The sequence below is a fragment of the Episyrphus balteatus genome, chromosome 2 (genome assembly GCF_945859705.1).
Source record: "Episyrphus balteatus chromosome 2, idEpiBalt1.1, whole genome shotgun sequence".
In the NCBI taxonomy this organism is placed as follows: Eukaryota; Metazoa; Arthropoda; class Insecta; order Diptera; family Syrphidae; genus Episyrphus; species Episyrphus balteatus.
The window spans coordinates 42,864,447-44,017,879 of NC_079135.1; the positions used below are offsets into that span (position 1 = coordinate 42,864,447).

At 30.9% G+C, this 1,153,433-nt stretch overlaps 27 protein-coding genes and 1 pseudogene across 56 annotated transcripts; 17 read left to right on the forward strand and 11 right to left on the reverse strand.

The window, feature by feature from the left end:
- Window positions 1-1,886: 1,886 nt before the first annotated feature.
- On the forward strand, window positions 1,887-262,144 carry LOC129911788 (cell adhesion molecule Dscam2). 19 transcript variants are annotated; one of them, XM_055989710.1, is made up of 21 exons: window positions 1,887-2,006; window positions 47,156-47,488; window positions 52,238-52,399; window positions 59,342-59,488; window positions 67,351-67,468; window positions 124,749-125,197; window positions 137,662-137,806; window positions 206,063-206,214; window positions 212,543-212,815; window positions 229,820-230,107; window positions 244,992-245,111; window positions 245,209-245,382; window positions 245,513-245,663; window positions 245,726-246,006; window positions 246,075-246,560; window positions 246,622-247,938; window positions 251,094-251,588; window positions 252,609-252,823; window positions 257,222-257,363; window positions 260,044-260,134; window positions 260,998-262,144. In XM_055989710.1, the coding sequence occupies exons 1-21, from the start codon at window positions 1,958-1,960 to the stop codon at window positions 261,392-261,394; spliced, it is 5,985 nt and encodes a 1,994-aa protein (XP_055845685.1). In that variant the 5' UTR covers window positions 1,887-1,957; the 3' UTR covers window positions 261,395-262,144. The 19 variants fall into 19 exon arrangements, with proteins under 19 accessions (XP_055845685.1, XP_055845686.1, XP_055845699.1 ...); XM_055989711.1 differs by having other exon boundaries at window positions 257,222-257,351; XM_055989724.1 differs by lacking the exon at window positions 229,820-230,107 and adding an exon at window positions 231,125-231,409 and having other exon boundaries at window positions 257,222-257,351.
- Window positions 262,145-268,127: 5,983 nt separating this feature from the next.
- LOC129909405 (dual specificity protein phosphatase 19) lies at window positions 268,128-268,601 on the reverse strand. Its single transcript, XM_055986492.1, has one exon. The coding sequence runs from the start codon at window positions 268,599-268,601 to the stop codon at window positions 268,128-268,130; it is 474 nt and encodes a 157-aa protein (XP_055842467.1).
- Window positions 268,574-276,772, reverse strand: LOC129911303 (tRNA pseudouridine synthase-like 1). Its single transcript, XM_055989047.1, has 6 exons — window positions 276,686-276,772; window positions 276,504-276,629; window positions 276,131-276,442; window positions 269,191-269,299; window positions 268,983-269,132; window positions 268,574-268,926 (listed from the first exon to the last, which is right to left on the reverse strand). The coding sequence occupies exons 1-6, from the start codon at window positions 276,730-276,732 to the stop codon at window positions 268,666-268,668; spliced, it is 1,005 nt and encodes a 334-aa protein (XP_055845022.1). The 5' UTR covers window positions 276,733-276,772; the 3' UTR covers window positions 268,574-268,665.
- Window positions 276,773-277,563: 791 nt separating this feature from the next.
- On the forward strand, window positions 277,564-284,259 carry LOC129911599 (mitochondrial carrier homolog 2). The gene is made up of 7 exons (XM_055989440.1): window positions 277,564-277,906; window positions 277,972-278,056; window positions 278,132-278,333; window positions 283,219-283,537; window positions 283,597-283,664; window positions 283,717-283,827; window positions 283,883-284,259. The coding sequence occupies exons 1-7, from the start codon at window positions 277,775-277,777 to the stop codon at window positions 283,959-283,961; spliced, it is 996 nt and encodes a 331-aa protein (XP_055845415.1). The 5' UTR covers window positions 277,564-277,774; the 3' UTR covers window positions 283,962-284,259.
- A 4,282-nt stretch (window positions 284,260-288,541) lies between these two features.
- LOC129910228 (uncharacterized) lies at window positions 288,542-308,006 on the forward strand. Of its 4 annotated transcripts, none has more exons than XM_055987516.1 (7): window positions 288,542-288,941; window positions 296,092-296,430; window positions 296,744-296,990; window positions 305,975-306,101; window positions 306,171-307,303; window positions 307,358-307,636; window positions 307,687-308,006. In XM_055987516.1, exons 2-7 carry the CDS (start codon window positions 296,230-296,232, stop codon window positions 307,884-307,886), a joined length of 2,187 nt encoding a protein of 728 aa, XP_055843491.1. In that variant the 5' UTR covers window positions 288,542-288,941; window positions 296,092-296,229; the 3' UTR covers window positions 307,887-308,006. The 4 variants fall into 4 exon arrangements, with proteins under 4 accessions (XP_055843491.1, XP_055843492.1, XP_055843490.1 ...); XM_055987517.1 differs by having other exon boundaries at window positions 288,542-288,915; XM_055987515.1 differs by having other exon boundaries at window positions 288,542-288,775.
- Window positions 308,007-309,809: 1,803 nt separating this feature from the next.
- LOC129911598 (multiple inositol polyphosphate phosphatase 1-like) lies at window positions 309,810-315,222 on the forward strand. Of its 2 annotated transcripts, XM_055989438.1 has the most exons (8): window positions 309,811-310,366; window positions 310,430-310,521; window positions 312,134-312,277; window positions 313,909-313,998; window positions 314,068-314,327; window positions 314,389-314,488; window positions 314,558-314,883; window positions 314,944-315,222. In XM_055989438.1, exons 1-8 carry the CDS (start codon window positions 310,180-310,182, stop codon window positions 315,188-315,190), a joined length of 1,446 nt encoding a protein of 481 aa, XP_055845413.1. In that variant the 5' UTR covers window positions 309,811-310,179; the 3' UTR covers window positions 315,191-315,222. The 2 variants fall into 2 exon arrangements, with proteins under 2 accessions (XP_055845414.1, XP_055845413.1); XM_055989439.1 differs by lacking the exon at window positions 312,134-312,277 and having other exon boundaries at window positions 309,810-310,366.
- A 2,985-nt stretch (window positions 315,223-318,207) lies between these two features.
- Window positions 318,208-325,183, forward strand: LOC129911468 (multiple inositol polyphosphate phosphatase 1-like). Its single transcript, XM_055989281.1, has 8 exons — window positions 318,208-318,799; window positions 318,871-318,962; window positions 322,117-322,263; window positions 323,795-323,884; window positions 323,956-324,215; window positions 324,314-324,413; window positions 324,479-324,804; window positions 324,866-325,183. Exons 1-8 carry the CDS (start codon window positions 318,613-318,615, stop codon window positions 325,110-325,112), a joined length of 1,449 nt encoding a protein of 482 aa, XP_055845256.1. The 5' UTR covers window positions 318,208-318,612; the 3' UTR covers window positions 325,113-325,183.
- Window positions 325,184-328,381: 3,198 nt separating this feature from the next.
- Window positions 328,382-358,292, reverse strand: LOC129909221 (multiple inositol polyphosphate phosphatase 1-like). 2 transcript variants are annotated; one of them, XM_055986257.1, is made up of 9 exons: window positions 357,991-358,292; window positions 332,940-333,125; window positions 332,792-332,883; window positions 332,579-332,725; window positions 329,717-329,806; window positions 329,392-329,639; window positions 329,226-329,325; window positions 328,840-329,165; window positions 328,382-328,785 (listed from the first exon to the last, which is right to left on the reverse strand). In XM_055986257.1, exons 2-9 carry the CDS (start codon window positions 333,121-333,123, stop codon window positions 328,548-328,550), a joined length of 1,425 nt encoding a protein of 474 aa, XP_055842232.1. In that variant the 5' UTR covers window positions 333,124-333,125; window positions 357,991-358,292; the 3' UTR covers window positions 328,382-328,547. The 2 variants fall into 2 exon arrangements, with proteins under 2 accessions (XP_055842232.1, XP_055842233.1); XM_055986258.1 differs by lacking the exon at window positions 357,991-358,292 and adding an exon at window positions 357,749-357,900.
- Window positions 358,293-361,530: 3,238 nt separating this feature from the next.
- Window positions 361,531-369,640, reverse strand: LOC129911327 (nuclear RNA export factor 2). The gene is made up of 14 exons (XM_055989084.1): window positions 369,505-369,640; window positions 369,218-369,438; window positions 368,908-369,157; window positions 364,764-364,957; window positions 364,567-364,704; window positions 364,345-364,494; window positions 363,413-363,511; window positions 363,087-363,342; window positions 362,693-363,030; window positions 362,495-362,636; window positions 362,187-362,434; window positions 361,983-362,105; window positions 361,719-361,924; window positions 361,531-361,660 (listed from the first exon to the last, which is right to left on the reverse strand). Exons 1-14 carry the CDS (start codon window positions 369,524-369,526, stop codon window positions 361,576-361,578), a joined length of 2,472 nt encoding a protein of 823 aa, XP_055845059.1. The 5' UTR covers window positions 369,527-369,640; the 3' UTR covers window positions 361,531-361,575.
- A 1,328-nt stretch (window positions 369,641-370,968) lies between these two features.
- On the forward strand, window positions 370,969-371,995 carry LOC129911720 (UPF0193 protein EVG1 homolog). Its single transcript, XM_055989593.1, has 4 exons — window positions 370,969-371,179; window positions 371,244-371,460; window positions 371,538-371,701; window positions 371,762-371,995. The coding sequence occupies exons 1-4, from the start codon at window positions 371,074-371,076 to the stop codon at window positions 371,932-371,934; spliced, it is 660 nt and encodes a 219-aa protein (XP_055845568.1). The 5' UTR covers window positions 370,969-371,073; the 3' UTR covers window positions 371,935-371,995.
- A 1,927-nt stretch (window positions 371,996-373,922) lies between these two features.
- LOC129910907 (protein phosphatase methylesterase 1) lies at window positions 373,923-380,445 on the reverse strand. The gene is made up of 7 exons (XM_055988502.1): window positions 380,288-380,445; window positions 379,969-380,167; window positions 379,797-379,906; window positions 379,414-379,731; window positions 374,894-375,118; window positions 374,676-374,833; window positions 373,923-374,616 (listed from the first exon to the last, which is right to left on the reverse strand). Exons 1-7 carry the CDS (start codon window positions 380,359-380,361, stop codon window positions 374,465-374,467), a joined length of 1,236 nt encoding a protein of 411 aa, XP_055844477.1. The 5' UTR covers window positions 380,362-380,445; the 3' UTR covers window positions 373,923-374,464.
- Window positions 380,446-383,607: 3,162 nt separating this feature from the next.
- Window positions 383,608-826,952, forward strand: LOC129908795 (klarsicht protein). The gene is made up of 21 exons (XM_055985556.1): window positions 383,608-384,651; window positions 422,163-422,196; window positions 524,635-524,761; window positions 552,793-553,363; window positions 559,927-560,187; window positions 560,249-560,407; window positions 736,732-737,067; window positions 763,820-764,005; window positions 764,195-765,121; window positions 769,120-769,677; window positions 771,980-772,141; window positions 790,799-790,981; window positions 791,040-791,838; window positions 792,117-792,264; window positions 792,320-792,546; window positions 792,609-792,997; window positions 793,058-793,163; window positions 823,969-824,141; window positions 824,239-824,606; window positions 824,681-824,903; window positions 824,973-826,952. Exons 4-21 carry the CDS (start codon window positions 552,908-552,910, stop codon window positions 825,705-825,707), a joined length of 6,396 nt encoding a protein of 2,131 aa, XP_055841531.1. The 5' UTR covers window positions 383,608-384,651; window positions 422,163-422,196; window positions 524,635-524,761; window positions 552,793-552,907; the 3' UTR covers window positions 825,708-826,952.
- Window positions 396,300-398,225, forward strand: LOC129908801 (uncharacterized). Its single transcript, XM_055985566.1, has 2 exons — window positions 396,300-396,508; window positions 397,330-398,225. The coding sequence occupies exon 2, from the start codon at window positions 397,383-397,385 to the stop codon at window positions 398,109-398,111; it is 729 nt and encodes a 242-aa protein (XP_055841541.1). The 5' UTR covers window positions 396,300-396,508; window positions 397,330-397,382; the 3' UTR covers window positions 398,112-398,225.
- LOC129908798 (uncharacterized) lies at window positions 468,218-471,189 on the forward strand. The gene is made up of 3 exons (XM_055985562.1): window positions 468,218-468,840; window positions 468,904-469,354; window positions 469,413-471,189. Exons 1-3 carry the CDS (start codon window positions 468,503-468,505, stop codon window positions 470,325-470,327), a joined length of 1,704 nt encoding a protein of 567 aa, XP_055841537.1. The 5' UTR covers window positions 468,218-468,502; the 3' UTR covers window positions 470,328-471,189.
- LOC129908799 (uncharacterized) lies at window positions 474,534-476,319 on the forward strand. Its single transcript, XM_055985563.1, has one exon. The coding sequence runs from the start codon at window positions 474,849-474,851 to the stop codon at window positions 476,295-476,297; it is 1,449 nt and encodes a 482-aa protein (XP_055841538.1). The 5' UTR covers window positions 474,534-474,848; the 3' UTR covers window positions 476,298-476,319.
- On the forward strand, window positions 502,331-503,677 carry LOC129908800 (uncharacterized). Its single transcript, XM_055985565.1, has one exon. It carries the CDS (start codon window positions 502,504-502,506, stop codon window positions 503,377-503,379), a length of 876 nt encoding a protein of 291 aa, XP_055841540.1. The 5' UTR covers window positions 502,331-502,503; the 3' UTR covers window positions 503,380-503,677.
- Window positions 826,953-831,350: 4,398 nt separating the features above from the next.
- On the forward strand, window positions 831,351-903,013 carry LOC129908796 (la-related protein Larp4B). 5 transcript variants are annotated; one of them, XM_055985557.1, is made up of 10 exons: window positions 831,351-831,877; window positions 831,966-832,239; window positions 894,684-895,239; window positions 895,304-895,553; window positions 895,614-895,754; window positions 895,816-896,043; window positions 896,159-896,780; window positions 896,841-899,621; window positions 899,696-900,302; window positions 902,264-903,013. In XM_055985557.1, the coding sequence occupies exons 1-9, from the start codon at window positions 831,650-831,652 to the stop codon at window positions 899,905-899,907; spliced, it is 5,292 nt and encodes a 1,763-aa protein (XP_055841532.1). In that variant the 5' UTR covers window positions 831,351-831,649; the 3' UTR covers window positions 899,908-900,302; window positions 902,264-903,013. The 5 variants fall into 5 exon arrangements, with proteins under 5 accessions (XP_055841532.1, XP_055841533.1, XP_055841534.1 ...); XM_055985558.1 differs by having other exon boundaries at window positions 831,352-831,877; window positions 896,162-896,780; XM_055985559.1 differs by lacking the exons at window positions 831,351-831,877; window positions 831,966-832,239 and adding an exon at window positions 846,199-846,450.
- A 12,515-nt stretch (window positions 903,014-915,528) lies between these two features.
- LOC129908719 (probable protein phosphatase 2C T23F11.1) lies at window positions 915,529-938,830 on the reverse strand. The gene is made up of 4 exons (XM_055985443.1): window positions 938,377-938,830; window positions 920,366-920,705; window positions 919,966-920,299; window positions 915,529-916,355 (listed from the first exon to the last, which is right to left on the reverse strand). The coding sequence occupies exons 2-4, from the start codon at window positions 920,645-920,647 to the stop codon at window positions 916,003-916,005; spliced, it is 969 nt and encodes a 322-aa protein (XP_055841418.1). The 5' UTR covers window positions 920,648-920,705; window positions 938,377-938,830; the 3' UTR covers window positions 915,529-916,002.
- LOC129909406 (mucin-2-like) lies at window positions 923,166-924,098 on the forward strand. The gene has a single exon (XM_055986493.1). It carries the CDS (start codon window positions 923,166-923,168, stop codon window positions 924,096-924,098), a length of 933 nt encoding a protein of 310 aa, XP_055842468.1.
- A 3,316-nt stretch (window positions 938,831-942,146) lies between the features above and the next one.
- Window positions 942,147-948,135, reverse strand: LOC129909407 (probable serine/threonine-protein kinase DDB_G0280133; annotated as a pseudogene).
- Window positions 948,136-953,432: 5,297 nt separating this feature from the next.
- Window positions 953,433-955,168, reverse strand: LOC129910869 (pupal cuticle protein Edg-78E-like). Its single transcript, XM_055988456.1, has 2 exons — window positions 954,754-955,168; window positions 953,433-953,833 (listed from the first exon to the last, which is right to left on the reverse strand). Exons 1-2 carry the CDS (start codon window positions 954,766-954,768, stop codon window positions 953,441-953,443), a joined length of 408 nt encoding a protein of 135 aa, XP_055844431.1. The 5' UTR covers window positions 954,769-955,168; the 3' UTR covers window positions 953,433-953,440.
- Window positions 955,169-957,201: 2,033 nt separating this feature from the next.
- On the reverse strand, window positions 957,202-957,656 carry LOC129909408 (larval cuticle protein 4-like). Its single transcript, XM_055986494.1, has 2 exons — window positions 957,645-957,656; window positions 957,202-957,585 (listed from the first exon to the last, which is right to left on the reverse strand). The coding sequence occupies exons 1-2, from the start codon at window positions 957,654-957,656 to the stop codon at window positions 957,202-957,204; spliced, it is 396 nt and encodes a 131-aa protein (XP_055842469.1).
- A 14,748-nt stretch (window positions 957,657-972,404) lies between these two features.
- LOC129911483 (nose resistant to fluoxetine protein 6-like) lies at window positions 972,405-979,861 on the forward strand. The gene is made up of 9 exons (XM_055989298.1): window positions 972,405-972,665; window positions 972,733-973,156; window positions 973,214-973,287; window positions 973,351-973,550; window positions 978,380-978,495; window positions 978,559-978,951; window positions 979,010-979,142; window positions 979,213-979,545; window positions 979,620-979,861. Exons 1-9 carry the CDS (start codon window positions 972,422-972,424, stop codon window positions 979,758-979,760), a joined length of 2,058 nt encoding a protein of 685 aa, XP_055845273.1. The 5' UTR covers window positions 972,405-972,421; the 3' UTR covers window positions 979,761-979,861.
- Window positions 979,862-982,430: 2,569 nt separating this feature from the next.
- On the forward strand, window positions 982,431-989,695 carry LOC129909409 (nose resistant to fluoxetine protein 6-like). Its single transcript, XM_055986495.1, has 10 exons — window positions 982,431-982,647; window positions 982,713-983,130; window positions 987,849-987,922; window positions 987,991-988,190; window positions 988,260-988,375; window positions 988,427-988,628; window positions 988,692-988,873; window positions 988,936-989,009; window positions 989,208-989,464; window positions 989,522-989,695. The coding sequence occupies exons 1-10, from the start codon at window positions 982,431-982,433 to the stop codon at window positions 989,693-989,695; spliced, it is 1,914 nt and encodes a 637-aa protein (XP_055842470.1).
- Window positions 989,696-992,710: 3,015 nt separating this feature from the next.
- Window positions 992,711-1,008,026, forward strand: LOC129909410 (nose resistant to fluoxetine protein 6-like). Its single transcript, XM_055986496.1, has 9 exons — window positions 992,711-992,958; window positions 1,006,106-1,006,179; window positions 1,006,246-1,006,445; window positions 1,006,513-1,006,628; window positions 1,006,685-1,006,886; window positions 1,006,950-1,007,131; window positions 1,007,191-1,007,323; window positions 1,007,390-1,007,722; window positions 1,007,782-1,008,026. Exons 1-9 carry the CDS (start codon window positions 992,711-992,713, stop codon window positions 1,007,953-1,007,955), a joined length of 1,662 nt encoding a protein of 553 aa, XP_055842471.1. The 3' UTR covers window positions 1,007,956-1,008,026.
- A 6,322-nt stretch (window positions 1,008,027-1,014,348) lies between these two features.
- LOC129908452 (tyrosine-protein phosphatase non-receptor type 61F) lies at window positions 1,014,349-1,056,937 on the reverse strand. Of its 3 annotated transcripts, none has more exons than XM_055984921.1 (8): window positions 1,056,343-1,056,937; window positions 1,023,566-1,023,739; window positions 1,023,229-1,023,491; window positions 1,022,940-1,023,165; window positions 1,021,025-1,021,171; window positions 1,020,408-1,020,955; window positions 1,020,222-1,020,347; window positions 1,014,349-1,014,655 (listed from the first exon to the last, which is right to left on the reverse strand). In XM_055984921.1, exons 1-8 carry the CDS (start codon window positions 1,056,454-1,056,456, stop codon window positions 1,014,643-1,014,645), a joined length of 1,611 nt encoding a protein of 536 aa, XP_055840896.1. In that variant the 5' UTR covers window positions 1,056,457-1,056,937; the 3' UTR covers window positions 1,014,349-1,014,642. The 3 variants fall into 3 exon arrangements, with proteins under 3 accessions (XP_055840896.1, XP_055840895.1, XP_055840894.1); XM_055984920.1 differs by lacking the exon at window positions 1,014,349-1,014,655 and adding an exon at window positions 1,017,264-1,019,785; XM_055984919.1 differs by lacking the exon at window positions 1,014,349-1,014,655 and having other exon boundaries at window positions 1,019,939-1,020,347.
- Window positions 1,056,938-1,063,890: 6,953 nt separating this feature from the next.
- On the forward strand, window positions 1,063,891-1,064,781 carry LOC129911481 (mitochondrial assembly of ribosomal large subunit protein 1). The gene is made up of 2 exons (XM_055989295.1): window positions 1,063,891-1,064,243; window positions 1,064,298-1,064,781. Exons 1-2 carry the CDS (start codon window positions 1,063,955-1,063,957, stop codon window positions 1,064,723-1,064,725), a joined length of 717 nt encoding a protein of 238 aa, XP_055845270.1. The 5' UTR covers window positions 1,063,891-1,063,954; the 3' UTR covers window positions 1,064,726-1,064,781.
- Window positions 1,064,730-1,069,013, reverse strand: LOC129911480 (rhythmically expressed gene 2 protein). Its single transcript, XM_055989294.1, has 3 exons — window positions 1,068,720-1,069,013; window positions 1,065,424-1,065,506; window positions 1,064,730-1,065,364 (listed from the first exon to the last, which is right to left on the reverse strand). The coding sequence occupies exons 1-3, from the start codon at window positions 1,068,872-1,068,874 to the stop codon at window positions 1,064,808-1,064,810; spliced, it is 795 nt and encodes a 264-aa protein (XP_055845269.1). The 5' UTR covers window positions 1,068,875-1,069,013; the 3' UTR covers window positions 1,064,730-1,064,807.
- Window positions 1,069,014-1,153,433: the final 84,420 nt, after the last annotated feature.

A 1,153,433-nucleotide genomic window follows, 5' to 3' on the forward strand; every position in this document is an offset into this window, starting at 1 on the left:
CTTTTAGAGTTGCCGACCTGCATTACACACAAATCTTCATTTCTTTTCTAAAATGCAACGCGCTCTATATGTCAAATTTGATGACGACTAACCATCTCATCGTGGTTACTATTCTACACGTCATCATCATCATAATAATCATCATCATAATCACCATCATTATAATAATTTTTGAGGAGGGGGAGAGAAATCTGGTATTTGATGGAGAACCATCCACCGGAAGACGATAGGAGTGCCGGTTGTCCTTCGTTCATTCAAAAGAAAAAACCACCAACACACAACCACCAACAGAGCATAAAATCATTCACCGACAACAACTCTACATGCAATCGCAGAGCAATGATGATGATGACAGGCCAAGAACGAAAGGGGTAATGAAGAGGGAGAGAACACGTTGAACCCAACAAAAAAAGCAAAAAAAAAAAACACACAAAAACCCCAAAACAAAATGACACATTCCAGGGAAAACCTATTTTTGGCGCATTTTCCATTCGGCGCGCCTCTCAAAATTCAACCATCCGCACACCATATCGTCTGACACTTTCACAATTTTCACCGAGAGAGAGAAAAATTTCTCCCAACTAAGAAAAAGAGAACGGCAGAGTAAAAATGAGAGAAATTTTTTGACACATAACAATGACATCAAATAAAAACAACATGGCGAATCTAACAATAGGTAAACTCTGTGTGTGTGAGATGAAAAAGTATGAGTTTTTTTCTATATTCACCACACCACTACAAGGATACACAAATACAAACGGGAAGACTCGAGGCTCCATATCGTCATCAGACAGACATATCCTTTTTCCTGTAAAAACATTCCATAACCATACTCAATTTGAAATAACCCCCCCCCCCCCCCCTCTTTCCACCCCTACCACATCCAAAAACACATGAAACACCAAAAGTGTGGTGGATTCGGCGCTTTAAATCCACCAAATGCACACAAATAATGGATGCACTTTTCCGTGGTGAATATAAACAACACAAAAAAAAAAAACATTTGGTTTAGCGGAAAATCCTGAAAGCCAAAACCAAATATCATGTGATTCTTTCGATTCAGTTATTGAGGAAAGTTCGAAGGATACGCATTTGGAAATGCTGCTACGGAAACGTCGACGGTTTTAAAACTTTATAACATAGACACAGAGCGCCAGAATAAAAAAAAAGAGAAAGAGAGAGCTGAGAGAGAGTATTTATTTAACTTGAAATAAAAAAAAATATTAAAGTGGAATAAAATTGCAAAGTGAAGAAAGGAACACCAAACCGCTCCTGCTGTATATTATAAAAAAAAAAAAATAAAATCTATCTACCTCTCTCACTCACACGCTAAAAAATATATAAATCTATAGCGCACCTATACTTTTAAGAAAAAGCACATTGAATATCTAATTTGCATAAGGAAACCGCCAAATTTTCTTCAAGCAATCTTATACTTTACTGTTGTTGACCTCTTCCATCTGTTTTTCTTTATCAGAAAAAAAAACAAAAAAAAAAGAAAAACAAAACGTGTGCACTTTTTTTCCTCGTGTATTTTGATTTTGTGGATTTTTTTTAAGTAATTTTTTTTTCAGTCCAAATTGTGTCTATTCGGAATTTAAAGTTTTTTTTTTTCTATGAAAAATCGGGATTATTCGGTGTGAAAAGTTTAAAAAGGATATTTCTTAAACAAATTTTAATCAGAAAAAGTCCTTTGAAAACTTGCATTGCATTTACGGGTCAAGTGAGGTCGAAGTTTTTTAGATTTTCTGTGTCAATCAAATTTTTTTCTGCTTTGCATTTGGGGATATAAATCCATATTTTGTAAAAAAAAAAAATATTTAACAAAAAACTCTCAGTGTGTTAGTTTTTTGGTGTACTAAAATTTGTGCAAGGATATCTACAAAAAAAAAATTAAATAAAAAAAAAAAAAATAATTGTGCATCGCGTTTTACTGTCAAACATTCAGTCAAAAAACATGTGGATTAGTTGCCATGTAGTTGCTATAATGATTTTGTCAAATATCGGTATGTATTGGTTAGAAAACACATAAAAAAGTCCTTCTTTTTATTTTAGCCAAAATATATCCTTTTTCTCTTAACACGGATGTTCTTCTTGTGTGTATACATGAGAGCACGTTATTATCTTTGTATGTGTTCTAACACACAAGTGTGGGTGTTTTATTTCTCGGTATTTTCTTCAACACGAACTTAAGAAAATAGAAAAAAAAAAAAAAACACCCAACTTTTTAGAGAGTGTGGTGTTTGCTAAAATCCTGAGAATGTGAGAGTTTTATTGTTTACAAAATATTAAAGGAGACGATATTTTTTTTTCGCAATTCCTTCTTAAGAGGGATAAAGCGAAAGAAAAGTGGAATAACAAAAAAATAGAAAAAAAAAAAAATACAAATCCATTTGAAAGCGGCGCGAGAGTAAGCTATAGCACGTCGATGTGTTCTTCTTATATCCTTAAGCCGGTTTTATATTTTTTTTTAACTTTGTCGTAAAGAAAAATGTAAAAATTATGAACCATTTTGGGGAATCATTTTTTTCTAAGGGGGGCTTATTATTACACCCAATGGAAATCTAAGAGGAATTTTATTATGTGACATTTTTTTTTTTTTGTGGCTTCGTCTTTTTAGTTGGATGTCCTTTTAGAAGGCAAAGGCAGTTGGTTCATTTAGGGTTTTTGATAGATATCATACTGTGTGTTATTACAGTGAGCTGAGGGATATCATGAGTTGGCGATGATAAGCAATAATGACAATAATCTTTGAAATTATGTTTTTGATTGTTTAGGGGCTCGTTTTTTTTTGCAATTTTTTTTACTATACAACAAGGATATCAGAAAGAAAAAAAAATATATTTTTCCATATCCTTCATTAACATACCAAAAAAAACTGAAATAATATTTATGGAGTATTTGTTTTTCATTCATCCTTCTTTGATGTCCTTTCTATTAGTGTATATATACCCTATTCCCTAGCCTATTCTACACCACTCAAAAAGCAAAAAAAAAGGACTCTTTAATTTTGTTTTGTTCCGTTTCGATGGGTTCGAAATGATAAGGACCTTCGGGAGGACCCACCGATACAGAGCTTTACTTACTGATGTGTCACACAGAAAAAAAAAACCATACCTACTCCATTTTCTATATAGGTCCTTGTATATACATTTATACACTATCTCGAAGACGAAAATGGGGATTTTGTTGGCGCGGTTAGATTTGGTTGGGTTTAATTGACTGGAAGATTGGTGAACATTTGAGATTTTTTTTTTTGTTACTTGTCCCCCCTTCTCTATTATCGTCCTTTATTATAATATATACATTTTTTTTTTCTTTGCTTTCATTCAGTTGTTGTTGAAGAGATGTTTTGTGTTTTTTTTTTTTGGGAAGGGGACTCGTTTTGGGTTATAACCTCTACTATGTGTGTATTTTTGTATATTGAAGGATTTGTTATTGTATTTTTGTGGTTTCATTTGAATGGTCTTCTATAAGGATTGCAAATTGTGGTTTGAATAGTCCTATTATAATATATGAAAAAGAGGTTTTGGCGATAATATTACGAATATACTTATTGTGAATTTTGTTTTTGTTTTTTTTTTTTTTTGTTAGTTTTTTCTAGGATCCAAGAGGCAATATAATTTTGAGAAGTGTTTTTCATATTTTTTTATATTTTTATTTTTTTTGGCTTTTTTATTAGGTAGATTTTTTTATGTAGGGATTTAAAAAATAAAAAAAAAAAAATAAATAATAATTTAAAAAGAAAAAAAAAATGCTGATTTGGAAACCTTTTTTTCTTTTGAGGAAGCTTTAGTATAATATTGTTAGAAAGGGTTTCTATTTTTATTTTTTTCTTTGAATGTAAATAGGTTGGTATTCCATTGTTTTTTTTTGTTTTTCGTCCAGATGTTATAAGATTTTAGCATTTTATTTGTAAAGATTTGCATAAGGTTTATGTTATTATTTTCAATAGAATTTTTTTCGGGATTTTAACTCTTTGATTTTTCTTAATGGAATTCATCAAATGTAATACTCTTAGAAAATATTTTATACTTAATTTATGTGGGTAGGTACCTTATTTCATATTTAAAAAATTTGGATTTATTTATTTATTGAAAAAAGATTTAAGAAAAACAATAGTTAGCTAAAAGAAAGAAAAAGCTATTTGATTCAATTTAAATAAAACTGACTGTCTTAAATATAAAAACAAAACCCTGCCTCTAGAATACTTTGAATTTAAACTGAAAATGACTTAAGTCCCTACTTTTTTGATTAATAAGGTTGTTTTTTTCTTTTGACTTTCAAAAACAAGAACACCTACCAGGTACCTGTTTCTTTTTCATGAAATGTAAAAATATGTAAAGGAATGAAATATGTGCAAAAACAGTTCTTAGAAATTTTTAAGTCTTTATTCTAATTGCCTTAGAAGAAATATGAACTTTATTTTCATAGAATTCTTTTACATGATATAATTTTATTTGTATTTGATATTTCATATTTATAATGTTTTTTTCATGTCGTATTTTTTAATCACTATGCAAAGCCATAATTGAAGACCTTGCTTCAAAATGGGGGCATCTCCAAATTTCTCGTTTTTGTTTTTGTTATTTAGCAAAATCGCAGTACCTTATTGCTCTTACATATTTCTTATTTAAATAAAAAATTAATTTAAAAATGTGAAAATATGCAAATTTAACTATATTCGTCGAATAATGTTCTTTGTAAAGATTTTTTTAAATTTGCCACAAAATGTTAAATTTGGACTTTCCCCTTTTTGATGCAAGGTAATAAATTTTTAGCAGATTTTTAAACAGGTAGATAGGAACATAAGTGAAAATTCTCTGGAAATGTTTTTTTTTCTTAAATGATATTGACTTGGACTAGTACGGATAGTAAAAGTATGAAGACTTCGTATTCTTTGCTTTAAATCCTATAAACGAAAAATTATATTGAGAAATTTATAGGGGGAAAGGACAAAACTGCACTTAAACTTAATCTCTGGAAAAAAAACTCAAATATACCTAAGTTTGTTTTCTTATGGAAGATGAAAATAAAATTGCATAGTTCTATTAGGTAATTTGTAGCAGTATCCTGACAAATTAAATTATATCTATAGTATTAAAAATTATTACGAATGTGATACGAAGATCAGTATATAGAGTTTTATAAAAAAAAAAGAATTTTGTTTCGTTTCCACCCTCCTCCATTTAGGAGATATTCCATGTATCATTTTTTCTTAAATTCCCAAAAAATATTTTTTTTTATTTAAAACGGCCATTGTTTATCAATGAATACAAACCAAAAATCTTCGTTTGTTCACCCTAAGCTTAGGAGATATTTAAAAAACAAATTTTCAAAATTCCCAAAAAAAATACGCATACACCATAGTGTACCTATTGAAAATTACAAAGTCTCTAAAATCTCCTAAAATTACTTTTTTTCAAAAATTCAAAATTTGTTTTTTTTTTTATTAGTAGAGTAACATAAGCAAATTATTAGTTAACCCGGCCGAACAGCTCTGATTTTGACGATTTTTTTTTCAAACGTAGGTAATTAAAAATACTTTAAGGTCTATAGATTAAAAATTATGCCGTATTGTTTTTTAAAATTAAAATTAATTTTTTTTTAACAAAACCATTTTTTTTGCTTAAATTTCATAAAACAAATGATAGCAAAAGATTCTCTAGGTAATTTAAGGAAAATATATAAAAGGCTGTAAGGGACAATCTTCCATCGTTTAAGCGATAAATGCAATTTTCTAACATTCTGACCTCAAACACAAAAAAAAATATTTTGAAGACAACGGCAACACCTACAATATTTTAAAATATGGTCCTCAAACTCAGAATTAAAAAAAGTTATTAAAAAAATTTAAAATTACTTTTTTCCAAACTTTTTGTAATAAAATATGAATTTATTTAATAAAAATTTTTGGCCATAAATATTATTAGTTGAATTTCGAAGCAAAAAAGGTAAAATATATCACACTTTTGAAAAAAAAATGAAAAATTACTTCAATTTCAATGGTTTTTTTTTTATTAAAACTGAATTTTTGCATTGAAATAATTAATTTTCTCAAAGACTGTGCAAAGACTGTGGTAAATAGGAACTTTAAATTTTTGCTATTTAACTTTCAACAGTAAGGGTTATTAAATGAATAAAAAATAATTTTATGTTTAGATGTTGAACTTTAAAAAAAAATTAAGTTACATTTTTTTTCAAAACTTTTATCAAAAAAAGTTCTTCGAAAATGAAATACTTTTTAATTTTGTTCATAAACCGTAATACATATTGACATTTCCTTTTATAATTTTAAATCATAATAAATGCGGCCAAAAAAATTTGAAAATAAATGCATTTTATATTACGACCAAGTTTAAAAAACGACATGTTAAAATTTTTTCAATAATTTTTTTTTTTCAAAAATGTGAGTTCAATTACATTTCTTTCAAAAGCCGTTCATTCAATTTACTTAATTTTAATTTTACATATATGACTAAGCTTCTAGCTTTTAAGAAATGTATATTTGATAATTGTAGGTGTTGCCGTTGTGTTCAAATATTTTTTTTTGTGTTTGAAGTCAATTAATAAGAAAATTGCATCTATCGCTTGAACTATGGAAGATTGTCCCTTACTCCCGTATATTTTTTTTCCTTGAATTTACTAGACAATCTTTTGGCATCAATTAATTTATGAAATTTAAGAAAAATTAAAAAAAAAAAATTTGTTTTTGTTCACAAAAATCTTCAATTAAATTAAAAAAATCAAAACGGCAACACCGGCAATTTTTAATCTATAGACTTTAAAGTATTTTTAATTACCGACGTTTGAAAAAAAAGATCATCAAAATCTAAGCTGTTCGGCCGGGTTCCCTAATATTGCCAATTTTTGAGCTTTAGTTACTCCACTATATATCTCCTAAAAGTAGGGTGGACAAACGATGATTTTTAGTTTGTATCCATTTCTGGAGGACAAACGATTGCCGTTTGAATTTTTGAAATTTTTGAGGATTTTGGAATTTTGCCAATTTTCACTGTGGTGTAGGTATGCCTAACTTTTGTTGCTATTTTTTAGAACAAAATTTGTTTTTTGAATATCTCCTAAACGGAGGGTGGACAAACGATGACTTTTGGTATACGTACGCAGCTCTGGCTTCACGGAGCATTTGCAAATTTTTCCACTGGATGCCAGCTTTTTAAAAATATGTATCTGCATAGGATACATATCAGTTTTTTTGAGTTCTAGTAATGTCAATATAAATTAAAAGTTAATTTTCTTTTCTCTTGTTAGTTTAACAGAAAGTACTTTCTCAAATTCAATTTCAAAAATTTTTGGAATTATTTTCTTGGACCAAAAATAACAGTTCTTCCCATATATAACAATTTAAGAAAATTTTATTTTTCTCAAAAACGGCTCTTAAGATTTTGTTCCAATGTTAATTTTTAAGCGAAGTCCATTCTTTTCATTAAAAATGTTTTTTTTTTTTTCGAAAATCATTATTAACATGCTCATGAATGTTTTTTTTTTTTTTATTCTGTATACCTTTCAAACAACTTATCACACTTTAACGAAAATTTTTATACAAAAGCATTTATTTATCGAATCTTTTCGATAAATACAAAAATCGATCTTGAACCAAAGCCATCCTAAGTTTAAAGAAAAACATGTTAAGTAAATAACTTGGCCATTTTTAGTGTTTGGCAAAAATGATTGAGGCAAAACTTGTAGAAAATTTTATTTTTTACAAATTTCGCTATTGACAGGATTAAAAAAAAGGTTTCGGTTTTTAGTCGTATGAGTTATTGAGATTGTTCATTTTAACCGTTGGTTTTTATTATTATTTTTTTGTAGGTACAGATTCATTGAGCTACTCTCTATAAGAATATTATAATCCAGTCAAATAAGGGTTTAACCTCCGAATGAATGCTAATAGAAATTTTTTTGCTCAATACCTTCGTTTTGGCATTCTATAACATACCTCAAAAGTCTAGAAAAATCTCATGCCCGCAAGTCGCGATTTTGAAGGTAATAGCGCGAAATGGGGTTTTCAAAATTAGCAAAAATAGACCATGGTATTATATACACATATGATACATGATTTCAAGGTATTTTTTAATGCTGATTCCAAAAAATCTAAAATCAAGGTAATCTGACCTCAAGTAGCACACTGGTGTATAAATTGGTGTAAATTCATTAATTTTGGTGTAAAATTGAGGAAATTGAAAAAATATAGTGTAATTCTCAAAATTAGTGGTATAAAAATTATACCACTGTCTTTTCTGTGAAAAATTTCAACATTTTTTTAAGATTCTGTGCAAAAAATACACCTATATTCAGTTGTTTTTATAATATACCATTAATGGTGCATAAAATTATTCGATTCTGAAATCAATCAAAACGGTATATTTTGTACACTCTCTTTGGTGTAGGAAGTACACCCTGTGGACATAAAATTCACCAGAATGTAAAAGTGGGAGACGACATATTTTTCAATGGCCGCCATTTAAAAAAAGAAGACAGCAGTTAATTTTTTTACTATAATAGTATATTTATTGACCTAATTATCCCGTATTCTTGTTTTTTCCATTCGGTATATTATATTATAAAAGAACTCTTCTAAAAAAATGTAAAAACAACAACAAAATTATAATTTTTGAAAAAACTGATTTTTAAAATCGAACAAAAAAATCATTAATTCAGTGACATTTTTGAGGCGCTTGATTTTTAGAGGGGGTAGTATCTAAAATAAGTAGACAGAATGTGTTTCGTTTTTAAACTAGGCAAACAAATTCATATTTAACCATTAGTTTCTTATGGCAATATTATGAAAGTGAATAAAAGTTCATTTTCATTTATTTCATAAGAAATGGTGTGAATTAGAATTCATCAATCTGTTTGAGGTAAAAAATAAACTTTGGTTCAAATTTTAAATCAGAATAATTTAAATTGTGTATTTTATCCATAGATTTATTGTGTATTTTTCAATTTCAAAGGGATAATTTTCACCAAAAACGAGATCATTTAATATACCACTAGCGCCTTTTATACACCAAAATCGGTATATTTTTTTAACCACCGGAGTTTATTATATACGAGAAAATAGTGTATTTTTTATATTCAAAATGCATATCACGAAAGTGCAAAAAATACACCAAATATTTTGGTGTATTTTAGACTTTTGTGCTACTTGAGACGTTTCTGAAAAAAGGAATACCTGTCAACCTATATTGTTATAATACTTGCTAACTTACTACCAAAAAACCCTTAAAAGTTATGGTAGCGGAACCAAATTTTGCATGAAGGTTTTTATGTCCATTATCATTAAGAATCAAAGCAATGCAATGCAAAAAACATTCATATCTATGACAAAATGGTAATTTTTGAAAAAGGGGAAATTTTGGAATATGCACTAAAAAACATCCTGGTACAATCTTGAAATTAGTGCTAATTTGTTTCTATCTTTGTTTGGATATTCTATAACTTATATCAAAAATCTAAAAAAATCTCATGTCCGCAAGTCCTAATTTTACATGTTAAACTAAAGTAAGGTGCAGATTTAAAAAAAATAATAAGAACACTTTAGATTCTTATATGTATACCAACATAACAGATATGATTTCAATCTGACCATCCCTGAAAAGTAAGGTACCTTATTTATGTTCAGGGGCGGACTGAAAAGAAGAAAATTTTTAAAAGCACTTAAAATTCTATTTTGTAAAAGAAAACTTTCTCATAAAATGCTCGGTTGCTAGTCAATATAAACATATTGTGGCCTCCTATAAATCTTTCGAGGTCCACAGAATTATTTTTGTGGCCCTTTAGTCAATGTAGGCCTCCTATGGATCTTTCGAGGTCCACAGAATTATGCTTGTGGCCCTTTAGTCAATGTAGGCCTCCTATAGATCTTTTACAATAACAATTTGCCTTAGATATTCCACTTTAAAGTTCCTATCGATATGCATCCTTTTGAAATTTTTTAAATTAAAATATTGTAAAAAAATATAGTATCGTTAATAACTGTAATTGCTGCCGTTGTTTTTTAATAATTTTTTTTTTATGTAAAGTATTTTTTTAGAAAATTTCGGTTCCCGCCTAAAAGGGGGCAGATAGACCCTCCCCCCTTTCCATAATAAACATTCACTGTATTAAGTGGCCCACAGACAAGACACTTTTGGAGGAAATTTAATCTCTTTTTTTAGAACAATATTTATGTCTTACTCAGCCCAAAAAAGAGATACGACCAAAATAACAAAAAAAAAAAACTAAAAAAATTGAAATTTTTGATTTTCTTTAGTGTTTTTTTAGACTGTTTAGATTCGCAAATTTTTTTCTGAATTTAAAAAAAAATATTATTCTTATAGGAAAAAAAACATTATTCTTATAGGAAATTTAATTCTCTACAAAAAAGTTTTAAATGCGATACATAAAAATTTTGCTTTGTTTGCAAGAACTTCAAAAATGGGGCTTTTGCACCCCTATCTTCAATTTTCACCCTCTCATTTAACAGCACTCCGCGGTTTTATCTATAGAAAATAGTTTCGGGATTTAGGATAAACAATATCATATGAGATCGTTTTTTTTATAAAATAATGCTTTAAATTGATAAAATATGCTACTTGTATTTGTTAAAGAAAAATGGCTTAAAAAGATCAAAAACAGTAGGTTTTCAAAGTCCATATTTTATCCAATTTTAGCCGTATTTAATTTTTGTGACCATTATGTTGAAAGATAAAGTAGTATTCTCTTTTCTCCTTTATATCTAAAAATACTCAAAGGATACAAAAAAACTATTAGTAAAAACATCAAAAATGTCGTTTTTTTCCTTTTTTGAATAGTTTTTTCTTAAGTTTTTTACAATTTTTTAATTTGAAAAAAATTTTAAAGGATACATATCGATAGAAAATTTATTTATCTTCAAAATATTACTTAATAAAAATTTTCAAATTCAGCTTGGTTTTCAAGTTATAGACAAAAACCCAAAAAGTAACAAAAAGGGTCGAAAATATTGATAGTTACAAAATGCATAGATTTTGAAGAAAAGTATTTTGTTATCTTTTCCAAAAAACGTACTACACACACATGCAAAATTTAAAACGATGAGGATTCGAAAGATTTTGATTTTTTCCTTCAGTAAGAAATTTTTTGTCAAAAATTTACTTTAAAAATCTTTTTATACATTGCTCTTAAACATCTGGAGTGACCCAAAAAAATATTTTAGTGTTTGTTGCTTATTTATTCAGCTATCAGGGCCGGTTTTTCTGTTCAGATTGGTCGTTTATTACTCAAGATATTGCCCGAATGGGTACTAACTATGCTGGGAAAAAACAACGACAAAAAACTGAGAAATTATGTCTCGAAAACGTATCCATCGTAATTTTTTGTAAAGTAATTTCCGAGACCCTTAGGTCAAAGCACGTAAGAAAATAAAATGCACGACTGGGTTGCACTTACTTGCTCTTGTAGTTAAAAGTATCTTTATCTTTAATATCTATTGGATATTTAAGATTTTGTTAAGTTCCGAGAAAAAAATTAAAAACAATATAAAGTTAAAAAATTAAATTTAAAATATAAACTTTTTTTAAATTTTGTTTTGCATTTTACACTTTAAAATTATAAGAAATACCTGTCTGTAGATTTTGAAATATAGAAACCTAAAAAATATGACAATTTTTGCAAAAACGACAACGCCATATTTCCGTTTTTAGAATTTTTTGAGAAAAACTAAAAATGCAGTTTTGTTAGAATCCAAAAGACTATTACTTACACAAAATTTCGAGAGCCGTTTTCGAAAAAATTGCAATACCTCCAAAACGGTATATTGAAAAAAAAACGGGTCTTTGGAACTAGGTAAAAATCATCTGTACCAAGTTTCAAGGAAATCCATCTACCATCTATCCGTTTACGCCCTAGCTCGTAGGACAGACCGACGACAGACGGAATGACGTAATTTTAATTTTGTATTTAATTAAACACCGTTTTAAATGATCGTTTACACAAAACTAAGTACCTATGCTATTTGATATCTTCCATGAAAAGGAACTTTCAGAAAAAAATTTCGAAAATCGTTAAAGCCGTTTTATAAAAAAATAATTTTTTATATATAAAATTTTTCTAATATTTTTCAAAAAATATAGTTGGTATGCCATTAATAAGAAATAAAAAAACGAAATTTCCATAAAATTTATCAACCCGTTTTCAAAAAATCGATTTTTCAAAAAACAGGTAGGTACCGTTAGTTTTGGCCCTAAAAAAAATTTCAATTTGTCCTCCAGGGAATCACCCAAAACTATTAACTACCAAGTTTGAAAAAAAATCGCTCCATTAGTTTAGGCTATAATTCGCGGTACTTACAGACGGACAGACAGACCAGAATAGCGGGACCCACTTTTTTAGCATACTCTATCATCTTAATGTCATGTCTGATTGTTATCTCAAGTCCGATTATTTTTTCGAATTTTTAACTTGCCCTATATGTAGTACCAATATCACAAGTAAAAATGTCAATTTGTCCCCACCTTTCGAGACAAACCGGGACCAGTTATAAAATTGAATTTAATATAGCCACGGAATTCGTTAGAACATCATTTTTTAGATAATTTTATTGTGAATAAGACTGTTAAAATGAGTAAAAATGGAGCTATTAAATATAAATGGTACCAACCTCTTTTCCAAGATGGCGGCTGCTTTCGACAAAAAATTGACTTTTATGATAAGGACATTCACCCAAATACATTCCACGAAAAAAAATTTAGTCCTGCGAAAAATGCGATTTGATTTACTAATTTGCCTGGGCTATAATATCATTCTAGAACGTTGTGTTGAGATCAAATAATAATAATAATAACATTCTACATTAGTCAAACAAATTAAGATAAAGATTTTGTCGATTTGTATTTGTACATATTTTTGGAAGAGGTGGACATTTATGAAAAGTGACATTCGATATATTGATATATAAAGACCTTATATTAGATATATTATAAAGAATACATATTTTCTTTTGACTAAACTGAAAGTAACACCCACTTAACGTTTTAAAATGAATGTTATATAACTTAGCCCTGTACATTTTTTTTTATTTTCAATCACTCAAATAAATTGATCCGCCTGTTCACAGATTATAGATCAATAAACGTGAAAAAACTTAATATCAAGAAACAGTTTCTGCATATCAACTTTTCTTTTTAAAAATTTTAAAAGTGAATGATGTATTTGTGGCCCTTTTCCTTAAAGTCCCGGGAGGCCCTTTGACCCCCAGTCCGCCCCTGTTTATGTTGAACTGACACAAATATCTGAAGTGTAGTTTTTCAATTTTTCAAAATCTTCACCTTATCTTCAAACCACCTTATCTTGAAAGGTGTGTGTTTATGTACGCCTTTTTTTAAGGTTATTTGTTTTTATAAAATGAATGAAAATACACATATTTTTATTATTTGCACTTTGAAGTAATTTATTACAAGCCTTCACCACTGCTATGATATATTTGATACCCACATAGTGGTTTTGTATTAAAATTTAACATGTAGGTACCTAATAATGAAAAAACGTGATTCATTTTGTAGATTTGAGGTTATAATTCCCTCATTTTCACCATTCAACCTCATCTCTCTACTACATAAAGCATTTGTTTTTTTTTACCTTAACTGTACAAGGCTTATCGTCTATTTTATGCAACAACCTTTAACCTTTATTTGCCTATCAACTAATACATAGATAAATCCAAACCATGATAACCTCAACAACCACATTTTTATTTTACTCTTAAATATAAAAGTTTTCAGAAAACTTTATTAATTTACAGTTCAACGCTCAATATCGCATAGCACTATCGTGCATTGATATCAATTAATACTTTTTTTTTTTTTCAAAAAACTGGACAACTCTGACCAAACTAATCCATTTGACTATTTGCATTCAAAAATGATGAAAATGATACCTACAAAAAAAAAAAAAAAAAATAACTACACATTGCAATTAGTAACATAAACCATGCATCACTTTCATTTCAAATCACATATCCACCACAGAATATTCCCATCACTTCCTTCTCACTATACACAATCCTATAGGTATCAGGGTACAGAGGGTAAAACCCCTTTTGCCTACATTTTAATCCATCTGGCTGCCCTCTGAATCATTAATTACTCGAAAAGTCAATAGCAAACGATGGCAATATACAAATGCAACTAATGCAATTTAATTGGAAACATATCTTCAGGAGGAATGAATACCCTATGGCCATCATCCGGAAGAAGCGAAGGGCTGGGCAGGGTTAGAATACACTGAAACTGAGCATCATTTTGTTAGGTTCCAGTTCTAGTTCCAATTCCATATAAACTTCAATTTAACAGTAAAAAGGATTTTACACGAGTTGCTACATTGCTTTCACTTGTTGGTATGTTGCTGTTCGGTTATTGTTGTTGCATGTTTCTCTTGCTGGGTGCAATCCAGGACCTTTTAACAAAATGGGCCCCAAGTGCATAATGTTGAACACCGGGGTTTGTCACAAACAAGATTGCTATATGTTTTGTGTAGTGTTGGGTTGGCCAAATGTGGTGATGTTCTTTCTCCAAAGTTTGTTTGTTATTTGGATTAAAGATATCTTTCAATTTAATTACAATTACATAAGCGAGATACCATCACATACCGGACTTGAGGCTCAAGCTTTTGACCAACATTCCTTAACAATACCAAACTTACCCCCCTTTTTCGGATGAATAAGAATTCCTTAAAACGCTTAGTAGAAGCAATCTTTCAATTTGGCATCGAGCCGCTATAAAATGTGGGTTTGGTTTGCTATCTTTTGTTAGTGGTGGCGCTGGCATCGACTTATGGTAAAAGTTTCTTTAAAAACTTTACTCTTCGATTGGAAAGTTTAAAAGAAAGTTTTTTTTTTCTTTTCAATTTTTGTTGGTCCTTTTTAGAGGATTTATTTTCTCACAGATCGAACGATAGAGGGAGTAGATAATTCCCTTTGATTGATAAAACGAAAGTCGTTTAAGTCGTCTCTGGTCTCTGGCTTGTGTTGTCAGATTCCCCAAAAGAAAAAAAAAAAAAAACAAGACAAAAACAATAAACATTATGATGATGCTGGATAGCTGAATACAATCATTTTTTGGTCCATCGTCATGGTTGCTGTCAAAAGTCTTGATCAGGCAATCAATCAGAGGTCAGGACGTAGATAAATACGAAATAACATCACAACTTTGAACAGAGGAATATAGACGACTTGTATATGTATCTTAATCAATTTATATATTTCAGTTAGGTGGGTAGTGATTGCTTTTCCCTTTTTTTTTTTGCTCTGCATCACTTTGTGCTGAATATCTTATTCTAATTATGTATATTCGACGACGAGAGGAGATAGAAAATGTATAGAGTAGATTTTATGTTCGATCCGGATGAAGCAAGCGGGATGAGAGGAATGAGAAGGATGAGAAAAGAGCGGGATTTCCGGGTCCTTTTTGAGGAAATTGCAATCCCTAAACAGAGAATATATAGAGAGTTGGTATATGCTATAGGTGGGTGTGCTTATGTTGATTGTTGTTGATTATTATAAATCAGACTTCGATTACATTTCATATTCGTCTAAATAAGAGCAAGATGTTTACTTTTGTATCTTGTTTTTCGTTTGTTTTGATGGTTGTTGTTGGTTGGTTGGTTGTTTTTTGTGTTGAAAAGATTTTGAGATGGAAAATCACAGGATATTGTTTTTGGCAATCAGATTGAATAAAAACAAGAAGATGGAAAAAAATATATAAAACGACAGATTTTGGATGGAATAATTTGTATATTTTATGCGAATGATATAGTCGGGGAAGTTGAGTTAGTTATTGGGTTTGGGTAGAATATAATCCGACACTATTTTAGACGCTCCTCCCAGACAGCCCAACAAAACGACTCAACAAATCAAAGGAGTCCTGAGGTGTGAGTTTTAAATATTTGGGTTTTTAAGACTTATGACGGATTTACGGACCAGAAGTTCTTCAACGATTTGCAAATGAATCGTTTATTTCAGAAACAGCATAAGTCCACTTTTTCCAAAAAATTTTTTTTTGGAAATTTCTCATTTATGTATAGTTATTCATCTTCTGAAAAAAAAATTAAGTAAGTCAGACCCCCCAAAATACGAAAACTGAAAGAAAAGGGCTCAAAATATATGGAAAATTTTCACCCGGTGACAACATTTTTGACTGTTAAATACATGACTTTTTACCAGTTTTAAATTATTTTGGCAGCAATCTTGACACGCACCCCCTTTTGTTATATATCTATAAAAAGGTAAAGAATTACTCTATCTATATCTTTTAAATTCATTAAAATTGTACTCAGGATTCAAAAGTTATAGACAGATTTCTGGTGGTGGCAGCATTTTTAGCTCTTGAATAATATGACATTTTATCAGTTTTAAATTTTTTTGGCAAACATCATGACACGCAAGATTTTAAGTTATACATCTATAAAAAGGTAAAGATTTACTCTATCTACTGCTTTTTAATTTATTAAAATCGAAAGTAGGGTTCAAAAGTTATAGCTAAATAAAAACAAAAGTTTTACCACAAAAATTTCGTTTATTTCAGAAACGACATAAGTCCACCGACTTTAAAGGCTTAAAAGCCCGCAAAGACCTAAAAAAAAGTTTATATTTTAAAGGTTTCTAAATGCATCTAAGGCTAGATTATAACTCGGCATACTCTAAATTTGAAGTGTTGTGGAATTTTAAGTAAAAACAGTTTTTTGTTGCTCCTGAAAAGTTTATGCTCATGGACTTATGTCGTTTCTGAAATAAACGATTCAAATATTTTGAATGGTCCAAATAGTGCAAATATTAAAAGTCCCTTATGCATACGGTGACCATATTTCTAGGAGCGAAACCCGGGACGAATACAAAATTTGTTGGATCGTTTTGAACACATTGTTTTTTTCAAAAAAAAAATATAGTGAAATGAATTTTCTGGGAAATTACATTTACATTTTTTCCAAAATTTTGACTTTGAAGTTGATTATTTCGAGAACAATTAATTGAAATAATTTGATTTAAAAATTTGAATTAAGTGTTCAATTCTGGCTCTTAAAAAAGGTATCATTCATAACTGTTAGTGTTGCCGTTGTTTTTTAATAATAGAAATACGGGACAGTCCCGGGTAAACCGGGACGGATGGTCACCGTAAGTATATGTATTTCTGAAGATCAAAATCTCCAATCTTTGAAAAAAAAAATCTCCAAATATGATAAATTTTTCCAATATAAATATCATTAAAAAAATTTTTTTTTTTTGGGATTTCCAGATGTTGTAACTGAACAGAAATTACACTGGTCAACAAATTTTGAACCGTAATAAAAAAAAAAACTTTTTTTTAGCATTTTATAAAGGTAATATTTCAAGAACGAAGTTTAGTAGAATTTTTCTGATTGTGGATTCGAGTTCACCAACCCAAATACCATTAGGAAAGTATATTTTGGTTCTTGGGGCAAAAAACATATAGAAAAGTACCTATATTTTGGTTCTTGTGACAAAAACCTTGTTGACCAGTGTTATCGGTCCTCATATATTACACTGGTTTACAAGGGTTTTGTTGCCGAAACAAAAATATAATAAAAATATATTTTCTGCAACAAAAAAAAGGTTAAATTTTGTTAACCAGTGTTATTCATAGAACATAATAGAAATTATTGTGTGTTATCCGTTGGGTTATGAGGTACCAGTTTATTAATATGAAATTTTCAACTTCAAATGCAGTTAGAAAATTCTGTTCCAAAAAATCTTAAGGAACAAGTTAAAAAAAAAAATTTTAAAATACAAATTTTTGCTTGACTACTTTTCGATAGCATGTTTTTTTTTTTGTGGAAAATTATCTTTTTTCCCTTCTAAACTTACCTTTTTATAGCTTTCACAGCAATCCTTTTTTAATGTAACTATGAATTTATAAAAATTTAAAAATAGTTTCAATTTTAGTTTTAAAAAAGTATTAAAAATATTATTTTAACACCCAATTACAACTCTATTACCTTGACTATTGATACAATTATGCGCCAGCTTTAGCACTGAATGATATCGAAGAAATAGAATTTATTTTTTTTCCCTGATAATACGAATAAACTGAAGAATATTATTTTTTTTCTTGTTTACTTCTTATTTGTTTGGTGATGATGGGACCAAAAGGGAGCTGCAATCAAAGATCAACTAAGCATTGAATTGTGTTGTATGAAATTTTAATATTAACATAAGAAAAGAGAAGACGTCCAAAGATGTCTTTCTACTTAATTTTTTTTTTTCTTTTTTTATTTAAGTATAAGAAAAAAAAATTAAATCTGTTTTGTTTGATTTATGTTAAGATGGTCTAAGTGTATGCAATGCCCAGTAGGAGGATTAAGTTAAGGATTTATGTCCTTCAGACTATTTTAAGTTGATGATAGAACATTAAGTAGAATATGAAATCAAAAGAATATAGATTTTGATATCTTAGAAAATCGGTATTAACCTTAGCTGTATTCACTTAAGTACTTGCTTTATAGGATTTATTTTAATAGCATATTCAGAAAAGACCCTTAACAATATAATACAAAATCTTAGGCAACAGCTTATGTATATGGTAGGTATAGAAATCGCTTTAGTAAACTAGGTATTGTTTAAAATGATTTCCATGGCTAATTTCAAACTTCTTGGAAAGAAATAAACAATAGGCTTTTCATGGTTAAAATATGTAGGTTATAATGGTACAACAAATGTCATACAACAAAATACTAAGCAACAGCACTGGAAAAACTAAACTACACTAATCCGCTTCATTAACTCCATAACTATTAAACACAGTATAATAATAAATGTTTAAGTTAGCGCCAATATTGTAAATTATTTAGAATGAACAACCAAAGCTTAAGTAGTAAGAATAAAAGTATGTAGCAGTAGATGGAAAAAGTAGTGACATTGTTGTTGAAAAATCCAAGAAGTATGCAACCATTTTGATGAATAAACAGTAGAGGTTACAACTAATACTATACATCACATAATGTTTTTTGAGAAGAAAATATGGAAAACTATTAATTTCGTTATTTTCTGAGTTTTTTTTTTTTAATTAAAAATATTTGTTATTTTTAATTAAAAATATTTTTTTTTTTTAATTAATTTGTCGCTGGTATATTTTTTGCTGTAAACTAAACAACTATTATTGTATTAAACATCGCGATTACAAGGGACTGGACGCTTTTGGCAGAAATAAAACTTTAAATTATAAAAATAATTAGCTGACCCGCCATTTTTTGTATTTATTTTTAATTTTCGACTCCATAATTAGTTAACATTTTAAATGAAAAAGGGAATCAAAACTTGAAAAGTTCGTATAATGAGTTTAAAAATATTCACTTTTAAACTTTTAGCAAAAGTGGCCTATGCAAAATATGGCCTATGTTAAAAACGGCCAAAAAAACTTGGGACAAAAAAACTTGTTTTTCCCGTTATTCGCTCAAAAATCATTTTAAAATTTAAAAATTTGTAAATGCTTGCGCATGACTAAAGCCTATATTTCCTATAAGCTTGAGATTTTTTTGGAGGCTTATAAAAATTAAAAACTACTCAAAAATGTCCCTAAAAATTAGTTGTTTTTCAAAAATTCAAATTTCAAAATCTAGGGCCTATGAAAAAAATCCGTATAAGACGCCTAAATTTTTTTCTTAGTACCTACCTATCTTTCCAATCGTGTAACTCAAGTTTCCGTAAAAAATTTTCCCTACCTTTAATAAGTTTTTTGTCGAAGTCTATCAGATGTTTTCACTGCACAAAAACCTTCACAACTTAGTTTTGAAATTTTTTAGAATTTTTGCAATACCTTTTTCAACCTTACAATAAATGTATCTATCATTTAAAAAAAAATTCAACTCTCTACAACTTACCGTTTAGAAAATAGCCTCTATTTTCAATGTCATGTTACCCCTATTTAACCTATAAAATCATTAATTTTTTAGCCTAAAACCTTCTACTCTTATTCCCCTTTGATTTAAAAAAAAAATAAGCAAAATAAGTTAGCCGGTGTAGCCGGTTAGCGAACGTACAAAAAACTAAACTTTGATTTATATAAAAAGCAAAAAAACATGTAATTTTATTTTCTCAATCTTAAAATGTGTTATCCAATGAAAGGTAATATAATCAGGATATTTTGTCTGTTTTTGTTTGTACATGATGATTGAAACCTATATTTCCTATAAGTTTGAGATTTTTTGCAGACTTTAAAAAATTCCAAAAAAATAAAAGACTACTCAAGAATGTCCCTAAAAATTAGGTTGTTTTTCAAAAATTTGTATTTCAAAATACAGGGCCTATGAAAAAAATCCGTTTTAGACCCCTAATTTTTTTTTTTAATATCTTTCTCATGGTGTTACTCAAATTTCTGTGCAAAATTTTGCGTACCTCTAATTTCGTACCTCTTTTGTCGAAGGTCTATGCAAAAAAACCTTCACAACTTGGTTTTAAAATTTTTTTGAATTTTTTCAATACCTTTTTTAACTATTGAATAAATTTGTCTATCATTTTAAAGAAAAGTCAACTCCTTACGACTTACCGTTTAGAAAATAGCCCTTTTTTTTTAATGTCGTGTTACCCCTATTTACCCTATAAAATCTTAAATTTTTTTTGCCTTAAACCTTCTCCTCTTATGCCTCTTTGATTAAAAAAAAAAAATTAAGGAAATAAGGCAGCCTGTGTGGCCGGTTAGCGAACGTACACAAAACCAAACTTTAATATATATAATTGATAAACACAAAGATAGATGCCTGTTTTTATAAATAAATTGATGTACGGGGTGGTTCTAAAACTCATCCAAAAAATACAATTTATCACTATCACTCACGCCAACAGAATTGCTGTAGGCCTACCTAGTTGATTACTATGTATATGCCCAAACAAACTGATTTCTTCATTTTAAAAACAATATAAGCTTATGGCAAATGACTAAAGGATATTTTGCGATGCTCGATCTAATGAAACTAAATCCAATATTATTGTCTGTTTGTTGACATGCAAAAACACTAATTCCAAATTGAAAACCTTCAACAAAAATTTCCGGAAATGGAACAAAACATAATTTTTTTTAGTGAAAGTTGAAAAATATTTAAAAAATAATAAAAACTTAATTTAAATCACATTAAATTGTGTTTTTCGACTTTTTTTGTCTCGAAATGAACTGGAATATAAAGTTATTATATTAAATTTAGTGCACTGCTTTTGAATAAAAATAAACGTTCTGCTAACTTAATTTTAAGTAAGCAGAGCAATAGCCAGAAAATACCTTAAACTGTTAGTATAAAAGTCTTGTTTGGTATTGTATAAAGGTGCTAATTAATTCAAATGCTCTACGAAAATTTTTTTTATTAAGTTACATATGTTGAATAATTAAGTTTTCACTTAATTGAATTATTTTCCGAATTTTTTCAATTTTTTTTGTCGAAAAAATTCGCCTTGAATAATTAAGTACTCGACTTATTTGAGTAAAATAGCCTATTTTTTTTTAGAAAATCGAAATTCAAGCTAGCTTACACTATTTTGTATTGAAAATGGAAAATCTCGGTAATTATTCAAGATAATTAAAAAAAAATTGGATTTTGTTTTATTCGTAGAGCACTTAAATATTAAATTAACAAAACATTAATTTTTTGTTAAAATAGTGAAGCACTTAATTAAATTTTGGATAACACTTAATTAGCCCTAAAAAATCCAATACTAAAACATACAAATGGTCATTTTTTGGATTTTTTTTAAATTGAAAAATAGTGTAAGCAAAAAAACTTTCTATGTATGTATGATTGGAAAAAATAATAAAAAAAATACTGTCATCACAGTGAATATCTAATGCAAAAACTCTCGAAAATAAACAAACCTAATCTCGAATGCAACAATCTGGAATGAATATAAATATATACTTATGTATAATGAAAAAAAAAAAAAAAACATTTTTGTTCTAGAAATTTTTGCATTCTAGATCTTTTTTTTTATATCGGGGTAGACCCTTTGATTTAGAAAATTCTTACAAAATTTTTATATTATTTGACATTGACAAAAAACCATTAAGAAGTTATTTCTAACTTTTATTTTAAAAATATCAATATTCTTGCAAATACGTGAAAAGTTAAAAAAGTTGATTTCAGCTATATGCCAATAAATGTACAAAAACAATGGTGAAAAATAAAAATATTACAACTTTCTATATACCTATACCTTAACAAGGTAACTAGGAATTTGAACAACTATTAATTCGTTTGTATTTAGACGCTTATATTACATCATGTTAAATCAAGCAGGTTTTTGGCTGAACTTGAACATTTCAACAAGTATTTCCTAAAATTTAATTAGCTTTCTCTGTATTACTGGTTTTAATAATCATAATGCAACTTAATAATAAATATTAAAACTTTATAAGTTCTAAAAGTCGTCTTATTTCAAAGAAAAAACTAATTTTAAACTCAATGCACGTACTGATTTAAAAAAAAAAGTCCCCTACAAACATTTACATAAATGATATTGCATTTCCACGAAATTTTGTATTATTTGAATAATTAATTGTATTTTGTTTGCGTATAAATAGCAAGTGTAATTGTTTGAATCTTCACAAACCTAATTCTTATAGCTTCAAGAGTGTTTCTCCAAGTAAATCATCTGAAAAATCTTCCTTCAAAATGGCAGCTTTTAATAAGACAACTTTCTTCCTTTTATTCCTGGCTTTGGCTGTTATTGTTGCTGAAACCGAAGCCGCAGTTCGTGTTGGACCATGTGATCAAGTTTGCAGCCGAACCAATCCCGAAAAGGACGAATGTTGCAGAGCCCATGGACACCGTGGTCACCAAAGTTGCAGTCGTGGACAGATGAAATGTCGTTAGTAATTTTATTCTTCGTCCAATAAATAATATTCGACGTAAAATATTTAAAGAGAAATAAATGAATAAATTTTGTTGCTAAATAAATCACATACTTTTTATAAACTGTTGTACGATGTTAAAGGATCTCCGTTAGGTCCAAACATTATTTAATGTATATTCAATTTCGATTATACGATACAAAAAATTAAAAATGAGCGGACACTGTGGTGTATACGTAACATTTTTTTTTTCTATTGAAAAACAATTTTGCAAACGATACCATTTTTTTAAGAACTTATTTTTACCTTTACGATTAAAGTCTTCTTGAATGTCGTATCAAACGATTTCGCAATAAAAATTTGAGACAGAAATATTTAAAGCAAAAAAATGTCTCACTTTAAAGAAACAGTTTCTCTGATTTAAAATCAAAATGTGAAAAAAAAAAAAAAAACAAACAAATGTTATAGCTTTCCAAAAACTAACGTCCATGTTTGTCCTCCTGTACACACACACACACCCACACTCAGCATTTTTTTCTCTTATCTTTTTAACATTGTTTGACATAAGTCAACTTTCAAATTGAAATATTTCGACAGCTTTATCAACAGAAACGTCTCTGACACCTATTCATTCGGCATCCAGCATCGGCAAACGGGACATTCCATCCTACGAATAGGTTGGTATCCACCAACAGCACCATGTCGTCTCTGCATCTCCGTTTCTCTCTCTAAAAAACGACATTTTTCCCAGAGTATATAAGTATCTATTTTTCTTCAAATCAATTGAATGAGCTCCTTTAATGGCAAACGACAATGTTTACTTGTGATTCCATTTCAGGACTTCCTCCGCATCCACCTGATTCTATTCAAACAATCGGTCAATATGTAGAAATCCGAACAAAAAGGAACTTAAAAAAAAAGAATGAAAGAAAAAAAAGTTGCAAACTCATAGCCACAGTCACAGCCGCAAGGCTCTTGGAACTCATATAACTATAGTCAAGTTATGTATAGTAGTTCTCTCTTGGTATAGAGTCCTTTTGCAGAGTAGTAATTCCTTCAACAAAATATGTCAATAAGCGCACAAATAAGCTGAAATACACAACACTCACGGTAACGGTATACCTATACTATACTTCTACAAGGACTCTCTTTTTTGCTCCTACATAAGTTTCTTTTTTTTGTTCCTCTTTTATATTTACCTATTTTATATACGGATTTTTACTTGCTCTATAGGGCAAGTATTGGTTTCGTGTAGAAAAAAAAAATTGAGGTTTTAATCAAAACCAACATTACGATAATGGAGAAGATCAAAAAAGTGGTTTTCGTCATGCCGTCCGTCGGTCTGTGCGTCTGTGCGTCTGTGCGTCTGTACGTCCATCTGTACATCGAGCTAGGGCCTAAACGGATGGATGGATTTGCTTGAAACTTGGTACAGATGACTTTTACGTAATTCCCTAGACCCATTTTTTTTATTTTTTTAATATCTCCGTTTTAACGCATATCTCCCATATAACGTTTTCGAGGTATTGCAAATTTCTCGAAAACGGCTCTAACGATTTTGATTAAATTTAGTGTACGTAATACTCTTACTGATTCTAACAAAACTGCGTTTTTAGTTTTTCTCAAAAAATGCGGAGAACGGAAATATGGCGTTGCCGTTTTTCAAAAATTGACATATTTTTAAAGTTCATAAATTTCATCAAAACATAAGTCAATTTTATTCAAAATTTATAGACATAATTTTGAACTGGCGAATGTAAAAAAAAATTAAAAAGAAGTTTTAAAAAAAAATTTTTTAAAAGGTTTTTGAAAAAAATAAATTTAAATGTAATTTTTTTAACTTTCATTTTTTTTTTTTTTTGTATTTTTTCTCGACACTAAACAAAATCTTAAATTTCCAATAGATATTTAAGATAACGATACTTTGAACTACAAGAGCAAGTACGTGCGACCCAGTCGTGCATTTTATTTTTTTTATTTTGCCTCTGCCATTCATTGTTCGACTTGAGCCGAAGAACATTACGCTTTCATGTACAAACTGTAACCCAATCGAATGCTTGAACCAACAATACGCAAAGTGCGCCATCGTTTTTCTTCCACTTAACTTGTGAAATAGAAAATAGGAGGACTATGCTATACAACAGGACGATAAAGGAGTACGACGATGACGACAACACAGCGGTACACCCAGTGACTAGGTGAAATACCAACCCAACCCCTTATATATATGAAGCAGCTCAGCTTTTGGCAGGAGTAGGAGCAGCACATCGACTCCTATATGATGTGCGCCTTAAGTCAATTGTGTCCGACAAACAAAATCCCAGTTCCCATCGATTTCTTGGGAAATTTTATTTTCCAAAGAGCCAACCAATCAGCAAAAAACACATAAAGAGGCTTTTGTTAGAGTTTAAAGCTGATTTCAAAATACCCTATTGTTGTGGTAAAATGGAAATTTAGCCTAAATGGGGTAAAGTTTCTTGTGATAGGAACTCATATTGTGGGAATGTTAACGGGTACAGTAGTTTATCTCGGAAAAGGATCTTATATGCTAGTGGTAAACTATTATAAGCTTTGAGTACAAAGTCCTACCTTTGCAATATACAAAAGGTACCTATACAAGAAAAAAAAGCTGATTTCGGTAAAAAAAAGGCTATAGATTTTTATCGTTCAGAAGATTAAAATATTGCTCCTGCCAAAATCAGTTCTATTCTTTAAAATTGATTATTTTAAAAGAACTCCAAAAAGGTTTTATGCAAATCATATAATGCTAACAATATTTGGTGTGATGGACAATCACGCCAGAGGGTTTGGGTTCAATTCAAGCCTGCACTTCTTAATATTTTGTTACTCCTTTACCATAAGAGCAGACGCAATACAATTCTGGGTGTTTCTGTTTGGAATATCAGCAAGTTGTTGTCGATGCTCTATTTTCTATGAAAAAGTATTAGGAAGGCCAGTAATTTTTTTTTTTAAGTATTATTAATTTTTTTCAAATTCAGTAATGCCTTTCCAATGTTTAAATTGTTGTAGAAATATAATGCTTTCTGCAGAAGAATCACTCTTTACTATTTTCAAAATCCTAGAAACTTAATTTTTTAACCATAATTTAGTATAATCCAATATAAGTTCAAGTGACCTCAACTCCAAAAATTTTTGGAGTTGAGGTCACTTGAACTTATATTGGATTATATTCAATCACTCCACTTAAAATAAAAATAATTTTAATAATTTTTTATTATTTTTGTTATTTTTTTTCTTCGTTATCATAATTTAGTATTATTGTTTGGCTTAGTACAAAATCTATTAGAGGCGATTACTCAAACGAAACTTAAGAATAAGTTTTACGTAAAGCTTTATTTGATATTTTACGCAGAAAAAAAAATTCACGACTGGGGTCGCACGTACTTGCTCTTATGTTAAAAGTAACTCTTATGTTGAAGCTTTTTACTGAACAAAAATAGGAAAAATTTTATATTTTTAAGGAACTTCATAAATAGGTACCTAGTGTAAAAAAAAATAAAATCTGTTTTTATAATGATTAATTAAAAATGTGATCTTTTACACAAAACCAAGTATGCCATTTGATTTCTTGGATAAAAAGGAATTTAAACAAAAATCGTAAATCGTTTGAGCCGTTTTCTTAAAAAAAAATAATTTTTTTATATAAAAATTTTCTAACATTTTTCAAAAAAAAAAAAAAGTTGGTATTGCATTTTTAAGAAAATATTATTCAACACATGAAAACGAAATTTAGATAAAATTCATCAACCCGTTTTAATCCAGTTAAATAAGGGTTTAACCTCGGAATGAATGTTAGTAGAAATTTTTTTTGCTCAATATATTCCTTTTGCCATTCTATAACATATCTCAAAAGTCTAGAAAAATCTCATGTCCGCTTGTAGCGATTTCAAGGTCATATCACGAAATGGAGATTTTCAAAATTAGCAATAATAGACAATGGTATTATATACACATATGATACATGTCTTCGAGGTATTTTTTAATACTGATTCCAAAAAAATCTAAAATCAAGACAATCTGACGTCTCTGGAAAAAGTTATACCTGTTTTTCATCTGTCAACTCATATTATTATAACAGTTGCAAACTTACTACCGAAAAACCCTTAAAAGTTATGGTAGATGAACCAAATTTTGCATGAAGATTTTAGAATCCATCATTATTAAAAATCAAAACAATTCCTTACAAAAAATATATATACCTACGATATAATGGTATTTTTTGATGGAGGGGCAAATTTTAGGATATGCACTAAAGAAGATTCTTGTTCATCTTAGGAATAAGTGCAAATAGGCTAATTTTTTTCATTTTAATCTTTGTTTGGATATTCTTTAACTACCCTCAAAAATCTAAAAAAATCTCATGTCCGCAAGTCCTAATTTTCTTGGTTTGAAAATAAGGTGCAGATTTTAAAAAATTAATAAGAAAAGTTTAAATTTTTATACATACAGTAGCGAGCAAAAAAAATGCAAACGAAAGAGGTTTAAAGAGTTTTCAACAAGAACTAAGTTACCAAATTTGGCATATTGAAACTGTTTTATTTTCATTAAACAGAATCAATTTGTGGAATATTTTACTCCAAAACCATTATTTGGTCAAAAGTCTACCTAAATATGCGTCTTTAGACGAGCAAAAAAATGTAAATGTTTTTATTGTTTGCATTTTTTTTGCTCGCTACTGTATGTATGTATACCAACATAAGCGACATGATTTAAAGGTATTTTTTAACACTAATTCCACCAAAACTCACAAACAAGTCAACCTGACCATCCCTGAAAAGTAATGCACCTTATTCATGTTGATCTGACACAAATATCTGAAGTGTAGTTTTCCAATTTTTTAAAATCTGCACCTTATTTTCAAACCAAGAAAATTAGGACTTGCGGACATGAGATTTTTTTAGATTTTTGAGGGTAGTTTAAGAATATCCAAACAAAGATTAAAATTCATAAATCAAAAAAACCGTTCTTTGGCGGGCTACCGTTAATAAAAGTGAAAAAAATATTTTTTTTTTACTTCAAAAGAAGGCTTTTATGTTTAACACTATACCTATTATACACACAAATATTTTAGTCTAAATCGTTAGTGCGATTCTTGACAAAAATTATTTTCTTCTATTTCCGTTACATGACAGGTACCGTTAGTTTTGGATCTAAAGAAAAATATTCAATTCAATTCCTCTATTGAATCACCCAAAAAGCAAATCGCTCCATTAGTTTACAGACAGACAGACAGAATTGACGAACCCACTTTTTTGGCAATCTCCATCATCGAAATGTCATATAAAATTGTTATCTCGAGTTTGATTATTATTTTTCCGAATCCTTAACTTGCCTTATAGGTAGGTTCTACTATATCGCAAGTAAAAATAGGAAAAATTATAATTTGATTTTTTAAAGATTTTTTTGATAATGTCAAAAAATACATAAAATCTGTATTTATACAGGGTGTCCCACAGTCACCGCCCCAAACGAAAACCATGGATTCCTGAGGTCATTTTAAGTCGAAAAACTTAAGAGGTAATTTTCTCGTTTTCGTCCCGTTTTCGAGTTACCACGGTTTTTATGATTTTTGTTCTCTTTTCCCTTATCTAGCTTTATCTTTGCCAAACTACGTTTGATTTGAAAAATTTTTTTTACAACCAATCAAGAATTTATTACAGTTTTAGTTTGTCTCAAAACTTTTTTTTCTGCGGACAACCGTTTCTCCACAATTTGGCATCAAACACAATTTTCTTCGTTTTTTAAGTTGTTTTTTACACTTTCATATCATTTAAGTCAAAAAAACACGTTAATGAGTATTAATTTTTTGTGCTTTTTATTAAAGCCCAGTTTATTTTCATAAAAAAAATAAGTTTTATTTCATAAAAAAGGCTACTGAAAGTAATTAAAAAAAAATAAACAAACTGAGTGAATTAAAAAAAAAATAATTTTTAAATAAAAAATTTATTTAAATGAATTAAAACTTTTTCTGAGCTTTATTTATTTGTTCTTTTCTTAACCACAATAGCTCAGAAAAAGTTTTTAATTCATTTAAATTAATTTTTTATTTAAAAATTATTTTTTTTTTAATTCACTCAGTTTGTTTATTTTTTTTTAATTACTTTCAGTAGCCTTTTTTATGAAATAAAACTTATTTTTTTTATGAAAATAAACTGGGCTTTAATAAAAAGCACAAAAAATTAATACTCATTAACGTGTTTTTTTGACTTAAATGATATGAAAGTGTAAAAAACAACTTAAAAAACGAAGAAAATTGTGTTTGATGCCAAATTGTGAAGAAACGGTTGTCCGCAAAAAAAAAAGTTTTGAGACAAACTAAAACTGTAATAAATTCTTGATTGGTTGTAAAAAAAATTTTCAAATCAAACGTAGTTTGGCAAAGATAAAGCTAGATAAGGGAAAAGAGAACATAAATCATAAAAACCGTGGTAACTCGAAAACGGGACGAAAACGAGAAAATTACCTCTTAAGTTTTTCGACTTAAAATGACCTCAGGAATCCATGGTTTTCGTTTGGGGCGGTGACTGTGGGACACCCTGTATTTAATGAAAAGCCGTTTTTAATGACTTTGATAAAAAAAGAAGTATGCCAACTGATTTCTTGCATAAAAAGTATTTTTAGACAAAAAAAAAATTAAAATCATTAGAGCCGTTTAAAAAAAAAAACATCATTTTTACTTGCTCTATAGGGCAAGTATTGGTTTCGTGTCGAAAAAGAAATTTGAGGTTTTATTCAAAAACAACATTACGATGATGGAGAATTCCGAAGAAGTAAGTCTCGCAATTCCGTCCGTGCGTCATCTGTACATATTTCCACAGGCTAAACACATGGACGGATTTATTTCAAATTTGGTACCTACAGATGATTTTTAAAGAATTCTGAAAGTTGTTTTTTTTTTGTTTTTTATGTCTCACTTAGAAAGTGTACCTCAAAAACAAATTTTTCAAACTATACTTAATAACTGGAAAATGGGTCTAACGATTGTGATTTAACTTTGCGGACGTAATATTCAAAGCAATTGCAATAAAACTACATTTTTAGTTTTTCTCAAAATAACAAAAAAAAAAAAAAAAATGATTAGTTAAGAAAATTTTGCCCTATGTAAATGTCGGCTCTTTCCCAATATCAACAAAATTTCTTTAAAATGTATACATTTGTCTTAAGATCTACAAATAAAGTAACATAAAAGTGCTTTGAACTTTAAGAGCAAGTACGAAATCCAGTCGTGAATTATATATTTCCAATTTCCAAAAAAAATTGTAATGCCATTTTGAAGAAATAATTAAATGACACTTAAAAAACAAAATTTTGAAATAATTTCACTGCGCCGTTTTTTTCAAAAAATTGATTTTTCAAAAAGACTTTTATTTCAAAAGAACTCTTTTTTAAAACATTACACACAAAAATGTACATATACAAAATCTTTGGAGCCATTTTCGAGAAAAAAAATTACTTTTGTATTTTCTTTATTTGCCAGGTACTTTTAAACTATAAACTGTATTATAGTGACTATATTGCATGTAAAACGGAAATAAGAGTTTATGTTCAATTTCAATATTTAAGTTTCGTTTCAGAAAATGGCCTTTAAGCTGAAATTAACTAAAAACTAATGTTCTTTTAATTTTTTGGGTTTTGACAATATTGTTTCTTACACACAAAGCTAGCGATTCTTAAACCGCTAAACCACGTGTTCAAAACCGCTAATAACTTTTATGAGCCTTGGCAATACTGTCCACTATTATGACTGTCTTAAATTGTGAGCAAAAATAGTGTACCATTTTTTCTTACACTGACTGTATATTAAATTTCAAGACTTTCTAAATCTGGAATTGTTTAAAAAAAAATATTTTTATTTGTTTTAAATTTCACAAAAAAAAAAAAAAAATAAATAAATAAAAGAGCTTTTTCAATAAAAGCCCTTAAACTTTTTTTTCTCTACAAGAACAAGTTCGTGCGACCCAGTGGTGCATTATATAAATTTTTTTTTTATATAAAACTATTATGTGACAAAGTTAATTTACCCTAGAAAACATAAAGAACTCAGATTGCTGCATTTATGGCCTTTAGTGAGTAAATGGGGTTGGGTGAGTGGGTTCCACTTTGACCGAGATCGTATGTTAGCTGCGAACATGGTGCGCCTCCAGCGGCATCCTACCTACCTACCTACCTATTCTCAGGGTGTAAAAATGAAATGAGGGTTACAAATACTCTACAAATATAATAGCAAATTTAAAACACTCCGGCAAGTGCACACACGTAAAAAAATTTTACGAGACAAGAAGGCAAGCAAGAAGAAGGATACGACGACGTTGTTGTCGGTCGTTGGTCGTAGATATATAGTCGACTACGACGAACACAACCGAATTGCTAGAGAAAAGAAAAGTGAAGCTCTGTGATGGAGGAAGGGCATAAATGCGACGAGAAAGGACCGTAGGAAGCGGAAGTACATGTGGGGAGAGAGTTCTTAACTTCTTCAACTGCTGTTGCCATAGTGTAGCGAGTGGCTTATTTGAGAGGATCGAAGGAAAGCAAGCAGGCAATGGTTGATGGTGGAATTCACCTGATGGTAATGTGGATTGTTGAGGGGGGGGGGTTGAAAACGATTTTGGGGGCGTAAAGGCTGTATGTTCATTCTTAAGTGGCGACAATGGCAGCGATGGATTGTTTTAGGCAAAGAAACACCCATGAAAGTCTTCCACACACAAAGAAATCATAATTGCTGAGGGAGGCTCGCTCTCTGAAGCTGTTTTTGTGTAGCTGCAGGGAAACATAAGAACAGTTCCAAAGGGCATAATTGCTACTACTACAACCCGAAGGATTTTTTTTTGTTGCAACAACAGCAGTTGTTCTGTAGGGGCACACATAGCATTGATATATGGGTACATCGTATAACACGGCATGAATATAGTCGGGATGGGAATTTGAATATCATTTTTACGGTCATTCGTCACAAGGAATTGTTTTGTACCCTATCCCCATCAGCCAGCTGCTGGAGGATTCCTCCTCTCCAATGTAGCTTTTATGGCATAAAGTCCTTTGGGGGTATAAGTACGTGTATTGTATATGTGTGTTGTATAATGCTTCGTGCTTAAAGCATGTTTTTGAAAGTCAAATGCAACACACGAGACCAAAACGAACATATACAACACATAAATTTGGCATGACAAGGCTTATACTGGAGCATATAATACATATTCATGTTGTGCATTATGTTGAATGATTTTGATGATGATGACAGTTGGGGTATAAGCGCAAAGAAGGAAAATACTCTCTCTCGTATTCGTACTAGCAAACAATATATGGAGAATGGAGGTTATGTAATGATGAGGCAGCTAAATTTTGTTGTTTGTTTCATGCAACACTAAGCGCCGTGTGAATTGGGTCACTTTGATATACAGTAGCGAGCAAAAAAAATGCAAACAATAAAAACATTTACATTTTTTTGCTCGTCTAAAGACGCATATTTAGGTAGACTTTTGACCAAATAATGGTTTTGGAGTAAAATATTCCACAAATTGATTCTGTTTAATGAAAATAAAACAGTTTCAATATGCCAAATTTGGTAACTTAGTTCTTGTTGAAAACTCTTTAAACCTCTTTCGTTTGCATTTTTTTTGCTCGCTACTGTACATTTAATGAAAGCGTTAAAAGCGAGCTTGCGGTACCTGTAAAGTAATGAGATAATTTTTTGTTAAGTTTAACACACAACAAAGAGGCATTGACACATTTTGGGAATACTTTTTTTTTGTTATTAGTTTAATGGTAATATTGACAGAGTTTTGTAAAATGTTTAGCTTGGATGAAAAGCAGAGGTTAGGAGTAGGAGAAATCATTACATTTGAAATTGTAAAATTGAATAAGAAATTTCAGTTGTTGTAGCATATACTCACATAGGTTTTTTTTTAAATTACTATCCCGGCCGTAGGGTTTTCCATACGTTGTTCTTGCACTGCTTCAAGAAATTGTCGATGATAAATTATTTTGACCTTTTCAATTGTTCCTTTTTTAAACCAAATTAATATTTGAATACATTTTGTAGGAATGAATATAATTTTATGACAATTTAAAAAAAAATTGATTTTAATATTTCCAAAGATTTTTTTTTTTCGAGTCCAGTAAAATTTAATAATATTTTTGATAATTTTTTTTTAATTTTTGATAAAAAATTTAAAAAACACTTGCTTTGATAAAACCGCATATAAAGCTAAAAAGACTTCCTTGTCTCGGACATAACATTAAACCGCATTTTTTATTGACAGAAGAAAGTTTATAATAAAATTTGGTAAAAAAATTTCGTTTGCCATGAAAATCAAAAGAGTCCCAATGGAAGTGAAATATGACTAGGGTGACCAGATCATTGCTCATCAAAAAAAGGACATCTACATCTTCACCTAAAGTTCCGTGAAGCCAGAACTGCGACCACAAAATATTTTACCCAAACTAGTTTAATTGCAAATTTTTCCCTGAAATATTTAAAATCCCCTAAAATTCTTTAAAATCAATCAAAAAAAAGTTCAAACTGCTGTCGTTTGTTCGACTTGAGTTCTTTACATATACCGAAAATCATGGTTTTTCCACCCTACGTTTAGGAGATTTTCAAAAAAAAAAAAAACTATTTTTTAAGAAAAATTACGCATACACCACAGTGTACGTACTGAAAATTTTAAAATCTCAAAAATGACTTTTATTTTAAATTCAAATTTCTGCCGTTTCTGCACCTTTTTATCCAAACATTTAAACATTATTCAAAGAACTTACTAGATTAGCTTAAACTATTTTTATAAACTAAATACAGTAGCCCAAAAAATTAATGAAACGAAAAAATTTCTTGATTTTTTTTTTTTTGTAAGCTATATCTCAGCGAAAAATAATCGTGAAACAAAAATCATGTGAAAGCTTCATTCTTCTTGTTTTACAATTTTAGAACTAAATATACTCACAGACACAAATAACCGCTCATTCAAATTTAAAATTCTAACTTAATCACAAAAATGCATATTAGAATTTGTCAAAAAAATCAAAATCCTTTTTGTTATTTTATACTCCGAAAAATCGATTGCTAGACACCTGTAGAATATACTATTTATTTATTTAATATGTTAAATGCTAACATTAGAAATAAGCTTAAATACCTACTAACAATGGAATCATTTAACTTAAACTCAATATAAGAGTAATAATTGTCAATTAATCACAATAAAATATACATATATTAACATTGAAACTAAATAAACTAATATAAATAACAACAGAAAAAACAACATTCTGGTAAATTAATTAAATTGATTAAAGAAGCTATTTTTAAATTTATGGGATTTAACATTATCATTAATAGAATCGATTATATGAAAGTTTTTGTTAAAAATATTAATTAGTTGATTCATAGAGCTATTGACGCCATAGTTAGATCTACTAAAAACTACACAAATTGGTAACCTATTTCTTAAACCAGCACGCCCAACATTAAAATTCAGTCGATCCAACACTGAAGAAGATATTGAGCCTCTTATTATCCCAATTATAAAACATAATTGCAAATACTCTCTGTGAACTGAAAGTGATGGTAAATTAATAAGTTTAAGTCTATCCGAGTATGGAGGTAGGACAATTCTATCGGACCATGAAAGAAAACGCAACGAAAATCTCATGAACCTTCTCTGAACACTTTCAATTCTGTTTATATGAATCATATAGTAAGGTGCCCACACTATACATCCGTATTCAAGAATTGGCCTTACAAATGAAATATATAGAACCTTCAAAACATATGGATCCTCGAACTCCCGCGCAAATCTTTTGATGAAGCCAAGTGTTACATTGGCTCTTTTAATAATGTGGTTATAATGATCAGTAAAAGTTAGTTTCGGATCTAAATTGATTCCTAGGTCAGAAAAATTTGATAATTTACATAATTGCGACGAATTTATCTCATAGTTATAAGCAATTAAATTTTGCTTTCGTGTAAAGCTCATTGATTTACACTTGTCAATATTTAATATAAGGCGATTTGTGCAACACCATTCCCAAAATCTTTTTAAATCTTCTTGCAAGAGCTTACAATCGGATAAGGAATTTATTGTTCGAAATATTTTCACGTCGTCAGCATAAAATAAAGTTTTTGAGTTTTGGAAAACAGAAGGAAGGTCATTTATAAATAACACAAAGAGCAATGGGCCTAGGTGACTTCCTTGAGGTACACCAGAATTTACTCTAAAGTTCTCAGAACAGTCATTTTTAAACAGTACGCAGTAATACCTGTCTACAAGGTATGAAGATATCCATGAAAGAAAGTTCTCATTTAGTCCAATTCTTGTTAGCTTTTTCAAAAGTACTTCATGGCTTAGTTTGTCGAATGCCTTACTGAAATCAGTAAATATGCAATCAACTTGTTGCTTTTTCTCAAAAGCATCAATGCAAAATGTTGTAAACTCTAGTAAGTTTGTTATCGTCGATTTTTTCTTCACAAATCCATGTTGATTTTCACATAAAACAGAGGAACAATTAAAGGAAAGAGTGTCACATACTAAGGATTCAAAAAGTTTTGGAATAACGGACAATTTGGCTATGGGACGATAATTAGTGACCAAATTCTTAGGGCCCTTTTTATGAACCGGTCTGAGGTAAGCATATTTCCATAGAGTAGGAAATTTTGAACACTTTAAGGATTCATTGAACAAGAGATATAATGGGTAAGACAAATAAGATGAACATTTTTTTAACATAAAAGCAGGTAAGCCATCTGGACCAGGACTTATATTATCTTCTAGTTTTAATATTTTATTTATGATTGAGTCTTCAGAGATTGAAAAATTAATAAACGCCAGATTTTTTTTTTTTTTTTTTTTTTTTTGTCCGTGGGTAGGTGTTGAAATCTTCAAAAGATTCTATGAGGCCCGGAAAACGCGTGCTCATAGATATGTGGGACTCTTAACCACTAAAACCACCTCCTCCTCCCGATTGCAACTAAGTTCAGATGGAACTTATCTAGCAATTTATCTTTCTCGAAGTTAAGTTACGTGTTGTAGGTAACTTTCCGATGAAAGTTCCTACTGATGATATTTAAAAATAAATAAATAACATTCGTTTTAAATTAAATCATTTAAGTAATGGTTTAAATTTTGTTATCAAAAAAATACTTTAAAGGAAGTTAAACAAATAAAATCTCTAAAACATTTAAATTTATATTAATCAATGCCGATATTTTGAAATAAAGGAATTAAATTGAAAAATTTCACTGTACCAAATCGGAAGGTTTAGTCCTTCGCAAACGTCGTACTAAGTTTGTCTCGTCGAGTATTTCTAGTATTGTTCTATTAGTATGTTCGACTAACCGTTTTCGATGTTTTTGGGCAAACGTTTTTATTTCTTCGCGAACCGTGGGGATTCCAAGATCCCTGTGAAGATCTTCGTTTCTTATATACCACGGCGCATTTACAATTGATCTTAATAATTTATTTTCAAAGGTTTGTAATCTATTTAAATTTGTATCGCGGGTACAACCCCAGAGTTGAATACCATATGTCCAGACAGGCTTAAGTACTTGCTTGTAAACTAATAATTTGTTTTCAATACTAAGTCTAGAATGTTGTCCGAGCAACCAGTACATTTCTCTTAACTTAATATTTAATTGATCACATTTATTTTTAACATGCGGTTTCCATTTTAATTTCGCGTCGAGAGTCATCCCGAGATATTTTGCCTCATTTGCAAATGGGACTTGAGTAGTATTAATAAAAACAGGTAGTCTATTTATTTTCTTATATGTAAAGTCCACGTGGACTGACTTAAATTCGTTAAGCGCTATTCGCCATGTTTGTGTCCATTCATTGACATTGTTAAGAGCATTTTGCAATTTACTTGTCGATTCGTTAATTGTTTTGCCTACTGCAAGTATTGCGGTGTCGTCAGCAAAAGTAGCTACAATTGTGTTTTCTGTTTGAGGTATATCGCGTGTAAATAGAAGGTACAGAATGGGACCTAAAACACTACCTTGTGGTACCCCAGCCACTATTTCCCTAAAGTCTGAGTAATCATTTCCGTGCCTAACGCGAAAAATTCTGTTCTCTAGATATTCTCTAAGAATGATAAAGTGTCCTTCAGGTAGGACTTGTCTTAACTTGAATTTGAGACCCTCGTGCCATACTTTATCAAAAGCTTGAGACACATCTAAAAAGACCGCTGAACAAATTTTCTTTTCTTCAAGAGCTTTCTCAATGACATCGGTGATTCTATGTACTTGATCAATCGTCGAGTGCTTGCTTCTAAAACCGAACTGGTGTTCAGGTATAAGACCTTTTTCTTCTATTATTGGCTGGAGGCGCTGTAAAAATATTCTCTCAAAAACCTTTGATACTACTGGAAGCAGTGAAATGGGTCTGTATGATTTCTTTTCATGTGATGGTTTGCCAGGTTTCAAGACCATTATTACTTCTGCGACTTTCCATTGGTTTGGAATATATTCTAACCTAAGAGTGGCATTCATTATGTATAGGAGGTTTATTAAACCTTTCCGTGGGAGCATTTTAAGAATTTCCGCAGTAATTAAGTCGTATCCTGGAGCTTTTTTTGACTTTAGCTTCTTAATTTCTTTGTTTAATTCGGCAAGCGTAACATTTCTTGTGATGAAGCTTTCACTTGACGTTATATTCATATTTATACTATCATTCAATGCTTGCCCATTGAATGGTTTGAATGTTTCCTCTAGGTAATCAGCGAAAACGTTTGCTTTCTCTTTGTCGCTTCTTGCCCATTCATTTTGGTCTTTCATAATCGGAGGTGCTGGAATCTTAGGTTTTTTCGTGGCTTTTATAGCTTTCCATAGAGAGTAGTTAGATTCTTTACCTGCCGTCAAATTTTTAAGGTAATTTTTAGCTTCGCGGTTCTTGAAATCTGATATCATCTTTTTAAGTAAATTACTTAAGTGATTTAAATTAGATTTGTGTTGAGGAGCACGAGTTTGTTGCCATTTTTTGCGCGCTTTTCGCTTTTCTTTAAGAACGTCTTTTATCTCTTGGGGATATTTAGCATCTTTGTACCCTACAATTTCTCTTTGGCAAGGGGTATTGTTCCATGCGGCTTTTTGGATAATATTCACAAAATTATCTACCGCTGCTTCAAGCTCAAGAGGTGTTTGTAGTGATACCCTTAATTCAACATTATCCTCAATATCTTTCTTAAAGCCTTCCCAGTTAGTTTTACCGTTTGTTAGCCTAGGTGGTATTTCAATTTTAACAAGACTTTCGCTCATTGTGAGAATAACGGGAGAGTGGTCAGAGAAAAGATCAAAGCATTCCGTTACTTTAATTCGATTTGACGGTATTCCCCTGACTATAAAGAAATCAATCAGGTCAGGTATTTTGGAGGAATCTGCCGGCCAATAAGTTGGTTTTCCAGTAGAATGAAAGTCACAATTATTCTCCATACCGGCTTCGTATAATGCTCGGCCCTTTTGAGATATGCATCTAGAGCCCCAAAACGTGTGTTTAGCGTTAAAATCGCCACCAATGATTAACGTTGGTCTAAGTGATTTTAGTAAGTTTGAAAATTCATTTCTATCGATTTTGTACCGCGGAGGGCAGTATATTGATGATATATTCAATGCATCATGTTTAGTTTTAACCTGCACACTTATAAGCTGCATCGATTCAAGTTCAAGCTTTAAGCCAATCGAGTGTTTGATACATTCTTTTATATATAATGATGCTCCGCCCCTTGCTTTGTTCGACGGATGAATTGCGTGGTAATCTAAAAAACCGTTTATATTGAAATTTGATTCTCTTTTAACATGGGTTTCTGATATCAAACAAATGTCAATATCTTGTTCCCGTATAACCATTTCTAGTTCTCCAAGTCTCTGCCATAATCCATTGGCATTCCACGTAATAATTTTAAGGTTTTCCATCATGTTTTCTTGTATACCGTTGGGGTCGAATAAATTCTTCAATTTTAGCTAGCCTATCACATATTTTATTATTAAGTTTGACCTGATCCTCAAATTTTGACAAGATTAAAGCCAAACATTGAGAAAATGCGTCAGGTTCAGGATGATTTATTACGGGTGTAGCTGCCGCTTTGGCGTATGAGTTTGCACTACTTTTTTCTGGAGACGTCTTTGATGTTGATGGCGTTTCATTTTCTTTGCTGGTATTGGGTCTTACTGTATTTGCCCTTTTAGGTGTCTTAGAAATTGGGTTTTCTGTTTGCTTCAAAGGTTTTCTTTGTGTGTGAGTTTTTTCTCGGCGTTTTTGTAGCTCTTTGGCTACTTCACAGCCTCTATAGCTTGCCGGGTGACTTCCATTGCAATTAATGCACTTCGCTGGAGTTTTGCTATTTCCGGTACAGTCTGCAGTTAAATGCTTTCCCGCGCATTTCACACACCTAGGTTCTTTTTTGCAATAGGTTTGCGTGTGGTTGAAGCCTTGACAGCGTTTACACTGAGGTACTTGCTTTGTGCGGTTTCTTAGAGGTTCGATCTTTACAACGAGGTTAAGTATTGTTTTAATTTTGTAGATTTCCTCTAGTTTTTCTGTTTTATCAAACGTGAGTATGAATAGTGGGAGGCCACGTTGTACCACGACTGTTTCTTTATCTTTTTGTTGTTTTTCCTTCTTGACGATGTTTTCAGCATTTAAAATCTTGTAATTTTGTTCTTTAAGATCACTGATGACATCATTTTTTTGGCATGAGGAGTGTAAGCCCCTCGCCACGACGCGTAGAGGTCTTTCCGATTTGTTTTCGTATGTGTACCACTCTACTTGTTCTTCGTTTAGTCTTCGCGAAAGGAGACGATAGTTATCGGAGTCTTTTACACAAACTTTCCACTTGTTGTTATTAAGCGAGATAACTTTAAAATTCGGCGGCGGTAACGCCTTTAAAATAGTTTGTAATTTATTGAACTCCGCAACCCCGACAACATTAATCGGTGGCGGTGGCCTTATTTTAACAGGTTTTTCTTTGTTATTTTTATCGTTTTCTTTATTTACTTCTACATTCGCTTCTTCCGTTTCGGAAGAGGATGCACCCTCTGGTGGGGACGAAGCTTTACGTTTTTTGGTACGTCTTTTTGAGGATCTTTTCGTTTCACGTTCTAGTTCTTCTTCGTCTGTTTTATATTCAACAATATCCACTTGCTGTGGAGTTTCTTTTGATTCTATTTCTGTTTTAGTTTTTTTCAACATAACATTTTCTTTGCGAAGAATATCGATTTCTTGCTGTGCTTTCTTTAAGGCCTCATTTTCATTTCTTAGAAATTTTATTTCTTCTTTCAACTCTTGATAGAGTTGCAATGTTTCGTCGAGCCTTTGACGAAGATCTTTATTGTCTTTTACAAGACTTTCTACTTTCTCTGAGTCTTCTTTTGCACGCTCTGTCGTTTTGGGCGGACTCTTTTGCCCGGATACACTCGATGTTGGTGGTGGTGATCGAGTTATCATGGGTTTTCTTGAAAACGGATTTATCAAGCGTTCGAATTGGAATAATTGGCTCTCCCCAGAATCCTTAGAGCCGACCTCCGAAGAGGGTGGATTTTCCAGAAAATCTGAATTGCCACCTGGGGTATTATATCTTTCTGTTTTATTCATTCCATATTTTGTATACGTCATTCTCAGTATACGGAGGGTGGATTTTAGTCGCCTCTTACGACAGGCATGCCTACCTCGGGTATATTCTTTCTTTTCCCCTACCCGAAGGGGGTGAAGAATAATTATCTGTTGCATCAGACGACAAAGTATCGGCGAAGGCACTTTTAAAATAGTTGGCAAACATTTTAGATATAACTTCTGGAATATGACTGTTTGCATTTTCATAGCTCATATTTAATGGATAACCGTCGAATTTTCTTTTAGTATCAACATATTTCCAGAAATTTTTTGGACTTGATTTAAGTTCACTTTGAGTTTTTGCAATAAATTCTGAATAGATAAAATTAGTGTAGTTTTCAAATTCATTTTTATGCTCCAAATATACATTGTAATCTTCATCAGTCCTAGACTTACTAAACTTTACCCAGGCTTTGTTTCTCTTGTTTTTTAAAGTTTTTACATGCTTATCGAACCATGGCGGATTAGTTTGTTTTTCTCTTATTTTTCGTAAAGGAATAGCTTCGATAAAACAATCAAATAAAACATTATAAAATTTTATAGTCATGTCGTCTAAGTTTGAGTTTAAAAATATGGTATTCCAATTTATACTATCAAGTAAGTTAAAAAGTTGATTGAAATTACATTCTTTAAAGTTAAATTCTAATTTATCATTACAATTACTAGGTAGATTATAAACACTCAAGCTCAGGGAAATTGATAATGCGGGGTGGTGTCGGTCCTCTTCAATAAGTTTTGAGCCACAAAGTTCAACATAGCTGTCCGATGTTAAACATCCAGAAAAGTAAACAAGGTCCAGAATTTTATTAAATTGATTGCTGACTCCATTCAATTGTTTTAAACCTAATGATGCCATATTATCCATTATGCTGAATTCGTTTGCAGTCGAAGCATTGACAGGAAGTAGCTCTTGGAATTCATCTATCCAAGACCAATGTAAACTTCCTAAGTTAAAGTCTCCAATTACTATAATTTCATCATTTGATTCAGTTTTCTCTGAAATGCTATCCAAGCAATTGCATAGTCCTTCGTATATCTCGGATTTGGAATTAGGTGGTACATAGATAGCCACTACAAATAAGTAACCAGATGACATCTTTAATTTAATGCACAGAATTTCAATTGTAGACTCTAGGAAATCATCGACTAGAGTGCTAACGAGAGAGTTTTTGACAGCTATCAGCAATCCTCCACCAACTTTAGCAGATTCATTAAGAGAATGACGATCACGGCGATAAATTTGAAAACTTGTGTCCAATAGCTCGGTATCAGCGATAGATGAGTTTAACCAGGTTTCAGTTAAGACAATAACTTCGTGTGAGACGTTATTTGCATTTTTGTAGACCTTATTGGTCTTTGTCCGTAATCCATTCACATTTTGATAGTATATTAGTACTTGTTGAAGTTGCTGCAGTTGGATGTTTGCATTGTCAGGTGTTTGTGAAAATGGTTTGGCTGCTTTTTCAATGTTCTATTTACAAACTCGTGCATAACAATTCCAGAAGGCCAAAAAGATTCATTATTTAAAAGATAAAAAACTGAATCTGAGCACCTTATTTTGAAAGATGAGTACTTAGCATAATTCCGTTGAAGCATTTTTTCTACAATAATGCTTTGTAGCGTACCAATCTTGTTTTTTATGAAATTTTTTATGTCTAAGGCATTAGTAGATGGGTCAAGCTTAGAAATGAAAAGAATTTTGTGTCCTTCAACAATTTTTAAACGTGATTCAAAAGGCATTTTTGAGTTGTTCTGCTCTTGAACATGACAAGCTTGGAGTGGAAAGTTACTTGTATCAATATTATTTGCGCCCATTGAGTGAAAGTTTGGTAACGTCGCAACTGATAAAATTATTGGTTTAGAGGACATTTGGCATTCATCAGTTCCGGTTATCAGTGTTGGAGTTGTTGGTTTTATTATTGTTGTTGGTTCAGTAACTTTGGGTGAGGTGTGAGCAGATGTAGGAGATTTTTCAGTTGGAGTTTTAGGCAATGGTATAGATGACGACGGAAGAAGGGTCGGGGGGTTTGGTACATCATAATTGAAGTTGAAGTTTTGTAGTGGACGAGAAGGTGTAACAGAATCAAATATTGATGTTGCTGTTTTTTTAACTAATGGATTTTGAAGAGAGTTATCTGCGTCAAGTTCATTGCTTTTGCGTTTAGATGAGCTTTTAGGTCTAGAGATAATATTTTTAACTTTTGTCTTACTTCTCGTTTGACGTTTGTCGGTATTGGGTGCAGTATCACATGATGAGGGATTATTTTTGTTTGACATATGCGAGCGGCTAGAAGCGATATTATTTGTAACTTGCTTGTTAAGTTGGAGCAATTGGTTATTAAGATTTTCGATATGCAGCTTATTTTGTAGTACATCACGAACAATATTGTTGTATGCAAATGGATCGCAATCGTCACAAAAGAAATAAAAAGATTTCCTTTCTTTAAAAAGTTTGATGCTGCTGAACGGAGCATTAATACATCTAATATGTAATAATTTACGACAGTTACCATGACAAATAATTGCGTCAATAAGGTAATCCGCAATATTATCACATACAGCACACGCAGACATATTTTTGATTTTGGTTTAGTTTTTAAATTTTGGATTTATGAAAAAAATCAATATTTTTAAATTTTACTTGCCAAAAAAAAGTTTTGATACACCCTGTACTTAGTTCATGCACGAACCATGAATTTGAGGTTGAAATGTTGGTTATGATATGAGATGATAGGTGGCAGTTGAAACAGATGGCAGATATTATGAGTGATGACTGATGACTGATGACAGATAACAGCTGATGACGATGAGTAGAGTATATTGTTAAATTGTTATTGTTGCTGATGAGTTGAACGATGAAAACAATTAATTGCAGCAGGCAGGCTGGTATGCAAAATGCGATGCAGGATGGAGCCAGCAGCAGGTTATGTTCAAAGCTCAGTTGGTAGCAAGCAGCAACATGAAAATGTAGGCAAGAAGTTCGGATACAATGTAGTCTCAATAATGCTTCAATAGGCAGAACATATGCTAAAAATTTCACTCACCGGGAGAAAGAAACAAAAAATCATCAACGGGAGCAAAAAATGTTGAGAGCGGCAAAGTACATTCTCTTTTCACACAAGAAAATAAATCAGTTATATGTACAGATTTAACTATGGGTCAATTTTAGCATGAATTTGCTGTTTAATTTTGATAAATTTTTAGTATTTAACACTAAACAAAAATGAATTGCCAGGTTAAAGTGAAAAAAAATTTACAAAATTGAATGGCAAACAAAAGACCACAACTTGAATTAAGAGTCTGGGTTAAAATTCGATTTAATAAATTAATAAAGCGGAGCGAACTAAAAACACTTGTGAATAGGTTGACGATTACTCGGAGAGTGGACGTTTATTAAAATGAGAAGATCCTCCGCTTTGCAATTTTCCATTTTTACATCAAGCTTCTACAAAAAAAAAAAAAACATTTTTTATAAATCGACTTTTAAGCTAATTTCTTTGCATGATAATAAAAACTCAGAAAAAATAACCTTAAAATTTAAACTATAGTTATCGCATTTATTAGCTGAAAAGAAAAACAAAAAAGAAGAAAAATTCATTTAAAACATAACTAAGCAAAATGGAACTCATACCATTATGCTTCTCAGAGTAAAATAGATTTATTTTGTAATCAACCTATATTTCTAGACATTAAATGCAAATGTTAACAAAGTGGATGTTCTTCATGTACCAGGAGCGTTAATTGGTGTAAGCAGCTTGACTTTAATTTCTAAACCGCTTAAGCGGTATATAATCGAGTTCTCATCGAGATCAGTCTAGTACTCGTAAAACTTGAAAAATTCAGTCATTTTTTTAAATCTTCAATAGTGTTGTACATATTTCCATTTTTTTCTAGAATTGATAGTTTCATTATTCGTATTATAAGAACGTTTATTAAAATGAAACACATTAAAGTTTCCTTAAAATGTCTCATACAAACTGCTGAGGGCGGTTCTGAACATGTCCCCAACTGTGTCAACGACATAATATGTTGAATAAATACTTAACATTAATATATTCATTCAAAAATTCACCGTGATTTAGTTTAAAATTTATTAAACATAAACAAAAATTGTATTGCGTTTTGAAATCACACACCAAATTTTTTTTAAACTCTTACAACTAAAAAACTGTAATAATACAAAACAACTATAAAAATCACCTTCCACCTATAAATCTGAAAGCCAGCTGAGATAACCAAAAAAAGTCAATGACATTTATGGATATGGTTTTGACGGGTTCAAATATCGAATAACTTCTGAAAAAGATTGATAAACTAGAATGTTATATGGAGTGTTCAAAAGTGCTCCACTCTCCTCTATTCTTGTAGGAAATTGAACCCTATTGAAAATAAGCCTTCTAACCGTTTAATAGATATTTGAGGTCCATCAATCGAGAAAATCTTTAAAAAATCGTTTTTTGTTCTTAATTTTGTAAAAAATTGAAAATTATAATAATCAAACGGGCAAGACATATTCTTGTAGGAAACAGATTGTTCCATAAAAAAAAGTCTTGATAACTTTTTTTATTAATCTAACCATTTGAAAGATATTAGAGGCGAAAGTTAAAAAAAATTATATAAACATTTTTTTACTTCTCAAAATTTTCTAATTCACTGAAAATTAGCAAGATGTATTCTTGTGTTGGGCTTAAATGTTCTACAAAAAAGTCGCTGTCATCAAATTGATTCCTTTAACCGTTTAGAAGATATTCGCATCCAAAGCCCAATTCTACGGGTCATAAGAAAACTATTGAAATCAGGCAAACACAAAAGAAACGGAATATTTTTAAAACTATAATTCGTATAAAAAAGGATTTCTAAAAATGTTTTGTACAGAAAATGATCGTCTGAAGAGGCAACTAAAAATATTTCGCTAAAAACTCCATTTATTAATAGTTTAGTTTTTTTTTTGACATTTTACCAAATTTAAAATAAAAGTTCAAAGAAGAAAAGTTAATGTTTTCTTTAAGAGGGCCTAATAATCTTCAGTTTTGATCCTTCACCGTAAAACAGTTTCATGTGGAAACCCGTTTTTCTGACATATTACAATTTCTAAAATCGAAAAATTTTCTGAGCAACAACTGCTTACCAACAAAATATTTACAGAATTTTCTTTGAAGGAAATCATATGGCTTACAAAAAACTTTTTGATAACTTCCATCTTAAAGTGTTAAAATAAAAAAAATGATATTTTCTTAATGCAACCTTGAATTATTTATTTTGCACACATGAGATTTTTTGGTGACTTTTTGGTTTTTTAATGATGAAACCAAGGTTTCTTCAATGCTCAGCTTAATGCGAATTTTGTTTGAGTTTCCTTTTAATTAAGGTATTTCGATTTTCCCTAATTGAATAGGATCTTGAAAGATATATCACTGTTTAGTAATTCACTGAATGAAAATTTCCCATCCTCTCAGACTGCTTTGAATATTTCTATCAAACATTTGACATATATATTTTTTATTGAAAAACTTTCAGACTCTACTAAAAAAGTTTAAATTTTCAAGAAAAAAACCTTCAATACAACCAACAAACAGTTATAAGTCTACTTCCGGTGTACTTTGAACTAGAAAAAAGATGACAAAAATGAAAAGAAAAACACCCAAACTTTAAATCTTTCTTTTTCAAGTTATTAAATTTCAAAAAAGTATCAAAAAGACGCAAAGGTAAATTCTATATTTCTCCTTTTTTAAATTCTATTCAAGAAAACCTTCAGTAAATTTCATTTAAAGGAAAAAGTATGTAGAGAAAATAAAAATTGAAAAATACCAAAAAGTCTCCGGAAGCATCAACAATTTTCCTTTAAAATACAAAATTTTTATCGACAAGAAGGAAGAAAAAAAAAAGGTAGGTATACAACAATGAAGCTGCATGTAAACACTTAGAAAGTTTTTGCCAACATTTTAAGGGAAGTCACTTATAATCTCAAAGATAACATACTTTGTCAACTTTTAAATGTAATGTTTGTAAAGTGATACTATGTAACCGCCCTCCACTTTGCTGTCGATAGCAATACAACAACAACAACAACAAAAAATATGTAAGAAAACCTCAAACCGACAAAATTTTACCTCCTTTAGTCGTATAGAACTGGAGACCATCACGTTCAATCGATGACGTCGTCGTCGTTGTCGACGACGTGTATGCAGTAGCACCACATTCAAGTGGTCGTCTTCATCGACATCAACATCAACGTGCACGTCGTCGTCGTAGTTGAAGTCATAGTCGTCATAACCATCCCCATCATCATAATCATCATTTTTATCGTCTTCGTCATCTTGTTCGTCCTCATGGTGTAGTAAGAAGTTGTAGCAATTTAGTCCTTATATTTCCTCACCCTCCGATCGGAGTTGTGTGCCTTTAAGTGCACTTGATAACATTGTTTCCCTGATTTGGCAACCCACCACTCTAACTATATGGGGCTTGTGGAGCGTTAAAGCTAATACAGTGCGATGCAGGCAGCATTAAATGCATGAGTCTGCACCGAGATTGCATTTGTGGCAATTTCCGGCTGTGCATAGCTCGTTTATTATGTATATGCGAGTGTTTGTGTCTTATATTACAGTCCCCCTCCCTAACCCTCCCCTCCCTTTGAATAAACAAACCATTTATAGAAATATCGTGATATCATTTTGATGCCTTTGTTTGTATATTCTTCTTCTCTTTATACAGATATAATCTTGTCCGAAGTATTTGAGACACATCTGCGAGGTCCTGGCTTTGTGATGGAGCCACCCGCTCGTTTAGAGTTCTCAAATTCATCAGGTGGATGGCTTGATTGCTCGGCATCGGGAAGTCCGCAGCCTGTGATAGACTGGATAACGGTGGATGGGTCACCGGTGGCCGATATAAACGGAGTACGACGAGTGCTTAGAAACGGCACTTTAGTGCTAATGCCGTTTCCTGCCGCCGCCTACCGACAGGACATTCACAATACAATCTACAGATGCGTAGCGTCAAATACTGTTGGCCGAATTATATCGAGGGATGTGCAAGTTAGAGCCGGTAAGTTAATTTGATTATATTTTTTGGTATTTTTGTGTTGTTTTTGTTTTGGATGGGAGAGAAAATTCACGTTAGTGTAACGAGTTTTCATTTTCTCTGGAAATGAGAGTTGATTTGCATTTTATGGAGGAACTCATTTATACAAAAAGGGAGGAAGCATGACGACGTGTAATGAGGAAAACTCTTGTGATGATGGAAATTGGAAATGAGAGGGAGTGTAACTGTTTGGAATAAGACAGTTTCCTGTTATTACCATTTTCGCCATTTGATAATGTCTGTCTGTCTGTTTGTTTGTTTGTCTATCTGTCTTATGTTCTTAGATATTCTCATTGAAAGTCCTTTTGTGTTTCTAATTTCAAGGAATCTTTCCTTTTTTTTTTGGCTAAAGGCTTTTTGGAAGAATATCTACCTGATGGTATAAAAACAACTTAAGAAGGGATTGAGAAAATCTTTTTATTAACTCTTCAGCAATGTTTTATCATTGTTTGTTTTCTTAAAAATTTGGACTTGAAAGAAAAATTGTTATTTCAATTATCTTTGTTTTTTTTTTTTTAGTCTGTTGAATGGTTGGAAGTAAAAGTTTGCATAAAGACATAAAAGACATTACAAAAATTAGAAGAAAACATTTTATAATCATCATAAAGATGTAAAAAAACATAAGCTAATCGGAGTTAGAAAAAGAAGGCTGTATAAAAATTAGCTCGAAAATTAATTTTGATGGTTTTTGGGTCTTAAAAACGGCAAACCTAAAATTTACAAGGCAGGTCAAGGCATATTTTTGCGTTTAGGGTTCAGTTTTTCAGCGAGGAGTTAAAGTTAAGGCCAAGTTAAAACATTAATTTTGTTGAGTTGATAAAATAAATTTTCTAGAAAAATGAAGTGTGAACTGTTAGAAGTGAAGTTTAAAATCGTATGGGATAGTGAATTTGAACTTAAATGAGAAAAAGTGATTTCAAAAAAGAAATTTTACTATGAAAATTCAGAATAGCATCAAAGTACAACGATCTCTATACTCAACGTCCTTTTTCTTAATTCCTTTTCTCGAAGCTTTTCGCAAAGTTTCTTCCTTCAACCTATATTATCGTTTGTCAACCTCGAGAAATGGATAGGTACAAAATAAAAATCAACCCTACGTTTAGGAGATATTCAAAAACAAGGTTTGTACTGAAAAATTCAAAGTCCCATAAAATCCCCAAAAATTACTTTTTGCAATAAATTTAAATTTCTATCGTTTGTCCACCTCAAGTTCCTTAAGTATACCAAAAATCGTCGTTTATCCACCCTTCGTTTAGGAAATATTCAAAAAACACTGCACTGATAAATTGTAATTCCCCCAAAATCCCCAAAAATCAAACTGCTGTCATTTGTCCACCTCGAGTTCTTTACGTATACCAAAGCAGTATAAAGCATTTTGAATTTTTGAAATAAATTTGATTTTTGGCGATTTTAAGGGAATTTTCATTTTTCAGTGCAAAATTTGTTTTTTGAATATCTCCTAAATGTAGGGTTGAAAAACGATCAAATTTGATATGTAAATAGAACTCGAGGTGATTGGTTTTATACGTCTATCTCAGAATCTGAGCGTTTTAGGCGATTTTTCATTTTTCAGACTTCCTATAAAAAAAAAATTTGCTCTAAAATTTTCTGAAGGGTGGACAAACGAATTAGAAAATGTATAATATAAATGTAAATAAAATTTTTTTTTAAGTTATTAATATTTTTTTATAATTTTATTTACCTAATTCTAAAAATTTTAAATTTTCACAACATTAAATTATTTAAAAAAATTAATTCAGCGACGCGTTTCGGTTTTTATAAACCATCATCGGGCTCAATTGTGTGACTACACCACAAAGAAAGAATTAGGAAAGTTTGGTTCAAAAATTTCGAGTTCGAAGTTCTGGCTTCACTGAGCTATTTGCTGATGCCACTACGGATTGGCTTTTGCAAACGCATTTGACATCCTTAGACTATTGTCTTTTAGAATTCAAGGTTCTTAACTCAGTTCTCTATTGTTTTTTTTTTTCTATGTAGGATTACAAAAAACCCTTTTCTTAATTAGAATATTGCTCAGAGAATATGTATGTAAAGATTAAAAGTGATTCGTCCCTCACACAAAGTTTGAAAAATCGCGTTTTCAACATCCTCAATTTAAATTAAATTTTGCTTTACAAAAATACTTCACATCACCTGAATTTCTCCTTGAAGTAGACTAATACATATAATAAGGGACGGCAGAGAGGGAAGGAAATTAACCTATAGATAGCACCCATAGTTGAAATTTGAGTCAAAACTTTTTTTAACTAGTGAAAATTCCGAAAATTCTTAATCATTTTATTTATCCGTGTTATAATTTAAATGGTTCTGCCACTATCGTGATTGGAGTAAAATAATGGCTATGTAGATATTATATTTCAATTAAGATCACATTGAAATTATTCTTAAATCTGATTTGAATTAAATATCAAGGAACAATTATTGCTTGGATTTCAATTTGATTTTAGACGGTCTTGATGTAGATAAAAACCAAAGCATTTCTTAAATTTTGGTTTGGAATAATTATTGTACCTACTAATCAAAATCTTAATCAGTCTAAAAAAGTCCATTCTTGATCTTGAAAGGTAACCGATTCATATTAATATTGAAATTAGTGCCAGTGGTTCTAGTGATGAACACGATCATCTCTCTGCATCAAAAGTATTATTTTTACTGAAAAATGATTATCTAAGAGTAACCACTAAAAATAAGTGGGATCCTGATGCCCTTTTCTTCTTGATTATAAAAATACCAATGACAGATGTTTTATTCTCGTTCGGGCAGACGAGCCCAAAAACGCGAGTTTTTACGCGTACTAAAATGCACCAATTTCTATGAAAATGGTAGTCTGAAAGTGGAAACTTCAAATGAAATTTTGTATAAGTTTGTGGAACAAAATTTCGAGTGCAAGACTCGGATGGTGGAGGTTAAATAATTCCACATGTTGCACAGCCTTATAGGATTCTTGTTCCAAGCCTTTTAATGATATGCAGAAATTGAGTACAAATAATAATTTCATTATAAAAGGGTGGCAACTCTATAAAAATATATCACTTGGTAACCCATGTGCAAAATGTTTTTTTATTCATAAGAAATCAGCTCTCATTAGTGAATAGATGATAAAAGTTCGCATCGTCCTTTGGCATAATGTTCCACTATGAAGTCTTCTGTGACAAAAATAGGAACATGTTGAGTAATAAATTCATTCCTCGAGAAAAGAGTAAAGGTGCTTACTTTGAAAGAGATATACATATTTCTACATGATTTATAGCAGATTTGTTGAACATATGCGGCTAACAAATTGTATGCTATTACTTTTGATCAAAGACAGTCAACATAGAAGAATACTTGTAACAAATACTCAAGTATCAAAATTAGTTCACAAAAGCTTATAACACTCACAGACTATTCCACATTTTGACACAAAAAAATATCAAAGCTAACACTTATCATCTTTTCCGTAAACATAATTATCAATTTATCTCAAGAACTACACACAAATTATATCATAGAAGAAGCCCACACACATGACTCTTATGAAAGTGATTTTAATAGATCATTGCTCTGCTTTAGTTTTTCCATTTCATTCGACAAGAAGAAGTGAGGTTATATAGAGAAATAAATTCCATATGGGTTCTTCATTTATAAAAAGCACTTAAATTGAATACACCATCAACTTAATCTCGTCAACTTTTGAATAACTTGCCACAAGTTCCAAAGTTATCTATAATTCACTTCCTGCTTAAAATCTCAGAGCTGCAAAATTTAAAACAATCAGTTTCAGTTCAAGACCCCACCGCCCAACCGTACCCTACACTTTCCAATATAGCAAAAACAAAAAATGAAGAACTTCTACTTTCTATATACAAGCTGATGCTGCTGCTGCTGCTGTTGCTGCTTTTCTCCATAATTACTTCCTATTATTCCGCACCGAATGCTATCAGAATTCTTAGCTTTGCTTATATTCTGTGTGTGTGCATTAATGCCACAGTTCTTAAAGTCTGGAACGTCGTCTTTTCGAACGTTTATATAGAATCTCAGTCCTTCACCGCCCTCTCTATCGAACCAAAGGCACATTGGAGTTGGAGTCCCTCTCGTCGTGTCGCTACGATACCTCTACCCTACTTTTCCTCCCATTAAAGTGTCAAGTGTCTGCCACGAAAGAAGAAGACTTTGTGCCCGACTAAAATTTCAATATCGAATCCATAGCTTTGCCATAACACACTATCTTTTTCTCTATGAAAAACCTCTAGAAACACCCACAAACTCCCTCTTGTCCCCACCCACATTCACACCCTCAAGACCTCATCGTCGTCATCGGGTATTCATGGCATAATTATAATCTTAAAATCTGGGCACACTTAATATTCCGCTCGTTCAGCCGTGCGGTATTGTAGTATTGGAGAAGAGAGTAAATTTTAACGCCCTCTGGTGTGCTGTGCGAGCACATAGCCCAACACATACTTATGAAAAATATGTAAAATTATGACATTAAATATGCAGCCACATGAGTTGTCGTCATTTTTGCGGCTACAAATTCAACATTCACCGCAAAAAGGACCAAAAGAACGAAAGAAGGACTAAACAAAATGGAATTAAATTTTTGTATCCGTCTTTTTTTTCTTCTTGTGTTTCTTTTTTTTTTTAAATTTGTTTGTGTGTAACCATATTATGACTTATAATTTCTATGTGTGTGTATTTTTCTACTTACAGTGGTGGCACAAGCTTACAAAGTGGACGTCGAAGTGCTATCAGCTTCAAGAGGCTGCACAGCTATCCTGCGATGTGTGGTGCCAACCTTTGTTAAGGAACTAGTTCGAGTGGTCTCCTGGGTTCATGAACCCGCAATCTACATCTACCCATCACTTCAAGGAGGTACGTTACAAATTAACATGCAAATATGTATACACTTTATATAATATACATTATCCTTATAAACAAATATTTATAGTTTGTTCCTTGTTCCTGTTCCTGCTGTTATTCCCTATATATTATACACATATGCCAATGCTTCTATCGTTAACTTTAAAATTTAAATTATCGTTTTTGTTGACTTTGTGAAATTTACTTTTTTGAGTTTTGAGTGTGAAATTACAAAATTCACAAATTAAGATCATTTTTGAATAAATTGTGTTGACATTTTGAAACTGATGTGCGATCAGAGTTGGGGAGTAATCATTACATTTGTAATTAATTACTAATTAATTACAATGCAATTACTAGTGGAGTAATTGCATTGTAATCGAATTACTTTCCCATTACAATGGAAATGTAATTCGAAATGCAATTACAATTAAATTACCGTGTAATTTTATTGTAATTAAAACGATGAAATTACAAAAGTAATTGCATTGTAATTAAAATTGTAATTTTAAAGTAATTATATTTTAAAAACAAAATAAAACCAAAATCTAAACCTTCAACATTTCAAAGAAAAACTATGCCACATGCCACATGTAAAGGGTGGACCTACAGGGATGGGAGTTGTACCCAAATGTAGGTTAGAGTCCCCTTCAAAATTCCGATATAGAGCCGTTGGAAGTTGGGGGCGCGAAAAATCTTCTGGGAGCTGAACGCTTTGACCTAGAGACATGGGGGTGGTGACATATGAAAGGTTATATTTTCAGCTACCCAATAGTGGTATAATCCGGTTTTTGGATTTTGTTCAAAATTCCGAGATAATTGCGTTTGAAAGTTGGGGTAAAATTTTTTTTCGAAAAATCAACGAACCTTTCAACGCTCCGCGAAGCTTAACCGCTTGAGAGCAATTTTTGGGAGTGATGCCAAATGATAGCTTGTGTCATGGGCTTACGCTTTGCACATTGTCAGATTTTTAAAAAATCATCTTCCATTTTAAACCACCGCATCATGCCTATTTTTTCAGAATCGGGCTTAACTTTTGTTTGACCTTTAAGTTCTCCCGGTTTGAGAACGCGTGCACCTACAAGGATAGGAGTTGTACCCAAATGTAGGTTGGAGTCCCCGCTACCTTTGGTCATCAAAAAAAAATTTTTCATTTTTTTCAAAATTTCGAGATATAGCCGTATCACACTGGTCGATTCAGTACATCGTAGCTGGTCAAAAGTCGAAAAAAAAAGTTGTTGTCAACATAAAAAAATACCGTTAGGCCTTAAGTAAATATTCTTAAACACCAAAAAACAACAAAAATAATTTTTTGATTCCGTTATTTTATTCATTTGAAGCATCTCAATGTAATCATTCATAATTTGCTCACATTCTATTTTAACGTCCGCGAGTTAACAAGTGTTTATAAAGTGATAGTTTATGATAAAAGTGAGTAATTGAGTTGAACAAAAAAATGTCAGAAAATGCTAGTGGTATGTATTTTTAAATTCAATTTGTTTTTTGTAAAAAAAAGTCGGATTCTATTTCTATTAACTGAATGTTGTAAGGCATTTTTTTGATAGTTTTCAGATGTTTGTTTTTTACTTCTTGGACGATTAAAAAAAAGTGCCAAAGAGTGCCATCGTGAATTTTTTATATTTTGTAGTTTGAATCATTACCTTTAAATTGATGCTAAAATTAAGTGCCGAAAACCGCCGCAAACTATTTTTTTCGTCTCTTTCAGTTACCAATCCGCTCTTTTTAAAGTGACCATTTTTTTTACGGAAGGACATTGTTTAAGATTGTAAAGCTTGTAGAGCATGAATTGTTATGTGTGATATATGAAATGAAAGGTTATATTATCTGTTTTCAAAATAAAAATAAATCTAATTTATGAATGCTCTGTGTAAAAAGATATTACGTGTCAAAAAAAAAAGACCATCTTTTTACCGTTATCTCAAAAATATGACTATGAAAATGATTGAAATTTTGCACAAATATAGCTGTGGCTTTTATTTATATTTCCTGTTAATTTGATTAATATATCTATCAAAACGAAAAAGATATAAATAAAAAACGGTCAAAAGGGCTCGAAAACGGTCAAAAATTTGGGAAAAAGAAATATTTTTTCCCATTAAAGATATCTCGGGCAATAAAAAAGACATCAGAAAGATTTAAACAGGCATTGAAAGATGGAAAACAGTTCTTATAGAAACCGTTACTAAATATGTTCAAACAATTTTCCTTATATAAAAGAATAAGGTCCGAAGTACCCAAAAAAACGTTTTTTTGCATCTTCTAACGGTAATATTTCAAAAACGGGAGCTGATTATTTTTTTTTTAACTTCAGATTCGAGTTCAGGACACCGAAAACCTTGAGAAAAGTATATTTTTGTTTCGGCAACAAAACCCTTGTAAACCAGTGTAATAGTTTAAGCTGTACATTGATAATGAATATAGCAGCTAAGGTGAAAAAACTGCTAACAGGCACGGAAAGAACGGGAGACCAGGGTTCATCGATTTGTAAGACGTTATCACATTAAAAATAATATTCAAAGCCAATAAGACATACAAAAGAATTAAGTCCACCCAGTGACTCAAAATCGACCCCTGTGCGTATGTGGCAAGTTGCAAGTTCCATGTAGCAAGTTGCATGTGGCAAGTTTCATGTGGCAAGTTGCATGTTGCAAGTTGCATGTGCCAAGTTGCATGTGGCAAGTTGCATGTGGCAAGTTGCATGTGGCAAGTTGCATGTGGCAAGTTTCATGTGTTGCATGTGCCAAGTTGCATGTGGGAAGTTGCATGTAGCAAGTTGCAAAGCCATTGTTCCTGATGTACAACACAATACTTCAATCGTCGTCGCTCCCATTGAAAGATTTTCTTCATTTGCGGGCATAATAAATGCGCTGCGGTGAAATAAGTTATCGGACACAAACTTTGAAAAGTTTGTTTTGCTTAAAGCAATAATAAATTACCAGTAATTTTACTGTAACTTTTCGCGTAATATGATAATAGCTGTGTCTTATTATTCTCGTGATCCAGATCAAATCATATTGTTTTCATTTCTCTTACAAAAAAAAGAAGAATCTTGCTTTGTTATTGTATAGCTAACAAATAAAATGATCTGATCTGGATCACGGGAATAATAAAACACAGCTAATATTAATTAATTTATTGAATGATTTTGTTTCATTTGACTAAAATAAAATGTTTAATTTAATTTAGAAATTAATTTCCGAGTTTCAATTACAATATAATTACTTTCAAATTTCAAAATATTTAATTACAATGCAATTACTTTTGTAATTTCATAATGTAATTACAATAAAATTACACGGTAATTTAATTGTAATTGCATTTCGAATTACATTTCCATTGTAATGGGAAAGTAATTCGATTACAATGCAATTACCCTGTAATTACATGTAATGTAATTAACGATTCGATTACCCAACTCTGTGTGCGATATTAGGTAATTGGGTTCCTTTTTTTAAATAACATCGTAAAAATCATTAAACAAAATGGCAGCGATGAAAATGAATCGAAACTTTTTAATATCATAATTTAGTCCATCAATATTTAATACGGTTTCTTTAATATTTGGCTCAGTTTTTCACAAACTTTAAAAAATTAATAGGTAGTTCAAGCTTTTGACCTCAATTTTCGAAAACAAAATTTTTTGAAATTCCAAGAAAAATTTTAAAATACAAAACTTTGGTTTTTGATTTTAAAAAAGTTTTTAGTAAAAAAAAAATGCGATGTAAGGCTATTTTTGTGAAATAAAAATGTTACTTCCAAAAACTGTCAATTTTTGGCTTTCAAAAAATACAAAAACATTGGATTTTGGGGAAAAATAAACCACTCTAAAACAAAATAATTTGAAAGAAATATTGGCTCACAAAAACTTGAAAATCTGGAAAGTTATTATCTATCAGCGAAATCTATCATTGTACTGCTAAAGAATACTTGCATATTTTGTTTTGTTTTTTTTTTTTTTTCAGCTTATTTATTTGTTAAGAAAATCAGAACTCGAGGTCATTATAAGATTGTATTAACTTTTGAGCCCAAATTTTCAACAGCTCAGTCAAACATTAGTGAATTGTTAAAAAGGGCAAAATCACCCACTTTTAATTTTTTTTAAGACTAAGGCCGCTCGGCTCTTTTTTTCTTTATTTAAAGCAAATTCATAAACTGTGTGAAGTTAGTCCGCTTATTTTGTAATTGTTGTCGTTTTTGAAAGTTATATCAGGTTCGTTTCGGAATGATCCAAAATATTTTTTTGGGGGTAAAATTTTGAAAAATGGATGTTTTAGAGACCCATTTTGACCTTTAAAAGTTGAATTTTAAGAAAATCTTTATACAGGGATCTACATCACGAAGATATAAAAATATTTGTGTAGAACAATATTAAAAATTCTTCACGAAACAAATTTAGTTCGCCGTTTGCGAAGGACTTAACCTTTTTATTTTGTGAACTGATTGATAAATAAATACGTCTTTAACCGTAAAGTAACCTACAGGCTACAGCTTGTAACTTCGAGAAACTTCGGATAAATTCTATCTGAACTTATTTGCAATCGGGAGGAGAAAGTGGTTGTGGTTGGTTATACCTAAAGCTAACCCTTCCGCAAAGTTTTGTGGAATCCAAATTGTTGGTTGGAAAAATCCAACACTTCTATCAGCACATATTTCCCCGTGTTCATAGGTCTTTTGAATATTCCAATACGTAAACTAAGAGAAAAAAGTTATTCTAATATTGACCAAAATAAATAACGAACCTATTAAACCACGGCGCTAAATTTAAGCCACAAATTTCAAAATTTCTAACAAAACTAGTTATTTTTTGGCAAATCCTATGAATCGCAACTTAATCTGAAATAAAATGCACGACTGCGTCGCACGTACTTGCTCTTGTAGTTCAAAGTATCGTTATCTTAAATATCTATTGGAAATTTAAGATCTTGTTTAGTGTCGAGAAAAAATACAAAAAAAAAAATAAAAGTTAAAAAAATTACATTTAAATTTATTTTTTTCAAAAATCTTTTAAAAAATTTTTTTCAAAAACTTCTTTTTAATTTTTTTTACATTCGCCAGTTCAAAATTATGTCTATAAATTTTGAATAAAATTGACTCATGCTTTGATGAAATTTATGAACTTTAAAAATATGTCAATTTTTGAAAAACGGCAACGCCATATATCCGTTCTCCGCATTTTTTGAGAAAAACTAAAAACGCAGTTTTGTTAGAAACAGTAAGAGTATTACGTACACTAAATTTAATCAAAATCGTTAGAGCCGTTTTCGAGAATTTTGCAATACCTCGAAAACGTTATATGGGAGATATATGCTTTAAAACGGAGATATTAAAAAAATAAAAAAAAACGGGTCTAGGGAATTACGTAAAAGTCATCTGTACCAAGTTTCAAGCAAATCCATCCATTCGTTTAGGCCCTAGCTCGATGTACAGATGGACGTACAGACGCACAGACCGACACGGACGGCATGACGAAAACCACATTTTTGATCTTCTCCATTATCGTAATGTTGGTTTTGATTAAAACCTCAATTTTTTTTTTCTACACGAAACCAATACTTGCCCTATAGAGCATTTAAAAATAGTTGCGGGCGGCTCATTATTACCATTATTGTGTTTCGGTGTGTCTTAACGCGGGGTTAAAACATTTTCATTGTATTAAAATAAGTCAGATAATTGCTGAGGCCAGAGCAGAGGGTGGTTCATTTTCGCATTTTTCCAATGTTTTCCCTTTTAAACTTACAGATTCTAAACATGTGTAAAAGTCGGTTTAAAGTTCTAATACGACCGCAAAGTAAGAAGAAAGTATGACCTAGAAGCTCCTGGTACAACCAAATGTAAAAACATTCAATTGGCCTCAGAAATGGAACAATACAAAACCGGGAGGTTTGCCGCCCGATTTCTGAGGTCAACCCGGCGAACCCTACTAGGCCTCGTTAAGTACCAATTTGGTCTAGTTGGTTTGTACACCGATTGTCCATTTTTGTCCATAAAAAATTATCTTTCGTCCTCCCTCAGTGCAAATCCATTTTTTTTTTTTTTTTAAATTTCTTAAACAGAGGTTGGACAAACGAAAATGTTTGGTAGGAAAACATGGACAATTTGAAACGGACCAATGTGTTTAAAGAATTTTGAAGTCAATAGCCTTTTCTCTAAAAATGTATGCAAACGCAAAGTCTTGAATTTTGAACTTTAAAATCATTAGAGATCATCTTCAACGTGATCAATTTCTTTGGGTTCTAAAACAAACAGGGTAATAAAAAAAAACCGTCCTTCCGAACATCAAGGAAGCCTTTATCAGTGGATCAATTCGATCAGGTAAAAAACCTGAAAATAATTCTACGAGTCTTCGAATCCAATCACTATGGTAAATGTGGGTGAGAAATACTTCACCTCAAATGTAGCAGCCTGGAGAATCTGGAGACATCAACTAAAAAACCTTTTTTGTTAAGACCATTAGCCATCTTGAACTTTTAGTTTAAAAATGAGTAAGTATGGGATTCAAAATGGGGTGCTGATGCCAAAAGAAGACAAATTTTGAAAGAACAATTTAAGAAGTTTATCCAAAGTTACTTGTAAAACTTTCTTGAGGCTTTATAAACTTATACATATATTTTACGATTTCACATCAGATTTGTAAATTTGTATTTATTCAAAAAACATATAAATTCGGCTTTACATCGAAAAGCTTACAAAAATACTTTTTACCCACAATAACCACATTTATATAAACTTGGTCCTTTTATAATAAAATAATTCCCAGAAATCATAAATACAGTTTAGAAGCATTGGCATGTTATTGGCATTAGAATGTGTCGTAGAATAATAATTTGTATAAATGTTTTGTATGCTCAACTCTCAAAACTGTATTCAAAGAGTGCCAAAAATTTGTATATATTTACTAATGGAGACATTTTACTGTATTTATTTATTCCACAGATGGGAAATTCCATTTATTGCCCACCGGCGAATTGCTCATACATAATCTGCAGGATAGTGATGAATCACAATCGTTTCGGTGCCGGAGCATGCACCGGCTTACTAGGCAGGTTGTGGTTAGTTCCCCAACTAGGCTACGGATTAATGGTAAGTTGTTACACTCTAATCATAAATGTGAATTCCAGTGCACTGTGTGATGATGCTCCTTTTTGGGTTGGGGCTTTTTGATTGTAAGTTGTGTGTGTGTAGGTATGTATGTGTGTGTTTTAGGAAAGTTTGTGTCTCTTAGAACGGAAGTCGATGCTTGGACCAAGGATAATAGATTTGAGTTAAAGTCTCTCTGTAGATTGCAGGCGATTATGTGCATTTATTAGTGAATAGTGTTTGTGTATATTTCTGTGTGTGGCCAAGGCACATTTGGGATAATAAATATCCTGGAACCAGGTCAACCTTGCACAGAGAAAGGATATGTATATTGTGTGTATATACGCATGTTGTGCTTCCTCTGACTGCCACTGGGTTTGTTATAAACTGCAAAATTTATTATATTTGCCAGCTTTTGTCTTAAGGTCAAAATCTCCAAATAAATCCTTTTTAGTATTCATGAAATATTTTGGAAAAAAATAAAACGAGTCCTTATCAAACCCTTATATGCTACAACCATTTCATACATCATCGATTCTTATGATTAATCAGAGACCAAGTCAAATCAAATAACCGTTCAAATCATCATCATAATTTCAAATCACAAATATAATTGCATCAGGGATCTTGATTTCGTCCTTTCTCGCCCAGTTGGATATATGTAATAAATGTGTGTGTATATCAGTGTATAGATGTTATATGCTATCCTTTAGGGAAAGAAGTTCATATCATATCGGTTTGGTTGATATGAAACTAAATAGGCAAACAGATTGATTGATTTCGTGAGGTGAATTTTTTTCTGGATTTCCTTCTTCTTCGATAAATAAAAATTGATTGAGCCCATGGAATTGATATCCTTGTTTGTTTTGTTTTTTTTTTTTTTTTTGTATAGTTAACATAACTCTCATGTTATATCGATAAATCATTCATTCAGCTTTTTATATACGAGGTCGATAATGTGAAATCAATTTGTACGATATCGACGGTAAACAGAGGAAACCAACTTAACGAGGAAAAAAAATAAAAGATTGTTAACAAAATATCAAATCGAAATTCTTTTTAGGTACAACACAAACATTTGTAAAATAGGGTGGAAATAATCACCTAGTTGGTTAAAGGTGAATGAAAATTATGCAAAATCGGAGCTTTAGGAGAAGTCGTAATAATTGAAATTAAAGGGCGGAGGTATCGGAATGTAGATTTTGGGTTTTTGGTTGTATTATTTATTCAAAATTGAAAAATCATTTGACAAAAATGCTGTTGGCTGCCGTTGGGGTGGTTTTCAAATTTCATTTGTTTTATTGCATTACTATTTCCGAGCCTTTTACAGCATTAAAAATGTATTTACCTTTGTTTCGTTGGAAAAAATGTGATTTATATATAATATACAACTTTTGAGAACCCTTACAATAAAACAGAAATCAATGTAGAACATGTTTTTTTCAAAAATATAAAGCAAAAATATTTTCTATTTTTGGGTCTATTTTTTGTAAGAAGTCAAAAGTTGATTACAAGTTTCTTACTTTTTATTTTATACATAATTTTTGAGGTTCTACCATCGTTTATTTAAAGGCTATTTATTCTGTTTGGAAACCGATTGGAAACCGTTAGAGTCCATACAAAATATGTTCAAATTAAAAAGTATAATATTTCTTTTGATGACTTTTTCGATGAAATAAATGCTAAAACAAACTCATCATAAAGTGAGGAAACAAAGTTAATATTGCTCAGTTGCAAGCAAAACGCTGAAATCTCCACAAAGTTGACGTTCTAAGCAATTTGTTGAATTTTACGGCAGTTACCTACAACTTTTTTCATATAAGAGTCAGTGGGTTACAGGCGTACGTTGAGCTGCCGAGGCCCCACACAGTGGTCTCTTTTGTGCTTTTTTGCCAAGAAAATAAAAAAAAAAAATACGATCATGCCGAGGATCAAACTGAAGACTTCAACTCTCTAGTCGCAAACCTTATCACCTGAACCAACTCACTATAGAAATATTGATCACAGTTTTTGTTCTAGCGCCAAGTTGAAAAAAATATGAAAATTTTAAAGAAGATTTCTTCCATGAAAATAATAAGAAATTTCTATGGAGAAATCATTGATTTTAATAAGGTTTCTTCCTAAAACAGTTCAATCATTCAATGTGTTAGTTTTTAGGTGGTCATATTTTTCTCTGTTCATAAAAAAAAATCAAATATTTTGAAAACAAAATCCAAAAAGTGCCAAATTTGTAAAACACACTTTAAGACCTCTTATAACGCTATTTCATGGATTTATTTTTTAAATTAGGACAATTTTTACATCTCTTCTATTTATGTTTCATACAAAATTAGTGTTTTGGGGTTGCCAACTATGTTTTTAAGTAAATATGAGAACTATACCAATATGAGAAAACAAATGATATAATGAAAAATTTCAATGTTCAATAAAACTAAAAATTAATTTTTTCGGTAAGCCAAAATATACTTTTCTAATAGATTTTAATATTCAAGAAATGGCCCTGGAAATATACATTTAAAGCCAAAAAGCACCAAAGGCACCAGGGGAAAAATATTTTTTTTTGGTTTGCGCTGAAACTGAAAATTAATTTTTTCGGTAAGCCAAAATATACTTTTCTAATAGATTTTAACATTCAAGAAATGGCCCTGGAAATATACATTATAATAAATGAACTCTCTCCCCACACCGATCGAGAAAGAGCTACTTTAAGGTCTTAAAAGTACCAAAAGAGCAAATCACTAACTCTTGAAAAAATTAATGAAACAGCAACCTTGAAAAATTTATAATTTTCATCCAGCAAATGCTCACAAAAATACAATCTCCCTAATTTGGGTGAAAATTATACATTTTTCAGGGTAATTCGGTTTTCCAAACAATTTAATGTAAAGAATATAGTTTCACATTCTTCGTATTTGTTTATAAAATTTCTGAATCAAATTCGTTTTAAATCCAACAAAAATTATGAAATTCGCAGAATTAGAGACTTTATTCCTTGCAAATCTAAATTTCCAATAGGTACCTGCACCTGCATTCTATGAAACATAATTAGTCTATTTCCTTGAAAACCCAAAAAGGACATTTTTTCTACTAAATGCCCCAATAGTCTATTTAATCATTGAATAATTACAAATAGAAGTGACACCGCAGATTACTCATGCGACTATAAGAGTACCGGAAGATAGATGAACTACAGGTTTGCGCCTCAACTATCATGTATTTTCGAGTTGAGTCTTACTAATATTTTTTTGAAACCTTCATAAAAAAATTAATAATTATTATTATACATTTCAAAGAGCTTATATTGATATAAGTTTTCGTATTTTGAAAAGTCATATTAGTCTAGAGAACAAGGACGATGCCTTTTACTCCTACTGGCCTAGGTTCGAATACCGGTAAAATTTGAATTTTTTTTTGTGGAGATTTTTTTTTGAGAAATTTAATTAATTCTTATTCTAGTAATGTAAAAAAAAAAAATCTCAATTTCCCGTCAGATTCGAACCTGGGCAGGTAAACTTAACAGACATTCACCTTATCCTCTCTCCACTTTTTGAAATAGGAAAACTTTTATCTATATGTATAAGCTGTTTAGGATTTGATTTTGGGTTGCTGGATTTGCTTTTGAATTGTTGGCTTTGCTTTTTTAATTCAACGCACGATACTAGCGACTACAATTTTACAGCGGCCGTTTCCCTGGGTGTCCACTTCTATTTGTAATTATTCAATGATTTAATAGACCCGAGCTCCAGAGCAAAAATAGAACAAATTCGTTCAAGAGTTTTTATTGCTGATTATGATTCCTTGGCATACAAGAATACTCCAGCCAAAAGTGCTACTAAATCCGTTGGTGCATTTCTGAGAAAACGGCAACACTGGTCGGTTTTCAGTTTTTTTGATTTAACTCGAAAACCAGGCCTGACTTTGAAATGGTTCAAAGACACTTTTCATAGCAAATTAAATTTTCTGTCAAGTTAAGATTGTTAAAAAATTTTAAAAATTATTTTTGACTAAAATTCTAACCTAAAATCAAAGAAAAAAAAGTTAAAAAATTGAAAATTTTATTTTTTTTTACAAAATCAAGGGGCATTTTGTGTTTGTAGCCGGGACGTCCATACTTTGTACTAATGAAATAAAGTAGAGGTAAAATGCTTTGATAATATGTAATTTTCAATTTTTTTTGTCAAGAAACAACTTAAATGTACCTATTCAAAAACTAGCACTTTTTCTAAATTTTTGACTTTTTTAGTTAAAAGCAAGTTTTTAAAACTCGATAAAATCGTATTAATTGGTAACTTTTAGACTTTTAAAGTAAACATACTTCGAGGGATTGATTTAATATAAACTAAATATGACAAACAAAAAAATTTATTTGCATCCTTATGGCCTTTTGTGCAATTTTGTGTATGTGCATTTTTATAAATACGGGTCGAATGGATGGACGGAGAGCCATTAGCTTTGGTCTATTGCATAGAAGAACATTTAATACCAACTCTTTTACTGTTTTCAATGGCCTGAAAAACAATTCTTGTAAAATCCACGACCAACGAAAAGTTTCTCTTGAAAAACGAAAAAAATACTCTAATGAGTTTGAAACAAAATAGCTCAGGCAAATTAGTAAATCAAATTGCATTTTTCGCGGGACAAATTTTTTCCATGTTTAGGTGAATGTCCTTATCGTAAAAGTGAATTTTTTGGGATGATAAGATATCGAGAACAGCCGCCATCTTGGAAAAGAGGTCGGTGCCGTTTTTATTTTATAACTCCATTTTTACTCATTTAAACCAAAAATGTCCGAGGATAGACTTATTATCAATTAAATTATCTAAAAAATGATATACAAATGAATTCCGTGAGTTAGTTAAATTCAATTTTATAGTCGGTCAAAGTCCGGGTTCTTCTCGCAAGGTTAAGACAATATGACATTTTTTTCAAATATCTGAAGAACTTTTTATTTGTTTGGGATTTTCTTAAAAAATGAATTATATCACTTTTAATTATCTATAAAATGAGCCCTTTATCGTAACTGTAACCAACATAATGTATAAGCCATCTAACATCGAAGTTCACATTCTACTAGTCAAAAGTGAGAAAATAACAAGTTTCCTTCTATTAGACCGAGCAAATTTTTGAAGTGGAGGTATAACCAAAATATAAGTAAACAGTTTTTTAACTATATTTGTCTAAATATTGAATTCAAACTTTGAAATCTTTAATGTTAACCTTTATATGGTTTTCGAGTTTTTAAATGAAGTGAATTTTCCAATTAATGTGAATACGCTAAAGTGACACTATTTAAAATTCTAAATATAAGAACTGATGCCCTGTCATTTTTCCTAAACATGAACACCTCAATCTCAGCATTACGATAAGTATAACTCAAGATATGAGGTGTGTAAGCCGTTATGTTTTCGAGACTATTGTGTTTAATTTTTGATTGTTTATTTGAACTATTGAAATCCCAAATATGTTCAGTTAAAAAATCGTATATCATGACTTCGACGTTTGTTGCTTCTACAATGTGATGGTTACAAAAACAATAAAGGGTTCATTTCATAGATAATTAAAAGTGCTATAATTCATTCTTTAAGAAAATCCCAAACAAATAAAAAGTTCTTCAGATATTTGAAAAAAATGTCATATTGTCTTAACCTTGCGAGAAGAACCCGGACTTTGACCGACTATAAAATTGAATTTAACTAACTCACGGAATTCATTTGTATATCATTTTTTAGATAATTTAATTGATAATAAGTCTATCCTCGGACATTTTTGGTTTAAATGAGTAAAAATGGAGTTATAAAATAAAAACGGCACCGACCTCTTTTCCAAGATGGCGGCTGTTCTCGATATCTTATCATCCCAAAAAATTCACTTTTACGATAAGGACATTCACCTAAACATGGAAAAAATTTGTCCCGCGAAAAATGCAATTTGATTTACTAATTTGCCTGAGCTATTTTGTTTCAAACTCATTAGAGTATTTTTTTCGTTTTTCAAGAGAAACTTTTCGTTGGTCGTGGATTTTACAAGAATTGTTTTTCAGGCCATTGAAAACAGTAAAAGAGTTGGTATTAAATGTTCTTCTATGCAATAGACCAAAGCTAATGGCTCTCCGTCCATCCATTCGACCCGTATTTATAAAAATGCACATACACAAAATTGCACAAAAGGCCATAAGGATGCAAATAAATTTTTTTGTTTGTCATATTTAGTTTATATTAAATCAATCCCTCGAAGTATGTTTACTTTAAAAGTCTAAAAGTTACCAATTAATACGATTTTATCGAGTTTTAAAAACTTGCTTTTAACTAAAAAAGTCAAAAATTTAGAAAAAGTGCTAGTTTTTGAATAGGTACATTTAAGTTGTTTCTTGACAAAAAAAATTGAAAATTACATATTATCAAAGCATTTTACCTCTACTTTATTTCATTAGTACAAAGTATGGACGTCCCGGCTACAAACACAAAATGCCCCTTGATTTTGTAAAAAAAAATAAAATTTTCAATTTTTTAACTTTTTTTTCTTTGATTTTAGGTTAGAATTTTAGTCAAAAATAATTTTTAAAATTTTTTAACAATCTTAACTTGACAGAAAATTTAATTTGCTATGAAAAGTGTCTTTGAACCATTTCAAAGTCAGGCCTGGTTTTCGAGTTAAATCAAAAAAACTGAAAACCGACCAGTGTTGCCGTTTTCTCAGAAATGCACCAACGGATTTAGTAGCACTTTTGGCTGGAGTATTCTTGTATGCCAAGGAATCATAATCAGCAATAAAAACTCTTGAACGAATTTGTTCCATCCAAAAGGGTCTATTCAATAGACTACAAGAAGAGTATATAATTTTACAAAACACTTTTTTTAATATAAGCCATTCATCAGTTCAGTTTAAAATATGTATATAGGTAAACCTAGAACATTGAACAACTAAACTATCGTCCATCATCGCAAATTTATATTTGTTCACACTTTAAATGCTCTCTATTCTTTAACTGGGAACTCGAATACAAAGTACATGTCATCATTCTTCTCTATCAGATTTCAGAAAAACCCATTTTGTTATGCATTTCTCTTATGGTGTTTACTTTTGCCCAATTTTTCGAAGAAGAGGGAATATAAAACTAAACTATGTACAAGATTTATGCTTGATACTGGTTTAAACACGAAACCTTAAGCTTATCCAACATTTTTGAGAATTAAATTGAATCCATCTATGTCACAAACACACAAAACCGACGAACCCCCTTCGTCCCACAAATATTTTGTTTGGTTTTGATACCCTTACCACTATCACCACCACCATCACATTAAACCATCAACGAAAGGACCCCAAAACCAGAAGGATATCTCCTGAACAAAATAGACAATATTAAATTACTCTCCTGTCATATAAGTAGAGCAATCCCACTTCTGAATTGAATAATTGCAGTGTGGTCTTGGTCATGTTAAATGTTTGCGCAACACTCGAAAACTACATTTCCCTATCTCTACACGAGTATTTTGTGGAGTATTAATTGTATGCGAGCGCACTTGGGATAAGGGATATGTATATGATGCATTAAGTGTTTTGTGTTGCGTTGCATCTAAAATTTTATTTGTGTGTGTGTTCTAACTCTCAAATCCTGGTCTCCCGTCAAGAAACGTTCATACATTGTTTTTGAAGGGTTCATCGTACAAAACCTTCGCCTTTGGGGTATTTGTTTTTTTTCCTATATTTGCATAGTGCCTCTTGATAATTTCGTGTGTCTCTGAAATTTTTGATTGTCAGGAAGTCTTATCTCTCTGCGAAGGATACCTTTGGGTCTTTTATCGAATATAAAAAAAAAACACAATGAAAAATAAATTTTAAAAATTTAATTTTTTTTCTTTTAGCTCATCGTGGGATTATCTCACCGAGTGTTGTGGAGCATACTTCACACGTAGCTGTGTCACAGGACGAAGGTGCTGTCTTGCTGTGCGTGGCACAAGGATGTCCATCGCCAGAGTATAGGTAAGTCAAATCTTATCTCCCTTTTTTTTTAAGGGGAATAAATTTAAGTATTTTAAACCTTCAAGCGACATCTTTATTTTAAAATAAAATTGTCACAATATTCATGAATCAGATTATATAAATGGTATCCTTTTTGCAAAGGTATACATATAAAGACAATCAAATCCCAAAATTTATAAGCTTTTTAAAAAGTTTTTAAATATTTACATAACTCAATCATCACAATGATTCTGTTTACATGGCTTTGGAGTATAAACGTCAAAGTTATTCTGTCGAATTTTACTAAAACAAAAAAAAAAAACAAAGAAACTTTTATATATTTTGCATGTGTGTGTGGGGTAGGTAATAAGGATGGTTGAATTTATGTTAATAGAAAACGATCACCAATGAAAATCTGATTCAAATTATTATTTAAAAAAAGTTTTCTTTGAAAAAGAAAATCAGCTCTTTATCAAGAAAAATATGGGAAGAAGAAAAGGAGATAGAAAGTTTAAGTTACAAAATTTTGATGAGGTAAAAGTTTGTTGAAAAAAAGCAATAATTTTGGTGTGTAGATAATAAAAACAGGTATGATGCGTTAAGTGAAAGTAAAATAAAAGAAAAGGTATTTACTTATTCAAGGTGAAAACCTAGTTTTTTTTTGTCTGAAGGATATAAATGATAACAGAAATTTGTTAGTGATTTTTAACAAAGGGTGGGCTTTTTAGTAGGTTATTTTCCAAGTAATTCTAGATGGAGAACAATATTAGAATAATGTTTTTTTTTTTACACAGAAGCGTTCTCACATATCGTACATAAAACAGCTAATTCCACTTTAATAGCCCAGACAGGAAAAATTAAAAAAAAGGATTTCTAAGTTTTTGAAATAAAATAAAGTGTTCCCATAATAAAAAACTTTTTGCATTTTGAATCAGTTTTTGAAATCTGTTTTATGTTAGTTTGCAGGTGATATTTAACAGGTTTTCTATACCAATGATATAGTATTAATTAAAGTAAAAATTAAACAAAATAAAATGCACGAATGGGTCGCACGAACTTGCTCTTAGAACTAACAACTTTTTATATAAAAATTTGTTAAATAGCAGTGGCGTACGTTGAGTCGCCGGGGCCCCGGGGTAAGACTAAATTTTGGGGCCCCTTTGATATTTGGGGCCCCTTAGTTACAAAAAAAAATTACGTATACGCCATACGTTTTTTTTTTGTATGGCTTATTTATTTTTAGGTTTGCTTTAATATGTTCGTAATGCACTTTGCTATACTTACTTAAAATGTCTCTCATAAAAGTAGTAAACACTTGTACTAGGGGCCCCCAAAATTAAATATTTAGAGACCCCTAAAATAAAAATTTTTTAGCTAAGAATTGATAGTTCTTAGGGCCTCTGTTCTGAAGTAATAAATACATATTTTGTTTTCCATCATCAGACATATTTTTTTTTATTTTGGGGCCTCTGAAAAATTATTTTTAGAGCCTCAAAATTAAGTGCTTAGAGGCCCCTAAAATATAATATAATTTTTTTGGAGCCAAGAATTAATAGGTATTGGGGCCTCTGTTCTGAAGTGATATTCGGAATACCACCAATAACGTAATGTTTGTATTTTGGGCCCTGATGTACATATTTATGTTGGGGCCCCTGAATTTATATTTAACTTTCCATTTGATTGTTTTGAACCACTTTTGAGGATCCTCAAATAATATTTTTTTGCTTTTTTGGGGCCCCTTATGTATTATTTGTGGTGGCAAAGATTTTTGAAGTAATATTTTTTGGGGCCCTAAGATAAAATTATAATTTTTCTTTTAAAAAAGTAGTTTATTATTTTTTGGGGCCCCTGGGGTAACCTTTTTTAAAATCAATATACATATATTGTGTGGCTACCAATGCATTATACATTACACTGAATGATATAATTTGTCTCCCTGGTTACTTCGTAACTCAATTTATGCTAACAGTTTCCTTCTCTGCATTGTCTCCAGTGGGGGCCCTGGGGTCGGTCGGGGGCCCCGGGGCACCGCCCCGCTTGCCCCAAGGGAGTGTACGCCCCTGGTAAATAGCTATATAGACCAGGGTCGATAATTTTTGAAACCAAAACAAATCATAGTAGAATGAAACCCATTGGAAAAGGAGGTGAATATGATGAAAATTAAAGGAAAAATAAATTACGGGCGAGCCGAGTTCGGGAAGTGGGTGGGTTGAGTTTTTAATGGTAAAAAATGGTATATCTTGATTTCCGGCAAAACTACAAATCCTATAGAAAAAAGTTGTATGGCAAAATTGTAGGTAATAAAAACATCTACAACTTTTGTATCAACAATTTTTTCACATAACATCAAAATTTATGTGAAAAATTCAAAAAACCAAGTTTTTGGTTTTTTATTTTTATCTTTTTCAAAAACAAAAATTTTTCTGCGAAATTTGGTGAAAACTTACCTTATTATGTCCCAAATACACTGTAATTTATTTGATTTAAAATATTAATTTGTTTACCTTATTTTCACTTAATATAAAAAAAACAACCTAATTTTCAATCGAAAATTCACGTGTCAAAATATCAGCTTTTTTCAAAAAGATTTATCAATGTTACATGAAATCTTACGTTTTTTGAGTGTAAATTTGAATAAATAGGCCAAAATTGTAAACAATGATAAAAAAAATTTTTCGAATTCAAGCTTTTTTCATTTTTTGAATTTTACGAGAACATGTTCTATAGTATACTAATGTAAATTTTTTTTACACCATCAGAAAATAGACATTTTAACGAACGAAATACCCACCGACCTTTTGAAAAAAGCTGATATTTTGACACGTGAATTTTCGATTGAAAATTAGGGTGTTTTTTTGGTATTAAGTCAAAATAAGGTAAACAAATTAATATTTTAAATCAAATAAATTACAGTGTATTTGGGACATAATAAGGTAAGTTTTCACCAAATTTCGCAGAAAAATTTTTGTTTTTGAAAAAGATAAAAATAAAAAACCAAAAACTTGGTTTTTTGAATTTTTCACATAAATTTTGATGTTATGTGAAAAAATTGTTGATACAAAAGTTGTAGATGTTTTTACAATACACAACCTACAATTTTGCCATACAACTTTTTTCTATAGGATTTGTAGTTTTGCCGGAAATCAAGATATACCATTTTTTACCATTAAAAACTCAACCCACCCACTTCCCGAACTCGGCTCGCCCGTAATTTATTTTTCCTTTTATTTTCATCATATTCACCTCCTTTTCCAATGGGTTTCATTCTACTATGATTTTTTTGTACTTTTTAATGTTTTTGAAGGCATCGGCACTGGTCTAATATGTATAAAAAAAACTTAAAATTCGTTCTTAAAATATAAAATAAACAAGTCTTTAAATGAAATTGAGTTCCAAATAAAAGTATGCATTTCTTTTATAAAGATGCATTTTTAGAAAAAAATTTAAAAATCGTTAGAGCCATTTTTTTTTTTTTAAGTAGTTTTTTTATAAATAATTTTTGAAAAGAAAAATTTAAGAATAAATCTGGTATGCCATTTTGTACAAACTTTTAATCAACACGTAAAATCAAAATTTCAAAAAAATTCGAAAATTTGATTTTTCAAAAAAAAAATTTCAAATTTTTTTTTAATCCAAAAAATATTTTTTTTCCAAATTTTGTTTTTAATTTATATTTAGGCAACATAAATGTTTTTGCATTAAGAAAAATCGTTAAAATTGAACAAGTAATTTTGAAGATAAGGTTTAAAAAACGGTTTTATGGGAGGTAGGTACCGTTAATAAGAATTTATGAAATAAACTTTTTTCATTAAAAGATAGACCTTATTTAAAAACTTATACTTGATTTTTTTTAATAAAAATCGTATTAGCCGTTTTTGACAAAATTCAACTTTTCCAAAATTGGTGTACAGGTACCTTTATTTTTGGTCCAATTAATTCCAAAATCTCTCTGTACAGGATTCAAATACTGCTACATACCAAGTTTAAAGTAGATCGACCCATCCGTTTAGGCTGTAGCTCCTTATACAGACCGACAAATATCCTGACAGACTGACATCCTGACAGACGGACTTTCGAGACCCACTTTTTTCGCATTTTCTATCATCGTAATATCATGGAAATTTGTTATATCAACTTTTTTTCACGAATGCATAACTTAATAATACATATAGTACCTATATCGCAAGTAAAAATGTTAAGATTAAAAGAAAATAAATTTTTTGGGCATATGTACATTTTTTTAGAAAATTAAAAAAAAAAATTCGTAGAGGTATGCTATTCTGAAGAAATAGTTGAAATACGTATAAAAACGAAGTTTCAGAAAAATTTATTTATGAAAAAAAAACCATTTTCCAAATACATAAAAATAATTTTTTGATATTTAAAAAAAAAAAATCCAAAATTTATATTTTTGAAAACTTGTCTTACTTTTAAGTTAAGATTTCTAAAGCTTTCGTTCATTTTCGTTGAAAACTTTAAAGAATAACAACTTCTTTCACATGGAAATATCGTTAATTTTGAACCTAAAAATGAATTTTAATTTTCCCTCTAGGGAATCATCGTAGATCCTTAATTATCAAGTTTGAAGCAAGTCGTCTAAGGTCCATTTTCTTCACTCGGAGTTGAACAAAACTTGAGAATTTTTATATTAAAAATTCTCAAGGTATGTTCAACTCCGAGTGAAGAAAATGGACCTAAATGGCTTATGCTGTAGCTTGAGATAAATGTAGACAGACAGACAGACAGACACACACACAGAACTGAGCGACCCACTTTTTTGGCATCTCCGTCATCGTTTTGTCATGCCCCATTGTTATCTCGAGTTCGATTTTTTTCATGAATCTCAAACTTGATCCATAGTACTCGTATAGGTATATAATATGGCAAGTCAAAATGAAATTTTGTTCTTCAAAAATCAAATTTTCGAAAATTTATTTTATTTATTTTTTAAATTTTGGTTTTAGGGTACTCGTGTTGACTTCATTTTTTATGTTTTCGATTTTATGAGTAGTTTTGAAGTATGTCCTTTACTTTAGAATTCGGAAAAACTGTGAAAGTTGACAGAAAATTTTTAAAACTGGCAAATATGTTCAGAATTGTAGGTAATGCAAAAAAAAAAACTTTTGCTACCAAAACCATTTTCTTATTTGGGAACAGTCACATGCATTTGTTGAATCTATATCAACAATTCATGCAGAGTTCCCTATCTTGAACTGCTCGTAAACTCAAAGAAAATTTAAAAGTTCAAACTTTCCATTAAAAAAAAAAATTTCTACACATATCTCTTTAAAATTTATTTTTCAAGTTCAGAAAAAACTCAGTCAACCGTAAGCTTATACACAGAGAAGGTCAATTTATTTCCCAGTCAGCTTAACTCCATCACAAAGAATCCTTCTACTGATGGAGGCATTCACTCGAGTACAAATTTCAACACAATAAGATTGAAATATTAAAGAGTATAATGTAATTCTATAGAAAGTATAAAAGGTTTATATTGCCCATTCGAGCAAATTGGGTGCAAAAATCTAAGAATTTAAAAATGTAAACAGATTAAAACACCTTTAGGTGTAATTTAATTCCTTTTTTTGGTATTTTTGGTCACATAAAGAACTGTAAAGGTATTGAATCTGCACAGAAACCTGGCCATAAATTTATTCCAACAGATAAATTTGTAATTCGTTGGGAGTTTTCAAAAAAAAAACATGAAATGAAATGAAAAAAAAGTATTCATCTTTCAGAATCGATTAATATTCCAACAACTTGAGGCAAATTTGCGCCCTAAATTTTTTTTCACAAATAAATTTGTAAAAAAAAAAAGAATTATTCTTTGTAAGCCGCCAGCCTGAAAGCTTCGAAATGAATGGCAGAATGGGAACAGGATAAGAAAAAATAAAAAAAAAAAAAACAGAAACGTGGTTCCAGGTTAATCAAACGCTTCAATAAATACAATCTGCCTCGAATCTGTTTCCATTTTTTATTCGTTGTCGTGCACTTCCTTTTTTGCACAGAATATCCTCATTCAAAATGGCTTGTGTCCGCATGTGTTGGTTTGTGTGTGTGTGTATTTGGGCTTTCCCACGTATATATATCGGCCTGGTTATTACTGTGGAGAAAATCCATAAGCGAGAATTTGAAAATGGGGCACTTTCAAAAAATATCCCGGAAAGGACACGTAATATGGACTTGAATGCTTATTGAATTAAATAATAAAGCACACACAGGTGAACGATGGAAGTGTCCTGATCGAAAATGCTGCAGGTGGAGTGTATGGTGGGTTTTTATTTTATTTCTTTTTTTTTTTGCATTCTGTTTTTTTTTTTTGTTTTTATACTTTTTTTGAATTGAAAAAATGTGTGTATTTATTCATTATTAATTTTATTATTTTTTTTCATTTTTTTTTTTGTATTTTTTTCCATTTCTGCCTGCCAGTGCAGTTACCTACCTTCGTTTGCCTGCTCTTCAATTAAGTATTCTGGCTCAGTTCCAGAGGATCAAAACGTTTGTCAATACAGAAAATACGTATATGTGTGCAGGTGCAGGTGTATATCAGTATGAAGGGTTGTATTTTTTTTTTTTTATTTCATTTTGTATTTTGATTGGATTAAGGGTATAAAAGATGGAATGGTAGAATTGGGGGGCTGGTAGAGAGTCTGAGTGAGTATATACTGCACCCTCCGATTCACCTGTCACTGTGGATTAAATTTTAAGTATTATTTGATTGCATAAGAGTACTCGGTCTCCCTACCAAGTACCATGTGTGTGCGGACCATGATGAGATAACGAGTATAAGAGAGGGGTGGAGAGGATGGAGGGGATGAAACGATTGAATTTTAATTAATGCCATTTCAATATTTAAACTTAAACAAATTCATCAGGTTGCCAGGATTTCATTTTGAAGGACCTTTTTATAAAATTTTATTTATATATATATATGAAGTCCCGTCAGTTAAACCTTGTTATGTTATTTTTTTTTCTCTTTATGTCGTCATATATCATGCATGCACATTATTATGAATATATTTGTATCTTTTTAAAGCTTGAATGTGAAAAAAAGTTTTTTTATAAAGGAAAAGTTGAATAATTGTATTAACTTTCTGCAAAATACAACAAGGTATATTTTTCTCAAAAACACTTCAAAAACTTTTTATATTTTTAAAGCTTTGAAATTTTTAAAACCCAATCACAGATAGAAATGTTGGTATAAACTGTTTAAGTTTAATAATGAAAAAAAGTTACGCATACACCACAGTGACCGTTTAAATTCTCGAAATCGGGTAGTATGTGCGTCCGTCTATATTTACAGTCCCAACATGTAGACGGTTTAAATTTCAAGGGGAAGATTTTTCAAGGTTTACGTAGTGTTTTAAGTACAAAACTGTGTGTTTCAGCTTCCTACCCAAATTCAGCTAGTAAAAATATGGCGTTGCCGTTTGTTTGCGAAAAATTGCCTTGTACTTTTAGGTACTTGCTTGTACCTTGCGTTATAACGTTAACTGATTTTATAAAACTTTAAAACAGATATTCTTTATCATTTTTAATTATTTCATATTAAAAAAATATATATTCACACGTGGTAGAAGTGAAACTTTAAAAAATCATTTTTCTTGCAAAAAAAAAAAAAATCGGAAAAATCTACTTTTTTTTATTCTATCACCTTTAAATCCATGACTACTTATAATAAATTTTATATTATCCGAAAGCTGAGCTGAGCTTAAAATATTTATATCGACCATGTCTATACAATATCTACAACAAGAGCAAGAATTTTTTGAACCCAATTACTTTTCATCAAATAAGCAAAAAAATCAATCTTTTTTCTCTTCTAACACCATTAAATATATTTTTTTAAATGACAACCTTATAAAAGTTTTATAGCATCTGAGAGCTTATTTCACCTTTTATATGACGCATCAATCATATTTCTACCATGCCTACAAAAAAAGTAAGAATTTTTTAAAGCCAACTATGTCGAAATTTCAATCTGAGATTAGGGTTATTCCGCCACTAGTGGCTGTGGCTGCACGGGTCGTTTAAACGCGACACTACTCGAAGTGTCTTGCACTTCATATGTTTTGATGCAGAAATGTTCCTTGGGGTCTATATAGTAAGAAAAAAGCTTTTTTAAAATTTTCTGTCGAGCTATTCGTTTTTTATTAGCTTAATAAGTTATGAAAAAACGTACTTTTAGGTACTTTTTCACACGTTTTTGTTAATAAATCTGTTAATAATAATGGTAGAAACTCAAATAATGGCTCTATTTTTAGAAAAAATAATTTTCTTTTTAACGGCATTTTAATCAAATTAGTGGCATTTTTAGATCTTCAGATATTCGAATCTAAGTCCGTTCATTTTTTCTGCCCAATTCGATTTCACTAATCAAAAAGTTTTTTTTTTACAGAAGTCAGGGTATACTTTTCTAATAGTTTTTCGTATGCTGAACTCGAATCCAAAGTCAAAAACTGTTAAAAAAGGGTATTTTTGATTTTCTAACGGTGATATCTCAAAAACTTGAAGTGATGGAATTTTTTTGACTTCGGATTCGAGTTCAGCATACGAAAAACTATTAGAAAAGTATACCCTGACTTCTGTAAAAAAAAACTTTTTGATTAGTGAAATCGCATTGGGCAGAAAAAATGAACGGACTTAGATTCGAATATCTGAAGATCTAAAAATGCCACTAATTTGATTAAAATGCTGTTAAAAAGAAAATTATTTTTTCTAAAAATAGAGCCATTATTTGAGTTTCTACCTTTATTATTAACAGAGTTATTTACAAAAACGTGGGAAAAAGTACGTAAAAGTACGTTTTTTCATAACTTATTAAGCTAATAAAAAACGAATAGCTCGACAGAAAATTTTAAAAAGGCTTTTTTCTTACTATATATATAGACCCCAAGGAACATTTCTGCATCAAAACATATGGAGTGCAAGACACTTCGAGTAGTGTCGCGTTCAAACGACCCGTGGCTGGTCATCGTCAACCGATCTCCAAAGGTGTTATGAGGTATTTTTCAAGTTTTTCAATTTAAGATTGTGTAACTTGTAGAGCACTTACCGTTATTTGTGATATATCAAATGAAAGGCAATATTATCAGCATGCGTATTAAAGTCAAACAAAATATTAATGTGCTCTAAATTATAAGATAATAAAACTCTCTACGGTATAATTTTCATTCATCTATCTACTTAAAACAAAAAAGTTATAATCAATTGATTTTTCCTGTCGCTTTTTCGTTTCATCTTGTTTCAAATCACTACGATACTAAAGAAGTTGAATAATAATTTTATTTCAAAAATTTTTTTTTTTTTTTTTAATTAAAAAAAAAATTATAATCAAGGCTAAAATCAACAAAGACGATTATTTTTGACTTTATAAGGAGCTACAACCTAAACGAATGGGTCATTTCACTTTAAACTTGATATAGATATACATACATATTAGATTTTGGAGGATGTGCAGAGAGATTTTGAATTGATTCCAAATAACTAATTCAATTTCAACAATTTTTTTATACATTTAATTATATAGCCTTAATGTAAAAAAAAAATTTTAAAAAATGCTGATTTTTTTTTTTTGTTTTTGAAAAAATGAAGTTTTCTAAAACTTTTGAAATTTAGTTTTAGGTGTTAATTTTATTTTAAAGTGTTTTTTTCTAACGTTTTCTAAGGTTTAATAATATATGTAAAAAAAAAGAATATAATCGTTCGTCTTTGGCTCGCTCAAATCGGTTGAAGTTGTTAAAAAAAAAAGGATTTTATATAAAAAAAACGATTTTTTTTCCTCCGCTTATTATTTCGCAGCTTCTTTACTTAGTGTTCAATTTTAACTTAAGAAATTTTTTATTTTTGTCGGACCTCAGCTTTTGTAGCATTTTATCACTTTAATTTCCAATTTTTTCTTTTTTTTTTATAAATTGATGCTTTTTTTTGAAAAGTTGAAACAACTTTGATTTAAAAATGTTTTATAACGGCAAACCAATTTAAACTAACGATGTTCTACTTTAATTTTAAAATTTTCGTCTTCAACGCAAAATCATTCCGAAAAATAGTTGAAACAACGTGGTTTTCGTTGATTTTTAGTTGTTTTTTCCTCAGTGTACATATTTCAAAAATCTCTAAAAATCCAAATTTCTTTGATTTCTTCCTGTATTTTGAGCGAACCAAAGATATTAATAAAAATGAAAATTGTAGAATCTAATTCTATTACATTTGAAAATTCCATAGCTTAGCATTTTGACACACCCGCAATCAATCGCATTCATTTGACACACGTGTCAGCGTGATTTAATAAGTAAAAAACCTTATGATGCTCAAAAGTCTTCTTAATTTCAACCAACCTCTCTTGCTGAGGCTTCGTCGCTGTTTTTTTTATTAATCTACACTAAAAAATCAAAATTATATTTGTATTCATACATATTTGTATTTTTTTTTTTTCTGTGAAATTCCACTTTTCTAAAAATATTCCGCAACTATTTTGTGTCGTAGAATATCCGAAGAAATTTAACGCACAATTGTCAAAAAATCTTTGCTGAACACACTTCATCGCAATGCGTTGGTGGGCGCCATATTTTATCGGAAGATTCTCCGATATGTCAATATAAACGGATACCTCGATAGAAAATTCTCCGATTTCGAAAAAATCGGAAAAAAAATTTCTCGAAAATAAAATTGTGAGTAGCGTTTTTTTTATATATTTTTATAAAAGTTTTTATATAAGTATTTAATGTATGTATGTTTTTTATGAAAAGAATTACAATTCCAAAAAAAAAAATTCCAAAAAACTCATCAACTCGTCTTCAAGAAATTAAATTTTTAAAAAAATAAATTTTTTCATTATTAAGTATATGGTAGGCAGTAAACCGTTAATTTTGGTCAAAAAAATTCTTAATTTCCTCTCCAAAAAATTATACAATATCCTTCTTAAAAAGTTTTAAGCCAATCGCTTCAGTTGTTCTGTTGGAAGACACAAAGAATATTTCTGTTTAAAGACTTAACAGCTTTCGAATGCTTTTTAGATGCTAGTGTAGAAATGCATTTTTTAATTGGATAGCAAAAAAAAAAAAATCATTTTCCATTAAAAAAAAAATATATAGTAATCATATCGAAGATACCAATTTAAGTTTCAGATATGCTTTTCTTTTCCCAAACATTTTTTAGTAGGCGAACAATCTCTTTCAGTTTGAAAATTATTGTTTAAAATACTCAAGTTCTTAGAAAATCTTTGTGAAATCGGCTTATAAGTTCCATGTTAATAACTGCATTCTGTATATGCCTCTCTTTTGTTTTCTCCATCACCGATTAAATTGTATTTTGAACTACAATTTATTAGTTTTACATTTCCTTGACGTTATCTTTACCAAAGTTTGTTTAAAATATCAAAACTAGACCTTTTCACATAAATTCTTGAATTTTCATTTCAATAGAAGAAACTTTTCAATGTAGGTAAATTTATCCCTCAATTTAATCCCTAAAAAATACTTCAAAGGAATCTTATCTAATTTTCAAAACGGACATAAACCATTTTCTTTTTTTTTTTTTTTATAAATTGATTCAAACTTAACCTGCCGGTACTTAAGTGTAGGTTACATTGCGCTTATGTTGAATTGATGCAATCATTCGTTGGAAAGGAATTTAGCTTTTTCTTCTTCTTCGGTTTTTTCTACTTTTTTTTCACAAAATAGAAGAAAAAATCCCCATTTTTCAAAATGACATGTTTTTTTTTTTTCTTTCTTACTTCTTCTTCTTTACCTGTGAAACGGAAGTTCAAGTGCAATCACCTGCACATTTCACGTAGTAATTTTCAAAAGAATATTAAGAAATCTTCTGAAAAGAAAAATTCAACTTGAAATTGAAAAGTAAAAAAATACCAAGATGAGAGGTAGAGAAAGAGAAGCATGAAGAGAAACAGAAATGGAGGAAAAATAAAATATATATTTTTTTTATGTTTGTGTTTTTTTGAATGAAACGAATGAATGAATAGAACATAACGAATGCTAAGCTTAGCGGTATCTACGTGTTAAGGCAATGGTTGACTGTTTCCGCCTGACACGTTTACTCTTGATCACATCCTTTGTGTTCGAGGGATGAATGTTTGGACTAAAAAATTCAATTGATGTTATTTTGTATGCAATTTTCATGTTTTTCACTTTTTTGTTCGTTTTGAAATTCTATGTACGAGTAGATAGGTAGATTGAAATTATGTGCACTTTTTTTGGGTTATGATTCTTTTTGTTGTCAAAATACAATTTACATTGATAGCTTTGAGTGCTGCATACGAGGTTGATTTTGTTATAAAATTAATAAATTTTACTTCACATTTTTTTTTTTTTTAAGTTCTGGATAGATTGTAGAGGTGAAAGGAAAATCCTAAAAGACGTGGTAAACCAAGTATTTTTTTTCCAGTTTATGTTTCAGTATATAAAGTGAAAACAAAACTAATTAATTTTATTGGCTGAATTACTTATCAAAGTTTTATCGCTAGCAAATTTAATAATAAATATAAAAATAAATATAAAAATAGCGTATATGTGTTAAGTATTTTTGTCCTTTAGGAATTAGATTAAATAAAATGTAAACTAGGTTGCACAAAATTCCTCTTTGATTTTTAAAAACTCTTAAATTTTTAAAACTTTTTGTTATTAAAATTTATAAATGTACCTCCTAAATGTTAATTATTTGTGCAATTTGCTTGAACAAAAATAAACCTAATATAAGTTTCCACTTTGGAGTTATAACTTTATAAAAATTAATATTTATGAAAAAAACTTAGCCAACTTGAGTACCTACAATCAGGTTTTTTTTAAACCCTTTGGTGATCTCAGGTAGAAACTATAATTTATCCTCGTCCCTTTGTTGGAAATTTTGTAGGAGAACACAAAATTTTAACTTCATTTATTGCAACTAAATAAATGTTTAATTGATGGTGCATTTAAAAAAAAATCAATTCGTTAGAGATTATAAAACAAAATTTAAAAAAAAAGTGGTATGCCATTTTGTAGAAACTACTTACCAACAACTAAAACCAAAATTAAAAAAAAAATCAATGTGCAGATTTCGCAAGTTTGATTTTTCGAAAAATCCAAAAATGTAATTTTTGACAATTTTGATTTTGATTATTATTCAGGAAATATAAATTCTCTTGCATGAAAATTGAAGAAATTGAACCAGCTTTATGAGAGATAGTCAGAAATAAAAAAAAAAAAAACGGTTCTATGGGTGCTACAATAATTGATAACGATTTAAAAAAGACTTTTTCAATAAAAGACAGACCTTGTTTAAAGATCATTATTTGAATTTTTTAATCAAAATCGCCGCTTTTGAGAAAATTTAATTTTTTTTAAAATTGGTAGATATACATACCTATATGACAGATACCGTTATTTTTAGTTAAAAATATTAATTCCAAAAACCCTACCGTACAGTTCCCAAAAGCTGTTAAATATCAAGTTTGAAGTGCATCGGCCCAAAAGTTTAGGCTGTAGTTACTTATACAGACTGATAGACATCCTGACAGACTGACTGCAAATTTTTTTTTTCAAACCTGCCTGTTTCGATTGCCCAAGGTTAGCCCAGGATAGTCCAAGATTTTTTTTCGCTAGCCCACCCTAGGGTTGCCAACTTTTTTAAGAAGGAATAGAGTATATTTTATTTCAGAGACGAAAAAAAGAGTACATTTTAAAAAAGAAGAGTACCATTCATTTCAAGTCTTGAAAATGTATTTTTTGGTACTTCTTGCAGTATATAACAATGTTTTTTGTTATTTTTAAAATATTTGTACTTGTAACTCTAAACGGTGAAATTCAAAATTCATATAAATTAAGAGCTCATTTTTGATCAATTTCAATGCAGCCCTATTCCTCTCATCTCACCACTTCATATTCATGACCCAAAATACTCTCTCAGTGAATGCTGAAGTTGTAAGAACAGATAGTTTATAGCTCACAATTTTGAAATTTCTTACAAGAAAAAATCTAATGTTTTGAGGTCTCAAACAAAACAAAGTAAAATAGAGAACAAAATTTGAATTAAAAATAAATTAAACTAATATTTCTGCAAAAGTAAAAAATCCTTTTTAAACATTATTCTTTAATTAATATTTAAAACCGTTTTTTGTAAAAAAAAATCAAGGTATTAATATTCAATAAACTTTTTTATTTCGATGAATTAAAATGGAAACAGCAAAAGTTACAACAGTTCAAACATTGGAAAATCAAGAAAAATAGCATCAGTTGCGTTTCATATTTTTCTATAAAAAAAAAAAAAAACAGTTTAATTTTTTGAAAAAAGCTTACTCCTTCCTTTTAATCGATTACATTCCAAAACAGAATTAAAAAAATTAAATTTTAAGTCTGACTAAGAAACAAACAAAACAAGTAGGTCATACTAAAACAACGACCAAAATTATAGTGTTTTGTACTCTCTAAATTACAATTGTTCATATTTAGTAATTATAAGGTCGAATATTTTAAGACTCGTTTTCTTTTTCATTCAATTATCTTTAGAAATATAAAAGTTATCCACCAATTTGTAAACGTTAAGATGTTTATGTGGTGGTACACTTAGCCTTAAGTAAAAAAAGAGTATTTTGACGTACTCTATCAGAGTTATTGATTATAGAGTACACATACGTGAAATAGAGTACAATACTCTTTTTTAGAGTACGGTTGGCAACCCTAGCCCACCCTCACCTCAAAAATCGCAAAAAATATTTTTTTTTATTCAGTGTAAAAATTGTTGGTTTTGCACTGCAGTTCGTTTACCCAATGTTTATCCAGGATAGCCCAACTTTTTTTTTTTTCTTTATTTCACTATTTTTTCAAAAGATACAACAAAAAACTTTTTTTAATAGTTATCAGAAACCGAAAAAATTGTGATTTTTTTTTTGAAAAAATCGTTTGTTTATAACCGTGATTTGTATGCCCAAGGTTAGCCCATGATAGCCCAACTTTTATTTTCGCTATCCTACGCTGAGTTTAAAAATGATGAAAGAATTAGTTCTTGTTCACCACAAAAAAGTACGCATACACCAAAGTGACCCCTTTAAATTTATAATTTAGAAAAATTAAATCCACAAATCCCTACATGAGGCATTCCGCCTCCTTTCACCTTAAAAACCACAACCCACCCTAAGTTCAAAAATTATAGCAAAAAAAAAAACTTTTTTTCAAATTACCAACCTCTTAAAAATCAAAATTTGTTTTTTTTTTTTCAGTGTAAAAATTGTCTTTTTTACATTTTTCTCATTTAACCATGTTAATTCCAAAAAATAACATCACTTTTTTTAAGAGGTTGGAGGTTTCGCTGAATTTTCATCAAATACCTTAGAGCACTTTTAATTATCGTAGAATCTTGAAACTTGGTAGAATGGTAGAGCTGGCTATACAAAAAGTACTGGGATGTAAAAGTTCTAATTATATATTTTTGAAGTGAAAACTTCTTTAGTATCGTAGTGATTTGAAACAAGATGAAACGAAAAAGCGACAGGAAAAATCAATTGATTATAACTTTTTTGCTTGAATAGATAATTGAATGGAATTTATACTGTAGATAGGTAATAAAATAAACTATAATTGTATAGAATTTTAATTAATTTCATATTCAAAATCCTGAGATAATGGCAAAAAGATCTTCTTTTTCCAACTACGTTATATCTTTTGATCTAGAGCACACAAAAGTTTGGTTTAACTTCAATACGCATGCTGATAATATTACCTTTCATCTAATATATCACATACATATAACGCTACGTGTAAGTGCTCTACAAGCTACACGATCTTAAACTGAAAAACCTGAAAAATACCTCAAAACACCTGTTATAGATCTGTTGCCGATAACTAGCCACCAGTGTAGGAAGTACCGTAATCTCAGTTTGAAATTTCGACATGGTTGGCTTTAAAAAATTCTTGCTTTTTTGTAGGGATGGTAGAAATATAATTAAAGCGTCATATAAAAGGTGAAATAATAAGCTGTTAGGTGATATAAAATTTTTTATAGGTTGTCATATAAAAAAAATGGATTTAAAGGTGATGGAATAAAATATAGGCAGATTTTTTGATTTTTTTGCAAGAAAAATGATTTTTTAAGGTTTCACTTCTACCACGTGTGAATTGCACACATGATTTTTTTTTTTATTTTGTTTTGCTGGATTTTAAAAGTTCTAAATTTGTTTAATATTTAATTATTTAACTTGGCAATTTTTCAAATAATCTTAAAAATTTGGTACATTTCAGCTCTTTTTTTTTTAAGTTAGGAGAACTTGGCTCTTTTTTTAATAATTATTTGTTTTGTTGTGAAACCTTTTATCTGAAGAACTAGAGGTTTTAACAATAAATAGAATTCTTAAGATTCTCACAACCCAGCGAATACCAACATTTCATTTCCATTCATCCATTCCATTATCGAAGAATATTAAGCAATTTTTATAAAACAAAACGAAATCATTTAAAACATTTAGGCTAGAGATTGAAACAGCTTGATTTTTTCCACTAAATGGTTCATACATAGGAAAAACGTTTCTATTAGTCAGAAATTCAATTTTCAGAAATACTTTCCAATATATTCAATTCTGTTATTGACATATAAAAACAATATGAAACCTATCATTGTATCAAAAACTGAATGGAATGGGAGTTAAAATTGACACCATCGCACTTGTGACGATATACCTCTTGAACAATATTACTATGAAGAAAATGGTTATACGCATAGAGTCCACTTAAGCAAAATTACCACTTGGAAGCGATGTAATTTTCTATTGTTCTGGAAAGCAAAGTGGCATTTAAAAGAAACATACTCATATCCTGTGTGTTGGTGGGTTCCATGGAAAAACCATTACGATTGTAAAAGCACGTTCGCCACAAAAGTGCTATAAGAACCTTTGGCAGACAGTACAATATTTATGAATGACTTCAAACGAACTACCTACATACATATACACGAATACACGTCCCATTTGAAACAATAATGGTCCCATAGAGGACCACAAATTAATATAAAGCTTCCGCGGTTATTTTTTCCAACGGCTGCTGCTGCTGCTGTTTCCACTCTATACTCGTATAAAAACCTCTATAAAGTCTATCCCGTCCGTCTGTCTGTCCAACATCGTCGTAGTCGTCGTGGTGTCGTCGCTTATATTGGCATCTCTCGCTAAGCTTGAACACATATTGTATTCGTACAGTGCTCCCATCAGATCCCTATACTATTCGGCTAGGATGCCGCCATTCATTTAAATCCCTTAATACATTATATGCGCTTATATGCGATAGCTATAGAGTGTCGTCCTTAAAATAAAAAAAAAAAAAAAAACTACAACTACCATTGCGCACATATTATAGCGTTCACCGTGATATATGAGACTGTATTTATGGTATATTTTTTGTTGTTGTTTTGTTTTGTGTTTTTTGCCTCTTTTTCTTTTAATTATAGCAATAATTTTATGCTGGAGAAAGGAGAATATATATTTTTGTTCCTTTACTCGCGTAAAAGGTAATAACCAAACCAAACCGTCATCCCTGGGATACCAGCAAACCGAAAGCAGAATTAAAAAAAAAAAAAAAAAAAAACAAGATGGAAGAAAAACAGAGAAAAATCCTTTAAAGGAGCTATCCGAACGGCCCCATACAATTAGTATGCAGACGAACTGGTGGTGGTAAAGGATTCAAATGAAAAATTGCATAAAATTCCACAAAACAAAAAAAATTCGAGAAAAAAAATCATTTTTAAGAGCAGAGAAACATTCAGCCATGATTTGCGGGAATCCTCGAACCCAGGAAAGCTCCTTCTTCTTCTATATGTATATTCCTACCAAAATGCATAGATATATTATGTTCATCTGAAGAGTGTGGGAAGTCAGAGCTAAAGCCAGACGATGATCACGGATATATAATTTCTCTCAGAAAAGTAGTAATAGTAGGTATATAGTTGCACTGACTACGGCAACAAGGTTGCCAAGTGTAGTAAGAAAGCTTAAGTAGCTCAATTTTTTTTAAACAAAAGTAATTATGACATGGACATAGTAATTTTTAACAAAAAAATAACTCATATGAAGGACTTTAAGGACATAATGGTGGGCATATTTAAATAACGTTTTAGATGGTTCATCATGAAAATGGGGTCAAAAGACCTAAATTATTATTTTTATAAAGGTGAATGCCTTGTAAACGATCACATTGCCATGAAGACTTCAGAGATGCGGCCATTACCGTGTTGGGTTTCCCACCACAACGGAACCTCTGCTATACAAAAAGCTTACAAAGTATCGCTACATAGGAGCACCAAAGCTGTCAATGAGCTCTAGAAATTAAAGGAAGAACGTGAAAGGAGTGATCAAGGAAATAGATGAATTCTATCAGGAATGAGGTCCGGAAGTTTTGCTAGAAGGAAAGCAGAACATCTGAAGGTTAAAAACCTAGAACTGAAGCCTAGAACGAAGAAGTTAACATCTCAGCGTGTTATGTTAATTACACTGGTCGGCAAAAAAACAAAAAAAGTAGGGAGCAAGAACTCTGTAAGGTGATTTTAATAAACTTGAGTGTGCTGAATTCAAAACAGTTTGCAGATTTTTTCCATTACGTCTAGTTTTTGAGCTCTGCTCATCATAATTTCAGCTATAAAGTCCAAAAAACTATTTTTAATTGAAATGTTTTTTGACATTTTATCTATAAATAGTATTTTTCCGTAATATTTTGCTGTTTTTTCAACCGAATCAGGAGTCGAAAACTGAAATTTACTTCAAATCTGCTTCAAAAACCATAAGTTACCTTAACCACGCAGATTTTGAGATATCATACGTTTCTATACCAAATATCTTTTAGAAAAACATAATTTTGAAAATAAAAATAAACGTATTTAAGACGATAAAATATTGCATATGTAGTTTTGCTAAAAAAAAAAAATAACGGTGATGAAATTCAACGCGAAAAGTACCACAAAAACGCGTTTTTGACTTGTTAATATTTAAATATTTCGAAAACTTGACGTGCCAGTGAAATTTTGACTTCAGATTCGGAATCAACACACAAAGGTCCTTTAGAAAAGTATGGTTTGGTTCAAGCTCCATTTTCGTTGCCGACCAGTGTTATCTGAAGCCCATCATCAAAAATGTCATAGGTATTTATCAGTGTGGCTTTAGACCAGGGAAGTTCTCCATCGACTAAATATTCATATTACTGCAGATTTTGTAAAAAAAAAACCAGGAACATCAAATCGAGACTAATCACCTATTCATTGACTTATAGACCGAGCATTTGTCTATCTGCCTGCCTGTATAAGGAGCTACAGCCTTAACGTATGGACCGTTAAACTACATATGAAGCGTTTTTTGACGGCTCTCTATAGGGGTTTTGGAAATTTTTTTGAATAAAAATAACAGTACGTATCATAAAACGATTTAAGAAAAAAATCATTATGTATGTTAGTTTCCAAACAAAAGCTATCTTTTTAGAATTTTTTTTCAAAAATCATTACACCGCCCAATACACAAACATTTTCTAGACCGTTGTTTATAATTTGTTACTAAATGGAGGGTGCTGATTCCGAAAACAACATCAGCAGCTCTAGTTTTTAAATTATTCATACATGAAAAGTCATAAAAATTCATAATTTTTTAAAATTTTTTTTTTTTTAATTTTGTACATTTCATTTGAAATAAATTTTTCCGTCAAAACTTTAAAAACGCTTGTGATAAGAAAAATTAAAAAAAACATAATGAAATTACACCCAAAATTTGAAAAATAGAAAGGAACAAGTGTGATTTTTAGGCTAACTGACCCCAAATACAGTAAGTTTAATATAAATGTTTTTTCTGGAAAATTTTAATAAACGCTCAAAACAAGAAAAAATTAAAAATTAGTATGAACATTCCCCCACATATGAAAAATTAAATATTACAAAAACTAGAGTTGCTCGAAAGAAATCAGTATGATTTTTGAACTTACTGAATCCAAACCCATAAAATTTGATAGAAATCCTTCTGTACAATTTTAAAAATTTTAAAATTGTTGGCCAGTGTTATTAACGGTACCTATTTAAGAATTTATATCACTTTAATATGCGTAAATCAAAAATTAAATTTTGAAAAAACTAATTTTTGGACTTAAAAATAATTTTTTTTTTTGAAAATCAAGTTTTCGAAAAGGAAACACTTTATTTTTTTGAAATTTTGGTTTTAGTTGTTGAGTAATAATTGGTACAAAATGGCATACCAATTTTATTTAAATATTTTATTTCAAAAAATTATTTATAAAAAAAAAATTTTTGTTCGTTTGAAAAACTAGTTTTGTTTTGTTTTTTTTTTTTATATATTTTCATATACATTTCCCAAATTTGTATACAAAAAGTCTTGAAGGTTTTAGCAATTTGAATTATAAGAGCAAATACTTGCGACCCAGTTGTGCACTTTCTTTTGACTTTTAATAATGTTCAAGTGACTTACAAAATGATACACTACACAGGACACCAGGGTGTATGCGTAACATACATATTTTTCCGCGGAAACCTTTTCCGCTCTAGGAAAGAATTCCTTAAAATAGTGTTAGTCGTTTGGGAGAAAGTCAGTAAAAACGGTTTGTAGACAGTCCTACTAACAATTTTGCTTCTATAATGCTTTACAGAAGCAACAATTGCATCTGTATGACGGGAGGTACCTACCGTTAATAACAGTTAAAAAATTATTATTCGATTTCAAAGGGAAAGTGTGATAATTTTGCTTTAATGGCATTGAGTTGATTTTTGATTTTGATGTTGTGTTAATACGAAAATCCGAAAAGTTAAAATTTCGAGAAGTACATAATATATTATTTGAAATGTTATGATTAGGGCTTCAATCCCTTAGAGTCGGTTTTTTTTTTTTTAATTTTGCCTAATTTTTTAAAAATATTCGATCTTGTATCCATAAGTTTTTAAATATTTGTCTAACCTAACTTTGTCCTGACATAAAATAAAAAAAAAAAAAAGAGTTAGTCATTAAAAATGAGTCATTATAAATGTCTTGGAAATAACATTAAATTAGTTCAAATATGAAATGAAATCAACTCTATTCCTACAAAGCAAGAATAAACCAAACTTATGGTAAAAATGAAGGGGAGAAGAGGGAGATGATCACATACAAACTGAAAATGATTATATTATCAATTTATCAAGCGGACGTACGAATATAATCAATTTGGGACACAAAACAGAAATAAACCATAAAAATTGAAATATTAATTCCAAACGTGGCAACAATGCAAATTATACAAGCATCAATGTTTGGTAAAAGCAATGACGACGACGATGTTGCAACTTCATCGAGTCTGGGAACCACAGATGGTATAGTGGCAAAAAAACTGCAAGCAAGAGGACTCCGTTTGAACTATACGGGCAAAAAACCCATAATCATTGTCATTAATTACTCTCAATGTGAATACTTGTACAAATATTAACACACACACACTCAACCACACACACACTCAACCACACACACATACAAACACACATACTTATATAAAGTTCGGTTGTATTGTGATGTGATTTTTTTTTGCACTCTGCTTATATTTCATCATCATAATTATTATCATCAGCATCTCTCCATCATAAGCAGGAGCAATGATATAGCAGCCTGAGCGCCGAACATTGGCGGCGCGGTACGGCATCAGCCTCATCATCATCCCATTCTAACAAGCTATAGCTCTTAGCTTATTGTTGCTTTTGTGTCCCAACTATGGATTCGCATTAACGAGACACTATGATGTGAAGTTGTGCTAGGCAAGGATCACAAGGATATTCTTTATGTCACGTTCATTCTCCTATGTATACCTATTATGTGAGGGGATGAAAATGGGGGGTAGGTGGAAGATGGATTTTATATCGTATGTGCTGTGCGTATCCGACCAGCAGCGACACAACGTTGTTGCCAGAGAGCGTATTAATATTCAGAGAGGCGAGCTTCCGCGGCTTTAAGTCCTCCATTTTTTTGTGAACTAACGTCAACACGTACCTATCATCATCCAAAATGTGGGTGCACAGAGCCATCAACCATTGCCACCTTAACCCAACGCCATTTCAAAAAAAAAAAAAAAAAAAAAAAAAAAAAAAAAAATCACAAAAAAATACAACAAAGCTAAATTAAGAATTTTTTATTGTTAGTTTCGGAGTACGTTCGGGAATAATTTTTTTTTTTCACTCTCATCCCGACTCCCATATTCCTACGTATGGATGTGAAGCTACGAATAACCGTATCCTGTTGATATACGGTTGCCATATCCTATAACTTTATGCGAAGGGTACCCCAGGAATGAGTATATAGATATTTTCTACCCTTTGTTTGCTTTTTATATTCATGTTCATCCTCCCACAGTTAAAAGGATAAAATGGGATTCCCATTATCCCAGCTACAATTTTCAACAAAAAAAAAAATTCATTTTATTTTTTTTTTAATAACAAAAATGAATGCATTGAGTGCACTATACCATGGACAAGGGCGGCGGCCCCGCACTGTTGTCTTTTGCATTTCGATTAAAAATGTTTTTTTTTTCTGTTGTTGTAGCTGGAATTCTCACATACATACATTATATTTGTGCCTTCATAGGCGCATATTGTATTTAATATGCGCCTATGGGATTTGAACTCGAGAGAGAGTATAGAGAAAATTTGTGCAAATTTTATCCTCTCGAATGCATCTAGGTCTTGGTCGTGTTCATGGTCGAATAGAGAAGAAGAATCATCATCGCGTGTTGCAGATATTTGTTTTTTCTTCTTTTCTTTTTTTTTAATAATTTTCTTTTGCATTTTCATTGCAACTTTAACCCCATGAACAGAGTTTATCAGTGCGGGAAAAAAAATGTAGGTAGGCAAAGGTAAACGTTATTAAAATGAGGCCAATATCTTACCTCTGGCTATGTACCTATATAGTGTATGGAATATTCAATTCAAGGGAATAATATAAAATTTTTCTTTTGGTTCGTTTCTGGAGTTGTGATAATATTTTTTTTTAATTTTATGATTTTTTTAAAAATTGTGTATCTCTTCATATCGTTGGGGAGATGCCTGAAAGGCATTAAAAAATCAATTGACCGAGGATACTTTTTTTTGGTTTATTTTTTGAAGCTGTTGTCTTTTTTATTCCATTTTTTTACTTTATTTTTATTTTATGAACTTATTTTTAAGACTAAGGAATTGCGGGCAAGTAGATGTTTTCACAAATGAAAGGAAATTTAACTAAGATAACCCAATGTGTATTACTTTTGTATTCACAATTAATTTAATAACCAACTTCATTTGTTTTATTATTACAAATAAAATAATTAAAAAGTTCAACATAAAAAACAAATAAAATTAATAACCAACATCTAACACATCTTTTGAGAAATTATTTTTTGTATAAGATATATAGACCAGGGTCGATAATTTTTGAAACCAAAAAAAATCATAGTAGAATAAAACCCATTGGAAAAGGAGGTGAATATGATGAAAATTAAAGGAAAAATAAATTACAGGCGAGCCGAGTTCGGGAAGTGGGTGGGTTGAGTTTTTAACCCTCTACTGCATGAATTATGAACGAAATGAAATAAAAAAATTTTTAACAACTTTTTAGGTTTATATTAGGAGTTGAAAAAAGGTATTACATAATTTTTTTTATTTTTTACATATATATAAATTTTTAGAAACATAAACCATATATGGGTTAGTATGCAGCAAGTCGATTTCCAGAAAACAATTAATAACCCATATATGGTTTAGTATGCATTCAAGGTATATTTTGTAAAGTATGTTTTTATTACATTGGACTTTCCTTATTCATGGAATTTATTCAAAGTCTTTCTTTTATCATTGTTGCAGAAGAACACCTTCCATTTTCTACACGCACACAAAACGTTTTCAGTCCGCAAATTTGACATATTGGTGTTTTTGTTTGCCATTCAGGGATATGGTCCATTTTTTCAGTTAGCATTGAATTCAATGGCTTTGGCCCTTGGTTGTTGTGAGTGAATTGAAATTTCGGGATTAGATGGGGCTGGACTTCCGTGACTTGTATATAACTCCCTCAGCTTTGTTTTGTTCCATCTCTGCTTTGATCACCTGCCAAAGCTGAAGGGCCTCCCCTTTTTCGTGACATTGTAGGTGTTACAGATTTGCAAAAATGCTCGGTGATGGCTTGTTTGATGTTAAAAAGGGTAAGAATCTGAAGCTAGATCGTCATCACTTCGAAAGCCATCACCAGTTTTAGCATTATCACAGTTATTTTTTCCATAGAAAGTCTTCGAATTCATTTTACAAAAAAAATTAAATTCCCACAAAAATCAGTAATGTAAGTCGCCAACGCATGATAACCCATATATGGTGTTTTGGAAAAAACGCAAAAAAAAGACAAAAATTATTAAAAAAACAAAAAACAAACTTCGTAAACATATAAAAGTATAATAAATGCATACGAAACTTATTTTTAATTGGATGCAACTAACTTATTTATTATAAAAAACACTTGAAAAGTTCACACTTTTATTCACTGATTTGCACTTTAGACATGCTCTTGAAACAATGAGTTTATTTCAGAATCACGACTCTCTTACTGATAATAAAAACCGGTTAATTATAAAAAAATAGACATAGTTTTATTAAAGTTTTTTCTTTTTGACATTTGGTGCAATATAACGGGAATAAATCGATATGAAGTCGATAAACCATATATGGGTTAGTATGCGGTAGAGGGTTAATGGTAAAAAAGGGTATATCTCGATTTCCGGCAAAACTACAAATCCTATAGAAAAAAGTTTTATGGCAAAGTTGTAGGTAAAAAAAGATCTACAACATTTGTATCAACAATTTTTTCACATAACCTCAAAATTTATGTGAAAAATTCAAAAAACCGAGTTTTTGGTTTTTTATTTTTATCTTTTTCAAAAATAATTTTTCTACGGAATTTGGTGAAAACTTACCTTATTATGTCCCAAACACACTGTAATTTATTTGATTTAAAATATTAATTTGTTTACCTTATATTGACTCAATACCAAAAAAACACCCTAATTTTCGATCAAAAATTCAGGTGTCAAAATATCAGCTTTTTTCAAAAAGTTGGTGGGCATTTCGTTCGTTAATATGTCTATTTTCTGATGGTGTAAAAAAAATTTACATTAGTATACTATAGAACATGTTCTCGTAAAATTCAAAAAATGAAAAAGCTTGAATTCGAAAAAATTTTTTTATCATTGTTTACAATCTTGGCCTATTTATTTAAATTTACGCTTAAATTACTCAAAAAACGTAAGATTTCATGTAACATTGATAAATCTCTCGCCCGTAATTTATTTTTCCTTTCATTTTTATCATATTCACCTCCTTTTCCAATGGGTTTCTTGTTTCATCCTACTATGATTTTTTTGTACTTTTTAATGTTTTTGAAGGCATCGGCACTGGTCTAATAATAATTATACCTGTGGTTATTTTTCTAAGTAAGTCATTCAAGTTACAAATAGAACGATTTGGTCACTCGGGTGTATGCGTAACATTTGTTTCTATAGAAAACTAAACAAAATTTAAATTTTAATCGTTGTCCAATTTATCTATGCAAATTATTTTCCTAAACATTTTCCAATATTTTTAATAATACATATTTTTAAATGGATGTTAGAAATAGATGTTTTATCATTTCGAAGAATTTTAAAATACAAAATTAGGGAATATGTAAAGTATTTCGTAATATAGAATTCAATGAATTTAATTTTGTACTTTTTTTTGCTTACAAATAATGTAGGTACTATAGGCTATAAGGCAAGTCCATATCTATCTTGAACTGGAGCCTAAATTTCTTGAGTGCTTTTCTTTAAACTTGGTTGGCTTTTGCGAGGTCCCGTAGCGGCTAAATTAAAGCTACCTATCATAAGACTAAAATAAAAAATTTCTTTTCTCAAAGATGGATCTAAATTTCTTGTTCAAATTCTTGGTGTAGGCTGTGTGAACAAACGTCGTAGGTATATTTCTTGAACCTTTTTTAATGGGACTGACCTGTCATAGAACCCTTTTCTTTATTTTTTACTCCTTCTAGTAAACGATTCAACTGATTACAACAGAAGCGATTTACACAAAAGCGTTTTGATAACCCTAGTTTAAAAAAAATAAAATTTTCGAATTTTGTTTTTATTGTTTTTCGAACAAAATAAAAAAATGAGTAGCTACTGTAAAAATGTCTACAACTTTTACACAAATCATTTTTTTTTCATATAGGTAACCTCAAAATTATTGAGAAAAATGCAAAAATACGATTTTTTAATTTTTTATTTTGATCTTTTACAAAAAGGGTTGGATTTTAACAAAACTAAGTTAAAAATTACTTTTTTATGTTTTCAATCTATTTTAAATGATTTTTGAGCAAAAAGTTCATATTTGGATTTTTGGCGAATTTAATTTGCAATATGTAATAGCACATTTTTCAATCAAAAATGTTACGGAAAAAATTTTTGAAAAGTTTGGAATGCAATGATCAGGATTAAAACCTTTTATTTAAGATTGTGTGGAAAAACTATACTTTTGTTTCAGAAAATATTTAGAAAAATTGAAAAAACCAAGAAAACGATTTTTAAGATCGATTTTTCCATATAGTAGAGTAACTAAAGCAAATTATTAGGGAACCCGGCCGAACGGCTCTGATTTTGACGATTTTTTTTTCAAACGTAGGTAATTAAAAATACTTTAAAGTCTACTAATTAAAAATTGCCGGTGTTGCCGTATTGTTTTTTAAAATTAAAATTAAATTTTTTTTTAACAAAACCATTTTTTTGCTTAAATTTCATAAAACAAATGATAGCAAAAGATTCTCTAGGTAATTTAAGGAAAATATATAAAAGGCAGTAAGGAAAATCTTCCATCGTTTAAGCGATAAATGCAATTTTCTAACATTCTGACCTCAAACACAAAAAAAAATATTTTGAAAACAACGGCAACACCTACAATATTTTAAAATACATTTTTAAAAAGCCAGAAGCTCATTCTTATCTCTTAAATTTAAATCCACTAAATTTATCAAGACTTTTTGAAAAAATGGTCCTCAAACTCAGAATAAAAAAAAAAAATGTTATTAGAAAAATTTAAAATGACTTTTTTCCAAACTTTTTCTAATAAAATATGAATTTATTTAAAAAAAATGTTTGGCCATAAATATTATCAGTTGAATTTCGAAGCAAAAAAGGTAAAATATATCACACTTTTGAAAAAAAAATGAAAAATTACTTCAATTTCAATGGTTTTTTTTTTATTAAAACTGAATTTTTGCATTGAAATAATTAATTTTCTCAAAGACTGTGGTAAATAGAAACTTTAAATTTTTGCTATTTAACTTTCAACAGGAAGGGTTATTAAATGAACAAAAAATAATTTTATGTTTAGATGTTGAACTTTAAAAAAAAAATAAGTTACATTTTTTTTCAAAACTTTTATTAAAAAAAGTTCTTCGAAAATGAAATACTTTTTAATTTTTTTCATAAACCGTAATACATATTGACATTTCCTTTAATAATTTGAAATTATAATAAATGCGGCCAAAAAAAATTGAAAATAAATGCATTTTATTTAAAAAAACGACATGTTAAAATTTTTTCTATAATTTTTTTTTTTCAAAAATCTGAGTTCAATTACCATTCTTTCAAAAGCCGTTCATTCAATTAACTTAATTTTAATTTTACATATATGACTAAGCTTCTAGCTTTAAAAAAATGTATATTTGAATATTGTAGGTGTTGCCGTTGTGTTCAAATATTTTTTTTTGTGTTTGAAGTCAATTAATAAGAAAATTGCATCTATCGCTTGAACTATGGAAGATTGTCCCTCACTCCCATATATTTGTTTTCCTTGAATTTCCTAGACAATCTTTTGGCATCAATTAATTTATGAAATTTAAGAAAAATTTTTGAAAAAAATTTGTTTTTGTTCACAAAAAACTTCAATTAAATTTAAAAAATCAAAACGGCAACACCGGTAATTTTTAATCTATAGACTTTAAAGTATTTTTAATTACCGACGTTTGAAAAAAAAGATCATCAAAATCTAAGCTGTTCGGCCGGGTTCCCTAATATTGCCAATTTTTGAGCTTTAGTTACTCCACTAATAAATGACATAAATATTGACGAGCAATATTTTTCCATAGAAACCAAATTATACTTTCCTTATGGCCTTTGACCTTCTTAATTTAAATCTAGCATTAGAATAGCTCTAAAGTGCAAAGTTTTGAGAAATTGAACTTTGAACGTCCAAAACCCTATTTTTCTGATGTTTTGGCATGGTAATATCTCAAAAACGTGATGTGATAGAATTTTGTTGACTTCGGATTCGAGCTCAGTGCACAAAAAGCAATTAGAAAAATATAGGTAGGTACTCTGATTTATATTCAAGTTTTATTTTTATATTTGTGTTATGTATTTTTTCATACAACCTTACACTGATTAAAGTGATTTTCAATCTTGAAATGACCGAAATCCGTAACCAAACCTGATAGAAATGTTAGATTTGAGCTAAAAATATTAGTGCAAAATTAATTTCCAGCCAAAAATTCATCAATTTTATGAAAAACCTTTTTTTAAAGTTAATTCAAAGGAAAAATAAATTACGATATTTTCCATACTTCATTTTTAAATTATGAGCAATTTATTTGCTATGATAAATCCAATACCTGCATGCGAACTCTTTGCTAAGTGTCCACATTTTTGTGGTGCTTCAAGATGACGCGAGTTGGGATTTTTAGTGTCAAACTGAGAGTCGTCTCATAATGAGTTCAAGATGAGTACCTAATCCTCAATTCGTCATTTTTACTTGCGATATAGGTACTATAGGGCAAGTTTAGGATTCGTAAAAAAAATCGAACTCGAGATAACAATTTTACATGACATTACGATGATGGAGAATGCCAAAAAAGTGGGTCCGGCAATTCTGTCTGTCTGTCTGTCTGTCTGTCTGTCTGTCCGTCTGTCTCTATCTGGAGCTGCAGCCTAAACGAGTGAAGTGATTTTCTTCAAACTTGGTGGTTAGCAGTTTTTGGTGATTCCCTAGAGGGGAAATTGAAATTTTTTTTTTATGACCAAAACTAACGGTACCTGCCATATAACGGAAATAGAAAAGTTAATTTTTTTCAAAAACGGCTCTAACGATTTTGATTAAAATTTTTGTGTGTAATACTACACATAAGGGCCAACATTTTAAATAAAAAAAATATTTTTTGTACCGTTATTAACGGTACCTGTCATAGAACGGTTTTTTTCGTTTCTGAATATCTCGTACAAAATTAACCCGATTTAAATGAAAATTTTTATACAAACGTGTGTAAGTAAAGATAATATTAAAAATTTCGAAAATTTTCAAAAAACGCATTTTTGGTTTTTTAAAAAATATTTCAAATTTTTTTTTTGAAAAATCAATTTTTTGAAAACGGATCAATGAAAAATTTTGAAATTTAGTTTTTATGTGTAAATTAATTATTTCTTCAAAATGGCATACCAACTTTTTTTTTGAAAAATGTTAAAAAAATTTTATATATAAAAAATTATTTTTTTAAAAAACGGCTCCTACAATTTTCAAAATTTTTTTTCTAAAAATACCTTTTTATACGAGAAATAAAATGGCATATTTGTTTTTTTTTTTAAGATATTTTAAAACGGAGTTTTATTAATTATAAAAACAGATTTAATTTTTTTATACTACTTATGAAATTTCTTCAAAATATCGAATTTTAAATTTCTTGAATAAAAAGCTTTAACATTATAGTTACTTTAAGCATAAGAGCAAGTACGTGCGACCCCAGTCGTGCAATTTATTTTGGTATAAAGCAGTTACTTACGCAGGAAGACGATTTTGAGTTTGTGTTTTTACTTTGAGATAGTGCCCAAATTATTTCTTCTAAGAGCCTTTAAACCACTAAAAAAAATGTTTCAGTGGGCCATAAAGGAAATGATTAAAGAAAAGAAATATTAATATTATTCTTTTTAAATTATTACGACTCAAGTTTTGGACCTCAATTTTGTATTTGGAAACCAATCATATCTCGGATATCACAAATAATAAATATAAACTAACTTTTGAAAAATTAAATTTTTCAAAACCAATTTTTTTATTTACTGAAACATTCCAGCATCAAACGTTAACACTGTATTTGAATAACTACATCAATCAATATAATTTTCAACCAAAAAATATGTATACGTCACCTCAAAACTAATAATTTTATGACACATCCATAAATTATTTACTTAAAATAAATTACTTCATCGTAAGTGGACACAATCTATGTAATATTTATGACTCCATTAAAAATTGAAAGATAAACTAAAAACCAATAAATTTATCTCTATCCGAAATGTTTACCCAGCTTCTAACAATTAATAATTTCTGGATAACTAATTACGCGTAATTTGTCATTTACAACCAATCAATGGAAATCCCTTCTAATTTTTTTTTTTATGTCACCCACAAAAATTAAATGCGTATTTCTCCTTCAGAGATATACATTTTCTAAAATCCTAATTTCGTGCCATAATCATATCTTGTGATGATGATGAAATAGCACATTCAAAAATATTGAAAAAAAAAATAAAAAAAAAGTAAAGTAAAAGAACCTTATTCCAAATCCATCAATATTTCCTTTTTTTTTTTTCTTATTAAATTATTATTATTATGCCTGTGATTAAATAAACGATGGGATCAGGAGGATCGATTTTATTCACCCTCGCATCAAATGAACCTAACACCGAATCTCCATTTATAGATGTGGAGGGTGTAAAATAAATTGATTCAATGCCATACAACTGGAACGATTGAGGGAGGAATGCGAGGGATAGTAATCGAGGACGACGACAACGTTGTCTCCCCCTCTCACAAGAGGATTTCATCAATTTCCTGAATTTTTAGAGGAAAAGTACTTTTTTTTTTTAAGTTATGTAGCCTAAATCCCTTCTGTGCTGTTTTTGATTCAGATTTTTTCTCACTTTGTGATATAAGAGAAGATACATAATGTTCCTTCTGTTTAAGAAAAGAAAAAAAAAAACAGGACACAAAATAAAAAAAAAAAGTAAAAAGCAAATCCTCCGCAACATTGAAGAGGCAAAAATATATATCGCTCATTATTCGTTGTGTGGCCCGTTTTTCGCTCTTTATGAAATGAAGTTATGCATCAGCACGTTTTGCAATTTTACACATATACCTCAGCACTAGTCTCCGCTCACCGCTCACTGCTGCCTGTCCTTGTTCTACCGTCTGATTAGGAGGTTATATGGTTGATGGGGTTGGGGTATGAGTTGGTTATCCCACCGCATTACCACCCACCAACAGAACCTCCTGTTTTCATCACTTCCATGTGTGTTTTACAACATCATCCTGACGAAGAAAGACGACGACAACAACGTGGGTATACAGATATAGTATAGTGTAGTGAGTTGCTTTTGAGTCGTTGTTCCTGTGAAAAGGCTCATAGGGGTGCTTTGTCATACCGTTTTATGATCTGCTTTCTTTTCGTCCTTCGTCTTTTTTTTTTTTTTTTGTTTAAAGTCATCGTCGTCGTTGTTGTTTAGTGATGTTTCTGTTCATTTCTTTTTTTTTTTTTTTTTTTGCTTTTTCTTAGCTTCTATCTCGGCTTTTGCTGTTATTAATTCTCCCATGACATTCACTTACTTTTTGATGCTTCTTTATTTATAATGCCTGTAAGATACAGTGTGGTGCATAGAAATTTTACATTCAAAAGAGTTGTAAACTTCTGCCCAAAAATCAAGAAATTAAGCTAAAAATGTTGCCATTTTTGACACCAATTACCTACTTATCTACTTTTGACTTTAATGGATAAAGGTATTTCTCGGAGAATCGTCTTTTTTCAGTATTTTTGGAACATATGTAACTACAAAATAAACATGAATTTGTCCAAGCCTTGTTGGCATAAAAAAAAAGGGATTAAAACTTTAAGTTTTTTTTACTTTAATAACACCGGCACACAAAAAAAAAAAAAAGTGTCATGAACCAGAAACCAGACCTATCTTTCTATATGTTTTTGGGCACGCTGAATCCGAATTTGAAGTCCGTTTGGCCCCATCACCCTCCAGTTTTGAGCTGTGAGTGCATTTTGTTTGAATTTTTATGACTTTTTTGGAGTTTTTTGCATTTTTCTCAAAACTGAAGGGTGACCGGGCAAAACGGACTTGAAAATCGGATTCAGCGGTCCCAAAAACATATAGAAAGATAGGTCTGGTTTCTGGTTCATGACACTTTTTTGAAGTTATACTTCTTATGGGAGGGTGGGTATGAAAATTTACTTTTTGACAAGAATGTCAAAGGGATTATGACGCGATCACCCTGGGTAGCAGGGCTGTCGTTTCACCTTTAGAGTAGGCAGTACTTTAGTATTTAAAAATGCAGTACGCCGCAGTACGGCAAACATAAAACACACAACACGTTGCAAGTTACATGTTTCATGTGGCAAGTTGCATGTGGCAAGTTGTATGTGGCAAGTTGCGTGTGGCAAGTTGTATGTGGCAAGTTGCGTGTGGCAAGTTGCATGCGGCAAGTTGCATGTGGCAAGTTGCGTGTGGCAAGTTGCATGTGGCAAGTTACATGTGGCAAGTTACATGTGGCAAGTTGCCAGGGTTGCAAAAAGCTCACATTTCAGCTCAGCTCACAGCTCAGCTCAAATTTGAGCTAGGTACCATAGCTTAGCTCATTTGAGCTGAGCTGAAAGTGAGCTGAGCTGAAAGTGAGCGCCCCAACTTCCAACGCCTATATCTCGGAATTTTGAAAAAAAAGAAAAAAATTTTTTTGATGCCAAAAGGTAGCGAGGACTCTAACCTACATTTGGGTACAACTCCCATCCCTGTAGGTGCACGCGTTCTCAGACCGGGTGAACTTAAAGGTAAAAAAAAAGTTAAGCCCTATTCTGAAAAAATAGGTATGATGTGGCGGTTTAACATGGAAGATGATTTTTTAAAAATCTGAGAATGTGCAAAGCGTAGGCCCATGACACAAGCTATCATTGGGTATCACTCCCAAAAATTGCTCTCAAGCGGTTTAGCTTCCAGGAGCATTCAAAGATTCGGGGATTTTTCGAAAAAAAATTTTACCCCAACTTTCAAACGCGATTTTCTCGGAATTTTGAAAAAAATCGAAAAACCGGATTATACCACTATCGGCTAGCTGAGAATATAAGCTTTCATATGGCACCACTCCCCTGTCTCTAGATCAAAGCGTTCCAACGCCTATATCGCGGAATTTTGAAGAAAATGAAAATAAAATTTTTGATGCCAAAAGATAGCGGGGACTCTAACCTACATTTGGGTACAACTCCCATTCCTGTAGGTCCACGCGTTCTCAAACCGGAAGAACTTAAAAGTAAAAAAAAATAGGCGCGATTCTGAAAAAAAAGGCATGATGTGGTGGTTTAACATGGAAGGCGATTTTTTAAAAATCTGATAATGTGCAAAGCGTAGGCCCATGACACAAGCTATCATTTGGCATCACTCCCAAAAATTGCTCTAAAGTGGTTTAGCTTCCAGGAGCGTTTAAAGATTCGGGGATTTTTCGAAAAAAAAATTTACCCCAACTTTCAAACGCGATTTTCTCGGAATTTTGAAAAAAGTCGAAAAACCGGATTGTACCGGAATTTTTTTTTATGATAAAAAAAGAAATATTTTACTAAAAAAAAATAGAAATATATTTACTATCAAAAACACCAAGAGAAAAGATCACGAAAAATTATCTGTCTTATTTATAAAAATATCTATGTGTTAAAATAATTCCATTAATAACTAGAACCAAACATCTTAAGCTATGGTGTTTTATAAAAGTTTAAAATATCTTCATATTTCATTATACTTTCCAAATAAAAATCAATGTATCCTCTCACCCATCACAGCTCAGCTCAGCTCACTTTACCTTAGCTCACCCAACAGCTCAGCTCAACCATCAGCTCAGCTGACTTTCAGCTCAGCTCAAATGAGCTGAGCTATGGTACATAGCTCAAAAGTCAGCTAGCTCAAAATTTGAGCTGAGCTGTGAGCTGAGCTCAGCTCACTTTTGAGCTTTGTAGCAACCCTGCAAGTTCCATATTGCTACTACTAGTGCTGAAGCACACACAATTCTCATAAAATTACCATATCGCACATTTTATGCGCAATTCATTTACTTTCGTTAAGTATATACCGTACCTTCTGAACCGCACAACATGAGTAAATTTCACAGAATAAATTGAAAACTACATGGACGCAAGGAGGATGAAAGAATTAATTTATTGTTCACTTGATAAAAATGTAAAAAACGAAGTGTGGATTAATTAATTTAATAATAGAAATTAAAAAAATCAAATGAAATTCATTTATATATGTATACTGAATGAGAAGTATAACTTCAGTCGAGTGTACATGTGTACACACACTCTTTTTTTTTTTTGTGTGCCGGTGTAATTTTACATTAGTATAATTTTTTTTATATGCGTCAATCAACAATGTAAAAATAAAAAAATACTAACATATCGCTGGCTGAGAATTATAGGGTTGTATGTCAACTCACCTTAGTTTTGAGAAAATCGATCTCAAAATTTTTTAAGGCTGGTTTTTGGATAAAATAGTTTCATAGCAGTAAAGTATTGATGCAATCTTATAAAGGACCCTAAACAAATCATAAAACCATGAAAAAAACATTAATTTCATCACAAAAAAGGATTCTATGAGAATTTTTGAAAAATGACATAAAAAAATTTGAAAAACGTTCTATGTTCAACATAGAACCTTATAGTTATAAAGAGTTTACATGTAATAAATGGATTTTATATGAAAAAAAGTGACTTCATCGTGAAAGAGGCTTTGATTTATTCAAGTTTTGCACAAAACAGTCAAATTCTATTTTAAATAACAGAAAAAAATACCACAAATCATGTTGTTGCATTTAAAGAAATTTTACATATTTTTATTAGAAATCTTATTAATTTAAGAGGATTGGATTTTAGAGGAGTATAATCTTGATTCTAAGTGCTTTATTTGTCTCCATGTATAACGTAAGTAAATTTGCTTCAAGTTAAAAAAAAAATTGTATTCTATGAAACTATTAATAGAAATAAACTAATATATAATTGTAATGATGAATAACGAAGAGTTCACTTCGGTTAGTAGAGTAAAATCTTGACCTTTGAAAAAAAAAAAATACTCAATTTTTTTAAAATTTTTTTCCAACTAAATACAACTAAAAATTAGTTAATTTTCTGTTCGATAATTTTTTTTTTTTTTTGGTACTAAGGTGAAAGCTGAATCTCGTTTGCAGTTTCTTTATCCTAGTATATCTTGCCATCGGTTTTAGGTTTGTCCGAAGGTACTTTTTAGGTACTTTTTGAGTTTTGACTTCTTTTGTTTTGAGTTAATAAGGAATCTAAGTGTTTCTTTAACTTTTGGTTTATTAATAAGAACTATGAAATTCTCAACCTCGATTATGAAAAAGAAGTTTTCAAAAAATCACTTCCAATTCTTGGCACACGAAAAATATTAAGTACTCTAATTTAATTATAATGTAAGAATATCTAGGTTAGGTAATCCGAATGAATTATTGCAAAAGTTAAGGTTGGATAGTACATATTTTGGTTTAAAGAGTACAGAACGAGATACAAAAATTCTTTGCTGTTCAGCAAATGCCCTGGAAATCCGCTAACTTGATAGTTGATAGTCAAAAACGACGAATTATGGAGCAAAATTGTCGTTTTTGACTGTCAATTATTGACTATCAAGTTAGCCGACTCCACCCCTAATGTTTAATACCAGCGAAACATCAAAAGATCTTTTATTTTTACGTTAGTTAAAAAAAAAGATCATTTCCATAAGATTTCATTTTGAAAAATTTGCGTAAAAAAGTTCTATGTACCTAACTTAAATCAATGCATTTTTTTGTTTGAAAAAAATCAGTAAAAGGGTTCTATGTTGCAATTTGAATAACATAGAACCTTATTATATTAATACATTTATGTGAAATCATGAAAGTTGTATGTCTTTTTTACCTGTACCGTCGCCATTAATTTTTTTTCAAATTTTTTTTTTAATTTTATCTGAAATTACGAAAATTTTGGTGTATAAAACTCATTTTTTGTATTTTGTTTGAAATACACCCTTATAATTCTCAGCCAGCGATATGTAAACACTTGAATAATTGCTGGTTTTAATAATGGCTTTCAAACCAATTGAACCTAAACGAGATGCAATTCGGCGGTATCTTGAAAGCTGCGGAATCATCGAGGCATTACAAAGGTGTTCTCTAATTTGCTTGACGAAGAAATTTTTTATAAAACTAAATCTAGGTGGCTCGTTTCTTCAAGCCCACAAAATTAAATATCTTAATTCTGAATTGAAAGATTAAATTAAATTAAAATAAAATTAAAATAAAACATACATTTGTAGGTTAGTGTGTGGTCCATGTTATAACATAAGGCAACAAAATAAACCATATAATTCATTACTTCCCCATAGTGGAGTAACTAAAGCTCAAAAATTGGCAATATTAGGGAACCCGGCCGAACAGCTTAGATTTTGATGATCTTTTTTTTCAAACGTCGGTAATTAAAAATACTTTAAAGTCTATAGATTAAAAATTGCCGGTGTTGCCGTTTTGATTTTCTAAATTTAATTGAAGATTTTTGTGAACAAAAACAAATTTTTTTCAAAAATTTTTCTTAAATTTCATAAATTAATTGATGCCAAAAGATTGTCTAGGAAATTCAAGGAAAAAAAATATATGGGAGTGAGGGACAATCTTCCATAGTTCAAGCGATAAATGCAATTTTCTTATTAATTGACTTCAAACACAAAAAAAAATATTTGAACACAACGGCAACACCTACAATATTCAAATAAACATTTTTTAAAAGCTAGAAGCTTAGTCATATATGTAAAATTAAAATTAAGTTAATTGAATGAACGGCTTTTGAAAGAATGGTAATTGAACTCAGATTTTTGAAAAAAAAAAATTATTGAAAAAATTTTAACATGTCGTTTTTTAAACTTGGTCGTAATATAAAATGCATTTTTTTTCAAATTTTTTTGGCCGCATTTATTATGATTTCAAATTATTAAAGGAAATGTCAATATGTATTACGGTTTATGAAAAAAATTAAAAAGTATTTCATTTTCGAAGAACTTTTTTTAATAAAAGTTTTGAAAAAAAAATGTAACTTATTTTTTTTTTTAAGTTCAACATCTAAACATAAAATTATTTTTTATTCATTTAATAACCCTTACTGTTGAAAGTTAAATAGCAAAAATTTAAAGTTCCTATTTACCACAGTCTTTGAGAAAATTAATTATTTCAATGCAAACATTCAGTTTTAATAAAAAAAAACCCATTGAAATTGAAGTAATTTTTCATTTTTTTTTTTCAAAAGTGTGTTATATTTTACCTTTTTTGCTTCGAAATTCAACTGATAATATTTATGGCCAAAAATTTTTTTTAAATAAATTCATATTTTATTAGAAAAAGTTTGGAAAAAAGTCATTTTAAATTTTTCTAATAACATTTTTTTTTTTTAATTCTGAGTTTGAGGACCATTTTTTCAAAAAGTCTTGATTAAATTTAGTGGATTTAAATTTAAGAGATATGAATGAGCTTCTGGCTTTTTAAAAATGTATTTTAAAATATTGTAGGTGTTGCTGTTGTTTTCAAAATATTTTTTTTGTGTTTGAGGTCAGAATGTTAGAAAATTGCATTTATCGCTCAAACGATGGAAGATTGTCCCTTACTGCCTTTTATATATTTTCCTTAAATTACCTAGAGAATCTTTTGCTATCATTTGTTTTATGAAATTTAAGCAAAAAAAATGGTTTAGTTAAAAAAAAATTAATTTTAATTTTAAAAAACAATACGGCAACACCGGCAATTTGTAATCTATAGACTTTAAAGTATTTTTAATTACCTACGTTTGAAAAAAAAAATCGTCAAAATCAGAGGTGTTCGGCCGGGTTCCCTAATAATTTGCTTTAGTTACTCTACTACCACCCATTATTTTGCTACAGACATCTATACCAACATATGCTGAAAGTTTTAACTCTCAAAAGTTAAAGGAAGAGGGCGCTCATCAGCTTTGAAATATTAGACTTTGTTACCCTAAATATCTGATTATATCGTTATAGGACTTGGCTTGGAGTTGGAATTTGGTTTAAATATATGATAAGCACGCAAGCTTCCGACAACCAAGTTAATGATTTTAATGTTTCTTTGGTTTTGAGTCATTCATATTTCATTGATTAATTCTGTTAACTTTAAGCAAAAAATATTTACAGACGAATTTAAATGAACCAAAGAAATTTCTGAAAACATCGCTTACGTAACTAGTAGTTATTTTATGAAAAAAAAAGATCATGAAAAACTTTACCACGTCACAACTTAATTCACTTGATAAATAAAAAAAAAACAAGTTAATTACTGGGCATGAGCATCTATCTAGAACAGCATCTGAGCACTTACACTTCACCTAAAAAGCTGAAATTTCACGTGAGGAATACAAAACACATATGCAACCAATTTTTGAATGGGGAACAACGGAAATATACAAAAACAAAAAAATTGGGCCACCCTAATGTAGGTATATCTCCCAGTTTAAATTTTCAGGATTCACCGAAATTAGTACTTTCTTTGCTTGGTATACGTATTTTTAAGTTTTCCACTAACCAAATATAGTACAGGAAAGTTAGTAAAATAACAAGCATTTTGTGGAACGAAATATAGGAAGGCTGATTTTTTTAAAATTTGAAAGAAGGATATTAGAATAGCTATGCAAAAAATGATAGATACATTTTTCCCTTCAATAGGGTGTGTTATGTTGGAATTTTTTTCGAAATTCCTTATCCTTACAGAGGGTATCTTAACCTTTAGTTCAGATACTTTTCAAGAATAACACTGTGTAACACTCAAAATATACGCGGGCGGAGACCTATCAGGTTTTGTAGAGCTAGTCGCACTGATTACGAAACGGTGTTTGAAAATCCCCTAACACCCCCAAAATCTGGAGTTACGGGCAAAAAACGGTTTTTTTAGACCTTCACCCATTGAAAAAATTCTAGCTTCGTCAAATTTGTACCCACATACCTTTACAACAATGTATAAAACATGTAACTCAGTTAAACCACTTAGAATTTATAAGCTGTCAAAGTTCAAAAATTCCATTTTTTTAATCATTTGTCCAACTTCGGCATCAATTTAAAGCATATGTTTTCAAAACAACATGCTATTTAAAAAATAAATTCTAAAACAATATTTATTTCCCAATCAATAGAGGTATTTTTTATGAAAATCACTTCAAAATTGGCTTAGAAAAAAAAAATTTTTAGATTTCAACCCAGATACAGAAATCGAACTTTTAGGTATAGAACAAAAATGTTGTTTCGGCACGTAGTAGGATAACTTGGGCGCCAGGATTTGATAACGGGTTTTTGTAGAGGAACTCAATACAAACAGTTTTTTCTTTGGGAGGGGGGTCTATCTCCCCCCGTTTAGGTGGGAGGGGCATTTTTCTAAAAAAAAATATCAAAATAAAAAAAAATTATTAAAAAACAACGGCAACACTTACAGTAATAAATTATACTTTTTCCGAAAGGCAAAATTGTACATTTGATTCTAATTTTTAAATAAATATAATATAACCAATAGTTTTTGAAATAATCGTATAAAACTCATTTTATACAATTTTTGTCTAGACTGTGAATTTTAATAAAACAATTTTTCACCCAGAAAACTACCTCAATTGATTCCTTATCGAACAGTGAAAACTATATGTTTCTATGTCTTCTAGTTTATGAGAAAATTGAAAAAATTGAAAATAAGCTGTCAAAGCTTATAAATTCTAAGTGGTTTAACCGAGTTACATGTTTTATACATTGTTGTAAAGGTATGTTTATCTTCTATCAGAAACTGGGTACAAAATTGACGAAGCTAGAATTTTTTCAATGGGTGAAGGTCTAAAAAACCGTTTTTTGCCCGTAACTCCAGATTTTGGGGGTGTTAGGGGATTTTCAAACACCGTTTCGTAATCAGTGCGACTAGCTCTACAAAACCTGATACTTGAAGAAGTAATTGCGTATGTCTTCATCACTTGTCAAAATAAACAAATGCTTAAATACTTAAACATATCTTTGAATTATTCTATTTGCAATTCCCTCCATTTTTTGGAAAGACAATTTTTTGTTAGAGGTTTTCTGAAAACGTATTATCTTTGGTTAATTAATTTTAATTTTTTTAACTGTGCAAGTTAAAATCTTAGGCATGTGCGCTTTTGACTGTTTCCCCCTATTTCGGACCTAAGAAATTGATTGGCATCAAAAGTTTTTTGATTTATCGGTACGACTTCGAACAAAATTTCTTTCGGAAGTTTTTTTTCAATAATTTTAAGCATTTTGCCCGGTTTAAAGTCAATTTTCTTCTTTATAATGCTATTTATTCTGCTCAAACGTTATTAACTACCAGCATAAAGACAATATACAAAATTTCGAGCAATTCATTTAACAATTTAGCATTTTTTTTTTTGAAAAAATTCAAGAAATTCGCATTTTTTTGCATTGTTATCGTTTTAATATGTTTAAGTGGAGTAACTAAAGCAACTGTAATTTGTAATTGTAATGATTTCTGTTGTTAAACTTCGGTAAAGACAACTACTTTAACCTCTATGGATTAAAAATTGCCGGTGTTGCCGCTTTGTTTTTTAAAACTAAAAAAAAAAAAAAATTTCAAGAAATTTTTCAAAGATTTTTTTTTGAATTTCATAAATTAAATGCTGTCAAAAGATTATTTAGATTATTTACAGAAAAAAAAATTAAACGTGAGTGAATGACAAGATTAAATCGTCTAGGCGGTAGAAGCAATTTTCTCACAAATCGACTTCAGATATGAAAAAAATGTACTACTGCACAACGGCATAAATTACACCGGCACACAAAAAAAAAAGTGTCATGAACCAGAAACCAGACCTATCTTTCTATATGTTTTTGCGCACGCTGAATCCGAATTTGAAGTCCGTTTGGCCCCATCACCCTCCAGTTTTGAGCTGTGAGTGCATTTTGTTTGAATTTTTATGACTTTTTTGGAGTTTTTTGCATTTTTCTCAAAACTGAAGAGTGACCGGGCAAAACGGACTTGAAAATCGGATTCAGCGGTCCCAAAAACATATAGAAAGATAGGTCTGCTTCCTGGTACATGAAACTTTTGTTTTTGTGTGCCGGGTATGACAGCGACATGTCGCGACAGTGCTAGCACACAAAAACAAAAAGTTGTATGAACCAGAAACCAGACCTATCTTTCTATATGTTTTTGGGACCGCTGAATCCGAATTTCAAGTCCGTTTTGCCCGGTCACCCTCCAGTTTTGAGAAAAGTGTAAAAAAGTCCCCAAAAACTACCTTTTTTTGAGTTTTTTGCATATTACTCAAAACTGGAGGGTGACAGGGCCAAACGGACTTGAAATTCGGATTCAGCGGGTCCAAAAACATATAGAAAGATAGGTCTGGTTTCTGGTTCATGACACTTTTTTTTTTTGTGTGCCGGTGTTATTAAGATATACATTTTTACAAAGCCAGTAGTTCATTCCTATCTGTTAAATTACAATCAATTAAGCTGGATGAGGTGTTCTTGAAAAAAAAAATTGGTCCCCGAGCTAATAAAAAAAAAAAATTACAAAAATTTTACTTTTAATTTATTTATTTTGTTATTTGAAGAAGTCCCTAATCGATTTTAACAGGTCCTACTTTTAATATTCATTTTAGTTAAAGGTTACATCTTGGAAAATGTTATTACTGAATTTGTTTCATTTTAATTATACGTCGGCAGTTTTAGAAGACTTTACTTTCCATGACCTTGTTGAGAGTTCAAATATTCATGATTATAGTGATAGTGACCCAAAAATTACGTCATCATGTTATTTAAAATAAAATACGAAATTAATTCTGATCTTTCATTAATAAAGTAAATATAAAAGATAACATTTTTCCAGCACTGTACTTTTATATTTTTAGCTACCGTCATCATTTTTGAGTTTCATATTCATTTACATTCTCCTGCTCGGAGTGTATATTTACGTTTATGTATACTAAGTTGCTATCGATGTTGATGTTAAATGACACTATAGGCATATACACAACAACAACAACAACACGAACACAAACAAAAAAAAAAAAACACTGAGTGTCCTTTATACAACAGCAAATATGAAAAATGTAAAAAGCAGAGAAATTTTGTAATATGCCCTCAACATTACCACATGACTGCACATGACAGAAGAACTCTACAACGCTGCTAAAGGCTTCGGTTGTAAAAGCCAACACGAGTAGGAGGCAGAAGGAGCATAGCATCCAGAATACATTTTGTGGGTGGCTCTGACTCTGCCTCATGGCAGAAGCAGCAATATAGCTAGGAGAAAAAAAAGAGGATGTGTGACTTTCCCTAGGCGAGAATCTACACTGTAGAACTAAATCTGCTTACTACTCACTCTCTTTCTCTCTCTAAATACTCATTTCGTTTTTTGATTTTTGCTCACATTTAAAAAATAAAAAAAGCAAAAAAAAATAAATAAGGACAGTAAAATATATAAACATCAACATAAACTAATATATGGATATGTTTTTTTGTGTACCTACATGTGCAGAGTAGTACACAATCACGGTGGCAGCGATAGTGATCTACTTCAAACTCAGAGTTTACTCCCATATCATCCCATCATCATCATCCAACTCCTTCTCCACCCAACCCTATCTATCTCTCGTCTCACTTGGGTGTGTTTGCATAGAAAAAAAAAAATAAATAAAATAGGAATGGAAAAATATACAATTTTACGCTGCATAAATTTATACGAGCATATTGAGGATGACAGGATATATCCTCGTATATTCTCATTCTCACACATAAAAAAAAATACATATATATCTGGAAGGAAAGCGCAAAAATCAGAGTGTATTTGATTTTTTCAGGACTAGAAAAAGGACTCAAGTCAAGGTGCGCGAAAATCCGAATAGTGTCAATGATGGATATGCAGTTTCTGATGGTGGATTTGTGAAATTGCTGAAGAGAATTATCTGATTTTTTTTTTTTTTCAGATATAAAATAAGTAAAAAAAATTTGTGAGTTAGTTGTTGGGTATTTTGAATTTTTAGATTTACTTCGCATTTTAAATTTTCGAAGAGAGTCTTATCTGGAAAATTCTATAGGAAAGGCTTTTTGCTATATAAAAAAAAACTGATTTATTTCAAATTTTTTGGCAGTTATTTTTTCGCTTCAATTTTTAAGACTAACATTATTTCTCAGAAACTTTAGTTGCTAGAGGAAAAGTGAAAACATATTTAACCCATTTCCGGCTAACGTTGCGTTTTCGCAACGTCATGTTTGAAGACTTCTGGAACATAACTGATTATATTTTGAAATGAATTAAAAAATGATTTGGAAAGATAGTCAAATTATCTAATCGACCTGTTTTTGGATTTTTTTGTAAAAAAGTTTTTTCGAGCTTTTTTGGGGCTATGAAAATTCGAGTTTTTCAAAATTTTGAGGTAAAATTTTTGAACTTTTGAAAAATATAGTCAAAATTATAATTTTTCTAAATAGTCTCAACTATAGGTAAATAAGGCTTTAAATTATATTCTAAAATAGTGCTGAAGTAATTTATTTGAGTTGCCTGCTTGTCAGGTAAGATGAAAGCATTACGTTGCGTTTTCGCAACGTTAGCCGAAAGGGGTACCTATCAAAATTTTTGAAATAATTTTTTTTTACATGGAGTATGAATAAATTTTATTTGAATATTTTTATGAAAAAATGAACCAAATAAAGATACCTACACTGTCTAATGAAAGATTGTTAAAAATAAAATAACAAAATTTGTAATAAGTTATACATTATAATTTGGTAATTTTAATTAATTAAATAATTAATTAATTTCTTCATAAAAATACTCAAATAAAATTGATTCATACTCCATGTAAAAATAAATTATTTCAAAAATTTTGATACCCCTTTCGGCTAACGTTGCGAAAACACAACGTGAATTTTCTGGAAAACCAAAAGCTTTTCCAAAAATTTTTTCAGATTTCCTCTAATTGGACCAAAAACAGATAGTGTTTAAAATTTCAAGTTTCTAAGTCAACTGGAACTGGTAGCCGCCGGAAATGGGTTAAAATTAGAAACTCTGGTTTAGTAAGACTTTGTATTAGTTAAAGCTATAAAAGTCAGTAATAATAACAAATGGTCCACTGATTTCGTTGTTTTGTCATCGAATGAAAAAAAATTCAGTAGAAAAAGTACGCATACACCACAGTGACCCATTTTTTTGTAAAATCCAAACCTTGCAGGTGTTACTTTTGACTCCTATCTTCAAAATCATACAAATAATCACGGTTTAATTTTTTATTACTTTAAAACCCCAGTTGGGTTGTAAAAAGAGATGTGTGAACTTGACCCCAAAATATGTCAAAATATTCTTCAATTTAAAAAAAAAAATACATAAATGGTTTTGCAAAGTTGGGTGTAGAAAATTGATTTTTTAAAATTTCATTACTGTATTCCATTAATACATCATTCAGCACCAAGCAATTTTTTTTTTCTGACCTATAGAAATTTTAGAAATATTTATTTTTGATTAAAAAAATATATATTTTTTGCAAAAATATTTTTTTAAATTTTCGAAAACGATTATTTTCAAGAACACAAATATCTTAAATGACCCATCGACCACCTTTTAAAATCGAAAAAAGTAATAAACGACCAATGATGTATTAATGAAGGTCTATTGAACACAGTAATAAAATTTTAAAGTTAAGTCATATTTTAATATTTCATTCAGATTTTGACGTCCCATAAAAATTTTTCGATTTGTTGAATTTTTCTTGAAAACGGCTCTAACGATTTCGATTAAATTTTGTGGGAGAATAGCCTAAGCTAAAAAAAACTGCAGATTTATATTTTTATTTAAGATCGTTAGAGCCGTTTATTTTTCTAAATTAATTTTTTATAAATAATTTTTTGAAAAAAAAGTTTTAAAATAAAATTGGTATGCCATTTTGTAGAAATTACTAATCAACATCTAAGGGCCAGTTTGTTGACACTCGGTTATCTTTAATCAAGGATTATTTCAGTTGATAATCGTAGATTTCGTTTGTTCAAAAAAATTTAACCAAAGAATCCATGATTTGAGCAGTTAATTTGAGATTTCGTTAATCATCCAATTTTGCTCGATAAGCACCATTTAATCAAGGATTTACTGGAATTCAGTTTGATATTATGAGACGGTTATTTTCCGACACTTCTTCAAACCAATACGTCATTAAAATCAATAAGACATACAGTATTGGCCAAAACAAAAGAAAATTATAGAATAAAGAATTTTGATATATATATATTTAATTTATTTTAAATTAATTCAAATAAGTAAATTTTTCAACATAAGTACATGTATTTCTTTTTTATAAAGTAACAACAAAAAATAACTAAAAACATTATAAAAGAGTTTCAAAGACAATACTATATATGGCTTTTTTTGTTTGATTCGACCCCCAGGATTTGCATTTAAATGCCGTGCTCGTCCGCGGTGTCCAAAAGCTTTGGTTGGTTTTCCTCTTGGTTTTTAATGGCTGCTTTAAAATTTGTTTTTTTATTATTTTCGTTTGTCATCAGGGTCTTCTATTTTTTTACATACATGAAAATATATAGGTACACATTTACAAATAAATTAATATAAAAATTTAGATAAAAAAGTATTTACCTTCCTTTCTGCTAGTTTTCAAATTCAAATTCAACAAAATAATCACAAACTTCAATAAAATAAAAAAAAAAAAACTTGATTGATTAAGTTCCTTCAACCAAATTGACAGATAGATTGGAAATTGGAAAGATTTGTGGAAAAACTTTGATTTGTTAAACAAGGTAAAAAAAAATGTGAACAAACGCCATTTGTTTATCACGGATTCTTAATTCTCAATTAAGGGGAATCCATAATAATCAAATTGACGATTTAACCCACTCTCAACAAACTGGCCCTAAAACCAAAATTTCAAAAAATTCAATGTCCCGTTTTCGAAAATTTGATTTTTCAAAAAAAATTTCAAATTTTTTTTTTAAATCCAAAAATAAATTTTTTTCAAAATTTTATTCTTGGCTTATATAAAAATTATATATGTAAATGTTTTTTACAGGTTCTTAGTTCGGAAATAGATAGATAGCGTCATTCTATTTATTTTTGATTAGCGATAAGAAAATTTAAAGTTTAAGTTTTCAATAAAAAAAAAAGTTACGTATACACCACAGTGACCGCAAAAAAACTCTAAAAATTAATTTAAATCTAAATAATAAATTTAAAACTAGTCTTTTTATAAAAAAATCGTTTTTTTTAAGGCAGGATTTTTTGAAAGCCTAGCAGAGACCAATGATAAAGAAAAATAATCACACTTAAAAGCAATCGGTCCTAGCTTTCTGATATTCCTCAGTATACTTAGTGACTTAATACATTAATTAATATATTAGCATTTTCTTTTGAATATAACTTACCTCTTTTTAACTCTTTTAATTAACTATAAGTTTACAAAACTGATTCCAATCTTAGTGTCAAGTAACACAAATTAACTAAAGCTAATTAAGCTTTTTAGCAAACACATTTCTCTAGTTCCATTTTCTATTTACATAATAACACAGGTGACTCTATCCTTTTGGAAGTTATTTACATTTAAACTTAAAAATAAAAGAGTAAAATGTTCTTTAACTCTCAGAGTTAATATTCTTCCATTCAAAGCTTTCACTTTGATTTTGTTGTTTGACTTTGGATTTCCATGCAATTGTCTTTTCAAAATTAATTTTCTTCTTCCGTTACTATCTTTGTATAAAAGTAGTAGACACAAAAGACAAAAAGTCATCGTCCTGAGAAGAGCTCATATTCTAATGTTCAACTTGAAACTATGACAACATATATCTACTAACGTTGCCATTGCAAAAATTATTTGCTGTATCTTTTACCGAGTTGAACATCTTTTCGAGTGAAAACAAAAAAAGAAAAAACAAAACTTGGTGCAGTAGTTTCATTCATTCTTTCAACACATTGCAATGCCCCACTAAGAAAAGTCACTAAAAAGTCAGTCACTCTCTGTTGTAACCTACTTCACCTTAAGAAACTTTGTCGACTCATCTTTCTTCTTGTTTCTTATCTCAATGGAAAGTCTACACATCTTTTCATCATCCTTTTATCATGACCCCAGTTATGAAAGAAAGCCTCAACAATATTTTGCTCATCCAACGAGCGGGGGTATACAACAGTTATACAACTTGAGGGTAATTGCCACAACTTTAGGACTTTGTTTCAATTTTGAAAATATAATAATTGTGGATGCGGTCATGTGTCAGGACATTTTGCTAGGTCCTTTTGTTAAGCACGTTTACCTAAGTACCTTAAACTCCGGCAACACTCCGACACTATATCGCAACAAAAGCATGTTGCTGCATGGAGACGAAAAAGGTCTCATGTATACCAGACCAACACCCTCTAACTCAGTCATTGTAATTGTATGATTTTCTAATTTAATTTTTCAGAAGACCGGGTCTCTTTCCAGTTTTTAAAAGATGGAGACTGGTACGGAAGAGGCGCTGAGTGTGTAGTGAACCAAGTTGTAACTGATGCACAAATATGACTTTTATTACCTACTTGGCCAAAATGTTTTATTAAAATTCAAAACAAGCAAAGCATATTCTATTCTTCTCCTCCCCCAAGCCCTCAACATACATAATATCCTTGCCCGTCCCTGCCTATTGTCCTTCCCTCTCTCTAAGGGTGCGTGAGGGAATTAAAATGAGTTATGCAGAGGGAGTTCTAAGCTAATTATGAGCATTTTCATGTTTCAAATACAATTATGAATATTTTCTTCCTTGAATGGGATGGAATAGGCAGGTTATAGAAGGCGGACTTCATCATTTGAGGAGGATTTTCAATGTTGTTTCTTCTTCTTCTTCTTATTTGAATAAAAAGGCATTTTTGGAAAATTGTTCTTCGGTCATAAAACGTTGTTCTTGGATGTTCTTCCCTTGAGGCATTACCACTACCACCACATCACCAATCCAATACCATCAACATTACCACAGTCCTGGTGTCTTATTAAATTAATATTTTATGCCAAGACATTTATTATGTTAATCATGCGGTGTAATGTAACATATGTCATCAGATGGAAGCAAAAGACTAATGAATATTATAGAGGACGATGGGAATGATATTTGAGTGTCGAAGAAGAAAACTTCTTTTGTTGATTAATTGAGTTAGGAAAGGTCTTTATTTTTTTTTTGTCTTGTTATTGTTTATTTTGTAGACATTATAAGCCTTCAAGAGAGGGTTTTCTTTGTTTCTGTCATTTGAGAAGTGACTAATGAATAGACAAACATAATAATTGATTAATAGAAAAAAGAACTACTGTTAGACAACTTAATTAAGTTACAATTATTTGATGAGAGTTGATTGTTTTGTAATGTATTTTGGGATTGTGGAAATTGCGAAGGTGGTAGGTAAACCTTTTCGAATTGTGAAGGTCATTTGGTATTTATTTAAGATTAAAAGCAGAATTGAAATTATTTATTCAATGAAATATAAATAATTAATGATTTTAGTTGAGATTAAAATACATATAGGCAAATATTGACAGATTTTGACATTATATGCATTGCTTTGCCATTCTCTTCTATTACGTTTTTTAGGATAAACAATTTTAAATTCAAATTCATAAAAGATAAGTTATAAATTCAAGACAACATTTATAACTAACTTTAAATGTTCAAATGACGGTCACTGTGGTGTATACGTAACATTTTTTTATATAAAAAACTTAAACTTATCATATTCTTTTCATTGACCAAAATATTTCTTATTTTAAAAGTAAATGGAAGTGATGGAATTGAAGATGAAGAAATTTGAACAATTTGCTTAAATTTTTAAATTTTCAAAAACAAACTCAAGAACAAAAGTATACATTTTTAACAATTTTAAAAAATGGTCTTTTTTCCCGTATTTTGAGGTTAAGTAAAAAAAATATTTAATATTAAAGTTGTACAAGCCTAGCATTGAGTATCTTATTAAATATATTCATAGTAATAGTTCAGTCAATTTTACCGAAAATTTTATACTTCTAGGAGTCAAAAGATTTTGGTTTTTTTTTTCAAAAATTTCGTTTAAAAATAAATTGATTCGTTGGACACAAACATCTGAAAAGTTATGCAAGTGTTTTTCGATTATTTATTGAGCTTTCACGTATCGGTTCGGGATCGGGTCAAAATTCTGGCTTCAAAATTCTGCTTTTCAAAATTCTGCTTTTTTAACGAAAATTCTGTTTTTCAAAATTCTGCATTTTTTCTATTCTGCTTTTCAAAATTCTGCTTTTTAAAATTCTGTTTTTCAAAATTCTGCCAGTATTATACTTAAACAAAAAAATTCTGGCAATTCTGTATTTTTTTTAGAGCATATGCGCTGACTAAAGAAAAATACACCTCATTAATGTAATTCAACATTGGTACTTTTCTAATTTTTTTTGTTTAAGTGTCGCAAATATTTTTTAAAATGCATAGACTGACTTTCTTTCAAATAAATTCTATAACTTATTGGAACCGATGTTGTTTGATACTAAATATTCCTTTCTTATTCAAATTTTTGAATATTCATCTTTATTTGATAAATTAAAAAATTTTGATTTTTTTTCGGAAATGTATTATTAAAAACTTTTTCTTAATATTTTCAAATTTATTCATTTATAAAACAAAAATTAATTTGCATTCAAAGAATGACAAATTACTTAGGTAAGTAATCAAATAAGCAGATAATTTTTCAAGAAGATGATTTTACAGAATTCTGCAAAAAATTAAAAAATGGTTTGGAAAAGGTTAAAAAGCGCGCGCTTTTTAACATCTTCCAAACCATTTTTTAATTTTTTGCAGAATTTTGAAAAACAGAATTATGAAAAGCAGAATTTTGAAAAACAGAATTTTGAAAAACAGAATTTTGACAAAAGAATTTTGACCCCGGCAGAATTTTCACCCCAACCCATCGGTTCTCCTGTTCCGACAAATTGTCTTTTATTGCTTCAGATATAATCCGAATACTAATAATACTAAAAATACTAAATTTTTTTAAATATTATTTTCGAGTTTTTGGATTTAATCAATACGAAAAGTATGGGTGTCCAAAGTTTTTTTTATTAAAGTAGTCTAATCAACAACTACTTTTTCTTCAAGAAAAATGAAATTCACCTTTTTAGGCACTAAATATTATTTTGGCCCATTAGTTGCAATTAAAAACGTTTTGCATGCAAAAAATGCTATTGCAAATGAAAAATATTTGCATTGAAAATTAAATTTTTATAGCAAATACAAAAATATTTTGCATTAAAAAAAATTGATTCCGAAAAAGAACTTTTCTGCATTGACAAAAATATTATATGTTTGCATTAAAAATATTTTTTTTTTTTTATATATTCGTCAGATTTCTTACATTTTGCATTAGGTTCAATATTATAGTTAAAATAGCTAATAGCATTAGCCAAAGCTGTTTGAAATTAGAGGAATAGAAATTGAATTTGAAATAAAACAAATTTTTAATGCAAAATTTTTGTATTTGAAAAAAAAAATAATTTTTATAACACAAATGTTTTTCAGTTGCAATTAATATATTTTTTAATGCTAATTTTTGTATTTGTAAAAAATATTTTGTTCTTATTTCAAATAAAATCTTTATTCAATTGATATTTTTAAAACTCTGGTCCGAACTAAGCTCTAGCTACCATACAAAAACAAGAATTCAAACTAAAAGTAATAAAAGTCCATCCAAAATAAGGTGACATGTTCTTCTCGAGTTATAAAGTTTTACACTAGCTGTGTTTTATTTTCTCGCGATCCAGATCAGATCATTGATTTATTTGCGAAACAATAACAAAACAAAATCCTGCTTTTGTTGTAAAGCTAATAAAAACAGGATCTGATCCGGATCACCAGGAAAATAAAACACAGCTACTATTACATTAAAATTTAAAAGTATTTATAATTTCTTTACTTCTGAGCAAAATAAATATCATCTCCAAAATCGTCCTTCAAAAAAACTACACTTCAAAAACTTTAATCAAGTCAAATTAAATGATTTATCCAACGTTTCCAATGGATTTGCATTTAAATTTCCAATCTTTGATATTCAAAATGTCTTTACAGATGTCAAATGTAACTGAAAGCTTTCTCTTGTTTAAACTCTTGATTTGGATATCCCCTCTCCAAATCGACTTACATGTCGATAATCTCAATTTAATTTTCTTAAATGCTTTATCCTTCAAGATAAAATCTTCAATTTTCGAAATGTATTTCTAAAAAAAAAGAAAAAAAAAACCTACAAAATCAAATACCAACACCTTGGCCTAGTCTTTATTGAAGTCGATATAAAAAAAAAATTTCTCACAAAAAAAAAATGCAAACAGAAAAAAAAGAAATAGGATGCTCCCAACTGATTTATCTGCATAAGCCAACCTTGATGATTCAGGAATAAAGACGTAGAATGAACAAAAAAAAAGTAAAGCAAAAAAAAAATATAACCTAAATCTACAGCAACAGAACTATTAAAACAGCCAAAGTGGGTTACAAAGGACTACTTCCCGTTAAAAGGCACACGCCTTGCACAAACACTAAAAATATGATAAAAAAAAAAGAAGAACAAAATTACAAAGGAAACACAAAAAAAAAAAACTAAATAGATAGAATCCCATAAAACTAGGTCAGCTGTAGGTGTTTTTTTTTCGGTATAAACGCCTTTTAACTATTAAGTGCGAAATGTATTTTTAATATAGGCAAGGTATACCCAGCAATCACCTAGAAAGAATTTGATACCCAATTTTTTTTTTTTTTTTTTGGAAAGAAAAACTCATTTGACAAATGACCGCATCTTAAATATATCAATCTTGTATCGAAAATTGAATTCTAATTTGCTTAAAGCATCTCCATCACTTCATGATGGGGCCAGCTTTCCATGGTAATGTGATTGACTTTAGAATGAACCTTCATTAGGATCACATTACATAACAACCCTCTCTGCAAATGGGGTCTATAACCACCCACAAGTCATGTTCACCCCCGACATCGAAGGACGAAAAGACGAAAAAAAAAAAACAGAAATTCAATAAAAATTTTGTCCAACATACACTTATTTCAAATGAAACCATTCATCTTGAAGACCTAGCATATTTTATTTGACCATGATAGTGGGTACAAGTCCACAAGTCACCCTTAAACAGATGAAGAAAAAAATATATAAATCCTCTCTGAGGGTCAAATTGAAAACATCTTCAGCCCCTCATAATATCTCCCCAAACGTGACCGTAGTAGCATCAGGCTTCTTGACAACGATGATGCGGCTATGGCGGTGGCGGCAGCATGTTTAATGTGATGATGGATTATATCTTCTTCCGGCGTAACCCAAAAGTGTTAACTCAACACAAAACTTCCGGTCGACGACGACGACTACGAAGTCTTTGATAGCGTGCTCGAGCTTGTGCTGGTTCCTAGATGGTGTAAGTTTTTATCTTTTTCAATGAAGAAAGAAATCCCACTCCTGAAGATGGTGTCTGTCTTCTGTAGCCAAAAAGGATAATATCGAAATTCAAAGGAGTTTAAAAAGTAGAAGGAAATAAAATAAATAAAAGGACTTTCTTTTCCTCAAAAAAAAAAGGCGACGAAGAAAAATCCAAGAAATCCTATAAAACAATAAAAAAAAAATAAAGTCGAGAGAAAACTTTCAAAAGTGACGATAATGGTGGACAATTTTCAACTTTTCGTCGCCTTCGAAATGGCCTCGATGGCCAAAAAATCAACAACACCCAACACGAACATGAACAAACGAAAACGTTAATAATGGTGGTTTGGCTGCGTCTTCTTTTGGTAGCGATATTTTTGAACGAAACATGAAACTACAAGAAGTCGACCAAAAAACTTAAAAAGCGAGGGACAACTTTTCGTTTCTAGGTATTCTTTTGGCACTTTTAAGCGTTAATCGCACACCTAAAATTTTTTTTATCATCTTCCTTTTTTTCCTTCTTTCATTTTATTCGAAGCAGAATATTTATTTATTTCAAAAAAATAAAAAAAAAAACACATTCGAGGGATATTCTGTGTATTGTGTGGGTTCATTTCTTTCTCCAGGATAATGGTTTTAGTTATTGAAGATGTGAGGGGGCGGTTTTGTGATTCATCTCAGAGAATTTTTAGCGCAGTAAGTTAATGAATTTTTAAGAACTTGAGGTCGTTTTCTGCTTTTTTTTGCGAAATAAAATTTCAGTGAATTGCTCTGATGGTGAACATTTCTTATTTTCTGTTCACGGTTTGAATGTTTAATGGGAATCGAAGGGATTTTTTTGTGAAAATGTTGCGAACCTTTTGTAATGAAAGATTTTTTTTTCAGCACTTTTTACTGAATTGAAAGTTAATGAGACTTGGAAGAATCATAGCACTTTAATTATATTTTTTTTTTAATTAAGAAGGAAAAAATTGAATCACAAATTAATTTGTTTTGGAAGGTTTTTTTTTTTTTAATTTGTTGATGAGTTCATTATGCCATTTGGAAGATGCAACAGCTTAGTGTTTTTGTATGATATCGTTAGGAGACGGTAGGGAATTTGTAAAATGTACTATTGAAAAATCCAGATCTTCGGTACTTGTTTCGAGACCTTGAGCCGAAATTATTTGCTTCGGAATGTAAGAAAAAAAAATGTTTCGATTAATTCAGCAACCAGACCTCCAAGAAACTTTTGGTTTTCAGCTATGAATAGAGCTTCAAGAACCCTTTATTCTGATACCCCACTCAATGGATTTGGAGAAAATTTTTTAACATGAACTTTTTTAAGGCAAGGGGTTAACCTTGATTTTTTTCTCGAAAATCTGAAAATAAAAAACTGTAATATTTTGATATATGTAAATAAAAAGCCGCGTTCATTGTGAACCGTTGAATAATTACAAATAGAAGTGGACACCCAGGGAAACTTCCGCTGTAAAATTGTTGGCGCTAGTATCGTGCGTTGAATTAAAAAAGCAAATCCATCAATCCAAAAGCAAGTCCAGCAACCCAAAATCAAATCCTAAACCGCTTATACATATACATAGTTAAAAGTTTGACTAATTCAAAAAGTGGAGATAGCCTAGAGGATAAGGTGAATGTCTGGTAAGTTTGGCTGCCTAGGTTCGAATCTGACGGGAAATTGAGATTGTTTTTTTTTTTACATTACTAGAATAAAAATTAAATAAATGTGTCAAAAAAAAAATCTCCACAAAAAAAAAAAAACAATTTCAATTTTTACCTGTATTCGAACTGAGGCCAGTAGGAGTAAAAGGCATCGTCCTTGTTCTCTAGACTAATATGACTTTTCAATATACGAAAACTTATATCAAAATAATCTATTTGAAATGTATAATAATAATTATTAATTTTTTTATGAAGGTTTAAAAAAAATTATTAGTTAAGACTCAACTCGAAAATACATGATAGTTGAGGCGCAAACATGTAGTTCATTTATCTTCCGGTACGTTGTGGTCGCATGTGTAATCTGCGGTGTCACTTCTATTTGTAATTATTCAATGTTGTGAACTCGTTTCTGCAAACCAAAACTTGTTTCGAAACTATGATCCTAAAATATCTGCTTCCGAATGAAAAAAATTAAAAATATTTCCATTGCAAGTAATTCAGTAACCAAATCAAAGAAGTTTTAAAAAATGTTTCCTTTGAAGTTTCCTTAAAATCGATCGTTGGGGAAAATTCCCTTTCAATCATAATTATTTTGGTTGTCGAGGTTACAGGGGGTGAAAAATTTCATAAGTTTGAAGAACAGAATAAATCCAGGATTTCAGGCTGCTGATTATGCCTTAACTAAGACGTTCACGGGTTTTAATAGCATAAAACGTTGAATAAGTTGTAAGAGAAGATAAAACCGTGGAGTGCTATTAAATGAGAGAGTCGAAATTGATGATAGGGGTGCAAAAGCCCTCTTTTTGGTTTTTTCAATATATCTCGTAAACAAAGCATAATTTTGATAAATTTATTTGAAGTTGAAATTGTTGAAGAGAATCAAGTTTAATATCGGAAAAATGTTTTTTAAAAATTGAAAAAAAAAAAAATTCCATACCAAAACAGACCAAAAAATACATGAAAAAAGTAAAGAAAAGCGATTTTTTGAGTTTTTTTGCTTTTTTTACGGTATTTTTTTTCGGGCTGAGATAATCAAATGCAGTCTAAATAAAAACAGAAGATTAAATATCCTTCAAAATGCTGGGATCAAAAAGTTTTTTCATTGGAAATTAACTGAAGAATGACCATTCGAACCTATCTTTATTTTCCCATTATTTGTTTTACTCAAGCACGTTATCTTCATTTTATCTACAGGTCTTGCATCTGAAAAAAGTAAAATATAGACGCTATTCAGTTTTTTGCGTTTTCCCAACACTTTTGCAAAATGGACTTATTCCGTTCTCACAACTGACGATTCAATTATGAAATAGTAATAAATATTGTTTACATATTTGGCATTTAGTCTATTTTTAAAAACCCCAAAACGAAATTCTGAGAATTATCATTTTTTAGAAATTCTTTTTCATAAAACAATTGAAATAGTAATTTTTGGTGTATAATGTAAATGAAAACAGTTGAAAGTCTCTCAATAAAAAAAACACGTTTTTTCTAAAAGTAACTTTAAGAGCTTTTTAAATTCATGGTTGCCAGTCCTTAGTGGTCCACGATTCCAAATGTAACGTTAAATCTAAATTTCATAAGTGTTCCATTTTTTTTTTAAAGAATTTCGCCAAAATAACAATCTGGGTTTTTTTTTTAAACACGCTTTCATCCATGATATTTTTAGGATTTTTTGCTTCCAATCCAAAATGTTAATAAAAAAACAATTGTCTGAGTTTTTGGAAAAATCCTACACTATCACATTACTTGAAAAAAAAACACCCTTTCACTATAAAAAAATATAAACTTATTTCATTCGTAATTCTTATGCAAGGAAGCATTTATATAACATTTATACCAGTAATTTTTTTTAACTGTGGTATGTATTGCAAATTTTCCGTATTTCTAAAAAAAAAACACCCTTTGATGTAAAACATTTGTATAGACTGCTTAGATTCTATGTTTTTTTTAGGGTTGATAAAACCAATTAACTCTTTTCATTGGAGTACCATTTTTGTAATAGTTATTTATTGTTACTAATTCTTTTTTTACTTGCGATATAGGTACTATAGGGCAAGTTTAGGATTCGTAAAAAAAATCGAACTCGAGATAACAATTTTACATGACATTACGATGATGGAGAATGCCAAAAAAGTGGGTCCGGCAATTCTGTCTGTCTGTCTGTCTGTCTGTCTGTCTGTCTGTCCGTCTGTCTCTATCTGGAGCTGCAGCCTAAACGAGTGAAGTGATTTTCTTCAAACTTGGTAGTTAGCAGTTTTTGGTGATTCCCTAGAGGGGAAATTGAAATTTTTTTTTTATGACCAAAACTAACGGTACCTGCCATATAACGGAAATAGAAAAGTTAATTTTTTTCAAAAACGGCTCTAACGATTTTGATTAAAATTTTTGTGTGTAATACTACACATAAGGGCCAACTTTTTAAATAAAAAAAATATTTTTTGTACCGTTATTAACGGTACCTGTCATAGAACGGTTTTTTTCGTTTCTGAATATCTCGTACAAAATTAACCCGATTTAAATGAAAATTTTTACACAAAAGTGTGTAAGTAAAGATAATATTAAAATTTTAGAAAATTTTCAAAAAACGCATTTTTGGTTTTTTAAAAAATATTTCAAAATTTTTTTTTGAAAAATCAATTTTTTGAAAACGGATCAATGAAAAATTTTGAAATTTAGTTTTTATGTGTAAATTAATTATTTCTTCAAAATGGCATACCAACTTTTTTTTTGAAAAATGTTAAAAAAATTTTATATATAAAAAATTATTTTTTTAAAAAACGGCTCCTACAATTTTCAAAATTTTTTTTCTAAAAATACCTTTTTATACGAGAAACAAAATGGCATATTTGTTTTTTTTTTTAAGATATTTTAAAACGGAGTTTTTTTTATACTACTTATGAAATTTCTTCAAAATATCGAATTTTAAATTTCTTGAATAAAAAGCTTTAACATTATAGTTACTTTAAGCATAAGAGCAAGTACGTGCGACCCCAGTCGTGCAATTTATTTTAACAGAACTCAAGATATTTTCGAATCTCGCCATACGAAAGTTTCACAAATTTACCATATATATCATAATTTGTATTAGATAAATGCATTGCTATATCTTATTAATTGAACTTTTTTTTTCTACTTTCAGTTGGTATACACACAACGGACCCGGTCCACTGCCAGTCCTAAGTGGTCCACGAATACGCCTACTCGGTCCAATACTCGCCATCGAAGCTGTTACAGCCGAAGATTCCGGTGTTTACAAATGCACAGCTGGAAATGTTGGCGGCGAAGCTAGTGCCGAACTACGACTAACCGTAGCCACTCCCGTTCAAGTGGAAATCTCACCGAATGTCCTTAGCGTGCATATGGGTGGCACAGCTGAATTTCGTTGTATTGTCACGAGTAACGGCAGTCCGGTGGGTATGCAAAATATCCTCTGGTACAAAGATGGTAGACAATTGCCAACATCGGGACGCATCGAAGACACCCTCGTTGTGACCAGAGTTAGTCGTGAGAACAAGGGAATGTATCAGTGTGTGGTGCGTCGTCCGGAAGGTGATACCTTCCAGGCATCGGCAGAACTTCAACTCGGAGGTAATTATAATTGATGCATAGAAATTTTCATATAGGTTCACTAGAAGCATATAGATGTGGTAGGGATGATGGTATAAAATTGCTTAAATAGTTTGAGAGTCCATTAAATTGCGGTATCATCTCAAATGACTACTGATATACTGCTCGAGTGGTAGTGTGTGAGGATTTCGGTAGATATCCTTTTCTCTCTTTTTTGTTGGCGACACACCATACCTCCTCTGGGTTGACCATTTTATGTCTAGGGACCACAATAACGACGTCGACATCATCAACAAGAACAACAACAATGAGGAACAGAGCGCACGATGATGTTGCTGCAAACTACAATAGCAAGCAATTTATTGCTGTCAGTTTCAATATTCTGCTCATTCATCACATTCAACATGGATCCCAGGCTCCGAACGCCTTCACACCTCGATTTATCCCTCCCCAAACAGTTGTTTCGAGAGTAGGGTTTCGGATTAGGTGGTCTACATCGCTGAACCCCGGTTCTCTGATGATCTGTCTATCCAAGAATGAATAAAGCGTATTAGGGAAGTTCTGACAAGAAATGAAAAATCACAAAAAATCAAATTTCCCAATAAAATCAATTTATGATATCGACAGAGAAGAAGAATGGAGGGGGACTAAGAAGGAAATATAGAAAAAGGATAGAAATGCGAGGAACGGACGAAGAATCCATTTTTGTTTTGCACTTCATTGCATGCAGAAGACTGACTGATATGATGGTTCACTTCATAAAAGGTAGGTTCCTCTACATGGTGCTTGTGTACATATAGAACTTAGCAAACAAGGTATACCTCTACTCTATACCATCACCTGTCCTAAACCTTTATCTATGTTTTTTCAATGTCTGACCTCATTTGACTCCTTCTGTTGTCTGTCAGAATGTGATTGCAGGACAAACGAAGATGGTTGTGAGAATTCAGATTTCTATTTCCTGTTGATATTTCTCCATCAGCCATATGGGATGATGGTGTATAGCTTGAGTTTTTAGTCCAAGTAAGGTTTAACTTTCATTTTTTTTTTTATTATTTTTTTTTTTTATGTCACATTCACACGTATACGATGCACAAGGTTCGTTTTGGAGCTGCAAAATAAAATTTATAAAAAAAAGCTATTTAGGTGACATGCTCGGATGAACAAGGAAAAGGATATAGTCACAATCCAAATATCCCCCTCTCCCGACTCCTTTGCCAGGTGACGACAACATTCCACTCGACATTGTTTGTTTTTCTTTTGGGGGGAAATTATCATTTTTTGGTGGTGATTTTTCTTGTCTGTCTGTTTCTTTTTTTTTTTTTTTGTATTTTCTCGTTGTGTCCTCGTTTACGATATTTGCTTGGTTAAAGTGAATTTATTTAGGAAATTGAGATTGCAAATGATTTGTTTGTATATATTTATTCTTGAACAGAGCAAAGTCTTTGAGTTTATTCAAATTATTAAATAGATTTAAATTGGAATTATTTGATTTGAGTCGAGTTAAATTTTATATTGAAATTGAAAAAAAGTTATTATTTTTTTAAGCTCAATAAAAAGTTCTAAAAACATATCAGAAGTAGGGTGATGATTGGTTATTCTGTTCAATTTTTCATAATTTGATTTGAGACATAAATTTTGTGTTAAGCTTCTTAATTTGATTTTCTGTTTGTTCATCTCGGTATGACTTTTCATTTTTTGATTGAACGATATTTGGTATATACATACATTTACATTGTTACTCGAAAACCTTGACCTTCATCATCAATGATGATGATCATCATCAAATATGTTTTTGATGGAAATTAAATTGAACTACAAATGTACATTAGAGTGTCCCGTCATTTTGTAAAAAAAGCGCACAACTGGGTCTTACTGGCTTTTTTGAAAAAAAAAAAAAAAATGCTTAGAATGGTTAAAGTTTCGTAAAAATTAAAAAATCATAAAAGATTAATTTTAATTTAATTTTAATAGAAATATTATTACAAACACAATAAAAGTTTGGTTTTTTGAAAACATGTTCTTTACTGATTTTGAGTTTTGACCTCCAAACTAATTATGCCTTTTAAATTCTAAAGAATTTTTAGAAATTTTTTTTTAAACCTTATAGTCGTTAATTTTTAAAAAAAAAAAACCTTTCTTAAATACATTCGGCACATTAAAATAAATTTTCTAAAAAATTCATCCATCGATTTCTAACAAATTTTTCAAAACAAAAAAAAAAAAAATTTAATTTTTTTTTAAATTTTATTAACTAGATATTTTACATCGGTCTTGAACTAGTGATGGCATAAAACAAGTCTTTAAATTTGTCAATAAGTTAGTTAGTTTTCACTCAGTGGGAACGAAATTTACTTTAGTAAAGTGGGCTTCGTTCCCATGCAAGGCAAAAGTCTAATTCCAAAAAAGGTGTGCCTTTAAATCCCACTTTCCCCCAGAATTAAAATAAGAAAGAACAAAATAAATTCCTTAGTTTTGTTTGATTTTTTATAGAAGATCGAAAAGGACCATTTCAAATCGAAATTCAGTTTGTGAGATTCTGAAAATAATCCAACAATTTTTTTGATTATTTTCGTTATTCGTTATTCATTTGTTGTTGTTTTTCATATTTTTTAAGTGTGGCCTAGGTTCCCATTAGAGAGTAGAATTTTTGAAAAATACCAATATCTTTTTTTAACTTTTTTGAAAATGTGTAACTTACATGTACCTATTGTATTTATGTATAATAAAGAATTTTTTTACAATTTGTTAGCGTTTCAATAACAAAGCGAGATCCTACTTTCGTTGAAAAACAAATAAAAACAATGATCTAATCTGGATCAAGGGTATAATAAAAAAAAAAAAAATTAAATTGCGTACTAACATATTTTAAAATTTCGAGTTCTTAATGGCGACTTTGAGTTCAATGGTATATGAATAAATTTGGCCTAGTTTAAAAAGTATTCATTTAAGAATCTTTGCTTCCTAGTGGTTTCAGCATGAAACCACCTATTAATTATTTTTTATTTTTTGTTGCAATAATCAAAATTTGAAAACTAGTGCATGAGCAGTTGCATTATGAGTACTACGACCTACAAAAAATTCTGTCTGTATAAAAGTAAATATTTAGTTTAAAAAAATGCAGGATTTGTGAGGAGTTTCTCAATTTTCAAGTAGCCTTAAGCTTAGAGCTACAAAATTAAATAACGGTGACACTGAAAGAAAATGATTATAATGGTTCTTCAATCTATGGAATATGTAAATATGTTTTTACGTGCATTTTTATCTTTTAGTTTTTTTTACTAAAAAAATGGACTTCAACTTTTGTACTCTCAGCTCAAAACATTCCTTTCAAAATGTTATTACTTGTACAATCATTATTTTTTCGTTTTGGTGTGTAATTGGAAAATATCAAAACTTTTTCTCAAGAATTTTGTTATTTGAAAAAAAAATAAAAAAAATGGTTACTCCGGGAACAAAGGGTTAGTAAGCTTTTGCTTTCCTTTTAGCAATGTTTACCATAAGAGCAAGTACGAGCGACCCAGTCGGTCATTTTATTTCATATAGTACTACTCCTTTCTCAACTGTACCAAGGGTTGCCATTCCTCAAAATCAGTTAATATAATTTACAAAACTATTTAATACCTCCATCTTCTATAGCCTTAAAAAAACATTATATTGAGAAAAAAATTAGGTGATTAAAAAAAAAGAAAAATGTAAAAATTTAAATCGAAAATTTTGTAGGTACATACAAATAAGTGTATTAAAATTTGGTTTCATAATCATTTCACTTTCTTAAAAATTTGACTCAAGATTTCATAATAGGTCGCACTGAAATTTCAAATACAAGGAACTCACGATAACAATTTTTTTTAATAGAAACATTTTTTATTTGCAATATTTTTTGTTTTGCGATAAAAATTTTCGTGCGAAAAATTTTAAAAAATATAAAACTTAAAAATTGATAGTAGATTTAGTTTAAAGTTGTTAAAGCATCCTTTTGCCCTTCGAACGAAGTATGCCATTTAATTTCTTGTACCTATAACAAAGAATTTTTTTTTATTTTTTCAAAAAAAAAAATTATGTCAAAAGAAATATTATTTAACTTATCTTAACAGAGTTTCTATAAAATTCATTCGTCCGTTTTCAAAAAAAAATTGATTAAAACAAATTTAACTTTTTTTAATCTAAAAATAACTTTTTTTGAAAATTTTTCTAAATTCTCCATTCTCCACTGTCGTAATGTCATACCTCATTGTTATCTCGAGTTCGATTTGTTTTACGAATTCTAAACTTGCAATTTAAATTTGAGAATGTGAAAAAAGTATGTCCTGTGATTTGGTCTCTCTGTCGATCAGCCGATTTCAAAGAGAATTTTTATACAGAACCATTTTTTAAATTTAAAAAATAAGAACAAATTTTCGAATTACAAATTCTGGATTAAAAAAAATTTCTAATTTTTTGAAAAACTGTCAATGAATTTTTTTAGAACTTGTTTTATGTGTTTATTAATTTTATTTTAAAATTTCTATTTTTTTTTTCAACGGCTCTAACGATTTTGAAATTTTGTTTTTCTAAAAATTCTTTATCAAAAAACATATCTACTTTCTTTGTTGGTCAAAACCTTTTAAAACGATATTTTATTTAGAAACAGACTGATCACCCCTCTGCTTGCATATATTCAAGCTACCATCTGTTTGTCCTTCGTCCCATTAAACAAATGTGAAAGTCGTTAATTTCTCTTAACATTTTCGATTGTAAATTATATTTCTTCTAGCCCATTACTTAATTCTTAATATCTTTTATGCATATATAATATTTTTGTTTGAAAACATAAATTAATAAACTCAAATATTAAGAACAAAATAACATTCATTAGCCTATAATACCAAATGAATTATATTCTAAGTCTAAAAACCACCCATGGTGCCTTTGTGAAAGGTACAATTCCCATAAAGTGTTTATTAACAGAAGAAAAAAAAAAAATTATTTATTAGTCCGAAAACAACCCTTAGCTTGAGTTTTTAAGTCCTTTTACATCATTTCATTCCTATAAAATAAAATTTTCAAAGGCAACAAAAACTCGGTTGTTTTTTTCATTATATAAACCTTTTGACCGTACACATCACATCGCACACAGGCTGACGACCTTTCATCGTCCGAACTCACAGAGAGAGAACTTTGAGTGTAAATGTATAATTTTATACGCTCAACTTTGAACCTACCACAACCCATTCATCAGAGTCAATTAACCAATCGTCCAGCAATTCACGCTTCACTTAAGAGTTAACAAACTGGTAAAATTGACTATAACAGTTGATAGATTGAAAGTGGGGTTAAGGTTGAGGTTGGATTGAGTTGGGGTTGGATTTTAGCCCCAGATGTACCTTTACCTAAACCTGCGGAATACCTATACCTCCTATCCTTTGTAAAAATGATTTTATCTAACCCCCTTTGGGTGTCCCGATGCTAATCGGCCATATGACATATGTACGAGCTTATGCTACATGTGTGTATTGGGTACCCAATGGAAAAAGTTTCACAATAAAATATGTACGAATACGTATATTTTTTGCAAAAAGATTGTACCTAATAGATAGATTTGAATATAGGGAAGAGGCGAGAGAGATGCCTTTTAACTGGGGACAGGTTCATATTCTATTTGTATGCCATACGTTTAAATATCGAATTGGTAACATATACACATGTGAACATACACATTCACAGATACATACAACATGAAGAGAAAAAACGCTTTTTAAAATTATTTCCCGAGGGTTCGGTGCTCGGTATGAACGTGCTGGGACTTATGAAGACTTTCAATTATCTCCCTGAATAGATTTTATTAGTCCTCGTGGTTGGGTGATGCGATAGGTAGGGTATAGGGTATGGGTACCTATTCTGGTGAATTGTATTGTGGGAGTTCCCTCTTTTTTGATAACATTCAAGTTTTCTTTTTGTTTTTTGATTGGGGAGTGCAATCACCGGAAAATACGGGTACATATATATAAAATGACAGAGACAGAGAGAGATAGATAAAAAGGTAGAAGGATTCAACTGTTAATTAAACACAGCAAAAATTGCCATCAAATTTGAGTTGAATCTTTATAGTTGTCGTATTTTGTTTAACGAGAGTTTCCAAGAGGTAAAAAAAAATATTGAGAGGATTAAAGCTTTTGTGTTATGGTTGCTGTCAGTGACAAAATTGCTATTAAATGCTATCTCTTTTTATACAACTTTGTGTGTATCTTTTCTGACTTAAATGGGTTGTTGTGACAAGATTATATCCATTTTTGTTTCAAAGTATATTTAAATGTGTACACATTTACCTCAGTTTAATGTGAAAACCATGTTTAAAATTGTTAAACAGAATGAACACAAAATAGAATGAAAATATATTCATACTGAGATTAAAAAAAAAAAACAGTTTTATCTTTTTATGTGTTTGTGTCAGGTTTGATGAGTATTTTCTGGTTTACATCTCTGACAGATCTGATTCCACTTTTATTCGGAAAAAATATGTTTGATATCATTTATTCTTTAACTGCTATTCATGACATGACATTATTTTTACAAAGTACTTGAAGTTCATTTATTGATTACTGATTTTCTCGTAAACGGCTTAACGGGTTTCGATGAAATTTTCTAGAAAAAAATAATTCAGAGCAGAATTTATAGTCAGCACCCAATTAGAGATTTTTCATAATTGAAGAACAGAGAGCCTAGAAAGGCTTTGCGGATTTTTAAAAGAACCCAAATACGTCTGATGGTTTGCAATCCAGAGAAAGAACCCAATTTCAGATAGTTCTTCGGACAGGGACTCGTAGTAATCCTTTCGATTTACAGTAATATAATTTTTGTTCATCTATGACTTGTTCATCTGTGACTTCATAGCTCCTATACTGCTTGTCGCAATTTAAATAAAATGCACGACTATGGTCGCACTTACTTGCTCTTGCAGTTTAAAACACTTTTATGTTAGTTTACTTGTAAATTTTAAGAGCTGCCTCTATTGTAATTTAAAGAAATTTTGTTGATGTTGGGGAAGAGCCGAAATTTAGGACAAAATTTTGTTAAATGAAAAAAAATATTTTTTTATTTGACTTTTTTTGAAAAAAATAAAAATTCAGTTTTATTGCAATTGCTTCGAATATTACGTCTGCAAAGTTTAATCAAAATCGTTAGAGCCGTTTTCGAGTTATTTGGTTTAAATTGAAAAAATTTGTATGGGAGGTACACTTTCTAAGCGAGATATAAAAAAAAAAAAAAACCAACTTTCATAAACCATTTCATAAAAATCATCTGTACCAAATTTGAAAAAAATCCGTCTACCCGTTTAGGCTGTTGTAATGGTAATGTTTAGGTACAGATAGATGCACAACCGCACAGACGCACGGACGGAAATGCGAGACTCACTTTTTTGGAGTTCTCCATCATCGTAATGTTGGTTTTGATTAAAACCTCAAATTTTTTTTTCGACACGAAACCAATAGGTACTTGTTTTTTTGAAATTCGAGAGATCATTATTTCAAAAAATTAATGATCGTCAACATTTTTGTCTTTTTTGTTCTTATAGTAAAAGTTGCATATAGAATGTTAAAGCTCTTGTAACATGGTGGGCAGGAAACATCGATAGGTATCACAAAAATGTCGACAAAAACTGCAAGTTGGGTTGTATTCGTTGATGATTAAGATTATACGTCCAAAATCCGTTGGAATTGAAATCCTAGCTGCTTCTTTTCAAAAAATATTCACATTTTTGTATTACTAATCGGGACAATTTGGAATAAAAATCTTGGGGAGAGTACGATAACTTAGGCGACAAGAATTGATAACTGTATTCTGTATTCTCACCCCGTTTAGGCGGGAGGGGCAATTTTCTAAAATATCACGTTAAATACAAACAAAAATTATTTAAAAACAACGGCAACACTTACAGTTGTGAATGATACCTTTTTCAAAAGCCAGAATTGTACACTTGATTCTAATTTTTAAATCAAATTATTGCAATTAATTGTTCTCGAAATAATCCACTTCAAAGTCAAAATTTGGGAAAAAAAAAGTTGAAAAAAAAACACTTTAAATACTATTTTTACCAAGAATGTGAATTTAAATACGAAATAAATCAATGAAATAAACTGCATCAATTAATTTATAATCAAATTCTGAAAATTATATTTGCTTTCTAGTTTTTGAAAAAATTGAAAATTAAAAAACTTCCTTTTTATCGGATTTCTATTTTTTAGCTGTTTTCTTGTTTACATAAACATAATGCTTGCAAGCAGTATGGCCCCTTACAACCCTCCTGGTTGAGCTCACTTTTATAGGATTTGGGGTGGGTGCGAGTTTGGGTGAAGGCAAATTTTCTTCAGAATTTAAAAGTTTTTTTCGAATTCAAAAGAAACTTTGTACATACCCAACCTTGACCCCACCCCAAATCAATCCTATAGTTTGCCCAAGCTGGGGGGTTGCAAGGGAGCAGCATGCCCCCCCTCTTAGCCATCGCACTTTGATACGCCTTGAACTTCATATCTTAACCATTTTTATTTTATAAATTATTATTTCGTGAGATTCTTAGGACCAATTTCAAATGGCCTAAGCGAAGCAACGAAGTTGTCTTAGCGGGACAGAGGACCCAAAAAAAAATTTGAATCCTGAGAACCCGCGAAGTGAGCCAGCCATGATACTTTTAAGTTAAAAAGCTGTTCATATTACCGAAAATAGTTAAGAAAATGAAAATCTGATAAAAAGATAATTTTCTTATTTTCAATTTTCTCGGAAATTATAGGGCATAGAAGCATTGGATTTTAGTATTTGATAAAAAATTGATTGAGGCAGTTTATTTTATTGATTTATTTCATATTTAAATTTACAATCTTGGTAAAAATTTTATTTAACGTGTTTTTTTTCAACTTTTTTCCCAAAGTTTGACTTTGATGTTGATTATTTCGAGAACAATTATTTGGAATAATTTGATTTAAAAATTAGAATCAAGTGTACAATTCTGGCTTTTGAAAAAGGTATCATTCACAACTGTAAGTGTTGCCATTGTTTTTAAATAATTTTTTTTTGTATTTAACGTGATATTTTAGAAAATTGCCCCTCCCGCCTTAACGGGGTGAGATGGACCCCCCTCCGATAGTAAAAAATTATTGCATTAGACTCCTCTACAGAATACAGTTATCAATTCTTGTCGCCTAAGTTATCGTACTCTCCCCAAGATTTTTATTCCAAATTGTCCCGATTAGAAATACAAAAATATGAATAACTTTTGAAAAGGAGCAGCTGGGATTTCAATTCCAACGGATTTTGGAATACAACCCAACTTGCAGTTTTTGTCGACATTTTTGTGATACCTTTCGATGCTTCCTGCCCACCGTGGTAAACTTCTTAATACATACCTATACATATAGTAGGGTGCTTCTTAAAAATCAATTTTTGAAATTTTAATGGGACACCCTTCCATTTTGTTCTTCATGCCTTCAATATAAATTGGGTAAAATTTGGTCCAGTTTAAACACGTCGCTAGGGGTCGCTACCACAATTCAAAGTTTAAAAAAAAAAAACAGCAAATTTTGTTTTTTTTTTCTCAGAAAATTTTAAAATTTGTAATCAGAATTCTTCTTCTTCCTTTTTCTCGGCGCTGTTATGATCTCGATGTCGAGGGGATCATAACTATACCACGTAACTGCTTCATACTAGTGATCCGCCTGTGGGGTTCGCCGGGTTGACCTCAGAAATCGGCGGCAAGCCTCCCGGTTTTGTATTGTTCCATTTCTAAGGCCAACTGAGTGCTGGTGTTTTTGCATTTGCTTGTACCAGGAGTTTTTAGGCCTACCTTTCTTTTTATTTTTTTTGTAAAATTTGTAATCAGTACCTATTAAATAAGTTATATGTACATACATATATCAGAAGTAACAAAAAAAACATTTTTCTCACGAAATGCATTTTTAATGCAAGAAATACTGCTAACACAAAATTTTTCATTAAAAATATTAATCGTGAGTTCTTGTTTTAGAAATTTCAGTGCAAAAAATGTGCAAAAAACAATATAAAGTTTTTTTTTTTGGAAAAAAAAAATGTAAAAAGAAATGTGTGTAAAATGTATGAATATTTTTACAAATACTACAAAATTGGCTTTTTTGTAATTTGTTCTTAAAAAACTTTTCATTCAATTTTAATTGATTTTAATTTTTAAAATTAATTAATTGTAATTGTAAATCTTGCCGTCTTGTTCATATTTTTTAAATATTTAATTTTTTTGTAGTAAATTTGTGAGAAAATTGCTCCTAACCCAAAAAACGCTGGAAAACTGTCCATCCGTATAATTTTTTTTTTTTTTTCTGAAATAACATAGGAATTAAAGAATACAATACATAAATTGAGCGATATGAAAATTGATATCGCTTACTTTATGAATTGTATGAAAAATTAAAAAAATAATTTTTTTTCACAAAAAACCTTAATTTAAAAAAAAAAAAAAAAACAATACGGCAACATCGCCAGTTCTTAACCCATAGAGGTAAAAGTAGTTTTGTTTTAATAACCGGCGCCGACGACGCGACGATTGAAAAAAAAGATCATCCGAATCGGAGCTGTTTGGCCGTGTTCCCTAATATTTTCATTAAGTTGCTCAACCAATAACCGGGGCCCAAAAATATATTTCATTTGACCTTATTTTACGGTATCATTTATTTCAATTTAGGGACAATTTTTCAATAGCCTATTTTTTTATATTGACTTTTTTCGTTTGATAAATCTGATTGATAATTGAAAAATCAGGGGTCGAATTACGGAATATATTCGTTAACGTAGGGTCGCTACGAGTCCCTATCTTTTTAGACTGATTTAATAGAGACAACAATAGTCAAAACGTTAACGTAAGATCGTAATCGTGTGCAGTGATTCGACCCCAGAGCTTAGTGGCTTTATTTTTTACTAAATATTTATTTGATTGTCTTCATAACCACAAACAGTGGTTCTTATGAAGAAAAGATAAAAACCTACATTTTTCTGTGGGACAGAGAAAAACGAATTTTTATACGAAGAAGTTATTTTTTTTTTCAAGTCAACTTGTAATCCTTAATTATCACTCACTTTAATTACTTTTCCACAAAAACAAGAAAAAAAAAAAAAACATTTGACTCTTTGATACCTAATCAAAAAATTCCAAAGAATTCCGCAAAAGAACTTTCTTAATTATCTTAATCCCAAAGATTTTCTGTTACAGAACTTGTTTCACCAATTTAATAAAAAAACATTAGAAAAACTAGTGTTTTACTTTTATTTCGTCCTTGTTTCATTCCTTCCAATTTAAGTTACGCGTAATCTTAGTGTAGAAAGTATCAAAGAAAAGAGACAAAAAATCAACTATAAACTAAAGTTTTATCTAAGCTTTTCACTATATAACATTGCACCACACACACACACCGGTGCGGTGCAGCGGGTGGTCGGTGTTAGTGTGAGTGTGGTACACTGCAGTGGCAAAGAATTTATATTATAGAAATAAAGTTCCATCATCTACTGTACCTACTTGTCAAGAAGTTAATTAAAAGTTATTTCGAATTTCATGCCTCAAATGATTTCAACAGATTGCATCGCGTTCGTTCTATAGGTATATAGTAGTGTATTATAGGTTATAGTCGACGTTGAGTCGCTGGCTTTCGCTCACAACCATGACAAACTTTAACAATTTGTCTTTTTTTGCCCGTCACAAACCTCACAAAAAACTATTATATACAAGCTTGGACTCTATGATGTTGCTGATGCTGATGATGACTATGAAAACGACCGAAGACTCCTGCAGACGAAAGTTGCAGGAATAGAAATTTTATTAAAAAACATACTTTCCTTAGTTGTTGGTCGCGCACTTCATTAATCACTCGCAGTTGAACACAAAGAACATGCACCACTAACCTCTAGCGTACAATCCTTGCTTTACAAAAACCCAGAACCGAAACCAACATCCTCTTTGCTCTCTCTCACGGAAAACAAAAAAAAACTTCGTCTGGATACAACACTGCTGGCTGCAGTCAAGCCATCGAGTGAAGACTTTTTCAAGCTCTGTTGCCCGAATACGCAACTTTAATTGAATTAACTCCATTACTGCGTTGCACAAACTCAATTACAAACACTGATGATGGCTTCACCATCAGAGAGAGTTATACAGCTCTACACCAAACCAAACCATATCCTCTAACTAGATAGCCCATCCTGCAGTGTTCTGTGTGGAACACAGAGGATGTCCTTTTATCTCGTTATCACCCCCATTTCGGACTTAATCATTTTTGCCTTTAATTGGAAATTATCCCAGAACCCAGCGCCCAATGTTGTTGGCAACCATCAACAACTACTGTCTGTTTTCTACACACTATACTCGCTCGGACTCACTGTATAGCAATTACACATTTTACATTTTTTAAACATTTTTTGTTTTTTTGTTGTTTGTTTCAATTTAAGCAAAAAAAAAGAATTTACTTTAACGCGTTTTAAATATTCATTTACAGATGCTCCACCAGTGCTGCTGTATAGCTTCATTGAACAGACTCTACAACCGGGACCGGCAGTTAGCTTGAAATGCTCGGCAGCCGGAAATCCAACGCCACAAATTTCATGGACATTGGATGGATTTCCGCTCCCATCGAATGGAAGGTAATTGAACTCGAAATGCACATCCCTTTTACGTCCTTCGTGTGCCTTTATATAGAACTTTATTCCATCACCCTCTACTCCCCTTTTTACTGTCATTATAATCGAATTTATAGTTGTAATGGTAATACACCAATACCTATACAGATCTATATAGAAAGGAATTAAAAAAAAAAAACTCAGAACGACTAGAAAAAAAAAATGCAAAAAAAAAACCGTACAAAACTTGCTTCGCATACAAATTCATAACAAATCCGCAATGAAACACACAAAAACAGAAAATAATTTTAATTAAAACTTATCCCTGAGTAGAAGTAAACGAGGTAATTAAAAAGTGTAAGTACCTCCATTCCAATGCGCGCGGTCTCCACTTCAGTGTCGAGTTGAGGAGCAAAGAGGGTTGGTTGGCAGTCGGATAGGGATGAATGGGGATCGAAATAGGGATAGAAAAATATAAATGTAGGGTGATTGTATGCATTGGAATGATACCTACTCCTCCAACTTGACGTCTCTGTGTATAATTTCACAACCTACCACCCAATCCCCTTCCCTATGTACCTACACCACCTCTCTCTTCTGTCTTTGCACACACAAAAAGGACCTTCTGTTTGACGACTGGCTGTGTTGGTCGGTTGGTCTGGTTCTCGGTTTTGTATGCCTGATTATTCATTCATTTCATTTCATTTTATTTCATTTCGGAGCTTTAGTCTGCTTTCGAGAAATCATTTATAGAAAAAAAAAAAAATGGAAAAAAGAATACAGAAAAACTAATAAAACAGAAATGAAAGCAGAGGAAAATATCCCAGCAGTGTTTGTTTGTGCATTGGTGATATATTCTGATATATCTGTATGTGAAGGGCTCTGTTTTTTTTTTTTTTTTGTTTTTCCCTTTTTGTTATATTAATAAGAAAAAATTAAGTGTTACCATATTCCAAACAAAAATATGTAATATTTTCATTTTGTTTTCAAAAATTATATCAATCATTTGAAACATTTGCATATTTATAATTTATTGGTAGGTATAATATTGAGATTTTGAAATAAATGATTTTCATGACCTACTAAAATTACTTTTTAAATGCGCAAATTAATATGGAATAGCATTCAGAATAATAAAAAGCAGAAGAATAAATTTAAATTTTTCAAAAAATTAAGAAAATGAAATGCTTGACTTGTGTTAAAAGATGCTTGAAATTTTACAGTTTTATTTTTTAATTCACAAAAGATTTTTTAAGTATACAATTAATTTTGAAGTTAAAAAAATATCTCTTTAAGTGGTTATAAGCGTCATTAAATAGTCGACACATTAAAATATAATATCAATAAAATTCATAGGTACCTAAGTCCGTTTTCAAAAAAAAAAAAAATATCCTTTTTGTTTGATCCAAAAATCATCAAAATCAATCCTGTCGTTTACGATAAATTCCGATAAAGAAAACGATTTTATGGCAAGTACCACTAATTTTGGTTCTAAATTCAATTTCTAGTCTCCGCAATATGCAAAAACAATTAACTACAAAATTTGTCTTCAGTGATTTTTTGACCTACATTTTGACCTACATTTCTACAACTCAGTAGCTACGCATTTTTTTATTTTATTCGAAAAACAATAAAAAGCAAATAAAATGAAAAATGAGTAGCTACCGAGTAATAGACAAAAACACACCTATTGTTTGTTTTATTTAACAATTTGTTTAAGTGTGTCCTTTTGTTTGCAATGATGATGAAAAACTTTTTCTTCTGTTCTTCCGGAGTTGCGATATTGCCAATGACTCTTGTAGGTAATGCTACTTGACAATCAGCCTAGCTTCAACACCTTAAATGCTGTTAAATTCTCAACCTTGCCAACTTCTAGCGCTGTAACCAGCATATCAAACCTAAATAAAAGAATACTAATAACATAGGCAAGAAGCAGGGCTCAAATAATATTTTATTTCCATATAAACAATTCACGGAAAGAAGGGTACAAGTCCAATTCTGGCCTTCTTAATTTTAAAAAAAGAACTGAATTCTTCCTAAATTACCCTTAAAAGTTAGTAATATGGAGAGTGAAATTATTAGTATTTGCTTTTTTTTTTTTGTAATTTTTTTCCTGAGTTCTAATTTGTTGCGATCCATAGAGAACTTCATTTTACAAAACTCTTCTTAAGAGAACTCTAAATCCCTATGACTTTATAGTGTTTTTCAAGATTTACAAGCTGTTTCTCCACGGATAACTGATTAGTATCTATTATTCGTCAAGTTTATTTCAAGTATTTTATGTTTATTGTTAGCTTGGCAATTTTTCAATTAGCTTTAAAAATCGTTAATATTAATGAACACTCAGAGAAAATGGGCGGTTACCACGCCCCTTGTCTAAAATTCTAAAATTCTCAAATTTTAAATTTTTTCTTTTGTTTAAACTACCAGGTCTACCATTCTACCAAATTTTAAGGTTCTACGACAGTTAGAAATGCTCTATAATATTTGATGAAAATTCAGCAGAAATGGGCGGTTGCCACACCCTCTATCCAAAATTCTCAAATTTTAAATTTTTTATTTGGTATAACTTACTAGCTTTACCATTCTACCAAGTTTCAAGATTCTACGATAATGAGAAGTGTTCTATAATATTTGATGAAAATTAGGCGAAAATGGGCGGTTACCACGCCCCCTGAATTGAAAATCTCAAATTTTCGATTTAAAATTTCAAGTTTCTACGATAGCGGGAAGTTCTCCATAATTTTGATGATCTGTCAGTGAGTCAGTTACGGTTTTCGCGATTTTTGAAGTCCTATATCTCAGAAACTACTCATTCTAAGAAGCTGAAATTTTGTGAGGAATTTGTGTTCGGCCAGCTCAAAAAATGTAGCGAGTTTGAATATTCTGGCATCTTTGGTGTGGAAGTTAGAGAGGGGTTGAAAATGGCCTGAGTTGTTTCCTGTAAATAAGGGTGTAGTGCCAAAATTGCTAGAGAACTTGGCTGGTCACTACCGTGCCAATTGATTTTATCGAAAAGTTTTTGTGAAAACTAAATTAGTCTTAAAAAATTGAAGAGAAAAAATTAATACAAAATAAAAGAAGTGTAAATCATTTCAACTTTTTTTTTTACTTAAAATTGAATGAATTAAATTTACATTACCTAATTTCGTTAAAATCTTATAAGACTCCAAAAACAAATGGTTGAAATCTTACCAACGTCAACTGAAATCGAACATAATAAAAGATTCATAGTTTCCCGCGCTCTTATAGACAGTTGAAAAGTATTACACTGACTTTTTTTACACTTGACGCAACTTTGCATGGTAAAAAAATATGATTTTCCTAAGGTAGGTACTTCACAAATTTAGCAGGGTTTACAAGTATCGCACACTACAGCAATGACGTTAATAGTTGACATCTATTCCTCATTGAAACGCTTTTGCACTTTTCTTGACGAAATTCCTTATATAACTTCATTTAAATCAAACCTTTTAGCAGAGCATTCTGGAAGTTAAGTAAATCAATGTCAAAAACAAAGTGAAGTGCAAATTTATGCAATGCAGGCAGATCTATTAAATACATGCAAGATGACCACCTTGGCGTATATATTAAAAATACAAAATATTTTAAGTACAAAAAGATCTAATTGTAATAACAAGAAAAGTGGTCAAATTTATTTTATCTTTATCGACGATACATAGCCCAGGAGAATTAAACATTTCAAATGGAAAAAATTAGATCGTGCAATTTTTTTTCATAGGACGATAGAGGGGATCACTAAGAGCTTAAAACCAGTTTTTCGGGAAAATCGACCGCCATCTTGGATTAAAGGTAAAACACGTTTTATGGAATAACTCGGATATTTTTGATTTTTGACAAAAATTATATATGTAAAACTTGTAGAAAATTTTATTTTCTATAACTTTTGTCCTAATAAATTTTTCTATATGACCCATGTTTTTCGAGTTAATTTGAAAAAACTATACCCTTACTCAGCTTAAACTTTATAAACGCTTTGATTATAGATTTTAAGATCAACGCAATATGGGAGTGTTTTTATATGTTTTTGGGGATGATAAATCTAGCTGCAATGTTAGTTTTTGCAAATTTATGAAATTTTATAAACAAAAGGAACTATCTCAAAATCGGTAAGTGTCGTTTTAAACAAAATTAGTAAATATTATAATTGATGTCTAGCAAGACAAGCAAGTCTTTGAATTTTTTAAATCGCTTCATTAATGCTGGAGATATGACCAATTGTTTATAACTCACTCTCTCTTTTAAGCTTTTATTATAAACAATTGGTCATATCTCAGGCATTAATGAACCGATTTGAAAAATTTAAAAATTTGCTTGTCTTGCTAGACATCAATTATAATATTTACTAATTTTGTTTAAAACGACACTTACCGATTTTGAGATAGTTCCTTTTGTTTATAAAATTTCATAAATTTGCAAAAACTAACATTGCAGCTAGATTAATCATCCCCAAAAACATATAAAAACACTCCCATATTGCGTTGATCTTAAAATCTATAATCAAAGCGGGTATAAAGTTTAAGCTGAGTAAGGGTATAGTTTTTTCAAATTAACTCGAAAAACATGGGTCATATAGAAAAATTTATTAGGACAAAAGTTATAGAAAATAAAATTTTCTACAAGTTTTACACATATAATTTTTGTCAAAAATCAAAAATATCCGAGTTATTCCATAAAACGTGTTTTACTTTTAATCCAAGATGGCGGCTTAAGCACAAGGTCGATTTTCCCGAAAAACTGGTTTTAAGCTCTCAGCACGATCTAATTTTTTCCATTTCAGCTTAATTTTTTGTACATCCCGACTGGGCTAACAAACTACAAGTAGTTAGGTATGTAAATAAATTTGATTTTTTGTTTGTTTTTTTTTTATAATTTGTGTACATATATGTAAAAAAATAAACGATTTTAAGTCTTAACCTTAAATAATGTTGGTAACACCCAAGGTAACCCTAGAATAATAAAATGATAAAAAAAATCACAATAAGAAAAAATGAAATCCTTGTGTGTACAGATGATTTTCCGTAACAAATTTTTCATTCAACATCAAGCCTTTTGGTTATGCCTTTTTGTATTCATTTTCTCTTGTTTTATGTGATAGAGTTTGAAATTTTTATTTTTTTTTTTTTTCATTTCTGACTTTATTTTTCTCCCTCCTTCTTTATCGTTCTCATTTTTTTTCTCTATTTGTCGTGTTTTTCTATGTTTTGTTTTCGCTCAACATTGCACTTGCATTTTATTTATTTTTATATATTTTTTTTTGTTCTTCAATTCTACCACTTCAAAATGTGGATGAGTATTTTTCAGCTTCGATTGATATCCAAAGTTAAGCAAATAAAATAGTTGACTCTCCTATTCGTTGTCGTTCGCTTAAAAATCGAGTTGAGAATAAGAGAAATCAGAAAAAAAAAATAGAAAAAAATAACGAAACAAAATATTTATATGTATGTTAATGTTTTCAATGTATTTGTTTTTTTTTTTTTTATTTTTTTACTAGTTTATAGTTTTATACTGCTTGAGCTCTATAAGTGCCAGTAAATAGATGTGCAGGGTGCTACAAAAGTCAATACCGGATTTTAGAAAAAAAAAATACACAAGTCATTTTGTCTTCACTTTTTGTGAATTTTTATGGTTTCATTTAAACATAAGTAGAAAAGAACGACAGATGAAAAAAGGAAATATGTTATTCTTTTATTTGTGTTATTATAGTTTTTGTTGTGTGTAAAAGAAAAATGAAATTAACCCTTTAGCTTATATAAACTGCAGATAGAAAGTCGGAATAGCTTTGGGACAATTTAACTAATAGGGTTAAGAAAAAAATGCCAAGAAAAACAAAAATTTAGGGACTATGAGAGATATTACAAAACAATTTAAAAAAAAACACGTATACGCCATAGTGAACATAATTTTCATATTATCTTAAGATAGTGCTTTAAAAGGCTAAAAATATTTTTTTCCAGTAAAAAAACTTAAGCACTTTTTATTTAACCCTCTACTGCATGAATTAATATTAGCGGACGAAAAAATTAAAAAATGCTTTACATGGGTTCTTTGGGTTGTTTCAAAACGGTTTCCATTAAAAAAAATTGTTTAAATTAATTTGTTTAAAAAATTTGTTTATAAGCCAAATTTGGCTTCGTGTGCATTAAGGGGTAAGAAATTTTACTAATTTTATTTGTTCAGATTATGTAAAGAATACAATTAAAATTATCAAAAGATAAATATCTATCATTTAAAAACAAAATAAAGTAAAATAAATACATTGCATTACAAAAGGTTAAGAATTAATTCAAATTTGGGTCATTTTAAGCCATGGAACCGAGAAAAGCTATTTGTTTTTTCCGTTATATATATTTTTTCTGGTTCACATTCTTTCCACTGTCGAAGTAAGTCTTCCTCAAACATTTTTACCCACTCCCAGATCTTACAAAAACTAAAAAGTATTAAAATGATTGAAAAATATTATAGGTGAGCCCCCCTTCCCCTAAAATTTTTGTGGTTACGCCGCTGGAAATGGGGTTAACATGAGAAAAATGTCTCTAAAAGCGAAGGGGCTCCATTTCTGAAGTTAAACATAGCTTCCAAGTAAAATAATAATGTAAAGGAACAAAATTTTCCAACAAAAAAATTTAACAAATTGTGTAGATTTACAACCCCTTAATGCATACGAAGCCAAATATGGTTTCCGTACTTTTTGCCCTCCCAACCCCAGGCCAATAATTTTTTTTCAATCAAAATTGGTTCATAGCATACACAATTAGACAGTCGATCAAAAATAAATTTTTAATTCCACTTTACTTACCAAACAAACGCAGTAATTAACACTTAAAGTATGAATTTATCCTACACTTTCGATTTCAATGCACACGACTGATCGACTCACCTGTGATCATAAAATACACCTTTATTTTGTGCCCGACACACGAAAAAACTATGTCTATGGGTGCTCAGAAACACAAAGAATGAGATTGTATTGAATCTTTAATATTTTTTTGTGACAGAGAAGAGAAAAGTGCATACAAACAGACAAAACCATATTTGGCTTCGTATGCAGTAGAGGGTTAAAAAAAAAAAACAAATTTTTTTCACAAAATTATTGTGAATTTACTCCAAATGTTTTGGCTTTAAATTTGAAGACATAGGTTCATTTAAAACTCTCGATATCCAACATGATTCTTTTTTCAATGTTCACATTAATTCATTTCAGTAGTACCCTGTACTTGGCCTTTGATGTTTTAATGAGAGCTCTATAGACTTTTCAATTGAAAACAAATACACTGAGCTTTCTATATCCACAGCAAAGAATGTTTATTCCGTGATGATTGCTTTGAATGATTTATTTACCAGTCGTCTACTGTTTTTTTTTTTTTTCAATATTCACTTCACTGACTGCATAAGTCGTATACATACCTCCATTTACCTCTCGGCTTAAATCTGATAGTTTTATGTGTCTTTATATGTTATGAGTTTTGTTTTATTTTAGTAAACAAAAAATGATCCAATATCCTGCTAGATATTCTCAATAAGTAAATGTTTTCCAAAATATTTGTTTGTATTTGTTTGTTTCAAGTGCATACAGAAATAATTAAGTTGATTTTCCATATTCATTATAGTCCTAGACAAGAGTTGATATTTGATCTTTTTTTATAGGTGGTCGACAAAAATAAAAAAAAAACAAAATAGTTTTTTTTAGTAATACAAGCAATATAAGGCCCATTTGCTCATACGGATCATAAATTTAAATCTTAGCTAGGTCGAACATAAGTCTTATGTTCTACTTAGTTTATTTCTAAAAAATGTTGAACTTGGCAAGGATTTAATTTCATGATAGAAATCGCTGAGAACTTCAAATACAAAAGTCAAATCAGTAGAAACGTCAAATAATTTAAATTGATTTTGAGCAATTTAGCAATTAAGGTACAAAATAATAGTTAAATATTAATGCTACTGTCTTTATCTTGCCGAAGAAATGTGTAAAAAAATATATTTGATGCAAAAATTGTGTTAATTGGTTAAACAAAAATTATTCATGTATGTGTGTAAATGTGCTAGTATGTCAAAATTAGTCAAAGAAATATGACAAAAAAATATGATAACGTCATACAAAAAACTGTGGAGTAAATTGTACCATCTGTGGATGGTTAAAGTTAATGAATGTAAGTTTATTTTTATTAAATTAATAAGCGACATTCTTGCTTTTTCCATATGAAATAAAAGTGCTTAGGTAGAACATAACTGCTTATGTTCTACTATTCTTCATTCTTCCCCCTAAGTTATGTTCAACTTAGTGGGATTTAGGACGTAGTTTGAATTTCGTGCAAACCGATATGTGTTATACTTAAATCCTTATGTATCGTATGAGCAAATGGGCCTATATTGGTTAAAACTTTTAGTATACATTTTGAATAGAACTTGAAGTCATTGTTCTAGGTGTCACATACGAAGTTTAAAAATAAAAATATTCTTGGCAATATTTAAACCCAATAATATTTTTTTTTCGAAAATATCTAAAAGTCAAAATATTAAAAAAAAAAAAAAAAAAAAAGGACATTTTTATTCAATCGCTGTTACAAACTTTTAAACCCTTATTCTACTTCCTTAATCTACCTTAAAATTTAAAATATGTATAAAAAAATGTTTTTCTAATAATGTAGTTTGAACCATTAAAGCATCTTTGCATTTATTTTTTAAGACTATCTTTGGTGTCAGCATTAAAAAATACTTTTAAATAATGCCTTCTAAATATTGCCAGATATCAAAAGCTTATACCATTAAAAAGCTAAATATTTGTTCTAAAGAATAAAATTATACTTTAATTTTTACAATGAGCAAAAGGTATAAAATTAATTTATTGAAAACAATCATTTTTTATAAACAAAAAAGTGAAAAAATCACCCAAAGATCCAATTTTGTATATGACAACCTATAATGAATTTTATATCATCTAAAAGATTATTATTTCAGATTTAATATTATGCTTCAATCGCCTAAAAAATCGCCTAAAACTATCCCTAAAAAATAGGCGTTCAAAAATTCATATTTCTAAACGCAGAGACTTAGAAAAAATTCCGTAATAGACCCCTAATTTGTTTTTTTCATTATCTTTCGTGTGGCATTTTTCTAATATTCAAGAAAAATTCTCCAACCTTAAATCACCACTTTGTCAAAGATCTACCACATGTTTAAGTTTTTAAAAATCGTTCATAACTTGGTTTTAAAATTTTCTGAAATTTTTTGTTCAATTCAATTTGTTCAGCCTAACCATAAATTTATCTATCGATTAAAAAAAATTCAATAGCCACTTTTTTGCAATTTAGTTTAACCCATATTAAACCCTATATAATGACTGAATTTTTTTAAATCCTTTATTAGTATTTACCATTAGGCTATTACCTTTAAATAAGCTATCGAAAATTTTTGTTTCTCTAATAGTTTATTTTTAATTGAAATTTATGCCATACTGCTAAAAATTTCAGGCGGAACGGGAAAAATGGCGTTACTTTTTCGTGGATGCTGCCATGATTCATCAAATTATAAGAAGTTATCGCGTCAAAAACATTTCAACGGTTGAGGGAAGATCAAAAAGTTTGGAGAACGGCAGGGGAAATATAAAATGTTTTTATTTTGTCTGCACCTGTTAGTGAATTAAATTTCTTTATTAAATATCCAAACATGGTTTTTTCTTCTGTTTAGTTTTGTAAATAAGGTGGTACAAAAAATTGTTTTCGAACAATTTCGGGACCTACCATAGATGTCAATCTTTGATTTCTGAATGTCTATCTTGATTTTACAAACTTTTTTTATTTGGTTGTTGGATTTTAAAAAAAAATATTTTAATTTTTTAGGTATTTGAAAAAAAAAAAATTAAAAACATGTCAATGAATTTTTCAAAGTTTTGCTTTTAACTGTTGATTTATGTTTTCTTAAAATAGTTACTTTTTCTAAAATAATAATAATACAAAAATTGTATATTTTTTACAATTCTTTAGAAATTCCTAAAAAAAAAAAAAAAAAAAACAATTATTCACAGTGAGCCTGAACAAGTTTAAGGTTGACCTAAAATGACGACAAAAACTAAAGATGAGGCTTTGTTCCTGAAGGCCTCAGCAATAATAATCCGTTTTTCCCAAAATCGGATTAGCTTCCTTTTTCGAGATACCTCCCGTAAACGTGTTTTTATCGAAAAAAATTCATATCAACGCAAGGCTCGAGTACTCGATAACTTAGGCGCCGATAATTGAAAACGGTTTTCAGTAGAGGTATTCAATACAATCATTTTTGGTTTTGGGAGGGAGGGTCTACATATGTCCCCCCTCTTAGGCGGGAGGGGCAGTTTTCTAAAAAATCAAACAAAAAATTATTAAAAAAACAATGGCAACACTTACAGTTATGAATGATACCTTTTTCAAAAGCTAGAATTGAACACTTAATTAAATTTTTTAGACCAAGGTATTTTAAACAGTTGTTTTCGAAATAATCGATTTCAAAGTCAACAATTGTGAAAAAGAAGTTTAAAAAAATACATTGAATACTATTTTTGTCAAGACTTTGGGTTTCATTACGGGATAAATTGAGAAAGTAAACTACCTCAATAATATCCTTATCAAATACTGAAAATCACATGTTTCTATGCCTTCTAGTTTTTGAGAAAATTGAAAAATGGAAAACTACTTTCTTTATCTTAATTTTATTTTCTTGGCTATTTTGCTTTGCCAATATCAAAAATCAAAAATTAAAAAGTACTGTGCTTAATCTACTTCGATTCCATGAATTTGTTTTATTTCCATTTAAAAATGGATCTTAAAAATAAAATTTCTTAGTACCAGTGTGGTACCAGAACGCTCATTAGTGAGCCTGATAAAGAAAGTAGTTTTCCTATTTTTCAATTTTCTCAAAAACTAGAAGGCATAGAAACATGTGGTTTTCAGTATTTGATAAGGAATTTATTGAGGTAGTTTACTTTATCAATTTATCCCGTAATGAAACCCAAAGTCTTGACAAAAATAGTATTCAATGTATTTTTTTAAACTTCTTTTTCACAATTGTTGAATTTGAAATCGATTATTTCGAAAACAATTGTTTAAAATAACTTGGTTTAAAAACTATAGTTAAGTGTACAATTCTAGCTTTTGAAAAAGGTATCATTCATAACTGTTAGTGTTGCCATTGTTTTTTAATAATTTTTTATTTGATTTTTTAGAAAATTGCCCCTCCCGCCTAAAGGGGGGGACATAGACCCTCCCTCCCAAAACAAAAAATGATTGTATTGAGTACCTCTACTAAAAACCGTTTTGAATTGTCGGCGCCTAAGTTATCGTACTCGAGCCTTGAGTTGATATGAATTTTTCTCGAAAAAAACACGTTTAGGGGGGGTATCTCAAAAAAGGAACCTAATCCGATTTTGGTAAAAACGGATTATTATTGCTGAGGCCTTCAGGAACAAAGCCTCATCTTTAGTTTTTGTCGTCATTTTAGGTCAACCTTAAACTTGTTCAGGCTCACTGTGTATTCTTATTCCTTTTGCTTTTTTTAAAAAAAGCTTCAACATTAGAGATACTTTTGCCAACAATTTGTTGTTTATTGAATATGACCATGCAGTTTTATCCAAATGCACCATTTTCAAGCTACCATTTTATAAATATAAAGTTGGTAGCCCTTTTGAATTAGGAACACTGAAGGTCCTATGTTTCCCAAATTTCATAAAATTTCGTCAAGAAATGATTTTTGACGTTGATATTCATAAAAAGCAAAATTTGTACCAAATCAATTTGATGTAAATTTTTCCCAAGTATAGATAATATAATATCTTTTTGATACACCTATAAAATGTTTACATTAGAAATCATGTGTGAGCTAATCGGCCAGCCTGTGTCGAAAAATTAAATCTCTGAGATTCTCAAACTGAATATTCTTTTTTCCTCTAACCAATTCAATTTTTTCTTCTCTAAGTGAACGTTTTTCATTTCCAACTGTATTCTTTTAAGGACAATTGGACGAAACACACAACAAAGAAAATGTCTTCTTATTAGCTAATTTATGAACATTTTTTTCTTATTTCAACTTTAAATCCCTATGACAACATATCTCAAATTCAAGTCAACTGACACATGATAAAAGTTATATCCTTCTGCCTTTTATTTATACCTCCTTATCGCACACTCTTCATCAATATTGTATACCTAAAACCAATAACTGCAAACAAGAATCTCCTTTCGCCAAACATAAAAGTCCTGCGAAATTAATCATGACTGCGAGTTGTTGTCGACTACACTAAACGCATACACGTATTATCTCTGTGTATAGGTCTACACCGCATTGAAATCACATTAACTTCTATTGAGTGTTCAAATCGAATAAATGTCAACTGCTCAAAACTTGTTAGCCAAACATATAAGCACCCATCCATGTTATATTCTGAACTCGTCCTTGCTGCTGCTGTGTGTTCACTCGTCCTCATCATGATGTGCCAAAGGATGCAATGTGTTGTATACGAACAAGTTTTCTGCTTCGTGTTCTTTCTATATCCTTTGTGCTGGCTGCTCTGTATTATGTGGAATGCTGTCGATTTCTCTGTGTCTCTCATACAAAAAGGATATCTCTCTTTATTATTTCCTTTTTCTGCCATCGAAGTTGTCAATATTTTCCACACAAAAGTTTCCTGCAAAACTTACCAAAAAACCCAACCAAACGTGTGTGTCCTCTGTGCGTTTCGGTTTTCTCTTCCTTTTAACAACAGAAAAATAAAGTTTTCTCATTCCGCATCGGAAAGGTGTTTCAAAAGTGTTTACACACAAACGTACCTATCGACCAACAAAAAAAGGAAAAAAAAAATCAAAACAAAAAGGACACATACCACAAGGACACTCACATACAATTTTAACCCCATTGCCCTTTACCCTAGACCCTGCTATAGTACTGAATGGCGATGTCTACGATATGTTTAAGGAAACTTTTGCCATTTACGATATGTGTCCTTAAATTGAATCCACTTCAGGAGACAAATGTTTTTCAAATGACTGTGATAAATCTTCCGTTCCGACAACGACCAAAATAAAGTCCTGGCACTCACTTGCTTTCTCCTTTCCACCAAAAACGCAAACCACCACGTCACCCGAATTATGTATTCGACAATTATTATGCGACAGTAACGTTTCCGTCTGAATTCCTGACTAAATTCAAATCAGGGTTGCCAACCGTAGTCAATTGTCTTAATTTAAAGATGACTAACTGGAACAAAAAAAAAGAGTAAACAAACTGCTTACTTGGTAAACAAGTATCTGAGACGAGACAGAGTCCGTTTTGATAAACTTTCGGATTCCCCAACTTCTGTGTGTGCGTGTGTGTGTGTGTGGTAACGCCAAAAGGCTTCAAACGGAAGTTTTTGGGAGTTTTCATTAAATTTCGATTTCAATAGATTTGTTGGAAGAGAATGTGGAGAGACAAAGTTTCAGCAGCAAAACTTTACGATGTTATTGGACAACTTTATCCGTAGAGCCGAAAATTCCCGGAAGCGTTTTGTTTTTGTGCCCAACAAGGGTTTCTTCGGTTTTGGTTTAAACATCCACATCTATACATTTAAGGGAAGTGGCATGCTGCCATTTTCTATAGAGTAGAGTCATATCCTAATGGGACCAAATCTAATGGACTCGTCTGTGTCTACATAATTTCTATAGATACCTCTTATAAGTGTGTGTATGTGTTTAGTGTGATTAAAAATTATATTTGGGTATCGGTATGTGAAGCGAAGCAATTCAAGGCTTTCTGTAAATAATCCCAAAGTCCCAGACAAAGTAATGCTGCTAAAGGAATTCCCCAGAAATGGAGTATATATTTTCTACTGATAACATTGCCTCCGGTTTGAGGCTTTTTTTAATTGCTGCTCTGGGAGATTATATTTAAAATATATATAAAATAAAATTTATCAAATTTATTGATTTAAAAGGGGAAATTTTAAAATGAAATTTTCGATATTCGAATAAATGTATAGGGATATTTTTAGGCAGGGAAAGAGGAAAGTGAATTATTGACAAAAGATTTATTTTTTTTGTTGGCTAAGTTTGTAAAATGGATTTTGATTTTGTTGAGATTTGTTGAAAAGTAAAAAGTTGAGAGAAAAGTTACTTTATATTTTGTTTGCTGTTTTTTGTGAGTTTATAAAAAAAAAGTCTTGAGGGTAATGTGACTTACAAGTTAGAAAATGGTTTTCAGATGATCACTGATAGCTATATTTAAGTTAATCATTTTATTTGACAAAACAAAAAATGAGAGTCTTGGGAAGTCTTTATAAAATAAAGATTGCTCTTGTGTTTTTAAATGGTTTGAGACTGTAAGGACTTTATTAAGTAATAAAAATGGAGGGTAGAAATTAAGTTATAAAAGTGAAATTGCCTTTATTGTGTTTGGAAAAAATACCTTGAAAAAAAAAATTTTCAAGAATAAATTTTTTAAATTACTGCATTATTTCGAGTTCTAAAAATATTTTCCAAGGTTCAATTGGGCGCAGTAATTGATTTCTGATGTCTTCAATGTAGCTGATTTTGTTGTTGTAGTTTAACAAAAAAACAGGTCCCTTATATTATTACATACTGTGAATTTGGATCCGGCTTTGATGGAAATCTTCAACTAGCAAGTTACGAGTACCATAGTTAGATTTCTCAACAATATTTCAACGCAACTAAAATATTTTCAATGCCTTACTTAAAGTAAATAATCGAAAAAGTGGAGAAGATTAAAATCTTGTTTTCCTTTGGCTTTTTTGGTCGCAATGGTTGTAGCAATGAAACAATTAAGTAAACATTAGCTTTTCCCGACGTTTCGACAGGGGTTACTGTCTTCTTCATTTCATTTCTACAACCATTGCGACCAAAAAAGCCAAAGGAAAACAAGATTTTAATCTTCTCCACTTTTTCGATTATTAACACTAAATTGGTCAATAAATCACCTTACTTAAAGTAAAACGAACAAAATTAATACCTTTCGGTTTGAAACTCAATTATTTATTCTTTATTAAGTATTTAATTGATAAATATATTATGGCTTTTTGATAAATCTTTAATATATTTTTTTTAATTTCTTAGAATTCTTAACTCCTTTTTAAAGTGCTCTTATTGAACAGAGCTTATGTATCTGGGTCAAACTATAAGACTGGATTTGACCGTTATTATTTAATTTCGATTGAATTTAGTCCATTCTTTGTCAGTCTAGTTTAATTTAATCATTAATCTCAACTATATTTTCATTCAAAATAAAACATTTTTCAAAAAAAATTTCAATTTTTGTATCATATTTTTTTTTTTTAAACTCATTGAGAAGACTTCTCAAAAATCCTCTCTAAATTAATTATGAAGTTGATGATTGGCGAAAATTATAATTCCTACACATGACATTCAAATGACAAATCGAACAATTTCCCGGTCACTGTGGTGTATGCGTGATATTTTTTTCTATAGACAAACTTAAACGTATGACTTGCGCCGATGCATGCTTTGCAAAATGTAGTAATGATAACGGTCGTAAACTCTTACAATATTAAGTGTTGGGTATTTGACTACCAAAAAAAAATTAAAATTGGTCACATACAGTCAATATAATTATTCGATTTATTGCCACCGATTAGGTCGTTCTGCCCCATTGTGCGTCAATTAAAAAACGAAAAAAAAAAAAAATCTGTTGCTAATCGAATAAAAAAAATTACCAATTTACCCAAAAAATTAAGGAAACACAAAAATTGCCATTTCTTTTGTCTTTTTCATTTTTGTATACAACTTTGTAGCTTTCATTCAAAAGAGTGTTAAAAAAACATAAAATTTTTAATTTTTGTAAAAAAAAAGAACCGTTCATTCGTTTTTCAAAAAGAGCTGGGGTCGAACTACGGCATACGTTCGATAACGTTTTGACTATTGCTTTCTCTATTTAATCAGAAGAAAATGATAGAGACATAAAGCGTCAATACGTTAACGTACGTATGCCGTAGTTCGACCCCTGATTTGTATAGAATTTTCAATACCTATTATAAAATATACAAAAAATGGTAAACACATTGTTTCAAATTTTCTATTCTTTGATTATTTTGTAGAGATAACATCAAAATTGAGTTAGAAAAGAAAAAAAAAAATGTTGTCATACCTAAATCTACGAACCAATGTTTTTTAGTAAAAATATTATATAGGTTATGAAAAGAGGACATTTTTGTAACCACATTTTTTCATATCGACAAAGACTAAAAACAACAAAAATGAAAACTAACTAGAAGGGATATCGATACCATTTTTATCGTCTGATGTACCTTAAGAAGATTATAATTAATATATTACTGGTCAATACTCGATAGCATCATTTTTTCTAAAAATAAATTATATGGTTGTCACCAAACGTATTAAAAAAATCCTATTTATAGAAATTTACTATTTATAATAATAGCACGTGTGCTCGTCTATAATAAGAAACTCTAAATTTTTTATTAGTAGGTATCTACAACACTATACACGCTTTCTACGTACTTATTCAACTATGAAATATTAATAGTTTGGGTACTCACATAACCGTAAGGAAAATTGTTTTGAAGTAGAATTTTGTATGTAGGTATAAATAGTTCTTTTGAAAACTTATGAATTTTAAAAACATAATCCAATTATTATAAAATTCATGTATTCGTAAATGTCCACCTAAAATTATGTGTGAATTGGTAAAAATAATATTTTACCTTTTCAGAGCTATTTTTAGATAGAAGGTTAATTTCTGTGTATGAATTAATAATTCCCCTCAAGTATCTATGTAACCATGTTTTCACATAATTTGAATTCACTTATGATGTATTTTAAGAAGATTGTGTACAACAGGGCGGTCGTATATTTGTTCCGATAGAAATAGTTCTACATTACCTACCGCCACCGGCCTAGGTTGTGGTGGTCTTTTCATATTATTGTTTTTCAACCTTAAAAGTCTCCTCGTTGGTTCCCTTCGAAGATTCGCAAATTCTCGCACTAACCTGTGAATTTCGGAAGGAGAAATTAAAATTTAGTGCTATTTAGCAACTTGTTCTTCACAACTCCCAAATCGATGAGTCTGTGTCCGTTTCAGGAAATAATCACGCGTCATCTGTTTCTATCAACTGTCTCCGATTTCAGCATTCACAATTCCCAAGTCGTTCTTGGTGCATTGTTCATAGGTTTTGGAGACAAATACTGAATACTGATTATAAAATCAAAATAATTATACAAGCTAGTAAGAATGGTTGTTAGTCCAAAAACCAGTACTTGGTTTTTTCTGTTTTTTTCCTTTCGGCTAAACCATCCCTAAGCTTAGCTTTTTTTAGTTTGATTTTGTTATAAAAGCTCTTAACTCACCCCAATTAGGAGTTTTGAGAGATGTTTTGAGGTAAATATGAATGACAATTTATAATTGTGTGGTAATGTGGTTAGTTGAGAATTATTGTTTTGATTTAAGGGCTTTTAGTTGTTTATCCTGTTTTTTTTTTCGAGGTTTTTTCCTGCTTGTTTTTCGATTTTTTTTTGCAAAAACCGGTTTAAATCGGTTGACCGAATCAAAAACACTGAAACCGGTCGGTTTTTTTCATCCCTACAAGTAAGCAACCAGTCTTTGAAAATCTTTCCATTTGCATGATTTTAAAAATAACCCATAATAAGAACTTTTGAAGTAGTGTGTGGACCAATTCTGAGTGGCACATTTAATATTTATACGAAGTTGTTCATTACTGTACTTTGGAAAATTTAAAAGTTCTGTGTTTGCCTTAGATTTTTTTTTTAGATTTTGATTTTTCTAAATATTAAACCCCAATTAAGAAGTAGCTGAAATTTAAAATTAAAATAGATGTTTTTTGTTGATATACTAAGCAGGGCCGTCTTTAATTAGCCTGGGGCCCTTGGGCACACAAGAATTTGGGGAACTTTTGGAAACTAAAATAAGTTGGCTAAGAGGCAATGGCTGGTTAAAAAGGGGTGCCAATATATCGTTCCATATAAAGTATGCACCTAGTGGTAGGGGGGTGCCAATAATACGTACATTGGGTTTAGGACATCAATCTATGTCACTGCCAATAATTGTACCTACTCTTTATACTGCCAAAATTTATACCCCGTATCCGTTATAAGTTTCAGTTTGAAAAATTGAAAAAAAAGAGCTCAAACGGATTGATACTTGCTTAAAACTCGATACCTACTGACGATTTGTACGTGATTTTATTTTAATGTCTCCTTTTTAACGGATATCTCCAATATATAGTTTTCGAGATATTGCAATTTTCTCAAAAACGGCTAACAATTTTGCTTTGAAAAAAAACTTGTAATGCTGCAGATAAGGCCGCACTTTGTGAATAAGAAAAATATTTTTTTGGACCCTTATTAACCTACTAGCCATAGAACCGATTTTGTAAACTACTCAACCGATTTCAATGAAAACGGTTTATACTGATTTTAAAATTAAGAAATCTTTTATTTTTGGATTTGAAAAAAAAGTTAAATTTTTTTTTAATCAATTTTTTAAAGTTATTTTGAATTTTATTTGTCAATCATCAAATACGAGAGCAAAGCGCAATTCAAAGTGAAAAAATGTTTGGGGTGCCAACTGCCAACCATTGAAGAATGTAGATAATGGAAGAGAATTTGTTGTTTTTATTATAAATAAATGAGGCTATTAGAACAATAGTGGCGTTAGCCATTAAATTCAGTTTTGAGCCACAAGAGATTTTAGATCAGGGTTTTTGAAACAACGATTTTTTGTGTGCCATCTATTTTTACCGACTTCCAAAAAGGAGGAGGTATTCAATTCGTCTGTATTTTTTTTTTTTTTTTTTTTTTTATGTTTGTTACCGCATAACTTTGGACTGAGTGAACCAATTTTGATAATTCTTTTTGTATTGGAAAGCTGGTGTGGCTGCAGTGTGGTCCCATTTCAATTTTGTTCACTTTTAGCTGTAGGAACTATTTTAAAAATCAAAAAACCCAGTTTTGATCCATGGAAGTCGGTTTTGTTTTTTTGCTAAAAATGATTATTGAGTGTAGCTATCACCAAAAATCTATTTTTGTATTAAAAAAGATATATTAAGAGACCAATTTTTTATGAAAAGCTCTTTTTTTCAAAAAAAAAAAAAAGTGGCCACTATTGTTCTCATAAGTCATCGCCTTAAATAAGCTTTCGATGGAAAAAAAATATTTTTCTTGTTTTTTGAAAATATTATTGTCTTATTTTTTGGAAAATTGAATTTGGGTTTGTTTGAATTTAAAATTTTGTTCGCATACGCCACATAATTTTTTTCATTTTGAAAACATATATTTTCCGTATAGGTAGAAAAAACATTTTTTAATTGTTTGGTTGCCATATAAAAACGACAAAAATGTTTTGCGAATAAATGTGTGCCAGAAATTTTCGTTCCTTCGGGGCCCCCCTGAAAATGGGGGCCCTGGGCACGGGCCCCGTGTGCCCTTATGGTGCAGACGGCATTGATACTAAGCATTACTAATAGGAAACTCGATTGAGCACTTCAGTGTCTTTAATTATATTGTAGAGTTTTAAAAATTTACAAAAATTACCAAATCATAATCATTTTTATTTCTTATGGAACACTAAAAACCCTTGTTAAATTTCAAAATCTGAATAACCATAATTTGGTATTCGTGTCACTTAAATTAATCCACATTCTTTTATCTTCAATTAATTTAAGTGTGTCCCTATAGCAGTGCTTTTTTACATAAAACATTTTTCCCCATTATAAAAACATAGAGAAAGCTATGGTGTGTATTTTTTTTTAAATACACAAAACCCACAATGTTCCATTTCTCTGAAAAATTAACCATCTTCTTCCTTATTTTTGAAAAATGTTGTTTTATCTAATTTCTCGTTTGCAAAAAGGATTTCCTTCCTTTCCATAAAAATATAACATTTTTCTCACGTAAAAAACAAATAGAAAAAGAAAAAAAACACTAACAAGATACATATCCCTTGATGAACATAAAAAACTCGCATAAGAAACGTACCGATTTAAAAGCTCAAAAACCAAAGAATAACGCAACGGTGTTTCCCACTAAATATACAGGGTGTCCCACAGTCACCGCCCCAAATGAAAACCATGGATTCCTGAGGTCATTTTAAGTCAAAAAACTTAAGAGGTAATTTTCTCGTTTTCGTCCCGTTTTCGAGTTACCACGGTTTTTATGATTTTTTCTCTTTTGTCCTTTAACTGGCCTTATCTTTGCCAAACTACGTTTGATTTGAAAGATTTTTTTTGCAACCAATCAAGAATTTATTGCAGTTTAAGTTTGTCTCAAAACTTTTTTTTCTGCGGACAACCGTTTCTCCACAATTTTGCATCAAACACAACTTTTTTCGTTTTTTAAGTTGTTTTTTACACTTTCATATCATTTAAGTCAAAAAAACACGTTAATGAGTATAAATTTTTTGTGCATTTTATTAAAGCCCAGTTTATTTTCATAAAAAAAAATAAGTTTTATTTCATAAAAAAGGCTACTGAAAGTAATTAAAAAAAATAAACAAACTGAGTGAATGAAAAAAAAAATAATTTTTAAATAAAAAATTAATTTAAATGAATTAAAAACTTTTTCTGAGCAATTGTGGTTAAGAAAACAACAAATAGATAAAGCTCAGAAAAAGTTTTAATTCATTTAAATTAATTTTGTATTGAAAAATTATTTTTTTTTTAATTCACTCAGTTTGTTTATTTTTTTTTTAATTACTTTCAGTAGCCTTTTTTATGAAATAAAACCTATTTTTTTTATGAAAATAAACTGGGGTTTAATAAAAAGCACAAAAAATTAATACTCATTAACGTGTTTTTTTGACTTAAATAATATGAAAGTGTAAAAAACAACTTAAAAAACGAAGAAAGTTGTGTTTGATGCAAAATTGTGGAGAAACGGTTGTCCGCAGAAAAAAAAGTTTTGAGACAAACTTAAACTGCAATAAATTCTTGATTGGTTGCAAAAAAAATCTTTCAAATCAAACGTAGTTTGGCAAAGATAAGGCCAGTTAAAGGACAAAAGAGAAAAAATCATAAAAACCGTGGTAACTCGAAAACGGGACGAAAACGAGAAAATTACCTCTTAAGTTTTTTGACTTAAAATGACCTCAGGAATCTATGGTTTTCATTTGGGGCGGTGACTGTGGGACACCCTGTATACAAAAAAAAAAACACACATTTCACAAAATCTCCTAAAAGATTCATACACACAACGCTATTTGGTAAAAAGCAGTTAAGTAACAGTTTGAATTTATATATGTATGGGAAGAAAAGTCGTCTTTTATTTTGTTTCTTTTTTTTTAAAGAAAACAAGAAACAAAAAAACGATGCCACACTATGTGGAAAGTGTAGATCCTGTTCCTGGCGGACGACGACCGGCACCGGTACGGTTTGCCGCCATTTTCCACTTTCGTTTGTTTTATGCATGAGCGACAAATTGAATATTCTTCGCACAGATGAAGGATATGCGCTCAAGAGTACGAGTACGAGTGTACGTTTCTGTTTACCCACATTCATCCCGCACATATCCTTTTTTTTCATCTTCTTCTTATTTGAATGTTTTTTTTTCACATTTTTTTTTTTTGTTTGTTTTCTTTCCCTCTTCTTTCTTTTTTGTCACCGCAAATATGTGGGCTTGCAACTTCACTAACAAAAATTATCTCTTCACCAAATTGAAAAAAAGGACGAACAAAAAATAAAAGTTTTCCAAAAGAAGAAGAAAAAAAAAACAAAACAACAAAAAAATAGAATTTTCTCTTTATAGAAAACTCTGAATTGTTTAAGGACATTTGTCACACACGATGTGCTGCTCCGTTTTCTGTGTGGCGTGTGCGTCCTGTAAAATACCAGCCAAACTCACTTACTCTCATTCTCTTTCACTGTCTCCATAGTTCTTTCAATTGGCAACTATTTTTGTGGGAGTTTTGCTGGTTTATTGAGGATGACAACGCGAATTTATTGGATAATTTGTGGCCAAGTGATAGCATCCGAAGTACTTGGTCACATCTGGCAAACTTAATGACCTCAAAGACTTTTTCTTTATAGAGTTTTCAAAAAAGATACATTGTATAGTTTGTGGTGTAGTTTTAAAATTTGAATACAAAGTAAATAAAAATAAAAAAACAAGATAAACATTATTTTTTTTATGTTATTTTTTTAAATGTCACAAGAAATTGCCTTTGTTGGTACATAGTCTTGTTGAAATATTTTATAATTCAGAATCGAGGAATTGGTGAGAAAGAAATAACTTTTTATGGATTTGAATGATTCACATTCAAACTATCACACAAAAACAAATTAATGTTCCAAATGAAAAAAAGAAAAAAATTGTATTAATTTTATTTCGTTCTTTGGTCCATTTAATTTTGGAAACCATGATATTGTCGATATTTTTTTATTCGGTTGTAAGATTTTATTATTTGGGTGTTGTTAAAAAATTCATAAAAAAAGTCTTATAAAGGAGTCTACAAAAATCTGATGATTAATCTAACTTAACAAGGAAATAATATTTTTATTAGTCAATAGATGTATTAACTTCTTTTTATTCCTTCAAAAGAAAAATCATATTACAGTTGATATTGGTGAAATATTTTTAATTTTTTTGAAAAAATACCAAAATATGTCAAGCCGAGTTTTACTCTTTAGTCAATTTTCAAAAATTAAAAGTAAACGGTCACTGTGGCGTATACGTAACTTACTTAAACAGTTTTTTTTTTTTTTGTAAGCTAGACCTTTGGCCTTTGCGGATTATTTTCTGACCATTTCTACTATTTCTCATCCCCTTGCCCTTTTTTGTTTAAAGCAAATAAGTCTAGATTAACATACTGCATAAAAGGTTGAATTACTGCACAAACACGATAAGTAATATGAATTAAAAGTTGTTATTCTGAAAATAATTGAGTTTTGAAAGGCAAGCAGATTACTAAAGCTTATTGTTTTGTTTTGAATATTAAACATCAGGATATAACCTTGCTTTAAATGTAAATTCAAATTTGAATATATTGAAACTACGGCCAACTGGGATGTTTGTATGTTTCATCTTAGTTTTTTTTTAACGTATGAATGAAAATAATTAATTACGAAATAATAATGCCAAAATAATTTTAAAAAAATACATGTTCAAGAACTATAACCCGCTTTGATTTAACACTATAGTCTTCACCTTTGAGCCAAGTCTCTTTAATTTAGCTTTATCTACTTTGTGGGGAAAATTTTTAACTTTTGGCGTGAAATATCTTTCAAGAATTTTTTGAACTACAGAGTTACGGTTAAATTAAATTTATAGCAAATTTTCTTCAACTGGTTCTTAGTGTCTTTTTTATAATATGAACCTTTCAGTATTTATAATCTAAAAACTGAAAAATACCAAAAAAAAAATGTCAAATTTGCAAATTTGGTATAGATAGGTACTACAACTAGTATCTATCCTAAAGCAAGAAATCGGTGTAAGGATCTTTAAAATGGCTGACCCATACTTTAAGATTACGCTACAAAATGTATGAACCAAAATTGATATGTGATGTGCACAATTTTTTTAGGTTAGCCAGTTATTATTTCAAACAATCTTTGTTTAATACAAAATAATTATAACGCCAATTAATTATAATACGATTTCTAAGTAAAACTATGAGGTAATAAAATTATGTTTTAGATAATATTATTTTTATTCGTTAAAAAAATCTTTTGTATATGTAGATTTTTGAAGATTTTTGTGATACAATTCAATATAATTCAATATAAGTTCAAGTGACCTCAACTCCAAAAATTTATAAAGCGTTTCGCCCAGGTACGACAGTGGGCTCATCAGTTAGATCTGTCGTACCCTTACTAAGACGCCTTATTTTGGTCGATGTTTACCGACACTATATAAAACTCACAGCATGAATATACTGTGAATTATAATATTCTAAGGGAATTTGCTTAAATTCAATCACTTAGAAAATGTATGCCCGTGGTCAGGCTTATATAATAACGAAGAAAAAATAACAAAAATAATAAAAAATTATTAAAATTATTTTTATTTTAAGTGGAGTGATATTGAAAAAAAAAGATTTTTTTTCTTGGGAATTTTGTCCACTGAACCCCTTTCCTCCTAGAGATTTTTTTTCAACTAAAATTTTGCGGGGATTTTATCCGAATGAGATTTTTTTGAAATGTATGCCCTTGTTGGATAATTTTCCTTTTTTTATTAATTAGGATAAATTTTATTATTTGTAAGCAAAGTTTTTTTTCAAACTTTTTCTAAACAATTTTTAAACTGTATGATGCCAAGCTTTTCGATTGATTTGTTTGCAATGGATTAAATAATGTTTCTTCAAGTCTCATGGTCTCATTTAAAAGCTTGAATTTTTTACTTTGAATTGTTGGTAAAAACATAAAAATGCATACGATAGTATATAATTGCTATCTATCAATAAACTGTATTTCTTTTTTTTTTTTTGTAAATGTTAAATTTTCTTGATACTCGCTGCTTCAATTTCAGTCTTTTTTTTCCTAACGTTACTATTGACGTTGGGCGCTTTCATAAATGCATGGTTGCGCAAGTCTGACGAATGCAAAGCTTTCATTAATGCAAATGACAAATGTCAGGTGTTCATAAATGTAAAACGCAAATATTTGCAGCGCAAATGTGCAAATGAAAAAATTCCCATGCGCAACGAATTTAAACTTGAAGAAAGAAATAACATGACGTAAAAAATGATACAGCTTTCCTTTATTTCTCAATTCTATCAAAATTTTGAAAGGAAATTCAAAATTCAAGTCAAAATAACAAAAATAGCCGCGAATTTCTTGCATATCTATAATAAATTTGTAAACATTTGAAGAAATGTTTAAAAAAAAGATTTTTTTCTTAAAGGATGGAGTTGGTTTATTTTGAAGAAGAACTTCAAACTTTTGACAAAAGACCCAAATCAGAAAAAGTGTTCATAAATTCAAAGTAAAATACATGCGCAAATAGTTTTTCTGACATTAGTCTGATCGCAAATGACCGCATGTAAACAAAGCAACCATGCAATTATGAAAGCACCCGTTGTCTGTCAATAAATTGCACTTCATTTTTTTTAATGTTGAATTTTACAGATACTCTTTGTTTCAATTTCAGTCATTTTTTCCTTGTGTTGATTGGATCTTTATAAAATGAACGGGTTTTTAAATTCCTAGCATTAATTAAAAGCTATTGTTTCAAGCTTTTTAATGGTGCAATTGACATTCATGTATGTCAATTACATCCTGAATATGCCTTTTAAATCTGTTAAGGTTCACATCATAGCAAACAAAACTGTTTTAATTCTATGAGAACTAGATCTGTTTATTAAATACGTTAAATACTAAAATTTAAAAAAAAAATTACAAAAATTTTACTAAAAAATTTTACCTTAATTTAAATATAACAAAATTTTAACTACTCAGAGCAAAAAATTTACATTTAAATCTTACAGATTTAAGGTTATCATTTGTAGAACCAATGAGAATAGAGAATAAAGATGGTGCTAAGATTACAAGTTAATCCCTTTTGAAAGTGCAGAAACATAACATCAGTAAAAGTTATTTTCTTATTTCCCTCCACTTAAATTAGCTTCTTAAGATACTCAAAATATGTCTAATTCCACATTCGATGTCGATGAATTCTCTAAGGACTTGAAATTATATATATTTGGAAAATTTGTTTCGACACTCTTTAATTTAATTGCTATTTTTCTCGATGACAAATCCTTTTAAGTTTATCACAACAAAAACATTACTGTTAAAAAAAGAGCCAAGTTCTCTTATATTGAAATTATGCTGGCACAAAAAGTACTGAGATGTAAAAGTGTACCAAGTTCTAAAGTTTGGGTTCAAATTCGTATCAATAAAATTTTGATTGTTCTCTTGACAATTTTTCTTAATTATCGATTTTTAAAGTTATTTCAAAAATTGCCAAGTAAACAATCAAAATTTTATTGATACGAATTTGAACCCAAACTTTAGAACTTGGTACACTTTTACATCTCAGTACTTTTTGTGCCAGCATAATTTCAATATAAGAGAACTTGGCTCTTTTTTTAACAGTAATGTTTTTGTTGTGATTTCACTACTTTTTGCAAGGTATGGCTGTAGAATATAAAATCTCTATATTTGATGAAAATTCAGTGAAAATGGGTGGTTGCCACGCCCCCTGCCTGAAATTCTCAAACTTTAAATTTTTTCCTTTGTGTAAACTACCAGCTCCACCATTCTACTTAATTTCAAGATTCTACGACAATCAGAAGTGCTCTATAATATTTGATGAAAATTCAGCGGGAATGCCGATTGCCACGCCCCCTGGCTGAAATTCTCAAATTTAAAATGTTTTCCTTTGTATAAACTACCAGCTTTACCATTCTACCAAATTTCAAGATTCTACGACAATCAGAAGTGCTCTATAATAATTTATGAAAACTCAGCGGAAATGGGCGGTTGCCACGCCCCCTGGCTGAAATTCTCAAGTTTTAAATTTTTTCCTTTGTATGAACTACTAGCTCTACTATTCTACCAAATTTCAAGATTCTACAACAATCAGAAGTGCTCTATAATAATTTATGAAAATTCAGCGGAAATGGGCGGTTGCCACGCCCCCTGGCTGAAATTCTCAAATTTTAAATTTTTTCCTTTGTATAAACTACCAGCTCTACCATTCTACCAAATTTCAAGATTCTACGACAATCAGAAGTGCTCTATAATAATTTATGAAAATTCAGCGGAAATGGGCGGTTGCCACGCCCCCTGGCTGAAATTCTCAAGTTTTAAATTTTTTCCTTTGTATTAACTACCAGCTCTACTATTCTACCAAATTTCAAGATTCTACGATAATCAGAAGTGCTCTATAATATATGATGAAAATTCAGCGGAAATGGGCGGATGCCACGCCCCCTGAATTGAAAATCTCAAATTTTCGATTTTTTCCTTTGTATACACCACAAGTCCTATCACCGTGTAAAATTTCAAGTTTCTACGATATCGGGAAGTTCTCCATAATTTTGATGATCTGTCAGTGAGTCAGTGAGTCAGTGAGTCAGTGAGTCAGTTACGGTTTTTGCGATTTTTGAAGCCCTATATCTCAGAAACTACTCATCGTAGGAGGCTGAAATTTTGTGAGGAGTTTGGTTTTTACGAGCTCAACAAATGTAGTGAGTTTGAAATTTCTAGCATCTTTGGTGTGGAAGTTAGAGGGGGGTCGAAAATGGCCTGAGTTGTTTCCTGTAAATAAGGGTGTAGTGCCAAAGTTGCTAGAGAACTTGGCTGGGCACTACCGTGCCCCTTGATTTGAACTATTTTTTTTAATAAAAAACGTTTAAATTTTAGATAAACTACAGAAAATTCAAAAATTTTCAGAATTAGGAAAAATATTCAAAAATGGTATGAAAAGTTTTTTTTTTCAAAATTTAACTTTTTTTGAAAACTTTTAGATTTTCTTTGATTTATCTAAAATTTAAACGAATTTTATTAATAAAATGTTCAAATAAACTCAAAAGAATTTGTTTATTAAACCAAGTAGTATGTTTTATTAAAACAAGCATATGCGTAGCATTAAAAATATAATAAAACCCAAACAAATTCATGCATGTCCTGACTAAACCCCTAGTCCTAGAAAAATTGTTTATACCTTTTTGAAAAGAGTGTTTAATATAGAAAAGAACCTCATCAAAGGTTCTCTAAGGCTATATCTAAAAGAATGGCCTCATAAGTCAACATGTACCTAACCTATTTCAAATGAGAAAAAACTGTAACCCTCTTGGGTTACAGTTTACCGTCTAGCGTCAAAATAAAAATCTGAAAAAATTAGGGGATTTTTTTTTATTATTTAGAAACACTTTTTCCACTTAGGAACTTGATTCCCGAAAAAAAAAAACTGAATAACGAACGCCCTAATGTACCTACCTACATATGTTCATATAAAAGTTACGGTTAGTACTGGTTCAAAACAAATTCCAATGTTAGATAATAATTTATGGTGACCTAAATTTGCCTAAGTCTAATAACCAGCTAATTGTAATTGAATAAGACCTTAATAGTAAAATTTTGTATACTCATTTTATTCTATTTAAACTCACTATTTTCTATTAAAAGTAACTATTTTCTTCTAACCAGATTATTTGTATCCCCCTAATCTCTATTATATCTACTGAAATTCTTTTACCAAATAAATTTTGACAAAAACAAAAAATATTTTAAATTTCATGAAGATAACACACTTATCGTCCTTATCGTCTTACTAGTCCAAAAACTATACAATTGCATTCAAGCATGCACATGTAATTCTAAGACATCCTTTGCAAATACTATACACACATCCTATTATCCACTTACTACAACAAATTTAATTTTAAAATGGGAAATTTTCTGCTTCTTTCAAAGGACTTTTCTTTCACTATGAACTAGAAAAAAAAAATATAATCATTTAACACATAGTCAGAGTATACGGGTGTGTAAAGAAAATAGGGACAAATCCAGTGCGTGTTGTAGACACTTAATCCTATTAAATCTCAACTTTAGTTTATTTCCTTCTAAGTATATAATATCTCATAAGATCCAATTCAATTTTCATGGTTCACATCCACGAGGGGTTCTATTTCAATTCCAAAAACTACTACCATCAGAACAGAAAGAAAGAAAAACATTCTCGATCCTTGTGAAACAAAAAAAAAAAAAATCTCATAAAAATAAATTCTACAGATTTATGTTGCATAGTACAAGGAGACATTTCTCATAATAATTTTCCTTTGGGTATGTTGAAGATTTTAAAAAGTTGTTTTTATTTAATTTAATTTTAATTTAAGTATTAATAAAAAAAAACAAAAATAAAAGAATACAATTTTTTAATAACATGTCAAAGACAATTAAAAAAGAAAATAATTTTCAGTCAGGGACTCCTTGTGTTTTTTTGTTTTGTGAAAAAAATTCAACTCTCCTCAAGTCATTTACATGCGAATTCAGCAGATGGCATTATGTCCAATGGGTCCCTTAAATCTAAATAAAAATTGACTTAAATCGCAAGAGAACACAAAAAACAAGTAAAAGAGAAGAAGAAAAAAACAAAAAAAACAAAATTGAAAAGAACCAAACGTTTCATTTCATAATTTGCATAAAATTAAAACTAACAGAAAACTATGTTCGAGTAGAGGTACCCAGTACCTACTTTTGAATATATAAAATTTTAAAATTAAAAATAAAAGGAAATTACGAATCCCTGCGGTGATTTTCGAAACTGAAACAATTACAGAGAGAGTAGTAGTAGCAGCAGCAGCAGTAACAAGGATCAGAATATACACACACACACACAAACTTACATACAACAAAGCCTTCGGGGAGAGAAAATCACCAATTTTAAAAATTCCCTCAGAAACAATATTAAAAAAGTTTTTTTTTTTTTTTTTGTTTACATTTTTTTTTTCGTTTCTCCAATTTTAATGTTTTTATTTTTATTTTACAACAACGTTGTTGGTTGGCTGTCGTTTTATACAGTGAACTCCCCAGTGTTAGCCTCTGTTACTATTTTGCTGCCAAATAATGTTGACGACTACACCCAGGACGGTGTGTATTTGTTAAAATGTAAATAATTAACATTTTCATGAAAAAGAGCTACAGCATCTCATCTCGTCGCATCACATCGTCATCGTCGTCATGGTGTACCTACTACTTTGTTGTATTAGTGATGTATTTTTTTTTTTTATTTGAATGTGTATGTGTGTAAGAGAGAGAGTTTATCCTTAAAACCTTATCGCTGATGCTTAATCCGGCGACTTGCCGGGATTACATTACGTGCAATGCACAAACCTCCATTTCCCCATAAACAGATAAACAGGAAAACATTCCTTTGAGGGTTTCCTTGTGCTGGCTTGTGCACTGCTTGCGCTATTTCATGCTGGTATACTGAACGATGGATATAAGAAGGAGCTCACTTTTATACTGTTGCTAACCCAACCAACAAAACTGCTGCAAGCACCATATACCACCCAGACTTAGTAGTGTGTATACCACACCAAAGGCAAATGACAACGATGACGGTTTACATGTTTACCGTTTTTTTTTTTTTACTTTTTTTTTTGTGACAACAAACATTATTTGCACAAATTCGTTTTGGTTAAATTCTATTTTACTGTGGGGTCTTAGACAAGATTAAAGATAAATTAATTAATTGAAGAATTTAGTTTCAACCAAGAACCGGTTACAAAACAACCATTGAAGCATCATAAATTCAAAGAAGGGATGTTTTTCTACTTCATTTTAAAATTTAATACGCAAATGGTTTTGACATACATAAAAGTATTTCAAAACCTTGTAGACAATTTTGCTCAGTTGGTCGAGAATTAAATCGTTGCATAGAATGTCCTGATAAAAAAAAAAATTAATAAATCTAGTTAAATCAAAACATCATCCATTTAAAGCAACTACCTAAATAGTAAAATTAATTGTTAGATATCTATGTATAATGTATATCCATTCAAATGAAGATGAATCAAATGAAAATGAAATGAATTATTTTTTTTTTTTTTTTTTATTTTTTTTTTTTTTTTATTTAATCCGTTAATAGCCTAATAGTCTAAGATCCGGCCATAGGACGACCTACCCTCATCGTTATACCAGTTGAGAGTTATATTTTCTGAAAGCTAGTGTCTTAGGAAATAAATCGCACATGGGTTGCCAAGCGATATCCTGTCAAGGCATAGGGTTGCCAGGCCTTAAAGTTCATTTTTGCAAATTTTTGAAAATGCGACCCTGCTTATATGGCAAGCCTAAGAGTTATATAAAAAATATAATGTCATAGGAAATTTAATTTAAAAATTTTAATTTTCAGGATTTTTTAAAATTTGAAGTTTGAGTAGGGTAAACAAAGGCGAATTTAGAAAAAGGGCAAAAATCTATTATCTAAACAAAACGTGATAGAAATAAAATTGAAATTGGAATCGATAGATATTATAAATATATGAAAGCCACACATACAAATAAAAAATGTAAAAAATCTACAACTCGAGATATAGTCTTTTTAAAGTCATGATACTCCAATTCGATATTTGAGAAATAATTCACCCAAAATCAGAATGAAAGATTTTTTAAATAATTTTTATGTGATAAGTTAGGAAAAATAAAATAACTTGACACGTGTCTGTCAAATTTTTAATTTAACTTACCGTTTTTGCGAGGGGATTTTTGAAAAGGTGCTTATTTTCATATTTCAACATATTAAAGGGAAAAATCCCGTCATGGGACGACCTATCCACCTCATTATACCAGTTGAAAGCTATATTTTCCGAAGGGTAGTGTCTAAAGAAACAGTTTGCACATGGGTTGCCTAGCGATATCCTGTCAAGGCATAGGGTTGCCAGGCCTTAAAGTTTATTTTTCATTATTTTTGAATACGCCACCCTGCTTATACCCAAAGCCAAAGAGTTGTAAAAAAAATATTATGTCACAGGAAATTTAATTTGAAAATTTTAATTTTCAGGATTTTTTAAAATTTGAAGTTTGAGTAGGGTAAACAAAGGCGAATTTAGAAAAAGGGCAAAAATCTATTTTCTAAATAAAACGTGATAGAAATAAAATTGAAATTGGATTCGATAGATATTATAAAAATATAAAAGCCACACATAGAACAAAAAAATGTAAAAAATCTACAACTCGAGATATAGTCTTTTTAAAGTCATAATACTCCAATTCGATATTTGAGAAATAATTCACCAAAAATCAGAATGAAAGATTTTTTAAATAATTTTTATGTGATAAGTTAGGAAAAATAAAATAACTTGACACGTGTCTGTCAAATTTTTAATTTAACTTACCGTTTTTGCGAGGGGATTTTTTGAAAAAGTGCTTATTTTCATATTTCAACATATTAAAGGGAAAAATCCCGTCATGGGACGACCTATCCACCTCATTATACCAGTTGAAAGCTATATTTTCCGAAGGGTAGTGTCTAAAGAAACAATTTGCACATGGGTTGCCTAGCGATATCCTGTCAAGGCATAGGGTTGCCAGGCCTTAAAGTTTATTTTTGCAAATTTTTCAAAATGCGACCCTGCTTATATGGCAAGCCTAAGAGTTATAAAAAAAATATAATGTCATAGGAAATTTATTTTAAAAATTTTAATTTTCAGGATTTTTAGAAATTTGACATTTTAGAAGGGGAAACTGAGGTAAATTTAAAAAAAGGTCAAAAAGCTATATCCTTAACAAAGAGTGGTAGGAAAAAGATTGATACTGGAATCGATAGACATTGTTAAATTATATAAGTCACACATACAAACCAAAAATGTAAAAAATCTGCTACTCGAGATATGGACGTTTAAAAGTCAAAACCGTGAAATTCGATGTTTGAGAAATAATTCACCAAAAATCAGCACGAAAGGTATTTGAAATAATGTTTATGTTCTTAGAGAGCATAAATAAAATAACTTGGCACGTATCTGCCAAATTTTCGATTTGACTTAGTTTTTGGTTCCTGTGTATTTTTGAAGAATTACAGATTTTTACAATTCAATTCACTGTTTCAGTGTTATTCTTCAAAAATACACAGGAACCAAAAACTAAGTCAAATCAAAAATTTGGCAGATACGTGTCAAGTTATTTTATTTATGCTCTCTAAGAACATAAACATTATTTCAAATACCTTTCGTGCTGATTTTTGGTGAATTATTTCTCAAACATCGAATTTCACGGTTTTGACTTTTAAACGTCCATATCTCGAGTAGCAGATTTTTTACATTTTTGGTTTGTATGTGTGACTTATATAATTTAACAATGTCTATCGATTCCAGTATCAATCTTTTTCCTACCACTCTTTGTTAAGGATATAGCTTTTTGACCTTTTTTTAAATTTACCTCAGTTTCCCCTTCTAAAATGTCAAATTTCTAAAAATCCTGAAAATTAAAATTTTTAAAATAAATTTCCTATGACATTATATTTTTTTTATAACTCTTAGGCTTGCCATATAAGCAGGGTCGCATTTTGAAAAATTTGCAAAAATAAACTTTAAGGCCTGGCAACCCTATGCCTTGACAGGATATCGCTAGGCAACCCATGTGCAAATTGTTTCTTTAGACACTACCCTTCGGAAAATATAGCTTTCAACTGGTATAATGAGGTGGACAGGTCGTCCCATGACGGGATTTTTCCCTTTAATATGTTGAAATATGAAAATAAGCACCTTTTCAAAAAATCCCCTCGCAAAAACGGTAAGTTAAATTAAAAATTTGACAGACACGTGTCAAGTTATTTTATTTTTCCTAACTTATCACATAAAAATTATTTAAAAAATCTTTCATTCTGATTTTTGGTGAATTATTTCTCAAATATCGAATTGGAGTATCATGACTTTAAAAAGACTATATCTCGAGTTGTAGATTTTTTACATTTTTTTGTTCTATGTGTGGCTTTTATATTTTTATAATATCTATCGAATCCAATTTCAATTTTATTTCTATCACGTTTTGTTTAGAAAATAGATTTTTGCCCTTTTTCTAAATTCGCCTTTGTTTACCCTACTCAAACTTCAAATTTTAAAAAATCCTGAAAATTAAAATTTTCAAATTAAATTTCCTGCGACATTATATTTTTTTTACAACTCTTTGGCTTTGGGTATAAGAAGGGTGGCGTATTCAAAAATAATGAAAAATAAACTTTAAGGCCTGGCAACCCTATGCCTTGACAGGATATCGCTAGGCAACCCATGTGCAAACTGTTTCTTTAGACACTAGCCTTCGGAAAATATAGCTTTCAACTGGTATAATGAGGTGGACAGGTCGTCCCATGACGGGATTTTTTCCTTTAATATGTTGAAATACGAAAATAAGCACCTTTTCAAAAATTCCCCTCGCAAAAACGGTAAGTTAAATTAAAAATTTGACAGACACGTGTCAAGTTATTTTATTTTTCCTAACTTATCACATAAAAATTATTTAAAAAATCTTTCATTCTGATTTTTGGTGAATTATTTCTCAAATATCGAATTGGAGTATCATGACTCTAAAAAGACTATATCTCGAGTTGTAGATTTTTTACATTTTTTATTTGTATGTGTGGCTTTCATATATTTATAATATCTATCGATTCCAATTTCAATTTTATTTCTATCACGTTTTTTTTAGATAATAGATTTTTGCCCTTTTTCTAAATTCGCCTTTGTTTACCCTACTCAAACTTCAAATTTTAAAAAATCCTGAAAATTAAAATTTTTAAATTAAATTTCCTATGACATTATATTTTTTATATAACTCTTAGGCTTGCCATATAAGCAGGGTCGCATTTTCAAAAATTTGCAAAAATGAACTTTAAGGCCTGGCAACCCTATGCCTTGACAGGATATCGCTAGGCAACCCATGTGCAATTTATTTCCTTAGACACTAGCTTTCAGAAAATATAACTCTCAACTGGTATAACGATGAGGGTAGGTCGTCCTATGGCCGGATCTCCTACTATAACGTTAGAATTTAAAACTATTTATGTACATACAATTTTAATAATAAAATTTTACCTAAAAAATAAATAATAACTATTATATGTTAAAAAAGTTTTCTTTAAATGTTTTGCTTTTGACATTGTCGTTTACAGATGAGATCAAAAAGTAATATTTATTGAAGACTGAAATCAATTGATTTAATGGGCTATTCACACCATAGTTTGTTCTGCTGAAAATAACATAAAGGCAATTGTCTTCTTATGCTAGTTTGACTATAGCTGAAATTTAGACGACACAGAGTTGATGGACATATTATTGAACCATTGATTAATTTGACAATAAAACAAAGCTGAATATATTTTCTATGTTGTAAAAGTGAAGGGAGATTTATAAGTAAGAGTCTGTGAGAATAGGGTGGGTGTATGGATCTTTGGGACCATGGAAGAAAACGAAGGCAAAAACGCAAAAACCTCCTCTGTATACCTTCAAGTCTATTTATATGAACAGAATAGTAAGGAGCCCATATTACGCAGCCGTATTCAAGTACAGGTCTAACAAAAGAAATATAAAGAAGCTTGAGGACATAGGGATCACAGAAATCACGAGAAAATCGTTTGATAAAACCAAGAATCTTATTAGCTTTTTTTACTATAAAGTTATAATGGTCAGTAAACGTCAACTTAGTGTCAAGAATAACTCCTAAATCAGAGAACTCGGAAAGTTTACAGAGAGAAGAAGAATCTAAAATATAATTATAAGTTATAATTGTTTTTTTGCGTGAAAAACACATAGTTTTACATTTGTCTATATTCAAATAAAGTCGGTTAATATTGCACCATTCCCTAAATCTATGTAGATCTTCTTGAAGCTGTGAGCAGTCATTAATTGAGTTTATAATTTTGAAAATTTTAATGTCATCAGCGTAAATTAAAACAGACGAGTTTTTTATAATGGATGTTATGTCATTTATGTACAAAATAAATAAAAGGGGACCTAAATGGCTACCTTGTGGAACACCAGAGTTGACATGAAATTGGTCCGATTGCTCATTTCTGAAAGTAACAGTATTAGAATGAAACCGCAAGCGGTTCTACCTTACTTACTTACTTAGGGTAACCAGCGCCGTAAGCCGGCTACAATCCGCTGTGGATTTGGGCCTCAACCAACAAGCTTCGCCAGCCAGCTCTATCCTTAGCTCGCTGCTTCCAGTTGCGCACGCCAAGTTGATTGAGGTCCCCTTCCACTTGGTTGCGCCACCTCAGACGAGGTCTTCCTCTACTGCGCCGTCCCTCTGGGTTGGAGTCGAAAACTTTCCGGGCCGGAGCAGGCGCTGCACCTTCACTCTCTTGGCTAGGTTAGCGTCCTTGTACAACCCGTAAAGCTCGTTGTTGTATCTTCTTCTCCAATCACCATTAATACATACGGGACCAAAAATCGCACGAAGAACTTTTCTCTCGAAGCAATCCAAGATGTTTTCATCCGCCTTCGTTAAAGTCCATGCTTTTGCACCATATAGCAGAACTGGGATGATAAGGGTCTTATACAGGGACACCTTAGTTGCTCGAGAGAGGGCTTTGCTGGTCAGTTGCCATCTCAAACCAAAGTAGCAGCGGTTGGCAAGAGTAATTCTCCGTTTGATTTCAGCGCTGATGTTGTTGTCTGTGTTTATAGCGGAGCCCAGGTAGACGAAGTCCTTTACTACCTCCTTTACTACTACGTTTTGTCTAATGCGTCGATGTTGAGTGTCCTTTTTTGACGACAGCATATACTTGGTTTTGCCCTCATTGATCTTTAAACCCATTTTTGCCGCTTCCGCTTCGATGCTTACAAAAGCGCCATTTACATCACGCTGAGTTCTTCCGATTATGTCAATATCCTCGGCATATATGCAAAAAGCGGTTCTACCTGAACATTGGAAAGTAACAAAAACTATAGTAGCTGATAAACGACCTGTTCTGAAAACTAAAATAAAAAAAAATATATTATTATCGAATTGAGAAGGAAGTAATTAAGATCGATTTCAAACATCGAATTTAATTAATAATTTCATATAATTTTATTTTAAACTGACCTAAACCTTTTTCTTTATAATGGGCATTTCTAACATGGGCATTTCTAACATAATGGTACGTTCCTGTTAAATCAACAAGATTGCTTCAGAGATACTAAAAGACTATTTCGCTAAAATATAAACGGTAGATCACAAAGATTAGTGACTCCTCTTATACTAAAGTGTTCAAATATAATTTTTTAATGGTTTTGTTCTACGCTTTCAAAACAAGTGTGTGAGGTTTTTTATCAATCCTGATCAACTGGTTACTTTAAGTGTTGCCCCCTACTAAACACTACAGTTTCAGAATTTCAGAAATACATATAAGAATACAAAAAAAAATGTATATACAAAATTTGTGTTTGACACTTAAATTCACTTCTGTATACAAAATGGTGGACAAAATCCGAGCACCCCTTTTCTATAACCCTTTAAACGGCGATAATCATTGTTTAATTGATATCACATCACAATCAGAATTTATGAGTTATAAACTCATCCAAAACGCGTCTGAAACGCGTCCAGAACACATCCAAGACGCGTCCAAAACACATTCGAAAAGCGACCAAAACGCATCCGAAACGCGTCTAAAACGCATCTAAAACGCGTCCAAAACGTGTCTGAAACGCGTCTGAAACGCGTCCTAAACGCGCCTGAAACGCGTCCAAACCGCGTCCAAAACGCATCAAAAACGCGTCTGAAACGCGTCCAAACCGCGTCCGAAACGCGTCCAAAACCCGTCTGAAACGCTTTCAAAACTCGTCTGACGCCCAAAACGCGTACGAAACCCGTCGAAAACGCGAACATCAAGCTAAGTCCTAAAAATATTACTGAATTTGGTTTAAATCATTTTGTGTAGATACCTATATGTAATTTCTGAGATCCGTTTTTTTTCGAATTTTTCTAATATTTCATTTAGAAAACATCACTCCCTTATCTATAACAATTTTCTGAAAAACTTTCGATTAAACAAAGTGTACCTACTAGATGCTGTAAATGATTCTTTTAATCCATTTCCGGCTAACGTTGCGTTTTCGCAACGTCATGTTTGAAGAGTTCCGGAACATAACTGATTATATTTTTAAATAAACCAAAAAATTATTTGGAAAGATAGTCAAATTATCTAATCGACCTGTTTTTGGATTTTTTTGTAAAAAAGTTTTTTCGACCTTTTTTGGGACTATGAAAATTCGAGTTTTTCAAAATTTTGAGGTAAAAGTTTTGAACTTTTGAAAAATATAGTCAAAAGGTAAATAAGGGTTCAAATTATATTCTAAAATAGTGCTGAAGTAATTTATTTGAGTTGCCTGCTTGTCAGGTAAGATGAAAGCATTACGTTGCGTTTTCGCAACGTTAGCCGAAAAGGGTATCAAAATTTTGGAAATAATTTTTTTTTACATGGAGTATGAATACATTTTATTTGAGTATTTTTATGAAGAAATGAACCAAATAAAGATACACTGGGTAATGAAAGATTGTTGAAAATAAAATAACAAAATTTGTAATAAGTTATACATTATAATTTGGTAATTTTATGCTTTCAAAGAATGGGATTTTGTGCAGTATTCATCGAAGTATTTTTGATGAATCGGGATATAACATTTATTGTAGGAAAAGCAGTTTGGCTAGAACACTTACAACGTCGCAATGGAGCACTTCATCATCAATTGATTTGATTAGACTGTTACAATTTTTGTGCCAGCGAAGAGGTGCAATTTCATTTTCGTTATCGAATGCAAAATCAATGAAACCATGACTTTTTCTCATTTGTTTGAGTTCGGTCAACTCTGATTTACGAATCATATTCTCACGAACATTGAATGTTAATACAACACAAGAGTTGGTTTTTTGCTCTGCATTGAGAATAAATCAAATTACCTGTAAGAAGGACGGTATTCTAGTTTGTGAGACTAAAAAGAAATTGTCGATTGTTGGCGGGTGCTAATTTGGTTTATCGATTTTTGAAAGGAATCAATTCAGAGCAGTTATCACTAGGTAATTGCACTACGATAAGAATTGAATGAATTAGTCACTTTTATCATTTTTTTGACAACATCAAACATACTGTCACCAAAACAATGTCGCAAGTGTTTCAGACAGTACGTTTTTTTCTGCAAGAAATGTAATATCTTGATTCATATCCAAAATGATTCGATGAGTACCACACAAAAAACCTTTCTAAGTAAGCATAAAATATCAAAATATAATGTTTAACTTATTAGAAATTTTGTTATTTTATTTTCAACAACCTTTTATTACAAAGTGTATCTTTATTTGGTTAATTTCTTCATAAAAATACTCAAATAAAATTGATTCATACTCCATGTAAAAATAAATTATTTCAAAAATTTTGATACCCCTTTCGGCTAACGTTGCGAAAACGCAACGTGAATTTTCTGGAAAACCAAAAGCTTTTCCAAAAATTTTTTTTCAGATTACTTCTAATTAGGCAAAAAACAGATAGTGTGTAAAATTTCAAGTTTCTAAGTCAACTGGAACTGGTAGCCGCCGGAAATAGGTTAAAACAGTGTTTTTAAAGTTTTCCGAAACAAAATCTAAAAATGATAATGGCATTAAAATAATACACGACACACGATCGCACGTAAAAGTTGCTTAAAATACTAAAGTTTTTTTTTTTTTTGAAAATTCATAAAAGAAATTTATTTAATTTAACTTTATAAGAAATTTATTAAAAAATCAAAAAATACTATGTAATCTGTTGCCATCGTTTTTGTTTTTTTTTGCCAAATTTTGTTCTTTATGTTAGTATTAGTTAAGGTTACCAAAACGTTTTTGCATAAAAAATTTTCGTTGTACTGGTTTAGTACATCACATAATCCAAACGAAAATACTTTACGACAATAAAGTCATACTTCACTAATTCATGTTCTTAGTGTTAAATTGCTGCTACTTTTTCATTTGTGGGAACCCCATCCTTCTTAACTCTCGTTAAATTTATATCTTGTATTTAATTCTATTTGCTTCTTAATCTAAAAAAATTTAATTTTTTGAATAGAAACCTTTGACACCATAAGAATTATTATCAAAGTTTTTTTATTATTAAACTTTCACCAACAGACCCTCAGTGCGTTTTCATATAGTTTGCACCCATTTTAGAGATACACTCGCTGACAAACTCTCATCTTCTTTCCTTTTCCTCAAGCAATTTTGTAGTGAAAATTCGCTTATAATTGGATTCCTTGTTATTCCCGGTGCCAGGGATGTTTTTTTTTTTTTTTAAGTTTCGTTTGATGAAAAACACAGAACTAAAAGAGACAGATAGTAACAAAACATCACAAAAAGGTAATAGTGTAGGTACCACAGGTTTCTAGATAGATATAAAAAGGAAATTGCTCTCTGTTGAAATTCAATTTTATAAAGTTCTAGAAGAACGACATTAGATTTAGTTGTCTCTCTGACATTCGCGCTATATAATGACAACAAAAAATATACAAAAACAACTCATCTTCGCATCTATCTAAATGGACAAATATATACAAACAGAGGTATTATAAGTTAACTATCTTCCCTCGATATGTATAAACTAAGCTACCTTCCTTTACCCTTTTTCATCAGGACCATCATCAGAGTCATCGTCTATAAGGACAAATGTCATACCCTTACACAATCTGTTGTAATGCTCTTCCGGCAAACAAACAATGTAATTACAGTCAACCATTCGATTGAGCGTGGAACGAGCTTGGCTACCTATGTTATTTTACCTACCTTATATAAGCTATATACAAGCCTGAACAAGACTGTAATCAAGATAAGTTTTACAAAACAATCTTAATTTGAGCTCAAGGACTCTGATGGTTCTTGTTAATTTCTCGTCGTCGTCATAGTCTTCGTCGGTCGTCAGTCGTCTTGTCGTTTCCGTTTTCCAAGTTGCCACATAAATGAGATTTCATTTCCAGACATTTAATTTGAAGATTTGACAAGCTAATTGTGGAGGTACACGAGAATGACAACAACGATGGCGAAGAGGAGGCCAACAAACAACGAACCAAAAACACCGCACTATACCGATCCTAGACAATCGAGCAATGCGGAATGACGAATGAATTTCACTCGAGCTAATAAATGTCAAAGTTTACCCACCCTATTCGTCATTTAAACCAAAATGAAGACGACATGGTATCACTCACACACACGAACACAAATCTACCCTATATTGCCACCAAACTTTTGAATCTATGAATACTGAAATTGGTTTAAACTTTTGCTTTTGTCGTCCTCGGTTGAAGAAGAGTTATATTTTTTTTTTTTGAAACAAAATCGAACTAAAAAGTCCTGCTTGGCCCCGAACATGCTTAAACGGTTCAGCTCCAATTTTTAGGTCACCTGAATACGAAATGACCACCTCTCTACCATATCTGCCATATACGTACCACTCAACACTGCGAGAACGTTTCGTTTTTCCTTGTCGTCGTTGGTGTGATGTTGTCCAGGGATGGAATTTTTTCAAAGTTCTCAAGGCCCGAGATGAATTAAGCTTTTAAGTGTAAAGGCTACTTAAGTTTCATCAAAAACCCTGAAAACTCCTTTAAACAACAAGTTCTCGGAATCTGAAATTCGGAAAAATTGACAAAAATAAAACCTCATCTCTAAAAAACACGAACAACCCAAAATATCAAATACCCCAAAATTTACCGTCCGGAAGGTTCGCAATCCAACTATGATTCCATAATACCCCAAACTCCAGAATCTTAAATTCAAAAAATTGATAGAAATCCATATATCTTTCAAAGACACTGATATGCCAAAACCTCGAAATCCCAAATACCCCGAAATTCATCGTCCGAAAAGTCCCGAATCCTGAGCTGCGAAAAAATTGACAGAAAACCCAAAATCCCAAGTACCCCAAAATTCATCGTCCCGAATTCTGAGCCCGAATCCTAAGCTGCGAACAAATGGACAGAAAACCTTCATATCTTAAAAAAACGGATTTCTAAAAAAACCCAAAATCCCAAAAACAAAAAACCTCTTATCTTAAAAGAAAAAAATACGATATCCCAAAAACCCAAGATCTCATATACTTCAAAACTTATCGTTCGGAAGGTCCTCCGCATTCTAGTTTTGCACCCCAAATCCCCCGAAACCTGAAATTCGGGAAAGCAACACCCAAAAAAAACCCAAAGCCTTTAAGAAATCTGTTAGAAATCTAAATTCTGACACAAAAAATCGAGAAAACTATAAGAAACCCCAAATTCCCCTCATCTTCTTGAACTATAATCTTTGAAGCCAAGAATATTAAAAATCCAGAGAACCCGAGATTCTAAAACATGCAAACTGTAAAATATTAAAATCATTAAAAAACATCCTTTAGTTAGGAACCGACATTTTTAAAATCCAAAATGTCGAAAAATCAGACTCCTTAAATCCAGAAAACTCAAAATCCCTCGAAATCAAAATCCCAAACATTTAGAACCCCTAATCCCCAAAAATCCTAAAGAAAGGAATTTTTGCTTTTCAAGTTTTTTTTGGGTATTTCAAATTCTTAACTTTCGTACTTTGAAAAACTGTGCTCCTACACTTCACTTTTTGGTTACTACTTGTCATAATTCCAAACCCAAATCCAGCCGTTGGTGTCAGTCAGACAAGGCTGCAATCTGAAAATGTTAACCGAACACTGTGTCTTTCGGGACAGATGGATAGAGATTTGCAATTTGGAGGTCGAGCAACTTAATTGGATGTAGCCTCTGTATACACGTAATGTATACATTTATACATGTAGAGAGGGGTTTTTTTCGACAGGGGTTGCGAGTTTAGTTCAGAGCCAAGAGGTAGTGCAAAGTGTTATGCGGTGGTGGAGCAATTTATGAAAGCGCAAAAGGGGATGATGATGATATTCGTTCAAATTCCATCACATGGCCATATCCACATAAATCAGTGTGTCTCTCTATGTCTGTGTGTGGTGTGTCTGTTTGTGTATGTGCATGATGAATTAATGATGTTTATCGTTCGGGGAATTTTGGGTGAATAAATTATTGAAGTTTCAATCGGGTTTAACCAGGTTTAGGTTAAAATTACACAGACACACAGAGACTTCTAATTAATGAGGAAACTTTAGTACTTAAATCAATTAAAGTACTAGAATTACACAAACACAAAAAAAAAATGAAGAAGAGTCACCAGTCCAGATGGGTGGGATAAATTCATCTTGAATTATATTTTTTTTTCTGTTGCTACTGGTCATTGCTCTAAGATATTTTTTTTTTTATTTTTTTAATTATAATTTAGATGAATTTGAGAAATGAAAAACGAGAAAAGGAAGTTAATGATAAAACAAAAACAGAAATCAACATTATAAATCCGATTCTAATTACAAAAACATTTAATTATACGTTTTGCAGTAATTATTGCCACGAGAGAGAGAGAAAGAGGAAAAGACAATCAGAAGAAATGTTTACATTTTGGTATAAAAACATTTTAATGATTTAAGTGGGGTTGGAAATCTGACAAGGACAGCTTTGTTTTTGATTTTTAGAGGGTAAGAGCTTTAATAAGGAAATATACTTTTGTCAGGACATGGTCATTATTTTTGTAGATTTCATGAAAATTTAAATTTATTACACAGGAATTTGAAATAATACCAAAAAATGATCATGATGGAATTCCAACGTTATGGTTGGAATACTTGTATAATAAATGTATTCTCTCATTTATAAACTCGTTTATTAAATATCAACAATATACACGGACTTTTAATGGTTGGATGTTTAAATTATTTTAATTGTGACAAGAAAAATAAGCTACTTTAATAATTTTTGAAAACAGATGGAGTTTTCTTTAGTGTTACGGTTAAAGCAACAAAAAGGTCTTATTTCCAAGCAGCGTATGTTTTTACAGAAACAATTTGAATTATTATTTTTAAATCTTTTTGTTTCTTATACATGCAAGTAACAAACGAGAAGCTAATTAAAATGATGGAACTGCTTTTTTTAATGCGTAGCGATTTCATAGACGATTTTTTCATAAAAATTCAATAGAAGACATTTAGGCCTTTTCAAAAATGTATAAAACATGTGGTTTGATTAAACCACCTAGAATTTATAAGCTGACAAAGTTCAAAAATTCCATTTTGTTCGTCATTTACCCAACTTCGACATCAATTTAAAGTATATATTTTCATAACAACATGCTGTTTTAAAAATATATTCTAAAATAATATTTATTTCCAAATCAAAAGAGGTATTTTTTATGAAAATTATAGTTCAAAATTGACTTAGAAAAAAAAAAAAAAAAATTACGATTTCAACCCAGATACAAAAATTCGAACTTTAAGGCATAGAGGAAGGAATAATATAAGGAATAGGAAGGTATTCCTTTCTCTATGCTTTTAGGCATAGAAAAATGTTATTTTGGCACGTAGTAGGATAACTTGGGCACAAGGATTTCATAACGATTTTTTGTAGAGGAATTCAATACAATCACTTTTTTCTATGGAGGGGGGTCTATCTCCCCCCTATTAGGTGAGAGGGGCAGTTTTCTAAAAAAAAAAAAATATTAAAATAAAAAAAAGTTATTAAAAAACAACGGCAACACTTACAGTAATAAATGATACTATTTCCGAGAGGCAAAATTGTACATTTAATTATAATCTTAAATCAATATATCGTCGCCCGAGAGTTGTTTTGTCGTAAACGCCAAAATGGACTTTTTTAAACTGGATGTGTAGTAATAGGTTTTAGAACGTTCTCTTTTCATTTCTGTTATCAGATTTGTCCTATCGTTTACCGTTACTGAGATAATTAGTGTGCATTTTGTCGTATATCCACAAAATACGCATTGGATTAGCGTTGGTTTGTCGTAAGCGCCAACTTTTGGCGTTTACGACAAAAATTCTATGTATTTTTCAGCTTTTTTTTCTTCAGTATTGGTTTGTCGTACGTCGTACAAAACCGATACGGTAGAAAATTTCGAAAGAAATTTTAAAATTGTTTTTTCTTACATGTATGTAAAAGTAGGTATATATCCGAAATAGAATATAAACAGATATAATATACCTACTAGAAAAGTATTTATTGAAAATAAGGACTTCATGTGCTATAGGGACAACGACTTTAAAAACTATGGGCTGCATTAAGCTCTGCGCTACTTGAGGTTTTGCTTTATTCCTAGAGGTGCAAAGAAGAAAAAAGTTCATTTCAGAGACATCTCAAATGTTGTGTTTAATTAATGGTTCTTGTCGTTTGTTCCTGCCGCAAGTATCTTGACCTCATCCTCGGTCGCAAGAACCGATCTGACACAATATGGAAGTGGGTGTGGCTCATAAATATGTACACTTGTTGATCTTCTATCAAAAACACAAGATCAACAAGTCGACCGTCGGTCGCGGGCGCCACTTCGTTCAAGCGCGCTGTCTTGAAAGAAGTGAAAAAAGGTTGCGGTTTTATTGTTTTATTTTTGTACACTTATTGATCTTGTCGCTTCGTTCACGAGCGCTGTCTTCAACGAAGTGAAGTGAAAAAAAGGTCGCTGTATTATTATTTTATTGCTCTTGTATCGATCACACAAGATCAACAAGTCGACTGTAGTCATGGGCGCCTCGCCGCCGTGGCGCCTCTTGTTCACGCGCGCTGTCGTGAACGAATCGAAAAAGGGTTGCTGTGAGTTTTGTTATTGCACCCGCTCGCAAAAACACCTGCTGGTCGAAAATTATTTTTTTAAGGCGCCATTGTTCTTCGCGAAAAAAAGGTCGCTGTTTTATTGTTTTATTGCTTTACACTTATTGATCTTGTATCGAGCACAAAAGAACAACAAGTCGACCGTCGGTCGCGGGCGGCGCTTCGTTCAAGCGCGCTGTCTTAAAGTGAAAAAAGGTCGCGGTTTTATTGTTTTATTTGTTGTTTCTTTCATGTTTCATAGTCATAGAATAGCTTTTAGTTTTTGTTAAAAAATTTTTTTTTTAATTTTTTTTCCATGTTTATGGTCATATTTATTGTTTTATTCTTTGTTCTTAATCTATTTATTTTACTACTATGTAATAAGAAACTATTTTTTAAATGTTTAATTAATAAATAAAAACGAACTGTGAAAATTGAAAATTTACTTTTTTATTTATGTCTTGGTATTGGAATGTCGTACGTGCGCCTACTTTGTCGTACGTGTATGGGATGGAAAAAAAGTTGATTTTGGTGGCGTTTACGACAAACTGATTTTGGGTAAAAACCCCGATAATTTGAAAGCCAAACTAGATGTGACAATTTTGACAACATAAATATAAAGAAGATATCGCACAAAATATTCTATTAAAAATTGAAAAAAATCTATCGGCCAGTTTTTTTTTTATAGAAGCTCAAACCTTAAAATGCGATTTCCCAAAATTCCAAAATTGGCGTATACGACAAAACAATTCTCAGGCGACGATATTATAAGCAATTGTTTTTGAAATAATCGATTTCAAAGTTAAAAATAGGCAGATTTTTCTATGGAATAATCCTTGATTAAAAGATAATCGACTGTGAACAAACTGGCAGTGGCGTAGCTAGCATGGGTGGCACCTGGGATGGAAATTATGATGTCACCCCCAGAATGAAAAACAGTAAAATAAATGAAATTACATTATTCTATACAGGGTGTCCCAAAAGTAAAAAGGATCAAACGAAATATGGTGATAGAGGCCAACTTTAGGGCTCTCAAAACTTGGAAACTTGTTCATACCAAATCTTTACAGTTTTTGTGAATTTTCGAAAAATCCCAAATTTGCAACCGTATTTTGCTTCCTCCACTCACAATTGACTTTTGTTTTTAACAATTCTTTAATTAACAGTTCTATGTTTTATTAAAACTCAATTTCTTACTTTTATTTCAGAGCAACACGCCGCAAAAAATTTGTATGGTGTGACACTGGTTTATTATTTAGAAAACTTGTCCCGATATTGCAGTTTTCAAAAAAGTATAAAAATTTCCAAAGTTGGAATTAGAACGAAAGATATTACAATTTGAATGCAAAAAACAGAGGTTTTCAGAGCAAAATAACAAACAAAAATCGAAGCTTTTATTCAAAGAGAAATAAACAAAGAACAGTCAAGAAAATGTGTTTATTTTTCTTTATTATTTTTCTCTGTTTTGTTGCTAAAAAAAAAACTGTGCTAAAATTAAGCTCGATCTGTGTAGTAGTCCTAAGGAACAAAAATTTAAATCAATAGTAGATAAAATAAGAAAAATTCAAGGGGTGATTCTTGGATATATTTAAAAAAAAAATTGTTCTATAGCTCTATCTACCACTGATATCACATTTTTAAAACTCTGCTATCTAAGGCGCATTACTCCTTGGTAGCTTTCGAGTGTCACCCTCACCCATTATAGGAAAAATTATTTTTTTTTCAAACACTGCTGCAAATATTTTCAATTTTTTTTTTGTTTAAAATTATGTCTATCTATCAAGAAAAATAACTTTATTTAAAGTTTAAATGTTTGACAATACCTACATAAAAAATAGTAAACACTTTTTTATTTGAAAAATTGTAAAGTATGAACATTTTTAACCACACTTTGTGCATATCAATCCTAGTTTATACTTATTAATTTTGTATTGCTAGAATTTAATATTTTGTATGCATACACCCACAAAAATCAGTTGTAGAAATCACAACAAAATTGACCCGACAACCAATGTTGTCAATTTAATCAAAAAATAACACGGTGTTACAAAAATGAGGTTTTAAAATATACGCTGGCGGAGACCTATCAGGTTTTGTAGAGCTAGTCGCACTGAATACGAAACGGTATTTGAAAATCCCCTAACACCCCCAAAATCTGGAGTTACGGGCAAAAAACGGTTTTTTGGACCTTCACCCATTGAAAAAATTCTAGCTTCGACAATTTTTTACCCATTTTCGATTTTTTTACAGTTTCTGATAGAAGATAAATATACCTTTTTAACAATGTATAAAATATGTAACTCGGTTAAACCACTTAGAATTTATAAGATGTCAAAGTTCAAAAATTCAATTTTTTTTTGTCATTTTCCCAACTTCGGCATCAATTTAAAGTATATGTTTTCAAAACAACATGCTATTTAAAAAATATATTCTAAAACTATGTCTATTTCCCAATTGATCGAGGTATTTTTTATGAAGATCACTTCAAAATTGGCTTAGAAAAAAAAACTTTTCGATACAGAAATTCAAACTTTTAGGTATAGAACAAAAATGTTGTTTCGGCACGTAGTAGGATAAGTTGGGCGCCAGGATTTGATGAAGCGTTTTTGTAGAGGAGCTCAATACAAACATTTTTTTTCTTTCGGAGGGGGGTCTATCTCCCCCCGTTTAGGTGGGAGGGGCATTTTTATAAAAAAAAAATTATCAAAATAAAAAAAATTATTAAAAAACAACGGCAACACTTACAGTGATAAATGATACCATTTCCAAAAGGCAAAATTGTGCATTTGATTCTAATTTTTAAATCAATATAATATTACCAATAGTTTTTGAAATAATCGATTTCAAAGTTAAAAATAGGGGAAACAATTTTTTTAAAACTCATTTTATACTATTTTTGTCCAGACTGTGAATTTTAGTAAAAAAAAAATTACTCACACAGAAAACTGCCTCAATTGATTCCTTATCGAATCGTGAAAACTATATGTTTCTATGTCTTCTAGTTTTTGGGAAAATTGAATCGCAATCGCAAGTGTAGTAATTTTCACAATTTAGTAAAGGAATTCACAATTATTTCTTGATTAAATTGACAGAATTGGTTGTCAGGTCAATTTCGTTGTGATTTTTATCACTGATTTTTCTTTGGGTGTACGGGACAATTTATGGTGAAATTATGGAAAACATTGATAACGAAATTTGTCGGAATTGTTTTTTATTTTGATACATTTATAGTTGTATTATTATTATTACATAAAGGTACACTTTTTAGTTTGCACAGCCAAAGATAGCCTTGCCTAAAAGCACATACATAGGTAACACTAATCAAAACATTATTTTCACCTCATACTTACATTAGGGTGGCTCAAAAAAATGGAAATTTGTTTTTTTGATTTGGTACTTCGAAAACTCGATTGCTAGACATCTCTAGAATATACTCACCAAATATGAGCTCTTTATCTTAATGGGAAGGTCCTCCGCTTTTCAATTTTTACCGACTTCCAAAAAGGAGGAGGTATTCAATTCGTCTGTATTTTTTTTTTTTTATGTTTGTTACCACATAACTTTGGACTGAGTGAATCAATTTTGATAATTCTTTTTGTATTGGAAAGCTGGTGGCTGCAGTGTGGTCCCATTTCACTTTTAGCCATAGGAACTATTTTAAAAACAAAAAAACCCAGTTTTGATCCATGGAAGTCGGTTTTGTTTTTTTGCTAAAAATGATTATCCATTTTTACATCAAGCTTCTACCAAAAAAAAAATAATTTTTTTATTAATTGACTTTTTAGCCAATTTTTTTACATATTCTTGTAGAAAATTGAACGCTCTACAAAAAAGGTTGAATACACTTTTTTGAATTATCTAACCGTTTAGTAGATATTTGAGGTCCAAAAATCGAGAAAATCTTTACAAAATCGTTTTTTGTTCTTAATTTTATAACAAATTGAAAAATTATAATAATCAAACGCGCATGACATATTCTTGTAGGAAACAGATTGCCCCACAAAAATATCTTCAAAACGGTTAAAGCAACCAATTTGAGGCCAAGGACTTTTTTGTAGAACATTTAAGCCCCTACAATAATCCATCTTACTAATTTATTAATAATGACTTTTCAGTGAATTAGAAAATTTTGAAAAGTAAAAAAAGTTTTTATATTTTTGTTTAGCTTTGACCTCGAATATCTTTCAAATGGTTAGATTAATAAAAAAAGTTAATAAGACCTTTTTTGTGGAGCAATCTGTTTCCTACAAGAATATATCATGCGCGTTTGATTATTATAATTTTTCAATTTGTTACAAAATTAAGAACAAAAAACGAATTTTTAAAGATTTTCTCGATTTTTGGACCTCAAATATCTACTAAACGGTTAGATAATTCAAAAAAGTGTATTAACCTTTTTTGTAGAGCGTTCAATTTTCTACAAGAATATGTAAAAAAATTGGCTAAAAAGTCAATTAATAAAAAAATTATTTTTTTTTTTTGGTAGAAGCTTGATGTAAAAATGGAAAATTGAAAAGCGGAGGACCTTCCCATTAAGATAAAGAGCTCATATTTGGTGAGTATATTCTAGAGGTGTCTAGCAACCGAGTTTTCGAGGTACCAAATCAAAAAAACGAATTTCTATTTTTTTGACCCACCCTAACCTACATATAAACCCAATAATCTTCAAAACACTTTACATTACTCCCTCGTAAACCCATATAAAAGCAAGACTAATAAAACAATCCATTATCCATACCTGCTCCAACATAAAAAAAAAAAAAAAACAAAAAATCCTTAACATTCTACCAACATAAACCATTGAAAAGGCAAACTTGAAAAACATCATTATAACATATATAGCAACTCACATTAACTTGTCAAAACAAACCAATAAACCTTCATCACCATGCAGGCCATTAAACATACGCAAATAGCAATTAGCCAATCGAAAACAAATGTTCCAACAAACTTAAACAAAACGTACTCACTCTCGATTCTCTCCCTTCCCCATCTCTCTCTCTCTCTCCATCCCTTTCACTAACTAATTAACAAACATCAATATAATGTTGTTTAGTTTAGTAGAACACACCGTACACACACACGAATATAAATAAAGGGTGACACTAAATTCCAATCAAGAAGGTCAACGAAGAAATGCGGTGGACAAGTTTTCCTTTCCTTCCACCTAGCGACTCGGAATAAATGATAGACCCTTATATCACAAACACACATGGTAGCGATATGGCATCCGGTAAAAGAGAACATACTACACAAATTCCAATTCAAATAAGAAACAAAAAAAAGGACGAATAAGTAGAAGAGGAAAGATGAAAAAGAAGAATTTATTTCAAATCCATTGAACTTGATGATAATGATTACACTCGGGTCCTTTCCCAACTGTCGATGTCGTGTCCAACCCTATATTATGCGATTTTGGCAGTAAATAAAGTAATTTACAGTAATTACCCCATTTCACCTAATTGGCTATTTGCTCTTATGATTTTTTCCATCCTCCTCCTCCTTCAGCTGGTTGTGATGCTCTTTCCATAATGACTTTGTCCAACCTCCCCAACCTCCTCCGGAGGGAACATAAAATTCCATGTGTGCGTTTATGACTTTGGATCTTCCATATACCCGCCCGCATATCAGTATCCTTTCGCCATCATAATATACTCGTAGGTAATACGTAAGAGAGGTATACATAATAAGTGAACCCATTGCAGGTTTATGGACTGCTAAGTAGGCTTCTAATACAGACACCTTTCCAATGTTACCCTCGAAAATGTTATGTTGTGTGTAATATAAGCGACGACCAATTCCGCAAAACACATCACCATCATCTGCCAAAAATGGCCTTTAAGCGACCAAGAGCAACGAGAGGTAGATAGGTAGTACCTACTCCCGTACTTACTCGTCCTTGTCGGTCTGTTGTCGGTCTCTATCATCTCTTTGAAAACACAACCAACATTATTATCTTCTCAAAATATAAGCTTCGCATATGGGAAAACAAAGTTAGATATATCTTTATAAAAGTGTATGTATGTGAAAGTCCTTTGGTCCTTCTTTTAGTCATTGCATGTGCGGCGGCTAAGGTACATCGTGTTTTGAAATATTTACTCATTTTATGAGAGCCAAAAAGTTATTCCGGACGAATAAGTTTATTGCCCAATGTTTTGGCAAAGCAAGGACATTTAACATGATGATGGCTATAATGCGTTCTACCTATAGGTATCCACCATCCGCATAAACACTCATGTATACTGGAGGCAAAAATAAGTTGTGTAGCTATAGGTATACAGGTACTTACATCCTCATCAAAGAAAATTACAGTAGAGTCTAGATTTATTGTCGTAAAGGGGCATAAATCAAATGGTATTTTAACATTCACGTTGAGCGGTTGAAAAAAGATTTTCTACTTATTTAAAAAATAACTAATCTGTAGTAGACCTCAAGAATAAACTGATGAGTTTGTACAGATAAGGGTTTTGTTTGAGCGAGTAATCGAAATGTTGAAAATGTAAATTTTCTAGTATGTATACGGTGATTAACTCCCAATCCCAATTTAGTCAAAATTCGATTTTAACCAAAAATAGTAGGTAGTATTAAAACATACATCGCACTTCAACAAGCCTTTCAAAAGTAAGAAAAAGTATGTAGGTATATTTTATAAGTTTTGTCACACAATGTAATCATCTTCTTTGGAAAATAGTGAAATCATTATATTATACATTAGCCCAAAAAATTAAGGGAACAAACAAAATCGTGATTTTTTTAGTGATTTTCGATAGGCTGTATCTCAGTAAAAAAATCATCTCATCATGACAAAATAAAAAGCATGTGAAAGCTCTATTCTTCTTGTTTTAGGATCAAATGTTAAAATATTTTTTTCTAACGGTAAAATAGCTAAATCGTTAGAACTGTTCAAAAACCTAAATTTTCCAATTTTTTTGGTTTTTACTTTTCTCTTAAGAAAGTGGGAAATTTTTTTCTGATAAAATGAATATTGTTTTTAGAAAAGCTATTTATTTGGCTTTAAGATTCATTTTGTTTCAAACTTCTACGATTTTTTTTTTAGACTGCAATATCAGTCATCAAACCAAAAACCATACTTTTGACTTTGACTATCAATATCTCAACAACAGATCACTGCACAGAATATTCAAGGACACATTTAAAAACTTCATTTAATTCTCTACAAAGAAATTAAGTTTGCTTTGTTAAACCAAGTGTTTTCTTATTTTTTAGATTAATTTAGAAAAGCTATCAAAATAAATTTACCGCTATTTTATTTCTATGGGTGATAAGATTAAACTGAGCCTTAATTATTGAAGCTTAAAATACTTGAAATTAATTTGCAAAATTACAGATTTATTCATCGAACAGTTTTTCTGTTGTGAGCGTTTGAACGTTTGAGATGAAATAAAACACCATGTTTCTGAAGGTCTAAATGACTTTTTTCTTTGAACTTTTTTATGAGCAAAATCAAATTCTTTTGAGTTTATTTGAACATTTTATTAATAAATATCGTTTAAATTCCACAACTGGACAACCGGGACGGAACACCCCGAGGATAACCTAGTCAGCAGATTTGTAAAATTAAGCCTATTCATGTACTATATTTATATATATATTATATCTTTTATCCATTGTATAAGGTTAGGCCCCATATGTGCCAACAAATTTTATATCAATCAATGTATCTTATTAAAAATAAGTTAAGCTTAAGTCAATTGTATATAGTATGTTCAATAAAACAAAATTGAAAAAATTGAAATATCGTTTAAATTTAAGATAAACCAAGGAAAAACAAAAAATTTTCAAAACTAGGAAAAATGTCCAAAAAAGGTACCTAAAAAAATATTTTTTTTTCAAAATTTAACTTTTTTTGAAAACTTTTAATTATTCCTTGGTTTTTCTTAAATTTAAACGAAATGGTTAAACAACATTCGAGTTCTCAGTGAGAAACCAATGCCGCCTGAAAGTGTTCCAAAAATTCATTGCAACAAAATAGATAATTCATGATTTCACGAATGACAATGACAACTTGCCATGAATGTCAAATAATCTTGTAATTTATTGGCAGGGAATGAGCAAATTTGTTCTTTTATGGTGCATTAAAAACTAAAATGCACGACCTTGCTCTAAGAACGCAAAACTTTTTATACAAAAATTTGTTAAATGTAAGCACTAATCAAAACCAAAATTTCAAAAAATTCAATCTTACGTTGTGGAAAATTTGATTTTCATAAAAAAAAAATCAATTTTTCTTCAATCCAAAAATAATTTTTTTCAAAATTTTGATTTTGATTTTTATTAAGGCTGGTGTAATTACTTTTGCATACAAAATAGTTAACATTGAACAAGTAAGTTGCATACTGGTCGTAAAAAAAAAAACTTTTTAAATCAGCCCACTGATTCGGGCTTAAATTTGAATATCTTCTAAACGGTTAAAGCAAACGATTTCTACTTAGGGCAGTAAATTAGAAAATTTTGAAAAAGTAAAAAATGTGTTTATAAACATCTCGAATATCTTTCAAATGGTTAGATTAATGAAAAAAGTACACGATCTTTTTTGTAGAGCAATCTGTTTCCTACAAGAATACGAATTTCCCGTTTGATTATTAAAATTTTTCAATTTGTTACAAAATTAAGAACAAAAAACGAATTTTTAATGATTTTCGCAAACTTTGGACCTCGAATATCTTTCAAACAATTAGATAAACAAAAGAATGTATAATTTGGCCTCGTTTTTAGAGCGTTCAATTTCCTACTAGAATAGAAATCCTATTGGCATCATACTACTGAATTTCCAGCCTCCTATCTTATATAGAAGGGAGTGCTGATCGATTTTGAAGAATTGTATTTTTGTGGAAAAAAGTAAAAAAAAAAAAAATTAAATTTTTATTTTTTTTAGTTAATAATTGCTTGAAAGTTATTGTTGTTGTACTTATTCTGAAAAAATATCAAAATAATAATTTCTGGGGCGACTTCCAAGTAAATTTCGTCAAGAGGTAGTACACAGAATTTGTATTTGCTCTTTTTTCTTATTAATTATTGTTATTAATTACCTATTACTCAATTTTTTTCGAAAGTTAGCGAATTGAAATTTCAGAAAGTAAATGGTATAGAATATTAATGTTATAGAACAGTGGAATAAATTTATCGGGTCGCCCGACTGAAAATCGAACGTTAATGTTTTGACTATTTCTGTCTCTTATTAGAAAACGAAAGGGACACATAGCAATCATTCGTTAACGAACGTATGCCGTAATTCGACCCCAGAATTTAATAAGACACATTTATATTCAATGGTAAACCCTTATTTAAAAAAAAAAAAACACAAACAAAACTAAAAATTTCTTAAAAATCATACTAAAGTCATTAAAAAGATGTTTAATGCCTCTGGCCTCTTCTGTATTCTGCAATGCATTGAAATGTATATACGGTCAAATTGAAAACTCAAAACTTTGAAGAACACACCAGCTAATCTTTTCTCACAAGCGTAAAATGATAGTTTGCTCGTCAAAAGTTTTTCACTTAATCTGTGTAATTTTCTCGTTGATTATACATTGCAAAGACAGAATGCATCTTCACACCAACTCAACTATCCTGTCAGTTTCAAAAGCAATATATATTTCTTGAAATAGTTTGTGGTAGATAGGGGCACTATCTATTTTTAAGATACCATGAAATTTCAACAGATTAAGACACACGATTTTCGGGTTCTTCTTTAAACAATTAAATACGAAACGAAATACGTGTCAGGACTCATTGAATATGTGAATGTGTGTGTTTTAGTATTTTTTTTTCATAAGCTGCTTCTACTCAAGTATTATATTAAACTTAAACAACTTGGTTGAATGTGAATAAAGACCACACCTTCATGCTAGGCTAACCCAAACCAAAAGATCCTTATATTCTCGTCTTTGTTTTCTAACACAATAGTGTCGGGAATCGGGGATAGAAGTTTCAATTACTTTAAACGAGCGAAAAGCTATACAGCTTAAGTGTAGATTGTATAGTGAAAAGTGTAGGTGGCACCAGTATGAACGAACGTCTTGCACTTGCAGAGTATTTCCTTATACTACACCATTTCTATAGGAGTCTTATAGCATTATAAAAGTATGGGAACACAACACCAAACCAAACTATATGAAGCTATAAAGAAATGACGGATCATGATGAGTTCTTTCTGTGCGGGCGATGGTGATGGTGGAGTGGTGTTTTTATCCAGTTCAAGAATAATGGCACGAGAGTTGAGCAATTTTCGGTTATTACCAAACTTGTGCGGATTTGATGAAGGAGCAGTAAATAAATAAAAAGAACGAAAAAAAAAAATACATATACACATAAACGAAATAACGGAAAACGAAAAACTTTTAAAATGGAGAAACTTTCCGTTTAAGCTAACAATTTTCAAGTTGATTTTGGCTGAGCCAAGGCTTGGGCTATAAGTAAAAGAGAGCAACGAGATGGATCTCTTTTAGCAAGAAAGAAGATATAATATAATTATAGCTTGCGCGCGCGAGGCTATGTAACGAGGATGTACCTATAACGAAGTTTTATTGTTTTCTGTTATACGAGCATAGTTAGTAGATATAGTAGAGGAGGAGCAAATGAAAAAGTTTAGCTCTTATATCGGTAGGTACCTACTTATAAGTCTTTTATTTGATGTTTGGTATATTTATTTTTTCTGTGTGTTTCTATTTCTTGAAGTAGACGTACATCAAGATCATGTTTATAGTGGGGGTGGGGGGTAAATTTTGTTGAACTGGTAGTTTCTTTGGTTGGAGCTATTAAAAGTGATTCTATTGTTTTTGTTTTTTTTTCTGCTTTTTTGTGTTACTAGCAAAGTTTTGAAATAAGTTTTTTATTGTATAAAGTCAATGCGGGAGAAGTGTACAATTTTGTTGTGGTTCATTTGGTGTTCGATGAAGTGGATAAATGAACTTTGGACGAGATATTTACTAAACAACAATATTTTAGTTGAAAAAATTAAACTTATTTCAATAGTAGAATGTTCTAATTGATGGTTTACGATTAGCAAGATAGAATTGGATCCGCATAGTTCGCATTCTCTTTTATTGTAATGTCAAGTCTGATTGGTTTTGAAGTTGCATTTAAACGGTGCATTTAAAATAAACATTTATTAACACACAACTAACAAGATCTTATACTCGCAAATTGTTGAAAAACACTGGGGCGTATACGTAATTTTTTTTTTAAATTAAACTAAAAAAATTAAAGTTTTTATGAGTCTGAGGTCTGAAAGGAAAGCTGTTTAGAATTAAAGATTGAGAGCTTTTATGCCAAAAAATAGCATTGATTTTATTTCACAAAAATCAACTAAGACAAAGAGCATGAAAAAAACTCCGTAAATATAAGATTTTATAACTCAGCCCTTAGAAAACGAAGGTGCTAAGCGACATGTTTTTAAATTTAATTTTTTTTTTTTTTCTGAAAGATAAAGAGCCAACATAATTTTCTTAAAATTTAAAACGTTACCAAGAACCCATTTTTTGAATATTGATTTATGACAAAACTTGCGAAAAAAGATTTATCAACCTAAAAATGATTTTTTTGAAAAACGCTTTTGAAAAATTGTTAGCTAATTTATCATGGAAGGTAAATGGTTCACTTTTATAGTTGGTAAAGAAGTTATAAATCTAACTTGTCATTTATTTCCTATATTTTTGAAAACTCAAGTTTCAAAAAATAAATTTTAAATTAGTTCACCATTACACCGGTTTTGAAACAGAAAATAATGCTTTCGCTTATTATTCGAAATGTAATTAAAAAATCCATTTAAGTTGACAAGTTTTTCTATGGATTAGGTTTTAAAACATCAAATTTCATTATTTATCAACTGTTTTCTCTTTTATAGGTTCAAGTCATTTAAAAGTTAAATTTTCTACAAAAAATTACTCTTGCAATAAAGTCAAATTGTTAAATGTAAACCCATTAAAAATATTATTTTATAACTTTCTTACACTTTGTACAAAAGGCTTATAAATTTGACAATAAACAAAAAACGGGTTCTATCAATCACACAAAATCAAGGAGCACTTTTTAATTAATTGTTATAACTAGGTCTTAAAAAGAAATAAACTAAAACTATAAAAATAAATTTTTAATTCTATCCCCTTTTTGACTAACTCAAAAAAAACACATTTTTTAAGATATTTTACCTGGGGCAGGCAGGTTTTCCTAAATATCCTAAGATCAATATAATCCAGTTAAATAAGGGTTTAACCTCGGAATGAATGTTAGTAGAAATTTTTTTTGCTCAATATCTTCCTTTTGCCATTCTATAACATATCTCAAAAGTCTAGAAAAATCTCATGTGCGCTTGTCGCGATTTCCAGGTCATATCGCGAAATGGAGATTTTCAAAATTAGCAAAAATAGGCTATGGTATAATATACACATATGATACATGATTTCAAGGTATTTTTTAATGCTGATTCCAAAAAATCTAAAATTAAGACAATCTGACGTCTCTGGAAAAAGTTATACCTGTTTTTCATCTGTCAACTCATATTATTATAACAGTTGCAAACTTACTGCCGAAGAACCCTTAAAAATTATGGTAGATGAACCAAATTTTGCATGAAGATTTTAGAATCCATCATTATTAAAAATCAAAACAATCCCTTACAAAAAATATATATACCTATGAAATAATGGTATTTTTTGAAGGAAGAGCAAATTTTAGGATATGCACTAAAGAAGATTCTTGTTCATCTTAGGAATAAGTGCAAATAGGCTAATTTTTTCATTTTAATCTTTGTTTGGATATTCTTTAACTACCCTCAAAAATCAAAAAAAATCTCATGTCCGCAAGTCCTAATTTTCTTGGTTTGAAAATAAGGTGCAGATTTTAAAAAATTAATAAGAAAAGTTTAAATTTTTATATGTATACCAACATAAGCGACATGATTTAAAGGTATTTTTTTAACACTAATTCCAACAAAACTCACAAACAAGTCAACCTGACCATCCCTGAAAAGTAATGTACCTTATTCATGTTGATCTGACACAAATATCTGAAGTGTAGTTTTTCAATTTTTTAAAATCTGCACCTTATCTTCAAACCAAGAAAATTAGGACTTGCGGACATGAGATTTTTTTTTAGATTTTTGAGGGTAGTTAAAGAATATCCAAACAAAGATTAAAATGAAAAATATAGCCTATTTGCACTTATTCCTAAGATGAACAAGAATCTTCTTTAGTGCATATCCTAAAATTTGCTCTTCCTTCAAAAAATACCATTATTTCATAGGTATATATATTTTTTGTAATGGATTGTTTTGATTTTTAATAATGATGGATTCTAAAATCTTCATGCAAAATTTGGTTCATCTACCATAATTTTTAAGGGTTTTTCGGCAGTAAGTTTGCAACTGTTATAATAATATGAGTTGACAGATGAAAAACAGGTATAACTTTTTCCAGAGACGTCAGATTGTCTTAATTTTAGATTTTTTGGAATCAGCATTAAAAAATACCTTGAAATCATGTATCATATGTGTATATTATACCATAGCCTATTTTTGCTAATTTTGAAAATCTCCATTTCGCGATTTGACCTTGAAAACGCGACAAGCGGACATGAGATTTTTCTAGACTTTTGAGATATGTTATAGAATGGCAAAAGGAAGATATTGAGCAAAAAAAATTTCTACTAACATTCATTCCGAGATTTACCCCTTTTTTCTCCTTATTTTACTGTATTAATAAGTTTTCTGGCAAACTGAAGAACAACTTTTTGTTCATTATTGTTTTCTTCATAAGAATAAATTTATAAAACACTATATTTATCATGGGTAAGAAAAAAATAGTTCCCTTTAAAAATTAATATCTGAGCAATAAAAAAAAATAATATGTAACTTTTTTTAAATGCCGTTACAAAGAATGGCATTTTTTCTAAAAATAAAGATATTAGTGAAGTTTCTATGATAAGTATTAAGGAAGTTATTAACATTATCATGAGTAAAGGCATACCAAAGTTAGCGTTTTCTTAAATCACCGCTAATGGGTATCAACTTTGCAGATAGAGAGTTACTGTGGAACAATTTTTTTCTTAGAATGTACCCAAGAATCGTCCCTCAAAATGTTTTATCCCATTCCGGGACACCCTGTAGTATATGTTTATTCTGATTTTACTTTGGAAAAAAATATACAAAAGTTTAAAAAGTCATATCTTGAAAACGTACCCACTCTGGATTTTTTTATTGTTAATTTTTTAGGTCGCACAAAAGAAATAGTATAACTTAGAGTCCATTTGTTTTTAATTTCACATACATTTTGCTTTTACTAGCAAAAGGACAGATAACTCTTTGAAAATCTTATAAAGCTACTGTTTGATTTGAATGTATAACTAAATTATTCAAGTTGACGAAATTGCTAAGGTCAAAATAAGCAAATTCTAAATAAAAAGGTACACTCGGGCGTATGCGTACTTTTTTTGAATTTTCAATGCTTTTGCTCTATTTTCTCCATCTGAAAATTGAATACAAAACTTGAAATGAAATAAATTATTAAACAAAAACCTTGTCAAAATGTGTACGAAATTGATTAAAATGTGTGATGGTGACAGGGAAACTAAATATTTTAAAAAGCTAGAGAGAAAATAATTTTTCAATTTTTTTTTTTGACTAACAAAAACATTTTCTGGGATTGATTTCCGAAACGAAATATCCTTCATATATCTCTTTTATTTTTTTTTAAACTAAAATAAAAATACTAAAAAATAATCGATTTTGTGCCTCAATGATATATTTGTCAGTTTTTGCCTGATATAATATGTGTAATGGAATCTATGCTATTCCAAAACTGAAAACGTTACAATTTTTGTTTTGTTTTTTTTTTTTTTCATAATGAAATTAAATATATAAAGAATAAAAAACAAATGATGTAGGTTAAAATTAAAGAAATTAAATTTTTAAATTTAACCAGATAAAAGAAACGATATTATTTATATCTATTTATCAAATACTTTCAAACGTAGAGGAAATGTTAAATGGTCGAAAAACACAAAGCTAACTTTTGTTGCCTACAGCGTTTGAATTTGAATTAAAAGTTCATAAGGTATGCCAGAGTAATGACAATTTGTGATACCTCCAAAATAAAAATTCTAAAAAACAACAAACTAAAATCTTTTAACCTCACTAAGGCAAAGCCAAAAGGAGGGTTATGTGTTTGACAGATAGATATGTTCATCCATGCCATCATAACTCTTTGATTACTTATCTTAATTTAACAAGTGAGGTACCAAAGAAAGCGTCTTGTTTGTCCGCTAGCCATAAGCTGTAAAGGGCGTACGGCAGCGCCCTCTTTAGGCAAAAGTACATGCCTTGTCATTAAAATGCTTTCCCAAAAAACTTGAACCGAAATTAGATTATAATATATTATTTAGTATTAGAATTCCATCTTTTATAATTTTCTCACTTCTATATTCAAGATTAAAAGTTATTTATATTTTTATTTTTTTAATCTCAAGAAATCTGTCTTAAAAAAGTTATTTGGTCTTCACTACAAGGACAATAAACCTACGCTAAAAAAAAAAATATCTAAAATTCCAACAGTTTAATGGAAAATATAGAAGTTATCACCCCTAACAGTTTTCCTTGTCCTAGATCGGAGTAAAAATTTAAGTGACGAAGCTTTTTTCATGATTTTATTTTTTTTTTTATTTTTTTTATTCTCATTTCCATTTCCAAGAACATTTTCTCATTAAGAAACGATCCATTTGAATATAAAAAGAAGCAGACGACTGAAAATTCAAATCAAATCAAGTCTTAGAAAAAAAAAAAAATCTGCAAAAACCATATTATTCCTTGTGTGTGAATGTGGAAGAAGGGAAAACGTTATTATACAAAACTATGCTCAAATCTTTTAATCACCGCAAAGAAGGCTTCGGCATTCTAATGATTCTGATGGGTAAATAATCAAGCAGAGATGATATTTATTTCTAATGCGGTGTGGTTTCTTTACCCCTTTTTTTAGAGAAAGAGCTCACATCATTTGTATTTGCGCTGCTTCAAATAATCCAAATGAATTGCTCTGCATTGATTTCAAATCAATTAATGTTGATGCTTTTGATAAAACTCCCAATCAGTCAGCTTAGGAAAAATACAAAAAAAAAAGAATGAATGGGAATAGAAATTTGAACAAAAGTTTTAAATCCTTTTTTTTTTAGATTTGTGTTATTTATTTAAGATAAAAAGGAGTTTTAGATTGAAACAAAAATCTACCTATACATCACCTCAGTTCATTCATTCAGGACACACTTTTGTAGTCCTGCTTGATGCAATCAAAACTTAAATCAATTTAGGATTTTTAGTTCCTCGGCTAAATTTCTAATTCAACAATCCCTTAGATCTTTTCTCTTTTTTTTTTTTTGTGTCTTTGTTTTTCATCTTTTTTTTTTTGTTATTTGTTGGCACACTGATGGAGAAGGATTCGTTCGTTTTTTATTTTTCGATTTTATGTTTGCCTATTCTTCTATTGTCAGTTTTTTTCTCAATGTCCTTTTTGTAGAATTCTCAAATCACTCACAGAAATTAGGTCAACTACACTTTGGGTGTTGCATCAGTTCAGTTTAAAAAAAAAAAATAATGTTGGATAAGATAGAGAACGTTGAGTCCTGTCCCTGGGCCCAATCTGTGCATTGCTAGCTTACAAAGTGAAGCTTTAAATGGGAATGAGAATGGGATATAGAGTAGAGTAGTAGAGCCTCAAAAAGAAAATCACCCATTGGCACTGCAAGTTTAGTTTTATAGATCGACCTTCTTTTGCCAATGAACGGATGGACCTGGACCTGTACCCAGTACCCGGCCGGCATGCATATACACATGCCAGGACGAATGAACGACCAATCGGCCTTCACACAGCAACACACATTCTGGGGCACATCGAAATGCCATGAAAGTAGTGTTGTGGAATAGCAACATCAAAGATATTCCATAGGCATGCCATACAAAAGGATATAAATTGCTCCTGTTCAAAGAATCCGCATAGTTAGTGAATGTGTCATGTTGTGTGTATGTTTTGTTGGTGATGGGGCGATGGTGTTGGTGTTTTTGTTTAAAAAGAAACTGGCACTGGAGTCCATGTCCTTTGGGAGATGCGGGATGACTGCGATTTATAGCATGACCAAACATAAGATACAAATTGTATCTCTATACATACATTCATGTAGATGGACCAGGACATACATGCAAGTTTGTATGTGAGATGTTTTGAGAAGAAGGACCAAAAGGATAAGCAAGAAAAGGGCCAAAAACGATCGACGACAGCGACGAAACAAAAAACACACAAAAAAAAACCATATACATACCTAATCCAGAAAGGATGACCATAAGGACGAACGAGAACCGAGAACGAACAACTAGTTCGTCCTCAGAGAAATTATTCTGAAATTACAGTGTGGGTGAGTAATGAAATTCGTTTACATTACACAAGTGGGCGATGGTGTATTATTTGCGTGATGGCTCGTTCTCGTTATTCGCATGCAAGGCAAACTCTTACATTCGACTCAGATGGTAGCTTCATTAGCAAAGGGTCGGTATGTCCTAAAGTCAAAGAGAGAAAAGAGGACCCCCGAGGGATATGGCTGGCTGGATATATGGATATGGCATAGACAAAGCGGAGGTGTAGCCATAATTAATTACCAATAAGATGTATTTATGTGTCACCGCAGATGAATACATATGGGCACCTACGTGTGTTGGGTTTTTGATTACCTACATACAACCTACACATGATGGTAACGTCTGATATACATATCAAGGACAGGACATTTCTATATATATATATATTTAATACGATGTGTTGTGTGTCCTCGCTTTATGCTTTAACCAGTCAAGAATATCAAATTGCTGAGAAATGGGTTTATCAATCTTGTTGATAGCTAGTATTAATTACATAGTGTCTTTTAATAGGTGGACGAAAAATAATTATGATGTATGCATGGGTATACCTGTATCAGACGAAATGACAGAGGATAATCTATAACAGTCGGTCAACACCCACATAATTTTTTTTTTTTTTTTTTTTTTGTTGATGATTTTTGCAAAATTTTTTGCAAACAAATGACACAAGACAAAGTTTGTGTATTCAATTATATGGACATATCATATTTCATAATTAAAGGGAAAAATGTCTGATCATCATTTTTTATTTTGAAACATGATGTTTTACAATATTTCTTTCTTATTAACTCATCAAAAGCGGTTAGTTTATATGAGTTGGAGACGACTGAAAGACGATTGTTTGTAACAAGAAATGCAACAGTTAATATATTTTTAATGTTTCAGTTGTAAGCGACTCAACCGATTTCAACGAACATTTTTGTGAAGAAGCGTGTTCAAATTAAAAAAAAAAAAAAAATTACATAACAAAAAATTTTTTTGTTGAAAATAAAATTTTTTAAATAAGACAGAGAATTTCCATGAAACTTAGTTTTTATGTGTTGATCAATAGTTTCTTAAAAACTACATTTTTGAAAATCTTTAAACAACAATTTTAAAAATTATTTTCTAAAAATAATTCTTTATACACAAAAGTTAAATCAAGGGGCACGGTAGTGCCCAGCCAAGTTCTCTAGCAACTTTGGCACTACACCCTTATTTACAGGAAACAACTCAGGCCATTTTCGACCCCCCTCTAACTTCCACACCAAAGATGCTAGAAATTTCAAACTCGCTACAGTTGAGCTGGTCGAAACAAAACTCCTCACAAAATTTCAGCCTCTTACGATGAGTAGTTCCTGAGATATAGGGCTTCAAAAATCGCAAAAACCGTAACTGACTGACTGACTGACTGATTCACTCACTCACTGACAGATCATCAAAATTATGGAGAACTTCCCGTTAACGTAGAAACTTGAAATTTTACACGGTGATAGGACTTGTGGTGTATACAAAGGAAAAAATCGAAAATTTGAGATTTTCAATTCAGGGGGCGTGGCATCCGCCCATTTCCGCTGAATTTTCATCAAATATTATAGAGCACTTCTGATTATCGTAGAATCTTGAAATTTGGTTGAATGGTAGAGCTGGTAGTTTATACAAATGAAAAAATTTAAAATTTGAGAATTTTAGACAGGGGGCGTGGCAACCGCCCATTTTCACTGAATTTTCATCAAATATTATAGAGCACTTCTGATTATCGTAGAATCTTGAAATTTGGTAGAATGGTAAAGCTGGTAATTTATACAAAGGAAAAAATTTAAAATTTGAGAATTTCAACCAGGGGGCGTGGCAACTGCCCATTTTCATCAAATATAGAGATTTTCAATTCTACAGCCTTACCTTGCAAAAAGTAGTGAAATCACAACAAAAACATTACTGTTAAAAAAAGAGCCAAGTTCTCCTATGTTGAAATTATGCTGGCACAAAAAGTATTGAGATATAAAAGTGTACCAAGTTCTAAAGTTTGGGTTCAAATTCGTATCAATAAAATTTTGATTGTTTACTTGGCAAATTTTTGAAATAACTTTAAAAATCGGTATTTAAAAGAAAAATTGTCAAGTAAACAATCAAAATTTTATTGATACGAATTTGAACCCAAACTTTAGAACTTGGTACACTTTTTTATCTCAATACTTTTTGTGCCAGCATAATTTCAACATAGGAGAACTTGGCTCTTTTTTTAACAGTAATGTTTTTGTTGTGATACTTTGTTAAGAGATCCTTATCATTTAAAACGATGTTTAAAAAGCATTTCTTATAAAGTTTCTATGAATTAAAATCATCTTTTTATGTGTATAACAATTGTAAAACTTTAAATAACCCAGATTCTTTAACTAAATGTGATTTTTTTTCTGATTTTTAGTGGGATTTTTTTGTGTAACATAGCTATTTTTGTGATAATCTTCGAAAATCTAAATATAAAATCAAATATATTCTCTTTCTATCCCAACAGCTCCTTCAGATTTTTAATAATTTTTAATTAATTTAATTTAATAATTTACTAAACCTAAAGAACGTTGAGTTTTTCAATGAAAAAACGCATATTTTAACTAACACAAAAAATTGCTATTTCTAACGGACTCACAGCGGGTATTTTGGTGTAAAACCTGACCAAAAATATTTGGGCACATTTTTCACATCAAATAGGTACAAAATCACTAAAAAGTTATTTAGAAGACAAATTTTCATTTTCTTGTTATAGTAAAACCCACTTAAGTGCTTACCTCCATATTAGCCGAGAAAAAAAAATTATTTAAAATAAAAAAAATACACGTACAGTCCTGTGCTATAACTAAAACTAGTATTTTATTCTTTATTTTGTTTTTTGACTCAAGTTGTTTCATTAAGTAGTTTTTGAGAAATTAAGTTTTAAAGATGAAATTTAGAAAAAAAAAATTGTTTCGTTAATTAATATAAAATTAATATAAAATTTGAATTGTATAAAATTTAGCAATATCATGGACCTTTTTTTATCATTATTTAATGTCCTGGAAGTTTTAAGTCAAATACTAAAGAATCCATTCTAATAAATAACAAAGTTCCTAAAAAAATAAAAAAAAAAAACTGAAATATACATACCTACCTACTGTTTTTTTTTTTCTTTTTGCATTAAAATTTTATATTCGCATTTTTTTAACTGAATGCATTATATCAATATTGTGTCAACATTTTAGGACAATTGGAGCCAAATTGACCAAGTTATGAGTATTATAATACTTCGCTTACGAATGTTTTATTCCAGAGTTCAAAACTTTGAATCGAGAACGATTAACGTTTTCAAAGCCTCATAACTTCAAAACTACTGCACTGATTCTTTTGGAATTTGAAATACTATTTCTGTAAAGGTATCCCTTTAAATAATTTTCTCATTAATATAATACATTCAATGGAATAATATAAAAATTTATTAGTAAGGGTTTTTGAGGAGTATATTTCAAAAGGCCCTTATTTACGGGGGGAGGGCAGACTCGGGCAAACTCTTGAAATGCAATATTGTTCTACATATCTAACAGTTTAATAATATATACGTAAGACCATGCTTAAAAGCATTAATGTTCACAAAAAACAACAAAAAAAAGTGCAAATTTTTTAAGTGTGTACCTACTTCAACCCCCTCGTATGAAAAAATAGAGTTGCATAGGTATACAATTAATTTTTTTTTAGAATACAATTAATTTTTTTTTAAATACAATTAATACCTTGATTGTCAATATCCATATCAAAAATTTTCACTAAAATTACTTTTAAGCAAAAAACAAAATGCTTACAAAATTCACTTTTTTTATAAAAATCGCAGAAAAAATAAAGTTTACCCAAATAGTGCAAGTTGCAACTGATGGTGTCGTGAACTGGGTTGGCCAATTTATAGATAGATTTTACTAGAAAGTAGCCTGGTTATCTACCTGTTATGGGACATAAGCTTAATCCCGGGGGCAAAATTGAGAAATTTGATTTATGACCACGTTTTATGTTTGTTACCTCATAAGTCATAACTTTGTCATAACCAATTTTGATAATTTTTTTTTGTGTTGGAAAGCTGGTGACTGCAGTGTGGTCTTATTTTTTGGCTATAGAAAAAACATAAAACCCAGTTTTGATCCATGGAAGTCGGTTTTGTTTTTTTGATAAAAATGATTATTTACGGGTTTTTATAAAAATTAACCAACGCAATGGTTAAATTTGGACTTCACTAAAGTTTTTTTTTTTTATCGGTAAACTCTTGTACCTTACGTCGAAACAGACGAAAAATAGACTGACTCAAAAAAAGACATATCGTCGGTGAAACCAGAAAAGTGTGTAACTCCATTTTAGAAAATTTTATAGGAGAGCAAAAAAACAAAATCGTTTTGAAGGCATTTGTATGAGTTTTCATTTTCTAATTTGCTAATAAAATAAAAACTATGAACTTTAAGGGGATTCTGAGTTTAAGGAACGGTAGATATTAGGTTTGTCTAACAGATGGCATTCAAATCTAATTTTCAGAAAATTTGGAGTTACAGACTTTTCTGGTTTCACCGACGATATTATGATTACTTGTATTCAAAGATTTATCAAGCATGAGCTTCCTATACTTTCATCAATAAGTTTTTCGATTTTTGAAAAAATGTTGAAATTTCTTCTTTTTTTTTTTGAAAATCAAATTTTCGAAAACTGGTCATTGGATTTTTTTGAAATTTTGCTTTTTGCGTTATGACATCAAGCACTTTTTTGAACTTCTCAAAAGCCTCGAAATTTGTTTCAACTTTTCACAAATAAGTCATTTAAAAAATAAATTTTTTAGTTAATTCGGTGAAAAACGGTGCATCGGTGATCGTTTTAAATAATTGTTCAACAAAACTTGAAAAAAAAAAAAACACAATAAAACTTTATACTGTTTAAATTGTAATCAAAACACAGGTACACTCGGGCGTATGAGTACCTTTTTTTTTAAATTAAGACACATTTTTCGCTTCACATTAAAATCAAAATTATCTACTTAAATATTAAAAAAGAAGAAGACAAAAGCTTGAAAAAATTATTTTAGTGAGATTTTTTAAAAACATTAAATATTCAATTTAAAAAAAGTACCTACGGAACAACAGCACTTACTAGAATTTTTTCACAATTCACAAACACCCCAAAATTATCATTAAATAAGATTCAATAACTTAGTTCTTTAATTTGTATTTAAGGAATAGTTTACTCTTTCGGTTGTACAGAACTAAGATATTTTTAAAAGTTCCAGCTTCAAGAAATATGTTTAATATTGAGATAAATTCAATCAAAAAAAAACATAATAGTTAGGGCTTCGACAAGTATGTAGTTTAAAAAATAGATTTTTTTTAAAAAATGTGATTTGTAAAACTTATGTATCTTGGACAAAAAATAGAAAAAATTTAATTTGTAAAACTTATGTATCGAATTCTTTAACACTGCCCGAGAAAGTTTATAGTCATGTCAATCTCTTTCTATAGTTAAAGCAAAATATCTCGGGCAAAAATAAAAACCTACAAATTGTCTCATATTTATTTTATTTTTCCTCCATTTGGTCCAATCTCTATGTGAAAATCCGTATATCTGGCAAACAATTGAAACAATAATTTTTACTTATTTCCTGTTTTTTTCGCTGCCTGCTGTTTTTTTTATATTCTGTTTACGAGTACATATTACATATATCTACTTTTAAAATTGATATCCTTGATTATCAGATTTTTCTTTCTCTTCTGTTTTTTTTTCATGTATCTTCCTTTTGAAAACACCAGATTTATGATCGGACAATACATCACTGTCCATGGCGATGTAATTAGTCACGTTAATATTAGCCATGTTATGGTCGAGGATGGAGGCGAATACTCTTGCAATGGTGAGAATCGAGCTGGAAAAGTCTCCCATTCTGCACGACTGAATATTTATGGTACGTATATATAAAATTTTTTTTTTGACAAAAAATTATACACTTTTTTTGTGTATGTACTATCCCCGCATGAAATGTTGTCATTTATTTTTTTTTTCTGTAATTTTTTTTATTTTGTCCTTTTTATTTTGTGTTATGCGAGTGTCAGAAGCAATGTTCCAATCCAAAAGCAAAGCAACACAACATAAAACAACAACACCCTAGCCAACATCATTGCATTGTGCCAATGAAACGAAACGGTTGTGATTTTTATCCTTTTACCCACTCCACTTACCAATGGACGATGGTCGATGATAGTGAACAGGGCTTCTGTTTTTGCAATGGCAGCTACTTCCGGGCGCGCGATATATGCGGTTTTGTGTGAAGATGACGATGCGATGCAATGATGATGATGATGGTTTGCTGGTGTCGTTGTGGCATTGCATGATGATGGTGGCAAGCAGAAATAAAAAAAAAAAAAAAAACAACAGTTATTCGTGTTATGTTTTGTCATATTTTTGTGTGGCGGACGGAATTTTGTCCGTTTTGATTTTCAATTCATTTTCATTTTCGAGCGATTTTTTTGGTGTTTTGTTTTATTATCCAATTCATTCACACTGAATTCCATTTAATTCAAAAATTCCCTTATTTTTCCTCCCCACCCCCATTAAAAAAATGGTTGAAAGGGGGTTGTGTGGGAAAGAAGCGATTTATATAACACAATTCGAACAAATGAAAGGATAACGTACTGCAAATTCGTTTGTATGTTTGCTGGAGGATGCTCTGTGACATTTCATGCATGTGTGTGTGTGTGTGTGTGTGTGTGTATGTTTGACTGTCTCTGTTTAGATTATGGATATCAATGTGGGTTTCCGGTGCGGAACGGCTTATTGCATTGTGTCCTGGCACACAAAAGAAGAGTAAGAGGCAGAAGTCTGAATTTTAAAATCTCACCCAGTATAGTGCCAGCCACCGTTCAGGAATACAACACACAGAAAACAAAAAATAAAGAGAACAGCAGCAGAGATAGACACGATTGGAATGTAAACGAATGGCTGCTGTTGGACATGGTCATGTATATGAATATATGCCTATATATATGCTTCTGGATATGCCTATGTTACCGACTACGACCGCGTCACAGTGTCATGCGGGCTACAGCACATTGACGTTATACTGACCCACATAGATATGGCATCCATATCGTATTTTTGAATACATCTCTTCCCCCCATTCCATTACCCCTCCTTTTTTCATGTACAAAGTTGTATGTTCGTTGAATTGAATAACAACTTCATTTTACTCCTCTAGGGAGGGGATGTTTTACGAATTTTTTTTTTTTTCATTAATTTTCGATTGGAAAAGGACTTGGAGAATACCACCCATTTGGGAGCGGACCTGTACTTTTACCCATATGTAAATATCTGATCCATCCAAAGGGTTTGGGTTGTTCTCATAAATGATAAATTATTAGATTTCAATTTGAATGCAATAACATGCGGACCCAAAGTGTACACACAAAAGCAGCAAAACGGAAGTTGAAAAAAAAAAGGACACCAACTTAAAAAAAGAAAAAATGAAAAACAACTATTGAGCTGTCAATGCCATGAAAACTCTCGAACATTCGATTCAGAAAACCGACCGTTACGAAATGGAATGGGTAGGACAGGCACAGGGGCGATCAATTGCGGTATAGTGATATGATGGTGGCTGGGAAAGTAGGTTTCATATGCGGATACGGATGCAGATTCGTTCATGCGACGCAATCAACGGATGTAATTGAAGTTTTCGAATTAAGCTTTTGCAATTTAATTCAAATTAAATCCGGAATAAATAATGCGCAAGGAAATGTTATGAAGTGTGGAAAGGATAACAACTACACTGAGCAAGAGAGTGGGAGAGTAAATTGAGTCGAATAGAATGTAGGAGTAGGAAAGTACTTGACCGATAAAATGGTGAAATTCAATTGACAGAAAGATATCTAATATCTATCTCTCTGCCTGGCCTACTAAACACACATACATTTATATTATCCTGCAGGGTATAACTTACCTATATACCTACTTCATTTTGATGCAAAGTTAACCACCATCTATCTCTCTCTCTCTCTCTCTAATATTATGCATTTTGGTTTCAATCTATAATGGGCATTTGGGAATTCCAGTTCAATAAGCGTACTGTGGATTATGAGCATTTAGGTTAAGCACTGTGTGGAACACTGTTGGATTTGTATGATTACACACAGGAGTCATCAAACTCTCTCTCTAATTTCGGTATAAAGAGGGATTCGCGAAATCATTTTTTGAAAAAAATTCTCAAATGAATTTCAATGGATATAGATAAGAGTAATGCGTGATAACGAGTATTTGACCTGTTTTTAATGCGAATAGGTACCTACTTAATGTGAAAATGAGGGATAATAATTTTGTTCAGGAATTGTGTGGTTATCACTATTTAGTGTAATCAGACAAATCTGTGATGGGTTTGTTATTAAAAAATATGTCATTTCTATTAGATTATCAAAGTTTTTTAACAAGTAGGTACTAGCAGGAATAATGAGAAATCAATAGTTGACTAGATTTAGAGATATTTTTTTTTGTAATTCATACGATTTTCCAGTTGAACATTTGATACTCTTGTCGGTTGTTACACACATGTATTATAATCTGTATCATACTCTACCTGCTCGACATTACTAAAACCATGCTATAGAAATCACTCCCAATAATATGGAGCAGAGAGTTTCCTTCTTTTTGTATATTTTTGATCAATATGCAGACAGAACCCCCAAATGCTAATTTTTTTTTTTTCAAACCTGCCTTGTTCGATTGCTCAAGACTAACCCAGGAAAGCCCATAATTTTTTCTCGCTAGCCCACCCTTAGTTCTAAAATTATAACGGAATTATTGTTTTTTATTTCGCCTCAAGAACCACATAAAATAAATTTTTTTGTATTCAGTGTAAAAATTGTTAGTTTTGCAATTTTGTTCGTTTGTACAACGTTTGCCCAGGATAGAACTACTTTTCTTTTTTCTTTATTTCACTATTTTTCCAAAATATACAATAAAAAACTTTTTTTTTCATTCCTATGAGAAACCGAAAAAATTGTGATTTTTTGTGAAAAAATCGATAGTTTAAGACAGTGGTTTGTTTGTCCAAGGTTAGCCCAGAATATTCCAATTTTTATTTTCGCAATCCTATACTTAGTTTAAAAATTATAGAAGAGTTAGTTTTTATTTACCACATAAAAAAATTACGCATACACCACAGTGACCTTTTTAAAATTTTATAATTAAAAAAAAAAACAAATCCACTGGTGTTTGCTTTGAGCCTCAAATTTAAGTAAGATCTATCCAAACATTTTTCAAAAGTAACAAGAAATATAAAATGGTGTCAAGTGATTTCTTTTCCAGTACACGAATTGAACTTTTTAGGCCTTTCTAAATAACTTTGGTAATTCCGAAAAATTACATAAGTTTTTTTTTGTTAGCCCACCATTAGTTCAAAAATTATAAAAAAAAAGGTTTTTTTCCAAATTACCAACCTCTTAAAATCCAAATTTATTTTTTTCAGTGTAAAAATTGTCATTTTTCCACTTTTTTTCAATTCACCATACTAATCCCAAAAAACTACATAATTTTTTTCGATAACCCACCATTAGTTCAAAAATTATTTAAAAAAAAATTCAAACTTCACAGGTCTTCAAAGGTCTTCAAAGGTCTTGCAAAGATTTAAACAGGTTTTGAAAGAAGGAATATATTTCTTATAGAAACCGTTATAATTTATATCGAATTCAGCACACCGAAAACCTATAGAAAAGTATATCATAGTCTTGACACCAAAAACCTTGAAGACCTGTGAAGTTTGAATTTTTTTTTAAATAATTTTTGAACTAAGGGTGGGTTATCGAAAAAAATTATGTAGTTTTTTGGGATAAGTATGGTGAATTGAGAAAAAGTGGAAAAAGGACAATTTTTACACTGAAAAAAATAAATTTGGATTTTTAGAGGTTGGTAATTTGAAAAAAACCTTTTTTTTATAATTTTTGAACTAATGGTGGGCTAACAAAAAAAAAGTTATGTAATTTGTCGGAATTACAAAAATTATTTAGAAAGGCCTAAAAAGTTCATATAGAAACCGTTATGATCTATATTTAAAAAAAAATCTTCAAATTAAGGCATTACATCAAAAGTGGTAAAAAAACGTCTTTTTTTTTTCATTTTCTAAAGGTAATATTTCAAAGCTGATAGGATACTTTTGACTTCAGATTCGAGTTCAACACACCCAAAACCTTCAGAAAAGTATATTTTGGTTCATGCAGGGAAGATCTTGTTAACTCCAAAATAAGACAAAAAACGATTTTTTCGAACTTTCTAACTGTAATATTTCAAAAACGGCAGCTGATAGGATATTCCTGACTTCAGATTCGAGTTCAGCAAACTTATAGAAAAGTAAATCATAGTTTCGGCACCAAAAAAAATTAAATTTTGTAGACCTCTTCATACCAAAAAAAAAATTGTTCAGTGTAAAAATTATCCTTCCTACGCATTTCTTGAATAAACGGTGGTTATTCCAACACATTCCGTCAATGTTTTTACATTTTATTTCAATTATTCACGGTAAAGCTAAAAATTAAACCTCAAAATTTTTGACCCATAAACTAGTCCAATTCGTTTGTTTAGTTTTTGTCCAAACTTTTCGTTTGTGCACCCTTAAAAAAAATTTTAAAGCAATTTTTTTTTGTTTTTATTGGAAAAATAAATTTTCTAAAACGCTCAAATTTTGAGATAGACGTATAAAACAAAAACGCACTCGTATGTCCAGCTCAAGGTCAATGTGAGTGTGAACTAAGAGACGAATATGTAAAATCTAAAATTTTATAGAATTGTGATTCCCTATTTTTTAATTATCCCTTAATACTTCTAGGAGAGTATAAAATGATTATGAGAAGTATGGAAACTTATGCGTATCACTCGTAACAATCTCAAATGTTCACCTTTGACATTTAAATAAACCTAAATAATTTATATTTGTATAAGTCCAGGTCAAGTGCATATTCTAATTTTACTGATTCAAAAATTGTGAAATCAAATTTTGTAGCACTTGGAAATGTTAAAAACAGATTTAGGGAAAAAAATTTAAAATACCTTAACATATGAATACTTTACTCATCTTTTCACTTTAATACTCCATCCTTGTTTAATCCTTTTTTTTTATAACATAAGGCTCACGTTGAGATTAAATAAAACTACAAAACTATCCAAGTGTATTCAATTTGGCTGAAAGGAGTCATCTAGATTTAAAAAAAAAAAACAGAAAAACCCCTACCACCTTTAACCGAAAGATGATGATGATGATGTTGGTTGGAGGCATTTAATGGTCCACTGATAGAAAGAAAACACGAATAACACCGGTCGGTGTACCGATATGACGATGGTGGACTTGCTCGCACATATTCCAATTCAAAAACCGCTCTCTAAAACTCCGAATCCGACAGACACTACAAATAATTAGGAATCCTCGTTTTTTTTTGTCAGGCTCAAGAGAAGCATCATCATCATTATACCTATATCCCTCAATCTCCCACAAGGATCTCTCTCTATTTTTCAAGGATTCTGTTCTGTTTATCAAAGTTTTTGAGAGTAGGGTATATAGTAGGTACCTATATCTTTAGGCAGTATCCAGGACTAAATTGAGAATCCTGGTGCCCGTCGTCGTCGTGTCAGTCGTCCTGATGATGCCTGTGTGTGTTTATTAATGCACATTTCATATATCCATAAGCGGGATTCTTTATTTTGTTCGCCGTTCCCCGTTTTGTGGGAATTTAAATTGTAAATCTAAATGCAAAACTTGTTCCTTTCATATTCATAGGCATGTATCACAGTACAAGCCAGTAGGTACTTTTCCTTATATACACACATATTCAGGAGGCAGAGAACAGGATGTTGGTTGTTATGTAGCCAAAAGGATGTAAAATGTTCTGGTGCAGAAATCAGTTGATTCTCCTTTTTTTTTTTGTGTGTGTGTGATTTTTTGCTGCTGCTTTTTTGAAGTTCTTTCATTTTTGGTTGTCGAGTGCAGAGTGTGTTTAATTTCCCTATTTTTTTTTTTTTCTCTCCACAGGATATGTTTGTATTTATATTTTTTTGTGCACTATTTCGTCCTTCCCAAATAACACACAATATATATAGTAGATATATCCCCGAGCCCCAGTCCTACCCTAACAATGACACTGCATAAACATTTTTATGTGTGAAACTCAAATATTGTTATACCCTACTATACGAGTAGTATGTTATGAGTATCCGTGTGTGATTTCCTTTTTTTTTTTGCTTGGGTTTTTTTGCAGGACTCCCGTATATTCGTTTAATCCCTAAAGTCACTGCAGTGGCTGGAGAGACATTAAATTTGAAATGTCCTGTGGCCGGATACCCCATCGAGGAGATACACTGGGAGCGTAGCGGCAGAGAATTACCTGATGATATACGACAGAGGGTGCAACCGGATGGATCTTTGGTCATAAGTCCGGTCCAGAAGAACGCAGATTCGGGCGTTTACACATGCTGGGCACGTAATAAACAAGGACATAGTGCGCGCAGGAGTGGCGAAGTCACCGTCATAGGTTAGTAAAATATAACACCTATTGTTTTATCTTTCTATATACACCAGTCATGTATTTCTACATAAATGTGCAGTATAAATGTCTACATACATGTGTACACTACACATATATAAAATGAACAAGGACTTATAGTCTATGTTGTTATAAGTCCTAGTTACATATTGTTTTGTGTGTGTGTCACATTGTGTAAACATTAAAAATTTAATTAATTGAAATTAATTTTTACAGTAATTTGCAGTATGCGGCCAAAGAGGATATGAGTGTGTCATAATTATTTATATAGTTTGTTTAACTTTTTGCCAAGGCGTATATAGAATGCATAAGGGTGGTGCATTTTTTTTTATTTTTTAAACAAAATATGCAACCAATGGCATTTAAATAGGAATAAAATGGAGATTTGTTGTGGTTTTTTTATCATTTATGTGGAACAGTGGAGAATTTTATATTTTTTGTTTATAGAGGTGAGGATTTGTTAATGTAGAAATAAATTGTTTAGATTTTTGGCAATTTAAGCATTATTTTTATTCTACTTCATAGTCTTTATTATAAATTTTCAAGTTAATTTTCATTAAGTCCAGTAACCTTGTTATTTCTGTAGCCGTAAATCTTGTAGTTCATTTTTTGGCAGAGTTGTTTTCAATTACAGCTCAATGAATACAGTAAAAAAAAGGACCTGAAATAGACTCTTGAGGAACTCGATATATTTCGAAATTGTGATCTCGAATATTCATATAAAAACACGGATTGTTTTCTTTGACACAATTGAACCAGACTTGAAGTATTAAAAAAATCATGTGTAAAATTCACACGTGGTAGAAACGAAACCTTCAAAAATCGTTTTTATTGCAAAAAAATATCGAAAAAATCTACCTATCATCACCTTTAAATCAATTTTTTTTTAAATGACGACCTAATAAATTTTATAGCATCTGTAAGCGTATTATTTCAGCTCAAAATATTTATATTCAATATGTCTATGCAACATCTACAAAAAGAGCTAGAATTTTTTCATCAAAAAAGCAAAAAAAAACAATCTTTTTTCTCTTCTTACACCATTAAATCCATTTTTACTTGCGATATAGGTACTATATATCAAGTTATGCATTCGTACAAAAAAAAAAAGTTGAGATAACATTTTTCCATGACATTACGATGGTAGACAATGCCAAAAAAGTGGGTCCCGGAAGTCCGTCTGTCTGTCTGTCTGTCTGTCTGTCTGTCAGTCTGTCTGTCAGTCTGTCAGTCTGTCTGTCTGTCTGTCTGTATAAGGAGCTACAGCCTAAACGGATGGACCGATTAATGTCAAACTTGGTATGTAGCGTTATTTGGCGACTCTCCAGAGGGGTTTTTGGAATTAATTTTTTTGGACCAAAAATAACGGTACTTGTCATATACCGATTTTAGTAAAATTGAAATATCTCAAAAACGGCTCCAACGATTTTGTTTAAAAAATTCAAATATTAGTTTTAAGCTGAGGTCTATATTTCAATGAAATTTTTTTTTTTCGAAAATCGTTATTAACGGTTCCTGCCATAGAACCGTTTTTTTCAAATTCGAATATCTCCGAAACTTCTTATTCGATTTCAACGAAACTTTTTGTGAAGAAGCATTTATATAATTTAAATATAAACCAAAAATTAAATTTCCAAAAAAATAATTTTTGGATTTTTAAAAAAATTTTGAAAATTTTTTTTTGAAAAATCAAATTTTCGAAAACGGGACATTGAATTTTTTTGAAATTTTGTTTTTAGATGTTGATTAGTGATGTCTAGAAAATGGCATTACAATTTTATTTTAAAACTTTTTTTCCAAAAAATTATTTAAAAAAAAATGTTTTTTTAAAAAACGGCTCTAACGATTTTGAAAATTTTTTTTCTAAAAATGCACGTTAATATATCAATCAAAACTGCATACTTGTTTTGGAGGGCAATTTAATTTCAGGTTTTATTTTATTTTTTTTTTAAACGAATTTTATTTTTTTTTTTCAAAATTTCTATATAAAAAGTCTTAAAAATGTAAGCAACTTTAACTCCAAGAGCAAGTTCGTGCGACCTAGTCGTGCATTTTATTTTAAAAGGCAATTTATAATAAATTTTATATCACCTGAAAGTTTATTATTTAACCTTTTATATGAAGCTCCAATCATATTTCTACCATTCCTACGAAAAAAGGAAGGATTTTTTTAAAGCCAACCATGTCGAAATTTAAAACTGAGATTACGGCAGTTCCTACAATGGTGGCTGGTCATCGGCAACAGATCTCCACAGGTGTTTTGAGGTATTTTTCAAGTTTTGCAATGTAAGATTGTGTAACTTGTAGAGCACGTACCGTTATGTGTGAAATCAAATTTCTATGTGCTCTAGATCAAAAGATATAACGTGCAATGCCGTCTTTACCATAAGGGCACACGGGGCCCGTGCCCAGGGCCCCCATTCTCAGGGGGGCCCCGAAGGAACGAAAATGTCTCTCACACATTTATTCTCAAAACATTTTTGTCGGGAAGACCATCTACCAAAAAATTTTAGTTTTTATATGGCAACCAAATAAAGTATTTTCTACACCTATACGGAAAATACAATATGTTTTCAAAATGAAAACAAATTATGTGGCGTTGTATGCGGACAAAAATTTAAATCCAAACGACCAAACCCAAATAAAATTTTCCAAAAAATAAGACAATAATATTTTCAAAAAACAAGAAAAATAACTTTTTTTTTCCACTGTAGGTAAGATTATTTATTATTGATAAAAACAACGAATTCTCTTCCATTATCTTTTTCCTTAAATAATAATTTCGTTGGAAGTTCGCAAAACTGTCAAATTTGTAGTGCGTATTAAAAGACAAAAATAGAATCAATTCGTTGGCAAAAAAACATCAATAGGTACTTTTTCCGTTGGAAAATGTTTAAGAAAAAACTATTGCCGGCTCATCGACGGTACATCAATATTTTGATAATTTTTTTTTTTGTTTAAGTTTTTTTAATCTTAATATTTGTATAAACCTTTTTATGTCAAAATATTCATTCAAATCGGTTGTGTCGTTTACATTAAGAAATCGGTTCTATGGCAAGTAGGTACCGTTAATAACGGTCCAAAAAAATATTTTTCTTATTTCAAAAGTGCGTCCTTATTTGCAGCATTACATGTTTTTTTTTTTTTCAAAGCAAAATCCTTATCCGTTTTTGACAAAATTGCAATATCTCGAAAACTTTATATTGGGTATATCCGTTAAAAAGGAGACATTAAAATAAAATAAAATAAAATAAAATAAAATAAAATAAAATAAAATAAAATAAAATAAAATAAAATAAAATAAAATAAAATAAAATAAAATAAAATAAAATAAAATAACGGCTCTTGGAAATCACGTACAAATCGTCTGTATCGAGTTTTTAGCGAATCTATCAATCCGTTTGAGCTCTTTTTTCCAATTCTTCAAACAGAAACTTATAACCAGTACAGGGAAATTATTGGCAGTATAAAATGTACAATTATTGGCAGTGGCAACGTTTGATGTCTCAATGCGCGTATTATTGGCACCCCCTACCAATAATAAAGACACTAGGTACTTTATATGAGGCGCTCAGAACTAAAACGGCCTAACCCACATTTTCAAAAAAATCAAACTGAGTACACAGATCGAACCGCAATAAAACAATTTATAATATAAAAATACATTCCCATTAAATTATATTAAATAGAGTTAAAATTAGAGCCAAAAACTTTTGTCACTCTAGTGGACGCCATTTTGGCCTCGGCGATAAAATTCCCTAAATCATTTACAACAAATGTAGTTTCGGAATAAAAAAAATATCAGACCTTAGCCCAAAAGTATAGCCAACACTCCTAACTAAAAAAAATTACAAACTAAAAATTAAATAATATTTTTTTATAACTTTTACAAGCCAACAAAAAAAAAACCCTAAAAATATGATTTTTTTTAAACTCGTTTTTCTCAAAACGAAATTTTGTGGGTTAGGCCGTTTTGGCGCTGAGCGCCTCATATATGGAACGATATATTGGCAGCCCTTTTTAACCAACCATTGCTTTTTAGCCAACCATTGTACTTATTTTACTTTCCAAAAGGGCCCCAAATTCTTGTGTGCCCAAGGGCCCCAAGATAGTTAAAGACGGCCCTGATAACGTGTTTAGAAAAAGAACATCTTTTCACATCTATCTTAGGGTTTTTGAGTACCTATGAAATTAATTGAAATTTTGCACAATTATAGTTTATTTAATTACCTATCATCTACAGTATAAATTTCATTCATATATGTATCTATTAAAATAAAAAAGTTATAATCAATTGATTTTTCCTGTTGAAAAAACCATTTTTTATAGACTTTAAGTTTGTTATATTTCCTAAAATTTGAGCCTCTCACCATCTCCTTGATCTCTCTAAATTATTGCTTCGCAAATATCTTTAATCTTTTCGAAAACAAATATTTTTTCAATGTTGCTTTCAACAGATGTAGCCACTTGTTGTTTTGATACTAACTAGTGAACAAAAATGAATTTTATCAAAAAATGTTTGTCTGTTCCAATAGTTTTTATGATCATATTTCTTTTTCAACTTTTACTCTATATCTGACTTTATCTTTTTATTCGGTTGTGTTGTATTTTTTTCAAGACATTTTCCAACATTTCGAGCCGAATGTAAGTATTTTGCTCAATATTAATGTAAATAGTAGAGACTCAAGATGACATACTTTTGACATGCCTTTTTATCCATCCTACGCTGCTTGATCCAAAATTTGAACTTTAAGTGTGTGAATCAAAAAATGCACAGCATAGATATTCTGGCTTAGGTATGATCAAAAACCTCTGTTTCACATTTTATTCTTTTATCTTATGTAATCAAAAGAAAAATGTTTAAGATACCAAATGAATTCAGTTTTATAAAAAAAAAAAAAACACCCTTTCACCCATGTGAAATTCTTTATGCCAAACCATGAAATATTTTAACAATATTTTTTTAAACTACCATTACTTTAACAGGATATTTTGGTATTTGTTGCACAACCTTCTTTTTCCCTTAAAGAAAAACCTAATTTTTGTTTTAAGTTCAACATTTAAATATACAGTTTTTTTTTTATTCATTCAATAGCCATTATTGTTGAAAGTGAAATAGCAAAAGTTTAAAGTTCTTATTTGCAAAAGCCTTTGAGAAAATCAATTATTTCAATGCAAAAATTCAGTTTTTATTTTAAAATTTTTTTTTTAATTAAATTTAATGAATTCAAATATTACAGATAGAAATGAGATTCTGGCTTTTTAAAAACGTGTATGTAAATATTGTAGGTGTTGCCGTTGTGTTGAAAATATTTTTTTTGTGTTTGAAGTTAGTTTGTGAAAAAGTTGCATTTATCTCTTAAACGATGGAAGATTGTCTTTTACTCCCATATATTTTTTTTTCCTTAAATTACCTAGAAAATCTTTTAGTATCATTTATTTTATGAAATTTCAGCAAAAAAAATGGTTTTGTTCAAAAAACATTTAATTTTAATTTTTTAAAACAATACGGCAACATCGACAATTTTTAACCTATAGACTTTAAAGTATTTTTAATTACCGACGTTTGAAAAAAAAGATCATCAAAATCAGATCTGTTCGGCCGGGTTCCCTAATAATTTGGTTTAGTTACTCCACTATTGCTCTCAAGAAAAATTAGTTTAAATGATAAAGCCAAACCCCAAATAGAATTCATTGGGACTTTGAGTAAAGCCAGTAAGGGTATTGGTGCCAACGATGTCCATGTCCACGTTTAGAAATGTTTTATATTATTTTGTCTGGATCAAAAACTAAATGCTCTTTGTATTAATCAATTTGTTTTAGATTCAAAACATTGAAAAACTAGCTCCGAGTGTTGTTATACACAATTGATTTTGTTCGAATATCTAATATTTCAAAATCAAATGTACCATGTTTTGCTTATGGATATAATTCATCTCAATAAATGCAGAAATATGTCAACAAAGCAAAAGCACCCCCAACAGAAAAAAAAACCATCACCAAAAACTAAGATTCAGAAAATAAAAAAATAAAACAAGAAAAAACAAAATAAAATCAAATCAAACATAACCAAAAAAACGAAACTCATTTCCGACCCCTGTCACTGGCGGTGTTGACAACACAACTATACGATTTAATATTTGTGTTCACATTTTTGCATAATGGTTGCCTTCTGGCTATGACAGGATAAGCGAACTATTTTCATTTCGAAAGTAGTTCTCGAGGACGATAGAGCAAAACGCAACCAACAAAAATTTTTTTGGATGTGATTTAAGTTCCGGTTTAATATTTCCACATCATCGAAAAGAACTCATGGAAAATGTTGAAAAAATTTAGATTAATATACAGAGTATTTTAAATTCGTTTAGAATTCAATTAACATCTGTGTGGACTTAATTTGACTTTGAGCTTTTATGATAAGTAAAGCAAAACTGCTGAACGAGTTAAAAGGAATTCAATCAAAGTAAAAGAAAGAAATTTCATCTTATTTGAAAATAATTTAAAACAGATAGAATTTATAAAGTAAAAGTAACCTATCTTTGTATATATAATTGCAAAGGATTATTTACTTAAGTTATTTTACTTAACGAACAAATACCTACGATGATAGCCTTTTCTAAAGAATTTAACTTTGATACAAAAAAAAATAAACTCGTTAACTTCGTTTATTCTCTTAAATCCTTTTTCAAACGAATTATATCCTTTTCTATTTTCAATTGAATACCATTTTGTGAAAATTTTCCTTTTAGAAAAAAAGTCCTCGTCAATCACCCACCACTCAGGTAAAGGTATACATATCTTCAAACTAAATTCCTTTGTTATTGCAACTTGAAAGAAGAACACAGAGTCCTTGTTATAACAAGAGTGATACTTTTTATATAGCAATGCACATTGAAAGAGCTGTATCATTTTCTGAAAGAACAATGAAAATTGACGATACTTATAAAAACAAGTACAAGGTGTATCTATTGAGTTGAAGTGTTAGATTATTCCTTTCGTGTTACATTCTTTTACCCGAAGGAGAGAAATAAAAATCATATATGATATAGTTTCTACATAAGGCATTTTATATATAAATGGTATATTTATATTTGATGCATTTTAGATTGAGTCCAGTACCTACACAATTTTGCAAAATCTTTCCTTAATTGAATTGCATAAAATTTAGTTTTAAAAATCCCCCTCGTAATAAATTTTAATAAGATATCAAAGGAAACATCTGTTTATGCTCTTTAAGAAAATCAAAAGTTTGTTTGAGGTCTGTTTGCTAAGATATCTGCGGACGAAAGTTTATTTATGCAAAAAAATTACAAATTTTTTATTTCAGATTTTCGAGAAAAAATCAAGGTTAACCCCTTGCCTAAAAAAATGCATTTTAAGAAATTTCCTCTAAATCGATCGAGTGAGACATCAAAAGAAAGGTCTCTTTAAGCTCTATTCAAAGCTGAAAACCAAAAGTTTTGGATGTCTGGTTGCTGAATTGTTTGCAATCGAAAATATTTTTTTTTACATTCGGAGGCAGATATTTTCGGATCAAAATCTCCAAACAAGTTTTGGTTTACAGATACGAGTTCACAATGAACAGTTCTATCCTTTTCAGTGAAAAATTACAAATTTATTTGTTTTCGAATTTTCGAGAAAAAATCAAGGTTAACCCCTTGCCACAAAAAATTGAATTTTAAAAAATTTCTTCCAAATCCATCGAGTGAGATATCAAAAGAAAGGTCTCTTTAAGCTCTATTCATAACTAAAAACCAAAAGTTTCTTGGAGGATTGGTTGCTGAGTAATTTGCATCCAAACATACATATTTTTTCTTACGTTCGGAGGCCCAAGGTCTCGGAATAATTTTGGTTTTTAATTAGGAGTTCACACTTTCACAGTGAACAGGCTTATGCATTTAAGTAACAAAATAAAAAATTTATTTTCTTAAGATTTTCGAAAAAAAATTCATTCCACTCTCAGATGCAAAATTCACTTTTCAATTTGCTTAGATGGTATCAATCGAGATTTACATGCTTTGAAGCTTACATCTTGTACCTAAATAAGCCGAGTTCTCATATATATTTTATTGGTTTCCTATTCAAAGTGATATTTCGAACAAAATTTAGATTCGAATTTGTGACTGAATACCATTTTGCGAACCAATTCCAATTCGCGAAATCTCCCGTAAAATAGAGTTAAGCATATCTACTTCATGAAATCATAACTAAAACATAATTCCAACCATGTAAAGACTACAGTATTCCTGTGCCAACATTGTTTGATGCTCGTTCCAAAACCGTTTAGCAACTCTATGTTCAGGGTAATAATTTTGTCCAATTTTAATTGGACAGTTCCCAATACAATATACACACTCCGAGTATATGCCTTACAAAGAGTCCCAAAGCTACTGTGGATATTCATCTAGATTTCCATCAGTTCAAAAGGCGACACAAAGAGAAAATTATTTCTCTAGTGAACACAAAAATGTGACGGCCTTTGAGGAAACAATTTTCGTGGCGGCTTGGCGTGGCATGTGTATTGCATGTCTGCGCCTTTGTATCTTATTCCAGCAATACCTACTTCTTTTAGTTTATCATGGGAATTGATGGCTATATGATGGTCTCCTCTCTACAACACTACTGCAGCAGTAATATAATCAAAAACAGCAAAAAAGCTCAGGTAAATCTACAAGGTTCTTTTGTCTTTAAAGCCGGCTAGATTATGTGTGTATGGATGTATATAACTACCTTGTTCATTCGGCGCGCCATTCATATTTATTCATCGCAATGTAATAGGATAGGAGGACTAACTTGAAGGATGCATACCTCTGCTACCCATACACAATTTAAATGCCATAAAAGCAATGCCATCACATCAACTACCTCCCTGGGGGGATCTCTGTTTTACCTAATACCTACAAACTTTCCTATATACACTACAGTCTTCGTTATATATGTTTATCCAAACTAGGATACCCAAGTGCATCGTCCTTTATTTCTTCATCCATTTTAACATTCATTCGCGACTCGACTGCAAGAAGAGGAGAAAGAAAATTATGGAATTTTTTTTTTTTTTTTTATTCATTCATCAAGTCAAAAAAGAGGCCGGTCGGTTAAATAATACTCAGGTGCAGAAAAAACTATCCAACTTTCTTAACTTAATAGAATTTGGCGTTGCAAGTCTAAAACAAGTTCAAAAACAATTAATTTTCAACAATGAAGATTCGACAAGAAAATCTCATGCCCTTACAATATTTCACAAATATGATTTAGGGTCTTAAAAAAATTAGTCTTGTTGTCAAGTTCTCCCAAACTCTTTGTTCGTGCTATTTTTCCAATTTGACCAAGGGTCCCTGTCAGAAGAAAGGATAAAATATATTCATATTTCCCAGTTCCTCAAAAGTTCTTAGATCTTTTAAAAATTGGGCTCTCAGTAAATAGGTGTTAAAAGCTAAAAACTTTTTGTGAAATGTTAACATATCTGAATTAGTGTTCCAATGAAAACTAAGCATGTAATGACTATTGCAAATATCATTAAATAATTGAGATTGGGATCAAATATCACTTAAAACAAGTGGCTGAAAATTTTGAATGTCAAACTTGAGGTCTCAAAAAACGAAATTATCAAATATGAAAAAGTTTCATAAATTTTTAGATAAATTCAGGTTCCCATTGGTTTTTTTCAATCCAACTTAAGGTCTTAAAACAAATTTAATAAATTGTCATCAATGCAAAGGAACAACTTCAAATACTTCAATCCTTGTTTGTGATGATTTCACAGACCTCAAATAAGGTAAACTAAGCTTCCATAGATACAAACGATTTTTGCAGATTTTGGTGGATTTGATATCTCCAAAACCCTCTAACGTGAAAATTTTCACATCAATTCTTAATTTTTAAAGGTTATTTTCATTAAAATTTCCAAAAAAAAATTCTAAAAATCTGAAATTTTTTTCTAAAAATCCGAAATCTTTCTTCGTCTTGAACAAAATATCGTTACCGATACAAGTGATATTAAGGAAAGTGATGAGGTAAAATTTTTCCTTAACAGTTTTTTTTTTTAAGTGGGTATTCGAAAAAACTAAACTAGTGTCCCAAACATTCTTAGCCCTAGTTTGTTCACAGTCGATTATCTTTTAATCAAGGATTATTCCATACAAAATTCCTTGATTAAAAGATAATCGAGTGTGAACAAACCGGCCCTTAGTGTGCCAAACTAAACTTTTTTTAGTCCTCATTTAAATGCAATGTAAAAAAAAAGGAGATTTCAAATGCCTTCTCACCTTATTGTTTGATAAATATTTATATACTTACATAGCTTACAAAGGGTCCCAAACAAAATCAACAATCTTCGGGTCCCAAATTAAAATTTTGTATTTACAGATCTATCCAAATGTCATATAAAGTCACAGATGAGTTTAAATATCTCCTCTTTTTTCTTTTAAATATTCCAAAAAAAAACAAAATTAGGGTCCCAAATAAAATCAAGACCGCAATCATCTACACAAGCATATCTTACAACTAAAAGAGTCAAAGGAGTTCCCTTTCGTTACTAACTCTTAAAACTTTTCTCTTCAATAAGAAAAATCTTGAGGTCCTAAAACCGTTTTGTCACCCCTACAAAAAACAGTTTCATAAAATTTCAGAGAAATGGAAAAAAATATTTGGAAAATTTAATTTTTCACCTGAGTATGACTAAAATATTATCTTACAGAAAAACAAAATATAAAAAAATCCAACTTAAAAGTCGAGGGGGTTTTATAAATAAAAACTTAATTTTATAAATTTTTTCTTTAGTTTTTTCAGTTTTTATTTTTGTTCCTTGTTTTAATTTATCCTTCGAGCGAGTAAAAGAAAATAACGAATAATAAAATAATTAAAAATGCAATGAAGAAATGCCGGGCTCGGAGACACAGAAAATATAAAAACAAAAATAAAAATAAAAGGGGTAAAACATGGCGGGCGAGATTGTTCAGCCAACAACGCGCGAATATGAAAGCTGCAAGCATTTTGCTTTCAGTTTTCTATTTTTTTTTTTTTTTTTTTTTTTTTTGTAAGAACTTCAAGTACTTGGTACATATACACAAGCCAAATGGATAAAAGCCGAATCAAATAAAACTTTTTTTCCCAACAACTCTACATCTCTTTTTTGGTTTGTTTATCTGCGTTATTCCATTTATTTTTGGTTTTTTTTTTTTTGGTTTTTTTCTTCTCTATTTTTGTATATTATAGTTTCGTAGGTCCAGTTTTCTCTCGCTTTTAGGTTTATTCGGTTTTTTCTTTGTTTGAGTTCGTTCTTTCAAGGAGTTGGATGTTCTCGACTTTTCGTATACGACAATGACGGCTATGAGAAACAATATTTTTTTCCTCCTCAACTACAAAAAAAAATAAAAACAAATAAATCCTAAAGAACAAGATGCCAAAAGAAAAAAATCCCAAGAGAGAGAGTATATAGAAAAAACGAAAATTGTGCAACTACTTTACAAAATGATTTTTATTTTTCCCATTTAAACTGACTCCAAGTGGGTCCTTAGCGGCAGGATTCTTGTCCGGAAGTAGGGATAGAAAAAAAATCCAACATCACCAAATGAAAAACTAGAATCCATTGGATTGCAGATTTAAGCGTCTTGAGATGGTTGCAGATGAAGAATAAAGTAGGGTGGTGTGGTAGCCTGCTTAAAGAAAAGCTACTTTTGTCTTTCTTTCCCAAAAGTCTAACCGCATAGCCGACACAAACGAATTTGAGATCCTTTTTACCATCGAAAAACTCACTCCCTTTCTAACCCAAAAAAAAAAAAAAACAGAAACCCTCTATAATATGTGTTAAAGGACTTCCCTTTGCGTTTTCTGGCTGCCTCTTGACTTGAATATTTTTACAAGGAACTTCGTTGTCTTGGCTGAAGTGTGAATTATGCAGTCTCACGACACTGTGTTGGCTGAGTTGCATCATTGTAACACAATAACTAACCGCAAGCGGAAATTCCGGCGGTGGAGGAAATAGAGAAAATGGCTGGCTGGTTTCATCAGGGTGCTATTGCTATGTGTGCCTGCCTGTAAGTATATGTTCTAGCTGGAAATGTGTTTCTTTGAATTTGAATATGGAAATGACAGGAAATGAAAGAATTTCCTTTTTTTCTTCCCATCATGTAGTGGAATCAGTAAAAGCACTTTATATGTGTGTGTGTGCGGTTGATGGTTGTTGTAGGAAATCGCTCAAAGAAAGGAAAGTACCATGAATATTATTTGTCGTGTGCGATAAGTGTTTCGACTAAAGAAGCAGTGGCACACGACAAGAATGAGAAATGCGAAAGGGTTCTTGTGCTGAGGTTCTTCAAATTGATATAAATATTATCGAAATAATTTCCGACTTTGGTGTTAAACGCTTCAAATTGGATTTAAATCATTTTGGAGGGAAAAATTGAAAGTTTTGTGAAAATTGTATTTACATATTTTTGAGACTTTTGCAATTCCAAGGAAGATACCTTCAATAAAACAAATTTGTTCCTGTGGTGTTGTTCGAAGGAATCAAAGGTGTCGTAAGGCTTTTACACTGAATTGGTGGAAGAACGTGCATTTTTTAATTTCAAAGAAAAACAAAAATAAGACACTATATCTTCGGGAAACGTGACTTTGTATAAGTTTTTTAGTGTGACTTTGCATATCTAAAATGTTAATCTTCTGATTTTCGAAAACTCATTCTTCTGTAAAAAAAAAAATGTCTCAAAAACTTTTGATAAAGTGTCTTCTTCTATATTGCAGCTTCAAGTTTTTTCGTTTATTCTGAGATAATTTTTCGGATTTAAATACTATAAGTTTATGCTCACAGTGAACAGGCATATGCATTTAAGTAAAAAAAAATCAATTTTTTTTTCTAATTTTGCCTTAAAAAAAGTACATTTTAAAAAATTTCCTCCAAATTCAGGTCTCTTTAAACTCTCTTCATAGCTGAAGTCTGGTTGCTGAATTACCTACCTACTTGCAATCGGAATTATTATTTTCTCACATTCGGAAGCAGATATTTTTGGATCAAAGACTCGAAACAAGTTTTAGTTTATAGAAACGCGTTCACAATGAAAAGGCCTATCTTTTTATATAAGAAAAATGCATATTTATTTTTTTCGCATTTTCGAAAAAAAATCAAGGTTAACCCCTTGCCTAAAAAAATGCATTAAAAAAAAAATTCCTCCAAATCCATTGAGTGACACATCAAAATAAAGGTGTCTTTAAGCTCTATTCATAGCTGAAAACCAAAAGTTTCTTGGAGGTCTGGTTGCTGAATTACTTGCAATTGAAATTTTTTTTTTAAAGACTCGAAACAATTTTTGGTTTCACAATGAAAAGGCCTATCTTTTTATATAAGAAAAATGAAAATTTATTTTTTTCGGATTTTTGAAAAAAAAAAAATCAAGGTTAACCCCTTGCCTAAAAAAAAGTGCATTCTTAAAAATTTCCTCCAAATCCATCCATCGAGTGAGACATCAAAAGAAAAGTATCTTAAAGCTCTATTCATAACTAAAAATCAAAAGTTTCTTGAAGGTCTGGTTGCTGAATTACTTGCAATTTAAATATTTTTTTGTTTACATACGGAAGCAGATAGTATCGGATCAAAGACTCGAAACAAGTTTTGGTTTACAGAAACGAGTTCACAATGAACAGTTCTATCCTTTTCAGTGAAAAAATTACAAATTTATTTTTTTTCGGATTTTCGAGAAAAAATCAAGGTTAACCCCTTGCCTAAAAAAATGCATACAAAAAAATTTCCTGTAAATCCATTGAGTGAGACATCAAAATAAAGGTCTCTTTAAGTTCTATTCATAGCTGAAAACCAAAAGTTTCTTGGAGGCCTGGTTGCTGAATTACTTGCAATTGAAATATTTTTTTGTTTAAATTCGGAAGCAGATAGTATCGGATCAAAGACTCGAAACAAGTTTCAATTTGCAAAAACGCGTTCACAATGAGAAGGCCTTTCTATTAATGTGAGAAAAAACAAATTTTTTTTCCGATTTTCGAACAAAATGCAATTTTTCATGATATGTATCACGATGATAGAGAATGCCAAAAAGTCCGTCTGTCTGTCAGTCTTTCAGTCTGTCAGGATGCCTGTCTGTCTGTATAAGGAGCTACAGCCTTAACGGACGCGCTGATCTACTTCAAACTTGGTATGTAGCAGTTTTTGGATCCTGTACAGAAGGGTTTTTAGAATTAATTTTTTTGGACCAAAAATAACGGAACCTGTCATATACCAGTTTTGGAAAATTTTAATTTTCTCAAAAACGGCTCCTAAGATTTTTATTTAAAAAAATCAGGTATACCCTAAGTTTTTAAATAAGGTCTATCTTGTATTGAATTTTTTTTTCAAAAATCCTTATTAACGGTACCTCCCATAGAATCGTTTTTTAAATTTCAAATTATCTTCCAAACTACTAGTTCAATTTAAACGATTTTTGTATTCAAAAACATTTATATTGCCCCAATACAAATAAAAAAAAAAAACATTGACAAAATAGTTCTTGGATTTTTAAAAAAAATTTGAAATTTTACGTGTTGATTAAAAGTTTTTCAAAATGGCATAGGTAACAAATTTATCTAACCCCTTGTTACCCAACATCGTAAATTTTAAAATTAATAATGTCAATCGAAAGGGCTTTATAGCTATAATAAAACACGTATTTTTCAAAAACTCAATAAATTCATTATTTGCTTAGTTATTTCGAAATTTACGCAGTAAAAAAAAAGTTTAAATAATTTATTTTTGTATATAAATGCAAAAATTCAAACAAAAAGCTATTGTAACAGCTTGTTCAGTCAGTTGTCGTGTTGTGGTATATTCCAAGCAAAACTCAGACACAAAAGGATATTTTAAAATAGTAATTTTATTGAACAAACGAAGATTAAAAATGATTTACAATGTTTGGTACTACTTCTATTGAAAGAGTATTATTATGGTGTTCCTACCCTTTGCTATTATGCGGTTGGTGTTCCGCAGTTATTACAGAAGGCGTAAGGAAACACTGTAATAATACTTTCAGAAAAGAAGCCAAGGATATGAAGCGGTAAGTGTTACCTCTGTAATATCTTGACTCTTTCCTGGTCAAGTCGAAAGTGATTTAATTCTAATTTTGGCTCTCCTTTTATAGCAAGAAAACATTGATAAATTATTTTAAAAATAGGAGGCTTTAAAATTTAGAAAAAAATATAAATAATAATAATAATATAGTCAAAGGCGACATTGATTTCAAACTTATATAAAATAAAATATAAAAATAATAGGCAAAGGCGGTACTGCATGCTAACAACAATAATGTGTTGTTACACTATCTAATATTTATTTTTAGGCGCATTCCTAACATCCAAAAATAAAACAACGTTAGTTTATGCACGAAAAATATTTTTTCTGAATTTCGTAGTTTTTACATAAATTTGCTTGTTTTCCAAACTTTCAACATTAACTGCCAATTAAAAACTATTGGTGCTATTTATTAAAAATATGGCGCATTATTTCGATAAAGCAATTCTTAAAGATTATGTAAGAAGCTTTAAAAGAATAAAAATATGTTTATTACAGCTTTTGGGCGATCTTTTTCGGTTTGTTACAGAAATGTCACATGGTTCTACAAGGGGTTAAAACGGCTCTAACGATTTTTACAATTTTTTTCTAAAAATGCATCTTTATAAAAGAATTAAAACTGCATACTTTGTTGGAGCTCAAATTTCATTAAAAGAGTTGCTCTTTATATTTGAAGAACGAATTTTAAGTTTTTTTTTTAAACATTTACCACATTTGTATATAAAAAGTTGTTAAGAGCAAGTTCGTGGCTCTATAGGGCAAGTATTGGTTTCGTGTCGAAAAAAAAAATTTGAGGTTTTAATCTAAACCAACATTACGATGATGGAGAATTCCAAAAAAGTGGGTACCGCAAATCCGTCCGTGCGTCTGTGCGTCTGTGCACATTTCCCCAGCCTTAACGCGTGGATGGATTTTCTTCAAATTTGGTACAGATGATTTTTATGGAATTTTATGCAAAGTTGGTTTTTTTTTGTTTTTTTATATCTCGTTTAGAACGTATACCTCCCATACAAAAAATACGATATTGCTAATTTCTCGAAAAGGGCTCCAACGATTTTGATTAAACTTTGTATACGTAATATTTAAAGCAATGGCAATTAAATTGCATTTTTATTTTTTCTCAAAAAAGTCAAATACAAAAAAAAAATTTTTTTATATGAAAAAAATTTAGTCTAAATGTCGGCTCTTCCCCAACCTCAACAAAATTTCTTTAAAATTTATTTTAGAGGCAGCTCGTAAAATCTACAAGAAAACTAACATAAAAGTGATTTGAACTGCAAGAGCAAGTACGTGCGACCCCAGTCGTGCATTTTATTTTTATTACATTCGAAGGCAGATATCTACAGACCAAAATCTCGAAAAAATGTTTAAATGTACGGATATGAATTCATAGTGAACAGGCATTATGCATTCAAGTAAAAAAAATAAAAATTAATTTTTTTTTTTTTGATTTTCGAAAAAAAAGCTTTATTCATAAAGCTTCAAGAGTTTCTTTGAGATCTGAGTTAACATTAAATAAAAATATTTTTAAAACAATTTCTAGAAACCCTTCTCTATGCAAGTAGACAAATATAATAAAACCCTGAGAAGAGTTCAATTATGTCAATTATCGAGAAATAACATTACCTAGGTTTGTTGGTCCAAAGTCCCCTGAAATACCCCTATTGTTTTTTAAGCTATTCCTACATAAATTAGAAGCTTATTATTTTAGTAAATTTTGTGTATTATTCCTCGGGAATGTACATAGGTTGGTTCTTCAAATTGATTTATGGGGATCTCCACTGTTCCACAATTTCTAGGGGTACATCTTCATAACAATCATATAAGGTATAATAAACATCACAATCATGGTTAAAGTATTAACAAAAAATTTCATCAGCTAATATATAAATAAAAAAAATATCATCAATATCAAACACAAAACAATTCAAATTACATTGCAGTTCCGCCCAAATTGAGTCCATTTCAAACATCAATACTCCAACTAAATATGGGAGATCGTGCCTCATTGACATGTTCCGTTGTCAAAGGTGATCTACCAATAACAATAACCTGGCGCAAGGATAATCGCCTCATCGATCCATCCCAACATATGTCGGTGAAACAAGTCGATCAATACAATAGTATATTGGTGATAGAAAATTTGGGCTCCGATCACACTGGTAACTACTCGTGCGTTGTGCGAAATCTTGCTGCTGAAGTGGAAAATTCACAGGCTCTTCTGGTCAATGGTAACGAGACATGGATATAAAACTACTTCTTCTTCTCTCTCCATATATTCAAATTCCATTCAAAAAAACACACTCGTTATAGAAAATTTATTATTTTCTCTACAAACACACTCAAAATAAAAAAAACTCAAACAAAACAAATACTACAATCAAAATTAGGATGTTAATTATTTTTAGTTTTTGTGATTTTAAGAAATAAAAACTTTTAGTTTAGTTTATGAGAAACTTTTTTTTAGAGTTTTACTGTTGAAAGTTTAATTATTTTTCTTTAGAGAAAAATTTATATATTTATGATTTTATTTTAATTTCTCTTTCTATATATAAATATTTCATTTAGAGAGAATGCCATTTTCCACTATTTCTATATATAAATAAAAAAAAAAACATATATATTTCATTCTCTTCTATATTTCACCCTTTTTATATATTTTCAAAAAAAAAACTTTAAATGATTGTGTGTTCTTTGGAAACGTTTTCTTCTTAAGTAAAAAATTTAAAAAAAAAAAAACAATTATTTATTATTATACATAAATTATATTTAATTTTCTGTGTATGTTTCAAGTGTGGAGATATTTCGTAGATGATTTAAATTTATTTTTTTATAATTTTTTTGTTTGTTAAGAATTTTAAAAGTTTGTATAAGAGTATCTAATGTAAATATATAAATATTTAAACAAAAAAAACTTACTTCAATTATATTACAACTGCAACTTACTGGATGGGACAAATTAAATAATAAAAAAAAATCGCACGAAATATAGAAATGGAAAATAATAATAATAAATGTCACCAACACGGAAATGAAAAAAAAAAAGGAATGAAAAATTAAAAACAAAAGAAAATGAAATGAAAAATTTCTCTCTTTTTTAAACTCTCTTTGAATGTTTTGATGATGATGATAATGATAATGAAGATGATAATGATAATGATGATGATGATCCTTGTTGTGTTAACTTTTTGTTTTTGTTTTATTTCAATTTGTGTTATCCGTTTGTTTCGTCTTGTATTCCATTACAGTACCTCCTATTATAGAGCCATTTTCATTCCAAGACGGACTGGCTGAGGGTATGCGAACGCGTACTGTTTGTGGGGTATCTAGGGGTGATCCTCCCCTAACCTTACGTTGGCTCAAGGATGGTGAGCCATTGCCCGCACTCTTGGGCGCCAATGTAACAATGTTAGATCAATATTCCTCACTCCTTAGTATTCCCTCCTTATCGGCGACACACTCCGGTGAATACACATGTGTGGCTACTAATCCAGCAGCCGAAATCAAATACACAGCTCAGCTGCAGGTTAAAGGTATAGTATATGCAAAGAAAATTAACAAAAAAACAAAAAAAAACAAAAAAATACTTACATTACAAATTCCAAAAAGATAAAAGAAAAAAAAATAAACACTTCCTCCTTACCCATACACACACCTTAAACATTAATATAATCACATTAAAATTAACACTAAGTAAGAAAAGGGAAACAAAATTGATTTGAAATTTAATTTATTTCAAAATCTAGCTTCTTATTGTCCTCTAAGCCCCAGGTTTTTAATTTCTTTTTTTTTTATTTTGTTTTTGTTCTCAATAAACTCCTCTGTATTTTTTTTTCTTATTGAATTTTTTATACGAAAAAAAAAATTAATTAAAAATTAAAAAAAAAAACAAACATAAAATGCTTTTTATATAATTATACCTCTCTCTCTCTCTCAAACAAGTAATTGAGATTTTTTTTTTCTAATTATTTTTGAATAAAAAAAGAAAACGAAACTAATTTTTGAATAAACGTGAACAAAAAATATGAAATTTTAAAAAAATTATATATATATAAAAAAAAATGTGTCCTCCCCATCCCAGTTGCTTTGGCACGCAGTGGGTTTTTGCGGCAGATCACCAGGTAACCTATTTGCACTGCTTACAATTTTTTTTCTTTTAAGTTTTTATTTTTTTTTATTTAAAATTATATTTTTATTTTTATTTAATTTCTTATAAGAATAATTTGTTTTTTTTTTTATTAATTTTAACGTGTATCTATATAATGATTGTGTACTTTTATTATTGAAAATAAAATAAGTATATATTCTTACAATTTCTATTAATTTAAAAGAAAGTAACAAAAATATATCTGTAGAGGGGAATGACAACACAAGTGCCATTTCCGAATGATATTTGGAAGAATTTAAATACGCTATTGTGATGTGTATATCTATCTATCATTAATTTCGATACAAATCAAACGTTATTAGTTTGGTAGGTAATTTAATAATTTAGGTACAATTTTAATACAATTATTCTAACTTTAAAAGATTACTGTAAAGTACAAAATATATAAACATTAAATGAAAAAGGTAATAGATTTTCAAAAAAAAAAAAATCAAAGCCCATTCATTTTCATCAATTCTAAAAAAAAACTATTCTAGCATTTATTTTGTAAATTCAGTTGTATGCAAGAATTTTTTCGAATCAAGAATATAATTTGACGATTGACACATAGGAATCGGTATGAGTTTAAGTGGATCGAACGAACGTTATCCTTGTGGATTATATCCAAATGGTCCAATTTCTGCCTGTGTTGAAAGCTTAAACATATTTTTTCTTAGCCATTATTCAAAAAATTAAAATCAGTGAAATATCGACAAAAACTAGATTATTATAATGGCTAAAATTTCAACAACCGTTTTACTATGTTTAAAAAGCAATAAAGCACTGCTAATATTTCAGTTGCAAACTATAATAACACTGGTTTACAGACTCAATCCCACTATTTTTTTCTTACGTACTTTGACCTCAGGAATTCGGAAATCACTTTAAAAAATTACGATAGATACGTTTTCGAGATATAATTTTTCAAAGTTTTTTGTCGTTTTTTTTTTTCAGCATGTATTCGGGCTATATCTTGAGTAATAAACGATGTTTTGATAGATTGCACTTAAACATCTAGAGTGACCAAAAAAATTTATTCCAGTGTTTATTGCTTATTTATTCAGCTTTCAGGTGCCGGTTTTTCTGTTCAAATTGATCGTTTATTAAAAAAGATACAGCCTGAATACTAAGTAAGCTGATGGAAAAAAAAAACACAAACAAAACTTTGAATAATCATAACTCAAAAACCTTTAAATATACATTTTTTTAGATACGATTCGAGTTTCCTGCCCGAGTAAAAATAGAAATTGAATTTTTAAAGAAAAAAATCTTGAGCGCCGCACCATCGCCGTTTGCAGGAATTTTCGCCGCACCACGACTGCAGCACGTCCGAACTATTTTCATTTTGAATGAAAAATTCGGTGCATTTTGTATGAAAAATTAGCCGCACCATGATACATAATTTTGGAATTTTGAAAAATAAAAAAAAAAAAAATACCGACGAGAAGGAGATTCGAACCCGAGCACTTTCAATTAGAAACCCAACGCTTTAACCACTCCACTCCACCACCAAGTCATGTTTGCATGAACTGGTAATTTGTTACTTAAGGCAAAATAACATTGAAGACGACTTAAACATTTGTATAAGTACGAGAATAGATTTTTTTTTTCATAAAAAACTAAATAGTGCGGATGTGCTGCAGTCATGGTGCGGCGGTCGTGCACCGAATTTTTCATTCAAAATGAAAAAGTTCGGACGTGCTGCAGTCGTGGTGCGGCGGCGTTGGTACAGCGAATTTTTTTCATATTTTTCAATTTTTCAAAATGAAACGGTGCGGACGTGCTGCTGCGTTGGTGCGGCGGTTTAGAAATGTTTGGTCATAGTGCGGACGTGGTGCAGCGGTGGTGCGGCCGAATTCCATTTTTACTCGGGTCGGCTCGAATCCATATGAAAAGTATAACGGCACTTGGTGCCCAAAAAACAAATAACCAAAAGCTAAAAAATAATCTCGAAAACTGGTAAAAAGTGGCTATTCGATTTTCTAACGGGATTATTTCAAAAACGTGTTGTGATAGAATTGTTCTGACTTCGGATTCGTGCTCAGCACCCCAAAAACCTATAGAAAAGTATATCTTGGTGTCTGTAACAAAAACCTTGTTGACCAGTGTTTTTAGTAGATTGTTTGAAGTAAGATTTTTGATAACCATTACTAATGGCTGTGTGTTGTATTCATACAAAAAAAAATTAATTCAAATGGTACAAGCAAACTCCACTTAAATTGATTGACAATGTTCAAAAATACTTACATAAATAATTCAGACAAATCCTTTAACTAAAAGTTCTTACAATTTCACAAATATGTCAAAAATATGAGAAAAGAAAATCATGTTAAATTGTGTGGAAATAGAATTTGGAAAGCTCATCCCTCAAAATCTCAAAGCCCATGTCAAATTATTTGACGTGTGTTTGTATGTATGTATATTGTGTAAATGAAATTTCTAAGGATATCATATACATATATGAATTTCACACACATTTGTGTACATGCAGAGTTGTGCATACAAGCAAATTGATGTGCTTCATTTAAGTAGTAGTTCTTAACACAAATCAAAATCAAGTTGAAATGTGTTTACAGATTTGAATCAAATCAAGAAAATCAAATCAAATTTGACAGTGAAATAAAATTTCATCAAAATTGCTTAGGATTCTGAATATGAGTACAGCAAACGGCAACAATTTCTTTCAAAGTAGTTCAACATGCAACGCATGTAATAGATACGTAGACGAAATTTCCCACGTCAGCTGCATTATATATTTTTAATAATTTCTATAATAAGACATTTACGTGTTTTTTTTAGCCTACTTCTAATAAAAGAACAACATTCCTGATTCTCAAATAAAAATTTAAATCAAAATTTACTACATCATGTCTCTCTCACAACACTTTCTATGCAGCAAAAGTAAACTTTTTCCTTCATTTTTACTTCACTTTGTCGTCGTCTATTGAAATAATAATTTCCAACATAAACTTCGACTGTGTCGTCACCAACATTGTAGAAATATATTCCCATTTTATTGAAAGCAATATCTGTACCAACAATTTTTTTTATAGCATCGTATAATCGCTAGAGAAAAGCAGCAACACAAAAATGAGTTCTACACTCAGCAATGAGTGTGATCATGAAAGGAATATCATTATTATTCCCAGCCTTAGTTAAAGTTGATTTCGTTTTATATATTTTTCAATATTTTTGTCCCGCTTTTTTTTGACGTCCTGGATATTTTTTTTTTTTTTGTTTCATTGTGCGCCATATCGTGGTGCTGTCCCAAGTGTCATCGCGCAGTCAAGGATTTTGATTAAACCACTAAATCAAGTGATATCTATACAAACAACCCCCGCAGCATGTTCTCCCTTCTTCCCTATGCCTTATTCTAAATACGCCATTTTATATAAATTTCTCCATCAATAAATATTTAATTGGTCAAATTAAAACAGCTGCCATTTGCAGCAGCATCAGCAACAACAGCAGCACAATATTCATTAGGTTTTGAAGTTTTCACAGGATGGTGTGAGTGTATAGAGATGTGCCATCAAAAACAGATTATAGTTCTGGGGTTTTTATATCAATAAACCTTATTGTTTGTTAGATGCGATGCAAGAGAAAAAAATAAAATATTATTATTATGGTGTGATGATGGCGAACAGGGAGTTATTGCCACAATTCACAAAGAATTGCGCTGAAATTAGGTCAATGAGATGTATATTGCACAGGGGTGGATTATAAAAATGAGGAAGTGAGGGCGCATTTTTAAAGGGGCCGCGTTTTTTTTTCAGTGCAGTGGGAGTTAAGATTTATTTCGGAATTTATTTCAAACTTCATTTAAACTGTCAAAACACCAAAGTGATAATTAATCAATAAAGAAGGTAGCTAATAAACAAACATTTAGAGTAAATTTGCCTCAATTGTAAGATAAAATAGTGGCAATTTAAACTCCGTTGTTGTTTTTTTTTTAATATCAGCAAGAATTCACTTTTATTTCTTAATTTTTAGAAACTTTGGCTTCAGGCCTATATTTATCCACTCCATCCCTGTTGTTTTGCACTTGTTTCACAAGTGGGGAATAAATAATTTGAAAAATATGATATTATATTCCCGTTTAATTATTAAAATGTCGTCTCTTTCCCGTTTTCCATTTACCACTCAACACACAATACATTTGCACATAAAAGAAATATAAAAGCCCGGGTTGGTCGTCAACGGCAGGATGTTGTTATTGACTATTTATTGCTATTTCCGAATTAAAATACCCATTTATGTGAGGTAATTTCAGAAAATTAAACAACAACAAAAAAAAAACCTGAAATCTCAAATAGTGAGAGAGAAAATAAATGAGAAAAAAAAAGATTTTATTGGGTATATAGTATACGTAATTATTATTGGTAATTAAATATTTAAAATAAATAAAATATGGAAATTAATGCATGTGTATGTATTGTGTGTACATAATGATTATGTCTGTATGTGTGGTTATATAAACAGAAACGGAAATAATATTTTTTTTTTGTATTCTTTTGTTTATGAAAACAAACAAACCACAGGAAACAATTTATATTATTTATTTTTAATTATAATATGATTCAGTGGAAAGGATAATTATCAAAGAGGTGTTTTGTTATTAAATAAAATGTTGTTTCAACAATGTTAATTTTTTTTGTAAGGTAAATTTTTTTTAATACAAAATTGAAAATCTGAGAAAATTAAACAAAAGTCTATTTAAATAAAATAGTTAATAAAATTAAAATAATAAAATAAATATTTCATTGAGCAACGCCAAGAGCCATCATAATATCACTTTTGATTCAATTTTGTACAGTTAGTCTTATAATCAGGTTTAAAGCACACTTAGTTACGAGTTCTAATCCTGGTTCTCGGCGTCTTGTGAAAGGCCCTTAAAGCGATGCCAAAGTGAAGAATATGTTAAAATAAGTGTATTTTTTTTGAAATTCTTGAGTTAATGAATCTCAATGAAAGCGTTTCCTTTAGAATAGGTAAAAACCAAAATTGGTTCACAATTGACGATGAATTTTTAAAATTTCAAAAAAAAGTTTCTGTCCCTAAATCCAGATATTGGGGTTATTCAAAAAGAATAGGCAGTTATTCTATGTTCAATAAGGCCTACAAAACGTACCAGATCAAAACAAAATTTTGAAACTGCCAGATTCAAATACGTCAATAAGACGCAGTTTTAAGAGGAATAAAAATTAAAAAAAAAACTTGCTTCTTTTGAGTAAAAATTTTGGATTTCTTCCTTCAGTGGAACTTGACGTTCATGGCATCGCGAAAAACCGAAGAATCATTTTGAAGTGAATTAAAATTTATTCCAAATTTCACTTGAAATGTTCTGGACAAGTTATTTTTTGTAACGGTCGAACTTTTGGTATTTTTCCAGTCAAATTGTATAAATAGTGGAAAGTTGTAGTATAATTGTTTTTTTGTAGCCAACTTTAAATTTTTTTTTGGTGTTCTGAAGACAATCTAAAGCTATTCAACCTAATTTCTCACGGCAAACTTGAAAAATTATCGGAAAAATTCGAAAAAATGCGTTTTTTTTATTGTCTTAGTAGGTACCTACCTACTTGAAGAGTGCATTTATTTTACAAAAACAATGTAAAAAAAAATCAGAAAAAATTAGCAACATTTAAGTCTTGCATTTGTGCATGATTTCCGCTCAAAAGACCGTTGAAAATTCTGAATACAAATATTCTGTTAAAGCTCATGCCACACCTCTTTTAAATGCGTTTAAAGAAAAACTTGTTTGATAATGATAAAAAATCATATTATACCTTCTTATGCTGAATTTCGATATTTGAAATCATGAAAAAATGTTTTCTTGCTGAAGATGTACTCTTTTTCAGAACCTTGCAGTATAGTTTCCATATTCTAATGGATTTTCAAAACTTTGAAGAATTTTATAATACACATCAATTACAAAAAAAGAATAATGGCATTCAGAATAATATAGAAAATTTTGTGACCTTGAAAAATAAGGTTCTAATCGTCAATTTTGAACAAAAAAAAATGAATAATTATATCAAATCTAAGTAAAACGCGGTGCTCTTTCGATTCCCGCTATCTTTTTTGCTCATTCTCTTCCCGATTCGATAGATAGCCGGGGCAACAGAGTTCTATCTGAATATTTTTCATTTCAGATTTAACCCTCTATAGGCTCACCTCTTTTTTGCGAATTTGGTTTATACTTTTTCATGTCGCTAGAACTTTTTTCGGTCTCACTATTTTATAGAGAATTATATATGAAATTGATGTAGAATATTCCGAGGAATTCGAATATTGTGTTCACAATTAAAAAAAAAATGTATTTTCACCCTTATAAAGACACTTTTTTGTGACCACTTTTAATTTTTGTCCTGCCAAATTCGCACCCGTGTGCCGACAGAGGTTTAAGCATTAAGGTCCTAACTTCCACTCAGGAATTGTATTTCTCAATCATATCTAGACATACACAGTTCTATCTGCTTTTTTTCAATTTTAGTTTTGATCAATGGAGTTCTTACATCCATCAACGTTGCAGTTAGAAATTTGTTATATGTTTAGACACAGAACCTTAGTGCTGAGAAATCAGACTTTATTTATTATTTTGGAATAGAATTTATTACGAAAACAATAAATAGTTGCTGTAACTCACCATTGTTAAACAATCATTAATTAATTAAGGTCACAAGAACAGGTATAAATTGTATATACTATACATATAAATATATTGTTCTAACGTGCATTTAGTAAGTGTGCGAGAAGAATTAAACTCAGATTCAATATTTTTGCTCAAAAGAAACTACTGTACACCAGGGTGTATGCGTACTTTTTTTTAAATCGATATTTGTTTTTTGCTAGTTCCCGTTTAGTGTTAAGTTACATTGTTGGCAATGTGAAAAAAACTGAAACATATTTATAATTTTATTCATTTTTATTCATAATATTGCTAAACAAATGTCGTCAGAACAAAAAAAAAAAAAATAATATTCGAGGAGATTTCCTAAAAAATATACAAAAATCCGGAAATTCTATTGTATCGTTGAGAAACTATTGTTTTTTGATCCTATATAATTTTTTGAATTCAAATAAAAGGGTTAAGAATGTAAAATCGTGGTTTTTTATTTTTTTTTAAATCTTAAACATTTCGAATAAACTCATCGAATTATAAACAAACAAATCAAACTTTTCTTGCATAAATACCGAATAAAAGAGTTTTAATATTCAAACGTTTTTCCTGAAAACACACTTTGGTGTATTTAGAACGTTGTTGTTCTAACATTCACTGCTTTGAAAGTCTATTTCCAAATAACATTTCAAGTATAGAATACACGTTTTTTTTTTTAATTTAATATTTAGTTTACTTTAAATATTTTTATTTAATTTATAGTTATGATTTCAAATTATAAACTTTAATTTAAAAATTACATTTAAGTTAAAATTAATTTTCTTTTGCACCCTTATAAGCTTTATGCATGATCTGTGTAAATTTTTAGCAATCCATAAATAGTACCTACCAATAACCTACCGCTATCGCAAAAAAATATATACTAACAACTACCGGAGTATATCCAAAAAAACTAACAAAACCAACAATCCATCCCAATATCATCGTTGAATTCCACTTCTGAGCTTTTGAAATCTCGTATATTCTCTTCCTATATGCTCGTCCTTCTCTACTTCTAAGCAACAACAACAACAAACACCGCTTAAGTCTAAGACGCCTTTTGACAAAAAAATTACAAACCCAATTTTTGTGTGTGCTTAAATATTGATTTTTGAAAGAAACTAATTCCATTCATAATGAAACAACGAAATGGAATTGTTTCTTGAGAAATAATTTATAATACCATCCGCCTTTATTTTCTCTACTGCTGAATATCATATAATATTTTTGCTGTATTGATCGAACCAAAACATAGCCAAACTCTCTGCCTAAACTTTATTATAAAAAAAATAAAAAACTACCAAAGTAAAATATCTCTGTTTTGAAAAAGCTTCGCAATCCCCCGCCAGTGTTTTTGTAAATATTATTATAATCTATTTTGAAAAAAAAAATAAATATATATTATTTTTTTTAGATTTTTGTATCTTCTTATTTGTAGCTCTTTGGAATATAATTAAAATTATGTGCCTCTTGTTTTTTGTGTTTTAGAAATTTTTTTCAATTCTATTTGAATGGCTTGAATCTCAAAGGCATGATGAACATGATTTTTTTCAAACTAAAAGTACTTAGTTTTTCTTGCACTGATACTCTTTTCTTTGCCAATGAATTACATTTTTTCTCTCTCATCTGCAACCCTAGTTAGTTAATTACACGATTTTTGGATATAACTTTTTTGTTTGATTTTTTTTTTTTTTCGTTTTTGTATTTTTATGCTTTTCAATCAAAATTTTTTAATTGGAAAAGAAGAATAAATGGCAAACGAATAATGTTTTTTTTTTCATTCATTTTTGTATAATGCCATTGTGTGCAAGGATTTTTTTTCAACCCAACTTTTGAGAAACTTTTTCTTTGCTAATTTAAAGTAAATAAGTAAAAAAGCGCTTTTATCCATGATGCTTTTTGTTTACTTATCCTTATAACCAGCTTTAGCTTAGTTTCTTTTTTGTTTAAATTTAATAAAAAAACAAATGCTTACTTTAAGAAATAATCCTGCTTAGCGAAGTGTCGATATTGAATAGTTAAATTAGACGGAAAAAAAAAACAAAACTATTTGATTTTTTTTTAGTTCTATATTTTTTGGTGGCTCAAATTAGCTGATTTAACTATTCAAATTGACCAGTTTTGCTGAATCGTTACAGTGGTGATCAAGTATATTATTTAAATGCTTTATTGCTTTGTAATACATATGTGCATGTGATGTCCCTCTCCTCTGTCAAAGAATAAAAATATGTTACTCCAAAATCATTGGTAATACTATTTTATAAGTGTCGTTAAATCACAAACAAATATTTTAAATATATAAAATTAAAAAAAAATGTTCTTAGTATATCTCTGTGATCCATTAAACTATTTCTATTAGTTCAAATCTTACAAGATATTTCAGGAAAAAAAAAGTTTAAAAATGAAAAAATAATTAATTAATGAATCGAATCTAAATTTTATAAGCTATAAGTTTTTTTCAAAAATTTTTTCTATTAAATTAACCCTATTTTTTGGTAAAATCAAAAACTTCAATCAGTTTTTTTAATTATACATGCTTTATTTTCAAATTATAAATATTGTATCTTTGTATTAGGTATTCTAAAACTTATTCGAATATTTTTACATTATGGCATAGTTTTAAGGTTGTTTTTTAAGAGTTCCACCTAAATCGTGTTGTTTTTTTTTTTCTGAATTTTTCCTAATCGATTATAAAATAATAAGTGATTATGACTAAAGTTCTTTCAAATTTTTCCGGATTTACTTAAATTTTGACTCCACTAACGATTAAGCTTAGGTATTATTATTTTGATTATTTTAATAGTAAGCTGACTTTGAATTATTAAATAGTGCATTCGCGCAAAGTGAATAGAAGGGCGCCATTTTTTGTTTCATTATATCTAATATATCTACTTGAAAATCATTTCGGAAACGCTTTCATAACTTGAAAAGTAAAATTCAAGTGATCAAAAAAGGAATTTGAATTAATTTAATTCAGATAAATTAATGCATGCTTCTAAAAAGAACTGCATTCCGAAGATAAATGATGTTATTGGAAATACAACAGGTTTCAGAATCTTCATCATATTAAGTGTAAATGTAGCTGTCAATAGTTTTCCCGGTAAGTCTTTAAACTAATTAATAGTCCTCTGTTCATAAAAAAAAAGAATTTAATTGTTATTAAAACAAACTTACAAAATGTTAATTATGAATATATTTTATAAATACTACACGTCTATAACGCGTGCCAGTTCTGTGTGTTTATATGTAGTAATCTATAAAAGGTAAGATAAAAAAAAAAAAAACACTTTTTTTTCATGAAACAAAGAATTGAACTGATGCTTAAAAAAATAAATTTCCTAAGAAAACTGGTGTATTTTATCTAATAAACCAAACGTCCCAAAAAACTATTCAATAGTATTTTTTTGTGTTCTTTGTATTGTACTTATACATATGCTCTTTTTCCTTGTGAAAACTTTGTAGACAAAAATTTAAGTCATTTTTCTTTTACCTATATAATTCATAAACCGCTTAAGATAATAATAGGGAAAATATGCCAGATAGAAAAGTTTACTGTGAATCATATTGTATAAAAAACTCAATTTCGACATAAATTGAATTTATATTGTTATCCCTTGTGGCCAAAATTTGTCATAGATAGATTACATTCCTTTTTAATCAAATACAATTAATCATTTTACACCACTAACTTTCAACAATTAACGTGCATTACCTTGGTTTCCAAGAAGACTTAAACTAAGATTCAATATTTAGCTTTGTTTAAAAAGAAAGAAACTATTGTACACCAGGGTGTATACGTACTTTTTTTACATCGATACTTATTTTTTTTTTTTTCTAGTTCCCCTTTAGTGTTAAGTTATATTGTTGGTAATGTAAAACAAAACTGAAATTTATTTATAATTTTATTTAAAGTATTGTTAAAAAAAAGTAGAAAAATGCAGGAATTGCAAATATTCTCATGTATTGTACTTGCCTTACGTGTAATGCAAAACTAATTTATATCACAAGCTAAATTTCCAATACATGAGTATGTTCTTGTATCGAAAACTCTTGTGGGTAGTATTGAAAAACTTGAAATTTAAGGGAGTGCATTTTACAGTGCCGTGAAATGTAATGCTTATATTCCTATGCAGATGATTTTGTATCAAAATTAGATTTACAATCGAAGTTAAAAGCTTCTAGTTAACAGTTCAAAGTCGGGAAAAAAATAATATTAAATTTTCTGGCATACATATGTACATATTTGTTCACTTTTTTTTATTTTTAATTATAATTGCTTTGTAAAAATTAATTTTTGTGTCGCAAAAAAAATAATTTTATTTTTATTGTTCTATTTGATACGGGAAAAAATTAGTGTTTCAAAAAAAAATGTTTTTTTTTTAAGAACTTTTAAAAACCGTCAGGGCATCTTTTGAATATAACTCCGCTAAAATATGAACCCTTCAAATGATTTTGAGGCTGTTGATTTCGAATTTTAAAATGTTCATACCAATAACATGGGGAACATTTTCCGCTAAACTTATTACAAACTTCAAAAGTTGTTCAAGTTCAAATGTCAACCTACCCTAAATTCGGGAGATTTTGATATCTTGGGATCGCGAAATGATGCACGAATTTAAACTGAACTTCATATTTTTACCTCGGTTTTTAAATTATACTTTGCTATCTAGCAAAAAAAACTTACTTTTCGATTTAAAATTACTATTTTTAGTCCAAAAGCTCTCAAAAAAATCTGTGGATTATTTTTAAATGTAAAATAAAGAGGAATAGCTAATTAGAAAAAATAGTCCTCAAATAGTTTAAGTTTTGTATCATTCAATTCAAAAATTCAAGAGATTAATAGCATACATTTCTACCGGAACGAATTTCAAAAAAATTAGAATAGGTATAAATTCGTAGTGTTTGGTATAAATATAATAATATAATATAAAAATCAAAAGACTGCTTTTTTGATACACCAATATTCTCACTATTTTCAACAATTAACACTGGCCGAACGTCTTTAGTTGACTATATCTAATTATGTAGAATAATACTTTAAAAAGCTGTCAATTAACTTTTTTAGTAAACATTTGAAAGCCTTAAATGGAAAATTCCCATTTTGTCAGTTATAATGTTTATACCAAATACAACAAAAATTTTAAACTCTATACACCTTGATACTGGTCAAAATAAGAGCAATGTGAATAAAATGTTTAGTTAATTTAAATGCGTTCTTGAACTACGTTGAATTATTTTTTTGCTGAATTATGAAAGCGCTCCCAGAATGATGTTTCGGGTAAGTTTGATGAAATGAAATAAAAATGAGGCGTAAGAAATCATACGAGAAAATAACTTAAAAATTTTGATTAAATCGAATATATGTAGGTATACTTCTATAACAGCATTAAAATGTGGATTGATTTATCTAATATTTTTTTTTTTTTTTTCAATTATGTATTTACAACAATACTTATTATGAGGTTTTTTTTTCGTTGGAATAGAATTGTTCATTGTAAGCAAATATTTTACCCTAATTACAATATTTACATTATTTTTCTAGTCTTCTTAAATTCGGAGAAATTCTTTTCATAAAAAATAAATATTAATTTTAGTTATATATGTATGTATTTATTATTTATTACATACAAAACTGTGCCATACAAATTAAGAAATAAACATATTATAGAAATACCTACTATATCTGCTATAAAATAAAACAAATAAATAAAAAATATCACCACTGTATTAAAATATTACTAATACAGTCTAAAAAAAAAAAAACTTAAAAACAATTAAATAAGTCTGATAAAAGTGAAAAAAAAAAATACAACAAAATTGTTCACTCTACGTTGTATATTGTACAATAATCTAACTATTTTTTTTTTCCATAAAATTCTTTATTACAATAAATCGTTGCACACAGTTTATTTATTTTTATGTATCATTTTGTTTTGTGTAAAATAATTTCAAATATATAAATATTTTTGCAATAAAAATCAATCTAATTGGACTTTTTGGATCATTTGTTCCGTTTTTTTTGTTTTTCTTTTTCGTTTTTTGTTTGAATTATGAAACATGTTTTTTGTTTTGCATAAAAAATATAAATATTCATTAAGACCTAGATATATTATATATGATTAAAAAAAAATATATAAAATTAACATCAAATTTCCCCCAAAAAACCCTCCACCCTCGCCCTCAAAATATTTGTATTCCTCTTTCACTCAAATCGTGTATTTTCTATTCCCACTTCATCAAAAAACAAAATGAATGAATGAAAAACATAAAAAAAAAAACATCACAAAACAAAAAACCATTGAAACAACAGTTCCGCCACGTTGGATTGTCGAACCAGCCGACGTAAATGTGGAACGAAATCGACACATCATGTTGCACTGTCAGGCACAGGGTGTACCCACCCCCAGTATTGTTTGGAAAAAAGCGACAGGTACGGGTGAGAGATGTTTTCCGGTCCAGTAGATCTACAAAAATTATATCATGTTGCATACATTGTTCTCTCTGCTTTTTGTATGTTGCGCATACAGGTAGCAAATCAGGGGAATACGAGGAAGTAAGGGAGCGGCCATTCACCAAATTACTGGGAAATGGGTCGCTGTTGCTGCAACACGTTAAGGAGGACCGTGAGGGGTTCTACCTGTGTCAGGCGAACAATGGCATCGGCACTGGAATTGGAAAGGTCATTCAGCTTAAAGTTAATTGTGAGTGTTCCATGCGAGAAGGACACTTCTCTATGTGCCTACTATACCTTACCTACACACATATTCTCCCTGTTCGATGTGATGCTTTTTTTCTTCCTTTTTTACTTTTTTTGTGTGTGTATTGTTGCAGCTTCTCCCTATTTTTCGTCCACATCGAGGTCGGTGACAGTGAAAAAGGGCGATACTGCTTTGCTGCAGTGCTCGGTCAGTGGGGACAAGCCAATCAATATTGTTTGGATGAGGTCCGGAAAGAACACCCTGAATCCGTCGACAAACTACAAGTGAGTTTGGTTACTGCCTATTTAGGGTAACCTTGTACTTTAATCGCTTGCATGAGTTACAGGATTTCGGTGAAGCAGGAAGCTACTCCAGACGGGGTGTCAGCCGAGTTGCAAATCCGCAGTGTTGAGGCAAGTGACAGTGGACCGTATTTCTGTCGTGCCAGTAATTTGTATGGCAACGACCAGCAATTGGTTCAGTTGCAAGTACAAGAGCCACCCCAAGCCCCCACTGTATTAGAGGCAGCTATGGTGTCGAGTAGGTCGGTAAATTTGAAATGGCAGCCTAGGAATACAAACACTGCTGAAGTGTCAAAGTACATTGTGGAATTCAAAGAACTAGACCGTAAGTGTGAAATTCGGTACAAACCGATTGAAAGCTTATTGATATGACAAATCGTCGTTATTTTGCAGCCCTTTTCATAGAGCAATGGCAACAAATGGAAGTTACAGACCCACCGCAGTTTACGGCTTTGATTGAGAACTTGAAACCAGCGACGCGTTATTCCTTTCGCATTATTGCTGAGGGAACTGCTGGTCGTAGTGCTCCAAGTCAAGAGTTAACAATAAAAACCGAACCGCAGCGACCAGCGGGACCACCGTTGAATCTCTCTGTTAGGCCATTATCTTCGACCGAACTTCTGGTGAGTTGGGTAGCTCCATTGGTTGAGCTACGCCATGGTGATATCCAAGGCTACAATGTTGGGTATAAGCTTGCCAGCTCTGGTAGTTCGTCGTTTAATTTTACTTCGGTTTCGGGAGATGGAGAAGGTGGAACGGGTGAGCTTTTATTGGGAGGGCTCCAAAAATACGCACGGTACAATATTGTCATCCAGGCATTTAATCAGGTCGGACCGGGACCTCTGTCTGAACCGGTCTCTGCACAAACAATGGAAGATGGTAGGCTCATTTTTGTTTTGACTCTATTGATCAAGTTTAAAAATTTATATTTCCATTTCAGTTCCTAGTCGCCCACCGGATGACATTCGTTGCGCGGCCCTAACTTCACAATCACTTCAAGTTTCCTGGCAACCACCACCAATATACCATACTAATGGACTTCTTCAAGGCTATAAGCTTCTGTTTGAGCCAATTCTAGATGATTTTTCACCATCAAAAGACGAGGTAGAAAGTCGCAAGACAACTGCCCTGACCACCGTCTTAACAGGTCTCAGGAAATACACCAACTATAGCATACAAGTTCTAGCGCACACTAGAATGGGTGATGGAAGCCTATCGAATCCACTTTACTGCCATACCGAAGAAGATGCCCCCGAGGCTCCTGCGGATATCAAAGTCGTTGTAAGCTCACCGCAGTCATTATATGTGTCATGGCTGCCACCAACTGAGCCTAATGGTGTCATAACTAAGTTCAATCTGTACACAAGAGTTGTAAACGGTCGGGAAGAACTTAACAATGAAAAACGAAGTCTCCCATCGCAACAGGCCAATTATGAAGCGAAAAACCTTCATCCTCACATCGAATATCAATTTTGGGTGACTGCTTCGACACGCGTCGGCGAGGGTAAGAGCTCTCGTGTGGCATCACAAGTAACTACAAACAGAGTTCCTGCACGAATAGTGTCTTTCGGAGGTCCAATTGTCCGTCCGTGGCGTTCGACTGTTACCCTTCCCTGTACAGCAGTGGGAAAACCCAAACGTGAATGGTACAAGGCCGATGCACCTCTGAGACAAGGGGGACTTCATAATACTCAACTTCTCGACTCGGGAGATTTGATAATTTCCAGCCTCCAAGTGGGTGATAGTGGCAATTATAGCTGTCAAGTTGACAATGGCATTGGTACTGATCGTCTTACACACGTACTGATGGTACAAGTTCCTCCATCAGCACCAGTTTTGTATGTGACGAGTGCCACTTCGAGCAGTATTTTGATGCATTGGAAATGTGGATTTAATGGTAATGCACCAATTTCTGGTTACACTCTATTCTATAAACGTTCGGTTGGAAATCTGGAAGAAATGCATTTATCACGACATGCCTCCAGTCATGAGTTGAAAGGTCTAGTTTGTGGAAGTACATATCAGATACATTTAACTGCGCACAATAAAGTCGGATCATCACCGGCTAGTATAACACTGCATGTTCGGACTCAGGGTCAATCGCCTGGAATGCCATCAACTGCCAATTTACTATCACCGAATTCGACTTCGGTTGCTATAAGACTGCATACTTGGCCGGACAATGGCTGTCCTATGTTATATTTCGTATTGCAATATAGACCCGTATCGGATGTCATCGAAAAGGATTGGATATTAGGTAAGCGTTCAAAATATTTTGAAAAATGGCACATATTTTCTGAATTGCAAGTTTTTAATCCAGTTTTTTCTTCATGGATTTGAATTATAGAAAGTCCTAGTTTTCCTTTAGAAAGAAGCTAGAGAAAAAGAAAAAAATCATTGACTCGCTTTAAAACCCCCATATTCATATATCATACTTTCATTAATATTCCTGACACATACTTATCATAATACCGTGCACTTCCCTAACCCTAAATATAACAATTTTTCAAAAAAAAAAGATCATATAGGGTTTAGGTTTAGTAAATCCTACAAATTCAGAATCAAAAATAATCTCAAATTTCTTTCTCTTTTAGACAAGACATTTTGTGAACTCTTTTAAACCTTCATTCTTATTGGAACTGAAATTTTTTTTAAGCATTTCAAATTTATGTTTAACGAATTTTTGTTTTGTATCTGTTATTTCTGAAGTAAAAGTTCCGTTATACGGCAGACCAGGGGTCGAACTACGGTATACGTAAGTTAACTTATTGACGCTTTATTTCTCTATCATTTTCTTCTGATTAAAAAGAGAAAGCAATGATCAAAACGTTAATGAACGTATGATGTAGTTCGCATGGCGTGTTTAGTAAAGAAGGATCTAAAAATGTTCACCATAATATTTGTAATATAGCTGTATTTTATTTTCCTGCGTGAACCAGATCAGAAATCATTGTTTTTATTAGCTTTACAACAGAAGCAGGATTTTGTTTTGTTTTTATTTCGCAAATAAATACAATGATCCTGATCTAGATCACGAGGAAAATAAAACACAGCTTCTTCTTCACAAAGCAAAATTTTTGCAAAAGAATTTTTAGCCCGGCAGGAGTATTAATCCCAACCCTTTAAAGAGCCGTATCACTGATATTTCAAAAAGATCAAAATATATTTAATAATATTCTAACTTTTTTTTCAAAATTAATTTTATGAAAACTGCTTGATAAATATTTTTGAAAATTTGATTTTGTTAGTTGAATAAATTTGTTTTCATTTGCTTCGTTTGGGGTTTGAAATTATTTAAAAAGATGATTTTGTTATTTTAAAAACTAATTTTATTAAAAAAAAAAAAATACCGAAAAAACCGATAGCGAAAATGGGTTTAATTGTTTCCTCCGTTTTAACAGAATGTTTTAAAATAAAAGTATGGCTTTTTTAACACCATTTAAAAAAAATGCTTTAAAAAAATGCTGTATTTAAAAAATCATATTAATTTTTCACATTTTTTTTTTTGCTTGAAAATTAGTCCTTTTTTTTCAAAAAAAATAATAAATCTAAAAACTTTTATTTTGTTTAAGAAACAAATTGCTTGTACCAGCCTCTTTTTTCCTTCACCCCTATGGCCATCTATTGTGATCCCTTCATTTTACAATTTTTTGTGCCTGAAAAATAACAAAGAAAAATAAACACATTTTCTCGACTGTTGTTTGTTTATTTCTTTTTGAACAAAAGCCTCGATTTTTGTTTGTTATTTTGCTCTGAAAACCTCTGTTTTTTTGCATTCAAATTGTAATATCTTTCGTTCTAATTTCAACTTTGGAAATTTTTATACATTTTTGAAAACTGCAATAACACGACCAGTTTTCAAAATAATAAACCAGTGCCACACCATACAAATTTTTTTCAGGGTGTTGCTCTGAAATAAAAGAAAGAAATTGAGTTTTTATAAAACATGAAACTGTTAATTAATTTGCGACAAAATGGCGTATGAAATAAAAAATATTTTGATTAATTAATTATTTCTTATTATTTGGCATTGTTTTAGTGAAAGAATTGTGAAAAACAAAACTCAATTATGAGCGGAAGAAGCCAAATACTGTTGCAAAGTCGGGATTTTTCGAAATTTCACAAAAACTGCATTAAATCGAAAACCGTAAGGATTTGGGATGAACAAGTTACCAAATTCTGAGAGCCCTGAAGTTGGACTATCAGCATATTTCGTTTGATCCATTACTTTTGGGACACCCTGTATAAAATTATTTAAAGAGATGATTTTGCTAGAAAATATTTTGATCATAATAATTTTGAAGTCCGTTTTCAATATACCTACTCCTACATATTTAATTTTTTGTTTAATAAAATGAGAGTTAGGTACCTTAAATTGGGGCTTTTAAAAACCAATTTTGAAAACCCACTTTGAGAATTGTATGTTTTATATTGCATTCATTAATCAGTGCGTCCAAACAGGCGATTGGACTATCTCCTAATTTGAAACAAATGACTGTAGTGTACCTAATTATAAAGGTTCATTTTATTTTTCCAACGGCTTTTAAATATGCAAAATTTTTTGGAAACAGCTGTTTTTACTAAGCAAGATGCTTGTGCTTGCAATGCCCAAAGAAGTTTGTTTTTCTCCAAAAATTTTTTAAAGAAAAAAGCAGTTTTGGTGGCATTCACATATTTTTGGTTATTTGACAATATAGCGGAGAAAAAACATCAATGTTGTTTCATTAAAGATATAACTATCAGAACTATTGATAAAATTTTAGGCAGCAAATCACTCCTTTTGTACTTTAAAACTTGGAACCAATGACTATATACAAAAGTCCTTATCTTAAAAAAATTTCAGTTCACGCCACCGAAAAAAAGGAATTATTTTATACAATAAATAATAATACCTACACCAAAGATAGCAATGCATTTTCAGTCCGGTAACTGACCAAATAATATTAGAATAAATAATATAAAGATGATTTATTTACATTTTTCATATTTCACCAGATTTATAATTCATGATTTAAAGTTCTTGTAAGCAAGTTGACGGCACACAAAATATTCACACCCAAAACTTTTAACTATTTGAATTTATATCTTTGTCCTTGTGTCATATGTTCATTGACCTGTTCTTTAACTTGATTCATAGAATTTCCGGTTGCAAAACATATCTCGTTTCAACAATGCCTTTATGCCTTATGCTTCTAGCTACATCTCACACCATTTATTACCATTCTTTAGAACTCTATATTCACCTAATTACCTACCCCTAGTATCGTATGCACAAAAGATACCATTCAACCATTATCTCATAATGCTAAATCATCAGGTTCTGTTTTCTTTTTCTTGACTCAAACAATATCCTCTTATCTTTCCTTTTCTTATATATACTCCTTTTACTCCTTTTATTGTTAACTCTTGCAGTTTCAAACGCACTTAAACCACAACGAAGATTCATCATTTCTGGACTAAATCCATCAACTCTCTACCAAATGAAAATGGAAGCTCACAACGTGGCCGGAGTCTCAAATGCCGACTTCACATTTGTCACCTTGACCAAAGACGGTGACCCACCACCACCCGAGATAGTGCAACGAGGTCATCGCTCCAACATATTCTATGGCAACATCAATCTCCTGATTCCCAGCATAGCTGCTGTCTCGGGAATGATTTGCACCATAGCGCTCGTAGTTATATGCTACCGGCATAGTAAGTTTGAAGAGGAACCTTTCTCTGTTGATATTGTACGTATGAGTAATTTTTTTTTTTATTTTAATGGTCTCGTCCCGCCAATAGAACAAAGCAATCGACTACAAAAGGAGTCCTTGGAAAATCGACAGAACAACGAAGCTGCACAGCGTGAACGCTACTATGCAACGATTCATAAAGTGTCCCTGCAGAACAATGAAAAAATTCCTGGTAAATTAAAAACAAAAAAAAATAAAAAAATGAATATGAATGTGAATATAAATTTGCAAAACAATCGCACTGAATCCCAATTTATGCATATTGCACATAAATTATTATCTCTATTGACACTTGGCATCACGGCACCTAGTGGATAGCGACGGAACCCCGAAAGTTATATAGATTATTTTCGGATTTGCCGCTCAATGTAATTTCCATAAGAAAAAAATAAAAAAGACCTCGAAAAACATTTATTTTACGAATTAATTTTATATGTACGAGTATCAATTTTATGATTGCAAAATGATAATAATATGTGTTTATATCTAAATCAGGTTTAAAATATATCAAAAAGTATAATAATACCTGTGTAATTTGTATTTAAAAAGTGCAAGCGAATCGCCTGAAAACAACAAAAAATACTATAAAAAATATAAAAATTATTAAATTATTCTTTTATTTGTTTCACTTTTTCACAAATAATAGTAGGTAAGCATTTTTTTTTATTTTCAACAATCTTGAAAGAAAATTAAACCAAAATAGTTTCTATATTTTTTGTAGTATTTGTTGTTGTTTTCCTGCGATTTGCTTCTCTTTTTGGAGACAAATTAAATAGGAATTATTATTCTTTTTGATATATTTTAAACCTGATTTAGATATAAACACATATTATTATCATTTTACAATCATAAAATTGATACTCGTTCATATAAAATTAATTCGTAAAATAAATGTCTTTCGAGGTCTTTTTTGTTTTTTTCTTATGGAAACTACATTGAACTGCAAATCGAAAAAAAAATCTATATCATTTTCGGGTTGTCGCTACAAGTGGTAGATGGCGTGGAAAGCTATTTCCCAAGTCACAATAAGGGAACGCATGGCGCGCGCGTTCACATATGCATATATAGCATATCTCTCTAGTAATTGCCCTGCGGCTTGCGCGGGGCTAACACTAACAACAACTCCTCCAAACACTCAGCTAACTTTTCATTTTTAATTTATTCTTCTTTTTGTATTTTTATATTCCAACAGAGACATCCGAAGACATCTCGCCGTATGCAACTTTCCAATTGTCTGAGGCTAGCACTCTAGCGCAGCCCCATCACACTGGACCTGCCAACACCTTGCTGCATTCGTTCATGTACCATGAGCGGGCTTTAGCAGAGGGTTGTTCGTCACCACCACCACCCGCGGTACTTAAATCAACCACCCGACACAATTCCTCGTCCTCACCATATTACAATATCGTGCGTTATACCGTTGTTTTCGGTTTGAGTTCATTTTTTTTGTATTCTTCTACTACTACTACATACTACTACTATTTTGCTCTCTCTCATTCGTAATTGGCCGCTTCATTATTATGTGACTTTCAATTGTTTTGTTCGTATTGTATTTTTGTAAAGTAATATCTCATCATGTCTCGCTCAGCAGTCAGCTAGTACTTGAGCAATTCCTCGGAACTGATGCTTGATGATGCTAGAGTAGTTGGAGAGTAGCGAACGCTTGGTATAATCATACACTTTGGTTCAATTGGTTAGATACACTTTATTAATTTGTTTTTAATTTCAATTTTATTTTTTCAATTTTCATAAACAAAGTTTGAGAACTAATCATAATCAAGGTCAGATATTTGGATAAGAATAAGACATTTTATAAATTAGATAGGTACGCCATCTTGAATTTTAACACTTCTATATAACACACTTGTATTTAACACTATGAGAGATAATAATGAATTATATGCAAACTGCAAACAAATAAACTTGAACTCATTTCTTACTTTTCATAACATTTTCTCGAGATCGATCCCAAACTAATATTCTGAAAAGTGAGAAAAGAGTTCCAGTTCAGCAAACAATTCGACTAACTAGAACTCGCTGCCGTTGATTCCATTAATAAATACTTCCACTGCGGACACCTGGGGAGTGTCTTGGCGGAAACACTCCTTGGAAAATTTTTTCTGCGAAAAAAGTTCCGCCGCCTTTAACGAAAAGTCCTCCGCCACATCAAGGATTTCTTCTATGTATGAAGATAAACCGACATATGTATATAGTATATATGCATTCTTGACTACAAGCGCCACTTTTCTGCTCCTCAATTTCTCAATAATTATTCATATACCATTCACCTTCATAATTCATTAATAAGTGCATCTCATCTAAGCCGTTCAGACTTGGCACAAAATTGAAGAGCCCTCCATTATTGGAAAATAAATTACCCATACAGTAATGAGTCACTTATTAGCAGTAACTCTTTCTGGGCTTGCCGCAAATTAATTTTTAAACAGTTTGAAGGAATGTCTACAGAATTGATAGGGTTTTAGCTGTTAACTTACTTTTTATTTAAGTTATTTTTAGGCTAAGATTTTGTATTTGCAGAGCCGTTGTAGATTGCCGTAATCAACTTCATACACAACATATTAAGATCACCCAAAATAAAAAATACTAATAACATCAGTAAATTTAATTTAAAAATAAAAAAACACTACATAAATTGAGGAGTAGTGAAAAACTAATTGACCCTTAATTCTCTAAAGAGCACGTAAGAGCACCCAATATTTGTTGTATTGGTTTAAGGAATATATTAACTAACTCATAAGTTTCAATTCATCGCAGAATAACGGGGTATACTAAAACAAAATCATTAAAGTTCAAATAATAACTTAACAAAAATAACAAGTTTTTATTATACTTGTTCTGGAATATTTACAAAAGGTGCAAAGAGATCTCAAAATGAATCCTAAACATTTTTGGAAATTTATTAATAGTAAAAAAAGTTCGTGTCCATATCCATCTGTTCTAAAGTCAAATGAAATGTCTAGCCATGACCCTCGAGTTATTACACAACTATTTTCAGACTTTTTTCAAGGCGCCTTTAACTGTGATACTAACAACTGTGATACTTTAAACTGTGATACTTCGATCTGTGATAATTTTGACGAAAATTGTCAAAGATTTGACTTTTTGAAACCTTTTTCATACTTGACTGATATAAACTTTGTTATAAATACTGACAATATTTCAAAGTTTATATCTAATCTTGACGACAATTGTGTACCTGGTCCTGATGGTATACCTTCTATTGTTATAAAAAACTGTGCAAGTCAATTATTGTCACCTCTTTCTGTACTTTTTAATTTGTCGTTATCTTCTTGTGTATTTCCTTGTATCTGGAAAAAATCATTTATTATCCCTCTACATAAGAAAGGAAAAAAAAACGAGGTCCAAAACTATGGACCTATAGCAAAGTTGTCGGTTATTCCGAAACTCTTTGAGGCTATTATTTGTGAATCTTTGTCTTTCTATTTTAAATCAGTTACTGTCCCAAATCAGCACGGATTTACAAAAGGCCGCTCTATCGTGACTTTTCTCATGGAATTTGCCGAAAATTGTATTGAGTCATTTAAAACTAAGAAACAGTTAGACTGCGTCTTTACAGACTTCAGCAAGGCGTTTGACAAACTCTCGCATAGAATTTTGTTAAGTAAGTTGAGAGCTCTTGGATTTAATGAAAACTTTGTTAAGTGGCTTCAATCTTATTTATTAAATAGATCATACTCGGTGCTTTTCAATGGTTGTCCATCAAAATACTTTTGTGTTAACTCTGGAATACCGCAAGGCAGCCATTTGGGCCCTATACTTTTTATAATATTCATAAATGACTTACCATCCGTCTTGAAACATTCGAATTGCCTTATTTATGCGGATGATGTTACAATCTTTAAAACTGTCTCTAATGTTCGTGATTGTAAAATGTTGCAAAGTGACCTTAACTCATTTTTCGATTGGTGTGTTCGTAATTGTTAGCTTCTTAATGTCAATAAATGTAATTTTATGAGTTTTACGAGAAAACTATCTAAAATTCCTTTCAATTATTTGTTAAATGGAGTTTCCTTGTCGAATGTAAGTCAAGTTTCTGTTCTTGGTGTCTTATTTGATCCTAAACTGGAGTTTATTGAACACATCAATTCCATAAGCAATAAAGCCAATTCGCTTCTCGGTTGGATTAAGAGAGAGTCACGTCAGTTTTCCGATCCTTTTATTGCAAAACAGCTATTTGTAACTTTTGTTAGACACATCCTAGAGTACGCTTGTCAGGTTTGGTCACCTCATTATGAGTGTCACATAGCGAGGCTAGAACGAGTTCAAAAAAGGTATTTGCGGTTTGCCTTAAGAGGCTTAGGATGGGACAACCCTTACAACCTCCCCCCATACATAGACAGGCTCAAACTTATTGACATGCCTTGTCTTCAGAAAAGAAGGTCTTATTTATGTTTTTCGTTCATTGTAAAATTAATTAATGGGAAAATAGACTCTTTGCACCTTTTGTCTCGCATTAATTTTAATATTCCTCAACGCAATTTCAGAAATGTCCCCAATAGTATATTAATCTCAAACTATCGTACCAATTACGAACGTTTTTCTCCTTTAAATGTAATGTTCAGTTTATTTAATGTTTTCAATAATAGATTTCATAATTTATTTGACCAATCACTTAATTTATCTCCTAAATTTCAATCAGATTTTTAATCGATTTTGTAATTTATACCTAATTATAATGTTTTGTTAAAATTTGTAAATTAATGTAAATTGAAGCTAGTATTTAGCTGTACTAAATAAATAAATAAATAAATAAAAAAGCTTCAACGTCATTTTGGCTGTTTTCTAGTTTCTGTTTTTGTGTGGGGTAATTCATTACAAACAAATTTGTACCGGTGATTATAAGAACAGATATTCTTCTTTCAGAAACTGTTTAAATTTTCCCGATATCTCGTTTATTGCTCGAGATATCTTAAGTTTCAGTTAGTAAGCCAAAGAGAAACTAAATTGAATCTAAAGTTTAAGTCCCTGGTCATAAAATTTTTGCCACAAGGTTTTTAAGTCGCTAAACTCGAATCCGCAATCAAAAAAATTCTATTAGCTTCCGTTCTTGAAATATAACCGTTATAAAAAAAAACCTTTTTTTTGCATTTTATAACTGTAATATTTCAAGAATGGAGGCCAATAGAATTTTTCTGATTGCGGATTCGAGTTCAGCAACTTAAAAACCTTTAGAAAAGTATATTTTGGTTCTTGTGGCAAAAAAAGTTTAATTTGTTTGGACAGTGCTATTTCTGAGTCAAAGACCACTCCTTAAATTTTAAATATCTCGGGCAGTAAAAGAGATATCGGAAAGATTTAAGCATTTTTTGGAAGAATAAAACCAGTTCTTATAGGTACCGTTACAATTTTTTTCATAATGAATTACCCCACATAAAAACATAACATCCAAAACAGCCAAAATGACGTTTTTCGGCATTTTCTAACAGTAATATTTCAATTTTTCGAGAGAAAACAAAATTGAAATAAAATATGAATTTCTGTGTACCCTAACCAAGTGATTCGATGTGTATGTACTTTATTATAATTTTTTTGTTAATATTTTTTTTTTCTTAAATCCGCCACTGAATAGGGCGCGTGTTGTTTATTTATTTTTGTATTATTTTTATGTTTATTTTTTTTTTTTTATAATTTCTTCCCATTTTATACTTTTTGTTGTTTTTAATTTATGCGTCGCTTATTTTGTAGTATTTAATTGGTACTTTTTCAATTGGTACTTGTGTGTTAAATGACTTTTTTGTTTTTATTTTATTTCCTTTAATATAGACTTCGAAAAACCGCAGAAGGCATTCGCGAAAAACAGAACCAGAGAGTGAGGAATCTGAATCAGATCCAGACCAATTGACATCGAGTCGAACTGAATCATCAAATCAGCATGAGGCCAAAATAAAGCACAGTAAGTTAAACAGTTAAGTATGTAGGTACTTTAAAAAAAAAATGGGAAATGAAACGTGAGTTTATGTAAGTATTTGTTGATGCTAAATACACAATAAAAAAACAAAAACTCATGAGTAAAGGGATATTTAAAGGATATTCCATATTATTCGTTCTACGCACCCTTTATCTGAAATAGGTTGGTAATTCGTTTTTTTCATGTTTCCAAATCCAATTGAAAAAAAATATTTATGGGAAACCAGTCTCCATCACATTTACTCAATCGACAGCGGTTGTAATAATTTTGGTCCCTCATAATTAGCATTTTTAGGTTAAGAAGAAAAATAGCAAGAGAATTAAAGTTGAGATTTCAAGTCATAAGCATTGAAGATTAAAAAGATTTTTGTATAAGCTCTAAAAGTTAAGATTCTTGTTGCTAGAAACACATTTTTTTAGTCTTGAGATCAGGATTGTAAAAATATCAATTTAAAAAGAAATGCATTTGAAATTTAAAAAAAAAATTATTTATTGCAAATAAAAAAAAGTTTGCATTAAAAAAAAAAATATTTATTGCAACACTTAAAAAAAAAATATTTATTGCAACACTGAAAAATTGTCAAAATTGTAAGAAATTCGACGAATATTAAAAAGAAATATTTAATGCTTATATTTTGCATAGAATTTTTTTTTTCATTGCAGAAAATGTTTTAATTTGCAATAATTTTTTTTTAATGCAAAATATTTTTATTTGTAATAAAAATTCTATATTCAATTCAAATTTTTTTTATTTGCAATAAAAATTTTTTTAATGCAAAATATTTTTAGTAGCAATAAATTTTTTTTTTTTCAATGCGCAAATATTTTTCAGTTGTAAAAAAAAAAATTTTTAATGCAAATATTTTTCAGTTACAATAAATATTTTTGTTTTTAATGGAAATTTTTTTTTTATTTGCAATAAATTTTTAATTTGTAATATAAAGAAATTGCATTAATAAAATTAAAAAAAATGATACCTAATTTGAGTTAAGATCCTTCTTTCTACTACATTGTAATTTATTTTTATTTCATGTTTTGTATCCTTTTTTTTATAACATAATTGGCAACAATTCAACAATAAAATAGTATTTTTTAAAGAAAATAGATAGGAAATTTGGAAAAATTGTTGCTTATTAAAAAAATCCAAAGAATAGTTTAGTAAAAGATCTAGAAGTAGGTACGTATACATATGTTTTACATATTTGACATTTTTTGGACTTTTCTTTCAAAATTTTTGAATTTTTTTTTTTTTCATTGGACATGAGCTGTTATACCTATCTGAATTCAATATTGAACACCTTTTTGATGTCAATACAACTATTTTAACTTATTCTTCTGGTCGAACAAAGAACTTCTATATAAACGCTTATTCTCTGAGCCTGTTGGGGCCGGCATTTTTAATTACAAACCAAATTGAAGATTTTTTGTATTCTCTTTACTTATATCATCCAGTGTAGCGAATTTCATGAGTTTTGGTCAAAAAATTACCGTGCAAATGATTTTTGACGCCAAAAAGCACAGAAGGCACCTCTGTTAAACGATATCATTAAATGTCTAGTCCACGCAATTGATCAAACAAAATTCTCTGCTCTGATCTATTTTATTTTAAGGGGCCCCCATTTCCATGAACCAACGCAAATATTTTTTTTTTTTTTTGCGAAGGCATGTAGCCAAAAATGTTCATCATTACTGCAGACAGTTTTGCAATAAAATTGTTAATCTTTTTATTTCTAGTTCTTGCGTTAAAGACCTTTTTGTAGAATTCAGCCTGGTTAAGGAATCAGACAAGGATGCTTGTTTAGGTTTACGGATAGCTGCGTTTGACCTTACATAAAACGCGAAAACAGACTGCTAACTGAACCTCTAACCTTATTTTTCACGAGTCGATTTTAACCGCACGATATGTCACACTGCTTAAGTCGGCTAGAATTTTCCTATGGGGATTGTCACTTTAGTCACCTACAGCTTACGTTCACACGAGTCGAAAAGCTTCGCCGCACGGCAAAAATCGACTCGTGAAAAGTCGGCATTATTTTCCATCTGTTAGACTGTAATCAGCTAGTCCGTTTATCAAAAAATTACTTATGGAAGTTCATGCTGCCTTATTTCAAGCTCTGTTCCTATAAGTGTCAAAAATCAATTAATTTCAATCAATTCATTCTCCTAAACTATTTTATTCGTTCAAGTTAAATTTTATACCTAAATATAAGGTAAATCGAGACTTCTTGAGTGAATGAATTGATTTCATTATGCAGACTCAACATTTTTGTGTACTTCATCTGGGTAGTCTTCTTCTTCCGCATGGATAATACAGAAACTTTACCCCCCTCTTTTTCGTGTTCTACCCCTACTACCCTCAGAAGTGATACAAACCTTATCACCAGTTTAAGGATTAAGCAACCTTTGGTATTTGATTCTATCGCAAACAAAAATAAAGCGGCTCTTTCCCAATCAAATCATTCATTCAAAATTGTTTTTAAAAAATCCATGCATACCTCTAACCTTAAATGTTGAAAAGTTAAACACCCTTGATTTGTAATTATTTTAATGTGAATTTGTCTTTCATTAATAATTCCAGCCCAGCACTAAACATTCCACCACCGATCTTCTTTTATTATTTTCTTATCTCACCAACCTTTCTTGTTTTTTTCTTTTGTGTTTAATGTCATATTTTACAGGTATCATCTACCATGGAGCACAATCAAGCACATCCTCCGATCTCTCACCAATGTCCGAACAAAAATCATTGCCACGTCGCGGCAGATCAAGGTATCATCAACAATATCATTTTACGACAAACACCACACCCAGACACACAAAAACCACCAATCCGAATAATAACAAACAAATTCTATCACCACGTAGTAATAACAATTTAAAATTGTCCAATACGTTCAAGTCACAAGACTCCATACAATGTAATATCTCGACATTAGTCAAATCACCAATAACACCAAAGCCCGGTGGTGGAGGTGGAGGTGGAGGAGGTGGCGGCAATCTGCCACCGCCACTGCCACCAATGCTGCTTGCCCCAAAGCCATCATCGACTAAAATCGATTTGTTAGATAGTAATAATCCAGCTTCCCAATTCCGACCCATACCCCACAAGACAATCCCCTCCAACACAGACACAATCCTGAATCCTTCCACGGCACCATTGTCGTCGAAATTCTTTTCTGCGACAACGTTGCAAAAATAAAGAAGACCCAAGAAGACACACAAATTTCTTTTTTGTTGATACTTCCTTGTGATGGTCAGCTTACATCAGCTTCTTATAATTAAATACTCTCTCAATCTGTCAAAACCTATAAACATATAAAGTTATTTATAACGATTGTCATCCAGGTGCGCGGGCTGGGCCCCGGGGATCCTGTTAGAATAAATAAAAAAAAAAAATATACTATATTTTTTCGTTTCTATGTTAATACGGTTTCTGTAGCATCATTTTTAAGCATCATTCATTATGAATCAGTCCAAAAAAAAAACATAAAAATTTCAAAAAAAAAAAAAAAATTATACACACTGCCATCTTGTAGTAGAATGTTAAAGTTCAAAAAAAAAAAAAAATTAAACAAAAAAAAACGAAAAAAAAAAGATGTGAGAGATATACTGTGCCTGCTTATCCCGAACAGGGGAGGAGCCATGCGAGCACTACTTCCTTTGCAATTACAAGAGAATCTCGCCAGCGGCATCGGAGCTGGCAGTGGCTTCCATCAGATACCAATCGAGGGAAGCACTCCCCATAGGCCGGAGCTTTCGGAAGCCGAATGCGATATTGATACCTTGAAGAAGCTGAAGTTGGGTTTGCGATCATCGTTGTGGTCGCGACCATCCTCAACTGTCAGCAGCGTTATCCAACAGCAGCAACAGCAACCACAGCACTATCACCCACAACAGCACCATCCACCGCCATCACAGCAACAACAGCAACAGCAACAACAGCAGCAACAACAACACCAGCAGCTTCAAGAGCAACAACAGCAGGGATTACCTGCAAAGCGTCACTCCGATTATTCGATAGCGGTGTGAGATACGAACCAAGCTCTAATTTTTTAAAGTCCATGCATATAAATAGGCAAATACAATTTTTTAAGGCATATTTGTTCTTCTTCAAAAGTGTGTTTGGTTTTTAATTTTCATTTCATTTGGTTGTTATTTGAAGAACAGAACGTTAGGGTGTATATGATGTCGCAGACAAGTCAATTTGTTTCAATGGTCAAACATTTTGTATGCCAATCTGAATACGAGAAATAGACGCGTGGCTGAAGTACAAGCCCTTAATTCAATTATGAAAATGCGTTTTTGAAAAACTTGTAATCTTCATCAAAAACTGCAGTATTTTCGTAAAAGTTGACAGTTTATGAACAGGATATGAACGATATTTTAAGAAAATTACTCAAAAAAGCACTCAAAAGCTTTAAACTTGAGTAATAAATAATAATGAACGATATTTTAAGAAAATTACTCATAAAAGCACTCAAAAGCTTTAAACTTGAGTAATAAATAAAAAGTTAAAGTTGTAGAATTTTTATAGAAAAAATGGTGTTTGTCATTTTATAAATTGCTTTATTGTAATTGTAAGTAGTGAATTAGGTTTTGACTTGAAAAGTCTTGTATCTATTTCACAAAGTCACTCTTAAGCTCTCCTTGTTCGGAGCAACAAATTAAAAGTAATTTATTTCGATTTTTTTAAGAAACTCATAATTTTATGGAATTAGAAAGTTTGTAAATGACTGAATGAGGTTTTTTCGACGTGTGATTATTTTTTTTTTAAAGATTACCCGAAGGAAAAAGGCTGTAACTTTCAAAATCACTCAAAAGCTTTCAAAGGATAAATAAATAGAATCTAAAACATTATTATTCTGCATTTATTTTCAAACTTGAGAATGCCAAAGCGATTATTCTATAGAATTTGATATCAGAAATTAAGAGCCAGATCAATCTTCCCAATATCACTCGAAAGTTCGAAACTCACTCAAAAATAGTAATTTTTTGGCTTTTTTTTTTATTGTTTAGTACATCAATATCGTTCCTATAATTTAATGCAATCTCTGACAGTGAACAGATGAAGTTGGTGATTGAATTTTGACGTGCTGGATACTTAAGTCCCATAAACTACTCAAAAGCACTAGAATTTGCATTTTCGGGATCAATAAACAAAAAGTTCAGTTCATTTCTTACCATAACATCGTCAAAAACTATTTTAACCCAAACGCGTTCCCCATCTGATGCTTAATTGTTGCATGCTTTTCACATCGTAAACCTTAAAAAAGGCTTCAATCCTTATTTCATTATTAAACCCGTTGAAGTTAAATCTGCGAAAAACGGAGCGTTCACGAAATGTCAATTTAGAAAGATATTAAGATTATCTGGCGTTAATGGTTAATAAGGAAATAAATTTCATAGACGATTTTAAGAAATTTTTGATATTTAAAACCGTCATAAAATCTACAACAAAGCCGATTTCATTTCACCAAATACTAAACAATACATAATATTTCGATCCAAGAAATGAATTAGACAAGTCCTCGATACTTTCACCTTTAACCAATGTTCTTAAAATAACTGTTTCTCTATCGTCAGTTAATTTCATCTTTTTTTAAACAATTTCTCTCTCTATCTCTCTATTTCTCTCTCTCTCTCACATCATTACCATCATCAAATAAAAATTAAAGAAAAAAAACTATTAAATTTGGCAACTTTTTTGGGACATGAAAGATTCAAAATTATTCGACAATCATTTTCACTTAAAAACAATAAACTCACCAACAGCAAAGCAAAAAAAAAAAAAATAACCAACATAATACATAAATCACAGTCCTTCATTTCCCCTCACTATATCCCCGTCCTGCCCCTTAAAGCCCTTCCATTCTTCCAACATCAGCAAAATAAAAATCCTCCAAAAAATCTACTTTTTGAAAAGTAAAATAAATAAATAAAAATAATAAAATAAAATAAAAAAAAAAAAAACTTTAACTGAACTGATTTATGCAAGTAACTATGTATCTTTTTCTAATGTATATTTATATTTTTTTATACACATTCCAATGTGAATTTTTGGTCTATCCAAAGTAAACTAGTAACATTAAATAAAAAAAAGAAAAAAACAAAATAAACAAAAAAGGAACGAAACCAAAACCAAAAAAATAGAGCAACAACAACAATGACAACAACAACAAAAAAACGCAAAATAAATAAAATTAAAAGAAAACTTAATTCAAATAAAAAAAAGATCTAGTTATATAGAATAAATATTAAAAAATTGTTAGTTTCTTGTTTAAATAAATATTTAAAAAAACAAAAAAAAAACTTATACATATACAAAATGAAAATAATTGCCAAAAAAAAAAAATTAAATTATAATACAAAAATGTAGTAAAGTAAAAATTTAATATAATAAAAATAATAAATTTAACGTCTATAACGATATATGTAATACAAAAATAAAAAACAACAACAACAAAACTGAATGTTACAAAATACAACCAAAATATTTAAGTAAAACATTTTTATTAAACAAAAAAAACAAAAACATAGGAATTAACAGAAAGAAAAAAATAGTTTTTCACACGTTTCGGAAACCATGTGCCAAAATTTAAATTTAAAATTACAAAAAATAGAAAGAAAAAACAAAATAATAAGGAATAACATACAAAATATTTTTTTTTATATAAATTCTAGTTATACTCTCGATTTTTATTAATACAAATTATATAATAAATATATATATATACATATATATTTCTATATATTCAAAATTAGTATTACATAAATCAAAATTTGAAGAAAAAAAAAATTAAAAATAAGACAAACAAAAAATTTAACAAAACACATTTTTTACAAAATTCAATGTACTAAGTATGTATATGTTATGAATAAGAGCAAAAAAATTGAACAACTAAATCAAAATAAAAGTTTAAAAAAAAAATGTTTATTAGAATGAATGTCTTAGAAAAGTTTTGAAAAGAAAAAGTAATGCCAACTTCTTGTGTCAAAAACCAAATAAAAACAAAATATTAATTAATCTTTAAGTTTTAACTACAAATAAAAATATGTGTCAAGTTTTTAGAAAATAGCCATAATTGTTTTGCTTAACTATAAAAATAATGGCTATGCTTCATTCATGGGCATTATTTTTCGTATCAATTAATATTAAAATTGGCAAAAAATATGTTTTTTATGCAGGTATTAAAAACTTTTCTGAATGTGGCTCGAGTTACCATTGAATTACCCATTGTAACAAATGTTTTCACAACAAATTTTCTAATAATTTATTGGTAACCGACAACTTCTTCTATGTTTAAAAAACAAAACAAAAAAAAATATTGAAAACAATAAAATGCTAAGAAAGGAAATGGAAATGAAAAATGTTAATTTAATTAAAATTAGAAACAAAAAAAAAAATATAATCAAATTTTTAAAAGTTATTATTGGCAAAACAAAAAATTGCCTATAAGAAAATTTTATATATTAAAATAAATATATATATATTGAAAATATTGTATAGTATAAATGAACTATTTCTTAAAATAATTTTACCTAAACATTAAAAAAAAAAAACAAACAAAACAAATATTGTAAATGTTATCAAAAAAAAAAAATAAGTACACAAACAAAAAAATAAACAAACCAAAAATATAATTTAAGGACTAAATTGTTCCGTAGGATCTAAACATAAACAATATTATCATTGACTCTGAAGAAATATCAAAAAACAAAATAAATTTAATGTTTTCTACGATTAATTTATAAAAAAGAAAAAAAAAACACAAAACTAAATCAAATGGCCAAATTTTGAAATAATCTTCCTCACAAACTAAAGGCTTGCATCTAACTCTTTTTGTAGTCTTACAAACGGTAATAGACTGGTTTAAGTTAAGTTTTTAATTTCAAAAAAAAAAAAAAATTAAAAACAGATATCTAAATATTTTTTCTCTTTCCTATAAAACCATTCAAAATAGAAATATAAAATTCCTATAAATAGCATGCTTGTTTGAACAATTTTACTGCAAAATATTTAAACAAAAAAATTTGGCCAAAAACTGCAAATAGACCATATATACCTAGTTTTTTTTTATCAAAAAAAATCACCACTGAAAAAAATAAAAATCCAATGAACTCAAAAATGCATTTATTGAAAATAACTACAATTAATTTAGAACAAAAAAAAAAAATTAAAATGATACAAACAATTCAATACAAAAGACAACAACAACAAAAATAAAATAATAATTATGTAAGTATTATGTTGATACCAACAAATATATAGAAAACAAATTTGTTCTTCCATTTTTATTCAGGTTAAAAGTTTTACCCCAAAGTATTATAAGATTTCTTTTTTTTTTGTCGAAGAAAATATTTATTTGTATTTATTATTATATTATTAAAATAACTTGTTAATAATTGTTTTTATTTTTAATTTTTATACATAAATGAAAATATTAATTAAAAACAACAACAAAAAATAAATAAATACAAAACCGATGAAGTTGAAGAAAAAATTGTAAATTTATAAAAATAAAAATAACAAACAAACAAAAATAAAACAAAACTAATTTACTATTACATTAACAACTTAATTAACACATCGAAGAGTACGAATTTATAATCCAAAAACAAAAACAAGTAATTCAAAACAAACAGAAATAATTAAGTATTATTATACAGATACACAAAACACACACACACACATTACAATCAAAATGAAAAAAAAAAATAACATAAAATGATTAAAATTACTATTAATGATAATAACAATAAAAGTGAAAATGAAAACAACCTCAGAAAAATTAATAAATAAATATGGTTTTATTTTTTTCACACCGAGGACCGATTTAAGGCGATAATATATTAGCTTAGTATTTGGAAGAGATCTAACACACAAATTTGTCTGAAATGCAGAAGTGCGTAAAAGCTGTTATACAGATTTTGTTTAATAAATTCCACCTTGATTAAGACCTAAGAAAAATCTGAATCGGGATAGAGACTTCGGTAAACACGCAATTTTTCACTCTTAAATAAAAATAGAAAATAATACGGAAATATTTTTGTTTACTTCAAATAAGACATAAAAAACATATCTGATAGCCTAAGCAACTACAAAAAATTTCCCTGGTTAAAAAAAAATGATGAAACGTCAACATAAAAGTGTTAAAAATCCAACAAAAGCAATTTATATGTTGAAACAGATTAATTTTCTTTCATTGTCAGCTAAATTTCCATAAAATTGGTTATTCTCGAACTACTACCTTTTTATACAAATATGGGTCACTGTAGCGTATGCGTAACTTTTTTTTCTATTCTATTTTTTGGGTCGAAATCACTTGATGGCCTATGAAAATCCATTTAATATTCTACCAAATGTTCTCTTACTTTTCATCTAGCCAATTCGTACCTTCACCATCATCGTAGTCAACTGAACCTCGATCTTATTGATAAATATGATGAAGCTAGTTGGCTCAATGCAATATCCTTTATTAACCCTGGCAAACTTTTATTCAATTGTGTAACTGAATTTTAAACACTGCACTCACAAAAGATTGCATTCTTTTACAACCCTGGTGCTGGTAAGCCTCATATCTTGTAAAAAGCTTTTAAAGTTAAAAAAAAAAGTTGTTAATTCTAAATATAGGGTGTTTTCATAAACGCCTGCCTAACTTAGGCCTGCCTTAGACGTGTTCATAAAGTCATATCTGCGATCGGACTAACTTAGTCCAACTACAGTACTGCTGTTCATTTATGTCGTCAACGTCGGGCAGATTGCGCAGCCAAAATTTTATGGCTGCGAACTCCCGAAGAGGTTTATTTGGTTCATGATGAGTGGTGCAAAAAGAGTTTTTCTTTTTTTGAACACCCTAATTAAAAATATTTTTTTCCGTCGATAATTCGTTTCAAATGTGAACCACTCGTTTTTTGTTCATTCCGCTATTAAAAGTGGAAGAAAATATGTATTTTTTTGCGCCACCCTTATGTAACACGGTTTAAAAACTTTCCGTGTTATTAAAAACAATATTTTCGGGAGCTGAAAAGGAAATATTTTTTTGCTTATTAAACAAAACTCATTCGGTCTTCTTTTTGTATATTTTTTTCTAACGTTTATGAAAACTCAGTGACTGCTTAAAATTGTACTTTCGCAGGCCTGCAAACATTCTACAGAATTTGTTTGTTCATTAATGCAACAAAGCAGAAAGACGATTGAACAAACGTAGATTTCCGACGTTTATGAAAACCCATACTCTTTAAACTAAAAGCTTCGGATCTAGAAGCTCAATTTGTTGAAACATTTTAATATAAAATTCGATTTTCGTCATTTTGATAGCAACTTTACATGGTAACTGGTATCAGTAAAACCCATCAGTAAAAATTGTAACATCAGGAATCTGAAATATTTTACTCATGAGCGTTTATAAGACGAAATGCATCGGTTCTTTTTGAAAAAATTAGCGGAAATACGTTTTCAATTTATTTCATCAAAATTTGCCTCAAAATAAAAGATTAAAGTATTCAAAATAGCAAAAAAAATGTTTCCTCATGGATTTTGCTGATAGCTATAACTCAGCCCTTATTACACAGTAACTATTGTGATGAAAATGAAATACGATAAGATTTAGAAATAAATCATTAGTTTAAATTGAGAAAAATCGAACAACTTTCTACTTCAGAAATTGTGCTTTAGTGTAAATATTAGAAAAAACATTGTTTATTAGAACTAGTTATTTTTACATTAACAAACTTAAAATTAAATACAACAACATAAAATTACTTATCTCTTCAAATCTTTCAACTGTTTTAAAAATCCTGCATTAGGTTGAATGCACTCTCTCTTTGACTTAACTAAATTGTAAGCATCTTGAAAATCATAGTCACATTTTATGATCAAATATCCTATAACTAAACTAGCAGACCGTGAGACTCCTGCATTGCAATGCACCAGAACTCTTCCTCCAACTTGGCGAGCTTCATCCATAAATTCACATGCTAAAGGAAGAATTTCCTGATTTAAATCCGTTTCTGGCAAATCCAAGCATTCAATAAATGTCTTTACCAAGTCAACTTCAATTGGAGGACTTGGTATTCCAATACTCAAAATATGTGTTATGTTGTATTTGTTAATGTTGTCAACATTCACAGAATCTTGAGAACCGAGATATAAGAAATCTTCCAAAATGCATGCTGGAATGAGGTCGGGTTTTGTGTCTACAACAAAACCAAATGAATTTTCTTCTAATAGTTGCATGTGCCTGTGGCCATCGGAGGAAGATTCGATGTATTTGCTTCCGCTAGCTGTAGTAATTGTAGTGTTAGTTGGCTTGAGCTTGTTTTTCTTGGACTTCAGTTGTTCCAGTAGACTCATATTGGGAGGTTGTTTCGTTTACAGCTTCTTTAAAAATTAAATCAGATTCGTCATAATGAACTTTGCAGAGATAAAGACCAAACGGAGGAGCCATCACACACTTAGGATGCCATGATTCTTTGGAAGGGATAGTAAGCATTTCATAAACATCCTTCAATTGAATTCTATGGCAGGCTAGGGACACTAAGCATCCCACTATTCGGCGAACCTGAAAAAGTACTCTGCTGGAAATGGATTCATTACTTTTCTCGTATCAATACTTGCCTGTTTGTATAGGAATGATCTTCCAGAAATTTCCAAATCCCAGTAATTGTACAAAGATTCAGCACGAGTTGCGTCTGGATGAACTGCCAGAGATCTACCGGGGTACACTTTGATATCAGAAATCGATCGAATACTGAACATTGGTCCTTTCTGGAAACGAATTCTTAGAATTATTCTGGGACAAGACGAACCATTTTTAATGACTTACATCAATCTTTTGTTTACTGGAAGCGGTGCTCATGAAAGTACGAAAATCATGTCGTCCCTTGAAGAGATTTGCTCCTTCTTTAAACTTTTCGATGTCGAAATTATGATCCCTGAAATGAAGCCATCAAATTAGATTTCATATTCTAAAGCCTGAACTACAAAGAAACACAAAGTGAAAAAAATACAAAATAGTTTTTAATTTTTAAATAATACACAGGTAAAATAGTACATAAAATCAACAAATAAAAAAAATTGTTACACTCATGAAACTTGGCAAATAGGTTGCATTTGGGATGAGAACCAAGGATAAAAAAGTCTATACAAAAAGTTGGGTGGAAGGGTGTTTTTTCGCGGACAAGAGGGAGGGGGTGAAGGTCAAAAATGTAGAGACAAAAATTGTTTGTGGAATATCATCACATGACACATGTTTTTAAGGTTATTTTTGATGCTGAATCTTATGACATAAAAATAAAGTCAATAGTTCTAAAAAAAAGTTATTTCTGATTAAAAACAAGGGTGTTTGTTTTTGACTTCAACAGGTAAAAATTACACTGGCCAACAATTTTCAACTTTTTAAAATTTTCCAGAAAGATTTATATCTAATTTTATAGATTTGGGTTCAGTTAGCTCAAAAATCATATTGGTTTCTTTCTAACAGCTCTAGTTTTTCAAATATTTAATTTTTCATATTTTGTACTAATTTTAAATTTATGCTTATTTTAACTGTTTGTTAACATTTTCCAGAAAATTGTTTGTCGAACCTAACGCATTTGGGTTCACTAAGTCTAAAAATCACACTGGTTGCTTTCTAGGAGCTCACGGTTAATTTTTTAAACTTGGTGAAAAGAACTAAGAATCTAAAGAGTCTACAAAATTATCTTGAGTGAAAGGGTGTTTTTTTTAAGAAATGATGAAATTCGGAACAAGAAAATACCAGAAAAACTGGGGAAAAAATGTTACACCAATGAAAATTGATACAAATGTTTCATTTATAACAGAAACCAAGAATCTAAGTAGTCTTTAAAATTTTTTTGCGATAAGTCTGATAAAATCAATGGTACATAAGGTACGCTTAAGAAATTTATTAAAAATATGGTCTTTCCCATGGGAACTACTAATAAAATTAGTCCAAACATTTTTTTCATGTGAAAGGGTGTTTTTTTTTTAGGTGTAGAGAAAATGTGGGTATATTGGAAGAAAGTAAGTAATAATAGTGGTGGGGTGGATGCACTTATTTCCGAACTGCTCCAGTAGCCGAACACTTTTTTTGTGTTTATTTGAATGAAAATATAGTTTAAGCTAAATTTTATAATTTTATGTATTAGTTTAGACAGTTATTAATTAATTTTTATTGAATTTTTTTTAAATAGGAAGCCAATTTTTATGAGTTTCATGTTCGCGAACTTCACTTTTTGGAACTAGGCGACAGCTATAAATTTATTTTATATATATATTTTATTTTAATACTCATATTTAAACAAAAAAAATAATTATTCATATTTCAATGCAATGCATTTCTCCCCCGTATACAACCCACATCATGCAGCCGGCTGATGTTGGAGCTTTTAAAGGGCTCAAGAGTCACTGCCGAGCTTCAATTTGGGAATGGACCAGTTTAAAACGCAACGAACGTTAAAACGTGACAAAAACAAACTTCTGGGGACTGTTGTGCACGTTCTAGAAAATAAAGACCGTTTTGGTTTTATACAAAATGCATGACGCAGCAGTGGCGTAACTAGCTCTTTGGGGGCCCTGTATCCACATTTTCTTGGAGGCCCCCTTCATATCCAAGACTTGGATACAGCCTTAAGCCTTAACAACATTCATTGGTTCGAAAAGTGAAAATTTGAAGTAACCCAGACCCAAATGCAATGCTGAAACCTCGATTTTGCAGCTGGATTAGTTTTCTACAAAATCGGGAATGTAAGCGATTCATATCGGCATAGATTATTTCAAAATCTGCCAAAAAAATTTTAAAAATTTGCAAGACACCAAAATCCTTGTTAAATTTAACCCATCGAAATATGTAAACGTTGACTTTAAAGTAAGATTCTGGATTTGAAATTCTTATATAATTACTTCTACCAACTCATTAAAAGAGCGCTTCGTTATGTTCCTGCTTTTATTTCTGAAAACATGTCTCACTTCCATGAGACATGTCTCATGAGAAACTTTTAATGAGACATTTCTCATGAGACATGTCCAATGAAAAATGTCTCATGATAAATGTCTCATGATAAATGTCTCATGATAAATGTCTCATGATAAATGTCTCATGATAAATGTTTCATGATAAATGTCTCATGATAAATGTTTCATGATAAATGTCTCATGATAAATGTCTCTAGATAAATGTTTCATGATAAATGTCTCATGATAAATGTCTCTAGATAAATGTCTCATGATAAATGTCTCCTGATAAATGTCTCTAGATAAATGTCGCTAGATAAATGTCGCTAGATATATGTCTCTAGAAAAATGTCTCTAGATAAATGTCTCTAGATAAATGTGGATAGATAAATCTGGATAGAAAAATGTGGATAGATAAATGTCGATAGATAAATGTCGATAGATAAATGTCGATAGATAAATGTCCCTAGATAAATGTCTCTAGATAAATGTCTCTAGATAAATGTGGATAGATAAATGTGGATAGATAAATGTGGATAGATAAATGTGGATCGATAAATGTCGATAGATAAATGTGGATCGATAAATGTCGATAGATAAATGTGGATAGATAAATGTCGAGAGATAAATGTGGATAGATAAATGTGGATAGATAAATGTGGATAGATAAATGTGGATCGATAAATGTCGATAGATAAATGTGGATCGATAAATGTGGATCGATAAATGTGGATAGATAAATGTCGATAGATAAATGTGGATAGATAAATGTCGATAGATAAATGTCGATAGATATATGTCGATAGATAAATGTGGATAGATAAATGTGGATAGATAAATGTGGATAGATAAATGTGGATAGATAAATGTGGATAGATAAATGTGGATAGATAAATGTCTCTAGATAAATGTCGCTAGATAAATGTCGCTAGATATATGTCTCTAGAAAAATGTCTCTAGATAAATGTGGATAGATAAATGTGGATAGAAAAATGTGGATAGATAAATGTGGATAGATAAATGTGGATAGATAAATGTCGATAGATAAATGTCGATAGATAAATGTGGATAGATAAATGTCTCTAGATAAATGTCTCTAGATAAATGTGGATAGATAAATGTGGATAGATAAATGTGGATCGATAAATGTCGATAGATAAATAGATAGATAAATGTCTCTAGATAAATGTCTCTAGATAAATGTGGATAGATAAATGTGGATAGATAAATGTGGATCGATAAATGTCGATAGATAAATGTGGATCGATAAATGTGGATAGATAAATGTGGATCGATAAATGTCGATAGATAAATGTGGATCGATAAATGTCTATAGATAAATGTGGATAGATAAATGTGGATAGATAAATGTGGATAGATAAATGTGGATCGATAAATGTCGATAGATAAATGTGGATAGATAAATGTGGATAGATAAATGTGGATCGATAAATGTCGATAGATAAATGTGGATCGATAAATGTCTATAGATAAATGTGGATAGATAAATGTGGATCGATAAATGTCGATAGATAAATGTCCCTAGATAAATGTCGCTAGATTAATGTCGCTAGATATATGTCTCTAGAAAAATGTCTCTAGATAAATGTCTCTAGATAAATGTGGATAGATAAATGTGGATAGAAAAATGTGGATAGATAAATGTGGATAGATAAATGTCGATAGATAAATGTCGATAGATAAATGTGGATAGATAAATGTCTCTAGATAAATGTCTCTAGATAAATGTGGATAGATAAATGTGGATCGATAAATGTCGATAGATAAATGTGGATCAATAAATGTGGATAGATAAATGTGGATAGATAAATGTGGATAGATAAATGTGGATAGATAAATGTCGATAGATAAATGTCGATAGATAAATGTCGATAGATAAATGTCGATAGATAAATGTCGATAGATAAATGTCGATAGATAAATGTCTCTAGATAAATGTGGATAGATAAATGTGGATAGATAAATGTCGATAGATAAATGTCGATAGATAAATGTCGATAGATAAATGTGGATAGATAAATGTGGATAGATAAATGTGGATAGATAAATGTCGATAGATAAATGTCGATAGATAAATGTGGATCGATAAATGTCTATAGATAAATGTGGATAGATAAATGTGGATCGATAAATGTTGATAGATAAATGTGGATCGATAAATGTCTATAGATAAATGTGGATAGATAAATGTGGATCGATAAATGTCGATAGATAAATGATAGATAAATGTCTCTAGATAAATTTGGATAGATAAATGTGGATCGATAAATGTGGATAGATAAATGTGGATCGATAAATGTCGATAGATAAATGTCGATAGATAAATGTGGATCGATAAATGTTGATAGATAAATGTCTATAGATAAATGTGGATAGATAATGTGGATCGATAAATGTCGATAGATAAATGTCGATTGATAAATGTCGATAGATAAATGTCTGTAGATAAATGTCGATAGATAAATGTCGATAGATAAATGTCTCATGATAAATGTCTCGAGAGAAATATCTCGAGAGAAATGTCTCGAGAGAAATTTCTCGAGAGAAATGTCTCGAGAGAAATTTCTCGAGAGAAAAGTCTCGATAGAAATGTCTCATGATAAATGTCGCTAGATAAATGTGGATAGATAAATGTCGATAGATAAATGTCGATAGATAAATGTCGATAGATATATGTCGATAGATAAATGTCGATAGATAAATGTGGATCGATAAATGTGGATCGATAAATTGGATAGATAATTGTCGATAGATAAATGTGGATAGATAAATGTCGATAGATAAATGTCGATAGATAAATGTCGATAGATATATGTCGATAGATAAATGTCGATAGATAAATGTGGATAGATAAATGTGGATAGATAAATGTCGATAGATAAATGTCGATAGATAAATGTGGATAGATAAATGTCGATAGATAAATGTCGATAGATAAATGTGGATAGATAAATGTGGATAGATAAATGTCGATAGATAAATGTCGCTTGATAAATGTCTCTAGAAAAATGTCTCTAGACAAATGTCTCTAGACAAATGTCTCTAGACAAATGTCGATAGATAAATGTCGATAGATAAATGTGGATAGATAAATGTCTCTAGATAAATGTCTCTAGATAAATGTCTCTAGACAAATGTCTCTAGATAAATGTCGATAGATAAATGTGGATAGATAAATGTGGATAGATAAATGTCGATAGATAAATGTCGCTTGATAAATGTCTCTAGAAAAATGTCTCTAGACAAATGTCTCTAGACAAATGCCTCTAGACAAATGTCTCCAGACAAATGTCGATAGATAAATGTGGATAGATAAATGTGGATAGATAAATGTCGATAGATGAATGTCGATAGATAAATGTGGATAGATAAATGTCGATAGATAAATGTCGATAGATAAATGTGGATAGATAAATGTGGATAGATAAATGTTGATAGATAAATGTCGCTTGATAAATGTCTCTAGAAAAATGTCTCTAGACAAATGTCTCTAGACAAATGTCTCTAGACAAATGTCGATAGATAAATGTCGATAGATAAATGTGGATAGATAAATGTCTCTAGATAAATGTCTCTAGATAAATGTCTCTAGACAAATGTCTCTAGATAAATGTCGATAGATAAATGTGGATAGATAAATGTGGATAGATAAATGTCGACATATCCCTCGTCTATCGAGACATTTTCCATGAGACATATCCCATGAGACATTTTTCATGAGACATATCCCATGAGACATATCCCATGAGACATGTCTCATGAGACATATCCCATGAGACATGTCCCATGATTTACACTTACCGGTGCCAGGAGCTGAATATTGTGAGTGGTGTGTGGCCCTATTTGTAGCAAAATATGATCATCCCGCAGAAATATTTAATTCTATTTACTTTTTTGTTTTTGTTAAGTAGTAAGTACACTCCGCCCCTGGGTGTGGTGGTCTTGATAGACAAAGTCAAATTGGTAGGGTTTTCAGAGCCATCCTTTTCTAGTTTTGTGGACCCTCCAGAACTTTTTTATTTATAAAGATTAATTACGAGTAAATAAAATTTTAAACTTAGTAATAAAGTAGGTACGATAATCGGAAGTAGGCCTAAATTGATTTGGGGTAATTCGACCCTCCAATACCCCTCCTCCCCGTTTCCTATTTGGTTTATAAACACATATGTATGGAACATTTTTGTTTACCTTGAAGGTTTCATATTTTTGTTATAAAAGAGTTTTTATCTAAATAATAGCAGAAAATTGTTAAAATTTATGGTGTTCGGAATAAGGCACCTAGTGTTCGGCTTCTGGTGAAAACGACATGCTTTCGGTTTTTATATTTTTATAATACATAAAACCTTTGTACTCATTGACACAATCTTATTTTTTTATAATATGGTATTCTTACACCTTTCGTAAAAAATATTTTAATATTTTTTCTTCAATAAATAATTTTTTATACCGTTTTTACTTTTGAATTTCCGTTAACTGTTCGGGTATAAGTGCCCAACCCTATTGAAATTCAGCAATTAACTTACTTTTCAGATTAGAAACAAGAATCTAAAGTGTCTATATTTCCATAAATATCATGGATAAAAGGGTGTTTTTTTTATTCAAAACAAAAATGATGGGCCACCCTTATGAAATTTGGTTAAAACATTGAATTTGGGATAGAAAGCAAGAATAAAGATTTTTCATAAACAAAATTTAGGTAAAAAGGTGTTTTTTCTAAGAAACAGTAAAATCTGTAATTGGTCCCAAAAAGCCAATGATACATTTTATTAATAGGAGTTCGTCAAACTTACTGTATAAAGTAACACCTTTTGTACTCATCCACTGGAATGAAGTTCTGATAGTTTCTATTTTTCAGAATAGCTCCGATGGGTTCATCTTTAGCTACAGCCAATCGATACAAATAAGTTCGACCTTTGGCTTGATAGCGACAATGGAATGTGTCCGGAACGAGCCTAGTGCTATTGACACGTATTGGAAGATCGTGTTTATCTAGAGTTCGATTTAAGACACCTGTCATAACATCCACTTTGTAGGGTTGCCCATCGTGGCGTTCTAGATCGACGTGGATTGATGATTGCAAAGCATGGACTCCCGAATCTGTTCTAGAATGTGTATTCAAATTAAATGACAGTGGACGCGTTGGTGTTATGAATATTAATTTACCGACTGGAAAGATGTGTATTTATAGGATTGATTGGCCGGAATACTTTTAATGCTAGTTCTAAACAGCCTTGAATTGTTGAGGTGTCTATTCGTGGTACTCCTTTATAGACGACTTTTTGAATGCCACTATACGAAAATACATTAGATTTATTATTTAGGAATGTAGAAAATTGGTTACCTGCCTGAATCTTGTACCAATATAGGAAATATTTAATAAATATCTGTTCATTGTTTTATAACTTTTTAATAAAAATTAAAGGAAAATGAGGAAGAGCAAAAAATAAACACCGGCTGTCACAGAACTGTCAAGTGTCAGAAATTTTGTGATTGAGAAGCTCTGACATATTTGACAACCTCAGTACAGTACGGAATAAAATTTCATCTTTCATTTTTGTAAGGGCCCCTACGCAGTAGGTCTGTTTAGGTAGGGTAGAGTTGCCTATTTTCGGCCGTCTCCAGTTTCCGGCCACATTTTGGAAAATCGTTATAACTATTGATTTCATAAGGTTTATTCCAAAATGTTGCTCTTATGCTGTTCTCTTATTTGTTAGAAAAGTATACGAGCGAAAATTTGGGATAAACCCCTCTGAAATCCCTAGTTATAACGATTTTTCAAAAGGTGGCCGGAAACTGGAGACGGCCGAAAATAGGCAACTCTATCCTACTCCCCATAAACAAATTTGAGAATAAAATGTGAGTGACAAAAGAGTGAAATTTCTGCAAATAATCTAGTGAGGTAATAATAGCCTGTTTAACTTGAGCCCAATATTTGTCCTGCCAAATTCGCACCCGTGTGCCGACAGAGGGTTAAACATATTTGAACCTTAAACGAGTGATAAACCTCAGCTTTACTACCGATTTCAGAAGATAAAAGTCGCTGATCCATGGATTAAATATTTGTACAACTGGCCCTAGGCAATGTAGACTTTTCTGCTGCTGCAAATTTTTTTTACAACATTTTTTACTCTCTGCACGTGTTCATTTACCAAAACAAATTCTCTCCTCGTAACCTGAACGCAAATGAAAACATTCAAAACCAAATACAAGAAATAATTTGACATTTCACCTTGTCAAAAGAAATTTAGGAAAAAAGATTTCTGTGATTCAGAAAAATTGTCCCAGGCCGGTTGAAGTTAAAAAGATTATCTTCTCCAAAAAAACACCTCACAGGAATCACAAAATCAAAATTTTAATCACAGTTCCATCACTCCAGCCTTACCAATACCCAGCTGCCATTTAAACTCATTGAAATCATCAACAATTCCAACAAAATGGATCTAAACGACTCAACACAAACAATGAATGACCACGAAAAGGAGGTTAACGATTGGATTCGTTTTGGTTTGAGATTAGGTGTTAGTGCAGCTCTGCATCCATTAGAATACTCCAAAGTTCTTATTCAAGTTGAGTTGATTATGATTTTCGTGAAAATCTTCTTATAACCTGATTTTTTTGTTGTTTCTTTTAGCTTGGCTATGAACCAATTTCTCCTCGACCAGGAACATCACTTCTAGGCAAACCCATTATGTTCCTACCGAACATATTCGAATATGGTGAGTGCCAAAAACATTCCAATTAGATCGTATTGACATTTCATTTGTAATTGGGGGAAAATCAAAACAATTTAGCGGGTTACATAAGACGAATGGATGGCTTCTTTGGAATGTATCGCGGTTTGACACCCAAATTGGTTGGGTCTATTGTGGGAATGATTTGTAGTGAGAAAGTCGCTAACGAACTTGGTCTCCCAGCTGAGAAAAATGATGAATCTTTATCAGAGCTTTCTGTCGACTCGAAATGGCAGGAAGGATCTGTTTCTGATGAAGAACTGTAAGTGCTTACGGCTTCTTTTTTGAAAAAAAAAATTATCTACCTAATTTAATCAAATTCAATCCTAAGTAGGCTTGAGGTAGGCTGTCCATTTGGGACCTTACTAAAAAGAGAAAATTTTGATCTCGTCTCGAACCGTCAAAAAAAGATAAAAAAGAGAGCAATTGATAAAAAAACCAACGTAACATAAACAATACAAATATATTTTTCCTAAGCAGTTATAAGTAGGGGACCTAGGATACAGGACAGATACAAATTTTTTTATTTTATTTTTTTTTTTTTTCAAAGAAAAAACGCGTCCACCTCCTTAGTTATTGTCTTTTAAATAAATAAATAACATCTTTAGACAAGTAAATTTTGAAATCACTTCGCAAAAGTTCCTTTTTTTGGAATATTTGGTTTAAAAAAAAAAAAACTTAACATAAACCCAAACCTCACATCCACGCAGTGGAGTGGGGTGGAGTGGAGTGCAGGAGAGTACTAATTAACATTTCGTCGCCCTAGTGTGGCCAATCACGAATCTAGCTGGACAAAATTAATAACTCGCGTTAAATCGACTTTTTTTCTAAACAGTTTTAAACAAATGAATGTGAATAGATAAAATTCTATAAAAAAGAAAGATTTTTTAAAAAGAAATCTAAATTTCTGCAAAAAGTGGGTCAAAATAGTGATGAAGAAAATGCATTTTTGAATTTATGTTTCCGTAAACATATTCTATGATTGGATATACTTAATTATTTAAAAAAACGCTTGAAAAATCTCAATAAATAAAAACTCTATTGCTATTCACGAAAAAAGAGAGTCAGAATAATTAGCTTTTATTAAGAAAAAGAACTTTTACACACGTTTTTGACAGGTGACATACATGATTTATTTTCTCAATATCATGCTTTAAATTAAAATTTTAGCAATGATTTTAATTAAATATGCTTCACAATCATAAAAAATGGTATCACTTTTAAAAATATCTGCAGATACCTAATTTAAAAAAGTAACTCCTTTTTGTGCGATGCAAGCTTGAAACATAAGGGCCTATTAAAAACAGCTGTGTTTATATTACCTTCGATGTTTTTCAAGCTAATAATTCTCTAAATTTCTTCGTGACCCTATTTCTGGCCTTTTACACTTGCTTGCTTTTTGCATTGAACTTCTTTAAAATGTACCGACAGAAAAGCATCATTCATCAATGATAATGCCTCATTAGTTGAAAATTCCAGTGGTTTAGTGGTTCCAGAGAATCAGAACTTAATCTTTTATACATTTTGATCCTTCACTCAAAGAACATTTCGATAAATCCTTTCCGGTATTATTGGAATATGCTTTTTCAATTTTGCGGAGAGCGATTCTACTGATTTTAACTATTTTCTAATGGATAGGTGCACTTAGGAGACTTTTAATCCGTTTGTTATATTTTTCCCTTTTTTTTAGTTTTTAAAAATTCTATTCTACTTTTGTTTCACTATCTACTGTTTTTGTTTATTTAGTTATCAATCACATACCTAATATTGGTCAAGCAAAATGAAATTCATGTTTAAAGAGCGGTCCAAAGTGTCTTCCACCTTTTTTGTCTTTTTTTTCGCTTAACTTGAAGCACAAACCTTTTATATATGTTTTAATTTTTATTTACTGTCAAAAATGTTCCAAAGATGATACCTGCTCATTAAAAGATAAAAAAAAACTGTCTTTTCGATCTTATTTGGCAGTTTTGACACTTTTTTCGAGAATTTGTTTTTTTGAAAATCTTGACTTCATTTTGAAAAGTGAAAAAAGTTGTATGGCGGTCGAGAAAACGCGAGACATGTAAATAGCTAATCTTTAGGCCAACACTCCACAATACATTAATTAATTAATTTCAGACCGGAAAAATGCGGAAAAATTAACTTTACCTCTAATTGAAAAACAAAGATATTTTATTTTTGCACTTCCTAGCCTTCTTACAGAATTTATTTTTTTTTAAATAGTTGCAATGGTAATTAATAAATAAAAATTATAATACTTTACCTCCAAATGTAGATTAACAATTAAAAAAAACAATTACAACAAAAAAACTACCACAGCGTTTTTAATCGTCAACCAAACTCAAGCGAAAAATAGAAGGGGTATTCACGATCCGATGCAACTGGTCTTGTATCATTGCAAAAGTGCGAAAGTGTAAAATCTTACAACACTACAACAACAAAATATACGGATTAAAATTTTACAACAGTCTTGCACTTTTGCTATACCCTAGACCTATTGCAAAATAAAAATACAATAGAGTAAAATTATTTTTGACAGATGGGAGGTCACCGTCGTCGCGTCGCCCATGATAAACAGTTTGTCTTTTTTATTCTGTTCATTATGGTTGTCGGCTTGTCGGTACTCATGTCCCGTAATTTATTTTCATTTGATGTATAATAATTTGTGAAAATTAATTAACCCGAACAAAACAAAGAATTAAATTATAAAAAATGGAAAAAAAGAAGAAGCAACAGTGAAGGAACAACCCTGTTAAAAAAAAACATCATGGATTTCATTCATGCATCAATATTTACTATAGATAAGAAAAGGGGCGTTCACGATCTATTGTAAAAAAATAAAATTTTACATTTTTACTAGGCCTGTTGCACCAGATCGTGAATACCCCTTCTAGGGGGAATACTTTGTATTATCTCCATTCAACTGTTGACAAGAACCAACTTTCAAGCTTAGCTTACGCTAATCCGAGATGAAAACAAAAAAACCAAACATGAATTACAGTTACCCATTGTATTGAGAAGCTCAACTCATGATTAAAAATCATGTGGCTAAACTTTTTTTTTTCTATTTTGTCTAGTCAGATTGGCGAATTACCACACTGTGCCTAGTATTGAACTGCCGTATACGCCAAATTGCATTTTTTGAACTAGGTATGCAGTCTTATGTTTTCGAGGTTGCTCTTTTCAAATCTGTTATCCGTTTTTTGAGAATTGTTTTGACGTACGCCTAAAATCAAAAAATGCCAGCGGTTAGTTCTTTCGCAATAATCTTCCGAACATTTAAATGCGATGTAAATAAAATGTAAAAATGGCGTATACGGCACTTCAATACTAGGGCTTTGTATATAAAATCTATAGTACTATCATGAAAAAAAACAGCGCCACCAAAAAAGTAAGCTAGCGAACGAACTAAAAAATATGTCAAATTTCAAACAGAAATGTATATCTCATCTTCTTACTCCCATTATTAATTCGATCTAAGCGCCCTCGCAACCACTCAGGTAACGAACAAACTAAAAAATTGTACTTCATGATAGTACTATAGATTTTATATACAAAGTACTAGGGCGACGATTTGCTTAACAAATATTCTAAGTCGTCTTAATCGGCTTTTAACCATTCAATATTTTCTATCGACAATTTGCTATGCTATTTTTTACAATCAGAATTCACACCACAGCGCAGAGTAAAATTTTGCAAAATGACAATAAACATTTATTAAAGTTGTTGAAAAGTACCTAGATAAATTAATTGAAATAAACAAAAATGAAGTTTAAAGACAAAGAGAACAAACTCTAAAATCCATGTAGAAAAAGAAAATGGAAAACAAAAAACAGAACTCTTTAAAATTTAAATCACCTTAACGGTGAGTGGCCAGAGTTGAAACAAATTTTAAGATGGAAGACAGGTAATCGTATATCGTAACACACTGTACAAACTATGGAGGGGATGTAATGATGTAAATAAAAAAAAAACTGAAAAGAGGACATTTGAAAAATAGAGAACAAAAAAAAAGAATTTAATGAAAAAAGAGATTGTAGAAAAGATCAGAGTTGAAAAATAGAACGTGTTCTCTTTAAAAGAGATGTTCTGGAAACCCTAGCTTGAGGTCTTGTTTATACATTTTTTGCCTATCTTTTCTGCGACACACACTGGGGCAGAATGCCCTTAAAAGTGGTATCAAATCAGCCGTCTGAGAGCAAGTTTTAAAACTCGCCCTCAGACCACGCCCACTAAACGGCTGTATTTTTCAGCCCTATTAGGAATTACAATAACTTCTTTTATGAGTTTTGAGGCTTGGATCTATCCACCACGTTTCTTAGCTGAGACGGGTGCTTTACAGAATGCAACAGATGTGCTAAGCCACCTTTCATTAGTATTAAAAAATCTTTCCTCGATCCTGCAAGCTTTTTGCCACCGTGTTTTGATCATTATTATCATAACCTCAATTTCGCTACTTGCAGTGCTTTTCGTATTTTTTAATTAGTTCTTCTCTTAAGAAACTGAACTGTTCTTTTATGATAATTCTCCCTAAAGCTCCTCATTATAGAAATAAGTTAACTTCTAGTAAAATAATGTACCTATTTGAAGAAAGTAATAAAATAATGAAAAAAAAATGTCACCAAGAGGCACCACACAAAAAACGAAGTATTACACAATGTTCAGAAAACGAACACGATTTTTTTACAGAAATACAAAAAACACAACACACAGATTTAAATGAAACAAAAAGTATTCTGTTTTCTAATCTTAAGAATTTAGAGCTCGAAAAAAAACTCCTCAGGCGTTCACTTGAGAAAAATTTCAACTCCAGTGACGACTATAAATAAGGATTCGCAACAGAATCAAGTTGAACATAAATCAACCTAAAATATTTCTTTGAAGAAACTGGCTATAAATATTGCTAAGCCCTTCACAATCTATTCTTCTATTAACAGTATTGTCTGTATGTAACATTTCCATTAACATTCTTTTACTGTAATGTTTTTCGATCTGTAAAATATCTACGTCTGTGAAATCTTATGTCCCTCATCAAAACAATGCAAAGCTAAAATTTATAAACAAGACCTCAAGCCCACTTAGGAATGAATTTGAATTTAAAAAAAGGTCACGAAGAGAGGAAAATTTTTGTATTCTTTTTTTTTTAGCTATTTACAATTCAAGACAGCTCTCAAACGAGACGTCGTTCTTAGTGTCAGTGGGTTAATTGTCTCCCATCCATTCCATGTGATCTCTGTTCGAATGATGGCTCAGTTCATTGGCAAAGAATCAGTTTACCGGTCGATTTTTGGTTCCATCAAAGAGATCTTCCGAACTGAAGGTATTTCTGGTTTCTTCTCGGGACTTGTTCCGAAAATGCTTTGCGATGTAGCTTGTTTAGTTTTGACCAGCTCAACTGTTTACATGGTTAGCAAGTATCTGGTCAAAGATAAAATCTCAAGAACTTATTGCGCTGGAGGAACTCAGGTAATTCTGTTTGTTTTTATACCTATAGAGCCCAGAGATTAACGGCTTCTTTTTTCCAGTTTATCTTTGCAAGCATCCTGTATCCTTTGCAAGTTGTGTCCACTTGCATGGTTGTCACAGGATCAAGGTAAAATACCCAAACCCATTGGAACACATTATTATTTGGCTTGTTTTTTCAGATTAATGGCTGGTCGTCCACCAGTTATGCCTGAATACGCCGGCTGGAGGGACTGTTGGAATGATTTACAGACTCGTGGTGAGCTTAAACGAGGAAGCTCAGTCTTTTGGAGGTAAACATTTGTTCTATTAGATACCCGAATTTCTTAATAAACATTTCTTTTCCAGATATGTTGGTTCGTCTAATTTAAATAGACGTCCAGGCAACAGCATGGTACCACTGCCAGCTCTATCCAAGTACAACTGATAACAACAACAACAATGTGTTGCATTTAATGAAATTGTTGATTTGAATAGTTTCGTTCCAAAATGAAACACGGGAAACTATTCAATAATTTATTTTAACTTTTTTTCTCCTATCCTTTCAAAAAAAAATTCAACTCCCAGCGAAGCATTTGGTCGGTTCTCATTCGAAGAACAGCGACAATTTATTGATTGACTTTGTTCCTTTATTTTTTTTTTTAGTTCTTGGCAATGGCATCATTGTCATTGTATGAACCACGTTTGTCTCGTTGAATAAATTGTAAAGAAACTAGAAATGATAATGGCTGTTTTTGAATTTATAAGTTTTTGGGAGAAAAATATGATTCTTCAAGAAAATGCTTTTGCATTGAATCGAAAGAAATGGAAACCGAATTTCTTCTTCGATTAAGCAATATGCTTATCAGTTGTTTGTCTTTTTCTCTTGACTTTTCAGACATCCAGTCGTGTGTTTCTCTTTATTTTCAAAAGAGTCTAAACTCTAAAGTAGCCACTAGAGTCTAGACGCTAAAATCCTTGTACTGATTTTGTAGCAACCATACAACGGTTGTTTGATGTGGTTGTGAGATTCAAACGGCTATCCCGATATCGCATGGTCGAACGATTTTGAATGCCATCTTCCGGTTACCGAAGATTATTGCTGGGAAATTGTTTCATGTGTAAGCTTTCTACAACAAAAAGGAGAATGCCCAAGAAAACTATCATCGATTCAAATAAGACCTACATATGTGGCTTGAAAGGGCATTAATCGTAAATAACAAATGTGCAATTTTTTTCTCAAGAATTCATCGCCGGAACTAACTATAATGATTCTTAAGTTTAAACTATAGTTCAAACTACTATTAGAACATTGCCACCTCCCAAAGGGACAGGGCTATAAACTGCAGACCCACAGCCATAATGTGGGTATGGGTGGTAAAATAAAATCATTGGTATCTTGGATGGGTCTTTGATATGGATGTGCATAAGGACCTCCTAAATTCATGCACACCCTAGTGCTTATTCCAAAATAAAGTGTATTAAAAGTACAGTTTTTAAATATTCTAGTTTTTTATACTCGAACTTTGGAAGAATAATGCTTTATAAATTACTGCTAGATCAGACGGGGAGAAACATTTATCGCATTGTGGTGGTGGTGGTTTGCAATGCATATGCCGAGAATGGAAAAATGCCCGCGCGCTCGCCGGTCGTTGAAGCACAGCCAAAACATAGCCGTTTAGCGGAAAAATTCGACTGCACACTGTAAAAACCTCGATTTAATCCGGAGTACTCCAAAGTATTAAAAGTTCTCCGTATTAAATGTTTTACCCTTTTAAGGCATGGAGGCACAAACTACAAAAAGTGCAAAAATAAGTACTAAAAAGGGTACCTTCTCTCAATAAAGTAAAGGAAAACAAGATTAAGTGAAGGACTGAGGGAACTACATCAAAAGTTGAGTGGATTAGAAGTTCGAGATTAATTATAAAAATGAAAAAGAGAGATAGAACCGAGCCCTGGGACAGATCAGCATTTATTTTTGCCGGTTTCAGACTTAAATCCATCCAAAACGACTTGTATTGAAAGTAAATGTTATAGGTATATTATTGAAAGGTCACTAAATAATAATTAAACTACTTGTATTGAAAGGTTCTTGGTCCTTCCTTTTAAAATGTTTTTTTTTTTCTTCCCGTCTCTTATAATCTCGTTTTTTAAGAATCCCATATCATTTATTTATCCCCCTTTTAGAGGCTGAACTTGTCGTTTATAAAAATAATCACACGATTTAAAAAAAAAAATAAAACAACAAGCTAAATTGATAAAGCACGGTTGTGATAACTTAAACTACTATAAATTGCTTAAAACTCAAATATATCTTAGCAACAGTCTTCACTTTTCTTAATATTGAATAATTGCTAATGTTTTTGAAGATTTTAAATTGGTGAGTTTCTTAAAACCAAAATGTATGCGAACTCAGTTTCCTATGAGTTTTAAAAAATTGTTTACCTACTTTGTATCTCTACTTCTTTTTTCTTTAAAAAGTATGCTACTTTCTTTGTGGCCAATTAAACTGCAGAGACAATTATCACAATAGATCAATGGACTTGATAAGTTGGTCAGTGATATGAATTTTATATTAACTTTTTATTTTTCAAAAAAAAAAAAAGTACGCATACGCCACAGTGGCTCATATAATAAATTATTTAGTATACATATTGAGGATGAAAATGTACACAAAAATACATTAATTTTCATTTATGTATGAGAAATTAAAAAAAAATGCAAAATTTATTTTAAAAGTTACTTAATCTAATGTAAAAAACAACTTTTTGACTTGACAAATTTTTCAAAAATATTTTTTTAAATATTTTAACTGTTTTTAAAACGGTTAGTACCTACATTAGTTTAACATTTTCAAAATGTTTTTTTTTTTTTTTAAGGTTTGCGTACAAAGTAGCACAATTTTATTTATCGAAATATGTATTTGAACTGTATTCGGGGAAAATCTTTCCTAATATCACACTGGTCAACAAAATTTAACTTTTTTTTTGCCACAAGAACCAAAATATACTTTTCTAGTAGTTTTTGGGGTGCTGAATCCGAATCTGAAGTCAAAAAAATTTGATTGGCCTCCGTTTTTTAAATATTACCGTTATAAAATGCTAAAAAACGTCATTTTGGCTGTTTTCGAGATTCTGTTTTTATGTGGGGTAATTCATTATAAACAAATTTGTAACGGTTATTATAACAACATATATTCTTCTTTCAAAAACTGTTTAAATTTTCCCGATATCTCTTTTATTGGTCGAGATATCTTAGGTTTCATTTAATAAGCCAAAGAGAAACTAAACGTAATCTAAAGTATAAGTCACTGGTCACATAACTTTTGCCACAAGAACCAAAATATTCTTTTCTGAAGGTTTTTGAGTTGCTGAACTCAAATCCGCAATCGAAAAAATTCTATTAGCCTCCGTTCTTGAAATATAACCGTTATAAAAAAACCCTTTTTTTGCATTTTATAACGGTAATATTTCAATAGAATTTTTCTCATTGTGGATTCGAGTTCAGCAACCCAAAAACCTTCAGAAAAGTATATTTTGATTCTTGTGGCAAAAAAAAGTGTAATTTGGTTGGCCAGTGTTGTTTCTGATTCAAAGACAGCTACTTAAATTTTAAATATCTCGGGAAATAAAAGAGATATCGGAAAGATTTAAACATTTTTTGAAAGAATAAAACTAGCTCTTATAGGCAACGTTACAAATTTATTTATAATGAATTACTCCACATAAAAACATAACCTCGAAAACAGCTGAAATTACGTTTTTTGACATTTTATAACGGTAATATTTCAAAAACGAAGGCCAATCAAACTTTTCTGTCTTCAGATTCGGATTCAGCACCCCAAAAACTACTAGAAAAGTATATTTTGGTTCTTGTGGCAAAAACCTTGTTGACCAGCGTAATTGTTTTGAGTAAAACATAAAAGAAATAAATTGCACGACTGGGGTCGCACGTACTTGTTCTTATGCTTAAAGTAACTATAATGTTAAAGCTTTTTATTCAAGAAATTAAAAATTTGATATTTTGAAGAAATTTCATAAGTAGTATAAAAAAATTAAATCTGTTTTTATAATTAATTAAACTCCGTTTTAAATTATCTTAAAAAAAAAAAACAAATATGCCATTTTATTTCTTGTATAAAAAGGTATTTTTAGAAAAATTTTTTCGAAAATTGTAGGAGCCGTTTTTTTAAAAAATAGTTTTTTATATATAAAAATTTTTTAACATTTTTCAAAAAAAAAGTTGGGATGCCATTTTGAAGAAATAATTAATTTACACATTAAAACTAAATTTCAAAATTTTTCATTAATCCGTTTTCAAAAAATTGATTTTTCAAAAAAAAAATTTGAAATATTTTTTAAAAAACCAAAAATGCGTTTTTTGAAAATTTTCTAAAATTTTAATATTATCTTTACTTACACACTTTTGTATAAAAATTTTCATTTGAATCGGGTTAATGTTGTACGAGATATTCAGAAACGAAAAAAACCGTTCTATGACAGGTACCGTTAATAACGGTACAAAAAATATTTTTTTTATTTAAAAAGTTGGCTCTTATGTGTTGTACTACACACAAAAATTTTAATCAAAATCGTTAGGGCCGTTTTTGAAAAAAATTAACTTTTCTATTTCCGTTATATGGCAGGTACCCTTAGTTTTGGTCATAAAAAAAAATTTCAATTTCCCCTCTAGGGAATCACCAAAAACTGCTAACTACCAAGTTTGAAGAAAATCACTTCACTCGTTTAGGCTGCAGCTCCAGACAGAGACAGACAGACAGACAGACAGACAGACAGAATTGCCGGACCCACTTTTTCGGCATTCTCCATCATCGTAATGTCATGTAAAATTGTTATCTCGAGTTCGATTTTTTTTACGAATCCTAAACTTGCCCTATAGTACCTACATATATCGCAAGTAAAAAGTGGAAGTCCTTTATAACCTGGGAAATCTGTATGCTTATTGTAAAATGAATCTCATACAAATAATGCTAAGATATCTGTTAATGCCGATTATATCAAACTCTTGATCCACAATATTCTCTCGTTGTAATCAAAAACATAAACAAATTCCAGAGAAATACACATTTTCATTTAAGAGAAAATTCGGAAAATCTTTCCATCAATCTATTTTCTCCTCAAGCAGAACCGAACATAATAGGTTCCTTAGAGAATAGACTCTAATTTTCCAACAGTCTCCGGCCAATAGATCTCCGAAGAAGATCTCAAAAACTAAAACTGCTGTTCTGTGCGTGCATTTTCGGTATTTTAAAATTGAAAGTGTCTATATATTTTATATTTTTGCGATTTTGTTTTTTGAAAAACCAAAATTACCAATAAAACTTTTGTTCAATTTAAACTTTAAGTGCGGAAGCACGAACAAAAATAATTACCTTCAATGATGTGATATACAATTGATTCTAATTAAAGTTATTTTCTATTTATTTAGTGTTTTTGTAATATATTTTTTTTTTTTTTTTTTCATTAAGAAAAAAGTGTAATTTTTGAGTTTTTCTTTGTTTTTATTTTTGTGTACCAAAAATAAATGAATGGAAAGCGTGTGGCCTCTTGCCATATGATTTTATACGTTTCTGATGATGGTGTCTGGCTTTGGTGTTTCTGATGTATTTCGTAATCATTTTTGACTGTCTCTATCTCCATATTGTTGATGTTAAGTTTGTGTGCCGCCGTTTTTCTTAAAATATCTCAAACTCTAGACAGTTTAGAGGGAACATCCGTAAAAATAAATCTTCAAAATGATTGACATGGATTTTTTTCTTGTGTATAAATTTTGTTTTTCAAAACATTGAACAATCTGTCACGTGTGTTGTTGGAATTAATTTAAAGAAAATTCATGGTTATTTTATATGACAGGGGCTTTGAACTTGTAAAACTGCAAGTTTCGTGTTTGAAAAACAGAAGTTTTATAAAATAATCTATATGCGAAGAGAAATCATAAAAATCTTTTCTCTTTTGTATGTTCTATTGTGGATTAACGGCCAATTTCTTCACAAAAGTCCTAAGTCAGCTTAGTACCCGGTCTAGCTAGACCAGGTCCTAGCACTAGTACTCGGTCCTAAGGAAAAGTTAGGACCCGAGCATTTCTTCACATATATAGGACCTGATCTAAATTTACAACGCAGTCCTAAGATTTAATACGTATAAAACTGGTCTAACTGTCATTCTGACAATATTTTGATGTTTAAAATAATTAATTTTGATATTTGAAATAATTTATTTTCACATTTGAGGGAATTTAACAAAATAAAGAAAGACAAAATGTAGAAAATAATAAAAGGACTATCAAAAAAAATCTAAAAACAAATGTGGTCAAATGTAACAAAGGCCAACAAGCAAAACAAATTCGATTCATTTATCAAGAAATTTCAAAGTCAAGAATTAATTCCTGAGTGCTGAATTGTGTAATCTGGGTAATGTAAACAATTCTGAAATACAGGTCACCAAAAACGAGGAAGGTTTCATACAAGTAATCGAGATTTAAACGGAACGCAGGCCCATATTAAGTTAACGACACTTTCGAATACACATTTGTACCTACATAATGATTATAATGTACCAACCTACATAAAAAATTTATTTCAATAAAAAGAATAATTTAAAAGAACGCAGTCCTTATATTGTCTTTTTTTACTAAAATGCAACTCGCAATATTTTATCATGACTTATAGGCAAGTCCGAGGTATTAGCAAGAGTGTAAATGATTTCCAGGTCGAGAAATTTAAAGATCATTTTCCTGACTTGGCTGTCACTTTTAGGAAGATCGAACTTTTTTTGGTAGGTACTTCTTCATCAAGAAGTGTTCTCTTGCCCATTCTTCCCGTTCCGACATTGCATTCGTCATTTCAAGTGTTTTGAGTAAATTTTAAAAAATCGTTCCAATCATTAAAATTAACAAGAAACACTTTTCAAACGAAACAATACCCAAGAAATTAATAAATCTGGCCGATTTCTCTTAAAAAGAATAAAATTCATTGCTTTTTTTCAAGTACTAACCGCTAGACTACCGATTTTGAGGTCCTAACAAATTACGAGTCCTAACTAATACTCGGTACCAATTTGACAGTACTAGGGCTTAGTACTTTTGTGAAGAAATAACTTGGTACCGATTTGAGTACTAACAATTGGTATAATAACCAGGTACTAGTCGATTTTGAGGATCTAGCTAGGACCAGGTCCTAACTAGTACTCGGTCCTAAACTGACCGTTTTAGGACTTAGTACTTGGGTGAAGAAATGAGTTGATACCGATTTGAGTACTTACTTTAGGACTAGAACCGGTATTAGCGTTAGGACTCTGTGAAGAAATTGGCCGTAAGTGTGTTTAAAGATTCTCGATACTCGAAACGAGTACAATAACTTAAGTGAGACCGGAACACTGTAGAAGTGTAGATGGTCACCATTATAAGTCTTTATTGTTATAATAACTTCAGGTGGTGAAGGAAGCATAAAACAAATTAGACCGATCAAGTCACTGGTGAACATTTCTATCTAATCACGCAGTTTAGCCGAAAAAATACTCCTGGCCCAATCACTGCCAAATTCTTTAAAAGATTCGGCTAGTAGGAAAGCTATGTGAACCCAGCAGCTCCATACGAATTGCTTCTTGATATGTTTGTTCTAACACATGAAACAAAAGAAATAAGTTGTGGGAATTTTTGTTTCATTCCCGATCCCCGACTTATTTATTACGACAATGTTTATTTGGATTATTTACCGAATTTTTCCCGCGCTCCGTTTTTCCCTGATATCTTTGAGCCATATGTTATCGAAAAGAAGTAATCTCAACTTAATGACGAGTTTCACGCAACCCCCGATGGTGTACTCGCCATATTTCTAAAAAAGTGGTCTTCGATTTTGAATCTTCCCTTTTCTTTCTGTGGTTCTCTTTTGGAAATTGAAAATGCAGTCACTTACTTTCTGGACTCTGTGGGAATCTGAGACGTTGAATCTGAGAAATTAAGATTTAGTTGCCATTTATAAAATCCCCAGGCCAAAGCATAAAACTAAAACAGGTGGCCAAAAGGCCCGATCAGGACTTTTAGTTCAAAACCATTTTAATTTTAAGCCATTTTTTGCTCTTTTTGCCTCTTATAACCCGGTCTTACTCTCTTCTTTTTTTTTTAATGAAGACATTAAGGGCAGTTGTCTTATCATTTGTGATCCTTATCAGTAGCATTGATTGAAGGGCTTCATCCGTTGATATATTCGCTAAACTACATGTGAAACCATCAAAGTAGGCATTTCTGTTAACCCTTCGGCGGTATGTCTACTGATTCTCTACTTTTTGTACTTTGTGGTAGGTCCTCGGAAATATATTACATAAAAAGTCGCGGTCCCCAAGTAAAAATAGAAACTGAATTTTTTTTCGATTTTTTTCATTTAAAAAAAAAAATCAAACGTTGTGGACGTGATGCAGCGCTGGTGTGGTTGTTTAGAAATTTTTGATCATGGTGCGGACGTGGTGCAGCGGTGGTGCGGCGGAATTCCATTTTTACTCGAGTCAGTATGACGAATCGCATCCCTTATCGGCGGTGTTTTATTTCAAAAATCCGGACCCAAATAGCCAGTGCTTTTGCTCCTCCTGGCACTTTCCAAGATTGATATAACAGGTTTTCAATAAATCTTTAACCAATTGTTGGAAAACCTTTACAAACGCCAGCGACTTTACTATTTTGGATTTATGTACCTACCCCGTTGATTCTTGATAAATTCACTATTCGGGAAGTAGAGTGGAGCGTTTTTGGACTTTTCTTTCAGATCACTGCGTGTTGCAACTCATGATTTATGCGTTGTGGTCTTCTGATTTCCGATTTTTATTTTTAAATGCTACAACGCATTAACCATGAGTTGCAAGCAGCGATCTGAAAAAGAAAAGTCCAAAAACGCTCCACTTTATTGGACAGAAAAAGTCGTATTTTTAACTTTTTCTCGTACAAAATAATGTTGTTTTTAAGGATCCTCTATGCTTATGAAGAGTCCAGAGGAAAAACGGCACATGTCCATAAGTCAAAAATAAACTAATGATAAGGTTTTCTTGTATTTACTGAGCCCTATCTGATAAAATCTTTTCTTTTAGAAAACAAATGTAAGCCTTGCTAAAAATAAAAAAAATAAATAATGTGCTTTTTGTACTAAGTTGTATGGAGAAATTTTAAATTGCGTTTTTCTCCTGGACCCTTCTTATGGTATATAAAACTGTTTTTATCTGTTACTTTTATCATTTGTTGCTGGTCCGATGACATCTATTCAAAACTTTTTAAGGAAGAAATTTCGTGTTCTGCTGCCAAATAGTTTTATGGCCCAAGAAAACTTTTTTGACATTAATCAAAATGTGGAAAATTTTGAAATGCATTTTTACATATTTTTTCCATAGACGCAAATAAAAATTTCTTCTTTTATTTGCATTTACCTACATATATTGTAATATATTTCTAGAGTGTCCGCAAGAAATCGATTTTCGAAATTTGGTCGGGGGAACCCCATAAAATGTTCCGCCTTTGCAGATTTTTAGATAGCCAAAATTTAAGCTCGATTGGATAAGTCTAAATGGTGCCGACACTCGCTCAAAGTATCAAAAATCTCTGTTTTTTCACTGTTTTTCGAAGAAAATTAGCTCTAGCTCCCAAACAGATGGGGTTATTTTCACTTTTTATATATTAAATGAAAGGTAGTGTTATTACACATAATTCAGATTCAAAATTTGTTTAGTTTTACAAAAAAAAAAAAATATTGTCATCAATTTAAATTTTCAGTACCTACCTCAAAAAGAGCTGAAGTGCAAACTCGATTTAAAATGAAACTTTTTTTACTGTTTTATTTAAAAAAAAAATCGAAACATTTAACAGATTTCTAAAAAACAAAATACTTTATTATACATAATTATTGAAGTAAATACTAAAAAATTTAATCAAGTGACTTACTTAAAGTAGTTTTGGAAGCATCAGGATATAATTTTCGGCACTCACTGACTACCTGAAGTACATATTGTTTTTGTTCCTCATCTTTAGTTAAAAGATTATTAAAATCGGTTATTAACTTGACTCCTCTTTCTGCCATGTCATTTACGACTTTAAGTGTTTTCACTTTCTTAAAGCCTTCTCTAAAATGGGGGTTTTCGGGCCAAAGATTTGGAGGTTCTTTGAGAAAACTTGTGTCTATTTTCAATCGGCCGAAAAAGTTCAATGTTTCTTTGTTCACAATATTTTTTAACCCTGCTGTGACAAATTGTTCAATTTCATGTGGATGTAGCTTTGGATTTACTATTCTGTTGGTTTCTGTTTCTCTGTTTTTTAAAATTATGTTGGCCATTTCTGATTTTTCGCCATCTGGTAAAGTTGGGTCAAAGAACGCCAGACCTACCAGCTCTGAACTCAAATACCATAAATGGTTTGCGAATTTAGCAAGAGCCTTCTCTGAAATGTCTTTGTCTATCTTGCGGTATTCAATGAAATCACGCAAAAGATCAAGATCTTGTTTAGGAGCCAGATAAGCTCTTGGGGCATTAAACCAAGCCTTGCAGTAAATTTTTACGATGAAAACGCAGATATCACCGAGAGCGTTACGTTCCTCGTTACTCATTTTAAACTGGCTTCGAAACATGAATATTTTTAAGCTATAAATAGCTTTGGCCATCCACCTAGCATGATGAGTGGCTCCTGGTGTTCTGAATCCAACTACGCTTCCATCTCATTTTCCTGCTACCCGATGGCCCAGAGGTTGCCTGAGATAGAGAAACATCCATTCTATCCCAATCCGCAGAATTCTGGCTATATACTTCTTCTTGAGCTTCCTCCTCCGTTACCTGTGTTTCCGCGTCATCTTCAGTATCTTTTAAAATCAGTCAACATTAGCAAAGATCTAATTAAAATGATAATAATACTAAAGCTTACAAATATCAAATCTGAATTCTTCAATTCTGCGTTTTTTTTCCAGTAATGGTCAAGGCATCTCGATGTGCTATATCAAAGAGATCGTCCATTTTCAACGCAAATTCTTTTATTTTATTTTTGGTGCTTTCAAGCGTTTTGTTTTTATTTCGTTGGTGATTTCTCCACTCATTGTAAAGTTTTTCTAATTTAACAATGGCATCTTTTTCATATTTTGTTTGAATTCTGGCTTTTTCCCAAAAAATAAGTACCTCTCGAATGACAAGTCTTGCAGATTCCTTTAAATTTAATTTTACAATTCGCAAATTAAAAAATAGTGTTGACAAAACTTGACGATTTGAGGGTAATTTACACCCTGTAATTTGATGAGACGGATAGCCTACAAGAAAAATTTTTTCTCGGGTGTTTGCTGCCAATGCCATATCAACGAACACAAAATATATCTGGAAAACACTAACAATTCTTAAAACTTCTTTTAATCTTAAAACAAAAACGCAACAGAATTAATACTCACATTTTATTTTAAGTTAATTTATTTTATATACAAAGGAAAATTAGCAAAAAGCGAGAGTTTATCTTAATAAAATTATTGAACTACCAACGAAACGACTCGTGAAGCTTAAACTTCATAAAAAAAACAACAAATATGTATTTTACAACTGCATTTTATTTTGTTTCTATAAAAAAAAACGTAAATAAACAGAAAAATTATTTCTCTAAAATTTAATTTTTTTTTCTATTAAAAGCTTAAATCCTGAAAATTCCATAACACTTCGTTGAATATCTTAAGATTTGTTTTAGTTTGTCACGACAATTGTCAACATTGAGTTAGCCCGATGTTAAAGCGCTCGCCTATCAATCCAGGCATAGCAGGTTCAACCCCCACTGGGTGCCCTTTTTGTTTTGTTTTTTTTTTTCAGTCAATTTTACTCTGTGCTTCTATAATTGATAAAATTATTATATATTATTATATATAATACGAGAAGCATTTCAATTAGATAGGTAACATCAATCTATAACATAGAAAGTTTTATTTTAAATCGAGTTTGCACTTCAGCTCTTTTTGAGGTAAGTACTGAAAATTTAAATTGATGACAATATTTTTTTTTTTTTGTAAAACTAAACAAATTTTGAATCTGAATTATGTGTAATAAGCACTACCTTTCATTTAATATATAAAAAGTGAAAATAACCCCATCTGTTTGGGAGCTAGAGCTAATTTTCTTCGAAAAACAGTGAAAAACAGAGATTTTTGATACTTTGAGCGAGTGTCGGCACCATTTAGACTTATCCAATCGAGCTGAAATTTTGGCTATCTAAAAATCTGCAAAGGCGGAACATTTTATGGGGTTCCCCCGAAAAAAATTCGACAAAAATTTTTTTCTATGGGAGTTGCGGTCACTCTAATATTTACATTATATTGACCGATTTTATACGATCAAAAGATTTTCATACACAAAAATAATTCCAGCTTCATATATGATTAAAAATGTACACACGCGTTCAGAAAACAACAAAAATCACCACCAACAATAGAAGCGCGCTTCCTTAAAAACAAATATTTTCGAAAATGTCTTGCAATGTTTTGAATGCAGTTCGTGTGTATATTGTAATTTTCAAAAATATTTCTAGACCAGTTTTAATATTTTTTATTTTTCCTACACGACATTCAGATGCAGTGTGAGACGTTATGATTTATTTTGAAAGAAAATAAATAAAAGTATTTTTAAACTCGTGGTGTTTTGAAGCACGAGGTGGAGGTGGTTTTGTGTCGGTAAATCGAAATTAATCTAAACAAACATCAATAAATAATGTCTGGACGTCGGGGACATTCACTTCCGCCACAAATTATGGAAAAACCATCTCGAGGACGGTGTGTTACTGCCATTTGCATATCATGGAAAGTCCTAACGTGTATTGTTTCGCATGTGACACTTATTTCACTTGTGGTGGCATATTGCTTGGGAGGAGCATATCTGTTCTCATTTTTGGAACAACCACATGAAACTAAGGTAAGATGTCTTTTTTTAAATAAATTAATTTAACATGACATGGATTGAAAAACTAATTTGTGTAATTTTGGGTCACTATGTCGTATACGAAATATTTTTTTGGACACCTATTTTATTTAATTACAAATCAAATTAAAATAATTTTTTTTTCAACCAAGCAAATTTTAATCACAATTCAATGCAACACAACGGAACACGACGCTATACAACGCTACATAACGTCATACAACGCAACACATATCCTCTTCTTGCGAAAGATGCTTCAATCTAACAATTCTATTTAATATATATTTCTTAACTCTTATTATTTCAGGTAAAAAAGGGAATTAAAGATATGCGTTTGAATATTACTGATTCCATATGGAAAATGACTGAGGCTGAAAATTATCTCGAAGAAGATGTTTGGACAAATAAAGTTAAAGAACAATTGGCAACATTAGAAAAACAAATCCTAACAGCTATGAAAACACACGGTTGGGATGGAAATGAAGATCTCGAACAATCACAATGGACATTTGCTGGAGCGTTATTTTATTCGATTATTGTTATAACAACAATTGGTACGTATTCTCTTTTATATGAAATTGATTTGTTTTCTTAAAAAATATAAATTCTAGGTATAATTATAAATTTAAATTCTTATATAAAAAAACAACTTAATTTAACGGCTATACAAACTTAAAATCTTATTTTCGAAAGAACATTATTATACTCTATTCGTATGCTTTTTTATGTTTATGTAACTTGGTGTCAGGAGCTTTTTGTTGTGAACTTCTCGCATTGGTAGTTTTACCTTCGATCTTAAGTGCACTATTTGTATTATCAGTGCCATTTTTGCTCAAGTCTTCGTAGTCATCTGAGGGTGACGATGCCGCTTGTCCTCCCCCATTACTGTTGTAGGGTGTTACGCCATAAGGATTGCCAGCATGATGAGGATGCGCAAAAGGCTCAGGATATGATGGTTGTTGTCCTATTCCAGGATATGGATAAGGATATTGCCCAGGATATGGGCCAGGATGTTGACCTAGCTGCCCACAATTACCAAAAGGTCCACAACCAATATATTGTCCTAATTGAGGTTGACCCCCTACCAGAGGATATCCTCCTGCTCCAGGAAACTGACCTGGATATCCTGTTTGTGAAGGAAATCCTCCTTGCCCGGGATATCCACCTCCAACTTGCTGTTGGGGATAAGGAATTCCACCTAAGCCTTGTCCGGGGAAACCACCCTGTCCTGGGAAACCTCCTTGTCCTGGGAAACCACCTTGCCCTTGAAAGCCTCCTTGTCCTGGAAAACCACCAACTTGCCCTCCTGGATATCCTGCGCCTGTAGGTGGATATCCTTGAACAGATCCTTGATTTGGATAACCTCCCTGTTGACTTGGAAATCCGGTATTAGGAGGCTGTGGATAGCCTCCTGGATAACCACCTCCAGGAAAACCTTGTTGGCCACCAGGATAAGGAAAACCAGCATTAGGATTATTTTGTGGTACATTTGCACCCGGTTGTTGTTGTCCATAATTTGGAGGAAAGTTATTTGGAGGTGCTCCACCTTGGGCATATGGAGGGTATCCAAAGTTTGGTGGCCCATTGTAATTTCTCAAATCATCTGGATTCAAATAATCTTCCTGTGATGTCTGTCCTGGAGGTGGTTTTCGAGTGGTTGGCTCGCGATCTTTTTCACGGGAGTAAAAATTTTCATATTTATTAGGCACTTCATCATTACTAAATGCTCGCTGACTGCGATGACCCTTCCCCCAAACCCATCGAGTTTCTTCTGGTTTTGCAGAAGCAATAACAAAAATAACTGCAATCCAAATGAGCAACATTATCTTGAAAGAAAGAACTAAAAAAAAGTAGCAAGTTAAAAAAATGAATTGATTCTTTTAAAGTACACTTCTAACAACTTCCACAAAAATTTTCAACAAAGAATTCGATTAATAAAAAAATTAATAATCCACCTTTTTCTAAACCGAAACTGTGTAGTTATTTAAATAATCCAATTTATCGTTGTGATGTGTCCACTCCCAAAGACTCCGTTGAAATAACCTGCAGTTTTGTATCTCAGCTTCTTTTATAACTTAGCTTGTATGTTCTGTGGATACCTTACCACCTTTAAACTGACTCAACTTCTTAGTGGGCGAAGATACAATTCAATGGAACATCTTCATGTGTATATTGTATAAATTCTGGCTAAGAAAATCTACCTATAATTCCACTGACACACGTTCCCACATGCAACACTCTTGTCATTTGAAGAATTTAAGTTAAAAAATGTCCCCAATATTATAATAAAAATTAAAATATTTCTGTTTGCTTTTTTTAAATCAATGTCGCGTTGGTATAATTGCTTCTGATTTGTTGGTCTTGATAAATTATAATTTGTCGAAAAACAAGTGAAAATCTATTATATATGACACACTTTAGTGAGCATAGAGTGAATATACTGTGCCTAATGTATCTTCATTAAAAAATTTGATACAAATGTTTGGTAATAAACAGATTTATCTACGCATTTGAACTTGAAAAGAAATTCTTGAACTATGGGTATGAAAAAATGGTAAGACCGGACATATCTAGCCAAGGTCTTTGAAATTATTTACCTTGTTGATGAAATTAACAGACAAAATACAGAGAGTCAATCAATCAAAAGAAAAGCTTTTGGAGTAAAGCGTAGCGTAGGCCCGTTGTAGGTATCTGGGGTATATGGAATGAATGACATGGGTCAGATTTTTTTACAAGCTGGAGACGATAAAAAAAAGTACAAAATACATACATTTACAGACGTTTTTTCAAAGTTACAAAAATGGATGCTTTTTTACGCAAATTTCCGCTATAAGAGGGATTAAAATAAAATCCATTTTGGATTCAAAATGAAAACAAACTAAATTTTGTATTTTTTAAATATTTTCTCTATGAAAATTATTCTTTAGAAAAAAAAATGAATAATTTTTTGTTTAAAATTGTCGTAAAAAGTAATTTCAAGCTTAAATTAACTAGTTTTAAAATTTAAAAAGTCCCAACCTAATGAATATCGTGAAAAAATTGTCAGCTTATTTCGCATTTTCATAAAGACAGTTTCGTGAATTGTATGTATATTGTACTATGTTTGTACATATGTTATATGTTGCAAAAAATATCCCACGGCCCACGGGGTACTTACTATTCCATTTGCAATAGAAATATGAAAAAACTGAGAAAGTTTTATGCTTTAAAGCACAAAACCACACCGGAATGTATGCTTTACTTAAAAAAAAGATAAAATATTTTTTTAAGAACCGCTATTCAACAGTTTTAACATTATTTTAATAGTAATGTTTGAGAAAAATTATTGTAAAATATGACTTAAAAATAAAACCGATGGAATTCATGCATTTGTGACAGTGGTTTTAATCAAAACCAACAGTACGATGATGGAGAAGATCAAAAAAGTGGTTTTAATAATGTCGTCCGTCGGTCTGTGCGTCTGTGCGTCTATCTGTACATAGCTAGTGCCTAAACGGATGGATGGATTTGCTTGAAACTTGGTACAGATGATTTTTACATAATTTTCTAGACCCGTTTTTTTTATTTTCTTAACATCTCCAGTTTAACGCATAGCTCCCATATAACGTTTTCGAGGTATTGCAATTTTCTCGAAAAGGGCTCTTACGATTTTGATTAAATGTGGTGTACGTAATAGAGCAAGTACGGGCGACCCAGTCTTTTATTTAATTTAATTTTGATACCAATAACTTCCTAAATAGTTTAAATACGATAAAAACTGTTACCGTTCTGAAACTCTCTTTAGACGCGCATATTTTTAAAAAAGTTGGCCACCCATGTTCCTATAGATTTTTTTATACCACAAGTGTTTAAAATTTTTCAAAAAATGTTTTTTTTATATTTTGCATCTTTTTAAAGGAAAGGTTATGGAAACTTCTAAGTTCTTATTCAGTGAGTCAATTACACTTCTAGTCGGCAAAAAGGAGCAAAACAAATTCGGGAGCAAGAACTTTGTTAGGTTAATTTAATTGACTTTAGTGTGCTGAATTCAAAACTGTTTACAGATTTATTCTATCACATCGAGTTTTTGATTTACACTTATCAATATTTTCGCTATTAACTCCCAAAATTTAATGTTCAATTAAGTTCTTTTTGATGTAAAAATTAGGCGAAAAAAAAGACAAAAATTGGAAGACAATTGGACCGCTCTTTAAACATGAATTTCATCTTGCTTGACCAAGATTATGTGGTAACTGAATAAACAAAACCAGTAGGAAGTGAAACAAAAGAAGAAAAGAATTTAAAAAAAATTAAAATTGAGGGAAAAATATAGAAACGGAAGGTTAAGAGTCTTAAAAGTAGGGATTGGTTCAAGCTCTTTTTAATATTGTAATATTGTAAAACGAAAACGTAAAATGATGAAAAATCACAACAAAAACATTACTGTTAAAAAAAGAGCCAAGTTCTCCTATGTTGAAGTTATGCTGGCACAAAAAGTACTGAAATGTAAAAGTGTACCAAGTTCTAAAGCTTGGCTTTAAATTTGTATGAATAAAATGTTGATTGTTCTCTTGACAATTTTTCTTTAAATTACCGATTTTTAAATCTATTTGAAAAATTGCCAAGCAAAAAATCAACATTTTATCTATACAAATTTAAAACCAAGCTTTAGAACTTGGTACACTTTTACATTTCAGTACTTTTTGTGACAGCTTAACTTCAACATAGGAGAACTTGGCCCTTTTTTTAACAGTAATGTTTTGTTGTGATTTCACTACTTTTTGCAAGTTATTGCTGTAGAACTTAAAATGTCTATAATTGATGAACACTCAGAGAAAATGGGCGGTTACCACGCCCCTTGTCTAAAATTCACAAATTTTAAATTTATTCTTTTGTTTAAACTACCAGGTCTACCAATCTACCAAATTTTAAGGTTCTACGACAGTTAGAAATGCTATAAAATATTATTTGATGAAAATTCAGCAGAAATGGGCGGTTGCCACGCCCCCTATCCAAAGTTCTCAAATTTTAAATTTTTTCCTTTGTATAACTTACTAGCTTTACCATTCTACCAAGTTTCAAGATTCTACGATAATCAGAAGTGCTCTAAAAAATTTGATAAAATTTAGTGAAAATGGGCGGTTACCACGCCCCCTTGATAAAATTCTAAAATTTAAAATTTTTCCATTTGTATAAACCACCAGCTCTATCATTCTACCAAGTTTCAAGATTCTACGATAGTTAGAAGTGCTCTAAAATATTTGATGACAATTCAGCGAAAATGGGCGGTTACCACGCCCCCTGAATTGAAATTTTCGATTTTTTCCTTTGTATGCACCTCAACCCCCATCACTGTGCCAAATTACAAGTTTCTACGATAACGGGAAGTTCTCCATAATTTTGATGATCTGTCAGTGACTGAATCAGTCAGTCAGTCAGTCAGTTACTGTTTTTGAAATTTTCGAAGCCCTATATCTCAGGAACTACTCATCCTAGGTAGCAGAAATTTGGTAAGGAGTTTTTTATCGACCAGTTCAACAAATGGAGGGAGTTTTAAATTTCTGTAATATTTGGTATAGAAGTTGGAGGGGGGTCGAAAATGGCCTGAGTTGTTTCCTGTAAATAAGGGTGTAGTGCCAAAGTTGCTAGAGAACTTGGCTAGGCACTACCCTGCCCCTTGATATGTACACTGAACGCAAAAAAGCTAATATTTACTAAACTGGTTGCGATAGAAATTTTTTTTTTAGAACAGTCATAAGTGTAGGTATCAGCCATTTCAGGCTTAGCCATTCTCTACCGGACTTCCTGTATAAGATTTTGCTTGAATTTGGGCAATTTGCTTTTTTTTAATTTTAAACTTGCTTAACATTTTCCATGAGGTTTTATTTATTTATTTTTATACTATACAATTACGTATGTAAACTATCCTAAGACTTACTTAATATAAAAATCTTAAAAACTCGTCTTCCTTATTACTTATTTTAGTGCAACCATATTAACGGTAACGGTAGTCAAACATCGACTCATAAGTAGGTACTTATACTTGAAACGAAATTACGTTGGGATGATTTATAGTCAAAACAAATTAAACAAAATTCCCCACAACTAAAAAATATTAACGGGAAATCACTTAAATTTAATTTTTATTTTATTTGTAATTCTTGTGAATGATTAAATAATTTTGTCATTCACCCCAAATCGAATATTGTGGTTTATGGGATCACGTATCATTCTACAACATCATTGAATCCCTAAAAAGAACTTTTTGACTCACTCCAGTAGATAGGTTTTTTACTTAGACTCATTTCAAGTTTTCCAAAAAATTTAAACACATTCAGTTGATGCAAAAAATAAAAACTAAAATAAAATGATGAACTTCCGCCCGGCAAACCTTTTTATGCAAGATAAAATGGCATAAACATTATTTGCATACTAATTTGGCAAATCGAGTTGAGAAGTTTTTAAGGTTCGTCAAACATGGGCACAAATCTGATTCATATTTTTTTTTTCAGTTTTATTATTATTTTTGGTGCAAAATTTTAAACAAAATCACGATCTCCTCTCATCACAATTAATTGTTCGTAAACACCACATAAAACATTTCCATTGAAGTGTGTACAACGACGAGTAAAAGCCCAACCGACCGGCCATAAAACCAAATAATTTAATCGCATTATGTGTGTATCAAAAAAATCACAATAATTTACGTCGACATTTTGACAAAATAATGAGAAGAATATGCATTTCATTATTGTTATTTCCATCATCATCATCACCAACAGAAATCGCAATTTTAATTCTATACTGCTGATGAGGTTTTCGAAAAGACATGTCACCCAACTGTGACGTTGATGATGCAATATTGCAACTAAAGACCATTGAATGACTTCTTGCAGGTTTGGGAGCTATTGTTTTCTGACAAACTGCAATGTAAAATCTGTCTTTCATGCTCAAATAATTCAGCTAACGATCGGTAGTCGTTGTTTGATTGCAAAAGTGTAGGCGTACTATGTGTCCGTAGCAGGTCTTTATGAGTTCAGAAATAAAAGATACAAAAAAAAAAAAATTTGCGGAAGAGTGTGTAACCCAGTAACCTTGTCAGAAAAATGTTTGTTTTTTTTTTTGTTGGTATTTTGCAATCCAAAAAAGGAAATTGCTGTTGCGTAAAGTTCAATGTTAGTTCGTGTCATTGAACGGATTTGGGAAATTTGATTGTATTTTTATATCATGAGTTAAAATAGAAGCTTAAGTTCCCTAAGAAGTCATTTTTGCATAAAGATTCAGATATATAAAAGTTCTTTAAATGTATATTTCTCTAAAATAAATCGTTATTGGTAAAATTAACTGGTGGACTAAAAAACTAAAACGTCAGTCGCTAAGCTCCAAAGTATTCGTTAATCATTTACTGCCATAAAACATTTTATAGCATCTTTTTGCTTGCGATATAGGTACTATATATCAAGTTATGCATTCGTACAAAAAAAAAGTTGAGATAACATTTTTCCATGACATTGCGATGGTAGAGAATGCCGAAAAATTGGGTCCCGGAAGTCCGTCTGTCTATCTGTCTGTCTTTTTTTCCAAACTGTCTGTCTGTATAAGGAGCTACAGTCTTAACGGATGGACCGATTAATGTCAAACTTGGTATGTAGCGTTATTTGGCGACTTTCCAGAGGGGTTTTTGGAATTAATTTTTTTGGACAAAAAATAACTTGTCATGTATCGATGTACCGATTTTAGTTAAGTTGAAATTGCTCAAAAACGGTTCCAACGATTTTGTTTAAAAAATTCATATGATAGTTTTAAGACAAGGTTTATCTTCTAATGAAATTTTTTTTTTTGAAAATCATTATTAACGGTACCTGCTATAGAACCGTTTTTTTTTTATCTCCGAAACTGCTTATTCGATTTCAACAAAACTTTTTGTGAAGAAGCATTTATATAATTTAAATATAAGCCAAAAATAAAATTTTGAAAAAAAAAATAATTTTTGGATTTTTAAAAAAAATTTGAAAATTTATTTTTGAAAAATCAAATTTTCGAAAACGGGACATTAAATTTTTTTGGAATTTTGTGTTTAGATGTTGTCCAGTGAATTCTACAAAATGGCATACCAATTATATTTTAAAACTTTTTTTCCAAAAAATTATTTATAAAAAATTAGTTTTTTTTTTTAAAACGTCTCTAACGATTTTGAAAGCTTTTTTTCTAAAAATTCATCTTAATATATCAATCAAAACTGCATAACTGTTTTGGTGGGCAATTTGATTTCAGATGTTATATTATTTTTTTAAAAAACAAATTTTATTTTTTATTTTTTTTTCTGTACCCATGTAGTAGGTACCTACATTTTCCAAATTTCTATATAAAAAGTCTTAAAAATTTAAGCAACTTGAACTCTCAGATCAAGTTCGTGCGACTCAGTCGTGCATTTTATTTTATTTTGGATAGCGCCATTCGATTCTTGCAAGTCTGTCTCTTTATAACTAACTTAAACTACATTGATCCAGCGATTTTCTTCAACTTCAAACTTGGTAGACATGGGTCTAGGGTCTTTCTTTTTACAGGATCATTTGATGTCAAATATGGTGATGTTTGTCCAAAAAATTGCATTTTACAAAAATTTCAAATCCATCGAGTGATACACCAAAATAAGGGTCTTATTAAACTCTGTTCATGAATGAAACCCAAAAATTTCTTTGAGGTCTGGTTGCAGAGTTATTTGCAGTCTGAAGCAGATATTTTCGGACCCAAGTCTCGAAACAAGATTTGGTTTCAGAATATGACTTCATAGAGAACAGGGGCGTTCACACCATTAGGGCCAGGGGGCGGTGCCACGGGGCCCCCGACACGCCAGGGCCCCGACTGGAGACAAAGCAGAAAAGACAACTTATTATAAAAGTAACGAAGCAAAAAGAATTTGACATGAATCACTTCGGGTACTGAAGAGAAAAATTAAATTCTTCAGTCTAATGCGTAATGAATTGTTACCCACATTGGTAATATTTCATCTCAAAAAAATATTAGGTACTTCAGGAGCCCCAAAAAAATAAAATCGGTTTTTTTTAATAAAAATTATATTATCTTAGGGCCCCAAAAAAATGTTACTTGAATAATCTTAGCAACCAACAAATAATACATCAGGAGCCCCAAAAAAAAGTAGGGCGTATAAGTACTTTTTTTTGTTCTAATTTTCTATATCAAAGGGGCCCCCAAATATCTTGCCCCGGGGCCCCGCAACTCAACGTAAGGACTTGGGGATATGGATTAGGGAACAAAAATTACTAATCTACTTTTTTAAGATTTTGGAAAAAAATACAAGGGTTGCAGAAAAAAATGCATTTTCAAAAATATCATCCAAAGACATCGAGTCTTTGGTAAGGTTGCAGAGTTATTTGCAATCGAATTAATTACGTTTTCTTACATTCGTAAGAATATATGCTTGGTAAGTCCAAGGATTAGGTTTTGGTTTTAAGATATGAGTGCATATTGAATTGCACCTATTTATTTTTTATTACTTTACAAGGGTAGCAACAATTATTATCTTTATTAATTAAAGGCTACGGACATATTTCTCCTCGAACCGAATGGGGAAAAGTCTGCACGATATTTTACGCAATTGTTGGAATACCACTGATGTTGCTTTGCCTATCGAATATTGGTGATGTTATGGCAACATCATTTCGGTAATTATTTCTTTGCAGAAATCCATCAATTACCCACTTAAACTATAAGTTTTATCTTTAATTTCATAGGTTTACTTACTGGCGAGTATGTTGTTATGTTTGTAGTCGAGAGCCTAGACGCAATCGAAGATCACGTGGCCGATCACGCGGAGCAAGCTCAAACCACAGATATTCATCACGTTCACAACCGCCACCTTTTCGGAGATCTATGAAAATATCTCCTCGTTCAGCTGACTCAGGCTTTGGGAACTACGAACCAGGTCTTTCACATGCTTATTCTGATCCTGAGCTTCGAACTATTGGGAAAATGGACAGAGAACGTGATTTCTATCGAGGTGGATCACATCAGCCACACAGTATGCATCACCACCACCATCAACACCAGCACCATCATCCTGGTCGAGGACCACCACCTCGGGATAATCGTTCAAGTCGTCAGACAGTTTACGAAGAAGAAGAATATGATCAGCGAGGATCGATAAATAGAAACTCGCGCTTTAGTAATCGACAAAGAAACCGAGATCGTATGCGTGATCGGCATACCGTAGAACGTGAACGAAATATTGGAAGATCAAGGCAACATTTCGATTTCACTGAAGACTTTGAACTTCCGTCGCATAAACGAGCTCAGAGTGTCCGATCGATGCGAACTCCCAACAATAACCCGCGTGAGATGAACCGAAACTACTCACAGACTCTTCCTACCAACACCCGAGGACGTTCAATGCCAAATGCTCCTAAGCTTCGAGCTAAATCAGTAGATCCTAGATCATCAGCTCATTATGAAGATGTTGATGAAGAAGTTGTCCGAAAGACTCCAATCCTTTGTAATCGATATGCAATCGATGAACTCGATCGAAGGCTATCGAACGATCATAGGCATCATAAGAATTCTCCTCGTTCACAATCAATGCCTCGACACCCAAAGACCAGTATGGATCAACCGTCAATGCATGCTCCTGGAACCCCACACAGTCAGAGACGTGGTAGTCTGAACGCACCAATACCACCAAGATATGGCAATCGATTAGAACTGCCAGAACCTACGCAAAGGAACCATCACAATAAACACCAACAGCGTCGACCATCACGTTATGAAGACTTTGAAGAAGACTTTGAAGATTTTGATGGTTCGTATGATGACCTGCCAACACATGTGCCATCACGTGAACGAGATCGAAGACCACGTCGTGAAAGACAAGGTTATTTCCTTTATATCTTTTCAGTTTTTGAAATTATAATTTAGTTGTTTTTAGAACCTTTACCACCTTCGCCAAGAATTATGTCACCAATGGGCTTTGCAATTCATCGACAGACTAGAGCCAGACCAATTTACGATGATGATGATTCATATTATGAAGAGGAATGGGATAGTTATGGCGATATCTCACCGAAAGACCGTCCCGTTCCTATATGGCTGTGTGTATTTCTTGTCATCAGTTATATCATAGCTGGAGCTTTTCTCTTCCATCAGTGGGAGGGATGGACTTTTCTTGATTCGGCATATTTTTGCTTTATTACCTTGACAACTATAGGTGAGTTGTCATTTTGAAAGGAACGGTGATTGATGATTTTTTTTTTTTAGGTTTCGGAGATTATGTGCCAGCCAGGGGAGTTAAGGAAAACTCCCAAGAATCAATTGCTCTTTGTTCATTGTATTTACTCTTTGGAATAGCTCTATTAGCTATGAGCTTTAATTTAGTACAAGAAGAGTTTATAGCAAATGTTAAAGAAGTTGCAAGAAGACTCGGTATATTGAAGGAGGAAGAAGATGATGATGACTAATCATTTGTATTTCTTTGTTAAAAAAAAATGATTCTCCTATCCATTCCGAGATTATGATGTACAAGGGTTTGAGAAAAACGATATAATGACGATTGAAAAATACATGAAAATTTATTTAAAGTGGGTGCAGAGCCTTTATTTATTTTTTGTTCCAAACCATGTGTAATGTCTATGATAAATCGTTTTGATGTTTGCCTATATTTTTGTTTTGCTAAGTTTTGGGGGCTAATATCCTTATTTATGATAAGTGGGAAAGTGGCCTATTTAAATTAAATTCAATAATAACGATAAGAACTCTTGTGTCTGGGCGACACTACAAGATCACTAAATCTTTAATATTTTTAAGATGTTATTCACATAAAATGTATAGGAACTTAACTGTCTAAATGTCTTAAACAGATTTTAACATTGAAAAAAAAAATAGTATACAAAAATGCACTTATATATCCTTAAATAAATGCACAATTCTTCCAGGGACATAAACGAACAAAGATCAGACTATAAACATTTTAAGATGAATTTTTTTAACAACATCACGCTGAAACACCTTGTAGGTCAGGCACATAACACTGGTCAACAAAATTTAACTTTTTTTCGCCACAAGAACAAAAATATGTTTTTCTGAATGTTTTTGGAGTGCTGAACTCGAATCAGAAGTTGATTGACCTCCGTTTTTGAAATATTACCGTTATGAAATGAGTAGAAACGTAATTTTATTAAATCCTTAGTGGGCTTTAGGTCTTAATTGAATCTAAAATCTTCGTCGACGTTTCAAACGTGTCTACGTTCTTCTTCAGGAAATATACAAAATCTGTTTAAATTTAAGATGTTTCTTAAAATTTATTTTGTTGGTTTTGGATGCTTTTTTATTTTTCAATATTTCAAAATTCAAAAATTCAAAGTCTTGAAAAAGACGTTTTTTTCCTAAAGAAGAACGTAGACACGTTCGAAATGTCGAAGAAGATTTTAGATTCAATAGGATTGAATATTTTAAGAAAAAGGTCACGAAAATAGAAATTATTGAAACGTATTTTGGCCGTTTTCGAGGTTATATTTTTATGTGAGGTAATTTACTACAAACAAACTCGTAACGGTTTCTGCGAGAACTTTTTTTCTTCTCTCATATTCTTCTTTTTTATTGTCTTAAATATCTTAAGTTTAAGTTAATAAGCCAAAAACAATTTTTACTTTATCTAAAGTTTAAGTCACTGGTCAACAAGATTTTTGCCACAAGAACCAAAATATATTTTTCTAAAGGTTTGAAGGTTGATGAACTCGAATTCAAATTCAGAAATATTATAATATATTTAAAAAAAAAAACCTTTATTTTGCATTTTATAACGGTAATATTTCAATAACGAAGGCTAATAGAATTTTTCTGATCTCAGATTCGAGTTCGAGTTTTGTTCGTGTGGCAAAAAAAAAAAGTAAAATTTGGTAGACCAGTGCTGTTTTTGACTTATTAATTCATAAGATATCTCGGATAATAAAAGAGATATCGGAAAGATTTAAAGAGTTTTTGGAAGAAGGAAACCAGTTCTTACTGGCACCGTCACTAATTTATTTTTATGAATTACCCCAAATAAAAACATAACATCAAAAACAGCCAAAATGACGTTTTCTGCCATTTTATGATGGTAATATCTAAAGAACGGAGGCCAACGAAATTTTTCTGACTTTAGATTTCAGTTCAGCACCCTGAAAACCTTCAAAAAAGTATATTTTCGTTCTTGTGGCAAAAATCTTGTTGACCAATGTAATTTTTGACTCATGGAAATACCTTATACGTTAGTATCTTTACTTATTCTTATCTTTGTAAGTAGTTTTTCCATAGAACGAGTGAAGCATCTCTCTATCTCTAGATAAATAAAAAAAAATTACCTTATATTGCTGCACATTTTAAAGTATTTTAGCAGTACATTTCGGTGTGTCTCAACGCAATAATCATTATTTAAGATATTTTTGCTAAATAATCAAAATTAAATACACAAATTATTGTAATAGTTTGTGCGTGAGATGTGATCTTTAATTTTGCATTACCTATAAAAAAAAAATTAAAAATAACTAAACAAATACGTCTGACAAAACACTTTTTATCACTCTTCTCACCTAAATATCTTGAAATTATAAAATTGTGATGTGATAGAATTTCTAAATATTTTAAATAAAAAATTCTAAGAACGAAACAGTAACCTATACGGTTTAGTTCTTCTTAAAATCTAAAATTAACATCAGAAGAAAAGGAAAACAGATTTTAACAAGAGTTACATTAACCATCATTACGTGTTTAAAAATGAAAGTCTTTTTGTTTGCCTTGATTTTAGTATTTAGTGAATATAAAGTATACACCCAGGAATCATGTTGCGAAGACTACTGCTTAGCAAGGGATAATGAGCGACTTCAAAAACGTACATTCACTTCAAATACTGCTTACCAATTTGTGAGGGGTACGGACTTGGATGTAGGTTTTCAGGTGCCAAGTATGAAAAGCTAATTTTATATACTTTAACTATATATAATATTTTGTAATTTTTTTCATTAAGATTGTAAAGCTAAAAAAGTTTGGATAACGAGCAGACATGGAACAAGACTACCCTATCGTGAAATTATACTCAATGCAACAAAACTTGAAGAGGTAAGATAATGTGGGTATGCGTCAATACTGATCCTTGAAAGTGTTTTAAGAAAAAAATATTCAAAAAATGGATACAAAGTTCTCTTAAATCCTAGCTTTGCAATTCATTTATGTATACGTACCCAAATTTTGCGAACATTAAATTAATTTCGTCCTTTTAAGAAAGTGATCCTCAACAGTGAGTAAACCTTACACAGCAATCGCCATCCTGCAGATTCGAACTTAGGCAGGTAAACTTAACAGACATTCACCTTATCCTCTAGCTAGGCTTTCTCCACTTTTTGAAAAAGGAAAACTTTTATCTATAGGGAAGTGGGTGCAAGACGGCCCACTTAGTGTTTGACTGTCTTAAAAACCAATAAAAAACATCTTTTAAATAGAATAAAGTTTTTATTCATTAAGTTTAATGTTTTTTGCAGAAACTCTCATTATTATAAAAAAATAAAAAAAAAAATACTGAACAAAAGATAATACGTTTTGAAAAAACATCTAACAAAAAACCGTCTTGCCCCTACATGGGGACCTCCCTATCAAATTTTGTTGGTAGAAAGACCGTTTCTATTGTTTTAAATGCAGCCTATTTGTAAAAATAACACAATTATACTATATTTTCATTAGTCCTCACTCCAGCACAAGCTTTTTGGTACCATTTGGTACACATTTTGCACTTAATCCAACAATACTTCAGGGATTGGATCAAGAAAACAGTTGCAAATAGAAGGTACAAATACAATTTGCAAAGTCCTATTCATCAGAATCATCAATTACAGTATTGTTTGGCGCCTGTTGCTTAGCTTTTTGGAAGATTTAACGGTGAACTTCTTTTTTCACTTTGTTTAAGCTACCAGAGCTTCACATTTCACCCATGGGCGGTCTTGCCATAATTATATCAAATTTGATGTTCTGGTTTATTTTTTTTTTAATTTATCTTTATGACTCCTTCTTTCTTTCTATTATAAAAAAAGGAAAAGTTAAAAATTTTAATTATTTCAGTGTCAAAAATACAACTGACTTTTCACATGAACGATAACAATGAAAAATCACAAAATTTACCGCAACTCTTCGGGGTCTTAACCAAAATTGCTAAAACTTACAGACGTAATCGATCGTACTAAAAGGCACCTATTTTATATTGCAAGTGTTGCCAATTTTGCTTTTTTTCATACAACATAGTACGAAAACCGTCTTGCCCACATAGGCGGTCTTTCCCCCACTTCCCCTATAAGCTGTTTAGGATTTGATTTTGGGTTGCTGGATTTGCTTTTGGATTGTTGGATTTTTTTTTGTTAATTTTTTTGTATTCACAAACCTAAACAATAAACACGCACGATACTAGAGACAGTGAGAAAACAGCGGAAGTTTCAATTTGTCTCCTGTCCACTTCTATTTGTAACTATTCAATGGTTAAGGTATACTAAATTTGAAAACAATGTTGCATACTTTCGGGGTACAAATGAAATTTGAGAGTCTGAAGCCTTTAACTCAAGTGTACAAAGAGCTCGTGTACCTATCTTCAGATTTTTGTTGAGATATTTTCAAGAACTATTTTTATTATGTTTTTATTAGTTAACTGTAGTTTAATATTAAAAAAAAAACTTTCAACTGTTTTCAGATTAAGACTCAAATATTAAACAATTATTTAAACCTACACAAACCAGAAACTGGAGCATTGTGTATCGAGGATTTTCTATCAATTCAATCATGGAAATTCAATTCGACAATAACACCAGAAATGGCAACATTTTTAACATTTCAGGTAAGAAGACATATATATATTCATTACACGGTGCGACACTGAAAATACACCCGAGAAATAACATAGTGTAGGCTGTTCGTATGGTCGAATAATGCATAAAAATTTTTTTGTTATATTTTTGGAACCCTCCATTTTTTTTTTTATTTACAAAAAAAAAATTTTTACAGACCTTACGATGTAATCTATCAATATTTCAGTCATTTTTCTAACAACTCTCAATATGTTATATGTTTTTGGAAGGAGGATTTCCAGACCTTTTGAATGATGTATATAAGTCTATTGTTTAAACAAATTAAGTGTAGGTTTTTATCCCACAAATCTTGAAAAAGTGATTTTTTTCCCAATTTTTTCAACTTTACCAAATTTTTTTTGCAAAATAAAACAAACAAAAAAATAAAGTAAGGTTATATTCTGAAATAATATACATTTAGGCACAAATTGGCGTATTTTTTTGTTGAATTTGACCAAAACTGCGGAATCTATGCTATTTTTTCGTAAATAGAAAATGTGGCTTTTCATGATGTGAATTGCAAGTTAAATTGCAATTTTTTATATAACTATGAATTGAATTTGCATTTTAAATATACATGCTATGCTTATTTGTGAAAAAAATGTATGTTTTTAATTTTTTGACATTAAACGGGTAAAAAGCGATTTTTGAAAAAGTCTGAAAAAATGACTTTTTTTACCAAGCTAAATCTCTAAAATTATAACAATTTAAAATCTGAAAAATTTTCACATGATAGCTACACTTATTAGATTTGAGTCTGTAAAGTTTTAAATTTTTTGAACGAACGGTTTGGCTGGAATTTAAAATTGATCGAACAAGGTCCAAGAAACCCCATGTTATTCCCATAAGAAACTTCAACCGCTTGGCGGCACGGGTTAGAATTAAGTTAGAGACTTGAAACTTGGAAAATATTTTTTTTAGTTTATTTCCAACCATATAAGATCCTAGGAGCATAGAAATTCTTATTATTTGAAAATATGGAACACCATATTGTGCACCTTGCAATTCACATCATGAAAAGCCACATTTTCTATTTACGAAAAAATAGCATAGATTCCGCAGTTTTGGTCAAATTCAACAAAAAAATACGCCAATTTGTGCCTAAATGTATATTATTTCAGAATATAACCTTACTTTATTTTTTTGTTTGTTTTATTTTGCAAAAAAAATTTGGTAAAGTTGAAAAAATTGGGAAAAAAATCACTTTTTCAAGATTTGTGGGATAAAAACCTACACTTAATTTGTTTAAACAATAGACTTATATACATCATTCAAAAGGTCTGGAAATCCTCCTTCCAAAAACATATAACATATTGAGAGTTGTTAGAAAAATGACTGAAATATTGATAGATTACATCGTAAGGTCTGTAAAAATGGTTTTTTGTAAATAAAAAAAAAATGGAGGGTTCCAAAAATATAACAAAAATATTTTTATGCATTATTCGACCATACGAACAGCCTACACTATGTTATTTCTCGGGTGTATTTTTTTTTTTTTATTTTGTAGCACAGTGTTATTGGTCTTTCCAAAGACCGGGTTTTTCAGCGATGACCCAAAAACAAAAACAGTGATTTGAAGTTTTTTATTTGACAATCAAATTTCTTTTTATTATTTTTTCAGGGTTGGGAAGATTTGAAATATTTAGCGATAACTTTACAGAAAATTTTTCCCAATATCATGTTGAAAGAATATGATTCTGAACATTTTGTGGTATGAGACATCAGCAAATAATTTTTAAGAAAATATTGTTCTCTATAATTTTAATCTTATCATTTCAAGTTTCATCATACTCAAACTCAACGAACCGAAGAAAGTTTTAAGGCATTCGCTGAAGGTCTTTTTGGACCAAATGTCTATCAAAATATTAAAAGGGATATAGTTCCGCAAATAAATGACACTCTCTTGTATGCATACTCAGGCTGTCCAATTTGGACAGAAAATGATTGGAATGCGTATTACTCAAAAGATACTGAGTACTATAAATTCAGGGAAAGTGAAACTGTGAAAAAAACTATCGCTCATATTTCAAGAAGACTTGGGTAAGCAAAAGACCTTTATCTTTTCCATCTTTTTTTTCAAATAAAATAATTTGTCTTTTAGATTCGAGACTCCTCTTGACTTTGATTACATTGAGTTTATGTGGGATATATGTCGGTTAGAACAAGCTTGGTATGTTAATCGGACTAGTATCTGGTGTGGCGTAAGTGAAGTTCTTTTTTATGTTTCTTTAATTTAAATACAATTAACACATTTTTATAATAATAAATAGGCATTTACACCTGCCCAACTTGTAGTATTGGAATACCTCGATGATCTTGTGGTTTATCAAACTTCAGGCTACGGTCATGAAATAAACTCTCGAGTCTCTTGCAATCTTGCTAAAGATATGCTTAAGAAGTTGGATAACGACGATGACCCAGATGCTGTTGCATATTTTGCACATTCAACCACAATTGAAACTTTGATAACAGCTTTAGGAATAAACAAAGATACTGTTCCACTAAAAGCTAATAATTTTGCATCTATGACTGATCGAAAGTGGAAGACCAGTATTATCGATCCGTTTGCCTCTAATCTAGTGGCTGTTAAGTTTGAGTAAGTTAAGGATCTTTTATCTTCTTTATTAGTTTTAACTTTTTTTTACTTTATACTTAGATGTTCATCGAAAGATTCGAATAAAGATAATGAGAAAGCAATGTTTTTCCTTAATCAAAAACGTGTAGAATTTGATTGGTGCAGTCAAGGACTTTGTGATTGGTCAAATGTATTGAAACATTACGAAACATTGTACAAAGCCAATTGCACTGAATACTTTTGTAGTAAATCTAATGGACAAAAACTTACTGGAGTTGCATTAACGATGTTATCATTCGTATTTGTTACATTGTTTTTATTAGTTTAACATACAATGACAAATAGATTAATTATTTTATATTATTATGTTTTTAAATTTTAAATAAATTTATAGTATATATATGTATTTATATTTACCAAATTAAGCGTTTGATTCTTTTTTTGCAAAAGAACTGCAAGAGTTATTAGAACTTTTTAAGATATTTATTTATTAAATGGATGATGGATCTTGAAGTAATGCAAAGGTACTTGTTTAGAAAATGTTGTTCGTGAATTCGTATTATGTTCGAGCATTATGTATTTAATTTAAGAACTAAACCGATAAAAAAATTTGATAATAATAGCTATCAAACTTACATTTTTGAGTGACAAAAGCCGTCCAACAATTAAAATATCAATTTTGATATTTTATCATATCATTTTGACATTTTTTTAATTTTAGGTGGATAGTAAAAATTTCACTTTGACAATTAAAATATCAATGTTGACTAGATTTTACGTTTTAGTTTATTAGGTATAATGAAACCTATTTCTTTCTTTTTTATTATTTTAAGTATTTTCTTTCTTTTTTCAAAACATTACTGAAAGTGAATATTCTTTACAAAATAGTGGTGATATTATTTTTTCTATTATAGGTGATATACCTAATTGTTTAGTTATTTTCTCCCAAACTATGAAGTAAAATCTTATTGCCGATCAAATTTTCTCAGTAAATCATACATTTTACTTCGAAAAAAACACAAAGCTTAAATCTTAAAACTCAAAAAATTAAAATTATTTGAAGTTAAAAAAGATATGTTAAAAGCGTTTTTTATAACATTTTTGCAATAAAAATCTGTTGATTGACAAATACACGAAAATTTATTTAAAATAGATTTCTATTTACTACTTTTTCAAAGATTAGATTGAAAAAAAAAATCGATCGAATAAAACAAAAAAAAACGGCTAAATGGATTAAATTGAAAATTTTTAGGGTTTTTGTGGGCAAAATGGTTCCCGACAGTCCTCCTTTTGGGAGGACAGTCCTCTTTTTCACTTTTTTGTCCTCCTATCCTCTTAAGCTTTTAAATGTCCTCCTTTTTCAAAATGAATGCATTACATTCACTTAAACTTAAAAATATTTATTCTATTTATTTTATTTATTTATGTAACAGTATGCTACTTTTGGTCCGTAAAATATTTAAGAATTTGCATTCAAAAACAGATTTTAAACTGAAATACCGATGAATTCTGTGATGTATCGTCACAAAATAAATTTTTAAAAATGTTCTTAAGTGTTTTGATTGAATCATGATAAGTCCACTTTTTTTCAAAATTCGTTTTTTTGACTAAATTGTAACTCTAGGGATAACCACGTCTATCTTCAAAATAATGAAGTATCTACTCCATCTATATCCGATTTTACAGCTAAGAGAAATATTTTTTTAGTATCAAAAACAGGATAAGTCCCGGACTTATCATATTTGAAAATAAACAACAGCTTTTTTATGTGTAAATGCTATATTAAGCTACTGGCTGAAAATCTTAAGTTTAAAGTGTCTTTAAAGTTAAAGAAGCACTCCGGACATTATATTTTAATCTCAAATACAATTTTGTAATAGACTGGGGATGAAAGCAAAATTTCACATCCGTTTATTTTCAAAGTATGATAAGTCCAAAAGCGTTTTTATTTTTTATCTTTTGAACTATCTCTTCAAAAATAAAAAACGAAACGGTATTTTGTACCTAGGCAAAAGTTCTACAGAAGTTTTTTTTTTTATAAATTTTGCTACACACATCGAAAGAAAATAGAACGTTTTTTTCTTCTCCTGCAAAATTTAAAATCATGGACTTATCATGTTTTGAAAATAAATGATTCAATTTTCTTGTAAATAAAATCAAGAAAATTATAACGCTTATAAAAATTTTAAACATTGCATATGAACCTGTTGACGAAATTTACAAAAAATTGGTTGAGCCGTTTTTGAGAAATAATCTAGAAAAAAATGTAATAAACGTAATAGTACTAAAAAAATGGATTTTCTTTTCGATTTTTTGGGGAGTCTTACGAAATCCCAGCCAAAAATATCACCATGCGACAAAATCTAGAGAGAAATAATTTTTTTTTTGAAAATATATTGTCCTCCTTTGTTTCCAATCAAAGTTGGGAGCCCTAGCTGGGCATATAAAACTGTAAAAGGTACTTGCTTTCTCAATATTTCCAACTAAGCGCCTAATATCCCAAAAGCCCAGTTTTTCTTAATTTTTATAATTAATGCAAAAAACAAAAAAAAATATTTTTTCCAAAAACCAATACCTGTTTTTTTTTTAAAAGATGTTTAGTTGGAACAAATATTTCAAAGTTTTTGGATGAGAAAAAAAGGATGATATTCAAAAAGATTGAGTGGAACACGTAGCTTGAAATTTTTTTTCATCACAAGATCTCAAAATAAGGAAGTTCGACCTTAAAAACCCTCTTTTTAAAATTCCAGTACCATTATTTTTAGCAACACTTTGGAAAAATTGACGGTCTCAATAAGGTTAAAGAAAAATGTATAAGCTTAATTGCCTGTGCCTATGTTTCCGTGAACAAGGAGTCATTAGGGTCTTATATCCTAATTTATGTTAAGTGGCCTATACAAATTATAATTAAATTCATTATTTAAAAAAATAACTGTTGTGTCTGGGCAACAACAATTTGGAAAAAGATCACTAAATCTTCAATATTTTTAAGGTGTTATTTAAATAAAATTCGTATGAGTAGGTACCTAACTAAATGTCTAATTACATGTTTTGATAGTGCAAACATAATTATATCCCAAAAAAAAGACACAATTCCTTCAGACACATAAATGAACAATTTTTACATGATTTTTTTTTATCACACTGAAACACCTTGTAGGTCAAACATACAATTTTTGCCTTACGCAAATACCCTATACGTGAGTATCTTTATACTTATCCTTATCTTTATTAGTTGTTATTTCATATAGCAAGTGAAACATCTTTCTATCTCTTCACCAAAAAAAAATATCACCTTAGACCTGAGTTTGATGTTTTAAAATATTTTAGCAGTACATTTCGGAGTGTCTCAATGCAATAACCATATTCAAGATACTGTTGATAGATAATAATCAAAATTAAATACACAAATTATTGTAATAGTTTGTGCGTGAGATGTAATCTTTAATTTTGCATTATAAAAAAATAAAAAATAACTAAACAAATACATCTGACAAAACACTTTTTATCACTCTTCTCACCTAAATATCTTATTGAACTTGTGATCCTCTTATCTTAGATAAACACTTGAAGATTTGAAATTATAAAATTGTGATGTGATAGAAATTCTATTTTAAATAAAACATTCTTAGAACGAAACGGTTGCCTGTGTATAGTTCTTCTTAAAATCAAAAAATTCCACATCAGTAGAAAAAGAAAAGAGATACAAGAGTTACATAAACCACCATTACGTGTTTAAAAGTGAAAATTATGAAAGCCTTTTTGGTAACCTTGATTTTAGTCTTCAGTCAATATAAAGTATACGCTCAGGAATCATGTTGCGAAGACTACTGTTTAGGAAGGGATAATGAGCAACTTCAAAAACGTACATTCACTTCAAAAACTGCCTACCAATTTGTGAGGGGTACGGACTTGGATATAGGTTTCCAGGTGCCAAGTAAGGAAAACTAATTTATGTGTATTAATTTGTTTCATCCTAATTGATTTGTAATTTTTTTTTATTTTTAGATTGTACAGCAAAGAAAGTTTGGATAACGAGCAGACATGGAACAAGACTACCCTACCGCGATACTATACTCAATGCACCAAAACTTGAAGAGGTAAGAGAATTTTGGTGTGTCTCAATACTGATCCTTGACAGTCTTTAAAGAATGAATAATGGAAATACTGTCTATAAAGTTCTCTTAGCTCCTAACTTTCATGATTCATTTTTCTTATTATTTACCCAAATTTTTTGAAATTATTTTACATTAAATAAATGTTACCATCCTTTGTGAAAAGTGATCTTCAGCAGTGAGTAAAGCTTACATACCCAATTATTTCCAAAAGAACCCACAATGCATCATGTGACTCATTTGATAAGTAGTTTTGTTTTGCCTGGTTGATATAAAACTATTGGTTTTTACTTACTCATCAAAGAACACCGTTAAGATTGGGAAAATTGTATGTATACTCTTAGTAATCCAAGGGCTAGCAAGAAATGTAAGGTGTGGTAAATAGTAAACAATGATTGGTAAATTACATTAAAAGATTTCTTCGATATTGAATTGAATTCTGTATCGATGTTTTATAATTTCAAACTGTTCCAAATCCAAACTCATTTTTATTGGAACACAAAATTGAAGTAGTTCCCAGTAAATTGTTGCTGTTGGACTCTGTGTTAAATTTTTACTGACTCACCTCGGCTAAAATTCAAACAAATTTTGGCTCCGGTAAGCTTTGAGAGAATTTTGTATGGGAGCTAAAATTAAGCCTTGCGATAAGTTAAAAGGCAGACAAAATAAGCATGTTTAAAATTTCAACCAACGCTTTCACACATTTTTCTATTTTCATTGGACACTGTGGCGTATACGTACTATTTTGCATAGATTTTTGTATGTATTTATTCAACTACTTAGAAACTCATTGTCTTAAGTTGTTCCAAAATGTAATGAGGGATATTGTACAAGATTTATAAAATCAAGAGCTTTGTTCTTAAAATAAATAAAATAAATAAAAATCAATCCTTTGATAGTTAATATTAAAGTCTATACACACAATGTTAACTGTGGCGGAAGCCGTCTAAGAAAAGAAAGATCTTTTTTGCGACACAGTTGGTGAATAAAAGATTTCTTTAATTTATTGTTGTAGAGGTAGTTAGATGCAATGAAGAGGTACACTGTTGAAACACAGGTCTGTTGGAACACAAGTCTTTTTTCAAAGCTTCTTAGAAAAGCAATTCCATACATAGGTATACATTATTCAAATTAATATAAATTATTACCTAAAATAATGCAATTAAAAATGTCGTATTTGTGCTTAAGAAAAATAGTAAATATTAGAAACAAAAGTAAAGAACTTTGAATGTAAACTTAAAAGCATTCAAGTTAATATTAAGAAACTCATAATAAAAAAATCACAATTTAATATCAAAAAATTAATTATTCAGCTAAATAATTTCTTAAAACTTCAAAATTTAATTTTTGTTTAATGTTTAATGATTTAAAAATTATAACTTCGTCAATCTCTAACCGCTTTTAAAATGCTGCATATACTCTAAAAGCCACAGTGGCACTCTTTTCTTGCAAAAAAGCTATAGGGAATAAATGGGGACTATCTCCTAAAATAACTCATTGGCTATACACTGCAGTCATCAGACCTATTCTCACTTACGGGGTAGCAGTTTGGTGGACTGCTCTGGAAAAAGTAACATATCGAGACAAGTTAAGCAAAGTCCAACGTTCAGCCTGCATGTGCATCAGCGGAGCTCTCCGTTCGACACCTTCCGCCGCTCTTGATATATTACTCAATCTTCCACCCATAGATATATTCAGCAAGCAGGTGGCCGCGAGCACTGCTATTCGACTCCAAGCCATCTCTCAATGGACCAATAACTCTATTGGCCACACAAATATTCTGAATTCATTCGGATCAATCCACAGTCACTCCGACTACACCACCCCACAATTGGTTTTCGGCAATAATTATGAAGTCACCATCCCAAATAGATCAGAATGGGACAATGCCGAGTTTCTAAGAGATGATTCAATTCATTTCTACACAGATGGTTCTAAAACCAATGACGGAGTGGGTGGCGGGGTTTACTCCGATAGACTTAATGTTAGTCTTTCCTTCCGTCTCCCTAATCACTGCAGCGTGTTCCAAGCGGAAATAATGGCGATTAAAGAAGTACTGACTTGGCTCAAAGAAAACGTGATATCTACATCGGATATCCGCATCTTCTCTGATAGCCAGGCCGCCCTTAAATCGTTAGCTTCGGTTTCCACAAACTCCGTTACTGCCCGCGACTGTCGATCATCTCTCATGGAGATGTCAGAACAGTTTAACATTCACCTTTTCTGGGTGCCGGGTCACAGAGATATTCTTGGAAACTGTGAAGCAGACGAACTCGCCAGAAATGGAACTCTAATACCAATTTTACCCAATAAGGCAAATATTGGTATACCAATCGCAACGTGCAAACTCATGCTGAAGCAAGAAGCTATAGAGGCAACAAACATACGATGGTCAAACATTATAACTTGCCAAACGACCAAGCAGATCTGGCCTAGGCTAGATCCAAAACGTTCAAAAAATTTGTTGTCTCTAAGCAGATTGCATATCAGCTCTGTAATAGGTGTCTTAACAGGACACTGTCTCATAGGTAGACACGCCATAAGACTTGGCGTAATCTCTAACGACTTCTGTAGAAGTTGCCTTGATGAGGAAGAAGAAGAAACAATCCAACATCTTCTCTGCTCATGTCCTGCCCTTTCCAGTAGACGTAAAAAATACCTGGAAAAATATTTCTTAGAAGATACCAGTGAACTAATCAATACTGACATCTTCAACCTTCACCGCTTTATTAAAAGCTCCAACTGGTTTAATTAGTGAGGAATTTCCTCACAAAATCAACGGACCAATAAATGGTCTAAGTGTGTCAGTTGTTTTCCTGACAGCCATTTCTACCTAACCTAACCTAACCTAACCTAAAAGCCTTTCATGAACAAAATTTGACATTACAAAACATTGAATAGTTACAATTAAAAAGTTCAAATGACCTCAACTCCATATGTGTTTCGCCCAGGTATGACAGTGGGCTCATCACTCCGCTTGAATATTAAAATAGTTTTCATTATTTTTCCGTTGTTTTTTGAATAATTTATACTCAATGCAGATTTTTCTTGACATATTTCCAAGAAATATTTTAATTGTGTTTCTATTGGTTAATTGTAGTTAAATATTTAAAAAAATAAACTTTTCAACTGTTTTCAGATTAAGACTCAAATATTAAACAATTATTTAACCCTACAAACAAAACCGGAAACTGGAGCCTTGTGTATGGAAGATTTTCTGTCTATTCAATCATGGAAGTTCAATTCAACAATAACACCAGAAATGGCAAGATTATTAACATTTCAGGTAAGAAGACATATAAATATTTTGGACTCTCTAAAAGACAGGGGGGTCATTCCGTAATTTTGAAAATGAAAATAATCGAATTGACGTTAATCGTTTCACAGTTTGAGAATCTTTAAAGCTATTTGAAATCATTTCTGATTCAATATTTTCTAAACAGTTCATATAAATAAAAGTTTTTAAATTATTTAAAAATGTCTATATAATATATATGCATTTTCCAAAATTTTATTCAATGAATATAGGTAAGTTTTCACTTTTGGGTCATTAAAAAAAATTTATATCGGTTCAAAGCAAAATGTTTCGACGCACTTATTTTGGAAAATTACTTAAGATACGCATAAGAAGAAAAAATTAAATGCACGACTGGGGTCGCACGTACTTGCTCTTGCAGTTCAAATCACTTTTATGTTAGTTTACTTGTAGATTTTACGAGCTGCCTCTAAAATAAATTTTAAAGAAATTTTGTTGAGGTTGGGGAAGAGCCGACATTTAGACTAAATTTTTTTCATATAAAATTTTTTTTTTTGTAATTGACTTTTTTGAGAAAAAATAAAAATGCAATTTTATTGCATTACGTATACAAAGTTTAATCAAAATCGTTAGAGCCGTTTTCGAGAAATTCGAAATATCGTATTTTTTTGTATGGGAGGTATACGTTCTAAACGAGATATAAAAAAACAAAAAAAAAACCAACTTTCAGAATTCCATAAAAATCATCTATACCAAATTTGAAGAAAATCCATCCACGCGTTAAGGCTGTGGAAATGTGTACAGATGGACGTACAGACGCACAGACGCACAGACGCACGGACGGATTTGCGAGACCCACTTTTTTGGAATTCTCCATCATCGTAATGTTGGTTTTGATTAAAACCTCAAATTTTTTTTTCGACGCGAAACCAATACTTGCCCTATAGAGCAAGTAAAAAATCAAATTCCTTGTCTCTTCCAACGCATATGTAGGTGTACATGAACATTTTGATCTCATATTAAAGTTTATGATTATTATTACAAATTATATTATAATTCTCACAGATTTGTTCAAAATGTTCGTCTTTCCATTCAAAAACGAATAAATGGATAAACGAATGAAGTCTCCCAAAAACGAGACCTATTTAGCTATCGTTTATTTATTGACGATTATTGACTTACAAAAAAAAAAAACAATTTCATTTTCAGAATGAACCCCGGCCACCCGATTAAGAGGCAACTACTAGCTCACCTAGACTAATACGATACGACTTCTACGGATATTTAAACTTTTATTTATATAAATTGTTTAGAAAATATTGAATCAGAAATGATTTCAAATAGCTTTAAAGATTCTCAAACTGTGAAACGATTATCGTCAATTCGATTATCATTTTCAAAATTACGGAATGACCCCCCTGGGTTTTTTTAAGTGCTGAATAAACTTACAATTATGTAATTAATTTTCCGAACAAATTTTATCTTTTGAACACAAAAAACAAAAACTTGGTCAGCCTTTTCGAGTTTTTTAATGAATAAAATTTCTTTTATTATTTTTCAGGGATGGGAAGATTTGAAATATTTAGCGATAACTTTACAGAAAATTTTTCCCAATATCCTGTTGAAAGAATATGATTCTGAACATTTTGTGGTATGAGACGTCAGAAAATAATTTTGCAGAAAAAATGTTTTTCTAATTTTGCTTAATTTTATCATTTCAAGTTTCATCATACTCAAAATCAACGAGCCGAAGAGAGTTTTAAGGCATTCTCTGAAGGTCTTTTTGGACCAAATGTCTATCAAAATATTAAAAGACATATAGTTCCAGAAATAAATGATACTCTCTTGCGTGGATACTTAGGTTGTCCAATTTGGAAAGAAAATAATTGGAAAATGTATAACACAAAAGATACTGAGTACTATAAATTCAGGGAAAGTGAAACTGTGAAGGAAACTATCGCTCATACTTCAAGAAGACTTGGGTAAGCAAAAAACCTTTATGACGATAGGGCAATTCCTTGTGTGTGTATTTTCTGACTTTTTTCCATCTTTTTTTTTAAACAAATAATTTCTCCTCTAGATTCGAGACTCCTCTTGACTTTAAGGACATAGAGCTTATGTGGGATATATGTCGGTTAGAACAAGCTTGGTATGTTAATCGGTCTAGTATCTGGTGTGGGGTAAGTGTGGTTTATCTTTTATTTAAATCGAAATACACTTTAAACATTTTTATAATAATAAATAGGCGTTTACACCTGCACAACTTATAACATTGGAATACCTCGATGATCTTAAGTTTTATCAAAATTCAGGCTACGGTCATAAAATAAACTCTCGAGTCTCTTGCAATCTTGCTAAAGATATGCTTAAGAAGTTGGATAACGACGATGACCCAGATGCTGTTGCATATTTTTCACATTCAAACACAATTGAAACTTTGATTACAGCTTTAGGAATAAACAAAGATACTGTTCCACTAAAAGCTAATAATTTTGCAACTATGGCTGATCGAAAGTGGAAAACCAGCATTATCAATCCGTTCGCTTCTAATTTAGTGGCTGTTAAATTTGAGTAAGTTAAGGATCTTTTATCTACTTTAATAGTTTTAATTTTTTTTTTACTTTATACTTAGATGTTCATCGGAAGACTCGAATGAAGATGATGAGAAAGCAATGTTTTTCCTTAATCAAAAACGTGTAGAATTTGATTGGTGCACTCAAGGACTTTGTGATTGGTCTAATGTATTGAAAAATTACGAAACATTGTACAAAGCCAATTGTACTGAATACTTCTGTAGTACGTCTAATGGAGAAAAACTTACTGCAGTTGCATTAACAATGTTATCATTTTTGATTGTAACAAAAGGTTTATTATTTTAACAAAACAAAAACAAATAGATAAATTATTTAATATTATGTTTTAAAGTTTAAAATAAATTTACCAAATAAGAGTTGTTTTTTTTTTTTTTTTTTGCAAACTGCAAGAGTTATTAGAACTTTTAAAAAATATTTATTTATTCATTAAATGGATGTTGGACCTTAGAGTAGGTAATGCATACTTGTATAGAATTAATTGTTGGTGAATTAATATTATTTTTAAGATTATCGATTTTTAAAAACTCAACAATATTAAAAGTATTTAAAGTTAAAAACAAAACAAAATTAAATAAGTTGAAATTTTTTTTCGATAGAGCTTAAAAATGATTAACAATTATTAACAAAATGATTAAAAATGATTAACAAACATATATTCCAATTTTTAACGATTTTCAAATGGCCGTTTGTTCGTTACAAATTGCCGGAGACGAAAACAATTTTAAGCTTGAGCAATACAGAATACTTTGAAATTTTGTCATCTTAAACTTTTAAAGTTCAAGCTTTTTTAATGTCTCCAAACATTTTTTAACATTTAAAAAAGGAGGGGGTTTGGTAGAACATAAACTGCAATTATTGTTTACACAAATATGTTTCCTAAAAAAATGAGCTATTTTAACCCCCTGTATGAAACTTGTGCAAAATCGAAGCTAAGATGCAAGGTAGTGCAAATACAAAACGAACAACAATGTGCATTAGCCTGGGGCGAAATCGGCTAACGCGATAGTTAATAGTAAAAAAACGACAAATTGTGGGACTATTGACTATCAACTATCGATTATCAAGTTTTCGCCCCTAGATCAATAATTTTTTTTTTCCACTGGGATCAAAAATATAACATGATTTTTATCAGGTTTTTAAAATTACATATTAATATATTGAAATTTGGGATAACTTTATCAATTCGCTGATCGAGAATAATAGGGTTTTATGGCTACAGGGGTTTCCATAAAACATTCAACCCTATGCTTCTCAATCAGCGAGAAGAAGAAGAAGTTAATAAGTTTACATAAATTACAAACAAAATTTCAAAAAAAAAAATTATTTTGAAAATTTTGCTTTGTTTTCGTGAGAATTAAGCAAAGTTGTTCCACTCTGTACTAAATTATTATAGACGGTACTTCGAAGCGTTACAAAAACACTTCAAGATTATTTAGAAAAACCTTGGCGCTATACACTGCTGGACAAAATTAGTGGAACGCTGACAAAAAGTGAAAAGTTTATAGTTTTTTAATAAATTTAACTTAAGTTTTTGTATAAGGACTTAAAGTTTGATCACCATCATCGACATCATTTTAACAAAATTTAATTCAGCAACTTTTTTTTCATGGAAGAAAAGAACAGACAAAGTGAAGGCATTCTGTTTTTGGAGCAATCAATTTTAAATTCCAGCCAAAATATTTTTTTGGAAAATTTTCATCTTGACAGACTTTAAATTTATATGTAGGTAGGTATATAGTAGGTACAGGTAAAATAGTATACATAAAATCGAGAAATAAAAAAAAAATTGTTACACTCATGAAACTTGGCAAAAAGTTTGCTTTTGGGATAAGAACCAAGGACAAAAAAAGTCTATAAAAACAAGTTGGGTGGAAGGGTGTTTTTTCTTGGACAAGAGGGAGGGGGTGAAGGTCAAAAATATACTGAAATAAATTGTTAATCGAATATTATCTTATGACACATGTTTTCAATTTATTTTTTGATTCTGAATCTAATGACATAAAAATAAAGTCAATACGATTGCTCTAAGAAAAGTTATTGCCGATTAAAATCAAGGTTGCTTGTTTTTTGACTTCAACAGGTAAAATATAACCAAAATCCATGTGAAAAACATGCTACACTGATGAAATTCGGGATGAAGGTTTTATATAAAGCAGGGACAAAGGATTCATAAAGTTCTTAAAATTATTTTTGGTACAAGGGTGTTTTTTTGATAGGTTAAGTTGTGTGTGAGGAAGGTATCATAACAGCTGACTTAAATTTTATTAATTTTTAAAACTTTGTGTAAATGTTTTAGTTGGTATAAGAATTAAGAATCTATAAAGTGTACAAAATTATCTTGAGTGAAAGACTGTTTTTTTTTTAAGAAATGATGAAATTCTGAATTAGTACCACAAAAACTAGGAAAAAATTGTTAAACCAATAAAATTTGGTAAAAATGTTTCATTTATAACAGAAACCAATAACCCGAACAGTCTATACAAATATTTTAGGTTAAAGGGTGTTTTTTTTTGGGAAATAGGGAAAAATCCGCGATAAGTTCGATAAAATCAATGGTATAAATGGTACCCTTACGAAATTCATTAAATATGTTCTCTTTCCCATGGGAATTACGAATAATGTAAGTCTATAAATTTTTTTTATTTGAAAGGGTGTTTTTTTTTAGAAGTAAAGAAAATATGGGTATATTTGAAAAAGTGTGTAATACTAGAGTAATATTATGTTACTTTTAAGATAAGAAACAAGAATCTTAAGTGTCTATAAAGATATCATGGTTAAAAGGGTGTTTTTTTTTTTATGTGAAAACAAAAATGATGAGTCACCCTGATGAAATTTGGTTAAAACATTGAATTTGGGATAGAAAGCAAGAATAAAGAGTTTTCATAAAAAAAATTTTGGTGAAAGGGTGTTTTTTTCGAAGAGACAGTAAAATCTGCAATTGGTTCCAAAAAGCCAATAATTCGCGTAAAACGTGTAAGAACTTATATATAAATGTTTAATTTGTCATTAAAACCATACATAAAATGAATCATTGGCTTTTTGGGACCAATTGCACGATTGCACCCAACTTTTTTTTATAGACTTTTTTGTCCTTGGTTCTTTTCCCAAAAGGAAACTTTTTGCCAAGTTTCATGATTGTAACAATTTTTTTTTAAATGCCTATTTTACCTGTACTATATGTAAATGAAAATGTATACCACTGGAAAAATAGTCTTGTATTATAAGTTTTAAGTATAAATAATAAACGCATCAACCATCTTTAAAGTTTAAAAAGTCCGGAAAACTTATAACTGAAATATCCAAATTTCTTATGTGTCTTTCCTAAATCATTATTTAAATTTTTATAAAACATATATTTTTGTATTTTGTCAAAATAAAAAGTGCATTTTATTCTTTTTGTTTTCGTTATTACAATAGAAAGCTACAACATTTTTTTGTTATATTTTAATAAAGATTGTTTTGTTTTTGGTTGTCATTGTTGTAAAAAATAAAATACCTATAATATTTTGTTCACTTTTTGTGTTTTGTTTTTGATTGTAATTACTAAACAAATATTAGTTTAACATTCTTTTTATTTAAAGCAGTCGTTAACAATAAAATTAAAAAAAAACTTCATACACCACTGTTTGAAAAAGAGGACTGATTCGATGGAGTTCAAAAACTAGAACTTTGATTTGGCATGTAAAAAATAAAGATCTTAAACAAAAATGTTTGTTGTTTTTAATAAATTAAGTAAACTATGGCAGCGACTAGTAAGGACACCATTGATGCTATGTACGATATACTTGAAGCACCCGATTGGCAGAACGTTTCTGTGCAATTTGCGTGGTAAAAGTCGTTATAGCGTTTCATGACAGCAGACCAATCGCACAATCCCACGCTACACCAACTAAGGCTGACTGCATTTTGATTGAGAAGAAATAGAACCTTTTCAGTATCAACACCATCAGCAGGACAGCTAGAAAAAATATAACATTAGATTTATAAAATAAAATGAATTCAGAAAACTTACTCATATTTTATTGCAACCAAATTTGAAGCAAACGGATCAATTTTACTAATTCTCCAATTACGGTCGCCCATGCTTCCATAATTGCTAGCTGTTAGAGTTTCATTGTCCTGATACCAACCTAGAGCAGTGATCATTGTCTGAATTAAAGTCGAATGGGCAAAGTTTGTGACTGCATTGGGCTGAGTTTTGCTATTGAGGTGAAAGAGCATGTCCTTGATGATTTCACAAGGCAATTTAGAGTTGATTTCAGCTCCGTATCCTGATTTTTTATAGTATCTCAGATCATCATAATATTCAAGAACTTTAAGTTGTGCCTGAGTAAAGGCCTACGAAAAACAGATTTTCTTTAATTTAAGTATTTTTATAAATTTTAAATTACAACTTACACCACACCACGCACTGGTACGATCGACATTCCAAGCTTGTTCATAACGACACATATCCCACATCAATTCGATATCTTTAAAATCTAAAGCGTATTGGAATCTAACCGAAAATGTTGATGATTATTTTTATTACTTTTGAAAGCAACAGAAAAAATACTCTGCTTACCCTAGTCTAGTAGACACATCAGCAACCGTTTTGTTCATTAAAGCTGAATTCTGGAAAATCATATATTCAGTGCCTTCCTTTTGGCTATTGTTTTCCTCCCATTTTGGACAATAGTCATATGGTCGCAATAGTGTATCATTGCCATCTGGTTGTGATACATGGACTGTTTGCCAAACATTTGTTCCGAAAAGACCTTCAACGTATGCCTTGAAACTTTCTTCAGTTCTTTGGGTTTCAGTGCGACGGAACTGTGTTTTTTTTTTAAAAGAAAAATAGAAAAATGTAATCCTTTAAATAAAATACAATTTTTTTGTTTAGTGCTTACCAAATAGTTTTGAGGTCTATAATCTTTGGTAAGTATATTTGGATATTGACGTTGATAAGTTTTAGCCAAAAGTTTTAAGTCTTCCCAGCCCTAAAAAGAAAGAAACAAAGAATATGAATACAAACAATTTAGGAAAGGCAGCTTAAACTATTAAGATCTTAATAAAATGTGGCGCTGGTCCCGCAATTCTGTCTGCCTCTGTCCCTGTATATCTTGATTTTACAACCGTAACTATTTAAGCGATTTTGTTCAAACTTGGTAATTTGAGGTTTGGAGATTCGCTATAGGAAATGAAAAAAACTAACTTTTCATAAAAATTGTTTAAACGGTTTTGATTAAAATTTTTAGTCTTCTTTCGCAAATTTGTTCTTATTTATAAAGTAAAAAAAAAAACAAAACCTTGAACCTTTATTAATGGTACCAGTCATAAAATCACTGTCTTAATTTAATAATTTTGTATACAATACCTCTTTAGAAAGCATTAAGTATTATTTTCGTTTTAGCAAATACCCACTTTCAGATTTTGTTAAAGATTTCAATTTTTAATAACGAAGAAAAATAACAAAAATAATTAAAAAATTATTATTGAAATTATTTTCATTTTAAGAAAAAAAGTATGCATTTCCTTTTCGATTTTTTTTTTTTTTGTGATTCAAGCATATATTTTTAATAATATCGTCGAATGCAATATTACTAAAGATAATTTTGTATATCTTTAATTTTACAAAATTAGAACAAAATCGATTAAGCCGTAAAGGAGATTTATAGAAATGTTCAAAAAATCAGACGCAAAATCCAAATACAAGAATTTAATTTTGATCAGGGCGAGTAAAAAGTATAAATATATAAAAATCTGAACAATATTAGAGGATTTTTTTTTTATTTATTTGGAGACGATTGAGCGAATGTTTTCATTAATTTTCGAAAAAAAAAACAAAGTGCCATAGTTTTAACGATGCATATCAAAGACATAAAATCAAAAGTCAAAAATAATGGTTTTCTGCTTAAAACTCCTAAATAATGAACCTTTAAATATTTTATGCCCACTTTATAGATTTGAATGTTACCCTACAAATTTGTGCGACACTGTTTCATACGATCAATTAGTTGCAAAATACATTAAAAAATTAAGAAAAGAAACTTAAATTGTTAAAAATTATATATGTTTTCAACGGTTAATTTGATTACGGCTTCCCACAATTTTTTAAATATTGAGTGATTTGGATTTTTTTTTTCGGAACAAAAATGACGGTAGCTGTCAATATCAATTTTATAAAAGCATACCTAATTTTTTCAAATCGCTCTTACGATTTTGTTAAAAAAAAATCAAATTCTAATATCATTGGTCTGCAAGAAAATCCTCCTTTAAATAAAACTATACTTTTCTAAAGGATTTTGGTATGCTGATTCCGAATCCGAAGTCAGAATTGACGTCACGTTTTTTAGATATTCCTGTTAGAAAATCTGAAAAATCCATTTTTTTGCTGTTTTCTAAGAAATATTTTAGCATAATGTAATGTTTTTCAATTAAAATTGTTACGGTTTAAGAACTTATTTTTTCTTTCAAATTCAGCTTCAATCTTCTCAATATCTCTTTTCATCTCCGAGATATCTTAATTTAAGTAAGTTTAGTAGGTTTGGCATATCTTACCATAAAATAACTGATCTCTTAAAATTAATATATCTTTCTCCCTAGAACAAAAGTATACTTTTCTAATGGACTTTAGTGTGCTGATTTTGAATTCGAACTCAAAAAATGTCGGTCAGCTCTGGTTTTTGAGATATAGTATTTTTTTTGAGATTTTCAAAAAAAAAACTTGATTTTGTGATACTTTAGTGCGAATATCTCAAAATCCTGACGTGATAGAATTTTTTTGAGTTTGGATTCTAACTCAGCACATCAAAAACTATAAGAAAATATACTTTTGTTTCTAGGAGAAACAAATCTGAAGCTTTACAAGGCAGTTTATCGAATGGTTTATTACAAATAAGATATTTCTAAATAGAAAAATAGTATATAAATATACAAAACACGTAAAAATTGTGGTTTTCTTTACATATTTGACTTTTGAAATATAATGGGCGTTGATATTTTACATTTTCTTTAATTAAGGTGGTTTTGTTCAGTGTATTCTAACATTCTTTTGATGAAAAAAAAAAATTGTTTAAAAGTCATTATTGAAGGTAGCTGTTTTATATTTTTGTTTAACTATTCAATTTTTCCGAAACCACTGACATGGCTCTTTTTGATTATAATTTAAAAATTTCCTTTAATTCTCTACAAAAAAAATTTCTAAAAAAACTGTAAAAATATTTTGATTACTTTTCTAAATTGATCTCAAAACATTTTTTTTTACAAAGTTAGCTTAATTTAATTTTTTAAATGTATCCTTGAATTTTCTGTAAGGTGATTCGTTATTAAGATATTGATAGTCAAAGTCAAAAGTATGAGTTTTGGTATGATGACTGGTATTGCAGTCTAAAAAAATCGTAAAATTTTGAAACAAACAGAATTTTGAAGCCAAATAAATAACTTTTCTAAAAATTTTCACACTTTTTTATTTGAAAGGTAAAAACAAAAAAATTTTTAAATTTTGGTTTTTGAACATTTTCATAGATTAAGCTATTTTACTGTTAGAAATAAAGTATTTTGTTATAAAAATCTAAAACTAGAAGAATGTAGCTTTCACATGCTTTTTGTTTTGTCATGAAGCGATCATTTTTTTACTGAGATACAGCCTATCCAAAAACTCTAATTTCCTTAATTTTTTGGGCTAGTGTAAATAATAACGTTAATTGAAAGTTAAATAAGATAAAATTAATATAAAATAAAATTTAAAATAAAGTGAATAAAGGATTTACCTGAGGAGTCAACATATTTTCCATTTCTGGTGTAATACTTGAATTGAATTTCCATGTTTTTATTGAAAAGAAATCTTCAGCACATAAGGCACCAGTATCTGGTTTTGTTTTAAGAACTTTATAGTTATTTACAATTTTATCTCGCATCTAAAAAATAAAAAATGTTGATATTTTTATTTCAAAAACAATAGGAAATGTAAATAAAATTGTTACCTCTTCAAGATGACCTGCTTTTCCTATCGTTTTTGCTGATGGCAATCTTGTCCCATGTCTGGTCAATGTCCACATTTTTGTTGGTGAGCAATCTATTAAATATATTGCTTAACCTTAATGAAAAGTTTTATAAATTTATTCTTCTTACTTGGAAGTATATTTCGTTCGATATCATTGCCCTTTGCCAATGTGTAGGCAGTTTTTGATGTGAATCGAAGTGTTTGGGGTCGAGATTTATCTGTTCCAAAGCAGTATTCTTCGCAACATTCTGATGAAGCATAAGCTTCATATTGACTTAAAGCTAGTATCACTGTTATCCAAAGCACTTTCATTTCTGTAAAAAAAAGTAAATTAAATAATTAAAGATTCCATTACAAAAAAAATTAATTATATATAAAAAAAATTGTATTCAAATAAAAAATAGATCAATGTGCCTTAACTAACTACTTAGATGATCAAAAGTCGCAGCGCTGTCAAATTCAAGAATTTCAAATTAATTTCGGTTCTAAAATTCAAATTAATTTCAAAAGGTACACAACTTGATGGTAATAGGAATGAAATTCAATTAAATATATTAAAAAAATAGACAACATAAAAGCTGTCTCAGGTACACTTTTAATTGTGAATATTAAATATTCAAAAAAAAAAAAAAAAATAACATACCATCAAATTATAATCTAAATAATTTGCACGCACTGAAGGGATTATGACAGCGATTACGTGTATAGTTAGTTACCTACAATTAAATTGTTCAAACACAGCGTGTCTAAAATTTTCTACATAGAGGTTTAAATAGGAAGAATATTGTTAAGTTACGGTCAGTAACCTCCTTTCTTATAGAGAGATTTAAAAGCGGTACCAAATTAGTTTTTCTATATTAAGCTTGTCTAAAAAATGTAATTATACCAAAAAAAATTTAAAAAAAAAAAATTATAATGAATCTAAATTACAAATTCGAAAACGTATAGAAACGTAATATGGAAGCTCTTAATTTGAGTAGGTATATCTACAATGTTTAACTTCAAAATAACCGCCACTTTTTGACTGCAACAAAAAGCGCCAAACTATTTCATTTTTCCAATAAATTAATTAATTCAATTTCAATTAACCCCATATCCAATCAAAAAATAAAAACTGCCTCTAGCGTGGCGCTTAAAAAAAAAACACAAGTTATTGGTCTATGTGACACACATGCCACTTTATTTTATTAGTATTTCTTTTTTTAATCGAGTAAAAAAGAAGAGTTGCAAACACTTTGGTGGGATTAATGGTATTTAAAAATAAAGAAAAACACTCATTCGAGCGAGAACACGTGTTTTCATTTTTCTGACGTATATTATTTTCTGATGGTTCTTTACAAATATGGTACAAAACATACCTACAAGTATTAATAGTACATGAGTGAAGAGGAAATACATGTTGCTTGGTAAAAAAAAAGAGAAGTTAAATAATAAAGAAAAAAAATAATTCCCCACTGTCAACAATTGAATTATTATTATTATTGACTTTAATATCAATAGAGAATAAAGGAACTTGTTGGTTTCTTTTTTTTTTAAAGCTTCTTTAATGGCGCTTCGTGGTAATTTATAATAATTATATGTCAATTGGATATAGTATTCATTATAATTCATGATTAAGTTCAAGAGACTTATGATTTATGACAAATTTGGTAAAATATTTATGATATGATGCCAAAAAAGCAGTTTGTTAATATGGACAAGCCAATAGTATGTATATAGTTCGTAACGTTAAGAAGTTGCCGTCACATTTAAATAAAAATACAATAGGTTTTAAAAATAATACTAAATGATAATACCTTGAACCGATATTTTAAACAAAAGAAAAAGACCGAAATTTTCTATTTATAACAAGACCGTATTAGGTATGAATGTTTGATTACATAAAGATTCACAAAGTAATTTCTAAAAATGGATAAATTGAAGTGCCAACAATTGTTAAGTATATAAGTGTTGAAAGCTTTTGAACAACAAACTAGAAAAATACTGAATCTTTTTCAGAGTTTTGGCTGACAGGAAATAGGGAAAATCCATTGATTGATGGTATTTCAGAAACATTTCAGTGATTTGTGCTTAAATGCAAAGTTGTTAAACTAAACAAAGTAAACCCTTCCCGAAATCAGATCAGAATGCAATTGTAAATAGTGGATGGGAGTCTTCATACATACATTCGTGTTTTTTTTTTCTAATACTCATATAGAATAAAATAAGAATGAGTAGCCACCAGGATTCGAAAAAAAAAAATCAAACTCGAGATAACAATGAGGCATCACAATACGATAATAGAGAATGCCAAAAAGTGGGTCTCGCAATTCTGTTATTGGAGCTTTCCATTGAAGCGTTTATTTTTACTTAAATCTTTTTTTTATACTTAAAAGTTAAGCTGGGTGAATATAAATTTAGGAGTTAATTTCTCAAACACTTGTTAACTCTTGACAAAGAGTTATCTGCCTCTAAAGAAGTTTTTCATTGCAATAAATCCCATCTATTACCTACTCTTTTTCCTAGTTATAAAAAGTAACCATTATTCATGGAATGCCCATATTACTTAACTGATTTCAACAAAAATTTTGTAAAAACAAAACATTTTTTTATAAAAAAAAATAATTTTCAAAAAATATATTTAAAAAAACAAATTTTTTTGGGAAAAATCAATTTTTCTGATTAAGATTTATGCAATTAAATTGACGTTTTATTATTTGTAATACCAAATTTTATGATATTTTTTAAGTATTTACATCGTAAAAGTATTTAAATCGTAAAAGTTTGAAACAAAAAGAATCTTGAAGTCAAATAAATAACCCTTCTAAAAATAATAATCATTTCATCACAAAAAAATTTCCCACTTTTTATTAGAAAAGTAAAAACAAAAAAAAAATGAAGATTTTGGTTTTTGAACAGTTCCAACGATTAAGCTATTTTACCGTTAGAAATAAAATATTTTCTCACAAAAACCTAAAATTATAAAACAATGTAGCTTTCACATACTTTTTGTTTTGCCATGATGCGATCATTTTTTACTGAGGAATAATCACTAAAAAAATCACGACTTTTTCTTGTTCCCTTAATATTTTGGGCTAGTGTATTTACTTAATTTCTTATAAAATCAAACTTAAAATGTGCTTTCATGAATTTTTACATAAAAAGCTTTAATATGCTAAGCAACCTTTTCCATAATCTGAAGTGGTCACTGTGGCGTATGTGTAATATTTTTTTTCACTGCACATTGCACATGGCGGCGGTGAACCCCACAGGCGGATCACTAGTGTTATGCAAATACATACATGAGTTATGATCCAACAGACATCGAGATCATAACATAAGAATAAGAATTTTGGAAATTTTTTTTTTAATTTTTGGAACCGTTTTTTTTAATATTTTTTTTATATAAAAATGTTCGAAAATTTTTCAAACAAAATTTGATTTTATTAAAATTTATTAATCCAAAATATTAAAAAAAAATTCATAACCGTTTCCAAAAAACAAAACGATGAATTTTTTTTATTTATTAAAAATTTATATTTTCGGAAATGTGTCTTCATTTTTCGAGCTTGCATAAAAATAACAGAAATCCAGAAACAACATTATTAAAAGCGTCACTGTACCTAAAGAACAGGTAACAATGGCATGGGTGGAAGAGAAGTTCTTCCTCAAGCCCTGCTAAAATGCATACAAATTATGTGTGTATTTTCATTTTATAAGAGACTTTTTTTATATGCACGACAACTGCTCCTTAAAAACTCATAGATCTTAAAACACCAACTCCGTAGAGCTATTCTAGCAATAATGTTATAAAAACTATGTCATTCGTTTTAACTTTACCTTCCAAGTTTTAACAACCAATTACCCCGATGTAATAAATGACCATTCTTGTTCGATGAAGAACAATAAATCAATTTATTATAAAATTCGTGTCACACAGAAAACCATGTTGCACTCCAGGACAAAACAATAATCCTTATATACATATAAAAATACATATTAACGTTTTTCAATTTAGTTCACGTCTGCACTCTAAGTCAATGGAAAAAAAACCATCATGTATCTGGCATAAAAATTCAATAAGGCAAAACAGTGTTGCGAAAAACAACAAATTCTTCCCATACCACAAAGTTGACCGACCTGACCTAATAGATTTCGCTGAACTCAAAAGTGAATCACATACATATGTGTGCATCATTCATGACATAGAAAGAAAAACAAAAAAAAAAAAATACAAAATCCTCGACCAAGCCCATAAGAAGGAGTCAGCGGATATAGTAACACAACATGACTGAATGCGCGTAAAAAAAAACTAAATATATAAATTTCCACCAAGACACGCTATACTTTGCCCTGATGATAATGATGACCTTCGGTATTATCTATTACGACGTGACCATTTATTAGTCCTCTAGCACGGAACTTGAGATAGTTAAATCACTAAAGTATAGTCCTGGTGGGTTAAAGTTGGTGACCTACATACATAAATGAGATGATACAAATACGAATAAAAAAAATAGATAACATCACATGGAGTTGGTATATGTAAGGGTCTTTTTTTCGTCTGGGTCGTAGTTTTAAAACCGAAGATCTATTGGTCATCATAAAATATTGATTCGTCCTCATTCGCAAAGTTGTTTGCTGGTAACACATTCCAAGGACTTTTTTCATGTGTGTAGCCTTTGGCTTGATTGAAGCCATTAGATTTAATTACTAAATTAGGTGAAGCTTTTTGTTTTTTTAGTAGAAGTGTAAGGATTTTGAAAAATGTTAAAAATAAAAAGGTGGTCCTCAATTCAAATGTAGAATTTACATATAGGTATCTTTAGAAGAAAGAAAATTTTATTTTATGTGATTTAATTGATATGTTCAAGCCAATTAATAATTTACTGCTGCTTAAGTGATAAGCTCAAAAGAAAGTGGGCAGGACAATGTTGTTCATTAATTATGACATTAATCAAGTTGACATGTGAATAAAAGAATAATAGGGTGAAGATAAGGGCCAGAAATTACCATGAAATTATTTAGAGCGTATATATAAAAAGGTGGCTATTAAATCATTGGATATTTTCTTAATAAAGTTTCATTATGGTTACAGACATTAGTGAAACATTATTTATACAAAACATGTAATCGCTCTTTTGTTTTGAAAAATTGTTAACGTGTTAAAATTTATAGTAGGTACACTGTTTTTCATTGAAATTGTAGAGTTAGAAATTGTTATATTTAGGTGTGTCAAAAAGGTTGTAAACGGTTAAAAATTCTGGAGTATTTTTCAATACTTTTTGGGTAAAATCATGTATTTAATGTTAAAATGTGTTCTTCTCCAAAACTCATCACTGAAAATAAATATAAGTCATAAATAATATAATAATGGTGATATTATTGTCTCTATTCTGATTCACAAACTGTGGCTTGTAAAATCTTACTGCGCCGATCAAAATTCATCTGCAATGTATTGCCTCGAAAAAATACAAAGCGCCTTCAAATTAGTACACATTTACAGTTTTTGATTTAATTTTTTTTTTAGAGGTACCTCAAACAATGAATTTTTTTTTCTTTTTTAAAATGACTTTTTAAAAAGAACAAAAGGATATGTTTTTCTATTACACTGGTCAACAAAATCTAACTTTTTTTTGCCACAAGAACCAAAATATACTTTTCTAGTAGTTTTTGGGGTGCTGAATTTGAATCTGGAGTCAGAAAAATTTGATTGGCCTTCGTTTTTGAAATATTACCGTTAGAAAATGTCAAAAAACGTTATTTTGGCTGTTTTCGAGGTTCTGTTTTTATGTGGGGTAATTCATTATAAACAAATTTGTAACGGTTATTATAAGAACAGATATTCTTCTTTCAAAAACTGTTTAAATTTTCCCGATATCTCTTTTATTGCTCGAGATATCTTAAGTTTCATTTAATAAGTCAAAGGGAAACTAAACTTAATTTAAAGTTTAGGTCACTGGTCACAGAATTTTTGCCACAAGAACTAAAATATACTTTTCTGAAGGTTTTCGAGTTGCTGAACTCAAATCCGCAATCTCAAAAAATTCTATTAGTCTCCGTTCTTGAAATATAACCGTTATAAAAAACCCTTTTTTGCATTTTATAACGGTAATATTTTAAGAACGAAGGCTTACAGAATTTTTCTGATTGTGGATTCGAGTTCAGCAACCCAAAAACCTTCAGAAAAGTATATTTTGATTCTTGTGGCAAAAAAAAGTGTAATTTGGTTGGCCAGTGTTGTTTCTGATTCAAAGACAGCTACTTAAATTTTAAATATCTCGGGCAATAAAAGAGATATCGGAAAGATTTAAACATTTTTTGAAAGAATAAAACAAGCTCTTATATGCACCGTTACAAATTTATTCACAATTAATTACTCCACATAAAAACATAACCTCGAAAACAGCCAAAATTATGTTTTTTGACATTTTATAACGGTAATATTTCAAAAACGAAGGCCAATCAAATTTTTCTGACTTCATATTCGGATTCAGCACCCCAAAAACTACTAGAAAAGTATATTTTGCTTCTTGTGGCAAAAACCTTCTTGACCAGTGTTATTTTAATTAATAAACCTATGCTCAAACGTTGTCTACCTTTAGAGTATTGTTTAAGCTTGTTTATCTTTTAAAAAATCTGCACATTACTACTTCTAAAAACGCAAATTCAGTTCTAAAAGGGTACAAAAATTAAATAATATAATAAAAAAAAAGTCGGATTTTTTAAGAAAAATAGTTTTATTTCCGTTATTTATGGAATATTCTCAACAATGTTATACCAATTTCAAAAGAGAATTGAACACACCAACTTTTGAGGTAACTTGCCGAAATGTCGTAGTGCATTTTTTTACACTACGGTTTATTGAATTAGGGTCATGTAAAATTTGTGTGAAATTTGCTTTAAAACTGATGCAGCTGAGTTAAAATATTTGAATGCACCTGTTAGCAGGGTTATTCAAGGTTCCGTATCAAAAGAAAAAATTGAGAAAACTTAAGATTTGTAGCCACGGCACATGAAAGAATGTCACAGGGTGACCATTTTTTCGATTTTTTTTTCGAATGCCCATAACTCCCAAAATATATGGCTGCGATTTTTTTGTCTTATTTTTCGGATAACAGTCACCACTTAACCTATCTACCGTTTTCATTTTGACGTTGACTTTTGGGACACATTTTATATTGAAATTTAATACAAAAAAGATTAAAAATAATTTTCATATTTTGGAAGTATTAAAATGTAAATTTTTTGTATTGAAAATTGTTTTAATATAAGAGCTGTATGAAAAAATACTCCAGAATTTTTAACCGTGTATCTAAATTTTATATCGCGATGGGAGGTTCGCAGGGAAGAGGTTTTGAGTTTTTCTTTTCGCGGAATTAAATCACTGTATTTTATAATAGTTTTTTTGAAATCGTTTGTAATCGAAGTGAAAACTTCTTCAAAACGTCGAAAACAAGAAATAACTATGTAGGTTATAGTATTAGTATCAATAAATTAGAAAAATTGCTTTTAAATTAATGAATATTCACAGAGCAAAAGAAAAAAAGCTATATTACCATATAAAAAATTTACCAAAATGGTTCACTATGGCGTATGCGTACTATTTTTTCAATTGAAAACTTAAGTTATTTAAAAAAAATTATATATGATCTATCTACATAATTATTGATATTTTACGACAAAATTTTCTTGAAATAGTTTTTTAAGTGATATAGTAGGGGAAATACGTCCAAAATGACATACACGGCCAATATGACATACCAGCCTTAACTTGAAATGTGTACCACATGTAACCCTACCTCCTATCTTATAAGGTGAAACCAATGATTTTTGAAATTCTGTCAAAATAACAACTCAATTGACAGCCCCAAACCAAAAATATAAAGTAAAGTGTGTTTATAGGAGCTATTGTATTTTTTATGGGGTTGGACTAATTTTGTTATTTTGGGAGTTGTATGTAGTTTTTTTTGAATATTTTATTGGGTATAACGACAGTTTACAATTTAAAGTTAAAAACTTATTAATATTTTTTATGAAATCAGGGTTGAAAACAGTGTTTTGTATAAAAATGTATCAAAACTACGATATGGACAAAATGACATACCCTACCTATGGCCAAAACGACATACCTTCAACTTCATAGAAATTGTTGTTGTTTTTTAAATTTTAACTTTAAATATGTCAAATATATGGGTATAAGCGAACTTCCGACCGCCGATCATGGTTCAGGCTATGCGGGGGCCATTGAAGCTGCTAATCAAAACAAAATGGGCGGGTTTGCAACATCAAAAACATTCGGTGTCCCGCAGGCTACATTAAGGTGAAGCATACTGGACACCAAGTTTTTTAAGTCCTATACAAAGGATTAGGTGGATTCAAAGTAGCTTTCCTTTGAAAATCTACACTTGCCAACTAATTTTTGTATTTTTTTCATATAAAATGCCATATGTCGTTTTGTCCATATAACCTATGTCATTTTGTCCATGCCATATGGACAAAATGAATTTTGATACTTTTTTTTCAAAGTTTTAATTTATTTAAATTTATTTATTTTTTTAATACAAAAACTATTATAAAATATTCCTAATAATATAAAGAATGAATAAAAAATGCAAAGATTGTGTTATACACCACGGGCATTATTTTATTGACGAAAAAGCTTATGGTATGTCATATTGGACGTACTTCCCCTACATACAATAAACATAACTTTACAAGATTCAGTGCAATTAACAGCATTGGAGTAACATGAAACACATACACAGGAATACACATAATAGTTTGTTTTCACTTTATCCTAAGTGGGTAATTTCGCAAATTATATCATTTCGAATGTCAAATCATATAGGAAATTATTTCATTTAACATTCTAAATGAGCTAATTTGCGAAATTACCTCATTTAGGCTAGTGAAAACAGGCTATAAGACACATAAACAATGTTAATTAAACATGCATAAGACCATTGATAGTTTTTATGTAGAGCTTCAATTATTAAGTTTCATTTGAGTGAATGGCAGTTAGGCTTAAAGGTTAAATTATTATTTAAATTTTCCCTTTGGAATTCGTGAAATAATCATTACATTAAAAGTTTTCAGTTTAATAAAAAATCAATAGATTGACATCATTTTACATAATTTTAAAACTTAGGACCGAAATACGGGTTTTTAGACCTAAAATTCTAGCCTCGTCAAATTTTCTCCAATTTTAAATTTCTTTAGACTTTGTGCCAGTACTTTTGACCGGACCTACTTAAATTTATGTATTAAAATTTGAGATTTTTTTTAAAGCTTAAGATATAGCTTAAAAGGGTCTCCGAATTTTAAAAAAGTGGAAGAAATGCTAAACTTTTAGATTCAATCCAAAAACTCTACACCCAAATATTTCATAAAAGAACAAAAATACTCTTCCATTTAAATCTGTTAAAACATTTCAAAATCAACGAAGAATGCCTTAGTAAAAAATAGTTGAAGCCTTAAAACAATGAAAAACGGGTTTTTGACAATTACTTGAAATTTTGGCCCGTATGCATAAAGAAAAGTAAATACTAGCAATATGAAATTGTTCGTCTTGTTAATGTTAGCTCTTATAACATTTCCGAAGATTGGAGCATTAAATTTTGCCTTTAAAAATATGAATGCGTTCCAATATTGTATAACAATATATAACTTAAATCGAATTAACAGCTCTAGTTATTAAGGCAAAAATTACCTTCTAATTTATTTAATTTTATCTATTGATTTTTAGTATTAATTAAAAAAAAATTGAACTGAAATGATTTTTCATTGCATTTAATTTCTTATAACGCTACGGTAACCCTTTAAATTCTGTAATCATTTAGCATACTGTGGGAATATTTCTCATTCATAATTACTATACAATCTGTGGCGATTGTCTGAGTCTTTAAAAACTCATCAAAAAAGAGGTTAGATCCGATGTCAGAAAATTGATAACAAACGACACATTCAAGGGTATTTGTGTTTGTTCGATGAACTGTCAGTTATAAAGTACATCTTCAGCTCGAACATCAAAGTCTAGTTGCAATGGGTGATCATGATCATATACACTGAGACAATCAAAACATGGTTTAATATATTACCCTCTTTCACTTCCTTCGCCTACAAGCTTTGTTTCCTCATCTTCGATTGAGTTGCCTCATCACTGTATAATGGTCGAATGATATCAAAAGTTGTAAATTTACTTGATAGACGCAATTAAGAACTTATATTTCTCAAAATTCGAGCTTCTTAATCGACTGATAAATCTGGCAATGACCCATTCCGGATAAAGTACTTATACTTTTTCCCATGACGGCGAAAAGAAAACTTTTAAGACAAATGAAGACAAATTCACTTTGCCAAAGTTCTTTAAAATAAATATTTCAATATAAACAAAAATTTATCTATGTACTTGAATATTGTAATTTGTAATACAATAAATTTTGTACCACCAAGTAAATTCATATTAATTTTTTTCTTGTTTTTGTGAAAAATTTTAAGTTTTTGAAAATGAAAATTCAAAACATCTGTCGCCTGGGTGTTGTATATTCAACTTGTCAGCTGTCAACTGCCAACTATATTTTTATATATTCTAATAAAATCAAAACAAATTGATATTGAAATACTTAAACACTGTGCCGAAAATAGTTCCAGTTGGCAATGTTTCCTAAACATTTCTATATCGAAAGTTATTTTATACTAAAACCAAAGTATTTTTATTCAAAGTCAGCCAGCAGCAGCAAGCAAAAAATTAAAATAATAATAAACATTCGCCTTGATAGTTTGATAGTTCATTTTGGTTTATTTATTTCTTTTATTTATGTATATTTAGCGGGAAATTTTAAAGAGCAATAACCCTATATCAATTTTTGGGAGACACTTTCTTGAAGGCTGTAAAAACAAAAAGAAATATTCAAAAACAAACATTTATTATTTTTTTTTTTTTTTGAAAATTAACATAATTTTTTTTATAGAAACTGAATTTGAATTATGAAAAAAAAACATGTGCGGGTTGTTTGTTGTAGAATTCGATCTTTAATTAATATTGATTGCATGATATCATCCATATACACTTTAGGAATTTTAATTTTAGATATTATTCTTAAATAATTACGAATTTTCAATTGGAAATTCAAGTCAAAGGGTAGGGTAGGATAAAGTATGTTTTTTTTTTATTTAATTAAGTTTTTTATAGTTTTCATATTGCGTCACGAATAATAAAATGGCATTGCCACTTACGCAAACGCGGGTGGTAATTGGTCAGGAAGCTATTGTCTGGAGAGGTTTTTTTTATGTTTCAATATGTAGGAATAGTTCTGGCGGCATGTCCGTGTGATTATACTTCTTATGTTTTACTTCCTATATTATGACGTAAATTTCTCCCTTCCTGGGGATAGTTACAAGTGTTTTTCCTTATGCGGGTAATTGGAAAGACGTGTTTAGAATATAATTTAGCTTTAGATAAGTTATGTGATGATGAAAAAATGAAGGGTATACATTTTTTATTTAGTGAAAAATTCTTCAAACATTGGACAAATTTAGATATGGTACGTCATTTAGGGACTATGAATTCTAAAAATTTCATCATTTAAGCAATCATACATTTAAGGAATTTTTAAATATTATATGTAGGTATGTAATATCATGTAATTCAAGGCTCTCAAAGTTTGTGTTTAAATGATTATGTTTTGAATTAGGGATAAAATATAAAGATCTTTTGCAGTTCTTAAACTGGAATCACCTCCGTTGTATATTTTGATTTATGTGATAATTATTATTTTTCAAAATAATCACTATGTGAAAACTTAGACGATAATAATGTTGCTAATGTTTGCATGCGGTCTATAAAGCATATGGGAAATTAAGTGAAATCGACTAGCATCAGTAATGGGGTAGTGTGGTGCACCATGGAGCTGTTGATGTGAACCAAAGTTTTTAGACCTACCTTTGATTATATTTCGTGTTGAAACGTTTTATGATATTGCCTTTTCAACGGGGTTCTCAGGATCTCTCCTTTAAACGTGTTAAATTTTTTTAGAGATGGTATTTTTAACATGAAAGCTTCCTCGGATCTTCGTACTTCTAATTCTATCAAGAAATTCTATCTACAAGAAAGTCTCTACTCGAAAAATATACAAGTGCCGATTTTCAATGCGAACAGCAAAAGCAGCATTTTGAAACTTTGAAAGCAGAATTTTTAAAGGGAATTTTTACCCCAGCTTGGAAACTCTTCAATAATGAAACAATTTTTTCAAAATTAACATCCTAAGGACTATAAAAAATCATTTAAAACACTATCCTGCTTTTTGGTTCATGCTGAGCGTTCAGGAGGTTAATATATGTAACTCAGACAAACAATTTCACAAACGAAATTTTGTCTAAAATTATTTGAAAAAAATGTGTTCAATTTTGTAAAAAATCTATTAATAAAAATTATTGAAATAAAAATAGCTCATACTCGTACTATTTAAATTGTGTTTTCTATTTTCATTTTAGGAGTGTTGTTTTTTTTTAATTTTTCATAAAGTATTGAATAAAGCAATTTGAAGTAGGTACCTTGAACCCCAAACGAGATTTTTGAGATTAAACACGAATTTCATTCGTACCGGAAATTTTCTACGAATCACGAAAAAAATAATCACAAAATTCGTATCGTAATGACAATTTGTATATATGAAATTTTCTACTATGACCGGATTGTTTTTCCGGTATTCGAAGTAAATTCCCAATGTGTGGTCTATTGCAAAACAGATCTAGAGGCGTTAAGAACTTGGAAGTTTTTATTAAAAAGTAAAAAAGAAATGGTACAATCTTAAGACCAATCATCATTTAAGGTTTTCCAGTTGGGTAAAATATCTCTAAGATAGATGTATATCAGTCAATTTATTTCAAGTTTAAGATGGAATTATAATTTAACAAATTAGGTACATTCTTAGGCCGTGTGTGAATTGTGTTTTTTTACGCTATTGAGGTGAATACAAAAATTTCAGCTGTATGGCTTATTGTTTAATATTTTTTTCTGCCTCTTTTCTGCCATAAAACTTCTTTTTAATAAAAAAAACAAAACCATCTGCAAAAAAAATTTAACCTAATTTAACTAGGTCCCAGAGCCCATTAAATTTTTATCGGCTGAAAATTTTGTATTCACCTCCATAGTGTCAAAAATTTTACACGGTGTTAACTATTTAACGCAATTCACACACGGCCTTAGACGAATAGAACCGAAAGCGAATGAAACGAGAGCAATTCTTCAAAGTACTAGCATTTAAATGGTCAAAAGAAATCCAGCAAGTACTCTGAGAATTTAAAGAATTACCAAAAATTCTGATTCACCAATTCACCCCAATAGGTTTGTGAACTGTATAAAATATCTCACGTCTATAAATCTATTTGCATTCATCTTAATCATCTGGAAGAAACTACGATGTAAAATGTATCATTAATATTCATCTAGCTATTGTCAGTATGAAACCACACCTGAATATATATTATTTGTCAATTTGACACGTGATGCATGACAGACAGCCAGAATGCTACTACTCAAAATAATCTAGAATCTATACATTAATCATTTTTGATTGATAGGTCAAAAATATTAATCAACACCAATAACAAATAAACAAATAAATATTATAATCAATCGATAGTGACAATTATCTATTCAAATAATTGTAATTTTTCTGTAAGTTACAATTTTTATACGAATAGTTTCATTATTTGTTTGCATAATTTTGTTTCTCAACAAATCAAAACACACCTTTTTTTGGTGCATCTTTAAAAAAAATATACAGAATTTTATAACTGAAACAATATTAATCACGTAATTCATCAATGTGCAAATAGAGTTGGCAACCCTGCCTCCTGTCAAACATATATTACATTTGATCGGGCAATTAGAAGCACTTGTAATTACATAAAAAGCACATTCAAATTGCGCATCTTTCATCAATAAAACTCACTTACAGTTAGATAAAATTATTAGATATTCATCTCCATACGGGAGTTCATAAATTAAAAACAGAAAGAACCAAACAAATTGTAGAGCAATAATAAATTCTTGTTTGCAAAACGTAATACTGCGAGTACGTATAATTGTACACATAGATTTAGCTGTATCTTGGAGGTACCCCGACAATATTTTTTTAAGGTTAATCAACTTGACATGAATCAGCCGGTCCGATATTGGTCGTTCGGTGTGTCACTGTGTCACAAAGAATCGCTTATTTTTTTCTTTTTCTGACGTAATATTTTTAAGAAAACGAAGACAGTGTGTGGGGGTGTTGCGGTGAGCTTGTTGTTTATTTTTTAAAGTTTTTTTTTTTCTCTAAACGATCTATGATAGAGTTCGGAAGACCAGACAAGTCGTTTTCTATAGAGGGTAGATAACATACATATATCCAATAAATTGAAAGACAGCAAATGCATTAATTTTTTTTTTTCTTCATCCCCGCTGCATGGGGGCATTGGAAATATTTAGTTGCATAATAATACGATGCTTTATGAGTTTACCTATGGACTTGTGAATTGTTTACACATAGACGTTAACGCTAAAAAGTAGAACACAATTTAAACGTGTTTAGACGTTAATGTGTTTAGACAATGACCCATTCCTAATAAACAAAGTATTTAGATTAATGCTTCTCATTTTGTTTTTTTCTTTTTCGTCTTCGAATGCACACCCTCGATAGCTGTTAATTATATTTTGATAGAGATATTGCAATGGAAAAATGCTTAAAGGGTGTAAGGTCACGAGTTGGATTTATAGTAGGTTCGTATAGATTGCGTTTTTGAGTGACCCACATTTTTCTTTATTCCGGAAAAAAAACTTAAATATGGAGCTAGTTGTGTGTTATAAATTTAAATGACAATTGAAGTACATATTTAGAATAAAATATGTGGAGGGAAATTGTAACACATATTTTGTTTGTTTGTTTATTTTTCAGTCATTTAAGGATAACAATAAGTGATTTATTTGAAGTCCACGTTAGAAAAAATGCACAAAAAGTACATAAATATTAGCTTCCCAATGGAATTTTAACGATTTTTCTTATCTTTTAAAAGGGATTGTGTTTATTCTAATTTTCAAAAAACAAAAAAACAAAAATTTTAAATGATTTTTTTATATGAATTCTAATATCGGTGTATAGTTAGACAAAATCGGTTCATCCTTAAACGAGATATGAGTAAAAAATCTAAATGTCAGTTTTCGCAAAAAATGTTAACGCCATATTTCCACTATCCTTATTTAAAAAAAAAAACTAAAACCGCAGTTTGATTGTAATAGCTTAGATCATTATGTACCTACACCAAGTTTAATCGAAATCGTTAGAGTCATTTTTGAGAAACTTGCAATAGCTCAAACATTTTCTATGAGAAGCACACTTTTTAAGTGAGATTTTGAAAAACAAAAAAAAAAAAACAACTTTGGAAAATACGAAAAAATCATCTGTAGGTACCAAATTTCAAGAAAATGCGCCCTTAAAACTCGTATTTAATCTATTTATCTATATAAACAAAAACAATAACACCTAAAAAACATAAAGACCGTTATTACTCGAGAAATAAACGAACACGAAAAATGTCTTCTACATAATAGACTTACCAACTTAATGAAATCTTCTTCGAAACAGTGAGAGCTATATTTTTAACAATTTTCTGACTTATTGTCATAAAGCCATTAATAACGGTACCCTCCAATTTTTAATTTTCTCAAAAACCACTCCTTTTTTTATAAAATGTTGACGTGTATATTTCTTAAAGCGTAGCAGAAAAAAAAAAGTGTAATAACTACAAAAATAATCATTAGAAAATATAACAAAATGGCGTCTCCGTACGCGTCTTGTAAAAAAAGGCAATTTTTGATATTTTAATTTTTTAATATTTGAAGTCTCTGGTATAACAAACTTCAAAAAATGTTTGCTACCACCATTCTTCAATTTAAAAAATCTCAAAAACTACTTTTTTACATCGCCTATTTTAGTGTTATAACCCGTCAAACACTTTTATTTTTTGATGAAAACCGCATTTTTCCCCATAGAGCTTTTAATTTTTTTTTACAACAGATTAACATAATTTTATTTATTTTTATAAAACAAACAATTATTCTAAAAATAAAATTTTGAATTAAGAAACAAATAGTTTTTATATTTTATTTTTTGAAAAATAAATTTCAAAAAAATTCCACATAACAATAATTTGAGATGAGAATATTTTCTTGCTTCATAATTCTTAGAGAGTGATTTTTGATCTTGAAAACATAAATTTCAAATAATCATTCGTCTAAACTTTATACAAAATGATATTTAAACTTATCAATCGAAACGATCATAGAATCAAATTCAATTAAATTGAAAAGTCTCCCAATCAATTAATATTTGACAACAGTTGGATGATTAAGATTTATATATTACAATTATTTTATAAGAAAATTTAAACATAAAATAAAGCTTTTCAAAAATATACACAACAAATTTTATGCTTCACAAAAATATTAATGCATTTTACTTTGAAGATTTAATTTTTGTAAAATTCTTAAAAATAATATTTCATGTCAAAGTGAAAACTATATTTATTTTTCATAAATAAAATTATTTATAAAAAAAAAATATTTATGACCAATTTCTTTTTGAAAATACTGCACAAAAGAAAAGACCTCCCACATTTTCACACACATGACTAAATAACTTACAAAAATTATGTCAGAAAAGAAACTAAAATAAATTATATCGTGACTTGGAAAATTAAAATGCATTAGGTAATGATTATTTTTTTTTCTTCTTTTTTTTTTTAAATTAAAAGCGCTAAAATTGGTTTTGTTCTTCTCACATTTGGCCTTGATTTGGCACGATTCATTAAGTGGATTTTATCATCCATGAGAAAATTGCTAAAATTAAACAAATTTTTGATACATTTTTTTTTTAATAAATAGTTAAGTACATAAATAAAAAAGATGAAAGGTATTTTCTCAAAAATAGAGAAATATGTATGTTATCTGTATCATTATATTCAATTGTCGCAATCTATAAACAAACATAAGAATTGATTAGCGTTAAAAGGCAAATTTTATTAACCAATGTTTTCATATTGGGTAGTGCAAAATCGATGTTATTATTAAAAGCTAATGTTGTAATTTTGAAAGGTTTATGTAAATGATATATCAACGATTTATTTAGGACTAAGTAAGTATTGTTGTTGAAAGATATCATCGTTCCATCGTTATCAGTTAATACTGACTGTCACTTAATTATCATATCACAAATCACCTTTGTTGAATAGGTACCTATCGCCAAATTAATTCCAAACTTTCTCACACATTGACGAAATTTTAATTTAAAATGTATTTTATTCATGAATTATCTTTAAAAAAAATAATAATAAATAAAAGTGAAGCCTAGACCTAAAGTGCATCTTTTGTTCTGACTGTTAGATCGCATCGCAGGGCAGTTCTCTATAAAAAAAAAAGAAAAATAAATGCCTAATCGAACTGCTTGGAATATTAATTCTATTTGTGGCGGATATCGGTTTTGCTGCGGGATATCATACAGCGCAATAGTAAAAGACTCAAGACTGATAGCATCACTAAAATGTGTTGATGTTGTTGTTTTTGTTTATGTTGGCGGTGGTGATGGAAGATCCAAAATGATGGCCACCCATTCGATTAAAAGGACTGTTTGATTTATTATTTTTTCTAAAAAAAAATAACGTACCTACTGGTAAAATATAGGTACTCACAATATGGTATATCCATTAACCCTTATCCACTTTTACAAATTATTGTGCATGTTTACAGTTTACTTTGCTTGTTCACTCAATTAGATATAATTAAGAGGGTCGAAAAATATGTGTTATTTGTCTTTTTAACCCTCTTATTTCTTAATTCGAAGGAAAAAGTCAACAAAAGAAAATTAAAAAGAGTTTTTTTTTCCAAGTCGCATACTGTCCACTGAACCAAGAAATTACTTAAATTAATATGTAATAGGTAATTACATTATTTATAAGCTGTGTTTGAAGAAAGTCTTCTTTGGAATGAAAGACTGCTATTCAAAGTGATTCAATTTCTTGGTAAAATAGCGGTAAGAGTTTTAACGGGTGTCCGGTAGAGAATAGATAAATCTGAAATGCGGTTGAATTTTCAATTTTGCGATTGTAGATCTTTGTTTTCCGAAAGTTTATATAAACACTTTTGGTTGAAAGCTTTAAATTGAAAGGAACAACATGAAATATTGTGTGCTGCGTTATTTATCTGCATAAATATTTATTTTATTTATTACATCAATTTTTTTTTTTATTTCTATCATATTATGTATAAAATGTATCTAAGTTTTAGTCAAATTCATTCAGGTGTAAAGGGTCTTATGATAGCTTATCCGACATAATGAATTAGACTCCAAATTTGTATATCTTTTTTTTAAGTTATTTTAATTATTTATTAATATCATATGTTTTCTCTTGCAGAGAAATTTGTAAGTGTTCCACCCATCTCAAAAAGTTGACCCAATAAATTTTTTCAAAAATTTTCTGACAAAAATCTCTATGAAGTTTTGCTTATTATTTTACTGAAATAAGTTGCCCAGAACTATTTCAGTTTTTCGATATTAAATCATAGATCATAACCTCAACCGGCAAAATGACCTTCTTATCACTCGGCTAAAATGGCATAGGCGCACATGTTCCGGAATTCGATCGAAAGTGAATTGAAATCACACAGAGAAAAATATGACCCGCTAAAAACTAACAGATTGCCATATTGTTTTACCGTCCATACATTTCATAAGGAAATCTTATTAAAATCAACGATTAATAAGGTTTTTTTAAGGAGATTTCTTATTATTTTTATAGAGAAAATCTTATTAAAATTTGACTGAAAAGTTGATTTTTTTTGCAAGTTAGCACTAGAACAAAAATCGCGATCAATATTTTCATGGCAGGTTGGTTCAGGTGGTAAGGTGTGCGACTAATGATTTGAAGTTTCCAGTTCGATTCCCAGCCTGGTCATCGTTTTTTTTATTTTTTTGCAGATTTTAAAACAATAAGGAAAACCCGATTGTTTTAATAAGGTTTCCTTCTTGGATGAAAACCATAGAGAAATCTTATTGTTTTTGTTCTATTTTATGTGGTCTATTTTTCTCTGTGCACTTTCCAATTTCACGAGAAATGAAATTGCATGTTCTCCATTTCGATCGATTTCAAAAACTTCGAAATTACTTCGACCTGTCAGAACTGAAGGATCTTTCATTTTTAATATTGCAAATTTTAATAGAAAAAATGAATTATTAAAGTTTAAAATAGTGAATCAGGTGGCGAATATAGAGGCAATGCGCAGTGGCGTATTGAGGGGGGGGCTCAGGGGGCTCAAGCCCCCCCCCAAGCCTTCAAGATCATGTTTTTATTTAGCTGATTTCATCATAATTTACATGATTAACTGAAACTTGTTCGTAAATCTTAGAGATTTAGAGGCAGCACAGATGCTCGAGTCCCCTCCAAATTCTGAAACAGCTGTTTGGGTTTGTTTGAGTAAGAGCCTAAGCTGACGATGAGGGTTGGGATAGTTTTTGTTTTTCGGATTTTAGTCCAATTCAGAATTCTTTAGATCATTTTTTTAGTATTTTGACTTCCAATTACATCACTGTTAAATTATTAGGGGTATTCACAATTCGATGCAAATGGTCTTGTATCGTTGTAAAAGTGCAAAAGTGTAACATTTTGTTTACACATTTACACTTTTGCTATACCCCAACCCTATTGCAAAATTTGTCTATTGTGTTGTGGTAGTAGAAAACAAAATTTTGCATTTTTACACCTTTTTGTTAAACCGGGTCGTGAATACCCCTATTGCAAAACTTCTTATTTAATCTCAAAACGCCGTATTTGATCGTCTTAAGTATATTTACATTTTTTTTTTAATAATATTTTTCTCAAAGAAATTGGAAAAAGAAATTTTTGATATCTCAAAATCTAAGGCCCAATTTATTGACTCTCCATTAAACTTAAATCGCCATTAAAAAAGGGAATTTTAAAATTAAAAACCAAATTCGTTTAATTCAGTCTCTTTTAAGGACTTTTTTGAAGTTTGGCATCATTAACTAATTGATCATTAAATTTAAAAGTCGTTTTAGTTAAAACACCAAATTCGACCTTTTAAGAGGGATTTTTAGAGCAAATGGAGGTTTTAGACAGGGTTTCTATTTATTCACTCTCCATTAGCGTCAAATGTCATTTCATTTATTATTTTATTAAAAAAAGCTTCATTGTCAATTGACAATTAAAAATAAATAAAATATGCATAAATATGGAAATATTGAGATGGTGAAAAAGTGTTCAATCAATATCATAAGACCAACGTTTGGTAATTGTAATTGGTAAAAGTACCTACCTCAAATTATTCTAAAACTTTATTTTAAATTTTGTGATGTGATTTTAATGGAGCTAAAGCTGTTCAATAGGGCAAATCTTCATGGTTTTATGCTTCTATGCACTTGCAAATATGCGAATCTTTTGCCGATTATATATTGGTATTATCATGCGAGCCGTTGCTAACTAAGAATTGGTTTATATTCAAAATAATGCCATAAAGGTTATATTATTTTAAATAACTGCGAGTCGAGGCTCTATTAAGGGAAGGTATGCGGGTTAAACAAATAAAATTCACTTATTATAATTAGTCAATTTTCGTTAACATGTACGTGGGCAATTGTCACATATACTATATCAACTGCTTCACCTCCAAAAAACACGGTTTACGTGCTGCAAAATACATATTTTCAGTTTATGCTCAGCCTTGTCATAAGTTCTATTCGTGATATTGTATATCGTAACACCGTCTGTGGGTTTTTGCCTGGGGTTTTAGCTGCAAAATACTTAAGGGCCATCATTTTTGAGTTTTTATATTGTTTATCCTTCAAATCTTCAAATTTAAATATATTTTATTTGACAAAAATGTAGCTTTTGACAGTTTAATTTTTCAAAAAATAAAAAAATCCCTGGGATATTTTTAATGGAGTTTTAAATTTAAAGTTTCCATTAAAAGTAAAGACTTTAACTAAAGCAGAGTGAATTAAATGAATTTTTAATGATGGAAACTTAAAGACGTCAATAGATTAACAAAGCTTTTAACTAAAACGACAAATTTAAAAATTTAATGGAGGCTCAATAAATTGGCCCTAAATGTATTTTTAATTATGGAAACTTAAAGACGTCAATAGATTAACAAAGCTTTTAAATAAAACGACAAATTTAAAAATTTAATGGAGGCTCAATAAATTGGCCCTAAGTGGCCAACAGGTTTCTTTAAGTAAATTGCAGTTTGCGCTTCCGATTTGGATTGAAACAGCAACATATTACGAAAAAACATACATACATATATATTTCGGATTAAACATCAAAAAGAATTTCATTCAAAATTAGTTTTTGAGACTTTCACGTTCTGCATTCCACTTTTTGCGTATTCACTTGCCGAAAGTGAAATAGGCGTTCTGCATTTTTTTACTCATTTAGATTTTCTGATCGAATTCAATTCACTATGTTACTGTTCGTGAATTTGGGGGCCTTTTTCAATGAATCTGCAATTGCAGTAATTTCACTTTAGAAACAAAATAAAAATGGAAGATCCTTCAGTTTTGACAGTTAGAAGCAATTTCGAAGTTTTCGAAACCGATCGAAATGAAGAATATTGATATTTCATTTCACGTGAAATTGAAAAGTGATTTGAATTCACTGTCGATCGAATTGTGGAACATGGGCGTATATAACGAAAATATTGAAGAGTATAGCTCAAAAACTCTTGACGTGATAGGGATAAATCTGTAAACAGTTTTGGATTCAGCACATGACAAAGTTCGAACGAAATAAAGTATTTTTTTTTTTAAGGATGACTCAACTCCTTGCTGTTTGTGTAAAATGTTTGGGACACGAGAACTTTGAAAAAACACTAGGTACTCTGAATGTGAAAGGAGGAGACAGTAGTACGAATCTGTCGAGAGCAGTATAATGCTACTATACCACTTTCAGTAAAGATAATAAAATTTAATAAAAGTAAAGTAAAGATTAATAAAAAGAAATGAAAATTTTTTCGCAAATTTACCCTCTAAAAAATTTTAGTAAAATTTTCCAGCCCCCTCCAAAATTTTTTCTGGATACGCCACTGGCAATGCGCACTTCCCAGTGTATCTCTATAGAGAGAAAAATAGACCACATAAAATAGAACAAAAACAATAAGATTTCTCTATGGTTTTCATCCAAGAAGGAAACCTTATTAAAACAATCGGGTTTTCCTTATTGTTTTAAAATCCGCAAAAAAATAAAAAAAACGATGACCAGACTGGGAATCGAACTGGAGACTTCAAATCCTTGGTCACCCACCTTACCACCTGAACCAACCTGCCATGAAAATATTGATCGCGATTTTTGTTCTAGTGCTAACTTGCAAAAAAAATCAACTTTTCAGTTTCTCTATAAAAATAATAAGAAATCTCCTTAAAAAAACCTTATTAATCGTTGATTTTAATAAGATTTCCTTATGAAATGTATGGACGGTAAAACAATATGGCAATCTGTTAGTTTTTAGCGGGTCATATTTTTCTCTGTGTATCTACCCAAAAAAGTGATGAATTATGATATGTATTTCATGCCTCATGTGTTTTATGTTTTTGTTTTTAGAAAAACAAACAAAATTACAGAATAATAAAAATATAAGTTTTGGTAATAATCTGTCCAAAAAATTTGCTGATTCTTTGAAAATGGCACCAATTCACGAAGAGAAACAAAGTGAATTAAATTCGCTCAGAAAATGTAAATGAGTGAAATGCAGAACACCTTATTTCACTGTCGGCAAGTGAAATCGCAAAACGTTAAATGCAGGGGTGACATTCTGTATCGCATTTCGCATAAGCGAACAAAAGTTTTCTCGTGTGCGAAAGATTTGCTTCATGGCCTGAAGCAAATCTTTCGCACACGCGTTTGGTAAATACAAACGATCGAAACTCTAAAGAGAGGCTGACCTGCACTGAGGACTAAACTAAGAAGATGAGCAACCAATAAGAAAAACATTTTGAATTGCCACTTTTCCAAGCATTTTGGGCGGAAAAATTTGATCAACGAAATTTGAAGATGTTTTGAAAATTAAATAATTTAAATACTTTTTTAACTTCTCTCTTAAATTAAAAAAATGTGAAAGTTATTGATTAAATTTTGAAAAGTAGGTACCTATGTACCTACGTAACATATAGGTAAATTGGAATGTTAACTTTTTTTTCGAGATATGAGACATTCTCGTTAGGGGGGCCATTTTAGGCCACTTTTCTTTAACAAAATAAATGATAACACTGGCACAAAAAAAAAGTTTCATGTACCAGGAACCAGACCTATCTTTCTATATGTTTTTGGACCCACTGAATTTGAATTTCAAGTCCGTTTTTTTCCGAAAACCCTCCAGTTTTGAGAAAAATGCAAAAAACTCCAAAAAATTCAAACAAAATGCCGTCACAGTTCAAAACTGGAGGGTCAAAACGGACTTGAAATTCGGATTCAGCGGGTCCAAAAACATACAAAGATAGGTCTGGTTCCTGGTATATGACACTTTTTTTATGTGTGCCGGTGTAATTAAACAAAGATTAATTTTTTTTTAAATTCCGTCCTCGAAATTTCTAAACTCCATGATTATAGACCTATAAGAAATGGAAATAGTTACTGGATTTACCAACTACCCTATTTATATTGATGTAGTAGAAGTGGGTAAATAGGTAAATTCCTATAGTTCACAAAACAAAATAATTCTTGATGTGAAAATGACCTCATCTTTATACCCCTACAACTCAGCCCAATACCTAAAACAATATTACATAATGAAGTTCAACTGGTAGGTATAATATCTAAAATTAATTTCAATAATAGCCTACAGTCTCAAGTCTCTACAAACAAGGCCCCTATTATATACGTAATATAGCAAATTAATAATACCTTGCATAGTAGCAATACATATCTGCACATTTTTCTTTTTTTGTTATTTATTCAAGATTATAATACAAAACAAAATAACTATAGAAAGAAGAAGAAGACTCAAACCGGTTTCCACATAAACAGCCGCTGCCAAGCCACACCGTCCGTATCATCTACTATCTTGAATTACTAAACAAAAAAAAAACCTAAACAAAAGAGGAAGTCTGCAGCAAGAAATAGACGAAAGGTTGAAGACACAACAATACCTAATCTACCTACTTTTTTGTTAGAATAAAAAAAAATAGAAGTACCTACAAGCTCAGGGCGTTATCAGATATATCTTTTCTTGTAATCTGACCATTAGAACCAACGTTGCATTCCAGACAACAACAAAAAAATATAAAAAATGCAACGCAAAATCGCATTTAAAAATTCAAATGACACAAAAAAATTAACAAATTGACAATAAAACCTTCAACTCAATAATACCTTTCTATGTGTTGGTATGGTTTTGTTTGTTATCATTATCATCTTTCCACATAATTTCAACTCAAAGTTAATAAATCAAAAAAAAAAAAAAAAATACTAAAACAAACATAATTTTCCCATCTCTCTTATAATAATAATTCGATTTAAATTACACCTCCACTTTGTCGCGCCATCAAAAGCGATGCGATGATGGTCAGAAAAGGGGTGTAGGTGGTGGAACTGTCAAAATAACTAACAATTTTTCTTTTTCTTTGTTATTTATTTTTATATTATTTCGAACTTGAATTTGACACTTAAAGTATTTTCCCACGTCATAGCATTTTATATATAAAAAAAAAATTATTTTATTATTTGTTCAGCTCGAACATTTGTGTCGTTTGGATTCAAGCACCTTTAAGATGCTAAAACCGGCAGCACAAAAATGTTAGCTTATTCTGTTTTTGTATCTAAATCCTAACAATTTTGTATTTTTTTTTATAAATGATCATTATTTAGATGATGATCTTAAAATATTGCCATGAGACTAGGTACTACTTGCTTTGAAATTTGTTTAAATCAATTAATTGTTGATATTACAATGTAAATGTAATATTTTTTCTTAATCTTGATCCATTAGTTGTCATCCATGTAGGCATGTGAAAAAATTGTAGGTAGGTAGGTTAGAACAACTTGTTGGGAGGTTATTTGATTTTATTCAAATGCGATGTAAATGCATTATTCATTTAACTTTAAAGAATTGCATCAACAAATTTAATTTTAATAAAAAAAATGTGTATTCACCTTAATGTTTACTTTATTTTACTTGTTTATCTGTATGAATTTATGTTTTAAAAAAACACAAACAAAACACTGGATATGCACCAAAAAAATATTTTAAATTTTTAGCTGCACGCTTAACTAGGTTGTTGTTGTTGGTGCTTTAAAGAGATATTTTATTCGAACATAGAAAAAATATTTCTTCACTTTAATGGAAAGTATATCTCACAAATTCGAAATCTAAAATTGTCGTAGACAAAAAATGTTTTAACAAAAGAATACGACAACGAACATAACCGCAAACCGAACGAGTTTTGTTGGAACTCGAAATGAAACTGAAATAACGAATCAACACAAAATTATGATGAAGCGGCTAGAAGAAAACCCGTCGTAGTCGTCGTCGTTGTTGTAGTCGAAGTCGTGTCGTCGTCGTTTTCGTTGTTGGCAATGGGCATAGATTTGGGTTGGGTATTGGCAAGTTGTGAGGTGATTTCTGAGTTCGAAGCGCGACCGAGTGTCTGCACAAAAAGGGGGTTACCCTTTTATGTTTTGAAAATCTGTTCAGTGAGGCTGTTATTTGCTTTGTTCAGAACAGGAGAGAAAAATTTTAGGCGATGAAGTGATTGGTGCATTTTTACCGGCTTCCAAAAAGGAGGAGGTATTCAATTCGTCTGTATTTTTTTTTTTATATGTTTGTTAGCTCATAACTTTTGACGGAGTGAACCAATTTTGATAATTCTTTTTGTATTGGAAAGCTGGTGGCTGCAGTGTATAAATTAAAAAATTGTCTGCATTGAAAAAAAAAACTCAAAGCAAAATGTGTGCATTTAATATTTTGTTCTTAATATTAGTCGAAATTTTGGAAAGAATTTTGTATGGGAGCCAAAATTCAGCTCGATCTTCATATACTAGGCTTAAGTTCAAAAGGATTCATGAGGTTGAGACGATGAAAAATCTTAAACTTCAGTTCAGCAATACTAGGTTCCACAGTTCCCTTTAACCGTGAACTGAGTTCGATTTGTACTTTAAGTTATAAGATAGTTTAATCCTTAGTTCATGAAAGGTACTTATAAATTGGCACATACTGAACATGTTACGTCCCATAACGGACAAACTATTAGTTAAACAAATTTCAACTGATATGAAGTTCAGATTTGACTTTAAAACCGCACGACTTAAACCAAAAATTTGAGTTCAGTTTAAGGTTGAGCTAAGGGAAGAGCGTATACAACTTAAATATATCAGCCAAGGGATAGACTTGAATAAACTAAATTGCAAAACGTTACAGGACATTTTTTATAACTACAAGTTTTTTTTTTAATATTTGTCTTTCTATTTTAATGATTTTTTTTTTTAAATTGCCTATCCCGCTAAACAGCGGCAAATTAAACTCCCTTTCAGTTAAATTTTTTCTTGTCTATAATTTGTTTTATTTATTATAGGTATGTATGTCTATAAATTTTTTTTATTTATTATATTGATCAACATGAAAAAGAAAATAAATTTAGAAGTCGTTTCAACTCCATGAATGTCAATGTTCTTGTATTCTCACCACATGGGAACCCTAACTCCTGCTGGTATATGAGGCGGAAATCGTAGAAACTATTGAGTTCAGCAATAGCAATAGCACCCTGCAAAATATTAACGTGGCACTCGATAAGGTCAAAGTATTGCGAGATCTTGTACTACTATCAAAACTATATTTTACCCAAGAAATTCGCAGGATTATGATTTATTTATTTATGTCTTGAACAATATTTTATAATTAAATAATTTGAAATATGCTATACATGCAACTTACCACTTCTTAAACTTAAAAACTTAAAACTTTTGGGTTGTCATTGTTTAAACAGACCCCACTATCCTTTTATAAATAGTTCATCCGATTTCAACTTTGCAACATGATTCTTGTCCTGTGTGGATTCATTTTCGATTGATTTTATTTCCTACTCACTAAAAAAGAAAATAAAAAAAAATTAAATTAAGTACAAAAAAAAATAAGACACAACTATAACTTGCGTTGAAAACAAATCAACGGTAACCCTGTTGATGATGCAGCCACCAATCGTCACAATGAATGAATAGATGAAACGATAACCCCACTAACATTATTTTAACCCTGCCTTTGCTAGAGTGGTCGTCAGGTATTGTTTGTTTCTATTCTTTTCAGAAAAATCTCAGCCACACACCAAACAAACACAAATACCAATTCACAAGACGTTTGATGTTAGAAGCCCATATTTTATTTTTTTTTTTTCATCATACAAATTATTCGCCATCAGGGTTGACACTTTAAAGTAATTCGGAGAAGACTTACATATATGTGCATGCTGTATGTTTAAGTATTTCGGGAAGAGTTAGTTTATGTTTAAGGTAAATAAATATTCATGATTTCAGTTTTAAAAGATCTGATTGATCTGATATATTGGAGAACTAGGTATCTCATGAAATATACATATATGAAAATATAATTACATGCAAATTTTGGTGTATATTTTAGAAAATATAGTATTCAAGACAGGCGCTCTGATTTTTACATGTAAAATTTTTAGCGAACATTGATAAAGATCATTTTTAAAATCAGAAAATCATAAAAATTTATTGCTCAACAATAGAATTTATTGAATTGATTTATCTGTTTAAGTTTGTCTATAAAAAAAATGTTACGTATACACCGCAGTGACCGATTTTTATTTAAATGATTTTTTCTCTAAATTTTACGTTGTTAAGGGCTAGTTTCAAGAAGTCTACAAAGATTCAAGTAAGCTAATTCGAACATGTTTGTCGACTAAAAAATTGATTTTCATTGATTGATTACATGAGTCTAAATAAAATTTTACTGGGGTATTGATTGTATATTTTGAATTTTTTTATTTTTTTCTCGCTATCAAATTTCTACACCATTATATTATCACTGTATGTCTGTCTGTCTATAGCCTTATTTAAAAAAAAAAGATCTATATCTTGGACTCAACAAAGTAAACTTTAAACTATAAAGAAAACTAAATTAAAGTTTCGAGTTGCCATATCGTCTTGGTCTCATTAGATTTAAATTGAAATTATTCTACTATTTTGTTTTGAAAAATACAGCAATATACTTTAAAAGCAAATAAGTTTCAAGTTTCTAGATAAAAATTGCAGTAAATGGGTGATATTTGAAAGAAAAAAACTCAATTTGGTTTCTTTTAAATCTTTTTGAGTGTCTAACAATTACTTTAATGCCTCGTGTGCAAATAAACAATGACCATTAAGACAACTTAATTGGTAAATTACATTTTTTGAGTGTTAAACAATCAGTATCTGTCTGTGACATGAATGTAAATACTCAATTCAGTTTATTCCTGGATTATGAATCAGACACAAAAATAAAAAAAATATCACTTTATAGGCTACTTAAGTAGGCTATTGTAATAGATAAGAGTGCAGTAGAAATCAAGCAATAAATAAACAAAATTATTAATTATTATCTCATTTATATGATTTATTGTCTTAAAATTGGCAATATTGACAATTTTTGTATTAATAAAAAAAACGTACAAAAAGAAAAAGTAACACTTTTTTTTTAATTGAAGGCCACAAAAGGAAAAATGGCGTTTTTTTGTATGAAAATCAAATCAATTTATTATTCTTTTTCAATTCCTCTAAAAAGAGTTCGACAGCTTTTTTGAAATCCCAATCGGCCTCATCGAGAAATCTAGAACAAATAAATAACTTTGTTTGCGTCATAGCGTTTTTTTTTTTTAAATACTCACCTTCTACACCAAATTGTTTTGGTTGTTGTAAGTTCTTGAAACATTATCAACAAACCTTCTTTCTCTTCACTCGTTAGTTTGTTTTCTTTTTTAATCAATGGATTTCTTGAGAATTTGAATGAGTTTTGCTTTTGCCATTCGGATGGATTTGACACACTAAATAGATCATTGATAATTTTATATTCCGTGGAACAACCCAAGAAACCCTTTAAGAAAATAATGGTTAATTTGGGAAAGCAAAAAAATATTTCAAAAAAGTGTTACCGTATCTTTTACATAGGGTGTAAGCACAAACATTCTGCTAAATGCTAAAACAATATCTGGTTCGAGGGCAGATGGAGCGACGTCTTTCAAAACCCCAGTAACAGTTATGACGATCATATCGTCCTGCGAATAAGGTTCAATGTATTTTAAAGTCTTGTTCAGATATCTTTTTTTTTAATTAAAAACTATTAGGAATAAGCTTACATTCATTATGGTGGTATCGGTATTGAATCCAACGATATCATGTTCGACATTCGGAATTGCTACCAAAGCTTGACAAATTTCATCATATCCACTATGCAGGGACCCCATCGCACGTGAAAAATCTGACATTTTAAGAATATTTCTGGCTAAATTCGAATAGCGGGAGATTCGCTTTGTACTATGATTGTTTAGTGACGCTAAGCTGTAGTTGCAGATCATCGAGAAAATCGCTTTTGGATGGTACATTTCTGTGGAAAACATACATTTATATTTATTTTTCCAAAAGTCATGATGGCAATCACAGATACCTTTCAGATCAATTCGATTTTCTGATTCGAATAGTGGGAAATAATGGTTTACAAACTGTTGAACAAAATCATATCCATTGAGATCACAGAGGAAATTTTTCTTGGTTTTTAATGGAGTGATTGATCCTAACTCTATGTTGTCCTAAAGTTGAAAAACATAATTAAACATTGTTTCTAAAATTTAATCGATTTACTTACCAATTTAGTGATTTCAGGAAACATAGCTTTGGCAGCTTTAATATATTCCGGTGCATAAGTATAAGTGTCACAAAGTGGATTCCCATTTAAAATCAAAGCTTTGATTGGAAGTTTTTCTAATTCTAAGAAATCACTGAAATCTTTTAAATTATTGTAACTCAAGTCAAGAACTCTTAAATGTAACATTTGCAAAAATGGTTTGGCAAAATTGCAACTCCATATTCGGTTCTTTCCTAGACGCAATTCAAGAACTTTTTTGGCGAATCTATTGCTGGCTTGAGTTAATACTCGATTTAGAACTTTTGGTGATCTTAAGTTTAGTTCTACATTTTCAAGACCTAAAAACAAATAAATTCCTATAAATGCTTTCCTTTTATTTGTTTAATTTGCATACCAGCAGCTGAATTCAAATCTTCCAAATCAAGCAAGCGATCTTTTTCGAAAAATCGTAGAGTTATTGCTTTAGCTATAGCTTTCACAGCATCCAATGGATCACTTTCAAAGTTCTTAACATTCATTCGTAATTGTAATATCAGTCTTTCACCAGTTTTATCTGGTCCTTGAATTTGAAGCTTACAGTTGGTAACCAAGAATTTTAACTGCTCATAACACTCACGAACAAAGAAACTGTGTTCTTGTGGTGTTTCTTCCTTCAATCCAAATTGCAAAAAATTAATATATATTTTGGTAATAAAGATAATAAAATTAAATTCAACTTACGTTATAATTGCATGGATATATTTCACCTAACTCGTGGGGAAGGGCATCGAAGAATGCATCTAGAATTTCACGTTTACTGTAATTATTTGTATTCGGTACCTATAAAAGAGCATATAAGCTTTAATACCAAAACTGAGCATTGGGTCATTTAAATAAGATCTGCTCAACAAATAAATCACTTAAAGAAATGCATATCTCAGTCATTAACGAAGTCTTCTGATACCAGGCTATAAAAAAGTACGAATATAATAATCTTTTTCATAAGTCTTGGGAACCGTTATGAATGCACTATCTTACAGTTTGTTTGATAAATATAAAAGTTCATCTGCTGTTGTAAGCATAGAAATTACCAATGATATAATTTGGCTGGCATTGGCGAGGATATATCAGCCATAACCACCTTGGCCAAACGATTGGTACTTCCTTAACCCAGTTTTATTTGGTGCTTGGCCCTAAGGAAACCTAGGACCAGATCTACGTTCAGAAAAAGGTACTAAAATTTACTAGGCTTTGTCAAGCCTAAAAACTGGTTTTAATGTAATTTTAGTATTTTGATGTTTAAAATAGTATAAACATTTTCAAATTATTAAAATCTACAAAGAGCGAAAATAACACCCAAATGAATACTAAATCTCTAATATCTCTTGGAAAGAATGAAATACAATGCTTTAATTCAAGTTTACCGCGAGTTGGGTACGGTATCCCGATTTTCATAATCATAAGAAATCAAATGATACCAATTTGAGTACTAACTTTAGGAAAATAAATATAAAAGTGCAGAAAAAATTCATTTAATATGGCGCATTTTTAAAGTCAAATTTATCATTTAGCTAGCCTAAAATGTCTTCATAAAATGTTGAAGAATCTAAACTCCATAAAAAAAAACTCTCTACTGTACTGCATCGAATTTCAATTAAATATTTAAAATTTACCGTGATTAAATTCCAATTATCATTATTTTCATATTTTTTCAACCGATGTGGTTTGAAAGGATCAATCAATTTCGCCACAGTGTTGTCATCATCATCTTCTTTCTCTGCTTTTTTTGGCATAGTTCGGAGTTCCTCTATAGTTTTACCATCCTATAAATTTTATTAAAAACAAAACAAAATCAAAAAATAATAACTTTAAATAAATAGTTTACATTGTCTTACCAACTTTACTATATTTTTGAATAAATTTTTCATATTCAAAGGATAATCTTCTCCTTCGGTTACTGGGTTACCTTCCAGGAAAAGTAATTCAATTTTGATTTCTGTTAATTCCTTGCAAATTCGTGTGGATGAATGAAGCTAATGGATGGAATTATTTTTGAGAGAATAATTATCAGAAGAAACCATCTTAAACTTACTCTATTCCCACTGAGATCTAATATATCAAATTCACAACCGTTAAAAACTTTCAAAGGCTGCAAACTTGAAATATTGTTGTTTTTCAGCCGTAATCCATTAACACGACGAAATTGATCTTCATTTCGAAATACTGAGCGACACACTGCTTCAAAAACTGCTTTGTTTTGAAGATTGATTATGATATCACTGAATTCTGTAAGAAGTCTCAAATGTTAATTACTGATTTTTTTACCAACGCACATTGCGGTATTTTGACCTAAAACGTGGTCATAAATCAAATTCCTCAATTTTGCCCCCAAGGATTAAGCTTATGTCCCATAACAGGTAGATAACCAGGCTACTTTTTAATGAAGGCTATCTATAAATTGGTCAACCCAGTTTGCGACACCATCAGTTGCAACTTGCACTATTTGGGTACACAAGAATTTTTTTTTTGCTATTTAAAAAAAAAAGTGAATTTTCTAAGTGTTTTTTTTTTAACTTATAAGTGATTTTGGTGAAAAATTTTGATACGGATATCGACATTCAAGGTATGTATAGTATTCTAAAAAATATGTATAGTGGAGTCAAATTAAACATAAAATTTGTAAAATCTCGGAATCCAGGGAAAGTCGATGCATCTGAAAATCGAGTATAGGGCTGCATTATTAAAGGGTCAAATAAGAAAGTTAAAAAAAAAAATTTCACCGCTCTCCATTACAACAGTTTTTATGGACCGTTTACCTTTACTGTCATTCCGTATGCAAGCGTCAATCGGAATTGCTGTTTCATTTTAGATTTTGCTCAAACTTTGTAGGGATGTTCTCTAGGACTGTAAGGAAGCAAATCCATGATGATTTAATTTCAAGTTGGGTGGTTTCCCCGCTACCCGCATTCGAACTTTTTCAAAAGGTCATTTTTATGTTATTATAGCTTTGCGTCTACTAAAGATATCTTTTTGTTTGAAACGCAATTTTAAAGCTTAAAAAAAAAACTCAAAACTTTGAGCTTAAAATTTTTGCATTAGGAGTATAGCTATAGAGTTGATTTAAGATTTATTTTGTTGAAAAATATCTGGTTTTAATATGTGGTAAGTATAAGCCTCTTACATATAATATCTAAGGTTCTGCAGCCAGTCAAAAACCATTAAAAATCAGCAAAATTACCAGTTTTTCAAAAATTATTTTTAATTCAGGGATAATTATTACGTAATTTTTTAATATATATTCAAAAATTACTATTCTTAAGCTTTAAAATGGCGTTTCATACGGAATGACAGTAAACGGTCCATAAAAACTGTTATAATGAGCGGTGAAATTTTTTTGTTAAACTTTCTTATTTGACCCTTTTATAATGCAGCCCTTTACTTACATTACAGATGCATCGACTTTCCCTGGATTCCGAGGTATAAAGCTAATTTGACTATACTAGTATAAATATATTAAACTCTATTTTTACTTGCTCTATAGAGCAAGTATTGGTTTCGTGTCGAAAAAAAAATTGAGGTTTTAATCAAAACCAACATTACGATGATGGAGAATTCCGAAAAAGTGGGTCTCGCAATTCCGTCTGTACGTCTGTGCGTCTGTGCGTCCATCTGTTCACATTTCCACAGCCTAAACGGGTGGACGGATTTTCTTCAAATTTGGAACAGATGATTTTTATGGAATTCTGATAGTTGGTTTTTTTTGTTTTTTTTTTTATATCTCGTTTAGAACGTATACCTCCCATACAAAAAAATACGATATTGCGTATTTCTCGAAAATGGCTCTAACCATTTTGATTAAACTTTGTATACGTAATATTTAAAACAGTGGCAATAAAACTGCATTTTTATTTTTTCTCAAAAAAGTCAAATAACAAAAAAAATTGTTTCATTCATCAATTGACACAATTTTTTTGAGGTTCCAAAAATGGGGGTTTTCCGAGAAAAAGTATCTTTCTGTTTTTTTGTTTTTAATTTCTTAGAAACTATGATATTTATTAAAATGAGCCTTGAGTATTTGATTAAAAAACTACTAGGCCATTGAATACTGAAAAAAAAATTTCATAGCATTGCAAAATTGTACACAAAATCAATTAAAAAAAAAAAAAATTAAAACCTAATTTAATTTCTCAAAAACTATTTAATGAAAAAACTTGAAATAAAAAACAATAGAGAATAAATTACACTGGTCGGTAACGAAAATAGAGCTTAAATCAAACCAAAGTTTTCTAAAGGATTTTTGTGTGCTGATTCCGAATCCGAAGTTAAAATTTTACTGGCACGTCACGTTTTCGAAATATTTTAATATTAACTGGTCAAAAACGAGTTTTTTTTTGTACTTTGGCGTTGATTTTCATCACCGTTAAATTTTTTTTGCAAAACTACTTGTGCAACCTCCAAAAGCCATATTTGAGGCTACGAGAACAATAGTAGCGTAAGCCACAAAATTAAGTTTGAGCTACGAGAGATTCAAGATGCAGGGTTGTTTTAAAACAACAGTTTTTCGAGTGGCATCTAGTTCTGGGTGTATCTAGTTGTATAAATCTAATATTATATTAAAATAGATATATTAAGAGACCAAGTTTTTATGAAAAACTCATTTTTGAAAAAAGTGGGTACGCCACTATTGCTCTCATAGCCTCATTTTATCGTCTTAAATATGTATATTTTTTTCAAAATTATTTTTTTTTTTAAGATATTTGATATAGAAATGCATGATATCTGAAATTCTTCGTTGTTAAGGTAACTTATTGTTTTTTGAAGCAGACATGAAGTCAATTCCAGTTTTCGACTCCTAATTTGGATGGAAAAAAGTAAAATATTACCTTAAAATATACATTATTTTAGATCAAACGTCAAAAAATATTTCATTAAAAATTAGTTTTTGGGACTTTAGAGCGAAAATAGTGATGAGCAAAGCTTAAAAACAAGACGTGATGGAAAAAATCTGTAAACAGTTTTGAATTCAGCACACTGAAGTTAACCCTTAACCACCTATCTGCGGTCTCACAGATCGCAACGGTTTTTCAAATACAAATATTTCTTTATGTGTGTATCCTGCGATAATGTGCATCTATGTAACTTTTCTACACCTTAAACAGCATCACACATGAGCTTTGGTCGTTAATACGTGCACGCGTTTGGCCTAGGTTAGTAAAACTATTTCTCCAGCGGTCTCCGAGACCGCAGGTAGGTAGTTATGTGACTTTTTTTCGCCGTTTTCTAATTGAAGATTTATCGAGCCTATCAAGTGTAGAAGTGCTTAAAATGCAAAAAACAAGGTCCAGTTGTGATCCCAAAATGAAACGGGAGACAGTTTACTAATGTTTCATGTACAAAAAAAAAAAAAAAAAACAATTTTCTTGGGGTGCCCGAGCAAAATTTGTACTGACTGCACCGAAAAATTGTGAATGTTGGTGCCTTGCAATTTTGTTGAAGATTTTTTTTTTATATTCCATTTTTTATTTTTATTTAATTCTTTGATATGTTAGTTTATAAGAATTCGAAATTTTAAGCTCCTGCTGTAACAGTGCTCAATGTATGAGCACTGTTACAGTAGTTTTTGATAAAATCACAAAATATTAATTTAATTTATGTTATTTAAGTTTTTTTAAAATAATGGTTAAATGTATTATAAACAATATTATTGATTTTTAAAAAAAATATAATACCAGAATTTGCGAGATAGTGGTAAAATTCTGTAGCGGTCTCCTGGACCGCACGTAGATGGTTAAGTGACTGAAATAGGGGGTAGGTGGTTAAGGGTTAATCAAAATCATCTTACAGAGTTCTTGCTTTCGACTTTTATTGTTTTTTTGCCGACCAGTGTTATTAGCTTTAAGAAAAATTATAGCACAAGATTGTACGTGCTTTTTTTAATTTTTAATTATTTTTGTTTTTCTCTCGACTAATCGGGAGGTAACTGGGTAAGCACTTTAGTGGTTTTTACTGTACGAATAAAATAAAATATTTTTTTACAAATAACATTTAGGGCTGGTTTGTTCACAATCGATTATCTTTTAATCAAGAAATTTTCTATGGAATAATCCTTGATTAAAAGATAATCGACTGCGAACAAATTGGCCCTTAGTCATTTGGTACCTATTTGATGTACAAAATGTATTTGGCCATGTTTTAGACCAAAATACCGCACTATGCAACGATTTTATGATTCTTACCTGGGTTTTTGGCGAACTCATTCAAATTTAAGATTCCACCTTTTTCTAATTTCTTAAACAAACCATCCAGAGCCTTTTCTATACGTCTTGATGGCGATATCTGTCCAAATTTATAGACACCGACATTAAGCATAACTTCCAGCTTCAATGTGCTTCCATTGGGCATGGTAAGACAAAGATTCTTAAGGAATAATTTATCTAAAGCTGGTGTACATTGACGAACTAAGAATCGGTCGTCTTGTGGGCCTTCCTTTTAGAGAGTAATTCGAATTCAAGTAATGATAACTAAAATTTTGTTGGTAATTATTACCTGATAACACATTGGAAAAAACTCATCATCGCCAACAGACTTGAATAATGCTTCAATGATTGAACGTTGTGAGAATTTGCCACGATGATGGACATGAATTAGATGCCATACAAAACCAAGAGTCATTTGAGCCCTATCATAAGCGTTTTTGTTCATATAGGAAGTTGCTGACTTGTAGTCCAAGACGATGGGTTCATCATTAGCAAATTTTATAGTTTCTTCTGAAATTGTGAATAAAAATATTGTAGGTTTTACATTATACGGTATAAGGGAATATTAAGATTTACGTGGTGGTTTATCTGAAGACATATTTCTTAATAATAATTATTAAAACAAAAGATAATCCAATAAACAAATTAATTTGTTTCTTCAAAAAGTACACAAAACACAACAAAATTCAGTTTGCAACCAAAAATCACAACAAAACAGAAATGTCAATTTTTAGGTATGTTTGTTTCGCGTATCTTGATCTAAAATTGACGATTGGTTTCCACTTGTCAGTTGACCAAGGTAATTTTTTAAACGAGAAGTTCAATTTTAAAATTTTGAATAGAAAAAAATTATAAAAATATTTTTTATTAAAGCCTAGTACGCGAAATTTTCCATACAAAAATAGTACAATGGCACAGTGTTGCCAGAATATTTTAAAGCAAGGAGCCGATTTTGAAAAATCTTGGAGCCAAAAATAGCCGCTTTTAAAAATGGTCAAAAGAAAAAAAATTTGTACCTTATCAATTTTTTGTGGTAGGTATGAGATTTTTGTTTTAATTTCCAGATTTTTGTTTATCAGACTTCAAGAATAATTATTTGTTTTTCATTTTGTTGATATATTCTGGTTTTTATATGCTCATTTACGGGTGTTAAATTAAATTTGTAATACATAAAATGAAAAATGTATGCAAATTGGTTGTCTCTGTTCACATCTTTGGTGGATTTTTGCTGTGAAATTATTTGATTTCAAAGGAGAATTAAATCGCCACCCTGCAAATCAAACCTCAGTAGTTTAGGGGAAAATACAACCACCAACAAAGCTTATTTTGAGGATGTATGTGTTTCCTTAAGCCTGGTACGCTGCTCGCGCTAAATTTTAGCTGAGATAAAATTCCGCGTAAAGCCTGGTACGCTGCTCGCGCTAAATTTTAAGCCTGGTACGCTGCTCTCGCTAAATTTTAGCTGAGATAAAATTCCCATACAAGTTATCGATAACTTGTATGGGATCCATTTTATCTCGGCTAAAAATTTTCGATAATTTGTATGGGAGCTAAAATTTAGCGCGAGCAGCGTACCAGGCTTTAGCCAAGATAAAATTCCCATACAAGTTATCGATAATTTGTATGGGACTCATTTTAGCTCGGCTAAAATTTTTCGATAATTTGTATGGGAGCTAAAATTTAGCGCGAGCAGCGTACCAGGCTTAATTCAGCGTACCAGGCTTCAGATGCCTCCACGGATTAAATAAAGTTCAACCACTCGGTATTTTTCAAGCAGCACATGCGTGGATCCGAGAACGTTTGAAAAAGATTTTACTCGTTTTCCGTTCCACAATAAAAAGAAATTCAAGTTTAGAGCATTTGTTTCTGCCACGCCACTACGTTTTCAGGGTTGTGAATTGTACTTTTTGTCGCATTGTCTGATAAAAAATTATAATCAAACAGAACTGTTTATTTCGATATTTTTTCTTTCTTTTTATGTTATCGATTAATATCGATTGCATTAAAGAAAACGGAAATTCCGGTTGCTATAGTATTTAAAAATTTGTTTACAAATAATTTTCAATTTTGAAAACTATATTTCATATTTCTATCTATTTATTTGCTAAAATCATTAAATAAATATTTTTCATTTCTATTAAAAAAATGTCCGAGCAAAATATTAAATGGCCAAGTGATCGTATTGCCCAAGGTGGCATATTTCATGTTCCAAAAGTTGAATATAGCAAAGAAACTAGTGATTTGCTTAAAAGTATAATCTTCCTCTTATTTTTGATGAACCTTTTTTTGTTCAATTTTTGTTTCTATTTGTTTAGTGCTAATGGAAGAATCCAAACTAAGTATGCAAATAAGAAAGCAAATCAACTATCATTTGCGTAATGGTAATCCATTGCCACCACCTCTTCCAACTAAAAGCGCTCCCAAAAACATGGATGACAATTCAAGGGCTCTCTATATAATCCATAGAGCTCATGCTGCTAAAAGGAAGAGCCTCAATGCTATAGTTGCTAGTGGGGCTTATGAAATGCCAAGGTTTTTCAAAATTTGTCTATCTTGTTAATATAAATCACTTCAATCATTTTTGTTAACATTTTTTTCACTGTACAAAGATATCGCCCAAATCCAGATGGGAAGGTACCTTCGAACAAGGCCAAACTTAAGTTGCAAGAAGTAATGAGTGGTATTCGACAATCTGAAAGTTGTCTGAAACCGAAAAAACGACCTGGGTTATTAGAGGAACAAGAGTATGACCCAGAAGAGCTAATAAATGAATGTTTGCTAAATTTATCAAATTGATAAGAAGTGCAGTAATTTATACGTTATTCTTTTGCAGTACTTGATCAAATCAGCGAGCGTGCTGATTGGTTAGCTGAAATGGAAGAACTAGGAGAAGGCAAAAAATATCGTGAAGATATAAAATCTCAAATAGCAGATCGTTTAAGAAAAATCAAATCGCTTGAGAAGCAAGTGGAGCTCAAAAGACAAGGGTGTCGATTTATCGAATAAAAAAAAATTATTTTAAAAATTTAAATTGTAAACTCTTATAATTAAATTTTTTAACTACATACTTAAAATTGTTTTGCTTAAAATCTGATTTTTCAATCATAATAAAAGAATAATAAGCCCTTTCGAGATATCCGTTTGGTATACATATTCCGAAACGGTAATTAGCCCTGAATAAGCTATGAACGTTTTAAAAAAAATTGTATTGCTACATTTTTGAAGGAGGAAGTAAGAAAAGTAGGTTTGAAATCACATCACAATCATCTGATTCTCGCAGGTTTCTGGGAGAATTATGCAGCCTTATTGCCATTTGCAACTATCAATCGATAGTTTATAAAAATTAAATTTTTATATCTTATTACTTAATTAAGAAAAGTTTTGAAAGCAGAGAATGGTCCTAACCGTTATTAAATTAAATCTTATTACAAAATTCCATTAAAAAGTTGACCGGTTTTCCTATAAATTAGATTTAAAAATCCCAAATTTCAAAATTTATCAACTATCGATTGATAGTTGGTTAATCACAATAAGGCTGATGGTCTTTTTGACATCGAGATCATATTAGTGACAAAGAATTAAAATGTGCTTAGTAATCTCATTTAAGTTTATTAATTCACATTTTTACCCTGAGACTTCTAAAATGTAAGGCTGCCTCTGCCTCCGTATAAAAAATCATTCTAATATCTGGCAGTTGAGTTTGAATATCTTTTGGTTTTATTCGTGTCTTCTAAGTTTAGAGCGGAATCTAATGATGATGTTCAGACATTAGACCATATCCATTAAATGGTGCTTAAAAAAGGATGTGCGTTCATAGCTGTTTTCTTCAGTCTAGTTTGTATGAGAGGACCTCTTTCAGACAACTAAATATCTAACTCGTACATTTTCTAATTTTACCTTCTTCGTCAAATGTTTTGCGAGAGAGTTCATGCTTCTGAATCTGGAGCTTACAACAGGATTGAAATGATGAGTGCAATGAGTGGTTTTATAAAGGATTTTTTTCACGATATAACCTTATTTCTTAATTACATTTCCTTTACACTTTGCTTTCCACGGGCTTCGAGAGCAGCCAAGCTCCTGTACCATACAATAAGGCCTGCAATGATAAGTGATTTAGAAATTATCTTCTCAATCAATGGCTTTCTCAGCCCAAAGAAACAGGGATTTCCCGAGTTTACGGCTGAAACCATGTAGATACATTTATTGATCACTTAAAAGCATGCAAGCTCGAAACCACAATAGTACCTACGTTTTACCTGCAATTGTACCTACGTTCTGACTAAAACGGTTGCTCTGAGGTCGAATCACGGCACACGATTACGATCTTACGTTAACGTTTTGACTATTTCTGTCTCTATTTAATTATTAGAAAAAGATAGAGAAACATAGGGACCATACGTTAACGCTCCAAATTCCGTATTCGAACATATTCGGATACGGATCCATAGGTGTTTCGAAAAATAAACGGATCTACAATCCGACAAATTTTTGCCGTTTTCTATGCTACCGAATGGAGATCAGAACAACCGTTTTTAATCCGTACGGATTTTTCGTTTCCGTTTTTAAATTCGAACAAATATTAGAACAGCCTACACGGCTTGGTGATGAAAGCATAAACTTCGTCTTGTCTCATTTCTACAAGATCCACTTTGTTAGCATCTGACTTCGAGATTTAAAAAAAATCAATTCTACTTTTTCAATTTTAACGGAGCTGCCGTTATTCATCAGCGTGTAAGTTCGGCAGTGATAACAAAAATGAACATGTAATAATACAGCTCTACTACATTTTTCATATTTAAGGGCATATTATATCTCCTCCATTCTTAACCCCAACCAATCCACATTCGTATCTTCTTTTACTTATAATCCGAGCATTATTTCTAACGCTCACAATCCGTTAACATTTCTGATCATTATAGAACTAAAATCACTATTTTTTCATAAGATTTAATTTATTTTTCAAATTGAGGAAAACCAATAAAGGATACATTTTTTTGCGGTTTTTGTATGTTTCCGCTAATGAATAAATAGTTTTTCGTTAATATAATTTATTATTTACAAAAATTTGGAGAGACATTCAAATGCATTCAATAGATTAGAGAGGCAAAAAGTTAGTAAAATGACCTCTTGCTAAGATTCCAAAGGAATTTTTTTTTTGTTGTAATATTTGTTTTCTTGTTCATATTAATAAATATAATATTCTTAAGCATACAAATAAGAAAGAAATTACGTATACATTTATATATATTATATAAATAGCGAATCAATGCGTCTAATATTTGTACGCACAAAGCTGACAAAAAAAATCATGTATTAATTTTTTTTTTCAAATAAATAGTCTTGAATAATGTTGGCCTTTTCGGTGGCGAAGTTTTACAAATTTTTTTTTAGGATAAGTATATAAGGTAGAGAAACAATTATAAAGTCGTTTCCTCATTTCAAACCAAGCAAAAAAAAACAACAATCTATTTGAAAATTTCAATCACATGCACCTTAAGCCGCCTCATATAGAAATATAATCTCTTTTGCTTGTTATTTAACACGCCGGCATGTGTGAACGAAATTCTCCAGCTGCTTCAGCAAATCGATTCCGAATTAAATAGGAGCTAATTACTTCGGCGACTTCGTGTGGGCGATCTTCGTGTACGGCATGACCACATCGAGCTAGAACTTGCATTTGAAATTTTCCTAAGAAGGGAAAAAGTATGGATTACTGTTTTTTTGTAAGAAAATTAAATAAAAGGTACCTTGCATTTGTCCAACTGTAAGTGTTTTATCCAAACCATCAATACTTGCTAATAAAAGTTGCTTTGGCACTCTTAAACTTAGGAATTTCTCACTTAAACCAGAAAACCAACCAACCCAATATTTCTCTGATTTGGATAAATCAATACGCCAAGTGTATCTGAAAATGCATTTGCTTTATTATAAGAGGATTAAATAAAATGAATAGAAAATTTCTTACTTCTTATTGGCCTCATCATTTAATGGTTCTGGTTTTTTAAAATTAATACTTGGAGGCAATGGGGGTGCTGTAGATGAAGTTGGCGATGTGGCGTTTTCTGCATTTTCGGCTACTTCTTCATCTTCAGATATAACCAAAGGATGGGTAAATGTCGATGTTTCGCTTGATTCTTCGGGATCGTCTTGTAAGGGAAGCTCATTAGTGGCGAGCTTCTTCGTTGTGCAACTTTGAAGAGAGAAAATTTATTTTATAAAACACAATGTTACAAGAAGAGAGTTTAATATAAAAAAAGCCGTTGGTTTGTTATTCCTTAGAGCAAAAAAAAGTTTCTAACGTTTTTAAAACGTTTGTGCAAAATTTACTTAAACCATACTTTTCAAACTACCTATTTTTTGTATTTTGTACCGTAATTGTATTTGATTTTTTTTTTTGTATTTGAATTTGGGTACCAGTATTTCTCGGTATTGATACTGACAGAAGATCAAAAATAAATGATTTTTGTGGCAAATTGAAATTCACATTAGTTTGCCGTTCTAATATCTATATATATTTTAGTGATTTAAGTGGATTTTGACTTAAAATCGAGAAGCATTCTATCTGTCATTTTTATGCTAGTTAAACACTTTCAGAAGACTTTTGGATGCTTCCGAACGCTTCTGGAAAAATAGATCAATTTAACTGTCGAAGCTTGTATATACCAAACCAAAACCGCGAATCTGCATTTATTGACATTTTCTGTCTACGAGTTTCCATGAGTTTCCAAAACTTTGAACCCGTTTTTCTCAAAAATACAATTTTGCAGATTCGTGGTTTTGGCTTTCGTGGTCGTTTAGTTTTTCCTAGGAAGTCATTTTTCAGCTATTTGTAGAATATGAAAAATGAGTTATTTGTTCAATTAATTTAAACATTAATAATAAAATAAAATCATAATTCTAAACCTCTGTAGTACAACAACCACTTAAGCAATTTAAATAAAAAAAAAAAAAAACATAAACTATTACTTAACTGCTCTTCAAATTAAAGATTTCATTTAATTTACTTTTATTTGCAAAAACAGTTTGATTTAAGGAATATAATTTTTCATAAAGACTATTCTCAAATGCTAGTATTTCTGGACATTAATCAGATCTAATAAAAATGCTCCCAAAAAAAGGTCTCCCAAATTGCATTCAGTTCTATGGCAACACATCCATTGATTTAGTCGTCCCCTCCAAGTGTTTCTCTTAAAATTCATTAATCCGTTTCTAAACCAGATGTTTGCAATTATTGATCAATGGGCACGTTCAAAGATCTAACATAAAGCTATCGGATAGCTTTTTGTTGTTGTAAACAATGTTAAAATTTAGCAAGGAAACGAACCATTTTCTGTCAAAAAATAATCTGAAGGTATCCCAGAATTTCTGGTATACCTCAGGTATCCGAGTGATCAGCTGGCTTTTTTTTTATTTTGATTACTTTTCGGGCGATTAATCAGCTTTAAAATAAAAAAAATTGCAAGAAATAAAGTCAAAGCGATTGTGCAAGTACTATTCAACAATAAAAAAAAATGTAATTTGCTCAAAAGAAAAAGTTTCCTCTTCTCAATATTTACATATTTTTTTAGTAGCTGCTTGGGCAAGCTATCTGGATACCTCTTTGTTCAAAAAGATATTCCAGATACGGGTATCCCAGATAGCCTATCCGATAGGTGTTTGAACGTGCCCAATAAGCAAATTATCAACCATTCCAAAAGTAATTGACAGTTTACGCATAGTTAAAAGGAGGAAATAAGAGTTTATGTTGAACTTGAATATTTAAGTTTCGCTTCAGCAAGTGGCCGTTAGCAATGAAATAATAATTGAAAATGGGTTTCAAACCAACCTAATAGATTTAGAAAAATCATTCGAAAGAGTTAACCAGACAGTTAAAAAAAACTTTTATCCTTTGTCTTCTACTCTAATGTTTCAAAATGGTAGGAATCGTATATCACTAACGTTAAATTCGGTGATGAATCTTTAAATGTTGAATATCAAATTGCGAATAGGTTCAATTCTTATTTTATTGACAGTGTGATTGAAATTAATAATTCAATTCCCTTACAGCAATATATCTCACCAAATAACAACTTTCGGTAGGCTAGCGTGGAATCATTGTGTGTCCTGATTAAAAAATTAAACAATAAAAAAGACTGTAGTGGTATTAACAGAGACATTATTTTTAAATCCATTGAAATTATTGGCCCCGTACTTTTAAAAATTATTAATAATTGTTTGTGCTCAGGAATATTTCCCAAAAATTGGAAAGAATCTATTGTAGTTCCTATTCAAAAAGTGGTAAACACCGTTAAATGCGAAGAGTTTCGTCCTGTAAATATGCTCCCAACATTTGAGAAGATCTTGGAGCGTTATGTGGCAAATCAACTTCAAGACTATTTGAAGAATAACAAAATTTTAGTGCAAGAACAATCTGGGTTCAGAAAAGGACACTCTTGTGAAACCGCGTTGAATTGTTTAATATATGAATGGAAAAAAGAGATTGACTGTAAAAATTTCGTAATAGCATTGTTTTTGGATTTCAAGCGTGCGTTTGAAACTATCGACAGAAGTATATTAGTGCAAAAACTGGAAATGTATGGAGTTAGAGGCAATGAGTTGAACTGGTTTAAGTCTTACCTTACAGGAAGGACTCAACGAACAAAAGTTGAAAATACTATATCAAATGCAATGGGAGTGGAACTGGGAGTACCTCAGGGATCAGTTTTGGGTGTGTTGCTTTTTCTTTTATATATGAATGACATAAAATGTGTGTTGCGATTTTGCAAAATTGTGTTGTTTGCGGATGATGCCTTGATATATGTAAGTGGAAAGAATATTGAATATATGGTACAATGTTTAAATGAGGACTTGGACAGCATAAATAGATGGCTTCAAATGAATAAAATGAAATTAAACGTGAAAAAGACAAAATGTATGAAATTTAAAGTGACTGAACCAATAAATGTGTGTATGGATGGAGAGAGGATTGAGTGTTTAGATAGTTTTAAATATCTTGGAGTTGTGTTGGATTGAAAGTTAAATTTTAAAGAGCATGGCAGATATGTGTGTGCAAAAATTGCAAAAAAAGTTGGTTTCCTGAGAAGAGTTAGAAGAGACTTGACGTTTGAGAGTACTTTGCTGCTATATAACACTATTGTGCTACCCCATTTTAATTATTGTACAACGGTATTGTATGCTTGTCAACAAGAGATTGTAAATAGGCTGCAAAAACTTCAGAATAAAGCAATGCGAGTGATATTGAGAGTGAATGTTTATACCCCTATAAGAGTAATGTTGGATGCGTTAAATTGGATGAGTGTTAAACAAAGACTAAAATATAGTGCTATGGTATTAATTTATAAAATGAAGAATAATATGGTTCCTGAATCCTGAGTATTTACAAGGTAATATTATAAACGTCGGAGATGTGCAACCATATAATTTGCGCAATTGCGAAAACTTAAGACCAAATAGGTGCAACAGAAGCAGCACTCAGGATTCATTAATGTACATGGGTTTTAATTCATTGAATGGCTTTCCAAGTGAATTAAAAAATGAGCTAAGTATAAATGTTTTCAAAAATAAACTTATTCTTCATATAAAAAATTGTGATTAATACATTATGTTTTTTCAAAAAGGTTTTCTAACCTCATATACTGAGTATTTTAGGATCTAGGGCACACAACAGAGCCTAATCTCATGCAATGCAGAGATAGGTACTCTTGGCTTACGCCGAGATGGTTCCAGAAACTCTATTATTATTATTGTATCTTAGAAAACAATTTCTCGGATTAATTAATTTATTATTAATCTGTGTTCCGCTGTTATTTATGTCATGTCCGGTGTACCCCAGGGAAGCCACTATCCGGATTCCTAAATAATTCTTCTTCGCTGATGTTTGCTGATGACCTGAAAATAGATCGTTGTTTAAAGTCTCCTCAAGATTGTTTTATACTTCAATGTGACTGTATATGTAATCTTTGTATGAATTCAGTTTCAAGTCTTATATTGACTTCGTGGCAACTAAAGAAAATCCAATGCTACCCATAAGTAAGGTCTTTCCTGGAATACTGCAATGTGATTTGGGATCCTTATTATTCTGCGCGATTTAAAAACATCAAATGTTGATTTTTTAAAACAAAACAAAAATTGGCTTCGTTTTGTATTTTAAGTATGACTAGGTCTAACATTTTTTTGAAAATCCGCCTTCTCGTCTAATAAGAGGGACATACATATTATCTGTTGGAGTTTTTTTTTTTTTTGTTTCATCCAACATTCACGCTCTAGTATATTCCTGATTTTAATAAATATAAACAAAAACAAACATTTCTAAGAAATTAAAAAAATTGAGAACTTCCTTTAATATTGCCTATTTTCTGTCTTTACCTATTGACCCGACTATTATGTACTATTGAAAATAAAAATACGATCAAAGAACTATTTCGTTCACGAAAGCTTATAAACAATATAAATTTATTCCTTATTGGTGTTTAAACTCATTCTTACTTGATTATTTGCCCAGGCATAGATACCTTGGCACTGTCGATGTTTCTTATCTGTCCACTGCGAATGCACCATTCTATTGCATTCGGTATACTCTTAAAGAAATTCGGTCTAGATCTCAGGAAGCTCTGCATGCTGGCAAGAGCTTCCATAGCAGTACCCTCAACCACATCAATGACGGTAACACCAACTAGTGCTGGGATGAGTTCCATGTGGGCAATATGCACAGCAATAGCGCCACCCATTGAATGTCCAACCAAATGTATTGGTGGACAGGGTGTATCGTCAGGATACAGTTTGCTTATAAGTTTTCCAATGTCTCTGTGAAAATTTAATAAAAAACACACTCAATTACTTAACCTAATTTAAGTTTGTGTTTTTCTTACGTAGCAAGTGTTTCAGCAGACAAGTCTTCTTCGTCATCGGTAATTGTGTCACCATGTCCTCTCATATCTACCGACAAACACTGACAATGGATCATGTGTGTTATTTCCACCTAAATTTTACAATATTCTTTTTATCTTTTTAATCAAATTACACCCCTTTCAAACTACTTACACAAAAATGTGACCAAGTTAGAGCGGAATAGCCTCCTCCATGCAACAGAAGAATAATTGGACCGGCTTTTTGGGGCTGGCTAGTGCGATAGACGCGAAATACTGTTTTCTCATCGATTTGCACATCTTCTTTTTCAACAAAGTATTCGCTCCAAAGTGTTGGCTTGTAATCTCGAGATTTTGATTTTTTAAATGAATCACTTTAAAGAATCCAAAAATAAAAGGAAATTATGCAAATTTATTTGTAAACAGTTTTTTACCAGGCAAACAGAAAAAAAACTAGCGGGGGTAGGGGCGGGCAAAAATAATAATGAACTTACGATCTTCCAATTCTACTACCAGGAATTGTTGGCGGTAGACGAGATTTCATAATGGATCTTTGTAGATTTGACATTATTATTTTTGTTTAGTTTATTAGTTTTTAACTTAAAATAAATTCAATATTCAATTTAATTATTAATGCGATTCTAGTAACTGTGCAACTTTGCGAAAAACCTTGAAAGCCGCGTCTAGCCGTCCCACAGAAATGTCAAAAATATTTTGTTGACAGTAGAGTGACAGCTGATATTATATGTTCCACAATTGAACGAATGTGGAAGATATTTAAGGCGTGGACCACATCAAAATAAAAAAAATTAAGATAGTTAAAAAAAATCATTTCATGACCGCTGCTGATACAGAAATGTCGTTTTCCAAAATTATGGGAGTGAATCACTCCTTTTTTGTGCAATTTTGGAATTTGTTCACGGAGAATTTGACAAGTGGAGTGATTTGACGTTTGCTTTGCATGTGTTTGTAATAATAAATAATAAATAAAATAATAACACAATCTTTTAAATCGACTTTTATTGATTTTTTACAATACTTTATTGAATTTTTTTATAAATAAATATAATTTCCTTCACAAAAAAAAAAAATTAATCAACCACCCAACAATTTGACAAGTAGTCCATGAAGTCAAATGTAGAAGTATTAGCTGCGTTCCTTTGGAAATATTTATCTACTGCTTAGTTACAGGAATTTTTGTAGTGACCTCTTCATATATTTTTTTTTCATATATCTACTGCTTAGTACTTAAAGCTGATTTGAACCACAGTACACATAAAAAGGTAATATATTCCGAACTGACATTGGTCGCCAGATTGCCAAAACATGACACTTTGGCGACCAATGTCAGCTACCGAATTCTTAATTGTTTAAAATACCGACGAAAAACGCACAAAAACCAAAAAACCACGCACACCACTAATTTTTAAACAATTATTTACCATTTACCGCGATGAAACACGAAGAAAATTTGTTATTTTTCAATTTATAATATTTTTAAATGACATTTTATTAATTAAAACAAAAACAAATTTCCTGTTTACTGCGATTGAAATATAAAAATTAAAGGCCGACCTGACAGATTGGTGCCCATTTTTGACAAACAAATTTTGACAACGTTCGGAATATATTACCTTATTATGTGTACTGTGGATTTGAACTACTTTTTCAATATAGAAAAAGTAATTCAAAGTAGATTTAAGTATGTACTAAGCAGTAGATAAATATTTCCAAAGGAACGCAGGTATTGGTAATCACTCCGACACTCCTTCAAAATTTTTGGAGTGAAGAATTCACTCCTAAAATTCACTCCTTTTTCAATTTTGGAATTTGAAATCACTCCTTTTGGGAGTGATTATATAGCTAGGAGTGACACTTTTTGTATTTTGGAAAACGACAAGAAAAACCTGTTACAAAAATAGTTCAACGAAATCGAAAAAATTGTATTTTACTTATTAGGTGTGTTTTTTTTAATACAACCGGGCTTAAAAAAACGCATCGAGGCTTAAAGCCTAGTACGCAGATCCTGAAAAATTTGATTTCTCATAAGAATTTTTTCTCGGGAAAATTTGTCTTGACTATTTTTCCAAGCGGTACGCAGTTCACGCGCAAAATTTAAATATTTGGAGCCGCTGTAAAGAGAAAGTTTCCACTAAATTTTGCGTAGACAAATAATGTTCGAATCATTATTCTGCCGGCAAAAATTGTGACAAGGAAAAAAATAAAGCAAAATTGAAAAAAAAATCAAACAAAATTAAGGTGTACTCTTTAATAAAATACTTGAAAAAAGAAGTCGAAGCAAATACAACTCGGAATCAAATCAAAAACAAAAAAAATTAGTTTAATTTGAAAGAAAAAAAAAAACTTGATAGAAACTACTCAGGGTAAACTGCCCTATTATTGCCACTCCCTATGTGATTGGCACCTTGATTTTAAAAACCATTTACAGCTACTATTTTTATTTTTTGTTTAAAAATTCACTCTTCCCGCCTTTTTTGCAAATTCCTTAGCAAACGAAATATTGATAATTACAAAAAAAAGTAAGTATTAATAATAGTTTTATGCAATACGGAAAAAACTGCGAACTAAAGTTGGTGCGATATTCGCTTAAGGTGTCAATGATTGGGCACAGTTTACCCTAGGTAATTTCTCCAACTTCAAAATTTTGCGCAGGATTAAAAAATGTTTTGTAGAGATTAAAATTGTAGAGATTAAATTTGTTTTTTCCAGATCTGCGTACTAGGCTTTACATTTTGTGATGTGGTAAAGTTTTCCAGGTTGCATGAATACATCTAATATTTTGTATGGGTTTACCAAATTTACAATTCTACCAGGTTTACCCAGAGCTAACATCGTTGCATAACTATAGAAGATTTCGTTTCCCTTCAGGTGCGTACTAAGTCAGCTATTACATGAAGCCTCAACAGCATAAACAAAAAATACCAAGACTGGAAACTCGGCGGTCAACTGACGTTTGCCTACAAGCTGGGAGGTGTGGTGAATGTCGTGAACCTTTTGTTGTGTTCGTGTTGGATGTGTGGTGAATGTCGTGAATCTATAAATGTGTGCGTGGTAACGTCATTTTCCAACGTGGTGGCTTTCACATATATTCACAGACAGCACTGTACACAAAAGGGTTTCGGGGGGAAAGACGTACGAAATTTTCCAGTCTTGGTATTTTTTGTTTATGCTCAACAGGCGCTACTCTTTTTAAACATAATGAGTGTAAAAGAGAAAAAAGATGAAAGAAAAAATTATCCCACCGGAGAGTCGTGGGTCGTGAGTCCGAGACTCTTTTTTGACGTTTCTTTTTCCACTTTTTCTTTTTTTCAACATTCCCTTTCATTCTTTTTGCTTCTTGGTGCAATACAACAACAACAAATTTTAAATCAAAAGAGAAATGTCAAATTTGAGTCCTTGACTCAAGAGGCATCGTGTAATAGTACGCGCCTCACAAAATGATTATCAAAAGAAAATTAGAAAAAAAGAGTCAAGCCTCTTGGGCTTCGTGTAATAGCTGACTAAGCTTTATTTTTTTTTAATATACAATCCACAAAATATAAACTCCACCTTAACTCCATTGCAACCACTTCAAACTTCACTCTCTTCATTTTCTCTTTCATTCCAACTTTATCCAGTTCCAGTTTGAATTGAAACAGTTAATCCGCCTATTTCCATCTCTTTTCAACCACCTTGCTAATCCACCAACAATATGCGACAAACCGTTTGATTATGGAAGGTGTATTTTTTTTTTTGTGTGTTGTATTTTTTCAAAAGAAACGGGAAGGTGGATGGATAATTTTTTGTTCGTATTCGTGTTGTTCAGTGTGAAACGTCCGTTACGAATGCAAGTGCAAGTGTCGCGCGTGTTGTTTTGTTCTTGTTATTTTACATACTATAATTTTTTTTCTCTTGTCGCCGCTGTATTGTAGTGTTGCAATAAATTCAAATAGTTTTTTTATGGAAAATATAATAAAAAGCATGTTAAAATTCATAAAGAATTTAACAAGAGTTTGAGAGAGTGTGAAAAAAATACTCTTCGGAGTTTATTTCTGTGTTGAAAAAATAAGAATTTTTTCTGTGAATTACTCATTTTTTTTTCTTCCATTGTCCCCCTTCGTTCCAAAGTGCATAATTTTTTTTTCTACCACCATCACTACCAATACTACTATAATACGACTACCATCTCACGGTTACAATTTTGTTGTTTTTTTTCTGCTGCTTCTGTATTGTCCAAGTTGCAAGTTCTTGTCTTTTTTACAATTTTGTGTGTGAAAAAGTTGAAAAAATCCTAAAATTCTTTGAAAAAGTTCTTAAAATTAAGGGAAAACTACAGATTTGTCAGAGGAGAAGATTTTTGTACAAAAACAAACGAAAATAACCCCAACTGGGTGTAGTTTTTTTTGCAAAATAATACAAAAAAAGAAAAAAAGAAACATTCCACGAAAACTGCATTCGTTGGTTTCTTTCTTTCCCGTATGTTTTTATATTTTATTTGTTAATTTGTTAAAATAAATAATAAAGAAAATAAACGAATATAGTAAATCTTTTTGTGTGTGTTTGTTTTTTGATTTTTTTACCTTGAGCCGGTTCAACATCGTTTTTGTCGCTTTCCAAAGAAGTGTCATCGACGCCGCCGCCGGGGCACAACGAATCGGAGGGTGGTTGTAATTTTATTATTTTCGGTGGTGGATTTGCAAACAACAACAACAAAATAAAGAAGCATCTGCTGCCGGGAGTATAGGTTGGGAATCAGTTATACAAAAGTTACGTATACATTCGATAAACCAGAATTTTACGTGTTTTTGTTTGGATAAATAAACAAAAAAAGGAAACACAACGTGCATTCTAATTGGAGGTAAGTTCAATGTTCAGAGCAGAATATTTTTGGGAAAACATTGGTGATTGGTAATTCTGATAAGATTGCACAGATGGTCTTGTTGTTTTCGTCGTCGTGGTCTATATTTATGGACATTGAGAATGAAAATTAGATAGAGACCACTCATTCTTGGTTTTTGGTTTTGTTTTAGTCATCTCTCGTCGGACATGGAACTTGATGGATCGTCCATTTTTATCTTTGACGTTGTTTCCACTCTTTGGAAAAACTGAGAAAAAAAAAAAAAAAAGAAGAACCCGTTGCCCCAGTCAGTATGTTTGTTCGTTGGTACTTTAAGTCCAGACAAAATAAACATAAAAATAAGAGCAAACCCAGAAATAATTCGCATAGAACTGAAAATTGATACAGTAAATAGTACAGGAAAGTTAGTAAAATAACAGGCATTTTGTGGAACGAAATACAGGACGGCTGATTTTTTCAAATCTGAAAGAAGGGTATTGGAAAAGCTTAAGGCCTGGTTTTCGGGACGCCAACCCCCTGGCGAAATCCGCCATTTTGAAAAACGCGTATATGTCTATATCTCCCAAACTATTGGCTTGATCGAATAAGCTACTTAACCAAAAATGTAGGTAATATAAATATCTTTTCTAGTGCATTCACTGTATTTCAGCGAGGACAACACTTTTGAGGTTATGTCGTTTTATTTTTTAGTTTTTCGGTTTTATTAATTATTAAGACTGAGAAAGTCTCTATGATAGTTACATAATTTTTTATCATAACAAAAGTTGTAGAGCATCAAATTTCCATTAATTTGGTATACTTTTGAAGACTTTATGACTTTTCAAACCAAAAATACTGAACTTGAACGAACAATCCCTCTCAATATTTTCAAAAGATATACTAATTTATTTTTGCATAAGGTATGAAAATCGTGTACTTTATGTAAAAAACAAGAAAAATATGATATGAGAGGGAGTGTATTTCCCATTATTAAGGTGGGTCCGGCAGTTTCCTCTAAATATTAATTTAAAATTAAAAAAACAAAAAAATAATGGTAAAACTTACATTATTGTGGACTTGTGGTATACATATTTTATTTTAAGTCAAACATCCAACTTTTACGATGCTTAAAAATTATGGTACCATCATATAGACTGAGAAAAATTAAAAAAACCGAAAAAATAAAAATTAAAACGACATAACCTCAAAAGCGTTGTTCTCGCTGAAAACAGTGAATGTACAAGAAAACATATTTATAATACCTACAAATTTGGATAAGTAACTTATTCGGTAAAGCCAAAAGTTTAGTAGATATAGACCAATTCGCGTTTTTCATTATAGCGGATTTCACCAGGGAGTTGGCGTCCCGAAAACTAGTACTTAAGCTTTTCTAATACCTTTCTTTCAGATTTGAAAAAATCAGCCTTCCTATATTTCGTTCCACAAAATGCCTGTCTTTATACTAACTTTCCAGTACTACAAAAATAGTTTTCAGATCAATACTGCCGTGCTAAGCAAAAAGGGCGCATATCCATTTTTGTAGTTTTGAGATAAATGCATTTTACTGAATAAGGAAAGAGTTGAGAATTGTTAATGTGCTCAGTTTCAAAGGGATTTTAAGCAACTTGTAGTAGGAAATATATATTTTTTATTTTACACAATAATAATATAATATTCAAGCTTCCCAAATGTGTAAAAAAATATTTTTTTTTAATTCCTAGTGTTAGAAAAATGCATTTTTCTATTAGAGAATACAGCGGATTAATATCGTTGTGCTCATCTTCATTGACTATTTTAAGCCACCTGAAATTGGAAATGCGATATTTTTAGTTAACATATAAATGAGGCATTGTTTCAGGATGTCAAAAATACCCTTAACTCAATTTTGGGTTTTTGGCTCATACGCCCATTTTGCTTAGTACGGCAGAATAACTTTCAACTTATTCATCGCCTGACTTTCAAAAAAATACCAAATTATTGGAAATTTGATGGTCTATAACTTTACTGTTAAAAAAATTATGTAACTATCATAGAGACTGAGAAAAATTAATAAAACCGAAAAACTAAAAAATAAAACGACATAACCTCAAAAGTGTTGTTCTCGCTGAAAAACAGTGAATGCACTAAAAAAGATATTTATATTACCTACATTTTTGGTTAAGTAACTTATTCGATCAAGCCAATAGTTTGGGAGATATAGACATATTCGCGTTTTTCAAAATGGCGGATTTCGCCAGGGGGTTGGCGTCCCGAAAACCAGGCCTTAAGCTTTTCCAATACCCTTCTTTCAGATTTGAAAAAATCAGCCGTCCTGTATTTCGTTCCACGAAAAAGTCTATCTTTCCTGTACTAAAAGTAAAATATCAAAAGTTTCCAAAAGTCCCATGTATGCATAAAAAGTAATTCAAGTTTTCATGTCCAAAATGTTGGTTTTTCATATACCTATAACATTGAAACGGGAGAAGCTATCGAATAAAGTACCTATAGAGATGACTTTTAGGTTTTGTAATTTTCTAAAAAAAATATTATGACACTTTTTTTTCCTACGAGATATCGTTTAGAAGACATCGCGATTTTAAAATGTGTCAAATGTCGAAAATATCGTTTTTTTCTCCATATTACTATGCAAAACTGGTAGATAATGTGCTCCTTTATATCACAGTACACATAATCACAGTACACATAATAAGGTAATATATTCCAAACGTTGTCAAAATTTGTTTGTCAAAAATGGGCACCAATCTGTCAGGTCGGCCTTTAATTTTTATATTTCAATCGCAGTAAACAGGAAATTTGTTTTTGTTTTAATTTATAAAATGTCATTTAAAAATATTATAAATTGAAAAATAACAAATTTTCTTCGTGTTTCATCGCGGAAAATGGTAAATAATTGTTTAAAAATTAGTGGTGTGCGTATTTTAAACAATTAAGAATTCGGTAGCTGACATTGGTCGCCAAAGTGTCATGTTTTGACAATCTGGCGACCAATGTCAGTTCGGAATATATTACCTTTTTATGTGTACTGTGCCTTTATATAACTAACTTTTTTGATTTTTTTTTTTTTGTTAAAGTAGGTAGTTATTATTTCAAAAAGAAAACATTTTTTTTTTGATTTGGTAAAAATTCAAAAATTGCGAGTTTTTGTACCTAGCTTCTCAAAATATGAGTTTTTTTTGCATACATTTTTGACTATTATATCATACACTATAACATTCTCCAGTGGAATTTGTATTGGATATAGGACACAAAAACAGAAAAAATAGGAAACCAAATATTTGTATTGAAATCGAAACTCAATAATTCTTTATTTGAGTTTAAAAAAATACCTAAACGAAAATATTATACAAGGGTTTTAGTCAATCAATATGTCCTAAACATAATTTGATTTCCTTCATTTTTTTCATCAAAGATGCAATGAATTCAAAGTTTGACCATTTCGCCTCTTTTTAGGAGGAGCTATTATGAGGACGTTAGTCATTTTGTGTGAAAAATATGACTTCATTGGATATTTATTTATTTATTTATTTATTTAAGCTTAGTACAAGCTATGACTTAAAACTAATTAAAAACTAACTTAAACTACCTTAGACTAATATATATGACATTTAAGCATAAATTTTGCATAATAATAAAGCCTTTTGTCCTACTGCATACAAAAACGTATATAGGACAAATAAGCATAAAATTCAACGAAAAAATTTGGTCTATAGGACAAAATCATTTTTTTTATCTCGAAAACTAAAAGAGGATAGGACGAATCTGATTGCAGGAATCGAAAGAGCGTGGTCGAAAATATAAGATGGCATCTATAACTCATTTTCGGCAAAAATGGTCTAGAGGACAAATAAGAACTCACGTGACGACTTGCATCTTAGGCCAATCTTGATGAATTTAATTCTTTTTCTTACATTCTTTTTCGTCAGTAATGGTGCTTTTAGCAGGCTTATGGCCAGTAGTTTAGCTTCCAGCACATGGTCTGTTAATGTCACAGCGCCAACAGAAACTTGTAGTTAATTTTATGTCTATTGGAGCCTATTAAAGAAGGTTTTTTGCAAATTAGTTAATTTATAAATCAGTTCGCTAAGTCCTGGGGTCGAACTACGGCCTACGTACGTTAACGTATTGAGGCTTCATGTCTCTATCTTTCTCTTCTGATTAAATAGAGAGAGCATTAGTCAAAACGTTAACGAACGTATGCGGTAGTTCGACCCCTGTATCTTTTTAGATAACTTGTTTCAAGCTAATGTTACCATATTGGGTGTTGCTGTATTGCTCATCGTTTCAAAGGGATATTCTTCGGTATCTGGGATGCACTGGTAAGTTTTTTTCTCTAAGTAAAGTGTGTTTTATTGAATTTCGTGAACATTTTGAAACAATACTTTCTGCGCCATATTTTGAAAACTTTTGACAATGTGCATTTAAGCTTATAGAAGAAATATTACTTTAAAAAAATCGTTTACCTACCAAAAAAATGAAAAAAAATTACATTTGGAACCTTAAAAGAGAAAAAATCATTGTTCGGGCATAAACTATAGTGTTTCAATGAATGCCTTATGCAAGTCAGTGACAAGTTATTTAAGAAGTTGAAAACTTTGGATATGATGACTGAGGTTCCGCCCACTGCAAAATATAATTTTAAATTTTTTTTCAAAGCAACACGTTAAAAATATTCAACTTTTTATGAAAATTGTGTAAGCACTGCTATTTTCGTGTTCAGCACTGTAACTGTTTAAGAATAAAATACAAAATACGTAATTTTTTTGTATAGTCCTCGCTCTGAAAGCCAATATTTTCTAAACGATGACAGCTATGAAAAAGCACATCTTAATATTTTTTATGGAAAACATCATGGGCTATAAAATAAATTTAAAATATTTGATATAAGTTAAAAACATAAGTAAAGATATAAGTTAAAAATATAATAATGTCAAAAAACTGATATTTAGAAGCTAGGTACAAAAGTTCGCAATTTTTGAATTTTGCCAAATCAAAAAAAATTTTTTTTTCTTTTTGAACGACTACTTTAACAAAAAACAAAAAACGTAGTTATAAAGATGAGCACATTATCTAGGTACCAGTTTTTCCTAAAAACCGATATTTTCGACAAATGACACATTTTAAAATCACGATATCTTCTAAACGGTGTCTCGTAGAAAAAAAAGTGTCATAACATTTTTTTTTAGGGAATTACAAAACCTACAAGTCATCCATATACTTTTTTTTGATAGTTTCTCCCGTTTCAAAGTTATTTATAAAAAACCTACATTTTCGACATAACTAACGAATAACTTTTTATGCACATATGGGACTTTTGACATTTTACTTTAACCGACATTTAAATGCTCTGTACCAATTTTCAGCTCTATGCGAATTATTTCTGGGCTGAATGTCTATTTTGACCGGACTATTTGTAGTTGTTGAGAAGTTCTTTGTTTTATGCATCGTTGCAGCGGCAAAAAAAGCAAACTATACAGACTTTAGAGAAGAAAATTGTATAAAAATGTTTAAAACAAAAATCCCTGCAGGTACTAAACTACTAATCGTGTGTTGTTGTTGTGTTCTTTGATGCGCACCAACCAAACCATCATCATCATCATTATTATCATCCATGGTCTTGGTCGTCATCGGTGTTCTTCTTACTTTGTTTTGCCTTGCTGCTGCAGTAGTAAAAGAGAAAAACAAGAAGAAGAAGCTGAAAATCTGAGAAGAGTTGATTGCACTTTTTGTGTTTGGTTGTGTTTGGAAGGTAGTTCTATAAGTACGAAACGAAGCAGGAACATTCCACAATTATCTACTTGGGCAAGAGTTTGGTTTGGTTTCACACACAGCACAGGTATCTAGATGAAGTAACTACTTATCTAGACTTTTCTCTCAAGTGCGTCTATACCTGCGATGAGTAACAAAACAATAAGCAATGGTCAACACTAGGAAAGAATTGCATTTTAAGATTTATTTATCTATTTTTGTGCAAAATAGCTATGAGGAAGTTGTAAGGAATTTAAATAATTTTCAGATTTTTTACTTATTTTAAAATTATGTAATTAGGTTATTAATTTATTCAGATTTGTGTTTAGAAAATGCATTCCTATTTTCCTAACTCCTAATATACAAATAAAAAAAGTTTAAATTTAAGTTGTCGGTTTCTTTCGAATTTAAGAACATGAAAGCAAAAAATGATAACATCTAGCAAAGATATATTTGAATCTTTGCTCATTTCAATCAAAACGCATTACAACCTTCAAGAAACAATCAACGCTTAGAAGATAGTTTTCTCGACAACTCTAAATTTCCGAAAAATTCTTCCAAAATTGTATCTATTTAATCAAGATACAAGAATCAATATTGAAAGTTCCAATGACTATAGACAAACACCATATCTTTATCCAGAAAAAAATAATGATTGTTTGTATAAATTTCTTCGAATCGTCATTGTAGAAACAGAAAATAGGGGAACGTTCGGACCAACAAAAATGGTTGTCCTTTAGAAAGAAAAAAAAATCTATTAAATGCTACTCAAACCGTCAATTTAATTAAATAAAAAGAAAACATCAATATTTACATAATATGCAGGTACCTAAGTACTGATATAAAAACCGTATTGTACCTATGAGTCGTAACTAGTAAGAAAAGATATATTCATTTTATAAAAAAAAAAAAACAATAATTGTGAAGTTTTTTCGACCATAAGTGTATAATAATTTTTAGTTTTAATCAAGAACGGGTAGCTGCGATAAAATTAAAATTAAGTTAAATAGTCAGTTTAATTAAAGAACAAAAAAGTTAAAACTGGGAATGTCTTGGAACGATTTACTTGAATCATTGCTCATTTCAATCAAAACTCATAGACCGTGGCGTAAAACAACAACGAACCACTTTTCCCACAGTTCCAAATTTTTGAAAAATCGTCAACGCTTAATCAAGATCGAAAATGACAATGCACATTTGACCGATATAGATCTTTGTCCAGAACAAAATAATGATAGGTTGTAAAAATTTCTTCGAATCGCCATTGAAAAACAGAAAATAGGGGAACGGCATGTCCATAACAACAGTGTTCGTTGCTCGCCCTTTAGAAAGAAACAAAATCTAATAAAATCAATTTAGTATAATATTTCAAAACAGACCTAATGACAATATTTATGTGAGTACCTACATAAAAAACAAAATATTTGAAATATGGGTACCTATATGCAGGTATCAATTTAGAATAAAAAAAATAACCTAAATGACATTTTAATTAAATGATCCGAATCCGCCTAAAAGAATTTGTGGATTAAATAAAAAATAAGGAGCTGAGTTGAGTATTTATGTTAAGCAATAGATAACATTTTGAAACTATTGAAAACTATGAATATGTCCCAATTTCGTCGGCGGAATATCTTTAATATGTTATTCCTATGCAGTTAGAACGATTTTTTTTTCCGAATACGATTTAAAAAATGTTAAAAATTAATACCATCCTGGCTTAAGCCAGGTTGGTATGCAGAAACTTATTAATATATCAGTTTAAAATTATTAAAAAAAAAGGAATACATACATATGTACAATTTCTAAAATGTACGTTTTCTATAGGTTTAAATTAGTCCTTTGAGACTCTAAACTAGCACTTTATTGCCACTTAAAGCAATAATAAGAAATACCATGGTCTGCTCACTTTGGTCTGCTAAATCGAAGGACATCATCATCAGAGCTGTCGTTTCACCTTTCAAGTACTTAAAAGTACTTCAGTATAAAAAAAGTCAGTACGACAAAGTACTCAAAGTTTATTATCAAATTAAGAATAGGCAATAGGGCAATAGGAAAACATTTTTGGGAACTATAAAGTTGTGTTTTTTAACAAAAAAAAAAATTTTATTTAACAAGAGTCTTTAAACAGTTAGCAACAATTTAGCTAATTAATTCATAAGAAAATTAGGTCGTTTTCGATTGGTTTCACTCAAGGATTCACTCATTCTGAAATCCAATAAAACAGTTTGAATTACTTCCACTCAATTTATACCTGTATTGGTGAATAAACAAATAAAAATTTTTTGCTTTTCTACTAGGAAATCTAGTTTGATGTTTTATTATTTAAATATTAGTGATTTTGAGTGAATTCTGTTTTGAAATCAAGAAGAGAATTTTTATTCTGAGAAGCGTTCTGTCTGTCAAACTCGTGCGAATAAAACACTTTTAGAAGCCTTCTGAATGATTCCGGACACTTCCGGAGAGCCAATCGAAAACGACATTAATTTAAAACCCGTGTTTTATTAAATTTAAAATTTGTATTTGTCATATTCATCAAAGTAGGAGCTGTCAGATTTGGATTTGACAGATTCGCTTACATCCGTATTTCAATTTACCTAAAAGGTCACAATATTGAGTTATCAGATGTTCAGAGCTATATCGAAAGAAATTCACCCACCCAACATTTCTACGAAAAAAATACTTATTGGACCATCACACAGAGGATTCAACTGGTCTATTTTACTTATTAAATTGTATGTATGTATATTCAATAATCCTATATTTTTTTCAAAGTTCCATATTTTATTGGATTTGACACAAAATATTGATTCAAATATCATTGACTCAGTGGTGAGGTGTTAAAATAATAGAAACAAAACCCTTTAAATGCAAATTACAGCGAAATCTTATTGAGCCATTTCATGTCGTTGATTTTTCCATGTGTAGTTTTAAGCACATATCAAAACATTGTGTAACATCCTTTTGCTTTGTTATTTTTATTTTGACCATATGTAAAAAACCCACACACTTATGATAAATATTCAACAAAAAAACCCTATTTCCGTTTGAATACCTTAAAGGCATTTTTTAAAAGTGCACTTGAAGACACTTGAAGAAATCGAAATTTTAATTTCCATTTAAACATAAATGACAATAAAAAAAACGAAAGTATTTGTGGGCACAGTCATCTTCATCGATATTAAATTTAACTCTCCACGGGACACCTACAAAAATGCATAAGATAACCATAAGATTTTTAAAGTTTGTATGGTACCATACCACCCGTCATCATCATTATGTTTTTTCCTAAACGACCAATGTAAACAATATGTCATTGTCATTTCATTAGGTTAAATCTTTTTAGTTGCCTAACTAACAATGACATTCCAATTATTTGACCAATTTAGCACAAAATTCGAATGACAGAAAGAGACAGTGAGAGTGAAAAAAAAAGAAATGTGCCTAAATGAAACTCTCACCTTTAAAAAGAGTGCTTCATCTGTCAACAGCGATGACAGATTTTTACCACTCTTTAACTTGTCATTTTTTTTATCTTTGAAATGTTTAAACAAAAGCCAGTAACACCAGATATAATTTGGGGTCTTCTGTGTTTGTTTAGTTCACCATACCACTATATCAAAAGAAATTTGTTGCTTGAAATCTCATACAAAACAAGCAAAAAGACACTATAAATGGAATTTGCGTCTTTTTGTTTTGAGTGAATGCGTCTTGTTTGTTGAGTGGGATTGGACAGTCAGTGCATTTTGTAGATAATTACCCTTTCTCTGGATGGTCAGCTTGTTGTTGTTGTTGAAAGTGTGTTAAACTATGTAGCACCCTGAAGGAAGACAACAGCGAGCGCATCACTTTAACAAATCTCTTCACTTTTGTTTTGAGTTAAAGGCGAGAGTTAAGAAAGGCTGAAGTGTAATTTAAAAAGATTTACATAATTTAGTCATTTTTTGTTGTTGTTGTCTTATGATTTGACAAGAGCCTTATTATGCTTTTTGTTTACCTACACTTTTTAATCTTACAAAATGAAAAATATACTACTTGTAACAACGGGATATATGATTCCCTTTCTTTTGACTACTTTCTTTTGTGTTCTTTTTAACTGGTGGCTTGTATGATCTATGGGTGGGAAGAATTTTAAATATTTACTTACAAGAAGATAAATATCAGTCACTGGATAAGTAGGTTATTCGTATCAAATTAAATAGCCCCTAGAATTTTCAAGACTTACCAAAAAAGATATTTTAAAATGATAAAATATGTAGTCATAAACCAAAAACCTTCTAACTTGACAACTTAACTTTGTTTTAAAAAATAAGAGGCAAACTATAGATTTAGATAGAGTGACAAGTTTGTTATAGTTTTAAATATTGAGATTCTATCATGAGTTTCCCATGAACAAGATTCCAACCGGTGAACAAGATTCCATCCGGGCGAAAAGTAGTTCACTTTCGAACATTTTTCTTTATTTTCAACTTTTTTCCAGGTAATTTGCGAGGTGTTCGACAGCTCTTATCTCACTTAAATTTTGGTGCCGAACAAGAAACTAGTTTAGCGGAAAATGTAAATTCTCTTCGGGTGAAACTCATGATAGCGCTTAAAATTCCGGACGAACAAAAATATTCTGGGCGGAAAACATTCCACGGTAGAGCTGATTATTTTACAGAAATACAGTGGGTGATCAATAACACCACCATGCAACTCGCTCTATATTTAAAGTAAAAGAAAGAGACATACTATACAGGCTTAGAAAATATCGGTTAACTGAGTTTAATGTGACTCATGATAAACAAAAAACAAGGTATGAAACAGTGATAACGCAATCGCCATTTCCGAGTTTGACAATCGAGTTTGTTGTTGGAATTTGTTTTTTTTTTTTTATTTAAAGCCTGAACTACATTCACCAATTTTTTTCAAAATTAGGTAAAAATATTTTTTTTCTCAGTTTTAGTGAAAAAGAGTATTTTTGAAGTTACACTTCTTTTGTGGCGTTGAGGTATGAAAATTTAGGACTATAATTGATGGAAGGTGGCTGGCGCTATTTTCCGGGAGGGTGCGAATATACAGAATATAAAGAAGTAAACTGTAATTGGCGGATAGAAACTTATCGTTCCGCGTTTCAACTGAACGAATCGAAGTGGAAGAGCGCTCGCAACCGCACTCGACTGAAGCAAAATTATGAAAATGTCTAAATAGAACAAATTTTCATCCGTTTCGTTCATTTCATTATGGCTAATTTTGCTTTTGGCGTTTCGGAAAGAAACTTGACGTAAGATTTTGACATAAGCTTCCGACTGCTCCCTCCAATTTATAGTTCTGCCTTTACTTTTTGAAAAGAAATGTCAAATTAGCAAGTAGCACCATCTAATGCTCATAATTTTTGTAAAAACAAACTTTTGGACAATTTTTTTAAATTTTTCATTCGTAAAAAGTATTAAAAAAAATCATTTTTGTACTTATTCACTTTTATAACCAATTTAGTTTAGGTCTTAATTTTGAGATGGCGATGACGTCACATGGAACTGTCAAAAATCTATCGATCATACCTTGTTTTCTTTTTATCATGAATATGTGCAGTAGAGTGACCGCAACTCCCATAGAAAAAAATTTTTGTCGAATTTTTTTCGGGGGAACCCAATAAAATGTTCCGCCTTTGCAGATTTTTAGATAGCCAAAATTTCAGCTCGATTGGATAAGTCTAAATGGTGCCGACACTCGCTCAAAGTATCAAAAATCTCTGTTTTTTCACTGTTTTTCGAAGAAATTAAGCTCTAGCTCCCAAACAGATGGGGTTATTTTCACTTTTTATATATTAAATGAAAGGTGGTGTTATTATACATAATTCAGATTCAAAATTTGTTTAGTTTTACAAAAAAAAAAAAATATTGTCATCAATTTAAATTTTCAGTACTTACCTCAAAAAGATTTGATATTGGTAAGCTTTAGTATTATTATCATTTTAATTAGATCTTTGCTAATGTTGACTGATTTTAAAAGATACTGAAGATGACGCGGAAACACAGGGGACGGAGGAGGAAGCTCAAGAAGAAGTATATAGCCAGAATTCTGCGGATTGGGATAGAATGGATGTTTCTCTATCTCAGGCAACCTCTGGGCCATCGGGTAGCAGGAAAATGAGGTATAGTCGTGGGGTGAAAGAGCTGTTAACAATGAAACTTTCTATGTTATTAGATCGATGTAAGGTATCTGATAGAAATGCTTCTCGCATAATTATTGCTACGATAGAAGCACTAGGGCAAAATCCTATTGACTTTGTAGTTTCAAAATCAGCCTAACATTCAACAAGAAAAAACTTTAGGGAGAAATACACTGCGGAAATCCGAAACCGAATACAAATATCAGAAAATGAGACATTGGTTGTTCATTGGGATGGGAAATTGTTGCCAGGTGTTCTTAAGAGAGAGCAGAATGAACGCATTGCTGTAGCTATATCTTATGGAGAAAAAGAACAACTTCTAGGAGTGCCAGTTATAGAAAATAGTACTGGTGAAGAGCAGGCAGCAGCTGTGTATGAAATGCTGGAACAATGGGGAGTTTCGAATGCTGTAAAATCAATGTGCTTTGACACCACTGCTTCAAACACTGGAAGACTTAAAGGATCTTGCAAAATTTTGCAGCAAATGTTGGATAAAGAGTTGCTGTACCTGGCCTGTCGTCACCATATTCTCGAAGTTTTGCTAAGAGGTATTTTTGATTGTAAGTTGGATTCAACCACTGGACCTCAACCAGATATTTTTAAAAGGTTCCAAAATGAATGGTCAAAAATAGATTCAAAAATATATCACACGGGTATCAGTAATAAAAATGTAAATAAACACCTAACCCCTGAAGTTATAACCCAGATATCAGGTGAATTAAAAGAAAAACTACAAGAATGTCAGCCTAGAAATGACTATAAGGAATTTCTTCAGTTTGTTTTGATTTTTGTTGGAGTTCTAGATGGAAGCGTAGTTGGATTCAGAACACCAGGAGCCACTCATCATGCTAGGTGGATGGCCAAAGCTATTTATAGCTTAAAAATATTCATGTTTCGAAGCCAGTTTAAAATGAGTAACGAGGAACGTAACGCTCTCGGTGATATCTGCGTTTTCATCGTAAAAATTTACTGCAAGGCTTGGTTTAATGCCCCAAGAGCTTATCTGGCTCCTAAACAAGATCTTGATCTTTTGCGTGATTTCATTGAATACCGCAAGATAGACAAAGACATTTCAGAGAAGGCTCTTGCTAAATTCTCAAACCATTTATGGTATTTGAGTTCAGAGCTGGTAGGTCTGGCGTTCTTTGACCCAACTTTGCCAGATGGCGAAAAATCAGAAATGGCCAACATAATTTTAAAAAACAGCGAAACAGAAACCAACAGAATAGTAAATCCAAAGCTACATCCACATGAAATTGAACAATTTGTCACAGCAGGGTTAAAAAATATTGTGAACAAAGAAACATTGAACTTTTTCGGCCGATTGAAAATAGACACAAGTTTTCTCAAAGAACCTCCAAATCTTTGGCCCGAAAACCCCCATTTTAAAGAAGGCTTTAAGAAAGTGAAAACACTTAAAGTCGTAAATGACATGGCAGAAAGAGGAGTCAAGTTAATAACCGATTTTAATAATCTTTTAACTAAAGATGAGGAACAAAAACAATATGTACTTCAGGTAGTCAGTGAGTGCCGAAAATTATATCCTGATGCTTCCAAAACTACTTTAAGTAAGTCACTTGATTAAATTTTTTAGTATTTACTTCAATAATTATGTATAAGAAATTTAACACGATGTTAAGTATTTTGTTTTTTAGAAATCTGTTAAATGTTTCGATTTTTTTTTTAAATAAAACAGTAAAAAAAAAGTTTCATTTTAAATCGAGTTTGCATTCAGCTCTTTTTGAGGTAAGTACTGAAAATTTAAATTGATGACAATATTTTTTTTTTTTGTAAAACTAAACAAATTTTGAATCTGAATTATGTGTAATAACACTACCTTTCATTTAATATATAAAAAGTGAAAATAACCCCATCTGTTTGGGAGCCAGAGCTAATTTTCTTGGAAAAACAGTGAAAAAACAGAGATTTTTGATACTTTGAGCTAGTGTCGGCACCATTTAGACTTATCCAATCGAGCTTCAATTTTGGCTATCTAAAAATCTGCAAAGGCGGAACATTTTATGGGGTTCCCCCGACCAAATTTCGAAAATCGATTTCTTGTATTATGACATTTAATGAAAGTGCTTAATGGTTACGCCAAGCTATTTTTATGATAATGTCGGTGTAAGTTAGTTAACATTAAAATCTAAATAACAAGTTAATATCTAAAGACTTTCATCGCCCCTGGATTTTATTTTAAATCTATATTTAGCTGCATAATTATGTTTTTCATTTTGAAATAACTGACTACGCTTATACATGAGTGATCATAATTCACCAACTGACGCAGTCATTTCCACCCCCATGTTGCAATTAATCACTTCCATATGCAAATTCAGGCGGTATAATTTACTCCGTTTCCGGAGTTGCCCTCATATAATGTCATGAGTTTCATGAATATAATGCCCACTCAACGTGTTTGTTTTTTATTGTTACAGTGGACTCTCGCTAACTTAAACATACGATAACTTGAACAATCCAATAACTTGAACATGCTATTTTTTTGAACTTTTTTATTGCTGATTCTATAAGTTGAACAATTAAAATATTTGAAGCTCTATAACTTGAATAAATAAATTGTTTTTCAACAGAAATTTGAATTTCCTCAATAAAGGTTACTACGTTTGTAATTTTGGTTTGCGTCATTTACATTAATTTATTAATAACAAATTGAATTCATACAAAACGAAGACTTTTTTATATGTTCCAGTCACTTAAACAATCCAATAACTTGAACAAGCTTGGTTTCGTATGTGTTCAAGTTAGCGAGATTCCACTGTATTTATAAAAAACAAAAAAAGAAAACAATCTTTTGCGGTCTTACACACTTCATCAAAATAAAAAGTGCGATAAAATAGAACACTTTTGTCAACAAATGTCACTTTCTAATCAACTGTAAAATCAACTGTCAGTGGGATGAATCATAGCAATATACAAATATAGCCACGAATAACGATCACTTCATTGACAGTTCAGGCACACGTTCAAAAAAAAAAAAGTCTAAAGAAAAAATAAACATCACTTTAAATTCTAAGAATAGGTACCCAAAGCACACAAAAATGATTGAAATTTGAAATCAACCTCAAGTTGTAAATACTCTTCCATGTGTTGGCAATAAAATAAATAAACTTGATCTCTTTGAACATGAAAATAAGAAATATCCCTAATACAAGGCTCAGGTTATAAAAACAAACGGTCTGTCCATAAATCGAGTGCATTATGCATTCTTCAAAACACCAAACATGTGAAATAATATTTTGAAAATGGATAAAAATTCTCGCCATTAGCTCGTTTAAAAAAAAAAAAAGAGGAAGGAAACATCCGCTGCTAAGTTCATTTGATCATTTAACACAACACTGCAATGGCTGCTTGTCTCCTGTCAAAACTAATGACATCCACAAAACTGACAGCCAACCACCAACAAAAAACAAAAGTGTTGTCGGACTTCATAAATCGAACACACCATAATTGCCCTTCTAATGGAGAGTTTTTCTTTCACGAAAGATCATCCCGAAAAAAAAACTTCCTTTTCAAACTAGCACGTGTATATTTCGAGGTGAAGATTGAAATATATATCTCGCCCTAAATTTCTTAATCGTGTTTCATATATGAAGATTGATTTTGTATCTGTATTTGGTGTTGCTAGCTGAAAACATATGTAACAATTATAAATGATGGGAACGCATAAACTAGAAGGGCTGAATGTGAATAGAATTTAAATTTCTTACAAGAGAATGCTCTCTGAATGAGCAAAGTTTGTACATAATTTACATTTTTTCCGCTGCCCGGCAACGAGACGTAGTCTATTGTCGTTGAGTTGCATACGTAATTAGTTTTTGTGGAAATTCTCCTGCTTCTGTACGAACAAAGCGCAATGGTTCAGTGATCTTAGAACTACACCTTTTATTATTTGGGGTTGTTCACCAGACAATTGAACGTGATTAAATAGACTTGTTGTTGTTTTTTTTTGTCGAAGATTAAGCAAAACTTAACACGAGGTATCTCCTTCATCACTGCGAAAGGAATTAATTGATTTGTACAGATTTTCAACAAATTATCAAATAAAGATTGACAAATTAAAAGAAGTGGTGACAGAAGTCAACCTTGTGGGATCCTACTTTTTTCCACTTTCTAGCTGGTTTGACAGTTGTTTCAAGTGTGTTGATCATTTGTTTTATTCGACTTGAACAAACAATCCTTCTTCTACAATCACGTACTCAAACAGAACAAATCTCTCAAATACAATTTCTACATTCAACTCTTCAGCAAAACGAACGTGATGTTTACCAATCGGCTTCTTAAAAAAACGTGTGAACAACCAACAAACATTTTTCTTCCTGGGAATAGAAATGTTAAGTGTGAAGATCAAATAAACAATTGCATTGTACCATCTGTTGTCATGTTCTCTCTCTATATTAAAACTCCTAAACAGTCAATGAGTTTATGTATCATCCAGAGATGAAGAACATCAATAACAATAAACCTTGATTCTTCATTTTACAAAAATGAATTGTTTCTTTGTTGTAAGCGAGAGAGTGAAAGAAATGGATAATAGTCTACTCTTAAGTGAAAGCAATTGATTAAAATTGAATAGAATAGGGGCTGGGAATTAAACAATCCTGACAGAGATATAGGATTGTAATGCAATTAACTGTCGAGAACAACTATTTGAATTCAAGAACACACAAAAAGATGGCGTTAATGATGATTCAGTGTTATAGACAGTTGCGGGTAATTCAATAATTAGACAACATTTCTGTTGAAAATTGATTGAGTTCTCTGATCTAAGTTCTCCGATTGTATGGGGAGTTTTCTTGACGTACACCGTTCTGCGGGATATTATTGAACTAGCATAGGAGTCAAGATTCGTTTGTTATCCTACACTAAGGGAAAAACCACTATAAAACAACGTAACATCAATGAAAACCACATTGATCTAACTATTATTCGGAATGATTTTGCGTTGAAGATGAATAATAGGTTAAATGTAAATCAGCGTCCTTATTTTCATTTATAATATAAAATCTTGCAATTATCCACAGTATCTACAAGAGAAATTGGTTTATGTTGGCGAATTGCAGCCATTCAATCTAAGATCTGCAAATGATTTCCGACTGGAGAAATATAACCGGAGCAGCACCCAAAAATGTGAAACTATTCAATTCACTGCCAAGGGATGAATCTCTTGTGCACTGAATTGCTTTTGTGCACTGATATCGACTCACAGATCACAAAAATGTATTTTCTATAAGTTTTGGACTTGTAGTTTTGTTTTTAGATAATTTTGAATTTTGCAAGTTTTGGCCTGTTTAGACGCTCGGTTAAGGAGATATGACGATTTAAAGATTTTGAAATGTTATTTTCTTCAAACGTGAATTTTTCAACTCCAATTGACTTGTATGCGAAGGATATCGACTCACAGAGCACCAAAATGTATTTTCTGCAAGAGCTTAGGGCAGCAACCCGTTACATACTGTTGTCTTGGGCGAAGGTTATAATTCAACACTTAAAGACAGAGATCAGAAATAAATCTCAACCTTTTGAAAGGTTCTTAAATAACACTTTTTTGTTGCCATTTTCAATAAAGGTCATAAAATATCCTTTATTTAAAAAAAAGAAAAATTTCGGTCAAGGTCTGAGAGAAACCTTTACCAATGAGAGAAAAAAATAAATCTCATCTGCAAATTTATCAATTAGAACATCGGTCTCCTGAAAGGTGGAAAGGACAGTTTTCATCTTTACATTTTATTTTAAGCGAAAAGAGAAACTATCTTGGGTCAAAGAACTTTGAGAGTGTATTATTAGTTGAACTTAATACTTTTGCAAAATAAAGACATTTTTGACATTTTCGACTTTTTCCTTTGAATTAACCATTTTTGATTTATTTTCTGTGAAAACGGTTAAAGGTTGACCTTTTCCATTAATTTTTTTTTAAATCTCAACCTTTGAGAGATATTTTAAAAATAAAAATAAATCTCAACCGATAACCTTTATTTTTGATTTTTAAAAATAAATCTTAACCGAAACCTATTTAAAGTAATGTGGCAAATCTCAGAGAAACCAGTTGAAAATAAAGGTTGACTGTTTTTTCTGATCTCTGCTTAAAGACCTTAACATCAAGCAACGGCGTGCCGCACAGACGTCTGCTGCCTTAGGCGATGGATAAAATTCAGTATCCCTATACGGAGAAAAAAGAACACCTAAAAACCAGCGGATTCGGTATTAAATTAAGCGGATTTCTGCGTTTTTTTTTTTGCCAAGATGACTTTCGTCTTAAATTAAGTAAAAAAATCTTCTTAACTCCTTGAATGTGCAAATTTAAAAGAAATCCACTTAATTTAAGCGGAAAATCATCTTATTTTTACCTGTAAACATTTTAACTATTAAAAAACTTGCAGCCACTAAAACTAGGCAAATGCTTCACCAATAATCTAACATGCTCTTGGAAATAAGTATGATAAACTGCAACTAAAGCTGAAGTCTGAAGATATTTTTAAAATTCACATTAAAATGAAATGAAGTTCACCTAATATTAAATTAGAATTTAAGCGGATTCCACTTATTTTTAGCGGAAATCCTATTTTTTAAAATGGCCATCATCTTACTTAAAGGTTCCCTTTTTTCTGCATGCATATTTCAAGGATATTCCAGTAATAAGTGCAGTACTTTTAATCAAGCAAAAAAGCCAAAACTCTTTTGACCGAAAATTTTCCGACTCCATACAAATCTCCAGAAAATAAAATCCAGACTCAGCTGACACGCGTAAAAGAAAAGGAACCCACACTAACTAATCGTGCGAACAAATTGGAGACAATTTAAGACCACACAACAGCAATTCACCATCTTTGCACATAAAATTTCTCATAATTTGTGTGAACATTTGTCGAACTCAAAACTTCCCTGATCATTATCGCATCTACATTGTTTACACGATGTTTGGTGCTCAATTCAGTTGCATCTTATAAGGTGAAATTTTATCAAATGATTTCCTAATCGCTTTAACCGCTTGAACCAAAATTAAATAAAAAGACTTGCAACAAAGTATATAGTGTGTATACTTCAAAACCATAAACATTATATGAATGCAATTTTTTTTCAACCAACATTGTCTTCAAAATCACTGATTATGATGAAAGCTCATCCTTGTGGTATCGCACTTTATTCAACCTCACCAGTCACCGCCAGCGATGCCGCAGCTTATTACATCATCCTAATGTAAACAACGCGTAATCATAAAAGTGAATTGTTTACCAAGAGAGGCAAATCAGTGAACAACAACAAAAACAAACAAAGTTAAACAGAAAAAACGGCTTGATTGCTGTGCGCGCCGGCTAAACTCTCATCTCTCAACATTATCGTTTGCCGGTATATAAGTTTTTTAAATCACAGCGCGATTTAATTGTATATAGCTTGTAAACTGAGGCAAAACCAACAATAAAAGTGAACTATCAACGCCACCAAACTGCCACAACAAAAACCAAATCCAATCACTCATTCATTCATTTCATTCATTTAATTCAATGAAATCAAACAGATCTTTCTTTGGAGCTGCAGCAGCGACCGGAGCGACGACGACATGCGGCGTTGAAATATACGAAAACATTTGCAGTTTGTGTCATAGAAACTTTGCCATTTTGCTTCAAATATGGGTCCACGAAACTTTGCAAAACGCGTCATACGAGTATGTGCGCACGCCATGTTAGTCAAAATCGGTTAAAGAACAGCTAGATCTGGCCGCCATTGTTGATGAGTCAAGTACTTTATGTCGTTGTCGCTGTCGTCGTCGACGTCTACCTACGCGCGTACGCCTTGGAGTTCTTTTTTCTGTTTTTTTTTTTTTTTTTTTAATTGCCTCACTCGAAAAGTGAGTGGCTTTATACTTCATTCAAACTCAGCAAAGACACGACACATCACTGTGTGTTGCACACTGAGATTGTATATCTTTATTTTTTTTTTTTTTTGTTCATTTGTCGTATTCGTATCTGACGAATATCGTTGTTGTGCGTGCGGTTTTATGAAAAGCGAAAGGACTCCTGCCAAAGTATGGCGGCGCACTGTTGTAAAGCAGCAGCGCGGTGGCGGCTCCAAAACAAACCGCCACAAGTGGTCGAAGTATTTATCAAATCAAAAAGGGAGGCCGAAGCCAAGCCAGCAGCACGGGTCGTTTCGTTTAAGAATTGTGACAACAATGAATTGTGTTTCATTTTTGAATTTTTTTTTTTGTTTTTCTGGGTAAATAGGTCAATTTAGAAAGGTCTATTGACAACTCATAAAAAGGAAGTTTCCTTTTACATATATACGACTGGTAACGCACCATATAAATAGGTACTAAGAATTCGTCCAGTTTTATACAAAAGAAAGAAAATTTATTGGATCATAAAGATTAGGTATTCGAGTTCTAAATAAATTTATTTGCCATAAAATTATTGTGTATGTTGTCCGTATATAAGCTGTCTCTGGCTGTCTGTTTTGGAATAATTTAATTATCTTTCTTCCCTAATTTGATCTTTTATTTGACACGAAATATAGTAAATTTACTGCTGGTCGACGGACGGCGCTAAAGTTTTGATTATGTTCGACCTAATTCAGTACAGAATGCACACCCAAATCTGGCGTGTGTTATAAAATTCATTTGAGCATTATTTTACGAGCTTAACTTTTTTTTGTATAGAATTCTTAAGTTCGCTCCTGAGGGAATCACGTTAAACATCTAACTTCCGTAGAGCAACAGCAATAAAAGTCCAGAAATGATACAAATTCCAGAGAAAATTTGTTCGTTGAAATTTTAATCTTTGGTGGAAGTAAATAAATTGAATAGCGACGAGCAGCATTATTATACTCGAAATGAATTTTCAGAATTGTCCTACATTTAGGTTTGTTATAATCTCTAAAATAGTGTATTCATAACACAGCCACACAAAAAAAAAAGAAAAGTTCTGACCGATCCGAGGTCTGTTTTGCCCTATCACGTCAGGTTTTCGAGATAACCTCAAAAAATGTCAAATGATGTTAATCATATAGTTTTTAGGTCGCTGAATCCAGATTCGAAGTAAATTTTCCTTTATCACGTCAGGTTTCCGAGATATCCTCAAAAAAATGTCAAAACAAAAAAAAAACAAAAGTTCTTATCAGGGGGTCTGAGTATGTTAGTCGTATGTTTTTTGGGTCGCTTAAACCGAATCCAAAGTCTATTTTGCCGTACCGCGTCAGGTTTTTGAAATATTTTCAAAAAATGTCAAAATCAATACATTCCTATCTACTAAAAAAACTGCAAAATGTTGCAGCAAAAATGTTGAGACAGATTTTAATCTGAAATATCCAGTTCTGCTAATGATCGGAAATAATGTTCTTTTTTAAAAACACGAATGGGAAAAAGCACCAGATTTTTTGTGGAAGTTTTCCCAATTTTTTCTAGCAACAAAATTTTGTTGTGTTCATCGAAGATGAATTATATTTTCGACAAAAACAATTTAAATGACTTACTTAAAGCGAAGCATCTAAAAAATAAGAACAATAACAAAATGTATTTGGGCCAAAATACTATTTAGTGCCTAAAAAGTTGTGCCTTTGAACAGTGAATTTTGAAAAAAATATAAAATAGTTAAATATTATTAATAGTTTATTACCAAAAATCAGTTTTAAAACTTTAAATACCACTGCGTTACCAAGATAAACCACAATGTTACCGTGATTTGTAAACAATTCGATCCAAATTTGGGTTTCAAATTTGTAAAAGTAAATAATGTTAATTTTATAACTCAATATAGTTTTTCTATTAATTTGTACTTTTTCCTCCATGAAAAATGAAATAAAAAAAAGGTACATTTTTTTGGCACTAAATAGTATTTTGGCCCATTTGTCTGGGCGTGACGTCTTTTTTGTCTGTACGTGACCGTAAAATACCAAATTTGATATGCTTAAATAGAGAATGATCCATGTTACAGTTGGAATTCGATGAGGATCACTCATTTCACTTTTAGTAGTGATTAGAGTGAGTGATTAGTTATCTATTAGTTTTTGTTCTTTTTTTTACTTTTGCCATTGTACCAAATTTATGCCAATTTGTATCAGTCAGCTTTATTTATTCCTATAAACTAGTACAACACGTGTGTTTCTGTGTTTTTTTTTCGAAAAATAGATTCTTTCATTATTTTAGTTTGATATCTTGTCCACTCTTTGTCAAATTTGAAAGGCACACAAAATCATATGGAAATATGTTTTCCGTTGAAGTATACAAAAAAAAAAAAACAAATATAAATATAATCTTTGCAACCTAAAATTTTATCTTAAAACAATTTTGATTTAATCAACTTTTTCTCTTGTCATGCTTCACTACTCCGCCTTTGGTAGGTAATCAATCTGATGTATGCGAGCTGATCATGTAAGACTACAAGTTTATTCTTGTTTATTATATTTTTTTCTATTTAGAGTATGCACCTACCTTAACTATTCCACCAAATTACAATTCAACTTTTAAAATGCAAATAGCCTTAAGCATATTATATGTTTTGACAAAAATACAAGCCAAAAAATTTTTCAATTCTGAGGAGACTAAAGATTGAATTTCAACTGATACAGGGTGGGCCATAAATAAATAGAAAAATTGAAAAAGCAATCTAAATTTATCTTTAAAATGTTTGCAGACTATTTTCTTTAAACAATATCGTTGAAAATCTTGTGTTATTGAACACTTTACAACTTAACTTCCTCTAAGAAGCTCAGACAAATTTCAAATTATTTGTTCGACCTTGAATGAAATGTCAGAGCTTTTTTTACATCTTGTTTTAATAAATGACAAAATTGACCGATTGAAAATGCAAATTAATTAATTTTTAAAGACCTGTTTTTTTATTTTTTTTCATTCAAATCCGACATTTCAATTGTAACAAAAATGTAGGTATTTCTCGTATTTATATTTATGACACACCCTCTACTTGTAACATTTTATTTTCTGTACCTTGTTGATCTGCATTCCTCTTTGTAAATTGTTTATAAATGTTGTTGACCGCTTGTGTGCATATTTTGCAGACTGTAGGAGCCGGCTGCGACATATTTTGCTGCAACACAAAGCAATTGGGCCACATTCCGAAAAGCATTTTATGTAATAGTTTGAGACGTAGTGTTGAATAGTGAAAAACTATATTTGTGTCTTGAGTTAATAGACAATCTCGAGTTAAAGATCAAAATTTTTAGTTAAAGATCAGAATTTGAAGTTTAGAAAAGTTAAACATTCAAAAAGTTTATTAAATGGTATAATCTGGTCTTTAGACCAAACGCACTTTGAAAATAAAAAAATGTTATAGGTTATATTTGGAATAAGAATAATACAAAACTTCCTCGCTCCCTTTTGAGTGGTATAAAGAAAAAAATTATTGGTATAAACTGGTCTAAAATCAGCTTTAATGCAATTTATGCTGGTAATTCATACCAATAAGACTCTCTTCTGCCCTTGACATCAATATCATATCCATTCAGAATTGAATACACTATTTTGAGTATTAACAACACCTTAGTCGCCAAAAGCAACAATATTTCTCAGACTATTAATTATTGGATTAAGTATAAATACCAACAACAATGTCAAACGCCAAACGCATTTTCTTCTGCATTTGAATTATAATTGAATAAAACTCCCATGGTTGTTATGTTACCGTTTTTTTTTTTTTATTTTTCATTCACTCTTTTGTTCAAATAAATTAAATTAATCGATTAAAGTGTGAAAAAAATTATTATTAACCATTTTTGGAATTCGTATCAGCCATTAAGCAATAATAAACACAATTATTGTGCGTGCTCATGTGCGTGTTGGTTATGGTCAGTTAGGTTAGGTTGAATGATTTTCAAATCTGTGCTAACTTTTTTTTTTTTCTTCATTCGAAAATCAACACAGAAAAAGAAACAAAGAAAAGGCAAAAGAACAAAACAAGACAAAAACAAAAAAATGATTAATGGTTTTGGAAAATGGTCAGCATTGGGGCATCTTAATTAGTGACACGCAAAATCTAAATAAGGAGGTAGACAACGCAGACTTATAAGTTTAAGCATCAGTATTATGAAATTAATTAGTATTTTTTTTTTTTTGTAATTTCTTTTAACCATTGTTTGGGTTGTGTAATTTAAGTATTTTTTTTGTATCTTTTTTTGTAATAAAGTGTGATAATGGCTCGACAAAGGTTAATCGCTTAGGAGGCGTTAAAACTGTTGAGAAATATGATAGTATTAGAATATACTTGAACTATGAGAATTTTGAAAGATGTATGATAGATGAAAAAATAGACATAAGGAGTCAATATCATTTAAGTGTTTAATTGAATAATTATACACCTGCTGATGTGTTTGACATTTTTGAATTAGCGTTGTGAATGTGTTAACATTGTAATGAACTTCATTAATGGCTTTACAATGTTTACAAGTTTGACGATTATAATTTAATGATAGCTACATATGTTATGACTTATAAACAATGTATGCAAGAAAACTTGCTCAATGATGATGAAAGCCTTATGAAAACACGCTTCCGAAATTTATGGTTGTTCATTTGTCAACTCAAAAGTAATAACACGATACTATCAATTCTGGTCACAGCTATTGACAAAATGTTTTCATGGTGTTTCAGCTCTGACGCCACACCTTTGTCTAAACAAGCTGAACTGAAATAATAAGCAGATTTTAAACAACTACCAATCTTTTCTAGTAGTACCAGTACCAGTACCAGTACCAGTACCAGTACCAGTACCAGTACCAGTACCAGTACCAGTACCAGTACCAGTACCAGTACCAGTACCAGTACCAGTACCAGTACCAGTACCAGTACCAGTACCAGTACCAGTACCAGTACCAGTACCAGTACCAGTACCAGTACCAGTACCAGTACCAGTACCAGTACCAGTACCAGTACCAGTACCAGTACCAGTACCAGTACCAGTACCAGTACCAGTACCAGTACCAGTACCAGTACCAGTACCAGTACCAGTACCAGTACCAGTACCAGTACCAGTACCAGTACCAGTACCAGTACCAGTACCAGTACCAGTACCAGTACCAGTACCAGTACCAGTACCAGTACCAGTACCAGTACCAGTACCAGTACCAGTACCAGTACCAGTACCAGTACCAGTACCAGTACCAGTACCAGTACCAGTACCAGTACCAGTACCAGTACCAGTACCAGTACCAGTACCAGTACCAGTACCAGTACCAGTACCAGTACCAATCTCATTTACGCTTTTTTTTGCATTTCACTTCAAAGGAGCCTTAGATTTTTCAAACTCGTGTCTCTTTTGGAAGTCAAAAGAAAAACATTTTGAACAATTTATCATAGTGACCTTTCTGGTGGGTTAGGCTTAAGGAGTTTGTTGGAATTTTTCAACCAAAATGACTAAAATTTTAAGGTTTTTATTACCTTATGTGTTTAGTTCTTAACGTCCACTAAGTCAATGTCATCTATATTCTTTAAACAATGGAACTTGACTAATTTTTTTAAAAATTAAATTTATTACCTTAAGCCCCATACAAACTATGTTCATGCATTTGTATATACATAGTATAAAAGAATTTCGAGTGAAAACTAAGCTATCCTATAAGCTACCTACAACAATGATAACAAATTATTGCTGTCAATTTAATTTGTATCTAATTTAAATAAGAATCTCTAATCTCCCACCGACATTATTAAACAAATTTTTTAATACCACATATTTAATGCTCGTTACGATCTACAAGCGAGCAGGTATTTCATACCATAATCAATGGTCTTTGGGAATTTATATACATATATGAATCTCAGTCACGGTCTCAAGACAACCATTAATTCAATTCAAAACGCACGCATCTTTTTCTTATTTTGCCGGCTTTTTATGATAGAAAGATGTATATGAAGAAAAAATACGTACTTTTTTCGTTTTATCTATAAAATGTTTGCCATGCTACCAAAAGAAAACAGAAAAAAAAAACTATTTTATCACGTAGAAGCTCTGTTAGGCCGATAATGACAGATAAAAGCAGGGAACAAAAGTAGGTACTAACCAACATAAAATAAAAAAAAACTTCGCCGAAGCCAAAAGCAAAACAGGTGAACATTAAGTGCCAAACAAATGAAAAGGAGTTCAAGAAAAGATATACCTACCAACACAACAACAACAAAAACCTTGGCGGTATTTTAACCAGCAAAACGATAGTTTCCATCTTTAAATTCACATGTTGGTGTCTTTTGCTTTTTTATACTTCTTCGGCAGGTTGAAGTCCATCTTCACGTATTTTTATATCCGAAGTGAAGAAGAAGATTCAAGTTCCTAAATGGGCACTTTGATATACAAGTTCATATCTACATAGATATACTGGATTGTATATGTAACGATAATTGCTAACCCACGTCTGTGAAGTTTTTTTTGTAGTTGTAGTTGTTGGATGTATGTATTTCTATCTTCTGAATGAATTTCAGGTTGTTTTTCGTTTGTAAACGGAAGAGAATTAAGATAAAAAAGCAAAACGAAGGAAATCAAGTTTTGGTTTTCTTCTAAATTTTTTTTATCTCAAAGGGGAGCCCTTTTTTTTTATTTGTTTATTTTTTTTTTCTTATTTTGAATTTTTTTTAGAAGATATACGTCAGGTGAGCAAAGTTAAATAAGTCGTTAATCTTAAAGGCCGTATCTAATGTTGTAAATAAGTTTAATTATAACAGAATGACATTGTTTTATTAGTTAAGTGTAACAAGAGATTTGAGATATTAAATGTTTTATAAAACGAACTTAAAGTAAATATTTTTATTTCATCAAAATAATTTACAAATAAAGACAATAAATTCTTCCACTAGCTTCTATACAGAATTAAGTCAACTTTAATTAGAGAGCACTTATTTTTAATAGTGAAAACCACGTGACACGGGTGCCTATTGTTTAGCCTTTTTTACTTCGATTTCTGTTATTTCGTTTTTGACAAAATTTTTTTTGATTAGTTCGCCATCCTTTATTTGGGTTTTCGTTTACTTCGTATTTCGAACACTTCGCCCAACTATAACTTCGCCTTGTGTCTTTTTGATTTTTATTTATTTCGCATTTTCATTAAAAGTCCAATGACTTGTTTCGTCAAGGTTCATTTCGCTTTTAGTTTATTTTGGCATCTGGTTATTCCGTCTTCAGTTTTGTGGATTGTTTTGGGCTTTGAAGACTTTTGGATTAAAGATAAGCAAATCCTTATACTATAAGAGATCTGTTACCTTAAATTGTAACGAATTCGTTGTTTTTTTCTTTTTTGAGCATTTTTAAAATTAACAGGCACTCAAAATGACGCGAATTATTCGCCACCATTTGTTTCGCCATTTTTTTGTGGATGTTAATAGCCTAAGGGCGTTAAAATTTGCGCGAATTTTTTTGTGGATGTTAATAGCCTAAGGGCGTTAAAATTTGCGCGAATTTTAACGCCCTTAGGCTATTAACATCCACAAAAAAATGGGCGAAACAAATGGTGGCGAAATAATTAGAGTCCAAGTGAACTAAGTGAACCAAAGGCGATTTAATTCCAAAACGTAATAGTGAAAAAACGAAGTAATCAATAACAAAATAAACTAAAAACGAGGTCATAAGAAAACGGAGTATAAGTTTGTCGAAATAAGGAAAAACGAAGTAAATAAAAAACTAAACAACAAAAATACGAAACAATAAAATAGCGAATCGACTAAGACGAAACAACCAAAAACCGAAATAAGAAAAGCGAAACAAACCATACCCACGTGACACCTATCTTATATAGAAGAAATCTTAAAATAAAGTTAGAAGTCAGAAGATATTTTGATCAAATGGAAATGTACCTAAATATCTGTGCTATGTACAGGGTGTCCCGGGATGAGATAAGAAGATTTTGGGGGATTATTCTTGGGTATATTCTAAGAAAAAAATTGTTCTACAGTAACTCTCTATCTGCAAGGTTTATACCCTTTAGCGATGATTTAAGAAAACGCTTACTTTGGTAAGCTTTTACTCATGTTAATATTAGTAACTCCGTTAATACTTATGATAAAAACTTCATTAATGTCTTGATTTTTAGAAAGAAATGCTATTATTTGTACCTGCATTTAAAAAATGTTAATATCTTTCTTAATTGCTCAGATATTAATTTTTAAAAGTATTCATTTTTTCTTACCCATGATAATTTTTGACTTTGGGGCCGATTTACATCGATAAATGTGTTATAAACATAATGTTTTATAAATTTACAGTTACATCTTGCTCCGAATTTGTCGGAGAAGCACAGGTCACAAATTTGACAAAAGTTTTATGTACCCTCTTCGCCACTTGAGGAATCATATAATGCTGGTAGTGCTTCCTCGGAAGTGTCATTTTCACTTTCGTTTTCCTTTTTTTTTCTGTTAATTCTGCTTTTTTTGTTGGTGCGCAACATATGTATGTGGCATATTACCCCAAGACGTCCAAAAATATGAAAACATCCCTGAACAAAAATTAACGCCAAATATCATGTCTAAACTGGAACCCACGTTAGGTTTACATATCGAATCTTACCTTTTTTGAAGAAAATTTTCTATATTTTATTGAAAAATTAAAAAAAAAATAACGTTTTTAAGCAAACTAAGTTTTTCTCGAATATTTTCAAAAATAAATAAACAAATGACTTGAGCGTCCGTGTATCAGGTGAACTCAGCGTTACTGAGCATACAGCATTGTCAGAATTACCAATATGAGGTTTGTAGTGTAAAATATTGAAATGTGGCATATTACCCAAACTGGCATATTTCCCCGACTTACCCTATACAAATTTGGTATATAAATATATAAAAAAAGACTTGAAATTTATTCTTCAAAGGTAAAAAAAACTCTTTGAATGAAATTGAGCTCCAAAAAAAGTCTGCAGTTTAATTTCTTTTATAAAGATGCATTTTTAGAAAAAAAAAATTCAAAATCGTTAGAGCGGTTTTTTTTTTTAAGTACCTAATTAACTCTTTGAAACAAAATTAAAAAATAAATTTGGTATGCTATTTCGTAGAAACTTTTAATCAAAACGTAAAACCAAAATTTCAAAAAAATTCACTGTCACGTTTCAAAAATTTGATTTTTTCAAAAAAAATTTAAATTTTTTTTTTCGAATCCAAAAACAATTTTTGCTAAATTTTGTTTTGGATTTATATTGAAGCAATATAAATGTTTTTGCATAAAAAAATTTGTTAAAATTGAACTTTGTAATTTCGAAGATAGTTTGAAATTTAAAAATGGTTCTATGGGAGGTACCGTTAATAAAGATCCACTAGGATCTCCTAGGACTGCACTTGAGGCGTTCAGAAAATGTCCACTTCTCTATAGGTTGGATGTTTTAAGGTCTTAAAAATTAGGTTTGATTTTATATCAAATAGAATGAAAGAAAGGAATTGTATAGATTAGAGCTATTGATCTGTAAAACATTGATTTCAAAAGTTCATTTAGTTCCTAGAAAAAGCTTCTCGTCTAAGAAACACCAAAACATACATTATGTAATTACGTAGGTACTACATACTTAAAATTTTTTGTTCTCAAAAAGTTCAATTTTCAAGATTTTTTTTACATTTACATACCTGATAAAAAAATATTCTTATCATTAAAATTTGTTTATACAAATATTTAATTTTGTATTTTTATGAAAACAATAAATCTATCTCAAAAGCTTACAAAATGTAATTACGTTTCTGTGCCACTAGGGCGATGCGACGTGTTATCGTAACAAAATTTCTTTACTATTTTTTTTAAGATCTTACACCTAATATTTATTCACTTTAAATCTAGTAAATAAACATTATAAAAATCATTAGATCAGACGGAAAACCCTGGTTTAATGACCAAAACACTTGTCGCTAATCATAAAGTTTACTTAAAAAAAATTTCCGTAATTTCGTTCCACTAACTATTTATTAATATTTATATTCAACATAAATGTGTAGGTATCGGGCTTTGTATTTGATTACAGCTCATAGAAATATTATACAATATTTTCTGCATGGTCGTGCAAACAAAGGTGTGTGTTCGTTTAAATGAAATTCAAAACCGAATCAGAATTAAGTACTAAATTATACATACACAACATATTTGCGCGGTAGAAATACTAATTGACAACTTTTCAACAAACTTAAATAAACAATTTGTAATGTTGAATCAAGAATGTTTTGCTTAATATTTATTTATATACTCCCAAGTATACACTCTGTGTCAATCGATTGTGGTGGGTATTTTCAAAGTCTTACATAGACTAAAATTATAATCAAATTTAATTTTAACATTGCATTGCATTGCTGGGTTTTCATTTAAATTGATTATGGATCCACATGCCAGATAAGTACTTAAACGAGACACAACTTTGGAATACCTCGTATGTTGACACACGTGTTTTTTGTGCTTTTGAGAAAATTTGAAAAACTAATATGCCTTTTAACTTGGCTTGAAGTATTAATAACAGCAGAATTTCTTACCTAATCATTAACTATCGATAACTTAAAAATATCTTATCGATTATGAGATAACAGCTCTAACAAAATATAGTAAAAACAAACACATTTCTGTACAGTTTCCGTTCGCTAAAATCTTAATGAAAACATTCAAAGTCTTCCCTCCATATAACCTTGACTCAAACATAAAAAATAAACAAGTTATTCGAATATTAATTTCGGTTGTGACACCTTTTTATATTAATTTGTTCACAGAAATACAAGACTGTTTGAATAAATAATTAGATTTATTGATTTCATTATCTAAACTCACATTTTAAATGTTCGATTCTTTTCAACCAATCAAAATGATAACAAACATTAAAAAATTAAAAATTGTCACACACAAACACATGGGTTTGCTTTCAAGTATTTTTTATTTTATTTTTTTTTTTATCTTTCGTTTTCATATTGTTTCTTCGATTTTGAAGTGTGTTTGGACTTTTTTGCCGCCAGAAATGCAAAAGTGATGATATCATTTTGCAAAAAAAAAAAAGACAACACTATTAAATGGAAGTCATTACGTATTCTGAAGTGCAAACTTTGAATCACAAAGTTCACAAGTACTGTGAGTCAACGCTTGCAAGGGCTAGCCATTTATCAATAAATCGATAAATTAATTTACTGCATTGCTTAGTTTTTATGCATTGCCTTTTTGAACTTGCATTCCCATTTTTAAATATACATAATTAAATGTGTAGTCTTATATATAAAAATGAGTTCATTTAGTGTGTGTGGCCGATAAACTCGCGTTTGGCTGGTCCGATTTTGGTAATTTTTTTTTTGTTTGAAAGGTATTAATGTGTAGATGGTTTGTATACAAAAAAAATAATACCTTTTCTCGCATCTTTACATAGCTGTCAATTTGTACGAGTAAAAAAACACTCTCACTTAAAAAAAAAAAAAAAATAAGCTTAATTTGTAAACAAATTTATTAGACAGGCTTTCAAAATAATTATTATCGTTTAAGGCCTGATTTTGACAACATTTGCGTACATGTTAATAGTTCGCAAACATGAATTTAATCAGATTTTGTTGTGTCATGCTGTGGATATGTATTTAGGTATGTATGCAAAAAAAGAACGATTAAATTCTATTTTTTTTGATCAAAAGAAGTTCAATTCTGAGGAGTACCTACTTTCAACTTCGTGATGCCATTAATGATGGTAATGTTAATGATATTGGTCAGTTCACTATTTTGCTAACTTCATACACTGGTGCACACTGGGGCCTACTGTATGGGTGGCTGATGTGATATTCTTATATATAGTAAATTAAAGTTTGGTTTTGTGTACGTTCGCTAACCGGCCAAAACGGTTGTCTGATTTTCTTAAAAGAGTAGAAAGTTTATTACAAAAAAAATTGATGATTTTATAGGGTAAATAGGGGTAACAGTACATTGAAAAAAGAGGCTATTTTTTAAACGGTAAGTTTTAGAGATCTGATTTTTTTAAATTGATAGATACATTTATTGTTAGTTTGGAAAAGGTAATGAAAAAATTCTAAAAAATTTCAAAATTAAGTTGTTAAGGGTTTTTTGCAGTCAAAACATGTGATATACCTTCGACAAAAGATTAATTACAGATAGGCAAAATTTTGTACAGAAATTTGAATTACACCATTAGAAAGATACTAAAAAAAAATAGGCGTCTTATACGGATTTTTTTCATAGACCCTGTACTTTTAAATATGAATTTTTGAAAAAAACAAGGAATTTTAAAAAAACTGCGAAAAATTTTAAATTAATAGGACATATGGGTTTTAATTATGCGCATGCATGTGCAAATAATTGAATTTTTAAAATTATTTTTGACCGAATAACGGGAAAAACAAGTTTTTTTGTTCCAATTTTTTTGGCCGTTTTTAACTGTATTTTTTATTTTTATCTTTTTTTCTTCAACATATAAATGAATGAAATTTACTGTGTAGATAGATAATAAGCAAGACTATAATTGTATATTTGTATCAAAATGTAAACACAATCTTGAATAACGGTAAAATTGATTCTCTCCATTGCATCCATGTTGCTTACAATCAATTTTGAGAAATTCACATAACGCCATGCTTTTCATAGCGTAGGAATAGCTTGCCGAGCGAACCAGTTGAGCGAACCACGCTCATGGCCATTATGGGGTAGCATATTTCCGCTGACTCGCACATGCTTTACGAAAAAATTTAACTATATGTAGGTACCAAAAAGAGAGATCAAAATATTTTCTAAAGTCGAGTAAAAATGGGCGTAGGAAAGGGCAGGCTAAATAGCATACACATTATTCAAATTTATAAAGAGCCGTTAAAGTGCGATATTGATAATAGGGTGTATTTGCAAAACGCTGTTTTTTTAAAGTGCCGTAACAAGCCGTATTGAAATATTTATGGAAAAAACGTTTGAAAGAGTTAATAACTTTGCATTGAGAAATTTTGTGTGGTGCAGCATTGTAGTGCATGTAGTGAGCATTTTACTTAGGCTACTTTTTGCTAAAAGTTTAAAAGTGAATATTTTTACACTCATTTTACAAACTTTTAAAGTTTTAATCCCTTTTTTTTGTTCATTACAAAGTCGAAAATTGGAAATGAATACAAGAAATGGCGGAACGAAGTCCGCCGGGTCAGCTAGTATATTATAAAAGTGTTTTTTTTTTTTAATAGATAAATTATTGATACCTTGAATTTAAGTTCAAGAATTAACATTAAACAACGGCTTTGTAGTTGATAGTTAGTTCAGAGCATGGATTTTGAGTTGGATAAAAATTAGTTCACAAGTCAATTACAAAACTGTCAAATGGTTTTTAAGGTGAAACATGTCAATTTAAAAAGTTTTTAACACTGGAGCCATTAAATGTTATTGTTTGCGTTTGTGAATAAAGTCTTTTCTAAGAAAAAATAAAAATTAATTTACAAATAAATAAAATTTAAATAAATTTTAAATAAAAAATAAAATTTAAAATAAGAAATAAAATTTAAAATACAAAATAAAATTTAAAATAAAAAAAAATTTTAATAAAAAAAAATTAAATAAAAAAAAAATTAAACTAAAAACTAAAATTTAATATAAAAAATAAAAAAATAAAATTTGAAATAGGTACATTAAATAAAATATAAAAAAATAAGAAATAAAAAAAATACATAAGAAAATATAAAACATAAAAAAAATAAAATAAAACAATGAAATAAAAAAAATAAAATAACAAAATATGAAATATCAAAATATAAAAAAAAAGTTAAAATATATAGAGAAATGAGAAAATAAAGAAGACAAAAAAAAAATGAAAATAACTATCGAAAAAATAGGAAACCAAATTTTAATAAATACCTAATGAAAAATAAAAAGTAGGTATGAAAAACCAACATAAATTAAAATTTTACCTTTTTGTTAACTTTTTAGCTTCTCATCTCTTTTATGAACCAGGTTGCTTTAGTGTAAATAATGGAGCTTCCTAATAAAAATATAGATGTACCCACTATTGTGTAATTTTGAGTTACCTTTGTTATCAATTTCAATTTATCGATTTATCTATTTTGTCACCAAAAATTGCAATTTTCATTGTTTTCTTCTGTAGTGCGGTATTTGAAAAGATATACAAAATTTTGGCCCAGAATTGCTTGCAAAATGGAGTCATTTTTTCAGTTTGTGCATAGAGTTTTTAAAAAAGTTTCCCGTGATTCGATTTTTCAGCTTTAAATGACAAAGTCACTCTTTTTACCTTCACTCCAGCAATGATTTTGTCGCTTTTAAGTTAATAGTCGATATGGAAACACAGGCGCCTAGTTAATTCTCAGCGTAATTTTCTTTCCTTGATACAAATTTGAAAGCTAAATCTCAGGTTGTTTCCTAAACTGATGTCATGCATGTTTCCCAAATATCTTACTTACACCGTTTTCTCTTAGAGAGTTGAAGTCTTCGGCTTCCATATGTGTTCTTTGTGTATTTGTTTATAGTTATTCTTAAAATATTTATGCCTAAAAAATCTTTTTTTTCCTATCCTCCGGATCTTAAAATTCAACAAAACCTTAAAAAATCCAAATTATGTCAAAATTATGTTCAATCCTTTTGCTATCTAAAAACTGTGTAGTTGAATCTTTACCTTCATCTTCATCAGTGAGTCTATTTTTGGAAAGTGTCTGAACAGTCACCCTTTTAATCGCACCCCAAAAATAGTCAGCGCACGCATCACCCATTTCGCAAAAGTAAAAAAGGGGAACTATTTTTGCACCAAAACAAAAATAAAACAAAAAAGTAATAAACCCAACACAACACAAACTATCTGTTGTCGCTCGACTGCAAAATTCCATAGTTAATACCTAATAAGATAGAATTATCTACTCGTTCCCGATCTTGGGATGATATCATCTCAGCTACATGCGCGCACTCAAGATACTGGTTTCACAAGGGAGTGCTGCTGCTGCTGTTGCTATAATATGTTGGATGTGATGGCATTGGTGCGCTGCAACTGCCGCAAGTAAACACAAAACAACTCTTAACAGACATCTCTCCATATTGGTGAAACGACAAAGTTCTCAAGAATTTCAGGCTGAAAATAGAACTCTGGTGGTCTTTGCCACCATAACAAACCACGTTCTCTAGCTTAGAGTCATGAAGAATGTTTGCTAAAATATAATGAAAAAAAAAAAAAGAAACGAAGAAAACAACAACAACGACGACGGATATGTGCTTCTGTTGATCCCCCTAGCTCCCTATATAATGATGGGGACTAAGTTGACTTTGTGCTGATGTGTAAATATACAAAATGGAGAATTGACCGTGTGTTTATGCATTAAAGTTATGACATTTTGATCTCTTGCGGGATGCCATATGTTTCGGGATGCTCATGAAATTCGTCATCCCGCAAACAGTTTCCTGCCGCCACTACCAAAAGGTGTGTAAAAATATCCACAGCTCTAGACTCTATTTCTGACTATTTTATAAATTTCTGCTCCAGAAAAAACTGATTTCTGACGAAACATTTTGTCCAAGATGAATTGGAAGGGCATTCCATGAAATATCACTGGAACGTGGCTAATTTATTTATCGAAATTCAGTGGGTGGCTGCTGGGTTGCAGTTAATTTATTTCGATAACATCTTGGTTAGCGTGTGACGAATGTTTCTTTCATGTTTTTTTTCGTGGCCAATATTTCAAAACCTTTAAGCACGTTATGGGAGATTATTCTTTTTTGATTAAAAAAAAAGCAAGTTGTGTGGACGGATTTTTAAAACCAAACAAAAAATCTGTTTGATGATTGTTGTGGTGATAAATGATTTCCAAAAAATATTTTGTAAGAAATTTTGTCAAAGATTTTAGGTAAATGATCTCTTTTGCTTTTAACTTAAGCGAAATTAATTGCGTAAATGATAAATTACTATTATATTTGTGATTTATTTGTGTATGTTTGTTGACAAATGGGATTGTTCATAAAATGGAAATAAAAATCCTTTTGGCAACGCCGAGATGATGATCTTTAAAATTATGTTTAACATTCTAAGATGTAAAAGAAGTTTAAAAAAAATTCCATATGAAAACTGAAATGATAAATTTTTTATCACTTCACAGTTTCACAGATCGGGAACTGACCTCCAGGTTCGATTAAATTTTTTTTTTTAATCCTGAGAAGAAATTTGGTACAAAATATTGGAAAACAAATTTGGCAATTCAGAATTAAAAAAAAAGTTCATATTTGAAAAAGAATCTGGAAATAAACTTACTTTTATAAACAATAAATAAAATGAATATCACCAATTTCGTTCAAATTAATTTTAAAGAGGAAATATTTCTAACATTTCTAAATTTTTAGGTTCCTAAGGTTCTTAAACTTACAAAAATAAAAAAAAAAACAGTGCAACAATTTAGAAATGCATTGTTATGTGTTACTTGAGCAGTTCAGAAAAAATTGAAAATTGTTTTTTTAAGTGATTGAAAAATTGTTAAAAAAAAAACAAGAAAAATTGACACTTGTTACTGAAAGTACACTCTTAACAAAAATCCCTTATGTTTTGTCATTGCATATTTTTCGATTGCCAACATTTTTTTACGAAATTTTAAAACATGATAAGTATTTTACTTAAAAATTCAATAAAAATATAAAAATTATGACAAAAGAGAATTAGAAGAATTTCCGTTCCAATTTTGCTTTCCATAAAATTGATGAAAAGATACCAAAATCTTGATACTTAAAAAACAAAAACGCAAACATCTTTTTAGAAAAGAAGGGAAAAGGAAGATTTCTTAAAAAAAAATTCCAATTTTCAAAATTAAAAATAAAAATGTACAAAACTTTAAAAATTAAATAAATTTTTATCCAGATAACATATTTCGATCCTCAAAGAAAAACCATTTTTTTTTTATAAAATGTGGTGTAAAACTAGAAGTTCTTTTTTCATAATTTTACAAATCAGACTTAAAACTAAAAGAAATTTGGTAAACATTTTTTCATCAAAGAGAATTTTCTGGCTTCGTCAATGTTAGAATAATTTCGGACTTGATGTAGGGATGGCGGTTGTTAGTACAAAAACCGATTTTCGGTTTTTCCGGTTTTTTTCCTTCCGGTTAAACCGGCCGGTTTTAAACCATGCAAAAAAACCGTTTTTTGGAAAAACCGGTTTTCGGTTTTTTTGCTTGATTTGATAGCCAAAAAAAAAGTTTAGCTTGATTTGTCAACCAAAAAAAAAACTTTTCGAAGAAAATCCCTAAGCAAAGCTTTTTGTTTTGAAGAATTTTTTAAGCTGAATATGAATGAAAATGTATACTAATATGGTTATTTGAGAAAGGGAATGAAAGTTTTGAGGGTTTTCAGTTTTTGTCTCGTCGGGTCTTTTTTTTGTTCGACGTTTTTTTTCAGCCGGTTTTTTTTTCGGTTTTTCGCAAAAACCGGTTTTTATTTTTATTTTTTTCCCATCCCTAACTTGGAGTCCGCCAACTTCTGCAAAGAGTTTTGGAAAGCTGTTATTATCTATCTCTATCGGTTTGAAAAATATTGTTTTTATGTATTTTGGGGCTTCCCCAGATTTTAGGGATGATTTTTATCGCTTTTACCCAAGCATATTCTGAAATATACACTATAGATTTTTTGTTTTGTGTGTCAGAAATTTTAGCATTCAAAGTCGAAATGCATCTAATAAAACATAAACTAAACAAAACATGTATTTAATAATAATAACATTTTTAATTTCTTTGTTTCAGGTGTCTTAAAGACGTTTTAAAGAACGCAAATAAGGTAAGCACTCATTTTAAATGAATATATTTTTTATTAATTTTTTATCATATTTTGTAAGCATATTGAATTATTTGAAAAAAAAAACTGAATAACTTATAAAAATTTATCAACAAATTAAAGATTTTAAATGTGCTTTATTTTTTTAAATCTAACCCTAACAAGGCTTTTTAATTAAAAAAAAGCTTTCATATTAAGTTGTTTTCTTTTTCTTAATACGTGTGAAAATATTCATTTAAATTGGACATTGAAATCTATTCGCAAGTTTATTTATGCTTTGCATCAGATTCATGTCTAGTTGTAATTTGATGCGCTTCAAACATTCATTTAACTACCATAATTGGCTTGAGAAAAATGATTGTGTGCGAATGACAAAAAAGAAAACAATGTTTCAATATGATTTAATGAAGATTTTCAATTGATCTTGAGAATGTAGGTAATGTAGGATCTATTCATGTACTTGCAAAAGATAGGGAAAGTGTATAACATTAAAGGGAGAAATTTCCAATTAATATTTGTCTTTTTAGTTCACTTTGGAAATAGCTTTTGTAGATCCAAGATCAATTTTGAATTAATTGCTTATAAATCTCATTGTTTGAATGTACAGCATCGAGACGTAATCAGCCTTATCACAAATTCCATCGTAGGTGAAAATATCCTACGTTTCCCGATAAAACTATCTCAAAATCCATCGTAGTAAATTCGGAGTGGAAAAAGTTCTACGATTTTCGAAATTCGTAAAAAACAGGAATCAGTTAATTCGAGTGGAATGGAATGGAACCCTTTTTTTTCTACGACAGAATATTTGTGTCAGAGTCTGAATGAAAACAGTTTTATTTATGTAAAATGAAAGTTATTTACATGTTGTGTGAAGAAATTTACAATTTTTTTGGTTAAAAATTATAATTTGTTTTATTTTAAAGTTCAAAAACAACAAATAATGACCAAACTCAAAGGCTCTCTGAGTTGTTAAGTTGGTTCGATAGGAATTCTTGTATAAAAAGCCAATTGAAATAAAAGAAAAAAGTTAATTCCATTAGAATGTTTTTTATAAAATATTTATTAACATGCGCCTTACTAATAAATCAATCGCTAAATACGCATTTAGATAGATACCTACTCAAATTTTAAACACGTCCTTAACTGTGGTTTTACCAGTAACAAAATTAATCACTTCTTTTACTAACTAGCGCTCTTTTACTAAATTTACTGCAATTTATAGCTGCAAAATTTATTAAAACTCTTAAAATGTAGATAAAAAATAAAAAAAAGTCTTGCCCGAAGCCGGAATCGAATATCGAACCCCAGACCTCTTAGATACCTTTTATGCAGGCAAAATATTTCTCTTTAAGTCTGGCGCCTTAGACCGCTCGGCTATTCTCACATAGTACTGAACGAATTCAAATTTGTCACATGCAAGGAATATATTTTTTTCCAAGCATTTTTGCTCTGACTTTCCGTTTTGACGTTAAACAGCTTATTTCGAAAACGAGTTAGAAAGCTTTAAAAGTGATGACAGCTTGTCGTAGATCGGGACGTAGCTCTCCGTGCGGAGATTTATTACGATGGAATTAGTGATAGGGCTGAATAAGATGATGATATTGTTCTAATATATTAGTATTGACTTGTTGACGTTTTTAAGAAAATTTAAAGTCATTTTTTGGCCCCCACTGTCACTGAAGTATTAGATCAAAAAGCAATCTAAAAACTATTGAAAACTTAGTTTATTTATAGTATCTACGAGTTACTTAAAGAGACATCAAAATTTCTCAAATATTAGTTCAACATTGTATAACACGAAAGAATTTTTCGAAGAAGTTCGATAGACCTACCAATTCAAATGAAATATTTTCAAAACAGAAGTCACCACAAGTCAATTTTAATAACAACTTAAGTTAGTATAATTATCTTCATGAAAAATGTAGTCCACAATTCAATTAAATAGAGCACTTAAAATAATTTTTAAACTCAGAAGCAAAACCAAACAAAATCAATGCATATAAGTCAATTCATTTAATTAATAACATCGTTCAAATAGTCTAAACAACTTGAGATAACTCTTCAACTATTTCTCTCTTTCTTTAATGTCTGTGATGCAAAAAAGTAGCTCAGTAATTTAATTAAAAGTAGAAAAATACAAATACCTAAAAAAAAAAAATAACTACTTGATAGCATTACAATTTTATCGTTCTGCAAATGTGACAAATGCAATATTAATTATTGCCATCAAAATCGAAGTGAAACCCGATTTGGAACCAATAGAATCGACTTGAATCGAACTGCGGTCAACAACACTAGTATTTGCAGTGTGTTGTATAGCAAAGCAAATGTCTGTGTCCTAGATGTATAAAAAAAATGTGTTCTAGCCAAAGAATAGTGAGACAAATTATGTTATAAAGTTGGAATAAAATTACTTTTAAGCTGAAAATCATTTACTTACGATAAGATTTTTGTATGTTATATTTTCAAGCAAAGAGTAAATTTGAAGACTCTTTTATTCTAAGCAAATGCTTTTTAATAAAAATAATTTCGCACATGTTCCATCCGTGACAAAAAGTTGGTCCACTTTCCGACCCGTCACATTTATAACCATTTTTTAAAAATATATTTATTTATTTGCTATTAATTACACTGTGTTACAAAATAAAAATCATGTCAATTACTTTGGAAGTGACCTAGCAGAGGTTGTAGGTATTACTGAGTACACCATATTTTGGCACTTGAAATTTTTCATAGACCCTCAAAATTTCAAGTTATCGTCAAAAAAACCGTTTTTCAATGTTTTCAGATTTCAACAATTTTTTACCCAGCCATTTTTCGGCCAATTTCAGATTTTTTTTAAGTTACAGAAGAGTACATGTTCTTTTGGAAAATATTTTTTTACTATGCTCAAACACCAAATTGGGTGTAGATTTAATGGGCTGAATCTCAAAGTACAGCATTTTTTTCACCGTTTTTTAGAGTTCGGATATCGTTTTAAGCTTCATTTTGTGTTTTGAATTTTTTTTTTAACAGTTTTATTGTTCTATTTATGCTGAATAAAAAATGTTTTAATTCATCAAAATTAGTTAGAAATTTCAATTTTTTGGGACAATGAAAGAAATGAAAAATTAGTTCCTCTGTTCATAATAATGGTAGAAAATTTTTGATGATCTTAATTTTTAGAAAAAATGTTATTCGTTTAAAAAATTTTGGTATCGATTTTTGTTGCCGAAAAATGGCTGAGTAAAAAATCGTTGAAATCTGAAAACATTGCAAAACGGTTTGCTGACGATAATTTAAAATTTTGAGGTTCTACGAAAAATTTCAAGTGCCGAAATATGATGTACTCAGTAATACCAACAACCTCTGCTAGGTCATTTCCAAAGTAATTGACATGATTTTTATTTTGTAACACAGTGTTATACAAGCCACGAATTATGTACTAAGTAGAAAGCTTTGAATACAAATTTGAAATAGTTTTGCAGAGACCGTATAAGCGAATACCTTATTAAAAAAAAGCTTCTTTTTTTACTCACCCGTGACAGTAAACAATATCCTATCTTTTTTCAAAAATAAATGAGTTGACGTATTTTTCTATGTCCTACTCTACCGTAAAACCGGGTGACTTTGGCACGTTTTCAAATTCAAATGTGAATAACTTCTGCAATAATTTTTTTTTTTTTAATGAAGATTTCAACCAATTTACCTACTTCGCTCATTCTATAGGTATGATTAATCTTGAAGAAATCTGTCCAACAGTTCTATAGATAAATGCCAAAATATAGGTGGCCAAAGTCACCCTCCATTCCGGGTGACTTTGGCCGGTAGGACGTTTGCTATATTTCCAGTTCAACTACAAGTAGCACGTCATTCTAACCCAGCCCAAATGAAAGAGCAGATTTTTTAAAACATGTGGGTATTTTTTTTTATTTTCGTACACAGAATTGTCGGTTTTTATTTGATTAAAAAAAAAAAAAAACAAAAAATTAAAATTAATTTTTATGAAATAGTTGCAAGGGTAGAATAAAACTAATTCAACTTGCAAAACAATACACATATCGGAGTTAAAGTCATTTTGCAATCCTATTTCTGCAACATGTTCAAACCATCCAACATTTTCAGGTGATTTTTTTTTAAAGCATTTTTAAGAAAACTAAATTTTAGTATAAATTAATATCTAATATTAATTAAATAAAGCTAGTATGATCACTTTTGAATTCATCAAATTATACGAATTTACAAAGAAACTTGGAAAAAATCAAACAAGTCCTTCATATATTAACAATTTTTTAAAAAAGTGTCCATGTCAAAGTCAAAGTCACCCGCCAGCACAAAATCACCCGGTTCTACCGGTACTCTACTTGCTTGTGACCATAGAATTCAGTGAAAATTGTCACACCCGTGACGATGGATTGGCCCATATATAATTGGGGCTCAATCATGCATACAAAATCAAGGAGGACGTTTACCTGTATTCTTATTAAAAATTATCTTAAACAACAAAAATGATATTTTCTAACTCTAAGGCTTTTAAACAAAAAGTCACATTTTTTTACCTGGTGCAGTTTTTCCCATATATCTTAACAATGTTTGGATTTTAAAGAAAACTTGTGAGTTTCATTTTTATTTATAAGTGTTTTCTTCATAGGAATAAATTTAAAAAATACTATGTTTAATACGCATTTCTGACAGAAAATTGGCCTAAAAGTCAAAAGTTATAACGGGTCAGAAAAATCGAGAAGACCTTAAATATTAATATTTAAGCAACCAAAGAAGATATCAATACATTGTATATTTGTAAACCTTCCCTAAAAAATATTTTTTCTTAAACCCATATTTTTCTCAAAATTATTATTTGGTAAAATACTCTTGTTTGAACTGAGTGCATGAATTTTTTAAATGATCTGCGAAGTTTTAAGACGATAGTTTCCATGATTTCTCTTCATCCATTTCATTCCAATAATTGAATCATTTTATCCCAATGTCCAACATTTTCTACCCAATGCGTCATGTCATCGTTGTCGCACTTTTAAAGTTGCAACAACAGCAGCCAGCACCAGAAATAGTATAGTTTGTTGAATGTAACGCGCTAATCTATCGATTGCATGTGAATGAAATACTTGGAACATCTAATGGAAATGTCATGAACTAATTACTCACTCTCCCGAAGTGAATGTTTGTCGTCTATGTGTCCGTGGTGCTGCAGCCCGTAGATAGTAGTAATTCTTGAATAATGCTTGATTAGAAAAGCATGAGTTCTTAATTATTATGTGACATTGATATTCTCTATAATGTACAGTGATTATTTTAAATTCTTTAAAAAAAAAAAGAAACAAAGAATGTGTGGGAATGAAAAATTAACAACAACACAAAAATCGGGATAAAATTATTCGAGTTCAAATGTGTCAAAAGTTGTTGTTGCATGAAAAAGCAATAAATACCAAGAACAAGTTAAATTGATAAAAGAAAATTCAGTTCCCAAATTTTGAGCTGACACATAACCCCGGGTATTTCAAACTGGAATTTTGTTCCTTTTCAAGTAGTTTGGTGTTTTTTGTTTTGTTTTCTTTCTTTTCCTTTTAATTTTAAGGCCAACACACTTCAACTTCAATCAATTATGGATGAATGACCCAGCATTTCTTAAGGGCTTCGGCAGCATATCCCCCAATCATTATCAAGAATACCAAAAACGAAGCATGAAAAATATCTCAAAGGAGATAACGAATACATTATGGATAGATTTTTTTTTCTTCTTTTTAATTTTCCACTGGATCGACAATTTTTCGATACTTTCATTACAACCTCTTGAAAATCACTTTGATCGGCACGCATGCAGGCAACTGCAACAGCAGCAACTGGCGCAGAAGCTCATATGCCAGTTTAGGTTAATGTTGTTAAATTATGTGCAACATAAATGCAACACAAAATTATAGTGAATGGAATTTTTGCGCGGTTTTCTTTTTGGGCATATTAAGTTTTTATATCATTTTACATGACAACCCCAATATTATCAACAACATTTTTTATCAACAAATTTTTTTTTCTAAGTTTTATTGTGTTTCCTAAGAAAACATAAACATAACTCAATTTGTTGTTGAAAAAGTTTAGTGCCTTAAGCCATTAGAGTAACCTCTGGCAATGTAGATTAGGCGGGTAATGTGAACTTCTTGGATTAGTTTTTTAGAAAAAATTAGAAGAAATTTAATGGTACCGTAAGTTAATGGTATTGTTGAAAATTGTTACTGTATTAAGATTTAATGTAGAAAGTCTTGTAAATTACAAAATAACTAAGAGAAATATGGCTGTAAAACTGCAGATGCTTATACTGGCATTAAAATTTTAAAGTTTATTAGCGACAATCATTTTTAACTGGTTTTAGTCTTTTAGTCAGTGAAAAATTCTTTAATCTTTTAGTTAATTAGTTGTTTTTCAGTCAATCAAAAAATTAAGTACTACCTACTGACTGATATTTTTGCATTTAATGAACTTGGTCATACGTAGTCAAAATTTCAGTCAATTAACTTTACTGGAGTGGCTGCAATTCCAAATGACTTTAGATTTTTAACCCTAGAAACAGAAAGCTAACCTTAATTTTTTAGTACGTTTAAACTAACCATTCGTCGAAACTACGAAGTGATTTTTAACTGTGATGTTAAGAAAAGGTTATTAACTAATTTCTGAGAAGTTAAATAACACTTTGTTACGAAATAAAAATCTTGTTAATTACTTTGGAAGTGACTTACCAGAGGTTGTAGGTATTACAGAGTACATCAAAGGAGATGGGGCGTTTTTGGGTCATGAGCGTACATTAATGAGAGTAGTCTCAAAATGAAGCTGGAGGTTAGTATATTCAATCTATGAATTTTTTTTCAAATCGTAAGTCAGGTTCTTGAGATACAAGGCTCCAAAGTTCGTTCTGATAACCCTTATTTGTCACTTTTATATGCAAATATCATGAGAACTACAAGAGGTATATTGATGTTTTTGATATCAAATGAAAGGTGGTTTTAGTGCCTTTTTAACAATATAAAATACATATTACACAAAACAAAGAAACGGCGAACAAATAAAAAAAATTAAAATATTATTTTAAAATTTTTTGTTGCTGTTTAGCACTGGTTCAACCTTGTACCTTGAACCACATATGTAAAAATACGTAAAAATAGCCACATCCATGCATGAAACGAAGTTGACCCGTAACTAATCCGCCAAAATCGGTGGGTTAAATTCCTGATCCGAGGCTGAACCACGTTTGTACAACTGGTCCTTATTTGACCAAATTATGTTAGAGAGACACAAAAACTGTAATTTCTTGTGATGAACTCTGGGCTACACTTTGTTTACATAAACTAGATTACAAAATACGTACTAAAGAAGGTTTCCGATAAATCCACTTTTATCTCTGTTTTAGTTTAAAATATAGTTTGAAATTAATGAAAATGGAATTAAATACAATAAACCAATGTTCTAATAAAGTTGTTCTTTAAAATAACAACATCTTATCCGTTCCTTTTCTATAAGTGATCTCCCAAGTTTTTTTGAAAAGTGTATTAACCAATTGGTTTTCCCCACATAACATAACACAAATAAACAAGCTTCTAAACCGGTTCTAATCGCATTCTAAAAAATTAAAACAGTTTTATAACTACACATGCGTACGTGCCGATTACAAGCATATTTAATTTGAAAATAAATGCCATTAATGTCGAACATGAATCGATTTTTTCAAATTAATATTCTACTTGTATTTATTTTTTCGCCGTTTCTTTGTTTTGTGTAATATGTATTTTATATTGTTTAAAAGGTTAGTACCTTTACTAGTACTTAACAACCTTTCATTTGACATCAAAAACATCAATATACCTCTTGTAGTTCTCATGATATTTGCATATAAAAGGGACAAATTAGGGTTATCAGAACAAACTTTGGAGCCTTGTATCTCAAGAACCTGACTTACGATTTGAAAAAAAATTCATAGATTGAATATTCTAACCTCCAGCTTCATTTTGAGACTAGTCTCAGCGTACATTAGTACGCTCATGGCCCAGGTCCCATATAATTTTGCCCCATCTCCTTTTTTTCATAGGCCCTCGATATTTCAAGTTATCGTCAAAAAAGCGTTTTCAATGTTTTTAGATTTCAACGATTTTTTACTCAGTCATTTTTCGGTCAATTTTAGATTTTTTTTACAATTCTAAATAGAGGAGTACTAGTTCATTTTGAAAATATTTATATATAATGCTCAAGCACCAAATCGTGTGTAAATTTTATGGACTGAATCTCAAAGTACCTATACAACATTTTTTCCGCGTTTTTTAGAATTCGGCGACCGTTTTAAACTACATTTTGTGATTTTTTTAATTGTTGTTTATAGTTATGCTGAATCAAATAAGCTTTTATTCATCAAAATCAGTCAGAAATTGTGGAAGTTATGATTTTTTGACTCGAGAAAGAAATTTCAATTTATTGGGACAATTGAAGAAATGACAAACTAATTTCTCTATTCATACTAATGGTAGAAAATTTGTTACAGTCTTAATAAAAAAAAAATATTATTCGTTGTAACTACGTTTGAAAAGTTTGATATCGTTTTTGGTTGCTCGGATATACATTTTTTTCTTGTCCATGATAACACAGTCCCGCAAAAAAAAAAGTGCCAATACGTTAGACCGGACCTGCCTATCGGCTCCGTGAAGCCAGAACTGCGACCTCAAAACTTTTGAACCAAATTTGTCTAATTCGTTTGTCCACCGTTTGTCCATGTTTGTCCACCCAAAATTTTCGTTTGTCCACCCTTCAAAAAAATTTTAGAGCAAATTCTTTTTTTTTATAGGAAGTCTGAAAAATGAAAAATCGTCTAAAATGGTCAAGTTTTGAGATAGGCGTATAAAACCAACTGCAATCGTTTGTCCACCTCGAGTTCTATATACATACCAAATATTATCGTTTTTCCACCCCCCGTTTAGGAGCAATTTAAAAAACAAATTTTGCACTGAAAAATTAAAACTCCCCTAAAATCCCCAAAAATCAATTTTCATCAAAAATTCAAACTGCTGTCGTTTGTCCACCTCGAGTTCTTTACGTATACCAAAAATCATCGTTTGTCCAACCTCTGTTTAGGAGATATTCCAAAAAAAAATTTTTTTATAGCAACTTAAAAAAAAAGTACGCATACACCACAGTGTACCTGTACTGAAAATTAAAAAGTCCTCAAAAATTATTATTTTTCAAAAATTCAACCGGCAATCGTTTGTCCACCTCGAGAAATGTATACAAACAAAAAATCATCGTTTGTCCACCCTACGTTTAGGAGATATTCAAAAAACAAAATTTGTACTGAAAAATTCAAAGTCCCAAAAAATCTCCAAAAATTGACTTTTTTTCAAAATTTCAAATTTCTGTCCTTTGTCCACCTCGAGTTCTACACGTATGCCAAAAATCGTCGTTTGTCTACCTTACTTTCAGAAGATATTTAAAAAAACAAAAAATTCAAGGTCCCATAAAATCCCCTAAAAATTTTTGTTTCAAAAATGTTACCGCTTATTCTTATTCAAATAACTAAGTACTCTCTCAGTACTAGGTTCACTTTATCTAATTATATGAAAAAAAGTTTCCAAAAATGGTATGAAACGCCAAACATTTGTTTGACAATTTTTAATTTTGCAGTAAGAAAATTTTTTTTATTAACTTACTTTTTTTTTGAAAATTAAATGGTTAAGGTATTTCAAATGTATCCTTTCATTTTTTATAAAGTGATCCGTTGTTGAGGTATGAATAGTTTAATTCAAGAGTATGAATATTTGTTTGAAGACTAAAAATGAAGTCTTTAAAAACAAATAAGCTAAATGAATAGCCTTTCAAAAAATAATAAATGACTTTATCAAAAAAAAATTTCTCACTTCCTTAAGAGAAAATAAGACAGTTCTATTTCTATATCACCATTTTAAATAAAATCTTTACTTCTAAAATTGTAAAACCAGAAAAATGAAGCTTTCACATGCTTTTTGTTTTGTCATGATACGATTATTTTTCATTGAGAAACAGCTTTTCAAAAATCACTAAAAAAAGAATCACGAATTTTGTTTGTTCCTTAAATTTTTTGGGCTACTGTATTTAGTTCATATAAATAGTTTAAGTTAGTATGGTAAATTAAAGTGCTAAGTTATTTGGATAAGAATTAGTGCTAAAATTATTGTAAAAAAAATTTTTGGGGTTTTTGTTATTTTTACTAAGCAATGTATGCGTATTTTCTTGAGAGTTGCTATAGAAAAATTCTTTTTGGAATATCTCCTAAACGTAGGGTGGACAAACGACAATTTTTAGTATACGTGTAGAACTGGAGGTGGACAAACGACAGAATTTTGAAATTTTGAAAAAAGTCAAATTTTGGAGATTTTATGGGACTTTGAAATTTTCAGTACAAATTTTGTTTTTTAAATATCTTTTAAACGTAGGGTGGACAAACGACGATTTTTATTATACGTGTAGAACTGGAGGTGGACAAACGACAGAATTTTGAAATTTTGAAAAAAGTCAAATTTTGGAGATTTTATGGGACTTTGAAATTTTCAGTACAAATTTTGTTTTTTGAATATCTCCTAAACGTAGGGTGGACAAACGACGATTTTTTGTTTGTATCCATTTCTCGAGGTGGACAAACGGGATTTTTGGGGATTTTGAAATTTTCACTCTGGTGTATGCGTAATATTTTTTTTCGATTTCTCAGTACAAAATTTGTTTTTTGAATATCTTCTAAACGTAGGGTGGACAAACGACGATTTTTGGTATACGTGTAGAACTGGAGGTGGACAAACGACAGAAATTTGAAATTTTGAAAAAAAGTCAAATTTTGGAGATTTTATGGGACTTTGAAATTTTCAGTACAAAATTTGTTTTTTGAATATCTTTTAAACGTAGGGTGGACAAACGACGATTTTTGGTATATGTATAGAACTCGAGGTGGACAAACGACAGAAATTTGAAATTTTGAAAAAAAGTCAATTTTTGGAGATTTTTTGGGACTTTGAATTTTTCAGTACAAATTTTGTTTTTTGAATATCTCCTAAACGTAGGGTGGACAAACGATGATTTTTTGTTTGTATCCATTTCTCGAGGTGGACAAACGACAGAAATTTGAATTTTTGAAAAAAAAGTAATTTTTGAGGATTTTGAAATTTTCACTCTGGTATATGCGTAATATTTTTTTTCGATTTCTCAGTACAAAATTTATTTTTTGAATATCTTCTAAACGTAGGGTGGACAAACGACGATTTTTGGCATACGTGTAGAACTCGAGGTGGACAAACGACAGAAATTTGAAATTTTGAAAAAAGTCAAATTTTGGAGATTTTATGGGACTTTGAAATTTTCAGTACAAATTTTGTTTTTTGAATATCTCCTAAACGTAGGGTGGACAAACGACGATTTTTGGTATACGTGTAGAACTGAAGGTGGACAAACGACAGAAATTTGAAATTTTGAAAAAAGTCAAATTTTGGAGATTTTATGGGACTTTGAAATTTTCAGTACAAATTTTGTTTTTTGAATATCTTTTAAACGTAGGGTGGACAAACGACGATTTTTGGTATACGTGTAGAACTGGAGGTGGACAAACGACAGAAATTTGAAATTTTGAAAAAAGTCAAATTTTGGAGATTTTATGGGACTTTGAAATTTTCAGTACAAATTTTGTTTTTTGAATATCTTTTAAACGTAGGGTGGACAAACGACGATTTTTGGTATACGTATAGAACTCGAGGTGGACAAACGACCGAAATTTAAAATTTTGAAAAAAGTCAAATTTTGGAGATTTAATGGGACTTTGAAATTTTCAGTACAAAATTTGTTTTTTGAATATCTTTTAATCGTAGGGTGGAAAACGACGATTTTTGGTGTGCGTATAGGACTCGAGGTGGACAAACGACAGAAATTTGAAATTTTGAAAAAAGTCAATTTTTGGAGATTTTTTGGGACTTTGAAATTTTCAGTACAAATTTTGTTTTTTGAATATCTTTTAAACGTAGGGTGGACAAACGACGATTTTTATTATACGTGTAGAACTCAAGGTGGACAAACGACAGAAATATGAAATTTTGAAAAAAGTCAATTTTTGGAGATTTTATGGGACTTTGAATTTTTCAGTACAAATTTTGTTTTTTGAATATCACCTAAACGGGGGGTGGACAAACGATGATTTTTTGTTTGTATCCATTTCTCGAGGTGGACAAACGATTGCCGTTTGAATTTTCAAAAAATAATAATTTTTGAGGACTTTTTAATTTTCAGTACAGGTACACTGTGGTGTATGCGTACTTTTTTTTGAGTTGCTATAAAAAAAATTCTTTTTGGAATATCTCCTAAACGGAGGGTGGACAAACGATGATTTTTGGTATACTTAAAGAACTCGAGGTGGACAAACGACAGCAGTTTGAATTTTTGATGAAAATTGATTTTTGGGGATTTTAGGGGAATTTCAATTTTTCAGTGCAAAATTTGTTTTTGGAATTGCTCCTAAACGGGGGGTGGAAAAACGATAATATTTGGTGTGTACATAGAACTCGAGGTGGACAAACGATTGCAGTTGGTTTTATACGTCTATCTCAAAATTTGAGCGTTTTAGACGATTTTTCATTTTTCAGACTTCCTATAAAAAAAAAGAATTTGCTCTAAAATTTTTTTGAAGGGTGGACAAACGAAAATTTTGGGTGGACAAACATGGACAAACGGTGGACAAACGAATTAGACAAATTTGGTTCAAAAATTTTGAGGTCGCAGTTCTGGCTTCACGGAGCCCTGCCTATCTTTATGTATTTTGACGTGCTGAATTCGAATCTGAAATAATTTTTGCCCAAATACCCTCAAAATTTTGAACAAGTTGCAAACAACAATGAAAACCGCATTCAAATTGGAGACTTCTGCAATTTACTTATAATTTTGAGTTTGTAACTCAGTGATTTTTATTTTGTAACGCAGTGAAATTCATGTTTAGTTATTTTTTTTTTTTTAAGAAAAAGCACACACGGGTTACACGAATAATTGAGAATGCAACTCTGTCCCACATTCGCCATCTGTTTCCTGTAGAATTTATGCACCTCTGAGTCTTAAAATTGGACCTCATTTTAATTTCAGTTTAGGTTTATTTATTTCTAAAAACCCAGACTAGCCACAGAAGTTCTCCACATTACCGTCCAATTTTTCTAAAGCCTTAGTTCTGAAAAAATTCTAAAACTTTTGCAATAACTAACACATTTGTCTTAAAAATCAGGCAGCTGGAAATGTGTAAACAATCTTACCATCTTCTAAAAATATTAGCTTAAAAGATATCACTGGAAACAAAATAGGTACTCCTCATTTTCTTAGAGTAAAAGTAATATTTGGAAAAATTCAACAAATATTAAAAGCAAAACGATAGTAAAAAAGCATGTATCCGAATTTGTTTATACGATTTAAATCTTTTTATAACATTTTTTCGCTATCAACAAAACCCACACATTAATGAAACTTAAAAACCTATCCTAAGCTTGACGAATGAAGCGAAAAAAGTTATTTATAGAAATTTCTCTCATTTTTCTTTTTAATGAATGATTTATTGTTATTAAAATATCGATGATTTTAGTGCAAAGATCATCAAATTTATATGCTTTTGTATTTATTATTTAATTTTGTAAACAAAACAAAATTAATGATTGTTTTTAAAAATTAAGTTATTATCTGGCTTCTGTATACATTTCAATCTCATGACAAATTTAAAAAGATTAAAAAGCGAAATTTACTTATAATGACCTTGAGAGAAATCGACCAGTTAACAATGGATCTCATTAAGCGTTGCTAATGGCATATAATTTAATGAAAAGATCAAATTAAATTTAATTTCAACGTTTAGAGAAATTAGCATAATACTAGATGATTAGTAGAGCTGTTGGCAGTTTAACTAATTTGTGTTTAATATATAAAATTAAATAGTAAAAATTAAGTGTTTTGATGTATTCTTTTTGTTTGGCAAATTCGTTTACGTCAGTAAAAGAATGAAAATAAGCAACATAAATGGTCTTTGGTGGTACGTCAAATTAGGCTTTTTTCTAACTTTAATAAATTATTTCTTGAATGCTGCAACATAATTTTTTTTAAACATTGTCTGCTCGCATTCCGCAAACATTAATTGAAAGTAACCATTAGTCACTGTCAACACAAATTAAATTAATTCCCATCAATATAACTATCAATCTTAAGCTTGAACACAGTTGTTAAGTGTTGTTTAAAATTCAACACAAAATTTATTCTCCACTATTTGTTGATTTTTTTTTCTCATTTGTGCAAGCTTAAAATACAAAAAAAAAAACGAATTCCTGCATCGTGTTGTGTTAGTTAAAATTCGAAACAATCTCTCATTTCCGCAACAAAAAAAAAAAAAATTACGAAAAAAAAGAGAACTTTACGGTCCATTTCAATCGTCACCATTGATCGCAGCAGCCGACAGACGCAGACAAACGGCTTCACTTCAAAGTTGTTGGCCTAAACGCTTAAACGTCATGATGTGTCAGTTATATAGATAAACAGGAAAAAACTGATTACCCACGACAATTTATGAAGAATCATTTATTATGTTTTAACCAAGTTGAGTTTAAGTGTGTGTAGTGTATAGTATAAAAAACAACACCGCCGGCCGCCACCAATGTGCATTGTGCACCTGCAGCAAAAAATTTTTCTGCACCAAGAGAATTATATAATTCCTTAGTAGTTGATTTATCGATATTGCCAGAAGCCATATATGGTGCTATAAGCTTTTAATATTTTATCTCCTCCAAAAGGGTGCTGGCCTAAGACTTTATCTAAATAAAACTTTTTGTTTAAAATTGTTTTCATAAAAATTGAACTTATTGAGGTCAGAATAGGCCATCAGAATAAAAAAAGTTGTATGCTTTTGCGTTTTTATTACAACACCTTCAGTTTTCTTCAGATCTTTTATTTATCTATCGCGCTCTTAATGACTTAACAAAAGTTTGAAGTGTGTTATTTTTATCGCGAGCTCTCTCAAAGATACACACGTCAGATTGCATAACGGTATCCATAGGTGGCAGTAGTGGCTGCTGCAGTAAGTAAACTAGGTATTTGATGCCAACAGCAGCAGCTGTTAACAATATTTGCTAGACAGTGAGTGTGTGGCAACAACCACCCTTCCTCTGATGGAGTTTAAGGCGGTAATTCAAAATAATATTTACACACGTTTGGCATAACACACACAATCATTGGCTGGATTTGGGTGAATATAGGCCTTGATGGTTATATTTAATGAATAAACAATAGTTGATAATTCGTTAGAATCACTTGATTAGAGTAAAAACTATTTCTTAACGAAAGTTAACGAAGATCTAGAAATTATAAACAAAAAACTAGAGTAAATTCACCACAACTGAACGAAAGCACATTCTTAACGAAAGTTAACGAAGATATAGAAACTTTAAACAAAAAACTAGAGTTAATTCATCACAACTGAACGAAAGTACATTCCAGTCTGAAATTAATTTGTAATCATGACCCAGGGACACGGAACTGGCTTATTCGTTTTTTTGACGAAGTTAATTTTTGTTTTTTAAGGGCTGAAATCCCTCTGGACGACAGTTTTTTCAATAATTTTGTTTGGAAAACCGAAAGCATTTATTGAAATTTAGAAAAGTATATGATATTATTGACATTATGAAGTATTGATACATTTTTTTTTTTTTCAATTATTAAAAAACAAAATGGCGGCTTTTCAGCTCTTTAAAGTTGACGCCTCGAGTTTGCGCCGTGCAATGCTCTGGTCCAGAAAATTATTTATAATCAAAAAAGTATTTTTTTTTCCAATAAAATATATTTATACGCATTGCATGAACCTAAATTTACTGAAAACAAGTGTAAAATAAAAATTAGAGACCAAAAAAACCAAAAAACACAATTTTTCTTTATAAACAAATTGTTAAAAAAAAATATTTACTGTAAAAAATTTGTTGAACTTTTAGGTTCATGCAATGGCCACTTAGTTAACGAGTAATTTGCACTCTATTTCAAGTCGAAAGCTTCATTCATTTTTTGAGTTACGTTGCACGGCGCGGAAAAAAAACGCGTTTCGAGAAAAATGCGTTTAAAGTTTTCGTTTTCGTACCTACTATGGTAGGCTCGGAGCGCATGGATATCGGGACTCTTTAGGAACTTATGAGGCTTCATTTAAGGCTAAGACCACTGAAAATAGTTTCTTCGGTTGATAAATGAATTTATTAGGAAAAAAAATAGAGGGATTTCCCCCCTTAATAAAAACTTAATTTTGATCGGATTGGAAGCAGGGACACTTTAACGTACAAAAACAAATGCTTTTTGATAAAAATGAACGAAATCTTCTATAGTTCTTATGACAAAGTCAATGTCATTACTGAACGAAAATCTCTTGCAGGTCGATCAAAGTCTAATACCTACATAAACTAGAGGAAGAGGCCCCTTTTGACTTGCGAAAGATAAATTTCTTGATACAAATTAACAAAACTTTCGAAACCGTTCTTAACTTAACGAAGCTAGTGTAATTATTCAACGAAAAATTGTTCTCATCTTTCTAATCAAGAATGCTTTTAAAGACAAGTTGTTTGATTTAACTTAACGAAAATGTTTTGGATCTAAAGATATAATAAATAACGAAATAAGTGTCTGCTAAACATTTGTCTGCATTGATATAGTAATTTCCAATAGAATTTTTGTATGCCAGTGCAAGTTTCAAAGAAAATTAAATTTTGTTAATGAGCGAAAACTACTTCGATCGTTCAGTTTTGTAATTGCAACGTACAATAAAAAAAAATAATTTAACGATATATTCAAAATTTATCTTTGATTGCCATTAGAAAAGTTTTTAGTGGGAAAGAAAATATTCTTTGGAATTTGACGAAACCCTCGAATTTTTCATTACGAAAATTTCATTCGTTTTGGGTATGTTTAATTTTTGTTCCTTAACGTGAATCAGGTCCGCTTTGAATGTACAACGGATAAGTTATTTAAAAAAAAATAAACAAAACTTGACGAGCATTTTGTATTTTGAAAAGTAAAATGTAAAACTTCTTTTAAACAAAAAAACGTTATTTCATAAAAATAAACGAAAATTGATAGCTGACGTGGCGACTCAACAAAGAGTTTTGTACTTAGGGCCCTTTTCTGAATGAGGGCAAATATGGTTTCAAACAAATCCTACATTGTTCATAGCGCAGCAGATATTTGTTTGGGCAAAACAAATTTATTGTCATCAAAGCACTTAGTCGAAAATTTGCATATCTTTCAAAGTCTAGTATTTTCCTTCTTCTTCTAACCGCCCCTGATGTCTCAAATAATAATAATAAAAAATACATACAAGCAAACAAAACAAATCAAACGACGGAAATCATTACCATAATATCGTGTGCTTTTGGCAAATCGAACGCACATATACACACTCACACAAGCCCAACTGGTTGATTTGAGTGACATTCATTGATCCAACACACCCCCAGGGGACATTTGTTTTTATGCATTCACACGCGCAACGGGCATTATACCTATAGTTGACAGGAAGGACCTCCTGCTGTCACATGTGACAGTTCGATATCGCGCAATCGTTATAATTTTCCGCCATAAAACAAAATGAACACACCTTTTTTGTAAAGCGAACTCTTGTGTACAAATTTAGTTGTGTCGAGTGAAATTGGACAAAATTTCACTTGGCAGCGCGACTTGAGACTAAAAATGTGGTACACGCATGTTGCACACGCAAAAATGTGTCAAACGCACGTTGCGACGCGACGGTTTATTGCGGCCAGGCGGGGCTGTATTGCTGCAAGATGTTTATGATGAGGATGATGGAACCAGCTTTTATATTTCAGTTTTTTTCTTTTCTTCATTGCGAAACTGAATTGATTATGCACATTCAAGGAGAAGGAAGTGGGTCTCCAATTTTAATTATTTTCCCATTGATCTTGTGCGGCTGGGAAAATTGATGGGTCTGTTTGGTGGAAGTGCTCTGCAATTAGGTCGTAGAAGTCAGGTGGATCTCAAGTAATTCTTCTTCGTACATTTTTTTTTTTATAAAAAAAAGAAGAGGACCTTGTTTATTGCCATAAATTAAAACACGATTCTTTTGTAGGACAATATTTGTGCTACTTTATTTTGGGTTTTGTTTTAAAATTTTGTGGAATTTTTATATCAAGTTCATCAGTGAAGGAGAAATTAATCGAAATTAACATTTTAATCTTTTTTTATTTTTCATTCTTTTAAAATGTAATTTTTTTTTTGTAAACGAAATGAGATTTCGATTTCATTAGGATACTTCACGTGATTCGTCGTTTAAAGGTGAAATTTATCAAGTACAAAGGCAATTGCATTTAACTTTTTTTTTGTTTCAACTTAATTTATACAGTTTTGCTTTCTTTGAGGCGATGTTTCAGTTTATTTTTTTTATTTATTTAAATTATTACGTTGGAGAGCAAACTGGGAGAGAAAGTCACATTAACATTTGATTACATGTGTTTGGGGTGTAAAGCAAATTGGCTATTATTAACTTTAAAAGAGCGTTTATATCGACTAAGTGTTATTTAAAGTCTACAGATTGCGAAATTAAGAAATATTAAAACAAAGATGTAGAAATTGCCGTAATCTTAAATTTTTTAAAAGGACTATTTAGGGTGAAACTTTAATGTCGTACATTTAGTAAGTAACAGTTTGAATTAATATTGTATTGTATTTTATTGTAGCAGAAAGTTTTACATTTATTTTTTCTTAAATTATATTGCACAATTTACAGAGTTATGGTACAAATCTACCTTACTACTGATATACTTTTAATTTTTATAAGAAAAAAAGAACAAAATAAATAAATGACTTGAATTAAAAGCAACGTAAAAACCTTCATAGTTAAATGAGAATTTAAGTATCTTTAGGAGAAGGGAAGGCGCCGCGGCGGTAGCCTAGTTATCAAACCAAGCTTTATTAAGTTATCATTTAGACCTATAAATAAAGCGAACAAAAAGTTATGTGAGTTGTTAAAGCAAAATTGTTCCGAAGATTCCTTGTGGTTCTTTCATCAAATCCTGGATAAAAACGCATCCCTTGTATCTGAACAGGTCCGAAAACTCCTAATGGTCCTTTTATCATTTTTTTTGTTGGATACAAATGCATCCCTTGTTGTTTTCATAAGTTAACATAAAAAAAAACTTATGGAGAACAATTTCGTGTGAATATGAAAAACTATTAAGAACTTATTTTCTGTTCTGCATAAATAGCAACACTGAACACGTGAAGCTATACGTCTTTCCAAACCTAAAAACCATTTCGTGAGGATTCATTTCATATTAAGATAATCCAAAATTCAACATTTTAAATTTTTTTTAAAAGCTTTTTTCTAATTAAGAAGTTCTTCTTTCAAAAACTGTTAGTCGCATTTATTCTTAAGTGATTGCTAACGAAAATGTTTTTATTTTTAAACTAATGTTTTTGAAAATAAAACCATTTTTAAAACCCGTTACATATTGGTCATCGAATTTTGATTACAAAATTAAAATTGTTTCGTTTCCTGAGAGTTTAATGATTTTTATATTTTTGAATATAAAAATAAAAATAAATAGATTATGAAACCCGGAATATTTAATTGTTTTTTTTTTCCTTCTTTTTTTTTTAAATTTGACATAGTTTTATTAAGAAAAATGTGTTATTGAGCAGCATTTTTTCTAATTTTAATACTATTTTCTTTATGTGGACAAAATGTAATGTGTATGAGTAAAAGGTTCAATGTATCTTATTAGAAATAAGTCAAGCTTAAGTCAATTGTAAATAGTATGTTCAATAAAACAAAATTTAAATTGATGAATAAAAAGGTGCTTATATTGACTTTTTGCACAAGTAGAACTCTTATCTAAAAAATTAAAATGCAAAAATTGTAGACAGGTTTGTACTCAATTTGTTTGCAATTTTTATTTCGACTTTTACATCTATTTTTAAATATTGAGAAAAATGCAAAAAAAAGTTTGTTTAACTTTTATCTTTAACTAAAACATTTCGACTTTGACTAACTTTTATGTAAAGTTATTTTTTTTTTTAAATAAAGCTTTAATTTTTCGTGAAGAAAAAACATAAATTCTTTGAATTTTTACGAATATTTTTTTTTTTTTTTGAAATTGGTAAAAAGTTTGCACATTTTATTGCATGCAAAAATTTTTGATAAGTGATGATTAAAATTAAGTCCAGTTGCTCATACGACTCTCTATTCAAAATATTTGTATTTATTTTTATATTATCGTTTTTGTCAGAGCCACGAAAAGGGCTTATTATCTCACCCATTAAGTATTTTTTGGAAAATATGTCTGTCGTGACACGTACGTTACTTTCGCTTAAAAATTCATACCAAAAATAAAACAAAATTTGAGAAATTCTTACGATATATCATCAAATTGCAAAAGAGATAATTTTGGCAAAATAAAAAAATTGCTGTAAATATTTTGCTACTTGTGTGTTTCGGAGGAACGTATATTCATGAAGCTGTATGCAGAAAACAATAATTGCAGAGTTTTATCGTACAACTGGTGAACTTGTTTATATGCGAAGTGCATGCAAATTTGCAACCATGCGACCTTGTGCAATTATTCAAAACTTAAGGTTTAAGATTTTAAGAATTCCTACCTAATGTGGACTTCGCTTGATGATACATGATAAAGTCAAAATTGATTCCGAGTGCCTCTGCATCTCCTCTCCATGTCTAAAACAATTTTCTGCGGAATAAGATGATATAAATTTCTATTGATTCTATTTATAATTATTTATAGGCATCCTTAAAAAATAATTTAACAAAATCGAAAAATGCAATTAAAATCAATACATCTATTGTATTTTATCTTCGGCTTATAATGTTATTTGTCAAACTAAACAAAGTTAATAAAAATGAATACAAAATAGTGACAACACCGCATAAACCTTGAAACCATTTGTCCCGTCATTGTGTGTGGCGGTAAACTTCAAAGACAAATATAACTGTCAAATTATATTGAGTCTTGTCAGAATTCATGTTATTTTTTACAACAACTTTGACCATAAACTTCCTGCGACTTGAATATATTTTCCTTATTTTTGTAGCACATCTTAAAATATCTCAAACTGTCAATGGATTTTTAGTGTCATTTTGGTGTCAAAAAAAAATGTCACATCAGCAGTAATTGATTTGATGGCTTTTTGAGGTGAATTTCCGTTTGAAAAAAAAAAGAAAAAAATAAATAATAATGTTGGTGCGGAAGTGATGGCCCCCTACACACATGAATGTTCATAATTACATGGTGATAATGGCGGTATATTTTTTTCTTTTTTCTTTTTACAAGAGATAAAGAATTGATGATGATGAAATAAAAATCCATTTATGGGTAGAAGAAATGCTCATCTTTGTAACGGAAGATTTTTAAACGTCGTCATCGTCGTTGTCGGTCTTCAAAGCCAATTTCATGCAAATTGCCACTCACATTGAACTTAACACATAAATTCAAATGCATTTCAACATGGCCGCCAGGTGGTGGCTAACACATATGATGGCAGTTTACTAGCCCCATCTGGTGCTTTAATGTTGCGCGAATTCAACTGTGATGGAGCATTATTGCGGTAGCCGCATAAATGCCATCGCGTAACAACAATATCGCCTCTTTGGTGAAATTAATTGCGTCAATGTACAGCACAGCAAAGGCACTAAACACAAACAGCAGCAGCTGACACAGTGTTAGACGCTTGTCGTGCGATGCTCTGCGCGCGCGCGCTTCGATTGTATCTTGAATCATTCACGCAGGCATAGGACGCAAAGGGGCAAACATACTGAGGTAACACTGTTGTAGTTACATCTGAGCTAATCGCTAAATGAAGTTTTATGAATTTCAAGCCTCGACAAATAAGGCTTCTTCTATACCACAACGAAGTAGAAGCAAAAGAAGCTCAAAAATCTGTCTGTTAGTATGGTGTGACTTGGACATTCCCGGCTAGTACGAGCGCACAAAAGTGGCAATCAGGACACTTCGCTGTGGGATGGCCTACACCATCTGGTGTTTTATGCCTGTAAACGGTCACCCATCTAACGATTGCTTTGGCCCACATTCGTTCCAGAGAGAGAGATAGACTGCTCATCTGTGTGATGCGGTTGCACTTGATGTGGCTTCAGACATCACAGACACAGCCAGTTGCGGGCAAATTGCCCCATCTACCACTGGAACACATCGAAACACCTATTTATCATTGAATGGAATGGAATTTGAGTTAATGCACAGCAAAAAAAAACTTAGCACTGTGCTGCGTTGAGGAGTTCTCTCTCCATCATGGCGACTGAATGCACCAACTGTGTGCATATCCTTAATTGGAAACATGTCGAATGACGACGACAACAACTACGATGACTACGACGATGGTCGAATCGAACAAACTGACGCTGATGGTTGGAAATGGCTAAACCATTAGACCGCTAATGGCCAACGCATTTGAATCGATTAGTTCAAGTGCGACCGTTTATTGAGTAGTTGAGTGGTGGTACGAATACAAGCATTATAGATGAGGCTAAAGTATGGGGTTGGGTAATGAGAGTTTAAAGTCCTGAAGTGGGCAGATAAGTGAGTTATGATTATGGGATTATTGAACGATAAACACACACACATATGTAGGAGCGAACGATCGATGAATGTCGGCCAAGGGTCATTGCAATGAATGAGTCTAACTGTATCAGTCATATGGAGTTTATTGACTATTAAAGTTGAAAAATAGGAAATGAAGTTGTTATTGAGTGATGAGTGCAATAATATTTGTTGGGTGTGGATAACGAACGTTTGTGGGTTGCATAGATAGGTTTTACGTTACTTTATGATGTGTGTCTTGGGTGTTGGAAAATATGGCGCTTTTCATCAAAGATAAGTAATTTAATTTATTTAAACGTTTTTTTTTCTGCAAATGTTTTGAATTTTGCACATTTAATCAACAAACGAAGTGCTTTACAAGTGTTGATAGTCTCTTGATAGTGAGCTGCGATACTGTAAAATTAGCTCGCCGATAGTTTGCAAGATAAAATATTCACATTTTAGTATTTTAAGTGCTGAATAAATATTGAAATTCTATTCTTTTAAAAGTTTCGATAATTAATTGGTGTCGGTGATTTTCGGTTGACACAACAACATTCCATTTTTTATCAAAAGCAAACAAACAAATTATTTTAAGTCAATTAGACAGACCGAGATGAATATCAAGACGAAAATATTGATATCGATAGCATCGATGATATCGATTAACAAAATAGTTTTCAACTTTAGTTTGTAAGTTTTGTACTAGCATACCTATTTGTTTAAAGACACCTAGGGTCTGGCCTGAAAAGTATGTGTAATTTTAAACAAGCATAGATGTAATTTTTATCTCAATGTAATAAACATATAAACTCTTTAGAACAAAGACGGTTAATATGGCCGACCCGTTTTGACTTTTTTGCTTGCAAAATTAATATCTTCTAAACAAATAAAGACATCGCCACAATTTTTTTTTTTATCTTGAAGGAAATTTCCAAGGCTATAAAAATTGTGAGTTTCAAAAAAAAAAAAAATTTTACAGGGTGTTTCAGAATTTGGTGTTAAAATAAGAAGTTTTAGATAAGGTTGTAAACATAATGGTATTTTGATTACAATCGTCAAAAATCAATTTTTGAAGTAATCTGAGTTAGGTGACACAGTGGGGAAAAAGGAAAGGAACCAGTTCGAGTGAAACAGTGGGGAGAAAAGTATTTTTTTTGTTTTTTATTTTTATGCAATTTTTTTATTTTTCTTTATAGAAGAGTACTTTTATAATGTATTTCAGTGAAGTATTACAAGTCAAATAGTGGAAAAAGATAAAAGTAACAAATTAAGACATAACAAAAACACTAGATTTCTTTAAAACTATCATCAAAGTCCGGGGTAATTTGTAATAAACTCATCATTTCTGGAGAGTATTGTTCTTGCAGATCTTTTTGGTTTCTTACATGCCTTAAGGAAGAAATAGGTGTATCCGATGAGGTTGCAAGCATGTTAAATAGGTCTTCATTCTGCCGAATCCTTGAAACTTTGCACGTATTTTGATATCTGTACTTCTTGTGGTCTTTAACTTTGCACTCCTGGGCTTCTTCTGACAGTTCTCCAAGTGGAAGTGATTGATATTCGATGATATTTTGACTATGGACCATTATTTTGTGAGTAGTTTCTCAGGATACTTTTTTTAGAAGCTCTGCTGTTTCCTTAGTATACTCTCCAAATTTAACTGCATTCACTACTTCCCTGCAATTCAAAACATTCAGTAGGTATTATTTTCAGCATCATAATAAATCTTTTTTTTCTATGCAATTTGAAGTCGAAAAAGTGTGCAAAAAACAGTGTTTCAAAAAACATTAAATTAAACAATTAAAAAATTAATTTTTTAATTTTTTTTTTAATTTTTATTTTAAATATTTACACAGCATTTGAAAAAAAATAAAAATCAAAACGTTTTAGGAGCCCTCTTCCTAGTTTTAACACTCAAAGCTAAGAAAAAAAATAAAAAAACAGATATTTTTGTTCATAGTAAAAAATTATTAACTTGCTCTATAAGGCACACCAATAACCCAAATTGAAAATTTTTTTTCGAATACTCGAGCTCCAACCATTTGTGAATCCAGTGATCTAAAAGTTTTTCATTATCGACCCACCCGAAAAATGAATATTGCAAGCACTTTTGTCTAAATTGGCCACTGTGCGACATGCGTTATATGAACCACAACCTTCTCTGAGCTATTTAAATTAATCTAATTGCTGTTTCAAAATTCAGGAAGGACGTGTATCGTTATTATTTGCAGTTATCTTACTGTAGTAGAGTAGTGAATTGAAATTGAATTGAATTAATATTTTATTGTACGCAGTTATTTATTTTTTCTTCGTCGTTGATATTTCTATTCGTTTTGGCTTAATCAAAAAAATGAATTTTGAGTAAAAACGTGTGTTGCGGGTAATATGGACCATGCAAATATTCAAAAACGCAAGGTATAGAGTGGTAAATAAATAAAGCTAAACCTAAGAAACCGTCGTTTATTGTTTGTTTATTAATTTTGTTATCTGAACCAAGTGGTCCATATTATCTTTTTTCGCTAACTTGCTATTTTTTTGAAGTATTTTACTATTTGTTAATTGTTTGTTAGTTATAGTTTAAGTTAATTAAATTACACTTCAAGTGGACAAGAGATTTTGTTTCGAAAGTTTCAAATTCTTTGATTTTTGTGTTTTAGTTGAAAAAATGTCAATGGTGGTCCATATTTGCGGCCTTACTTTACTGTGGTATTCACTTTTAGAGTGATGATTTTCGAATGTTAAATTTAAAACTACTTCCTGCTATATCTGTGAAAATGTATTGTTACAAGTTATTCACACAAAGAAAGTTACCAAAAAAAATAGTTTATTTTATTTAAATTATGTTTGGGTTAGGTATTATTCCCAGATAAAGTATATGACGAGCCGCTATACACTGGAATATGTTTTTTTAATTGTTGTCTATTGCCGATATGTTTTTAAAATTTTTCTACTTACATTTTAAAAAAAGTGGTAGAATTTTTTTTGGATTAATTAATTGCATAAATCTGTTGCTTGTGACAAAGTCAGCTGAGCTCTAGTGGTATTGTTATAATACCAAGTCAATAAGCTATCAATGCTCCAAGATAAATTTGAAATCGAGTATTTTTCTTACAGTACTTAATAAGAAAACTATAAAAAAAAACCTAATTAAAATATCTTTCCCATATAATAAGTTTAACATATGTAATTCCACTAACTATGGAGAGCACACAGTCTTAACATTCCATAATATTTCTCTACATACAATAAATGCAATTCAATTTTCCAAGAAAATGAGGTGAATGTTTTCCATCGAGTGCAAACGAGAGTGAAATTGAATCGATATTTTGTAATAAATTCATGGACATCGAAGCCCTTTTATGGTAGTTTCGGTTTTAGTTTTTTTTTGTTTTACCGCCACTTAAGTGCAAAAAAAAAAAAAACAAAGAAAAGTAGGTGGCTCACCTGGAAAATAAAAATTATAAAAAAAAAAACACTTTTATGAGTGTGTTGTATTTGTAATTGAATGAACTTGTACAAAGAACGATCATCATCATCGTCATGCGGCTACCTTAAAAATACAAGTAAAATCAAAGAAAATAAAAATAAAAAAAAGAAACAACACCACCATGTTGCGCGCCTGTCACCACTTTCCTACCAAATTGGTAACAAATTAAGGCAATAAACTATTAAGTGCATTTGAGGAGGATGCAGCATGCAACCATTCCAAAGTGTCACTATATAATTCACATGAGTAACTTAAATGTATACGTGTGGCACACGAACTAAGGTATGGAGGGTATAGCTAAGAAACATGTGACTAAATTTAGACTATAGTCGGTATTTTTTTGTATTCTTTTCTTTTGTGTTTCTAAGTCATGGATGATTGGCGGTGTCGATGCTCTATTGGCTTTTAAGGTTTTATTTTTGTTTTTGTTTTCGTTTTTTTTTTTTGTTTCTATTTGATTTCATTTAGTGTCAAAGTTGACACATAGTCTTATAAGTGGAAGCCATCTACACAGGAATTGAGGAGTTTATAGATATAACAAATTTAATTTTGTTTTTTTTTAATTTACCTTTATTCTTCGGAAATGGGAATTTTGTTGATAATACAGTCAAATAAGGAGAAAAAAGGGGTAAATCTCGGAATGAATGTTAGTAGAAATTTTTTTTGCTCAATATCTTCCTTTTGCCATTCTATAACATATCTCAAAAGTCTAGAAAAATCTCATGTCCGCTTGTCGCTATTTCAAGGTCAAATCGCGAAATGGAGATTTTCAAAATTAGCAAAAATAGGCTATGGTATTATATACACATATGATACATGATTTCAAGGTATTTTTTAATGCAAATTCCAAAAAATCTAAAATCAAGACAATCTGACGTCTCTGGAAAAAGTTATACCTGTTTTTCATCTGTCAACTCATATTATTATAACAGTTGCAAACTTACTGCCGAAAAAACCTTAAAAGTTATGGTAGATGAACCAAATTTTGCATGAAAATTTTAGAATCCATCATTATTAAAAATCAAAACAATCCATTACAAAAAATATATATACCTACGAAATAATGGCATTTTTTGATGGAGGGGCAAATTTTAGGATATGCACTAAAGAAGATTCTTGTTCATCTTAGGAATAAGTGCTAATAGGCTAATTTTTTCATTTTAATCTTTGTTTGGATATTCTTTAACTACCCTCAAAAATCTAAAAACATCTCATGTCCACAAGTCCTAATTTTCTTGGTTTGAAAATAAGGTGCAGATTTTAAAAAATTAATAAGAAAAGTTTAAATTTTTATATGTATACCAACATAAGCGACATGATATAAAGGTATTCTTTAACACTTATTCCAATAAAACTCACAAACAAGTCAACCTGACCATCCTTGAAAAGTAATGCACCTTATTCATGTTGATCTGACACAAATATCTGAAGTGTAGTTTTTCAATTTTTTTAAATCTGCAACTTATCTTCAAACCAAGAAAATTAGGACTTGCGGACATGAGATTTTTTTAGATTTTTGAGGGTAGTTAAAGAATATCCAAACAAAGATCCAAATGAAAAAATTAGCCTATTAGCACTTATTCCTAAGATGAACAAGAATCTTCTTTAGTGCATATTCTTAAATTTGCCCCTCCATAAAAAAAACCATTATTTCGTAGGTATATATATTTTTTGTAATGGATTGTTTTGATTTTTAATAATGATGGATTCTAAAATCTTCATGCAAAATTTGGTTCGTCTACCATAACTTTTAAGGATTTTTCGGCAGTAAGTTTGCAACTGTTATAATAATATGAGTTGACAGGTGAAAAACAGGTATAACTTTTTCCAGAGACGTCAGATTGTCTTGATTTTAGATTTTTTGGAATCAGCATTAAAAAATACCTTCAAATCATGTATCATATGTGTATATAATACCATAGCCTATTTTTGCTAATTTTAAAAATCTCCATTTCGCGATTTGACCTTGAAATCGCGACAAGCGGACATGAGATTTTTCTAGACTTTTGAGATATGTTATAGAATGGCAAAAGGAAGATATTGAGCAAAAAAAATGTCTACTAACATTCATTCCGAGGTTAAACCCTTATTTGACTGGATTATGATTTTGTACTCAAGAGAACTTATTTTTTACGTATAATTAACTCAAGAGATAAATTGGAGTTTTCTAAAATCGTCTTTTGATGGTAGATGCTTTTTTAATAGAGTCTTTTAAGTGTTTTAGATTCTATAAAGAAAAAAAAGTATTATAAAAAAGAATTTCAAGAATTAAATGAAGCTTTCGGGAAAAAACTGCAACAAAATATAAAGAAAACATGGATGTGTTTCAATGGTCGAAACAAAATACCTATATTAGGCTATTGATTATGTCGAAAAAAACAGGGTAATAAGGAACTAAGACGTTCACGGGTTTTTATTGCAGGAATCGTTCAATGGGTTATAAAAGAAGATAAAACCGCGGAGTGCTATTAAATGAGAGGGTGGAAACTGAAGATAGGGGTGCAAAAGCCCCCTTTTTGGTTTTTTCAATATACCTCGTAAACCAAGCAAAATTTTGATATATTGTACATACAACTTTTTGTAGAAAATTAAATTTCCTATTGGAATAATGTTTTTTAAAAATTGAAAAAAAAAAATTTCCATACCAAAATAGTCGAAACAATCATAAAAAAAAATATCAAAAAAATCGATTTTTTGAGTTTTTTTGCTTTTTTAGTTGTACATTTTTTTTGGGTTGAGATAGACATAAACATTGCTCGAAAGAAAAAAAGAAGATTAAATTTCCTTAAAAATGCTGTACTCACTAAATTTTTTTTCATTGAAAATTGACCGAAGTATGGCCATTTTAATCTATCTTTTTTTTTCGCATTTTTAGTTTTACTCAGTAAAACAGAAACATTTGAGGGGAAAGTATGATTACTTAAGCACCAAGAACTGATAATGAGAGGGGTTAAATACAATCATTGTTTACTATGGGAGGGTCAATGCCCCCCCGTTTTGGAGGGAGGGGCAATTTTCTAAAAAATTTTCTAAAAAAAATTATTAAAAAACAACGACAACACTTACAGTTTTGATTGATACTTTTTTCAAAAGCTAGAATTATAAACTCAATATTTATTTTAAAATGAAGTTATTTTAATCAATTCTTTTTGAAATAAACGAGTGATTCCGATAAAGAAAGTATTTTGTCTATTTTTCAATTTTCTCAAAAAGTAGAAGGCATAGGAACATTATGATTTTCATGATTTGATAAGAAATCAATTAAGGCAGTTTACTTTGTCGATCAATTTCGTATTGAGGTCCACAGTCTTTGTGAAAATTGTACTCAATGTATTTTTAAACTTTTTTCACAAGTTTTGACTTTGAAATCGGGTATTTCAAAAACAATTGATTAAAATAACTTAATTTTAAAATTAATATTAAGTTTATAATTCTAGCTTTTGAAAAAAGTATCAATCAAAACTGTTAGGGTTGCCGTTGTTTTTTAATAATTTTTTTTTATTTTAAGTATTTTTTTTAGAATATTGCCCCTCCCGCCAAAACGGGGGGGGACATAGACCCCCCCTCCCATAGTAAACAATGATTGTATTTAACCCCTCTACAAAATCTCATTATCAGTTCTTGGTGCTTAAGTTATCGTACTTTCCCCTCAAATGTTTCTCTTTTACTTGAGTAAAACTAAAAATGCGAAAAAAAAGATAGATTAAAATAGCCATACTTCGGTTAATTTTCAATGAAAAAATTTAGTGAGTACAGCATTTTGAAGGAAATTTAATCTTCTTTTTTTGTTTGGAGCAACGTTTATGTCTATCTCAACCCAAAAAAAATGTACAAGTAAAAAAGCAAAAAAAACTCAAAAAATCGATTTTTTTGATATTTTTTTTATGATTGTTTCGACTATTTTGGTATTTTTGAAATTTGAAATTTTTTTTTCAATTTTTAAAAAAACATTATTCCAATAGGAAATTTAATTCTCTACAAAAAGTTTTATTTGCACTATATCAAAATTTTGCTTGGTTTACGAGGTATATTGAAAAAACCAAAAAGGGGGCTTTTGCACCCCTATCTTCAGTTTCCACCCTCTCATTTAATAGCACTCCGCGGTTTTATCTTCTTTTATAACCCATTGAACGATTCCTGCAATAAAAACCCGTGAACGTCTTAGTTCCTTTCTAAACTACATAATCAATAGCCTATATTTTTTATGATCCGTCACATCAAAGCTTTAAACATTTACTTTTTTTATTTGAACATTTTTTTCGATTTGTTCTTGTTCAAAAAAAAAGTAAAAAGAAATTAAGTAAAAAAAAAACAATAAAAATACAGCTTTTTTCGCCTTTATTTTTAGGTTCGTTTTAATTAACTTTTATGTTGAATTTTTTTAATATTTTAGCACGAAGTGCACTATTAACGTCTTTTTTAATGGGTAGCTACCTCCACCAGGTATATCTCTAAAAGATACTTTAGGGTAAAACTTGATTCATTAATTCGAATTATTATTCATTTTTAATTTTTTTTTTCAATGCAAAAAAAATTTGATTTGCAATGAAATTTTTTTTAATGCAAAATGTTTTTGGTTGCAATAAATATGTATATAACTTAAAATCATCGATTTCAAAAACTCCCGGAAAACTTTTATTTCGACTAAACGACTGGACAGTACATACTTTGGGATGAAACAATAAGTAAACCGATATCCGAGATCTACTAATAACCGTGAAAAGGTAATTTTTTTCTTGCCTCTCTCACTAAATGAAATTTATTTTAAGATTTCTGGAAACAAAAACTTTTTTCTTCCAAAAACTCAAAAACAGTCTTAAATTACATATTTTTAATTTTCCGCCTGGCAACCATCAAGTCTGGTGCATTTCAGTTTTCTTCTGTTTATAAAACTCAAAAGAAAAAAACAAAATGAATATAAATATCACTGCCCTTGTTATGTCAGTTTAATGTCTTATATTTTCATATCTAGTTCACGAATAGTTAACCTGATGAAATATGATAACATCTCATTTGACGCAATTACAAGCATGGTTGCCTTCTTCATCTTGCATAATTTTGAACCCGGAATGCACCTCTTTAATGTTAAAAAAAAACTCTTTAAATAAAAATAAACAAAACAAAAATCAAAACATTTAACTTCCATCCATAACCGGCACCGGCTCCGACACACACAAAAGTGCATAATAATTCATTTCTATAATTGTCCGTCCACCTCCCACGGTAAAATCCCATTGATATAGTTCGCTGATTTTTTCTTTCTCACAAAACGAGCTTAGAAATCGAAATCAAATTAAAATAACAAAAAAAAAAACATTTTAATTGAGTCGAAATGAATTCAAAGTTTTTTTTTTTTTTTATTTTTTACATAATAACATACTCTTTTGGTCGGCAAATCGAATCAAATCGAATTGAAATAATAATAACAACAATAACGAAGTTAAAATAAAAACCGTGAGATCGACAAAAAATGCCACTGCACTCCTCCAAAAGCTAACTCAATTGCTGCTATTTAACTCTCGCCATACAACTTGATCTCTGGATTTGTTATAAAGAGCCAGCAATTTACCAAAAGTCCTAATCATGAATCTGACCAAAGTAGCAGCTTCGGTTTGTCTCTGTGGCACTCATAATAATACCAAAGCCAAATGATGATGATGATATTGTTGTTGTTTTTGTTGAATGATGGGAGAAGAAGCACTTTTAATTTTTATGCGGCACCACCACCGGCAAGTCTATGTTTTCATATTGATGACTTGCAAACAACAAATCAACAACAAATAAAATCGATGCAATAAAAATCAACTGCATTGATGTCACTACAGAAGTCGCAGGCAGGTAACTCTTCTCGGCAGCGGCATCGATCGGCAGCTCCCCGGGAACACCGAAATTCAATTGTGCAATCCAAATTCGAATCCAATGCTGCGCCATCTCTGTATAGCCATCAACTTGGGCCGATTTGACTTGAATGGAATCGAATTGAAGAACCGCGCGCTGCTGTTGTTATTATTGTGGCTGCCACTGTTGAATGACTCTATTGAGCAACTCTGTAGTATAGAGTGATGGCAATGATAAAGGCGGAGTATGACGGGCGCGGTGAAGACGGTGACGGTGACGGCGACAGCACAACGCGGTTAATCCAAGTCAATTCACGATTAAATGATTGCAACCATTCAATAGACGATGCAAAAACATTGTCATCGTCATCGTAGTCGTTTTCGTCAACAGCCTCGCGACGTACCTAGTCTCGTCTATTCGCTCAATCAGTCTACAGTCGAACTTACTTGATGGGCTTTTCTTTGGTTTGTGTGAACCAAATGCATGTGTGTCTCTAAACGGATTTGTTTGCAAATAATTCAGAGTACATATGCCAGAGAGATAAACCAGATATCTATAGCTGCGTCAGTTGCAACAAAATAGCCTTATTTTGATGCATAAATTATGAGTAGAGTTAAGTTTATTGATAGGGTTACCTTTGCATTATTTTAAGTGTAAAAAAAAAAAAATAAAAAAAAAAGTTCATTCACACCAATTTTGTTTACCAAACTCAACTTCAATTTACTCTTTCAAGACTAAAAATTGATTAAGTGACAGAGCACTTTAACTACCATATCAGCATGCACCAAAAAGCATTTATAAACGTTTGATTATAAAATTAATAAAAAGCATTTGATTGAGATTTGTTTTTTAGCTTTTATGGACACTATGGCGTATACGTACTTTTTTCTATTATCGTATAATAAATAATCGCAAGACCAAAATTTTCAAAATTAAATTGTTTTTATTTTAGGGAAAATTGTAACAAGTTTTGCACTTTCCATTGTTGGAAGGGATAAAAAATCTTTTATAAAATTAAAAAATCTTTTATGTATTACAATAAAAATTAAAAGGAAAAGAAAAACATAAACCTAAAACAAAAACTTGATTATTAAAAAACCCGACAGCAAAATTTAAAAAATTAATTAAATTAAAAAAAAAGAGCAAAATTGAATAAGTTTGTTTTGTATTGAAAAATTAAAATTAAATTGTGGCAAAAATTTAGTTTTAATATTTATTTTTATAGTTTTATTTAGAAAAAAAACAAATATAATACAACAGAGCATTCAAATCAATACAAACAAAATTCAAAAATGAGGTATAAGAAATAATTACCTACACAAAAATTAAAAAACAAAATTATTAAAAAAATTATAAAAAAAAAATTATAAAAAAATTATTAAAAATAATATAAAAAAAAGAAATATAAAAACAATTGTAAAAAATTATAAAAAAAATTAGGTGCATAATAAAACAAATCACTTCCAAATATAATTCCATACAAATTACTAGATAAAAAAAAATTATAAAAAAATTATAAAAAAATTATAAAAAAATTATAAAAAAATTATAAAAAAATTATAAAAAAAATATAATAAAAAATTTTAAGAAAAAATTATAAAAAATAATTATAAAAAAAAAATTAATAAAAAATTACAAAAAAAATAAAAAAAAAAAAAAAAATAAAAACAAAAATATATTCTGAAAAAATAAAAATCTGATAAAATAATTTTTCAATTTTCTCAAAAACTAGAAGATATAGAAACATATAGTTTTCACTGTTCGATAAGGAATTAATTGAGGCAGTTTTCTGTCTAAGTAATTTATTTACTAAAATTCACAGTCTGGAGAAAAATAGTATAAAATGGGTAAAAAATTGTCGAAGCTAGAATTTTTTCAATGGGTGAAGGTCCAAAAAACCGTTTTTTGCCCGTAACTCCAGATTTTGGGGGTGTTAGGGGATTTTCGAATACCGTTTCGTATTCAGTGCGACTAGCTCTACAAAACCTGATAGGTCTCCGCCCGCGTATATTTTGAGTGTTACACCGTGTAATATATTCTTTAAATAATTTTTTTATAATCAAATTTAAATCTTCAAAATTATATGTTTATACATATAAGCTTTGTAAAAATATCAATTCAAAAAAATGTTTATTGAAACAAAAAATATTGCATTTAAAAAATTTATTGCAAACAAAAATGTTATTTCACATGTAAAATTTTCTGAAAAAAAAAAAAAATCAATGCAAAAAATGTGTTTTTACTATATTTCGTCGAATATTGTTCAATCTTGGCTATTTGGCCTTACATTAGTTATTTTAACTAAAATATTAAAGCTAATTTTAAGAAATACGACCAATATTAGAAAAGCACGTTTTGCATTGATTTTTATTTAAGTAAGGCAACCCATTTATTTTTCGAAATGACATTTTTTTTAACGCAAAATATTTGTATTTGCAAAAAAATTTGCAATAATAATTGCATTGCAATTTTATTAATGTCTTTAAAAAGTTTCCCACATTCGAATATTCTATATTCAGTCCAATCCCCTTCGTATTTGAAATTTTTAATGAAGATTTTTCAAACATATGGTAACCCTATCATGATTGCTTGATTTGAAATGTCTTGTAGTATTCGCGGACTCACATGTGAGATGTTAGTAGAATGAGTGGTTGAGTGAGTGAGTGCAGTTTATCTTAAACAAGATTATCTTAAAGATACACCCTCAAGATGAATATTCCATAATTATTATAGTGTCAGCGTGACGTGAATGCTTTTTTGCCCAACGAGATATCGATCAAAACATACATTCCATGGTGGCTCTAACGGCGCGGCGGCAATGTGTTGTACTTTGACGAAAAAAAAACATTGGTCGTGTGGTGAATTGAGGTGAGGTGAGGTGAGGAGTCCGAGGTGGGTCTGCCGCCCTCTTTACATATTTCAATAACAACAGTCGTTGTTGTTTGGCATTTTCATACTACTTGAAACGCCAAACACCTTTCAAATTCACTTTTTTAAAGATCAAGACTCTCCTTTGCAAACAAAATAAAAAGTTTGAAAGCCTTAAAAATGTATCGCAGCCTGTTGCTATACAATAATGGTTCCTTTTAAGGAAGGTGGTAACTATATTCACATTTAGAAGAATTATGGTTTTAGCTTCGGCAGCGGCGGTGTCGGTGTCATATATGTTTTAGTGTTCGCCTTGCCCGCTTAACATTATGTCTATCAATTCATCACTTTCTATGAGAATTATGTAGAAGAAGAAGAAAAAGCCTTGTGAAGGCCTCTCTGATGATGCAGGTAAAACTCAATCAGTTCGTAAGGAAGAAAATTTCAATTGAACTGCTTCCCATAGTGAAAGATTGTTTGTTTATTTCGTTTATTTTTTTTTTTTTGTGTTTGTTTGCTTCTTCTATATTGCTGGTGTCGGAATTGGCTTTGGTCCTCCGGCTGAGATGCATAACTAACGATCCGATCCGGGCACAGCAACATCAGAGGCAACCTTAGCTGGAGCAAAAGCAACAACAGCAGCAGCAGCAAAAGCCAGCGACGAGGCACATATTATAAATTATAATCTGAATCGGTTTTGGAATCTTGATTTAAATTTTTCGTATAAATAAATGGTCGGGTTGTTGTTGGGGGGCAGACTTTCCCTTTTTTTTTCTGTAAAGAAAAAAAAAATAAAAATGTTGTCCACAATGTTGGTGGTTTTTTGTTATTTTTTTTTCTTCATTTTGCTGCTGATCCTGGAAAGTCAATGTTTTATGATAATAAATATGTAAAGGCTGTGAGAACGCATTCCGCCGATGACCCGGATGGCGAGATAAGTGGTTAACCATCATTGGAGTGAAGGAATAAGTTAGTATTATTAAATTTTACTTATTAAAATACTAAAATATAAATTAAATAGTTAAATAAATGCCAGATATGATATATCGATCAGATGACCATAACGTTTTGGTAAGCATTTTTGGCGAGCGCCGGACAATCAATCGAAGGTTTTACTACAGAAATCTTCAAATTTAAACAATTCTTAAGCGTTTTCATAGCAAACTTACTGACCTTATCGGGTATTAGCTGACATTGACTGCGCACAATCCTACACAAGAATTTCAAATTTTATTTCTTTTAAGGTGCAATCATAAGTAGATTAAACCCCGTAAACTTTCCGAATCGCTCAATTTTTGCCAGATAGTCAAAAGGTGAAAACTATATGCTCATATCTGTCCCCCTTTTGATGAAGCTTAAAAAATTAAACTTGTTTTTATTGCCGAGACTAAACTATTTTCGGTGTGCAGAAGTCGAATCCGAAGTCAGAAATATTCGATCAGCTCCCGCATTTGAAATATTACCGTTAGAAAATGCAACAAAAACGATATTTTTACAACCTTTGAGGCTATCTATGCTTTAATTTGAGGAAATGTGTTTGAAATTAAATCGGAACAGTTTTCGATAAGAACTGTTTTTCTTCTTTCAAAGCCTGTTGAAATCTTTTCAATATCTTTTTTACTGCCCATATCATCATTCATCATATCTTCTTGAAAAGGCATGATTTCTTGAACACTGCTTCCATCATCGCTCAATGTTTGACTCACAAAACTTATTTTTGGACTATAAATAATTTTAAAATTTTTAAGTAATATTATTTATTTATCATCATTCATTCAAAATAAATCTGGTTTTCCAAAAAAAAAGTAAGAATATGCTTTTTAATTGCTCTATGGGGCAAATATTGGTTTCGTGTAGAAAAAAAAATTCGAGATTTTAATCAAAACCAACATTACAATAATGCGGAGAAGATACAAAAGTGGTTTTCGTCATGCCGTCCGTCGGTCGGTCTGTGCGTATGTGCGTCCATCTGTACATCGAGCTGTACATCGGCCTAAACGGATGGATGGATTTGGTTGAAACTTGGTACAGATGATTTTTGCGTTATTTCCTAGACCCGTTATTTCCTAGTCTTAGTGATTTTAACAAAACTGCGTTTTTAGTTTTTCTCAAAAAATTCGGAAAACGGAAATATGGCGTTGCCGTTTTTCGAAAATTGACATGTTTTTTAGGCTCATATATATTTCATCAAAGTATAAGTCAATTTTATTCAAAATGTGCAGACATGTATTTCGTATCATTTTGAAGTGTAAAAAAATTTTTTTAAGTTTTTGAAAAAAAAAATTTTGAAAAATTTTATTTTTTAACTTTCGAATCTTTTTTCTCGAGACTTAACAAAATGTCAAATTACCAATAGATATTTAAGATAAAGATACTTTGAACCTAAAAGAGCAAGTTCGTGCGACCCAGTCATGCATTTTATTTTCATTAATGCACTATAGTTAAAAATTATTTCAAAAACCAAATAAAACTATTTATATACCAGATCTTAAGGAATCCATAAAATAAAGTCATAACTTGTTAAAAAGTGGTTAATTATACTAATTAGGTCGCTGGAACAAGTTTTTACATTTGTAATTTTTTTTTTATAATTTTTGTATGTACATATACAAATATTTAACTGATTTTTTTTCTTGTTTATTTTCAGGTAAGAATTGAAAGCAGTCTTGTACCCCGAAAATATTTTTCCACGTAAGTTTAACTTTATGTCTTCCAAAAAACTTGGTTGCAGTTTTTTCTCTTGATCTATTTTTTTTTCAGTAAAAATGTTTGACAGTAGCCAATATGGCACCAATTTTATCATATTGTTTTTTTTTTTCTGTCTGTTATTCAAAGATCACCAAGAGTGATTGTAGTTCAAAAACGAATTGCTAAAAAATATTTGTGCTATGTTAACTAAAATTGATCATCATTTCGAAAAAAAAAAAAACATAAAAAAAACATTATTTTGATAACTTTTATGCTAAATACAGTTTGAAACTAAGATTTTAGTGACTGAGTTTCAACTAAACAATGAAATTATTTACAAACCTTTGATAATGATAAATATAATTTATGCAGTGGTGTATTCAACACAATTCCAATTTTTGTTGTTTCTGCTCATAGTTCTGCTATCAAACTCATTATTAATAAAGTCAAGCGCAAATGCAATAATTCCATTTCTAATATGTAATAAAAACGACACCGTTCTTTTCACAGTCAAACATATCAGACATTGGAAAATTGACAACGAAAACTATAAAATATAGGTATTTCTTGCATGTTAAGAGCCCTTTTCACTTCCATAAAAAGTATCTCCAAATATCTTTAGATGACACAAAAAAAAAAAAACTATATATTACCAAAGTTGAAAAACAAAACAAGCAAACATTTTTGCATTCCAAGTTGACTTCATTTGTACTCAATTGGCACCGCCAACACCGAACGTCGCCATCGGCCGTTGTCGTCGTCGCCGCCAAATAGCATTGAACTGTCTGTCTATTTTGTTTGTGCCTGTTACAAATGGACTCCTTTTGAGTATTAACATTAATTTTCTTTGTTCCCACGAAACTCACTTTCATGTGGCTTGCCACTACCAAATAACAAAAAAAACACCTATGAACATATAGATCCAAAAAAAAAAAAAAGAGTAAAAATAGTTATAAAACAAAAGAAAATAACAAAAAAAAAAAAATTCACAGTCAAAGAGGTGAACTTCACTTCTGATTATTTTATTTTTTTGTTTCTCCACTAATTCCCCTAAATTCCACACACGCCTCCCTTACCAGTATGTTTTCTATAGTTCACATGTTTTTTTCTTATTTTTTGTTTTTATAGTTTCTATTATGTTGAGGTCCTCCCCCAAGTTGCAATGCGATATGTTGTGTGCGCAAAACTGCTGCAACTGCAATTGTTATGTCTGCTGTTCCATGCAAAAGCTTTGAAATTTCCACCGGCTTACAGTGGGACAAAAAAAATTGAAGAAATTTAAATCAAAATTTTAAATTTAAAAATGACTTCGCTCACTTTTTCGCCCACTTTTTCAAAAGTTCTTCTTTTTCATTCAATTGGATAAATTACAACTGCCACTTATTAGAAATTATTGTTATAAAGCAATTTTTTTACTCAAAATTTTAAAAAAATTGTTTCAATCCAAATTTTTTATACTATCTACCCCACTGTCGAATGGCGGGCGTCATTGTTTTTGCCGCGCTTCTTAACCCAAGTAGTTAGTAACATAACTACAATGGGCTCAAAGAAAAAAAAAAGTATCGTTCACAGATGAAGATTGCATGCACTGCACGGATTGCACGGCCAATGAATTTATACAACAATCCAATCATAAAGTGAATTTCACTCAAGTGACATGTTTTCTCATATTATATTCAACTGCGCGAGTATCTTAAAAACTTTTAAATAATTAAAATAAAAAAATACTGAAAATAGAAATGCTAAGGGTGTAGAACTTTATAACATCAACAAGTCACCCGAACCATGAAAGTTTGGGTATGTGGCACAACATTGCCAGATTAAAATCTGAAAGAAAGGCCAGTTTTTATTACTTCTGCATTCGAAAAATTATGCTTCTAAAAACATTCAAAAGCTATCTTCTGAATAATATCATTCCCAGAAGCCTATTCGTACTTTAAACGACTTGAAATATTTTATATGACCAAATACCGTAATATCGCTTCGCTTTTGAATCAATTTTATGGTAAAATCGTTTCAAACATAAAAAAAATAAACCATCATAATAATATTTTCTCAAACAAAAATACAGTTCCGGTCGTAAAAAATTATAAGATTTTCAAATCTTTTAACAAAAAAATACTGAATTGAATTATTGTTTTCATCATAAAAGTGCATTTCCCCATTATTTTTGCAATTAAAATTGTAAACATAAAAAAAAAAAAACCAACTAATAGCAACAATCGTTTTATGATCCTTCCAGTTTATGTCTATTACACTGTAGCATTTTAAATTATCCAAACACTTTTACATTTTCAATATTCATAAAAAAAAAAAAACACTTTGATCTTGCAGCGCAGTGCATTAAGTCAGAGTTCGTAAGTGCATCGGCAGCAGTTCATTAAGGGAAACAGAAATATCCCATAAAAAAAAAACATTCACTTTTCACAGTTTGTGAAATCTATGATGAAAGTGTCAAGAAGAACCTATGAAATAAAAAAAAAAAAAGTTGTTCCTTACTTTTTAATCTTTTTCTAAGACCAGTTAGGATCATTTTATTTTATATTAACCAATGTTGAATGGAGTGAAGAAAGATCACATAATCCTTTCAAGAAAATTCTGAACGAAGTTTTGTGGACAAATTGCTGACCTTTACTTTACCTATCAGGGCCGGACTAGAAAAATATAAAAACTAAGGCAAACATTTTTTTTAACGGGAATCACATTTTTAATATTTTTTGATAGGGCAAATTCTTCACTTCCTAAAGGCCAGGAAAGTTTTAAGTTAGTTTCAAAAGAGAATATAAATTCGTATTTTTGTTAAGTTTAACCGTCGTGTACTGAAAGCATGCAAATTTGCATAAAATTTTTTTCTTCGGGCACCATTAAACTGGAATAGAATCTACGACCTTATACTGACTTCGTGAAGCTAGAGTCCCAGTTCTCAAAAAAAAAAAAAAAAAAAATAGAATCAGAATAAATTTGGAAACAAGCCCCCAGCATTCAAGCAAAGTTTGAAAGTCAAGAAGTGCTTGAAATAATTAAACTGGTATAAGTCATTGAATAGTAATTTCAGAAATAATTAAAATAAGCTAGTAATTAACAAAAAATTAATTGAAATAAAGTCCCCGGTTGTGTGAGGAAGTTTCAGACAAAAACTCCTGAACAGAAATTTCAGAAATAATAAAACTAGGATAAATTTAGCATTTCCACTAAAATAACTTGAAAGTTCTCAGTTATGTAATCAAATTTTGGAAATAATTGAGCTGGGGTAAGGCTGTCGGCCGGTGCCTCACGAAGTTTAGGGACAAAATTAGGTTAGAGAAAAAGTCCTCCGGTATTCAATGGAAGTTTTTTTTTTTGTAGGTATCCAAATTATGCGGGATACTACTGGTTTTTCCACAGTTTTCAAGTTTCAAGAAATGTCCGCTTGGATGACATAAATTTGCTACTAAAGCTTTCTTTTTTTATTTCAAAAATCAATTCCATATTATGATTTTTGAAAATGGCAACTGTTTTGCGACATTACCTTAGCCGACCCAAAGTGGTAAGTCTTGCATTTAAAACTTGCCTAGGACCAGATCAAATTGTCATCGCAGAAAAAAGAGGCATCATAAAACGGTTTGGGGTCAAAATTCTGCCGGGGTCAAAATTCTTTTGTTAAAATTCTGTTTTTCAAAATTCTGCTTTTCATAATTCTGTTTAACAAAATTCTGCCAAAAATTAAAAAAGGATTTGGAAAAATGTTTAAAATCGCGCGCTTTTTAACATTTTCCAAATCCTTTTTTATTTTTTGGCAGAATTTTGTAAAATCATCCTCTAGCAGAATTTGCTGCCTATTTGAGATTGCTTGATTACAGTACTTTGTCAATTTTTTGTAATATTCATATTTTTTTTTTTAATAAATAAAGAAATTTAATAATATTGAGAAAAGGTTTTTATGGTAAATATCTTCGAAAAATAATAATTGAACATTATTTAATTAGTCAAATACAAATTGGTATTCAAAACATTAAATATGAAAAGGAATATACTTTATCAAACAACATCATTTCTACAATTAGTTTCCATCAAGGTATACTCGTATAGATGTGAGTTATAAGAAAGTCAGTACTCTAAGCAGTTTGAAAATTATTTATAGTTATTTAGTTTTGTAAATCAGAATTTTGAAGTCAGAATTTTGACCCGCTCCCTCATAAAACATACTAAGTACAATAGTTGGGCTCATCACTTCCCAAATAAAGTGTTTTAGCAACTTTATATTAATTTCGGTAGAGCTTCGTTAAGGTTTCTTAGCATAACTAACGGAGTACAGTAAAAGTTATAATAAGAATGTTTTTTTTTAAGTTATATAAAGATCTTTTTTGTGAGAATTCAAGGATATTTTCTTGTGGTTTATTTCAAAAACTTACTTCCCCAAGATTTCAACTGGATAATAAAAAGTCTTTCTTTAGAGCAGCTTTAATGTGAGAGCGGGTCAAAATTCTGACTTCAAAATTTTGATTTACAAAATTCTGCTTTTTTCAAGAAAATTCTGTTTTTTTTCATTTATCAAAAAAATATGAATATTACAAAAAATTGACAAATTACAACAAATTTTGCTAGAAAATGATTTTACAAATTTCTGCCAAAAATTTAAAAAATGGTATAAAAAATGTTAAAAAGCGGGCTTTTTGGCAGAATTTTGTAAAACAGAATTTTGTAAAGCAGAATTTTGAAACACAGAATTTTAAAATCAGAATTTTGAAAGCAGAATTTTAACCCCAACCCCTTTGATGTATTTAATATATTTCTTTTTCGGGGGAAAACATTTAAGAAGACAATTAAACAGACTTAAGTTGAATAATTGATTAGGCCCTTTGTCAGTCTTCATTCGCCTCTGAGAATTTTAAGCTACATCCGCATCGTTTAAAAGCTACGCAGTGTATCTTTTACACAAACAAAAAAAAAAAAATCATCAGATTTCGCAAATCACTCGTGATGACCAATTGACCCGAATTGCATTTCAGTTAAATGAAAAAAAGTAGAAGAAGACGAAACAAAAAAAACATAAAATAATAATACACGGCAGCTATTTTCCTGCCTGCGCATCGGTATCAGAGTTCGATATGCGAACAAAAAAACTCTCTCATAGCAATTTTGCCCTTCGGCGGCATAGCTCTCAGTACAAGACAAGACGAAAACAACGAGAAGTAAAATACGGTACCGATCCATCATAAACACGTTTAAGTAGTTCCTCCTCTTGTTGCGAACCGGTGTTGTTTTTTTTTTTTTGTATGTACAAAGGCGCAACTTATACTCAAAGAGTTCACAATTGCCAAAGCCTCATTCATCGGTTAACGTAGTCGTTTACGATTGTTGAAATGATTAACCAAACGATAATGACTACGTCGTCGTCGTAGAGACGCGGAAAACTCCTCAAATAACGGTATTTAGCATAAATTCGGAAACATTTTCTCCCACTCTTCTTGGTAACATCTAATCTTTTCGTCCTGGTCTAAGATGATGATGGCGGTTTTTTTTTTTTTATGGCGCCGATTGATAACAATGACGATGAGTGCGGATTTGTGTGTTTTATCGGATTGAAATATTGACATCGGAAATACCTATGAGAAAGAAAAACGATGAGAAAAAAAAAAAAACGGAGAAAAACCGTGATAGCCTTCGGCTGTCTTCAAGTTGGTTGAATGACATTTCCAAGCGATGATGACGCGCGTGTTAGACTTTTTGAACTTAAAAAAATCAAAATTGACCCTAAACAGCCCACTTTACAAGACAAAAACCATATTTTTTTGTTTTTACAAATAATTTGGGTAAACCATCGGCATTTAAATGAAGACCTTCAAAGGGGTATCATCTTTCTCCAAATACGATACCTTCTCTCCAATTCGTTCATAATGCCAAACGGAACGTGAACTTTCACACAAAAGAAGCAAACTAACTTTTAGCAAAGAAAAAAAAAATATATAAAAAAGCGGATCCAGGAGCTAAAGCCCGTCGTTCGTTCTTGTCGAAGTTGAATCATCTTCTTCTTCTTAAGTTGTTCGTCGTTATATTACCACTGTTGGTTGTAGGTAGCGTGTCGATGATTGTTTTGTTCTTGTTTCATGTGCGATATGAAAAGATAATAAAAATACGAAATACGAGTAGACGAAAGTGTGAAACACAATCGTCTTCTTGTGCAGATTGTAGAGAGGATTTCCGTTTCCTAAATGGTTTCTACCTTCTTTCATTCATTCATTTAGCTTAGAACGTAACTATTACAGTTTACTATACCTTCTGCCTTTCTTTCTTTTCTATTTTATTCTAAGGTGTGAAAAGAGCTATGATCATACCTTTTGTGGTTTAATGAAATCAAACAAAAACAATTATATTATTATAATTTTGCGGTAGGTAAAAATGCGTTTTGTCACGGTTAAAGAATTTATCTTTTTTTTTTATTTGCACACATTAACTGACTGACGTCTGGGCAAATTGTAAAGAATAGGTATAAACAAAATAATTGAACTGGAAATTAGAGTTCTGGATGGAAATTAGATACATCTAACAATTGAGCAACTGAATGGAAGAAAGTTGCCAGTACGAATTTGTATACTTATTTTCATAAGAGAATTACATAGAAAGGAGCTTAAAATTGTTTTTAGGGCCAAAAGTAGCGGTACCAACTTAACAATCAAATCGGTTAAGCTCGGTCTGTATGTCTGTCAGTCAGAACTACTAAATCGATTTTCATTAAACTTGGTAGTTGTAAGTTTTTTTTTAGCAGCGAAATTGAAATGCAATTTTCAGGGCCAAAATTTACGGTACTTGCCATACAACCAGAATGAAAAAAAAAACCTTCCCATCTTGAAAACGGCTTTGACGATTTTGATTTAATTTGTGAGTAATTTTTTAAAGTAAAAACAAACATTTTTGAAACGTTGGGTAGGGCAGAAAAAATAGAATGCCTCGTTCAATTTCACTAGTCAAAAAGTTTTTTAATAGAAATAAAAATATGGTTTTTTGTGCACTGAGCTCGAATCCGTTAGTTAGAAAAATTCCATCACATCACGTTTTTGAGATATTACCATGCAAAACATCACAAAAATAGTGTTTTGGACGTTCAAAATTCAAGATTACAAAAACTTTTCACGTTAGAGCTATTCTAATGCTAGATTCAAATTAAGAAGGTCAAAGGCCATTAGAAAAGTATAATTTAGTTTCTATGGAAGATTATTTCTCGCCAATATTACTGTTATTTACGGAAAAATCGATCTTAAAAATCGTTTTTTTTGTTTTTTTTTTCAATTTTTCTCAATATTTTCAAAAACAAAAGTATAGTTTTTCCACACAAACTTAATAATAATAGGCTTTAATCTAAATAATTGCATTCCAAACTTTTCAAAAATCAAAAAAAATTTCGGTAACTTTTGTTTGAAAAATAGGCTATTTTTTCAAATTAAATTCGTCAAAAATCAAAAATTAATTTTTTGCTCAAAAAACATTTTAAATAGATAGAAAATATAACAAAGTAATTTTTGACCATGTTTTGTTAAAATCCAACCATTTTTGTAAAAGATAAAAATAAAAAATAAAAAAATCGTATTTTTGCATTTTTTTCAATATTTTTGAGGTTATATAAAAAAATGGTTTGAGTAAAAGTTGTAGGCACTTTTACGATTCACAACTTTTGTATTTAACTTTTTTCGATAAGAGGTCTACTTTTGAAAGAAATTGTACAATTTTTCACACCCACCCTACTTTTTCGCCCGGCCACCCCCTTTTCCCCAATTTGTTTTGTTCAATTTATTTTTCCCCTTTTATACACCATTTATCCAAAATTTTCCAACCACCCATACTATGCTAATAATTTTTTTATTTTCAAAAATTATTGGCACTGGTCTATAATGTATTTTTCAATTGTCGAAATGAAATTATTTCCAACTTTTGTACTACATGGAAAGTTTTCAATAATTTGATATTTTAAAGTTATTCTAATGTAAACTTATGACATATGTACACTGAGCCAAAAAACAACGTAAAATCAATCTAAACCACTTTGAATCAATGGAAAATCACTACATTTTTAGCCTAAAGTGGAAAATGATTGAATCAAAGTAGCACACTTTAAATCAAAGTTGTTCACACATTAAATCAAAGTTGTTCACACATTAAATCAAAGTTGTTCACACATTAAAAAAATAAAAAAAGTAAAACTGGCATCCGCTGGGGATCGAACCTGCTATACCTGGGTTGACAAGCTTGTGCTTTACCACTGTGCCATCTCACTTATAAAAATTGATGTGACAAACTGTAAGTTAAGCATAGGACGACTTTTTAGAAAATTAATGAAAATATTTTTCACCATTGATTCAATGTAGAACGGATTAAAAATTACTATGCGTTTTTTCTCTGGGTGTATCAAATGATTTTTTGATTTTTATTCGATTACGATTGTTTTAAATATAACTCCATTAGCAATACGTTTTTTTTTTTTTCAATTCGCTATACAATATTGATACATGTAATTTAATGTCATTCAATTCATATCATGTTTATTTTTAGCCATCATTTGTGTGCAGGGTGTTTATTCACGTTAACAAAAATTAAATCAAACATAACTTAGGAAATTTTTTAAGATTATCTTCACAAAAGAAAAATTAAAACATATATTTTTGAAAATTTTCTATACCACCCTATGTACAGAGTGTGTCACAAATTATAATGAAACATTTATTTCCAAGTAAGTAGTTGTTATTAAATCAGTAAATGTCTTTTAGTTTTAAAAGCTTTGAAATGTTTGATATTTTCGGAAACAACAGACTATTGTTAAGAAAATTGAAGTTAAAATCAGTGTTCAACTTGGAGGAATATGAAGTGGTTCCTTGTGGTTTACCTTCTAACTCAATTGGATACTTCGGTGACTCAAACTTTGTCGGATTCTATCTCATCGGTGTCATCAGAAAATATTTCGAAATGTTTAATAAAAATTTTGAATCAAATAAAAAATGAATCAGAAATACCTTCTACTCAGAACATTGCAATTCACATAGAAACGAAATCAAAGCAAAGTAGGGATAATTTTGACCATGTTCTCAATAATTTCATATCCAAAAGCAATGATTTTTCGGTTGTTTTGAATGCCAAAGAAATTGTTTCAAATAAAATGCAGTTACAATTGTATTTCGTAGATTCATATGAATCTTTCCAGTAAGTTGATTTATTGGTGAAGGAATAAAGTTTCCAAAATGTATACATATTTTTTTTTTACAGAATTCTAATGGATGACGAATCTATTCAACATCAATATTTTTTAATAACTTTGCTTGCTAAAAATCAAGATTCAATAATTGATGAAATGTTTAAGTATTCCTTAGATCGAATGCTTACAAATCTCAATGTCTTAATTGATGTTGGAGGCATCATTAAAGTCTACACATATTTTCCGTTCAATGAAAAGAAATGCCGAGATTCGAGTTTAAAAATTCATAATATTTTTAAAAACGGAAACTTTCTATGGCGAAAATTAATATTTCCATCAAAATTAAAAAATCTTTGGCAATGTCCTTTGAATATTGTATTCTTGGATTCTTCTGTTGCTACTCAAAATCTTGTTGCAATTGATCGTGATATTTCAAATATTTTTTCTCGAGTTATGAACTTTTCAATTGTATTACCAAACGAGTTTCTAATATCGAATGAATCACCAAAATATTTCCGCCTTGTGAGTAAAGACTGAAAATTTGTTTATTTCGCATTTGAAACAATATCTTTAATTCTAGTTGAAAGAATACAAAGCTGATTTATTGACTGGAGGTGCATTTTGTACAAAAGAAGACCTTGAATTATATTCATCGACTTTTCCGTATTTATCGGTACCTGTGTTTATAGTAATAAAAAGGCCTAAAAATGTCACTTATCTGAGGACCCTTCTATACCCCTTTGATCGGTATACATGGCTGATTATTATTGAATTGCTGATTGGACAACAAATTGTTAAACATTTCTGCAAAAATATCGAACTTTTTGGCAAAAAATTCACAAAACGTCCTTATATTATCGTCTGGCTATTGGGTTTCATAGTTATTCGAAGTGCCTACGAAGGTTTGATTTTTAAAAGTCTCAAACTCAAACCTGTTCATATTTTACCTCAAAATATTGAAGAAGCCATAAATGATGGTTATAAATTTATTACCAATTCAGCGTCTTATCGCTTTTTGAAGTATGTTCCAGAATTAGAAAATAACACAATCTACTTGAACACTGACAAAATGCAAGCTATTGAAATATTTGTCAAAAGTAATAAAAAGTTGGCAATAATTATGGGCGATCACTTTGCCTATGTATTCAAAAATATAACAGCTAATTACGATGAAGAATATTTTGTGTTTAAAGAGCCAGTATTTATTTTAAATACTTGCATATATTTCCCAAAAACATCATCTTTAAAAGATGAATTTCAAAATCGATTTATGCAAATATTCGTACATGGACATCTCGGACATATTTCAAGAGGTTATTCATTAAAAGAGTTGTCGAAAAAGGTCAAAGTAAAACATGAGGTTAAAGAAATATCGTTAAAGCATGTAAAAGGAATACTTTATTGGTTTGCTGTGCTCTGTGGTTTGAATAGTTTTGTATTTGTTTTAGAATTGCTATCGTTAAAAATTTTGAAAATGAATTTTTTTTTTAAATAAATATTTTAAATTTGTAAAAAATTGTTTTGTGTTTTGATTTTGTTTGTTTTTTATCTGCTTTCATTTTTGTACAAACAATAACTCGATTCATCCAAAATAATTCCATGGCCTCCATAAATTCGTAGCTCCTATTCTAATGTTACATTATTAAGTCGGGAAGCACTTTAAAGATTGATTTTTAGCATATTATTTTCAACTCAAATAGTAAAGAAAAAACAAGCTTTCATCGATGTGTTCTTATAGACTCTTTAGCTTAGATAGGACCGTGGAAAAAATCGCCAAGGACTGCGGATAAAACCACAAAACAGGGCGACTTACCACGAAAAAACGTGGATTACCGCGAATGATAGGAGAAAGCCCTGTTTAAATACACGATTGACCGCGGAAATCTGCGATTGACAGCGAAGGACCGCTGAAAAAATACGAAACACTGCAGCTAATTACCGCGAAAAAAAAGCGGTCCTTCGCGGTTTTTTCATGATCATTCGTGCTGTTCCACGTTTTTTCCGCGGTCATTCATGGAAGAAAATTTAATCGATTCTCATCCAAACTAAGAAATTTAAACATATACTTGAAATACTAAAACTATTTTTGTTAAAAGATAAAAATTAAAAAAGTTGTTGTAAATTATATCAGCTCGAAATTGCTCCTCAGAATTCTGCCGGTCAATTCAAATATTTTAAAACATAAGTAACAAATTATGAAAGTGTTAATAGTCAAGTACAGAAAAAATGTTCGTTTTTCTAGGAGTTCAAAATAATTCCATTTCAAAATTCTTGTTTAGTTAGGGAAATATTGATACACAAATATACTAAGAGCACTTATGACAAGTTAAAGGGGTACTTTTGTTTTTTTTTTTATTTTGCTGTCCAAGTATCTCAGTTTTTAATCAACTGAAATTTTAAAACAAATGTCAAATATTTTATCGATTTCTATTCGTTTTTGATTGTTCCCAAAATAAATCCATTAGCAATATCGATTTATTTTTTTTAATATGTGTGTTACGTAGTGTCTTTCAAAATATTTCATGCTAATTGCAACTTTATTTTTACCCATCATTTGCCTGCAGGGTGTTTTATATTTCAAGAAGAAATACCAAATATTTGAAAAAAAAAAAAAATAAACTTAAAAATTAAAACTTGAAGTTTAACATCTTTTTTTCAGTCTAATCGGAAATAGATTTAGTAAATATGTCTTTTGGTAGATACACGAAATAGATAAATATTTTCAAAATTAAAAAGAATAGATAGAAAATTGCACATTTTTTGAAAGTAAAAACTTAAGGATTCCATTATTTTCCATAACACCCTGCAAGAATGTTTCACAAATTACAATAAAATATAGCTATTCAATTTGTACTTTTTTAAACCGTTAAAATTCTTTCAATTTTGTAACCTTTATTTGGATTTGAATGATGATGTTCTACAATCAACCAAAAAATAAAGCTAGAAAATTTAAAATTTTATAAATCAGTATTCAACTTGGAACGATATGGAGTGGTTCTTTATAGTTTGCCTTCTATCTCAGTTTGATATTTCAGTGACACAAATTTTGTCGCATCCCATCACTCCGCTGTCATCGACAGAAAACATATCGAAATGTTTGACCAAAATTTTGCATCAAATTGCAAGCGAATCAGAAATACCTTCTTCGCAAAATATTGCAATTCGGATTGAAACTAAATCAGAGCCATTTCGGGAAAATATCGAAGATATTGTTGACAATTTCATGTCCAAAAGCAGTGATTTTTCAGTAATTTTGAATTCCAAAGAAATTGGTTCAAATAAAATGCAATTGCAATTGTATTTCATTGATTCATTTGAATCTTTCAAGTAAGTGCTGAAGAAATTTGTTCAATAATTTTTTTTGCCAAAAGTTTGTATATATTTTCATTTTGCACAGATTTTTAATGGACCAGGAAACGTTAAAAGACCCTCACCACTATTATTTGCTAATTTTACTAGCTAACAATCCATATTTGATAATTGAAGAAATGTTTAAATATTGCTTAGATCGAATGCTCACAAATATAAATGTTCTAATTGATGTTAAGGGCATTCTAGAAGTCTACACCTTTTATCCCTTTACTGAAAAGAAATGCCGAGATTCAAGTTTGAAAGTTCATAACATTTTCAAAAATGGACAATTTTTATGGAAAAAATCAATATTTCCTCCAAAGTGCAAAAACCTTTGGCAATGTCGTTTGAATATCGTTTTTACGAATTTTAATGTTGCTACACAAAACCTTGTTAGAATTGATCGAGATGTTTTAAATTATTTTGCTCGAATTATGAACTTTTCATATTTATTGCCTAACGAATTTGTGTTATCGAATAAATCACCAACATATTTTGGATTTGTAAGTAATGTTTGAGAATATCGTAATTACATATCCCACTTTTTAATCAATATGTATCCTTTTAGTTAGAGGACCACAAAGCTGATTTATTGACTGGAGGTGCATTTTGTAGAAAGGAAAATCTTGAATTCTATTCATCGACTTTTCCATATTTATCGCTACCAGTGTTTATAATAATAAAAAAGCCTAAAAATATCACGTATCTGGGAAACCTTTTAGACCCGTTTGATCGGTATATATGGTTTATTATAATTCAATTGCTAATTGGACAACAAATTGTAAAACATGTCTGCAAAAACATGGAACGAAAGCTTTATGGCAACAAATTTACCAAACGTCCTTACATTATCCTTTGGCTATTGGGTTTCATTGTTATTCGAAGTTCGTATGAAGGTTTGATTTTCAAGAGTCTCAAACAGAAACATGTTTCTGCTCTGCCTCAAAATATTGAAGAAGCCATAAATGATGGCTATAAATTCATTTCGAATTCAGGGTCTTATAACTTTTTTAAAAATATTCCGGAATTAGAAAATAAAACAATCTACTTGAATGCTGATAAGAAGCAAGTAATTGAAATGTTTGTGAAAAGTGATGAAAAGTTGGCATTGATATTGGGCGATCACTTTGTCCATTTATTTAAAAATATAACAGCTAATTACGATGAAAAATATTTTGTGTTTAGGGAGCCTGTATTTGTATTAAATACTTGCATATATTTTTCAAAAACTTCATCTTTGACAGATGAATTTCAAAAGCGATTTATGCAATTATTTGTACATGGACATCTCGGGCAAATTTCAAAAGGTTGTTCCTTAAAAGAGTTATCGAAAGTTGCCGAAGTAAAACATGTGGTTAAAGCAATATCTTTAAAGAATTTTAAGGAAATATTTCATTGGTTTGCTATAATCTGTGTTTTGAGTAGTTTTATATTTGTTCTTGAATTGCTATCGACTAAATTTTTGAAAATCAAAATCCTCTTGGATTTTATATGTTAATCTGAAAAAATTAAAAAAAAAAAAAAATGAATTTTATTAATTGTTAAATTGTTTTGTGTAATCAATGTTTGTTTGCAATTTATTAGTATTTAATTCTTTGTATTTTACGACTAGAGAAAAGAAAGAAAAAGACTCACAGTCTCGAGAATTGTAATGGTGAAAAATTATTTTTCTGAAAAACAGACTGCGAATTATAAAACTAAAAAAAAAAAAGAAACAGAAAAACAGTTATTTTTATTATTGTTTTCGGTTGTGTTTAAAAAATGAGGTTTTGGTTGTTCATATTCCATTTTTGAAAAAGAAAAGAAATAAAGTTGTTCCTGAGTTTTTTTTTCTCTGCATAAGAATTTCAATTTCAAATATTTTCAAGGTTCAAAGCCTTAAATCTAATCCATAATTTCATGGATTTTTGTCCCGACAATTAAGTATTAAAAATTATTTTTATTTTGATGTCAAACTATTTTATCAACTTTAATTTAATTACGGTTGTTTTCAATTAAATCCATTAGCGACACATAGTTTTATTTTAATTCGCTACATATCACATGCCATGTCCATTGTCCGTTATTGTATAAAATTGGTACGAAAAGGGTAAATAATGAAATAATACTCAGGTTTTATTGCTATATTACCACAGTTATTATCATTAAAAATACTATCAACTGACACTTTATTTTAACTAATTTTTATTATCAATAGAAATGCATCACTTTCTATGATCTTGGGTTAAGCTAATAAATTATAATGAAAAATTAAAAATGTAATAGCTAAATAATTCAGTATTGACTTTTGTAATATATGGAGTGGTTCATCATAGTTTGTCTTCTAGTAACTCCAATCACTTTACAAGGAGCAAATATTTCAAAATGCTTTGCAAAAATTCTGCAAAAAATTGAAAATGATTCAGAAGCATCTTCTGCTCAAGACATTGCAATTCGAATAGAAACTAAATCAAAATCAACTCGGTACTATTTTGAAGATGTAGTCAACAATTTTCTATCCAAAAACAATGGTTTTTCGATAGTTTTGAATAGCAATGAAATTTACTCGAATAAAATGCAGTTTCAATTGTATTTCATAGATTCATTTGAATCATTCAAGTAAGTTGAAGAAATTAGTAGAAGAATTGTTATTTTTTAAAATGTTCCATTTGTTCACAGAATTTTAATGGACCAGGAATCAATGGGAGAAAGACACCAATTCTATTTGATAACTTTGCTGACTAAAAATCCAGATTTGATAATGGAACACATTTTTCAATATTGTCTTATTCGAATGATAACAAACATTAATGTTCTAATTGATGTCAAGGACGTCATAAAAATTTACACTTTCTTTCCATTCAATGAGAAGAAATGTCGAGATTCAAGTCCAAAGATTTATAATATTTTCAAAAATGGAGAATTTTTATGGAGTAAATCAATATTTCCATCAAAATTTAAAAATCTTTGGCAATGTCCTTTGAACATGATTCTTTGGATTCTACCTCCTAATATAAAATTGGATTATACTGATATTACAAAACCAAAAGTTTTCGGAATTGATGGTGACACTTTAAACATTTTTGCCAAAGCTATGAATTTTTCATTTTCATTCACTGACCGGTTGGTTATTACATCCAAATTTTCTGATAGTTTCAAAATTGTGAGTAAAAGACCTTATCGATGCATAAACAGATTATTCCAATATTTTTTTCGAATCTATTGGTTTGTTTGCTTGCAGTTACAACAACACAAAGCTGATTTATTAATTGGAAGTTCATTTTGCTCCAAAGAAAGATTTAAACTTTATTCATATTCCTATCCATATATTCCTTTACCTGAGTTTATAATCATAAAAATACCCACAATCTTCACTTACTTGGGTACTCTTCTCTATCCATTTGATCGGTTAACTTGGTCAATTCTCATTGGATTGTTTATTGGACAAAAAATTATCAAAATTATCTACAAAAATATCAAACAAAAATTTTACGGGCATAAATTTACAAAACGGCCCTTCATTATCCTTTGGCTTATGGCTTTCATCGTTATTCGAAGTTCATATGAGGGTTTGATTTTTAAAAGCCTGAAAGAAAATCGCGTTTATAATTTACCACAAAATATTGAAGAAGTTGTAAATGATGGTTATAATTTTTTTACAAATTTAGGACTATCACCTTTTATTATTCAAATTCCAGGATTACAAAATAACACAATCTATGTGGATGCTGAAAAATTGGAAATGATTGAAGAATTTGTGAAAAGCAAAGAAAATAAGTACGCATTGATTTTGGGTGATATTTTTGCAGAGTTATTTAAGAATGTTACAGTCAACTACGATAATTATTTTATGTTCAAACGACCAATATTTGTCTTTCATACTTCGATATATTTTCCAAAAACGTCAGCATTACAAGCAGAATTTCAAAATCGATTAATGCAGTTATTTAATCATGGACATCTTGAGGAAATTTCAAAAGGTTATTCTTTGAAAGAGCTGTTCAAAAATTCGAGTGGAAAACATAAGATTAATGCAATGTCCTTAAAGCAGTTTAGAGGTGTTTTTGATTGGTTTGCTATATTCTACGGTTTGGGTATTTGTTTATTTGTGCTAGAATTGTTATCGAAAAAATAATTAAAATTAAAAATAATCATGGATTTAATCTGTTAAATTTATTTTATATAAGAAATTTTGTAAATTAAAAAAAAAACAATAATTTTTGTTTGCATATAAGTAATAAAAAAAGAAAAAGCTTGAAAGATTTTTATCTGTAGCGGTGATTATAAGAACTTATATTCTTCTTTCAAAAACTGTTTAAATTTTTCCGATATCTCTTAAATTGCTGGAGATATCTTAAGTTTCAGTTAGTAAGCCAAAGAGAAACTAAATTTAATCTTAAGTTTAAGTCCCTGGTGATACAATTTTTGCCACAAGAACCAAAATATACTTTTTTAGAGGTTTTTGGATCGCTAAACTCGAAGCCGCAATCAGAAAAATTCTATTAGCTTCCGTTCTTGAAATATAACCGTTATAAATATTTCAATAACGGAGGAGAACGGAGGCCAATAGAATTTTTTTGATTGTGGATTCGAGTTCAGCAACCCAAAAACCTTTAGAAAAGTATATTTTGGTTCTTGTGGCAAAAAAAGTTTAATTTGGTTGGCCAGTGCTGTTTCTGAGTCAAAGAAAACTCCTTAAATTTTAAATATCTCGGGCAGTAACAGAGATATCGGAAAGATTAAAACATTTTTTGGAAGATTAAAACCAAAAAGTATGTTTGGTTCTCGAGGCAAAAACCTTGTTGACCATAATTATTAAGGAAACTGTGAGCAATAATGTGCTGGTGGTTTACAATATTTCAGCTTTTTCATAGATTTACCTATGAAATTTTAAATTTTATGATATTTGAAAAATTAATTTGAAGCTCGTAGACATTGTAAAGCAATAATTTTTATTAGTGGAGTAACTAAAGCAAATTATTTAAACCCGACCGAACAGATCTGATTTTGAGGATCTTTTTTTTTTTAAACGTCGGCAATCAAAAATACTTTAAAGTCTATAGTTTAAAAATGTTTTTTTTTTAATTAAAATTTATTTTTTTTTTTTTAACAAAACCATTTTTTTTTTGCTTAAATTTCAAAAAATAAATTATACCAAAAGATTCCCTAGCTAATTTAAGGAAAAAAAAAATGTGTGGTAGTAAAAGATAATCTTCAATTTTCTCACAAACCGACTTCAAACGCAAACAAAATATTTTGAACACAACGGCAGCACCTACAATATTTGCATACACGTTTTTAAATAGCCAGAATTTCATTTCTATCTGTAAATAATTAAATTCACTATAAATATAATCAAGAGTTTTTGAAAGATTTGTCCTCAAGTCAGAATTTTGAAAAAAAAAAACGTTACTAAAAATTTTGAAATGTCTTTTTTTTCAAACTTTTTCGTAGTAAAATTTGATTTTATTTAAAAAAATGTTTGGCCACTATTATAATCAGATGAATTCCGAAGAGGAAAAGGTATTTTTTATTACAGTTTTGAAAAAAAAAAAAAATTAAAAATTACTTCAATTTAATTGGATTTTTTGATAAAAACTGAATTTTTGCATTGAAATAATTGATTTTCTCAAAGACTTTGGCAAATAAAATTTTAAACTTTTGCTATTTAACTTCCAACAAAGATAATTATTCCTCAACGGAAGAGTATTCTCATCTGGCGTTTATTAATTTTTCAATCTCTGAAGACTCAATCATAAATAAAATATTAAAACTAGAAGATAATATAAGTCCTGGTCCAGATGGCTTACCTGCTTTTATGTTAAAAAAATGTTCATCTTATTTGTCTTACCCATTATATCTCTTGTTCAATGAATCCTTAAAGTGTTCAAAATTTCCTACTCTATGGAAATATGCTTACCTCAGACCGGTTCATAAAAAGGGCCCTAAGAATTTGGTCACTAATTATCGTCCCATAGCCAAATTGTCCGTTATTCCAAAACTTTTTGAATCCTTAGTATGTGACACTCTTTCCTTTAATTGTTCCTCTGTTTTATGTGAAAATCAACATGGATTTGTGAAGAAAAAATCGACGATAACAAACTTACTAGAGTTTACAACATTTTGCATTGATGCTTTTGAGAAAAAGCAACAAGTTGATTGCATATTTACTGATTTCAGTAAGGCATTCGACAAACTAAGCCATGAAGTACTTTTGAAAAAGCTAACAAGAATTGGACTAAATGAGAACTTTCTTTCATGGATATCTTCATACCTTGTAGACAGGTATTACTGCGTACTGTTTAAAAATGACTGTTCTGAGAACTTTAGAGTAAATTCTGGTGTACCTCAAGGAAGTCACCTAGGCCCATTGCTCTTTGTGTTATTTATAAATGACCTTCCTTCTGTTTTCCAAAACTCAAAAACTTTATTTTATGCTGACGACGTGAAAATATTTCGAACAATAAATTCCTTATCCGATTGTAAGCTCTTGCAAGAAGATTTAAAAAGATTTTGGGAATGGTGTTGCACAAATCGCCTTATATTAAATATTGACAAGTGTAAATCAATGAGCTTTACACGAAAGCAAAATTTAATTGCTTATAACTATGAGATAAATTCGTCGCAATTATGTAAATTATCAAATTTTTCTGACCTAGGAATCAATTTAGATCCGAAACTAACTTTTACTGATCATTATAACCACATTATTAAAAGAGCCAATGTAACACTTGGCTTCATCAAAAGATTTGCGCGGGAGTTCGAGGATCCATATGTTTTGAAGGTTCTATATATTTCATTTGTAAGGCCAATTCTTGAATACGGATGTATAGTGTGGGCACCTTACTATATGATTCATATAAACAGAATTGAAAGTGTTCAGAGAAGGTTCATGAGATTTTCGTTGCGTTTTCTTTCATGGTCCGATAGAATTGTCCTACCTCCATACTCGGATAGACTTAAACTTATTAATTTACCATCACTTTCAGTTCACAGAGAGTATTTGCAATTATGTTTTATAATTGGGATAATAAGAGGCTCAATATCTTCTTCAGTGTTGGATCGACTGAATTTTAATGTTGGGCGTGCTGGTTTAAGAAATAGGTTACCAATTTGTGTAGTTTTTAGTAGATCTAACTATGGCGTCAATAGCTCTATGAATCAACTAATTAATATTTTTAACAAAAACTTTCATATAATCGATTCTATTAATGATAATGTTAAATCCCATAAATTCAAAAATAGCTTCTTTAATCAATTTAATTAATTTACCAGAATGTTGTTTTTTCTGTTGTTATTTATATTAGTTTATTTAGTTTCAATGTTAATATATGTATATTTTATTGTGATTAATTGACAATTATTACTCTTATATTGAGTTTAAGTTAAATGATTCCATTGTTAGTATTTAAGCTTATTTCTAATGTTAGCATTTAACATATTAAATAAATAAACAATAAGGGCTATTGAATGAAGTAAAAATAACTTTATATTTAAATGTTGAACTTAAAACAAAATAAGTTAATTTTTTTTTTAACTTCAATTGAATTCGAAAATGAAATATTTTTTAACTTTTTTCATAAACTGTAATACATATTGACATTTCCTTTTATAATTTCAAATCTTAATAAATGTGGCCAAAAAAATTTGAAAAACAAATGCAATTTATATTACGAAAAAGTTTTAAACCTAATACCTTAGATTTTGCTTAGAATTACTCATAAGTGTAATTCAATTATTTTTCATGAAGCTTTTATTTGGCATAGAATAATGTTTGATACGTCAATTTAAGTGCTTATTGTTTAAAAAAAAATTCATTTTATTTATCAAGTTTGCTGAAAAAATATAATCATAACAGTTAAGTGTAATATTTAGTCTATTTTTGGAATTTAAAATTTTCTTGCTTGAGTTTTCTTATGAATTTTCAAGGTTAATATATTTTTTTTTAATTTTATATATCATATTGTCTTTCTTTTAAAAATCCAGCAATTATTAAAGAAACTGTGAGCAATGATGTGCAGGTGGATTGTTATATTTCAACTTTTCCATAGATTTACCTAATTTCTGATTTTATGATATTTCAAAAGCTCGTAGACATTGTAAAGCAATAATTTTAATATTAATATTTAATATTTTGAGTACTATTTTTAATGATAATACAAATATATAATGTATATGTAGGTGGTCAGAAAAAGAGGGAGAAAATATTAGTATAAAACACTGGAAAACATAGTATTTTACGAATAAAACCTTCAAAAATGATGGTAATTTGCAGTATTATTATTTGATTAAAATACATACAATGAGCCTTAAATATCATCATTAATTAGAGACCCCATTATTTATTGTGATTTAAAAACAAATACCGAAGTAATAAGAGGATTTCTAAAATCAAAATCAAAGTTTTTAGAATATGAAATTTTTCCGACCAAATACCTTGAATTTTGCTTAGAATTGCGTATAAGCACCATTCAATTATTTTTCAAGACGCTCGTAATTGACGTACAGTAATGTTTTATATGTCAAATTAAGCATACGTTTGTGTAAAAAAATTATTTATAATTAACGCATAAGAAAAGTAACCAAAGCGGTAAAAAGTAGTACTTAGTCTGTTTTTGCTATTGAAGCCTTTATTGCTTTATTTTTTTTAAAGAATTTTAAAAGATTTTATTTTTTTAATTTTATATGTGATATTACCTTTTCATTGATACCTCAATCAGACAAATCAAACAAGTATAAAAGAAGCTGTGACAAATCATGTGCAGGTAGATTGTAAAATTTAAAATGTTTGTATTTCTTAAAAAAAAAAAAAAAAATACAAAAATATTATAATTTTATTTTTTTTTTACCACTTTTGGTTAAAAATTTATAAATTAATAACACCATATTATAGCTTGTTACTTAAGCTAGAAATTGAGACTTTATTTATATCTGTAAGTTTTGTAGAAAAAAAGTAATAAATTTTTGAAGTCAATCAAAATTTACAAAAAAAAAAGCCGAAAAAACTACGTTTTCTATATTCTTTTATCAATATATCGATTTTTTAATATGCAAAGCTTTAAAAAAATTACATCATTAAAAAGCTTATAAAATTTCCTGAAGAATAAGCCATACTTAAATTTTTATGAAAAGTAAATTTTTAGCAAAAAGTATACCTAACAATAATTTACACGGTGTTACAAAAATGAGGTTTTAAAATATACGCGGGCGGAGACCTATCAAAAAAAGCAAAAAAACCTTTATTTTTATGTTCTCATGCTATTAAATCAATTTTTTTGTTTGACAACCTATAAAGACTGATTTTGGGCACCAAAATTGATATGATCTCTTATATGCGACATTTAGTGGTGATATATTTGGATAATTCTTGTTAGATATTTACTAAAACGTTTTATTTTTATTTTTGTATGCAGAAATAGTCCAGACAAATTAGACATTCAACCCATAAATAATTCGCATAGGGCTGAAAATTGGTACAGAGCATTTAAATGTCGATTAAAGTAAAATGTCAAAATTAAAGATGTTTGAGAAAATTCCAATTCATTCATTCCAAAAATCTTTAATTAAGTAATGACTTGGTCAAATAACTCATCACATAAAATGTCAAAAGTCTCCAAAAGTCCCATGTGTGCATAAAAAGTTATTCATGTTTTAATGTCGAAAATTTATGTTTTTTATGTATAACATTGAAACGGGAGAAGCTATATAAAAAAAGTATATGGATGACTTGTAGGTTTTGTTATTTCCTAAAAAAAATGTCATGACACTTTTCTTTCTACGAGATATCGTTTAGAAGATATCGTGGTTTTAAAACGTGTCAAATGTCGAAAATATTGTGTTTTTGCCTATTAAACTATGAGTCCTATCAAAAAGTTGACTTTGAAAAACTGGTAGATAATGTGCTCCTTTATATTACTACATTTTTTGTTTTTTGTTGAAGTAGTCTTTCAAAGAAAAAAAAAAAACGGGTTTAAAAGTTCATTAAACTGCGAAAAAAAGGAGAATTATGTTCGAGGTTCACAGTCAGGGAAAAAATCCTTCTCAAATAGCTTAAACTCTAAATTTTTCTAGTAAATCGAGGATAATGCACTTTATTTAGTAAGAGCAAATAAAATTTTAAACTCTGAAAATAAATTACGCAAGCTTCTTCCCCACAAAACTTCCATACGAGTGGATAGAGCGATCAGAAAGAAATGCAAATGTGGACCTTTTAAATCATTTTGCACGATTATGGCCAAAGTTAACAAAGAATTCGGTGGAAAAAGTGTCAAGCGGACTTATAAGAAGAAGACTTAATTGTGTAATTGTGCCAATGTTATAATATAAACATCAAAGATCACATAACATTTGCTAACAAAACATCTGAACAAAAGCATGCAGTTTTGAGTTAAAGTCTTTTGAAATGTTGAAATAAAGGTAAACTGCATTGTATCCAATGGCAAAACAATTTCCATCTCCCTAAGTGTAAAAAGTACAACCTTAAGTATTCTATCAAAACGATGAAACAAAGAGGATGAGATGGATGGTTGGAGCGCATTTTCCTACCATGGAAAGGGCTCATTGGTTAGGTGGACGGCAGAATGAATGCATTCTACCATATTAATATACTTAAGTATACAATAGAATCATATTTCTCGCAAGTAAATTGAATATTCAAGCATGACAATGACCCCAAAAAATGCATCAAAATAGAACAAGTTTGGTTTTCGCATGAAAAAAAAAAAAAACGATGTTTGCACCTGACCAGCTCAAAGTCAGGGTCTTAACATCTATGGAAGATGTCAAGGTGGTGATTGTGACAACGAAATTCAAACAATCTTTGGGCTGGAATCAAAATAGGATGGTATCCTACCCCACAAAGTAGATGCCAGACGTTAGTTAAAAGTTTTCCAAAGAGAGCCAAAAAACTAAGAAAAATCGTGGTCAACTAACAAAGTATCTATTAACTTCGCTATACTGAATTTATTATAATTTGTAAGAATTTTTGCTTAGAAATGTTTTTTTTTACGATTTTAGGAATGGGTGCTATTTCTTTGTCCGCAAGAAAAAAGGAATTCTCTACAAATTATAATTTTTAAAAATTTAATTGACATGAAATACATACTTTCTAATTTTTAATGTTATGAATCCTCATAAGCTAATTCATGTCCTCAATTAAAAATTATAATATTTAAGTACATAGGTCCCAAATAAATTCAATTTTTGTAAGAATAATCGAAAGTGTGCTATTTCTTTGTCCATGGCTGTAAATTTAATACTAAAATGCACATAAAAAACTTTCTGTGTACTAAAACTACAAAAATTAAAAATTGCCGTATTCTTTTCCACATCACCCAATGGGGTAGAATACCAGATGCGTTTTTTTTATAGAGGTTTCCCCAGTAGGCCTAATCCTCTTTTTATTATATCACTTGTCACTTAACACTTATCACTAAAAACTTGTCACTTAGCACTTATCACTGAACAAAGTTTGACCACAAATTGAAGTATATACTCACTTACATAAACAATGTTTATTTCCGAATTCCACGATATATTAAAAAAAAAAATGGTTGAGAAAAAAATTTAAACGATTTCAAACCTGATTCAGAAATTTCAATTCAATTTTCCATTCCAATTGGGAGCCGACATGAATATTTTTGTTCAACTCTTATATTCTAATTTCTTTCTAGTTTGAATTCGTTTAATTTTTCTAATCTATTTATGTAGAAAAAATTCTTCCCTTAACCTGAAAACATCAATAAAAAATAGAATAGAAAATTATCCACCAAAATAAAGGAAAAGACAAAAAGGTTAAGTTAATGAAACTGCAAAAGAAGTAAATATTTATTTAAAAAAAAGAAACCATTGAACCTGAAAATAAACAAAAGAATAATTAAATAAAATATAGTTAATAAATAAATCAATAAACAGATAATCCTATAAATAAGCAAATTGAAAACAAAATTGCCATTAAGGATTTCCTATCGAATCTCCTCCTAAGCCATCGCTCTAATTTCCAATATTTGTTCCTCACCCACTGGAGAAACAAATTAAATTTCTGAAAATAAAAAAAAAAAAAACATAGCAATCAAATATCAAAAAATAAAAAATATTATTAAAAAAATTAAATGTCAAAATATTTTCTTACTGAAAAATGGACTCTTCGGTGGATTCTGACCACCCTAGTCCTAGAAGCTATAATATTTTGGCGAGGATAATATACCACGCCTAGATTGGGCTGAAGAAAGGAAGAAAATTATGAAGAAATAAGAACAAAAAATCAAGATATAAGAAATTATATAAATGACAGCTTACCAGCACGTGTGGTCCATCCCCAATCAATTCGATGGGTGGGACTGGTTCTTGGACATTGGTAATTTGTTGCTAAACATTAAAATATTAAAAATTTAATATATATTTAACAAAAAAATCAATTTTTCATTTAGCTTACCAAATTATTTGTCCTCCTAAACCAATGGCGCGGATTTGACCACTGCATGCCGGCGAACTAATAAAAAATATTATAATTTATATAATAACAATCAATTAAATTAAAACTTACGTTTCTAAAAAATGCTCTTTCGGTTAAATTATCCATTTTCCATTTCTCTTCTTCTATTTTTTCTTTTTCGATTTTAATTTTTTGTTATCGATTTTTTTTTTTTTTTTCGAATCTTTCGATTTCAAATTTTCAAGTCGATGACACTGAAAATATTCATCAAAAGCGCTACTTATATTCAACTGCTGACCATAAGTGGCTGTGAATTATAAAAATAGAAAAAATTGAATATCGAACCAAAATCGATATTCAAAAAATAGGTTTGGGTCTTTACTAAACAAAATTACCGATATATTTTTTTGGTAATCGATTTCGTATGGAGGTTTCGATTAAAGAAATTTTGAATTGCCTTAAGAGTTAACTATACCAGAAGTTTTGGCAAATTGTTAAGAGACATCAAATGCACTTTTCCCATTTAGCGAGACTTTCGTTGATTTAAGAGCAAAATTGCAATGGCATTGCATCAGAAATGGTAAAAATGCATTAGATGCACTTTTTTTAAATAATTTTCAAAACAGCTCAACGGTAATTCTGTCGTTGAGTTAAGAGCAAAATTGCAATGGCATTGCATCAGAAATGGTAAAAATGCATTAGATGCACTTTTTTCCAAAAATCTTCAAAACAGCTCAACGGTAATTCTTTCGTTAAGTTAGGAGCAAAAATGCAATGGTGTTGCATTAGAAATGGTAAAAATGCATTAGATGCACTTTTTTCCAAAATGTTCAAAACAGCCTAACGGTAATTCTTTCGTTGAGTTAGGAGCAAAAATGCAATGGCGTTGCATCAGAAATGGTAAAAATGCATCAAATGCACTTTTTTTCAAAAATGTTCAAAACAGCTCAACGGTAATTCTTTCGTTAAGTTAGGAGCAAAAATGCAATGGTGTTGCATTAGAAATGGTAAAAATGCATTAGATGCACTTTTTTCCAAAAATCTTCAAAACAGCTCAACGGTAATTCTTTCGTTGAGTTAAGAGCGAAAATGCAATGGTGTTGCATCAGAAATGGTAAAAATGCATTAGATGCACTTTTTTCAAAAATGTTCAAAACAGCCTAACGGTAATTCTTTCGTTGAGTTAGGAGCAAAAATGCAATGGCGTTGCATCAGAAATGGTAAAAATGCATCAAATGCACTTTTTTTCAAAAATGTTCAAAACAGCTCAACGGTAATTCTTTCGTTGAGTTAGGAGCAAAAATGCAATGGCGTTGAATTAGAAATGGTAAAAATGCATTAGATGCACTTTTTTCAAAAATGTTCAAAACAGCTCAACGGTAATTCTTTCGTTAAGTTAGGAGCAAAAATGCAATGGTGTTGCATTAGAAATGGTAAAAATGCATTAGATGCACTTTTTTCCAAAAATCTTCAAAACAGCTCAACGGTAATTCTTTCGTTGAGTTAGGTGCAAAAATGCAATGGCGTTGCATCAGAAATGCTAAAAATGCATCAAATGCACTTTTTTTCAAAAATGTTCAAAACAGCTCAACGGTAATTCTTTCGTTGAGTTAGGAGCAAAAATGCAATGGTGTTGCATTAGAAATGGTAAAAATGCATTAAATGCACTTTTTTCCAAAAATCTTCAAAACAGCTCAACGGTAATTCTTTCGTTGAGTAAGGAGCAAAAATGCAATGACATTGCATTAGAAATGGTAATAATGCATTGGATGCACTTTTTTCACAAATGTTAAAAAAAGCTTCACGGTAATTCTTTCGTTGAGTTAGGAGCAAAAATGCAATGGCGTTGCATTAGAAATGGTAAATATGCATTAGATGCACTTTTTTTCAAAAATGTTCAAAACAGCTCAACGGTAATTCTTTCGTTAAGTTAAGAGCAAAAATGCGATGGCGTTGCATTAGAAATGGTAAAAATGCATCAGATGCACTTTTTTCAAAAATGTTCAAAACAGCTCAACGGTAATTCTTTCGTTGAGCTTAGAGCAAAAGTGCAATGGCGTTGCATTAGAAATGGTAAAAATGCATCAGATGCACTTTTTTCAAAAATGTTCAAAACAGCTCAACGGTAATTCTTTCGTTGAGTTAAGAGCGAAAATGCAATGGTGTTGCATCAGAAATGGTAAAAATGCATTAGATGCACTTTTTTCAAAAATGTTCAAAACAGCCTAACGGTAATTCTTTCGTTGAGTTAGGAGCAAAAATGCAATGGCGTTGCATCAGAAATGGTAAAAATGCATCAAATGCTTTTTTTTTCAAAAATGTTCAAAACAGCTCAACGGTAATTCTTTCGTTGAGTTAGGAGCAAAAATGCAATGGCGTTGAATTAGAAATGGTAAAAATGCATTAGATGCACTTTTTTCAAAAATGTTCAAAACAGCTCAACGGTAATTCTTTCGTTAAGTTAGGAGCAAAAATGCAATGGTGTTGCATTAGAAATGGTAAAAATGCATTAGATGCACTTTTTTCCAAAAATCTTCAAAACAGCTCAACGGTAATTCTTTCGTTGAGTTAGGTGCAAAAATGCAATGGCGTTGCATCAGAAATGCTAAAAATGCATCAAATGCACTTTTTTTCAAAAATGTTCAAAACAGCTCAACGGTAATTCTTTCGTTGAGTTAGGAGCAAAAATGCAATGGTGTTGCATTAGAAATGGTAAAAATGCATTAAATGCACTTTTTTCCAAAAATCTTCAAAACAGCTCAACGGTAATTCTTTCGTTGAGTAAGGAGCAAAAATGCAATGACATTGCATTAGAAATGGTAATAATGCATTGGATGCACTTTTTTCACAAATGTTAAAAAAAGCTTCACGGTAATTCTTTCGTTGAGTTAGGAGCAAAAATGCAATGGCGTTGCATTAGAAATGGTAAATATGCATTAGATGCACTTTTTTTCAAAAATGTTCAAAACAGCTCAACGGTAATTCTTTCGTTAAGTTAAGAGCAAAAATGCGATGGCGTTGCATTAGAAATGGTAAAAATGCATCAGATGCACTTTTTTCAAAAATGTTCAAAACAGCTCAACGGTAATTCTTTCGTTGAGCTTAGAGCAAAAGTGCAATGGCGTTGCATTAGAAATGGTAAAAATGCATCAGATGCACTTTTTTCAAAAATGTTCAAAACAGCTCAACGGTAATTCTTTCGTTGAGTTAGGAGCAAAAATGCAATGGCGTTGAATTAGAAATGGTAAAAATGCATTAGATGCACTTTTTTCAAAAATGTTCAAAACAGCTCAACGGTAATTCTTTCGTTAAGTTAGGAGCAAAAATGCAATGGTGTTGCATTAGAAATGGTAAAAATGCATTAGATGCACTTTTTTCCAAAAATCTTCAAAACAGCTCAACGGTAATTCTTTCGTTGAGTTAGGTGCAAAAATGCAATGGCGTTGCATCAGAAATGCTAAAAATGCATCAAATGCACTTTTTTTCAAAAATGTTCAAAACAGCTCAACGGTAATTCTTTCGTTGAGTTAGGTGCAAAAATGCAATGGCGTTGCATCAGAAATGCTAAAAATGCATCAAATGCACTTTTTTTCAAAAATTTTCAAAACAGCTCAACGGTAATTCTTTCGTTGAGTTAGGAGCAAAAATGCAATGGCGTTGCATTAGAAATGGTAAAAATGCATTAGATGCACTTTTTTTTCAAAAATGTTCCAAACAGCTCAACGGTAATTCTTTCGTTGAGTTAGGAGCAAAAATGCAATGGCGTTGCATTAGAAATGGTAAAAATGCATTAGATGCACTTTTTTTTCAAAAATGTTCCAAACAGCTCAACGGTAATTCTTTCGTTGAGTTAGGAGCAAAAATGCAATGGCGTTGCATTAGAAATGGTAAAAATGCATTAGATGCACTTTTTTTTTCAAATGTTCAAGACAGCTTCACGGTTTTTATACCATCTGAAAGCCTATTGTTTCACCTTTCATACGACGTATCAATCTTATTTCCAAGTTGCCTACAAGAAAAGTTAGAATTTTTTAAAGTCAACCATGTCGAATTTCCAGACTGAGATTACGGTACTTCCCACACTGGTGGCTGTTCATGGTCAACAGATCTCCACTGGTGTTTTGAGTGTTTTCGCAAGTTTCTTGATTTAACATTGTGTAGCTTGTAGTAAGTCAACCGTTATGTATTATATACGAAATGAAAGGTAATTGTATCAGAATGCTCATAAAATTTTAATCAAATTTCTATCTGCTCTAGATCAATAGTTATAACCTGTTGAATTCCAACATTTTATTTTACCGTTATTTCAAAATTGTATTTACGAAATTGATTGAAATTTTGCACATATATACCCTGTATATTTCATTTATTTATGAGTTCAACAAAAAAAGATAAAAATAAAAAACGGTTGAAAACGGGAAAAAATGACCAAAAAACTTGGCCCAAAAAAACTTCTTCACCCCGATTTGGATGGAAAATTTCATTTTACTTCACCTATACACTTTATAAGTTTCAGATTTTTTGAACACCCGGAAATATTTCTAAAAATAAAAAAACATTCAATTTAAAGGTGCAAAAAATAGGTGTTTTTCAAAACTCTCTATCTCAAAAACTACTTACTTTAAAAAAAAATCCCAACATACGCCTCGACTATTTTTTCATAACCTATCTATTGGTGTACTCAGAATTCCCCACAAAAATTCCCCTCTCCTATAATCACCCGTTTCTCAACTTACCCCAATTTGATAAGGTTTTCAAAACCTAACGATTTCTTACCGTTTAAGATTTTAAAAATTTTTTTACCAAGTGTCCATTTACTTAAAAAATGATTATCTATCTATTGCAAAAAAAAATCAACTCTCTACAACAACGCATTTAGATTTTAGATAATTTTTTCAATTTGCTATTTAGCCCCTGTTTACCCTATTTAATTTGCGATTTGAGTAAAAACCTTTCTTAGTGCAAACCGCTTCACCTATAGCTATCATATACCATTGAGTTTGAAAATTTTTATTTTTTTCCCATATAAGGCCAGTGATTATGTGAATGGTCGAATTGGTAAAAATCAACGCATTTATAATATAGTACAAATAACAGTAGTGTAAGCTCTCAATAGATTTTGTTGAGTACATATACTATGTACTGTATCTTGTTTTCAAATTTAGCCATACTTGTTATTAGCAAAGATAAATATTTAATACTTGTGTACTTATTCCATTGCTAAACACTAAGAGGAACAGACATGTGCTATACCGAGTACACAATTTTTGTATGTACTCAATACAGGCATGATATTTATGGGTATAAAGTACGGAGTTATAAGGAGTATAGACTTTAAAAATCTATAAAAGCAAATAAAAACTTATGTGAACTGATTACTGACTGGTATGTGTTCTGTATAAGCTTTTATGTATAGAGTTCAGTAAATGTGCACTGATTATAGTCAAATAAATGTGCCACGTGAAACCTTGGGTATACAGATAGGTATGTTGTTTATGCAAAAAAAAACAAACAACGTCAAAAAAATGCTTATTGAGTACAATATTTACTGAATAAAGTACTGAACTGTATCATAACCATTTTGACTACAAAAATAAAATAAATTAACTAAGTGACACCTTAAAATATTCAGAACACCACATATGCAAGTCTACCCTAAACGCATAAACCTGACATCTATATTAAACCTTAACGATATGTTGTGAAGAGTACATGTTAAATGCACTCATAACACGTTCATGTACAAAGTTTAAGGAATTCTTTCGTGTTGTATTTAGTATTTATTTAGAGAGTCCATAACATATTTATTATCCTTACCTAACTATAAATCAACTGTCTAATCGGTTTTTTCTTGTATAATTGTGGTTGTTTTTAAATAACATACACCCAATAACAGTATTTACTTAGATTTTTTAATTCTCTTCATAATAATTGTCGGGGCATAATTGGTTTCGTGCTATTTGTAATTTTGTTTTTTTTTTTGTACTCCTTTATTTTTTTACAAGGTGTTTTGGTATAAATTTACGTTATAAGCTGTTTTACAGTAGTCATCCACTAGCTTGACAATTTTTTTCAATGCAAACATACGAAAAAATGTGATTTATAAAAAAATTACCCACAATTTGTTTCACAATTGTTTTTTAAAGCAATATTGTTGCACTAATGTTTTCCAAATATGAATGGATTTCAAATATCAATGAAAAGTTTATTGTCTTTCGATGTAAGAAAAATCATTATCTAAACATAAGCGGTATTAAACAACAAACAAAACAGACATAATTATAAAGTGGCGCCCGGGTGGCATAATTTATTTCAATTTTACATCACATGAGATATATTTTCCCAAGAAATTGTCTAAATTTCTTATCTTTAAGCAAAGAAAAAATTATTTTCTCTAACACCCTGCTAAATTGAAAAAGTAGGTATAAAATAGATGTCCTTGTACTCTCCCTTAAAGAGTAAATTAAATACCTAATATTTTTGTTTACATTTTATGGCTTCTGATGATTTGATTTTAAAGATATTTCCGCAACTAGCAATTATCTAGGCTAGATTATTCACTATAGGTACTTGGCGGTAAAAAGGTTGAATTTCAATAGTTTAGTATAAAATTTGCTAGCCTAATGGATTGGTTGTTAATAGTTTGCTTTTTAGCTCAACTCTGTAGTAGTTTAGTGACTCTCATCACTCCGGAAGAAGAAAATATTTCAAAATGCCTGGAAAGAATCCTGCAACAAATTAAAAATGATTCGGAAGTACCTTCAGCTCAAAACATTGCCATTCGTATAGAAACTAAATCCAATTCAATCAAGCATAATTTTGAAGATATAATTACTAGTCTTATAACTAGAAGTAGTGATTTTTCGATTCTTTTAAATGCCAAAGAAAATGCATCGAATATATTGCAGTTGCAATTATATTTTATAGATTCATTTGAATCTTTTAAGTAAGTTCAAAAGATTGATAGAAGAATTTTTCAAAAAAAATATGATTTGCTTACAGGTTCATAATGGACGAGGAAATAGTGCGAGAAACTCATCAATATTTTTTAATAGTCTTGCAATCCAAAAATCCAGATTTTATAATTGAAGAAATCTTTCAATACTGCATAAATTTAATGATTTCAAATCTCAATGTCCTAGTTGATGTCGGAGGGATTATAGAAATCTACACATTTTTTCCATTCAATGAGAAGAAATGCCGAGATTCAAGTTTAAAAATTCATAATATTTTCAAAAATGGAGAATTTTTATGGAGAAATAAATTGTTCCCATTGAAATTTAAAAATCTTTGGCAATGTCATTTGGATATTATTCTCTGGATTCTTCCACCTAATATCGAATTGGATTACACTGATGTTGAAGAGACCAAAATTAATGGAATTGATGGTTATAGTTTAAACATTTTTTCACGATTTTTGAATTTTTCATTTTCACTAACGAACGATTTGGTGATTTCCTCTAAATATCCTGAGAGTTTTCAAATTGTAAGTAGGTAACCATTTATAGTTAAACAAAACTTATGAGATGGTGTTTTTAAGCAAAAATTTTGGCACAGTTAATTTTACAACTTCAAATTTGGATTTTTGTGCGTTTTTTGTATTTGCTTGTGTTTTTGTTTTTTTTTTCTGTATTTTGTTTTTTTGTATTTTTAATATAACCTCAAACATAATCTATTTACTTTTAGTTACAAGATGGAAAAGCTGATTTTTTGATTGGCGGTGCATTTTGTTCAAAGGAAAGATATAACTTGTATTTGACAACTTTTCCATATGTATCTTCACCTGTGTATCCAATAATAAAAAGACCAAAAAATTACACTTACTTGGGAACTCTTCTCGACCCATTTGATCGCTATACTTGGTTAATTCTCATTACCCTGCTGATTGGACAGCAAATTGCAAAAGTATTAGGCAATAACATTCAACAGGAATTCTATGGCAAAAAGATTTCCAAACGTCCCTTTACTTTCCCATGGTTATTAGGTGTAATTGTTATTCGAAGTGCTTATGAAGGTTGCATTTTTAAAAGTCTCAAACAAAAACATATGAGTGTCTTGCCTCAAAATGTCAAAGAAATCCTAATTGCTGGCTATCGGTTCTTCACCAATTTAGGAATGCATCCTGCTTTAAAACATGTTTCGGTATTTCAAAACAAAACAGACTATATAGATGCTGATAAATTGGAAATGACTAGAAGATTTGTGGAAAGCGAGGATGAAAAAATTGCATTGATTTTGAATGATTTTTTTGGACAATTATTTGAAAATGTTACCGAAAACTATGGAGATTATTTTATGTTTGAAGAACCAATATTGATTTTTTATACTTGCATGTATTTTCCAAAAACTTCAGCTTTAAGAGAAGAATTTCAAAATCGATTGATGCAGTTATTTAATCATGGACATTTGGCGAAAATTACAAAAGGTTATTCATTGAAAGAACTTTTTAAAAAGACTAATTTAAAACATGAAATCAAAGCAATGTCATTGAAACAATTTAAAGGTGTATTAATATGGTTTGCCGTAATTTATGGTTTCAGTGGTTTTTTATTTGTTTTGGAATTGCAATCTAAAAATTACTTGAAGATAAAAATTATTTTGGATTTAATATGTTAAGAGTAATGTTGTATAAAACTCAGTTTTGAATAATAAATACCCGTTAAACTATCACAAACAATCTTTTTATTCTTTTTCCGTTCCGTTAAACATTTATTTTCTATAATATCCCAATTTGCTGACCAAGTTAATTGACAAAAATTGAATAACATTTTCCAGTACTTCTGGTAGAAGTGAATATCTTGGAACTTTGTTTGATTTTAAAAATTTTCTGATACAAAATACAAAAAGAAAATTACAGTACTGAATGTGTACTCAATACTAGTTGGATAAGACTTTTTGAATGTATTATAAACTTTTATGTACTCATTACAGAGTTGTGTGTACTCTGAATGGACTTTTTTGTATTGAGTACCGTAACTCCATACTGGTTGCATTCACATTACTGTTCGAAATAAAACCTGGCACATGCAAACAAAAATGTACCTAATCATTTTACAAAATATTATAGTCAATACATAAAACGTCAGGATAAATTGTACTGTACAATATCTACTTTGCTCAAAAATCGTACTGTATTATAGGCATCTTGTGAGCAGTCGTAAGCGACTACATTCACTACATTACAATGCAAGAACAAAAAACTTTAAACACTTTTACTAAACTATCTAGAAATATAAACTGAACACATAAAAATTTCTATTCAGTACATAGAAATCTGTACTTTATAATTGGTATGTATTTTTATGTTTTTGTTGAGCACATAAAGTCTATATTGAACAAATAATTTGGTACTCAGCACTTATAACTTTTTGATTAAACATTGTGATGAGTACAATATTATAACATACTCGTGTACACATACCGAAAAATTTTTTTTTTTCTTTTTGGGCCCATTTACTAGAAATGAGCCCATAAAATATTTATTTTATTAATGTCCGAAAAAAATATTTAAGTAGAATCGATGTACTGTACATTCAGTACAAAAGATCAATTTTCTATTTTTAAAAATAGAATGATGAAGAAATTTTCCGTAACCGTGATTTTTTTTGCATCCTTTTGTATGAAAACATTTCACTGTGTTAAAGATTGTTAAAAATATAATGTGGTGAAACCTCTGATCATTTTAATAAAATCCCAAAAATAGTCCAAGTCCATTACCGATACCGCGACTAAAAAGCATGAACATTTTTAAAAATTAAATAATTATTTTCATGTTGTTTTTAAATGATATAATCTGTTAAATGGATTTCTTATTTAATTGGTGTTAATTATAGCCTTTATTTTTTATTCTTTAAAGGTATATATATATTTATATTCTATTAATTAAGGTTTTAGTGTGATTGAAAAGGTATGTTCACAACTATTAAATAAATCCTCATTTTGGTTTGTGTTAAAACAGTTCAGTATTTAACGTGGTAGAATATGGATTGGTTCCTAATATTTTGCTTTCTAACTCAATTGTGTAATTCAGTGACTCCAATCAATATATCACAAACTAATATTTCAAAGTGCCTTGGAAACATTTTAGAACAAATTCAACTTGATTTAGAACCACCTTCTGCACAAAACATTGCTATTCGCATTAAAACTAAATCAAAATCAATTCGACAGAAGTTTGAAGATGTAACCAGCAGTTTGATGTTGAAAAGCAATGATTTTTCAATTATTTTGAATGCCAAAGAGACTTCTTCGAATGAATTGCAATTGCAACTTTATTTTGTCGATTCATTTGAATCTTTCAAGTAAGTTGAATATATTTTTGAAGAATTTTGTTTTCCAAAATATTAATTTTTGTTTTCATAGATTTTTAATGCATCAAGAAACAAAGAAACACAATCACGATTATTATATAATAACTTTGTTAGCCAACAATCCAAATTTGATAATTGAAGAAATTTTTAAATATTGCTTAGAGCGAATGCTTACAAATCTCAATGTTCTAATTGATTTCAATGGCATCATAGAAGTTTACACATTTTTTCCATTCAATGAAAATAAATGCCGAGATTCAAGTTCAAAAATTTATAATATTTTCAAGGATGGAAATTTTGTTTCTCGAAAATCAATATTTCCATTGAAATTTAAAAATCTTTGGCAATGTCCTTTGAATATGATTCTTTGGATTCTTTCTCCTAATATCGATTTGGATTACTCTGATGTTGGAAAGCCCAAAATTCATGGAATTGATGGTTTTAGTTTAAACATTTTTGCTAGAGCTATGAATTTTTCATTTAGATTCACAAATGAATATTTAATAAAGTCAAAATATCCAGAGAGTTTCAAAATTGTAAGTACCAAAAAAATATGAATAAGAAATTCAAAAAGTAAATACAATCGATTTTTGCTTTTCTTTTTTTTAGATTTGTTGTGTTTTTGTATTTTGTATTTTGTGTCTGTGTTTTTGTTTGAAACTGGCCGTTTTAAAAATAAATATTTTGTTTCTATACAACCTCCTTTTTAATATGTTTACTTTTAGTTAAACGATGGCAAAGCTGATTTATTGATTGGGGGTCCATTTTGTTCAAAGGAAAGATATAATTTATATTATCAATTTTTTCGTATTTATCGTCACCTTTCTATGTAATAATAAAAAGACCAACCAATTTCACGTATTTGGGAACTCTCCTCCATCCTTTTGATGTGTATACTTGGTTTATTCTCTTTGCGCTGCTGATAGTTCAACAGATAATAAAAGTCTTATGCAACAATATCCAACAAAAATCTGGTGGCAATAAGACTACCAAGCGTCTTCACCTTATCCCATGGCTATTGGGTCTAATTGTTATTCGAAGTGCCTATGAAGGTTTGATTTTTAAAAGTCTCAAACAAAAACCTGTGCCTGTATTGCCTCAAAGTATCAAAGCATTTCTAAATGATGGCTATAGATTCTTCACCAACGTTGGATTATATCCAGTTTTGAATCAAGTTTTGATATTAAAAAATAACACAATCTATGCAAAAGCTGAGAAATTGGAAATGATTGAAATATTTGTGAAAAGCGAAGAAGAAAAATACGCATTGATTCTGAATGATAATTCTGGTCAATTTTTCAAAAATGTTACTGAGAATTATGAAGATTACTTCATGTTTGAAAAACCAATATTAAGCGGTAATACTTGTGCATATTTACCAAAAAGATCATTTTTAAGAAAAGAATTTCAAAATCGATTGATGCAATTATTTAATCATGGATTTCTTGGACACATCTCAAAAGGTTATTCTTTGAAAGAGCTGTTCAAAAAGAGTAATGTTAAGCATGAGATTAAAGCAATGTCTTTAAAACAGTTTCAAGAAGTGTTTATTTTGTTTGCTATACTTTGTGGTTTAAGTAGTTTTTTATTTATATTGGAATTACAATCTAGAACTAATGTAAAAATTAAAACTCTTTTGGATTTATTGTGTCTAGTTTAAAAGTTTTAAATTCTGTTGAATTTAAAAAATTGTTGTATACATTTACTTATTTGAATACAAATAAAAAGTTTTATACAAAAACAAATTTTGTTTATATCTTTGAACTTGATTTTTATTAAAATTACCTATATTTCAAATAAAATCTTTGTCACGCATAATCTCAAAAATTTCTCAACCGATTTCATTGAAAAAAAAAAAAAATTAATAAATTAATTATTCTTATATGCATTTTTTTTTATAAATTAATTATTCTTATATGCATTGAAATGCATTTATTTTGGGTCGATTGTTTTTAATAGCAAAGTTGCAATTGTATTTCGTAGATTCATTTGAATCTTTTAAGTAAGTTGAAGAAATTTTTGAAAGAATTATGTATTTATTTTAGTTTTTTTCCTAGATTTCTAATGGATCAGGAATCAGTTTACTATCAATATTTTTTGATAATTTTGTTAGCAAATAATCCAGAGTTGATAGTTGACGAAATTTTTCAATATTGCTTAGATCGAATGCTTACAAATCTCAATGGGTTTATTGATGTCAAGGGAATACACATTCTTACCATTCAACGAGAAAAAATGTCGAGATTCGGGATTAAAAATTCTTAATATGTATTTTTAAAAATGGAAAATATTTATGGCATAAATCAATATTTCCATCGAAATTTAAAAATCTTTGGCAGTGTCCTTTGGAAATAATCCTTTGGTATCTTCCTCCTAATCTCGATTTCGATTAGGTACACTAATGTTGAAAAACCAAAAATTTTTGGAATTGATGGTGATAGTTTAAACATTTTTGCCAAAGTTATGAACTTCTAATTTTCATCCAAGAACGAGACGGTGATAAGAACTAAATTTGCAGAAAGTTTCAAAAATGTAAGTCGACTAAAGAAATTTAAATATTTTGGTTGATTGAGGTCCTTCTTGGAACCAATTGAAATAATAGCGTATTATTTTTGAAGTATGTAGAATATAAAAATTACAAATTTTTCGAATGTTTTTTTGGGGATCGGGTCAAAATTCTGGCTTCAAAATTCTGCTTTTCAAAATTCTGCTTTTTCAGCGAAAATTCTGTTTTTCAAAATTCTGCTTTTTTTCTATTCTGTTTTTCAAAATTCTGCTTTTTAAAATTCTGCTTTTCAAAATTCTGCCAGCATTATATTTGAACAAAAAAATTCTGCTAATTCTGTTTTTTTTTTTTATAGCATATGCGCTGGCTAAAGAAAAATACACCTCATTAATGTAATTCAACATTGGTACTTTCCTAAATTTTTTTATTTAAGTGTCGCAAATATTTTTTGAAATGCATATACTGACTTTCTTTCAAATAAAATATGTATACTAATTGGAACCGATGTTGTTTATTCCTTTTCTTATTCAAATTTTTGAATATTCATCTTTATTTGATAAATTAATAAATTTTTAGTTATTTTCGGAAATGTTTAATATTAAAAACCTTTTCTTAATATTTTCAAATTTATTCATTTATAAAACAAAAATTAATTCGCATTTAAAAAATGACAAATTATGTAGGTAAGTAATCAAATAAGCAGATAATTTTTCAAAAAGATGATTTTACAGAATTCTGCAAAAAATTAAAAAGGGTTTGGGAAATGTTAAAAAGCGCGCGCTTTTTAACATTTTCCAAACCCTTTTTTAATTTTTTGCAGAATTTTGAAAAGCAGAATTATGAAAAGCAGAATTTTGAAAAACAGAATTTTGAAAAACAGAATTTTGAAAAGCAGAATTTTGAAAGCAGAATTTTGTAAAGCAGAATTTTGAAAGCAGAATTTTGACCCCGGCAGAATTTTGACCCCAACCCGTTTTTTTGTTTTACAAATTTTTATATTTTTTGTTGATTTTAACGAAATAATAGAAAAAAAATAAAACTAAATTAAAAACACGAAAAATAAGCAAAAACAAAAAGAAGCAAAACGACAAAAACAAGAAACAAATCAATTTTTTGTCGTTTGGTATTTGTTATTTATTTTCGTGTTTTTCTATTTTTTTTTTTTTTTGGACTTGAATAAATAGGCCAAAATTGTAAACAATGATAAAAATTTTTTTTCGAATTCAAGCTTTTTTCATTTTTGGAATTTTACTAGAACATGTTCTATAATATACTAATGTAAAATTTTCTTTACACCATCAGAAAATAGACATTTTAAAGAACGAAATGCCCACCGACTTTTTGAAAAAAGCTGATATTTTGACACGTGAATTATCGATTGAAAATTAGGGTGTTTTTTTGGTATTAAGTCAAAATAAGGTGAACAAATTAATATTTTAAATCAAATAAATTACAGTGTATTTGGGACATAATAAGGTAAGTTTTCACCAAATTTCGAAGAAAAATTTTTGTTTTTGAAAAAGATAAAAATAAAAAACCAAAAACTCTGTTTTTTTAATTTTTCACATAAATTTTGAGGTTATGTGAAAAAATTGTTGATACAAAAGTTGTAGATCTTTTTATTACCTTCAACTTTGCTATACAACTTTTTTCTATAGGATTTTTAGTTTTGCCGGAAATCGAGATATACCATTTTTTACCATTAAAAACTCAACCCACCCACTTCCCAAACTCGGCTCGCCCGTAATTTATTTTTCCTTTAATTTTCATCATATTCACCTCCTTTTCCAATGGGTTTCATTCTACTATGATTTTTTTTGGTTTCAAAAATTATCGACCCTGGTCTATTTGATCGGTACACTTGGTCAATTCTGTTCATTTTGACAATTGGACAGCAAATATTAAAAGTTCTACACAAAACAATCGAACAACAACTTTTTCGTAAAAAAATACTAACTAAACAACATCATCCCATGGCTATTGGGTTTCGTTGTCATTAGAAGTGCTTATGAAGGCTTAATTTTCAAAAGTCTCAAAGAAAATCGTTTAAATATTGGACCTCAAAATATCGATGAAGCCTTAAATGATGGTTATAATTTTATAACTAATTTAGATGCATATGATTTTGTTAATCATGTCCAAGAATTGAAACATAATATAATCTATGTATGTGGATGCTGGGAAAATGAAAGTTCTCGAAATATTTCTAAAAAGCGAAGATAAACTTGCATTGATTTTGGATGATCATTTTGCTATGTTATTTAATACAAAATTAAACTTTGAAGATTATTATGTGTTTCGGGAACCATTATATGTGATGAATACTTGCATTTATTTTTCAAAAACATCATCTTTACAATTTGAATTTCAAAATCGATTGATAAAATTATTTTTGCATATACATCTTGGAAAAATTCTTAAAAAATATATTCTGTTAAAGAGCTATTTAAGAAAACCCAAGGGCAACATGAGATTAAAGCAATACCTTTAAAGCAGTTGGAAGGACTTTTTAATTGGTTTGCTATGCTATGCGGGTTGAGTATTTGTTTATTTGTCCTGGAATTGTTATCGGAGAAATTTTTGAAAATAAAATTTTTATTGATTTATGTGAATACAAAACTAAGTTGTTGATGTTATAAATGTGTTTGATGTGCAAACTAAATAAAGGTTTAAAATTGTTCTATTGTTATATTTAAAAGTGAGTTTTTGATTTTTCTATTATTTTGATTGTTAAAATAAAATAGCAGTTCCTTTTTCCAGAAAAAAAAAAATTGAAAAGTGACGCCCAACTGGGAATTTAATTTTTTTTTTTAAATCAATACCTAATTAAAGATTAAGACTTATGTGATTTCTTTTACTTTAATTTGAAAGTTTCTTATTTAATTTTTCGTATAGATACATATATGAATTAAAACCAATTAAATCAAGTCAGTTATTTTTTATATCCTTGCTTCCACTAATTGTGATGTTTTTTTTTTTTTTCACGGATAATTTATTTCGTCTGGCACTACCCATAGGTTATATTATTATTTAATAATTTTACCTTAAGAGTCTAGATGATTTTAAGGATAACACTTTTTAAATGCGTTCACAATCAATTAAGTAATTGCCCTTTACAATTCAATGTTGATTCAGGAGATATAAATTGTTTGAACGTTTTTTTTTTTAATGAATTTTTGTAATAATAGTTGTTGATTTAGCCCACAAATTATAATTTATGCTTTCATTCTAATTGCAAAATGGAGGATTTTATCAATCTATTTGTTTGCAGGGTGTTTTTTTTGTTTGTAAAAAAAAAAACTACGAATCGAAGAAGGATACATTTTAAGAAGAGAATATTTAGTATTCTTTAAGTTGATGTCCACACAATTTATGTATTTGAATTATTATACATCGAAGACATTACGTCTTTTAAAATTGAAAACCATTTCTAAGCTAATGATGGCAGATCATAGAATATTAAAATGCATTATTTGTAATGGCGCCCGGGTAGGGACGTTTTTTTTTTTTTTATTATTACAATTTATAGATCATTTGTGTTTTGTATTTTTAAAGAACTGTTTTCTATAACACCCTGCTCGAAAAAAATGTGTAACCTACAAATTCTTATGTAACAACGCTGCTCAAGTAATTTCCATTTTCATTGAAACATGGAGGAATCGAAGTTTTGATTTATAAAATGACCAAGTTTTGTTTCTGTTTTAATAGTATATTTTCACAACGAACACATAGATTTTCGTTGTAGTGATTTGTGTTCCAAATTTGTTAACTAAACAGTTCATTTTTAACTTTGGAAGGATATGGATTGGTACCTAATAATTTGCCTACTAGCACAGTTGGATATTTTATTGACCCAAATTTTGTTAAATTCTACGAATCAACCAAGAGAAAATATTTCGAAATGCCTAGAAAACATTTTGCACCAAATTGAAATTGATTTAGAATTGCCTTCTACCCACGACATTGCTATTCGCATAGAAACTAAATCAAAAACTATTCGGGGCATTTTTGAAGATATAGTTAACAATTTAATATCAAAAAGGAGTAATTTTTCAGTTGTTTTGAATAGCAAAGAAATTTCTTCGAATAAATTACAAATGCAGATGTATTTTGTAGATGCATTTGAATCTTTTAAGTAAGTTGAAGAAGTGTTTTCCAACAATTGTGTAATTTTGTATTTTTTTTTTCCCAGATTTCTAATAGATCAGGATTTTTTTGAAGATAATCATCAATATTTTTTGATTACTTTACTAACCAATAATAAAAAATTGATTGTTGAAGAAATATTCAAATATTGCCTAGAACGAATGCTGACAAATGTAAATGTTTTAATTGATTTCAAGGGCATCATTAAAGTCTACACATTTTATCCATTTAATGAGAAAAAATGTCGAGATTCGGGATTAAAAATTCATAACATTTTTAAAAATGGAGAATTTCTATGGCGCAAATCAATATTTCCATCGAAATTTAAAAATCTTTGGCAATGTACTTTGAATATAGTCCTTTGGTTTTTACCTCCTAATATCGATTTCGATAATACTGATGTTGGAAAACCTAAAATTTTTGGAATTGATGGTGATAGTTTAAACATTTTTGCTAAAGCTATGAACTTTTCATTTTCAACCACCTCGAACGAATTAGTGATAGTTTCTAATCACAAAGAAAGTTTTACAAATGTAAGGGTTACAATTTTTTTATATTTTGGTTGTTATGGGATACAGTTATGAACCATTTTTTTTTTTGTTTTTTATAATTATCATATTTGAATTTTGTTTTTATTTATTTTTCCTTTTGTTTTTGTTTTCTAATTTATTTTTTTTATTTTTATTTATTTTTTCCCATTTTTGGGTTTAGTTTTTTTCTTTTCTATTGTTTTTTTTTTTTTAGTTTAGTTTATTTTTTCAAATTTTTTTTTTGCTATATTGTTTTGTTTTGTTCCTTTTTTTTTTATTGTGTTTTATTTTTATTGTTTTTAGTTTCCTTGAAAAGAGATTAAAAAGCTTCTCATATAAAATCTAACAGCACTTTTTTGCCAACTATTTTTCATTCTATTTATTTTTAGTTAGATGATCGCAAGGCTGATTTATTGATGGGTGGTTCGTTTTGTTTAAAGGAAAGATATGAACTGTACTCCTCCACTTTTCCATATATTTCATTGGCTGTGTTAATAGTACTCAAAAGGCGTAAAACTTACACTTACATGGGAAATCTCCTCTATCCTTTTGATAATTACACTTGGTCGATTCTTTTCGGACTGATGATATATCGAAGTATTGAAGAAAAAATTTTTGGAAAAAAATTTACCAAACGTCTCCACATAATTCCATGGCTTTTGAGTTTTATTGTTATTCGAAGTGCTTACGAAGGTTTGATTTTCAAAAGTCTCAAAGAAAAACATTTAAATGATGGACCTCAAACAATCGAAGAAGCTTTGAGTGATGGTTATAAATTTATCACCAATTCAGCGGCATATGCTTTTGTACATCATGTTCCGGATTTGGAAAATAATACAATTTACATAGATTCTGGAAAAATGGAAGTCGTTGAAATATTTGTAAAAAGTGAAGAAAAACTTGCCTTGATTTTGGATGATCATTTTGCTGTGTTATTTAAGAACGCCTCATTTAACTTTGAAGATTATTATGTGTTTCGGGAGCCATTATTTGTGATGTATACTTGCATTTATTTTCCAAAATCATCATCTTTACAATTTGAATTTCAAAATCGATTGATGGAGTTATTTTTGCATGGACATCTTGGTAAAATTCTTAAAAAATATTCTGTCAAAGAGTTATTTAAGAAAGCCCAAGGACAACATGAGATTAAAGCAATACCTTTAAAGCAGTTGAAAGAACTTTTTTATTGGTTTGCTATCTTATGCGGCTTGAGTTTTTGCTTATTTGTTTTGGAACTGTTGTCGAACAAATTTTCGAATATTAAAATTTTTCTTGATTTAATGTATTAAGTTAAGAAGAATACAAATTATGTGTATGAATAAAAACTTCATTATTGGTGTTAAATAAATGTATTTGGTGTGAAAACTAAATAAAACTGTTATTAAATTCTTCCTTATTTCTTGAGCTTTCTTTAACTATAGACGACATAGTCAGTCAATCATCAAGTGAGCTCGTTTTCATTCAACAAAGCATCTCTAATGCAACAAAAGCTTGTATAATTTGTACAATTCTTTGAATAAGTATTTCAATATTTGTTTTCAACAATCGTGATAAAAAAAAAGTTTCAAAATAATTCAAACTTATTCCAAACCTATGCAACCTACAAAATCAGACATCTAACGCCATCGTTTATTTAAAGAATATGACAGTTTTTTAAATGAATTTATACCAAACAAATATTTCAACAATGCTCCCAATAATTCTTGATTAAAATACAAACAAAACAAACAAACAAAACTTAGAAAACAAACAGAGCTAAAGAAAAAAAAAAAAAACTTTCTTCTAAACCGAACTCTTCCACTTAATTAACACAACATGCTTCACACACAAAAAAGATGTGTTAACTATCTCCATTGATTGTGTCTAAATGTGTTTGTCAATTTGTCAACAAGTGTCATCCCATTAACATGAGTTAAATAGATTCCCAGCATTTATACTCTCACTTGAGTCAACGACTATAAAACAACAACCATGACTGAATGACTTGGAAGTAAAAATAAAAAAAAAAGTATTCACATTCTTGGAATAAAAACTACAACTTTCCTCAATACAAAAAGAGTGTCTATCTAAAAATCGGCTTTTTCTCGCACCTTTTATCTTTTTTTTAGCAATCCCCATATACTTACCCAAAGACTTTAACAAACCATATTCAAATAGTAAAAGTCAGGTGCTGTTGCCAAAAGCAAAGCCACAAGCGCACAACAAAAAATTCCCCGATCACTTTTCATTTCGTGATTTATCAATTTCACGTGCCACAATGTCAAAGATTTACCTTAAATCGATAGCACCTCTGATATTATCGATAACAACACATTTCTATATATACAAAACTTGTCTCTTAGAGTGCAGGCAACAAATCCTGAATACCTCTAACTTATATATGAGCTCTGAATAGCGGTAAGTATATCTTTAATCAATTGTATCTTTTAGTTCACAAGTTTGCCACTCATTTCCGAGTTCAATACTCACAGTGCAGTTCAGTGCACAAAAAAAAAAAAAAACAAGTTACATTGTGTTTAGAGCCAAAAGTGCAGTGCATGTTGCATTTGTAATGCGCCATGTAAATCATAACCTAATCACATCTCTAACGAACGCAGAATTAAATTCAAATTTCGTTGCGCAGTGCAATCATATTTATGTCTTTCTTTCTATCTCTAAGCTGTAGCTTTCTGGAGTTGTGAATAAGATGGCGATTTCCTCGACTAACGGCTCCTGTCTCTTGATGGGAAAACCATTAAATTTTACCTACACACGTCGCATCGTCGCAAATGTTGGTATCTATTTACTCCTCCGCTCAACTATATTTATCTTAATCAATGGGAAACAGTTGAGCGTTATACCTACGCGCTGTTAATCAAAATCACAATCAAAATTCGCAACCAACAAAAAAAACTTAGCCGACTTACTAATGTCGTTCGGTTTAAAAAAATAGAGTTAGTTACAAGTATTTGTATTATTTGTGATCTAATGGCGGACATTCCCAACATTATTATCATTGTGGAGTATCCGTGTGTACTACATGTCGCTCCCCCATGTCAGATTTATGTTGTACTCTGTTGCGCGCACCGGCCATCACCGGCTATACACGCCATTGGCAATTATTAACGGTTAAATGCAAAGTTAGACGACTTTTCAAATCAGAGTAGATGCTATCCGCAATGTATGATGCGATGCGACGAAAAACGAATGAAATGGAATGAGTGCGCGCACTCGTCGCGCACACACACACACAGTCTATATGTCTGTGTGTTTGTTTCACTTTTGTTGAACTTCAAAAATTGTGAAGGAAGAAATTCGCTTTCGCGAAAATATACCTTTCGGCTGTTGTGTTGTTCCCGATTGACATTGTATAAATTTAAGCAGACAGTCGAGGTTAAAAGTAACCTTTCAATTGAAATTGAATCAGAAATTGTGTGTGGTAGATCCCAGGTTCACCAGTAGGTAAAAGTTTTTATATGAATTTATAGCTTAAGACATCTTATTTTTCCTTTATCACAGCCTAAAAACCTAATAGGCTAAAGGTTTTAACGACTCTACGAACTAACCTTCACAAGCTAACTTCCACTAGACAAAATCGTTCCTTCACAATTTTTGAATTAAACCAACGTTTTTTCTTGCTTTAACCCTAACAATGTTCAAAGAAGTTAATACCAAGTAGTATAAAAACATAAAATTCTACATTTAAGGCGTAGTTCATATGGAAATAAGTTCCAAACGAACTTTTTTTTAACTAGGTACCTACCACTAATATTACTCTTTTTCAAATAAACCCTAGGGTGGGTCAAAAAAATCGAAATTTTTTTTTTTTAATTGGTACCCCGAAAAATCGATTGCTAGACCCCTCTAGAATATACACACCAAATATGAGCTCTTTATATTAATGGGAAGGTCCTCCGCTTTGCAATTTTCCATTTTTACATCAAGCTTCCACTAAAAAAAAATAATTTTTTTATTAATTGACTTTTTAGCAAATTTATTTTCATATTCTTGTAGGAAATTGAACGCTCTACAAAAGAGGCCTTATACACTTTTTTCGTTTATCTATCCGTTGAATAGATATTTGAGGGCCAAAAATCGAGAAAATCTTTAAAAATTCGTTTTTTGTTCTTAATTTTGTAACAAATTGAAAAATTATAATGATCAAACGCGCAAGACATATTCTTGTTGGAAATTGATTGCTCCACAAAAAAGGTCTTAATAACTTTTTTCATTAATCTAACCATTCTAAAGATATTCGAGGTCAAAGTTAAAAAAAAATATAAAAACATTTTATATTTTTAAAAAATTTCTAATTCACTGAAACTTCATTATTTTCAAATTAGCAAGATATATTTTTGTAGGGGATTAAACGTTCTACAAAAAATTCCTTGGAATGAAATTGGTTGCTTTAACCGTTTAGAAGATATTCGTATCCAAACCAATACTCACTGATTTCAATAGTTTTCTTATAACCCGTATGCATTGCGATTTGGATACGAATATCTTCTAAACGGTTAAAGCAATCAATTTCATTCCAAGGAATTTTTTGTAGAACGTTTAATCCCCTACAAGAATATATCTTGTTAATTTGAAAATAATGAAGTTTCAGTGAATTAGAAATTTTTTAAAAATATAAAATGTTTTTATATTTTTTTTTTAACTTTGACCTCGAATATCTTTAGAATGGTTAGATTAATGAAAAAAGTTATTAAGACCTTTTTTGTGAAGCAATCAATTTCCAACAAGAATATGTCTTGCGCGTTTGATCATTATAATTTTTCAATTTGTTACAAAATTAAGAACAAAAAACGAATTTTTAAAGATTTTCTCGATTTTTGGCCCTCAAATATCTATTCAACGGATAGATAAACGAAAAAAGTGTATAAGGCCTCTTTTGTAGAGCGTTCAATTTCCTACAAGAATATGAAAATAAATTTGCTAAAAAGTCAATTAATAAAAAAATTATTTTTTTTTAGTGGAAGCTTGATGTAAAAATGGAAAATTGCAAAGCGGAGGACCTTCCCATTAATATAAAGAGCTCATATTTGGTGTGTATATTCTAGAGGGGTCTAGCAATCGATTTTTCGGAGTACCAAATCAAAAAAAAAAATTTCGATTTTTTTGACCCACCCTAATAAACCCATATTTTCTCTACACCTAAAACACCCTTTCACATGAAAAAAAAAATATAGATTTCTTTTATTCGTAATTCCTAGGGGGAAAAGAACATATTTAATGAATTTCGTAAGGGTACCTTTTATACCATTGATGAAAAAAAAAAAAAACACCTTTTAATCTAAAATATTTGTATAGACTGTTTGGCTTCTTGGTTTCTGTTATAAGTGAAACATTTTTACCAATTTTCATTCGTGTAACAATTTTTTCCTAGTTTTTGTGGTAATAATTCCGAATTCCGTCATCTGTTAGAAAAAACGCCCTTTCAATCAAGAAAATTTTGTTCACTTTCTATATTCTTAATTCTTATACCAACTAAAACTTTTTCATCAAGTTATAAAAACTAATAAAATTTAAGTCAGCTGTTATGATACCTTTCTCACACATAACTCAACCCATCAAAAAAACACTCTTCACCAAAAATATTTTTAGAAATTTTATGAAGTCCCTGCTTAATCTAAAACCTTCATCCCGAATTTCATCAGTATAGCATCTTTTTCACATGGTTTTCGGTTATATTTTACCTGTTTAGGTAAAAAAACAAGCACCCTTGTTTTAATCGGCAATAACTTTGTTTAGAGCAATCGTATTGACTTTATTTTTAAGTCATTAGATTCAGCATCAAAAAATACCTTAAAAACATGTGTCATGGGATGATATTCAACAGACAATTTTGTTCATTATAATTTTGACCTTCACCCCCTCCCTCTTGTCCGCAAAAAAAACACCCTTCCACCCAACTTTTTTTTATAGACTTTTTTATCCTTGATTCTTATCCCAAAAGCAAACTTTTTGCCAAGTTTCATGAGTGTAACTTTTTTTTTAGTTCCTTGATTTTATCTACTATTTTACCTGTACGATGTAAAAAAAATATACAATTGTAGCTACTTTTTCTTGTGATGCAACTAAAATTAAACTGTAAAATCCTCTTAATAATGTTAATAAATAAACAATATGGCGAATGACTCTTAACAACTTAAAATCATTCCAGGCAGACACCAGAAAATTAAAAGATTGGCAGTTTTTATTAACAACACTCCAGTTCCCTTTGCAAATAAGGCAAAAATATCTCTTCCCATATGAAGCTGGTTGGAAACGGGACTTGGAGGTTTTAGAATATTTTTTTTAGATTCCTACACAAAAAAAATAAAGTTTCGCACTAAAAACTCGGATTAAAATATTGTAGAAAAACCTTAGAGTTATTCTTCTAAAAAGTAATACAAACTTCGCTAAGGTTACTCTATATGAGAAAAGCAAAACATTATACAAGTTTAAGCCCTTATACCTACCGAAGTAAGAAGTTTACTGAAGACTGATTTTTTGAGACACTTCTAAATGACTTTTAAAAACCAGCAAAGGAAGTAATAACTCATGAGATAGTTTCTTTAGAAGAAAGCTTTATAGAGGTCTTATGGAAGCTATCACATGTGAGATTATAATTTTAACAGACCTCTCGTTTTAGTCGGGTATCGCAAGGTATAATGTTAAATGCTTACATGTTATAAAACCATGTCATTAAATTGACTTTTTCTTAATGATTCGGTAGTCTACGGCCGGGCGGCGATTTGATTTTCAGCAATTTTAGGTGATTTAATGCGGTAATTCTGAAATTTCTTATTCTGGAGAATTGTTTTTCCCAGGATCCTCAATTAACGTGGAGATTTTAGGGGTTCTGCTTAGAAAATAAATTTTAGAACATGAAAAATACTAAAAAAAAAAACATTATATTAAAATTAAAATCGTATCTTGTTAGCCGAGTTATTGTCAAAAAAAACAACTTTATTCCTTTTTTCAAAATGGCGGAAAACGCTAATATTAAATTTTGGTCGGAAACTTCAAGTTAAGCTTTTCTAAACACCCCCTACGTCATTTCAAAAATTGAATTTTCCAGGTTCATTTGCTTTTCTAAGCCGTTTTTCCCGACGAAATGACTGGGCTTATACAAGTTTACTGAGCTTACCCAAGTTTACTGAGTATTAGTTTTATTTTAAGGCACGAATTCTGTTCAACCTTAAGTTTCTTTATAATTCTGTTTTAAAGTGGAGCTAATTTGGTGTTATTCCTTAAAATTAAAGAAATGCACCTGTTTGCAAATTTTTATCCCTACTGTTTGATTGTTTTGTGAGTGTACCTGCTTTATAAAATATTCCTTCAAAGAATGTCCGTCATCAGGAAAAAAATTGGAAAATTTTTCCTCCAACGATCAACAACTATAATGCAGACTGTGATGCATCAGGAGTGTGCATACATTCCTCATTCCGCATCTATCTATACAAATGGCTGTATTCCAGTAGAGTGCACTTTGGCTCTGACATGATGGCAATGGCGCAAGGAAAAGGAAAACTGTCAAACGGGCCAACATAAATGAACGGCTGATTGGATGGGCACTTACGTCGTCGACGTCCGTCGGCATTGCCGCGGCAGTCTGTCTGTCTTCCATTTTAGTTTTGTTTTTTGATTGTGATTGTTTGCCGTTAACTTTGGTTCCGTTTGTTCTTTTGTTGTTGCCAACATGCGATCCATGTTTGTGTGTGTGTGGCAAAGTTGATGATGTGTGTTTTAGTTTCCGTCCGTTAGGAGAGGAAAAAGTTACAGTCATTGTATGTGTTTGTGTGTGTTTGATGATTTTTCCTTGATTCGCCTTTATTGAATTTATTGATCGCTTTTGGGAACAAGGTCAAGGAACAACTCAACAACAACGGCAACCGACCGACGATGTTGATGTGAGATGATGTGACAACAAAAACATACCAACTTCACTCACTTGCTATTATGTGTTTAACTTTTTGTATTAGTACAAGAGTATAAGTATGTGTTTTTAAGTTTTTTTTAGTCATTGCCATGAAAAAATATATCTTGTGTCTGCCTGCTGTGGGCCTCTAGTGGTTTTGAGATTTCAAGTAAGTGATATGCGTTGTTGTTTTCAAATGTTTTGAAGTTTATTTTTTATTTGTATTAATTTTTTACTGCAAAAGAATTGATTGGGAATGAATAATGGTGGCGGAGGTTTTTGTTTTCTTTAAATGGTTATTAGAAATTGAGGTTGTCATTGGAGGCTTTTTTGTTTTTAGTTTTTTTTTTTTTACTTTGTATGTGAGGGAGAGATGTTTTATGTGGGTAAAGTGGAACAGTTCTTGAGCATGAAATTGGATATTAATTGTCAAGGTGGATATAAAACATGTTGTGTACCAAATACTGAATTGATTGGTTCTTTTTTTTGTTGTTGTTTCTTTGATTGATTTTATTGATTTCTAGAAAAGGAATTGAGAGAAAAAAACTTGCCACGGTAAGAAAGAAGTTTTCATTTTTTGACGTGAAATTTTGTAGAATCCAAGAAAGGAACTGAAATTTATTTTAGAGAAAGTAAATTGTACTATCTTTGAGAGACATTTAGTGATTGAAAGCATAATGAAGGAACCTAGTAACTTAATGCTTTTTTAGGGGTTCTTAAACGCAGTATTTTCTTTTAAGGATAACTTCGTCCTTTGAGAATGTCACTAAAGTATGTCTCACGTGAAAGTACATCTAATCAAAGCCTTTCGAATTTATCCTAAATTTCAAGAAATTACTCCAAAAAGAAGAACGTTAAATAAAATTTCCATTTTCCAGCTGTTTTTTTTTTTACCAAACACAAAAAAACCAAACTAAAAAAATTGACCGAAATGTTTAACCAATTTCAATAAACAAGTTAAAGTATCAGCACATAATAGCGCCATTTAATGCGTCTAAACATGTCAGACTTGTCGTTATCTAATTTGCAAATGAAAAAAGATCTAAATTTATTTTGTGTGTGCTGATTTCAGCACAATTGAACTGGAACTGAACTAAATGACCAGACGGTCATTTAATAAAAAAAAAAGCAAACACACAATCACCTGTCGACAAAAAAAAAATGTCTACAACTTCAACCACCAAAGTAAAACATTTAACCGAATAATGAACTCGGCGACATGTGTGCTTGAAAATTCCTCGTTTATATTTTTTTTTTCTATTTCACTCTCTTTTAGTTTTATGGTTTGTATTTCATTTGAATAACTTATAAATGTTTATATGGACATAGGGGGCGTGCAAACTTGCTTCAAATTTTGTTTTACTTAAATAACTTGCAAAAGCTTCCACTTTTTCAACACTATTGATCAGATCTCAATTTCCGTGATGTGAATCCTGGTAAGTTTGTCTTCGACGTCTCTTTAAAGTCTTTTAACTTCAAGTCTTCTATAGTTGCTCAGGTGACCCTGTTTGCTAGGAAAACTAGTCGGCTAGAGTTGTTTATACATTTATTTGGCTAATAAAGCTTATTCCCGATAGATGGCGCTACATTTTGACTTTTAAATAAAGGTGATTAAGTATCCATTTTTTTCAGCCGGTTGTTGTTAGAAAATCACAATAAGACAGTGGAATGATTTTACACTTCGATTATTTCAATTTTGACTAGCAGAACCGTTCTCGCGTTGCTTCGAATGTTATTGAAACATTTTTTAAGTACATGCTTTCACAAACAAACAGATATCATCTCATCATTTAGATTAACGCAGTTGCCCTTTCGAATCGATGAACTTTAAAATTAGGTTCTTTTAAATTTTTTTTTTTTTTGAATCCATAACTTGCCTTAATGTATGATAAAATTTCTATCTAATCAGCCTTTTTTTGCAAGAAAACAAAAAAATTAGCATTTTGAATGCGTTTGTTTTATGTCTAGGCATGTTTTAGTATTTTTGTTTTTTTTTGTGTTATATTTTCCATTAAACACACTATAAGGACATATTTCCGTGTTACTATGTTCGTGTTTATTGGCAATAAACAAAAAAAATAAAAAAAAAAAAGTCATCTAAAACGTGAAAGCTATAAATAAAACTAAATTTTCAATTTTTTTCGTTTTGAACATTACATAAAGTCCCTTAGAATTTTCTTTAGCCGTTAGAAATAGTGTTGAAACAAATAGAAATTGAAAATATCGTGTGATCAAAATGTCAAGGAAAATAATACTGTTTGGAATTCAAGACTGATGACTATTTTATATAGAGTAAAACAATAAAACAGCATGACACACAACTTTATATGATGAAAGAAAAGATGTTGTGCTGGCAGAATTAATAATTAATTGCACTGTTGTGTTCGCTTACTGCCAATATTAGTGATTCAGTTATAATAATTGAAGGTGAATACAAATTGCTTCAATAAATTAATTGATGCTTATTATTTTACTTAACAACATCAAGTATTAGATGTTCGAAGATAGGTATAGAGTATTATAAAAATGGAAACTAGTTAATTTGAAGTTAACTTATTAAACAGATCAAGATAAATTTTAGTTATTAAACAAGTTACTTTGAAAAATTGAGATTGCATTTAGCAACGAATTTTAACTGACCAGCAAACAATTTCATTTTTTTGTTGACATATTTTTTTCGTTCGAACAAAAATCACGTTTCTGTCAAAATATAGCATAAATTAAATGAACGGCACATTTTTTTGACATTTGTATTAGATTGTTGACTTGATTTATTGCATGTTTGTTATCAATAAATACAAACAGTACTTGACTACCTTGACATACTGTTTCCGTATGCAGTACAAAATATTTTTTTTCTATTGTAAGATTCAATATAATTTAGTCACGATTTTTAAGAACAAATGAATAAATTTACAACATTTTGTCTGGCTATATACGAGTATTACTAGCAATCTGTGTGAATTTTGCATGCGTACAATAACAAACTGTATACAACTTCGAAATTCTCTACGTTTTTCCAAAATTAGAAATTGAAGATTTTATTAACCGCACCTAAAATATTACTGTTAACGAAAATTTTTTATTTCTCGTGGACGATTCCAACTTTTTTGAATGTATTATTTATTATATATATGAAGAGGTCACTACAAAATTCCTATAATTGTGTTATTTATTATAACAATATATTTCTTCAACAACACTGTTTTGACTTTGCTCATTAAAAAAGTGATTAAAAGACATTTAGAGCTGCAACCCTTACAACAAAAAAAAAAAAAAACAGTTCTATAAATAAATCTTTAACTGTTCAGATTAATTTCAGGTATCTAAAGCCTCAGTTCAATCTTATCGCCGATAGTTATAAAATAGCGGTACATTTTCTAAAAAACCTATTATAAAGGGTCATATTTTGATAGTTTTCTAAATTGATCTAAAAAAAAAAAGAAAAAATAATACCTAATCATTTTATCAAAAAAAATGTTCCCACTATCTAAAGAGAAAAACAAAAAATAAAATAAAAATTTAGCTATTTCACTATTTGAATTAAAATGTTTTGTACAAAAATCTCTTTGTTTTGTCATATACGATTATTTTTAACTGAGATAAAGCCTATCGAAAATCGCTAAAAAATCACGATTTTTTTTTTGTGTTCCAACAAAAAAAGTTTCGGTTTTTGACGAATTAAAAAAAATAATTATTAGACTGGGCCAAAAAAATAAAATATTTTTTTTTTTGAAAGTTACTTCGAAAGTTACTTAAAAAATTAAAAAATCAATTTTCAATTTCAAAATTTTCTAATTCACTGAAAATTCAATATTTTCAAATTAGCAAGATGTTTTCTTGTAGGGACTTAAACGTTCTATAAAAAGTTCCTTGGCAGCAAATTAATTGCTTTAACCGTTTAGAAGATAATCGTATTCAAATCGCAATGCATACTTGTCATAAGAAAACTATTGAAATCAGTGGGCATTGGTTTTGATACGAATATCTTCTTAACGGTTAAAGCAATTAATTTGCTGCCAAGGAACTTTTTATAGAACGTTTAAGTCCCTACAAGAAAACATCTTGCTAATTTGAAAATATTGAATTTTCAGTGAATTAGAAAATTTTGAAATTGAAAATTGATTTTTTAATTTTTTCGCGATTTAAATCGTGAATAACTTCTTCAGAACTCAATTTAGGGAAAATTACTATGAGACCTTTTTTGAAGAGAATTAAATTTCCTATAAGAATCTGTCGTGGTTTTATTTTTCTATTCACTTATTTGCTCATCACAAAATTCCAAAGTGAAACAGCCAAATTGAAAAAACACTTCGATTTAAAAAGCTTAATTACTCGAATACGGCTCGTCTGACGAAAATTTTCAATTAGATCTTTTTTGTAGGAAATTTAATTTTATATAAGAAAAAATGAGCAGAATTTTTTTTTACTTTGATCGTCTAGCAGTTCTGTTGTAAAACATCATATCATGCATAAAAATAAAAAACACCGATGATAGACCTCTTAAAATTTTATTTAACGGCTCAAATTTTCACCAAATTTTTTTTTCATCATCCTGAACAAGATTTTCGAAGTAACTTTCAAAAAAAAAAATATTTTATTTTTTTGGCCCAGTCTAATAATTATATTTTTAAGACAATAGTTTTTCGAATGTCAAGGAATTATCAAATTTTGTATAAACTTCTTCTTTGCGTTTTAATTTCTTTCTTTTTTTAATTAATGTCTTAGAAAATATGTTGAGGTTAAAACTTTTAACAAATATATTTTCAGTGACATTTACGGTTTATAAGTAATACCCAATAAACTGTAATGTAATAAAATATATAAGTTGAAGGAAGAAAAAGTGTCGTAAGTTTTTTTTTTGTAGAAAATCAAGTTTTGTTTATAATACTGTTCAATCGTTTACCGATTGAAATTAAATCGAAATTTTCGAATTGTCCTTGAATAACTTAGGGAATTTTGGTTACTTATTTCGTATACAGATGCAGTGTACCTTTGGAACATTCTAGTACCTATATTTTGCTTCAGAGATTGGTCGCATACAAATTTGTTTCGTTTGACATTAGATACATACAAATTAAATAGTACAATATTTTTTTTTTGAAAAATTACAGCTTTTATAACATTATTCCATCAAAAACCGATTGATTTCCTGAAGCATATAATTTTTTTAACTTCCATACCAGCTTTAATTTTCGAAAAATCTATTAACCAATAAACTACACTCCTGCTCAAAATTAACGGACACTTTTTTCTTCTTTAGTCATACCCCTACATCTTATTTAAAATGGCTTTTAAATTATTTGTTGTATTTTTTTGTGTTTGGTTGTTATTAAGCAAGTCAGAAAAATGCTAAACTGCAACAGTATTATCAACCAAAAAAAAGATGAACCAAATTTAGCAATTTAAGGTCTGAAAACTGATATTAAAATAATTTTTGTTTTTTAAGAAAAAAAATTTTTAAAAATGGAAGCACCTGACAGTTCTTTCCAATAATTTTATTCAATACTTGGCATTGTCTCCTCTAGCGCTTATGACAACTTGGAGTCATCTATTCATTCCACGAATTAACATTTGAAGGTTTTATTGTAACTTTTCTTTCACTCCAATTTTCTGTGGATCAAGAATGCTTGGAGGTGGATTTCGGCCGCAAATGCACTTTTTTCAACATTTCCTAGACATGTTCTATTGAATTCAAATCCGAATATCTGTGAGGTCAATTCAAGGGTGGCATATTTTAATCTTGAAGATATTTTCAAACCACTCTAGCATGAATTATCGTGCATCAGACTGAACTGTGGACCAAATCTATTGGTGATTGGAACCGCATGGTGTTCGAGGATATCAGTCAAGTATTTTTGGGTACTTAAAGTAGGTCTAGGAGAGCTCACTAACTCCGTAGGTGTTGTAAAGCAGAGTTTACTTCATGAAAATGTATGACTCATCTCTAAAAGGTTAGCGGGTTGACAGATAGACTTCAGCATATCTCTCCAAATCTTCCCCACAAACATTTTACTCCATACCTTCAATTTAAGATCACTCCTGTCTTATTTGAGAAAATAACCACGATACTGTGAGACAAAGTAATAGTAGGAATTTTCTGTAAAATAAATATGATGTGCGTTAAATTTGAGCAGGAGTGTATTTCAAACAAAATAAAAACTTCCTGCATTCAATTGCTCTTACTTATAAAATAAATTAAAACAAATTACATCCTGTGAAGTATCTATAATGTGAAAGTAAAACGTATACCAGCGAGAATTCGATTTATCTTCACAATAGTGAAATATTTTTATAAATAATAGCCCCAACTTGGATATCTCTTGGATAAGGAAAGTAAATAAAGGCCAAAACGAACTACCTACTAAAAAAAAACCCCAAAGAGAATTTATGATTATTTTAATAAATTCAAGTCCCATTTTTGTCCCATTCCTTGTGGCACAATATACTATTAAACTTTACAAGCAAAATAGCCACTAACCCAAACAAACACTCAATCTCCTTAAAGTGAATGGATTAAGGTGTCATTCGAGTATCTATTTGCAGCACGGATCTGTGTTACGCTCTAATCCCAATATAAATTTTATATAAAAAAAATAACTAAACCAAAAAAACAAAAAAAAAACTTGCGAATTAGATTTGCTCTCCAATTCATATCAATGTGTCAACTAATACACTGCAGGCGACAAATCGTGATTATATGCACACTCTGGCATCCAACTGCACACAAGATGCACCATACTCTTGTACCACAGTCAACCAGAGTACCGAGTTGAGCGGTCCAATTCAAAGATATACTTTTCCTATAAAATAAAAAACTGAATGAATAATACAACTCATATTGCAGGTAGTTTCGAATCGAGAGAGTATAATAGAAGTGGCATCTTAAAGTATATCCACCGCAGGCAATTCGGGTGCAAGTGTTATTTTTCTTGGACCGTCTAACAGTGTCAATCTGTTATCAAAGACAAGTTTAACGGCCGTGGTCGGCCGTTGGCCAACATCCGGGCTTTGACATATAAAATTCGAAAATGAAAAGAATTACACAGTTAAAAATATTTGAATTCGATTTTAAAGAACAATGGGTAATAATCGATAAGTGATCAAATATATAATTTGTCATTTATTGGTCGTTTATCATTTATTCCGTTTCCCCAAAGTTCTAGGTTTTTTGGTTCATATTTTGGTATTTAAATAAAGGTATTAAAGTTAACCCTCTGTAGGCACACCTCTTTTTTGTGACGTGATAGGCACACGGGTGCGAATTTGGTTTATACATTTTCATGTCGCTAGAACTTTTTTCGGTCACAATATTTTATAGAGAATCAAGTATGAAATTGATGTAGAATATTCCGAGGAATTCGAATATTGTATTCACAATTCCGAAAAAAAAAAAAAATATTTTCACCCTTATAAAGAGATTTTTTTGTGACCACTTTTTTGAAAAATCGTAATTTTTTTTATTTTTGTCCTGCCAAATTCGCACCCGTGTGCCGACAGAGGGTTAATCATGTTTTCATCTTGGACTTTTCACTATTGGGAACACAGCAGTGTCTACCCGATTGAGAAGTTACATGTTTAAATTATTAGCATTCATGAAAGTGTCGCTTGTCAAAGATTGGGTATGAACAATGCTTTAACGGTCGTTCTTACAGTTTCTACGGAATCCGAATAATTAAGGTGAGATGCACTTTTTCATGACAGAAATTCTGTTGGATACTAACGTCTAGTCTTCTTATTAGCTACTTCGCAGAATATTAACGTCTGTTACTTAATTTTAAATTGATGAAGAACGATCCAAATTTTTAGGATTTTCCTGTGAAAACGATAAGCTTCTGTATGAAAGCCTTTAATAGTTGAGGACCAAACTAGACATCTTGTAAAATTTTTGACTGTGATCAAAAGAGCATTGTACCTTAGTTTCGTTGGATTTTTCTTATACGTCATATCAATATGACCGTTTCTGCTTGAACCTCGTAAGTACATTTTTTTAAAGATTTGTTTTTACTCCTAAGCATTGCTCTAAATCTTACCGAAAGAAAAGATGCAAGGGTTTTAGTTTAGAAACAACTCAAGCAATATTTCTTAAACTTAACTTGATTTCCTTTTTTTTCAATTCATATTTTTAATTTCAAGAAAAATTTATATTTCTTTTAAGAACTGAACAAAATTTGCTGTGTAGATACGTGGTTCACTCAAAAACGGGACGTTATAGCTGTCTGAGAAGTTGCGACCCATCCCTATAATGTTCCAATTACCTACACTGGTCGGCAAAAAAACAAAAAAAAAAAGTCGGGAGCAAGAACTTTGTTAGGTTATTTTAATTGACTTTAGTGTGCTGAATTCAAAACTGTTTACAGATTTATTCTTTCGCGTCTAGTTTTTGAGCAATATTTATCTCGAAAACTAATTATCAATTAAGTTTTTTTTTATGTTTAGTCAAAAATATACATTTTTCCGTAATATGTGGCTTTTTTCAGTCCAAGACAGAAGACGCAAACTGAAATTTGGTTCAAAAAACCATTCATTACTTTGAATGAAACAATCAGGATTTTGAGATATGGATCATAAATTTCTTTTTTGAATATGTTTGAGAAAAAAAAAAAAACTTATAGGAAGTTTTAATATAGTTTTTTGGAGATTGCATAAGTTTTGCAAACAAATTTAACGGTAATGTCAAATGTACCCAAAAACGCGTTTTTGACCTTTTTATATTCAAGTATTTCAAAAGCGTGACGTGCCAGTGAAATTTCGATTTCATATTCAAAATCATCAACATAAAAAAATCCTGTAGAAAAATTGGGTTTGGTTCAAGCTCTATTTTAATTGCCGACCAGTGTTATTGAAGAAGAAGAGTTACACTGGTCAATACCGCCGAATCAGAACTTTTGTTCCCAGAACAGACTATTTAATAGGATAGAGTGTCAGATACTTCATGGTATTATAATCCCGTTACTCGATTTTTTTCATTATTTCGAGAAAAACGCATTTGAATCTTCCCGAAAAAATTTTTTGCGGAAAATCATCTCATGCATCGAACGCTTCTAGAAGCTAAACGCTTTGAGGTAAAAATATGCCAGTGGTGCCAAATAAAAGGTATGACTATGGGCCTACGCTTGGTAGAGTCGCGTTATTTAATTCTATTTTTTTTTCTATGTTTTCCTGCTATTCGTTCATGTCTGAAAAATTTTTTTGTGAAAAATTCTCCCGTGCTTCAAATGATCCCGGCAGCTAAACGCGTGGATGTACAGGCACGGCCGTGGTACCAAATGAAAGGTCAGAGTGTCAACTATATCATTTTCTCAATTTTTTTTTTATTATTTCGAGAAACAGCCGTTATTTTGGCCGGATTGCAGAAAACTCTCTTCAAAAGCTTCTGGAAGCTTTACGATGTGAGCTAGACTTCTCAAACCGCTATCCGCGTTCATATGTATGTGACGTAAGAAAGTTTGATAAAATTTCACCAAGCTGTAGCAAGTATTTGATCTCGAAATTCAAGGGACTCCAATGTTTTTTTTGCTGATATGCAGGTTTTCATCGGGTTGCAAAAGTTTCGGAAGAAGTGATTGTCAATTTAAATTTCGATATTTTGACTTCTCAAGGAAGTAGTAATCGTTAGAACTGTTAATTAAAATGATAAAAAGTTTCATTATTGTTGTTATCGAAAGCCTTTTCAGAAGAGAGTTGCTGATCCCGTCTTATCCACTTGACTTTACGATCTGTATATTATCGCAAAAACTTCCTTTTTCTTAAAAGTCTGTCCATGTTTAAAATTATTTCTAATAATAGTTTAAGAGATTTCAAACAATGCTTTGAAGGTCTTGAAGTTTTATTTGCGGTATAGCGTTTGGTTGAATGAGGTTTCATATGGAAGTATGCATTGTTTTAGTGCTTGATGGGGTAAGCATTAATTAGCACAATTAAAATCACTCCTAACAGTCAAATCAAGCATTATTCCTAATTTGTATGGACTAAAGGCCGTAAGAAGCTATATTAAATCAATATAATTTAACAAGTTTAATTAAATATAGTTCCTGTTCTTCTACTTTACTGATTTCAGTAGTATATAGAATTTGTATTATAAAAATATAGAATATCGAAATATTCCAAACATCTACATCGATATCTCGCAAACGAGGAGAAAAATACAAAAAATTATAACACTTAACATCATTATTTCTTCTTATCCTTTCCTATCAAACTTAAGGTCAGAAATTGCCACCGTTAACATTTCTTCCAAACCACAATCAACCAATGTTTTTGCCAGTGTATTTGATAGACACTGTGCCAGTGGGATAAAGTACACTCTTACCCCCAGAGACAAATAAGTGAAAAACAATAAAATAGCAGAAAGGTCCACAAGTAGGTAGGCGTCAAATTGCAACATTATCCCGAAATGATACAAAGGTCTTTGGTTTCAAACCACGAAAGTAGGTGGCAGTGTGGTAGCGCGCGGTACCGGTACTGCATTGATTTATTTTGTTTTTCAGTATTTTATTTTTTTTTATTCGAATTCAAAAAGTCTGTGTGGGATTTTTGTTTTTCCTTTTTAAAAATGCATCTAGATATTCAAACACGCAGTTTAGATGCTGCAGCTGATGGGGAGGAGAAATTTGTATATATCCTCTGCACCGCCGCCGCCGCTACTACTGCTACCCGAACAACACAAACAGCACAGGTTGGTGCTGTAAATCACAAAATATTTTCATTTAATTGCCGTTGCGGTGGTGGCGGTTAAAGCGATACGTTATGGAGTATGGCTATGGGTTGTATATGATGGTGGTGGGCCATGGTCGAACTCTGGTGCGCTTCGGTTTCAATTAAAAGATCTCAGAAAATCGATTACGATGGCAATGACTTGAATTAATTAATTCAAACTGATTGCTATAAGCTTAAATGGACTCCACAGCACTTATTACCAGTTAGAGCTTACTCTTTTGATAATGTGTCGATTGGTAGGACGTTGTTGTTGTTGTTGCTGTCGAAGAGGAGGAGTGTTTCTTTGGCGCGATTTTTGAAACTAATGGTGTTGGAGCAATAATCATGCACCACAGGTGTAAAACAAATGTGCCAGGATAAGATCAACAAATCCTAGGTTGCTTCCACAACAAACCCACAAAAAAAAAAAAAAAACTGGTTGAAACCAAAATAATCCTCATCATCATTATCATCATCAAAATCGGCGGGTGCGGTAGTGCCAATGCTCAGTAGCCAGTGGCAGTAGTGTGGTGCAGTAAAATTTTATTGCGTGCGTTAATTTGGTTTTTAAGCAAATCTACTTATGGAACCAGCTGGTTTTTTGCCTAATAATGGCTGCCTTTCTACTTGTAGACGAAGTGCCAACATGCAAGCAAGCAAGTATAAAATTGTATTTTCTGGTTAGATTATGGGAATTATATTGTACAAGTGCGATTGAGGCAGAATCTACAATTTTATTATATTGGATGCAATCTAAAATTTTATGCACACATTTTCCCGCAAACCAAGAAGCAGAAGAAATGTTATTTCCTTGCTGTTTTTTTTTATGAGGTCTTATGAGAACTAGGATGGATTAATATTTATGAACATTTTGCACATTTTCACCTTATTCTTGAGGCTATAACATAACTAGTACTATACTATACACTCTACAGTGTGGCGGGTTTTTGATGTGCGTGATGCTTTAAGGTGGAATTAATATATAAAAAAGTCATGTATTTCCGACGCATTGATTGGGATTATACATTTCCGTGGAATTGAGTTTATTATTATTCTCTCACATGAGAACAGTAATCTAATAATATTATGGAAATTTTAGTTAGTTTTTTTTTATGAGGATTAGTTTTGATGACTTAGTTTACAGAACTTGTTGAATTTTCTATTTGAGTTGGCTTTATTTGCTAGAAACTTAAGGAGAAATGTGACCAAGTCACCAAGTTGATAGATGATATAATTTTGAGTGAGAGGTGTAACTAATTCGCTTTATCATAAAAAAGAAAATATGAACTTTTATTTTTATTTTACACATAAAACAACTGCTCATTTTTTTTATCTTTAAGGGTGCATATCATATCAGTATTTCAGTTTCAGCAGATACAAACTTGCTCACATTAGATAGGAAAGCTAAAAAAGAGGTCGTAGAGTTTTAATTTAACATACAGAAAATGCTTACGTATATTTGTATGATGTTTAAGAAAATATATAATCTGGCAAAAGACAAATAGAAATTTGTTATTTTATTGAAATTTGTTAAACATTTTCTCACTAAAGTGTGGATATTCAAAAAATAATAATTTCGTCTGGTAACCTTTAGTCTAAAGCAGTAGAATTGTTTATGGTTATGGCCAAATGCCCAATTAACATCTTTATTTTTCGGACTTACTTGACGAACTCATCTAAATTTAAAGGATTCATGCCAATTTTTTTTCCAGTGTAGCAGTTTCACCAGCGTAATTTTTTAACTTAAAAGTTATATTTTTGGTCCAACAGCTTTGCCAAATATTTTTGTTGTGATCATTTACTCAAAATGGTGAATGAAGCTCTTTCTCGTCTCGATGTCGAAAAATTGCGGTTTTTATTAAAATCAATATCGAAATAATATGTAATGAAATTGGTGCAAAATTATTTTTTTGGGTGCCAAAATTCACCACTGACAATCAATTAACTTCGACGAAATCAGCAAAATTTGAAAAGCAATATCATGGAAACCTATATCCCCGCATAGATGATTTTAGATATGTGTAAATTTAATGAGCCTAAGGGCCGTGATAGACTATTTTTAACAAAAATAACTCCTTAAAATCTAAAATTGACAAACATTCTTCTTGCGTGACCTTTTTAATAAAATAACAAATTCTATTTTTGTGGGCTATAGGTCTTTTCTTATTTTCCTACTTTGACTGATACAAGTTGGAAAATAAGAAAAGACCTATAGCCCACAAAAATAGAATTTGTTAAAATTGGCAAAGTCTGAAAAAGTCGAATATTTTTCGACAGTTTTTGAATTTTTGACAATGTTGCGTTCGATATTTTTGTCCGAAAATTTTAATGTTCATTTATTCTATAAATCATTTATCATTTATCTATAAACAAATGTGCCAAAAATCAAAACCAGCCATTCTTACGCATGGATTGATATACAAGGTTACTGTATTTATTGCTTTCTCAACTGCAATATTTATTGTTTAAAAATTAAAAAAGCATGAAAAGTGGTTTACGTTTATAAGAAATTAAGTTATTTGTATTATATTGTATGAATATCTTCAAAAATTTGACAAGGCAGTCCATCAAAGCCACAGGTCACTGTGGTGTATGAGTAACTTTTTTTTTGTTATTTTCTTTTTAAATACAAACATTAAATAATCCAACCGACTGATTTCTATAATAATTTTCTTAAACTTTAAATGATGTGCACTACTTGTTCTCTTGAACTTTTATTTTTCTGCGTTTTAAACTTTAATATGACACGACTTAATTTGCGTTTTATTTAATTTTGAACAGAAGTAATAAAAAAAAAAGAGTTCGCTGCTCAACTCTTTTATTTACAAAAAATGAATTTATTTCCTTAAATTTTTCTATTTACTTGTTGTTCATATTAAATTTAAAAAATTACGTTCATTAAGAAGTCTGAGTGGAGTTTTTTTTTTTCAAACAAGCTCAAGTTTTCTTCTATATTTTTAGCACCAAAACTTTTATTCAGAAATTGTTAGTTTATTTTTTTTAAATTTTTTTTTAAACTCTCAGTTTTGTTAACCAGTTAAGAAATTTTTTGATTTTGTCAGTTATACCTACAAACATAGGTGTCAAAAGACTTCAAACCTTAATATCATAAATATAATTCTAGCAAATGGAAGTTGTTTTGATTAAAAACATCGCTTTAAAACTAAAATTTTTTTAATTTTGCTTGTGTTTTGGGATCATACAAAAGGTTCAATATGCAGAATTTTTACTTAGCAAAAAAAAAATATTTTTAATTCTCTTTTTATGCATAACTTAGTGGGACATGTATAGTTCCTCCTCCAATTCCTGCAATAATTCTACGTTCCAAATAATTATGAAAAATAAAAAAACAGATAAACTTTCTTTCACTTTCATACTACAAATTCACTTTTTTTCTTCTCTTTGTTACATAAAATTGTTTACAAAAACATAAAATAAAAACAACAAAAAACATAACACGTGAAAAATATGTCCTTTCTATTTTCTTAATAATAATTATTATTATACGCTCCTAGTCATTGACCAGTGACCACATCGTAATAACCAAAACAAAAACAAACTCTCAATCGCACTTTCATCGATTTTATTGAATGATTTACTGCAATTTCTAGAATCTATTGAAATAAATGACATTCCAGTCTCGCTATAGTGAATATACTACAGACTCCTAAGCACACATATTATGCTCCTCCTACTAAAGCCACTGTTGCAAAAAATATAAAAAATCAAACACACATTACGCAAAAATCTTTTCAAAGATAAACAACTATCAACCAAGTGTGTACACATGTGTTTGTGTAATTTACAACGAAACTATCCTATCCTTATACTAACTCTATAAGAGCTGCAAACGAATGCGCAACATAGAAATCCTTATCCCATGACCACATTCACCTCACATACTTTTGTATCATTAATTTAGAATATTTGTCCAATTAATTATGTTTCTTATCATTTTCAGGCGCAAAAAACTCCAGCGAAAACATTTGCTTAACAACAACAATAACAACTGCAACAACACAACACCAACCAACAAACAACAACAACTTAAAATAAAATTGATAAATTTCTTCGCAAATAATAAAGTGGTGAGTATGCAATACAAAAAGATACTTAGATACTCGTACTTTCGTTGACTCCTTTTTTGTGTTTATTTTTTGTTTGTTTTGTTTTTTTTTTTTTCCTGGACAACCGCAACCGATGCGATACGGCTAGCGGCGGTAGTAGTAGTAGAGATGGCATTGAGATGTCCCGCGGTTAGCCAAAGATTTATCGATGGCAACAATGTTTGAACTTCTTCTTCAATTATCTCATTTTCATTCAATTGAAGTTGCACTGTTTGTAGTAAGCTGGGAGACGTGGTGGCGGCAGTAGTATAGCCGGCAGCGTGAGATTGCTTCTTCTTTTATTCAAAATATAACGGTCTTCTATTGGTGGTATGAAACTGTAAACTTTTAGAAATTTTTTTTTTTTAACGGAAAGTTTTGTTTTTTTGTTTTTGAATGGTTGTTCAACTTTGGCATGTTACCAAGACCCAGTTCCTTAGAAATGGTTTTTCAAGAACAAATAAATTCAATAAATCATTACGTCATTGAAAAAAAATTTCAAATACAATGTTAATGAATTTTGTGTTTGAAAGTCATTCATTCGAAAAGATGAACATAAATTGGTTGTCGTAGTTTGTCAATTCATTTTAGGTAGTTAGTTGCGGAATATTCTTTGAGCTTACTAACTTCAGATTGTGGAATGTTGAGATGCAAAAATAAGATCCGACCCAGAGTGTCCATATGGACCTTCCTAAAAAGAGAATTTTTAAATGAAGCGAATGGGTCACTCGTACTTCGTCTTATAGTTTTATACTTGTTCGTCAATAAAAATGATAAATAATACTATGGTAGTTCGATTGTGTATAGGAGAGTGGTTGGGTGTGGTGAATTGGTTGGTGACAACAATTGATACAAAAAAGGCTCAGATTTCCGAGATGTTTGAAAATAAGATCTTAGTCCGCAACCCTCAAAATACCAAAAATTTAGTTAAATTTTGGTCATTTATATAATATTTTTGTTAAAATTTCATTTAAGAACTGAGTTAAGTTTTAATTAAAGCTGCCACGACTGAATTCATCAATTAATATTGTATGGAGAAGAAGTGCATTTTCTTAAATAATCATGGGAAAAAAATATAATCTATAAAAGTTTAAATGCAACCATCTATCGAAAATATGCTTTCAAAGACTTGATTTTTTTTTCACTTTTCGATTTTTCAAATAGAAGGCACAAATGTTGTAGTAGTAACAATTTCATTTCTGATTCCATATCCATTTAAAAAAACTTCACTGGTATTGCATTTTTTTCAGAAATAGAACACCTGGACCAACTTTTTAAGAGTCGTTGCAATTTTCATATATCCAAAACTGGGTTAAGGAAAATTAGAAAAATACTGGGTTGGTGTGAAAATTTAAAAACCTACCTAGTTCAAAAATTAAATTTTCTTATTGGAGCTTGTTAAAAGGAATATTTTAATTACAATTGTGATAAATTTTTTTTTTTCAATATTGCAAAATTTAAAGGCTTTCGGAAAGTTGTTTTTGATCTTGAGTTTAGTTACAAAATTTCCCATGAAAGTCAACGGACTTAACTCAACTGAAATCTAATTTTTGACTATTTTTGAAACATATAGTCAAAAAAATCTGCTGCCAATTTTTGTCAATTTGGGTTTAAGTGAGATTTTAATTATAAAAGGTTATTTACATGTTTTTTATTGTATCATTAAAAATGCAAATCAAATGTGGTGCATTCAAATTTGTTTGATAATGAAAAAAAAGTGCGCACTTTTTTTAATTATCAAAATAATTTTTTCTTTTAGCATTTAATAGAATTTTGCAGAGACCAGAAATAACAGTCAACTCCCTGTGCAGGGACGGGTTAGAATATTCCTGCAGCGCCTCCCCGCTTGTCGTAAAAGGCGACTAAAGGAGCAAATTTATCTAGGTCACAAACACCAAGGTGAACCTAGCGACACTTAACACCTGTAAACTTTCCCAAAAGTGTGCATGCCAGTCCCTGGGTTGGCACGACTGGAGATCACCGGTGCTGTTAAAGAGAGATCAAATATAAAACTGGAGTATGCACGCGTCGAAAAAAAAAAAAACAACAACAACAACAACGTTTCGCAAGATTTTGTGAACTGAAGCATTATGGAAGTACTCGTCCAAAGAAATGACACTACCCCGCCAGGCACTACCATTACTAATGGTACTGATCCTGGACCGAGTAGCAATGCTCGGGTCAGAGCTAGACGGATTCCGGGGGCTAGCAAAGTAATGCCACAGATTATACAGAATCTGAGAGTTGCGAGTTGGAACGTTGGGAGTATGACAGGTCGAAGCTTCGAGCTGGAAGAGATGATGATAAGAAGGCGAGTAGACATCTTGTGTGTCCAAGAAACGAAATGGCGTAACACGGGAAATAGGGCCCGTTTCTTGGATACAAGGACAAAAAATTACAAGATGTTCTACTATGGAACGGAAAAGGGTAAGAACGGAATCGGAATCATCCTTGCAAAAGACCTCTTAGGCAGCATATTGTCCATTTCGAAATTCAGTGACCGTTTGATGTCCCTTAAATTGGTGATTAAAGGAAAGTTGTGGAATATTGTCACTGCATATGCTCCCCAAATTGGATGTGAGCAGGTGGAAAAAGATGCATTTTGGCTAGATTTTCACAACCTACTTAAGGACATCCCAAAGGAAGAGTTTTTGTTCGTGGGCGGAGATTTAAATGGACATGTCGGGAAAACAAACGAAGACTATGAAGATTGCCATGGAGGCCTCGGATACGGCATCAGGAACTCTCCTGGTGAAGACATCCTGAGCTCGTGCAAAACATATGGTCTTATCGTACTTAATACCATGTTCATCAAACAAAGCCGACACCTGGTCACTTACAGCAGTGGTGGAAATGAGACTCAGATTGATTACCATTTGGTATCTAGTTTCATGAAACCTCGGGTCAAGGATTGTAAAGTGATACTGGGAGAAGCGATCGCCCACCAACACCGTCTCCTACTGACAGAATTTTTTATGGAGACAGTGAACGACAACAAAAAGACAAAGACTTTTGGGAAGATCAAATGGTATAATCTGGATAAGGAAAAAGGCGAAGCTTTTATTTCGAATATGCAAAACTATCTGTATAACAACACCAATATATTTCGAAATGAAGAGAGTACAGCACAAAGTATGTGGGACCTCCTACAGCGAACTTGCATAGAAAAAGCCAAAACACTGTTAGGGGTTTCAAAAGGACACAACCAACAAGGCAAAGAAACATGGTGGTGGAATGATGAAGCTAAAGCAGTTGTAAGTAAAAAGAAAATGGCTTTCAAAGCTTGGTCGAAGTGCCCCTCTAATAATACAGAGCAAAAGTCACGCCTCGAAGTGGAATACAGAAACTGCAAGAAAGAAGCGAAGAAGATATGTGCCCAAATTCAAGCCAAGAATACGGAAGACCTGTATCGGGAGCTAGATGAAATTTCTTCCCCGACTGCTGGTGCTATTCAAGAGCTACGACAAAACGTGAATAAGGGCGCAACCATCTTCAAAATAGCCGCTCAAAGAAGAAGAAATGCTCAGGAGATCTGTTCGCCAAAGTTTATTAACAATGCTCAAGGCCAACTACTTGTGGAAAACGAAGAAATCCTCCACAGGTGGCGACAGTATTGTGACGAACTTCTAAATGAACAATTTCCAAGGCTACACTTTCCAATATCTTCACCTAACTTAAGCGAAGTATCCGATGTCACAGTCGAAGAAGTTAGTGAGGCTGTAAAATACTCCAAAAAGGGAAAAGCTGTTGGGCCAGACGAAATACCCTCAGAGTTTTGGAAAAAGATGGGAGACATCGGGTCTAGATGGCTCATGGTTCTTGTTTCCAAGCTTATACGAGGTGATCGAATGCCTAATCAATGGAGGGAAAGTTATCTTCTTCCAATATACAAAGGGAAGGGTGATACTCGAAGCTGTGATAATTACCGTTCGATTAAGCTGATGTCACACACCATGAAGATCGTTGAGCGAGTCTTGGGTAGCCGACTGCGAAAAATAATAAGGCTATCTGATGACCAGTGCGGGTTTGTTGCGGGTAAATCAACCACAGATGCAATCCAGAGTATCAGAATCATTATGGAAAAACATCGAGATTCCTTGGAGGATTTGCATGTGGTATTGGTTGATTTTGAAAAAGCATTCGATCGACAACCACGAGATCTGATATGGGTGGCCCTCAGACAACGAGGAGTTCCGGAAACCTATGTGCGGATAATTATGGACATGTATGATGGAGCAGTTACTAAAGTAAGATGTGCAGCTGGAGTCACCGAAGAATTCGAAATCACAGTAGGTGTACACCAGGGAAGCGTCTTGAGTCCTCTGCTCTTTATTACCGTTCTTGATTACCTGCTTCAAGGCAAAGTGACGGACCCAAAAGTGCATCGGTTATTCTTTGCTGACGATGGAGCCATCATAAGTGAAGACCCGATATCCCTGCAACGAGCACTTGATGTATGGGTGGATGTTCTAGAAGGTAGTGGGTACCGCATAAGCGCGAAAAAGACAGAATACCTATGCTGCCCATTTTCTGATCCACACAGGCCTATTCCTGACATTTATTTGAATGGTGTAGTGCTTCCCAAGTGTGAAAAGTTTAAATATCTGGGGTCTATGATAAATAACGAAGGTACTTGTGATGACGATATCAATCATCGCGTAAGCGTAGGGTGGATGAAGTGGCGGGAAAATTCTGCTATCTTCTGTGATCGAAAAATGCCCCCTAAGCTGAAAGGAAGGCTCTACACCGCAGCTGTGCGTCCAGCACTCACATACGGTTCACAATGTTGGACAATGTACAAAAAGTATGAGAGTAAGTTAACGGCAGCTGAGATGAAGATGCTTCGCATGACAGCAGGAGTAACAAAGCTTGATAGTATTAGAAGTACGAAGATCCGAGGAAGCCTTCATGTTAAAAATACCATCTCCCAAAAAATTGAACACGACCGACTCAGTTGGTATTGCCATGTTCAAAGGAGAGATCCTGAGAACCCCGTCAAAAAAGCAATATCATATAACGTTCCAACACGAAATAAAAAGAAAGGTAGGCCTAAAAACTCCTGGTACAAGCAAATGCAAAAACACCAGCATTCAGTTGGCCTCAGAAACGGAACAATACAAAACCGGGAGGCTTGCCGCCGATTTCTGAGGTCAACCCGGCGAACCCCACAGGCGGATCACTAGTGTGAAGCAGTAACGTGGGAAGGTTATGATCCCCTCGACATCGAGATCATAACAGCGCCGAGAAAAAAGGAAGAAGAAGAAGAAGAAGAAATAACAGTCAACCTTTATTTTCAATCGGTTTCTCTCTGAGAGTTACCACATTATTAAATAATTTCGGTTAAAGGTTGAGATTTATTTTTTATCTTTTTAAATATCTCTCAATGGTTGAGATTTTACAAAAATAGAAATGGAAAAGGTCAACCTTAAACCGTTTTCGCTGAAAATAAATCAAAAATAGTTAATTGAGAGGAAGATGTCGAATATGTCAAAAATGTCTTTATTTTGCAAATATATAAATATGAAAAGGACGTTTTTTTCTTAGTTCTGCACCCAAGATTATACCTCTTTTCGCTTAAAATAAAATGGTATAGACGAAAGTGTCTTTTCCACTGTGATTTAAGTTGCTGGGACGACAAGCACAAACAATGCAATTTCGAATATTTCAGGAGACCGATGTTCTAATTGATACATTTGCAGATGAGAATTATTTTTTTCTCTCAGCGATAAATCTGACTGGTTGACCGAAACATAAAAAAATACAAAATAAAGGTTTCTCTCCGACCTTGGCTGAAATTTTTCTTTTTTAAAGATAAAGGTTATTTTATTGAAAATGGCAACAAATAAGAGTTATTACGGAACCTTTAAAAAGGTTGAGATTTATTTCTGATCTCTGGAATTTTGGAATACAGAATTTTGAATTTACAGAATTTTCAAATACAGAATTTTTTATTTTTAGAATTTTAAAATACCTACAGAATTTCGGATACCAGAATCAGAATTTTGACCCTAAACATATCTAAAAACTAGAATATTGTACTTTTCATATTCTATTTTCGAATTTTCAATACGAGCAATGCTCACTTCCAAAAATACAGTTTTCCGAAAATCACTAAAAAAAAATCAAAAAATAACACCGAATATCGAAATTCCGATGAACCAGAACAACAAAATCCAAAAACAATCAAGGAGAATTCCGAATCGAGAAAATCAAAATCCCGAATTAAAAAATCCTTTTAATTTACCCCTAAATAAATAAAATGAATATAAAAAAAAGAACCACATCCGAAAATTAAAATTTCACATTGCGAAGTAACTCGATTGTTCCAGCCTGCGCAGAAGACAATCGAATTATTCTACTTTAAGAAGGACTCAAGTTCATATTAATAAAAGGCGCAAGTGAGCAGTCCGATAAAAGGAAATAAGAAAGATTACAACAATTCTATTCGACATAAGCGAGCAAATACAAGCGACCTATATTTTTAATTTTTAAGTATTTCAACACATCTGATTATCTGTATTGTGGCAATTTACTTAGCGCAGTTGTATACTCGTAGAAGGAATGACTTTCAAAATCAAATGTAAGGCGGATGTTAATTATCACATACTTCTATACCACCCGAGCTATTTGAGTATACAGGTACCAAGTCCGCGAACAAGATAGGTGATGGCAGTGTAGTGTCTACTCGCCAAGTCCATCTATATACTAGCATAGCGCAGTAACTTTCATGTTTGTGTTTTGGAAGATTTTTATTGCCAATCGTCGATATTGGCAATTGGCAGTTAAATTGGTAGACGTTATTTACAATGGATAAATGGATTCGTTGACATTAAATTTCAATTTAATTCTCTTTTTTTTTGTCGATTTTTATTTGGTATTACTCGTCGCTGAAGACGACAACACTTCCATGTTGATTTACTTTAGCAGCATGAATTCGCGATATTGTGGCAATAATAATTATTGTGGTTGGCAGTTGGGAGAGTTTGTGGTGGCGGAAGGTGGTTGGGTGGACGACTAGTACGACGACGAACAAGATGGAGGACGACCCTGGCAATCGTCTTGGCCGGCCGGCAAATGTCGATGGATGCCAGATGATGGGTATTTTTATTATTTTTTTTTCTCAGCGAAAGTTGATTTAGGTTAGAATGTGAGCAATAAACTAAACAAAAAATATTTATTTTTTTCTTCTTTTCCTCTTTAAAATAGATACTTTTGTAAAAGATACGTGTAATTACAAAAGTAAATGTCTTCACTTGTTAGTTAATTTCTTTTAAAGATTTCGACATGAAACTAACAAAACTCATAGAAGAAAAAAAAAACGAGAAGAAGGTGTATTGTGTACTTTTATTAAAGAGCTTCGGAACTTGTGAGACTTGTCGAAGTATTCAATTGGAAAGCGTACATACAACAAAATAATACGGACATGTTCTTAATTGATGGTTTTCTGTTAAGATATGAAATAAAATACAAATGTAATTATCTGCAATTGGATGTGATTTTTTTTGCTTCTATATAATTTCATCTGTTTTGCTGTTTAGATTGTGGACTTATGAGGATGGGTACCAAGTTTTTGTCTGAATTTATTTTATGGAGATGAAAGAGAGATTAGAAAAATATTTTTTCTAACTAAATTCAAGTTATTTGTAGAAAAGATAATTAATGACTTGGGAGATAGATTTCTTGTTTTCGGAAAACAATTTACTTCGACTAGGCGAAAAATGCAATTTCTTAGTTGTGATAAAATTAATAAAGTTAATTCCTCAATTTAAATGTCAATACCATTATTAGAGTGTTAAACACTTTGTTCTTTCGGATTTCTCTGATTAAATTATTTTTTAGTAAAATGTAAAAAGAGTCCATTCTGGCCGTTTTTCTTCTGACTGCAGTTGATTAAATCGATCGTAATCAAACCCCCTGAAATAAGATTAGCTGGGCTTTCTTTTCACTTGTTACCATATCTTTCTACGTCGCTATGTTCTTGGATAGGTGATATTCGATTTCCTAGAAATTCCTTTTAATAGCTAGACAGTTGCGAGATAATGTACAGAAACCCCTTCTAAACGTATTTAGGTCACACTAGTGTAATCCTTAATCCTTTCATCATTTCATCCAACAACAGTATTGCTCATTTAAATTTCCTTAACCGCACAGTGTGGTAAATCGCCAATCTAACTGGACGAAATTTAAAAAAGTTTACCCATTTGATTTAAAACTATGAGTTTAGCTTCTTCAATACAATGAGTATCTAACTGTAATACATGTTTTGTTTTTTTTTTTTGTCTTTATCTCGGATTAGGGAAAATTAGGCTTGAAAGTTGGTTCTTTTCAGCAGTTAGAAATGTGAAGGAGTATTTTGTTGACGACTGGGTCGCAAGAACTTGCTCTTAGAGTTCAAGTTGCTTAAGTTTTTAAGACTTTTTATATGGAAACTTGGGAAATGTAGGTATATGAAAACAAAAAAAAACATAAAAAAATTAAAATTAATTTTTCAAAAAAATAAAACAATATCTGAAATCAAATCGCCCCACAAAACAAGTACTCAGTTTTATTTGATATATTAAGGTGTATTTTTAGAAAAAAAATTTCAAAATCGTTGGAGCCGTTTTTTTAAAAACTAATTTTTTGAAAAAAAAAGTTTTAAAATAAAATTGGTATGCCATTTTGTAGAAATCACTAATCAACAAAAAAATTCAATGTCCCGTTTTCGAAAATTTGATTTTTCAAAAAACATTTTCAAAATTTCTTTAAAAATCCAAAAACTATTTTTTTTTAAATTTTATTTTTTCCTTATATTGAAAGTATATAAATGCTTTTGTTTAAAAAATTTCGTTGAAATACAATGAGCAGTTTTGCAGAAAATCCGATTTGAAAAAAGCGGTCCTATGGCAGGTACCGTTAATAATTATTTTCAAAAAAATTTTTTTCTTCGAAAGATAGACCTTGTTTAGAAACTAATATTTCAATTTTTTTAACAAAATCGTTGGAGCCGTTTTCGTGAAATTAAACTTTTCCGAAATTTTTGTATGACAGGTACCGTTATTTTTGGTTCAAAAAAATTAATTCCAAAAACCCCTCTGGAGAAACTCCAACAACTGCTACTTAGCAAGTTTGGAGTCAATCGGTCCATCCGTTTAGGCTCTAGTTCCTTATACAGGCAGACAGACGGACTTCAGGGACCCACTTTTTTGGCATTCTCTATCATCGTAATGTCATGGAAAAATGTTATCTCAACTTTTTTTTTCTGTACTAATGCATAACTTGAGATATTACCGTTAGAAAATGCAAAAAAACGTTTTTTTTTTGTGTTTTGGACTTTATTCTTTTGTATAAAGAAAATAGAAGTTTACGTATATAAAAGAATAAGGTCCGAAGTACTGCATTTTCTAACGGTAATATTTCAAAAACGGGAGCTGATTAATTTGTTTTGACCTCGGATTCGAGTTCAGCACACCGAAAACACTCAGAAAAGGATATTTTTGTTTCAGCAACAAAAAAAAAGTTTAATTTTGTTAACCAGTGTTATCATTGATGATTGATACTTTTCAATTTTAACATCAATTTAACAAGATCACTGCAAAATGCAAGCAAGTAAAAATGGCCAGAAATAGGGACATCAAGAAATTCAGAGCATTAATTACTTGAAAAACATCGAAGGTAATACAAACACAGATGTTTTTACTACATATGCATTTTTTCTTCACTATTTTGACCCACTTTTTGCAGAAATTATAGATAGGGTAAAAGCGGGTGAGATGGCATACCCATTTTTGTTTTTGTCATATTTTACAAAGTAAACAACATTTCATATTTCTAACAATGCAAAAATGTTCTATATTCAACATCCAACGTATTATTTGGTTTACAGAATTTTATATTTTAAATTTTTATTTTTAAATTAATATAGAAAAAAAAGTTTGAAAAAAAACTATCTCCCCCTATAGGGTGAGATGGCGCATGAGTTTGTTTAAGGTTTCTATTGCCAAATTCATTGCACAAATGGTTGAACGATGTGAAGGAGTCAAGCACCAATGCATGCCATATAATAGATTGCAACTAGTCGTCTTTTTTATAAAATTGTCTTGGCTGAATTACTTAAAAAAAATATTTTGAGGGTGATATGGCACATGCTAAAACTATACTCAATTGAAAAATTCTTGTACGGAATGCGCCATTTCACCCGTAAAAAACTGCGCCATCTCACCTTTTTTCGCATAATTCCTATTCGTAAGCACCCATAAAAAGCAGATAGAACTAGAGCTCAGATTTCACGCGCAATCCATAACTTTTACTCTCTTATTTGTATTGGTGTATCAAGGGCATCTAAGATCCCAACGACTCACAAAATATCGGAACAAAAAAAAAAGAGCGAAAAAAAAAATTCGAAAAAAATCATCACATGATTTGCTTTGAAAATTTTTTTATTTTTTGTATCAAAGACAAAGAAACGAATACTGGCTACTTCGATTTAAAATATTTAAAGAAAGCTAAAAATATTTTTCATACATTTTTAGAGCAATAAATGTGAAAGATATTTAAAGTGCGCCATCTCACCCGCTTTTATCCTATCTTTTTTTTAAATCTTTTTTTTTTTAAGAATTTTATCTATTCACATTCATTTGGTTAAAATTGTTTAGAACAAAAAGTCTTTTTAACGCGAGTTATTAATTTTGTTCAGCTAGATTCGTGATTTACCACACTGTGAACGGTTTCAAAAGAATGAATTTCTTTCACAAAATTTTTACATTTCACAGAATCAAATTTTGCATTTTTATGCGCAGACGCAACTTCAATTTACCTTCTTGCAATCAAATTTCATAGTCTGGTGAGCAAACGTCGTCGTTAACACACAAATGTATTTTTGTAACTTTTTTTTTTTAGTTTGTTTTTCTGCTGTCAGATCATTGAACCAAGTTCGCATATAAATGTAAGCACCCTATAGCACCTACAATGCGAAAAATAAAATGTTGTCCCCTTCATTTCTTGACAAAAAACCAATTACAAAGAAGTCCAAAGCCCTTTTCCAGTGAAATTAAAATTCCTGTCACAATTTCCTCTAACTACACCCATCATCCTCATCATTGACAGCTTATTTCATAGCTTCTTCGAAAAATACTGACAAATTCTTTGATGGATATTCTCAACACAACACGGATTTTTTGTTTTGTCTTTAAGGCGGGACAGAATATTGTAATCTTAATCCTAAAACACATACGCGTGCTGTAAATATTTTTGAGATAAAAGATTTTTCTTTGTTGGTTTTTGTCTTATTATTGGCCATAAGAAGTGATGATTGAATGCTTAATTTAGATACGAAAATTTATGACAAGGCCATTTAAGCTATAAGATCGTTTGGTGGTATCTGTCAGAATATAATATGTCATTTGAGTTTGACAGTTGACGAGTGATCAGTGAGTGGTACCATTCTTAGCGGTTGACAGTTTTCTTTAAATCTGAACAACATTCGAATGAGTGTCATTTGACATTACTTTGAATATAAAATGGATGCATCATTGTGGTACTCGTATGGAAATCTATTTAATATTGATTTGAAAAGATTGCCCTTGGATTTATGTTAACTAGCTTATGAGGTGAAGAGCATTGACTTTTTGTTGTAAGTGAAATGCATCATGATGACTATGTTTATTTTTATGCAAAATTATTATTTTCCATTTAAAACCACAAGAGGGGTTAGTTTATTATTAAAAGTGTAATTAAAAATGCCTTTGGGGGGGTTATTACTCACGTTTTCTATCCAGTCAGGTCCGGAAATCAAATATTTGCATAAAGAAGTGATTAGACTTTAAGCATTGAACACTGCAAAAAAAAAAACTAAAAGTAATAATGTATTGAGGGGGAGAAAACTATGTGGCGTCTACTGTAATAAAGTGTCTTTACATGGAGAAAACGTGTCGAGAATTTTAATATTAACGTCTTACATGGAAAGAGGATATTTATATCCTATGACGCCATTCAAGACACTTCTACAGCAATTTTCTTTAACTTCTACTTAATTCGAATTAGATAATTTATAAATTTTCAACGATTTCTGGTCACGCAACAGGATTGTCAATTAATAGAGTCCTTCTTAGTAAATTTCGAAAGTAAAGATATTTATGTATAAGAAGTAAAGTGTTGTGGTAGTTGAGTAAATTTGTACTTTTTTCAATATGTTGTGGCCCGCTGTAGAAAAATTATTATCATTCAATTTTTAATTCAATCGCTCCTTCAAAAATTTCTCGTGACGTAGTTAATCATTTATTCATGTGGTTTAACGTACCTACCCGTCTGAAAATCTAGACCAAGGTCTAATAGAGACAAAGAACTTAAAAGTGTGTTAATAGTAACTCTTTAAACAATCTACCAACAACCTGTGTCAAATTACAATAAACAAAAATCAAGGTCTGTCCATTAAAATGATACTTAAATACTTATACATTAATCTTTACCTCCTCGTGCAATTCAAAATGTGAGCAATAAATTAAATTTACTCAATGAATATTATAGTCAAGTCATGCAACACAACTCATAACTTTGTCAAAAAAATACAAAAAAAAAAAAATATTTCTTAACTTCATGTCACTTTCTTTGGACATCAAAGGTGTTTGCATGCAATTTTTTTTGTGTGAGACCACAGCTAAAACATTTGAATGTGGCAATTTGCTTATAGGCTTCACCCTCTTTTTGGTTACTTCTAATGGATTCTGTGCATTGTGTGGTTAAAGTTTATTGGTGACTCATTTTTTTAATGGCTACCGTTTTTTGTTTGTTTTGTGTTACCACATAAACTCCTGACAATTTTACAATGTTGTTTAGTGTAGTTGGTCGGTTCTTGAAGTGTTGAACTTTGGAATTGAATAACAAAACAGACAACGACAGTGACTAGAGATGACAACTAATATTTCTTGTAACAAAACTAGGCACATTGGTTTCATATGGTTTTTCCGAGTTATCTAGGCTTCAGAAATAAAATATTCTTGTGTTTCTGTCGAAACTCAAGTGGAATATTGTTGGAACACATAAATTTGAATTGAATGCAACATACAGACAGACACAATGTACACAAGTACAGTGATGTGGAAATTAATGTTGTCAAACATGAATCTGTGGAATAGATAAAAAGCGATTGTGTTAAAAAAAAGTTTGTTGTTTTATTAAAAAGCATTCAAGCGTCTTTCAATTACAACAGTCTTTTAGTCTAATGCCAGAAATTACGAAGAAAAATTCCTAAAGTCTCTGAAATTTCCAAATTGTCAACTGTTTTCATACCAATAACCTAGCTGAGAACTAAAAATCCAAAAGTGTGGAAAGATCCTTCAGCTCTTAGTGAGCTGGATGGTACAACTTTATGGCGAGTCCGAACGGCTTAAATGAGACACACATTTTTCATGACAGTTTTATAGGTTCTCTTCCAGAAATGCATTTCGGGAGGATTAGTGCTGAAAAAAATATTAGTGTAGGCTGAATTTAAACCCAAAACCTCCACTGGACTGGCAGTCTATCGCACCAATCCACTATTCCTGATGAAGGTCACGAATGGATCATAAATTCTTAGTTTGCTGTATTTCCCAGCTGAAATATTTCCCAGAAAGCGATATTAAGGTTGTTTACTGTTGAAATAAATTTAGAAATTTAATTTTCATTAAACGTTCATAGTTTTAAGATCTGAAAAAATGTCGCAACGACTTCCAAATAAAATGTGGATCTCTTGGCGTTTCATAAGCGACGATTAGTAAATCTCAAAAGTAACACTGAAATTTCACATAAAACTAGTAATCCTCAGCCAATGTCCAATTTTAACAAAAAGTTGCAGCTAAATTTTCTTCGGCGGCGGTGACAGAAGTTGAAAAAGTTTCAGACGATAGTTTCTTTTAACGAATCTTTGACTGTTTTGCCTGAAACTTTGATGTATAAGTGTTGTCCAAATTTATTATATGTTGTCGAAATTTCAATTGTCAAATTTTCTCCAAAATTCAGGGTCATAAAAACTAACCAGTTTCGACTGAGTTACAAGTTCTAGTTTTCTAAGAAAATTTTAAATTGTTAGCAAACATTTTAGATTTGTAATTTAGGCGATTTTTCTTTTACTGTTTTGGCCGTAACTTCGCTATAATGGTAAATAGAAACAAAGGGATCGCCGTAGTTTATTTTGAAAATCGGTTAATTTTAAGGTGTTGGCTGTTGATGGTTGTTAAAAGTTCAGCTGCCGAATTTTCCTTAAATTTTGGCCAAATATTGTGAATTTTAGAGGTTTAGCTGATTTCGGACAAAAATGTTAAGACAATATTAAAATATTTGTTGAAAATTATATCTGATATTCAAATCGATAGAAAGCCTCTAGCATAAAGCATTATCGTTTCGTTTTCCTCAAATGTAAAAATGACATTCAAGACTACAAACTGCATGAAGAAGATAGCTCTGGTTAGTAGCGTAACAAAAGTTTCGAAATGTATTAATACTTCCCAATTGTAGTTGAGGAAGCCTTGAAGAAAGATTTGCTGTTTTAAGGTTTCAAATATTAGAACTTTATCAGAATATAGAACAACTGCTTATTAAAATTAAAATACCCGATCTTAAATCTTGAATTTTAGATTCTACAATCTCTGGAAAAATACTGGAGGATTAAAAAACAACAATTTCTCCATTTATCCCTTAAAACCTATTTTCGTGGTTGCATCACGTTTTTGAAAATTGAGTACCTTTTAAAATAAGCTATTTCGCACCGACTTCGCATGATTACGATGTGCAAACTGCTGCTGAGCAATAAAATGTTCAAATTATCCCTTGCGAATTATTCCAAATAGTCTATTTTGAGGTTTTTAAAACCTGGTTTTGGAGCTGTGCAAGAAAACCTTTCAATCACTTGACAATACGCACGGCACAGACATCATAGTGCATATCCCACTAATCCCCGCGTTAAAGTGACAAAACTCCTTCGGTTAAGCCTAGAATTTCTTAGTCGGAAGGAAAGGTTTTTTGGTTTAGAAAGTCTTAAAAAATTCCTCGAATCATATTTTTACCGCTTTAAGTGAGATGAACTGAAGAAATCCGATTAATCAGACCAAGAATCAAAATCCGCTTACTGACATTTTTAATGATTTAAGCCTCATAAAAAAGATAAGTTTTGTAAGTCGAGTGTCAAAATCAATACCGTCAAATACAAAAATCAAATTAAAGAAACTTAGATTAGAAATAGAAACGTTGGGTTTTAATCAGAATGTAGTCGGGTGAAGATCAAGATTGTAAATAACTCCTAATCAGTGAAAAGTAAAACTAATCTCCAAAACTAAATACACAAAAAAATGTTATAGATTTTGTCGAACCCTACTGTAATTTGTACTTTGATACTTGTGTCGACTACCAGATGTTGTTCACGATAATTTGTTCAACTTCCGAAATTGAATTACCTCCATTAGGGTATATTTATACTCTACTCTCTGTGATTCATTTTCAAAAAATGTAAACTGCCTCTCAAAGCGTATCTAAGTGGGTTACAATTTACACGCACAATTAGTCAAACATGTATTTGCCCTAATTTGATGAAAATTGTATAATACACCATATCTAACTCCACGTGAGGGAATACTTATTTCTTCTTTTTTTTTGTTATTTTATGACTTCTAAAAATATAAATCTTGATATAAGATGACAAGTCTAATTCAGATACACAAATGGGCCCTTAATTCTGTTATACAAAAAAGAAGATTGCCGCGCGCCGATTGTCATTAAAGAGAATAAAAACGAAGTATTTCTAAATTTACTTTTATTTTTTGTCACTTTTGTTTATCTTTGACTTTATCCCCGGATAGAGGAGTGCCGCCTCCGAAATACTTCAAAAGTATCTGTGTATCTTTCAATCTATGAATCTGATTTGGGATAAAAATCAAATCTAATAAAAACACACCCTAATTTGAGTTCTTTAAAAAATGATGTATTATGATCTCACGATATTGAAATATTTTAGTGATCAGATTGTAGAGAAGTGGTACATAAATTCAAATAGATTTTCTGACCTAGTTTTTTTTTTTTTTTATTTTTTAACGTGGGTCAGAGATTTTAGTAACAATTTTGAACTATTTTTATTTTAAATGTCAACTTATACGATCTTTGGTCATTTAATTAGAGTGTCCAATGGTGCTTGACTAATGAACGAGTTGTTGAATTAACAGCTTTTGTGAGTTTCCATTGGTGTGAAAGGCGGGAAAATATATTCAATTCAAATATACCTAACCTAATAATTGTGGGTTAGTATGTTTTTTTTTTTTTTTTTATATTTTTTTTAAACGTCAAATTATCTTATCGATGATAATAGAGTTGCAAGATCGAAAATATAGACCAATTACGTCAATGCCTTTGGGGCAGTAGAGTTAAATAATATTATTATAGGCCTATTCAAGTTGTGCGTGGGATTTGTTACAGATAACTTTTTCGCACGGTATATCTTATTTAAAAGTGTAACGAGTAATTTTTAACATTTCATGGTCACTGAATTTTGGGGTAATTTTGTATTTTTTGTGTGAATGAAAATAATTGAGTTATTCAGAAATAAAAATTAAGTGATTTGTTTATATTGAGAAGAAAGGAGTGAGTTATTAAATTTTTTTGGAGGCGTTCAGTGTTCACTCATGCGGTAAATTGTGTTTTTTTTTTATTACTTCATTTATTGGATGTGAGGAGGAAAATAATTTATGGTGTTCACTTAACTGGTCAAAAATTGCTCTTGTTACCATAAATCAATTAATTGGATTAAAATGTTTAAAAAAATCAGTAACCTGTGCGAAAAATTACCTTGTTTTATGAACTGAGCAAAGGTTTTTTGATTCTGATATATTTTTTTTTTTTTTGGTCAAAAGCAATTTCAGTTTTTCTGCCGCAGCCTAAAAACTTTTCGGAATTTATTCGGAGTCGTGTCAATATTAATTTTTTTTTTACGAAGTTTAATAATATTTTTGGAGCACTCGAGTGTTTTCTTCTGGGTTTATATTTTTTTTTTTTTTAAAGAATTTCTCCCAAGTTGAAGTGACCGACGAAAACTTGTAGTTTTTTCGAACTACGGGTTTTCCATTTGTATATCTCCTTTTATCCATCTTATACGTAGCACAAATTATAAAGCAACCTGAGCATATTTTATCTGATTTGAAGGACCATTAAATTTTTTACAACAGTTTTTCCAACTGAAAAATATTTTTTGACATCGAAAGTAGAGTTGAGGCTGTTGTTGCGATAGCTGCTTTCAATCACTCTGGTCTTCCACTGAGCAGAAAACAGTTGCGATTTCTCATCAATATCGCTGCTCACTGTTCAGTTCCCATATAAAAATCCAACCCAATCTAATTTGATGTGTCCTTTTTGTTTCGTATACAATAATGAATATGAAGTGAAAAGGGAGAACAGTTAAAATGTCTTAAAAATTTCACTGCGTATAAGTATAACTGCTCTCTGTTTTTTTGTATCTTCACTGCTCTTTTCCAAAAATGTTGTCCAATCTATATATCATATTTTCAACCATATTTCAAATCAGGAAGAAATTTTAAGAGTAATTGACGGCTTTAACTGCTATTAAAAGACTGATTAAATAGCAGCTATTAAAAGCTGCTCTTTTTTTATGATGATCACTGCTATCAGTGCTCTTAAAAAATCGTTCTTTAGCACACCTCTACTCGAAAGAGTGCAGCCGAATTGTGGATGTCGAATTAGAAGATTCGGCGAAAAGCTTGTTTAAAAACTGCTCTTTTAGTGGTTAAATTTTTGTCTGGGTTCCTGCTTACTATCATAGTTACCTTTTAACTAACACAGAGGTTCAATACATTTTTCTTTAGTCTTTCTTTGAATGGAAATATCTAACAACTTTCATGGAGCAAGCAATTTCCATAGTAAATATTGCAATCGTTAACTTTCCGCTATTCAAATCACAGTATTTATGTACAATTGAAACATATATTGATACATATTTTTTTCGGCACTTTGTATTCTCCAGCTTTTAACTTTTACCGCTGTCTAATTTAAATATTTCAATTCGGCTGATTAGATTCTTAAATTGAATATACCTTCTAATAGCTCATCTCATTCAGAAGATAATTGTATTGAAGACTTTGAAGAAATGCCGACACAATTGCCCTGATGATATATTCAATTGATATTCTTAGTATATTATTCAATTCAACAGTCTCAATCTGTCACTCAACGACGAACTTTAATCTCCTTCTACTTTTCCTCCCCCTTCACAAATAAGATCATTGTAAAATAAGACCGAAATGAACTTTCAAGTTTCTCTAATGCAAAAAAAAATTTATATTAGCACACCAAACCAATTTCAAATGAAAAAAAATGTTATAAAGAAACTGGTCTAAAAAAAAAGGAATTCATATTATGGACTCGCACAAAACTATATTTGCTTTACCAACAACAACAAGTACATAGTTGCATCTCAACTCAACCAATATTCGTATACATACCAACTACCAAACTAACTGTGCGCAAACAATAGCCAATTGTTGTGTCAATTCAATTACGTATCTAAGCAATTTTCAAATGTCAGACAAGTGTAACTTCTTGGAATGTGGTGTATCTGCAGCCACCGCCACCGTTAGTACTATTAACCAGCAACACCATCATCACCAGTAGCAGCGCCATCAAGCCGACAAAAACATAAATAAAAAAAAAAAAAAAAAAACTAATAACACTGTGAACAAAAGGTGATCACAATTTGCATAGAGTCGCGAGCTCCAACTATAACGCGCTACTCCGCCGCTATATAACACTCAATTCAGAATAACTTTCGCTTTTTTCCCATTTTGCGAGCAACAAGACACACCAGCCAGCAGGTCTAGATTCCGCATGTGTGCACCTTTCTTCTTGGGATGCCTTTGCCAAAAACTATTTTTTCGCGGTACCTATACTCCCCCGGGGCTAAAGGCGTTTTTTTTTAAATGCTCACATTCAAATAGTCTACGTCGTCGTTGGTTGTCACTTGTCGTCCATTAGTAGTGTGACACTGACATCGACCAACTTGTCGAGTTGTGTAGTTGTTGTTTTTTTTTGTTTTCCTTTTAATGGTTATCCCAGTCAGATGCCATTCTCATGGTGGCGTTAATTAGAATTCACTTAGAGTGCAAGCAAATTAGATCGAAATGTGATTAAATTGATTTTGAATAAAGACACAATCACTAAAAGAAAAAACAAAAACATAGAAATTTTGTTGGCGAATTGACAATCAAAAGTTTTTTGGCTCGAAAAAAAGTCAAAGACCTTCATGTTTCTAATTCCTTAAAGGCTTTCGAAATGGTGACCATTAAATTTTTGCAATTTCTTTATTGACGAGACCAATAGCGCCACTTTGTCTCGCTTGAAACTTTGCAAACCTTTTTTGCTTTAATTCCTTCAGTTAACACTGTGTTTTGTCAGTTCCAGACCGTGGAAGCAAATAGTCACTCAAGTGCCTGGAAGAACTATTAAGACGGGTTTCTAAGCAACTAGAACTGTTTCACCATTTAGTTTTTATCGAAAGGATTTATTGGCTTTTTTTCGTTCGATAGAACTGTCGGGCTCCGGCAATGAATATTTAACAAGTCGCTGTGTCTAACGATTCTATACTTTCTGCGATGCAAAGACCAAATTATTCACCCGAAAAAGAAAAAAACGAACTAAACGTAACGTAACGTAACCTAACCTAACCTTACCTAACCTAACCTAACCTAACCTAACCTAACCTAACCTAACCTAACCTAACCTAACCTAACCTAACCTAACCTAACCTAACCTAACCTAACCTAACCTAACCTAACCTAACCTAACCTAACCTAACCTAACCTAACCTAACCTAACCTAACCTAACCTAACCTAACCTAACCTAACCTTCTTCTTCTTCCTTTTTTCTCGGCGCTGTTATGATCTCGATGTCGAGGGGATCATAACCTTCCCACGTTACTGCTTCACACTAGTGATCCGCCTGTGGGGTTCGCCGGGTTGACCTCAGAAATCGGCGGCAAGCCTCCCGGTTTTGTATTGTTCCGTTTCTGAGGCCAACTGAATGCTGGTGTTTTTGCATTTGCTTGTACCAGGAGTTTTTAGGCCTACCTTTCTTTTTATTTCGTGTTGGAACGTTATATGATATTGCTTTTTTGACGGGGTTCTCAGGATCTCTCCTTTGAACATGGCAATACCAACTGAGTCGGTCGTGTTCAATTTTTTGGGAGATGGTATTTTTAACATGAAGGCTTCCTCGGATCTTCGTACTTCTAATTCTATCAAGCTTTGTTACTCCTGCTGTCATGCGAAGCATCTTCATCTCAGCTGCCGTTAACTTACTCTCATACTTTTTGTACATTGTCCAACATTGTGAACCGTATGTGAGTGCTGGACGCACAACTGCGGTGTAGAGCCTTCCTTTCAGCTTAGGGGGCATTTTTCGATCACAGAAGATAGCAGAATTTTCCCGCCACTTCATCCACCCTACGCTTACGCGATGATTGATATCGTCATCACAAGTACCTTCGTTATTTATCATAGACCCCAGATATTTAAACTTTTCACACTTGGGAAGCACTACACCATTCAAATAAATGTCAGGAATAGGCCTGTGTGGATCAGAAAATGGGCAGCATAGGTATTCTGTCTTTTTCGCGCTTATGCGGTACCCACTACCTTCTAGAACATCCACCCATACATCAAGTGCTCGTTGCAGGGATATCGGGTCTTCACTTATGATGGCTCCATCGTCAGCAAAGAATAACTGATGCACTTTTGGGTCCGTCACTTTGCCTTGAAGCAGGTAATCAAGAACGGTAATAAAGAGCAGAGGACTCAAGACGCTTCCCTGGTGTACACCTACTGTGATTTCGAATTCTTCGGTGACTCCAGCTGCACATCTTACTTTAGTAACTGCTCCATCATACATGTCCATAATTATCCGCACATAGGTTTCCGGAACTCCTCGTTGTCTGAGGGCCACCCATATCAGATCTCGTGGTTGTCGATCGAATGCTTTTTCAAAATCAACCAATACCACATGCAAATCCTCCAAGGAATCTCGATGTTTTTCCATAATGATTCTGATACTCTGGATTGCATCTGTGGTTGATTTACCCGCAACAAACCCGCACTGGTCATCAGATAGCCTTATTATTTTTCGCAGTCGGCTACCCAAGACTCGCTCAACGATCTTCATGGTGTGTGACATCAGCTTAATCGAACGGTAATTATCACAGCTTCGAGTATCACCCTTCCCTTTGTATATTGGAAGAAGATAACTTTCCCTCCATTGATTAGGCATTCGATCACCTCGTATAAGCTTGGAAACAAGAACCATGAGCCATCTAGACCCGATGTCTCCCATCTTTTTCCAAAACTCTGAGGGTATTTCGTCTGGCCCAACAGCTTTTCCCTTTTTGGAGTATTTTACAGCCTCACTAACTTCTTCGACTGTGACATCGGATTCTTCGCTTAAGTTAGGTGAAGCTATTGGAAAGTGTAGCCTTGGAAATTGTTCATTTAGAAGTTCGTCACAATACTGTCGCCACCTGTGGAGGATTTCTTCGTTTTCCACAAGTAGTTGGCCTTGAGCATTGTTAATAAACTTTGGCGAACAGATCTCCTGAGCATTTCTTCTTCTTTGAGCGGCTATTTTGAAGATGGTTGCGCCCTTATTCACGTTTTGTCGTAGCTCTTGAATAGCACCAGCAGTCGGGGAAGAAATTTCATCTAGCTCCCGATACAGGTCTTCCGTATTCTTGGCTTGAATTTGGGCACATATCTTCTTCGCTTCTTTCTTGCAGTTTTTGTATTCCACTTCGAGGCGTGACTTTTGCTCTGTATTATTAGAGGGGCACTTCGACCAAGCTTTGAAAGCCATTTTCTTTTTACTTACAACTGCTTTAGCTTCATCATTCCACCACCATGTTTCTTTGCCTTGTTGGTTGTGTCCTTTTGAAACCCCTAACAGTGTTTTGGCTTTTTCTATGCAAGTTCGCTGTAGGAGGTCCCACATACTTTGTGCTGTACTCTCTTCATTTCGAAATATATTGGTGTTGTTATACAGATAGTTTTGCATATTCGAAATAAAAGCTTCGCCTTTTTCCTTATCCAGATTATACCATTTGATCTTCCCAAAAGTCTTTGTCTTTTTGTTGTCGTTCACTGTCTCCATAAAAAATTCTGTCAGTAGGAGACGGTGTTGGTGGGCGATCGCTTCTCCCAGTATCACTTTACAATCCTTGACCCGAGGTTTCATGAAACTAGATACCAAATGGTAATCAATCTGAGTCTCATTTCCACCACTGCTGTAAGTGACCAGGTGTCGGCTTTGTTTGATGAACATGGTATTAAGTACGATAAGACCATATGTTTTGCACGAGCTCAGGATGTCTTCACCAGGAGAGTTCCTGATGCCGTATCCGAGGCCTCCATGGCAATCTTCATAGTCTTCGTTTGTTTTCCCGACATGTCCATTTAAATCTCCGCCCACGAACAAAAACTCTTCCTTTGGGATGTCCTTAAGTAGGTTGTGAAAATCTAGCCAAAATGCATCTTTTTCCACCTGCTCACATCCAATTTGGGGAGCATATGCAGTGACAATATTCCACAACTTTCCTTTAATCACCAATTTAAGGGACATCAAACGGTCACTGAATTTCGAAATGGACAATATGCTGCCTAAGAGGTCTTTTGTAAGGATGATTCCGATTCCGTTCTTACCCTTTTCGGTTCCATAGTAGAACATCTTGTAATTTTTTGTCCTTGTATCCAAGAAACGGGCCCTATTTCCCGTGTTACGCCATTTCGTTTCTTGGACACACAAGATGTCTACTCGCCTTCTTATCATCATCTCTTCCAGCTCGAAGCTTCGACCTGTCATACTCCCAACGTTCCAACTCGCAACTCTCAGATTTTGTATAATCTGTGGCATTACTTTGCTAGCCCCCGGAATCCGTCTAGCTCTGACCCGAGCATTGCTACTCGGTCCAGGATCAGTACCATTAGTAATGGTAGTGCCTGGCGGGGTAGTGTCATTTCTTTGGACGAGTACTTCCATAATGCTTCAGTTCACAAAATCTTGCGAAACGTTGTTGTTGTTGTTGTTTTTTCGACGCGTGCATACTCCAGTTTTGTATTTGATCTCTCTTTAACAGCACCGGTGATCTCCAGTCGTGCCAACCCAGGGACTGGCATGCACACTTTTGGGAAAGTTTACAGGTGTTAAGTGTCGCTAGGTTCACCTTGGTGTTTGTGACCTAGATAAATTTGCTCCTTTAGTCGCCTTTTACGACAAGCGGGGAGGCGCTGCAGGAATATTCTAACCCGTCCCTGCACAGGGATAACCTAACCTAACCTAACCTAACCTAACCTAACCTAACCTAACCTAACCTAACCTAACCTAACCTAACCTAACCTAACCTAACCTAACCTAACCTAACCTAACCTAACCTAACCTAACCTAACCTAACCTAACCTAACCTAACCTAACCTAACCTAACCTAACCTAACCTAACCTAACCTAACCTAACCTAACCTAACCTAACCTAACCTAACCTAACCTAACCTAACCTAACCTAACCTAACCTAACCTAACCTAACCTAACCTAACCTAACCTAACCTAACCTAACCTAACCTAACCTAACCTAACCTAACCTAACCTAACCTAACCTAACCTAACCTAACCTAACCTAACCTAACCTAACCTAACCTAACCTAACCTAACCTAACCTAACCTAACCTAACCTAACCTAACCTAACCTAACCTAACCTAACCTAACCTAACCTAACCTAACCTAACCTAACCTAACCTAACCTAACCTAACCTTACCTAACCTTACCTAACCTAACCTAACCTAACCTAACCTAACCTTAACATAACCTTAAACTTACTTCAATCTAACCCAATTCTAACCCTTGTTTGAAAAAAATAAATTTTTTATTTGTTACACAAGAAACACAAAATGTGTCGCACCCGAAACGATTTAATGACCCTTATTTTTTGTGATAAAACCAAAAAGTTGCGATTTTTGTCCTTCTCCTTGAGCACTAAAGTAAATCTTTAAAATTTTTGCTAAAAGTTATGAAAACTATGAACCCATTTCTTCCCTCCAGTCACGAATTATGATAGTCACAAAGACAATTAATTCTTTGTTGAAAATTCTTGTAACTGTCACAAGTTGTGAAAGTGTGTAATGTGTATATTTCTCCCAAATTCTAAACTGGAAATGCTGAATAGATGGTGTTCCATTAATAAAAATTGTAAATCAAAACATGTAGCACCCGAAACGCCCCACTACTCCGATTTTCACACCTTAAAAACCTTTCAACATCTTAAAATACTCACTTGTGCATAAAAGCAAAACATAAAATAAAAAAATATTTTTGTACTCATTTATTGTTGTGACAAAGTTTCAATAAAAACAAATTCAATAAAGTAAAGTCAATAGTTTTATTTTGGCGCCAAATAAACTCAAGAGATAAAACTCATAAAATCCGGAAATTAAATGCTTCTTTCGCCAAATTGGGAATTCCACGTTTTCTTTTGTCGTCGTTGTTGTCGACGATATTTTGAAATTTAAACAACAAAAAAAAAAAAAAACTACACTCATTTCCATTTGCATTTCCATTGGGACGCATTGATATCGATTGCAGTGGCACTCCCCAATCTAGAATAATCGCCTGTCACAATATCGTCGGTATTCGATTCGAAGAGGAGTGTCGTACAGGGAACAAGTCACAGTAGAGTATAGTAGGATCTCTGGACATTTGGAAAGTGTAAGTTGCACATTTTCTTTCTTTTTTTCTTATTCCCATTAAGTGAACTTCGATGTTTCCCTTGTGTTTCCGCCTCAATGTTATTATAAATGAGTGACAAAGGGCATCAACATAATTGAATGCCAGAGGAGGAACAACTTTATTCACCAAACGACTGACGATGACGGTCGACAATGACGACCTGCGCCTATGATTTATGCTAAACGAAAACCTACGCCTGCTTGATCAAAGCTCTGTAGCTCTCTAGTCTGATGGTAAAGTATCATTGAGTGTCATAAAAAATTCATCCAAGAATGTGGCATCTCAATAGAGAGTATCTTTCTTTCTGTGTTGTGTGTGTAGTTGAAGGAAAAAAAAACACAAGAATTCATTTATTTATGGTGGAAAGTTTAAATTGGTTTGAGTTTAAGATAATCAATTCTATGGGCGTTGAGATTGTCGGTAGATTGGTTGCATAGAGATGCTTGTTGGTTTGGTGGCAGGCCGCAACACTGCATCAGCAGTGCAGTGGTGGAACCCTGTTGTTGTGGGAAACACGCAATAAATAACATTTCAATAGGTTTTATATCAATAAATTGACCGATTTATTACCGATTAAATATTCAGATAGGAAAATAAAATTAAAAGAAAAAAAAAAAAAACAAAGAGTTGAAGTGGAAGAGAGATATAGAAGCCGTTAGTTTAGATAATTAGATCTTTTCGTTTTTTTTTTTTTTTTATTAATGCCTGTCCAAATCGATGATGTTAATTAAATTTAATGCAATCTTAATTATCATGAAAGCTTGCAGTTAGAAGTGAGTTAGTGTTATGTTGATGAGGTTTATCTCTTGGGACGAATTGGCTTTTAATTCAGACACTTTTACTGAAAAAGAAGGAAATTTGTACATTTTATTTCTGAGCGATCTAAGAGAGATGCTGGTCTCTAGTCTTCACTTGCAGTCTTCGAAAAATTGAAGAGGCATTTTCGTAGTGGCCATTTTTGATCAGTTTGTTGGTTGAAACAAAATTGACCTAATTGATCCTCCGGTAACTTGGACATCATTCGCGGTGCCAACCATTCACTCTTCAATTAGAATACGGTTTTCACCAATCTTGATTTTGGTCTCAGGGTTTGCATACTCCAGTATTTATTGTAAAGGACCAAGTTTTTTTTAATAATTTTTATAAATCCTGGCCCACTTCAAAACTTATTGAAGATCAAACACCGAAAATATCGATTTTGCTCATATGACTTTAAAATAGTAAAAACTATCGAAAAGTATCACATACTGTAAAAACATATAATGTGAATGATAAAAATTAATTTTAAAATTTATAGAAATTAATTTAAAAATTTATGAAAAAATCAGTTACCTAAACTGCTGCTAGTGCTAGTTGATGTTAATTGGTGGTGAAATGGATCTCTTGTTTAGATGGCACACTCTGGGTCGACCAAATGTAACGTAGTATTTTAAACCCTGGATCCGAGGATAAGGTGAATGTTTATATTAGGTATAGCACGGTTTCGATAAAATACAAAACATTTAAATATTATAATTCCGTACAAAATAAGTTATTTCCTGCTTTTTAACTGAAAAAATGATAATTGTCGAACAATATTTAAACACATTTGATAGACAAAATATTCCATGCCAACTTTTTCGATACGAGGAATGAGTTAGAAGTTATTGCGACCTAAAAATTTGTTATATTTCAAAAACACGGTTTTTTTCAATCCACATTTTAAAGTTCTTTTATCTTTTAACTATACTCTTTTTCTTTCACGCGCGACCAGCTGTAATTCGCAATTTTTAGTATAGTTTTTTTTCGATTCATTGACTTATAAAGAAATGGCATTAGTTTGAAAAAAAAACCGGTGAAAAAATGGCCTTAAAAGCGTTAAATACCTACATCAGAAAAATCCTATTTACTTCACTGGAGAAGTATTGTAAATCTACCCAAAAAATTTCAGCCCGATCAGCTTAAAGTATATAGTAACTGGTCGTTCGGTGAAAAAAAAAAATGATTTTAAGTAATACGCGTTTAAAGTCTTGAACGCAAAAAATCTAGCGATCATGATGCGGAATGGTAGCACTTCTGAATCGTACAAAAACGCTTTTATTCGTCATTTTTGAATAGTTTTGGGTGAGATAAAACCAGTAAAAAAATGTTTTAAAAAAAATTCAAAAGGCATTACATATAACCCCTTTGGGGTTATTTCTTAGAGGGGAAATTGGGTTTCTTTCTAACAAAACTAAAAAATCCAACGAAGTATATTTTATGCAAATCTGTTGAAATTTGGCTGAGAAAGAAATTACTATTTAACTATTTCAACCAAATACAGAAATATTCACTAATACTAACTTGGTACTCAAATGTTTATCTTTTTCCTCTGCTAAGCTGTTCCTTGTTTTGTTACAATTGCTGTATGCTGATCTTTGTTATTGTTCTCAGATTCTGCTCTTAGATGCTGTTCCCAGTCAGATATTTGGAGGCCCTCAAACTACACCTTTTCGGAGCAAAACATTATGCAATAACATTAAGAGTTATTCGCAACAACTGATTATTCTAATAACTGGTAACTTTATATATGAGAAAAGTAAAATAGTAAAAAGATAGCGTACTTTTCATTTGAAAAAGAAGATTGATTAGTTAAGGTCGAAAAATTTTTTTCCTCAAACAGTGCTTGAATCTTAACTTAATACACCGAACCGAATGACGAATGGCAATATTGTTCTTTCAAATAAATTCTTCGAAACTTGCAATTGTATAATAACGGAAAAGTTGTAAAAGCAAATGAGTTCCAAAAACCTTGGAAATTATAAATATTTTTAAAAAATATCCGAAAATCGTTCATTGCTGTAAATAGTAATAAAAAAGCAAACATTGCATTATATTGCAAGCAATTTGGTTTCAACTTAAACTGAAATTATTTGCATTTTCCAATGCTAAATAGAAAAATTGCATTGAATCAAAAGTAGAGGAACATTTTTTGTAGAGAAAAGTAAACTCCTTCCTTGATATTTGATATTTTGAGTCCTTATTTTTGGCTTAATCTAATCGAACTTGGTCTTTCGAACAGAGAAATAGTCAAACGCTGCAGCCAGTTTATAGCTGTAATTTACACAAGATTTATTTTAATGAAACAAATTTCTAAAAAAGAGTCGAAGACTGCAAATACTGGCCGCTAGTAAGAATATACATTTTATTCTGCCCTACTTTATTTTGTTAAATTTGTATGAATATTTATAATATAACAATGTTTTTTTTATTTTTTTCTAATTTCCAGAAATCACATCTAAGCATGTCCCGTAGATGGTAAAAATCACAATCCAATGACATCTCTTGATTGATTGCCTCTTTTTCTCACTGATCAAACGACGACAACAATTACTCAAGATAAAATGAAGGCGCCACCAAATGTCACCATCACCTCAACTACCTCCGCTACAAATACAACCATCAGTACCACAAGCGGAGGAGATGAGTCTTTTTGCAGTAGTAGCAATGCAAATTTTATGTCATTTTCTGGATCCGAAATGAGCACCACAATAGATAATACACCACAAACCCCTAGCTTTGGTAGCAGCAGTAGCAAAAGTGGCAGTGGTCTTTTTCATCAAGCAAGTGCCAGTAACAGTAGAATTGGAATTGGTGATGGCCCTGATGGAGTAGTGACTAGAATAAACGGTGTTAACACAACCAATAATGGCAATAATAATAATGGTGGTGGTAGTGGTGGCTCGTACATAAAAGCCTCACTATCAATGACATCGCTGCCCCCCGACGAACAACTACAAGAGGGCAGGGAAGTTATTAAGGCTAAGCTGAGGGTTGAGAGACCGTACAATAGTCTAAAGGTAAGATAGAAGGAGATTCAAAAAAACTTAGAAGCTAATAAAAAAGAAAACCCCCCCTCTTCTGATCGATGCACCAAATCGCGCACAATTTGCTTAGGTTTCACCGCGCGCTTAAGTTTCTTGAGACTTATTTCTTCGCTTAGCTAGGTACCCATGTTTGAAGTAATAGAGTTTAGTATTTTTTTTGTTTTGTTTTTGTTTAGGCGCGAAGTTCGTTTTGTATCTTTTGTATCGGATGATTTCGTTAAGATGCGGAACACAAGTTTTATTTATTTTTTTTTTTTTGCTCGAAGAGGGCATAACCTTTTACAAAGAGTTAAGTCGGGGTACTAGGTATACAATACATTACCTTACCCACCACGACTAAACGATGATGACTATGATGATTGTCTGTTGATTCTTTTTTTTTTGTTTTTTCTTTAGGATGCGGAAGCTTTATATGGAAGGAGAACAGATGAACTAATAAATAATATTATGAGATTAGGTTAATGCGAAAAGCTATAATAATAATGATTGATTGTGTAACTAACTGGTTTGGTTGGTTATCATCACATCGCACAATATGTCAACCCAATGTGAGTCTTTTACCAAGTTTGAATCGTGATGTGTTTGTTTTTTTTTCGTTCGTTCCTTTTAAACCACATTCCATTTGGTATTAACCTTAAGATTTTTACACTCCGCATCGGTTGGTTGAATTCAAAATTGGTATTATACAATTTTTTGTACAGTTCCAGTGGTAAATTTTTAGTGCTGTGTGGACAGCAGGGTTGTAAAAATATCAATATGAAAAAATACATTTAAAATAAAAAAAAATTATTTATTGCAAATAAAAAAACTTGCATTAAAAGAAATTGTTGCAACTGAAAAATATTTGCATTAAACAAAAATTTTTATTGCAACTGAAAAATATTTGCATTGAAAAAAATATTTATTGCAATTAAAAAATATGCATTGAAAATAAAATTTTTATTGCGATTAAAAATATTTTGCATTGAAAACAAAATTTTATTGCAAATAAAAAATTTTCTACATTGAAATAAAAAATCAATGCAAAATGTGTGCATTAAATATTTTTTTTTAATACTCGTCGAATTTCTTAGAATTTTTTTTTCGATGTAATTTTTTTTCATTTGCAATACAATTTTTTTTATGCGAAATATTTTTAGTTGCAAAAAATATTTTTTGTTTCAGTTTCAATACAAAATTTGTTTTAATGCAAATATTTTTCAGTTGCGATAAATACTTTTTAATTGCAATAGATATTTTTTTTGCAAATTCTTTTTAATTGCAATGTATACCTATTTTGTTTTCTTTGTAATGAAAAGCAAATACATTGAAAATAAAATGATTCTTTACAACCCTAGTGCACATTGCACAGATTGAAAGAATGTCTGCCTTCAATAAATTACAAATAATGTAAAATTGGATAGAGCTATTTTTATTAGATTTTCATGAGCATTTGCTTAGCCCTCTTGAGTATTTGCTCCAGGCAGCTTGTGCAGTTTTAGTGTTCTGAATACAAATCTAGCATATTCTCAAAATTAATACTTAGTGAGAAAATACTCATGGGAATGCTGCAAAACGTGGTAGGGCTTATTTTGAGACTGTTTAAACCTGAATATTTACAAGAGGAATTGCTTGTGCTTAATGGAATATCTGCTCTCAGCAAATGCTATTGATATTCATACGGAGTGAAATTCGTGCCTTGCAGAGTCTTGTTCATATTCCACAAATAATTCGCACAGCAAAGCGAAATTTTGAGTATTTGCTTATTTTTTGCCATATCATGAAATAAACTGAGGAAGCCAATGATTGATGGTTTGCAAAAATTACGAAAAAACCGGTGATAATGAAAACGTGTGGTAATGAAAAACTTTTAAGAGTATCTGCTCTGAGTAAATACTCATTTTTTTATTCACACCATTAATTACATAAATTAGTTGAAATGAACAAAATTGATGCAATCGTTCTTTTATCGTTTGAAGTATTTTTGTGCGATTAGAACATGTGTCTCTAAAAAAGCATTTGCTCAGCTTCTTAGAGAATCTACTAAAAGCAAATGTTCATTTTTTCTGTTTTCTCATTTTTTTCTGTTTCAGAAAACGATAAATTCTATTGATTTAGAGTGTAAAAATGATGTGTTGTGTAAGTGGAAAATGTTTGATTAATGTTCTTTGATCCACAAGCTAGCTATAGCGTGATTGCTATTATGGAATAATAAATAAAATCAATTAAAAGGAAATATATCATACTTTGAAAATGGCAGACTTTGATTTGATAGAGAATTAGCTATAAGACTATACATCCATACATACGAGAAGAAAATACAAACTGATGTGGAGCCATTTACACACAAAAAAAAAAGATCTAATTGAATGGTAAACATCATTTAAGTGAAAAGTCTATTGACTTGGAAGTGAAATGCATTCTCTTAAGTTGGTCTTTAAAAAAACTAGTTAAGTGAGCTTAGGTATTTGGAAAAGAACATTACGTTCCGATTTTATTTTATTTTTAAAGTGGTAACTTTTGGAGCTTAGGTACTGGTTTACTAATTGGAAATTTTATAAAGATTAGAGATTAGACTGAATACTTATTGAAACAAAAATTGAGTTGTTTCGATTTGAGCAACTTTTAATTTTGTGTCTTAATTATATGATCTTGTTTTTTAGTTTGGTGTTATAAAACCTATGTTAACGGGTAATTGGTAAGTGGGTTTGAATTTATTATGTCGTTAATATTGTTGGGTCAGTAGTTAATGATTGTAAGGCTATATCTTATGATCGATAATAAACAATTTCCGGTTCATGGGAAAATTTTAGGAGGCAAATATATTTTCTTAAGACAAGAATATTGTAGTCGTAAAATATATATTTTCTTATTTAATAGACGAATTTGTTTTTCGATGTTTTTTATTCTTCCATATCTACTAAAAATCTTACAATTTTGATTTATCTTGAAAATATGGTACCTGTTTCCTATTGTGCATTGATCTGCGATTTTGTGATCTTGTTAAGTTTTTTGTTTCATAGTTTACACGTACCTACTGTGAATAATATCAGAAAATTTTTCTGACTGAAACTTAAAACTTTCTTTTTCAACTTCAATTAAAAGATGTTTGCTTAAAGTTTTTCAACGTTTTGTAGCTCAGTGAATCTCACCATATTTATTACTTTTAATATTAAAAACTCATTTTGAAACCATTTAACTAAATTGTTCGATGTGGATTAAACTCTTTACTGGATCAAAATTTCAATACGTATTTTAGCTCATCTTCAACATGATAAAAACTAAACTAATTCACGAAAAGCTTAAATATAGCCGTCCTTGCTCGTGTCTAGTTTTTTTTTTCCAAAATTACATACATACTATGCTAGCAGTTTGATCTTGCACTCTCTTTAAGAATTTTTCGTTCGAAAGTGTAATATTTGATGCAACACACAGTGAGCCTGAACAAGTTTAAAGTTGACCTAAAATGTCGACAAAAACTAAAAATGAGGCTTTGTTCCTGAAGGCCTCAGCAATAATAATTAGTTTTTACCAAAATCGGATTAGCTTCCTTTTTCGAGATACCCCCCGTAAACGATTTTTTTTCGAAAAAAATTCATATCAACGCAAGGCTCGAGTACGATAACTTAGGCGCCGAGAATTGAAAACGGTTTTTTGTAGAGGTATTCAATACATTCATTTTTTATTATGGGAGCGAGGGTCTATGCCCCCCCTTTTAGGAGGGAGGGGCAATTTTATAAAAAACTACTAAAAAAATTATTAAAAAACAACGGCAACACTTAAAGGTATCAGTGATACCTTTTTCAAAAGCTAGAATTGTACACTTAATTTGAGTTTTTAAATCAATATATTTTAATCAGTAGTTTTCGAAATAATCGATTTTCACATTTGTGAAAAATAAGTATGAAAAAATACATTGAATACTATTTTTGTCAAGACTATGGATATCAATACGGGATAATTCGATAAAATAAATTACCTCAATGAATTCCTTATCAAATACTGAAAACCACATCTTTCTATGCCTTCTAGTTTTTGAGAAAATTGAAAAATAGGAAAACTACTTTCTTGTCAAAAAAAATTTATGCATCCACCTGGCCAAAATAATTTAAGTTTTTACATAATGTGAACAAGATCGGCTACTTTCTATCTTTAATCGGTCCTTAAATGTCAATCAATTAAAAGCAAAATGTAAATTTGTAACAGTTGCAATTATTTTGCAGAAAAAACAGCTGAGTTCACGTGATGCAAAATGCTGATATTTTGCAAGTAAAGTAGATTGTGAGCCACACAAAGTAGAAATAATTAGGAGTATTGGTGAACTTAGTCAAATATTTCCGTTCCGTTCTAAAAACCTCAAGAATATCAAAAATGCTATTCTTACACATTTCCTCAACTTAATTACAGGTTTGAAACATTTATTTGAATTTAACCATTTATTTATATTTTATTTATGTTTATAAAAAATGCTTCTTTTTCTAAATCAATGGCGGTAATTTCATGAAATTCGGTTGAAAATTAGCTCAGTAAAAAATTTTAAACGACTTCATTCATCCAGACACAAATTGGAAAATTAGTTCAACATGAAATTTCTGCATTTTTGTTTTAGGTACGAACCGTTTAAATTTTTTTATCAGCAATTTCGATAATTAAACAAATTCAAGCAAACCCATCCATCGTCTAGGCCCTAGCTTGATGCACAGTTAAAAATAATTAATGGTTTCTTACTTGCTTGGGGTATTGTTTAATGTTTTAAACATTTATAATACAGTAAAATAAGGAGAAAAAATGGGTAAATCTCGGAATGAATGTTAGTAGAAATTTTTTTTGCTCAATATCTTCCTTTTGCCGTTCTATAACATATCTCAAAAGTCTAGAAAAATCTCATGTCCGCTTGTCGCGATTTCAAGGTCAAATCGCGAAATGGAGATTTTCAAAATTAGCAAAAATAGGCTATGGTATTATATACACATATGATACATGATTTCAAGGTATTTTTTAATGCTGATTCCAAAAACTCTAAAATCAAGACAATCTGACGTCTCTGGAAAAAGTTATACCTGTTTTTCATCTGTCAACTCATATTATTATAACAGTTGCAAACTTACTGCCGAAAAACCCTTAAAAGTTATGGTAGATGAACCAAATTTTGTATGAAGATTTTAGAATACATCATTATTAAAATCAAAACAATCCATTACAAAAAATATATATACCTACGAAATAATGGTATTTTTTGATGGAGGGGCAAATTTTAGGATATGCACTAAAGAAGATTCTTGTTCATCTTAGGAATAAGTGGTAATAGGCTAATTTTTTCATTTTAATCTTTGTTTGGATATTCTTTAACTACCCTTAAAAAATCTAAAAAAATCTCATGTCCGCAAGTCCTAATTTTCTTGGTTTGAAGATAAGGTGCAGATTTGAAAAAATTGAAAAACTACTCTTCAGATATTTGTGTCAGATCAACATGAATAAGGTACATTACTTTTCAGGGATGGTCATATTGATTTGTTTGTGGGTTTTGTTAGAATCAGCGTTAAAAAATACCTTGAAATGATATGGGTTATGTTGGTATACATATAAGAATCTAAAGTTTTCTTATTATTTTTTTTAAATCTGCACCTAACTTAGTATAACCTGGAAAATTAGAACTTGCGGACATGAGATTTTTTTTAGATTTTTGACATAAGTTATAGAATATCCAAACAAACATAGAAACCAAAAAATTAGCCTATGAGCACTAATTCCAAGATTGTACCAGAATGTTTTTTAGTGCACATCCTAAAATTTCCCCTTTTCTCAAAAAATACCATTTTGTCATAGATATAAATGTTTTTTTGCATTGCATTGTTTTGATTCTTAATGATAATGGATATGAAAACCCTCATGCAAAATATGATTCCGTTACCATTACTTTTAAGGGTTTTTCGGTAGTAAGTTAGCAACTGTTATAATAATATGGGTTGAAAGATGAAAAACAGGTATAACTTTTTCCAGAGACGTCAGATTGTCTTGATTTTAGAGTTTTTGGAATCAGCATTAAAAAATACCTTGAAATCATGTATCATATGTGTATATAATACCATAGCCTATTTTTGCTAATTTTGAAAATCTCCATTTCGCGATTTGACCTTGAAATCGCGATAAGCGGACATGAGATTTTTCTAGACTTTTGAGATATGTTATAGAATGGCAAAAGAAAGATATTGAGCAAAAAAAATTTCTACTAACATTCATTCCGAGGTTAAACCCTTATTTGACTGGATTATTATATTATAAAAAAGAAGCTATCTTATCAAAGAATGAATAATTTTCTCAAACATTCGAGCAACTCTAGACAAAAATGTACGAAAAATCACTTTGTTTTCATTACATTTATCATAAAACATGTTTGTATTTTAAAATCAATCAATAAATTTGTTCAAATTAATTTTCATTTTCTTTAAATAAAATTCAAAACAATTTTTTTAATTTGGTGCGTCGATTTTCTTTAAAAATTCATAAATTCTTTTAAATTCAACGGTTTTTATATTCAAATTCAAATCTCTTTGCAGAAAAAACGAAATACTGACCGTGACACATGGCGCCACTCATGGGGCAGTGGCCATAGCCACAGTTCATGCAGTCTGCACAGCAATGCAACAACTGGTGGAATAATTGGGTTGCTGTCTGGGAAAGATGAGTTTTGGGCTGCACTACAGACAAACTACAATTATATTATGGACACAAACCTCTTGGATACTTGCAAAGAAGCTCGTTGTGAAATAGAAGGCGCTGCAAGCGTTACAGAGAATGCAACTGAATGTTGTTTAAAGGTTTTTTTTCAAAATATGAAATCAATTTGAAAAGAATAAAATTAACATTGCATACTTTCAGATGTTAGATACTTCTCGCAGTGAAGGTTCCTCCGAAGATCCAAAGGAGTTGAGAAAATGGTTACGTGAAATGGAAAGCAAACTAGAAGAAGCTCCGTCCCTATCAGAAGCTACACATTTTAACATTGAAGAATTGCAAAGACGTCTTGATGAACACTCGGTATGTTGAACTAGTTTTTTTCTTTTTTCGTATTTCTTCTTCTTGATGCTGAAGTGGTTAGGCTATAATTAAATTTAATCTCTCGACCTATCAATAAAGCTTAAAGTCAGCGCGAATAACTTACCTGAAGACTTTTTGTTTGCATAGTTGCGGTGGTTAATGGATTAATTTTGCCTTTGCAATGATAGAGGTCTCTTCTCAGTCAGTAGTCGGCTTCTGAATTGTCGGCTTCTGCGAGAGTGTTTAGCAAAATTGTTAGGTATTATTGCGATATGGTCATTTGGATATGAAAATGATTTGATTTTGAACGTTAGCCGTTATGCTTGTTTCTGCAAATTAAATCGTTACTACTTGTTGATCCAAGTATTTTTCAATTCCTCTTGAATGTTGATTTTTTTTTATAACTCTTTCGGCAGATTTAATGACTATATTATTGGTTGCTTGTGTTTGCTTTTAAGCTTACAGGTTGTATTTAATCAATCATTTTAATTACCGCAAATTGAACAGAGCCTCAGGGCAACGAGATGATTAATGTGCATATTTGCAAAGGAATTTTAGCATTTCACTTGCACATTTCGGTACATTTAATTATTTCATAGATTGTAGGTTAGAGAGTGAAGATTTTAAAGTCGAAAGTTGATTGTTTCTTTTGTAAGATGTAGAATTTTTGCTGATAAAATGATTTTCATAGTATGTAAGTCTTTTAATTGAATTCATCGTGTTTCAAACATGATTTAAGAATTAAGGTACTTCTATTGTTTAAGGCTAAATTAATATAATAACAAACCGAGCCAATTCGAGAGTACGATTAACGTAATCCTCATTTTGTTGTTGTTGGGTTTATTGCTCTTTAAAGACGAAAGACACCAACAAATATTAAAAGTACAATTTTAATTTAACTGAAAATAACAGTCGGCAGTGTCCGGTATGTAGTATAAGTTAAAAAGGTAGTAATTGAAGGATTGTAAAAATAGTCAGGACTCCTTGAATTATTACCAAATGTATTCAATTTGATGTTTTGTTTTTGACCTGTAGTCCAAAATAATGCGTTTCGCCCAGGCACAACAGTTGGGCTCATCAGTAAGATGCTGTTGTACCCTTCTTGTAGTTGATGATTACCAACATTTATATATTTTACAGTGAAAACTCACTGTAAACTATATTATTTTAGGGGAATTTGATTAAATTCGTGCAGCTTAAAAGAATATTGCCCGTGTTGTGCCTGGGCGAAACGCATTATTTTGGACTACAGGTCAAAAACAAAACATCAAATTGAATTTATTTAATAAGTCCATAAAACAAATTCTTGTTTACGTTTTCTTCTTCTTCTTATTACCAAATGCATGTATGCGGTCATATCTATTAAACTTTAAGTTAACAACCTGGAATGAGTTCTTACAAATGAAATCAGATAAAAAAACCTTTCTGATGCTGGTAGAAGCTCACAGACATCTTCACAACAAATTTTTTTTACCTGTTTTCTTATAAGTCATTCTGTATTTCTGCAATATTATCATCAATTAACTAGCGAACATCCTATTTTAAGCCGAATCTTGAGTAAAAAACAAAAATTAAACTCAAAACGTTTTAGAGATTATTGGCCTACCACTTAAAGGCAATACTTATTACACGGTGTTACAAAAATGAGGTTTTAAAATATACGCGGGCGGAGACCTATCAGGTTTTGTAGAGCTAGTCGCACTGAATACGAAACGGTATTTGAAAATCCCCTAACACCCCCAAAATCTGGAGTTACGGGCAAAAAACGGTTTTTTGGACCTTCACCCATTGAAAAAATTCTAGCTTCGACAATTTTTTACCCATTTTCGATTTTTTTACAGTTTCTGATAGAAGATAAATATACCTTTTTAACAATGTATAAAACATGTAACTCGGTTAAACCACTTAGAATTTATAAGATGTCAAAGTTCAAAAATTCAATTTTTTTTGTCATTTGCCCAACTTCGGCATCAATTTAAAGTATATGTTTTCAAAACAACATGCTATTTAAAAAATATATTCTAAAACTATATCTATTTCCCAATCGATCGAGGTATTTTTTATGAAAATCACTTCAAAATTAGCTTAGAAAAAAAAATTTTTCGATTTCAACCCAGATACAGAAATTCGAACTTTTAGGTATAGAACAAAAATGTTGTTTCGGCACGTAGTAAGATAAGTTGGGCGCCAGGATTTGATTAAAGGTTTTTGTAGAGGAGCTCAATACAAACATTTTTTTTCTTTGGGAGGGGGGTCTATCTCCCCCCGTTTAGGTGGGAGGGGCATTTTTCTAAAAAAAATTATCAAAATAAAAAAAAATTATTAAAAAACAACGGCAACACTTACAGTAATAAATGATACCATTTCCAAAAGGCAAAATTGTGCATTTGGTTCTAATTTCTAAATCAATATAATATTACCAATAGTGTTTGAAATAATCGATTTCAAAGTTAAAAATAGGCGAAAAAAAATTTGTAAAAACTCATTTTATACTATTTTTGCCCAGACTGTGAATTTTAGTAAATATATTACTTAAACAGAAAACTGCCTCAATTAATTCCTTATCGAACAGTGAAAACTATATGTTTCTATGTCTTCTAGTTTTTGAGAAAATTGAAAAATAAAAACAAATAAAAACAAAAAATATTTTGAAAAAAGAAAAATCTGATAAAATAATTTTTCAATTTTCTCAAAAACTAGAAGACATAGAAACATATAGTTTTCACTGTTCGATAAGGAATTAATTGAGGCAGTTTTCTGTTTAAGTAATATATTTACTAAAATTCACAGTCTGGGCAAAAATAGTATAAAATGAGTTTTTACAAATTTTTTTTCGCCTATTTTTAACTTTGAAATCGATTATTTCAAACACTATTGGTAATATTATATTGATTTAGAAATTAGAACCAAATGCACAATTTTGCCTTTTGGAAATGGTATCATTTATTACTGTAAGTGTTGCCGTTGTTTTTTAATAATTTTTTTTTATTTTGATAATTTTTTTTAGAAAAATGCCCCTCCCACCTAAACGGGGGGAGATAGACCCCCCTCCCAAAGAAAAAAAATGTTTGTATTGAGCTCCTCTACAAAAACCTTTAATCAAATCCTGGCGCCCAACTTATCTTACTACGTGCCGAAACAACATTTTTGTTCTATACCTAAAAGTTCGAATTTCTGTATCTGGGTTGAAATCGAAAAATTTTTTTTTCTAAGCTAATTTTGAAGTGATTTTCATAAAAAATACCTCGATCGATTGGGAAATAGATATAGTTTTAGAATATATTTTTTAAATAGCATGTTGTTTTGAAAACATATACTTTAAATTGATGCCGAAGTTGGGCAAATGACAAAAAAAATTGAATTTTTGAACTTTGACATCTTATAAATTCTAAGTGGTTTAACCGAGTTACATGTTTTATACATTGTTAAAAAGGTATATTTATCTTCTATCAGAAACTGTAAAAAAATCGAAAATGGGTAAAAAATTGTCGAAGCTAGAATTTTTTCAATGGGTGAAGGTCCAAAAAACCGTTTTTTGCCCGTAACTCCAGATTTTGGGGGTGTTAGGGGATTTTCAAATACCGTTTCGTATTCAGTGCGACTAGCTCTACAAAACCTGATAGGTCTCCGCCCGCGTATTTTTTGAGTGTTACACCGTGTTATTATACAAAAACCATTCTCGAAATAATTCTTTGTGCATACATACAGCCTGGTTGTAAAGAGCTTTTGGTAGTTCGGTTGGACACAAATCGACTATTCTTTAAGACCAACAATTGACTATTACATACGTTTAACTTATCCATTATAAGGTTAATATAAAAATTTTGAGAATATCAGCTATTTGATTCTTTTGCAGTTTTCAAATGATTTTCTAAAAAGTTGTATTTGACTGTATTATACAAATTGTATTTTATTATTTGTTTTTTTTTTTTTTTTTTTGTGAAGAAGCCTGAAGTCGATGTTCATTTTATGTCGCATAAAGTTTATCCAAACGTATTTTTTTAGTGAAAGATAATTTTTAGCGCTCTCAATTATATTTTGCCAAATTTTTCCTTGAAACTGTTCTAGTTTATCATTCATTTTCTTTCATTTATATCTGCTGTTTACTTATAATCAGCGAGGTTTCATTTGATTCAGTTCATATTTTTACTTGTTTTTACTTGCGATATAGGTACTATATATCAAGTTATGCATTCGTACAAAAAAAAAAAAGTTGAGATAACATTTTTCCATGACATTACGATGGTAGACAATGCCAAAAAAGTGGGTCCCGGAAGTCCGTCTGTCTGTCTGTCTGTCTGTCAGTCTGTCTGTCAGTCTGTCTGTCTGTCTGTATAAGGAGCTACAGCCTAAACGGATGGACTGATTAATGTCAAACTTGGTATGTAGCATTATTTGGCGACTCTCCAGAGGGGTTTTTGGAATTAATTTTTTTGGACCAAAAATAACGGTACTTGTCATATACCGATTTCAGTAAAATTGAAATATCTCGAAAATGGCTCTAACGATTTTGTTTAGAAAATTCAAATGTTAGTTTTACGTTAAGGTTTATCTTTAAATGAAAAAATTTTTTTTTGAAAATCATTATTAACGGTACCTGCCATAGAACCGTTTTTTTTTTTAATCAAATTATCTCCGAAAGTGCTTATTCGATTTCAACGAAACTTTTTGTGAAGAAACATTTATATAATTTAAATACAAGCCAAAAACAAAATTTTGCAAAAAATAATTTTTGGATTTTTAAAAAAATTTTGAAAATTTTTTTTTGAAAAATCAAATTTTCGAAAACGGGACATTGAATTTTTTTGAAATTTTGTTATTAGATGTTGATTAGTAGTTTCTACAAAATGGCATACCAATTTTATTTTAAAACTTTTTTTCCAAAAAATTATTTATAAAATATTAGTTTTTTAAAAAACGGCTCTAACGATTTTGAAAATTTTTTTTCTTAAAATGGATGTTAATATATCAATCAAAACTGCATACTTGTTTTGGAGGGCTATTTAATTTCAGATTTTATTTTATTTTTTTTTTTTTAAACGAATTTTATTTTTTTTTCCAAATTTCTATATAAAAAGTCTTAAAAATATAAGCAACTTTAACTCTAAGAGCAAGTACGTGCGACTCCAGTCGTGCAATTTATTTATCCAATAGAAGAATTAAAAAAAATTAATGATTCAATTCGTGTGGACCGACGCACACTGGGGAAATTTGTATGGGAGTGCGGAAAAAATTAAATAAAAACTGAACCACTGAATAGATTTGAATGAAATTTTCAGGGATGACAGTTTTCGTCGTAAGAAATTATTATTATTCATTTCCGCCCACTGCCACGCCTTTTTAAAAAAAATTGTGAGAGTAATAAAGAATTCCGATTCTCAATTTACTTGTACTTATAGCATTTTTTTTTTTAAATTTTTTTGTATTATTGGAACCACCTCACCGATTTTAAATACATTAAATGGAAAAGAATAACTAATAGTAGGTACTGTTGTCCAGGTCCACGTCCACGCAAAATAAAAAACCCAAATTATAGTTAAAAATTATCAAAAAAAAAAAAAAACACTTTTTTCATTTTTTTATACAAATTTTTCAAAAGTTTATTCTTTTAAGAGAGCCATTTTTTCCTCAATTAAATGACTCTGATTCTTCTTAATAAAGGAATGGGTCAGATGATCTGTATTTTTCAATAATAATTTCAATTTAAATCTTGAGACATTAATAAAATGTATAATAATAAGACGCATAATCCCTTTTCACTCGTTTTTAATTTGAATAGTTTTAAATATATTATGTACATACATTTCAGTTACATATAACGAAAATTAATTTTTCTGAGCCAAGTTTAAAAAATCAAATGTAATTTTATTGTAGTAGATTTGTAAAAAAATGTGTTACGAATTAATTTTATTTTCTCTATTTGTCTTTTCGGATAAGAATTTCAAGCTTGCAGCCAAAAAAGCAAAAATCTGACAAAAAGGAGATTTTTTACTTTTCAATTTTCTCGAAAACTGGAAGGCATAGAAACATATGGTTTTCAGTGTTTGGTAAGGAATTAATTAAGGCAGTGTTCTTCATTATTCAAATTGAATTCAAATCCCCAGCCTTGTCAAAAATAGTATTGGATATGTTTTTTTAAATTTTTTTTTTCAAAATTTTGACTTTGAAATCGATTATTTCAAAAACAATTCACTTAAAGAACTTAATTTAAAAGCTCAAATTAAGCCTAATATTTTGGCTTTTAAAAAAAGTGTCATTTATAACTGTAAGTGTTACCATTGATTTTTAATATTTTTTTGTTATTTTAAGTAATTTTTAAGAAAATGATTTTTTGCGACCAAATGAAGTTTTCAATTACCAATAAAAAACGCAGTGGCACCTAGTGGCACCCAAATTTGGCCTTCATCGAAAGGGAATTTCATAAGGAAAAAGTTTTTAATAGTCTCCAACTGTAGGCAAGTGTAGCTAAAATTATATATACAAAAATATGAAAAAATCAAGCCATTTTTTTCTCTTTTCTTTAAATAATTATATAAAATAATTAACATCTTTAAAATTAATAATTTCTTCGATTTACAATAGACAAACGATGGCTTCTTTATGGAAAAATAAAAGTGTATGAGTCGGCTCAAGCTAAAAAAAATTACACAGCTTTAATTTTAGGGTATTTTCATTTCGTTTTTTATACTTTCAATAACTTGTCCCTTTACAAAGCTCTAAAAAGTAAACTACAAGTCCGATTTTAGTAATTTTTTCTGATTTTGATTCAGATTTTATTCTAGAATTTAGAAATACTATTGAAATATTCTCCGAGGAACTTTAAATTTTGGACTTTTTTCCGCAAAATCCCTAGTGTGCGACGCCACCGAGCCTTAGAAAAATAAGAGTTGGCTCTACGAAAAAAGAGTTGTGGTGTTCTAGTCGTTTGAAATTGATTTCCGATATAAATTGTCTATTGTTTAGGTTTAGACCAATCAATGTACCTACTTTTTTTATTCCGTAGAACGGTCTTCTTGACTTGAAGCATCTAAAGTCTTCATAAATATTTCTTCTTTAATATATTCGCAAAACAATATTTTTTTTCCGAATTTTTGATTTTTCAGTTAGTTTTTTTTTTACAAAGCGAGCAATATTTGCAGATTTTTAGTTAGTTAAGATTTTTGATCGATTCGTGCTGCGCCGACTTATTATTAATTAGTTCAATACAAAATATCAAAAAATTGCAAAGAGTTTTGAATTAGATTACTAAAAAAAAAAATCAGTTAAATAAATAAATAAATAAATTGATAGACAATTTTGAAAACTAGCAAGTAATTTAAGGACTAGAAAGAGTACAAGAATTTTAGCCAGTAAAAGTGACCGTCAATTCCATTAAATATCATTTAAACAACGATATTCACGGTTGTTTTTAACTGTGTAGACATTCTTTAAAGTAGGTTACTGATTTCATTATTGTCCTGAAAATAATTGCCAATTTTGAAAAAAATTTCTAAAGAACTTTAAAATTATTTGTTAGAAACAGCGCCACCATTCAACGTTAATCAATAATTCTGAAATTTTGCAAAATCTGCAAAGACTGATGATTTTGTGAAAAATTAGCTCACGGCCAATCTAATGAGCTGGTTCTGTTTTAATAATGTGTTGCAATTTTGTGTAAAGTTCAGATAGTTAAATATGGCCCCGAAAGATTTTTTTTGAGTTCTTATGATTTTTGAAAACTTTTTTGAAAGTCATACAAATACTTTTTTTTTTACACAGAATGTTGATTTTCGTGATTTTCTCTTCTTTAATTTAACATAAACCTATTATGCAAAAAAAATACAATACAAAAATTCTTTTCAACTTTTTCGAATATTTCTCTAGTTCTCGTGAAAATTGTGTGTGGACAAATTTATATTCGCATGTTCAGCGTTCAGCAGTTCTAGATTAAGTTTATACGTGATATTAAATATTCTTTTTTAAGGTTTTTACTCTTGTTTACCTTATCACTTTTTGGCCTTTCGGTATTCATTAAAGGTTTTTGAAAAAAAAAACTGTTAATAAAACAAAGGAAGCTCTCAAAACTATAATCTATGTATTCTACCAGTTTAATCAAACTAATTGAATTCTAAACCTTGTTCCTCCTAGGTATTTACTAAATGTCGATCTTATTTCAACTAAACTCCTTTTTTTTTATAAATATTTTCGCACTTCTCTCTCGAAATAACTTTCCCCATTAGGAAGAATTTTAATACTCATAAACATACATATAAGGTGGTGTTGGTTACTTTATCACTATTATCGTCCATAAACATTATCAATTTTATGACCTAAACTCACCTCAATATAGAGTTGCATTAAAGATAGATATACGAGTGCAGATGCAAAAAAAAAAAAAATAAAACCATTTAACAAGCTCACTTTCGCTCCATACTCCAATTAAATCTGTGATTATGAGTTTACTATGTTGATTATGATATTAACTCCTCTTTCAATAAGAAAAAACAAAAAAAAAATATATAAACAAATACCAAACATCATCTCAAGACCTCAAAAATAAAAAAGAAAAAAATTATATTAACAGAGAGGAGAGTTTTGGTATGAAAAAAATCAATTATAAATAAAAAGTAGAAACAGCCCCGTTACCGTTATAGTATTACAAACAAAAAAAAAAGTTATTTTAGATCACGATCCCATAAACATATTTGTTTTACTGCTACTTGACTATGTTTTTACATATTTTTGTAATCTTGTATTGTACCAAAAATGGGAAAAGTAATAAAAAAAAAATTAAAATAAAATATCGTTTGATCTTTTGACTTTGCAATTTTTTTGTAAAATGAAATTTTACAACAATATTGAAGGAAAAAACTACTCCAATTTATATTATTTACAAGTTTAATTAAAAATTCTCTGATTAATTAGATTATATCGAGCAATCTTATTTGTTTTTTTTTTTTGGTTTGTTTTTCATTATTATTTCAAGTTTTCTTGTACAACAAGGCTCAATTACTACAGACATTTGTATCCGTCTTTTTCATCTTGGTTTTCTATATGGAGAGTATCTGTTTGGATACTCTCCTATATAAAGTGAACACACATGTGTCCGAATTAATTATTATTTGTGCCAAAAGTGTGTGGCTCTTGGATGGTGCAAACAAATGAAAGTGAAACCGTTGTTATCGGGCGGAATATCTTGCTTGTGGACATTCTTAAGTGCGGACGGATTTCATGAAAAAAAAAAAAAAAAAATAAAACTTTTTATTTAACTTTATAGGCTTATCTCTTGTAGGCTGTTAAGAAAAAGAAATATGCACTGCAAAAGATTCACATAAAAGGTCGTAGCTGATGGAAATTGTCTCGATTCCATACTGTGGATCGATTTAGACTTTTTTGTTACCAAAAATCGATAATATTTCTTAGTCATAGTTTTCCAAAAATTTTCTTGACTTTAAATTTAGTCTAGCCAGTCTTTGATTTGATTCAAACGAGAGAGTTTTAGAAACAAAAAAATAAATAATATTTAGAGCAATTTTTTGTGAACTGGGTCAGGTTTTCCATAGCTACATATTATGTCCAAAAAATAGATTTTGAATTTTTGTTTAATTTCCGATTTTCTTTTTTTTTTTATTTTTTTTTAAATTTGTTTTTAATTCCTTAAATATTGACACAAATAAAACAAACTATTCAACTAATTTGTTGAATTGTTCTCCATTTTTTTTTTTTTTTTTGTTTCTATGTATGATTATTTTTTTTTATAATGATGTATGGCGTATGAATAATTTTTTTTTACAAAATCGTAAACTAGTAATTTGGACAGTTCAATATAAAGTATTTTATATTTTGAAGATACTTGAGTTAAAAGACAAAATTTTGATGGTAAAATCTTAGAAAAACACATAACAAATACCCCACTGTTTCTTTGGTAGAATTACGTAAAATGATGACTGAATATGAAACTTCCTTCTGAGACATCAGATTAAGTCTTTTCACAGTGAATATATGAAATACATAATTCCATGGAAAGTGAACCCATTTTGAGGGCAACAGCAAAAAAAAAGTCAGTAACTGCTCTTTTCATTTCATTGTCCAAAGTTAATTTGAAGATTTATGATTCGACCTGGACCTAAATAAAAAAAAAAAGTCATTGCGAGACTAAAAAGCTTTGACAACATGGAAAGCAGATAAATCATCTCTCGCATATGAACGACCGGTAACAATAGAACGGTTGACTGGCTACAAAAACTTCATCCATAGTCAAACCAAACTAACTTGGCAGCAGCTCCCCAAAAATAGTAGGTATAACAGTAACAGTACCTACTCATATCTAACAATAATTTTCTTTAAGGAGTTTAATTTTGATTATGTGGTTATTGTACCAGCACAGCTGAGCTCTTTTTCAAAGCAGCATGCATAACTCTATTATATGTTTACATTTTCTATATGTGGACTTCTGCTCGATGTGCCTCAAAACTACTTCTTAGGATTAGATACATATTTTTTTGTTTATTTTTTTTTTTATAAAAAAAAAAGAAGTTAAATATTCATAGTCATTCAGATGCATGTTTTTTTGGAGGAGTTACAAACCAAACATATGTGAGAGAGATATGCAAAGAGAAATTCAATTCATTCAAAATTCAAAACCTTTAAATCATTTTATTGTTTCATAAGTGTCGTGTTTTTTTTTTCAAAAAAAAAAAGAATTTTTGCAATGAAATATGTTAACTGCGAATGTGAGTTTTATGGAGCGAATTGCCCCTGGGCATCAACATAGATAACTTAATTGAAAGATAAACCATACAGATAAGATGGGAAAAATTATCACAAAAAACTGAAGTGCTCTTTATTTGGAGCACAATGGAATTGCACTGAGTTTTTTTTTTTTGGTGAAACCATTTTGCGGAAATATATTTTTTTTTAATTAAAAAAACAAATTTCAGAAGATTGTGTTTCAAAGAATGATTTTTTGTTACTGCATCTCCCGGATTTAGCTTTGATATGTATAAGTGGTCATAAGAAATACCTGTCAGTAAAAGGTTTAGGAATCAACAATACAAATAATTCATCTGAAAAACATTGGTTAAGTTGTTGTTTAATAGAGTGGGCCGAAAAACCTTTTTTTTTTCGAATTTCAAATCGTAATAGCGCGGAAAAGTTGCGAATGGTAAAGACTAATTAGGGTTGAAAAAATAATCAAAATCGGTTTTGAAGTTTGAAAAAAATTTAAATATATATTATTTAAAAAAAAAATTGACCACCCTAACATCTTATTTTTTGAACATAATACACTTAGGAGCAAAAAAACGGAATCAAATAAATTCTTATATTAAAAACAAAAATTCCAATGGTAAAATATTTTTTCTTTAAAGTCTCATGGTCTCATTTTAAAGCTTGAATTTCTTACTTTGAATTGTTGGGGAAAATATAAAAATGCATACGATAGTATTAGCGCTATCTTCCAATAAATTGCACTTAATTTTTTTTTTAAAGTTAATTTTCCAGATACTGTCTGTTTCAAATTGCAGTCTTTTTTTCCTTACGATAGTATTAGCGTTATCTGTCAATAAATTGCACTTCATTTTTTTAATGTTAAATTTTCCAGAGGAGGTACACTCTGTTTCAATTTCAGTCTTTTTTCCTAACATGATTCATTTATGTTGATTGGATCTTTATAAAGTAAACAGATTTTTAAGTTCATTTACTTAAAGCTTTTATTTCAAGCTTTTCAATGGTACCATTAACATTCATGTGTGTCAACTACATCCTGATCAATTACAGTTTTTACAAAACCCAGTTTGATTCCATTTTTTTGCTCCTAAGTGTAGCTCTAGAAAATTCTTCTGTGAGCTTAATATTAAGTAGAAACAGAATTGGTTTTAAATTGGTTAGGTACTTCCGGTCGAATTTTGTTTCTTATTTACATATATACAAACTATTTGGTAAATTATTATTTCATTAAATAAGAAGTAAAAGTGAATTTGACACAATTAGTGTCAAATTGATTTAAAAATCTTTCGGTCAAAAACGCTTTGACTATTTATCTTCGCCGCACAGTGGTGCCTTTGGTGCTTTTTGACTTCAAAAATCATTTGCACGGCCATTTTTTGATGATAAGTCATGAAATTTAGAACACTGAAGCATATTAGTAGGTAAATATAAGAAATAAAAAAAAGCTTCTTTTATTCAAAATGGTGGTTCCAAAATGGCGGACAGAATAAGCATTTATAGAATCTTCTTTTTCTTAACTGTATATAAGCTTAAAATTTAGCATGAACTGATGTTCGACTTTTGATTTAGGTACAACTGTTCATATTCAATGAGAAAAAAGTCAAACATTTTTTTAAAAAATTTCAAAAAGTGCCAAAACAGTGAACGCACTTTTATTATGCTATTTTTCGATCTTTTTTTTTTAAGTTAGCATAATTTTTGACATCTTCCCCATACATTTTCATAAAGTATTGACTATTTTGGCGTTACATACATATATGTACATATATAGTTGCCATACATAATAGGGTGGGTCAAAAAAAACGAAATTCGTTTTTTTCGATTTTGTACTCCGAAAAATCGATTGCTAGACACCTCTAGAATAAACACACCAAATATGAGCTCTTTATACACCGAAAAAAAAAAAAAATCATGTGTGCAATTCACACGTGGTAGAAGTGAAACCTTAAAAAATCATTTTTCTTGAAAAAAATAGAAAAAATCTACCTATTTTTATTCTATCACCTTCATATCACCTTTTTTATATGACAACCTATATAAATTTTATATCATCTGAAAGCTTTTTGTCTTAGCTCAAAATATATATATCGATCAGGTCTATGAGACATCTACAAAAAGAGCTAGAATTTTTTGAACTCGATCAATTTCCATAAAAAAAAGCGAAAAAACACGTATTTTTATCTTCTCACGCTATTAAATGCATTTATTCCCTAACAACCTATAAAAAATTTTATACCATGTGAAAGCTTATTGTTTCACCTTGTATAATAATGTATAAATCTTATTTCAAAGATGTTTACAAGAGAAGTTAGAATTTTTTAAAGTCAACCATGTCGAATTTCCAGACTGAGATTACGGTACTTCCTACACTGGTAGCTGGTCATCGCCAACAGATCTCCACAGGTGTTTTGAGGTATTTTTAATTTTTTTTCAATTTAAGATTGTGTAACTTGTAGAGCACGTACAGTTATGTGTTATATATCAAATAAAAGGTTATGTTATCAGCATGCGTATTAAATTTAAATCAAATTTGTATGTGCACTAGATCAAAAGATATAACGTGTGTTGGAAAAGAACATCTTTTTACCGTTGTCTCCGAATTTTGAATATGAAATTAATTGAAATTTTGTACAATTATAATTTATTTAATTACCTATCTACAGTACAAATTTCATTAATCTATCTATTAAAACAAAAAAGTTATAACAAGTTGAAGTCGTGTCGCGTTTTCGTTTCATCTTGTTTCAAATCACTACGATACTAAAGAAGTTTTCACTTCAAAAATTTGATAATAACAGCTATCAAATTAACATTTTTCAGTGACAAAAGTCGTCCAACAATTAAAATATCAATTTTGATATTTTATCATATCATTTTGACATTTTTTAATTTCAGGTGGGATAGTGAAAATTTCACTTTGACAAAATTAAAATATCATTTTGACATTTTTTTAAGTTTAAGTGGATAGTGAAAATTTCACTTTGACAATTAAAATATCAATGTTGACTAGATTTTACGTTTTAGTTTATTATAATGAAACCTATTTCTTTCCTTTTCATTTTTATTATTTTAAGAATTTTCTTTCTTTTTTCAAAACATTACTGAAAGGGAATATTCTTTACAAAGGAAAAATTGTATTTCTGGTAATGGTGATATTATTTTTTCTATTATAGGTGATAGGTATAATTGTTTTGTTATTTTGTCCCAAACTATGTGAAGTAAAATCTTAGTGCCGATCAAATTTTCTCAGTAAATCATAAATTTTACTTCGAAAAAACACAAAGCGCCTTTAAATTAGTACACATTAAGAATTTTTTATTCAATATTTTTCAATAATTTGGAATGAGAAATTGATATGAAAAAATGATAATAAAATATCAAAAAAAAATTTCCAAAATGTGACATTTAAATATCATCCTGATAATAAAAATGTTCTTTTAACATTTTAAATATCATAAAAGACATTTTATAGAGAATTTTTGGCTGATATTTAAAAAATGTTAATTTGATATTTAAAAAATGTTAAATTGATATTGGTTTTTTTTGCGGTGTATTAATGGGAAGTTCCTCCGCTTCGCAATTTTCCATTTTTACATCAAGCTTCTACTAAAAAAAAATTATTTTTTTATTAATTGACTTTTTAGCAAATTTCTTTACATGTTCTTGTAAAAAATTGAACGCTCTTCTAAAAAGGCCTTATACACTTTTTTCAACTATCTAACCGTTTAGTAGATATGAATTTGAGATCCAAAAATCGAGAAAATCTTTAAAAATTCGTTTTTTGTTCTTAATTTTGTAACAAATTGGAAAAATTATAATAATCAAACGCGAATGACATAATTCTTGTAGGAAACAGATTGCTCCACAAAAAAGGTCTTATTAACTTTTTTCATTAATCTAACCATTCTAAACATATTCGAGGTCAAAGTTAAAAAAAAATTATAAAAACAATTTTTCCATTAAAAAATTTTCCAATTAACTGAAAATTTATTATTTGCAATTTAACAAGATGTATTCTTGTAGGGGCTTAAACGTTCTACAAAAAATTCTTTGGCATTAAATTGATTGCTTTAACCGTTTAGAAGATATTCGTACATAAACTATGTCAACTATATAACATTGAACCTCATGTAAGGCCAAATAGTCAAAATTGTAAGAAATTCGACGAATATTAAAAAAAAAAATATTTAATGCATACATTTTGCATTGATTTTTTTTTTCAATGCAAAAAATTTTTTATTTGCAATAAAATTTTTTTTAATGCAAAATATTTTTAGGTACCTATTGCAATAAAAATTTAAAAAAATTTTTTTTTTATGCAAAATATTTTTGGTTGCAATAAATATTTTGTTTTAATGCGAATATTTTTAAGGTGCAATAAAATTTGTTTCAGTTGCAATTAATATATTTTTTTTTTTAATTTGCAATAAATATTTTTTTTTTAATTTCAAATACCTACCTAAATTTTTTTTATTGATATTTTTACAACTCTGGTTTGAACTTATCATGTTTTGCAGTCAGCTTAAGGTCAATTTGCTTTTTAGTTTGACTGTATGAAAAATGGGGATTAACTAGTTGGAATACGCCATTAGACTTATTTTTTGACGACCTAAAAGTTTAATTCCTGAAATTGATCTTAAAACTTTCTTTCTGCCTTATAACCATTACTTTGTTCATTCTATCTAAATCATCGGTTTTAATCAAAATACTTTTTGTCAAAAAACCTTAAAGAAAAGTTAATTTTCTTAGGAAACCTTCATTTAAATAAAAAAAGATCTTCCACTGTATTATTCCCATCAAATCTCCAATTGCACAATTTCTTACAAAAGAAACAACTCAAGTTAACCTGTCAAAAATTACATCTTCTCATAAACTTATGTATGTTAACGTGTTTGTTTTCATTTTCAACTTCATAAACAATTTTCGAACATAATAAAGGTCACGTAGTTTCTTTCAAAAAACCTAAAAGCCACATGCAAACAAGGTAAATACCTATTTTAATTCGAAGAAAAAAACATAAGAACTACTTACTCGTAGTCATTGTATCTTACAGGGCATAAAAAAGACTTCCCTCTTAGAGAGTAAAATTAATGACAAGAGGACGTGTCTTCCTGAAGCTAAACTATCCGGTGCAGTAGCCTTAGGTCTTGTTAAGCCCAGTGTTAAGAAGTTGTGATCTTTATGTATGTTTATGTGCTCCAACTTTATTATGAAGGTTACTGTGCCAGTTTATCATTTGAAGATCTCATTCTTAGCCAGAACAAATTATTTATTGTTGCCAAGTTGTAAAAAGAGGAGTTGGCAATGTATCTTTCGCTGTTGTACTCCATTTGCCCCTAATATTTTATTTTCATATGCGAATATCTTGGAACACACCGAGTAACAACATAAAAGTGTAGGTAATATGATGTAATCTTCCTATAACGGTATAACGTACATCATAAAAGACGTTTTAACAAATTCTTAAAACGGTATCTCTTGTATTATTATTGAAGTTATGAAGGTTTCATGTTACAATTTTGCAAACAACAACAAGAAGAGAAAAACAAGCAGAACACCGGAGAAGATGCAATGCCATCATATAATACAGAGCAAAAGACAGAAGTATAAAGTTAAGAAGAATCTGGAGGAAAAATTACCATCGACCGACTTCAGAAGACTATGACAAGACGAAGGAGGTGAACTGCAATTTGTTATTCGAATGTAACACGAGCACAGATGTTGTTCCAGATTCATGCCTTTGCAAGGTTAAGCCTTAGGAAGAAGAGGTGATATGTTGTTATATGATATGCGGCGTTCTATAAATGTTAACTATGTGAGATCTTTTTTTTTTTTGGGAAATCTGGATGTTCTATGCGAGATTGCTACTTCTGGGAGAATTATTATTGTTTTTTCTTTTTTCTTTTTTTAACTAGAACTAGAATTCGTATTTTAAATATGGTTTGTGTACCTATTAATTTTCCCATATTTCCATGTAAGTAATATAAAGGCTTTTTGTGGTGGGAGGTAGCTACATGATGTCAAATGACATTCACTAGAGTATGTTCGTTATTAAAGTTTGGAAAACCTGGTTTTTAATGATGTTGGATGACAATCTACCCAATAATTAAAAAAATTAACAATAGATTTAAAATATAAATTCCATTGAGATGGATAAGAACCAGAAAAAAGTAGGTCTTAAAACTCTGTTTGTATAAAGAGAGACTTCTGTATCCATAGTAACTTTTTAACATTTTTTTTAAAGGCTTTTCAAAGTGTCCTAGATGGCATTTTTGAATTGAATTTTATCGAAGATTTCAAATAAAGTACAAACAAATTATGAGGTTTATATTAAGATTATACACTACGGCAATTCCATTTTTACTTTGAGAACATATTGATGCCTCTTATCCAGTTTATCTCGTTGAAGAAGCATTCTTTTTACTTGCGATATAGTTACTACTAAGTTAAGGGTTCGTAAAAAAAATCGAACTCGAGATAACAATCAGACATGATATAACGATGATGGAAAAATGGATCACCCAATTCTGTCTGTCTGTCTGTCTGTCTGTCTGTCTATCTGTATGCACCTCGAGCTACAGCTTAAACAAGTAGAGCGATTTTCTTTAAACTTGGTAGTTTACAGTTTAAGGTGATTCCCTAGAGAGGAAATTGAAATTTTTGTTAAGGACCAAAACTAACAGTATCTAACCTGCCATATAACAGAAATAGAAGAGTATTTTTTTTTTTTTTTTTCAAAAACGGCTCTTACTATTCTGTCGGCACACGGGTGCGAATTTGGCAGGACTAAAATTAAAAAGTTCCGATTTTTCAAAAAAGTGGTCACAAAAAAGGGTGAAAATATTTTTTTTTTCGGAATTGTGAATACAATATTCGAATTCCTTGGAATATTCTACATCAATTTCATACTTGATTCTCTATAAAATATTGTGACCGAAAAAAGTTCTAGCAACATGAAAAAGTATAAACCAAATTCGCATCCGTGTGCCTATCACGTCACAAAAAAGAGGTGTGCCTACAGAGGGTGAAAATGTTTTGTCATTATATGTGTAACTTTACAGATAAGACCAAACTTAAAAAAAAATATTAAAATATTTCGTAGACCCTCAAAATTTCACGTTATCGTCAAAAAACCGTTTTTCAATGTTTTCAGATTACTCAGCCATTTTTCGGTCAATTTCAGATTTTTTTTTATTTTTTTTTATTATGCTCAAACACCAAATTGGGTGTAGATTTTATGGGCTGAATCTCAAAGTACAACATTCTTTCACCGTTTCTTAGAGTTTGTAGACCGTTTTAAGCTTCATTTTGTGTTTTGAAAAATTTTCTTATCAACAGTTTTATTGTTCTATTTATGCTGAATAAAAAAAGTTTTAATTCATCAAAAATTAGTTAGACATTGTGGAAGTTGTGATTTTACTCGAGAAAGAAATTTCAATTTTTTGGGACAATGAAAGAAATGAAAAATTAATTTCTCTGTTTTTATGGTCTTAATTTAAAAAAAAAATGTTATTCTTTGTAACTACGTTTAAAAAATTTTGATATCGACTTTGGTAGGTATATTTTAAATACTGTTAATTTTTTCTTGCCCATGATGACACAAGCCAAAAAAAAAGTGTCAATACTTATGACCGGACCTGCCTATTTTTATGTATTTTGATGTGATGAATCCGAATCTGAAGTCAATTTTGCCCAAACACCCTCAAAATTTTGATAAAATTTTAAAAAATCATGAAAATTGGAGTTTTTTGCATTAAATTGAAATTTCTTTTTCGAGTAAAAAAACCATAATTTTCACAAATTCTAACTGTTTTTAATGAGTAAAAGCTTTCTTAATTCATCATAAATAGAACAATAAAACTGTTTATAAAAAAAATTTCCAAAACACAAAATGTAGCTTAGAACGGTCCCCGAACTCTAAAAAACTTTGAAAAAGTGTTGTACTTTTAGATTCAGCCCATAAAATCTACACCCAATTAGGTGCTTGAGCATGTTAAAAAAATATTTTCAAAAGGAACAAGTACTCTTCTGTTTAGAACTGTAAAAAAAAATCTAAAATTGACCGAAAAATGGCTAAGTAAAAAATCGTTTAAATCTGAAAACATTGAAAAACGGGTTTTTGACGATAACTTGAAATTTTTATTTTAAATGAGAAAAAACTTTAACCCTCCTGGGGCGCCATCTAGCATAAAAATAAAAATCTGAACAAATTTGAGAAACAGTTTTTCCACTCAGAAACTTGATTAAAAAACAACGAACGCCCTAATGTATATACACTCCTGCTCAAAATTAACGCACACTTTTTTCTTCTTTAGTCATACCCCTACATCTTATTTAAAATGGCTTTTAAATTATGTGTTGTATTTTTTTGTGTTTGGTTATTATTAAGCAAGTCAGAAAAATGCTAAACTGCAACAGTATTATCAACCAAAAAAAAGATGAACCAAATTTAGCAATTTAAGGTCTGAAAACTGATATTAAAATAATTTTTGTTTTTTAAGAAAAAAAATTTTTAAAAATGGAAGCACGTGACAGTTCTTTCCAATAATTTTATTCAATACTTGGCATTGTCTCCTCTAGCGCTTATGACATCTATTCATTCCACGAATTAACATTTGAAGGTTTTATTGTAACTTTTCTTTCACTCCAATTTTCTGTGGATCAAGAATGCTTGGAGGTGGATTTCGGCCGCAAATGCACTTTTTTCAACATTTCCTAGACATGTTCTATTGAATTCAAATCCGAATATCTGTGTGGTCAATTCAAAAGTGGCATATTTTAATCTTGAAGATATTTTCAAACCACTCTAGCATGCATTATCGTGCATCAGACTGAACTGTGGACCAAATCTAGGGGTGATTGGAACCGCATGGTGTTCGAGAATATCAGTCAAGTATTTTTGGGTATTTAAGGTAGGTCTAGGAGAGCTCACTAACTCAGTAGGTGTTGTAAAGCAGAGTTTACTTCATGAAAATTTATGACTCATCTCTAAAAGGTTAGCGGGTTGACAGATAGACTTCAGCATATCTCTCCAAATCTTCCCCACAAACATTTTACTCCATACCTTCAATTTAAGATCACTCCTGTCTTATTTGAGAAAATAACCACGATACTGTGAGACAAAGTAATAGTAGGAATTTTCTGTAAAATAAATATGATGTGCGTTAAATTTGAGCAGGAGTGTATAAATATAGAAATATTTTTTTTTTCAAAATTGTAAACAAATATTTTTTTTTAATAAAAAATAAAAAATATTCTTTGTGAAAAAAAAATTTTTTATTTTTTATTAACTATGCTAAAAAAAAATCTCTAAGGGTGGTAAAAAATAATTAAAAGGGGTGCTCTTTTCACTCTTGAATTTAATATCAATTGGAATGTTAATGCAACAAATTAGCACCATTTAAATTGAATTTTATATGGAGTCACGCAACTTTGTTGCTAAGTGTATAGTGAGTTGTCAGATTGGCACTTTTGTGGAGAACAAAGGCACTTTTCTAAATTATAATCAAGCGCCTGACTGGCGACTCAAATTTATCAGATTTCTCTTCATTTAGACTATTCTTCATAAAAACTCATCCAAACTTAGCTATCAAAATAATATTTAATTATTTAATTCCTTGTTAGTTGATTGACATATATACTTTGTTCTTTAACCGAAAAATGTAAAACAGGGTGTTTTAGAAAGATGACCTAATAGTTTCATACGAAAAACATTATGCTCCGGATTTTTGTACAGAAAATTTAATTTAGTGAAAAAGTTTAATATACCATAAAAGATCATCTTCCAATAATTTGCTTTCGTAGACGATGCAAAATTTCGAGAATTAAGAAATTTTAATTTTTCTAAGCAAAGATATAATTTCTGTATAACGTTTAAATTTCATTGAAATTTAAATCAATTAAAAAAAAAAATGTCTTATTATTATATTTATTCCCATTTGTGCATAACAACGACCACCCTGTACCTATCCCATTAATATTCGTTGCATAACAAATTCATAAGTTTCAATAGAGGTCACCCAAAAAAGGGCAGCACAACCTAAATCACGATGGAGGAGTTGAGTTGCAGCTTATACGAGTACCTCTATATGAAATTTAATAATCGTTAACTTTTTCGTCTTCCATGATTTATCTCTAGATTATGCTTAACTGTTACGAACGATTCGTTGTGCAGCTGAATTTAATAACATCAAACTTTGGAACATATCGATTTCCTCCTCCATCATACTCCTCTTTCTTCACTCTCAAGTTTTTTTTTTTTTTGGTTAAGTATAATTCGTCGTCATCTGCCATGACCTCAGTTATGGTGGCACTCCCATTATAAAAACGGGGGAAGGCAACAACATATCATCTCAAGACCGCCTACACGCCAATCGATCCCGATAATTGCATCTTGAGTATAGATCTCTTGAAAAGATGAATGCAATTCAAAGGAAACGAAAGTTTGGCGAAAAGCAATATATATATTTTTTTTTTTTTTTTTTTAATGACTTCTTCTCTAAAAGCCTCATATTTCACCGTTAAACTCGTGCAATCTATTAAAGACGAAGAAAAACGAACCCAACAATTATGATATAGGTTGTGTTCAAATACTCTCCTCTCTATAAAGATACTATAAAGATACGCAACGCGCATTCAGGCGCGCGCTCCTGATCCGCTTTATTTTCTTTCTTTAAGTTGAACGCCGCCATTTACAATCGACCTAACAATTTAATTGTCATCTTTGATCAATGTCCAGTAATAAAATACCTACTTCAAACTGCAAAAGACGAAGAAAAAAAAAACCAACAACAACAAAAGATTGCTTCCATAAATGTGTACCTAACTTCAATACCTATCTGTAATTTTTTTTCTTGAAGTTTAAAAAATGTTGCATCTGCATCTTAAAAGCTAACTCGGTCTATAGTTTTGCAACAAAATAATTTCCATCGATGAGTTTGATTGATTATCAAAAAAAAAAAACACTCCCAGTAGGATGTAAAAATTGATTGTAATTATGCGGTTTTATAAACTGCACACATTACTTTTATTTTCTATTTTTTTTTTTTTTTTTGGGATGAAACTTATCATTAAGAAATAGTTAGAGGAAAAAGTTTAGATTTGAGGTTGTTTTTTTTTTTATTTAATTTTGGGTTTTAATGTCAGCAGTTTGTTGATGTGGGTTTGGCTGTCATGTTAAACAAAATTTTGAAACATTACAGACAAGTTGCTTTGTTTTTTAATAGATAAAATGGTGAAAATTGAAAACGAAAGTTGAATGATTGTGAAAATAGTGAAATAAATTTGACAATGTCCGGGTTCTTGGAAGATGGGAAAATGATGTAAACGCTTTGTCAAATCGCCCGAAACCATATTGCTCAAGATCACATAAAACAAAGGTAAACCACTCGAAAGGTGGTGGGCGAATTGAAATTCAAAATCTATTTGTTAAGTTAGGTATTCATTTATTTTGTTTTGTGTCAAGTGTCAACTATTGTCAGAAAAATCGCCCAAAACCCTATTTCCAATCTAAGAAAAATTTAAGTTCAAATTTGTATTTCTATAATGTTGGAGTCATAATTTCGTAATCAGGGTTGTAAAATATCCATTACAATTTTTGTAAAAAATATTGAAAATAAAAAAAATTTTGCTTTGAAAAAAAAAAAAAATATTTATTGCAACTGAAAAATATTTTGCATTTAAAAAAATGTAAGTGCAAAATTGCATTGAAAATAAAATTTTTGTTGCAAAGAAAAATATTTTGCATTGAAAAACAAAAAAATTATTGCAAATAAAAAATTTTCTACATTAAAAAAAAAATAAATTCAACGCAAAATGTGTGCATTACCTAAATATTTTTTTTATAATCGTCGAATTTCTTACAAATAGCCAAAATTATAAGAAATTCGACGAATATTAAAAAAAAAAATATTTAATGCTCACATTTTGCATTGAATTTTTCTTTGCAATGAAATTTTTATTTTAAATGCAATTTTTTTTTCATTTGCAAAATATTTTTTTGCATTAAAAAAAATTCAATGCAAAATGTGCTCATAAAATATTTTTTTTTATAATCGTCGAATTACTAACAAATAGCCAAAACTATAAGAAATTCGACGAATATTAAAAAAAAAAATATTTAATGCTCACATTTTGCATTGAATGTTTTTCTTTTTAATGCAGAAAATTTTTTATTTGTAATAATTTTTTTTTTTCAATTCAAAATATTTTTCTTTGCAATAAAAATTTAATTTTCAATGCAATTTTTTTCATTTGCAATAGCATTTGTTTTTTAATGCAAAATATTTTTAGTTGCAAAAAAAAAAATTCAATGCAAAATGTGCGCATTAAATATTTTTTTTTTATAATCGTCGAATTTCTAACAAATAGTTAAAATTATAAGAAATTCGACGAATATTAAAAAAAAAAAATATTTAATGCAAACATTTTGCATTGATTTCTTTTTAATGCAGAAAATTTTTTATTTGTAATATTTTTTTTTTCAATTCAAAATACATATTTTTCTTTGCATTAAAAATTTTATTTTTGTTTTTTTTTTTTTAACAAAATATTTTTTAGTTGCAAAAATATTTTTTTTTTTAATGCAAATATATTTTTTTATTTCAAATGCATTTTTTTTTTTAAACTGATATGTTTACAGCCCTGTTCGTAATTAGGAATTGGCCGCTGTTTCCAATTTAACCTCTCATATCTGTCAACAATCTTTTGAATTATAGTCCAAAAAATTCTCATCAAAATTAGGGCCTAGTCAGTTCTAATGCCTTTTTCATTTCTATTTTTATTTAAGGTCCACTGCACACCACCTCAAAGTACAACTTACCAAAATGTTGTAATAATTAATCAATTTTATGCTGAGTAATATTCGTTTGTAAATAACTTTCTCACTTTCAGTTTTATCTTAATATTTTTTTGTTTGGTTCTGTCGTTCGACAAGTTCAAATTTAAATTTTTGAAAGTATCTTATCATCCAGCTGTTACATGTTGACCTCTAAAGGAATTTATTTCTGTTCCATTAGATTCCATTTTCTCCTCTTTTTCTTGATTGAATAAGAAAAATAAAGTTAATTTCTTTTACAAACAATCGCAGGGCGTCTGTCCGTTCCTAGAGTCGTCATCGTAAAGTTGCCTTTCAAATAAGAAAAAAAAAAACAAAAAAAAATAATCCCAAAGAAAAGTAAAAAGTGTATTGAAAAAAAAAAAAACTTTTTAACATTTTTATGTTGCATCCACCAACTTGCAAGATGAAAGTGAAAATGCATTATGATTTTTTTTTTGTTTTCGTTTATTTTTTTTTTTTTTTTTCTAATTTTGTTTTCATTAGGTATTGTACTTTGATTTTTATCACATTGCGTTTCTTACGAATCTTAATTATTGTTTCTTTAGCTTTTTTTTTTAGAAAAAGCTAATTTTTAAGTGTACCTCTACACCTTTTCAATTTTGTTCTGCTCTGGAATCGTTAATGAGTTTTTTTTTAATTTTTGACTTTTTAAGTCACGACATCTTGAAATGAAAAAATAAATAGTTTTCACTTTTTTTTCAAACTGTTTATTTTACGAGTGCAAGTCAAGTCATCACAGACATTCAGTCAAGAAAAGGCTTTTGCGTTTTCGAAGGCATTAAATTTAGATCTCTAGTGAAGGTACTTAGTGGCTTTATTTTATTTCTTTATGTGATTGTCTTGACGCTTTATAGAAAACCACAAGTTTGATGATTTATAAATTTCTCAAAAAAAAAAGTATTAAAAAAAACCTGAAGAGATATAGTGGTTTTTCACATGCAATATAAATAGACACTAGACAGACTATAAAGGTTTTTCATAAACATAATGGAACTTAAAGACAGAGAGAGTGTAATGATCTTTTAATTTTTCACTGAAAATGCGCCTACTGAATTAATGGCATCCAGATTCATTTGTAATACAAAGGCTAAGAGAACTTAGGTAATGCTTATTACTTTACATTATATCAATAAAACATTAGGGTTTTATGAAAAATCAAGGAAAATTTTATAGGGGGAATTTTTTTTAAGTTATAGAAAGCTTTCAAGTGGAAAGAGGGAAAAAACTTTCTACCAACTTAATCGTAACTCAATGAAAATTAAATAACATTAAAATTAAGTAGGTACATAATAAATTCTATTCAATTATAGATTTTTTAAAATAATTATTTTTTTTTAATTCCATTAATACGATAAAGATTAAGTCTCAGTAATTGAAAACAAGTACAGTAGTCCCTCGATAATGTGAACTAATTAAAAACAAGTCGTTTTCGGATTTTAGAGGGATTCACATTACTGGAACTTTTTCCAACTGTCATTTAACTGATTAAAACATTCTTTTTTACCAATGAATATCACAGAAAATATTTATTTTAAGCTCAGTTTAAGCATTTATTGAATTCATAAAAAAATCAATAAAATACAAGTAATAAGGAGTACACTCCATTTCAAAAACTGAAAAAAAAAAAAATCATAAGAATCTTTAAAATCAATCTTTAAAATCAATTCTTCATAAAAAAAAAAACGTAAAAAAACCTTCATAAAAAGATGTAAAATGCTAGCACAAAAATCTCTAGCCTGCAGCTGCATTCAATATATCTTAAGATATGTCTAGACAAATAACAGTTATGCATTTTTCAGACCTGTACAAAAATTGCGTGCAATAAGAACGAAAAAAACATGAAAGCTTTTGCAAAGGAAATTCACATTAAAGAGTCTAAAAATTTTCGAAATTCACATTATAGAGATGACAATGAAAATTTTTGGCGATTCACATTTTAGAGAAATTCGTATTATCGGTAATTCACATTATCGAGGGACTACTGTATTATCTACACAAAGAAAAACACATTCTTAAAACAAATCGAATCTGTATTAAATTAAGTGAATTTCTTAATAGTTTTTGCCAAGAAATCTACCGTCTTAAAATAGGTGGGCAAATGTTCTTAGTACAAAGTGCAAAATGTATGCACCAACAAAATAGAAAAAGAAATCTTGACAGAACACCCTTTTTTACTTGCGATATAGGTACTATATATCATAGAGCGGGCGGCCACTGCAGAAACGCTCAACTCATCGAGCTAAAGAAAATTTCAAATGGGAAGTGAAAGAGGGCTATAAGTAGTTACGAAAACCACAGGTCTTCCCGTTCGCATCCTGGCACGATTGGCGTGGTAAAGTGCATCGTGCATCTCATAGAGTTAAAAGACAATATTGGTGTCAAATTAAAGGTGCTATTGTCAACTATCAAAATTCAGAGGTCTTCCGGGCGAAAGTCTGGCAGTTTTGTCATGCAGCCCGTTTTAAGGTTAGAAGCGATAAAAGTGAGTTTTTTCATAAAGTCTTGTTTTTTGGTATTTTGGTGGATGAGTTAAGGAGTTTTTTCACTATAAAATAAAAATAAGAGTTATTAGCATTTAAATATAAAACGATGTTTTGGAAAAAGCTTGATAGTTTATTAACAATGACCCAAAGTATATGCAAAACTACGAATAATTCACGAAAAAGTCTCAAATAATACGCTGCGCCCCTTACAACTTACCGAATTAAAAGGCGACTTTAATGTCAAATTAAAGCTAATAATGTCTTTTTTTGAAAACCAGAGGTCTTCCAAGCCAAAAATTGGAAGTTAAGTCACGCAGCTTGTTTTAAGGTTAGGAGCGTTTTTCACTTAAAACGTTCAAGCAGACTGGGGGGTGAAATGTCAAGATGTGGCTTGGAAGACCTCTGGTTTTCAAAAAAAGACATTATTAGCTTTAATTTGACATTAAAGTCGCCTTTTAATTCGGTAAGTTGTAAGGGGCGCAGCGTATTATTTGAGACTTTTTCGTGAATTATTCGTAGTTTTGCATATACTTTGGGTCATTGTTAATAAACTATCAAGCTTTTTCCAAAACATCGTTTTATATTTAAATGCTAATAACTCTTATTTTTATTTTATAGTGAAAAAACTCCTTAACTCATCCACCAAAATACCAAAAAACAAGACTTTATGAAAAAACTCACTTTTATCGCTTCTAACCTTAAAACGGGCTGCATGACAAAACTGCCAGACTTTCGCCCGGAAGACCTCTGAATTTTGATAGTTGACAATAGCACCTTTAATTTGACACCAATATTGTCTTTTAACTCTATGAGATGCACGATGCACTTTACCACGCCAATCGTGCCAGGATGCGAACGGAAAGACCTGTGGTTTTCGTAACTACTAATAGCCCTCTTTCACTTCCCATTTGAAATTTTCTTTAGCTCGATGAGTTGAGCGTTTCTGCAGTGGCCGCCCGGACTATCAAGTTATGCATTCGTACAAAAAAAAAAAAATTGAGATAACATTTTTCCATGACATTACGATGGTAGACAATGCCAAAAAAGTGGGTCCCGGAAGTCCGTCTGTCTGTCTGTCTGTCTGTCAGTCTGTCAGTCTGTCAGTCTGTCAGTCTGTCAGTCTGTCAGTCTGTCAGTCTGTCAGTCTGTCAGTCTGTCAGTCTGTCAGTCTGTCAGTCTGTCAGTCTGTCAGTCTGTCAGTCTGTCAGTCTGTCAGTCTGTCAGTCTGTCAGTCTGTCAGTCTGTCAGTCTGTCAGTCTGTCAGTCTGTCAGTCTGTCAGTCTGTCAGTCTGTCAGTCTGTCAGTCTGTCAGTCTGTCAGTCTGTCAGTCTGTCAGTCTGTCTGTCTGTCTGTCTGTATAAGGAGCTACAGCCTAAACGGATGGACCGATTGATGTCAAACCTGGTATGCAGCGTTATTTGGCGACTCTCCAGAGGGGTTTTTGGAATTAATTTTTTTGGACCAAAAATAACGGTACTTGTCATATACCGATTTTAGTAAAATTGAAATATCTCGAAAACGGCTCTAACGATTTTGTTTAAAAAAATTCAAGTGTTAGTTTAAAGTTAAGGTCTATCTTCTAATGAAAAAAATTTTTTTTGAAAATCATTATTAACGGTACCTGCCATAGAACCGTTTTTTTCAAATCCGATTATCTCCAAAACTAATTATTCAATTTCAACGAAACTTTTTGTGAAGAAGCATTTATATAATTTAAATGTAAGCCAAAAATAAAATTTTGAAAAAAATAATTTTTGGATTTTTAAAAAAATTTTGAAAATTTTTTTTTGAAAAATCAAATTTTCGAAAACGGGACACTTAATTTTTTTGAAATTTTGTTTTTAGATGTTGATTAGTGATTTCTACAAAATGGCATACCAATTTTATTTTTAAACTTTTTTTCCAAAAAATTATTTATAAAAAATTAGTTTTTTAAAAAACGGCTCTAACGATTTTGAAATTTTTTTTTCTAAAAATGCATGTTAATATATCAATCAAAACTGCATACTTGTTTTGGAGGGCAATTTAATTTCAGATTTTATTTTATTTTTTTTTAAAAACGAATTTTATTTTTTTTCCAAATTTCTATATAAAAAGTCTTAAAAATTTAAGCAACTTTAACTCTAAGAGCAAGTTCGTGCGACCCCAGTCGTGCATTTTATTTAATTTTTAAATCAAGTTATTTTAATCAATAGCTTTTGAAATAATCGATTTCAAAGTCAATTTTTGGGAATAAAAAGTTGAAAGTTACACTTTCAAGATCATATATATATGTGATGTGCACCGCTGACGCCTGTCAGACCAAGATTTTTTTTACTTAGCATGCTGAAAACTACGACTGTAATTTTAGCCTTACAAGAGCTATACCTTAGTCAAATGTGCCACTAGCTCTTGGACTATTAAGGCTACCTTTCAACCGATTTTTTAGAGGTAGAACTTTGTCAAGAAATCATGCGTTAGACCATTAATACTCATTTGATTCGTAATTATGTCAACTTAAACCTATGAAACGATAATGCCAAATTTGATCTTTGCTAAAAAGAGTACAGGCACATTTTAGAAATTATATAAACAAAATAGAAATTGATTTTTAAACAACTAACGCTAGGGTTTTTTTATTGCCTAAGTATTGTCTATCAGTACAGACATCACTTTTTCCTATAACTCTAAGGCCCAATTTATTGACTCTCCATTAAACTTAAATCGCCATTAAAAAAGAGAATTTTAAAATTAAAAACAAAATTCGTTTAATTCAGTCTCTGTTAAGGATTTTTTTGAAGTTTGACATCATTAACTAATTGAGCATTAAATTTAAAAGTCCTTTTAGTTAAAAAGCCAAATTCGACCTTTTAAGAGGGATTTTTAGAGCAAATGGAGGTTTAAAAAAGGATTTCTATTTATTCACTCTCCGTTAGCGTCAAATGTCATTTCAGTTAATATTTCATTATTATTTTATTTGAAAAAAAAATTTGTTCGTGAAATAAGCTAAGAAATCATTAAAACAAAAATTATGTAGGTACATTTATGTACATATAACAGTCCAGAATAGAATATTTTTGTAGGGACATACATAGGTATTTATTCATAGGTATTTATTCCATAAATAAGTTACAATTTAAAATGACTACGGCTCGCCAGAAATTTTTTCCTATGGGTTTGACGTACGTATGAGGGTTAAATAGACAACAATTCATTTAAGATTTTTCTCATCTACTTCGCCGAGCGCAGAATAGTAATAAATCTACCAAAAACTAGATAATCTTCTCCACTTTAAAAGAATCACGAAGTAAAACTAATGAGATGCTTCATAATGTAATCATCCTAAAACATTGCAATTGTAACAGTCTTTGGTTACCACTGATGGTATATCGTTACTCTCGTTTGTGGTGCTTTCGCCTGGCGTTTTACGGCTCCAAAATACTTACGGGCTATAGCTTTTATGTTTTTTGTATTGTTTTTTCTTCCTTCAAATCTTCAAATCTCCTTCAAATCTTCAAATTTAAAAATATTTGATTTGACAAATTTCTGCTTTTGACAGTTTTATTTTTCAAAAACTAAAAAATCCCTAGGATATTTTTAATGGAGGTAAAATTTAAAGTTTCCATTAAAAGTAAAGACTTTAGCTAAAGTAGAGTGAATTAAATGAATTTTTTAATGATGTATATTTAAAGGCGTCATTAGTTAACAACGCTGTTAACTAAAACGATAAATTTCAAAATTTAATGGAGGCTCAATAAATTGGCCCTAAGGTGGCATTCAGGTATCATTTCGGAAAATGTTTTGAGGCAATCCATACATTAGAATGAATTTCCAATATTTTCATAAATGAATAATCAGACAATATGTTATTTAATACATAATTTTAAAGTTTTTGAACCATTTTGACAACTGCTGTCACTTGAAGAAGTTTTACCATTTAGTGCACATTTTATACTGACTAGCTTGCTTTCGTCTTTTAAATTACACGATGTACTTCCAAGACATTGTTTTCTTTTCTGCAGCCAACTATTTTTTTTTTTTTTTTATTTGTAGAACCAATCCCCCGCTTTTAAAATTTTCTTCTAAAATTATACATTGTATCACAATCTGAATAATATTTTGTTATCAATAACAATCATAACCTACATAACAAGTAATGGATACAAAAATACAGTTTTTGAATTGACCCAAAAAAATTTAACAGACAAAAAAATTTCGTTCACCACTGTTTGCTAGGTATATTTCCCATAAGCTCTTAGTTATTGTCTCGTTAGTTATGTTTATTACGTAACTCCATGCATGGTTAAAGCTTTACAAAATAAAAAAAAAAAAAACAACCGAATTTGTTGCAAAAAATTCGTGACTACTTAAGACACCGCGCCAGGCACACCATTATATTGTTATTCGGCAGTCGGCAGTGGTAAAATATAATATTTCCTCCTTTAAAACTAAAATTTTACAAAGACAATGCATTTACCTATACTCCTCTTATTCGATACTTACCAGAGAACACCTCTATAAAAATAATAATGCCCCATTCCAAATGCATAAACATATTTTTCAATAATATTAATAATAATAACCGTTAGATATAGGATTTCGAATGTATCTTTTGTGCAAAATAATAAAAAAAAAAAAAAACTGCATTCACCCCATCGATCTCCATTAATCAGGTGTACAAATTGATAAATGATAAATGAATTCAGCACACAAACACATAAACATATTAAATTGAATACAATTTAGCCTCAAGGCCTTTCTTAAGCTGTACACATATAAGCTATAAGCTTGACGCAAAACTGCCAATTAGTTTGGACTGACCATCACCATTATCATCATCCTCGTCATCCGGAAACTAGTTTGCGAAGAGAACTATTCTCCTTACAATTTACTGACGGAATTCGTTCCGTAAAAATATGAAAAAAAAAAAAAATATATATATATATAGAAATAAAAACAGATCCGCTTTGGTAAAAGTATTTATCTATCCATCTTTTCTCCCAGTCCGAGATTAATGGAATCTTTTGTTAAATTTGTAGAAAATCAATTGCGAAAATCCAGGTTTTATACCGTCAAAGATATTGTATCTTTTTCCATTAGAATTGGCTTAAGAATGACTGCGAGAAGAAGGCTTTCCTCTATATGATGTGTCGTTGTGTATAGACTAGGAGACCTGATCCAACCCAGATTATATGGTACCCCAGAGGTGGACATTTGAAGTATTTTTTTCGTTTTGACATTCGACGTGTATCCATTAGATACGATTTTCAAGGCATTTTCCACGGCGAATGTTGCAAAGACGATGGCAGATAATGGCCAGTTGTTGCCCATACCTTACCATATGTGAAGGATAGAGCAGATGGTTGATGATGATGATGATGATGATGGGGCACCACACATTCGCACAAGTAAATCACAAATGATGCTACATTTCAAAGTGATGTGAAGGCCTTCAGATCGCATCAGCCAGTTAGTTCTCGTACCGACCGACGACTGACTGACATATTTAACCGATTGCCAATAGATAGAATTGTTAAGATTCATTTCCTTGGATTTGAAGATTGGTATACGTGAACAGAGAACACATCGGGGAACTTCTTTTATAACAAGTTATTGAAAAATGGTTTACTTAACGTGAATCTGGTGTGGTGCGGTGGTGTGCCCTCAAAAGGCCTTCAAACAGTCTTCAAGATCGAGTGTGAACTAGAAGTTTTTTTTTCTTTTTACTTCTTGTTTTTTGTTTTTTTTTTTGATTCTATATAAGGTATTAGTTTTCAAGGTCAATGCACGTTTGGTCCTCGATAAATAGGGTAAGGTGGTATAAGAGTGCGCATTTTAGACAAAATACCAAATAAAACAATAACAAAAAGAATTTAACTACTTTTTTTATATATAGTTTTTAGTTTATAATCAAAGCAACGAAAAAAACTTAAAACTGGTAACAAAAATGTATTAATTCAAAAGTTATATACAAAATACCACATTAGGAAATTTGCGCACTCTTATACATCCTATTGTGTAAGAGTGCGCGGCTTAGTTTGTAAGAGTGCGCAGCTGTGCACAGGTGTAAGTTCGCACAAAAGTCGCAAATAAAATTGCCTATCTTTAAATAAACAGAGTATTTTTCAACCCATCACTCCTTGCATGAGGAACAATCAATTTAGTCTTCGATTAATGGTTCCGAGAAAATTTCAATATTTCCTAGTTACTCTCATTCGCTTGTTTTTTGTAAAACTTTTATTTGGTTTCTTTTTGGTTGGAATTGCTTTTTCTAGCTGCTGTTTGCTGGTATATGGACAAATGCCAGTTATTTTGAAGCCTTGGATAGCATTTACTGCTCTTATAACCCGCGCACTCTTATACATCATCATGGTGCGCACTCTTACACGCTCAGACATGTAATCGAAGAATATATATATATTTCACAATGCACTTTATGACCAATCGTACGTGTTCCTTAAATGTTTCTTTTTGTCGACTTTTCAATGTCCCATACTTTGTTTATTGTTATTTTTTGTTGTTAAGCGGAAAATTTAATTTGTTTGGCAAGAAAAATTGGAAAAAAAAGTGCTAAAAAACTTAAACGTAACTAGCACCTCTGTTTACAAACACATTTGCATGAAATTTTGACAGCAGATCAAACTCATTTAGATCTTTCCAAAATAAGTGCATTCAGTCTTATATTCCCTTTCAAACCGTAGAAAATGGCCTTGCGCACTCTTATCAACCGCGCACTCTTATACCATCCTACCCTACCCATCAAGTGCGGACTTCCATAAATGAAGGGTTTATAGAAGAAAGAAAAAAAAAACTTCACATCGAGTGCTTTTTGATGACAACAACGGCGCGGCGGCTATTTATTGACTTCTAACTGGTTTGTATTAGATAAATAAGGATTGATTTGTTGTGTTTAGTTCTGGTGTAGTTGTAAAGGAAAAAAACAAAAACATTGATTCTATTTAGAGAAGTTGCTACATGAAACTCTCATAATTAGGTTCAATTAAAGTAGGTCTTTCAACTAAGAAATTCGAAATCTAATGTAGCTCGGAAGTAAAAATAGTGATTTAACTTGAATACAAAGACATTTATCTGAAAAAAAAGGCTCAAAACTTTCTCTAAGAAAAATTGTTTAAAATAGTTGTGGGTTAGGTTTCCATCTTTTGAAGAATATTTTTCAGTCAGTTGGCAGTTTTTCACTTCGCAATTGAGATTTTAAGAATCATTTAAATATACCTATATCCCTATATGGAAACTATGATATTTTTATTACATTTGTTGCAAGCAGAACGTTTCGCAAATTTTGCAAAATATGGTTTTTGATAGTTTTGCATTTTCTTGATTGTTTTTTTGAACGGAAACATTTTTTTTCTTCAGATTTATTAACGACAACACAAAGACACTTGGGCGAAAATCTTTTGATTGATGTAAAAATTCATTTTGCAAAAGCAGGTCTTGAAAAACTTCCATAGTGAAATTTTAGATCAAATGTAGCTCGGAAGTAAATATAGTGATTTACCTTGAATACAAGACATTTATCTGAGCAAAGGCTCAGAAATTTCTCAAAAAAAAAAATTGTTCAGTCAGTTGGCAGTTTTTCACTTCACAATTGAGACCCTAAGAATCATTGAAATACCCAGATGGAAACTTTGAATTTTTATTTCATTTGTTGCAAGCATAACCTTTCGCAAGTTTTGCAAAATATGGTTTTGATAGTCTTGCATTTTCTTGATTGTTTTTTTGAACGGAAACATTTTTTTTCTTCAGATTTATTAACGACAACACAAAGAAACTTGGACGAAAATGTAAAATGCAATAGGGCACTTTTTAGTTTTCCAAATTATGTAACTAATTTAATTTAGAAAAAAAAAAAAAAATAGCAATTTCAAATTAATTTTACTGTTTTTTTTTTGTGTGATGTTATTTTAGGAAAAAATTGATTTCATTTCGCAAACCTTTGAAAACCTTAAATTTTTTTCAATTTATTTTTAAATTGCTTTTAGTGGCGTGATTGCAGAGTTTTTGATGTCTAGATTATAATCGGTTTTGACTTAAAAATTATGTATTTAGTTCACAATAAAGATCTCTAAAAGTATTGAGTATTTTTTTTTAATCAAAGCTTAATTATTTTTATCAAACTAACTAAAAAACAACGTTTTGCGAAGTACAGCCAAATTTCGTTCTTATTTTTTTTTTTTTTTTCTTTATTATTTACTTGGCAAACCTTCGCATATTTAAGTTTTTGATTTGTGTTAGTTTTAATTTTTATATGTTCTTTCACGAAAACATTTTGAAAGCAATAAGAATTCAATTCGCAAATATTCGCATATTTATTTTTTTAAGTTTTTCATCTTCGGAATGCGAATTTTGTATTTTTTCGCAAGCTATAGGGAATTGTGGACTTAAATTTTTTAGTATCTACTTGTACCTGTCTTGTTTTAATCATTTTAACCTAAAGAAAAATTAAAATATTTTCATCAAACATTACATTTTGCAAGTTCTGTGAAATTGCCCTAAAAATTGTTTGTGTTTATTTAGTTCGCAATAGTTCTCATAATTTATTGTAATTTTTTTTTTTTAATAGTATTTCTTAAAAAGAATTTGGTTTTGGCAAAAAAAAAAGCTCTAAAGTAATAAAAATGCAAATGTTCGCAAACTTTCGTTGTGAGGACTTCTTCCTAAATAAGTCTAAATAAAAAATCGGACGATACTTTATCTTTGTAGTGTGCGCACTTTCATACATTTTTATACTCATTTTTCTGAACATTTTTCTTGATTGCTATTCGACATACGCCTTTTTAAGGAAATTACTTGCAGGAAATCGCAAACAAATTAGTTCCAAATTTGTATTCGTCTCGCAATAAGTAATTCACAAGATTGTAAATATCCGTTAGATGATAACTTATCTAAATAAACTCATGAGACACTAAGTTTAAAGCTTCGCAAAATTTGTTTTGCAAAAGAGTAAAATGTTGTTAATGTTTAATTGTTACCCTTTTTGCTTTATGACATATACATTTTGCGAAATAAAATTTCTGTCTCTTTAAACTGTGAAAAAGAATTGGGGCACTACATTTTATTTAATTGTCTATTATAACTTGCAAAACGACTTCCTTTTCCTGACATACAGTGAGTGAATAAGACCAAATACAAAACAGATTTTGCGAAGCCTTTTCTGCCAAAAATTGCAAAGTTGCCACACTTAACAAATGACGAAAAATGCAAATTATAACAAGTTTAAAAATGTTTGCGAAAAGATAACAAAAATGAAATATTTCAATAGAATACGAATCAGAAATGCGAAATTTTTAAACTTCAAAGCAATTTCTTGAAAAATCATAGAAATATAAAGACCATATTTCGCAATCTTTACATAGGTACGCAATTGTTGCGAAACTATCGAGTTGCTTTATGTAAGTTAAAGTTCTAAACTAAAAAAATATTATCTTCTCGATCAATAATTTCAAACACCACTGTTCAATGACAAGAAGAAAATTTAATAGAAAAAAAAAATCAACTTCAATCGAACACGTTAAGTCCACAAGTTACGAGCTTATGGTGTGCAATATGGAATGAAAGGATTGTTTTTTTTTTCTTTTTTTTTTTTAATTTTATTTTCAAACGCTACACGCCCCGCAGGCAGGTTAAGTCAAGTAAGACACCTTCACCTAACTCTCTGACAGTCGGCCCCATGATGCCTTGAGCTGCGAGTCTATTAGTTTTGAAATTACTTATTGTGCAGTGTGTGTTGCGTGCGAGAAAAATTGCAAACTGCTGAAAAATTGACTCCAAAAGAGGCTTACATGCTTTATACCTACCTCAACCTAACTTACCTTACCTACATTCATACGAAAAGATACCGCCAATTGTGTGAGCGATTAGATAAAAGTGTTCAGCTCACAGGAATTAACGTGCCGCTGTCGTTTTTTGGCTATATGGGTTATACCCATGGCATCACTGGCATCACACAACACTCATATGTAGGTACGTTTCTTATAACTAAGCTTGACTATGTCTCGAGATCAGGCACGAGTGTGCTTTTTTATATGTCTGTCTATCTGTCTATCTGTCGTGTTGTACTGTCCAAGACTACTTTGCAACAATAATGTTTGTTTCTTTAGAGGACAGACATTAGGGAACAAGTCGTTTTTGTTTTTTTTTGCATTAGAAGTATGTAGACGAAGACCACGACTGAGACGACAAACGGACGAACAACGACTAACTGAAAATGAAAAATAAACAGACAAACTGTGTAAAACAATCATTTAAAAAGATAAAATATCTTTAACGAGCTGCAATCACTGGACCGTGATGATAAATTCAATTGTTTCACAGGCTTGAGTCGATTTCGGACACTCTGCATGAATTTATATGGGAGTAGGAACTTGCAGTAGGTTAGGAAGGTTTTGGGCACTTAAACTGGCATCTTGGTTGGTCACATTTTTCATGAAGCAGGCGTGTTGTTTGAATTTTTTTTTTTTTCTTCTATTTTTGATTTCTATTCAATTGTCATGGTGAGTTTGTGCATTTAGGTATATAAGATTGAATTAGGTAAAGGCTCTAGGAAATAATTGCAAGTAAAATTTGAGACTTCCTACTACAAAAGTACACGTGGAACGAGTAGCACAATCTATGAAAGACGTATGATGAACATCCTGGTCTGTCGTAATTAACTAAATTCCAAGTTGACACCTAACTTTGATTAATTTTACATTCCTTAATGCTTATATAACGTTTCTGTAGCTTATGTGTTATTTAATAAATCGAATTGTTTTGCGTTGAAACTTACCAACATTTTTAGTTCAGTAATCAGTAAGACAAAGGAAAGAAAACCATCTAGTACCTACATTTTTTGTTTTCCAGATCAAAATGATTATATTAGTTCATCGCATCTCTTTGCCGAAGTAATAGCAATTGAAAGGTTTATTTTGATTTTGATGTTTCTTCAATTGGTCTAGTACATTTTTTTTTTATTATTTAAGATTGAATTTTAGGGCAATAGATATTTTTCAAAATGCTGGCCCATAGGTTAAGATGAATCTGATAACTCAAACTTGAGGCCGTCACATTGGGATATGGCCGAGGAGTTTTGTTTTTCATATGATCTAGTACATTTTTGTTTAAATCAAGGATTGACTTCTATTGAAATAGATCTAGACGCTAAATGCGCTTACTAATCAACAGTAAATATGTTACAGTAGGGCTGACATTTTTATTCTATGTCTTCTGACGGTGATCTAGTACCTTTTAAACAATTTTTTTTTTTGTAAAAATCATCTTGACTTTAATCGCTTTACGGACCATGATGTTAGGTTGCAATAACGACGTACTTTTTTAATTAAGAAATCTTCTAGTACATTTTTCAACATGTACTTGCTTCGGCAGAACTTATACTAACAGAATTTTTATTGGAAAACATGAAACAATGCCAAACGTCTTGATTGAAAATGGTAGTTTTTTGTTGTCATGAGTTCGATATTTTGAGTTCAAGATAGACACTTGTGAATTTGATCTATTACATTTTAATTAATCAAAGATTATTTTGAGTTCAACTGTTTAGTGAATGCTTAGTATTTTAGTTTTATTGAGCGGTTGACCTATAAGTTACTGTGAGTTTGAAATTGAATCGCATATAAAGATGATCTAGTACATTTTAATAAATAGGTATAAGACAGCTTTCAATAAATAATTCCTGTGACCTTGTTTAACAATAAACGGGAGCAAAATTCGAGGTGATAGGCTAAGAACATTTTGAGTTCAGAATCATCATAGTGAAAAGTCATCTTGTACGTTTAAATTTTAAAAAATGTATATCAAAAACTGAGAAACACATTTTTGAACAGATTCGTAAGATCGCATTTGAATAAAAAAATGATTTTGATAAGTTAAAGTAAGAATGTTTTTATTTCAATTTTGGAAATGTAAGGAAAATCTAGTACAATTTTTTTTTCAAATCTAAAAATAAACTTTATTGAATGCTTATCAGCTTAAACGGTGATGCCGACTTAAAAGCCGGCTTATAGTTTGTTATGGAGGAAGTGTTTAAATCTAAAACTGCAATATTTAAACGCGATCTACTACAATTTTAGTTAAATTGTTTTCCAATGCATTGATCTATGATGGCACCTGAAATGACAACTAATTTGTTATTGGTAAGCCGTTGTTTCTTATCCAATGGTTCACATACATATATCCCGAATCTAGTACGTTTTTTGTTTTTGTTAATAAAATGTGTCTGGATACCAATTGCGTTAACTGATCAAGTGTCCGATGATAGGTAAAAATTCTACCGATATTTTGCGTGAATAAGTTCACCTTTCTACATAAATTAAGTTTTCCCCAATTTTATTGTATCAACATACCGGGTTCTTCTACCCAATGCACTCAAATCCTTTCACTTTAAAGAAAGAAAAAAACAAAAAAAAAAATGCATCTAGGTATCTGATTTAGGTTACACGTGCCTCATAATTTTTCCACAAAGTCTATCAGCAAAAACTAAAAAAAACTTTAAATATAAACCAGAACATGGCCCACAACATATTCAATAAACCAAACAACAAAAAAAATTACTTTCTTGCTTTTATTATTCTAATTTGTTTCCTTCTGGTGCTGCACATGATCCATTAGACTTGAGTTTTATTCTCGAGCACTCTCCTTATCACTTTTATAATGACTCATGAATCAACTCTCTGTATATAAAGTCAGGAACACGAGCCAAACAATATAAATATTCTTCCAAGCTCTATATTGCCATTTTCATTTCATTGGCTAGCTAGCAACTTTCATGCACACAAGATAACCTCAGCCTGAGGAACAGATATATTTTTCAAAAAAAAAAATTAATAAAAGAACTTGACCCGATTTCTTAGTTCCGAGTGCCCCTGTCAAGTAGTCTGTAGTAGAAGCATCTAATACAGCAGAAGCAAAACAAGTAACTAGATCACCAATTACTTCTGCTTTTTATTCTCTGGAAACACACAACTCAGATGCACTTATAGATTCCAGATATCCAGCATCAGATAGATAGTAGGTTGGTTCTTTCGTTTCTTATAGCTGTCACTTCAATTACATGCAAGTCGGGTCTGATTTATGGACAAAAGATCATTTCGGTGTTAGATCTCACTCGCGAAATCAGAAAAAATATTCACAATTTATGATGATGGAAGAACGCCCCCTACCGTCGTTGTTGGTTTGTTATTGGAGTTTTTTTTTTTTTTCATGATGGTTCATTGGAATAGACCCAAATGATATCGAGCTAAAACTGTTTGACTTCATAGAACTTTCAGGTGAAATTCGCAAGTTACGTTAAAATTTAGTTGAAAGCTAGTTTCAAAAACTAACGAAAAAGTTTTCATAGCATAAATTTTCTCTGAGAAATTAATCCGAATCTTATCTGGAACAACTCAATTGAGAATTCTTCCATTTCCATTCACGAATATTATGCTTTTTTCGAGAAAGTTTTCATAAATGAAGGTTTACCTAAGAGACTCTCGAATTACGATTTTGTTTTTGAAGACTTGACTCTTATTTTCTCTGTAAACAAAATTTATGGAGAGCAAAATCGTACTACATGGATAGATCATACACTAATCCCGGACAGCACTAATTATACGTTTTTCGAAAAAATTTCGAAATAACAAATTCGATTTTTGTACGAAATATTTTTTCACATTCTTCAGCCTTACCATGCTTTTAAGCAGGTAAGTTTAGTGCAGAATATCGAAATTATCTTCTAAACTTTGTCCCAAACTTTCTTTCGAAAATCTTGCAAAATGCAATATTGGTAAATTATATTCCACTTAAAATCTACTTAAAAACCATTTAAAAGAAATTTCGAAAAGTTTCTTCAAAATAAAAAATTTTCTAAAACCTTATCTTAATTGGTTCACCTTTTTCGAACTAGAAACAACTTTGAAAAGTGTTAATGTAAACTGGAACAATATTAAGGAGAGGCAAATTGAGACACTTATTTTGTTCACCATTTTTGAATCACACTTAATTCGAAAACGTTTTCGAAATAAGTATGTAATTTCTTATTCATAGACACTTTTTTACTAAAATTCGGGAAGAATCCCCATTTTACACGCTTTCTACTCACATGAATGTAAATTTCGAAATTTTCATTTTAACATTTGTATGTAAGTGAACAATTGTGGAACTATTCGTCACCGAAAAGTTTACAAGAAGTCGAAAAGTTTCGAAATTCGCTTTGAATAATTTTTCCAGTATAGATACCAGATTATCATGTTTCGAACAACACAGCACTTTGGAAATGTTACTGAGGATTTGTTTCAGAAAAGTTTTCTTGGAATTTTCTTTCGAAATTTTGGAAATTGTTCTACAAAGAATATCGAAATGAAGATTTTTCTTTAGTGAACTTGGCTTTGAAAGTACTTTTAGCAGAAAAAATCGATTCACCATCTTCAAATATGTGTTTAATAATAAATACTTATAAATATTAATAATTCGAAATTGTCAAAAAAAGAATTTCGAAATATTTCCTGAATTTCTATTGAGGAATTTAATCTTACCTTGATTTAAAAATTCATTTCCCCTTGTTTAAACTAGTAATTAGAGATTAAGAAAAGATAATCAATCATGATGAACGCCTTACGGCAATCAGTTTTAAAAAACTCTATGCGATTAAATTTCGAATTTCATATTTGAAAATGGTTAAGCATAAATATTCTAATGAAAAGTTTGATTGATCATCTATGTATATTTCAATCATAGTTACCCTGTGCTGTCATAAAACATATTAATAGAAAAATGTTTTCCAAAAATTACGAACAAAAATTCGAATTAATTTTTTTACAGATTTTTTTCCAGCCTTATGCGTTTAGCAATTTTGTAGTTTGTAGATTGCTTAAGAATCTCCATTTTCAACCTATACGCAACTGTCAAAATGTCTAAAGCAAGAATTTCGAAAGTTTTTTTTAATTTTGTTTTAATAATTTACCTTATATAGTAGAGTAACTAAAGCAAATTATTAGGGAACCCGGCCGAACAATACTCTAAAGTCTATTGCCGGTGTTGCCGTATTGTTTTTTAAAATTGAAATAATTTTTTTTTGAACAAAACCATTTTTTTTGCTTAAATTTCATACAACAAATGATAGCAAAAGATTCTCTAGGTAATTTAAGGAAAATATATAAAAGGGACAATCTTCCATCGTTCAAGCGATAAATGCAATTTTCTAACATTCTGACCTCAAACACAAAAAAAATATTTTGAAGACAACGGCAACACCTACAATATTTTAAAATACATTTTTAAAAAGCCAGAAGCTCATTCTTATCTCTTAAATTTAAATCCACTAATAGTCTAAGATCCGGCCATAGGACGACCTACCCTCATCGTTATACCAGTTGAGAGTTATATTTTCTGAAAGCTAGTGTCTTAGGAAATAAATTGCACATGGGTTGCCAAGCGATATCCTGTCAAGGCATAGGGTTGCCAGGCCTTAAAGTTCATTTTTGCAAATTTTTGAAAATGCGACCCTGCTTAAATGGCAAGCCTAAGAGTTATAAAAAAAATATAATGTCATAGGAAATTTAATTTAAAAATTTTAATTTTCAGGATTTTTTAAAATTTGAAGTTTGAGTAGGGTAAACAAAGGTAAATTTAGAAAAAAGGCAAAAATCTATTTTCTAAACAAAACGTGATAGAAATAAAATTGAAATTGGAATCGATAGATATTATAAATATATGAAAGCCACACATACAAATAAAAAATGTAAAAAATCTACAACGCGAGATATAGTCTTTTTAGAGTCATGATACTCCAATTCGATATTTGAGAAATAATTCACCAAAAATCAGAATGAAAGATTTTTTAAATAATTTTTATGTGATAAGTTAGGAAAAATAAAATAACTTGACACGTGTCTGTCAAATTTTTAATTTAACTTACCGTTTTTGCGAGGGGATTTTTTGAAAAGGTGCTTATTTTCATATTTCAACATATTAAAGGGAAAAATCCCGTCATGGGACGACCTATCCACCTCATTATACCAGTTGAAAGCTATATTTTCCGAAGGGTAGTGTCTAAAGAAACAGTTTGCACATGGGTTGCCTAGCGATATCCTGTCAAGGCATAGGGTTGCCAGGCCTTAAAGTTTATTTTTGCAAATTTTTCAAAATGCGACCCTGCTTATATGGCAAGCCTAAGAGTTATGAAAAAAATATAATGTCATAGGAAATTTAATTTAAAAATTTTAATTTTCAGGATTTTTAGAAATTTGACATTTTAGAAGGGGAAACTGAGGTAAATTTAAAAAAAGGTCAAAAAGCTATATCCTTAACAAAGAGTGGTAGAAAAAAGATTGATACTGGAATCGATAGATATTGTTAAATTATATAAGTCACACATACAAACCAAAAATGTAAAAAATCTGCTACTCGAGATATTGACGTTTAAAAGTCAAAACCGTGAAATTCGATGTTTGAGAAATAATTCACCAAAAATCAGCGCGAAAGGTATTTGAAATAATGTTTATGTTATTAGAGAGCATAAATAAAATAACTTGACACGTATCTGCCAAATTTTTGATTTGACTTAGTTTTTGGTTCCTGTGTATTTTTGAAGAATAACACCGAAACAGTGAATTGAATTTTAAAAATCTGTAATTCTTCAAAAATACACAGGAACCAAAAACTAAGTCAAATCAAAAATTTGGCAGATACGTGTCAAGTTATTTTATTTATGCTCTCTAATAACATAAACATTATTTCAAATACCTTTCGCGCTGATTTTTGGTGAATTATTTCTCAAACATCGAATTTCACGGTTTTGACTTTTAAACGTCAATATCTCGAGTAGCAGATTTTTTACATTTTTGGTTTGTATGTGTGACTTATATAATTTAACAATATCTATCGATTCCAGTATCAATCTTTTTTCTACCACTCTTTGTTAAGGATATAGCTTTTTGACCTTTTTTTAAATTTACCTCAGTTTCCCCTTCTAAAATGTCAAATTTCTAAAAATCCTGAAAATTAAAATTTTTAAATTAAATTTCCTATGACATTATATTTTTTTCATAACTCTTAGGCTTGCCATATAAGCAGGGTCGCATTTTGAAAAATTTGCAAAAATAAACTTTAAGGCCTGGCAACCCTATGCCTTGACAGGATATCGCTAGGCAACCCATGTGCAAACTGTTTCTTTAGACACTACCCTTCGGAAAATATAGCTTTCAACTGGTATAATGAGGTGGATAGGTCGTCCCATGACGGGATTTTTCCCTTTAATATGTTGAAATATGAAAATAAGCACCTTTTCAAAAAATCCCCTCGCAAAAACGGTAAGTTAAATTAAAAATTTGACAGACACGTGTCAAGTTATTTTATTTTTCCTAACTTATCACATAAAAATTATTTAAAAAATCGTTCATTCTGATTTTTGGTGAATTTTTTCTCAAATATCGAATTGGAGTATCATGACTTTAAAAAGACTATATCTCGAGTTGTAGATTTTTTACATTTTTTTGTTGTATGTGTGGCTTTTATATTTTTATAATATCTATCGAATCCAATTTCAATTTTATTTCTATCACGTTTTGTTTAGAAAATTGATTTTTGCCCTTTTTCTAAATTCGCCTTTGTTTACCCTACTCAAACTTCAAGTTTTAAAAAATCCTGAAAATTAAAATTTTCAAATTAAATTTCCTGTGACATAATATTTTTTTTACAACTCTTTGGCTTTGGGTATAAGCAGGGTGGCGTATTCAAAAATAATGAAAAATAAACTTTAAGGCCTGGCAACCCTATGCCTTGACAGGATATCGCTAGGCAACCCATGTGCAAACTGTTTCTTTAGACACTACCCTTAGGAAAATATAGCTTTCAACTGGTATAATGAGGTGGATAGGTCGTCCCATGACGGGATTTTTTCCTTTAATATGTTGAAATACGAAAATAAGCTCCTTTTCAAAAAATCCCCTTGCAAAAACGGAAAGTTAAATTAAAAATTTGACAGACACGTGTCAAGTTATTTTATTTTTCCTAACTTATCACATAAAAATTATTTAAAAAATCGTTCATTCTGATTTTTGGTGAATTATTTCTCAAATATCGAATTGGAGTATCATGACTCTAAAAAGACTATATCTCGCGTTGTAGATTTTTTACATTTTTTATTTGTGTGTGTGGCTTTCATATATTTATAATATCTATCGATTCCAATTTCAATTTTATTTCTATCACGTTTTGTTTAGAAAATAGATTTTTGCCTTTTTTCTAAATTTACCTTTGTTTACCCTACTCAAACTTCAAATTTTAAAAAATCCTGAAAATCAAAATTTTTAAATTAAATTTCCTATGACATTATATTTTTTTTATAACTCTTAGGCTTGCCATTTAAGCAGGGTCGCATTTTCAAAAATTTGCAAAAATGAACTTTAAGGCCTGGCAACCCTATGCCTTGACAGGATATCGCTTGGCAACCCATGTGCAATTTATTTCCTTAGACACTAGCTTTCAGAAAATATAACTCTCAACTGGTATAACGATGAGGGTAGGTCGTCCTATGGCGGGATCTCCTACTATAAATTTAATCAAGACTTTTTGAAATAAATGGTCCTCAAACTCAGAATTAAAAAAAAAATGTTATTAGAAAAATTTAAAATGACTTTTTTCCAAACTTTTTCTAATAAAATATGAATTTATTTAAAAAAAATTTTTGGCCATAAATATTATCAGTTGAATTTCGAAGCAAAAAAGGTAAAATATATCACACTTTTGAAAAAAAAAAGGAAAAATTACTTCAATTTCAATGGTTTTTTTTTTTTATTAAAACTGAATGTTTGCATTGAAATAATTAATTTTCTCAAAGACTGTGGTAAATAGGAACTTTAAATTTTTGCTATTTAACTTTCAACAGTAAGGGTTATTAAATGAATAAAAAATAATTTTATGTTTAGATGTTGAACTTTAAAAAAAAAATAAGTTACATTTTTTTTCAAAACTTTTATTAAAAAAAGTTCTTCGAAAATGAAATACTTTTTAATTTTTTTCATAAACCGTAATGCATATTGGCATTTCCTTTTATAATTTGAAATCATAATAAATGCGGCCAAAAAAATTTGAAAATAAATGCATTTTATATTACGACCAAGTTTAAAAAACGACATGTTAAAATTTTTTCAATAATTTTTTTTTTTTCAAAAATCTGAGTTTAATTACCGTTCTTTCAAAAGCCGTTCATTCAATTAACTTAGTTTTAATTTTACATATATGACTAAGCTTCTAGCTTTTAAAAAATGTATATTTGAATATTGTAGGTGTTGCCGTTGTGTTCAATTTTTTTTTTGTGTTTGAAGTCAATTAATAAGAAAATTGCATCTATCGCTTGAACTATGTCCATCACTCCCATATATTTTTTTGCTTGAATTTCCTAGACAATCTTTTGGCATCAATTAATTTATGAAATTTAAGAAAATTTTTTGAAAAAAATTTGTTTTTGTTCACAAAAATCTTCAATTAAATTTAAAAAATCAAAACGGCAACACCGGCAATTTTTAATCGATAGACTTTAAAGTATTTTTAATAACCGACGTTTGAAAAAAAAGATCATCAAAATCTAAGCTGTTCGGCCGGGTTCCCTAATATTGCCAATTTTTGAGCTTTAGTTACTCCACTAATATGTATGCTATCTGATACAAATTTAGGAAATCGAATCGAAAGGGAAGAGAAATGGAACACAAAGAAAAATAGTTTTTAAAATTAATATTTCTCCGTATTTTGAATTTTTTGAAGTATTAGAACCTTTTTCAAACATTTCTCTCAATCATATTCCAACAACAACATTATTTATAAAAGTCCTACTGGTTCTATTTTTACATAACACTTACAGAAATCAATTTCAAGATTGGTCTTTTTTGTATTTTTTTTTTTTTTTCAAATTTGGGTTTTTGTGATTTTTGAACCATTTCTTAAAAAATATTTTCATTGAAATATTATTGCGAAGCCTTCAATTAGACCCCATCTCCAATAGCTCACGAAAAAAAATTTCGGCATTCGAAAACTGTAGTACTTATGGAAAGTTTTACTGTTCAAACTGAGTGCTCAATAAAAACAAAACTGAAGGGAGTTTTAAAAAATATGAACAAATATCGAAAGCCGAATTCTTGATAGTAACCAGAATCATAATAGCTCAGTCAAATAATGGTTCAACCTTGAAATGAATGCTAATAAACATTTATATAGAAATGTTTAAAAAAAGAACTTCCTTGTGAAATTCTCCTAGCAAATCTAGATCTAGCAACCTAGTAGTTATATACTTGCCTGAGAGATTGATCGGCAATTTACACTCTCAAGTTGTATCAATACCGCTAGTTAGTGTGCTCTCAAAGTGCTTCTGCTGGTGTAACGAGTGTGTAACGTATAGTTTTCTAGTATTCAAACAGAACAACACTTGGTATACATGATCATCATCATTCGACTTTAAGGCCGGCCACCTACTCGAACTCGAAAGTTTAGTTTCCTGGATTACCTACTGTTTGCTTATAGTTTACACCTTGAATAATGGTGATGCTGCTGTTGTTGCTGCTACTACTATTGCATGAGACTAGGAAGATGTGTTCGTTGTTCGTTCACTTTAAGCCTGAGTTCCCGTTACATAATAATTTATTAAACTCGCGTGTGCAATGTGAATGTTGTCACTTGGGGCGGACGACAAAACGACAATCGACGACAACGGACGACTGACGACGATGGTTTAAGCCACCAACCATGCCAAATGGTGAAATTTAATTTGATTATAGGCAATTGTACGTTTTAAAAAGGAAGGTACCTCCGCAGAGCACAAGATGTGGGTGAATCCAGCCTGAATCTATATAGTTGCCATCATGGAGCGAGTCATTAGAATTGGATGTGGTGCGATGCCACCAGCTTGAAGGCAGAATGAACATAATTATCGTTTCTTTCTTCAGTAGAACCACCTTCCGTTTGGGTTCCTTGTGGGATTAATTTATAAATGAAGCTGGTCTTTCTCTCGAGAGACAGTTCGAAGTGAACAAAGTGTCAATTGAAAGTCGTCACAGAAGTTGGGCTACCGTATTTTTTTTTCTTCTTCTTGGTTGATGATGATTCCTTTACTTCTGCCTGTTTAAGTTGAAGTTGGTCTCGTGTGGAGAAATGATAAATGTTTAGGGGCGTTTTGTTATAAAGTTTTTCAAAGTATAATTCCCAACTGTTGATGATAATTACCGAGGAAATAAACGGCCATTGACATGAATTCATCATTGAATTTGAGATATTTTTTTGTTGTTGGTTGTTGTTGATTCGTATATGATTTTTTAGTTATGGATGAGTAACTTTGTTACCAGTTGCACATATGACTGATGACGGATTGATGAATGGATGGCACCTTCTCCATCAAGCATCATCAACTAACCACATGTGGGTGGTGAAAGTATGTTTTTTTTTTTTGTTTCTTCCATTTTTTTCTTTCAATTTATTTTACTATTTTTTTTTTTTGTTGAGACCAACAAATCAAAAGCAAAATGCATTATTCCATAGTCATTATTACCACGATTTAAACATTAGCGTGGTAATGTTTTATGCTGATGTGCGGGTTTACAATTAGAAGAGACCTCATCAGCTTAAAAGCTTGAGATTTCTTATCTGGCCCTAAGGCTTTTAGATAAAGTATAATTTTTTTTTTCTGTCTGTGAATTTTTTTTGTGAGACGACTTTATGATGGAATTAGATTTGTTTTATAAATGGTTTTCGTTTTTTTTTTACGATATGAACTTTCTCTGGACGAAATCAGTTTAATTGAAATTTAAATTTTATTTCTGACTTCTCTTGAAAATATGGTTAAATTTATAAGCCAAAATGGACTGAATTCGCAAAATGTTAGGTAAAAACCGAAAAAGTTTAATCACTTCAGTCAGCAAAATATAAGAAAAATAAGATATTTTTTTGGAAGAACCCACAAAATTCATGTTGAAAATCAATTATTTATTCGTTTTATATTTTTATTTCATTTCAGGTAAGCAATATTTGTATTTCATAAAATGATAATTGATATCCGTAAGTAGTTATTTTTTTAAACAAACAATTATAACATAACTTAGAGTTAATTTATATCTCACATAAGAGTTCAGTCATTGGTTACAAATCTTGTGACGTCAGCTGAGTTTGGTTACAGTATTGAGAAGAGGTTTATTCTAAGTATTAATATCAGCTTGCTTAAAACTTAATTGCATCTGTTTTGAAAAAAACGCATACCTTAAAATATCTCGATAATGACAAAAAAATTCAAGGACTTTTCGGGTTTTAAACTATCACTTTTTTCACATAAAGTTTACAATAATGATTGAATTCCAAAAAAAAAATTAAATATTTATATTTCCTGTCCGACAAATCGTTCTCGAGATATTGACATTTGCGCTTTACTTAAAATGGCGGACGTCCACAAGACCAAATATTAGGGAAACCTTCAGAATAAACCCCTCTCAAAACTGCATTCAAAGTTTGCGGAAGTTACAACTTTTTTTAGATCTCTTTGGCTTTTCACTGACTGAACTACGAGTATCTAATTTCAATTGAAAAAAAATCACGGTTTCCGCTGAGGAATTGCAAAATGCCTTGACAAAGAATAAAAAAAACTTCTCGAGGTATGATTTCCAGCTGAAAAAGTCCTAAAATTGTATATGTTTCGAAAATTCATACAAACATTTTGTCGAGATTTCCCTGAGGAATTAGACCAAAAATAACCTGACGAACTAGTTCATTTGGTACAGACAATGCACAGTGCGGTATTTTGGTCTAAAACCTGGCCAAAAATATTTGGGCTAATTTTTTACATCAAATAGGTACCAAATGACTAAAAAGTTATTTGGAAGGAAAACTTTTCATTTTCTTCATACAGTAAAACCCACTTAAGTTTCATTGAATAGTTTTTGAGATGAAATTTAGAAAAAGAAATTTTTCTTCGATTTTTAATTGATTTTGCATAAAATCAATTTATTATTATTTATAACAAAAAATAAAGAGGTATCTTTTAAAAAGGAATTTTGGTTTTTTGGATTCGGTTTTTCTGTTTTTGTCTAAAAACAAATAAGGGCATTCAGTTTTAAAAACTAAAGTAGTAGGTACTGAATTACATACAATTTTGAAAAAAAATTAGGTTAAAATAAAAGACGAGGTTTTTGACTTTACTAAAAGGTATAGCACGTTATTGTATAGGTATAAATAAGTCAATTTAATTTTTAAATTGCCCCTCCTGGCTAAACGATTGTTTTTGTCTCGACCCAACCTACACGCTCTAGCTTTATGGAACATTCCTTCTGATGTACCCTGTATAAATACTTTAAAATAACTTTTAAGCTAAGGGTGGGCTAACGAAAAAAAGTGATGTAATTAGTTGGAATTAGAATGGTTAATTGATAAAAAATGAAAAAAGGATACATTTTACACTGAAAAAAACAAATTTTGATTTTTAAGAAGTTGGTACATTGAAAAAAGTGTTTTTTCGTGTTCTGAAAAAGAAATCACTTCACACCATTTCATATTTGTTGTAACTTTTTAAATATGTTTGGATATATTTTACTAAGCATGTAGCTTTTCTAGGTACTAACATATATCGTCGCCCTAGTATTGGAGTGCCGTATACGCCAAATTGCATTTTTTGAACTAGGTATGCAGTCGTATGTTTTCGAAGTTGCTCTTTTCAAATCTGCTATCCGTTTTTTTCTATCTTTTTTCGTTGTCGAGATATTCACTATTGTTTTGACAAAAACAAGAAATTTTGGCATTTACGTCAAATTTTTCATGCAATGCAAGAAAATTTTGAGAATTGTTTTGACGTACGTTATGTTTTTTTTTGACGTACATACGTGTATATGAATAAAAGAAACTTCTGATTTTCATGGCGTATACGGCAAACTCATTTTGGACAAAAATTTAAATATTTTGAAAGCTAAACGAATTGCAGATGTCCAATAACATGTATATAAAAGACACATTTTAATTATATATGAAACTAAAATATCAAAAAATACCAGCGGTTAGTTCTTTCGCAAATATCTTACGAACATTAAAATGCGATTTCCCAAAAATGTAAAAATGGCGTATACGGCACTTCAATACTAGGGCGATGATATGGCAAACAAAAAAAAATAATTGATTTTTAAAGTTGAAAAATTATTTGTATGTTGTGGTTTTTAATGTTAAATGTCAACTTAAGCTTCTTAACAGGAATGTTATATGGAATACATTCAATCACGTAAAAATGTTAATTCAAATTAAAAACATTTGAGGCGCAATGCAAACACCAGTGGATTTAATTGTTCTTAATTATAAATTAAAAAAGGGTCACTGAGGTGTATACGTACTTTTTTGTGTGTGGTGAATAAAAACTAATTCTTCTATAATTTTTAAACTAAAAGTTGGGCTATCCTGGGCTAACCTTGTGCAAACAAACCACAGATTTAAACTAACGATTTTTTCACAGGAAAAAAAATTAAAATTTTTTCGGTTTCTGATATGAAAAAAAATTTTTTGTTGTATCTTTTGAAAAAATAGTGCAATCAAGAAAAAAAAAGTTGGGCTATCCTGGACTAACGTTGAGCAATCGAAGCACAGTGCAAAACCAACAATTTTTACACTGAATAAAAAAAAGTTATTTTTTGTGATTTTTGAGGTGGAAAAAAAAAAAAATAATTCCGTTATAATTTTAAAACTATGGGTGGGCTAGCGAAAAAAAATCTTGGGCTATCCTGGGCTAACCTTGGGCAATCCAACCACACAGGTTTGAAAAAAAAAATTAGCATTTGGGGGTACCAGCTTCACATAGCCGGGTAGTATACCATACAAAATTAACGATCAAACTATACAAACTTACTTTTCTGAAAGTCTGCTCTTAGTTAGAACCCCAAAACGCTTTAATACTTCAGGTATTGAATTAACTTATGCTTAAAGTAATCTTGTTAATGTAAATTCAAAGCACACGATTGTACATCTATGAATTTGCCAAGAAGTGGCAATGACTAGTCCGCAGGTAACTCTACATTGTTCTTTTCTATTAGCTTAGGTTCCCCGCTCCAAGAATTTCGATTAATAACTATCTTAACAAATCGACCCTTCAAATTCAAGAATTCAAAGAATTCGAAAGGGATAAAACGATCAAATTTATCCAAGATCAAGTCAAATAAAAAAAAAAAGAACGATCATAAATTATTCAAATGGAAACCACAAAATCAGATCGAAACCTTTGCTTTCAAAAAAAGAATCAAATATCTTCCCACAAAAACCTCCCTCTCACTTAAAATACAAAACTAAAACAACAAACAAAAAATTCAATAAAAATTATAAAAAAAAAAACAGCCTACTCTTTGAGGAGAAAGTTCAATCAGTAAAGATCTCTGTGCCACCACAATTAGGCTTTTAATGAAATTAAAAAAAAAAAAAAACTAAGAAACCGAACGATATAATTCCAACATTCACCATCTATCACATATAAAAAAATGTAAACCAGGATGACCTACAACAGACGCATAAACCACATAACAAGAAAGCGCCTCCAAAGCTAGAGGAGAACACTAAAGCGGGTCGGTGTGGTGGCGTCAACATATTATTCTCAATAACAACAAAAGAAAAAATCTTAAAACAACAACAAAAGATGAAGAAGAACAATCATCTCATCAAGATTGATCGGCAGGAGGCCAAAGTTAACGTTCTCAAGTTGATTGGGCTAAGTGAGTGCATCAGCTACCGATTGCAACTTCCAACTTCTGATGTCGACGCACATCGTCTTCGTTGTCGTTTTCGTCGTTGAATAGTCGTCACTATCATCATCAAGTAGGTATATGAAAAGGGTACACGACTTCCATCCATTATCCATTCCAAGATTCCAAACAAACCCAACAGCAGCAAGACCAAAGAGATGCTCTTCATCAAGATTATCTTTTAAGTATCCCTCGTTAGCTTTGCCAAATGTGCGATTAACCTAAGAGGTCACCTCAAGGAGAATTCTATAAGCTACGAAGAAGAGTTAACTGGGGAAAGACGACAGTAAAAAAAAAGAAGTCGACTACTGCGCTGATGTATCTGATTCGTGATTTTCAATCAACCGTTGATCAACCTTGTTTTTGTTTCGATATGGATCACATACATATAGCTTCTGACACAGAGATCGGACAACACTGATCCCAAAAAAAAAGCCTTCGAAGAACTGTTTCGAGTCGACTCGAAGAGCTTCTAAGCAAGTTAGTTGTGTGCTCCTTTTTCTTTTCTCTCTTCTTGTTTTTTTTTTTTTTTCTTCTTGGTATCGAATGATCGCGCACTAACAACACCAAAAAGTCACATTTATTGTGTGGTGAAAAGTATCTATGAACGTTACGTGCGCCACTTGAAGTACACACACACTCCAGATATGGTCTGGTATCTCTCCATACTTATGGCATCTTCAATGGGAGCCTCATTTCGTCTTCCCAGAGTAGGTATATTCTCCATAGAGCCCCTCCCTCCCCTATTTTTCTCTTTCGAGATAGATGAATAAATTTTCTTCCGCTTTTTTTTTATGCTGTGCTACTATACTCCTGAAGGAAAAGAAAGATACACTCGTGCTATTCTCATATACGTAGCGGAAAATATCATTTGGGGAGTTGTGTCTAATGGATAAATATTGTTGCCAAATAAATAGACAAACCAACCGACCGACATAGAAGCACCCCAAGTTATATATTATGGAGTCGTCTGTCGATCGTTTCTCTACACAAAATATTCAATGAAGCAAAGAGTTGAGGTTTGTATGTGGAATAAAGTTGAGAACAAACTATATACGCGAGGAGTTGACCAGCATATCGGAAGATGTATCTTAATCTTCCTTCTTATTATGGTTTAAACTCTGCCTTTGGATTAAACCGGAGGAAGAATTACGACTAGAGGTATGCTATGACAGAGGCATTCAATAGAATTATTTTATGCGGGTGAATTTCACCAAGAAGATTTAAGGATTTTAATGATTGATTTGAACTTAAACTACATAGATTCTGTATAAAGGCGTTATTTTTGACGTGATAACGTCTTTTAAATCGATGAACCATGGCAGCCACCACAAAAAAGTGACGCCATTTTCTAACGTTACACTCTCGCACTTTCGCAGTGCGACAAAAAATTTCAATTCAAAATTAAAAATAAACTATTAGAGATACAAAAATCTTCTACAGCTTATTTGAAAGATAATAACCTAAAGTTTAATCCAAATGAAGGATTTTTAAAAATTCCGTCATTTAATAGGGTAAACAGGGGTAAAACGGAAAGATGAAATTTGGGCTAAAATCTAAACGCAAAGTTGTAGAGAATTGATTTTTTGCTATAGATAGATGAGATTAATTTAACAATAACTGCATTTAAGAAAAAATTCTAAAAAAAATTGAAACAAAGCTATAACGTTTTGTTTGAACGTTGTACACGTGTTGGGGCTATGGCAAAATGATGGCTTTTTTGACAATTCTAAGGATGCCAGCTGAAAGATGAGGGAAAAAAAAATTAGGAGTCTGATACGGATTTTTTTCCAACACTCTGCGTTTCGAAATATGAATTTTTGAAAAACACCCAGATTTTTAGGGGTACTTTTGGGTAATTTTTGATTTTTAGCTTTTTTTGGAGCGTTCAAAAAATCTCAAACTTATAGGACATTTTTGGCATTATGCATACATGTACAAAAACTTGGAATCGTTTAAGTTTTAACTGAATAACGGAAGAAACAAGTTTTTAATAAAAAACACGTTTTTTATTAGTTTTTAACCGATTTTCATCGTATTTTATTTTGATCTTTTTTTCTTTAATAGATACAGGAATAAAGTATATGGAGTAATGATAGACCATGACTACGACTATATGTGTGCGAAGTTTTAATCATTTTCGTAAACACAATTTTGAAATAACGGTAAAATAAAATTTTAGAATTCAACAGGTTATAACTTTTGACCAAGAGCCGATAGAAATTTTATTAAACTTTTATGAGCATCCTGATAAAATTACTTTTCATTTGGTATATCACACATAACAGTAGACTAACTACAAGCTACACAATGTTAAATCGAAAAACCTCAAAACACTAGCGGAGATCTGTTGATCATGAACAGCCACCAGTACCGTAATCTCAGTCTGGAAATTTGACATGCTTGACTTTAAAAAATTCTAACTTCTCTTGTAGGCATCTTTGAAATGAGATTGATACGTCATATGAAAGGTGAAATAATAAGCTTTCCCATGGTATATATTTTGTATAGGTTGTCAAACAAAAAATTAATTCCACAGCCTGAGAACATAAAAATAAATGTTTTTTTTTGCTTTTTTTAATGAAATTTGATCGAGTTCAAAAAATTCTAGCTCTTTTTGTAGATGTCTCATAGACCTGATCGATATATATATTTTGAGCTAAGACAATAAGCTTTCAGATGGTATTTATAGGATAATAGGGAAAAAAATGGAATTAATGACGTGAGAAGATAAAAATTCATGTTTTCTTTGCTTTTTTTGATAAAAATGATTGCTTTCTATAAATTATTTTTATACTTTTTGCGCATTGTAAAAATTTAAAAATGGTTTTATTCTTAAGAAGAAATACTTGGCTTTTAAAATGCATAATTTTTTTGTAAGCTTTTAAAATAAAAAAATTAATATAATGAGAAAATAAAAAAGGTATTTTTTTTAGCTTTTTCTTGTAAATTATGATTGTTTGAAAAAAGTAAACGTTCACACACACAACCTATTTTCTGACGACGTTATCACGTAAAATCATCGTCCGTAAACCGGCTTTACAGGCAACCTCTTTTTCCAAATGATTTAATGGACCTTTACTTATTCAAAGATAACATTTGGAAAACATAGAACGAAACTTTTTAAAAAATTCACCAAAACTTATAGCTATGTCGCCATGTCGCCTTGTCGCCATGTAGCCTTGTCGCCATGTCGTCTTGTCACTTTGTCGTCATGTCGCCGTATCGCCTTTCGCTTTGTCATGTTGTTGTTTTCTTAAAAAAAAAAACTACTCTAAGCATTTCAAATTTCCAGTTAATTGTCCTCACGTTTCTTTAAACGAAATGCAACCTTATTCGAAATGTTATTAAATTAAAGAAAAAAAATATTTTAAAAATTTCTAGTTTGAAACATATTTGATGTCATCTCACATCCTGGCGAAACATCTTCTATCTAAAGCACTTCCTTTGAATCTATAAATTCTATAGGCAAAAAAAAAAGAGTGAGTGGTGTAGCTGCAACATACATTATATACAACTTTCAAGTTCTATAAAATAGAAATGATAACAATTTTTAGGTCTTTCAATGAAAAATTTTGTTTTTGTTGTAGTTGAATAGAAAGCCATTTGAGGAGAGTGAAGTCAGTGGTCCGATCATCAACTTATATGTGCAGAAATAATAATGACAACAACAAAAAACCAGTAGAAATATGTTGCACTCAAATGTTGCAAGTTATAGATACACCTTCTGTATATTTTATGGCATAGAATAAGCATTGATTGGTTTTTTTTTGTTTGTTTGTTTTTTTTTTAAGTCAACTCGTGATCACTGACTTAGAAAACCCCAAAAGAAACAAAAGCAAAAAAAAAAATATAAGAACTTTTTTTTGTTTTGTTTTCTTTTTGTTTAAGTGCTGCATGTGCCTTGAATTTGCGATTAAGATGTGAACCAGATACCAAAAGTAAAAGTCCATAAAAAAGTAATACGCCAACCACGACGCGTCGAGTCGGAGTCGGCGGGTCGGTCGTTGTCGGTTACTGATAAACTTTATGAACATGAACTTTTTGATAGAAAGGAATCTAGGTGTTTTTTTTTACACTTCGATGAGCTTGATGGAAGGTTCTTATACAAAAATTCGACGAGATCACGAGTTCCGGGTAAAGGTCATTTGATGATAAGATAGTTTTAGGAATTTGCCTAAAGGTGTTTTTAAGATTCGGGCAAAAGTCAAAATTAGAATGAAAGGTTGACCCAAATAGTTTCAGAATGTTGATTTGATGGTTATCATACATAAAAAAGGCTTCAAAATTCAAAATCTTTTGATCTTTAAGGTTTTTTTTTCATAAAATTGGTACACTGCCAAGTAGGTTTTCTTCAAATTCAAACTAAACGAGTTAATTGTGTCTCTGAAAGCCCTACTCCAATTTGCATTGTACCTACACTCTATTTCGTATGCACTTTGCATTAATAACAAAAAAAACAAACCCACCCAATATATCATGACACAAGTCACATCAACACTTTTGAATTATAATATCTAATTGCACAGAGCCAAGTCAAACGGGATATGACGACGAAGTGTATCTATATAAAATAAAAACAATCTATTGAATTCTCGTTTGCATTTGATAAGAGAATGTAATTAGCCGGTTTGTACATTATCACGTACTATAACAACCAACGCAACGTAGGTACATAACTAGGTACGTACGTCTAAGCCAACCGGCAAAATCAGACATTGGTCGTCGGGTGTGCCATGCAAATGTTATGATTAACGTGAGAATTGCGTGTTTAATTTTATTATCATAACGACTTGTCATAATGGCGTTGGTGTGGTTTGATATGATTTTTTCGAAACAAATCAACAATGTTTGGTAGTTAGGTTCATTCTTTGATATGCCAAAGGATTTTTTTGAAGGATTATTCTATTTTTTCTTATATTAAATGACATTTCAAATTAATGATTTATGGAAGTTCTTATAACAATGTGAATTATGTTTTCATGACCCAATTTTATAGATACTACATAGTACTTACACACTTTGTATACGTTTTATGTATTGCAAAATAAGTTTTGCTCTTTGAATAACTTCTTTTGACATAAAAACTATTAATGTTGTTTCGCGGGAAAAATTATGTTTACCTGTTTAATATGCATTGAAGTGTATTTTTCTATGATTACACTGGTTTACAGCCAAAATGGACACTTAATCCCACTATTTTTTTCTAACGTACTTTGACCCCAAAGACTCGGAACTTACTTTTTAAAAAAAATAACGATATAGATACGTTTTCGAGATATGATTTTTCAAAGTTTTTTGTCATTGTTTTTTCCAGCCTACTTAGTAGGCTGGATATAGCCCGAATACTAAGTAGGCTGGAAAAAACAACGACAAAAAACTTTGAAAAATCATATCTCGAAAACCTATCCATAAATATTTTTTTAGATAAGATTTTCGAGTTTTCTGGGCTCAAATCTATACGAAAAGTATAACGGCACTTGATGTCCAGAAAATTTTTATTTTTTTTTTGTAAACTAGTGTTATTTGTTTTTGCTTTAGTAGTTTTACTTTTGATTTTGTTTAGTAAAACTTCTTTTAATTCAAGTCAGTTCCTTCAGTAAAATTTCAGAATATCAAAAATTTCTATTCACAAAAAAAAAAAAAAAATATCGATGGTGTTCTGCAAAATTCTCTCATATAAATACATTTCAAATTGGCCCTTTTTTCAAAGCTAATAGGTGGTTAGCCTAGATAAAAGTTATGTTTAAATTTGTTTTATCGAAAAATGTGGTTAGTTTTTTTTTTAATTAAAGGATAAATGAAGTTAAAAATGAGGATCATTTTTTACTAAACTAATTGCTTTCGGAACATGGTAAATCCAAAAATTCAAACACGAGAACTGAAAAAATATTTCTCACTTTGGATTCGAAGTCATAGCACACCAAAAACTTTAGGCAAATTAATTGTTTTTATTTTATTGCAGTGCTTTTAAATAAAAAACAGTAATATTTGATATTTAAAAAAAAAAACTTCTTTGCAAAGTTTGTATTGCAGATACACTCCTTTTCATCAGAATAGGTACACAGCTTTTCAAATGTTCATTAACCGTTTGTCCCCAATAATGGTACGTGACCTAACAAGTTTTTATTGTTTTTTGATAGTTTAAGATGTTGGGAAAAGCAACAGCTAAAATTATTTCAAAATGGACCATAACTTTCGCATTGTTTTTCTTGTAAAGTATTTTTAAGGAAAAATCAACTTATTTTTTTCTTCATCAGAATAGGTACACCCTTGTTATCTTTAATGTTTTTGTGGATTTCGAGCAAATTTACCATTAAAACAAATAACTGGACTTTTCTAAGTGTAATTTAATAATCATACTAACATTTTGAAAAACATGGATGGATTAAAATCGCTAAATTTTGGCGAAAACACCTTAAGAAAAAAACACACAATGAAGGATCCACCAGTACTGGTATGATTAAAAAAAATTACGAATTGTTAATATGCTCTATCCAGACTTCATATACAAACATTCTGGGGTTAGAAAATGAATGGTTGTAAAAAAAATGCAAAAAAACTCACTCTAAGACGAATAAATTTTTACATGTGCTACCAGTTTTGGTGGATTAACGACAAGAATAAAAGTGAAAAACAGTTGTTATTTGTAATTTTAGGACAGTAAATAGAATGGTCATTAGTCCCAATCTTCTAATATGGCTGAATTTTGAAAAGACACCATTACTACACCAAGAACAGAATTGTATGCGTTTAAGGTTTTTGAAATCCTTTAACACATGAAAAGTTGAGTGGTATTTCTTGTTATTTTTGGATCAACGACCATTTAATTTTGATGTCCTTGGTGAGTTAAACTATCAGTTTACCATTCTGCGAAAGGAGAAACCATTTTGAGACCAACTTCATTGTTAAAAAAGAAGTGTTAAGGCATTTAAGAAAGTAATCTTCTACGATAATACAAATAATGAATTTCTAACGTGAAGAATGGTCACAATTATTTGTAAATGCATATTCAAGAAACTTTTCCTTAATTCTCTAGTATTTGTGAACCAGTATTCTGAATTTTTTAACAGGACCACGCCTCCTACCACAAAAAATGCTCTGTAAAATATTGGGAGGAAGTGCAAATTTAGAAAGTACTTGAGTATTTACCATAGAAAACAACCCTGAACCTTTTTGAAAATGTTTGGAAATGGCTAGCCCGTACTGATAAAATTTGTGATATTCGATTTTAAGACAAAAATATTTCCTAACCCACCATTTAACAATTTAGGGAAAAGATTCAGATAGATTGCATAAAGAGATTTAACAACGCAATTTCTGGACAGTTTTGTTATTTTTTATGAATAAAAACGCCACTATACAAAAAATAAAATTAGTAAAATACATTTTTAAGAAGAACTTGGTTTAAATTCATTTCATGGACCACTTTCACATCATTCTCTATGTGTACCTATTCTGATGAAACAAAAAAAGTACTCAGTTTTTCGATGTAAAATGCTTTGCCATAGATAAACAAGAAAAATAACCACACGTTTTGAATTAATTTTTTTCCTGATTCTGCTAACATCTTAAACAATGACTTGACATCAAAAAATTATTATTTTTCCTACACTGTGAGGAAAAAACGAATACTGAATATTTGAAAAGTTTTGTACCTATTCTGATGAAAAGGAGTGTATATCATCATTTTGAAACTTTACAAAACAAAGGTTTTCGTTATTTTAAATATTTAAATTTTAAAGAACTGCACTATTTAAAATCCGAGAAGTTTGTTTTCATTGTTTAATTTCCTTCAAAAACCAAAATTGATTTTGATTGAATAATCACAGTTCTTCACTGCTATATTGTTACTAACTTAAATGTGTAGTACCTACCTCTTAAAATATTCTAGGGTTGAATTTATTTGTGTGTAGATAAACCAAGTTTCCTGTTAATAACCTGGAAAAACAAAGGTAAATGACAATTACATTATGTAACTATTCGTAACATGGCTGCTTCTTATTTTATCCACTGCACTGGCATAGAAAGAAAACGCTTGTTTTTTTTTTCAATTGATTCTTTGACTTTCAGTAAAAAAAATTTGAGCTGTAATAAAATGACTGATCACTTTCCAGTTTCCAACAAAGGTTTTGTCTTTTTAATTTTTCTTCCGCTGTTTTTAGACTAACATTTCTATCTTTTGATATCTAATCTTATCATAAAATTAAAAAATCTGGTTTTTGCCATATTTGTTTTTTTTTTTAATTTTTTTTGTTAGGTTTTATGTTAGGCTTAGAAATAAATACAATAAATTTCATTTAAAAACATCTTGTATTAATTTTTTTTTTAATTTTTTTTTTTCATTTCAGGTAAGGCATTTTTGATACTTCATAACTTGATGATTGATAACCGTAAGTTCCTGTTACAAAAAATTAATTTAATACACAAACACAAAAAAAAAAAATAGAATTCATTCACATAGCATTTTATGGATCTACAAAAAAAAAAAACTATTTTTCAGTCCAGGATTAAAGTTAACCCGACCTATAGACCAAGTAAACAAAATTTGCCTGATCTTCTCTTCTCCTAGTTTTTGGTTAGTTTCGTTTCCATCCTCTACTAAAAAAATTACTCAATAAGTTAATTGGATCTTATAATCTACTAACTCTGAGAATTGAAAAACTGGCCCTAATGCATTGATTTTTAGTTGGATACAATAATTTTTATTTTATTATTTAGTTGGATTTCACTCCAATTTATTTTGTAATTAAAATTTATTGAAATCTATATGAATGTGTACCAACAGATTGGTTAAGATTATTTAGTTTATGTTTCTATGAACTAATGAAAACTCGAATTTATGTCTCTATCGCCAATAGCTTAATTAAATAAAACATTTCAAATGCTGCTATATATTTATTAATATAAGATTTGAATGAAACAAACAATAACTTTTGTGTTTTAAATCCAAGTTTATAAACCAGCTATTTTACTAGGACTTAAATTATTGTTTTTTGATGCAGAATCAAACCGTCTGAAACATATCCACAGGTTCCCAACATCCATTCTTTGGCTTCAAGTCGTACTAAAACTAAACTACCCACTAACTGTTAATTATTTTTGTAAACTTAATTATAAATAAAAACCTAATATTGTCCAAATCGTCCCTCTTTCATAACATTCTAAGAATATTCTTGAACGCGTTTCAATAATTTTTCTCCAAACAATTTCACATAAACATATTGCATCAAATCTTAACAAAATATTCTTTATTTCATTTCCTCTTTTTCTTCCCGAAGAACGTGACCTGTGAAAATCCAAACAAAATCTATTCATAAATCCAAAAAATTGACTCACCATCACAAAACTAAAAAAAAATCAATTCCCAAATGTATTTTATTGTTTACGTATTAATCAAATCTTCTATGTGAAAGGCCTGTTGCAAGCGCAATAGCATCGTCAGTAGTCAGGCACTTTACTTCCGTGTTTTTTTCTATGTGAAATCAATCGACTTTTTCTCTATAGATAAATGTGCATTTCATTCAGTTTTTTTTTGTCTTCATTCTCTTTTTATAGAATAGAATAAAGAATAAGAAATACCATACATCTATCTATAAAGTCTCTGACCGCATACTTTCATTCTTCCTCCAATATGTTCGATTTGGTTGGTTTTTCTTTTTTTTTCTTTCCTAAAGCCAAACATCCTCCAGATATATTATACTAACGTACTAAGCAACCAACAACCAGATCCAGTCGTGGTAATTTTCAATTAGCAAGAATTTCATAAATCTCACCACTCCAAAATCTAAAATGAACCATTCGTTTGCAAGTTAAGTCTATCTAGATTCTAGAATATACCTACGAGTTACATAGGTACATATATCTCTATCCTAAAGGCTGGCTACTCGAATGCACTTCTCATTAACACATTTTGTGTTCTCTTAAAGAACTAAAAAAGATACAATATCTATCACTTCTCTAACTAACTAAAAAAAAAGAAGAAAACCACTCAACTAACTACAAAAAACTACAACTAGATGGCGCGTCATGGTGAACTCATTCTCTTCGAACTATAAAGAACACATTTTTAATGCAATGGTCTGCAAAGAAAAAAAAAAACACAAATTCCCATGAATCTATAAAGCACAAGAATCTCTAGAAGAAGAACAAACATTCTCACTCTCCTAGATAAGATAGATACAAACAAAAAATTCCACCACTCAATTCATCACTATATCGCATAGAGTCAATGCGTTCCTATGCGATGGAAAATTTTGAGTTTAAACTCAACAACATACCACATTTCACTCAATCCCCCACTCAAGTTGATTGTAAATTCACTCAAAACATAAGCAACATGAGTGAAATTGATAAAAGTATCTGAACAAATGACTTGCAGCTCAAGACTTTAGTTAAACGCGAACTGTTTAAACGAACGAACATACAACAGATATACGTTATGTTGTTTTCCGTTTTAAGTTTGTAATTTTTTTTTTTTTTTTTTGGATTCTGTTTTTTTATGATTTCCTTTTGAAATTTAAATCCAAGTATAAATTCCGTTAGATACAAAAGATATGAGAGTTCTATCTGCAAGTAGATACTTTTGTAGTTAAACAAAAATAAAGCTGTTGCAATAGAATGCAACTAAAAGTTTAAACACTTTGCTTAACAAAGAGAATTTAGTTCTTTTATCTTCTTGTTTTTTTTTTGTACAAAAAGATACATTTACACCGGCCATCCATTCGTATAAAGAAGGCCCTCCAGATACATTTTTATATCTCAAAAAACTTGCCGGTTTTTACTTTATTTTTTGTTTTGTGTTTCGTGTTTCCTCTCGCAGAACACAGCCGTCAAGTGTGTGTTTTTAGTTCTTTTTCGTTTTTTCCCGGCAATTTATATATACACCAACCTTGTGTCTTCTCGCCCTCACTTTATTCCATAATATAATACACATATAGACGAAATATATGTATCTTGAAGATATTTTAATTCCCAATTTTATTGTGTGAAAATATAAAACAGATTCATGCAAAAGATATAATTGTATCTTAAAGATTGTTTTTTTTTTTTTTTTTTTTTTGTATCTTTAATTCCATTGCGTGCTTCCTGCAATTATAAATGAGTGAATTTTTAAAAAGTTAAATACAATTTTAAGTGTTTTTTTTTTAAATATTTTCATATAAGAAATTTATATATAAAAAAAATCGAAATAAATTAAAAAAAAAAAAGATTGAGTGAGTGAGTTTTTATATTTATAAAAAAATTTATCTCGCGTTTTTTTTTTTATCTGTTGTTGTTGTGGCTTTATACAAAAAAAAAATAAATAAGAAAAAAAAAAAAAATTGTGTCCGCGTTCAGGCACAACAAGCACATGTTCTTAAATTGGAAATAACCCCAAACAGGATTTAGATATCATCTTCTTATTTTCTTCTTTACTGCTTCTTGGTTTTGACGGGGTTCTCGACATTGTTGTGTGCCCAGATAGCGCAATTCCTCCATCATCAAACATATCACAAAGATAGTTTCTTCTTCTTTGGTCTTTTTTAGTTTTCTGTACATGTTCCATATCGAGCGAGGGATTACTTAAAAATATACATATATAAATAATACACAGACATAGTATTTATATATAAAAAGAAGAGAACCAATACATATACAAATGCACCGACCGATGCAAGGGTAATCGTCATAGTTATTGCGCGCACAAAATTACAACAAAAAAATATAAATAAAAACATACGACATATGTACAAGAGAATAACTGAAATAAATTCATAGCAATAAAATTGCGACAACAACAACAACCTTTGGAATACCGTAAATGTCGAGGTAATGTATTTATTGTAAATGTATAGTTTTGTAGTATGATTTTTTTTATCCTTTTATGTGTATATTCTTGGACTTTGGAAATTTGGGATAGAAAAGTTAGAATAAGAATATTGGATATTTACCCTAAAGATATTGTTTGTATGTATTCAAGAGGAAGGTGTGTTGTTCAATTAAAATTAATGGTATTGGTGTTATGTTTGTATGACGGAAGTTCTATAAGTAAATGTATAGGTAGCGATTTTTTTTTATAAAAAGTAGGTAAATATTTAGATCTCCAAAACATAATGTTTGTTTTGATAAAATTTATGTAGGTATCCCAATCAGATAATTAAAAAAACAAATAAATAAATAAGTTAGGAGATTGAAGAATTGTAGATTCAGCTTTGTTTACATTTGCATACTGTTTACCTCAGAAATGATTTATTTTTAAAATTTGGTAGGTATTGAAAACATTTGTTATCTGGTTTCTTTTAAATTAAAGTCAAGGTCGTCCTTGACAATAATTGTCAATGCCATCAACTTTGATGGATACAAATTGTAAGATCAAAGAAACCCCTATCTTTCATCAAAAAATGTCAAAAATAATCCAGATGTTTTAAAATTTCAAATCCTGCGGAAGGTATGCTTAAAATTATTAATATATTTTAAGGACTGAACCGAATATTGTTTTTATCAAAATTATAAGAAAAGTCACAATTTTTAAAAAGAATAAAATTAATTTCGGAGAGTTATTGTCAATTTTCGAACTAATAGTTTTATCTTATTGAAAAAAATTTGTTTAATATAAACTTTAAGAAAAAAATCAGCTGTATAGATTTATCTATTCGACACTCACCTGGCTTTTAACACCTTTTCTCTGACTAAAAATAACGTATTCGAATTTTTGGAATTTTTAAATTTTCGAAGTAAAAAGGCAACGTCATTTTTCTTAATAAGAGTATTGACCAGTAAATGTATGAAGTGAAAAATTCTGATTTAATTAATTTTAATGATGGACCTAATGTTTTGTTGGGGTGAAAATATGAATTTTGTCAACAAAATTTTTCATGGAAACTTGACGGATTACCAAAAGAGTGTATTTATTTGTATTTTTGGCTTATTTGTAAAAAGTGAACTCTTTTCCCAAAAACAAATCGTACCAACTTTTTTTTTTAAGAAGAAAAAATTATTTTGTCTTATCCGTACACCACTTATTGTTTCCGGTCAAAAAAAAACCGTAGATTTTGTTTAAAAATATCTCTGAAGCAAGTGTTTTCATTGTTTTTTTTTTTTTGTTTTTCATTTTTTCAAAAAGTGCGAATAAAAGCTACATAACACGATGACAAAGCATAACATGGATCGAAAATTATATTTCAAAATTGTTTATGATCAAAATTTTATGTGTAAAACTATTGTGTGTATTTAAAAAATATTGTTACTATAAATTTTATTTATCTACCTACTTTTTCCATTAAAAAAAAAAATTACAAAAATCGTTTTTTTGAAAACATTACAAGTTTTTGGTACCTACTAAATTTTATTTTGGCTAAATAAATAGTGAAATACATTATTTGAGAGAAGTATTTTCAAAATAAAATTATATAAAATTATGTATTTCAATTTAATTTTCAACAACTTCGTTCTTTACTAATATGTTTACAAGTACTAAATTAAAGATTTTTATTTTATTTACATATTTTTAATTTTGGGGCTATTGCTTAGCGAAAAAACTTTCGTTTTCCTTTCCCAAAAGTTCAAAACTACCTGTCAATATTGTTCGTTCATTTTCAAATGAAAAGAAAATAAGTACGGATTTTTTAAGAGACCCAACGTCCTAGCAAAATCTAATATTTCTCAAAAATAGCTTGCACATTTTTGACAAGAAACTGTTTTGTCCAGAAACTGTTTTGTCCTTGTTTTATATCGAGGTGCGTCACAAAATTCTGAACATCCAATAAAATTCTTCAAGACAAATAGTCGCCCGTGAAGTTACTATTTTTTGAACATTTATTCATCACAAACTCATCATAATTAAGACTGTCTACTTTCACTTAGCTGAAACTTGTCTTAGTTTTTTTAGGTCTAAATTTTAACATAAAAAAATTTGAGCGGACATAAGCATTTTCAAAGATTTCAACTGTAGTTACAAATTGTTTATTTATTTCGTTTAATGCTTATGGGTACAAATATTCAAAATTTTAACAGTAACAAGAAAAACTTCCATTTGTCAAAAAATAAAATTGTTTTTAAAACAAAAAATACAATAGATAAAATAGTTTTTGTTTAAAGTCTCATGGTCTCATCTTAAAACTTGAATTTTTTACTTTGAATTGTTGGTAAAAACATAAAAATGCATACGAAGGTATAAGCGCTATCTGTCAATAAATTGCACTTAATTTTTTTTTAATGTTAAATTTTCCAGATACTCTATGTTTTAATTTTAGTCTTTTTTAACTTACATTCTTCATTTATGTTGATTGGATCAGATTTTTAAGTTCTTAGCATTGACTTAAAGTTTTTGTTTCAAGCTTTTTAATAGTACCACCAACATTCATGTATGTCATTCTGATCAATTATCGTTTTTACAGAAGGCAAAGATTGATTCCATATTTTTGCTCTTAAGTGTATGTATGTTTGTATCTAAAAGCCAAATGTATCGTTATATAATTTGAGTATATAGAAAAACTAACAATTCCTTTTTTTTTTTAATTATGAAAGAAGCAAGTTCATTATAGCAAAATGCATTTTTATTTAAACACGAAAAACTAACAGCATAGTAAATTGTCTTGAAAATTTTAACTCCGCTTCTTTAAAATTCTAAAAAAAAAGAAACAACTAAGTACCCATTTCAGTGCCGGATTAGCCTCAAGGCAAACTAGGCAGCTGCCTAGGGGCCCCACTTCAGCTAGGGGCCCCTCACCCTGACAACGAACAAACAAAATTTCTTGGAAAAGTATCTTCAATAAAAAACAGCATTACATTGTATTTGAAAAAATAAGAAAAAAGAACAACAAAAAAAAAGAAGAATAAAAAAACTTTTGCAAATCATAAAAACATTAGCCCCGTTCCATTGGAGGTGGTTAGTCATGAGTAGATCTAGTACCTACTATAAATAACACAATCTTCTACTCGCGGAGATAGGAATGTGTAGTTGTTGAACTAGATTTCTACTCACAAGTAAACTACCACCTTCAATATAACAGGGCTATTGTATATATGTATGCATGTGTTTATAATGAATTATGACTCCCATCCCATCCTGAAGGGCTCAACCCAGCGATGCCAGATTGAGGGATTTTTTCCCGTTTTTATCGGGATTTTTGATTAGGGAAAACGGAAAAATCAACCCAGAAAATGGGAATACAGTCAGCTCAAAATATATCACGTTTTAATAAAAAAGTTCTTTTTACAAAATCAAAATTCATCATATTTATATAACAAATTAAAAAAAAATACTTCTTCCCATGTGCTCCAACCTTAATATTTAAACTGTAAATCTCTTCTTAAAAAAAAATATTAATATTACTTGTGTATTCGAATATAATTCCAACGACATCGAACCACAGTTTAGTAACGAGATGGTGCCATTCAAGATCTTCATGTTGCAATCAGATACGTCAGAAAATGTGAGATTGTGCACGCAGAGAAGTTACTCAAATTGATATTAGATTTAATCAAATCACGGAATTGGTTTGTATATCATTTTTTATATAACTTTATTGTTAATAAATCTTACCTTTGTCATTTTTTGTTTATTTGAACAACAATGTAGCTATTCAATAAAAACGATACCTATCTCTTTTCCAATCCTATCATCCAAACAAATTAACTTTTATGATAAGGACAACCTGTGTTTCGCATGAATATTGTAACGTGAAAAAATCTGATTTCATGCCCATATTTTTGACTAATTTGCCTTTGCTATAATAACACAGCCACACAAAAAAATATAAAAGTTCTGGTCTGGGGTTGCGACCAGGTTTTTCATATAGTTTTGGGGTCGCTGGAACCGAATCCGAAGTCTGTTTTGCCCCATCACGTCAGGTTTTCGAGATAACCTCAAAAAATGTCACGAAAACAAAAATTTTTTTTCTCTGATCTGGATGTGCGAATATGTTATTCATATAGTTTTTGGATCGCTGAATCCAGATTCGAAGTCAATTTTGCCCTATCACGTCAGGTTTCTGAGATATCCTCAAAAAAATGTCAAAACCAAAAAAACAAAATTTCTTATCTGGAGTTGCGACTAGATTTTTCATATATTTTTTGGGTTGCTTAAACCGAATCCGAAGTCTATTTTGCCGTATCACGTCAGGTTTTTGAAATATCCTCAAAAAATGTCTAAACTCAAAAAAAAAAGTGCGGCGAAGCTTTTCGGCGTCAGTCGAGTCGTGTGAAGGTAAGCCGCACGCGACTAAAGTGATAATCCCCATACTAGAGTCCTAGTCGACTTTAGCCGTGAAAAGTCGGCATATTAATATTTTCTAATAACTTATCGTTAATCGAAGTTATCTGTGAAGCATCAAGTTGCTTTAATGTTGAAATATCGCTGCAATATTTATTATAGTTATTACAAAACTTTTAGTTTACGTTTATAAAATGACATGATAGGACACAGATTATAGCCGATAAGTCTTTAGTAAGTTACCTACACAAATTTCTAACTTAACTTAAAAAGAGCTTATGATATTGAAAAACCATTGGAAAAGGGCCCAAGAATTACTGTGCCTAGGGGCCCATGACATGGTTAATCCGGCACTGACCCATTTATTCAAATAGGAATGAGTCTTTGAATGCAAATACAATAACAAATCATTAATACAAAAAAAAATACAAAAAAAAATCTTAAAGACTTCAACTTCAGGTGTTCCATTAATTTAAAACCATTATAATGCAAATTCAAAAGACTACCAATCACGTTTTTTTGTTCCATCATTTCTTCTTCGAGTCTGAAAGGATCTCATACAAAATAATTGAAACAACACCATTGAGCTTGAAGTCACTTTTTCTACCATTGATTACTACAAGAAGTAGAAAATTTGCATCTTCTATCCATTTACTGGTGTTCGTTTTTTTACTTCTATAGGAGAGATATAGAACTCACATCAATACTGTCAATAAGAGAGTCTCTTGAATTGTGCGATTTTTTTTCTTCTTTAATTTTATGTAGGTAGTAGAAGGCGTTGCACTGACTGTGTGCAATCAGTCGTGGCATAAAAATTAAATTACGTGAGATAATTCTATGAAATTTATTTTCTATATCACTCTCATTCAGAGTTTTGTGAAATTGTTTAGCTTTACTGTCTAGTGGATAAGTATTGGTTCTGAAAAAGTTTCAGCAGATACAAAAATGGAAACGAAAAAAAGGTGTCTTAAATAGGTAGGTACAGATGATTTGAATTATTTGAATTTAATGGTTTTAAAGATAAGGTGAAAAATTCAAACTTATATATTCCATTTTTATTGTTCAAATACAAACATTGGAAGTTTAAGTTCAATGTTTTTGTTTTATATGTACACCGTAGGTACACCTTGACAATTTCGGCTTATGTTGTGTACACTCATGGGGGTTAGAAATGAAAAGAAAAAATGTTCTTACTTATTTTCATATCTAATGCATCGGAATGTTCTATGAGGGTATCTTGTCTAGCAACGCCATATGTTAGTTATATGAACGATAACGTCTGTTGGGTGATAGAAAACAGACAAAGTATTCATGTGCATGTATATCACCTACTGTGTTATTGTTTAACTCAAATATATTTTCTATTTATTCGAATTAACCTTTGTTGAAATAAGAAAGAGATAGAAGGTTTCTATAATAACAGTTTGCTGTCAAAAAATTTGAAACCAACAAAAACTAAATTATGACCTAGATATGAAAGGATAAAGTTTCAACTGATACTGATACTTTTAATGCTGATTCTTTGAATCCATGAAATATATGTCGAAAACGAGGTGACTTAGCTATGAGGGAAGAATTCTTGTCATATATTTGATCATAATTCAAGTTACAAGACTCCTCATTCGAAAATTAAATGACTGATCGCTTTTTTGTAATGGAAAAACACCAATAGAAATATCAATCCTCATACGTCATAAGTATCCTTACCCCCCGGGCAGCTGATAAATACCATTGTACAACTTATGTGGAAAAAAATATGTTTTTATGTTATTATTTCTTCTTATAAACATGCTGTATATACTACATACACTCCTCGCCACTTGAATAGGACACCCTTTTTGTTTTTAATAAAGTGGATATAACTCCAGTCTCTTAATAGTTAGCTGTTCAATATTTTACTATTTTGTGTGTCCCCTTATGCACTCTCTCTGTGAGCAAGATCATTCATTTTCAATGCCCCGTTAGTTAAATTTTGCAATTTTTTGCGGAACAACTGTGAAAAAATTGCCCCTATTTTTGTTCACTTGAATAGGACACCCCCTTTTTAATTGGTTTTCGGCTGCAAATCAAAGAAGGTGGAAATGCAAAAATGTTTTCCAATGTCTTTTAGTAATTTTTAGCTAATTTCAATTTAAATGGGTCGCGCGAAATTATTGGCAGAGGAAGAAATAGCGAAAATCTAGAGTGTCACCCGATTTTTCACCAAAAAGGTAAAAAAAACGCATCAAAGCCGAAAATTTTTTTCATTTTTTTTTACGAAACGAGTCCAACTGTCGAAAAAATATGAAAGGCTTAACAATGAGTGCCGTTACTGCAGCTGACAGAAGAGCGATTCAACGACTCGCATAAAATTTACATGACTTTGCCGCCGAAAAGAACGAAAAACTGGTTAAAAAGCAAGTGCATCCGTAGTGAAGCGAGTGATTTCGAAGGCCAAAGACTTGAGGCGATTGCAGCTTAAGAAAAAACCATGGGTTAATACCTGCAGTAAAGAACGACGCCTTGGTTTCGGTCTGTTTTATGACATGAAGTAAAGCATAATTTCTCCAATGAGAAAAAAAATTAATTTGGGGGTCCCGTTGGCTTTAAATTTTTTGTTTCATATTTTGCGAAGGAAGGACTATCCATTATTTCATAAAAATAATACTTGAGGCCAACGGGACCCCCAAATTAATTTTTTTTCTCATTGGAGAAATTATGCTTTACTTCATGTCATAAAACAGACCGAAACCAAGGCGTCGTTCTTTACTGCAGGTATTAACCCATGGTTTTTTCTTAAGCTGCAATCGCCTCAAGTCTTTGGCCTTCGAAATCACTCGCTTCACTACGGATGCACTTGCTTTTTAACCAGTTTTTCGTTCTTTTCGGCGGCAAAGTCATGTAAATTTTATGCGAGTCGTTGAATCGCTCTTCTGTCAGCTGCAGTAACGGCACTCATTGTTAAGCCTTTCATATTTTTTCGACAGTTGGACTCGTTTCGTAAAAAAAAATGAAAAAAATTTTCGGCTTTGATGCGTTTTTTTACCTTTTTGGTGAAAAATCGGGTGACACTCTAGATTTTCGCTATTTCTTCCTCTGCCAATAATTTCGCGCGACCCATTTAAATTGAAATTAGCTAAAAATTACTAAAAGACATTGGAAAACATTTTTGCATTTCCACCTTCTTTGATTTGCAGCCGAAAACCAATTAAAAAGGGGGTGTCCTATTCAAGTGAACAAAAATAGGGGCAATTTTTTCACAGTTGTTCCGCAAAAAATTGCAAAATTTAACTAACGGGGCATTGAAAATGAATGATCTTGCTCACAGAGAGAGTGCATAAGGGGACACACAAAATAGTAAAATATTGAACAGCTAACTATTAAGAGACTGGAGTTATATCCACTTTATTAAAAACAAAAAGGGTGTCCTATTCAAGTGGCGAGGAGTGTATGTCCTTGAAAAAAAAACTGAAAAACAATAATTTGCCAAAAATTGAAACATACATTTAACAGATGATTCACAGTTATCAAATCTATAAAAATGTTTTTCTTTCACTGCTGTCCTATTGATTTTATGCTTATGTTTTGTACTGAAAGGCACATGTCTTACAGCTGTTTCATCCTCTAGAGCAAAGTAAAATTCAAGGGATCAGCATCTTCAAAATAGAAATCATCCGATGCAGATTCATATTGTCCCCTTATTTGCCATAAGTGAAGAAGGTATTTCTTTGAAATTAGGACGACAATGATCAATCAGTTTTTATAACAGTGCACTTCTCGAAAAACAAACTGCGTTTCATACGTAGAGAAAAAGACCACTTAAAATAAGCGGATTTGTGTTTGGTTTTTTGCCAAGATGACTTCTGTTTTTAATTAAGCGGAAATCCACTTAATTTAAGATGAAAATCTTTTAATTTTTACTATTTATTATTTTACTGATAAGTAAAAAGAAGATTTTTCATCCTAAATTAAATAGATTTCCGCTTAATTTAAGACGAATGTCATTTTGGCAAAAAATAATGCAGAAATCCGCTCAATATTAGGTGGTCTTTTTTCACAGTGTATCGCATTTTCCGAATTTTTAACCCTCTTGAGAATGACTTCTTAAAAAATGTTCATATTATGTTGTTGAAGTAAAATATTTGTCTCAAACTGATCTTTTGAGCATTTTTGTATTCCCCAATGCATCGGAAAAAGCTGGTTCCAAGCAGTGGATGTTATTTCAATAAGATTCCTGTTTGACAGATTTGAGTCGTGTTTTTAAAGCTTTTCAACGTTTCGCCTTCTGTAGCACAGGTGGTTATGCTTTTGAAATACTTCTTATTACCATGGCCACGGAATTTCTATAAAACAAAAAGCTGCACTGCTCCCATCAGAGAAATACCTTTGTTAATAAAAGTTGGAGGGTTAGGATGAGCGGGTTTTACCATGATAAATGTTAAAATTTACACTCTAAAGATCCAATGCGTACTTCCGAAAAAAAAAAAATGAATAAAAGTCGAAAAAACAAGACAAGAAGACTCTGCCTTTTCTTTTGTCGCATATAGTTTTTCAAAATTTCCCAATTTAAAAAATTAGAATACTTTTTTTAAGAAACGAAATAATAAATAGGTAATACATGAATACCTGAAGAAGTCTTATAGAAGCATTAACGAAATTATAAAGCCTTTTCTGTTAGATTTTATGAAAACAAAACTTTTTTAAAAAAAGAAAAAGCATGGATTATTGAAAACTCATGCGGTCTAAGTTATAATACTTCAAGAACTCTTATAGAAGCTTTACCGAAACAGGATTTAATTAAAGCTGGAGTTATGAGAAAGAAAAGAAATAACTGATTGTTTATAAACTCTCACGCGCCAAATACTGATACAGGAAGGATGAATGCTTACCGAAAGCCTTAGCAGAATCAAAAAGTCTATTCTGTTAGATTTCAACTAAGCTAAAAATTTTAAAAAGTTTGGATTCCTATCTTAAAACAAAAAATTTAAATTCGACAAAGTTTACCTTTAATATTTTGACATCGTTTCCATTATCCTCTGAGAACTTCCCCAGCTGAAATAATCATAAAAAATTATAAAAAGAAAAAAATCATTCCATAAAATTGTAATAATGAATCTTTCTTTCATTTACTGCATATGGGTCTCAATAAAAGATGAAATATGATATTGATAACGATAAGATAAGAGACTGCATTTTTGTTAAACTCAAAAACATAATTCGAAAAAAAGTTCACAAAAACCAGTCACGTAAAATGAGTGTGGGTCGATATACATTTTTTTTTTTAATTTTATTTACCCAACAGCTTTTTTACACGACGAAGACTTAATCATCAATTTTCATCAGAAAAAAAAACCTATATATCTACCAGATACATTTTTGTATTTAATATTTGTGTTTGGGAATGCTAGCAGCTGGCAATTCTACCGATATTATACCTTCTATACTCGGTCGTACTACGTGTTTGTGTGTTTATGTTTTGAGAGCATGAGCCAGTCAACCTTCGATTGCGGTTTAGGCTAGTGGTAGTCGTCCTTTAAAACCACTGAAGAGGAACGATACATCACATGAAATAAAAATGCAAACACACACATATATAAATCTTCAGAGAATGCATCTGAGTGTAGATTTCAGGTATATCTCAAATACTTGTTAGGCAACTTTTTCCAAAAAAAAAAAAGATAAAGAATAAAAAAAAAAAAACAAAAACCGAAAGCCAATTGAGAGGAACAGGGAATATCGTATCGTATCGTATCGAGCGAGTTGGGTCTCTCGATTCGAGTCGAGTTCGAGTCCAGGATGTGTTCTTTTTCAAAGAAACCACCATCCCACGGGATGGATCCCCATAGAATCGTTGTAAAGTGTATCGAACGAAAAAGAGACAAAAAAAAACAATAAAACAAAACTCTAAACAAAGAAAAGTCCAAGTGGTTGGTTGAGGAGGATGACTCTTCTTCTTCAACAACATACAGCGACATCTCTCAGACAACGATGATAATAATGAAGTGAAGACTCATCCTGTGATTTTTTAACAAAATACAAAAAATCTTTAAAAAAACTCGAGTGAGTCTTGGATGGATTATGGAATTGGAAAGACTACACACAACTTCTTCGTCGTCTTTATATAAAATGCTGGTCTGCTTACTGGCTGGTTCCACTTTTCTCGCTCCAAAGATACAAAAAAAAACGACACCAAAGTATCGTGTATCATTGAAGTAGTAGGGGAGGAAGGGGTTAAAAGGGGTACGATTTCTGGAATGGAGACAAGTGAAGAATCAACCAAACCAACGGAGTAGCGAAACGAAGGAAGGAAGAATTTGTTGACCTTAGAACGCGCGATTCTTCCAAGTCTGGATGTGATGTTGGAGTGTAGTGTATCTCGAGTATAGATTGGAGCTACAGAGAAGAGAACTCCGCACAACATGAACTTGTTCTCCGACTGCATGGTGTTCTTGTTTTTTTTTTTTTTTTTTTTATTTTTGATTTCGTGTTTCTTGTGTGGTTTTTTTTGGATTTTTTCTGAATATGTTGTGGTTCTTCGTGTGTAGGTTGCTTCACCAAATTGAATTTATATAATCGTCGTCCGCCAAAAACAAAATTAAAAGAACTCTTTTTTTTGGTTTAAACTGGTAGTTCAAGTGGTTTTTGGGATTTTATTTTTGTATTTTTCGTTTTGGTTAATAGTTTGTACGTGAAAGGCTGCAACTATATAAAAAATTGCACACACATGAGGATTTTTGTGCGACATGTTTCTTGGTTAACTTTATTTTGTTTTTTGTATTTATAAAAGCGAGCATCTGCAAATAAAAAAAATATATCTGCAGATGAACGGAGTTTCTGTTTTCGTGTGGAGATTGTTGAATCTCTAATTAGGGATGGAAGAAAGAAGAAGGCAAACGCACATTCATAAAAATCCGATGCGAGATGCAGGAAAACATCCATTGACGAAAAAGGTGGTGTGCAGACTGCTGCTTAAAGCGTTTCCAACAAAACAGCTGCCACTTCTGCTGAATATGTACTTATATTGCATTCTGTGTTAAATGTAGGGTGGATATTATTATGGTCGTAAAACGGACCCAATGTTCGTCATGAGCAGATGCCTTTGGTCTTTTCGGTAATGGAAATTTGTGTAAATTGCTACAAAAGAAATGAGTTTGAAGGGTTGGGTTATTTATTTTTTTTTTTTTCGAGACTGATATGAAGTGATTGTACTGTACACTAAAGAGAAGAGATTATTTAGGTGAAGTGTGTCGGAATTGATTGTGATGTGTGTGGACAGTAGGTACTTATTTCCGCAAAATCAACCCACTTTTTGTAGTTAGGGATGGAACTTGAATTTTGAGCTTTTGTGTGCTCTTAGTTAGTCAGTTTGTGAAAGAAAAGCCGATTTACATTTAGAAAAATATAGTTTTCAAAATGGAATTAAAAAAGTGAATACGTTCCACACTCTGAAGGAAACTTCACAAACTAAAATACGTTCCACAATCTTAATCAAGTCGTAGTTATGGTATTTTAGTTCGATACGACGCGTATTATAAGATTGAGTCACTTGCACCTGAATTGATAATGAATCAGAACAAATTTAAACAATGCTTTTTAGTTTTTATTTTATTAAATTTTATCAAGCCAAGGCGAAATTGATATATTATTTTGATCCACAGTTAAATACAATAGAATGTAAATTTATAAAACTTACGTTTTGTCAAAATATATTTATAGGTATTGAATACGTTCCACAATATTTCTTGAAAAATGCTTCCAAAAATAACATAACTAATTCGTTACAGTAATTTAAACTAAGAAACTATGAATTTTATTTCATCACACAGAACTAATAAATACGTTCCACAACCTCATGTTGTCCATTTAACATTAATGGAAAAGTTACTTAAAATAAACTTGGAAATACAGGTTTCCTCAATACGTTCCACAATATTTAATATTACTCAATAATGGACGAAGAAAAATCTCAACATGTAAAGTCCTAGTCCTAACACACACCACTTTTGAAATGAAAAATAAATACGTTCCACATCGTGTAAGGACTCATATTAAAAATTTTTGGCTATAGGATGGTGAATCAAATGACACTATTAGTATTGAAGAGGATGTAATGCAAACATTTTCACACAAACGATTTTGTATAAATATATCATTCTTACTCGAGTGTTAGTCCTACTTCAATTATTTTAATCTGCATTTCGTTGTTCAAGTAAAGGGAAATCATTGTGGATTTTATTCAAAATCCTGGTTTTTAACATTCATTCCATCAATTTTAAAATTTCCTAAAACATATTTTACGATACCAAACGCTGGTTTCCAAAAAATATAATCCAAAATTAAATTAGCTATTTACATTTAAAATTTTGTATCTATCTTTTCATTGGAAATAGAGTTGTGGAACGTAGATTTCGTGAAACAAAAAATCTATAGTGCACACGTTCCTCAAAGTGTTCCGAAAACAGTTTCTAAAAATGCGTACGTAATAGCCAAAGATGATGAACTTTACATTCTTCAACTAAAGAACAACAATTGAAGGCATTTCATGCTAAAAGTTATCCATAGAAATTTCCTTCTGATGATGTTTTATATCAGGCACTAGATTTTTTCTTATTTTCCTTTTGACAGAAGTAAGTAAAAAAGTTCTTTTTTAACGCCGCTTTTCTTTGCCTGAGTGAAGTGAGCTCAAAAGTCTCAGTTACCAAGCATGGTTTGACTACACGTCAACACTTCTTCGATCAAGGGCTAATTAATTGCATTTTAAATCCGACATGGCGAAAACAACAGCCTTTAAGTCGACAACGATGACGACGAACGATGCGACAAGCCCCTATATACAATGTTGCTTCATACCAACAGGTAGTAAAGTAGCCTAAGGTTAACGACTGATTTTAATCCATTATACCCTTCTGTTACTTTTCTGTTTTTTTTTTTATATCCAATGACTTCGTGTTGTTTCAGTGGTGCCCTCTATTGTAGAAAAAAAAGAATAGAAGAAAAAAAAACATTTTCTGCAAATTAAATTGTAGATTGATATCAAAGCGCATTTTTTATTTATTCTACACTGTCACGACAGAGTGTCAACGCCCTTGGTGGTAGTATATAGATAGTGGCGCTTGTCGCGCTAGTGTTTTAATTGATCCTTGACAAAATGAAAAAGTACAAAAACAAAACAAAAAAAACATTAAGCACACGGAAAAAACTAACATGATTTTCCCGATTAACTTTTAATTTCCAACTATCATGTCGAAGTTGTATGATAGGAATTACACAAAAAGCAACTACAACTTATCGAACAGCAAAAAAACGAAAACAAAAAACTTCTGACATACAAAACGCGCTTCATTGAGTCGACAATTTTCTTAATTGGTATTTCAGTGAAACGTTGGAAAATTAGTTTCGTTTTCAACATTTATTTTTTTAATTTTTTATTTCATTTTGTTGTTGTTGTTTGCTTACCTACCTCAGTTTTCATTCAGACAACCTTCCTAATGTTGTGGCTCTATGGTTTTATTTAATTTTTTTTATTTTTTTTTGCGCAATTGTAAATTATTGGTAATCACCTCTGAGTAAAGTGCGGTTGTATACAAAAAACAAAACAAAAAAGTGAAGAAAAATAGAGAGATACAAAACCGACAAAACTCAAAACCTATTATAACGCGGACCTTATACATTTGAGTGACACGATAGTTTTTTATTTATATATTTTGCTTATATGACAGAATTGTTTTATCTATGCTTTCAAACACATGCTCATAACTATTATTATTTTTTTTTTGTTGTTGTCATAAGTAGTGGTTTGTTCCAATTTACGCCTGATGCCTGCCTATGTGATGACAAAAAGGCAAAAAAATAAAAATAATAAACGAAGTAAGTTTGCGTGATTTTCTGTGCAAATTTGTTGTGGAGGCAATGACCCAACAACGTGTCGCGTTTCAACCATCAGAATAGGAAGTTCACCATTAAACAAAATATGTATAAGAAAAAAAAATAGTATGAAATGTACGTGTTATGGGTCGCTTGTACTTACTCAATGTGTATTGATAGGAATTTGAATCAAATATTCAATAAAAAAAAAACTTTCTTTTAAGTAAAATTTTGAATATTCAAAATATCCGAAAAAAGTAATAAAAAAAAAACAATATGTATTCGAAATAGAATGAACTAGTTAAACAATGTGTTACGACCCGAAAATCCAATTCAGAATTCTTTGACCCGAAGATAGAATGTTAAAATAAAGAGTAATTCAAGCTGTGAAATGAAAAACTGAAAACTTGAACTAATTGAGTAGGGTTCTTGGCTAAAAGTAAATTTATTTTATTCGGCAGTCCTATAACTCTTTATCAATGGAGCACATAATGTCAAGGTAGGGTAGAGTTGCCTATTTTCGGCCGTCTCCAGTTTCCGGCCACCTTTCGCAAAATCGTTATAACTAGGAATTTCGTAGGGTTTATTCCAAAATTTTGCTCTGATGCTGTTCTCTTATTTGTTAGAACAGCATACGAGCGAAAATTTGGAATAAACCCCTTCGAAATCACTAATTATAACGTTTTTCCGAAAAATGGCGCTAAACTGAAGACGGCTAAAAATAGGTAACTCTACCCTATTAATGTCTGAAACACTAATCTCCATTCATGATACGCACATTTATCGAAAGCTTGCAACTTTAAACTTTGAATAAATTTTCAATTACTGTCTAGAATTTTGTAAAACCACACCTCAAAAAAATATATCCAAATCAGTAGTTTTGATGTGTTTAAAATTAAAAATTGTATTGCATTAATTTAACCACATATCGATCCCTTTCCACTAATTTAACATTAGAGCCAAACAAGTTTTGAATTATTGACAAAAATCAATTATAAATTTTTCACTACTAAGAACGAATAGGGTACAATTTATTTTCTTAAAACAATCTATCAAGAACACATACAAACCAATTAGGCTTACCTAGCAAAAATTAATAGACATTTTCTGTATTTATACTCTTTTGTCACTAACGTTGGCTGATATTGTGTATGTTTCATATACAACTATATCTGCAAACAATTTTTTTTTTTTTTACTTTCGTATTTTTTTTTAGATTTTCGAAGCTCAGTTTTTGGTTGACTTTCTTTCAGCTAAAACTAAATATTTTAAAAACGCTTCAAAAGTATGGTTTTCTTAGAATAAAATGCTCAAATTTTGAGATAGACGTATAAAACCAATTGCCAATTGTATCAACCCAAAATGACAGACAAAAGGAACCACAGAATTTTGGGTCACAAGGTGGACAAACGAAATAGGCAAGTTTGGTTAAAAAATTTTGAGGTTGCAGTTCTGACTTCAGGGAGCTCGTTATTAGAAAATTCTCCAAAAAATGTAACATTAATATCTTACATTTGGAGAATTTTCTAATAACAAAATTAAACAACATAACGAGGTTAACAAAATTAAAAAAAAAAAATAAAAATTTTAAATATTGAAGTTTAAAATTAAATAGGTAGGAAAATTTTCAATAGTTAATTTATTAAACCTCAAATACAAATTTTAGCTCGGATTTATAAGAAAGACTTTGTGTATATTTATTAGGGTGGTCCTTAGGAAAAAAAATTGGGGACTCCCCTATATTGGTTCCAAATCAGAAAAAAAACACCCTAATTTTTTTTAAGTTTATACGTATTAATGATCAAACATCCGCCATTTACTCAACATTGGACACAGAATATCGCGCCTGCTCTCTGGTTAGAGATAAAAATATAAAAAAAAGTAGGGTTTTTTTTCCTGATTTGGAACCAATCTAAGGGGCGTCACACTCAATTTTCGCAAAAGAGTAAAATAAAGACCACCCTAATATTTATACAACAAAATCAATTTCAAATGTCAAAAACAAAAACCTTTCTTTGACAATAATTGTAAAATCAAAATCACTTCAAATTATAAACGCTAACATAAAAAAAAAATAGAATTAAGATAAAAAAGATTTTGAATTTATAGAAATTTATTTTTAAATATTGAGTTTTTAAAATTTCTATTGATCTTTGATATTGTAATAATAAAACAGCCACAAAAAAAGGAAAGTTCTGACCTAGGGGTGCGACTAGGTTAATCGGTCGCTGAAACTGAATCTGAAGTCCATTTTGCCCCATCAGGTCAGGTTTTCGAAATAACCTCAAAAAATGTCACAGACACACAAATTTTTTTTTGTTTGATCTGAGGGTGCGACTATAATAATTTTATCTTTTTCGGGCCGCTGAAACCAAATTTGAAATCTATTTTTCCCTATCACGTCAGGTTTTTGAGATAACCTCAAAAAAGATGTTTGACGCGATCGAGTAAAACGGACTTCGAATTCAGTTTCAGCGACCAAAAACAACATATATGATTAACATAGCCCCACCCCATGGTCAGAACTTTTTTTTTTTTTTTTTGTGTGGCAGTGTAATTGATTGATTTATTTAAAAAAATAAAAAAGTTAAGACTTTTTCTTTCAAAATGGAACGTTTTACAATTTCATACAAGCCATGTTATGTACCATTATTAAATCAGTTTTTGTATAATGCAATGAGTAACCCTTTTCAAAATACTTAATTTATTTTTATGAATTTTTATTTAATTTAGAAACTTCCATTTTCTAAGATTTTGTTATTTATTTGAAGTCTGTTTGTTTTATTTTGTTTTACAATTTGCACGAATCCACTACTTGCCCTATTATGCAAGAGAAAAACAAATACCTATATGAAAGTTCTATAAGCAATAAGTCCATGGTAAGATATACGAGTAAACTACAAGTAGATAGTTAGGTAGATGAGATTCTTGTATAAGGAGTGGCGTTATATAAAGTCCATTGTTTGGCTTACTTACTCAAAGTAGCTAGGTACAAAACCGAAGAAAACTATAAACTTACTGACAAAGGAATAAGTACACCACCATCACTACCATCAACAAAAACTACAACAAAAACATTGGGTTTGCCTTGGAAAGGACATACAAGTTGGTTACTTGTTTTTATATAACTCGTGATGGTGGCATGTTCAACAGGATATAGCAAAAAAAAAAAACTAAATTCTCCTTAGGTGCACTGAACTGTGGCGACCTTTTCCGCTTGTGAACATCGTTTCATAGTATTATTTTAGTTCTTTTTGCTGTTTTATTATAACAGCTCCTTTGAGTCTGTCAAGGGTGTGTAAAAAGTTATGAACGCTGCCACCGCCCGGCAAAGAGGCAATTAGTTAAATAGACATTTAAAAACACAGAACCATGCAAACGGAAGAAACTGCGAGGTGGTATATATTTATATTATAAGTTATAACGATTATAATTGTTAGATTTTAAGTTGTGAGGGGTTTAAGGTGGAACTAGAAAAAAAAAAAGTAGAACTGAAAATGAGCTGACAGTGTTATTAATTTCCTTGATTACCTGTCGGATTGTGTTTATATGAGAAGTAAGTTCATAACTTCAGATTATTATGGGGGGTAAATTTTTTTAAAATGGAAAATTAAAAATGTCAGCTTTTGAATGATTTATATTCGTTTCGGTGAAAAGTGTTTATAAGAATAGAAATGTCACTCGGGTAAACTTGCACAACATGGATAAGTGAAACTGAAATAAAACAACACTCCAATAAGCTTTCTTTAACTATATTATGGGATGACTATTAGAGCAAAAACTCTGCAACAGGGTTGTAAAAAATCATTTTTTTTTCTTATGCATTTGTTTTCGATTATAAATTTAAAAAAGAAGTTAATGGAAGTATTAAAAAAATTGAATTAAAAAAATATATTTATTGCAATTGAAAAAAATTTTGCATTGAAAATAATTTTTTTTTTTGCAAAAAAAATATTTTGCATTAAAAAAAATGAATTGTATCTAAAAAGTTTTCTAATTTGAAAAAAAAAAAAAAAAAATCAATGGAAAATGTGTGCATTAATTTTTTTTTTATATTCGTCGAATTTCTTACAATTTTGGCGATTTGACCATGCATTAGCTATTTTAACTATAATATTTTAAACCTAATGTAAAACCAAACAGTAAAAATTGTAAGAAATTCTTTGAATATTAAAAAAAAATACTCAATACACACTTTTGCAATGAATTTTTTTCCAATGCAGAATTTTTTTTATTTGCAAACAAATTTTTTTGTATGCAAAATATTTTTATTTGCAATACAAATTTTCAATGGAAATATTTTTCAGTTGCAATAACATTTTTTTTAATCCAAAATATGTATTTGCAATAAAAATTTTATTTTTAATACAAATATTTTTCAATTGCAATACAATTTTTTTTTTTAATGCAAATTTTTTCCAGTTGCAATAAAATGTTTTTTTAATGCATTTTTTTTATAGGATCGCTTTTGGAGCCTTTAACACTGATATAAAGTGTTACAGAGCAGATCTTGAAGTCTTTTATGAGCCTTATATTTGCAAAAAATAATTTAATTTTCTGAAGTTTTAATTTAATTAAAAGCTGATATGTCACAATTTTCGACTTCTCTATCACAGTAGTTTCCTTTTAAGTCAAAAATGTCTTCAAACGTTTCCTGAAAAGCACTTTTATTCTTAAGAATTAGTAACACCTGGGACACTGTCAAAGATCATGATCGTTGATTTCCTAAATTGCCATTGTTTTTTTTTTTTCAAAATAAACAGATATACTTTTAAATTTATTTCTACCCAACATGTACAAACCACTCAAGTATTTATTTCCAAACATTTTTAACGAACCCAAAACTTAAAAGCTACATACAACACCCAACTAAGAATATGTCCAAGATTACACACTTGAACATAAAAAACTCTTAACAAATGGTTTCAATACTTCAATTTGTGAAGTTTCCTTAACTATTAATTTCTTTGGTGCAAACATTCAGCGCATTTTCTGACGCAAATCTAGCTGACAGCTCGATGGCTGCCACCGCCCCTAATTGACTAGTAAGTAAGCTTCCACATATACCAACATTCAACTTTTGTCTTTGGAGTTCTGTTACACATCTTATATACGATCTTAAGACTCTATAGAAAAGACAACTTTGTGTTTTTTTTTTTTTGTCTTGTCCCTCATTTCTGTGTTTTTAATTCACTTCTTTTGGTTTTGTGTTCCATTGTGTTTTGCGCGGGACTTAAAATGTTTCAAATTAAAGTGAAAGGAAACAAACACTCCATGAGTCGCCATTAGCTTCATGTTGCATGCAACAGCACACTAACAACAATCAACAGCAGCAGCAGTACCACCAGAAGCTAGCAGCAGCTTGGGCACTATCAGACACCAGCACCATGCTAATGTGTGGTAGTTGGGTGTAATTTAAGAACACCATTTCCAGAGCTCAAGACAAAAACAGCACAGAAACAAAAAAATGCTTCTGTTGTTTTTTTTGAGGTTTTTACACTCTCAAGCCCCCATGAGGGTTTCTTAAACAAAAAAGGAGACTTTAATAATATTGTAGAGTAAAGTCAGAGATAAAAAACAATAATCAGAAGTTAGTGCAACTAACAGCTTCAACTGCCACAAAACAAAGCATCAGTGGTCAATGTGCATTTGTAAAAAAAAAATAGTTCCAAAGATACTCTATGCTATCAATGTCCCCTCTAAATACCCCTCACTTTGGTTGCTTTTAAATTTTATGCTTCACTTAATTTTAATCTAAATTGCTGTTACTGCTGCTGCTGGATGTTGGCTACTGCAACTACTGGCTGTGGTTAGAGCTTCGATAAAATGTGCAAAAAAAAACTCAAATTTGCCGGCGATTTCGTTTCGTGTTAATTTTCATGTAGGATGCTGCATTTTGCCGTAAGATGGCAGATCCATCTGCAGCTTGTTGTTGTGGTATGCCCTCTCTCGCTTAATCTTCTTTTTCTTCGACTTCTTCTTCTTCTACGAAGCTCAATAAAATGTTATAATTTGAAAGTTATTTCACTTTAAATGTTGGTAATTCGATATATTTGACGTGCCTGGTGCACATTTTGTTTTCCATCCAGTGCAAAGATCTTTTTTCTTAACCACACCATCATTGAGAAGAGTGTCTAAGAAGATTCATAGTTACCACAGCAGATGGCGTGTATCCTTGTATGTTGTGACTCTTTTTTTTTTTTGGTTTTGGGTGTAATTTTGTCACCACACACAGAAAAAGAAACATAGGAAAAACATTAAAAAGTGTAATTATGAAGAAGGTCAAATATTTTGTCAGGCGCTGGCTGGTTTGGTGAAGAAGCCAATGAAGAGTTGCATGTGAGAGGTTAAGTGCTCAATGACAGTAGATATTGGATTTACTTACTGTTTGTGGTAGAAATTTAAGATAAAATTACTATACGAGTAAGAGTTGGTAGAGACATTTTTTTGGTTGTGGTTTTGAAGCATTCAAATGACAAAAAAGAAGATACTGGAGAGAGTGTGTAATTACCAAGGTATTTTGTTTATATTACTGACTTCTTTGAATGCTGATTTAAGGAATCGTTTTTAGAGTTATTCCTGTCCGGGGGCTATATTTTTGTGAGATTTTCGATTTAATTGCTTCCCGGAAGAAGTGTTTTGGATTTTTTTTTAAACTTCTATAAAGCTTCCAAATAAAAATTCCCTTTCTTATTTTTTCTTACATGTTTAAGACAAGATCAATTAAACTTTTGTGCTTATATTAATCTTCTACAACAAAGAAATATTTATATGATAAAATATTTATGTTTTGAATGTCCTCTTTACTCTGTTAGCTTCGTTAAAACTTCCGTAAGGCCTTCATTATTTTAAGATAAATTTCAGATTTATCAATGTAAGATTTATAATGATCCATTTTAAGAAAATAGTCTTTCAATTCTATAAATTTATTTAACTATAAAAAAATGTATTAAGTTTTAGAGAAGTTTTATACAAGTCTTACATCAAGTGTAGTTGTCTAACCTAAGCTTGGAAGAAGAAAAAATTTTATTATTGGTCCAAAATTAACAAGTTTTATTAAATTAAACGTTAATAACACCGGCACAAAAAAAAAAGTGTCATGTACCAGGAACCAGACCTATCTTTCTATATGTTTTTGGGCATGCTGAATTGGAATTTCAAGTCCGTTTTGCCCGGACCCCAAAAAAGGCGAAACACTTCCTTTATTTTGAGTTTTTTGCATTTTACTCAAAACTGGAGGTTGACCGGGCAAAACGGACTTGAAATTCCAATTCAGCGTGCCCAAAAACATATAGCAAGATAGGTCTGGTTCCTGGTACATGACACTTTTTTTTTGTTGTGTGCCGGTGTAATAAAAAATGTATGCTACATTCCACTGTCACGGGTGGGAAATTTGTGTATTGAATTTATCTCTTCCTTTCCAATTCCTGTTCATAATCCTACAAATACACAACCTTTCATTATATCACGACTTTTATTTATTTAACTGTACAAGGAAAAATATTTCATCATATTTAATTTTTTGAAAATGGTCGACAGTTTTTTACAGTCACGGTAAGCAAAAATTGATTTTTGAAAAATTGATAAATTCTGCGAACTTATTTTAAATTTTTTTAATACTTTGGTTTCATAGAGAAAAAGTTCGAAATGTCACGGGTGGGATTTACTAAACGCAAAATATATAGTATTTTTTGTTTAGTGGCCCATACAAAATTCATCTCACTTTGAAGATTGATTAAAGTACAATAGCGAGCAAAAAAAATGCAAACAATAAAAACATTTGCATTTTTTTTTCTCGTCTAAAAACGCATATTTAGATAGACTTTTGACCAAATAATGATTTTGGAGTAAAATATTCCACAAATTGACTCTGTTTAATGATAATAAAGACCTAGTTTCAATATGCCAAATTTGGTAACTTAGTTCTTGTTCAAAACTCTTTAAACCTCTTTCGTTTGCATTTTTTTTTTTTTTTTGCTCGCTACTGTATTTCAAAGCAAAAAATATATTTTAAACTTGCTGAACCAACAGACGTTGTTGTTCTCTAACTCAAAAATATAATACATACATTTCAGACAGATTTCATCTTATTAAGTTGGTTTTTACTTTACAAATCATTAATTTCAATCATTTATACAATTTCATAATTAAGGGTGTTGAGAGGAATTTCTTAAAAAAAAAGCTCAAATCGTATGTGAATGGCATCTTTATTTCACACGAAAGGAAAAGTCATTAAAAAAAAACAGCCGTATGGCGTATACGCAACTTTTTTTTTTCATTTTTATTTTTACTCTCATTTTTATCTCGAAAAAGCAAAATAAAAAAAAATATTTTCAATTAAACAAACAAAAATGCATTTGGATCTTCTCTTTTTTATCTTTTTTTTTTGGTGAAGGAGGCTTGCGTGTTGTGTTGGTATTATACTGATGTTCATATGAAAGTGAATTTTTTTAAATGTTTAGTTTGATATTTTTTTTTATGATTTTTGTTTTTTTTTTTTTTTATTAAAGGGAAGCAAAACAAATCTCATGCAGTATAATCCTTTCAAAAACAATATTTTTTTGTTTGTGCTTCCTTTTATATGGCGTGAAGATTTAAATTCAAATTTTTCACACTACACACTAACATGCAACCAATATTATTTTTTTTTTATTTGTTATTTGAATGAATATTGAAGAGCACAAACATCAGGTTTTGAGTATAATTGCCTCATGCAATGTTGTATGTTTGGTTTGGTTTGTCGTTATAGCCTTTAGGGTTCTGTTGTCTTCTTCGACAAATCTTAATTGAATGCGGGTGTTAAAAACTATGAGGCTTATGTGATGACTGCATAATGTGAAAATGGATATTAACACGCAATATAGTGACGGGCGACAATGTCATTTGCATTTTTCGATGAAAGTGCAATAATTGTCGTTGATACAAAATTATTTTTAATTGAAAACAAAATGTGCATAGTTAAAAGAAATGACTGTCTATAAGAAAAGGTGTAGGTACCTACTAAAATGATAATTACCAACTGAAATCATATTTTGTAGTAGAAACTTTATGTTTCTGCACATTGCAATGTTACAATTTACCTTCAATAAATTAGGAATTCAGTATTTAATTGATACAAAATGTATACACTTTAAATGGCGCCCGGTTGCCGTACATTTACTTTTTATTTGAAGTTTCTTGTTCTAATACTTATAATATATAAAATATTATCAAACTTTTATGTTTTGAAAAGTATGTATGTAATTGGTGAAAAAAAAAATAAAGAATATATTTTAAAAATGGCGCCCGAGTGGGAACAAAATTTACATTATTTCTTTTAAACGGCGCCCGGTTGCGATATTATTTTTTTTTTTCAAAGAATTTTCACTGGATCTATCATTTACTCAGACCGAAGTTATCTTATGAAATTGACAAAAAAATTGAAAAAGTATTTTTTCTTTAAATGGCGCCCGGTCGGAAAATTTAAAATTTCTTTGTTATTTTTTCAATTCATCATACATAATGTAATTCTATTTATTATAAAAAAACCACACATGAAATGAGTTCTGATTTCGTTTAAATTTTACACTTTTTTTTTTTGTTAAATGGCGCCCAACTGAGATACTTTCTGTATATGCGTCTTTATTTTTTGGATTATGAGACTACAATTGTTTCTTTTAACTGATACCAATTCTTTTCTTAAGCAGTTTATAAGTGGAAATTGCGAACCTAATTCAAAAAACACGTTAAAAAGCAACAATTACATCCCAAAATCACGGCAACCACAATAAATTACTCACAAATGAGCAATAATTTCTGCAAACTTATTTTGATTTATTATTTCAACTTTTTTTTTTAAGTTTAAGATATTTAAAAAAAAAACTATTTTTAGATCTTTTATGACAACTTATGTTCGTGATCAAATTAATGACCTTACCTCAGTATTTTTCTTTGTTTCTCCATGTGTGAAAAACCCATGTGTTAGCAAATGTCTTTATATCCAATATTACCATTGAATCATCTCTTTACAAATCCATGAAAACTTTAAAAATTCGTCATACTAAGAATTAAGAAAGAACATTAAAAACCGTCATGCATGTTAGCCAGATGTTGTGGCATTTCCCCCTAACTCTTAAAATAGCTCAAAAAAAAAAACTTGATATCTTTAGGAAAAATCATAAAACTAAAGTTAACGTATAGTCATAATTAATTTAAAAAAAAAAAGAAATAAAAATCTTTAAGACAACCATCGTTTAAAAAAGTATCTAGAGACCAATAAATGAATTTTATAAATTTTTTCATTCTTCAGTGAATGTAACACCTTAAAAGGATTGAATAAACACTTTCTTCTGCGGCGCGTTTTTTTTTTTTTATTTTGTAGTCGTGATTGCACAAAGTTTGCATAGCTTTGTAGAAATGAAAGATATTAAATCTTTGTTTGTTAGTCTTTCTTGTTTGATATCAAATCACAACATAACAAGATACAAAATCAATGGAGAAAAAAATGTCACCACATAGCATAGAGAAAAATGTACTTGATTCCACAAATAAATTAGCAGATATCGATAGCCTTATATAGAAAATTTATAATTATATAAAAAAAAAATAAAACAAAACAGACATTACAGTGCGGTTCACTTGATTAGACTAGATAGCAATTTGAATTTGTAATTTGTTTGCATTCGTTCTATCTGATTTCTTCTAAGATTTCTTTGGATTTTTTTTGCACATTTTTACTTTTACTTCTTCAAAGCTTTCTTGTTTTCTCTTTTTGTTTTTTCCTGATGATTTCTGTCACTGACAATTTGTTCGTATTTTTTAACTCAACTTATCACGTCACAGCTAATCACATCAAAAGAAACTAAAAAATAAAATCAAAAACCGTCAGAGAATGTCCTTTCTTAAAACCAAGCATTCAAATTCAAATATATTGAGATAAAAACTAATTTGTTGCAATTCAAACTTGTGATGAGTTGTCTCATGATGATTTGTCATATGATGATATGTCCTATAATAAATTGGGTTGATTCGATTTTGTAACTCTCTATCAAAGATGCATCTAATCAAGTACACCGGAGTATAAACATTAATGCTAGCGCCGAAGATCAAAGTGTCGATGGCATACAACACAACAATTGTTGTATGTGCAGCACATTCTATTTTTTTTTGTTTGTTTTGTTTTTCATTTTATAAATTTTTTAGTAAATCTTACCGCACAATAAAAATGTGCAACTTACTGCAATACTTGTAATTAAACTTTCTAATTATAATGCACTAAGCCATTGTGGCCATCGTGTGCGCTTCTATCTATTGTCTACTTATAATGCCTCGTTCAAAAAGATACCAAGCGCATTATTGTGTCCAAGTTACGGAATTGTATTAGGAACCGCTAAGTGACGGTGTGGTCTTTTGAAAAAATAGAAAAAAAAATCCAAACCGTAAAGCTTCGATATAAAAAAATAAATTCAATCAGAAAGTAATAATTGAAATAAAATATGCCATGAAATTGTCGTGACGAAATGATGGATGACGCTGTGCCGCGCTGCGCCGATGACCGACACACTCATCGTTTCTATACCAACACTCATTCCAAGAAATAGAGTTTGAAGTTTAAATTGAATTGAAATAGATGCTGTGTGTAACAGCATCTGTATCTAATAGATATCTAGTTGTATATCTAATAAGTTATGTATCCTTAGGGAACAAAATTGAACGAATGAAACATTTTGAAATGGCAAATTGGCACTGAACGATCAATTTATTATTTGTTGTTGAATGATGCCCCCTGAAGGCCTTGGAATGGTTTATGGTTCTTTTTTTCTGTTGTTGTTAAATGAGATCATTGTTAGCAGATAGATGTATGAAGCGATTGAGATCAATTGCTGAAATAGGATGTTTAATTAAAATTCTATGATAAATGAATGTTTTCAACTATGATGTTTTTTTTTTTTTTGTGAAAGAAGTGAATGAACTGGATCATCTTTTTAAGATCTTCAATGTCTTTATTTTTTTTTTATAATTTACGAAAACTTAATTACTTACATTGTTTTGAAGTTTTTTTTTTTTTATTGTTTTACCATGTTAGCTGAGTAGAAAATTTTAGAAACGAAAAAAAAAAATCATAGTTTTCGAAAAATATTCAAAAAATTAAAACCGAATTTATGTCTTCCACAAAACTCTTTTTGGGGTCTTAAATCGTCGTCAGAATAATTTGTTTTGTTTTCAAAAAGTCTATGGAATACACGGAGAAAATAGGACACTCTAAAATAAGATGATGCCCACCTTAAATCCCACAATATGATTTCCGCTTAAAATAAGCGTTTTAATATGAATTTTCTTTATAGTTAAACAACAGCTTTAGTTGCAGTTTATCAAGAAGGTAAAACACTTGCCTAGCGACCCATCAGTTGTAGGTTCGATCACCAGTGGCTACCAGTTTTTTTTTTTTCTTAAATATTTCCACAAAAAAAATGAGATGATTTTCCGCTTAAATTAAGTGGACTGCTTTTAAATTTGCGCATTCAAGAAATTCAGAAGATTTTTTTCCGTTTAATTTAAGACGATAGTCATCTTAACAAAAAACCATGCAGAAATCCGCTTAATTGTGGAAAATGTGGAATCCGCTAGTTATAAATATTTTTTTTTTTTCTTTTCAAAAAGTCCATGAAATGCACGGAGAAAAAAAGGCACTTAAATTCCACACTACGATTTCCGCTTAAAATAAGCGTTTTAATGTGAATTTTCATCTTATCTTAAAAAAACGACAAAAAATAAAGAAAAATTAAAATTTCTCGTTGCAGTTAATCATACTTATTTCCAACAGTGAGATTATTAAACATTTCCACATAAAAATAAGATGATTTTCCGCTTAAATTAAGTAGATTTCTTTTTAATTTGCGTATCAAAAAATAAAGATGATTTTTTCCACTTAATTTAAGACGGAAGTCATCTTGACAAAAAAAATATGCAGAAATCCGCTTAATTTAAAGTGGAATCCGCTTGTTTTTATGTGATCTTTTTTCTCCGTGTATCTTCCCAATAGGAACAAATTTCGAAAGCCAATGGTAGAAACCTAACAAGACATTTAAAATAAAAAAAAAAAACTGAATTTTTAATTTTATGAAAAATTATAGGTTTCTTTTGCTACAAAAAAAAGACACCATCTGCATTTAAAAAATGTCCATGATTTTCTAAATGGAATTCAATTACTATTTTTTTTTTTTGTATTTGTTTTTAATTTAATTCCTTTTATGCATAAAAATTTATTTTAAAAAAACCAATCACGTTTCTTTGTACTTCCTATTTTGCGCTCCAATTAGATTTCAAACCAAAAAAAAAAAAAAAAAAATCAAAAAACGGCAGTCATTTCCACCAAAGCAGATAGAAAGATACATGCTTAAGATACACTATCTAATATCAATTGCAAAAGAGAAATACAAAAAAGTAAACAAAAATATCTACACGATATGATAACTTGAATGAAGCTAAAAATATTCCCCGATATATATTTATTTATATACAGGGTGTCCCACAGTCACCGCCCCAAATGAAAACCATGGATTCCTGAGGTCATTTTAAGTCGAAAAACTTATGAGGTAATTTTCTCGTTTTCGTCCCGTTTTCGAGTTACCACGGTTTTTATGATTTTTGCTCTCTTGTCCTTTAACTGGCCTTATCTTTGCCAAACTAAGTTTGATTTGAAAGATTTTTTTTACAACCAATCAAGAATTAATTACAGTTTAAGTTTGTCTCAAAACTTTTTTTTCTGCGGACAACCGTTTTTCCACAATTTTGAATCAAACACAATTTTCTTCGTTTTTTAAGTTGTTTTTTACACTTTCATATCATTTAAGTCAAAAAAACACGTTAATGGGTATTAATTTTTTGCGCTTTTTATTGAAGCCCAGTTTATTTTCATAAAAAAAAATAAGTTTTATTTCATAAAAAAGGCTACTGAAAGTAATTAAAAAAATAAACAAACTGAGTGAATTAAAAAAAAAAATATTTTTAAATAAAAAATTAATTTAAATGAATTAAAACTTTTTCTGAGCTTTATCTATTTGTTCTTTTCTTAACCACAATTGCTCAGAAAAAGTTTTTAATTCATTTAAATTAATTTTTTATTTAAAAATTATTTTTTTTTTCATTCACTCAGTTTGTTTATTTTTTTTAAATTACTTTCAGTAGCCTTTTTTATGAAATAAAACTTATTTTTTTTTATGAAAATAAACTGGGCTTCAATAAAAAGCACAAAAAATCAATACTCATTAACGTGTTTTTTTGACTTAAATGATATGAAAGTGTAAAAAAACAACTTAAAAAACGAAGAAAATTGTGTTTGATGCAAAATTGTGGAAAAACGGTTGTCCGCAGAAAATAAAGTTTTGAGACAAACTTAAACTGTAATTAATTCTTGATTGGTTGTAAAAAAAATCTTTCAAATCAAACTTAGTTTGGCAAAGATAAGGCCAGTTAAAGGACAAGAGAGCAAAAATCATAAAAACCGTGGTAACTCGAAAACGGGACGAAAACGAGAAAATTACCTCATAAGTTTTTCGACTTAAAATGACCTCAGGAATCCATGGTTTTCATTTGGGGCGGTGACTGTGGGACACCCTGTATACAGGGTGTCCCACAGTCACCGCCCCAAACGAAAACCATGGATTCCTGAGGTCATTTTAAGTCGAAAAACTTAAGAGGTAATTTTCTCGTTTTCGTCCCGTTTTCGAGTTACCACGGTTTTTATGATTTTTGTTCTCTTTTCCCTTATCTGGCTTTATCTTTGCCAAGCTACGTTTGATTTGAAAAATTTTTTTACAACCAATCAAGAATTTATTACAGTTTTAGTTTGTCTCAAAACTTTTTTTCTGCGGACAACCGTTTCTCCACAATTTTGCATCAAACACAATTTTCTTCGTTTTTTAAGTTGTTTTTTACACTTTCATATCATTTAAGTCAAAAAAACACGTTAATGAGTATTAATTTTTTGTGCTTTTTATTAAAGCCCAGTTTATTTTCATAAAAAAAATAAGTTTTATTTCATAAAAAAGGCTACTGAAATTAATTAAAAAAAATAAACAAACTGAGTGAATTAAAAAAAAAATAATTTTTAAATACAAAATTTATTTAAATGAATTAAAACTTTTTCTGAGCTTTATTTATTTGTTCTTTTCTTAACCACAATAGCTCAGAAAAAGTTTTAATTTTTCAAATCAAACGTAGTTTGGCAAAGATAAAGCTAGATAAGGGAAAAGAGAACAAAAATCATGAAAACCGTGGTAACTCGAAAACGGGACGAAAACGAGAAAATTACCTCTTAAGTTTTTCGACTTAAAATGATCTCAGGAATCCATGGTTTTCGTTTGGGGCGGTGACTGTGGGACACCCTGTATAGTATAACTTCCCTGATGAAGTTAATTACGGATATTAAAAGTCGTGTCTGGGCGCACCCCTTCTTATATAGCTATCGAAGCGGAGGAGCACAAACAGTTAGATAGAGCGTATAGAGAGCTCTCAAATAACCAACTGCATAGTGCATTTTATATACAATCTGAACCGAACCAAGCTCTGAAACTAGCAATCTTAATCTTAGCGTCACATCAGAGGACAATAAAATGTGTAACGATGTTGTTGTTTTTTTTTTTTTTTTTTTTGTTTTTTTTTTTATATTTTTATCGAATGTTATGTCTTTTTGGTTTGTATTGAAGGTGATGGTGCACACCTTTTTTGGTTACAAATTTATATTTGAATTTACTGCTTAGATTTTCATTTTTAATTGGAAAACTATTTTCTAATCGCCTTTGTTGCAAGGATTTTAATTTAATATCAACAAAAAAATAACATAAAATCTTTTTTTGATAATGAATGAACACGATTTGAAAGAAGAAATATTTTTATTGATTTTTAGTGCGAAATTGTTAACATGCCACCGCTACCGATGTGCAGTTGCAGCAGTTCCTTTCACCTTAATTGATACTTAGGTTTTAATAGTAGATAAAAAAAGTGCATGTTTAAAAGCAATATGATATTTTCTTTTTAATTGAGTTTTATTATGAGTTTTTTGTATTTATTTTATTTTTATTTGACTAATAATATCAGACCAAAAAGTGAATATTTTTTAGGCACTTTTTTTTTTAAATTATAGGCAACAATTAAAATCCCTCGATGAAATTATTTCGCAGTTAAAAATTTTAATTATTTAATCAGCTTGCCTTAAGCATTAGGTTTCACGTTTAAGCAAACTAACTGTGGAATTTATCCTTTATTTAGAACTTTCAAAATATTTTGGAAAATATTAAAGAAAATCTTGTTATTGTCATAAAAATAAAAAGATTTTCATCTTAAATTAATTGGATTTCCGCTTAATTTAAGACGAAAGGCATCTTGGCAAAAAACCATGCAAAAGTCCGCTTAATTTTATGTGGACTTTCTTCCGTGAAGTAGACAAATATAAAATTCGAAAAAAAAAATCGAAAATAACTTTATTAAGTTTTCAATATGAATTTCACGTATTTTTCCGAAAAAATCTTCATATAAAAAAACTTTCAAAAACAGTCTTGAAAAGTCTAAATTTGGCTTTTGAAAATTGAAGAAAAAAAGTTTCTAAAATGTACGCTTGTTTCATTTTTGAAAACTTAATAAAATAATTTTCCAAAATTCATGCGAACTTTTAAAAATTAGTTTATCAAGTTTTCATAGGTTTAAGGTTCGCGAAAGATTTTTCATTGAATGTTCAAACACCATTATTATAAAGTAACTTTCAATTTCAATTCGGATTTTTGAATATTAATGAAGAAATTTTCAAAATTTGAGTGAGAACTATTTCATTGATTTTTCAAAACGAAACTCGCTTTAGTTTTCGAAAAATTATTCATACAATTTTCAAAAAAATACTTCAACCTTTTTGAAATCATGGGGTTTTATCTCTCTTTTATTTTTTTTGTTAAAAGAGTGTTTAAAAGCTTTCCAATGTAGCGTTATTTTTTATACCAACCGGATTTATTTCTGACGGAAACTTGTTGTTCAAAATTGTAAACTTCAATTTTTCCAAATTTTGCAATTTCTATTTTTTTCTGAACAAAATAAAAATACTTTAATCTATTACCTTGATAACTTTGGTTCCGGTGTATTTTACTCATATTCATTTCCTCCGTGACAAGTTTTTACATCGAAAATTATTTGTTACTTCAATTCTTCAAAATAATTCACGAAATTCTCCATCTCCCACAAAAAATTGACCAAAACAATCTCAAAAAAACAACAAATTTGGATATAATTGATAGCCCCACAGCTTTTTATCTTGTTTTGATAAATTTTTCACCCACAAACCAGTTAAAAAAAAAAGTTCATTAAATCACAAAAATAAATCAATGGCCATGAATTTGGTGTGTAAAGTTGTCTGATTGGACCACCTCATTATTCAAATCATAAAAAAAAAAAAATCTGAAACCACTCACTATAATTTATCATTTTTGTTTTATTCTAAAACAAGAAGTAACAAAGATGACGTTTGATTTGAATGATCTATTCACATTCAAAATAGATATGTATCGATCATTATTATTATTATTTTTTTTTTTTTTCAAGGAAAATACATAAATTATGTTTAAAGGTGTTTCATTAACCGTCACTAAAAAATAAAAAAAACGTGATTTTATTTTACTCAGAAAAAAAGCCATCATCACTCATGACGATGATGATGTTTTAACAAAAAATAAAAAAATAAAGTAACGAGCTATAAATTAATATACTATAGCAACAATATCGCTTCAACAAAAAAGATCTCTTAATCACTTCAATTAAGCTAACAATAAAAGCTTCAATCATCATCAAATCTTATTTTATTCTGTTTTATCTGAATCTGGTTTTTATTCACACAAAGGACAAGTATATGCCATTTGGTTTTGTATACCTACTTAAAACCCACAGTGCAACATGTTGCAATACAAAACCAAAAACCTTCATTTACCTCGTCACTTTACCAGAACTCAAAACGATTAATTTATTTTAAGCACAGACAATTTCGAAATTTAAAACTCCTTTTAAGCCTCGATGGTGTCTCTGTTTATACGCTCTGTAGCGATACATTACGCCAAATGCCAACTTACCAAAAAAAACATACAAAAATCACAACAAACATAAAAGTGCCGAAGTTTGATCGCAAAGTTAGATATATCTGAAAGGAAATATCTCGATGCCAATCGGCATCATTATAGACATCTCTAGCATCACAACATCATCATTATCGACAACAGATGGCGCACAAGAGTCTTTTTTATTGATTTTCAATTTTTGTAGTTTTGTTTTTGCATCTGCAAAGTGCGTTAGTAAGTTTATAGAGACTAGGGATTACCCAGGTGTATGGCTTCAAGCTATTTTCTAAAATCAAAAAAACAAGAAAGACATAAAAAGTTAAACCTTAACAAAAAAAAGAAGTTTTAAATTTGGATTGTTGTTGGGCTTTGATTATTACTATAATTGATTTAAGCGTGTCGAGATGACAGCGGAACCTCAAGCTACAAAGTGATCTTTTTAAATTGCTTTTTTTGAAAAAGAAGAAGAAAAAAAAAAAAACCCACCCGCAGAATCGTCATCACGACGATGATTCCTGAACGGTTGAGATGAATTATTGCCAATTTGATTCATAAACATATATATTTTTTTTTTTGAAAAGAAGAAATCAAAAGCTAAAAGGTGGAGGCAAAGCGAGTACATATCTATAAGTTATGGTCTAGCAAAAGGGAATATATAGAAGAAAATTGTTCGCGATGAGATCACATAGGCGGTTTTGTTGAAAGTATAGAAACATTGACTCTACAACAACAACAACATCAATGATAACTTAAAAAATAATCTATGACCGACCTAAATACGAAGCTCTTCATCTTCATCGTCTTTTTTATAACATCTTTGTGCGATCTTTTATAACGAAAAAAACAAAAATAAAAACAAAAACAAAAACAACAAGAAGAGTCGCACAGCGAAATGGCAAACGAATTTGATTCATTCCTCATTGCTTTGGTCGTAGTTTTTTTCTTGGATTGTTGCATGGAACCTTAAGACTAGGGTTACCATTTTTTTAAAACCAAATTTTATTAAAATAAATAAATAAAATTGAATATGTTCCCTTTTATTTAAATAAAAGTTCATTTTATTTTGTGCCAAATTACAAACTGTTATCAATTAATTTCAGAAAAACCAAGGAAAGGTTTAAACTCAAAAAATCCTAATACTTTATCCTCAAACACCAAGAACCTAGAACTTAAAAAAAGACCTGAAATTAAAAATCAAAAACTAAAAAAATTCATTACAACCAAAATTTCCCTAACCCAAATTGAAAAAAAAAAAAAAAAAATGGAAAGCGCAACCTAAATGAAACTTGAATTATATGAAAACTCAAATCACAGAAAGCGAAAAACCTATAAAAAGATGAAAATTTATTTTATAATATAAAACCCACTAAAAATTTCAAAAGCCCAAAATTAAGAAGACCAGAATATCCTAAACTAAAATTTTAAATAAATACATAGTTGGGAAAAGTTGTAAAGAAAAAAAAATCTGGAAAATCCAATTTTTTCCCTTAAGATACATAAGTTGATAAATTAATAAATAGATATATTCAAATTAAAAGTTCTTAAATTTGAGAAAGCTCAAAATCTACGTCCATTTCCCCAGCCCGGACCTATCGCAAATTTAAAAAAAAAAGTATGCCAAAGTTTTGTACAAGTTTTGTACAGTTTTGTACAAGCAAAGCCGAGTTTTGTACAAGCTTACAACGAAAGTTATAGCCAATTGAAAGTACCGGGCTGGGGAAACGTTTCCCCAGCCCGGACATTTCTCAAAATAAAAAAAAATAAAAAAAAAAGTATGCACAAGTTTTGTACAAGTTTTGTACAGTTTTGTACAACCAAATTCGAGTTTTGTACAACCAAATTCGAGTTTTGTACAAGCTTACAACGAAAGTTATAGCCAATTGAAATTTGTATCAAAATAAAAAAAAAAAATTCTAAAATTATCTACGAGTTTTGTACAGTTTTGTACAACAAAAATCGAGTTTTGTACAGGCTTAGTTAAATAATTAGAGCTAAAAACAATAAAAATTCAAATCTAAAATTTAGAAATCGCTTAATGCAGGAAACATAAAATTCCGAGAAGACTTCCAGGATGCAGAAAACCCAATTTTCTAAAAACTTAAATCAATTCGCAAACTTATTCACCTGTTCGTATTATGTTAAGGATCTCAAGAACCTTGAATTTGAATCATAAACCTACGAAGACTTAAGAAAATTCTAAATTTGGGATGCAATTGTAAAAATTTTGTTACTCTTACTGTGGTGTTAATCATTTTAAGAGTTCAGGAAATTGCGGTCTTACCAAATTTTTACATACCTAATTTGCTGATATTTGACTCTCAAAAAATTTAGTTTTTATATTACTCAGCCTTCGCTCGATTTTAGGATTTCACTCTTTGGGTAAAATTAAGAGACTTTGGTCGATTTTAATTTTGGATTATCGGTACTATAGACCAGTGCCAATAATTTTTGAAAATAAAAAAATTATTAGCAGCATATGGGTGGTGGGAAAATTTAGGATAAATGGTATATGAAAGGGGAAAAATAAATTGCCCACAAAAAAATTGGGGGAAAGGGGGTGGGTGGGCGAAAAAGTGGGGTGGGTGTCAAATATCATGGTTTTTAACGATTTCTGTCAAAACTAGACGTCCTATCGAAAAAAGTCAAATGCAAAAGTTGTAGGTAGTATAAATGTCTACAACTTTTACTCAAACAATTTTTTTCTATAACCTCAAAAATATTGGAAAAAATGCAAAAATACGATTTTTTGATTTTTTATTTTTATCTTTTACAAAAATGGTTGGATTTTAACAAAACTTGGTTAAAAACTACTTTGTTATGTTTTCTATCTATTAAACATTTCTTTTGACCAAAAAGTGAATTTTTGGATTTTTGACGAATTTTATTTCAAAAAATAGCCTATTTTTCAATCAAAAAAGTTACCGAAAAAATTTTTGATATTTGAAAAGTTTGAAATGAAATTCTTTAGATTAAAACCGTTTTTTAAGATTGTGTGGAAAAACTATACTTTTGTTTTAGAAAATATTGAGAAAAATTGAAAAAAACAAAAAAAACGATTTTTAAGATCGATTTTTCCGTAAATGACAGTAATATTGGCGAGAAATAATTTTCCATAGAAACTAAATTATACTTTTCTAATGGCCTTTGACCTTCTTAATTTGAATCTAGCATTAGAATAGCTCTAACGTGAAAAGTTTTTGAGATATTGAATTTTGAACGTCCAAAACACTATTTTTGTGATGTTTTGCATGGTAATATCTCAAAAACGTGATGTGATAGAATTTTTCTGACTTCGGATTCGAGCTCAGCGCACAAAAAACCATTAGAAAAATATACTTTGATTTCTATAAAAAAAACTTTTTGACTAGTGAATTCGAACATGGAAGAAAAAATCGAATGCCTTGTTCAAATTCACTAGTCAAAAAGGTTTTTTTATAGAAATCAAAGTATATTTTTCTAATGGTTTTTTGTGCGCTGAGCTCGAATCCGAAGTCAGAAAAATTCTATCACATCACGTTTTTGAGATATTACCATGCAAAACATCACAAAAATAGTGTTTTGGACGTTCAAAATTCAATATCTCAAAAACTTTTCACGTTAGAGCTATTCTAATGCTAGATTCAAATTAAGAAGGTCAAAGGCCATTAGAAAAGTATAATTTAGTTTCTATGGAAAATTATTTCTCGCCAATATTACTGTCATTTACGGAAAAATCGATCTTAAAAATCGTTTTTTTGTTTTTTTCAATTTTTCTCAATATTTTCTAAAACAAAAGTATAGTTTTTCCACACAATCTTAAAAAACGGTTTTAATCTAAAGAATTTCATTTCAAACATTTCAAATATCAAAAATTTTTTCGGTAACTTTTTTGATTGAAAAATAGGCTATTTTTTGAAATAAAATTCGTCAAAAATCCAAAAATTCACTTTTTGGTCAAAAGAAATGTTTAATAGATAGAAAACATAACAAAGTAGTTTTTAACCAAGTTTTGTTAAAATCCAACCATTTTTGTAAAAGATAAAAATAAAAAATCAAAAAATCGTATTTTTGCATTTTTTCCAATATTTTTGAGGTTATAGAAAAAAATTGTTTGAGTAAAAGTTGTAGACATTTATACTACCTACAACTTTTGCATTTGACTTTTTTCGATAGGACGTCTAGTTTTGACAGAAATCGTTAAAAACCATGATATTTGACACCCACCCCACTTTTTCGCCCACCCACCCCCTTTCCCCCAATTTTTTTGTGGGCAATTTATTTTTCCCTTTTCATATACCATTTATCCTAAATTTTCCCACCACCCTTATGCTGCTAATAATTTGTTCAACTTTTGCCCTCTGAAAACCGGATTGGCACTGGTCTACTAGGGGTTTTCTAGATTTTGGTTTCTAGATTCGCGCGTACCTATTTCAATAATCTTCAATGATTGTTTCCTTCTTCAAGCCCAAATTTTGGAATTGGTTGATTTGATTTCACCGACTTCTCTTCCACTATTCTGTTCCGAACTAAGTTTTAAAAATCGTTGAATAACTTGAGCTTAACCTTGTGCAGGCAGACGTTTAAGTAAATCCCTCTTATAATGACCAATCTCAATCAACTGGAATGAGGTGCCTTGTTCGGCACTTGTTTTTCTGCATTTTTATCTAGAATCTATCAGTTAAGATGTGTTTTCTATTCCGATGATGGTTTCGGCTGATGTAAATGAGCTATTTTCGCAGAGGTTCATCGGTTTCTACTATGATTTAACTGTTCGACTAGTGATTTATCTAAAATTATCTTCTTTTAGTTAGTGGAGTAACTAAAGCTCAAAAATTGGCAATATTAGGGAACCAGGTCGAACAGCTTAGATTTTGATGATCTTTTTTTTCAAACGTCGGTAATTAAAAATACTTTAAAGTCTATAGATTAAAAATTGCCGGTGTTGCCGTTTTGATTTTTTAAATTTAATTGAAGATTTTTGTGAACAAAAACAAATTTTTTTCAAAATTTTTTCTTAAATTTCATAAATTAATTGATGCCAAAAGATTGTCTAGGAAATTCAAGGAAAAAAAATATATGGGAGTGAGGGACAATCTTCCATAGTTCAAGCGATAGATGCAATTTTCTTATTAATTGACTTCAAACACAAAAAAAAATATTTGAACACAACGCCTACAATATTCAAATAAACATTTTTTAAAAGCTAGAAGCTTAGTCATATATGTAAAATTAAAATTAAGTTAATTGAATGAACGGCTTTTGAAAGAATGGTAATTGAACTCAGATTTTTGAAAAAAAAAATTATTGAAAAAATTTTAACATGTCGTTTTTTAAACTTGGTCGTAATATAAAATGCATTTATTTTCAAATTTTTTTGGCCGCATTTATTATGATTTCAAATTATAAAAGGAAATGTCAATATGTATTACGGTTTATGAAAAAAATTAAAAAGTATTTCATTTTCGAAGAACTTTTTTTAATAAAAGTTTTGAAAAAAAATGTAACTTATTTTTTTTTTAAAGTTCAACATCTAAACATAAAATTATTTTTTATTCATTTAATAACCCTTACTGTTGAAAGTTAAATAGCAAAAATTTAAAGTTCCTATTTACCACAGTCTTTGAGAAAATTAATTATTTCAATGCAAACATTCAGTTTTAATAAAAAAAAAACCATTGAAATTGAAGTAATTTTTCATTTTTTTTTTTCAAAAGTGTGATATATTTTACCTTTTTTGCTTCGAAATTCAACTGATAATATTTATGGCCAAAAATTTTGTTTAAATAAATTCATATTTTATTAGAAAAAGTTTGGAAAAAAGTCATTTTAAATTTTTCTAATAACATTTTTTTTTTTAATTCTGAGTTTGAGGACCATTTTTTCAAAAAGTCTTGATTAAATTTAATGGATTTAAATTTAAGAGATATGAATGAGTTTCTGGCTTTTTAAAAATGTTTTTAAAAATATTGTAGGTGTTGCCGTTGTTTTCAAAATATTTTTTTTGTGTTTGAAGTCAGAATGTTAGAAAATTGCAGAAAATTGGTTTAGTTAAAAAAAAATTAATTTTAATTTAAAAAAAACAATACGGCAACACCGGCAATTTTTAATCTATAGACTTTAAAGTATTTTTAATTACCTACGTTTGAAAAAAAAAATCGTCAAAATCAGAGCTGTTCGGCCGGGTTCCCTAATAATTTGCTTTAGTTACTCTACTAAGTAACACTTTTAAGTTTGATGTTTCTTAGCTGAGATAGCAATATTTTATCATTGTGGTCTTAAAATACGCTATTTGTTTGGGTTAAAAAAAAAAAACAAGTTTCTCCATCAAATTTTCGTACATTCCATAAAATGGGTTTTAACTTCTCGGAATAAATAGGGCATCTGGTCACCATATATGAAAATAAAAGCAAAACAAAAAAAAAAAAATGCTCCTCTTCATATCGTTTTTTATGTATCTTGAAGATATACTACAATCGAGTTCAAGTTATTAGCACACAAAAGGGGGTCCGCTCTGCTCCGGTTTTCTTTTGGTCTTTATAGTTTAGCTTAAGCTAGGTTAGGTCTTTTATATATCTTATAAAACTAAAGAGATAGTTGTTGCTTCTGGTTTTGTTGTTTTTCTTTTAACTATTTTTTTTTTATTTTTTGCCTGCCTTTAAGTTTTTCTTTTGTTAAGCAATTTTCTAGCTCTAATTCTAATTTATAACCACTTCCCTTTTTACAAAAATGATGACTTTTATGTGTGTCTATTAACACTGTTGAGACGATGGATGGCGGTAGTAGCTCACAACCAACGTGCAGTAGCAATTTAGTTTTGAAGATGATATTCCCTAACGCAACTTATGCGATAATGAGGTATAGTTAGCAAATTGCAAGAGTGTGACACACAAAAAAATATGAAAACTTTTCAAAAAAAACCTAAACACACACAAAGATACTGGTACCTACTATCTAATTATTTGTATCTTTTTTGTGCTTTGTTTCAGAATGAACATTTTTTTCTATTTAAATTAAATTTTGTTGTTGTGTTTTTTTGTGATTGTTATAAATTGTATGAATTATGTTTGATTGCAAATGATGTCAGAGCTTTGTTAGAAATTACCATGAGCACCAGAAGTAACATAGAAAAATTATAAAAAAAAAGCAAAAAAAAAAAAACCTAGGACAATGGGCAGAAAATTGTGAAAGGGAAGTGAATTAAGAGCAAAGCAATTAGTCGATGTGTTTGGTAGAGATTTTTTTTTTTGTGTCGGTCACTATTGTTGTAAGTTTTTATTTTGAATAATTACGCTCCGATGGACAGTCCATAAAGTTGTTTTTTTTTTTTTTAATGAAATTATTAGCAACTCAAGTAAATTGGTTTAGTTTTGATTCAGTATGAAATAGGAAGCTTTAATTAGGCAAAATGGAAGTTTACATATACAAAAAATTAAGGTGTTATTGTCAAATATAGGTCGTATCGATTTAAGGTTTGATATGCAATCAAAAAAATTCAAAAAAATTATGTGTGCAATTCACACGTGATAGAAGTGAAACCAAAAAAGAATCATTTTTCTTGCTAAAAAAAATCGAAAAAATCTACCTTTTTTCCATACTTCCAAATATGACAACCAATAATAAATTGTATATCATCTGAAAACTTATTATTTCACCTTTAATATGACGCTTCAATCATATTTCTACCATTCCTACACAAAAATTAAGACTTTTTTTAAAGCCAACCATGTCGATATTTCATACTAAGATTATGGTACTTACTAGACTGGTGGCTGGTCATCAATAACAGATCTCCACAGGTGTTTTGAAGTATTTTCAAAGTTTTTCAATTTTAGATTGTGTAACTTGTAGAGCACGTACCGTTATGTGTGATTTATCAAATGAAAGTTAGAGCAAAAGATATAACGTGTTTAGAAAAAAAAAACATCTTTTACCGTTATCTCAGGATTTTGAATATGAACCTAGTTGAAATTTTGCACAATTATAGTTTATTCAATTACTTATCTACAGTACAAATTTCATTCATCTATCTATTAAATCAAAAAAGTTATAATCAATTGATTTTTCTTGTCGCTTTTTCGTTTCATCTTGTTTGAAATCACTACGATACTAAAGAAGTTTTCACTTCAAAAGTACCTTTACTGCTCCAGAAACCTTGACAATAAAACAAATATATTTTTTGAAGCTTAAAATTGACGAAGATCTTAATTTTTTAGAGCAGAAGCTGTTAAAACTATAAAGTATTCCAGTTTCTTTGTCTAGGTCGAGGCTATCATCATAAGTTCTTGAGAGTTTTCAATCCTTACAATTACGTTTAAAAGTTATGTTAGAGTCCAATAACTCAACTGTTACCCTCTCAAAAGTTCACAATTCTTCCATTTTCTTACCCGAAATTATCAAAATAATGAAATATTTCCTCATTCATTGAACGTGAAAGTAAACAAACATCGATCGTTCTTTTTATGTTATTTGTGTGTCACCTTACATCCGATAAAAGAAAAACAGGAAAACAACTGATTACTGTAACGAAATAAAAATAAATTGCTCGTACAAATAATGGCGCCCAATCGACCCAATTTCTTTGATTGTTCGTTCCCCTGAATACAAACACTTCATACAAAGACCAATCAAATAAAAACCCAGCCAGACGGTAAATCTCACCCACACAAGGGAACATAAAAACCGTTTTATAGAAAACACAGGGGTTGTTTTTTTTTATGAACTATAAAGCTAATTACGTTAATTATCATTGTGGTTGATGCACCCTTTGCAGGTAGACGTCCAAAAACTTCAAATTACCCTTTTTAGAAGCCAAACTTTTTTCTGTCAGCAGGAAATGAAAGTATAGGAAAATGTTGAATTCATTTTATATTCTCTTTCACAAAAAAGGTTCGATAGATCCTGATTAATTTGACTAAATTTTCTGACATTACCAAAAAATTTAAGTTGACATATAGGGGAAATACGTCCAAAATGACATACACGGCCAATATGACATACCAGCCTTAACTTGAAATGTGTACCACATGTAACCCTACCTCCTATCTTATAAGGTGAAACCAATGATTTTTGAAATTCTGTCAAAATAACAACTCAATTGACAGCCCCAAACCAAAAATATAAAGTAAAGTGTGTTTATAGGAGCTATTGTATTTTTTATGGGGTTGGACTAATTTTGTTATTTTGGGAGTTGTATGTAGTTTTTTTTGAATATTTTATTGGGTATAACGACAGTTTACAATTTAAAGTTAAAAACTTATTAATATTTTTTATGAAATCAGGGTTGAAAACAGTGTTTTGTATAAAAATGTATCAAAACTACGATATGGACAAAATGACATACCCTACCTATGGCCAAAACGACATACCTTCAACTTCATAGAAATTGTTGTTGTTTTTTAAATTTTAACTTTAAATATGTCAAATATATGGGTATAAGCGAACTTCCGACCGCCGATCATGGTTCAGGCAATGCGGGGGCCATTGAAGCTGCTAATCAAAACAAAATGGGCGGGTTTGCAACATCAAAAACATTCGGTGTCCCGCAGGCTACATTAAGGTGAAGCATACTGGACACCAAGTTTTTTAAGTCCTATACAAAGGATTAGGTGGATTCAAAGTAGCTTTCCTTTGAAAATCTACACTTGCCAACTAATTTTTGTATTTTTTTCATATAAAATGCCATATGTCGTTTTGTCCATATAACATATGTCATTTTGTCCATGCCATATGGACAAAATGAATTTTGATACTTTTTTTTCAAAGTTTTAATTTATTTAAATTTATTTATTTTTTTAATACAAAAACTATTATAAAATATTCCTAATAATATAAAGAATGAATAAAAAATGCAAAGATTGTGTTATACACCACGGGTATTATTTTATTGACGAAAAAGCTTATGGTATGTCATATTGGACGTACTTCCCCTAGTTGATGGATTGTTGTTCTTTTATTTTTTTTATTTTTGCTGTCAAGACACGCACACTATATTTTGTGTAATTCAAAACTCATTCAAGAGGATTTAACCAAAGAAAATTGTTTCTTTGCGTTTTATGTATCCCTTGACACCTGAAAAAAAAAACACGAATAAAAAAGACTAATTTGTCTTCTGTAGAGTGTTTTTTTTTTTTCTATTTTTTCCTCCCTCATGATACTCAAAGAAACTTAAAAATAAAAAAACTACCGGAGAAAGCCAAAACTATGTTGTTGTGTGTTTAAACTTGAACCTTTCGATGCACCGTGTAAATCAACACTTGTTTTTCCCAGTACATTGTCGTTGTTGCAATAGAAAAACAAATAAATTATAAAATAAAAATATCAGACAAGAAGAAAAAACAAAACTCTGACAGATCAGCAAATTGTTAGTTAAAAAAAGGTCAGAAATGTCAGCCAGTGGAAAATGAAGATGCACCAAGACAGAAGATGTAGACAAAAACAAGGAACAACCAACAGACGATGAATGGAATAGACACGAAGGGGGAAGATATGGAAGAAAGTTCAAAGACACTTGAGTTTTTAGTGCTTATTTATAAAAATTAATTCGATAAGGGTGGTTTATGGGTTTGTTAAAAAAATATTGGATTTATAGAAAATAAACCAAGCACATTGAAGAGGTGGGAAAAAAAAACTATTGAACAATGATGATCTCAACAAAACAAGTTTTTGTCAATTGAATTTTTATTACTATCAAAGACAATTACAAGTTTCCACAGTAACAGTTTCCATAATTTTTTTTTTATAATCTACCAGTCAGTCATTTTCGGTTTTTATGAATTTTGAAACCCTTTATCTTAGAAACAGCTTAGTAGATTTTGACTGCATCTTTGGTAAAGAAGTTATAAGAGTGTCAAAAATAGCTTGAGGTATTTTCGAACCGCGTAACGTAAAAAGGATGATATATATTTTTGCTCTGTCCCTTTTTTACTTATAGAAAAAATTGTACACATTATTAAATATTTGTTTGCCAACTTAAATACTGAATGAAAAAATATAAGTAAATGAAAAAGTAAATTAATGTGTACAAAATACGTTCAGAAACTGTATGAGTTTCAATACAAAAAATAGAAAGATAAACTTCTTATACTCATACAAATTTATTTTCAACAATAAACTTTTTCATGAATGACAACTCCCATCTTCAGATTATATAGAAGAATTTGCTTAGAGCATTTGCTTTTTTCTTAAATTAAATTTAGTTAGTGTATTTGGATATGGTAAACTTCACTTTTCAACTTTTCGATAGGCTTTATTTTACTCTGTAAATGAGATTTTGAGGCTTGGTTGAATTTTTTTTCTAACAAACAAAAAATAAACAATTATTAGCAAATTATTTCTATTTCTTTTATAGGTGTTAAATTGGAAAACAGAAGTGTTGAAGTTTTATTCTTAAAAAAATACCAAATCAAGACTTAATGATTTTTGCAGTAGAAATAGTAGGCTATTGATTATGTCATTTAGAAAGGAACTAAGACGTTCACGGGTTTTTATTGCAGGAATCGTTCAATGGGTTATAAAAGAACATAAAACCGCGGAGTGCTATTAAATGAGAGGGTGGAAACTGAAGATAGGGGTGTAAAAGCCCCCTTTTTGGTTTTTTCAATATATCTCGTAAACCGAGCAAAATTTTAGTATATTGCTCTCAAAACTTTTTGTAGAGAATTGAATTTCCTATTAGAATAATGTTTTTTAAAAATTGAAAAAAAAAATTTCCATACCAAAATAGTCGAAACCATTTTAAAAAAAATATCAAAAAAATCGATTTTTTGAGTTTTTTTGCTTTTTTGGTTGTACATTTTTTTTGGGTTGAGATAGACATAAACATTGCTCCAAAGAAAAAAAGAAAATTAAATTTCCTTCAAAACCCTGTACTCAATAAATTTTTTCATTGAAAATTAACCGAAGTATGGCCATTAGGGTGGGTCAAAAAAATCGAAATTCTTTTTTTTGAATTGGTACTCCGAAAAATAGGTTGCTAGACCCCTCTAGAATATACTCACCAAATATGAGCTTTTTATATTAATGGGAAGGTCCTCCGCTTTGCAATTTTCCATTTTTACATCAAGCTTCTACTAAAAAAAAATAATTTTTTTATTAATTGACTTTTTAGCAAATTTCTTTTCATATTCTTGTAGGAAATTGAACGCTCTACAAAAAAGGCCTTATACACTTTTTTCGTTTATCTAACCGTTGAATAGATATTTGAGGTCCAAAAATCGAGAAAATCTTTAAAAATTCGTTTTTTGTTCTTAATTTTGTAACAAATTGAAAAATTATAATGATCAAACGCGCAAGACATATTCTTGTTGGAAATTGATTGCTCCACAAAAAAGGTCTTATTAACTTTTTTCATTAATCTAACCATTCTAAAGATATTCGAGGTCAAAGTTAAAAAAAAAATATAAAAACATTTTATATTTTTAAAAAATTTCTAATTCACTGAAACTTCATTATTTTCAAATAAGCCAGATATATTCTTGTAGGGGCTTAAACGTTCTACAAAAAATTCCTTGGAATGAAATTGATTGCTTTAACCGTTTAGAAGATATTCGTATCCAAACCAATGCTCACTGATTTCAATAGTTTTCTTATGACCCGTATGCATTGCGATTTGGATACGAATATCTTCTAAACGGTTAAAGCAATCAATTTCATTCCAAGGAATTTTTTGTAGAACGTTTAAGCCCCTACAAGAATATATCTGGCTAATTTGAAAATAATGAAGTTTCAGTGAATTAGAAATTTTTTAAAAATATAAAATGTTTTTATATTTTTTTTTAACTTTGACCTCGAATATCTTTAGAATGGTTAGATTAATGAAAAAAGTTAATAAGACCTTTTTTGTGGAGCAATCAATTTCCAACAAGAATATGTCTTGCGCGTTTGATCATTATAATTTTTCAATTTGTTACAAAATTAAGAACAAAAAACGAATTTTTAAAGATTTTCTCGATTTTTGGACCTCAAATATCTATTCAACGGTTAGATAAACGAAAAAAGTGTATAAGGCCTTTTTTGTAGAGCGTTCAATTTCCTACAAGAATATGAAAAGAAATTTGCTAAAAAGTCAATTAATAAAAAAATTATTTTTTTTTAGTAGAAGCTTGATGTAAAAATGGAAAATTGCAAAGCGGAGGACCTTCCCATTAATATAAAGAGCTCATATTTGGTGTGTATATTCTAGAGGGGTCTAGCAATCGATTTTTCGGAGTACCAATTCAAAAAAACGAATTTCGATTTTTTTGACCCACCCTAATGGCCATTTTAATCTATCTTTTTTTCGCATTTTTAGTTTTACTCAAGTAAAACAGAAACATTTGAGGGGAAAGTACGATAACTTAAGCACCAAGAACTGATAATGAGATTTTGTAGATTGGTTAAATACAATCATTGTTTACTATGGGAGGGGGGGGTCTATGTCCCCCTTTTGGCGGGAGGGGCAATTTTCTAAAAAAAAATACTTAAAATAAAAAAAAATTATTAAAAAACAACGGCAACACTCACAGTTTTGATTGATACTTTTTTCAAAAGCTAGAATTATAAACTTAATATTAATTTTAAAATGAAGTTATTTTAATCAATTGTTTTTGAAATACCCGATTTCAAAGTCAAAACTTGTGAAAAAAAAGTTTAAAAAGCACATTGAGTACAATTTTCACAAAGACTGTGGACTTCAATACGAAATTGATCGACAAAGTAAACTGCCTTAATTGATTTCTTATCAAATCATGAAAATCATAATGTTCTTATGCCTTCTACTTTTTGAGAAAATTGAAAAATAGACAAAATACTTTCATTATTGGAATCACTCGTTTATTTCAAAAACAACTGATTAAAATAACTTCATTTTAAAATTAATATTAAGTTTATAATTCCAGGCTTTGAAAAAAGTATCAATCAAAACTGTGAGTGTTGCCGTTGTTTTTTTAATAATTTTTTTTTATTTTAAGTATTTTTTTTAGAAAATTGCCCCTCCCGCCAAAAGGGGGACATAGACCCCCCCCTCCCATAGTAAACAATGATTGTATTTAACCCCTCTACAAAATCTCATTATCAGTTCTTGGTGCTTAAGTTATCGTACTTTCCCCTCAAATGTTTCAGTTTTACTTGAGTAAAACTAAAAATGCGAAAAAAAGATAGATTAAAATGGCCATACTTCGGTTAATTTTCAATGAAAAAATTTAGTGAGTACAGGGTTTTAAAGGAAATTTAATTTTCTTTTTTTCTTTGGAGCAATGTTTATGTCTATCTCAACCCAAAATAAATGTACAACCAAAAAAGCAAAAAAACTCAAAAAATCGATTTTTTTGATATTTTTTTTATAATGGTTTCGACTATTTTGGTATGGAAATTTTTTTTTTCAATTTTTAAAAAACATTATTCTAATACGAAATTCAATTCTCTACAAAAAGTTTTGAGAGCAATATACTAAAATTTTGCTCGGTTTACGAGATATATTGAAAAAACCAAAAAGGGGGCTTTTACACCCCTATCTTCAGTTTCCACCCTCTCATTTAATAGCACTCTGCGGTTTTATGTTCTTTTATAACCCATTGAACGATTCCTGCAATAAAAACCCGTGAACGTCTTAGTTCCTTATTGCCCTGTTTTTTTCGACATAATCAATAGCCTATAGTCATTTATATTCTTTGTTAAACGTATAGGTCCCTATCGTATTCCTTGTGAAAACTTTTGCAGTGCACATTTTATGCGCTTAATCCAAAATGTCCAAAGTCAGGAGAAGTATTAAGTTTAAATTTAACAAAATAAAGTTAAAATAAAGTTTTTGCAAAAAGTCAATCGTGTGACGTTAATTTATTGTATTTAAAAAACTAAAAATAAATCACTATTTTTAAGAAAAAAAAAAAACAACGTTAGAACTGGATTTGTTCTTACAACGAAATGTAATTTAAAAAGGGCATTAAAAGTTAGTTCTCTCATTTTCATGAAAAAACAATTATTTTTTTTTTTGTGAATTCTTTATTTTTCAAAATTGACAATACTTTACATTACTATATGTATAAAACTACACCATGATTAAATCTTCGAAGAAACACGATACTATTTCTTTAGGAGTGCTTTAAATTGACAAACTTTTTATCGATATATTTAAAATTGCTATTTAGTTCTCGGTATATGTAAAATATCAGTACCAATATTGAACCCAGTTCTTCTTCAGCTTCACATAAGACAAATTTAGATTTCACAATAAACTTCTATAAAGTTTTCCTGCAAAATACTTTGCTTATGGAAGTCATAACCTCGTTATCAAGTTGTATAAAACTGTTTAAGTTTTAGCGAACTTCTGTAAGACTTCGATGAGCCAGTGAAAAATAAATCAAGCAGGAACATCAGTAAGAATTCTTTTACACTCTTTACACCTTTTACAAGGAATTCAGTAAGACCTCTCGTATCGTTTGCCAGGTTTAAAACATTATATTTTCTTAATGTTTTGGATATTTGTTTTGTTAAGGAATTGAATTTTTTTCTTTCATTTGTCAACAACATTTCCAAAAAAAAACTTTTTAAAATGCTTATTGTTATAAAAAAAACTCAATCAATTTGTTGAAAACGTTCCGCTAATTCAACAAAGAATAAGTGTTGCCAAACGTGTAGTAAAAACATGCACAAACAAATAAAACAAATTATATTTCCAAATAAAATGAAGCAATAAGTATAAACAAACTTTTTTACATAGGCTCTAAATTAGCTTAGATTTCCACATGGCTGAAGGGCTGCAGTATTAATGTTGCAATACAAGTTTATTGAAAATTTCTTTGGTTTGAAAAACTATCTGACACTTTTTCAAATGACCTCGCTAGAAATTTCTAGAAATTTCAATTTCATTTCTTTTTTATTGCAGCGTCAGATAAAAAATGTTATTTTCAAAAAAATTGTCAAATTGTTAAAGTGAAAATGAAACATATGTATATGCGCCTACAAAATTGATTATACTAGAGGTTAAAAGATTCAAAAATGCAAACTTTTATTATTTGTCTACCCAAACTTAAGTTATTTTAGTTTTTGGACTAGCTTCCACCACTATAAATGAACTTTTGTACATTCTTAATGCAAATTTCATGTTTTTCTTTCTCGTTGTTTTCTTTGTTTAAATACATCACTTTTCTTTATTATTCTTTTACCCATTATGGTGAACAACAATTGACCCAAAAACTGCAATTTATTCAAATCTACCTTCATAAGTTTTTTCCTAACACAAAAATAATATTTTGTTGATTTCTTAAGACTCCTCCCCATCCATTTGTTGTTTTCTAAGAACTTTTAGGTTAAACAAATAGAAAATTTGAAAAAAAAATGTCTTTTTTTGAAGTTTACTATCTCAAATCTACAAAATTCAGAAAGAACAAAAATGCACTTCGAGCTTCTTTTAAGACTTTTGAATTCATATTATAAATAAAGTCGACTGTCGAAGTGATAACTGTCTAATAGTTGACATTAAGTGTCACTATCTGGGTGGGGAAATCACATATCAAATGAATGCAGTCATTGTGTAAAACGAAATACGAACGACAAACGACAACTACGACTATGATGATGATGATGACTCTGACGACAAAAACGACGACAGCAAAACGCACTATCTAATTCCAATCGGATGCACTTCTGTCACGGTTCAAATTTATGAGGTTTCTTTAGTAGAATACATAGAAACTAAGAGAATCCCAAAGAAGGCGAGACTTTTTATATTACTTTTGAAAGAAAGAAAAGTCTATTTGTTTATTTTATTTATTTTCTTCAAAAATTTGTCTTATAAAAGAGTTTTGGTCATCAAAATTTTAATGAGTCCATTGCCATCTTGTCCAGATGTAGAAAAAGCTATTAAGCTATATTTACCTACATTTTTATGGATTGTTGATAAAGTCGAAATTTGTTTCTTAGAACTCAGAAAACGGAATAAAAATTCCAATACAAAGTTCAAGGAACCAATATTTTCTTAGTTTCTTTGAGTTGACAAGGAAAGTAATTGTATGATAACACGGTGTAACACTCAAAATATACGCGGGCGGAGACCTATCAGGTTTTGTAGAGCTAGTCGCACTGAATACGAAACGGTATTTGAAAATCCCCTAACACCCCCAAAATCTGGAGTTACGGGCAAAAAACGGTTTTTTGGACCTTCACCCATTGAAAAAATTCTAGCTTCGACAATTTTTTACCCATTTTCGATTTTTTTACAGTTTCTGATAGGAGATAAATATACCTTTTCAACAATGTATAAAACATGTAACTCGGTTGAACCACTTAGAATTTATAAGCTGTCAAAGTTCAAAAATTCCATTTTTTTCGTCATTTGCCCAACTTCGGCATCAATTTAAAGTATATGTTTTCAAAACAACATGCTATTTAAAAAATATATTCTAAAACTATATCTATTTCTCAATCACTCGAGGTATTTTTTATGAAAATCACTTCAAAATTGGCTTAGAAAAAAAAAATTTTCGATTTCAACCCAGATACAGAAATTCGAACTTTTAGGTATAGAACAAAAATGTTGTTTCGGCACGTAGTAGGATAACTTGGGCGCCAGGATTTGATAACGGGTTTTTGTAGAGGAGCTCAATACAAACATTTTTTTCTTTAGGAGAGGGGTCTATCTCCCCCCGTTTAGGTGGGAGGGGCATTTTTCTAAAAAAAATTATCAAAATAAAAAAAAATTATTAAAAAACAACGGCAACACTTACAGTAATAAATGATACCATTTCCGAAAGAAAAAATTGTACATTTGATTCTAATTTTTAAATCAATATAATATAACCAATAGTTTTTGAAATAATCGATTTCAAAGTTAAAAATAGGCGAACAAATTTTTTTTAAAACTCATTTTATACTATTTTTTCCAGACTGTGAATTTTAGTAAAAAAAATTACTCACACAGAAAACTGCCTCAATTGATTCCTTATCAAACAGTGAAAACTATATGTTTCTATGTCTTCTAGTTTTTGAGAAAATTGAAAAATTATTTTATCAGATTTTTCTTTTTTCAAAATATTTTTTGTTTTTATTTTTCAATTTTCTCATAATCTAGAAGACATAGAAACATATAGTTTTCACTGTTCGATAAGGAATCAATTGAGGCAGTTTTCTGTGTGAGTAATTTTTTTACTAAAATTCACAGTCTGGACAGAAATAGTATAAAATGAGTTTTAAAAACAAATTTTTTCGCCTATTTTTAACTTTGAAATCGATTATTTCAAAAACTATTGGTTATATTATATTGATTTAAAAATTAGAATCAAATGTACAATTTTTCCTTTCGGAAATGGTATCATTTATTACTGTAAGTGTTACCGTTGTTTTTTAATAATTTTTTTTTTTATTTTGATAATTTTTTTTAGAAAAATGCCCCTCCCACCTAAACGGGGGGAAATAGACCCCCCCCCCCCTAAAGAAAAAAATGTTTGTATTGAGCTCCTCTACAAAAACCCGTTATCAAATCCTGGCGCCCTAGTTATCCTACTACGTGCCGAAACAACATTTATATTTCATACCTAAAAGTTCGAATTTCTGTATCTGGGTTGAAATCGAAAAATTTTTTTTTCTAAGCCAATTTTGAAGTGATTTTCATAAAAAATACCTCGAGTGATTGAGAAATAGATATAGTTTTAGAATATATTTTTTAAATAGCATGTTGTTTTGAAAACATATACTTTAAATTGATGCCGAAGTTGGGCAAATGACGAAAAAAATGGAATTTTTGAACTTTGACAACTTATAAATTCTAAGTGGTTTTACCAAGTTTCATGTTTTATACATTGTTGAAAAGGTATATTTATCTCCTATCAGAAACTGTAAAAAAATCGAAAATGGTTAAAAAATTGTCGAAGCTAGAATTTTTTCAATGGGTGAAGGTCCAAAAAACCGTTTTTTGCCCGTAACTCGAGATCTTGGGGGTGTTAGGGGATTTTCAAATACCGTTACGTATTCAGTGCGACTAGCTCTACAAAACCTGATAGGTCTCCGCCCGCGTATATTTTGAAACCTCATTTTTGTAACACCGTGAATTGTTGGTTCCGTTTTCTTATGTCTTTTTAATAAATTACTCCAAATTATTGCAAAGCTTTCACAGGGAAGTCATTAAAAGTTGGCTTCAAGGTAACTAATTTAGACTCACAATGCCAAATAGTTTCACTTAAATACCGTACTTACTGTCTGCTGTCTACTAATTTCCATAATATTCAAAAACAATCTTCAACAAGTGATTTTTAAAATCACGTCACTTGCACTAAACCATCCGGAAGCACGCAATTAATTTAACCTACCTTAGTCGCTCTGTTGTCGTATTATATTTACAAATTACCCCTCAAAGAAAGTCAAGTAAAAGTGAAATTTTTATTTTAAGTTAGTTGTTGGCACTAATTTGAAACAAAAAACACAAATTATATCTACCTTCCTATAGAAAATATACAATTCAAAAAAAAATTATAAATTTTACAAGCAATTTACTAGTCAACACATTTTGAACTAAATAACTGGGTGTTCCTCTGTGCATCTTGCATAATAACAACAACTACAACAACGGGAAGGAAACAAAAATTTAAATCCAACTCCCAATTGCTGTGACTTTCTTCTTGGCAATAATAACAACAACAACAACAACAACAAAAACCATCGACAATGAAATGCTGTTCAACAATTGTTTTCAAATAACAGAAATAAATAATTTGATGTATGTTCGACAAGTATAATTGTAAATTATTGTAAAACAAAATACAAAAATAATAATTTTTTTGTATGTTGTCACGCAAACCCTCTTTTTTGTTTTGTTCAAAAAAGAGAAAAATAAAAAAACGTATTACCGGAAACAAAAAAAAAAAAAAACAAGATGGATAACACAATAAGCTACTTAATTTATGGATTCTGCTTGGAATCAACAACAAAAGGAAGCTACCATCGCGATACGAGTACAAAATGAAAAATAATGAAAAAAAAAAAAAACATTTTAATACGGATACAGGTGAAATCTAGACTATACGATCATCATTATTTAACATTAATATTCCCTCATCTCTAACTGTAATGCAAAAATTGATATAGAATAATGGTATAGGACAAAAGCAATAGAATTAGACCAAATATACACTTCGTGTCAATTGATTGGGACGATTTATTTTTCTAAAACAAAGTTGCAGTTTACTGAAAAGGAGCGTCGATAACCCAGTTAATTTGATTTAGTAAAATTCTGCAAAATATCCGATCGAAAACGATTTACTGGCTACAGTTCCCGAGAAAAGTTAAGGACTTTAAGAACAAATAAAATAACGGCTGCCAGATTTGACGCAAGGTACGATGTTTCTATAAATTGTCATAGAAGCTTTAATTTTACTTCGGTAAAACTTCGGCAAAGTTTTTCCAATAGAATTGGAGAAACGTTATATAAAAGTAATAATTCTGAAAATAAGTTTTTCGAGACTTTTCAGCTCGTATGCACATTTAAATTCATCTATGTTAAAAATAAAAGACATAATAGAAAGTATATTGTGTTCATCTATTCCGCCATTACTTCTAAACTACACAATTTAAATTGTCAAGTGAGGTATCTTTGAAAAGGTCTTTTTTGTTCGTTGGTTATAGGCTTAAAGAAACTTAACGATTTTTTTCAATATGGAGATTGGCTTGCTACAAATAATGCACAAGTTCAAAAACTAAAAATGGAAATGAAAATGAAATTTTGTAAAAAATTCGTTAGCAATCTTATAAAATGGATATCGACGCAATACCGCAGCATGAGCTCTGAATTTTTGCCACCAGACTGTGACAATAGAACATATTTTGTTAAAAATATAACCATAATCTGAACCATAATCTTATTATTTTTTTTAAATTAATTTACATTTTTACTCGAGAATCGTTGCAATCCAATTTTCAATGTGTTGATTTTAATTAAATACATTTTCATTTTAACTAGTTTTAACGTTCATAAACTCAATTACAGAAGTTCGATAAGACTCTTCAAATAAACTTTGAACGAATTCGTAATTAGAAATTTTTTTTCGTAGAAAGCTAGGAAATCTTTATTGAAATCATATAGAAGCTTTAACCTGGGGAGCGGGTCAAAATTCTGACTTCAAAATTCTGATTTACAAAATTCAGCTTTTTTTTTAAGAAAATTGTGTTTTTTCAAAATTTTGCTTTTTTTCTATTCTGTCTTTTAAAATTCTGCCTGCATTTTTTTTTTAACAAAAAAAAAAAAATCTGCTAATTCTGCTTTTTTTTCATAGCATATGCGTTTACTATACCAAAATACACCTCATAAATGTTTTTTTAGGTTGGTATTTTCTTAACTGCTTGCTGTTTGACCATCACAAATAGTTTTCAAACTGCTTAGAGTACTGACTTTCTTATATAGTATATCGCTGAAAGCTAATTATAGAAATGATGTTGTGTGATGAAGTATATTCCTTTTCTTATTTAATGTTTTGAATATCAATTTTTATTTGACAAATTAAATAATGTTCAATTATTATTTTGCGAAGATATTTATCTTTAAAAATCTTTTCTAAATATTTTTAAATTTATTGATTTACCAAAAAAATATGAATTTTACAAAAAATTGACAAAGTAGGTATATTGTAAGTAAGTAATCTCAAATAGGCAGCAAATTTAGCTAGAAAACGATTTTACAAAATTCTGTCAAAAATTAAAAAAGGGTTTGGAAAATTATGAAAAGCAGAATTTTGAAAATTAGAATTTTGAAAAACAGACTTTTAAAAATCAGAATTTTGAAAAGCAGAATTTTGACCCCGGAACAATTTTTACCTCAACCCGTAAATTTTTTTTTTGTATTTTCCTAGAAAAGGTGTTATGTTATCTGTTAAGTAAGAATACGGTTTGGGACTTGGGAAATAAAGGGTCTTAAATTTTAGAGCTTCAATTGTGATTGCGTACTCGAATGGGTAATAGAATGGACTTTCACGTCGTCTTACTAAGAGGTTCAAATCGAACCTTTTTACTTCACTTTGATTTTCCATTTGGAGTTTATGTGATTTTCAATAACTTTTATTTTATTTTTTTTTTTTTCAAAACTTATGAACAAAATTGATTTGAAATCACAGCAAAACTGTTATTGTTTTTTGTCACTCACTGTGATCTTAAAGAATGATTTCTATGATTTCCAATGCGGTCTCAAACTGTAGGTATGCAAAAAAAAAACTACTGCGCTTGGTCGTTAGTCCACATAAATAAGAACTTACTTAAAAGCTTTTTAAATTGTGGATTTATTTGTCTTTATGTGCAACTTCGTCTTCTGAAACACGAAGTAATCTTATTTAAAAACCCTAATCAATTGATTCGGAGTGTTTGCAACTCTAGGGAGCAAAAAATCGAATGAAACCCCGCAAAAAAACGGAAACTACGAATAGGTAAAGTGTGCGATGGCAAAAAAGGAGAATAACAAAAAAATGAAAAATCTAGACACAACAAGTTGCAGAGATACATGCAAAGATACTAATAGATACTTTAGATACTTCATGGGCAAGAAGGTGGAAAATTATCGAAGTTTTCACCGGTGCGGTGTCTCGGTCGTTTCTAAACAAGTATCAGTACATGCACCGGGAGAATTACCATATGCCCATCATTACTATTACCCACCATTGCCACTTTTATACTTCGACATCATGGTCGGGTCGTCATCATCAAAAACAACAACAACAACATTGTTGGTGGCAGTACACCGCAACAAAATCACACAGTGGAACGATTTTTTTTTTTTTGTTTTGATGAAATTATTACGACATATGGCCGCCAGGTTGTATTATAGGAAGTCCGCTCTTGTCTAGTGCTATATGAACAAATGAAGAAAAAAAAAAAAAACTACTAACGGGTATAATTTTACAGCTTCGGAAGAAGTGAATCGAATTTGATGAGGGAAATTGTGACCAATTTTATTAGAAAAAAAAAAAAAAAAAAATTGTCGGGTGGACTCTAGTCTTGGTGGGTTCCTGTAGTAAAATGTGCACCTTGCAAAGTGCTGCTCTGTGGTATATGAGCGGTGGAATTAAAATTATAGATGTTGTTCAGAGGAAATTGTAACGGTTTTTTACATATATTCATAGTTTTTTTTCTTCTTCTCTATTATTCACAACAAAAAAAAAGATAGAGAGGTATATACACTACCTTTTTGGATGGCCATAAAGTGCTTATTACGAAATAAATGCAAGGCGGGATTTGTATCATTATTTTTTTTTTTTTTCATATGCAACTGAAATGAAGTTGTTAGGAGTTGTTGCTCATTGTCCAAACTTAAAGTGAGAGGGCTTTCATTTTCGCTAAGAGGGAACAATAATAACAACAAAATTAGATATATCTCGTTTTTGGTATTGCAAAATTTATGTATTTGAGCAAATTGATCAATAATGAAGGCATGAAAAGTAATAAAATTAGGAAAGACATTATAATGAAAAAAAATTACATATCATTATTTAGATTTTTAGTGAAGGCACAAATTTTGAACTTTGAGTTAAGACTGTCACCAACAAAGTCATAAAAATCATTTCAACTTAAATTCTTCCATAGATTTTTTTCGACAACGGCTCAAACGATTTTGAAGAAACATTCTATTTTAAATGACATGTGAACTAAAGACCCATTTGAAAGACGTTTAGACCATACTATTGATAAGTTATTAGCAGATTTTGGTAGTTTTAACCGGACATTTGTTAAGATATTTAAAAAAAAAAATATTTGTCAAAAAAAGATATGGACATTGCAGATCAACTTTGTGCTGTTATCAAGATCTAAAGATCTAAAATGAATCCTTCTTTTTAACCAATCTATTTAATACCTTCCTACCTTTGAAGTCATTTAAAAAATTCTAATGAAAATTAAATAATTGCTTTGAACGATACCTATTTATGATTAGAAAAACAAAAAGGAGTTAACTTTTCATTTATAAAAGATTAACTAAATTAAATTTTTCTTTATTTTGAACATAAAAGCTAACTATTCTTCTTTTTTTTTTTCTTTTCTTTCAGGTAAGAAATTTTTTGGATACTTTAATATATCTCAGTAAGTGTATGTACCTAATACTGAATTTATTTTAAATATGTAAAGTTGAAAATATTTTCAATTACTAAAAAAAGTTCCATGTTGTTAGTTTGATTTTCATAGTCATAGAATTTTAAATGCCAATACTTCTAATTGTCTTCGCACAAAACACAAATTTTACTACGAAAATCAATCGACAAATCGACAAAATAACATAACTCTCAGTATTTTCATGAAGAATTACGAAATTTTCCAACATTATTTGTATTTGTTTGTGAATTTTCGTTTTCACGAATGAAATGTGCAAAAACTATGTACCGAAACAAACAACCTCCACGATCAAGCCAGATCAAATTTTAAAAATGTTTTCCCAGTTTCAAAAATCGCATGAAAAATATTTTTTTAATAAATATATTGTTACAAAATTTTAAACAATTTACTAAAAAAAGCAGCCTGTTTTTTAACTTATTAGGGTCCAAAACGACTTTAGTATTTTACTAAACCGTTTTAAATTTGCGCAATATTTTTTTTTTTTTTTAATGAGTGTAATACCTAGGTATTTACGCTAAACCCTTTTTTCTCTGTCCCGGGGCATCGGGAATGACAAAAATTGTCATTGTGGCCCTTTTAGAAAAAAAGTTGAGTATGGCTGTTTTATATCTTATAAAACCGATTGTTAGTTTGCAAGCTATCAATTTGATTGCGACATCCAACTAGCAATTCAGCAAGGTTAGGTTAACAAATCTTTAAAACAATATTATTTCTAAAATGATGATTCTTCAGCGTATATGTTTTGATGTAGGTATGCGATGCGTCTTTTCTAGATCATCTCTTGCATTTTCGAAAAACTTTGGCTGTAACCAACTTTACCTATAATAGTTGTTTTTTATTTTAGAATTTGAATCGTAGCATTTTGGTCGGCTATTTAGAGCTCAACATTCTCATTTTTATCGCTGTTTAGTTTATCGTAGATTTTTAATAAACTCCATTGCACGTCAAAAATTTTCATTTCACTTTTCCCATATTGTCAAATCTGGATGAAAAATATGTTCACGTCTGAAAAATTTCCCTTTTTGGGACTTTTTCGGTTGAAATAGATAGAAATTGACAATTCTTTTTGTCATTTAATTTTTTTGGACCATCAAGAAACAAGTTAAACCATAGCGTTTCTCGTAAAATGAAAGATAAATGCGTTCAGCTAAGCATATCGAGTTATGTTACAAATTCCTTAATATGTGAAAGAAAGGTACAAAGCGCCACATAGTAGTATTGAAAAGCGTGAAGTTTTTTAAACCAAGATGATTTACCTGGAAAAAAGGCTGTGAAATGTGGCGCTGAAATTTCCACGAACACGTTTTTATGTCAATATTTCATTTTTATTCCTTCGCGGGTTCACTCATCAGCAAACCGTCAAGACTCTTTGCGAATGCATTGATCCAGGAGTTTCTAGTTCTGCTAAGCAGCATGTTTTTTTTTTCGATTTTCGGTCTTATGAGCTACATACGTTTACAGTTCCCAACAACGAAAGAATTTTGATTTAGAGTTTTACATGACTTATACAGTTTGCAAGCATTCTTTTGTAATCATATATTCAAAATCAAAAATTATATCGGCTATTCTGTCGAAAAGACTTATTTGTAAAACATTATTTCTTCCCTCTTTCTTACTCCATGTCGTTTTTGTTTAATAACTCATAAGTACCTGTTTTAGTATTCAATGATGGTACAAGCCCCAATAACAATTATTAAACTTAAATGTTTATGTAATTAAACAAGTAAATCAATCAATTTTACTTTCGTTTTAAAAGTGCCTTGCACCTTTTACCCTACCCTCCATTTCCCATCTTCTTTTAAAGAGTTCAAGTTGCGAAGGCATTCAAATCTATTTCTTTGTTTGCGCTTCTGATTCTTTCAAATTGTTACCTTAAAGCCATCAGCAGGGAACTCCAGAATAAATACATATCTGGTGGGATTGCATTTCTTGGCAACCAACGTGACTTGGTGTAAGTTCTTTTCACCTTTTCGACCTTGCAAATAGAGTTCGATGCACATTTCGTTTGAACAGGTTTATCTACAAGACAGAAAAAAAGTTGTAGACTTTTTCTTCCAACTGAAAAAAGGGATGAACGAACTAAAAGAACGGTCGATGGGAGAACGGATAGAAAGATGCAAGTTAACACTCCACTAACCACATTTTCGTTCGTTCCCCTCTCCACGCGGTCGCATTGGTTCAAACCAATCAACCATATCGGAAACGAAATGCAAGTGTTTGCTCGTCTGTCCGTTTACTTATCTGTCTATTTGTGAGTTGTTTTTTTGTTGTTTTTTGTTTTCTTCAAATAAAATGAAACAACACATTTTCCACTCAATACTTGAGAAAAGAAGGGAAAAAAGAATCAAATTCACACTCGTCATTCTTCCCCCCTTCGTTTTCTGTCCATCATCATTATAGTGTTGTTAGTCCAAACACATAAAACTGGTGCACTGCTCTGCTGCCATATAACCAGCAGCGCCAGCAACATTGCCAACAGCAGCGGGATTTTGATGTGTTCCATTTGTCGCCAGTAGTTACTGTAACTTAAGCACGTCGTCGTTTGCTGTCGTCGAGCGGCCATTGTATGTTATTGAGTGAACGAAAACAACAACAACAAAAAATTGAAAGAATATACATAATATGACGCCACAATTGAAATCCATTTACCATGTCAACCGCACATAATAATGGAAACCTGGGTCCGTCTCTCTCCTTCTGCACCGCCTTCGTAAGACTTTGACAATGGAGAGTTGACTTCGTTTGGCCTTGGGCTTGAGCAAACACTATATAAGCTCATCCATCTATCTGTTCTCCACTTTACACCACACCAGCACTCCTCGAATTGAACACATTGTTGCACATAGGAAGCAGACAAACAAATCAAGAAAATACTGAATTCTTAGAAAACGATTCGATTCAACTTGACTTGACTCGACGACTTGCAACATCAAACATGTGGTGGACGACACGAAGGAGGCAGGAGAGTAAATAGAATGAAGATGAACTCTTCAGAATGCCTTCATGATAATGTCTATTTTTTAGATATCTTGGCCATGCCTGGCGTGATCTTGGGCTGTGGATGGAGCAATTATCATTTTTCATTGAATCTTCCTGGATTTGCTGATTTATGTTTTCGCAAAAAAATTAAGTACTGTTTATTTACTTAAGAGCTAGCTAAATGTTTGTGTTAAGCTCTTTTAACGACACGCAGGAGATAGGGCTAACACATCAAGGGGCATTTTGAAAGATTGCTCCTTTATTTCTCTACATTAATGAGATATAAGCAGGAGTTTTTCTTCAAACTTGGGGGGAGAATTATCAAGGTTGAAGCACCTTAAATCGTTGAAAATTGATTACTTTTTGTAGAGCGCTGCTGAAGTATAAAATGAATGAGTTTAATAGACTTTTCCATATCCAAGCCATCAAAAATTGAAGTGAAAACAACAGCGTTGCATTTGCAATTTTAAATACAAAAAAAAAATGTTGCGCATACGCCATGGTGTACCATATTTAATTTTTTTTATACTATATTAATATTGAATGGTTAAAAAAATTGTTTTGTTCTATGAGGGTCACATGAAAATCATCACTGCGTACACCATGTTACATTTTTGTAACAACAAAAACTGACTCATTAACTTTTTTTAAGGGGTTTTTAAGTGTCATTACCTTAAATGTTGTTTTCACTTTCCATATCTGATCGTCAAACTTGGATTTCGTTTTAGCTAACATAAATAAAATTTTATTGTAATACCTCGGGGTCCAGAAGTCTGGGTTTGATTCGCAGTTTTCACCATCTAGAGGTTTTGCCTCTTGCGAGGAAATGACAAGCCCTCGAAGGTCTAAAAATAATTAATATGAAAAAGTATAGACTTTCGGGTTCAGCGTTAAAATAAAGCTCCTAGAAATAAATAAATGTGATTTTTAGGTTATTTGACCCCAAATAGGTACATTAAGTTTAATATAAATTTTTTTTTTTAAATTTTAATAGACGCTCAAAATAAGGAAAACTTAAAAATTAGTATGAATATTCCTCCGAATATGAATAGTTAAATATTTCAAAAACTAGAGCTGTTAGAAAAAAAACCAATAATTTTTGAGCTTACTAATTTAATATAAATCTTTCTGGAAAATTTTAAAAAGTTGAAAATTGTTGGCCAGTGTTATTTGCGCATGGCTGTAAAAAAAAAACATTGAAATTTTAATTTAAAAAAAATGCGAAAATAAATTCATTTTTTAATAGATATGAAAAGGTTTTACGAAGTAAAAAAAAAAACTAAATTAAATAGTTTGAAAACTTTTTAAAAAAATCTTCTAAATTGAATTTAAATTCTTGCTCTTGATTGATCGGTCGTATGGATATAATATCAAAGGATTTAAATGTTGAACTGAGGACAAAACCTTATTTTTCAAAGGTCTTAAAACCCGCTAACTTCGAAAATTGAATTTCATGTCAAAAAGCTTCTTCGAGTTAACTCTTATAGAAAAATAGAAACCCTCCATAAAACTACAAAAAGTACTCAATTCTAGTCAACCACCTCACGTACTCTTCATATTCATATCATACACGAAGGTGGACTCTCACTGATGGTTAAATCGCATAGCTCCAGGAAATGCAATAACGTTCCGGTCATTGGCAACATTAAAAAAAACCATCAAGCAAAAAAAAAAAAAAAAAACAATGACAACATAAAATATTGCCTATCGGAAATAATTTCGCATCCAAGAAGGATGTTACACACGCTTGCGCGCGCGCAGATGTAACGCGCAATCAAAACCTACAACAGCATAACCATTTCGAAAAATGGTTATGTGAATCAAATCGGAAATGACCATATAGCAGCAATAGCAACGTCCTGTCTAAGAAAATTGGAAACATTTCAAACCACGCAACATGATGGTCGGCCATATATTTATATATGTATGTCTAATCTAACTAGATACATGCTTATAATTGTGTCTTGTTTGATAATAATCAGCCCGACCACACCTCCTTCGCTGAGCGATTAAAACGCAAAACACCTTCCTTATAGTTGTTCGTTTATCAAATGGCAGCGCAGCGTTCGTCCGCGCGGTCAGTTTGACTTGCCAATCGATAGCAAAAAGGGATCCTCGTAACGCTACTGCCGCCGCCGCTACCACCTCAGGTGGTAAAAGTTTATATCAAAACTACTGCACGCGCCAACTTCTTATAGACTCGTATACACGCGCCATCGACTTCAATTAAAACTTCAAATGAAGCGAAACCGAATCAGGAGGAGTAGCTGGAGTGTTGCTAGCTCCTTTTTGCCAGCATTCACCATCATCGCATCGCTCTAAAGGAGGTGCTAAATATAAATTTTGTGCCTCGCGCACTCGACCAAATGAATCTGTGATCTTTCGACCTCATTAGAGCTTGCTTTTCGCCATCACACACATATCCAGGAAACATAATTAAAGTTTCTCGCCAAATAAATGAGCTCTTTGACTTGTTTTCTTATTTTTTTTTTTTTTTTTTTTTTTTTTGTAATCTTTCATAGTTTCAAGCCACCAACACCGCCTCCAATGTCCGCTGAAGTTAGATCAGTAAAACAAAAAAAAAAATTACAAAAACAAAAAGAAAACAGAACTGATTACACGCTGAATGGCGTACAACGCTTAGACACACGAAAAAACCGCTGGAAGCTCCGCCAAAACATGTCTGGTGTGTATTTGCTCTTGCAAAATCCGATCGCCTACATATTTCCAAGCTTCGCAACTTCTCTACTCCAACTTCAACTTCAGTTTCAGCAGCGTCTTAGAGATATTGTATCTCTTCTCTGGTAGTCATGGCGTGTGTGTTGTGCGCGCTGTTAACTGCATGTTATGCTATTAAAGTCGGAGTAATTTTTATGACCAAATGCCTACTGAGTCTTGCGAGAGATCTTGAGGCACAACAGGCGCGCGCGCGTGCAAGATTGTATATACTTTACTGTCTCTCTCTCTCGGGAACGATGTGCCAACCCAAATGCAACACTTTTAGATTGATGCGATGTGATAAACTAGAGTGTGGCCACGACACGTAAATTATCAGATACTCTGCATCTTTTATTGAAAAAAATAATAGAAAAAAGTTTGTATTTAAGTGAAATGAAAAATTCGTTAGAGATTTTCAGGATCACCGTAGCATCATGCCTAGTATTTTACATTTGGAGCGCGCAAGCTGAGTTTAATTGATTTGCACAGGCGGACATGTGGACACCTGGACATTTACATGAGCTGAGCAGTCAGTGTCCACGATAAAGCGTGAAATGTACAGTGATCTTGGTTGATCCTTAAGCAAAATCGTTGGCGTTGGTAGTGTTAGAGATCGGGTAGTAGGGTAAATCAGGCGATTGTTGGCACACTTTCTTTCAGAAATTATTCAACTTTTTAGTGACCGAATTTAAAAAAAAAAAAAAAGCAATCATTTCATTTAGATGAATGACAAACCCTTGCTATTTTTCCTTAAAAGAACTTTTCAAGCTTTAAAAGTAAAGATTGTGAAGGCATTGATTTTTTCATTTGACAAGCAGTAAAGTGACAGCTGTCAAAATTTCCCAAAATAAATCTGTAAAGAAGATTGTAGATCGTATTGATTCTTTACTTGATCGCTAGTTATAGTTTATTGCTTAAATATCAGTTTGGTAAGTTGCCAATAATTGGACCATTTACCCTATTTAAGGTGCAACTTAGAAGCAAACCTTATTCAAGGCGAAAGTATTGACCATTTCCCCCGTTGTTGTTGGTATATACTCGTTTTTGGATACCACATAGTTAGAAGCAATGAAAGAAAATTAATTAAATCAAAACATGTTGCTAAGTTTTTATGTGTTAAATCCGGAGTTTTTTTTTTTTTTGTAAAAAAAAATTCAAATGATTAAATTGTGAACGAACTTGGGAGATTCAATTATTTTTAGTGTCATGGTAGTATAACGAGATAGTTATAGTGTCTGTCTTTACAATCATAGCGAATTCAATTTGAATTGCTTGTGAAAAAAAAAAAAAAATTCTTTTTTTATTGCAAATAACAAACAAATCTTAAAAATCTCACAACATGTCATGGTAGGTTAATGATTCTATCAAAACGAATAAGTCATTAGCGTTAGTGGAAAAAATTCGAATTCAAGTTGTGTGAGACTTAGTGGAGTTTATATGTGTTGTTTTTATTGTTTTTGTATGAATCTACTTAACCAGTTGGAAATAATTTACACGGGAATGCTAATTATAATTTAGTATCTTTTTTTTTTTTTGCTTTCAATAATTCTGTTGTAAATTGTTGGTTTTATGGGTGGAACTTTTTGGTTAATTACTCATATGTTTACCTTTACTTTGAGTGATGGATATTGTGCATTATATGCGAATAAGAATTACATATGTGTTAATTGATTTTTGATTTGCGCAGTTTGTTGTCCAACAATGATCTCTTAAAGGTCATGTTAGAGGAATTTAAAATGCCTAGGAACTTTGTACGTTGAATTTTTTTTTTTAAATCCTTGCAAAACGGCAAAAAGAAAACCAAACCACTGAACAAAATTTATTCAAACTTCATAGACAAAGGCCTTGAAAGATTCGAGAAAGGCATAATAGTTTATTTAATTAGATTCTTTTCAATTAAGAAGCCTATTTAAATTTTTCACAAACTGAACTTGCTGATGTTTTGGAAAGAATTATTATAACTGCGGACTTTCAGAGAACAAGCTGTATTATAAAAACTCAAAAAATCGAATTCTCGATTTGGTATTTTCTTCTGCAGCTATTAGTATTCTTGTGCAAGCGTCTTGTTCTAGAATCACTATTATACATCATTACTTAAATCGAGGTTTTTGGGTTACATAAAATTTCTGCAAATTTTTTTTTTTTTAATTTCGCATTTTTTTTACGTTTTTAAACTAAATCTTAAATCGTTTAAAAACGGTTTGAGCTACAAAATTTGTTTTATTTTTGGTTAAACAATTATGTATTTAAAAGCTACAATTAATGGCGAAAGAAAAAACTTTGAAATAATATTTTTTTTTAAATGTCTCCACTGACCTGATCAAACCGGAAGTGCACTTCGAAAACTTTAAGTTGAAATTAAAAAACGACTGGGTGGAGCTAGAAAATTAATTTTTTAACAACTTCAATTAGTATTTAATTAGCTACAATTTTGGACATCAAAAATATAATAATTTTCCTATGTTCGTCCGCTAATTTCAGTTTTATTTTAGCGGAATTTTGAATAATAAAAAAACTGTTGAGGCTATTAAAACCAAGTTTGTAGAATTGAAAAGCATTTAAAAACTACAAATTTGTAGGCCAGTCAAACCAATTGTTTTTACGTTTTTACTTATTTCAAATTTTGTCCGCTACTTATTTTGGTGGAAAATTCAAAACTCAAAAACAATGCCAGCTAAAATTTTTTGGATTGCGCAACAAATAAGCATGTAATTAGCTACAATTAATGATATAATTTTTTTTTTTTGATTCCGCCACAAAGTTTTCGCCGAAGTAAGGGACGTTGTTTTGAGGTTACAAGTCGTGTTTTTCTGTGTGTTGGTTGAGTTAAGGATTCTTTTCGCTATAACATAAAAATATCGGTAATTAATATTTACATGTAAAACGATCTTTTGTGAGATGCGAAACTACGAATAATTCAAGAAGAAAAATCAAAATGTACGTTGTGGTCGTTTGTACTTATAGAGTTAAATGTTGAATTTAGTATCATATTAAATGTAATAACGTCTACTTTTGAAAACCAGAAGTAAACTCGTCGACCATTACACAAAAAAACAAGGCTTTATGAAAATAGTCGCTTTCATCGCTTCTAACCTTAAAATAGGATGCATTACGAAACTGCCAAGCTTTGACGGGGAAAACCTCTAAATTTGGAAAGTAGATGTTATTACCTTTAATTTTACACCTTTTAGCTCTTCTTTACCACGCCAATGGTTTCAAGATGCGAAAGGGAAGGCCTGTGAAGACTTATAGTCATCTTTTACTTCCAATTTGAAATTTTCTTTAGGTCGATGAGTAAAGCGTTTCTGCATTGGTCACCCGAGCTTTAGATTTATTTTTTATTCTGTCTTGAAAAATTAAACAATTTCTGCATTTTTAGCTTCATAACTAATATGATTGCCTCAGACAACAACATTTTTCATTAAAATACAATAAATACCATAACTCATTTCATGACATTAAAATGCACCTGCAATGCAAGACTGACTCAATAAAACCTTTCAATTTTGCATTTATTTAAATGAAAATGTCATCGGCAAATATAGATAATTGTTTAAGATTCAAATTTATACCATACACTACTGAAGAAGTAAGAAATTTTTATAAATGAGTAAACCAAAAAAGTGCGAGGACAAAGATCAAAATCTCTCATCAGACCTTTTTGAACAAAAAAAAAAAACTATATCTTACATTAAAAAAGACAACATTTTTCTAGTAAAAAAAAAAATCAAAAAACATCAAATGCGCGCCATAGTGTTTCCATGTCTACCTGTCAGTTGCAATGCTAGCAGACAAACTCTGACCTCATCTTCCAACATCCAAACACAACAACAGCCACAACACAATCACCATAAGATCCGCATGAATTTCCAACTAAATAAACACAAAACAACAACAAAACTCTGTGTAAAGCATGTAAATTTGCGAAATTCTATCCCATTCAATAGTGGCTAGTAGTGAGGCACGACAACGATTTTACACTATGCGCGGTACAAAAGAAGTTACGTCAAAATGACATCAAACATCATGACCTCATACCGTAGTCTCTGTTCGTTTTTTACCTGTGTTGTTATTTTGAAACGAAGAATTGCCATTCAACACTACAACACTGATTTCATCTCGAAGATCTGACATTAACATCAGAATTCCCTCAAGATGATGGTAGTAGAATTATTAATAACCCAGGTTACTGTATAAATAAGCGAAAAAAAACCTTAAACAAGATACAAATCTATCTTTGACTATGAGAAAGGGAAAAAATGTGAATTTGAATTTTCATCTCACGAACAAAATGTCAGCAGAAAATTAAAAAAAAAATAGAAGAAGAGATATCCCAAGAAGCGAAAGCGGTAAAAGAGGAGGCCTATACAGTAATTAATTAAACAACCATACAATGCGCAGTAAAAGTACGAAAATCTCACCACCATAACACCAACTCAAAAAGTCGAGGCACAGAGCAACATTTTTATAATGGTGAATCTTTTATTTTGGCAGAGCCATCTACCGGTACATCGACTGAACTCTGACACTAATTATTCCGAGTAATTAAAATTGGCCTCAGCGTCAGCTCGAGCATCAGCATCATCCAGTTGGCGGAAGAGTTGGAGGTGGCGTCGGCGTTAACTTGCCAATTTGTTGCCAGACAGTCGCAAGTGTTACCTGCTGCTGCAAATAATATAGCGGTACATTAATTTACGAAGCAATATAGATGGGCGCGCGCGCATGCGCAACATAAAGAACCCAACACCAAGTGAGTTGTTACCGTTGTTGGTCTTGGTTTGAGTAAATTTATTACCAATTCGACGAAAAGTAATAAATTATTCGAAGGCCAAAGGAACGTTCAAGGAAGGATTGGGTTTGGGTGGTACGGCGGCGGCGGCGGTGGAGTGTGAGATGTGCTCAGCCACCAGGTGGCGCATGCATCATGATTAAAAAGTCATATCCAGTTGCAGAGCTCAACAATACACAAAAAAAAAAAAATAAATCCAAACAAATTGAATTTGTGAGTTCGTCGACAATGGAAAGGGGGCGTGGTGTGGGGTCTTTCGTTTGCGGATATTTCACAACCAATCTTGACACTGGGGTGCCGACGCAAAGTTTTTTTTTTTCTATTTTTCTCATTTTTAAAGGTTACAAATTGCAACTTGCAAACAAGAAAATGCAATAAATTTCGGCATTTGGTAGAGTTAGGTATGCTTGAATATTTCAAGCTCAAGCGCAATGGATTTTTAAGAGGCAATCTTTCTTCGACAAACTATCTGTGAGGTGTGATAAATTAATTTCAGAAAAAAAAAAAAAATTGTTAGGTGTACCTACTTCAGCCATTCCTGTACCGGTAACAGCTTTTGTTCATTTTGGTATGTGATGGGAAATACCACTCACTTTGTTACCAGCCAGGAATATGCACATAAAGCTAGAGTTGGTTTTGGAGAGTTTCGACAAATCTAGAAGAAGTGTAATTTTTTTTGTTTAATGTTTGTTTGTTTTTTATAACTATTGTGTGTGACTTTTGTTATAGTTATGGCTATGAATGAGCCCGATAATAATTTGTTTAGCAAATAAAATTTATTTGCTTTAGACAAAGTACAAGTTAGTTATTGTAAAGGTGGCGATAATTACCACGGAAGTGTGTCTTAGAGAAAGTTGGAAAGAACGCTAAATAGTTTCAATTAGAAGTAAAAGTCGGAAGAAGAGCTATATTGAGGACGAAGCTGTTAAATGTTTGAGCTTATGTTATTTGCAAAGAATTTTTATGTTATAAAATTTAAAGTTAAATCTTTAAATGTGGAAAATATAAAGTATGAATCAATAAAACAAAATAAAAGTCAGTGAACTTCGTACCGATCCCAAGCTCCAAGACTACAGCGCAATCTACCATAGGTACCTATATCATTTTTAGAAAAACTTATTCTTCTCAAAAAACGTTGCAACGATTTTGTAAAAATATAGCGTGCTTCTCTTTAAAAAAAAATTGTCTTTTTTTCAAAACCTTTTTAACCCTTTCAGACCCAGTGTTACTCTCATGTAACGTATTTTTAAAAATACGTAAATAACATTCCATTAAATATATTTTTAGGTTTCGAAAACTTAATTGAAAGATAATAATGCCTAGTTACTGGAATATCTATCACAAAAATTTAGTAAAATATCATGCTTTTTATAAAAAAAGGGACTGAAATTCACATTTTTTTTTATATATGGCCATAATTTTGAAATAAAGATATAAAAAAAATGTTAATCCAGAAAGTGTTTTGTTTTTTTGGCTTAGAAGAAGTGGCATACATTATTGTTCCATAAAAAGTTATTTTCTCAGTTGTTCGACTTTTTTGGTGGTCATAGGCAGTGCATGTTACTTACATGAAACATGAGAGTAACACATTAGTTTTGCTATTTATTATTTTGGAAAATAACTTTTTGATATTCATACTTCTTAGTTGTGATGTTTTTGACACGATTATACTGAAAAAAAAACATTTTTAATATTGATTTTCATAGCTTGGGTTCGAAAGGGTTAACGGTGTTTTAATTTTTTTTTTTTCATAAACAGAATATTTTTGATATTTTGTACTGGGTTGTTTGTAATAGTTTCGCCCAGCAACAACTTTTTTTTGAAAACGATTGTAAAAAATTTAATAATTTTTTTTTTAATTTACAATTTTTAAATAGGTATTGGTTGGAGAAATTTAATCAATAAAAAAAAGAACAAACAAAAATAAACTCTTGTTGATAAACTTATTTGTAGTCGAAAATAGATGTTTTATTATTTGGTTATTTCCTTTTTTCGAACGAATGACTCTACTTTTATTTGCTTTACTCTGCAGAATTATGTTTTTTTTTTTTTTTTAAATTCAAATGCTGACGTTTTGATTTTGAAACATCATAAATTTCTATTTCCAATTTCTTGACAACAAACAAAATAATGAAAAGCAATAAATATAATTTCGACGGTTAAAAAATATGCCATTTTGAAATTATTCAAATATTTTTTTTTGTGTTTGAAGTCAATTAATAAGAAAATTGCATCTATCGCTTGAACTATGGAAGATTGTCCCTCACTTCCATATATTTTTTTTCCTTGAATTTCCTTGACAATCTTTTGGCATCAATTAATTTATGAAATTTAAGAAAAATTTTTGAAAAAAAATTGTTTTTGTTCACAAAAATCTTCAATTAAATTTAAAAAATCAAAACGGCAACACCGGCAATTTTTAATCTATAGACTTTAAAGTATTTTTAATTACCGACGTTTGAAAAAAAAGATCATCAATATCTAAGCTGTTCGGCCGGGTTCCCTAATATTGCCAATTTTTGAGCTTTAGTTACTCCACTATATAAATGAACTAAAAAACAGCGTTTTTGACCTGTTAATATTCAAGTATTTCAAAATATGACGTGACAGTGCAGAATTCGGAATAAGCACACGAAAATGATTTAAGAAAATTATTTCCTTGGTTCAAAAACGATTTTCGTTACAGGCTAGTGTGATTTCTTTCAAGCTTTAAATATAAAAGTTTTCGTGAAATTAACTTATAAGGTTTTTTTTTATTCAATTATGAAGAAGAAGGAAATTTCCAAAAAATTGCAGAAGTTTAAAATAGTCGGCATTTTTACCGCTTCTGGTGTCTTAACTGTAATTCAAAATTTTAAGCTCCAAATTGTGTCAAAGTTGGCTTCAAAAAGGTGTCAACCAAAAGACGTTACTTGACCTAAATATTTCTTTTAAGATTGTTCCAATGATAATTTTTTTTTAAATTTCACATAAGACTTAATCAAATATTTGAAGTTAAAGTACAAACATCATTTTAGCAATATTTACTCACAATTTTTTTCTTTTTCTTCTTTCAGGTAAGATTTCCCAATACTGTAAAGTTAATAAATTAAAGCCGTAAGTTTTTATGATTTTTTGATTGAATTTAGTTTAAGATTCGATGTTTAAATGTTTAGAAATTAAAGTTTTCGGCCATTCCAAAGTAACGGAAAGTGAATAACTCTGACTCAACACTAAAATGTTACTATTACTAAGAATATTTAAAACACATACATTTTGCTAGGCTCAAAATATTTTGCTCTTAAATAAATCTTCAGGCCTTCAAAGAAGGTTTTTTTTTTTTTTAAATAACAGTTAGAATGCTTTGATTCAAGACAACCTTCAGTCTTTTGTATCAGGTATCAGGTGTTGCAGGTTTTTTCGTTTATTTTTAAATGATACCTTATTATTTTGGAATAAAACACGAACTCCTTCATTCACGTCTTAAATGAAATTTTCTACCAAACACTTTTATATTAATTTTATCTACAAACATGCTATTATCGTCTCTGAAACTACCCAAAATCCCACGGGGGGCAGCCTTAATCACAAAAAAAATAATTATCAATTAACTCAAATTCAAGGCTAAAGTTCAAAAAGGTCATTAAAAAAAAAAATGTTTATAAACAATAAAACTAACCTTCTTTTGTCTGACCATTTACTCGCTCTTGTCTATTTCAACTTATAAAAACCAAATAAAAATTACTATTTGTCAAAATATTTGCAACTTCCACACTTTGTGCTGAATTAGTATTTAATAATTTTGACCCAGAAGTCAACAGACAGACATTTTTTGCTAATTTACCGCCTAAAGATGAATTTAATTGCTTCTCTTCAAGCTACAACAGTTAATTCGAATTGTTTTCATTTTTTTTTTCTTTCTTTTGTTGTATCTTTCTTTTGTTTTATACAATTCCGAGAAGAAACCCAACGGTTTCAATGTCAGTCTGTCTGTCATTTTGAAAACATATATCTACACTGGACCTCCATTAAAGAAGTTTTTTTATTGTAAAAAAAAGAAAACTAAAAAAAATGGCGCCCAACGAAATTCCCCCTTGAGTGAAGTTAAAAAAACAGAGACATGTTGTAATTTACTTCACCACAAACTGGACATGGATTATTGGGGGCTTAAATATTCCTCAAAGGAATACATTTGACCCAGTTTTTGATCTTGACAGGATGTTGTTAACAAAAGAAGTTACAATTGCGCGCGCCGCACAGTGGGGAAAAGGCGGAAAAAACCCAACTTTCGGAAGTACGATTTATTTTGATACTGCACGTGTTTCTAACAGTAAATTAGTTGAAGAATCAGAAAATGAAAACTGTTTTTCAAAAAAAAAATTGTGGGCCTGGAGATTATCGCTCAAAGTTGAAAAATAGTTAAAACTGATAAAAATACAAGTAGTTTCAAAATGATCTATTTACCGTATAATTTCAAGGTTTGAACCAACTTTTTTTGTAAATAGACTTAAAATAAATTGACAAACAATATGGTACATTAGTTGAGCGAAAAAGAATTGAATACGATTTTTTTGACAAAAAACATTCCATTTTAGTGACTTTTTATGTTCACATAAAGTTTTAACTACTTCCTCTGTTTGCCTCTGTTGGCGGATAGGTTTCGTTAGATAGTGTTAAATCTCAGCAATAGTTTTCAAAAAAAATCTCACCCGAAGACGTCCGTATTCGGTTTTTATAGCAATTCCAATCTGAAAAAAAGTCATTCAAAAAAGCAAAAAAAAAATAAGGCAAAAAAAAAATAAGCAGCTATTTTCGCCAGACAAATCTTTCTAAATGTATTTTGGTATGCTGAATCTGAATGTGAAGTCCGTTTTGCGAAATAACCCAACATTTTTGATAAGATTGCAAAAAAAAATTTTAAACCACCAAATTTTGAAGTTTTTCCCAATTTAGTCGCTGTTGGGATCAGGAGTTTGTGTTAATGAAACCTGCATTGCACATTTACCTATTAAAACAAATGTTTTTTTCACTAAGTCACTTTTTTGACTTTATTTATAACTATCGGAATCGGAATACAGTAAAACTGGTTATTTGAAGCCTCTCTTATCTTTAGTTCCACTTGTCTCCAAAAAAAGATAGAATGATTTGATGGAATGTTCCGCTAATTGAAGGAAAAGTTTAGGCTTGGTAGCCGTTTAAATTTTAAAACTAACCAAGGAAAAAAAAGTTTTCAAAAAAGTTAAATTTTGAAAAAAATGTCATACCTACCGTTTTTGGATATTTTTCCTTTTTTGAAAATTTTTGATTTTTTTTTTTTTGATTTATGTAAAATTTAAACAGTATTTATTAATAAAATGTTCAAATAAACTCAAAAGAATTTGATTTTGCTAGTAAAAAAGTGATTGGAAGTAAGTCATTTACAGCTGCAAAAACTTGATTTCAGATTTTTTAATATAATTTTTTTCTGAGTGGACATGGCAATGGGTGGTCATTGATGTAGGTTTGTCTTGCTATTGGCTACCTTTCCTGCAAATTTCATGAAAATTGGTTCAGTAGTTTTGTCTTAATTGAGTTTTTTCCGGTCTCCCATACAAGGTGCCCCACTGTGCGCCGGTGAGGTTTCAAATGAAAGTTCAATCACCTCGAAGGCACAATCTTATCAAAAAAAAGAGAAAATCATAAAACTACGATCACGATCGTAAAAAATTCTATTCGTTTCGAGTTGTTCTTGATTCCTATCTCGCCGCATTTTATCTACTCCTCTCTTCGAGTGTCTAATTTAATTCTATAAATTCAATTTGAAGGCAGTATTGTGGGTTTGGTTACAATATTGTTGCAACAATATCTAGAAACCATGAACAGTAAATCACACTAAATAAGATTAAGCTTTATATTATTTTTTTGTAATTATAATTTTTGGTTGGCGGCGACGCACGATAAAAATAGCGTGGCGGCTATTAATATAAAGTTAAGTGAATCATTGATTCCGTATGACATTAAGTAAGGTGCGTTTGATAGACACAGCCAGCAGTCTGAAGTGTATGGTGTGGGTCTTGAGGTTCTTAAGCAGTCAGAGGCTTGGCTAAAAAAAAAAAAGAGACTTTTTTGCCCTCAACATAATTTGTTACAACATAAACAGTTACAACCCGCAAGAGTATTACAAAATTGTTAAATGTATTTTGTGCTGCGTGGGAATACAGTTATATTCGAATAATATACAAGTTTTGTGCTGCTGTTAGGTGCACTAACTTCGGGGTGATTTGTAGTTTTAATGAAAATTAATTGATCCAAACATTACCGAGTCGAGTCGAGTTGAGCCGCCGCCGCCAACCTGTTGTCTGTGTGCAAACTAACAACAACTTTGGAAAACTGATGGCCTAGGAGCATTTGTGCAGAGCCTAATGATTCTAAATGTTTTTTTCCAAATTTGTTCGTGTCAATAGGTGTTGTAGATGGATATTAGTTTGTTTTTGTTTTCTGTGTCGAAAATGAAGAAAAAAAAAACGTGGGTGGCATGTCTATGGGCTTACAAGTCTCATTAAATAAGCTTTGCAATTTTTTTTTTGTTGAATGAGTTTCGTAATAGGTACATAAAATAAATTTTCTAATGGGTTTAAGTATTTTTGCAAGCCTTTTGTAATAAATATGGGGTCGAAAAGTTGAGCATTTTTTAGAAACATGCCTGATCATCATTTTGATTGAGAAATCAAAGATTAGCGTCTATTTTTTTTTTTTTTTAAGGATGAGGATTGGCTTCTGTAAAGCTTAATGTTACAAAGATTTTAAACAATTTTTGATAAAAGTGATTTTCTGAAATAGCTCTTTCGAGGAAATTTTTAACTTATCTTTCCGCTTTATGTTTCACGCTTGGAGGAACCACTGAACATTAAGGTGGTTTTTTTAATACTCTGAAAAATCGATTGCTAGACAACTCAAGAACATACTCACCAAACATGAGCTCTTTATATTAATGGAAAGGTCCTCCGCTTCGCAATTTTCCATTTTTATATCAATCGTCTACTAAAAAAAAAAATAATAAATCGACTTTTTAGCAAATTTCCTTACATATTCTTGTAGGAAATTGAACGCTCTACAAAAAACTCCTTATTCACTTTTTTCGTTTATCTAACCGTTTAAAAGATATTTGAGGTCCAAAAATCAAGAAAATCTTTAAAAATTCGTTTCTTTTGTTCGTTCTTAATTTTGTATCAAATTTAAAAATTATAATATTTAATCAAACAAGCAAGACATATTCTTGTAGGAAACAGATTGTTCCACAAAAAAGGTCTAGGTAACTTTTTTTTTTGTTAATTTAACCATTTGAAAGATATTCGAGATCAAAGTAAAAAAAAAAAAATTAAAAAAAAAAACATTTTTTACTTTTCAAAATTTTCTAATTCACTGAAAAGTCATTATTAACAAATTATCAAGATGTATTCTTATAGGGGCTTAAACGTTCTACAAAAATGTCAGAGGCATTAAATTGATTGCTTTAACCGTTTAGTAGATATTCGTATCCATATTGGTAGTTTATCATAGAATTTTAAACTTTACATTATACAATTCACACCCTCTTCTACAAAGTCTTAAAAAATTTAATAGAAGTAATGACCTTAAATATTATTCATATCGATATAGTAGATATTCTATGAGTATAGAAGATGCGTATAGAAGATTTGTATAGAAAATTCATTATTACATCTAGACAGATGAGTCATTAACCTTTTTGGCAAAGTTATTAATTTCTTTCATATCCAGTTGAGAATAACTTTCTTTCACAAAACTACTTTTCTTAACTTCAATTACCATTTTTTTTTTTTTCTATTTTTTTGTGTTAATGTCATCCCAAATTGTACAAAATTGACCAGAATGGCAAATAAAATGTTCAAAACTAAAAGACATCTCTATAGGGGCTTCTGTTTTTCTCAAAAAAATCATTTCCATTTTGATTTCCATATAAGTACATTCCACACTTGCAGTAACATTCACCATCACCATCCGTAGGATCACCCATACGAGCTCTACCTTAATTCATGCTGCAACAAATTCGAACACCCTGGGAGGGCAATAAAAACATCAAAACATATTGCAACTGTGCGCACAGCGCAGCATTGAAACAACTTTATTCCCAATTGCGCGCAAGAGCTAAAATGCAACCCAATAAACCGTAAATAACCAATGAAGACTTATTTTTTACTGTGCCGAAACAAATTTCGATTGCAATCTCAAAACGAAAACAGAAAAGCCAAGAAAAAAAAAAAAACAAAATTGGAAACAAACACCAAACCAAGAAAAATGTGATAGAAAATTTTTGAATTTCTTCTATTGAGCATATTTGAGCTGGATCGCTCGCGCGCCCCTTAAACTTCGCATTCAAATTATATATTCATATAAAGCAGCCCCCAGAGTGAGCAGTGTACAGAATGTGTATTCAAGAAGTTGGATATTTTATTATGATTCGCCATTATAACAAAAACACATTCATCTAGATGTGAAATGTGCAACAAATACCGCCATGGGGTATCCGCGACCGTCGTCGGTTGTTGGTTGTTTTTTGCGGAAGTTTTTAGTTCGCATTCATATGTATATACAAATTTGCATGCCACAACAAAAATCGCAGTCTCCTCCAGTTCAAAATGTGTTGCAGCAGCAAAAGAATAATTCAAGAATATGCATTAAGTCATGCGATACGTCCGTTTATTTGTTCGACGTGTGGTGTTGGTCGCATCATATTCGTCCATTGCCGCGCGCGCCTTTTTTGCAGAGAGAAAGTTTTTTTTTTTTTAATTTTTTTGTTTTTTTCGGTTTAATTGAAAATTTTTTTCTCTTCATGTTGGGTCAAATGTATGTGGTGTTGCTTGAGGATATAGATTTGTGAAGGTTTTTCCTTTTAGAAGAAGAGATAACCTTCTGCTTTGTCTAATTGTAAATCATATTCGACTTGAGGCGAAATTGTGTGTTTCTGGAAGAAAAACTATGTTCCTCATCAGATTTGATCAGTTGCGAAGTGATCGCATCAATGCGCAATTGAAAGAGGCGTTAGTTTGGAGTTACCTTAGGAAAAATATAAATTTGATAATCTTGCAAGTTATGCAAAGTCTTTGGGGCATTGAGATATTCCTTGCGAATTCCAAGTTTTGAAATGCTGTGACTCTTAGAAAAGTATTTTGCTACTTTGCGAAACTATTCTGCATAAAAAGAGTATGATTTTTTAAGATTTATTGGTTTTAAGGATGGATGTTCAATTTTAACCATTACAAAAGCATTTCCATATTTTTTGCTATTTTCAAATTTAAAGTGCTATAAATACATATACAGATTGAATTTTCAACTTTGCGAAACATAATTTCCAAGGATTCACGATGTTTTTATTTTTTGAAAATCCAAAGTACCCTTAAATTAATTAATTTATTCTTAAAGACAAACTCAAATCGCCGTTCGCAAACTCTGGATGAATTTTTACTAAAAAATTTTGGACTTGGGGTATCCAAAATTTTTTAGTAAATTTTTAGTAGGTAAATAATTTTTTAGTTCTCACATATATTAATTGTATTTATAAATTTTACTAAGCGAAGGTTGTTTCCCAATTACGTGCAAGTTTTTTTTCGCAGGCTTGCAATCTTACTTCGCCGGCAATCAAAATTCGCAAAATGTAAATTAATTTGTTTTTCAATTGCGTTCTAAAGTGCTTTTGCAATTTTTGGATTATTTTTGTTTAATGCTTATTTGCCTTCTAACTTGAATGTCAAAAGAATTTGAAAATTCTTCATTTTATGTGTACAAGCTTTATTTTTCAAAGAAAATAACATAGATATTAAATACTTTAAACCGTTTTTAATCTGCTCGGCGTTAAAAACTAAGTTATTTTAAATTTTCAAACTTTGCAAACATTTTAAAACATCCTCCCAAAATGCTCTCTAAAGCTCCTAACCTTTAAAATTATCAAAGTTTAGGTTCGCATGTTCTCCGAAAATATTAAATAAATTCCTCGCTGTAAGAAAATCTACTTTTTTCGTTTAAAAATCGTTTCGCAAATTTGTTCGCAATATTATTCTGAAAAATATGAAAAACATTTGAAAACAAAAGTGCTTTGAAGGAAAATCGATACGAAGGAATAATTGAATTATTTTTGATTCTTTTTTAGAACTTGCGAAATGCGACTTATTGAATGCAATCAATAGGCCAACGCATTTTGTGCTCAATTACAAAACTAACAAGCGTTTGCAAAGCGTTTTGTAGCTTTGCGAAGTTGTAATCATTCCGAATGAATAATTTTACAAAGTCGCAAAGCCACTGATATTGTATATCAATTAAAATTTTTACCCATAATACTTTTAAAAAAATGTACTTTGGCATCACTTTTGCGCACATCACGTAGTAATTTTTATTTTATTTATTTTCTACAATTGCAACACGCTGCCGCCACATTCAATATATGTATACGGTACTTGATCGTATAGGGTGATTCCTGGACACAGGAGTCAGGAGTTAGCGCATCAGCCAGCTGACGTCTGTATGTTGTCTGATGCTTTGTTGGTTGGCCTGGTGCGCAGATCGTGCATAATGTCGATTATGATTAAACAACATTTCATTTTGTCGAAAGAAGAATGAAGGAGGCTCAAACAACTCAGCTGTAGGTACTACTCTCGCATATATAATATGTATGAACCGCTACAATGATGCTGGACATATCTGATGATGACAGCCCCATACGTGAGCATTCAAGCCGAAAATATGAAAATTCATCTTCCTTCTTGGTCGTGACGAAGATATAGAGACGAAGGCACGGGGCTACAATGATGATGATGGAAGAAGGCTTTTTCAAAGTTAACAGATGGTATCTATTAGTTTTCTGGCGGCCTTTGCGGTACCGTATAGATGATGCGAATATGGATGGAGACGCGCTGACGACGACGAATATACCGACGTCGAAGTATATTTCATCGTTGTTGGTGTTGTCTTTATTTTGCGCCAGCGCAGAGAGTAGCAAAGGTCTTGCACGGATAATGTCAATATTTGTTGGAAATGATTTTCTACACATATTCGTTAGTTGATTATGGTTAATCAGCGTGAATGTGTGTAGAAAACCGTTCAGATGGTAGCTGTAGCTGAGGTAGCGACGGGAAGTGTGTACCACCCAAGTTTGAATAAGTTAGGATATGTTTATTTTTTTTGTTTTTGTATATTTTTATTTTTGTTTTTGTATATCTTGTTGAGAATTTGGTATAAACATTCAACTTTGAACTTTTTTTAATGTTCAACATTAAAATAACAAATTGATTAATTTTGTTTTTCTGTACTGGAATGTTTGAAAAATTATGGAGAAATTTACCTACTCTCTTGTGGGGTTTTCTGTTAACAGGAAAACTAAAGAAGTAAACTTTAGTGCTACTCGACAAACCTGCTTGACGATTATAGATTTTGGACTCTGAAATTTTTGCTTTGTACAGCTTGAACTTTTCATTGGTTTCCTTCGTCAGAATGAGTACTTGCGAACGCCTATAAAACACTTCTGACCCATCAATCCCCCGAAGAAGTTCTTTTTACTCTGTGCGAAATTTTGGAGTTTTAATTGACTGCGAAGTAACTTTTCAAGAGTTATGTTCACTTCATAGTGGAGTAACTAAAGCTCAAAAATTGGCAATATTAGGGAACCCGGCCGAACAGCTTAGATTTTGATGATCTTTTTTTTTCAAACGTCGGTAATTAAAAATACTTTAAAGTCTATAGTTTAAAAATTGCCGGTGTTGCCGTTTTGATTTTTTAAATTTTATTGAAGATTTTTGTGAACAAAAAAATTTTTTTTTCAAAAATTTTTCTTAAATTTCATAAATTAATTGATGCCAAAAGATTGTCTAGGAAATTCAAGGAAAAAAAATATATGGGAGTGAGGGACAATCTTTCATCGTTCAAGCGATAGATGCAATTTTCTTATTAATTGACTTCAAACACAAAAAAAAATATTTGAACACAACGGCAACACCTACAATATTTAAATGTACATTTTTAAAAAGCCAGAAGCTTAGTCATATTTGTAAAATTAAAATTAAGTTAATTGAATTAAGGACTTTTGAAAGAATGGTAATTCAACTCAGATTCTTGAAAAAAAAATTATTGAAAAAATCTTAACATGTGGTTTTTAAAACTTTTTCGTAATATAATGCATTTTTTTTTCAATTTTTTTTTTGGCCACATTTATTATGATTTGAAATTATAAAAGGAAATGTCAATATGTATTACGGTTTATGAAAAAAATTAAAAAGTTTTTCATTTTCGAAGAACTTTTTTGAATAGAAGTTTTGAAAAAAAATTTAACTTATTTTTTTTTTAAAGTTCAACTTTTAAATATAAAATTATTTTTTATTAATTTAATAACCCTTACTGTTGAAAGCTAAATAGCAAATAAAATATTTACCAAAGTCTTTGAGAAAATCAATTATTTCAATGCAAAAATTCAGTTTTTATCAAAAAAAACCCATTGAAATTGAAGTAATTTTTAATTTTTTTTTAAACTGTAATATATATTACCTTTTCCTCTTCCGAATTCAACTGATAATATTTATGGCCAAAAATTTTTTAAAAATAAATTCATATTTTATTAGAAAAAGTTTGGAAAAAAGTCATTTAAAATTTTTTTTTTAACATTTTTTTTTAAATTCTGAGTTTGAGGACCATTTTTTCAAAAACTCTTCATTAAATTTAGTGGATTTAAATTTAAGAGATAAGAATGAGCTTCTGGCTTTTTAAAAATGTATTTTAAAATATTGTAGGTGTTGCCGTTGTTTTCAAAATATTTTTTTTGTGTTTGAAGTCAGATTGTGAGAAAATTGCATTTATCGCTTAAAAGATGGAAGATTGTCCCTTACTCCTTTATACTTTTTTTCCTTAAATTACCTAGAGAATGTTTTGCTATCATTTGGTTTATGAAATTTAAGCAAAAAAAATGGTTTTGTTCAAAAAAAATTTAATTTTAATTTTAAAAAACAATACGGCAACATCGGCAATTTTTAATCTATAGACTTTAAAGTATTTTTAATTACCTACGTTTGAAAAAAAAAATCGTCAAAATCAGAGCTGTTCGGCCGGGTTCCCTAATAATTTGCTTTAGTTACTCTACTATCATATAAATAATTTTCAAGTGATGAATATAAAAAAATTTCAAGTAAGAACCAGAAAAAAGTTTTGCAAATTTCCTTATTTTCCTAAAAAACTGTGTAAATATGTATACATATGTTGCGAGACCTTCGAAAGTATTTTTAAACAGAATTGCGAAACATACTAATGGTGTAAAAAAAATTAAGACGGAGTTATTTTCATACTTTTCTAAAGTTTGCAAACATTCATTTATTACTTTGCATTTAAGCCCATACTTTGCGATTTTGATGCATAAAATATAAAACATTTTTTAGATTTTAAAATTTAAGACAACCAAAAAATTTACTTTGCAAAACTTGCGATAGCACTATGAAACACAATTGCGAAATAAGCTTACGGTTTAAAAGGTATGAGGAATATTTTTTTCTCAAGTTTGCAAAACTAGATTGTTGCTTTTCATCTTAGCCAAAAACATGTTAACGATGATGTCAAGAGTGTCAAATATGATTAAAAAAAAAATGTCTACGAAGATGTTTATCGTAAAAATATAAAGTAGACAGGTTTTAGAATACCTATTCTTTCGCAAAATATTGAGTTTTTTGTTTAACGATTAAGTTCAATTTTAATTTCGCAAAATTTTTACACTTTAATTGTTGAATTAGAAAACGCCAAGACAACTCCTGGATCCATCCTCCAATATTTCAAGACTTTGCATCTTACCTTATTTGAATTGCATTTGGAGCAAAAAAATTAACTTAAATTAAAGTTGAAAAATAACTGCTTTCGTGTCTTGAATATGTTTGCCCTTGCACGTTATCATATTTTTTCCAATATAAATCGAAACGAAAAGTTTTTAGCTCTTCCAACTTTTATTGATTAATATTAAAATAAAATATTTTTTAAACAAAAGAGCTGACGTACAAACTTTTTTTCATTTTAATTGTTTAAAAAAATAATAAACTATGATTAACTGGGCCCAAAAATGAAGAAATTGGCACACATAGTTACATGTAAAATTATGCAGTTCGCAATACTGTTGTGCAACAAAGGAGTAGGTACTTTGAAACACCCAAAAAATACTCCGTTTTATTAAGGTATTTATGAAACTCGGCTCGTAAAATCTTTTTACATAACTTTGATGTACACCAGAGGGCGTTTTTCCAGACAGAATTTCTTCGTTGAAATCGATAACATGTTAAAGTCATTGCTTCAAAGTTTCGCAATACATAAAACTTTATCTGTTGTTAGGCAATATGCCGAAAATTTTCGCAGGGCGCAACTTAATTTGCATACTTAAAATTCACGACCATCATCTGAGTCGTTGTTGCGCATCGCAATATATTTTGCGCCTTAAAATGAGAAAGACTTTTACTGGTTTTTTTGTTGCAGCGACCGGCGGCGTACATTGCAGCTTCAATCACACAACAAAAAAAAAAAAAAAAATAAGAAATAAACCGAAACAAACCCCCTTAAGGCACTCTTACTCAATTCGAGGGAAAGTGTTGAAAATTTATCACCCAATTCAAACAAATGAGCAATTCTACTTAGGTATGTATGTTTCCTTCTGCTGTTGTTGCCGCCGTTTGCAGTTGCATGTTGTTGACTTTTTTTTGCCTTTTTTTTTGAAAAAAAAGACACAAATTTCCACATGCCAAGCGGAACTAAGATGTTACAACAGCGCCGCCACCGCTGCAACCAGCTAGCGCTCTGCTGTCACTGTTTTTTGTCCTCGCCACCTGACCAAAAGATGCAATTTTGTTTAACATGCATCAAAATGAATACAAAACTAAAAATAAAAAAAAACCAAGAGAAAAAGAGAAAGATATAGGATTGTGTGAATTCCAACTAAACAATGCCTTGATTTGAAGGCTTAAGGCATTCACGGCACACACCAAAAAAAAAAAATAACATTCGTGTCTGGCTGGGTAGGTTTAGTGGTGGGCATCCTCTTTGACAAATTACCATCTTGATGCACCCTTGACATATGGGAATACCTTGCTTGCACTTTCGGATGTGACCGAAGAAAGTTTATCTCTTTTTTTGTATTTTTTGCATAAGTCTTGAGAAAAAGTTTAAAACCATGAAAGATACGAAATTCAAAGTAATTTGCTGCAAGATCAGAGAGTTAAGATCGGAAGAGGATTTCTTCTCACAAGGAATCATCCGCTCCCGAGAAAATATCTTCACATCTTTATAAGTGAGCGGGAAGAAAAAAAGAGTGAGCATAACGCCATTCAAGCAATCGATTAGTCGAGCCATGGAAGTTCGACAAAAATAAAAAAAAAAAAAAAAACATCCAACATCTTTGGGACTTTCCGTGTTTTCGTCGGCGTTGGTAGTAAATACATCAAAATCCACCTCCAGGGGGCATTGTTAGATTTTTTTCTGTTCATTTCAAGTTGCATAGTTTCCTATAAGAAGCTGATGGTTAGTGATACTTTATCCTGCTCGATGCTGGACTGGGAAAGAAAAAGAAGCCGTAACTTCATTTTTTGTCTAAGCGAGTGATTTCGTTTAATTTCCAAATAGCCACCATCACAGATGTGCCGCGCGATATACTTTGCCGCTACGGCTGCTGTTGTTGCTGATGGTAATGATCGGAATCGGTACGTGCGCGAGAAGGTTTTTTTTTTCAGTCACTAAGCATATTGTGTTGTTGTTTTTGTGTTTTTTTCTGCAAAGATGATGGTAGCAAATCACGTCCGCAATCTCATCGACTAAAATGGTAATTTGGATGTGATGCACTTTTACTTTGTGGAAGGCACCTTTTTTTCTAACCTTCTTCTTGAGCAAAAAGCACGTTATTTTCTTCCTTCTATCTCAATTGCATGTTTTTTTTTTATCTAATACACAAAAGTCTTCTATGGTCTTTATGAAGACGTTTCCTTAAGTCTCCATAGAGTCCCAATCAAACAGTCTATAACTAAATATAGCCACAACTATAACTTTGGGGCGTTATTAACCGGCAGTCTTTGCAGTGTTTTTTTTTTTTTTTTTGCTTCTTTTTCGACTTCTTTTGTTGATGTCGAAATGGGATTTTAAAAGCCGGCAGTTAAGTCTCTACGGTCAATTGGGTTGTAAAGTAATCGTTTTAAAAGTGTAGCAGGTTAATTTTTTTTTTTCAGCAATGGGGTAATGATTGAAAACTGATGGCGTATCTTTGAAGATCATCATCATGAAGCAGGTGGAACAACTGAAAGAGAAAGTCTCAAGGTAGTATCTGCCTTTTGTAGGACGGTATCGCTGAAATTCTTTGGGTATCTTTTGGGAGCAAGCACAGCTTTGTTAGGAATGTTAGGAAATAACTTTTGTGACCTCTTTCATAGGCAAACAAAGTTATGTAAGAAATTTGAATAATAATTTAGTGGGTATTTCCTGTAACGATATATTAACGATCAGTAGTTGAAATTGAGGTCTTTACAAATTAAAAATAATTAAATTTTTTGACCAATATACCTACATTACATTTGATTTTACAAAGATACAACGGTATGACTTAAATGCTTGCTTGAATGAAAATTATGTGATTTTGGTCAGCTACTTAAGAACATAGCAATATTATTCAGCATCAAACATCTATTATATGGTATAATTTATACCTAATCGTACCATTCTTAGTTAATCATCATTTAGGTTTATTTAATGTGGCCAATCAAATTTAAAGTTTATAAGGACATTGACGAATAAAATTAGTCATGACTCAACTTCTAGAAAAAATTCAATGCTAAAAATTTTAAATGATTTTTATTTAAATCTTCTTGATCAATTATTTGAATCCATTTATATATTCTCCAATAACTAGTTACCTTGTTACTTAAACTGTCTAATTTGATCTGTGTTTGCACTACCATCAACGAATTCAATGTCATAAAAAAAACATAAAAAAAAACACAAAATTACCTATGTCATGTTGCTTGTTTTACTTCACGAGGGGTTTGCAAAACCAAACTCGGCTTGAAAACTAATTGGGCACATCTACCCTAATTTAAGTCAAAACAAACAATTTTAAATATGCCCAACACTTACTGATTAAAATTTAAACGTACGATGTTCTAAACAAAAGAGCTGACAAGCAAACATTTTTTTTTTTTAACTATTAAACAAATTTTAAACTTCAAACCAAAAAAGATAGCTCTGGTACAAAATTTTAGCTTCTTGAGCGCTACATGTTCCTTCCAAGAGGTTAGGAATTTTCATATAACTCACAATTTCCCCTTTAGTTTTTAACGATATTTTTCAACCTCGATTTAAGCATTAGAATCAAGAAAAAAGGTTTTTTAGAGGCATTGAGTTTATTGTTTCTAGAACTACGTACACACCAAAATAAAAAAAAAATGATATTAAAAATGCATGCCGACGTAATTTGTCCAACAGTTTTAACATTAAAAATCAAACATCTTACCTTCTCATCCACACTTAAATGACTTATTCCTGACATTAACTACCATCTGTTTAGAAAAACAATCGTTAACAAAATGTCATGCCTAATGTCACATTTCCTATAATATTTTCTGACAATAGCTGGGTTTTATTTTCCTTGTAATCCACATCAGATAATTGATTTATTTGCGAAACAATAACAAAACAAAATCCTGCTTTTGTTGTAAAGCTAATAAAAACAACTTAAAATCAACGAAAACCACGTTGATTCAACTATTTTCGGGAATGATTTTGCGTTGAAGATGAATATTTTATAATCAAAGCAGAAAAACATCTTAAAATCAAAGTTGTTTCAACTTTGAAAAAAAAATCATCGATTTATTAAAAAAAAGAAATAATTGGCAGCCACTGAGGATCGAACCTACAACTCTTGGGTCACTAGGCGAATGCTTTACCAACGTGCTATCTCACTGTTGGAAATAAGGGTGATAAAATGCAACAAAAGCTGAAGTCCGACAAAAATAAAAAAAATTTTTACGTTGTTTCAATTTTATTTTAAAGATCTTTCATGTTAGTTTTTTCAACATTAAATCAACGTTGAACATATAACATTTTACGTTGCGTTTTTTCCCTCAGTGTATCTTGTCAAAGTCTTGAACAAGTTAATGTAAAACAGGACTCATGAATTCTTAACAATTAAATCATATTTTTTTTAAATTTTTGTGTAAACAAAATTAGTTTACTAACTTAAAATGGTAAGCTACCATGCCTCATCAAATTCCAAATTTTAAGTGGAGTACCATAGGGCTGTTTATAATCACCAATTATGTTTATAGAAGAGTTAGGTGATATAAACTGTCAAATTCGAAAAAGTACATTCTTTTTGAAGTACGACTATGGGGATTGAACCTACCAAAATCCTTTCTAGAAGAAATACGATTGCTTATCGAAACTGCGAATGTTTCTGATATATCTTACAACATTTTGCATTCAAGATCTTACAACATTAATATGACTTTTCTTTGACATTTACTACCATCTGTCACAACATAAGAAAAATCGTTAACAAAGTGTCATGCCAAATGTCACATTTCCTATAATATTTTTTTCTTACAATATTAATAGTTAGCCTTCGCTCTTTAATCTTAATGAAAAATCGTGATAATAATTTATCAAGATACACACACTTTCTAATCCACAAGGGTCGCTTAATGCAGCTGCATTACTAGCTAACACGTCAATTGATATTCGTAAATAAAGTTTAAAAAAAAAAACGCCTCAAGAAAGAAACTTGATTAAATTTTACAAAATAAAAACCAAAATAAAAAAAGTGGGTGGTGTCAAAATCGGCTTAAACGCAGTTCCGATTTTCGACGAAAATTAAATCCATGTTAGCCGCAAGCTATTTCTCACTAAATGTCTTATCCACACACTCTTTTTCCCCCAAAATAAAATTAATTACTCTCACCTTTAATAAATACTCCCAAGATACAATCTCTCTTTGACAATTTTTTTCTCACAGCGATCAATATCAAACTGTGCGAGTGCATTGCTGTACATTGCAGCAACGCAACGACACTTGGGACAAATTTTCAATTTCACTTACGACTAAGTATATAACACTCGCGCTCGTTGAAGAAAACGCACTTTTTCTGTCTTCATTTCTTCATCATCATCATGTCCCCAACCTAGCTTTGAAACATAATGAAACCAGTTACGCATAAAATGCATAAAATTTACTGTCAAACTGATTGTCCCACGTGCATTTCAAATATCCTGAGAAATAATAAAAAATCGAAAAAAAAAAAATCAAGTAAATAATTGTATCTCCATAAACCGGATGATACGAAAACCCGAAAAATAAAATAAATTGCGTACATGCGGCGCATGTCAAGGCGCCAAAAACGCTTTCGCTCTCTTCGCACCACGTTGTTTGGGTTTGGGTTGCGTCGGCGCAATGCGATTGAAGAATAACGAGTTCGACATGTGTACACTCGCTACTCATGGTAATTGGAAAACAAATTTCGCAATCCATCGATTAATTTGCAATAAAAAAGATAAACGGAGGCAAACGGAGACACCATCGATTTGTTTATTGACGACAACGACGACTACGGAGTCTATGGGCAAAGTCTTTGGGGCAAGAAAGCAAAATCGCAAAAAAAACACCGCTGCCATTGCATTGGCGCTGTATGTCGGTTTGTTGCCGCAGCAACAGCTCTAATGATGTCGCTATCCGCTCAGGTTACAATGCCAGCTTACGCATAAATTTTAATCAATCATGTTGCTGTGCAGCTTCTGTCTGTTGTGTGGCACAAGCACAGTTAGGTATATGTGGCATTTAAGGCATATATAAATGGCAGTTAAGGCACATCAAGCTCGAACTCAAGCAAAACAAAAAAGCCTGCAATTTATGTCCACAAAATGAAGGAGTAGGTGGTGGCGGTGCATTGTAAGCCAGCCCAACGTTCAGCCCAACTCCCAACCATCAACCATCATCAACATAATCGTTGTTGTTGTTGGAGTAATAATCATAGCTATAAATATTATGCGCCAGGCCTAACTATCATCTAGCAAGCACATCATCATCATCATCATCAGGTGGGGCTTACATGATTTCATTAACTCTGCATAAATTAGGGACGGCCTGTGCGATGAGGGTTAAGCATCAATTTAAGTTGTTCAAGACTCAAATACTGAGAAAGGAAAAGAGGGGGAAGGAGGATTTATAATGAACTCTAAGGAACGCTCCCAGTTTTTTTTTCTCTCAAATAATATCCATCTTCTTTGTAAAAGACCTTAAAATGCGGAAGATATTTTGTCTTATGATGGGTTTCTTTATCTTTCTGATGAGGTCCTAAGGCGTTTTGTGTGCATTTTTCTTGTGTCGTTTAGTTTTTTGTTTTTTTTTTTTTCTTCTAAGATCATAGTCAGAGGATAGCTACTAACTATCAAAAAGCAATTGTGTACTTTTATTATTTGCTTTTAAAAAAGTTAAATGACTTTTTGTATGCTGTTCCGAGGCACATAATGTTTATGTACACACGAAGAAAATTACTTCTTCATCTTCTTCTACGACTTTTAAAAAAGATCGTTACAAGTCTTAAGCGAGGTTAAGAGTTGTTTGTTGATCCTTGGAATCACTATAAGAATGACTTGTACTTACTGGATGGTTAAGAGAACACTTTAGTGATGGCCATTAACGGTGTGGTGTGTGATGGAAAAATAAAATTATGGAAATCTGTTGGTAATCAAAATTGTTAAAGTGGTTCTGTAATACTCTAGTACTTGTATAGGTAGTTGTTATGAAAAGTGGTTTTGCCTTGAAAGGTCTTAAAATAATAATGGAAATAGAAAGACTGAAATGTTACTAATTTTTGTTATTAAATATTTTGAACAGTTTTATGATTACAATGTTAGGTCAAAAACTTTGTGTTGAAATTGGTAGAGATTTATCTGTGTTTTCTATGAAGTGATGAAGAATTATAAGAAAAAGACCAAAATAATGTAAAGGGTCCAGGGGAAAAACAGCACAAGTTAATTCCAACTCATTCTGAGAAAAACGCATTTTTAATTTTTTTGTCTTCGTACAACTTAGTACTAAAGGCACGTCAGTTAGGTATTTATTTTCTTAACAAGGCTTAAATTTGTTTTCTAAAAGTAAGGATGCCATCAGACAGTGCTCAGTAAATACTACAAGACCTCATCATTAGTTTATTTTTGACAAAAAGTGGACATGTGCCGTTTTTCCCCTGGACCCTTCTTGTGTCCTAACAAAAAACACCCTCAACAACATTATGCAATGTATAGAATTATAGAGCATTGCATAAGTTATAAAACGAAACAAAAAATAGGAAATCGTCTGAATTTTTTTAAATTTTCAATGTTGAATACCATTTTGTATCGTATTGCCATATTGAAAAAAAAGAATATTTTAATTAATATCTTCAGAACCACTTATTACCTTCGTTTTAAAATTTCCAGGCTTGAAAAACTTCCACCAAAATATATTCTTGCTATGACACCTGTTTTTCAGAAAGTATGAGTTTATTTCATCATGAACCAAATATGTGCCCATAATTATGAAAGTGGACTAAGTCACTCCTAAAAATGCCATCAAATCTAGCCAAAAAATAAATTATTATTTAAGGGGTAAAGTTTATTTGAAAGCGAAACTGCAGTAAATAAATTTCTCTATTGCTCCTTTAGTGATTTCATAAAAAAAAAATACAATTAAATCGTTATAAGAAATATTTATTATGTAAGTTTTTCTTTAACCAGTGCAAAAAGTGACTTAGTCCACTTTCATAATCAAGGGCACATATTTCCTCGGATTTTTTTCTTATAAAAAAAAACCCCGAAAAACCGATATCCCCACTGAATTTTGGAAAATTTTGTTTCCTTACGAAAAAAATCATAAATACCAAAATTTTATTTGTAAGGACGGACTTAATGAAGTTTTTAGTCGTTGATGTAGTTAAAGTTGCTAATGTACTTGGATGAGAAATAAGCCCCTGGTTGCAATTTCATTCTTTTCTAGCTTAAAATCCATTTTTTTTTTTAGTTTTGAAAGTCTCTCCTGCTAGATGGCAAAATGATATTGATTTTCATCCTAGTTTTGGGACGAGGAACGAAAATAAAAATTATTCGTTATTTCGCATTATGAAATTTTTATAATAGCGTTTGGCATGATGTAAAGGCAAGATAGCAGTTTGTTAAATGTTTCCCGAACATTAAGAAACTTTGTGACTGATGAACCAACTTATTCTCCATACACCGAAAAAAAAATTAATAATCACAGCTATTAAATTAACATTTTTCAGTGACAAAAGTCGTCCAACATTTAAAATATCAATTTTGATTTGTCTATCATATCATTTTGACATTTTTTTTTAATTTTAGGTGGATAGTGAAAATTTCACTTTGACAATTAAAATATCAATGTTGAATAGATTTTACGTTTTAGTTTATTATGATGATATTTCTTTTTTTTTCTTTTTTATTATTTTAAGTATTTTCTTTCTTTTTTTCAAAACATTACTGATTCTTTATAAAATAAATTATTTTTTATTATATAGGTGATATAATTGTTTTGTTATTTTCTTCCAAACTATGTAAAGTAAAATCTTATTGCCGATTAAATTGTCTCAGTAAATCATACATTTTACTTTGAAAAAACACAAAGCGCCTTTAAATTAGTACACATTAAGAGTTTTTTATTCAATATTTTTCAATAATTTGAAATGAGAAATTGATATGAAAAATTGATAATAAAATATCAAAAAAAAAAATTCAAAAATGTGACATTTAAATATCATCCTGATAATAAAAATATTGTTTTGATATTTTTATTATCATAAAACACATTTCATAGAGCATATTTTGCTGAAATTTAAAAAATGTTAATTTTATATTTAAAATATGTTAAATTGATATTGGTTTTTTTTTTTCGGTGTACCTGAAATATTTATCTAAAATTAATAATCAGACTAGCCTTGAGATTACCGATAACCTCAGTAATTTTTTTGATTTCTAACTACTGATGCTCCTTAACCTTATTATGAAGGTTAGATAATTATATTCATTCATTATAAATCGGAAGTTGTTGCATTTACTTGCCTAACGAGCTTAAAAATAAAGAACTTCCATAACTGTCTTGATGATGCCATCATTATTCGAATCAATTGTTTCAAAGACCCAACCTATAAACCAAAAAACAAAGAAAAAAAAATCAAGTAAAACTAATTGACCATGCCACACCTGCAAGCTGTATATACCTACATCCGATTCCGTCAAAATTGCTTAACCATCTCCTCTAGAATACTCCATCAACAGTTTCACAACTCCTATAAGCCAACTATAATTACTTCCAATTATTCCAATACCCCGCACAATTGCATGGAGAGACCCCCATTGGCTATTTTACTAATTCGGTTCATGTTCAAATAAACACTTTTAATGGTACATTCGTGATTTTAGTTTCGGGATTATTATTTTGAGAATAATACTCAGACAGTTGGCCAATTGAATGAGACATTAATACTCTCAACATCCCTTTAAGCTTTTTACTTGGCAATTTCCATGAATCTCAATCAAATTAATTTGCTTATCCACCTCAATAATTAGCCACAAAACGAATGGTTTTTCTCAGTTTTCCCTGGCAAACCACATATTTCCATCATCATCATCCGGCACTTTTGTTTGCTAAATCGAAAGTTTACGTAAACACTACCTACAAGCTATATCTTATTCCCTCCCAAGAGGGTTATTTTAATTCCCAAGTGTGTACTTTCTATGTTCAATTGGCGTTAATTATCCCCATTTATCGATTTGACCTATAAGGCGGCCTCCTCTATCTCTATTCCTTCTTTCACTCTGTGTGTCCACCTTAATCGGATCACATGAGTGCATTTTATCTCTATTCACAGATCTAATCGATCACGATATCGATTTAAAAAAATTTGCATAGGACAGCACACATCTCTAGTTTGAGATAGACGTCGTTGTAGGATAGTGATGTGTAGTTGTTGGTTGGATAGTGATGTGCTCTACTTTCATTTGACATATTGGCGGCGGTTGATGGTTTAAAAAACGGGACATGGTTTATATATACCCGTGAATGAACATTAGGACAAGAAGAAACAAAAAAGTGTAAGGTTTCTTAGCAGCTTTTTCCTTTCCTTGGTGGTGTGGTTTATCGGTTTTTTTTTTTTCTGTCTTTCTTGTTTTTTTCCTATCAAAGTGTCAATTATCGAAATGTTCTCTTTTAATCCGATATTTGATTGATATCGAATATGAAAACCCGGAAAGTATGTTATCCAATGTGGTATACACTAAACGACTATAAACACATGAAAGGCTTTTATTTTTTAAATGAATATAATTTTTCCTCCTCTCTAATTTTGTGGTCAGGTCTTTTTCTTAAGGAAATAATTTCTTTTTTGTGGCGAAAAAAATGTTAAATATACGCCCATAAAAGGGAAAAGAATTCCGCCATAGGGTAAATATATGTAGTTTGCAGGTGTTACGTCCTGGTTAAAAAGTGCATCAATCAGTTTGACACCGTTTTTTCTTCTGACATATCGCCCGCCTCCACTTGCATATTTTTTTCTTCGACATATAGGAGACTCTTGAGAGTTTTAAACGATTATTATTTGACGGCACCCAACTGTGATGGATAGGTCTTGAATATTTTATTTTATTTTATACATTTTTTTGTCAAAGTCTTAAAGTCTTTAGTTTTTTGTTGTCATCATAAATATTCATGTCTGATGTGTACAATTTTTGTTTTGTGTTTGCTTATTTTAAATTTTTTGGTTTTTTATTTGAATTTTATGATGTCTATTGATGGTTTTATGTTTAAATAAACGATTATTTTGACATTTATTGACTACGTTCGGTTTTGAATTACAAATGAGCTATTTAAACTTTAAAAAATTCATATCTGCATATTTAAATATAAAGAATTGTATGCTTTGACACAGTGATATTTTGAATGTTTTATAAATATGACACGTATAATGATCAAGTGTAATATGAAATTCGCAGGTTTGTTTGATTTTTTTTTTTTTATTTGGTTTATAATTATGATGAATGAGTGTTAAAGTGTGATTGATAGTATTTAGTTTGAAAATCAGAAAATCATGAAGGCATGAATATTTTTTAATTATACAAACAAAATTATGAATAGGTAAATTTTAATTTTATTAATTTTTTGTGTTTTTTTTCGTTTCAGGTAAGTTGGAGAACTGTCATAATGGACGACAGCTTTTGTTCTAAAATTATGCTAATTTGAATCAAAAGACACACTTGAGTATTAACTTTAAACAATAAGGATGTATTATATTTTTTTTTATATTTAATTCAGAAACAAATTATTTTTCAAAGCCAAAACCAGTAAACAAAAACGCGCGTGTGAAATCACACATTGTCGGAAATCAAAAAAAAAAAAAAAAAAAATGTTGGTAAGGGTAAAAATTCTGGTTAAAAATATCATGCTGTTTATTTTTTTTTTTTTTTAACTTCGACTTTTAAGGGCACTTAAACAAATAACCCTCATCTATCAATTCAAATGGACTGATATTATTTCGTTAAGCGCTATTCACCATAGTTTGAGCATTTCTTAACATAAGTATTTTGTAATATAATATTTATTTTCACCGCGATCCAGATCAGATCAGATTTGCGTTTCAACGCAAATAAATAAAATGATCTGATCCGGATCACGATATCGCGATGTCGTCGGTAAACGTAGCTTCAAATTAATTGTATGGTGTACGGTGTGTAAATAATAAGGTATAAAATTGGACCTAAAACACTACCATGTGGCACTCCAGCCACTATATCATTAAATGATGGTTACTCATTTTCGTATTTTAATCTTGTTAAATTATGACATGTAAAGCTTAGCTTTGTTACATTGGGTACCAACTCAATCCTTCTAACAAAAAAAATTATTTCCTGTTCTTATAACTTAGTATTTCTAAATTAAAAATAATTTAGTAATGGTTTGCTTCTGTATGCGATATTTGCATAATTAGATAAACCTCCTAATAAATGCCAACAGATTCGATATTGCTAAAATTGTGTTATAGTCCAAGAGCTAGTGGCACATTTGACTAAGGTATCTCTTGTAAGGCTGAAAATTCGTACAGTGGTAGTTTTTAGCATGCTAAGTAAGAAAACCTTGGTCTGGCAGGCCTCAGCGGTGCACATCATATATATATATGACCTTGAAAGTGTAATTTTCAACTTTTTTTGCCCAAAATTTGACTTTGAAATCGATTATTTCAAAAAGTATTGATTAAAATAACTTGATTTAAAAAGTAATATAAAGTGTAATATTCTGCCTTTTGAAAAATGTATCACTCATAACTGCAGGTGTTGCCGTCGTTTTTAAATAATTTTTTTTTTACTTTGAGTTACTTTTTTAGAAAATTGCCCCTCCCTCCTAAACGGGGGGAGATAGACCCCCCTTCCCATAGTAAAAAATGCTTGTATTTAACTCCTCTACAAGAATTCGTTACCAATTTTCCCCCATTTTAATTTGGCCCAGTTGTTTTTTTCAACTCTGTATTTACTAATTTTTTGCTTTTATTCGCAGAAATATTCACTTGCGAAATAAGTAACAAATACCTACACTTTACAAACATATTTGAGTCCAAATCTACAGTAAAACTTAAAACTCTTCTGGAAAAAGGGAAACATCATTAGCTCATCTAAATAGAATCTAGAACCTTAAGGATTCGTCACACAGAGAGCTTTTTTAATTGCTACTTTTTTAGGCTTGGGTCTAATCACCATGTATGAGATTTACTTCAACAAGCACTCACAAGTTATAGTTCGAAAGTCCCGTGAAAATAATTTTTACGTAAAAACGCTCTATGTGTGGTGAGACTTTAACGCTGAGTGCTGTGTAAATTTCTTTTCATTACAAAATAAAAAAAATCGGGAATTATGAATCGCTTTAGATTTGGCGTTAACTTTTTTAACTTTACTCGGGGTTTAATTAATTCATTCATTTAGGACCCTAAATAAGAATAAAAACATTTAGAATTTCGATTTTAAGGATGGAATAATATCTCCATTGTCACTGAATATTTGAAGTAACTCTTTTAGTTCTTATTAATCATGCCAACTACAACATTATCACAAAATTTCACAGGGGTATCATTTAGTGCACAAGGACAACTTTCAGTAAAACGAGTTTTGTTACAAATGAATCTAAAAAAAGGTCAAACAAAGTCTAAAAGTTTTTGCATACCTATATTAACCACCTCATCTTGATATTTCATATATTGCAATATAGAGTGTGCAACGCCATACAATACTGAAGTTTAAAACTGCTTCCTCTTGTTTAAGGAGAAATATTTCACTATTAAGCTAAACCTTGTGCTTAAGGTTTTTTAAATGCAAACCTCTTCCCATTTCAATGTCCAAGTATTTAAGACAAGTAAAACATTAAGATCAAATTTTGCAATTTAATTTAATTTCTGGTGTATAACATTTTTCGGACTATCCAGTATTTTGTTCAAAATAATCTTTATTAACGCTGCCTTGCAGAATTGTGAGTTAAGTTTAGCTTTTCATTGGAAAATTCATTGTATTTCTCTCAAGGAAGTACATGATGTCTTTATTTATATACACAAAGAAAGTTGTCAAACCATAAAAATATAAATTTTTAGGGCAACTGTTATTAAGAACTAAAGTTGGATGGCTCAATTATTTCTGACTACTTCTACGTGTTGTTATGAGTACTAAAATGAAAAAAAAAAAAAAAACTTACAAATATCTGATAAAATTGCCCGACTTTGCTAACCTTAGGTAAAAGACACTGTTGGCGTCTTTCCCAGTTATTTTTCGCAACAAGCAGTTTACTTGACAAAAAAAAAAAAGAAATCAAAGTTTGGGCGGTATTGGAAATTGGATAGAAGACCTCCATCGTTACAGTTCAACTTATCATCAGACACACAAAAAACACTTTCCTGTTCATAATTTTTACATATAAAAAAAAAAAAAACAGTGTTAATATACAACATTGCATTTATAAACTAAACAAAAAAATCAATTCAGTATAATTTTTGTCAGGCATTTGAATACAAAATTCTTGGTCGTGTATTCATCATCACAGCTACCAGACTCTTTGGTTACGGTTTTGATTTCAGTTTTAATTGAGAGCGTATAAAGTTTTTTATAAGTTTTTTTTTTTTCTTGTAATAGACCTCCGGTTCAGTTATAATTTTATTTATAAACGTACAAAAAATAAGACTGTTTTTGTTATGAAATGTCTGCCTGCATTCTTCCTAAGCCAAACTCAAGTCATAGGTATATCAAATTTCATTTCATATACGCGCCAAAAACTTTATAAGGGAATGGATACTGTTCTTTCTTTTTTTATTTCTTTTTAATACAAGGTCGGTTCTTAGTAGTAATTTTTTTCTTGAATTTTTTAATTATAATTTTTTTTTTATATCGTAAGCATGCATCTCCCGTTATAATTTAAGGTCATTGTGCTTACTTGCACATGCAATCTTAATTCGATGTGTAATTGGATAAGAATTATTGAGTTTTAAAGTAAATAAATAAAAAAAAGACTCAAATGCGTGAGGTCTTAAAGATCAAGATTTCAAGATATAAAAAAATGTTTTAAAAGTGATGATCCCACATTCAAATTTTCTTTAGCTTAAAAAAATGTGTAATTTATACCTCTATTCTTCAGCATTCTTAATGTGATTGAAATTGGTGCAAATGCAACACATACATTTCTCTTCTCCCATGCGACGACGACGATGATGGCATTGGCTTCGCCGCATGCAGCAATTTCTATAGATGACCATTTTGAGAATAACACACATTATAGCCTTACATGAACCAATGAACGTGGAAAACATATTTTTTTCAAATGTCATTAGAGACGATCGGCTTTTTAAAATTTGTTTTTTCCGTAGCTAGCGGCTAGTACTTTTATGAAACGCAGCTAAGTAGTGTTGCCAAAGTTTCTTTTAAGAAACATACAAATTATTTAAAATTTTCATTATCGTTGTCGAAAATCGCTTTTAAATCTTCGGTGGAATGGTCCAAAAAAATCAATTCTCAACGGAAAAAATTAGAATCGACTAAATTATCGTACGACAAAATATCGCACGTAAATTATTTTTAGTTTAAAAGTTGATTCCGTTTTTTGCTATTCAAGAATCTATCAAATTCATTCTCGTGAAAATAAAATTGTAAGTGCTTTCATACCTTATATAAGTTACTTGAGTACTTTTTGCGAAAAGATTATTGAGCGACAGAAAATCGCAACCGATTTAGTTGTAATGTGAAGAAATCGCATGTGTGTTGTTAAATAATCCATGCCGAATGAGAGGAGAAACCTGCTAGCACTCACGTATGAGTGTATGAGTGTATCGCACAAGAACAGCCAACGATCGTGCGTGTTGCATGTTACATCCTTCTTTTTCCTCCTATCATTCTGTTCAGTCAAAACTGTCTGTCCGAAAAAGATCTTTGAATAAAAAGGACGTGCTGCGCGCAGTCTAGCTAATAAGACCATTCGTGTTTTATTTATTCATTTCATTTATATACAGAATATTATAGTCCACTTGCTAGTTTATCGTTCATGTGTGTTCCTAGGCTATATATGAACCCAATCTTTCATGGAAATAGAAAAAAAAAAATTAGATCTCTAAAATAATGTAAACCTGGTAACCCTAAAAGATGAAACACACGTAACGCAGAGTACATGTCCAGTTAATAGTAACAAGAAAGTTGAATTTCCTATAAATACCTAACTTTTGCCAACGATATAATTATTTTCTGTTCAAACCAAAGCCAAACAACATGCATAGGTAAGGTATCGTCGTCGTTTGTGTTGTCTCTTCTCGGCCGTAGGAAGGTAATCATGTCAAGCCACCAACACTGTTTGGGTTGTTAATTGTTTTTTATGGATTTAGTTGGTCATTCGTAGAGATGGAAGACAACAACATTTTTTTTTTTTTTGTAGTGTCTTACCTTTTTTGCCAATAACCTGGTTAATGACGGACAGTGGCTCTTGAGATTTAAAAAGTTCCCAGTACTATCGAATGACTAAGGAACAACAAAATAAAACTCTTCTGGTGTTTGTTTGGGTGTCTCTTCGACGCGCGACGACGAGCAACGACAAACGCAAGAAGCTCGTTGATTTTAAGTTAATGCGATTGGAAGCCCATTTCAATCAGAGTAGGTACTCATTGCAATCCGAAAAGGGGTTGCCCACTCACGATACTTGTACATTGGAAACGGAGGCTTCTTAATTTGGTGGAAAATGTAATTTTTTTGAAACATAAAACTAACCGTTTACAAAGAAAAAAAAACGAAAAGCGGCAACTCTTTCTCGAAATTAAGTAGAATTCTTCTCACCAAGTTGCTAGTTCTTGGAAATTGATAGATTTTTGTTTCTTACTTAAATTTAATCAAAAACTAAAGCGTTTCTGATAAAATCAAAAGAAACAAACATCTTTCGAACTCGAAATTCGAAGAAGATTTATTTTAAGAGCATTACAAGTAATTAAGTGAAAATATAAACAATTTTTAAAATTAGTTAAACTTTTTGATAGTTGATTTCAAGTAAAAAAGTTACTCTAAGAAATTATAAATTCTTGAAAAATTGTCAACTTAAAATCCATTCAGTCCCACTGTTCGCCATCTTCACCACTTCACCAGGTATGTTACTTACTAATTAGAGTGTCTTTATTTTTTCTTATGTCTTTTTAGTTTTATTGGAAAACAACAAGAAATGCGGTAGTTCATTTCTCACTCTTTGAATGTAAATGAACTCTTTTCTTTTTTTATTTTTATTTAAGTTTTATTGGTTGACAGAACACAAGCTTTCTTGTCAACGATAATTGAGTAATTTCTATAAAAGAACCCGCATCATGAATGATTTCAATTGAATTATATCAATGCGCTTGTGTTAGAGAAGCAGAGGTTCCATGCAATCATATAATGCGGGTATAGTTCATAATTTATTCATTGCAAATGTTTATTTTCATTGAAGATAATTCGATTATGAAATAAAATCGTGTTGTTAGAAGTGATTGTCGTCAAAGTGCGTTTATCTTATTACGCATAATGTTAAAGTTGAAATTATTAGTTTTGTTTGTTGGAAAGGAATATAGTGGAACTACTATTACAACATGCATCGCATACACATGCAATAAATTATATCATGGAAATAAATAAATTATGAAGTCTAGACGATACTAAAATAAACCTGGATAGCAAACTATGAATAGAGAAACAATAATTATGAGAATATACTATCACCAAGCTGTATTTTATGACGGAGAAGAATACAGTTTTTGAATTTAAAATAATATTTTGAATGCAGCAATTTTTAAATTTCATTTTAAATCATTTTTTTTACAGAAACACTATTTTTTCAACCTTTGAATGCCAGTTTCAGTTATAGAAAGCAGAATATTTTGCTCTCCAGAAAACCTTCTAAGTAGGATCCTTCGTAATATAAATATGAATTTTTTGTGTCAAAGTGTGTGGCACAACCAAAAAGACCGTGCAAAAAGAACCTTCTAAACGACCTCATTTATTCAATGCACTTAGTCATTTGGCAATTTCATACTTTTAAAGGCCCTTAGTAATGTATTAGGCCTTTTTCTATTATTTGGAGAAACACTTTAATTTTTAGGTTTTTTTTAAATTATGCACGATCTAAGACCACCTTTGTCCGATCCATACAGCCATACAGCAAGTTGTGACAAAGAGTCCTAAGTCCCTTAACTATAAATTTGCAGATCCATGGTTTCTGGACTAGCACCACATCTTCCCCAATCTTGTGAAGTCTCTGAAATAGGTAACTTAAGGATTTGATTAGCCCCCACCACCGTAATATCTAGATCCTCTTCGGACTCTGACTCATTAAAATCGTAAATTTCCTATTTAGACAATCTTCCCATTTTGTAGAAGCTGAATCATCTTCAGCACCATTTTTTTCCGGGTTAGTTCAGCTAGGATTCTGATAAGAGCTTTGGATCTGTAGGGGCTATCTTTCTTTGCCACAATTTCGAGCTTATTATCAGGTCAAAGCTTCTTTTAAACTACTTACAGCAAGCTTGTCAATATCACATTACCACCGACCTCCGAATGCAACGCTTTAGGCGTCCTTAGTGCTACACCGCTTCTTTAAACACTGCAAGCTCACCTACGGCAGGAGAACTACAGCTTATTCAAGACCATCGTCAATTGATGAAAAGGGATCATACCAAAACCACATTTCTTCTAACTGAAAAAATGATCTTCTTCTATATTACGTCAAGAAGAGCAGGTCTTTCTTGGTTAAGGACTATTAATTCAGTAGACCTTTGTCGCTTTGAAGTTGGTTCACTGCTGAATTGATTCTTGCCAAGCATAGCTCTTGGCATTGTAAGTTTCTTAGGTTACATCGTTATGCCAACCTGTATTGCTCTAATCTCCAATAAAAATGGAATTCTAAGTCACGGCTTCTACGAGTTTTCTTCGGGTCCTGAAAAAGTCTGCTCTGACTGGAGATGGAACTGCTATTGAAGGCTTTCATAAGAGCCCCTCTTAGTCCGAAGAGTAAATTTCTTTGGGGCCTGTAGTAATCATCGTGCTCAGAAGAGGTCTGATCTGACTCGGAAAGAAACTAAAGTCCCAAGTCCGTAGAACTTTATACTTTTGTTTTGAAAATGTCGTTGGTGCCTTGATTATAATGTCATTTCATAATGAATTTTCTCAGGACGCGGAGGAGGATAAGCATTTCAAATGATAGCAGTTTTTGACTTGTGGGTCGGCCGACATCCCCGGTTGACTTGCTAGTTTTTCCAGAAACTCAGGGGACCCACTTTTTTCTTTGGGTTTCTGTTTTTGATATGTTTTCCTTTCCCTACGCCCATCTTTATCAGTTGTCACTGGCGACTTAGCCACGACACCTACCGAGAAGAACGTACGTTCGAATAATTTCATACCTCAGTTATCAGGGATATACTGCAGCTTTTTATTTTGGTTTATGAGTAAGTCCTGAATATTAAAGTCACTGATTTATTGATCAATTTTGTTTGAGTTTTTAGGAATTTTGAAAATCAAACTTGATTGTGCTCTTAGAATCCAAACACCCTTATTACGATTGTCAACTCTCAATTGATAGTTGATAAAAAATAAATGTCGATCTCTTATTATTTAATTTGCAAGAAATTTGAAAACAAAAAATGATGCCAACTGTTATTTTTTGAAATGTAATTTAAAAATTCAATTAAAAAAATGATTTGTCTTCCCCCAAATTAAATTTTAAAACGCCAAATTTTAGTATTTATCAACTATCAATTGATAGTTGATAATCGTAATAGGGGTCTAAGTTTGTCTGCCAATCTTTAATCAAAAATATCACTTGCTTACTTGAAAGCTGTGTTGTAAAGTTTGTACATGTTTCGACTGGTAAACCTGTAAGAAGATCCTTGAATAAAGATTGGTAAAACTTCAGACCACTTAATCTTTTCATGACATTTAACTGCTACTATAATTGTTCGTTAAAATCGATACAGAGTTTCAGAATTCTAAAAAAACTTTTTTTTTGTTCTAAAATCTCTTTAATGATAGCTGCGTTCCCTTGGAAATATTCATCTCCTTTTTGAAGTGAAAACTTCTTTAGTATCGTAGTGATTTGAAACAAGATGAAACGAAAACGCGACACGACTTCAACTTGTAATAACTTTTTTGTTTGAATAGATAGATGAATGAAATTTGTACTGTAGATAGATAATTAAATAAATTATAATTGTACAAAATTTCAATTATTTTCATATTCAAAATTCGGAGATAACGGTAAAAAGATGTTCTTTTCCAACACACGTTATATCTCTTGATCTAGTGCACATACAAATTTGATTTAACTTTAATACGCATGCTGATAACATAACCTTTTATTTGATATATCACACATAACGTTACGTGCTCTACAAGTTACACAATCTTAAATTGAAAAAAATTTAAAAATACCTCAAAACACCTGTGGAGATCTGTTGGCTATGACCAGCTACCAGTGTAGGAAGTACCGTAATCTCAGTCTGGAAATTCGACATGGTTGACTTTAAAAAATTCTAACTTCGCTTGTAGACATCTTTGAAATAAGATTTATACATCATTATACAAGGTGAAACAATAAGCTTTCACATGGTATAAAATTTTGTATAGGTTGTCAAACAAAAAAATTGATTTAATAGCATGAGAACATAAAAATAAATGTTTTTTTTGCTTTTTGGATGAAATTTCATCGAGTTTAAAAATTTCAAGCTCTTTTTGTAGATGTCTCATACATCTGATCGATATATATATTTTGAGCTAAGACAATAAGCTTTTAGATGGTATACATTTTTTTATAAATTGATAGGGAAAAAATGCATTTGATAGCGTGAGAAGACAAAAATACTTGTTTTTTTTCGCTTTTTTTGATGGAAATTGATCGAGTTCAAAAAATTCTAGCTCTTTTTGTAGATGTCTCATAGACCTGATCGATATATATATTTTGAGCTTAGACAATAAGCTTTCAGATGATATAAAATTTATATAGGTTGTCATATAAAAAACATGGATTTGAAGGTGATAGAATAAAAATAGGTAGATTTTTTCTATTTTTTTTTTGCAAGAAAAATGATTTTTTAAGGTTTCACTTCTACCACGTGTGAATTGCACACATGATTTTTTTTTTAGTACTTAAAACTACTTTGAACTACTTTGCTATATTGAAAAAGTAGTTCAAAGCAGCTTTAAGTACTAAAAAGTAGATAAATATTTCCAAAGGAACGCAGCTGATATTGATGAAGTTTATAAAGCACTTCAATTACCTCGAAAACCTTAAAAAAAACTAATTTCTCTGTCTTCAATTTCTCTTTTGAATTAAATTTCGATAAATAAGCCATAAATACTTGATGAAATAAAAAAAAAAACTATATACAAAATTATTAAAATTCCATTACTACTTTAAGAACCATCTTGTGACAAAATAAAATAGAAAATTCTATCAAAAGTTCATAAAACTCTCACACGCACATCATTTAAAAATTTTACTTCACCTTAAATATTATAGGTATTTTCCACACAAAACTAAAAAATAAACCTAAGCTCAAACAAGATCCATTAACTTAACACAAAAGACTTATAAAATACGATGAATTATTCATAACAGAAGATGGATGAACTTATATCTACCCAACCTAAACTGACTATAAGATAGAAAAAAATTTAAATAAACTAATGCATCACGACGACGACGCAACGTCATGGTTAGATGTTAAGAAAACCTTTAAGAACTTAACACATTTTCAATAAAAATAAAAAAAAAATAAAAAAACGCATTATACCCATTTTCTCACCCACTCAAGTTGAATAAATATTATCTTCATCATCATTAACTATTCCAATGCAAACATAAAACACAAAATAGAATTAACATAAGTTGGTTGGTTAGTAATGATAAGTCAATAGAATGTAACCTGTCCAATTAACTCAAAATTGGCTTTGTCTTTTTCTTTTTGTCCAAGTTCGTGATCTTTTAATTATCACCGAAAGCTTTCACTGTTAATTTTGGATTTTTAGTGTTAATCGTTTAACATAAATACTTAATCATTTTGTTTTCTTTTTTTTTTTTTTTTGTCTGACAGAAGAGCCGCATGATTATGTCACAAAATATGAATGAAATTGATGGAACGATTCATTTAAGCTGTCAAATATGTGACCCGATGTTTGTTTTGATTATCACATCAAAACTCTGTATGACAATCAAAAGAAAAATGGTCCTTCGAGCCGGATTTGACAGTTGGTGGTTTTTTAAATGAAATTTTATGATGAAAAATGATTTGTTGAGGAAAACCAAAAAAGATGATGGACTATTGAGTGTTGCATGAGATATTGCAACATTATGACATTTTTGTCAGTTTTTTTTTCTATCCGATGAATGAATTATGTCCGCTTTCTTGACTCAGCACGATTTTTGTTTTGTCGCGCTTTGTCGTTATCTTAGACACGTAAAATGCTGCGTCTTTGTTAGTTTTTTGTTGTTGTTGTAAACCAACCGGATTAAACACACACATGTTTAAGTGAAAGCGCAGTGTTAATTAAGTGATCATCATCGTCTAAATTACTGTGACTGCTTGTTGACTTTTTATTGATGCAAATATATCATAGAGATGTATATTATACTGTGCACGGACAACAACGGACAGTTGTGGACATTCGATGTTGCAGTATAGATGCAACCAATAGGCAAAAACCTATGTTTGCTTAAAGCATTAGCAATTATGATGGATGAATGCAACGATTGCATGTCAACAAAATTACTATATAAGAGTACCTATACTACACTCTGTCATCGATGAGTATTATTGAGGAATTTTATTTGCAATCTAAGTGACTATACTTATTGTGTCGTGTGTCTTGTAGAGGATTTCAATTACCGTTCATTGGGAGTTGAAGGAAAGTGTTATTAAGTGTAAGCTAGTTGCAAGTTCAATTTCAAGAGATTTGATAAATTAATTCCAACTACGTAGGTATACATTACACAAATTCATTGCAACGCAGCGCGATAAAGAATTGATACTGGCAACTGGTATCCCACAAGGGAGTATCCTAGGACCAAGTTTTATTATATACCAGAGGAGGTCATTTTAGCTTCATTTGTTAATGTGTTCAAGTTTTGGTGTGCTGAAAATGTACTTAACAAGCATTTACTAAAGTTAGGATTTAGCGAATGAATCGTATCAATTTTTGAAGATTTCAGCCTCTATTTTTGGTATTATATAGCTAAAGACCCTTGAATTTTGTATGTAGTTCAAATTCAAATAAAATTCACGAACAGTGTCGTAAGTACTTGCTGTTATGGTAAAAGTAACTCTTAGGTTAAAGCTTTTTACCGTAAAAAAATAAGAGCAAGTTAAAATTTTGTTATTTTTAAGGAATTTCATAAGTAATGTAAAAAAAACTGTTTTTATAATTAATTAAACGCCGATTTAAATGAAATTTTACACAAAACCAATTTTTCAATTTGATTTCTTGCATAAAAAGGAATTTTTAGAAAAAAAATTTCGAAAATAGTTACAACTGTTTGAAAACAAAAAAATTTTTATATCTAAAAGTTTTCTAACATTTTTCAAAAAAAAAAGGTTGGTATGCCATTTTTAAGAAAATATTATTCAACACATAAAAACGAAATATCGATGAAATTCATCAAGTAGATTTTCAAAAAAAAAATGTTTAATATTTTTTCAAAATTCAAGAATGTGTTTTTTAAAAAAAATTAAAAGTTTTTAAATAACGTTTATTTTAACGTTTTTGTATACAAATTTTGTTTGAAATCTGTTTTTACGAGAAATTCATAAATCAAAAAACCGCTCTATAATATAATTAATAATGGTACAAAAAATATTTTTTTATTTCAAAAGTTGGCTCTTATTTGTAATACCTACTACACACAAAAATTTTAATCAAAATCGTATGAGCCGTTTTTGCAAAAAACGGTACCGTTAGTTTTGTTCCTAAAAAAAATTCAATTTGTCCTCTAGGGAATTTCCCGAAACTGTTAACTACCAAGTTTGAAAAAAATAGCTTCAGTAGTTTAGGCTGTAGCTCGAGCTTCTTACAGACGGACAGATATACGGAATTGCCGGACCCACTTTTTTGGCATTCTCCATCATCGTAATGTCATGTAAAATTGTTATCTCGAGGTCGATTTTTTTCCGAATCCGCAAGAAAAAAGAGTTCTCTTTCAAAGTCTGAACTATCTGCCAATGTCTATAAACTAAAGACTTTTGTTTGTCATCTTTTTTTCTATATGTATCACTTGTCTATCGTTAAGTGAAGCTTTTCCTATTATAGAATCGAAAAAAAAAATGTAATCCTCCATTTGTGTACCTCCTTAAAGAAACTCACTTCTTTCCTAAAATATATTCCTATTCCAAAACACGCTAATATCTATTTTGCTTATCCCTTGTTAATCCCAAAATACTCTATATAAAAACTACTTTCACAAGCTTATTGCCAAAACAACATCATCGAAGCGAATTGGTCGCGTCAACTATGTATGTAGTCGCATGTACTTTTACAACTTTTGGGCGGCACAACGCGTTCCACTTAACCAAATATTTTGGCAACATCTCAAGACTATTGTGACTCAAACTAACCAAAACCAAACAACGTGGAACAAAACGCACACAAAAAATAGATAGATACTTTTATTTTGGTACCGGATAGGAAATTGCTTTGCCTGTGCATCATCATCAGCATGATGGTCTTATACTCTTAGAAGCAACCAACATCACAAAACGCACACAGTTCGTTGACTCATCCCGAATATTGTGAATTATTCTTAGAAAATACAAATTTTATTTTTCGTTCCAAGTTCTGCACGCATATTTACACTTTTAGAGTAGTGCAACTTTTTCAATTTTCAAGGTGTGAACGAAAGTCTGTCGGTTTTTCCATACAACACAACTTCCTTTGAAGAAGAGAAGAGGGAATGGAAATTTACTTTTAACCACACATTTCTCTCGCTCTTCGATTCAGTTCACTTGATTTTTTTCGGTTATTTATGGAACGTTCTTGGGATTCTTTCATCGATGAAACGTCATTGATTTGCTTCTCAAGTCACTTTGATTTTTTCAATTTCGATTTCGATATTTCTATTTACAACACACAAATAAATTGAATCTTTTGTTTTGAAAATTGTGAAAATAGATTTCAGGGGCATTGACAGAATTTCCATTCTATAGTTGGTTTCGAAATATGCTTCTAATTTCTTCCAACTGTTCCAAATCGTTACACAAGATAAATCGACACGTCATAATACGCACAACAACGCGAGCGAGACTCGACTATGTGTAGTCTCCTTTTGTATAGCGCACGCGTCCGATGTGAGTTATGTGTCGACTTAGGTAAAGATTTAAATTGACATTTCCTTGAGAACAATACTCTCAACACTCCTTGAGAATATTTTGACCTAAAAAAGGGAATGATATAGCATTAGCGAGTGGTTCTATGTATTTTGTTTGGTTGGGTTCGGTGTCAGGAATGTCATTCAACGCCATCGTTGTTTTTTTTTTCTGATGAAGCTGTCAAAAGTCGTGTGTAATTTTATTAGACAACCACGAGACAAATATGTGAGGTGTGGGATGTTGACACACTTGAAATGAAATAGATTTTTCTACGAAATTTATTATTGCTTTGAAATTGTAAACTTAAGCTTTATACGTTTGGTATAGAAATGAAAGATTCTTATGGTGTAAGCGTTAATGAGCATCTCTAGCTAGTTTTGAGTTCACAAAAATGTTAGTAAAAGGGAATATAATAAATTCCTTTTTGAGGAATTTTAACGTAAAAATTGCCTTAGGAAATTTTGATGAGCATTTTAATACTTCTTTTTTATGAATTTTAAAAGTACATACCTACATAATAGTAAGGTGGACTATGGAATGTTGCTTTTTTAAGAATGTTAAGAAGCATATTTGATTTTATACTGCGCGATGTTGAGAACTACAACTTCATAAGTTCAAAAATTCAATACTTTCACGGTATATAGGAATTTTACAAACCTTTAAGTGAATGTGCCTTTTAGCAATAATTCCACTTACTCTTTAAAGATTAATATTTAGTTTAATAATTGAGATGATAGCGACTTAATTTCTATGAATAAGCTTTTAAGTTTCAATAAAGAAGAATAAATAATAAAAATAATGAAAATTATGTAATCTTTGATTGAAAGAAGAATATTACCGAAAGTACTTTTTCAAGAATTTAACCATGTTCCCCTAAAGTATTAAAGGCTGGATTAAATGTTTTCATGGACCAAAGTTTTGCGTCTTAGTAAGGATATGACAGCATCCAACTTTCATACCTTTTAAATTGAATTAAATTCAATCGCTCCGCTTAAATTAAAACTATTTTTTCCGCTTATATTTCAAAAGAAAAACTCATTTGTTTACGAAATTAATTTATGGAAAAAAATTAATGGAGTTAATTACTTCCAATACATTCAAAATTTGATAGAGCTTCTATAATGCCTGTAGCTTGCACACATTATTCATGCTTAAACTCAATAAATGTACAATACATACAAATTCTGGGAAGGGTATAGCCCAAATCAGGACAACACGACTTTGTACACCCCAAATCACGACAGCCCGACTCAACCCATAGCCCGACTCAAGATAACCCGACTCATCGCAACTCGACTCAGGTCGAGTTCTTACCTAAGTCGAGTTGCGATGAGTCGGGCTATCTTGAGTCGGGCTATCTTGAGTCGGGCTATCTTGAGTCGGGCTATGGGTTGAATCGGGCTGTCGTGAGTCCAAGGAATCAAATATTTTGAACATTTTGCCGCAAGCTTTACAGAAGCTTAACTTGCAAAAATCTATTTTTCTTATTGAAAATATTTGTATTCATATTACCTATATAAACTTATTTAAGAAGACGCGAATAACCTTAACAAAGAAGTTTTACATATTTTCAAAGATAAAGATTTTTAATATTTTTAGCTTTTTCCGAATGATTTCAATTTCATTTTCAAACCCACTTTCACCCTTTTCACGACTTTGAAAATCCTCAATAATTAGGCTAATCTAAAGTAGGTTATTGTTGTATTAAGTCTCACTTTCACAATCTTGCTACTGCAACTTTATACAAGCATGTATAACCTAAACCCAGACATATGTATAATTTCTGACCTATATCAAAGTTGTTTTTATCTTCCACATCCAATGAATAGGTCTATAAATTCTTTCTCGTAATGGGTCAAGTCATAAAGTCAAAAGACTTTAAACCCAAAGAGACCTTCTTTTCTTGAAATTTTTATTGCATTCAAAAGGCAATTATATATTATATGGTTTTAAAAGATATTATGCTTGCATATATGCGGCAACATTGAGTGGCAGCAAACGCATTTATACATATACAACTAAATGACTTTTGTCGAGTTTTCACATAAAATAATAAAAAAAAAAATAATAACTTTAAAGTTAACTCCTCAAGTTTGGCAATGAAACTTCAAGCAATTAAGGTAGAAAACCTATTCAATTTTACCCCCAACTGACTTTGCCGGCAACATACATAAAGCTTTCAAGTAATTGGCTTTAATTTGTGGTTGAAATTTCAAGTAAGAACGAAAGATATAATGTTTTTGACGAGGCAACTTTGATTTCGTTTCTGGTGAAAAATAAAGTTGCATGTTTAATTTGAGTTTTTTATTGTTGTTGTGTAAATATAAATATTTAATGAACTTGAAGGCTTATTTTTTTTAAGTTCTTAATTCCACATCATATATTTTTCATAATAAATGATATCATATCGACATTGTGGTGTAAAGTCTACAAAAACGAAAAACATGATGAAAAGAACAAAAATACAATAGAACAATATCGGTGGCTGACCTTTATGTCACGATTGATTGCTTAATCGAAACTTTTTTTTTTCGCTTTTTGTTTCATTTTATTTCAAGGTTCATTTCGACAGCTGAATTCTTGTTAAGTGTTTCGGATATTGTAAGTGCTCTAAAATTTATAAAAATTGAGCCAATTATTTAAAAACGTAACTAATGGATGGAATCGTTATAGAATAAAGAACATCAAATTTATAAATGGGAAGTGAAATCAAAGTTGTCATAAATACGAACATATTGATTACTGACCATTGTATTAGTTTGAATAGTTGATATATCTTGTGAATAAAAGAATAATCGGTCGAAAACTTTCATGGTCTAAAGAACATCTTGTCATTCAAGTTATTGGTTGAAATAATTTCTATTTTTTAAATTTTTTATAATTGGTTTTTTTTTTGAAATTTATTAATATATTCTTGTAGAAAATTAAACGCTCTACAAGAAAGCCTTATACACGTTTTTTTTTTAGTTCATTTATCTAACCGTTTAAAAGATATTTGAGGTCCAAAAATTAAAAATATCTTTAAAAATTCAATATTTGTTCTTGATTTTGTAACAAATTGAAAAATTATAATAATCAAATGGGCAAGACATATTCTTGTAGGAAACAGATTGTTTCACAAAAAAGGTGTCAGAAACTTTTTTTATAAATCTAACCATTTGAAAGATATTCGAGGTCAAAGTAAAAGCATTTTTTACTTTTGAAAATTGTCTAATTTACTAAAAAGTAATTATTATCAAATTAGCAAGATGCATTCTATGTATTGTAGGGTCTTGAACGTTCAACAAAAAAGTCCTTGGCATCAAATCGATTGCTTTAACCGTTAAGAAGATATTCGTATCCAAATCCCAATGCATTATGGTCATAGGAAAACTATTTTAATCTGTGGGTTCCTTGCCATACAAACAGCAAAAAAACTCTTACGGTTTGGTTTAAAAAAAAAAAGACTGGAGCAATATTGGATTTTTACTGAGAAAAATTGCTGGTTACTGTGGTGTATACGTAACATTTTTTTGTATAGGAAACAGACAAAGAAATTTTACCAATTTGTCTTGTATTATCATTTTATCTGGTTCAAAATGTTTACTTTTTAGATGAAAAAACCACATACTCGTAGCTGAGCTTGAACATTTTTTGCATTGAAAAATAAAATATTTGATGTATCTACACATTTCATATTCAAATTTTAATTTTATCAATGCAAGAAAGGAATTTGTATTTTAATTTTGTAACTTATATGCAGACATTTGCTTTACGTAAATGTATCTACCGTCTTCCCTTTCAAAAATGTTTTTTTCTTTTTATTTTATTTGCATGTTTGTCCTCTGCCCTCTGCGCAAATTTAGTAAAATTCTGAAAATGGATGTAACTAAAATACTGAAAACTGCTTAGTCTTGAAATCAGCATTTCGAGTAACAAGCGAGTCTTCTGTACTAAAATATGAAAAAATTCTCATAGTAAAAAAAGTTTGCGAAATAATTTTGTTTACTTTAAATTAGAGGAAACTTCAATCAACCGTCCATATTATTACCTTATTATTAAAATTTCAAATATTTTCTCACATCCTTAACAGAAACCATTTTATTTAATTTTATAACAAAATATATTCTTATCTAAAAAACCAATCTCCATGATTGTTAGAACTTTATAAAAGTATATTTCCCACAAGTCTCTTTTTTCCTTCAAACACCAATTACTTTAAGCACACTCAACACGTGCAACAAACACATCATCATCATCATCATCATCATCAACATCATAATGACGATGATGACGAAACACAATTACTATTAGAACCAATCCTTAAAAACCATTGTTCATTGAACTTCACTTAAAGTTTTACCTTTTATGTTCATTTTTTTTTTGCTGCGCAAAAGATATAATCATTCCATCCATTTACGGTGGTGTGCAAAAAATCAAAAAAAAAAAAAAAAAACATCAAAAAAAAAATCAAAATTATTATAATAATAATTTTCATCCATTTACCTTCGCAATCGTGCTTTCCGTCAAGATTCTCTTTTGTTTTGCTTCACTTTGAGTTTTAAGATAGATATGTAGATACTTTATAGATATTCTCTATTGTTTCTTTTCTTTATTTATTTGTTACTGCTCCTCTTGATTCAAAACATCATGTACCTACAACATTTGTGATAAAAATCTTCAATATTATATTAACTCATTGTTGAAATGTATCTTATAGTTAGATATATTTTTGTTAGGGAACGCCCATTTAAACATCTGATCATTAAAAAACCAAAAAAAAAAAAAAAAAATTTCAAAAATACTCTTCGTGTCTCTATCTCTTTGCAAAAATCGCATCATCATCGATAAAAATGTTTCTCTCACAATAAACTGTCAAAATATTGTTGTTTATTAGCAGCATTAACACTTTCTACAAGCCGGACGGACAAGCAGGTGTACAAACTGTATACGTACAATGTACAGAGTATTCGCACTTAAAGTAGAAGCTCTGCGCATGCGCAACACACAACACACGCAATATTAACGAAAAAAAAAATACATAAGTATCTAAATTGAATTATCCATCTATTACGACGTCGATTAGAGTATCTAACGCTCGCGTATCTTTGACCGTTTGGCAATAGATTTCAATAAGGAAATTGCCATATAAACTATGAGATACAATAAATAAAACTACAAAAAAAAACTAAAAATCCCCAAAGATCGTGCTCCTAGTTAACCTCTCTCTCTTAAACTCTCAATGTGCGATATACGGATGCGTTTCTTTCTTAATAATGACTAAAGGTTAATCCCACTTCTGACACTTTTGTAATAAGTGAATTTTTTTTTTTTTTTTTTTGCTACTTTGGATTAAAATTCTTTCACACAAATTTTGAAGAAAGAAACATTACATACTTGCTAAGGAGTCATTTAAAAAGGTGATAAGATAGAGGAATGGGAAGCTTAATATTCATGATGATGGCATTAAGATGTGGTGATGATGATGATGCAAATAGATATCTTTATTTGTAATGGGACAAATGAATTTATGACTGAGAATTATCTGCTGGTAAAAGAAATACCTTTCGTATTTTTTTTCTGAAAAAAGTTACGTTTTTTGTGTTGAAACCCACGCGTTGGATGTCATTAGGGATGCCTTTTTTGTTTTGTGTGTGATTTGATGTGATAGCTGACGTACTTCAACGCCTGCCTCAACACTTTTTATCTTGGTTAAAGTAGATTTTGCAAGAAAAAAAGTCCTAAGGCTCAATACAGCATCTATTGTTGAGGCGTTTCTCCTTTTTCCATCTTAGTGACCCCAACCAACTCTTTGTAGGGGAGAGTGGGGCTAAATGTAACAGGGGTAAGAATTAACAGCTAAAAAAAGCGATGTTCCTTTCAATATTAAGAAACGCGTAAAGGAGAAAAATGCTCAATTTTTGCATATCTACCGGCACATTTTCTTGAGATGAAGATTAGACGACAGGGTGAGAAGTTACACTAGTGGTGCCCAAAAAATGCATGTTTGTAACTTTTTTTTTTAATTTTATTTTTGGTCTACTTCTTTACCCGAAAAAGATAGAGTGCTAAGTGTTTTTTTGTTATATGCAACTGTGTTTTGGCTCAAATTGCGTGTATATGTTATGTCTATATCAGTTTCGCTTTTTTTTTAAATTGATTTTATGTGCCAAATTTCATGCTGGGGCTAGTTGTAACATTTTTCCGGGGCAAATTGTACCATGTAAAAACCTACCTATACTGAAAAATTGTTTACCTAATATAATTAACAACCCTGAATATGAATGCTTGTAATTGAATTTGTATTTATTTTGAAATTGGAAACACATTTTTGAACCACCACTTGTATTCATAAAGCTTATAAAACAATTTATGAATTCGAATAACTTTTATTTAAGACTACTGTCAAATTTTCTCTGGAAATCTTGGATTTGCTCCACTTTTTACAAATTTGCACCAAAATTTCATGACTGAGGTTTGTTTTTATTGTTATTAATTAAAAATAAATAAATATAAACAAATAAAGGTATTTTTCTCTTATTTTTAGTTCTTGGTACAACCTACCCCGGTATGTGTTACACTTTGCCCCGTATGTGGGGTAAGTTGAAACAACACGTTTTTTTTTTTGGAAGCTATATTTTTCCACATTACCGTTATGTTTTGCTAAATTTTTATGATGGATCTTGGAGCTAAAACATGGGTCCTTAATTTAAAAAAGGTCTGGTTGACCCACTTCAAAATTTGTAGGAGAACCATCGATTTTAGAAAAAAGTGTTACATTTGGCCCCACTCTCCCCTACTTCTTTTCACCCAAGTTTTGTCTCTGCTTAGAGAAGATGAAGGTACAATTTGATATCATTATGTCGTCTGCTCATGCAGATAAGTGTAGGACAAGACAATAAAGTTGTTTAGGTCTCCGAGAAAATTTCAAACCACATCCAAGAGATACTTTTGTGCATCTTGTAGGTTTGTGAAAATTGCAGTAATTGTCTCAATGTCGTGGTTTTGCAATATAACCTTTTTTTTTTTTGTTTTATAACTTTTTTTATTATTTTATATTTAATATCTTTTTTTCGTATTTTTTTTTTATTTCAGGTGTTATACCGTGAAATAGTATCTCATGCTCGAGTGGTTGGTGCATGCATAAAGGCTTCTGAGAAGAAAAATAATTCAGCTTCTAGCGAACAACAACAACAAAAACAACAACAACAAAATTCATCTTTATCCTCAACTGATGATAAATCAGCTGCTGCTGATGGTAAAACTTCATCACCAAATAATAAAGAAACTACATCAGCTAAACAGCAAAAAAATTCCAATAACGAAGGAAATTTGAAAGGATTAGAACGTCGCTATCATTTATTGTATTTGAAAGCAATTGAAGTACAGTGCTTGTTTGAGGGTTTATTGGGAAAGAAAATATCAGCTGCGGTAAGTTTTATTATTATAAATATGATTAATATTTTTTTATGATTTTTTAATTTATTCCTTTTTTACATTCAATTTGGTATGAGTTTTTGCAAATTGGCTTGAAGCAAAAAAAATAACTGAAATTTGAAAGGTTTTTTTTATTAATTTGTCTTGTTAACTTTTTAGAGTATTTTTTCGGTTATTGTTTACGTTTGTATAGCCCAGGGGCAAGCAATTAAAAACACACTCAAAAAATATATTTCTTTTTTTTTTGTTTATTGTTATTACTTACTTGATTAGTTTTAATTTTTTTTAATGCCTTAGGGGAAAAATAACATAATAAAAAAAACCTACCTAAACGGACACAAACAAATTATGTTATTGTTTTTTTTTTTTCGCTTTAAAACTTTGACACATTTCACGTTTTGGCGAGAAAATAAATAATTCAAATAGGTATTAGCATAATTACGTTCCACATTCTATCTTTATTGAATCAAAACCATTTATTCGTGATCAAATATTTAAGACTTCGCTTTTTAATTTTTATGTAAAATCAAAAGGATCAACTAAAAAACCTAGAACGCATTCATTTTCATGGCACTGAAAGTTATTAAGTACTACTGAGTTTTAAAAGTGCATTTAAAGAAAGTATACAAAAATATGAACAAAATACGTATACGCCATAGTGAACATATTTGTTGTTGTATACAGGAAAATCGGATACTCTCTTACTCTAAACAGATTAAATAATAGATAGAGTACCTATATTTTTTTACTTTGTGGAAATTAAAATTCTTCAATGTAGGCAACCTTACATAGGGCCAAGTTTTGATTCGGCAAACCTAGACTGGTCGACATGACGTTAGATACTCTTTCATTTGAAATAAAAACCGGTTAAGTAACAGATGAGGGTATATTTTGTCCACACTTCCACCTAGCCAGACCTTTACAAAATAAAGCATTTCATTTTTATTTGATTTGTACGACTACTTTTTATTGGTCAACGGAAATAGTCTTCGTGATTTTGATAACGTTTATCCTGGTCGCAACAAGGTTCTTTAAAATTTTTAAATTCTTTACCTACCTATATTTTGGGCTCAATAATGTTCACAAATTATTAATTTGCCTTATGATTGGAAACGTTTCGATACCTTACTTCCCTTATAATTTGAAAAGTTTTTGTCTGATTTCTGTGTCCATCGGCAGGAACCGAGTTAAAAGTTACATCGACATCTTTATCTTTACATTTTGACTTTATCTGTACAACAACTGCTCAATTTTCAAAAAGCATTTGTTTCGTTTGAATACAATTCTATTAAAAAAGCAGTTCAGTTTGGTATCTTTTCTAATTCACAGACTTTTAATAGCAAAAAACTGTCGAAATTTTTATACTTAAAAAATGGCGTATAACAAGGTTGGATACTAGGACCTCTACTTTAAACTTTATTTACAAACGACCTTCCTACTGTTTTAAAGAATCTTCATATCATTTAAATGTGGGAGAAAGGTTAATCTCGAATTATTGTCAACTCAAAATCTGCTCTTTTAAATTTGACTAATTTCGCCGATCAGCATTGGACAACTTGTGTACCATGAATTTGTTCAAATTTTGTGGCCATTTGGTTGAAATTGTACATAAAATGATAAACAATTGAATAAATTAGTCCAGAAAAAACAAAATTTCTAAAATTAACACTGTACGTCAAAAGAAGATTAAATTAAATGGGTTATGTCTTAAATTTAACCAGAGCTACCATTCAACATTATCTTCAAAAATGCGATCATGTATTACTTTGCATACATTTTTCAGGATTCCCTTGAAATAGATTGCACAATTCTTGGATAGTGTTTAATGTCCTATATTCGTGTTGTTGTAGATATCTTCATTCGTCAGTAAAAATGAAGATATTTCGATGTTAATGTTTTTTTTCTACATGATAAATTATACTACGAACTGATCTTTCACAAGTTTATGTCAACTGGTTCATTTCAAAATCATGTCACCATTTTTGGAAATTGACGGTTTGAAAATGTTCAGTTTTCAAGTCGTAGACAGCGGTCTTGCTGTATGTTTATTCTCAGCTTGCTAGTGTCTTTGATGCTTCACCCTCTGTCGGCACACGGGTGCGAATTTGGCAGGACAAAAATAAAAAGTGAACACAAAAAAGTATCTTTATAAGAGTAAAACTACATTTTTTCGAATTGTGAATACAATATTCAAATTCCTCGGAAAATTCTACATCAATTTCATATATGATTTTTTATAAAATAGTGAGACCGAAAAAAGTTCTAGCGACTTGAAAAAGTATAAACCAAATTCGCAAAAAAGAGGTGTGTCTACAGAGGGTTAAGTTTAGGCGTCCTAAAGGCGGAGTAAAATGCATGCTCCTATGCCACCAGCTTCTAGTTTTTAATGCTAGATATTAGTACGTGAAAATCAAATCAGTCTGCATAATTTTCTCGCTAATGTGTAACTATTTATGACACTCTGGAGCCTAAATCCATTTCTAATCCTTTTGCAGAAATTCTTTGGGTGACTGATGTCAACTCGTCGCAAGAGAAAGTATCCTTGGAAAGAATATTTAGATGGTGGAGGCTCGGATTCGAACGTAGATTTCATAGCCCATTGCAGTAACCATATTTGAAATTTGCTTGTTTATTTGAATTATGATTTTTTTCTTTTGAGAAATGACAACAAATTTTCATAATTTCTTTAAAAACTCAATCTTAAAATGAAAAACAAAACAAAAACTGAACTGATAGTACCTAAAATCTTTCTATTTCTTTGTTTTTAGAATATTTTTACTATCCACTCTTTAAAGAAAGAAAAAATCAAAGTTCTTTAAGTATCTTTTTTGTAGGTTATGGTTCAATTCCTTCACATAAAACAAAGCCTATTGATATACACAAAGCAAAAGAAAATTTTCAAATTCCTTTGCCGGTCCTATATAGTCTAAACTAGAAAAAGATTTATCTTTTATAATTTTATCTTCTCCAAGTGGGACTAAAAAAAAAATGCTAATGCGGCCAAAATGTGTGCCAACAATTTTTCTTTGTTTTTTTTGTATTTTCTATTCTTCCATTAACGATATATCTGAGGATGAAAATTTTATAGAAAAGAACTTTGAAAAATATAAAGATACTTAGACTTTTATAGAATTTTGATTTGAACTTTCTAGTGAACCCTTAAGATAGATTTTTTTTTTAACGAAAAGATACAATCAATCGTGAAAAATCTCAAAACAAAACTAAAAATAAACAACACCCCCGATATGAGAGGATCGATGATTTTAAATTTAAAGATCGCTCGCAGATAATTCGCTTGAATTAACAAAAGAATCTAAAATAATTCACGACTTGACTTGGAAAGGAAACACAAAAAAAAAATCTTTTTATTTGAATAACCATATCAACATTAAACAGATGTATCTTTTATTCTCTCTATCTGTTTCCTTGAACGACCAGAAACTCTGCTGGAGCCGACTACTGCACACATTTCACATTGATTTCATGGAATATTATTGCAAACAAATTCAAGTTGACAATGAGAAAAAAGAAGAAAAGAGCTAAAGAAGAAAAAGGAAACAAAAATTACACCTAAGTGTGGAATAATTTTATTTGGAAAAGATTTTCCATCTGAAAGCCCACAAAAAAAAAAAAAAAAAAAAAAAACAAAATAAATAAGAAGATAAACGGATTCTATCAAGCGAACAAAACGCCCCCTCGTGTTTGCTTCATATAACTATGCATACAACAACTCCTACAGATATCACATTAAAACGGTGATTTTTTCGTTACTTTTTTTGTATTTAAGTTGAAATGTAAATGCAATTGAAAGTGCTGCCAAACACGATTTGCCAAAAACTTCCTTGTTTGGGCATAAAAAAGATACAAATTTGCATGTTTCCTGTCATGTGTTGCATGATAAAACACATGTTGCACTCTTGGACAACACCAACCAAGTGTTTATATTGTGTGCATCTTGCATCTATCATTTGCAACAAAGCGCATATAAATTATACTGAAATTTATTATATGTTTATATATTTTTTGTTAGATTTGTACAATTGATAGAGAGATATAGTAATTTAGTTCAAAAGGAATACCACCAGGGGGCGTTATTGATTGTAATAAATAAATAAATGAATTTTCTTTTTCTTCGTTCAAATGGAATTCACTTGATTATGTTATTTTTCTGCTTTTTCTTCTTCTTTTCCTGAGTTTCATTTCGGTTTTAAACTTTCAGTAGTGAAGTGTTATTTTTAATTTTTCTACTTCGTTTAACTTAGCGTTTAGTGACAGAGGCGGATTAAGTCAATTTATAGAGCCTTCCACTTCTTCACAAGTTTAATATCTTGAAAAGATCGCTAGTTTTTCTAGAAAAGCAGGGAAATCATCAAAACTGCACTCAACTTATAAAACACTAAAATTTTATCATTTAACGTTACGTAACATAACGCAAGAGTTAAAATAAAATAAATTTCTAGAACATGGATTTAAAAAGCAAAATCTAAGTCAAAAGCTTTCAGAAATCAGAACTACACTTTTGAAAATAGTCACTGCCCTTTTTTTTTATAAAATCCAGCCCTGTTTGAAAGACACGAAATTGCGGATGTAGAAATATGCGGATCATCTAGTCTAAGTGCATTGAAGTGTGAATGATAAAAAGTTTCTCTTTCAATTTAATTCAATGTTCGTTTTGAAATTATTATTATTTGTTTGATTTATTTATAAATATTAATATTTGTAATTTTATTTTCTACAAAAAAATAATAATAATAAAAGAAATTAATTAGTTTAAATGGAAAGTCGGATATTGAATGAATATTATATTTATTTCTTTTTTCCTAACAAATAGAAAAAATAAATGAAAGGAAGAATTCAAAATATTTCATAAAAGTGTTGAGGAATTCACTTTAATAGATAAAAGAATAGGTAGAATAGGGCACTAAAGGAAGCAACTGATAAAAACTTTTTCTTCTTTTAATGAGTTAAACACACGCACTAGTTCCTAGTGTGGTAGTCAAATAAATAACAAAAAAAAACATATATTTTGCATTAAATCAATGAAGTATATAGGCCAGTAGTTTTAATGATGTTAGCGTGTGTCAGGAAATATCAAATTAAACATTAATGAAAGTGGAACAATGAGTTCTAATAACTTAAAAAAAGTTTAAAAGGATTTAACACGCTATAGTTGCTTGCATAATAATACAAATTGTTCAGCTTTGAAATTTAGGTTAAAGATATGAGTAAGTAGTCAACAGAGGAGAATATACTTTGATCCTAGTTAACCGATTGCTTACTCTTTTACCTCTCATAAAATTCATATTTTACTGTAACTAAGCATTAAGAAGCCTAACTTCAGTAATAGTAATATTAAACGTGTCGTGTCGGTTAAATGGTTCATCTTCTAAATAGATTGGTAGCAATTTTACAGAAGATTTTGTTCCAATTTTCACAATTTTTATGGGATACCTTAGCCTTTGCTGCATTATCTTGAGATGACCATTCAGTGTAAAATACTTTAAGGCTTTTTTCTGATTAATAAATTCAACCAAATAGAAACAAAGAAACTAAAAATATTCAAAACTGCCATAGTTAACAATGGAAACTTGGCCGGGCTTCGGTGATTCCAAAAAATTAGCCCTATGAAAACTAGATTAGAAACACGGATGAAAACTAATACTAATGAAATTAGAAATTCCGTGCATGGTACCTAACGACAACATGGGAATGATCTTGAAGTGCATTTTATGTAATTTGATTTCAAGTTATTGACGATGGCTTCTTTTAAAATTAAAATTATTTTTTTTTTTCAAATTTTTTAAAATTTTATTAATTTTTTTGCAAAGAAAATGTGTAAATTGACAAAACGACAAATTTAAGGAACAAAAACTAGAATCCTGTTTTATCTGATAGTTTACTAGTGATCTGATAGTTTATCTCACCGAGCAATGGAACAAATCTTAACATCGTTTCGAAGAAAGTAAGATTGTTGCACTTGATAGAGTTTGGCATCAAGCTCTTCTTTCGAAAATGCGTGCTTTTGGCGTCGATGAGTCCCTTCTTCGTTGGATTAGAAATTACCTTACTAATAATGGGGAATAAGAAATCGCGTGGAATTTAATGCTTCCAAAACTCAATGCTGCTTACTATCATTAAAGCGGAACATGTCTCCTATGCCACTATCCATGAGTGGTACTTGCATCGGAGAAACCGAAAAGCTTTCCATCCTCGGTATATGTGCATTACAAACCACCTCCTGTGGAATGAACTCATACTTGACACCGTTAAATCCGCTGCGAAATGTTTAGGTTTAGGAAGATGCAAGAAATTTTTCTACCCGTCTGATCTAGCAATTATCAATTATTTATAAGGCGTACATTCGTCCAAAACTTGAATATAATTCCCACATCTGGGCAGGTGCTCCAATAACCTCATTGAGTTTCTTGGTTAGAATACAAAATTGAGCTATAAAAATGATAGGTGATAGATCAATAACTGATACAATTACGTCTCTCGAGCACCGTCGTAACGTCTCATGTATCACGTTGTTCTATCGTTATTTTTATAAGCAGTGCACCGATGAAATAGCTAGTTGCATTCCTCCCCTGAAACAATTCAACCGTAATACTCGCGCTTCAAGAGTCCAACTTCGGACGTACCGTCAAATACAGAGATTCTTTCTTCAGCCGCACTACACGAATGTGGAAGCGTTACCCGCCTCTGTTTTCCCATCCCATTTCAAAACTCAGAACTTCAAAACTAATGTTCATCGGTATCTCCTTTCAAACCCCTCCCTATTTTCCTCGTACTGTGTTCACCATATTAAGGGTACATTAATCCCTTTAGTGCGCGCTTATTATAAAAAAATTCTTTAAAATAAAGATTTGTTTTGTTATTTTTTTTTTAAAGGTTCGAAAAATGTTTCTTTTTATAACGAGAATAACGAACTCAGCTAAATAAAAATTGAAATCATGGTTTTTCTTGAAATTTAAAATAAACTTATTTTTTTGTACAATTGTCAAAAGACTTCAAATAAGAGCAGACCTACCTATATCATTTATTATATAGAAGCATTTGTTATCTCTTTGAGCCACAGGAATGACAAATTCGATAAATAAAAATTGAATCGTGATTTCTTTGTGACATTGTTTTCTTGTTTAAACAAAAAAAAAAAACAAGAATTTGCTCTCTTTTGAAAAAATTGCTTTTCAACTTTTTTCAAACCGAATTCACGAGATCTATTCAATACACTTATAAGAAATGGATTTGAGATGTACTAATGCAATTTAATTTCGTTTTACAATAAAAAAAAGAAAGCCAGAATACACCGATATTTAATGTTTCCATTTCTTTAACGCTGGCACTTTGAAAAATGTCTTTGTTATACACAAAAACTGTTATAAACTGAAATGTTTTAAGACTCTTCTCTTAGTTTCACAACCATTAAACTAAATTTTCCCTTAATATTTCACAAGTGACCCTTTGAGGTAATCCGCCTAAAAGTATTCTTCACAAACCCAATTTTTTTATCCTCCGTTCTTTTCGTTCTTCAAATGGATAATAAACTGTTATAATTGGTACTTTTATATAAATTAGAATACATTTCAAAATCAACTAGAAAACCTTGATATTATTAATCTACTTGTCACCTGTTATTTTGCTCTTCTTTCAGCTTCACCCAATCTATCAATAATAAAAAATATAATGACAGTTGGAGAAACAAAGACAAGTGTTTTTATTTAAGTTTACGTCAGATTACCAATCTTTTAAACAAAGCTTCTATTGTACCTATCAAACAAAAAAAAACTTGTAAATTAACTTAAGACTATGAAGGTGTACACAAAATAAATTGAAGGAACTACAATTAGACATTTCAAACGTCATCTTGACTTACCTAAAGTGCTTTCTCTTTTTGCTGCTTTTTGTTTTAATATGAAACCAAACACTCTATTTAAAATGCTTCCTGATTTGAAGCATTTAACTCTTTGACAGTCACGTTGTCGATTAAAAATTAAATAAAAAAAATAAAAGGGAATTGTATCTCTGTTCATTTAAACCTTTCCGGCTTGTATTGTATTCTCGTAAGGTATATTTCAACCAAAGCTTGATTGACATAGTTCAAAAGCTATTATACAAGGTACCTACTAGAAAAATTGATTTACTACAATCTCTGGGCAATGTCCATTTCATGTCCAAAAAACTGTCTAATTGTCTTGATAAATCAAACTATCAGTATCAATTTTCTATCTAACTTTTGTTATTGTTGTTGTAAAATGACATCTTGTCAAACTTTGTCGTGTTGTTCGAAAATCCTCTCAAATTTTAAACATAAACACAATATAAGCTTAAGCCCTGAGAAAACCTAATCTATAACAATCATCAAAAAAAAACCTTAACAAAGATGAAGAAATATGTAGGTACATGAAATGAAATGAAAAAGTAGGTAAACACAATCAGTGCAGAAGACTTTTCATGTCTCGTCATCCAGAGTCTGCTCCCTCCCCCCGTCAGCCGCCAATCCTGCCAATGTCTATATCGTTGTCGTCACTTAAAGTGAAGGAAAATCAACAATAATAACAATGACTAGAGCCAATAGATACACTACTTTTTTGTAAGATATACTTTAACTCATTACGGTTATTATTTGCTTATTTGTACTATTCAGGGCTGGATTAGGGTTAGTTCCGAAAATAACTATCCTTTTATATGGAACTTACTCTGGAGTAAAAACTGGTTCAAAAGATCAAGAAGAGACCTATCTTTGACAATAAATAGGTTTTCTTTCCTATAATGCTCCTATAATTTTTCCGATGGTAAAGTTTTGAAATTAATCCACATTTATAGTTAAAATGGAATAAATAACGATAGTGAAAAATTTAGATCGACAGGAGCTTAAATATTCTTCAACTTATACCATTCCTATAAAGTTTCTATAAAGTGGTTATAAAAAATTTCATTTTGGAGCATTTGAAATAATAGAAAACATCACTGATTTTATTCTAATAGAAGTTTTAAAGAAGGCTTATACGAGCGCTATAGAAGTTTAATTATTATTTCGCATGATTTATTCAACTTTAATTAATGTCATAACTTTCTTTTGTTTGTCTTACAACATTCCAGTTGGTCAATTTTCAATTAAAAATAAAGGGCCCCATAGAGACTGTCGCTTTGCATCTCAACAGTTTGCATTTTAATAAAATCTATTAAAGTGAAATAATAGAGAACATCACTGCTTTTATTCTCTAAGAAGTTTTAAAGAAGGCTTATACATACGAGTGGTATAGAAGTAAAATTATTATTTCAAATGATTTTTCAATTTTTATCATAACACTCTATTTTGGTACAGATTCCAATTCAAAATAAGGGCCCCCTAAAAAAATGTCGCCCTTGACACCTTAACAGTTTGCGCCACCCTCAGACCACCCCTGGTGTAAATCTATTTTATGCATTCATATCACCGAAAAACTATCTTCATCGTAGTATCTTCGTAGTCGTGTAGCGTCGCATCGTCGCGTCGCCGCTGTCGGTCGTTGTCTATATAGTTTTTCCAAAAAACCTTTCATTTCACTTTCGATTGAAAGGTATAGTCTTGTATATTTGGTGGAAAAAGTGAAATAAGTGGCACTATCTGTCTAAGCTTGAGAGTATACAGAAGAAAAAAAAGAACCATATTTGGTAGAAAGGGCATCTCTGCTGCCAATAATAACAATAATTGTGGGTGCAATATGATACCAATTTACCTAACAACTTTCCTCTCTGACATATCCAAGACAGAGACCATATTGCTCCAAATAAACCACATAACTAACCCAACAACAAAAAATAAGATGACGATAATATAGGATAACAATGGCCACCTGGTATATGTACTATCTTCATGAATTTTCATACATGTTAGGATAAAATCCAACATTTTGTCCATTTATGGTTTGAGGATAAGAGAAAAAACTACACCACCACAATAGCCAATTGGATTTTTTTTTTATGATCTTCGTTTTCAAATGCAGACCACAAAGTTTCTTGCGCTCTCAGTCTCTCAACAAATCGCGCACATTCGACGAGACTATACGAAGATTTTAAGCTTCCGTAATTTATTTTAACTGATTTACTATAAGTTTTTCTATTTATTGTAAGTATACGTAGTTTTATGGCCTGTTACAACATATGTTAACTAAGCTTGTTACACAATTCAATTGTTACCTCAGAAATGATGATTATTTAGATGATGCCTACACTTTAAGTATATTATATAGGAGGAAGGCTTTGAAGAACTTAACGTTCGTTTGTCGGTATATTTTTTGCTGTCGGGTAATTGTGGTGTAATTTATTTTGGAAGTTGGTAATTAAGAGGTTAACACACCCTTTATGTCGTTAAAAGGTTTTTGTTTTTGTTTCTTAATGTTGAAGAATAAGCAATTAAAATGTAAAACGACCTAAGATAAAAAAATCATTTAATTACAGAGTTAAAGGTTTCTAGGCAATTATAAATTGCACATCACAGTTATGTGATTTTTTTTTTGTTCAGCAATTTTTAGTTTTCAAACTTTTGTCTTGTGAAAATTTAAATTTCTTTTGCTATTAAGTTCAAAGTTTCAAAGTTGAATACAAATTTCTAGTACCGGTTATTAATACCTCTTGGATTATTGAGTTCTAAATCTACTACAATCCATTTTCGGCAGATAAATATAAATTCTTCAGTTCTAAATCTACTTTAGGTACACCAAGTTCGAAATATTACTAAAAAAATTCTAGTACTGATTACAAATTAGGTACTTTTGAATTCTTCAGTTCCCAATCTACTTTACTCCACATTCGACAGATCACTAAAAAAATTCTAGTACTAATTACAAATTAATTTTGAATTCTTCAGTTCTAAATCTACTACAATCCATTTTATACAGATAACTATAAAATTTCTAGTACTGGTTACAAATTATTCCTGAATTCTTTAGTTCCAAATCTACTTTACGTATTCTAAATTCTACAGATTACTAAAAAAAAATTCTAGTACTGATTACAAATTAGGTACTTTTGAATTCTTCAGTTCCCAATCTACTTTACTCCACATTCGACAGATCACTAAAAAAATTCTAGTACTAATTACAAATTAATTTTGAATTCTTCAGTTCTAAATCTACTACAATCCATTTTATACAGATAACTATAAAATTTTTAGTACTGGTTACAAATTATTCTTGAATGCTTCAGTTCCAAATCTACTACAATCCATTTTCGAGAGATAACTATAAAGTTTCTAGTACTGGTTACATAGAACTCTTGAATTCTTCAGTTCCAAATCTACTACAATCCAGTTTAGACAGATAACTATAATATTTCTAGCAGTGGTTACAAATTACACTTGAATTCTTCAATTCCAAATCTACTACAATCCATTTTCAACAGATTACTATAAATTTTCTACTGTACCGGTTATCAAAGACTCTTGAATTATTCAGTTCCAAATCTACTACAATCCATTTTCGACAAATTACTATGAAACTTTTCTTTTATTTTCGATTTTATCTATTCATGTCTCCATATCTAATTAATAATTAATATTATTATCAAAATACTAAAAACCATTTCCAATTTATTATGTCTGCTTTTCTAAAATAAATTAAGACACTCGAAAGTCAGTTATTATTATAACTTAAGTCAGGTTTTCTAGTTCGATCATTAACTATTCCAATTCCCGATAGTTGGCGCTGTTTTTTTTTATATTTATTTATCTTTTTTTACTAATTGACTGCATAATGTTATGACATTTTTCTTTTTTTGAGTTAAAATGCCGGACTAAAAAGTTAATAACGGTCGTTAATTAACATTAACTCCATCTGCACCGACTACACTCTCAGATATTTTTTTAAAGACATAATGACAGCTTTAATGCATATAGTAGTAGTAGTAGAAGAAGAAGTTTGTTTCCATGATTAACCCGTCAGATGGCATTCCGTTTGATGCAGATTAATTGCATTTGGTATAGAGTTTTGGGCCTTTTTGGACAAAGGTGCAGATGAGTTATGTTTATTGGTGTAGTGTTAATTGTAAAATATTAGTTAAGTTATATTAAAATGCATGCATTTGTTTGTTTTATGAAATTAAATTAGAGAAATCAACAACATTTTTTTGTTTTGTTTTATTGATTATGTTGTTATGGAGACATTAAACACAAGTTTCTGTCATAAAACAACCATAAATTAGCATGAATTTTGTGAACTTTAATTATTTTACTTTCGATTAGTTAAATTTGAATGTCAAATATTTTAAGTGTATCACACTTTATTTGAAAGAATATTAATATAGGCAGAATATTTTTAAAGAAATTGCTTTCGACCAATAGTAATACCTACTCGTGATACTTAACTTAGAGTTATCCGCCACATAAATCGGAGCAGTTTGTGATATTTACTGGAAAAGTCCGTGATATACATTGAGGCATTTCGAGGTATTAACTGTAGCAGTCTGTGATATTTATAGGATGGTTAGTGATATTAAATGGACAAATTATGTACCTAATAACCAGATGGTCCGTCATACTTAGTAGAGTTGTAAGCAGTTCGTGACACTTAACGGAGTAATCCGTGACAAAATCTGAAGCAATCCATAATAATTCTTGCCATTGAACTTTGTGATATTAATCAGAGTAATGTTTGAAATTAAGGTCACGAAATAAGGAATAATTGTTTGAAATTATCCACAGGCCTGACCGTGTTACTTACCAAAGTAAGCTGTGATATAAATTTATTCAATCCATAAATCTTGACAGAGTAGTTCTTGATGTGTAACAGATAATTCGTGACACGTGATACAATAATAATCCGTCATTACATACGTATGTGATAATTTTTGGAGGATCCAGAGGTACATACCGGACCAATCTATGATTTACACAGGCAATCTGGGGAACTTGTCGGAGTACTACATGATACATTATCAAAGCTATACTAAAAGGATCAGCCTATATAACAAAATGGAACAGTCTGTGATACCTACAAAACGATGTGTTGTTCGGTACACCTCCGTGATACCCACCAAAATATTTTGTTAAATTTATCAAGCAATCTGTGATACCTACTTCCCAAAACAATTGATAATTATTTCCAGTCACATCCTTTATACCAAACAGAGTAATGTGTTTGTGATACTCATATAAGTTATTCGTGATATATTGGCTCAATCCATAATACTTGCGAATACAATTTGTGTTGTTCAATTGTATTGTTTTATAGATGGGATATTTTTTTTATGAAGCATGACGCTCTTATTGAAGAAGTATGTGATACTTCTCGGATATTTATGAAGAGAATGTTTGGCATAGTCAATTGGTGATATTTACTAAACTATTGTGTTATGTATAACTATCCTTCCTTCAACCATAACAGAGAAATATTGAAAACAGACTGGAGCAGTCTGTGATACTAAACGAAGGAATTTGTAATATTATCGGTGCAATCCATAAAGCTTGCCAAAATAATTTGTCATAATTGTGGTGATACATTCATGATTGATTCGTCTTATATCGGGTGATTCATGATACTAACCAAAGTAGTCTGTGATATTTAGCTGTACAATCCGCAAAAATATTCAGGCAACCTGCGGAACATAACAGATTACTCTGTGATACCTTAACATCCATGGAACTTAACAGAATATTCGTGTTGCAAACTGGTAGTATTTGTAATACTTATCGAATGATATATTCAAATCATCCGTGATATTTACGTAGATGGTCCGTCGATTTTATAAATCGATCCGTGATACTTCTCTTACTTACTAAAGCACTCAGAAGTATCCGTGATATAAATTGAATCTGTCTGTGATACTTATTGAACTAATCTTTTATAATTATCGGCTCAATCAAAAATACTTTTTTGAGTAAATTTGTGCTTCTTCCACACTTAACAGAGTGATCTGTGATACAAGCCGTTAGATACTGTGATTACTTATTTATTTAGTAATCTGTGATTTTGGCAGCTGGTAATACTCACTGGAATAATCCGTGATATAAATATATTATAACATTCAATGACGCATAAGGGCATTGGAATATTCTGTGATATATATCTGAAATGCAAACTGGAGCAGTCTGTGATACTTATTGTGATAAATACTTATTCGAAATCAAATAGTACTATTTTACCATTTAAACATAATTTCTATAAATTCCACAGCACAATTCAGTGGCAACATTTGACACCACTGTGTTGCTGCTCCATTTCCATGTGTTATTCCAGATGTCAACTAATAAATTTCTATCATTACACACAATCACCGCAACAACCACAGCAAAAACCAGTCTGTTATATTTCTGAATGCGCGAATCCCGGAAACAAACAGTTCAAGCTGTCAATGATTTGTTTATTGTTCCTGCGTTTGTATGACACACGGCTTGCGCTGCGTTATAGTTGTTCTCTTTTACACAACAAGGCATTAATTCTCATGATTTGTGCGTTTTGTAAAATATTTACTTACTTAAAACTGTCATAACATGATGTTTTATAACACTTTCCACCAAAAAAAAAGAAGAAAGAACAAGAAACTGTCAGAGTTTTGCGCAACAAAAATAAAGAAAAATGTAAAACCCTACTGCAAATGTCATAATCGCGAAAGTGCACAATTTGTGTGACAGGTTACGAGGTGACAGTGTTTATTTTCCACTAACCTCTCGCGCAAGTTGCGGCATATTTATCAAACAAACAAACAAAATCAAAAAAAAAAGGTCACAAACACTAAACGTCACCGTGTCAAGTCAACGTCGTCATCGTCATCGTGTGTGCCCTCGCCTTTAGTTCATTCTGTTTGGTTTTATCCGTCGCATAAGTCAAACGACAAAGTTGACATCACATAATACGACGCCATCACTGGATGAAGTTAAAAAGCAAAAAAAAAATAAGAAGAAGAATGAAGACGCGACACCATTTTATAATCACCTCGCAGAAGAGTATAGATATCAAGTTGAAAGGTGCAGGCTGTTACCACAACACAACGTCACACAGCAGTGGCACAAAACAATTCAACAAAACGAAAAAGGTGTGCGATCGCGCCTCTTCTTCTTCTTCTTCAGCTGGCGGGGATATGACATTTGTCAAATGTCAAATGAGGTGCAAAAACTGATTTCTCTAAATGATAAGGCGGCCATTGTGTTTTGTATTGTTTGTATGTGTGTTACTTAAGAAAAAAAAAAGAAAAGAAAAATGAAAAACCACTTATCGTTAGGTTTGTTCCATTTTGCGCAATTGAATACCTAAATTCATTGCTTAACACTTATCTCCCAGGGGGCGCTCGCTCGCTTGCCAGGTCGGTTGGTCTTTTTTAGCGACACCACCGCCACCTCAACTATTATTTGTCGATGATCTTGATTAATGTTGAATCAAGATTTTTTCTGTTTATATTTTTGTTTTTTCGTCATCATAATCTGTTATGAGATTGGAATACAATTGAATGAGATTTTTTTTGGTCAAATCGCTTCCACACCCAAACTTTTGTTGTGTTCATTGATTCAAAAGTAACCGAAACAAACAAGCAACAAGTGGAGGTCAAACAAGTGCACTTTGGTGTGTTTTGTAAAAAAAAAAAAAAACGAAATACTCTTTGGTTTTTTTTTTTTTTGTTGTTGTTGTTGTGATTAGCATGTTTAAGCAGTGTTAAATGCAAAAGTATCTTGTTCTGTGCGGTGGATATTATTTGAGTAAAGAGAAAGGAAAAGATTTGTGGTGTACACAAAGTGTTAACAATGTCTTAGCATAAATTTCCATTTGGCAATATCTTTTATAAAGTAGGTAGGTATGTTGTGCAGCTGCATTTTGTAGGATTTTTTTTTTATTTTCGTTTTTTTTTACACTACAAACCTTACCTATAAAATGCACTTGAATTTGAAGGCGGAGTGTAAAATTTGACAGAAAACAACAAAAAAAAAAAACATGAACGTTAAACATAAAGCTTCCTAGTTGTTCCAATAATGAGATTAATAAATATTAAGTAGGTAAAATGAGGCTTGGCTGTATTTGAAATATTTGCCCGCATTGTATGGTTATTAGATCAAGGATCTGAAATTTGAAATTATGTACATAAAATTCAGGATTTCTTTCGATATATTTGCATAACCAAAGTTTGGACTTTCTACTTGCATATTTTTAAACATTCATGTAAGTTGCACGTTCAGTTGGTTGCACGAGTTAAGAATAACTTTAATTCATATCGAACTTATTTTACTGCAAATTTAGATCTCTAATTAACTCAGAATTTCATTTAACAAATAAAAATAAGTCTCAAAATAAAATTTTGATTAATATTTAAAACCTGTCAAGAAGTAGTTTTTAATTTAAACCTTATTTTAAAAATTTCTTTCATAATTTGTCATAGTTAAATTCCTTTTACTGAACTGTCATATATTTATTTATAAATTATTCATATCTAAATAGAATTCAAAATGTAATTTATTACAAAAAAATATATCCAACTTATAGCTCTTTGGTTTAAACAAAAAGCCAATTCTGATAAAAGATAAATGTACCTAGTAGTAATTTTTTATTGTATTAAAATGTCAGCTAAGATTGCTATTATCAATCAAAATACCAAATCTCATACAAAATAATATATTCAACAAAAATTCGCACATAATTAAAATATTTAGTCATCAATTTAAATAATAATTCTTCACAGATATAGACAGACTACCGAGTCTTTCAAAATATATCTTTTTTTCTTTATAATGTTCCCTTCGATCTCATGGCCCTAATTCAAATATAGCATCATCATTATTTATTTATTTTTTTTTTTTTTTCAAAAACTAAACACCACAACATTTTATTTTGTTTTTATTTTTAAGTGATGACGGATAAATACCAAAATCTATGAGGTAAAATGATTTTTTCCAGATAGAATCTTCTATTCATGCCCACGCCAAATTGTTTCTCTTTTATTTCGAAATTTGTAGAAGTTTTTTTTTAGTTTTTATTAAACTCAAGAGAAAACATAAGTCTGAAGGTTAAGGATGGATCATTCGTTGTTGAAATTTGTGGAAAACAATAATTGCGAAACATAAAAACCAAAAAAAAAATCTTTCAAAACATAAAGTTAATTTTGATTTTTATTGAAAATTTCAAAAGAAAATTCTTCTCAAGTCTTTCGCAATTTTTGATCTGGCTATCTTGAAGGTCGTTAAAGATTTCAAGATTTGAGTTTATAGGTACTTTGACAGATTTAATGATATTGCTGGTTATTGGAGCGAAAAAGCGAAGAAGGTCAGGTCAATTTAAAGTGATGAAGTAAATATTTATTTTAGTGTAGATTTAATTTGTTGAATCAATAAATAAAAATGCGAATATGTATATTTTTACTTCTTCTAGCCGTGCAGAGTTATCTGTTGATAATTTTATCTGCAGTTTATATGCTGCTCATTGAATCGAAAAATCTTTATCTTAATTTGTTTTCTCATAAAGAAACATCTGAAATCAGGAAACATTTAATGCTTGTGTCATTTATACATCACGTAGGATGCGGGTTTATATAGGTAGTCTTAAATTATGTTCTCGTACGTCACAAATGTACTATTTATCGACGTTCCGATGCACTTATATCATTTATCAGGGTTAGTAAACATTTTTTATTTATTTTTTATATTTCGTTATAATGACATGTAGTTAATTCAGAAATCTGATAGAATTATCACAACCATAGCCAAATTTTTGGTAGAAAACAATGTTTCGCATAGCGAAAAGTAAAGTGTATCTTTGTGTACGTCCAATTAAAAAACCTAATTTCCAAGTTACAAGAACATTGTGACAGTGGGCTCAATTTTCATAGTCAAATCTTGAAATCAGCGCACTGGACATAATTCTCCACGCAGATTAGTGAATTAAGTTAAGGTTTTCTTAGTGAACCCATTTATTGCAAAGACTTATTTTCAAAGTGAACCTCCCTCAGTGAACTCAATTATTCTCACAGCAAATTTTGTTCTCACAGTGACCTTACATAGTTCCCACAGTGAAAAATTTGTTACATCAGTGAAATCAGTACTCTTAATGGACTAAGAGTTCCAAAAATGCAAAGTGGCTCTCTGTCATTATGACTTTCATTATTAAAACAAAAAAAAAAACGTTTCCAAAAGTACTTCAAATTAATATTTTGATAAATATATTTTGAGATGAGTACGCCACTTTGGTCTCAAGCTAGTTACATACCTCCGTGGAAAAATAAACTCTCAAAGTGCTACACCCACGCTAGTATCCGAAAACTAATTTCGAAGACCCCAACAAATTATTCTAAATTCCTACTTAAACTATTATTTTTGCCATCATCACTTTAAATTCATTAAAAAAAAATATTAAAAGCAAATTTCAAAACCCATCATAAAATTAAAATATAAAAAAAACTCTAGGTATACGAAAATATAAAATAGATCTTAAGTATATCTCTCTAAAAGACTTATTTTATTTTTATTTTTTATTAATCTCATTTTCTTGAAAGTATGTCGGTCGTGCTCTTGACTTTGAAAGCCGACTTCATTCATTTCCATTTTATACATAATGCAATTCAGGACAAAGTTTTATAGCCTAGCCTTGATTGTGCTTCAAAAAAATAAAAAAAATCATTACGAAAGTTTCATTTTTCAACATCTCACCATGAATAGAGGGACGTATAGACTCAAAACGTATAGGGAAATAAATATACGATACGAACTTCTCTGAACTGAATATGATGAGCGTGGGTAGCGTTCCGTATAATATTTCAATTAAAGCGTTGGACGCATGTGCATATAATTAATAATCAAATTGACTATAAGAGTTCACTATGTTTAAAGAAAAAAAAAAAAAAAAATTGCTCCTCTATGATGATGATGGTGACGGGCGGCAGCAGCAGCAAGAGCTTGTGGCCTCCTTGTACGAGTTGAGTATGTTGCCTTATTCAATTCCCCTACTATCGTCGTACTCATTGTCGGCATGGAAGGTGACTTGAAAGATTGATACTATAGTTGCGAGTATTTTTTTTTATGGCAACACTGAATCGAGCCACCTCTCACACCATTTATCATCGTTGGTGGACATAAATTGGTGGTTAGGTGCCTATTTTTCAACCCTCATTCATTTTGTTAAGTCCTTTTGAACGAATTTGTATTTTCTTTTTTTTTTTTCATTTTTGTTGCTTTCACTCTTCTGATGGCATTGTATTAAGAGTTATTGTCATTTTTTTGAATAAGAAGGAAATTCAATGAAGCCCACTTATATGTAGATTTGCATTTTTTGTTGTCTTTTTTTGTGAGCATTTTTTATTTGAAATGACGTTCCGGAGGAGACACACAATTAGCCTTAGAATTCCAACCTTATTTTTCATTATTCACATGTACATAATTCAAAAGGATCCAAGAAAAAAAAAACTTGGTTATGAATACTCCTACTCAAAATAGACGTAGTATTTAGTGCGTAACGCTTATTAAATTCTGTCCTAGGAAAATATGGTTCAGGTTCAGAGTAGGTGTACATTATTCAACACTAACTTCAACAAAGGAATAAATAAGGAGAACATGAGTACAAAGGATAGATTAGAAAAGAGTTATGACTCAAAAGTTGAGTTGATTGTTCAGCTATTTTGAAAGGAGTTGAAAGGGAGTTTATTGTGGCATTAATTTAAATTTTTTTTTCTATAGGTAAAAATTTTTTTTAATGAATTTTTGTTTTCTTATTTTTCGTATACGTGGTATTAGGTTCACTCAGAAATGAGTAGTGTACGTAAACTTGATATTTAGGATGTGTTATTTTTGTCGATATTGGCGGAGTAATGGAATTAAAAGATTGATTTCAGCCGTGAAATTATGAGTTTTCATTCGAAGACAATTTCGTGTTTTTTTTTTAAATTTTAAACAATGTTGTAAAAAATTATTTATCTAAAAATTATATTTTTACTGTTTTTTATTGAAAGAAATATCTTAAGTTGCGCAGGCGGCAACAATTTTGTTTTTTTTTCTAAAAAAGACTATTGGGGAATTAAATAGTCACGGGTGGGACACTCATTGAATTTATTGCTTTCATTTAAGTCATTACTGTAAAAAATCTACATTGGCCTACATAACACCAGGACAAGGAATTCGTTTCATATTTAAACTAAGCAAAGGAAATCATGAAAACTTCATTACTTTTCCTACAGTCACGGCAGGGACAGTAAAGAAATGATTTTGTAGTAGGATATGTTTATTACAGAACCTCTACGTATTTAAAAGAAATGTTAATTAAAATCCTTTGCATTTTTAGAGATTGCAATAATGTCTAAGCAAAAATTAATAATGTCACGGGTGGGACAACTTTTTGCGACAGAGTGTTGGTTTGATCAATACAGGAGGTTCCAGATTATTTAATTAAACTTGTCCGATCGCACTTCACTAATCCCTAATGAAAAATCTTAAAAATTTAGAGTATTCAAAATGCACTTAACTATCATAGAACAGAAAAACTTCACTTTTATATATGTATGTGTCATAACATAGTAACTAAAGCAGAACTTAGCAAAGAAGAATCCTCATAAAGTGCGTAATTGTGTTCGCTTTTATTAAAGGTTTCATGTCGTAAATAACAAACTAAAAGTTCTCGTTATTTCTATTTGAATTGTTCGCAGTTTTTTCAATGAAAATCCACCTCAAATTAGATTCGCATAATGTTCCCAACCAAGAACTTGTCAAAACTTCTTTCCAATTATGCAATCTATCGCTGATAAATCAGTCAAAGCAGGTTTAATATTCTCATTTTAGAACTATTCTTGTTCTTGTTTTTTTATTTTGTCAAGTTTTCCCAAGAAATCAAGGTTTGTAGATTAAGAGCACACATTACATGTTTTTTCCCTAGAATTTTCAATTTCCCTGGAAATGTCCTAGTTTTTCAAAACATAAAATACCAAAAGATCATAAATAAGAAAATGATGTCATTAAGAACTTTATCATATAGAACAAACTATGTTCCCATATTATTAACCACAACAAACTTCTTGATAATCATTTCGAATTGCAATGTCACCATATCCAACCACGCTGTGATGGTAAATAAACAACAAACGACAACAGTAACAACTAACCAACGGATTATTATCTATTGAATCATCCGTTTTGCTTGGTTATAGTAACTCCCGAAATGAGTCTTTTATATTATTTTTTTTTCTCCATAAACTGTGTATAGGTATCTTTTTACCAAAGACCAAGTTCCTATTTGTAAGTCTTTGCATGGTCCAGCGCGATAAGAATCTTAACAAAGAGAATAACCTGTCTTGACTTAATATAGAAACCAAAACTCATCATGCAAATCGACCGACCAAATGGTTAACCACCTTCTTCTTTTTTTTTTCTTCTTCTTCTCCTCCACCCATAAGCAACCATGATGATGATGATGATGATGATGCACTTATTGATCTTCCTTCAGCTTTAATATAAAGAGAAGAGAAACATTATTCCAAGCGGAAGAGAAAAATAATATTGTGGTTTGTTGTAGAAGTTTTTTTTGTTTTTTTTTTTTTTGTTGTTTTTGTTTAGAGATGATGTCGCTGAACTTGTCTAATTGGAAGATGAGATGACACAAAAGAAAAACAAAAACACAAAACCACTATATGAATAGACTCCAATCCACATAGGCAAGGACTTGACTACCTCAAGTTGAAATTGGGATAATAATTTGCTTTCATCACGATTTTGTTGGTATAAACTTTTGTCAGGCCAATTGACAAACAAAATGAATGTTAATGGCAATGGCAAATCAATGACAGATGATAATCTTTGTTTTGAAGTCGTCTAGTTGAAGTAGTATCCCATGCTTTTGGCGTGGATAAAATATTAAAATTAATTGGATTGGACTATAGGATTCAATTGAAAACAAACAACAACAAAATTATAACAGTTTCTCAAGTTTAACGAAAGAAGTTTCCTAATCAAATTGTTAAATCTTAAAAATGCAAATGTGATACATTTTAATTAAATAATCAAAGAGATTGATTGGTTTTGATTTGTAAGTCGACACAAATCTATTAAGAAAAATTGAAATGTGTTATGCTTTATTATATAAGATTTCAAGGCTTTAGAAGATTAAAGATGATCTTATTTAGCATAACAACAAGACCATTAACCAAATAGGTGATATAAAAATATTGAAAAAATTTGAGTTTCCTTAATTGGAAATCCATGAAACTAACCTTTTCATTCAAAATTCGTTTAAAAACTAAGAATCGAGTTCGAAGCTCAGCTCTTTCGTTTGAGAACAAAACACAGTAAAAAAAAAAGAATAAAATTCATCCTTAAAAAATTATTTCGGCAAAAGTAGAATTTAAGGTACTAAACTACTTGTCTAATGATGAAATTGGCTTTAATAACGACATAGTTACCTATTTAATTGAGTTAACAGTTGAACTTCTTCTTTTTGAGTTCAAACACAAATATTGTAATTTCTTGTTCTCGCTTTTCACATTTTTGGTGTTGCCTGTAATTTTATACCATAATCTGTCTAGTAAATTATTCTAAATTATTATTCATATAACAAAGTAATCATAGTATAATATCCAAAGGCTACAATTTGAACTACCTGTCTACATATCTATTTTCTCTAAACGCTTCATAAATTTACGATGTCATTAAAATTTTCACCGTAGTTAATTTAACAATTTGTATCTCCGTTTTTTTTTTTTTTTTTATTTTGTGTTTTCATTATTTTTTTGAAAAGAATCAACAATGCGGAAAATTTCAATTAAAGCTTCAAGTTTTACTCTAAACATGTAGAGTGGAAGTTTAAGTAAAAATTAGAACGTGCGTGTTTGTTTTATGTCCGCCCTTTTTTTGTTTATTTGTTTGTTATCATTTCATCAAATGAAAAAAAAAATAGGTAAGACACGTTTTATGTCTTTGTTTATACATTTTCATTACAAAAAAAAAAAACATTTATAGCAATTAATGACGAAATATAACAACTTTTATACGGAGACTTTTTTTTTTTTTTTGTTGGAGATAAACTTAAAAAAAAATTGAAAACATTTTTTCTGAGAAAACATCATGGTTGTCGGCGTGGTTTTTAAAAAGTTGCATCATGTTGTAGCAATTACCGACAACCGTTTGATACCCGGGAACAAGATGAACAAGAAATCTGAATACCAAAAAGCAAGTGGTGGTAAGAAAAAAAAAGAAGTTAGTGCGTACCTAAATATAGTTTTTTTTTTTTTGTAAACGTGCACGCATGATCCATAAGAAAATATTATTATGCTGGTTGGACAAAGTTTGCTGTTTATAAAATTTTTCACTTTTAACGGTGTAACTCCTTTAGGCTGAATTTTTGTTTATTTTCCTAACACAAAAAAAAAAAGAAGTTAAGTATAGTTGAATGAATTTTAAGAAAGTAAAAAATGCAGTTTTAAGAATTTGATCCTGAGGGTATTGACGAGTTTATAATAAATTTTGTTTTCCATGGGAACTCAATGATACAGACCACGCACCTTTCCAAAGCAAGTATCTATCCAATTATTAAAAATATAAGAAGATGCAGGTACATAAATATGCTGAAGACATTTAACACCAAGTTTTCTTCAGTGTCATATTAGGTATGAACATTTTTATATGTGAATATTATATAAGTATCAGTTCCAAATGCGTTCTTCCTTGTTTACATTTCAAAATCATACTAATTTAATTATAATTTGAAATTTGTATGGTTTGTATCCAATGAGTTGATAAAAATTTCGAAAATTTAATGACAAATTTAAAAATTATTTATTAATATTAATAGCCTACATTAATATCGATAGATTAAGAAAAAGATCTCGATATTATCGATCGATAAGATCTTTTTGCTGTCGATATTTTTAAAAATCGTAATTTTAATCAGATCTCGGTTTTCACGAATAACTCTATTAATTTGTTTTATAAAATCTGAATCCGATCGGTTTTGGGTCAACAAGTCAACTGTTTGAATTATTTCGTTATACAAAATTTATTCAAATAATATCGTCTAGATTATACTGTCGATTTTCATGTTTAAGAACACAACTTAAATGTTGAAAGTTCTTTAAAAAAAAAACGAAAAAAAAACATGCAGCAACTGCAACAAAATAGGCGAAATAAGTTTCAATGTTTTGGTTTTTTTATTTAAACAAAAACTATCGAAAATCCGTTTTTTTTTTGTTTGTTGATAAATCGATATTTTTTCAAAGCGCTCAACTCTTTTTAAGGATGAAATTTCAAACCGCAGAATTTTCTTTACTAAAAAAAATGTCGAAATTTTTCCAAAACAATCCATAAAAAGCGATAATTTTTTATCTTTGTAAATACCTGATAAGTGGTTGATAATAAGGCCAAAATAAAATATCGAAAAGTCGATCGTTTTTCAAAGCAGTCGATTTTTTGCCACGTTGTTATGTCAAAACGACGATCGAAGGATTAAAAAATGTCTATCTTTTAATTTCGAAGACAATCGATATAAATCGATTTCGAAATTTTTGCTATCGATTTGTTATTCTGAACACATTAATTTTTCATTATAACAAGACTGTACCAAAAAGCAATCAAACTCAGAGATTGTTTTCTTTGCAACAGATTTGATTTTCGGTAACCAAGTGAAATGAAGACAATACAAATGAAAATACCCAAATAAAATTTTGGTCAATGTTCCAACAAAAAATATTAATCTATTAAAAAAATGTGAATGTTGCCGAAAAAAATATCGATATTTCGATATACCTACCTATTTTTCTCAATGAATTATGTACATTTTCAATTGAAACAGAGTTGTAAGAGACAAAGATCAAAATCTTAAAATAGTTCGAGTTTATTTTATTGGATTGAATTTTTGGGAGAATTCCTTAATTTTCGATAATCGATATTCTTAGAAGTAAGAAAAACTCAACACAAATTCATTGAAACTATGCTGTAGAGAAAGATAGATGCGTGTAAGCAAGGTTTGATTGTAATGAGTTATTCCACTGTAAATTTTAATGTATTGAATAAAAAAAAATATCGATAAATCTACAACAAATAAAAAGCTCTCTTTTAAATTAATAAATTATTCGATGTATCAGAAGTGTTCGAGATTTAGATTAAAGTCGGATTAAAATTGTGGGTTTATTTTGTGTTTTTAATTTCGAGACTGTTGCCATTGATTTTCGATAACAAAGTGAAATGGAAAAAAATACAGTTACAAGTATCATCGATTTTATTGATGAACAAATATCGATAACTCGATAGCAAATAAAAAAATCCATGTTACCAAGTTGATATCTACATTATTAGTTAAAAAAACTGTTTCTATAAGAGATTAAAAATGTGATTTCTTACGAATTATATTGAACTTAAAACATTGATTTAGAAAAAAAAAAAAAATATCGATGTTCTATGAAGTGATCCATCTGACTCAAGTGTTTACATTTTCTTTTGAAACAAAACTCTAAAAAAAACCTAAATTTTTGTTTTTGTTCATCATTAAAGCTTCACCACAAGAAGCAGCATTTACGGTTACATTTAAACAACAAAATTAAATTTATGATTAAACTCGTAAAAAAGCGATAAAAGCATCGATTTATTGAAAATATATACCAAGAAAAATTATAGGTGTTCTTGAACTTGATTTTTGTGAAAGGCACAACTAATTGTTATTACTTCCACGTTCGTAAAAGTTGCAAATCATTTAGTAAATGTTTAACAGATAGACAAATTAGGTTTAAAAAAAAGTACCTAATCTGACATCTCAAGAATGTTTTTCATTTTTCGCACCTCTTGGAATTGTTTTTCTTTGATCTTTTCTTGAGCAAACAAAAACGATTTAATTTTCTTTTTCTTTCATTCGAACTAAAAACTCAATTCCACTCGTGGCAGATTGACTGTTTTTCTTTTATTTAAATCATTATAAATGCTGATTCATCGATTAGGTTCTTAATGATGATGATGATTTAGTGATGGAAAAACATACTCGATGCATTAAGAATAGAAATATGAGCATAAAAAAAGATGATTATTATAATGTTGGGTGTGGAGTGTGGACATACCTTTAAATCCACACGTGACATTTTTTTTTGTTGTTGCTGTACCATGTCATTATTGATAGAGGCATCAATGAAGTAAATGTACTCATTAGCACCTGGCTAATGAACAAAACAACAAATCTACTAGAGCGTGACAAGGGAAATTAAGTTAAACGATAATATTCATAAATGTATGTGCACCTTACAAGTTGACAGTAACTGATTTAGGGTAAAACAGCATTAGGTTTTTTTTCTGTTTTTCAATAGAAAAAAAAAAGGAAGACAATTTGTTGGTTTTTAAAGGTGTTAGTTTTATTCTTTAAGTCTATTTTGTTAAATTCAGGTTAAAGTACAATTTTTGTATGCAAATATTTAAATGGGCATCAACAACTTAAAAATGTGTTACCACCCTAATAGGTTTTTTTTTTTTTTTCAATTTGAAATTGAATTTGTAACACTTCTTCACCAGCACACTCGGTGAAGTAAAGAGAAATAATTGACTTATTTTATCTTCTCTAGGAACTGAATTAGGAACTTCATTTTAAATACTTTAGCTCCCTCTATCGTCATGTAGCATAGCTATTAACCATCGTCTCTACAAAACAAATAAATTGTGTGAAATTGAATCTATAATGTCATTTAATTCTAAAGTTATACGGGAACATACATCCAAGTTTGTGTTTTTTTTTTTTTTTCTTTTTTTGTAAAAACTTAGTTTTTCAATCTTATCTTTCAAAAAATTCCTCAACAATTGTCAATTTGAAACTCAACAATCTATTTTTTTTTCTATTTCCAGAACCTTCTCAGCCGTGGTGCAACAACAAGTGAAGAAACCGACGAAGAGCCAGCTTCGAAATTAGCTCGTCTTACAGACTCAGAAAGTGACGACGACGATTCGACAAATTCAGCTGAAGAACATCGTCCACTTCGTAGTGTTGAGTGTTGTAAAAAAGTTGTTGCAAGGAATTCGAATTGCATCAAGGTAAGTTTTTTCGATTGCCATGTTTTTGTAAGCTTAATGCCGCCACTGCTGCGCAAAACCCTTTTTATAATTGTTATGGCTTAAAAAAAAAAAAAATAACTCAAATCAATTTTACTTTCTAACTTTTCCCCACAACACGTGTGATTTTCTCCCCCTCCACCTTCCTCCTTGCTTTTTGTGCATTTTTAGACTGATTACGCTGATGGTGATGACGAAGACGATGGTGAGGACGAAATAGATCATCCGCGAAGTGGTCACTCAACTGCTAATTGGTCAAGTTTAAGTTTCAACACTGTCCTAACTCAAGAACGAGTACATCAGTGTTGTATTTCAAATTCACTTGCATCGACCGATTTCGATGCTGATTCTGAAGGCAGTGACTATGAAATTATAAAACGTCCACGTAGAAGTGGTGGTGAAAAATACCCAAACAGCTCTGGAATAACAACTAATTCAAACAACTATCGTTGCATGCTGTCAACACCTTTGACAAATCATAATTCTGTCAGTTTTAATCCTTTCCATCCGCAGCAGCTAATGCTGCTTAATTCCGAAGAAAATGATTCAGTATTTGATACTTTGAGTGATAGCATGGACAGTAAATCGCTAATGCAATCGAAATTGCTAAATGGTAGCTTTGTGGGAGGTGCCGTTGTTGATCTATCAAAACAATCACCAACAACCCAACAGCAACATAATTCACCAAAATTGCTCAACATAAGCAATCATAATAAAGCTCGCCTGTCACCACAACAGCACCAACAACAACAACAACAACAACATCAAAACCAATTGGTACTGGTAAATTCGAAAACAGGAACAGCATCAGCTACGTCTACGACTACGGTCTTGACAACATCGCCCTGCAGCAATGGCGTCGCAGTCGGTGGCGTTAGCGTTGGTGGTAATCTAAGTGTTTGCACTGCTGCTAGTGGAAATGGAAACACACCGGGCAGCAATGGAATAAGGAAACGTCATCGAAACATTGACATTTCCAAATTCAATGAGTCCAATCGAAAGTCAAATAGTTGTGCCATATTCTATTTTAAGCATTTGGATACGGATAACGAGACGAATTTTAGCGGCGGTGGTCTGTCATCGTCGCATGGAAGCGATGTAAGTATATTTTCGTTTCTACTCGTGGAATTTTGATTTATTAATGGTGGTGGTTACAAGGGCTCTATTATAGGGCTCATCACTTTTGGTGGCGGTGTGATGGTATATGGAAAGAATAAGGTCATATGAGTAATTTTAGACTTTGAAAAAACAATTGTGAACTGTCAGCGGCTGTGATGAGGGAGACCCTTAAAATTTGTTATAGAAATTCCATTTGTATATTCGAAATCAAATTATGAGTGGGTGGTTGAGTGGCAGTATAATGTGTTGATAAATATTTTTTTTTTGTAGTTTTTGAATATGTCGGATTTGACCTCGTGTCTATATAAAAATATTTTTTTTTTGTAAATTTCGGTGGCCTTTGAGGAAGAATAGATCATTCGTATTTTGACACAGAAGAGGAAAATATGTAGCTTTTCAAAAAAAAAAAAAACAGAATAGAGAAGCCTACAAGTCATAATGTCGATTTGAAATGACAATAAATAACTCTGTGGAACACTCAAAAAATACTCCACTGGAGAACTATCACGCTTTTTAAAAGTCCGGATTGATGAAACTCAAACGGGACACTGTCTCTATTGCAAATTGCAAATTCTCCCTATCAAGAACTTGCAGATGCTCCAAACTGAAGATCAGATCCCTGATTGCTTTCATCAAAGCATCAAATGACATTGGCTCCTTACAAATCCATGGCACTCAGAGTGGCAGGCTTCTACTTAGAAAAAAATCTTTTTCTATGAGCGGATACGCAACAATCGTGGGAAAAAATTATTTTCCCTGTAAAATTTTCCATTTTTGGAAATTTAAAGATAGCCAAAATATTATACGATTGGATAATGCTATATACATTATACATATATAATACATATATGGAGGCTGGGGAGGTGACCCTTATTATGTTTCCGAGCAAAATATCGATAAATTACAATCACAGGTAGTTTAGAAGCATTTTACAGAAAGAAAAATCAAAAAAACTCAAAATGTTGATAGAAAATTTACAGAAATCTTCAGGCCTATTTAGAGTTTAAAAAAATTATTTCCAATTTTTCAACAAGCATTATTTAATTAAAAATAACCGTCAGTATCGTTATTTTAATTATAGGGACGGTTACTTTTTACTGGATGCGCGTTCCTGAAGATATTTGCCAATTCTGAAAATTGCTTATCAACTTTTACAGATTTAGCGAATTTATCGATATTTTGAATGCAAACACGATTTAACGTTATTTAGTCGTACTAAAATGTTGGCTACCTATCTAAAAATCAGCAAAGACTGATCTTATTATGGGGTTCTCTCAACCGATTTTTGAAAAATCGAGTTCTATAGGGGAGATCGTAATAGACACATTTAAATTAGTTATTTTTAATCCACAACCACCGAATGGCGATTGGCCGAATAACGTTTTAACGACCTGTTATTTCAACTAACTACATACCAATTATGATATCAAATCGGATCGGTGCAGGAATCACCGAGCTAGTTTACTCGCAAACGCCATTTTTACTTATTTCTATACTTAATTTAAAGTTTCAAGTTTATTTTTTTATCAATCTCCAAAAGTCGATCTAGGAGCGTTTTTTTTATCGGCTTCTCTTACTATTTTATACAACTTCTGCTCATTTAACGACTGCCTATATGAAAGAAAATTGATTTTTGAAAATTCAGTGTTTAGAGGAAAATAAAAATCATAATGCTTTGAGTATTTTTAATAATATTTTTGAGTTTTTATAAACGTCAAAAATCTGCGTTAGTACAATCGTCCTTCTGCTTTGTTGCATAAATGAACACATCAATGCTGCAGAACGTTTGTAGACCTGCTTAAGTACAATTTTCAGTAGTCACTGAATGTTCATAAACGTCAGAAAAACAAAAATGCCCGTGAAATGAATTTTTTTTTATAATAAGGATTGAGCAAGAAAATATTTCATTTTCCGAAAATATTGTTTTTAATAACACAGAAAATTTTAAACCGCATTATATTATGGTGGTGCAAAAGAAATACTTTGGTCTGCTATCAATAGAGCATAGTAAAAAGAAACGCGTGGTTCACATTTGAAACAAATCGATAACACAGCCACAAAAAAAAAAAAATTCTGACCTGGGGTTGCGACTAGGTTTTTCATATAGTTTTTGGGCAGCTGAAACCGAATCCGAAGTCCGTTTTGCTTCATCACGTCAGGTTTTCGAGATAAACTAAAAAAAAATTTGTTTTCTCTGATCTGGATGTGCGAATATGTTAATCATATAGTTTTTGGATCGTTAAATCCAGATTCGAAGTCAATTTTGCCCTAAACTAAAAAAAAAAAAATCTTATCTGACATTTTTTGAGGATATCTCAAAAACCTGGCGTGACACGCCGAATAGACTTAGGATTCGGTTTTAGCGACCCAAAAACTATATGAAAAACTTAGTCGCAACCCCAGATAAGAACTTTTGTATTTTTGGTTTTGACATTTTTTTGAGGATATCACGTGATAGGGCAAAATTGACTTCGAATCTGGATTCAGCGATCCAAAAACTATGATTAACATATTCGCACATCCAGATCAGAGAAAAATAATTTTTTTTCGTGACATTTTTTTAGGTTATCTCGAAAACCTGACGTGATGAAGCAAAACGGATGTTGGTTAAATTTCAAGAGTAAATTTAAAATATAGCATTTTTCTGAGCCTCCTAATGCGAAAATACTCAATTTTGAATTATTTCATAAAATACGTTTTACAAACTTTCTCTGTATAAACCTTTTTTGGAACAAACATCCTTATGGAAAACATTTTTTTTCTTCGATAATTTTATTTAAATAATATCCACGTTGATTTTTTTTTATTTCACAAGCATAATGTAGAAAATAACATGTTTTTGAGCCACCCTAAGACGAAAAATTTCAATTTAAACTGATTATCTCAAAAATTACGATTTAAAAATTTTTGTTGTAATTAAAATCCAAATTTTTCGAAATTTGAAAAAAGAAACATTTTTTTACACCACCCTAATTAACATTTTAACTTCCTATCAATAAAATCATGAGCCAAATAAATTTCTTCTTGAGTTTTGCAGTCTTCAAACTTTGACTGGCTTAATCGCAGACATAATAAAGATCTCAGATCTGACTTTATGAACATGAACACGTCTAACGCTGGCCTAAGTCAGGCAGACGTTAATGAAAACATCCTTTCTTAATCTTAACATCTTCCTGACTTTAATTACGAGTAAGAGGGACTTTAGTAAATGTAATGTTAATACTCGTTTATTCTTTGGCATAGAAAAACAAATTATTTAAACATTTTTGTGAAAAACTTCTTTCGTTAAAGTTCTCCCATTTATTTCCAAAATTGTGTTTAATTTTTTCTTTCCTTCATTGATAGTGAATTTTTTTTGTAGACTTCCTTGAAAGTCGTGTTTTGTTTCCGTCATCAAATTTCTACTCTCAATAGATTTCACCTTTTAAATAAATTTCCATCTACATCAAGTATCATCAAATCACAAACAAACCTAGACCGGAACCAAAAAACCAATTTAAGGTTCAAACCAACAAAAAAAACGATATTGAAGACCAAAGTGCATGGTCGATGTGTGCTTTTGCTTTTGCATGGCTTTCTACTCCCAAGTTTTAAATATTTGTCATGTGCCTTCCTTATTTCTTTTTCAAAGATTTCAGTCGTCAATTGTATATTTGTATGTGTACTTTACCTATGGATCCATCCATCTAAATAGTTTATATGTCAACTAATTAACCTCGCATCCATCTCATGCACCCTATAACCATACTAATTCCAGTTCACCTGATGTGATTGTTTATTTCCATCTTCAATTCCCCAAATGTGCATCAAGTCATTATACCTTTTCACGATTTCTCCTTAAATAAATTCCAACTTCAAAAAAACAAACAAATCAAATGATGAAGAGAATTCCGTTTGTCTTTGAGCAAATTTGTTTAAGTTCAATTCAATTAAAATTGTTTTTTTTTTTCATTTTTTTAACTTTTTTGTTGAAATAGATCTCGAAATCTGCTGAACCATCTTCAGACGACGATGAAGGATGGCTCTACTCAAACAGTGCTGAACATTGCATTGACGGAAATCTTCGCCAAACAAAAGTCCTCGTAAACCAACAAAAAAGTCACCACCATTACAGTAAAACCAGCTCGTCAGCTCAACTTAGTACCAACGACGATTCTGATAAAGAGAACAAAACAGGCACAGTTGGAGGAGCATCAATTTTGGCCAGCACCACCAGTAGCAGCAACAGCAACCAAACTACACCGTCCATTCGAAGTTCCTCATCACTGAACTCGTCCAGTCAGATTGCTATAACCGAAATTCAATTGAACGGTTGCAGTGGCAGTGGCGGCGATCGCGGGGGCAGTAGCAATTATAGTGGAAGTACAACTGGCAGTTTTATTGGTGGCTGTACTGCAACAGCGGCGACAAACTCAACGACAGTAGTTATGCATCGCAGTGTAATGGAACTTCAGTTGGGCAGTAACAATAGCATCAGTCAAACTAGCAGCAGCAGGAGTAACAAAAACTCCCAAAGTCCCAATAGGAGCATTCAGGTTAGTATTTTTCGTAACCAAGCGCAGAGGAAAATAAATTTCCTTAAGGAAGCGTTTCGAATGATTTATTCGGGTGCAGCAGCTGCACTTTTTTGTTAACTCTTTTGGGAGTAAAAGTTTTTCCAGGTGTTCGTCGTTGTTGTACCTATATGCGCCGCAACACGCCTTCAATTTATCTCCTACGCACATGCGCGCACCACTTATCTGGTCTCTTCTCTCTCTTTCTTCGTGTTCCTTTGGTTTTCTGTCAAAAAGATTCAGGTTCATTGGGAGTTTTTGGTGGTGTGATGGAGATTATCTGTTGTAGATATAAAAATTGTGGGCGGACTGCGCCCGCTCAAACAAGCAGTTGACCTACAAACAACAAAACCCCGACATCGATCTTTTGGTGTAAATACCTCCTGGACATGACAAAGAGCAATGTTAATTTAGTGCAGACAAGAGGGCATGTTTTCTTTTTTATTTTTATTTTCAGTTTTTTTCAATCGAAAGTCCTATAAAGAGTATTTACACCCAAGTTTGTTCGTTCACACTAAACCTTTTACGACAATAACAACAAAAAATGCACTGAAAGAATTCCTTTCATCTTTGAACGAAAATGTGTTTAAACCTTAATGTAGAACTTCAACAATTTGAACACGCCTTTAATTTTGAATACTTCTTGGATGACAGTTAAATGACAGATGTCATTATCACAATTCGTTCATGTTTTTGACGTCTTCATTTAAAACTCAACGAAATTCATATTTCAAAATTGAACGAAGCGATACAACAGATTTTAAGCGTTAAGTTCTGTTTGTCTACTAAAAAATGTGATCAGTTCCACCTTGAATCATATTTGAAATACATAATTTGTTTCAGTGTAAAAATCTTAAACACGAGACCACTTAAACATGACACTTTGACATAAACAATTTCCACCATCTAATTGAGGTAACTTGTGTCCTGATCTAGAGCTCTATTTGCCCACTGTCACGAACGTTGTTTTTTTTTTTGTTTTTGGGCGTGCGCTGTTCACGTCTTTTTATACAACAACAACGTTTGGGTGTAAAATTGAGCGAATTGTTTGGATTTTTATCCCGCACCCACACGGTTTTTTTTTTCCAAAAGAACAACAAAAAAACATGACTTTAATATCGGTCGACTAGTTAAATAGTTTAAAGAGAGTGTGCATTTGAGGTATTTGATTTGAACAATAGGTAGGTTAGGTATTAGGTACAAGGTATTTACATTGGTATACTCGAACATTGTGATGAAGAAAGTGGAGACCTACTTTTAGCAAAGCAGGCTACAAAAAGTCCTTTAAATGGATCAAACTTTCTTTTTTAGCACAATTGCAATTAGGCTTTTTTTGTGATAATATTTTTTGACAGTGATATACTCGTTTTCAAATACAAGCATTGTGAGTTTATCTGTCAACAATTTAAGACATTTCCATTGTAAAAAATTGAAAATAAATTTTTTTGACAGATGTCAGATCTGCAAATGATTAGTTTAAAATGTAAATTTGGTACAGCCCAACATATTTTTAACTTTAATGGAGTGGTACATATGTAGATTGCTATTTCGGGTTAAGTATGAGTCAATTTTTGCTTTCGAAATACCATAGCATTCTAAAGTCACGATAGTTAAAGCAATCCGAGTCTTTTTGGCCAGTTTTCACTTCAATCCAAATGAGTTAATATAACAAATTAATGGCCGATTTCATAAAGCCCTTTTAAATCAGGCTTTTACGCCCTAAGATGACGTTTGTTCCATACAAAAAACGTCATTTAAAAATTTAAAAGCCTTTTAAATGTTTATGAAACCATCATAAGTCTGTTAAAATTTAAAATTAAATTTTTTTCTATACGATTTTACTTTAGAAGTGATATTATTTTTCTAAATTAACTCATTTGGGCTGTACTGAACACAAACTATTTCCGACCTTCCAAATTGAAGAAGTAGGTGAAACATGCAGTCAAAACAGGAATACAAAAGTAGTAGAACGTTGCGGAAACGCTTTTAGTCTCACGTCACATTTTAGATCTGTTCGCCTACTTTTTTCAAAAAAATATATTATCTTGAATTTTCAAGAGCCGAAATAGAAATTAATAAGAATTTCTACCAAATATGCATTTTGTTCAAAATTTTTGTTGAAGATTTTCTTGGTTAAAAATCCTCTCAAAAGACAAATAATTTCCGCTGTTGTATTTGTTTTTTTAATTTGAAATGGACTCTGTTCCTTTAATAACTTCCTGCATTTACTTGAGCGGAAACTTCATTTTCTTAAACAATTTTTATTTTGTAAATTTATTTTCAGAGCAAGGAAAATCACTTCGTTGATCCAACAACCCCTACAAAGTGTTATTATTCCAAATTCGAAACAAAACCAGTATTCAACGGCAGAAATATGTCTCCAAGGACTCCGAAGAAATCAGGAAATACAGTCACAACAGCCACATTTGAAGTGTCATCAGCTAAGGTAAAACAAATTTAAACAAATCTTCTGTTCTTAACGTTTAACAAATAATGTCCAATTAGGTACATAAACAAACACGAAAAGCACTTTTATCAAAAATCTTTTTAAATTTTATCAGGCCCTTAGATTTTTTTGGTTTCACAAATCTGTAGAAGGGAAATTTTCGTTAAAATTGAGTTCTTCTCACGTAACTGGAGTGGAAAAAAAATTTTTTTCTAATAAGCGAAATATGTGAGATCAAATGAGAAAGCATAATGTGTTGAAAAAATGGCAAGAAATGTTAAAAAAAAAAAAAAAAACATGTGTGCAATTCACACGTGGTAGAAGTGAAACCTTAAAAAATCATTTTCCTTGCAAAAAAAAAAAATAGAAAAAATGTACCTATTTTTATTCTATCACCTTCAAATCCATGTTTTTATATGACAACCTAGATAAATTTTATATCACCTGAAAGCTTATTATCTTAGCTCAAAATATATATATCGATCAAGTCTATGAGACATCTACAAAAAGAGCTAGAATTTTTTGAACTCGATCAATTTCCATCAAAAAAGCGAAAAAACACGTATTTTTATCTTCTCACACTATTAAATCCATTTTTTTCCCTAACAACCTATACAAATGTTTACACCATCTGAAAGCTTATTGTCTTAGTTCAAAACATATAATATCGATCAGGTGTATGAGACATCTACAAAAAGAGCAAGAATTTTTTAAACTCGATGAAATTTCATCCAAAAAGCAAAAAAAACATTTATTTTTATGTTCTCATGCTATTAAATCAATTTTTTTGTTTGACAACCTATAAAAAATTTTATACCATGTGAAAGCTTATTGTTTCACCTTGGATAATGATGCATAAATCTTATTTCAAAGATGTCTACAAGAGAAGTTATAATCTTTTAAAGTCAACCATGTCGAATTTCCAGACTGATATTACGGTACTTCCTACACTGGTAGCTGGTCATCGCCAACAGATCTCCACAGGTGTTTTGAGGTATTTTTAAATTTTTTTCAATTTAAGATTGTGTAACTTGTAGAGCACGTAACGTTATGTGTGATATATCAAATAAAAGGTTATGTTATCAGCATGCGTACTAAAGTTAAATCAAATTTGTATGTGCACTAGATCAAAAGATATAACGTGTGTTGGAAAAGAACATTTTTTTACCGTTATCTCCGAATTTTGAATATGAAATTAATTGAAATTTTGTACAATTATAATTTATTTAATTACCTATCTACAGTACAAATTTCATTCATCTATCTATTAAAACAAAAAAGTTATAACAAGTTGAAGTCGTGTCGCGTTTTCGTTTCATCTTGTTTCAAATCACTACGATACTAAAGAAGTTTTCACTTCAAAAACAGAAAACAACAAAAAATATTCGCAAAGTTGGTTTCTTTATTTCTTTATTTTAGAAATGAATGCTGATAACAAAAATAATAGAAATGATGGCCAAACAAACTCTTTACTGCATCTGTTGACCTTGTTTTTAAAAACTGAATGACCCAAAAATGGGCAATTAATTATTTATAAGAGTGTTTAAAAGCTTTTTAAATTTAAAAGTGTTTATAGTGAAATCAAAAAAAAAACTGAAATTGGCCATTAGACATGTATTTGCATTGAAAATTAGGCCTTTTAAAAATTCGCCAATTTTAACAAAACTGCGGATGCATTCAGATTCCTAGTAATTTTTTGAGAAAATTCTATTTTATATTTTCCCTTTTTTGAATCCGGCGCCAAGATTTGTTCACGATCGATAACACATTTTATTATGAAACAATTTTTCGAGCTCAATGCGAAACAACTAACATTTTTTTTTTTCGATAAATTTTACTGCGAAATAAGTTAAAAATATATTCTACTCTAGTGTTTCACCAAAAAATTGATTGTTTCCATTAACAAAATTCCCCCACCATCAAAAGCTGACATTGCAAATTTGTATGTGCACCATTTCGAACGTCATTATTTTATCTTAATTTTGTTGTCATTTTGTTTTTTGCGAATGGCAAAGCAACTAGATAAGCCAATCGCAATTGCGATTCGCATTTGTCAGTAGTAGTAGATGTTGTGTTGCTAGCTTAGCTATATAGCGACCACCAAAACTAGGAAAACAACAAATTAACCATGCGTCGTGTTCGCCATCTACCGTCCACCATCATCATCATCATCCAATTCCAGTTCCTTTTGATTGAACCATTTTCACTTTTCAAATTGTCGCTTTGCAATCAAAAACCCATTTCTCAAAGCTTTGTAAAGTGTTAACACTTATAAACCAGTCTTTGTTGGTTCGAAATGGTGATAAATTGCTATTACACTTTGGTCAATTGCGAATTCTGTTGCATATTATCCCCAATTTCCAAACTAAACTCTTCATTGCGTCCGTCCGTCGACTGCTGACCAACACGACACGACCGACGTTCGATCCAATCGAACTATATTTAAGTTTTTAACACATGTTAACGGATAGTTTGTTTGGCGTCGTAGTAGGTAATATTAATCTTCTTATCTTTTTGCGATTTATTAATATCGATTTATGTGTTGGGAAATATGATCAGATTTGTCATCAAGATATTCAATTGAAATAAGAAAAAAAAAAAAAAAATTCGCGTGGTCAGAGCTCAAGTGATTTAACACAAAAAAAAAAAAAAAACTTCAATTATTGATTATATTTTTATGGATGAATGCGTACATTATGCAGTCTTTAGAGACTTTTTTTTTGCAGCCTCATCCGTATTCAAGACTTCACATGGTGCGCGTTGACACTGACATTGATGATGATGATAGTTAACTTATGTATACCAATAGCTTATGTATAGATGCCGCAATGCTGTTATGTTTTGTGCAGATAAGTGGTCACTTCGACATGGCACATTTAGGTGGCATTTAAGTGTTTACTTTTTTGTTTGTTGTGTATGTCCACGAGTGAAAGCCCACTGTTAAGCGGTTTTGCCATTTTATCGAAGTTTTTTTTTCTTGCAAACTTCGATCTAACTATTGGTAAAAGGTAAAGAAGATAGAAAAAAAAAAAATGCTTCACTAAGGCCTAAAAAGGAAATTGTGAAGTGAAGATCATGAATTATATATAATTTTCAAACATAAAATATAAAATTAAATCTACCTAATTAGTTCGAACTGAAATTACTGGTTTTAAAAGACGAACCAATAATTATTGGAATTAGTTAATGAAACTTGTCAACTTCCTTAATCTGAAGAAGAAGGAATTTTTTTTAAAATAAGCAAATGAAGGAGAAATTTCATTATTTATAGAAACCTAGTTTTAAAGGAGGAAACGCTTAGGACCAGTTTCAAACTCGAATAAATGACAGTTACTCGTAAGTGGCCGATATTTGAAGCAAAATTTTTTCATGCAAAAATTAGCACTACCTTATCATTGAAAAACTTAAGAGTTCACTGTGAAACTGACCCTTTAAATTTCTTCATTTAAATTTACCCAAAGATTGAAGTCGAATAAATTTTCTTGTACGATCAAGGGATTTCATTTATGTACATTTATTTGGTTTTAAAAACGTTTCGACTAAAAAGTTGAGCAATTATAGAAAAAAAAATTGGTTTCTTGCCCCAATGTTTAAAAAAATGAGATATATAATTGACTTGTCAAATCATTTAAATATTTTGAGAACCGTGATTGTATTGACACTAATTTGTAAACTGTGATTGAAATGAAAATAAAATTGCAATTATATGGCAATGGCAAGAAGGTATTTTCATCTGTTCAACCATAGCTTCTACACTACTCATCGTAATTTGACAAATGAGGTATCGTTAGAAGCATCTTTCTTGTGCGCTGATTATAGGATTTCTTAAATGTATTTCCATTGTAAAGTGTGTGACACAGTTTCGTTATTTTTGTTAATGGTTTGTTTACTATTCACTAAATAAGGTATTTAATAACTTCAACACCTTATTAGTCCGGTCAATTTAGACATCCGAGGTTACATTAATTCCCAGCAAGCTGAAAATTGGTAGGATTGTTGGAAACACCATCATAAATTAAATCTAAAAAGTCCTCATCGATCCGAGGTGTGGAAAAAAATTTACGGGGGGTCAAAGGTCACAAAAACTGGTTTTTCACGATTTTCAGCAAAACGGTAAGTCTTATCAAAAAAATTTCAATGCAAGAATTGTAGACCAGATTATTATATATAAAAAGTGTCATGACACTTTTTTTCCTAAGACCCACCGTTTCTTAGGTATAACGATTCAAAAAATTGAAGTTGAGTCGAAATCGTCATAATCAGGCCTATTCTGAAAAAAATCTCCCAACTGAAAAGTTCCTAAAATTGCATTATTTTTTAGCTTGGATTTCGTTCTTCAATGGTTAAGAATATGGGGAAAGCAAAAAAAAATGGAAATTTTCACCATTTTTCCGATAGGGGCCCTTCTCCCGAAACCATTTCCTTGAGAATTTTTGTTTAGAATAGGTCTGAATATATACAGGGTGTACGATAGAGAATGGACAGCCCTAAAACGGTTGATAGCTACACTTATGACTGTTCTAAAAACAGATAGAAAAAAGTTCTATCGCAACCAGTTCATAAAATATTGGCTTTTTTTCGTTCAGTGTATTTTAAATTTTATCATCTTATGTTTTCGTTCACTACAACCACGAATGAATGAATTTTATTTATTTCTTTTTTTTTATCATTTTCTACAATAATTGTATGAGTACATAAACGCTTTAAAAACTGCATTGCTATTGCACATTTTCGTAAAAAAAATTTTGAAATCTATTTTTTGATGCAAAATGTAAAAAAAGTATTTTATGAAAAATTTTAAACACCTGTGGTATAAAATAAATCCATAGAAACCTAGGTGGCCAACTTTCTTAAAAATATTCCCCTTAAACGAGAATGTTTTTCCTATATTTTGCTCAAAAACATCTCATTTTTTTACTTGCGATATAGGTACTATACAGGGTGTCCCAAAAGTAATGGATCAAACAAAATATGCTGATAGGCCTACTTAAAGGCTCTCAGAATTTGGTAACTTGTTCATCCCAAATCCTTACGGTTTTCGATTTAATGCAATTCTTGTGAAATTTTGAAAAATTCCTACTTTGCAAAAGTATTTTGCTTCTTGCGCCCACTATTGATTTTTGTTTTTTAAAATTCTTTTACAAAAACATTGCCAAATAATTAGGAACAATTTATTAATCAAAATATTTTTTATTCCATACACCATTTCGGTGCAAATTAACTAACAGTTTCAAGTTTTATAAAAAATCAATTTCTAACTTTTATTTGAGAGCAACACCGCAAAAAAAATTTGCACGGTGTGTGGATGGTTTATTATTTTAAAAAGTTGCCCTGTTATTGTCGTTTTCAAAAAAGTATAAAAGTTTCCAAAGTTGCAGTTAGATCGCAAAATATTACAATTTGAATTCAACAAAACAGGGTTTTTCAGAGCAAAAATACAAACAAAAATAGAGGCTTTTGTTCAAAGAAAAATAAACAAATAACAGTTCGAGAAAATGTGTTTATTTTTGGTTGTTTTTTGTTCTGAAAAACCCTGTTTTGTTGAATTAAAATTGTAATATTTTGCGATCTAACTGCAACTTTGGAAAATTTTAAACTTTTTTGAAAACGACAATAACAGGGCAACTTTTTAAAATAATAAACCATCCACACACCGTGCAAATTTTTTTTGCGGTGTTGCTCTCAAATAAAAGTTAGAAATTGATTTTTTATAAAACTTGAAACTGTTAGTTAATTTGCACCGAAATGGTGTATGGAATAAAAAATATTTTGATTAATAAATTGTTCCTAATTATTTGGCAATGTTTTTGTAAAAGAATTTTAAAAAACAAAAATCAATAGTGGGCGCAAGAAGCAAAATACTTTTGCAAAGTAGGAATTTTTCAAAATTTCACAAGAATTGCATTAAATCGAAAACCGCAAGGATTTGGGATGAACAAGTTACCAAATTCTGAGAGCCCTTAAGTAGGCCTATCAGCATACTTTGTTTGATCCATTACTTTTGGGACACCCTGTATATCAAGTTATGTATTCGTACAAAAAAAAAAAAGTTGAGATAACATTTTTCCATAACATTACGATGGTAGAGAATGCCAAAAAAGTGGGTCCCGGAAGTCCGTCTGTCTGTCTGTCTGTCTGTCTGTCTGTCTGTCAGTCTGTCAGTCTGTCAGTCTGTCAGTCTGTCAGTCTGTCAGTCTGTCAGTCTGTCAGTCTGTCAGTCTGTCAGTCTGTCAGTCTGTCAGTCTGTCAGTCTGTCAGTCTGTCAGTCTGTCAGTCTGTCGGTCTGTCAGTCTGTCAGTCTGTCAGTCTGTCAGTCTGTCAGTCTGTCAGTCTGTCAGTCTGTCAGTCTGTCAGTCTGTCAGTCTGTCAGTCTGTCAGTCTGTCAGTCTGTCAGTCTGTCAGTCTGTCAGTCTGTCAGTCTGTCAGTCTGTCAGTCTGTCAGCCTGTCAGTCTGTCAGTCTGTCAGTCTGTCTGTCTGTCTGTATAAGGAGCTACAGCCTAAACGGATGGACCGATTAATGTCAAACTTGGTGTGTAGCGTTATTTGGCGACTCTCCAGAGGGGTTTTTGGAATTATTTTTTTTGGACCAAAAATAACGGTACTTGTCATATACCGATTTTAGTAAAGTTGAAATTGCTCAAAAACGGCTCCAACGATTTTGTTTAAAAAATTCAAATGTAAGTTTTAAGACAAGGTCTATCTTCTAATGAAAATTTTTTTTTTCAAAATCATTATTAACAGTACCTGCCATAGAACCGTTTTTTTTTTTAAATCCGATTATCTCCGAAAGTGCTTATTCTATTTCAACGAAACTTTTTGTGATGAAGAATTTATATAATTTAAATATAAGCCAAAAGCAACATTTTGAAAAAAATACTTTTTGGATTTTTAAAAAAATTTTGAAATTTTTTTTTTGAAAAATCAAATTTTCGAAAACGGGACATTAAATTTTGTCTTTAGATGTCGATCAGTGATTTCTACAAAATGGCATACCAATTTTGTTTTAAAACTTTTTTTCCAAGAAATTATTTATAAAAAATTAGTTTTTTAAAAAACGGCTCTAACGATTTTGAAATTTTTTTTTTCTAAAAATGCATGTTAGTATATCAGTCAAAACTGCATACTTGTTTTGGGGGGCAATTTGATTTCAGATTTTATATTATTTTTTTAAAAAACGAATTTCCTTTTTTTTTCTTTCCCATATATTTAGATTTTCCAAATTTCTATATAAAAAGTCTTTAAAATTTAAGCAACTTGAACTCTAAGAGCAAGTACGTGCGACCCCAGTCGTGCAATTTATTTATTTTAGATTGAGGTTTATTAAAAACAAAATTAAACTAATTTGAAAATATTAAGTAAAAAGTCATGAATATGATCAGTAGACTTGCATCCTTTAATTAAAAAAACTTTTTAGCAGCCATGGGTTTCCAAAGATATTTTATCAAAACGACGTATCTCAGCGTTGATTGCGTCGAGTGCTCGAAGCACTCTTCTAAATATTTGATTGGGGAGTCTTACGTGACTTCTTCTGACCACAACTTAATGGTCCAGGGTGTTAAGTCCAAATTTTTACTCATGGATCTAATCGGAAAAAAAGCATGAAGGGCAAAAATATAGTACGAAACAAAAAACAAAAGAGGCTGCAAAGTTTTTTTGCATCAAAAGTTCCATGAGCAAAAAGCCCAATTTTTTAGAGACACAAGCTTCAACCAGAATATTCTCTAAAAGGCGCTGAATTAGCCTAAAGGATAACTTTACCAAGTTACAGTTTTCTAGTTTAGTCTGCGAAAGAAACTTCGTAACACAGCTTTAGACTGTGTTCAGTTGCCAAAGAAATGTCCTGCACTGTACTGTAGTACATAACAGTACTCCGATTTTTTATATTCCTGAAATCTGTGCAAGTACCTACCTACTAAAAATCGAGTTTCTATATCTTCAAGTTAATTTTTTAGTCCATCCATTTCTTCCGACCTCACACACTCTAAAAACACACTTTCTTTCTTTCCAAACCCTCTATAAATTATTAGTTCTTAAAATAATATACCCAAACCACCCTTTGAGTACATTCAAATTATAAACAAAAACCACCATCTTCATGATTTATAAGATCGTTTTCCTTCTCTTTTTTGACATATCACCATGATTTTTCACACCAAGCTATTTCCTGGTGGGATAAAGATGATCCAGTGCTTTTTTTTTTTGTTAATCCCCATGGTATGCCCCCATTTTGTTAATTGATGGAAGCTTTTATTTTGAGAAAACAAAAAAAAAACTAAAATAGGTCATAAATAATATCAGCTATATGAAAAATGGTGTTTATTAGACACATTTAAATTTTTTTTTTGTTTCCCAAAACAAAAAGGGAATTTTTAACTTGCGCCCCAAATTAATTTATGAAAGTCTGGCCTTGTCTGGGGATCTTTCCTTAATTAATATTATTTTTTATTTTCTATAACTATGACGTTAGCTTTCTATTTTCATTTTCAAGCACAACAAAACCAATATTTATATTAATAAATAAATATTATGTTGTATATGTTGTCATCCTTCGGTGGCAGTATAGCGGCCAGCAGTCGGTTGGTTGTTGGTGCGTAAGCAAAGCAATCCCATGTTGAAACTTTCATTTTTTGTCTATATCTTGTTTGTGCCCATCTGGTATTATAAGTTCAAACATCATACAAATAGAGCTTAGTACTTATACTACTTGTAACAAAAATTTAAAAAGCGGAAAAAAGTTTTTTTTTTAATTCCATTGGTCACATTTATTTTTTGTACCATACACGCGCTCTATAATTTATTTAAATATCCAACCAAGCGTACAACATGTGGTCACTGTTTGGGTCTCTCTTTTTCTATACACATCATAGTCTACATTAGTAATACATATTCCATTATGTCTGTCATACATAGATTGGCCTCATCGAATAATATGTCAGCACAGCACACATTGTGATGGCAAACTTGTGTATCCCCCTAATCAATTGACATTTTGTCATCAGCCCTATACTGGTAGTACAATATGAAGGCGGGAATTTTTAAATATTATATCGAGTCATTGCGTGGAACAAGCGATTGTATTTTTTTTTTTATTATTCTTTCTCCACTCTAATAATGACAATTTAATCTTCCTTTTTCTAATATTGTAGTGTTCCCAATAGATAACTCAGTTTTTTAGTTGTCAGTGTTGAGGGATGGTGGGAAAGCAATGCATTTGTGAAAGTTATAACATTTTTGCTTCAAGTCTTTAAAAATGCTAAGCCATTATTTACTTAGTTATCGATAAATTGTATAGAAACGACAATTCTGACATCATTTTGTCAGAAAATTTTTAAAATTTCAGTTTTGCGAACCTCTTTGCTGAGTTCATATTTTATTCATTTTCACAAATAGCTCAAAATACATCAATTTTTGATAACTAGAACTGTTCGTTGTGTTCTTTTATTTTATGAAATAAAAGGGTTATAATCTCTTACATGTTTTAATTTTAAGTAATTAAACTGTGAAACTAGGTCATAAGTTGGCTTTAATTGTTTTACTTTACAATCAACAAAAATTTCAAATCATACGTTGTAGAAATTGTTGTTAAGAATTATACTAGCAAGAAAGAAAACTTATTTAACTGTTATACTGTTATACAAACGCTGTGTCTGTACACAATAACTTCTCGCTTTACTTAAAGGAAAGAATTGCTATAAAAGTTTCTTTAGTTTAATTTTATAATTTTGTTTAACAATACACTATCCAGTGATTGATTGGCATCAGTGAATCATAGCCAAAACTAATGGAAATGGTAGTACTAAAAGGTCCGAGGGTTAAAATTGGTATCAGTGTGTCTTATCGAAAAATGTCTGCTTTTGCTTATTTATCTCTCTGGCCGTTCGATCGAAGTTTGGTTTTTATTGTTTTAAGTTCGAGGTTAATTAAATGAACGCTGGAATACAACCTCAATATTTAGTTAAATACCAAATAGATCTTTTAGGCCGCAAGGAGATAGAACAATTTTGAAAGCATTTTTTTCAATTGAAAATCTTAATTCTATAAACTTTCTTTGATTGACTGTACGCCAGAGCAGCTTTAATCATTTTTACTGTCCTTTGCGTTCTCTTTAAAATCTAGTACAATTTAAGTATTTTGACAGAAATAAGTGCTCTGTCAATTGACATGACAGGATGACGTACGTCAAATAAAAGTATTTTGTAGACATTGTTGAAATGTATTCCCTTTGCTCGTATTTTTCAAAGACGATTTGTGGTATCGAAGCAAAAATAAATTCTTTCGCAAAATTCTCCTTAATCTTCATGGTTTTTTCAAAATTTTTGAAGTTATCCTTTTTTAACGCGTTATACACGAGTTAAATTTACAATTGAGCGGTCATTTTGAAACATCAAAATTGTTATTGTTTTTACCATGTCAATTTCCATTTGACACGTAAACATTAGGTCTGTTTGTTTTGATTATTTCCTAATGTTGCATAACTTTTACTTTCATCTGTCAGTTGTTGGTTGTCATTTTTGACTTTGAAAAATTTGGAAATCTAACTTCTAAGGAATTCAATATCTGCTATTGAAAATCAATGAAATGTTCAGAGAAAAACTAGAACTTTCAGCACACCATACACTGAGAAAAAAAAAAACAACTTAAAATCAGCGAAAAAAACTAATTTACTTATTTTTCGGAATAATTTTGCGTTGAAGACGATAGTTTAAAAATCGGTGTAGAATGACATTTGTTTAAAGTGGTTTTTAAACATTCAAAATTATTTAATCAAAGTTGTTTCGACTTTAATTCATGTAAATTTTCCAACATTGAATCAAAGTGGACGTATGTATGTACGTGACGTCAGGTGTGGTTAGTTAGTAATTTTAAAAGAATGAGTGCTTCAATGACAATCAAAAATGGTCAAAGCAATAAAAAGGAAATTTCTCGTCACTATCTACGGGAATTTTCTAATCATCATTCCCAACACTATTATTGTGTGTACTGCACGTTAGATATACCCAAGTAATTTCTGATTCCCTATCCAAGATAAAACTCCTTTCAATGCAGTACCAGCGAGCCCCACAAGCAATTTATTATTCAAAAATAATTATTAAAAAAAAAAAAAACAAAAACAACAAAACTGTATCACAGGGTGTCAGCTTTGGTTCGATAATATTTTTTTTTTTTGCTTGTGTTATTATTATTTTATCTTATCATCGAGTTTATTAATTGAGTTTATTTGATTATTATTATTATTGCATATGTATGTATTTGATCGAAATTCAAAATTCCCTCCACGAACGAAGACGACGACCGCTCACTCTCACACACAATTCGAATATAGTAACAAAAAAAAATTGAGTTTCGCAAATGCAAATATCCATAACGAACCGAGAGTTCAGTTCTATTATCGAACGTATCGTGGAAGCACCACCGGCACCGACCGCCATTGTGTGCTGTGTTTAAAGATATTTTTAGAACTTTTGAATTTTTTTCTTATTCTTCGGAATTTTTTACACACAATCTCTGTCTTATAAAATCCATTGATGTTTCCTTGTTTTTATTAGAACTTTTTCGTTAAATAAACATACATTTTTATTTAAAGAAGAAGAAAGTAGTGATTATTTGCTCAGTTGAGGTGAATTTCCAGTGTGCAAGGTGATTTACTTATATGACTCACCATAATTAAAATTTTGTTTAAAATTAAATTTTTGTTTCGCTTGATTCGATTAACGGTCATTAAATATATTTTGTTGTTTCGCTTAAAGCAATAAACTATATTTATTTGCAATAAGTGACAGTTGCTATTTTAAGGTGAATTTCGATGTGTCAATGTTATCAGTTAACTGAAACTAGTATATAATTACCATTATTTCCGTTATGAATTACGTCTCGATAACGGTTTTTCGCTAATTAAAGAAAAATAAATAATTATTCAATCTGCAACCGGTGACAGCGAATTTGTTCGTTTATTTTGCAAAAATTCAAGGACTTTTGTTCAAGTGATATTTTGTTTATTATTCACCACAATTCACCGCAATCGTTTCAGCAATAATAATTTACCACCTGTAAGCCTGTGTTTATTTTTGTTTTTGTTTCTATGACGTCAGGGTTTATATCAATTCAATTATAATAAGTACTTTACTTATATTTGTATTTGTATCTGTTTTTGCTTATTTTTTTTTTTTTGCGAGAGATATTTTTTTTTTGCAAACAGATTTATGGGAATAATTCCAGTAAGTTGGCTAGATCGTGACTTTGAACATTATTGCCTGCTGGCAATAGTCAGCTAGTCAGCCACTCAGCCTGCCAGTAATATTGGCGTCATGGAAAAAATCGCATATTAAATCTTTGAAGAGCATGCACTCTCGACTCTGGGGCATGAGATATCTTTTGCAGCCCCGTCTCTATTGCCTGGTGCATTATCTCTCTGTAGCAAGCTAAAATGTAGCTTTTGTTTTTTTTTTTGTTTATTTTGAGATTTTTTGCGTGACTGAGAAGAATAAAATATAGAAAAAGTAATAATAGTGGTGCACCGGTAATAATTTGTCACATGCATTCATGTTGATCCAATTTGCTGGAAACAAACTCGAACAAAAAAAATAAATACAAAAATATATGATTATTATGTCACATTGGTGAGGTGAAATATCGTGAGGCTATATGAATATTGAATTTATTTCGAAAGTAACAAAAAAAAAGAAGGCTTCGGAAATAGTTGTGCATTTTTATTTATTTTGTTTTTTTCTTTGAATACCTTGCGATAATGATGCAATAGGTAACTGTCTGGGAGGAAAGAACTCTTAAAAATTTGCACTATAACGGTTGCAAAAGATCGTAACGTAACAAGTTGCGCTTATGGTTTATGGATAAACTAACTGAAGTTAAGCATTGCTTATAGACATGCAATAGATTTGGGTAAAGGTATTAGGAAGATCAGGAGAATCATTGTGTAGTTCTTTTTCAAGATGAAGTGACTTATCGTTAGCTGCAAACGAAGCTTTCGCTTGTCAAATTTTATCAGGGTACATAATAAGACATGAGAGAGTATATTCATGTTGATAAAGTGTTACGATATTTGTTTACATTCGCTGTTGATAGTGTTTGTGTATCTCAGTACATGGAGAAAAACAAAACATGCTAAAAACTAATTTGAATCTGTCTTAAAGACTGCCGTCTTAAAATAAGCGCACAAATCTTTTTAATTTTTAAAATCAAAATGTCTTCTGTATAGAAATTATGCCCAAACAAAATTGAAAGAATAGAATCCTTTTAAATTAAAAAGAGCATCCTTTTATTTTTGTTTGCGTGCATAAAATTAGTGAGAAATCTTTTTTTTTAGCGCTACACAATTTTTTTTTAAGAAGAAAATTCTTATTTAAATAAAATGACGGTCACTTTGATTTTAACAGAGTTAAAAAAATGGATTCCATTTATTTTTATGAGAAATCTAATTATTTTAAGAAGATGGTATTTAAGAAAGAGCTCATCTTTATTTTTCTGTTAATAGTTCTTATTCAAAGGCACACAAATAGAAAGTGGCATGTACTTTAGATCAGACCTATCTACCGGTATTTATTTTGATCCACTGAATCCGAATTTCAAGTTCGTTTGTACCGGTCACCCTCCAGTTTTGAGCAAAATGCGAAAAACCCTAAACAAAATGCAGTCGCAGCTCAAAACTGGAGGGTCCAAATACATATCGGAAGATAGGTCTTGTCCAAAGTGTGTGTGGCCGGTGTTATTTGACTCAATATGCCTTATTAGATAGGATTTTTTAAGACCATTTAAATTCCTTATGGAGTATGTGGGCCAAAATACTATTGAGTGTCTAAAAAATGTCCCTTTGGTTGAATTTCATTTTTCCTGAAGAAAAATACAAAATAGTAGAAAAACTACATTGAGTTATAAAATTAAGGTTAATTAGGTCCATTTACAAGTTTGAAAACCAAATTTGGATCGAATTGTTTACAAATCAACATTGTGGTTTATCTTGGTAACGCAGTGGTATTTAAAGTTTTAAAGCTGATTTTTGGTAATAAACTATATTAAGAATATTTAATTGAAATTAATTTTTCTGTAATTTAACTTCATAGGAGACTTACGTTGTTCCTATAGTTTCAAAGAGGAATATCAGAAATCTTAATTATATGATTTTACAAATAAAACTGAAATTTGCAGTAAAGTAACGCAGTTGTTTGGCTTTGATCACTTTGTGTTTATACTGTCATAAATATAGAAATATCATTCACAATATCGGTGAAAATGTTATTTTACAATAGATAAAATTATAACCATGTCAACTAAAATATATAAAAATATATTGTTTAAAAATTTCCATATTTTTTTTCAAAATTCACTGTCCAAAGGGACAACTTTTTAGGCACTAAATGTAAAATGTTCTTAGCTCATATTTTGAAAACGCTTTGTTGGAAACATAATTAATACTAAAAAAAAATATATAGCTACTATAAACAAGTCATTTATTCAGAGACCTCCGAAAAACAAACAAAATACAAACAATTATTGTTACACAGAAATCAGTTTTAACTTTTAATTTATTGGAAGCAGAGTTGTAAAAATATAAAATATTAAGAAAAAAATTGTATTAAAAAACTTATATATTTTGCAACTGAAAAAAATTTACATTTAAAAAAAGATTTTATTGCACATAAAAATTTTCTGCATTAAAATAAGAATTCAATGCGAAATGTGTGCATTAAATATTTTTTTTAATATTCGTCGAATTTCTAACAATTTTGACTATATGGCATCACATTAGGTCCAATATTATAGTTTAAATAGCTAATGTATGGTCAAAAAGCCAGAATTGTAGAAATTTAAATTTGTAATGAAAAAAAATGCATTAAAAAAATGATTTTTTACAACCCTGATTATACAAGTGAGTTAAAATCAGTTACAAATTAGTTGCCTATTAGTTTTCAATGGGTTATAAACAAATTTATATTGCATTCTCAGCTTTTTTGAACGGTTCAATCTTCAAGACTGTAACTCATTGAGAATGTGATCAAATTATAAACATTTTTTAAATATCTCAAGTTCTTATAAGAAAATTAATTTCCTTTTATAGAAACTTTTTGGATTTAGTTTGAATTGCAAATAGTTGCTGATAACCTCTATGAAATATTTTTGTAATTAAAATGTCGACTATTGATAAACATATAAAATGTAGTTTCAACATCACATAAGACATAATAAGAATTCCATAAGATTCAAAAGAAGAAAATGCAATCCGAAAAGCTTTTTTTCCTTTTTTTCTCCTCTCTATTCTTTCTCACTGCAGTTTTCATGTGTAGCAATACCTCACTGTAAATATGTAAAAATAAAAGAATATCTTTAAATCAAGGACGGTCGTTGGATTGTAGCCTATACGATAGTGATGAGTAGATGATGATGATGAGCTATCGCCAATAAACTTTTTTTTTACAACAAACTAAGCACCAAGCACTTTAACGAATTAACACAAGAGAATTGAGTGTGTGAGGGAAGTTATTTAGGCGCTCATAGTTATTTTTAACTTAAAAGTTTTTTTTTCTTAATTTTTCTTTGAGGTATTTTGAAAATTCAGAATGCACATGGATTTAAAGAATTCTTTGGTATACGCACAAATTTCAAAAGTTAAAGAAAAAAATTTAATTGGAATTTAAATAAGAAACAACAATAAAGTTGTCGAAGTATTGTAAACTGTTAGTGGGAAGATGGTTTGTTTAAATTCTTAAATGCATAAATAACTTATATGCACCTGCTTATATTCCTCATTTATTTTTAATGGTTAATTTGTTTATGATAATGCTCTTAAAAGCAATTTTAATTCAAACTTGTGATTTTCAAAACTTTATTGAAATCTTATGAATTTTAATGGAAGAAACAAAATTATTGAGTAAGAAAACATGAAAGAATTTTAATTTGTTTATTATAATTGCGCCATAGTACGTTTGACGACAGTTTAGAGAAACCTATATCTTGAGAAGGAATCATCGCACACAAAATTGTATGGGTCTTTCTGATAATACAATATTTCATAATGTAATGGCTTTAAACAGTTTTACAAAGTTATGATAAATCCGTTGTAGAAAATGAAAGTATAATGTGTCTAAATTTGACTCAATATTTATTTACAAAACTAATCCCAGGTCTATTTACTATGCTTAAGAAAAGAACTAATTCTCATTGAAACATAAATTTTCGCATTCATAACTACTTTCGCTAAATTACTTAGATGTCAATGAAATAGACGAGAACATTTTACACACCCTCGGGATAAAAGATTTAAATATAAACAAATTATTCTTTAAACAAACATATTGAAGCCAAGAACTATACTCGTACTTGTTAACTGGATATCGTATTACTTTAACCTGAATACTGAACATTTTTTTGTTTAAACAACTTTATCTTATTAAACTGACCTGATCCAAATTTTCTAAGTTCTATTCCCATCGGGATATTTTTTAATTCTATTTTTTAATTGAAATCTTGAGAGGCAAACCAAATTATATTCTTAATCAACACGAAAATTTCAGATTTAAATTATAATTTCTTAAGGAGTAACTAATTTCGCTGGTCGGCAAAAAACAAAAAAAAGTCGCGAGCAAGAACTTTGTAGGTTGATTTTAATTGTTTTTATTGTGCTGAATTCAAAAGTATTTACTATCACGTCTTGTTTTTTATCTACATTCATCACTATTTTCGCTATAAACGCTCAAAAACGAATTTTCAATTTACTTCGTTTTTATTTTTAGTCAAATATATATATTTTTCCGTAATATGTTGCCTTTTTAAGTCCAATTCAGAAGCTGAAACCGAAATTTGGTTCAAAAACCATTTATTACTTTGAAAAAACCAATCACGATATTGAGATTGTATCACAAATTTCTTTTTTAAATATCTTTGAAGAAAAAATTATTTGGAAAAAAATTAAATACCTTTAGGACGTTTTAATATGGCGTTTTAAGATTGCATAAGTAGTTTTGCAAAAAAAAATTAACGTGTAATTCGACGTCAAATGTACCTACTAAAAAAACGCGTTTTTGACCTGTTTATACTCAAGTATTTCAAAAACTTGACGTGACGGTGAAATTTTGACTTCAGATTCGGACGCATTTTCGTTGCCGACCAGTGTTTTAATTTTTTTTACTAAGAATTAAAAACAAAATGGCACAGACGCAAATAGAACCATGATTCTTATTGCTGTCAATTTATGTTTTTAAATTTGTAATAAAAAATTTAAATATTTATTCAATTTTTCAATAAAAATAGAACTAAAGTTGGATTTCACCTCAGTCACTCAGAATTGCCGCTCAGGCCTTTCAATTTCAACCAAAAACTAAAAAATCTCAACGATCAGATTAATAAAACTAAAGATATAAGGAACCATAATATAACTCCCATATCGACTTTATTTATTTAGATTGAAAATATGATGTCTTAAGGTTTTCACAGCCTTTACAAAAATTAAAAACTAATTCATATTCTTTGTATTGTAAGCTAAGAATGACAGACATAAAAATAATAATAACTACTCCCGGAAATAATGTTCCACTTATTATCTTCCCAGGTCGATAAATCCACAAAAAATTGCATAGTTAAATTTGATAGCGGAAAACTTCTTTAAGAATTTTTGATACTATTAGGATTGTGTTTATTAAATCAGGAATTTGTTACGAACCACTCTTTAATTCATTTATCAAAATCGAGTTTTAAATTAGAAACATAAAAACATGGTCAATATCAATTCTCTAAATAAATAATCTCCATTCTTAAATAAGAAACCCTGATAATGCTAATTGACCATAAATTTGAACTATGTGTTGTAAAAAGAATCGTTACAACTTCCATTTTCTTAACAATCCAGCTATAACCCGACTTAATGTTAATTTTTTCAAAATTTTATTTTATTTTAAAAGAATTTATGAAAAAAAAATTAAATAATTGATTTATTGTGTATACTTGCTACTTGTCATCCTATCAGACTTTCAACTGCACTTTGTTCTTGTTATTTATTTATATTTTAAGCTTATCTACAAAAGTTCGTGGTTGCGAACACGTTTGCAAAATTCCTTTAAATAATATCTTATCACTTGGGAATCTATTTCTAATCAATGGATTATCAGTTTTATGACCTTCACAGATCACAGAACGGAAAAGAAACCTTTATGATACCTAATTGACAAAATTCCATAAAATGTCAGCAATTCTATGCACCCAATATCTACTTCCCACTTTATTCAAAGCCACTTTGAAGATTCTTTAGTTGCCGCTTCCTTTGTTTTCAAAATATATTCAAATTGCAATCATTATATGGTTTTATTGCTTTTCTTCTTTGATGGTGTATGTTAAACTCCAAATAATGATAAAAAACCATATTTACACTATGACCAATACGAGTTACCCTAGAATCTGAAACAGAAAATAATATAAAAAACAGACTGACAGTCTCAGATAAGGTTCTATTTGTGATAGCAATTGTGCCATCTAATCAGCTGACAAAATTCTGTTAATCTTTTTTTATTAAAAAAATATAAATAAACAAAAATAAATTGAATTTTTTTGCTAACTTTATATTTTCTCCCACCTCTTTTTTTTTCATATCTACAATCATTCACTCAACTTACTCACTTTTGTGTTACTTATGAAACAAACAAAACACAACACAGGAAGTATCGCATGAATCAATCAAGCAACTTGTACTCGAGGCAGAGCATTTAGTTCGTGATGATTCAATGAAGACACCAACCAAACAACAACAAACCCAGCAAAAGCATTCCATTGTGAAAATTTCTTCAACAGTCAAGAAACGCGAAGTGATAATGCCAGGACCAGCTAAACAAAGAATTGAGGTATGACTTCTTATTATTTGTCAAGAAAATCGTTAATAATTTTTCAAATTTCTTCTAGGAATGGTTGGAACATCAACCAGTCTGTATTAAACAAGAACCCCAGATTGCATCATCACCAACAACCGATTGTGAGGCATCTGGAGAAGCTTCAGAAACCGATTCAGTAGCTCGTGAATCTGACACATCCGAAGGATTCACAGATTCAGTTGCTACATGCATGCAAACTACCGGAGGAAGTAATTCCTATGGCAATTCAATTGACAATATTGGTGGGTCTGCAGAACCCATTCCAACAGTTGGCAGCAATCAGAGCTTGAATGCCACATCAAAGGTGCTGCGACGACAGAATCGTCGCAAAAATGACCGACCATGGTCGGTATCTTGTCTTTCTCAATTGACAGAGGCAAATGCTCAAATAGGTTCTAAGGCACAAGCTAGCCAAGCTGGCTTAGCCACACATTCAATCAGTGAATCTGCCTTGGATAGCCTTTCTCCGGGTCGTCAGCGAAATGACACACAACCCAGTATTAGTGTGAAGAACACTGACAGCAAGAATTCCCTTAAACGCCGTAAAATCCGTAAGAAGAAGCAACTGGCAAAGAGGAATGAATCCGGTTCGGATGGTATGTTGCAGATAAAGAAAACTGAATCGTTGTCTTCTGGACAAACTGTTCAAGAAATCACAGCTGCTTTACTCAATCTACCTAAAAGCAGTCAAGAAACTGGTGAGGAACAAAATCTTATGAAGCCAAATTTCCGAGTTGGCTCCTATACTACAGCTTATATGACCAATGAGACTAAATTGGGATCATTGGCTGCATTGGCTACTTATATGAATGAGGAGGATCCACAAGGAGGTAAGTTATCATCCACAATGTTTGAAGACAAATTTGTGTTGTTTTTTTGCGCTTCATGTGAATATTTTCGTTGTTTTTTTCTGTACAAGCTGCGACACCAGTGCCAAGTGTTCGAGGTACAAATTTATATATTGCACTCACTCATATATGTTGTTTCCAAGCAAGTGTGGGGTTAGAAACCTCTAGGAGTCCCTAATGTCGCACTTATTGATGTTTTATTCGTATTTCCTATCCAAGACAAGAACCTTTAATTAAATCTTTTTTCCATATTTTCATAGAATACACCACTGGAACAGAAGATCACCATAGTAGTTTCTCAGAAACTGCCTGGGACAACTACCAGGAGAAGTATAACTCTGAAAATTACTCTGAAGGCTTTGATTCAGATGCTGCTAGGCGTTTATTGGAATTCGGGGACGATTATCGGTAAGTTAATCATTTCTTCAATTCGAACAAAAGTAATGATATTCTTTCTTTTTAGCAACTTCCTTGATTCGCAATCGGATTGTTGCTCCTCTCTATCGGCCGCTAACAATTTGGATTCTATGTCGCCACCACAGATGGATTCGTTGAAACAAAACGAAGCGAAAGTTGTCATACAAGAGACCATTGTTAGTAGTGTTGATCATGCGAGACGTCGTCGTGCCCTCGAATTGGAATATGAACGTCGTCGTAAGAATCTTGAAGTTAGACGTAAATCATGTCAAGGTAAAGATTTTACTTTTAGAACCTTTAAACAGTTTCTGAATTCCAAATTGTCTCTTCTTTAGATGATATTCAAAATATTCGGAGCCCTACAACGAGTCTTTCCTCGTCGGCTAATGCCTTGACACCCAAAAACAATGAGAAATTCTCTTTCATGGCCCGTGTTGACTCGGCCAGTCGTAAACTTGATTTTGGAATGAGCCATTCTGCTCAGAGCCTACGTCGCACTTCAGAGAGTGATACATCTTCAAGGCGCCGCAGGGCTGATGATCGTCGTCGCTCATCGCGCAATCTAGAAAAGTCAATAAAACTCATCCCAGCTACATCGTCTTCGAGCGAAGAGCATACCGATGACGAGAAAGAGATGAGGAATTTACTGACTCAGAGCAAGAATCGTTTGGAGGATACACGTTCATTGAAGATTCGAAGCCATTTGCTGAGACCAGAGGATTATGTAAGAATTTCTTAATCATTCTTTTTACCTTTTTTATTAATTTTTGAATTTTAATTTCAGGCCGAAATAATTGCAACCTGTCGCGACAACATACGCTGTTTGGATTCAGTATTACGCGGCCCACCAGGCACTGTTATGTCAGCAGGCTGTTTAAATGCTACAAAAGGTGAGTTGGACATCGTTGTACACATCAATTGCCAGTGTGGGCCTATAACACGTTTCATAGCACGCGCTATCGATTTCGTTTTAGATGTTTTGAATTTTTTAGAAAATTTCATCTTGTATCGATTTTTCGTACGAACACTGAGACATTTATATCAATTGGTCAATTGTAGGACAACGAGGCTAGAGAAGATTTTCAATTATTTTAAAAAACTTGTATGATTTTGAAAAACAACATACAAAAAACTAAAATTTATTAGAAAACTTATTTACATTCCTATATTTTTTTATAATTTTCTTTATTTTTTTTTTAAATTAGTATTTCTTTGTCTTATATAAAGTATTATATTTTTTTGTATTTCTTTTTTTTACAAAAAAAATTAAGTAAAGATCTAAATAATTTGTGATGATTAAATAAAATTGTAAACATTTGACGAAACATTTAAAGAAATATATTTTTTTGATTAAATTTAATAAAAAAATAATATTTACCATATATAAATGTAGAAACAATTTATAATTTTTTTTTTTAAATAAATATGTTTTTCTTTATTTGATATTATTCATTTTTCTTTTGTTTTATTTTTACTATTTTTATTTAGTATTTTGTAGTTGTGTGTTTTACGTTTTGTCAAATGTTTTTAATTTAATATTTAGTTTTTTTATTTTTTTTTTTTTTTGTTTTACATGAATTAAAGTATTAATGGTAGTGCGTGTTATAGATAAATTAAATTCGGTTATGGGCTCACAGAGTAAATTAGATTTAATTTTGTAGTAAATTTTGATTTTTTTGTTATTTATTTATATTTAATATTGCAATCATTAAGTTTTTTTTATCTTCGTAAAAAAATATATATATATATATAATTAAGTGTTAGTGTTTTAAATGTTTAGATAAGCATTTAACTGTCAAAATTAAGGTTTAAAGCTTTATTGCACATTTCCAAACAATGATGATAATACACATAATGCCAGCTGCTAACAAAACCAAAGCTTATCACTCCGTTTTGTTTATATTTTTTTGTTTATATATTTTTGTGATACTAAGGTCTTAACTGATTTCCTTTAACTCCCTTACGATAAACATATAAAATTTTGGAAAATTGTATTTTTTATGTTTTTGGAACACTAAAAAGAGTTTTTCTCGTTATGTAAAATTTAGTAGATGAGAAATTTAATTTATGTATTAAACTAGTTAATTTGTCAAATTCCACTGGACATCGCCTTGTCGCCGATTCCTGAGGTCAACGAGATCATAACAGCGCCAAATTAAAAGGAAGAAGAAGATAATTTTATATATCGCTATCCACGAATAGTATCCTAAAAGATTCAAATCTGAATTTCCTAATAGCCAATCCTCTTCTGTCATAAAATTAGGAATATTGATCCTTTGCAACTTTTGATGGTTTTGCCTTTTTGTGAAGGTGCAGACTGTTTTAAAAAAATCTACATTTAAAAGGCTCACTTGTTGTTTTTAACGTTATTTTAACGATGAACACTTTTTGACGACCAAAGACAATAAAGTAGCAATATATTTCTATGTACAATGTCAAAGTAGTATTTCTGTAAAATAGGTACAGACTACAGAGTATTCGAAAGTCTGCTATTTTAAAATGACGATTGCGCGATCTATGTGGTATAATGTATTTCTGCTTCCTGAAATAAAATCATGATGAAAAGTTGAACAAGTAATCCTCAAATTAAGGCGCGAAATTACTCCTGGAAGTGACTAGCAACTCACTTGCAACTCACATTTAACCATCTGGTGTCAAACCTTAGATTCCAATAAGAGCATTAAATATAAGAACTAATAATAGTGCTTAATAACAATAAAATTAAATTTTTAATAATATCAGTTTGAAGCATAGGTAATTCGTTTTCAAAACTTTGAGTTTAAAAGATAATTTTTTAAAAACATTTCTTGAAAATAACTAAATTTAGTAAAAAATTAAGTAAAAAAAGTAGGGATTGTTGCCGTTTTTTTTTGGCAATTTTTTTTTCTGTTTCTCGCGTAGGTTTTTTGATGTTTTGATTCAACCTATTTGCTCAAATCTTTTGCCGTATGTAATGTTCTGTTCAGTATGCATATTGTCAAACCATATTAGTAAATTATCTACCTGCGTTTAATAAATATAAAAAAATAAACGAAAATGTTCAAACAAAAAACATCAACAACAAAAATAGAGCTCCTAGAAAGAAAGATTTTTAGGCTTACTAAGTCCAAATACATTATTGTTTTAATATACATATTTTTTTCTGAAAAAATTGCAATAAACGCTCAAGATAAGGAAAACTTAAAAATTAGTAGGTATGAGCATGCCCTCAAATATGAAACATTACTTATTAACTAGAGACATTTTTCTGGAAAATTTAAAAAGTTAAAAACTAGTGGCCAGTGACATATTGATTTTGTATTTCCGATTTTTTGTATGCAATTGAATAACAATTTCACCGAAATGTTTTACAATTTTTAAACTGTAAGTAGGTGCGTGGGAGTAGGTTTGTTTGTCTTCCTTTGTTCTGGACAGCTATTTTGCAAGCTTGTTGGAATAAGTTAAATGTTTAAAAAATCACTTTATTAATTAAAATGATTTTAGATTTAGATTTTAGTGTTATGGCAGATTTAGATCAAAAAATAAGTTGGTTTTTTTACCAATGGAAAATCCCATAAGATTGAAATTCTTGAATAGCAAATCCATTTAGTAGAATAAAATAGCCGTTATAAAAGTTTTCGTGATGATGGATAATATTCCTTGTTTTTTATCTCGAAATTAATGCATTGTTCTGCAGTTATTACTTATATCTTGTTTGGAATGGATTTGTTCGCCGTTAAAAATAAAATCTTATACATTTTAAATAATTTTTTATTTGCTGTGTGAATCCAAAAAAAAAAAACAAAAATATTATAAAATTCACAAAACACAGGTGTTTTTTTTTTTTTTTCTTAACAATGGAAATACATTTACCTACCTTTAGAAAAATTTTAACTCTCTTATAAATTTTGTTGTCATTTAAAATACAATATTATCCATTCAAATAAAACAATCTTTATTTGTTTTTATATACGGCACGGTTCATGCATAAAAAACTCTAAATCCTTACTGGCGCTATTTCAATCATAATGTTTGGGTTGTTCTCGTATCTTCATAATAACGTATTTTATTCCAATTTTGCAAATTGATACAGCTGATAACCTATACAAGTTATAATGAACTGGAAAAATGTTACCAAAATCACTAGATTTGCAAAGAAGTTAATAATTTGCAACTAACGCCGATACTTTAAATTTTAAATAAATTTTGTAGGTATAAGTCTTAATACGAGTCAATTAATTTTATATTTGCACAGATATAACATTCAAGAATAATAACACCCTAGTTGATAATGCAAAACGCACAAGCACAACAAATGGCGCGTGCACATTTATTTTAAATCCATGTTCATATTGGGAATATGAAATGTATGTTATTCGAAGCTTTTGTGGTTAACCACAGCTATTCAAAGCTATTTTCCTATATTTTTTTATATTAATGCTTTAAAACCAAATGAAAATGATTTTTGTGGATCGAATATTTTAATATGGAATATCTGATATATGTACATGTACATTTACATACTATTACTTAATTGTTTATAATAATTCCTGAGATGAGTCTGTCTAAAAAGAAAACTCTATTGTGTTTAGATTAAAGTCCAAAATGCCTTTGGTTTGAATGTTTTAAAAATAAATACTCCGCACTTTAATTAACTAACATCATTCCCAATAGTATTTCCCCAGTCTTATATTTTTAAAGTCTTGTTTTTGTTCCATTGTTGATTTTTTGTATTTGTATGGCAACGGTAGCTGAATTCTTAATTCAAAGTAAGTATATAGAAAATTTAAAATTAAATTATACATGGCCATCTAATTTACCCAACCTTTTCCAAAAAAAAAAAAACAAACCCATTCAAAATCAACTTAAAAGCTCTTCATCATATTGTTTCGTTTTTAAGTGAAGCTTAACAAAAAATAAAAAACAATTTAAAAGGTGTTTATTTTGTAAAGAAACCCCAAATACAAATTCCCCTAAAGTAATTTTCTTAACATGTTAACAAAACATTTTCGTGTTGGATATGCTTCAAATAATTTAAATTAAATTCATTTCCACATTGCATTGTATTCACTTTATACTTACTGTGGAACTTCCGTTTACTTTTATTGTATTTTAATCAACAAGGCGTAACATTTTTCATATTATGTTGTTGATGCTAGGCACCCATCAGACATAAATGTTATATCTCGTAAGGTGCACCATTTCCCAAAAACTAAAATGAAAAAAAAGTAAACATCTTTTGTTTGATCAATGTTCGTGAAAATAAAGCTTAAAAAATAAACTTGCCTCCTTTTGGAACTAAGCAAGTCAATGCCCTGCTCGAAAGGGAAAAAACGTCAATGAGCCAAAAGTTTATTTAAGGGAAATATAAATAAAATATTGAAAAAAAAAAAATAAATGACAAAGAAAATCAATAAATCATTGTTTTTAAGTGACATCATTTTGTCTGGAAAAAAGATCTCAGGCTGCATATTAAGATACTTGCCAAAATGTATCTGTTAACAGAAATGGGGTTATTTTACAAAAACAAAAATTAGGAAGTTTCAATTCAATGAGGACGGAAAAAAAATGAGAAGACATGATGTTAACGTCTTATAAATTGCAATTTCATCTGGAAAGCTAAGTCATATGACGAAAAGTCCAACTTAAGACAGTTATACGTATGTAAGGTAGTTCAGGATGTTAGACTGACTGTTGAACGATTTGTCTTTTGCACCAGAGGTTCAGACAGCCTAATTAGACCAGTGCCAATAATTTTTGAAAATAAAAAAATTATAAGCAGCATATGGTTGGAAAATTTAGGATAAATGGTATATGAAAGAGGAAAAATAAATTGCCCATAAAAAATTGGGGAAAAGGGGGTGGGTGGGCGAAAAAGTGAGGTGGGTATCAAAAATCGTGTTTTTTTTACAATTTCTGTCAAAAGTAGACCTCCTATCGAAAAAAGTAAAATGCAAAGGTTGTAGATAGTACCTAAAAGTGTCTACAACTTTTAATCAAATAATTTTTTTTTATATAACCTCAAAAATATTGAAAAAGAAATGCAAAAATAAGATTTTTTTATCTTTATCTTTTACAAAAATGGTTGGATTTTAACAAAACTAGGTTAAAAATTACTTTGTTATGTTTTCTATCTATTTTAAATGTTTTTTGAGGAAAAAGTTAATTTTTGGATTTTTGATTTTAATTTGAAAAAATAACCTATTTTTCAATCAAAAAATTAACCAAAAAAATTTTTGATTTTTGAAAAGTTTGGAATGCAGTTATTAAGATTTAAACCTTTTTTAATATCTCAAAAACGTGATGTGATAGAATTTTTCTGACTTCAGATTCGAGCTCAGCGCACAAAAAACCATTAGAAAAATATACTTTGATTTCTAAAAAAAAAAACTTCTTGACCAAGTTTTAAGCAAATCCATCCATACGTTTAGGCCTTGACTCGATGTACAGATGAAAGCAAACACGCACAGACCGACGGACGGCATGACAGAAACTATTTTTTTATCTTCTCCATCATCGTAATGTTGGTTTGGATTTAAACCTCAATTTTTCCACACTAAACCAATACTTTGCATATCTAAGGAAATGCAGTATGTGATCATATTTATAGTTCCAAGTAAAAATATGATCACATGTTGCATTTCCTTTAAACTACTATCTATTTCTTTATCAGCCGTGTTGCTGTGTATGTGGTAAAGTACTTAAAGAACAAAGTGGTAATCTAGTACTAAAATTTACACGTGCTTAATGTTTATTTGCTTGATAAGATAAGAATCGCATTGATTTCCATCAAGTTGCTTTCAAGTAAATCACTCATTAGATCCTCGCTACCGATATAGAAAGACGTCTATCGAAACACGAAGTAGTGACAATGATTAGTTCTGCAAGGCTTATGGATTATCTATAAACTTTAATGTAAACATCTGTTATTTTACATCGAACTAACAGAAAGCAAACTTATTTGAGCTTACTATTTCAAAAGTTTTATTTTTATAAATAATACGATATTTTACTCGATGGTTAATTCATATCCTGCAATTTTTGTAATTGGCGAATTTCTTACTAGATTGGTTACATTTTTGACCAATATTCTATTTGAAATTAAATCCTGACTTCGCAAATTTTTTTTGCCTAAAGTAAGCATATTACAAAGTAAGCACAGTTATAACTAAATTCAATGCACGTTCCAGGCAGTGAATTTCTACAACCTGTTTTCATCAAAACACTCGACCCAAATTTTTCGTAGTCTTCACCTTCTTTCCATGTGCATATCATGCACTTCACGCACTAGCTCATCCACTGATGGTATTCAATTTTCAATTTAACCTTCCTTCTTAACATAATTATGTACATATATCGCTGCATTATTCAAAAGAAAACAAAAAAGCATTGAATTTCCTCGTTCACTCGGAACATGGCCAACAAGTAACAAACAAACATACCTTCTTGCCATACATATAAATAAATCAATAAACAAAAAAAAAACGAAGGAAATTCAAGCTTGCTTCTATCAGCATTAACCCCTTCTGTCAACTTGATTATAATCATTTTATAATCATCATCAAAACCGCTTAATGCCAAAAACTTGTAACAATGACGTAAGCCCCCTATCATCATTAACAACAACAACTAAAAAAACATAGAATTTTATATGCCTTATAAAGACGTCACTTTTTTCTTCTCGTCGCACTGTGGGGCAACTTGTATGGGAGACCGGAAAAAACTCAATTAAAACTAAACTACTGAACCAATTTTCATGAAATTTGCAGGAAAGGTAGCTAATAGCAAGACAAATCTACACCAATGACCACCCATTGCCACGCCCACTCAGAAAAAAATTATATTAAAAAATCAGAAATCAAGTTTTTGCAGCTGTAAATGACTTACTGCCAATCGCTTTTTTAGAAAAATCAAATTTTTTTGAGTTTATTTGAACATTTTATTAATAAATACCGTTTAAATTTTACATAAATCAAAAAAAAAATCAAAAATTTTCAAAAAAGGAAAAATGTCCAAAAACGGTAGGTAGGTATGGCATTTTTTTCAAAATTTAACTTTCTTGGAAACTTTTTTTTCCTTGGTTAGTTCTAAAATTTAAACGGCTACCAAGCCTAAACTTTTCCTTCAATTAGCGGAACATTCCATCAAATCATTCCATCCTTTTTTTGGAAACAAGTGGAACTAAAGATAAGAGAATCTTCAAATAACCAGTTTTACTGTATTCCGATTCCGATAGTTATAAATAAAGTCAAAAAAGTGGCTTAGTGAAAAAAACATTTGTTTTAATAGGTAAATGTGGAATGCAGGTTTCATTAACACAAACTCCTGATCCCAACAGCGACTTAATTGGGAAAAACTTTAAAATTGTGGGTTTAAAATTTTTTTTTGCAATCTTATCAAAAATTTTGGGCTGTTTAGCAAAACGGACTTCACATTCAGATTCAGCATACCAAAATACATTAAGAAAGATTTGTCTGGCTGCATATTTCTTTTTTGCCTTATTTTTTTTTTTTTTTGGTTTTTTGAATGACTTTTTCAGATTGAAATTGCTATAAAAACCGAATACGGACGTCTTCGGGTGAGATTTTTTTTTTAAACTATTGTTTAGATTCAATACTATCTAGGAAAACCTATCCGCCAGCAGAGGCAGACGGAGGCAGTAGTTAAAACCTAATTTTAACCTAAAAAGTCACTAAAATTGAATGTTTTTTTGTCAAAAAAATTGTATTCAATTCTTTTTCGCTAAACTAATGTACCATATTGTTTGTCAATTTATTTTAAGCCTATTTACAAAAAAAATTGGTTCAAACCTTTAAATTTTAAGGAAAATAGATCATTTTGAAACTACTTGTATTTTTATCAGTTTTCACTGTTTTTCAACTTTGAGCGATAATCTCCAGGACCATAATTTTTTTTTTTGAAAAACAGTTTTCATTTTCTGATTCTTCAACTAATTTACTGTTAGAAACACGTGCAGTATCAAAATAAATCGTACTTCCGAAAGTTGGGTTTTTTCCGCCTTTTCCCCACTGTGCGTCGTCGACTTGAGAGAGCAGCACATTGATTACTATGTTTCATTTTCATAGCATTGGCGCGGCGCAGCACATTGTTTTTGGGCAACGTAAAAGCTTTCTCGTTTGCTTGTTTTTTTCTGATGGTGTTCCTAGAATTAAATAAATAAGTTTACACAAACTACGAGCATTGAAAACCTGCTATTGCCGATTCATTCATCATTTGGCTGTGGTACCTTATAGGCAGCACATTCTCAAAAGCCCCCCCTGTCTGACAAATACGGTATTACACTTCTGTATCGTGTGTATTTATTGTTTAAGGTCATTTTGTGTTGCGTGTTAAATTTCGTGTTTCGTTGAAGTAGTAGCTCTAAAGTACCAACTTACCTTTCATATTTTTTGACGGAATCTATAAAACAGAACGTGAAAAGTGTCTATAACTGAGTGATTTACCCTTGGTTTTTTGTTATTTCTTAAAAAGAAAAAAATTGTTATAAGCGCCTTTTTGATGCTAAGTTCGCCAAATGTTCCCTTAATATTCAGCAAGAGGAAGTACATAATTGGTGTTTAACATAGAAACAGAATTGCTCGTGTGAAGAATTAAATTAGGTCACCAGGGTTGACTTGGGTCTGTTTGTTTTTATTGCAAAAGCGTGGTTCAGATTAGTGAAAAAGAGGAGTGTCAGTGCGCCATTTATACATAAAATAAAATAATTCTTAATAATTGACTGAGAATTATTCAAGTGAAATATAAAATTTGTGTTTACATCAAAAATGAAAATCGATGTTGGTGTACAAACAGAGCTTTCAGATCTGCCAAATGACCAAGGGCAAGGTATGTTATCTTAAATACTCAGAAATATCTCATCTGTCAACTGTCAAGATTTATTGTTTATACTGACCTCGTTTAGGGTAGTTTGTTTAGTTTTTTTTTCTGACTTTTTTTTATTAAAAAAATGAGATTTTTGCTGACCGGAACTTGAAGGCATAGTTTTTTATTATTCATAGCTTTTCAACCTTGAGCAAATTTATTGAATTTCATTATTGTTAATATTTTGTGGTTTGTAATGAAAGAATATAATCGATATTTTTATTTTGTTTGTTATAAAAGTGGTTTGACGTTTAGTCAGTTAATCGTTAGTTTATATTTCCTTTGGCGTCTGTTAATCTTAATATAGAACCAGAATGCATTTTTGAAAGAATTAATCATGATTGGCTGGCTTGGGCTTTAGTGATTTATTTTATTTGACAGATCAGTGAATTGGCGTGGGATTATAGACTTATTTGGTATTAATGTCGTCCTTGGGGTTTTTGCGAGGGTGGGTTACTGTTATTTATCATTGAAGCTTATGTCCAAGGCCAGATAAAAAGGGTGGCGAATTGTGCTTATAAAAATAAATAAAACTCGATAAATAGTTTTGATGGATTTTATTAAAAGAGAGTATAAAACGTGTCAATTTGATTCTGCTTCAAAGATCACATTGATTGAAACTAATTAGAGAATGAATATAGAAAATTGTTAGAACTAGTTTTTTTGCTGCTGTTTTGATTATAAATTATAATTGATTTGCGCTAGTTAGAGTGGGTTTATATGGAATTGTGAAAACAATAATAATTAAATCTGTTTTTTTTTATTATTTTTGTATGAAACATTTTAACTATAATTTCGAGATGAAGCTTTTATAATTTATGATGTTTTGATCAGAAAATTATGGCATTATTTTGCATTGTTTTATTAGTTTAAGTGTTGAACTTTTTGAATAGGGTCGTGTTTGCAGAATCAAACTATGTAGGGGAAGTGGGGGCAAGACCGCCTATGGGGGCAAGACGGTTTTCGTACTATGTTGTATGAAAAAAAGTAAAATTGGCAACACTTGCAATATAAAATAGGTGCCCTTTGGCACTGCCCCTATGTATATTTTAATTGACAATGTATACTGTTTTTGCAAATAATGACATGGAATTTAGAACCCCATTTTCGCGGTGTATAATATTATACTAATGTAAAGTACTGCACCGTTAGGTGAAGTGAAAATAAATCTTTTCGATATCAGCTATGGCTATGGAATATCATAAAAAAATAAGTCCTGACATGCATGTCCTGACTAAACTTCTAGTTCTAGAAAAATAGTTTATACTTTTTTGAAAACGGTGTTTCATGTAGACAAGAATCTCATCAAAAAATTTTACAATTAGGCTATATCTAAAAAAAATGGTCTCATAAGATAATATATACCTATTTCAAATAAGAAAATACTTTAACTTCCTTGGGGCGCCATCTAGCCTCCAAACAAAAATCTGAAAAAAATTAGGGGATTTTTTTTATTATTATTTAGAAACAGTTTTTTCCACTTAGGAACTTGATTCAAAACGAACGCCCTAGTGCAACAAGTCTATGGTCTAAGGAGAATCGTTTAGGCACCTCAAAATAGTTTCCACATTTCATCTACAAGAATGTAGGTACATCTAAAGAAAGTCTTTGGTTCCTATTTCAATACGAATATTTTGAAAATATTTTGAAAATTTTTTTTGGAAAAATCAAATTTTCGAAAACATGACATTGAATTTTTTTTGAAATTTTGGTTAAACGTGTTGATTAAAAGTTTCTACAAAATGGCATACCAAATTTATTTAAATTTTTTTTTTTTTTTTTCAAAAAATTACTTTTTTTTCTAAAAATGCATCTTTATAAAAGAAATTAATCTACATACTTTTTTTGGAGCTCTATTTCATTTAAAGAGTTGTTTTTTTTTATATTGTATTATATTGAATGAATTTTAAGTTTTTTTATACATTTACCAAAAAGTTGTTAGTTCTAAGAGTAAGTTTGTGACCCAGTCGTGCATTTTATTTATTTCTGCATTCAAATTTCTGTAAAACTTTAAATCATGAAGCGAAAACTAAAATTGCAATTCATAAGAAAAAATATGGAAAAAACTTGTCCGGATTTTGTTGTATACCTATTATATCCATTAGGTAATTCAAAACTTCTCCGTTCTGTTGTAAATTTAAATAAAATACACATCAATTATATTAAAACTTTTAACAACAAAAAATTCACAATTAAGCGCGATTAGTTTTACTTTTTCTTACAACATTAGCAAATTTTCAATTTAATCAATTTTCAATGTGTTAAGTTAAATGGTCACTGTGGTGTATGTGTAACATTTTTTTTAAACCCTCAACAAAAAGTAATTAGTTTAATTTTTATTTAACAGCGGTGCCAAATTTTGTATCAATTTTCAATATTTAAACATAAAGGGTCACTATGGCGTATGCGGAATATTTTTTGAGCAATTTTTTTTGGTTAAGAAACATGTGGATTACAAAACATGTGAACTACCAGAGGTTCTGGTATGGCACTTGAAATTTTTCATAAACCCTCTAAATTTCAAGTTCTCGTCAGGTTTCAAAAATTTTGTACTTAGTTATTCTTCGGCCAGTTTGAGATATTTTTACAGTTTTAAAGAGAGGAGTGTTTTTTTTTTTTTAATTTTATTTTTTATATCCAAACACCGAATTGGGTGTAGATTTTTTGTATTAAATCTCAAAGTTTAGCATTTTTGTCATGTTTTTTTTTTTAGATTTCGGAGACCGTTTGAAGCTTCATTTTAAGTTTTTTTTTTTGGATTTTCTATTTATGTTAAATCAAATTACCTTTTATTTTTAAAATCGGTTCAAAATTGTGGAAGCTATTATTTCAAAAATAATTCTAACGCAACGAAGTTGTTTAAATTAGTTTTCTTCAATTTTTCCATAACTCTTAATCATATAACTTGTTTGCCTTTTTCTTGTTAAAAAAATACAATTACGAATTATCTATCTTCATAAAGTATCTGTATAGTCCAGTAATTTTAGGTTTTATCTGCGGAAAAATTCCTACTGGGCTGAATTTTAGTATACAGCTTAATGACGGCTTTGTTATGAAGATGTGAAAAATCGACATTGATATCGTGTCCGCGTTAAGAGTTATAGGGGTCAAAAGGTCACAAAAACTGGTTTTTCACGATTTTCAGCAAAACGGTAAGTCTTATCAAAAAATTTTCAATGCAAGAATTGTAGACCAGATTATTATATATAAAAAGCGTCATGACACTTTTTTTCCTAAGACGAACCGTTTTTTAGGTATAACGATTCAAAAAGTTGAAGTTTAGTTGTAATCGTCATAATCCTATTCCTAAAAAAAAAACTCCTAACTGAAAAGTTCCTGAAATTTCATTATTTTTTTAGCTTGAATTTCGTTCCTCAACTGTTAAGAATATGTGGAAACCAAAAAAAAAATGGAAATTTTCTCCATTTTTCCGATTGGGGCCCTTCTCCCGAAACCATTTCCCTGGGAATTTTTGTTTAGAATATGTCTGAAAATATACAGGGTGTGCAATAGAGAATGAACAACCCTAAAACGGCTTATAGCTACACTTATGATTGTTCTAAAAACAGATAGAAAAAAGTTCTATCGCAACCAGTTCATAAAATATGGACTTTTTTTCGTTCAGTGTATTTTAAATTTTATCATCTTATGTTTTCGTTCACTACAACCACGAATGAATGAATTTTATTTATTTCTTTTTTTTATAATTTCCTACAATAATTGTATGAGTACATAAACGCTTTAAAAACTGCAAAGCTATTGCACATTTTCGTAAAAAAAATTTTGAAATCTGTTTTTTTGATGCAAAATGTAAAAAAAGTATTTTATGAAAAATTTTAAACACCTGTGGTATAAAATAAATCTATAGAAACCTAGGTGGCCAACTTTCTTAAAAATATTCTGGTATAAGGAGAATATTTTTAAGAAAGATGGCCACCTAGGTTTCTATAGATTTATTTTATACCACAGGTGTTTAAAATTTTTCATAAAATACTTTTTTTACATTTTGCATCAAAAAACAGATTTCAAAATTTTTTTTTACGAAAATGTTCAATAGCTATGAAATTTTTAAAGTGTTTATGTACTCATCCAATTATTGTAGAAAATTATAAAAAAAGAAATAAATAAAATTCATTCATTCGTGGTTGTAGTGAACAAAAACATAAGATGATAAAATTTAAAATACACTGAACGAAAAAAAGTCCATATTTTATGAACTGGTTGCGATAGAACTTTTTTCTATCTGTTTTTAGAACAATCATAAGTGTAGCTATAAGCCGTTTTAGGGTTGTTCATTCTCTATTGCACACCCTGTATATTTTCAGACATATTCTAAACAAAAATTCCCAGGGAAATGGTTTCGGGAGAAGGGCCCCAATCGAAAAAATGGCGAAAATTTCCATTTTTTTTTGGTTTCCCCATATTCTTAACAGTTGAGGAACGAAATTCAATCTAAAAAAATAATGAAATTTCAGGAACTTTTCAGTTAGGAGTTTTTTTTTCAGGAATAGGATTATGAGATTATGACGATTACAACTAAACTTCAACTTTTTGAATCGTTATACCTAAAAAACGGTGGGTCTTAGGAAAAAAAGTGTCATGACACTTTTTATATATAATAATCTGGTCTACAATTCTTGCATTGAAAATTTTTTGATAAGACTTACCGTTTTGCTGAAAATCGTGAAAAACCAGTTTTTGTGACCTTTTGACCCCTATAACTATTAACGCGGACACGATATCAATGTCGATTTTTCACATCTTCATAACAAAGCCGTCATTAAGCTGTATACCAAAATTCAGCCCAGTAGGAATTTTTCCGCAGATTGGGCTTAAAAATGACTAAAATGACTGGGCTAGTAGGCACCTTTGATCTATTTAATGTAATACTGCATTTTTTTCTAATTGATCAGAGGTTAACTGAATAGACATCATAAGAGATTTCGTGTACTTTTGCTGTCTATATCGCAGTGGATTTTATTCAAATAATTCCCTTTTTAATAGATAAAACGTATTTATGAGCCGATTCTGATGCCACAAGTGCTATAGAAAAATATTAATAAATCAACTCTTTATGGTTGTTTAATTATAAGTAAGTATCTACTCTTTGTGATTTAATGACTATTCAATATGCCATGACTTCTTGAGATGTTTTCTTATTTACTTAAATACTGAAACACATGTGCTTTGGCATAATTAATATCCAAACAAAAAAAGAAACAGAAACAAATTTATGCTAAAAAACGAGATTTCTTTTCATGACATCACAAACTGACCTTGTTGATTTTTTAATTTTTCTTCAGTGCCGTTCGTTGCCCTTTTTGAATTATATTTGTTTGTGTGAATGTTTGTGTACAATTTTTTAAGATTTTTTTTCAAGTTTGGGGACAGTTGTCATTTATGTCATCAAGTGTGACATGTCTTAAAAAATATGTAACAATTTTTTTTCTCAAAAAAAGAAGCATAAATTAAAATAATTTTGCTTTAAAGCTCAATATTAGAATAAATTTACAACAACAAAGGTACAAAAGTTTTCGGATCTTAAATTTAAATCTTTATTAAAAATAACTGCATTTTATAACTCATGTTTTCAAGTAAAAAATTAACTTAAACGTAGATACGTGATTAATTACAATATGGATTGATTTTATAAAAGCAACCTCCGATATAGTTTTATCAGCACGAATTAGCAATCAAGATTTTTTTCATGCATACAAATTTTACTGTTAATGTTTGTTTTTTAAAGCAATACAAAAAACCCAAATCCAAAATTTCATTAATTGGGTATGAGAATAAGTCACGTAATAAAATTTCACCAAACAAAATTCAAATGTTCCTTGGTTCAATTCTTTTTTAAACAAAGTTATTAAAAGTCTATTATGTTTAATGTTTAAATGTTCCACATACGCCCGAGTGACCCAAATGATTTTAGCTTAAAATAAACATCAATTCACATCTACTGGAATATGAATACATATTTCTTGTCAATTAAACAAATGAATGCAAAAATTGAAAAAGCATTTGCATAAACTTTCAAATATTGTGCCTTTATTTTGGTACGCCAAACATAAATATACAGCATAATTGCAAATGTTTGTTTTTTTTATGAACAGATATTGTACGTTTTTTTCTATCTTAACTATGCACAAATATTTGAAGGAATTTTTCTTCTGCATAACAAAATCTAAATAAAGATTTGATTATGTCTACCATTACGACAAGTAAAAAGAAAATAATATTTGTGTGTTGTTGTTTTTTTCTTTCACCTCAACTATTAGATGCAAATTACAGTGAAAAGATGTTGCAATTTTAAATTAGAAAATTGGCGCAATTTTCAAAAAGAAATTACGTGTCGATGTGCATACTTATGTATGTATGTACAAAGATATTCACAAAAAAAAATCTGTCATGTGTATTTTATTGTTGTTAACATATGCAAACGATTGAAGCTAAATTTATCATGGCTTTTTTTTTCTAACCTTGAATATATTTTTTTTTATTTTTTTTTTTATTTAATTTACTTTGTATGGTTTTTTTCAAGAAGTTAAAATAAAAAAAAAGATAAGAACATATTTTTATTTGAATTACGTTGGTTTCTTTATATTCATTTGTTAGCAAAAGCAAACCAAAAACAAAGTTTGTTTAAGATACTTTTCAGGGATTTTGTTTATATTTAACTCAAAGTATTTATTCATAACCACAAAAAATCCATAATTTTTATATAATTTTTTAATCACAAAAATATCACTTGAGATGATGAATTGTTATGCAAATTTTTTTTTAGTTTTGATTTTTTAGTTTTGTCAAAACTAATAACTCTCAAAATCCTAGTTTAAAAATATGCAGGAAGGTATACAAATAATATTGTTAATAGGGTATTCAAAGGTGATTGAGAAGAAATTAAATTGTGCTTTTTGTTTGGCGATTGAAACTGAAAAAAAAGCTTTAAATGACTAATATTGACAAACACATTGTTTTGTTTATTGAAATGGTTGAAACTCAATTTTACTTAGGGAAGAATGACTTATCCGGTTTCTATAACAAGTGCAAATTTTTTTGGGAGGTCTCAATTTTATTGGATTTATTGTATCATGGCCGTTTGTAAATGTTCTTTATTTCTGAGAAGTGGTCCAAAATCAAGGTCTTCAAATTAAAAAAATGGAATTGGATAAAGAAATTATCTGGTCCATTTGGCAATGATGTCGAAAAAAAAACAAAAAAAATAGTCTTCAGAAATATAAAAATAAGAGAACTTACTAGCGTCTGCTGTTAATGTTTCCTTATTTATTTTTCACCGTAATATAAACCACGGTTTGTTTAACTTACAAATCTTATGTGACTGTGTATTCAAGTGCTGAAAAAATCAAATTTTGTATTTCTGATTTTTTAAGCCTTGTTTCAAACTTCTATATGGTAGGTATTTATTTTATGCTTGATGTAAGAGTTTAGATAGGAAGCGGGTCAAAATTCTGACCTATAAATTCTGATTGACAAAATTTTTCAAGAAAATTCTGTTTTTCAAAATTCTGCTGTTTTTCTATTCTGCCTTTCAAAATTCTGCTTTTCAAAATTCTGCTTATCAGAATTCTGCCAGCATTTTTTTTAACGAAAAAATTCTGCTAATTCTGCTTTTTTTTAAAGCATATGCGTTTGCTATACCAAAATACACTCATTATAGTTTTTTAAGGTTGATATTTTCTTAACTGCTTGCTGTTTAACCATCACAAATAATTTTCAAACTGCTTAGAGTACTGACTTTCTTATAACTCACATCTACCTATACGAGTATACCGTTGAAAACTAATTATAGAAACAATGTTGTGTGATAAAGTATACCTGTTCCTTTTCTTATTTTATGTTTTGAATATCAATTTTTATTTGACTTATTAAATAATGTTCGATTATTATTTTTCGAAGACATTTATCATTAAAAACTTTATATCAATATTTTTAAATTTATTGATTTAAGAAAGTAATCTCAAATAGGCAGCAAATTTAGCTAGAAGATGATTTTACAAACTTCTGCCAAAAATTAAAAAAGGGTTTTAAAATGTTAAAAAGCGCGCGCTTTTTGAAAAACAAAATTTTAAAAAGCAAAATTTTGAAAAGCAGAATTTTGAAAGCAGAATTTTGACCCCGGCAGAATTTTGACCCCAACCCGTTTAGCCATAAAGCCATTTTGTCGACTCGTTCAACAATTTCTGCGGCTACTCCTTTAAACTTTAGTGCCATTCAAGTTTAATATAATTTAGGTCTAAATAAATCTAGAGTCTAAGAAGGTCTTGCACGCATTTGTTTTTAGTTTTTCTTTGAATTTGATTTCCTCTTTTCCATATAGGTAATCTAAGATAAAAGGGATAGTCAAAAAGTGAAACGGTTATCAATCAATATCACAGCATAGAAAAATAATATTTTTTTTTCAAAAACTTTTGATTGAAAGAACTTAATTTTTAAAAAATAACATGCATGTCACGTACTTTTTGTTTTATTTTTAATTAGATATGAAAAATATAAAGTTTGTTTTAAAAGTCATGAAATCACCTTTTCAAATGTTTTTAATTCCCAAAAAAGTATGCAATTTAATTACTTGTTTACAAAAAATAAAAAAAAAATTGTTGGGCCGTTATTTTTATGTAATACATTAAAAAAAATTATCGGCACTAAATATAACAGTTTCAGTTTTTTTTTAATAATTTTTTTTTTTGAAAATTTATCATTTTTAAAATAAAACATTAAGGTTTACAAAAAGGATTTTGTTTGTACACAAATATTCGTTGAAATCGGACCTTATTTGCCTCAGCACATTTTTTTTTAAACGAAAGATTAAATTTTAAGAAGGATATGCATACGAGTATTTATATAACAGTTATAACAGTTTGTGTATGCTAATCGGCGGAAGATCTTCGCTGTCACATTTACAGATTCGATACACGTCTTTTATACGATCACTGTCACAATGTTTTTTAGTTTAAAAAAAAAACTGATTAGCCTTTCACAATAAGTTGTTCTTCTTTTCTTTGATTTTCTTTCTATTCGCATTGAAGCAGAACATATAAAGAGACAACATAATTACCTAACCATAACCGTACAGCACATGTCTGTGTTTTCTCGTATATCCATTTGCATCCAGTTTATCTATCTATATACCAAAAGAACCAATTGCAAAACAAGCCATTCTATACCGGTCTTGATTTTTTCATTCCAGTCAATTAATTATTCTATGTTCATTACTCAAATTACACCTAACTCCGTTATGCTTGTCAAATAAAATATAAATTTATCTTATACTCGTCGCTCTCTCATTCTCCCGCAGCACCTTCTCCTCTTCTACCAGATTTTTGTTTGTGTGAAATCACTTGCGGTTTTAAATCTCAATAAAATCACAAAATTTTGTTGTGCATATGGTGCCGCCTTTAAAAAAATTGCAGTTGGTTGCTTGGTGAGGTCATAAATTAAGTAATAAACTAAATCGGCATAAAAATCTGGTTCCACCACGATCCACATACACAAACTTCACGCACTCTTGTCTTGTGTTCTCCTTATTACCATACTCGAGCAAGCACTTTACTACCTTTTTTGGTAGCTCGCCAGGGTTGCACCTACCTCTTCTATATACACACCTTCTGGTCAATATACACACAAATATGGCTGGAGGCATTGAAAGATCCTCCTTTGCCTTAATGGAATTGAATGCGTCGGTGCAGTGTAATACCAATCGATCGAGTTGAACAGAACCTGACCATGAAGAGTAGAGCCCCCCATATCAACAAAGCAAAGCACAAACAAAGTCTTGACTTGACTCGGAATATGGTGATGGTGAAGCACATCAGGGAGCATACTCAAAGTCTCCAAGAGGAGAAGGTACTAGTTTGTATTTGTCATTGAAGGTGATCGGATCTGTTTGTTTGCGTTGTTGTGTGGATCCTTCTCAACCGTTACACCGAATCGAGTGTTGATTGAATGAAGCCAGTTTGCTTTGAAAAGACAAGCTAAAAACTCTTCTTTGGCTAACTTGTTGACTTTTTTTTCTACCAAAAAAGAGATGGATTACACGCGTTTCGCATTAATCACTGTCGTGTAATTGTTGTTGTTGGTGTAATGGAATAGAAATAAAATTAAATGTCCCCTTAAGTGCGTGTAAACTAACAGTTTGATAGATATAGTATTCCAATCTGTTTATATAGCTTTTTAGTGAAAGCGTCTTCTTAACTAAGAAAAAACTCTTCTATTGATTCAACCATCACAGGTTGTAGTTTTGTTGTGTTTTGTCTGTTAAATAGAAATGACGGTATATTATTTCATGTGTAAACATTGAAAGTGCTTTGTTTTATTATTGTCATTAAAGTGAATTTACACCAAGCGATAACATAACGATTGCTGACTAGGTACATTTCCGGAAGAAAAAAAAACTTAAGCTGCAAAACAAAGGGCAATGAAGTTGGTATTGTTTTGAAAATAAAAAAAAAAGATACAAATTATGTTTAGTTGTTAAAAAGTCTTTGTGTGTTTTGTTTATTCATTATTAGTTTTTACTACTTTGTACCTAACTAACTTGAGTGTAAATGTTAATTATTTCAAGGACAAAAGTGTTTGTTTATAAAATCAAATACATGTTACAAGAAGTTGTAAATATCAACAAAAGATTGAGGCCGTTAAATTGCTTTTAAACAACTGCCAAAAGTTGAATTTTCGAAGTTGAATTTTGAAAGTAGGTATCTTTTTTTTCCAAAAAAAATTAGTTATAAAAAATTAAAGTTCTCGAAAAGTTCGAAGTTCATTCCAAGGCATTCGAAGAAAATGATAATGAATGAAGGAAGGAATCGTATTTAAAGAACTCCATCATCCGTGAAAAAATAAGTGATATTAAGCAGTTGTGTTTAAATCTTATGTAGTTTAAAGATTTTGAACTATTCAAGTTTCTATATATTGTAGGATCTTCATCTTGTAACCGTTTTTTTTTTTTTTTTTTCCAAAATTAATCAATCACGTCTCGCTTCGACGAAAGAAAATATCACAGATTGTATGGTATCGTTGTGACTGTGTTGTTAAAAATTCTAACTATTTCGAGTAAGTTAACAAAACCTTTGTGAAATTGAAGAACATTCCTCTGAATTGTACAAGAAATTCATTTCCTTATTATTTTAACCCTGGAGACCAATTCCACAAGAGTGAGTTTTTCTGTGCCTTGTTCGCAAGGCAATTTACACTTTTTTTCGTGCACCCCTGTCCTGGCCCCTGTACTACTTGAAGCTTTTTCAATCAATGCGAACCTCATCTACTCGCACAGTACATCATTGATTGTAGAAGGTAGTAGATTATGTTTTTTTTTACTACTCCAGTTTTGATAAACCTTTCGGTGGGCCTTAAAGAAGTATTTAAATGGGTGTTTTTCAATAAATTAAAACAAGCTTTATTGTGCTCTGTTACATATATTCAACGAATGTACGTTGTGACATAAACTTCTACTGAAATTATAAACGCAAACTAATGCTGTTCAGTGACAAAGTACCTAAAGGAAATAATTGAATTTCGCATCTAAACCCCAAATAAAAGTGTAGGTGGAAGTAAATTTATTTCATTTTAATCACGAATACTTTGTAATCTGCAAGGGAACCCAACTAATATCGTGCTTATTAAGCTTCAACAGATTTCTTTTTAACAAAGGCGTTAGTAGGTATTATATAGTAGAGAAAAGACAAAGAACAAAGTATACTTATATCACTCATAAGTACTTTTCCCACCTGCAAAGGATTTCCAATATTTTCGTATTATTATTGTTTTTTTTTTTTTTTTTTGTTACTGATAAGTAGCTACTCTGTCACCTTCAGAAAAAAAGCAAAAATAACTTTTTTGATTCTAGGCGCCAACAGATTTCTTAAAAAAAAATTTTGTAGTAGAATTAGTACTAAAATGTAACAGAACTAGTAAAAGCAATGTTCAATTTTTCTATTTAAAAAAATCACGTTGTTAAAACTTAACATATTGTTTTTCTGAAATCGTGATTAAACTGCTAATGTGTTTGAGAGAATATCTAAGACTTTAAATTTAAACTTTAACATTCCTAATCTGTTTTTTTAATTTTATTAACTCCTTTTTAACGGATATCTCCTGATCTCCTGTATGAACTTATAAAGTTTTTAGGCTCTAATGATTTTGTTTAAAATGGTGTTATTAGAGTTACTAACAAAAAAAAATGTCTAATAACATTTCAGTAAGAAATTCTTTAAACTTTAATTTGACATATAAAATATTTTCGTAACTCTTCAAATTCGTAATTCAAAGTGAAAAAAATTGCACGACTGGGGTCGCACGTACTTGCTCTTAGAGTTCAAGTTGCTTAAATTTTAAAGACTTTTTATATAGAAATTTGGAAAATCTAAATATATGGGAAAGAAAAAAAAAAGGAAATTCGTTTTTTTAAAAAATAATATAAAATCTGAAATCAAATTGCCCCCCAAAACAAGTATGCTGTTTTAATTGATATACTAACATGCATTTTTAGAAAAAAAAAATTCAAAATCGTTAGAGCCGTTTTTTAAAAAACTAATTTTTTATAAATAATTTCTTGGAAAAAAAGTTTTAAAATAAAATTGGTATGCCATTTTGTAGAAATCACTGATCAACATCTAAACACAAAATTTAAAAAAAATTTAATGTCCCGTTTTCGAAAATTGGATTTTTCAAAAAAAAATTTTCAAAATTTTTTTAAAAATCCAAAAAGTATTTTTTTCAAAATTTTGCTTTTGGCTTATATTTAAATTATATAAATTCTTCATCACAAAAAGTTTCGTTGAAATAGAATAAGCACTTTCGGAGATAATCGGATTTTAAAAAAAAACGGTTCTATGGCAGGTACCGTTAATAATGATTTTCAAAAAAAAAAAATTTCATTAGAAGATAGACCTTGTCTTAAAACTTACATTTGAATTTTTTAAACAAAATCGTTGGAGCCGTTTTTGAGCAATTTCAACTTTACTAAAATCGGTATATGACAAGTACCGTTATTTTTGGTCCAAAAAAAATTAATTCCCAAAACCCCTCTGGAGAGTCGCCAAATAACGCTACACACCAAGTTTGACATTAATCGGTCCATCCGTTTAGGCTGTAGCTCCTTATACAGACAGACAGACAGACTGACAGACAGACGGACTTCCGGGACCCACTTTTTTGGCATTCTCTACCATCGTAATGTTATGGAAAAATGTTATCTCAACTTTTTTTTTTGTACGAATACATAACTTGATATATAGTACCTATATCGCAAGTAAAAATACTTAGAGGTGTCAACAATTCTACCCGTAACGCTATCTCTCAGGTTTAGACAAAGTATAACTAGAACGTAAAGAAATACATATGTTACTTTTTTTTAAGTAGGTAAATAAAATTTATAAACAATTGCAAAGCCGATAAGAAATAATTTTGTTTACCTATCACTCATTCTCGAAATAGACAAACATTATTAAAAAGTACTTAACCTTCTCAATTGTTGGAGGTTCCCAGAATTTACTATAGCTTAATATAGTTTAAGTAGTATATATACGGTGACCATCCGTCCCGGTTTACCCGGGACTGTCCCGTATTTCTACAGCTTGTCCCGGGTTTTTATTTAAGAAACCCGGGGCGTATAAGTGTCCCGTATTTTGTAATTTGTCCCGTGATTGTCCCGTATTTGCATATTCTCTGATTTTTGTATTCAATATTTTAAATACTTTGTACGGAAAACAAGAAAACAGTGGTTGGAAATTAAAATTTTTCTAGTACGCTGCTGAAGCAAAACGAAACATTTAGCTTTTTACCACACTTATGGGGTTTGATCACAAATGCTCCAGTGTGGCCTATTTAATAAAAATACGTTTTTGCTCCAACTTCATCTTCTGTGAAGATAAAGTTGGAGAGCAATGATCATTAACAGCATAGCAACCAAGTGACGCCTAAAGATTAGAGAGAAGCTTTCTCTACAGTTGTTTTACTGTCTTGTTGTTCACTTAACTTTGATTTTTGTCACTCTAGCTTCATCTCGCTACTTGTCTACATCTCGTCTTAAATTTGTATTATTGTACTTATAACTATTGTTAAAACTTAAAACTATTGCAACTATTAAAACCTAAGAATAATTATGTTTAAACCTTAAGAAAAAATTAAATAAACTATTTAAAACCAAAAATACTTGTGTTCGCATCTTAATCATTACTATATATTCTTGCACAGGTAAGAATTTCGTTGCCTAAGCTGCTTACTGTGCAACGAAAAGCAAAATTTTCGTTTACGATTTCGTTGTGCTGGTTTTGTATGAAAATTTTCGTTTTTCCTCTAAACTAGGCTTTAGTTTTTTTTAAATGTTCGTCAATTATTTAGTTCCAGCTTCTGTTTGTCAGGTTGCTACATCAGGAAAAATGTTTTCGAATAAAGAACAACATATGGAAGAGTAAAGAACCCAGATAAGATCAAAACTTTTAAGGACATGTTAAAAATTGTGTTAAGGTTCTTACAATTTCAAAACCATTTAAATAAAAATGTTAAAAACAGCTCTCACGAATTTGATTAAAAAAATATTTTTTTAGAAGTTATTAACAGACAATATTAAAAAACCATTTTCTTGATTTCTGATTTCGTAAACGACTTAAATGATTTCAACAAAAACGCTGCAATAAAATCGTTTAGGAAATCTTAATATCAAAAAAGGAAGAATTATGAAAACTCATTTAAAAAAATTTTTAATTTTTTTTTTTAAATCAATATTTTCAAAACGATCCAACGAATTTTTTATCCGTCCCGGGTTTGGCTTCCAGAAATATGGTCACCGTAAGTATATAACAAATTTATCATATATCCACTTTTATTGCTGCCTACAATTATTATCCAAAATGTCATATTCGTCCGCTTTTGTATACCTTCACGATTTGTTATCGTTTTGTATATTTCTGACAAATATTCAGACATTTAGACAAGTGACCTCCCACGACTTTTTTTCAATCAAATAAAAGAAAACTCAAATCTATTAAGTATAACTAATGTCGAATTCCTTTCAATTTTTAGAATCGCCTCAACAAAATCGAATTTTTGATGTTAAAAAGGAACCGAATTCTTTTTGCGATTGTGTGTGTGTCATTTGACAACAATTTTTACACGAACTTCAAGCTGAAATCAAAACAATTTCTGTAAAATAAAACCAAAGATTCCTTTGATCAATAATTTTGTTTATTTGCTTCGGTAATATAAATTTAATTTAATCCAAATCAACAGGAAATTGCAGATACTATCAAGATCTGAGTGAAGATGAAGTAAAAGGTTAATTATTTGGCCGTATTCTGTGGTTTTACAGAGAAAAAAATTTCCTGAAGACAATCACGAGAAGAAAAGTCACAGTAATTTGACTTTTTCACAAGAACTACGCCAAGAAAAATTATATTTTGATCGCATATTGTTTTTTTTATTTATTTCATATTTTTCCGGAATAAAAACACGATATTCCATTATATTTGAAGTTGGTATTCTCAAAAAACACGAAGGAATCTTTCAGCTTGACGTTTGAGAAATGTCAAATGTTCCAAGTGTGTGTGCAAATCCGTGTAAATCTCTCAAAAAAGAAGGATTAAAAAAAATTCGAATTCTGCTTCATTTGAGGCGAATTTTTTTTCTATGGAACATGATTTTCAGAAAAAATTCGCTTCGAGATCGCCGAAAATTCGATTTTTGGATTGAAAGGAATTCGACATAAGTTCCCATTTCTAAATACTAATTGACTTGACATGATGAAAAATATCTTAACCTAGTTAATTTGAAAATGATTAATGTCGAATTCCTTTCAATTTTTAGAATCGCCTCAACAAAATCGAATTTTTGATGTTAAAAAGGAACATGAAAACAAACCGAATTCTTTTTGCGATTGTGTGTGTGTCTTTTGACAACAATTTTTACACGAACTTCAAGCTGAAATCAAAACAATTTCTGTAAAATAAAACCAAAGATTCCTTTGATCAATAATTTTGTTTATTTGCTTCGGTAATATAAATTTAATTTAATCCAAATCAACAGGAAATTGCAGATACTATCAAGATCTGAGTGAAGATGAAGTAAAAGGTTAATTCTTTGGCCGTATTCTGTGGTTTTACAGAGAAAAAAATTTCCTGAAGACAATCACGAGAAGAAAAGTCACAGTAATTTGACTTTTTCACAAGAACTACACCAAGAAAAATTATATTTTGATCGCATATTGTTTTTTTTATTTATTTCATATTTTTCCGGAATAAAAACACGATATTCCATTATATTTGAAGTTGGTATTCTTAAAAAACACGAAGGAATCTTTCAGCTTGACGTTTGAGAAATGTCAAATGTTCCAAGTGTGTGTGCAAATCCGTGTAAATCTCTCAAAAAAGAAGGATTAAAAAAAATTCGAATTCTGCTTCGTTTGAGGCGAATTTTTTTTCTATGGAACATGATTTTCAGAAAAAATTCGCTTCGAGATCGCCGAAAATTCGATTTTTGGATTGAAAGGAATTCGACATAAAATAAAAAAAGTGACTTCCCTCCGTATCATAATTATAGTAGTTATATGCATTTGTACACATTGAGGGCTTGTCAATTATTTTCTTCTATCACTGAAGCTAATAATTAGCCATTTCCTCTTCGTTTTTTTAAAGTTTTTTTTTCTTTCTTTTTAACAACTTTAAAATCCCATTAACTTGATAATTTTTGTCTGGGGTTTTCTTTTAAATTATACTAGAAAATAAAAAAAAAATAAAATAACTTAATATGGCTTTTAAAAAAGACCTTTCACTTTTCATTTCTTTATTATTTTTTTTTTTAATTTAAGAAAAATATATTAATCTTCGTAACAATTTTTACAATCGCATGTGAGTGCGTAAAAGGCGAAACGTCCCGCCCAACCCACCTTTTCTTTTAAGTCCATTACTCATCGTTGTCATCATTATCATCATCAGGAGCTAATAATTAAGTTGAGGCAATAATATAAATTATAAAATAAATGCATAGTCAAGAGTAAGTCCATCTCTAACATATCACAAATATCCCCATAATACATTAAGTTAAATCAAACTTATCGTGTTTCGATATACAAGTATATTTACGCATAGTAATAACAACGCCGTCACCGTCAATCTTTGCCCCCCGCCCGCCACCACCACCTAACATGTCGCTAACAACAAACCAATCGGTGCGCGAGCCACGAATGACAACACGCTTCGGGTTTTTAGGTCAACGCACTTCGCCGACAGCGACGACGACTTCGTGCAATAGAGTTAATTTTTATTTATTTTTTTTTTTTTTATTTTAATATTTCATCCAACAGCAATTGAAGCAAATTATTCAAGCTTAACACGCTGCACATTAAAATGAAAATGCAATCAAAATGAAATAATAATATGAAAAAATAAAAAAAAATAATAGTAATAATTATAACCGTGCTGCTGCAATGGGACAGGTTGGTTCCAGTTAAAGTTGTTTATGGCTGCAGTATATCGACAGCAACACATTGCTTATTACAAAAATAATGAATGCATGACGAGTGATATCACTAAAGTCTCGAAAATAAAATTAAAATATAATTTATAATTATTCAAGCCAACTTGAAAATAAGTGAAGCTATATGCATTTTAGTTTTATTTTTCGTTACATCTGTGAACGCACTCTGTGCATCTTAAAGTAGATCTAGTTAGAGGCTATTCACTTTAATCACATAATCGATGAGTTACGATAACGATTATGGGATATGCATTTTAATTTTGTTTTGATATTGATAAGAGTTGGCAACTCTTCATGACTTTTTTTTTAGTCAAAACTCTAATATGAACGGAAAACTCAAATTTCTAATTTGAATTGGATCTAATTAAAAAAAGGAAACAGTGCACCCGAATTGTAATTTCCGTCATTTAACAACTACTTAAAACTCAGATTCATTGGTTTTTTTTTTGTAATTTGCGTTCACTTTTATTTTCGTTACAAGCTTGGATACGTCGATCTTTTCCTTATCTATTAAAATATCCGGAAGTAAAGCAACGCTTTTTTTTCCTTTTGACAAGCGCAGTAAAATAATTTGAAGCTATCGGAGGCTTTCGTTTTTCGACACCATTTTACTAGTTGCCTTCCAATTTTAAAATTTCTATAATCCCAAAATTAACATGGCTTTTACATTTGCATAACAACTGACATATCAAAGCATTTAAAAAATTTTGAACTGAACTCCATGAAAATTCTATTGATTTCATCCAAGAATTCGGCTATTGATTACCAAAAATTTCTACCAATAGAACTAAAATAAAGTGAATGATGGAATTTCCGCCATTCCATTATTATTATTTTGCCATTAATATCACGGTGTTACAAAAATGAGGTTTTAAAATATACGCGAGCGGAGACCTATCAGGTTTTGTAGAGCTTGTCGCACTGAATACGAAACGGTATTTGAAAATCCCCTAACACCCCCAAAATCTGGAGTTACGGGCAAAAAACGGTTTTTTGGACCTTCACCAATTGAAAAAATTCTAGCTTCGACATTTTTTTACCCATTTTCGATTTTTTTACAGTTTCTGATAGAAGATAAATATACCTTTTTAACAATGTATAAAACATGTAACTCGGTTAAACCACTTAGAATTTATAAGATGTCAAAGTTCAAAAATTCAATTTTTTTTGTCATTTGCCCAACTTCGGCATCAATTTAAAGTATATGTTTTCAAAACAACATGCTATTTAAAAAATATATTCTAAAACTATATCTATTTCCCAATTGATCGAGGTATTTTTTATGAAAATCACTTCAAAATTGGCTTAGAAAAAAAAATTTTTCGATTTCAACCCAGATACAGAAATTCGAACTTTTAGGTATAGAACAAAAATGTTGTTTCGGCACTTAGTAGGATAAGTTGGACTCCAGGATTTGATGAAGGGTTTTTGTAGAGGAGCTAAATACAAACAATTTTTTTCTTTAGGAGGGGGGTCTATCTCCCCCCGTTTAGGTGGGAGGGGCATTTTTCTAAAAAAAAATTATCAAAATAAAAAAAAATTATTAAAAAACAACGGCAACACTTACAGTAATAAATGATACCATTTCCAAAAGGCAAAATTGTGCATTTGATTCTAATTATTAAATCAATATAATATTACCAATAGTTTTTGAAATAATCGATTTCAAAGTTGAAAATAGGGGAAAAAAATTTTTTTAAAACTCATTTTATACTATTTTTGTCCAGACTGTGAATTTTAGTAAAAAAATTACTCACACAGAAAACTGCCTCAATTGATTCCTTATCGAACCGTGAAAACTATATGTTTCTATGTCTTCTAGTTTTTGGGAAAATTGAAAAATTATTTTATCAGATTTTTCTTTTTTCAAAATATTTTTTGTTTTTATTTGTTTTTATTTTTCAATTTTCTCAAAAACTAGAAGACATAGAAACATATAGTTTTCACGGTTCGATAAGGAATCAATTGGGCAGTTTTCTGTGTGAGTAATTTTTTTACTAAAATTCACAGTCTGGACAAAAATAGTATAAAATGAGTTTTAAAAAAATTTGTTTCCCCTATTTTTAACTTTGAAATCGATTATTTCAAAAACTATTGGTAATATTATATTGATTTAAAAATTAGAATCAAATGCACAATTTTGCCTTTTGGAAATGGTATCATTTATTACTGTAAGTGTTGCCGTTGTTTTTTAATAATTTTTTTTATTTTGATAATTTTTTTTTAGAAAAATGCCCCTCCCACCTAAACGGGGGGAGATAGACCCCCCTCCTAAAGAAAAAAATTGTTTGTATTTAGCTCCTCTACAAAAACCCTTCATCAAATCCTGGAGCCCAACTTATCCTACTAAGTGCCGAAACAACATTTTTGTTCTATACCTAAAAGTTCGAATTTCTGTATCTGGGTTGAAATCGAAAAATTTTTTTTTCTAAGCCAATTTTGAAGTGATTTTCATAAAAAATACCTCGATCAATTGGGAAATAGATATAGTTTTAGAATATATTTTTTAAATAGCATGTTGTTTTGAAAACATATACTTTAAATTGATGCCGAAGTTGGGCAAATGACAAAAAAAATTGAATTTTTGAACTTTGACATCTTATAAATTCTAAGTGGTTTAACCGAGTTACATGTTTTATACATTGTTAAAAAGGTATATTTATCTTCTATCAGAAACTGTAAAAAAATCGAAAATGGGTAAAAAAATGTCGAAGCTAGAATTTTTTCAATGGGTGAAGGTCCAAAAAACCGTTTTTTGCCCGTAACTCCAAATTTTGGGGGTGTTAGGGGATTTTCAAATACCGTTTCGTATTCAGTGCGACTAGCTCTACAAAACCTGATAGGTCTCCACCCGCGTATATTTTGAGTGTTACACCGTGTATGTTGAATTTTAGAATACCTACATACATATATGGGAAGTGGGGGCAAGATCGCCCCTTTAGTTTAACTGTCTTAAAATAAAGTGATTATTCATTAATTTTAATCTTTTTTGTAGGAAATATCATCATTAAAAAAGAAATAAAAATATACTGAACAAAAAATAATAAGTTTTGAAAAAACAAAAAAACGGTCTGAGTCTACAACTAATAAAAAATGCATATAGTCATCATTTCCGCCACACCAAAATAATTTAAATAATTCAAAACGAATATGCTTAAAAACCGTTAACCTTTTATCTTCTTTTTTTTTTCTATCTTTTTTAAATTGAAATTTCCAATTAAACGTAGATTTGAATCGTTAATATACGGCCACTAGAATTTCCCATGTCACTTTAGCAAAAACAATTCTCCTCTTGTGAGTTCCAAAAAGCAGCTAGCTGTCATTTGTAGGCTGAGACTTCAATGCATTGAACTGACAACTACGATTTTGACGCATAATTTTTACTTGTTTTTCTATTTTACTTTGTTTTCTTTTTATCTTGTACCTGAATTTAAGTTATCAAGTTTTAGAGGCTCTGATTAGTCTAAACCAAATGTCACCTTAATATCACTTCCAAGCCTTGGAAGTTAATAAAGGAGCTCTCTTAAATACAAAAGGAACAATGAACGACAATTTTCTGAACAATACTGGACGCTGCAAAAAGTTTCTTTTCCCAATTATCTTGGTTTCCTATGACGATTTAATTCCCCTGTCTATTCCTACCATAAACTGACCAAAGGGAAAGTTTTTAATTACTAACAAGACCTTATTTAGTCATAATTGTCATTTACACTAATCTGGCGTAAATTTAGGTTTTAGCAATGACAGAAAAGAAAACACCCATACTTGGCAGTGACGACTTCCTTGCTGCACCCATCTCCCTAACCAATGAGGCCTTTTTTGTCATAGATATTGACGAAGGTCTCAAACGAATACTTTGACCAGTAAAGTTGAAACGCAAAATTTGTACGTTGTACCTTTTCTTTGATCGTAACGGTATAGATTTTAGCCAGATACTGATTACCCATCCATAAAAGTAAAACACCTACCTAACTTATTAAACTTTTTATTACGAAACACTAAAATATCATCTCATAACCTAACAACAAAATCTCAACAGCTACTTTTCCTTTTTTCCATCGCTCCAATCTCAATAATAATAAAAAAAAAAAATCAAATCAAAACCGATTTGAATCTCAATTATAACATTCACCTCGATCAAATATTTTCCCCGCACCTTAAATCCATAATTATCCAACTTCAATCTTTTTTATATGAATTCAAAGATGCAGAAAAAAAAACTTTATGATTGCAATTAGATTTATATTAGATCTCTCCTGTTGCGTTTCATTCATTTGCAAAAAAAAACAACATTAATAAATCTTAAAAATTACTCATTTTTTTTTTCTTCTCTCATTTTTTAAACAATAGATCTACTTTCATCATGGGAGGAGCTGCTAGCTTGGAGTGAAAATGCTGCTGCAGCACGTAAAATGCAAGAGGAGATGATCATATTGAAAAGTGCACTTAATCGTTTGGGTGGCAAATTGGCATGCGACTTGGATACTGAACCATCGATTCAGTTGTCCATTGAAGCGTTAAAGGTAAAGTACAACTTTATAATAAATCGCAAATTAAAGTCATTTAATTATAAATCTAATTTTCTTTCTATATTTTTTGTTTTTTGTTGTTGTTGTACAGAATGAAAAGTCACAATTGCAAACGTATCGCACGAATATGCTACGCTTAAATGCATCCGTTCACAGTTGGCTAACAAGACAAGAAAGAAAATTAGCTGCTGAATTGGCTGAGCACGAAGAAGCCATTAAATCAGCAACAGAAGCTGCTGCTGCTTTGCAATCATCATCAGAGACACAACAACAACAATCAGAGACTAGCAATAACGACACTGTCGATAATAATACTAAAAAATCCATTGGTACAATTGCATTCGATCAGGATAAACACTCACAAATCACCACAATCATACAGTCAGAGTCGGAATTCCATAAGCATTTGAAGAACGAAGTTAGTGAGATGTATAGTGCTTGGGATGAGGCTAATTCAAGGTAAAACCCGAATCTTTTTCCATAAATAAAATGAAAGTTTATCTTCATTCTCCACTTCCTGTCTTCATTTTCAGAATTAACAACCAATTGGAAGTGTTGACCACTTCATTGATTGCCTGGAGGCAATTGGAATCGGGGCTATATGAATTCCAACAGGTCCTTGGAAAGGATCGTGGAACACTTAAGGGACTCGAAGGTGCATTAGACAAAGGCAAGACCACTCCTGTGGAACTTGCTCAAAATGTCAAACTTGTGGCCAAACTTTTGTCCGAAAAAGTTGAAGTCAGCCAAGAACAGGTGAGGCTCAAAATATTATATTTCAATTTTCTAGTTGCTAATACTTGTTTTTTTTTTTGTTCTCCTCAGCTTACTGCTGTCCAAGAGCACTTAGATCCCAGCCGCATCCTCCACATCGCCCAATTCACTGCATCAAATGGTTCCCTGTCCGACAGTGGAATCTCCGATGGAGCAACATCAGACGGTGGTTTGTCTGAACGCGAACGCCGTCTTGGTGTACTCCGTCGTTTAGCCAAACAATTGGAATCTGCTCTGGCACCTGGTAGCGAGGCAATGAAATCCATTGCCGCTCGCATGGAATCAGCTGAATTCGATCTTAAAAGTCTCCAAAATACATGTCGAGACTTAATAGTTCGTACAGCTGCTTCACATACAAAGAAATCTGTACAAAATGGAGGAGACGAACGTCCACCAAGCAAGAAAAACTCTCCATCCTCGTCTCCATCATCGAAACGTCGCAACAAACGCAATAAGAAATCTACAGCAATCGCTGCAGCGAACATTGGTGAATCTGAATCAGCAGCTTACAATGTTGCCATGGCAACATCACCCGATGCTGGTGATCCCGATGATCCATACAACGATGATCCACTTGATTTTGATTCATCCGATGACGAGAACAAAACCGGAAAGCCTGGTTGGATAAAACGTATTGCCAAGATTGCCTTCCCCATGCAAGTGGCTTTGTTCACTCTCATCTGTGCCGCCTGTATGATGCAACCCAACTGCTGTGACAATCTCAATAATCTTTCAATGAGTTTCACACCACAGTTGCGATACATACGAGGACCGCCACCGATTTGAGCGTCTTCAATAGTGTGAAAGCAATAGTAAAATCATCACTCCATATGCGATGCGAGTGGAGAGTTTTCAAAAAACCGCGTTTTTCTCGTTTAAGAATACTATTTAAGGGGGCGGGTCTCTCATTTTATTCGAAATAATTTTTGAGTAAGATCCTGAACCACAGTATAGAATGTAAAATAGTTGAAGGCATCATCATCATTACACTGCTGAGGGGTCTTTTATAAAAGGACTCACACACACATACAATTGCGCCAGAGACTCTTTTACATTTCTTTTAAGTGTACTCTAAGCGTGTTAGCATGCCGAGTTCGCCGGTCTCAAAAACGGTTATTATCGTGTTGTAGGTAGGTTAGAATTTTTTTTTTTTTTTGTTTAGGAAGAGTGTGTAGAAAATATAGTTTAGGAAAACAATTTATGGAAAAAAAATCAAATCAAAACTTGAAGAGATAGCCAACTTTTGAAAACGTTGGAAATTTTGACTTTAAGAGTCATGTGTTTCGAAAGAAAAGAAACTTATCAAACCGCTAGAAGGGATATGTGCAGAAGAATGAGCGTTCAACGCCAAAAGAAAAAAAAAATAAGACTCCTTTGGTCGAATCAAAGGAGTAAGAAGGAATTTATCATTACCATTTGATGAATTGAAAAATATAAATTGTTTTTTGAAGATTTGAATGTTTAAAGGCTAAGAAAGAGATGGAAAATATTTTGTAAATCATCATCTTGCCAAGAAAAATAATATACAAAATTGTATGAGTTTTTGAGAAAATATGCAACGGTTTTAAGGGAGATTTTCAGCTTAATTTATAGAAGCATGAATAATGAAAATCTCAGCAACGTTGAAAGAATGAGAAATAGAAAATATTATGCCTGCAAGTCAGGATTGAAAAAAAGCATGAGTTGAATTCCAAGACATGGAGTTGACTGTAATCCAGTAAAATAAAATAAAACTAACAATAGTACCAGTATAAATGTGCCTGAGGAATATAATAACATACATTGTACACAAACAAACACAAAAGACTTTTATAGGGTGCTGCATGTGTAGATAGGCCACCCAAAAGTAACAAGCATGAATCCACCCGAAATAACAAACATTTATTTTACATGAAACTCAATTAAAAACATCTATGTAGCAGCTTATGGATTTAAATAATAAATTTTATTAAAAATAATAATATTCCTTGTATCGTCCATACAATCGTCCTGATAATAAAATATAAACAATTTTTTCCTATAATAACTTAACAGCTGCCTTAACATAGTTAACAGAGAAAGGAATAACAAAAAAAAAAAAATCTGTTTATCGAACGTCTATTTATTCTAGAGACTTAAAATTAAACAAAAAATATAAATCATAAACTTTTTTTCTATTACATTAATAGGATTAATAAGATATTTATTTTTATCAATTAAAATTTAAAGAAAAGAAAATAATAATGATAATAAATTGTTTTGTCTTAAAAAAATAAAAAAAAAATTATTGATAAATTTACTTACATTAACAAGAATTATAAGAATTATTTTTAATTGAATATTCATCAACAGTAAACAAAAAACAGTTTAATCTTTAAACATAATACCTACTACTAATATTGTATTTGTAATTTGAAATAAGTTTTCTAATTTTTGTTCGGATGTTATATTGAAAATAATAATTATAATTTCGTTTTCTTTTTAAGAATTTGCTATCGTATGGAAACGTGTACCGTCTTATAAATATATATATTTTTTTTTGTATGCATAGATGTAGAGAGATGTAAGGTTTATATTTTTGGAAATAATTCAGAATATAAGAAGATAAATGAAAAAAAAAAAATAAATAAAATAAAATGAATTAAAAAAAAATAATAAAAAAACAAATATTTTCAACTTAAAAACTGTTTTTTTTTTTTTTTTAGGTTAAATTTCCACATTTGATTTTGGAACGAACTTTGAGACAGCGACTTTGTGTGCTTTGACATGCTATCAAATCAAAGACCGAAGTTATGAAAGACCGAAGTTATAAAAAACCGAAGTTATGAAAGACCAGAGCTATGAACACCAAAGCTATGAAACATGATTTTTGGGTTGGCAACCATTAGAAAATTGCCCCTCCCGACTAAGCAGGACGGAATAGACATCCCCGTCCCATACAATAAATTGGGATACAAATTCCGCTCTCAAGATACACATCGTAGATAATATTTCTGTTTGTAAAGAAACCAAATTATACTTTTCTAAAGGATTTTGGTGCCTGAGCTAGAATCCGAAGTTATTTCATTTCCATTAGTTTTTATATCAGCGAGGTTGTTCAATAGCGGTGTGAGATACACAAAGGTCAGATAGTTATATTAAGAATTTACAAGTCCGAAAAATATAAATAACACTATAAAAACTTGTGGCAAATGGTAAGTTATGCCAAGAACTTTCAAGATTTTCTACTTAACGCAAATGAACATAAGGTATACCAAACACGTTGATTTCAACTACTTGAAACTACGAAGAAGAAAAGAGATATTAAAAACATTTAAACGGATTTTTAAAAAAAAATTAGTTCTTTTAAAAACCGTTACAAATTTAATTAAAACAAATCATCATGCGAAAAGACACAACCTCCGAAATTGTTTTTAAAAACTTTTGATTTTCTAACGAAAATAGCTATCTCAAAAACGCGATGTGATAGAACTTTTCTGACTTCAGATTCAAGCTCAACACACAAACCTTTAGTTCTAATTTTGTAAAAAAAAAAAAGAATACCTTGTTGAATAGTACCTATTATTAAAGTTAAAACTTGCACTGTAATAGAAAATTGAAATAATGAAATAAAAGTAGTAAAAGACAGAAAAATCTAGCGGACGATTTAAAAATGATATTAATTTTGTTTAACAGGGCTACAAAGGGCTAGATTTTTTCTAAAAATAAAGTCATTATTTAAGTTTTTTACTTAGGGAGCTATTTGCGTCAACATGAGTCAGGTTACATTAAAATAGCTCTTTTTAATTATAAAGCCCGCTAAAGCGAATAGCTAAATAAAGGATTTAAAACATTTATATTATTATTGAGGTCCTAAGGAACCTTTTCTGCATCAACTAATCTGAAGTGCAAGAACCTTCGAGTAGTGTCGGTGTCAACTTCAAACAACCTTGGATTTTTTACCTGAACTCATAGAAATGTTCATTATAAATTCATATCTTATACAAACCTTGTTTCGAGACTTTGGTCCTAAGAACGAAAAAAATATTTGATTGCCAACCAGATCTCAGAACAACTTTTGGTTTTTATTTATTAATTAATTTAAAAAAGACCTTTCTTTTGATGTCTCAATCGATAAATTTAGAGGAAGTTTTTTAAAATGCTTTTTTTCCCGGCAAGGGGTAACCTTGGATTTTTTTCGAAAATCTAAAAAGTAGATTTTTAATTTTTGAACCTTAACCCTCTCGGACCCAGCGTTACTCTCATGTAACATATTTTTAAAAATTCGTGAAAAATATTCCATTAAATATTTTTTTAAGTTTCGATGGCCAGGGGCGTACACTCCCTTGGAGCAAGCGGGGCGGTGCCCCGGGGCCCCCGACCGACCGATATTATATTTTAGGGGCCTCTAAGCACTTAATTTTGAGGCTCTAAAAATCATTTTTCAGAGGCCCCAAAATAAAAAAAATTATGTCTGATGATGGAAAATAAAATATGTATTTATTACTTCAAAACAGAGGCCCCAAGAATTATCAATTCTTAGCTAAAAAATTTTTATTTTAGGGGTCTCTAAATATTTAATTTTGGGGGCCCCTAGTACAAGTGTTTACTACTTTTATGAGAGACATTTTAAGTAAGTATAGCAAAGTGCATTACGAACATATTAAAATATTTAAAATAAACCTAAAAATAAATAAGCCATACAAAAAAAAAACGTATGGCGTATACGTAATTTTTTTTTGCAACTAAGGGGGCCCAAAATTTAGTCTTACCCCGGGGCCCCGCCGACTCAACGTACGCCACTGTCGATGGCTTAATTGAAAGAAAATGATGCCTATTTACTTACTGGATTATTAAAAAAAATTAGTCAAATATCAAATTTTTTTTTTATCGAAAAATTAACTGAATTTCACATTTTTTCTTTTTTGTTTGCAATTTTTTTTTTTTTTAAATATGGTCATAATTTTGAAAAAAAGATATAAAAAAAGTAAATCCAGAAAGTGTTTTGCTTTTTGGCTTAGAAGAAGTAGCATATATTATTGTTCTAAAAAAAGTTATTTTCTCAGTTGTCCAACTTTTTTTGGTGGTCATAGGTAGTGCATTGGTTACTCTATTTTTATGTTTTAACATAAAAATCCGATAAGTTGCTGTTTTGATATTTTTTTGAAAAGAATGCGACTTATAACTACTCATGTCTTAAAATGCATTTTTCTGCAACTACTTCGAGTAAAATCCATTCCACAACTGGAGTTTACTGATATTCTAAATTAACATATTCTGCTAAATACATTATGTTTCTTTTTTGCTACCAAAATTTAAATGAGTAAATAGCTATCTACTACCTCGTACCCACGAGTATATTACCTGAAAAATGTTCAAAATACAGGGAGTTTTCCAAACGTAAAAAACTTTTTGCCTGTCAAATTCAATTTTTCCAAATGAAATCTTGTTCACGTGAAACTCACGATAGGGCATTATTTCAGATTCCTTAGTAAAAGTAACAAAAAATTCTTCACTGTATAGTTTATCACCTAATCTAGTGTATCACCCTGCAATGTCCCTAATCAAATTCTTGAGCTTTTTTCCATGAAACTATAAACTTGCTTATCATTCTTACTTACATACATACATAACTATATTTATTTACATGTATGCATTATTTAAGCTTTAAAGTGACTCTTTCCACACAACCTACCCCATTTTTTGCTAACTTATATAGTAAAAAAAAAAAACTTGAAGGAGCAAGAGAAAAAGCATTCTTTTATTTCTACAATCATTATTTTCTTCTTCGTATGTAAGTTCGGATATGCGCATTATCCATCATGTGCACTTTTTTTCAGAACTTTTGTTCTCTGTGGCCCATCAGTAGCCAAATCACGTCAACAACATCAAACAGCAACAGTCAGCTTGTTGCATTCGCGTCACGCTTTTCAATCGAGTCGCCTCTAATCTCAAATGTGGGCTGTTTTTAAAAAACGCTCGTGTGCATTTTCCATAATCAAAATAGAAAATCAAGAACTACAAAAAAAAAATAAAGAAAAAAAAAACAAATAACAACTAAACTAATAGATACGAGTAACTCTTTGCAACTTGTATTATTGCGGATGTGATTAATATCCAATTTGTACATATAGCTAACTTGCGGAACAGCTGTTTCGTTTCGGAATTATTGTTATTAGTAGTTTTACCCTCCCCCTCATAGAAAACAATAATTAAATGAATTAAGTTGAGATAATTAATTTACGTGTTCCATTTGCAAAGTAAAGAAAAAACAAGCGAAACAACGTTGCACAATGTTTTGAAAACATTTACGAGCAATACTAAGCTGCAGAAACCTCCCTTACGATCCCTACCCCTATAGCTCATGTGTCATTGTTTTGTTTTTTTTTTTTTTTACTATTCAAAAGTTTGATATAGTGCGTTTTTTTCAAACATTGTTCGTATCCCTACAACTATACAATTCAATTAGTCAATAAAGTTTTTATATTGTCATAATTCTCCAAAAACCAATCGATATTAGTGGCATGCCACAGAGAAAGTCTTTGGCCAGCTTGGAAGAAATATTCCGATCTACCATATGGTGGCAGGAAAAACAAATGGAACATCGCCGCAATATGTGTGAATTTAAGTAAGGACCTGCTACTTTACCCCAGTGCCAGTGTTACCCATATCTCTGCTTCGGTTCGTTTTAAGTGCGCAATTTGCATTTGTGTGCTGATGATCCCTTAATTCAATTTGTGTGCTAGAAAAAGTTATTAGTGCAATCTGCAATGAATCCAACGCATCCATCATCATCGTCTTCTTCGACAACACCGGTGTTGCCGGTGCAGCTGCCGCTTCCGCTGCCACTAACCGCTTGCACTTTTTCATTGCAATCAGCTCAGGGACAGCAGGTGGCAAGTGCTACCACAGCCGCTGCAGCGGTAATATGCAACTCAGAGGCTGAATGCAAGCAACTGTGTACAATTTGTGCGTCTCGGGGCTTTATTTTGAAAAATGTAAGCTTCCCCTTATCTCTGTAAAAATTGTAAAAATCAAACAAGAATTCAGTTTGTTGTTTTTTTTTGTATCTTCATTTGTTGTTAGATATCCTTACAAGTTCCGCTCACGTATGAGTATTCCCTTTTTGGTGAGGGGGTAAATGCTACTCAACAGCAAGCTCAATTACAGCAACAACAGCAACAGCATCAACAACAGCAGTATCCACTCCATCAACAGCAACAGCAACAACGTGGGGGCGGTAGCAGCATTCAGGATATAAATGGCAACAGCTACGTCATGGAAGGTTATCATTCGTATGATTTTTGTTGTGAGAAGATTTTTGTTCCCGGTGCAAGCTCGGAAGCTGTTGCGGATGGTGGTGAGTATGATGAAGATTATAGACTAGGTACTACATGTTCGTATAGCTCCGTAGGTACATGGGACATGGGGCTTAGAGAACCTGCCTTCCTATTATTGTGTCCTTAATTACAAGGAAAATTAAGGGAAAAGGAGTGAGGTAGGAAAAGTTAACCCAGTCGTAAAATGTGTTATCAAAACTAAAAATAGAAGAAGGACACAAACAAAAAAAAAATTGTTTGATGTTTTGGTGGGTTTTTTTTTTTTTTTTTTTTTTTTGTCATTCTGTTTACATATTTGCCTATTTTAAAGTAGAGGTATCCATATGGAGATTTTTTTTAACCTTGAATGGTTCAAAGAATTTGCTACTGTATTTTTGTGTATTTAAAAATAAAACATTATAATAATGTCATTAATTAAATTTATTATAAAACAAGTGAATTTAAATTTGAATAGTAAAAATCTGTTTTTTGTTGCGAGATGTTGAAGACAAGGGGGGATGGAGAATATTTTTAGGAAAATGTCAGTAAAGTTTGTTGACTATTTTTGGAAGATACCTTTAGTTTTTAGTTTGAGAACATCCTGTGATTTTTGGAGAAGTATTTACTAGAGCCATATTTTTTCTTGAACTTAGTTGTAACTTATTTTAAAACCAAAACAGAAAATATATTACAGAAGCATAAAATGAAATAAAATGCACAACTGCTCTTATTGCTCTTATGTTAAAAAAAAACTCTTATCTTTTAGCTTTTTATGAAAACAAAAAATTAGGGAAAATTATAATTTGATTTTTTTAACGCATTTTTGATACCTAAAATCTGATGTTAGAGCCATTTTTTTTAAATAATTTTTTGTATACAAATTTATAAAAATTTTCTAACATTTTTCAAAAAAAAATTTGGTATGCCATTTTGACGAAATAATTAACAAAATTTCAAAATATTTTTTTTTTTTGAAATATGTAGGAATTTTTTAAAAATCCAAAATTGTGTTTTGAAAATTTTCCAAAATTTTAATATTATGGTTACTTAAACGCTTTTGCATAAAATTTTTCATTGAAATCAGGTTATAGTCATATACGAGATAACGGTGCAAAAAAAATTTCTTTTTATTTCAAAAGTTGATTCTCTTTATAAAATTACACACACTTATTTGAATCGAAATCGTTAGAGCCGTTTTTGAAAAATGTTGACTTTTCATTTTCCGTTATATGACAGGTACCGGTAGTTTGAAGAAAATCGCTTTACTTATTTAGGCTCTAGCCCCAGGTTTATACAGACAGACAGACAGACAGAATTTCCGGACCCACTTTTTCGGCATTCTCATAAAAAAGACTAGGTACTGAAAGTAATTAAAAAAAAAAATAAAGAAACTGAGTGAATTAAAAAAAAAAAAGGTTTTAATTACAGAATTAATTCAAATGAATTAAAACTTTTTCTGAGCTATTGTTGTTACGAAAAGAACAAAGAACAATAATTTTTTTTTTAATGATTTGAAAATTTTATTTTTTCCAAATCAATCAGTTTTTGTTTTTTTTTTTTTTCAAATTACAGCAATCTTTTTTATGAAAAAAAAACTTATTTGTTTTAAGAAAATTCAATGGGCTTTAATTATAAGCGAAAAAGACGTAGTTTGGTAAAGGTAAAGCCAGCTAAGGGAAAGGAGAGCAAAAATTATAAAAACCACCATAACTCAAAAACGGGACGAAAACGAGAAAATTACCTCTTAAGTTTTTCGACTTTTAAAATGACCTCAGTTATCCATGGTTTTCATTTTTTTTTTCATGTGTATTAACTTTATTTTTGCCTTCGTAAAGGAATTATAAGGCAAGCTAATGATTCATGAAAAAATCCAACTCGAACAATCGGTTGGGTCACGCAATGCTGTCTGTCTGTCTCTCTGTCCGTCAGTCTTTCTGTATCTATCATAAAGTACTAAACTACTGAAGTGATTTTCTTCAAACTTGGCAATTATAAGTTAGATTCTTAGGTTCCTTAGAGGAGAAATTGGAATTTTGTTTAAGTACCACAATAAACAGTAGACCTGCCATGTAACCAAAATCAAAAAAAAAAAAACTTTTAAGATTTTGATTGAATTTGTTGTGTGTACTGTGGCAAATAAGGTCGTAGTATTTTGAGTAAAAACCGTTAAAGATTTAACCGTTATTACCTGTCATAGAGCCGTTTTCTTTATTTCTCACTTATTCGCCAACGATACAAAAGCGTTTTAGCATCTGTAAAATTAAAATTATGTAGAATTTTCTAAAATAACATTTTTGAATTTTATAAGAAAAAAAAAAATTTAAAACCATTTTTTTAATTAAAAAAAAATTAAATTAAAATTAATTTGTAATTATTTTTCACATAAATAGCTTGAACATTCAAAGCAACTTTTACCATAAAACCCAGTCGTGCATTTAATTTTACTTTGTGCAGGCATAAGGCTAGGTATTAGTTTTTCTAATATAATTTGAATATCGGGCACGAGTACGATAACTTGGGCGTCGAGGATTGAAAACGCTTGACTTCAAATTTTAAAAAAATATTCAACAACAAATGTGTCATTTATAGCTTTTTAAAAAACCAGAATTTTATACTTAATCCTGCTTTTTAAAGCAAGTTATTTAAATTAATTGTTTTCGAAAAAATCGAAAATTTCAAGTTTTTAAGGAATCATAATTAATTTAACACCGTTTTAAATGATCTTTTACACAAAACAAATTATGCCATTTTAATTTTTGATATAAAACAGAAAATCAAAAATCGTTACAGCCGTTTAAAAAAAAAAAAACAAATTTTTATATAAAAAAATTTTCTAACATTTTTCAAAAAAAAAAAGTTGGTATGCTATTCTGAAGAAAATACTATTCAACACATAAAAACTAAATTCCGGAAAAATTCATCAACCTGTTTTAAAAAAATTGATTTTTCAAAAACAAATTTGAAATATTTTTGTAAAAATCCGAAAATGTGTTTTTTGAAAATTTTTAAAAAATTTTATAAATTTTGGTTTAAATCTGTTTTGTCGTTTACGAGAAATTAATAAATATAAAAACCGTTCTATAAATATTTTTTTTTATTTCAAAAGTTGTATCTTATGTATAATACATAAGATAAGGAGAAGGGGGTACATTTGACATTTAGTTTTTAAAGATCTGTATTTTCGAAAACTGTTAATGTATTCCAATGTTTTGTTTTGTATTTGATTTATTAACTATTCATGATTATACAAAGAGTAATTTTTTTTTTTTACAACATTTCAACATTTAAAAAAATAATGTTTTTTTAAAAAAAGTAATTTTGTCAAAAGTGCCCCGGGACCGGGGCACATTTGACTTTAAAAAGGGTATATTTGACAATGATGGATTAAACCTCCAATCGTGTGCATTATATTTTTAAAACCATCAGCGGATCTTGTTCGTCTATTGTTTGATAAGAAAAAAAATAAATTTTTGGTTTTAACAAATCTACTAACAATATAACAAAAAAAATAAATCAAAAAATTCATTTTCTAAAAAGAAGAAAAAACAAAAAACCATACCTAAAATATTTCAAAAAATCTTTCCATTTAAATCTTTATCAAAATTAATCGATGTCGATTTATTTTTAAATAATTTATTTAATATATAATTCCCCAAAATCAACGTAAAACTGTGCCCCCATTGCAAAAGTCAAAGGTGCCCCGAAGAAGCCTCATAAGTTATTTTCTTTTTTTTTTTCAATAACTAATATTATTATTTACAAAACTGGTTTTGATTTAATAAGCTTAAATCATAGTGCTATCAAAATATTGATACACCATTAAAAAAAAACTTTTTTATTAGGTTCAGAAATCGTGGTCAAAAATTAGATCAGGAATACAGAAAACACAAAAACACGTGGTACTCCACGAAAAGTTAATGAAAGACTGCGAAATTTCACAAAGTTTCTTTAAATCCAACTAAGTTTCTGTCTTCATCCAAACTATTCTTTATTAAGGACACGATCATACCGAAAAACGCAAAGTCAAATGTGCCCCGGTGTCAAATGTACCCCTAAAAAAATAAATTTGTCCTCTAGGGAATCACCCAATACTGTTTACTGCCAATAGTTTAGGCTGTAGCTCGACATCGAGGTACACGCAGATGGATAGACAGAGACAGCCAGATTTGTCAGACCCACTTTTTTGGCATTCTGCATTATCGTAATGTCATGTAAAATTGTTATCTCGACTTCGATTTTTTTTTTCCGAATCCTAAACTTGGCCTATAGTATAGTATTTATCTAAAATAGTACGTATACGCCACAGTGTCCAATGTAAATAATAAAATTTGTTCCTGTGCATTCTAGTTTTTGAGAAAATTGTTGATTTGAGAAGTTAAATCAGAACCTACTCTCGGATCGAGTTTGATTTGAATTACATGCCTTTGTCAACATCAACACTTCTTAAAACTAATAGTACTGTGTATGTATAATTTTTCGGTTCTCAGAATCCTCATGCAGTTGCGTTGTTCCGCTAAGATTGTCTAAGGTTGATAGGTAGGTGCCTAAGCAGTTTTAATCTTTTGAAAGGCGCTCATACCTATTTTAAAGAAATATACAAAATATGTACTAACTCGACCGCAGCGCCACACTCCACTCATAAATTACTGGATTTTAGACTATAAGGAACTCAGAAACTTTCGTGAATATAATCAAAACAATTTCTCATGGTAAAATCGGACTAACGAAAGACAAACATACAAGCAAACATTGATCGACTTTCAAAGCCTTTTACTTCATTTATGTAAAAAGTTTTAAAGCCATAACTTTTTCAGTGCATTAAATTAACTACATACCTACTTATATCTAATGCAGGTATTGTTAACGAAAGTCGGTCAAAACATTGTATATGAAATGAACTATCGTCGTCGTTGTATAAAAATTAAAACAGATGCACATCATACATCAAGGTTGATGCTTCTCTTGCAATCTAATTATTCAATTTTATCCTGTTTAAGGATTGAAAAGGAGTACGGAAAGGTAATGGTTGGTATAGAACATGCATATAGGTTACACAGGTACATCGTATACTTTGTCTGGTATCCTGCAAGTAAATTTACTCATCGTCTTGATGTGTAACATCGTAGGTATATCTATCTATATTTATGTGTTTATAGAAAGGTTATACTTTGCCATAGAATAATGTGATTTTAATTTTTAATGCGTAAAGTTTTATGCTCCCTGTACTGTATATAGCTTTACACAGAAAATGAAGAACTGATAAACATATACCTGACCTATCTATTTTCTTTGTATCTCTTTACCTGTATTAATTGATTTTGCTTACTGAATTTTAATGAGAATAATAGTTTTTTTTTGAAATTTGAGTTAAACTTATGGTCAAATGTCTTAATGTTCTTGTTTTGAGATACCTATTCGAATCCTTTTTTTTTTTATTAAAGTGTAACCTAAAGCTTACACAGAGAAAAATAGACCACATAAAATATGGTTTTCATCCAAGAAGGAAACCTTATTAAAACAATTGGGTTTTCCTTATTGTTTTAAAATTTGCACTTGTAGAGTTTTGCCAAAAAAAAACGATGACCAGGCCGGGAATTGAACTGAAGACTTTCATTAGTCGCACACCTTACACCTGAACCAACCTGCTATACAAAAATTGATCCCGATTTTGGTTCTATTGCCAAGTTGAAAAAAAAAAATGAACTTTTCACTCAAATTTGAATAAGATTTTCTCTATAAAAATAATAAGAAATCTCGTTAAAAAATAAAACCTTCTTATTATATTCGTTGATTTTAATAAAATTTCCTTATAAAATAAGTTAGTGTAGTATAAGCAATGAAACAATAAGGCAATCTGTCAGTGGCGAAGGGTTCATATAACTCGATTATTTCCGTCTTACCTTTTGAAATTCTCAAACTCAACAACATAAACATCTGGCAACATGAATATAACTTCAATCAACACCTGCACACGCTGTCAACATTATTTCAAATACTCTTCTTTCAGTTCTACTCTACACACCTATCTGCTTTTCAACCATTGAATAAGAAGTACAGGAAGGGGTGTATATCACACCTATAGATATAGAGTTGGCGAGTGAAGCCACAAAAAAATTTAAAAAAAAATAAATTTTATATAAACTGTCAAAAATTTTATATAATCTGTCAAATTTCGAGCTCGTTTTCCATGGGCGAACTTACTCTTATTGGTGATGACAAGGCGATACAATCATTATCCGCCAATTTTTCAGCTAATCTTGATGATTTTAAAACAATTTTCAGTCTGTTTTTAGTTGAGAAAAGAAACAGTTTAAAATTCGTATATAATTATGATAAAAAATAGCACTTATACGAAAGTCTCTCACGAGACTAGTTACATTTCCGTTGGCGGCCCTTGAGTAAACAATATATCTGCACTCCGACCCTTTACCAATACCCATCTGTACAACTCACACTAATAAAAAGCGGCTTCACTTATTTGGATAAACACCCCTTCCTGTACTTCTTATTCAATGTTTTCAACTCACTCCATAAACAAACACAAAACTAGAGCAAAAAAAAGGTAACCCGAAAAATGTCGTCTTATAAACAATAGAACAAATTTGTTTTCTTTCCTCTTTTTTCATTTACTTCTTACTGCCCTTGTGACCTCTCTGTTTAATACACGCTTTCTTATGGAAGAAAATAAGACGATATTTTTCGTCTTACTTTTTGGTGAATTTTTATGTATCTCTCATAATTTTCGCTCTGAGTTAATGAATGCGCGCAGCGCATGTCAGTGTCTGCTTGAGGTAGGTTTCATTTTTCATAGGAAGAAAAAAAGGTAGAATAAGACGGTTTCCTCCGACTTATTTGGGGAATTTGTGTGTATCGCACATTGCGCTGAGCTGATGAGCCAAATTATGTTGCGCAGGTTGTGGGTGAGGTAAGTTTTATTTGAAGAAAATTAGTTAGGAAAATATAAAAGGTATAGAACAAGAAAATAACACGCTCCTTTCCGACTTATTATCTGAATTTGTATGTATCTCTCCACTGGGCTGCTGTGTAAAAGGTTTCCACTATGATAAGAAATATGCGTGGATGTTATATTTAATGTCATAACTCATAAGGTATTTTTGTTGACAGAAAGTGCATAAAATAACTGAAATTTCCGTAAAGTGGAACAACAGCCCCAATTGAATTCAGCAAGTACAAAATAATACAAATTTAGATGATGCAAAAATTGTGAAAAGTTTTTAGATAGTAAGATTTAGTGTTTTGATTATGACTTTAATATCATTGTTCGACAAACAAAAAAGTCGAGAGCAAGAACTTTGCTTTGTGATTTTTTTTTAATTTAGTGTTCTGAATTCAGAAGTCACAAATTGTCATTTGCAGATTTTGAAATATAAATTTCTGTTTGCAATAATCTTTGAAAACAAATAATTTTGAAAAGAAATAATATATTTTATACAATAAAATACGAGTATGACTTTTTGACATTCAAAAATTAACAGTTAATATTCAAGTATTTCAAAAACGTGACGGTCCAATGCAATTTTCACTTCGGGAAAATCCTTTAGAAAAGTATGGTTTTGTTCAAGCTCTGTTTTGTAACTTTATAGGTATTATTTTCTCTTGAGGATTCAAATAATTTTAATCAGTTTAGTTTTATGAAGAAAACAAAATTGTAGTTAAAGGACGCTCTTACTTAAAGTTTTGTATACATCTAGATAACTGTTGCTTCGAGAGATCTTTTTAGTTCTAAGGCGATTTCATGCATAGAAGATAGACTTTCTGATCTAGCACATATATCTATAGGTAGAAAAATTCTTATTACTAAAAGTAGACTTGACTTTTAAGAAAAAGTTCTTGCAGAGTTTTTTGAAAGAAAACGTAGAACTTTGCACACTTTTTAATGGAAACTTTATTAAAAAAAAATATAAATGTATATATCTTATGTTTTTGGCAATTCGGGTTAATTGCTTAATTTCATGGCTTGAAACGCAGAAATGCATCAAAAATTTGGAATTGAATTTCTTGGTGACTAATTTTTCTACGACTTACCATTTGAAATCATTCACGCCTCGCCACTGCAATCTGTAAGTTTTTAAGTGTTGATATTTTTTCTGTGTAATACTTCTTGGTGACCTAGTTAGTGGCTTAGCCAGCATGGTTGCACCCGGGGCGGCAGTTATGGAATCACCCCCAGAATGAAAAACAGTAAAATAAATGAAATTCCATTATTCTACATACCTTACTATAATTTTTTTACTTGCTCTTTACCATACCTAAGCAAATTTTGGAATCGCAAAAATTCGAATTTCCATACAACCGATTTTTTTTTAAATAAAGAAAAATTTTAAAAAAAATGTTTGGACTTAGAAGATATTATTGTTTTTTTCTTGAAAATTTGTATTTAAAAATTTAAAAAAAAAATCACAAAACAATTTTGAACATTTTGTTTTCGAACAATTTGTTGTCATTAAATTGAATAATTGGTTTGGAGTTTAAAACCAGTTTAATGATGTTTTTGTACATTTAAAAAAAAATTTTATTCTTAGAGATAGGGTATTTTTAAAAATTCAAATCGGTCGGGTGATACATCAAAAGAAAGGCCTCTTTACGCTCTATTCATATAACCAAAAGTTTCTTGCAGGTCTGGTTGCTGAATTATTTGCAATCGAATTATTTTATTTTTCTTACATTTTTACATGAATTTGGAAGCAAATATTTTCGGATCAAGACCTCGTAACAAGTTTTGGTTTACAGATATGGGTTCACAATGAGCAGGCCAATCCATTTTAGTCAAAAAATTAAAAATCTATTTTTTTAAGATTTTCGAGAAAAAATCAAGGTTAACCCCTTACATCTTGATGTAAAGAAATTTAAATCCAAAAAAATAAATCCAAATCCATAATATTCACTACTTAAATCCAATTTCTCAAATCCAATCTTGTTAAATAAATTTAAACTGACTCTGGAGCAGATGTGAAATTAATTTTCAAAGTGTTCAGTTTTTTGTCAAGTATTTTGAAAAGGAAAAATGAAGATAAATGCAAATTATACAAAATTTATTGAGTAATCACATAATTTATTTTGAGTGAATAATATGAACAAAAAATAAAATCCTTGGATTTATGAAATGGGAGCGGGTCAAAATTCTGGTTTTCGAAATTCTGCTTTTTTCAAGAAACTTCTGCTTTTTTTATATTCTGTCTTTCAAAATTCTGCTTTTTAAAATTCTGCTTTTCAAAATTCTGCCAGCATTTTTTTTTTTTTAAGAAAAAAATTCTGCTAATTCTGTTTTTTTTTTAAAGCATAGGTAGGTACGCGTTTACTTACCTCATTGATGTAATTTAAGTTTGGTACTTTCCTTACTGCCTAGAAGACTGACTCTTTTATAACTCACATCTATGTATGTATATATACCGTTGAAAACTAATTAAAAACGATGAAGAATATTCTTTTACTTATAATACAGTAAAATAAGGAGAAAAAAGGGGTAAATCTCGGAATGAATGTTAGTAGAAATTTTTTTTGCTCAATATCTCCCTTTTGCCATTCTATAACATATCTCAAAAGTCTAGAAAAATGTCATGTCCGCTTGTCGCGATTTCAAGGTCAAATCGCGAAATGGAGATTTTCAAAATTAGCAAAAATAGGCTATGGTATTATACACACACATGATACATGATTTCAAGGCATTTTTTAATGCTGATTCCAAAAAATCTAAAATCAGGACAATCTGACGTCTCTGGAAAAAGTTATACCTGTTTTTCATCTGTCAACTCATATTATTATAACAGTTGCAAACTTGCTGCCGAAAAACCCTCAAAAGTTATGGTAGATGAACCAAATTTTGCATGAAGATTTTAGAATCCATTATTATTAAAAATCAAAACAATCCATTACAAAAAATATATGTATATACCTACGAAATAATGGTATTTTTTGATGGAGGGGCAAATTTTAGGATATGCACTAAAGAAGATTCTTGTTCATCTTAGGAATAAGTGCTAATAGGCTAATTTTTTCATTTTAATCTTTGTTTGGATATTCTTTAACTACCCTCGAAAATCTAAAAAAATCTCATGTTCGCAAGTCCTAATTTTCTTGGTTTGAAGATAAGGTGCAGATTTGAAAAAATTGAAAAACTACTCTTCAGATATTTGTGTCAGATCAACATGAATAAGGTACATTACTTTTCAGGGATGGTCATATTGATTTGTTTGTGGGTTTTGTTGGAATCAGCGTTAAAAAATACCTTGAAATGATATGGGTTATGTTGGTATACAATACATATAAGAATCTAAAGTTTTCTTATTATTTTTTTTAAATCTGCACCTAACTTAGGTGCAGAAAATTAGAACTTGCGGACATGAGATTTTTTTAGATTTTTGACATAAGTTAAAGAATATCCAAACAAAGATAGAAACAAAAAAATTAGGCTATCAGCACTAATTCCAAGATTGTACCAGGATGTTTTTTTGTGCACATCCCAAAATTTCCCCTTTTCTCAAAAAATACCATTCTGTCATAGATATAAATGTTTTTTTTTTTTTGCATTGCATTGCTTTGATTCTTAATGATAATGGATATGAAAACCCTCATGCAAAATATGATTCCGCTACCATTACTTTTCAGGGTTTTTCGGTAGTAAGTTAGCAACTGTTATAATAATATGGGTTGAAAGATGAAAAACAGGTATAACTTTTTTCAGAGACGTCAGACTGCCTTGATTTTAGATTTTTTGGAATCAGCATTAAAAAATACCTTGAAATCATGTATCATATGTGCATATAATACCATAGCCTATTTTTGCTAATTTTGAAAATCTCCATTTCGCGATTTGACCTTGAAATCGCGACAAGCGGACATGAGATTTTTCTAGACTTTTGAGATATGTTATAGAATGGCAAAAGGAAGATATTGAGCAAAAAAAATTTCTACTAACATTCATTCCGAGATTAAACCCATATTTGACTGGATTATTATTCAATTTTTTGAATATTAATTTTTATTTGATCAGTTAAAAAATTTTCAATTATCATTTTTCGAAGATATTTATCATTAAAGACCTTTTCTCAATATAATTAAATTTATTGATTTATCAAAAAAAAAAAAAAAAAAAATGAATACCTATAACAAATATTGACATACATACATAGTACCTACCTACTCGTAAGTAAGTTATCTCAAAAAAGCAGCAAATTTTGCGAAATGATTATTTTGCACAATTCTGAAAAAAAAATTAAGAAAGGGTTTGGAAAATGTTAAAAAGCGCGCGCTTTTTAACATTTTTCAAACCCTTTCTTAATTTTTTTTAGAATTTTGAAAAACAGAATTTTAAAAAGCAGAATTTTGAAAAGCAGAATTTTGACAAAAGAATTTTTGACCATGGCAGAATTTTGACTCCAACCCTTATGAAATTCGGATTTGAGCGATTGGATTTAAAACTAACTTTAATCCAAACTAAATCCAGAGTGAATAATAGCCCTGTTCCATTGGAGGTGGTAGTTTACTCGTGAGTAGAAACCTAGTACAACAACTACCTACACATTCCTATCTCCTCGAGTAGAAGATCATGTGTTAATTCTAGTACTAGATCTACTCATGAGTAAACTACCACCTCCAATGGAACGGTGCTATTATTGACTATATAAATAGTCCTATATAACTATTTTAATAGTTAAAATCGACTATTTAATAATTATTTTGGAGAATACGAGTACTTCGATTGACTATTAAAATAGTCAAAAATAACTATTTTTTTTTAACTATTTTAATAGTTATCCCGATAATAACTAAATAAATCGCATTTCGATTGTCAAAATGACATGCTGTATATGTAAATATGTTGATACTTTGGCACATATTTTTATGTCATTTTGACCTAAAATTATTTACTATTACGAAAAGTGTTCGTTTGGAAATGGCCATTACTTCTCATGAGCTATTTTTAACAATTTCATTAAATTCGTATTGCTTTGTGCAAATAATTGTATTAATTGCTTAATGAAATTATTATTATTAATTATTCAAATAATTTTTTAAAAAATAAATGTTCAGTGTAACATTAGCCTTAAGTAATCTTCTCTAGTACAATTTAAATTACCCCCAGCTGAATACAAATTTTTTAATTCAGCACCAATCTACTACCTGCCTGCCATTTCACTCTCTCGCATTTGCTTCTGCATCCAGCCAACATCCAACCATTTCGATTTCACGTTCGTCACAGAAAATCTCTGTTCGTTCGTGGTTCCGTCGTCGTCGTCGTTCCTTTCGTGGTCGCGTTTCGCGGATTATAATATAATTAATTAAAAATTCGGGGTATAATAGTGATTTTCTGTATATTCTCAAATTACAGATTATACCTTCTCAATTTCAAATAACAAGTTAATTACTCAATAATCGTCTTTAGAAAGACATCAACAGTTTAATTTGTGTGTGGAAAACTCGTGTGCATTTTCAATGAGTGTTTTTTTTTTCTCGTTCGTTGAAGAAAAAATTTAATTGAACAACTTTTGCCATAACGGGCATAGCTTGTGTACCACACTCTGGGTAACAATATAACCATCTCTTTCTTGCACATCTAATTGAACCGGCTGAATTTGTTGGTGTTGTGTCGTCTACTACATTTGATTTTGACAAAAAATAAAATTTAATTGCAAAAAAAAACAAGAACAAGTGTGTTTTCTTTATATTCTCTCTGAAAAAAAAAAAAAAAAAAATACGATAATTATCGTAAATTTTTTTATTTATTCGCAATATTCTCGCTTTGTTTGTTTTCAATTTGATAAATCGACCAAATTGAGTGCAAAAAACGGAAAAAGAACATACGTCCCTCTTGTCGGTTTGTGTGTGTGTGTGTTTCATCCCATCCACAAGGGAGACAACAAAAGGCCATCCCAATCGCAAGTGTGAAAGTGACAGAACAACCTCAATCAAGAGAAGACAAAACGGAACTACTCCTATAATTTGCTACTTTTTCTGTGAGTGCACAGGCACACGCGATACCAAAGTCATAGCAGGAGACGCTTTTTTGTTTTGCAATTTTGTGGTCAAATCTAATAATAAATTTTTTTTTTATAATTCTCTTGTGAGCAATTAAAAGCGATCAAAGTATATTGTTGTTTGTTTCATTCTTTTTGTCAAAATAAAAACCCGTTGCTAAGTGACACACTGAAAAAGGTGACTACGGGCTGTGCTAGCTTTTTTATTTTGATTCTGTAAAGCGGTATATTTTTTTTTTGCTGAATTCAACAAAAAAGGTGCTCTGCAGTGATCTATAGTAGTTTAATTTATTACATTTTTGTTTTCTTGTGATTCTCTAAGAGAGCACATGGCGGGTTTTTTCCATTTAAAAGAATTTCATTGCTAAAATCGTGTTTTCGTGTGCAAACACCATCATAATCGCAATCGCACCCTTTCTCTATTTTATATTCGAGGCTGTGTCCGGATATTTATCATCTGCGCTGTGTTGTAGTAGAAAAAAAAACCCGGTTTCGTAGAATTGTCCATCTTCTCTTCCTCAAGTGCAGAAGATAAAGTTAAAGAGGAATTGGTAGAAAAAAATTCGTTACTTTGCTTAAAACAACAAAATACGGAAAGGGAAATATACGACGAATTGCAATAACAAAAGAGAAAGAGGCAGAATATCGTTTTTTGTATTTTTTTTTCTCACTTCGTCTTTCATCGCTGAAAAGGGCGAGAGCTTAGTGCAAAATTTGTAAACCAGTAATTTTTCGGTGTCGCTGTGTACCGTCACTCAAGGAACGGAACGGTACATAATTTTTGCAAAAGTAAAAAAGAAACCGAAAATCGAAACGATTTGAAAAGAGAACTCGTGTTAAACTCTCTTTTGTTTTAATTCATTTGAGTTTCACTGGAATATTAGAACGAAAACGATTGACAAATTAAAGAGAGAGCGAAAAATCATCTGTTTTCTAGGATGGAATTTTAAAAGATTTCTCTTTCGAGTGTCTGTTTTTTTTTTTTTTTTTTTTGGTTTGTGATTTTTTTTTTCGTGTCGATAAATATTGTGAATTTTTGACAATTTGATCATAATTTGTTGAGAAAATTTGAAATAAATTTTTGTTTTTAATAAAAAAAAAAAACGACGAGAAGATACGCGGGCGTATAATTAAACATAATAAATAAATTTTGTATGCATAACGAAGCTGGAATTTGGCGTGAAAGAGGAGGGAGGGCAGCAGTAGCTAGTAGTTGTTTTAATTGGGTACAAAGTACCTATGGAATGGAGATTGCTGGTGAGTAATTTTTTTTTTTTTTTTTTGACAATCAATGATTTGGTTAAAAATAAAAGAGCTTCTGTGACATAAGCAATATGTAGGTAATTTTATTAAAAGGAAGAACTCTTTGATGGGAAGAAAACTGAATAGGAACAGGTTTTGTTTTTGGAATTAGAAAATTAGTATTTTTTTTTATTGGTTATGGGGGAAGCTTCTGTCAGCTGCAAAACATATTGAAAGACATTTTAAAGTGAATGAATTTCAATATGTAGGTATCTATGAATTTATTACCAAAAAAAAAAGCTTATAAGAAAGGGGAATAGGTAAAGTATAATTGAATCATCAATTAGATGAAAGGAAATAGATTACAAAATGACCTTTTAATGCAAATAAAATGGTCCAATTTAAAAACGGAAACAATGCACATTTTTAACATCCTCAAAAAATTGTAATAAGAAAAGCCATGATGCATGTACTGCATTTATATTGTCTTATTGCTGTGCCGATTTTAATAATTATAGGTAGTAATTAGTTATTGGAGTCATTGGTACAGCTTCTGAAGCCGGCCACGAAGTATTAATAGGCTTATTATGGATAACATAACAATGCAACCAAGTTGGCTTAACAAGTGAGCAAAAATTAGTTGCCTCCCTTTGAGTTGACTAATTTTGGTTGATTTCGTTTAAAATAAGTAGTCACAGAGAAAAGTCAAATGAGGTTAAACTTTCGTAAAGACAATATAATTAAGTTGAGTTGTCATCCATAATAGATCCTTCAGTTGTTTTTGTTAATAGCCGTGTTTTATTGGTACTCAGTATTTTACTAAGTAAACATACAGCTATGGACAAAGAAATAGCACACTTTTGATTTTTCTTACAAAAATTGGATTTATTTGGGACCTTTTAACTTATATATTATAATTTTTACATCAGGGCATGCATTAGCTTATGGGAATTCATAAAATTAATAATTATAAATTATTTTATTTCAATTAAATTTTTCAAAATATAATTTATAGAGAATACCCTTTTTTCTTGTGGACAAAGAAATAGCCCACATTCCGAAAATCATAAAAATAATCATTTCTAAGCAAAAATTCTTATAATTTCCAATAAATTCAATACTACCTACTAAGTTAGTAACTTTTTAGTAGACCACAGTTTTTCAAAGTTCTTTCGCTAACGTCTGGTATCCACTTTGTGGAGTACGGCACCACGCTTCTTTGATTCTGGCTCAAAGATCGTTTGAATTTTTGAATTTCCTTTCCCCACGCTTAACCTTGACATCAATTTATAAGTTTTCTATGGGGTTAAGATTGTGAATTTGAGATGGCTAGGTGTAAACATCGATTTTTTCGTCCGAAAACCTATCTTGTACTATTTCTGATGCATGTTTGGGTGATTGTCATGTATGAATATCTAATTAACTGGCGAGAAATATGGTTCCTCGGTATTCTAATGTAATATTAAGACAAAAGAATTTATCAATTTTGCCATCCACCTAACCAATGGGTCCTTATCATGCCAGGAAAATGCGCCCCAGACCATCAAATCCTATCCTCTTAGTTTCATCGTCTTGAGATAATACTTTGGCTTGTCCTTTTAACATTTTAGGCGATGGACAAATGTTTTGTCATCGGTTCCAATGCGGTTAACCTTTATTTCATCACTCTAAAAGACTCTCATTCAAAACAGCATGTTTTTATTCAGATGTTTTATAGCTAATGTTAGGTGATCTTTCATGTGTCTTTTTATATCATTGGATTTTTCTTGCTTACCTGTCTGTACAACTCAGCATCATTAAGTATCCTTCTTAAAAGTCTGCTTGACACTTTTTTCGCCGAATTCTATATTTACTTCGGGCAAAATCGTGCGAGATGACTTAAAAGGCCCACATTTGCGTTTCTTTGTGATCGCTCTATCCACTCGTATGGAAGTTTTGCGGGGAAGAAGTTAACGCAATTTAATTTCAGAGTTTAAATTTCTATTTGCTCTTTCCAAATAAATGGCTTTATCCATCATTTATTCGAAAAATTTAGAGTTTAAGCTAATTAAGAAGGATTTTTCCCTTGACTATGAGGCTCGAAAGTAATTCTCTCTTTTTTCGCAGTTTAATGATGTTTTCTGCCTATTTTTTTCAAAAATACTTGTTAATTAAATAGTAGCAATAAAATGAATGCATTTTCGTCTATAACTTTTGAACGCGGAATAAAAACTTAACGGTTAAAACAAATGTGTGCTATTTCTGTGTCCACTAGCGAAAGAGACAGAAAAAGCATTATATTGCTAGTGCAAATAAATATAGAAAATAACGGTACTTTTAAGATATTTTTGTCTCCATCACTTTATTTCGATAATATACCAAAAGAAAAAAATTTATAAAAAGCATTCCTAATATCTAAAATTCGATTCGCATGATTTTTCTCAATAGTGTGCTATTTCTCTGTCCATGGGTGTATATAACTATAGGAAGTTCTTCTTAACACAAATATGGAACACTTATATTTTTGTTTGTTTGAATGCATGCTTTTAAAAGGATCGATTTATTTCAAAAGGATCGATTTATTTCAAAACTAGTGTATTGGGAATATTTTTATGACCAAAAATAAAGCTACCTCCCATGTCGTCGCCCTAAAATCACAACACTGTATCCCAAAAAAAACTAAAATTTGATAATTTGATTCAAAACGATTTATTTATTCAATGAGAATCATTTCAAGATCTTTTCAAGTAAGAGGAATACAAAATATGACAAAAATGGCAACAAAATTAAAAATTTAAGTCAGAAGTTGAAATTCCATAAAACATTGAAATTAAAATTTTAAACGGAGTTACAAACACTAATTGGGTAATTCCATGAAAAAGTGGACACGAATTTTGAACAAATTATGCAGTCTTTTTTACTTTTTTTTATTAGCAAATTACTATTTACAAACGGCAACTCTTTATGCAAGTTGCAAAAAAAGATTCTTTGTTGTATTCCCTTATGGATAGACATAAAATTCAGGGAGTTTAATAATCTTAAAGCATTTTTATAGCACAAGCTTGACAACAACAGAAGAATTTCACATGAAAATGACGGAAAATAAAGCAAACTGAAAATATGATGAGTCTAATAGTGACGATGACAATATCCCCTAATGAGTGCTAAAATAAGTTAACATTTAAGCAAGCTTCGTTACACACTATTCGATTAAAAAAAAACTTGAGTGAAAATGCATCTGTTCTTTACTTTTGGAACCACAAATCGCAGGTAACATGAGTTACCAAAATAATGTAACGTGAGTTACCTAAATATTTTAAAATTTTTTCTCGAAATATTGAAAAAATGTTTGGTTTTGTCACTCATATTAAAAGCTTGTAATTTTGTATGTATGGAATCTTCATTGAAAACAAATTGAGATTCTTAATTTCACATAAAAACTTCATACTGTCGGACTCTTAAAATTCGTGTCCGATTTTTGTAACGTGAGTTACCATCAAACTTTTATTTTTCCCAAGCAAATGTTAAAAATAAAGACAATTTTTTTAGTTAATTATGAAAGTAATAGTTATGCTCCATTCATGGATAGTAATTTCGTATCAATTTACATTAAGAGCCAATTTTTCAATCTTCTAATAAACAGTGAGTTAACTGTTCGACGAATAAAGTTATTAGGCTCATAAACAATCAGATAAAAACATTGAATTTTTCAATCAAGAATAATTTATTCTACAGAATAACAAAAAAAATTGTCAAATTCAAAAATATTTAAAAATAAACGTCATTTTTATTCATGATTGTTTTTGTTTTCTTGTTTTCCACTGTATTTTTTTCAAAATTCTTTCAAAACAGCTTTGACAACTGACACAATACTTTTGTTGAGATTATTCCTTAGAATAATTTTTATTCGTCTCTGAAAGAAGCAGATAGTTTTATTCTTAGGAATAAGCTATATCTGCTTGTTGAAAAATTGATTTTTTCTCTATCCTTAAGAATAAGTACTAACTGACTGTTTAACTGACTATTGAAAAATTGGCCCTTAAAATTGAAAAAAAAAAAAATTATTTATGTGTTGGAAATTTTTGTGAATGTAACGTGAGTTACCATGGAATTGCCCAGGTACCTATGCTTATCAAAAACATTTTTGTATGGTGCTTAGTCTAGTATGTAGGTATTTTCTGTATTGAATTGTACCAACAATTCGTTTCCATGCTCAAAGATGATTTTATTAAAGCCGTGTGTGAACTGCGGTAAAATTTCTCCTAATTCAGCCATTTGCTGAACTTTAATTTATTATATGGCTTTCTCAGTTTTTTTTTTCTTAATTGTTCATGCATCTTATTTCATTTTTTTAATGAAAAAAAAAACAAGCTGAATTCTCTCTCATTCATGAAAAACTTCAAATTTTAACTTATTCTAACCTGCCCACAGCTCAATAAATTTCAACCCATTTTAACCCAAAAATGTTAACACACACATTTAAAATCAATTCAAACACGGTCTTAGAAAGATTTTGGAAGCTGGTCAAGATAAGTTTCAGTTAAATTCGTATGTTGCAGTTTGCCTCTAACTGAATATGCAACAAATTGTTGATATTCAATAGATTATGGAGAAAAACCTGAAAGACACGAAAAACAATAGTATAGATATACACATACATATGTAATTCAATTAAAGGGTTTAAGTTATCTATACCCGTACCCTGGCTAAATGATTTTGACGTACCTATGAGATTCAACTTAAAAGTACTTAGCGTAAAAACTTCATTTTCAGAAAAAGTGAAGTTAAAAGTTTTTTATTTACCCGATGATATATCATACTGAATACTATTATCATTATTGTGATTGTCAATGTTATAAACTATTTATTTATTTATTGATAAACTTAAAAAGCAAGTTTTTGAAAACCTATTTATTTTAATTTTCCTGAAAAAATAATCAGTTTTCAAAAACATAATCCATAATGCACAGCTTTTTACTACTGAAGTACCTACCTATTTTTTTTTTTCACTCAAAACATATTTGATACTATGGTAGGTATGCATTTTTCTATTTATTTAATAAAATGATAAAAAAAGACAGACCAGAATGTAGATCCATTCCAAAGGTCTTTCAAAAGTTAATACCTGTGTATTAATTTTGAATAGTAGTGAATTTATCAATTTTATTTCAATTGACAGTGCTTATCAATAATTCCATTGGTTAAAAGTGCCTAAAAAAGAAACAAATTTTATTCACAACATCAAATTAATAAACAAGTAGGTATCTTTATCTATCTATGAACATATTATGCAGGTATAAATTAATCTATCTTCTTTATATTACAATTCTACATACTTTGTATTAGCCATTCATCATCATCTATATAATTTAAGTTTATGTGAATGTACATTGTACATACATATGCCTGCTTATTTAATAAAACAAACGACACAATTTTACTGACTAATGTCACAGGCAGCAAAAATAAAAATAAAAAATATATAATAATTATAATCAAAAATAGAAATAGCAAGTAAGTATAAGTACAATGTCTTCTTCTGTGCTTTTAAGTCATCATAATCTTGTACTCCTACGTCTTTTGCAAATCCTTTATATCAACCGATAGAAATAAAAAATCTTGAGTGTTGAACAAAAACAATGAAATAGAAAGAGAAACAAGAGAAAAAGAGAAAAAGCGGGTGGTTGTGTGCAAATTCGGAATGCGAATCGAAAGAATTTATTGTCAATCGTCGCTTTTGTTATTATGAGGGATTTGAATTTAAACAACACAATATTTTTGTTGTGTTAGAAAGAAATTTGCATTGTTTATCTTTTTTGCTCTTCTTTTAATTAATTGAATTGCTTCATTCTTGGCATTATTTACGCATTTAATCTTTTAGTAGCTACTTTTGACACATTTAATATTTTATTGAATATGCAGAATGAACATTTACAAATATTTGTTTAAGAGTTAGTTCTTATAAAGTAAGGAATTAGGTATATAGGTTAGATAACTTCAATGTCATGTTCTATATAAACACTAACAAAGGAAGTTTAATTTTTGTCATTTCTTTTTTTTTTTTAAATAACAAAAGTAAGCATTTCTTTCAAGTTTTTTTCTAAAAAATTTCACTTGACTCTTTTTAGCAAAAGATATCCTGCATATTATACTAATAAATATTGAAGTTCTTTTTTTAGATAACTTTTACTTATGATATAAGTTATATGTATTTAATTTATATGTATGTTAAGCTCTGCAATTGTTGTGTTAAGTTGAAATTAAGAATTTTCGCCTGAATGAGATTCAACAAAATAATCTAAAAGGGAAACCAATTCAATTTTAAAGTTCAAGTGACCTCAACTCCAAATTTATAAAGCGTTTCGCTTTATAAATTCGTTAAAAGGGAAACCTTTTACTACTTAAAGTTTTGTAAATATTTTATAACTTATCTCGAAATCCTAAACAAATCTCATGTCCACAATATGTTATTTTCAAGGTCCAAACAGGTGGTGCAAAAAAAAAATGTGTATGTACTCATGTACTCGTACACGCGTTAGAAGTTATTCTTCCTTTTCATTGATTAATGTCACCGCTTAAAACAAATATTTAAACAAACAGAATTTATTTAACCAGCAAATAGGTATTTGACTTATTTTGATATCATATTCGGTATACAAAGAACTTTGAGACTGGTCACCATTATTAATTTCGATGTGTTTAAATTTCGTTGTGCTTAAACGTTGATTGAGCTGAAATGTAGAAATGATAACGTAGAAACCTAACCAAACGACAGCTTTTTTTTATACTAAGCTGTTTGTATTCTATGTCGAATTTAACTGTAAAATCCCGTTGAATAAATATTTTGTTACAGTGCAAGAAAACAGAGTTGCTTAGTATTTAATATTTAAAAACACGTAGATATAAAGAATTGGTTTTGCAAAAAAAAAAATTTATCATTTCTTTATTTTTAAAAATTAATTAATTTTGATTAAAAAAAAAAAAACTCCTTAAAAACAATAAATTTTAATAAAAAATTAAGGAATAACCTTACATAGTTTGTCTTACTCTTCTATAAGCAGAAGCATGCTAAAAAAAATGCACTAAGTTCAAATAGTTTGAAATTTGACTGCCTTCAATTAACAATAGTCGGAGTTCTCAAGTTTCTCCACCCATCTTATTAATGGGGTTTCCTTTAAGAGTTTTAAATTAACGACTTTATTAGCATCACAAGAACCAAAGAAGGGAATTTAAAAAAATGACTTATTTGATTTTAATATCCCATTTAAAGCTAAGTAAAAGTTTTAGCAAAAAAAAAAAAAAAAAAAAAATTCATTTCCCATACAAAATGTATTTTTTTTATCTGCTCCTCTCGTCTTTTTAAATTTAGTATTCGAAGTAAATTATTATTGCGACAATAAGTATTTTGATAAGAATAATAATCTGTAAAAGTTAAAGATAACACTGGCCACAAAAATTCGCAGCTCTAGTTTTTAAATTATTCATACATGAAAAGTCATAGAAATTCATACAATTTTTTTTTTGTTAAATTTTTTTTATTTAAAAATTTAGTTTTTGTATTTTTATTTTATTTACTGAATCGAAATATATTACATTCGAAACAAATTGTTCCAACAAAACTTTAAAAACGCTTGGAATAATAAAATCTAAAAAAAAAATAGTATGAAATTACCCCAAAAATGTGAAAAATAAAAATATCTAAAAAAATAATAGAACTCCTATAGGTCGTTTCAAATCAAAAGTCCCATGGAAAATTGAGCTAAAATAAAAAAAACTCGTTCGCTTACTGGAAGGAAGCATTTATGAGGCAGCTGAACTTTTTTTAAAATTACGATAAAATAATGAAGAACAGTTCTTGAAATCCCTATTTTAATTAATTGATCCGTCTGTGAGATTCACTGAGTAAGCCTCAGAAAGCGGAGGCAAGTTTCCCGGGCTTGCATCACTCCATATCCGCGGACATTACAAAAAAACATACAATTATTTAATTATTTATCATTTGAAGGCAGTTGGGATAACTTTGCCGAAGATATTGTTATAGGACTAGGTGAAGATGGACCAGAAATGTCCAGTTTACATCATAGCAATTCATAACTTAAAATTCTATTCACATCTTTTCATTTGTATAATTGGGCAGTAAATATCTTATTTTTATTTTTCAATTATTTTGGAGTCGTCACCATAGAAATCATTAATAAACAAATTCAGATTTTTCGTTTGTTGATTTTTTTCTCTAGCATTTCTTTCATTCAAACAAGCATGATTTGTTGTTATTTTTGAGTTGATTTGTCGCAATGAGCCAATAAAATTGAGTTTTTTGTTTATTTGCTCTCAATTTTATTGGAAGGGAGAAAATAAACTCTGAGTCAGGACTTTTGATTTGAAACGACCTATAGAAAGCAACCAGTGTGATTTTTAGGCTAAGTGAACTCAAATACATTGAGTTTTATATACATTTTTCTGGAAAATTAAATTTTAATAAACGCTCAAAATAAAAAAAACTTAAGATTGAATATTTTTCAAAATATGAAAAATTAAATATTTCAAAAACTAGAGCAGCTAGAAAAAAACCAATAATATTTTTGGGCTTACTGAATCTAAAACTATAAAACTTGATATAAATCTTTCTGGAAAATTTTAAAAAGTTGAAAATTGTTGGCCAGTGCAATAGAGGGAAGTTGACGGTTAAGGGGGGAAATCCCTCCAGACGACACCTTTTTCACTATTTTTTTATGAAAAACTGAAAGAACTTATTGAAATTTGGAAAAAGACAAGATATTACTGACATTATTAAGTAGTATTGAAAAAATTTTTTTTTGAAATGAAAAAATAACAAAATGGCGGCTCTGGAGCCTTTCAAATTTGACGCCTCTAGTTTACGCCGTGCAATCATCCAGGAAATCATCTTAAATCATTCCGTTAGATGATATTAGTAAGCATTGCATGAACCTAAATTTATTTTTTTTAAATGAAAAATAAAAATTAGAAATCAAAAAAACGAAAAAAACCATGTTTTTTTTTAACAAAGAAGTAGTTAAAAAAAATATTTACTGTACTAATTTTATTCAACTTTTAGGTTCATGTTGTGGCCAATAAGTTAAGGAGTAATTTGCTTCAAATTTCAAGTCGATAGCTTCATTAGTTTTTGAGTTACATTGCAGGGCGCGGAAAAAAACTAGTTTCGAAAAAAATGCGTTTAAAGTTTTCGTTTTCGTACTATGGTAGGTTCGGAGCGCATTGGTTTCGGGACTATCTAGGCACTTTTGAGGCTTCATTTAAGTCTAAGACCACTGAAAATAGTTTCTTCGGTTGATAAATAAATTTATTACGCAAAAAAAAAGTAATGCAAAAATAAAAAATTCCAGAGGGATTTCCCCCCTTAATTAATAAGTATGTTATAGTGAATCTCATAATGATCAAAGTCAGTCAGTCAGTCACATGGGTTGTATTATGCTTAGAGATTGAAAAACAAAAACTGCACTAAAAGGAAACAGGCACATGTAACGGAATTAGCTTAAAATCCCAGTTTGACCGGTTGGAAATGCCATTCTTTCACCAAAAATTTTGTTTCCAAAAGAACAATTCGCAGGGAAGCTTGGCGAAGACAATTTTGGGATATTGCCCGGGAGATAATACCGTATTTAACTCATAAAAAGAAAGTGTCAAAAATTAAATTCTCAAAGGAACATGTTGCTTTGCTGCTTTCCACATCGGAAACAAAATTGTATGGACTGCATTCGAATAAGTTTCTTTAATTTTTGTGAAAAGCAAAAAAACTTTTACCGCTCCGTAAAAAATTATGATACTTTGTTCCAGAAGCAAAGTAGCACACCAACATGTTCCTTTGAGAACTTAAATGTTTTTACTTTTATTTTTATGAAGTAAATACGGTATTATCCCCAGGTAAATATCCAAAAATTGTCTTCACCTAATAATACATAATATCACCCATTATGACTGATTTATTATGAAATATTATTCTCATTCGATCAAAAAATGTTCATTTTGTCAAAATAATTATTCCGATTTTTGTATGTATTTGAATAAATTAAGTTTCCCTTTATTGTCTGTTGTTGCAAGTTAACGAAGCAAACTAAGGCAAGGCTCAGTTCTAAAAGTATGTACATATATCATATTCATGAATGTTATCTGGCAGAACTTTCTTTGAACGTGCCTCCATGAAATCATTTGATATTTTAACAACTAAAAACAGCGTTAAAGATACAAAAATGACAAAAGTTATTACATTCGAAATAATTAATTTTATTTATTAAACTTATCCTAAGTATCGAAACTCCTAATTCGTTGTATTCAAGAATTTTAAATACCTAACATTAAAAATCAATTATCTTCCGCGTGGTTTTAAATAATGAAGTATGTTTACTTGAAGTACCTACTTGAAGTTTTTATTTCTTTATAAATAAGGATTGTATTAGGGCCTTTAGTATAAAAAAAATAAACATATTTAAAAGGAAAACCAAAAAAAAAAAAGAATAAATTAATTCATTCAAAACTTAACCACATAGGTACAAGTAAATTTTCATAATTGTATAACATTTTGTTCTAAAAATAATACAAATTAGTAATTTCACTGTTTATATTAAAATATAAATAAAACATTATGCTTCCGACGGTAAAGATGACGATGAGACCAAAATACAAAACAACAACAATAAACAAAAATTATTAAATACCACAAGGCCAACACACAAAAAATGACATCATACTGTGAACATCTGCCTGGGATTTCCCTTAACTGACCTTGAACTTGACTTAACTGAAATGAAATTTAAATTTCTGTCTTAAGTCAAATGCAATGAGAAGCAATGAAATATAAAAAAAAAAAACATTTGCAACAGAAAAAAAGATAAAAATACAAAATTCATTTAACTGAGTTCTTTCACCTAAGCCAAGAGGCTTGAATAATTTAGCTTCTGATGGTGTGTATAGTAAATGAATAGCTAACTGTTTAAATTTACAACGAACGACAAACACCCAGACAAAATTTTCTTTTGTTTTATTTTTCCTTCGAGTTTCTATTGAAATATTGAATATTCTAATCAAGCGTAACTTTATGAGGGTTATCCTGGTTCATAGGAAAAGGTGGTTTCACAATATTTTTTTTTATTTTTTTTTTTTTTTTTTTGAGGTAATGGCAGATTAATTTTGTGATTTATGTGAAGCAGGTAGTAAGTTGAGCACCTTGTATGGGCGAAAAGTATTGATCTCGAACTCGACACAAGTCTGTCAAACAAATGCAGGCGCTGCCATTTGTGTCAAATATAGGCATAATGATAAAGGACAAGTTAAAGCGAATAATGATTATTGAATGGGTAATTTGAAGAAAATAGAAAATATGTATAGGTATGAATAGAATACCCTGAAAAGTACTGCAACTTCATGGGTTTTCAGTTTGTGGAAACGTTTATACATACGCGACTTTGAAGAAAGAAGCTATCCTTTTCTCATTTAGACGACTGAAAAATTGAATTTTTCTTTCCTATTTTTTTGGGTTATTCGTCGAATATTGCGATTATGGCAATAAACATCTCAAATGTCGAAAATTTAACAATGTGACAATTTCGAGGCTTACCTATAATCAGGAATTTTTCAGTTAAAATATAATTTGATGTATATAATAGCTAAATACATTATAATTATATATGCATTGGTATTTGTCTCCACATTAGAATTTTTTTAAGCAATATTACACATTTTTTTTTTCTATGGTCGTCTCAAAAGTAATGTTGAACCGCAAGGTTTAGCTTATGACGTATTAGGAATTGGTACCTGCTAGTCTTGCTTCATAAATAACATAACATTAAACAAAAAAAAATATTTGAAGTATGTTAAATAAAAATCAAAGAAATAGCACTACAATTTATCTTACAAAAAAATTAATTTATTTGTTACATTTTTTTAATTTTTGTAATTCAATACAATTTAAAATAAAATCCACAAAGGGGTCGTCCGTACTTGTTTTAGAATTCAAATTGCTAAATTTGGTAAATGTATGTATATGTTCTTCAATAAAAAAAAAACAACTCTTTAAATGAAATTGAGCTCCAAAAAAAGCATGCATTTTTAGAAAATAAAAATCTTTAGAGCCGTTTTTAAAAACTTATTATGTATGTATGTACTTATAAATAATTTTTTGAAAAAAAAAAGTTTTAAAATATACAGCCATGGACAGAGAAATAGCACACTATTGAGAAAAATCATGCGAATCGAATTTTAGATATTAGGAATGCTTTTTATAAATTTTTTTCTTTTGGTATATTATCGAAATAAAGTGATGGAGACAAAAATATCTTAAAAGTACCGTTATTTTCTATATTTATTTGCACTAGCAATATAATGCTTTTTCTGTCTCTTTCGCTAGTGGACACAGAAATAGCACACATTTGTTTAACTGTTAAGTTTTTATTCCGCGTTCAAAAGTTGTAGACGAAAATGCATTCATTTTATTGCTACTATTTAATTAACAAGTATTTTTGAAAAAAATAGGCAGAAAACATCATTAAACTGCGAAAAAAGAGAGAATTACTTTCGAGCCTCATAGTCAAGGGAAAAATCCTTCTTAATTAGCTTAAACTCTAAATTTTTCGAATAAATGATGGATAAAGCCATTTATTTGGAAAGAGCAAATAGAAATTTAAACTCTGAAATTAAATTGCGTTAACTTCTTCCCCGCAAAACTTCCATACGAGTGGATAGAGCGATCACAAAGAAACGCAAATGTGGGCCTTTTAAGTCATCTCGCACGATTTTGCCCGAAGTAAATATAGAATTCGGCGAAAAAAGTGTCAAGCAGACTTTTAAGAAGGATTCTTAATGATGCTGAGTTGTACAGACAGGTAAGCAAGAAAAATCCAATGATATAAAAAGACACATGAAAGATCACCTAACATTAGCTATAAAACATCTGAATAAAAACATGCTGTCTTGAATGAGAGTCTTTTGGAGTGATGAAATAAAGGTTAACCGCATTGGAACCGATGACAAAACATTTGTCCATCGCCTAAAATGTTAAAAGGACAAGCCAAAGTATTATCTCAAGACGATGAAACTAAGAGGATAGGATTTGATGGTCTGGGGCGCATTTTCCTGGCATGGTAAGGACCCATTGGTTAGGTGGATGGCAAAATTGATAAATTCTTTTGTCTTAATATTACATTAGAATACCGAGGAACCATATTTCTCGCCAGTTAATTAGATATTCATACATGACAATCACCCAAACATGCATCAGAAATAGTACAAGATAGGTTTTCGGACGAAAAAATCGATGTTTGCACCTAGCCATCTCAAATTCACAATCTTAACCCCATAGAAAACTTATAAATTGATGTCAAGGTTAAGCGTGGGAAAAGGAAATTCAAAAATTCAAACGATCTTTGGGCCAGAATCAAAGAAGCGTGGTGCCGTACTCCACAAAGTGGATACCAGACGTTAGCGAAAGAACTTTGAAAAACTGTGGTCTACTAACAAGTTACTAACTTAGTAGTATTGAATTTATTGGAAATTGTAAGAATTTTTGCTTAGAAATGATTATTTTTATGATTTTCGGAATGTGGGCTATTTCTTTGTCCACAAGAAAAAAGGGTATTCTCTAGAAATTATATTTTTAAAAATTGAATTGAAATAAAATAATTTATAATTATTAATTTTATGAATTCCCATAAGCTAATGCATGCCCTGATGTAAAAATTATAATATATAAGTTAAAAGGTCCCAAATAAATCCAATTTTTGTAAGAAAAATCAAAAGTGTGCTATTTCTTTGTCCATAGCTGTAGTTAGTATACCATTTTGTAGCAATCATTAATCAACAGCTAAAACTTAAATTTCAATTTTTTTTTTTCTAATCAAAAAATTAATTTTTTCAAAATTGTATTTTAAATTTTAAATCCGGTTCAAATCAGGTGATAGTTGTTTTTGTAAACCACTATTTTACGAGATTTAAAAATTATTTGGATGGAAGTCATAAAACAAATGCATTTCTTTCTGCGAATATGAAACATCAGCGATCCCACAATATCTCGAAATTGGAAATTATCTAATATTAAATTGCTGATTTTTCGAAAATTCAACCCTGATTAAGTAGGTATGTATTTATTTTAATTTTTAACCGACTTTCAAAAAAGAGGAAGTTATTCGTCTGAATTTTTGAACAAGATTTTTGAAACAAGATGAAAAAAGCGACACGAAAAATCAATTGATCATAACTTTTTTGTTTTTAAAGATAGATGAATGAAATTTATACAGTAAATAGGTAATTAAATATAAAATATATAAATATAAATTATGATTGTGCAAAATTTCAATTAATTTCATATTCAAAATTCTGAGATAACGGTGAAAAGATGCTCTTTTTCTAAACACGTTATATCTTTTGATCTATAGCACATAACAAATTTATTTAACACATTTTAATACACATGCTGATAATATTACCTTTCATTTAATATAACGGTACGTGCTCTACAAGTTATATAATCTTTAATTGGAAAACTTGAAAAAATACCTCAAAACACCTGTGAAGATTTGTTGCCGATGACCAGCCAGCAGTAGAGGAAGTACCGTAATCTCAGTTTGAAATTTCGATATGGTTGGCTTTTGTAGGCATGGTAGAAATATGATTGAAGCGTCATATAAACGGTGAAATAATAATGATATAAAATTTATTATAAGTTGGATTTAATGGCGTTAGAAGAGAAAAGAGGTGGATTGTTTTGCTTTTTTTATGAAAACTAATTGGGTTAAAAAAATTCTAACTCTTTTTGTAGATGTTGTATAGACATGGTCGATATAAATATTTTGAGCTGAAACAATAAGCTTTCAGATGGTATAAAATTTATTGTAGGTTGTCATACGTAAAGAAAACGTAACCGTTTCTTTAATTTTAGCCAGTGTTACAGCTGGATATTTTTGAAAAGTGGCAAAAAAGGTGGCACTCGAAGAATAAAGGTCGCACATCAAAATAATAATAATCGAACACCATATTTGTATGAAAATTGTCTTCAGAGAAAAAACTTCTCAAATCATAATATTTGAAGAAAACACACAATTTAAAGGAACATTTTTTTTTATGATTTATTGTAACGCAAACTTAAAAACTTAACACTTCATTTTATATGTATTATATATGTCTGTCAAGTTAGCATTACCATTTTCGAATTTCGAAAATCTAATGATGCAGTTAATTGTCGTGAATTTGTCGTAAATTTGTCGTGAAAGAAAAAAATTTGTCGCGCCTGTTTTTTTAAAAATAACCCCTGGTAGTGCTAACTTGACAGTCAAGTTAGCACTACCACCCCTTAAAATATCTCAAAACGAATTTTAAAACGAAAAGTGAGTATGCAATTAATTGTCGTGATTTTGTCGTAGAAAAGTGGCATACTCAAAAAAAAAAATTAACATTTTTTTTTTTAAATAACCCCTGGTAGTGCTAACTTGACAGTCAAGTTAGCACTACCACCCCTCCAAAATCTTAATACGAGCTTTAAATGGAAAAAAAAGTATGCAAATAATTGTCGTGATTTTGTCGTAGACCGATGGCATTAAAAAAAAATTTCTCACATTATTATTTTGGAAATTAGGACCCATAAACTGAATTTCATATAATTACCCTTACAAAGAATTTTTTTTTTTCAAAATGCCCAATTACTATAAATTTTTTCAATAATCTACTGTCCCTCGATGATTTTTAATAGATTATGCAAAATAAAAAATTTTCCCACCCTTATTTTGCAAAAAATGCAAAATTAAGCGAATTACCCAAAGCTAGTACTACTTATGAAAAATGAAATACAAAAACCTAGCACTACCATATGAAAACTTTTTGTTTATAAGACTTTTTGATGAAAATTTTTTATAAACAATTGTCGTAAAACGTCTACTATGAAATTCAATCATAAAAAAATTTGTCGCGTCCTTACTTTAGCAACCAGACCCCCTTAACTGAGGCGACTAAAATCGGAAATTTTTTTTTTTTAATATATAATTTTTTTTTCTTTATTAATGCTTATTTCCTATAAATTTTGCTATAATCTATCGTAACTCGACGATTTTCATCAAATTATGTCAAAAAATAATTTGTCGCGCCCTTATTTTGGAAGAAACATCCAAAAAGGTGAATTTCCAAAAGTTAGCACTACCATATGAAAACTTTTTGTTTATAAGACTTTTTGATGAAAATTTGTTATAAACAATGTCGTAAAACGTCTACTATGAAATTCAATCATAAAAAAATTTGTCGCGTCCTTACTTTAGCAACCAGACCCCCTTAACTGAGGCAACTAAAATCAGAATTTTTTTTTTTTTTTAATTTTGATTTTTTTCTTTATAAATGCTTATTTCCTATAAATTTTGCTATAATCTATCGTAACTCGACGATTTTCATCAAATTATGTCAAAAAATAATTTATCGCGCCCTTATTTTGGAAGAAACATCCAAAAAGGTGAATTTCCAAAAGTTAGCACTACCATATGAAAACTTTTTGTTTATAAGACTTTTTGATGAAAATTTGTTATAAACAATTGTCGTAAAACGTCTACTATGAAATTCAATCATAAAAAAATTTGTCGCGTCCTTACTTTAGCAACCAGACCCCCTTAACTGAGGCAACTAAAATCAGAATTTTTTTTTTTTTTTTAATTTCGATTTTTTTCTTTATAAATGCTTATTTCCTATAAATTTTGCTATAATCTATCGTAACTCGACGATTTTCATCAAATTATGTCAAAAAATAATTTGTCGCGCCCTTATTTTGGAAGAAACATCCAAAAAGGTGAATTTCCAAAAGTTAGCACTACCATATGAAAACTTTTTGTTTATAAGACTTTTTGATGAAAATTTGTTATAAACAATTGTCGTAAAACGTCTACTATGAAATTCAATCATAAAAAAATTTGTCGCGTCCTTACTTTAGCAACCAGACCCCCTTAACTGAGGCGACTAAAATCAGAAAATTTTTTTTTTAATATATAATTTTTTTTTCTTTATTAATGCTTATTTCCTATAAATTTTGCTATAATCTATCGTAACTCGACGATTTTCATCAAATTATGTCAAAAAATAATTTGTCGCGCCCTTATTTTGGAAGAAACATCCAAAAAGGTGAATTTCCAAAAGTTAGCACTACCATATGAACACTTTTTGTTTATAAGACTTTTTGATGAAAATTTGTTATAAACAATTGTCGTAAAACGTCTACTATGAAATTCAATCATAAAAAAATTTGTCGCGTCCTTACTTTAGCAACCAGACCCCCTTAACTGAGGCAACTAAAATCAGAATTTTTTTTTTTTTTTAATTTTGATTTTTTTCTTTATAAATGCTTATTTCCTATAAATTTTGCTATAATCTATCGTAACTCGACGATTTTCATCAAATTATGTCAAAAAATAATTTATCGCGCCCTTATTTTGGAAGAAACATCCAAAAAGGTGAATTTCCAAAAGTTAGCACTACCATATGAAAACTTTTTGTTTATAAGACTTTTTGATGAAAATTTGTTATAAACAATTGTCGTAAAACGTCTACTATGAAATTCAATCATAAAAAAATTTGTCGCGTCCTTACTTTAGCAACCAGACCCCCTTAACTGAGGCAACTAAAATCAGAATTTTTTTTTTTTTTTAATTTTGATTTTTTTCTTTATAAATGCTTATTTCCTATAAATTTTGCTATAATCTATCGTAACTCGACGATTTTCATCAAATTATGTCAAAAAATAATTTGTCGCGCCCTTATTTTGGAAGAAACATCCAAAAAGGTGAATTTCCAAAAGTTAGCACTACCATATGAAAACTTTTTGTTTATAAGACTTTTTGATGAAAATTTGTTATAAACAATTGTCGTAAAACGTCTACTATGAAATTCAATCATAAAAAAATTTGTCGCGTCCTTACTTTAGCAACCAGACCCCCTTAACTGAGGCAACTAAAATCAGAATTTTTTTTTTTTTAATTTTGATTTTTTTCTTTATAAATGCTTATTTCCTATAAATTTTGCTATAATCTATCGTAACTCGACGATTTTCATCAAATTATGTCAAAAAATAATTTGTCGCGCCCTTATTTTGGAAGAAACATCCAAAAAGGTGAATTTCCAAAAGTTAGCACTACCATATGAAAACTTTTTGTTTATAAGACTTTTTGATGAAAATTTGTTATAAACAATTGTCGTAAACGTCTACTATGAAATTCAATCATAAAAAAATTTGTCGCGTCCTTACTTTAGCAACCAGACCCCCTTAACTGAGACAACTAAAATCAGAATTTTTTTTTTTTTTTAATTTTGATTTTTTTCTTTATAAATGCTTATTTCCTATAAATTTTGCTATAATCTATCGTAACTCGACGATTTTCATCAAATTATGTCAAAAAATAATTTGTCGCGCCCTTATTTTGGAAGAAACATCCAAAAAGGTGAATTTCCAAAAGTTAGCACTACCATATGAAAACTTTTTGTTTATAAGACTTTTTGATGAAAATTTGTTATAAACAATTGTCGTAAAACGTCTACTATGAAATTCAATCATAAAAAAATTTGTCGCGTCCTTACTTTAGCAACCAGACCCCCTTAACTGAGGCGACTAAAATCAGAAAATTTTTTTTTAATATATAATTTTTTTTTCTTTATTAATGCTTATTTCCTATAAATTTTGCTATAATCTATCGTAACTCGACGATTTTCATCAAATTATGTCAAAAAATAATTTGTCGCGCCCTTATTTTGGAAGAAACATCCAAAAAGGTGAATTTCCAAAAGTTAGCACTACCATATGAACACTTTTTGTTTATAAGACTTTTTGATGAAAATTTGTTATAAACAATTGTCGTAAAACGTCTACTATGAAATTCAATCATAAAAAAATTTGTCGCGTCCTTACTTTAGCAACCAGACCCCCTTAACTGAGGCAACTAAAATCAGAATTTTTTTTTTTTAAATTTTGATTTTTTTCTTTATAAATGCTTATTTCCTATAAATTTTGCTATAATCTATCGTAACTCGACGATTTTCATCAAATTATGTCAAAAAATAATTTGTCGCGCCCTTATTTTGGAAGAAACATCCAAAAAGGTGAATTTCCAAAAGTTAGCACTACCATATGAACACTTTTTGTTTATAAGACTTTTTGATGAAAATTTGTTATAAACAATTGTCGTAAAACGTCTACTATGAAATTCAATCATAAAAAAATTTGTCGCGTCCTTACTTTAGCAACCAGACCCCCTTAACTGAGGCAACTAAAATCAGAATTTTTTTTTTTTTTAATTTTGATTTTTTTCTTTATAAATGCTTATTTCCTATAAATTTTGCTATAATCTATCGTAACTCGACGATTTTCATCAAATTATGTCAAAAAATAATTTGTCGCGCCCTTATTTTGGAAGAAACATCCAAAAAGGTGAATTTCCAAAAGTTAGCACTACCATATGAAAACTTTTTGTTTATAAGACTTTTTGATGAAAATTTGTTATAAACAATTGTCGTAAAACGTCTACTATGAAATTCAATCATAAAAAAATTTGTCGCGTCCTTACTTTAGCAACCGGACCGCCTTAACTGAGGCGACTAAAATCAGAAAAATTTTTTTTTAATATATAATTTTTTTTTTCTTTATTAATGCTTATTTCCTATAAATTTTGCTATAATCTATCGTAACTCGACGATTTTCATCAAATTATGTCAAAAAATAATTTGTCGCGCCCTTATTTTGGAAGAAACATCCAAAAAGGTGAATTTCCAAAAGTTAGCACTACCATATGAAAACTTTTTGTTTATAAGACTTTTTGATGAAAATTTGTTATAAACAATTGTCGTAAAACGTCTACTATGAAATTCAATCATAAAAAAATTTGTCGCGTCCTTACTTTAGCAACCAGACCCCCTTAACTGAGGCGACTAAAATCAGAAAAATTTTTTTTTAATATATAATTTTTTTTTTCTTTATTAATGCTTATTTCCTATAAATTTTGCTATAATCTATCGTAACTCGACGATTTTCATCAAATTATGTCAAAAAATAATTTGTCGCGCCCTTATTTTGGAAGAAACATCCAAAAAGGTGAATTTCCAAAAGTTAGCACTACCATATGAACACTTTTTGTTTATAAGACTTTTTGATGAAAATTTGTTATAAACAATTGTCGTAAAACGTCTACTATGAAATTCAATCATAAAAAAATTTGTCGCGTCCTTACTTTAGCAACCAGACCCCCTTAACTGACTCAACTAAAATCAGAATTTTTTTTTTTTTTAATTTTGATTTTTTTCTTTATAAATGCTTATTTCCTATAAATTTTGCTATAATCTATCGTAACTCGACGATTTTCATCAAATTATGTCAAAAAATAATTTGTCGCGCCCTTATTTTGGAAGAAACATCCAAAAAGGTGAATTTCCAAAAGTTAGCACTACCATATGAACACTTTTTGTTTATAAGACTTTTTGATGAAAATTTGTTATAAACAATTGTCGTAAAACGTCTACTATGAAATTCAATCATAAAAAAATTTGTCGCGTCCTTACTATAGCAACCAGACCCCCTTAACTGAGGCAACTAAAATCAGAATTTTTTTTTTTTTTAATTTTGATTTTTTTCTTTATAAATGCTTATTTCCTATAAATTTTGCTATAATCTATCGTAACTCGACGATTTTCATCAAATTATGTCAAAAAATAATTTGTCGCGCCCTTATTTTGGAAGAAACATCCAAAAAGGTGAATTTCCAAAAGTTAGCACTACCATATGAAAACTTTTTGTTTATAAGACTTTTTGATGAAAATTTGTTATAAACAATTGTCGTAAAACGTCTACTATGAAATTCAATCATAAAAAAATTTGTCGCGTCCTTACTTTAGCAACCAGACCCCCTTAACTGAGGCGACTAAAATCAGAAAAATTTTTTTTTAATATATAATTTTTTTTTTCTTTATTAATGCTTATTTCCTATAAATTTTGCTATAATCTATCGTAACTCGACGATTTTCATCAAATTATGTCAAAAAATAATTTGTCGCGCCCTTATTTTGGAAGAAACATCCAAAAAGGTGAATTTCCAAAAGTTAGCACTACCATATGAACACTTTTTGTTTATAAGACTTTTTGATGAAAATTTGTTATAAACAATTGTCGTAAAACGTCTACTATGAAATTCAATCATAAAAAAATTTGTCGCGTCCTTACTTTAGCAACCAGACCCCCTTAACTGAGGCAACTAAAATCAGAATTTTTTTTTTTTTTTAATTTTGATTTTTTTCTTTATAAATGCTTATTTCCTATAAATTTTGCTATAATCTATCGTAACTCGATGATTTTCATCAAATTATGTCAAAAAATAATTTGTCGCGCCCTTATTTTGGAAGAAACATCCAAAAAGGTGAATTTCCAAAAGTTAGCACTACCATATGAACACTTTTTGTTTATAAGACTTTTTGATGAAAATTTGTTATAAACAATTGTCGTAAAACGTCTACTATGAAATTCAATCATAAAAAAATTTGTCGCGTCCTTACTTTAGCAACCAGACCCCCTTAACTGAGGCAACTAAAATCAGAATTTTTTTTTTTTTTTAATTTTGATTTTTTTCTTTATAAATGCTTATTTCCTATAAATTTTGCTATAATCTATCGTAACTCGATGATTTTCATCAAATTATGTCAAAAAATAATTTGTCGCGCCCTTATTTTGGAAGAAACATCCAAAAAGGTGAATTTCCAAAAGTTAGCACTACCATATGAACACTTTTTGTTTATAAGACTTTTTGATGAAAATTTGTTATAAACAATTGTCGTAAAACGTCTACTATGAAATTCAATCATAAAAAAATTTGTCGCGTCCTTACTTTAGCAACCAGACCCCCTTAACTGAGGCAACTAAAATCAGAATTTTTTTTTTTTTTTAATTTTGATTTTTTTCTTTATAAATGCTTATTTCCTATAAATTTTGCTATAATCTATCGTAACTCGACGATTTTCATCAAATTATGTCAAAAAATAATTTGTCGCGCCCTTATTTTGGAAGAAACATCCAAAAAGGTGAATTTCCAAAAGTTAGCACTACCATATGAAAACTTTTTGTTTATAAGACTTTTTGATGAAAATTTGTTATAAACAATTGTCGTAAAACGTCTACTATGAAATTCAATCATAAAAAAATTTGTCGCGTCCTTACTTTAGCAACCAGACCCCCTTAACTGAGGCAACTAAAATCAGAATTTTTTTTTTTTTAAATTTTGATTTTTTTCTTTATAAATGCTTATTTCCTATAAATTTTGCTATAATCTATCGTAACTCGACGATTTTCATCAAATTATGTCAAAAAATAATTTGTCGCGCCCTTATTTTGGAAGAAACATCCAAAAAGGTGAATTTCCAAAAGTTAGCACTACCATATGAACACTTTTTGTTTATAAGACTTTTTGATGAAAATTTGTTATAAACAATTGTCGTAAAACGTCTACTATGAAATTCAATCATAAAAAAATTTGTCGCGTCCTTACTTTAGCAACCAGACCCCCTTAACTGAGGCAACTAAAATCAGAATTTTTTTTTTTTTTTAATTTTGATTTTTTTCTTTATAAATGCTTATTTCCTATAAATTTTGCTATAATCTATCGTAACTCGACGATTTTCATCAAATTATGTCAAAAAATAATTTGTCGCGCCCTTATTTTGGAAGAAACATCCAAAAAGGTGAATTTCCAAAAGCTAGCACTACCATATGAAAACTTTTTGTTTATAAGACTTTTTGATGAAAATTTGTTATAAACAATTGTCGTAAAACGTCTACTATGAAATTCAATCATAAAAAAATTTGTCGCGTCCTTACTTTAGCAACCAGACCCCCTTAACTGAGGCGACTAAAATCAGAAAAATTTTTTTTTAATATATAATTTTTTTTTTCTTTATTAATGCTTATTTCCTATAAATTTTGCTATAATCTATCGTAACTCGACGATTTTCATCAAATTATGTCAAAAAATAATTTGTCGCGCCCTTATTTTGGAAGAAACATCCAAAAAGGTGAATTTCCAAAAGTTAGCACTACCATATGAACACTTTTTGTTTATAAGACTTTTTGATGAAAATTTGTTATAAACAATTGTCGTAAAACGTCTACTATGAAATTCAATCATAAAAAAATTTGTCGCGTCCTTACTTTAGCAACCAGACCCCCTTAACTGAGGCAACTAAAATCAGAATTTTTTTTTTTTTTTAATTTTGATTTTTTTCTTTATAAATGCTTATTTCCTATAAATTTTGCTATAATCTATCGTAACTCGACGATTTTCATCAAATTATGTCAAAAAATAATTTGTCGCGCCCTTATTTTGGAAGAAACATCCAAAAAGGTGAATTTCCAAAAGCTAGCACTACCATATGAAAACTTTTTGTTTATAAGACTTTTTGATGAAAATTTGTTATAAACAATTGTCGTAAAACGTCTACTATGAAATTCAATCATAAAAAAATTTGTCGCGTCCTTACTTTAGCAACCAGACCCCCTTAACTGAGGCGACTAAAATCAGAAATTTTTTTTTTTAATATATAATTTTTTTTTTTTTATTAATGCTTATTTCCTATAAATTTTGCTATAATCTATCGTAACTCGACGATTTTCATCAAATTATGTCAAAAAATAATTTGTCGCGCCCTTATTTTGGAAGAAACATCCAAAAAGGTGAATTTCCAAAAGTTAGCACTACCATATGAAAACTTTTTGTTTATAAGACTTTTTGATGAAAATTTGTTATAAACAATTGTCGTAAAACGTCTACTATGAAATTCAATCATAAAAAAATTTGTCGCGTCCTTACTTTAGCAACCAGACCCCCTTAACTGAGGCAACTAAAATCAGAATTTTTTTTTTTTTTAATTTTGATTTTTTTCTTTATAAATACTTATTTCCTATAAATTTTGCTATAATCTATCGTAACTCGACGATTTTCATCAAATTATGTCAAAAAATAATTTGTCGCGCCCTTATTTTGGAAGAAACATCCAAAAAGGTGAATTTCCAAAAGTTAGCACTACCATATGAAAACTTTTTGTTTATAAGACTTTTTGATGAAAATTTGTTATAAACAATTGTCGTAAAACGTCTACTATGAAATTCAATCATAAAAAAATTTGTCGCGTCCTTACTTTAGCAACCAGACCCCCTTAACTGAGGCGACTAAAATCAGAAAATTTTTTTTTTAATATATAATTTTTTTTTCTTTATTAATGCTTATTTCCTATAAATTTTGCTATAATCTATCGTAACTCGACGATTTTCATCAAATTATGTCAAAAAATAATTTGTCGCGCCCTTATTTTGGAAGAAACATCCAAAAAGGTGAATTTCCAAAAGTTAGCACTACCATATGAACACTATTTGTTTATAAGACTTTTTGATGAAAATTTGTTATAAACAATTGTCGTAAAACGTCTACTATGAAATTCAATCATAAAAAAATTTGTCGCGTCCTTACTTTAGCAACCAGACCCCCTTAACTGAGGCAACTAAAATCAGAATTTTTTTTTTTTTTAATTTTGATTTTTTTCTTTATAAATGCTTATTTCCTATAAATTTTGCTATAATCTATCGTAACTCGACGATTTTCATCAAATTATGTCAAAAAATAATTTGTCGCGCCCTTATTTTGGAAGAAACATTCAAAAAGGTGAATTTCCAAAAGTTAGCACTAAAATATGAAAACTTTTTGTTTATAAGACTTTTTGATGAAAATTTGTTATAAACAATTGTCGTAAAACGTCTACTATGAAAATCAATCATAAAAAAATTTGTCGCGTCCTTACTTTAGCAACCAGACCCCCTTAACTGAGGCAACTAAAATCAGAATTTTTTTTTTTTTTTTAATTTTGATTTTTTTCTTTATAAATGCTTATTTCCTATAAATTTTGCTATAATCTATCGTAACTCGACGATTTTCATCAAATTATGTCAAAAAATAATTTGTCGCGCCCTTATTTTGGAAGAAACATCCAAAAAGGTGAATTTCCAAAAGTTAGCACTACCATATGAAAACTTTTTGTTTATAAGACTTTATGATGAAAATTTGTTATAAACAATTGATAGTAGACGTTTTACGACAATTGTTTATAGCAAATTTTCATCAAAAAGTCTTATAAACAAAAAGTTTTCATATGGTAGTGCTAGGTTTTGGTAATTCACCTTTTTGGGTGTTTCTTAAAAAATAAGGGCGCTACAAATTATTTTGTTGGCATAATTTGTTGAAAGTCGTCGAGTTACGATAGATTATGGCAAAATTTATAGGAAATAAGGATTAATAAAGAAAAAAAAATTATATATTAAAAAAAAATTTTCTGATTTTAGTCGCCTCAGTTAAGGGGGTCTGGTTGCTGAAGTAAGGACGCGACAAATTTTTTTATGATTGAATTTTCATCAAAAAATCTTATAAACAAAAAGTTTTCATATTTTAGTGCTAACTTTTGGAAATTCACCTTTTTGAATGTTTCTTCCAAAATAAGGGCGCGACAAATTATTTTTTGACATAATTTGATGAAAATCGTCGAGTTACGATAGATTATAGCAAAATTTATAGGAAATAAGCATTTATAAAGAAAAAAATCAAAATTAAAAAAAAAAAAAATTCTGATTTTAGTTGCCTCAGTTAAGGGGGTCTGGTTGCTAAAGTAAGGACGCGACAAATTTTTTTATGATTGAATTTCATAGTAGACGTTTTACGACAATTGTTTATAACAAATTTTCATCAAAAAGTCTTATAAACAAATAGTGTTCATATGGTAGTGCTAACTTTTGGAAATTCACCTTTTTGGATGTTTCTTCCAAAATAAGGGCGCGACAAATTATTTTTTGACATAATTTGATGAAAATCGTCGAGTTACGATAGATTATAGCAAAATTTATAGGAAATAAGCATTAATAAAGAAAAAAAAATTATATATTAAAAAAAAATTTTTCTGATTTTAGTCGCCTCAGTTAAGGGGGTCTGGTTGCTAAAGTAAGGACGCGACAAATTTTTTTATGATTGAATTTCATAGTAGACGTTTTACGACAATTGTTTATAACAAATTTTCATCAAAAAGTCTTATAAACAAAAAGTTTTCATATGGTAGTGCTAACTTTTGGAAATTCACCTTTTTGGATGTTTCTTCCAAAATAAGGGCGCGACAAATTATTTTTTGACATAATTTGATGAAAATCGTCGAGTTACGATAGATTATAGCAAAATTTATAGGAAATAAGCATTAATAAAGAAAAAAAAATTATATATTAAAAAAAAAAATTTCTGATTTTAGTCGCCTCAGTTAAGGGGGTCTGGTTGCTAAAGTAAGGACGCGACAAATTTTTTTATGATTGAATTTCATAGTAGACGTTTTACGACAATTGTTTATAACAAATTTTCATCAAAAAGTCTTATAAACAAAAAGTTTTCATATGGTAGTGCTAACTTTTGGAAATTCACCTTTTTGGATGTTTCTTCCAAAATAAGGGCGCGACAAATTATTTTTTGACATAATTTGATGAAAATCGTCGAGTTACGATAGATTATAGCAAAATTTATAGGAAATAAGCATTAATAAAGAAAAAAAAATTATATATTAAAAAAAAAAATTTCTGATTTTAGTCGCCTCAGTTAAGGGGGTCTGGTTGCTAAAGTAAGGACGCGACAAATTTTTTTATGATTGAATTTCATAGTAGACGTTTTACGACAATTGTTTATAACAAATTTTCATCAAAAAGTCTTATAAACAAAAAGTTTTCATATGGTAGTGCTAACTTTTTGAAATTCACCTTTTTGGATGTTTCTTCCAAAATAAGGGCGCGACAAATTATTTTTTGACATAATTTGATGAAAATCGTCGAGTTACGATAGATTATAGCAAAATTTATAGGAAATAAGCATTAATAAAGAAAAAAAAATTATATATTAAAAAAAAAATTTTCTGATTTTAGTCGCCTCAGTTAAGGGGGTCTGGTTGCTAAAGTAAGGACGCGACAAATTTGTTTATGATTGAATTTCATAGTAGACGTTTTACGACAATTGTTTATAACAAATTTTCATCAAAAAGTCTTATAAACAAAAAGTTTTCATATGGTAGTGCTAACTTTTGGAAATTCACCTTTTTGGATGTTTCTTCCAAAATAAGGGCGCGACAAATTATTTTTTGACATAATTTGATGAAAATCGTCGAGTTACGATAGATTATAGCAAAATTTATAGGAAATAAGCATTAATAAAGAAAAAAAAATTATATATTAAAAAAAAAATTTTCTGATTTTAGGCGCCTCAGTTAAGGGGGTCTGGTTGCTAAAGTAAGGACGCGACAAATTTTTTTATGATTGAATTTCATAGTAGACGTTTTACGACAGTTGTTTATAACAAATTTTCATCAAAAAGTCTTATAAACAAAAAGTTTTCATATGGTAGTGCTAACTTTTGGAAATTCACCTTTTTGGATGTTTCTTCCAAAATAAGGGCGCGACAAATTATTTTTTGACATAATTTGATGAAAATCGTCGAGTTACGATAGATTATAGCAAAATTTAAAGGAAATAAGCATTAATAAAGAAAAAAAAATTATATATTAAAAAAAAATTTTCTGATTTTAGTCGCCTCAGTTAAGGGGGTCTGGTTGCTAAAGTAAGGACGCGACAAATTTTTTTATGATTGAATTTCATAGTAGACGTTTTACGACAATTGTTTATAACAAATTTTCATCAAAAAGTCTTATAAACAAAAAGTTTTCATATGGTAGTGCTAACTTTTGGAAATTCACCTTTTTGAATGTTTCTTCCAAAATAAGGGCGCGACAAATTATTTTTTGACATAATTTGATGAAAATCGTCGAGTTACGATAGATTATAGCAAAATTTATAGGAAATAAGCATTTATAAAGAAAAAAATCAAAATTTAAAAAAAAAAAAATTCTGATTTTAGTTGCCTCAGTTAAGGGGGTCTGGTTGCTAAAGTAAGGACGCGACAAATTTTTTTATGATTGAATTTCATAGTAGACGTTTTACGACAATTGTTTATAACAAATTTTCATCAAAAAGTCTTATAAACAAAAAGTTTTCATATGGTAGTGCTAACTTTTGGAAATTCACCTTTTTGGATGTTTCTTCCAAAATAAGGGCGCGACAAATTATTTTTTGACATAATTTGATGAAAATCGTCGAGTTACGATAGATTATAGCAAAATGTATAGGAAATAAGCATTAATAAAGAAAAAAAAATTATATATTAAAAAAAAAATTTTCTGATTTTAGTCGCCTCAGTTAAGGGGGTCTGGTTGCTAAAGTAAGGACGCGACAAATTTTTTTATGATTGAATTTCATAGTAGACGTTTTACGACAATTGTTTATAACAAATTTTCATCAAAAAGTCTTATAAACAAAAAGTTTTCATATGGTAGTGCTAACTTTTGGAAATTCACCTTTTTGGATGTTTCTTCCAAAATAAGGGCGCGACAAATTATTTTTTGACATAATTTGATGAAAATCGTCGAGTTACGATAGATTATAGCAAAATGTATAGGAAATAAGCATTAATAAAGAAAAAAAAATTATATATTAAAAAAAAAATTTTCTGATTTTAGTCGCCTCAGTTAAGGGGGTCTGGTTGCTAAAGTAAGGACGCGACAAATTTTTTTATGATTGAATTTCATAGTAGACGTTTTACGACAATTGTTTATAACAAATTTTCATCAAAAAGTCTTATAAACAAAAAGTTTTCATATGGTAGTGCTAACTTTTGGAAATTCACCTTTTTGAATGTTTCTTCCAAAATAAGGGCGCGACAAATTATTTTTTGACATAATTTGATGAAAATCGTCGAGTTACGATAGATTATAGCAAAATTTATAGGAAATAAGCATTTATAAAGAAAAAAATCAAAATTTAAAAAAAAAAAAATTCTGATTTTAGTTGCCTCAGTTAAGGGGGTCTGGTTGCTAAAGTAAGGACGCGACAAATTTTTTTATGATTGAATTTCATAGTAGACGTTTTACGACAATTGTTTATAACAAATTTTCATCAAAAAGTCTTATAAACAAAAAGTTTTCATATGGTAGTGCTAACTTTTGGAAATTCACCTTTTTGGATGTTTCTTCCAAAATAAGGGCGCGACAAATTATTTTTTGACATAATTTGATGAAAATCGTCGAGTTACGATAGATTATAGCAAAATTTATAGGAAATAAGCATTAATAAAGAAAAAAAAATTATATATTAAAAAAAAAATTTTCTGATTTTAGTCGCCTCAGTTAAGGGGGTCTGGTTGCTAAAGTAAGGACGCGACAAATTTTTTTATGATCGAATTTCATAGTAGACGTTTTACGACAATTGTTTATAACAAATTTTCATCAAAAAGTCTTATAAACAAAAAGTTTTCATATGGTAGTGCTAGGTTTTTGTATTTCATTTTTCATATAGAAGTACTAGCTTTGGGTAATTCGCTTAATTTTGCATTTTTTGCAAAATAAGGGTGGGAAAATTTTTTATTTTGCATAATCTATTAAAAATCATCGAGGGACAGTAGATTATTGAAAAAATTTATAGTAATTGGGCATTTTGAAAAAAAAAAAAATTCTTTGTAAGGGTAATTATATGAAATTCAGTTTATGGGTCCTAATTTCCAAAATAATAACGTGAGAAATTTTTTTTTTAATGCCATCGGTCTACGACAAAATCACGACAATTATTTGCATACTTTTTTTCCATTTAAAGCTCGTATTAAGATTTTGGAGGGGTGGTAGTGCTAACTTGACTGTCAAGTTAGCACTACCAGGGGTTATTTAAAAAAAAAAAAATTTAATTTTTTTTTTGAGTATGCCACTTTTCTACGACAAAATCACGACAATTAATTGCATACTCACTTTTCGTTTTAAAATTCGTTTTGAGACATTTTGAGGGGTGGTAGTGCTAACTTGACTGTCAAGTTAGCACTACCAGGGGTTATTTTTAAAAAAAACAGTCGCGACAAATTTTTTTCTTTCACGACAAATTTACGACAAATTCACGACAATTAACTGCATCATTAGATTTTCGAAATTCGAAAATGGTAATGCTAACTTGACAGACATGTATTATATGTTTTTGTTTTAATTGAATTGAATTCTAAAAAAGTGGCACAGACTAAAAGGTAGTGGCTCGGTAGCACAGGCTGAAAAAAAGTTGGCATTGTGCCACTAAAGTGGCACAGCGGTAACGCAGATTTTAGCACATGAATAGCAACTGACGAAATCTTGACCTAAATGCTTGACCAAAGACTCGGGAAATTCTTGTCAGACTTTAGCTTGAGACAAATTTTTACTTGAGTAACGACTCTTAATTCCGCCCTTAGTGTTTCTTAAGAAACTTTCATTGATTATCTTGTCAGACAACGACAAGCTTTTTGGCGGGTCGAAAAACATAGATACCTACCTAATTCGCTTAAAACCCTTTCTTATCTTACTTTGTGGTACGGATAGATTAAGTTCCCCACAAATCTTATAAGAAGTCGCAAAAGGATCTTTAGAAAAACTTTATTCGTCTATCAGTTTTTACGGATTATTATCCATTTGTGACAATTATCCATTTGTGACCTATTGCAATTTGAGACACCAATTCTTACTAAACTTTTAGACCTTTTCAATAATGTATAATATATTTGTTTTGGTTTAACCCAATAAATCAAAACTAAAAAAATACCTCGTTTGATTTTTTTTTTTTGAGTTTTTTTTTTTTGGTGCAACCAAACCAAATATTTTATACATTATTGAAAAGGTCTAAAAGTTTTCTATCTAAAACAGTCAAGAAATCTTAAATTGGTGAAAATTTGACGAAGCTAGATTTTTTGGAAGGATGAAAGTCTAAAAAATCCGTTTTTCGGCCCTAAGTTCTAATTTTTAAGGTGTTACGGAATTTTTAAATACCGTTTTGTGATCGGTGTAACAATCTCTACAAAACGTAATAGGTTTTCGTTCGCGTATATTTTTAATTCCACAAAATTTAATTGTACAATTGTAAAAAATATGATTTTTTGCAACGTTTAAAAATCCATAACTTTTTTTCTTATGGTTTGCACTAAAATTTTCTTTCAGATAATGAAAGCTTATAAAAAATTTCGAATCGAATATAAGAAAAACGGTTTTTCTACATACTCCAGAAGTTAGCAAAAAATGCAATTGTTTATAACAAAATCAATTATTTATTAATAATTTGTTGTTTTTTAAAAAAATTTTTTTAGTTAATTGTTGTGTATACAATTGGTAATACCTATGTTTACCAAATTTCATTAATTTCTATGTTTTCATTACTGAGATACAGACATTTTAACAAAAAGACGCACAAAATTTCATTTGTTTATAACTTTTAACAAAATTGAAATTTTTCAAAAATACTTTGAAATATTATTTTTGACATATAAATCTTCCAATATATGCAAAAAAAAGTATCAAATTCGAGAAGTCGGTTTTAGGTGGCCCACTTGAGAAAATTTGACTCTATGCCACCAATTACCTACCTATTCAATGTTCAAATTATCATCAATATCTCATTAACCTTGCAAGCCTACGCATTCATGGCAAGCTGGTTGGTCAAGAATGAAGGAAGCCTTTTTGACAATGTTTCCTGGTTGAGGTGACAAGAATGCCTTAGCCAAATTCCTTACATAGTATTTTTTTTTATGATTTTTTTTGAAGTGCGGCCTTCAAAAATGTGACACTGGCTATCTCGGTTAAGTACGCATACAGAACTTCATATAATTATAATCAAAGTTGGGCGCTACATCGTGATCTTTCCTTAAATTCGTTTCCTTTTTGTAAGCCCATCATTGGTAAAAAAAAAAATAATGTGCTACTTACCCCTATGCGTGGGAGTGATCTTGCGCGGAATAATAAACACTTCATTAAAAAATACTTTCTGGCAATCTTGTTCTTAATTAATTGATTTTCTCTTAAATAACAAATCCCGAATATTTTCTCTTAAACGCATATTCTTTTTTTTTTTTGCTTTTCTCTTAAATGCAAATTATTTCGATAATACAAAGAGAAAAACACAAAAAAAAAAAAATTAATTTAAATCGCCCTGTTCCATTTCCATCTTCTTCGTTCTCAATTTTTCCGCACCTTCTTCTTGTATTCCTTTTATCATACCATTCCTTGAAATTTTCCCCACAAAAACGGAATTCAGAAACATTCCTCACACAGGCACAGGAAATTAAAAAAAAAACGCAAACGGCAAGCAAAAGTGCCGTCCTCTTTTGCCCGTTTCATTTCCATGCATGATTTTCATTTCTTCGCTGATAGAGAGACGACTGATTTTTATGATGATATGTCAAAAGTTTTTTTTATTCAACAATACGAAGAAAAAACTATAAAATAATTTGATTAAAACGCGTCTAGATAGTGAACAAATAGTTTTATTAAATAAAAAAAAGTGTTTTTGCTTCCTCTCCGACATAGTTTTCCATTAGAAAATAATCAACGGTATCGTGTGTTTTTTCGCAAAGCAAAAGAAAAAAAAAAGAAGAAAAAAAAAAAATTAATCAGATATTCTAGTGCAGAGGAAGAAGAGTATAAAGTGTATATTCGTTCGTGAGTGAGTTCGTGTGTGTGTATGTGAATTGTATATCTGTGTGTGTGTATTGGTGCGGTGCATTACAAAATTCATCGACCACGAAGTCGACTATACTCTACGACGACTACGACTTCGACGACTACAACGACGACGAAGACAACTACTCTACGAAAAAACGACTTGGACAACAACTACGACTCTTCTCTACCAAACTACGAGTACGAGTACGACGAGTACTAAGCTGAGGAAGAAAAATTCTTCTTTTTCTTTGCCTTTTCCCTTCACTCAACTCTAAAATCAACTCATACACAATGGAATACTACTTAGGTTAGAATTTATTTTACTTAAAAAATTTTTTATCTATAATTCTTTCCTTGTTAAGAGAACATTTTTTTTTGCAAAGAAAAAAAAAAAACCTTCAAACGAATAGAAAATATAGGTGAAACTCGGCTCTTTGCAATTAAAAAAAAAAAAAAGATAAAGAAGAAAAAGAAAAAAATAATCGAATCGAAAAAAAGAAAATAAAAAAAAAAAAAAAACAACTGCAGACAGTTTATATTTTTTTTTTAATTTTACTGGCGAAAACGGATGAAAATGAAGGAAAAAAAAAAATTTTACGATGATCGATGATGATGGTGTGGTGGTGATGATCATTGTGCGCTGTGACTGTCGAGTTTTCTTTTCTTTTTTTTTTTGCGAGAAATGAAAATCTTCCTCCCCCTTTGTGTGTCGACTTCTCCTTTCCTCTATATTATCCCTAACCTCTCACCCTGTAGGAAGAACAACTTGTGCAAAAAAATAAAAAAAAAAAAAAAAACGGCAACAACTCGGTGAAATTTGAAATTCTCCAACATTTTCATGGTGACCAGGGGTTCGGTTTATGTTTTTTTTTAGTTTAATTTGCATTGAGAAATTTAGTAATTAGGCTTGCCACTTGCGTGAGGTTATTGTCACATTTAATTATAACATTTCTATGAATTTTACTATTTTGTTAGGTATCATATCGCTTTCATATAAAAAAAGCAGTGTTTTTTGGTAACTCAGTACCTACTTAGCTTAGTAAAATTTTGCTCGAGAAACAACAACAAATGATTGCTAAGGATAAACAAAAGTTTTTTATTTGTTGGTTTACATTGATTTTTTTTTGTCTAAACTTATAGGTACCTACATTTTTTATCCTTCAAAAGCAAGGAATTATTAATAAAAATAAAAGTCATCATTTGTTGTTGTTTACATCCTAAAATGGCGAAAACGGATGAAAATACTGATAACCACAAAAACACGGCTAATAGGTATAAGCTTTTCCAGTTTTTAAAGTAAAATACAGTTGTGTTCAAAATAATAGTAGTGCCTGCAACAAAATAACATTTGTTATATTTACGGTGCTTCTATGGTTAAAAATTTAATTTCTTTGATGTCAAAGTTTGTAGCGGTCAATTACTAATAAATGTATCGTAATTTTAAAATGAAAAAGAAGGTGCCAATTCATTTTTCATTGATTTTTGGTTGTTCTTTCGAATTTGACCTGTTCAAAATAATAGTAGTTAAAGTTATTTTTTAAGAATTTAAAAGCGGTTTATAACTTAGAATATTTATTTTTGCTTTAAAAGTAAGTACTCATATAATTTGAATAATTTTTCAACAAAAAACGATTTGTTTCGGTTTTAATCTATTTAAAGTTCGAAGAGCAAAACACTGCAGTTCGGATAACAGAAACTTATACGAAAGCTGCTTCAAGAAGGGAAAACCTACTTGGAAATTCAAGTTTATATTAGGATGCTCCCCTACAATGGTAGCCAATGCAATAAAGTCAACGAAAGACCCGAAACGCGCGGTAGAAAAAGAAAAAAGCCCGCCGTAGATGACAGGCGTATTGTCCAGACGAGCAAAGTTGAGCCTTCTGCATCGTTGTTTCACATCCAGAAGGCTTTAAGCCTGGATTGCAGTGCAGTGAGCATTCGGAGGCGAATGTTAGACACTAATATGTACGCTTGAAGCCCACGAAAAGTTCAGCGAAACATGTTAAAAAGCGTATCCAGTTTGTAAAAGACCACATAAACTGGCCAGCAAAGTAATGGCGTAACATATTGTTTACTGATGAGAGCATATTTGTCCCCTTTGGTGGTACTGGATCTCCACAATATGTCCGACGTCCACCCAATACGGAATATGTTCCAAAGTATACGACGGAAACATTTAAACATGTAGGGTCGAAAATTTAAGTATTTTAACATATTTCTTTGTTAACAGCGGAACTTTTCGTGGACTTCAAGCGTACAAATTAGTGTCTAACATTCGCCTCCATATGTTCACTGCACTGCAATCCAGGCTTAAAGCCTTCTGGATGTGAAACAACGTTCAGAAGGCTCAACTTTGCTCGTCTGGACAATACGCCTGTCATCTACGGCGGGCTTTTTTCTTTTTCTACCGCGCGTTTCGGGTCTTTCGTTGACTTTATTGCATTGGCTACCATTGTAGGGGAGCATCCTAATATAAACTTGAATTTCCAAGTAGGTTTTCCCTTCTTGAAGCAGCTTTCGTATAAGTTTCTGTTATCCGAACTGCAGTGTTTTGCTCTTCGAACTTTAAATAGATTAAAACCGAAACAAATCGTTTTTTGTTGAAAAATTATTCAAATTATATGAGTACTTACTTTTAAAGCAAAAATAAATATTCTAAGTTATAAACCGCTTTTAAATTCTTAAAAAATAACTTTAACTACTATTATTTTGAACAGGTCAAATTCGAAAGAACAACCAAAAATCAATGAAAAATGAATTGGCACCTTCTTTTTCATTTTAAAATTACGATACATTTATTAGTAATTGACCGCTACAAACTTTGACATCAAAGAAATTAAATTTTTAACCATAGAAGCACCGTAAATATAACAAATGTTATTTTGTTGCAGGCACTACTATTATTTTGAACACAACTGTATGTGTAGTAGTAAGGTACAATTAAATACATAAAATATCGATACCTTCCCGTAAGATGTAACAACAAAAACATTACTGTTTATAAGAGCCAAACTTTGAACCAAAACTTTAGAACTTGGTACACTTTTACATCTCAATACTTTTTGTGCCAGCATAATTTTAACATAGGAGAACTTGGCTCTTTTTTTAACAGTAATGTTTTTGTTGTGATTTCACTATTTTTTGCAAGGTATGGCTGTAGAATTGAAAATCTCCATATTTGATGAAAATTCAGCGGAAATGGGCGATTGCCACGCCCCCTGTCTGAAATTCTCAAATTTTAAATTTTTTCCTTTGTATAAACTACCATCTCTACCATTCTACCAAATTTCACGATTCTACGATAATCAGAAGTGCTCTATAATATTTGATGAAAATTCAGCGGAAATGGGCGATTGCCACGCCCCCTGGCTGAAATTCTCAAATATTAAATTTTTTCCTTTGTATAAACTACCAGCTCTACCATTCTACCAAATTTCAAGATTCTACGATAATCAGAAGTGCTCTATAATATTTGATGAAAATTCAGCGGAAATGGGCGATTGCCACGCCCCCTGTCTGAAATTCTCAAATTTTAAATTGTTTGCTTTGTATAAACTACCAGCTCTACCATTCTACCAAATTTCAAGATTCTACGATAATCAGAAGTGCTCTATAATATTTTATTAAAATTCAGCGGAAATGGGCGATTGCTACGCCCCCTGGCTGAAATTCTCAAATATTAAATTTTTTCCTTTGTATAAACTACCAGCTCTACCATTCTACCAAATTTCAAGATTCTACGATAATCAGAAGTGCTCTATAATATTTGATGAAAATTCAGCGGAAATGGGCGGATGCCACGCCCCCTGAATTGAAAATCTCAAATTTTCGATTTTTTCCTTTGTATACACCACAAGTCCTATCACCGTGTAAAATTTCAAGTTTCTACGATATCGCACAGAGAAAAATATGACCCGCTAAAAGTTAACAGATTGCCATATTGTTTTACCGTCCATACATTTCATAAGGAAATCTAATTAAAATCAACGATTAATAAGGTTTTTTTAAGGAGATTTCTTATTATTTTTATAGAGAAAATCTTATTAAAATTTGACTGAAAAGTTGATTTTTTTTTGCAACTTAGCACTAGAACAAAAATCGCGATCAATATTTTATGGCAGGTTGGTTCAGGTGGTAAGGTGGGCGACTAATGATTTAAAGTCTCCAGTTCGATTCCCAGCCTGGTCATCGTTTTTTTTATTTTTTTGCAGATTTTAAAACAATAAGGAAAACCCGATTGTTTTAATAAGGTTTCCTTCTTGGATGAAAACCATAGAGAAATCTTATTGTTTTTGTTCTATTTTATGTGATCTATTTTTCTCTGTGCGGGAAGTTCTCCATAATTTTGATGATCTGTCAGTGAGTCAGTGAATCAGTGAGTCAGTTACGGTTTTTGCGATTTTTGAAGCCCTATATCTCAGAAACTACTCATCGTAGGAGGCTGAAATTTTGTGAGGTGTTTGGTTTTGACGAGCTCAACAAATGTAGTGAGTTTGAAATTTCTAGCATCTTTGGTGTGGAAGTTAGAGGGGGGTCGAAAATGGCCTGAGTTGTTTCCTGTAAATAAGGGTGTAGTGCCAAAGTTGCTAGAGAACTTGGCTGGGCACTACCGTGCCCCTTGATTTAGCGAATTTTTTTTTGAAAATTACTTTTTGATGAGGAAATGTTCTAGAGTTAAGCGCTACGTTTTGGTCCAGGTTTCACTACCCTATCATGTATGCAAATGAAACCAGAGACATTAAAATTGTGCAACCCATACATTTCCTCACTAGAATAATGTTGTTTTTACAACTGAAAGATTTAAGAAATGTCGCTTAATACATTTTTACGGGAAGGTTTCGATTTTTAATTTTATTTTCATATAAGTTCCCATCGGTTACATTCAGTGGCGGAAGCAGGACTTCGTCGTGTAGAAGGTTTTCGACGCACAATGGGGCAAAATTCAAAAAAGCTGGCATTTAATCGAATCATAAAGTTGAGCTTTGTTTTGAATAACCCAACTATTTCTCTTTGAAAAATAATAGAGAATCAGAAATGAGAGAGAAAAAATTAATTTAAACCACGTGTAATTCAGGAGATTGTCTCAAAGGAAGAGAAATATCACTTCTGGGTAGAATTTTTACGACTTTCTATCATTTTGGGTTGTTTCAATTAATTGTGTACTGTTTATTATTTATTACTTGTACAAAGTTGAATCTTTTTGAAATGGAATCAGTGAGGTCTAGTACGTTCTAATAAATTTTCTTTTTATGAAAAATATGTATTCAAAATATTTTAATTCCTAGTCAAAAATGAAAAATAACCTAAAAATAATGTGTTTTCTGCACTCTTCTGAAAACCTTAGTCTTTTAGTTGTGATCGCCGTAAAACGCCAATAAGTTTTAGATGTCATTTTGTTCTGGGTTTTATCTAGTTTTAGAATATGAAAAGTTTTCTTGCTACTTTTTGCTACCCTGTGAGAATTGTTCATTTTTAGTTGGTGACGTCATTTTCCATAAATCCTCATTTTTAGTCGAAATTTAGAGTGATAAAGACATTTAAATTATTATATTGGTTCATTTATTAAATGTGTACTTATGTATAGTAAAATATTAAAGAAAAATTAATTGAATAAATTTATTTAAACAAAATAAAAATAAAATAATAAAAAAAAACATACAAAATTTCAAAAGTGGCAACCCTAATTTTAATTTTTTTTATATATAATTGCAATTGCACTACTATTTTATAAATGGCATTCAAAGTTTAATTGAAAGTGATTGAGGATTTTCCGAGAAATTTCGTAAATCTTAAAAAAGTGTATGGGTGGTAACCCTAAAAATGGGCGTGGCCATTCGATATTTTGGCTATGAACTAACATTTGTATCAGTAATACTTGTTCCAAATTTTAAGTGTCTAGCTCTATTGGTTGATTTAATGCCACCTTTTTGCTATTTTGCCCCATTGTGCGACGGTTGATTTAGGTTTTTTAAATTTAATTTTAACGATACAGTTTCTTCTTCTTTCAAGCCATGAACTTTCAAATTCTATGAGAGTTCCCTCTCCAAAAGAATATTGTTCTTTGCTTTTTTTTTTTTAAACAAACACTTGTCTTCCTTCTTCAGAAAGTATGTTTTTTACAAGAATAAAAGGATAAAATGGAAAAAAGACAGTTTTTCTGAGAAAAAAGTTGTGTCAAATGCTCCTAATTTTACTGGCAAAATTTCACAATAAGAACTTTCTCAACATAACTTTTCGCCCGGAACTCCGGGTTTAATCTTCTTCACAGTTTTACAATACTTCAATTAGGCCACATTTATTCACCCTTAATTATTGCATTTAAAGTCTCTATTAATGGAGAGTGAATAAATTGGGCCTTAATGTTCTACAAATTTTGGGAAATTATTTTTTCCTACACAGAGAAAAATAGATCACATAAAATAGAACAAAAACAATAAGATTTCTCTATGGTTTTCATCCAAGAAGGAAACCTTATTAAAACAATCGGGTTTTCCTTATTGTTTTAAAATCTGCAAAAAAATAAAAAAAAACATGACCAGGCTGGGAATCGAACTGGAGACTTCAAATCATTAGTCGCCCACCTTACCACCTGAACCAACCTGCCATGAAAATATTGATCGCGATTTTTGTTCTAGTGCTAAGTTGCAAAAAAAATCAACTTTTCAGTCAAATTTTAATAAGATTTTCTCTATAAAAATAATAAGAAATCTCCTTAAAAAAACCTTATTAATCGTTGATTTTAATAAGATTTCCTTATGAAATGTATGGACGGTAAAACAATATGGCAATCTGTTAGTTTTAAGCGGGTCATATTTTTTTCTGTGTAAACTTGTAAAAACGACAAAAAAAAAAGGTTTTCTTTTTTTACAGTTTTACATAACTGCGACTAATTTTTGTGTAGGTATTATTTGTTTACACTAGTTTAAAAGAACTTCTTCAATACAATACACTGAGCGTCCCTGAAAAAAAAAAACACCTATTTTACTGAAGAAAAAAGGCGATTAGAGTCAGTTACTAACTTTGCGTTTTCAAAGAGGAACTTTTAACAAACAGTTCTGAAAAAGAAAAAACCCAAAACCGATATCGAATTGCTACTAGTTGCAATTTTTTGGATTGCTTTACTAACACCAATGTTTATTTTGCGTCACTTGAATAGAAACACTCATAAATTATGTGTATTAAACGATGAAAAAGCATGGACAATAGAGTACTTTAAAGGGTCGCTATTTAATTTCTAGTTTCCTATGCATTTAACATTGATTGATCAACTTTAATCTCAAATGTCTACCTGTAGTAGTTTATATCACTGACAATGCTTTCCACTGCTGGAAATTTTTCAATGATAGCTATAAGCTATAGAGGAAGTGGGGGCAAGACGGTTTTCGTACTATGTTGTATAAAAAAAAGTAAAATCGGCAACACTTGCAACATAAAATAGGTGCCCTTTGGTACGATCGATCACGTCTGTAATTTTTAGCAATTTCGGTTAAGACCCCGAAGAGTTACGGTAAATTTCGTGAATTTTCATCAAATTGTTATCGTTCATGTGAAAAGTCAGTTGTATTTTTGACACTGAAATAATTAAAATTTTTAACTTTTCCTTTTTTTTATAATAGAAAGTGCATATTAAAAAGTATTTTCTGCGAAAGAAGGAGTCATAAAGATAAATTTAAAAAAAAAAAAAAAATAATACAGAACATAAAAAATATGATATGACTGGGGCAAGACCGCCCATGGGCGAAATTGCAAGCTATGGTAGCTTAAACAAAGTGAAAAAAGAAGTTCACCGTTAAATCTTTCAAAAAGCTAAGCAACAGGCGCCAAACAATACTGTAATTGATGATTCTGATGAAGAGGACTTTGCAGATTGTATTTGTACCTTCTATCTGCAACTGTTTTCTTGATCCAATCCAAAGTATTGTTGGATTAAGTGCAAAATGTGTACCAAATGGTACCAAAAAGCTTGTGCTGGATTGAGAAATAATGAAAATATAGCATAATTGTGTTATTATTACAAATAGGCTGCATTTAAAACAATAGAAACAGTCTTTCTACCAACAAAATTTGATAGGGCGGTCTTACCCCCATGTGGGGGCAAGACGGTTTTTTGTGAGATGTGTTTTCAAAACTTATTATCTTTTGTTCAGTATTTTTTTATAATAATGAGAGTTTCTGCAAAAAACATTTAACTTAATGAATAAAAACTTTATTCTATTTCAAAGATGTTTTTTATTGGTTTTTAAGACAGTCAAACACTAAGTGGGCCGTCTTGCCCCCACTTTCCCTATATAACTGACTTGTCTAAAATCGCTGCAATAGTTTGTTTGAATGGCCGTATTATATATGTACATACCAACTTATTACTGACCTGAGTAAGCAATTTATGCTGTTAACAACAACAAACCATTGCTTTTATTTATTATTAGTAATCCTTTCATGTTGAAGGGGTCACACTGGTAAAAAAAAATTATCTGTAACCACAACAAACGAATTTGTTGATCTTTATCAACTATTTGTTGTTCACACCCGTGCAAAATTTTACTGAGGTAAGGAGTTACCAATAACACACGCCAAATGATAAGCATCAATCAAGCTGTCAAAAAACTAATTTTTAGCCTTTTTAATTTCACTAAACTGAACAAAACATCAGTTTTTTTTAGATTCATATCACAAAATAAATTGATTTTTCTTACCCCATCTTCTTACTTTTATCGTCGCTTTTGGAAACTTTTTGCAATGGATGAAGGTTCAAAAAATCGTTTTTTTTTTGAAAATTTTTACACAACCTTTTGTAATCAGTGCAACAAGCTCTACAAAATATGAAAGCTCTCTTTTTTTAAATCCCTCATTTTGAAATTAAATTATAAAAATTAGTTAGAAAAATAATCATTTAAAGTGTTAGTTATAGAATAATGATAAACAATGGATGGAAATGAAAATTTTAAAATGTATTTTTTGATCACAAAACTGAAAAAATTTTTTTTTTTAGCTTTAGTAATTTCTAAATTTCTTAAATTTAGTAATATAGATTATTTTTCTTAAACAGTGCAAAAGTACAAATTTTAAAACTAACTCCAGAGTGGAAAACTTTCAAAAAATGTTTTCAAAATTTTACATTTCCGAATCAATAGTAATTTTTGTATTCTTTATTACAGCAAACAAAAAGTGCTAATAAGAAACAGCTTTTATTTTTTTTATATATTTCGTTTTTTTTTGTATTGCTGGATTAAATATTAAGAATTCTTATTTTACCTTTTTGTTTTGCTTCTTTAATTCCATTAAAAACGCAATTTTTATTTTTATATTATCGATATATTTCGAGGGCCTTTTTGCCTCATCATCAGGATCTAGTAATAAAAACATGCTAAACGCATGTTTAATGTTTTAAAAAAATTTTTGTTTTTTTTTTTTATTTCAAAACAAATTTCTATTGAAATTTAATTTGTATAATTTTTAAAAGGAAAGAGATACGAATTAAATCATTAATTTATTGTTAGTATTTTTGGTAGGTAAAACTGTAAATTTATTAATGTATTTTAGTATTAAACGCATGTTTTTATTACTAGATCCTGATGATGAGGCAAAAAGGCCCTCGAAATATATCGATAATATAAAAATAAAAATTGCGTTTTTAATGAAGCAAAACAAAAAGGTAAAATAAGCTTTTATTTTGTATTTTTGTATTTTCCCAACAACTACCTTATGCAGTGTTGGCGTACCTAATACGATTATTTTATGTTTGCAAATCTGTGATAAATCATTTATGATCGGTTATTTTTAAAACGATTTAGTTAGAAATGCCAAAAAAAAAGCAAAAGCTTTTCAATATTAATCCATGAGAAGCTAAAGGAACTTAGGAACTTCTTGGCAGGGTTTTACCAACCAAGCTTCGCATTTTAATACAAATATCGTTGGCTTAGAGTGCAACCCTGCTAACTTCACAACACGCGAAATCTCTATCAAGATAAAATTTAATGCTGAAATAATTTACTCTCTTCTATTGGCGATTGGTAAAGTTGAAATGCGCTACCGGTGGTCAAAACAAAAACTAAAATAAACAGGACGGAAGGAACAGCATCCGACATTTTACTTTTGTTTTGTTAGGACTTTTGACATGGACGCCATATTTAGAAATACAAAATGTAAACGTCCGTCCTGTTAAAATTAGTTCAAAAGTTGAAACTACGGCGCAAGTAGTATGGGCTCCAATCGTCAATTGTTTTACACGCTTCTTTAAAACGTTAAAATAACTTAACCAATAGCGAACTAGCGACAACGAATCAACATTAGATGCAAATGCATTGGCTATCTTTCTCCCCATTCCCACAAAATCAAGAGTCCTTTATAAAAAAAAAAAAAAAAACAAAGCAAAAAAAAAATCATAAGCCGTCTGGTCACCTAAAGCCAAGTAGTTATCGAAGTTTTTCTTTCGTTTTTTTTTTTTGCTCTCGTTTTTGTGTTTTATTTTTTTTTTCTTCTTGCATAACACAAGAGCGCAGTGTGAATATAAAACAAAAAGAATTGTTTGATAGGAGGAAAAAGAAAACTTAAAAAAAAATTATCAGTGTGGAAAAAAAATTGCATGTATGTAAATGTCATTTTTGTTCAATACAGTTGGTGCGGTGCATTCGCGGGTGTATCCCAGAGTGCCGCTTGTTCGTTCTGCTTCTGCTGCAAGTGACAGTAGTTTGCGGAAGGGATTCTGTTTCAGTAGTGTTTACTTCTAGGGACCCTGTTATTTTTTGTCTAGTCATAGCCGTCGTCGTTGTCACCCGAGCCAGCGGCAGCGGCCGGAAAATAAAAAATGCCGCATTTAAATTCCAAATTAATTGCATGAAATCGGAAGATTATTTTTTTTTACCTTGACGATTTCCTTCCCATTTGCCAAAAAAATAATACATAGTTCGATCTGCAAAGAAAAAATAGTGAATGTATGGGTGCAAGAGGTGTGTTTCAGTTTCTCTTTCACCCAATTTCACCACCATAACCACCACCATTTTCACTAGTTTTTCCCACCTTATGTCTCTTACATCAGCTGGCACTGTCAATACAATAAATGGGGGGCTGGTGTGAAGAGTGGGTGGAATGGAAAGAGATAGAGAAAGAGAGAGAATTGCGGTGATGTCAAAAAGAATTTTTCTTCGAGAAAATCATGAAAATCATGGAAATCATCCCACTTGAGGCAGGAATTAGCCTTTATTTTTGCTGCATATAATAATGTAATGAATAAGAAATTTAATAAGGAAGAAGACGCAAAAAAAATATAATAAACTGGGTCAACACTTTGAGAAGACACGGCTCGACTCGACTTTTGTGGGCCCGTGGCAAAGCATATGTACAGCAGGTATATCCAATCCACCCCACTTGTTGTCATTTTTCTACCAAAAAAATAAAAACGACAGCGGGGGATGACATCGGACAGAAAAAAATAGATCGAATTTCAAAATTCTGTGTGAAATTTCATTTTTTTTTTTTTTTTTGTTTTTCGTCAACCGAAAGTCTTGGGTTACATATTGATTTCTTTTTTTTTTTTCAAATGAATGATTTTTATTTGAAAATAATAATTTAATCTTCCTTGTGTTAAAACACAAGGAAGCGTGTCATCAAAATATCAATCTTTCCAACATTGTGGTTTGATTAAAATGAAGAAAAAAATGGACTTTTTGTGACTCATCTTTAGAGCACTCACATCATTTTTGTGATAGGTTAGGTATGGAAAAACATCTCAGTACTAAAGAGTATTTATATATTAAGCCGGTTGCATTTTTCAATATGAAAAAGAACGATTTTAAATAGATGTGCAGTAGATGCACAAAAGATGACATCTCGTTTTAACATAACCAATACTTGAGCATTTTTGAAAACGAGTGGAATATTTAATTATTATTTTTGCTGACTCAATCAAATATATAATTGAACAATCCCTTCATTAGATCATTTTTTTTGGTTTAATTTTTAAAAGCTTTTAAAAAATGTACATGACTGTTTATTTAATCTTATACATTTATATCGATCTCACGAGCTAGGATGACTAATTTGCTTTGTTCAAGAAATGGATAAGTAACAAAGTGTTTTGTTTTATATGAATTTACAGTGAGTATAAAAAGTTAATGTTCACTGGTTAAAATATCAATGCTTTGCATTCCCTTCGTGGAAAATAATTTTAAAATTTTAACATCGACTTATCACGAGTCGATTTTAATCGTGCAGCGAAGCTTTTAGGAATAAGTCGACTCTTGTGAATGTAAATTACAGGCAACTAAAATCGCAATTCCATTGGATATAAAAAAAATGTGAAAACTTAAAACATCTAAAACATCAGAGCTCCTAGAAAGGAAACAATATGATTCTTGGGCTTACTGAGTCCAAATACATTAGGTTTGATATTCTTGAAATTGTTGATAAACGCTTAAAATAAGCATAACTTAAAAATTAATGTAAACCTACTCCTAAAATGAGAAAAACGAGCATTTTAATAAACGCAAAAAAAGCAAAACTTAAAAATTAACTTGAACATGCCCTCAAACTGGAAGCAGAAGATAGCACTCTTACACAGTGCCCAGCTTGAAACGCTTTTGGGATAAAAAAAAACTGAACTATAAAACCAATATGTGAGATTAAATTTGATTACTTCATCAAACCTTTTTTTTTTCATAAGATGTAACTGTAACTGGTAGAATAAATTGACAATATCCACTCAAAATATGAGTTTTTGAGTGCAACTCTTAAGAAAGCGTAAGAATTAAATTTTTCTTTAGGAAGTGTCATTTTTTGGCACTATTACTATTTAAGAAACTGCATTCTTATCTTTATCGCAGTTTAATTGCACTATTGACTCCAAGTACTTACACAAATTTCTATTTTACTTATCTAAAATCTGCTGCCGGATCTGAGTCTTTTATGGAAAGAAGCAAATGCCTTTATATTCATATCAAGATGTGGTTGCAATGGTCGTGATGCAAACTCCAAAATTTTCGTTTTTCGAGGAATTTGCTTCTTCAATCAACCCAAAACGCTTAGATAATATTTCCTGTTTACCTTCTGGTAAGAAATAAGAAATGCACCGCGGCAAATTTTCCACTAAATCTTGGTATTCTGTATATGTAAGTTAAAAGTTAAGGGGGGAAATCCCTCTGGAATTTTTTATTTTTGCATTATTTTTTTTTTTTGCGTAATAAATTTATTTATCAACCGAAGAAACTATTTTCAGTGGTCTTAGCCTTAAATGAAGTCTCAAAAGTGCCTAGATAGTCCCGAAACCAATGCGCTCCGAACCTACCATAGTACGAAAACGAAAACTTTAAACGCATTTTTTTCGAAACTAGTTTTTTTCCGCGCCGTGCAATGTAACTCAAAAACTAATGAAGCTATCGACTTGAAATTTGAAGCAAATTACTCCTTAACTTTTTGGCCACAACATGAACCTAAAAGTTGAATAAAATTTGTACAGTAAATATTTTTTTTAACTACTTCTTTGTAAAAAAAAACATGGTTTTTTTCGTTTTTTTGATTTCTAATTTTTATTTATCATTTAAAAAAAATAAATTTAGGTTCATGCAATGCGTACTTATATCATCTAACGAAAAAAAAATTTCCTTTTTGATTTAAGATGATTTCCTGGACCTGTGCATTGCACGGCGTAAACTAGAGGCGTCAACTTTGAAAGGCTCCAGAGCCGCCATTTTGTTATTTTTTCATTTCAAAAAAAAAATTTTTCAATACTTAATAATGTCAGTAATATCTTGTCTTTTTCCAAATTTCAATAAGTGCTTTTAGTTTTTCATAAAAAAATATTGAAAAAGGTGTCGTCCAGAGGGATTTCCCCCCTTAACTTAAACTTTAAAATTGAATTAAACTCAAGTTGTTTTGTTGAAATCAATTCGTCCTTAACCTTGGGCAACATTTTCAGAAATTCGCAAAACGAAATTCCACGTTAATATCGTGCTGAAAAATTCGATTTGATTTGTTACTGAACAACTTTTATTAAAATTGAAACGATGAAAATAGTTGCCCCTTTAAAGTAAATAAAAATCATATTCAATTCATGTTAACCGAGGTACAAAAGAGCTATCAAAATATGTGTCTCAACTTTTATTAACATATTGAACGAATAACTTTCTAATTTGTCATATGATTAGTATGAGAATAAGCCTAGCTTTGTACACAATCAATTTTAGTTAGCCACATTCAAGAAGAAAATACATATATTTTTGATTATTTATTAACACTTTGGAACCTACCCAAAAAAAAAACATGAAAATATGTTTACTTAGCCACTTAAACGATATCCCAAGCTTGACAGGTTAGAAAGGTGAAATTTTAAGTATAAAACATTATTTTATTAAGATTTCATTTAAGTCGTGAATCAATTACACACTAGTACTTTGGTTTTATTAATGACAACACAAATGAAGGCTCCAGGGGAAAAACGGCACATGTCCATTTTTTGTCAAAAATAAACTAATGATGAGGTCTTGTAGTACTTACTGAGCACTATCTGGTGGCATCCTTACTTTTATAAAACAAATTTAAGCCTTGCTGAAAAAATTAATAAATTGTGTGCTTTTAGTACTAAGTTGTATGGAAAACAAAATTTTAAAATGCGTTTTTCTCGAAATGAGTTGGAATGGACTTGTGCTGTTTTTCCCCTGGACCCTTCAAATGATCAAACAATGACGTCTATCCATCAACGAATTGCAAAGTATTGAACTAGGAAATAAGTTTTATTTTAAACAAGAAAACATTGACTTCATGCTAAAATACAATGTATAAGTTGAACCACCTAAAAAATTGTATACCAAATATTGAATTGATATTTCTAGTGAATCCCCACTATCTATTCCTAAAATGAAAGTGGACCCCTTCATACAATTTATTATACATTTGACCAAATTTTCAAACATAAATGAAGCCCGCATAAGAAACAAATGTTCCAATTGACAACATTGTTATCTCTGAATATAATATGATTTTCTTTATTCTATACCCGCAGTGGTATTTATTTAGAAATTTATGCAGTTATCAATTTTAATACTTTAACCATTCTTACAACGAAATATTGGTGTTATAATAGTCTAAAATTTCCCACATAAGTTTTTTGCTAACCTTGACTTTTTTTCAATTTGAATTATCCAAATTAAGAAAAGATAAATTTGCCATTCGGAAGTAACGGAGAGGACATATTGACGCTTGTTTCCAGTATATCTCGTTGAAACTTGGTGGGCCTCAAGGGCTCATGATAAATTTGATGTTCTAGAAGTTTCACGAATAAACTAATAAAACGTAGCCAAATTATTCCCAAGATAAAGACGTTGACGGAGAGGACGCGTAATATTCTTCTCCTTTACCGTCTTTGTCTGCGTATAGCTAAGCTACAATTAATTAGTTTTTCGTGAAACTTCTGGAACATCAACTTTATCTTAAGCCCTTGAAACCCACCAAGTTTCAAGAAAAAAGATTGCTTCCTCAACAAGATATACTCTATAACAAGCGTTAAAATGCCCTAAAAGTTTAGATGGAATGGCCGAAACAATCTTTTTCCCACCATTAAAACAATAAGGTTCTTCAGAGACCCTAAACATATTGCTATGATTGATATAGAAGCAATCTAAACAAAAACAAACAATTAAATATACTTTTTTTTAAATAAAATTTCTAATTGTATAACTTTTATTTAACTTTTTCAGCTGGAGGATATGTGTATATGAATGGAGACCCTGTAAAAATCAATCAACCCGTCACAACCACCGTTTATGCAAATGTTCCTGTTGAAACGGCAATGTTAGCTACAAATTTATATGGTCAAGCTACACCATTGGCAGCCCCACCAGCAGCACATATACCCATTCTAGCAGCGCCACAACAGCCACCACAACCTCAACCACAGCCGCCTCAACAGCAGCAACAACAGCAACAACAACAATTGCAACAACAACATTCACAACCTCACAATCAACAACCACAACAACAGCCCACAACGATCGAAAACGATTATACAGTCATGAACGGCACAATGCAAGAAACTTTAGTTGGTTATAGCCAAGATGATCTGAACAACATGACAAATTCAGTATCAGCAGATCAATTGCCAGGCAATACAACTTCTGGAGTTGTAACAAACAATCAGCAACAGCAGCTGGTTCCTGCTAATGGACAAGGTGTTGGACCAATTGATCCAAATGGTATACCATTAGATCAATTGAAACAGATGCTAGCCACACAATTGGAATATTATTTTTCAAGGTAAGCTTTCTTAACACAATCTTTTTTTCCAGAACAGATTTTAATTATTTTTGAAAAATTTTAGAGAAAATTTGGCCAACGACACATATTTATTGACGCAAATGGACAGTGACCAGTATGTTCCGATATGGACAGTGGCAAATTTTAATCTAGTTAAGAAACTGACAAAAGACATTAAGCTGATAACAGAGGTCCTAAGGGAGTCTCCCAACGTCCAGGTTGACGAGGAGGGTTTAAGAGTTCGTCCCAATCATAAACGATGTATTATAATTCTGCGAGAGATTCCAGACAAAACGCCGTTAGAAGAAGTTAAGGTAAGTTTTGATACTTTTTTATATCCATAACCACTCCTAACAATTTATCTTCTTTTGTAGAACATATTCAACAATGAAAATTGTCCACGAGTAATATCGTGTGAATTTGCACACAACGACTCGTGGTATGTTACTTTTGAGTCCGATGAAGATGCTCAAAAAGCATTTAAATACCTGAGAGAGGAAGTCAAAACGTTCCAAGTAAGATTTCAGTTCATTTAAACTCTCTCCGGATCTATAAGATAATGATTATTGTTTTTAGGGAAAGCCAATAATGGCTCGAATGAAGGCTAAACCTTTCATCCATCGGCTGCCAATAGCACCGGTTCCAGTGACAATGAAAAATGGCTATAGACTGACATCACCATCGGCTGTATATGATCCGAATGCAGCAGTTGCATATACAGCTCCACAACGTTTTGTGTATGCTGCGAATGGAGCTGCCATGTCGCAAGCACCTGTCCCATATAATGGCCAAGTCCATGTGTTTGTAAGTGTTTCTAAACAATTGACTACCATTTTTTTTGAAACGATCTCATTAATAAGCGATTTTCTTTCTCTTTTCTCTTTTTTTCTTTTCTTCTTATATCACATTATCGTTTCAGCAGCCATTTCAACAACAACAATTTTACTCGGGTCTAGTCACAGCTGCTCCTTGGCCATCAGCGGCTGCTGCAGCGGTAGCAGCAGCCGCTACAAATGCACACGGCCAAAACTTTTACGATATAGGAAATGTATTTGCAGCCAATGGACTGGCTCCACAAGTACCCCCGTATACGACAACGGCAGCGGCTGCAGCGGCCGCTGTAGCTGCCAATTCGGTGTCCAAACCTCAAACAAATCGTTACAACAATCATCGCAATAGTAACAATAACAATCGAGGCAAACAACGCAATAACTCACAACAGCAGCAGCAACAGCAACAACAACAGCAGCAACAACAACAACAAATTGTTGGCGGTGGCAGCAGTGCTGGACAAGATCCTAGAGCCAACAGTTTGAATACTTCTTCAGGAGGTAATATAGTTTCTCCAATCGATCACCATCAGCAACAGTCAACTGTGCAACAGCAACACTTGCAACAGCATCAAATGCAACAGCAATCTGCTGTGGTGACGACAGCTGGTGGTGGTGGTGGAGGACAACAGCAGCAGCAGCAAGGAAGCGGTGGCTCCCAGCAGCAGCAACAGCAGCAGTCGAGGCATTATACAAATATGAAAAATAGTGGTATGTTATGGAAAAGTTGGCGTTAGCACATATTCAATACTCAACACGTTTTCTTGACAGGTGGTGGCGGCGGTAGCAACAATGCCAGCGGAGCTGGTCCTAAATCCATGGACAAGAGCAATTCCTATGTTGGTGGTGGTGTTAATGTTGGCATGGCACATCTTCATATAAGTTCGTCGTCACAGCAGCATCATCACCAGCCAGCGAATAACAGTTCGTCGTCGGCTGGTCATCATGCGGTGCCACAGCACATGCAACAGCAACAACCGCCTCAATCCCATTATCAAAGTCATGGTATGCCTTCCACAACAATACACGCTTCCTATCCATCGCATCACCATCAGCCGCAACAGCAGCAACCCCCGGTGCAGCAGTCTCATGTAAGTGAAAATCACCACGATGACGATGTGGTGCCACAAGCCGCTATAATCACGACTCACAGTCGTAGCATAACGAATTCCTCGACCAAAGAGCAGAACTGGTCGCAGCGATTTCGTCGCAGACGGAGAGACGACTCTGGAGATGGTGGCTACACATCCAACCAGAGGGTCTCATCGTCGGGTGGTGGGATTCTATCAAGCAACCAATACAACTCGACGTCTGGTTTGATGGGCGGCTCTTCAAACTCCAACACCAAAAATAATTCTTCATCTTCTTCGGGTGGTGGCCCTCAAGGTGGATATACTTACCACAGCCGAAATAGTGGTGAACATCATCACCCTCATCATCATTCGGTTGGTGGAAGCTCAAGTGGTGGCTACAATTCACATCGTGAAGATCGTCAAAAACTATCTGGCGGTCCAAACGGTGGCTTAAATAGTCAATCTCACCACAGTAACCATCATCAGTCGCACCATCATCACCAGCATCATAGCCAGCAAGCATTGCAGCAGCATCCGCCACATCAACTACACTCTCAGCATAGCGGTGGTGGAAATAGTGGTGGCGGTCATCAACAACCACACCATCATCAACATCAGCCGCCTCATCATCACCACCAGCAGTCGTCGTCACAGCAATCACAACAGCAGCAACAACAACAACAGCCTCATAATGCAGCACCTCCACAACAACCACCCCAGTTTGATTTGGAAGCAGCGGCATTTCCCCCCTTACCAGGTATCGAACAAAATTCACAAAGCTCAGCCAGCAGTCAACCCCAGCAAGCGTCTGTTGCTTCTTTAACTCATGCACATACTAATTTGAAAAATAATGCGAATTTTCCTTCCTTACTTCCATCGCCAGCCACGACGTCGTCCACATCATCACTGAGCAGTAGTTCGAAATCAGCTGCGTCGGCGGCGTCCAGTGCAAATAGTTTGCACGAACCTGTGGGCGCCGCCACCGCTAACGCAGCTGCCTCAACCTATTCCCATCAGAGTTCTGCAGCGACTGCAGCTGCTAATGTCGATTCAATCGGCAATCAGCACCAGCATTCAAATTCTTATTCATCTTTTTCAGCGGCCAACAATACTAACAGTTCTTCAATTAGTTCCTCTTCAAACACCAACTGGTCTGATTCGAATCGTCTGTCCGATGTGGTACGTGGCAACAGCAACAAATCGAACAAATCCCGAAAGGATTCCTTTAAGAATCGCAACGAAATCAGTCCACCGCCAGCGACAGCTGCTGCTGTTGTTGTTGCTGATAGTGCGGCGCTACTGGACCTGGACAGACAACCACAGAAAACTATGACGTCTGGAAATGCTTCAGTAGTAGCAGCGGCAACTGTTGGCGCTACAACAACAAACAATACAAATAATCATCCTCCCACTGTGATAAAGTGTCTAACACATTCTAATCCTATAACGACGGCCACGGTCAACGCCACCACCAACAACACAACAAGCAGCAATAGTAGCAGCAGCATCACCAACATTAGTAGCAAAATCCATAATAATAATAATTCTAGTACAGCTGACAAAGCAACAAAGACTGATGAATCGCTGTTAAGCCACTGTTTAGAACAGCAGCAGCAACAGCAGGCTGGCGGAACAGGCGCAATTCAAAATGATGCTGCTGGAACAATGAATAATGCTCAAACAACGCATGTTGTAAATACATGCAGTGTTGCCACAATGACATCGTCCTACGATGGTGGCAAGTCCAATAATAAGTTTGTCAGTGGAAGTGGTTCGTCCACCACCTCAAAACAGGGATTTAGTGCAACTACAACGAGCCCAAAGGATGCTACTAGCCAAAAGCTGAAGTCAATTTCATCTACCTCGTCAAATAGCAGCAGCAGCAGTAATAACAACAGCAGCAATGTGTCTGCTCTCACAACTTCATCAACGGTGGCTGTACAAATTGTACCATCTATTAGTGCTGGTGGTCCAAATGCTACTGCTGCAGCACTGCCATCTTCCTCGCCAGTGAATACTTTATTGCCCGAATCGGCTGGCGGTCGATTGAGCTATGCTCAAGTAGCACAACATCACAAGGAGAGGCTGGCCAAAGAAGGCAAAACTCAAGCCGCTAATAATATTCCCGCAGATATTGGGAAATCGTCATCTGTGATCGAAACTTGTCTGGCGACGGTGGCCACAGCGACACCGTCGATGATTCCATCTTCTGTTACTGCCCCTGGTGCTGCACAACTACCACCACCGCCACCATTGTCGTCGTCCTCTGTACAAAGTATTAGCGGTAGCAATATTTTGGAGATAATTCCCTCAGATAACAACAATACAATCATTGGCAAGGAGAAGAAGAAGGACTATCCTACTGCTGCTGCAACAGCAGCATCAACCATTCTCAATAACACCGCCGCCAACGTGGCTGTGGTCACAAATTCAAGCAGTGCTGGTGTGATACGTGCCACTGACGGCACCAAAGATAAGGGTAAGTTTTATAAAACTTTTCCTTAATAAACTCATTAAAATTTGTCTTATTTTTTTTTTTTTTTTTGAAAATAGAGTTACCAACACTCCGTCACAATAATTCTAGCGCTGGTACCACAACAGCCACAACAACAATTATACGAGGCCGTGAAGTAGTCAATAAGGAACATCAAAAGAATTATGTTCGCGAGAGGCGTGACACCGGAGATAGCGGCAGCGGTGCTGCTGGTAGTATCTCCCGTCGAACTGCCTCAACCCGCAATAATAATAACAACAACAACAATTAGAATATGATTGCAACATTTCAGAAATTTTGGATTGTCGTTATCATCGTTATTGTTATAGTTTTGGAATGTAATCGTCTGATAAGTGTTGTTGTTTGGGGAGAAGAAAAATGATCTGAAATGTTTGCGAGCGCGACTAGAGTTGTTTAGGACATACACACATTTATATACACACTCACACAAAAATCACATCAATCCACAAATACACCCATATACATGTATATATGTATACAAAAATATATATGTTCTTTTAAGTATATAAGAAGTGTACAGAGAAGCAAAATGATGGAACAAATTCAATATAGCATTGTTTTTTTTTTTTAATTTGTTCAATCGACCGTCACACAAGGCATACAATACAAAGCTAGCTGAAAGACTACTACTGAATGCAAAATCAGGTAAGATTTATAATTTAAATTTTTCTTTGTCATATTCAGTTTTTTAAGTTCCAAAATTTAGCCAAATTTATAATAACACTATGTTTATTAGTACTAACTTTGATATACAGCAGGCTTTTATATACTCATCATCTCCAATAGTTTACTTAAAAAAATCCTCACATATGTATGTATATCTTAAGCATTTATTTACCCGCCTAAGAAATCTTAATTTTTTTGTGACTTTTAGTCCAAATCCGTTTTGCGCAAGTACAACAGCGAAATGAAAATCGAAATACTTGACTTGACAGCATACTTATTTAAAAAAAAAAATGTTTAATCAATTAAAACTTTTGCACTCCAATAATAAGTTTTTTGGGCGGAACTATCTTAATTATGCCATGGTATTAATTCGAGCCTTGTTGCGTATGTATTTGTTTTCTATGAATTCAAAATTCCCTATGCATTTTCTTTGCAGTAAGATTTGTTTTTGCCATTTTCTCTATGTACATTGGTCCGTTACTTAATAATTGCAGTCGGAGCCTTCTTGCGCTCTTTCCTTTCTACGCATGATTTTGTTTTCCTAATTTTTCTGGTTGGATACTTTTACTTTGCTGTCCTTGTTTGGAGTTGCAACATTTTTATTTGTAGATTTTATTTTACCCTTTGCCGCTATTGGCTGACGTTTGCAGAAGGTGAATACAGAGTGGAGAGTTTTCACTCAGACGCTCAGTGCAGACTCTGGAAACTTCAAGTACATATACCCGCCCAACGTGGTTTTTTTTTTTTTTGCATGTCGTTGCTTAGCGAAGCTCTGTACTCGGAAACAACGTTTGCTCCTCGAAAAGTATGAACTTTTTAAGTATTGGATGCGTGCCTTGCTTCGATAAGTTATAGGTCAGGTGCCAAATTAATAAATTCGTTTTCATACACATGGATAGTTATTTTTGTTGGTTAATTGCCTCAGATTTTGGATCCCAAAACTTTTATTTTGCCAAACAAAAAGACCAGCAATGTGGTCTAAAAACGTTTTATATACATACTTACATATATGAAACGTTAAGTATTTCTTTGCGTTCGTAACAGCAACACTTTTCCAGCACTAGACTTATGTATTTGTACACTCTCTCTACACTCTCCTTTGATCAGGATAAATAACTTTTTATGTTCGTTGAAGAAATTAAATGTCTATTGAAATAGTTTTCCCAAAAGTAGTGCTATTATTTCTAATGTATTCATTTCAAATTCTAATTGAAAAAAGAAAGCATTTAGCAATTTGAAAAAAAAAAAAAAAATAATAATAAAAAGCGACTTGATGAACTTGTTTTCTGGGCGCGTTCTATCATTTAACCTACATTTTTTTATTATACATATCTTATTACCACTAAGAATTTGATAACTTGTCCTTTTCCAATCAGAATCCTTACTTCGACAAACTTGTTTGCTTTCTCCGCCCTCTGTTGGTTTTTCTTTTAACAAATTCTAAATTAAACATTTTATTTTTTTGGTTTTATAGATCGTCTACAAAAAGATGGGTTTAAGCTCTTTTTTACTTTTCAGAACATTTTGTTGAGATTGATCTCAAGAATTGAAAAGTGAGAAAAGAGCTTAAGCTCATTTCTTTTGCATGCGACCCTTTGTCTCATATTTTGACACTTAATGTGCGTTCGTTCCCGATGACTTTTGAAGTGGAAAGGCTATCAGTGCAAATGACAGATTTGAACCACCAATAGCTGTTATTATTGGGGGTTCAAAAAATCGTTTTTTTTTTATTTTAAACACGTAAAATAATATCACCTTTTAAGCTCAGGTGGTGGGCGCTCAAAGTTTTTGCTTTAATGCTGTCTAGGTTAGCTAGGTGTATAATTAATATTTTCACCAAGCTAACATTTTGATCAATTAATATCTTTATGATACCTACCTTTTAAAGCAAAATATTTTCAAAAACTTTCAATTCACTAACGATATATTTTTATTTTCAGCTAAAACTAATCACCATCGTTTGTAATACCAGTCATCGCGAATAACTCGATTTGTTTTTTTTTTTTTTAACAGGAAAACAATTAAAAAGAAAATTATATGTAAGTACCAATTAAGGTAGTTAGGTTTAAATAAATTAAAGGTGTATATTTAGTAACTCTAGGAATTAATCAATGTAAGGTAAACAAAAAGAGAAAAAAAAAATAATACATTTACTAACAAAAAATAGCTTAAAACAAAAATTAAATACTTAAACGATGTAGCTATACACATACATTATTATATGATATAAATGTTTATATAAAAAGTATATATACGTTTATGCATAACATTGGTTAAAATACGCGAACGAACATTCTATCGCTTCCAGAAAACCTAATTATTGTGTAAAAAATGTGTCCAATTTAATAAATAATCGTACACAGTGTTATGTTAAGATTATCGTGAACAAAAAAAAAAACAAAACCTTCGGTTAACTAATTCATTTGCACAACATCTTATTTTAGAAAAAAATTCCTTACCTTTTCATTAATTTCTATCATTTTCAAAAACGACACACGTTAAAAATGATCTCTACTTTTTGAATTTGTATTTTCCATAAAAACGCTTTGAAGAAAACAAAACAGAAAAAAATAACTTTTCTCAAATATTTCCATCGGCTTAAGCTGTTTATATTATTAAATTGACATCGAACTAAATTTTTATTTTTTTTTTTATTATTTAACTGATACTGTTGAGATCTTCGATTCTAAGGGCCAATTTTTCAATAGTCAGATAAACCTCAGATAGATCTTATTCCTAGGAATAAAAGTTTTTTTTATATTGACATTTATTCTTCTGATAGTCTAACTGACGATTGAAAAATCAGGGCTAAAAAAAAAGAAAAATCCATAAAAAAGTGCCATAAAATTGTTCTTTTACTTATGAAACATAAATCAATCAAAAGTGCAGATTTTCTTAATTACTTGAATATTCGTTAACAAACAACTGTTGAGTGAAAAATTAACATTTTTTTTTTTCAAATTTATTATGTCGAATACTTTCTTTGTTTAGAAGATTTTTTTTTTTCATTTTATAATATTTTTTTGTTTCTACCCTGTGATCTTAATTTTCCCCTTAATTTGTTTGTTTATCTCTTTGTAAATACAATAAAAAAAAAAAAAAAAAAAATTCGATACACTTTATAATAATATATATTTAAAAATATATTTATACCTATAATAATTTCATTATAATATAACGAATACAAAATTAATATATAAATAAATATTAAAATATAAAATATTTAAACAAAACAATGACAACTAAAAAAAATGTATATCACAATAACATCATCATTTTTTAAACATTCGATCAAACTTACGGACTTAATATGAAGAATATTGTTGAAAAAAACCTATGATGTTGCATTAATACATGAATTTTGTTTTTGTGTTAATTTTTTTTTTTTTTTATTTGAAATTTTTGTTTGCTTTTTTTCAAAATTTACACAAACAGATTTAAAAAGGTTTAATTTGTGATGAAGATTTTAGAATTAAGAAAAAAAGGAATAATTGATTTATAGATAAAATATGATGTGACGACTTTAAATTTTTAATCTCTTACAGCTGCATATAATTTGCTTTCGTTTTCCTTCAAAAATTACGTGACCAAAACATTTCGATTTATTAACAGCCATGGTGTCGAGTACAGTACCTTGCCATATTATTAGGCCCAAGCGGAAAAAATACAATTTTTCGGTTCAGTTTTTGCTCAATTTTTAAAGTTTTTGTCGAAATATCTTGAATTTTTTTTTGTCCCATGTACTTGCACATTTCATATAGATACGGATTGACTTGAAAAAAGTTTAAAAATTCATACTTTTTGATAAAAATAACGTACAAAAGGGGATAAGCTCCAAAAAACGTACCCTATGGAATTCACGCCCGGATAATTACCAGACCGGTCCAATACTTAATTTCTTGTACCGAGGTATAAAGTGACATTCTTAATTTTATGGCAAGGACCCAATCTTGCATAAATATAGAAGCTTCGAGCCTCGAGCCTATTCCGAAATCGTAGAATCAGAACGTTTCCAAGCTCCTTTTTTGTGTTGGTCTGGAGTTATGGCGTTTTCCACAATATAAAAAGAACCTCATCCTTTCCCTGAGATAGTACAACAGCCAATAATGACCAGAGGATGTTTTTTTATTGGAATAATGTACTTTGAATAGCTGTGCTGATCTGGTCTTATAAAAAAGAAAAAGACTACCCCAAATCTAAGATAATTTTTTACTTTCCAGACGATCAGAGCTTCTATATTTATGAAAGTTGCGATCCTTGCCATAAAGTTAAGAATGTCACGTTATTCATCGGTACAAGAAATTCAGTATTGGACCGGTCTGGTAATTATCCGGGCGTGAATTCCATAGGGTACGTTTTTTGGAGCTTATCCCCTTTTTTACGTTATTTTTATCAAAAAGTATAAATTTTTAAACTTTTTTCAAGTCAATCCGTATCTACATGATATGTGCAAGTAAATGGGACAAAAAAATTCAAGATATTTCGACAAAAACTTTAAAAACTGAGCAAAAACTGAATCGAAAAATTGTATTTGTTTCGCTTGGGCCTAATAATATGGCAAGGTACTGTAATTTCAAAATTAAGGAATATGATATTCGTTTCAGTTTAACTTCAAATATGATTTAACTCCATTTTGTATTGGTTTTTTTTTTTTGACTGGGTTGGGTTGTTTAAAAAAAAAAAATAATAAATTCAAAAATTAATATAAATTAAATACATAATTTAATATTAGCTGAAAAACTTTTTGGACGGAGTTATTTAGTGAACCTCACTGGAATGTTTTTTTCTACATTTTTGTGAGCGAACAAATATCGTCGACGTTCATTAAAAAATCCTCAACTTAAAAATGTCCTATAACGCTTTGACTCAACGATGGTGAAAGAGATACAAACATGATGATTTTTCGCACTCATTGATTTTACAAGGAGTCATGTTTTGAGAAACTATTTGAAGCACATTTTTTGCAACGAATATTAGTTTTCGCCTATAACAAAAAGAAAATTGAACAAAACAAAAACACCTCACACTATCATCGAATTCTTAAAAGTAAAATTTTGGCATCATCAAAAAGCTAAACTTCCATTCACTCAACCAAATATTGCCCGATAGAAAATGATCTGTGTTTTTATCATTGATTTTTGTTTTCACGAATGTAAATACAAATATCCAAAATTTTCTTTTGAACAATCCAATATTTACGGTTATTCTTTGCATTCCTGCCGTAAATTTTCTTTGTTATGAGAAATTGTGCTTCACTAATTTTCCATTCTACTATTTGAATGTTTGCAGTATATGACGAAGTTTCGTATAACGACTGAACCAAGTGCTCTTTTTGTGTATGTAGTTGGCATAAAAGCTTTGTATTGCCCAATCTTAAACCAGTAGAAGACTATTGGAGATGCTTTACACAAAAAAAAACCTTGTCATAACGAGAATTTGATCTTCGAATAGTAAATTCATACCTTGACTTCTATTTAAGAGATTTCTTTCTATGATAAAAGCAATGGTTTCAATGAAAGCAAATACATCAAATATTCGCTTTTTCCACAACATTGTTGAACTATTTTTTCGTAAAAGTAAACAAAAAAATGAATCACAAGTCTAATCTGTGGGTTTCGAAAAGTTTTGTGACCAAATTGGAAGGAAAAGTAAAAACATTTAGCGTGGTTCTTGAGTTTTTCATCTTTGAATTTTTTGGAAATACATAATTATGTTTGTTCTTCAATATTAAGATTTTCTTCTCTAACTCCGGTCTTTAATTTATATCAATTATTTTTGAATGATGTATAAGCGTTACGACTTTACATTAATTGAGAATGTTCAAGATGGCTAAATTGTTCGATGTATTGATTTGGAATGCTCGTTGAATGTGTTCATCAACAGAATTTGGTGCAGGCTTAATGTTATTCACTTTCTTTACTTTTTTTTTTTCTTTTTTTAATTAAATCTTTATTAACTTAATAAATGTATAATTAAATTTAACTTTTATTCATCAACAAATCTCATGTCAAAAAAATAAGTACATAATGAAAGTCAGACTTTGACATCTTCTTCGCAATGCAGCATTTTTTCTCTGCAAAATATCAATTTTTTTTACAATATTCATCATAAATGTGACAAAAAAAAAAACAAAAACTCTAAAAAGAACTTGTAAATAAATACAATAATAATATTGCTTTAAGTCACTTAAAATAAATAAAAATATATATATTTAGACTTAAAAATTGCATTAAAGTATAAATATATTATATTATATACATATTATAACAAAAAATAATAATATATTATGAATCCTAAGATAGAATATGAAAAATTGAAACAAAAACAAAAAAAATTAAAAAAAAAGTATTTATAAGCAAAATGAAAAAAAAAAAATAATTATTTAATGGAAAATTTATGAATTATAGAAGTAAATTTTTAATGCTAAAAGTAAAAGTGCCTCTAAATATTAAAAAAAGTCATTAATTAATTTAAAAATTGATATTTAATTTTGTCTTTATTTCTTTCTTTTTTCTTATTCGGAATATTAATTTCTTTATTTTTGTTTTTAATTTAATTTCACAATTTTTATTTTTTTAAAATTTTTTTGTGGTGTTAAATACATTTAATATAAATTAAAATAATTTAACTCCTGTAATGTGAATATTCTAGAAACTGCAAAAAGCAAACATGAAAAGCAAACAATTAAAACATAAAAAGCAAAAAAAAAAAACATAACACTTAATCAATGAAATTAACTAAAAATACTTATAAATAGATAAAAAATAAAATAAATGAATAAAAAAAAAAAAAATTAATAGATACAAAAATGTTGTTAAGGTACCTATTACATTATATAAAAATAATAATATATATTTAAATATATATATAAATAATCTCAAAATGTGTATAAAAAAAAACTGAAATATGTAACTAAAAATAGAAACTAACTTCCTTTTTACGTCTAATAGGATTTTTTTTTTAATTTTTCATTTTAGTTTTATAATTTTTTTTGTTTATGTTTATGTTGATTCTTTTTAAGAGAATTGTTTTTGTTTATATGAAAAAAGCTATATCCTCATAGAAGTACATAATTTAATTTTAAATTATTTCGTTTCAATTGAATTTAATTTTACTTAGAAAACAACCTCTATGTATTTTTTTGTTTTCTTCGGCAAATAATAGAAATAAGAAATAATAAAAACGCACACATAAAACAAAACATTAAAAAAAATGCAAAATTAAATTTCGGTAGCAAATTATCAAAAATAAAATTATTATATTTGGCAAACAAAAATAAAACAAAAAGACTCTTGCTTAAAGCACGTTGTCATTATGCAAAACAAACAAACCAACAACAACAAGAACAAAATAAAAAACATTAAGATAATCTTTACAACTAAAGCAAAACAAAATATATATATATATATATACATAAAAAAGAGTAAAATAATAAACATTAATTACTCTTTCTCATCGATGATTATTAATTATTATTAAAGTTAACAATTTATTATAATTATTACAGCGATTAAAGTTCTAAGTTTATAATTTGTTCTTTTCAAAGCTATTAATTAAATAAACAAAACAAAAAAATAAATACATATAAAATTAAATAATGAAACAACAAAAGCAAACAAAAAAAATGAATATAAATATGTATAATGTATAATTTTTAAAGTCATATTTTTGGTGAAGAACAATATTAATATTATATAAATAGTTAGTTATAAATAACAATTAAAAAAAAAACGCAAATAAAAAAAAAAAAACAAAAAAAAAACTGCAAAACAACACACAACAAACAAACAACAAAACCTGTCCTTTTTATTTTGTTTATTATTGTTTTGGTTTTTATTACTTTTCAGTTTGAATTGGAGTTTGAGTTGGATAGTAATATTTTGAAAAACATACAAAATGGATTCCAATTAGCATTTACGATTTCAATTTGCAAACGCGAATCTTAAAAATAAAATTGAAAAAATTCGATGTAAGTATGTATAATTGCCAAATCACATAGCAGCTGTTCGACAAAGCAAAGAGCATGAAAGTATTGATCTGATTAGATAGAGATAATGATCGATAAAAATGTACGTTCATAATTTCATTCTAGGATTTTAAAGGCTCAAAATATAAAAAAAGAAATATAGATAATTTTATTTTTGGGAAATATATTTGTGTTGTGAAGAGAATAGCGATACAATAAAAATGTGCTGATTGGTATCAAAACGACACTGGTTTCATTCCATAGCGAATGAATTTTATATTGAAATGAATCGATAAATATCTGTTTCGACATTGTGTATCTCTTTCGACAAAAAATATGATCACGATTTGATTCGATAGCAAAATTGTAAACGAAAAAGATCGAAGTATAAAACAAAAAATTTCGTTCACAATAGAATTTCGCAACACCAAAATTCATTTTCGATTATAGATTTTCGACAAAAGTCGTCTATCGATAGAGATTCAAAATACCAAAAGTCATTTTCGATTATCGACTATCAACAAAAGTCGTCTATAGATAGACAAACGACACTCGCAACAAGGGCCTCAGAGAAAGTCAGGAACTCAATTTTGGTCAGGGAAAGTCAGGTAATTTGAAAAGCGGTCAGGAATTTTTTTTTTGTATCAAGAGCGGAAAAAGACGGATGCAGATGCCATGCAACTACTTGATATTGGGGGTATGTGGTCTTCATGGAGCCATGGAGACAGTGCTAGGAGTGTTTCATGGGACCTTCATATTTTCTTACGACATCGTCGGCGTAAAGCAAAATTGTTCTAAATCCACTTTTTACCGAAAATGAGTTAATGATGCAGATTTACTAATTTGAGGGTGCTTTTTCCGAATTTGAAAACCGTTTTTGTCAAAAAAATTTCATTCCGCAGATAATGTAATTTAATGGGACGTAGAACAATAAAAACTGGGAAGTAGCCTTTTGAAAATGAGCCCGAGTATTCTTGATTGTTCTAAGTCCCATCATATTTTGTTCTAAGTCCACTTTTTATTTAAGAAAAAAACGTACTTGTATAAGAATTGTTCTATGTCCAATTTTGGGTTTTTAGTTTAAAAAAAAATATTTAAAAATAGTATGCACCTACTAATAAGATAAACTTGAATGGTTTATTCAAGAGAAAAGAACAAACTTCATAAAAAACATAACTTGAATGGCAAACGAGCAGAAAATTGTCGCCTGTAAAATTAGCTTTTTGTGACTTAGAACAATTTTGCTTTACGGCGACGACATGTTTATTACATTTTGAAAGACACTCATGCAAGGAAAAGTTTGTTTGCATCAAAATTGTAATAAATTGCCTTTGAAATAAAAATACTTCGGGATTCGATGGTAGCCTGTTGAAAACTTCAAAAACTTTTTTAAGTTTCTTCGAATCCAAGCTTTCATTTTTTTTAGACTTTTACATCGGAAATTGAACCTTTTTTTTTACAAAATATCAAGGCGAAAAACCTTTAGTGTTTTACTTATTATGAAGACTTACTTATATTAATAAAAAAAACTTACTATCACGCATATTAAAAAAATCATAACGATTCCAATCTCAATTTTAACGATTGATCTGTCTAATGAGTCCCATTTTCTTGGAAGTAAAAAAGAGTGGAGATTGGTTTTAAGGCCAATAAATCGTTTTGTAATTGTTTTATAACAATACTCGTAAATCTTAGCGAATAGCTTTTGCCTACCGCTTGGCTTTCGTTTAGAAGTCATAATGCCGGTGAATGTTTTTAGGCCTCAAAAAAATATTTTTTTTTTTTTGTTTAGTTCAGATTTCAAAACCTGCTTCTTGTACGTAAATGTGTGTTCACCGTGGTGCAAACTGGAAGGACCCAGATTAGTGTTTTTGTTGTTTGTTTTTTTAATAGGCCTCCGAATTTAAGACGTTTATTGTTTGCATTTAACCCGAAAAATATGGAACAAAGGGAATTTTCCGGGCATGAACCACGAATATGTACACAATAGGGGATAAATGCAACTTTTCGGGTGGAATCTTGGTTACGTGAAATTTGACAACAGATCTGGAGTCCGAATTTGTACTTCATAATCTACTTTCGGTTCTGTTTAAAAGTTGTTGCGGCTGGTGATAGATATATTTCTGTATCCAATGAATTATATTAAATCCATTGCTTAGTTATAGCTAGAGACAAGCTTTTATCAAAAAGGCTGGTATAAGTGTGACAAAGGGTTAAGTTGTTGTTACAGTATTTACCTCTCCAATCGTAAAATTTTCTGAGGTAGGAGCGGCAGATTTGAATGTTTGTTTTGATGATGACGATGAGCTTTGTATTAGGAGCAGTGTTGATCGGTAGAGTTAAGTAGATTATAGATTCAAATTAATCTAATAGAATATATTGATTCACCAATGTCCAAATTGTATTCTTCTAAACGAACTATGTAGATAGCTAAAACATATCGATGGCGTTGCGCAACAAGGCCAAATCTCTAATGCATACAATGCAGATTGGCGCTTTTTCCGTAATATTTTCGATAAATTGAAACAGGTAAGTATTATACAAATTAATTATGTTAAAAAATTCATTTGAATTAAAGATGTTTTCAGTGGTATAGGTACTTTTGTGGTCCATTTGTAATGCCGTATAGTTGGAATATATTTAGATAGTCAATAAACGACTAAATAAACAACTTTTATTATTTTTTCTCCACACATATCACAAACAATATGTTTGAGTTATGAAATCGTAATTGAGCCACAATACGAGTGTTAAAGTGTGCTCTTTGCATTTCTTCTCTGAAGAAAAGGTCTATCATTTCTTTATTTTCAATAGAATTTTTTTCAACAAAAAGTTAAACTTTAATTATTTTTTACATTAATTTATATTATTTTTCCGATCATACACCTTAAGAGAATTTTTAAAATAACCTTGAAACGGTTTCTATTCAAATAATTATACAAAAGTATACTTTTGAGACATTAATTCTTAATTCTTATATTAATTTTTTAATTGTTTTTAATTTAGGGGTTTTCTTTTTGTTTTCTCTTTTTCATCTTAAAAACAGTGTTACAAAAATGCAAAATTCATTTCTATTTTTTATTTTTTTTATTGCTTAAAGATATTTTTTCTTTCAGTACCTTAAATAAAATATCGATGTGAAAGGGCCTAAACAGACAAACAATAAATACAACAAATTAAAACAAAATCGAATAGATATGACATTAAAAATAAAAATAAAAAACAAAAATGTATAGATATCTTATTAACTAATAAATTATTAAATAAACATATTGCATTAATATTATTATATAATGTATAATATATGATGCATTTTAGGTGTAAAATAAATATTGTTCAATTGACTATACAAACAAAAAAAAATATATGTAGAAACAGGTACATATAAATTATATTGTGAATAAATTTTTATTTTGATAATTTTACTCTATTCATAGACAGAAACAAAACAAAAAATTAATATTTAATAAAATATTTTTTTTTTAATAAAAAAAATCTATAAATGACGAATTTCATGCTTGCTCGTTCGCAAATGTTTACCAAACTCTTTCTAAACTTAAACAAAACCCAAAAATAATTTATTAAAAAAAAATCAAATATTTTGTTATAATAATTTTGTAATAAACAATTTTAAATTCGATATCAAAAATTATATAAATTAAACTTTTAAACTGTTGTTTTTTTTTATATATAAATAATATTAATAACAAAAATATAAAAACAAAATGATTCGTAAAAATTATATACATACATACATAATTATATCATTACTATTTATGAATTATTATTATTATTATGTATATCTTCGACAAGTGCTTTTAAATTAGTGATTAAAATTAAAAGAAAACAAAAAAATAAATAGGAAATATTAAATTAAAAACAAAAAAAAATCTGTTTTAAGTTTGTGTTTTACAAAACAATCATTTATTTGCCAAGCAAATTGAATGAAAATCCATCACGTTTGCTTATCATTTTAAAAAATTAATTTTTAAATTGTAAATGTAAAATTAGGAATTAGGGTATCAAAACAAAAAAAAAAAATAAATAAAACAATAATATAATAAATAAATATTAATTAAGAAACAAACTTTTGTTATAGATATATTATGAAATATTAACAAATAAATGAAAAAAAAAAACAAAAAGAATACACTTTTAAAGTGTAAAATTAAGTTTTAAGGAATACATTTAGATGTAAGAAGTATTTTTTGTATAAAATTGATAAAAATAAGTATGACAAAAAATATATAAATATATTGAAAATATTATACAAAGAAAATTAAAAAAAAAAAATTAAAAAATTATATTCTTATTACTAATAGATGTTAAGGACTATGAAATTTATGGTAACATACACTAGCAAACTTAAGGAAACCTAATTACATTTAAATTATAAAAAAAAAAAAATTGTGTAAAAAAAGAACTAAGAAATATTATGTGTTATTCATTATTTATATTTTTAGCTAAATGTCGTTAAATGAGACATTAAAACAAAAAAAAAAAAAAAAAAACAAAATAACAATATTGTAATATAGTTCATATACAGAAAAAAAGTATTTATAAGCAAAAAAACAACTGGTAGAAGAGCAACAAAAAAGAAAAATTAGATATTATATATGAAACCAAAAAAAAAAAAAAATACATTGTTTTTAGTTCCCCTTTTCTAATTTTGTTAAAAATTCTTTACTTTTATTTTTGCAAGAATGAATGGTTATGGCAAAGTTAAGGAATGATATAAAATTAAATGAATATAATGTGTATTAATATTATAAAAAAAAAACTAAAAGGAGAAAAGACAAAATACAATTTGTTTTATTTCTTTTATTTTTACTAAAAGAATAGGTTGCTTATTTGGTGAGTATTGACTGAAATTAATAAAATCCTTGGTAGCTTTGGAATACAGTAAAACCTGCTTAAGAGATGCTGCAAAACGTCACAGTCCTCTTTCACTTAAGTGGGTTTTTTACTTAAAAGAACCCCGCTAAGTAGTCGATATATTCTTGAGAATGAAAAAATAGTTTTAGATAACCGGGTTTTACCAGAAAAAGAAAGAAAAATCAAATGTTTGATTGAAGTATTTTCAGAAACCAGACCTCCAAGAAACTTTTGGTTTTCAGCTATGAATAGAGCTTAAAGAGACCTTTCTTTTGATGTCTCACTCGATGGATTTGGAGGAAGTTTTTGAAAATAATCTTTTTTTAGGCAAGGGGTTAACCTTGATTTTTTCTCAAAAATCCAAAAAAAAAAAAAATTTTAATTTTTCCACTTAAAAAGATAGAACTGTTCATTGTGAACACGTATCTGTAAACCAAATCTTGTTTGGAGTTTTTGATAAGAAAATATCTACTTCCGAATGTAGGTAAAGAAAAATAAATATTTCGAATGCAAATAATTCAGCAACCAGACCTCCAAGAATCTTTGGTTTTCAGCTATGAACAGAGCTTAAAGAGACCTTTCTTTTGATATCTTACTCGATGGATTAGGAGGAATTTTTTGAAACTGCCCCTTTTTTAGGCAAGGACCTTGATTTTTTCTCGAAAAACCAAAAAAATACATTTGCAATTTTTTTACTTAAATGCAGATCCTTGTTCACTGTGAACTCATATCTTTAAATCAAAAGCTGTTTCTAAACTTTGGTCAAAAGATATCGGCTTCAGAATATAAGAAAAAGAAAGCAAAAATTAAATGTTTAGTTTTTGTTAAATTTTTTCGTTTTCAGTTTAGGATTTCGTTGTCATTTTTGTATGGATTTTTCGTTGATGAAGTTGTTTTAATATAAATGTTACACATACATACGGTGACCATATTCCTGGGAGCAAAACCCGGGACAGATGAAAAATTCGTTGGATTGTTTTGAAATTATTGGGTTTTCAAAAATGAAAAAATAATAAAATGAGTTTCCATAATTTTTCCTAATTTTGAATTCGAAGATTTATTTGAAATCGTTTAAGTCGTTTACGAAGAAGTCAGAAATCAATAAAAAAGTTTTAAAATTAGGTCATCAAAAAACATTATTTAACACTTTGATTTTATTTTTGAACAATTTTGAAATTTTGTTATATTGAATTCCATTTTAAGGGTTTCTTCCTCTTTCATATGTTGTTTAATATTCGAAAAAAATACTTTGTCTGGCGTAGCTTTTCAACCTGACACACTCAAGCTGGATCTAAATAATTGACGAAATTTTTTTTTTAAACTAATGCTTTTATTCGCAAAATTCGAAAAACTTTTATTTTACAACCACTGGCACTGTTTTGTTGTAAAAAGTATATAAAATTTTGAATACTAAATCATAGAATGTGGAAATACGGGACAATCCCGGGACAATTTACAAAATACGTTACACTTATACGTCCCGGGTTTCTTAAAAAAAAACCCGGGACAAGCTAAAGAAATACGGGACAGTCCCGGGTAAACCAGGACGGATGGTCACCGTACACATACACCACTCCACAGTGAATGGTTAGGTTTAAAGTTGATACAAAATATTTCATGGTAAACCAAATAATGAAACTATTCACTTAAGTTTTGAATGATATATGCACGTACATAATTTTTCCTGTTCAAAATAATAGGTGCTAACAAATAACAATAGCAAAAACAAATTTCCTTGAAATTAAAATGCGAATTATATACCTACCACAACATAAGATCATTTATCCACTTCACACATTCAGGATAAGGCTTCCAAAATATTTTTCTTTATGAAATGCTTGAAAAAAAAATCCACGCAATCTGAAAATAAAATCACTGAAATAAAAACACCAACCATATTTTGTTTGTATTAATCTACATTATTATTTTTGTTTGTTTTATTGTAAGGTTCTTAGGTCTTAGGTTCTGCATTTATAATCAATTTACACATTTCATTTATCTACAAAAGTAAAAGAAAAGGGTTTATAAAGGAAAAAAATAAAAAGTATAATCAAAAATTAAAAATATAAAAGATAGGACATTAATTAAATAAAAACAAATTAGTTGAAAAAAAAAAGAAATAATAAAACAAACTTTTGATACGAATTGAAATGTTATACAATGCAAAATCAATATAGGCACATTTCTTTTTAAAGGGTTTTTTGTTTTTGTTTTTCTTTTGTTTTGATTTGTTCAAATTGTTTTGATTCATTTTGTTGAGGAAAAAGGCAGAATCGTTGTAGATAACCAAGTGAAAAAAAAAACAAGTCTTGAGGATTTGGAATTACATCGAAAGGTTATTGGGTTTGTTCTTTAGTCTGTCTCTGTCTTAATAAACATTTCATAGCTTTTTCAGCGTTTTTTTTAATTGATAGATCTTATAGCCAAACACATGCGGCAATCTTTTTTTTTTTTTTAATTGTATTACTAATTATGATTTTTGATTTTTTTTTTGTTTAATTTTTTTTATGTACAAAATTTCTAATTTAGAAAAGAAAACATATGCATTGGTGTGTGTTTTTGTTTGTAAGTGTGTTTAGTTTTTAAAGCAGACAATGAATTTTACTATTGAATTCTGTCTGTCCATAAAATCAAATCAAAACAAAATGTTTTTAAAAAATTACTCACGGTAGAAATATCTCGTTTCGTTTAGGATATTTTCAAAAATAATCATTTTTTTTAAGAAAAGAAAAGCTAAAACGAACACAATCATTAAGTAACGTAAAATATATAATATATATGCATATAAAATAGAGTATGGAGAATGTTTGGATATTTTTTTTTTTTAAATCATTATTACTAGACAGGAATTTTCTTCAACTCCCATTTATTGGTAGCAGTGTTGGTATTGTTTGCAGTTGATGTGCTGGACGCACAACGTTCTATTAAATCCTCGTAGGATTTGTTGTGTAGGAAACATACTAGAACGACGGTCATATTATCGCCACCAAGTCCACCCATTTGGCAGTCGGGGGCCAAGCAATGGGTCATAAGTTCCTCGCAAATTTCTTCGGGGTACTTGCCGCTGGCAATGCGCTCGCGGCAGAAATCAATAACTTCTTGGTTGGTCATAACGTCCCAGATTCCGTCACAGGCAAGCACTAGGAATTCATAGTCTTCGGTTATTTCACGGGTTTCAACATCGGGATAAGCTGTTGAAGAAATAAAAAAAGGAATTATTAATTTAGCTTAGCATAAATACTGATTATATTTTTTATATATTTATATATAAAAAATTTGAACAATTTCTGTTATAAAAATATAATATTATCATGTTCTTATGCAAAATGCATTCTTATGATTCTATAATTTAAAATGACGGACAGAGAATTGCACACACACTTCTTGACATACACTTAAAATACTAACGTGCTTTTCTTCAAACTTGGTGGTTATGAGTTTTTTAAGATTCCCAGGAAGCGAAATTGAAATTTTAGTTTTAGAACCATAAATTAACGTAAACCACTAAAAGTCAAATTATATAGTGCAACAGTGCAGTCTAAGTGGTGTGAATCCTTGGTTGAATTAATACCTGTATAAAAACCAATTGCTTCTTCCAATGCACAAAAATCGCAAAAGTACACCAACTTTATTTTAAAACCTTTCTGTATCATTTTTGTAACTTCATAGAAAATGATAGTGAGAACAAACTGGTAAGAATGGACAGCTTGTGCAATAATTAGTTCACCGATTGCACTGTATTTGGATTTCAAATAACTCAGCCACCAGACCTCAAATAAACTTTTGATTTTCATTTGTAGCAGCTAATCATATATTATCACTCATTTTCTTAACTATTATTCACGAACTGGTAAATAGTGAACTAAGACCATTAGGATTCTATTCGAAGAAAATGACTGAGTCCCAAAAAGACAAAAGCACATACAATAGAGAGTTACTTGCAGCGTACAAAGCTGTCCAATATTTCTATTATCTTATTGAGGGCAGAAGTTAACAAACCACAAACCGTTTACTTTTGCCTTTACACAAAAACCAGATATCCCCAGCAAACAGTTTAATACAGAATTTAATCATAACTAAATCACAAAAGTGAAGAACCTGACCGGAAAAGAATTCACTTATGATGCAATTTGAATTCTTTTACCTGGGCACTTGGACACCGATATGAATCGCTTTTGTGAATGATTTATGATTCCAAAATTGTTCATTTAATCTTCATTAAAATGAATGTATAAAAGGATCTATATATTCATTTAGATGATTATTTTCTTAATTATTTCTGAATCATAAATATGATTGCAGTATGATTCATTTTAATGATGGTATGTATTCAGTATTCCCTCATTGCATTAACTTCGTTATCGGTTTTACTAATTTGTTATTTTTTTGTATGTATTTTTTTTTAAGATAGATTTTAACACTTTTTTTATTTCAATTTTTATAACAATAAATCGTTATAAAGGTCATTATAATCACGAAAGAACCCGCATCTATATTAACACTTTTTTCGCAATCACATGCCTAAACTTTCGTCCGCTTTCATCAACATATTTTAAGAACTGATAATTCACCATCCAAACCAAACTTTTGTGGCGACAGTGTCCCGTTATCATCACCCCTTTGTAAAAGAAGACAAAAGGACAAAAAATCTCTATATAAAGACTCAAACATTTACATTCATTCAGAAAAATAAATGAAAACTGAGTTTTGGGTAGGAATTTTTAGTACATTCACAATTCATTCACTTATTTGTAATCATTTTTGGTGATGAAAGCCTGAACCTTCAGAAAATGTTTGCTGGGTCAGCGAATCAATCAATTGAACTACATGAGCATTTCACCACAGATATTTGTCATATTAAAGGCACATACAATATTGTAGCTGATTTGCTATCTCGAGTCGAATCAATGGCGACCAAATTGATTTTGAAAAAATAGCTGATGAATTTTATTGAAGAAAGTTAAAGCTTCTGAAAGAATTATGAATATGGCCCAATAAAAAAAAATATTTTATTTGTTCGAAAAAAAGCCTTAATTTATTTTTCAAGTTCATAGTTAGTATGGTTGCTTTACTTATTTACTAGGAAAAGACACATCGACTGCTACTTGTTTGTGCTCGAAAATTAGAGCAGTGGTGCTCGAAGAAAAAGCGACTGTTGCACTTTTACATCTTGAGGTTGAGCAGAAGAACCGTTTTTGCTCTACAAAAACTTGGATGAAGTTTCGTATGCACTTTGGTTTCTGAACCCTCTGTTCATAAAACGTGGGTCTAGAATGTTGCTCTTGGAATATAAGAATTCTTCTCCAATAATCCAGATTTGCAAGAAATTCAAACTCTATGAGATGTTATTGTTGATGTTATTAATATAAAGCTGTAATACTTTAAATAAGAAATTTACTTGTTATATTTTCGATCTTCTATAAAATTGTTTTTTAATATCAAATCAAATATTAAATAAACTTTGTATTCCTCTCGAATAAACTAATCTGCATCGTAAGTTCTTCAAAAGTCTTTTCATTATCTTTTGCCAACAGCATCCAACTTGACCTAAAGGTCTCAAAACTTTCAACCCATTGTTGATTTCGCTCCAGAGACTTTTTAGTTTGGCAACATGTGTTGAAACATCTTCATTTTCTGTCCAACCAAACGAAAATAGATCAGTACACTTCTTAAAAAGTTGATCTTTTGATGTGGCTTCGAACAAACTTTTTAATGCTTCCCATATGTCCTTTGCTTTTTGTCGAAGTTTTTAATATAAAGCTATAATACTTTAAATAAGAAATTTACTTGTTGTATTTTCGATCTTCTATAAAATTGTTTTTTAATATCAAATCAAATATTAAATAAACTTTGTAATCGAAATTATATCAAACTATCAAGATCGTTTTTTATTTCTTAACGAATTAAGAATTCTTTGGAAACTTAAAAACTATAAAAGTAATGTGGTAGGAATTGAAAGCTTTTACAAAGTAGCAATTGATAAAATTGCAATGGTTCGTTGTTTAGTGTAACTCAGTGAAAACAACAATGAAATAAGGGAGAAATCCCCCCAAAAAAAATTCTAACTAAGTTCACTTTTTCAACAGAATGAACTAGTTCATAGAACTAGTTCGTTCGCGAACGACACAAGCCTAATACGGAGGCAACATGTAAGTAGTTTTTAATGAACGATTAACAGTAGTTATTTTGTGTCTTTTTGACTTTAATTGCAATGCAATAAATGCAAATACTTCATATACGTAATATTCTAAACATAGATTTGTGATTTGATGTCCACCTACACAAAAGGGTTTATGCAATAAATTCAAACCCACATTATTCCGACTAAATCCCTTTAAAATTAATCCTTTTTGATTAACAAATACCTACACATTCCTATAAAGCCTAACAAATAGTAAACAAATAGCATGTCAAACTGATTTTCATGGAAATTGTGGGTGTTTTATGCACAATAACACCTCTGTGGATCATTTCGTAATGAAAATGTTTTAACTTTTCTTAGAAAAAAATATTCCATTGATATTTTTTGTTTGTCCTTCAACTAAAGTTTTATTTCAATGAAAAATAAAAAAAATTGCTTTTTTGTTTATCATCAACACGATAACAAAAAAGAAGTTTCGTCACAGCTAAGTCGACTGGTGTTATGCACGGTTATTATTATTATTATTATTAAATTTAAGCTACCCATATAATATAGATAAGCTGAAGTTTACTTATCATTTTTATTTTTGTTGGTATCATAAAATCAAATAAAACAGATAAACAAAACAAAACAGAATGAAATGAAAAAAAAAAACTCACCTGTAACAATTTGTTCTTCGGGTTTCTTGGATTCATTCTTTTTGAAAACAAAATCACCCAATGCACGCGATAAGGCCAAATTGCCATTGACACGATTGAACTCCACCCAGCCACCACCTTCATAAATACGTTTTGTTTCAGCATCATTATTTGGCTTGTGATCCAGCGATAGAACTTCAACATCACCATTCACACAGGCTACAGCTCGAGAATCTCCTGCATTGGCACAGTACAGTCGATTGTTTTTGATTAGCACAACCACAGCAGTGGAACCAGCCATTTGTTCGCCACAAGATTCGTTGTATAACATTTCTGAGTCAATATCAAGGAAGGCCTTAAAAAAAATAGAAATTAAATATATCAATGATTTTAAGAGATGTGGTAAAAAAAAAATTCTTACCTGTTTCAAGGCCGATTGTATATCCTCCTCATACTCCGGTCTTTTTATTATAAATTTGTGTAAATGCTTCCCCGCATATTGCGCAACCGTAGCGCCACCATGCCCATCATAAACGGCAAAAAATGAAGTACCAGGATCATCGGGAAGTGAGAGGATGTGCGTATGCGAATCTTCCATACTTATGCGCCAGCCTTGCATGCAACTCGATCCAACACGATATTGCTCATTTTGGCAATACGATGATTCCTTAGCTGTTATAGGTTCTGACAATGTTGTACCCATTTTTGCTACTGATGATGATGGTTACTGTTGCTATTCACACTCAAATTTAAACAAACAACTGGAATGTGAAAATTAATAAAATAATTAAAACAAAACAAATTATGACGATTTTTGAGATTTTGTTCGTGAAAGAAGTAGAAGACGACAGTTTAATTCAGAATTTCTGATCAACGTCAACTAAGATTTGAGATTTGTTGTTTTTCGCAAAGCAATGTAGTATCAAATATTTACTTTATTCAAATGCTAACTTGAATATACTCAAATAAAATGTAAGTCTTCTGTTCATGATTGAATAACAGAGAGAGGAGAGAGACATCAGCCAGGTATAGGTATGATACAAAGAACAAAGCGAAGCAAAAAAAACTTGGCTACGTCAGGAAGGAATATACTTTGTAATTCCTCTCTTCATTTCTGATCATCACCATTAATATCTCTCGCGGACCATAAAAAATAAAATAAATACTACAATTTAAATAAGAAATGTTTCCTTTAGTTCTGATTCTGATGAAGTTCCTACCATCTCATTGACTAAGTTATAAAAACTGATTCATTAGTTTACCAAAAAAAAATAATGTTTTCATTTAAGAGGAACAAGAAAAAATCAAAAAAACGCTTTCCTATGATCATGATCAGTATTTTAAAACAAGATGAATGAGTCAGTGTCAGTACGATGTGTGTTATACATTTCTTTTTCCTGGATAAAGTGTAGTAACGAAATCAAGTGAATTTGAACGAAACCAAGAAGAAATTAAAAGTAAATGGTGACAGTTGTTGTTGAAGAGTCTTGTCTTTTGGGTGGTTGACGAAAAAATCTATTTTTAGTCGACAATCATCTGATTACCTGTGAAATGCAATGAGGAATGAGCACCACACACATCAAGCAATCTAGTGGCAATGGCAAGCAAATAGGAGAGAGTGTGAGAATTATTATGGTCAGCTTCCTAGTTAATATAAATAACATTATTTTTAACGCATACCGAAGAGCTACAAAAGAATATACTTCTTGGTGATGTTGGTGGGAGAGAAAAACAGCAGCCGGCCATCGGCCTCATATAAACACAATAAAAACTTTCGATTACATTAAAAAAAAAAACGACTACAATGAGTCTGGCAAGTTTTTATGCAAAATAAAATTTGATGTGTTTTATCTGGGTGACGATGACGAGTAAGATGTGTGAGCGGAAAACATTGAATGTTTTTAAAAAAGATACATAAATGAGTCATGTTGTCGTCGCTGTCGTCGTTTGATATCTTGTTATGATTTTTTAAAAATAAAACATTGCAACAGTAGATATCAACAATTTGTATGGAGATTTGGTGTAACAGTTTTCACGCCAGTTAATAGGATTTCTCTTTAAATGATTTTATATGAGATCCGTGTTTGCGTTTAACCGCTTGATATTTTTATTTTTTTACAACCTAAATAAAATTAAAACCAACAAAAAAGAGGAAATTGAATTTTCCTTTTTTTCGGGAATGTTTGATTTTTGGAAAGTGCAATGAAAATTTATTTTCAACGTTTTATAATCTTTTGGTATGACTTAAAAAATTTACTAATAAATGGGAAATTTTCCTCCTTTTACCCTGCGTTCATACTAGGGTTTAAGGCTAGATTGATCATCATTACTAGAAATAAAAGGAATGCGTATACATTGTAGGGTAAAGCTACTTTTTGGGTATCGCACGTTGAGAATAATGGTCACCATCTAAAAGTCTTACGAAAAATAGGAGAGAGTCAGTTTGTATATTAAAAAAAAGGCTTGTTGGTTGAAACAAAGACCTAAAAGTAGAAAACACACTTTTTGAGTAAGCATAATGTTTTAGTTCTTCCCTTATTATGTTCATACATATATAATTGATTATTTTTGCAGTCATCGTCTAGCCTTCGTAGCGATCACTTCATCTTTTTTCCTCGGAAACCAGTTTCATACAGTATATCTGTCTCGCTCATATAACCCACGTGTTTTTTTTGACAACCCTTTTTGCAATTTGCTTTTCAAGCAATTTAATCGAATTTCAATTTATCCTTTTCAATTGAATAAATCTTAAAAAAGTTTTTTTCACCATGGCAGGGCCGCCCCCCCGCAGAGGGGGGAAGTTTTCCGACTTAGACTTGGTAGTCCTAAGTAATCAACATCAAACACAAAAAGGAAAACGTGCACGCGTTACCTACACAGGTTTGGACTTTTCTACGAACCCAATCAACTCCGCAAACCCAAAATATATTGTTATATCCTCAACAGACAGTAATAAATCTCTAAATTCATTCAATGTCTTCGAACTACGCAAAGCAATCGACGGCATAAGTACCCAATGGGAAACAATCTCCCAACTCCGCGACGGCAACCTCCTTATTCTTACCAAATCAGAAGCTATCGCACGTAGATTCATCGCAACGAAAACGCTCGCAAACTTGTGCCCTATCTCTGTGAAATTTCACGATTCCCTCAACTTAAGCAAAGGTATTATCTATGCCCCCTTCTTAAATAACTGCCCGGATACCGAAATCGCGAAAAATATGGCTTCTCAAGGTGTAACAAGTGCTTTCAAATTTACTAAATCTGTCGACAACAAAAAAGTTCCCACTGGGCACATAGTTCTCACATTCAATTTATATAATCATCCTGAACAAGTGGTAGCCGGTTGGTCTACGGTACTAGTCAAGGATTATTTCCCTAATCCCATGAGATGCAAAGTGTGTCAACGTTTAGGTCATACGAAAAATCGGTGCACTGGCAAGCCCACGTGTTATGTATGCAACTTACCTCCACACACGCCCGTTCCATGTACAAGAACAATGTGCGTCAATTGCGAAGGAGTTCACCCATCCAACTCAAACGAATGTCCACGATACATTCAAGAAAAACAAATACTAGAAATCAAAACCAAGCAAAAATGCTCTATTTCAGAAGCTAGGCGACTATACAATAAAACATTCCAACAAATCAACCCGTCTAAAACCTATGCCTCTCAAATACGTGGCCAAAACTCTAACTCAACTGCTACTGAAAAAAACGCGAATACAACCGAACCACCATCCCCCCAAAATAAAACAATAAAATCCATCCCCTCTTTACCCTCAAACACAAATCAATCTGATCTAGCCCCGGCTAAATCAACATCCAATCCAGGAACTTCTTCACCTCCAAACTCAACGAATCCAGTCTCTGAAAACGATTCTTCCATAGACTTTGGTACCCAACCTTCAAAAACAAAACCATCCACATCATCATCTACAAACAATCCTACCAACAACCTTACAACATCAATCCAAACACAATCCACCCCAATCAAACCACCCACAAACGATGAAACTAACATCACAAAATTACCCAACTCTCCTATAACAATTATGACTAAAGATTTAATTTTAAAATCTCAGTATTACACCTCAGCTTCCGCACAATCTAACGACGATAGTGACGAAGCGACGGACGTCATTATGGAATAAATAAATATAATCTACTCACCTTTGGCGGCGGCTGTCGGGGGCGGACAGTTCGTGGAAATTCGATTTTCCATGAGGTGCCCGCCCCCGAAAGTCGCCGCCATACTCTAAACTAAAGAACCCCAGATTTCTGGGGTTCCAAATTCAATCAACAAAATATAATACACTTTATACCTTTTACAGGTATAACCAAAAAAAAAAAAATAAAAATATTTAACTAATAGTTACCTTAAAATCATAACTATATTTCCCAAACGTAATTCGACTCTAAATTCGATATTAAATTTACCCTCCTCCCCCTTCTCTTTTTCGCAATATACATAAAAAAAAATAAAACCATATTGCGTCCAAGAGATTTTCTTTTTATTATGATGGTCAAGATTCTGCAATGGAATATTAACGGTCTTTTCAACAATTACCATGGGTTGCAATTACTGATTAAAGATCATAACCCATCTATTATTTCGATTCAAGAAACCCATCTACCTCACATAACAGACCAAAATAAACTTTCGTCTCTATCTCGAAAACAATACAATTTTTATTCGCATAACCTTCCAACAAATACGACCCACAAACAAGGGATAGGGATTTTTGTTCACAAGTCCATTCCACAAACTCCTATTCCAACAAACTCCAATTTATCCACATTAGCAATTGAAATAGAACTTAAATTCAAAATTACAATCCTAAATGTGTATATCCCACCAGACCAACCATTTGCAACATCCGACTTATGTGACATTGTCGATCAATTTCATAATCCAGTAATACTTACTGGGGATTTTAATTCCTGGAGTACGCTCTGGGGCTCTCCTATAAGTAACACCAGAGGCAAAAAGATTGAAGATTTTCTTGCTATCACAAATCTCATTCTGCTAAACGATGGCTCCCCGACCCATTTCTCGACCCACAACTCCTTCACACATGTTGATCTCACAATGGTTTCCCCACAGCTATTTCCTAATATATCTTGGTTTGCTTTCGACAATCTACATGGTAGTGATCACTTTCCGTTACTCTCAGCCTTATCAATGGACTCTTCATCACGCATCTCAAAATTTAAACCTAAATACCTTATCGATCGCGCTGATTGGAACCAATTTCAGACCCATTCTTTAAAATCGCTATCATCTAGACCTATCTCAACAAATATAAACCAAGAAGCATCAAAAATACTTAAATCTATTAGAGAAGCAGCCAACATCGCAATCCCACAATCACACAAAGGTCTTGGTAGATCAAATCCCCCATGGTGGAACAAAGAGATAAGCGAGTTACGGAAAACAAAACAAAATGCCTGGAAAACCTTTAAAAAGCACCCAACTAACTACAACCTTATTGAGTATCGGAAATCAAACGCATACTTTCGACGAGCTGCTAAGCTTTCAAAAAGAAAATCCTTTGAGGAATTTACAAGCAATATCAACTGCAACTCAACTCCCAAAAAACTTTGGGCCGACATCGGACGTCTTACAGGCAATTTCTCCCCACATTCCATAAAAACTATAAAAACTGACTCGACAACACTTTTAGATTCATTAGAAATCGCCAATCACTTCGGCAACATTTGGTCTTCATACTCAAACGATAACAATTTTACACCACAATTTGTCCAATCTAAAACTACTATCTTGCAATCGTGTATTCATCCATCTAACACATCTACTTCCGGTAAGTTAATCGAGTTACCTATTAGTCGCACCGAATTTGAAAACTGTCTTTCCCTTGTCAAAGGCAATACTCCTGGAATGGATCGGGTATCCTACCCTATGTTAAAAAACTGCCCTAACACTCTCAAAGATCGAATATTGTCTCTGTACAACAATATTTTCAACAGTGGTATTATCCCTCAGACCTGGAAGACAGCAACAGTCATACCAATGCTAAAACCTAAGAAAAACCCACTTGAATCTACCAGCTATCGCCCCATATCACTACTCTCCTGCATGGGTAAAATTTTAGAAAAAATTATTGCCAAAAGACTTCAATGGTTCACTGAAAATAATAATTTCATAAGCAACAATCAAGTTGCCTTTAAACAAGGTCTCGGTACCACCGACGCACTTTTGTACATTGATGAATATATTGCAACATCCCTATCCACGAAAAATCATATCTCTATTCTATCAATCGACTTCGAAAAGGCTTTTGATAGAATAGGGATTCATGTTGTCCTAAAAAAACTTATGGAATGGAAGGTTGGACCAAAAATGTTTCAATATATCAAATCATTTCTTACAAACAGAAAATTCCGCACACGAATAAATAATGTTTATTCCAACCTTAAAGATTTAAATAATGGGATCCCCCAAGGATCTCCACTTTCCGTGGTTATATTTGCCATAGCTTTTAACGATATAAGCGAAATCCTTAATAATTATCAATCTGTGCGGTATTCTCTGTATGCCGATGACCTTCTGGTGTTCTCAAAATGCAAAAACCTTCTACAATTAACAACAATCTTTTCAAACGTTCTTACTGATATCAACAATTGGTCCAACATTTCAGGTTCTATCATATCAATTAATAAAAGTAATATCTTACATATATGTAGAAAAACGAGTTGTCCAAAAGAAATCAATTTATATTTTAACAATATTCCTATATGTAACAGAGACAGCTTAAGTATTCTTGGTATAATTTTTGATAATAAATTTAACTTTAAGGAACATTGTAAACAACTTAAAAAAAGCCTATCTTCCAGGGTTAATGTCATAAAATATTTATCTTGCAAATCAAGCTTTGTTCATGTAAATACCATAATAAGAATTATAAAATCTATTATTATATCAAAACTAGACTATGGCTTAACAATATATGGAAAGTGCTCAAAAACATCTCTTCAACTGCTGAAACCAGAATATCATGGTGCAATCCGTCTAGCCCTAAAAGCCTTCAGGACAACTCCGATAGTTAACTTGCTTACCGAATCCGGACTGCCGTCTATAGAAGATAGAATGGGCTACCTTACAGCCATCCTCTGTTACAAAATAAACGGACCTTACAAATCGCCAATCATACCAACCGCAAAACTTTGTTCTCTCCGGAAAAAAACACCGAAATGCCCTTCGACGATCAACAACATTTTATTATCCGCCGAAAAAATTGGTATACCACTGTCTTTCCATAGTGAAAAAGAATGCCTACACCCACCATGGCTTCTTTCTCCTAGTTCTATTAATACAGATCTTACTTTGCTTCCGAAAAAATCAACTAGCAATGACGTGTACAGATCTTATTTCTTCGAAAAATCATCCCCCTACAAAAGGGATAATTGGAACTTCATATACACAGACGGTACGAAAAACCAACACGGCACGGCCTTTGCTGTAGTTGACGATACCGGAAATACCCTTTACAAATCCCTCCTACCAGACTTTTCATCAGTTTTTTGTGCAGAAGCAGCAGCAATACTTTCTGCAATGAAACTGCAGAATGCAGAAAAAAGAATAATTTTCACGGACAGTTTGTCGACCATCAATGCCATACAAAATATCAACAACAACCACCAAATAATCCGTCACATAAGAGACAAACTGATTGCAAATAAAAAATCCATCAAACTTTTTTGGATCCCCGGACACGCGGGAATAAAGGGAAATGAACTCGCGGACACAGTCGCCAAAAGTGCAGCTAGTGAACCCCTAATTATGACCTGTGTGATAAGTAAAAAAGATATTTACAATAAAGTAAAACAACACTGGAAAGACCTCAGGATGACCAAGTGGAACGCATATAGCCACCACTATACTACTATCAATCCCAGTGCTGACTCTGCTTCTTATCCTACAAACTGCAGTAGCCCCATGATCCGTTGTTTCACTCGTCTGCGATTGGGACACTCCAACTTAACACATTGTCATCTCCTCGAGAACAAAGATCCCCCAAGATGTCACTTATGTAACGACGGGCCACTCACGGTTCCACATCTTGCCTCCAACTGTGAACCAATAAAAAGAACCCTATCATCTCACGGCATCAACGAACCGATGTTGGAACTCCTGAAATCACCATCCATAGACAACATTAAAGTAATATATTCCATTCTTAAAGCCTTCAATATTCATAGAAATATATAACCTTGAATTTTTGTATCAATCATTTATAACTAATATGTATATTTCAAAATCAATTAAAAATCGTTTAGCCTTTGGCCCTGGTAGCTAGCGCTTTTCACATATTATTTTGTAATTTATTTGCATTGTAATAAACTTATAATAATAATAATAATAATAATTGATTATTTTGGCGTTATATTGATACCAACTATGTTTTTATGAATATAAATGAGGAAGATGCTAACTTAAACAAAAAATCCAAGAAATAGCATAGAAAAGGTTTAAAAGTGTGTTTTACTACTCTGGTATGTTTTAGTCTTTGTTTTGAATTTTTTTAAATTAAAAAAAAATTTCTTTGAATATGAACAGTTATAAGTCCCAGAGCGAACAACTTTTTTCCATCAATTAAGCTAAATTTCTAGCTTATATAGTTTTGAAAAAGAAAATTTTATAAACGCTTACTCTGTCCGCTATTTTCGAACAACCATTTTGAGTAAATAAAAGTTGAAAGATTTTTCGTATTTCTTATACTAATGCTTCAGTGTCTTAAATTTCATAACTTTTCGTCAAGAAATGGTCGTGCAAATGATTTTTGACGCCATAAAGCACCAAATGTACGACGGGGAGAAAGATAAATAGTTAAATCTTCAGCGAGTTCATGACTTTCACCGATTGTGTTAAATTCAATTTTACTTCTTATTTGGTAAAAATAATAATTTACCAAATATCATAAAAACGCGGCCGCCGGAAGTCCGCATGTCCTTATGCAATTTGAACAATTTTGTTTTTTTACTTAATATTTAGCTCATAAAAGATTTATCTAAAGCTTTAATAGCTGTGTTTTATTTTCATCGTGATGCAGATCATTGTTTTTTAAAAAATAAGGTGTTAGGTTGGTCAACATTTTTTTCAACCTTTAGGGACGATCCGGAGACAGAAGATATTAACCGATTTTGATTATTTCTTAAACTCTCCATAGTGTTCACCAGTCGCAACTTTTCCGAGCTATTAGGCTTTAAAATTAAAAAAAAACTGTTTTTCGGCCCACCCTTACATATAAAACGAGAATCGGCAGAATCTATTTTAAATTCAAAACATTTCGGCGTTATCTTTAATTTTTTTTTTTTTCAGTTTTACGACAGATGACCCTTAAGATTGTGTTATTTTCAAGGTTAAAAATCCCATTATAAACAAACTTTCTATAACCCACTTCATCTAAATAGCATTTTTATTCAAAATTCAGATGTGTCAAAGCGATTAACATTACGTTATAAAGTTTAAGAGTACAACAAGTAGTGACTAGCGTTATCACTATTATTATTTTTAAACTTATTTTGATTTAGTATCTTGGTTGTTTTCTTACATAAGCCATGTATTTGTATTACTTAAAATCTAAGCAAAATAAATAATTGAAATTCATGTTGTGTCAAGGGTGAATTTCAATTAATATTTGTTTTGTTATTTTGTTTTTTTCAAAGGGAACATTAAACTGCAATAAATTACACATTTAAGGTGAAGGTTTTATTTTGAACATTAAAATTGTTTTAATTTAACCAATTCAAATAATTTCCGGTAACTCTCTTTTGAGTTATTTTTTTTTGTTTTTGTTCAATTTTGTAGCTTATCGACACCAAAACAAGCAATTGCAATTTTAAATGCGAATGTACATAAAAATGCAAATTATTTAAAATGAACACAAAAAAAAAAAAAATAAAAAAAAAGGAAAACCATTGGCCACAAGCGATTGTGACCATTCTTATCGCCCTTTTAATAAAAATTGACATATTGTGCCACTTTAAATTAAAAACAACACTTTTTGTGTTTTTTTTTTCTTCTGAGGGTTGAAGACCATTGATATCAGAATATAAAAAAAGATTGATTTTATAGCTAGTATGTATGTCCTATTTTTAGACCTTAGCATAAATAGCGTATGTGACAAGTTAAGGTAATATCAAAAAAGAACTTCAATTAACAAAAAATAACAGCACTTAGACAATCAAGATACTGAGTAATTTTTTTCAAAACTTTGTCTTTAGACTTACAGAGGAGAGAATTTGGAAATCTGCCAACTTTTGAAGAATAGGTATCAAATGCTCTCAGGCAGAAATTAAAATTTGAAAGCCGTAAAAAAGTTTGGAATTACAAACTTGTGCGTCAAAACGATTTTAAATTAAATTTTGTACCTATAATTCGAGTATTCACATTATCTTATAAATTATATCCTTTAGAATGTTTTTTAAAAGTTTAAGAACAGCTTTTCTTACGCTTTATTTATAACGCTTATCATTCAAATCTTTGAAAATGTCAGTTAGCATCTCAATAAATTAGAAGAAAGATTGTTTAGGGATACTCATCAACCCGAACGACAAAAGGTAAATCGGCTGAGATAGCTAGGTCATGTGGAGCGCATGAACACCAATGTTGCGGTCCGGAAAGTTTACTTAATTGGACGGCTAGTGTAGTACACTCCTATAAAAAATGCTAGTAAATAAATTGATTTTAAATATTTGTCCATAATCTGAATATAAATATTCGTGACAAAAATTATTGAAATAATAATAATAAAATTTTGTTTTAGCAGTTTATTTTATGTATTCTGTAGGACCAGACAAAGGTTCTATATTAAACTTATTTAAAAGCACGACCCAGCAATGCTCTAAGTTCGGTGTTACTTTGCGTCGGTAAGTAATCAATTTTGTGTGTAAACAGTGTAGTGAAACTGACTTAAATTAAATTTAACCGTTACGGGGTTACTGAAACCTTAAAACCTTTGGACACAAATTTGCCAGGTAAGATACTTTAACCTTATTAATTAATGTTATAAAATAAAAAGGAATTGTTTTGTGTCAAATATCATTTAAAAAATATATAAAAATGTCTATATTACAGTACGACTTAAGTAACTGTATTTCGTACTACATACTTTCACAGGTAAAACGTACGAAATTAGTGTAAAAACAGAGTACAACATTTAACATGGGATCTTACCACTTTGTTTATTTAAAGTGTCTTTTTGTTAATTAAGAGTTTGTGAAATAAATGTTGGTGAAGCAACAATTCATATTTAAAATTAACCCAAATAGTTAAGTCCACCATAAACTTATTAAGTACTAATGTACGCTTGGGAATAAGTATTTTCTTGCAAAAACCGGATTAATGTAATGGAATGGCACCCGATTGAGAATCTTTGGCACAACGATTAAAAAATGTTTCTTTACTATGTCCAATAAAAATTGCCAAAACATGTCTAAGGGAAAAGCTTGCCATATATTTGCACCATACTGAATTGAAAGAAATCCTCTGTGAAAGGGGTTTATCGATTAAAAGTTCCATATCGTAAAATTTTTTTTTCACTGGAGAAATTTCGCACTATATACGCATCGACTGAGCGAACTATACTTCTACACATTAAAACCAACAACAAATCATGTTTTTGACATAATCAGTAATTTTACAAATTTTTACTTGCTCTACAGGGCAAGTAAAAAGTTCAACATTTTAATCACTAACTAACAAATGGATAAACTATTCACAAGGTTCAAAAATCTATAAGAACAATTAACACTGACTCTTGCTGGGATATAAGACAGCTACGCAATCATGATTGGTTTATTTCAGGTATTTTGCTAGCAAAAGAAATATAAGAGTGAAAATGGATATTTATGCAGGAATATTTTTCTATTGCAATCAGGTATTGGCTACTTATTTAAAAGAATGTTGGTTCAGAAACCTACTCTTTTACTTGCATAGGTAAACAGAGAAACAAAATTATGGACACGTCTATCGTTTTGTTGTGTTTGGTACCTATTAAAGTTCGAATCCTGAAACTATTTACAACTTTTTGTTGTTAAATAGAAAAATATTTATTGCGTAAAACTTCATTGGTGTTACGAGTAAATCAATTCCATTCTCTGGAATAGAACAAAATTAAATGCATTGATTTTAAGTCGAAACAGATGTGGAAACCTGCCAAATCTGTTTGTGTTAGCTTTCTGTTCTTGTTATAATGCTTCTCTAAAAACTCTTTTATCCTTTTTCTGTTCCACATTTATTCTCAATAAACAAAGCTAAATTTGTATATTTCATATTCGCTTTAAGAAAGTGGTGGAGTTTTCCTATAATTTTGTCACAATACTGTGGAATCGAATATCTACCATAAGTACAAAATTTCTTGCAAAATTACTTATTTCTGTGAATTTCGATTTAATAATAGGTTTATTGTGTTTATTCTAAGAACAAATTTTCTTTTCCAAGGAATAATATTAAATTTACTTGTATACTTTTGTTCTGGTGAAAGACATTTTTATTACCATTGAACAATTCCCATAATTTAAATGCTATTGAAATATCAACTACTACGCACTATTCATAAAAAAAAACATCCTTACAAATTCTTCCACGGGAAGCTGTTGCTTAAATTAGTTAGAATTGACAAAATACAAAAAAAAAAAAAAACAACAAAAACTCCCTCAACTGTAAACAATAATACGCAATTTTCAAAAATACCAAAATTAAAATTCTAAGAACACACATTGTGTATGTAATTTCAAACTGCGTGTGTTGTGTGTAGGAGTTTTTGCAGGTTAAAGTTTCATTTAAAGTTAAATTTTACAACCAAAGGCAATATACTCAACATTATAGAGGACAAAAACCCTTAAAACAAGCAAAATAGAAAAAAAAAATAACAAAATGAAGAATAGAAAATGGAATATTCCTTGCGCATACCTATGTTTTGTTGTTTTTGCTGAAAAGGTTGATTACACACAAAGTGAGTTGCTATTTGCTAGTATCGATGATGATGAGTCATTTGACTGTCATTTAATTTTACTTCATAGTACAACAAATAATATTGTTTTGGCAGTAAAATGTATATGAAAAGATACGACATACGAGAGTATCTTAAAGCAAAGTGTTATATGTGTTAAGCAACTTATAAGCTTATCTTCTTTGGCACGTGCACTAGCCAAAATGACACACACAGAAATCTCAAAAACGAGATAAACCAAGATCAAACCAAGTGCAAATAGGTTTTTTTCAGATGATTTGTGTTGTGTTTTGTGTTATTTTTGGATAACCTTCATAATCACAACCAGACTTGAAAAGATGACGTTTTAGTGTAAACGATTAAAGACGACTCGGAGAAGCATTTGGAAGAATCTGACAAATTAATAGATTGTATGTTAATTTCTAATCAATTCTAATTGTGACAAATATACTTGCATGTTTGTCAGACAAAAAAAAAGAAGATACAAAAAACAACAAAAATACGAACAAAATATCTAAAAGAAAACACAAAACATACTCCCGTTGCCGTAAGTGGCGTATCTAGAAAAAAAATTTGGAGGGGGCTAGAAAATTTTTCAAACATTTTTTAGAGGGTAAATATATGAAAAATATGTCTCTCTTTTATATTCATCTTTGATCGAGAGTGAAGCACTGTGCTGCGGTACTGAAAGTGGTATAGTAGCATTTTATTGCTTTCGAAAGTTTCGTACTAATATCTTCTCCGTTATTTCGTTCGAACTTTGTCATGTGCTGAACTCAAAATTGTTTACAGATTTATTCGTATCACGTCTACTTTTTGAGCTATACTCATCACTATTTTTGATATAAACGCCCATATTCCGCAATTTGACCAATAGTGAATTCAAATCACTTTTCAATTTGACGTGAAATGAAATATCATATTCTTCGAAAACTTCGAAATTGTTTTCAAAGTGTCAAAATTGAAAAATAACCAATTTTTATTTTGATTCTAAAGTGAAATTACTGCTGCTTTGCACATGGATGCAATTTTATTGGCAATTTTAATGGAAAAAAGCAGACTTTAAAAGAAAAAAATAAGAAGCAAATTTTAAAAGAGAAATAAATTAGGTAAAGTGTAAAGCGAATGAGGTTGCAAACACAGAGGCAGTGCGCAATTCCCCAAGGTGCCTCGAAAATTGCGCACTGCAAACACAAAGGTAGCGATGAATTATGATATTTCATATGCCTCATTATGTGTTTTATGTATTTTGTATTAAATTTACAACAAATAAACATTACAAAGCAATAAAAATATAAGTTTTGATAATATTTTCTCCAAATATTGCAGATTCGTTGAAAAAGGCAAATTGAATTACAGAAATACAGAGCATTTAATTTCACTTTCGGAAAGTGAATGCGCAAAAAGTGAAATGCAGAACGTGAAAGTCTCAAAAACTAATTTTCAATGAAATTTTTTTTGATGCAAACTGGAATTTGCTTAAAGAAAGCATTTGTTATGTTGACCACTTAGATTTTGAGATATCAAAAATTTCTATTTCCAATACCTTTGAGAAAAATATTATTTTTGAAACAAAAGTAAATATGTGTGTACAGCTCGTTTCAAATCAAAAGTCCTGACTCTGAGTTTATTTTCTCCTTTTCAAGGCAAAGTGGCATAAGTCGAAATTTGTCACTTTTGAGTTTAGAGCATAGAACTGATTAAAAAAAACGCCGCAGAACGTCCGGTTCTGTAACTGATTTAAAAAGATGTATTTAAATAAGTTTTTGTTTATGTTTTTCGTATATGCTAGAAAAAATCGCATTTTTTTTACCTTTTTCGTTATTAAATAAATAAAATTGACTCAAAATAATATAATATTTTTATATTTTTAGTTTTGTCTTTAAATAACGTGCAAAACGGCACTTTTTCCATAGTCAGAAAAAAACAATTTCGACAAAAATAGTTCTATTTTTTTCGAAAATCTTAAATATTGCGTTTTCTATAAAACTTAGTATACCATCTCATAGCAAAAAAAATGCAATTTTTCAGTGTATATAACTTTTGAGTTTTGTTTTTCATTGACAACGAAAATCATTTTTTAATGATTCAAAAAACTTTAAATGTCTCTCCTGAAAATTAGCAAATTCCGACTATATACATTTACATATACAGGGTGTCCCAAAAGTAATGGATCAAACGAAGTATGTTAATAGGGGATCTTAAGGGCTCTCAGAATTTGGTAACTTGTTCATCCCAAATCCTTACGGTTTTCGATTTAATGCATTTCTTGTGAAATTTCGAAAAATCTCGACTTTGCAACAGTATTTTGCTTCCTGTTGCCATTATTGATTTTTGTTTTTTACAATTCTTTTACTAAAACATTGACAAATAATTAGGAACAATTAATTAATCAAAATATTTTTTATTCCATAAGCCATTTCGATGCAAATTAACTAACAGTTTCAAGTTTTTTAAAAAATCAATTTTTTACTTTTTTTTGAGAGCAACACCGCAAAAAAAATTTCTATGGTGTGAGAATGGTTTATTATTTTAAAAAGTTGCCCTGTTATTGTAGTTTTCAAAAATGTATAAAAGTTTCCAAAGTTGCAGTTAGATCGCAAAATATTACAATTTGAATTCAACAAAACAGGGTTTTTCAGAGCGAAAAACAACCAAAACAAACACATTTTCTCGAACTGTTATTTGTTTATTTTTCTTTGAACAAAAGCCTCTATTTTCGTTTGTATTTTTGCTTTGAAAAACCCTGTTTTGTTGAATTCAAATTGTAATATTTTGCGATCTAACTGCAACTTTGGAAACTTTTATACATTTTTGAAAACTACAATAACAGGGCAACTTTTTAAAATAAAAAACCATTCTCACACCATAGAAATTTTTTTTGCGGTGTTGCTCTAAAAAAAAAGTAAAAAATTGATTTTTTAAAAAACTTGAAACTGTTAGTTAATTTGCATCGAAATGGCGTATGGAATAAAAAATATTTTGATTAATTAATTGTTCCTAATTATTTGTCAATGTTTTAGTAAAAGAATTGTAAAAAACAAAAATCAATAATGGCAGCAGGAAGCAAAATACTGTTGCAAAGTCGAGATTTTTCGAAATTTCACAAGAAATGCATTAAATCGAAAACCGTAAGGATTTGGGATGAACAAGTTACCAAATTCTGAGAGCCCTTAAGATCCCCTATTAGCATACTTCGTTTGATCCATTACTTTTGGGACACCCTGTATACATATATGGTCTTGGAAGTGTAAAAAAAATTTTATTGTAACGTTGAAATGTTTATAGAATTTAGTTTATCCATCGAGAAGTTAAAAAAAATTGCAAGAATTTTTTGAGGTGCACATTGCACAAGTGCCTGCCAGTAACTTAATGGTGTGTGCAGTTTACTTGAATTAAATTAAATTTTATTCCGTAAAGTCGAAATTTATATAAACTCATGCTCAAAATTAACGCACACTTTTTTCTTCTTAAGTTATACCCCTGTATTTTATTTAAAATGGCTTTAAAATTCTTTGGTGCATTTTTTTGTGATTGCATATTGTTTAGCAAGTTGAAAATATGCTAAACTGCTACAGTATTACCAACCAAAAAAAAAGATAAACCAATTTTAGCAGTTTAAGGTCAGAAAACTGATATTAAAATAATTTTAGTTTTTTAAGAAAACAAATTTTAAAGAATGCAAGGAAGTGACACTTCTTTCCAATAATTTTATTCAATACTTGGTATTGTCTCCTCTAGCGCATATGACAACTTGGAGTCATCTGTTCATTCCACGAATTAACTTTTGAAGGTTTTGATGTAACTTTTCCTTCACTGCAGTTTTCAGTTCATCAAGACTGCTTGGAGGTACATCTCGGTCGCGAATACATCTCTTCAACATTTCTTAGACTTGTTCTATTGAATTAAAGTCCGAATTTCTGTGTGGTCAATCCAAAAAGCTGGCATATTAAAATCTTGAAGATATTCTCAAACCACTCTAGCATGCATTATTGTGCATCAGACTAAACTGTGGACCAAATCTAGTGGTGATTGGAACCGCATGCTGTTCGAGGACATCAGTCAAGTACCTTTTGGTACTTAACGAAGGTCTAGCAGAGCTCACTTACTCCGTACGTGTTGTAAACCAGGTTTTACTGTATGAAAATGTATGACTCTTCTCTAAAAGGTTCGCGGGATGACAGACACTTCAGCAAATCTCTCCCAAAATCTTCCCCACAAACATTATATTCGATACCTTAAATTTAAGATCACTCCTGTCTCACTTGAGAAAATATCCATGATACTGTGACATAAAGTTATAATAGGACTTTTCTGTGAAAAAAATTGAATGTGCGATAAATTTGAGCAGGAGTGTATGTGTTTGTCTAAGCGATTTTAAGAAGAACTGTGCAATTACAGCCGGGTTGAACCTATGTCAAGAATGGTAAGGCACTCGAACGAAGCGATGCCTTTGACTACCATTAAGTAAATCGTAACAATTCTCCGGAATACCCTACTGCACTAACACCTCCATCCAAACCCCTTTATAATCTCTTTTTTAAGCTTGGTTTTTGGTTTTTTGTGTACCCCATAAAACAACATTAATGGAGCGTTAGTGCCCAGTCTTAATACAACAAAAACAACACAAAGCAAGAAAAAAAAGTTAATTTAGTTTAAGTTAGTATTAATTAGTTTTTAAGTTATAGCTTGTACTTAGCTTAAATAAAAAAATAAATAAATAAAATGAAATCAGCTAAATAATAATGATTATTTGAAGGCTCAGGGGCAGCCTTAGCCCCCTGAGCCCCCTTCCCTTAATACGCCACTGGTTGCCGTTGCCTGAAGAAAGAAATAGCTACGCTTTTGGGAGCTTTCCAGAGAGTCGACAAATTAATTTGCATATTGATAAGTTAGCTAACTGAATAAAAATAAATAATAATAAAAAGTAATGAAAAAAAAAAAAAACAAGGTGATAAGGTGAAGCAGCCAGTTCGTCCACTTCACACGTACCTAGTTTTTTTTTATTTTATTTTTGCTTTTCTTTTTGACCATATTTTTTGGGAAGCGCAACTCTCAGATAGACGTGGTGTTTTTGTCTTGTTTGGTTTTTGTGGTTAAATTGGAAATATAATATCTTCAACCTGCCTCTTTTCGAGATAAACTATATTTTTATGAAAGATAAGACAGAGAAGTGTTGAACAAATAACAAATAATAATAAAAAATGTTGTAAGTAGCTATTTTTTTCTGCGCTTTTCTCTGTTATTCTTTCTTGACACTGGAACACCCTTTGTCGTTTCGTTACAGAAAAAAAAATTGAAACGGAATACCAAATCAATTTATTTGATTTACGATTTTAATTTTTTTTTGTTTCTTTCATTTTCTACGTTTTGAATGAATAAGATCTCTGAGAAACTAATAAAAAAAAATAAAATACAAAGAAAATTATAACAAATAAAAAAAATAAAAGCTGACCTGTAATTTTTTTTGGTGTTTTATTGTTTTATTTTGTTGGCCTTTTTTTCCGTCTCGTCGTTGTTTGCTTGCTGCTGGATATTTTTTTTATTATAAAAAAAATTCTAATGAATGGATGTTGAGTGGAGTTGTTCGGTGATGGTGTCGCCGCCGTTTTTTTCTGGATGAATGAAGGAGCACAATTTTTTTTTTTTTTGACTTCTTTTATAAATGGGAGAAATAGCACGCGCGAGTTATTTGATATATTTTTTTTTGTGATAAAATTTTATCGAAGAAACATGTTTTTTTTTTCTTTTGTATTTTGATTGTAATATTTTGTTTGTTTTACTGCAATTTAAGGCAGATTGATAGTATTTTTGATATTAACAAGAAATAATTTTCATGTTAATAATGGAAATTATAATCAAATAAAATATAAAATGTACTTTGTGCAGAAAAGATTAGTAATGCTGTCCCGCATTCTTCTTTTTTCAAAAAAAAAATTATTTTTTGACGTTTTGTTTTTGACATTGGAGAGGAGGGTTTTTTTTTTGTGTTGTTCTGGAAAATTTTTGTCATCATGGATAGGACAGGGATGGTATATATTAGAGCGACATCTATGTGTGAAGGATTGTAGTGGGTACAGTTCGAATAGAAATCATTTATTTATTTAAATTTTAAATGGCACTTGAGGATGTATTTATAGGAATTTTTTGAAAATACCCATTTTTGAGGGAAGGGGTTAAAATTGATTTTTTTTTTCTCGAAAATCCGAAAAAATGAATTTGTATTGCAAATAATTCAGCAACCAAACCTCCAAGAAACTTTTGGTTTTCAGCTGTAAATAGAGCTTAAAGAGACCTTTGCCTTTCTTTTGATGTCTCACTCGATGGATTTGGAAGAATTTTTGATTTTTTCTCGAAAATCCGAAAAAAATAAATTGTTAATTTTATTATTAAAACAGATAGAACTGTTTATTGTGAACTCGTATCTGTAAACCAAAACTTGTTTGGAGATTTAGATCCGAAAATATCTGCTTCCGAATGTAAGAAAAAAAAAAGATTATATTTAGGGATGGGCTTAACTGCTACTTTTGGATAACTGTTACTACCTGTTATTGCTACTTTCCAATAACAGGTATAAATACCTGTTACTGAAATAACAGTTAGTAATACAATTTTCACTAAAGAACGAGAGTGCAATCTCATTATTTTGAGAATGATATTTAATAAGAGCAGAAAATTATCTATAATTGTGGCAATTTAAGTAGTTATAAAATGCGTATCTTAAGCCTTAACTACATTGGCTCAAAAAGTGAAAAAGTACAAAAGTGAAAATTTTCAAACGCATTTTTGTATGGTTTTTCGGGCTAGAAAATTAAAACAAATTATGCAGAAAGCTTATTTTTTTGTCCAAAAATCAATTTTTAAACTCTTTTTTACAACAAAATTCCGGTAGAGAGAAAAAAAATATTTTCACTTTTGTACTTTTTCAAAAAGTGGTGAATGTAGTTAAGCCTTTATGCAAAATATAACTAAAACCTGAAGTTATTTTTTTTTTCTGTAATTATAATGAAACCATTAATTATGGATATCCAAAATTACAGGTATAGAAATATTTCTTACAGTAACAGGTATTGGGGAAAACGACGAAATTTTGGTATTAATTTTACATTTTCTCATTTTTCGTATGTAAAATTATACCAAAAATAACAGGTATAGAAATATTTCTTACAGTAACAGGTATTGGGGAAAACGACGAAATTTTGGTATTAATTTTACATTTTCTCATTTTTCGTTTGTGTTTTTAACAGATTATTTGCCTGAACTAAAAGTATCAAAGATGAATTTTATCAAATGTAACAGGTATTATAAATTCCTTGATAATTTTGAGTAAGGAGATAATTTTGATCCCAATAACAGGTATTATAGAAGCGTTTGTGTTTTTAACAGATTATTTGCCTGAACTGAAAGTATCAAAGATGAATTTTATCAAAAGTAACAGGTATTATAAATTCCTTGATAATTTTGACTAAGCAGATAATTTTGATCCGAGTAACAGGTATTACAGATTATTACCGATAAAAATAATTTTTTGTGTAGGATAAGAGAAAGTTGTTTAGATAATAAGTAGGTATTTTTCATTTTATTAACCTTCTTATTACCGAAAATTTTCTTGGATTGCAAAAAAAAAATAATTTAATTTAAATTTATTTTAAATACTGAAAATATTAACTGTTATTTCAGTAACAGGTATGAGTTGTTGTTATTGCTACTTTCCAATACCTGTTATTCAATACCTGTTACTGAAATATCGGCCCATCCCTAATTATATTAAGATTGCAAATAATTCAGCAACCAGGCCTCCAAGAAACTCTTGGTTTTCAGCAGTGAATAGACCTTATAGAGACCTTTCGTTTGATGTCTCGCTATATGTATTTGGAGGAATTTTTTGAAAATGCCCATTTTTTAGACAAGGGGTTAACCTTGATTTTTTCTCGAAAATCCGAGCAAAATAAATTTTTAATGTTATCATTAAAACAGATAGAACTGTTCATTGTGAACTCGTATCTGTAAACCAAAACTTGTTTGGAGATTTTGATCCGAAAATATCTGCTTTCGAATGTAAGAAAAAAAAAATACATTTTAAGATTGCAAATATTTCAGCAACCAGACCTCCAAGAAACTTTTGGTTTTCGGCTATGAATATAGCTTGAACATAGCCGTATTTAGGGGGGGGGGGGGGGTTTGGGTGTTTAACCCCCCCCGAAATTTTTTTTCAGAAAATCAAAAGATACCTATATTATAAACATATACAAGTCTAATATATGCAGCACTAAATGATTTGTTTTTGTATTTTAGTGATTTGATTACCTATATGAAAATCTCCCTTAAAATCACTACCAATTTTGCATCGTTGCAGAAGCTGTCGATGAAGTTTGTATAAAGGAAAACAAAAAATGTTTGGTCCATTACAAAGAGTTTATATCTATTTGACCATTTCCTTAAGCACTATGTTAACACCTTAAAATGCTCTTTTAAGAACCCTTTAAATACCACAAGTACTTATGCAGGGTTTTTGGTGAGACTAAACTATGCTTTTTCAAAGGGTTTCGGTGGCCGAACTCGAATCCAAAGACGGACTTATTCGATCACATCTCGTTTTTGAAATATTACCCTTAAATCTATTTAAATCTTTCAGACATCTTTTCTACTGTCCGAGATATCTTCAGTTGCTTATTACACACTTTTGTTCTATGTTAACCTTAAATCCAGTATGTAAGCGAAAAAAAATGTATCGATTTATTAAGAGACTGTAGTACCTACAACGCTCGGAAATAACCTCGAAAACTGGTAAAAAGCGGGATTTTCGATTTTCTAACTTCGGATTCGAGCTCAGCCTATAGAAAAGTATACCCTGGTTTCTGTAACAAAAACCTAGTTGACCAGTGTAATTAGCTCATGTCAAACAACTTGGATTATTTAAAATTTTGGTTTTTTAGTATTGCTAATTTCATTTAGAACTCAATAGATAGAATGTACCTGTCAATTTTCTGCTACAAAATTTCAGTGCAAGATTTTTCAATGTTTTATATATTAAATTGTACGAAATAATTTTTTGTTATAAAGCCTTAGAATGGTTAAAATTTGTTTCTTAAAAAAAATTTTCTTGCTCGCTAACGCTCGCAATTTATATCACCCAAAACTTATCACTCTTTGTACCTACAAAACTAAAGATGCCGCTGAATATTCGGCCATTTTTAAATTCATTTACCGTAAGCAGGGCTTTTTTAAACTTTTAACTACGAATTCCTCTCCTAAAAAATACTTAAAAAGGATATTGGCAAATTTTTCGCTTCTATACAGTTCAAATGACTATCGACTGCAGTTACATATAGTTGATACAATGTATTGTGATTTCATTTTTTGGAAAAAATAAAAATGCAGTTTTATTGCAATTGCTTGGAATATTATGTTTGAGAAGTTTACGGCTCGTTAGAGCCGTTTTAGAGTTATTTGATATAACTTGAAAAATTTGTATGGGGAGTACACTTTCTAAGCGATATATAAAAAAACCAACTTTCAGAATTCCATAAAAATCATTTGTACCTACCAAATTTGAAAAAAATCTGTCCACCCGTTTAGGCTGAAGAAATGTGTACAGATGGACGCACATACATTTTTCGGAGTTCTCCATCATCGTAATATGCGTTTGTTAGTAGCTCGTTTGGCAGTCAATTAGTTCTCTTGAGAATCACATTGGACTTCATAGCGAAATGCTTTTAGAAAATTGCTTGTGAAGTTGAAGAAGAATATGACCGTGGTTCCCATTGTTCCTAATATTAGGTTTACTGAAAAAAGAATATGTAGGAAATTGTGTATTCTTCAACATTTGTTTCAGACTTAAGTCAAAATTGTGGATCATAGAGAAAAGGACTAAAGTTGAAGAAAATAAAATATCCTCATAAATGCTTGACAATGCTTTGGGTTAACTCCGATTAAGCCGAATTTATTTTGTAAGTGCCAAGAGAGAAGTGCAATCCATTCTATAGTTATGTAAAAATAATGCGAAATAGATATAATTTTTGTAAACTATAGGCTGTATCTTAAAATTATGACCATTAAACTGAAAAATATGTTGGGTGCAGAGTCATTAAAAGCTGCCAAAAACCACTAAGCTATCGAAGGGAAGCTGCAAATTTTTTCATTCAAGTAAAATTCAAGTAAATTTTTTCATTAAATCGCATTAAAAATAACAAGACTTTTATTACTAATAAAAACTCATTTCAGATTTAAATAACCAATTAATAAAAGTCTTAATTTAATCTTTTATTCAAAAGAAGATTAATTTAACGATCGTTGATTTAACTTGCATTCACACGTAATCAACATAGTAAATATTTTACTCAACGTTAAATAAAATGAGATTTTTACCAAAAGAATAACAAAAACATTTTAGTACAAAACAAATCTTTTAATTTTAGTTCTATCATAAATTAATTAAAATTGTATCGCCTCTGGTATTGTTAAATAACTACCTATGTTTAAACTGGAGCTGGTGGAGGTGTTGGCAAATGATCGCCCATTGGTTGAAATCCATTCTCATCAGCAGTGTAGGTTAAAGAAATAGGTTGTCCTTCAGGACTGGTGTATTGTGATGATCCACTAGCAGATTGACCTCCAGTGCCAGATTCTTGGTAACTTATTCCATTTGATGTTTGAAAATCATAGTTGTAAGTGCCATCTGGATTGACTTGCATGTTTTGGCCGGAAATTGTGGCATCACCATCAGTTACAACTTGTGCAGTGGCCACGTAATAACTGGCAGCAAGAATAACTGCAATCAAACACTACAACAGAAGAAACATTTAAAATTTTAATAAGTAAAATTGGTATAGAATTCTAGAGATAATCTAGATTTATTGGACAAATTCCACAACATTAAAAATATTGGAGCAAAATTTTAAACGAAATAGTAAAATGTTAAAGTCATTTTAGTATTTACTTAGTCAAAAAAGCAGAATTATTTTAAACTTAGTAAATTACTAAAATGGTTTTAGGATTTTACTCAATCGTTTAAAATTTTGCGCCATTATTATTTAATCCTTATGGTCAATAGTGAAGTGTTTTTTAAGAAATCAAATCAATTATAAAAATAACTTACAATTTTAAACATTCTGAAAGATTTGGTGCAACTTGAGATTTGAGATGTTGTTCCTTGATGGCTTAAAGAAGCTTTAATGATTTCAATCTGAATGGGTATCGATTTTATATCAAAGATTTGGCAAATTAAATATTCCAAGTCACCCAGATTCATTTTTGGCATTTCATTTTTATGCGAAATATGCATAATACATTGACACTTTTTTGTATCTAATGGTTTTAAGATGTCTCTGCATTGCAGAGAAGTTGACGACGAAGATTGGTCATTTTTGATAAACAAAACAAATAAAAATTAACCCCATTCAAAAGTACATAATTTATCAAAAGTAGGGTCTAATGTTTTTTGCATCGATTTTATTTCTTATATTTCATTGACGTTTTATCTTTAGTTTTACTTTTGATAAGCAAACTCGTTCACTGAATTATATATATATATATAGTTGCGTTGCACTTTGTTTAATCTGGGAATTAAACTCGTTTTTTAATGGAAATACATTTATGTAAATTAATGAATGTAGTTTTCGATACTTATTAGCATTTCGAATAAAATTTGATTTCATTATAATGATTATGATTACTTATGAGTAAGTTGAAAAAAAACGAGCTTAATTAAATATTGGAGCATTCAATAAGGACTTCACAACTTTTTTCTTAAATAAATCGAATATCATTTGAGATATCTCGGGCATTTCGCCGGAATCGACCTGTATCTCTGGTTCAATATTAACTCATTGCTCTTCTAAAGACCGACGCACGCCGACGAATTTTTAAATATTTGTTATAACTTAGAAGTTTATTTAAAATTGACTAATCTTGACCTATTACAAATTGGTTTCCTTTAAAAAAAATTTTCGACGTTTTAATCAAAACCAACTTACGATAGTAGAGAATTCTGGTCTGTTCGTCATCGTCGTTTCGCGCGTCGATTTATCTGTGCGTCTGAAACATGAAGCTGCAGCATGGAAAAAAACATTAATTTTAGGATTTTCGAGAAAAAAATCAAGTTTAGCATCCTCCAAATCCATCAAGTAAGACATCAAAAGGTCTCTTTAAGCTCTATTCATAGCTGAAAACCAAAAGGTTCCTGGAGGTCTGGTTGCTGAGTTGTTTGCAATCGAATTTTTTTTTTTTTTTTCATTCATTCGGAAGCAGATATTTTCTGATCAAAATCTCCAAACACATATGAGTTCATAATAACCAGGCCTATCTATTAATGCAAAAAAATTACAAATTTATTTTTTTCGGATTTTCGAGAAAAAATCAAGGTTAACCCCTTGCCTAAAAATTGGGCAGTTTTAAAAACTCCTCCAAATCCATCGAGTGAGACATCAAAAGAAAGATCTCTTTAAGCTCTATTCATAGCTGAAAACCAAAAGGTTCTTGGAGGCCTAGTTGCTGAATTATTGCTATCGAAATATATATTTTTTTTTCTTTCATTCGGAAGCAGATATTTTCGGATCATAATCTCCAAACAAATTTTGGTTTACAAATACGAGTTCATAATAAACAGGCCTATCTATTAATGCAAAAAAATTAAAAATTTTTTTTTCGGATTTTCGAGAAAAAATCAAGGTTTACCCCTTGCCTAAAAATTGGGCAGTTTAAAAAATTCCTCCAAATCCATCGAGTGAGACATCAAAAGAAAGATCTCTTTAAGCTCTATTCATAGCTGAAAACCAAAAGTTTCTTGGAGGCCCGGTTGCTGAATTATTTGCAATCTAAATATGTGTTTAATTTTTTTCTTACATTCGGAAGCAGATATTTTCGGATCAAAATCTCCAAACAAGTTTTGGTTTACAAATACGAGTTCATAATAAACAGGCCTATCTATAAATGAAAACAAATTACAAATTTTTTTTTTTTCGGATTTTGAAGAAAAAATCAAGGTTAACCTTGTCTAAAAATTGGTCTGTTTCAAAAAATTCCTCCAAATCCATCGCTAGCTGAAAACCAAAAGTTTCTTGAGGTCTGGTTGCTGAACCTGTTCAGTGAATCTTTTACTGATCGCTTAAAAAGTTATGCGTTAAAATTTTTTTTTGCTTAAAAACATTTTAATTCAAAACTCAATTTTCAATTTTAGGTTTTACATATACATTGATCTTATAACTTAAAAATCAATAACATTCTAGCTTCATAAATTAGTCCAAGTCCTGTCTAGAATCGTCTTTGGTGATGGTAAATCGGTTGCTCATAATGCTGCTGATGTTGTTCTTCGTGATAATACTGCTGCTCGTGATGAGGCTGTTCATGATGTTGTTGCTCATGGTGACTTTGCTCATGATGAGGCTCCTCATGATGAGACTGCTCATGATATGACTGCTCATGATGTGACTGCTCATGGTGGTGCTGCTGGTATTTAGTTTGATCCTCATGTGGTGGATGGGTACGAATATATTCCAAAGCACGCTGAATATAATATGGAATTGGTGGTGGAGTTGGTAAATGATCACCTTGCGGTTGGAATCCATTCTCATCGGCTGTGTAGGTCAAATGAATCAGCTGGCCATCTGGACTCGTATATTGTGATGCTCCACTGACAGAATGACCTCCAACACCAGATTCCTGAGCAGCTATTCCATTGGTTGTATCAAAATGATAACTGTAACTGCCATCTGGATTGATTTCACTCTCTTGATTGTTAATCTGGGCTTCAGCTTCAGTAGCTGCAGCAGAATAACTGCAAGCAAGGACAGCGGCAACCGTGAACTATAAAAGAGAAGATATTCAAAATTTGTATAAGAAAAAATGAAGGATTCAAGAAATGATCCAAAATATTAATAATCTTCACCACTCCCTGTTTTATGGTTAAATTCCAAAAACAAAACACAAAAATTTATGACTTAATCCTCGAGGTCATTAGTGGAGGTGTATTCCAGGAATAACAAAAAAAAAAAACTTACAATTTTGAACATTCTGACAAAGAGTATAAAAGAGACTTGGACTGATGTTGGTTGTGAAACTTGAGATGTTGTTCCTTGGGAGCTTAGAGAAGTTTTAATGGTTTTGACCTGAATGTGCTCGATTTTATACCCAAGATTTGGCAAAAATGTAATATTCGTCGATTGCCGAGAGATACTCCCAGACACATTATTTGCCTTTTCATTTTCATTCAGAAGATGCATAATAATACATTATAGCATTGTGTATCTAAAAGATTTCTTTACATTTCTTGCCATCGCATATTGAGAAGATATTTTTAATGTGACGGTAATGATGACGACGAAGATTGGGTATTTTTTGAGGGTCGCTTAAAACAAAACAAATAAAAGAATTAAAGAACTCCATTCAAAGGTATGTCCGAAGTAGGGTTTGGATCTTTTTCGTAGCAATTTTGTTTCTTAGATAATTATCATTTACCTTGGGGATTAACCAACTTGTCGCCGGCTTTGATATGGTTCTCTTTTTTTATCCTCGAAATAAATTCGGTTGAGGATGGAAACAAATTAATTTATTTTCTGGTTCCCATTAGAATATCGATTAGGATTTTTGGTTTAATATATATAGTTACTTTACGGAATCGGACCTAATACCTACATACAATTTTTTATTTTAAAATGTGATAAAAAGGTGAAATAATTTCAACAAAAAGTGAAAAGAGGTAAAATGGGTAGTGAGGAAGGGGTTATAAATTTATATCAAGGGGCACGGTAGTGCCCAGCCAAGTTCTCTAGCTTCTAGCATCTTTGGCACTACACCCTTATTTACAGGAAACAACTCAGGCCATTTTTAACTCCCCTCTAACTTCTATACCATAGATTCCAGAAATTTCAAACTTACTTCATTTGTTGAGCTGGTCAAAAATAAACTCCTCACAAAATTTCAGCTACTTACGATGAGTAGTTTCGGAGATTTAGCGGAGCGATTTTCTTCAAACTTGGAAGTTAACAGACTTGTGTGGTTCCCTAGAGGACAAATTGAAATTTTTTAAGGACTCAAACTAACAGTACCTGTCATATTGCGGAAATAGCTCTAATGATTTTGATTAAAATTTGTGTGTGTAGTGTAACACATAAAAGATTCCTTTAGAACTAAAAAAAATATTTTATTTATGAATTTCTCGTAAACGACGAAACAGATTTTGACCAAAATTTTTATACAGAAACGTTAAGACAATCATTATATAAAAAGATTTAAATTGTTCAAAACAACACATTTTTGGATTTTTAAAAAATAATTCAAATTTTTTTTTTGAAAAATCAATTTTTTGAAAACTGGTTGATGAACTTTATCGAAATTTCATTTTTATGTGTTGAATAATATTTTCTTAAAAGTGGCATACCACCTTTTTTTGAAAAATGTTAGAACATTTTTATATTGTAGGTAGGTACCTATAAAAAATTATTTTTTTTTTAAAAGACTCCAACGATTTTCAAAATTTCGTTCCTAAAAATTCCTTTTTATGGAATAAATCAAATGGGTTTGTGAAAAAGATCATTTAAACGGTGTTTAATTAATTACAGAAAAACATATTTTTTTTTTTTTACACTTTTTACGAATTTCCTTATATAGTTAAAATTTTCCTTAGAATGCTGTTAGAATTATGGACACAATTTTATAAACAAGAAGTATGATTCAAACAGTTCATTATGATGTACATAAGCTTAAAAAAAAAAACTATATCTTCTTAAGAATATAAAGCTTAACAGAGCGATCCCTATGTACCTACATATTTTTTTAACTTATTTAATGACCATGAAAAATAAACATTTTTATCGCAAATCGAATCACATTTAGCTTCTTACAAAAATATTTCTTGAAAATATTTTGCATCATTTCGTTACTTATAATAGTCATACGATTTACGATCATGCGATGATTTTCGTACAGATTCAGTCTACATGTAGATAAATTAATGGTCTTCCAAAATAATTTATTGTTTCTTCAAGAAAAGGGAATCACCTCACACACCTTTTTGATTATGAAGAATTAAATTAAACGATGCTCACCGAAAAATAAAAGAAATTAAGACAAAAAATTGATTTATTCGCTATAACTGCTATAGCTGTTTTTTTTTTGTAATCAAATTCAAGGTTTATTTTAGCTATGATTTGCCTGTATTGAAAGAGATTTAGAGATGAGAACAATTTGATGGAACATATTCGAATCAAAGATCTATTATCTTTGAGAATGTTATAAGTTCAAGTCTTTATTTTGAACTTTTTTGTTTTTTAAAAAACTTTTTCTAAAAGTATGAGTCATTAGTATCTCTAGCCTACTTTTATAATTAATTAGATCAGGACATTCGACTTATTTCAATTAATTTATCACAAAATCGATTAATTTAACTAAACTGTAGGTAATAATCATAGATCAAATTAGATCTAAAACTACTTCGAAAAACGTAGGTATTTCATGAGATATTCAGATAATATTATAATGCTCCAACTCGAATTGGGTCTTGATGACTAATTGGCATAACTGAAAGGTTAACAAAGTCCATTTCACCGCAGAATATAATGTACCTAACAATGAAAATCGCACATTGTTAAATCTATCGAAAGTGATGACAGTTAGTGTTGCAAACATTTGAAAGTAACAATTATTGTTGTTGATTGATATACCTACTTATCGTTAACTTAATGTCATTTAATTAAATAAGATAACTTTCAAGTTCAGATTTCAACAGTTAGTTGAATCTGTTACTAATTATACAAGTGGAGCATTTTTATTAGATGCTGTATCATGTCTCACAGGTGATTGGCAGAAAAGTACACCGCTCTTTTTACTTGCGATATAGGTACTATAGGGCAAGTTTAGGATTCGTAAAAAAAATCGAACTCGAGATAACAATTTTACATGACATTACGATGATGGAGAATGCCAAAAAAGTGGGCCCGGCAATTCTGTCTGTCTGTCTGTCTGTATATACCTCAAGCTACAGCCTAAACGAGTGAAGTGATTTTCTTCAAACTTGGTAGTTAGCAGTTTTTGGTGATTCCCTAGAGAGGAAATTGAAATTTTTTTTTATTACCAAAACTAACGGTACCTGCCATATAACGGAAATAGAAATGTTAATTTATTTCAAAAACGGCTCTAACGATTTTGATTAAAATTTATGTGTGGTATAACACATAAGAGCCAACTTTTGAAATAAAAAAAATATTTTTTGTACCGTTATTAACGGTACCTCTCATAGAACGTTTTTTTTGGTTTCTGAATATCTCGTACAAAATTAACCCGATATCAACGAAAATTTTTATGCAAAAGCGTTTAGATAAAGGTAATACTAAAATTTTCAAAAAGTGCATTTTTGGATTTTTAAAAAATATTTCAAAATTTTTTTTTGAAAATTCAATTTATTGAAAACGGGTTGGTGAAAAATTTTGAAATTTCGTTTTTATGTGTAAATTAATTATTTCTTTAAAATGGCATACCAACTTTTTTTTGAAAAATATTAGAAATTTTTTATATATGAAAAATAATTTTTTTTTTTTAAAAAGGCTCTAACGATTTTGGAAATTTTTTTTCTAAAAATACCTTTTTATGCAAGTAATAAAATGGCGTACTTGGTTTTTTGTAAAACATAATTTAAAACGGTGTTTTTTGAATAAAAAGCTTTAATATTAGAGTTACTTTTAGCATAAGAGCAAGTACGTGCGACCCCAGTCGTGCATTTTATTTTGCTTTTGTTTTGTATTTTAATTTTGAATAAATTACCGAATGTCATACAACTTTGCAAAAATATGCTAATTTTGCATGGTTATTCATGAGATTCACTTATTTGATACAGTAATTTGCTCTTTTTTATGTTTTGAATTCGTGTGTCATTCTGTCATAATGTATCATAAATCACCGGAATTGAGTTAAATAGCGTAGAGATTAGTGTTATGAAGCGGTTTTTGTTGGTTTAGATGTCTTCCCGTTTATGAAACCAGTTTAACATGACATTTTCAGATTTTGGGTAAAATATGATTGTTTTTAATACTTTAAAGAGAAGTGCAGCTTTTTGATCATTATAAATATTTTAGATAAATAGTATAAATTGTACATTTCAAGACCACTTGATTGTTTTTAAATATTTTTAACCTTAAGATATTTATATTGTATATAATAAGAAAGGAGACACGAGACAGCATCAGATGCATTAATAGATGCTGTCTGCTTTACCTATTTGGTCAAAAATTGAAGAGTTTTTTTTTTTAATAAGTTGATCAGAATGTTATTTGAGATCGATCAATTTTAGTTACATTCAGCATTCATTGACTGAATAAGTGCACTGAGTTTTTTTTTTATTGATTTTTGAAGAATGAAACCAGTTTAAAGAAAAAAATCGTGTTTCTTATAAAAAAAAATACTTCAAAAACGGCTATTAACTTAATATAACTTAAACTTAAAATAAAAGAACAAAAAAAGCTTCAGTTAAAATTTCAAAGCATTCTATTAAGTGGTTTTCATAATGGGTTTCCGCCAAGTTTGAAAAAAAGTGCGTTAAAAGTTATGCATGAGTGCACAAACGATTTGGGGCTGATAAATTAAAAAAAAAGCAGCATTTCTCTCTTTTAAATTATTAAATATCCATGAAAGTTATATTAATGGCCAGAAAATGGTTTAGAAAGATCAGCAAAATTATCAAGACAAATAAAAAAAAAAATTAACAAAAAATATTCCACATACGCCATAGTGAACCTTTAAATTTAAAATTTAAAAATTAATTTATTTGAGATTTTTAACTGTTTTCAAAGCATTAAAAAAATAACGTTACACTATAACTGTTTATTTAAACCAAGAAAAACGGATGGAGTGTCGAACTTATAGCCTTATAGAGTATGAAAAATATAGAACTTTGCCAAAAGATCTTCATGTTTTCATTCTTCTTCAACTCTGTCACACACGTGAAATGACAAAACAATACATAAAATAATATGAATATACAAAAAAAAACAAAATAAGATTTAGGAGAATGAATTCCAAAAATTCTTTGTTGTAGATACATACACAAAATTAAATGACATACTCTGTATGTAGGTTAAAACGATTTCAAAAGGTGTTTTCATAATTTTTAAAAACGGCTTTTTACATTTTTCAAAAAGTATATAATACATAAAATTAAACTAAAATTAATCTATTGAATGTTAAAACAAAAACTTTACCACTCTTAACAAATTTAACTATAAGGGCAAATTCATGCGACCCAGTGGTACCTACATTTTGTTTGAATAAGGTACAATTACTATATACAAAATTAATTTTACTCAAAGTTTTACTTATAGTCGGGTTTATTCCAAATTTTTACTCGTATGCCGGATACTGGAGACGGCCGCAAATAGGCAACTCTACCTTAGGTACTATACCTATATCAAGTTATGCATTCGTACAAAAAAAAGTTGACATAACATTTTTCCATGACATTACGATGATAGTGAATGCCAAAAAAGTGGGCCCCGGAAGTCCGTCTCTCAGTCTGTCTGTCTGTATACGAAGCTACAGCCTAAACTTATGGACCGATTAACATCAAACTTGGTATGTAGCGTTTCTTGGCGGTTATCCAGAGGAGTTTTTGGAATTAATTTTAAATCGTTATTAACGGTACCTGCCATAGAACCGTTTTTTTTAAATCCGATTTACTCCGAAACTACTTATTTGATTTCAACGAAACTTTTTTTAATAGCATTTATATAATTTTTATATAAGCCAAAAATAAAATTTTGAAAACATTTATTTTTGGATTTAAAAACTGAAAATGCATACTTGTTTTGGAGGGAAATTCAATTTCAGATGCTGTTTTATTATTTTGAAAAACAATTTTTAAAAAATTTTTTTTTTTATTTTTGCTTTATATACCTACCTAAAATAATAACATTTTCTAAATTTCTATATAAGAAGTCCTAAAAATTTTAGCAACTTCAACCCTAAGAGCAAGTTTGTGTGACTCAGTCGTGTATTTTATTTTTCTGGTCAACATAAAATGGTCATGGCCAATACAATTGAAAGGTGATAGGGTTGCCACCCAGTATTTGTGTTTCATGAAGTTTTCAAAACAAAGTAGGCTTTTCTATTCTGTAGGGAAGACTATGCGTCAAATCTAAAAGTTCAAATTTTTGGCACAGTTGTTTATATGGCCCAATGAACATTCTAGCATTCGCAACTTTATAAAAAAATGCGAAAATTGTCAAAATATACCAGAATGTTCCAGTGTTCTGTGATTTTAGTCCTCAAAGAATCATTTTTTGAGGAAAATGATGTATGTATGTATTCAGCATCTGCTTCTCTAAGCTCCATTGAACTTAAAAATTCCAGTTACAAGAAATTGTTTACGAGAAACTTGAGTGCGCACAGTGCAGCTCTTAATTATATTTATTTCATTATTAAAATGCAACTTAATACAACTAGATTAAAAAAATTAACTCACATATTTTTTAAATAAATTTAAAGACCGAAAGTTCTATAACATGCAATTGGTAATAATAAGAGTATTTCACAACTTATGCAGATTTTGGTTCCTCTGGTGGTGGATGGGCTTGAATGTATTCCAATGCCTTTTGGATTTGTTCTGGAACTGGTGGCGAAGTTGGTAGATGTGAGCCAGAAGGTTGATAACCATTTTCATCGGCAGTATAGGTTAATTGAATTTGTTCTCCATCTGGGGATTGATATTGTACAGCTCCTTGTACAGTTCCGTTGGCAGTACCAGATTCTTGAATATTAATACCATTTGACGTTTCGAATTGATATCCAAATGAACCATCAGGATGAATTTGATCAGTATAGTTTTTCACTTCTGCAGTTGCATCACTAGATGGTGCTGCAGCAGCAGCTGATGGAGATGGAGCTGGTGGTGCAGCACATGACACAGATAATAAAGTAACAAAAGTTATCTAAAATTGTGAAACAATGGATTTATTATTAAAAGAAAATTAAAATGTTTGTTTAGTCTATTCAACCGATATACTCACAAACTTAAACATATTGTTGAATTTGTACGAGCCTCTAAAGTTCTTCGAATTGAATTGAACTGTGTCAGTTATAAGTGTGATATTTTGCTTTTATACAAATAGTTATTTGAACGAGTATGAGCTGACTATAACTTTTTATTGTACTAATTTTTAAACGAATTAACACCTCAAATTGAAAGACCTTGACGATTAAACTTTTTTGTCAATTATTTTGTTTTTCTATGGAAATCAATTTATCACGTTAAAGAAGATTTGTGCAATTTTTGGTTGTTGATTAGGTATACAGGGTGTTCCTGTTCATGTTGTGGTGCATAGTGCTTAAAAAAATTAGTTGTCTGTAAAATCAGTTTACGGACGATAATTGTACGTCATAATGTAAACAGGTTGTGTGCTTTAAATGATTTAAAAACTTTTTTTTTTGTCAACTTTCTTGAAAAAAACATAAACTTATAAAATAACTAGCTGACCCGGCGGACTTCGTTCCACCTTTTCTAGTATTTATTTCCAATTTTTGTCATCTCTCCAAAGCCGTAATTCAATCTTGTCGATGCAACATTCGAAATAAGATAATTTGCGTAATTTTCTCATTTGGGCTCTAGTGAAAACGGGCTATTAAACAGCTTATATCTTGAGTTCTATTGATCGCAAGATTGATTTCTTCAAGCTGAGGATAAATGACAGAGCCTAAGTGCTTCTATTCAGAAAGTGAATTTTTTGTTTTAATTAATCATCTTGATTGGAAAACTCGCGTTATTTAACCCACCGAAAACCAAATAAATCCGCGATTTAAAGCTGCTAGACTTTTGAATTCGTTAATAAATCCCATAAGGCTATATACTCACATTTCTGTTATACATCCGCTCCCAAAATCTGCTCTGGACTCTTAGACTATATTGTTTTTGCCAAAGATACCAAAGATCAATTTCACATTCGCTTTCCCAGTTGACACCAAAGAATTCCAATTAACAAAACTGACCAAATCAACCACCAACTAATAACAAAATTTGTCAAATTAAACCGGAAAAAATACGCGCCTACTTGAGTATTGAGTCTGCCTGATGCGGGCTGTACAAAGTCATGTTGTCTTGAGCAGGGCTATACCCTTCCCCGTTTTCCACTAAATGTGATTTATTTGACATCACAATGATCAAACATTCATATTTTTCGACAGAAAAAAGAAAAAAAAAACATATACAAAATGTTTCACAATAATAAAACACTTTGATTTTCAACAAAAAATTGCGATTAAAAAACATTGGTAGGTCTTAGAATGTTTAAAATTTAGAATTATATGCATTTTTCAATGGTGAATTGTAAAAAAATTAAAAAAAAAATGTTTTCTCAGAAATAAAAAAAAAAGTTTATGGTGGACCAACCTTACCATTTATGTGTATGAAAAATAGATGTTGGCCGATTCTCAACCCTACCCGATATGTGTACAAAATTTCATATAAATCGGTCCAGCCGTTCCGAAGGAGTTTGATAACAAACACTGCGACACGAGATTTTTATATATTAGATAATACCATCTCATAGTATAATATTTAAGCTAAATATTAAGAACTTGTTTATATCTGTTTGTTTACATTACAAAAAAAAATCGAAAAAAAATACCTTTTTCCCATTTATCTTTTCGTCAAATATTTTATATATTTTATAAATTATGCCATCTAAAAGCCCAACATTTTTTCTAGAGAATACGTTTTTTAAAAATTATAATAATCGTATATCATGAAAAAGTACAACATTTTGTCAATGTTTTTACGTAACAACCTACTTAGAATTTTATGTTATCTGAAAGCTTATTATTTCAGCTAGAAAAATTTGTCACAATCATGTCTGTACGACATCTACAAAAAGAGGTAGGTAAATTTATTTGAATGCTAGATTTTTTAAAATTTTATATTACAACCAACAATACATTTTATATCATCGAGAAACTTATCATTTCGGCTTTAATTAGGTATCTCAATCATCTGTACAACACCTACAAAACATTCTTTTAAAGTCTATCATGTCAAAATGTAAAACTGAGATTACTGGTGGTTGGCCATCGGAAAACGATCTCAACAGGTGTTTCGTGGTAATTTTGAACTTTTTTAATTCAAGATTTTGCATTTTATAGTGCATGCACCTTTATGTGTGATATATCAAATAAAAGGTTTTAATATTTACTTCCTATGTTAAGTCAAATTTCTATTTGTTCTAGGAAAAAGATATATAAAAAATAAATATAAAATAAATAAAGAACATTTTTTTTACCGATATCTCAAAATTGTGAATAAGAAAATTTAATCTTTTTCTGCTTATTATCTATCTTCCCTATAAATTTAAGCCAAAATGTATTAAAATGAAAAGATATTAATAAAAAACGGTTGAAAACGGTAAAAAAATTTGGGAGAAAAAGTTGTTTCCCGATTTTTTTCGCTCAAAAATCACTTAGGGATCCAATTTGTTCACACGTATGCAAATCAGTAAAGCTTATAAGTACCTACTGTTAGTTCAAGATTTTTTGGATGCTTTGAAAAAATTCCAAAAAGTACCAAAAAATCAAAAAAAAATTGTTTTTTTTTTCTTCAAAAAATCATATTTCAAAATCTAGTACATTAGAAAAAAAAATTCGTTTAAGACATTATTTTTTTTATTTAATTCAAGCTGAAGTAAAAAATGTTCTCTTCGCATAATAAACACTTTTTTGAAGCCTTACCTCCTGTTTTTGTTTAAGAAAGATTTTTTTTTAACACAAAAACATTCTCGTAACAAATGTATCTATCGATTAAAACTCTCAACGACTTTTTTGTTCCATCTCATTTTACCCCTCAGGATATAACCATTCCAATGAGACATGTCTCATCGAGTATATTTCATGTGACATGTCTCAATTGAGATATCTTATCGGACATATCTCATGAGATATGTTTCATCGGAAATGTGTCATGAGACATGTCGCATAAGAAGTGTATCATGAACCATGTTGAATGTTAATGCAAGTAATGGTAGTTTTTTCTCTTTTTTGTGTCCAATCTCCAAAAGACTCGCTTAAAAATTAGCTCAATGAGTCATTGATAGATTAAAAACTATTAAAAATAAAACAAATTTCTTCTTCTTTCATTTTACGGTTAACATTTTGCTAACCGTAAAGTTCAGTCTAATTTGGATTTCTTATGCATAAACTATTGTGTTAGGTACTTAGACAAATCGGTTATCCTTGTTTAAGATTAATACTTCAAACTATTGATTTTAAACTTAACAATTCAGCAGCATTAACAACACTTAACTGCTTAATTTGCTTATTGATTATGTTGTAGTCTATACTCCCTATCGGCTTGTTCTTCGGGTGTTGGATGAGCTTGAATGTATTCAATAGCTTTAAGGATTTCCTCTGGAATTGGTGGTGGTGTTGGCAAATGCGAACCTTGTGGATGGAATCCATTCTCATCAGCTGTATAAGCTAATTGAATTTCTTCGCCTTCTGGTGAAATATGACGGAAACCTCCAGTAGCATATTGTCCTCCAACGCCAGATTCCTGTACAGCTACACCATTGCTAAGTTCATATTCGTGTCCATAAGTACCATCGGGATTGACTTGATTAGCTTCACGGGTAACATAAGGTTCTTCTTCATGATGCTGAGGGAAAGCCAAACTGACTCCCAATAGTACAGCAATAATCACCTGTTATCATACAACAATAAGTTCAAGAAAATACTCATAAATGTAATATCTTCACTTACAAACTTGAACATTTTTCCGTTTCTGGGTGATGACCTAACTCTTTGACCTGACAAAATAAACTGATGCTTTAAACTCGACAATCAAATCTTTTTATACACCTTCCCAAATAAAAAATCTAAAGACACCAACATACAATGCATCATTTCAACACTTTCAACTTTGCATAAATTAACAATGAAAATTATAGAGAAGAAACCTTAAGAAAAAAAGATCAAACTTACTGCTCCAAAAATAATACCTCAAACGGATCACCTCTACTGGGTTATGTTTCGTATGAAAAATTGACCAATTGAAGAAAGGTAGAAGGTCATCTATAAAACATATAGTAATCTAAGCTAGCAACCGCAAAAAAAATGTATGTATTCCATGTTATAACAGTCATTACAACAAGAGTAAACGTTTTTAAACAGAAGACATGAATATCAAGTGATGATTGATTGATAAGTTGATTGCTTAAAAATAATAATAAATGTGGACAGGCCTATAATGTCTCAAAATTAAAGATGAAAGATAGACACTTCTGGAGGAGAGTTTAAAATGTGTGCCATTTGACATTGAACTTGTGTGATAACTGACCCAGAAATTGAGAGACAAAGATCACACTGAAATGCAAAAGTTTATGTCAGTAAGTTTCAAGTTCGGAAAAAGGTGACTTGTTAAAAATAAGTTAATGATCTTTTAATTTGGGTCAGATTGAATTCTTTCATTTGATTAAGATATAAAGTTAAGTTGACAGTTTTTTTTTTTAAGACAAGTCTCTTAAAGGTGTATAGGTACGGTGACCATATTTCCAGAAGTAAAACCCGGGACACATACAAAATTTTTCGGATGGTTTTGAAAATATTGATTTTTTAAAAACATAAAAATAAATAAAAATTGAAATTTTTTAAATCGCGTTTTCATAATTTTTGCTCCATTTTGATATAAAGATTTCTTAAATAATTTTATGGGAGCATTTTCGTTGAAATCATTTAAGTCGTATACAAAATAAAGGAAGCGTTTTTATACTTAATAAGTACCTACTGTTAATCACTTCTAAAAAAAATATTTTTTCAATCAAAATCGTGAGAGCTATTTTTTAACATTTTGATTTTATTTAAAATGGTTTTAAATTGTATAATCTTTAAATAAACTTCTAACATGTCCTTAAAATTTTTGAAATTTAGCTGAAATTAATAGACAACGTGGGTTCTTAACTCTTCTGTTCTTTATTCGAAAAAACTTTTCCTGATGGAGCTTTTTAACCTGGCAAATAAAAACTGGAGTTAAATACCTAATTGGTGACAAATTTTAAAAACTAAAGCCTAGTCTAGAGGCGAATTGAAAATTATAAAACGAGCTCAACGAAATCCTAAAAGAAAATTTTACTTTTCATTGCACATTACGTAGCTTAACCAACGAAATTCTTACCTGTGCAAGAATAATTGGAGAGTTTTTAATCGTTTGTCACTCATACTTAACGGTGCAGGTAATTTTTCTTGCTCCAAAAGAGTTTTTTTTTTACTTTGGGAGACTCAGAAAAATTTTCGTTTTGCTTCGGCAGCAAACTAGGCTTGACGCTTTTATACGAAAAAATTAGAAAAATTTTTAATTTGCAACCACTGTTTATCTTGTTTTTCGTACACAGTTTTTAAAATTTTGAATGAAAAAATCAGAGAATTTGCAAATACGGGACAATCACGGGACAAACTACAAAATACGGGACACTTACACGTCCCGGGTTTCTTAAATAAAAACCCGGGACAAGCTGTAAAAATACGGGACAGTCCCGGGTAAACCGGGACGGATGGTCACCGTATGTATAGGCACTAGCTGTCAAAAAATGTGTAGGAATTTTTTAATTAGCCTATCAAACCTAAAGCCAAAGTCGTAAATCATTTCTTCACTTTTTTTTTAATTCCTGCATTTCAATTTTTGATCTCAAACTAACATATTTGCTATAATCTTATCGGCAAGTAGGTAATTAATGAATTCAATGGTAAAACATAAAAATAACTTTTCAAAATGAACCTAAGAAGGGCGTAGTCGCACCATGTTTTTGTAGTTGATGACGGAACTTTTAATTTGTAGGCTTGAGTCGTCGACTTTAGCCGCCGACTTGAGTTGCCGACTAGAGTCGCCGACTTTAGTCGAAGACTTTAGTCGCCGACTTTAGTCGAAGACCTTAGTCGGCGACTTTTGTCGAAACTTTAGTCGGCGACTTTTGTCGAAGCTTTAGTCGGCGACTTTTGTCGTCGACTTTTGTCTTCAACTTTTATCGTCGACTTTTGTCGTCGACTTTTGTCGTCGACTTTTATCGTCGATTTTTGTCGTCGACTTTTGTCGAAGACTTTTGTTGAAGACTTTTGTCGTCGACTTTTATCGTCGACTTTTGTCGTGGACTTTCATCGTCGACTTTTGTTGAACACTTTTGTCGTCGACTTTTGTGGAAGACTTTAGTCGCAGACTTTTGTTGTCGACTTTTGTCGTTGACTTTTATCGTCGACTTTTGTCGTCGACTTTTGTCGTTGACTTTTGTCGTCGACTTTTGTCGAAGACTTTTGTCGTCGACTTTTGTCGTCGACTTTTGTCGAAGACTTTTGTCGTCGACTTTTGTCGTCGACTTTTGTCGTAGACTTTTTTCGAAGACTTTTGTCGTCGACTTTTGTCGTCGACTTTTGTCGAAGACTGTTATCGTCGACTTTTGTCGTCGACTTTTTTCGAAGACTTTTGTTAAAGACTTTTGTCGTCGACTTTTATCGTCGACTTTTTTTGAAGACATTTGTCGTCGACTTTAGTCGTTGACTTTTATCGTCGACTTTTGTCGTCGACTTTTGTCGTTGACTTTTGTCGTCGACTTTTGTCGTCGATTTTTGTCGTTGATTTTTGTCGTCGACTTTTGTCGTTGACTTTTATCGTCGACTTTTGTCGTCGACTTTTGTCGTCGACTTTTGTCGTCGACTTTTGTCGTCGATTTTTGTCGTCGACTTTTGTCGTCGACTTTTGTCGTCGACTTTTGTCGAAGACGTTTGTCGTCGACTTTTGTCGTCAACTTTTATCGTCGACTTTTTTTGAAGACATTTGTCGTCGACTTTTGTCATCGACTTTTGTCGAAGACTTTTGTCGTCGACTTTTGTCGTCGACTTTTGTCGTTGACTTTTATCGTCGACTTTTGTCGTCGACTTTTGTCGTTGACTTTTGTCGTCGACTTTTGTCGTTGACTTTTGTCGTCGACTTTTGTCGTCGATTTTTGTCGTTGATTTTTGTCGTCGACTTTTGTCGTCGACTTTTGTTGAAGACTTTTGTTGAAGACTTTTGTCGTCGACTTTTATCGTCGACTTTTGTCGTCGACTTTTGTCGAAGACTTTTGTTGAAGACTTTTGTTGAAGACTTTTTTCGTCGACTTTTGTCGTCGACTTTTGTTGAAGACTTTTGTTGAAGACTTTTGTCGTCGACTTTTATAGTCGACTTTTGTCGTCGACTTTTGTCGAAGACTGTTGTTGAAGACTTTTGTCGAAGACTTTTGTCGCAGACTTTAGTCGCAGACTTTAGTCGAAGACTTTTGTCGTCGACTTTTGTCGAAGACTTTTGTCGTCGACTTTTGTTGAAGACTTTTGATGAAGACTTTTGTTGAAGACTTTTGATGAAGACTTTTTTCGTCGACTTTTGTCGTCGACTTTTGTTGAAGACTTTTGTTGAAGACTTTTGTTGAAGACTTTTGTCGTCGACTTTTATAGTCGACTTTTGTCGTCGACTTTTGTCGAAGACTTTTGTTGAAGACTTTTGATGAAGACTTTTTTCGTCGACTTTTGTCGTCGACTTTTGTTGAAGACTTTTGTTGAAGACTTTTGTTGAAGACTTTTGTCGTCGACTTTTATAGTCGACTTTTGTCGTCGACTTTTGTTGAAGACTTTTGTTGAAGACTTTTGTCGTCGACTTTTATCGTCGACTTTTGTCGTCGACTTTTGTCGAAGACTTTTGTTGAAGACTTTTGATGAAGACTTTTTTCGTCGACTTTTGTCGAAGACTTTTGTCGTCGACTTTTGTTGAAGACTTTTGATGAAGACTTTTGTTGAAGACTTTTGATGAAGACTTTTTTCGTCGACTTTTGTCGTCGACTTTTGTTGAAGACTTTTGTTGAAGACTTTTGTCGTCGACTTTTGTCGTTGACTTTTATCGTCGACTTTTGTCGTCGACTTTTGTCGTTGACTTTTGTCGTCGACTTTTGTCGTTGACTTTTGTCGTCGACTTTTGTCGTCGATTTTTGTCGTTGATTTTTGTCGTCGACTTTTGTCGTCGACTTTTGTTGAAGACTTTTGTTGAAGACTTTTGTCGTCGACTTTTATCGTCGACTTTTGTCGTCGACTTTTGTCGAAGACTTTTGTTGAAGACTTTTGTTGAAGACTTTTTTCGTCGACTTTTGTCGTCGACTTTTGTTGAAGACTTTTGTTGAAGACTTTTGTCGTCGACTTTTATCGTCGACTTTTGTCGTCGACTTTTGTCGAAGACTGTTGTTGAAGACTTTTGTTGAAGACTTTTGTCGCAGACTTTAGTCGAAGATTTAATTGCAGACTTTAGTCGAAGACTTTTGTCGTCGACTTTTGTCGAAGACTTTTGTCGTCGACTTTTGTCGTCGACTTTTGTCGTCGACTTTTGTTGAAGACTTTTGATGAAGACTTTTTTCGTCGACTTTTGTCGTCGACTTTTGTCGAGGATTTTCGTCGCAGACTTTAGTCGAAGACTTTAGTCGAAGACTTTTGTCGTCGACTTTTGTCGTCGACTTTTGTCGAAGACTTTTGTCGTCGACTTTTGTTGAAGACTTTTGATGAAGACTTTTGTTGAAGACTTTTGATGAAGACTTTTTTCGTCGACTTTTGTCGTCGACTTTTGTTGAAGACTTTTGTTGAAGACTTTTGTTGAAGACTTTTGTCGTCGACTTTTATCGTCGACTTTTGTCGAAGACTTTTGTTGAAGACTTTTGATGAAGACTTTTTTCGTCGACTTTTGTCGTCGACTTTTGTTGAAGACTTTTGTTGAAGACTTTTGTTGAAGACTTTTTTCGTCGACTTTTGTCGAGGATTTTTGTCGCAGACTTTAGTCGAAGACTTTAGTCGCAGACTTTAGTCGAAGACTTTAGTCGCAGACTTTAGTCGAAGACTTTTGTCGTCGACTTTTGTCGAAGACTTTTGTCGTCGACTTTTGTTGAAGACTTTTGATGAAGACTTTTGTTGAAGACTTTTGATGAAGACTTTTTTCGTCGACTTTTGTCGTCGACTTTTGTTGAAGACTTTTGTTGAAGACTTTTGTTGAAGACTTTTGTCGTCGACTTTTATAGTCGACTTTTGTCGTCGACTTTTGTCGAAGACTGTTGTTGAAGACTTTTGTCGAAGACTTTTGTCGCAGACTTTAGTCGCAGACTTTAGTCGAAGACTTTTGTCGTCGACTTTTGTCGAAGACTTTTGTCGTCGACTTTTGTTGAAGACTTTTGATGAAGACTTTTGTTGAAGACTTTTGATGAAGACTTTTGTCGTCGACTTTTGTTGAAGACTTTTGTTGAAGACTTTTGTTGAAGACTTTTGTCGTCGACTTTTATAGTCGACTTTTGTCGTCGACTTTTGTCGAAGACTTTTGTTGAAGACTTTTGATGAAGACTTTTTTCGTCGACTTTTGTCGTCGACTTTTGTTGAAGACTTTTTTTGAAGACTTTTGTTGAAGACTTTTGTCGTCGACTTTTATAGTCGACTTTTGTCGTCGACTTTTGTTGAAGACTTTTGTTGAAGACTTTTGTCGTCGACTTTTATCGTCGACTTTTGTCGTCGACTTTTGTCGAAGACTTTTGTTGAAGACTTTTGATGAAGACTTTTTTCGTCGACTTTTGTCGAAGACTTTTGTCGTCGACTTTTGTTGAAGACTTTTGATGAAGACTTTTGTTGAAGACTTTTGATGAAGACTTTTTTCGTCGACTTTTGTCGTCGACTTTTGTTGAAGACTTTTGTTGAAGACTTTTGTTGAAGACTTTTGTCGTCGACTTTTATAGTCGACTTTTGTCGTCGACTTTTGTTGAAGACTTTTGTTGAAGACTTTTGTCGTCGACTTTTGTCGTCGACTTTTGTCGTCGACTTTTGTCGTCGACTTTTGTCGTCGACTTTTGTCGTAGACTGTTGTCGAAGACTTTTGTCGTCGACTTTTGTCGTCGACTGTTGTCGAAGACTTTTGTCGTCGACTTTTGTCGTCGACTTTTGTCGTCGACTTTTGTCGTCGACTTTTGTCGTCGACTGTTGTCGAAGACTTTTGTCGTCGACTTTTGTCGTCGACTTTTGTCGTCGACTTTTGTCGTCGACTTTTGTCGTCGACTTTTGTCGTCGACTTTTGTCGTCGACTTTTGTCGTCGACTTTTGTCGTCGACTTTTGTCGTCGACTTTTGTCGTCGACTTTTGTCGTCGACTTTTGTCGTCGACTTTTGTCGTCGACTTTTGTCGTCGACTTTTGTCGTCGACTTTTGTCGTCGACTTTTGTCGTCGACTTTTGTCGTCGACTTTTGTCGTCGACTGTTATCGTCGACTTTTGTCGTCGACTTTTTTCGAAGACTTTTGTTGAAGACTTTTGTCGTCGACTTGTCTTCGACTTTTGTCGTCGACTTTTGTCGTCGACTTTTGTCGAAGACTTTTGTCGTCGACTTTTGTCGTCGACTTGTCTTCGACTTTTGTCGTCGACTTTTGTCGTCGACTTTTGTGGTCGACTTTTGTCGTCGACTTTTGTCGTCGACTTTTGTCGTCGACTTTTGTCAAAGACTTTTGTCGTCGACTTTTGTCGTCAACTTTTGTCGTCGACTTTTGTCGTCGACTTTTGCCGTCGACTTTTGTCGTCGACTTTTGTCGTCGACTTTTGTCGTCGACTTTTGTCGTCGACTTTTGTCGAAGACTTTTGTCGGAGGCTTTTGGCGTAGACTTTTGTCGTCGACTTTTGTCGTCGACTTTTTTCGTCGACTTTTGTCGTCGACTTTTTTCGAAGACTTTTGTTGAAGACTTTTGTCGTCGACTTTTGTCGTCGACTTTTGCCGTCGACTTTTGTCGTCGACTTTTGTCGTCGACTTTTGTCGAAGACTTTTGTCGGAGGTTTTTGGCGTAGACTTTTGTCGTCGACTTTTGTCGTCGACTTTTTTCGTCGACTTTTGTCGTCGACTTTTTTCGAAGACTTTTGTTGAAGACTTTTGTCGTCGACTTTTGTCGTCGACTTTTGCCGTCGACTTTTGTCGTCGACTTTTGTCGTCGACTTTTGTCGTCGGCTTTTGTCGTCGACTGTTATCGTCGACTTTTGTCGTCGACTTTTTTCGAAGACTTTTGTTGAAGACTTTTGTCGTCGACTTGTCTTCGACTTTTGTCGTCGACTTTTGTCGTCGACTTTTGTCGAAGACTTTTGTCGAAGACTTTTGTCGTCGACTTTTGTCGTCGACTTGTCTTCGACTTTTGTCGTCGACTTTTGTCGTCGACTTTTGTGGTCGACTTTTGTCGAAGACTTTTGTCGTCGACTTTTGTCGTCGACTTTTGTCGTCGACTTTTGTCAAAGACTTTTGTCGTCGACTTTTGTCGTCGACTTTTGTCGTCGACTTTTGCCGTCGACTTTTGTCGTCGACTTTTGTCGTCGACTTTTGTCGTCGACTTTTGTCGTCGACTTTTGTCGAAGACTTTTGTCGGAGGCTTTTGGCGTAGACTTTTGTCGTCGACTTTTGTCGTCGACTTTTTTCGTCGACTTTTGTCGTCGACTTTTGTCGTCGACTTTTTTCGAAGACTTTTGTTGAAGACTTTTGTCGTCGACTTTTGTCGTCGACTTTTGCCGTCGACTTTTGTCGTCGACTTTTGTCAAAGACTTTTGTCGTCGACTTTTATCGTCGACTGTTATCGTCGACTTTTGTCGTCGACTTTTGTCGTCGACTTTTGTCGTCGACTTTTGTCGTCGACTTTTCTCGAAGACTTTTGTCGGAGACTTTTGGCGTAGACTTTTGTCGTCGACTTTTGTCGTCGAAATTTGTCGTCGACTTTTTTCGAAGACTTTTGTTGAAGACTTTTGTCGTCGACTTGTCTTCGACTTTTGTCGTCGACTTTTGTCGAAGACTTTTGTCGAAGACTTTTGTCGTCGACTTTTGTCGTCGACTTGTCTTCGACTTTTGTCGTCGACTTTTGTCGTCGACTTTTGTGGTCGACTTTTGTCGTCGACTTTTGTCGTCGACTTTTGTCAAAGACTTTTGTCGTCGACTTTTGTCGTCGACTTTTGTCGTCGACTTTTGTCGTCGACTTTTGCCGTCGACTTTTGTCGTCGACTTTTGTCGTCGACTTTTGTCGTCGACTTTTGTCGTCGACTTTTGTCGTCGACTTTTGTCGAAGACTTTTGTCGGAGGCTTTTGGCGTAGACTTTTGTCGTCGACTTTTTTCGTCGACTTTTGTCGTCGACTTTTTTCGAAGACTTTTGTTGAAGACTTTTGTCGTCGACTTTTGTCGTCGACTTTTGCCGTCGACTTTTGTCGTCGACTTTTGTCGAAGACTTTTGTCGGAGGCTTTTGGCGTAGACTTTTGTCGTCGACTTTTGTCGTCGACTTTTTTCGTCGACTTTTGTCGTCGACTTTTTTCGAAGACTTTTGTTGAAGACTTTTGTCGTCGACTTTTGTCGTCGACTTTTGCCGTCGACTTTTGTCGTCGACTTTTGTCGTCGACTTTTGTCGTCGACTTTTGTCGTCGACTGTTATCGTCGACTTTTGTCGTCGACTTTTTTCGAAGACTTTTGTTGAAGACTTTTGTCGTCGACTTGTCTTCGACTTTTGTCGTCGACTTTTGTCGTCGACTTTTGTCGAAGACTTTTGTCGAAGACTTTTGTCGTCGACTTTTGTCGTCGACTTGTCTTCGACTTTTGTCGTCGACTTTTGTCGTCGACTTTTGTGGTCGACTTTTGTCGAAGACTTTTGTCGTCGACTTTTGTCGTCGACTTTTGTCGTCGACTTTTGTCAAAGACTTTTGTCGTCGACTTTTGTCGTCGACTTTTGTCGTCGACTTTTGTCGTCGACTTTTGCCGTCGACTTTTGTCGTCGACTTTTGTCGTCGACTTTTGTCGTCGACTTTTGTCGAAGACTTTTGTCGGAGGCTTTTGGCGTAGACTTTTGTCGTCGACTTTTGTCGTCGACTTTTTTCGTCGACTTTTGTCGTCGACTTTTTTCGAAGACTTTTGTTGAAGACTTTTGTCGTCGACTTTTGTCGTCGACTTTTGCCGTCGACTTTTGTCGTCGACTTTTGTCAAAGACTTTTGTCGTCGACTTTTATCGTCGACTGTTATCGTCGACTTTTGTCGTCGACTTTTGTCGTCGACTTTTGTCGTCGACTTTTGTCGTCGACTTTTGTCGTCGACTTTTGTCGTCGACTTTTGTCGTCGACTTTTCTCGAAGACTTTTGTCGGAGACTTTTGGCGTAGACTTTTGTCGTCGACTTTTGTCGTCGACTTTTGTCGTCGACTTTTGTCGTCGACTTTTGTCGTCGACTTTTGTCGTCGACTTTTGGCGTCGACTTTTGTCGTCGACTTTTGTCGTCGACTTTTTTCGTCGACTTTTGTCGTCGACTTTTTTCGAAGACTTTTGTTGAAGACTTTTGTCGTCGACTTTTGTCGTCGACTTTTGTCGTCGACTTTTTTCGTCGACTTTTGTCGTCGACTTTTTTCGAAGACTTTTGTTGAAGACTTTTGTCGTCGACTTTTGTCGTCGACTTTTGCCGTCGACTTTTGTCGTCGACTTTTGTCAAAGACTTTTGTCGTCGACTTTTATCGTCGACTGTTATCGTCGACTTTTGTCGTCGACTTTTGTCGTCGACTTTTGTCGTCGACTTTTCTCGAAGACTTTTGTCGGAGACTTTTGGCGTAGACTTTTGTCGTCGACTTTTGTCGTCGACTTTTGTCGTCGACTTTTGTCGTCGACTTTTGTCGTCGACTTTTGTCGTCGACTTTTGTCGTCGACTTTTGTCGTCGACTTTTGTCGTCGACTTTTTTCGTCGACTTTTGTCGTCGACTTTTTTCGAAGACTTTTGTTGAAGACTTTTGTCGTCGACTTTTGTCGTCGACTTTTGTCGTCGACTTTTGTCGTCGACTTTTGTCGTCGACTTTTGTCGTCGACTTTTGTCGTCGACTTTTGTCGTCGACTTTTGTCGTCGACTTTTGTCGTCGACTTTTGTCGTCGACTTTTTTCGTCGACTTTTGTCGTCGATTTTTGTCGTCGACTTTTGTCGTCGACTTTTGTCGTCGACTTTTGTCGTCGACTTTTTTCGTCGACTTTTGTCGTCGACTTTTTTCGAAGACTTTTGTTGAAGACTTTTGTCGTCGACTTTTGTCGTCGACTTTTGCCGTCGACTTTTGTCGTCGACTTTTGTCAAAGACTTTTGTCGTCGACTTTTATCGTCGACTGTTATCGTCGACTTTTCTCGTCGACTTTTGTCGTCGACTTTTGTCGTCGACTTTTCTCGAAGACTTTTGTCGGAGACTTTTGGCGTAGACTTTTGTCGTCGACTTTTGTCGTCGACTTTTGTCGTCTCGAAGACTTTTGTCGGAGACTTTTGGCGTAGACTTTTGTCGTCGACTTTTGTCGTCGACTTTTGTCGTCGACTTTTGTCGTCGACTTTTGTCGTCGACTTTTGTCGTCGACTTTTGTCGTCGACTTTTGTCGTCGACTTTTTTCGTCGACTTTTGTCGTCGACTTTTTTCGAAGACTTTTGTTGAAGACTTTTGTCGTCGACTTTTGTCGTCGACTTTTGTCGTCGACTTTTGTCGTCGACTTTTGTCAAAGACTTTTGTCGTCGACTTTTATCGTCGACTGTTATCGTCGACTTTTGTCGTCGACTTTTGTCGTCGACTTTTGTCGTCGACTTTTGTCGTCGACTTTTGTCGTCGACTTTTTTCGAAGACTTTTGTTGAAGACTTTTGTCGTCGACTTTTGTCGTCGACTTTTGTCAATGACTTTTGTCGTCGACTTTTATCGTCGACTGTTATCGTCGACTTTTGTCGTCGACTTTTGTCGTCGACTTTTGTCGTCGACTTTTGTCGTCGACTTTTGTCGTCGACTTTTGTCGTCGACTTTTGTCGTCGACTTTTGTCGTCGACTGTTGTCGAAGACTTTTGTCGTCGACTTTTGTCGTCGACTTTTGTCGTCGACTTTTGTCGTCGACTTTTGTCGTCGACTTTTGTCGTCGACTTTTGTCGTCGACTTTTGTCGTCGACTTTTGTCGTCGACTTTTGTCGTCGACTTTTGTCGTCGACTTTTGTCGTCGACTGTTATCGTCGACTTTTGTCGTCGACTTTTTTCGAAGACTTTTGTTGAAGACTTTTGTCGTCGACTTTTGTCGTCGACTTTTATCGTCGACTTTTGTCGAAACTTTTGTTGAAGACTTTTTTCGTCGACTTTTGTCGAGGACTTTTGTCGTCGACTTTTGTCGTCGACTTTTGTCGTCGACTTTTGTCGTCGACTTTTGTCGTCGACTTTTGTCGTCGACTTTTGTCGTCGACTTTTGTCGAAGACTTTTGTTGAAGACTTTTGTCGAGGACTTTTGTCGTCGACTTTTGTCGAAGACGTTTGTCGTCGACTTTTGTCGTCGACTTTTGTCGTCGACTTTTGTCGTCGACTTTTTTCGTCGACTTTTGTCGTCGACTTTTTTCGTCGACTTTTGTCGTCGACTTTTCTTCGACTTTTGTCGTCGATTTTTGTCGTCGACTTTTGTAGTCGACTTTTGGCGTCGACTGTTATCGTCGACTTTTGTCGTCGACTTTTGTCGTCGACTTTTGTCGTCGACTTTTGTCGTCGACTTTTGTCGTCGACTTTTGTCGTCGACTTTTGTCGTCGACTTTTGTCGTCGACTTTTGTCGTCGACTTTTTTCGTCGACTTTTGTCGTCGACTTTTTTCGTCGACTTTTGTCGTCGACTTTTCTTCGACTTTTGTCGTCGACTTTTGTCGTCGACTTTTGTCGTCGACTTTTCTTCGACTTTTGTCGTCGATTTTTGTCGTCGACTTTTGTCGTCGACTTTTGTCGTCGACTTTTGTCGTCGACTTTTGTCGTCGACTTTTGTCGTCGACTTTTGTCGTCGACTTTTGTCGTCGACTTTTGTCGAAGACTTTTGTCGTCGACTTTTGTCGTCGACTTTTATCGTCGACTTTTGTCGTCGACTTTTGTCGTCGACTTTTGTCGTCGACTTTTGTCGTTGACTTTTGTCGTCGACTTTTGTCGTCGAATTTTGTCGTCGACTTTTGTCGAAGACTTTTGTCGTCGACTTTTGGCGTCGACTGTTATCGTCGACTTTTGTCGTCGACTTTTGTCGTCGACCTTTGTCGTCGACTTTTGTCGTCGACTTTTGTCGTCGACTTTTGTCGTCGACTTTTGTCGTCGACTTTTGTCGTCGACTTTTGTCGTCGACTTTTGTCGTCGACTTTTGTCGTCGACTTTTGTCGTCGACTTTTGTAGAAGACTTTTGTTGAAGACTTTTGTCGAGGACTTTTGTCGTCGACTTTTGTCGTGGACTGTTATCGTCGACTTTTGTCGTCGAATTTTTTCGAAGACTTTTGTTGAAGACTTTTACCGTCGACTTTTGTCGTCGACTTTTGTCGTCGACTTTTGTCGTCGACTTTTGTCGTCGACTTTTGTCGTCGACTTTTGTCGTCGACTTTTGTCGTGAACTTTTGTCGAAGACTTTTGTCGTCGACTTTTGGCGTCAACTTTTATCGTCGACTTTTGTCGTCGACTTTTGTCGTCGACTTTTGTCGTCGACTTTTGTCGTCGACTTTTGTCGTCGACTTTTGTCGTCGACTTTTGTAGAAGACTTTTGTTGAAGACTTTTGTCGAGGACTTTTGTCGTCGACTTTTGTCGAAGACGTTTGTCGTCGACTTTTGTCGTCGACTTTTTTTGTCGACTTTTGTCGTCGACTTTTTTCGTCGACTTTTGTCGTCGACTTTTGTCGTCGACTTTTGTCGTCGACTTTTCTTCGACTTTTGTCGTCGATTTTTGTCGTCGACTTTTGTCGTCGACTTTTGGCGTCGACTGTTATCGTCGACTTTTGTCGTCGACTTTTGTCGTCGACTTTTGTCGTCGACTTTTGTCGTCGACTTTTGTCGTCGACTTTTGTCGAAGACTTTTGTCGAGCACTTTTGTCGTCGACTTTTGTCGTCGACTTTTATCGTCGACTTTTGTCGTCGACTTTTGTCGTCGACTTTTGTCGTCGACTTTTGTCGTTGACTTTTGTCGTCGACTTTTGTCGTCGACTTTTGTCGTCGACTTTTGTCGAAGACTTTTGTCGTCGACTTTTGGCGTCGACTGTTATCGTCGACTTTTGTCGTCGACTTTTGTCGTCGACTTTTGTCGAGGACTTTTGTCGTCGACTTTTGTCGGAGACTTTTGTCGTCGACTTTTGTCGGAGACTTTTGTCGTCGACTTTTGTCGTCGACTTTTGTCGTCGACTTTTGTCAAAGACTTTTGTCGTCGACTTTTGTCGTCGACTTTTGTCGTCGACTTTTGTCGTCGACTTTTGTCGTCGACTTTTGTCGTCGACTTTTGTCAAAGACGTTTGTCGTCGACTTTTGTCGTCGACTTTTGTCGTCGACTTTTGTCGTCGACTTTTGTCTTCGACTTTTTTTGAAGACTTTTGTCAAAGACTTTTGGCGTCGACTGTTATCGTCGACTTTTGTCGTCGACTTTTGTCGTCGAGTTTTGTCGTCAACTTTTGTCGTCGACTTTTGTCGTCGACTTTTGTCGTCGTCTTTTGTCGTCGACTTTTTTCGTCGACTTTTGTCGTCGACTTTTTTCGTCGACTTTTATCGTCGACTTTTGGCGTCGACTGTTATCGTCGACTTTTGTCGTCGACTTTTGTCGTCGACTTTTGTCGTCGACTTTTGGCGTCAACTTTTATCGTCGACTTTTGTCGTCGACTTTTGTCGTCGACTGTTATCTTCGACTTTTGTCGTCGACTTTTTTCGAAGACTTTTGTTGAAGACTTTTGTCGTCGACTTTTGTCGTCGACTTTTGTCGTCGACTTTTGTCGTCGACTGTTATCGTCGACTTTTGTCGTCGACTTTTTTCGAAGACTTTTGTTGAAGACTTTTGTCGTCGACTTTTGTCGTCGACTTTTGTCGTCGACTTTTGTCGTCGACTTTTGTCGTCGACTTTTGTCGGAGACTTTTGGCGTAGACTTTTGTCGTCGACTTTTGTCGTCGACCTTTGTCGTCGACTTTTGTCGTCGACTTTTGTCGTCGACTTTTGTCGTCGACTTTTTTCGTCGACTTTTGTCGTCGACTTTTGTCGTCGACTTTTGTCGAAGATTTTTGTCGAAGACTTTTGTCGGAGACTTTTGGCGTAGACTTTTGTTGAAGACTTTTGTTGAAGACTTTTGTCGTCGACTTTTATCGTCGACTTTTGTCGTCGACTTTTGTCGTCGACTTTTGTCGTCGACTTTTATCGAAGACTTTTGTTGAAGACTGTTGTCGTCGACTTTTGTCGTCGACTTTTGTCGTCGACTTTTGTCTTTTGCATTAATTTCCGTGTTGTTTTCAGATGTCAGGGTGTGTGGTTTAAGAGTTGTCTAAATCACATCGTATTCATGTTTTTACTTAATTTTCGGTACGTTTTTCCGAAGATTTAAATGCCTCTTCATGTTACTTATTGCAGGCTGCACCGATAACTTGCTTTGTAGATCATAGAAAATAATAATAATAGGTATTAATAAACAATAATAATTTCATCAAAATAATTTTTTTTAACTTTCAGGCAAACTTACAATTAACCACAACCATGTTGAAAATTCTGAAAACTCCACTACTGTTTTTGATCATATTCAATTGTCTACTTTTGCCGGCACAGTCACTATCACTAGAAAACCTAACAGTTTCCAGCAACTTTATACAAAATTTGTTCATGGATGAAGTTCGAAATAATTTAAAATTACTTGATATGGACATGGGAGACATTGTAAATGGATCAAAATGTATTCTTCAACTTCAAGAACTATCAAAATTTTCCCAAGAAACTTTTAAGTGTATGTTTAAATGAATTTTAAAGTTAAGAACAAGATTATAAAAACAAACAAATATTATTAAAAATAGTTTTGGATTCATGGGGAAAGTTTCCTACTGGAATTATGTCTGGGCACTTGATTGATTTTGGAAGTTATGATCAGTGTGTAGAGATTTCAACTGTTTTGATACCATCGCATGGCGTTACAAATGGAAAATACTGTTTTGCTTCATTTCCTGATTTATTGAAAAGTTTAATGAATTCGGATATGGATTCTAAAGAAGAACCATCCGATGTAGAAGAATATCAGATTTTTGGAAAAGCTTTTGAAAAGACTTTTAACCTACAAATAGGAATTTGTATACCGGAAATATGCACTCCTGAGTTTATTATTCAAATTTTACAAAAATCTATGACCTTTACTGGATTGTCTGGTCTACTTCCCGAAATAAATATTTCTGATTGTTCTGTAGCCAAGAAACCTGATTTCAGAACTATTGATATTATTGCTATGTAAGTTTTTCTAACATCATTTAACCTCACCTACTGATACTTGCTTCTTCAAAATAGAACATTTTTTTCATTTATTGGAGTCTTGATGCTTTTGAGTACACTGTATGATTTGGTGACAGCGCATTTTCGAAGTAAGATTAAAGAATTTGTTCGCCTTCTAATGGTTTCAATAATAGGACTTATTTCCTTTATAGGAAAACCTGTACCATTGCTTATATCATTTTCCGTCATAACGAATGCAGAAAAACTGTTTATGATCGATATCGAAAAATCACAGAACACTATTACGTGCTTGCCCGGAATTCGAGCGCTATCGATGTTTTGGATTATATACGGGCACAATTACTATCACTACTTTAAACTCAACATGATAAATATGTCCTATGCACTAGAGGTAAGTTGATTTTTACAATTAGTGTAAAATTAGTAACTAAAGCAATTTACATACATATTAGGGAATCCGTCCGAACAGCTCTGATTTTGATGATTTATTTTTTAAAACGTCGGTAATTAAAAATACTTAAAAGTCTATAGGTTAAAAAGTGCCAATGTTGCCGTATTGTTGTTTAAAATCAAATTATTTTTGAACAAAACCATTTTTTTTGCTTAAATTTCATAAAATAAATTATAAAAAACGATTCTCTAGGCAATTTAAGGAAAACAAAATATATGGGAGTCAGGAACAATTTTACATTGTTTAAGCGATAAATGCAATTTTCTCACAAACTGCCTTCAAACACAAAAAAAAAATTTGAACAAAACGGCAACACCTACAATATTTGCATACACGTGTTTAAAAAGACAGAATCTGATTTCTCTCTAAATTTAATCAAGAGTTTTTGAAAGAATGGTCCTCAACTCAGAATTTTGGAAAGAAAAAAACAACGTTATTCAAAATTTTTTTTTTCAAGCTTTTTCGTAGTAAAATATGAATTTATTTTAAAAAATTTTTTGGCCATAAATATTATCAGATTAATTCTGAAGAGGAAAAGGTAATATTTATTACAGTTTTGAAAAAAAAAAAAATTAAAAAATTACTTAAATAAACTTTCAACAATAAGGGCTATTGAATGAAGAAAAAATAACTTTATAATAATAATTCCTATTTTCGTGACCTTATTTTTGAATATAAATTCAATCCTAAGTGGGCTTTAGGTCTGGTTTATAATTTTTTCTATCTTGTCTCCGACGTTTCGACCGTGTTTACAGTCTTCTTCAGGGCTAATATTTAAAAAAAAATAAAAAAATTATAATAAATGCTAAAAATTTATTATCAATACTTACAGATTCTATCTTCTAATGTTAAGAATTTAATCTTAAAAATGTTAAGGTTTTGTTTGTTTTTGTTGGTTTTTATTTTTAAATATTTAAAAACTTCAAAAAATTCGAAGTCTTGAAAAAGACGTTTCAAATCATCGAAATTTCAAAATATAAAAAAAAAAAAAAATTTTATTTATTTGATAAGAAATTCAAACTTTCTTATCAAATCTAGCCTACAGAATCAAGTTGAACATAAATTCAACCTAAAATATTTCTTTGAAGAAACTGACTATAAATGTTGCTGAGCCCTTCACAATCTGTTCTTCTATTAACAGTATTGTCTGTATCTAATATATGCAACATTTCTATTAACATTCTTTTACTGTAATGTTTTTCTATCTGTAAAATATCTACGTCAGTAAAATCTGGTCTATGCCCCTCATCAATACAGTGCAAAGCTAAAGCTGTTTTTTGTGAATGTCCGCTATTTATATCGGACCTATGACCAGCTATACGATTTTTTAGTTTTTGCATCGAAGTTCCTACGTAAACTGAAGGACAATGGTTTGTCCCATCTCCTAAACATTTTATTTTATAGACTATGTTTGATTTCTCAATTTTAGAAAGTTTACCCTTCAAATTCGAAAACAATGAAGTTCTTAATATATTTGCCGACTGAAAAGCAATACGAATATTTTCTTTATTCCTAATAGGAGCATTTAAAATTCTATTTGAAAGATGGGGAATATATATAATGCTTCTATAAGAAACTTGTGTAACATTTGCTACTAAATTTGTCTGAATCAATGGGTTGAAATATTGATTCAATAATGTTATTATTATATTTAAAGGAAAGGAATTTGAAAGTAACGTATCCGTAATAATTTTAATGTTTTTTTGACGAAAGACAATGTCACTGATATCCAATACTCTATTAATAAAATTTTTTGCTGTATTAGTTATAACATGTTTAGGCTGTTTGGAATTGTAATTAATGAGACGACCAGAAGATGTAGGTTTTTTATACCAATCAAAAATTAATCGATTATTTTTTCTTATTACCAGCACATCTAAGTATGGAAGTTGACCATTATTTTCAAACTCTACTGTAAATTGAATTTTCGGATGAAAAGAATTTAAAGCATTTAGAGTTGAATCAACATGACTGGATTTGAGAATCATAAAAATATCATCAACATACTTTGTAATTATTTTTGGTTTATTTGGACTTTTATCGAAAACATTATCTAATAAAGCTTCCATTACAATGTCTGCTAATAATGGAGAAGCAGGGCTTCCCATAGGAACTCCTTGTTTTTGTTGATAAAATATATTATTATATTCCAAATAATTATTATCTATTACACAAAAACGTAATATTTCTAGGAATTTCAACTTAGGAATTCTTGAATGATTTTGAATGATATTCCAACTTTTTTTTTATGTTTTGAAATTTCGATGATTTGAAACGTCTTTTTCAAGACTTCGAATTTTTTGAAGTTTTAAAATATTTAAAAATAAAAACCAACAAAAACAAACAAAACCTTAACATTTTTAAGATTAAATTCTTAAAATTAGAAGATAGAATCTGTAAGTATTGATAATAGATTTTTAGCATTTATTATAATTTTTTTATTTTTTTAAATATTAGCCCTGAAGAAGACTGTAAACACGGTCGAAACGTCGGAGACAAGATAGAAAAAATTATAAACCAGACCTAAAGCCCACTTAGGATTGAATTTAAATAACTTTATATTTAAATGTTGAACTTAAAAATAAAAAATAAGTTAAATTTTTTTTGAAACTTCTATTAAAAAAAAGTTCTTCGAAAATGAAATACTTTTTAATTTTTTTCATAAACAACTGTAATACATATTGACATTTCCTTTTGTAATTTCTAATCATAATAAATGTGGCCGAAAAAATTTGAAAAATAAATGCATTTTAACTAGGGCTGTAAAAGTAACGACAAAATGAGTACCCGCATGTATACGTTACTTTTGATACTAGTACCCGCATCAATAATATCGTTACTCGTTACTTTCGTATGTTTCGCATTTTTCGCATATTTCGTATGTTTCGTGTGTTTCGCATGTTTCGTTACTTTCGTTACTTTCGCATGCTTCGTGTGTTTCGTACATTTGGTATATTTCATGTATTTGATACGTTTCGTATGTTTGGTATTTTAAGTATGTTTCGTACATTGGTATAAGGGTGTAAAAAATTTTTTTTGAAAAAAACCAAAAACAATTTCTATAATGTAAGCTACATTTTAAGGTCATAAACATTAAAATTAGTTGCGGAATTCTCATGTAATAAGAGTTTAAAGGTAGCTATATTGAATTTTTTCGTTTTTTTTTTTAATCAAACGTGGAAACTTTTTTGATTTTTTCAGAAATTTTTAGACAAAACTTTGGTAATTTTTTGTTTATATTCGTTCAGTAATCTTATCACAATTCTTTAGAGACCTTTATTTCAAAAGTACAACGCACAGATCTCGAAATATTAACACTTCAATACAACCATGTCGAACAATTTTTCATTTATTTTTCTATTGAGGGTGATTTTCAAACCTCGTTTTCTCTGCTTTTTTTTGTGTTGAAAATTTTGCACCGAAAATAAACTAATTTTTTGAAAAACCAAAAAACTATTGTACATTCTTAAGCTAAATATCAATACCATTAACACCAAGGCCATAAACAGATTAGTTGCGTCGTGGATATACATATTTCAGCCAAATAGAGAAAATACAAAAACGTCTCTTTTGATATTTCTGTATAAATTATCGATAACACAATGATTATTGAACCATGGCACTACTGTTTTAATCGAGACAAAAGTAAACTCCAGATAATTATCTGCAGTTAGAATTCTGACTATGGTTACGATACCGACACGAGATGCGAAATGCGACAAATTGAGTGTATCACTTCATTTCGTATCTCTTACATCGGATTTAGTATTGAAACTGGAATCGCGTCGTTACTCGTATGTTTCGTATCTCGTACGTTTCGTATGTTTCGTTACTTCAGTACCCAGTAACGAAACATACGAGTAACGATACTGTTAAGAAAGTAACGTTTCGTTACTCGTTACTGAAGTGAATACCCGCATTTTAGTAACGAATACATACGATTTGCTACAGCTCTAATTTTAACCCTCTTTAGGCACACCTTTTTTTTGCGAATTTGGTTTATACTTTTTCATGGCGCTAGAACTTTTTTGGGTCTCACTATTGTATGGAGAATCATATTTGAAATTGATGTAGAATTTTCCGAAGAATTCGAATACTGTATTTACAATTCCAAAAAAATGTATTTTCACCCTTATAAATACACTTTTCTGTGACCACTTTTCATTTTTGTCCTGCCAAATTCGCACCCGTGGTGTGCCGAAAGAGGCTTATATTACGAAAAAGTTTTAAAAAGGACATGTTAAAATTTTTTCAATAATTTTTTTTTTTCAATCTGAATTTAATTACCATTTTTTCAAAAACCCTTTCCTCAATTTACTTAATTTTAATCTTACAAATATGAATAAGCTTCTAGCTTAAATGTATATTAAAAAATAAATAAATATTGTTTTTTTTTTGTGTTTGAAGTCAATTTGTGAGAAAATTGCATTTATCGCCTAAACGGTGGAAAATTGTCCTTCACTCCTGTTTTGTTGTTTTCCTTTAGACAATTTGACATTAGTAAATGAATGAAATTTAAGCGAAAATTTTTGAAAAAAGGTTTTTTCGTTCACAAAAATCTTCAATCAAATTAAAAAAATCAAAACGGCAATTTTTAATCTATAGACTTTAAAGTATTATCAATTACCGACGTTTTGAAAAAAAAAAAAAAAAATCATCGAAATCAGAGCTGTTCGGCCGGGTTCCCTATTATTGCCATTTTTGAGCTTTAGCTACTCCACTAAGTAATGATTTCAAATTTTAAAAAACAACTATTTTCAAAATTTCAGTGGTCTAACAGCTTTCATTGTATGGGAGTTTTAATGGGAACTATATTAGTGGATTCTTTCTTTTTTCTTAGCGGATTACTTGTGGCTTGGATAGGATTTAAAGAATTGGATACAAAGTAGGTATACGAATTCTTAAAATTTTTTGTTCATTTTAATTTTGTTAAATTTTCACAATTCAGTAAAGGAAATCTAAATATTGTGTCGAAATATCGCCATCGTTACATCCGTCTTACACCAGCCCTAGCAGCCCTGGTGCTATATTACATAACATTAAACAACTACATTGGAAATGGCCCTTTAAGGTCGACATCTAAAGGCTGTGATAAAAATTGGTGGCTTACCTTACTCTACGTCCAAAACTACGATCACTCAGAAAAACTGAGCCAAGTTTGTGTTCCCCAAGCTTGGTACTTGGCGTGTGACTTTCAATTATATATTTTATCTCCCTTGGTTCTTATACCTTTATGGAAATGGGGTAAGAAGTTTATTCCTGTGATAGTTGTTCTTGCTGTCTTGTCAATTGGTTGCGTTATAGCAACTTACTATGTCAAAGGATACACCAATGTTATTGGGTGAGACTTTTGGCCATTTAATACAACAAGTGAAACAAATTTATTTTCAAAATCTTAGACTTGGTAATCCAATTGGAAATGTACCGCCAATCTATTCAAGAACACATGCTAGGTACACACCATGGCTTGTTGGGATAGTCCTTGGTTACTTCATGTACACCAATCGAAATAAGACTTTTCAAATACCAGTGGTATTGTTTTCGCTCTTTTTCACATACTTTTAGGATGAATTCAGAAAATTACCTATGCTTTTTTTGTTAGATTGTTCAACTAATCGGATGGATTGTTTCCCTTGGAACGATGTTTTTTACCATCTTTGGCCCTCATTTTTTCTTAGAATTTCCATATGATTCAACTGTTGGTATTGCAGGAGCAACTGAATCGCTAAAACATGTTGTTTGGGCATTAGCCTTATCATGGATTGTTTTTGTTTGTCACTTTGGTTATGGTGGCTTGGTGAATTATTTTCTTTCGCATCCTTTTTGGCAGCCTTTAGAACGTTTGACTTATTGTATGTATTTGGTTCATATGGCTGTACAGGAAATCAATTATAACACATCAAGAACGGATGTTTATTTTTCGGCCTATACAATGGTAATGAAGAATTTTTTTTCGTATTTTTGTTTCATTATTTCACTACTATTTACTTTCACTCGCTATATTTTCAGCTTCTTCAATTATGGACTACTCTCGGATCAACAATTTTAGCGGCAATTGTTCTAGTCCTTTCATTTGAAGCCCCAGCATTGGCAGTTGATAAGGCTATATTTGGTAAAAAGAAACCAAAGATCGATCGCGGTGATGATTGAAACGCATGAACGCTGTGCAGGCGACGCTTGAATTTCGGTTTTGCAGGGGGTCACAGCATTAACAAAACTTACCGCCCAAAAGATACAACAAATTTATCAAATTTCACAAAATATTTGTAATACAAATATTCTATCCAAATAAAATTTTATCTAGAAATCTTAGATTAAATACATAATGTATGTATGTATTATTTTATTAGAAGCATTTTTAGAAAAGAAAATTTTCAAAATCGTTACAGCCATTTTCTAACAAAAATAAATAAAAAGCCGTTCTTAAAACAGTTGGTAGACATTATGCTAAAAAACAAGATTTAAAAAAAAAACTTTTTGACTAATGAAATCGAACAGGGCCGCAAAAATCGAATGCCTTGTTCAATTTCACTAGTCAAAAAGTTTTTTTTTATAGAAATGAAAATATATATTTCTAATGGGTTTTTGTTTGCTGAGCTCGAATCAGAAGTCAGAAAAATTCTATCACATCACGTTTTTGAGATATTACCATGCAAAACATCACAAAAATATAGTGTTTTGGACGTTCAAAATTCAATATCTCAAAAACTTTTCACGTAAGAGCTATTCTAATACTAGATTCAAACTAAGAAGGTCAAAGGCCATTAGAAAAGTATAATTTAGTTTCTATGGAAAATTATTTCTCGCCAATATTACTGTCATTTACCGAAAAATCGATCTTAAAAATCGCAATCTTAAATAATAGGTTTTAATCTAAATAATTGCCTCCCAAACTTTTCAAAATTCAAAAAAATTTTTCGGTAACTTTTTTGTTTGAAAAATTTCAAATTAAATTCGTCAAAAATCCAAAAATTTACTTTTTGCTCAGAAAACATTTAAAATAGATAGAAAATTTTTTTCTGATTAAATGATTATTATTATTTTTAGTAAGACTACATTATTACATTACATTATTAAGCTTGAAGTTTTTTTTTAATTTCAAACACCTACGATTTTTTTTTTTTTATTGTAATATCAGTCATCAAACCAAAAACCATACTCTTGACTTTGACTATCAATACACGGAGAAAAAGACCATATAAAATTAAGCGGATTGCACATTAATTTAAACGGATTTCTGAATGGTTTTCTGCTAAGATGACTTGCACCTTAAATTAAGGTGACAAATCACATTAATTTCTTGAATGCACAAATTAAAAAAAAAGAACTGGCAGCCACTGGGGATGGAACCTACAACGGTTGGGTCACTATGCTTTACCATCGTGCTACCTCACTGTTGGAAATAAGAATGATAAATTGCAACTTAAGCTAAAGTGTGACTTATGCTGTGCCATTTTGAGGCAACTTTCGTTTTTCAAATAAAAAACAGACTCAATATTTTCGAAAGTACAAAGCAAATAGTCTCTCAAAAAATGAGCCTTTAATATTAATATTAAGATGTGCCTTTTTCAAATTTTCTATTTTTCATATAATTAACATGGAAAAAAATCATTTTTTTTATTATTTTGTATTAGTTTACCCAAAAAAGTCATAATTTCATTAATTTGGAACTTTAAGTTTGAATAACTTCAAATGGGTTCACTCTATGAAAAAATTTCTGAGACACTTATTGTAAAGTTACAAAAATCATAAAAAAAATGATTTTTTTCCCAAATTATTTATATGGAAAAAAAAATTATTTAGAAAAAGGCACCTCTAAATATTAATATTAAGAGCTCATTTTTTGAGAAAAAATTGAGCCTGTTTTTTATTTGAAGAACGAAAGTTGCTTCAAAATGGCACAGCCTAGTGTGACTATAATTTTAAAATTTTTATTTTTGGTCGGTTTTTTTAAGATGAACATTCACATTAAAATAAGATGAAGTTCCCCTTAAATTTAACTGAGTTTAAGTTGAATCACCTTATTTTAAGCGGAAATTTAATGTGCGTATCATCTTATTTTAAGGTGCCTTTTTTTTCTCCGTGTAGGCGTATAGGCCTAAGCTCTTTTGAAACTCCATTGGAACATTTTCCAGATTTTAGTTTTCTTCACAATTCCCCTGAAAATTATATCCCAATTATGAATGAAAATTATGAATTATGAAAAAAACATTTCATTCTAATTAAAAATGATAGGTACATAGTTCAAATGAAAACCCATTCCATAGAATCGCAACAATTTATTATTATTAGCGCCATTAACTGATATGTATACAAATAAAACTAATTTTGTTTATTATTTGTTGTGATTCATTAAAAATGTCCTACCAATCAAATCAAAATATTTTAATCAAAAATGGACTTGATATAGGTAATTTGATAGCATGTATTTAATCTAACTGAAGATTAAAGGGTATCCAAAAATCATAAATTTATAACAAGGAAAAAATAACGTTCTTTTCATTTTATTTTATTTCGTATGACTAATCTTCACAACCCATATTATAAACATTGGTGACGTTAAACTAATGGGTTCATTGTATACAATATTCCTTTTCTTATCTTCATTAAGAACTCTTGTTACTTAAAATCAATAACCGAGAATCTTATAGGCTGTTAATACCTAATAAACTGATTAAAGATAGACAGTTCAAAGAATTGGTTTTGCAGATAAAACACCCAAAAAAGTATTAAAACAAATACTTTTCAAAAGTTTTTAACATTCAATCAAAGCTTAGCGCTCAAACTATTCGATGTTAAAGATTTAAAAAAATTTTAAACATGTTAAAAATTCTGCTAGTATTTTTGATAATTTTTCAAAGTTTACTTTTGCAAACGCAGTCAAAGACTGTCATTGAAAACGTTACTGTTTCCAGTGATCTTATACAAGATTTGTTCTCTAATGAAATTGAAACGAATTTAAAATTAGCAGAAATTAAGAATGCAGATGACGAAAAATGTATTCTTCAATTGAAAAAATCTGTGAAATCTATTCAGTGTGAGTTTATAGCAGTCTTTTGAAAGTTTTGTTCAAAATTTTCATTTTGAAAATGTGTATTTTAGTTTTGGATTCGTGGGGAAAGTTTCCTTCAGGAATTCTGTCCGGCCATGTGACAGATTTCGGTAATTATGATCAATGTGTGAAAATTTCAACTATATTGATCCCATCTCATGGAGTAACCAATGGAAAATATTGTTTGGCTTCTATTCCTATGCCGTTTAAAAGTAAACTTCTTTCGGAAGAAGAAACTCCAGCATCAACAGATGGAATAGCCATATTCGGAAGAAACCTCTTACCGACGATATCGTTAAATATAAGATTAGGAATCTGTATACCCGAAATATGCAGACCCGAATTAGTAAGTAATATTCTACAAAGAGCAACAGGCAAAGTATTAAATGGTCGACTTGCCGGATCAGCAGTATCCAAATGTTCTGTAGCCAGGAAGCCTGACTTCAAGGCTATTGATATCATTGCTATGTGAGTAAATTTTTTATTTTAACTATTTATGGATAACACTGGTTAACAAAATTAAACTTTTTTTTGTTGCCGGAACAAAAAAAATACATTTCTGAAGGTTTTCGGTGTGCTGAACTCGAATCCGTACTCAGAAAAAATTAATCAGCTCCCGTTTTTGAAATATTATTATTAGAAAATGCAGTACTTCGGGCCTTATTATTTTATATAAGGTAAATTGTTTGAGAATATTTAGTAAGGGTTTTTATAAGAACTATTTTCCACCTTTTTAAATCTGTTTAAACCTTTCCGATATCTTTTTTACTCCCCGAGATATCCTCATGTTGTTTGCATATTTTATAAATTTTTAACGTCATTATCTCCTTTATGATATATGAAGCCAAAGCCACTTACTTCATTTTAAGATATCTCGGGCAATAACAAAGATATCGGAAAGATTTAAAAAGTTCTTGAAAGAAGAAAAATAGTTTTTATAGAAACGGTTACTAAATATCTTCTAACAATTTTCCTTATATTAAAGAATAAGGTCCGAAGTAGTCAAAAAAACGTTTTTTTTGCATTTTCTAACGGTAATATTTCAAAAACGGGAGCTGAACAATTTTTTCTGACCTTCAGAAAAGTATATTTTTGTTTCGGCAACAGAAGTCTTGTTAACCAGTGTAATATTTAACGTTTAATAACATAATGTATTGAATGGAAAGAAATTCAGACAAAGTGAAATTGATTTGATTAAAAATAAAGTTTTTGTTTATTTTGTAAAAGAATCAAATGAGGAATGATAGAGAATTACAAATAGAAGTATATTAGAATAAATATTTCTTATATATTCTAATATTTTATGAAACATCTAATTTTAAAATGTTTTGGTAAAAAACATTTTTTAGAGAATCGGACCTTAGATGCAAAATGATTAAAATTCAAAGGCGAAGAAAACTTTTGATAATATATTTGACTACTCAAAACATTGTTTGAGTGTACAATAACAAAAATATTTATCACCTATTGAATTGAGATTGTAAATATGATAAGTACCAATTAATTTAGCTATAAGATAATACCAAGATTTTCGATGCGATTATTTTTCAAATTGTGATTTTTTTTAAGTAATGTTTATACACTCCTGCTCAAAATTAACGCACACTTTTTTTTTCTTTAGTCATACCCCTACATCTTATTTAAAATGGCTTTTAAATTATTTGTTGTATTTTTTTGTGTTTGGTTATTATTAAGCAAGTCAGAAAAATGCTAAACTGCAACAGTATTATCAACCAAAAAAAAGATGAACCAAATTTAGCAATTTAAGGTCTGAAAACTGATATTAAAATAATTTTTGTTTTTTAAGAAAAAAAATTTTAAAAAATGGAAGCACGTGACAGTTCTTTCCAATAATTTTATTCAATACTTGGCATTGTCTCCTCTAGCGCTTATGACAACTTGGAGTCATCTATTCATTCCACGAATTAACATTTGAAGGTTTTATTGTAACTTTTCTTTCACTCCAATTTTCTGTGGATCAAGAATGCTTGGAGGTGGATTTCGGCCTCAAATGCACTTTTTTCAACATTTCCTAGACATGTTCTATTGAATTCAAATCCGAATATCTGTGTGGTCAATTCAAGGGTGGCATATTTTAATCTTGAAGATATTTTCAAACCACTCTAGCATGCATTATCGTGCATCAGACTGAACTGTGGACCAAATCTAGGGGTGATTGGAACCGCATGGTGTTCGAGGATATCAGTCAAGTATTTTTGGGTATTTAAAGTAGGTCTAGGAGAGCTCACTAACTCCGTAGGTGTTGTAAAGCAGAGTTAACTTCATGAAAATTTATGACTCATCTCTAAAAGGTTAGCGGGTTGACAGATAGACTTCAGCATATCTCTCCAAATCTTCCCCACAAACATTTTACTCCATACCTTCAATTTAAGATCACTCCTGTCTTATTTGAGAAAATAACCACGATACTGTGAGACAAAGTAATAGTAGGAATTTTCTGTAAAATAAATATGATGTGCGTTAAATTTGAGCAGGAGTGTAGTTATTTTTGTTATCTTACAACGTCTAGGTAGAAGGTAGGTATTTTATTTTGGTACTATAGATATTAGAAAAATCATAAACAAAATTAATGTGAATAGAAGCTTATCTACTCAAGTTTTACATTTTATGTGCAAATTAAGCAAACATATTTTAAACGATATTTTTTTGACATGCCAATTCAAGATTTGGTATTTTGTTTTTTTTTTTTATTTTTTTTCTTCAAATTACCATTATCTAAAATAATAATAACAGTGGTCAACAAGGTTTTTGTTACAGACACCAAGATATACTTTTCTATAGGGTTTTTGGGTGCTGAGCTCTAATCCGAAGTCAGAACAATTCTACCACATCACGTTTTTGAGATAATCCCGTTAGAAAATCGAAAATGCCGCTTTTTTACCAGTTTTCGAGATTATTTCTTAGCTTTTGGTTGTTTGTTTTAAATAAATTTGTAACGGTTTCTAATAGAACTAAATCTTGTCTTTCGAAATCCGTTTAAATCTTTTAAAAATCTCTTATCTTCTTTGAGAAATCTGAAATTGAAATCAAAGTGTTTGGTATATCTCATATTTATTTGCTTTTAATAGTAAATCTCGAAATGTTCTTTGCCAATCGCTTTCAAATTTTGACACAACGTTTCATTTACATTCCAGTAAGTTCTTATCTTGTTTTTAACAAGAAAAAAAATTATATTTTTCACTAGTAATTATTTAGTATAAGTATCTGACACGGTCACGCTTTGATGTATCTCACTGCGATTCACCACCTTCGCAATTATAAAAACTTGCAAGATTCTAAATGGAATGTTGTGTCAAAATTCGAAAGCGATTGGCAAAGAACTTTTCGAGATTCGCTATTAAAAGTAAATAAACATGAGATATACCAAACACCTTGATTTCAATTTCAGATTTCTCAAAGAAGATAAGAGATTTTTAAAAGATTTAAACGGATTTAGAAAGACAAAATTTAGTTCTATTAGAAACTGTTACAAATTTATTTAAAACAAATAACCAAAAGCTAAGAAATAATCTCGAAAACTGGTAAAAAGCGGCATTTTCGATTTTTTTAACGGGATTATCTCAAAAACGTGATGTGATAGAATTTTTTTGACATCGGATTTGAGCTAAGCACACCAAAATCCTATAGAAAAGTATACCTTGGTTTCTGTAACAAAAAAAAAAGTTTAATTTTGTTGACCAGTGAATTAACCAAAAAGCAAAAACTCAAAAAATCGATTTTTAAAAAAATTTTTTTTTGTTTGCTTCGACTGTTTTGGTATGGTATTTTTTTTTTCAATTTAAAAAAAAAAAAACATTATTCTGATAAGAAATTTAATTTTCTGCAAAAAGTGTTGAACGGAATATTTATATAAACATTTTGCTTTGTTTACGAGTTATATTGAAAAGAAAAAACTAAAAAGGGGGCTTTTGCGACCCTATCTTCAATTTCCACCAACTCATTTAGTATAACTTCGCGGTTTTATCTTCTTTTATATGAATTTTAAAGGTCCAATACAAGTTGAAATTTTGTTGAGTTTCAAGAACTCAAGTTGGCAAACTTCCGGTTTAAAAACTATCCCTAAGATAAATACTCTCATGTTTGAAATGCAATCGTTTATGTCCTTAAATCATTTGAAATTATAATAGTCGGAGAGGCGATCGTCGAGTTACGTAGGTTATAAGGTTATAGGTTATAATTGGAATCAAATAAAAGATAAGTTGATACTGAAAATGGCTTGAAAAAAACATTGTTCAATGAGTAAAACTCAATGCGATTCCCATAAGAAACTTCAGTTGCTTGGAGGCACGAGTTAGAATTACATAAGTTTGGAATTTGAAACAAAAGAAAATTTTTTTTATTTATTTCCAATTATATGAGCAATGAGCATACTAATTCCATTTTTTAATTTATTAAAATCGTTGATTTTAATGAGATTTCCTTATAAAACATATGGACAGTAAAACAATAAGGCAATCTGTTAGTTTTTAGGTGGTCATATTTTTCTCGATGTATAGTTTTATGAAATTGAGTGCTGGAATGGGCTGGACTTAAAGTTTATTTGAAGAGTAACTTTTCAAAAGAGGCTAAAATCGGATTCTGTAGTTCTGTTCTTTACATTTCAAAGCTTAATTTAATTAGCCCAAGTAAAATTAAAACAACAAATTGATCCCACAATTCGGGTTCTAAAAACTGTTGAAAACTAAAAAACTTATGAAAAATTATAATTTGCTTTTAGTTTTTTTTTTTTTTGATTTTGTAAGGAATAACAAATAGTGTTTTATTTCCTTTTAAAAAAACCACTCCTTATTTATTTTAAGAAACAAATATTTTTCTTAAAATTTTTTTTAAATAAATACAGTGGATATGAACTGAAAAAGGACATGTACAAAAGGGTACACTGTGGTGTATACGTACTTTTTGTAGTTTTATTTAAATTTATTTTAATGCATTTTAAAATGTAAACTCACCTCGGAATATGTTTGAAACATATTGATAAAAACATAACGAAGCGATGCGATGGTGCGTCTCGAGCGTTTAAGGTGGATAGGGTTATAATTGTAGGGTTGGATAGAAAATGCAAATTTCGAAAAAAATATTGAGATATTTAAAATTTTATGCAAACTTTCTATTTAACTTTTATTTTTCAATTTACATATTTTATTCAACCATCATTTTTTTTACAGAGGGTTTTGTTCTGTAATTGCTGCGCTTATGCTTTTGAGTTCACTTTACGATCTGTGGACTACACATTTTCAAAGTAAGTTTTAAAAGTTTTCTCAAAATTTAATATTAATGGGTGTATTTTTAAATCTCTCTCTTTTTTAGGAAAACCTTTACCATTACTTCTGGCATTCTCCGTCATAACCAATGGAAGAAAACTGTTCAATATTAGTTCAGAAAAATCTCCAAACTCTATCACATGTTTGACTGGAATTCGAGTATTTTCAATATTTTGGGTGATACATTGTCATAATTTCTTCATATACGCAAGTCTTAATGTTATCAACTTATCGTATGTATTAACAGTAAGTCAATACCTGTAATAATGCTATAAAAATCAAACTAATACAAAAAAAAAACTATTTCGATTTCAGTGGGCAAATAATTTTACATCTATGCCGATAATTATGGGAACTCTTTCAGTGGATTCTTTCTTTTTTCTTAGCGGTTTACTTGTAGCTTGGCTGGTTCTTAAAGAATTGGATAGAACGTATGAATCCAAAATAGACTAATTTTTTTTTTAACATTTTTATATCTTTAGGAGAGGAAAACTCAACATAGGAATGATGTATCTTCATCGTTACATCCGACTTACACCAGCTCTAGCAGCCGTGATCCTCTTCAGTATAACGATAAATAAATACATTGGAAGTGGACCAATAAGAACCCCAGCAGAAGGATGTGATAAAGGCTGGTGGCTCGTTTTACTCTATGTACAAAACTATGTTAAGAATTCTCATTTGGTAAGTTTTTCAAACATAAATAAGACAGAAAAGTTTATTGATGCATTTGTAATTTTTCTAAAGTGTATTGCTCAAGGATGGTATTTAGCCTGTGACACTCAGCTTTATGTTCTTTCTCCACTGATTCTGATCCCCTTATGGAAATGGGGTAAGAAGTTTGTTCCCGTTTTAGTAACTCTTGTCTTCTTGTCAATTGGTTGCGTTATAGCAACTTTCATAGTCGAAGGATACACCAATGTTTCAGGGTAAGTTTTTTTAATTTTCGAAAAAAAGGTCAAAAATTAATAAATTTGTATCGATCTTTTAGACTTGGTAATCCGTTAGGGCTGCTTCCACGAACTTACACAAAAACTCATACTAGATATTCCCCGTGGCTTATTGGTATTATTTTTGGATATTTAATGCACTTAAATAGAAATAAGAAGATTCGTCTGTCAATGGTAAGCTTTTATCTAGCGTATAACACTTTTTAACTGCAAAATATATCATTTTTTACTCCGAAGGCTGTACAATTAGTTGGATGGATTGCTTCGCTTGGAATAATGTTTTTCATCATCTTTAGTATTAACTTCTTCTTAGACTTTCCTTTTGATTCGAGTGTTGTTTATGCAGCGTTAAACGAATCACTAAAACGTGCCCTATGGGCCATAGCTCTAGCATGGATTGTCTTCGCTTGTCACTTCGGCTACGGTGGATTGGTGAATTCCATTCTTTCACATCCTTTCTGGCAGCCAATAGGACGTTTGACATATTCCATGTATTTGCTTCATATGCTTGTGCAGGAAATCAATTACGGAATATCAAAAACAGATGCTTATTTTTCCGACTACACAATGGTAACAGTTTCAACATTACTTATTTTTTAAATAATTAATTCAACTGAAAAATTTCAGATTCTCGAATTTTGGAAAACACTTGGAATAACTCTTTTGTCGTCAATTGTTCTATCACTTTCCTTCGAAGCTCCAATATTGGTGTTAGAGAAGGCAATATTTGGTAGAAGAAAACCAAAGTCTGACAGTACGGATAATATAATGCCATCAACATCTCAAAATAAAATAGTTTAATATGATTTAATAAAGCATTTTTGTAGTTTCTTTTTATAATACAACAGAGTTTAAATGATAGTACAAGGTCAGGAGACCTTTCCAAACAGAATTTGTTCATAATGTTTTGGAAAGTATTTTTGATTTTCAATGTTCGTACCAATTTCCAGACAAAGATTGGAAATTCGATGCATAATTTTTGAGAAAATAAAAAAAAATAAAAAATCTGACGGGGTCAAATTTCTAAAGTTCTGTTTTCCAAATTCGGCCTTCAAAAATTCTGCTTTACATAATTCTGTTTTACAAAAGTCTGGAAATAGTGAAAACCAGTTGGGAAAGTTTTAAAAAGCAACTAGCTATTCCTGTTATGAAATATATGATTTTCTCAAAAAATATAACACAACAAAAGTTTTTGCATTTAATTAACAAACAAATAAAGTTGGTAAATTAAAATAAAATTATATTTGAACCAAGAATTTAAAAAAATATTGAATTCTTTTTTTTAAAATAATGGATCTCATAGTGGAGTAACTAAAGCTCAAAAAATGGCAATATTTGGGAACCCGGGCGAACAGCTCTGATTTTGATGATCTTTTTTTTCAAACGTCGCGTCGGTAATTAAAAATACTTTAAAATCTATAGATTAAAAATTGCCGCTGTTGCCGAATGTCTTTTACTCCCATATATTTTTTTTCCCTTAAATTACCTAGAGAACCTTTTGGTAACATTTATTTTATGAAATTTAACCAAAACAAAAATGGTTTTGTTCAAAAAAAATTTCATTTTAATTTAAAAAAAACAATACTGCAACATCGGCAATTTTTAACCTATAGACTTTGAAGTATTTTTAATTACCGACGTTTGAAAAAAAAATCATCAAAATCAGAGCTGTTCGGCCTGTTTAACGTCGTTTTAAAAGAAGTATGTCATTGTATTTCTTGTATGGCAAGTACCGATAATAATGGCCCAAAAAATTGTTTTTTATTTCAAATAATTGGATCTTATTCAGTGGCGTAGCTAGCCCTTTGGGGGCCCTGTATCCACATTTTTTTGGAGGCCCCCTCCATCTCCAAGACTTGGATGCAGCTTTAAGCCTTAACAACACTGGCTCGAAAAGTGAAAATTTTCCAACTTATTTTTGTATCTCATTGGACATGCCTCATGGAACATGTCCGATGAGACATGTCCCATGAGACATCACTTACCGATGCCAGGAGCTGACTTCCGATGTTAACTCGGCGACAACCACGGCTAAACTGAGTAATGTGAGTGTTTTGTGGCCTTATTTATAGCAAAATATGATCCTCCCGCAGAAATATTTAATTTTATTTACATTTTTGTTTTTGTTTAGTAGTAAGTACACTCCGCCCCTGTTTAAGTTTTTTTTTTCTTAATAGACAAAGTCAGATTGGTAGGGTTTTCAGAGCCAACCTTTTCCAGTTTCTTGTGGCATGATCCTGGGGGGGCGGAGCGAGATAGCATGCAGTCTTCAAATAATTTTTTTATATAACTTTTTTATTTATAAAGATAATTTAATAAAATTTTAAACTTAGCAATAAAATAGTATTTTATTTCATTGTTTCAGTTTGATACGATAATTGAAAGTAGGCTAAAATTGATTTGGGGTATTTCGACCCCCCAATACCCCTCTTCTATTAATCAAGTTTTATTTTAGGTTAATAGATTCTACTGAACTTTTTTACAAACGCAAAATAGATACAATTCATAAATAATTTAATTATGACTCGTTTCTATAAATTTATTTTAAAGTAACAATCCCTCAAAAATAAAAAGGTACTCTCTCAAATCGCATACCGGATTGAATTTTGTAGTATGAACCATTTTATGTACAAATTGAATGAAGAGTTTGCCAACACTGACAAATTTTTAACTTTTTAAACTTTTCGTTTCTGAACACTCTTCAATAATTTCTGCGTTAAAAATGAGATAAGCGCAATCAAAGCTAGTTTCCTGTGCTCCTTTTTTTTAAATACCACTATCAAAACATTTTTTACTATATTATTAAAATTAAGCAATCCACCTATACCTACTTCAAAATCAAATGAAAACAGAAAAACAATTCCATGTAAAATATCTTATCGATTGTTTCATTCAAGTTTATACCTTTGCATGAAATTTGATATTTAGATGATTAAAAACGTAACGTTTGATCAAAATATCGTCACGTTATTCGATTCTACACATCTCGTGACAAAGTCTTAATTACCCGTATGACCATTTATGACGTTAAAATGATGAAAAATTTTCTTATCTTATTATTAAATACTTTGATTATTTATCACTAGTTCATAATCGAACATCTTTTCTACAATCTAATAGGCTGTTTTAAGGTAGGATAAAGATTGGCAGTTTTCGTATTAGCTTCTGTTTTTCAAATATTATGAATGAATAAATACGATAATAAATAATCTTATCAACAAATTGCTGATTTTTATTTCTTTATAAAAAGGTTGATTTTCTCTTTTTGTCGGATCTTACCATTATAACCATCATACTTAAAGGACCATCAAATCTAATAAACATGTTTAAAGTTCCATTAGTGTTTTTGTTAATTTTTAATAGTTTACATTTACAAGTGCAGTCGAAAACTATAATTGGAAATGTTACTATTTCCAGTGATCTAATACAAGATTTGTTTTTCGAAGAAATTCAAACGACAAGTTCAAAATTAGCAGATTTTGATTTTGAAAACATTGTTAACGGAGCTAAATGTCTTCTTCAATTGAAACAGATGAAAAATAATCCTTTGCAATCTATTCAGTGTGAGTTTTTAAAAACATATCCTTCGAAATTTTAGATTTTAAATAGCAAGATTTAATTTTGAATAAATTATTATTTATTGTAGTTATTGATTCGTGGGGAAAGATTCCTTCAGGAATATTTTCTGGTCATTGGACTGATCTTGGTAGTTATGATCAGTGTGTGAAAACTTCTACTGTTTTAATCCCATCGCATGGCATTACAAATGGGAAATATTGTTTTGCATCATTTCCTTTATTTACGGAAAAAACTAAAATGGTTCTGGATGAGGATTATTCAGCAGATACGGATGGTATAGAGATTTTCGGAAGAGCTGTCATACCAACGACTGTAAGCTTTCAACTTGGTGTTTGTATACCGGAAATATGCAGTCCAAAGTTTGTTACTAAAATTCTACAAAAAGCAACGGCTAATATTTTGTATGGTCGACTTGCTGGAGCAAATATTTCCAACTGTTCTGTAGCCAGAAAACCTGATTTTAGGGCTATTGATATCATTGCTATGTAAGTTTTTTATAACTAAATATTTATGGGTTACTTTTGATTTTGTTCCAAACAATTGGTCTTTTTCTGACAATCGATCAATATCAAGATATCGTTTTAAACGATATTTTAGTCCAGTAATTTTGGGTTTTATTTATCTGCAGAAAAATTCCTACCGGGCTGAAAGGTATGCACTTTTATTACTGCGTTTTAATGAAGATGTGAAAAATCGACATTGATATCGTGCCGGCTTAAAAAGTTATAAGTGTCAAAAGTCACGAAAAGTTTTTTGCAAATAGGTATCTCGCGACCTATTGATCGTTCGTAGTGAAATTATCTACAACATATGCCCATAACATTTTTCTGTAAAATGAACTCTTTCGGGAGTAGAGCGCAGAGAAGATGACTAGATTGCATTCACATACGAAAGAAAACATATTTTTGGTTTATTTTGCTTAATTTTTTAAGTCGAAGTAATTAACATTTTTTTGGTCTTATTAACTTATCTTATTACGTTAATACGGATTTATTAAAAAAAGTAAAAATGTTCACATTGGAATACAAAATAATGCAAAAGGGGAAACCACGTTTTTTGGAAATGTTGTACCTATGTTTCCCTTTTTTGTAAGTTCCTTCATTATTTGGGCCCATGATTATGAAAGTGGACTTAGTCACTTTTTGCATTGTTTGAAGAAAAACTTACATAATAATTTTGTTATAACGATTTAATTGTATTTCTTTTATAAAATCACTAGAGGAGCAATAAAGAAGTTTATTTACTGCAATTTCGCTTTCAAATAAACTTTACCTTTTAAATAATAATTATTTTTAGGCTAGATTTGATGCCATTTTTAGGAGTGACTTAGTCCACTTTCATAATTAGGGGCACATTTAGAACACACTTTTCAAACATGGTTCAATTTTAGTTTTGAGCTTGTTATCAACCTTAAATTACTATTAAGCTTTTTCAGCAGCTAAGGCCTCAGTTATAGCTATCAGTAAAATCCATAAGTAAAAATTGAAACATCAGGAATCTGAAATCTTTTACTGATGAGCGTTTATAGCAATCAGTAAATTTACGTCATTAAATTAAATGTTTATTTGACATTCGCGCCTCAAGAAATTTTTTTACTGTTGATTTCATTAGTAATTTTTTTAATGATGGCACCGGAACAGTAAAAAAATGAAACGCGATCAGTAAAACGAAATGGATTTTTTTTTGGCATTTGGCAGTCAGCTGTTCAGTAAAATGAAATTTCATCAGTAAAATTTATAAAATGAATTTGTGTATAAAATTTAACACAAAATGCATTGATTCTTTTTGAAAAAATTAGTGGAAATATGTTTTCAATTTATTTCATCAAAATTTTCCACAAAATATAAGATTAAAGTATTTAAAATAGCAAAACTAAATTTTTACTGATGGATTTTACTGATAGCTATAACTGAGCCCTAATTTTGTGCTGTTATAAAGTATTCTGCAACTTTTCTCTTAAGAAGCTCCAAACGACATTTTCTATGGAATTCATGTTTGGAAAATTAATAACTAACTAACTGAGCCTCATTTTAATCTCATCACATATGTATATTCATAGAAAAGCGGTAAATTTTCTAAAAACCGTAAAAATGCCTATTGTGATAGCTTTTCTAAATTGATCTCAAATGTAAGAACATTTTTTTTTAACAATGAAGTTTTTTAATGTATCCTTAAATTTTTTGTAAAGTGATCCGTTGTTGAGTTGAGGTCAAAGTCCAAAGTATGTATAATTTTTGGTTTGATGACTGATATTGCAGTCTAAAAAAATTTGAAAAATAAATAAATGGCCCTTTCCCACTTTCTTAAGAAGAAAATAAAAACAAAAAAAAAGTTAGAAAATTTTGGTTTTTGAACAGTTCGAATGATTAAGCTATTTTGTTTGAAATAAAATATTAAGAACTAAAATCTTAAAAGTAGAAGATTGTAGCTTTCCCAATAATTTTGTTTTGTCAAGATACGATAATTTTTACTGAGATACAGTCTATCGAAAACCACTAAAAAATTACGATTTTTTTTAGTTCCTTTATTTTTTTTGGGCTAGTGTATTAACAACACCAGTGGCGTAACTAGCCCTTTGGGGGCCCTGTATCCACATTTTCTTGGAGGCCCTCTTCATCTCCTAGACGTGGATACAGTCTTAAGCCTTAACAACATTGCACAGTGGGTACCATCCCATACAAAGTGCGGTCAAAAATATAATGACCATTTTTTTTTTTAATGAAACGCCTGTATTATCATTTTATATGATTTCTTATTGCAAAAAAATGCATCAAGTCAGTTTTTTTAAATTTTTTTCATTTTGAAGAAAAATAAAAAAGGTAAAAAAAAGAATTGTTAATGCCGGAAATGGAACCTGACTGTCAGTTGAGCACCTTACCCTTACACGGTGATCTTGAAGACGCGGCAGGTTTTACAATAATGGACCCCGAAAGTGATGATGCAGGATTGTTCGGACTGATTTCAGGATTCTAAATATGTAAACTTCAAAATCGTACCTGATCCCTTTTTGGAGTTATAAGCATTTTGACTTAGAATGGGGAAAAAATTGTTAAAAAACATCGAAAAAAGACATTTTGGTTTTGTATATGTTTTTCGAAAGCTATAATATTGTTCTTGAACTAAGTCTTTAATTTAAGTTGGTTGAGCAAATATGTTCTGAGAAATTTTAGAAAAAAAAATTTTTTTTTCAAGTTTATTTTTTTTTCCATTTTTTTAAATAAAAGGTACAATTTTTTTACATAATTCAATGGTCTTATAAATTTCTATTCGAAAACAAAAAACCACATGCTTATAAGTATTTTAGTTTTTGAGATTGGAGGAAAAATGTATCGCATCCCCAGAATTTTTTTTTTTCATCCTAGGCTATTGATTATGTCATTCAGAAAGTAACTAAGACGTTCACGGGTTTTTATTGCAGGAATCGTTCAATGGGTTATAAGAGAAGATAAAACCGCGGAGTGCTATTAAATGAGAGGGTGGAAATTGAAGATAAGGGTGGAAAAGCCCCTTTTTTGTTTTTTTTTTTCAATATATCTCGTAGGCCGAGCAAAATTTTGATATATTGCATTTAAAACTTTTGTACAGAATTAAATTCCCTATTAGAATAATGTTTTTTAAAAATTTCATACCAAAACAGCCGAAACAATGAAGTCTCATGATAAATGTCTCTCGATAAATGTCTCTCGATAAATGTCTCACGATAAATGTCTCACAATAAATGTCTCACGATAAATGTCTCATGATAAATGTCTTATGATAAATGTCTCATGATAAATGTCTCTCGATAAATGTTTCTCGATAAATGTCTCTCGATAAATGTCTCTCGATAAATGTCTCTCGATAAATGTCTCTCGATAAATGTCTAACGATAAATGTCTCACGAAAAATGTCTCACGATAAATGTCTCATGATAAATGTCTCATGATAAATGTCTCATGATAAATGTCTCGAGATAAATAACTCATGATAAATGTCTCATGATAGATATCTCATGATAAATGGCTCGAGATAAATGTCTCGAGATAAATGTCTCGAGATAAATGTCTCGAGATAAATGTCCCATGATAAATGTCTCATGATAAATGTCTCATGATAAATGTCTCGAGATAAATGTCTTTCGATAAATGTCTCGCGATAAATGTCTCTCGATAAATGTCTCTCGATAAATGTCTCACGATAAATGTCTCTCGATAAATGTGGATAGATAAATGTGGATAGATAAATGTGGATCGATAAATGTGGATAGATAAATGTCGATAGATAAATGTGGATAGATAAATGGGGATCGATAAATGTCTCTCGATAGATGTCTCACGATAAATGTCTCTCGATAAATGTGTCTCGATAAATGTCTCACGATAAATGTCTCTCGATAAATGTCGATAGATAAATGTGGATCGATAAATGTGGATAGATAAATGTCGATAGATAAATGTCGATAGATAAATGTGGATAGATAAATGTGGATAGATAAACGTCGATAGATAAATGTGGATAGATAAATGTCGATAGATAAATGTCGATAGATAAATGTGGATAGATAAATGTGGATAGATAAATGTGGATCGATAAATGTCTCTCGATAAATGTCTCACGATTAATGTCTCTCGATAAATGTCGATAAATAAATGTCGATAGATAAATGGGGATCGATAAATGTGGATCGATAAATGTCGATAGATAAATGTGGATAGATAAATGTCGATAGATAAATGTGGATAGATAAATGTGGATAGATAAATGTGGATCGATAAATGTCTCTCGATAAATGTCTCACGATAAATGTCTCTCGATAAATGTCGATAAATAAATGTCGATAGATAAATGTGGATAGATAAATGTCGATAGATAAATGTGGATAGATAAATGTCGATAGATAAATGTCGATAGATAAATGTGGATAGATAAATGTGGATAGATAAATGTGGATAGATAAACGTCGATAGATAAATGTGGATAGATAAATGTCGATAGATAAATGTCGATAGATAAATGTGGAGAGATAAATGTGGATAGATAAACGTCGATAGATAAATGTGGATAGATAAATGTGGATAGATAAATGTCGATAGATAAATGTGGATAGATAAATGTCGATAGATAAATGTGGATAGATAAATGTGGATAGATAAATGTGGATAGATAAATGTGGATAGATAAATGGGGATCGATAAATGTGGATCGATAAATGTCTCTCGATAAATGTGGATAGATAAATGTCGATAGATAAATGTGGATAGATAAATGTGTATAGATAAATGTGGATCGATAAATGTCTCTCTATAAATGTCTCACGATAAATGTCTCTCGATAAATGTCGATAAATAAATGTCGATAGATAAATGTGGATAGATAAATGTGGATAGATAAATGTGGATAGATAAACGTCGATAGATAAATGTGGATAGATAAATGTGGATCGATAAATGTCTCTCGATAAATGTCTCACGATAAATGTCTCTCGATAAATGTCGATAAATAAATGTCGAAAGATAAATGTGGATAGATAAATGTGGATAGATAAATGTGGATAGATAAACGTCGATAGATAAATGTGGATAGATAAATGTCGATAGATAAATGTCGATAGATAAATGTGGATAGATAAATGTGGATAGATAAATGTCGATAGATAAATGTGGATAGATAAATGGGGATCGATAAATGTCTCTCGATAAATGTAGATCGATAAATGTCGATAGATAAATGTGGATAGACAAATGTCGATAGATAAATGTCGATAGATAAATGTGGATAGATAAATGTGGATAGATAAATGTCGATAGATAAATGTCGATAGATAAATGTCTCTCGATAAATGTCTCACGATAAATGTCTCTCGATAAATGTCGATATATAAATGTCGATAGATAAATGTCTCTCGATAAATGTGGATCGATAAATGTCGATAGATAAATGTGGATAGATAAATGTCGATAGATAAATGTCGATAGATAAATCTGGTTAGATAAATGTGGATAGATAAATGTGGATCGATAAATGTGGATCGATAAATGTCTCACGATAAATGTCTCTCGATAAATGTCTATAAATAAATGTGGATAGATAAATGTGGATAGATAAATGTCGATAGATAAATGTGGATAGATAAATGTGGATAGATAAATGTGGATCGATAAATGTCTCTCGATAAATGTCTCACGATATATGTCTCTCGATAAATGTCTATAAATAAATGTCGATAGATAAATGTGGATAGATAAATGTCGATAGATAAATGTCGATAGATAAATGTGGATAGATAAATGTGGATAGATAAATGTGGATCGATAAATGTCTCTCGATAAATGTCTCACGATAAATGTCTCTCGAAAAATGTCGATAAATAAATGTCGATAGATAAATGTGGATAGATAAATGTGGATAGATAAATGTGGATAGATAAACGTCGATAGATAAATGTGGATAGATAAATGTGGATAGATAAATGTCGATAGATAAATGTCGATAGATAAATGTGGATAGATAAATGTGGATAGATAAATGTCGATAGATAAATGTGGATAGATAAATGGGGATCGATAAATGTGGATCGATAAATGTCTCTCGATAAATGTGGATCGATAAATGTCGATAGATAAATGTGGATAGATAAATGTCGATAGATAAATGTCGATAGATAAATGTGGATAGATAAATGTGGATAGATAAATGTGGATAGATAAACGTCGATAGATAAATGTGGATAGATAAATGTCGATAGATAAATGTCGATAGATAAATGTGGATAGATAAATGTGGATAGATAAATGTCGATAGATAAATGTGGATAGATAAATGTGGATCGATAAATGTCTCTCGATAAATGTGGATCGATAAATGTCGATAGATAAATGTGGATAGACAAATGTCGATAGATAAATGTCGATAGATAAATGTGGATAGATAAATGTGGATAGATAAATGTGGATAGATAAATGTGGATCGATAAATGTCGATAGATAAATGTGGATAGACAAATGTCTCTCGATTAATGTCGATAAATAAATGTCGATAGATACATAAGGATAGATAAATGTGGATCGATAAATGTCGATAGATAAATGTGGATAGATAAATGTGGATAGATAAATGTCGATAGATAAATGTCGATAGATAAATGTGGATAGATAAATGTGGATCGATAAATGTCTTTCGATAAATGTCGATAAATAAATGTCGATAGATAAATGTCTCTCGATAAATGTGGATCGATAAATGTCGATAGATAAATGTGGATAGATAAATGTCGATAGATAAATGTGGATAGATAAATGTCGATACATAAATGTCGATAGATAAATGTGGATAGATAAATGTCTCTCGATAAATGTCTCACGATAAATGTCTCTCGATAAATGTCGATAAATAAATGTCGATAGATAAATGTCTCTCGATAAATGTGGATCGATAAATGTCGATAGATAAATGTGGATAGATAAATGTCGATAGATAAATGTCGATAGATAAATCTGGATAGATAAATGTGGATAGATAAATGTGGATCGATAAATGTCTCTCGATAAATGTCTCACGATAAATGTCTCTCGATAAATGTCTATAAATAAATGTCGATAGATAAATGTGGATAGATAAATGTGGATCGATAAATGTCGATAGATAAATGTGGATAGATAAATGTGGATAGATAAATGTGGATATATAAATTTCGATAGATAAATGTGGATAGATAAATGTGGATCGATAAATGTGGATAGATAAATGTCGATAGATAAATGTGGATAGATAAATGTTTATAGATAAATGTCGATAGATAAATGTCGATAGATAAATGTGGATAGATAAATGGGGATCGATAAATGTCTCTCGATAGATGTCTCACGATAAATGTCTCTCGATAAATGTGTCTCGATAAATGTCTCACGATAAATGTCTCTCGATAAATGTCTCACGATAAATGTCTCTCGATAAATGTCAATAAATAAATGTCGATAGATAAATGTGGATAGATAAATGTGGATAGATAAATGTCGATAGATAAATGTCGATAGATAAATTTGGATAGATAAATGTGGATCGATAAATGTCGATAGATAAATGTCGATAGATAAATGTGGATAGATAAATGTGGATAGATAAATGTCGATAGATAAATGTGGATAGATAAATGTCGATAGATAAATGTGGATAGATAAATGTCGATAGATAAATGTCGATAGATAAATGTCGATAGATAAATGTGGATAGATAAATGTGGATAGATAAATGTCGATAGATAAATGTGGATAGATAAATGTGGATCGATAAATGTCGATAGATAAATGTCGATAGATAAATGTGGATAGATAAATGTGGACAGATAAATGTGGATCGATAAATGTCGATAGATAAATGTCGATAGATAAATGTGGATAGATAAATGGGGATCGATAAATGTCTCTCGATAAATGTCTCACGATAAATGTCTCTCGATAAATGTCTCTCGATAAATGTCTCTCGATAAATGTCTCTCGATAAATGGGGATCGATAAATGTCTCTCGATAAATGTCGATAGATAAATGAGGATCGATAAATGTCGATAGATAAATGTCGATGGATAAATATCGATAGATAAATGTGGATAGATAAATGTGGATAGATAAATGTCGATAGATAAATGTCTCTGGATAAATGTGGATAGATAAATGTGGATAGATAAATGTGGATAGATAAATGTCGATAGATAAATGTCGATAGATAAATGTGGATAGATAAATTTGGATAGATAAATGTCGATAGATAAATGTCGATAGATAAATGTGGATAGATAAATGTGGATATATAAATGTCGATAGATAAATGTGGATAGATAAATGTGGATAGATAAATGTCGATAGATAAATGTGGATAGATAAATGTGGATAGATAAATGTGGATCGATAAATGTCGATAGATAAATGTGGATAGATAAATGTCGATAGATAAATGTCGATAGATAAATGTCGATAGATAAATGTGGATAGATAAATGTGGATAGATAAATGTGGATCGATAAATGTCGATAGATAAATGTCGATAGATAAATGTGGATAGATAAATGTGGACAGATAAATGTGGATAGATAAATGTCGATAGATAAATGTGGATAGATAAATGTGGATCGATAAATGTCGATAGATAAATATCGATAAATAAATGTCGATAGAAAAATGTGGATAGATAAATGTGGATAGATAAATGTGGATAGATAAACGTCGATAGATAAATGTGGATCGATAAATGTCGATAGATAAATGTCGATAGATAAATGTGGATAGATAAATGTGGATCGATAAATGTCGATAGATAAATGTGGATAGATAAATGGGGATCGATAAATGTGGATCGATAAATGTCTCTCGATAAATGTGGATAGATAAATGTCGATAGATAAATGTGGATAGATAAATGTCGATAGATAAATGTCGATAGATAAATGTCGATAGATAAATGTGGATAGATAAATGTGGATCGATAAATGTCGATAGATAAATGTGGATAGATTAATGGGGATCGATAAATGTCTCTCGATAAATGTGGATAGATAAACGTCGATAGATAAATGTGGATAGATAAATGTCGATAGATAAATGTGGATAGATAAATGGGGATCGATAAATGTGGATCGATAAATGTCTCTCGATAAATGTGGATAGATAAATGTCGATAGATAAATGTGGATAGATAAATGTGGATAGATAAATGTGGATCGATAAATGTCTCTCGATAAATGTCTCACGATAAATGTCTCTCGATAAATGTCGATAAATAAATGTCGATAGATAAATGTGGATAGATAAATGTGGATAGATAAACGTCGATAGATAAATGTGGATAGATAAATGTCGATAGATAAATGTCGATAGATAAATGTGGATAGATAAATGTGGATAGATAAATGTCGATAGATAAATGTGGATAGATAAATGGGGATCGATAAATGTGGATCGATAAATGTCTCTCGATAAATGTGGATAGATAAATGTCGATAGATAAATGTGGATAGATAAATGTGGATAGATAAATGTGGATCGATAAATGTCTCTCGATAAATGTCTCACGATAAATGTCTCTCGATAAATGTCGATAAATAAATGTCGATAGATAAATGTGGATAGATAAATGTGGATAGATAAATGTGGATAGATAAACGTCGATAGATAAATGTGGATAGATAAATGTCGATAGATAAATGTCGATAGATAAATGTGGATAGATAAATGTCGATAGATAAATGTGGATAGATAAATGGGGATCGATAAATGTCTCTCGATAAATGTGGATCGATAAATGTCGATAAGACAAATGTCGATAGATAAATGTCGATAGATAAATGTGGATAGATAAATGTGGATAGATAAATGTGGATAGATAAATGTGGATCGATAAATGTCGATAGATAAATGTGGATAGACAAATGTCTCTCGATTAATGTCGATAAATAAATGTCGATAGATAAATGTGGATAGATAAATGTGGATCGATAAATGTCGATAGATAAATGTGGATAGATAAATGTGGATAGATAAATGTCGATAGATAAATGTCGATAGATAAATGTGGATAGATAAATGTGGATCGATAAATGTCTTTCGATAAATGTCGATAAATAAATGTCGATAGATAAATGTCTCTCGATAAATGTCGATAGATAAATGTGGATAGATAAATGTCGATAGATAAATGTGGATAGATAAATGTCGATACATAAATGTCGATAGATAAATGTGGATAGATAAATGTCGATAGATAAATGTCGATAGATAAATCTGGATAGATAAATGTGGATAGATAAATGTGGATCGATAAATGTCTCTCGATAAATGTCTCACGATAAATGTCTCTCGATAAATGTCTATAAATAAATGTCGATAGATAAATGTGGATAGATAAATGTGGATCGATAAATGTCGATAGATAAATGTGGATAGATAAATGTGGATAGATAAATGTGGATATATAAATTTCGATAGATAAATGTGGATAGATAAATGTGGATCGATAAATGTGGATAGATAAATGTCGATAGATAAATGTGGATAGATAAATGTTTATAGATAAATGTCGATAGATAAATGTCGATAGATAAATGTGGATAGATAAATGGGGATCGATAAATGTCTCTCGATAGATGTCTCACGATAAATGTCTCTCGATAAATGTGTCTCGATAAATGTCTCACGATAAATGTCAATAAATAAATGTCGATAGATAAATGTGGATAGATAAATGTGGATAGATAAATGTCGATAGATAAATGTGGATAGATAAATGTCGATAGATAAATGTGGATAGATAAATGTCGATAGATAAATGTGGATAGATAAATGTCGATAGATAAATGTGGATAGATAAATGTGGATCGATAAATGTCGATAGATAAATGTCGATAGATAAATGTGGATAGATAAATGTGGACAGATAAATGTGGATCGATAAATGTCGATAGATAAATGTCGATAGATAAATGTGGATAGATAAATGTGGATAGATAAATGTGGATCGATAAATGTCGATAGATAAATGTGGATAGACAAATGTCTCTCGATTAATGTCGATAAATAAATGTCGATAGATAAATGTGGATAGATAAATGTGGATCGATAAATGTCGATAGATAAATGTGGATAGATAAATGTGGATAGATAAATGTCGATAGATAAATGTCGATAGATAAATGTGGATAGATAAATGTGGATCGATAAATGTCTTTCGATAAATGTCGATAAATAAATGTCGATAGATAAATGTCTCTCGATAAATGTGGATCGATAAATGTCGATAGATAAATGTGGATAGATAAATGTCGATAGATAAATGTGGATAGATAAATGTCGATACATAAATGTCGATAGATAAATGTGGATAGATAAATGTCGATAGATAAATGTCGATAGATAAATCTGGATAGATAAATGTGGATAGATAAATGTGGATCGATAAATGTCTCTCGATAAATGTCTCACGATAAATGTCTCTCGATAAATGTCTATAAATAAATGTCGATAGATAAATGTGGATAGATAAATGTGGATCGATAAATGTCGATAGATAAATGTGGATAGATAAATGTGGATAGATAAATGTGGATATATAAATTTCGATAGATAAATGTGGATAGATAAATGTGGATCGATAAATGTGGATAGATAAATGTCGATAGATAAATGTGGATAGATAAATGTTTATAGATAAATGTCGATAGATAAATGTCGATAGATAAATGTGGATAGATAAATGGGGATCGATAAATGTCTCTCGATAGATGTCTCACGATAAATGTCTCTCGATAAATGTGTCTCGATAAATGTCTCACGATAAATGTCAATAAATAAATGTCGATAGATAAATGTGGATAGATAAATGTGGATAGATAAATGTCTCTCGATAAATGTGGATAGATAAATGTCGATAGATAAATGTGGATAGATAAATGTCGATAGATAAATGTGGATAGATAAATGTGGATCGATAAATGTCGATAGATAAATGTCGATAGATAAATGTGGATAGATAAATGTGGACAGATAAATGTGGATCGATAAATGTCGATAGATAAATGTCGATAGATAAATGTGGATAGATAAATGGGGATCGATAAATGTCTCTCGATAAATGTCTCACGATAAATGTCTCTCGATAAATGTCTCTCGATAAATGTCTCTCGATAAATGTCTCTCGATAAATGGGGATCGATAAATGTCTCTCGATAAATGTCGATAGATAAATGAGGATCGATAAATGTCGATAGATAAATGTCGATAGATAAATATCGATAGATAAATGTGGATAGATAAATGTCGATAGATAAATGTCTCTGGATAAATGTGGATAGATAAATGTGGATAGATAAATGTGGATAGATAAATGTGGATAGATAAATGTCGATAGATAAATGTCGATAGATAAATGTGGATAGATAAATTTGGATAGATAAATGTGGATAGATAAATGTCGATAGATAAATGTGGATAGATAAATGTGGATAGATAAATGTCGATAGATAAATGTGGATAGATAAATGTGGATAGATAAATGTGGATCGATAAATGTCGATAGATAAATGTGGATAGATAAATGTCGATAGATAAATGTGGATAGATAAATGTCGATAGATAAATGTGGATAGATAAATGTGGATAGATAAATGTCGATAGATAAATGTGGATAGATAAATGTGGATCGATAAATGTCGATAGATAAATGTCGATAGATAAATGTGGATAGATAAATGTGGACAGATAAATGTGGATCGATAAATGTCGATAGATAAATGTCGATAGATAAATGTGGATAGATAAATGTCAGGAGGCCTTTTTGGGGGATACGCCATATCAAATTTTGGTGTAAAACTGTGGTTCTATATTCTCCTCCATTAAAGGAACCTAACTGCATCAAAAAATTTTGTACTTAAATTAACTTTGATAAAATTTCTAGATTGATCGGGCTAGATGTATACAGCTGATTTTTTAACCGCAACTTTTAACAAAAAAAACCTGTAGAGTCCTTTATGGAACCAGTTTATAACATGGAAAAACTTTGTCAAGTTATATTATAGTATAGGTAGCATACACTAATTTGAAGAAAAGCTTAATGCACTGTCAAATTCTGGTCTTCACATATTCAACCACGATTCGTTTCTTTTTAAACAGAATATTCTTTTCCTTTATTGGGGTACTAATGATCTTGAGTACACTTTACGATTTGGCGACTGCACATATTCAAAGTAAGATCAGATTCAGTTTTTGTGGAAATATTTTTTAAAAGACCCATTTAACTTTTTCTCATTTAGAAAAACCTGTACAACTATTTCTTGCATTTTCGGTCATAACAAATGGAAGAAAACTATTCATGATTAATACGGAGAAATCATCAAACTCGATCACATGTTTGACCGGAATTCGAGTGTTTCCAATGTTTTGGGTCATACATTGTCATAATTACGGCAGATACGGATATCTAAACATGATTAATAGTTTAGATTTGCTTACGGTAAGTCAATATAGCCAAAATATCCATCTCTCCAGTCAACTACAAAAAAATATACTTTTAATTTCAGTGGTCTAATAATTTTGCATCGTTGGGAATTTTAATGGCAACCGTTTCAGTTGATTCTTTCTTTTTCCTTAGCGGATTACTTGTAGCTTGGGTGGTTTTAAAAGAATTGGATAGAACGTAAGAATTCAGAGTAAATTAATTTTTAATTTTTTAAACAATATCTATGCTTTAAGGAAAGGAAAACTAAATATTGGCTTGATGTATCTTCATCGTTACATTCGTCTTACACCAGCTCTAGCAGCCGTGGTGCTTTTTTATGTCACAATAAATAAGTACATTGGAAGTGGACCTTTAAGGACACCATCTAAAGATTGTGATGAAAGCTGGTGGCTTACTTTACTCTACGTACAAAACTACGTCAAGTCTTCTTTTTCGGTAAGTTAAAAAAAAAAAAACTTGAAAACCAAAACTTTATTTTTTATTTGTTTATCAAAAAAGTGTGTTGCTCAAGCATGGTATTTGGCCTGCGATACTCAACTTTATATTATTTCCCCACTGATTCTTATACCTTTATGGAAATGGGGTAAAAAGTTTATACCAGCGATAGTACTTCTGGCCATCTTGTCAATTGGTTGCGTTATAGCAACGTTCTTTGTCGAAGGATACACCAATGTCGGAGGGTAAGAATTGGAAATGGGACTTTTTGTTTAAGTTTAAAAATATTTTTTTGATTTTTCAGTCTTGGTAATCCGTTAGGTTCAATGCCACGTACCTATGGAAAAGCTCATACTAGGTGTCCGCCATGGCTTATTGGTATAATCTTTGGGTATATATTCCACATCAATCGAAATAAGACTATTCGAATGCCAAGGGTATGCTATATTTTTATTTTACATTTTTTAAATAAATTACTTACTTAAATATCCTTTATATTATAGATTCTTCAACTAATTGGATGGATCATTTCTCTGGGAACTATGTTTTTTATCGTTTTCGGTCTTCACTTTTTCTTAGACTTTCCATTTAATTCGAGCGTTGGTTATGCAGCAGCAAACGAATCGCTAAAACGTGTCTTTTGGACTTTAGCCTTAGCATGGATTGTTTTTACTTGTCACTTCGGCTATGGTGGTTTGGTGAATTCTATACTTTCACATCCTTTCTGGCAGCCAATAGGTCGATTGACATACTGCATGTATTTGGTTCATTTGCTGGTGCAGGAAATCAATTATGGAATAATACGAACAGATGTTTATTTCTCCGACTATACAATGGTATTGATATTTCTTTTTCCAATTTTAAAAATCATTATTTTATTTGAATATATTTTCAGTTTCTTGAATTTTGGAAAACTATCGGATTAACTCTTTTGTCGTCAATCGTTTTATCACTTTCTTTTGAAGCTCCCATATTGGTGATTGAGAAGGCAATATTCGGTAAAAGAAAACCAAAGTCTGACAGTACCGATTGTATAATGCCATCAACATCTCAAAGTAAAATTGTATGATAGCTAAATTGAGCATTTTTGTATGTTATCATTAAAAATACAAAAAATTAAAAATCAAGAATAAATTAATATAAAGCTTTTAAGAAATTTGCATTAGAGAATGTGTTACATTTTTGATGATTTTTAAAAAGGCCTGGAGAAATTGAAATCATTCACTCAAAGCTTAACTTAAGATGTAGATGTTTTTCATTATTTATCATCATTGGGTTTAACTTGATCCAAAATTAACAACTCTAACCATTTTATTGCTGTTCACTGCGACGTATACGTACTTTTTTTTTTTTTATATTTTCTTTTGGGATTTTCAGGAATTAAAAAACCGCTGTCTTGTATTGCATATATTATTTTGACCTTAACTGGGCTATCGGTTATTCATCATTGTTTGAAGTAGATTTAGGTGAAATTGTGGTTTTTTGAAGTTATTGTCGAAGACCGATTATGAGGTGGTTTAGTCATTTTAGATTGATCTAAATTAATTCAAATTGATTGTTTGACCAATTAAGTTATTGGTTAATTGAGATAAGGCTTTAAATGAGTGTTCTCGTGGCCACATAGTTGCTATTTAAATCTTGGGTAGGAGGTTGAGTTATATAGATATCTTGTGCGGTAGCTCTAAGCTTCATAATCATAGTCACCGTGATGCTATGACTTTTATTCTCTCAGAAATTTGCTATAGGATTTTTCGAAACACTTGCAAGGTTTTTTCATTCATTATAACATTATAAGTAGGTATAAAAATTATTTTGAATTCAACTTAGGGCCAATTTGTTCACAGTCGATTATCTCTTAATCAAGGATTATTCCATAGAAAAATCCTTGGTTAAAAGAAAATCGAGTGTGAACAAACTGGGACTTAGTTCAAAATGAAAAGCTATAATTCTGTTTAAAGTTATTTTAATTTTTCTGATCACTGCGGCCGGCGGCGCACAGTGGCCCATTTAGGCAAAAGTGCTTGCAATATTCATTTTTCGGGTGGGTCTACAATGAAAAACTTTTTAGATCAGTGCATTCACAAATGTTTGGAGCTCGAGTATTCGAAAAAAATTTTCAATTTGGGTTATTGGTGTGCCTTAATAGAGCAGGCCAAAGTTAATAATTTTTTATTATGAAAAAAAAAAAAATGTGTTTTTTTATTTTTTTTTTCTTAACTTTGAGTGTTCAAACTAGGAAGAGGACTTCTAAAACGTTTTGATTTTTATTTTTTTTCATATGCTGTGTCATTATTTAAATTAACAATTGAAAAAAAAAAAAAATAAAAAAATTTATTTTTAGTTGTTTAATTTAATGTTTTTTGAAACACCGTTTTTTGCACACTTTTTCGACTTCAAATTGCATAGAAAAAAAAGATTCCTACGTAATCAAACCAAGCTCAGCTGATTCAAAATCCTTATATATTTCTTAATAAAAATCCAAAAGCTCAGCTGCGTCATTTTGCATCCAACTGAGCTAGAGCGATTTGATTTGATAAAGTCAGTCCTTTTTTCGACTTTTTTTTCTCATGTGTAAAAATAAAATTTTGGAAAATTAGAGTTCTTTGTTTTGTATGTGATGGATTCCAATAACATGACTTTTATTTAAAAGGAAAAACATATTTTATGTATATTTACTAACTAATTTGTTTGAAAGGGTTTTATAGCTTATTTCTTTTAAACCTCTAATAAAACTTTTAATTAATAACATTAAATTCCATTCAGGTACTTTAATTTGAATTAACGAATTTTCTAATTCGTTACTCCGGTAATTTCTACAGACAGGTAGTCATAAAATTATAAGTCATAAAATTATAAGGAGAAGTTATTATGAGGCTGAAAATAATACTGAATGTTTTGAATTGCAGGGAAGTAGTGAATGCAGTAAAATTTGGAGAGTATACTAAGAGAACAGCAGTGCTTCTAAAACAAAAATATCCTGAAAAACTACTCACACCTACTCTTCACAAAATATTGGTGCATAGTCAAAATATCATCGAATATTAATCATTACTACTTGGAGAACTGTCAGAAGAAGCCCAAGAGTGCAAAAATAAAGACTACAAGAAGTACAGATATCAAAACACGTGCAAAGTTTCAAGGATTCGGCAGAATGAAGACCTATTTAACATGCTTGCAACCTCATCGGATCCACTTATTTCTTCCTTAAGGCATGTAAGAACCCAAAAAGATCTGAAAGAACAATACTCTCCAGAAATGATGAGTTTATTACAAATTTCCCCGGACTTAGATGATAGTTTTCAAGAAATCTAGTGTTGTTTATATGTATGTTAATTTGTTACTTTTACCCTTTTCCACTATTTGACTTGTAATATATCACTGAAATACACTATAAATGTACTCTTGTATAAAGAAAAATAAAAAATTGCATAGAAATTAAAAAAAAAAAAATACTTTTTTCCCCACTGTTTCACTCGAATTGGTTCTTTTCCTTTTTCCCCACTGAGTCACTTTACTCAGATTACTTCAGAAATTGATTTTGACGATTGTATATCAATATACCATAGTGTTTATCACCTTATCTAAAACTTCTTACTTTAACACCAAATTCTGAAACACCTTGTAAAGTTTTTTTTTTGAAACTCACAATTTTCATAGCCTTGGAAATTTCCTTCAATTAAAAAAATTGTGGCGATATCTTTATTTGCTTAGAAGATATTAATTTTGCAAGCAAAAAAGTCAAAACGGGCCACTGTGCGGCGGCGTTTACGTACTTTTTTAATCTGCCTATTTTGGTATTTTTAGGTTTTCAGGAATAAAAAAAAAAGTTTTTCGGTATTGCATAGTTATTTACACTCCGCATTTAAGCTTTTGTTTGAGAAAACATGTAGTATACGATACCTGCTATACGAATATAAATTTAATAAAAATAAAACACATCAATATCTACACGGAGAAAAAATAAAGCCAGGGATAACTTTACTTCTGGTAAATTAAATCATATGTAGTATAGTTAAGTGTATAAAAAAAATCTGTTAAATATACCAGAAGTAAAGCTTTCCGTGCATTATTTTCTCTCTGTGTTATGTTCTTTATTAGTTAAAATTTCACTTACCTTGCCGTTTAAAATTCAATCACAAATTTCACTAAGGACAAAATTCAGAAAAGTACCTTCTTTATTAAACTCTTTTCAAATAATCCATCACCAAACACAATTATCTTTGAATCAATTCATTCTATTTTCGGCGTTTCTTCCACATGCCGAATACTTAACAAACATGACCCAGATAGAAACTGCACTTTTTGAAAAAAAGGCACTCATGCGAAAGTAATACAGACATTTATGTGAATTTCCTTTCGCTGCGATTTTTTTTTTTTGTTGTATCTCCCAGTTAAAATAATGGGATAGTATTGGTATATCAGAAAAATACATGACGTTGCGATATGTATTTACATTTTGGTAAAAAAAGCATTCATTTCTCAAAAAAAAAAATATTTGTAAAGGTAAAAAAAATTACTTAAAGTTAAGGTTTTAAATAACTTTAAAATAAATCACAAGCTCGATTTTAGGTTTAAAAATTTTTTTTTTTAATATAATATTTAAAAAAATTATTTTTTTCTTTATTTTGTTTTCTTTAGTAAATAATGCTGCAAAATTAATTGTAGATTTTTTTCATTAAGTTGAACCTTTTACAAATTAAATGAACCCTTTTGCAAATTAATGGAGAAGAGTTTCGTCCTCATCGATGTGTTGGAAGTTTGTAAACATGACTACTTCTGTATGAGATAATAGAAATATGTAAAAGCTAAATTTTAAGTAATTTTTATCATTTCAGTTGGTACCTACTTTCTTAACCTTCAAAAACAGAAATTTTTCCTAGAGAAACAAAATTCCCCCTGGAGAGATTCACGATTAAGCCCAATATATCTTTTTGCTAAATGATATGCAATGCATTCAGCATTCAATCCACTCATTTTGCCGACAGACTTTAAAAGCAAATATTTTTCCAGATCTAGATAAATAAATAAATACACCGCCCTATTGTGAGTTTCCCGTGAACAAGATTCCACCAAGATTCAGGGTGAAAAGTTGTTCACGTTCAGACATCTTTGTATTTTCAACTTTTTTTTCAGCCAATTATTCGACAGCTTTTCTCTCACTAAAATTTTGGTGTCGAACAAGAAACTAGTTGAAACTCATGATTGCTTTCTAAATTCCGGGCGAACAAAAATGTTCCGGGTTGAAAACATTCCACGTGAAACTCACAATAGGGCTGACAGTGAACCCAAAAAATATTCCGTACACTGATGAAGTATTGAACTAGAAGAGCATTTTCCACTAACGGTTAAAGATGTTTACAAGGTCGACCAACGGTTCAAGGATCTGTTGAATGTTAAGATATAAAAGGCAGATCGAATCATCCTAAATAGAAGATCTCGGTTCGTTCTGCCAATCGAATGATGTAACAAAATTACATTTTTAAATGGCTCAAACCTAAAGTAAGCACGTGTCGATCAAATCAACAGACATAATCAGCTCGCAGTGGGAAATCTAGAAACACCTGGGATACTTGCATAGGTATGGTCCCGAGTTAAAATTTAACCTTACCTCTGAACTCCTTTGAAACTGCTAGCCGAATCTGTCTGTTGATTTTATCGACTTTGTTTGCTTATTCCTTTTTTATAAATAAATCAATATTCTTTTGGCAAATTTAATTGAAAATAAGATGTTTATAAAAAGTTCTATTGGAATATACCACTCAGAATTAAACCGTTACACAGTGGGTCACCTCCCATACAAAGTGCGGTCAAAAATATAATGACCATTTTTTTTTTAATGAAACACCTGTATTATCATTTCATATGATTTATTATTGCAAAAAAATGCATCAAGTCAGTTTTTTTAAAATTTTGGTTATTTTCAAGAAAAATAAAAAAAGGTAAAAAAAAATTTTTTTTTGAAAATATAAAAAAAAATGGTTAATGCCGGAAATGGACCTGCCTGTCAGTCGAGCACTTTACCCTTACCCTCTAGTTCAGTCTTTTATAAAAATAATAGTGCCAAAAAGGAATTTTTTTAGTTTTACGATGTAATTTTTTTTTCTCCGTGTATCGTCATTTAAACTCGTATTATTCGAAAAGGGGAAAAAACGGCGCTTTTATTTCGAAAGGTAGGACGGTATTCTTCATTTGAGAACTTAAATTGTAGAGGGCACTCAAAAGCAAACCAACTAAATCTTTAATTTAATGAAAATTGAGCTAAATAAAAATGGTTAAAATTGCTTCGCTAACGAGCCCCATTACAATTAGACTTAATGTTATTTAACAATATAATTAATGTTTTTAGAAAGTATTAACCTTCTCGTTTAATATCCATAACAATTTAATACTTTTCACAATTTTTAACACCCGCTATCACTATCGCAAGTTCACACCTTATAACTGCAGCGATTAAAAAACTGTGCCTTTTTTTATATACCGACTTTGAATGGCTATTAAGAAATGAAAAAAAGGGTAACCGTCAAATTTTTTTTTGGTTTTGGTTCGATGGGAGATTGTAGAACGTTGTTTAATCATTGGATTTTAAAAAATTGACATTTACTTTTTTTATTTTTGACCTATGGCGGGACCCACTGTGCGTTAGTTGAAAACGGTTAGTTTCACACTACCAAGGTTGACTCCTTAAAAGCCTGTTCATTGAAATGGTTGCGATTTAAGAAAATTTTAAAAGCTTAAATTTGAACTTGCTAAGTTCATCTTTTCACTCCTTTCACATCGTATTCTCCGTACTCTCCGTATTTCCCAAGCCCCACGTTTCATTGCAAGAAAATTATTTTAAGAATAAAATAAAATCATATTTCCCCATACAAACAAAACCGATTCAATTGTCCTGGCCCTTGTAATTCAATTCATATCATTCAAAAGTGAAATCCTCACACGATAGTATAAACCAAAAGTTTTAAAGATAACTCATCCCCATTGCTCGCACATTCTTAAAGGCAATAGATAACTAAAACTACATGCACACATGCGTACTTTCAGTGCATTAGGGATGAAAGTTAATTGTTATTTTTTTTTAATTAGGAAAATTAGTACTTAGAAGTTTTAATTTATTTTTTTTTTTTTTTTAATTTAGAAGAAAGCAAAGTGAAATGAAAAAAAACGAAATGCATATTTTTGCCAGATTAATAAGATGAACTATTTGTTTTAATGTTTTAATTTATTAAATGACCATACAAATTAATTTCTATTTTGTACATTGTGAGAGTAATAATTGTTTATTCATTTTTTTTTTTTTTTTTTGTTTTTATGTTTGTTATAGTTATTTTTTATTCTTTCTGTGTCAATTATATTCAATGGTATACATGAAACTACATTTATAATTTTACGTATACAAATGGTTAGTAGAAATGTTTACACAAAAAAAATTATCAAACATCAAATAACATTAAGGATTTCGTTTAGTGAATTTTAAATAAAATAAAAAAATAAAAATAACATCTACTTTATAACAATTTTCTCTTGTTTTTTTTGTTAAAATATGGATAAACTTCATAATTTTGTTTTTGTTTTACAGTGCGCATGTGGGGATGAGCTCTTGTTTTTATGTTTTTTTTTTATCTTTTATCTTATAACAATAAGTAACCATTTTTGTTTTGATATATTTATGTATATATATTTTGATTTTGTGTTTTTGTTAGGAAAGTAAATTTTTTAAGAACAACGTCGCCTTCAGGATGGATCATCTTCATTTTTCTTACTTTGTACGCCTGCAAGAAAGGAAATACATTTATTTCAGTAAAATTAGAAAAGAATTTAAAATTGTATTATTTATTTTATTTAAATAGGTTTCAGTTTTTATTATTATTATTATTTTCGGTTGTTGTTTGTTTTTATTTATTTATTTATTGATTTTTGTTGCATACTTTCTTGATTAATTTTTGTTTTGTTTTTATTATTTTCATGGTAATATATCCTACGTTCATACGCGCTAATATAAAAATAAATCACATATATATATATTTTTTTGTTGTTTATACTTTTTTTTTTCTTGTTAAATCAGTTGTAGGTATATTATATTTTATATATACGTGTGGGTGTTAATTTCATGTATTTTGTTTTCCTATTCTATGTATATAATTTGTTTTTTATCTTTATTTTTTAAACGTATATATTTTTAAATGAAAAAATAAATTATTTTACTTTAACATTTTTTTTAATAAAAATAAAGAAATAATTATGCCAAAGATGTTATGTTCTGTTTTAGTAATAAAAAAAAACATACATATGTTTATGATGATTCGAAACTTATTTTCTTTGATAAAATTATGTTTAAAATAAATATGAGTGAAACTCGAACAAAAAAAACGAACAAGAATTTTTACCTATTTGGACTTAAAAAAGAAAATAGTAGATTTCCAACCCTTCTTATGAGTTGAACTCTTTTGTGAATTCTAATTGATAAGTTTATATTAACTTATGAAGGTGAAAGCAAGTATGTTCTACCAACTACTCGTTCTTCTATGAAGATTGTATAGATGCTAGTAGATGGTACATAAATGTTTCGGATGAAAAATTTTTGGTGTGGTACTCACAATCGGTCTTAGCGAGGTAGCCTTTAGACAGAAAAATTCCCAGATTTCTAACGAATCATGCTTCCCACAAACAAAAATTCTCCGATTTTTATAAAATCATGGAAATTTCCCCTTCCCAAGCTGTGTTGAAAAAAAGAGCTGTCAATTGTTTCACATTTAATCGAAAAATATTGAAGATTAAGGGCCGGTTTTTGTATGGAATAATCCTTGATTAAAAGATAATCGACTGTGAACGAACTGGCCCTAAGGCAAATTTTTTGAATGAACAAGAGTGAAATACAAATATTTGGAAAAACTGAAAAACAAAATTCAGGGTAATGTCGATATAGGGCTTGCCTTAGCAACGCTTAACAACGGATTAGCAAGAGCGTTGTCAAGAGTTGCGAACACCTTCTCAGTTGATTTCTCGATTTTAAAGATTTTTTTCCACAAGCGAGTGACATTCACTATAAAGCGCTTGAGTAAGTTGAAAGAACTCGTTTTTAAGCTAACGATGTCGAATGGACGCCAAACCTTAACAAGCAGCCTATCAAGTAGACGACTGCTATTTTGGGCGATGTTTAACATTCACCATTTAAAAATGCCAGTTCTAGCCCAATAGTGGGCCCATAACTCTTATCAAACTCAAAGGCCCTAATATCAAGCAACGGCAATAAGGGAATGAGTGAATGATATTCACAGAAAGTAAGAGCACATCGGATTTTGTTCGGAACGAAATCGCTTCAGGTCCTGAGACGCTGAATCCTGAATGGGAACTGAATCCTAAGACCTGGGCCAGGACCACACTCTACCTTACCACAAACAGTTAAGTTCACAAGATTGAACGACCAAAATCACCGCTAATTCTGCGCAGGTGCTCTAGAGGCCGCCATTTCTACCCAAAGAATTTCAATATTAACAAAAAAAAATTTTAATATACATATGTAAATAAGATATCGTTTTGAGATAGAAAAACACAAAATATATCTAATATTTGTTTTCTGATTTAAGAGAAATGTTCAATTAATGTGTTTCAGTCAATTTGAATATTATTTTTTTTTGTTTTATGAAAGTGAATTTTATATATTATATAATATAATACACTCTTCGAAAATATATATTATATAAATATTTCTAGATTATTATTACAATACATTCAAAATTGTATGTTGCATTCTATTTATGTAATGAAAAACAACATCAATAAGATTTTACTTTTCATTTTTTTTTTATATAAGTAGCTATTTTCAAAGAAAGAATAACACAAATTATTTGATCAAATTATATATCCACGTAGTTAATTTTAATTTTAAATTTTTACGACTAAATTGCTTTTGCTTTAGATACTTAATGTACTTGATAAAATTTAGACATGTGGGTTATTTTGTTTTTTTAGTTTATAGTTAGTTTTTTTATTTTCTTTTTGAAATATTAATTTTAAGTCTTAATGTTAACTCTGCTTTGTTTAAATTATTTATTTATTTTTTAATTTAATATTTATTTATAAATATTTTGTTTTATTTTGTTATTATACACTAAGAACGTATTTAATTTAAATAAATTTAATGTTTAACACATTTTTACTTTTTTGTATTATTTATTTTTTAATTCATATAAATTTCTTAAGAAATAGAAATAGTGAATAATAGGGATTTTGATTTTGTGAATTAAATTTTAGGAGGTTTTTATGTTGAGTGGCATTTAAAGATGAATCCATTTTTTGTTTGTTCAATACAAATATGCACAGATGCATTCGTTATTCGGGTATCATAGTCGAGTACACTTTTCATTTATTTATTGCAAAAAATATTCTTTCGAACAAAAGATTGTAGTTTTGCGAAGGATCAGCTTAAAAAGGTTTAATCTGAATGGTTTTTTTTTTTTTGAAGAACTTTTGAACTTAGGGATTGAACTACGACATAAGATTACGATCAAATGTAGACTCTTTTTCAACTGTTAAGATAGATCGTAGATAATCGTACGCGATAATTAGACAGCAGTCGACGACTCCCTTATTTTGGGAGGAGTTAGTTATGCATACATAAATGTCCGTCATCTTTTAATCGCATACGCTATTTTCGAAGGTACAACTACAAACTTTTGTTTGAACTAAAACATTTTTAACAAAATTTTAATTCATCAGTGTAGACCAATAATTTGTTTGGCACTTTAAGACTTTGAGTAGTAGATAAGAGGTAATAAAACTGATAATAATTTCTGATAATTTACCTAAAACAATTCAATAATATTGTCAGGAAAATAAAAATGAACATTCTTCCCATTTTTCCGCTCTACTGCAAGACCTAAATTCTTGTCATTTTTATTGCACACCAATGAAGAGATTTGAGATTTGTTAAATTAATCGAAGTGAGATCACAACTTTGACGAATTGTGACAAAAAAAAGTTTTTCCGAAAAAAATTTCTTTTTTAAAATCGTTTAGGAGTTTTAAAAGTGTGAAACTGATAGTTACCATTGTAAAGCTCAGTAGACTTCCGCTTCATGAGGCATATAGCAACAAAATGTTATTATTTATTCTTCTAAAAGCATTCTCTCAATGGATCAATATTTCTATTGGTTGCTTGATATAACAACCAGTTTGTTCTTGGTAAAAATATTCTTTTCATTATTCCTTTAAAGTTGGCTTAGAAACAAAAATTTTTTACATGAATCTGAGTTTCTCATTCCACCTTCTTAAGCATTGTACTGTATCCTGTCAATAAAGAAAAACTTGGCTAAACGCATTCTCTCAAATAGTCAGGCTGCTTTCTCCAAATCAGTTTGCTCATATTTTTGTTCTCTAAGGCAAACATAGACATACTCTCCATATGTCCTCTAAATTCATTCAGCATTGCATGAACTCGATAATTTGAATGATGAATTCGGTGCCACTACTCTTATTTGAGTTCCAAGTAATTGTGGCGTTGAGGATCAACGCTGTACATATAACTCATTTTAGAAAAATGTAAAGCAAATTTGTATTTATATTGTATTTGTATTTGTATTTGTTATTGAAATTATAATTTCAATTGAAATTTTGAAATTCAGAACCAGCTTGATGAAGAAGTGGAATGAACCGTGAATGAATATTTTGAAAACCTTGACTCTCACTTCCGGTAAGAAATTCTACAGCTGGATCAAGTATTTCCACGGAGATTATGTAAACAAATTAAACCATTTTTGAATGAAAAACACTGCCTACCATTGTCAGGTAAAGAACTTCACACTTTGTAGTTATTTTCACCCCCAAGGTCAGGTTCGTATATAAAAGTCATAGGACTCTACTGGAATATCTAAGATGCAGCTCCATCTTCAAGTGATTGCCTATAAAAATGTTCATAGTCTACGCTTTTTAAAATATGTTATATATGTCAATTGGCAAAATGACAAAATTTACACGTTATTAAAATCTTCTTTCAATTTTAAATATTGCAGCAGAGCAAATTGTGTGACAAATAAAATTAACTGATAATAGTTTTTATTGACAAAGTTTAAATCCGTCAGTATAAACTTATGGATTTTTTTTATTTATGTGATATGCGAAAGGTGTAGGTACAAGGATATCCTTTTATATAATTTGTATACAAGACAAAAAAAAAAATCTTAGCCACAAATGAACACTGAAAAAAAATAAACTGCTTATTCTTCTAAGGAAAAAATAGTGATAAAATATATGAAGCAAAATAAAAGATTTTTTTTTAAAGATGATTAATAACAACAAAAAAGAAATTTAAAGGAAATGTAATCTGTATCACAACATTCGTTTTTAGTTACCATGTTTAACAACAAAAATAAGAAAAAATAAACTTTATTTTATATTTTTTGTTTCTTTTCTTTATCAACATAATACATTATTCAATATTAATTAATAAATTCAATCTACGTATACAACGTGTTTATAATTTAATTTCAAAAAACATAAAAAGAAAAACACTGCCTTTTTGAAACAACCAAATTGTAGAAACATAATCAAAGTTATGTATTTATGTATATTATTTCAAAGAGAACCGTTATTTGCTTTTTCATATATATATATATTGCCATTCAAGATATAATTTAAGTTTAAAATTTACTTCTTTTTTTGTTTGTTCATATATCTCTTTGTGTTTTTAATGCTTTTGTGTACGAATAACAAATGAGTTTTTTTGTTTTGTTTAAACTTTCATTTATATTTTTTTTTTGTTTAAATTAAATAAAAATATAGTACATTTTAAGTTGAAAAGGTTAGAACCTCGACTCAATAATATAGTGTAGTTCTGCTCTAAGCTTTTTCCCTTTGTTCTAAAACTTTGCTTATTTTTGTTTGTTTTTCATTTTTTTAATCAGTCTATTGTTTATTTATTTTTTTTTATTATTTTTTTTAGAATTAATTTGTTGTAAGGGAGAAAAGAAAATAAAGAAAAAAAAAGAAGAAAAAATAAAATAAAACGAAAAAAAATAAAGAAAAGAAAAATAATAAGGAATATTAAGAAAGTAATGCTTTCCGATTTTGTTTGTTTGTGTTTGTTTGTTTATATTAAAATTAATTTAATTGTAAATAGAAATTAATTTAATTATTATAACTCTTGATCTTTTGTTTTAAATAAAAAAAAAATAAAACAAAAAAAAAAAAATTGGCAATAAAATTAAAATTAAAAAGAAAAAAAAAAAGTCGCAATATTTATTAAAAATCTAAATGCTGCGACTTTTATGCCAATTTCGAATAAGCATACACACAAAGCACACCGACTATGACGCCTGCGGCTATATATTTAACTATTGACCTTCGTTTTTTCGCCGTCTCTTCGCTCTCCTTGACTTCGCGCTGCTTTCTTTTGATATCATTGACTTTTTGTTCAATATTTGCCTGCCGTTCGGCTCGTTTTCGGCGTTTGAGTTCATTTTCAAAGCTATAAATAAGAAAGATTTTGAAAATATATCTGATTTTGGAAATTCAAACAACTTCTTACCTAGGACTGCTCATTTCAATGCCATTTGATTTCGCCAACTGTTGATTATTGTCATCTATTAGATTCGACGTTGATTTATCTCTGGATTGTTTGTTCATGTCATTTGTTAATTTCTCATAATCCTTATTATCATTGCCACCAGCATCATCGTCACTGTCATCGTCATTAATTTCGGAGATATCATTGTCATCATCACTTTGTGATTCGCAATCATCAGGGGATTTTTGTTGTTGTTTGGGTATCGGTGGTAGTGGTCGATGATCTATAGTATTTGTTGTTGGTGCAGCTTTGTCTGCATTTGTAGATGATTCTAATGAATTCTTTTCGGAATTTATGAAATTATTGATAGCGTCTTTGTTTTTGAAATCGGCAAAGCCTTCAATGCAACTTTCACTGCTCGGTATGGTTGGAAGGGGTTTGCTGTTAACAATTGCAGCGCCACCATTGCCAATTGGCAATGAATGTGTACGACGCGGCAGAGGCGGTGGGGTTTCGTCCAAAGGTTCATCCTTTGGTATATTCGGTATTTCATCATAATCCATAAAGCTCTGAAAGTTGATTTTTTTGGATAAGTAAATAAAGTTAGAAAGAAAAATAGAAATGATTTGAAATCTTACCGGATCTTTGAGAAGCTTCACACCTTCAATGATTGCTTGATATGAAAAATATAATTGATCTGCTGTTTGTATTAATCCCATGCGATATCTTCGCATTTCAAATAAAACATCTCGCACAGAGACCTTATCTTCACCTTCTTTGTCAATCTGGATGAAAAATATCGAATACAAATTAAATTAGATTTTGGTATTCAGGTATTAAGGAATAGATTAGTTGGTACTTGTTCAAATTAAATGTTTTTTTTTCACTCAGTTATTACTTTGGAAATGAGTTTGAAACTATAGAAAAGTAAACAAAAATTGGTATTACTTTATTGCTTAATACACAAGTTGTAAACAATTTTCTTTCGTAAGTCTGCGAATATTAAGTATCATAAATAATTAGCAACCTGAGAACCATTATTTTTTCATATTGCATTGAAGCAGAATGAAAATAATTAACTGCTTCGTTATCGCTTATCTATTTCAACTTTCGAAATTCACATATTTTTATGATCACGTTTTCAACAATTCTACAAAATTTCATAAGAAATCTCCAGAGCCTGATCGAACAGAACATGAATTAAATAAAAAAAAAGTTGAAACAAGAATTGCGTAGATGATGAAACTGAAAAATCAAAGCTGAAAAGGAAAATTATATTTCCAACAAATTTGGTCTAAAAACTTTTGCGGAGATATAAACTTATAGTTTCGGAGATAAAGACCAAAAAAAATTTTTTTTAAAATGATGTATTTCGCCAGGGGGTTTCACAAAACGCCAGTTATTTTTACTAACTTTCCTGTTCTAATAATGACTTTGAATTGAGTTCCAGACCAGTGGCACATGGTCAGATAGGGAACGCTTAATAAAGCATAGCAGAAGCACTAAAATCAATCAATCAATAACAGTCAAAAGCGATGTCAATTATCTATGAGTCAAATTCAACAAATTGTTTCGCTAGCACCATCATACCAGAGCCGCTTTTGAAGAATCTAGCCTCGATTTTCAGCGAATTTATTGATGCAGAAAAAGAACAGGTTCTTCCAGAGGAAAAACTTAAAAATCTACAGGAATGCTATAGAATGGAAATGGACCAATGGTTTATATCTCAAAAAGACAGCTTGATTAAAGAAACCTTATCTATATAAAACTAAATAAGTTCAAGTAGCTTAAAAGACTTTTTCTATAGAAATTTGGGAAATGTAGGTACCTATATATATAAAAACAATAAAATCGTTTTTTAAAAGAATAAAACAAAATCTGAAATCAAATTGCCGTCCAAAACAAGTATGCAGTTTTATTTGATATCTTAAGGTGCATTTAAAAATCGTTAAAGCCTTTTTTTAAAAAACTAATTTTTTATAAATAATTTTTTGGAAAAAAAAGTTTAAAAAAATATTGGTATGCCATTTTGTAGAAATCACTGATCAACATCTAAATTTCAAAAAAAAATCCAAACTGTTATTTTTGGTTCAAAAAAATTAATTCCAAAAACCCCTCTGGAGAGTCGCCAAATAACGCTACATACCAAGTTTGAAATCAATCGGTCTATCCGCTTAGGCTGTAGCTTCGTTTACAGACAGACAGACTTACAGACAGACGGACTTCCGGGACCCACTTTTTTGGCATTCTCTATCATCGTTATGTCATGGAAAAATGTTATCTCAACTTTTTTTTTAACGAATGCATATCTTGATATATAGTACCTATTTCGGAAGTAAAAATAACAATGAGAACAGCATCAAGGCATCAAGTTGAGGAGACGTTGAGATGCTTTAGCAAGAACAAAGGGCGATAAAATTTACTTAATCTTAGTTACAAAGTTACAAAAAACTAACCCCGATCAAAACTACTCCTTAATACTATCTATTCAGAATCAATATTTTAATGTCTACCTAATTATATTCCAAACAATAATCATATGCTTAAATTTACCAAAACCAAGCAGCAATCCACTAGGCAAAATGTCCCAGAACGTCCAATACCAGCACTACAATGTACAACAGCTGGTCCAACATCCGGTTCCAAGGCGCCCGAATCTCTTACTTGTTTTAAAAATTGTAAAAACGCAACTGGTGAACTTGGAATACCAAAATCAGGCCAATTCGTATAATGGAATTGTATAATCTCACGGCTTTGCATTGATTCTAAATCTGTCAGTCTATAAAAGAAAGAGTTTATTAAGTATATTTATTTAAAAACTAAAAAACTATTTAAATCTTACCTAAACCATCGGCGGGAAAAGTTTTTGTACTCTTCACATCTTAAATACTCAACGGCAAGGCCAACTTCAATTAATTTCATTGCATTGTCAGCGCCCTTTTTATCAGGCCAATACTGATGACATTTGATTTGTTTCTTTTCCAATAGTTTATTCAACATTAGTATTGCTTTTGTTTTTTGCTCCCAGATCATAAGCCAAAAATGACCAACTGTATCGCCAAGTGGACCTTGTGTCAATATATATTTACGATCTGCTCTTTCCAACTAAAATTGAAATTGAAATTGAAATAAAAAGTTAATTTTTTATTTGTTTTTGTGAATTATCTGAATTATCTTACTTTAACCAAATTTGCATTTATGTAATCAACTTTTCCTCTGTGAAGAACAATTCGTGAGTGATCATAAGGATTTACATCTCGATATCTGTTTAGACCACGATTCTGAGACTTTTCCGATTCAATTGTATAGAAATGTTTTTCTTTTGCTTCTTTTTCGCTTTTTTCTCGTATATCCTGGAATAAAGAAAATTGAGTAGATGAGTAAGGGACATTTAAAGCATTTTAATTAAAACAAAGTTAAATATCGAGAAAAATTGGTCATTCTTATGTTCTACTTGAAGTTGATAAAGGTACTGTAGGTCAAGGTTTTTTAATAAACAAGATTACTTTGAGCATACCATGCATACATTATACAATACAATATTATTTCAATCATTTTTATTAATTATTTATTCGTATGTAAGTTAAGTACTTAATTAATACATTTCTGAAAATCCATCCTCCACAAGAGAGGCATATTGAACCAATTACAGTGCTTCCAAGAACCATTCTCATCATCCAATAAACAATCGTAAAGAGTTACCAGACAGATTTTGGGGAAAATATTCCCCTATTTGATAGATGGTTTGCTTATGTAGCAAACATCAGCACATCATCTCATTTAACATAATTATTTTCATAGTAGTTCAAAAGAGGTAAGCGATATTTTGATTATGTAAATGGATATTTGAAACTAAGTTGTTAAGGAATACTGTTGAAACAAAAGTACCTACTCTTCCTCAAGAAATCAAAGTTAATTCGTCGTTATAGGTGCCACAAATTAGGTTGTAAACATCTTGATTGTATTAATAAAAGTGAAGACAGAAATTTATAGAAGACTTCTGATATTTATTGCTAGTAAAACTAGAGTTTTAATGTTGTGTTGTTTTTCTGATAGCTGAAGCTTCAATGAAAATGAGTGTTTGTTTAATTTCCATACAACACAATATCTATCAACAGGAAATAATAGGGTTTCAATAGTAAAATGCCACACATTTCAGGAACCAATTCTGCAAAAAATACGAAGATGCTAACTGAAATGTATGGGTTTTTAGTCATTAACTGATGTGAACGGGAATTCAAATTGGAGGAGTTAAAATTTTGTTAAAAAGATCGATGACCGTCATGCGGAACGAAGAAATATTTATTGAATTTGATTATTTATATAAAAGATGCTCCTACCAATGAGTCTAAGATGTGGCATTCCCATTCAATTCACTTTTCAAGATTTGGCGTTGCAGAAGTCTGGTGCTGGTACGGACATTAGAAAAGAAGAGTAGATATTAAAAGAAATTGTTTTAAATTGGTTTTGAAATTTTGAACATTAAAATCAGAGGGAAAATTTAAGCGGGTAATGTATACATTCCCGTAGTGTGTGTTAAGGAAGTAAAAATATCTGTATTTGACGGTACATTTGAAGTGCCAAGTACTGTGGAATTAATTAAGTTGTGGAAAGCAACAAGCCTTACAATTATTGTAATTTATTAAAATTAATTTAATTTCTAAACATTGTTAAAAATCGATCAAATAATGCAATTAGTTAATGATCTATTCATGTTTTAGCAATGAATTTTCGTATCTGAAAAACATTGAATATACAAAACCGAAGGTATTATCAGCTAGAATTTTGATTTCGGTAATATTAAAAGGCCTATTCAGATTTTTGTTAAAACTCCTAACTAAAGCAGGAGGCTTTGAAAAGAAATGAGATAGAATGTGGCCTTGGTTTAAATCCATCAAAAACAATTTGTATTCAATAGCCGATAAAGTTATTTCTTATCCGAAAAACAAGGGATCCATCGAAAGCAATATTCAATCCAAAATGATGTAAAAATTTGTTTCACTGCTCAGTATTATGGCAATTTCAGTCGTGCTTCGATTTTGTATCCAATAGATTTTCGGTTTGATAGTTTTAAACCTATTCGGTATAAACATTGTCATTTCTGAAAGAATTAAGTGTGTGATCATATTTGCGCAGGACTATGACTAGGTCGTCCAAGTTGTTCCTTGAAAAATTTTGTGTTGAAATTGCTTCAAAATAGGAAATGAAATAAAAAGTATCAGTTGTTAACAAGTTTATATCCATTTAACTTATGTTTTTGGATTTCTAATATTAAGACTTTAGACTATAGAAAGTCGAAATATAACAAATGTTTACAGATTTGAACGGAAATTACCATCACGACAATAGAAAGATAAGATAAAAGAAAAGATAAAACAATAATTTCGTCTACATATTCTGTCAGTAGCACGTAATAGATAAATAAACTAAAATTTAGAAACTCCATTGTAGTGACACTCGAGTCTCTCGATATTATGTATTAAAAAAAAAGAGTCTCTCCATATTATGTATTAAAAAAAAAAAAAACAAAAATTTGATTGCGAATAGATATAATGATAAAACTCTACAAGCACGACATTTAATAAGTACAACCAAGGATGAATCAAATCATTCATTATCTTAAGTAGAATCTAGCTTAAAATAGTAATAGATGACTCACATCACATCGCCGTTTACTACAAAAGCACTTGAATATTTTTCGCATAGTAACGAAGGTATTCTATGTTGTTAGCATGAATGGAAAGAACGCAACATCGTGAAAAAGAGAGCGAATTCCGCTTTTGAAGTGCTGAATTTCCTCATTAAATGGACTACTTGAAGTAAAAAGAATGCTTGAAAAGCAATATATTGGAAACCATTAACTTTACAGAGACAGTTTAAGGCACAAATTACTGAACATTTTAATAACTTAAAGGTAGTAATGCATTGATTTTGTCAGAAAATTGTCTTTAAGAGTCTTTATGAAAGACTGAGAAATTAGGGCTTTTTGAGCTTTGTATTTTGGATTATAACATCGCACAATGCAAAGATATTTATTGCCAATCTTCGAGCTATGAAGGCATGCATTTAAGCAGTAAAGCCTTTTATCAAAGAACCAAGGAAGACCTTGATCATTCCAGTTATACTGTATGGGGCGGAGGCATGGCCATTGGCAAGAGTGGATGAAAACTTTTCGGGTTACTTTAACAGAAAGATTTTACCGGTAGTGTTCGGTCCAGTGTGCATCGGCAGAGAGAGGAGGAGAAGATACAACGACATCGACAGCGACATCGATCTGCTCAGAAAGCTGCGGTTAAGATGTCTGGGTCATGTAGAGTGTATGCACACCGACATGGAGAAAGCTGGCTAGGGACCGAAATGGCTGGAGAGGCTTCTTGGTTGAGGCCGATATTAACCCTGGACTCTGAACACTAATGAACAGGTAACGGATTTTTCTAACTTCTCCTTTTTTCTGCGTTATCGTAAGAAAGTATACACTTTATACAAACACGATTCATGTCCCCCCTTGATTTAAAATATATGTTTTTAACTTTAACTTTTTTGCTTATTTTACTCATCAGTGCTTTTTTTGTCTATTTTGTTTTGTATAGCTTTTTTAAGTTTGTATATTGCTTTTTAAAATCGAAAAAATCTTGAATCAGTTGAAATTATTTCGCTTTAAAATATGGTCGTAACATAGTCTTAAGAAAACAAATTCGCTTAAATTGAATACATTAGAAAATGAAAGTATAGCAAGATTAAATAGGTACTTTTCTTTTCTAAATTAAATTTCTTATTTTTTTCTCAAGCTTTATAAATAAATTTTGTTCGACCTTAAAACTCAAATTTTCGAAAGCTTGCGAAAATCAGGTAGTTTTGAGAGACTGTAAATGTACATATCTTTTATTTTTACATTTTTTTTTTTCAAAGGACACCGATTGGGTAAGTATTCCCCTTTTTAAAGAATATCAACGAAAATGAATTATTGAAAATTCACTACTGTTTTTAACTTCAGTCAGGGACTTAAAATAGTTGAACAAATAAATCCTGTAATTAATGGCGACATCAATAGCTGCGTTCCTTTGGAAATATTTATCTACTTTTTAATACTTAAAACTACTTTGATCTACTTTGCTATACTGAAAAAGTAGTTCAAAGCAGCTTTAAGTACTAAAAAGTAGATAAATATTTCCAAAGGAACGCAGCTAATTTCAGAAGTGAATAACTTCGACAGTTTTAAATCGGGTCTACTCGTTTCTGCTCAAGTAGAGAGGTCTTTCAGATCATTTAAGACGCTTTTTAGAGACAATCGCAGGAGGCTGTTTCCTGAAAATTAAAAAGCTTGTGGTAGTTCAATACTTTCATAATTAAATATCAAGCTTTTTTTTTTCTTTTTATCTAGTAAATGCCTTTTTTGCCTTTTATTTGATTCTAATTTGCCTTTTTTGAAGTTTGAAGGTCATTGCTTTGATTTTGCCTGAAAAAGTTTGAAAAGCATACATTTTTATCTAAATACCACAAATTGAAGTTAGTCGATGATTAAGAATCTAACCACAATCTGGCTCACTCAATAATTTCTAAATTCTAAAAAAAATTTTAGTTCAAAAATCGTAAAAAACGAAATAAAATCCGCTCTTGTATTGCCTCCTGGTGGTCTAATCTGGCAGGTCATTTCATGTTTGTCATTAATTTATTTCAATTACTCAGAAATTGCATTGCGTCAATATAATAAATGCACCACTACCACACATGCTTTTAAAATTAGTTTATTTTTATCAAAACAAAAAATTAAAAATCTATCAACCACCATGTCAGGGGAAATACATGAGGAATTTTCTAAGAAATTATGAATGTATACTCGAATATATTCACTATATTCGCTCTTTCTCTCTGTTTACAAACAAATAAATATTGTGTTGTAGTTTAAATTATGGCTAGACAACGTCACTAATTAAAAAATCATGATCGCAACTAAAATATAAATATAAAAAAATACTACGTCTCTCCTCGATTACGATGCACATGACTCATTTTCAATAATTCAATAATTGTTTAAAAAGCTTTGAATGTTTAATTAACGATATTCCAATCATCAAGTTCATTCTTGGTATACTATTTTAATCGCACATGGGGATATGGGGTATCCCCATTGATTAAATTGCAAACAAGAAAAAGAAATAAACGGTGAATGAAAAGCTTACGACATTTTTTGTGTTTGTTAGACAATACAAAAAATCACTTTTGATTTTTTGTTTACTTTCGAGATTCGAGTGAGTGTGGGGTGTTTGGAATTTCTCCCCATCATAATAAATTGATTATTTATAGTTCAGTAAATAAAGGAGTTTTACCCTACAAAAGGTCCGGTAGTTCTAAATTTTTGATATGTTGTTAGGTATGGTTGGTAGATAGAAAAACCAAATTTCCACAACCACGCCCCCTCCGCCCCCTTCAGCATCACCGAAAAACCATAGAAATCTGGCACTTTTTTCACTTTTATGCCCATAACTTTTTTCTGGTGCATTTTATTGAGAAAAAGTTGTTGGAAGACTTGTAGAAAACATAATTTCCTACGAAAATGACCTTGGTAGTATTTTTATACAACCAAAAACAACGAAGTTATGAAGCGTCCAAAAACGTGTAAAATTTCGGATTTTGCAATATTTTCAGTTTCTTGTCACGTAACAGAGCTATAACTCTTTAACAATTCACTTTTACGCAAAAGTCTTCATAAGCAATCTTATAGACAATTTAATTACCTAAAATAAAATGTAAACCACTTTGATTTTGTGAATCAAAAAACCGAGTAAGGGCTAAAATAGTAAAAAAGTGTTTTTGATAGTTTTCGACACTTTTTGAATTGTCCATTAAATGAAGGATTTGTATCCCACAAGAGGTCGGGTGGTTCTTATTCTATATTTAATCAGGTTTTAATGGTAGATTGAAAAGAAAAAATAATAGCCACGCCCCCTCCATCCCCTTAACCATACTCCAAAAACCAATTCTGCATTTTTTCATTTTTATGAAGTTTCATACAAGAGTTGATGAATATATACAATAGGGTGGTCCTTAGGAACCCCTAGAAGGGTTCCAAATCGGGAAAAAAAAGCCTAATTTTTTCAAATTTTTATTCCTAACCCTTCCTGACCATATTTCAATTAGAAGTTTATATAAAAAATCCGCCATTTACCCAACTCTGGACACAGAATATCGCCCCCGCTATAGTAACTTCTTATCAAAATAGGGCCAGGAAGGGTCAAAGATAAAAATTTGAAAAAAATAGGGTTCCTGATAGGGGACGTCGTCGCACTCAATTTTCGAAAAAGAGTAAAATAAGGACCATCCTAATATACAACTATCAATCGATAGAGTTGATACAAATTAAATTTTAATATCTTATTACTAAATTAAAAAAAGTTTTAAAAGCAGAGAATGGTCCTAGTCGTTATAAAGAAATCTAATTACCAAATTCCAGTTGACCAGTTTTCCTAAAAATCCCAGTGGTTTAAAAATCCCAAATTTCAGTATTTATCAACAATCGATTGACAGTTGTAAATCACAATACGGGTGATTATAAAATTGATAATAGAACAGTCAAATCCTGTTTGCCTAAGAAGTATGGAGAAGGTTAAAAGGTTGAGAGTAGTCAAAGCAGCTGCAGGCACAGTTTTGGAAGTCATTCGGTCTAAAGTTTACAATACAGATGAGTACCCACCCGTCCTCTATTTTTTGAAATGAAGAATAAGAGTGGCCCTTTGGATAAATGGAAAAGGAAATGTTTGGCCTTATCCCATGCTGTTATAGCTGCTGCTCGTCCCCGATCCTTCGAACAGAAATAAGTGTATATGTATAGGAAGGTCCTAAGCTTCTCATTGATATGATTACATCCCTTGGCTTTTCATCAAGTCACCACGAGGTGCAGCTACTTGAAGTTTCTACTATCATGCAACCACAACCACCCCTGATTCAACTCGAACGTACGGATGCTTTCTTCCAGTTGCGCCAGAATTAGTATCTATACCATAGAGCTTCAAAGATTTTTGAGGAAGACATCGACTTACTTTACCTAGGGCCGATAACGTGTACCTTCGAAAACCTGGGAGGATCAATTTATCTGATGAATTCTCATTTTTCACATTCAATTCTATGGAGAACGTCTTACTCATTCATGCCATAAGTGAATGTGACACCACCTCAAACATCTTTGTTTTCGGAAAAAAACAAATTTTGCAAAATGTTTCAAAAACCCCTCCGCACTTGAAGCTGCAGAGAAGTTAAGGACCCAAATGCCAGAGTTCAGATATATGGGAGGCGGAAGAACATATCTTGTTGGCTTTATATGGAGAGGACAGTGGTCAATCTCTAAGCTCTCTTCGATATTTCAAATTTATGAGCAGTTCAACAAAACTTAATTTGTGCAAACTACCGCCTACAAAAGATGCAGCACACTTTCATTTCCTCCGGACTTATCACCGGATCATGGCGTGGATGGGTATTGAGAAAAATCTTCTGGAATGGGGCTGGACGAGAGGATGCCACGTATTGCAGTCCATTAAAACTGTACAAGATCCTGCTCCCCAAAAATTGATGAAAGCTGTGTCATGCAAATACCTATGTGCCTAGATGCATGGGAGCTGGCAGATGCAGGAAAGAGGGACTTAAATGTTCACATTCTGTAAGTTTTGCTGTGGACAATCCTGTCAAAATCGTCCACATGAATTTTTTATGAAGACGACGACGAAGAAGATCAGATATCATCGATCAATTTGAAGAAAAATTCAATGAAGCCAAATTTTCTCATAATTCACCATCTTCAACTCCACCTATATTTTCCCACCTGCTACCCCTGCCCCTCATACCCCAATTCTTTTACCTTTGTCCACTAATAGCCCACCGCTTTATAAGCGCATGAGATATTAAACTAGGTTATTAAGAAATATGACTTTTATTAAATAAAATTACTTACTATTACCTGGTTGTATTCATGAAAATGAATTCCCTACAAAAGGATTTTTGGCTAAAAATTAAAAATTAGGAAGTTATAGCGCTGTAAACAGGTAAGAAACTGAAAATAAAGAAAATCGGAAACTGTAACTTTTTTGAAAAATTCTTAGTTTGGTGGATATTGGATGTGCAAGTTGTAGAAAATTTTGTGTTCTACAATTTTGCACATTAATTTTTCACATTTAAATGACCAGAAGGAAGCTATGGGTATAAAACTGAAAAAAATGCAGAATTGGTTTTTGGAGTATGGTTAAGGGGGTGGAGGGGGCGTGGCTATTAATTATTTTTTTTTCAATCTACCATTAAAACCTGATTAAATATAGAATAAGAACCACCCGACCTCTTGTGGGATACAAATCCTTCATTAAATGGATAATTCAAAAAGTGTCGAAAACTATCAAAAACACTTTTTTACTATTTTAGCCCTTACTCGGTTATTTGATTCACAAAATCAAAGTGGTTTACATTTTATTTTAGGTAATTAAATTGTCTATAAGATTGCTTATGAAGACTTTTGCGTAAAAGTGAATTGTTAAAGAGTTATAGCACTGTTAAGTGACAAGAAACTGAAAATATTGCAAAATCCGAAATTTTACATGTTTTTGGACGCTTCATAACTTCGTTGTTTTTGGTTGTATAAAAATACTACCAAGGTCATTTTCGTAGGAAATTATGTTTTCTACAAGTCTTCCAACAACTTTTTTTCAATAAAATGCACCAGAAGAAAGTTATGGGCATAAAAGTGAAAAAAGTGCCAGATTTCTATGGTTTTTCGGTGATGCTGAAGGGGGCGGAGGGGGCGTGGTTGTGGAAATTTGGTTTTTCTATCTACTAACCATACCTAACAACATATCAAAAATTTAGAACTACCGGACCTTTTGTAGGGTAAACCCCTTTTTTTAAGCTTCATTTATTGGACTATTAGTGGAATTTGAAAAAACAAGTTCCGTTGATATTAATTTGGAGACAGACTATTTTAACAGTATTGTAAATTTACTTTTCCCGCGACGACACATTTAGATAGTTTATGTATTTCCGATTTTTTTTATAGATATATCCTGGTTGTTCGTAATTTTAAAAATGAAATAAAAGTATGACGATTTTTTTCTAATTTGTTTGCATGTCAGTCATGATAGTTTTGATTAATTGTATGATTGTAATATTAAAAGCGGATTTGAATAGCAAACAAAAATTGATTTACGTACCTAAGTTCTGGTTGTTTTTGAGGTTAATTTATATGAATTTTATGTCGTGTGACTTTGATCTTATCAATAAAAGGAATCTAATCTTATATCGAAAACATTTATTTTTTGAAATGGAATTTTAATTTCGACTTTGGTTAAACTTGATATGGGAAATTCCAAGAAATCTTTACTTTGTTTTACTGTTGAAAATGAGATAATTTGATTTAAAATACTCGTATTCACATTCTACGCATAAGAAAAAAAAATTATACTGCGAAATAGTAGTTTGGTTGCCTGAAAATGTACCTCTCATTTTATTTGTGTTACAGAGTTCAAATTTTAGATACCCTTTTTTGGTATTGGTTCTAGTTTTTGAGATATACCAAGCTCAATGTTCCAAAATTTCGGATTTTTTGCCACACTTTTCATTAAATTTCTATTTTTCAAAATTTTTTGGAGATTTCTGGTGCATTTAACTCAAATCTGATCTAAGAATCTAACTTTGTTAAAATTTGTTAATAATGTCATGAAACTGAATCTCGAAAATCGAGCTTTTAGGTTGTAAGTGATGGTATGTAGATTACAAATTCAAACCTCAAATTAGTAAGACATTACCCATCATTAGTGAGTATTAACCAATTTATATTAAAATAAGTTACAGAACAGATTGGAATCTTTAATTGATCAGGTTGCAAAAGAGAAATCATATTTTTAATGACAAATTTCGAATAAGGAGCTTTTGAAAAGCCTGAAATTAAGTCAAGATTCCGAATATTGAATGCAATGAATCTGTTCTCATTTTTAACTGATCTATCAATCAGAATATATTGGAACAGTGGATTTATAAATTAAATTAAATCATACTTTTCTGTTACGATTAATCAAGTTCACTGAACACTTTTTCTAAATACAAATTAAAAGTACCTGGATTCAAAACACATGAAAAGATTTTAAAATTAAATACGCAGAGAGAAAACAAAAGATGGGATTAGTTGTTGATAAGTCATAGATAGAGTTGTTAAGCATTTTTAGGTGAACCCACGAGGAAGTGAACACTGAGACACATGGAAATTTCCTACGTACAAAAAAATTGGCCCTAAAATGGCGGATCCTTTTTGAAAATGTAATTGCGAGACCTACTTTTTTGGAATTCTCCATTATCGTAATGTTGGTTTTGATTAAAAACTGAAATTTTTTTCGACACGAAACCAATACTTGCCCTATAGAGCAAGTAAAAAATCTTGTACACTTTCGTGACAATGTAGATGTAGACAATCTTTAATACGTGGTTTCCTATAGGTAAAATCATCAAATTTGTTTTTCAAACGTTTTACTTTTTTTTACCGATAGAAAAAATGGTACAACTCGAAAATGTACCATAAATATTTAAAAAGGTTCTTTTCACGATAGTCAAGAATCATTTAAAATGTGAGTTTTAAAAATTTTCAAAGTCAAAAAATCTAAACAGTTAAAAATGTCAAGTTTTTTTTTTATTATTTATTAATTTTGTCCGATATCTTTAGCATTGATGACATTATCATTATGTTTTCAAAACTATTCATTCACAATTCGGTTGCATATTAGCACATGACTCAGACATTTTTTCATGGCAAAACTTAATGACTCGTTATTTTTATTTTTTCTTTATTTTTAAATATTTAGTAATTGGTTATTATAATATTGAGGTCGAACACAATTTGTGTAAAATGTTCGTTGATTTCTTCTGAGTAAAAACTATGACCAAACTCAAACAATTAATAGTGTTTTAAGTTAATTTTATTGTCTTCACAATTTTTGAGGATTATTCACACTCTTATCGAAATCAAATTAAATCAAAATCCATGAAAGCAATTCCTAATTCATTTTTTTTTTGTTTTTTTTTTTTTTTTGAATTTCATCAAAAATAGTAAGAAATTCAATCAGCAAAAATTCCAGTAAATGAATATTAAAAATTATGAAAGAAATGCGAAAAATGGTCTAAACTGGATTATTATTTGCAGTGATTGGAAGGAGGGAGAACTTGTTCTCAAAATACCCACATCAAATTGGGAGTGATAGTTGAAGTTGGCCTCCTCACTTTGATGGATGATTTAAAACCATCGTTGTTTTAGTTATTAATAAGAATTTCGTTGGTTTAAGCTTTTTCTATCATATTTTTTTCCTTTGAACTCGTCAGGTTTTTAAAAGCCCTGGACTAGCAAGACCAAATTCGTTAAGTGTATTCACACGAAATTCTCGCAGCACTTAATAACTGCTGCGAGTGGTGCCCTAAAATAATGGAAATGTTTCATGTCTAGTTTTTTTTTCTAAGAATATTTTAATGGGACTTCTGGCTATTCATTTTGATAAATGTGTTAAAAATGTGGAATAGGGCACATTTTGAAGTTTTTCCAGTGAAACAACTGCTTTCGAAATATATTTATTTAGTATGTATACGAAATGCTAGTGACAAATAAAAATCAAAATTGCTTGCAAGGATACATAGCGCGTAAATTGGCAACTCTTTTGATATTCTCGAGAAATTGTAATTGGTGGAAGAGTTTATAGAGGGTTCAAACTTCAAACTAACAGCACAAAAACCCTTTAGAGGGTCAGCAAAGCTTATTCACAGAAGCGTGATTGTGAGCGAAGTAATGAAAAAGTTTTTTTTTTTCAATTGCATACACAACTTAAAATTTGTAAAATACATATAACATTTGACAATATGTAGAAGAAGACAAATTGATGGAAGCGTGCGTAAAAAAGTTACCAGAACAGCACGTATATGTAATTATAAAGGGAACAAAATTAATGAGATAGATAGACCTTAAGAGTTGCCAGAAACTTTAAGATTATGTAATACTTTAAATTTGAAAATTTTGAAATAAATGGGGTATGCATACACCAATTTTGTAGCTCGAACATTTTTTCTTAATTTTGTTTTAAAAAGTTAGCTTCCAAAAAGATAAAAATGGTAATTTTAAAAATTAGTTTTGCAGAAATTTTCAGTCAATTAGAAAGAACCGAAAGAACAAGCTCTGTTAATAAAGGTCTCAATTTTTAAGACAAATGAATTTTTAATTATTTTTCTTCTCTAGAAATTTAAGCTTTTTTAAACGATTTTTTTTTTGCTCAAAATTTTAACTTCGCAACTCTCATCGGTCAGTTTTTTTTTTTACCAAAAATTGGTTGGTTTTCGCAACAGATTAGCATTTAATAAGCTAAGAAAATGTGCACCAAGGGAGGGTATTTAAGGTGTTTTTATGCATGTGAACAACTTATCTTTATATTTATTATCATAACTTTTTAAACACTCATTATAGTTTCACAAATAAGGTCTTATTTGCCCGCTGATTTATAGGTATAATACGATGCGCCCTGGAGGAAAAAATCATAAACTATCCGGGTTTTAGTTTTACATCTTTTTTTTTTAATACGTTATCAGATGATTATCATTTGATTAAGTATTTGCAAAACCATTGAAGGTTCAAATTTTAATTTTGGTCCATGAATTTTTCCTCTAGTTCATGAAATAGAAATAGCTTATAACTTGTGTGCAAACAAGGCAATTTGCACCTAGTTTTGAAGTTAAAAAGAAAGAGGTACATGATCTTATACAGAAAAACTTTTTTTTAATACAGAACCTTCTTTTTAGCAGGCTCTAGACAAGTAAAAAATAAAAATAGTTCATAAATAAAAATCTTCTATCAGCTTACGAAGGCAAAAAAGGCTAAAATACATAAAGGGTAAAAATGCGGTTTGATTGTAGTTTTCTATGTAAAATTTCATAAAATCTGAATGAACTGAAATTGAAACATTTCTGGAGTATACTTTAGCTCCAAAGAAATAGTTTTTTTTTTACAATTAAGTTGTCTGACGATTCAAAAAGCATACAAATTTCGATTTTCAAAACTTGGACAGTTTAAGAATGCTTCGATCATTTCTCGAAGCAAAAATACCATGATAGTATAAAAAAAAATACTACATGTTAAAAAAAAACACAATTTAAATAAACATTTTTATCAAAAAAACAAAACCGACTTAGATGGATCAAAACTGGGTTTTATGGTTTTTTTCATAGTTTCTATAGCCAGAACTGAACAAAATTGAAATGGAACAGACGAATTGAATACCTCCTTCTTTTTAGAAGTCGGTAAACACAAAAAAAAAAAACAATATTTTGGGGTATTAAAAAAATATTTTAAAAATTATCTTAAGAAACTTAGCACACCACTGTACAAAACTGCGAATAATATAGCCATCTTTTTCTGTCGATGATAATTTTGTTTTTCACAAGATGCATACTCACGACCCATAATGTACCTTCTCTTGTGTATTTTTTTTTCCCTTATTTTTTGTTACAACAGAATTATTTCCAGTGAAATATTCGAGCATAACAACAAAGCGGTTGATTACCAATGCTACAATACTCTTCGGTCTTAGCTTGAATTATTATTCTAATTCTAGTAAGTTGTTGCTCTATTTACATCACATCAACATCGCACGCCAACTCAAATTGCATATTTCCCATTCATTGGGATTTTTTTTTGTTTTTCTTCGTTTTGGTATATTATATTTCTCATGCTAACTCTTCTTCATCATCATCATCATTCTGCTCCCACTCCTCCTCCCCTATCTACTTTCTATTTAATTCAATTGTTTTTTTTTTTTTTTTTGTTTACACAAAACAGTGTAACATTTTTAGAGCATTTCCCATAAACTCTGTTTTACTTCAATAACAAACAAAAAATAGAAAAAAACAGACAACAATACTCTCTGCCACCAACAAGTAAAGTAGAGTAGAGATCTATAAATTGAATGGAGGATAATATTTCACTGGGATGTGTTGTCTCCTCCACATCTATTCTACATCCATATAAACCAGAGACGAACACACCGAACACCAGAACAACGAAAGTTTGCAAGTTTTTTTTAATTGGCTTTCGATGCGAACTCAGTTTTGTCTCAATGCTATGACACTAATTTGAATTTCTATGGAAAATTATTTCAAATCAAAGTTTGTTGTTTGCAGTCGACAATTACTACTGTGTAGTGGTAGAGTGGCGGCACAAGCAGCAAAAAAAATGCAAACAAAAAAATTGAATCAACTTATCGTCATATCGCGAGTCTTCGCAAAAGACTATACGACTTCCACGACGACAAGGTACCTATGACGAGTAGAGTCAGAATCACACACTCTATACAATTAGTATTGTGAAACAACAAGTTTTGTGTTCATTCATTCTAAAGTCTAGCCCCAGTTATAGTTTCCAATGACAATATGGATGGGTTTGTCACCGAGGTACTGAAGTTGTCAAAGCGAAACATAATTTTCACGCTAAGGAAAAACGAAAACGAATAATCAAAACCTGTTCGGTTGCTCATTTGTATATAGGCATTTGATTAGTCATGCCATAAGGAATCACTCATTCTTGTTCGTAGGAAGCAGGCTTTTGTTTTATACCAGTCGTAGTTTGTTTTTGCAGAGACCCTTATTGTACAAATTTTGGAAGGCGTTATCACACTAACAGCATTTTCTGAGAAAATAAAAGTTGCTCTAATAAGGACTGATTAGGTTTGTTTTGCACTAATTAAATAGTTTTTTTTTTTTTTTTTACTTAGAATTTGAAGCCGCACCTTGTTTGGGATTGTTGGAAAGAATTTCATCCAAAGTCAAATTTTTTCATTATTTTTAATCGACATTCTAAAAATTATAAATCAGTTTGTTGCGAAGCTCAGAATATCCAATGTTATCCAAACAGTGATCATCAAGTTACTTAGTTTAGGGTTAGAGGTGAAAAATGGTGTCAAATGAATAATGGGTTGATAGAAAACAAAAAATCATGCACATGGAAGAGCAATTTGATAAAGTGTCGTTTTGGAACTGAAATGAAAAGAATTGCTGTGGAAAGAGAGTTGAAAAACGAAAAGTTGAACATAGTACCAGTTTATATTAATTGCAACAAATGGATGGATGCATTCTCAAATCTTTACAACTTTCTTTTGGAGGTGCAAAAAGAATATATAATGTTAATCGGCAACTGTTAGAAATGGAACCAGAGTTTACATCAGAAATAGCTGATTCAAAAGTCACCGGGAACAGAAGAAGACTGTTCCAATTGTACAAGATGTAAGGAGTCGCATCATTAAATGGAAGAACCAAGAGTGACCGGCACGGTCATTTTACAATCATTAGGATTACGTTCTGTTCAACTATTTAGTACTGTCTCGTACGAAAGAAATTGTTATAGTACGTGGAGTTTAAAAATGGAAGAACTAGTTTTTTCATATCACCTTCTGTTGCCTATCAAATGTCAATTCTTCGACAATAAGGACATTAGTAACATATTGGAAAGTTCTCCGTTGCGACGCGCACGGTTGGGAGAACATTTTCGGGTTTCTGAGACTCTTGGGAACCACTAATTCAATTTCAGGAAGCGAATAAAGCCTACAAACGCATAATTAAAAGCAATATAGATACTCAGACAGCATGTCATTGTGCAAGTTCGCCCCTTCACTTAACAGAGTACCTTTTGCAAGAAACATCGATATAAATATAAATGTTTTTGCTGATCACTTGCAAAGCCCATTTTACTCACGGACAAACCCAAACCCACAACTTCACTCTAGTGTATTCACCGAAAATGAAAGTCTGACTGTCACACTAGGATGCCTACTAAGACCGCTTCTGTTTTCTTTTCTCTTAAATGACATCCCATTCACTAGCCCTAGAGGAATAACGTGCTGGTGTCAGCGTTATTGTATGCGGACGATATTTTCCTCAAATAAATATGAAATAAGAAATAAGTTACCTCTTATCTTAGTTCAAAACTTTAACTCTTCAAAGCGGTAAAGAGGTCGTTATTTTGCTATTCTGATCAGATATTGGGTTTTCTTAAACACGAAGGGATAGAAAAGCTTTTGAGATATTTCCTCAAACAAATTTTGGCTCCCTGAACTACCTATCTAGAGAATGTAGAGATTTTCACGCTGAAGGTTCATGGCCTCATTGACTACCCAATGAAGTCCCGGGGCAATTCCTCCAGGAGAAAGCAGAGTTCTTTGTCGAGAGCTGCTACATAAAGTCCAACCAGCGGGAAGGGCTTGGAGGAGTTGGGTCCAAACCTTTGTTAACTTAACGAAGAAAGCTGAAGGCAATAGATACCGAAATTTGTATTCTGCAGCACAGTCTTGGCGACAAAAACTTTTTTTTCCGCAACTGAGACTGGCTACTTTCTTTTAAAAAAATATCGTGGCCACCTCTTAAATTTGAACAAGTACCTACTTAGGGTGACTTAAGAACAAGTACTCGGCAAAATTACTGAAAACACCAGAAACACTCATATTGTAGCCAAAATGTATAATATGTATGTCGGCCATTCCATTTGCATTTTTAGGACATTTTCGCGCTTATTATCCAGTTTATCTCGTTGAAGAAGCAAAATTTTTTCTGGAAACTTGGTGGGTCTTGAGGGCTCATGATAAAGTTGAAGTTGTAGAAAAACTAATTCAAAATAGCTAAATTATTACGAGACAAAGACGGTAACGGAGAAGACTTGTACGCGTCTTCTCCGTTACCAAGGTCAATATGTCTTCTCCGTTACTTTGGAATGGCCGATGTGATAGATTTAAAGGGTAGAGGGGGCTATATTTAATTTATTGTGGAGCTTATGACCAGCGGACGAGCATGGCACTTCTAACGGTATCTCATTTGTTAAATTAAGAACAGCAGGTAAGAAGTTGTAATGGAACAGATGAACACAAAATAGGTTTTTTTCCGAATATCAAATGTAAGATAACAGCCACGATTCTTTAAATACAAATCAAATTAAGTAAGGTCAAAATAGCTCCGGCGAATTGTCAGATCTTTTAGGATTATTTTTTTCCAGTTCTGTTTCCACAAAATTTCTCTGATTTTTATTAAAACAAAATTAAAATTTATAAATGACGATTTTTTTGTTTCCTTATTGAAAAATTAGTGTTTTCTTGTTAAGATCTAAACTTGTCATTAAAAAAAAATTGTTTCACAAATGAATGATATTGCTGTAAAATCTCATAGAGTATTTTATTATGATTTGCATCACTGTCCTAGCTAATAGTTTACTAATCAAACGCATGTTACAAGAACATACAATCGGATGTTTTATAAACTCTGTGAAATAATAAACAAGGAATTATTATTGGTTTTCCAACAAAGAAACTTATGATGGTTCCAGAGAATTATGGTATCACATTATGCACATCAGGGCTGTTAAGGAAACATGGGACTATAAGTTTGACATTCAAGCAAGTTATCAGAAGGAAAAAAAAAAATAAACTAATTCGTAGAAAGAGTTGAAGGTCGTCTATAAAGCGTTTCGAAGAATGAAATATCTCGAAGCAAAATGACAAATATCAATGCATACAAAATACAAATATTGAATTTTATAAAATATAAATAAAAAAAATGAGATTTTTTTCTTCAGTTTCAATAATGTTAAATTTTTGAAAGCATAGTCATGGTTTTTGGGGAAATTGCATAGCAGCTATAAAAATAAAATGTAAAACTCGATTGTATGTATTTGTTTGCATGGTAAAGGTATGTAACTCTGATGCTGAAACTTTTTTAGAAAAACAAAAAATTAATTTAGAAACAACTATTATTTGATTTTTTGAAATTTCATAAGAATGTAAACAAGATTAAATTTGTTTTTTTTTTTTTACACCGTTTAAACCATTTTGACTAAAAAAACCTTGTATGAAAAGAATTTTTTAAATAAAATAAAAAACGAAAATAGTAATAGTAGTTAAGTATGTAGTTAAAATTATTAATATATCTACCATTTTTAATTTTAGGAAAATATTATCTAATCTAACACTTAAAGCAAAATTTCAACAAAAAAAAAAATAATATGTATTTTATTTAATTTTTTTTTTATTTTATTTTTTTTTATTTTTTATTTTTGTTTTTTATTTTTTATATTTTATTTTTTTTCTATTTTTAATTTTTGTTTTTGTTTTTATTTTATTTTTGTTTTTGTTTTTATTTTTATTTTATTTTATTTTTGTTTTTATTTTATTTTATTTTATTTTATTTTATTTTATTTTATTTTATTTTACTTTATTTTATTTTATTTTACTTTATTTTATTTTATTTTATTTTATTTTATTTTATTTTATTTTATTCAAGCTTACTTAAAACTGTAAACATTGTAGGTGCCAGGTAGTTTCTGTAAGTGTCAAATTAACTAGTTTTGACTGAATTTGAACTTTTTTTTATTCTTTCGTTTTCTAAGGTTTTGTTTCAAAATATATGATTTTTTTAAGTTAGTTACCGTAATCTTGTATTTAATGTTTTTTTATGTTTTAAATGAATATAAATAAAGTTCAAATTAAATTACTTTAACAAAAAATCAAATATTGTGAAATAAGCTCTAAATGAGTAAATTTGATACTTCAACAAATATGACTTGAGGAAATTTAATTGGGTTGGATCCTAATCATATTCTAAGAATTGTGCTCTCTGATTTAAAAAGCCTTAAATGTGGCAGACAAGTTAAATGTATTTTATTGAGAAAAGGTACTCTAGTCTAGACAATTGCATATCTTATAAGAAATTAGCTTTTCTTAATTTTTTTTAATGCCCGAAACGAGAGTGAATTTTCTACTTTGTTGCCGATAGGACTAACTACGGGTTAAATGAACCAATAACGGGATCTTTTCAATGGAATTTGTAATGAAATTCATCTTTGAATGGAGGGGGATTTTTTCAAGAAAGAAATTGCTTCAATTAGGTTGTGATTGATTTTTTTTTTTAATAATTGTATTTATATTTTATTTGTAATTTAATAATGTCTTACATTTGCTTACAAGTTATGTAAAGAACAAAAATGATTCATTCAGAAATCATGAATGCTCTAGACTAGACAATCTAAAAATAGAGGACCCGCTTAAGAACATGATAAAATGTCATGCTTAGAAGTAGAATTATCTGCTCTGAACTGAGAAACTTCAAAACACTTAGAGCAGCCAACAGAGGGACCCCTCAGGATGAGTCTTATCGCCTCTAATGTCCATATTAGAGACAATTCGTTGACTTGGTAGTCTACGAACTGCTACTAAAACTATAGTTTATAGTATATAAAAAAGTCCATCTAGGAGAATTCTTTTATGAAGATTATAGTGATCTAGTTAAAACAGACGTAAAAAGTCTATCTCCATTCATTAGAAGTTCCGAATGGGTTGACTAGTAAGTTCCAAACTCGCTTGTCTTTTGTGGTATCACACTGAAATGTTTCTGGACGGTGTGAATTGCCCGTTATACTGACGGAAAGTCCACTGAGAGGTCCGAATAATTCCTCTAACTTTGCAAAAGCCGGAATAATATCAAAGCTGCTTCCTTTATTTTTGACTCATGTGATACTTGTTTTGTTTTCGTTGGGGTTTTAACTAAGGATGTGGTAAAGAGCGATTTTTGAAAAGTAGTAATAACAGTGATCAGCATATACAAGAGAACAGCTATTAATAGCTACTATTTAATTATTATTTAGTGAAGGTACAAAGAACAGAGAACTTACTTTACTTACTTAGGGTGACCAGCGCCTTAAGGCAGCTACAATCCGCTGTGGATTTGGGCCTCAACCAACAAGCTTCGCCAGCCAGCTCTATCCTTAGCTTGCTGCTTCCAGTTTCGCACGTCAAGCTGATTGAGGTCCCCTTCCACTTGGTTGCGCCACCTCAGACGCCACCACAGACAGAGAACAGTTTTGCTTATAAAAGCAGTAAACTTTTGAAAATCATAGAACATTTTTATTGTTTTCTCTGTTTACTTAATAACTCGTCAGAGGACTGAGCAATGAGCAGCTATATTGAAGAGCAATCGCAACTGTTTTCTGCTCAGTGGAAGAGCAAAGTGATTCTAATTTTAACTTTGTTAATATTCGCATGCGATTTCTCTTCGGGATAAATTTAAAAGATCTAACAAAGGCTTTTCTTTTCTACTTCAATCATTGACAGACTAACAACGAAACCAATTTAAAAAAAAAAAAAATCTCTTCTAAAACCTTCTAGGAACAACAATTTGTTATATAATTTTACATTTAAACACATCAATGTCTTATGCAACCATAATATTTTTACCTTAAATAAAATTGAAAAAAAAAATTCACCACCAACAAGAGAACCAAAAAACCCAAAGAATCCTATATTTCTATTAAAAAAATCTCACATTTCTTCTCAGAAATTATAATTTGCGTTATGTCCTATATCAAAGAGAACAAAATAAATAACAAAACATAGCTGAATATATAAAAGATGGGGAAGGAAACCCATCAAGAAACTATTATATTCTATTAAATCAATTTCTTAGAATAAAATCCAAAAGTAAAACATTAGAATATATTTCTTCCTCTTTTCTAACCCCTCTCTTTCTACCTCTCTTTCCCTGCAGAGACAAAAAGACACTAATTGATTTCGCAATAATTTTCGATGAACATAAAACATAGTCTTATTCTTCTTTTTTTTTTTTTTGTAAGATAAGAAAATTGTATTTGTCTCTCAAATAGAAGCCATAATACTACTACTCAACAAACCTCGTACAACAACAAAAATATACAAACAATTCATAAGAATTTAATTAAACAAAAAAAGAAAAGAGAAGAGAAGAAAGATTTACACGGAAACGAGGCTTCAAAATTTTTGAAAAGGAAACACCATTAACGACACCTTCTAAAAAGAAACGGGGACAAAGTATTCTTATGAACAATTTTCTTTCCCGCTCGAGTGGATAACAATTACGCAAAAAACAGGTCACCACACCACCAAACCAAACAACAAAGCATGAAGAGGAAACTATGTCATCTATGTCAGAAGCAGCAATGGCAGCGGCAAGCGGCAATATAAGCGGCACAGCAATAGCACAACAGCGCAGCTCAGTTTGCATGAGAGACCGCGACCAAGCCCAAGAAACTGTTCCAGTGTGATACGGTCCAACTCATTTGCATGCTTTGTTCAATGAAGCCGAAGCTTTGGATAGCTAGAGTACTAACTACTACAGTTATATTATACAGACTCAGCCAGCCCCTTGGATCTCTCCGTTATTGTCTCTGTTGCTGTTTCTGCGGCTGCAACAAGTGATATGATAACAAAGCGAATGCGAACCGATTATTTATGGTTCAATGGACGTGCGAGGGCTTGTGTCCAGAGGCGCAACGATTTTTTAGATTAGCATTGGGCGCATTTTATTGTTATTCTAGTTTAAACAAAATTTTGGAACCCCTAACACCCAATGTATACGTTTGGCAAAGCATTGTTTTTCAAAATTAACCTCGATCTCTGATTTCGATTCGATTAGGAAATAAATGTTCTTAGCTATAAGATTAGTTTTCTATTTCTAGCCATAAGAATTACCTGACACGCACTGTTTATTTCGATATTTTCGCAGTGTTTCGGTAATAGTTTTTTCAACGGTTAAGTTTCAAATTTCGACTTCCTTAGAACATAAATGAAATGTGTCGTTTTCATAGAACCTTAAAAATTTAATCTTATTTAATCATCTTTGCTTTTGTTGTTTTTTTTTTATGCATAAATAGCCTTCTGCATGGATCCATCTTTCGGCATTGTAAAGATTATTGGTCAAACGTTTTAAATTACTATCTAAGAAATCTTTGTGATATTGGACTAATTATTGCACTTCTTCACAGAAATTGTTAGATCGGACACTTTTGTTGGAGACTTCACGCCAAATTACTGAAGCAAAATGAGGTTTGGGCGAAAATAAATGTTTGGCTTCTTTTGATGTCGTGCCAATAACAATCTATTAGCCAATCGCGATCTAACAATCTTCACTGAGGAGCAATGAAAGCTAGGAATTAGCATAATAGGCATACTTGACTCCCACCGGTTACTCAAATTTGTCCATTTTTTTTTTTCGTTTGCAATGGTTTTTCCCCAAACTAGCAATGGTTAAAAAAAAACTAAGTGGTCGCAATTAAGTGACACGGAGTGTAGATCTTATGAATGGATATTCTTGCAGCCGAAATTATACCCTTTTTACACCGATTCAAAATCAAGGTTTCAAGTAAATATTTTAAAATCAGATCTGATCTGAGCAGTGCATCAGTTTAGTGTAAAAAGAAGAAAAATGATAAATTTTCTTCTCAATTTTGAGCTGTTTGTTTCAATGGGATTTTATCAACAAATTATCCTTTGTTGTACAATGATTACAAAATTGTCGAATGCGTCAGTTTTTTTGCGATGTTTAAATAAAAGTAGGAGCATGCATTTCAACGTTATTTAAAAAAAGAATGATTTATTGATTTTATCGATGTAAAATAAAATAATTATATAAATTAAATAAAAATTACGTCAAAAAAGTTAAAATTTCTTCGATTAGATTAGATTTCTATATTAAATTAGGTGAACTAATTTTTCTTTATCACCAATACGGACGTGTGAATTTTGTAGTTTGCCGGATATGAACTTGATATTTGAGAAATATAAGATAAACTTAGTGCAATCATAAATTACATAAGAAATATTAAACTCCATAAAAAGGAACAAATTAATATCACGCAATTAACCTTCGGTAGAGATTTTAGTAAACAAGTTCTTCAGAACCAGCTGCTTCCAAAAAGGTTTTCAATATCCTAATATTTAGTGAACTCTAATAATAAGACTCTTGAAAATATGTCTGCTTTGGTCACTAAGGTGGCTCAAGAAAGTCAAAACTTTGATATAATCTATACTCGAGCTTATTGTGTTATTATAAAATATACTAGGTAACTAGAACCAATTAGCCATCTGCTATCTATTCAATTAGTTTTTACACTACTTTCATTAAGACTAATTATAATTGACCCTTAACACCTTAATTTGCGGTTTTCTATCACCTGAGAATCGATCCCTCTAGTTGTTTTTAACCTCATGTAGTTTTGGTGTTGAGTTTGTGTTGAATGGACATCAATATCTCTACCAAACTGACACTCATTTAATATCTGCTTTTGATTTTTTTCCCTCAGACTAATTTCAAAAGAAAAAAAAAAGTATGCGGAAGTATCTACGCCCTATGACTTTTGAGTTAAATCTTTGAATTCCTAAAAATTACAAGAGTCATAACATTGCTAAACAAATGAAGATTCTGATTCATCCTTTTTGTAGAACGAAACTAATTAGTATCTCTCTGACAGTGTCACACTGATCTTTGAAGCGCGTTAAGCCAGAGCACTTAAACAACAATTCAAAAGTTTATACATTTTATTTTAACTTTTATATACAAAAAAAAAATGGGCATTTTGGACATTCGGCGGACATTAATGGAATTTGTATCATGAAAAAACCATAATTTAGAAATATATTTTACTATATTGATATTGGGCTTTATCTGCACAAATCCCTTATTTGCGCAGTTTTTGTTTTGTATCAAGAATGGCCGGCCTTATATTCAGCTGAGCTTAAATAGATTTTTTGTCATAAATATATAATGTGAACTATATCCAGCAAGATTAAATTTCTTAATCATTAAAACTGGAAAGGTTTTTGCCAGTGGCCAGGTTACTTCATAAATGAAGATAATAAATCAGCCAAGAAGAAGACTCAGCACTTTATTATTGATATTGTTAAATTATAGATTTATCAGCTAAAGATATTAAAAATCATTTAGCATATTTTGTACTATCAACTTTTAGAGTTTTCGCAATTTTTAAGTAAACTTCTTTGGGACTGCTTGCAATTAAACGATATTTTGCATGAAAACATACAACATTTTAGCTATCTAAAAATATGCAACGACTGATCATTTTATGGGGTTCCCCTATGAATTCAGAAAACAATGTGTCTTCTATCTTTGCGGTCACTATAGTGCGCATTTTTACTGAATAAAAAATGGGTTTTAACCTTTCCATTGATGCCAATATATTAAAATACCAAAAAAAATTTACATATCACGTGTATACATTAATATCGATGTTTATTGCGGATCACTATCATTAATATAGATATGTATTACGGATCACTCTCATTACAATTTAGGTTATGAATAGGTATACAAAACTTTTTAATACCATCATTTTTACCTTAAGCTAAAGACAAAATTTTAGATATTAATAAAGAATATACCTACGTTGTTTATGATTATTATTTGCCAAGCAATAACAAAACAACGATCTGATCTGAATCATGAGGAAAATAAAACATAGGTAATGTTTAACAGAACTGACTTTTTCTCAAAATTTATATAAGTTAATTTTTTATCTTATTTTCATTATTTTTTGAAAATCTTAGCATATTCCATTCAACTATTACAAAGTTGAAATTGAAACTTTAGACATACATAGAGAATATGTTTACTTATAATGTTTAAACCAAAATTGATTTTTTTTTAGAAATTTCTCAGCATTGTTTCCCTAAAAACATTTATGCAATATTAAAAAAAAAAAAAATCTTTGTTCTCTATGAATTCTGGACAAGAAGTAATATTTTTGATATTTTTTATTTTTATACCCAACATAGCATCCTATAATTTTGTAGGATTTAAAAAAATATATCAAAATTTTGTTCACTAATGAGAATGACCATTCTGGCAATCGCGCCCACAATACTGTGTTGTATATTTGTAATAAAAAAAGTTAACAAACATACCTAAATGTGTTTTCTTTTACTTTTTTATAACAAACCTAAACCAATGTACATAAGGGGCATTTTTTCACTATTCCTCAACTTTAAGCAAACTCCCAAAGTGAGTTGAAAGTTGAGACTTCAATTCGAGAGTTGAAGCAAAAGTTAAGAATCAATTTTGTTCACTATTATTTTCTGAACTCTCGAGTTTAAAAAACAAAAGTTGTTTAACTTACAGTTTTTTAAATATTTGTGACAGTAAACAAAATTATTGACAGCTTACCAAGGGGCACCGGAGTACCCAGCAAAGTTCTCTAGCAACTTTGGCACTACATCCTTAATTACAGGAAACAACTCAGACCATTTTCGACCCATTTTTTCAAACTCGCTCCATTTGTTGAACTAGTCAACAACAAACTCCTCATAAAATTTCAGCTACTCAGGATAAGTAAAAAACTGTAACTGACTGACTCACTCACTGACAGATCATCAAAATTATGGAGAACTTCCAGTTATCGTGAAAACTTGTAATTTGGCACAGGGATGGGTCTTGTCATGCATATACGAGAAAAAATCAAAAATTTAAGATTTTCAATTCAGGAGGCGTGGTAATTGCCCATTTTCGCTGAATTTTCATCAAATATTTTAAAGCAATTCTGATTATTGTAGAATCTTGAAACTTGGTAGAACATAGAACTGGTAATTTATACCTACAAAGGAAAAAAAAAATTTGAGAATTTTAGTCAAGGGGCGTGGTAACCGTCTACTTTCATTGAATTTTCATGATTATTCGTAGAATTTTGTAATTTGGTAGAACTAATAAATTTATTAAAAGAAAAAAATTAAAATTTGAAAATTTAAGGCAGGGGGCTGAATTTTCATCAAATGTTATAGAGCACATCTGATAGAATCTTATATTATGTAGCTTGGTAGAATCTTATGCAAAAGAAACATTTTAAAAACAGACATTCTCTAATCAGAGGGTGGTCCCCACCTTTAGGCTAGGAACACACATGCGATTTTGATCGCGCGATTATTCAGTCGCAAAAATAGATCACAAGGATTTCAATGTCTGTGGACACATATGCTTCCAGCGATTAAAAATTTGAAAATTGTGTCTACAGTCGTTGTCATCTAATATGCGACTGAATAATCGCGCGACCAAAATCGCATGTGTGTTCCTAGCCTTAGATATTCGAACACAGCTGCCCTAAATATGGAAAGCTTGAGATTATTTTAGGAAAGTCACTAGAATAACCTAATAATGTAGGTAGAGTTTAAATTTTACAGCAATACCTTGCAAAAAGTAGTAGGTACAATCACAACAAAAACATAAATGTTAAAAAAGAGCCAAGTTTTCTTATGTTGAAATTATGCTGAAACAAAAAGTACTGAGATGTAAAAGTGTACCAAATTCTAAAGTTTGGTTTAATTTATATAAATAAGATTTTGATGCTTTACTTGGCAATTTTTCAAATAACATTAAAAATCTATAATTAAAAGAAAAATTGTCAAGTAAACTATCAAACTTTAATTGATACAAGCTTTAAACCAAACTTTAGAAATTGGTACACAGAATGTTTTTATTTAAAGTTTATTTATTGAAATATTTATAAATTTGTTCTTTAAATCATTTTGAATTAAAATCTCGAGTTTGGTCGGCAAACTTCTACTTTTCCCGGAAGTTGAGAAATTCAAAAGTTGAAAATCGAAAGCTGAAAAAGTCAACTTTGAGTGAACAATACCAGATTCAGAAGTTGAAGATAAAAATCCTCGAGTTATGTTGAACTTCTAGTGAACAAAATAACCCTAACGACAGAGTCCTAGCGCTAATAACGGTCCTAATCCTAAAGTTAGTACTCAAATCGGTATCAACTCATTTCTTCACTCAAGTACTAAGCCCTGGAACTGTCAATTTAGGACCGAGTACTAGTTAGGACTCGATACTAGCTAGCTCCTCAAAATCAGCTAGGATCTGGTTATTATACCAATCGTTAGTACTCAAATTGGTACCAAGTGATTTCTTCACACAAGTACTAAGCCCTAGTACTTTCAAATTGGTACCGAGTATTAGTTAGGAATCGGTATTTGTTAGGACCTCAAAATCGGTAGTCTAGCGGTTAGTACTTGAATCAAATCAATGGATTTAATAGTTTTTAAGCGATACCAGTAATAAAGAAGAAAAAAACATAAAAAACAATAATTTTATTATTATTTGTTTAAAGTTAGTGTACTTTGTGAATTTTAATTCAATTTGAAAATTTAATATATTGCAAATTTGTTTAATAACTTAGGCATTGTGACTTTCATAAGTGCGTTTTGGTGATTTTCTTATTTTGAAAGTTTTTTTTTTTTTTTTTTAATTTACTAAGACACACAAGAACTGGACTTTTGGACCAAGCCCAGAGCAGGTACTAACTTTTCCTTAGGACCGAGTACGGTAAAGGCACCAGTATCCGGACAGTGTTAGTATCCGGACACTTTGTGATATTTTTGCGATTAATAGGTAAATCATCCTAAAAAATTCAAATATAACCACAATACTTTCTCTGATGTATTTCACATATAAATGCAAAGTTTCAAGCAGATAACCTGACGGGTTTAAGAGATATACTTCAATTAAGTGTCCGACATCAGGGGTGAGATTGTGAAAATGATTTTTTGTAAGAAAAAATTAGTGGAAGCATTTGCAAAAACTAAGAAAATTCAGAGCTGTTTATTAATTTTATTATAAAAGGAAATTGCTAGTTTTGAGTAAATATGATACATTTTGATAATTTATTAATAAAATAGTCAAAAAGTTTTTTTTTTATTATATTTTTTAGTGTCCGGATACTAAAACTAATATTTAAAAATTTTTTTTTAGTTCCCGGACACAGTGTCCGGATACTGAAAATATGAGGGAAAAGGAAAAATCGCTTTTTTAGGCTTTTAAATTGTAGTTTGGAACATATTTTGGGTTTTAATGCAAAAGAATTGAATTTCTCTCTCAATGTTTCAGTATTCGGACAGTGTTACCTAAGTTAAAATATGTGTGTCCGGATACTGAAAAACTAGATTCAGTTTCCGGACACCCTTGTTTTTAATGTAATTTTAAGTGTTTTCGTACTTTTAAACTTGCTATCTTTTAAGGAATGAATTCAAAAAACATATCACAGACCATAGAGGATACAAGGATTTATATAAATCCAATTCTAGCTTTGAGAGAAGCTGAAAACATTAGTAGGTAAGGAACAGCAGTTTTTAGAGAAGAGAGCATTATAAAATAGTTTGAATAGCTCTAAAATTATTTGAAAAGTATTGACCAGGAACATATTTCCATTTATGACTCCAGTATGATATTAAATGACGATGAAACCAGTTTTTGTCTCTACCCAAAGACTAGCCAAATTATATCACGGAGAAAACATAACGCCAGGGAAAACTTTACTTCTGGTATATTTAATCATAATATAGTTAATTATATTAGAAATTAGTTAAATGTACCAGAAATAAAGTTAAATATACCAGAAATAAAGTTAAATATATCAGAAGTTAAGTTATCCCTTCGTTATTTTCTCTGTGTAGTCTCCTTAGGCTGAGTAGAGAAACCTTTTATGATTATGTTGCAAACTGCGGACACAAACGCTTGCTTGATGACAAAGTGGAACATCGTGTGATGAACATAAGTCACATTTAACACTAAAGTTGAGTGAATTTTGTTCCAAAAATCTAGTTTTTTTGTACGCATTGCCAACGAACACAACTTACATCATGCTGTCAATGTTAGTGTCTTTAAACCCAACTAATCTTTTTGAGAGATAACAATAATTCATGGATTGGATTTAGTCCAAGCACTTCCGAACTGAATTTTTCACCACTTTTAAATGAAGCAATAATAAAAATATGGATATGGTGGTAACAATGTGATGTTATTGAGGAATGAGGACCCCTAAATTTTATTGTCACCTTCAGTAATTATGAATTCTGGAAATATTCGTTCTGTGCTTCAATCTATCTCCAAGCCTACCAATTTTGACAATTCCTTCGGTTCCGAACGAAGTTTCAATTTCATCCGAAGAACCTCGTTTTAACATAAACGTACCTAAGTCCTTATTTATAATTGTTTTAACGAAAAGTTTACTAAGAAAAGTGGATTTTTACCCTTATTATAAGAACTAATTTTCGTTTGTTTTGTAGGTACCCAATAAAAGCTGCGTTCCTTTGGAAATATTTATCTACTTTTTAGTACTTAAAGCTGCTTTGAACTACTTTTTCAATATAGCAAAGTAGTTCAAAGTAGTTTTAAGTACTAAAAATTAGATAAATATTTCCAAAGGAACGCAGCTAGTAAAAGTTCTTATAGGATTTTTTTTTAAACTGAAATGAATTATTAGTTCTTTTAACAAATATAAGCTGTATTAGTGTTTTTTTTTTTTTTCAACAATTAACCTTTTTATTAAATTTTTTTTTTTTTTTTTTTTTTTGGCAGGTGGCCATGGCACAGAGGAATAAGTAGATGACTTCAGAGCCAGACATCGTGGGTTCGAGCCCAACGGTCGGCTCAGAAGTTTTTTCTAAATCGCCAGCTTAACTGAAGCCACCTGTGCGATAATATGAGACAATTTTCAACTATGTCTACTCCTCTGTGCCACGTAGTTCTATGTTATATGTTCTTTCTTTGTGTCTATCTGTCCTTCTCTTTGTCATTGTCTGGTGTTGTCTCAGCCAAATGGCCTCAGTTGCCGCGCTGATAAGTGTCAGTGGTTCGTACATTCATGTACGAAGTACTATGTATATAATATAATAATAATAATAATTAAATTTTTTTGGTATATTAAAGTTATATGTTCATTTTTTTTTTTTCAAAAACAAAAGATGTTTTATTTCTTAAAAAAGAAAAAAAGAACCATAAATTCATACAAAATTATCGTGTCCGTATACTGAAATAAATTTGTCCGGAAACTAAATTTTGCGTCCGGACACTAGTGCAAATCGAACTTTTTTTATTATTTTTATTTTTAAATATTAAAATGTTTTATTTAAATGTAACATTATTACAAAAATGCCAAACTTTAAGAAACTACCAAAATATTTGCTATAGCTTGAACAGCAATAAAACTATTCAACGTCAAAGTTCAAAAGTACCTTAACTGTCCGGATACTAGTGCCTTTACCCTACAAGTGCTAGTACTTGATCTAGCTAGACCGGGTACTAAGCTTGCTTAGGACTTATGTGAAAAAATTGCCCGTTGTGTGTTGAAATTTGAGGAGCGTTTTTTCAAAACTCAACAAACGCATTTTTTGCAAAAATGAGTTATTGGTATCGAAATTTTTGGCACGACCAGGCGCACAAGATGACAAAATAAAAATGTTAAAAAAAGTGAACAGTTTTAATTTAAAAAAATATTTAAAATCGAGCGTTTTTTCAAAACTCAACAAAATTACTGGAGGTTTTTGCAAAACTCAACAAAATTATTGGAGGTTTTTCCAAAACTCAACAAAATGGCTCGTTTTTGCAAAACTCCACAAAGTTTGCCTGTGGTTGGAAAGCAATTATTATTATATGGGCATGAAATGGGCATCCCAAGAGAGCGACGAGGAGGAAACAGGGCTAAACCCGTTGATTCTGAAATAACAACTGCTGTTAGAACTCACATTTCATCTTTCTACTGCCGAATCCAGAAAGAAAAAAATCCAAAAGAAGCTATCTTCCACCAGAGCTGACTCTCAAAAAAATGTTCAATATTTTTGTATCGAAACAAGAGAAAACTGGAAAACAAAAGTGCAGTCTATCCAAATATAAAAAGATTTTTTACTCGGAATTTAATCTGCACACGGACACATGTTCGGCATGAAAAGAGTATGATGTCCAGATATCAACGTGCAAAGACAAGACAAGTGTGGCTTTACAACATGGGAATCGTCAACCACATGGAAAGCCAGGATAAAGAAAACGTAACGTTTTATACTTGGCTGGAGACGGATGGCCCAAGAGGAGCAAACGAAGTAGCATCCATCGTTGTGGACTATACTTAAAAAAGCTTGAAGGAAGCCTAAAGACTCAATCTGGGCCAAAGCCAAAAAAAACTACGTCTTTTTTCTGACTCTTGTGCTTCTCAAAATAAAAACACGATTTTGATGATTGCACTATGCTCTTTTCTGGAAAAAAGCAAAATGTTCAAAAATATAAACCACTATTTTCCAATAACAGGTCACAGCTACATGCCACCAGATTGTGTGTTTGGACGAGTGGAAAAGGAATATAGGAAGAAAGAAGTCATCATTTCTCCTGAAGAATATTACAACGTTCTTCAAAATATTGAAACCGTAAGAAAAATCGGAAAAGACTGGACCGTGTGCGACTACAAGCTGGATTCAAAAAAAAAACTTATAAGGTCAAAGTTGCCTTTTAAAATAAGCTAGAGTGATATACTACGAAAAGACGGGAAATAAAGTAGCATTATCTGTCAGTGACACCTTCAGCGGATCTCCTGTAACGGATGCACCTCTGAAAAGCCAGTTTTTTCAGCGTGTCCAAAAACTGCCAATTTTAAAAAGTTGCCCCAGAAAACAAAGTTTCGGAAAAAAAGATGACTGACGTACAGAAGCTAATGAAATTTTTTATTATTCCGGATGATGCCAAGGACTTCTATGAAACTGTTCTCTCCGCAAACGCTAAGGAGTCCACAGAGGATATGGAAAGCCGCTATGGCGATTAAAAATAATGTTTTTTTTTTATTCAATATTTATTTTAGTTAATATTAATATAAGTTCATTGCAATGTATTTATTTCTTTAATAAATAAGATTTTTAATACTAATTTATCTATCTATTTATTTAAAAGAAAAATAAACGTTTTTGCAAAACTCAACAAAAACCTGTATTTGTTGCGTTTTGAAAAAACTCGGTGTTTTCGTGTTCAAAATACGGACGAATCTTCCCAAATATTGAAATAGCAATTAAGCCTGTCGATTAGCTGTTCAAGAAAGAACAACTCCTCATTTCTACTTTTTGAAAATTCGACTTTGTATTCAAATGGGAAAGAAAAAACCTTCTCCTGAAAAATTTGAAAAATGCACTTGTTGAGTTTTGAAAAAAACGCTCCTCATTTGGATTTGGAAAAAATCTGAAAATCAGAAAAATCTGACTGCAGTTTACTAAAAATCTTATTTTTTTCAAATCTAGGCCGCATTTTTGTCAATAAACACCAGCCATGTTTTTGAAAAAATATATTTCACGCTGAAATAATGACAGTGTGCCTTAATAAACTAAATTTCTTCAAGAGGATTAAACAACAGAGGGGAGAGATAAAATCCAAGGTCTTCTCGCTAAAACTACTCGATTTGCCCCCCATTTTTCACTGGAAACACTCAAAAATAATTAGATTTCTAGCAAAAACCATGGAGGAATAAGAAAGTACAACAACAACAAAAATCACACAAATAAATAAAACAAATAAACAAACAAACAAACAAAAATACAGTGTCTACCGCAACAATTTTTAATAAGAAAAAACAATTTCAAATGTCACCCATTCGCCATCGCCATCAACACCAATTCCCGACCAAAGGCAATAAACTAGAGGAGCCCGAGTCTCCGACTGAGACCTAACAACCACCTCCACATTCCACCACCCGCCCTCATTTTGTCGTCCACTGTCCCAAGTCGTTGTTGGCACTTCGGGCTACAAACCGAACCCACGACAACGACAAGGGCGACCAACGACAACGACGACGACGACGGGTGAAGTGCTTGCTTGTTTTTTTTTTTTGTTTCTTTTTTTCTTTCCTCAGCTCTTTGCTCTTTGCTCTCTGCCGTTTGCCTTTCTTTTTGCTGATGGAGATTGATTTCCTGGAATCACACACAGGACTGTGATGATGATGGTGGCTCATTGAGAGACAATTCCGGGGAATTCACCAACAACGCAAAATAAAAAAAAAAGTAACTCATCATCATCCACCACTCCTTCACAGGGAAACGGAAATCGATTATATTTTCGTTCGCCTTTTCTCGCCAAAATTACTAAGTAAAATATAAATTTTTGTGAAAGAAAAGAAAGAGAAAATTCCGATGCACTTTTGGAACAGCACATTTTCCAATCGACCATTTTCCTTGCCTGAAAATAACCAACCAACGACGACAACAAGGAAAAAATGGACACACAGCGGGCAAATGACTGACGATGAAGGTGCGACGCGAAGGAGGAAGGAATTTTTTGTATTTTTTTATTTTTTACCTACCTGGTAAGTAATGTGCCAGGCATTTCGGCCTTTTGACTCGATTTCATTGTATTCGGCTTCGATGATGCTGTTGCTGGTTGTGTTGCTGTTGCAATTACTGTTTGTGGAAGTCATTTTTTTAATTGAATTTGATTTTTTTCTTTCACACACAACGAATTTTGTGTTTTTTTTTCTATTTATTTGTCAAAAAATAATAAAAAAATTTATGTAAATGGAGGAAAAACCAAAAACACACACACAACACAACTTTTTTTTACTTTTTCTTCTTCACTGGAGATAGAGATAGAGAGGAAGGAACATACAAAAAATTTTCCAATTTTTTTTCGCTTCTTTTTTTCCAACTTTTAATTAGAGACGATTTTTTCTTTCAATCAAATTTATATTTGATTTTCATTTGTGTAAAAAATGAAATGATGGGAATTTTATTATTGAGAGACAGACACACAATCACTCTTGAGTTTGTTTAATATTTATGAGGGAATAAACGATTGAGATGTGTGTTTTTAATTTATAAAAAATAATGCTAGTATTTGCATCTTCTTGCGAAAAAATGAATGAAGTTAAATACAAAAAAAAAAAAATCACCACTGAAGTGGAATTTTTTTTTTTTTTTTTTGATGGTGTGTGGATTGTAAGTATGTCGATGTTGGTAGAAGTGAGAGAAGCTGGCTTGACGATTTATGTGGGTCTTAGAGGATATAATATATGGAGTGCTTGTGCTGTTAGTTCCGTGAAGCTTTTATAGAGGGCTCTAGTTTCTTTAAGTTTTCGATGAGTGCATGCGTCCATTTTATTTTCATTTGATGGCTGTCATCAACAAGCTTGTTTATTTACAGCTGCGGAACCGGACTCGCACTGAAAAACGAAGGCAGCGACCCCTATCCATGCATATGGCGTTACAATGTATTAGGTATAGGAACAAGCACTCCATATATTATATCCTCTAAGATGTGGGTGGTATGTTAAGAGGTTTGTTTGTTTTGAAAATTTGATGGGTTTTACACGAAGCGATTGTATAGAATGTGGGTAAATGAGGGTTTACATGAGCAGTAAAGTTGTACGATTTTAGTTTGGATTTTCAACTGAAACAGAAATATTTAAAAGTATTTTTTTTTCTATATTATTAAGGTAGTGTGTGAATTGCGTTAAATACTTAAATCAGTGTTAAATTTTTGACACTATTGAGGTAAATAAAAAAAATTTCAGCTGTATATATTATTGTTTAAAATTGTGTCTGCCTTTTTTCTGCCATGATACTCCTTTTTAATAAAAAAAAAAAAACAAAACAAAACCATCTGCAAAAAAAAATTTAACTCAAATTTAACCAGGTCTCAGAGCACAATAAATTTTTAACAGCTGAAAATTTTTTATTCACCCTAATAGTGTCAAAAATTTAACACGGATTTAACTATTTAACACAATTCACACACGGCCTAAGGGTTTGAAACAGTGTGAACTCTGGGTAAACCTGGTAAACATGGCAAAGTGGTAAATGAATCAAAATTTTGCCCGAAGAAGGTAATTATCTACGCAAATTATCTCATTTCTAATGTCAAATTTTATAGAAAAAAAATAATTTAATTTGAAATCTGAGCTGAAATCATTTGCGAAATTATCTCATTTGAGCTATAAATGAGATAGTTTCGCAAATTAGGTCAGTTCAAATTTCAAATTCAATTTTTTTTCTATAGAAATTTCATTAACGAAATCTTGAACGAAATTAAATTTGTTTTGTTTTTGCTTTTAAACTTATTTTCTGATGTTTTTTCTTGAATTTTTTTTATTTGTATTTTCATTATTCTTACTTTACATGTTAACATGAGCACTGTTGACTTTGGAGACTTCAACATTTTTCGTTTCGCTTCAGCAGCGTACTAGGCTTTACCAAAAAAAAACACTTAATCGATTTGTATGAGTTTTAAAAAAAAAAAAAATTCTGTGAAATTATCTACTTTCGTCATTGAAAATTTTGGTTGTTTTGCCCAACTAACAATTTTACTTCCACAAGGGTCTAACGAAGCTGTTTCGATTTTAGAAATATTGCTTGTATACGACCATAGAGAAGCCCATCTGGCCCACCCGAGAAGCTTGATAGGCCTTAGAAGAGTCATATGCAAGTTGATTGGAGAGACTCATAACATATCTTTAATGCCTTATAGAAACAACCAACATTTGAAATTTGAAAATGTGTATTATTGTTGCAGGCTTTTATTTTTATTTAGAAGCTCTGAGCAGACTTGTCGAAGGATTCTGAAAGTCTAAACGAGGTATATCCCAAATAGAATAAAGAAAAAAAAAATGTTTTTTTTTTCATTTTTATTTTTTTTTTTTGTGTACCTATTACATTTTATTTTTTCATTTTCTTCTTTGTTTTCCATCCAGACAAGTTTTGCTTCTGAAATTAAATTTCCAAATACAATTATATTGAGAAAAAAACTTCTTACTACTTGACGCATTTTGCTGGATTTGAACCACGTACATCCTGATTGATAGTCCGGTACCTTACCCATCGAGCTACTCAGGTATATAATGAAAGAGTTTCAAATTTGGAGTAGTTGAAAGAGCTTCCTAAGAGCTTCGACTTAACTTCCTGATGAGTTGCACTATCTTAAAGAATATGGTGACCATTTGTGTTTTTGTTTCAAAGTTATTATTTTTGGTTATTTTCTGTTTTTTTTTATCTTGTAAAAAATTATTTAATAAAGACTTAATAATATTATATTCTGATTGTCAAACCATATCATTATTAAGAAGATGAAATAGAATAACTTTTTACTCAAGAACAATTTTTCTGGAGAAGAAAAAATATCTGAAAAATTCGGTTTTTTTTAGACTTAAGAGGTTTCACCCGGATGCCGTCAACCCGCATTTTTCCGAAGCAGAAAAAAAATCTTTAATAATTTTGGGCTTTTGGCTTTTTCTTAAAAATTAGAGAATTAACTTTTTTTTGAACTTAAATAAAAATCTAAAATGTCCATCACTATTTTATATTTAAATAAGTGGAGAAGATTAAAATCTTGTTTTCCTTTCTTCTCTACTTACTTGAATATGAACTCCAAATTGGTCAGTAAACCATTTTTAATATCACTATTTTAAACCAATTACCGATATGAAAAGATTCACTTTTTCATTTATTTCTTTATAACAATGAATAAAAAAAACCAAAAATGGTCACCATAACGGCACTTATCCAAATATTTCTTATTCTCATGAGTTTGCCTGACAGTTTAAAAAATTTAGCTTGTACTCACTTTCACAGGGCTTCTAGAAATAAAATTAGGGAGCCTAACTTCGCTTAGGCAAACTTATAAAATTAAATGCTTTTTACAATGTTTTGCTTGTACTTAAAGGACCTCTACAAATATAAATAGATAACCCCTAACTTCGCTAAGGCAAACATATAAAACTAAAAGCTTTTCGCGCATGCGCCTGAAATTGAACTTCTTTTTTTTTTCATACAGAGATACAAAACATACATTTATGTAAGTCGTTATATTTGAAAGTGATATATAACATTTTTTGTAATATTTTCAATCAAAAAACAATTCAATAATTTTTTAATTCAAATATTAGAATGCAGTAACTATAACACATCTATTTTGTGGAATATTTGTTTAAAAAGGCAAAACCGTTTAACTACGGCTTATTCGAAATTCAACGTAATATTTTTTTTTTTTAATGAATATCACGACTCATATACTATTGACATAATTTTGGTAATATAGAACTATAATAATAAATGCATTTAAGGCAATTGTATAAGTTGTAGGTACTTCTACCATACTTAAATACCTACCTAAGTCATTTTTGAGTCTAATAATTTTCGAATTGGATAAAAAAAAATACATAGCATTCATAAAGATTTTGTAAGCAGTTCTAATACAATTTCTTTTGCAAAGCCATTTAAAAGAAGTCAGTTATTGGCTTTTATTTCTTGTGCTTCTACAATGGAATTTCATGTGGCCATATTGAAATTTAAACGAAATGTTTACATTAATGCTTGTAGAAATTTTTAGATTCCACTTGCACTAGGTTTCTAGGAAGCGGTTAACGAAAGTTAAGCCTCGAAAGTTTGAATTTTCGATTCACAAACTAAATACAAGCCCTGTAGAGATAATAGCTGCAAGAAATTAAAGATCCTAACCTTGTGGAAGTAAAATTGTTAGTTGGGTGGTTTTCACCCGGCTTACGAGACAATTTTTTTATTTTCTTTTGTTCGTTTGGTACTGACAGCTGTTTGAAATTCCGAATTAGTTTGTTTTATCTTCAATATTAAACATATCAAAAGTTTTCCACATTTACCAGACTCAGATGGTACCACACAAAATTGTACGGGAAAGTTTACCATCCAAATAGCTCATGCATTGACCTAAAGAGATCAATGAGCTCATGTGTTGATGGTTTTTTTTCACTTCTAAGCCTAGTACGCTGCTGATGCGAAACGAAAAATTTTCAAGTCTCCAGACTCCAGAGTCGACAACGAAAATGCTAACGCAAAAATTTCATCGAGTATTCTGTCAAAGTTAAAATAAAAAAATTCAAAATTTATTTAAAATCAAGAAAAATCAACAGAAAATAATTTTTAAAGCAAGAAATAAATGAATAAAAATAAAAATACCGTCAACACTGCTCTTGGAGTCAAGAAAACTGCACAGGACAGTAAAAAGTAAGTGACAAATGAGTGACCCAACTAACATTTCAGCTATGGTAAAGGTCTTACAGAAGCTACATTTCAGCTTCTTTTTAACTTTAGTAAGGTTGTTGGGCATGGAAAAAGGAGAACGTTATACAAGTTTGACCCTTTATAAGAATGTAGTCATAAGGTCTATAAGAAGCTCAAGAGAAGCTTTACCGAAGCTCTACACAAGCTTTGAGATTTGACAGATAGCTTCGAAAGATCTTGTATAGCTCTTTAATACATGTTTTTTCGAAAATAAAAACAACTACAAAAACAAAAAAAATTCCTTTTTAATTGATTTTGATTTGATTTTAAATCATGAATTTTATCTTTTATACTATGTTTCCACCTACGCTAAATCCGAGATTTAGAATAAATTTCGAGATTTATTTTAAATCTACTTCGCTAAATCTCAGATTTGATTTCAGCTACCCTAAATCTAAGATTTTCACCTACTTTCAATCCGAGATTTAGAATAAAACTCGAGATTTAAGCCTTAACTACATTGGCTCAAAAAGTGAAAAATTACAAAAGTGAAAATTTTCAAACGCATTTTTTTTGTATATTTTTTCGTTCTAGAAAATTAAAACAAATGATGCAGAAAGCTTATTTTTTCGTCCAAAAATCAATTTATTTACTCTTTTTTACAAAAAAATTCCCGTAGCGAGAAAAAAAATATTTTCACTTTTGTACTTTTTCAAAAAGTGGTGAATGTAGTTAAGCCTTTATGCTAAAACTACTTAGCTAAAGGCTTGGCCACACTGGAGGGTATGCGGTAGCGGTACGGGTAGCGGTGAGGGTACTTGTATGAAAAAAATTCCAAACTGACACATCAACGTTCAGGTGTGGAATTTTTTTAGTACAAATATCGTTACCGCTATACCGCATACCCTCCGGTGTGGCCAAGCCTTAAATCTCGGATTTAGGGTAGGTGGAAACGTAGTATTAATCTGAAATTATATAAAACATATCATTAGTTTTTGGGATATCTATTAATAATAATTTTAAAATTATATCATTTTTGAACCACACCCAGGAATCGAACTTCGTATCTGTTTGGTGGTAGTCCACTCGACCATCCTAGTATATTCATTAATAAAATCAAAAACTTAATCAGTTGAAAAGTTGAAACAGCAGAAACTCAAAACAAAAAAATTTCCGAGCTAGATTATTTAATATCAAAACCGAAAATCAAATACAAAACTTAGTAATTTCTGTAAAGCTTCTATAAATTCATTGAACAGGCTTTTCCGGAAAACAAGCTTTCTTCGTTTAAGTTTCTTTAACGGTATTTAAACAACTTATCCCAACTAACATTTCAGCTTCGGTTAAGGTATTACAAAAGCTACATTTCAGCTTCTTTTAAACTTTAGTAAGGTTGTTGGGCATGGAAAAAGGAGAACGTTATACAAGTTTGACCCTCTATAAGGATCTTAAACGAAGCTTTACCGAAGCTCTACCGAAGCTTTGAGATTTGACAGATAGTTTCGGAAGCGCTTGTATAGCTCTTTAATACATGTCTTATCGAAATTTAAAAAAAAAACTACAAAAACAGAAAAGAATTCTTTTTTAACTGGTTTTAAATCATGAATTTTATCTTTTGATCTGATATTATATATAACATTCCATTAGTTTTTAGTATATCTATTAATAATAATTTTAAAAGTATATAATTTTTTTACCACACCCAGGAATCGAACTTCGTATCTGCTTGGTGGTAGAGTCCACCACTCTACCCACTCGGCCATCCTAGTATATTCATTAATGAAATCAAAAACTTAATCAGTTCAAATAGCAAAAAAAATGTCCGAGCTAAATTATTCAATGTCAAAACCAAAAAGTGTCCGAGCTAGATTATTTAATATCAAAACCAAAAATCAAATACAAAACTTGGTAATTTCTGTAAAGCTTCTATAAATTCATTAAACAGGCTAATAAGAAAAACAAGTTTTTTTCGTTTAAGTTTCTTTAATAGTATTTAAACAACTTATTAGAAGTTGTTAAACAAGTCCGAACTTCTATAAGCAGTTAAATTCTGAAGCAAGCTCAATACAAGCTGTATACAAAGTAGAACCTACGAGATTTCAATTTATAGAAGCTGTTGTGCTAGTTGGGATTAGAAGTTGTTAAACAAGTCCGAACTTCTATAAGCCGTTAAATTCTGAAGCAAGCTCAATACAAGCTGTATAAAAAGTAGAACCTGCGAGATATCAATTTACAGAAGCTGTTGTGCTAGTTGGGCTGATGGCCGAATTATATTTTTCGTTCACACTCATCAGACAATTTTCATCAAAACCCACTTTTCAGCTTATTTTTCATATATCTTTACCCTATTCTGCTCTCAAATTAGAGACAATTAATTATCACCGTCTGCCGGACAGACAAATGTCATTTAATTGACTAACATGCCCGTCCGACCATCAAAAAATCAAAATTTTTTGAAAACCATCCGGCAAACCGGACAGGCTGTCGGATGGGTGTTCACACTATCAAAACAGAATCAGATCAGACCAAATGGCGGCTTGTCTGTCCGGTAAGTTAGTCAATGTGAACCCCCCTAATATCAGTAAGTCCAAATAACAAGTATTTTTTATTTTTGTTGAAACTTGGCATGGAATTTAGAAATAGAGACATGATGCAGCTCTGCGCTGCATGCATATTTTTCTCCCATAAGAGCCCGTGTTATTTTATTTTGCTGGAGGGAAAAAACTGGTCGTCTGTTTTGACCATAAGAAACACGGGCATTAACAAAAAAAAAAAATTTAAAACAAACTTCAAAAAGTAGGTACACTACCTTAGAACAACAAATAAAATTTCAAACAAACATACCTTGGTTTGAGGTTGTCAAATCTGTCAGCTGTCACTTTTGACATTTTTATTTGACAGTTGTAACTTTTGCTAACCCACGGTCAAAATAAAAATAAATTTTGAAAAATGATGTTATCCTCCAAAGTTTTTCGTTTAATTCACGACATCCGCTTTACTATTCCAATAATTTCACATACAAAATATTTCCATCATGAATTCAAAAATCCCGAACCATTGAAACCAAAAGATGACACCAAACAAAAAGTACCCTCGGACGTGCGACACAAATACAAAGTTTTCCGCGATGAAGATTCTCCAGAGATTTTCGATGTTGAAGAGGAAAAGGAACGTTATCATATTGAAGATGAACCTGAATTAGATACTAGTGAAGAATTCCTAGGGCTCAATTTAAAACGTAAGTGCTGTTATGTCCTCTAGAGGAGTCATTGAACCTATTCATTTGTTTTAGATGGAGTTCATGGTGTCTTTGATGTCGAAGACCTTGTTGACGTTCTACGATTGGAAAATGCCGAAGATATCTTTGTTTGTAGTGTTCCCAAGGAATACAAGTATGTTGACTACATGGTAGTGGTCACGGGAAGAAGTTACCGCCATATGTTGGCCACAGCCGAGTTCGTTCGACGTGTATTCAAAAAGAAATGTTTCGCAGGTGAAAATCTGCCTAAAATTGAAGGCGAAAAGAGCCGAGATTGGATGGCAATGGATTTGGGTAATATAGCTCTTCACATCTTCTCAGCACAAGCTCGAGAGCACTACGATCTAGAATCGCTGTGGAGCATTGGATCTCAATACGACAAAGAATCCAATAAACCACAAGATCCTTTAATCGAGTTGTTTGAAAAACACTCGAATCTGCTTAACAATTTGAAACCTTAATCAATAAATATTTGTTTTTCGTTTATTAAATAAAAAAATGTATTTTTCAGTCAAAAGTTATCTTAAAATCCTAAATCCTCTCCTACCAAGTAATAAAATTATTTGATAGTTTCCTATGGAAATCATACAAACTTGGAAACACATAAAACTCTTGAATCTTTTCTCCATATTTATTAGATAGATATGGAGGATCTTTCTCATGAATCAATGCAGCATTCCATCCTGCATCCTTGGCACCCAAATAATCACTAATTGGTGTATCTCCTATATGCAAACACTCCTCAGGCTTGAGATTCTCCATTTCGGAATATCTCATGGCTATTTTGAAAATATCTTTACTAGGTTTTTCAGCTTTGACGTCATAGGAACACACAACAAAGTCAAAGAAATGTTGGATTTTCATGTTGCGCAGTAAAACATCTAAACGAGGATCAAAGTTGGATATGACACCGAGTGCAAATGGTGGTTTGCCTTGTTCTTTGGTACCCAACTGTTGTTGCATTCGAAGGTATTTGAGGAGTTCGATGGCTCCGTTGGCATGTTGCCAAGCTGCACTAGTTTTGTACAAGTCTAGGAGGGTTTCTGTGAATTTTGGGAGTTTTTCTGGTTGGATTTTGGCACCACTTTCAGCAAAAGTAGCTAAAGATGGAAATTATGTTGTAAAATGGTCTGTTTATAATAATTTCATGAAGACTTACAATCAATTAACTGCATCCACCAATTTTGCCAACCTAGTTTTGAGTATTTTCCAAAGTTCGGGTGTGCTCTGTTCATTCGTCGCCTGAAAGAAATTTTTAAATATTTGAAATTCAAAGTTAATAAAGAGAATAAAATGAAAATGCAAATCCAAACAAATTTCGAAAAAAAAGAAAAAGTTAAATTTTGAACTGAGATTTCCGATTAACGATAAAAACTTTGATGATTTATTTTGGAGGCAAAACATTTGTTTCTGTAAATTCTGAAGCTGAAGAAATTTGGCGCAGAATAATGCTGTATTTCGCATTGCTTTTTTATGTAATGTCGTTTTCGATTGGTCGTCCGGAATGCTTCTGGATACTTCTTAAAGTTTTCTTTTGGCCTCAGATGACAGTTCATCTTCTGGAAAGAAGAGAAATTCTCTTCTGGATTTGAAATCAGAATTAAAAACAGAAACACTCACAAACAAAAACGAATGTGGCATATTCCTTGGGATTTTGAAAACTTTCCATATCGCTAGTAAAAGACTGGTCAACGGGGTTTTTGTTGTTCTTTTTTGAAATAGCACTATGACAAAATGCAAATAAAGTTTTTTTTTTTTTTTACTATTTTTAAGGTAATGTTATAATGTTAGGTAGTTTTTTTTTTCAGTTTACTTTTTACGGTTTTATAAGAGGTTTTTGTCTCGGAAACTAAACACCTATTGACGAGTGTTATTTGGTAGCGATATTTATGTGGGATTGAACAAATATAAACGAAAACGTAAAAGAAATGAGTTCCCCAACTTTTAACATTAAAGGTTTCATGTTTAAACCTTGAAGTTCACATCATTGGTTGATTTTTATTTGTAGGTAGAATTATTATTTTTGTTCTTACTAGTCAAAATGTTGAGAACTTTTTTATGCGATCAATATGACACAGAATTGGAAATAAAAAGACATGAACTTATTGATCTCAATTTTTACTGCGATTCAGGTACTATTCATACAAGTTATGAATTCGTAAACAAATTGAAGTTGAGCAAGAATTTTTATTGCTGAATATGATTCCTTGACATAAAGGTATGATTCAGACAAAAATGTAACTTTATCCATTGGTGCATTAAAAAAAGGCAGCAAGCACTGTTTCCTGATTTTTTTAACTTGAAAAAATTATTTTTCTTTTATTTTGATGGCAAAAAACTCTGTAAAAAAGAATCATTTTAAAGTTTAACTAGGTTCTCGAGTTAGATAAAAAAAGGATACCGATATGTCTTTCCGTTTTCTAGGAAATGCATCAATGGATTTAGAAGTATTTTTGTCTAAATCATACTTTTATATCAAGGAATCATATTCAGCAATAAAAACTCCTGAACGAATTTGTTCCATTCAAAAGGGTCTATTCAATAGGCCATAACAAGAAAACATATGTTGTTACGTTGAAAGAGAATTCCAAATAGTGTGCTCAAAATGGGTATGTAGCAGTTTGAATTTTTTTTAACAAAAATAACGATACATGTCGCAGCCATATATATACGATTTTTAGAAAAGTTTATTTTTGTCAGGAACAGTCCCTAAAAATATTTTTTTAACGATTACACTGTGCAAGTCAAAATTTTAGACGTTTCCCCCTATTTCAGACTTGAGGAATCTAATTTGGACAACCTTCTGAAATCATTTAATTTATGAAATTCAAACAAATACTTTGTAAATTTTTTTTCTATCTCGTATCGATTAATCGAAAAACTAATGATGTTAATTGATTCCTCAGGTCCAAAATAGGGGGATCAAGTCAAAGTTGCAGATGTCTTACAAAATTAAAAAAAACTTGCACAGTGTTTTTATGTTGGTTATGTTATGTTCTCCTCGATATTGACTTCGGGATTTTTTAAAAATATTTAAAATTTTTTTTTGGAAAAATCAATTTATTGTAAACCGACAGAAAACTTTTTTTCTTAATGTGTTTTTTGTTTAATGTGTTGAACAGTATCAAGGCTCTAACGGTCTTTTTTTTTTCTTAAAAAAAAAAAAAACAGAACAGACTTTGTTGGTTTTTTATTTAAATGAAAAATCAAACTGCAATGCCAAATAAGTACCTACTATTAGTTTGCCATTATTTTAAAGTAGGGTTTAGTATAATTGAATAATTTCATCTTAAAATTTGTATCTGCATTGTTTAAAAATTAAATTAAAAGGTTTCCAGTAAATCTTTTAAACTTCAAAGTATTTCTTCGCACTTCGCACTTTGCATCTCATTTAGCACTAAAAATCTTAAAAAGCAAATAGCAATCTAAAAGTTCAATTTACTTTGATCTTTCTTCATATATTGAACCCGAAAATCATGATAAACATTTCAAAAGTTCATAAGTTCTTATCACTTTTAATTCATTAATTTGACCTCGATTTATACTTATAGAATGTTGTCGATGTTGTACATATATTTATTAATTTTATTGGAACCCCAAAAATCATGATAAGATATTTACTCGCTTTTAAATAGATTTCGAATTGCAACGCGATTAAATATCTACTCGTACTCGTTAATCATGAGAGTTATAGATAAAGCTAACTTTTATGCTGATTAATCAGAGTTTAAGTTTCAACAGATCTAAAAATATTTTTAATAAAATACACACATTTTAAAATCTCAAATCTGAAGAACTAGTGAATTAATATTGGCTAATAATGTGCGAAATGTTCCAGTGATTTAGCTTTTGAAAATGGTTGCCTTAATCTTAACTGATTTTTTTTTAATTAAAAAAATTTAGTCAACTGTTGCTAAAATTATCTAAACAAAATGGTATCAACAAATTTTGTATCGGCTGTATAAAAATACTGTGTCAAAACACTGTAAAAAAATATCACAGTGACTTAAACACCTAGCCACAAACACCATAAATCAGAGTGAAAAAATAATCACTTTGACAAAAATAAGTATGAAAAAAAATGTGATAGAAATCACATTGTACAAAATCGCAGTAGCAAAAATCACAGTGCCAAGAGTCGAAATGATACAAAAAATTATTTTGAAAAAATTCACAGCGACACAAACCACCAATAAGAATCAACATGACAAAAACCACTGTTACAGAAATCACCGTGAAAAAAACGCTTCAAGTGACCTCTTAATGAAAACTGAAAGGAGTCCAATGTATTTACATATTTTAATTCATTTTCCACTACCCGAAGACAAAGTATCTAAGTTTTTACATGCATGAATAGTGGAACTAATTTCATATCACATTTTCTTTTAGATTTGATTTTGATTCTATTTCTTCAATAAACTTTTCCACCACTCTATAAGAATTATTATTTCCTACCAACTATTTTTAAAATTCAACGCAAGTTCTTGATCTTCACATCGTAATCCAAACATAGCTCCAATTTCTCCATATTGCTTTCCAGGGCTAGTGCGGAATTTTAGTAGTGTATCTGTGACATCGAATGTAATCAACCGCAACCGACTTAAACTCATTTTGTTTGTTGGTATTGTAGTTTAAATTCACAAATCAATATAAAATTAATAAACAATTAACGTAAGAATTTTTCTTTTTTTCAAAGCATCCGAACCGTACAGTGGCTATAGTCAGCAGTAACTGATTAGCTATTGCTATGCATGAGAATTGCTTCGTTTATTCGCATGTGATAGGTGATACCTATATTAGTGAAAATATACGTAAATCATATTTCAATCTTTATTGTTAGCTTAAATTGATTGCACGTATCTGTTGGATTCTTATCAAAAGTCAAGTACAGAATTAGATTTGGGTTTTTGTCAGTTTTAGAAAAACAATGCACTTTGAGAAATTTCAATGAAAGTGAGTTTGCGATGCGATCAAAGATCAAAATCTCAGAAGTTGTTTTTATTGCGAATCACACCCAATTAAATTAAGAAATAACAGTAATGCAAGGTCTGAAAATATTGAGCCAAAAGTAGATTCGTCCGCGTGATGTCATAGAAGTTTTGGATAAAGTATTACGTACACTTCCGAAAAGTTTTCAAGATATTGGTAAAAACCTATTTTTCTGACAAAAATTATTTTTTTTTTGATTTTCTTTATCCTTTTTCCCAGTAATTAATTTTGCCACGCCCTTTTTTCAACTTAAAAAAAAAAAATTATTTGGAATGATTTCCAACATGTTTTGTCATTAAAAGAGATAAACAATCTCACTGTTCACATGTAAAATATTATAAATAAACCGCATTGTTATTGTTATTATATTGTTTTCTTCACTGGGGGTATGTATAAAGTACAATAATATTTATTCAACATTGATAATGTGCTGATATAAAAACTTATCAAAAACAAATAGAAGCAGGGTGTTATCTTTAAGAAAAAAAAACAAAAAGATTAATTCTATCCACAAAATTCTTATGAAGTCACAAAAGGCTCATTTACACTTACAAGCATTCATTTGCTATTGATGACGCCCATTTTTGAGATTATTCAAGACGAATTTCAAATTTATAGACTCACCTATATACAAACATGTACATAATTTTAGAGGTTATCTGCAAAGATGTTCTTATCACTTCTAGACAACAGAGTGGATTATTGCACTCAGCTGTCAGTTTATTTAACAGTAAAAATTGTATGCAGAAAGACTTTTTAAATAAATGTAGGGTGGTCCTGATAATGTTAAAACATTCTCATTTTTATCCGACTACAGAAAAGTAAAAAGGAAGGCTACATGTTTAAGCGGTAAGTTATGTTCATCTGTTCCATCATAGCTTCTAAACTACTAATGGTAATTTGGCGAATGAGGTCTTGCTGTTTCGCTGGTCATAAAACATCAGATTTACTTATTATAGCGCCATCTAGAGAAAAAAGGCTTATTTTTATGATTTTTCATTTATAAATTTTTTAATGTTGGATTGATTGAAATAGAAATATTAAGGTCGTTCCTTTAAAGCTACACTAATAAGTACGCAAGATACTATTATGAAATATGTAGCTACTTCGAGTTTTTTCAAACATTAACTAGTTTTCTGTACAAAGATGCGACTTTATATGAATTATTAAGATGAAAGGCACTTTTTTTAATAAATCAGTCCAATAGCATGGGTGGGGGTGGATGCCATCGAGCTGCAAAAGAAGCTTCACAGCAATTGAAGAACAGGAGGAAATCACTATGGGCTTGTAAGTTAATGACGACAAAATCAATTGAATGGTATAAACAAAATAAAGAAACATCTATTTGTTGCCTACGATAAGACAGAGACAATAAAGTACATCAAGTAGTCAAAGGTTTTATCTAGCCTGGAGCTCGATGATGAATACCGCATTAGTGTTTAAAAAAACCAAGCCGAATAACCCAACAACTAATCCGAATAAAAGAAAACATACTTAAAAAACCCGTTTTTTTTTCTTAATTAAAATAAAATTTAAAAAATTTTTATTTTTCTCGTGATCCAGATCAGATCATTGTTTTTAAAAGCAGAATTTTGTTTTGTTATTGTTTCGCAAATAAACACGAGGATCATGAGGAAAATAAAACACAGCTATTATTATATTATTTTACATCTTCAACAATGAAAAAACAAAAAAAATCACTGTCACACTCCAGTGACATTGGACTAGTCAAAGTTTTTATTGATGTAAGATGAAATATAGAAAATACCTCATATCGAAAGTTTTAATGCGAGAAGAACCTATCTTAACTCAACAAAGATTTGAACGAAAATACAAAAAAAAAAAAAAACACTCATACACCACAGTGACCCATTTTAAAATAATTTTCTATTATCTTGATATTTTAGAAAATTTCAGGTTTGCAACGGATTGATATTAATAAATCATCCTATTTTCCATTACATTTCAAAAGTTTCAAGCAAAACGTAACAATGAATTCTGTGCATTAAATTTTTTAATGTAATAAATTTGATAAATTTATATCAATATTTGACAATACTGTTTGAAAAGCTAAATTTAAAAACAAAAACAACACTATGGTATGAAGTCATAAAAGTTAAAAAGTCTTTAAATTGACTCTTGTTTTAAAAAGAGATGATCTATGGGAGGTAAGAACTAACCTCACTTTTCTCTGCTAAAGTGGAATCTTTATATCAAAAATGTTTAATTTAAACGATTCTTAAAACAAACATAAATAAGTTGAATTTAGTGTAGGTATACTCGTATGAGACGAATTGAATTTATAAGTCGAAACTGAATATAACATGGGTGACAGTAGGGTCATATTACAACGCATATGTACAATGTACGAACAAAATTTTCTATTTGAAATTGGAAGCTTAAAAAAACTAAGCTGACAAACTTAAAGCAATCAAATCAAACAACAATAATAAATTGATTGGATTTTAACTATACAACCTTTAAAATTTCGTAAAAAAGTTATTGGATGGGGAAACTATTTAAAACATAACACAGTTATGGCTTAGAATTAAAAACAAATATATGAATTATAGAAAAAAGGTATTTGAGCTTTTTAATGAAGTAAATAATAGCCATTAGTCACCCTGTACTGTAATCTCATCAATCATTAAAAGTATAATTACTACGAGTTCAAATGAATTCAATTAAATGAACCATAAAATAATCGATAATGTTAATGTAGGTAAACAGTTTTATTTTATAAATTCCGGTCTGTTTTAACAGTTATACATATATTCATATCTACTCAAACATGTACCTATAATTGTATATATAGCCTAAACATTTACACTTTTCTTTGAATCCATTAAAAAGAAATATTATGGTGCCATTTAATTGCACTAAATTTACTTCGAATCAATCTATTCGAATCAGACTTAAATTGTATTAAATACACTTGCAAATTAGTTTTAATGTTGATTATGGGTTTTGATTTAAGTTTTTATATCTTTGATTGCGAGAAAGCTATTTGTATAGTAATTGTTTCACGCAATGCAGAGAGGAAATGAAATTGTCAATTGGATTAAGCATTTACGAGAATGTTCAGTTCGTTGAAATGTGTGTGGGAAAATTATTTTCTTTAGGTCATATTAAAAGGGTTGTTATTGACTAAAATATTTTTCTATTTGATTATTCTATTATTAACATAGTGTACCTACATTCAAAAATATAAAACCATTAACTTTTATAAGGTGATGCAAAAATAATATGATAATAAATGAAATCAATTGAAAATTATTTTAAAATGGGTCACTGTGGTGTATACGTACTTTTTTTATTTTCGTTCAAATCCTTGTTGATTTCAGATAGGCACTTCTCACAAAAAACTTTTGATGTAAGTTTTAAGTATTTTCTTAATTTCATCTACAACACCAATTAAATCTTTGACTAACCCACTTACAATGGAGTGTATGTGTGTTTTTTTTTTATTTTTGTTCATATATGATTATGTACTTTTCGGAAAAAAAAATAGATGTGATTATTCCCTTTAATTTACCTGTTTTTATTTATGTTATGTTTAAATTCATTAAACAGGCAGCATGAGTGCAAGTATGAAAAAGACTTACAAAAAAACCCTAGGAACTTGTTAGATCAAAGCCTCATTTAAACATGGTAAAAAAAAAAACAAAAATCAATTTGAAAGTTTAATATATAACAAATTTCATTTAAATGATCCAAGTCGCTTAAAAGAAAACAAAATTAAGATTAAGGATTATATTAAAGCTGTTGATAGCAACAGTTTCCTTACAAATATTGGGTCTTATAAAAAATGTTCCAAACCGATCGATGCTTTTGCCTAAGATGAATAAAATACAAAAAATGTGTTATATCCTAAAAATAGGTTGAAAAAAAAATTCATTGATTATGTAGATTATTTGTTAAGTTGACTGCAAAGTATGCAACACATCTTTAACGCCTGCAAACAAACAACTTTTTTTCCTGACAAAAAAATTCAAATTCGAACAGAAAATTAAAGTTTTCAGAAACCCTCCAACGTTTAACTTTATGAAATTATGCTTGTAACTGTTATTTATTTTATTTTAAACCAGTCTTTAATTTTTGCTGTTTTGGAAAAAATCTTTTACAGGATTTTCAACCTTTTTTTCCTGTAATAAGGGTGGATTTTGCAAACCACTAAAGCAATTTTCGTAATTAAAAAAAAAATATTTTGTAGTAATTCATGAGCTTTAACATTTTTATCGAGACAAATCCTTTGCAATAGGCAATGCAAAGCTGTTTTGAGGACAAAATAGGTATATTGGACACATTCATATCCTATCAAATTGAGATTTAAATGAATTCAGATATAATTTTATTTTTTGAGTCCACTTTCCGAGAATTCTTAGCACTTGCAATGTGTCAAACACGAAATGAATTATCTGGAATAAAAGTGAATGAGTAAAAATGTCATTTCTGCTTCTTACAAAACAGGAAATTTACATAACTGATGGCCTTCAGTTATGAGATTAACAGAACCTTTTAAGTAAGATCAACTGATTTTGTATGGAGTTTCAAAGCCTTCAAACTTAAGGCAATGAGATTATGTAAATTCTGTTTCACCGAGAATTTTTTAAATTTTTTTTTTTATTTTTTAGCAAAAAGTTAAAGTTCCATATTTTTGTACCTATTTAATAAACACATTACCTTTTAATCTGAAACAAAATACGAGAAGTCTCGAAATTTTTTTTATATACAACGAAACCCATCTGAACCAAAAAAAGAACAATGATATTAACCCAAATATTGAAAATAAAAATAAAGCTAAGCAAAAGAAGCCAGACACAAGAAAAAATAATTTTCAGGTGCTGGTGGACAATGCTCTTAGGATTGCGTAGGCGATCGTCAAATTTTTTATTTTTTTTTTATTTATAAATATTGTTGTTGTTTTTGTTCTCAGGGTCTCAAAAGTGTGAATACTTTTTTATTTTATTTTTTTTTTAGATTTCAACGTGACTTTTATAAAACAAAATTTATATATTTTTTGTTCGTCTATTTTTCGCCTCCCATTTTTACAGTTCTTTTTTAGCGCAGACAGGCGTGTGTCGTTTAGACGTCAATCGAAGAGGTGTTTAAAGTGTCTGCAAGTTTGCCAACATACAAAAAGACTATGATGACCAAGGACAGCTTGAACATTTTGGGGGCAAAGTAATGTCTCTGACAGAAGGGTAAAGAGTACGGAGTAGATGGCGAGATGGTAATTTGATTAAATTCACACAAAAAAAAAAAAAAATAGAAAAAATACCAACGATCAAAATGTAGATGGGGCGAGGCGGACGGACAAAAAAAAACACACAGAAGCAGAGAATTATTAATGAGCATTTAAAGATGATGGCAGCACCGAGAGAAATGGGTCCAATAAAACAGACATTACCATTTGTCCAATGGGGGTGATATTTCTAATGTGAAGATTATTAATTGCTTCATTTCTAGATTGGAAACAATTACAAACCATGGGGGTATAATATGCTCGTACCGTACATCATCGCTATATAGCTACTATACTGATGCAATGGAGAAAGAGAAATTTATAAATTTCTCGAAAAATGTATATGTAAGTGAAATGGAATGGAAATTATACGCTAAATTATTTTTTTTTTCTTTAAATAATTGGAACACGATATTTGCTTTAATACATACATCTAGATGATGCTATTTAAACGAGGGAATTGTTTTTCTTTGTTTGTTATTTAGTGCCATGAAAATAAAAAAAAATGAAAAATTAGAAGTTTTCAGCTTTTTTGTAATTTTTTTACACAAAGCACAGAATTTTAAAGTTTTCAATATATTCTGTCAAAAAACTTTAAAAACTCATTGAAACATTCGAAAATGAAGGAGAAGTTGAAATGAAGCAGTAAATAGGTTCATTTAAACTAAACTTTTTCGTATTTGGAAAGGGTGATTTAATAACAACAATTTTGTTCGATTCCAAAACGTTATAAAGATCCGATTTTCGTTGGTTGACTATTGATTCACGATATTGAAGCCTAATGTTATTTAACTGTCTTAAGCTGATTTAGTCTCCTTAAGGCTAGTCGCGAACATTAAACTTTTAGTCTCTCAACTTTTTGGTTTCAAATATGAAACGGGTATGTTACCCCCAGCACATGCAGAAACTATTTCGTCGGCCTTTTGATCAACTAAATTATTTATGTTTTATCACTAAGAGAACTATGACGAGTTAAAAATAATCAAGCAGTGAATCCCGATAAATAGTTGTAAAAGGCGAATAAGGGATAAATCAGATGTGACCAAATAGGAGCTATGGCAAATTGGCATGCAAGTCCTTAGGCTAGTCGAATCGAGATCACAAGCATAAAACAGATTTAGTTCAGAAAACATACTTAGGACCCTAAAAATGATTGGTATCGACGAAAAACACAAAAGTCAAAATCTTATTTTTGAAAGAATAAAAATAAAAATTATTTGATTTGCCATTTAATAAAGAATAAGAAAGTCCATTCTATTATTTCATGAGAAAGGGTAGAATCTATGAATTTCAATACAAAAAGCAGTACCTAAATAAACAATGAGCGGATTTTTAACGAGCTCTGGCCAGCAACTGAGGGTACCATACTGCACAGATACTAAATTATAAATTGGTTTCTGATTTTCTCGGTTCGACTACTGAATCCTTAAAGCAAACAAAAAAATAAACAAAGAGTTGCATGACAGTTTGAGGAATTTTTTTTGCCACTGCCACTTGCCATTGTATAAACAAATATAATAGAACACTGAGTGAAAACGTTGATTTAAAAGAGGTTATGAAAAGAAAATCAGTGGATCAGTTGAAATTTCGTGCACCTCACAAAACAAAAAAAATGGAAAGACATAAAGCACACAAAATGTATTTTGGAAGATAACAAGGTAAATAAGAAAATAGTATCATTCTTGCAGAATGCGGAAGAGTAATTTAATAGTGACCGTTTCATACCTCTGACGCAATGACGAAAGGTAAGGAGTCGATTGTTATCAGTGCCTGTGCATTCCAAATCGAATGAGAACAAGTAGTACAAAAAATGTTAATTTAGCAAAATTTGAAGGCAGTATTCATTCACGGTATAAATCCCCGTTTGAATGAGAAGCATGTTATTTTAAATACATGGGGGGGGGGGGGGGGAGGGACAGTATATTAAAATATTCACATATCTAGAAGTATTTCATGCTCCTTCATTTCCACTAATGTAAAACTAGTATTGGCTACATTTTGATACTTTGTTTCAAGAAAAAAGCTACCGAGAAAAAAAAAACATAGATTTCTCATCCTCAAAAACATATAAAAACACCCCCATATTGCCTTTACCTTAAAATATAACTCAAAGATGGTATAAGGTTTATGACATTTAAGCTGAGTAGGGGAATAGAATTTTCAAATTAACTCGAAAAATATGAGTCATAGAGAAAAATTTATTAAGATAAAAGTTGCAGGAAAAACAATTTTCTACAAGTTTATCTTCAACTGTTTTTATCAAAAAATAAAAATGGCCGAGTTATTCAATAATACTTGTTTTCCTTAAATCCAAGATGGCGACTTTGGATCAAGCTCGATTTTCCCGAAAAACTGGTTTTAAGCTTTCAGTGACCCTCTCTACCGTTCTATGAATATTTCAAGATTTGTACATCCCGACTGGGGCTAATTGTTGCAATTTGAGTACATGTATAGGAAAAGCAAAAGGAAAACAGTTTATTTTATATTTTTATATTAACTTCCTTCTTTCTTCCCACTTCATAAACGATATAATAGTCAAATTTAGCTTCTTACAACTCATGAAATCTTTTCTTCAATGTTTTGTTCGACATTTCCGTTTTTATTGTGATTAAAAACCATTACAACTGTCAATATATCAAAAGAAACTTTTTTGCGACTACCTTGGATCACCTTAGGTAGCTATAATTGTCGATTTCTCTCAATGGAGTGAAATTTAACAACATATCTTACCTCACTTCTTTCCCTACTAATCGATTTTTATTGTTTGTCTTGATGGTTATAATGGTAAATGAATTGCCAAACTGTCCGTTAGAAAGCAAATTAAATTCTTAGTTAAAAAAAAACAAAAACAAATATCTACATGATGATGACCACAACCACAGATAGGTAGAAAAAAAAGATAGATATCTAATATCTTTTGACGAATAGATACACCATAAAATATCACAGCTATTGGCATTTCCTTATACTTATTTGAGGACTTCCACAGCTTTTTAATTGCACATAAAATAAATCTAAATTAATGTTAATCTATGCATCTTTTTTCCTTGTTGTTGTTGTATATTTAAAGGCCAATTTAAACGCTTTAAAGTTTCCAAAAGGCTTTCATAACAAACAAAAAAAAGAACAGAAATAATAAAAAAATGTCTGGAATTCCTTATCGCAACTCTATATGGTAATATTTTTTTTTCCTATTTCTTTCTCTCTTCACACATAAACCCAAATCAATATCATAAAACTAAATACCATTTCATATGATGACAATTTCTTCCTCATACTCACCATCAGAGTCACCACCATCCATGCTCATTATCTATTCAGAATAAAAAAAAAAATACAACAACAAAAAAATTATATTAAATAAAAATGATTGTGTCTCCCAATCAAATTATAACAAAAACGGTGAAAAAAAAAATTTAACAGAAAAACTATATCTTCTTCACAAATATTCACTCCAATTTTCACATTTGAATATTTAAACGTATTTTATGTTGTTTTTCTTAAAAATGAAAAAAAAAAATAAAGTTTCAAAAAGAAAGGTTACGAAAAAATGAAGAAAAAAAAAATCCAAACAACCAAAACAATAACAAGCCCAAAAAAAAAAAAAAAACGAAGTCAAAGCCCATAAAAAGACGTTTTCAGTTTTATTAATGACCGTGGGAATGCAGCCAAGAAATTCCAATGAATTCTGCTTCTTCTTTCACTTCTTCTTCGTCATCGTCGTCGTCGCCGCCTTCACCTCCACCTCCACACGGTACAACACACCTTTACCATCTTGATGTTGATGATGATGATGAAGATTTTTCTCTTCTTTTTTTTTTGTTGTTGGTTGATTTTGTTGTTGTTGTTGGTATTTGCCTCACAAAGGGTTGACTCTAGCTGTTGAAGGAAGGTTGCCACTTTATGCAAATTTGTTACTTTAACATTTGAACCAACGCTGATTTTTGTGGTTTTGTATTTTCTGGAAAGAAAAAAAAAAATAAAAAGTGGCGCCCAACGTGGAGTATTTAAGTTGTTTCTTTTATTTTTGGACCAACCTAACCAAAAAAGCTCATAGAAACACTCTGGTTGAAAATAAAGAACTAAGAATATTTAACAAAATGGCGCCCAACACAGTAATTTATGGTTTCATGAACTCAGACGGGCCTGTTGTTTCAAGCAGTCCATCGAAAATTAACACGTTTATGATTTCAAAACAAAAATGAAAATGTGGAATGTGTGAAAATGAAAATATCTTAAAATAATATTAATTAAGAAAACTAGGAAAACTAAAATCCACAAATTATATAATATAAGATCATGCATACTGTCGGTTAGTATCACTAGCATCTATTTACCTAATACCTATAATGATTCAAGGGCCTTCCCGATATACTCGTACAAAAATCCTTAGTATCACGGTTTTTTTCAGTAACTGCGATTAAAACCATGGGTTGTTTCAATATACATATATCACGTTTTGTTTCTTAATTTATCACAAATTACACTGGTCAACAAAATTTAACTTTTTTTTTTGCCACAAGAACCAAAATATACTTTTCTAGTAGTTTTTGGGGTGCTAAATCTGAATCTGAAGTCAGAAAAATTTGATTGGCCTTCGTTTTTGAAATATTACAGTTAGAAAATGTCAAAAAACGTAATTTTGGCTGTTTTCGAGAATCTGTTTTTATGTGGGGTAATTTATTATAAAAAAGTTTGTAACGGTTATTATAAGAACAGATATTCTTCTTTCAAAAACTGTTTAAATTTTCCCGATATCTCTTTTATTGCTCGAGATATCTTAAGTTTCATTTAATAAGTCAAAGAGAAACTAAACGTAATCTAAAGTTTAAGTCACTGGTCACAGAATTTTTGCCACAAGAACTAAAATATACTTTTCTGAAGGTTTTCGAGTTGCTGAACTCAAATCCGCAATCGGAAAAATTCTATTAGCCTCCGTTCTTGAAATATAACCGTTTTTGCATTTTATAACGGTAATATTTTAAGAACGAAGGCTGATAGAATTTTTCTGATTGTGGATTCGAGTTCAGCAACCCAAAAACCTTCAGAAAAGTAATGTTTTGATTCTTGTGGCAAAAAAAGTGTAATTTGGTTGGCCAGTGTTGTTTCTGATTCAAAGACAGCTACTTAAATTTTAAATATCTCGGGCAATAAAAGAGATATCGGAAAGATTTAAACATTTTTTGAAAGAATAAAACTAGCTCTTATAGGCACCGTTAAAAATTTATTCACAATTAATTACTCCACATAAAAACATAACCTCGAAAACAGCCAAAATTACGTTTTTTGACATTTTCTAACTGTAATATTTCAAAAACGAAGGCCAATCAAATTTTTCTGACTTCAGATTCGGATTCAGCACCCCAAAAACTACTAGAAAAGTATATTTTGGTTCTTGTGGCAAAAACCTTGTTGACCAGTGTTATTGACAGATATGTTCGGTCTACTGAGGATTAATCTGGTATATTATCACAGGTTGCTTAGCTTTATATCACGTATAGCTCCTTTAAGTATGACAAACTGCCAGACCATATTTCACGAATTGCTCCGATGAATTGTTTAAGTTCGGAATAATCCAGCCGCCATCATTGGTATCACAGATTTTAGTCGTGTACCTATGTCATGGATCGATGTGGTATAAATATAGGTTATGATGAGCATCACAGTTTTTTTCAGTAAGTAATAACATGTTTCTCTTGCATATATCATGGATAACTTCGATAATAATTATAATCACGTATTAATCTAGTAAATATCACAAATTATTTAAATTTGGTGGAATAAATATCATCGATTGTTGCAATATAAATTGTAGATTTAAATCATGGATTATATCCAGTATGTCAGAAAAGTAACATATTTTGTGTTAGTCCTTTAAGTAGTTGCTCACTCATATATTTGAAGTGCTACTGTGAAAATTATTACGAATTGTTTCGTTAAGTATCATGGATATTTCTTGAATTGATGTGATATAAATTGTTAATTGCTCGGTACTGTTATATCTCACAATTTGCTCCTGTAAATAGCCACGTTTCTTTAGCATCATGATTTACTTTAATAAGTATTACGGATTACTCCTATAAGTATCACAAGTTGCTCACACACATACTTTTTCATGTTTAACTGCGTGAAGTATCATGAATTGCTCCTGCTAAAATCACGTATTAATAAAATTAAGTATCATTGTTTTTCCGTTAAATATCATACGTTTTCTTGTTATGTATCACGAAATTTTCCGCTATAAATTATTCTATATTGCTTTGGTATCTGATGAAAATCATTACAACAAAGTATTTTTCTGTTTAGTGTCAGAGATTATTCTGTGCTATGTATCACAAAAAAGTCTGTCATACAATATCGTGGGCACAAAGCCAAAACCACGAATCTGCAAAATTGTAGTTTTGAGAAAAACGGCTTCAAAGTTTTGGAAACTCATGCATTCTTATGGAAACTCGTGCAACGAAAATGGATATTTTTGGCTCTTATGCAACAGATGAAGAATTGGGATCGAGGCAGTGAATAGAGGGACCGATAACAAGTTATATGACGCATTAAAGTGAAAATGTCCAAACATGCAGATTCGCGGTTTTGGCGTTGTGCCGACGATATATCACAAAAGTATCATGGATAGTAGATTTGTGTGGGAGCTATCACAGGTTACCGCCGAATTGAACACAAGTTTTATCAGTAAGTTTGTATTGTAGAAAGGATGACTGAAGACATTTTCCAATATCATGTGGGGTCCACTTTTAACATTAACTATCTATTTAATCAATAATATAAAATGGCGCCCAACAATGAAACTATGGTATTAATACTCCTCGAATCTATCACTTCCGTAATATACCTGTCCCTACCGTTTTCTCAATTTGTGATCTTGGGGTAACATGTGATAGAGAGTTAAATTTTCGCTGTCAATATTATCGCGAAAGCAAATTCCACCCTCGGATTTATCAAACGATGGTCTAAAGAATTTTCTAACCCCCATGTTACCAAATCGCTTTATATCACGTACGTCAGACCTATCCTCGAATACGCTAGCCAGGTTTGGTCTCCCTTCCAAATCACTCAATCCCTTAGAATTGAAGCTGTGCAGAGGAGATTCCTCAGGTTCGCTTTGCGTAATTTACCTTGGTCCGACCCCTTTTCTTTACCCCCTTATGAAGACCGTTTGCAACTTATTAGCTTATACCCCCTTTCTGAACGTCGTCGTATCGCTGACATTATCTTCGTATATCAGCTTATCATTGGAGCGATAGATTCTCCGGCGTTACTTGAATTTATTAATATTAATACCAACCCACGAAACCTTAGAGCTGTCCCATTTTTCCGCCTCCCTATTCACCGCACTAACTACGGCCATTTTAATCCAATGAGCAGAATGCTTCGGCTTGCCAATGCAGTACAAGATATTTTCGATTTTTCCCTTAGCTCCCCTTCCCTCAGGAGAAGACTATACAATTTACCTCCCATTCATCAATCTATATAATTAATTAATTTTTCAACTAGCGAGTATATTTTTTGTATACACTTATTTCAAAAATGTACATATTTCTTATACATTTATCTTTTTTTTTTTTTTTCTTTTCTGCTTTTGTTTAATAATTATTAATTTGTAAATAATTACTTTGTAAATAGAATCTAAGTTATCCGCTTGCAATAAGCTAAATAAATAAATAAATAAATAAATATTTATACATTATTATTTTGGTTTCAGTATATTTCTGGGATAAAATAAATCAGAATAAAATAAACCTCATTTTTGGTTAAACTTCTGTTGAAATGGCGCCCAACGTAGGCTGATAAGAGTAAGGAAGAGATAGTAGTAGTAGATAAATAGTACTTATAAATGTTCCTCTCTAAGTAATATTTAATTTAATTAAAGAACAGAAATGTTTCAATGCAAAATTATTATAAAAATACTAAAAGTAATGCTTAAATGGCGCCCAACGTTTATGACGTAAGTCACGTTTATGTTCTACATTTTACAATTTTCAAGCCTATTTATTTTGATTTAAGACCTATTCAAAGTGGGAACACTAATATTCTTATGCGCTTATATCTTTATCGCCCAAAAATGCCAAACGAACACCGACAAAATAATGCGATAAAATCGAAAGAAATTTTCATTCACTTTACACTTCTGATATCTGGAATATACGTGTTGAGTATTTATGTTATGTATATGTATCTCAAAACGGGAATCCATTAAAAAAAAAATAAAAAAAAACCCAAAACTCAAACCTTCATTCATCCGTATTTGCCACTTCCAGTCTTTTTTTGAAAAAAAAAAAAAAAAAAAAAAAAAAATGCAGATAACCATGTATTTGTGGCGCAATATAAAAATCAAAATAAGTGTGGTTCCTTTTCTTCTAGTTATTACATTCAAACGAAAGATGAGAGAAATCCAACGAACAACGAAATTCTTTCACTTCGTCGTCGTCGATGACAACAATTCAACAAGAACTAACGATGAATCGGAATACAAAAGAAATAAAAATAAAATAAAGAAGGAATAACAAAAAAAAAAAAAAATATCTAAAGAACTTACCGCACGACCTGAAGCAAACCGACCAATACACTATACACCATACACCACACACATTCATATCTCTACCTACAAATTGAAGAAACATGAACCTCTACGGACGACAACAACAACAACGATGAAGATGACGACGACGACGACGGACGATGAAACCGGAGGAGGGCAAGGAACCCACGGCGATTCTGAGAATCCATAAGCCATAGAGCCGCCTATAAACGGTTTCCTGAATGTGGGTTAAGCAATGCATTACAAATCTGAGAAATCTCATCATCATCAACATCATCATCACCCAGCCACTCACTATCCGGCACCACCACCACCAACACCGCCACCACACAGTCCGTTCGTAACTTCTTCGAGCCGTCTTCGTCGGTCGTTGATCGCGTCATTATTATCCGTCAACAACAATTCCGAAAGAAACGTCAAAAAGCCTTTTTCTTTGCGGATGATGTTTTTTTTTTTTTTTTTTTTTTTTTTTTATAACTTACAGGGGCTAGACCGACCTCGAACATTTTAACAACAAAAACATTGTTGACGGTGTTGTTGTTTTCTTTCTTTTCGTTTGTAATTTTGATTTCTCAAGAAAAAAAAAAAAAAAGAAAACAAAATAAAAACAAACTTAGACAACGACGGAATTTGATGTAACGGCCTGTGCTAGTGCGTTACCTCTGCCTCCCCCTCTTTCTATCCGCCAGACAGCCAAGTACGGTGTTTAACCAAATATCAGCGAACTAACATTAAAATTCCAATGCATATCTAATTGTTGACCGTTTAACGAGTTAACAATGCAACCAAACCGAACCAACCGACGAAGCATGATTATGGTGGAGCCTTAAGGCAGTTGAAGGCACTCAACTTGCATTAGTCCCGGTTTAGGGCGGGACGCTGCGCCGCTCCACACCGCGCTTGTAATTGAAATACCTTTGAAATTCCATTAGATCAAAATCAACAGAATACATAAACTATATTATAGAATGACTTTATTTGGAATTAATGTTTTTTTTTTTTTTTTTTTTTTATTGAATTTTATAAGAGTTTGTTGCCGTCTTTCAAAGTGATAAATTTAACTTTTCACAGCTTTTATAGGTTGATATATGGGTTTTTGAAATTTGACCGTATAATGGGAAGTGAATAGATTCGGAGAATTACACATAGCTAAGAGTGGAGAAAGTACATTTAACATGTCAAAATCAATATCAACTTAAATGGCGCCCAACGATAAACAAGAATCTGAAATTAATGCCTTTTTTAATGATCATTTGGTTTTCATTATCTCAGACAAAATGAAATGGTTAGGGAAAATATTCAATGTTTTTAACCTAAGGACTTTATTAGGTATTATCTTGGTTGTAAAAAAAAAAAATATGTAGGTAAGTGTCTTTAAATGAATAATTTATCAACACAAATTAAAGAATTCTTTATTTTGGAAGAAATAAATACTTTCACTTTGGAATCTTATACGTACTGTTCAGGATACTAAAAGTCCATTATCCTTGTTAATCAAACCTTCATAGAAAATAGTTCGCATAAAATTTCACTTGTGAACAAGTATTTTGAAATTCTTTAACTTTGAATAAATCAAACAATTTGGTTTCCAAAAGCAAATATTTGTTGAAATTCAATTTTAACCTATCTCCTTTCGACATATTTTAAGAATTTTTTTTCTTGAAAATGTATTGTCAACTAACAATGAAGGTGGTTAAGAAAGAAAAAGGGACATTTCAAAAATGAGTTTTGTTTAGCCTATTGTATGTCCGCATTACATTCAAAAGCTCCTATTCTTAGTTGTTTGTATGGTGTAGTTCTTCAATATTACCAAAGACTGTTTTCTTTCTGATACGATTTTCAAAAATTGGTATCAATCCTCTATACACGTACTTTGTGTAATGGATTCTCTTTAATTTCTTGAGAGATGAATATAAGATTTAACTGTGAAGAGTGAACCTTTCTCGCAGTGAACTTTGATGAAGTATACTGAGGGTTTGCTTAGTACACCAGTCGCTACTAGTCGTCCAAGTAATGACCTGTAATGCCATTACAGGTGACGGCAGCTGTCCTAGGCTCCAGGGCCCAACCCATAGAATCCGTTGCGTCCGTTCCGTCGAAGTTTTCAACTGACAGCTCGATAAAATACACACGTTCTTATGGGAAGCGACCCATAAGCGACGGATCGGACGGAGACGGACGGATTCGACGGAAGAAGTTGCCCAACTTTCTACTTTTTCATCCGTCGTATGCTTTGACATTGGTTGTCAACAATAGATCAGTTCGATTTTTTGTTTCTGAGTGCACACCGGGGAATTTCAGAACTAAGAACTGAGTTCTTTTCTCCTCCGATTCTATGAATTGTGAACTTTAATTGTATATTTGTGAAGAAAATGTAATAAAAGTAACATTTAATGATATATCTAATAAATTATATCAATTAAATACTCAAATTCTGTTGTAGAGTTCAATTTTACTATGCCAAAGTCATACCTACAACTCATAATTTATTATAAAAAATTGTTTTTAACTGAAGAGCAGGTACCTACAGGAAATCTAAAAAAAAGAACAACAATAATAGTTAAAAATTTCTTGCATCAGAACATCCTTAGTGCACATTCAGCGATAAAATATCGAACACACCTTGGAGCTGTCAAAAAGCAATCCGTCATACGACGTATTCTATGGGTCACCCCTTTCTGTCCCATCCTTCAACTTCAACGGATGGATTGACGGAACGGACGCAACGGATTCTATGGGTTGGGGCCTTCCAGCTCCCATTCACCAACGCAAAGCTTAAAATTAAACAGAATCTGCACGACATTTTCAAAAAATATTATTGACTTCATGCCTGGGGAGAACATTGTACTTAGAAACACTAGATTCCCTCGCCCGATATTCAAAAAGACAAAACCAAGTATTGTATTGTAAAAGTCACCATGATGAAGGTTGAGTATCTACTTTCAAGTCAGCTCACACTTACATCGACTCAGATCCCTATCAAGTTAATGATAAACTGTACATACTCGTATGTTTATCCAACAAAGCCGCAAAACCCAATTGAAAAAGACTTTTTGGTTTGACTCAGAATGGGCGAAACCATACATATCAAGTAAAAATGAAAGCTCTGGCTCCAAAAAAAAAAACAAGGACGTTCCAAAAGCTTTATCAAAATAGAAAACAAAAAAAAAAAAAAAAACAAAAAAAACGTCTGTTCAAGAGGAAGAAGAAGGAATTTGAACTGAGTGATGTAGAGAAGATGCAAAGCATATAGAGAGACCATTTCACCCAGTTTACGTCAATAGGCATGAAAAAATCTGTAGAAGATGTTCATATGTTCTATCATCTTCTTCTTCTCCATTATCGACCACAGTCATGATCTCGAATGGGATCACAGCTCTCCCACTTTACTGCTTCACACTACGGCTCCACATGTGGGATTCGCCGGGTTGACCTAAGGAAACGTCGTCGGCAGGCCTCTCTGTTTTGAATGGTTCCATGTCTAAGGCCAACTGAATGCAGTTGAAGATGTTCAATGATGTATCACTAGTTCAAAATGTTTTGCTATGAAGACCGAATGAATTCTACTCTGTAGCCCTAAAAGCCTTCAACGCCAAGCCAAAGCGTACTCGGAACTATAGAGCGGGTGGTGGCCCACAACTCATCGAGCTAAAGAAAATTTCAAATGGGAAGTGAACGAAAAGTATTAGTAGTTACAAAAACCACAGGTCTTCCCGTCCGCATCCTGGCACGATTGGCGTTGGAAAGTGCATTGTGCATCTCATAGAGTTAAAAGACAATATTGGTGTCAAATTAAAGGTGATATTGTATAAGCTATCAAAATTTAGAGATTTTTGGGGTGAAAGTCTGGCAGTTTTGTCATGCAGCCCGTTTAAAGGTTAGAAGCGCTAAACAAGAGTTTTTGGCAAAAGTCCTGTTTTTGGTGGTGTTCGTGGATGAGTTAAGGAGTTTTGTTTGTATCAAATTAAAGGTAAAATTAAGCAGTTTTCTGGCATAAAAGTAGATAATAACATATTCTTTCAAAATTTAGAGGTCTGTCTGATCAAATCTTTATATTTCACGCTCCTAACCTTAAAACAGGCTGCATGACCTAACCTCCAATTTCTGACTTGGTTTTCAAAAGGAGACATTATTAGCTTTAATTTGAAATAAAATTCACCTTTTAAAATCAATAAGTTCAAAGGGGCTCAGAGTATTATTTGAGACTTTTTCCTGAATTATTCGTAGTTTTGCTTATACTTTGGGTCGTTGTTAAGAATCAATCAAGGTTTTTCCAAAAAACACCATTTTGTATTTAATGCCTGATACCTGATTCACAATATTGCGAGACGAGATTTTCCTTGACGATTTTAAAAATTTCTAAACAATGAAACAAAATATGAAACAATGCACAGTATTCCGATTCTCGTTGTGTGAAATTTCAAAAATTTTGAAAAAAGACGCACGAGACGACGATTTAAAAAAAAAATGTTTCATATTATTATTATATGTTCAAAGGATCTTATATCGATAAAAGTTTTCATAAATTAAAAATTCGTATTAGTCTAGTGAACAAGGTTGTAGCTTTTGAATCCTACTGCTCAAGGTTCAAATCCCGATATAAATTGAGATTGTTTTTTTTTTTTTGCTTACATTATTTTAATAAAATTTAATTTAATTTGTCAAAAAAATCGCAGCATTGTGAACTGATTTTAAAACGAGTTTTTGCTCTGCTATAGTGAATTTCTAAGCCGGATTGTTAAGTTAAAAGTGCTTCCAAAACTCTTTACATTGTAATGCTTAATAGCGCTCCAAGCTTCTTTCGGAACTATTTTAGTCCATGGAATGGTGCCATGTAGGATTTTGACTATAAATTAGTTGTTTGAGGAATCTTATTGCAATAGAAAATGAATCCCCAATCACTAGAACCAAGCCTTCTGCAATCATCTTCTATAACACTGGTCTGCAAGGAAATCCTCCTTTAAATAAAACTATACTTTTCTAAAGGATTTGTGTATGCTGATTCCGAATCCGAAGTCAGAATTTATCTAGCACGTCACGTTTTTTAGATATTCCCGTTAGAAAATCTCAAAAACCCATTTTTTTGCTGTTTTCGAAGAAATATTTTGGCGTAATGTAATATTTTTCAATTAAAATTTTTACGGTTTATGAAAGAACTTATTTTTTTCTTTCAAACTCAGTTTCAATCTTCTCAATATCTATTTTCTTCTCCGAGATATCTTAATTAAAGTAAGCTTAGTAGGTTTGGCATATCTTATCATAAAAAAAACTGATCTCTAAAAATTAATATATCTTTCTCCCTAGAACAAAAATATACTTTTCTAATGGACTTTAGTGTGCTGATTTTGAATCCGAACTCAAAAAATTTCGGTCAGCTCTGGTTTGTGAGATATAGTAGTTTTTATTGAGACTTTCTATTTAAATAAAACTTGATTTTGTGATACTTTAATGCGAATATCTTAAAATCCTCACGTGATAGAATTTTTTTGACTTCGGATTCTAACTCAGCACATCAAAAACTATAAAAAAAGTATACTTTTGTTTCTAGGAGAAACAAATCTGAAGCTTTACAAGGCAGTTTATCGAATGGTTTATAACAAATAAGATATTTCTAAATAGATAAATAGTATATAAAATTACAAAACACGTAAAAATTTTGTTTAATGTGTTTTATTATGGTTTTCTTTACATATTTGACTTTTTAAATATAATGGGCATTGATATTTTACATTTTCCTTAATTGATTAAGGTGTTTTTGTTCATGTTGGATTTAATAAAAAGTAAATGATTTCGATATTTCTGCTTTTTTTATAAATCAGTATTTTAAAAATATGAGTAAACATTAATGTAAAAGGACATGTCATGGTGTCAATCAATAGGCCATATTACGGGGAATAAGTCCTCCAAATTTGAGCTCAATGCTACAAATAGTTTGAATTTTGCACGAGTTCAAATAAATCTAAAAGGTTGATTTTTTAGAAACTACCCACATTTTTCAAAAATCATTTTTACAAAAATGGTACCTGATAGAATTTTTCTGAAACCAGATTTAGATTCAGGAAAGTCTAGTCTTTCATAATATAAAAAAATTATTTGAAGGAGAAAAAAAAAGTTAAATTTTGCAGACCAGTGTAAGTGACGTAAAATTTGAATTGAATGTGTTTTGCGAACAAAAATCAACTCTGTCAACTGTCTATTTTTTGTCAAATGTGTATTTTTTTTAAGTATTTTTGGAATGTATATTTGTATCTTAATTTCATACCTAACACCTTTCATCCAAACAAAAATTAATAGGTTTTACATTCTAGCTCCGAAAATACATTATTTGATTATAATTTCTACATCCTAAAACAATAATTCAAAATACCTATATTTTTTTTTTCTCAAAAAAACATGCATTCCACCAAAAACATAAACTGGGAAAGAGTATAACGATTTCATCGCATAAACACTCTTTCGGATTTAAAAAAAATTTGCCTCTTCCTGAGCCAAATCGATTTTCTGCGGCCGACAAGGCATCAAAAAACATAAATACCAAAAAATTGTATTGGCCAATTTATACAAAGCAGAAGCGAAATCGTCAGCCAACACTGCAAAGCCTATTACCCCTAACCTCTGGCTAGCAGCATCCACAATCTCTTTACCTAAAAGAATTCCGAAAACAACAACAGCTTTAGCGGTGGTATAGTGGAGGCGGGTGCGAGCGGGGGTGTCAATAGCAGCAGCAACAGCAGCAGCCAAACATTGTATGACATTCCAAAGAAGGATGGAGCAGACAGACGAATGAATTGGACAAACGAAGAGGTAAAGAAGTCGACGAAAAAGACGAAGACGACGACGACGACGAATACGACGACGGACGTATGGCTACGGACAGCAGACCAATCGTCCAAACGAGGTCTTGAAGTCAATACACTCGTTCGCCACACACGTTCCAAGAATTTTCCACGTTTCTTGCCCTACATCTCCTCCGTATCCAATCTGCCCAGCAGTGTTGCTTCTGTGACTGCCGGCCGTGCCGCCACTGCATGTATATGGACGGACGGCTCCATCTAGTTTGGTTCACCATCGTCATCATCATCATTATCATGGTCGCCGTTGGTCGTCGTCGTCTTCGTCTTGGTTGTTGTAGTCTTCGTTGTTGGTCTCTTGGAGGAAAGTTTCCTTTTAGTGTTTGGAAATAAAATTTAAGACGACGACACGACGCGACGCGAACGGCGGTGAACGATGACGACGACGAACAGCAAATCGCCCACCAACACCAAAATCAACGGCACAGCAACTGTGAATTCTGGAAGCCGAGTAAGTATTAAAACTTTTGCCGCAGAAATCTCTCTCAGCGTCAGCGCGAATCTCTCCCGGCAATAATAATACGATGGTGCTGGCTGAGAGGAGACAGTCATGCGGGGTAAATAAACACCAAGAATAAGATTCGAATTGGCAAATAGTATATCTACTGCTTTGGTGGGGCTAAAACTGCGGTAAAGAGGAATCCAGAATGCCCAGGAAACACCATTTGGGGCGAAAGCGTGTCTTTTTCCGTGTGTGAGTGCATCTCTTGATGCTCTCGCGCTATCCAGACGGAAGAGCATTCCACACTTCTTCTGGTCTAGATGGTTCATTTTTGGTCTGCAATGGTGTCTCTGTCTTCTTCTCTTCCTCCACCTCGCCCGAGTCTCATCGAGATTCTGGGAGTGTTTCCTCTTGTATTTCTATTTCTAATCTGTCAAGTAATCGCTAGTTTGCTGTTTACTTCTTTAACAGAACTCAGTGCATTTATAGAAGAAGAGTGAGAGAGACATATTGTGAGTTCTGGAATTTCAATATGCACATCATATATACAGTCGGTCGAACTGGTGTAGATTTGTTTTGCTGATCCCCAAAACAAGGAAGAAGCCCGAAGCAAAAATGTGCGTATTATGAGAAGCTATTCAACATCCGTGTATATAGAGACTAGAAGAGAGGGAGAGAAAGAAGGGGTGAGTGGGAGAGTGGGTGAGTGATGCGGGGGTGGAAATGGTATTTGAGTGTTGGGGGAATGTGGGGGAAAGCATTTGCTTGTGACATGTGGAGCAAATTTAACATTTTGATGGATTATTTATTAAGAGAGATGACTTCCAATTGAACGCATGGACATTCCATCGAAATATGTGTGATTTATGATCTTGACGTTGAAAGCTTATGCACTAAATAGGTAGAAGAAGTATTTAAGTGTTTTCTTTTAAGAAAAATATTGACAGTGTTGGGGATACGTCATTAAGTTGACATAATTAGAATTAGGATCAAGTGAAAATGTTGGAGTAATTTCGCAAGGTATTACTTTTTATGAATTTATTGTTGCAATTTGAGAGAATTGGTGCCAATTCGATTTAGACCGCTACTTGCACCTCCCTCTCTTTTCCTGATATTACTATTTATATTGGTCTTCCTAGAGGTCAAAATATATTCCTAAGTTTTTTTTCCATTTGTTTTTGGAATAGAATACTCAATTTCTTCATTTTTTTCATAACTTATATTTCTTTGATCCTAGTTTTGAGGTCTTAAATCCACAAAGACTGAAATTTGGCTAACTATCGACATTTTATGAATTTTTGACAATGATGATATAACGCACGGTTTGTCGGGACATGCTTGGGACATGCTCGGGACAAGCTCGGGACATCTTCGGGACATGCTCGGGACATCTTCGTGACATACTCGAGACATGCTTGGGACATCTTCGGGACATCTTCGGGACATCTTCGGGACATGCTCGGGACATGCTCGGGACATGCTCGGAACATGCTCGAGACAAGCTCGGGACATGCTCGGAACATCTTCGGGACATGCTCGGGACATCTTCGAGACATCTTCGGGACATGCTCGGGATATCTACGGGACATCTTCAGGACATCTTCGAGACATGCTCAGGACATTCTCGGGACATGCTCGGGACATCTTCGGGACATGCTCGGGACATGCTCGGGACATCATCGGGATATGCTCGGGACATGCTCGGGACATGCTCGGGACGTCATCGGGACTTGTTCGGGACTTCTTCGGGACATGCTCGGGACATGCTTGGGACATGCTCGGGACATCTTCGGGACATCTTCGGGACATGCTCGGAACATGCTCGGGACATCTTCGGGACATGCTCGGGATATCTTCGGGACATCTTCAGGACATGCTCAGGACATGCTCGGGACATGCTCGGGACATGCTCGGGACATCTTCGGGACATGCTCGGGATATCTTCGGGACATCTTCAGGACATGCTCGGGACATCTTCGTGACATGCTCGAGACATGCTTGGGACATCTTCGGGACATCTTCGGGACATCTTCGGGACATGCTCGGGACATGCTGGGGACATGCTCGGGACATGCTCGGGACAAGCTCGGGACATGCTCGGAACATCTTCGGGACATGCTCGGGACATCTTCGAGACATGCTCGGGACATGCTCGGGATATCTTCGGGACATCTTCAGGACATCTTCGAGACATGCTCAGGACATTCTCGGGACATGCTCGGGACATCTTCGGGACATGTTCGGGACATGCTCGGGACATGCTCGGGACATCATCGGGATATGCTCGGGACATCTTCGGGACATGCTCGGGACGTCATCGGGACTTGTTCGGGACTTCTTCGGGACATGCTCGGGACATGCTTGGGACATGCTCGGGACATCTTCGGGACATCTTCGGGACATGCTCGGAACATGCTCGGGACATCTTCGGGACATGCTCGGGATATCTTCGGGACATCTTCAGGACATGCTCAGGACATGCTCGGGACATGCTCGGGACATGCTCCGGACATCTTCGGGACATGCTCGGGACATGCTCGGGACATCTTCGGGACATGCTCGGGATATCTTCGGGACATCTTCAGGACATGCTCGGGACATGCTCAGGACATTCTCGGGACATGCTCGGGACATCTTCGGGACATGCTCGGGACATGCTCGGGACATCTTCGGGACATCTTCGGGACATCTTCGGGACATCATCGGGACATGCTTGGGACATCTTGGGGACATGCTTGGGACATGCTCGGGACATCTTCGGGACATGCTCGGGACATCATCGGGACATGCTCGGGACATGCTCGGGACATCTTCGGGACATCTTCGGAACATGCTCGGGACATCTTCGGGACATGCTCGGGACATGCTTGGGACATCTTCGGGACATGCTCAGGACATGCTCGGGACATGCTCGGGACATGCTCGGGACATCTTCGGGACATCTTCGGGACATCATCGGGACATGCTCGGGACATCTTCGGGACATGCTTGGGATATGCTCGGGACATCTTCGGGACATGCTCGGGACATCTTCGGGACATGCTCGGGACATCTTCGGGACATCTTCGGGACATCATCTTGACATGCTCGATACATCTTCGGGACATGCTTGGGATATGCTCGGGACATCTTCGGGACATGCTCGGGACATCTTCGGGACATGCTCGGGACATGCTCGGGACATGCTCGGGATATCTTCGGGACATCTTCGGGACATCATCGGGACATGTCCGGGACAAGTCCGGGACATGCTCGGGACATCTTCGGGACATGCTCGGGACATGCTCGGGATATCTTCGGGACATCTTCGGGACATCATCGGGACATGCTCGGGACATCTTCGGGACATGCTTGGGATATGCTCGGGACATCTTCGGGACATGCTCGGGACATCTTCGGGACATGCTCGGGATATCTTCGGGACATCTTCGGGACATCATCGGGACATGCTCGGGACATGCTCGGGACATCTTCGGGACATGCTCGGGACATCTTCAGGACATCTTCGGGACATGCTCGGGACATCTTCGGGACATCTTCGGGACATCTTCGGGACATGCTCGGGACATCTAAGAGACATCTTCGGGACATGCTCGGGACATCTTCGGGACATCTTCGGGACATAATCAGAACATGCTCGGGACATGCTTGGGATATCTTCGGGACATCTTCAGAACATCTTCGGGACATGCTCAGGACATTCTCGGGACATGCTCGGGACATCTTCGGGACATGCTCGGGACATGCTCGGGACATGCTCGGGACATCTTCGGGACATCTTCGGGACATCTTCGGGACATCATCGGGACATCTTCGGGACATGCTCGGGACATCTTCGGGATACGCTCGGGACATGCTCGGGACATGCTCGGGACATCTTCGGGACATCTTTAGGACATCTTCGGGACATGCTCAGGACATTCTCGGGACATGCTCGGGACATCTTCGGGACATGCTCGGGACATGCTCGGGACATCTTCGGGACATCTTTGGGACATCTTCGGGACATCTTCGGGACATCATCGGGATATGCTCGGGACATCTTCGGGACATGCTCGGGACATGCTCGGGACATCTTCGGGACATGCTCGGGATATCTTCGGGACATCTTTAGGACATCTTCGGGACATGCTCGGGACATCTTCGGGACATGCTCGGGACATCTTCGGGACATCTTCGGGACATGCTCGGGACATCTTCGGGACATCTTCGGGACATGCTCGGGACATCTAAGAGACATCTTCGGGACATGCTCGGGACATCTTCGGGACATCTTCGGGACATCTTCGGGACATCTTCGGGACATCTTCGGGACATCTTCGGGACATCATCGGGATATGCTCGGGACATCTTCGGGACATGCTCGGGACATGCTCGGGACATCTTCGGGACATGCTCGGGATATCTTCGGGACATCTTTAGGACATCTTCGGGACATGCTCAGGACATTCTCGGGACATGCTCGGGACATCTTCGGGACATGCTCGGGACATGCTCGGGACATCTTCGGGACATCTTTGGGACATCTTCGGGACATCTTCGGGACATCATCGGGATATGCTCGGGACATCTTCGGGACATGCTCGGGACATGCTCGGGACATCTTCGGGACATGCTCGGGACATACTCGGGACATCTTCGGGACATCTTCGGGACATGCTTGGGACATCTTCGGGACATCTTCGGGACATGCTCGGGACATCTAAGAGACATCTTCGGGACATGCTCGGGACATCTAAGAGACATCTTCGGGACATGCTCGGGACATCTTCGGGACATCTTCGGGACATGCTTGGGACATGCTCGGGACATGCTCGGGACATCTTCGGGACATGCTCGGGACATCTTCGGGACATCTTCGGGACATCTTCGGGACATGCTCGGGACATCTTCGGGACATGCTCGGGACATCTTCGGGACATGCTCAGAACATGCTCGGGACATGCTCGGGATATCTTCGGGACATCTTCAGGACATCTTCGGGACATGCTCAGGACATTCTCGGGACATGCTCGGGACATCTTCGGGACATGCTCGGGACATGCTCGGGACATGCTCGGGACATGCTCGGGACATCTTCGGGACATCTTCGGGACATCTTCGGGACATCATCGGGACATGCTCGGGACATCTTCGGGACATGCTCGGGACATGCTCGGGACATGCTCGGGACATCTTTGGGACATGCTCGGGACATGCTCGGGACATCATCGGGATATGCTCGGGACATGCTCGGGACATGCTCGGGACGTCATCGGGACTTGTTCGGGACTTGTTCGGGACATGCTCGGGACATGCTTGGGACATGCTCGGGACATCTTCGGGACATCTTCGGGACATGCTCGGAACATGCTCGGGACATGCTCGGGACATGATCGGGACATGCTCGGGACATCTTCGGGACATGCTCGGGATATCTTCGGGACATCTTCAGGACATCTTCGGGACATGCTCAGGACATTCTCGGGACATGCTCGGGACATCTTCGGGACATGCTCGGGACATGCTCGGGACATGCTCGGGACATCTTCGGGACATCTTCGGGACATGCTTGGGACATCTTCGGGACATCTTCGGGACATGCTCGGGACATCTAAGAGACATCTTCGGGACATGCTCGGGACATCTAAGAGACATCTTCGGGACATGCTCGGGACATCTTCGGGACATGCTTGGGACATGCTCGGGACATGCTCGGGACATCTTCGGGACATGCTCGGGACATCTTCGGGACATCTTCGGGACATCTTCGGGACATGCTCGGGACATCTAAGAGACATCTTCGGGACATGCTCGGGACATCTTCGGGACATGCTCGGGACATCTTCGGGACATGCTCAGAACATGCTCGGGACATGCTCGGGATATCTTCGGGACATCTTCAGGACATCTTCGGGACATGCTCAGGACATTCTCGGGACATGCTCGGGACATCTTCGGGACATGCTCGGGACATGCTCGGGACATGCTCGGGACATGCTCGGGACATGCTCGGGACATGCTCGGGACATCTTCGGGACATCTTCGGGACATCTTCGGGACATCTTCGGGACATCATCGGGACATGCTCGGGACATCTTCGGGACATGCTCGGGACATGCTCGGGACATGCTCGGGACATCTTTGGGACATGCTCGGGACATGAGCGGGACATGCTCGGGACATCACCGGGATATGCTCGGGACATGCTCGGGACATGCTCGGGACGTCATCGGGACTTGTTCGGGACTTGTTCGGGACATGCTCGGGACATGCTTGGGACATGCTCGGGACATCTTCGGGACATCTTCGGGACATGCTCGGAACATGCTCGGGACATGCTCGGGACATGATCGGGACATGCTCGGGACATCTTCGGGACATGCTCGGGATATCTTCGGGACATCTTCAGGACATCTTCGGGACATGCTCAGGACATTCTCGGGACATGCTCGGGACATCTTCGGGACATGCTCGGGACATGCTCGGGACATGCTCGGGACATCTTCGGGACATCTTCGGGACATCATCGGGACATGCTCGGGACATCTTCGGGACATGCTTGGGACATGCTCGGGACATGCTCGGGACATGCTCGGGACATCTTTGGGACATGCTCGGGACATCTTCGGGACATCTTCGGTACATCTTCGGGACATCTTCGGGACATGCTTGGGACATCTTCGGGACATGCTCGGGACATCTTCGGGACATCTTCGGGACATCTTCGGGACATCATCGGGACATGCTTGGGACATCTTCGGACATGCTCGGGACATGGTCGGGACATTCTTAGGACATACTTTCATGGTTCAATTTTTTTAAAACGTAGTAATTATTTTCAAAATTTATTTTAGATATTCAGGCCTATCGAGGTATCTGTTCGGAGAAGGTTCTGAAGCGGTAGCCCTTTCCGATCGGAACTTAGAATTCTTTCACGGTATCCACTTCTGAACGAATAAATAATGTATACAATCGCACTCATTTGACACTAGTATCAGCGAGATTAATTCAATTAGTTTAAAAAAACTTGTGATTCTTAAAAGTCTTCTAAATTTAAACCAACCTATTTGATGCTTTGTCGATGTTTTTCTTAATCTGCTCTAAAATATCAAAATTATGTTTGATTATTTATATTTTATTCTGTGAAGATTCCAATTTTCTGAAAATATTCCGCAACTATTTTATAAATTTTTTCAGGAACGAACGAAGTGGTGTGGATTTCGCAGCAAAAAATTCATTGTTAATTCAAAAAACATAGAAAAATTCGAATCACAAGAGTCAGAAGATTCATAACTGCTATGACCGGCTCTGCTTTAACAGAAAACTACCTGTGGTTTGGTCCTCTTTTGTAGGTGTAAAATTGTCTCTATCTGTTATTAAATTATGAAAAAATTTCCTCACCTACACACGATTATTTTCCTGAGTGCAAGTTTAAAGGTCACATTTCCTACCGGACAAGTTCAAGTCATAAAACAAAATTGCATTATAGCTTAACGAATATAACACTCATATCCGGCATTGAGTCAATTATTTGCACCATAAGACTTAACTTCCTCGCCTTCTTTTTCTTTTTTTGTAGTTTTGTTTTTCTTTTTTTTTTATTCTGTTTGTGTCGAAAGAAAATGTTCCTTCGGATGCTCTGGAAGAAAAGATAGTTATCGTCCAAGATGTCCCACATCTCCTACAAATGATACTTGTTGGTTTGTAGCAGCATCAGTTCAGCGCACATACCAACCATTGGATTCCATGCGAATAAAAAAGTACACAGTGTTGCTTATAATAGGCTCCTCAAGATGTACCAGAAAACTAAGAACTGGAGAGATATGAGATGGATATACTGGTTTTTCCAAAGAAGCCAGAAAGAGAAAGACGCTGTGTGCTAAGAAGAAGCAAGAAACAATTCGTGGTTGACTGTGTATCTTTCGATTTCTTTTCTTTTTGTTTTGTTTTACTTTTCGTATTATTTTTATATATTTTTGCTTATTTTGTTTTTATTATTTTTTATTCACGTGGAATTCCTTGCTCAAAACGTTCCCAGGCATTCCAGCGTAATAGTTGATTTCATACGGAAAAGTTATCGTCTTACCTTACCAAACCAACCAACCATCCACGTCCGTCCGTCCGTCCGTTTGTACTTCTTTCCTTCCTTTTAGCCAACCTTATAGCTTACCAAAACAGCCCAGACGGCAATGGTACAATTGCCGAAGCTGGATAGCTTGATGATGATGATGATGGTGCCGATGTAGCCGATGTGCTGTTACTGATGGCTTGTTGGTTCAGAGTAAACGTATCTAACTACCTTCACGGTGTCTTGTTTTGTTGTTATACTTAGCCCATTGGATTGTTGCCGGTCTGATGCTGCTGGTGCTGACTTAGTTGAGTTGATGATGATGACGATGATTCTTCCAACCAACACAACCTTACCATCTTAGACTTCAGTTATCCTTCCTCGTATTAGTCGTCACTATTTTCCACTTTTTCCGGCTTTGGGAGCATAAGTTGGTTGAGTGTTAGTGTTTGAACAAATGTGAATTTTTAGCAAGATGAACATGAAGAATGTTGAAATGAGCTTGCCGTTATGAGAATTTGGCAGCATTGGCTGGAATACTTTTCAAAGTTCCCTGATATTCAATTTCAGAATAATTTTGCGTTTCTTAGGAACGCCTTAGTATTTCTAAAATTTAAGCTGGCCCCGAAAACTTGAAAACCCTTTTATTTTTTAGATTTCAAAATTGGAAATTTGAGTGCTTACTTAGTCTTTCAGATGTACATATTTGTAGAGATTCGTTTGTTAATCGTACAACACGAGTGTTGATTTTATCCAACAACCCATTCATATGACGGATTAGTACCGCTTTTTCAACCATTTTTTTTACCAGATTTTTACATTACAATAACATATATGCCTTAAATCTTTGTTTCGTTAAGTTTTTTTTTTCAACGTTGGTTGCATATAATGAAGTTGTTAAGGTCATAATAGCACTCTTAAGCAGTATTTTCAGCTGGAAAACACTCAACTTTGTTTCGTTAAGTTTTCCTTTTGTGGCTTTTAGTTTTAAGGCCCAACTATAATAGATGGACGTGAACGGAAGCTAATGCCATAACCGAACGAACCGTTTCTTTCCGACTGTCAAATGCATCCGTTTACCCATAATTGTTTTAAAAGAACGAAAGCATTATTATGTCAAGTTGTTGTTGCTTTCGAGAATTCATGTTTCATTTTCTTTCAGACTTACAAATCTTTATGTAAAAATAAATAAAAAAACACATTGATTAGGATTTATTTTGTATAATAATTTATTTTGTTGAACCAGAGAATTGAGCAATGATAAATAAAATCGTAATCCTATTTAGGGGCTTCGTTTCCAGCCATTTCACATTCATGGCGGTGTTGGGCAGAAATTTATCACACTAAATCTTTTTTATAATATTTTAAATAAGTTTATTTGATAAAATAACAAAACTTATGAATGTTTTGTGAAACACAAAAATGAATTCACTTAACTTTTTGTTTAAGTTTTTTCTTTTTTAAGAAATGTCAAATTTGCGGACGTAAATTGAGAAAGGAAAGTGAGTTTACGTCTGAAAACAAAACTGAACGAAACCGAGCAATCCGCTGTTATGGCTGTGACATCTGATTTGCATGTATTTGGGAATTTTAGTACGTCAACGTACGCACTCTTCCGACTATTATAGTTTGGCCTTTAGTTTTTAGAATCTAACTATAGCAATTTTCAATATAGATACATTTATCTTAGTTACATTTCGTTAAGTTATTTTATCACCTTCACTTTGAACAATATAATTAGATTAATTTTCATAGACATTAGTTCTTAAAAAAAAACACTTAAAACAATATAAAATCATTTTTTTTTAACATATCCCTTCTTTATAGTTTTGTTTCGTTAAGTTTTTGTTAACAGATTTCATAGATTTATTGGTCTCTTAAGATTGCGTCAGAACTTAAAAAATATTCATTGGAGGGTTATGTGCTTTGTCTTATTATTTTTTCCTTGGAAGATATATTTCGTTAAGTTTTTCGACACTCTTGATTACCTACTACTTTTTGAAAATTCTAAAGTTGATTTCATCTTTTTGAAAATTCTCAGTGCTTAGATATATGTACATGAGAGATCCATGGTTCTTTCTATAATCCTGGCTTTTAGTTTTGTTTCGTTAAGTTTTTGTTTTTAAACTTATGGGTGTATTTTTGACAAGTTACCATTTTTTGTGTGTTAATCTCAATCAAAAAAAGAATGTGCGTTTTGCTGAAATTGTTTGCTAAGTTTTCCATTTCCCTAATAAAATTACGAAAATCAGGTTTTCCTTAAATAAGTGAAAAACAATTTGTTGATACTTCAAACCTTATCTATGGCAACCCTTAGATGCATTAAGTTTGAAAATAAAAGCAGACTATCCAACTAGAAAACCTCTTCTCCGGCAGCCCCCCCCCCCCCCCTTGTCCCCTTTAAGGATGCTGTAAAATCAAGGTAAAAATGAACAACGATGGTGGCGGTATTGGCAAAAGCTTTATGGCCATCTTTCATTGTTGTTGTTGTTATTGTTGCCTTGCCACATTGGAATGTTGAAAAATAAATTTGAAAAAATCAAAAAAAAAAGTTCAAAACACCAAATACCTGAGTGTGTGTTGGTGGTTGGTTGGTTGGTTGTTGGATGAAGGAAGATTCTTCACAAGATTTTCTTTAAATCACCATCAACATTATCATTATGATGATCATTGCTATCGTCGTCGTTGTTGTCGTTTGGGTCGGTCGTGGGCTTCCCCGTTTCGTTTGTTGTCTTTGGTATAGTAGTCGACAATCATCTGATGCCATTTAAAGACATTCCTTTTTTATTTTGTTAACTGAAAATAAGGAATATGTACTCTCTTGTAGTTTAGGCAATTTCTGCAAGATTAAGTTCAAAAAATCTGGGAAGAAATTGAAGAGGACTGAAAGAGGTGGTGGGATAATATGGTGTCGGTATAGATACTTTACTGTATATATTCGTATCTATATGAAGAGTTGTGAAGTGTGTGGGGCACATAATTTTTATACAGTGTCACTTAAGAACTATGAAGTGAACGATAGGAATGTAAAATGCTTGGGAAAATAATTTTCACAGACATCATCCCTGCCTGGTGCACGATGGATTGGGTCAGAGATGAGATTGAAATTTTGTGCACAGATGGGCAGAAAAATAATTTACCAGTTTCATGGTGAACGATGTCATTTTTGTTATAATGGAACCGAGCGAAAAAGGAAAAGGAATTGGTAGGTAATCTTGAACATGGGGAAGATTTTGTTTGAAACCCTGACAGATAATTATACTGGAAATGAGTTATTTAAAAAAAATTTAATAGGTACGAAAAAAATTAATGTTAGGAAAAATGGCACCCAAATACAGAAGTTGCATAAGCACAAGAATCGATTTTAACGTTCTCGTTGGACTGGCCGAAAGTGAACTCTGTAAAATATTTTCGAGAAACGCAAGGAGAAAACATAATGCTAGAGATAACTTTACTTTTAGTGTATTTAAACAGAATTAAGTTAAATTTAACAGAAATAATGTTAAATATACCAGAAATATAGTTATTCTTGTCATATTTTTTCTCTTTGTGTTGATGTTGTCAAAGGTAATATTATTTGTTAATTCAGTTACTAAATAAAAAATGACTACAAGATTTATTTCAGAACATTTCACATGAACATTGTGTTTACAAAAATCAAAAATATATTGTATTAGCTTAAAATGGCGCCCAACACTTCAAAGTCAAGTTTATTTTTCAACAAGTGATTTGTGCGAGTGACCTATTTGATAAATTAAAAGTGCTACGAGTAAATATGAAAGAAATGAAGGCTTCTTTTGTTTACTCTTATTTAGGGACCTTCATAAATAAAAACAAAAAATGATTCTTTAATTGCCCATGCTCCAGTTATTCAGACATCTCAATTATCACTATTTATTTTTTTTTTTTTTTACAAAAAAAAAAACTAAACCTTTTCGAAAAGAAAATCAATTCAATCAACTGTTAATGAATTTAATGAAGAAGATAGAACCCAATGTTTTATTATCATATAAACGCAGGGCGTTTCGCTGCCGCGTTGTTGTTTGTTGAATGCTTCTTCAAAAGGTGTCGTCTAAAGGTAGACAACGATTAAATGATCACAGACCCACAGACAGACGGTCACACGATCAAAGCTCGATAATAAAAAAAAAAAAACAAAACCACCTGCGGAGCGAAGCATAGAGAGAGTTCATTACGCTTTTTCGTTCGTTCAACTGTATCTTTTGTTAAATGGTTTAAATAAATTTGTTTTTTTTTTTTTTTCTTCTTCATCTACCTCTCAGTTATTTATATTATGTTTCGATTTCTTTTTGAATTTTTTGAATGAAATCAATATATGTGAGCCAAAGCATCATCACACGGTCCATTCTTGGAAAATTTATGTAATTCTGATTCATCACGACATTTTTTTTTTGTTATTGTGATATATCTCAATGGACCACACTGATATTTGGGTATATTTTTTTTTTTTTTTTTTGAACATTTGATGATATAAGTAATAAGAACTGTGTGCACTAGGGAAATGTTTAGTGTTTTGATTTTCAATTTAATGGAGTTTTTGTTGAGTTTAAAGTTTAATGATGGAATTTCATTTTAAAATATTCATCGATTTTACAAGCAATAGAAAAGTTTTTTATTGCAAGAAAATTGTGTTGTTAAACTAGAATTAAAAAGTAAAAATACCCACATTGGGCGCCAGCTCATTCCTTACATTGTGTTTGAAGCTCTTTTAAATCCAATACAAGTTTCCTTTATTTTTACATTTTATGTAATCTGACCCGATTTCATATTGATAAAATCACTACTTTTTACTTTAGAAATAGATATTTTCACAAGACTGTTAGAATTGAGCAATCAGTGATTAATCTTTACTTTAAAATTATTTTTTAGCCAAATTACTTCATAGTTCCTTCATAATTTCATAGTTTCGGAATGCGATGACGTTTGCAAATGTTCCCCATCGTTTTTTATCACATATAAACGAAACTGTGACTGTCTATATAAAATTGTTCGACTAGGGCTAGGTAACAGGTGAAACTATTTGCTTCAAAAATTGGCGCCCCATGTGTAATTTTCTTGTTGAGAATGACGCCCAATATCATATTCCAACTTGTTGTTTTTCTTAAGTACCAATTTTTTTCGGAACGACACCAATTGCAATGTAGATTGTTTTTAAAGAAAATGGCGCCCAACATCAAAACAAGCAAAACAAACAAATTATGTGGTCCTAAATCTTTGATGATGAAAAAAAAAAGTTCTAAAAATGGCGCCCAACGTGTGCATTTCATCCACTCACAATTTATTTCTTATGACTATTAAATGAAAAGCCAATGAACACTATAGATAAGCAAACATGATGTTAATGTACCATATTGAGCACGATTTCAAAGAAAAAAAAAAAAAAAATTAAAAAAATGTCGCCCAACGTTCAAATTACACCTTCTTCGAACCCACTAACAATCAATTTGGTATGAAAATTAAATGCGATGACGTTTGCATATCAGTGAAAATAAAATAAGCAATCATTACTTTAATGTACCAAAGCAACAAAAAAAAAAAAATTCCAAAAAATGGCGCCCAACGTGAGTTTGTTAAGTTAACAGTTAAGTTATAACAGTTAAATATTATGACGTGCACTTACCAGGAATTTGAAAACAAGGTAACATTCAAGGTAATTAAGATAACAAAATAATCATCCTGCTAAAATGTGTTGGGCGTCATTTTAAAACAACCAAAAATATGAAAATATGAGAACTCGCAGTGTCTCATTTTGAATCCCAATTTCACTACATTTATTTAAATTTGTATGACAGTTATGTCAGTTTACCAAAAAAAAAAAAAACAACAAAAACTTAAAAAATGGCGCCCAACATGAGAATTTCACATTATTTGAGTTTTTTTTTTATTAGTTATGACAGTTGAATGTTATGGCGTTCGCTTATCAGTGAAAACAAGATAAGAAACCTCGTGTTGATGTCCCGTGTTGGGCGCCATTACAAAAAAAAATTGTAATAAAAACACAAAAAAAATTGCTTCAAAGTAAAATTTTCCACTCTAAAACTGTTAAAGCGATCCCTAAGGTATAAATCGGCAGCATTATTTATATAATGCATGGAATTAAATCCCGTTATTTCATTTTCTATTGAAATATCAATTAACGCAGGTATGCAAAGCGCAAGTAAAAACATAGGCAGGGCGGTGGTGGTGGCGGGCGGGCAGTGACGACGACGACGACGACGGGTGCGATGTTCATAAATTTCCTGTATATATTCATTCTGCTAATAGACACAAATAAATAAAAGCGCCTTGTCCGCGCCAGACAAATATGTCGTCGTCCCCACATCTTCACATATCTTCCGAAAGTGACATAAAATACCCAAACTAATCTCGCACACGCAAACCAAAAAAAAAAAAAACTCAACAAACCATCAGCATCATCAGCAACCAAACGAAAAAAATTTTTGTCTAGATTTTCCAACATTTTTTTTCCCGTCGAAATTAATTTGAGAATTTTCGGCTCCTCGGTTCTTATAGAGGAACTGTGTTACATTTTGAAGAGACTTATGTCTGATCAGATTCTATAATAAGATATCGACAAAAATAAAAATGCTTTCCAATGAGAAAAGATAAAAGAAGAATCATCTGTGTTGCGCCTACCCTCCCTGATGGTACCCCCTTTATATTTGTTCATATACTCTCTCTCGTACTTACCAGGGGGACTGCCCTTTATAAAACGCTTGCATAGTCTTCTTTGATTAGTCTGGCTTTTCTTTGGCCTGGTCCATGCGGATATCTAATTTAGGAGTCGGTTTCCTTTCTACTTACACCAAACAAAATAACAACAAAAATTCCTCGAAAATGTATCTAATCACTGAATGTATAGAAAGAGAGAGAGAAAGGGAGGGAGAGAGAGAGATAGCAAGAGACACGGGGGCATTTCCTAGTATATCTACCTACATTTATTATATCAATGTTGAAGTGCTGCACCATCGACCATCGCCACCCTGGATAATCTTAGTTCGGAGACATGTGGTGACACAAAGTGAACGCCACATAATGTATCAGTGATGCTGGCTTCCAATGCCGCAAGCATCACTCCACTCCACAAGAGAAAAAACCCATGATCAGAGTTTAGCTTAGGTGAGAAAAGATACGCATAGATAGATTTTGTATATTTGAATAGATTTAGTTAGATGGGAAAATACTGCATGGACCGATAGGTACAGATATGTGCTGTGCAACTGCAATAAGAGTCACACAACCGTGGCGGCCAGACGCTGAACTATTTTTTTTTTTTTTTTGTCTTTTGGCTCTATTTTTAAGTCATCTCATCTAGCCTTTAATAAGACTCAGTCGTCGAATGTATCTATTAATACTATCTCATCATTATAGATATTCAAGTCTTTATAGTCTCGCCAAGGAAACGACAGCCAGATAAAAAGAAAGCAAAAAAAAAAAAAAAAATAAAAAAAAAAAAAACGACGTCTGTCCACATATTTAAAAAAGTAACAACAGAAATTGACGCATTTTGTCTAAATGTTGATGATGGCCTCAGACTTAGTTTAGACATTAAAAAATAGCAACAATTAAATTAGAAAAAAACTTTGTATATTAATCTTTTGCTGTCCAAAAAAAAAAAAAACGACAACACATTGAGAGCGAAAGTGAAATGAACCAATGAGTTTTCACAGACGATATTCTGTAATCGAAAGCGTTATAGTATGTATTTTTGGCCAGCCAAGAATAGAATTGAAAATTCGTAAAATTAAAATTAATTACCTCTAGACGAGGTCAATGAAATAGCTTAAAAATAAATCATTTCATTTTTTTTGGTTGCTTTTGCTGTTGGGAGATATTAGTGAATGAATATTTAATTTGGAATTGCCCTCGACAAATTTGAGTTTGTTTGCATGTGGGAGGTCCTTTTGACAAGTTTTTTTTCTCTTTTTGGCTGATTATATGTTGCGAATTTTCGAATAAGTGCTCAAACATGTCATGGGAAAGCATGGCGTTGGCAGTTGCAATAAAAGCGGTGAACAATTTGTGGATTTATGTGACACTAACTCTCCTGTGGAAGCTCTGTTCTCTTAGGAACCTAGCCTAGAATTAACGAAAAAAAAAAAAATAACTTAAGTCTCGATGAGCAGCTGCACAAAGCGGACCAAGCTTCTTAAAATCTACAGACCGGGTGAAGCCTTCGAAAATAGAATAATGCTCCGTGAAAAAATAATTTGAAAAATATTCAACGTTGGGCGCCACTTTAATTATTTAAATTCAGCATGATATAGGTTTCACACTAAAATCTATAGTGAGTTCTAACTAAGCGATCATTTGAATCATTCCTTAATGGAGTACAACTCCTCGAAACATGAAAGTTTGAGAAAACATTCAACGTTGGGCGCCACTTTCAACAAATTGTATTCAATAAAACAAGGTTTAGGCTTTAAAGATCGTTTAAAACCATCAGCAAAAGAGTACCAACACACAAAACATACACTAAAATCTTTAGCTAGTTCCTATCAAAAAGTCAAGCGCAATCTTAGTAAATGTTGTTCAGAAAAAGACTGTTTCAACAACAAAAACTGCCATCATCAGATAAAAAACAAATTAAAAATATTAAACGTTGGGCGCCACTTAACCCTTTCCAACCCAGCGTTACTCTCATGTAACATAATATTTAAAAATTCGTCAAAAATATTCCATTAAATAATTTTGTAGGTTTCGATGGCTAAATTGAGAGATAATAATGTCTAGTTACTGGATTAGTACAAAAAGTTAGTGAAATATCATATTTTCAATTTTTTTTTATGAAAAAAGAGACTGAAATTCACAATTTTTTTAATTTTGAAAAAAAAAAAGATATAAAAATGTAAATCCAGTGTTTTGTTTTTTAAAATAAAAAATTCTTACACTCATGAAACTTGGCAAAAAGTTTGCTTTTGGGATAAGAACGAAGGAAAAAAAAAAATCTATAAACAAAATTTGGGTGGAAGGGTGTTTTTTCGCGGACAAGTGTGAACAAAATTGTTTGTGGAATATTATGATATGACACATGTTTTTAAGGTATTTTTTGATGCTGAATCTAATGACATACAAATAAAAATAATACGATTGCTCTAAGAATAGTTATTGCCGATTAAAAACAAGGGTGCTTGTTTTTAGACTTCAGCAGGTAAAATATAACCGAAACCTCCGAGAAAATCAATGGTAAAAATGGTTCCCTTACGAAATTCATCAAATATGTTCTCATTCCCATGGGAATTACGAATAAAAGAAATCTTTGAATTTTTTTTAAGTAAAATGTTGCTTTTTTTAGAGGTAAAGAAAATATGGGTATATTTGAAAAAGTTTGTGTTATTAGAGTAATATTAGTGGTACCCTATTGAAATTCAGAAATTATGTTACTTTTCAGATTAGAAACAAGAATATCTTAAGTGTCTATAAAAATATCATGGGTAAAAGGGAGTTTTTTTGAGTGAAAACAAAAATGATGGGTCACCCTAATGAAATTTGGTAAAAACATTGAATGTGGGATAAAAAGCAAGAATAAAGCGTTTTTATAAAAAAAATTTAGTTGAAAGGGTTTTTTTTTCGAAGAGACAGTAAAATCTATAATCTGTAAAATGTTGGGCGCCACTTAAAAAAATGGGGTATACAACAAACCAATAGCTTGAGCGTTAAAATTTGCATACAATCTTAAGAACCTTACAAAGGGTCTCTTTAGCATGTCCCCAAATCAAATGAGCAACGACAACGAATAGTTTTGTTTTTTGTGTGTGCATGTTGGGCGCCACTTAACTATTGTGTTGTATGAATTCTTTTAAAAAAGGTAACAAAATTTCTCCCAAACCTACATTATATTCCAGTACCCTTATTCATTTTCTATCTTTCTTCATCTTTAACGGTAAAATTTTTGCACCAAGAAACCTTCAAAGGAATTCCATTCCCCAATAGTAAGCCTGTGATGATGTGATGTTAGTGCGCTCACCTCTTGCATCCGTCTGTTAAACTCCCGATCTCTCTCGATTCTCTCTGTGTGTATCGACCAAGTTGCCTGCCAACAAATATAGAAATTCCTACGGGTCGGTCTTTTTGTATTAAAAACAAATCCGATACAATAGCCAAGACAGGCGACGAAGAACACAACAAGAAGTCCATGATGCCACAGAAGAATATAAGGAGAAGAATGCGCCAAAAAGGAACAACATACCAACAAGGTGGATTTCAAAATAATACAACAACAAAAAATAAACGTATTCTAATTTTAGCATAATTTACGGATTTGTGTTGTTTGGGTTTTCGGCCTCTTCTCTGCTTTTTTTTTTTTGCATTTTCTGATTGTGCCAAACACCATGTGAAGAGCGATTAAAATTTTTGCAGACTCTCGCGATGGACAATACACGCATCAAATACAAGCTAAAGCAACAGCATTGGGATTTTTCGGACCTTTCCAGGAATTCAGTTCGTTTTTTGGTCGGTTTTGTTCTTTTCATATTATGAATTAGTTTTAATTAAAGTGCGGACGCGATTATGATCACGGTCAGGTTTTTCGACCGAGAGTTTTCTCCTTCTGCAAAAATTCTCCATTTTCTTTTTCGTTTCGTTCATATCATCGTCTTTTGGATGATTTTCGTTTTATTTTATTTTTTTTTTTATTGAAAGACTTGAAAGTTACTTAAGGACATGTTATGTTTCGGTAAAGCTAAAAGCATCACACATCACTCTTTATATTTTAGTGGATTGTGAGAGCTTGTTTTGTATGCGGCATGAGAGAAAGGATAGGAATTATGATGCAGCATGTTTATTGGGGTCCGGGATAAGTGATAGTGGTGCATTATTAAATGGGATACCTTTTCTTATATACCTGTTGCCCATCTTGATATTTTATTTTATTGCACTTTGAAATGGGCAACGCTTTGTTTAGGTTTTTTTTTGTTTTTTGTTTTTATTTTATTTTTGTTGTTTTGAGTACAATCAGTATGTGAATCAATGTGGTCATCCTCTTTTTTGATAAAATTCTTGGAACAGTATTCAAATTCATTCAGAGTGGATGATCCGCGCACTCTATATCTATAAGATGATTTTGGGTTTGAAGGTAGCCTTCCGGTAAGATGATATGCTTGTTTTGAAATTGCATAGGTTCTTTTTTTTTGTTGTTTGATTTGAAAGATTTTAAGAATACCTACATGATTTCTTAGAATTGAGTATATGGATTTTGTTAATGGAAAACGATCAGTGTATTTCCACACGGGGATTTTATTTCGTTCGATTTATGTTCATATGCATACATTTTGCAGGGTCAGTCTACGTTTTGAAGGCTTCGAATACTGAAAGAGGTCAGGAATAGCTAAGGCCCAGGGACTTACATTTCTGAATCATTCCTGAATGCGTGTACTTAGATTGCAATGATAGAGTTGGTCTGCTATGTCCGAACGCCTAGGGTGAAATGCACTCATTGACCATGATACTCTTGGAGGCCTTGCGAATTCCTTGAAAGAAGCAGTCAACTCTGTGAAACAATCATAAAAAAAAAATTAACGTTGGGCGCCACTTTGGTTAATTCAGCGAAAGTGATTTTAAACCCCAAAATCTAAATAAGTTTTGATCAAAAGATCGTTTAAGGCCTTCATTATTGAAGTAAAACTCTGTGAAACAAAAGATTTAAACAAAAAAGTATTCAACGTTGGGCGCCACTATTGTAAGTTGTATTGAGCCAAAACCTTAAGTGAGTTCTTTTCATAAAACTATTTGAAGTCTTTTCGAATAGTGAAAAATTAAACTTAAAAAAAAAAAATTAACGTTGGGCGCCACTTTTTGTAAATTGTGTTCAGCAAAAGAAGATTTCAGCCGCTAAATCTTTTAAAGATAGAAGATTTTCGTTTTCCGCCGCGAAATCTATTAATGATCTTTTTAAACCCTCAGCAATAGAATAGAATACTTTCAAAAATAAAATTTAAAAGATACTACACGTCACGTTGGTCGCACTTAGGTAAGCAACATTTTCTTACCAAAAAAGGGTTTAAACATGAAAATTTCCAATGGAAACACAAAAAATATCGATGATTTGAAGCATTTATAAATAAAGTAGAAGTTTTATGAAGCAATTTTAAATTGTGTTTTGAAATCTTCATAACTAAAATACAAGTCTGTAAAAATAGAATTTGAAAATCATTAGTGTTGGGCGCCACTTTTGTAAGTTGTATTCAATCAAAACCTTGAGTGAGTTATTTTCATAAAACTATTTGAAGTCTTTTCGAATAGTGAAAAATAAAACTTAAAAAAAAAATAACGTTGGGCGCCACTTTTTGTAAATTGTGTCCAGCAAAAAAAGATTTCAGCCTCGAAATGTATTAAACATTTTTTGAAACCTTCAGCAATAGAATACAATAAAATTTCAAAAATATTACACGTCACGTTGGTCGCCACTTAAGAAAATTGTACTTACCAAAAAAGGGTTTAAACATGAAAATTCCCAATGGAAACGCAAATATTAATGATTTGAATAAAATAGAAGTATTTTGTGTTTTAAAATCTTCATAACTAGGATACAAGTTTGTAAAAATAAAATTTGAAAATTTTTAATGTTGGGCGCCACTTAAGTAAATTGGGTAGAGAAAACAACAAGAGCTTGTGTGATAAAATTTGCATTGGTATGTATAGCTTTAAAAATATAACAAAAGTCTGACTTAAGGGCTTTATAAATTAACGTTGGGTTCCAGTTCCAGTTCCCCTGAAAAAAGTGGTTTTGAAAGTAGAAAAGTTATTAAAAAGTAATTTCTGTGTCAGTTAACTGATTTATTTAGGCAAATTAAAAATTCCCAAGCGATTGTACCCGCAAACATAATAACTTCGAAAAAATTCTATACTTAGGGTTATTTTGAAAATCAGAGGCAAGGTACCTACATTTGCGAATTTCAAATTCACAATTTTTTAGGTCCGGTTGCTAATATGGGGGGCTCTTGGCCTGACAGTTGATCGAGTTATCGTTACTGGTAGATCCAGACCTTTGATCTAAAAAGTAGTTAAAGTCGTTGAATTTCGACAGCTTTCATCTTGAAATGATGGAATATGAGATGTTCCTAGAGGTATCTATTACCCACACAATCACCCGATATCGAAAAGTAAGTCGCAGTCAAATAACAAATAATCGATCCCGATCGCTCCAGAGCTATCTTTTCCCTTACTACGCCCATTGATGCATGCATTGTTCCTGGCGATGGCTCAGCGAACAAGTGCTTTTGGGTCGGGCATAAATGGGGCGCGGCGCGGGGGTGTTTCAGGAAATCAAAAAGCAATTCACCGAAAATTGTTAAATAGCTACATATTGATGTAAATTGTTGGAAACATGTTTCACAACTCATTTCCTGAAAAACGTTTTGGGAATCAGTATTCTAAACAGATTCACTTCAAAATTTACAAAAATTTAATAACTTCAAGTCTTCTTAACTCCACAAATACCTTATACCTATTTTTACATTTTGACAAAACCCGCTGATACCTTTATACAAGTTTTTCCATTAAATTCCTCAATAGGAACAAAAACTAAAATCAACAACAGCCCTTACCTATAGATGGATATGAAAAAAAAAAAAAAAAAAAAATAAAACAACACAACATTCTTGGAAGTGGCAACAAAAAATTCAGGAAGCTCCTATTTTCGGACTCCCGGATCCCAATATATCTACTTTTGCAGAATGTGTGTTGTATACATACATAAACAAACATATATACATAATACCTCGCTTTTATAACAGGTTGTTAAGGAGTAGCAAATCGACTTGAAAGATAATTTTTCTCACAACCACTGAATGTCCATGCGATGTGAATGTGATGTAGGCGAATTCCTTTCTAGTTCCGTCTCACAGTTCACAGAGCACACGACAGGAATCCTCGAAATTTAATTTTATTACCTGTGTCTGTATACACATATAAAGAGAGATACCTACGAAACGACGCACGGACGGACGGTAGGACGCGCAAAAACTAAACAAACAGGTTACACACAGAAAAAGGCATCTTTATTGGTGGTAAATGCAACAAAAACAACAACAACAACAACAAAAACAGCAACAACAATAACAACAAAAACGAAGAATAAGAAGAAACAAACAAAAACGAAAAAGGATCACCAGCATTCCAATAGAGACGATGACTTGGTCTGTGCCACTCTTTGGCTATATACTATATAGCTGTTGGCTGGATTGGATGCCAATGCCATCATCATCATGGTGCATGGTCCAAACTAAACTTTACTACTATACTCTTATAGGCAGAGATAGGTACTGCTGTACTGGCAATGGTTGATGGTAACAAAACAACTGGCCTGGCCTGGCCAAGGCATTCCCCTGGCATTCGGAAAACACGAGACATTGACACAGAACGCCTGACGACCGACCGACGAAGACCAAGTCGAAGACGATATAGCAATGGCGTTGAGGACGCCTTCTCAACGGTATGCGCCGAGTCAGCCACCACCGCTGCATCATCGCGGCAAGAGAGGTTCCACCGTTTCGCACACCGCGCACCTTTATTCGTTGTCGGCTGCGTGCTAAAATCGTTACAAAACGACTTTTGCAAAATCTCTAGCTTCGCAAAGACCTTCTTTGGTTTCAGGAGATAGAAAAATGGTTTTGCAGGCGGGTAACAGTGCTGTGAATAAGTTTTTACTTTAACTATGATTTTTGTACTGTCTTTTTGAAGCTGAATTTTATTACAATAAGAGTTGCATGCCTCGAAACCACCACCCGTCAACAAAAACAACCCCGTTTCGGCTGAGGTGGTAGGCTACTCATGAATAGGTCTAGTAGCTATTACAATTTATTAATAGAATTGCTCATGCTGTATGGGATTTGCATTGATTTCTGTGAAAGTACATTGTATTGAAAATCGGTAGCAAAGTATTAATAGTACTTTGTCACCTACAAAGGAACAGAGCTAACAATGAATGAATACTTTTTTTCTCAATTAATAGGCTATTGATTACGTAGTTTAGGAAGGAACTATGACGTTCACGGGTTTTTACTGCAGGAATCGTTCAATGAGTTATAAAAGAAGATAAAACCGCGGAGTGCTATTAAATGAGAGGGTGGAAACTGAAGATAGGGGTGCAAAAGCCCCCTTTTTGTATTTTTCAATATACCTCTTAAACCAAGCAAAATTTTGATATATTGCACATAAAACTTTTTGTAGAGAATTAAATTTCCTATTGGAATAATGTTTTTTAAAAATTGAAAAAAACAATTTCCATACCAAAATAGTCGAAACAATCATAAAAAAAATATAAAAAAAATCGATTTTTTGAGTTTTTTTGCTTTTTTAGTTGTACATTTTTTTTTGGGTTGAGATAGACATAAATATTGCTCCAAAGAAAAAAAGAAGATTAAATTTCCTTTAAAATGCTGTACTCACTAAATTTTTTCATTGAAAATTGACCATTTTAATCTATCTTTTTTTTTCGCATTTTTAGTTTTACTTAAGTAAAACAGAAACATTTGATGGGAAAGTACGATTACTTAAGCACCAAGAACTGATAATGAGATTTTGTAGAGGGGTTAAATACAATCATTGTTTACTATGGGAGGGAGGGTCAATGTCCCCTCGTTTTGGTGGGAGGGGCAATTTTCTAAAAAAAATACTTATTTAAAAAAAAAAAAAATATTAAAAAACAACGGCAACACTTACATTTTTGATTGATAGTTTTTTCAAAAGCTAGAATTATAAACTTAATATTAATTTTAAAATGAAGTTATTTTAATCAATTCTTTTTGAAATACCCGATTTCAAATCAAAACTTGTAAAAAAAATGTTTAAAAAGCACATTGAGTACAATTTTCACAAAGACTGTGGACTTCAATACGACAAAGTAAACTGCAATAAAAACCCAATTAAAACCCGTGAACGTCTTAGTTCCTTATTACCCTGTTTTTTCGACATAATCAATAGCCTATAAGGGCTTGTAAGAATTTCTGTTATTAATCAAAATCGATATGGAGAGAAGTTAAAGTTGTATTCATACCCAAAGCAGGCAAATTCTCTCATGTCAATCCGAAAGACCTCCGACCTATCAGCCTATCATCATTCCTTCTTAAAACCTTAGAACGAATGATTGATATCCACTTGCGTAATGTCATAGATCCCAATCTTATATCTACAGCACAACACGCTTATTGTAAAGGGAAATCGGTTGAAACAGCACTACATACTGTAGTGCGCACTATTGAATATTCCCTCCATCATAAAGAGTTCACCTTAGTTGCATTTCTTGATATTGAAGGCGCGTTCAACAACGTCAGCAACATAGCAATCACAAATGCACTGAAGAACCTTAAAGTAGATAGCTCACTGAGCGAGCTAATAGACCTTATGCTGAAAAGCAGAATTATTAACTCAACTCTAGGAGATTTCTCAGCAAGAAGATCTGTTAGTAGAGGTACACCACAAGGAGGGGTACTCTCCCCACTCCTGTGGAACTTAGTGGTTAATGAACTACTAGTCGGTCTAGAAGTAGATGGATTCAAAGTGATTGCATACGCTGACGACGTCGCCATTGCCATATCAGGAAAACATCTCCATACTATAATAGAACTAATGCAAACTGCTCTAAATAAGCTACTAAAATGGGCAACAAACTGTGGATTGGGGGTAAATCCTCAAAAAACAGAACTTGTCCTCTTTACAAAGAAATATAAAATTCCACAACTAGACCCCCCCTCTATTAATGGTGTTCCACTTAATTTTGCCAGCGAAGCCAAATACCTGGGTCTTATTTTGGATAGCAAATTAAACTGGAAAACCAACATACAAGAAAGAATAAGAAAAGCCACAGTGGCACTCTTTTCTTGCAAAAAAGCTATAGGGAATAAATGGGGACTATCTCCTAAAATAACTCATTGGCTATACACTGCAGTCATCAGACCTATTCTCACTTACGGGGTAGCAGTTTGGTGGACTGCTCTGGAAAAAGTAACATAACGAGACAAGTTAAGCAAAGTCCAACGTTCAGCCTGCATGTGCATCAGCGGAGCTCTCCGTTCGACACCTTCCGCCGCTCTTGATATATTACTCAATCTTCCACCCATAGATATATTCAGCAAGCAGGTGGCCGCGAGCACTGCTATTCGACTCCAAGCCATCTCTCAATGGACCAATAACTCTATTGGCCACACAAATATTCTGAATTCATTCGGATCAATCCACAGTCACTCCGACTACACCACCCCACAATTGGTTTTCGGCAATAATTATGAAGTCACCATCCCAAATAGATCAGAATGGGACAATGCCGAGTTTCTAAGAGATGATTCAATTCATTTCTATACAGATGGTTCTAAAACCAATGACGGAGTGGGTGGCGGGGTTTACTCCGATAGACTTAATGTTAGTCTCTCCTTCCGTCTCCCTAATCACTGCAGCGTGTTCCAAGCGGAAATAATGGCGATTAAAGAAGTACTGACTTGGCTCAAAGAAAACGTGATATCTACATCGGATATCCGCATCTTCTCTGATAGCCAGGCCGCCCTTAAATCGTTAGCTTCGGTTTCCACAAACTCCGTTACTGCCCGCGACTGTCGATCATCTCTCATGGAGATGTCAGAACAGTTTAACATTCACCTTTTCTGGGTGCCGGGTCACAGAGATATTCTGGGAAACTGTGAAGCAGACGAACTCGCCAGAAATGGAACTCTAATACCAATTTTACCCAATAAGGCAAATATTGGTATACCAATCGCAACGTGCAAACTCATGCTGAAGCAAGAAGCTATAGAGGCAACAAACATACGATGGTCAAACATTATAACTTGCCAAACGACCAAGCAGATCTGGCCTAGGCTAGATCCAAAACGTTCAAAAAATTTGTTGTCTCTAAGCAGATTGCATATCAGCTCTGTAATAGGTGTCTTAACAGGACACTGTCTCATAGGTAGACACGCCATAAGACTTGGCGTAATCTCTAACGACTTCTGTAGAAGTTGCCTTGATGAGGAAGAAGAAGAAACAATCCAACATCTTCTCTGCTCATGTCCTGCCCTTTCCAGTAGACGTAAAAAATACCTGGAAAAATATTTCTTAGAAGATACCAGTGAGCTAATCAATACTGACATCTTCAACCTTCACCGCTTTATTAAAAGCTCCAACTGGTTTAATTAGTGAGGAATTTCCTCACAAAATCATGGTATCACAACGGACCAATAAATGGTCTAAGTGTGTCAGTTGTTTTCCTGACAGCCATTTCTACCTAACCTAACCTAACCTAATCAAAATCGGTCATAACTTCTGAGGTAACAAAAATTAAAAAAAAAAATACGGACGAATTTTGAATCTCCTTCTTTTTTGACGTCGCGTTGTTCAAAAAATGTAAGAGATACGCAGTAAGTACAGCGAAATTTAATTCTCTGGAAATTCAAATTTATACCCCCCGCAAATGTTGCATATAGTCCTGAAACTAATTAACTGATTTTTAAAAAAAGAATTTCCGCCGCTAGGGGTCGCGCATTGCAGTGCAAAAATTTATGTTTTCTTTTACATATTTGTATTTTTTTAATTTTTTTTTCAGTGCAGAGTTGATAACTAAAAAGGATTATATAAAATAAATTAAAGAACGAAATAAAAAATATATAAATAATCCAGTCAAATAAGGGTTTAACCTCGGAATGAATGTTAGTAGAAATTTTTTTTGCTCAATATCTTCCTTTTGCCATTCTATAACATATCTCAAAAGTCTAGAAAAATCTCATGTCCGCTTGTCGCGATTTCAAGGTCAAATCGCGAAATGGAGATTTTCAAAATTAGCAAAAATAGGCTATGGTATTATATACACATATGATACATGATTTCAAGGTATTTTTTAATGCTGATTCCAAAAAATCTAAAATCAAGGCAATCTGACGTCTCTGAAAAGTTATACCTATTTTTCATCTGTCAACTCATATTGTTATAACAGTTGCAAACTTACTACCGAAAAAGCCTTAAAAGTAATGGTAGCGGAATCATATTTTGCATGAGGGTTTTCATATCCATTATCATTAAGAATAAAAACAATGCAATGCAAAAAAACATTTATATCTATGACAAAATGGTATTTTTTGAGAAAATTCGAAATTTTGGGATGTTCACTAAAAAACATCCTAGTACAATCTTGGAATTAGTGCTAATAGGCTAATTTTTTTGTTTCTATCTTTGTTTGGATATTCTATAACTTATGTCAAAAATCTAAAAAAATCTCATGACCGCAAGTTCTTATTTTCCAGGTTAAACTAAGTTAGGTGCAGATTTTAAAAAAATAATAAGAAAACTTTAGATTCTTATATGTATACCAACATAACCCATATCATTTCAAGGTATTTTTTAACGCTGATTCCAACAAAACCCACAAACAAATCAATATGACCATCCCTGAAAAGTCATGTACCTTATTCATGTTGATCTGACACAAATATCTGAAGAGTAGTTTTTTAATTTTTTCAAATCTGCACCTTATCTTCAAACCAAGAAAATTGAACTTGCGGACATGAGATTTTTTTAGATTTTTGAGGGTAGTTAAAGAATATCCAAACAAAGATTAAAATGAAAAAATTAGCGTATTAGTACTTATTCCTAAGATGAACAAGAATCTTCTTTAGTGCATATCCTAAAATATGCCCCTCCATCAAAAAATACCATTATTTCGTAGGTATATATATTTTTTGTAATGGATTGTTTTGATTTTTAATAATGATGGATTCTAAAATCTTCATGCTAAATTTGGTTCATCTACCATAACTTTTAAGGGTTTTTCGGCAGTAAGTTTGCAACTGTTATAATAATATGAGTTGACAGATGAAAAACAGGTATAACTTTTTCCAGAGACTTCAGATTGTCTTGATTTTAGATTTTTTGGAATCAGCATTAAAAAATACCTTGAAATCATGTATCATATGTGTATATAATACCATAGCCTATTTTTGCTAATTTTGAAAATCTCCATTTCGCGATTTGACCTTGAAATCGCGACAAGCGGACATGAGATTTTTCTAGACTTTTGAGATATGTTATAGAATGGCAAAATTAAGATATTGAGCAAAAAAAATTTTTACTAACATTCATTCCGAGATTTACCCCTTTTTTCTCCTTATTTTACTGTATTAAAATAAAAATAAAGTTTTAAGAATTTTTCACCAACGAACAGATCGGTATGATTTTGGTCATAGGCGAGGAATGTCAAGGTAAAAGGTCGCAAGTGCAGGTTTTTGTTGTTAGCGTCAACTTAATAAATGTAAAACTGGGAAAAACTTTATAAAAAAAAAACATAATAAATGTATAGAGTCATTGGCAGGTATTGCTTTTCTTACATTAAAATATTTTTTCTGAAGAACTATAAACCATTCCTTTAGCTCTGCATCCCAATTGGGATCTTTTGTGTTGTAGCTTAAATCATTTAAAGTAACTCAGAGAGACCAATTTGTCTCATTAATTACACAAAAATTTGTGTTACGAGTTTTCCAATTAAAAAAAAAAGTTACTCATACGCCACAGTGACCCTGATGAAATAGTTTACTATCGAATTTGCTTAGTTTTTGGTTTTAGTTGGGTTCTTAAATCTGGGAACACTTAATTACCAACGTAGTTAGCAAAAAAAAAAATAATGCAATTTATTACAAAACAGTTTCAAATATCTGCTTGATGTTCTATAATTTCATTCTTAAAAATTAAACCAAGAGTTCATTATATGATTTTCAATTTTGTCGCACATCACTGTCATCTGTGAAAAAATGCCAGCCATCTTGACGTCTGTATGTGTGTGTGTGTGTGTGTATTTTGCTGCTTGATTCTAATTGAGCAATAAACAGTTAATCATTGCAATGGAAGAAGGGAAGAAAAACGTTTATTGGAATTTATTGGGAAATTTTGACGTGCGTCGTTATATTCGTTATTCGTTGTCGTCAACAATTTCATCTCGTAATGCGGCCACTATATTACAATGTTGTCGTCATCAAAACACACGCATTCTAAAAATATATATGTATAATCTTCTTCTGGCTTCTTCCCTATATGCGGGATCCATACCAAGCCAAAAAGAGAACTATAAAGGGATATGGCTGCTCCGCTCTGCCTCCCCCATCCGGTCTAATTTCGAAAAAAGTGTCCAATTTCATTGCTCGTTGGCGTTGTCATATACTTCTCGCACCCCTCCATTTGTTTCTTCTCAGTTATCAAATTTTTTTCGTTAAGAGTGGCGCTGCGTACTATAAAATGCTGCACAAACATGTTGCATAGAGAGTCAAGCACACATTTTTAAATGTCGGATCGTTTCATCTGTCCGACTATAACAACGACGACTATACAACGTATAGACCCTGAGTTGAGTATATGACTCTTGAGTGGTGCCCCAAGTGCGCACGTTGTTGCCCCCCAATGCCCCAATCAATGCGCTGGTGGCCGAAATACTTGAAATTCCAGAGTTTAAGAAATCACACACTACCACCATCTCATCCCACTCTTGCACCGCACCGCAGCCGCAGCCTTATACACGTACACACTCGTAATCACTTACATATCGCATCCAGAAGACAATCATTTCGAAATCTCATTTCATTATGGTATTTACTGAAAAAAAAAAAAAAACTAGTAAAACATGTTTCAAATAAGTGGCAATAGGGTACATACCGCTAGGCAATGCCATGGAATTCCATGCCCTGGAATGTCACCGAAGAAGGGACATAAAGGGGGGTCGGGTGAGGTTGTTGTGTGGTTGCAAGCTTACAACATCATATAATGTGACGATATGATAACGAACGCTCTGCGTACTTACCATTACCATGATAGAGAAGACAGATATGCGTTCATCAGCACGTAAATCATCTGGATGTCGACTGTGTCGAGTGTTTCATTTTTTTTTTTTTTTTTTTGTTTAATCAAATAATAATAAAATAGTTTAGATTAGAGAAGAGTTGCTGTCCTCGAGAAGTTAAAAAAAAAAAAAACAATAATAAAAAAAGGGCGACACACGGCACCAGCTTCGAGGCTCTCATATCGGGCATGTTGTATATGGTTGCTTAATCACAGACATATCTGGCATTCCTATACAGGTGGTTAAAAGGGCGATGTTATTATTGTTTTTATTTTTTTTTTTTGTTTATCATCGGATAAGCTTAGGAATTTATTAAACTTTTTTTTTTTTTTTTTCATGAATGATATGACTTACATCTTTCAATGTCTTTATGGTTTAATATGTGAAACTAAATAAAATGTCAATAAAAGTTTTAACTTATTCGTCAAAATTTAGAGTTTTGTTTTTTTTTTTTTTTTTTTTATTTGAATATGAAACAACAAGAAGAAACAAAATTTTAAAAACTTCGTTTTTTTACTAGCTACTTATTTAATTTTCGATATCGGTACCTCGTTGTATGTTTTAGAATCTCACTTTTGTAATTTCTTCCATTGGTGAAGACTACCCCGGCATTAAATGTTTTTTCATTCATTTTCTCTCCAGTTTAAAGCGTAACTTCTGACCAGTGATTAATCCTTGATGCTTGCGCTTAAATTGAGGACTTGCTGAGGTTACTCAGTTTGTGAAAAACTTTGACTACCACTTAATAAAAGCTACGTTTTGGTCAAGTCGATGGATGTTATGTTGGTTGTTGGGTACCTATACTTTTTTCTGTTTTCCACTTACACAATGATGAATGTTTTTAATGCTGGAAACATGATTTTAAACTTCTGGTTTATGAACAAAGAACATTCCAAAAAATCAGAATAGCTCATTTTTTTTGCGACCCTACTTAGATACTTACTTACCAGCGCACATAGGAGTATTCTGGTCGAAAAGCTGGACAAAAGTCGATTTTCTAAAAATCAAAATTTTGAATTAAAGTTTTTACAAAGCGGATGCTAAATATACATGGGATCATATGATGCACTTCTTTTTTTTTTGTGGTAAAGTGTTTGGTGTGTCAAAACAAGTTCAAAGTCAGCTGTTTATTTTCTGGAATTTTTTTGTAATTTTTGCTGATTTGGAAGTTATAGTTAGAGATTGATTGTGAGCAAGCGTGCTTTTAAACATTAAATTTTCATATGAAAAATACAATTTCAGGTATTGAATAATAACACGGGTATGACAGCGACATGTCGCGACAGTGCTAGCACACAAAAAAAAAGTTGTATGAACCAGAAACCAGACCTATCTTTCTATATGTTTTTGGGACCGCTGAATCCGAATTTGCCCGGTCACCCTCCAGTTTTGAGAAAAGTGTAAAAAAGACCCCAAAAACTACCTTTTTTTGAGTTTTTTGCATATTACTCAAAACTGGAGGGTGACAGGGCCAAACGGACTTGAAATTCGGATTCAGCGGTTTTTTGTGTACCGTTTTGCCCGGTCACCCTTCAGTTTTGAGAAAAATGCAAAAAACTCCAAAAAAGTCATAAAAATTCAAACAAAATGCACTCACAGCTCAAAACTGGAGGGTGATGGGGCCAAACGGACTTCAAATTCGGATTCAGCGTGCCCAAAAACATATAGAAAGATAGGTCTGGTTTCTGGTTCATGACACTTTTTTTTTTTGTGTGCCGGTGTAATTAAAGAGTAGTTATGGAAATATTAAATTTTTTTTTGTTTGAGTAAATGACAGTGGGAAAAGAGTCTGTCACATATAGATATTTTTATCACTTTTTTTTAAAGTCTAAGTGTTTTGCTATAGTATTCCCTCCTATTCTGCTTCGATACATAGATTTATGATAACTTTGACTATTCTTTAAATTTAATATCAAAAAATTCTGTGCGATTTTTTGCGATTAACAAAATAATTTGCGAGTGAAATTTTTACTTTTAGTAAAATCACTCATACGCCCTACGTTTAATTTTAAGTGGTTGTTAACATTTTCCAGAAATTTTTGTACTGATTTTAATGCATTTGGATTCACTAAGCCTAAAAATCACAATGGTTCCATTCTAGAAGGTCTAATATTTTAGATATTTAATTTTTTCACATTTTGGGTGTATTAAATTTCATACTATTTTTTTTAGTTTTTCTTATCACAAGCGTTTTTAAAGTTTTGCTGAAAAAAATTATTTCCTTGCATAAATAATAATTTTTAGCAAAAATAATTAGTTTTACTTCAAAAAATAATTTTGTCCAGGTTTTTGATCGAAATACTCCTATGTGCAGCGTCTTGAAGTGGCGCTACATTCCATGGTGAACTTGGGGTTCAATCAACAAACTTTATCAGCAAGCTCTTTCCTAAGCCAGCTGCTTCCAGTTTCACTTGCCAAGTTGATTGTCGACTTGCTTGTGATACTTCAGACGTGGCTGGAGCATTTTTGTCCATACGTCCATGTCTGGAAAGGTTTGTTTGGTAACAAAAAACCTCTCCTCTCCTGAATTTTTATCTCGAAGAAATCTAAGAAATCGATTCGATATTCCTGGGTGTGGATTTTTGGTCTTGATCTAAGACACACTGTAAAGCACGTTCCAGATTGTAGAAGAAGGGCTTCAGAAGAAGAAGGGATCGGACAGGCAGACATGCTTTATGTAGACCTTGTTCAGCAGATGAGTTGGTGCATACTCCCAACCAGGTAATCGCTTGTTGCTTTAAAGAGCGCGATTATTAAGGTGTCATCTCCAGCAACTATTAATTCCCTCACTTTGGCCAGGTTGGCGGATGGAAATGTTGGTTTTCATTGTTGAAAGGTGCAATCTGGAGTTTTTTACTTGTTCTATAGGGCAAGTATTGGTTTCGTGTCGAAAAAAAAAATTGAGGTTTTAATCAAAACCAACATTACGATGATGGAGAATTCCGAAAAAGTGGGTCTCGCAATTCCGTCCGTCCGTATGTGCGTCTGAGCGTCCATCTGTACACATTTCCACAGCCTAAACGGGTGGACGGATTTTCTTCAAATTTGGTACAGATGATTTTTATGGAATTCTAAAAGTTGGTTTTTTTTGTTTTTTTATATCTAGTTTAGAACGCATACCTCCCATACAAAAAAATACGATATTGCGAATTTCTCGAAAACGGCTCTAACGATTTTGATTAAACTTTGTATACGTAATATTTAAAGCAGTGGCAATAAAACTGCATTTTTATTTTTTCTCAAAAAAGTCAAATAACAAAAAAAATTTTTTTCATTTAACAAAATTTTACCCTAAATGTCGGCTCTTCCCCAATATCAATTTTTTTTTTAATTTAGAGCCAGCTTTTAAAATTTATAAGTAGACTAACATAAAAGTGCTTTGAACTGCAAGAACAAGTACGTGCGACCCCAGTCGTGCATTTTATTTCATCATTTAATCGTAATTACAGAGATTTCAGAACTGATTTCTCTAAATTCTCAGCATCGCTTGCGTCTCTACTATACCTACTATGTTTCCTTGTTCCTCTTTCCGGGTTTCAGTACTAGGTGTATAACTTTGAGATGTTCTGTTTTACCTTCTGGTAAAACTTCCGAACCTTCAGAGAAGAACCTAGTCAGCTGAATGTAAAGCGTAGAAATTTGTATTAAAAACTCTCAAAGAAATTCAAGCACGCTAAAACACTTGAACAATATACTCGACTTCCAGATATTTAACTATGGTATTGGCTGTAAGGTGCATTTTATCGATAAGGTTGATCATATTGTTTTTGTTGTTAATGCTGGATTTTTTAAAAGCGGGTGGAATGTACCTAGAGTGCTTTTCTCGGAATCTAATATGCATAGGAGGAGTGGTATTTTATCGTCGATGGAGAGAGTTTGGTTAACGAGAATTATTCATTTAGGATGATTCTGTTTTCGAGATTGTCCTTTTCAACTCAATGTGAAAAGGAGACAAACACTTCTTGGAATAAATAACTCTAAGTTTAATGTGAGATATGTATATATTTTGAAACAAACAAGCATCCCTTAACCCCAAAGTATCTAAATGTGGCAACCCTACAAAATAAAGATCAAGCTACACAAAAAAAAAAATAAACAATCACACCAACATAAGTCAGAGTAAAATAAAAAAAAAAATAAAACACTACAAAGAAGCATCAAATAAGCTTCTATGTGCTTGTACACAAATACCTTCTCATTTCTAATACCACCCAGTCTGATAAGCGTCATAAAGATACACAAGCAAAGAAAAAAAATTAAAAAAAAAAATCAACACATTCAAATATTATATACGCTAGCCAGCAGCAGCGGCCCCAAAAAGTCATTCGCGATCGATTCTGTTAATGAACACAGAATTCGTGGGCCAAAGCAACGGGTTGGAGATGCTAGCGCGGGTGACTCCCCAGTTCGAAGGTGGCTACACAGGCATCATAGAGAGCAGTGGCGATATGGTGGTGGTTGTGGCATGAAAAAGTAAACGACGACGACGACTATCGATGCTGGTCCACCAAAGCCAAAACCCAACTCCATTGGAATGTTGTGGTATAAAAGTTGTGAATGAACTGAACTTTCAGACCCAAGGAATGTGCACTTGAGACAGCTAGTTAACCCCACCAAATACATCAGTGAAACGAAAACGTTACCAATCGAAGAAGGAACGAGACACAACGAAAACAAGATTTTTTTTTGTAGAATGAAATTCCACATTATCAGTACCTTCTACTCGTTGTATTGAGGGTTTTTTTTTTTTTTTAAGTAGGGTTGCCGTTTTGTTTATAGATGTAATGAATTGATAAATTATCGATAGTAAAAACCATTTTTGAGATTTTTTTGACAAATTATTGTGACAGAATCTGAAATAAAAATCATTAAAATGTTTTTTGAAAGTAACGAGTAACGAGTTATAATGTCAACAATTGTATTTTTGAACCTATTCTTTTCGTTCTCAGCCTTAAAAATCTTATTTTTGCCCTTCAGAAAGTAATAGTCCCTCACACATTTAAATTTGAATAAATCACTATGGCAACCCTGCTCACAATTGTGTTAGTTGTAGACTTATATGGCACATTTTGTGTTTGTATCGCTAGAGATGTGTGCGTAGAGCACAACACTAACACAAAAAAGCTATAAAAAGTTAAGCAAACATTGCAAAAGTGTGAATATCAACCCGTAAGCCCGCATTCCGATGTGATCTCAGGAACGATCACAGTCAAGACTACAGTCACACATTAGTGTGTACCCGTTTGCACCGATTTTTCATGTATCGCCCCCCTTTTCCTGTGTCTGAATGGGATCACAGTAGTGGCGCTCGTTCGATTATAAACTTTAGTTTTGAGGGCATCTTGTTTTTTTTTTGTATTTTTTTTTTTTTTTGAGGCGCTTGAGTAAAATTTTTGATAAAAACCGACAAAAAGTATCTACGCATCTACTGCGTGCTCTGTATTTGCGTTTTTAGACTTATTGCTGAGTCTGGGTCTGGCTGGGGGTTATAAGTAAGTTTCTCACGTAATTTTTCGACTCTGTTTTATTGATGTTGCTGCGAAATGCTGCGACGGTTAGGCTTTTTGTGACTTTTTGGGTTTTTGTTAACATTTCGGGACAGATCAATTGAAAGAAATCGGACCTGCGATTGGTCCAAAAGTTAAACAGCGCACACTCTTGCCCAACTTTCATTTTTTTTTTGTTTTTGTTTTTTTTTTTTTGCGTATTCGATATTATAGATGTGTAGCTTAGATTGTCCCCCACTCTATTTATATTGTCCAATAACACAACAAACAAATAAAAAATTAATTTTTCTTTAGCCATTTGGAAGAGAGGCACAAAATCAGGTTAAATATAGCAGAAAATCTAAAAAAAAAAAGAAAACAAAAAGTGGGCATGAGGAGGGAGAATCCTTGATTTTTAATAAGTTTTTTTTGTTTTTGTTTTATTAATTTTTTTTTTTTTTCATTTATTTTGGTGACTGACTGTCTTCCAAAATTTGTTTCTTCTTCTTCGTAAATTTTTGTCGATGTTTTGATGATGATGCGTGTTTTTGGAATTCTTTTATTAATTATCATCGAGCCAGTTAATAGATTGATACGAGTTAATTTATTACAAAATTCCTCATTTGTTACACCAGCCATTTAGAGAGCTACAGCCTATGGTATTAAAGTCTGGTGTATGCAAGTTTCAACAGACATAGTGGAAGGTCATCTAGTTGTCAATTAAAATATTTTATTAGATTTTGTTTGATGTTGTTTTGGAATTTTTGTTTTGTTGGGAGCTAAAATCGTTTTTACATACAATTTATTGCGTCAATGAATTGGAATTTTTTGGGTAGATTATTTTTTTTTTTTTTGTAAGTTTTTTATTACCCTTTCGCTGGTGTTGGCCTACTTTCTATATGAGCGAAATTTTAGTCAAATAAAGTCACACAGTCTGGTAACCATAGGATGATACAGAAAGCTTTCATTCGCACACAATGATACGAGTGCGAGCGTGAGGTGAAATCGTACGAAAAAAAAAAATAATACAAAATGGCGATTGTCTATTTCGATTTTTCGACGTCACTAGAAAATTGAGAAAGCTGCGATAAGCAAATTGACAATATTTTTCTATTGTCGAATAGGAATACAAAATTTGTTAAAAGGATTTAAAAAAATAAAACTATAATTTTTTATTTTTATTTATTGTATATTTATTTAAGCTCCTTTATTTAATCGTGATCAATGGGAATATAAACTTTTTAAATTGGGGATAGTGTATAGATTTATATGTATAAATCAAAGTTCGTTTTCAGATTAATCTAAAAATAGAATCCCGAAAATTGAGTTAAATGACTTGAGAAAGCAGCCAAAATGTAGGAGAACCTAAATTTTTTCAATTTAAAATTTTCCAATTAAATTTTAGCAAACAAGCAGTTTTACATGCTAACCCCTCATAAATTTGCACTACGCATTGAATAGGTAGATAAATAATGTACCAAAAAAAATGTTACCTAACTATTCAATGCTTTGGATCATATTTCAAAGTTCGTAGTTTTTAGGCTTAAAAAAATGTTTTCAGAATTATTTCACAAAGGTAGAATTATTTAAGTTAGAAAGCGATTAGGAAAAACAAATTGTGAAATTTTGAATTTTGTTGTTTTCGATTATTTGACAAATTGAAACTTTTTTAAAACAGTTTTTCCCTTTTAACGTAAAAAATAGCTTGAAATTTATTTCCTTCCTCAGTTTGAAGGTACCGGAATTTGAAACCAACTAATAAGCTACTCTTTAGTTTCAATCCTTTTCATCGAATTCCAAAATAGAAAATGCTGGTAGGTATTGATAAATTTTAAGCGAGCTTCTGTTTTTCGAAAAAAAGCTGCTAGCCATGATCAAATTAATGTTTTTAGTAATAGAGGCTTTAGTTTTTCTTTTCAGTGAAGTTTAACTTGTCAACCAGCGATGTCTTTACTTCTTTAGAAGCTTCTTTTTGGAAAATTAAGAATTTGGAAATAATATTTCCTTCCTTTCTGTAGATAAGTGAGCTACAAAATGGTTGAACGGTTTAAACTTATGGCTAAGTATTAAGAAATTTGTTAATAGCTCACTCACAAATGACTTACGTAGATACAAACCGTCATAAACCGCATTCCATTACGTTGGGGTTATCTTACGAGAGCTTCGTGGTCACTATTTCCAAAAAAATAAATTCAGACTTTATGAGCCTAAGTTGGCAAAGAGCCTAGTGACAAATCTCTAACATTCCTTGACGTGTTTAACAAGCTTTCAAAAATGGAAGGATACATAATTTTCTGTTGAGTCCGAACGGCTAAGATAAGAAAGTGGAGGCTCTATCAATTCCTCGTAAACTGCAAAATGTGGGCGCTGTGGGCGTAAGCCGTAAGGCAATTGTATAGGTGTGGCAGAATGATTGGATGTGCCACCTCTCAGTGAATTCTTGAAACATGACATGAAACTCTTTACTGCTATTTTAAAATTAATCGTTAAAGGCATTTAATTCTATTGACTTCGAATCATCCACAAGAAGGGAGACGCTGGTCATAACTCATAATTCTCATACGAAATGTTGTTTTTTATTTTGTATGAATGCTCAGAACGTTATGTTCACGTACATCCACCTGACGACTCGTTACACTCCGACACATATCAAAAAATTTCAAATACACAACCTTCTTCTCATAGATTTTAAAGAGGCTTCCTACCGAAATCGTCTGCTTTTGCAGGGTAACCATGCAGAAATCTAACGGCTCCATCAAATTTAGTAGAATTGTTAATTTTATTTGTCTTCAAACTGAGTGGAACGATGAATTTTATGACATAAGTAAAGAATCTGTAGAAAACTTTAGGTTCAGAGTGTACCTATCGACTGATGTTAGGGAAACATTTTGGTGACGACTTGCTTTACACAGTGACGTTCACCTTAAAATACAACGACTGTGAAAACTAGAACACGTGCATCATCAACGCACCTCCCAGAATCTCATTCTGAATCCGATCTATTTAAGATATAAAGAAGGATCGAACCTTAGTTGGTGCTTGTAATAGTCGATCATGAACACAACCAACTTCCTGCATTGATAAATAAAGCTTTGTAAATAAAGCTATAAGACATAATATATGTAACTCTGCTTGACGAAATAAATAAATACCACAGTAAAATGTAGGTAAGTTCAAAAAGCGTTACTAATAGTACAATTTCTCGGAAGATACATATAACTTTCTTACTAAATTTCCTAAATATAAAATAGTTGTATGTATAAATAACTACATATGTATGTAAATTCACATAAAACGTAATCAGGATCTTCTATTTTTAATCAACAGAACTCTGTAGAAGATTACTGCTCAAAAACAGTCATTCTGTCGAATTCCAAATTTGGAAACTGTAGCTGTCATAAACAAACATTCATTGACACAATATTGTTTTTTCTGTAGTATGCCATAACAAAATATTCGTTTTAACATTCATTTTGGGTTGTCGGTTTGTCGGTCAAAAAGCACCCAAAACAGCTTGAACACGAGTTTGTTTTATGTGCTTCTTGACTGAACTACTACTTCAAGTCCCATTTAACACGATGCCGGGAATTGTCCAACTGGCCCGGTTAAACGGTTGGTGGGAACACATTCTTATGGGATCGGATTGACGGGCCATTGCCGGCTTCGAGTGAAATGGGCCTTACAATGCCAATGCAATCGTTTTCATTTAAGGATGTTTCATCTGAAGTTCATCAATACGAGCAGACATTACGATTTAACTAGTAAATCCTTAAGATGTTTCGTAAACTACTATCCATCACGAACATTTGCCTTTTTGACACATATTTTAACGGAAGGCAGCGTCCTTTAATGACTAAAAGGGAGAGAGGTCGACTGGACTACGACTGTATAACCCGGTGAAGGTATTAATCAAGTATTGCGGCCTTACTGGAACTCATAGGAGTTACGTTCTTCTTCTTCCTTTGCTCGGCTCTGTTATGATCTCGATGTCCAGGGGAGCATAACTATCCCACATATCTGCTACACACTAGTGATTCGCATGTGGGGTTCGCCGGGTTGTTCTCAGAAATCGGCGACAAGCCTCCCGGTTTTGTATTGTTCCATTTCTGAGGCCAAATGAATGCTGGTGTTTTTGCATTTGCTTGAACCAGGAGTTTTTAGGGCTACCTTTTGTTTTATTTCGTGTTGGAACGTTATATGATATTTCTTTTTTGACGGGGTTCTCAGAATCTCTCCTTTGAACATGGCAATACCATCGCACATAGGAGTATTTTCCAATTTTACGCGGACAAAATTATTTTTCCAGTTTATCTTCATCAACAAGGTAAAAGCTTGTATTTAGTACTGGAATAAAGTGTTTTAAGTCTTGATTTCAATGAAAACATTTTTCTTCCTAAACCACTTTTTGATCAAACAAAAAAGTGTCAAGAATGGATCCCAATGGTTTGTTAAAACGCTTATAAATGGAGTTCTATTAATGGTATCGCCAAGATAAAGGTCTTAAAATTTAGGAAAAATCATAAGGATTCAGGTTCTGTAATTCAAGAAGTTGAATCTTTAAAAAAAACTTAAAATATGGATGCTGAATACAAGGTAACCATTTTTCAAAACCTGATAACTTTAAGAAGGGCAAATGTGTCGAAGTTGCACTTAGTTGCACTTTTTTTTTACAGATTCAATTAGATAAGAGTTTAATCTTAAGAAAACATTAAATTTTAACACACAATAATGTGAAATTGTATAACTTATCTCCTTACCAACACAGAAATTTAATTTTTTTACGATTAATTTATATTAAGATTCAACATATCACTTTTTTATTTATAAAGTAATGCAACATTTAGATACAACATCTAGTAGACAGTTTCGGATCTCCTTATCAATATGCCATAAAAAATTTTTTCTACATCCACTTAAAAAAAAAGTACTTAATTAAGCACAGTCGCTAAATTACAAAAAAAAAATAATTTTATCTTTGGGCTGAAAACTTTGAACTCTAGACCGCTGCTGTTAGTCACCTGAAGTGATAATCAATTTTTAAACTATAAGAAAATGCTAAGCAAGTTATCTACTTTTAGTAGGATGTTGATTTTTTACGTTTGGATCAGTTTAAAATTTCGTGTTTTGTCCGCCTAAATTGACTAAATACCCCTATGTGCATCGCTTAGGCGATGATTGATATCGTCATCAAAAGTACCTTCGTTATTTATCATAGACCCCAGATATTTAAACTTTTCACACTTGGGAAGGAGTTACGTTGATTCTACAAAATAAATTTTATACAAAAACTTTTGGTTCTCAGTGATGAATAGAGCTTGAAGAGTCCTTTCTTTTGATGTCTCAATCGGTGGATTTGGAGAAAATTTTTGAAAATGGATTTTTTTTTTCAGACAAGGGGTACCCCTTGCATTTTTATCGAAAATCCGAAAAAAATAAATTTGTAATTCCCTTCAATCTAAAACTTGGCTGCCTTACGCTCCTTAATTTTGAGAAGAAGGAGGAGGGGGGGGGGAGTAATATTATGCACTATCCAACTCCACTTCGACCTGTCGACCATTTTATCGGAATATCTCTAAAATACGGGCATACTCGGCAAGCCTCATCAAATCCTAAAACTAAAAGACGAAAATATATGGATTTAAAGGATGAGATACGATACTATCAAATTCCCGCAAGCCTACTCAAACTAAAAAAGGTGTTTTTCTTTTTAATTTTCTAGGCAGAAGAAAGAAGAAAGTCTCAGCTTAAGTTAAGTACATATTTTAGCCTTTTATTTGATCAAATGTGTGGAAACCCTATTTCCTCATTTTCATTACCAACTTATATTTTATATAACACCAATTTGGACTTTAATCTCTATAAACTAAATAACTCCACAATCGTCCCTCCGACTGAAGTAATTGCTAGCATTTATTATTATAAAAGGATTATAAAATCTGGTTGGAACATTCTGCTGAAATTTGAGTTCAGCAAGATTTGTTTCCTTACAAATTTACATGCAATCTCAAGCAATTTCTACATGCATTATAAATACAAAATTGTAAGAATTATATTAGACCCCTTTCTTTGGAGCTGCCGAATTACTCCCGAATAAATGATCTAGTACATTTCCTGCTAGATTCATTCAATCTGTTCTGCCAGAGTAGATGGAAATAGAATTGATCCATATTGACATTCTCACTTATTTTTACAATATTGAAGACATTGTTATTTTCAGAACTTTTATAGACAGAATTCTTCAGCTTTACTCCTTCGTAAGGAAAATTATCAAAACTATTAAGGAAGGATAGGTGATTCAATAAGCTTCTTATCTCACTTTTTGAAGGACAATCTGATTTTATTTAAGGTCCACAAGCCAACTATACGGCTATTTACATAAATCCAAATTATTCCAATAGTTCTCCTATAAGTTTTTAAGAAAAAAACCAATAATGAATCTATGTAAAAATAATAATTTAACTTATGATGCCCATATATGGTAAGATACTTTGATTTCAAAGAAATCCATCTTATGCTAATGCTTTATAGCTACTCTAAGACTTTAATTGCAGATAAGAATTTGTATTTCTATAAATATTACATTGAATGCATCGTCATTGCAACACTTTGCTAGAACAAAAAAAAAAAATAATGCACTTGGGACTTGAGTTCCAAAGCGCCAGAGCCCAGAGCAATCCCATCGCCATCGACCATTGGGGCTGCATTCAGCCAACTCTAGCACCACTCAGCAGCAGCGTTAGAATTCTATTACCAATTAAAATTCCAGATATATAATCACCTACATGCATAAGCAAATAGATATTCTATTACTTATTTGTTATCCACCATACCAATCCACCTTTCTGGAGGCCGTGCATAAAAATGTGAGAAGTGTTTTTTTTTTTTTAATATATTTTTTTTTCCTTAGTCACCTAACGTCGTTGACGTTTTCATCGTATAGTCGTAGTCGAAGTCGTCGTCATGTGACCATTTTTCCATTCAATCTTTTTCCAACTCTATAACGACACACTAATGTACAAGATTTTATCATAGCTTAAGAATGCATTCCGAGAAAAACCAACTGAAATGAAACAAACGAACGAACCTAACCTCTATGATGATTCGTGTATCTTGTTTTCCATTCACAAATCCTGCAGCCAGCAGAAAAACTTTTATTAATAGATTCAACCTTCGATCTTGGGTATAATAAGGCTTGGTGGTGGTTTGTTCTGTTCTATGGTATACAAGCAACAAAATGCAGGGCGCGGTGAATTTGTTGGGGGGCTTTTGAAGTCGTGGTCTAATAATGACTTGAAGCTTACAATAATGCTCGATAGACGGACTTCATTTGAATGTTAGTCATGCCTTTACACTTGTAACTTTAATTAATGAATTAGTTAATGGTTAAGAGGGGAATAAAAGGGGGGGTTATAAGATTGGAATTCCGGCCTAGAATCAAAATATACAAAATTGAGACTTTTATAATTTCGTTACTATAATAGGTGATATACAGAGTTTTGTGATGCGATGAGAAATCGGAGAAATATTTAATGATTTAAATATGTCATTTAAATTATTTTCAGCTTTTTTAAAATTGTTTGAGTCATCAATGTCTAGCTTGTGGCTTACTAATGAGTATTTAGGGAAAATTTTTCGAGAAAAATGACAAAGCTCTACGGAGTAACAGAGTTTATTCTAATTAGCTTACCTGATGATGATCACTTTAAGCAGCGGTAAAATTTCAGGAAATATTTATTTATAAATGTTTTTTTATGAATCGCATTTTATATTTAAAAAGTGCGCTTTACACCAAACGTGGCCACCGGGTATAAGAGGAAAAATAATGACAAACAAATCTCTCAAGCCAGCTTGTATTGCCTCCATAAGTGTTTTCTTTCTTTGACTCATTTACCATAATTTCATGAACTCAAAAATGTCTATAAGTGTCCTCGTAATTTCACTTGCAAAATCAACTTTATGCGAAATCCTTAGAGCTTCTGGACTGAACTACAATGGAAGAACTCCTTAAATAATTCTGCAAAATCTGAATAATTTCCATGCTCCAAATCGTACTGCAAACGCAAAACTGCTTCTTCGTTGCTTACAAAATGACTTTGTCTGTATGTCGGTGCAAAGTCTTTTTATAAACTTAAGAAACAGCGATGTTTGATATTTTCTTTGCTGTCATATTGCTTTAGGTTAAGGCTGTAACTATACTCGATTACAGATGTATTAAAGCTTACAATATCGTTAAAAAACTTGATTCAATAGCTTCAAAAACAAGTCTAAGGCTAAACAATTCACTGCAGGGCCTAGTGAGAAAATCCTAAAGGTAGAAACATCTATCAAAAAAACTTAGTGAAATTTAAATAAGAAGTAGTGAAAATTAGCTCTTATTACAGCTTCTTAACCGCATTCTTTATTAAAATGATTATATTTTGTTGAATGTATCCTAAAAGATTCCTTCATATTCACCTGCCATGAAGGGTAGTGTATCGTGCCAGTATGAACTGGCCTAAAGAATCGGGACGTTCCAGGCACACTGTGGCATCTATAGCGTTGTATTGCATTAGCCAAGCTTAAGGAAGGACGGGATCCACTAGAACTAGAATATGAGAGATGTACCGATCTTTTAAATTTTATTTTATTTTAATTGAAATGTCTCCAAACATCATAAGAGATTCCCCCACGAAAGCCACGGTTTCGACATAACAGTGTTGGGCAAACTGCTCGTTCGCAAAATTGTCTATTTCATATGCATCTGCGATCGTTTCCATCCATAGACTCATTCGTGAACTTAACTCACCTCCCTTAGAAGTCAACTCTCCAACCGTTTGTGATTGAATAGATTAAAGTCGAGCATGAAAATGAATTGTAGTCAAATTCGGCCTTGTAAGAATTGTAAGGAAAAGAAGACATCGAAAAGTTGTTTCCTAACTGTCCAATCTCTAACGACGCAACGGCCAACGGGCCCTCTCACCTGCCTGAGATATTCATATACATCAACGCAAGTTTAAGGACAATGTTGGAGAGAAGTCATTACGAGTAAATTGTCATCTCTCTTAATGGTACACCGAAAACGTTAAGTTCTTTGCCTTTGCACACACGCTCCAGTTTCCCTTAACCGTTTCTAAATTTTTGGCGGCTTTAGGGAGACTTGTTCAAATGTAGCTTTGGGGCACCTGCACGTTGGCAGTTTCTCATTCCGTATAGCTCTGAGACATCTTGAGCTGCTTCTAGTGGACTGTAGGTAGGTTTTCATTTTATTTCAAGGTAAGGATTAAATTGCCTTTTAATGAATGCTAGGCATATCTTGTTCGATTAATAGCTAAAAGTACTTTCGTTTCAATATCTCACCCTAAAATAACCTCCTTACCTGTCGATGAAAAGGATGACCTCCTAGGAACAATATCCCATGAAAATCTCAGATACAATCCCAACAGACAACGGGGAAGCGGTTTCCTTAGGCACTAGTGGACTAGTGGACTAGTCACTAACTCAACTTCAATACTTACCCCACGTCAAAATTCTCTGTAAAGTCCATTAAAAACGCTGTTCCTAGAACATTCTCTTCGAGTTTTTCGAGAGTTCAAGTTACATTCTTAAATGATTTTTCTGAGTACTTTAATATAGCTTTCTCGAAACAATCTAGGTACTTAGGTTCAATTAATTCCTTCTCCATTATCGACGATAGTCATGATCTCGGATGGGATCACAACTCTCCCACTCTACTGCTTCATACTACTGCTCCGCATGTGGGGTTCACCATTTAGGGTAGGATGGTATAAGAGTGCGCGGTCGATAAGAGTGCGCAAAGCGATTTTCTACGATTTGAAAAGGAATGTTAGACTGAATGCACTTATTTTGGAAAGATCTAAGTTAGTTTGATCCGCTGTCAAAAATTCATGCAAATGTGTTTGTAAACAAAGGTGCTAGCTAAGTTTAAGTTTTTTAGCTTTTTTTTTTTTCTAATTTTTCTTGCCAAACAAATTAAATTTTCCGCTAAACAAGAAAAAATTGTTTTCTCTATAGTGTGCATTTATGTACGACCTTACCCTAGATTTAATTCTTGCTTGATAAAAATAAAATCTGTTGTCATCTGAGTTATTTCGTTAAAATAGATTTCCCTAGATTGTAGCCAAAACACAAATAGGTATTTTTATTTTTGGTAAAAATTGCAAGTAACTTTACATCTTTTTACATATCCTAAAGTGACCTCAAGCAAAGGGGTAAATCAATTTTCATATACTCGCATATTTGTAACTGCGATCGCCTTAAATTTCCATTCAGGATAACGAAATGAAAGTAAGAAATGAAAAAGTAAAATCTCAAAGCGTCAGATTGAAACCCACCAAAAAAATATTAACATTTGTCTATACTACTCAGCACATAACGCGTATTCCGTTCACTAAATGTTCAGAAATTGTAAGACCGATAAGAGTTCAAAGACCTTCGTGTTCAAGTTCTTAGACGTTGAAAAACGAATCAGACTTGGGGTTTCGAGCCTCAGAATAACTTCCTTAAACGCAGTACCTTAGTTGAACTCATGTCCTTGGCTCATAAAGATCGACTAAATCCTATAAGCTCGACGACTTGTAGTTTTTTTTAAACTACAAATACCCAACTATAGCTTCTAAAATAATTTTTTTTAGCTCGATGAGTTAGGCATTTCTGCCCGCCCCACTACGTGCTTTTAGATTAAATAAGGTTTTTAAATTATATTCATCTATGCATACCACTTATTTAAAAAAAAAAATCTAAACAGAAATATTCACTCCATGACACGTATTCAATTGCCATTGATCATTACAAACAACCTTTCTCTCATCGTGCGTCGGCCTAAGTTTATTCTATGAACTAAAAGCTTCCGACAAAATGGCGGACGTACCTATGCCAAGCGAACGTTAGATTTGAATTTAGTTTTGAATTTTCAATGTGAAAACATTCATACCTGAGTTTGATTCGTTTTGATTGTTTTTTAAATAAATTTTGATTTTACTTTTTACAAAATTTTAAATAAAAATAAAAGAAAACTTAATAAGATATCGATTCATTTTACAGCTTTTAAATTAATATCACCCTTGAACTTTTGTTAAGTTAACATCGGTTACTTATTGTGGCTCGTATTCTTTTAGATTAATCACTTAATTTTAAGACTTCTGGGAACAAATTGAGTAAAGATTTTTGACGTTCGACAGACAAATTTTTGAACTTTATACAAAGTAGAGGCGTAGTTTTCCGAAAATTAAACTTTTACTATATTATTGTACGTTTTACGACAACAACAAAAAAATAAGTCACGAGTAAAAATACCTTCTGTCGTAAAGAATTTCTAAGATTTTGTAAAGTTTTTGAATGGAAATGAAAGCCAGACTTAAGACATCAATGATTTGTGTCGACTTAGAATCAAAGATATTCTTCCAGTGTACGAATTTTCTATTGAAGAAGGTTTTGATTTTTGTAAATCTATCTATCCACCACCTGTCAACTGTCATTCTTTTTTTGTCCTTTTTGTCCTCTTTTTTTATTCTATGCAAAATTAAAATTATTCAAGGTAATCGCGCGCATACAATGTCTTTAACGCAGTATAACATTGTATTTACCTTCAACGCTTTGCAATAAGCCATTCATCCGGTAATGTGAGCGAGGCGCCACAACAGTCCCGTGAATAGGTTGCATATTTAAATATAATTTTATAATCTGACATTTAATAAAATAAACGATCTCTTCGCATTGAATCATTCAAGTACAAACGAAGTAATCTTCTCATCTTGTTAATAAAGTACACAAGCAAAGCCAGACACAATTTACACGTAGAGGTAAAGATATAGCTTTTATAGGTATCATCGTGAAAAATTCAAAAATAATAAAAGTACAATTACATTTAGAAAACGAGAGAAGACAACAATAATATCTCAAGAGACTATAATAAAAAATGGAGACAATAATTGATTGATTATCATTGCAATAGGAACTTCATGTTGATAAATAAATTTTCAAGCTTAAAAATGCAGGGTTATCTTTGGGATGCATATACAACTTCTTACAAAAAAAAAAAAACATTGTTATTACATTACCAATAATGATTTTCTTATGATTATTCGAAGTCATTGTATAAGCAGGTACACTTATTTTAATTAAGAAGAATTTTCAATACATAAGTGTTAGGTATTGAATTTTTTTTTTCTTGAACCAACAGCATGCTTGATTTTTTCGGTTCCAAGAACTATTTCTATTATCTCTCGAGAAACATCTTCTGGTTATTGTGTTAGGTTAAACTGTTTGCGGTCTTGAGTTTCCACGAAAAGTACTAAAACTAACCTTAAGTTATCTAGTTCCACCATTCGGGCTATGTAAGAGCATGCGGCGCGAAAGATGATTTTTCGAAAGAAAGCGAGCTTTCTCGGGAAAACCCCTCAGAATGACTTTAAGATACCTTCGAAAGATTTCAATATGCCGAAATTGGAGAGGAATATTATTTTGGGATGACTTCCTTGAACAAAATCTACATGACATAAATTTCAGAATCACTCACTTTCACTCTCAGATAAAACTAAATTCAAATGCAACGTAAAATATCTAGGAATCAACTTTAGAGAGCTCCTGAGGTTCTTAAAAGCGCCAACCAAGCCAACCGGAACCTACAAACAAGCAGCCTTTACAACATGTCATCGCATGCAGCTTTCCTGTATGACTTATCATCTTCAAGAAATTTTGAGACATAAAGACTGAGGATCTTTATTGGACTTTTGTTTGAGTCTGGCGCTAATAATACTACAGCAACTATCCGATTCTTCCAGGAAGAAAATATAGCGACTTTGGACAAGTATCTCCTACAATCTGCAAACAAATTTGTCGGAAACATAGCTAACAACTCCAATAAACTGATGCGAAGGCTGATAAAACAACATCTCAAACGTAGGTACCTACCTTTGCGCTTTGGATATCCTGGATGTATGTACACAAAATCCCAGGCCACAAGGGGGAAGTTAACTTTTAAGCCGACACACACAGTCGGCATACTAATACGGCTAAAGGCTAACCCAACACAATCAATAAGCTAGGAAGTCTGAAAATATGAAAAATCGTCTAAAACTCTACGATATACGGATAAAACCAACTTCAATCGTTTGCCCACCTTGAGTTCTAAATACAAACAAAATGTCATTTTTCCACCCTCCATTTAGGAGATATTCAAAAAAAACTCCACTGAAAAATTGAAATTCCCCTAAAACCCCCAAAAATTCAAACTGCTCACGTTTGTCCACCTCGAGTTCTTAACGCTTACCGCAAATCATCGTTTGTCCAGCGTCCGCTATTCCAAAAAGATATTCCAAAAAGAATTTTTTGTATTGAAACTCGCATATTTACAAAATATAATTTTTTCTAAAATCCCCAAAAAATATTTTATTTTTTTCAAAGTTCAAACAGCCATCGTTTTTCCACCCCGAGAAATAAACACATACCAAAAATCATCGTTTTTCCACCCTACGATTAGGAGATATTCAAAAAACAAATTTTCAAAATTCCCAAAAAGAATACGCATACACCACAGTGTACCTACTGTTAAATTTAAAGTCCCTAAAATCCCCAAAAATAATTATTTTTAAAAAATTCAAACGAAAATCATTTAACCACCTTGAGAAATGAATATAAACCAAAAATCATAGTTTGTCCACTCTACGTTTAGTAGATATACAAAAAACAAAATTTGTACTGAAAAACTCAAAGTCCCATAAAATCCCCAAAAATTACTTTTTTGAGTTTTTTTTTTTTCAAAAGTTCAAATTTCTATCGTTTGTCCACCTCAAGTTCTTTACGTTTATCAAAACTCGTCGTTTGTCTACCCTACGTTTAGGAGATATTTAAAAAACAAAATTTGTACTAAAAAATTCGCTCTTGTTCAATTCCTTGTTTGGTTTGGAAACCTGATTTATCTTAAAAAAATGTGCCAAATGTTTTTTTTTTTTAATGCAGTTTTTGGTCTTTTATTAACAAAAATTAAAAAATAAATAGGCTTGGTAACTTTCCGGGGATGAATTCCACAAATAACGCAATTTGGAGATTTTTAGGCGAAACTCTGCACAAAACCTTATTCCAAGTAGTGGAAAAGCTTAGCGCTGAGTGACTGGATCAACAACTCACTCATGTAAAATGAAAGAATAAAGCCATTTTTGCAACAAAAAGAAAAAAAAAACACGAAATATTGAAAAAAGGGTGGTCTCCTGTTGTTATCAATTTTTACTTAATTTCAAAGCCTCTTATCACACTGTTAACAGAGTTAAGCTGTAACTTGTATTGCAAGGTTTTGATATCCCTTCTGACCGAAAGGAAGATCCTACGAACGCATTTATTACATCGACGTTTAGAAAGATAGTATCACCAATTTTTAAATCAATAACTAAACTATTAAAAAAAAAAAACTATAATGTTATTGTATTTTTTCTTATAAACGAACTTCATTATGGCAACTTAAAGTCCTTCGAAATTGGAATTGGGCTAGGAATTTTTTCAAAATGTTGACGGACTATCAAATCACGTACAATAAGTATTGGAATTTTTAAAAAATGCCTAAATTGCCTCCACAAGTTCTTGAAGTGAGGTAGCTTGAATACGAGCTTGCATTCTATTTTAGTTACCTACTTTCTGTTTTTGTCGGTACATTTCACTTAAAAAGCCACTCATATTTAAATTCAGTTGAGGAGATAAAATCGGTTGTACTCAATTCCGATTTTGGAGATTAACTCGAAAATTCAGTTTTGTTCCAAATTTTAGACGACTTCTAAATGATTCTTATGTTATTTTTGTTGGCTTTCACTCAAGGATTCACTCATTCTGAGATCCAATTGAACAGAATAAATCGCCAAATCCATTCATTTCTGAAATTTGGTATCTAATCTGCCTTTGTAAATTATCAAAGAAAAATTATTTTCAATGTAGGTTGTAGGAATCAGTGCTTTTGAGTAGATCTTCACACTTTCAACCGTCACTTAATTTTGATAATTTTGATCCGAATCACACGTCATGATAGCACGCCACAGCCCTTATCCTTTTTGGAAATTCAATGTTTCTCCGCATTCTGCTTTAGGAATTCAAGTATGCAATGCATCACATATTTTTACTTTCTTTGTAGTTATTTTCAAATTTCCAATTTTCCAAGATTTGAAAGAAATTCATTATTTAAAAAAAAAAAAATGAAACCAATTGGCTTTTCAATACCTACTCATCATTAGGTTATCAATATTTCTTCAACAAAAAAAAATCTTTCCCAAGTATTTCCACAATGTATCAATATTCCAACAAAACAAATATGTCAAATTGTATCCTTTCTAAAAAAAATATATAGTGTGTGAGAAAAAAGGAAAATTCATTGACATAAAATTCTTTTCAAACGGGACGATATGAAGAAGACGACAACGATAACGATTGGACGATAGTGGTTGACCGTCAATATTGTTTGATGTTTTTTTTTTTTTAAATCTGTTAAAAATATTTCATTTTATGGTTCCTGCCAAACCAAACTATATATACTCACCCGATTTCCAGGAATCAATTTAATTTGTTTCTATGGGAAAAAAATATTCCGTTAAAAATGTTTCATGAAGCACTTAGTAGGGTTTACCAATGGGATATTATTCTAGGAAATGAAAAGGACTTGTGCGATCTCAATACCTACATAGTGTTTTTTTTTTTTATAATCATAAATAATAGTGCGGGAGTAGATAAAAAGATCCCGAAAATAATGCACAACACAAAATATTCATTGGAATTGTTTGAATAGCAAGGAAATAAACCAAAACAAGTGAAAACACTTGGGTGTAGTATTTTTTCGGATGATTAGGAATTGAAATGAAAAAAAAGTTAGAAGAAGTGAGGTAAAAATGCCAAATATTCCCATTCGATGTAGGATAGGTTTTTTTTTGTTTTTGTCATTGTAGTTAATTTTCTGCGGAAATTTGTTGGTCCTTAAAAGAGAAATTAATGCAATACTCTTTTTTAACAGCATTTTTAATTTTACTGGTTTTACCTATAAGGAAGTTTTTAAAAAATGTTTTACCTGAACCTCCAATTTGAAAGTGAATAAAGGTGAGATTTGAATATATGAGCGCTTTCCGGACATTAATCATTGAAGTTGTTCTTATTAACTTCTTTTTTTTTACAGAACCGATAGATCAAGTTTGAATTTGAAAAGAAGGATTTGAACTCACTCCAGTGTGTAATCAAGTTGAAACAAGCCTGATCAGACTTAGAAATAATTCAAAGAGTATGGTTTTTGATTTTTGATTTGATTTTATTTAATTCATGAATCGCTGTACAGTGAGAAATAATTCTTATAAATAGTACAGGTTAGATTGAATAAAAAAAAAGATTATAAAATACCAAAGTTAAACTTAAATTAATTTTTATAAATTGAAATTTAAAATTTTAAATCCTATATTTACATATTTAATGAGAAGATTCCAATGAAATGTACGAAAATATTAGAGTTAAAAACTGTTTTTGCTCAATTTTATTTCTTAGTGATAAAGGTAAATGATTCCATATTGACACAGCATAAATGAAAAACTGGCGACGCGATGTGAAAGATAAGTTGGTTTACCGTTTTTTATGATTTTCATGAGTAAAGTCAAACATCTGAATTGGAGAAAGCAACGAAGACTGCATCCTAGGATTTGTTTTGAAAATCTTGATATGTGATCGTATTTTCCAAGATTATATACATATCTTGTTACAGAATTAAAAGCCAAGTTTAATTTTCGAAATGATTCAAAGCTAAGTTCAGCAATAATTTCACATACCAGTCATCACTGGTAATATCAAAGACTTTACCAGTTTCATTTTAATTTCTTTAGGTAAAAAGTATCTAGAATTTGATAAATTCCGAAGTACAGCGTAAACTTTAGCAACTGTGTTGTTTATATGGTCATCCCAAGTCAATGTATTATTAAAAATAACTCCTAGATTTCTAATCTTAGACACCATTTCAACCACCTGGCCGTTCAAAAACAATTGGGGAAAATCCTGACAGTCAAAGCGCTGGGTACTTATCGATATGCACTTTGTTTTGCTGGGATTTAGCAAGAGCTGATTCTTAATTGACCATTTAAAAACTGAAGCTAAATCTTCGTTAATTTTTGCGATTGCATCTTCGATTAGTCCTATATGTGATAAGAACAATAATTCAGAACCGAAGGAAGATCGTTCATAAATAACGAGAAAAGCAAAGGTCCGAGTATCGAACCTTGCGGCACACCTCTCCTTAAGTTTAAGAACTCAGACAACCTGTTTTTATAAGAAATAGCTTGAGAACGATTTTTCAGATAAGAAAATATAAGTTTTGTTGCACCTGAAGAGAAATTGAATTGACAAGAAAGTTTATTGCATAATATGGTTGACTCAACAGAATCGAATGCTTTTGAAAAATCAAGCAGAGTTAAAAGCGTAACTTTTTTTTCTTCCGAAGCTTCCCGAATATCTTCAGTAACCTTCAGGAGAGCAGTTGTACAGCTATGATTTTTCTTGAAGCCAGACTGTAGAGGGTTGAGTAGATTTAAGCTTTCAATGTATCTCTTAATTTGGTTGCTAATAATAACTTCAAACACCTTAGAAATATATGGTAAAATCGCAATCGGTCTATATTCAACTTTTTTTCCAGAGGATTTTGGAATCGGAATTATTTTTGCACGCTTCCACTCATAAGGAAAATTATTTGTGGAGATTATAGAGTTAAAAATATATGTTATAAATGGAAGAATCTTAGGTAGTAAGATCTTGATGAAGTCTGGGTGTACATTATCAAGGCCAATACATTTGGATTTAACCGAGAAGATTGCATTACCAACATCGTACAAATCAACTTCTGAAGAATGGAATGCGTCATGGGATGAGTTATCAACAATTATTTCAACAATGTTTTGGGTAAAAGGTATGGGATTTGCAAATTTTTGGTTCATTTCATCCACGTTGAACTCACCTTCATTAGAAGAGGACTTTTTACCTATACCCAGGTCCTTTATTTTTTTCCAGAAATTTTTGGAAGAACGGATTGAGTTAAATTGGTTGATATAGTGCAATCTTTTCGCCTGACGGATCATTACAGTAGCTCTATTTCTGGCCCTTTTAAAGTCGCCTAACATATCTTCACAAGCAAACCTTTTCCACCTCCTATAGCTTATATCACGCAAATTCATAGCTTTCTTTATATTATCAGACATCCAAGGACAAACCGAGTTTTTAATGACCTTGGTTTTTACTGGGACATACTTTTCAAAGAGAAAATTTACACCCCGATTCAAAATGTTTATTTGTTCGTTTGTATCTGATGTTTCAAAAATATCAGACCAGTTTAGAATATCAAATTCGATGAAAAGACTTTGTAGATTAACATTTCGAAAATCTCGATATTGGAAACTTTGGGGAGCATTATTGCTTATTGTTTGAAAATCAATTGTTGCAAAAATCAAATCGTGATAAGAAAAAGGTTTTATATCGCTTTTATCAAGGGCGGATCCAGGATTTTTTCTGGGGGGTGAAAGTATCTATCTATAAAGTAAAGTATCTATCATACGACTGACGGACAAGCTGCGAATTTAAACGACGCACAGTGCGGTATTGTGGTCTAAAACCTGGCCAAAAATATTTGGGCACATTTTCCACATCGAATAGGTACCAAACGACAAAAAAAGTTATTCGGAAGGAAAAATTTACATTTTCTTGCTACAGTAAAGGTAAGCACTTAGGTGCTTACCCACTTACCTCCCGATTAGCCGGGAGAAAAAAAAAGTATTAAAAATCATAAAATGCACTTACAATCCTGTGTTATAACTTTTCTTAAAGTTAGTAATTTATTCTTTATTTTATTTTTTGACTCAAGTTGTTTCATTAAATAGTTTTTGAGAAATTAAGTTTTAAAGATGAAATTTAAATATTTCGTTTTTTAATTGATTTTGTATAAAATTTTGCAATATTATTGACATTTATTCCATTATTTAATGAACTGGTAGTTTTTAATCAAATACTACATTCTAATTAATATTAAAGTTCCAAAGAATGACAAGAAAAAAAAAAAACTGAAACATACTTTTTTCCCGGGAAACCCAGTTTTTTTTTATTTGCATTAAAATTTTTTTATATCTCAGAAATATTGTGTTCAAATTATAGGTCTATTGGATCCAAATCAGTGGTACCACTTTACTTCAATTCAAGTACCTAGATCTACTTCTTTTTCCAAAAAAAATTAAAATCTAATTCCTACTTCGCACCATCACAAAAATATTGAAATTTACTTCATTTTAAAATCTCTATTCCAATCTACTTCAAGTTATCAAAATATAAGCCAAATCTATTTTTTTTTTTTTTTCAGAAAACCAAATGTTTGACTAAAACTTGTTATAAAACAATGTATAAAAATATATTTATACCGAAAATATGTAGTTTGAAAGAATTAAATTTTTTGGTTTTAGTTATTTTTACTAATTAAATTATTTAACTTAAATAAATTTAATAGAATTTTCTTTTTAATATAGATTTTTTATAAAGAAAATGATATTTTGAAATCTGCTTCGATTTTTCTCAATCTACTTCCATTTTTTCTTCAAATCTACTTTGACTTTTTTTCTGTAACTGGTAATCCTGATCCAAATTGACCAAGTTATGAGTATTTTAATAACTTCAAAACTACTGCACCAATTCTTTTGAAATTTGGAACACTATTTCTTTCAATATTTTTTAAAGGTATCCCTGGAAAATTTTTCTCAGAGGTAGCTTTTGAGGAGTTTTTGTTTCAAGGGGTCTATATTTTCGGGGGTGCAAACTTGGGCAAACTCTTGAAATGCAAGATTGTTCTACATATCCAGCAGTTCAATAATATATAGGTTATGCAATGTTGTTGCGTGTTGTGCTATTTTAAAAACACTAATGTTAAAAAAAAAAAACAACGAAAAAAGTGCAAATTTTTTAAGGGTGTACTTCAACCCCTCCGTATGCTAAAATAGAGTTGCATTAGGGTAGAGTTGCCTATTTGCGGCCGTCTCCAGTTTTCGGCCACCTTGCGAAAATCATTATAACTAGTGATTTCGTAGATTTTATTCCAAATGTTTGCTCTTATGCTGTACTCTTATATGTTAGAACAGCATAAAAGCGAAATCTTGGAATATAAACCCTAAGAAATCACTAGTTATAACGGTTTTCCGCAAGGTGGCCGGAAACTGGAGACGGCCGCAAATAGGCAACTCTACCCTATATATATTATAGAATTAAATTTTTTTTTTAGAATACCATTCATACCTCGATTGTCGATGTCTAATATCAAAATTTGTCTGTAAAACCACTTTGAAGTTAAAAAAAAAAAAAAACACTTAGAAAATTCACTTTTTTTCAATCGAAAAAAAATCGTGTTTACCCAAAAAATAGTCGTTTGTTTATTTGTGGGGTGGAGCTTTTTATGGAAAAGGGATGCAATAAACAATAAAATTCGCATTTCCAGCCAGATATAGACAAGATTTTCACTCAAGTTCTTTCTTTGCTTTGAGTATGAACCAGTTCTGGGGGGAGCACGTGCCCCCGTGCCCCCCCCCCCCGTGCATCCGCCGTTGGCTTTTATCATGAATACGTAGTAAGTAGTGTACGATCATCCTTAGACTGGATCAATCATATGATGTGCAACAGGTCCTAAGTCAAAGTGAACTCTCATTTTTTTAATTAACGCACTTCAAGGATAAGGACGAAAACTGTACGTACTTACAATATTAAAGATCTTTTTTTAAAAATTAAGTTGGCGTGAATAACGAAAATTATATGTTCAAGCCTCTCAAATAAAAAAAAAAAACAAACAGGTCTAATGTCTACTGTCAAATTGCTATGAAGAGGAGCTTCGAAATGTCCGCTCAAATATAAATTAAAATTTTACCTCTGTATCACATCCCGTAAAGAACTATATAAGAAAACAAGGGAGATAATGTTTGACGTATGAATATCGATATTGATAGGTGTACCTGGTTTGTCCTCAGAAGTAAAGTAATTACTAAAACTTAAATATGATGGCTATTTGTATTTTAAACTTTCATTAATCTACCGTATCGTGTTCCTAAATTAAGTGCTCACTGCCCAATATGCTTAAAAAATAATTTCACAAAAACAACATTATTGTCAGTCATCTCTCTTTGATTTCTATCAATATCCGGTCGATTAATGTTGACAAGATAAGGTACCTCCAAAATTTGTTCAATTAAAGGCTTGGCCACACCGGAGGGTACGCGGTAGCGGTACGGGTAGCGGCAACGATATTTGTATTAAAAAAATTCCACGCCCGAACGTTGATGTGTCAGTTTGGAATTTTTTCCATACAAAAACTGACACATCAACGTTCAGGTGTGGAATTTTTTTAGTACAAATATCGTTACCGCTATACCGCATACCCTCCGGTGTGGCCAAGCCTTTACTTTTTTATCGTATCGGTAGACTTTTCTTTCATAAATCATTTTAAGTTTTTGAGTTTGTTTAAAGCTATACATAGCTAACGATTAATAAAACTTTGAATACTTATATGTACATATGTAGAATAATAATACATAATTGTTAAACTCTTTTCGAAGCTCCTGGCCGCATCTACTGCAAATTATGTCTTTGTATTGAAGTAGACTGACTAGGTACTCATTAGTAAGTTAAAAAGTGATTTTCAACGAAATGCATATTTAAGGAAAACAATAATTCATTTTCATTTACTTGCACGAGAGGAGCATTGTGTCTTGATTAATTAACCACCTTTAAAGGAATCTGGCTAATATTGGCTGCGGATTTCCTTTTAATATATGATTGATCCAGAAAATCTTTAAAATATTTCATTCACCAGCTTTTTTATAGCTTCTTTGCGGCAGCAAACGTGCCTCTGCTCAAAGAGCAGCTAATTAAACAATCCCGCATTTCCAATCAAGGATACCACCTTTAAAGCTGTTTTTTTTTCATGTCGTCGATCGTCGTTGGTGTGGGATATCCTTTAAATAATATAAAATAATGATCCAAAATGATGACAACTAAGAATAAAATGATATTGTAATTTGTAATATTTGGATAACAACTTATGACTAGAGTGTTTGATCATTTTTGTATCAATTTTTTGTGAAATTTATAGCCCAGTTCTCCCCCATAGTCACAACACAACTTGTGAGAGTCACAAAATTACTCAAAGTTTTGATCTTCAGAGCTCCTTAAGAGCAAGTCACAACTCTCAACAATCTAAACAAAGATAGGTAGGTACCTTCTTTTTGTGAATCTCACAATTTGTGACTTTCGGAGAAAATCGAGCTGTTATTCTATACAAACCCATGGTATAAGAAGAGAAGGTATGATCATTAGAGTCGCCATTTTACAAAGTGGTATAATAAGTTTTTGACGTTTAATTTGGCAAAGTCAAAAGCAACAACAATTTCCAAGACAAATTTGTTAACAACAACAATTTCAATAGGGCAACTGTCAAAAACTTAGAAAGCCATCTTTTTTTTCTTCTTCATCTGACAGTTCTCGATACAGACTTTCTTCGCGTGATCATACCTTCTTTTCTTATACCATGCTACAAACCATCTACATTACCAATATGGATTCAATTGGACCATATCTGTTCCGAAAGTGCGTCAGTGGCTAGATGTGTTAAACTTCTCTTGATTGATCTAGTACATTTACTACTACATCTAGTAATTTCCTGCGGAATGATTATTACGGAATCGCATTGATTTTCTTGAAAATGCGTTCGATTGAAAAAGCTTGGACTTAATTTGAACTTTATATTTTGAAATGGTGTGTTTTTTTTACGTTTATGGACTCATTCAAACAAAATAATATGCTGATAAAGATACTGACAGTGAAATCTTACTTTATTCGGCGCTATTACAATCTCGATGTCGAGGTGATCACAGTTCTTCCACGTTTCATACTAGTGTGAATTGGACTAGGACATCCACCAATAAGTCAGAGTTCACTCCAGGGATATCGGATCTTCACTATGATAGAAGCGTCGTCAGTAAAGAATAAATGGAAACAGGATATCAAGAACTGTAATAAGGAGCAGACGGCTCAAGACGCTTTCTACACACGCTTTCCCGCACACCTACAGAAATTTCGATTTCTTCGGTGGCTCCAGCTTAACATCTTACTTTAGAGACCGCTCCATCATTCATGTCCATAAACTTCCGCACATAATTTTCTGGAACTCCTGTCTCGTTGGCTGAGGGCGACCCATATCAGATTACGTAGTTGTCGATCGAACGCTTTTTCAAATTCAACAGTACAATATGTAAATCCACCAAGGAATTCCGATGTTTTATCCATAATGATCCTGAAACTTTTGACAAACCCGAAAGCCTAGCAGTGACCAGTGAGCTACACAAAACTCGCTCAATGATATTCATGGTGTGTGGCATCAATACTGTCAAACTTTAACACAAAATGGCAGAGAAAAATTGAATAAGATTTATAGCCACTTTAACATACAACTCTTGAGTTTAGGGAAGTTCTTATTTTTGAAAGTTGTCCTTTAAGTTGTGAATAGCGGGCTCTTAAGTGTCAACTGCCACTTACTAGTCTCTGAAACAACTCTGCAAGGTTATGGCCGAAGTTTTAAGAGACAATAAGTCCTCAATATATAGATTATTTATAACTGTTTCTTCATTAAATTAAAGTAGGTATTCAAAAGAGAAAATAACAACAACTAGGATAATAAGATTGTATCAAGTAAGTACTAGATACACACGTGTCAAAGTCAATTACGTTGACATTTATAAATTAACTCGTCAAAACAAACCGAAACAAAACAAAAACAAAAATGCGACGTATTCAACTACAACAAAATATGAATGAATTTTGTCATTGTTTATACGTAGCTTTAACTTAACGGTGATCAACAAAGACTTGTATATTATATAGCTTTCTGTCATTTAAAGATGCGCAATAGAAAAAACTTACGTATTTGAGCATTTCCGCATTACAATTTTCATCCATTTAATAAAGCTAAATGTATATATACTGACTCATAAATACAAATAAAAAAAAAAAAGCCTAATAAGTTAGTGTGTTTTCTGATCATCATCAAGCGCAAACCAAAGTTGAAATCCTCCATTTTTAATTTTTGTTTTATTTAAATCGCATGTGCTTTTTTGTATAACAACAACAACACAAACTTCATTTATTTAAACATCCGTTTCCGGGCTTATACCTAATTTTAATTAATCTAGTACATTTTTTTTTTAACTTTAAGGTGTAAACAAAATTTTGACATGACGAGGATAACACACTGTATGTCCTAATATTTAACCTCAATTTTCGGAGTTGATTATTAAAGTTGAAAATAAAAAAATATATGTATTTAAACCAAATCATAACAACAACAACGACAAGCAAACTGAATTGGAAAAAAAATAAGCAAAAGAAAGAAACAAGAAAAATTAGAACACGCCCCTACCCTTACGTCAAAGAAAGCACGTGGACAACTTTGATAACACAACTTCATGCATATGCCACGTGCATTTAACACAAACACAATTAATATTATACTTGTATTGAATATAGCTTCTCTTTTTTTGTCAACATGAATATCCTTTTTCTTTGATACAAGGATTCATTCAGTGAAAAACATAAAGAAAAATGTCAAAATCCTAAGAAAAAAAAAATAAATCGATTCCCCATTTTGTATCTCATAATTCGCAAAAGTTCATAAAAAAAAAAACAACAACAACAACAAAAAACACACAAAACTGCTTAGAGACGTGTGTATCGGGTTGTCCTAAATAAAAATTGGAATTTCTAAATAGATAAAGACGACAGGCGATGTTTCATTGTGTGTGAGTGTATGCTGTCTCATGAAAACAGATATAGTCAATCTCTTTACACTCATTTTAAAGAAAAGTTAGCAACAAATACAAGCAACATTACAAAACACACATACACATAAAACGTCAATTTGTATCTCGACACACAAAAAATGATGACAGACGACCACAATTTAGCTCCGACCTTGCGCGGAACGGGCTCGAAAAATCAGAAACAATCTGACTGTGAAATATATCAGTTCGTACTCCTCGTCTCGTCTCTGGAAAAATGATTATTACTTTTTCTTATTTGTTAAATTAGTATCTATTGTACTTGTTGTTGTTTTTGTTTTTTTTTTTTTTTTTTTTTTCATTTTACTTAAAGAGTGACAGCTGATCTATATCTCCGTTCAATTGGAATAAATGTCATGAACCTATTAACTGACATTTACAGTGTTTTCATTTTTCATTCAACTCTATACAAACATTGTTTTTGTTTCTTTCTACATTACAAAGTTTTTTCAATGACAAAAAATCAAAGTGACATTATTAAAGAGTGTTCTAATTCCTTCAACCAACAACCACAATCATCATCAACCTATATATCATAACTGTGTATAAATGTCAAATTTCTTATTGGACTTTGATATGTCAAAAAATAAAAAAAAAAAAAAAACATTGAACTTAAGAACAACTATACATACATTTTATATACATTATAATTGTGAAGAATTGAATTGAAAAAAAGAATCTGGAACGATGGAGATAAGATAAGTGCTTTATATTTTGTTAAAGAAAAATTAAATATACATACATCTTTCGTGCCTATCAAGAGTGAGAATGTATTTTTGTACGAACCCCTGACAAATAAAAACTATTGATTCAAGTGAGTTATTATGTAATAAAAAAATGAAGAAAAAAAAGGAATGTACATATGCATGAAAAAAGAGAATTGATAAGAAATTGGAGTATATTACCTAGGTATATTGAACACACAAGAAAAAATGTCAAATTCTAATTTTCGGAAAGTATAATCTACTACTATTTTGTATAAAATCTGCAAAAAAAATCAAAAATCAAACAGAACTAAGATTTTATGGTAAATTTTAACAAATTAAAATTAAAGTTGACAGCTGCTGCCATTAGAATGATGGAATATTTCGACACAATTGACAATTGAAATCAAACAGATCTAGTTCGACAACTGTCAAAAGTAAAAAATGTACTTAATGTCAAAATCTATGGATAATCTTGTCAAACTGCGAAATAAGTACAAAATATGTATATGAAAATGACCTTTGAGTAGTTAAGGTAAAAACGACAAAAAACTAAGTAGGTATTCGATCTGTCTGTCTGCACCTTCCTCTCATCAGAGTCAGTGGCAAATAAAAAATAATCTTTTCTGTAGGTACACGATCAAATCTTTGAAAAAGTTTACTGTTGCTTCTTATTTTATTTCGCAACACATGGAATATCCGAAGAAATGTAGAAAGTTTATTGGTTCATTTCAATGTCTTTGTTGTCTGTAGATTCATATTTAAGAAAAAGAAATATATATGTACCTATATAAAAATTTCGTAGCAAGTTTATTTAAGGCTGTATATAAGAGTGATATTAATGTGCTTCTATAATGCTTCTCATCAGCGAATAGGCACTAATCTCAAAAATTCTTAAAAAAAAACTTAACATGTGTTAAGACTTTGATCACACTATCTTTATGTACACATAGGGAGAGAGGTGGGTAGGTTTGTTCGGTTTTTTTTTTTTGAAGTTCGACAAAATTTGCGACTTTTTTTTTCTCTGGCATGGTTTTCTCTTTCTAGCCGATGAAGACTAAATTTTAGAAGATCTATCTATACAATTTTAAAGAGCTTTTTTTCGTCGTTCTTGTTGTTTTTGTAAAATTTTGTTTTTTGCTTTATTTTGCACACTCCTCGAGTAAAAAAAGTCTACACTACAGCCAGGGCTCTAGAGAGACAGATACATTTATACTTCATTATCATGTGGTACCCCACTCCTAAAGGCAAGAAATGTAGGTATAGAGTAGAATTATTATACATTTATATTATATATATTGTGGGCCTAATGCATGTGCATATATTTGAATATCTATTTACTCTACACTCGCAGAGTGTCTAATATAAATTTTGTAAAAAAAAAAAATGGAAGCACTACTTTTTATTCTATACTCTCTTGACTTACGCTCGCGCCGCGCTTCTGTTACCTACACAACACTACTCAATGTACTTTGATTTTAAAATCACACTAATACGCATTAGAAATTTAGTGTTATTCTTTTTTGCTGTTCAATTTTTATTCTGATATCATCTGATTTTTTTATGTTTGTCTTTCTACAGCGCAGAAAGAAAGAATAAAACACAAAAAAAAAACACACACAAAATTGAGGTCAGTTGTTTGTTTGTTTAATAGAAAATCAGCAAAATTTTTTTTTTTTGTAGTAGTGTAGGAACTATAATCAAACATACCTACGCACCCTGATTTTTAAATAGAGGGAAACTTTTAAAATTTTTTTTTTTTTATAAAATTTTCTCCTTATTGAGCCTTTTTTTAAACTTATGACGTAAGTAAAAATATATCATTTCTTAATTTTTATTTCACCCAAAATTGTATACACATTTTGAATTGTGTAAAAAACCTTGTTTTCTATCTTTGGAATGATAAGGCGTAGTAATAACACACATCAAACAAACATACCTCTTTCCACTATTATAGAACAACAATAACAACAACAACAACACAAAAAATAATAATAAAACATCTTAAATCGTTTCCGCATTTGGATGGCGCATGAAAAATTGAATATAGTAGAGAAGTAGCAAAGAATAACAGAGAAATATAGCAACAACACAAAATAAAAAAAAAAAAATAAATAAAAATAATAACCTAAAAACAAACGAAAAATGTGTTTTGTTTCGTTTTTGTGTTAAGT

Excerpts from the sequence above, each read along its gene's own strand:
- LOC129911788 (XM_055989707.1), top strand. The coding sequence starts at position 1,958 with ATGTGGATTAGTTGCCATGTAGTTGCTATAATGATTTTGTCAAATATC. Across the intron at positions 206,215-212,542 it reads TGCACGACTGAATATTTATG|GACTCCCGTATATTCGTTTA; the intron begins GTACGTATATAT and ends GTTTTTTTGCAG. Across the intron at positions 251,589-252,608 it reads GAACAATGAAAAAATTCCTG|AGACATCCGAAGACATCTCG; the intron begins GTAAATTAAAAA and ends ATATTCCAACAG.
- LOC129911480 (XM_055989294.1), bottom strand. The coding sequence starts at position 1,068,874 with ATGAGTTTAAGTCGGTTGCGGTTGATTACATTCGATGTCACAGATACA. Across the intron at positions 1,065,507-1,068,719 it reads TTGAATTTTAAAAATAGTTG|GCGACGAATGAACAGAGCAC; the intron begins GTAGGAAATAAT and ends AATTTCTTTCAG. Across the intron at positions 1,065,365-1,065,423 it reads GTGGATGCAGTTAATTGATT|CTACTTTTGCTGAAAGTGGT; the intron begins GTAAGTCTTCAT and ends TTCCATCTTTAG.
- LOC129909221 (XM_055986257.1), bottom strand. The coding sequence starts at position 333,123 with ATGAAAGTGCTTTGGATAACAGTGATACTAGCTTTAAGTCAATATGAA. Across the intron at positions 329,807-332,578 it reads AAAATATGTTGACTCCTCAG|GGCTGGGAAGACTTAAAACT; the intron begins GTAAATCCTTTA and ends CTTTCTTTTTAG. Across the intron at positions 328,786-328,839 it reads TTGGTTGCAATAAAATATGA|CTGTCCTGCTGATGGTGTTG; the intron begins GTAAGTTTTCTG and ends TATTTTTTCTAG.
- LOC129911327 (XM_055989084.1), bottom strand. The coding sequence starts at position 369,526 with ATGTCTTCAGATAAACCACCAC. Across the intron at positions 363,031-363,086 it reads AGATTTGAATTCAGCTGCTG|GTCTTGAAAATGTAGAACTA; the intron begins GTATGCAAATTA and ends ATTTGTTTTTAG. Across the intron at positions 362,637-362,692 it reads TTCCTGAAATCACTAAATTG|GACAACATAGAGTTAGGATC; the intron begins GTAAGTAAATCG and ends TTTCAACTTTAG.
- LOC129911481 (XM_055989295.1), top strand. The coding sequence starts at position 1,063,955 with ATGATGTTATCCTCCAAAGTTTTTCGTTTAATTCACGACATCCGCTTT. Across the intron at positions 1,064,244-1,064,297 it reads CCTAGGGCTCAATTTAAAAC|ATGGAGTTCATGGTGTCTTT; the intron begins GTAAGTGCTGTT and ends CATTTGTTTTAG.
- LOC129908452 (XM_055984919.1), bottom strand. The coding sequence starts at position 1,056,456 with ATGACTTCCACAAACAGTAATTGCAACAGCAACACAACCAGCAACAGC. Across the intron at positions 1,023,740-1,056,342 it reads CCTGGCACATTACTTACCAG|GATATACGAGAAAAAAGCGA; the intron begins GTAGGTAAAAAA and ends TCTTTATTCCAG. Across the intron at positions 1,020,956-1,021,024 it reads TGAAGCTTCTCAAAGATCCG|AGCTTTATGGATTATGATGA; the intron begins GTAAGATTTCAA and ends ATCAACTTTCAG.
- LOC129910228 (XM_055987516.1), top strand. The coding sequence starts at position 296,230 with ATGTCTGGACGTCGGGGACATTCACTTCCGCCACAAATTATGGAAAAA. Across the intron at positions 296,991-305,974 it reads TATTGTTATAACAACAATTG|GCTACGGACATATTTCTCCT; the intron begins GTACGTATTCTC and ends TATTAATTAAAG. Across the intron at positions 306,102-306,170 it reads GTTATGGCAACATCATTTCG|GTTTACTTACTGGCGAGTAT; the intron begins GTAATTATTTCT and ends TTAATTTCATAG.
- LOC129908800 (XM_055985565.1), top strand. The coding sequence starts at position 502,504 with ATGGGTGGTTCGTTTTGTTTAAAGGAAAGATATGAACTGTACTCCTCC.
- LOC129910907 (XM_055988502.1), bottom strand. The coding sequence starts at position 380,361 with ATGTCAAATCTACAAAGATCCATTATGAAATCTCGTCTACCGCCAACA. Across the intron at positions 379,907-379,968 it reads TAACTTGGTCACATTTTTGT|GTGGAAATAACACACATGAT; the intron begins GTAAGTAGTTTG and ends TGTAAAATTTAG. Across the intron at positions 374,617-374,675 it reads TACAGTTGGACAAATGCAAG|GAAAATTTCAAATGCAAGTT; the intron begins GTACCTTTTATT and ends TTCCCTTCTTAG.
- LOC129908799 (XM_055985563.1), top strand. The coding sequence starts at position 474,849 with ATGGACCAGGAATCAATGGGAGAAAGACACCAATTCTATTTGATAACT.
- LOC129908801 (XM_055985566.1), top strand. The coding sequence starts at position 397,383 with ATGGCCAAAGCTATTTATAGCTTAAAAATATTCATGTTTCGAAGCCAG.
- LOC129911468 (XM_055989281.1), top strand. The coding sequence starts at position 318,613 with ATGAAAGCCTTTTTGGTAACCTTGATTTTAGTCTTCAGTCAATATAAA. Across the intron at positions 323,885-323,955 it reads ATGATTCTGAACATTTTGTG|TTTCATCATACTCAAAATCA; the intron begins GTATGAGACGTC and ends TATCATTTCAAG. Across the intron at positions 324,414-324,478 it reads GGTCTAGTATCTGGTGTGGG|GCGTTTACACCTGCACAACT; the intron begins GTAAGTGTGGTT and ends AATAATAAATAG.
- LOC129908796 (XM_055985557.1), top strand. The coding sequence starts at position 831,650 with ATGAATCCAACGCATCCATCATCATCGTCTTCTTCGACAACACCGGTG. Across the intron at positions 831,878-831,965 it reads GGGGCTTTATTTTGAAAAAT|ATATCCTTACAAGTTCCGCT; the intron begins GTAAGCTTCCCC and ends ATTTGTTGTTAG. Across the intron at positions 895,240-895,303 it reads TTGGAATATTATTTTTCAAG|AGAAAATTTGGCCAACGACA; the intron begins GTAAGCTTTCTT and ends GAAAAATTTTAG.
- LOC129911303 (XM_055989047.1), bottom strand. The coding sequence starts at position 276,732 with ATGAACAGATATTTATTAAATATTTCCTATATTGGTACAAGATTCAG. Across the intron at positions 276,630-276,685 it reads TATATTGGTACAAGATTCAG|TGGCATTCAAAAAGTCGTCT; the intron begins GCAGGTAACCAA and ends ATTTTCGTATAG. Across the intron at positions 268,927-268,982 it reads GATCATTCCTATACAAACAG|GTTCGCCGAATAGTGGGATG; the intron begins GCAAGTATTGAT and ends GTACTTTTTCAG.
- LOC129908795 (XM_055985556.1), top strand. The coding sequence starts at position 552,908 with ATGAAGGCGCCACCAAATGTCACCATCACCTCAACTACCTCCGCTACA. Across the intron at positions 772,142-790,798 it reads TTGAAGTGTCATCAGCTAAG|GAAGTATCGCATGAATCAAT; the intron begins GTAAAACAAATT and ends AACACAACACAG. Across the intron at positions 824,142-824,238 it reads TGTCCATTGAAGCGTTAAAG|AATGAAAAGTCACAATTGCA; the intron begins GTAAAGTACAAC and ends GTTGTTGTACAG.
- LOC129911483 (XM_055989298.1), top strand. The coding sequence starts at position 972,422 with ATGTTGAAAATTCTGAAAACTCCACTACTGTTTTTGATCATATTCAAT. Across the intron at positions 978,952-979,009 it reads GGATACACCAATGTTATTGG|ACTTGGTAATCCAATTGGAA; the intron begins GTGAGACTTTTG and ends TCAAAATCTTAG. Across the intron at positions 979,143-979,212 it reads AGACTTTTCAAATACCAGTG|ATTGTTCAACTAATCGGATG; the intron begins GTATTGTTTTCG and ends TTTTTTTGTTAG.
- LOC129911599 (XM_055989440.1), top strand. The coding sequence starts at position 277,775 with ATGGATCTAAACGACTCAACACAAACAATGAATGACCACGAAAAGGAG. Across the intron at positions 283,538-283,596 it reads ATTGCGCTGGAGGAACTCAG|TTTATCTTTGCAAGCATCCT; the intron begins GTAATTCTGTTT and ends TCTTTTTTCCAG. Across the intron at positions 283,665-283,716 it reads ATGGTTGTCACAGGATCAAG|ATTAATGGCTGGTCGTCCAC; the intron begins GTAAAATACCCA and ends TTGTTTTTTCAG.
- LOC129911598 (XM_055989438.1), top strand. The coding sequence starts at position 310,180 with ATGAAAGTCTTTTTGTTTGCCTTGATTTTAGTATTTAGTGAATATAAA. Across the intron at positions 310,522-312,133 it reads ATGCAACAAAACTTGAAGAG|ATTAAGACTCAAATATTAAA; the intron begins GTAAGATAATGT and ends AACTGTTTTCAG. Across the intron at positions 314,884-314,943 it reads CTAGTGGCTGTTAAGTTTGA|ATGTTCATCGAAAGATTCGA; the intron begins GTAAGTTAAGGA and ends CTTTATACTTAG.
- LOC129909409 (XM_055986495.1), top strand. The coding sequence starts at position 982,431 with ATGTTAAAAATTCTGCTAGTATTTTTGATAATTTTTCAAAGTTTACTT. Across the intron at positions 983,131-987,848 it reads GCTATTGATATCATTGCTAT|AGGGTTTTGTTCTGTAATTG; the intron begins GTGAGTAAATTT and ends TTTTTTTTACAG. Across the intron at positions 988,874-988,935 it reads GGATACACCAATGTTTCAGG|ACTTGGTAATCCGTTAGGGC; the intron begins GTAAGTTTTTTT and ends TCGATCTTTTAG.
- LOC129911720 (XM_055989593.1), top strand. The coding sequence starts at position 371,074 with ATGTCCGAGCAAAATATTAAATGGCCAAGTGATCGTATTGCCCAAGGT. Across the intron at positions 371,180-371,243 it reads AACTAGTGATTTGCTTAAAA|TGCTAATGGAAGAATCCAAA; the intron begins GTATAATCTTCC and ends CTATTTGTTTAG. Across the intron at positions 371,702-371,761 it reads AGAAGAGCTAATAAATGAAT|TACTTGATCAAATCAGCGAG; the intron begins GTTTGCTAAATT and ends ATTCTTTTGCAG.
- LOC129908719 (XM_055985443.1), bottom strand. The coding sequence starts at position 920,647 with ATGGGTACAACATTGTCAGAACCTATAACAGCTAAGGAATCATCGTAT. Across the intron at positions 920,300-920,365 it reads TACAATCGGCCTTGAAACAG|GCCTTCCTTGATATTGACTC; the intron begins GTAAGAATTTTT and ends ATTTTTTTTAAG. Across the intron at positions 916,356-919,965 it reads CGAAGAACAAATTGTTACAG|CTTATCCCGATGTTGAAACC; the intron begins GTGAGTTTTTTT and ends TTTCTTCAACAG.
- LOC129908798 (XM_055985562.1), top strand. The coding sequence starts at position 468,503 with ATGAAGTGGTTCCTTGTGGTTTACCTTCTAACTCAATTGGATACTTCG. Across the intron at positions 468,841-468,903 it reads GATTCATATGAATCTTTCCA|AATTCTAATGGATGACGAAT; the intron begins GTAAGTTGATTT and ends TTTTTTTTACAG. Across the intron at positions 469,355-469,412 it reads CACCAAAATATTTCCGCCTT|TTGAAAGAATACAAAGCTGA; the intron begins GTGAGTAAAGAC and ends CTTTAATTCTAG.
- LOC129909406 (XM_055986493.1), top strand. The coding sequence starts at position 923,166 with ATGGCTTCTCAAGGTGTAACAAGTGCTTTCAAATTTACTAAATCTGTC.
- LOC129909410 (XM_055986496.1), top strand. The coding sequence starts at position 992,711 with ATGGTTCTGGATGAGGATTATTCAGCAGATACGGATGGTATAGAGATT. Across the intron at positions 1,006,446-1,006,512 it reads ATAGTTTAGATTTGCTTACG|TGGTCTAATAATTTTGCATC; the intron begins GTAAGTCAATAT and ends TTTTAATTTCAG. Across the intron at positions 1,006,629-1,006,684 it reads TTAAAAGAATTGGATAGAAC|GAAAGGAAAACTAAATATTG; the intron begins GTAAGAATTCAG and ends CTATGCTTTAAG.
- LOC129909405 (XM_055986492.1), bottom strand. The coding sequence starts at position 268,601 with ATGCAACTATTAGAAGAAAATTCATTTGGTTTTGTTGTAGACACAAAA.